We start from the raw sequence: 1,153,433 nt of genomic DNA, 5'->3' as shown, positions 1-1,153,433 counted from the left end.
GGGGGGTCAGGGGGGTCAGGCGTGAAGCCAAAATCACCCGAGAATGTTTTGGTTCTAAATCGCCTGAGAATTTGTACATGTGAAATCCTAAAGGAACTTGTGATGTTTGTCGTGTTGCATCAGGCCTTCTGAAATAAGAGACTTTGAATGGCAAAGAGACTTTGACACAGAAGGCCCTGATGTCGAAGTTTGGAACTGCATCCTCATGCTAGAGAAGCCCGAGACTGTGCTAAGATTGAGTGTGCCGGCTTGTCCTGTGCTGAAAACATGAGGAAGGGAAGCCAACGGCTTGAATATCCTGACATATCATTTCATGAACACTTTTGCACTTTTCTTTTGCATAACATTGTTTCCCACAGTATTTGTATTTGTAGAAGTAAGGATTAGCAATAGGTTTATTAGTATAGGCCTTTTTATTTTGACAGACTCGACTAGGACTGCGTTATTATTATTTGATGGTCGAGGCTTGCTCCCATCTTTAGATTTAGGATTAGATAGGGATTTTTTAAACCCAATTGAATTTTAATAAACACCCTTGAACTGTGGTCACTTGTTTCTGGCTTATTGTTTGATACCATGCCTTCCTTACAGTCATCCAGTCCATATGCACTGACATTGATGGCAATGGAAGTGGGTAGATCAGGGCCAACTGGTTTCAAACATGAAACTGCACCTTGTGCTCTTTTATCGTATCAAATGATTTCGCTGACACTTTCTTTCAGGTGTTCTCTTGCCTTTTCTTTAGTATTCTTCTAAGTGGTTCCACTTTTCTGATGAAGTTAGGTACAAACTAGGAACAAGTATTCAGAGAGCTCAATAAAAGACTTGAATTGTTCTTTGTTGTCAGGATTTGGGAGTTTTGGTAGTTTTGGGGATTGCAGCCTTCAGCTGAGTCGGTATATCCCTGATAATCTACATCCCTTTTGAAGAATTTGCATTTACCTTTTCATAGTTTGCATCCAGTTTTTTTAAGCCTGAATAACACTTGGTCAAGTGTTAGATTGTGCTGTACTTCAGTTTCCCCATACACAGGGATATTGTCCTGAAAATATGCTACATGAGCGATGTCTTTAGCAAGAGGTCCACCATCCTCTCGGACCCTAACGGTGCAGTGGAGAGTCCCCCAGAAGGCATCCTGCAGTATTGGTACTGTGACAAATCTGGACCAGAGGGGAGCCACCCACTTTGAGAGTAGGGAGGCCCGCTCAGCAAGACCCTCCCTAGGGGTCTGGGCAAGTGGGACCTCACTGGGAGTGACTGGGCTAATGATTCCCATTCCTGTAAGAAATTCCCAGCTCAGAACATGCTACCCAACTACATGGGAATTGGAAGGACTGTTGATAAACCTGTTTTGGATTCACCGAATAGTGACATTTCGTCAATCTCCATGGCTTCAGGTAATGCTGGATTACATCTGAGTGCCACAGTCAAAGAAGAACGACACACCCCTTTTGTTTGTGATGCCGTACATAAAACCACAAGGAATCTTGAATGAAGGAGAGTGAATGAGTCCTGGAGGGGCGGAGCCATGCTAGAATGCAAAGACAACGCTAGTGTGGAGAGTGAACTAATTGCTTGCAAGATGCTTGAAAACTGGCATCCTGGCCAGCGAAGAAGATACGATCAGGAAAGAGACAGTGACAGTAAAGTGACCATCTCGCCTGGTGGCGCAACCATGCAGAAGCTGTGGTGGGCTTGGGGCCCGTTAATTGACACAGACACCAGACTGCAGCAAAGAGCTTCGATCCCCGAGCTCAAGATGAGAAGTGAATTGATTGCAGAGCAGTAAACGGGAAGCAAAAGCTTCTGAGGACGTAATGCCATTGAGAGGGCCAAACAGTGACATTCAAGGCTGTGAAAGCTGCAAGGGTTACACACGCCTAATAAATCTGAGCCTGCAGACCCCCTACCTTAGCCGAGTGGAGGCAAGCCTATTAGAGGGCTAGCGGCCTTCAGAGAGCCCATATAAACTGAGAGAGTTTCATGTTAGAGGCTGGGAGAGCCACAGGAGTTTTGGGAGCCTGGAATATCTGAACTGGCTGATGCCCCACCGAGACCAAGATAAATTAAGCATGTCAGAAGGCCAGAGGACTTTGGGAAGCCCAACAACCACGAAATATAACTAATAGAGCTGGAGAGAAAGAACCTGGAAGGTCCAGCCGTTAATGTATAAAAGAAGAGCAGAGTCAAGCAAGTCAGAATTAGTGCAATTGTAATAGGAAAACCTTAACTCCCTGAGAGAGAGAAGCATATGGAATTGGGATTTGGCATACAGAACCTGCAGAGAAGTTGTGAACTGTGTTGGGGGACATTGACAAACTTTTAAAAACCAAACCTTCTTAAAAAAGAGATCCAAGCGATTGGGCCAGGCAGAAGCCAAGGATCAAGGCTATTGCTGAAAACGCTTTTTTTGTTGTTATTTTTGCTGAAGTGGAAGTAGCTGAATAGGATTTGGACTAAGAACTATTTCAATTGAACTTTGACAAGCACCCTTACTTTTAGTTGGTTGGGCAAGGAACTTCCCTCATTGCAGTAGGGCTAGATAAGTGTTTTTTAAAAAAAATGGATATGGTATGATATGGCATTTATAACGCGCCTATATACAAGTGTTTCAAGGCGCGACGAGGCAAGGGAAGGGCACCAGAGGGAAGACAGAGACAACGATCTTACTAGGCCAGGTGACATTGAGATTGCGCAAGTGCCGGGGAAGGGGAGGGGGAGGGGAAAAGTGCAGGGGGGGGAAGGAGAGGGCAGTGCAGTACATAGGATAAAGAGTACAATATGTAAAACAATAAATACATACATAAATAAATAAATAAATAAATAAAACTATAAATGAAACAATAAATAAGAGTGCAGCCATCTGGTGGCAAGTGCAAGGATAAGAGCAGGCATCAGGTGTCCAAGTGCTGGTGGGGGCTGTAGGGATACAGAAACAGCCCCCTGAGTGCAAGGGCTGCCAGGGGAGCAGTGCAGATGTGCAACCGGCAGGGGGACCTGGGCGCGAGATCAGAGGGTAGCCAGGTAACCAGTGCAGTTTCAGTTTCACCCAGGAGTTCAGCAGGGGAGAGGAGGAGAGAAAGAAGAAGCAAAGAGGTAGGTCTTGAGGTGCTTCTGGAACCGGAGATGGTTCTCCTCAAGTTTCAGAGAGGCAGGAAGGCTGTTCCAGAGGGTGGCCCAGCTGAGGAAAGAGATCTAACACCAACTCCTTGCTTGGAGAAGCGACTGACCATGAGGCAGTTGGAGGCGGATGAGCGAAGAGCTCGAGGAGGAAGATATTTAGGAAGAGAGAGTTGAAGGTATTGAGGCCCCAGACCCCTGAAGGCCTTGTGGGCAACGCAGAGGACTGAACGTAATCCTCACCGCCACTGGGAACCAGTGCAGAGATTTCAGTCCTGGAGAGATACGATCCCTGGGCTTGAGGCCAAGGACAAGTCTTGCAGTCCTGTTTTGGGTGAGTTGCAGAGGGCGGAGAATAGAGGCAGGCAGATTTAGAAAGAGGCAGTTGCAGTAGTCCAGCCTATAGAGAACCGGAGCTCTGGAGACATTGAGCTTCTGAGGGAAGGAGAGGAAAGGAAGAATACCTCTAAGGAGTTGCAGCTGGTAGTGTGACTTCTTAGGGACATCAGCTATCTGAGGAGAGAAGGAGAGTGTGGAGTCGAAGATGACCCAGAGGTTTGTAACCTCACAGCTGGGAGCAGGAAGAGGGCCAAGGGAGGCCAGCCAGAGAGTGACAGGACAGGAAAGGAAGGAGCAGGCGTGCTGATGAGGAGAATCTCGGTCTTACTAACATTAAGGCAGAGATAGTTGGCGGCACACCACTCCTGGATAGCCGACAGACAGTCAGAGATGAGAGAGGGAGAAGCGGTGGCGGAAGTGAGCCTGAAAATGAGTTGAGTGTCATCCCATAGCATTGGGCAGAGAGTGGCAATGCGGTGGGCAAGAAGTGCCAGGTATTGGTTGAACAGCCAGGGAGAGAGGTTAGACCCATGGAGAACACCACAGTTAGAGAAAGAGATAGAGGAGAGGAAGGACCCGAGTTGGACCTGGGAGGGTCGATTAGAGAGGAAAGAAGTCAGCCAAGCCAGGGCCTGATCCGTGATACCCAGGTTATTACGAAAACGATTGAGCAGGATGGCATGGTTGTCCGTGTCAAACGCAGAAGAGAGATCAAGTAGGATGAGGACACAGGGGATGTTGGAATCAAGGTTGGCGAGCAGGTCTTCAGGGATGTTCAGGAGAGCAGTTTCCGTGCTTCTGGCAGCTCTGAAGCCAGACTGATGGTCATGGAGACAACCAACAGATTCAGTGTGAAGATTAAGCTGGGAGATGGCAAGCTTTTCCAAGAGTTTGCCCAGGAAAGGGGTGATGAAGATTGAGCGATAGCCGGGCAGGAAGGGTCAGCGGAGGGTTTCTTAAGAAGAGGGTGCACAAGGAAGTGCTTCAGGGGGAAGGGAAGACTCCATTGGCGAAGGAGTGGTTGCAGAAGTCAGCCAAAGCAGGAGCCAGGGTATCAATGTAGTCTTTGATGGTTTTAGAGGAACAGGGGAGAACCTGTTTCGACAAGACTTTCATAGATCGGAATTGAAAGAAACATCCAAATAACATGGCACACCTTAGTCCGAGTTCTTCTTCCGGTTCACCACATAGCACTTCAAGAGCTGTAATGATGGCTGTAAGCAGTTAGGAGTCCTTAAGCAGACATTTCTGATGGTACATGTTCTTCATTTCTAATTTTGAGATGTGAACAGGTTTGTTCAACATTAAGATGATTTCTTAAATGATTGGTAATTGATAATTACCTGTCACTAGTTCACCGTTAAGTATCCTCAAGTCTACTGAGAAACTTTGTTTATTTTTCTCTTGGTCTGTACATGTACGGCCAGCCTCAACCCTTCGGTTGACGCGATTGGTTCGATGATACCACCCTTTTGCATTTGCAGATCCTAACTGTTATATCCTGCCCTTCCCTGTTTGAGCAAGCAGGCTCATGAGCAAGCAGGCTCGCATCTACTGGCTGGATGAGGGTTTCCATGGGAACAGGTGAGAGAGAGACCTGACAAGGGAAGGGATGGATGACCGGTGGGTACTACTATATACATAAGATGACCACTGATGTTTGCTCTAACCAATAAACAGCCCTACATTGAAGATACTGTCTTAGAATCATCACTGCGTGCATCAATGAATACAACATTAACATAGTTTTCTCTGATCATTGCGTAGTGTGACTGGTGCTGGCCGTTACCTGTGCTTAATGGTATGGCCCGTTTTGGTAGCTGAATTGTATGGGTGAAACCTTTCAGGCATCCAGGGGTATCATCAAACAGGGATTCATACTTGCCAAGAATGTCTCCCCATGATGAATTAATTCACCTTTTGCACTGTTTCTCCCATAGGCAAAAATGTACATTCATTGAACAGGCACACAGCCTAACCCGCTGGATAGATTTGCTTCAAATTCAATAGAAGTTGGGCACAAAGTGGTGCAGATGTGCCCTTTAGTGATGTGGTGAAAATCTGCCCAGTAGTTTTCTAAACAATTTGGTGGAAAACAGGCCCCACCCTCAGCACCAACATCTTTTTCTATATCTCCCATGGTGCATGGGAGACGCATGGCGGCAATAATGACAGGCATGATTACATTGCTTAGAAGCAGGAGGAATTTGATTTGAAGCTGTCGTGTCCTGTAAATGAATTGATAGGTGCTGTGACATAGGTGTGTGATGAAGCATGGAACTCTGCGAGAGTGTTCTACATGTGTCATTTGGTGCATGGGAATTTGGATGGTGGTGGTGTACCCGGCAAGTGTTCTCCTCATTGTGGCCTCTAAATGTACTAGTTACTATGAGAGGAGTTAAGCATACCTAAAGTTCCAGTGTGATCATTGTTACAAAAATGGTCAATGTGGTGTGAACAACATAGAGGAAGAAGCAGTTTTGATTGAGAGGACAGCCAGGAACACCCATAGCCCCTCAAACTAACTTTCACCATAAAAGTAAAGAAAGAGAAACCCAACTACATGGAAATAATAAAGGCAACTCGCGTACAATTTACACAGTGGAAGAAAGTGAAAGAAAAAAACATACACGCTCATCTAGAGATAGCTGTGAAGTTAATCCTGCTTACTAGAGAGGCAGCTGAAAGGTGCACAATGTCATGCGACACCAGAGTCAATGTCAAGCAGGGGCTCACCCTACATACCGAGAGGGTCTATTCCTCAGCAGTCAGCAACAGTGGCTTGCCACCAGTGACATCAGGATAGGAAGGGCTACTCTTAGGGAGAGCAAGGATCAAGCATTGTGGTGAGCTGCAGGGCTACCCTGCTTGAGGCTCCTAACAAAGAATGCAAGTTAGAGCAGAATAGAAGTGTCACTTTCCAGTATCTTAGGGGCACTGGTTGTATCCTCCGTCCATGGTTTCTAAGAATGCAAAGGAGGAGCTACTTCTACAAACTATCCACATCTGGACCCATTGAGGCCATGAACACAGTGGCTGCATGGAACGCACTCAAGTGGAATGCTGTGGTGGGCATGCTGTGTTTTGAAGGACATCCACCACCATTTTCCCAACCAAATTTCACTGTGACTTGTTCCCCACAGCTGAGATGGAGTATGCGTAGAAGTTTGGAGGAAATGGTAATGGACTTTCGGGCATGGGACGATGAGCTGAAATCTATTGTTATCTTCAGTTTCCATCTGTGTTGCATGCGTGAAGGATCTGACTTGGTATTTCCAGCATCTTTGCGTCATTGAATGTGACAGTGGCAGCATGTTGAGGCCTAGTGCAATATTCAGCTGGTTTGAGATCCACAAGGAAGCATGCGCTGACGAGTTGGAAATCTGTAAACAAGATCAATTACTGGTTGCTAGGAATTTAAGCAGTTAGTTAAGTGTGATGGTGTGCCAGTACATAGTTTGACTTTTGCAGGATCGTTGAGTAGTCCATTCCCATTGTAGTAGTGGCCAATAAGACTATAGAATATATTGTTTACAATAACCTTTAACTGCATTGTGTGTTATTGTCCACATAATGTGGGCCATGTTGCAGTATTAGTGTGGACAGCTAATTAGATAATAAGTCCATGTTCCTAGTGGGTATCAGAGTATAGGATGTGGCACTTCTGTGGCAGGGATCAAAGTACCGGGCACACACAGAAGATGTAAGGTTTATCCGAGAACCTTTTAAAGTCAATGGCTTAAATAATAAATGGGGAAGGCCTAAAATGCAACAGGAACATCAAGATTTGTGGCCGTGACTAATTGAATTCACAGGGATTACTATCTAAAAGGCTTTACTTCCTCCTGAGTTTCCAAGGTTCACTATCAGAAGGAGCGACAACAACAAGAGCAAAACCCTTCTCCAAAATCTTCACTGTGTCAAAAGTCTCTAAACAAAGTCTTTTAGCTCTCCCTAGTGCTTGGGACCTTCCTTATTCAAGGTCCCTGAACAGCTCTTAGCCCACAGTGGTTTTGCAGTGTAGTCTCCCCTTTTCTTCTTTCCTGACCTGTTCATCCTGGATTTGGATCTCGTATCCACCTCCGGGATCTTCATAGTCTGTCTCTCCCAACAGTTAACCCTAGTGGAAACGTTGGCGTCTCTTATCAAGAGACACGCAGAGGCTGGGGTCGATGCTGTGTCACACTTCAAAGTCCTGCATAGGAACACAGTAAGCTGAGTGGACATAGAGGGATGCCAATCTATCTAGATTTTCATGGTGGCTGTTGACTCCAACCCTGATTCCTAATGCTATGGCCTCTCTTTTAATCTCCCCTTTCCCTCTCTGCCACTTTGCTTCCCATCTTGCACTTTCCTCTTACTGATTGTCTTTTTAGGGAATTCCTCCATCACCTCCAAACATTTTTTAGACTCTTCTTTCTCATGCTCCCAATCTCACTCTTCAGTAGTGCACTCTTCGTGTCTCTCCTTTTTTGGGCATTCTCCTTCCATATTGTCTGCTTGTTGGTATACTCCTAGTCTCTCCAACAAGCTTCACTACTGTCAATTTCTACACCATCTTCATCCTCTCCCCCTTTTGGGCAATGTTGTCACTGTCCGAACCGCCTTCACTCCTTTCAGCAGCACTTTCCTTTGCACCACCATCACCCTCAAACTCTTCACCCCTCTCTTATTGTTACTGTTACCCCCATGTTCAGTGCTTTCGGGTACTACTATTTCTGTTCTCAAATTCTTCACCCCTTTGGGCACAGCTGTCCATGTCCATTCTGTTATGATGTCACCAGTTCCAAGCAGAATGTAGAACACATAGCCTTGTAACTGCAGTTATTAAATAGAAGAGTTGGAGGGGTGGTGTTCTGCTGTGTCCTGCACCCCTGCTCCAATAAGTGGTGATGAGTAGGGCACCACGAGGGAGGCAGCCGTCACCTATATCCCCCTGCCCAGATCTCAGCGATGGATGGCAGTCATGGGCAGTGGCAGAAGGAGAAGGGTGACACTGGAGCGGAAGGACTCACCGCCAACTATAGAGGGTGTGCCGCACTGCTCTTCCAGGTCAGGAGGGTCTGTGGTGAGCGGCAGCATAAGCCGAGATGGAGAGAGAGCACTGGTCAGGGTGCGTGGACAACATTGTGTATAGGCAAACGCGTACTAACAGCAGGGAGCAGCAGAGCTGAACATGCGAGGCGTTGTTACGTCGTGTGTGAGGTTGCCGGGCATCCGCTGGCATATCTGGATGCTGCAAATGCGTGGTTGCCATGCAAAGCCCTGTAAACGCTCTGCCAGAATTTCACGTGCTCAGCATTGACATGTACTTATTAACGAGGTGTGTAGTCAACCAAGTGGTTCAGTAAAGGTGGCCAAAGACATCAGCACACAATTATGGTAGTGGCAAGTATGGCGCCCCCGCCTCAGTTTCTGGCAGAACCAGGAACTCCACCGATTTGTTAGGGGAGGTGGAAGAAGGCTATCTCGAGGCCATTGCCGGTGGCAAATTTGCACCAACGAGAAAGAAAGGAGGCAGTTTTGTTGCATAATCCAGGCTCAGAGGGACGCAGCGTGTAGGATGGGCATCCAGATCTGATAGATGAGGGGCAGGGAGAAGTGGATGAGTTTATGAAGGCTGGAAAGAAACTACACAATCACTTCAAGCCCAAGAAAAATATGACCTTCAAGAGACTCAAATTCTTCCCAAAAACACAGGAGCAACATGAACTGGTAGAGAACGGCATTACCGCTCTCAGGACATTGGGCCTCATTACGGGTCCGGCATTAACCTTGCCAGTGCTACTGGCAGGATGCCGCCAGACCTGTAAAAATGTACGGGTGCCTGACTTCCCTGTGCCACCATCTCATTACGAGTCTGGTGGCCGGGAAGTCAGGCTACGGTATATTTGTCAATCCCCATTCCAGTAGAGTACGATAGTACTCTACTGGAGTGGGGACACGGAAGCACATGCACCATTGCTAACAGTGCCGGTGCTTCAGTGAAGGGTTTGCCTACCGTGACCGCTGCGCCCGGCAGGTCAGACCTGTGAGGCACAGCGGCTCCAGCAGGCAAACACGTAGTTTGCCGGTCCAGAAACAAGGGTGCCAGTGAGTTTACCGGCACCCTTGTTTACAGACCGGCAACAATGTAATGAGGCCCACTGAGTGAGACGTGTGATTTTGGATCCTTAACCACCTCACTCATACAAGATCAAATAGTGAAGTGCACAAATAATTCAAGTGTCCAAGAAAAGCTTTTACTTCAGGATATGACACTTCAGGAGGCTGTAGAATTGGCTAGGAGTGTAGAACATGCAGCCAAATATATACAGCACATGAAGGGTGAAAAGAACGAACATGAAGGCGCTACAGTATGTGCCATTAAAAGGTCCAGCAGAAGGAATTTTAAGGGGGCAAAGGATGTGAAATGCTTCAGGTGTGGGAGCAATAGACCTATAGCCACAAATAAATTTTGCCCAGCGAAGAATGCAGTCAGTATTAAGTGCAAGCGAAGAGGCCATTTTGCGCACTTGTGCAAAGAGACTGCCGTCAACAATGTGGAAAGGAATGCCACCGATGAGAGGCAAGAACAGGAAGGACAAAACAATATTCAGAACCAAAGAAGACAAATATGTGAAATAATGGCCATAAAAGGTGACAAGAAAGGTCCTCATGAAGCAAGACACAGACAACAGATTCAAAGTTAAAACAAAGTATCTTTATTAACTCAAATCTCAGGAGGGTATAAATGCACATCACTTTCTGTTTCATTCATGCATCATTCTCATATCTTTTCCTCAGTTCAGCATTCAAAACTCATTACGTGCTTGGCAACTTGTTCGGTATTCAATAGTTCACGTTTGGTCTCCAGACCCCTTTGTCATATACTCTTACTTGACCGGCATCCACCGTTACACGCACCATGCCCCTGGAGCACCCCGGCCTGAATGATCCTTCCCTGTCACTCACTGGTGTGCGGCCGCTACTCTGGGTGCTCTGTTTAACTCTCTGGGAACTCTGGTGAGCAGTGCTCGCTTTCCTCCAGACTTTCTTGCTGCGGTCGGCAGCGTCGGGGACGTCTCTCTGTTCCCCACTCCCAATGGGGAACATACAGCATAGGGCTCTGCACAGCTCCAGACCCTCTTGTGGCCCTCTCTCGCCTCAGCGTCTTTCTGGCTTCTCTGCAGTAGTCAGCATCCTTTTCACCAGCCCATATTCTGCCTGCCCCACCTCTCCTCTGCACCTGCTCCTTCTCTTTTCTCCTCTGTTGATTTCTCCTTGTATACAACTACAACCATTTAATAGGTTGCAGGTGTGAGTTCTTAGTTCCAAATGCCTGATCATAGTTATTGGGACATGCCTGACCCTTACAACAGTCCTCAGGCCTCTTCCTTGTCTCAGTACCAGAGTGCTGAAATGACATGTTAGTGTGTACTACTCCTAGTCGCCTCTTCATCGTCCCATTACTATGGTGATATGAATGAGCGGAAATGAGGGGAAGTGATTGGCAACAGCGTATAACAGCAGGGGGAGGGAAGGGTGTATTCCAACAGGTTCTCAATTTTATTTGTGGGGTTAAATGTGGGTCTAGTCTATCCACATAAGGAGGGGGTCACCTTCTTGTTTTCTTCCTTGACCTTCTATTGGAATGATCTATCTGGGGTCAATTTTCCCAGGGAGAAAAAGGGAGGGAGGTTGACAACACCCTATGAAGGCTTCAAGGACTGATGGTTGATCATGAAAGGCAAATGGGAAATACTGTGACTCACTTGTGGATGCTCTCTCCCCAAACCCTATGCACGCTCCACCCAGGTGATCCTCCTTCGCATCTCCACCCCTAGGGTCAGGATCCAAAAGCGATGGCCTTTCCCTCACCACCTGAGAAGAGGATCCAAGGAGAGTAGGTGTGAGGATACCCTCAGGTTTCTCACAGTCTTCTGGACTATTTCATGGTGAACGACAAGCATTTGTCAATATAAATAGATAGTGGGTCCTGTGGGGAAGGCATGGTATCAACAGTATGACATTTACACAATGGGTTCAATTTGTAAAACCTTTATTGAACTCATTGGGATTGGAGAAACTCCTATTTTGCCCTATACCTAAGAAGGGGGTAATCTCGACCATCAAATAATAAATAACGCAGTCCTAGTGGAGTCTGTCAAATCAAAATGGCCTATGCTAAAAAATAACTAATGCATGCCCTATCTCTTGTACAAAAAGTGTAATAAGAAAACATTTATGAAAAAGGACCAATCAGTGTTCAAAATAAAGAAATGTTATTGGACCAGCTTTCCTCCCCACGTTAGACCTCATGGAGTAAGGCTGTCCCTATAGGCAGGATGACACAATCGGGCTCAGCTTCCAATACGATAAACAGTTCCAGAACGCGGATCAAGGCCCATCTGGCCTTCCATGTTTAAGTCTCTTTTCTCTAGTTTCCAAAGATAATGTTTCAAACAAAAAGTTCACAAAGGTCCCCCTCTGCCGGGCTGAGACCTCTCACGATAAGATCAACACAAACTTGCAAGGGGGGGCTCCCTTCCCCACACTTTCACGTTGGGTCTCCCTCTGTTGTGCTCAGACCTCTTTTGGATCTCGAAGACTTTCGAATGTGCATGGTTTACTTTTCAGAACACTGCAGGACCACTTCGACTCAAAGCTTATAGTTCAATTTTCACTTTCCCCTTCTCCAGGAATTAAACTTCTTTATTTCACTGTTGCTTTTCATTCACTTTATCGCTTCAGACACTGTACCTTTCATGGAGACTTTCGAGTGGGCTACTTCCTTTCACCAGACCAGTCTGTTACTTAGTATTACTGATTTCGCAGCTGTCTTTTACTTCATTCATTCACAGGTCTGCCTTTCCTCGTGCCTCTTCCACGCGCATGCAGCCTTCTCTTGCGATATAATGTTACTACTTCCACTTCAACACACATCAGTCTTTCAGGTCGCTTGCCAATTCACCGGCTGTGTGCGTCTCTTGCTTGGTTTTGCGATATCAACATCACAAGTTACGGTTAGTACCACAGGCTTGGCCTCGCCTCACCAACTCTGCTGTTTACCCAGGAGGGTCACTGGCATCCTTGAAACACAATGCAATTTTTGCTTGTGGGACATGGCCTTCTTCACGTGTTTTCTGCGGCCTGTTGGAGGCAACAACCTCTGATAGGGAACTCTTGGGGTTTTCTACCCACTGCTCTCGCCCCTTGGTCCGTCACTCTGCTCCAGTAGGTTTGCCTTTGTCCCAGAAGTTCTGCTTGTACTCATGTTCTGTTGTGTCCTTGGGTTCTGCCTTTTATTTGTGTGAGGAGAGCTAATTGGTATCAGGTGTATGCACCTAGAGTCAAGTGCCTGACTTTGCCTGAACCGATTAGCGCGACAGATCCAGTACAATGGGTGAAAGTTAATGTTGTTACTCTCAGTCCCCCTCTTCCTCAGCACAGTCTTTGCGTAAAAATGGGGGGGAGTTGGGACTTCGGTGAATCCTAAAAATAGGATGGGTTTGATATACAAAATAGGGGGGAATACTGCGTCTCACTGCTGGCTGCCTCACCCCAGTGATCCTCCCACTCTGGTCCACCCCCAGGGTCTGGATCCAAAGGCGATGGCCATGCCCTGGCCACCTGAGAGAGAAATCCCCAGGGACTAGCGGGTGAGACACCCTCTGGTTTCGGACATACCCTTCCCCAATGCAATGTAGCTGCATCTGTTTCACAGGGAAACCCGGGAAAGGAAACTGACGTTCCCCTGTTCTTTACCTTTTCGGTGTTCAACAGTGAAAGAGTAGGGTTTCAGGTCTAAGAACCATTGCATGCCTCAAGGGTTAGAGTCCTTTTGTTGGCTTATCCATACTAAAGGTGAGTGGTTGGTGACAAGGGTGAACTTCCTCCGTAGAAGATAGTACCTTAGATGGACGATTGCCCATTTGATGGCAAGGACCTCTAATTCCAACACAGAGTAGTTCTTCTCACTTGGGAAGAGTTTACGACTAGTGAATAGGATGGGGTATTCTAATCCATCATAAATTTGCCATAAAAAATCTCCTAACCCTGTGAGAGAGGCATCCGTTTGTGATACAAATTCTTTGGAAAAGTCTACTACTTTTAGGATTGGGTTCTGACACAAGGTTTGCTTTAGGTTGTTGTAACATACATCATCCTCCTCAGTCCAATGAATCTTCTGGGGTTCAGCATTCCTTAATTTGTTAACCTGGATGTTCTATCTGAGAAATTTGGGATAAACCTACGGTAATAACCAATCACTCCTAGCAATGCCCTGAGGTCTCTCTTGGTCTTGGGTGTGGGGACATCTAGGATGACTTTCACTTTTTCTTCTTGAGGCTGGACACTGTCATTCCCTACAAAGAAGCCGAGGTATTTCACTGCCAAATTGAACCAGTTTACATTTGGATGGATTGGCAGATAAGCCGGCTTCCCTGAGGGTTCTCATAATAGTAGAAGGATGAAGAAGATGGTCTTCCTATGTTTTTCTATAAATGACTATGTCGTCAATATAGGCCCCCACAGAAATCGGAGTAGGGCTGATATATCCTGCCCCATGCAGGACAAAAAGGAGGACTTTGGACTGGAATAGTCCAAGGGGTGTCGAGAAAGCTGTCTTTTCCTAATCAGGTCCATGTACTGGGACCTGTCATTATCCCTTACTTAAATCTAGGGTTGAAAAGAATGTGGCATTTCCAGGTTTATCTATCAACTCATCGATACGTGCATAGGATATGCATCGAAGGCAGAGATGGTGTTGACCTGCCTGAAGTCTATGCACAACCTCCAAGAATGATCGGGTTTAGTTACCAACAAAATAGGGGAGGACCATGGACTTGAAGAGGGATCAATAATGTTTGCCTTCAGCATTTATTTCACTTCCCCAACCACTATTTCTCTTGGTGCTTCTGGGAGTCTATACAGTTTCAAATGGACCACTTTTCCCTTTGGAGTTCTGATATAATGATAAGTACCATGTACTCTCCCTGGTTTCTGCAGAATACATCGGGAATGCCATAATAAGGTCGTTCAGATCTTTTTGTTTCTGTCTAGATAGTTCTTGGGGAATAAGTTCAGAGTTGTCTATATCCTCCGGTACCAAACAAGACAATATCAACGCAGTGGAAGCAGTAAGAAAGGCATGGTATCAAACAGTCGAACAGACACAAGTGATCACAGTTCAAGGGTGTTTATTGAACTTCAATTGGGTTTGAAAAACGCCTGTCTAATCCTAAATCTAAAGAGTGGAGCAAGCTACAACCATCAAATAATATCAAGGCAGTCCTAGTGGTGTCTTGCCAAAATAAAAGGGCCTATACTAATAAACCTACTGCCAATCCTTACTTCTAAATACAAATAGTGTGGGAAACAATGATATGCAAAAGAAAAGTGTTCAAGAAATGATATGTCAGGATATTGAAACAGTTGGCTTCCCTTCCCCACGTTTTCAGCACGGGACAAGGTGGCACACTCAAGCTTAGCACTCTCTCTGGCTTCTCTGGTATGAGGATGCAGTTCAAAGCTTCAACTTCAAGGCCTTCTGTGCCAACGTCTCCTTGCCATTCAAAGTCTCTTATTTCAGAGGGCCTGATGCAGCACGACAAAACATTAAAGTTCCTTTCTTCTCTGGATTTTCACTTATACAAGCTTCTCGGGTGATTTATTATTCATCCTGGGCCCCCCTCTGCTGGGCTGAGACCCACTGTAACATGATACCTTCAATAGGTCTCCCTCTGCCGGGCTCTGACCAAATTCATGTACTTTTCCAAACTTTCTCTATTTCATCAAAATCGAAGACTTTTGGCTGTGTACAGGATTTCGCTTGACCCATCGCAGGACCACTTCAATTCAATGTATTCGTTCTTTTTCAATTGGTCTCCCTCAGTCAGGCTTGGACCAGATTTATCTACTGTTATCACTTCTCAGCTGGATACCTTACAGAGACCTTTGATTGAGCACCAACGTGGTGCGGACCACTCTGTCGAAGATATTGTAGATTCAAAGTTCAATCACTCATCAGAAGTTCAACTTCACTTGCGTTTCTTATCACACGCATTCTAACAATGTTCGTTTTAGCGCTCACCATACAATGTTGCTGCTTGCAACCTTGGCTTCAACAGAGTCCGGTCTTGTATCGGTCCCCCCAGCTGTCATGAACCACCGGAAGCGTCCCTTCTGGACTTCGTGGTCCCTGACCCATAGGGGACTGAACTCAGCAGTACTCCCAACATGGCCGCTGAACGTGAAACACTGTTTACCAGTCTCCGCGTTGTACGCTCTGCGTTCTACAAAGCAGACACGCCCCGCGGCCCTGTGCGTCTCAACGCTACCGCTTGCAGGAGTCAGACATGTGTTGCCGTAGTTCGTACAGTGATTTCCACTGATTCCTGGTTCCCGGTCCCCTAATTTTCCTCCTCCTTCATCCTCCCCTTTTTGTCCTCACCTTGCACTCCTGGATTTCCTTCGCACTCGCCTTCCGAGTGCGCTCCTCGCCATTTCCTGGACTTTTTTCCTGGACATCTGAACACTCCCTGGAGACGGACACAAACCGCACGCTGGAACCAGAGGACCCACACACAGGGTTATACAAGACCCGAACGGTGCGAAAGAAGACTTCATCGAAGAACTCGAACAAACAACACAGACAGGTGAGAAGGGGGGAAACCTGTGACACCAACTCACCGGCTTTGTTGACTTCACTGAAGCTGCTTTTTTTTTGGAGCCAAGGATGGTACCACAGCAGCTGGCAATTCTCCCCGCCTTGATTATTGATGTGGGATGGCCTCGGGTATCTTTGACACACAATGCAGGCTTCTTCAGCCTGGTTTCCTGGTCTTACGCTTTCTATTCTCGAGGTTTCGGGAAAGTAACATTTCCTTGTCGAAAAGGTCAAGGGAATTTCCCTCCTTGCGATCCCCTTCTGTTTTGCCATCTTTCCTCTCCCATTCAGCTGCCATCTTGAAACTGCTATTTTCTCGTGTGTTTTGCCTCACTCAGTGAGTGCTTGGGCCTTAGGTAAGGATCCTCTGCCGAACTCAGCCATGCAGCCTCCCTCCTTGATTCCCAAGAGCAACTGAACTGTCTTCCTGGGCAGGCTCCTTTTGAACACTTGTGAGAAGCTAATGTGCTGCAGGTGTATGGACAGGGTTGGGTCAGCCTGTTAGAAAAAGGAAGGATTTTCTTTCAACTCCTTTAGGAGATTTACGTGGTAAAGTTGTGTCTTTTGCTTTCTATCAGGTTGGACTATTTTATAGATACAGGTTCCTATTTGCTCTAGCAACTGATATGGCCCATGCCACTTTGAGACAAGCTTATTTTCAGAGGTAGGTAAGAGGACGTATACCTTCTGTCCTACTGAAAAAGATCTTAAATTCACCTTCTTGTCATAGGTGGACTTCTGTTGGGCTTGGGCTTTCTCCATGTAAGTGTGGACTAGATTCCGGACGAGTTTCATGTGCTCTCACTATTGTATAGCTGTTTGTGAGAGGGGAATAGGTGCCTCTTCTCTCTCTTCCCATGTCTAAGACATCTCTTGGTTCTCTACTGTAAAATAGTTTAAAAGGAGAGAATCCGGTGGATGCCTGAGGGGTCTTTCTTACTGCAAATAGGGCCCATGGGATCATGCAATCCCGGTCCTTCCCATCCTTATCTACCAATTTTCTTTAAATCATTTTAAGGGTTTCGTTAAATCTCTCTACCAACCCGTCTGTTTGGGGGTGGTAAACTGAGGTTCCTAAGGTGGTAATGTCTAATAATTCCTTGACTTCCCCCATAAGTTTTCGCATAAAATTGTATCCCTGATCCGTTAGAATATCCTTGGGAAACCAACCCTAGAAAAGAAAAGTAGTAGGTGTTTTAAAATTTGCTGTGTGGTGTTGTTCTGCATGGGGAAAGCCTCTGGGTACCGGGTAGCGTAATCAGCGATTACGAGAACGTATTTACTACCCAGTCTAGAGGTTTACAACGGTCCAATGATATCCATCCAAATTCGGGAGAAAGGGACTTCTATTATTGGTAAGGGGTTTAGAGAGGCAGGTAAGGGGAATATGTTTGCTGGTTTTCTGGCATATTTCACATGTTTGAATGAAGTTCTTTAAGTCAGCATGGATACCTGCCCATTAGAATTTCCCACTCATGTGAGCTTGGGTTTTAGATTGTCCTAAATGTCCCCAGGTCAAATGAGAATGTGCAGTCTCTAGCACGATCTTAATATGTGTTTTGGGTATTACTAACTGAGTTTTACTTAGGCCTTCTCTGGAGGTTTCCTTTCTATATTGTAATCCGTGTTTTAGGAAGAAAAAGGGGCTCGCCTTTTCTTGTCCCTCTCCCTCAGGAATCAATTGTAAGAAAGACTCTGCGAGTGCTGGCTATTTCACTGGCCGAAGGCTATATCGGGAAGGCTGGTAGGTTCTTCTTCTCTCTTTGCCTCAGTTATAGGTGTTTCATCAGCCTCTCCAAAGCCCAAGCTACCTCTCTCAGTATCCTCTGGTTCACTTTCTTCCTTAAAACTGGGAAATAGAGCCTTCTCAAGAATTCCCTGTGCAATTTTGTCCCCATGGTGTATTTCAAATGGAGTTTCGCCATGGTTCTGTAGGAGAACCTATATGTCTCCCCGAAAGTCTGAATCTAGGATGCTTGCTAGGAAATCCAGACCAAACTACCAGGCCAGATATTGGGGCCAATCTTATACAACAACCCGCAGGGAGTGTTAGGAATAGGTCTGTGGGAATCATCCCTCTTTTCCCAGGAGGGATAATGGCTTCTCTGGTGCTACAAATATCAAAGCCTATGGATTCTTTTGTGGCAGTAGAGGTGTCTGAGGCTCTGTGACAACGTTTCTGGAATTTTAGGATCTCCCAATTTGACTCAATTGAGTCAAATCCCACTCTGACACCATTTGTAGGGGAGGCATGGTATCAACAATATGACACTGACACAATGGGTATAGTTTGTAAAACCTTTATTGAAATCGTTGGGATTGGAGAAACCTCTATTTTGCCCTATAACTAAGATGGGAGCAACCTTGACCATCAAATAATAAATAACACAGCCCTAGTGGCGTCTGTCAAATCAAAATGGCCTATGCTAAAAAAAACGAATGCCTGCCCTATCTCCTGTACAAAAAGTGTAAAAAGGAGAAATGTTTGAAAAAGGAAAAATCAGTGTTCAAAATAAAGAAGTGTGGTTGAACGAGCTCTCCTGCCCACGTTAGATCTCACGGAGCAAGGCTGTCCCTGTAGGCGGGATGACACACTCTGGCTCAGGTTCCAGTATTATAAACAGTTCCAGAATGTGGATCAAGGCCTGTCTGGCCTTCCACGTTTAAGTCTCTTTTCTCTGGCTTACAAAGATAATGTTTAGGTCCGGCAGAACACTACCCCACAGGAGAATGAGTGAAACTCTTTGCTATTTCCTCTTTTGCTATTTTATTTCATCTTTTATAACACACCTGCTGCCATGTTGTTACTTTCTAGGCACTTCAGTATCTGCAAGCAGTGGCGTAGGAGACTAATGCAGGGAAATAATGATTGGAAAAACAGGAACTAAAAGTAACTCCTGGGTATCAAGCATTAACCAACAAGCTGGAGCTACCACTTAGGAACGAGGAACTATTACATAGCGTTACGCAAATCTAACCTCCACATAAAATACAGACTTAACACTTTAGCCATTATTATTGATCCCTTTTTACTTTAAATGTCATATAGATGTGTCATAATGCTCATTTATAGATTGCCCCAAACGCAGTCAGTTAATGCAGCATTGGTATGCTATTTTGGCATCAGTTTGCTTGGGGAGCCAAAAGTAGCTCCTGATAACTGTTGGTATCAAGCTAACCAGGATTTTATAGAGTACAAGCAGGAGCTAGACAGCTCCCAGCTCCCCTCAATTTTGAACCCTGCTAATGCACTAGTGGGGGACCAGGGCAAAATTGCTTTGTTACAATATTTTGCAGATCGAAAGATGCGGCTCTATGCAGTGTTGTTTTAGATATTTTGTGAGCTGTCTGGAGCAATAGTTCTGTGCACTCCATGTTACTAAGGTACCTGTGTGTGTGGCTGTCTGTGGCTATGTCAGAGTGGCACTTAAAGAGTGTGGGAATTTGTGTTGCTGTATTTGTGGTGGGTTAGTTTGGTGTTTAGGGAAAAGCAGTGCATATATGTGTGCATCCAGATGGTCTATGTTCCATTTTCTAACCTGCATTTTTTCGGGGCAGTGGCTGTGTGCTGCAATGTATTTTCAGTTAGCATGGGAGGTAGAGCAATTTTGAAGTGGTTAATGGTACCATATCGTTCTCTAATCAATGGCAAACCTAATTGCATTAACATAACCATGTAAGAGTGGGAATTATAGGCTTTCAAAGTGCACTTGAAACAGAAACAGCACACACAAATTGTGATTATTGGGATACAATGGCACCCACTGGACACCTCCGATGTAGCGGTTCTTCTGGCATTCCAAGGCTTGTAGACACTTGTCAGCCAGTGCTGTATGTAGGTGGTTGAGAATGTGAACAGTGTCACAGTAGCTATTGCACCATCAACACCACACTTGCAGCCCTGCGCTTCCCTTTTAAGAGCTGCTGAAATCAGGTACTCTATCGTAATTGGTGCAATTGAAGTGAACCAGGACTATGGGCCTCATTACAAGTTTTCCGGTCCAGTAACAACGGTACTGGTAAGCTTGCCGGTACCGTTTTTACCGGACCGGCAAACTACGAGTTCTGCAAGCGGGTGCCTTTCAGTCCACCAGGACTGACCCGGCAGACTGAAAGGCACCCTCTCGCAGACCTTGCCGGTAGCATAGGCACCCATATGAGAAGGTCTATGCCTGAACGATGATAAAACAGAGCTTATCATCCTAGGGACTCATTCTAACCTCAAAGAACTAAGCCAGTACTGCACCTCATTTGAAATTGATGGTAATATCATCAAGGTGTCTAAAGAGGTGAAGACACTTGGCTTCTATCTGGATGCCACCCTCTCTTTCGACAAACTGGTGAAGTCTTTGGCATCGGCCACCGCTTACACATGTAAGCTCATTAGAGCGGGCAAACACTTTCTCTCTGACAACAACTGCCTTATCTTAGCGAGAGCATTAATCCTCTCTAGGCTCGACTATTGTAATGCCCTCTACCTTGGAACCAATAAATCCATCACCCATCGAATTCAAATCGTACAAAATAACACCCTACGAGCTGCCCTCGCTGTGTCCAAAAGATTGCATATTTCAAAGATCAGGAGCCAAAACAACTGGCTGTCCACCCAAAATAAAATCCACTTAAAAATTGCGTCCCTTGTTCACAAAGCCCTGAACAATGCCGCACCGAGCTATCTCACTAACAAACTCACAAAAATAAACCATACGCTCCCAGCTAGAACCTCAAATGCTAATAGCCTCATCATACCAAGATTTAGGCTAACTAAGGCAGGGGGTAGCAGCTTCCAGGTTCGAGTGGCCTGATTTTGGAACTCACTGCCCCACCCTCTACGTGAGGAGCAGCCCTTTCCGAAATTCAGATCCAACTATATTAATCTGCTGAGGTCTGCCAATGATTATCCCATTAGCGCCCACTCACCCCCACGAGACCCTAGGATAGACACATTACTATCCTGCTTTCTTTTGCTCCTATGGACCTCCTCACTCTGCCCACCTGGCCGATGAGCTAATGTCTATTTAGTGCCTGTATATATACTGTCCTTATTGTACTTTGTACTCATTATGCCTGTTTGTAAACTGCAATTGCCGCCTAACTGTAATATATTGTATTTTCTATTTTGTACTCTGTATGTAACCCATGACCCTACCCTGTAACTTAAGCTTTGCATTTTCTGTACTGCTGCGCCCGGCTACCTTTGGGTCTGGTGCGCATTTGTAAGTGAATAAAACAAACAAACAAACGAACAAACTGTGCCTGTGCTAACGGCCTCCCCATTCCCATTTGAGTCCTATGGGACTCAAATGGGAATGGGGAGTAGAAAATACCGGCGCCTGGCAATGGCGAAATACATGGTCCGCAAGGCTGTAATGGCCCTGTATTTCCCCATTGCCAGGCTCCGGTAAAAATCGCAAGTTTGGCGGCAACCTGTCTGTATTACAGGCAAGGCTACAGCCAAACTTGTGAAATGACGCTATATCTCCCAGAATTTCATTTCATTTGTAGTGTGCCTTTCACCATGGTATGGTCAGTGCTTTAGGTGGGGTAAGAAATTGTGGGGGGGCATTCAGGGGCCTGGCTTGCATGATAGGCGTGATGGGCGTGGCCTAAAGAGGAACATGTAAAAATGGTCTGGCCTATATATAACTAAGTGCATATAGAAACACAGTTTGTGTGGAACACACTAAATAGATAAATCACCCGGCACACACTGCATAAATAAATAAATAAACCGGGTCGTGTATACAGGTGAGGCCTTGTGACCCAAGAACTGTTCCCGCTCAGCGCACTACCAGGTTTATTTATGTATGCATTGTTTAGATACACCTGCAAACACCTCAACCACAGCTTTTCCCTACTTATGTCTCTTTTTCATCAATCTGCTATTTTCTCTTCTTCCCAGTTTCCTTTCCTCTTTTATCTCCCTCTCGCCGTTGTTCCCCTCTTTGCATCGCTTCTTTTCACCCCGGAAAATTATGGAAGGGAATCCTGATCCAAAGAGGCTTTTTCAATTCGGGGATTGTTACACGACCCTCCTTCTCCTGACTTTTGAAATGTCCTTTATAATCCACCCTTCTTTCCTCACCTTATACAAACCCACTACTTTGCCCATAGACTCCAAGGCTTCATTCAGCAATTCATTCAAAAGTTACCTTTCAAATTAAAATATGGCGTTTTCTTTGCAATGTTTTCATAAACAATGTGTTATAAACACAAAATACGGGGGCAGCATGTGCAATATAAAAGCCCACACTCACTCACTGTGATGGCAGAGTATGAGATCTAGCTGGGCATCTGGGGGCTGAGAGGGCCAGTGTGGCATTGCTTTGGGCCATGAAGCCAGTTCCACCTCCATGTCAGGGTCATTGTGTTGCTTGGGTTGGGAAGATCGTTCATGCGGTCCACCTGTCCTGGTTTTGCATGGACAGCCCATTTGTCCTCATCTGTGTGCCTCTTAACTAGAAGGGGCAGCCAAGGCAAAGATAGGCCCCGATTTTGCCTAAGATATTCCGATGTAGGACCCTTGCCTCTAGTTCTCCCTCGGCAGTAGGAGCAGAAATATGAGTGGGTTCCCGCTGCTTTCATCACTCATCTCGCCCCCTCTGTAAAAGTTCAAAAGAAGTACATTTTGGTTGGAATGAGCTGGTTTCCTGAAGATGGCCAGCTGTGGCAGACAAAACCATCCAGAAAACTGAACAAAGTGGGCTCCTCAAAGATCGGTGGTGAAAACACAAAACATGATTTTGGGGCTAATAAAAAGCTAAATAAGTACTTTAAAATTACATTTTTGCTGCATCTTTTTTACAAATGCCCATGGTTACCAAACCCACCTAATACACCGATGGAGCTACTTTTATGAAAAGGTGTGGGGCCTTTTAATTGGTTGCTGTGTTTAGTGTTTCCCAGATGGTGACCTTGCCATCCAGGAGTGTGGGAAACACAGGGCACGTCGACAGGGCACGGTATAACCACGTTGTGCGAGAGTGGGAACTGACCAAGACCTGGTTTATTTATTTATTTATGCATTGTTTGACGGATGCACGTAACCGACAAACAATGCATAAATAAATAAATACATCGGGTCGGTTCAATCATGGGCTCCATGATCGAAGCTGCAGCGCACAGCCCCCAGGTGACCTAGGGAGGGGGCGCAGGCATGATTCTGCCCACAGGCAACAAAGGGACTGTCACTTCCTCTCCTGACCCCTCTTGGGGTGGGGGGGTCAGGAGAGGAAGTTACAGTTTGGAGATGCTGCAGTGTTTCCTGCAGGCAGCTGTGACTGACAGAAGTGCCAGCCAGCCACAGCGTTGTTCAAACAGTTTGGGCAATGCTGTGGCTTCTGTCAGTCACAGCGGCCTGTTTCAATTATGGTGGCAGGCTAATCTCCCGTCGCGGCTGCAGCCGTGGTGGGATAATGATCCGCCCCAGCGTGGTGGGACTGAGGGGCCCCGGCAGGGCCCCGGCTAAGCCTCACTTTTTGGCCCATGCCCACTTAAAGCACTGGGTATGGTCCCAAATTACTGTAGGTTGAACGCCCTCAGAGGAACTAAGCCCAAAGTATGGGAAATAGGAAGGTGCTATTATGCGTGTGTGCATTATGGCCTCTAAAGGTTATGAGGGGGTGGTCAAGTCCCTGCTGGCCACCCATGTCAAAATGGCATGTTGATGGGTGGAGAGTGGTACACTAGAAAGATAAACTGAAGGGGGTGTGTGAGAGGGTAGACAATTATGTGTGTAGATACAGTTCGAATTTCTGTCATGAAAGGTAGCAGCATTCTTATGTTAGAGGTGTTGTGTGAAGTGTTGTTCGAGTTGTGCGTGGAAGTGCATGCATGCAGGAGGGGGCCATACTTTTGGCTAATTCCATAAGTGTGGGTGTGAGATGAAAAAGCAATGGTTAAATTCACCTAAGTGCAATACATTGCCTACCCTCTAAATCCATCTATGAGCCATGCACTACTCATCCACAAAATCCATTTAAGTGCAATAAAATACCTGCCCCAAAATTCATCCAAGTGCAATACATTGCCCACCCCAAAATCCAACCAGGTGCAGTACATTATATAAGGTTGTTCAGAGTAAATCCCAAGACTATAACATGGAGTCCCTGGTAACAAGAAGTCACTAAGTATCCTTTCTCACAACACCACCACCACTGCATGAAAACGAATTAGTCACACTCATCGCACAGGGAGGGCTGTACTACTTTACTACAGAAAATCAGTTAATGTGTTCCTTATACAATTCCACACTGTTCCACCATCCTGCACCACATTTTGCACAGCTATCTGTTAGGACCCTGTGGCGGTTACTGGCTACATGGCATTTGGACACCCCACTCCTTTTCCTGGATTTCATCCCCTTCGCACATGGGGTGGTTGCCTGAAATCATCGAAACATCAATGTGGTCGTATGAAGGACCAGACAAAGCTCATTTTAAGTGTCTCATGTGAGGAACAAAACTCAAAGCTCCCTATGGGACTTTGAAAACCACGTTTCAAGGCCGTATGACGCACTGTTTCCAAGAGTTTTGCACTGCAATGCACCGCAACGCACTAGGGTGAGGCGACAGGTAGGTAGAGCGCACATAAGGTCCCAGTTTGCTGCAGCACGCCAACTCTCGCCTCCCTTCCACGCCCGCTCCGGGGTATGTCAGCCAGCCACATGCACCTATTCTCAGTGCAGTTTACTTCAGAGTGCAAAGCACAACCAACGATGAGCGACTTGGAACAGCGACCTACAGGATCATTGATTTTCAACAATTGATTAGTGTTATCATGCCTGTCTAGAGGAATATTGGTACTTTCTGGTAGTTAATCATAAACATCGCACAGAGAGAAGTGTGAACTTCAAATAGGAGCCACTAGATGGTAGCAGGGGATCATTAACAACATATTGTGAAATCAGAATAGCTGCTGCTTTATGGCCGTGAAACAAAAGCTTATCACAGTTGCAAGGTGGCTCTGTGTTTTGTGTGACACATTTAGAGTCCTGCCTCTTTAACCTGAAACACACTGCCTTCTGGGACTCAACTCATTCGAGTGCACATGCTCAGCATTTGGGTTGGCAGATCTGGAGGGTGGGGTTACCGTATATGTAAGGACTGGACGAAGAAGAGGAATACCGAGGTAATGTCAGGAGCAGAGTGTGCAGTCCTAGATCCATTTAAATACCACACTGTTTTCTCACCGGCAGTCACATGCGAAATCAGGACACCAGATTTAAAGCTGGGCATTGTGACAAGGAGCGTGTACATAAGCATTCATCTCTAATTAAGTGGATACTAAACTGGTGGTCACTCTGCCCACACACGTGACCCAACACCGTTCAATCCTTAATCATGAACAGAAGACAGGGGATACCTTTGCCGTCCATGAACATAGACATAGGACGTTACAGGCAGCCTCGTAATGCTTTTCCGCCTCTATGTTACTCGCTGCCCCATTTTGCAGTGTTAATGAGGCAGAAGATGGGCATGGGCCGGGGATAAGATCCCTGCCGTGCAGACCATCTCCTTCTAAGTGCGTTTTATTGTACTCCTGCATGAGGGTTCATGGAAGCATATATCAAATGGATTCAAGGGTGCATATAGGCTAAATTTCCAGGAGGGCACTATATGACCCTTCAAATGTTGGCAGAGGCGCTAACTTCAGAGAATGTGGGAGGGCCCACTTCCTTGTGTGGGAGAATCTAACTTATCTACACATTCTAATGAGATTATTCTGGTGAAGCTTCATGGTTACAAGCAGTTAACTCTGTCATCCATGCCAACCCTCCAGATTTAGGCGGGAGAGTCCCGATTTTTCAGTGAAAAATATTGCTATTTTTTAGTCTCCTGCCTAAAATAACTATAGCCCCAGTGCATTCCTTTGGGGAAATGTACGTCTCCCGATTTCCCTGTGGAAATCTCCCTCCCAGGTGCGTCTGAATGTTGGCATGTATGCTCTCTCCTTCGTTTCTGAAATATCACACTTAAGGACTGCTCTCAGAATGAGCTGTAACCGGTCCCCACTACCCTTCTAATCAGGGCTTTAAGTGGGCCCAGGCAAGCCAGTGCCAATCCCCAGCAGTCTCCGGAAAGGGCTCCCGAGCCGGTGCCCTGCCGGAGCTCACCCCAACTAGCCATGCCGACTCCTCAGTCAGCCATGTAGCCGAAATGCTGCACAGTTACACAGACTGCCTGCAGGTGTCAGAGCTTCGGAAGTGCTGACATCTGCAAATAGCCAGTGTAACCATGGCTCCGGCTACACGGCTGTCAGATGAATCTCAACTCCAAAATAGGAAGAGGGCTGGAGGGTGCAGTCTCTCCTTTTCTTTCCCAGTAAAGAGTCATCATGCAGAACTAAGCCTTTTAAACAAGGCTTCATGGTGCATGATGACTCTTTCCTCGGAAACAAAAGTAGAGACTGGGCCCTCCAGCCCTCCTCCTGTTTTCGAAGTACAGAGCCATCACGCAGCAGGCAGCCCTTTCATTCAAGGAGCCTGCAGTTTTTAACCACACATCTATCAAGATGTGCCCCTCGGGTCTCTGGCATACCTGTGGTTTTCGGCTTTCTTCGACCCAGGTTCCCCCCGGTACTGGTGTCCAATCCAGAAACTGTAACTCAGCCAGAAACCGGGAGCCCCCGCCCAAGACGACTGAAAGGACCACCCACGTATTAACTTGATGTCAGGACAGTGGGAACACCGATGTGAGCACCCAAGAAGAGGAAGGAAAAAAGGTAGCCAGAACAAGAAAGAAGGAAAGGCAGGGCGACAGGATCCAGAACAGAGCAGCAGGTCCAAGAAAAGGGAGAAGGGGAGAGAGTGCCTTCAAGGAAGAGATCCAAGAGAATAAAATTAGCAAAGGGCTAACCAAGGGGAAGCAGAGACTGGCACAAGGATTTGAAAAGGGCAGCGTTAATCCTCAAGGCAAGGAAAGCTGCGACACACAGATGGCAATGTCAGTTCCCCTGATGTACCTTTGTGCGAGAACAAGGCACCATGGCCTCGATGGGTAACCCGTAGCAACCACAGCCGGCCGCTGGTCCTTTGCATGCTCTGCAAGATGGCAGCCCCCATGGGAAGGGGCCAGCGAGGAGGACCGCACCATGTTGGCCCCCGTAGGAGGCCATCCCCCAAATGCCAGTGGGTCCTCCAAGAAAGGTATGTGTGGTGCCGCAAGAAAGGCAGTGCCGTGACATGCTGTCCCCACCAAGGACCGGAAGGAGCCCCAAGCTTCCAAAGCCAATGTAGGAAGAAACAACGCACCAAACGGGCCTGGACACCAGAAGCTGGTTCCCAGGAGTTGTCACATGCAGCATAGCCCTTCTAGGAGACCAGGAAGTAGAGCCGACAACAGAGGATGCAGGAATCACAAATATCAGCTATGTTGTACATGGGACAGCCATACAGCAAAACCGGAGGTGTTTCAAACACGGTTTTGCACTCATGGCCCTGTCGAACACGGACCAATTGGTATGTCCCACGTAGATCGAGCTCAGTAAATATCTTGGCTTCTCGCAAAGACTCCAGAATGCCCATAATCAAAGGCAGAGGGTAGCAGTCTTTTAACATGATGTCATTCAGAAGACGATAATCAATACATGGTCGGAGGGTGCCTTCCTTTTTAGGGACAAAGAACAAAGGAGACCGTAATGGGGATTTGGATGGTGTAATATGTCCATGTTCCAAGCAGTCTGCTAGATATTTTTTAAATTCTGCTTTCTTGGTCGCTGTGAGGGAATAAATGCGGCTGTTGAGTAAGAGTCGGGAACCAGATTTATTTCGGAATCGAAACTCTGATTAGGTGGTATGTGTTTGCGGGTTCCTGAAATATTTCCTGGTTCTGGTAGTATTCTGTAGGCAATGATAAACAGGATATTTGTTGAACCAAAGGTGTGTTATCCCCCTATATTCTAGAAGTTGGCACCAATGTCTGACAAAGCATGGGGTAACAATGTACGGTGCAGTAGTCGGAGGAGAAAATCATAACTTGTGTAGTCCAATTGATTGCTGGGTTGTGTGTCATGAGCCAAGGTATTCCCAATACCACTGGAGACACTGGTGAGACAATGACATCAAATGAAAGCTGTTCAGTATGTTGGCTGATAGAGACACGCAGAGGACTGGTGTGGTCCTTTATGGGTCCAGAATAGAAAGGTGTGCCATTGATAACATGAATACCGGCTCTATGCACTTTGGATTTCTTGGGTATGTTATTCTGTCGTACAAAGGATTTGTCGATATAGTTCCCTGATGCCCTGCAATCCAACAAAGCCGGAACAACTAGACTTTTTCCCTGTCCGGTAGCCCATGTCAGACTGACCTCCAGAACAAACAATGGAGCGGGTGGGAGTAAACATTCAGAGTCTTCGATAAGATGATACTGTAGTAAGACGGGGCTGACCATCTGCTTCCCTTCAAAGGGTAGGCCCATCAGTTTTCATTTGGCTTAAGTGGGCGTACAGGGCTGGGATCGAGGAACTGACTGGAGGCCCCACAATACAGGCACAGGCGGTTGGTTCTATGCCGACGATGCTCAGCCTCGGACAATGGACCTCGCAAGGTACCCGTCTGCATCGGCTCAGTTGAATGTTCCCCGGTCCGGTTGGAGGTCCCATAGATAAAGGCGGTTACGTCATGCAGGAGCTGTTTCGTTCTGTTCTTCGGCGTTCCGTTTCCCGTTCGGTGAGGCTGTGATCAATCAGATGGCCTGATCAAGCAAGCCCCGTAAAGTCGTCTCTTCAGGCACATGAACCAGCTTGTCTTTGTATTCATACTGATAACCCTTTACGGAACAGGGTGAGTTATGTTACCTCTGAGACAGGCATGGAATCAAGAGAGACACAGACTCAAAGATGTTCATTTCAAAGCCTTTATTTACTAAGGTTCCTTGGTTGATGTAATGCCTAACAGGCCCTAACTCTAAAGGGATGGTTCCCTCAACTGATGTTTCTAAAGGGTGTCAATGTCTGATAGTCCAAAATAAATGTCTGTCTGTGTCTAAACCTATGCTTGCCCTCACTCTTTAAAAAAATGTGATAGGAAGTCTTTAAGAAGGAAGAACAGTGGTTGAACAGAAAATAGAAAACCAAAGTTGGGTTCAGGTAGTCTTATCACCAGTTTGATCAATGTCACAAAAATGTGTTTAATCAAAAAGGGCTGTTTGTAAGACCTTCTCCAGAGAGCCCTTGCAATATTCTCAAATACTTTCACTGTCCTTGGTTCCTTGGGGTCCCTTCCCCAATCTTCAACTTGTCCAAGTTCCAAACACCACAAAAGAAATAGAACAGTTCCTTTTGAAACATTTCAGGGTTCCCTTCCCCAAGCTTCAATCCTTTCAACACTACACAACAATATGTCTCCAACTTGGCTCAGCCTCTCAGGGTTCCCTGCCCCAAGCTCAGGCCCCCTTCAGTTTCCAACACAAATTCAGTTTTGTCAGGATATACTTTTCCTTTCCTTCAATATCATGAAATAATAGGTATTCCACTTTGTTAGGCCTCCGGGGTACCCTTCCCGAAGCTTAGGCCCCTTTTGGTTTCAAACACAAGTTCAGCTTGTTCCGTTTCCTTTTACAGGTCAGGTTTGCAAAGTTAGTTTCCTTTTACAAGTCAGGCTTGTAAACCTTTTACAAGTCAGGTTTCCTTTGACAAGTTCAGCTTTCCTTTTATATACAGTTCTTGCACACACACTACACTTGTGGAGTACAATAAGAGACTTTCAAAACCACCTGGTTATTTGCTCCTCCTAGACGGGACCACTCTGATCTGTAAACCCTCTCTTTATTCCTGCTCTTCCTTTTAAACCTTTCACCTTCAGGTGCTTCCTGCACCCCTTCTTGTTCTCCTTTGCTTCTTTCTCGTGCACACTTGCACCTTCCCTTTACTGTTCCTTTTTTTCCCCATGCACTCTTGCACCTTCCTTTGCTTTCTTATCGTGCCTCTTGCGCACTTTACATACTCTTTTTCCTTAACGTGCACCCTTGCACCTGTCCGTTTCTTTCTCGTGCTTCCTGCATACTTGACACACTGTCCCCTCTTTACCGTGCCCGCTTTGCACTCTATAAAAGTCTTTATTCCACTTTTCCTTCTTTGCACTTTTCAAATGCCTTTCTTTCACTTTACCTTTATTCCGTGCCGCTAGCGCAACTTCCTTCTTTCTCTTCTGCGCTGCTAGAGCAATTTCCTGCCTTCTATTTCTCTTATTCTGATTACTTTTTACACTTTCTGTCCTCCGTACACTTTATCTCACTTTCCGCCCCATGCCGCTTTAAAACTGTCTTTCTCCTGCTCTGCTTCAGTCAAACGCCAGCTCCCGAGTTTCTCTTTCACTCACATGGTTGAGGTCAGGGGCTCACCACCTGCCCCTCAGACACACTTGGGACTGGCACATGTCCCAAGGGAACAAGCATTGTACTGAATGCTACCAGCAGGATACAGGCTGCCTAACTCCGGCTCCTTCGAGGCATGGCTCCCTAGGCACGCTGCAGCCCCTCACAAACACCAGGCCAGCGTCTTGGCATAACATTCTCCTCCAGGCTTCAACTCCTGCTGCTCTCTGCTCCTTGGATTCTCTGGTCCGGATAGCATCCCCAGCTTGCTCTCCTTCTTGTGAAAAAGCACACCTTGTAGAGTGGAAAAAACACTCAAGTGGAGTCAGGTGTGAGTGGTCATTATTAAATGTCTGACCCTGCCTGACTCTATTAGTGGGACAACTAAAGCTCTTTCTATAGTAGGTTTCCCTTACTTTCCCATGTTGTTTCTATGGGTAATCTTCACTGATCTTAGTTGCCCTCTCCTCATCTCAGCATTTTTTGGAAATGGGGAGGGGGAGATTGAAAATACCCCATGAAGGCTGAGGGAAAGTTGGTTGGGTTATTATTGGGAATGGGTGAATACCATGTCTCGCCCTTGGGTATCTGCCTCCCAATTCCTTGTGACCCTCCACTCAGGTGATCCTCCCTCGCTTGTCCACCCCAGGGTTGGGATCCAAAAGTGATGGCCCTTTCCTGGCCACCTGAATGGAAGATCCCAAGGGAGCAGGTGGGAGAATACCTTCCGGTTTCTCACATACCTCTGGCCATAGTGAGTCGGTCGCCAACTGCTTAAAACGTCCAATAAACAAAACCAAGTGCTGGGTCCCTTGCCATGATTCTAGCAACTGGTTCTGAGCTGTAGCAGATTGGTTAGGTGTTTTGAATACATCAAAAAATGCCATCTCCAAACCTGCAAAGTCATCCAATAGTGGACTATGGGAGGAGACGTATGGGCATTGCCGGCCAGACGACTTATGATGTATCCAATCTTGGCTTTGTCTGTAGAGAAATGGGTTGGGCGGCGCATGAACTGAATTGTGCAATGGTTACAAAACTCTGTTAGCTTTCTGGGATCTCCATCGTACTTCACTGCACTGGTCTGTCCACCTACCGACTCATTGAGGGCTGCAGAAGTGGTGTTGGTGTGGGCGTCCTTCAGTGGGGCATTCTCAACATGCAGGGTGGTGACCTCAGCACGTACAGCCTGCAGTTCATTCCTGAGTTCTTGCAGGGCTCCCATGTCTGGCTCCAGTGGTTCGGTAAGGTGTCACAATCTGTCAAGATGTGCCCTCTGGGTCTCCCACGTGCCTGTAGTTTTTGGCTTTCGTTGATCCCGGTTCCTAACGGTGGAGGTGTCCAATCCGATCTTGAGATGGTATGGGAAGGATGATCGGACCTAGTCTGAGAAATGTAACTCCGCCAGAGACCGGGATCCCTCTCCCAACACCACTAAAAGGACCACCCACCTATTAACTTGGTGCCAGGACAGTGCGAACATCGACGTGGGCGCCCAAGAAGAGGAAGGAAAAAAGGTAGCCAGAACAAGAAAGAGGGAAAGGCAGAGAGACAGGACCAAGAATAGAGCAGCAGTTCCAATGGAAGGGAGAAGGAGAGAGAGTGCCCTTAATGAAAAGAGACAAGAGAATAATGCTGGCAAATCAGGAAAGGGCTAAACAAGGGGAAGCAGAGACTGGCACAAGGATTCGAAAAGGGCAGCGGTAATCCTCAAGGCAAGGAAAGTTGTGATGCACAGATGGCAGCGTCAGTTCCCCTTAGGTACCTTTGTGTGAGATTGAGGCACTGTGGCCTCGTTGGGTAACCCGTAGCAACCACAATAAGCTGTGTGAGCCGTGCATGCGTGGAAGCTGACCGCTGGTCCCCCGCATGCGCTGCAAGATGGCAGCCCCTATGAGAAGGGGCCCAGCGAGGAGGACAAGGGCCACGATGGCCCCCATAGGAGGTGATCCCCAAATGCCAGTGGGTCCTCCAAGAAAGTTAAGTGTGATGCTGCAAGAAAGGCAGTGCCATGACAGCCTCGCCTTCAGTTAAAGGGCTGACTGCTGCATGTGGGACCTGGGGCACACTGGCGGCACACCTTTGGTGCGCCCAGCCCTGAGTGGCTGGGCACACCAAAGTTAATAACGCCAGTGTACACATATACTTAGGCCACACCCCCTAATAAGAGCCCTCCACTCCCCCAATTTAGTATCCCACTTAATCCACTGCTTCTAATCACTCCCCTGGCATAAGAGTGCTAACCCCACATCACGATTTCAAGTGCCCAAAAATGTATGCATATGAATGCAGGTGCTAGCAGTGAAATGCGTGATGTTAGTAACAGCAAAGCCCTGCCACCGGTTAACTTCTGTGTCCTGTTCTGTCCGGCCACGGCTCTGTAGGTCAACCAGGTCGAGTCAACATAGCCCAAAATTTCAGGGAAGGGGCTAGAGCCCAATCTGCTCAATTGTGTTGCGCTGCTGAATGGATTCCTATGGAATGCGTCACGGTTTTGCACCTGGTGAAAACCAGGCGGAGTCCATAGGACTCCATTCATAAACGCCACCTGGAAAGCGTATTTGCAGGTGGCGTTTACTTTTTCACTAGACGGACTGGGAAAAGGAAAGAGCAAAAGTAAGTTTGCCTGGCTATTACTCTTTCCTTTTCCCCTCTGCCTTGTGAATGCGTAAAATTGCATGCAGCGGACCCCACACCATGTAAGTGCTAACGTTTGTGGTCCGCTGCATGCAATTTAATGCAAAATGAGGCTGTGTGACATTTAGAGGGTATGTTCTAAAATGAGCAATTTGCATGCAGGAGACCACCAACACTTGCATATACGTGTTGATGGTCCCCTCGATGCAATGTTCAACTCTCCCAAAGCAGAGTGTAATCGTAAAGAGTAAAACAAGGCAAAATCCCCTTTACTCTTCGCTTTTACTGTCCCTTTGTGAGAAATAAAACGCTCCCTGACAGTATTGCTTTGCAAGCGGCGTTTTATAATGGATTCCTATGGAATCCCCCCTGTTATGTACCAGGTGTAAATGCCATTAGATTGCATTGGCTTTACACCTGCTTGAAAATCTCATGCAAGCATAAAACCGTGTGCTCTTCGAAGAAGGAAAAGGAAAACAATGCATAGGTGCAAACTACGCTTGTCTACCCCACCTCCCCAACCCCCTGACGCCTTGGAACAGCAGGAAAATGGGGTAGATTGTTACATGGAAGGGTAAAAGCAATACATCTTGCTTTCATGCCTCCATATAATGATGAAAATGACCCCATTATGCATTCCTGGTGTAGCTGACTTTGATTTCCCACTGCTCCTGCTCCTCTTTCATGACCATTCCGAATTCACAATATGATGTGTGTTGCTTTTCATGTAGCAGCATAATTTTACCTCCTTTAACCCCCGGCCAATGTTGCCCTGGCGGGACTCATCATTGGATAGTAGTGGTTGCCGGGTGTGTCTCATTCTGACTTTTTGTGGCCTCTCCTATCTCTTGATCCCTCACAGGCCCAATATCACAATATGTCAGTGTTGGACTATCTCAAAAAATCCACCTGAGAAACCATGCCCGTCAGATAGCACAGCAAGGAGCGTGCTCGCTTTGACATCCAATGCAGGTTCAAATCCCGGCAGGGCCAAACTCAGGAGGTCACTTTCTAAGATCTCGTAAATTGTACAGAGGGAACCTGTTACGTCTGCATTTTAAGTCAAAGTTGGTCTCCTATGTGTAATGTTCATCATTTGCACTACAGGGTGCATAATATGCAATAAAACAGGTGTAATGTGTACTTGGAGTCAAAAGAGCCTTCTCATTGGGCTATCACCCACAAAGTAATGGGATCACTGAAAGGGTCAACCAAATCCTTGAGCAGTTCCTTCGATGTTTCTCTTCACAAGTACATGATGAGTGGGCTGCTCTCATTCCAGTGGCAGAGTTCGCCTACAACAATTCTAATCATTGCTCCCTTGAGACCAGTCCTTTTCACTGCAATTATTGCTTTCATCCCACAGTTTATCCTTCAGGTCCTATTGGTATCTCTACGGTACCAACCGTTGATGCGTGGATTTCCGATATGACTTCTGACCACAAACAAGTGAAGGAACATCTGATCAAAGCCAGAGATACCACCAAGAAATACAGAGATCGCAGGTGCCGAGATTCTCCCCCTTATGCTGTGGGGGATCTGGTTTGGTTATCTTCCAAGTACCATCCTAAACATCTATCCTAGCAAACTATCTCCTTGCTTCTAAGGATTTTTTTCAGTGAGCAAGGTCATCAACCCTGTTGCCTTTTGTCTACGCTTACCTGCTACCTGGAGACGCATCCATCCGGTGTTCCATGCTTCCTTGCTAAAACCTTATCGATCTTCATCCAGGAAGCGCCGATTCCTCCTTCACTGGCAACCAGCAAGTGGAGTAACAAATAGCCAGACAATGTGGCTCAAGCTACAGAAGAGGGCAATTGCAGTACCTAGTGGAATGGAAGGGTTATCCACCCAGTGAACGATCATGGGAACCCGCTGCTTATGTTCATGCACCTGCCCTTCTTCGCAGTTTCCATCATCTGCATCTGGGTAAGCCTGGTGGCAGGGTTTTCGGAGGGGGCATGCTGTCATGCCTTATCGACCATGGTCATTATGGTCTTCTTGGAAGCTCCGATCCCGGGTCACTGGCGCCATTTTTACTTCCCATATGGCTCTCCACTTTCCCTATGTGAAGCAGATGGTGCGGTCTAGTTCTCAGGCCTCTCTCGCCAGCCCAGAAGCCTTCGATTACTAATGCAGGCACAGATTGAGGCTTTCAGCGTCTCAACACTGGTTCTTCCGTGTCCAGCTCAGCGCTTGGTATCTTGTCAGTTACCTTCCTCGGTTTTCATTCTTCCTTCATCTCAGTTCCTGCCTTTTTCCTCTTTCTGCCTTCCCGTTCTGTTGATTCCTGATTCCTTGCTTCCTGGAATTGTCGCTACTGTTGTTCTACTCTTTGGATAGCGCTGATTCCTGGATCCTCGTTCTGGCTAGCAACACGCATGTTTTTTAGTTCCTTGGAAGGTTTTTCCTGCATCCTTTGGCAGTTCTCCCAGGGCAGGGGCGTAGGAGACACACAAAATCTGGGGGGACAGGGGACCTCTTCAAGGAGTCTCTCCTTCTCACACCTAAGCCATCACGTTGCCCCCGTGCCACCTGACTCGCTAGACGCTGTCCGCCCCTCTCCTTGCCACCCCCTTGTATAGCTGTAAACCCCTCTGCATCCTTCCCCCTCTGTACACATGGTCTGTTGTGACCTCCGAAAAGTGCTCTGTCATGTATCTGTTCTGTTGTATACCTCTGTAAAGTTCTGCATTGCTTCTCGATTCTAGGTCCACTCTCAATAAATACAATAATAATTACAATAATAATAAAAAAATGTAATATTAAGCAGTACAGGTCTCCTCTCCAACCCATCACATACAAAGAATAACCTGTATTTGTATAACTGGAGAGCGATTCTCACCTTGCTGAGTCAAGGCAGAGCAATATAATGATAAATGGCAGGCAGGTTAATCTAAAAACATTTGGAGCTCAAAGATGCCCACTCCTGTGGCTTTCTCACAGATAAGTTGATGCCTGGGGTGGATGGGGGGAGTTTAAAAGGCACACAGAATGCCACTGTGAAAGTTTATGTAGAAGTGCAAATATAAACACCCACTCGCCAATAAACACTGAGGGGTTGATCCACTTCTTTTAGGGCCATAAACCTATAGTATATGTCAGTGTGTGTGTGTGTGTGTGTTATATGTGTGAGTGGCTTGCCAGAAAGATTTTGTTTCTCTGTCTCTGCACGCAGGGCCATTCCTAGGGTTTGTGGGGCCAATTGCAGCAATTCAAGCGTGGAACCCATCTAACGTGTATATAATGACACCACCGGAAATGACATCATAGGAAATTACGTCACTAGAAAAATAAGTTACTTACCTCTGTAAACACAGTTTGCACAACATATTTTGAATATTGCTATTTCTATTCCTCAATCTGGAAACATGGAGAAACTTATAAAAAAAATAAAGACATGCAAAGAAGTGAAACAGCAATGTAAAAATAACTAAAGTGTCTAGAAGTGATTTAATTAGCAGTGTGAGCTATACAAGAACATGTATGTGAAACGAAGCAAGGTGCCCAGTCAGGCCAGGCAACATGCATCCCTAACCCATGTGATCCTAGTCCCATGCTGGGAAGGGCACACAGATAAAAAGCATTCTTAAATGAGCATTGGCAATGCTAACAGTTTTGGCTTTTGTGTAGGCATGGGAAAGGCATTTGTCAGGCAATGCCGTAGTGGTATTAACTGGATTGAAGCAGCTGCAAAGCGGTGAGTTTACCTGGACATGCTTGGAGAATGCCTCATATTGATGCACAAGCCTAAACTGTTAGCTTTGCCAATGCTTGTATTTAACAGGATTTCAGTGAAGGACATGTATAGCACTTATATATCGAGTGGCGGAAGGCAGACCTGGTTACATCATTTTGATTACACCAGTAGCGGGTTTGCAGCTGCTTTGAAAAAACACAGACTGGCACTTGAGTGCAAAGTTTGATGGTAAGGTTTGAATAAAGCGAGCACAAAGAGTTCCTATGAGAACGTGGTGTGGTGGGCAGGAACTGGGTCAGAACGGTCATAGGGATTATGGCCATGGGCAGTTCATGGGTGGGCAAAAAAACAGACAGCACCTATAAACTGTCTATCCCTACTCAGATTACCGGAGTGTAGGTGTGCACCACAAGTTGTGTTCTGTATATAGGTTTCAACTGTTCTTAGATTAAATCTGTAAAATGCTTTGTCCTGGAGCTACTAAATAGCGGGTTTATCATGAAAAGCGTAACCACATTATTTTCTCCTATTTTTTCTTTCCTTCTTTCGAACTGTCCCGGATCTGCATGGGGGTGTTTAACATTTTATATATTTACCATTCCAATTGAAATTGTTGTGTTGTCCTATTTGAACTAATTGTACAGTGTTTTGAAACTAGTACAGCCCTGAAGAAGGTCATAGACCAAAATGCATTGGCACATGTACTAACTAATGAAACAACCCACGTATTTATGTGATGCCTCACTAAAAATGAGATATGGGAATAGAAATGTGAATTCAACATTTCTTTGGTGAAAATTAAAGCGATATATATTTAAATATTTTTTTCACGTCTAATCATTGGAAATATTGAAGATAAACAGATTCAGTAATTTAATTTCTTCACTGTGCAACCCCGACAAGGGTCAACTGTGAGCACCGGTTTTAAATAAGGTACAGACACCTTATTTTTTCCTAGTATCCCTCCTTAGGTGCCATTTCTCCCCAGCTGTACTGTAATGCAATAGCTTTGGCTTACGTAGCGCAAACTAAAAAGCTTATGTCAGAAAGTTGTTGGATGGTGCTCTTGCAGAAATAATGGCCCATATTGTGTACACATTGCATTGTCCTCCCAGACTTCTTACTTAGCTATGGAAATCTTCATTTGCTGATCGACCAAACTAACATCAATACACACAGGATCGGGGCATAAGAGGGTTGCAACATATATGCCATTCTGTTAATCAACCTTTCTTTACTCACTTAATATGCCATGTAATTTGTCCTCTTTCCTGTGTCAGGTGCGGCTGTACGTAATAGAAAATCAGCTCTTGTAACCAATGTTCCCTCTAATTATTTGTCTGTACGTGCAGAAATGGCTGGCCTTTGTACGCGCATTATTTTTCATGTGCGCAACTGACTAACGAGGTAATCCACTTTATGAGCATGCATAGTTGGTGAGCTGTCATTCCCAAAGCGTTTGTAAGGGAGTTTGTCCTTTCTGGCCAATGCAACTCTTTAAAAGCAGTGTAAAAGGTGTAATTTACATACAATTTTCCAAAGATAGACTAAAAAATTATATTTGATATGTGATTATAAAGAGATCAACCAGTCTAAGGGCCTCATTACACGGTAGGCGGTAAACCATGGTACTATTAGCACCATGGTTGCCGCCGGTACCATACCGGTACCACCATGGAGAAAAGGGGAATTACCACCCCATTCCAAGGTTGGCGGGGCGGTAATTCCCTCTTTCTCCATGGCCCTTCCCCATTCCCATTTTTGCCCCATAGGGCATAATGGGAATGGGGAAGGAGCTAATTACGGTACCGCAAATTGCGGTACCATAATTAGCACCAAAGTCCCTTTGCGGGTCCCAACTTTAACGGCTGGTCTACACCAGCCGTTAAGGTCGGGTCCCGCAAAGGGACCTCGTAGTAAGGCGGTAAGGTTTAACGGTCACCGGTACCCTTACCGGTGACCGTTAACCCTTACCGCCTTCCGTGTAACGAGGCCCTAAGACTTAAGGAACTGCGATAATACCTAGCAAAAGTACTCCTTCTGAGACAATACAGAAAGTGTTTCATTCCACTGGAAAAAAATAAATCTTTATCACAAAAAAAAATATCACTCATAAGTGATGTGGCTGGCAACAAATGTAGACAGGATACAATATTTGCAGATGGATTAATGGCAACTAAAAGGAACCTCCACCATAATGAAGTAATTTAAAGGCCAGCAGAACAGAATTTGTGTAAGGATGAAAATTACATCCGAATAACTGCACTACAGAATACGATGAGAATTCCCGTGCCTCTGCTTACCATCCACATTACATTGTCCTGTGAACAGAGTTGTGACAACACTTACTCAAAGCCAGTCTTGCAGCTAAGAGGCACATTGTTATTACCTAAAAAAAGGAACATTTGCCCAACACAAATGGCAAACAAACATATAGGTTCCTACCCCCGTTTCTATCCACAAAGCCCCATTGATATTTTCCAAGTAGTAGACAGCAGAGCAGTGGCATAGGAAGGAATTATTACCGTCTGATTTCAATGGGAATTTTTAAGGGGAAAGAACATCTTTTAATAGGCATACAGTATCCCTATTGGCAAAGCAAATTACTTTTTTGCTCCCTGAAAAATCATTTAATTCCATGTAGGGAGTAAAATCTCATCAAAGCCCTGCTTATGACGCTGACATAGAAAGTGAAATGACAGGGCACAAAATACAGCCTATAGTTTTGCCTACCCTTCCTCACCACAGATTAGACAACATTCTTACTGGGGATTCTTCTGGAGCCTGTTGAAGGAAAGCACATGCATTTGCCTTTTATGTTAATAGCATTATTCTCAGAGGTACAACAGTGAGAGGTCCATCTTCTGTAGCTAGGGACCCCTCTTCTGCAATTCACTGATATCAGTTAAACAAGATAAATGGGGATGCTAAGGGTCCTAAACACATAACATGCAATTATATGGAAATGCCCTCAGCTAATGAGCATAGAAAGAAACAGAAGGTGCAGTTTCCTAGACTGTTACTAGAGTTTCCTATCCTTCAACAAACACATTTCCTTCACTGTGCTGTACTGCTGAAACATCGGACTTGGTTTTTGAAAGTTGCTGATTTGTTATCCACTGCCAAGGAGTGTTTTCCTGTGCCCTTTCCCAATACCCTTCCACGGCTCCTGTGCTAGCCTCCAATAATAGTTGATCGGCTCTGTAAAAAGTGAGGGATTGCAGCAGTAAAACACCCACTGGGATATTTGCATACCCACAATACTTTGCAAGCAAAACATATTTTAAGCTTCACTGTGATTGTATGGGCAGTTTAAGAAAATGACATGAATCTGCCTGTATGCAATTATTTTTCAGTGCATACATGATTGTTTGCAACATACCCCACCATAATATTATTTGGTAGGATTATACAAGTGCTCGGTGAAACCATGTTTCTTTATAGCAGAGAGTTTTAGTTTAATTTGTTAAGGTATATGCCCAATGGAACTATGAAAACTTGGAAAGGATGCAGATTGTGTGAAAAGCATTCTAGCTGTCTGAATATCCATTGCCCTAACACAATGTCCAAGTAATTCCAGGCATAGTCCTTGCCTATTATCCCTGTCAGGCCAAGTAAATGATATTGCAATGTTGGTCTCCACTTATAGGGTAATGTTAGCAATGCTAAAGTAGAAGACACCGAGTTAGACATTTGATTTCTCAAAATCCTTAGAAGGCAAATCAATATTTGATTTTAATAATCAATTAACCCGTAAGGGTACCGTTTCAAAGTGTTTGTATGGACTATGTACAAAGAATAGGAAGCATGGAGTGGGGGTACACATTCAGTACATATCAGATGTTTGAGCTCACAGTTTGGTTATATAGTGTTGATGGAGCTTTTGGTGAGGCACCATGAGTAACGCACATTCTGGTGCTTGAATGTTATTCATATTACAACAAACATAAAACAAGTGGATGTAGGTACAAACCTGCAAACCTTTCCCAGAGCCAACATAGGCAGAGTCAAAGTTGTCCTGTAATAGCTAAATGTGGACTGAGGCAGAAGTTAGAGACATAAGGTACAAGTATGGTAGAGTCAGGTATAGAAGTCATTGGTGGGGAGGGAAGGTTATTTGATTGATGTATGTGGACATAGCAGAGTTATATCTTCTGTTCATGGAGCCACCTTTTCATACTCGTTTTAACCTCTTATTCTGTTTAGGGTTTTTAGGTTTTTAAGGTCACACTTTCATAGTAGTGTAATGTAAATAACCTAGACCAGAATATCAAGAATACTTAGTATAATTTAGTTTAATTTGGAGAGAAAGCAAATGCCAATTAACTGTTGTTGCGTGAGCCTTATTCATTCTTGAGAAGATGGGAATTGTCTGTGTGCACTGCTCAAATTCTTCTAAGCGGCACTCAGAAGGGAGCTGGGCAACATTGCTTGTAAATATTTTTGGTTATCTTCAGGCACATGATATGATATGATATGGCATTTGCAACGCGCCTATACACAAGTGTTTCAAGGCGCGACGAGGCAAGGAAGTGGAAACAGAGGGAGGACAGAGACAACGATCTTACTAGGCCAAGTGACATTGAGATTATGCAAGTGCAGGGGAGGGGGGAGCGAAAAAGCACCAGGGGGGTACAGTGCTGTACATGGAATCAAAACAATAACAAGAAGTGCGGCCAGCAGGTGGCAGGCGCAAGGGTAAGTGCAGACAGCAGGTGTCCAAAAGTACAGGTAAGGGGGACTGTAGCGTTACAGATAAAGACCCAAGTGCAAGGGTTGCCGGGAGGCAGTGCGGGTGTGCAACTGGGCAGGTAGGGACCTGGTCCCGAAATCAGAGGGTAGCCAGGTGACCAGTGCAGTATCAGACAGGAAATCAGCAGGGGAAAGGAAGAGAGAAGTCAGAAGCAAAGAAGAAGGTCTTGAGGGGCTTCCGGAACCAGAGATGGTTCTCCTTGAGTTTCAGAGAGGCAGGGAGGCTGTTCCAGAGGGAGGCCCCATCCGAAGAAAGGGATCTACCACCAATTCGTTGCTTGGAGAAGCGACTGACCCTGATGGAGTTCGAGGTGGAGGAGCGAAGAGCTCGAGTAGGAAGGTATTTACGAAGAGAGTGGGAGGTATTGAGGACCCAGGCCCCAGAAGGCCTTGTAGACAATGCAGAGGGTCTTGAACTTAATCCTTCCAGCCACTGGGAGCCAGTGAAGAGATTTCAGTGCTGGAGAGATACGATGCCCTGGCCTTGAGGCCAAGGACATGTCTCGCAGTCCTGTCCTGGATGAGTTGCAGAGGGCGCAGCATAGAAGCAGGCAGATTTAGAAAGAGGCTGTTGCAGTAGTCCAGCCTAGAGAGAAGTAGAGCTCTATATACAGTGAGCTTCTGGGGGAAGGAGAGGAAAGGAAGAATACCTCTGAGGAAGTGCAGTTGATAGTTTGACTTCTTAGAGACGTCAGAGATGTGAGAAGAAAAGGAGAGTGTGGAGTCGAAGATGACCCCGAGGTTCTTAGCCTCAAAGGTGGGAGCAGGAAGAGGGCCAATTGAGGCCGGCCAGAGAGTGACATGGAAGGAGGGTGCAGGTGTGTGAGTTTCACTGCTTCACAGTCACTTTCATCATCTTTTCTCTTTGTCTACAAATTCGAAATTGAGCGGAAATAGCCAGAGCTCCTAAAAACAGCACCTGCCCAAAATGACAAAGATGGTAAAAATAGGCAGTGACAAGCACTCCATCTGTTCTTTTCAATCCATGCTGTTTGTGTTTTGAATGCATTTCCTAGACAGTGCGGCACACGGAGTGCGCACAGAACATGCGTGTTGACGGAAACCGTGTAGCAAAAATGCCAGCATGCATGCATCTCTGCCTTATCTAATATTGAAGCTGGCAGAGACAGGCATGAATACCCATGGACTGATGCCTGTTTTTTACACTTGTAAAAAGCAGGTGGTGGAATCTCTAGGGATTATTTGCATTGCCAGCTGCAATGCTCCTCGTAACGTTGCGCGTTACTGCTTTTTTTCTGGTGGGGAGAAAGGCACGGCACCCTGAGACCACACTAATTCCTGTGCCTTATTTATTCTCCCCACATACCACAGAAAAGCATCAAAATGCCCTACATGTGGGAGCGGGCGTGGTTGCATTCGCAGTACTTAGCAGTAGATTACATATGCATTTAAAATGATAGTTTGATCTAAAAGATTGCGCAATTGTTCTTTTTTAATAAATGGATTTGGGGTTAAATGCAGCAAAGGAAGGTTTCTCAGTCATTGCGCTGTAAACCACACGACTAATGCCCTCCCAGATTCAGCATCCTGGTTATTACACCTGTTCCATCCCACATGGAGACACATTGAAAGGAATGTAAAAAATAGCACTTACTCTCTGTCCCACAGGAAGAGCCAGTCTTGTTGAATAGGTTGGCAAGAAACCAAAGTGAAAAAAAGATTATCGGATGAACTAGGTGTGCAATATGTTTCAATCCAGTAGTTCCTTTATTCAAATGCATGATATATTTTAGGTACTGATATCTTATATAATAGTACAACACATCATGTTAAGAAAGTCCCTGTGTAGTGTAGCATTGTCAGGTTTGTCCAATCTTGTGGTCTGGCCTGGGTGAATGTTGGATGAGTGGTCTTTCGATGTAGCGTAACATGAGGTGGGTGTGGCTGGATTCCACACAGAACACAGACATGAGGCTGAATGCCGCATGGATTTCAATCACGGTTTATGTCTGCTTAATCGGAAAAATACATTTGTTTGTGGTTGGTTTGGGTGAAGCTGTATGTCACGCCCATCACAGAAAGAGGCTAATTCCTGGCATAGTTGGTTTGGTTTAGTTTGGTTGCAGTGGTATACCACACCTGCTACAGGGAAACTGTGGATGACGGTGTATCCATGGGTGTAGTACTAGAGGGTGAGTTATAGGTGCAACTGTTGTTCGGGGATTCCCCTGGATGCAAGGGCATGCTCATTTTGCATGTTGAAAGATGTATTCCACAAGCCTCTTGTGGGTTGACATGTGAGGATCATTGTGTTGTCTAGTAGGCGGCGGGTTAAGTTGTTCAAGGTCCATATGCTGGCCGTTTGACCATGCCTTTCAATATGTATGCATAGTCAGGTCTTCCGTGGTTAGTGTTGTGGTCTACTAACAACCTTTTGGTGGGTTGCATGGTATAACAGAGAGAGAGACAGAGAGAGAGGTGCAGTGACCTTATCTATTGGGTTGATGAGCTGACTGTGATGTCATGGAACCCTGGCTTTGTGAGGCTTTGATGTGTGATGAATCTGATGATGCCATTATTCCTTTCCCTGGTGTAGCCTCTCCTCATTTGGTCAGGGGACGACAGCCGCTGCCTGACCATGGGAGTAGCTATGCAAGGGAGGATCACATGGGGAGAGGCGACCCTAAGGGTGGGGTGAGAATTTGTCAGATGAGACATGGTATACTCCTTTCCCTTTTAGGGAGGTGTTAAGATGGATTTCTGAACTCGGACCTGGAGGGGCAGAGGTTCAGAAGGCCAGCCTAGTTTCTTGGAACAGGGTAACCTCTGGACAAGCCAGACCAATCAGGGTAGCGATGGCAGCGGTCAAGACTAAGTCTCAAGAGGGGTGAGGGTGACTGAAAGACCTCAATGAGCACACAAAGCAAGGACACTTACACATTACTCCAGACAGGTGTTATATTAAAAATATAGACACATTTATTACAAGGCCTTTGTAACATCGACCATAGCAAAGAATCACAATAATACTAAAGTAAACCAATACATCACAATCAATACAATATATATACAAGACTGAGGGGTCTAAGGAGTTAGGAGCACGTAATATGTAAACCACCTAAATGGGGAGGAAAACAGGCAGTGCAAGTAATCATTAGACCCAGTTCGACATCTGAAATACACCTAACTAGGAGGAAGTCCGAGCCCTACGAAGAGAGGAGCCTTATGCTCAAAAGTAACTGCACGCGCTGGTGCCAATGGACAAAAGAGGGCCTCTTCAAGGATATCAGGCAGTTCAGGAAGGTGAATGAAACTATGCAGAACAAGTCCCCACTACTCAAGCAAGGCCTAGATAGAGTTGCTATTTTGCAACAGCGGTAGCAAAGAAACGGGCTCCTGCGCAAGGGGCCACCGGTTGGGGTATGGACTACTCACCGGTCCCCGACGCAGGCAGACCCAGACTTCTCCAGTTCAGTTCACGTTGCTGGCAGGTTCAGCTGCGATGATCAGGACGTCTTGACACTGTGTAGATTCTGCGTAGCAGGATGCAGGATCGAGGGTGTCCCAAATGCAGCGGACGTGCACAGGTTGTTACCACAGCAGGGCAACACGGCAACCGCGTTTACTCTGATCCGGGCACACTCAGACCTGGGAATGCCAAGTGTATGAAATTTGGTGTGAGAGTGCCGTGGACGCAGAGCAAGCAGTAAACCAAGTTTCGAGGGCTTCCCCGAAACGGCAGCAGTGACAGAGAAAAGCATCCTGCGTAAACTGGTTAGCCCACTGGTTGGCCCAAGGACACTTCCAAAGAGGCTTACTTGCAGGGTTTGATGAAGGTGCCGGGAATAGTTGATCCCACTATTCCAATGGGTCGAAGTGCCTTCGCAGACCTTCTAGGACGATCAGATGCAGAGGGGTCTCACAGGACGACAGCAGTTCAGGGTGCCAAACCTTCAGTGGGTCACCCGCGGTTCCTCGACTCAGCTTCTTGTTACATGATACTTGGCTCCTTATCCCTTGTTCAGCGTGAACTCAGGAGATCGACATGGTAGTGGTGTTTTCAGCCTCCTCTTATCCAAAGTTCCATTTGCACCAAAACAGAGAGGACCCAATGGGAGATCTGCTCACAAACACTCACACCATACGTGGACCTATCACGGACCACGGTGGTCCCAGGCATTAAGGACACTCCAGACTCTCTGGCACCCAGGATGTGTATTAGGACCAGACATCCCAGCCTGCATCCTGGAGGCACACACAAGGCATGCAGAAGCCTGCGAAAGCTTTGGGGTTTCGCGGAAAAGTGCATGACCAAATAAGGACTGCCCTGGGTCGGCTCGACCTGGGGGAAGGTGAAGGGGCAAGATGGTCAGCGGACAGGACAAAGAACCTCGTGGCATGGCCATTTTGGAGCCAGGCCAGTCATTTGTGCCAAACGCAGTAAGCGCGGATAACATGGCAAAAAAGGGTTCAAAACAAAAGAGAAATGATAGCTGCCACCAGTCCCGTCCGTGACACACTTGCACAGTTCATAATAAGTCCAGCGAGAGTTTCTAGGGCCTTTGGAATGACTAGAGACCCAAGAGCGCGGTAATGTAAGTTACGGTGCACTCTTGTTTCATGTTGCACAAAAGCTGCAACATGAGGAAAGGACTAAGGGAAATGAAGTCTCCCAGTACAGACTGTCTTAAGGACATGTCAGGTTCCCCATAAGAATTGAGCGAAAGCCCAGAGGAGTGCGGCGGAAGGCTGCGCTTCTCTGACAAAGTCTAGGTCAGGGTGTAAAATAACAGCAAAACGTTTGGGGGTTGCCACATGGAAGGAAAATTACATACAATTATGAAATCTTTCTTAACACTCGCCCCTCCCAGACTAAGGACAGGGGGAACTAATCCACCCCTGGATGAATTTCTTGTTCAGGTCGGTTAAACATTCTGGACAACCCATCAGCATTGCTATGTTGGACACCTGGCCTATGCTCAATAGTGAAGTCGAAGCCTTGTAGACTTATGGACCACCTAAGCAACTTTGGATTCTCTCCCTTCATGTTCATCAGCCACTTTAAGGGCTTATGGTCAGTTTGCACAGTGAAGTGGAGCCCACACAACAGAGAAACATTCTTTCTCTACTGTGGACCATCTGAGCTCTCTGTCCTTAAGATGGCGACTAATGAAGCCAATAGGGTGTTCCTTACCCTTCTCATCTACTTGTGATAGTACAGCTCCTATCCCAGTGTCAGAGGCATCTGTCTGCACAATAAAAGGTCTTTGGTAATCAGGGGCCTTGAGTACAGGAGCCTTGCACAAATAGTCTTTTAAGCCATTGAAGGCCTTCTCACACTCTTCAGTCCAAGTTACCTTCTTGGGTTTCTTCGGAGTGGTGAGAGCAGTCAGAGGGGCAGCTATGGTGCCATAGTCTGCCATGAAATTTCTGTAATACCCTGTGAGTCCTAAGAAGGCTCTCACTTGGGTCTGTGTAGTGGAGGTAGGCCAGTCTTGTACTGCTTGTACTTTACTGGGTAGAGGCTGTATCCTCCCTCCACCTACTTCATGTCCAAGATAAACCACTGAGCCTTGTCCAATCTGGCATTTACTGGCCTTTATGGTCAAGTGGGCTTTCTGAAGAGCCTGTAACACAATCCCAAGGTGTTTCACATGGTCTTCCCAGGTAGCACTGAAAACTGCTATATCATCCAGATATGCAAGACAGAATTCATCCAACCCATTGAACACATGATTCACAAGCCTCTGGAAAGTGGCAGGTGCATTCTTCAACCCAAAAGGCATTACCCTGAACTGGTAAAGACCTTCCAGAGTTGAGAATGCTGTCTTCTCCTTGGCATGTTCTGCGAGGGCTATTTGCCAGCAGCCTGCAGTGAGGTCAAACGTGCTGAGGTACTTGGAAGCACCCAAGGTATCCACCATCTCATCTGTTCGGGGCAAGGGGTGGGCATCTGTCTTGGTGACAGCATTCAGAGCCCTGTAATCCACACAGAACCTCAATTCGGAAGTACCTGCTTTTGGAACCAAAACCACAGGGCGGGACCAAGGACTACTAGAGGGTTCAATCACCCCAAGATCTAACATTTTGTTGACCTCTGTCTTAATGTAAGACCAGACTTTGTCTGGCATCCTGTATCCCCTACTTTTGGTAGGTACATTGTCTCCTGTGTCTAAGTTATGTTTGCACCAAGGTATCAAATCAGGGGACTGTGAAAACAGGGGGGAAAATTGCCTAAGTAAACTTTTCACCTCAGCCTGCTGATCAGAAGTCAGGTGAGGGGCCACTCTGACACCCTCAAAGGAGCTATGTGAAGGACTGCTTTGAAACAGGTCAGGGAGAGGTTCAGACTCCTCTTCCTCAACATCTGAAGCCAATAGCAGTGCTGCGATTTCAACTCTTGGGATGAAAGCCTTCAGCCTATTTATGTGGAACACTTTTGGAACCTGCCCAGGCCTTCCAAGGTCCACTAAATTGTTGACCTCACCCAGGGGCTCCACTACTGTGTAAGGGCCTGACCATTTATCCTGTAAAGCTCTAGGCCTTATGGGATTCATGATCAGGACTTGCTGACCAGGTGTGAAGTTGATCAGGGAAGCTTTCTGCTCATACCAATGTTTCACCAGGGCTTGTCCTGCCTTCAACTTGTCACTAGCCAGACCCATCAGGAGTACCATCCTTTTTCTGAGCCCTAACACATAGGCCCTCATTACGACCCTGGCGGAAAGGGGTTTATGCCGGCGTAATGCATGGCGTACCTTTCCGCCAGACTACGAGTTCCCGTAGCACCATGGTGATTTTTACGGCTGCTTTTTGCAGCTGGAAAAATCCATGGCGCTACGGGACTTGTTGTTAATTACGCCACCGTAATTTACGGTGGCGTAATTAACGCCTTCCCCACTCCCATTATACCCTATGGGGCAAAAATGGGAATGGGGAAGGGTAAATGGGGATTGGGGACTTACCGCCCCGCCAAGGTCGGAATGGGGCGGTAAGTCCGCCAACCACCATGGCGGAGTTGGCAGCTTTGCGCCATGGACCATGGTGCAAATTGCACCATGGTTCTCCGCCAGGGTCGTAATGAGGGCCATAGTCTACTACATTGGTAGTAATAGGGGGAGTGGGCATCTCCCATCCCTCCTTGACTATGGCTAAGGGTCCCCGCACAGGGTGACCAAACAGAAGTTTGAAGGGGCTGAAGCCAACATCCTCATGTGGTACCTATCGGTAGGCAAACAGTAAGCATGTTAAAAGAAGATCCCATTTTCTTCTCTGAGGTTCTTCCAGAGCCCCAATCATACTTTTTAACGTTCTGTTAAACCGTTCCACCAGACCATTGGTCTGGGGGTGGTGTGCGGAAGAGAACTTGTAGGTGACCCTACATTCTTTCCACATAGCCTGCATATACTTCGACATAAAGTTGCTGCCTCTGTCAGACACAACTTCTTTAGGGAAGCCAACCCTAGTAAAGATGCAGAGTAAAGCTTTTGCGACTGACTTGGCAGTCACAGTCTTCAATGGGATGGCCTCAGGATATCTGGTGGCATGGACGTCCAATACCAGGATAAACCTATTGCCTGAGGAAGTTTGGGCGTCAAGGGGACCAACAATGTCGATCCCTACCCTCTCGAATGGTACTCCCACTACTGGGAGTGGTACCAATGGAGCTTGGATTGTTGAACCACTCTTACCAGATAATTGCCAGGAGGCACAACTCCTGCAGTGGCTTTCTACTTGCACCCCCATCTTGGGCCAGTAGAAGTGCATGGATAACCTTTGCTTGGTCCTCTTAATACCAAGGTGACCAGCAAGGGGCACTTCATGCGCCAGCTGCAGGAGGAAGGGTCTTACAGCAAGGGGAACCACCAACCTCCTATGGTCTCCTTCTGTAGACTCTGTGGGCTCACTATACAGGAGTCCACCTTCCCAATAAATCCGATGCTTCCCAGGAGGTTCACCCTCAAGCTGGGAGCAGGCCTGTCTCCTTAGGCCTTCCAGAGATGGGCACTCACGTTGGCCTTTACTGAATTCTTCCCTGTCAGGACCACCTTCTACTAACAAATCGTTTAGTTCAGGATGGTCATTGCGGTCAAATACTTCAGGCATCACCACCTCCTCGTCAGGTCCGGGTGATTGACCAACTACCTCCACCGCAGTGGTAGGCGAGTTAGGGGGAATATTTTCTTTCCCTCTTTTGGGTTTCTTGACTCCTTTAGCCTTGGGTTTCTCCTTTGGCTGGGGCAGAGCATTGGTCTTGGCCAGTGCTGCCCTCGTTTGAGACCTTGTGCAGGGTCTGTCAGCAGTATCTCCCACAAGCCCTAAAGCTCTGAGATCATTGCCCAACAAGACCTTTCCTGGGACACTCCTCTGAATGCTCACTGGAATCCTGACTGCTGTACCATTGATAGTAAGATTTAAAGGTATTACTGGGAACATGAGAGGTGGGCCGTCAGCCAACTTAGTGGGCATCAGAGTAGCTCTGGCAACTTCCTCTGAGTTTACCAAGGTAGAATCCACTACAGTTCGACTGCACCCACTATCCCTAAGAGCTGGAGTATCTACTCCATTGATAAGCACACTGTCTTTAAAGTAGTGCTTGGTGTTATCTGGAATCCTAGCATATGCCTCTGTGACTTTAGGCTCCCAGGAACCCAGGGAAACTAAAGCTACCTCAGCCTCTATCCCACTGGGGAAGGAGTCGGAGGAGAAGGATGCTTCGGTAATCTCTTCTTCCTAGTAGGAGTAGAAGGCCAGATTAGCGGAGTGGACCCCCAAGGTTTTGACCTTACATCTGGGATCCCCCTTCACGTGGTCAGTTGCTCCACAAGCAAAACAAGATCCATTGGGTCTGTTTACATAGGGAGTCTTATTATAACCAGAGTTCTGTTTTGGAGGCTGACCTCCACTACCCTGTGAGTTCTCTTGTTTCTTACCCTTATTTTTCTTTTTGTGGCCCTTTTGGGAAGAGGATTTATCAGTTTCCCCACCCTCCTTATCTTTGGACTTTAAGCAGGAGCTTACCAGGATGACTCTTGTCCTTATGGGACACTCGATGTGACACCCATAAATCTGCTGCAATGGTGAGCTTCTTAGGATCTATCTCCTTTGAATCTGCCAAATGCTGCTTTAGCTCAGGGGAAGAAGATGCAAAAATATGTTCCAGCATGACAAGACTTATCATACCTTCAAAGGTAGAAACTTTATAACCTTTGACCCAGCCAGTCATGTTTTTTAAGGATTCAGTTGCATAAGATACCCAAGTACCGCCTTCTTTTTTCTTATACTCTCTGAATCTTTTTAAGTATTGGGCAGGAGTCTTTCTGAACTTTAAAATGAGAGTCTGCTTCAACATTGCAAAATCTGCTCTCTCAGCTTTCGACATTTCCATAATGGCACTGCAGCCAGAATGGGGCAGTCTGCTAAGTAACCAGGCAATTTTATCAGCATTGTCTACTTGTTGAACTTCACATGCATACTCAAATGTATTCAGGCAGTCCATAATGTCATTTCGTTCCTCATACACGCTGAGCAGATCTTTTGGAAACCTTGGATGAGAGGAGGCCCCAGACCCATGTCCAGGACCCTTGGATCCATTGGCAACTTGGAGCTTGGCCAGTTCCAACTGGTGATCCCTGTCTTTCTGTTTTTCTGCCTGTTCGATCTTTAGCTTGGCCCTATTGAACTCAAGCTCTTCCTGGAGTTTGGCCATATTGAACTCAAGCTCATTTTGCCTAAACAGCAGCTCTTGCTTCTTGAATTCAAGCATGGCTTCCCCATCAGCACTGGCAGAGGAAACATTGGACGTTTCATCCTCCCTGTCCTCATGGTCTCTGTGGATCAGTGCAGTGGCAGAACTGTCAGTTCTACCAGTGAGAGCAGCCCCACCTCCTTCTGCACTGTCCTCTGAAGCTATAGCGCTAAGCTGAGCTTCTTGCCACGCCATGATTCTTTGGATCTTTTCCATTTTGGTGTCTGGAAAGGAGACACCTCTCTCAGCACACATCATTTTCAATGTTTCGGATTTAGAAGCATTTAGAGTTAACAAGGCACTTGTTTCCATACTGTTAGATAGGACTATGGCCTTTAATAAGTTATACTGTAACAATTCACTATGTGTCCTGGAAGGAATAACTTGAAATGCCTTCGCTCGTGCGCAACACTGGATACCTTCAGTCGTATCCCACCGCTGTCCACCAATTTGTTAAGATGGATTTCTGAACTCGAACCTGGAGGGGCAGAGGTTCAGAAGGCCAGCCTAGTTTCTTGGAACAGGGTAACCTCTGGACAAGCCAGACCAATCAGGGTAGCGATGGCGGCGGTCAAGACTAAGTCTCAAGAGGGGTGAGGGTGACGGAAAGACCTCAATGAGCACACAAAGCAAGGACACTTACAAATTACTCCAGACAGGTGTTATATTAAAAATATAGACACATTTATTACAAGGCCTTTGTAACATCGACCATAGCAAAGAATCGCAATAATACTAAAGTAAACCAACACATCACAATCAATACAATATATATACAAGACCGAGGGGTTTAAGGAGTTAGGAGCATGTAATATGTGAATCACCTAGATGGGGAGGAAAACAGGCAGTGCAAGTAATCATTAGACCCAGTTTGACATCTGAAATACACCTAACTAGGAGGAAGTCCGAGCCCTACGAAGAGAGGAGCCTTATGCTCAAAAGTACCTGCACGCGCTGGTGCCAATGGACAAAAAAGGGCCTCTTCAAGGATATTAGGCAGTTCAGGAAGGTGAATGAAGCGATGCAGAACAAGTCCCCACTACTCAAGCAAGGCCTCCACTTGTGGGCAGAGGCAAGGTGAGAGTGCGGGATAGAGTCGCTATTTCGCAACAGCGGTAGCACAGAAACGGGCTCCTGCGCGAGGGGCCACCGGTTGGGGTATGGACTACTTACCGGTCCCCGACACAGGCAGACCCAGACTTCTCCAGTTCAGTTCACATTGCTGGGAGGTTCAGCTGCGATGATCAGGACGTCTTGACACTGTGTAGATTCTGCGTAGCAGGATGCAGGGTCGAGGGTGTCCCAAATGCAGCAGAGGTGCACAGGTTGTTACCACAGCAGGGCAACACGGCAACCGCGTTTACTCTGGTCCGGGCGCACTCATCTCACTTCAGACCTGGGTATGCCAGGTGTACGAAATTCGGTGTGAGGGTGCCGTGGACGCAGAGCAAGCAGTAAACCAAGTTTTCGAGGGCTTCCCCGAAATGGCGGTGGTGACAGAGCAAAGCATCCTGCGTAAGCTGGTCAGCCCAATGGTTGGCCCAGGGATACTTTCGAAGAGGCTTAGTTGCAGGGTTTGATGAAGGTGCCGGGAATAGTTGGTCCTACTATTCCAATGGGTCGAAGCGCCTTCGCAGACCTTCTAAGACGATCAGATGCAGAGGGGTCTTGCAGGACGACAGCAGTTCAGGGTGCCAAACCTTCAGCGGGTCACCCGCGGTTCCTCGACTCAGCTTCTTGTTGCAGGATACTTGGCTCCTTATCCCTTGTTCGGTGTGAACTCAGGAGATCGACATGGTAGTGGTGTTTTCAGCCTCCTCTTATCCAAAGTTCCCTTCGCACCAAAACGGAGAGGACCCAATGGGAGATCTGCTCACAAACACTCACACCATACGTGGACCTATCATGGACCACGGTGGTTCCAGGCATTCAGGACACTCCAGACTCTCTGGCACCCAGGATGTGTATTGGGATCAGACATCCCAGCCCATATCCTGGAGGCACACACAAGGCATGCAGAAGCCCGCGAAAGCTTTGGGGTTTCGTGGGAAAGTGCATGACCAAATAAGGACTGCCCCAGGTCAGCTCGACCTGGGGGAAGGTGAAGGGGCAAGACGGTCAGCGGACAGGACAAAGAACCTCGTGGCATGGCCATTTTGGAACCAGGCCACTCATGTGTGCCAAACGCGGTAAGCACAGATAACATGGCGAAAAAGGGTTCAAAACACAAGAGAAACGATAGCTGCCACCAGTCCTGTCCGTGACACACTTGCACAGTTCATAATAAGTCCAGCGTGAGTTTCTAGGGCCTTTGGAATGACTAGAGACCCAAGAGCGCTGTAATGTAAGTTACGGTGCACTCTTGTTTCATGTTGCACAAAAGCTGCAACATGAGGAAAGGCCTAAGGGAAACGAAGTCTCCCAGTACTGACTGTCTTAAGGGCATGTCAGTTTCCCCATAAGAATTGAGCGAAAGCCCAGAGGAGTGTGACGGAAGTCTGCGCTTCTCTGGCAAAGTCTAGATCATGGTGTAAAACAACAGCAAAAAGTTTGGGGGTTGCCACATGGAGGGAAAATTGCATACAATTATGAAATCTTTCCTAACAGGAGGTACTCTTCATTTCTCATGCCTTTATGACATATTGTTATGTGGAAAAGGAGACAGCAAACATGACTAACTAACCCTACATGTACACAACCCAATCTACACTACTGGGAGGAGGAATGGAGCGATGAAGATCTGCAGAGCCCAAACGCCAACAAAGCGCTAAGGTTGTTGGAAGGATTGGCGCTGTGGTGGGACCTTTACATTTGTATTTGTATTTATTTGGCATTTGAAAGGCACTTATACATCAAGAAATTGTGGTTCAATGTGCCCAAGCCTGACAGCTGAGGCAGAGAAGAGAGAGGAACCTGACAGGAGCAGACAGCTTCTGACTTAGAGAAGGCTGGGCTGCAAAGAAGCCTGGACAGATTGTGAGAAGCAAGCGCAGGGCTACAGAGGCTTCTAGCGTTCTGGAAAACGCTGTTCCTCGAACACCGAAGAGTCAGAGGTCTGCTAGGGTGAGGTCTGAGACAGCGTGTAGCTGTCAGAGGATACCAGAGACCGAACGGGAAGGCAAGCAAAAGCAAGACGCTCCCTTGAAGCGCAGGCAAGTAGCAGCAGCAACCAGGCAGCGTGAGGAACGCTGAAGAAACTACCTCAACCTGGTGAGCCCAGCAGGAATAGGTGGGATGCTGGGCTGCTTCAAGACGAATGCTGCGCACCCTGGGAAAGCCTAAAGAGGCTTTTTGAATGGGCGGGAAATCCTGTAAAGTAAAAGAGATGAGCGAATTGCCAAGCAGATAGTCGCTATCCCACTTAAGCATGGAGAAGGTTGTTTCCTGGCATTGTGCGAGTCTGTAGCCCACACCCAAATTGTGAAAGAGCTGTGTTGTACAAATGTCTTGGCAGGAGAGCATACCAGTCATTTGTGAGTCTGGCACGCACACCTAAATCGTGTTACTTTTAAAAGAGAATCCCAAGGACGAGTCATGCCCTTAAGATTGTGAATTGAAGTTGTGGAATGTTGAATGAGAATCCAAAGGAAGATTCATTCCCTTCAGATTTTTGAACTGTACTGCATGTCGAAAGAACCTAGGGAAGGGGGCCATTTCCCAGGAAGCGAATTGCAACACCAAGAGGAGAGGGTCATCTTCTTGGGCAACAAAGAACTTGGTTATTCTTTTGAACTTTTGTTTTTGCTGGAAAGAAACCGGGAAAGTTCATTCCCAGGAACTTTGAACTGTGAACTAAGTGGAAGCCTTTTGTTGGAGTTGTACCTTTTGTTGTACTTGAACGTTTGCACACTTTTGGAGCTAAAGAATTTTCCCCTTACACCTTAGAGTTAGTTTTAGAATGTGAGGGCTAGGGTAGGAGTTCGGACACAGGAAATATTTGCTTTGGACAGCTTGACACACGATAGGTCCTGAGTTTTTGGTTGAGGTAGGGAAATACCTCCTACATTAGGGATAGTGAGTCATTTTCCAACCCATTTATTTTTTGAATAAATGTTTATAACCACAAACATGAGTCCTCTGTGTCCACGTCTCATTCCTGGTTCCTTACATAGGGTGTCAGTAGTGGGATACTGATTCAGCTGATACAAACTGGGGAACCCATCAGAATCATTTATCTATATTAATTTTCCAGAGTGGTCGCTCATATGATCCTAATAATTAAACAGCTGGATGGAGAGTAATTCATAATTGAAGTGGCCGCAAACTAGACCATTTTGTAAGTCAAGCAAATAATATCAAATTCATTTCAGCTCCCCATTGGGTGCCAGCAGCTTTTCTTTCAAGGGCACCATCTATCCAATGCTTTGAGGTTATCAGAATACACTATAAAACCGAACAGTAAAATAAATCTTTCTGTTAAAACCAGTGAAGATCTCTCGCTGGGAGGTTCGTTGGGGATTAAACCAAGTCTCAAGAGACCTGTTAAAATCCCATAGAAAAGGAAAATCTTGAAGAGCCTCTAAAACCAACTGTTCCACCTGAACCGGGGGCCCAGGAAGGAATAGAGACCCCTCAGGAACCAAAAGAGAAGTGTTTTCTCCGTTTCATTTAACCAGGCAGAAAGTCCTGTTGAAAAAGATCATCTTTGTGACTTTGAGCGAGAAATTGACTTCTCCGACAGGGAATCTGCAAACACTCCAACTGTAGCTGAGGGCTATTTGACCACCCCATTTCACCATGGCCACCCTAGAAACTTTGTTAGCCCAATGAATGGCTCATCACATCCAGACAGAGATACGATTTCAGACTGGATTGGACACAATTGTTGCCGCCCAACAAAGACCCATTCTTCCCTATCGAGTATTGTAGCCATATAAAGATGGGGAAGACCTAGGACATTTTTTCTCAATATTAAAGGTTGGCACTGCAGTTCCGGTGGGGGGATGATTTAAAAACCTGTTATTTAAGTTCATTATTAAGGGGAAAACTGCAGAACTCATATCAACTTTTAAATCCCCTAGGAACAGCAATATTTAATGAAATCAAACAGGGGCTATTGCAAAGGGTAGGTAAAATAGACCATTTCTACAAACACAGAGTATGAGCAATTAAGTTAGAAGCTGAGGAGTCACCAATGGAATTGGGTGCTCGAGTGCATCACACCATGTCCTTATGGCTAGGAAAGAAAACTCTGCCAGAAGTGATAGAAACATTAACCCTGGAACAATATATGAATACCTCCCTTCCTGCAGAAAGCCGTCCTTCAATTAAATAAACTCACCATGGCAATGGCTGTTGAAACAGCCCAAAACTATGCAGAGGCTAATAGACAGTTATGATCAATTCACCAAAGTGAAGAGTCTAAGGGTTTTTCCCGTCTTCCGTATCACCCAGGAGAAAGAGGAAACACAAGAGACAAAAGAATAAATCAGGGATGAGAGACCCCAAAAAAGGAGACAGAAGGAATATAATCAGTAAGGAAAGAGAAGAAACAAAGGTAGAGGAGAGAAGAATCTTTAAACCACCCATGATCACCTGCTTTTCCTGTGATCAATCTGAACACTTAGCTAGATAATGTCCATTTAACAAAAAGGAAGAACCTATGGCACTAGGGTATATAACTGGGAAAGAATGGGAGGGATTAAGCTTCCTGAGGAGGAATTCCTAGAGACCAGAAGTAACTACTTCTGTGGAGTTGCACCTTTCAAGTCCCATGGTTCTGCAATTGTAAATGGGATACCAGTTAGAGCTTTAATCGATTCAGGTAGTAGGCAAACAGCAGTGAGAACTGACTTGATCCTGATGGGGAGGTTAGGAAATGGAACTCCTTTAAAAATCGCATGTGTTCATGGTGATAAGAAAATATATCATCGGCCTCCAGTAACCATCCGGGTTCGGGGTGAAACAAGTCAAATTAACTCTGCTATTATTCTGGCCCTACCAGAACCCTTTTTCCAAAATTTGAAACTCTGTTGAAAAATGCTAACCCTCCCCTTTCTTACTCCCCTTTTGACTCTTGAGTAGAAGAGAGAGGGATTTGTACCAGAAATCCCTATCTGGAAGTGGGAGACCAAAATTGAGGAAGAAACTCCTTTCACGGAGGAAACCCTGAATCAAAGCAAGGGGGATAACCCGTCGGGGGTGGGAAGCCAGAGAGTTAGGGGGAGGGTATGTGATGAATCTGATGATGTCATCATTCCTTTCCTGGAGGCAGCCTCTCCTCATGTGGCCAGGGTATGGCAGCCGCCACCTAATCCTTACCCTGTGGGTGGCTATGCGAGGGAGGATCACATGGGGAGAGGCGGCCCTAAGGGGTGGAGTGAGACATTGTCAGATGAGAAATAGTATTCCCATTTCCTATTTAGGGAGGTCCCCTCCATTCCTCATACCTTTATGACATATTGTTATGTTGAAAAGGAGACAGCAAACACGACTGACTATTCCCCATATGTACATGACCCAATCTACACTACTTGCTAAGTCAGCTACATTCACATCGCGGAAGACGCAGACCACCACATCGTAGGGCGGTCAATGACTCTTGCGGCACCCCGCTTGTGCATCTAGTATCATTGCAAACAATAAATTCGTGCACCTACTTAAGTCTTTAGTACCACTGAGAACCCTTCCCTGCCTCTCACTCCTAGCCATTGTAATTTGGCGATTGCTGATTCAAGCCTACTGTGATTTTAGAGTACACTAAGTACATTAGAATCGAGCCTATAGTGATCCTAGTGCTCACTGTAAATTCTTGCATTTAGCCCACTATGATTTCAGTGCATTTAGCCTACTGTGACCTCAGTGCATTTAGCCTGCTGTGATTTCATTGCATTTACCCTACTGTGACCCCAGTGCATTTAGCCCACTATGATTTCATTGCATTTATCCGACTGTGACCCCGGTGCATTTAGCCTGCTGTGACTTCATTGCATTTAGCCTACTGTGACCCCAGTGCATTTAGCCCACTATGATTTCATTGCATTTAGCCTACTGCGGCCCCAGTGCATTTAGCCTGCCGTGATTTAGACGCATTTAGCCTGCTGTGTTCTTAGTGTGATTTCAGCGTGCAGTACTCACAATACCTTTACATCTAGCCCATAGTGATCATAGCGTCCAGTGACCCCCTGCGCCTCATACGCCTAACCACCTTTTGCCCACCTCTACCAACCATGCCAGGTTGGCTATTCATCATTATGTTCCCATACTGCATCATTCCAAGTAACACCCCCTGCTCTGGTAACCACTTTCTAGCTTTTAGAAATGGTTTATCCAGACTGGCATGCCCCAGACACTTCCCAACACCCTGCCCTACTCCCTTCCTCAAAACTATGCAACCATTTCCTATGCTCAATAGCCTTACACACAACCTCAACCTGACCACTAACACCACCGCTAGAGAGTTTGCCTCCACCCACAAAATTTCTGACGCCATAGTTCTAACAAACTCCTACCCTAGTGTTGGTACGGATAGAATATTGCGCCTTAGATCACGTACCCAACCCATTTACAAACACCCCACCATCATGCATAGGACATCACAAATGTCCAACCCAAATAATTTCCGGCAAAAAAAAAAACAAGACGCACAGGTCACCTACAATCCCGACCACCACCAAAATTCCCAAGATCACTCAAGCACCAAAACGTAACAATCTAGGATTCAAACCACTGTCCAGTTTCAAAAGTGCCCTCATAAACGCTCGCTCTCTAGGCGCACATGCCATTGAAATTCACAACCCTTATCACAGAACACAACCTAGACCTATTAATGATAACAGAAACCTGGCTCCACCAAGCATCAGGACCCCTACTTGCATTGGCCATACCACTCGATTATAACATCTTCAGAGCCGATAGAACCCACACCACAGGACGTGGTGTAGCCATCATAGCCAGAAACAATATACAAATTAGATCAAGCCCAATTGAAGACATACAAGTCTATGAACTTCTGTTTGTCAAATTGGTCATGAATGAGAAAACCACAATTAACATTATAGTGGTGTACAGAACGCCCAGTACTACTAGCCACCCTGAAACTGACATCCCACTACTTCTCACACCCCTTATCAAACCCATCACTAAATGTATCATTCTTGGAGACCTGAGTCTAGGATTTAATGATGACCTAGACCCCAAAGCTGCCAATCTGCATTCAGCACACAAGGACATGAATTTCACCCAACAAGTGAATGCTCCAATACATGTCAAAGGTAGAATCCTGGACTGGATTTTATCACTTAATATCAATCTTGGCATAGACGCAATTAACCCCCTTAGTTGGACAGACCATCATTGCATCAACTTTACCCTCTTTAGCGATGAACCTCCTTCTCCTAAAACTAAAACAACTGACTTCATTGAATCCAGAAACTCCCGTAAACTCACGGTAGAGAAATTCGTACCGACCCTCAACAAATTTCTTGAAACCAAGCCAATCAATAATAATGATCCAAGTATCATTGCTGACTACTACCACAAATGCCTCACACTCACCATCGATGAAGTAGCGCCCATCTCATCTAAAATACGTTGAACCGACAAAAAGAACCAATTCTGGTTCGACGAAGAACTAACATCACTGAGAAGAACTAAAGGTACTCTAGAACATGCTCACATTAAACACCCTTCCCCTGACTCTGCCAAAGCCTTCAAGAACGCCAACAAAACATACAAAGCAGCCATCATCTCACACAAAGCCAATGCCTACAACATACGCATAAGCAATGCCGCCTCAGACTCTAAAGAGCTTTTCGCCATCCTCAGGGAATTAGAAACCCCCATCCCCATCACAACCTCCACTAACGTCAGTAAAGAATGTTGGACCACCATCCAGGACGCACTCTGAGCCAGAATCACTATGCTACAAAATTTCTACTGAAGGAAAATCACTAGCAGAAAAAAATCCACCCATACCTCCATCCATCACCTCCTCTGAAAAGCCCAATACCCCATTCCATTTTGCTCCAGTCACCCAAGAAATGGTGCTCAACACCTTATCTGAACGGTGAACTAAACTAGTGAAAGAATGTGCTCCCTATCTAGCCCCTACCATTACCAATTTTGTCAATGCTTCCTTCAATACAAATATAGTTCCAGCAAGCATTAAAGAAGCATGGGTCACCTCATTCTTAAAAAAGCCTTCACTCGACCCCACGGTACCCACAAACTATCGCCCAATAAGTACAGTCCCCTTCCTCCTGAAACTTATAGACAAAATAGCTTATATGCAAATTCAATCACATCTCAAACAAAATAAACTTCTGGGAACTAGACAATCAGGTTTCAGGCCCAACCACAGCACTTAAACAGCCCTTCTAGATTTGAAAAACCACATGGACACCATCAGAGATTCAGGGAAACTCTGTATTCTATTGCTGTTAGACCTCTCTGCAGCATTCGACCTTGTAGATCATGATAATCTATATACCACCCTATTTAATGACTTTAACTTTTCAAATGATGCCACCAAGTGGGTTAAATCTTTCCTTGCTGAATGCACCTCCAGAGTAGCCATAGGCAAGGAAGCTGCTGATCCCATACCGCTACCCATAGGAGTTCCCCAGGGCTCATGCCTCTCTCCCACATTATATAACGCCTACACTTAACTCCTCTTCTCTGCCCTAGATGATATGGGTGTCATCTACACCAACTTTGCAGATGACACCAAGATCCTCATTCCCATCACAGGAGATTACAAACAAGACTCTCTGACCATCAATAAAATGTATTCCATTATACAAAACTTGATGGCGTTAAACAGCCTTTGTCTCAACGATGAAAAGACAGAAGTCCTCATCGTTGTATCCCCAAACAAAATAGCGACCCTCCACTCAGACTACTCCTCTATCAATATTGACGGCACCATGACCCCAGTCCTCAAACAGGTGAAAACACTTGGGGTATACTTAGATGCCAACCTTACGATGATCAAACACATCAGTACGCTTGCATCATCTACAGCATATACATCAAAACCTATAGCGTTAAGTCGACAATTCTTGCCCCGACTAACTGTCTCACCCTGGTCAGAGCTTTGGTATTATCCAGATTGGACTACTGTAATGTACTACTTTCAGGGATTTCCACCACCAACCTTAATAAATTACAACTTTTGCAAAATAAAGCATTAAGAGCAGCACTAGGGATAAAAAAACACGACCATATATCCAAGGCTAGGAAGGACGCCCACTGGCTGCCCGTCAAAGCAAGAATTATCTTCAAAACACTGTGCATCACGCATAAATACATCACCAACAAAGCACCACTCTACCTGAACAATGTTTTACAAAAAAAAGAAAACACTAGATCTCTGAGATCTAGACAGAATTTAGTGACACCTCGTTACAACAACAACAAAGCAGGGGGTAGCAGCTTCTATGTCCTAGCCCCTAAACATTGGAACTCCCTCCCTATCCACATCAAAAAAGAGACCTCCTTCCCCTTGATCAAAATACAATTGAAAACGTGGATGTTCAACCTATACTAGCACAGCACCAAACCATGACAACTGTAATAATTTTTAATGACTATGTAATACCAATGTTTTTTTTATTCTGTGCATAACCAATACCTGTGTATACCAATACTTTCGAAGATGCCTGTAACATATCTGTGCTACCCCAGAGTCTGGGCGTGTAATACATGGAAAAATAAATAAATAGGATGAGGGAGAGGAACAGAGCAATGGAGTGTTGTACCTTCCTACTGAGCAAACCCGGAACAAAGCTCTTTGGTGGGGCATGATTCATTGATAGCAGTGCATCCAGGACAAAAGAAAACTCAAGAACTACTCAAATGGTGGTGTTGGTGGCCTTTCATGATAAGAGATGTGATAGATTATGTCTCTGCTTGCTCTGTGTGTATATAGTGTAAAAACAACCGAAGCAAACCGGTGGGTTTATTATGTCCTCTACAGGTGCCACACAAACCGTGGCATATGGTATCAATGGATTTTGTGGTTGAACTACCTCAGATCCAAGGCTTTGATACTATATGGGTCGTAGTAGACTACTTCACTAAACTCGCCCTTTTTGTCCCTTGTGCGGCAGTACCTACAGCCCCTGTATTGGTAGATATGTTCCTGCGGAATGTGTTCTGTATTTTTTGGCCTGCCTTCTGTGATAATCACTGACAGGGGCTCACAATTTGCGTCTCGGTTCTGGAGAGCATTGAGTACTGCTTTACTCATTGATGACAGAATCTAGTTCGTACCATCCTCAAACAGATTTATGCAGATGCACACAGAGCGCCGGCCCCGGTATACCGCACGGGTATGAAGGTCTGGTTGTCTACCAAACATCTAAAGATACCCGGTAAGAAGAAGCTGTTGCCTAGGTTCATTGGTCCTTATTTGGTGACCCATGTGATAAATCCTGATGCAGTTTGCCTGGAACTACCTCATCGCTGGTGTGTGCATCCTGTTTTTCATGTCTCCCTCATCAGACTGTGTACTTCCGCGACCAGGTTGCCTGTCCGTCCTTTAGCTGTTTCAGTGAGGGGCTCTGAGGAGTACGAGGTAAAGAACATTCTGGACATGCGTGTGCGTTATGGAAGGCCGTACTATTTGGTTGATTGGAAAGGATATGGGCCCGAGGACAGGTCCTGGGAATCGTTGTCCAATATACATGCTCCTGCTTTGTTATGCCGTTTCTACGCTAGGAGGGGTGTGGCTGTCCCTTTGGGGGGTGGCACTGTCACAACTACCTCCCTTGATGTAGCTGTTCCCACGGCTCCCCGTCTTCAAGCAGCACAATTGCCGTATAGAACGGCTAGACCGTTCTATACACATTGGAGATTGTCTGATTCTCAGCCAGGCAAATGGTATTTGTTATGCGTACGTCGTTAGAGTCACGTTGGCCTTTCCTGATCATATGTTTTAATACGGCATATTTAGCAGCGTTGTGTTCAGCTGCTCGCTGCTTCTGATTAAGCAAGCTATGGCATTGTTGTCGACTTGAAGCTTCATTTTGGTTTCCTCGTCTCAACTACGGACCTGTTTCCCATAACAGCATTCTGGACTCCAGGCGAGACACTGTGCCGCTTGATACCAAAACGGTATCCTTCTTTCATTCAGTTCCAGATTTCATCAACGACTCTTGTCGCTGCCTAGTTTGACTGCGTAGCTCCCTCCCTTCTTATTTCCGCGCAAGTGAACCTCATTGATACCGGAGGCACGCAGAAGCTCACGTGTATTCACCACGGTGACATCACGGCGGCTCCGGAGCAAGGTATTTCGCCCACTCTCAACGGCAACTGGTTTCTGTTAACGTATTTAAGCCGTCTTGGCACTGAGTCTTTTTCTTATGTTTCAAGAACTGTTCCACCTGTGTTTACACTGCAGCTGCTCTCGTGTTAATACATCCCCAGCTGCAATCTTATGACGGTTTCTCTGGTCCTGAAGGATCTTAACAGACACTACTAGATTTACCTTCTTTGAGAATCCTTTGGGCAGAAGTATCCTCGCTGACTGGTTTACCAAATTTCCCAAATTTTGTTATCTACAGGGCATTATTTATTTCCACCTTCAAGAATATTCCACACCAAAAGCACCTAATTCCGTTTTTGTGCACAGGACTACATGGACGCTATCCGGTAGTGCAGCAACCCGGTACTGGTGTGACCCTCGTTCCATTCAGGATTAGTTTCCCTTACTAACCTTCCTTCCCTGCCGTTGTTTCCCTTGGATTGATTTTGGTGTTTTCTGTGACTGACTCATGTCAATGAACCATAAGGCAACAGGTCAGTGTTGCACTTATACTTTTATAGAGCACAGGGAACCATAGTAAGGTACACATATTGATATGGTCCTTTTTTCTCACAGCTTGGCGAGTGTTTTCGTTGTTCTGCGCCCTTTCCATTGATTCCTCTCTCGGACTGTGCTTTGACTACAGTTATAGAGTGTCATCAATTGGAAGGTCAGATTCCTGAGATCTTTCTACCTGACTCCTCAAGACCAGATTGTCTTCCTCCTGCGTATCCTTTAAGGTGGTCATAGCCCTGTATCCTTTGGTTGTATTCTTTGATACAGTGTTCATTCCATGACAAGGAGAGGGTTATCCTCTTGGGCTACAAAGAACTTGGTTATTCTCTTGAACGTTTGTTTTTGCTGGAAAGAAACCTGGGGAAGGGAGTCATTCCCGGGAACTGTGAACACCATCTTAAAGTGTAAGACCTTTTGTTGGAGTTGTACCATTTGTTGAATTTGAACATGTGTGCACTTTTGGAACCAAAGACCTTACCATTTACATCTTAAAGTTAGTTTAGAATGCGAGGGCTAAGATAGAATTTCGGACACAGGGCATTTTTGCGTTGGACATCTTGACGCAGGACAGGCCCTTCGTTTTTGGTTGAGGTAGGGAAATACCTCCTAGATTAGGGATAGTGAGGCCTTTTCCAACCCATTTATTATTTGAATAAATGTTTATAACCACAAACATGAGTCCTCTGTGTCCGCGTCTCGTTCCTGGTTCCTCACGTTGACATGGAACCCTGGTTGTGTGAATAAAGATTCCAGGAGTGACAGTTGGAGAAGACGGATTGGGCTGGCAGGGTGCGGGTGGCCAGTAGTCTGTCGTCCATTGCATGTTATACCTTGGACTTACCTCATTTATCTGGAACCAGCAATAAACCTACCTGTACATTAAAGCTTGGATCCGGCATCCTCTGCTACCCGAGGAACCCACACCATTTCATAACACAATGTTCAGACACTCACCTGTCGCATCGCAGAACAGAGTGGGGTTCATTTTAAGCATATATTGTTTGTGGGATACCTTAACACAGCTTTATAAAAAAAAGGGGCATCACGGGGGTCTCTGCCCTAAAAAGAAAAACAGGACAACAGAATAAAGCAGGGGAGAAAGCATAGATGAAAACTGGAGAGGTTAGGAAGATAAAGGCAAAGCAGGCGTAGGGGAAGCCTGTGAAACAAATGCCGTGGCAAGATGGCCCTGACACCTCATCCTGCACACATACATTAGCTCAATGTATTAATTAATCTTTTTTAACACGCTCCATACCGGAGACCAGTCTCTAAGCGCAGGACCGGGATTCGAGCCTGTGTTGCTGCCTTGCCCCAGATCTACCTGACTGGCCCAGCACGCTTAAGCATCCTACAACCAGAGGCGTAGACAGGGTAGGGCCCCGGAGCGGGCAAGGCCCACCCAAAATATGGAAATGCTCACTCAGCAACGCTGTGTGGGCATTAACAGGCGTTAATGTCACTGAGGTGGGCCCAACTACATTAGCTTCAGACCGCACTTGTTAGACACTCCATGCCCAGGTGCCATACGCACAACAGGACATTGAAATCTGCTTGACCCAACATGCAGTGACTGCTGTGGGCTGGGGCAGAGTATCTGTGGTAACATCAAATACACCTGGAGAGCATTACCTGTGGTTGTGGGGAACATCATATATATCCATGCTGTCATTTCATTTTTGAACGCCCCATTCAGATTTTCTGCAATATTTCTGAATCACGATAGTATTGAACATCCATGAGCATCACCTGCATTTTGCTTACCATGGTTGCTAGGTTGCGAGGCTACGAAGGGTTGGATGCTAGGCAACGGCTATTGTACATACTTTCCTCCTTCTGCTTCCTTGGCTCGCGGTGGAACACACAGAGCTGCGCCGGATTAATCACCTCCAGAATCCACGTCAAGCATTATTGCCTTGGATTCTGTGTCCATGTGGCACATTCCTAGTGAACAGCCAATGTGTTGCCACTCAATCTCCTGTCACTCGGTCTCGTGAGCGTTCTATTTACAGTGCGCCCTATTATGCTACTGTAAGGCCCCTGCCTTAGGGGTGGGGGGTCGGGGGGGGGCGGGGAGGGGGTGCAAGTTATTCAAGGAACCGTGGAATTGTGCTGAGAAAGGGAAACGTGACTTCCTATGGCTGTCAGATCAGTGAAGACACACTACTGACTACATGCATTCTTAACGCCCACGCCAGCTTAAGTGGGAAGCAGTTATCAATGACCAGGGCTTCCGGAAACCACACGGAAGGTGTCGGGTACCGTGCACTGGCTCAAATGTCTTTTTACAGAATCATTTTCACTGCAATATTTTTTTACCGCATTTCTTTACAGTTTTTTGCCCGTAAAGTGTGGGGTTAGGCAGCCTAACCCCTTACCAATTACATATAGCCTCACCCAACACCTCATGCCTTTTGCGTGAATAAATCGTGCAAAAGGAATGGCGGTAAAAAATATTTGGCATAAACCATTATTCTGCAGTGAAAAATGTTTGCCAAAATGACTGCACAACCTGCAAAGTATTTTACTGGATAGTAAATACTCACACACCAGGTTAACTCTTGGGTGCCGACTCACCCTGTACGTGGGGTCAAGTCCATATGGGGCCTCGTTACGAGTTTGGCAGTAACCTGCCGACAAACTCGTAACACCATTCTGCCACCTGAGATCCTGGTGCCACTGGGACATTACAAGTCCCGGTGACCTGGGATATCAGGCGGTGGAAAGTGTAAATGCCCATTCCTGTGGAGTCCGATAGGACTCCACTGGAATGGGGACACGGAAGCACCAGCACCATACCTGCTAACAGTGCCGATGCTTCGGTAACAACCCCGCCTACCGGGGCGGCTGCACCCGGCAGGTCCCACCTGCCGAGCGCAACGGCCCAGGAAGGCAGAGTTGGAGTGTTGCAGTCCAGTAAGGGTGCTGGTACGGTGCGACCAGCACCCTTATTTCCGGACCGCCGCACATGGAATGAGGCCCAAGGTGGACATGCCAATATTCTGCCTGTAAAGCTTTCCTCCAAACCCTCGAGCCTCTTCTGGAAACCCTCAATGTAGTGGCAGAAGGGAGACATACATAGAGAGCATTAGAGGCAAATGGCATTCAGCAGTTCATTGACTTCAGCTACATTCTAGCACCTGTGCATATCCAAAACATATTAAAAAGGACCCAAACTCTATCAAACATGTTACAGCAAGCAGATCCTGACTTCGCCTCAGGTGTCGTCCTTGGATGGACAGTCATATAAGAACTTGAGGAAGAGCGTAATCAGGACTTGGATGCAACAATACAAAACGTCTGGCGCGAAGCACTCCACCTGTGGTATAGCAGCATCTAAAATGATGATGCTGAACCCGCCACAAAAAAGCATGATTGTCAACTCCCTTTCCACTTAAAAAATAGTGCCATAATGGAGTGTGTGGGGCCGCAACCAAAACTGCGCACAAAAGACAATGGGCCTCATTACGACCCGGGCGGTAAGGGATTGCCGGTACCGATAAGGGTACTGGTGCCGGTAATCCCTTACTGCCCAATTCCGAGGTCCCTTTGCGGGTCCTCCTTTAACGGCTGGTTTTACCAGCCTTTAAGTACTGGACCCGCAAAGGGACCTTGGAGGTAATTATGGTACCGCAATTTGCAGTACCGTAATTACCGCCTTCCCCATTTCCATTGAGACCTATGGGGCAAAAATGGGAATGGGGAAGGGCCAGTGGTGAATGGGGAATTACCGCCCGCCGACCTTGGAATGGGGCGGTAATTCCGCCATTCACCATGGCGGAATCGGTAAGGTCCCGGCGTCAACCATGGCGCTAATAGCACCATGGTTAACGCCTGGGTCGTAATGACCCCCAATTTCACAAAACATATTCGGCCTCATTACAAGTTTGCCAGTCCGGGAACTACGGTACCGGTAAGCTTGCCAGTACCATAGTTCCAGAACTGGCAAACTACGAGTTGTGCGGGCGGGTGCCTTCCCGCCCACCAGGTCTGACCTGACAGGCAGACCAGCACCCGCAAGCAGAGCATGTCTGATGCACCCGCACCATTCACGAATGGTGCCGGTGCATCAGGCTTCCCCATTCGCATTTGAGCCCTATGGGGCCCTATGGGGCTCAAATGGGAATGGGGAAGAATATTTTCTGGCGACCTGGAATGGGAGATTACCGGGTCCTGCAAGGCCGTAATGACACAGTAATTGCCCATTCCTGGGTGCCAGAAATAAAATGATACTGGCGGCAGCCGTGCCTGTATTACAAGCACGGCTGCCGCCAATATCATAATGAGGCCCATTGTATATGTAGTTCTTGACCGAATAATCTCAAAACTAAAATCCCACTTTTCAAAAGATTCTTTGCTCATCATGGAAGGTATAAGGCACTAAATCCCAGATCTGATTCTTTTCTCAGTTTTGAGAAATTGTCACCAATGTCCACATTCTATTCCTATGACCTGGAGAACTTGCAAATAGAACTAAAGCAGGCCCTAGTAGCCCTGGCGAGAAAGAAGACATCTGATGCCATTAAGGTGAACCCAGTTCCAATGTTCACAAACTTTCTGGAGCCAAATGCTGTTCCATTCTTCGAACTGTACCGACTCTCTAAAAATCCGTATGTTTTGCCAGTGAGTATCGCTTCATGTGAAAGATGCTTTTCTGCACTAAAGTGTCACGCCCCTTCGGAGACGCTGGGCTTTGTGGCATCGATGGACCATAGGACGGCGGGTGTCAGCCATTTCTACTACCAAGATGGCCGCCGTAACTGGAGTTGCGAGTCTAGCCTCAGCACACCTTGATTTCCCGGAAGTACTGCCTCCCTACCCGAGGGTGGGTATATCAGTCCCGGAGATCAACACGGCATTGCGTTGCTACTCCTCATTAACAACGCTACGTAAGTTCGTTCCTAGGTCTTAGAATTTGACTTGCGAAATACTGTCTTCAGCTTCTAAACTTCCTGTTTTCAAATTCTAGCGTCTCTCCAACTACCTCTTTGTTTTCCGAGTTCGCGGTCTCCTCCTCTTCATCAACCAAGTTTGCCATCCGGTCCCATTCCGGACCGTGGTAAGCCTCATCCCAATCCCATATAACCAATTACCTCCAATCCCGCTTATTCTAACATTCACAACTCACTATTATCCTCTTCTTCGCTTAGTAACAGGCACATCACGCACCGGCATTTCAAACACACTGGCAAGACTCTGCACCATCAAAACAGATCTTAGCTCCGCCTCGATTGCTTCTCAGAGGTTTTCGGAAGATTCTGACTACCATCATCTTCCCCCTATTGTTCCGGTTTAAGGGTAATCCACATTCCTCTTACCTTACATTCTATCCCTCTGTTACACTCTGATACTTACCAGTCTCTTTCTTCTTCTCAAAGACGAACGCCCTCCTGACTTCGCCGAAATCCCCGACTGCAACGGAGGACAACACACCGCTACCTTCGGAACAGGGTTTTCTTCCCCAGAGGGTTTCCCTGGGACTTCTTCTTCTACCTGGTTTATCCGGGAGGGGGAAGAGGTACTTGGGAGGCTTTCATTATCTTCTCTCCATTTGGAACAAGAAGAGCCTTCCACTACCGAAAGGGGGTCTGTCGGAGGAAGAGGTAACGGTGAGTCCTTGGGATAACCTGCCAATTGATTGATTGGATATGCATATAACTTGTCTCATTTATTAATATATGACAGTTAGCAACGCCCAAAAATATAAAGTATATCTGAGCAGGTTGTCTCAGGGATTCAGGGTTACTAAGAAACATGGACGCCTCACAACAACAGCAATTAGTCACTGCAGTACAGGCTCTGACAGATGAAGTGCATTCTTTAAAACAAGAGAATGCTTACCTCCGACAACAGGCAGGCAGAGTCCCTAGCTGGTCCGAAGTGCCTCCTGGCCCTATCCCAGGAGGTTTATACGATGGTAATCCTCATAAACTCAAGACTTTTATCGAGGCTTGTACCGTTCAGTTCTCTTTCAAGACAGCCTTTTTTCAAAGCGACCGTGATAAGGTAGGACACATGATTGCAAACTTGACGGGGTCCGCGTTAGCATGGGCCACGCCTCTTGTTACTACCAATAATGTCTTATTAGATTCTTATCCTGCCTTTTTGAATAGTCTTCGAGCCATGTTCAGCCGTCAGGAGATCACGATTTCAGCCCAAGAGCAGTTATTAGATTACAAACAAGGATCTCAAGATCTATTGTCTTATATCACCAATTTCAAGCAGTTAGCAGCTGGTACGTCATGGGCGGACGATGCTCTAATCACAATATTCCGCAGAGGATTAAACGAAGAGCTAAAGGATGAGATCTCCCGAGTACCCAGACCTCCGAATTTGGCAGAGATGATCACCATGGTTATGCAGATGGATTACCGACTGCAAGAAAGAGTGAAGGAACGTCGTCGTGGCCGCTCCATGAGACCACCTATGACATACCCTCCTAGTGTAGGAAGATCACAAACAGATGAACCTATGCAGATAGGGACTACCAGAGGTCGCCTTACTCCAGAGGAGCGTCATAGACGTCGAGTCAAGGGCCTGTGTATGTATTGTGGTTCCAAAGAACACGCAATTCGAGATTGTCCTCTCATCCCAGCCAAAAGTCAGGGAAACGCCATCTCCCAACCGCCAGGGGAACCGCGGCTAGGGAGTCAGTAATCGGTTCCTCATCTTATCTGATACCTTCCCAAGTTACGGAGATCCCCGATCTTACTATGTTGGCCTTACATGTCCAGATCAAATGGGGAGATACAGACCCCATTCCGGTCACGGCCTTAATAGATTGTGGGGCCGCAGGGAACTTTGTTGATACCCTCTGGAAGACCGCTCATAATATACCATGTTCAGTCAAGACAATGGCAATCCCAGTTGAGTCCGTGGATGGTAGTCCGTTAACATCAGGTCCCATAAAGGAACAAACTATACCTTTGCGGATGAATATCTCCTCCCATCAAGAATCCATTATCTTTGATGTAATCCGTACAGCCCACTATCCAGTTATTCTAGGACTACCCTGGCTTCGTGCTCATAACCCATACATCAATTGGAAGGCGGGCACGGTTTTTCTGGGATCTGAACATTGTTTGACGCACTGTCTTTCGGACGGTGCGGTTGGGTTTCGTCCCACTATCTCCATGTTGGAAAATCCGGGTTCCATCTCTGTATTGAACCATATCCAGGAATTACCCATTGAATACAAACAGTATCAGACAGTGTTCTCCGAATCTCAATATGCTGAACTACCCCCACATCGGAGAGACGACTGCGCCCTGGAACTAGTTCCAGATGCACCGATTCCTTTCGGTCGCATGTATGTCCTATCTGGACGGGAACGTGAAGTTCTTAAAGAATATCTTCAAAAGAATCTTTGCAATGGACTTATTCAAGAATCCACCTCACCAGCGGGGGCTTCTTTGTTCTTCATCCCAAAGAAAGACTCTACGGAACTCAGACCGTGTATAGATTACCGAGGCTTAAATAAGATCACCATCCCGGATCGCTACCCTATGCCTCTCATCCCAGATATACTAGAAGCCGTTAAAGGAGCTACCATCTTTACAAAACTGGACCTCCGCGGGGCTTATCATCTCATTCGTATACGAGCTGGCGATGAATGGAAGACAGCTTTCCGTACTCCTTTGGGACACTATGAATATAAAGTAATGCCTTTCGGCCTATCCAACGCCCCCGCAGTCTTCCAACGCTTTATGGACCACCTCTTTTCAGACATTCTTCTTCACACAGTTATTGTCTATTTAGATGATATTCTGGTCTTTTCTTCATCACCATCAGAACACTGTCAGCACGTGAAAGAAGTACTACGGAGACTATTCAACAACCACCTTTATTGCAAACTAGAGAAATGTGAGTTTCACAGAAACCAGGTTGCCTACCTAGGGTACATAATCTCTGCAAATGGGGTATCCATGGACCCTAAAAAAGTATCAGCTATTACAGATTGGCCTATACCAATCTGCATTAAGGATCTGCAGAGATTTCTGGGGTTCTCCAATTTCTACAGACGTTTCATCCCACACTATTCGCAAGAGATACTTCCACTGACGACACTTCTTAAAAAGAATGTAAAATTCCTTTGGTCCGGGGAGGCACACATTGCCTTTGAGAACCTGAAGAAACATTTTCTCACAGGACCCATACTGATTACTCCAGATCAAACCAAGAAGTTCATTGTGGAATCGGATGCGTCTCATCAGGCCCTTGGGGCCGTTTTGCTTCAAGAAAATGATCAAGGAATAGAATGTCCTATAGCTTACCTTTCTAAAACACTGTCTCCCTCTGAAATCAATTATTCAGTGCTAGAAAAAGAACTATTAGCTATAAAAAAGGCATTCGAAGAGTGGAGACATCTTCTCCTGGGGGCAAGACACCCAGTTGAGGTCAGGACTGATCACAGTAATTTACGCGTCCTACAGTATGCTCAGACCCGAAATAGCAGGCAGGCACGTTGGGCACACTTCTTTTCACCGTATGAGATTGTTTTCACCTTCATTCCCGGGAGAGTCAATCTCAAGGCTGATGCATTGTCCAGAAAGGATTATACCTCTTCTACGCCTTTTCGATCGGAACCTCTGTTTCCCAGAGCCACATTCGTGCAAGTAGTTACCACGTTTTTACAGAACGTGGCTAACTCCACTTTGCAATTTATTCAGTTGAATCCACAGTTACTGGCGACCTGGAAACTCAACTTGGTCCAAGGATGTGCTTATAAGGACAAGAAGCTCTTCCTCCCTTCGAGTGAACTGCAAAAGACAGTTCTAAATCTCTGTCACGACTCATACCTAGCGGGTCACCGAGGTGTGGCTAATACTAAAGAGTTGATCCAACGTAACTTCTGGTGGCCGGAAATGACTCAAGACATCATAGACTATGTGTCCGCTTGTGCTATCTGTTTGCAGTCAAAATGCCCTCGAAACGCCCCTTCAGGACTCCTCTCAGTAATGCCGATCCCGGACCGTCCTTGGCAAATGATTTCCACTGATTTCATAGTTGATTTGCCACCATCAGACGGTTGTACAGTAATCATGGTCACAATCGATTACTTCACAAAATTGGCACATTTCGTTCCACTTCCGCGGATTCCCACCGCAGCTCAGATGGCAAGAGTTTTTCTTTCACGGATTTTTTCCCTTCATGGATTACCTGAGACCATTGTTTCTGATCGAGGTTCACAATATACATCTCGCTATTGGCAGCAAGTCTGCAAGAGTTTGCATATCTCCCGGGCATTGAGTTCAGGTTTCCATCCGCAGACAAATGGTCAGACGGAACGCCTAAATCAGACCCTTGAGGGATATTTGCGTTGTTACATCTCCTCCTCACAAGATAACTGGTGTTCCTTGTTGCCTTTGGCTGAATTCGCGTATAATAACTCTCGACATTCAGCCTTGAGATTCAGCCCTTTTTTTTGCTCCTACGGATACCATCCTCAGTGTTTTCCCAGCGGACCGGTCTCCACTTCAAAATTTCCCGATGTGGATCTTCTCGTTGATGCCATCCAGTTGGGACATCGAACAGCCAAGACCTCTCTTCGGGAGGCCCAGATCCGGGTCAAACGCTCTGCTGACAGACATCGTACTCCGGCTCCGCGGTTGGTACCAGGAGACTTGGTTTGGTTGGCATCTCGATTTCTGCCTCGTCATCTGGTACCATCCAAATTGTCCCCGAAATATTTCGGCCCTTTCTGCGTTTTGAAGCGTATAGGGTCATCAGCTTTCAAGCTCAATCTCCCTTCATCCTGGTCCAGGATTCATCCTGTGTTTCATGTCTCGCAGTTGAAGAAAGACGTGGCGGATCGTTTCTCCCGTGCACGGAAAGGATTACCCTCTCCTGTCATCACCCCGACAGGTCCCGAGTATGAAGTGGCGGGAATTTGCGATTCACGCATTTTCCGGGGTCGTCTACAGTTCTTGATTGACTGGAAGGGTTATTCTCCGGCGGATCGCTCTTGGGAACCGGCATCGGCGGTTCATGCTCCTACTTTGGTCCGCCGGTTCTTTTTGTCCCATCCGTCCAAACCGGGAGGCCCGGGGCATTTGAGGGGGCATACTGTCACGCCCCTTCGGAGACGCTGGGCTTTGTGGCATCGATGGACCATAGGACGGCGGGTGTCAGCCATTTCTACTACCAAGATGGCCGCCGTAACTGGAGTTGCGAGTCTAGCCTCAGCACACCTTGATTTCCCGGAAGTACTGCCTCCCTACCCGAGGGTGGGTATATCAGTCCCGGAGATCAACACGGCATTGCGTTGCTACTCCTCATTAACAACGCTACGTAAGTTCGTTCCTAGGTCTTAGAATTTGACTTGCGAAATACTGTCTTCAGCTTCTAAACTTCCTGTTTTCAAATTCTAGCGTCTCTCCAACTACCTCTTTGTTTTCCGAGTTCGCGGTCTCCTCCTCTTCATCAACCAAGTTTGCCATCCGGTCCCATTCCGGACCGTGGTAAGCCTCATCCCAATCCCATATAACCAATTACCTCCAATCCCGCTTATTCTAACATTCACAACTCACTATTATCCTCTTCTTCGCTTAGTAACAGGCACATCACGCACCGGCATTTCAAACACACTGGCAAGACTCTGCACCATCAAAACAGATCTTAGCTCCGCCTCGATTGCTTCTCAGAGGTTTTCGGAAGATTCTGACTACCATCATCTTCCCCCTATTGTTCCGGTTTAAGGGTAATCCACATTCCTCTTACCTTACATTCTATCCCTCTGTTACACTCTGATACTTACCAGTCTCTTTCTTCTTCTCAAAGACGAACGCCCTCCTGACTTCGCCGAAATCCCCGACTGCAACGGAGGACAACACACCGCTACCTTCGGAACAGGGTTTTCTTCCCCAGAGGGTTTCCCTGGGACTTCTTCTTCTACCTGGTTTATCCGGGAGGGGGAAGAGGTACTTGGGAGGCTTTCATTATCTTCTCTCCATTTGGAACAAGAAGAGCCTTCCACTACCGAAAGGGGGTCTGTCGGAGGAAGAGGTAACGGTGAGTCCTTGGGATAACCTGCCAATTGATTGATTGGATATGCATATAACTTGTCTCATTTATTAATATATGACATAAAGTTAATAAAGACTTATCTGCGCACAACAATGACCAAAGAAAGACTATCAGATCTTGCCACGCTGGCAATAAGTCCAGACTTGCTGCCCAAATAAACATGGATAATAATAATAATAATAATAAATTATTGTAATTGACAGGTTTGCATCAAGCCACAGAAATTCACGTTTCAATCTTTATTAATGGTTTTCTGCAATTTGTGACAAACACACATTTTCATTTTCAGTCCTACCATTAAGATAAGGTGCATGCTTCAAATTGAATGAGGAAAAAGAGTTGACAATAAATTAATTTAAAAACAAATATATAGGGCTTCATTACGAGGTGGGCGGTAAGGGTTAACGGGCACCGGTAAGAAGACCGGTGCCGGTAAACCCTTACCGCCCTATTCCGAGGTCCCTTAGCGGGTCCCGCTATGGGCGCCTGGTTTTACCAGGCGACCTTAGCGGGAGCCGCTAAGAGACCAGGGAGCTAATAACGGAACCGCCATTAGCGGGCCCGTAATTAGCTCCATCCCCATTCCCATTGAGCCCTATGGGGGCTCGAATGGGAATGGGGAATGGTTCTCGGAATGGGGACTTACCGGGTCCTCCAAGGTTGGAATGACCCGGTAAGTCCCTATTTCGAGAACCCGGACCCGGAATGCGGTAAGGGGGTAGCCATGGTGCTAATAGCGCCATGGCTACCTCCTACCTCGTAATGAGGCCCATAGTCTTTTACTTAGGGTATTCCCTCAAAAAAAGAATGACAAAATAACGAGGCTGAAAAGGCCGAATTTATTTAATCGAATCTTTCAACTTTTGTGCACTCTTTTTCACATAAAGTTGTTGAGCGGCTGGGTAAGGGAATACATTATGGTAAGGAGTGATGTGTTTTTTGATTATTTTTTTAAAGTGCCAAAAAACGAAAAGGCATTTTGGAAATGTGATTCAAACAAATTCAGGTTTTTTTTGACCTTGTTATTTTTTATTCGGTATTTGAACGTAGGTATTTCAGGTTAATGAAGGCACTTATTGGAGGGCATTTGACACTCTTCTTTGTATATGATAGCAGCATTTGACTTACCAGACATGTTCAGGGGTATTTGAATGTGCACTTTCAATATGATGGCAGCACCTGGACAGGGCCTGTGAGGCTACATCTTACATATTGTGACTGTCAGCCTGTATTGGGTCATTTGCGTTCGGCCTTGTGGGGCTCTACCTTGCCTATGGTGGCTCTACCAACGATATAATACTATTAGTGTGGCTTTTGAAGTTGCATTTGGCACTTTCTTCTGATGCCTGCAAGGGTTTACGTTATATATGCTCCCTGTCCACCAATGTCATTATTGGTGGATTTGAGGATGCATTTGCATCAGAACATGTCATACGGGGGCAGGCTTGGGCAAGGCTGGCATGACACTGTTGGAACTGGCATTATGTTCACTGTGACTAAGTATTGTCCTTAACTGGCAGGATGGCACATTGCTCTGAACATTTCCATATTTAAGAGAGCCATGGTGTATTTAAACATTACCTCAGGCAGATTGAGACTTTTTTTTTAGCAACTCCTCGTAATTGAGTGACACATCTCACTGTAAATTGACAGCACCAAGCAGCATTTGATCAACACTACAGTGTGTGTTGAAGAAACATGGCATTTGGTGCTAACACCTTTCAGCTAATTCTGTTTATTTGATATTCTGTCACACATGAATCTAATGCTTTGCACTGCATGTTCAACTGGCTCAATATTAAAACTGGTGTCATTTCTTCTGACCTATGATCGATGGCGTTCTGCTTACTGATGCTCTGACATCAGAAGTAGTAGAATTGTTAATGTGTTCCAACAGAATTGCTTGCTGTATAAATGCATGATTTATTACCTCCCCTGGGCCACTTTGGAATACTTTGACCAGGTCAATTTGGGAAAATCATACACATTGCCCTTTTATAGACGCCCCCCCTACTTTAATCTGCGGTCCCCTCTATGCCCCCCCCAAACTAGATTCCTGGTTAAAAGACACCCGATCCAAATATATAGGGAATACTGAGTCCTCCCTGGTTCTCAGCCGATCCTATAAGGAAGAGACCGTGCTGATTTTCACATCTTTAATTGGCATGTGCATGTTTATTGCACTTATTTGTTTCACTTGTACATCCATTTGGTCCAATGTTTCTAAACTGCAAACTTGTATCTCCTCATCTTTATTACACACATATCCCTCTTTTTTAACTCTCTAATGTTGAAAGCAATGGCGTAGCACAGGATTTGGGGGGCCTGTGAGCTATGCTGAGGGCCCCAAGCTCAGCAACAAATCACGGGTCGCGCCACACTCAGGGCTAGCCTAGACTACCACGCTTGCACAATACACACGATGATCATGCTGCTGCAGGGGCATGCCGCACACTGCACTAGGAAAAAGATATAAATATGTGTTTTAATGCATTATACAGCACACTTTTTGAGAAAAATTGGATAAAAAGCCAGAGCGTTTGCAATTGTTTTGTATGGTCACACCAATACATGCAAGTCAGCAACAGTGCACAGGAACATTAATGCTTTAATTATTTGAATGCTTTACTATTAAAAATGCCTTGCCACAATGGAATCATATCCAACTGGCTGGACAATGTAGACCAGCCTAGATATTTAATATAGATATTACAGTAACACATGCACCAAAATGCCAGTCCAAGCAATACACATTATCATGGTTCTTTTATCACAGATGCCCAGAAATATAATATACAATGCCACAGTAAGAAACTGCAGTGGTGGCTGGTGAATTCTTTTAAGTGGAAGGGCGTAAATATTTCCCTAAATATGTCTCAGTGACCGAGCGTAGAGAGGGAGCCTGAAACAATTAAGGGGAAGAGTGGGGGGGGTTCTCACTCTGCACATTTGTTTTTAAATAATGGGTTAAAATGGTGCATTTTACAGCACACTTTTTTGAAAAGATTGGGTAAAAAGGCAAACAGTTTGCAATTGATTTGCCAATACAACATGTTATGCCACAGTAAGAAATGGATAGGCTAGCTGCACAAAAATGCCAGTCCAGCCACGTAATAACACTTATGATGCTTGCTTTATCACAGATGGCCAATACAAAATGTCATGCAACAGTAAGTAATGGCTAGACTGGCTGCATTAACATGCCATTCTAGCTACATAAAAACACGTATCATGCTTGTTTTATCAAAGATGCCCAATACAAAATTGCATCTCACAGTTAGACATGGCTAATGTGGGAACATCAAAATGCCAGTCCAGCGACATAACACCACTTGTGCTTGCTTTATCATAGATACCCTGTACAAATTGCCATGCCTTCCCCTGGGACCCACAGCTCCTCAATCATGCACACAATCAATGTGATTATGTGTGTATATGAGGTGCTGGTCGGTGAGAGGGCAGGCATGGTATTTTATCTAGACATCTATCATAGATGTCCAGTAAAAAATAACATCCCTGTCCCCTTGCCCCCACAGTGCCTCAGACAAAGAGCTGGTTTTGGCCAGTGGGCAAGGGAATTATGCAACAAAGTCATTTTAAAAATGTCTTTGTTGTACAACCCTCCTCCCCCACTCGCCAAAATCAGCTCCACAGACCAGCACAAACACACACACACACACACACACACACACATTCACACAAAATTCACACAGCATGCACTCCCTCATTCACATGAGCATCCATCATCATACACTCACTCATAACACAAGCATACATGCATTCATACACATATTTAAACAATAAATAAATTAACATAAATGTACCTTCTGGCCTGGTCCTGAAGTTTCCCCCCAACGCTCCAACTCCCACATAGCATGAACAGGAATCAGGAAGCAAGAGCTTCCTGGTCCCTGCAAATGAGTGCAGGGGCCTGATCGTGGTTGGTGAAACGCCCTGCTTCAGCCTGCTCTGTTTGTATGTGCGAGGAGGTGCTGAAGCGCACCGTTGCACATACAGACATGCAGTTCCCCAGCCAGCATTTACAATGGGCTATGCAAGGCTGGGGAAGCAAAATTTCCCCGGCATTCAATGGCACATTAAGCATGCACAGCAGTGTATAGAACTGTCAAAGGGAAACTGCAGTTCCCTCTGACAGTTCAGCCAGCCCAGGAGCACTCCCTCAGCTGGAAAAAGCAGCAGACGGAGCGCTCAGTGTTTCACTGGACTGGCTCCTTGGCTCCTCCATAATGGGTGAGGGGGCCAGTGAGTCGACGCTCCCTCGTCCATTATAGACAAGCCCCCACTGAGAAATGGAAAGACTGGCTGCACCCAAATGCCAGTCTATCCAGGTAATTACACTTAGCAGGACTGCCTTATCAGAGATGCCCACTAAAATTAAGTCAAGCCACAGTAAGAAATGACTAGACTGCCTGAAACAAAATGGCAGTCTAGCCACTAATAACACATCATGGCTACTTGGCCTGAACATGGATGCCCATTTCAATGTAGCACACAAGCCCTGCCCCACAAGTGGGATGAGGAAGAGTGAGACTAGGAGTAATGGAAATTGCAGGGAACTAAGCCAGACCTTACCTCCACGTCCCTCTACCTCGTCCCAGTACTTTTGTATGAGGCAGCGTGCCTCATACTTAAGTACAGGGACGAGGAAGAGCAGGGCTAGGAGTAATGAAAATAAGTAATCCAGGCATTAAATACAAGCCCAACACATTCACACACCATTCACCACACACTCACACACACGCACACCCAGCCACCCATAAATGTGCATGTGCATCCTTTCATCATACACTCACACACGCACACCCAGGCAGCCACCCATACATCATGCACTCACTCATTCACCCACATAACATTATATACATATACAAACACACACATTTAAACAGAATACATTTTCTTACCTTTCGAATCCATTGGTGCAGGAAATGAGACCCCCAGCTCGCTTGTCATACCAGAGGAGCTGGAGGCTTCCATGTCATGGGGTGAAAGGGAAGCTCTATAACTTCAAAAAGATATTGTTTCTTTTTGAAGTCCCTCTGCCTTCATAAAGAAATGATTTCTGTTACGAGATGTAGTAGAAATAATATCTTTATAAAGGCAGAGTGACTTCAAATAGAAAGTATTTCTTATTTAATTCATGGGGCTCTCCCTTTCCCCCACCCCATAAAGTAGACTCCTGGAGGCCTCCATGTCATGGGGTGTCGGGTTGGGGGGGACTATGAAATAAAAACGAAATAGTTTCTTTTTGAAGTCACTCTGTCTTCATAAATACATTATTTCTGCCATGTCTCGTAACGGAAATCATTTCTTTATGAAGTCAGAGGACTTAAAAAAGAAAGGACATCTGGTGGTGGGGCCCCCCGCACCATGGGGGCTACACGGGCTCCCATTACGCCACTGGCTGAGAAGAATATTTCTGCAGCCACAGAGTGGGACATTTTGGTTAAATAAATATAGCCATGTTCTTTAGTAACATCTATCACTTTTACTCAATTCATAGGGACTCATTTTGGCAACTTGAGAAAGTTGGAGGGCAGGAACTGTAACCTATGTTTCGATATTACAAGCGCATCTGTTAGGCAGGCACACTCCCCACTGAGCCATCTCACTTGCTTTATAACCTTGACCTGCAGGCTGAATACAGTTCTTTGCTGCAAGCACGTGACCCCTGAGCTATTTGAACTGAAGCCAATGTCATCTCCATCAGGCGTATGGCTTCCATCACTCCCTATATCCAGCTTTCCCTGAGGATGAGAAAGGCTGTCTGCCTCAGGTGATGAGGGGAAGTCAGGGGCAGATGGGTGGGTGCAGGTGATGTGTCATGTTTGACACTGGCTGGATGTTACTCCTCAGGGATCACTATAGGGGTGATCCCTGTGGTGCGGCGGTCACAGCTGCTGAGGGTGCCGTACCTGCAGCTGCATGTGGAGTGCCTCCATCAGGTGGAGTGCCTCCATCAGGTGCTGTGCAATCTGTGCCATGTGCAGTGCTGGTGGAGGCACCACTGGGCACACCTGTGCAGACTGTGGCTGTCTCACCACTTGGCATAGCTGGCATGGTGCTGCTGCGATCTGGCCCTGGGGTGGATCATGACTTGCCGGCAGTCATCGTTCATACTAGTACATGGGCTAGCAAAACACTCATGCAACATGATGAATGGTCATCCTGCACACATTTTGTCTGATGGGCAGGGTCGGTTGCAGGCCAATGAGTGCAGCTCATGCAGGGTGGGAATAGTATCTCCTGAGGGTGTACACACATGGCATGCATGTTGGCCTGCCAATAAGGCTTGTTGATGTGGTGCCGCAGGAGGTTCACTTTACAACTTGGACAGTCACAGCACACATGGGTGCTTCTCATGATTCCATGACTTCACATGCACATTTCCTACACGGTGCATGTGTATTTCAACACTACCCCACCTTCCCTTGAACATCCATGTAGCTACAGCACTTGTGACTAACCTGGATTGTTATAGCAAACAATGTGCGGATTCACTTGCAGTTTATGGGGGACTGTATTGTGTGTGGAGACCTGTGGCAATTCGTGATCGATGTTTTGTGTGGTCGCGCTTACAGACTGCGGTTCTGTGGTTAGGCGTAGGTAGCAGTTATTGTTCTGTTTTGTAAATCAGGGTTTCCCCTGTCTTGCATCAATGACACTGTGTTGTTGGTGGAAAGCATGTCTTCCTGGTACACTTCCTGTTTCTCTGTTCAACCAACCACATCCACTTGCATGTTAGCTGTGTAGGAGTAGAGGTGAAATGAGTGATTGCCCGTGAATTTGTCCATGCTGGAGACTCATTAAACACAAGACCATCCATGATCAAGAGGAAGTGAATCCACAAGTAGGTAGCCAGAGCCATCGAGGGTAGATAGCGGATTGTGAAACGACTCCACCACTGCTGAAGGCACAAGATCAAGATTGTGTTAGCTAGGTCACCACATAAAGAGACTGTAAAAGTAGAACAGTAACTAATCTTCCAAACCTGACAATGATACAGCGTGGAACTGTAAAAGTGGAACAGTAACTAGTCTGCCAAACCTGACAATGATACAGCGTGGAACAGTAAAATTGGAACAGTAACTAGTCTGCCAAACTTGGCAATGATACAGCGTGGAACAGTAAAAGTGGAACAGTAACTAGTCTGCCAAACCTGACAATGATACAGCGTGGAACAGTAAAACTGGAACAGTAACTAGTCTGCCAAACCTGACAATGATACAGCGTGGAACAGTAAAAATGGAACAGTAACTAGTCTGCCAAACCTGACAATGATACAGCGTGGAACAGTAAAAGTGGAACAGTAACTAGTCTGCCAAACCTGACAATGATACAGCGTGGAACAGTAAAAGTGGAACAGTAACTAGTCTGCCAAACCTGACAATGATACAGCGTGGAACAGTAAAAGTGGAACAGTAACTAGTCTGCCAAACCTGACAATGATACAGCGTGGAACAGTAAAATTGGAACAGTAACTAGTCTGCCAAACTTGGCAATGATACAGCGTGGAACAGTAAAAGTGGAACAGTAACTAGTCTGCCAAACCTGACAATGATACAGCGTGGAACAGTAAAACTGGAACAGTAACTAGTCTGCCAAACCTGACAATGATACAGCGTGGAACAGTAAAAATGGAACAGTAACTAGTCTGCCAAACCTGACAATGATACAGCGTGGAACAGTAAAAGTGGAACAGTAACTAGTCTGCCAAACCTGACAATGATACAGCGTGGAACAGTAAAAGTGGAACAGTAACTAGTCTGTCAAACCTGACAATGATACAGCGTGGAACAGTAAAAGTGGAACAGTAACTAGTCTGCCAAACCTGACAATGATACAGCGTGGAACAGTAAAATTGGAACAGTAACTAGTCTGCCAAACTTGGCAATGATACAGCGTGGAACAGTAAAAGTGGAACAGTAACTAGTCTGCCAAACCTGACAATGATACAGCGTGGAACAGTAAAACTGGAACAGTAACTAGTCTGCCAAACCTGACAATGATACAGCGTGGAACAGTAAAAATGGAACAGTAACTAGTCTGCCAAACCTGACAATGATACAGCGTGGAACAGTAAAAGTGGAACAGTAACTAGTCTTCCAAACCTGACAATGATACAGCGTGGAACCGTAAAAGTGGAACAGTAACTAGTCTGCCAAACCTGACAATGATACAGCGTGGAACCGTAAAAGTGGAACAGTAACTAGTCTGCCAAATCTGACAATGATACAGCGTGGAACCGTAAAAGTGGAACAGTAACTAGTCTGCCAAACCTGACAATGATACAGCGTGGAACAGTAAAAGTGGAACAGTAACTAGTCTGCCAAACCTGACAATGATACAGCGTGGAACAGTAAAAGTGGAACAGTAACTAGTCTGCCAAACCTGACAATGATACAGCGTGGAACAGTAAAAGTGGAACAGTAACTAGTCTGCCAAACCTGACAATGATACATCGTGGCACAGTAAAAGTGGAACAGGAACTAGTCTGAAAACCTGACAATGATACAGCGTGCAACAGTAAATGTGGAACAGGAACTAGTCTGCCAAACCTGACAATGATACAGCGTGGAACAGTAAAAGTGGAACAGGAACTAGTCTGCCAAACCTGACAATGATACAGCGCGGAACAGTAAAAGTGGAACAGGAACTAGTCTGCCAAACCTGACAATGATACAGCGCGGAACAGTAAAAGTGGAACAGTAACTAGTCTGCCAAACCTGACAATGATACAGCGCGGAACAGTAAAAGTGGAACAGTAACTAGTCTGCCAAACCTGACAATGATACAGCGCGGAACAGTAAAAATGGAACAGTAACTAGTCTGCCAAACCTGACAATGATACAGCGTGGAACCGTAAAAGTGGAACAGTAACTAGTCTTCCAAACCTGACAATGATACAGCGTGGAACCGTAAAAGTGGAACAGTAACTAGTCTGCCAAACCTGACAATGATACAGCGTGGAACCGTAAAAGTGGAACAGTAACTAGTCTGCCAAACCTGACAATGATACAGCGTGGAACAGTAAAAGTGGAACAGTAACTAGTCTGCCAAACCTGACAATGATACAGCGTGGAACAGTAAAAGTGGAACAGTAACTAGTCTGCCAAACCTGACAATGATACAGCGTGGAACAGTAAAAGTGGAACAGTAACTAGTCTGCCAAACCTGACAATGATACAGCGTGGAACAGTAAAAGTGGAACAGTAACTAGTCTGCCAAACCTGACAATGATTCAGCGTGGCACAGTAAAAGTGGAACAGGAACTAGTCTGCCAAACCTGACAATGATACAGCGTGGAACAGTAAAAGTGGAACAGGAACTAGTCTGCCAAACCTGACAATGATACAGCGTGGAACAGTAAAAGTGGAACAGTAACTAGTCTGCCAAACCTGACAATGATACAGCGCGGAACAGTAAAAGTGGAACAGTAACTAGTCTGCCAAACCTGACAATGATACAGTGTGGAACAGTAAAAGTGGAACAGTAACTAGTCTGCCAAACCTGACAATGATACAGCGCGGAACAGTAAAAGTGGAACAGTAACTAGTCTGCCAAACCTGACAATGATACAGCGCGGAACCATAAAAGTGGAACAGTAACTAGTGTCCCAAACCTGACAATGATACAGCGTGGAACAGTAAAAGTGGAACAGTAACTAGTCTGCCAAACCTGACAATGATACAGCGTGGAACAGTAAAAGTGGAACAGTAAATAGTCTGCCAAACCTGACAATGATACAGCGTGGAACCGTAAAAGTGGAACAGTAACTAGTGTCCCAAACCTGACAATGATACAGCGTGGAACAGTAAAAGTGGAACAGTAACTAGTCTGCCAAACCTGACAATGATACAGCGTGGAACAGTAAAAGTGGAACAGTAACTAGTCTGCCAAACCTGACAATGATACAGCATGGAACAGTAAAAGTGGAACAGTAACTAGTCTGCCAAGCCTGACAATGATACAGCGTGGAACCATAAAAGTGGAACAGTAACTAGTCTCCCAAACCTGACAATGATACAGCGTGGAACAGTAAAAGTGGAACAGTAACTAGTCTGCCACACCTGACAATGATACAGCGTGGAACAGTAAAAGTGGAACAGTAACTAGTCTGCCAAACCTGACAATGATACAGCGTGGAACAGTAAAAGTGGAACAGTAACTAGTCTGCCAAACCTGACAATGATACAGCGTGGAACCATAATAGTGGAACAGTAACTAGTGTCCCAAACCTGACAATGATACAGCGTGGAACAGTAAAAATGGAACAGTAACTAGTCTGCCAAACCTGACAATGATACAGCGTGGAACCGTAAAAGTGGAACAGTAACTAGTCTTCCAAACCTGACAATGATACAGCGTGGAACCGTAAAAGTGGAACAGTAACTAGTCTGCCAAACCTGACAATGATACAGCGTGGAACCGTAAAAGTGGAACAGTAACTAGTCTGCCAAACCTGACAATGATACAGCGTGGAACAGTAAAAGTGGAACAGTAACTAGTCTGCCAAACCTGACAATGATACAGCGTGGAACAGTAAAAGTGGAACAGTAACTAGTCTGCCAAACCTGACAATGATACAGCGTGGAACAGTAAAAGTGGAACAGTAACTAGTCTGCCAAACCTGACAATGATACAGCGTGGAACAGTAAAAGTGGAACAGTAACTAGTCTGCCAAACCTGACAAAGATTCAGCGTGGTACAGTAAAAGTGGAACAGGAACTAGTCTGCCAAACCTGACAATGATACAGCGTGGAACAGTAAAAGTGGAACAGGAACTAGTCTGCCAAACCTGACAATGATACAGCGTGGAACAGTAAAAGTGGAACAGTAACTAGTCTGCCAAACCTGACAATGATACAGCGCGGAACAGTAAAAGTGGAACAGTAACTAGTCTGCCAAACCTGACAATGATACAGCGTGGAACAGTAAAAGTGGAACAGTAACTAGTCTGCCAAACCTGACAATGATACAGCGCGGAACAGTAAAAGTGGAACAGTAACTAGTCTGCCAAACCTGACAATGATACAGCGTGGAACCATAAAAGTGGAACAGTAACTAGTGTCCCAAACCTGACAATGATACAGCGTGGAACAGTAAAAGTGGAACAGTAAATAGTCTGCCAAACCTGACAATGATACAGCGTGGAACAGTAAAAGTGGAACAGTAACTAGTCTGCCAAACCTGACAATGATACAGCGTGGAACCATAATAGTGGAACAGTAACTAGTGTCCCAAACCTGACAATGATACAGCATGGAACAGTAAAAGTGGAACAGTAACTAGTCTGCCACACCTGACAATGATACAGCGTGGAACAGTAAAAGTGGAACAGTAACTAGTCTGCCAAACCTGACAATGATACAGTGTGGAACAGTAAAAGTGGAACAGTAACTAGTCTGCCAAACCTGACAATGATACAGCGTGGAACAGTAAAAGTGGAACAGTAACTAGTCTGCCAAACCTGACAATGATACAGCGTGGAACAGTAAAAGTGGAACAGTAACTAGTCTGCCAAACCTGACAATGATACAGCGTGGAACCATAATAGTGGAACAGTAACTAGTGTCCCAAACCTGACAATGATACAGCGTGGAACAGTAAAAGTGGAACAGTAACTAGTCTGCCACACCTGACAATGATACAGCGTGGAACAGTAAAAGTGGAACAGTAACTAGTCTGCCAAACCTGACAATGATACAGCGTGGAACAGTAAAAGTGGAACAGTAACTAGTCTGCCAAACCTGACAATGATACAGCGTGGAACCATAATAGTGGAACAGTAACTAGTGTCCCAAACCTGACAATGATACAGCGTGGAACAGTAAAAGTGGAACAGTAACTAGTCTGCCAAACCTGACAATGATACAGCATGCAGCAGTAAAAGTGGAACAGTAACTAGTCTGCCAAACCTGACAATGATACAGCGTGGAACAGTGAAAGTGGAACAGTAACTAGTCTACCAAACCTGACAATGATACAGCGTGGAACCATAAAAGTGGAACAGTAACTAGTGTCCCAAACCTGACAATGATACAGTGTGGAACAGTAAAAGTGGAACAGTAACTAGTCTGCCAAACCTGACAATGATACAGCGTGGAACAGTAAAAGTGGAACAGTAAATAGTCTGCCAAACCTGACAATGATACAGCGTGGAACAGTAAAAGTGGAACAGTAACTAGTCTGCCAAACCTGACAATGATACAGCGTGGAACCGTAAAAGTGGAACAGTAACTAGTGTCCCAAACCTGACAATGATACAGCGTGGAACAGTAAAAGTGGAACAGTAACTAGTCTGCCAAACCTGACAATGATACAGCGTGGAGCAGTAAAAGTGGAACAGTAACTAGTCTGCCAAACCTGACAATGATACAGCGTGGAACAGTAAAAGTGGAACAGTAACTAGTCTGCCAAACCTGACAATGATACAGCGTGGAACCGTAAAAGTGGAACAGTAACTAGTCTGCCAAACCTGACAATGATACAGCGTGGAACAGTAAAAGTGGAACAGTAACTAGTCTGCCAAACCTGACAATGATACAGCGTGGAACAGTAAAAGTGGAACAGTAACTAGTCTGCCAAACCTGACAATGATACAGCGTGGAACAGTAAAAGTGGAACAATAACTAGTCTGCCAAACTTGACAATGATACAGCATGGAGCAGTAAAAGTGGAACAGTAACTAGTCTGCCAAACCTGACAATGATTCAGCGTGGAACAGTAAAAGTGGAACAGTAACTAGTCTGCCAAACCTGACAATGATACAGCGTGGAACCATAAAAGTGGAACAGTAACTAGTGTCCCAAACCTGACAATGATACAGCGTGGAACAGTAAAAGTGGAACAGTAACTAGTCTGCCAAACCTGACAATGATACAGCGTGGAACAGTAAAAGTGGAACAGTAACTAGTCTGCCAAACCTGACAATGATACAGCGTGGAACAGTAAAAGTGGAACAGTAACTAGACTTCCAAACCTGACAATTATACAGCGTGGAACAGTTGGCAAGGTTTCGCACACACACGCAGCACAAACACACAAACACACAATGTTAATTAGTGGCATGCTCAACTTGGTTACCACAAACTGACCTTATTATCGTGTGGAACAGTTAGCAAGGTTGTGACACACAAACAGTGTTCGGGGGTAGGACAGCTAACAAGGTTACCACTTAAAAAGTCACATCTTAACGACTGCACACCTACACACAGGCTGCCACATAGTAGACAACTACCCCCGTGAGTTGGTGGGTTGAACATAAACACAGGTTACCTCAAAATGTAAATCAACATCCACCCCTTGAGTGTCGGCGCACGGAGCATAATGCCGGCTTACATCATCTTCCTGCATTTGATTGGCACGTGGAAGATGAGACATATGTGGCCAGAGTCCTGGCAGTTCTGCCACAGGGTCGGTTACACGGAATGAAAAGCACAGGTTGCCACATACTTAACCCCAACAAACAACATATGATATTTACCTGCAACGAAACTCACTGGTGCCACATACCTCACGGATTTAGAGGGCTGGACGCTTCCCCATGTTGCCATTAGCCCATGCACGTAGGACTATCTATGGCCAATGCAGCAGTGGAAGGGCCATCTGACTGCTTTAATGACTATTTGTGATTTTTGTTATGATCTTGCACTTATTGTGTATTTTCTTACATTACTAATCTCATTAGCTATGCTGTCATCGGGATCAAAGTTCATGTGACATCACTTCCTGTGATTCTGTCAGGTCAAGGGGCACGTGGTGACCTTTCGTGTGTTGGCATCCGATGTGTGACGTCACGTCCACTACCCCGGGCCTTTTGTAGAACTGATGCTACTGGGCAGCCCCTTGGTCAGTGTGTGCATTGCTTTTATTGCTTGAGAGTAAATAGCTCAGATTTCCATTAACTGGCCTTTAAGAGGCAGAAATAGCAGGATATGTTTAGCAGTGCGATGCGAAGAAATAGCTCTGCCTGCCCCAATTACCAACAGCATCAACAATCCACTCAAAACAGCATCCTGAAAGGCCGTTTAGTAGGATTTAATTATTTATGAATTAAAATCAATTTCTCCTAAGAAAAGAAAAAGCAGGGCTGCTTCGTGCGAGCAAACAAGAAATAAATTATTCTGATTTCTGGCGAAGCAATCAGGCTGGGCGCCTTGGGATTCTGTTTCACTCTGCCTGGCAAATAAATCAGTCATTGGTTTTTTTTAGGTTTTTTTTAAAGGTTTTTTTTTTTTTAAGGACGCCTAGAGTGTGGATCCCATTTAATGAAAAGCACGCCTACGCGTGGAAACATTTCTTCTTTGCACTTTCCATCATAGGCAGAGCTCCAGGTAAGGCAAGTGGCAGAACATTTTGCTCCCCAAAGGTAGAGCCCATACTTGCCACAAACACAGGAAGTAACAACTCCCTAAGCAAACGAAACACTCCTCTGCTATGTTGAGGGTGCTAGCCGCACCCTGATTCTGGAAATAAGATCTGGTAGGTATGAGCTGATGTTAAGCAGAGTAAACACAGAATTAGCTGCCACTAGCTGCTTTGTGTCGGTGGAGTCCCCAAACCTTTGCAGGAGCGGTGAGTACTTTGAGAAATGGATGTATGCAATTGCTGACGGTGTGTTCTGTGTGGTTGGTGGTACATTTTAAGCGCACAGTGGCATTTCTTTAATAGAAACGGTTCTACAATGATGTGTTTTGCTGGCTGTATATTTTACCACCAATAGTAATATTTACCCCCAGAGACATTATCTTACATCTGGTTGTAATGTATCATTGTAATACTAGTGTTTGGAATGTACCGGCCTACTGCCCATTACCTCCACGTCCACTTTTCCTCGTCCCAGTACTTACTTCATGAGGCCCCTGCCTCCGACACAGGACCTTCTTCTATTTCTTTAAATTCCTATAACTCCTCCCCCACATCCACGTCACTCAGTTTTTTAATTTTTCCTGCCTCTGGCAGGTTGGACTTTTTCTTCCCGGTGCGGGGCACTGGGGAGCACCGATTGCTGGCCCCCTGGGGGGGCTGTGTGGCGGGGCCCTCGGCTCCCTCAGGTGCGGCGCTGCTCCTGGGCCACCTGCGGGGCTTGTGGTCACACAGTGCTTTAAGTGGGGTAAGAAATTGAGGGGGGGCCCTCGTTTGGGGGCGTGGCTTTCATTGTGGGCGTGGCCTAAAAGTCCACAAATCATAGTAAGGTGCGCAAACAAATATATAAATGTATGTGAGCATTTATATGTTTGTATGCGTTACTATGGTGTGTGTACTTTTCAAGCCATATTTTATAAACATAGCAATATTACATATTTCTATGTTTATAAAAGGTGGCTTGAAAAGTGCACAAACCATAGTAAATTACGCACACTTGTGTGCTTACCTTACTATGGTTTGTGTACTTTTCAAGCCACCTTTTATAAACATAGATATTTGTAACATGTTTCTATGTTTCTAAAAGATGGCTTGACACATAAACAATTTAAGGCATCTTTTATAAAGCGTTGTTGACGAACAAAACAAACCGCAAGGTGGCTTTGTCCGTCGACAAAGCTTTATAAAAGATGCCTTGAATTGTGCACGTTTCAAGCCGTCTTTTATAAACATAGAAATATTTCTACCTTTATAAAAGATGGCTTGAAACGTACACAGTTCAAGGCATCTTTTATAAAGCTTTGCCGACGGAGAAAGGCACCTCGGGCTCTGTGATCTATCTGCTATGAGCAGATAGATCACTGAGCCCGAGGCACCTTTCACCCTCTGCGAACCCGCGGGCTCCGTGATTTAATCTGCATATTAGATCACGGAGCCCGTGGGGGTCAGTGACCTGGCGAGGGAAAACAAAGGGACAGTAACTTCCTCTGATGACCCTGATGAGGGGTCATCAGAGGGAGTTACACTAACTGACAGAAGTGCCTCCAGCCTCTGCGTCGCTGTGGCTGGCTGGCACTTCTGTCAGCTTGGCCGACATAATGACGGGCGCATCTCCCGTCGCGGCTGCAGCCGCGGCGGGATAATGCATCCTGCCAATGTTGTGTGGGACGGGGGGCCCCGGCTGGGCCCCGGCTCAGCCCCACTTTCTGGAGACTGCCGGGGCCCGGCCCCGGTAGGCCCCGGCCCACTTAAAGCACTGGGGTCACAGTTGAGCGGGATTGCCTCGCTCGGTTCTTTGCTGGGCTCCGGACCGCAGCGTGAGCATTATGTCCCGGGTCCTGCATGGCCCGGGGGAAGGTAAGGAGAGGGGAGAACTGGGCTTGATGTTTTTCCCCTCTCCTCCTGTTTTGGCCATCTTGATTCGACAGGCCTTTTCCTATGTCACATACCACCCGCTCCTCAGACACACACAGCACAGGATGCACCGGATGTTAGCTGCCTTCTCTGGGGGAAGGTAAGGAGAGGGGAGGACTGTGCTTGATATTTTTCCCCTCTCCTGCTGGTATGGCCATCTTGACTCCTTCAACATGCTGTTTCCTCGTGCTTTGTGTACACATCTTTGTTGGAAATGATGGCAAGCACTTGGCAGTATGGGCTAGCCTTCCCTTTTGTTGTGTGGCCTCTCTGCTTCTTGTCGTGGGGTGACAGTGGCAGAGAGTCTTTGAAAGTGCGGGGGCTCTGTTCTGTCGCAGGCATGTCACATACCACCCGCTCCTCAGACACACACAGCACAGGATGCACCGGATGTTAGCTGCATTCTCTGGGGGAAGGTAAGGAGAGGGGAGGACTGAGCTTGATATTTTTCTCCTCTCCTGCTGGTATGGCCATCTTGACTCCTTCAAGATGCCGTTTCCTCGTGCTTTGTGTACACATCTTTGTTGGAAATTATGGCAAGCACTTGGCAGTATGGGCTAGCCTTCCCTTTTGTTGTGTGGCCTCTCTGCTTCTTGTCGTGGGGTGACAGTGGCAGAGAGTCTTTGAAAGTGCGTGGGCTCTGTTCTGTCGCAGGCATGTCACATACCACCCGCTCCTCAGACACACACAGCACAGGATGCACCGGATGTTAGCTGTATTCTCTGGGGGAAGGTAAGGAGAGGGGAGGACTGTGCTTGATATTTTTCCCCTCTCCTGCTGGTATGGCCATCTTGACTCCTTCAAGATGCCGTTTCCTCGTGCTCTGTATACACATCTTTATTGGAAATAATGGCAAGCACTTGGCAGTATGGCCTAGCCTTCCCTTTTTGTTGTGAGGCCTCTCTGCTTCTTGTCGTGGGGCGACAGTGGCAGAGAGTCTTTGAAAGTGCTGGGGCTCTGTTCTGTCACAGGCATGTCACATACTACCCGCTCCTCAGACACACGCAGCCCAGGTTGCACCGGATGTTGGCTGCATTCTTCGCCTGCAGCCTGTGAAAACGGCGCAGATTTGGACGTGTCTGCAAGCGGCCTGAAGGGTACCGGCCTGGCATAGTCTACACTTCGGGTTCGAGTCTCTGCGGTGCTGACTCGGCATTTCATCCTTCCTAGACCGACGCATTGGAACGATTTAGAGCTTGGGGCTACCAGCTACTGGATACAGGGCTCAAGCCACCTCTCAGTCATGTGGCGAGTTAGTGGTGTGTTTGAGTCTGTGCTAGCTATGGACGCAGACTCCTTGTCCTGTCCTCTTCCTCTGAACTGCACGAGGGAAGGTCAAAGGAGATGATTTTCTTTTCCCTTGTCCGGCATGGAATTATAGAAAATGCATCATGGAAGTAATGGCCATTCAGAGGGTTCCCAGTGTCTCTTCTTTTAGGGCCTAGGTCCTCCGGTGCTGACGTGTTGCTTTCACGCCTCCTCCCAGACTTGTGGGAAGTGATATGGCACATGGTGGCACATGTCTGTGCTTAGAGGGGTTCTCAGAGCCCCTGGTGCCGGTGGAGGGGGATGTCACTTCAGTGGGTTTTTCCAGTGTAGGAATACCCCAGGTGGGGGGTTGCCTTTGATGTCTGCTATCCGGGATGGATTGCTTTGCCCTGCTTTGTGACAGTACTCTGCCCTTTTGACGCCAGCCTGGTGGCTCCTCTGTCGGCTGGGGGGGCCCTGGTCTGCTGGACTTCTGGGCTGTCCTGTATCTTCCTTTTGATAAGTCGGATCTTTTTGTGGGCTGACAAGCATGCTGTTATATTGTGGCGCAGGCATGCTTCAACGTCCTGTGATTTTCCTCTGGTGCAAGTGCAGTGACTGGCGGTTTTCCCTGGCTCCTCGTCTCTATCTTCTCTGAGGTGTATGGGACCGGTGGGGTTCGGCTTCCTGGGTAATAGGCTCCTTCCGGAGGGGGGTATCGGTTGCAGTTCCTGTCTCCTCCTGTCCAGGTTTGCATGGTTAGGACTTTGGTACCGAGCTCACGGTCCAAGTAGTTGACCATGGGATCCGTTCTCTAGGAAGGATTGTTGTGGGTTACCGTCTTGCCCGTTCCTCTCTCTGTTCAGGGTCAAGTTTTCTACTTGCGGGTGTTCCTCGTCCCTATGCCTTCTAGGATGTGTCAACTGCTTATGGGTCTCAAGACCCTGCACTGCTTGTCCGGACGTCTGGGGAGAGTGTACTCTGGATGTTGTGCAGGGGGGGCGCTTGCTGGCTGGTCTGGGCTGGGTTCTCAGAAGGCAGTGTGTCTCGGCTCGCCTGTTGCTGAAGTTACGGGGCACGTGGCGTCTTGCGTTTTTTCGGTTCCTTGAGCCCGTCTTCGGTTATGTCCCCTGGTGTCTTATACTCTCTCCCACTGGTTTCCGACGTCTCGGCTTTCGTAGTTGTGTTTTCGGTGTCCCCAGCGCTGCGAGTCTCCCTGCTGTGGTGGCGGGGGGTTTCAGGTCTACAGGCTGAGGTGTGCATGGTCCATCCTCCTGTGGCCTCTCTTACTACCGACGCCAGCAGAAAGGGTCTACATTGGGGGTCCTCTCAGCTCAAGGGTTGTGAGATCTGGGGAGAGCCGGCGATCATCCAATTGGCAAGAGTTGGCAAGAGTTGTGCCATTGTCCAAGCTCTGGTTTGATCCGATCGGACAATACGACGGCCTTGGCATATGTCAACTGCAAAAGGGGTTCTGGCTGTTCCTTGAATGCTCTGGCAGCGCTGATAGGCACCTGGGAGAAATCTCATCTGGTGTCTCTGGTGGCCTCACGTATCAGAAGGGTGGACAATGTTCAAGCGGATCTTCTCAGATGCCGGTTTTTCACTCCTCGGCAGAACTGGTCCTTTTGGCCCAGGTCTTTGCAGTGACCTGTGTCAGATTAGGGTCCCCGGTTCTAGACCTGGTTGCATCCCCGGCCTCGGCAGAAGTTCGCCTCTTCTGCTCTCGGTTTCAGGCCGGGGGGATTGGGGAATGGACGCCCTCTCTGTACAGTGGCCTTGGGGTTTTCCTTTATGCCTTTCCGCCTATTCCCCTTCTGCCCCGGGTGGTTTGGCGCATCAGAGTGTCCAGGGTGACTGTGTTGTTGTTAGCTCAGTTCTGGTCCCGCCGGAGTTGGCTCCCCTCTCTGTTGGAGCTTCGGTCCTAGGAACCTTGGCTGATTCCGAGGTGGCCGTGTCCCCTTCAAGGAGATCTGCGGTTGGAATTCCACTGGATGCAATGGGCAGTGTGGCTATTGCTCAGTCTAGGTTGATATCTCAGGGGTGCTCAGATCCTGTAGTTGAGTACAAAATAGATGCTCTTAGACCCTCCACTCTGATGGTGTTCTGATAAAGGGCTTCCCCCTTGGGATCTCCCTCTTGTATTACGGTTCCTTCAAGGGCCTCCTTTTGAGCCCTTTTCCGAGATTGATATCAAACATCTTACACTGAAATCTGCTTTTCTTATTGCCTTCGCTTCTGCCCGTAGGCTTGGGGAGATTGGGGCTCTCTTATGTCACACTCCTTTCCTGAGGGTGCTGCCAGACTCGGTGCTGCTGAGGTGTGGTCCGAAGTTCCTCCCTTAAGTTGTATCTCGGTTTTCATACCTCTCAGGATCTGGTTCTCCCTGACTTCTTTCATGATCTGAGAATGCATGAGGAGGTGGCTTGGCTTAACATATGTCCGGCGGGACGTGTTGGAGTATTTGGCTAGGTTTGCTTTTTCCCACCAATCTGATAGTCTTCTGATTGCTTGTGGTCCGGCTGGGGCTGGGCAAAACGCATCTGTGGTTTCCATTTTCCAATGGTTCCGGGTTGTGATCCCAGTGCCTATATGGCTTTTGGCCTGCCTGTGCCTGCGCACGATCAGGGGCGGTCCGCCAGGGGTTTGGCGGCTTCCTGGGCCGATGCAAGGAGGGTTTTTCTCTGCAAGAGATTTGTATGGCTGCCGCCTTGGCTGGTCTAGGGATTTCCATCAACCGCTATGGGTTGAGTTTCTCCCACTCGGGGGGGTTGGTTCCTTCATGGTTGGAGTTTTATCTGTGGGGATGTGAATTAAGGGTTATTGCGGGTGTGTTTGCTGCACTGTTTTTAGCTCTGTTTCTCATTGGGACCTTTTCCCCGTTGCTTCTTTGGTATACCTCATGAAGTAAGTACTGGGACGAGGAAGAGTGGACGTGGAGGTAATGCTCTGATTACTTACCGGTAATCTTCATTACTCCTAGTCCTACTCTTCCTCATCACAGTACTGACGACCCTCCTCCCCCTCCCTGCGGGGAAAGGTCCCATGCTCTGGCTTGGTAATATGAAACCGAGTGGCGGGGGAGGAGTTATAGGAATTTAAAGAAATAGAAGAAGGTCCTGTGTCGGAGGCAGGGGCCTCATGAAGTAAGTACTGTGACGAGGAAGAGTAGGACTAGGAGTAATGAAGATTACCTGTAAGTAATCAGAGCAGTACCACTGTATGCACCCATTCATAGACTTTCGTCATAGCAACATTACCATGTTAAAACCCACAAACGGCCATGGAATTCATTTACCTGTTTTACTGCTGCAGTTTTGGACCAAACTACTTTCATGTTCCAGTCCAGGTTTTGTGTTAACCAGCTGATGCATTATGGTAGATGTATGCTGCCCAAGAGGCAAAGAGCTGGGGGAGGCATAATAAATACGTTCACTTGCAACAAGCTGCTACGAGCTGGAGAGATCCTGATTGCATTCACCTGTTACCTCCTGCAGGCTAGGCTGCCAAGCGAGGAAGATGCCTAAATACCAATCCACTGCTGCGAGCTTCTGGAGCGTGGACTGGGCTCAATTGGAGCAGCTGCCTCAGGCTGCAAGCAGCTCCACCCTGTTGGGCTGTGGGCTGGGAGCGTTTCATAAGCTCACTCTGAGGACTAGCAAGTGTTCTAACAACTGCCTTCACCTGGAGTTCCTGCTTTAGGCGGTTTCCAAACCTTTCCATGCAATCTTGCTTCTGGCTACTGAATCCTACCTGCTGTGGCTGCTTTTCACCTTCTGTGCTGTTTGCTGTTAACACTAATCCTTTTTCTGAATGTATTTGCACTGCCTTTTAGACGGGGTGCATGCTTTGAGATTCTGTTTCTATGCATCAGAAAAAGAAAGCAGTTATTGGTTTTGTAAAGAAAAGGGGAATACGATTTTCCCTCTCTGCCAACCACATTACCCCTCTGCAATGTTTTTATGAATAGTGTCTGCCACCACTTGCCCCCATGGGGTGCTCTGCTGGTGATGTTTCATCTCAAAAGTGCATTAAGCAGACCCCTATAGAATAGTGCGGCATCGATTTCCAAATTTTGCAACAAAAAAGAAATATTGCAGCACAAATATGTACAATTTGAAGGGTATTCAAGTGAAATTCTGATAGGTAGCTACTACACATACAGAATTCCATTTCTAATGTCCTCATTGTGCCTCCGAAATTAAGGCAATTTCTCACACAGGAACTTCCTTCATATAAGTGATGTGTGGGGCCTGTAGGGAAGGCATGGTATCAACAGTAAGACAGACATAAGTGACCACAGTTCAAGGGTTTTTATTGAACTTCAACAAGGGTGCGATAAATGCCTATCTAAGCCTAAATCTACAGGTGGGAGCAAGCTACGACCATCAAATAATAATAATGCTGTATTAGTGGCATCTTGTCAAAATAAAAGGGCCTATACTAAAAAAAAGATTGCCAGTCCTTACCTTTAAATACAAATAGGGTGGGGGTAGTGTTTATGAAAAAGAAAGAAGTGTTCACAAAATTATATGTCAGGATGTTCAAGCCGTTGGCCTCCCTTCCCCACATTTTCAGCACAGGACAAGGCGGTTCACTCAAGCAAAGCACACACTCTGGCTTCTTTAGCACAAGGATTCAGTTCAATCATTAGCATCAGGGCCTTCTGTGCCCAAGTCTCTTTGCCTATCAAAGTCTCTTCATGCAGAGGGCCTGATGCAACAAAACAAACAAGAAGTTATTTTCCTCTTACAAGTACTAATTCAGGTGATTCACTATTCACCCCAGATCCCCCTCAGCCGGGCTCAGATCCCTTTAATACAACGATCGTCAGTTGGATACCTTTCTTAAGGGCTCAGATCCTCTTTCACAATGTTCATAGGATATTCTTTCTCAGGTTATTCATGGTTCACCTCGGATCCCCCTCAGCCGGGGTCAGATCCTCTTCTTAATACAATTAGTCTCCCTCAGCTGGGTTCGGACCAATTTCAGTTAGCATCAATTATCAAAGACTTTCGAATGTACACAGGGTTTAGCTTAAAGGGATAGTTCACTCTAAAATATTATTGGCTAAAAAGAAGGGCCATAATCTAAAATATATAAAAACAAATATTTTTAAACAAAGTCCCTATGTAAAGTTTGGAGCAAATGAGGCTCAAACTCAAAAATATCAAGCACTAGGAGGCATCCATTTTGTGAAATGGATGAGCCTCCTGTGCTTCTGTTAAGCTCTGCCATTGCGGTACTAATGAAGCAAAAGCCACCCAGCTGGAATAAACAAAGGCTACCACTGGGTGGCTTTTGCTTCACTATTGCCAGAGAGCAGAGAATGCAGGCAGGAAGGCTGCATGTAGGTAAGTGCTTATTTCTTTTTTCTTAACCAAGCACTGCAAATATAAATACAACCTTGTTGTATATTTAAAAGCTGCGGTTTTCTTTCTAAGTTTCCCGGGCTCCCCTGGGCTGGAGGAGGCCGGAAATCCTAGAAAGAAAACTGCAGCATTTATAACGTTGTATTTATGTTTGCGGTGACTTCAGTTTTGAGTCTCCTGGGCTCCCCCGGCTCGGGTGTTAGTCCGCTTTCTCTCACAATTAGCTGTCCATGAAAAAGTGTTTGTGTCGGAAAAGGGAGGGTAGAGTTCCTAAGTATCCTACTGGTAGAATGGGTTAAAGGTGTTACAGGGAAGGGGATACCGCGGCTCGCCGTCTGGTGTCCCACTTCCAGTCTCCGAAGACCCCTCATTTGGTGATACTCCTGCACTGGTCCACCCCCAAGAACTGGATCCAAAAGGGTTGGCCAGGCCACCTGGATGACAGATCCCAGGGACTTGCAGGTGAGACACCTTCGGTGTCTCAAAGGCCTTTGGCCCACTGGTACGATAAGCACTGGATATCAGAACGTGACATGGATTTGTCAATCAGATTAATTATAAGTGGGAGTCGGGTGAAATAGTAAATATTATGCCTATTTTATCCGCAAATCAAAATTTTGAGGAACATTTAAACATGACACATTTTGAACTTTTTTGTTGGGTGGTGTTTGTTTGCCATAGGTAACAATCTGTGTGATGCCTCTTGTGATGCTCTAAGGTCTGCTGTGTAGAGGAGAGTGGGGTGGTGAGCGCAAAGTAAAGGTCACATGTCATTGCTGTCCTATCTTTAAAAATATCTTTATTGTAAACAGGGACTGCTCCTGGCATGCTTGATGCATGAGGCTGGGCATGCCTGATCCTGGTGTCAACCATCAGGTTGATTAAGGGGAGGTTGTTTCGGGCAACACTGCATATTGCACTACCATTATTGTGTATGTGTCATGATTACTGACCCAAGAACACAGTTACCACACCATCAAATGATAGGGGTAATGGATCACAGGACGCAGATACACAGTGGACCCAGCTGGACTAAGTCCTGGTGCCTTTGGTGCCACGCTCATGTAAGAATGTAAGCAGGAACACTTTATTATTGTGCAAGAGCGCTTCATCACAAGAACATTTCCACATGCTTTTATTTTCGGGAACGTTTCCACGAGCATACCAATGGGTGTGGCTCTCCAGGCCCAGACTACACGTGCAGACTCTAGAAACTGCAGGGTGTGGCAGCCAGACCAGGACCAGTGGCCGTGGCCTCAGGAGCTCAGCTATATAAGCTGTGCTAGCCACAATGCCAGCGCTTCTTGTTACTTTGCATTCACATGCAACGTGACACTCACCGCCGCTTGGACCAGCTTACTTACCATCTGGATCTCAGCGTTTTTTTCTGCACACTCACCTTCCGTAATCCAGCATTCATCAGCGCATCTGCAGACTCATCCTCTGGAACTCAGCAATCTTGATCCCGATGCTGCGTTCCTCATCCACGGAGTCGATTCCTGCCAAGAAGACGAAAGACAAGGTTAGACAAGCTACCAACCATCAGTCTAGGGTTGCGCCGCATTCAAACCACGCACGCATCCCTAAGAGACCATTTACTAGTTACCGGACCATCGTGGGTTCACTTCTCGTTGACGCCGGCTGCCATCTCACGCTCCGCAACTGCTGCAAAATCCGCAATACCACCTACATGGAGAGAGAGAGCAAAAGAACGACATTACAGAAGGAACAAACTATACAAACACAACAAAAGCAGACTGAAAGCAAACAGGCCAGAAAAGACAAAGACACACTAAAAAACTCACCTGGAGAGAAGTGGATAAGTCGCAGATGGACTGGGCTACCACGTGCAGGGACCAGTGAAGGAACTCGGTCCCGGTCAGACAAGCGCCACTGCCAGAAGTAGCAGGAAGGAGTGCTCACCAATAACAATCATCAGGTGAGCTTTCGAAGGGCAGCGCAACCTGCGGGAATCACGTCCTGGGAGGAAGGGATCCGGATCACAGACTGGCATACTCACGTCCCTTTATATCTCACAGGAGCAGTCCTGAGCAGCGTCACCCATTGCTGCAGTTCACCGCATAAGTGCAGGGGGGAGAATCCAGACGAGGGCGGCCTGAATTCCGGGAGGGCTGCAACCATGCCCCAACGCCCATGGAGAGACCAGGTGAGCGTAACAGAATGCCATGCTGGAGCCTAGAATTAGATTTAGAGTTGTGCTGCCAGTTTAGACTTGTCTCCTCCTTCACCTCACATCACAGAGCCTCTGCATCACGCCTGGCATGCCATGGGAAGCCCTGACAGTATTAGTCCTTTCCGTTGCCTCTGTGGCCTCCTATGCTGCCTAACATGCTTTGGCCAATCCACCTGCGAAACATCAGGAAAATCCAACCTGACATACCGCTCTACTAAAAGTCTTATCGTCACTCTGGCACTCAGCCAAACTGACTACTGGTCAAACCTCCTCTTGGGTTTCCCCCGATACTCCTTTGCATCACTCAACAGAATCCTCAACTTCTCCACTAGCACTCTGCCAAATCTCCCGCGGTCACGCCAGGTAGCTTTCTATTGACAAAACAGTCCCTCTTCAGATTTCTTCAAGTGGTCTTCTAATCAACCAATGGACTTGCCCCCCACCTCACTCCTGGATGTACTCATCTCCTTCCACTTTCCACCTCACATGCTTTATTCTAGCACCCGTCTCAGATTCTCCATCCCTTGACCACCTTACAGGAACTCTCGCTTCTGCTCCTATTTCTTCCTTGTTTTCCACCCCTGGCACTCTCTATCCCGGACATCAAAAACAATACTAGCACTCATAATTTAAAGTGCACTCTCAAGCTCTAGCCTTATACCTCGAATGGGCACACATCCCAACTCCTAGTTCCACCTCTTCTTTACCAACACTGTAAATACCCTTGTACCTCCCTTCTCTCTGTTCCCATTCTTAGCTGCCTTTTCGTTACTGGTTTATGTTCCTCTGTTAGCCTATCATCACTTGGTTCATGGTCCAATATTCAAGCATTATGAATGTAAGGCATGGCATCTGCTTGAAGGACAGCCCTGAGTACCCTATGCATCTCTGTAAGTTGTTTTCTTTTCATTGAAACACAATGTCCTAATAAATACAAATTTCAAAGACTCACTCAGGTTGTTTCCTGCCACCAGGCTCCCCTGGCCTGCTTCAGCATTTTGACTCTCACCTGCCCCAGGAAGTTCCAGGTAATTCACGAGGTTCTTCTTATTCTGGTGCACCTCTATCTGGATCAACTCTATAACTAGTGAGGAGGTTGTTAATTCTGGTTGCACATTATTGGATCAAAGTGAATTACTTTGTTTTAATTCACTTTAAAGCAATTACATTGTGGCTTTTTTTGTTTTGTGTTTTGTTATATAATGGGGGACTCTCCCCCCATCCCTCATATACGCCTCCCACCCACCCCTCTACTCATCCCACCTCACAATGCCCTTTTGTTCCTAAACATGCCTATATAAATTAGTTTGCCAAAAATCACAGCAAAGTGAACTAGAACAAAGCAATTCACTTCAATGAAACAATGGCATACGATAATTACATCATCAAAAGTTGGGGTCATGGGAGAAGGGGCGTGGTTAGCAGACATGCAGTAGAGAAGCAACCTCTGTGATCTTAATGGAGTCACCCATATAGGTCAATGTACCTCTCTCCCTGGCCTTGCGGAGAGCAAGATCCCTGTTTTGGTAGTTCAACAGCCTGGCTATAATCAACTGAGCCAACACTCCTGGGATCAGCCTTTTAACATACGGAATCCAATGTGACCTTTTGACGATGAACACCGCAGGAAAGTCCTCCTCTCCAAGAGTTTCATGCAAAATGGACTCCACCAGCATCTCCATTGATCTCTGATCTGCCGTACTCCCACTTTCTGCAAATTGTTCGTTCTAGACCTGGATTTGAGATCCTACTGTTTATCAACCCGTTCTTTAAGAACCTTCTTGACCTGGACGAGTGCTCTCGCCGTTGCAGAAGATTCACCCTCCACAGTCGATATTCTCGTTTTAGCCTTGTACAACCTTTCTCCATGTTTGTCCAATCTAACCTGAATATGGTGTACTTTACACGTCAACTTGTTTATTTTGCCATCCAACGACTGCATGCTGGCCTGGAGCTGATTGAACAGCACTTAATATAATTGAACGCACCACTCAAGTCCTCTGGTAATGACGGTGAACTCACACTTGGAGAGTCTTCCAACACTTTGCTGCTCTTACCATGAGAGGGTGTCTCAAATTGCAGTTTTGACTGTTGCTTCCCAGTTTTGCCCATCTTAGAAAGGTGCATATCACAGCAGACAATCTAAACAGGATGACTGCAACTCCATTAGATGTTTGGAACAGCACCAGTATTAGAGGAGCAATCCAGGCGCTTCGCTGTGCTCACCGACCTCTAACGTTCCAGTCACCATTCAGGTGCCCTCTTGCCCTATCCCTTGCTCAGATCTGACCCACCAGGAGACACACACCTCAGCAACTACCAGAATCTGTAAATTTATTTTTACAAGCAGCAATAGCAACCACCTTTGACCCTGTCCATATGAGGCAGTGCTGGCAACCCCAATCAATTCCAGCACTCGGTGCAGCTGGCAGCACCGGGGTCGACACCCCAAAGATCAAAGCACTGCTTTCAATATACGGGGTGACTCCAGTTCAGGCCCTCCTCTTCAGCCAGAACACTGACACGCCAGTCACCACTACTCACATCTCGACCTCATAGCTAAAATGGCAGTTTGCCCCAATCCAGTCCTCCGTGCTAACACAATGAGGGAGTGAGTGCAGCAGCACACCACAGGAGTGCCCCTTCTGTTGTCTTATTGCCCCCGGCTCCCCAACAGCACCAACAGAAATACTTTCAGCCACCAGGACTCCAGGGGGCAGGGGATACAAACTGCTCGGTGCCACTCCAGGCCTCACAAGGATGTGCACTGCAGCCAACTCTGTGTGCCCATATACAGGAACCACATCTCCCACAAAGCAGCTCACTGTGTATGTCTCAGAGCGCCTCACAGCAATCAGTTCTTTATAACTGTCTCTCGCAAGCACAATTGGGGGTGTGAGGAAGGCATGGTATCGAGCAGTAGACACAGACACAATGGATACAAGTTTTGAAAACCTTTATTAATAAATTTGGGGGGGATGGTAAAACTCCTAACTTGCCCTAACTCTAAAATGGGAGTAATCTCGACAATTAAACAATAACAAGTACATCCAAGACAGCCTGGTCAAAATAAAAGGCATCATCTAAGAAAACCTAAACTTGCCCTCCCTCTCAAGATAATAATGTGTTAAGGGAATAAAAAAAGGAAAATAGTGTGTCAAAATCAAATGTAAGAATGGCTTCAGCACCAACTCCCTTCCCCAGGTTCAGGATAGGTGAATGGCACAGTTCTATCAGTTTTGCACACTTTGGCATACTGGTACAATTCAACAGTTCAACCTTAGGGCCCGATTCAAGCAATAATCTGCACTGAAAATAGTGTACTTGCGCTCAAATTCACACGCAAGTCCCCATTCGTCGATTCATGGAAAACAACATACAACAAAAGTAACAGGGCTTACCCAGGACTTGTGAGGAATTTGATTCAGTCCACCATGTCACTGCGACTCGACGAACATCTTGAGCGAGACTCCAAGAGGAGGGTGTGCCGGGCCTGCGCAGCCACCTAAAAAGGGGGTGGAACACGCGGAATGAGGAAGAACAAGCAAAAATGTGGGTGTTACGAGGGGCGTTCCACCGTAAAACAATCGCACCGCCCATACGTGCACAAAACAAACATATTCATGGATTTGAACAGGGAACTGTATATGCCCAGTACAAAGCAAGCAGTGGTCCATGATTTGTATGGGGTGGCGCACTTTCCAAAAGTGCTAGTTGCTATTGATTGCACCCATGGTGCTCTACGTCCACCTAGAGCAACAGAGTACATCTACAGCAACCAGACACATTGGCATTCCATCAATGTCCAGGTTGTGTGTGATGTCAAGGGCATAATTTCTGAAGTGTATGCCAACTATCCTGTTAGCACACCAGACAGTTACATCTTCACGATGTCGCCGCTACACCGGGCCCTGGAAGCTGGGAAGCATGGCAACACATGGCTCATTGGTGAGTATGAATGGCCATGCACATGCATGCTTGTTGCTCACAGACCAATAGACAGTGTCAACAAATGACAATGACAACCATTCTCACATCTACAGGGGACTGTGCCTACCCTCTGAGCACATACATGATGACGCCCATACGCAACCCCAACACACCTGCATAGGTAAGGTGCAACACTGCCCATATTGCGACTCAGGGCATAGTGGAGCGCACATTCGGAGTGCTCAAGTCACGTTTCTGTATGCACCGCCAGTAGTCTGTAGGATCACTGTGGCAGCAGGTGTCCTGCACAATGTTGCAACATGGCGTGGAGTCCCGGTGGACGCGTGGTGGCACACCATACACACCCACAGACGCACTGCTTGCATATGACTGGGCATAGGGCACTTGGAGAGGTTGCATGTACCCAGCTTGTGCAATCTTTTTTCACCTAAAATCCTTCCCCTGTGCAGTGCACACAAGCCTGCAAAATCCCAGGTCCCATTCAATGATGACAATGGGCCAATCCACTGTGCCCTCAAAACCACCTTGAGAAAGTGCCCTTGGAAGTGCAAATGTGTGTGCATCCCTTAGAACTAAAAAGACATTCCATTTTTTTGTTTAAAAAAGAAACACATTGAAGAGGGAGGACACCACTACCACCATGCCAACCATTCAATGAAATCAAACCTTTGGCATCAAAGCCATCCCATATGATTGGCTAACATACCTGTCAAATGTGTAAGCTGCGATAAATCCAGAAACATTTAAAAAAACATGCCTGAGCTGCAAGCCATATATGGCCTCCAAAAGTAAAATGTCCACAAAATACAAGAAGTACAATGGCATATTGCTGCACATTTGTCCTAGAATGTGCATGATGCGCACACACATGTCCCTATTGTGGGGTGTTGAAAAGCAGTGAAGTAACGATCCACATGTGACAGAATCTGGCAACATGAACACAATAAACCCCATCCCAAAATAACAAATGACAAAGAGGTAATTGACAATTGTGACAAAGAGGGCGACACACCAGAATGGTCACATCCAGACATGCAGCAACTGATGTAGCCATTCCATAAGGATCAAGATAAATGCACATCTTATCTGTACCCTGGCCATGCAGTCGACAGTCAAAATTCATCTAAGGAAATAGCCATCATTCCCTGATGGAAGGATCTGCAGACAATCGAAAAAATGAAACAGAGTGCAGCGAACACATCCATGCACCCAAAACCTCAAGACCACCTGCCCTTCTCAGTGGCATACAACACATGAAAACAACAACTCACAAGGCAACCATCAACATGTTTCCCAGCACACATGCAGCAACACATGCACACATATCCCCATTGCCAAGCTGATGGCGCATACACAAGACACGCATCAGTCAACATGCTGCATGAGAATGAAAAGACATCAGATATGCAGATAAATGAGCCACCAGAAAAGCTGGGAATACACCATGGAATACAAGCAATGACATGACAAGGTATGCCACCACCAGCGTAGTATTGGGACAGTGCAGTGAACACAGTCATGGGAGCCCATGATGTAAAGCACAAAAGGCCAGTACACAAATACCTCTTGCACTCCAGGCAGGACCATGCTTGAGGCAGCATTTCACGGAGGCCGATGTCAGATTGGAAGGCTGGCCACAGATGCAACTGTCACGGAAGACATAAGCAGACATGACAAAGCAATGTGATACTGCAAGCAAGGATAAATTCACGCAAAAGGTAGGATGCAAAGGAAAAGTGCAAGGTCAATGCACATTTCATTGTGACAGCATACAATTGGTCCAATTATGCATTCAATTGAATGCATCTGTACCATTCACCCAGTTGCTGTCAATTTGAAGTTGCAAACACCATGAGGCAGCATGCATGGGACATGCATGTGAAAACAACAACACTGCACAACAGAGTGTGCCGTTTCACAACACAGCATTCAAATAGTGCATCAATGGTTCCAGGGTTGTGGATCATAATTGGGCTGCACACCATAATTGGGGAACCCTGACGAAGAGAGGCCAAATGTGGCATCGAACCATTACCCCACAAACATTGCAAGGGATGTGAAGTGTCACTCAGTACATATGTGCAAAGTGCAATGAGACAAACAGCAGCACAACCCTCAACAACTGTCACAGGCCACAAACAGCTGGCCCTCCCACCCACACCCAACCACCCAAGAAAGGCCCACACAGTTGGAACTCCCACAATTAGGAATCTGAAACCTGTGGCCCCACCAATCCATAGAAACAACACCATACCCATGACCTATGACCAGAACCACACCAGGAGACACATGCACCCATGAAGTTGTACCTGTATCCCACAAGACAAGTCAATCCCAAGTGATAACACACAGTGCAACACTTCCACCAAACACCACACTAGTGTCTGCAAATGCCCTTCAATTACCTGAACAGGGTACCCACCTGCCTTGCATACGATGCAAACCACCGGGAGACACATACCCTAAAGACAATGACATGCATAGTAACAACAGAAAGAACATGCACATACATGACAACACATGAATGGAGCATGAAAATATGCTGAGACCACCCACTGCAGAAGGACCACAGGGTGCAAGAGGGTGGCAGGACATATATTGTGATCTGCCATGAGTTCAGCGTAGCACAACACAAAGATAAAGCGACAGTGAGAGGGAAGGCCAAGTTAAAAACACATCAAGAAGTACACAGCCTGGAATGGAGATGGCCAATGACATGCACTACACCATAGTAGGTGGGGGCATAGCTGAGTTGATCGAGGGAGGAAGATAGTTACATGAGTACCACTTAAAAAAAACATTCTGGCATGCTAGCATGCAAAGCACATCTATAGGAAACTTCCACATGCAGGAAACAGGGAAACAATGATGCATGCTGAACATGCAAGCCAGTGCTCATGCTTACCCACTGACTTAGCCGGCATGGTGTGAATCCTGCATCACCTCCACCGGGAACTGTGCCTCCGAATTAGTGACAGGAGGAGCAGTGCCTGGAGGAGGGCGTGGGAAGTATGGACGTCAAAGGGTGCAGGGTGTCTCCCCCAGGACAGCAGTCACTGCCTCATTACGGAGTATCCGTCGGGCATGGTAGTGGGTCTGTTCCCAGAGGTGTGGAATAGCTGCCTTTCAGCTTGAATAGCTGTTCATCTGGCGGTACTCTAAAGTAGAGGGCGAGACGAAAAAAGGAGGAACCAACAAGTCGCTGATTTATTGCTTCTCGGGCTATAAGGAGTACTGGAATATCTCCTCAATCTTTTATAGGCTTACCGTGATAATCCATGGCTAATCGTAGTGTAAGTACGTTATTTCTGATATCGTCCGAATTAAGCAGACTTTGATAGATGTCGTCTGGTTATTGGACTCGGCTCTTCCATCTAGGATGTCACATAGACTGCCTGTGAGGCTAAATATATGCTGCATTAACTCACTATATTTTCGTAATATTTCCATTGAACTACAGCCGTCATATTGGAGCACCGTTTGAGGTCATCTCTATACGTACTTAGGAATTTGGGAACCGTCCTAGAAAGTTTGTCGCGGTCTTACCTAGGGAATGGAGAGAGTTCTCGCTTCATTCAGTGGGACCGAGCTCTATTGGTGAGGGGCGGGTATCCAGACGCCGTGTTTACTTCAATCCTTGAAGTGTGGGCGCCATCTTAGAAAAATATCTCATTGCTGAGTACTTTCTTTGTTACTAGTGTTTACTCATCGCAGAAAATTCCAGGAAACTACAGGCCTATTGCCACCGTCCCCTTACTACTAAAAATCCTGGACAAAGCAGCTTACCTGCAAGTTCAGAAATTCCTTGAAGACAACCACCTTCTTGGACTACGGCAATAAGGGTTCAGGCCACGTCATGGCACCGAAACGGCCCTCCTTGACCTACAAAATCAGATGGATGACCTCAGAGACGCAGGCAAACCTGCGCTCCTTCTGCTCCTAGACCTCTCTGCTGCCTTTGATCTGGTAGATCATAAGACCCTCTGCCATCATCTCTCCACTGCCTAACTTCTCCACCAATGCATGTAACTGGATAACCTCGTTCCTGCAAGACAGAGCAATGAAGGTCTTCTCTGACTCCTCCTGCGCCAACCCCAGCCCCATCAAATGCGGGGTCCTGCAGGGTTCATGCATTGCTCCCACCGTCTACAACCTCTTCGCAAGGCCACTGTTCAAAATCCTGGACACCCCGGGTATCTCATATACGAACTATGCTGACGACACCCAGGTGCTCATCCCCCTCTCGGGTGATTAATTGTCCGACTTGAACACTCTCAACTCCATCTACTCTACAATCCAATCCTGGATGGCAGAAAACTGGCTATGTCGGAACAGCGAGAAAACCGAGCTTTTGCTAATTGGCTCCCCATCCACTTTGAGTAAGCTGGACCAACAATACTCCTCCTTCACCATTGACGATATCCCCATCACCGTCTCACAATCGATTAAAACCTTGGGTGTGTACTTGGAATCTAACCTATCCATGAACAGGCAGGTTAATTCCATAGCGTCTACCTTAGCATACCACTTATCAATACAGTGAGCCCCTTCTTGTCCCAACAAAACTGCCTCACCATTACCAGGGCTATCATTGGATCCAGACTGGACTATTGTAACACCCTCCTAGTAGGAACCTTATGAAAGAATCTTGCCAAACTCTCGTGTAGGGATCATATCTCAGAGCTCAGTAGACAGGTCCACTGGCTACCAGTCAAGGAGAGGATGATTTTTAAAACCCTTGCCCTTACACACAAGTGTCTTCACGGCCAGGCCCGCCCTACCTCGTCCAAAGGATCTCCATACCCCTTGCCTCCAGACCATCCAGAACTCCCTACTACAACATGATAACTGTTCCCAGGACACGCAAAGCCTGTGCCGGCGGCATCAGTTTCCCAACCCTGGCAGCCACCCACTGGAACGCCCTCCCTCCTCACATCAGGACAATTGACTCCCACGCAGCGTTCTGCAAGGCCATCAAAACTAGACTCTTTGTATGAACCAGCCTGTTCTCACCTACTACTCTATGTACCTGTAACCTAGTAACATGATGTTGTAACCGTTTACCATGCATTGTACCTTGCTCTAAGTCTATTTACGATGGGTGGCTTCATTGTAACCCAGAATCAAGCCTTCTTAAGCACTTTTATAGCGCCTCAATGCCTGCGGTCTGCGGTGCGCTCTACAAATACAAATAAATAAAATGTGTTGCTCCACCTCAGACACTGGAATGCAGTAGTGAGCCATGTTTGCTCTTTCTGAGTGGCAGCACAATTCTCCAGTCTCTGTGACTCATGCACTCTCTGACTGCCCTCCCATCACCCATGCATGGCCCTGTCATGTTATTGTTCCCTGTTGGGTAATTTGACACCCCTTCTACCGAGGTCACTAAAGCACAGGCGGTGACGCTCCTGCCCACGGTTTGTGTATATTTCAAATTTAGTAGTAGGTTTACTTCTGTCGTGGGCCCACATTCAGTTAGAGTGCTTTGATGCCTTGGCAATGTGCCATGGCCAACATGCACATGTCACTTGCCATTGCATTCACTTGTCATATATTTATGGGGTAGGCTGGTTAAAGTCTTGAGGGGTGTCTAAGAGGAAGCTCCAGTCCTGATGGATCTCGGATGCTTCCTGTTGATCGTGTTTGCGGTGGACATGTTGGTGTTCCACTTCATGGTGCTGGCAGACCAAGGAGGTTCAGGTAAGCTGCAGACATGCATTGCACAGGTATTCTGGGAGACTGTCAGGGGGCTGCCTGGGGGGGGGTCAAGACTGGAGGGGGCGTCCAGACTGGAGGGGGCTGCCTGGGTGGGTGTCACATGTGAGGGGGCTGGGGATGGTCCCCAGTCTGGAGGGTCCAGCCTGGGCTTGAGAGGGAGGGCCTGCGTTTTCACAGGGATGCAGCCTGGGCTTACAAGGGAGGGCCCATGTTTCATTGAGGTGCAGCCTGGGCTTGCGAGGTGAGGTGCACGATTTCGCAGGGGTGCAGCCTGGGCTTGCGAGGGAGGGCTCACATTTTCACTGGGGTGCGTCCTGGACTTGCGAGGTGAGGCGCGCGATTTCGCTGGGATGCAGTCTGGCTTTGCAAGGGAGTGCCCGCGTCTTCACTGGGGTGAAGCCTGGGCTTGTGAGGTGAGGCACGTGTTAGGGAGAGTTCTCAAGAATGGCTAATTTCCCTTACCTACTGAGTCCCTCAGCAGCTTTGCTGGATTTCTAGGATTTATTTATTTCACCTGGTAAGAGTGTGAGCCCTTTTTTCCCACTCTTACATGTGTTTTGCTGTGTGTGTTTAACATTTTTGTGTTCATAGACTGTGGAGCCTCACCTACTCCACAGGTATCATCTTTTTACTGTGTGTTACACAGCACCTTCAGTGCAGTGACACAGGGTTGTCTTTTAGACTTCCCAACTCAGACTCCATTTTCTGGGACTGACTACTGTCTCCCAGAACACATAATGTTGCCATTAACTTTATTAGCCTCTCTAAAACCACAGACCCAGTACAAACCATCTTACATGGAGTACTGGAAAGGGTTAATAGTTATCCCTTTTTGTCTGTTTCTCTTGGAGCACTGTTTCGCTCCCTTTTCATTAAGACTTGGCTGTTGGCAGTGGTAACTACACTTATTTGCCTACCGCAGTTATCTTAAACAACCTTGGTATTGTTTTAGGCTATCTTGGTAGCCTCAAACTTAAACCCGCTAGACCATATATGTTTTATTACGGTTCCGGCTAGGTTAATTTGCCATTTCTTTTTGTAAAAGTCTTTCTCTTGTTTTATTCTGCGCGCCAAACCAGGTTTGATTCCTTTGTTCACCGTCTTTTCGCGGGCTTCTAAGCAGAAGCCCTCCTTAGGCACCTGTATGTCTGGGGGGGACAGGATGTGAGGGAGGGGTTTAGGACTCCCTGCACAGGGTCTCCTTGGAGACCCATGTCGCACTCTGAAATGATTGGCTGTAGTGACTGTCCCGGCGGCACAGTCACCCTGCTGTGTGATTGACAGCCAGGCTGTGTGAATGGGGGAAAACTGCATAAAAATCAGGTTTCTGGGTCTGGAAAAGAAGAGTCGCCACTGGAACGAAAGAACCGACGAGGAGCTGATGGAGAGGACCCCTACCACGACTGAACCGCCCGGTGAAGCCCTGCTGCAGGTTCGAATCCTCAAACTCCAACGACAGAGAACATACTTGCCAACCCTACTGATTTAGGCGGTAGGATACCGCTTTTTAAGCAGTCCTACCGCCTACCGATTTATTGGCACCAAATACCGATTTTTTTGTAAAAAAAAAATTGTATTTTTTTTTTGGACATTTTTTTTTTTTGCCCATGCCAGTTCGGGGGAGTCTTTCAAGGGTTCCCCGAGCTGGCGTAGCGGGAGAAGGCAGGGCATGCAGGCTTTTGATGTCAAAGGCACACACGGCGGTGGGCTAAATGTGCCCCTCTGCCAGGGGTGCCTTTGACAAAAGGCGCCATTAGCCCCCCACCACGCCAGCTCGGGGGAGTCTTTCAAGGGATTCCCCGAGCTGGCGTAGCGGGAGAAGGTGCAGCATGCAGGCTTTTGATGTCAAAGGCACCCACGGCGGTGGGCTAAATGCGCCCCTCCGCCGTGGGTGCCTTTGACAAAAGGCGCCATTAGCACCCCACCACACCAGCTCGGGGGAGTCTTTCAAGGGCTCCCCCGAGCTGGCGTAGTGGGAGAAGGCACGGTATGCAGGCTTTTGATGTTAAAGGCGCCCACGGCGGTGGGCAAAATGTGCCCCTCCGCTGCGGGTGCCTTTGACAAAAGGCGCCATTAGCCCCCCACCACACAGGCTCGGGGGAGTCTTTCAAGGGGTTCCCTGAGCTGGCGTAGCAGGATAAGGCGCAGCATGCAGGCTTTTGATGTAAAAGGCGCCGACAGCGGTGGGCTAAGGGCGCCCCTCCGCCGCAGGTGCCTTTCACAAAAGGCGCCATTAGGCCCCCACCACGCCAACTGGCATGGCAGGCGCCTCATTGTCATTGAATGCACCCGTGGCGGCGGACTCATTCAATGACAATGGGCTGCTGACGCGCCCTATTCCTATCATTACCTCCTCGCCTGACTATTTTTGAAACTTTAAGATTCCTACAGATTTTTGGTCACAGAATGTTGGCATGTATGAGAGAAGATCCTCCAGGAATCTTCTTCCCCTGAGCTGGTGGGACCAACCAGTTCACCCAAACTGCAAGCCAGGACTCCCTCCTCTGGTCGAATTCGCTGTACAGAGCTACAGTGGCCCGGTTAGCCAGGAAGGTCGGACCCTGCTTGGGTTTTAAGGAGCGCACCTTTTATTCGTTGGTTTGCTCTGCTGCTGCTACAGCTTCTTCTCCATTTATAGGTACTGTGCAAATCTGGTTGTGCATTTCGTTCAGCTGCGGTGAAGGTGTGTGAAACCTTTCGTCAATTCAAGGGCTTGTACTTCTCTTCTCTTTAAACTAACTTTTCTGCCGACCAACTTCGTCCGGAACTCTTGGCAAAGACTTAACCGCGAACTACCCTGAACTGTGTGATCTTGAGCAAAAGACTTTTGTCCTATTGCCTTTGGCCCTAAGCCTATTTGATTTGATTCCATCATTTTAGTTCCTCTTTCTGGATTGCCCTGCTTACTTACCTGTTGGTGCTGTTCAATTTTAGCCTAACTTTGTTTTTCCCTCCCTTTTTAAATTGCTGGAGTGCCATTTTGCTCATACTTCATTTTTAGTTTAAACTTGTCCAGAATCTATTGGGAGTGGTGTGGTGTATTGGTAACGTGATCTTTAAACTGCTTTACTTTAGTGAAATGTTATACAACTGATGTGTAAATAAATGTATATTCTTTACTCAGAAACCTTGAGTCAGTGTTTGTTTGAATCATAGTAATTGCTGTCCTTGGTGTAACTATTGATACTGCTCACTTACTCTTGAGATAAGTCTGGCTGCTCAGCCATCACTACCACTTTTACTGTGTAGTACAGGCTTGTACCAAAGGTGAATTTGTACTGTCACTTGTAGTCTTAATTGTGTGTGGTGTTCCCAAAGGGTACTGCATATAATTCTGCCTGACACTGGTGTACGGCTGTGAGGATCAAGTATAGTAAATACACTTAGAGTGCTGCTATTGACTTCGATCAACTAACCACAAGGCTAACATCACTAAAAAGCAATATTAATCATGTCTGATATGGAAAGTTACAGTCAGGAGACCCTCCTTAGTTACACTGTGGATTATTTAAAAAATCTGTGTAGAGAAAGATATTTCTCTGTTAAAGGCAAAAAGTCTGAATTGATTGAAAGATTGTTAGAGAAACAAAGTCTGGAGGGTGGGTCTGAGATACCTGACCCCTCAGCAAATGTGGAAAATAATGAGGATGATAATGTGTCTATTATGATCAGTCGGAGGAAGAAGATGTGTCTCCTAATGTAGGCCTCACTGCTCCCTTGTCTGCTCAGCAACCTCAACCTTTGTCCACTGGGACCCCACCAGGTCCTACACTCAGTCCTGAATTCATTGCTTTAGAAAAGATGAGGCTTGAACTGTGGAATTCAAACGTTTAAATGCTCAAACTGAACAAAAGCACCCAGAACTTAATCTCAGAGAAATGGAGTTGAATCATGAACTAGAAATGAAAAGGTTATCTCTTGAAAATGCTTCTCTCCCTGAGTCTTCTAGGTCTTCCAGTCCTAAGAGACCTGTATGCCTAAAGAGAGTGTGGGTATGTATGAGGTTAAGCTTGATATTTTGGATTGGTTGGCAATGTTTGAATATAACCAGGGTATTCAAGGTCTTACAGTGAATTAGTTGCTTCCCTGGCTCTTCTCTAGGCTACCCACTGCTGCATCTGATGTTGTGATGGAGTTGGGGGAGGTGGATAGGATGGATTATGAGTGTGTGAAGCTAGCTTTAATTGCTAGATTTGGGAAGACCCCTTCCCAGTACCTTAAGAGGGTTAGGAACCTCAAAGAGCATGATGGTACCCCTTGGGCTACCTGGGTATGTGAATGTTTGAAAAAATAAGATGGTTGGGTAAGGGTTACAGAGTGAACACTTATGAAGGTATGAGAACATCTTGTTATGTTGGAGTCAATGTATGATGCCTGCTCTCCTAAGCTCAGACAGCACTTGGCTGATTCTAAGGAGATAGATCCAAAGAAGTTAGCTAAGGCTGCTGACTTGTGGGTTGCCAACCGGGCTACTCACAAGGATTCTGGGGCAACTCAGAAGAAGGATGAGGGAAAGCAGCCAAAGAAAGATAACAAGGAGAATTCTAATACCTCCAATCCAAAAGAGGGCCACAAACAGCAACATAAGGATAAACCACAGGGAAAACCAAGTCAGGCTAGTGCACCATCTGGACCCAAACCAGATGGAGATCCGAACAAACCCCCATTCATCAAGATATTTGGAAAATGTTATGTTTGTGGGTCAACTGACCATGTGAAAGGGGATCCCAGATGTAAGGGTAAACCTTCAGGGATCCACACTGTCTCCTTAGCCTTCTCCCCAGAGGAGGAAGTACCTATGGCAAGTGGAAACTTTCACCTACTGGCTGATGAACCCATGAGAGTCTCAGCTAGTGTTTCTTTAGTGTCCCTGGGCTTGTGGGAACAACAGAATTTAGATGTCTATAATTCCATCCCAGATAATACTAAAGAGTATTATAAAGATAGTGTTCTTGTGAATGGTCAGGAGACTCCTGCCATCAGAGACACTGGAGCCAGCATAACTGTGGTGGATTAATCATTTTTCAAGGTGGAGGATGTTGCTAAGGCACCCAAACGCCTCACCAAGTTAGCTGGAGGCCCTGTGCAAATGCTTCCCCAGTTACCAGCTCTCATCCAGTATAATGATATGACTGTCAAAATACCTGTTAGTGTGGCGAGTGAAGTGCCTGGGAGAGCTCTGTTGGGTGATGACCTGAAAACTCTTGGAGTTGTGTCAAGTACCCACAGGCCTCCCAGTAAAAGGAGACAGGAGCTCACTAGGCCTGCAAGGGAGAGGACCTTGAGAGGGTCTCCAGAGGAGTTGATAGAGGTAACTATCATTCCCACTCCACAGGAGTTGCCCACTGCCATTTCTAAAAAGACAGAGGCAAAGGGGGAACCCAAGACCTCAAGGAAAAAGTCAGACAGCACTCCTGTGCTACCAACAAGGACATCCCAGGATTGTCCAAGATCACACCTGTGATCCCTCCACCTGCTGAGGCAGAGTGTGATGTACAACCTTGTGTGGTTGAGCCAGTTTCTGAAGAATCCGATCTGGAAGAAGACACTGTTTTGGTTGGAGATCTTGACCCTGATGACCATCCTGAGCTGCAGTCTTTACTGGCCGAAGGTGGACCCAACAGGGCAGACTTCAGCAGAGGACAAAGAGAGTGTCCTACTCTCGAAGGTCTTCGACAACAGGCTGCTAACCAACTTGATGAGCAAGAAGTTGGAAAGCACAGGTTAAGCTGGGAAGATGGCCTCTTCTACAGTGAACCGACTGAGTCTATCGCTGGGGACTACAAAAGAATGGTAGTGCCCCTTGCCAAAAGACTCCAGTTCCTACAGTTGGCCCATGATATACCTTTGGCTGGTCATTTGAGTTTCAAAAAGACCAAGGAAAGGCTCTCCTTATACTTCTACTGGCCTAAAATGGGTTCAGAAGTTGACAGGTTCTGTAGGAGCTGTCACACTTGCCAAACCTCTGGCAAGAGTGGAGCCAAGAATGTGGCACCCCTGGTGCCTCTCCCAGTGGTGGGAGTTCCTTTTAAGAGGGTGGGCATCGACATTGTTGGTGCCCTTGACCCTCCCACATCTTCAGGGAACAGGTTTATCCTGGTTGTAGTAGACCATGCTACAGGATACCCAGAAGCCATACCTATGAGAACTGTTATGGCTCGGCTGTGGCTAAGGCTCTACTAGGTATTTTTACCAGAGTAGGGTTTACTAAGGAAGTGATATCTGACAGGGGATCCAATTTTATGTCCCACTACATTCAAGCAATGTGGAAAAACTGTGGTGTCACCTACATGTTCTCTACAGCCTACCATCCACTTACAAATGGACTGGTAGAGAGGTTTAATCGTACTATGAAGAGCATGATAGGTGCTTTAGAAGAACCCCTTAAGAGAAAGTGGGACCTTCTACTGCCATGCCTTCTCTTTGCTTATAGAGAAGTCTCTCAGGAGGGAGTTGAATACAGTCCCTTTTAACTTCTCTATGGCCATCCAGTCAGAGGACCATTGGCCCTGATTAAGGAGGGGTTGGAGAGTGCTCCTTCCCCCAAGCCAGTCAGAGTGACTGACTATGTGATAGGTCTCCGGAGGAGAATGTCACACATGATGGCAGAAGCTAGTGATAACTTAAAAGCAGGTCAGGCTCTGGTCAAACATTGGCATGACCAGAAGCCCGGCATGGTTGAGTTTACTCAAGACCAGCTTGTATTAGTTATGGTGCCAACAAGGCAGAGGGCCTTGCAGGACAAATGGATAGGACCCTTCAAGGTTGTGGGCAAACTTGGAGAGGTGAACTATTTGGTGGACTTAGGCAGACCTAAGGAGGCTCCCAGAGTCTTTCACACCAACCGTTTAAAAGGCATATGTCTCGAGGCCAGAAGTGGGAGCTTTGCTTCTAGCTTCAGCTCAAGAGGAAGAGGAGTGTGAACCTCTACCTGACCTCCTCAGAGGCCAACCTTTGGATGAGAAAATAGAAGGAGTCAATCCCTCTTCTCAGCTGACATCTGAGCAACAGGAGGAGTGCAAAGTTCTGTTAAATCAGTTTGCCACCCTGTTTTCACTTTCACCAGGCTTGACCCCTTGGGGCTAGCATGATATTCTCACTGGTGACTGTCTACCTGTAAACAGCATAGGTTACAGAATGTCAGAACATGTAAGATCCCACATCAAAGGAGAGGTCAACAAGATGCTTGATCTCGGGGTTATAGAGCCCTCTACAAGTCCATGGTCTAGTCCAGTTGTTCTAGTACCAAAGGCAGGATCCAAGAAGTTGAGATTCTGTGTGGACTATAGAGCTCTAAATGCAGTCACTAAGACTGATGCCCATCATTTGCCAAGGACAGATGAACCAGTGAGTAGACTTGGTTCAGCCAAGTACCTCGGTACATTTGATCTGATGTCAGGCTATTGGCAAATAGCCCTGACAGACCATGCCAAGGAGAAAACTGCATTTTCAACCCCAGCAGGCCTCTACCAGTTTAAGTTTATGCCCTTTGGACTAAAGAATGCACCTGCTACATTCCAAAGAATGGTCAATCAAGTTCTGAATGGGATGGAGGACTTCTGCATGGCATACTTGGATGACATTCCAGTGTTCAGCCCTACATGGAAAGAACAGATTGGTCACTTAGGATATGTTTTGCAGCCTCTTGAGCAGACCCATCTCACCATAAAGGCAAGCAAATGTCAAATTGGTCAGAGCAAAGTGGTCTACCTTGGTCATGAGGTAGGAGAAGGTGAAATAAGGCTATTGCCTAGCAAAGTACAAGCTGTACAAAACTGGGCCACCCCTACTACTCAAACCCAAGTGAGAGCTTTCCTAGGTCTCACTGGGGACTACATGAATTTCATAGAGAACTATGGGACCATAGCTTCTCCCTTGAATGTGATCTCCTCTCCAGAATTCCCTAAAAAGGTTAGATGGAATGAGGAGTGCACTCAAGCCTTTGAAAACCTGAAGAAAGCCCTTTGTCAAGCTCCAGTCCCAAGAGCTCCTGATTATCACCAACCCTTCATTGTGCAGACAGATGCATCCAATACAGGTATAGGTGCAGTCCTTAGTCAACTGGATGAGAAAGGTAGGGAGCACCCCATTTGCTTCATCAGTAGGAAACTGAAGGAACCAGAAACCAGGTGGGTAACCATAGAGCATGAATGTTTTGCCATTGTGTGGTCTCTGAAGAAGTTTAGACCATACTTGTATGAATCTAATTTTGTGATTCAGACAGACCACCAACCGTTGAGAGGATTAATGCAAATGAAAGGTTTCAACCCAAAACCTCTGAGATGGTCAATCTGCCTGCAAGGGTTTGATTTCACCATTGAACACAGAGCAGGATATCACCACCAAAATGCTGATGGTCTCTCTAGGATGTTTTTAACCGACTAGAGGTAGAGATTCATCCAGGAGTGGATTAAATCCTCCTGTCCCTTAGTCTGGAGGGGGGGCGCGGGATGAGTGATAGGGAGAATTCTCATAAATGGCTAATTTCCCTTACCTACTGAGTCCTTCAGCAGCTTTGCTGGATTTCTAAGATTTATTTATTTCAGCTGGTAAGAGTGTGAGCCCTTTTTTCCCACTCTTACATGTGTTTTGCTGTGTGTGTTTAACATTTTTGTGTTCATAGACTGTGGAGCCTCACCTACTCCACAGGTATCATCTTTTTACTGTGTGTTACACAGCACCTTCAGTGCAGTGACACAGGGTTGTATTTTAGACTTCCCAACTCCGACTCCATTTTCTGGGACTGACTACTGTCTCCCAGAACACACAACGTTGCCATTAACTTTATTAGCCTCTGTAAAACCACAGACCCAGTACAAACCATCTTACATGGAGTACTGGAAAGGGTTAATACTTATCCCTTTTTGTCTGTTTCTCTTGGAGCACTGTTTTGCTCCCTTTTCATCAAGACTTGGCTGGTGGCAGTGGTAACTACGCTAAGTTTCCTACCGTGGTTATCTTAAATAACCTTGGCATTGTTTTAGGCTATCTTGGTAGCCTCGAACTTAAACCCGCTAGACCATATATGTTTTATTACGGTTCCGGCTGGGTTTATTCACCATTTCTTTTTGTAAAAGTCTTTCTCATGTTTTATTTTGCGTGCCAAACCAGGTTTGATTCCTTTGTTCACCGTCTTTTCGCGGGCTTCTACGCAGAAGCCCTCCTTAGGCACCGTTGGGGGGACAGGATGTGAGGGAGGGGTTTAGGACTCCCTGCACAGGGTCTCCTTGGAGACCCATGTCACACTCTGAAATGATTGGCTGTGGTGACTGTCCTGGCGGGACAGCCACCCTGCTGTGTGATTGACAGCCAGGCTGTGTGAATGGGGGAAAACTGCATAAAAGCAGGTCTCCGGGTCTGGAAAAGAAGAGTTGCCACTGGAACGAAAGAACCGATGAGGAGCTGACGGAAGAGGACCCCTACCACGACTGAACCATCCGGTGAAGCCCTGCTGCAGGTCCGAATCCTCAAACTCCAAAGACAGAGAAGATCCTCCAGGAATCTTCTTCCCCTGAGCTGGTGGGACCAACCAGTTCGCCCAAACTGCAAGCCAGGACTCCCTCCTCTGGTCGAATTCACTGTTCAGAGCTACAGTGGGCCAGATAGCCAGGAAGGTCGGACCCTGCTTGGGTTTTAAGGAGCGCACCTTTTATTTGTTGCTTTGCTCTGCTGCTGGTTTCTTCCCTGGGTAGTGCAGGACCCTCCAGTCTTCCTTCTTCGTGTCAGTCCGACAGTCACTTCAGGAACCGTGAGCCTGCAGGAACTACCAGGAACGTCCGCCTCAGCTACAGCTTCTTCTCCATTTAAAGGTACTGTGCAAATCCGGTTGTGCGTTTCGTTCAGCCGCGGTGAAGGTGTGTGAAACCTTTCGCCAATTCAAGGGTTTGTCCTTCTCTTCTCTTTAAACTAATTTTTCTGCCGACCAACTTCGTCCGGAACTCTTGGCAAAGACATAACCACGAACTACCCTGAACTGTGTGATCTTGAGCAAAATACCTTTGTCCTATTGACTTTGGCCCAAAGCCTATTTGATTTGATTCCATCACTGTAGTTCCTCTTTCTAGATTGCCCTGCTTACTTACCTGTTGGTGCTGCTCGATTTTAGCCTAACTTTGTTTTTCCCTCCCTTTTTAAATTGCTGGAGTGCCATTTTGCTCATACTTCATTTTGAGTTTAAACTTGTCCAGAATCTATTGGGAGTGGTGTGGTGTATTGGTAACATGATTTTTCAACTGCTTTACTTTAGTGAAATGTTATACAACTGACGTGTAAATAAATGTATAGTCAGTGTTTGTTTGAATCATAGTAATTGCTGTCCTTTGTCTAACTATTTGATACTGCTCACTTATTCTTGAGATAAGTCTGGCTGCTCAGACAACGCTACCACTTTTACTGTGTAGTAGAGGCTATTACCAAAGGTGATTTTGTACTGTCACTTGTAGTCTTAATTGTGTGTGGTGTTCCCAAAGGGTACTGCATGTAATTCTGCCTAACAGCACGTGATTTTGCTGGGGTGCAGTCTGGCTTTGCGAGGGAGGGACCATGTGTTCGCAGGGGTGCAGCCTGGGCTTGCGAGGGAGGGCCTGCATTTTCGATGGGGTGCAGACTGGGCTTGCGAGGTGAGGCGCGCAATTACACTGGGGTGCAGTCTGGCTTTGCGAGGGATGGCCCGTGTTTTCGCTGGGGTGCAGCCTGGGCTTGCGAGGTGAGGCTCATACGGGGAAGGATGCGCCTTCTCAAAGGGGTACTGGACGGTGTTTCAGGGGTGGACGCGCATACTTGCACCTGGTTTGGCCTTTGGCTTGCATTTTGGTGTGCATGGGGGCTTGTTGTCGGCATTTCTCGTCCAGCTTGTTTTTACTTGTTCAATGGCTAGTAATTATTTGAATCCATGAATATGCAGGGAGTACAATTTCTTTTCTGGGCCACGGCTTGTGCAGGGTGCTTCTCGGCGCGAGGCCCTTGCGCCATTTCTGCGCCCAATTCCATGAATCGGGCCCTTAGGCTTATAGCTTCTGGTAGTTCAATCACCTCCTTAGGCTTTGCCACCCTTGTCATCAATACTTAGTTCATATGCTCTCAAATTCTCTCAGTTCTGCACAGGCTTCCCTCTGCCAGGATCGAGCTTGTCTTGTTTCACTTTATCACACACTTAGTTCTGCACAGGATTCCCTGTGCCGGGCTCGAGTCTGTCTTGTGTGGCGGTTACCTTCCCCACGTTTTATTTAAGATACCTTTCACTGTCGAAGACTTTCGAAACTGCAAGGAATTTACACAGACCTCAGCATGACCACTTCGTCCTCTCTTTCAATATCACAATCCATACTCATCTTGTGACACCAATACTTCTTGGTATTTCTTTCGCACCAATGCTTCTTGGTACTTGTATTTCTTATATTCAATGTTTGCCCCTTTGGCATATTTCACAATTTACATCTTTTCTTGCAGCACCAATGCCTCTTGGTACTTGTAGTTCTTTTATTTTACTTTGGCTCTTGTGGCATATTTTCCAATTCCCATATGACATTTTTCTCTCATTCAATTTTCTTTCCTTTTGATCTTTGCATGCAATATCTTGGCCACCCTGTTACTTTGTATCCTTTTCCTTTAACCATTGTCCTCTTCATTGGCGTTTTATCGGCATACGCGCAACCTTCAACTTTCAAATCACAGTCACTTTCTCTTTAACATCAACCAGACTTTTGTTGCTCTCGATAACTCACTGGTTCTGCTAAATGAATTCCGTTTCTTTTCCCCGTACTTCAAGGCTGTTGCCAGCACCTCCTCTGCACCTCCTCTGCTCCTCCCCAACTCTGCTGTTTACCCAGGAGGGTCATGGGCCACCTCCTGGCACCTGGAAGGTTTCCTTCCTCTGCTCGGTCTGCTCTGCGTTAGGAACACTCACTGCTTCTTGAAAACCTGGAAATCTTGCCTGGTGTTAGTTCTAACAAGTAGGCCTGTGGGTTTGTCAGAATGTTCTTCTCCAAGACAACCCAATAACATGGAATCTCTTCAACGAGGGCGACCTTTCCTATGAAGCACTTCTCTGACTGTTTGATCTATACAGGCCGAGTTGCGATTCACCTGAAAGAGCAAAAATACCACCAGGTAAACGCCAGGCTGTGAAACACTGGACACCAAGCTGAAAACCCTTAGTAGGAACAGGAAGATAAGGTACTAGATGCGGAAGGGAAGTGTTGTAAGTGGGAAAAGGACAGAGCCCCTTTAAGAGGGAAGCTCAGGACTATGGGAGGGGAGCGGGAGGCGGGGGGAAAGGGAGGAGCAAGGAAAGGGAAAGGGCAGAAAGGCTATGGAGGAATAAAGAGAAGGTTGGAGTGCACAATGGCTCCTGTGTAGTTATTTGGTGTGCGTGAAGCAGCCTCATGAAGGGGCTAACAACTGGCGACGAGGCGATGTGAACGCCAGCAGTGCCTTGATGGCAGCACCCTGGAACGAGGAGCGCCGCGCCTGAAGGAAGAGGATGGCCCAGCAGCGTGGATTGGGCGAGCTGAGAATGCCCAGCAGCAGAGGAAGTGGAGGGCCTGTGTGCCCAGCAGCATCCCGGGGCCCGTGTGCCTGCAGTGCGTAAGGGCCCGAGTGCCCAGCAGTGTTGGTGGGCCCGTGTGCCCTGCAAGAACGGAGGGCTCGCACGCCCTGCAGAAGGTTGGAACAGTGGGCCTGTGTGCCCTGCTGAAGGCCTGTGAGCCTGGTGCCGACGAAGGGCCCGTGTGCCCTGCAATAGCGGTGGGCCCGTGTGCCCTGCAGCGGGCCTGTGTACCCAATATCAACGGAGGGCCCGTGTGCCCTGCAGCGGGCCTGTGTGCCCAGGAACAACGGTGGGCCAGTGCGCCCAGCAGATAGAGGTGGGCCCGTGTGTCCTGAAGGGACCTACCCCCAGGTTGAACGAGGATGAACTAACAGCAGATACATTGCACAGTTGTTCAAAGATGCAGAGCGTCCAAAGTCCAGTGCATAAGAGATGGTCCTATAAACATAGCAATTCCCACTTCTCCAATATCCCACAGCGGGAAACTGTCATGACGCGCGCTCCATGGAAGCTATGGAGCCGATGGAAGGGCTGATTCCATTCCTCCACCAGCGGTCTAGTTTCCCACGTACTGCACGTTACCGTCATGACGCATTAACGTCATGACGCATATATATAGGCGTCACTCGCGGTAATCGTGGCGTTGCAACCTTGCTTTCCTCGCCAGGTTTTGTACGCTAGTGCTCCTCCCTGACTCCCCTTGTTTTTCCCCACTTGAGCCTTTGATCTCTCTTGGTGATTCCTCTACTCCTCAGTTCCTCCCACTTTGTCGTCCTTGATCCTTCTACCACTCTAATGCTCTTTACTAACTTGTTGTACATACATCTACGATTGTATGCTCCTTCCCATCGCAGCCTTCTGCAGACCTCTTCCTCGTTCCTCGGCTACGGTCTTCATCCAAACAGAGCTACGTACGTTAGCTCGACTCCAGCGGTGTCTTCTGGGAATTGAAGTCCTCTCATCCACATCAACGGAAAGCCTTCAGCCTCGATATTCGTAGTGCTACAACATCCAAGCACACCAGGGTTTTTCAGCCACGCTTTTCCCTGGGATTGGGGGCGGACTCCCTGAGGGTCCCTTCTGCCTTGCTGTTTGACAGCAGGCAGGGTGGCTTCCAGTGGAGCTCGTCCCAAACTCAACAGGAAAGGACTGGACCTTTGGAGAGAAAGGAGAGCCATAGACACAGACAGTTCATCAGAAGAACCAAGTGCAGGTGAGGAGAAGGAGAAGGGAACCAAAGAGGGTATTTGTCAAGCTACTACTACTTCATCGCATGACAGTTTGCAACGCCTAAGGATGGCTAGCTTAGAGCAGTATCAAGAATTGGTCAATGCCATACAGGGGATAACTGCTGAGCTCCAAACCATGAGGGTAGAAAATACCGCCCTTAAGGCTGACAATGCCGCTCTGAGACAACAAATGATTCTGAGAGAAGAAGTTCGGGGAGATCTCCCACCTATGCCCATACCTTGTGGGAAGTATGATGGGAACCCCAAGAAGATTAAGGAATTCCTCGATGCCTGTAGAGTATACTACACTTTTCGCCCAAGGATGTATGAATCCGACAAAGCAAAAGTAGGCTTCCTCGTCTCAAACCTTGGGGGTAACGCTCTAGCATGGGCTACCCCGTTAGTTACAGAAACTGATCCTGTTCTGAATGATTACAATGCCTTTCTACTACAATTCAGAGAACGCTTTGAAAGGACCGAGACCTTGTACACGTCCTATGAAAACATGCTAGACCTCAAACAAGGTCTTGTTGATGTTCAAACCTATGCCTCAAACTTCCAGAGGATAGCATTGGAGACAGGATGGCCTGACTAAGTTAAGCAGACTCTCTTTAGGAGAGGACTTCATGAAGACTTGAAAGATGAACTCTCTCGAGTATCAAGACCCTCCTCCTTCCAAGAACTGGTCGCTCTGACCCTCCAGATGGAATTTCGAATTTCCGAGAGACGAGCAGAAAGAAGGAAGACCAGATCCAATCCGCCTTTTACACCATCCTCATACATGCCTGCCACTCCAGACAGATCTCTTTCCCAGACTGAAGAGCCCATGCAAATAGGTGCAGCGAGGGGTCCCCTCAGTGCAGCAGAAAGAAAGAGACGAAAAGACCTGCACTTGTGCATGTATTGCGGTTCTGAGAAGCACCTTCTAAGAGATTGTCCGGAAGTACCTCCCCGAAGATCGGGAAACGACAGACCCCGACCCTGAGCAGGGACACGGAAGGGGCTTCTCTTGCTAATCCCTGTGTTACAAATCCACCTATACCATGTACTCCCTCAAACCAACTTATGGTCCTAAAGATCGTTCTGGAATGGACCTCTACCCAAGCAGTTGAGTGTCTGGCAATGCTTGATTGTGGTGCAGCTGGGAACTTTATGGACGACCAATGGGCCAGTAAATAAGCTATTCCTAGGAGAGAAAAGCCTCAACCCATACCGGTAGAAGGAGTGGATGGTACCCCCTTGTCTTCCGGTCTTATCCGACAAGAAACCACAGAAGTCAAGGTTAAGATGAAGACTCACCATGAAACCGTGATATTCGATCTGATTAAGGCTGCCCACTTTCTCGTGATACTCGGGATACCCTGGTTAAGAAAACACAATCCGGGAATTGACTGGGTAACTAACATTATAGAGTTCAGGTCTGACCTTTGTATGCAGTCCTGTTTGAGGGAGGAAGGGCCACATTCACATCAGGGTGACACAGTGCCAGCGAGGAGTATTAACTCCATTCCTGTAGCCTATCAAGAATTTACCGACATATTTGCTGACACTCTTCCTAGACCTCTTCCCCCACATCGAGCCGAGGACTGTAAGATCGACCTTATACCTAATGCGGTAGTTCCATTTGGGAGAATGTATCCCTTATCCCTCCCGGAGAAGGAAGCATTAAGAGACTACCTAGCCAGCAATCTCCAGAATGGCTTGATACAAGAATCTTCTTCCTCAGCTGGAGCTTCTCTGTTCTTTATACCAAAAAGGGGAACCAAGGAACTCAGACCTTGTATTGACTACAGGGGCCTGAATAGTCAAACCATCCGAGATCGATACCCGATGCCTCTGATAAAGGAGATCATGGAAGCAGTACAAGGGGCAAGATGGTTCACCAAACTAGACCTCAGAAGGGCTTATCATCTCCTACGAATCAAACAAGGGGACGAATGGAAGACCGCCTTTCGTACTCCATTAGGTCATTTTGAGTACAAGGTAATGCCCTTTGGTTTGGTTAACGCGCCAGCCCAGTTCCAAAGATTTATGGACAAGGTCTTTTGTGATCTTCTGTTCAAGTCCACTGTAGTCTACTTGGATGACATCTTAGTGTACTCTCACACTATTGAACAACATCGTCTACACGTAATAGAAGTGCTCAAGAGACTTCGAGACCACCACCTATTAGTCAAACCAGAGAAATGTCTTTTTGAGGTTTCTACGGTTTCATATCTGGGCTTTATACTGTCAGAAAACCGCATTGAGATGGACCCTAACAAGACTACATCTATTAACAATTGGCCTGTTCCCAACTCTGTCAAGGACATCCAGAGGTTCTTGGGGCTGACAAATTTCTATCGTAAATTCATCACAGGCTTCTCCAACATAGTCCTACCTATCACAGCTTTGCTAAAGAAAGGGGTGAAGTTCCGTTGGACGTCAGAAGCAGATTACGCTTTTCATCAGCTCAAACAAGCATTTACCTCAGCACCTATCCTCAGGCAGCCTGATCAGTCTCAACCCTTTATCGTAGAAGCCGACGCCTCACAAGGGGCTATTGGAGCAGCTCTGCTACAAAGGAAGGAGGATCGACTTGAACATCCCATTGCCTATTATTCCAGGACACTCACCTCCAGTGAAAGAAACTATTCGGTGATCGAGAAGGAACTGTTAGCAATTAAACAGGCTTGTGAGGAATGGCGCCATTTGTTGCAAGGAGCGAAATACCCGTTTCAGGTACGAACAGACCACAGGAACCTAAGTATTCTCCAACAGATGGAATGCAAGAACTCACGTCATGCTCGTTGGGCTTACTACTTCTCCCAATTTGATTTCATACTCACATACCTACCGGGTAAAGACAATCACTTAGCTGATGCACTCTCACGCAGCCATCAAGAAGGATCAGGGAATCACCCCGAACAGGAATGGCTGCTCAATGGGAAGAGATTCATAGGAACAGTAAATAATTATTTACAACAGGTTCTGCAAGCCCAGAAAGCCACCTCTCTTCCAAGAGACCCCTCTCTATCCTACAAAGGAGAATACCTGTTTAAAAATGACTTGCTTTACCTACCCACCCAAGAACTCCAGAACCAAGCTCTTTCGTGGTGCCATGATCTTCCCATGGCTGGTCACAAGGGCCGTACTGCTACACTAGAACTATTGAAGAGGAACTTCTGGTGGCCAAAGATGAATAAGGATGTTGTGGAGTACGTCTCTTCCTGTCCAGTTTGTGCTCAAAGCAAATACAGTTCGGCTAAACCATTGGGGCTGCTACAACAAGAGGAACCACCTGCTGGACCTTGGCAACATATATCTATGGATTTTATCGTTGAGTTACCCAGATCGGGAGGATGTTCTGCCATCATGGTAGTGGTCGACTCCTTCAGTAAGCTGGCTCATTTCATTCCTCTTAAAGGCACTCCTTCTGCCACTACCACAGCAGACGTGTTCTTAAAGGAGGTAGTCCGTCTCCATGGTTTGCCTTCCTCAATTGTGTCTGATCGAGGAACCCAGTTCACCTCCAGGTTCTGGACAACCTTGTGCAAACAGTTGCAGATTCAGAGAGCGTTGTCTTCTGGCTTTCACCCAGAAACAAACGGACAGACCGAACGGCTCAACGCGACACTTGAACAATACCTAAGATGTTACTGCAACCAGACTCAGGATAACTGGTATCATCTCTTATCGGTTGCAGAATTCTCGTATAACAACACCAAGCATACTGCAATAGGAATGAGTCCTTTCAAATGAACATATGGGTACGAACCCAAACACATCCCATTTCCTACTATTCAATCCACTAATGTCCCTACTATAGACCTACTACTGGACACTCTGAAACAAACTCATAGGTCTGCTCAAGAAACCCTGTTAGCCAGTCGCCAGACTTACAAGAGATGGGCTGACAAAAACAGAAGACCTAATCCTGATTGGAAGAAAGGAAGCAAGGTATGGTTATCCACTAAATACCTTCCCCGGAGAGTCCACTCAGGTAAATTCACTCCGAGATATATTGGACCGTTTTCCATAAATCAACGGATCAATCCTGTGGCCTTTCGGCTAAACCTCCCGCACTCTCTTCGAAGAATACATCCAGTGTTCCATACCTCGCTTCTTAAGGAATATATACCTGATCCTTTTCTGAGAACCTCCAGAAGAAGGATACCCAGTGTGGATGATGACACCAAAGAGTATGAGGTTTCACGCATCTTAGACTCACGTTACAAACACGGAGTCCTACAATACCTCGTACTGTGGAAAGGATACCCTTGGACAGAAAGATCTTGGGAACCAGCCAAAAATCTACATGCCTCCAGACTCCTACGCATATTCCACAGACACCATCCGGGCAAGCCTGGAGGACGGCCTTGGCGAAGGGGTTATACTGTCATGACGCGCGCTCCATGGAAGCTATGGAGCCGATGGAAGGGCTGATTCCGTTCCTCCACCAGCGGTCTAGTTTCCCACGTACTGCACGTTACCGTCATGACGCATTAACGTCATGACGCATATATATAGGCGTCACTCGCGGTAATCGTGGCGTTGCAACCTTGCTTTCCTCGCCAGGTTTTGTACGCTAGTGCTCCTCCCTGACTCCCCTTGTTTTTCCCCACTTGAGCCTTTGATCTCTCTTGGTGATTCCTCTACTCCTCAGTTCCTCCCACTTTGTCGTCCTTGATCCTTCTACCACTCTAATGCTCTTTACTAACTTGTTGTACATACATCTACGATTGTATGCTCCTTCCCATCGCAGCCTTCTGCAGACCTCTTCCTCGTTCCTCGGCTACGGTCTTCATCCAAACAGAGCTACGTACGTTAGCTCGACTCCAGCGGTGTCTTCTGGGAATTGAAGTCCTCTCATCCACATCAACGGAAAGCCTTCAGCCTCGATATTCGTAGTGCTACAACATCCAAGCACACCAGGGTTTTTCAGCCACGCTTTTCCCTGGGATTGGGGGCGGACTCCCTGAGGGTCCCTTCTGCCTTGCTGTTTGACAGCAGGCAGGGTGGCTTCCAGTGGAGCTCGTCCCAAACTCAACAGGAAAGGACTGGACCTTTGGAGAGAAAGGAGAGCCATAGACACAGACAGTTCATCAGAAGAACCAAGTGCAGGTGAGGAGAAGGAGAAGGGAACCAAAGAGGGTATTTGTCAAGCTACTACTACTTCATCGCATGACAGAAACACAACGCAAGGAATACCAGAAAGGGTTAAAGGGAGATCCAAGAGGCAATCCGTGTGACAGAAGCAAAGTCTGTTTACCAGTGAGTCGCAAAGAAGGTATCAAAACGTTATCCAAGAGAAGATCCAATAGATAGAAAGGGTCAGAGGAATCAAGAAAGGCAGCAACAACAAGTATCGAAACATCAGTGTACTTACTTCAATTAGAAGCGCTAGCACCATGGGAATGCTATTCTTTATGCCTGTGTGGGATCGGCCGACGTAGTGCCATTTGTCGGGTACCCATGGCAACACAGGAAGCCATCCAGCGTGGGTGCGGGGTAGCTGTCATACGTCGCGTACGCACATGCATTGGTGTAGTCACCATGGTAACCGCGAAAGGTTGTGAAACACTCTCTGGTTTTTTACAGGGGCAACGGCTCCTGCAGTGCTTAGCCAGCTGCAACATAGGAAGTGTGGACCGACAGAGGATGCCCCCACTGCGCCAATCTACATGTGCTGTTTTAACAGTATCGTGATCCTCTTTTCCAGCTCTCAGGGCGTTCCTCACCCAACTTCGCGCTCTGCCCGCCTGGGCACCAACAATGCAGATTTCACCAGTGGCGTTTCCTTGGCACCACGTGCCTCGTGCGGCTCTTCCAATCCCCTGATGCCGGCTTTCACCGACCTCTACCAGTAGTTGCACTCCGGGGGAACTCGAGATACAGAGCGCTGCTCCATATTTATATCCGCCAACTGCAGATGCGAAACAAGCAAGTTCAGGGGACTCAATGGTATCAGTGATGTAGGGAAGGCATGGTATCACAAGTATGACACTGACCCAATGGATACAATTTGTAAAACCTTTATTGAAAATGTTGGGGCCGGAGAAACTCCTAATTTGCCCTATAACTAAGATGGGAGCAGTGTCGACCAACAGTCCTAGTGGAGTCAGTCAAATCAAAATGGCCTATGCTAACAAAACCTAATGCCTGCCCTATCTCTTGTACAAAAAGTGTAAAAGGAGAAATGTATGCAAAAGGAAAAATCAGTGTTCAAAGAATAAAGGTAGTTGAACCAGCTCTCATCCTCACATTGCATCAAATAATAAGGCTGTCCCTGTAGGGAGGTTGACACACTCTGGCTCGATTTCTAACACTCTAAGCAGTTCCAAACCATGGATTGAGTCCTGCCTGGCCTTCCACGTTAAAGTCTTTTCTTTTAGTTTCCAAAATAGTTTTTCCAATGTAAAGTTCACAAAGGTCCCCCTCTGACAGGCTCAGACCTTGCAGCATACAGTCCACTTAGGTTCCCCTCTGCCGGGCTCGAACTCCTTTCGGATGTCGAAGACTTTCGAAAGTGCTTGGTCTGCTTTACTGACCAACTGTGATGTGGAGACGTGTAAGGAGGGACCAGGAAGGGGGTCGCCAGACGGAGGTACCTTAAAACAACTGGGAACCCAAACACCATATACCAATGGGGGGGCTGTGCTGGACATGGAGGGGGCCATTGCTCACAGTAGGAAAAGCCGTCATGGCATACAGGAACAGAACCGCCACAATGAAATGCTCTTACCGTGTGGAGGCACCAGTACAGACGGCGGTACGCGTATCTTGTCACCCAGGCAAGATGCTGTGGAGGGGAGCGGCGAGCGCATCTTGTCGCCTAGACAGAACCTTGTGGAGAGGCAGCGCTGCCGGCGTGGCGAGTCCGTTTCCAGTGACGGAGAGGGACGCTGCGCTGAAATGAGAAGACCCGGGACCAGAACTCTCCCTTATGGGACACCGCCACGAAGCCGAGGAGATCCGGGTGAAACCGGCTCAGAGACACCACACCAAACTACCGGGGGAAATCAGGAGTACGGATGTGGGTGTCAGCCTTTAAAGGAGGCAGAACACAGCAAGGGCAACCAATGGAAGGCCTGCTGGGCAGAGCCAGAACTAATTGGTGGGGAAGTGAGTCAGGCAAGGGAAACAAAAGCCTGCAAACTCACCAGGTCTGTTGTTCTCGTTATAGAACGTCGGAGAGGACACACACGGAGAACGGGCGAATGGTGGGCCTATCCCGACACCAAGGAGTAGCAGAAAGCTAAGAAAAACGAGATTCTACTTAAGAAACAAACCTTGACAGTGAAGGAACTGTCAAGGACTTATAAGGACATTTCTTTTGATTACTTTCTTTGAAGAATAAATTATAATTTCTGCAGCATCCCTGGGCTCCCGAGTCGTAATTCCACACCAACGCAGGACCACTTCGACTCAAAGTTCACGTTTACTCTCGCTTAACTCAGTTTTGCTGTTAGTTGGCTTTCTAACTTCAAACAATCTACCTTTCACTGAGACTTTTGAACGGGCTACTTCCTTTCACCAGACCTATTTGTTACTTAGTATCGCTGATCTTACAGCTGCCTTTTTACTTCAAAGTTCATTCACTGGTCTGCCTTTCTTCTTCGCTTCTCCTCCACACAGGGGCAGCCTTCACTTGAGATATAATGTTGCTATTTCATCCGCTTTAACACCCACCAGTCGCTCCGGTCGCTTGCCGCAGGCTGTGTGTGTTTCTTTCTTGTTTTGCTATTTCCAATAAATGAGTCAAGGTTAGTAGCACAGGCTTGGCCTCACCTCACCTCCCCAACCCTGCCGTTCACCCGGGAGGGTCGCCGGCGTCCTTAAAACACAATGCAGTCTTCACTTGTGGGGTCTGGCCTTCTTCACATGTCTTTCGCAGTCTGTCGGAGTCAAGAACCTCCAGTAGGGAACCCTTGGGGTTTTCGGCCCGCTGCTCTCGTCCCTTGGTCCGTTGCTCTGCTCTAGTGGGAGTGCCTTTGTCCCGGAGGATCTGCTCATACTCGTGTTCGGCCTTGCTCAGAGTGTGTCTTTAGGTGTTGCCTTTTATTCGTGTGAGGAGAGCTAACTAGTATCAGATGTATGCACTTAGTGTAAAGTTCCTGACTTTGCCTGACCCGATTAACGGGACCTGTTCAGTACGATGTGAGAGAGTTAGTCTGGTTCCTCTCAGTCACCCTCGGCCCAGTGTTTATGTAAAAAGGGGGGGGGGTTGGAGATGGGACTTTGCAAAATCCTACAAAATAGGATCCTACACCTTCGTCTGTCTCACCCCCACTCCCCAAAGACCCCTCACCCAGGTGATCCTCCCGCACTGGTCCACCCCCAGGGTCTGGATCCAAAGGCAATTCCTCTGCCCTGGCCACCTGAGAGAGGGATCCCTGGGGACTAGTGAGTGAGACACCCTCTGGTTTCTCACAGTGACCCCTCCTCATCTCAACCCCCACCACAGGGCTTTGGGCTGGCTGTCCCCCTATTGGAGCTCCCAGCAGCCTCCGGTGCACACCACATCACGGTCCCATCAGACCTCCACAATGCAACAGAACTCTGAGGCCACCCATTCAGGTGTAATTGAGACTGCTCCAGGTCAATCCAGCAGGCTCCACACGACTGATGGCATGCTGATTACGGTAATAGTGGCTCGGTACAGGTCAGGATTTCATCCGGATATGCAATGTTGCTCAGGAGCTCACAGGCTTGCAGCCATTTTGGCTGGCCTCTCTAGCGCCCTCCCTTTAGATAGCATATTTAATCCTCCTTAGTATTCAAAAACCTTTTGATTTGCCCTCTCTTCAGTCTCTCTCTACTTATGATTAGAACTAACCCTTCTCTTTATTGCAATGGCCGACGGTTCCAAGACCACCATCCGCCTTTGATGATGTTGGAGCTGCACAACTCTGGGTGAGCACTGCCCTGCTGATACATCTCCCAGCGTCCGTGTGAATGTCTTGGTGGGGTGAGTGGTCTAGTCTTGTCAGCAGGAACTAGAACCAGGGTCTGCTGACAGCACATGGTAGGAAAATATCTCTCCTGTGAGAAGGCAAACAATGACGTTGCAACTGATTCCAGAGATTTTTCTTCCCGTTCACTCCTGAATACACAGGGTAGGAAGAGGGGGTGGAACCAGAAAGGAACCCATGATGCATCTCTGAACTTGCCCATCTGGCCTGAAGTATGCACATGCTGTGCAGCATTCCCTTGGTGCCTGTAAGCAGAGCATGATTATGGTTTTCTGCTTTACACAAGGCCATGGGGAGTTGGGAATTAATGGGGCCGCTGGAATCTCCTGATTTCTCAGAGTTTGGAATTATACTGCTTCGGTACTGCTTCTCATGGGGCATGAGTGTTTCAAGGGACTCTAAATGAGCGTCAAATCACCTCGGCCTGGTAGCATATCTCCAAGCGTATGGTCATCAGCAGTTCTCGGGGTACCTGTTACTCATACAGGTGTGTTACCTAATATGACTTCATCACATACCGCCCTGCCTCCATAGCTTCAAGCCCCGCCTCCCTTTATTTCTCTCTTCTCTGGGAATGGGGTGCTGACTGAATACATCTACATTGGATTACACTGTCTCTTCACTGTAAAGGCATAGGCCTGCAGGCTAAGGAACCACCTCATGATTTGTGTATGGATATCTTTGTTGCGGAAGAGCCAGATCATAGGTGTGTAGTCAGGCGCTTGATGGCTAGATATTCTCATTCTATAGTGGACGGGTGTCTGTCCCTTGAGAAATCTTTCAACTGATTTACAGTATTGGTTGTGTGATACCTTGCTGCACTTGGGTGAGGACTGTTCTTACTGTAAGCAGATTTTTGAGGCATCTGTCTGCAGGATAACATCTCTGGAAAGCCTGGCATGATGATTAATGGTGAATAACATAAAACACGAAGCACTATATGCGTGACCGATTAATTAATGCAGAGGCGCTCCAGCAACCCCTTTTTAATGCTTATTTACAAAAGAGGTTTATTTCAGTTTGTTTCCAGCTAGAAGAGAGAATCTAGGCAAATTAAGACTTGTGCAACACAGAGGGTCCTAGTAAAGGAATACTAGATAGTTGATGGGTTTTATATGACATTTGTCACACCCCTAAGCACAAATCAGCCTTGGCTGTTGACCATGATATTAGCCAATCACCTACCAATCTCCATCAGTACTCACAGGAACAGTTCCTACTGCAAAGCACCATCCAAATAGAGGGGAGCTTTGGCTATGAAAGCCAGCCTCCTCAGGCCAGTTCTGTGGGGGTGTTGATGAAGACATTTGGAGAGGATTGGCCTTCAAGGGGTTTACTGATAGGAGTGGTAAACCTGGCCCAGCTGGTCAGCCTGACCAGAATCACACCAACCCTCTGCAGCTCAGCTACAGAGGGTCCACCACCACTACCCGCCCATGGCAGCGGACCTTGTGGACTGCCAGTCTGCCACTGCTACTCCAGCTATGCAGAGAAAGAGGACACCGAGGAAACAGGTAGGTCTGTCTGTAGAAATGCGTCATCCTCAAGGTAGTGGTGGGCGTGTTGGGAAAAAAGGGAGCGTGTTGGTGTTGTCTTCCATAGGAGACTTGGTGGGTGCTGTTGGGGTAATGATAGGGAGTGGGTGTTTGTAGGGTGAGGGTGGTGGGCGGGCGTTGTTGCATTGAACTGGGATTGTTTTATGGTGAGAAGGTTCACAACATTTCAATTCAATAAATCACACTTTGACTTGACAATGTTGCACTTGGTCCTATGTACAGTGCATGTGATTTGGGAGTGCCACAATGGGAACATACTGGCCTTTCATCATGCGTGCACATAGGCATATTTTCTTCAAAGATAATTGTCCAAATGAGATCCAGTTCACCCATTCTTGGTATCACGCTGCCAGGATAGTCCCTCCTCTTCTGCTGCCTGGATGTTCCCTCCTCTTCTATTGCCTTCTGCTCATGGTGTTGCTGTCTGGATGGTGCTGCTCCAGGTCGGGTCTATAGGCACTTAGAGTGTGTTCACTATATTGTGAATCATGCATCACTAGATGATAGTCGTGCCACCATTCTTGGGTATGTACAGTGGTGCACAGGCCTCTGGAGCACAAACCCCAGCTCTTTTAGGGCAGCTATCCAGATATGTGTCCAGCTACAGGTGTCCTCGTGTTGTGTTCTGGGGTCCTCAATGGGATTTAGGAGGCCTGGTAGGAGCTGGTGGAGTGTCTCCTGTAGAGAAGAAATGACTATGGCCATGATGACGCCTGACACAGATATGAGATCTTGATCAGCAGCATTGTGCATGCAATGACCATGAATATCTTCTCATCCCAGTGAATGGGCTTCACACCTTGAGAGCAGTTGCAAGGTTTATCAAGGGAAGGTGCATAGATAGGCAAGTGAAGGGATGAGGGTGGAAATATGAGCAAAGGAATTTGCAAAGTGATGTCAATGAATGGTGGTGGTGGGGTGGGGTGTGGGGGGCTGTGGATCAAAAGAGGTTTCCCATCACATGCCCTGCTGGCCAGTCTGTATTTGAATGTATGACTCCATGAACATGGGCAGGGTGCTATTCTGCAGGATCATGGGCTTCTCGGTTGATCTGGCGAAGTGGGGCAGCGAGGCATCACAGGCCATCTATACATTGAGGGTGTGGTGTTGATACCAGTTGCTGTAAATGTGCTACCTTGCATGGGAGAAGGGGGGCTAAAGGTGTATGCAATCAGTTGCGTGTCACCCATCACATTAGGGAAGGCAGCAATGGCATAAAAGCTGTCTTTGGTGCTGTTAATATGGACCTGTGTGGTAGAGAAGAGGGGGCAGTGATTAACGAGGGCACCCAGCACCTAGCTGAGTACCACATTGTCCATGCAGAAGACCAAGGTATGCTGGAATGACCTTGTGGCACAGAAATGCAGGAGTAACCGATGCTTTTGTAGAGGCGGTATGACAGGTCATATGCAGAAATGCAGGAGTAACCGATGCTTTTGTAGAGGCGGTATGACAGGTCATATACAGAAATGCAGGAGTAACCGATGCTTTTGTAGAGGCGGTATGACAGGTCATATACAGAAATGCAGGAGTAACCGATGCTTTTGTAGAGGCGGTATGACAGGTCATATACAGAAATGCAGGAGTAACCGATGCTTTTGTAGAGGCGGTATGACAGGTCATATGCATCCAGGGTTTGGTCTTGGCCTAGAAATAGATCCCTGCCTCCTCTTTCTTTCTCGACCAGGTGTCGCCTCTCCTCCTTACTCCGGTCCACCATGGATTCCTTAAAGATCGGCCTCATCTCCTGCACTTCCTTGTTGATGAGACCCGGTATAATCACGTCGTTCAGCTGAGTGCTTCTTGGCCTCTGGACTTTCAAACCCCTCTTCATGTGATTACCTGCACACAGGGGTGTTGCTAGATCTGTGAAAGATCCAGGGCTACACTAATGTCGGGATTGTCAGGACTCAGGGCTAGCCAGCCTTTTGGTTGTAGACCCTGAGATTCTACTCGGGGCTATATCCCTCTAGCCCCCCCCCCCCAGCAAACGCCTCTGCCTGCACAAGGACCTTGTTTGGTCTCACCTGCCAGTCATGGACTCCAGATGTTTCTGCTTGCTGTTTTTCCTGTGTGTCTTCATTATCTTTCGGATGTAGGCCAATATGTGGGGGTACAGATGTGTGTTCAATTTTAACTGGTCCGTGTTGCTTCTTGTGGTGATGGCTGGTTCTTCCAGGCAGTATTTATACACATCTTCCGTTAATGACCTGCTGTTGGACATGTTACCATGTTGCCTTACTTGGAAGCCATAACACCATGCTGGCTTGCTTGGAAGCCATAACCAACACCCTTTGGCTGCAGTGACATTTTGAAGGTATTTTGGGGGTTTCATGTTGTTTTCAAATTCTTAATGAGGCATTATACCACATGCCGTTTTTTCCTACTATGATTGCGATAACTGCTGCAAATATTATCCAGCTCATATTCAGGTGGTCTGTAAAAAACAGCCAGCATTTGAAATACCACCGGTTTTACTGTTACTGTCAACTTTGTCTTGGGGATCTAAGGATGTTTCCTGTCTGATGAAGGGCCGCCAGTTCAAAGACTTTCTTCATAATTGTCGATTTCTGATTTCCTGTTCTCTGTTTCATTTTGCTTTGTTCCCCTACTTTTTACTTGATATCATTTACACTTGGGCGTTCATATCCCTTTTCAAAGTCATTGAAAGTTGACCTGATGCATGAAATATTGGGACAAAATACTGTGACAAAGTCACATGTATGGCAAACAAGCCAACTCTCCCGACCAGGTGGGAGGGAAAGTTTGCTCCTGAGGGCGTAAGAATGGAATTTCCCCATAGGATTGCATTGGGGGTTTGATTATTTTGGCATATCTGAGCTGAGGAAGGGGATGTGTAGGAATCTGGGGGCCGGGGAAAACCACCCACTCCGGAATACTGACCCTAGTAGAGCTATGCAGAAGAGTCCACAGAGCATCTCTCCACAGACATAAGGCTCAAGCCCCAAGCTTGGTGTGGCTTGCCCTTAGAAAAGGAAAAATGCTGGTACAAAGAGGGAAAGACATGGAAAAATGTCGTGACCATGGCGGCTTTGCGAAACAGGGCCACAAACTGCAAGCGTGCCGCTCCCATACATATTCACAAGCAGAGTGAAAAAGCCAGTTTCACCCACACTTTCCAGGTGGATCAACAGGTAAGCAAACATATAACACTTTTGACTGACCTTACAATGTTGGGCAATTGACCAAAACCTGTAGAAAAACACCTCACCTGGATTTTAGGAGAGGTGGTGGGGCGTTGCCCGCAAAGTATGGCGGCAGCCACAGGGGCCCAGGGCCAATCAGTGCCAGGGAAAACCAGGAAGGACAGGGCAACCAATAGGAGCACATTTTGCCACAGTACAGAAGCGGTCTATTTACTCAGTCAGCGTGTGGGGAATTACGAGAGCAGAGTTGTCTTACAGAGCTCTGCCAGTGGAAGATGCACGTGCCAGGTGGAAGTACATGGATGGGGTTGCTGTTGCAGGAGGGAGAGAAAAGAGAGGTAGGAAGTTCAAGGAGGAGGAAGGAAAGATTGCAAAGGCGAGGTAGGCAGGAGAGAAGAGAGAGAGTAAGAAAGAAACACATCGTCGGTGGATGACAGTTAAGGAGGGAGAGGGGAGGAGAAAGGGGAAGGAAAGTTCACACCAAAGGAGGTTGGAGACAGAGAAGGGTCAGAAGGGAAAATGAGGAAGGAAAAAGGGTGGTCCTACGAAGAAAACAAATAGGCATTGGCCAAGCCAAGAAGGCCAAAGGCCAAGGGGTTGCTGATCGGCTAGTGCAATGCCAGTGGGGCCTAATGAGTGCCAAGATACAAGCAGTAGAGCGGTGAAGCAGAGGCATAGACAGGGTAGGGCCTGAGCGGGCAAGGCCCACCCTAAATCTGTAAATGCCCAATCAGCAGCGCTGTGTGGGCATTTACAGAATTTGATGTCCCTGCGATGGGCCCAACTACATTAGCTCGAGGCCCCACTTGTTGGACAATCCTGGCTATGCCTCTGCGGTGAAGAGTGTTGTTGCTCTGGTTCTACAGATTGTGAGGGCCAAAGTCTAAAGACCCCTGGAGAGGGGAAGAGATATAGGGCAGAGGGTAGCTTGGAAACTAAATAACACTTGGATGATAAGAATCAGGGACAGCAGGGCACACTGAGAATGTGAACTAGGAGGGCTCAATGAGAATCCAAACAAGGAAGGTTTGTTCAGAATATGTGTCAGCGGGGCTGCATACTGTGAGGGTTCAGGAGTAAGAGACGGACACAGAGGTGGCATGTTGATTGGCAAAGACTTTTATTAACAACTCAACAAAACTAGCAAAGGAAACTGTTGTGTCAGAATGTCCAAAGTAAAGTTTGCCGTCCTGTGGCCAAATCCTAACCTATCCTCACAAGCTAAAACTCAGTATAACCGGAAAAGGGAAAATGTCTCTTGGCCCGTGATTCCTGGGAGACTAGTCAATATAGTACTGCGATGAGGAAAAAGCGTGGAGCACTAAAGAGTACACCACGTGGTGAACTCTTTAGTGCTCCACGCTTCTTCAAAGTGAGCGGACGAGACAATATGGTTCAGTTAAATGCATTGGTGAAATAAAAAGAAAAGAAGGACTAGAGAGGTGTGAGACCTCCCTGGAGGAGCCGCAAGAGCCGGTCCTGTGGACGCGAGAAGGACGAGGATACCGCTGAAGAAGCCGGAAGCTCCAGAGTCGATTCCTGGGGCAAGGAAGGGACGGCAGGCTGGCAAAATCAGGCTACATGTGATTGAGCACCCTGGGAAGCTAAGCCACTACAGAGAGGAAGATTGGTGCTGCGGAGCCACCACAGACCAAAGGAAGCTCACCTGAGTGTGAGAAGCCAAGAGGTCTGGGACCCGAGTGTGAGAAACCAAGGGGTCTGGGACCCGAATAAGATAACCCGAGGGGCCTGGGACCCCAATGTAAGAAACCAAGAGGTCTGGGAACAAAATGCAAGAAGACAAGGTGTCTGGGGACCCGAGTGTGAGAAACCAAGGAGTCTGGGACCCAAATATAATAAACCAAGGGGTCTGAGAACCGAATGCGAGAAACAAAGGGGCCAGGGACCCGAGAGAGAGAAACATCTGCGTCTGGGGCCCAAAAGAAGAAAAGTCACAGTGAAAGGGTCTGGGGCCCAACACAGTACCTGGCAGGAGCGTATGCCAGATGGACTGTGCATGCCGGTCTGGGACCCACACCCATTGAAGCACCTTCATCGTTCCTCATAGTCACAGTACCTGGCAGGAGGGTACGGCAGGTGGACTATACTAGAGGCGATAAAAGTGTGAGGTTAGGACCCACTCCCATGAAAACAACAGCTCAGTGCATCTTTGTTGATCCTCATGGTCACAGTACCTGGGGGGAAGGAAGCGAGGTTGACTGTGCCACCAATAGCGAAGGTAAAGGGAAGGAAACTGTTACCCCTGACAGTCTGGTGAACAAAGTACGAAGTCCTGGCCAAGTAATCAGCCAGGTTGGTGACAAAACCAAGTTAAAAAAGACCAGGGGAAAGGAGTCATTCCCCCTTGTATTTGGGAACATTGTAAGCTGCTTAAGTAAAGCCAAGAGAAGGGAGTCACTCTCTTGGTCTGGTGAGAAACCCAAGGAAAGATAAGGGCAAGAAGCCACCCCCTTTAATCTGAACTTACAAGACTTTTTATTTTCATTTTACCTTGGCAGAGAGGCACTCCAAGGAATCCTTTTTGAGACTTAGTTTTGAGTACTGCCATTGAAGAACAAATCTGCATACAAGTGAACTTTGTGGCATTGTCCAGAAGAAGTTAGCCACTCTTCTGGACCAGGAAGATCACGCTGTTTTCCTTAGTTGATTTAGAGTGTAAGGGAAGGAAAGAGGGTTTTGACACAATGGTGGACTATTGGTTTTTGACAGGACAACCTGCCCAAATCCTTTGTATATTTGAGGCACAGAAACCCTTCTTTGAAATAGGGATAGGTAGGGGTTTCCTTTTATATTATTGAAATAAAAGTCAATAGCCAAAAACATGCCACCAGTGTGTCAGTCTCCTACTTCTGCACCCTTCCATATGGTGTCAGCAATGGGATGCTGATCCACCTGATAGTCGGTGACCCAAGGCTACGCATGACCAAGACCTTTCGGCCGTTCTTAGCATTCCATAAAAAAGGTATATGATACTAACAGTCAAGGTACTCCGGGAGAAGAAATCCGCTTACAAGACTTCCCAGGGGACCAAATCTCCACCATAATAGCTGTTCTTTTGTATAGGTTAAATGTCCCCATTAACCAACAAAGACCTATTTATAAAGGCAGAACCCTAGTCAGCGAATTACACCTTTATGACTATTCTATTGGACCAAATTCCAAGTTAACTCTTGTAGTGAAACCCAATAGGGAATTACCCCCAATTGGCTCCCTAGACATAAAACCAATCCGAAAATGTCCCCCTACTCCTACCCCCTTTGGAACCACTCAAGGCTGTTCTCCAGTTCAGCGTTCACTACATACTGTTAGAATGGATTTCTAAACTCTGCCGTGGTGAACAGAGGTTTAGGAGGCCACCTAAGTGTCACGATCCATGCCCCCCTCAGGTATAAAAGCCCCCTGGCAGCAGTGGGGCTAAAGCCCTTCACCCTGGTCCCAAGGGCCTTAAAACTCCATCAGAAACATACATGGAGTCAAGGCGCCAGGTTCATTATCATGAATAAAGCAATACCAGTTTTGGACCTTAATCAAACATGGAGGCCTATTACACAGCTCAGTTCTTTAGAACCAAGCCATGCGCTCTAGTGTTTTGGGTGTGGCTGGGCCTGGAACTACTTTACCTGGGCTATTTAAACCACACCCAAACAGCAGAACACGCTTCGCGTTATTCTGCACTCCTGCATCGTAACGCTCACCTTGTCCAGCTCCTGCTCATCTGCTTCTCCGGCGGCGCGATCCTGAAGCCCTAGATCCGGATTCCATTAATAACCTGGAAGAACAAGAACAGCATTAGCAAGCAAGAACACTTACCTGTGAAGTAACCGGTCTTGAATCCATCCTGCGCTTCGCTTACCTCGCCCATCTCCAGAGTTTGCTACAACCTGCAAAGGTAAAGAAACAAGGACAGCATTAATAACAATTCTTACCTGGGCAAGCAGCGAGTCCTGGCAGCACCCTGCGCTTCTCTTACCTCGCCCATCTTCAGGTTTCACTGCAACCTGCAAGGGAGAAGGAACAAGGTCAGCATTAACAAACCACTTACATGGGCAAGCAGCGCTTCTATCGCTCATCACTCCGGAACATCACTGCAACCTGTACAAAGAAGAGAAGAGAACACAGGTTAGCAATTAACACCAATAAACAGCGCAGCGCTCCGCGCATCAATAACTCACAGTGGATTTCGCCATCGGCGCAGCATCTCCGAGATCGCAACCATCCCTGTGAAAACAAAAAGAGACATTGTTAGGGAACAGCATAGTGGAGCAAGACACCAAGAAGACAGAGAAAACAGAGGGAAAGAAAGAGAAAGAATAAAGACGGAAAAGACATTATAACTCACCTGGAAGACAGCAAGCAGAGTCAGAGACACAGCCGGTCTGGACCCGACATAAGGGCACACGGACCAGTGAAGTATCTAGGTCGACGGAACACCCGCACCAACCACGCGCCTCTGCACAGAAAAGCAGGACAGAGAGTTCAACGCATAAAATCCTAAGGTGAGCAGTAACCCCAAGGGAGGGGATTTGGACCAGAGGGAGGTGAGAGTCCACCCTTCACAGAACCAGTATCCTAACCCTCCATGCTCCTGTTATAGGTGCTACCCAACGTCTGGCACATAACCAAGCAGAGAGGGGTCTGGGATAGCGCTTAGACCTCCATCCTTTATCGTGTGGCGCCCCCGTGGATACCAGGTGAGCGTAACAGAACGCAAAGCCTCAATTTAAACATCCACCTGGGTGTCATGGGAACATCAGAGACTGAGCAACTAGCCCAGTTACTGGGAGAATTACAGGCCGAGGTGCACTCTGCCCATTAAGAAACCAACACCCTTAGGAGGGAGTTGATTGTCACCAAGGACCGCACCAATGAATTAGCCAGACAATTGCTTCAAACACAGGAGGGCCAGGCTCCGTTGCCAGGAAGTATTCTGCCGGTTCCAGTCATATCCGTCAATCCAGTGCAGGTGGTCCTCCCTGGGGCAGTTCCTTTGGCCCCACCGGAACGTTTTACAGGGGACCCAAGAAAATATGTAGTATTCATGAACGAGTGCCGCCTCCATTTTCTTTGTAGACCCGGAGCCTTTCCTAACGATCAGTCGCGGGTTGCCTTCGTTCTGTCATATCTGAGTGGCAGTGCCGCAGATTGGTCCATACAATTAGTAAGCCAGGAAGACCCATTCCTGCGGGATTTCAGGGGCTTTCAACAGGAGATGGAGAAGCTGTTCGCCCGACAAACCCAGGGCCAAGCTCTGGATAACGAACTTCTGTTCCTCCGCCAAGGCAGCCAAGATTTGTTAACATCGATCGCCACTTTTAACAGACTTGTCGTTGAAACTGGGTGGCCTGAGGAAAAACGAATAACATTATTCCATCGAGGATTACGGGGGGAATTGAAAGACGTCCTAGCTCAGGTGGTAAACCCGCCAAAAGACTGTGCAGAGTTCATAAACCTAGTGGCGCAGCTAGACCACAGGCTGCAAGATCGAAGGTCAGATCGAGCCAGAACGGAGAATTGGACTGTGTATGTACGCTCAAAGGAGAACAGTCTGCGTTCATCAGAAAACACTTCAGAACCCATGCAAATTGGGGGGGTACGGAGCCCATTAACCAAGGCCGAAAGACACAAAAGGAGACAACAGCAATTATTCCTGTACTGTGGGAAATCAGGTCACTTACTCAGAGAATGTCCCGTAAAACACCCTAGGAGAACAGTTGGAGCTACAGAGAAAGAAGGAGGAGAACAAGAGTCGGGAAACTTCCGGGCCCGGCAAGCGTAGAGGTCCGTTTGTCGACCGAAGGAAAAGAGCCTCAGACCTCACACCTTGCCCTGCCTGTGATTTTGATCAGTCACCAACATCCGTCTCGGATGCATGCTGTGGAGGCATACATAGACAGCGGAGCCATTGGTAACTACCTAGACCAAGGCCTGGCAACAAGGATGGGGCTTCCCCTCTGTCAGAAAATGACAACTGAGAAGGTCACCACTGTCGGCGGCACAGAGATAGCTTCTGGTCCTGTAACTCAACGCACAGCAGAATTTACCCTTCTGTGCCAAGACGGACATCGGAAAGCCATTGCCTTCGACCTTATCAAGGCCCCTCAGTTCCGGGTGATTCTAGGGATGCCGTGGTTGGTGGCTCACAATCCTAACATCGACTGGCGAGCCAAAAAATTAGCCTTCTCCAATGAGTGTGCTCATGCGTGCTACCAAGTGGAAATGCCATCGTCTGACCCAGAGACACCTGTCCAAGATAAATAGGCGCTAGTACTAGGTGTAACAAGTACACTACCAAGCAAATACCAAGATTTCCAAGACGTTTCCCAAAAAGAACAGGCTAATACCTTACCCCCTCACAGGCCATCTGACTATCAGATCGACCTCATACCTGGTGCGCAAATCCCATGCAGTTGAATTTATGCACTCACCGAACCTGAACATCTCCACTTAAAATCATATCTGGACCAATACCTGGCAAAACGGTTTTATCCACCCGTCCAAATCCCCGGCAGCCTCACCCCTATTCTCCGTACCCAAGAAGGAGGGGGACTTGAGAACGTGCATCGACTACCGCACACTAAACCAGGTAACAGTTAAAAACTGTTATCCTCTACCCTTTATCCCAGAACTGCTGGACCAAGTCAAGGATGCCCAAATTTACACCAAATTGGACCTCAGGGGGGCATACCATCTCGTGCGTGTAAAGAAAGGAGACAAATGGAAGACCTCCTTTCGTACTAAGTATGGGCTGTAAGAATATCAGGTGATGCCCTTTGGGCTTTGCAATGCTCCTGCCGCGTTCCAGTACTTCATGAACAATGTACTACGGGAATTGATCAACGTATGTGCCCTAGTTTACATCGACAACATCTTGGTGTACTCCTCTTCTAAACAGGACCATGTCAGGCACGTTCGCTCCGTCCTTGCAAAACTACGACAGCACCAGCTATACGCCAAACTTGAAAAATGCTCCTTCCATGTCACCGAAGTCGAGTTCCTTGGTTTTGTCCTCACTCCCAGAGGCGTCCGGATGGATATGCACAAAGTAGATGCAATCCTTAACTGGCCATCACTGTCTTCAGTCAAAGGTGTCCAAAGTATGCTCAGTTTTGCAAACTTTTATCGCTGATTCATCCCGGGTTTCTCCCAGATTGTGCACCCGATCACTTCTTTATAACGAAAAAACAACAAACTCTTCCAATGGACAGTATAGGCGGAAAAGGCCTTCCAGGGACTCAAGAAAATATTTACCTCAGCCCCGGTGCTACGATACCCCATATGTAGTGGAAACAGATGCCTCCAGCATGGCAATGGAGGCTGTTCTTTCCCAAAGGAATCCCGAAACAGGCCAGTTACATCCCGTGGCCATTTGGTCGTGAAAATGTACTAAACCTGAACTTAACTATGCAATAACAGACAAGGAACTCCTAGCGATCAAGGCAGCCTTTAAGGCTTAGCAGCATTAACTCCTAGGCGCCAGACATACCATCACAGTAATCACCGACCATCGCAACCTACAATACCTCAAGACGGCAAAGGCTCAATCATCCCATCAACTTTGATGGACTTTATTCTTTGTAGAATATGATAACATAATCACGTACCAACCTGGAGTCCAGTACGGAAAAGCCAATGCCCTGTCCCGCATGGGTATTGATGAGAATGCATATTCAACCCCAGACCCGGTGGCCATTATTCCAGATGACAAACTACTAGGACTTACAACAACGTTATCTCTGGACGAACTCCAAAAGGAAATTCGGCTCCTAATGAACACTGAGGCTCTATAAGACTGGACCACTCAAGGTGAACATTACACAACAAATAACCAAATCCCGTATTTCAGAGGGCGTTTATATCTACCGAAAAGGCACTACAAGAACAAGTCATTTCTGGTTATCACGACCCCCTGATAGAAGGACATCCAGGAATTGCCAAGACTCTAGCCAAGGTGAAAAGAAATTATTGGTGGCCGACCAGGCGAAAGGACATTACGCAGTTTATTCTGTCATGTGGCATTTGCGCACAGAATAAATCCTAGAAACATCCCTGGATATTCCACCTGCACCTTGGCACACACGATTTTCATCACAGATCTGCCTCCCTATCAAGGGTTCAACACTATCCTAGTGGTTGTTGACCTATTCTCTAAAATGGCCCATTTCATTCTATTTAAGGGTCTACCAAACGCATCCAGTCTAGCAAAGGTGTTTTTAGAGCAAACCGTATGATTACATGGTTTCCTCTCAGTCCTGACTTCTGACCGAGGGAGTCAGTTTGTGTCTAACTTCTGGAGGAAGAGTTGTGCAATTGCCCAAATCGATATTCGTCTGTCCACTAGTCACCATCCTCAAACTGATGGCCAAACGGAGCGGACGAATCAGACACTAGAGCAATACCTACGGTGCATGTTACATCAAGTGGAAGAAAGCTGGAAGGATGTGCTGTGGATATCCGAATCTGCCTACAACAACTCGCTACACACCAGTACCGGAGAGAGTCCATTCTTTACCGTATATGGAAGGCACCCACGTACTTCCGAATTAGATACCCCCATGGCTTTGGAAATGCCCGCGGTGAAGACTTTACATACGACCATCACTCAAGCCTTCAAAAAGGCAGCAGAACACTTGATCCAAGCTGAAGAAAGACAGAAAAGATTCTCTGATCAACACCTAAGAAAAGACCCAGACTACCAAGTCGAAGATGAAGTCTGGGTGTCGTCTCGGCATGTGCCCATAAGAGAAACTTGAACATTTCATCCCAGATATCTAGGGCCCTATACCATCAAGGCTATTATAAATCCTGTAGCAGTAAAACTAGCTTTACCACCAAATATGCAGATCAATCCCGTATTCCACGCGTCACTCTTAAAACCTGTTCAGCCTGGAACTTGTGTCAAAACACCACCAAATCCAGTACTGGTTAACAGAGAACCCGAATTTGAAGTCAAGGACATCCTTGATTGTAAACTCACCAGGTTCAAGTTATGTTACTTAGTGGACTGGAAGGGATATGGCTCTCAGGACAGGACATGGGACCCTGGTGAGCACGTCCATGCGCCACGCTTGGTAAGACGATTTCATCTGAACCATCTGACCAATCCAGGGCCAGACGGAGGAAATACCTTGAGAGGGGCCTTAGTGGGAGTGCTGTCATGATCCATGCCCCTGACCCCCTCAGGTATAACTGTTCTGAACTTGATGGTCGTGTAGATTAATGTTACCTCCGTTCCCATGTACCACATGGGCAGAAATTAAAACCACTACCCATGCAATCTTTGAGGCCACAGGTGTTGAGTGCCGTCAGTCTGGAACCAGGAACACCGGAAGGACCCCTTGACAATGCAATGCAAGGAATGGTTATACATACACAGTAACAACTGACAATAGCAGTGGACAATGATACAGTGTAACAGGAATATCACAAAGGGACTTACCAATGTGTGATAACAACAAGGACTTGGCAGGTAAGGAAAGTCAGAGGGGCCAATGGCAATGGAAGACTGGCAGGGTCTTTAGCAGCACTCTGGATGAAGTAAACACCTGGGCCAAAGGTACAGTACACGAGGCGATCCTTAAGCAGCCCTGTAGGCAAATCCAAGGTCGAAAACAAGTAATAGCAGATCAAAAGGAAAAGCAAGGCAGTCCGTGATACGTTCCGAGGTCGTAGTAAATTTGAGGAATCCAAAAATATCCAGGCGGCGGAAATCCAAAGGAAAAAGGCAAGGCAGTCCGTAATACGTTCCGAGGACGTAGTATTTTGAAAGAATCCAAAAATAACCAGGCGCTGACAGTACTCGAGAGAAGTAGCTGTGAAGTGCTGCTTCTGTGTTTCCCTATTCCTTTTGACTGCATCAGGTGGTCATGTGACGTGGATCACGAGGAAACGCGAACACTGTCACGTGACCTGGGAAATGCAAACACTGTGTCACGTGACCTGCGATGTTGACGGACACAGTTGTGGACGCTTGGTCACGTGACGTGTGGATCTCTGTGTGCTCGTATGGCAGCGCCACCCATATGGAAAGCGCCATGGCAGATGCCAGTGCAAAAAGGGGCGCAAGGATCTTTGATTGCGAGCCGGAAGCCTCCCCTGCACAGTGAGTTGCTGTCGTGGCTTACATAGTTGAGTGCGGGAATTGCAGGATGTTCGGTGGGTGATGAGTGTGGAACTGGATGAGTGGGGACTGGACGGAGATTTGGTTGGGCATGATCGGGTATGTACCCTGGAAGACGTGACATAGTCCCCCCCAAAGGCCCACAACCTTGTGGGCTGGAAGGGTGATCCCGATGAAAGCGAGCCACTAACTGAGGGGCCTGAACATCCCGAGAGGGAACCCAAGAGCGGTCCTCAGGACTGTACACAGACCAGTCCAAAAGGTACTGCAACTGACCCCTATGAAGGCGGGAACCCAAAATGGCACTGACCTCAAAGACATCAGGGGAGGACACACAGACGGGAGCAGGAGGGGCAATGACACGGGTAGGCCCCGGGCAGGGTTTGAGCAATGAGGTATGGAGAACCGGGTGGATCCGCCAGGCAGTAGGGATAGCAAGTCGCAAAGCCACAGGGTTCAGGATCTTGGCAACACGATAGGGCCAACAAATCGCAGGAGCAATTTACAATAGCCAGGGATATGTAAGTGACGGGTTGACAACCATACCCGATCCCCTACTCTGTAACTAGGGGCCTCCACACGTTTTCTATCAGCAGCTGCCTTCATGGAAGCCTGGGCCTCCCGTAAATGGACAAGGGTTTGGGCATGGACCGTGACAAGATCGCGGGCACAGGCATTGGCAGCAGGGGTGTCGGATGGTGTAAAATCCAGGAATGGAAGGGTGCGGGGATTCTGACCGTACATGGAGTAGAACGGAGAAAAACCAGTGGATGAATGTAAAGTATTGTTGTAAGCGAATTCTGCGAGGTGCAATAAGTTGAGGCATGACTCCTGATACTGAAGGGTTAGGCATCGTAAGTACTGCTCCAAGGCCTGGTTCACTCTCTCCGTCTCCCCATCGGTTTCTGGATGATATGCAGAGGAGAAGCGCGCATCGATGCCAAGTAGTTTAGTAAGGGCTTGCCAGAAACGGGACGTGAACTGCGCACCACAATCCGATATGAGGACCTGTGGTAGCCCAAAAAGACAAAAGACCGATCTAAAGAACAACCGGGCCAGTGTAGGAGCAGAGGTATGCCCGTACAAGGCACAAAATGAGCCATCTTGGTGTAGGAATCTACTACTTCCCAGATAGTGTCATAACCCTGCCTGCGTGGTAAATCCGTAATCAGGTCCATCGAGACCGTATGCCAGGGTCTGGGGGGAATCGGTAGTGGTTGGAGTAGTCCTAGTGGGCGACCTCTGCGAGTCTTACACTGAGCGCACACCGCACGTGTTCACGTAGTTCTCAACGTCGCGTCTCATCGATGGCCACCAGCACCACCGTTTGAGCAGATCGAGGGTACAACGTTGCCCCGGGTGGCCATTGATGGCGGTGTCATGCGACTAGTCTAGGGCCTGATTGCGTGTGTCACTCGTGGGTAGATAGAGCTTCCCTTGTATGAACGGTAACCCGTCCTGGAGGGCATGATCCCACTCTGCTAGTGTGTGAGGATATTGAGAAACCCATTGGCGTATGGTGGATAACATGGATGGGGCTGGTGCACAAACACAAACGACATGGCCCTCCCCTAGCAATGTGGCAGGGAAAGATGGGAGGGAATCCCCCCCTAGGGGATCGAGAAAGGGCAGCAGCTTTCCCGTGGACCGTTCCTGGTCTATGCTTAGTTACGAAATCGTATGCCGCAAAAAATAAATGCCAGCATACTTGCCGACTGTTCATGCATTTGAGGGTAGCCAGGTCCTGTAGGTTCTTGTAGTCGGAGTATACAATAGTTTGGTGTTTAGCCCCTAGGAGGTGGTGTTGCCAAGTCTGTAATGCATCTTTTATGGCCAGAAGTTCCTTTTCTGTAACCGTGTAGTGTGATTCATCTGCCGTGAATTTCCGTGAGTGGTATGCCACTGTGTGCAGGCGGCCTGTGGACGGACAGGGTTCAGATAGTACTGCGCCTAATGCAAAAGAAGAAGCATCTGCCTCCAAACCAAAGGGAGTTCCGGGACAGGGTGTTGCAGGACCGGGGCCGTGGTGAACCTGGTTTTGAGGGCATCAAATGCTACCTGATGGGTTGGAGTCCAACGGAAAGGGACGAGTGGGCTGGTTAGGGCGGTTAGAGGCGCAACAATGGAGGAGAAACCAGCGATAAAACGCTGGTGAAAATTAGCAAAACCAAGAAAAGATTGCAACTGTTTAAGGTTGGCTGGGACAGGCCACTCCATGATAGCACGGATTTTTAACTGGTTCATGAACAGACCCCCGAGTGTTATGTGGAAACCTAGAAATTCGATTTCTTTAGTATGGAAGAGACACTTTTCGGGTTTCACAAACAAGGCGTTCTTTTTAAGACGGGACAATACTTCCCGAACGTGGACGATTTGTTCTTCCAGGGTAGGGGAAAAAACTAGAATGTCATCCAGATATATTACCACAAAGACGTCAAGGATGTCGCTGAACATATCGTTCATAAAACGTTGGAAAGTAGCTGGGGCGTTGCATAGGCCAAAAAGCATTACAGTATATTCGAAAAGGCCTTGTCGGGTGCAGAACGCAGTTTTCCACTCATCCCCACTGCGTATGCGGATCAAATTGTACGCCCCCCAGAGGTCTAGTTTGGTGTAGATGGACGCATGAGTAAGTCTGTCTAGTAGTGTGGAGATGAGGGGAATGGGGTACCGGTTCTTGATGGTAATCGAATTCAACCGCCTATAATCTAGGCAAGGGCGTAGGTCCACCTCTTTCTTCGGAACGAAGAAAATCGGGCTAGCAGCTGGGGAGGTTGAGGGCCGGATATGGCCTAGGCGTAAGGCCTGTTGAATGTATTCCTTCAGAGCCTGTTCCTCTGATTGAGACAGTGAGTATATTCGACCTTTCGGAATTGAGGCATTGGGGACCAAATCAATGGGGCAATCATAGTATCGATGTGGTGGTAAGCTTTCTGCCGAGACCTTGTCAAAAACGGTGTGGTAGTCGTGGTATGCTGCAGGGATTCCGACCAAGGTAGCCCCAACCATGTGTGGCATTGTGGTTGTTGGGTCATCATCATTTAAATGTAAGGAAGTCACGGCCCCAAGGATGCTAGCCGGGCTGGGATTTGTTTCAGGTTCCACCAGTCAAAAATGTTGGCAGACCTCTGACTCAAAGAATACCTGCCCAGAGCCCCAGTTGATCAGCGGATTGTGTTGTTTTAGCCACAGAATGCCCAGGATGATTCTGAACTGTGGTGTAGCGATAAGATCGAAGGACATAGTTTCCCTGTGGGTGCCCTGAATTACTACCTCCAAAGGAGCGGTTTGTTGCTTGATAGGGCCAGATGCGAGAGAAGTGCCATCTACTGCCTGTACAAGTTCAGGGTGTTCCTTTGATATCAATGGTAGGTTGAGGTTGTTGGCCATTGTGATGTCTATGAAGCAGCCCGTGGCCACTGAGTCAATTATGATGTGTACTGTATGTATGCAATCCCCGGTGGGTTTCAGCTGAGCCTGGACTATGACAGGTCTAATAGGACCGAACGTGGCTTCGAAGGGGGTCAGTGAAACGCTCGCCCGTGACCCCGGTCTGAAGGGCGAGCCTTCTGAAAACCCGGAGTCTTGTTCTTTGGGCGACGGGGACATTCTTTGACATAGTGACCATTGATTCCGCAGTAAAAACAGGTGTTGTCTGTTCTTCTGCGCTCCTATTCAGCGTGGCTTATTGGGCTACGAATTCCACCTACTTGCATGGGTTCTGTGGTGGTGTCTGCCGAGGGAAGAGATTGGTGACTAGAAAGACTGGCTTCTGCCCTGCGCTCGGTTCTCCGTGCGTCCACCTGTATAGCCAAATCTACCAGATCCGAGTACACAGCGGGGAGGGACGGCACAACCGAGAGCACGTCTTTCATGGCGTTACACAGACCCCTATAGAATACAACGGCTTTCTTATTCTCGGGCCACGACGTCTCAGAGACAGTTGATTAAACCGGGTTATCTATTCAATGCGGGTCTGTCTGCCCTGGGAGAGGGCTAACAGTTCCAAGTCCCGGGATTGAGCCTTATATCTAGTGTCGAACACCTTGGCCATCTCAACCACTAGGAGGTCGAAATCATAAAGTGCTGGGTGGTCGCTTTCTAGCAAGGGGTTCGCCCAGGTGGCTGCTACACCAGATAAATGGGAGAGCAGGAAGGCAGCCTTGGTGACGGAATCGGGGAATGCTTGGGGTCGACAGAGAAAGTGGAGCTTGCACTGACTCAAGAATGTGCAATACTTTCTGGGGTCCCCCTGGTACCTCTCTGGTGCTGCAAGGGGAAACAGGGCTGGGAGTACCAGGGGAGTGGGTGGTGCGGGGGGCGTGGATGGAGTCGGGTTTTGAGATGTGGTGTCCCCGAACTCGGCATCTTCGGGTAAAGGATGACGGGTACTTTGTAGGGCGTCCAGGCGATGGTGTATTGCAGTTGTGCCTGCAGCCATGTCGGTCCTAAGGGCTGCAACTGCTTGCATTAGAGCGGACACAGGGTCCCCAGTGGATGTGTCCATGATCTAGACGACCAGAAAGGCTTCACAGTCTGTTCTGAACTTGATGGTCGTGTAGATTAATGTTACCTCCGTACCCAAGTACCACACGGTCAGAAAGTAAAACCACTACCCATGCAATCTTTGAGGCCACAGGTGTTGAGTGCCGTCAGTCTGGAACCAGGAACAACCGGAAGGACCCCTTGACCACTGCAATGCAAGGAATGGTTATACATACACAGTAACAACTGACAATAGCAGTGGACAATGATACAGTGTAACAGGAATATCACAAAGGTGCTTACTGATGTGTGATAACAACAAGGACTTGGCGGGTAAGGAGAATCAGAGGGGCCAATGGCAATGGAATACGGGCAGGGTCTTTAGCAGCACTCTGGATGAAGTAAACACCTGGGCCAAAGGTACAGTACACGAGGTGATCCTTAAGCAGTCCTGTAGACAAATCCAAGGTCGAAAACCAGTGATAGCAAATCAAAAGGAAAAGCAAGGCAGTCTGTGATACGTTCCGAGGTCGTAGTAAATTTGAGGAATCCAAAAATATCCAGGCGGCGGAAATCCAAAGGAAAAAGGCAAGGCAGTCCATAATATGTTGCGAGGTTTTAGTATCTTGAAAGAATCCAAAAATAACCAGGTGCTGACAGTACTTGAAAGAAGTAGCTGTGAAGCGCTGCTTCTGTGTTTCCATATTCCTTTTGACTGCATCAGGTGGTCATGTGACGTGGATCACGAGGAAACGCAAACACTGTGTCACGTGACCTGGGAAACGCAAACACTGTGTCACGTGACCTGCGATGTTGACGGACACCGTTGTGGACGCTTGGTCACGTGACGTGTGGATCTCTGTGTGCTCGTATGGCAGCGCCGCCCATATGGAAAGCGCCATGGCAGATGTCAGTGCAAAAAGGGGCGCAAGGATCTTTGATTGAGAGCCGGAAGCCTCCCCTGCACAGTGAGTTGCTGTCGTGGCTTACATGGTTGAGTGCAGGAATTGCAGGGAGTTCGGCGGGTGATGAGTGTGGAACTGGGTGAGTGGGGACTGGACGGAGATTTGGTTGGGCATGATCGGGGATGTATCCTGGAAGACGTGACAATAACAGCCCCCTGGTAGCAGTGGGGCTAAAGCTCTTCACACTGGCACAAGGGCCTTAAAACTCCATCAGAAACATACATGGAGTCAGTCCTGGCGCCTTTGGCGCCAGGCTCATTATCAGGAATAAAACAATACCAGTTTTGGACCTTAATCCAACATGGAGGACTATTACACAGCTCAGTTCTTTAGAACCAAGCCATGCGGTCTAGTGTTTTGGATGTGGCTGGGCCTGGAACTACTTGGCCTGGAACTACTTTACCTGGGCTATTTAAACTACACCCAAACAGCAGAACACGCTTCGCGTTATTCTGCACTCCTGCAGTGTAACGCTCACCGTGTCCAGCTCCTGCTCATCTGCTTCTCCGGCGGCTCGATCCTGAAGCCCTAGATCTGGATTCCATTAATAACCTGGAAGAACAAGAATAGCATTAGCGAGCAAGAACACTTACTTGTGAAGTAACCGGTCTTGAATCCATCCTGCGCTTCGCTTACCTCGCCCATCTCCGGAGTTTGCCGCAACCTGCAAAGGTAAAGAAACAAGGACAGCATTAATAACAATTCTTACCTGTGCAAGCAGCGAGTCCTGCCGCACCCTGCGCTTCTCTTACCTCGCCCATCTCCGGGTTTCGCCGCAACCTGCAAGGGAGAAGAAACAAGGTCTGCCTTAACAAAGCACTTACCTGGGCAGGCAGCGCTTCGATCGCTCATCACTCCGGAACATCACCGCAACCTGTACAAAGAAGAGAAAAGAACACAGGGTAGCAATTAACACCAATACACAGTGCAGCGTTCCGCGCATCAATAACTCACTGTGGTCTTCGCCATCGGCGCAGCAGCTCCGAGATCGCAACCATCCCTGTGAAAACAAAAAGAGACATTGTTAGGGAACAGCGCAGTGGAGCAAGACGCCGAGAAGACAGAGAAAACTGAGGGACAGAAAGAGACAGAATAAAGATGGAAAAGACATTATAACTCACCTGGAAGACAGCAAGCAGAGTCGGACTCACAACTGGTCTGGACCCGACATAAGGGCACATGGACCAGGGAAGCAACTAGGTCAACAGAACGCCCGCACCAACCACGTGCCCCTGCACAAAGACGCAGGATGGAGAGTTCAACGCACAAAATCCTAAGGTGAGCATTAACCCCAAGGGAGGGGATTTGGACCAGAGGGAGGTGGGAGTGCACCCATCACAGAACCAGTATCTTAACCCTCCATTCTCCTGTTATAGGCGCTACCCAATGTCTGCCACATAACCAAGCAGAGAGGGCTCCAGGATAGCGCTTAGACCTCCATCCTTTATCGTGTGGTGCCGCCGTGGATACCAGGTGAGCGTAAAATAAGTTAGTGAAACAGGAAACACTTCTGGGAAGATAGCCAGACCATTTCACAGTACCTTTCAGAGCAGTCAAGGCTCAGTCACATGAAGTGTGGGGGTGATCTGAGGTCTTAGATGAGCACACACAGTAAGATACCAAGAATTACCCTCAGACAGTAGCATATGAAAATATACGATTTATTAGGAACAAGAATAAACACAAGTGAATCATGAATTGCACAGTAAAATCACCACTCAAACAACACACTTTGTAAAATATATACAGTCACTTTGGTCAATGCGGTAAAGTGCATAATCCCACCAAAACCTGTAAGTAAAAGGGCAGGCAAGCTTTATAGCATAGACAGTCTTCAGAGATGGATAACCCTAACTTTATTAGTCCAGACCTACGATGAATGGAACCTTGTGCCCAATGTTCAGCACATACGTAAAAGCGCTCAGTCGTGTGTAAAGTCACAAAGTACAATTCCTAAGGAGCTGGCAAAGTTAGAGAAAGGATTTTGAAGGGTGACAACAGGTTCCACGAGTCAAGGGAGGTTCTGCTGTGATGAACAAAGCTATTCCCAACTTTTGGAGAACTTTAGGAAACGGAGGCTACCCAAGCTAAAATGAGGACCTCAATGGGTCCCCTGTGCGTACAATACAATGGATGAACAAGGGGCCAAAGATAACTGGTTTGAGTAATCACTGCCCTTAGCTCGGTTTGGGTCCAGACATGGCAGATGGAGGCACGCCCACGAATGCTCATGCCAGAAAAAATACAACCCGCTAGGGAAAAAAGGTCAAGAGATTCTTGCAAGGATAACAAGTTTTATTCACACAAAAAATAGGTATGCTAGCAAAGAACCCTGCTGCTGAAGAATGCTCTGCCAAAAAATGGTACAAGATAAATCTTATAAGGAAAAACATCATCATCAATGACACATACATATACAGTAAAATCCTGCGTGGCTGGTTGGTGAGACTCTATCCATGGGCGGCCTGCTACATAGGGAATACTAGGCTGTTATTGGTCCCAGCCCCATCCATCTTCCATCACGTGGGGTCTGCTAGGCTCATTATCTCCAGGTAACAAAGGTTGAGTTTGCAATTAGTTACTATACAAGCCAATGCTTATCTATCATTATGGTATGAACCTGGGAGGCTCAGGGACTGGCACAAGGGGAGGCTTAAGATCTCGCTGACCCACACATTCCTCACTCATTCAGTATCACACTATCCGCACCCAAGACACCGACCCTTGCTTTGGACTGTAATGTATTCCTCCCTGTACCTTGCATTACAAGATTTATCTTTATGAATTAAGGTGGAATGGTTGTAATCTTTTAGATCTTTTATAGCCGGCGGGTTTATGGTTGGTGGTCTGGGGGTCATCTACTATCATGGAATTCGGGGGTCTTGCACTGGGACAGTTGTGGGTGTTATAACTCATGGTCGGCTGGGTGGGGGTTGGGAGCCTGCTTTGGCCTGGCTGCAATAAACTTGCACTGTGAGGCACTTGGTACTGTCTCACGGCCTTGCAGGGCACATTCCTTCTTGGGATAACACATAGTATCAACAGTTATGGAACAAAGGAACGTTTCTATGGGAGCTAGCAGCGTGGGTCTCTCTATCATCAGTGCTTGGGCCTATTCAGGTTTTTTGTTGGGTCTGTGTTTACCGCGCAGCCATGCAGGGCCAAATGTTTCTACCATAGTTACAAAAATGGCACCTACTTATATGTGTGCACTAAATCAAAGCATCTACATTTCCCATAATATTGTGTCCGTGCAGGGTCTTTTAACACGCCCTCCTCTCACATGGTACATCGCAAGTGTAGTTGCGGGGTGGGTGAGGTTCATTTCCTTCCCAACACATGTCAGAGGGAATGGTAAAGGTATGATTTCCAGCCCTTGATTCGGCTTCAAAGTGCACAGGTGCTGCGGGTGCCGATGCAGGTTCGATCTACACTAGGGGATGAATCTCTCGTCTCGGTTGATGAACAAAGAAAACTCTGATGCAGCTGATCTCAGGGCACTAGAAGGAACGTGAGAAAACCGCCCTCAGTGATCATCACTGTCGCACTGTGACGCAGGGGCACTGAACTCTCAGGATCTGACACGCGCTTCTCTTTCGCGGTCCAAACAGCTGGGATGACAACATTTGGTGAAAAGGTGCTTTGCAGTGCAAGCTAGGATTCCCCAAAGTTTCGAGGCAAAACTTGATGCGACAATGCTCCTGCACAGGGGCCAAGGTTCGAACTGGACAGTCCCAGGGACACTTCTGAACAGGCAATTTTGCGGGGCACCCAGGAGGCGTCGATGGTAATTGGTAGCACCAATCCAAGTGGTTGAAGCACCATCACAGGTCTTCAGAGATTGAGTGCAAAGCAGGGCTCTACCGGGACAACAGTGGGCTTGCGGTGCCAACCTTCTTCTGCGAGGTTCCGGATAGTCCTTGGGTCTGCTCGGCTCTTCTGGATACTTGGCTCCATCTACTGGTTGATTTGGATCTGTTGCTGATCTGCGAGTCTGCATTCAGGATCTCTCCTCATATCCACAAGTCCGGTGATTGCTCACAACCAGCCGGCCAATGAGGAGATCTTCCCCACTCAGGCATGCCAGCAGTGGTCCAGACCAGGCATCCTAACACCAGTATTGTGGATTGGGACCTGACTGTCCCAGCCCAATTCCTTGGTACCCACACACGTGACCTGCAGTAGCCCGCGAAAGACACAGCTTTCACGGGCAACTGCATGCTCAAATTAGGAATTTCCAAATCACAAAAACCTGGGGGAAGGCCAAAAGACAAAATGGCCAAAGGAGTAGGCAAAAGACCTTGTGGCACAGCCATGACGGACACTAGGCACAGTCATGAGCCAAACACGGTAAGCGCAGTATGGCTCTGTAAATAGTTATAAAAGTACATGACAAAGCTTCTGCTTCCACCAGTCCACTGCTAGGCACATTGTCCAGTCACCAAAAAATTCTTAGTGGATAACTAGTCTCAGCAAACATAAGGATCCCATTGTGCAGTACAGTAATGTACTTGGCGCAATGATAAAATGTCACCAAAAGAGGCAACAAAGTCAAAAGACTAAGCGAAACAAAGTTTCTAAGTACTGTGAGGAATCTGCGGGTGTCCTCGCTTTTTTTACCCAAAATATGCTCCTCCGAGGGGGCCAGAGAAAGGCCACCGTTATCAGATCCTGACCTTGGGAGTGGATATGTGAGGGAGGATCACATGGGTGCAGGAGACTTGTCGAGTGGAGATAAGGCACCCTTGGGTGAGACACAGTAGCCCCCATTTCCCTTTTCGAATTAACCTAATATCCCCCAGGCCTTTATAGTTTATTACCAATCCCTTCCCTATCTCTTACCTAAAGTTTCTCCCAGTAAATCCCAGTCAGGTACTGGGATGAGGAAGAGACATACCAGAGCTATACATCTGCTTTTTAATAATTCTCACACACATAAACACCACTTTGGTCCTGGGACAAGGAAGATGCAACAAAGACTGACAACAGACTGCAGAACTCACTCAGCGCAATCTAGTTGCTAAATGTCAAATCAAGCTGGCAGGATATTTAAAGGCCAATACTGGAAGTGGAAGGGGGACCTGAACGAGAGTCGTGTGGGAGCTAAAGCCAGAGAAGTGCAGAGAAGCCGGAGAGGGGTGCATAGCAAGCACAGCAGGAAGCCAGATGAAAAGCAGGCTGGCGCGAGAAAGCTCTTCCCTCTGAATCGGAGAAGCAGCTCGAGAGGTCGGATGAGAGCCGGGGAAGCATTGCCAAATGAACAGCAGTACAGAAAGAGCTGGCGGGGTCACGTAGGCAGAGAGGTGCATCAGACAGACCGGTGGGCAAGAGAGAAGCTGTACACAAAGCCGTGGGAGGACCGGCAGGACAGAGAACGCTTCCTGGAGGCATAACAAGAGCTGCAGCCCCACACCCATGTTGGAAATGCAAAGCAACACCGGTGAGTCTGCCCAGGATCACTGGGAGTCCCGGGTGTACCGACACAGTTTTCAATTGGCTAATTACCTATCTGACAAGCGGATGAAAGAAAAAAAGCTTTAATTATGTGAATTTCTGGAAATAAGTTAATTTTAATTTGGTAAAAATTCAGAGTAAGTGCAACAACAGAGTAATAAACTGTGATAAAACCAGTAAATTGGTTATTAACTGATATGAAAAGCATTGCTAATAAAGAGATCCAAATAAGCATTGCAGAGGGCTGGCAGAGTCGGTGGCACACAGCGAAGTGTGCCGCCCAGAGGTAAGGGGGTGTGGGTTGCAAGAAATGTGCACAGGAGACAAAACCAAAAGTTATTTTTGGTAAAATAACTTTTTTTTTCTCTCTCTGACATTTTGAATTCAAACAGTTCATGGTAAACCCAACAAATGCGCCTAGATCGAATACACCCACCTATGGAAAAGCCACTTGGTAACTGAATAAAGGAAAACCTGAGTGAATTGAAACTGAAAACTGAACTTTCTAAGCGGGTGAAAAGTAACCAGACGTGAAGCACTGGGAAGTGTCCCAAGGAACGGTATAATTATTGGAATATTGAATATCCTAAGGGATTGTGTTGTTTTGGAACATTAACAGACCTGAAGGCTTGGGGAAGGGAGCCCCTCTGTTGTTAAGTGAACTGTTTGAACCTTGGGGAAGGGAACCCCTCTTTCCATCCAAGAGCTGGAGGAAGCTCTGAACCTTTATTTGAACACATCTTATTTGGCACTGACATCCCTTCATATTGTATACAATTAGATGTGAGGGCAAGTATTGGTTTTGGTCACAGATAGATATTTGCTTTGGACCTCCTGATACAGACTATCAATAGTTGTATTCAGGTAGGGAAATCCCACGTTAGCATAGGGCAACTCAGGTCTTTTTCCAACCTCAAAATCTTATTCAGTTGTCTGTGTCTAATTCATGATGCCTTCACAGTACTGACAGCCTGAAGTACGTGTCATTTTCCCCCATATCGATGAGCAAAAGCTCAGTGGAGTGCAGCAGAAGGCTGTGCTCCACTGGCAAAAATCAGGTCAGGATGCCGAAGCAAAAGCAAAAGGTTTGGGGGGGTCTACAAATATAGAGGTAAATTAATAGTAGGAGAAATATTCCCTAAAAGGGTAGGTCTTCTCAATAGGGGAGATGCACCACCCTGATAACTTATTTATAACAGCTGAAGAGATAAAAGATTCTCGAGGTCCCCAGTCTCACAATAACATACAATAAAATGAATACAATGGAGTCTCTGTTAGAGCACCTAGTGGTGCAACAAATACAGGCTGACACCTGGTTTCAAGAGGGGCTAGATCGAATAATGGCTTATCAACCATCTTGGAAATTATTTTCTACATTTCAAAAGGCTCGACCAACAGTTTCATTGTGGTGAAGAAATGAAAGCTTACTATCTCCCTCCTTAGTTTGCGAGGAGAGCTACAAGCCTCATACCAAACCTTGAACCCACTTGGGGCCACTCTCTTTAATGAAATAAAACAAGGATATTGTACCGAGTGGGACAAACGGAAAATGTTTACAGACAGATATTCAGAGAAATTAAACGTAACCCTAATGAAACACCTTTAGAACAAGGCGCTCGGATACAAAACACCCTTTCTCAGTGGTTGAGGGAAATACCTTACCTTATATTAAGGAGGCATTAGCGGTTGAACAACTGACAAATAGTCTTCCCTCATACTTACAAAGTTGATGTTACAATTTAGCAAACTCACCATGAACATTGCCATTGAAACTGCCCAAGCTCATGCTGAAGCCTCCAAACAGCCAAGGGCTTTATATAGAGCTCCAAACAGCTTAGGGCTTTATATAGAGGTTAAGAAGGTTGCAAAGACCAGAAAAACAACACCCTAAATCCACCTCCTGAAAAAAGATGTCCTTTCATTAAAGAGAGGGGTTTGGTAAAACCTAAAGAAACAAAAAGAACAAAAGCACCAATGTTAACCTGTTTTTCTTCTGGGAGGAAAAGGGACATTTGCCAGGAACTAATCCAAGAATAAAAGGAGGAACCTATGGAAATAGGATGGATGGCTGGGGAAGTATGGGAAGACCCTGAAGCCCAGGAAGACCTAGAATCTGAAACTGTGAGTAACTATTTTTGTCAAACCATGTCAAACCTCTTCTTTTAAAATACATGAGCCAATAGCAATGACGGGGATCAAAGTGTCTGTGTTATTGGAATCAGGGAGCAAACAGGCTGCAGTAAGGGCATACCTAATTTATTTGGAGGAACTGGAAAAAAGGAAACCAATTAGAGTCACCTGTGTGCACAGGGATCAGGAAATATATCCTCGGGCCCCAGTAACCATCAAAATCCGGAAACAGCAGACCTCTATTAATTCAGTGGTTATGCCGGGACTCCCCGAAGTAACTATCAATGGGACAGACTATCCAAGGTTACAGGAAACTTTGGAGGAAGTGAATAGGTCAAACAAAACATTTTACCCCCTCGATACATGGGAAGAAGAAAGGTTTTCTCCGGCTACCCCCATATGTAGCTGGAGCAAAACCTCTGAAGACCCTCATATAATCAAGGGAAATGGAGTCAAAGGCTACCCTTGTCATTAACGCTCTGGTGGTCGCCTATTGTAAGCAATGGAGCTAGTATAACATGTATTGACTATCTCTTAAAAGGAACACAAAGAAGTGGGAATGTTTACAAACAAGAACAAGGCATTTTATTTACACATATAAAACTTTTTTTAAAAGAAAAAAGGACATATGCCGTCATAGGCACAGGAAATATGCATTGCGTCCAGTCGGCAATTGATTGTGCATATAGGTGTGTTAGTAAATCATAGGTGACTGTTAATTCATGTATTGCTGGAAGTGAAGCAATACGCAGACATTGTCGACACACAAAATTCAGGTCTTTCTAGTTCGGTGGGTTGATGGGGAGAAAAACAGCGGCTTAAAAGTCAAGCCCTGCTGGATGTGGCACCGAACTGTCTTCACGACTATGAAATCTTGGAGAACGATGTTGCTTAAAGGAAGTGCCAGACACCTACAAATAGTGAGACAAGGGGATGAATAAGTAACAGGGGTGTAAGTTTAAAAAGGCAAAAGGGTATTTTGCACAGAGGGACACTGCAAAAGGAGACCTATCTAAGGTAGTAGGAGCGTCATGGCTAGACGTTGTTTGAAGACCAGGTATCCATCATATGTCTGGCTTAGGTTTGTGTCCGTAGACCGGGCAGGAGGTTTCTGAAACAATTGGGAGAGATCCAATGTAATTAAGCGCAGGAGATGTATCCAGCATAGCTGGTTTGAAAGGAAAGAGGGTAATTTGTGGAAGGCATGAAATGCAAAATACCTGGGGTAGCCGAGGTTGGGTCCAGGTACAGGTGGAGAAGAAGATAGAGATCTGTCAACCACTGGTTGGTGCCGGGATCTTCTGTTAGAAGAGTCTAAAAAACGTGATTTGTAAATATGAAAGCATGCTCTGAAGGCAAAAGTGTCTATATACTAGGCATGCAAGTGGGAGAAGATGCGGCAAAAATAAAACTAAACAAAATGGTGGCCCAAGTCACGTTGAGTATGCATGCAAAATGGAGGTGCACTTACGGAGACCCACGCTGTGCACTGCGAGTGCAGAACTGTCAGATGCTAATGCAGTGAAAAGACTGACAGCGTGTGCTGCTCGTATGGGCAATAAGGTGTTTAAAAAGAGTGTTGTGTGTCCCGTGGGGACTCACAAAAATACCTGCTCGTATGTGCATAAAGGTGTTTAAAAAGAGTGCCGGGTGTCCCGTGGGGACTCGGAAAAGAACCAGTGAAACCGCAGCTCAAGGGAGGCTTACCTAGGCGTGTGAGCTGTGTTGCTGACTCCAGATAGTGGCTGGTGTTGGCGCATGTGTGATGGCAAGAGGCATGTTTTAATGTAATGGGGAGCTGTGTAAAAGAGCTCAATGCGCATGCGTTGGAGTTAGAAAGTAGTGTTTGGCCAGCGCTTATGAGCTGATCGGCAGCGCCGGAGGAGGAAAGCCCATTTTGTACATTGAGTATGGCTACTAGAAACACCATGAATGAAGGTGGTACTCTCAATTATTTATGCACTTGAGGCACATGATTCGACCCGCATGGAGAGTCTATGAGAGAACAACAGTGATTATGAGAAATAACTGTAGTTATTTGGAAGTATAAGAACGAGACGACATATTTTAGAAATGTTCGTCTTAACTACCAAAAAACACACAAGGCATCCAGATCGTCATATATTGATATTTACAATATGTACTAGACATGTTTACAAGCTTGGAGAAAACGACCATTGCATAATAAATGTGTAAAACGTTTGGCACAGATTGCTTGCTTATAGATATCAAATAGTAAGAAAAAAGAAAGAGGGTTATGTGGTCAACACAATTAACAATTTCACTAAAATCACAAAAGCTACAATTGCCCTTGTTTCATCGAGAAACCAAGAAATGTTGCTAGGATCTCAAGGGGATGCTCCAGTGCTCAGTTGTGTGTACTGGCTGGCTGAGGAGTGTTTCTCGGCAAAGACTGGATTGGTCTAGAAGATGCTAAGGGAGAAACTCACTAGAGAGATCACTTGCTAGGGAGGGAATTACTTGCTGAAGAAAAGGTTCCACTCAATAGCTATATTAAGACCATTCTTTACAGAATCAAGGCGGTAAATCCATGTTTGTTCCAGTTTATGCAGGGCCAGGTCTCAGTTGCCTTCGCGAAATGGGTTATTGGCAGTTTGCAAGACCACCCAAAAGATGTCATTATGGTTGTGATTCTTTGACTTGAAGTGTGCGACTAGGGGGTTTTCCTCGGCTAGGTTTTTAACACAGGAGCGGTGTTCACAACTTTGTTGCTTTATCTCCCTCTTGCATTTACCGATATATAATAAATTGCATGGACATTTGATGGCATACACTGCCCACATGGTTTTGCAATTGGTGAAGGTTGGAAAAGTCCATAGGTTGCCGTTTAGATCGATGTTCTTGTCTTGATGTTGTTTGTCAGGGAGCACACCGAACAGTTACCGCACTTAAAATGGCCTTTGACGGGAGGGAGATTCCACAAGGTTGTTTGGGTGTTCTTTTATTGTGTCTTGTCTTCATAGGTGTGTACCAAGCGGTCTCTTAGGTTTCTGTTATGTTTAAATGATGCAAATCTTGGTTTCTTGGGTTTGAAACAATCAGTATGGAGTTTGTCCCAGTGATGGAGAATTGTCTTCTTAATGGAGTTGCTGAGTGGAGTGAAGGTTGTCACGCATGTCATCTTCGTTGTGTGTTTCTCTTTTTCTATCAGTGTGAGGCATAGTTCCCTGTTGGTGTGTTTGGCTCTTTTACAAGCTTGGCGTATAATGTGGCTCGGGTATCCCCGTTCTTTTAGGCGTGTAGTTAGGTCATTACACTTGATGTCATAATCGTCGTTGGTGCTGCAGTTTCTTCTGAATCTTAGAAACTGGCCGAATGGAAGGTTCATCTTCAAGCCTGTTGGGTGGAAGCTGGTGTATTCTTGGAGGTGGGTTTCCTATAGAAAGTAGTGCTTAAACTATTGTTGGAATCTTTGTAGATTTCAATATCTAGAAACGGTATCCGGTTGGGATTATGATCAATCGTGAATTTGATGCATGGGTTGCGTGTATTCAACCATTCTTTGAAGGCAAGGAGTTGGTCTGGTGTGCTTTCCCAAGTCATAAAGACGTTGTCTATATACCTGCACCAAAATCCTATTGAGTCTTTGAAGGGATTGGAGTTGTGGTATATTGATTGGTGTTCAAAAGAGTCCATAAAAAGATTGGCCACGTCCGGGGTGAAAGTTGCCCCCATGCTGGTACCGTGGCACTGCTGATAAAACGTTTCTTCGTAGATGAAATCATTTTCTGTCAAAGCTATTGTTGTGCATTCTAGGAGAAACGAAGTAGGTGGCTCAAGGCGGGATCCTTGGTCTAGATAAGTCGCTAAAACTTGTATGCACTCCAGCTGCGGGATGCTTGTGTAGAGTGACTCTACATCAAGTGTCACTAGTAAATCATCTCTGTCCACAGTTATGGTCCTTAGTTTTTTAATCATTGCTGTGGTGTCTTGTATGTATGATGGCATACGGCTAATGAAGGGTCTGAGAAAATGATCGATATAAATCGATAGGGGTTCCAGGACTGAACTGATAGCGGCGACTATTGGTCGACCTGGTGTGGTCTGAGTGTTTTTATGCACTTTTGGAAGTAGGTAGAATGCTGGCAGAATTGGATGTTGGTTTATTAGAAATGCCTTCTCATCTTCATCTATCCAACCCTCTTGCCATGCATGGCACATTAGGCTCTCATATAATCCCAGATGGAAGAGCCACTGGTATAGGGGCAAGGGTATGTGATGAATCCCCGGATGTCGTATCTTCTACCCTAGGGGAGCACCTTCCCATGAGGCTAAGGAGGTGAGGCTGCTACCTGATAGTCCATTGGGTGAGGTACTCAGCAGGTGGATCTCATGGGGAGCGAAGCACCCTTTGGGACTAGTGACAACCTGGGGAGAAGCTGGTTTCCCCATAGCCCACCTTACCCTAGCTCACCTTCCTTACCAACTCTCACAAGTACCATTCCTATTGTACCTATCTATTTTTCTTATACCTCTAGTGTAGGAAGTACTGAGACAAGGAAGAGTTCTGGTGAGTCCTGGGAGACTAGTCAATCTAGTACTGCGATGAGAAAGAAGCACAGAGTACTAAAGAGTACACCGCAGAACCAGAAGTCGATTGGTGAAATTAAAATGGAAGAAGGACTCAAAAGAGGTGTGAGACCTCCCTGGAAATGCTGCAAGAGCTGGTTCACGGATGCAGAAGTACCAGGACGCCACTGAAGAAGCCGGAAGCTCTAGAAGCTCTAGAATCGATTCCCGAGGCAGAGAAGGGACAGCAGGCTGGCGGAAGTAGGCTTCAGGCAACCGAGCACCCTAGGAAGTTAAGACGCTACCGGGAGGAAGATTGGTGCTATGGAGTCGCCGCAGACCAAAGGATGCTCACCTGAGCCCCATGGCAGATCGAAGGCAGCCAGTGCGCCCCAAGACCACCGCGGACCAAGAGTGAAGGCACATGGGCAGTGAGGAAGGTGTCGGGGCTCCAAACAAGTTGTTAAGAGTTTGGAGAAATTAACAGTATTGTGAATCAAGGGGTCTGAGACCCGAATCTGACAAACCAAGGGACCTGGGACCCAAATGTAAGAAACCAAGCGACCTGGGACCTGAATATGAGAAACCAAGGAGTCTGGGAAATGAGTGTGAGAAACCAAAGGGTCTGGGACACGAATACATGAAACCAAGGGGTCTTGGCCCCGAATGTGAGAACCCAAAGGGTCTGGGACCCGAGTGCGAGAAACCAACGGGTCTGGGACCTGAGTGAGAAACCAAGGGGCCTAGGACCCAAATATAAGAAACCAAGGGGTCTAGGACCCGAATGTGAGAAACAAAGGATCCAGGGACCTGAGAGAGAGAAACAAAGAGGTGTGGGACCCAAAAGAAGAAAAGTCACAGCAAAAGGGTCTGGGAGCGAACACAGTACCTGGCAGGAGAGCACACAAGGTTGACTGTGCATGCGAGTCTGTGACCCCCACCCATTGAAGCATCTTCATTGTTCCTCATAGTCACAGTACCTGGCAGGAGAGCACACCAAAGTGGCCTCACTATCCCTCCTCTCCCAGGCCTTCTTTCAAGAGGCCGCTAATATGGCCGCTCCTTTACGTCTGGTTCAGCCCCGGAGGCTGCCATCTGAGCCGTGGTTTACTGATCGTCTTAAGGACACCCGGCTCAAACTGAGACAAGCTGAACGTAAATGGCAGAGAGCTTATGATCAATCTCTAAAGACACACTATAAAGCTTGCTCAGTGGCTTACTCGGCTGCTATTAAAGCGACTAAAACTTCATACCACACCACTAAAATTGAGTCTGATTTCTGTCAGCCTAGGGCCCCCTTCTCAGCAGTTAAGGCTCTTTGTGAGCTGGTGAACATAGGGATCCTGGTTGCGCAGCCTGTGATGGGTGGACCGTGTGGTCTGTCAACTACAACTAGACAAGTGAGCCCTGAATGAGGAAAACCAAAAACATTTTGAAATAAACCAAGGAGAAGTATTCTTGAGTGAACTGGTGAGGCAAGCCTGAAGGATCAAGTTGACCTCCAGTTATGTTGAACTTTTGAAAAGACTAAAACAAGCATAAGTGCTGGAGTTAAGGTCTTGGGGAGTGGAACCCTGAGACTTGAGGAACTGCCTATGTTGTCTTGAGAAAGAAGACTTTAGGAGGGAGAAAATAAAAAATTGCACAATGTGTGATGAAAAAATCCCAAATTGGGGCGGGGGTTGTATGTATGTGTATGTTGGCAGGTGAATGAACTAACACCATGGGGGACAAGCACGTGGGGGTCTGCTATAGCTTTGTGTATGTTTTATTGTGTCATAACTTCCTATTTTTGAAAAATTGCAAAATCGGCAAGCTCCCGAAATCACCTATACTGATAGCACAGGGCCGGACTTCGCTCCACACCTGTGCGGGCATGAATGGGTGGGGTTGGTCAAATTTCACTATCACCAGTACATCCCAGACGGATATGCCGACCTTGTGTCCTGACATCCTATTTTGGTAAAATTCGCAAAATCGGTAATCTCTCAAAATTGCCTATACTGATAGCACAGGGCCTGACCGCACCATGTGCAGGGTAAATTGTTGAGTTAAGTCATATTTCCCTATTGCCAGTACACCCCAAACTGGTATGCCGACTTGGTGCCAACATTTCAGCCCACCCACTGTTGTGGCGCTGGAGCCAACAATCGCAAAATCGTCAATCTCCCGAAATCGCTATATACTGATAGCAACGGGCTGGACAGGGCGAATGAGTGGGGTTGGTGAAATGTTGGTGAAATGTCACTAGCGTCAGTACACCCTAGATTGGCATGCCCACATTGAGCCAAAATTTCAGCCCACCAACTATCAAGGGGCTGGAGCCAACCCCAAACATACAAATATATATATATTGGTACCACCTGGCATTGCCCGGGTCTGTAGCGGACATGCACGGGGGGGTATTCTATAGCCTTGTGTATGTTTTATTGTGTCATAACTTCTTATTTTGAAAATCACAAAATCAGAAATCTCCTGAAATCGCTGATACTAATAGCACGGGACTGGACCCTGCTCCACCCCTGTGTAGGGCGAATGGGTGGGGTTTGTCAAATTTCACTATCGCCAGTGCACCCCAGACTTGTATGCCGACCTTGTATCCTAACTTCCTATTCTTGAAAAAGTCCCAAAATTGGCAATCCCCCAAAATCGCTTATAATGATAACACAGGGCCAGACTCTGCCCTGTGCAGGGCGAATGGGTGGGGTTTGTCAGATTTTACCATTGCCAGTACGCCCCAGACTGGTATGCCGACCTCAGGCCAAATCTTCAACCCACCAACTGTTGTGGGTCTGGAGCCAACAATCGCAAAATCGGCAATCTCCCATGATCGCCGTACTGATAGCACAGGGCTGGACCTGCCCTGTGTAGGGCGAATGGGAGGGATTGGTCAAATTTCACTATTGCCAGTACACCCCAGACTGGTATGCCAAAATGATAGCCCACCAACAGTTATGGGGCTTTTTATACTGATAGCACTGTGTAGGGCGAATGGGAGGGATTGGTCAAATTTCACTATTGCCAGTGCACCCCAGACTGGTATGCCAAAATGATAGCCCACCAACAGTTATGGGGCTTTTTATACTGATAGCACAGGGCCGGACCCCGCCCTGTTTGGGGCAAATGGATAGGGTGGGTCAGATTTCACTATCACCAGTACAACCCAGACGGGTATGTTAATGTTAAAGGTATTTGTACCGTCCGCCGTCACCACCGCAGTGGTCCCCAGGTGTTCTGGCGGATCCGAAAAGGAGGGTGTGAAAAAGGGAAGGATGGGGGTAGTAGGGTACAGTGGGAATAGGATAGTGAGGGTTATGATGTCCTGTTGGTAGCTTCAGTTCGGTTTGTGCCATTCGCTAAGCTTAGGTGCGGTTTTCAGGTGTGTGTGAATACCCATGTGCTGTTGTTCCAGGTTGTGTGCTGTTAGTCTGTTGTTGCAATGTGGTGAAGTATGTGCTGATTGCTGTGCAGAGAAGTGGTTGTGTGAGTTTCTGTTTGAGAAGTGTATTCAGAAAGTTGAGGTTTTAGAGTTGGGTTAGTGGGTTTTCCTTACCTCTGTGTCTTTGCGTTTCTGCGCTCAACATCTGTAATTATATGTGTCATTGGGATTGTTGTTTGGCCGCCTAGTTGGTGGGGATATTGAAGAGTCGCAGTTTTCCTCTGTTTTACTCTAGTGGTATGTGCACTTGGCTGATGTAGGCGTGTTTCCCCTGCCCTGTGTTGGTGAACTATAGGTTAAAGGATTATGTCCCTCCCTGCCCATCCCGTGTGGGAACCCTACCTCACTAAGTTTCCTCTGAGGACTAGCGGTATGTGGGTACCCTCTGGTTAGGAAGATTAAGTAGGGGTCATGGGTTCTTGCCTGGGATTCTTGTTTCCCGCTGGGTCTATGCTTCCTAGTCATTTCCTTCTGGTTCTCTAATGGTAGACAATGAGAAAAGGCCTGGGTTTCACAAAGTGGTAGACCATGAGAGACACACCTAGGTTTGGGAATTCCTAGATAGTGGGAGAACGGCATAGGTTTCACAAAATGGTACACAGTGAGAAACTCTACAATTGTATCTAGATGTGACACCTTCTAAACTTTACAATTATATCTAGATGTGATGCACGCCACACCTCACAAATCCATCTAGATGTGGTACATGCTAAACCTCACCATTCCATCGAGATGTCATGCATATTAAACCTCACAATTTTATCTACCTGTGGTACATGCTAAACTTAGCAATTCCATCTACATGTGACACCTGCTAAACTTCACAATTCTATCTAGAAGTGGTGCATGCTAAACTTCACAATCAATTCTATCTAGATGTGGTGCATGCTAAACTTCACCATTTTATCAAGATGTGGTGCATGCTAAATTTCACCATTCCATCTAGATGTGGTACATGATAAACTTCATAATTCTATCAAGATGTGATACCTGCTAAACTTTGCAATTCTATCTTGATATGACACCTGCTAAACTTCACAAATCCATCTAGATGTGACGCATGATAAACCTCACAATTATATCACGATGTGGTGCATGCTAAAATTCACAATTCTATCTAGATAAGTCTGGTTACAAGATGGCGAACCTTATAGATGTGAGAGGAAAGCTGCTGTCTGTGGCTGATAGGGGAAGAAGGCTAAGTGTCTGCTGGGTAAAAGTATTTAGGAGAACATGAGGGTTGGTTATAGCCTGACTAGCTAACATAATGGTTTAAATGCGAGTAAAGGCTACCATACCACTGTGGTCTAAACATGGGAATAAGCTATAGGGTACAAATTAAATCGAAAGATAAAAAAGATAAGTATGCTGACATTGGGCAAACATTTCAGCCCACCAACTGTTATGGGGCTGGAGTCAACCCCATACATACAAACGTTCACATATATATATATATATATATATATATATATATATATAGAACAAAGAAGAACAGGGAACTTTTCTGTAATATCACTATCAGACCTCCGCGACTCGTGTTGCAGGTACAATTTTTGAGGTGTCGCATTGATGTGTACAAGGAATGGAGACAATGAGTTCCCCTACTCTGTTTGTAGTGTGAGTGCAGTGCGATTCATGTACACATCAGTTACTGCGCCACAGTAACAGTTAGATTCCAGAGAACTGTTTCTTGTGAAATACTAGATTATTATTGGTGACCCTTTATGATGATCATATTTATCATAAAGGGCCATCAATAAAAATCTAGTATTTCACAAGAAACAGTTCTCTGGAATCTAACTGTTACTGTGGCGCAGTAACTGATGTGTACATATATAGATAGAAGATTAAGCACTGCCATCAGCTTGAGTCAGTGGTGGCATATCATGGTTGTTCCAGGGGTCTGAAACCTGTGGCTTTCCAGATCTGTTGGGCTCCAAATCCCATCAGCCCCAGCCAGCATAGTCAGTGGAGAGGGACCATTGGAATCAGGCCCATTTCTTGGGCCGGACGAAGCAGGCGACCGCCTGGGGTGAAATCGACCTAAGGAGCGCATTTGTCCTTGGAGTCACAATTGCGCTCTCAGGTGCAATTGCCTTGCGGTGAGTAGCAGCAGCAGTTGCTGCCTCTGCCTCTTCTAACCCACGTAACGTTACGTGAGTCAGAGAGGCACAGCCCGGGCCACCATTTTTTAAAAGTATTGCGCTGCAACGAAATCCTTTGTGATGGTTTCCGGCATCTGCCTCTTCAGCCATATTGATCAGTCCTCCAGCCCCATGATGTTCCTTTGAGATGAGATAAGTTTATGCTTTATAGATAATATTAAGATTTAAGAGATGGGTGGGTATGGATCCACATTGGTTTGAACGTGTGTTTACATTCCAATGCAGCAAAGACATAACTGAATTGATTTGATGGTAATCAGCACTTTTTCGAACTTCAGAGACCGCCACAATATTATGGGTGCTGTCCTTTTCTGTCTTTGCAAAATCTTACTCCAGTGCATTTCCATGCACCCCACTTTCTCACAATCACAAAGGAGACAGTATTTCTCCAGGACAAAGGGGAACGTGGGGTTTATTAGCTGAGTCACTCTTGCAGATTTCCAGTGTTTTCCATATCCACCTTTGTGGATTTCTTTTTTTTGAGTGTGTTAGGTGGAACTTAGTGCTACTTATAAGTTGAAACTATTGCATGAACGTAGCACTAGCAGGAAGATTGATTGTGAGGAGGAATACAGCATGTGGGTGGGGTTTGGTTATTCACCCACCCATTGTCTCCCCATTGCATGCTAATCCCTGCAACCATTCTCAGCCACTACATGCTCCTCCTGCCCAAAATAGGTCTTCCTGGGATATGTTTGAGCTAGTTATATCAAGCCATAGCATCAACTGTGTGGTTTAGGGCCTGCTGGAGTTTTGGAGTACTCTTCTGAGGGTTAATGGCTTAATTGTAGTTTTAAATGCGCTACTGGTGTAATAAAAAAAAGTCTTAACAAGATGTGCCTTCAGCCACTTGATATATATGCAGGAGGTGTGTCCTTGCATCTGTTCTTTGCACTGAAATTGGGCTTGGGTCTAGGCATTAAATAGGAATTTGCCCATGTATACATTGTCCAGATGTTACTAACTTACGTACAGATACTAACGTTATGGCAGTGCCTGGCAAACAGTGCTGGAAATGGAAACATTTACTTTGGGAACCCTTTCCTCCTGAGGAGGTGAGGGTAGGGAGAGGAGAGTGTGGGGACAAGCAAGGAGCATTTTGGGAGTATAAGAAAGGAACTCTATGGCCGTGCATTAATTTATGGCATAAGTGCTTTAGGGGTGCTTTTATGGAACTGCTTGTTTTCCTAAAGTGGTGAATGTGTTGGATTGCAAACACGTTCATCTTATACTGCAACACGGGTGTGAAGAGATATTCTGCAAACAAAGCATGACATGCTCTATAAATGTGGCTTGTGCAACAAGCATGAAGATTTCACTAGCTCAACCCATGACTGCTACAGATGCCAGTGCCAGAGCCATACCTGTAATAACAAGATGTCTCCCACAGGAAGGTGGATGCCTGTTGAGTATGTGGAGCAGTAGAGAGAGTTTGCATGTGATGATTTATGCGTGCCCTTCGCTTACAATGCTGCAGCATGCCTATCAACTCAAAAGAGGTCTGTTGATACCCATTTGAGCTCAGGGTCCTTTAGGAACATGCATGTAATGGATGGATCACACAGAATAACTCTGAGTCCAAATAACCCAACCAATTCAGGGAGATGGCACAGTACTGTTTTATTAACAATTATTTAAAACAGGGAGTTACAATGAACATCAACGGACAGACGCTCGATTTCTCTCAGCGATCTTTTCACACAACATAGACTTCATACTAAAAATACATCCGATAAGTGGCAATAATGAAAAACCTATTAGGGACCTACTAAACATCACAATGTAATAAACCCTGTTTCATTTGTTTTGCATTGATTTATTGACATTGGGTCGAAGTTACTTAACCTGGAGTGTAGTTAGGGAGTCGCGCGGATCGGGGGACACATTTTAGTGTTTCGCCCTGGGCACCAAATGGACTAGAAACTGCCCTGATTGGAATTGTAGTCCAAAACATCTGGAGGGCCAAATAAAGTGTAACAGTGCATTATTATTTAAATGTAAAATGCACTTTTCTAACCTTTCATTCTTGCTGTATGGGTGTAACCTGTTTTCGAGTCTTTTCCCCGTCCCGTTCTGCTCATTTCGATGCGTTGCACGTGAATGACAGTCGGAATAACGCAGTCTCCTCTTCCCATTGTTGTGAGGGTGGGTGTGTTTCAGTCCTTTCTTTACAGTCCGTTGCACCCGTTCCGCGGGCTTGCTTGACGGCGGTTGGCGCTCCATAACCCTAGTTTGTTCGCCTCCTTGTGTGGGCGTGGCTAGTTTCGGGGCTCTTTCCACGGCCGCTGGCGCTTGCACCGCAGGACTGGCTGACAGCTAGAGCCCCGGCGCAGGCTCCTCTCCCTCCGCCCGCCTGCCTGCCGCGGTGCCCCGCTCCCGGCTCGGCATGGCCAAGAACACGCTGTCCTCGCGCTTCCGCAAGCTGGACATCGACCAGTTCGACGAAAACAAGTTTGTGGAGGAGCCGCAGGAGGAGGCGGCGGAACACCAGCAGCAGCCGGGGCCTGACGACGGGGAGGTGGAGAGCTTACTGCGGGGATATCCTTCACAAGGCTCGGCCATGTAGAGGGGGCGGGGCGGGGAGCAGTCTGCTGAGGGGTGTACTTCCCTGCCTGGGGGGGGGGGAGGGGGAGAGGGCGTGTGTGTATGGGGGGGGGCGTGCTGCTGGGGCAACCGTCCCCGGAGACGGGGGGGGGGGGGGGGTGGTAGGTACTGAGGAGGGTGTCTATCTCAATAACTTGGGAAAGGGCTGAAGATGTATATTTCACTGGGGTGAGTAGGGGGAGACATCGAGAAGAGGGGGGTAGTATCGGCCATTGATCAGTCAGGTGGGGGTGCAGAAGTGGGAGACTTGGTAGAGCCTGCTTTAAGGATTTCCCTCCCTGCCCTCGTGGAGTATGTGGACGTGTATTGCTGCTAAGGTGGGTGTCCTGCACTGACAGGGGAGGGGTGTCAGCCTGCTGCCGCAGTCTCCTTCTCTCAGGGGGGTCGGGGGGGGGGGGCTGGTGGAGAGGGACTTCTTCGACTTGATTTGGGGGGGGGTTACATGGAGGGGAAGGATAGAGGTCTTTCCAATTGACTTTGGGTATGTGGAAGAGGAAATGTCTGCTGTAGGGATTTCCTTCATTGCTCGAAGGTGTGTCAAGAGAGGTGAGAAGAAGAGTCGGTGTAAGAATGCGTTTCACTAAGTGGGGGGGTAGGCAAAGGTACTTGAGGGTTATACTTCACTGACCGGAAGTGGGGGGATAGTGGCTGTGGGTTTACTGATGGATATAAATGCACCTCCTGATACGTTGGCGTGGGAGTAGAGAATGGGTGAAATAACCACTGTGAGATGCCATGTGGTAATGGGAATTCAAAATCCAATATGAGGGGAAACAGTAAGTGTGCCTCTTGGTGGAATATCCTTCGCTGACAGGCTTTGGGAGGGGTATAATTGGTTTCCAATAACTGGGACAAGTGGAATGAAATGTGGGTGAAATAACTAAACAGTGCTCCTGTGGTGAGCAAGAGCAGATGATGAGTGCCCGTTGATGCAGAATCCTTTACTGACGAGTTGTTTTGGGGTTGGGTGAGACCAGATGAATGGGAACCTGATATAGGGTTACATGTTTCAATTTACAAGCTACTACCCACACGATTTCTTTCTCATCAAGAGTAAGTTGCAACTTGCCCTTTGCTAGTGGTCAGTAGAAAGGTGACAGATCTCTTTTACTTGCTGTGTTATGTAAAGAGGGCAAATTTGAGGTGGCACACAGGTCCAATATTCTTCAGTGGTGAAAAGGGCATGCTAAGTGGATAACCTCCACCATCTAGAGGCGGGATACACTGAGGAGGCATTGAGATGTACTATAATGGGATGGGGGTTAACTTGATGGCTCAAACCAAGCTGACCTGCTATCTCCCTAGACCAGTGGGATTCAAACATGTTAATGCTGAGCCCCCTCTTGATTAAATCTGTTGTCTAGCCCCCCACTCTTTCCTTGAGTAAAAAGTGTTGCCACCCCCTTCCTCCCCCAGATGCCATATCTGCTTATATATTCCATTGAAATCGGTCTGCATGCTCCCTTTTTGAAGTGCCTTGTGCCCCACCCCACCACTGGCCATGCTTTGGGCCCCTCTAGGGGTGTTAGCTGCACAGTTTGAAGACCACTGCCCTAGATGATCATTGCGGTGGGCTTTTACTCCCTGTTTCTGTAAGGCGCGAGTTGGAGGCCTTTCTTTCTCAGTGTTAGCTCCCACCCTGTGGAACGCCCTTCCGGCATTCCTGAGAGAGATCCCGGATTGTTTGGGCTTCCTTAAACCCTTCTTGTTTTGAGAAGGCTGGAGGGGTATGGCTGAACACTCTTGCTTGGTGGCTAGCGCCCAGATGCCTTGGCCTTGGTTCCTGTGCTTATCAAATAGTTTTACATTGCAAATCATTGACTTTGCGATTAAGAGCCCACTAAGGGGTACTCGTTACTGATGGGGGCACTAGGAGGGAGCTGGGGAGTGGCAGAAGAAGCGGAGAGCACATGGCCAGTGATCCAGAAAAAGGTGTTGGCATGTTGAGCGTGTATCTTTCTCTTGCACAGGGACCAGGGGGATATCTGCTAGGTGAAGGGGAGAATGGGAGAGATACGTTGGGCACAAGGATGCTTCTTGACTGACGCGGGGAAGTCTTATGAGGAGGATTCATAGAAGTGAGCATGGCATGCTCAGCAGAAACGCTTTACTGTTGTATGGAACACATTCTTGGGGTGATCAGAAGTCCTGGGTTTAGGGGCACAGGGTTTTGGGGGACAGTTAGTTTTTCACACCATGTGCCCCTTTGCAACAATATTCTTCAAAAGAGTGTCCAACTTTCTGGATCCTTATGAACATTTTTCAGATAATGGCAGGTAAGGTTACAGTGGAGGGAAAACCTTGTGTGAGTGAGTAGGAGATTTTGTAAACTTAAGCATCACATATTGCTGCAGAACAGATGAAAGGCAGCATGAAGATGTTGGGGGTGAACTGTATAATGGAGAGAGGAGGCATAAGGTGACTACAAAGAATGATGTATGTAACCAAATAAGGTGAAAGCACATACCCCAAAATTGATCATAGTGTATCACCATGAGAATTATTGGACTCAGTAGTTTGAGGAAAAGGGCCTCGATTCTTAAACTAAATCAGAAATGGTTGTATTAACTCTAAAATAGCAGTTTAAGACTCCCAGCTCTCTCTGGAATTATTGTTTTGTTTTAACTCAGTTACTAGTCATTCTATTTTACCTGTGGGCTTTGGTTTCTAGTTTCTCCTACGTTTTTTCTATGCTTGGTCTTTTGATGTTCGATTTCTGTTTTGTGTATTGATGATACAAACTTGGTTTGGAAAACCTGGCCATGGTTGCTAATCAGGTGTTGTCTTTCGCTTATAAAGGGGTGAGGTGCATGATGTGGCACTAGAATATCCTTCACCACTATTCATTTCCTGTGAGCAGGTGGGGGGTGAGAGCCAATCGCATTGCCCAGAAAAATCGTACGATATAATCCTGCGTTCCTAGCAATAAGAGTAGCCACTCTTTCCACCACCAAACTGCTCCTACAAACAATTGAACACTTACCTGCCGCTTCCACCAATCTTATCTCCCTCACCCTCCGTCCTATGCAGTCTGCTGCCCTCACACGCCAGATGCAATGGAACATCTGAAAGGGGCTCTTACTACATCTTCCTTTCAGTTTTCCATGGTGGCCATCTTGATTGTAATTTTCCCTCTGAAAAGCATTTTTCACTGTGCATTCCATTTTATTTTCCTCATTGAACAGCATGATCCTAGACGTTGTGCCAGGGTGTTAATTGCAACAGTGCCTTAATGGAGGGCTGCACTGGGTGGCAACTGCCAGTTAGCTTAATTAAGGGCCCTTGCTTCACTCGGGCCTACAGATTTGAAGGCAGGTCATTGCCAACTTCACTTAGTTCATGCATTTAGTTCATGAATTCTAGGATCAGTCTGCTCATTGCCCGTAACACTCTCAGATAACCGGGCAGAATCAAATACTAAATTAGGCCGGTATAAAAGAACAAGTATAAGGCATATGAGCATAGTGGGGTAGTATGCCTGGTTTAATGTGGAGGATGTCTCCAACATGAAGATAGAATAGACTTCAAAATTATTCTAAATCCATGTGTCCTTCATGGAGAATGTGTTGGTGGCATGTAATGATTTCAGATGTTGTGAGGCTGGCACGTTTAGCAAGGAAATTAGCGTGATGTTTGTTCATAAACGTTTTGTTGAGTGTTGACTTGCACCATAAGGTTTAGAGACTTTGAAAAATAATTTTTTTTCGGATTATACATATACAATCTAGCCCCAGAAAATTGCACTTCCCATTAGTGAGTATGAAGTGTGCTGTGCACAAAGGCAACTGACGTTCTCAAACGATGCGAGTGACTTATATGCACAGATAATGGATAACTTCACGTTTTCCCCCCAGTATTTCTAAACGCGAGGAACAAAGTTTTCCATTATAAGAGGAATGCCGATTCTAGCTTTTTGATCACACTTGTATGGATCTTTAACTTGGGTAAGTTTTATCCAAATCTATTTCGGTTGCGGAGATGGTCTAAATGGAGGGTACTTTTTCAATGTGACAAGCTGAATTATTAAATTCACACGTACATTTTGAGGGGATGGTGGAATGAGTGTTGGGGCCAAAGAAAAAATGGGTGTCGGAGTGGATGTGCTCCTAGGGTGCACTATACTGAGAAGTCATCTTGCTGTAGTCGCATTTGGTGAACGATTCTGAACATACCCTTTTGCACCTTGTAGAGGTAGATCCTTCTTGTGGATATCTCCACCTTTTTATAGTGGTAGATTCTTCTTGTGGATATTCTTTACTGCAGCGCAGGGAGATAAAGTAAGTCCTGAGTGAGTCAGTGAATGTGTCCATGCCTACATGGAACCACTGTGCACCTTGGGTGCCTTGGTGGTGTCTGTCATGTAGATATCTTCAACATGCAGCGAGAGCCTTAAGTCGGAGCTTAGAGTTTATAACACATTTGTCCACTGAGGAAAGAAAGATTGAGGTAAAATGTAAGTCTGTATAATGGCACACCTTTTAATTTACATAATTTTTACGGGGTGAGCCATTCCTTTCTGACAGGTGTATGGTATCATGCGTAGGCCTGGTGGCTGTATATTTTGGAAGACTTATACTTGCTGTACATCTGCTCTAAAAATCTTAAGGAAGCTGGACAGTGTGTCAATTTGTGTAATCCCAACTCCGAGGACAAAGATCCGCTACTTGCACACAGGGTGCCAGTTAGCCAACCTGTCTAATCCCAATTATGAGGACAAAGATCCGCTACTTGCACACAGGGTGCCAGTTAGCCAACCTGTCTAATCCCAATTATGAGGACAAAGATCCGCTACTTGCACACAGGGTGCCAGTTAGCCAACCTGTCTAATCCCAATTATTTTTTAGTCTGCTCACCTAATTTGCACATAGATTTTCCATCTAACTTTGCGAAGCTGAGCAATTTGCAAAGCCGTCCTTCGAGCATATGGACAACCGACATTCTCCCTCCCCCCCTCCCCCGGCACCACTTTCCAACCCGGCTTCCGACATCCAGGTCCTTAGCGTGCCTTGAAGTTCTCTTTGAAACCTGAAAGACTGCATTTTCCATTTGGCCTTTACTTAAAAGTAAACTTGTTTTTGCTATCTGTGGATCTGACTTTAATCAACTGTCCTATTTATCACAGTGGCAGGATCTAATTTGGTGAAAAGTGGAAATATAATGCTGTTTTAAATATCTGATGAGTAGATCTTCTACCTGAGCAATCTCTAGTGGAGGTTTATTGCTAGAACGGGGCATGTATCGCGTTATCGCTGACACTTTTACAGGAGGCAGCCTCTATTTACAGAACGTATGGTACATGAATGCAATTGCCTTACAGCAGTAAAGGTGGAGGCAAGGTCTGTATCGAAGCTTAAAAAGACCGGGAGACCATCTTCGCATACAAGCAAAGACTACATGAAACGGGCTGAATCTTGGCCATCCCGGATACGTTGGCCACGCCATTAGTTATCACACTCCACTATATGCCAGTTTTGTGCACGGTATCTTTATCTAATTGGGCGGACGTTGAAACCCTGTGGGTGGCTGTTTGAACAGGTGGGTGGGGACTACTGGCCTGTACTTGGGGATGATTAAGGTAGAGAGGCCTGCCAAAAGGACTAGAATAAGCTATCCAAACAGAAGCAAAATCATCAGAGTGAAATCCTTAGCATCAGGACAAAGCAGGGTGCTGTTGGAGTATATAACCGGGGTAACACTTTAAGTTGCAAGCTACTCGCCAGGTATAAAAAGTCACTTGCCTCCTCAGTTCTCCACACGCAGACAGCACATCATTTGTTACTCGCCAATCATCCAGTATCACTCACCATTGGCTAGTGGCAAGTGCATATTTTCAGCCATGAGTATAACATTACAGTTGCAGAGATCTGCTTGGAGTTTGAAAAAGGCTGCACATTTTCTACCTTTCAAGGGCACCAAACATATTGGGGGGCTCGCAAGTGATTACCCTTGGAGTGTAAGTACAACCAACCCATTGAACAAGCAGGATCTTAATGGGACAGTACCCTGCATAGGAACTTTAGATAAATTGCTGCACTTCTATGGGACATTTGTGCTTTAATACAATAGCCTTAAAGTTTTTTTTAATTTATTTAGGATTTTTTAAAGTGCTCACACAGCCCACAGGCATCGAGGCACTGTTGGAGGAATTGTTTGTTTTTTAGTTGCATTATTTATTGTCTTGGTTGCATATTTATAACACGCCTAAATACCCAGAGGTTTCTAAGCGCGGACCTGGGGTTTGAACCTGTGTTGCTTCGTGTCGTCTTGCTTCCAAGGCGAACACGTTACTGCTGAGCTATCGTCCCGGGACAGTGCTGGGGTAAGGGTGAGGTGGCAGATGCCTCTTTGAGGGGAGATCTTCAGAGGAGCATGTTTATTGTGGGAGATGCCTAGCATCTTCAAAAGGTTGAAGACCATGCAGGGTTCGAAATTGTGAGGAGCAGGGATCTATTTAGCTCCTGGTTCTACACAAGTGGAGCCTGGTTAGCTTAAAACCACCAGCTGCTAGGAGCTGCTTTTGACTCGCAAGGCAAGTGGTGCCATGCAAGCCTCGTTATGCGATTTATTAACTGGGGTGGTTTGGGAATGTATAAAAAAAAAATACAGCAGGGGAGATTTTATTGTAGAATATGAAATGGGCAAAATTAGTTCACTTATTACGGAAAGTTAAATACAATATATACTAGCTCTTGGTTACCCTCTGGCAGCTCCTGCTTAACGACTATGCCCGATACCCAGAATCTGTTTTTTGCTCCTGGTCAACAAATCCTAATTTCGATCCCTGCTCTGTGGATTTGAAATGTAGGCAGAGGGATGATGTGTTGGATGAAGTTTGCCAGGCCATATATTTATAATAAATAAGCTATAATTGAACTATGTAAATGTTCGTTTTGTAGATTTCAATTTTTTAAGAAGAATCCAACACATAAGGCTAACAAGGTTTAAGCCAGTTTTATTTATCTATGACCCAATTGCAGCTGTTATTTTTCTTTCACATCAGTCTTTAATATTGTATGAAAACTATTAATTGCTGGTAATGTTGTTCAACTCAATATTATTCTATGCACTTGATACTTTATAATCAAAAATATAAGTTCACTCCATTACGATTCATGCTTAGGGAATGAATGAGATCGTGTTGTGCACACAGCAACTTGGACTGCTTTTCTGCACTGCATAAAATAGACTGACGTTATAATCGTGTATTTAATATTTGAATCGCTGCTTGGTATATAATTAAAGCTCATCCATGTTTATTTTTTGGTACTCTTAGGTTTTATCTTTTTGTAATGTGATCCGTACTCCACATTTTATATTTGCTCTGCAAAAAATAAGTTGCATTTAGTGCCATTTTGCATTTGTACACATTAAAAATGTACTTTGAGGGAAAGTTGATACACCTGTGTTCTTTCAAATTAGCCAAGATCCATCTCTGTAGCCCTTTTCACAACTTCAAAGTGCAACACTAATTAACTTCTTTGTTGCACTACATTGCACAGCCACGTTCCATGCTGTTAAAATGGATTTCTAGAATCTCGCCTGGAATGACCATGCCACGAGATGTTTGCGTACTTCTTTGGCCATATTGTTTGTCCAACTTTCTGACTTGGCAAGGCAGGAAATCCTTTATAAGTTCATGCACTTGACGGTAAAAGCAGCTGCTTTTGTGGGCTACTGATGCCTGTGTGGGTGGTCCAGGAAGGTGGCGTGAATCTGGTCCCACTCCACATCCTTGGTGCCAGAGAGTCTAGGTGTGGGGCAAATGTGAAACCAGTAGTTGTCCCTGATTGGAAAACTACTAGGTGTTTGAATGGTGCAGATCCTTACCATTGTTGGGCTTGGCCTTGCTTCCAGTTCAGGTTTTGTAAAAGTAGCAACTTCTTCAGCCATTTCTTCAGATCATTGTTGGAGCCAAGAATCCCTTGAAGAAACACAGCCTGCTGAAGATCCGAATACTTCTGCTGAAGTGGCTCAGCATCCCTTCCTGTGTATGGCTCGGTGAAGCCCTGTGCGACTACCTGATCTCCGAAGACCATGAGGGGTGCTTCAGTCCTTGGACTAGTGGGGCCAACCAGTCTTGGTGTTTTGAGGATCCTGCCCTTCTGAGCCTTCAGTGTCCCTTCACCACTATGTGGACTGTCCTGCTTGCTCATGGGCTACCTCGCCGGAAGCGTCGCTGTTCCGCATTTAAGCCCGGAATCTTGGTGACCACTAACTAGTGCCACAAGCTGCATTCTCCTCACATGTCGGTGCCCCAGCATCAAGGGATCCTGTCCTGGAGCAGATTCTGTGAACCTTACTGGTTCTGTCTGTCGTCGCTGGTGTGCATAGTAACCTGAAATATGAGAAAACATTTTCTTACTTTTAAATTGTTGAAGAGCTTTTGAACTATCGCCAACAAAAGTAAATTACCACTTGCCTGCAGAAACCCCATTCGTGGGAGAAACATTGTGGCTCCTGTGACTTTTGCAGCATTTAAAAACTTAAATGCACTATTATAACGTCCATCTATGTTATGCATTGTGCGTTAAAAGGCAGTTCAATTTGCTGTGTGCATTCCCATGCATGAATCATAATGGAGTGAACTTATATTTTTGTTTATAAACTATCAAGTGCATGAATTGAATAATATTACAAGCAATTACTAGTGTTCATACAATATCAAAGACTGGTGTGAAAGAAAAATAATGGCTGTAATTGGGTTATATTTAAATAAACCTGGCTAGCCTTTTGTCGAACATTTCCATTCTTCTCAGGGTTGGATTGCTTAAGTTGGGGAGTTTGACTTGTGACTAGTTCCATCAAAAATACACAGATCAAATTAGGAAAGATATAGACACACTGTCGTGTGGCGTGACACATCGTTCGTGGATTAAAATCAATTGTTTACGTTTAGTTGTCTAGTTGGAATTGTGCTGTTGGTACCCCCGCCGTTGTATTTGCCACCCCACTGTGTGTATTGGTTTTTTTTCCCCCCTTCACTGCTCCTTTCGAATACTCTTAGAGCCTGATTCACTGAAGTGTTTTATAATGGCGAAATCCCATAGGAAAACGTTCTGTGAATCGGGCCCTTAAGAGTTCACTGCATTGAGCTTGTCAGTCATCATTGCCTGTCTCGCATTGTTTACAGCTTCTGTGCCTTCCATCCTGCATGATCACTTGGGAATAATATTCCCTGCAAACTGTCCCTTTCACATCCTTGACGGACACTGACTTTGAAATGTGTGCTGCCAAAACAAGCAGCTGGTGCAGGCCCATGCCAAGAACCACCAACCGCCTTGAGCTGTGCCACAAGTTCAGACACAACACTGTGCAGTCCTCCTATTGTTATCCGTGGGCCTCCTCTTTCTTTTACAAGGATGAGCCACAAGTCTGCACTTGTCCTCAGAATTCCTTCCCAATGTAATATGACTTTTCCATCCCCTCAGCTCCCTATTCCTCCAGTGCACATAAATGATAGAGGAAGAAATCCAATTGGTTAGATCCCTCAAATATAGTCTGCAGTTGTACATCCTTGCTCTGCGGCTTAAGGGATGCCAGCCCTCTCCAGCATATGCAGCAGAAACACAATCCTGATTTCCATGCCTAGCCACAGTGCTGTGCAATAAAATGCAACAGATCAAAGTCAATTAATTCAACGTACAAGTCAATTCAGTTTAAAAACGTGCACGATATATGTTTGAACGTCTAATTTACTTTTTCCCTGAAGAAGCGACATGATACTCCTCATTACGATGGTGAAACATCTCTCTGTGGTTGTTGAGGATTATAGTGAAAGAGTAAACTTACTGGCATACTGTCTGCGTAGAGTTTTTAGGTTGATTCCATTCTGGCAAGCTGCAGTATTTATTGCGAGTGATACTTCCTTTGCGACGTCGCGAGGAATCAAACTTTTTACAGTCCTCCTGAAATAGTGTGGCAGATGCATGGTCCAGGTGAGCCAGAGCAATGTTCATTTCATTAGGATGCTTGAAATGCTTGTCTCTAGAAGCGCGTGGTACTTCCGCGTGCCAGCGAGAATGTAGGTCAAAGATGATCTAAACTGCATTGGGTGCCTTGGGGACTGGCTTTTTTGGGAGGATGTTCTGCTCTTGACCTCTTTGAACTATTGACAAGTTTGGTAAGTTTCAGGGTCGACGAACAAGTGGTGTCACTTTGTGGCAGCTAATGTTCTTATCTAGAAATCTTGTATCAAAAAAATGGCATCAAGAGGCTCTTGAAAGCCCTCGTGCATAGTCTTGTCAGATCAATTTCACCGGCACCGCCCCCAGTTCTGTCCCTCCCCTTTACCTTGATGCTTTTCGACAAGTGTATGCAGACACTGGCCCAGTATTATGGGGCTACCTATTTCTTAAATTCTGAATATGGTCAACTGAAGAATTCTGTACACACACTTCAAGTGCAGGTATCTTTAGTTGGAAAATGTATGCCAACATATTGTTTATAGGGAACACCTCACTTGAAGGCAGTATTCACAATCTGGGTGATGGGACTGAGGGCCCGATTTTCATCATGGCACAGTGAATGTGCTAAATATTGTTATTGTTATTTTGCACTTATATAGCGCCTTATATACCATTGGTATGGTCTGAAGGCGCTGGTAGGTTGAACGCCCTTGGGAACCGAAGTTCAGATCAGTAGAGAGAGTAGGGAGAGTCACAGTAGAGAGAGTAGGGAGAGTCAAAAGGTGCGTGTGTGCACCGGATATGTGTGCAGCTCGTGCGGTACATGTGTAATAGCTGATTCTTATTGGTAGGTGTGGTGGTTGAGAGATCAGGAGAATGTGTTCGTTCTGGCAGGATTTATCCGGAACGGATGTGGCTGCGTTAGGCCTGAGGAAGACGCCTGGCTGGGGTTGTGAGACCAGCAGTGATTACATAGAATGATGTGGAGTAAGCGGTGGATGTTCGTATGAGAACAGTTATACCGAATGGTGTCATAGTATCTCTGTGTTCTAGTTGAGTGGTGATGTAAAGGAGAGAGTAAGCGTGGGGTGTGGTAAGAATGGTTATATGCTCTTTCAATGTGCAAACTTCTAAAATCAACTTTCCCAGAGAGGCTACCGGGCGAACTTCTAAGTACAATTTTCCATATAGAGGCTATTGGGAACATGTGTAAATTCAGTTTATCAGCGAGGCTACTTGGTGCACTTCTAAGTGTAACTCTCGCGGAGGCTATTGGGTACACTTCTAAATGCAAATTATCACAGAGCGTCTACTGGTCACATTTCTAAATTCAATTTTCCAGAGAGGCTATTGGGCAAACTTCTAATTGCGACTTTCCAGGGTGTCTATTGGATACACTTCTATAATCAACTTTCACAGATGCTATTGGTAGCACCTCTAAATGCAGCTTTCACAGCGTGGCTAATGGGCACACTTCTAAATTCAACTTTCACAGAGAGGCTATTGGGGACACTTCTAGGTTCCACTTTTCACAGAGGCTATTGGGCACATTTCTAAATTCTACTTTCACAGAGAGGCTATTGGGGACACTTCTAAATTCTACTTTTCACAGAGAGGCTATTGGGAACACTTCTAGGTTCAACTTTTCACAGAGGCTATTGGGCACATTTCTAAATTCTACTTTTCACAGAGAGGCTATTGGGGACACTTCTAGGTTCAACTTTTCACAGAGGCTATTGGGCACATTTCTAAATTCTACTTTCACAGAGAGGCTATTGGGCACACTTCTAAATTCAACTTTAACAGAGGGTTGGTTTAGGAGGATTGGTTTAGGAGGGTTTTCTGATTGTAGTTCTAAGGTCGGTGATGTCACGCTTTTAGGCACACTTCTGGGTTCAACTGTTCAAACCTGAGATCCTTCCTACAACATGAGATGTGACATCCAACTCCCTCCCACTCCAGACCGGAGACCCTTCCTATAGCATGTGATTTTCAGAGAGGATATTGGGCGCAGCTTCTAATTGCAATTTTGGGGAACAATTTTAAATCCTAGTTTCTTAGAGAGGCTATTGGGGCAGCTTCAGAATACAATTGGGAATATTTCTAAATGCAGTTTTCTTAGAGAGGCTAATTGGCACAGCACCTAATGCAGTTAGGTTTAGGATTCTAAATGGAATTGGGGACACTCCTAAATGCAGTTTTCTTCAGGGAGGCTATTGGGTGCAACACCTAAATGCAATTGGGAGCACTTTTAAATGCAGTTGCGAATGCAATTAACTGGTATTAGGAATATTTCTAAAGTGCTACTTTCCACAGAGAGGCTATTGGGCGCAACACCTAAATGTAATTTGGGAGCACTATTAAATGCAGTTGTGGACACTACTAAGAGAGGCTATTGGGCGCAACACCTAGATGCAATTGGGAACATCATTAAGTGTAATTGAGGACACTTCTGGATGCAATTTTTTTTTTTTTTAGAGAGGCTAATGGGCGTAACTTCAGAATGCAGTTGGGATTACTTCCTAAATGCAATTGGGATTAGGTGAGCGGCTATTCTAAGAGCAATTGGGAACACTTCTAAATGCAACTTTCCTGCGGGAGGCTATTGGGCGCAGCTTCAGGATGCAATTTGGAACATAGCTAGATGCATTTGTGAATACTTCTAAATGCAGTTTTCCTCAGAGAGGCTAATGGGCACAATACCTAAATGCAATTGGGAACACTATTAAATACAGTTGGGCACACTACTGAATGTACTTGGGAACACTTCTAAATGTGAATTTTCCTCAGAGAGGCTGTTGGGTGCAGCTCCTGAATGCAATTGGGAACACTTCTAATCCAATTTTCCTTAGAGAGGCTATTGGGCACAATATCAAATGCAGTTGGGAACACTTCTAAATGCAATGCAATTTTCTTCAGAGAGGTTATTGGACGCAATACGTAAATGCAATTGGGAACACTTCTAGATGCAATTTTCCTCAGAGAGGCTATTGGGCGCAATTCCTGAATGCAATTGGGAACATTTCTAATCCAATTTCCTTAGCGAGGCTATTGGGCACAATATCAAATGCAATTGGGAACACTTCTGAATGCAATTTTCCTCAGAGAGGCTATTGGGCGCAATTCCTGAATGCAATTGGGAACATTTCTAATCCAATTTTCCTTAGAGAGGCTATTGGGCACAATATCAAATGCAGTTGGGAACACTTCTAAATGCAATGCAATTTTCTTCAGAGAGGTTATTGGACGCAATACGTAAATGCAATTGGGAACACTTCTAGATGCAACTTTCTTCAGAGAGGCTATTGGGCACAACACCTAACTGCAATTGGGAGCACTTCTAAATGCAATTTTCCTCAGAGGGGTTATTGGACGCAATACGTAAATGCAATTGGGAACACTTCTAGATGCAACTTTCTTTAGAGAGGCTATTGGGCACAATACCTAAATGCACTTGGGAACACTTCTAATCCAATTTTTCCTAGAGAGGCTATTGGGCACAATATCAAATGCAATTGGGAACACTTCTGAATTGAATTTTCCTTAGAGAGGCTATTGGGCACAATATCAAATGCACTTGGGAAACTTCTAATCCAATTTTCCTAAGAGAGTCTAGTGGGCACAATATCAAATGCAGTTGGGAACACTTCTAAATGCAATGCAATTTTCCTCAGAGAGGTTATTGGACGCAATACGTAAATGCAATTGGGAACACTTCTAGATGCAACTTTCTTCAGAGAGGCTATTGGGCACAACACCTAAATGCAATTGGGGACACTTCTAAATGCAATTTTCCTTAGAGAGGCTATTGGGCGCAACACTTAATTGTACTTGGGAACACTTCTGAATGCAATTTTCCTCCGAGAGGCTATTGGGCGCAATTCCTGAATGCAATTGGGAACATTTCTAATCCAATTTTCCTAAGAGAGTCTAGTGGGCACAACACCTAAATGCAATTGAGGACACTTCTAAATGCAATTTTCCTCAGAGAGGTTATTGGACGCAATACGTAAATGCAATTGGGAACACTTCTGAATGCAATTTTCCTCAGAGAGGCTAATGGGCACAGCTTCTAAATACACACTTAGGCAAAAGGGTACGCTTCTAAACTGCAATTTTTACATGCAGGGGGCAGAGTTTCTGAATACAAATATACTGGATTTACAGTGGTGATGCTTTTTTAGTTGAGTGGTAGGGTAGTATGGTGTGAAATAATTGCTTCTGGTCCCGCCCTTCCCACACTTACTTGATGTTTTCTTCTTGCTTCTCCTGCTGATACCTGCAGATACAACCTGGAGCCGTCTCTGTAGGAGCCGTCCTTTGCCTCAGGTCCTTAGCCGATGGGGCTGCCGGGCAGAGGGCTGCCCTGGACGGAGCAGTGATGAAGGGAGGGATGGGCGGGGCGGGGGCTGGGTTAGGGAGGGGGTGGGGGGCGGGCGGGTGAACGATTGCGGAAGGAAGAGGCAGGGAAACATGGGGAAACGCAGGGCCGGGGGGGGGGGGATACAAAATACACGCGGCAAGGGTCGCGGAGGGGGGCGCACTCACCTGCTCCTCAGATGGAAAGAGGAGTAGGTGCAGTGGCTCGGGTCGCTAGACCCAGCAAGGCCGACTTGGTGACCAATCAGGGGTGGGGGGCGGGCTGGGAGGCGGGCGGGTGAACGATTGCGGAAGGAAGAGGCAGGGAAACACGGGGAAACGCAGGGCCGGGGGGGGGGGGAAATACAAAATACACGCGGCAAGGGTCGCGGAGGGGGGCGCACTCACCTGCTCCTCAGATGGAAAGAGGAGTAGGTGCAGTGGCTCGGGTCGCTAGACCCAGCGAGGCCGACTTGGTGACCAATCAGGGGTGGGGGGCGGGCTGGGAGGCGGGCGGGTGAACGATTGCGGAAGGAAGAGGCAGGGAAACACGGGGAAACGCAGGGCCGGGGGGGAGGGGGGAATACAAAATACACGCGGCAAGGGTCGCGGAGGGGGGCGCACTCACCTGCTCCTCAGATGGAAAGAGGAGTAGGTGCAGTGGCTCGGGTCGCTAGACCCAGCAAGGCCGACTTGGTGACCAATCAGGGGTGAGGGGCGGGCTGGGAGGCGGGCGGGTGAACGATTGCGGAAGGAAGAGGCAGGGAAACACGGGGAAACGCAGGGCCGGGGGGGGGGGGAATACAAAATACACGCGGCAAGGGTCGCGGAGGGGGGCGCACTCACCTGCTCCTCAGATGGAAAGAGGAGTAGGTGCAGTGGCTCGGGTCGCTAGACCCAGCGAGGCCGACTTGGTGACCAATCAGGGGTGGGGGGCGGGCTGGGAGGCGGGCGGGTGAACGATTGCGGAAGGAAGAGGCAGGGAAACACGGGGAAACGCAGGGCCGGGGGGGGGGGAAATACAAAATACACGCGGCAAGGGTCGCGGAGGGGGGCGCACTCACCTGCTCCTCAGATGGAAAGTACGATTCACTGCGCCATTTCGTGACGCCCAGGCACCACTGCTATTCTGAAGTGGGCCTGGGCGTCATCGCAAAGCACGACATTGCTTTTGTTAATATCCGCCTGTTTCCATTTGAAAACAGGCAGATGAAGATTCTCGGCAGCACTTTCACTAAATAACGAGGAAATCGTTGTGTAACGAAACTGCTGCCGAGATCCTAACAAAAGCACTTGCTGCACGTGCTGCCTAGAGCCCTGCAAGTGGAGTGACGGCTGTGGCAGCCTGCAGGTTTTATTGCATTTTAATGCATTTGTGTCCATCATTCATCTTGCACTACAGGAATAAATATGTAATGCCCATTCTGCTGCTACAGAGTAGTGGCAAACGTTGCCTACCAGCTCTGTGCGATTTCCTGAAGTTAGTTAAATGAGTTCAGGCAAAATTATACATTTCAACATCTTGCTGTTTGCGCAAGATTGCTGCAGTGGTGCCAACAATGTATTTTAAAATTATTTTTGAAACTTCCAAAAGCATACATCTTTTTGGTGTCACATTTTGGCAAGTATGGTAGCATACACAAATAATCTCACCCACCTCACACACAAAAACAGCTTCTTGTGGCACTCCTCCGAACGGCACCAATTGTGTACTGTATTTCAGCGCCAATTTCAAGCGCTTGCGAAATTGGGGGGAGTGCCACAAGAATAACCATGCAAAGGCATAGTTAACGAGAGTGCTGGTTGCTAGGTCGGTTTCCATCCCTTCCTAGCAACCGGCACCCATATTCCTAAAGTGGCGCAATCATTCCGACTTTGGAATATTGCGCCACCTTTAGAATAGGGTGTAATTACCGAAAATGTTAGCCCTTTTTACGACATTTTCGGCAATTACCCCCCAGTTGAGAATCGGACCCTGAGTGTATTTCACGAAGCATGCAATTCAAGAGAAGGAGGTGGTGCGAACCAGGAAGGGGGAACACTGTATGTGAAGGTCTGTGTTGTCCTGTGCTTGGTGATATATTTGGGGTGGCCTTATTTCATTTTACAGGTTGGTCAGGGGTGTGGAAGGGATACTGTAGTAGCAGAGAGGTTGACCTCTAGTTTTGTAAGTAGACTATGAAATGCATGCACAGGCTGCTGGTGTCTTCAGCGCAGTCTGCTTTATAGCAATTAAGAATTACCACGGTGGCTGCATTCCTGGATTTCTGCAACTTGCCCTTTTGGCCATATGCGCACATTTCCGTGCCATGTGCGCACTTTTCTAAAGCTTAGTAAACCGATTTTCATTGTTTGCAGCACAGACCAAGACACCCCTTTAACAGAAAACAGGGTAAGGACGGTGTTAGTACCGATTTCCTGATCCAGCTTCTGGATAATTCTATTCCTTATTGGGGGCTTTTGTCTACTTTATTGTACTCCTATCCAGTGGGATGTTGTATTTCTGGTGTTTTATGCAGCTCCGCTGTTGCTGGGAATCGAGTTTCTGGGCACTTGGCAACAAATGTTACTCAATGTAACGACCTGGGCTGGGCCTCTGGGGTGCGAAGGCTGACTGGACCCAACCGGGTTATCGAAACCAAGGCGAGCACGTTCGGCTTGAGCTTTTCTCTCGGCTAATGTTGAGGGTGATGGGTAAGTAGGCCAGGGAGACTCCCTCGGGCTCGGCGAGACTTGGCTTTCTGTTGCTGATAGTACCAGACTGTTTGCTTTGGCAGTCACTGCCAGTTTCAGTGTGTGCTGCTAGTCTGCTCCGTCTGACTGCTTTCCTGCACGTACAGGGCCTCTAACCAGTGTGACGCACACTCCCATACTTGCTTAGTGAGTTCGACATACCATGTACTACCTACCAGCCTCATGTTCCAAGTAGATCCGCAGGCCATCGCCGAACGCTGCTCATTCTTGTGTTGAACACGATCTTTATTTTTCTTATAAAGACGTTTTTGCTTTGGTGCCTGCACTACCTGATCGAAGTTCATTGATTAGGAATGTTTGCACTGCCCTGCCATGTTTGCACTGCCCTGCCATGTTTGCACTGCCCCGTCACAGTTCACGTTCGAGGGCGGATGTGCTCAATTAGTCTGTAAAGAAATGGAACTTCCCATTTCTTTTATGAGTGGTGGGAGGCATTCCAAATGAACATTGAACAATGGAACTGAGGGCACATGTCGTGTAGGGAGGGGGCTGCCTGGCTGCTGCTCTGTTATTTGTTTAATCATTTGCTATGGTGCTTTGTAACAACCACAACTCTGGCACACTACTGCGTTTCTGCCTCTGATGTGAAGGATAAGGCCTTGGAGGGGTGCCGTTTTTTTATTTTGCTGTAGTCCTCGGTGAATAGACCATATTTAATCCACTTGTTCATGCAGGTTGTTTTTTTTTAGTTTGTCGCTCCAGACACTGAAGGCCTGCAGCACTTCCTGTGTGTGGATGGCCAGCGGGGCAGGGCATAGTCTAGTGCAACCATTCCTCTGCGTTGGTGGCAGGTATTGGAGCAGTCGGAGGTGGTATAGAAAGAACAGGACATTGATTAAAGAGAGGCGCTAACTCAGTGGTGAGTGAGTGATTGCTGCTATACCTACAAATATCAATTTCTAACACTGCGTTTGACAAACAAAATGCATGCATTGAAATCTGCCTGTTGCCCCCCCATAATATTCCTAATGCTTGTCCCTGTGACTAAGTATGTGTGCGATGGGTTGGGTCATTTATGCGAAGCCATACTATGCGCTCTCTAAAACTTTGAATGATATAAAACATGTAATGGCTGCTGCCCCAGTTCACACCCCATTGAGGCTAAATTGTTAAACTATCTGTGGCTAGTGTTGGCCATCTCTGCACGCTTTGACAGCAGCCTAGCTGATGCCACCAACCCTGTATAGATCCCACATTGATTACAGTCAAGGCTTTCAAGCTTTAACATAGTACTCGTTATACAGAACTGTTGGGGAGGGGGGGCAAGGTTTGTAAAAGCACAACTGCTACTAATCTTCAATAACTAGGTGCCCACCTCCATGTCAAAATACTTCCAAAACGCAAAAGAACTGTGCTGCCTTTTTGCTCTCATTTACCTCTGTACTTCTACCCATCGTGAGCTGTTTCTCCTCCCTGCTTTCTTTCCACTGAGATCACTATCTCAGGAACACTCGTTCTGTCCTTTTAGGGAGGTCGCTGCCTCGTAATTTTTGCCATGAGCTCTAACCCAAACTTGGGTGCTTTTCACTTGATATTGTATTAGCACGCTGGCCAATCAGGTTGCTCGGAGCGTGGGCTGGATTCTCCAGTATAAGCCCAAGTTCGCAGCAGCCTGATGCTGCTGGCCAGCGTCCACTTCTGCTTCACCTTTTGGCGCCAGTATAGTTTCCTACTTAATTAAAAAGAAAATAATCTTACCTTGTGGTTTGGCACGCACTGAGGTCTCCCACCTCAGTTTTCTTTGTTGATGTGATGATAATCAACCTAGAAAATGTACTTGGAAACTACGATGTTGCTCAGCACTAAAGTTTCTTTTGTAAATTAAACGCCAACCGCACCCACGTAGTACATGGGTGCTACGGCCAGAATGACGAGGAACCAGGGTGGTAACATCCCGGGGCCGTTACCACCCAGTTAACTTGTCCTAATGCCAGGTAATTTACTCCCCAAACCTCCCCTCCTCCCCCTCCATTTTCAAGGCATATGAAAATGTTGAACCTCCCCATTTGCTTTATCGGCTTTAATACTTTTCATCCTTTGTTTAGATGCCCATTTTCGTTCTTTAAACGCACTTGTTTTCCTTGCTGCCAATGACTTGACTATATGGCTGATTTGTGCTATGTCAACCACATTCCCACCCCCTCTTCCCACTGAAATGGAATTTCCCACTTGTCCAGTGATCTGTATTTGCTTTATTTTCTAGATGTTACCATTGTATTTTTCTGTAATCCCCCATGCCTGGGTTGCTTTCCAAACCAAGCATTCTGGAGTCAATTTTGTTACAGGTTGCAGAAAAGGGTGAACTTTTTGAACCTGAGTGCTAAGTGGCCCTTTATGGCCACACCATCTCTTCAAGATTACACGCCCCACCCCCATTATAGTTCACCTGGACAATTGAGGTTTTACAAAAAAGTTGGTGTAAGGAGCAAATGGAATACCTATTGTTATCACTCTTCTCTTTATCTGGCACCTCTTGCACCTTTTGACATGCTGCACGCTCTTTTAGGTTGCCAAACCTTCCTCTACCCTTAGTCAACTGTTCCTAAGGTCGTCCTCTGCTCTGCTACCAGTGGGGTTGATCTCATGGGCAACATACCCCTTCTGTTACTGGGCACCTATCCTTTTCCTACAGCTGCCTCAGGTCACCCATCTCTCCTTGTTAGTTCTGGGAAGGGGCGATAGGCTTGTAAATCCAGTCCTCAAAAGAGAGCTAAAGGATGTTCGACTCTTAGTGATCGTGTCTGAAAAGTTATTGATTACTTAAGCGGGTGGGGGGGTTAGGGCTATGGTGGTGGGAGTGGGGAATATATTGCACCACTGGATAAACTGTCCGTACAAGAGTGAGGAGCAATCCTTTTGCACACTAACTTGCATGCTGCAAGACCTATTTTTTTATTTTTCTTATGAGGGGTTGCACACCTAAACTGAGGGATGCCAGAGCTTTTGGGAAAATAGTGATTGACCTTCTGTCCACCACCTTTTGTACAAACTTAACCTCTGGTCATTTTGGAGGCAATAAATACAAAAAGGTGCCTTCCATATAACTAGTGGCCCCATGTTAATTGGGTGCTCTTCATGGTGTAATAGGTCTTGTTGCCTGTCAACGTTTTCTGGCGTTCTTTGTTCAGTCTGTTTCATTAGCCATGCATAGCTGGCCACCAGCTATGTTATTGGAAGCCAATTGTTGTACCATTTCTCTGTGTAGTCTATATGCAATACATTTCCAGATGCATAACCTGTGGTGGCATCTTGTCCCAAATGCTTGATGAAATGGTCTTTTCCTCCGTTAGTTTGCTCTAACCATTTAAATCACCCACGTTTTTGTTGGTTCAGGCCACCCCTGGTGATCTGTGCCTCATTTGCTTGTTTAGGTTGTTTTTTCACCTCTCTTCCCCATGTGAAGAGGATTAGTAAGAGTGAAGGATCTGATCGAAGGATAGAAAACAATAGACCGATAACTGGGTGCCATTTGCTTCCACATCTCATTGCTTCCACCTCTGCGTGTCCGTTGGGTATATTGACATTATTTTACCTCCTGTTTATTGATCTGTTACAGTGCTTCCCCCGGTGGCTTTTGTGGTTGGTGTGGAAACTTTTCTGCTGGTATTTTTCTACCTAGTAGATATGCATAGCTTAATTTCTAGTCTTAAACTATAGATGTCCGCCATGATCTCCACTGCATTGCTTGGCGGCCTACCCATAATCCAACCTTTACCATGGCTAAGCATTTCGCCGAAGTCTTAGTTGATGGCAAATGACATCATGCTTGCTTCTGGCTTTTTCCTACTCTTGTTATTTCCACAGTTAAATTGTATTCTGTTCTATTTTCCATTTGTTACAAAATGGCCTTTAGCAATAGAAAAGCCGAGCTGTGTTGCGTTTCGTAGGTCCTCCCTTGCATAAACCTTTTGCATTGTGCCACCCTTTTTTTCTTTTTCGGTAGACTTCTTAACGGTGGGATCTATTTTTTTACATTGGGATCTATTTTTTTACATTGGGTCATCTTGGCTAAACCCAAAAAACCTCAGAGCTGATTTTTTTAAATTTTTTTAAATTTTTGGCCTACTATGGTGGTGCTTACTAATGCATCAACTAGTTCACTTTTTGTGCAAATTACTTTTTCGGATCCTGTGTTCTTATCCTTTCTTAAGCTCACTTGTTTTGTCATTTTTCTGTTTTGCTGTTCGTCTAGTTTTCTGCATTGATATTAGACTATCGTTCCTGAACCAATGGACTGCTGAGGACATGGCATACACATCTGAGATTGTTGGATTGCGTCCCTTGTTGGTAATTATTAGTCTTTTTTTTTATTATTTTTTTTTGGATAGGATTTGTCTTCCTGCCCCTTTTTACAGGAGCTGTCTGTTCCGATCTCATGACCAGCATCTTGTTCTCCCCCACGTACATCTTTTACTTATTGCCTCCTGCCCATCTGCTTCCCTTTTAGTTTGAGCTATTAGGTGTGTAAACCGAAACTATTGCATTAAGTACAGATGGGGAGAAATGGCACATGAGGGCCACACGGCTTGAAGGTTTTGTTGGGTTATTTGCCACCCTTTCACTTTACATGTCCTTGCTTATCCCTATGGCCATTCCCACACAGATCCTGACCTGTCCACCCAAAACACCTCCTCGTGGGCACGTTTTGAGCTCACTTTAACAAAGCCTTACCATCAAACATTGAACTCTAAGTGCTGCTGGTATTTTTCAAAGCAGTCTGCTGACTGTTAATGACTTAGTTGGAGTTGTAAACCTGCAACTGGTGTAATGGAAATGTCAACCAGGTCTTCTAATTACTAGTTTTAGGAGCCTATGCCTGTCCTTCACTGAAGTCCTGTTAAAAACAAAGCCAATTTGGCTTGTGTATAAATTGGGCATTTGCCAGGCACTGCTATTAGATGCCCTGGTACTTGTACCATTTTGCAACTGCTGTCATCAATAGCCAGTTAATGTCACTTTGGTAGTTCCTGGCAAGTCCCTTTTCCAGCCCAAACGGTTGGCATTGCCAGTGATTGTTGATCTACTGACTAACATGCAATTTCTGGGTTAAGAACTAAACTGGGTAAATTCGGTTGACAACATCGTTGGTAAATCTTCTGTTGCTGCGTGTGCACCCTCCAATGTTGGTATCAGAATTCTGGTCCATTTTTTTTCATTGTTATTTTTGTCAACTCATGGGGCAAGTATGGGTATTTTTTCAAGACGTCCTCTTGTAATGTGGATCACCCAGACATCCGCTTTAATTCAAATGCCACTACTAGAGCATGGTCGTAGCAATGATGATTCGTGTATGAGGAGTCAACACAGAATGTTTCTGCCATCCTATAACCTTTGGTGCAAGTCCTGCCATGTTCCACTATTCAGTGACTTTGTAACAAAGCACATACCGATAGATGCAGTGAATGCCAAACGTTCTGATTGGTTAACTCTGTCGGGATTATTCCTTCATATCTTTGGTTTGTTAATGCAGTTGGAGTAGCTGTATGATTTTTGTGGACAACCCCTTCACCTCACTGGATTCGTTTTTAAATGCTTTGTGGCACTATTAAAATACTACTTGGAAACCTGCTGGTCACCCATGAAGCACACTTCATTTTGTGAACTGAGAGTTAATCCTAGCAATAACCTATTTTTCTCAATGCTTTCATACGTTTTGCTGGCTTTGAACTGCGAATTAATGTCCCTGTACCACAATGACTGTACGACGTACTCATTCAATACTGAGACACGTGTGGCTTGACCATTTCAATGATTTGCCCTTTTAGCATGCTCTTAAAAACTTTCTAGATCTCAGAGACTAGCACAACTTTGTGCACGCTAGTTTTAATTTGCTATTACTAAGGGGTCCGGTTTGGTAATAGTGTATTTGTATTAGTGCACTCTCTACAATTTCTCTTTCACATCATCAGTGGTAGCACGTTTCTTGTCTGCACTCGTAAGCTGCCTTCTATTATGGCCTTACCCATCACATATTTTCAGGGCACGACATTTGCTGTTACCAAATTTATTTAGCCACCTATAGAAGATTGCTGCTGTTAAGACCCAATCTTTCCCCCACAGTAAAGCAGAAAGGCTGGAGTATGGCAGAAAGGCTGGAGTATGTATATGGAAGGCATTGCTTTGATGGGAATCCTAGTGAGCTAATCTGCGTTGTGAGTAGGGTACTTCCCACTGCACCCTCTCATTGTTTGCTTATTTCATACTTCTTGATGTCAAGTTAAGCTATAGCTTGTCTTCTTGTTGTTTTGACCTCCTGGTATAGTTTTGGGTTCTTCGCCGTGTAGGGTGGTGGCTTGGTTGTAATAGACTTGCATGCAGGCCTGAAGAGGCTGCCATTGCAGGTTTCACAGGGTTAAAGTGATCTAGTCCTACTACTTCCAGACTTTTTATTTGAGCACTGACACATAAGACACACTACATGGAGGGATCTAGTCCTGCTTGTAGCAGGGTGATCTTCCAACACACCTTATAGGGAGACTGGTGTAGGCGGGCACTCGATATACAACTTAACCCTTCTTATAACTTGACCCACCTCTTACCCGTCTCCAAACCCTGCTCTCCTGGGTCGTGATAACCCCTGGTGTACTTGGATTGGAAGAAGCTAAGAAAGCATCAAGAGGTTAGGGCAGGTAGGTTCCACAATCGCCCATAGGGAGGAAGGACAAGGTTAGGGTAGCTGTAGCACAAAGGAGAGGTGGACAAAAGGAATGCTGATGTACTGTTCTTTTTAGTTGTTTTAAGCTTTCATGTATACTCTTCCAGTACACAAGCATGGTTTTGTGAGTATTATTATTTTTTTTACAAAAGGGGCAGAGCTCAAGACATTATATACAGATTACATTAAACCTAGCAGCTGCAGTACTAAAAAACAAAAATATAAAGAGTCCTTTAAAAATATTAAATGCCTTTACAAATATGTACAAAGGCTATACAGTGCACTGTATTTTATAGAGACCTTACTTAAAAGACAACCTAGCCAGAGTTGTCTCGAGGTCCTTGCTGCTGGTCTTGACGTTTCTCCCTCTGCGCTCTTCTGTGGCAGCAGACAGCAACAAGCGGGGATGGAGGCCCCAAAGTTTTAATTGGGCTCGACTGCTTGGCATGATTCAGCCCAGCACTCAGCGTTTGGGGGGGGGGGGGGGTTCCCCAAGGATTTATATGGGGCTGGGCTGTGTATGTCAGATGCAGCCCAGAAGTTGGAGGCAGCGTGGGGAGCCTACCCCCACAGCACTTTTCAACCTGAGCCACGTCTGCCAGGTGTGGCCCAGGGAGTCCAGGTGGGCCACCTGACAGCGGGGTGGCCCTTTTACTTATATTAAGCCCAGAAGAGCTAAACACACATTGGGCGCTCCCCTTCTATGGGGAGCACCAGTAATTGGATGTGCCCGTGAATGGGGCCACCTAGAGGCAGCAGCGGTGATTACGGTGCTCTCCCCCCCCCCCCCCCCTGCCTACCAGGGGAGCATTTATGGGCCCCGGCAGTGGTGGCAACATGCACTGAGCGGAGCGCCATCAACCCTCTTGCAGGGTTCAACTGTTGTCTCTGGCGCACCACTCGCGCTGGCAACAGTTTATTTATTTTTTTCTTTGAGTAAAGGGACCCATGCGTGCACACGCACGAGTTCTCCCTGATCTCCGTGGATCAGATTTTCCTTTCCCCATTTTGGGTTCCCCGTGCGGCTTCATGCACCGGGGATCCTTTCCTTTATCCCTGACAGGGGGTTACAGTCCACTTCCAGGCCTTTTATTTGAGTGCTGGCACATAAGAGGTTCTTTTGCATAGGCTATTGCTACAAATCAGTTGGGAAGAGGACTAATGCTTGCAATGTCGTTTCAAAGTGAGTAGGGCAAGTTGGTTTTTCCTGCTTACAAGTGGAAGCTGGACCTGCCTGTTTTATCTTGGTGATCTGTAGTTTGACTTGTCGATTGATGTAGACAAGTGATTTTGTACTTGTGGGCCATGGTATATGATGGTCCATTTCATGTTAAGGACCTGTCCATGGTCCGCTCCGCTCTGATGTAGTTAGCTAGGAGGAAAGGTTTAATTTGTGTCCGGTTCGTCTTGGATTGGCAGTTGCCACCGCAACTCGGATGAGAACAAGACTGTCTTTAAGTTAGTAGATATTTTTGATTCTGGGGACTGCCAGAAAAAATGATAGTGTTCTGTAGAAGTGTTTTTCCACAAGTTAATTGTTGCAGGGTTATGAAAGGGACGGGCTGGCTGGATTACTGTGTACAGAGGTATAAGAAGAGCCCATGTTATGCGAACTCTCAATAACTACCTCAGCCCTCCACCCCCACCCCTCCTTCACCCTTGGCACTGCCTTTAGCTGGGCTGGCCTTTGCTGCACCATGAGATGCCTCTTCGATTTGGCTTTTTGAGTCTTCAGAATGAACCATGGCATTGCCTGTACCCCATGCCCACATCTAGCTACTTCTATTGCCATATACTCTATAACCGCGCTCTTTGCTATAATGGCCTTCTTGATCTCTCTGGCCCCCACCCACCTTGTGCTGCCCCTTCACCCTTCTTGCCCCATTTCAGTAGAACATCCTCCCGTCATCAAGAAAATTACTGCTCTCGTATTCTAATCTGCCATCAAACACTGCCTTCACACCCATGAAGGCGAACCTACCCTGGCCCCCTCATCTTCCCCAAAGGCAGTCAGTTATGTTCATAGTGTAAATTATATACTTTCTTCGTATTCCCCCACCCCCACCCGTTTTTCCCCACTTTTCTCCAGTTGGTTGCACAGTCTTCTAGATTCCACTACTGTTGTAAAGTACCTCGTAACGGGATTGGTCCTCCGTTAAAGTGGACAGCATTTTGTTTTGCATTTAAATTAATGTGACCTCAAAGTGTAAATGGTGTCATTGAATCCAATGCATTTTGACACTGTTGATCAGAAGCTGGGGTTGACTTTCGAAAATCCCACACTAAGAGGTTGCCATTGTCTGATGTGGGAGGAATTGCCAACATTGTGATCACTGTTTCTGTGCTGCATCATAGTCTGAAATCAGACTTGGTTTTGTAGTAGACCGCTGTTGGTTTGGTATTGTAATTTGATGGCAACTTCCCTCTCGATCACTGAGAGGAATGGTAGGTGAGTGATGGGCTTGTGGTTGGTGAAGGCGTCTGGCATTGGAGATGGTTTTTGAAGTAGAGGGGTGTTTTTTGCAAACAAGGCTTTGAGTATGCTGAAGAGTGACAAATGAATGCCTTTTCAGAGTGATTTCATGTTGGTTGACAAGGAGGCGTGTCCTCTTCGTATGCGATGACCTTGAAGTGGCAACATGTTTGAGAACACCTAGAAGGATGTCAAAAGGATTTCGTATGGGTGGATGGGAAGAGGTACATGTATGGCTTGGTGCCCTGTGGTTCCTGGTCTAGTCCCATTTTATGATAGTTGGTAGGCGGCTTTACATTGGTCAATTGAGTGATGGGAGTGGGGATATGCAGTGCAAGGCTACCAAGTATGGGTTCAGGTGCTGGTGGAGGCTCCTATTGATGGTTAAAAGGCAACTTTGGATATGATCTGTTCTCTGCGTTTTTAGCTGTGTGCTGCTTTTTTTTAATCTTGGAATTTTCTTTTGTGCAGCTTCCTTTCTTTAATACAGATCGATCGTTTTAATATATGCAAGTTAGTTCTTATGTTATCCAGGATGAAGTGGGATTGGTTTAAGTAAGACATTCATTTCTAAGTTGTTTTTTCCCTAGTGAAGTTGGGGCCAGGTGGGAGTTGATATTGTCTCTGGGGTGTGGTTGTCTGGGTACCGATTTCTCCACCGTCAAGTTCCATCAACATTATGATTCAATTTTTTGCGATTGGCGGTATTCAAGCGACATATCCGAAGTAACAGGGCTGAAGGCATTGCCTTTTTTTGTTATTTTATGGGACGTTTGTTGTGAGTACTCGGGTGTTTAATGCTTTCTTTTGGTATTTTTCTGTTGACAAGTCACCATGGTGGTTGGTCGCTTGGACAGCTGCTGCAATGGATGAAGTGATAATGAGGCTGTGATATGAAGTTGAATCAAGCAAGTGGCAAGTGGAAGATTTTCACAGCTAAAGATCGTATTGTACAATGAAAGTAAGGCACCGTAGACACACGGTGATGTGTTGCAAGGGGGACTTGTAGCAGGCAAGGAATCGGACAAAATATCGCATACATCTTTGCAAGGCATTGGGACTGTGTCATAAAACATCACAAGACGGTCTATGGCCCGTGCTACACAAGCAATAATACATGCTGCTTTAGCTCGGGCATAAAGGGTATAGAAGATGACATATGTAGGATGACTACAGTGTAATAAACACAGAGAAACAGGTTGGCGATGTCTGATTGGGAGAGACGCAGGGTTGGATTTTCAGTGTGAACAGGGTAGAGGACTCCTTCATGGAGTTGCCTCAATCAACCACGCTCCATCGTCCTGTGAAGACTCAAGCCGAGCCATGGGTATTATATACTTAATATAGCCATTGTTGTCCCCATTGCTGATCTCAGACATTCGGATAGTTGCATCATTTCCCTGGAATTTCCACAGCATGCCTGGTATTGGCATTATCTGTCCAGTTACTCCTCTAAGCCCATACACTCCTATCCAGTATTGCCAACAAATGTACACTTTTTCCCACAACATGGCACGTATTGGCATCCTATGTTCACTTTTTATCTAAATATGCTAGGTAGCGCTGTCATGTGGGCAGGTCCTATGGAAGATTATTAGTGCCAAAGAGCTTCAGGGTGCACCATTAAGGAAAGTGAAGCGGGGAGAGGGTAGAATCATGTGGCGATGCACAAGGGGGTGAGGGACTATGGCCGCCATTCTACTTATTGAATGTAAGCGTCCCCAAAAACGCACCCCCCTTAGTGAGAGGCAATAACGGACACACCCCAGGAGGGAATGAGACCAAGACCAAGTGTGGGTGAGATCAAAAGGGTTTTTATCTAAACCAATATAGGGCATGCAAAGGACTCTGCAAACTCCGAGAGCGCTCTGTCTGACAATAGCAAAGACAGTCCTACTTATTACAAAACTACGTCATGCATGACAGAAGCTATAGGGGGCACATAGTCTTAGGGATTGGGTGGTGATGGCTAAGTGGTATACATTGTATACAGTTGCTGCTCCAGGATTGGTGGATGTCCGTGCGGTGTCACGCGGGGTGGATGGGTCAGCTGGGCTCATCGGGGTGGAGTGCTGGGCCGGACATGACTTGTAGTGATGGTAAGTGGCGACTCTGATACTTTGCCCTTGTGGCCAAACATTCATTCATTCATGCTATACAATTTCAGTTGTCTTGTAACTCTTGTAATACATTGACCTCAGATCGAGAATGAGACAGGGACATTGATATATAATAGGAAGTACCCCAGTACATCTGTCGTAAGGACACCTTAGGTTCAAACACGTTAATCCTATGAGTGGGGTCAGGGGCACAGGAGGGGTTACTTGATCGTCCTGTCCTGATGGGTGCGGTGAGGTATTACGATCTGTTGGTACAGGGGTGGGCGCCCCCCTTCGAGGGCCATTAACTTGGGGTGAACGGGGATACCAATGGGCCGTGGGGGGCACGTAACCGGTGCCCGGTAGACGCTGGGATTTAGGACCAGGTAGCTCGTAATTTATAGATCAGGCTGTGGCGGCCTCTGACATGGGGGAGAGGTCGATGCTTGAAGCGGGTCCAGCAAGATTGGTAGGGGAGGCGGCTGTGCTGTTGGCACACCAGCTATCCCCGGCGAGCCTGGGAGGGAGGAGGGGGGAGACGACCTTGCAGCTCTGAGCCTGTCTCCCTGCACAGGGCAGTGTATCGTACCATTGGCAAGGGGCAGGTGACAACACTTGGGGGTGGGGGGGTGGTGGGGGCTTCTGGGTTGTGCACATATATTTACATTAGTGAGAATATAAGCTGGGTGACTTTGTCATTTAGCACAATATTTCGTAATAGTTGACATACGAACATGAGGTAGTGTTAGATTGGTTGGTGTGCAAAAGAGGGCAATACATATTATACCATGATACAGCCTGGCTCCAGTCCCTTGGTGGGCCTACATACATTTCAGCGGTTCATTATTGCACTATGTACAGGGCCTGTCAAAAAGCTATCACATATCATATGGCCACTCTTCTACACAATAGCAGCAAACGTTAGTCAACGCGACAAATATCACAAAAATGGTTACCACACAATACAAGGTGCCTCGGGGATAAGGGGCGCCACACAGTCCAACTTTGAGGGCTTGGTACAGGGTCAGGGCATGCAGGATTGGGCTGGTTTCGGTTGCTTCCTAATGAGCTCGGTCACGACTGGGGCAATGATGTACTGCGGAAGGTTAAACGATGGTGTTTATTTTGTTGTTTGTTCGTGTCTAGTTGCTCGTGAGAACGAGCTCTCAGCGGATCTACCATGAGGTGGAGGCCGGGGGGGGAAGTGCAGGCCTCTGTGAACGCGGTCAAGCAAGGGTCAGGCTGTAGCTTTCTATGTGTACAAGTTGTTCTGCCTGCGTTAGGTTTTAGTGCCTTTGACAAAATGGAGTTGTCTAGTACAAAATGGTGTCTGTGTTGTGCCATATATGTGGTCGTGCAGCCTCACTTGTCGATCCGTAGCCACCTCGCCTCCCGGGCCCTGGGGCGCGGGGGCTGCTGATGAGTCAGTCTTCACCTGGGTAGGAGATGTAGGCTAGAGGGGGGGTCCTATTGACCTGCCCTCCCCTACACTATCCAATGACTCCTCCCCAGCTGGAGGCGTCCTAATACTAAAACACAATATTTGAATATACCTTACCCTCTACTAATGTGCCAGTGTGCATGTCTGTGTCATTCTGCTGTGCATTCGTTAAGTTGAGCGTAACTTCAACTGTACCTTGCGTGGCTTCACGGTTGCACCCCAAAAAATCACAAGCTGCACGTAATCCAGCTGTGCCATTTATCATCCGAGTATAGCAAAGATGGGAATCGCAGCTCCAGCTGATGCACACAAGATTCATTTGTGATTAAACCATTATACTGCTTCTCCTACATAAGTGACTAAGGGCACGTGTAACAGTTTCTGAAAACATGTTCACATGGCACTTGCACTGCAAGCTGGCCTTGCTTGATTGACAGAGATCAGCAGGACCAAACCCTTTTTAGTGCTACACGTCCTGAATTTTTGAATGAACTGTGACATGCGATAACTCAATTTCCCCCCCGCCCCCTGATTATAGAGGCAAAGTTGTATTTTGTTTATGGAAAGTAAAAATATATTTACACTACCCTGCAATTTTAGTGGAGAAAAGGGTTATGTAGATGGGGGTGGGGGGGCTACAAATGATACATTTTCCACCAATCTGCACCTAGTGGCCTCTGAAAGACATCAAAGCTCGACATTTCTGTGTTGCCTTCGGTGTCGCAGCCCAGGTTTTCATGCTATAAGGTAGTAGTGATGTGCCTGGCAGGAGGCCTGTCTCGGAGATTGGCTGGCCACCCTAGATTTGTCTGGGACAGCCCTGTTATCAGGCATGTGTAAAGAAAGCCAGTAACACAGGACCACGTTTGCTTTCACAAGTTAACCTTTATTGACATGCCATGTTCCTTTTTTAAATACCGGCAGACCCACATGTTCATACCCGCGTGGGTCTTGCTAAAAGGCACAGCACCTTGTTTATTTATATTGCTGCCAGACCCAGGTTTACCAGGGCGCAAATAGTTAAAAGAAGGCTCACAGCTTAGGTTTAACAGTCAACCTGTGACATCACCCCCCCCCCCCCACAAAAAACCTTTTGGGGCAATCTCAACATTCTCCTATTAGTCGCTGTGGCCGTTTGACAACCCTCTGGGGGCAGCCACTACCATCCATGACCAACCTCCTTTCTGAGCCCTGGTCTGTCACCGTTTCGGTCTCCTCACATTTGATCAGATGTTTAATTTGGGATGCATTTCTTGTTTGCTCCTGAGCGTCATTTCCTGCTGTTATCGTAGACCCCTTCACTACTATGACACTAAACGGGTGAGGTTTATATTGGGAATGATTTTCTTTCGTCCTTGTTGTTTCACCAACACCTCATCCCTGACTGCCAAGTCTTTGGACCTGGCTCCTCTTCTGCGGTACCATGACGCTTCCGTTCAGCATACCTTTCTTTTAATTTAATCATCCCTCGCACCTCTATTGTCAGGCAGAGGATCAGCCAAGCGTTAACCTGGTAAGCCATCATGATTTCAGCATGGGTTTTCCCAGTAGCTTTCTGATAATCTCTCCACATACTACAAAGGGCCTGATGGTAAGAAAAACCCTCCATAGATGCTCTCTGAATAGTTTATTTTATTTTTATTTTTTTTAAATATACAGAAGCCACAAATTGCTCAGCCATCCCATTCGCCTCAGGCCACTTCAGTGTTACCTTCTGATGTTTAAACCCCATATGCTTGGCGAAGGTCGCAAAGTCCTCTTGTATGGAGGCCCAATATCTGACTTAATAGTACTTGCAGTCCCCCCACTCACTGAGCACCTCATCAAACACAGCAACCTGCAGGAAAGCAGTTGTCGACACCCGCTTCACTAAGGGGAACCGTGAAAATGTGTCAAAGATGAGTAGATAACTTCCAGTGTCCATTGGGCTACAAAAACAAAAAAACACTGCCACTCTATCCCATGATCTTTCTGTAATTTGAGTAGGTTGCAATGGCAACAGGGGATCCACTCTGGACGTACACTGGCAAGGTAGACACTGTCGTACTAAGCACTCTACCATCATATCCATGTGAGAAAACCATGCATGTCTTCGCAACTGTTTCTTCATATTTTCTGCACCCCTATAACCTTCTTGCGCTGTCTCTATGACCATCTTCCTCAAAGTGGGTGGAATCGTAAGGCAACCTCCCCTTAATAGAATCATTGTCCATTACAACCTACTCGATATACACCTTTGCCAGCCACGCCCATTTCCGTCTAGCTGGCTTCAGGGGTCCCCATTCTGCCTACGATAATCCTTCCATTGATTCTGATTGTGAGCTGACTGTAAAACCATAGATGGATCTTTGCTTGACTCACTTAGCACCATCTCTAGAGTAAGGCTGGTGGCAAAGTGTTGGCCGTAACATAATTAATGTACTCCAGATCCCCTTGTCTTGTTGCATGATCTCCTCTGCGATGTTTTCGAGATGTAGTCCACTGGGTTTTGATCTCCTCCCGGTTTATGGACAATAGTATAATCCTACTCTTGCAGGCGAATTCCCCGCCTCTCAATTCAAGGTGGCATTTTGGTCTGAGGATTTTCAAATGGAAAAAGAAGGGCCTGATGATCTATCACCAGCGTAAAGCCTTTCCCAATGACAGAATTGTGAAAATGCTCAGTTGCCCATACAGCAGCAAGTCTCTCCTTGACAGCCTGAGAAAAAGCCATGTCGGTACGAGAAAGAGCCCGACTAGCATAGGCCACAATATGTCTAGGGTACACATGAAAAGGTGTATCCTTAATCTTCACATGGGCCAGGATAGCCCCCACCCCCACAGGGCTGGCATAAACAATGTTTTTGATGAAATATGCCAATTTCTTTGTCTCTGCCAGCACAGCTTTTATTCCCCTGAAGGCAGCCTGACGCTCCTCCGTCCATTAAAACTTGGAATCTTTCTGCAGCAGCCGCCTCAAAGGCTCCGTCTGAGAGGCATAAAGCAGAAAGTACCTGGCACAAAAGCCTGCCATACCCAAGAATGATCGCACATCCGCCACCCACATCGGAGGGGCCAAGTCCACAATAGTGCTGACCTTCTAAGGATCAGGAGCCATTCCAGCATTGGAAAAAAATATGGCAAAAACGTGTTCTTGTTGATATTGTGTTTGGCCTGATTGAGTGTCAAACCTGCATTTTGCAAAGCCACACACGTGCCCACCAAAACCTGATCTTCCTGAGAGGACCCATACAACAAAATATCAGTGTAATTTAAAGTAGATTTTATAGGGAGAATTACTTGACGAATGGCCTCCTGGAAAACCTTGGCAGCCGAAGAAATGACAAAGTTCAATCTCTGATATTGAAACAGGTCATCATGGGTTGAAAAGGGTGTAATTGCTCTGGACTCAGGATGCAACTCCAACTGATGGTATCCTTGATTTAAATCAAGCTTCGAAAACACAGTAGCGCATTAAGGATTTCAATGGGGCGACACACCTTGGTCTTAGCCTAGGATGTAGCGCAAAATTGGAATGCTTTCTCTTTATTTTCCACGAATTAAATTTGAGATGGCACACAACCTGTCTCACACCCCCTTTTACAAATACAAATACCCTGGATCACAATGGACCATGAACCAGGCCGGTTGGTGGGAATGCAATATTTATTTATTTTAAAATTCAAAGAAATCACACTTTCTAATATTGGGCAGCAATCGCCAATGGGATGATAATGACAATGAAAACCACTGAAATACACTTGGTTAACCTTCTTCAAGAACATATCCAAAGCACAAATAAATAGGAGCACTTTTTCAATTAGGATAGATGGCACCCGAGTTAATGTTTTCCCCTGCAATGTTCCCTCAACCCACAATCGAATTCTGAGTGGATAGAAAGAAGCAGCAGGTAGTTGGGTGGGGGGACGGGGGGGAAAGGTGGGTATGAGGCAGCAAACCGAATCAAAATCCAACCTTCCTTCCTAAAATAAGAGGCAAAAACCCTTTGCAATGGCCTAAAATGACACTCGGAAATTGACAAATAATTAATGTGCAGTAAAATCTGAGGCAAATATGATTTCTCACAATAGCAGCATGTATAAACCTTAGCAATCACAAGGCAAGGTATCAACACTTGCATATAGTTCAAAAGCCAGTTGAAAGTAAGAACACGATGCAGCCGGAATCATAGATTGGAAAGTTGCATTTTACACTTTTTTTCAGTTTTAAATAAACATTTATTTTTTTAAGACTGAAATATACAAAATCGGAATGCGGTTTTTGGGCAGAGTGATAGATGCACATCACAGGGACAATATAAAAGTGAAAGGATGGCTATAGTTGAAGAACTGGATGAGATTTGCATGATGAAAGGAGGTTCAGTTTTGGTAAAATGAAGCAATTAAGAACAGCAAATAGGTTTGGAAAGAAAGGAAATGTTTTACTTGAACTAGATTGTCAAAGACACCGTACGATTCCAGGTTAATTTGCAACTTAACTCTTTCACCCCACGTTCAGATCTATGTGGGAATTAATTTAAATGATTCCAAATATTTCTGAGGAGTTAAAAGATGAGGTGAATGAAAGAATTGCGCTAACACTAGAAAAACAAGGACAGGGTGCACAGAGCATTCCAACTGTTTTGGACCAGTTACCAGGGTATGGATAGGCTTACTTCGAGAGTAGAACAAAGACAAAGAATCAAGATGGGAGGGGAAATGCTCACAATCTGCTCTTGGATTTGGGATTACGAACAGCCAACCGGGTTCTGGACTGCAAGGCTCGGGTCACCGGATAGCGGGCTCCCCTGGCACAAGAAAGCTGGGCAAAGGGTCTGGTCTGGTCACAACACAGCGATGCCTCAGGGATGGAGCAGGCAAGCAGGAGGCACTGGGGAATCCCAAAGCGGGCTCAGCCACCTTTCCCCTTTCTCCCTGAAGCTAGTGGGATTTTGTTATGGCGTTTTTAGTGGGATTTCTGGATCAAGGCCTTGCTGGATAGGATCAGCTATGGTTTGACCTTGCCGGGATAATATCAGCTATGATTTGGCCTTGCAGTAGAGTCTGGAATCTTGCAAAGGTGGATCTGCAATGTCAGGAAACGCAGGCACTGGAAAATTCAGAAGGGAGTCGAGTTCTGTCAGCCACCCTTATTTATAAGCCATGGTGACATCATAGGATTATATGGTGGGGCAGGCTTATCTGGGCATGCCTCTAAACAGCTGGATTGGTCAGGGGTGATTGTTACCACCTTCCTGTCAGCTGGTTGGACTTTTTGAGACATGTCTTCAGCTTTATGATGTGGGTTTACTATGTCTAGAATCTCCCACAGTTAATTTTGCCACAACCCAGTATGGACATAAATGGCATATTTTTACAATTGTGGCATTTTAACAAGTTACATAGGTAGATTACATATTTTACTCAGAGCATGGCAGTTCAATTATCATGTTTGTATGCCTTGTTTCGCCCTTCTAATTTATTTTTTATTTTTTTGAGAAATAGTTGACCTAAAATTCTACAACTTTAGACATGGGTATAAGGCATGTAAGTATTGAATTTCAGAGTGGCATCATGTACACTTTCCTGTTTATTAAATTCTCTGCCATTTCTGTTCCCGATATGGAAGTGAAGGCTACCACGTCTTAAATTAAAAAACACTAAATTGCATTTAAACTTTTTACATTCCTGCCTGTTGCACGTCAGCATTGTTCCCCAAATAAGGGCATAGCTTACAAGGCTGCTCTTGAGCAGTCTTTGAAGCTCCCAGTAGAAGTTGCAGGGACGTGTGATTCTTACTTCGCACATCAGTGTCCCAGAATCTGTATTGTCTCAGCCTGGAGCACAGCCAAATGTCTGACAAGCTAACGATCTTTCTTTGTCTTGGCCCATTCAAAGTTTTCAAAGGTAGTAATTGGCACACTTGTGTCCCGGAAGTTTATGGTGGCTCCTTTTGGCGGAAGGCCTCAGTTTGGCCAGCAGATAATCCTGTTCTGGAGCTTCCAAAATCCAGCCAATGCAATTTAATTGTTATTTTATTTTTGTTTTTGAATCCGAAGCAAGCCTGTTGAATAAAACATCCCATACGTGTTTCCCAGCACAAACCCCTTTACATTGTTAAACAAAGCAAGGGCCTTATCCAACATACACTTTTTAAAACGGGTATTTTTATTATTTGCAAAAGTACGTTTAAACACAGTGTGAGGCCTGCTTGCATGTTCCTTTCAAAAGGTTCCACCTCAATTCCCCACATTGTTCTGCAGGCATAGTCAGTTTCTTTTATACAGCAATTTGTTTAAAACACAAGATCCACTGAAATTGACATAGCCCCATAGAGCCAGAGCCTCCTTGACGCATTGATTTTTGACATTTTGTAGCCCAAAGGTAAAGCGTTTTCCGTGTAGCTGAAAGTAAAGCTTCTGTGGATTGCCCTGTCTTGGCCTGACATGACCTGTTATTTAGGGATCAGGCTCTCTTCTGCTGGAGCACTATCTGGATATGGGTGGGCATGGCAGAGTCTCGCTGATAAAAGTAGTGTGATGTTGAATAGATAAAAATAGCGTCAGGGCAGCATCCTTTTCACTGTAAAATATTTCCTTTTCAATGGGAACTTTTTGCAAGCAGCAGAGCAGCTCTGCTGTTCCATTCGCTTCTTTTGGAGAACACAAGAACACGCACTGGCGGCCTTTCTCTGTGTGCTCCCTGTTCCAACTCGCCTAATAGGTGTTTGGCAAGATGGTGCAGCCATCATTTTACAGCTGCAAAACGCAGTTTTGATGCAGGGCAATGGTCCTCCAAGGAGCCAGCCCAGCCATTTTGCGGTTTACTGCTGAAGTGCAGCTTGATCATGGATGGGGATTCTGCTGAGTGAGTCAATGTATCCCACAACAGTTAATCATATCCTCAATGCTAGGCCCAGGATGTCACTCGCGCTGAATGGCGGTATTTGCAACCCGCATATAAATGCACAGCCTGATTTTTTTCCCACTGTCCTTTGGAGCAACCACCAACGGAGATATCCATGGTGTGGCTCCAGTAGCTCTCTCAATGATGTTTCATAAGGGCTTTTCCAACTCTTCAGTTAGGCTTCTTGCAAAGGAAACACCACTCTCCGGGTGTGTTGAGGAACCGGTCTAACCGACTCATCAATATACAGCTTGATGACCATCCCTTTCAGCCTACCTAAGCCCTCAAACAACTTTGGAAACATGGTAGAAGAGTAGTTGGCTATAGGTATGGAAATTACCTTGCTAGGCTCTGTATTCTTGGTTGAAAATGCAGGTTGGCAAGATCACAGGTAACTAGTTCGAGGTTTGGCCAAGCACCTCATTTGTTGAGTAGGAGAAAGGGGGGTTCGTTCCTGGCTATCTTGCTTCATTGGTTTACAAGAATAGTTCTTACACGTTGTTTGAATGCGATATTATTCGCTTTTATTGTTGCAAGTGGTTGGTTAATATTGTCATATGCATATAATTTATTGGGGGTTCTTGGTCCCCTTGTTATCAGCCGACACGTTTCGACCCGAGGGTCTTTTTCAAGGCTATTGGTATTGTCTTGTAGCCCCCTGTGGGGTCCTGGATGGTGTTTCTTGTGCTGAGGCCGCGCTTGCAGTGGCTCTGGTTGGGCCTTGTGAAGCCTGCGTTGGGCGTTCCGTAATGTCCGTACAGCAATAGCCTTGAAAAAGACCCTTGGGTCGAAACACGTGTCGGCTGACAAGGGGACCAAGAACCCCCCAATGTATTATATGCATCTGACGATATTAACCAACCACTTGCAACAATAAAAGCGAATCATATTGCATTCAAACAACGTGTAAGAACTATTCTTGTAAACCCACAAAGCGAGATAGCCAGGAACGAACCCCCCTTTCTCCAACTTTGGAAACATAGCTTGGATAGATTCTTTGGACAGAGACACAGCATTTATTGTACAGAATACTTTCAAAGGTATTTTCACAGATTGCACAATGTCACCATCTCAAAAATGAACATCTATCAGCCCCAGTTGATTTGCTGTACCATAGTTTAGGAGACGTCTCCCTTTCATGGGACTGCAAATGACATGGAAAATAGCATCCTTTTATCTACTCTTGTACATGAGTCTTCGCTGAAACTGACCCAACGACTGCAACGGTTGAACAGCACCCCACATAAAGATCCAGGAATTCCTGCTCCCCCCATGACATTCAGTCAGGAAACCATGAGTGGTACCCCCCCATGTCAATAGATGGGGCCTCCTCTACTTCCTGACCATTCTTGTATCAGATTCACATACTCGTCTGAATAGTCTTGTGCCACCACAGGTCGAAAATCATGGTCTTGATCACCTTCATGCATTCCAGGGACAGGATACACATGTGGTACCGCCTCATGATCATCACCACAATAAATGTATTCAGGATTTTGATACTTCCTGCGAGTGTATATCCTTCAGATACCTCTTCAACCGCTCACACATAGATCCGGGGACCAAAGGTGCCCCTTGACTGCCTCCTCCTTGGACCTTGAAATCAAGAATATTACCCTTGAAATGAGCAATATGGGCACGCTGACGGCTGATAACTTTATCAGCAGAATTTGCTCCAGACGCTGAAACTGACCTCCTGGCCTGACGGACAACTTGAAGGCGACTTTTCCGGGCACAATTTGAGCAACGCTGAGCAATGGCCTGACACAGCCAATCCACATCGATAAGTCTCTGAACCTTTGACCCCCAATGTCCGTCCCATTTTTGAAAACCACATTAGATTCCCCCACTTCTCGAGTCTGCACTGCATCCATAACCTCACGAATTACTGGTCGACCAGGAGTACTCTCCCTAGATGCTGCCTGTACAACCCTCTCATAAATTCCTGCCAATTCAATAACTTCATCAATGGGAATTGGTTTCTTCAACAGTTGTTTCCTAAAGGCAGAGGAAATGCACCCTTTTATGGCACGAGGCCTAATCGCTTTGTCATCTGTAAATTGAGAACACTAGCAATGTACCAACTTCTGACAGCCTTGTAACAAATTCACAAATAGTCTCTTGTGCTGGGTACACTGATAGCACATATCTTTCATAATCCCTATTGGACTGGATGGCAAGTTTCTTATTCAAAGCATCAAACAGTTTCTCAAAGGTGTCCCTTTCACCCAACGGAATAGTCTTAATAATGTTCTTAATCCCTGTCCCAGCAAGGTTAATGAGAATGTAAAGTAAGCCTGGTGAAGCATCTTCCCCTACAGCTTTAACAAAGCCTTTAAAATCCTGAACTCACTCCAGCCATCTGGGATCCTTGTCATCCTGGGGAATCCCTGCAAAGGGGAGTGGCTTGCGAAGGAAGGACAACCTAGCCATGGAGGCCACTATCTCCTGTCGCACCTCTGGCTCGTACTCCTCTTCAATAGAAGGCTGAAAAAGGTACATCAACAGTCACTGTACCTCCCAGCACTCTTCCACGTTTAGGAAGCTCAATAATCCAGGCAGCGCCAGACGTCATTCACAGCCGCTCCTCCGTCCTCGTGGCGGCACCAGCGCACCTTCAAACCACAGCCAGGTGCACTCCTCGAGCCCACACACAACGTAGGCAAGCCGGTACACGGGACCCCCTTCACAATGCACCGTTTGTATTTGCGCAATCTGCAGTGACGGCAAGCAGCCGCAGAAGACGGCAGACGGGCAACAAGAACGCGTAGGCCAGAACTTCGTCGCCAGTTGTTATCAGGCATATGTAAAGAAAGCCAGTAACGCAGGACCACGTCTGCTTTCACAAGCTAACCTTTATTGACATTGCATGTTCCTTAAATACCAGAATATGCGTGTTCATACCCACGTGGCTCTTCCTAAAAGGCACAGCGCCTTCAACCCGTGACCGGCCCTACAACTGAACACACCACCTGGCCGAGGGGGTGGAGAAAATGCCTTGCCATCACACCAGTGGCACGCACTTTTTTATTCCACTTGCGTGACCTCCAGGTAGAGGGTTCAGCATTTTGTTGAATGTTTATGCTCTGACTTTATCTGCGCATTTCTCCATATATAGGAAAAAACACACTGCTTGAACAGTTGTGCGTCTCCATGGTATGGCGAATTGAAAAATGCAAACCACGCATCCGCTAGATTGTGCGGTAGAGAAGTTGACTTTTATGTGACCGCTTACACTTCAATACTGTGCCTCAGCCTCTGGTTCCGAGTTAAAATTCACGCTAGGAACTGGCCCTATGTTATTAGCAAAAACATACTCTTCCACTCTCGGGGTGCGAAAATAAGGTTCGTTTAGCAGGAGCTGAAATCGGCTCCTCTGTGTCGGTCATCGCCCAGTAGTCTGGGGAACCAGGAGTGGAGTACAGTGCGTCGCGAATCCAACTTGTGCATGAGATGCACGCTTTTTTCCCTATTTATGTATGATGCGTTCTGTGTGTCCTGGTCATTTGTTTTTAAGCTAACATTTGGCTCTTCCTCTTCGGGGGGGGGGGGGGTGCAGCAGCCAAATGTTTCCCAGCAATTACGAACCCTTCATATGGTCCAAATGTAAAATAGGAGGTTGTCGACCATCGTCCGTATGGAGCCAGGCAATCTAAAATTTAGAATCGTGTTTTTTTGTTTGTTTTCTAATTTTTAAAAAAGCATTCCCTTTCGTGTAGAGACGCCCCTATCTTGCTATGCTAATTCTCTGCTCTTATTGCGTGAATCCGGTATGCCTATTATAATTTGTAATAAGTCCAGAATATGCTGGTCTGCGCAGCGTTATTCCTTGCACCTTTTGTTGGGGTGAGCTCTTCTCCGCTCCCCTCCATCACCCAAACGTACACGCTCTGAATCATCTTGTATTCGGATCTGCACGAATCAAGCACCACATCGTTCATCTTCTATAACGCTTGATGCCGGAAAACAGTCTCAAAGCGTGGGACTGGGATTCAAACCAGAGTTGCTCTGTGTTTTCTTGCTTCCAAGACTCATGCATTGCCCCTGAGCTAGCTATCCTCCCATCCCTAAAGTTGATATAAGTAAAATATTCTGAACATTTGGTATACCCACAGTTGGGTCCTCTGAGATCAAATGTTGCATTACAGATCGGAGTAGAGGGGAGGCTGTGGGTAGCTGACGGGGGGGGGGGGGGGGGGGGTCAGGAGTGTAGCTTTCATATAAAGTTATTATGAAAATGTAAAATCCATTTGAGCTTGCTTTTTATTTGTTGTGTTAGAGTGCAAACAACCTTTAGGCTGGAGAGCGTTTAGGATGCAGGTGTCGAACGACAAAACCGCACGCCATCACTTCCTCCTCTTTCCCCTCCCCCACATACCTTTAAATAGTCTATATTTTTTGCAGTTAAAGGCTTATGTTGCTAGGCAACACTATTCAAACGGCGAGGAGTGGGTGTGAGAAGTGTTGCTGCTGGATGGAGTTGAAATGGACAGCTTGATCAAACAGGATCATATGGATGGATGTCTATAGTCTGTTGCACCCGTGTAGGCACAGGTTCACGCTTTTCCTAATGATGACGCACGGCAGTGGGCGCACTAGTGAGCACAAAGGCTGGCGGGATAAAACCTGGCTTTTGTTATTTGACTCTTGCATTTCTATCATTCATGTCTGTAGGTTTGTCTCTCGACCCCTGCTCTTGGATTTCCAACTCGCTCTTCTACTAACAAGATACCTGCTTGCAGGGAAATGCCTGCTTTATTCTGATTGCTTCATGACAAAGGACTCCTTTCTTCAGTGTTAGGAGACGCTGTTGAGGAAATGATGACCTAATATGGCTGTGCACAGAAGAGCCTCGATTGCCTCTGCTGCTTCTGGCCCGCCTCGCCAGCCACTCCTGTATACATGTGCATGCAGGGGGAGATGTAAACATGCCACATCCTCATCTGCTCCTCTGGACTTCAAAACAATTATTAAAATGGTCATTGGGTAGGCGCTTCAGTTGAGGATAGGCTTGACATAAAAACATATAGCATGGGAGTTTTTCTTAAAGGCACTGTACTACTAGAAACCAAATGTGCTCATGTAACTCTTTTAGTGGAATCTAATTTATAGCATCGGTTTTATTGGGTGTAGGCCACGAGCTTTGTATGAGCTGACCCAGCTAGCCATCTATGCACCACAGAGGCACGTGAAAAGGTGGCATGCGGTCAACTCTTGCACTTGAACTCACAAATAATTTGCAGTCTGGATTCAGGCCTAGATGAGGCAATGGAACCGTGTTAAATCAAATCCTGTTGGACCTTTTGGTACCTGTGACGCTGAACTGCGTTGCCTAGTAAGCGGGTATGTCCCTCATCTGGTTGGCCTACTTTCTCCTCGCCACACCGAATAAATCCTGGATTACATACCCTTCAGACATGCCCGCTGAGTTCCCCACTGATTAGCCCTTCTGCATACCTTATTCAATTTCTACATGGGATCACTGTCCTGCATTAATGAAGACCACGCTACCGGATATCCGGTCCATGCTGATGGTGCCCGGATGCACTTGAGACTTCATGACGGATCCGAAAATAAAGTTCATGGGATTGCCTGAACCAAGTCCATTACTAGATGCAGCCTAACTAGTTGTAACTCAAAGGTCTTAAATAAAGAGAGCCTACTTGAAGGCCAAATGGCCACCTTCACCCCTACCATTCACTTGGCCTGGCTCTTTATGCTAGCCTACAATGCCCAGGCAGACACCCCGCAATCTGGCAGTTCATTTGGACAGTAACCTCGCCTTTGCTCTTTAAGGATTAGCTGATTGGCCATTCCACCTGCAACTACCCCACAACCTCTTTCCAGTGCTCTCCTCCTGCCTGGACTATACCAAGTGCAGGTCTTACCTTGATGTGGGGTCTCTCCTTGGATTAGGAAAGGACTTTAGCAGCCCTGTCCCGGGAGTCGCTGTGTAAGTAGTCATTTTGTATTTCAAGAATCTGAGTGCTCTGGATGGGATGCCTAGCCCCTTGGGGGCAAGTGGGGGGACTGCGTCTAGGGAGAGGGGAATCTCCTAGCTGTCAGAGCAGTCGGTAGCAGATGCAAACCTGGTATTAGCAGATTAAATGGAAATCTATCCAAAAATCTTGAGGACTCGTGTTCACAAGCTTGGAGTTGCAGAAGGGTTCAGGCTGAAAGGAGCACGTTTTGGTGAAGCAGAATTGTAGTGACAGGAAACCACTCAGAAGAAGGTATGTAGGAACAGTGTAAAACTGCGGCAGGGCTGGTGAAACCACTCAGAAGAAGGTATGTAGGAACAGAGTAAAACTGCGGCAGGGCTGGTGAAACAGCAGAAGGGCTACATCCAAAGAAACCGGCGCGTTGTGATGCATTGTAGTGTTTGGGTTATACTCTTTCATACAGTCGTGCTGGATTTGCTCTGCCATAACTTGACGTGAAGCCACTGCCGCCCATCTCTGATGGAGATGTAGCCCATTATACTCTATTGGACTGCCCCGTATTGGTATGTGCTTCTTCCTCTGCTGCCTTTCCTTGGTGGCTGCTGCTCATGCACAAGGCTCTACGGCTGATGGAACAACCTGCAAGGAGCCTATGTGCAAGATCCTGCCATGGTGGTGCCCACAAAAGTAAATTGTGAAGGATTTCTTTTTTTTCCACATACTCCATACAGAGCTCCCAGAAGTGCCAGTTTATATTCAGAGTCCAAAATCTTGCTTTTCGTCCATTCTTTGGTTTGATGTTCACGTGTTTACACTGGATAATAGTTTAAAAGGGCAGTGCCAACTCCAAGACATTATTCTTGTTTCACAAGTCTCTCACTCAAGACTATTGTCCTTGGCGTTTCTAATGAGCAGCCCTTCCAAAATCGGTCCTGCTTCCCAGATATCTTTTACTGATGCCTGGCTAGCTATAATCTATATGATCGCAGATATTTCCTTGTTTGGATATTACTCTCTGAAACGTAATCTCACCACTTGTTTGTTTGGGGCAGGCTTCCCAGATTCCAGATAGGTCGAATTGTTTCTTTTACCACTCATCGGGCAGGGGCTCCACCAGTGCCACTGCAACACATAGTCGTAGTGATGCTGTTGCGTTAAAACAACTCCCAACACCTAAGCCCACCCCTAAAATCTCAAATATAGGCATTGGGTCTATGTGGGCTCATCACACCTGAAGCTCTCTGTATCCATCCGTCCTATACATTGGCAAAGGATTTTGGCATTAAAATGTGGCCTCATCTGCCCAGGTTACGCAAGATTCACAGTCTGTCCTTGTGTACCCCATTCACAAGCATGCCAGTGCTGCCAAAAGGTGACATATAGTGCTTCACAACTTGTAAATATGGAGCAAGTGTTTGGAATGGCCTGGTGGATGGAGTGACCTAGGGGAATTTGGAATTCAATGAGGGAGTGGAATAGGAAGGGGAGTGACGCGGTTGAAAGGAAGTTGGAGGATGCAGGAGGCTGTCGTACGGGAGAACCAAAATAAAGCAGGATTAACTAACGCAGTCTGAGCGCAGCGTGCCGTATATATTAGATATCTGCACCATAGCAACAATGTTTGATCTATTTGAGCCCGCTTCCTCTGAACCCTGTTAAGAACTATCAGATATTTAGTGAAGTAATACTGGAGAAAGTTTGGTAGGAGGCCACAGATCTGGTGCTTTGGCAGCCTGTGGTGATGCGCGTGCGCACACCTCGTAATAAGGGTTGATAACCGAAGGTTTTTGTGCCCCCTTGTTTTGCTGTCTCCTCTTAAAGAGAAGAATATGACACCAGGTGTATACGTGATGAATAACCACGCCCCTTAAACATGTGCAGAGAGGTTTCTCAGGGTTCCACTTGTAAAGATGATGTACTAAAACTCACCAAGAGCCCTTGCATCCAGTCTAAAAGGTGCTCAACTCCAAACCTGGCCACCTTTTCCTGTTGGCATCTGGTGGTTACGACATTTTGAAACCTCCCTGTTTTGATGGCATATTTTGGATTGAAAATGAAAAGATTGTAGTACTCTGCTAACCTGGATTACAGAACATTAGATCATTTGCGCTAAATGAATAAGTAACTTACACTTATATTAGTAGAACAACCATTTTATTGGGGAGCTTTGCATAGCACTGAACATTTCGTGTGGTCAATTTGCATTGCTGAGTTATGAAGTGTCAATGACACTTAAGTGAAGTTGTTCTCGCAGTCCCGGTTCTCCGAGACCAGACAAGTCAACCGCTTGTGACCCAGCGCCTTTCTTTTTAGTTTAACAAAAAAAAATACTGACATAGAATGGGGCCTAAAGGTTAATTTGTGCGTCTGCTGAGATGGATGTGGCTGTCTCCACAATGGGAGACTTTCTAACCTAAAACTTTGGAACAGTTAAAAAAAAAAAAGTGTATTCTTACACCAGCAGACACACTGTACTATGTTAAAATACATCTTTAACTTGCTCCAATAATTTGGTCTGAAATATCTTGCATTGCAGGGAATGGAAAGAACTGCATCACATTGGATGGAGCATAATCAGTGAGTCAATGGGTGAAGCATTTTAGTTGAAGTCCTTTTTGTGGTGCATGGCCTTCATTCAATACGGAGGGGTGGGCTGTCCACCTCCGTGGGATCGAACCTGGATCCTTTCTTAAGAAGGGAGTATGGATGAGCACAGCAGAGTGTGAATGAAGACTGACAGATTTTCCAGTGTACCTCTACTATGAAGAGGATACCAAGGGGCTTACGTGTAAACCTTGAGCCCACACACTGTAAAGAGAACCCTGCCTTTGTCAAGCGGTGGCATCTAATTTTAAACAAGTGTTCTCTTGATTTTAATACTTTTAACAATTGAAGAACTGGCACACTCCCTGAAACCACTGAATGAGGATATTGAGGGATTAACGACCTCATTGAGCAAGGGTTATACCGCATATCCACTCAAACAGATCTTAGGGGAGACGAACCAGAAATTGGCAAGTTATAAACAGGAATTTGAAGTGAAGATCATCAGAAAATTCAGACGCGACACGCAAGACTATAAGCTGGATATTGTTTATAGTTGGCAGGCATATTACGGCCATTATCAGAACAAACACAACTTTGGCAATACGCGGAACCCAGTACAGCCTTCAACGGAGAATACTTCGTCCGACGCATCAAGCATGGAGCTAGAAGTTACCCCGGACCAGAGTGTAGAGGCAACACCGGGACCATCTGGCAGTGATCAAGCAGCCAACGCCGCAGCGTTTATTTTAGAAAAAAGCCAATCCGAAGAGGAAAAAAGAAGAGAAAAACCCACAGAGGAAAAAGGCGATGAAGAAAACCTAATTGTCAACATCTCAGCGTATCATCTTTTGAAGATGGAACTACAAGTCCTTAAAGGTTTATCCTTTGTCCCAAAGAACAGCACCTTACTGCGAGAAAAAATTGATTTCTTTAAACTCATGCGAAAGTTGATTTTTTAAAAAATGTATTTATTTTATTCATTGGATGAGGATAGTACAGCGAACGAACCTCACAAATTTCTGGAACTTAGCCCAAAAGTACGTTCAATCCACCGATACAGAATCACATTCTATCTTCCTTCGAAAAGACAGTCTTGCAGGACTTTAAAAGGATACAATTCAAAACCAACACTCAAGGCAATTTTTCCACAAGGGAGCGGCAGACACTCAAAAACCTTTTAGACAATCGGGACGTCATCTTCAAACCAGCAGACAAGGGTGGAGCACTGGTGCTTATGAACAAACAGGATTACCTAGAGAAAATAGAACGCCAATTGAGTGATGGAGAAACATATATGGAAGTACCCATTAACCCTACGGAAGCAGTACGATCCCTGATCAAAGGAGTGCTTGATGAGGCAGAAGAAAATTATGTAATCTCAGGAAAAAACACAACGTTTCCTCGAATTAAGTACCTAATCATGCCAGTGATATACTACCCAAGATAGATAAGAGACTGATAAAACCTCTGGGACGTCCCATTATAGCAGCTACAGAAAGTATCCTCGAACCTCTGGCTCAATACCTGGATAAGATCCTTCAACCTCTGATTCAGGAAACTGCCACTTAAGTTAAAGACACAATGTACTTTTTACAGAAATTGAACAGCGTGCAATTTGTCCAAGGGAGAGATCTGATGTTCACCATGGATGTTAAATCGCTGTACACGAATATAGCACATGAAGCCGGATTAGAAGCAATCTAATGACTTCTGCTAAGATCGGACAAGTGTCCGGGCGATAGACTTTTCATCCTTACCCTTTTGAAAGTGGTACTCGTGAACAATTTCTTTAAATTCCAGGATCAATTCTTCTTACAAACATCAGGCACTAGAATGGGCGCAGCCATGGCACCATGCTATGCGAATGCATACATGTACTACTTCGATAATGAACACGTCCTAACATCACCAAGATGGATGAGACACCTCTCACTCTACGTCAGATACATCGACATCTTTGGGATATGGACAGGCCCCCATGATGAACTAGAGAATTTTTTCAAGATGATGGATGAGATGCACCCCCGTATCAAATTTACAACGGAGACAAGCAGTACCACTATACACTTTTTGGAGGTGGAGGTATATGTTGGAGATGCCACACTTGAGACCAGGGTCTACACCAAACAAACCGACAGAAACAGCCTACTATTAGCCACAAGCTTTCATCCAAAGTGAACTGTCGATAGCGTACCACTCAGCCAATGCTTACGCTATAGAAGGAACATTTCAGGCAACACTGAATATGAACGCCAGTCTTCGCTACTTGAGACTAAATTCACATCAAGAGGCTACAACTCTGCAATGATTACCAATGTGGCTGGGAAGGTTAGAAATATTGATCGAGAAACACTGTTAGTGCCTAAACCAACTAAATCTGGAGAACCACTGGTATATGTCACAACGTATTCGATGCAGAGTATGAAAATTTAGAGAGCAATACAAAAGAACTGGCCAATGCTGGGAGTGGACCCGCATTTACAACTATTTCAGAAACTCCCAACATTCGCATATAGAAACAGCAAGTCTCTATGGAAGAGCCCGGTTAAAGCTGAGATTCCATCTCCTCGAACGCCTAGTCAGTACAAGGGCACGATCCCGTGCCATTGCCAGCACTGCGCCACCATTATCAAAGGCATTAACAGCACACCCCCACTCTGGGAAACCCATTATGTTAAGACACTCCTGCACTTGTGATGCTCAGAATGTAGTATATGCACTTAAATGTCCATGCAGACTCTACTACGTAGGGATGACAACTAGGAAAGTGAAAACTAGATGGACTGAACACAAGTCCATTATTCGCACTAAGAGCCAGAAATACTCGCTTGCAGTCCATTTTGGAGAAGCACGACATACCATTACACAGCTGAAATGTGTCATCCTAGAACAGGTTACCACAGGGAGCGGGGGGGTGGGGGGTGTTATGATGTACAACGCAAACTGTTACAACGAGAAATCCTATGGATTGAGCCCTCGAGGTATGAACACTGAATTCGATTTAATGAGCTTCGTGTAAAACGTACATGCCCAACCTACACTCTCTGGGCGCATGAAACTGCGATTTAGAGTGATTTCCTTTGCAGGAGGGACAACATATGTCTAGAATGTCACTGACGGAATGTAGATTGGATCTTGAAAAATTGGGGTTACTCATTCTGTATCCAATGTGATTTTATACCCTGTACCATACTGTGATTTGCTTTCTCTGTTTTCTTCATTTTCAAATGGTGTAATTACTGTGATGTTTTGTGGCACACAATGTACGGAGGGGGAACCTCTGCCTTTGATATGTCTGATGGTAATGTCGGGTCACTGCTTAGAGGCCCTGTACTTAACCACACTGAATTCCAGTCGGTTTCCTACAGCCTTGAGGGGCTTATTGTAGTGTTAACAATTAGCTCTGAACAGGTACTGCTGCACACTCTGAGTACTACATAGTACAGCAACCAGAACATTCTATGCAATTCATGCTACCTCAATGGCGGTCTTTCTGCAGATGATCCCTTTGCACGAAGGCAATCTTTCCCTGTGAGTGACTACTTAACTGTCCTGAGCATGATGCGTTATGGGGGCACCCCGCGGATTCAATTGCACCGTGGTTGTGCCCCCATGCGCATCGGTTAATACCCTTTGTCACCCTCTAGAGATACTTAACCAGTCTCCATTGTGGTTGCAAGGGCTATGAACGCCTTAGAAATTCTGCGGATCCAATAGTGTTAAAATCAGCTCTAAACAGGTACTGCTGCACACTGAGTACCACATAGTACAGCAACCAGAATATTCCATGCAATCCATGCTACCTCAATGGCGGTTCTTAATGCTCTAAGGCAATCTTTCCCTGTGGCTACTTACCTGTCCTGAACATGATCCGTTATGGGGACACACCGCGGATACGATTGAACCACGGTTGTGCCCCCATGCGCATCCTTAAATGCCTCCTCTTCAGTCATTACCCTTTGTCACCCTCTAGGGAGACTTGCCAGTCTCTACTGTGCCTGCAAGGGCTTAAAATATCTTATAAGTTCTACGGCCTGGGCGGCACCAGTGTATATACTGCATTGGTATTTACACTTGCGTATAGAATTATTAATTCGCACCACAAGCGGCATGCATAGACCAGTCTGGGACCCGTTTTGGTTGTCTAAACGACGCCGCCTTGGCACTGTGCCCACACCAAGATGGCCACCGTCCTGGCGGCCGGTGCGCATTAGCGGGGTTGCCAGGATGACGTCTAATGCTTCTCTCACTCACACACCGCGCGTTCTGCAGCGGTCGGAGTGAGCATAGAACTCGCGTTACCTAGAAGTTGACTATTCTGTTCTTTGCAGACCCTATGGACCGGTGGGACCATAAAAGGTTCTTTGAGTTAGCCTTACATATATTGGAGTCATATATTTACACAACAGGCCGTCATTGGGTGACCTAAACACGCTTACTGTCCTGCAGCTGCAGCCTCATTGGTAACCGCCCTGCCGGTCACACATAGATGTCAAGGTTTTTTGACTTGGTTTTTGTTGACGGCTAATATCTGTTTAACTGCCGGTAAACACTAGACCACCGGATAATGATAAAACCCAGTGGAACAAGGGTAACTCGGGTGATCTTCTTGTGTATTTATTTTAGAAGATACAACAACTTAGTCATTTTGCCTTCTGTAGGGTTTTCCCGATTGCCTCTCAAGATTGCTGTCTGAAGACTGGGTGAGTTGATCGGTGTAACTTTATTGGTGCTACACTGAACTGAATTGCATGTATATAGATCAGTAGGTACTGACATTACGTGTTTTCCCCGTATCTCTGTTAGGTCAATCCTTGGACCTCCTCTACAACTTGTGAGAGGTTAGTGGCTTTCACCTATCTCCTCTCTGTCCCGCTTTCTCTAATGGCAATTACTAAAATATGTCCATTTCCATTCCCCACAGGGTCTTATTAAGAAAGTTATTCGCAATAGAAATTCTGACGCTTTAACCCTGAATAGGAACACTGAAGCCCCAACCCTGGAGATGGGTCCATGATCCGAAACGCGTTGGTTACTTGTAAAACTCTGAAAGGGCTTCCTTGGAGGCAAATGACTATTTCAAGAGACTGATGATGTGAACATTTGTAAACACCAAAGTGGTTCCTCACACTACCCGACTACCTGACTATTATGTATTGCTTGTGTTTGTAATTGTTTGTTACACATTACACTCAAATATATAAACGTGTGGTTGAATTGAGTGATTTTTTTGACGCTACGTGCTAAAAAAAACGTGTACTTAAAATTGACAAATTGAAAGCGTGTTCATTATATACATGCTTGCCCCTAGGGCCAAAATGTATATGAATAGCAGTTATTTATGATTGGGACATAGGTTCCCTAAGCAGTGCATTTGAGCTCACTGTGTAGCAATACACAGTTCTGGTTTTGTTAGATTTTCCATTGTAGCTATGTCCTTTTGGTAAAGGCGTTTTTAGGTCCGTGCAGGGCTCTTTGGCTCATAGGAAGTATTCATGGTTTTTAAACTGCGCAAGGAAAGCCTCGACAAGAAGCAGAGCTTGATGGCTGATGTCCATATAAAGCTCTCGGTAGCTTCATTGCTGTATTTTGAAAGCGGCTGCATCACTCTGGTTACTGGGGCTTCGTTGGGGTAGCTGGTCGGACTGAGGCATACAATTGTCTCGGGCACCAATGGAAAAGTGGCCCACAGTTGCAAATGGCAATTAATTCCTTTTGTGACAGACTGTTTGAATAGTACCCAAGGGGGAGTAAGAAAAAAAAATGTGGTGCAAATTGGGCTTTTTAAAGAATATTCACTGGTCAAAACTCCTAGCCACATAGTGAAGTAACTCATCAAACTGGCCCACATTGGCATGTTGTACTTTTGGTTTGGGCATTGCCCTATAGGCCAGTCCGACCCTAGCTGGTACTGTAGTTCGTGGGTATGGATGTTACTTTTATGCCCACCTGATGCACATAGTGGAAGTCCAGGCAGACCATGAACCCGAGCTTGGACACAATAGCATTGCAATGCTGCCCTTCTGTGCCCCAACATCCCCAGTACAACTCTCTGCAAGCTACTGTTTGTGGAATCCTGGGCGTTATCTTGCATTTCTTGGAGCTGGGGGAGCCCGTCCACCCTGCCAAATGCATTGGCTTCTTGTCTTGTCAGTAGTGCTCACGGTGGCTGCTTATGGACTCCGATGTATCATAGCTGTGTTGGACTTTGTGTTTCTCTTGTTTGTCTTGCTCTAAACTTAGTTTGGTTCTGGTTTAGGTTTGTCTTCCGTGTGCCTGCTGCATGGGGGGTCATTTAGGGTTTGGTTCTGGCTCGGAGCTATATCTCTAGAGATTTAGCTTCTGGTGCTGTCGGCATGAAATGGAACTATCCACATGTTTTGCCAAGTCTTCTAGTCTGATATGCAGTTTATGAAAATGTCTTGTACTTGCATTAAATTGTGAGCTTTCTTTAAACTTGTAAATGGCACTTCCTATAGCGCACAATACAGACTGAAGTCATGCACAGCAGTGTCTCTATCGCATCCTAGTGTTTGTTCCACAATACCAGAGGCAAAAGGGAATGCTATCATTTGGGGCATTACCACTGTGGCTTTGTATGCTATATTGGCTGATGCTAAAGGACAATGTTTTGAAGTGGCCAGACTGTGTTCTGAGCATTCAGACACCAGTCTATAAGGAATTATATAGCCTCATATACAGAGGGAGGGGTCATTATATTGGGGAAGGGCCATTATTAGTGATGATGAACCCCCCCGAGGTCTATGAAACTATTGGCACATGGCGATAATATCAATACCTGATTTGACCTTTTGGTGGTGAAGTGAAAATGTTAATTTAATAGTAAAGTAAGTGGACAAACTGTGCCATATTTTGTAATGTTATGTTACTTGGCATTTATATAGTGCCTTATGTATCATTGGTATGACCTCAAAGCGCTGGTAGGTTGAACGCCCTCGGGAACCGCAGTTCATGTCAGTAGAGGGAGAGAATGTGGTATGGTAATCAGTTGGAAGTGTTCAGTCTGGAGGGTGGGCACTCAGACTGAGTTCTGTCTGCGTTAGGCCTGAGGAGACGCCTAAGATAGCCGGAATGTGCTCAGCTAGCTGTGTTTTATTAGGATGTGTTCATGGGGTCATGTTAGTATGACAACAGCTAGGCCGAATGTGTCATAGCATATCTGTGTTCTAGTTGAATGGTGGTGTATAGGAGAGAGTAACGTAGTAGTGTGATATGGTGGTTTATCAGTGAAGCACTTGCGGTCAGGCACGAGAGCAGTACAGGGGGCGTACATAGCAGGATACGTATATAAAGCGACAGGGTGGAAAGGGTAACATGCAGATACAGGTACATAGCAGTCGTTCCGTCCGCTTCATTGGTTCCATCCGCTTCATACGTTTATCCGGTTCATCTGTTTGGTCCACTTTCATCCGTTCTATCTACTTCATCCGTTCCATCTACTATATCCACTCCGTCGTCTGTACTATCCACTTCATCATCGTTGCGTCCACTTCTGTCCATTCTATCATCTACTCCATTATTTTCCGTTCCGTCCACTTCTTCACTTCATCACTTCCATCCACTCTCTGTTCCATAATCTGCTTCGTCCAGTCATCCATTCTGTCCACTCATCTCCTCCATCCACACAATCCATTCCACCCACTTAATCCATTCCATCCGGTTTCATGAACTCCATCCGTTCCATCTATTCCATTCATTCTCTTCATCTGTTCCATTCTTTTCATCTGATCCATCCACTCTGTTCGCTCATTCGTTTCTATCCGTTCCATATACTCTATCCATACCATCCACTCTTTCCTTTTTATTTACTGTCCGTTTCATCCACTCCATTGTTTCCTCTGTTCTATCCACTTCTACTCATCCATTCTATCTATTCATCACCGTGATCCACTTCATCCCTTCATCACATCCATTCGCTCCATCTATTCATCCCCTCTATCGATTCCCTCCACTTATCCACTCCATCCAATTCTATCAACTCACTCGATCCTTCACATCTGCTCTATCCATTTCGTCCGTTCCGTCAAATCATCCGTTCCATTTGCTCCATCAGTTCTATATATGTTTGTCTTCATATGGTAGGCATTTTAATTGAAATCTTGATTTCTACTGAAATGGGGTTAAGGTGAGCAGCCATTAATTGATTCTCTATGAAAGTGAGCCCATTTTTCCATGTTTCAACTTTCTCTTTGTGTTGAATGTTGCGATGAAAAAAGATCCTCTTGAGTGCCTTGTTAAAAGAAATATTGCCTGGAAATTACATGGTTTCTTGGTCTGCTTGTTAAGTCAACGTTCAGAATGCAGTCAGTGCCAGTAGTTATTGACTGCACTCTGAACTTTCTGATTGGCTGAGATTAATTAATTCCATGTTCCAATATATAGCCTTGTAGACCAAGGGTGGGGTCCTCATCCCAAGCGATAATGACCCCTCTGGAGGTCTCTAAAGGCTGCTGGCACATTGTTGTAACAGCAATAAATGCTGGTGAAATAAAACGTGTTCATTAAATAGTGTGGAAAATACCCTAAATGTGGTGGTACAAAATTAAAACCACTTAATTTACTATTTAAATAACCAGGCTGCCTCTTATAATGCAAGCATTTTGATTGTAAGCACAATGAGCTTGCTTTAAGTGCAATGTTAAAGGTAACAGTTTTCAATCAAATATTGAAACTATTTTTTATTTTAGCTTTCACTTTAGTGTGCTAAATTAGGTTTGAGTGGTTTGCTGGGGAAATTGCATTGCTGTTTCTTTAATACAGAGAAATGTCATCAGTTGTTTCCCCGGCTGCTTCCGAAGTCAGTCTGGCACACCATACCAGTAGTTATTGACTAATAGGTGTTAAGTCGGTAGTGCCCGTTCTATCCACTTGAGAAGCACTAAGGAGAGGAGTGGATTTACTGGCGTTCCTTCGAGATGCATGCAGTTCTCTGCAGTGGGTGCCTTAGTCTACCAGCTAAGCTTTGGGCTCAAATTCTAGCTTGATGTGAAGAATGGCAGGCGTTAATATGCACACTTCTGGACACGTGGAGTTTGAGCAAGTTTGGTGCATATTTTATTTCTCTGTAATTTTGATATTTAGTGATGACCACGAGTCGCAACCCATCAGATTTCTTGAGACTCGGGGAATGACAAGTGGGTGGACCATTGCAGAATGAGCTTCTCGAGTGTATGGATGTTTCTAAACTGTGATTTGACGCCAAAAATGATCGCGCATGCGTACATGCCTCCTTCAACTTTGTGCCCGATTTGATTGCATCAAATACTCTTAGTTTCATCAATGACAGACAACTGCGTTTTTGACCTGCAAATAACAATTGCACGCTAGTCTCGTACTCGACGATGCATCTTATGATGACCATTTCCTGGGTGGGTGCTGCAGTGTGATATTGACTCATCCCTGTGCTTTAAGTGGCCTGCACACTCTAGCCGGGGCTCTTAGGGAACGTGGCCTGACAGGGGGTCGGTGCCGCAATTAGGAGGCAACACTTAACCTCACTCGAATCCTGCCTGTTAGGCCATGCCCCCGTAAGAGTCCCAGCTCGATGTGAAAGTGGGCAGGAGCTGTAGTTTATGGGCACCATTCATGTCAGGTAAGTGTTCCTGGTCTTTTAATTGTTGCACTGACCCCCTGCCAGACACCCCATTCACTGGAGAGGTGATCACCCTCTCACTGAGGTTGATGATCCCTGCATCTATAATGAAGGGGGTGCATGGCAAGGGCTTCATAGATGCAATGGAAATCTAGGTTTTGTGGTGGGGCTAATCTTTTTGGTGAAGCTTGAAGTTCTCGCTTGCGGTCAACCGCTTCAGGCTTTACAAAAAAAGCCTCACCTATTTGTCAGACTATTACCCCCTCGTCCCCTGCCAACACCCCTTTCATTGGAGATGCAGGGAGATTAATGATATGGCATGGTTTTTATTCTAAAGCTCTTGCTTAACTCGAGAGCTTTAGACTTCACAAAAAAAGCATTGCCTACTACCAGCCTGGTGGGCTGGGTTAGCAGGGGACTTCCGGGGTCCCGGCAGGCCCCCGTCTTAAACACAATATTCGGAGCCAGCTGGGCCTCTGCCCTGGCCCACTGCAAGCCCTGACTCAGCCACTAATTAATTACACACTAACCTTGTAATCAGTTGCACCACTCTAGGTGTGTGAAAGTGCACACACTGAAGGAAGCGCAATGAAAAAGGCCTACACCCGTTTGCGGAACGTCCTGGCTGGTGCGACAGCCTTTGTCTCCGCATGCGGGCTGCACAATGGGCCAGGTTGCACTTGGCCCTGGAAGCTGCGCTTGCTAGTCTTGCCGGTTGTTCCCGTTCTGCATGCGGGGTCATGGGCATTTTCCCGCAGAGCTGCGGAAAAGCCCTTGTCAGGTTGTCCGATCCGCGCTTGTAACCTCGCGTGCCTTTGTACCAGATGGGATGGCATGGCTTGTGAAAGCTCACTGGAGAGCTCTGCCTCCTCCCTGGTCTCTCTACATAGAACAGTGATTTAAAATGCTGAAGTCTTGCGCTTTAGGGCCACCAGCGGCATCCTTCCCCTTCATTGGTATCCTCCTTGCCATCTATGTGGCGCCAACACAAAAATGTCATAAGCAGACATCTGCTGCCATCGCCAAGCAGAGCAACCTCTTGGGAGCAGCTAACACATTAAATGGACATTTGCCACTTATGGGTCCCAATTGTCCTTTCAATACAGTTGGTGTTGTTGAGGTATGTTTGTATGGAACGAATTGTGAGCCAAGTATATTCTGGTATCTGTTAGTGTACAACTGACCATTTGCTTGTTGGCTGTGAGCTGGAGCTAAATGGCTCCCAGCTATTTCCGTTGCTGAGATCTCCGTTGCTGAGATCCAGGCAGGTGCCCAGGGCAGAGCACCTGTGACCTCGGCGCAAGCTCATGGTCCCTGGCTGATGCATCTTTGCAACTTAATGATGGTTTTTGCCTGTCCCGACCTTACACAGAGGCCCACTTGGACGACACTTAGAAAGGTCATTTCCGTGACTTGTTTAGGTGGTACAATGTATGTAGGGCAGCCCCACTGGCATTCAACACTGAAATGTGGATCTCGCAGTATCAGCCTTACACTGAAGGTTTTGCCTCTAGTTTGTTAACACATTGTGCAATTCTCTGACTTGAGCACTTTACTTTGTGCTTTTTGTGAGCATGAGCCAGCCAAGGGTTGTCTGGACTGGCGTCCTCGGATGGTTGCAGTCTTTGCTTGTCAACCACCTTCTAATTGAATTTCCATCTGCTTATTCCATATCCCACTTAAGCCTCCATCAAACCTTCCTCCTCGAACACTTCACAATATACACTACATATAAACTGGTTGATCCCAAAAATGCTTGTTGCACAGCACCCCAAAATCAAATGGCCTGGATCACAGCGGCTGCTATCTCATACTGACCAGGTTCTGCCTCGCAAGTGAGGGCATAGCTTGCAGTACAATGAACAGGGGGCTCAAGATTTGGCCATGATGGTGCATCTTTAACTGATATCATTGGAAAAGGCACTCCCAGCTGAGCAGCAGTGCTCTTGCGTTCTCACGCGTGCGCACTTGCACATCCCTTCCACCCCCACTGCCTGTAATTGGACAAGCACGCTCCATGTCCTTCGCCTTCCAAGGCAAATGGGGGGGGAAAGAATGGATCCTCTAATTTTATAATGGCGAAATCCGTTATAACTCGTTTTTATTTTTTTAGAATGGTGCCTAAATGGGTCAAGCTGTGCTTCAGGACATGGTTTTTAGTTAAATACTCTTCATTGGGAGCATGGCCGCGATCGACATTTATATTTCCAAGATGAAATGGTTTCCTTCAGATGTACTCACTTCCTCGATCTTTTACTCTGCTTGTTTATGTGACGTTAAAAGTGCTACTACGTGAACTCCAGATATGAAATGTGTTGTTCCTCGCATCTGAGTAGTTTGGCGCCACGGAAGAGTGATGGCTGTAATAGCTTTCAATAATCATAACTACGGGCCATTGCTGTGTGGAGATTTCCCTTGCCTAGTTTTTCGGGCTGTTGTGCCAATAAGGAGGGGGGGGGCATATGCCTATTGGGCTTGGTCCCACCCCAAAAGGGGCAGCCAACCCTGAACTGCCAGGCCACATCAAGAGTACACAAACACACCAGACCTATTTCAGCCGTCTTTAGCGAGAGGTAGCTTGGAACTCCCGGCACATCAAGCATGGGACCCTTGTCTGGGCAAACCTATGCTTGGGGAGACTGGAGTTTGCTTGTGGCCTCACCAGAAGGGATGTTGGCTGAACAGTTGGGTCTGGATTGCCTCTTCTGGTGAGGGGACCAGCCTCGGTTGCGTTTTTTCATTTTTCTATAATGGTTTGGAAGAAGAAAGCCAATGCAATGAGATCATGCCTCTGACCCTTTTGAGGTGGGACTGGCCCAGGGTTGTATGGTTTTTTTCCTCCATTGTGATGGCACAACAGTTTTAAAAATGTCATGGGAGGCTGCCCAGAGTCGTTGGGATTAATTTAAAGATGTACCTTCTATTAATCTTCAGTAATACTAAAATGTTTTAGTCCATCTATTCTCGGTGGTCTTACCCCATCACTCAAGCCTCCGTTTCTGGATTGGGTCATTATTTCACAGGATCCTTTTTCTGCAACCTCCTTTTTTTTCAGCTCGCGTTCTCTTCCCCCCTCTTTTACTGCTCAGGAAGGGTCGCTTATCACCACTCAGTCCCATAGACCCCTCCCTGGCCCAGTGTTTTTCAAAATCTGAATGCAAAATCCTTTACTGCCGAAACGTTTTCCAGTGCAATACTCCACGTCAGTGTCAGGAAAAAATGCTTTGCTCAATATTGGCCTATCCTCCTTGACTGCATGAGGCAGGAGCAGCATAAGGCCCCCCGGCGCCCGCCCCCACTTTTCTTCTTTTTCCTCTGGCCGAGTCTAGCAATCGAAGGAACTTTTTTGTACGCTTTTTCTAAGTTGCACGGCAGGAATGTTTGATGCAATTCCACTGACCTTATTTTAAGACACTAAGCCTACATACTTCTCTCTGTGAGTGGAAAATTACCTCATCCTGCCCTCAGTGCCTTGGGTTTGCTTATAGTTGGTCCTGAAAGTGACTCGTGTTCAGTTCCAACAAGACTAGACTGAGGTAATCAGATGCCTTATTAATGAGACTCCCCAGTCACTAGGAAATCATTTTTTATCTAGGTTGAACTGTAAGCAGACCTGTTTAAATTGAGTTTTATTTTCATTGGGCCGTTCTCGATTCTTCCTTTTGCCAGTTTTACCGTGTGTGGCATGTGGAGAGGTATTTTCAGCTAGGCGCCTACAATAGTTTGGTAAATGGTTTCAGAGTGATATCAGCTTTATTATGGCGGGATTGGGGAAAATTGTAATGCTCTTAGATAGCAAAGTCTTGCAGCAGCTTGCATGGTCATATCAAAGTCCGGGTAGTCGTGTGTTTTTCAGACAGTCAACAAAGTTTATTCGGTCTACGCCATAAAAATCCAACACAATAAAAACATTACAAACAATAAACATGATAAAATAACCTATCAGTACAAATACTTCAGGCTAATACACTAAAAATAAAATGATAGATTTAAGCCAGGTACCATAGCAGTGTCTCTTTAATCAAGAGACGCATGACCCCACCCTAAAATATCAAACCTAAAATTCTCCCCTTCAGAGTGTATTATTAAAAACCTAGCCTCTGCACAGCATCTAATGTGTTTATTTAAAAAAATGTGGCATTACCCCCCCTTCTTGGTTCTATATTAAATGTACATACAAATAAGAAATGTATGAGGTTTTCGGTCTTTCCCATCCCACACGGACATATTTTGTCTGCATCTGTCCATGGTGTTCTGGAGCGCACCCTTATTAGAATAGTTCTGCACTCGTGAGAGTTAATCTTTGTAATAAAGTTTTGGGGGGGCATCACCACAGGACATTCTCGGTACGCTTTCATAGATGGCAGTCTTGAGATGTTTTTCTGGGCGCTTGGTCCATTCATCGTCAACGCACTCCCTGATCAACCTTCTCCACTGCTTTATAGTCTATATGTGTAAATGGCCCAGGTTGCTCAACCCCCATACATCCAAGAAGTTTACAGTGCAACTCAACATTTCTATTAGGGCATTCTTGATATTGGGGTTCATAGATTAATCAAACGGGACTTTCATTAAAAAAATAGGGCAAATCTAAAACAGGCTGTCGTCCTATGCTAAGACTCCCAAGCTTGCGCTGTAATGCACCCACCCCCTGGGGTTGCTTGTGAAATCCCCACCACCTTCCTCAAGAAGGCATTCTGCATGGGTTTGGGATTACTACATAAGTCCCACAGATCACTGCCGACACAGGATTGATGTCATTCAGTACTTCAAGGCACTTGTCCAGCCTTTTCCCCGTACAAATAATACAAGACCCCTGAAACTTGCTTCCATTTGCTTGCTTGACATGGGCAGTCCATCTCTCGAGGACAACTGAGGTATCTGTAGGACGCGATCACTTCTATTCTTACTTGATTTATACACCGCCTGCCCTGTGTATTTCAAATTGTCCAGACCCGATTACTTTCAAGTCCTTAGCCTTTCCTAGGACTCTAGATGGCCAATATTACTGGACATGTCTGTGTGAAGCTTTGGCCAGTACCCCACTCTCCCCTCCCCCTTAATCCCCCCAATCTTATTTCTTGTGACTTTTATTTTGAGCTCGCCTAATTTACAATAACTCCTGTGGTCTGTAAATTCCTATTCGCTTTCGCTCCCCAGATGCTTGATGGCGAGACTAGAACCCCCGTATCCTGCAAAAGGCCTGTAGTCTCTTGCTTGTTTAACCAGCCTAGAAAGGACTATTCTATATTGTGAATCTTCTTGGACCTTTTCATTTATTTCCCCATAGGAAAACGCTTCTGTTCAGCTTGATTGCTTTTCTTATAAATAGCATGTCGCTGACCTCCTATCTTCTTACCCATCCCAAGATCTCATGGTCTGCTGAAGTTGTAACATGATTCACAGCCTTGATTATGAGCGGCTCCCAACTCATTACATGAATTGTTGCGCAAGCTGAGGCGCGGGCAGGTTCAAAGGTGGCTTACTCGAGCGGCTGCACACATTTATTGGTAAATGTATTGATGTTTTGTTTCATGTCCTCTGTTGTGTTTGAACTAAATAAGGTGGAGATGGAAACATCCTTTTTTTGTTTCTTTAATGTTGCAGTGTTCACTTACTAAAGCTGCTGCAGGAAGATCTGATGTCATTTGGTGAAGAAAGCAAAGATCTCCGTTTTTAGGATATTTGAATCCTACCGCATTGGATGAACCTTAACTTTCAACGGGCCCGGTGTAGAAGAAAAGTAGCTGGAAAGGAGATTGGTGGGAGTTAGCTGGCTCTGCCAGTATAGCAGAGAAACTACACTGGGCCAGATCATCAATGACCCAAGTCATAGGAACAGCTGGAGACTGCAGTCGAAGAACTCTGCATACCAAAACCAATAAAACGTGTCGACACTGGCACGCTCAAAAAGCCAGACTTTGTAAGGGGAGTAGTGTTGCCATCCTAAAAGCATTCTGAATAGAAAAGCACCAAGAACAAAGATGGAGGTGCAAAACAGACTGCCGCACAATCTCCCGTAGGCAGTCCAGTGCACTAATGATTGTGAAACAAACTGCAAATGATTTAAAGCCACCATCGTGCAACTGCTTTGATATGAGTCCTTTGACACGCCTGTTCACAAGTGTTTCTAGGCTTGACGAGGCAAGGTAGGGAGACAGAGGGAGGATGAACAAATGATCTTACTCGGCCTTGTGTGAATCAGATCGTGCAGGGGGGTGGGGGGGGATTCCAGGGGGAGGGAAACCGGACGTTTGGTCAGGGCAAAATGCTCTGAGTAAGTGCTGCCGGGGGCCGACTTAAGGGTAGTGCGAGGAGGAGGGGGACTGTAGGGTTACAGGTACAGCCCCTCAGCGCGAACAGGCCTGAACGCAGTGCAGGTGCTTGTAGGTCAAGGAGGAGACTGGTACCTGTGAGGTTCTGAGGGAAGCCAGGCGACCAGTCAGCGAAGAAGACAGGTGGGTCAGCAGGGAAGAGAAGGAGAGCAAGCAGAGGTGAAATGTAAGGATTTGGGCTGCTTCCAGAACCTGAGGTGGTCCTGCTTGAGTTTGAGTGGCAACAAGTCCATTCCAGGGGGAGGCCCCTGCAGATGAGAGGTCTACCTCCCACTCTGCCTGGAGAAACATCTGACCATCACAGAGTTGGAGGTAGCTGAGCAAAGGCATTGAGAAAGAAGATGGCTAGGAAGAGGGAGTTGATGTAGTGCGGGCCCTGGCCCCAGAAAGCCTTGTGGACAATGCAGAGGGTCTTGAACTTGATCGCCATCGCCACCACCGGGAGCCAGTGGAGCAATTTCAGGGCTGGGAAGTTATGATCCCTGGGCTTGAGGCTAAGGACAAGTCTTGCAATCCTGTTCTGGATTAGTTGCAGAGGGCGCGGAGTAGAAGAAGGCAGGTTGAGAAAGAGGCTGTTGCAGTAGTGCAGCCTAGAGAGAACCAGGGCTCTGGAGACGTTGAGCTTCTGGGGGGGGGGGGGGGGGGGAGTGAGAAAAGGAAGAATATCTTGGAGAAGGTGTAGCTAGTAGTGGGACTTCTTAGAGAGGGATGTGATGTGAGGAGAGATGGAGAGAGTGGGGTCCAAGATGACCCAGAGGTGTTTTGCCTCACAGGAAAGCACAGGCAGAGGGCCCAAGGAGGGCGGCCAGAGTGAAAGAGAAAGCGGGAGCAGGGGTCCCAATGAGGAGGAACTCGTTCTTGCTGGCATTGAGGCAGAGATCGTTGAGGATGCACTTATCCTGATTTGTGGATAGACGGTCAGGAATGAGCGAGAGGAGGCTGCAGGGAGCCTGAAGGAGAGCAAAGTGTCATCCGCATAACACTTAAAGTTGAGATGAGGTGGGCCACGTATATGAGAAAACACAACTCCCAGAATGCAGTAGAAATTAAGGCCCAATATCAGGTTATTTCATCCCTGTGACATGGGGTCATCCAGTAAGCTTCCTCCATGCCTTGTGCTTAAATGGTGATGGAAGGGAGGGCCCAACAGGGTGGTTTTGGGTACGCCCAGCCCAGGCAGCTTAACCTGCACCAGGCCCTGTCGTGAATGAGTCGCTGTCCACCATCCTGATAATAATGGCTGTGTATTTGTGCGGTCTCAATAGCTGCCATGTCAAATCTAGATGAGACCTGTGTTTTAGTTTTTAAAAGCCACCTTACTACCGAGGTGCACAATTAAACGGTTTTGATTCCGAGGTTCATACAGTTAATCCACCCCTATCTGTAGGCACTTAGGCTTCCAGTGGCTATGTTCAGGAATGCACATGTGAGCGTTGAACCTGCTCTGTAAAAACTGCATGTGATATTGATATTTTATTTCTATCGTGCTCGTACACAAGTGATTCAAAGCGTGATGTCCTCTACTTTCGCAGCAAGGTGCATGGTTGCATTGTGTATTTTGGAAGTGGGGTCCGATTACCAGATCCCGCTCTAATAAACAAAATTATATGCATCATTTTACAATTCAATAACAAAGCTCAAGCTATCCAGCCTTCACCAGACAAATGCCTGTTTAGTGGGTAATGTACTTTTATTCAAGTACATGCTCTACATCCTTTGCAAATACTAACCTCCTTGAGGAATGCATGCAGCAAAACAAAAGGTAAGTCGGGCTTGGTCCCACCCAAAAGGGGCAGTCCACCCCGAACTGCTTGGTCACCTCCCTTCTGCACGATACCGCAAGCATCCTCAAATATGTTTCACCCTTGTTGGGCTTTATAAGTGAGGAGTAGCTTGAGTCTCTAGGCTCAGCAGGCATGGGACCCATGCCCGGACATACCCGTACCACTCTGTGACTATTGCAAAACAAAAGGGGTGATGGCTGGAAGGTTGAGAATGAATCTGCAGAAGGGATGTGATCAAGCAATTCGTGGTGGACTGCCCCTTTTGGGGTGGGACCAAGCCTTATTTGCATATGGTCTTTCCTTTTTATAGCTTGCCAGGCGAAGAACGATGGTCTGGAGGGTTGCCCCTCTCAGTGCCTGAGAGCCCTCCAGTTCTCTTCCTAGAATAGAAGTGTTTCGGTGCTGGGTATCTGCCCGAGCGCATCCAGACGTCTGTGGGCCTGTCAGTTAAACCACCAAGCTGTAGGTGATGGGGGAACGTATGCAGGTGAATAAGGTTTCTCAAAGAACAGTTACTGTTGGCAAGCATCCACAATCTTTGCTAGTTTTTCGGTAAGTTGTTTGATTTCATTTGTGAAATCCTGGTTCGTGCATATTGAAGTAGCGCAGCACCCAGCAAGGCTATCAGGCTACCGAGGTTGATTATTTTCCTATGGCGTACTCTGTATTTAACGGCTGTGTATTCAGGGACATTATGCAAAGTATTTAATTGGGTGCTCCACACTGGGCGTCAGCCAGCACCCAGGGAGTCTGCCCTTGTTACGTTAATTCTCAGGCAGGGCCAGGTATCTATGATAATTGCAGGCCTCTTTCCTTGTTAATTGTGAACAATCCTGGCGAATAGACTAACCGGTGTCCTAGCCAAACTAGTTCACGTAGGCGAGTCTGGTTTTGCAGTGGCGCAAAGACCATTGGGCAGATCGGGCTTTAGTGCTGCCCTGCGCCCCCCCTACCGAAATGAGGTAGGTGGGAGCTCTTTATAACCGTGTGTAGTCTGAGCCCGGTTAGCGTCGCACCCACAGCTGGTAGGAGCTACTTTTGACTCTCCATGCTAACTGGTGCCATATAAACCTACTGATATGTTCACTCTGTATGTTTGTGGCCGTATATGAAGGTGACTAAAGGACCAATTTTTAGGGACATTTAAAGAATACCAACTTCTACATAATGGGCAACAAGTGAGTTAACATCTCGTTGAAAACAGATTTGTATTCCGCTAGGTACTCCTAGCTCCTGCCTAACGGGTGTTGCCCAATACCCAAGAGCTGTTTTTAGATCATGATCCTCAAGTTTTTAATGTCTCTTTTTTAAATTGAATCATAATAAATGTTTTCGTAAACTTGTCTACCTTTTTGTTTGTGTCCCCTACTGGGTTACACAATATACATGATGTCCTATGTTCTTGTGGTGGCCCTGAATAGAGCAGCATACGTGTGGTATCTGTTGGGAATTGGGGACAAAGATGGGCTTGGATTCCCTTACTTTGAACTATATAGTCTGGTAGTGCATTCGGGGTGCAAGAAGAGCCGGGCCGAGATCTGTGTGAAATTGCATTCTAACAAGTCCTTTTGATATTAAGCGTAGTTTCTGGGGAATGATCAGGTCTGGAGGGTCGGCTCGTGTTGAGGTTTGATTTCTTGAAGAACAAATGCAAAGTATTGGGCTGGGTCGTGGAAAGATACGAGAGATTGAGGCGTAGCCTTTGGGGTGGCTCTAGAATGGAACACACTCCAGTTGAAGGGGGAGGCCCCAGATGCTCATTTTAGTGGATGGAGCGGGCTTGTTATCTTCCTAATGTGGGTGGATAAAGACTGGTCTGGTCTGATGAGTGGTGGGGTGATCATCTAGAAGGGCTAGGACGCCATGCTGAGGTGGGTGATCAGTCCAGCAAGGGGGGGGGTCTTGCTGAACACCTGCTTAGATATGCAGGCCAGGAGTGTTGTCCAAGGCTTGGCTTTGTGGGTTCCCCCAAGGAACATTCACTTGCGTGTTTTATGACGGCCTGAGATTGAAAGAACATTGGGCACTGTTTTGAGAGGTCAACCATATATTTGGTGATCAGATCAGAGAACTTCACCGACCAGAGGTCGTGTCTAGATAACGAAGTGGGCTGCTCGCAATGGGGGACAGAAGGCATTTCTGCTGAGTGCACGCATGGCAGGAAAAAGGATTGTTTGTTTGGGTGATCATGGGAACGCTGGCCCCTTTTGAGAAACTCCAGTACAGGAAGATAGCAATTTAAGTGTACCTGGAATTGGGATGGCTAGTGGTGTGTTGACGTCTGATTTCTCCAGGCGAGTCCCAGTCGGGTGAACTTTCATTTTGTAATCCTTCTCTTGTCCTCTACGTTCCCCTTGTTCAGGGACGTCATTTAGGGACCACAACTGCTACCCCTGAAGTCTCCCTTGCGACCTCTAAATAATTAATAAAATAAAAAAGTATTTTACAATTGAGGCTCCTAGGCTGTGGCCAGCAGCATGTGGCTTTGTTTCTGTAGTGGCTGTTTTTTCTGGTAGCTATAGCTGGTAAAATAGCTCAGTGGGTAGTGTGCTTGCTGCTACAATGTGTGTGATCTGTAGGTTGCAGGTGCTACTCCTGGCAAGGGCAACTCGGCCTTTTATCCTGCTGAGGTTGATAAATGAGTACCAACACAGGTGGGGTGATGGTGTATGTGTATTTGTTCTATATGAAGCGCTTAAGTGCTATATAATACATCATTATTGTTTGGACTTGGACGCCTGCTTGAATTCACAGTAATTTGGTAATATGGGCCTATACGCACTGATATTAACGATGCATATGGTGATCCATTCTTGTATGCAATGTATATCACTTTACAGTGATACCATAACCATAATTTTCATAGTGTACTTGGAAACCATGCTATGTGATTCCACTTCCTGTTGGGTGAAAGGTCATGTTCATCTGTCACGTCGGGATGGGATCAGATGACATCACGTGTGATGTCACTGGAGGTCAAAGGTCGTGTCACTTCGCTACCTCAAGCATTTTGGTGACATGACATCCCATACTAATGCCGGCACCATGGACCAGGGCTTATCGACATCACATGCTGTACATCCAGAGGCGTTTTTATGGGAGGGCAAACGGGGCACTTGCACAGGGCACCCACCTTTGAGGGGACCCCACAAGGCTAGCTGAGCTGAAGTAAGATTCCATTGTTCACCAGTCTTAAATAGCACATGTCAGGATATTTTATGGGGTGCTTCTGAGGCTCTAAACCCATTGCCTTTCTGTTTTGGCAAGTGCATTCTGCCTTGATCAATTCATGTATTGCTTTGTGTTCATTGTGGTACACATAGTTTGTGGGTTCCTTATGGCACAACTCTGTAGCATGCATTCATTCCTTCCTGTGGGAATTATGTTGATCATGTGCAATAGGCAACAGTGAAATGCATATTGATAAAATTGAGAGCCACAGTGGTTCAGAAGTTAGCTCAGTGTGTGAAGCACCCATTGCAGAGATGTTTTAATATGCAAAATTAGAATATCACATTCCAGCAAGGCTGGCAGAGCCTTTCCTATGTCTGAAGTTTATAAGCCTGCCTGCGTATGTACTTGGTTTTGCAGAATCTGCTATCAGCAATGTACCTGTACCAGATAGGGGTTGCTATAAAAACGAACATATCAGCCGTATGATGATCTAGAAATTGGTTTGTTCCGATGGGGTGTTACAAAACCTAGGCAATCGCCTCCAACTATGGCATAAACTATTAGTCCAAGAGGTGAATAAGTATCCAAATTCAAGACTATGGAACGACAGCATTCATGTTTGTATCCTGTATTTGTCAGCAGATCATACAGTGATCCTGGTCAAATCATCTAATATATCTTACATTACTCTGCTGTCTTCTGTGAGGTTTGACTTCTTGCATGCTGCTGGTATCGTTTAGCCCATTACTTGATCTTTCTTCTTATGTAGGCCAGTTGGGTGGGAGGGCTGGTAGACAGTTTAAGGTTTGCTTGTTTGACACAAACAACGGTTTACTTTTAAGGTTTTTATGCACGTTTATAAATGAAAATGGCACAAGCCATTGTTTTGGCAGTATTTACAGCTTTAAAATACAAAAGACAAACCCAGATTAAATTTAACATCGATTGGTATGCTGGTTCTTGTATACTTCCCTTGATGGAGAGAATAAAGCTAGAATCGGTCCCATTTTGCATAACACACTTCTATAATATTTTGTTTAAACATTGTAATGTTTGATAATGTGATTTGTGTACTTTCCAAGTCCATTTGAGTGTTTTGTTCATGGTAAGAACTGGAAAAGCAGAAATTGCAGAGTTTGCACAAATCCCAGCTTCACCCTTGACCCCTTAGCCAATGGGTGATCTTGGGCATTTCATTTATTCTTGTATTGCCTAACCTCCCAATATTACCAGTTCCTAAACCTTTCAAAATTGTCAGCCCTTCCCAGTGATTTCCTTCTGATGGTATGATCTTCATAAAAGCCTTATTCGTGATTTCACTGTTTTAATAGTGAACATATTTATATCCCACACCACAGGCATATGTTCCTTTTGATAGCTAATGCAACACTATTTGAAAACCAAATCACACTTCTAATCTGTCTGTCTGGATAAAGTCACCTTCCTGGTAGCTTCTAATCTGCCTCCACTATCCATGCTTCGGTATGTGTAGAATTCTCCTTCCTTCCAATTGGTCTCCTCTATCCATGCATGAGCACTTTTGCATTCTGTGAGAAAGCTAATGTGAGTTATCTGTCTATTATGGGTTACATGTACCTTTTACGTACGGTCCTGCATTAATACTACATCTACCTTGCTGGATGTTGTTGATAAGAGGTATCCTGTATGCACTAGAACAGCAACCCCTTTGTAGATTGCTAATGTTGGTCTTTAAATGCTACTAGTTTATCTTTCTGATTAGAGCAACAATGAAGAGGGCAAGGAGACGTAAAGGGAGTAAACGTGTTTATTATGCTGCAAGACAGTATATCAACCTATAGGTTGTGCAGGTGGGGGCAGGGGTGCGCGACCAGTATTCTTGATCCCTTAATTCCTTTGGTTTGGTGGAGGGGGCCCCAAAGATGTCCATGCCCAGGTCCCCAAAAGTGCTTTAAAATGGCCCTGTAGACATATTTTCCATCCTGTGGTGCCTATTCTATGTAAAGATCGCAGACTTGGGTGTTTTTTTTATTTTTTTTTATTTTTTTGGGCTCCTGTAAAATTAAGTGTAACTTCCAAAAAGGAAGGCGAATGTTTGTTCCAAGCCTCCGTAGTGTTACTGGGTGGGTGCTGCACCAGGGTTGATGGGCTGACCTGTATGACTCCAAGTTTCCTTTAGGCAGCATCCTAATAATTTACCCGTTGAGCCTACTGGAATGCGCTGCCTCTGGTTGCTATGCTACAGATCCTCGCTGGGCCTGTATGGAGTGTACGAGTCAGAGCAGGGTATTTTCGGCAGCAGACGGCAAATTGACTGTCTAAACTTAGTTTTTGACTCCATTCATAGACCATTTTACTGCTGGCTGTGTGGCCTGGCCAACCGCATAGCCAGAGCAGTATCTCCGTGTCCCGCCGAGCTGATGTCCGAAAGGTACTTGTGTTGGTAGCGCATCATAGTAGACATGTCAACCAAGCTGCAGTTGCAAAAATGAAGAAACTATAAGCGAACTTGTAAGCATTACTGGTCTGGTGGTGCGTTCATGCAGCCAGTAGCGCCAAGATTGTGTAGCATCTACCGATTCCGGCTTAGCCCATCCCGTCTGATGGTAGTTTGAATGTGGAGTATTTTTTTTTTTTAATTATTTTATTGTAAAACTTCAACTTGATAAAATTATATCATGTTTTTGTTACATTTCATCTAAAAGAGAGAAAAAAAAGTTAAAGTATTTCTTCCTTTCCTTCTTTCCAACTCTTCCTTCGTATTACTCAGATCTTATTTAACAGTTCAAGCTAGACTATTGGGAGAGTCGGTCTCACGGAGTACTATCCGATATAAATGGGTTGTTTCCGATTGCGCAGTTATGCCATTCAGATAGGAACTGACTTTAAAGCTTCATCAAAAAAGTTAATTAAGTGACAGGACAGCTTGATGTTATGCCCTGCCACAGCATAGTCCCACCAATCGTCTGACTCATTGGATAGTGGTTTGAATTCTTTTAAATGTACTTCACGTAGTTTAGTCAACATGGGACATGCTGCTGCCAGATGTTTTAGAGACTCGACTGCTGATGTTTTGCAGAAGCGGCATTTGTTGTTGACTGTATCTTTGTTCTTAAGCAGTGTTTAGAGCATTCAATCGTAACCTCAAAAATTGTGCCCTATGATGGCGCGAAGGGCAGTCTGTGAGAATTTTGGTTGAGAGTGTAATTTAACCATGCTTCTGGAGGAAGGAAGGGTGGACTTGAGGGCTGAGCGGCTGTTGTACGTTGTAAGCCAATCCCATGTTGCTAGCTTCTTCTTCGCGTGTTGTGGGCGCTGGATTAACTCTTCTTCAAGTATGCCTGCTTCGGCCATAATCAAGTTTAGCTTAAGCTTCCATGCATGAATCAGTACGTTATCCGTGGAATCTTTACTTGGCTTGAGAATGTTATATGCGGGAATAGAGGAACCAAGTAGTATCTTACATAGAGTTAATAAAGATTTCCAGACGATTGTCATGTAGATTGAGTTCAGAGCTAACTCATATCTCAGTGCTGATATTGAGGTGTAATTCGTAAGATTCAAGACATGTCTCCAAAATTTTCCTTCCAAACGGCTCCAGACATTATGATCGATGTTCAAGGCAGCTTCACCGCCAAAGGTTATTGTTGGTATTACTTTTTGGAGGTAGAACATAACAGGCGTGATGGAAAATTTCCCATAGTCAAAGTTGATTTTGGCCGCTTGAAGACTCAAGACCTTTGTTTTAGCTATCAAGTCATCTATCCAGGCAGCTTCACATAGCGAGTCATTGACCATTGCACATAGATACCGGATCGACTTAACGACATCTAGGGCTTTTTGCTCTATATGCCAACGGAAAGATTTATCTTTCTTTGACATGGATCGTCCAATGCAGATAATTTTTGTTCTCTCTGCATTGAAACAGAGCTCATTGGCGGATAGAAACTCTTGCAAGCAGGAGAGAAGATGTTGGAGGCCGATTTGAGTCTGGTCGACCAGCACTGTCGTCAGCGTAGACCAGATGATTTACAGTGTGACCATTGAGCTTGGGAGGAAAGCAATGGACAGACTTTAGCCACTCTGGTAGGTCGGCTATAAAGAGTTTAAAGAGGTCTGCTGCGAGTGGACAGCCTTGTTTGACGCCTTTGAACGTTCTTATTGGATCTGTGAGGTCGCCTTGTGAATTGACTCTGATTTGGATCGAGGTGTCAGAGTGCAGGGCGATGATGGGATCTAACAGATGATCTGGGCACTCGCACAAGCGTAATTTTGCCCATAATTTGGTCCGATTGATGGCGTCAAAAGCTTGTCGAAGGTCGACGAATGCAAAAAAATTTATTTTTCGCTTCCAGTGCTGACAATTTTAGAAATGACAAGAGTATAAGGTTCATATCGGTGCCAACATTTTTTGTGAAGCCTGATTGTCTGGAGTCAAATTTACCAGATGAGAGGGCCCAATTAACCAGCTGTTGGCGCAAGACGGATCCAAAAATCTTGCCAATAGTGTCGAGAAGGGTGATCGGACGATAGTTCGCAGGGTCAGCCCGACAACCCTTCTTATATATCGGGACCACTATTGCCTTGGACCAGGAAGAGGGCAGCTTCTTGCTAGTAGCAATCTGAAGAAATAGTTCGTGGATGAATTTGGCCCAATGTGATTTGTGCTTTTTAAGCATCAGATTTGATATTTGATCGGGGCCGACAGCTCTTGAATTTTTTAGCTTAGCGATTGCAAATTCAATCTCTTCGCACGAAGGTATAAGGTCCCAACTGGAATTTGACACACTCGGCGGGAGAGAAACTTCCAATGCAGAGTTTTCATATAATAAAGTGAAATATTCATGCCATTTCTCGCTCGGAATTTCATTAGAAATTGAAGGATTGGATTTCGAGCGACCTCCATTTAAAATGGCCCAGATTTCACGTGTGTTTTTCTGTACCAGAAGTTTTAACATGGATTCTGCTCGTCCTTGATCGATTATGACAAGATGTGATCTTAACCAGTTTCTATATGATTGCCGCTGCTTCTTCACTTCTAAAGCCTTACAATTCTGATCACACTGTTCTTTTGATTTGTATGAGGTCCCTCCTTAATTTTTTTTCCTCTGCTATTTCTAAACTATATAAGTGTTTCGGGATTGTCCCAAGGACTCTTGAATTAAGGGTTATCTGAGTTTGGTCTGTCAGAAGCGTTGTGTACTCTACTGTCTGAAGTACATTTAAGCTATGACTTAAATGGGCGATCGTAGAGCCGTTGGTTCTCAGTCGATTTCCTGCAGCATTTATTTGAAGTCGATCTAAGTGTTTTTCTGGCATGCCACAATGCTCTTCGCACCAAACGAATCGCAATAAGTCATGATCACTAGATGTCATCGGCTGCACGTTTAGAGAGATGGATTTTTCAAAAAAGTCAGATGAGGCCCAAATATAATCAAGTGTATTCGTCCGAGTCATGCTATGCCATGTTGGATTTGCGGGAGAGTCGCCCTGAATTGCTCCATTCATCATGTGACAGTTGCGATCTAGAAGATCTTTGGCCCAAAGTTGGCCTCTCGGAGTAATCTCAGAATCCGGCAGCCGAACATTTGATTTGGAGAGTAGATCAAACTTAAACCAGCTGCAGTTTAAGTCTCCACAGATGAGTACAGAGACATTTTCGTATTTTAGAAAGGTAAGATCAATTTCATTCAATACTGACTGAATGAAAGATGAGGATGAAATCATGGCGGGATTCCAATATCCATTGATAATTAAGAGATTAGAAACCGTAGCTCTCAATGACGTCACCAACGTCCACCAATTCCAGATATTCAAGAGAGTTATTAATCCTGCAAAAGGCCGGCCTTTGGGGTTCTTTCCAGCTGGATTTATTAATATGGAAAAACCATCACGTGTGGGAGAATCTCGTAGCCACGTTTCTTGTAAACATATGATGAATACATTCTCCAGAGATTCCTGGAATGTGTTGAATAAATGTGTGAAACCCCTTGTATTCCATGACAATAGAATTAGCTCTTGTTGTTTAGTTTGTGATCGTTGTTATTTGCGTGGCCCATGTGGAAATCTTTTCAGGTTATTAGCTCTTCTTTCGAAAGACTGATGCGTGGCAGCATCTAAGATGTCAGGGGATGAGACCATAGACTGACGCAGGGCTGATCGCTTGGCAGCTCCAAGGTTTGCCTCGTGATCAAAATTTGTTTTAGTCGATGAAATGGAATTCGAGGCCAATGGCTCGAGGGTGAGGTCAAAGCCATATACCAAAAGATCTTCGTTTGCTTGAAGTAGCATATTTTTTTACTGCTGCAGAAGCTATATGAAGAAGAACATGATCAGAGGACATTTCAGAGACATATTCCACAATTTTGATGTCGTCTGATGTGATCGCTCGCAAAGGTGGAATGCAAGCAAGCAATTTTAGAATATTTCCTCTGTTTAAATTAACTTCGTTGCCAACTGAGTGAATATTTTGGAGGCGAAGTTTCCACTTGTATTTTTGTGTTTCTGAATTTCCGAATCCGGGGGCTCGCTGAGTTGGAGGCAAACGCGTTTTCAGCTGATTCAATGTTTGTTTTGGATTTAACCTCGAACTTAGTGCTTTCTGTGGAGCCTTTTTTGTCACGAAGGAGAGTTGGTCTGATTGGTCTAGCCTGCGCTAACCTCGAAAGATTGTTTGCCTCTTGGATTTTCCTCAAAGGGGGTTCGATAGTTCTAACGACTTGGTCTTCGACAGAGACAATGGTGGAATTCTCAGGATCAGCTGAATAGGTGAATAAATTGCATAAATCAGTTGAAGAGTCTGAGGAGCCGTGTTCAGAAGAAGCAGCGCTAGATGCTAAGCGCCGTCGTTTTGCCGAAATCTTTGAAAAGCTCAAGACAGTGCCTGTTGAACTTGTTGGAGGATTTCCAACAGTTCTCTGAGTAGTTATTATGAGAGCTGGTCTGGTGAACAGACTTTCTTCTTCGGAGTTGTTATATTTCTTATGAATTTTTTGACCTTTTGTTGTATTTGTTTCGGTGGAATACTTTTTTTTTTTTTTGGATTGCTGGGCTTGTTTCGCAGATATCATTTTTTGATTGCTTTCTGTAGTTGTAGCAATTGTTTTTGCAGAGCCTTTAAAAATATTGAAAGAATTTACTGTCGTTAAGGTTTGCAATGATACAGTTCCTTTTAGCGGAATCATGTGGTACAAGGGTGCTCACTTGCGGAACAGAGCCTTGTGCAGTCTGAGTTGGAGCTTGAGCGTCCTGCATGGAAGCCAACAAGCTCGTTGGTAAACCAGACTGTGAAGATTCATTAGGAACTGTCACCAAATCGCTTCTCGATGGAGAATGACTAGAAACCAGAAGATGTGTCTCGAGACACCGGGGCTCCACATACTTGAATGGATGTATTCTTTCGCATCCATTTTACAGAGTCCAAGAGGCCTTCCATTAAAGCATCATTTTGACAATGATGCCGAGCGGCTAGATCACTCAGCCTGTCCTGCCATCTTGTTGCAATTTCTGCATTAGTTGTCATTTGATCCTGTAGAAAGCTCGAGAAATGTTCTAACTTGTCAATTTTTGTCGTTAGATTGGATATTGCAGCACCTTGATCACTTATCGTGCCAATCAAAGACTCAAATATTTTTGTAAATGGTGCTAGAGCAACCGCCGAGGCGGCCAAAACATTGTTATGGATCTGCGAAAGTGCTTCAGATGAAATACCGAGCAGTTGTGGCTCAAGTTCCTGAAGTAATGAGGAGCAAGTTGAATTATCCGGATTGTACTGCGGATTAAATGTGGAACATTTCTTTACAAAGTTCGTTGAATGAACCTCGTTGCTTGATTGAGATTGCATATGATGCTGAGTACTCGCATTCAGTGTTGGATTTCCATGTCAAAGAGGTATGGTGGATATGCTTTTTCTTTTAAGCTCAGCGACTCTTTGCAGGCGACTAGCACGAGCGATCGCGCTCCGATCAAGAAGTATAGGCAATAGATTGAGATTTTGTACTGGGAGTTGGGAAGTACTTGGAATATTAAGATCGATGGATTTATCGTTTATGCTTGACATGGAAGGATGCCTAACATCAGGTGCTTGGCAAGCTAAGGCACTGTCGTTCTCGGGTTCGGTGCATTCAAATACGACTTCTGAAGTAGCTCGACCTGCTGGTTTTAGTGTAATAGGGTCGATTAAAGAGCCACTTAAATTTGTTGTAGATGATGGACATGGAATATAAACAGGGGGCTTCAAGACGTGTTTGGCATTGATCGTGCCAGTCTGTAAGCCACTTGACTTGGCCAGAGAGTAACTAGAGAAATTCTCCTGTGACAGAGTGTTTCTGGCATTAAGAAGTAAAGTCGGCACCTTTGTGGGCATTAGTGGTCGATTAATGTGCAAAGTATGTTTGGTATTCGAATTATTCAACAGAGGATTTTCCAAGTCTAAATTAGAAATTTTAAGCAGTTCTTCGTCAGTCACTACATTTGAAAGAAGACCTTTTTCTTTCCAGAGGTCAACACCATTTGTGAAGTTATCAGTCCTGAAAGGCACAGGAGCCAACAAGACTGAATTCATTGATCGCTCAGTTGGAGGAGCTCTCGCATCAGGCTGAGACACCCGAATGGCAGCAGAGAGGCTAGGTAAAATCGGCCGGTCGGCGCTAGCTGCTTGAAATGCAGCTGAATCAGATTTGCTGGCTAACGCTCTTGCACAGGGATCGCCATTGGGAGTTGGATTGCATTTGAGATTGGTAACACAAGTGCCTGATGAATATTGGTTGTCAGGTTGGAATGCTGGCGCTTCTAAAAGAACGCAAGGCTGGAGCAATACGTTGGAGCCGTCATCTGGGGTGCATCGTTCATCAAGAGTCGATGATGGGGGAGATGTTAAAGGTTTAATTTCCCCAGTAATTATTGGGCTTTTTAGTGATGATTTATTTGCAGCCATTAGCGCTCGGCCAGCGGTTTTGCTTACCTTAGCCCCAGCAATGGCTTTCATCCTGGCCCAAGGGTTAGTCACACGACGTTGCTGTGATGATTTTTTCCGGGTTTGGAGGCCGTCTGATAGCAAGGTCATTGTTTATCTCACAGTTGCAGACAGCAAACAGCCAAACAGCAGGAATCACAGCAGACGCCCTTTACGCGGCCGGGCTTAACGCAGCAAGGGTGTGCTGAGCTCTATTTTGTGGGCCTGGGTAGGTCACGTGAGCAGTCACGTGACAAGCACAGAGCTCTGCCTCCTCCTGGAAGCGAGCGAGCTGGCGAGTTGGGAAAAGCGAAATGCGCAAGTTCTTAGAACTCCCAGCGCACGTTATCAAAATGCAGCAAGAAAGTGTCCTCTCCTCACGGAAATTGCACAATGTGGAGTATGAAATGTGTGTAGATTTCAAAATCTCCTTCGTAGCCCCTGGTTACGGTTGTCTTCCACATGTGGAACTCCATTTTGTTTTTTATTCATCTTTTGTATAGGATCATTGGTACTTTAAAAGTTAAGTACACTATCTTTTTTTAGAGAATCGCTGCTTTTTGATGGATTTTTCGCAGCACTTTGACCAAGTGGACACAGCAAGCGCAAGGTAGCAATCTGAGCCAGTCTGAATAGTGGTTGTGTATATGCTTTGCTGATGTGCGTGTTTAATAATATTCGACTGACTCCGAAGTAGATTAGTTGTTGTGTTTAATAAATACCCTTCCGAACTTAATACACACTTAACCAAAAAATGAAAGCGTGGCTAAATGTGTTGCAGTGCTTTTTTCCCTCTTAAACGTCATAACCACTGCATCCTTATTTAAAGCCTACAGGCAAAAAAAGAACGGATTACACAAAAAACGGGGACCAGATGTGCATACGCAAAGCCAGTGCTACTGAAAGTGCCAGGCTTCAGGAATGCAAAATGCCCGGTTACACTGAATAAAAATGGACGTCGTCATTTGCTGTTACCTTTGGCGGAAGCACTACATAAATCAATATCGCAAAGCGCTGTACCAAGGACATTCACATGCACTTACCCATCCGTAAAGTCAGAGTTGGCATTTGCCAGGCATTGCACTATTGATACCGGCTGCCAAATGGTGTGCATCTGGGCAAACAATATCTGTTCCTGACACATGCCTATCTAACTCTTGTCACAAGTCAAAACTGTTGGTTTTGCCAATACGTGTTATTAACATAACTTCAGTGAAAGACAGGCATACTGCGTATACACCGAGTGAGTGATGAGCACTTAAATTTAGACACTGAGATTGATTTTAAATAACTGTGATTGGCAACTACTGCACAAAGTTTGTTGTTTTTGCTTGATAACGCTGGGAAAAGAAATTCCAGGAGGATCTTTTTGAGCGATCCCAGTTGGATCACTTCCTACTCACTTGCTGGAGCAGCAAGTGAGAGGGAGTAGGGATTGGCATGGCAATGGGCATGTAAATAACCATTGACACCTACACGCTTTGTGCCCCTCCATATATTGCATCTCGCTCTTAGCTGTACTCTCAATAGCCCAAACTGAACAAATGTTCGAACCGGTCTACTGTTTTCACAAGGACTTCTTATTTGACTTGTGATTCGCTTACTTGTATCAAAAGAGAGGCTCTGCTTCTAGACTATCACACAGGATCCTTCAAATGCGCCTTTAAGCCGTTTAAAGTAGTATGGGAGTTTGAAGTCCTGCTGGGCCTTGTAGGTTGTTCAGCAAGCAGTGCCTATACATCTTGCATCACTTGCTTTCTGGTACCTGGAGGCCGAACCATCAAAGGGCAAACGAATCTCCTCGCTAAAACGAGGGCTTTCAGAACAACACGTGCAGGCTCTGCAGCTTAGTTTTCTTCAAGTGTGAATGATACGATTTGGCAGAAAAATGGGCAGTAGAGTGTCTGCATTGCTAGGTTTCATGGAATTCCGCGTTTTCTCTTCCATCGGTTACTTTCTGTGCAGATTACTTTAATTTATTCCCTATTATTTTAAAGTAGGGAGTCAAAATATAGATCCCACCCCAAATGGGTGAGTGAAAATATTTTACACGTTAAAGGATCTTTTTCTTTCCATGTCATTCATGCAAATTAAAAGGTGCATGTATTACCTGAAGTTCCTCTTCAGAATATTATTTGAGCCCTTTACTATTGGTACCACTGATTTTGTACGTATCTGGTGCGTGTATGTAAGCAGAGGGCGGGCTCTTGCGTATCGGTTTCCTGTTTTTTTGTTGGAGTAGTTGTACGTTTGCTAGTTTTTAGGGCTTAACATTCACTACTGGTTCACCGATTATCTGTAGGGCTGGGCCCATGTACACACCCATTTATTAAAAGGGTCGGGGATCGCCTTGCTTTTAAAATGTCCTTTCATTTCCTTTGGTGTGTTGTGCATACGGTATGCAGGTTAGTCCCCCCATTTAAATTTGTTTTAAGATTCGTACTATGTGGTCATTTTGTCCAGGGCGTAGGAGGAACAATTTGCATAGTGGAAGTGGCCCACGGGCCACTCCCACTGTGCAGAGTAGCATTTTTGTATCCCGTGTGCGTTTACTGATCTCCCAGGACCGCTGCCTTCACTCCAATGTCTCCATGATGCAACTTTTACTTTTTGCCCATTATGTATGATCATCATATTTAAATGTTACTAGTGTCATTTTTCTTTACTAATATTCTCAAATTAAAGCCACATACATATGTTTGTAAGGCACCAAATACAGGTCCGCCAAAAGTAGTTCTTTTTTAATTGCTGGTTTCAAGCTAACCAGGCTCTTCTGGTCTAGAAGCAGGAGCTAAATGGCTCCCAGCAATTTTGAACCCTGCTTCTCTCTGCCACTCGCTCACTGGCCCTTCCCTTCACCTTGCACCACTAGCGGATACATTGCAGGGATCGGAATTACCATTCAATAAGCAGGAGCTAAAAGCAGCTACTGGGTATCCAGCATTGACCAGGACCCACCACTGTGGAACAAGTAGCTAGTACATGGCATTCTGGAAATCTACTTTCATATAAGATGCAAGCGTATTGTTTTGTACATTATGATTCCTTGTTTGAGGCCTGTGGGATAATGCGCCAATATCCCAATTGGCAAGCTCTCGATATGGGTGGCAACCCTAGTACTTGTACCCGCCACCTCTTTCTAGATATTCCAATATCTAAATCTGCAAATCCACCTATGCTGAGTTGCCCTCCTAATTTTGCCAACCAATCCTAGCTGTCCCAAACGGAGTCTTCCATCTATCTCTCCATACCTCCTCGGCCACAGTGGCATTGGAGAGCTTTTCCAACGTCAAGTTGGTGGGGCATCGGCTCACTGGTCTACACTACAAGTTGTGAATTGGTGTTTTCCATAGGAAAACACCCTCCTCACCTGACTCGCCCTCCCCACTCATCTCCAATACCCGAACACATGAGCCTTAGTCTGTTACTTAATTAGGACATTTTAATTGGGAAATTGGCTGGAGCTGAATATCTTATTTTTTTCTGCCGGAAATCGGCCGAATAATTAATCCACGCCGAATTTCAGTACACGCCTAATTCTTGTGAATATTCCTGAACAAAGGTGCACCAGCAAAACTTGCACTCGCCACTAGCCATTGACTCTTGACGAGGAATTGGCGATGTGTATAACTGAGGTGGCAGTGACTTTTTGTGGCTGGCTAGTATCACACCTGCGCCAGATACTGTGCCTGCTCTTGAGAGTAACGTAACACTCCCGTTCTAATATTTGAATGCGCAAAGTACTCGCGCTAACTCATCAACATGAGTAATGCAGTATATAGGTGCTCGTCCGTTTCCCATTGCGCATGACTTCAAGTTGTGGAAGAATAGAAAAAGGGGTGTGAAGTGACGCGACGCCCATCCTACTTGGCATGCTCTGCGTGGGCGTGGCGCTGCTGTCCACTGGGGGAACCACACCACCAGCTTTAGGAAGCATTCCTTGCTGCACAGCCCCCCTCTCACATAGGTGTTTAAGTAGGAGTGCTGGAAGTCCAGAGTACCTATTGCTCCGGCGCCTGTGGCGGGGGGTGGGGAGGGGCATTGGCACTGTCAAGCGCATCAGTTCCGGGCAGAATGTGGGCGTGGATAGGGCAGTGCAGATCTTCTCGGGCAGGGGTCTGTAACCTTGGACCCTCCAGATGTTCTGGGCAACCGCATTCGCACTTACTAGTATCCATTATAAGGGATCAAGGGGGGTGGTAGTCCAAAACCGCTGGAGAGCTGCAGATGATAGACCTCTGCTCTGGGGAAAGGGGAAGGAACGCCTGCTTTGCTGCCTCATTTCTATGTCCCCAGCATGTCTAGGCCTGCTTTCCTCCTCTGCCTGGCCTCACTCCCCCACCCTCTTCTGCACGTTAAAGCCTCCTCCGAGCAGAATTGACCACCCGTACGTCACAAGCCGTGTAAATCATGCATTAGCCACTGGTTTGACATCAGGGCCGTAGAAGTGCGTTTGTGGCCGCTGCCGACTTAGTGCCGTAAAGAAGGCCAGCAGACCTAGTGAGGTTCCCGGACGAACCGCCGTCATTGTTTCCATCTGCAGCCGGCGAGTACCCTGTAATTAAAGGCAACTGCTGCTGTCCCTGCCCGGCTCCGCACTCGATGCCAGGAGATGGTGGCAGCCAAGGGCTTGCTGGTGCGCGCCTGCGCGGGGTTATTTCACAGTTCTGGAGGCGTGCATCGTTTGGTAGAGCACTCATTACATGCCAAGGATTTTAACTAATGCTAGAAGAAAAACAGGAAGACGCCTGCAGAGTTTGAGGGAGGTTGTTTTGTACCATGTGCATTTTTTTTGGGTATTGTCCTTGACTGGCCTTGATGTACAGGGGATGTGCTCCGAGCATTTCACGCAGCCTTGCGGAATTCGCCAGTCAACTCCAAGAACCCCGAAGCAAAGGTACGTTATTTACTCTTGTGAACTTTGTGTCTTATTGTAAATGGCTGTTTAATGATTGACAGCATTCCGATGGTTACTTCCTGATGTCTGTGTGAAGTGCTGGAGGGAAGGTAAGGCGTGTTTTTTATGACATTTGCATGTTTTCTCCCACATAGTCGTCTAGCAAGACTTCCGGCCAAAGCGGTAGGAGTCGACTGATGGCAATCAGGTCTCTCTTCATTCCACCACTGTGGCTGTAGACTTGTTTATTGGCGTGTGGACCCCACAGTGTGGTTTAACTTCTCAGCGCTTGCCAAATTTGCGGTAGGGTGCTGTCGAGGATCCAGGGTAGGAATTGGGGGCGGAACAAGACAGAACTTGGCTCTAGTGAAAATTCACCTGCTGGAGCATTTTCATAGAGGCCCAAATGCCCACCGTGCCATGTTGAGGTGAGGAAGCTCTTTCCATGACTGCAATCCATCCCACGCGCTGTCTGAATGCATGCTGGTAGACTTGTACCTGCTGGTATATGGCGATGTGCAATTGATTTATAAGCTGCATTGAAAAGTCCTCCGTTGCTCGTCAGGACAGGCCGATCCCAAATGATATGGTCCAAAGGAGTAGGGTTATAGCTCAGACTTTGCACGTTTTACTGTTGGGGTGAGTGTTGTGACCGATCCAAATTAACTCCACAACCGCTGTGCTCTGAAGGATTACATGCTTGAAAACTAGCCCCATTTTTAAAATGTGGGTTCCCAAAATGCACTTTGATTTTATGTAAATCAAACACTGCCCGACAATCTGGGTATCCTGCATTATTCAATACGTAGCCCTGCTCCTCGGCTCCACGCACTTCCACTTGACAATCCCAACCATCCCCGCACCACAAAGGGGGTTGAGCTCAGTAAATATTTGCTAATTTCCCGCAGTGGATGTGACTCTACCTGCGTGGGCACATGGTGGTACGTGAAATCCTCAATCCTTTTAATCTTCAACTACTGAGTCCCCCCAAGTCGTCACCACATCTCGTGGAACCCCCGGTCGGCAGCTGAGTGTTTGGTGTGTTCAGCACTGCACGTGGTATTGGGGTATCTCAAACAGCGCCTACTTGGTTAGGTTCTGCAAAGCATAATGTGAAATGCATATATTGGGCATAAAGCACAGTTAAAACGGGTTAAAATGATCTATTGTTGGAGCTGCAATGTCACCGCTTCTAACCTTGTGAAAAGCCTTGCTGTGGCATGCAACTCACTTGTGCTTTTTAACCAAGCAACAGTTGCATATGTGCTTGCGAGACCAGAGGAGTCCAGGCCTAGTGAAGCTACGGCTTTGCCCTCGCCTCCTGAAGCCGCATGCTGAATCGGGGAAAGTGGCAGTGCTATATGTGGGCCGGGGCCCACCAGTCCCACCACACCACGGCGGGACACATACTCCCGCAGCGACGGGAGATGTGCCTGCCATTTCCAAGTCAGGCAAGCTGACAGAAGTCCCAGCCGCAGCTGTGGCTTGCTGGTACTTCTGTCAGTCACTGTAACTTACTCTTGCGTGAGGGTTGACGAGGGGAAGTGTCCTTTTGTTCCCCCTCGGCGATCCTGGGGACTCAATGCTATATTTCTGTGTTTTATGAAAGATGGCTTGAGAAGTACACGATTCAATCCATCTTTTATAAAGCTTTGCCGACGGATAAAGACGCCTCGACTTTGTCCTTCGCCAAAGGTTTATAAAAGATGGATTGAATTGTGTACTTTTCAAGCCATCTTTTATACACCTAGAATGTTTAAAAAAGATGGCTTGAAAAGTATGCAAACCATAAGGTACGCACACAAATATATAAATGCTATAGATTTGTGTGCGTCGCTAACCATGGTGTGTCCTTTCAGCCACACCCCTCATGAAAGCCACACTCCCAAATGAACCCCCACCCCCGATTTCTTACCCCACTAAAAGCCCTGGCAAATGGCATAAAAAAGTTCCACTAATGAACTTTCCGTGAGGCCAAGACGAGAGCAATGCTGCTTGCTGGACTGACTTTGTTAGTGGTGTGAAGCTCAAGATGAATATCTCCTCTACCACTTAAAATGCTAGAGCATTGGCTACTCTGTGCTGAAACAATGTAGAACTGGCCTGGGTCCCCTCTGGAAGGGGCCTCGGACCAAGTTTTCATCCTCTTCAGTTCTAATGTGAACTAGGATCTCTGAGCTGGCTCTCCTGCCAGTAGCAGCAGCTAGTCTTGGGCGTGTGGATGGTGGAGGAAAACTTTTGTCTCCCTTGTGAAATCGCTCTATTCTTTAGTGTGGCCAAGGTTTCCTCTGAGCCTTTTGAACAAGCTTCACCGCCAGAAGATGTTGGTCTTTGGGCACTGTTCATACTGGGTCCACCGCTGCCAATTTACGAATCCACTCATTTCCTGGTACTCTGAAAGCTGACGGTCGTTCTGCCCATCCACTAGTCTGCAGCACTGTTGGATGAACTGTACTCTGGACCAGATAAGTGAGGATCCAGAAGATGCTTGCTCCATGATGTTTCCCCTCTGAGCTGTACTCTGCCAAGATGGCACGATTGGGGCATAACTAACCCATTCCATTACTGCCTGTGTGCTGAGGCGCCTCTCCACTTTGAAGAGTCTTGGAGGCCGTTTATTTTATTTTTTGATCGTATTGGCTGAATATACAACCTTTCAATATCCTTTCTTTTCAATCAAAATCATACTTTTTAATACAATTTTGAATACAATTGCAAGCAAATTTCGCTTAACACTGTTCACTAATTCACTACAATTCTAAAAAAAACTTGCAGTGTACTTGATAAATATTTCAACCTTCATTACAAATTTAAAACATGCATTATCTGCAAAGTGTACTACACTCCTATTAAAACATTCTCGAATTTTAATGATGGATCATGTAAGGTCTTTAAATCTAAAAATTAGAGAAACTGAATGGTAGCTAGTCTAACATTGGCTTGGTACCAGAAATGTGTGTCCATAAAGCAAGTAAAATGTGGTTTGAAACAAAGACCACGTTTGTCCATTAATGTCAAACACTCAGCAATCAAATGTTGTAGGATTTCTTTTTGGTTTTTATCTTCACAGAATCGACAGAAGTTCTCTTGAATGGATATAATGCCTCTGCGTGCCATGATGTCTTTTGTGTATAATAAATTAAGTCTAAACCTAAGATATAGGGCCTCATTACGAGTATGGAGGCAGCCATGGAGCTATTGGCCCCATGGCTGCCTCCATACCGGGCTCCATTACCGGGTTCCTGCAAAGAGGATTTACCGGGTCATTCCGACATAGGAGGACCCGGTAATTCCTCCTTGCAGGAACCATTCCCATTTGAGCCCCCATAGGGCTCAATGGGAATGGGGAAGGAGGTAATAACGGGCACATTATGAATGGCCCGTTATTACCTCCCTTTTCCCCTCGCGGGACCCGGAAAAGACATCTGGTTTTACCAGACGTCTGATCAGGGTCCCGCAAAGGGAACTTCGTAATCGGCGCTCCCGTAATGAAGGGGGCTGGTCCCGTACCGCCCCCTTCATTACGGGAGCGCCACCCTTATAATGAGGCCCCTAGACTTCTAAATTGAGCAGATGGGGACTTAATCAAATTGTCTTCTGCGAGATTCCGTTTTTTTGCATCAAAGGATTAGTACTAAAATCACGATATTCCCCACATTTGTTTTGAGTGTTTATCCAGTCCATTTAATTTCTTTTGAGCGTGGACAGGATTCTGTGTTAGAAGTTCTATGGAGATATCGGAGTCAGCCAAAGCATTGTAAACGTGATTTCTCCATTGTAGAGGTTAGAAGATGGCTTGCTAAAATTTGTAAGACATTCTTCCCATCTCTAACCATTAAACATTTTCTCAATAAACGGCATAACTTCCACAAGTAAATCGCATACAAGGGTGGGAGTCCTAGCTCGAATCCCTTTTTGCAATTTGCATTTGCAGTCCCCCATAAGAGGGAGGGGGATTTGGAAATAGATTGATTCTACTTGTGTGGTGAAAAGAAAGATTGCCACACTGATCAGCCCCTTGTGTCGCCTCCACACCTGCTCTGCCCCTCTTGTAGACTACTCTGACATGGTTAAGAGCCCAGGTTCTATTGCGCCCTCACTGCTATATAGAAACTGGGTTCCTTGCCCAAGTCGGTATATGAGAATGCAGAAGACCTTTGCACCCAGCCAGGACGCTATCCACATTAGCTCGGAAACCATAATGTTGGTCGGCCGCTCAGACTTTAACAGTAAGCTTCCGATCTTTGTACATCGGGAGCTTTGGCTTGGGGCTTTTGCACACTATATCCTTGACCATGACTCTTAATGTGTGCAGACATGCCTGGCTCCCATTGTGTTTACTAGTTAATTGTCTTCAATGTCTAATACAATTATCCACCATCAGAGCAGTCCAGGATCTCACAGCCAAGTCCCTGGCTATTATCACAAGCAAAAATCCTACCAAACTCTTCAGGAACAGTCCACAACATCATATATGAATTGATCCAAGCCCATTTACGAATTACTTGGGTTGTACTTGTGAATTTCCTGTGTTAAAGTTGTTCTCAGTTACCAATTTGGATTTGTATAGCTGGGTGCAGAGAAGGCAAAAGCCCAGTTTGTGTCACTGTAAAAAAAAAAAAGGCAGTGGCGGAAGAGGGGGTGTCAATACCACATTTCTCTTGTACCCCGGGGACCCTGGTTGAAGACTTGAAAGAATATATCCGGATCCTGGGATAATACTCCAGGTGCATATCACAGAGAATTCAGCACTGAAATTGCAGTAAGTATGGAGAGTTCCATTGTGTCTGGCCATGGCAGTAGCAGTAGAGCCCTCTGGAACGCAGGGACTCGAACCCACAATTAGCAAGGACCCAGACAGTCAAAAAGATAAATAAGCTGCCTACCTCAGAGAATGACCAACTGAGAAGAAGCAGCAGGAAGAAGCAACAATGACTGTACCAAGTGGGTGAAGGAACCAGCCTAAGAGACCAGGTATGGGAGCTGACAGCATAACGGGCCATAAGAACTGCCCAACACAGTAGCACCCCACACATGTTGTGCTTTGGGGATATCTGGAGGCTGTACACCAGCTTGAACCACTAACAGGGGTGTGGTGGGGGGCTTGGGGGTAAACACCAGGAGTACATCAGCCATTCTAGGCCCTCATATTTCCAAGGAATGGGCAGACGTTAAATGGTCTTGTGTAGGACCTAGAATGGTAACCCAATGGCCACTATATATGCCCCCCCCCGCGTTGTAGCAAAAACTAAAACACAGACACAACAGTCCCAAAATGGGAAACTTAAAAGGGACTTCTCCCCTCCCCCGTGGGTACTGCAGTGAAAGGTTTGCTGTGACATAATTCAGTGTAAGCCCCTCTGCTCACGAAACTAAAGCCAAGAAGTCGGCAAAAGGAAATCAAAAAGTATAGATACCAACAAAGTGGGACAAGAGAAAACCAAAAATGTAACTCTGCCCTAACGCTGGTGTTTTGTCTTGGGACAAGAGTATTGTGTCGTCTAGCTAAATAAGAAGAGCTTCTTCTAATTGTGGCAAACGCCAGATTCCTAGCTTTGTTGAGCACTGTGGTGCTTAGGTGAGCTGAAGGGCAAACTTGTAAACTCCTAGAAGTACCCTGTCCCTCAGAAAAGGCTGGTGCAGGTGGAAAGTGGATATGTTCAGATAAGCATCCTCCAGGTCCAGATTGCTAAACTAGCCTTTGCACAAAAGGATGTGTTTAAGGGCATGAATTGCCTTCATCTTGCATGGTGGATGATCTGAAAATGTTGCATTCCCAGATTTATAGCAGATCATACTGACTTCTCCAGCATGGGGTCTGGCATGGATTCACATGCTCATGAATATTCCCCGTCGTCAGGCTGGGAATCCTCGGTAAAGAAAAAAACCAGTATCAGTTTCGTTTCTGATCTGTCTTTCGCAGTAATAACCAATCACTGGTCTCTGCGTCATACTGACCACAGCCAATGACTGCCCTCTACCTAAGCACCGCCTCTGGCAGCCATCTTCAGATTTTTACCGCACGTTCATATGTTGGGATCCTCGTGCTATTGCTCTCGAGCGTTAGTGCTATTTTTCGCGCTTTTTCACAAAAAACTTCGATTCTTTCGGTCAAAAGAGCCTCAAGCTCCACCGATCCTACATCCGATCAACGGGGACCCGTGTCGGATTCATCTGTGCCCCTCAAGGGTGAAGATTTCGTCGAGCTACACTTCGGAGGACTCCAGAAGCTTCTCAGGCCCGGTCTCGGAGATGGCCCAGGAGAAGGGAAGCTCGACGCCCGGAAAGCTGTTCAGGGTCTGCCCTGGATGCCAGCTGCAGAACGTCTTCAAGGAGGACGAACACTCTTTCTGCCTTTACTGCCTTCATGAGGACAAGACGCACGTGGAGAAGGACTGTGCGTTTTGCGGCAACATGTCGGAACGGACCATGAAGGACCGCCATCAACGTCTCGCCAACTGGCTGGAGGGTAAGAGCCCGTCTGGCGAGAAGAAGAAGAAATCCGAGCGGTCTTCTAAGACCTTTGAGGGCGCCCCGGCGACGGGGGCCCAACATAAGGCCAAGCACTGCGAGTCCGCTGGCACCGGGAGCGCCGAACGGTCGGGCTCTACGGGCGCCAGGCAGGGCGCACCCTCCCCGGCACCATCAGCCACGAGCCAACGCTCTGGGTCGGGTAAGAGGAAGGCCGAGCACCCGGCGAAGCTCCTGGAGAGGCCCCGGTCGAGCTCTAAGGCAGAGGAGGAGCGTGGCAGTGCCCCCTCCCTCAAGGATAAGGCGGTGAGCGCACCTAAGGTGGTGAAGGCCTTGATCCATCCGACCAAGCCCTCTATCGAAACGGTCGCGGCGGCCCTGGCTCAGCCTGTGGTGGCTGCACCAGTGGTGGCGACCTCAGGGCCCAGAATCTCCCTGCCTCCTCGGAGGGAGTCTTCCTTTGTGCCCATCGATAGGACCCCCGTGAAACCCTCCGTGGGGAAGAAGGGGGGGCAGGGCGTCGTCGTAGATTCGGCCTCAACCTCAGAAGAGGAGCTGATCGAGGTCTTAAGCCACGGCCCCTGCTCGCCCGTCGGATTCCCTTCTGCCAGCGCCGCAAGACAACTCGGCGGCCATTTTGTTGGCCATACAGTCCTTATGCTCCGAGATAAGGACGAGGCTACCGTTACCGACGGAGGAACCTCTCCCGTCGGGGGATCCAGAACCGGGACCTTCTGGTGTTCCCCCTACCAAGAAAAGAAGGATCCATCCACCACCTCCTTTTCAACCGTCGCGCCCCGTCCAGCCCTCCTCCCCGTCCACCCGAGGGGATGATACGGGGACTGACACGGCAGCGACGGGTACGGACGACGAGGCATACGACGAGGATTTTCCGTCGTCGCCTCCCACCAGGGCTTCTCCGCCCGACGAGATCGGATCTTTCCACTCCATGATCTCCAGGGCTTCCGAGCTTTTCCAACTCTGCCCTGAGGAGAAGAAAAAGGAAGGCTTCCTTTATCAGCGGCGCGAGGCCAAGAGGAAGACGGTCCTCGCAGTGCCTCTGTTGGACGACATTTGGGATGAGGGCCTTTCCCTCCTCAAGAACCCTTCCACGACGCCAGCTAGAAGAGACCGGTACGAGAAAAAGTACCGGGTCCCGGACACGGCCCCCCTATGCCTCCGGGCGCAGCCTACCCCGGACTCCGTCGTCTCCGCGGCAGCCAGGAAGAAAGCGGGGGGGGGTGCGGCCTCCACATCGACTTCCCCGCCGGACGGCGAGGGAAAGAAATTGGATGCTATGGGACGTAGAGTCATCTCGTCGGCAGCGACGACGATTAAAGCGGCCAACGCCTTGGCTATCGTGGCCCGCTACGACAGGGAGCTCTGGTACAAGATAGCTCCCCTGCTGGATTTTCTGCCGGACGACAAGAGGGCGGAGGCCCTTGAGATCCTGCAGGAAGGTGAGGTGGCGTCGGACCACGCCATCACCGTGGCGACGGACATCGCCGACACTGGGTTCCGCCAGCTGGGCAACGGCGTTTGCCTTCGACGTCGTGGATGGCTCAAAGCTACGGACTTTCGGCAGGACGTCCAGACCAGAGTCCTGGACATGCCCTTCGACGGGAACAACCTGTTTGGGAAGACAGTGGACTATTCCCTTCAGGCCATCAAGGCGGATACTGAGACGGCCCGGGCCCTTGGAGTCCTGCAGCAACGACGAACGCCCTTTCGGAGCGGCGGAGGCAAGGGCGCCTCCAAAGGTTCCGGCGGCGGTTTCGCTTCCTACCGTCAAGCGGCCCGCTCGTCGTCGCAAGAGGCCTACAGAGGACGAGGCAAGTCTAGCGGACCCCGCCGTCGTCGCCAAGGAGGTCAAGGCGGCAAGGCCGCGTCCAAGCAGGATTGAACCGGCCGTGGGGTCGGGCCCCCACCGAAGCACCCCGGTGGGAGGCCGGCTGGCGGGCTTCGTCAGCGTGTGGGAGTCCATCTCCACCGACCGTTGGGTGCTGGACGCCCTGGCCCGGGGCCACGCGCTCGAGTTTCAAAGAAGGTGCCCGCGCGTCCCCCCCGTGGCCAGGAAAGAACTTCACGTCCCTCAACTTCTCCTGGAGGTAAAGGCGATGCTCAGAAAGGGCGCCATCGAACTCGTCCCAAAGAGGCTTCGGGGCTCCGGAGTCTACTCGCGATACTTCCTCGTGAAGAAGAAGACGGGAGGATGGCGCCCCATCCTAGACCTGCGACGTCTGAACAAGTTCATCAAGGCGCAGAAGTTCCGGATGGTCACCCTCCAGCACGTCCTGGGTCAGCTGGAGGAAGGAGACTTCCTATCGTCGTTGGATTTGGAGGATGCCTACTTCCACATTCCCATCCTAAAGGGGCACCGAAAATTCCTCAGATTCGTGGTCCAAGGGCGTCATTACCAGTTCAAAGCCCTTCCCTTCGGACTACGGTCGGCACCCAGGGTATTCACCAAGTGCCTCGCACCGGTGGCGGCGCAGCTGCGCCGCGAGGGGATTCACGTCTACCCCTACCTGGACGACTGGCTCATCCGCGCCAAGACGAGGGAGCTCGCCGTGGTCCACACGGCGAGGACCGTCCAACTCCTCACGGACCTGGGATTCTCCGTGAACTACGCCAAATCCCACCTGGTGCCCGCGCAAGTCGCACTGTTTCTGGGAGCGAGGCTCGACACAGTGTCCCTTCTGGCCTCCCCGTCGGAGGAGAGGACCAGGACCATCTTGGGCAAGGTGCAACGGATGTTGGTGGCCGACGCGGCCAAAGTGAGGTCCATCAAGTCCCTCCTCGGGATGATGTCTTCCTGCATCTACCTCATTCCCATGTGCAGGCTCCGGATGCGCCCGTTGCAAGAATTCCTGGATGCGCGCTGGAGCCAGACGACGGGCAGCTTCGAGGAAAGGATCAAGCTCGACGAGAGTTTCCGACGAGCGGTACGGTGGTGGGGCACCCGCGCGCATCTGACGGCGGGCATGGACTTCCAGACCCCAGCCCACCAGGAGACTGTGACCACGGATGCCTCCCTGGAAGGGTGGGGAGCGCACACCGAAAATCTGCACGCAAGGGGACTCTGGCTCCCGACGGAGAAGTCCCTGCATATCAACGTCCTGGAGCTCCGTGCAGTGTTTTGGGCCCTCCGGTCCTTCCTTCCGTCCCTCAAGGGCAAGGTGGTGAGGATCTTCACCGACAACACCACCACCATGTTTTACATCAGGAAACAGGGCGGAACCAGGTCCCCAGCGCTGTCCAAGGAGGCGCAGGACCTGTGGCATTGGGCCGTCGCCCAAGGGATTTTTCTGGTGCCGTTTCATCTGGCAGGGATAAAAAACACCATCGCCGACTCACTCCGCAGGGAGCTGCGCTCGTGCCACGAGTGGGAACTACGGCAGGATCTGGTGGATCGCCTCTTCCGACGGTGGGGCACACCCCAGATCGACCTGTTCGCGACGGCGACGAACACCAAGTGCCGGAGGTTCGCCAGCAGGTTTCCCCAGACGAGGAGCATGGGCGATGCTTTCTCGTTCCCCTGGGAGGGCCTGTTCCTCTACGCGTTCCCTCCCTTGCCTCTGCTAATCCGGCTCGTCAACCAGCTCAAGAGGTCACGGTGCAGGATGATCCTCGTCGCACCTGCGTGGCCGAGGCAGATATGGTTCCCGGACCTTCTGGACTTGTCAGCGTCCCCGCCGATCAAGCTCCGGCGGACGCGGATCTACTCTCCAGGGAAGGAGGCGCCATCCTCCACCACGACCCGAAGTCGCTGAACTTGCAGGCCTGGCTCCTGCAGCGCTAGAGTTTGGAGGATACGACATACCGGCCGATTGCAGAGAGGTTCTTGCAAAGGCCAGGGCGTCCTCGACTCTTAAATGCTACGGACACAAATGGAAGAGGTTCTCTGTCTGGTGCCACGCACAGAAGATTAACCCTCTACGGATTACGGCTCCCCAAGTACTGCCGTACCTGCTGACGCTGGCCAAAGCTGGTCTGGCACACGCGTCCATCAAGATTCATCTTGCTGCGATCTCCCGATACACCAGAACCACGGGGCGGACGTCCTTGTGGTCTCATCGTCTGGTGAAAGAGTTCATGAAGGGACTGTTCAGATCGTCCCCGCCGGTGAAGGCTCCGGCCCCGGCGTGGGAGCTCAACGTGGTGCTGACCAAGCTCATGGGACCTCCGTTCGAGCCTCTGCACTCGGCCCCGTTGAAGTTTCTATCGTGGAAAACAGCTTTTCTTGTGGCCATCACCTCCGCACGACGAGTGGGAGAGATCCAGGCCCTTTCCTGCAAGGCCCCGTACTTGACTTTCCACGACACGAGGGTAGTGCTCAGGACGCACCCCTCCTTCATGCCCAAGGTACCGTCGGACTTCCATCTCAACGAACCCTTGGTGTTACCTGTGTTCTTCCCGTCGCCTTCATCGCCGGCTGAGAGGACTTTGCACTCGCTGGATGTAGCTAGAGCGCTGAAGTTCTACGTGGACCGCACGAAGGGTTTTCGGAAGACGTCACAACTCTTTGTGAACTTTGGACCTGTCAATCAGGGGAAGGCTCTCTCGAAGGCTTCCATCTCCAGATGGCTCTCCGGCTGTATCATGTGCTGTCACCGGTTGGCAAACCGACCGCTGCCTGGCCGTCCGAGAGCCCATTCCACCAGAGCGATCGCAGCTACCACGGCGTTCCTATCTGGTGTGCCCCTGCTGGACATATGCAGGGCTGCTACGTGGAGGTCGACGCACACCTTCACGAAATTCTACTGCGTCGACCGGGATTCCAGGGAGGAGTCCAGGGTCGGCCAAGCAGTGCTGCGCAACCTGTTCGCCTGAGGTGAGCCTGGTGAGGAGGTAAGATGCTTAATGTTGAGTTGATGTGATGCTTAATGTTGAGCCTTTGCCACCTCCCGTGGTTGTGCATGTGTGTACTGCTATGTATTCTTTATTCATGAGCATGTGAATCCATGCCAGACCCCATGCTGGAGAAGGAACAAGTTACTTACCTGTAACTGTTGTTCTCCAGCATGGGTCTGGCATGGATTCACATGCGAACCCTCCCGCCTACCCCTCTGCGGCTCTTCACTTGGTCATACTGCCACTTCACGTGCTTCCAAATCTGAAGATGGCTGCCAGAGGCGGTGCTTAGGTAGAGGGCAGTCATTGGCTGTGGTCAGTATGACGCAGAGACCAGTGATTGGTTATTACTACGAAAGACAGATCAGAAACGAAACTGATACTGGTTTTTTCTTTACCGAGGATTCCCAGCCTGACGACGGGGAATATTCATGAGCATGTGAATCCATGCCAGACCCATGCTGGAGAACAACAGTTACAGGTAAGTAACTTGTTCCTTTCTTTTCATTAAGGAAGGGTTGCTGATGAAATCTTGTGGCTGTTGCAAAGTGGCACCGTTGCCGCTTTCCTTTGCTAGCTTTTCCACTTCATCCGTAGCTCAGCATTACATGGGGATCCCTGGCCTGCTGATCAAACATTTGAATGTGCACCGCACCCATGTATTACCTAATAGTTCAGACAATGCTTGCACAAAAAATGGTATCCTGCCCCTCGCTGATGGTGGCCATGCACTTGGTAAAAACCACCCAAAAACTGGACTTTCTGGATTGGTACCCCCCCCAACCACCCTTCAATGTGTCTGTTGCTTCCCTGGCTGTGAAGAATGTATCAACCCTTTGGTCTTTGTAGTACTGTAAAGGTTCCCTGATCGACAGACCTTTGGTACAAGGTGTATCCGCTGGGAGAGCATCCTCTGCCTCTTATGGCCCCGGTGCAGTCTTTGCTGAATTACACTAGTTTTATCACTGACAGCGGTTTCTCCAGCTTATTCTTTCCTAAAGTGGTCACCAAAGAACCCCCCGTCACCCCCTCCCCCGTCCCCAATATAACACAATTACAATTGTGTTTAGCCTTGGACAACACTTGGTGTAATAGTTACCTGTGGTTTTTTAATTGCTATTTCCACATTCACATTTGGTGTGGTTTGGTTACAGAGCACCAACACTTTACAGTGTTCTAATATTGATCTGTGTTAGAAAGTAATGTAGCAAAGTAAGTGAAGAAGGAACAAGGGAAGTTAAACAAATTATAGAAGTAATATAATAAGAAAGGAGTTAAACCACAGTACACAACCTTATTATGAGGTTGAACACTTGTTAAGAGATGAGGTCTAGTGCCCTTGGCCACAAGTCCCAAAAGAGCTCTTGGCAGGCGGCTAAGTAGTCTTTAAGGTTGTCTGAATAAGACAGCAAGTTTGTGTTTTAAACTTGAGCAACGGCAGTAACAGTCTCAGGAATCCCCTTCCAAGCTAGCCCACTTAGGAGAAGCCTAGGGGGTTGCGGGTCCTTTACCAGAACTCCACTTATTGGGGTTGGGCAAGGGTGAGGTAGGCCAGGACTTGCCTGTTACTTCTGCTGGAGGCGGTCTAGGGGTTGCTGGTGCAGAGGTCCCTTTCAGCATTGGGAATTTGGTCTGGCTCGTCAGCAATTTGCCGCTCTGGCAAAACGGTTCCTGGCACTAGACAACTGGACAACCCTGGCACAATGAAAAAAGGACCACATTGTTGATGACCTCTGAGGGCCCCACGACATGATGCAGGCGTAGATCAGCAAAGGCCACTGCAAAGAAATGGCTTAAGTAGATCCCCTGTGGAGGAAACAAAAGCCTGTACTGCAAGGCATTTCTTTCAGGCTCCAATTGCAGATGGAGACCTTTTGTTTCACAAGTCTGTTCTGCAGACTCCCAAGTCCGAACTCTGGATAGTGACCTATGCAGTGAGGTAGCCCAAGTCCGAACTGTGGATGGTGACCTATGCAGTGAGGTAGCCCACAGGTAAATTGGTCGACCCACTGTATGGTTATGGGAATCTCTAAAGACGGCTGAGGACAGGATCCTCAAGCAATGCAGAGGCTGGTAGTTTCCATCAGTCCAGGGCTTGAAGCACCAATGAATGCTGCCTGGAAATCCGCAGGAGCAGGGATTTCCCTGGCATGGTTTTAAGACTGTTGCATGGCTGCAGCGAGTTCTGTGTTTTCAAAGAGTTGCTACTCTTCGTATGGGTCTTTGCTTCAACAAAGAACTGATGCATGGTTTTTATCCAGGGTTCGAGCAGTAGTCTCCACCAAGCCAACCAATGGTAAGGATCTATACCATTCAAACTGGCAGGATCTGTCCACTAATGGAGAGCCTGCAGCCACCATATCTGCACAGCAACAGACGCACTTTGGCCAGGATATGGGCTGGGACCAGACAGTCCCAGCCCCCACATCCGGTTATAGACTTTGCCCGGTAAAGGGCTCACTGTGTATGGGAAATCCAGCCCCGATGTAGCATGAAGGTGGCCAAAATAAAAGATGTCCACAGAACGGGGGGGGGGAACATCTCTAGGAATGGCCATTTTAAAGTATTTGGTACTCTAAAAGGCATGAATAAGTCACATTTGAAAGTGCATGCAAGAATATATAAAATAAAAAGGAAAATATCTGCTGCCACGAGCTGGTCTTGGACACATCGTGCAAGCAACCACTAAGTTACCAAATCTATAACATTAAGGACATTAATCGTTCCTACCTTACTGCAAGGTGAAGTATGCAGTGTAAAATAAACAAGGAGTTCCCTAAGTCATAGGGACAGATGTGTGCACCCAAAACCTCTGAGCTTAGCTAGGCAAGCGAAGTGAAAAGGCTTCCTTGGATTGGCCACCAGGGGGTGCACAGATGAACTGGACCTCCGTGTGAGCTCCCAGTCCCACAGTCCATAAAGTGTTTTGAGCCCCCAATGAATGGCCCTCCCACCCCACAGAAAACCAGCAAAAAGTTGATGGGGAAGGCGCCCTTACGCAATTGACTGAAAATCTGGAGAAAATCGGTGCAGGATTCCCTAAGAAACCGTCGACTTTGTGAATGCGTCCAGGGACCTCAGACAGGCGCGGCCCATACCCCTGAAAGCGAAAGTAATCCGACGCTGAGCGCGCAGTTGGAGTTTTCATCATGGATCCCGCGGCGGATCAGCACCATAGCGAAGGCCTGAAGCGGAGGCGTCTTTCTTCTCAGAAGGCACCCTACCTGTGGCTAACAATAGAACCAGACCCTCCTGGAAGCATACGAGAGGACCCAATGGCCGACACGACCGAAGGGCAGCATTTCGAGTATAACCGAAGGTGAGCCGGCTAACGCCTCTCCTCCGCTGAGCCCTGTGCCGTGATCTGACCCCATCTCCCGCCGAACATCGAGGTACAGGCTCCTGCTACATGCTCCAAATATATTGCAGAAAAGCGCACTCCTATTCAGAGGGACCCGAAGCGGAGGCACGGAAGTGCGGCGTGCAATTTCATATTTACTGCGGCTTGCGCACTCTGGGCGCCTTCTCCACAGACGAACGTAATGAGAGAGCTCTTGCCTCATTGAACAACACCCACCCATTTTGCACAGCAAACTGGTTGTTTGAATCCCACGACCTCGTGGAGCTTTTACCACATCCAACCCTCCAGAAGAAGCCTCTGACCCTGTTAAATCTCGCATGACACTCCAACCGAGTAGCGACACCCCAAGAACGAGGTAAAGAGAATTCCCCCCTCCCCCCCTCGATATACAATACTAACTGAGCAACGCTTGGCACAACGGACAGGTGGGGGAGGACCTAGCCTGCGAGACGAGAATTGCCCAAATACACAGCGGTTCGGGTACTGGGAGTCTCCCCAGATCACCACTGCCGGAAGGCTCGAGACAGAACATGGCCAACCCGACCCACTCACTCTTAACGGACCGCTCCTGGGATGCAGCATAACGCGTATCCGCTCTGATCCCTTATTGCCTTTCTGCTTACATCGGCTGTGAGAGGCGTCCAAACGGCCCACCAGAGGATTGATACTTAATCAGGCACCAGACCCTCTAATAAACTAACTCACACAGGAGGTGAGTCCACGGAAGGTTACACAGTGCACTACTGGCAGATGTAATTTAGGGGCACTTAACGAGCCACCAAAGAACTTGTAGGCCTGGATGACCGATCTACATTTATAGATATTGAATGCATACCGGACACTATTCCTAGAATCATTTTGGAGCCCTCTGACCCCCCGACTTCCACTGCACCTGATATCACGTCAAGGGGGTCACCTTCCAGCGTTACACATACTGCATAGGGACCACTTTATCAGACACTTCCCTGCAAAGCATTGTCGGATTACAGTAAATAGTAACATATGTTGAGTCCATTTTTACTCCCTGAAGGACATCGATAAGACCCAACCCCCGGTGAACCTGAAACACACGGGCTGAGCGGCAGTGGCTACATAGCAACAGGGCCATAGGGTCCACCATCCAGGAGGACGAGGCTCCCTCTTCATGGGAGAGACGGGATCAGCGAAAAAATATATACCAATAACTACGCCAATGAACCCCACGAAACCGACGAACGACAAGAAACCAGCCGGTGGTGCACCAGACGTTTGGAGAACAGTCACACAAGCACTCAGCCGTCCAGAAAAGGGCCTGGAGCCCTGGAAAAGGCATTGACATATATGCATACTACACACTCCTGGACCACACTACCACAGGCACAGTGGAGCAACTTGGTTATCAGAAAGGGGGCTGTGCAGTGAAGGCCATCCGACAGCACCTAGCTAACGAGCACCAGACGGAAGTGAACAGTGAGTCCGGTTCCTCACTAAACGGGGCTTCTAGACCTGAATGAATGAACAGTGCCCACAGGTGCTGAGCACACGCCGAAGTACGCCCCTAGAATCGTTCTGGAGCACCCTGATTCCCAGCTATCCGCGCACATTGGACCACGCCAAAGTTGACACTTTGGGGCACGTCGCATACCACAGAGGAGCCAATACAATAGGGACTTCGCTGCAGCAAATAGCTGGGGTACGGCAGGCAGAAGTGCAGGATAAGACCATTTCCATACCCTGAAGAACATTGACAAGCCCTGGCCCCACATAAACACCAGATACACATGGACTGGAGTCCTAAACTGCATGAGAGTGGCATAATCACGTGTCCAGAGAGACCACCCCCCCCCAGGAAGGTGATGCTTCCTCCCCATTAGAGGAACAGATCAGGCATACCCACAACACAAAAACGAACCTTGGAACACAACAGAATCTACGGACGGCACGACCCAGTGGTTGACGCACCAGGGGCTAAGCGAACAACACCACGAGGGCTCCCTAGAGGGTTGGGCCCCCGAAGCCAGGGCATGTGCCCTCCTCCGGTATGACTGCTACCTTTGGGCTATAATAGGCAGCTCTTATTGAACTATGTAGACCCTCAACGGAGTCAACGCTCAAAATGCCCCCCAGATCCAGTGTTGTGACCTCATAAGTGATCCTCAGAAGACCCTGCTCAGTATTCACGCATAGTGGTGACACAACCCCTCTTAACCAAACCGCCATTGAACGGCTCGACACACCATTGTGCTCACTGTGAGAAGGGTTGGGCCCTCTTTGCTGAGGCGTGTGCCCTACTTCAGAACCCGCTCTCGCGGAGAGGAGAGAGCGGGGCCCTCCGTTCCAGGAAGAAGTGACTAAAAGTAGAAACCGCAATGAGCCACACAAGTGGTGAGCCCACCAGAGGACAGGGGGGAGAAGAGGGGTGGGTGTGAGTGGGCTCATTGTTTAAAGTGATGTTCATAGATGGGGATCGTCAGACGCACGATCCCCACGGGTGATCTGGGACTGGCTAGGTGATTAGAACCCTGCTAGATCGAATGCCGCAAGGGGTACGTGGGAGAAGGGAGAAGTCGAGGGGAGCAGGTGGGACAGAAGCAAGTTTCTGCATAAACAGGTCTGCAGTGCATTCACTAGAAAAGGGCTGTATGAGGCCATCACACGAGCAACATGGACAGAGAAAAGGTCATGGCGATAAGGTCATCACCCATTAGACCCGGGCTTCTCGAGGTTGGCACACTCAATGTAAAAGGGCTAAATTCACCTACTAAACTATCTTTAATGTCTAGAGAATTTAAGAGCGCGAAACTAGATGTACTTTTCCTACAAGAGACTAAATACATACGAGGGGAAGAACGCACAGTCTTGTACTCCAGAGTGGAAACGGAATTTTGGAGCTCCGGTCCCTTGTGGAAAGCAGGAGTTGGCATACTTGTAAGGAAGAGACTCCATTTTGAGATCACAAAGGTGTGGACTGACTTGGAAGGGCGGGCCATCATTGTGGTGGGTTGGAAATGCAATACCATGCCGACTATTTACTCCCCTAACGTTGGACAAGCACGCTTCCTGCAGCACACAGTCCCGAAGATGATAGAAGCCACCGTGCATGTCATCCTGGGTGGAGACTTCTGGGCAGACCCTATGCGAGATAGACAGGCTGGTAACCCAGAGGCATGTGTTCCAATAGATGGCGGCCGCACAGCTGTGAATGAAATGATGGAATTGTACAGATTGGAAGACATTTGGCGGTACACCCATCCCAATGAGCCAGGGTACACATTCTATTCGGCACCACACTCCACATTTACTAAGATAGACAATCTGTACCTTTCAGAAAGCCTGAGTGAGGCGTAACTACCTCAGATTGTCACAATCTCGTGGTTGGATCATGACATGGTCACAGTCGACAGACTGCTCGCCTTACTGCATAAGAGCGCAAAGTGGCATTGCAATGAAACCCTGTGGAAAGACCCAATATTTTGAAGGGAACTTGCAGGAGAGATTGAAGAATACTTTAAAGGAAATGACACGGGAGAGGTATCCAAGAGAATGGTGTGGGAGGCAGGGAAGCCAACATGGTGAGGCATTCTGATCAAAGAAGGGGCTGAGAAAAAGAGGGAGAGGACCCTGGTAGATAATAGATTGAGAGGGGAGATTACACAACTAAGCACTGCGGCACAAGGTTCCAATGAGGGGAGGACGGAGAGAATATAAAGTAGCCCTCTACGCTGATGACTTCCTACTTCATGTAAGGAACCCATGACATCAATACCTAGAGCCATACATTTGATAGAAAGATATGGAGCACTATCGGGTTTCAATAGGTCCGAATCCATACTGTTCCCATTACAGGAACTATCCCCTGAGGATACCACCAGACTCTCCACTGTCGGCCTCGTGATGGGTGGCGCTACAGTACGTTATTTGGGGATCAATCTGATACGGGAACTTGAGGACATGCAAACTTCCCCCACCTTTTAGCTTGTTTTCATGCAAAATTGGTGAAATGGCAGAAGCTGACGGTCTCCTGAATGGGGGAGACTCAATGCAATTAAAATGGTGTGCCTACCCTGATTCTTATACCCATTCCAAATGCTCCCACAAACTCCCGGAGGCTTTTTTAAATTATTTTTTTTTTTTTAAAGAAGTGAAAAGAGCCATTCTAAAATTCCTATGGCAGGGGGATAAAAAGCGGGGATAGCATGAGGTCCTTATCTTATCCAAAGAAAAAGGATGAGTGGACCTCCCTGACCTAAAATTATACTATTGAGCAGTGCAACTAAGGGTACTGATTCCCCACTTAAGAGGAGGAAAAGAGTTACAGTGGGTACACCTTGACAATTACAACCTAGCTCCCGCCACTGTCTCAGAATGGCTGTGGGTCCCTCGAAATAAATTACTCAGACTCCGGAATCACCCCATACTAGGCACAATATGGGAAATCTGGAGGGAGGGGGCAGACATGAAGGGTGTCACCACGTGGTCTTCTCCTCTAAGCCACATATGGGCTCTGGGGGTACGTGAGGAGATCCCTAATCATGCACGATTCCAATCTTGGTAGGATGCGGGCATCGAGAGGGTGGGTCAATTATGGAAAGATGGTGTTTACCTCATGATTACGGAACTGGAAGAGGCGCTGGGAATACACCCAATACCGATCTTTCCCTTTTACAACTTAAGGGTACTCTCATGAGGAAGGAATGGCGTGAGAAAGTACAAGGGGATCTTTCCCTGTTTGAGAAATTGCTAGATACAATGACTGAGACCAAGGGTATGATATCGAACAAGGCATTGTTATGTATTGGGGAGGGAGCAACTATTAACCTGAAACATAGGTGGGAACGAGACCTTGGCAAAGAAGTGGACCCAAAATTGTTGGCAAAGATATGTAAGGGAACCTCACAAGGGTCCATTTCGGCCCAACATAAATTGCATGCCATCAAATTACTTCATAGGTGGCAATACGACCCTCACAGATTGTCAAATGTTTCAGACCGTGAGCCCCTTGTGCTGGCGTCAATGTGGGGAGAGGGCCAACTACTGGCACATGTGGTGGGAATGTCCCTGGGTTCAGGTGTACTGGAGCCAGGTTCTTGGTTGGATCAAGTAGATAGATGGAATTTCCCGTGTGACTACATCGCTTCTAATTCTGTTTGGTTAGGAAGAATTAACGGGATCGTGGGCCCCTTGCTGGCTGCTTGTCGCGCGAGCCTGCTTGGTAATCAAATGGAAATCGAACTTGCCCTGAGCAGGAGAGAGTGGATTGCTGTTGCGACAAACATTTACACAATGGAAAGAATTACAGCAGCCATCCATGAGAGAGCGGCACAAAATGAGCTGATGTGGAATTATTTTGTAAGTGTATGCATCCCTAACCCAGCACAGGGCTCAGCACAAGGGGATTGATAGATGAGCCACTAGCAAACGCAGAACGAAATGATCCATAAAAGAGGTATACCTGGAAATGGGTTATTGTGTGCCATGACCGCTCAATCTGGACTATGGAACAAGATATTAAGGAAAGTGAACCTCGTACAACGCAAATGTGAACCTAAGATATATGCGAACTCAAGAGAAGAAACTGCTCCCGGGTCTGGGGGAGTGGGTGGAAGGGACATTTACAATTTAAGATTGCAGTTCATTTGGAGGAGGTAGGGACAGGAGGGGTATAATTCGTTGTAACATGACCCAAATGATATCTGTATGTTTATTATGCTCTATAAAACCTAATAAAACTAAGTTTAAAAAAAAAAAAGACTTCCTTGCCTCAGTCAGGACCTGTTCAAAACAGCGAGTTGGGTGGGTTCCATATGTCTTTGGAGGGATAGCAGCAAAAATGGTATTTCCTACCAAGTTCCATCGAGTTGGGGAATAAGTACCAACTATTACGGTCTACAGCCTTGCATTACCACTTGTGCAGCAGTTTTCACTACTAAATGAAAAATTGATTTCCTTTAATCCCAGTTACGGACCCTATTCGTAACCCGCATAAAATACAGATTACATTCTTTTCATTATTTTTTAATGTGATATGGTTTCAGTAAAGTTATACCTTTCACAAAATATCTCAACTTAAAATACAATGGTTTCTAACACCCCTAAAATGACAATTCTACAATGCTCAGCAAGAGCATCTTTCAACAGCCTGACCATGCGGCATAATCCAGGACAACCAATGAACGCACGGTATGAACGTTTTAACGCTCCAGACAATTAGTTTCCTCTTTGGGGTACATTTTAACTGAAGGGACAAGTGATATTGTATTTAAAACATTCAATTCGTCATTAAAAGCCGCCTATCCGGCTATTACCATCAAATCCAGTATCAAATATTTTGTTTAGAAGGTCACTTAAATGATGATCAGGGCGAGTTGCCTACAGTTTGTGAGCCTCAACCAAAACATTTCAGTCAGCACCCTCTCAACTGAATAGATTCATTTTCACCCCCAAAGAAATCACCCAGTACTTTAGAAAAGAATGTGTACGCTGCATATTGTCTATTTTTAATCAAGGGCCTATTATTTCAAGGGTATGTAAGATATAAAATCTGAATGTTGGGAACCAAGACCTTGCAGTAAAAGAGGGGCATTTTTGAATGCAAGCCATTGGTGACCTTGGAACTGGAAAGAAAATTGGCATATTCCTTATACAATTTCAACCTTGTGAGACATTCCCTAAGTTTCTTTTTTAATTATTCCCCGATTTAATGGCACTGTACCAGCGGAGATGTTCATTTCCACCAAAAGCTACTCGCAACTAGATGAAAGTTCCTATTGAGCTTCATCGCCATCTTTGAAAACTTATTTTCTTATTTTGTTTCAGCCTGATCTTAATCCATTTCATGGTATAGCTCAAAGAACTTAATCCTAGCTCTAATCGCACCATTGGCACAGAGGAAGGCGGTCTCGGCACTGAGTTTCATAACTTGTCATGGCCATGTATTACTGTCTGTCGCCAAACCATATGTAACACTTGGGGTAACTTTAGTTGTATTCAACTCTCATTAGTGGTTGGAGTGAGAAGCAACAGAATTTAGCTGAGATTTTTCATTTGAATAGAGCAGGTATCAATCTTTGCCCCTAACTTTCCTCTTATAAGCCCCAACTTGTTCCGATTGGCCAACACCAACCCTAAAACTATTTGGTCTGCACCTGTTGGGTAACAATTGATGTAGTAACCCTGGGGCGACTACACCAGCCTTGTCCTCTTGGTTTTAGGCAACCCACCTATTTGTATAGGTCTGTACTACACAGGTTGGTAGTGTGACTGAGCAGCCAGACCTATCTCAAGAGGAGTAAATGTGAGCTGTAACATTGAAATTCGCCAAAAAAAGTATCCAAATAACACTTACGCTCAAAGGTTTTCTAGTAAAATAATTATTTAACATTTTCAAATAAGCATTCTTTAAAAAGGGCAATGTGCAACAATACAAATGCACTCCAAAATACTTTCTCTGAATCAAGGCAAAGCAAGTAGATGCTTCCTACACACTTCCTACATGCTGAGGCGACTTCACCAACTAGGACAGTAATGGCATTTATATATCACTTTTGCACTTTGTAAATTCTGAGGTTGGTAGAAATGAAAGGGTAAAGAAAAGAAAAAAAGGTTAAACTAGGTTAAACTAGTTCTCAGGGCATGTGAGCACTTTTAAATCCCCCAATGAAGTCTAGATAAAACCTTTCCCAGCAATACCAGTAAAAAACCAATGTATCACAATTGCCATCAAAGCCAGTGGACTAGAAGAGTCTCCAGGGAGCCCGGACAGCCAAAGTCAATTGTAGCAAAGTCTATGGAGCTGAGGTGGTACTTTGATAGCAAAAAGTCTTGCACAAAGTTAGTTTGTTGTAGAAAATCACTGTTGGATCACACTCTGTTACACTTGTGAAAGTTGGAGCTGAGATCAACTCCAGAAACGCAGCTACTGCAAGTCTCAACTGAGAAAGGCAAGCTACAGAATAAGAGTTAAGTAACCCTTGGTCAGGACAGTACCTTAGGTTAGAAGAAGAGGATCCTGTGTTCTTGGACCTTAGTCGTGGGGACAAGAGGGAGGACATCTGGAGGATTCCTGAACAGCAGCTCTGAGGTCGGCGGCAGCTACGGGCCCTTTTCAATTCAGCTGCACTTTGCGGTTTCAGTGTGCGTTAAACGGCACCACCGCGGATCTTGGACACCGGTTGGGCTTCCTTCACTCTTTGCTCTGGTGTGTTACTCGAGCCTGGGTTGTCCTGCTTCGGGAGGGTCCTCTGGAGACTCCTAGAGCTTTTGGCCCGCTTACAGATGTTGCACTCGACTACAGATTTCTCGACCCCTGGCACTCTGTTCCAGCAGCAGCAAAGAAGTACAGCCTGTTGGGGAGGTCTACTAGCAAAGCTCATCTCTGGATCAGTTGGTCCCATTTACCCAAGGGAAGAAGTCCTCCTTTCCGTAGCTTCTCTTGTTGTGCAGAAAAAGGAGTTTCAGCACAGCAGCAGGGCTTCACCTTGCAATTCAAAGGTCCAGGAGGATGCAGCAGGCGTCTGTTCACGTTTTCTTCGTCTGGTTGTTCGTCCCAGTCGTCGACTGTCTTCAGTCCAAGAAGCCTCACCTTTTATGCAGGATTCTCCCATTTATGCCCAACCTAGCTGTCACTCGCACCACAGGTTGGCTGTCCTGAAATTGCCAATTAGGACTGGGTGCATTCAGGTAACCAAGGAGACAAAAGTCAGGGGAGATTCGGGCACTTCCCTGACTTCATGCCCTGCCAGGCAGTCGCGATTCTTTTTCGGGCTCAGCGGTGGCAGGCTAACAGGGCGAGGGAGCACCCCCTTTTTTTGGGAAAAGGTGGGCAGGGATGGTGGCTGGCTGGCGTGAGTGTGGGTGGGCGTGACGTAGTTGTGGCCTGCAGGAAAGAGCTGAAGGCAAGTGCACCGCCCATCACAAGCGAGAAGCACGGAGCACGTGCAAGCCCGGCACATGCAGCAATTTACCTGGCACGTGCACCAAGCCAACGCGCTTGTGCTTCTAGCTTCGGCAGGGTGTGGCGCAGGACTATGAAGACGCACCCCGGACCGCACCCTGTGCTTAGCGTTTCTACTGCTCCTGACAATAGTGTTTCGCTTACCTCTTCTGCGCTCAAGCATCTTCCTGCGTTGAGCTCCTTGGTTAAGAGCATTTTTCTGTATCCAGTTGGGACTCCTTCATCATCCTTCGGTGCTTCGGCATCCTTCAGCAACCTGGTCTTCAGTCGAGGACTGCGACCTTCAGCATCCTGTTCAACGCCGCTCCGCGGCGGGCTCTGTCCTCACAACCTGCGTGGACTTGTTACTGCCCTTGGTGTCTAGGCCCCCACCTCCTGGTGTCAGACGCCCTGTTTGAAAGCAAGCAACCGGGTTAGCACCCGCCTTCCGTTCTCCTCCCATCAGAACCAATCCATCATCTAAGAACTCGAAAAACTTACCTGTATCCAGGAACGAGCGAGCCTCCCTCAGGGGTCCGCCACAGGTTCGACACTGAAGTTCCAACACCTGGAGGGAGAGAAAGAACATAAGACAATTAGCAGAGACATCACACCTGGGACAGACTATCATCTGCTTCAGCCCCCTCTTCGGGACCAATCTACGGAGCCGCGCTTGCAGACAGAACCACAGGTGAGCCGCATCCACACGCTCCAGCCAGCCTCACATTGTAAGGGGATTAGAGGAGTGGGTGAACACTAGTTATTTTTCCATAGTAGACTTACCCTTTGTTCACCCCTTAAGTTCCCACAACACCCCCAGAACACCAGTAACGCAAGTCCCGAATACACGCAGGCCCTTCCCAACCTCACGGCCCCCTCGAGGTTTTCCTCCAGGCGACAGGTGAGGGAAGGTGTGGTTTGGACATACGACCGGGTGAAGGGGACCAGTATGGTGGCCACTCTGCAGCACAGTCCGCACCAGGCACTCCTGCAGGGCACCAGATGTAAGCGTGACAGACGCAAACTGGAGCCAGAGGCAGGTTTCAGTACTGAAGCCCACCAAAGGCAACATGAACAAAGGGCTTAATCCTGGTTTGGCGCCCAGAGTAAAACCCAAGAAAGACCTCACAAACAAGAAATGGTGAAAAAAGATTGGGGCCATTTTGACACTCTAGTCACCCATGGGTGCTATACTGCAGCTGAGGATTCAGCCTGTGGTAGAAAAGCACAATGGTAGGAAAATGAAACCACTGCCACCAACCATTTAAAGTCGTGAGGGTAACAAAATATTACACAACTAAGTAGCAAAAGGGGCTACTAAGTAACCCCCCAGCACTAAACATAAGATTGTGTGTGCTGGACCTACAAAGAGAAAAGGTAAGTAAAGTCAATTTCACTTAACTATTCTTGGGAACAGTAGTTCTCACAAGAAAAGTTATTTAAACCTTATGAGAAATGTAAAGGATTGGTCTGTGACACTGCACTGAAGGTGCTGTCACATTGCAAAAAGTAGATGCCTAAGGAGTTTGTCAGACTCCAAAAACAAAGGAAATTCATAATTCCAATTAGATAAATACATGAGAGAGTGAGAAAAAGGACTCACTCAGAGTTAAAATTAAAAAGTCCAGCAAAAGAGCAGGGGGTCTTTACGGTTGAAGGGAATTGGCAAAGAAATGAGAATTCTCATTCATGTACCACTTTCAACGCCCTTTTTGAAGTGATTTATTTTAGGGGTTTGATTTCCTAGTTATTGACCCTCGCATATTCTCTTAAATAATTTAGGCAACGTTACAGGCCTACTAGGGAAAACTTGAGTAACACTAAATCATCCGCATAGGCTAGCCACCCCACCGTTAGATTCCATTCTTATAAGGCATGTTCTGACCCCCTTCCCCCCACACCCCCGCCCCCACCTCCACGGTTGATGCTGCTTCCCTTGGTTACTGCTGTTCTTGTTTGTCATTGAGTATCACCTGCTGTACATTGCTGCATATTTCATTTATGCCTGTCTTATTATTTTTTCCAGGAACATGCCCAAGCAGTCATCCTCCGAGTCCTCACCGCCTTCAAAAACAGTGAAATGGAACAAGCGGTACAAACGTTAGACCACAATGGCATCGACTTGTTAATGAAGTACATCTATAAAGGATTTGAAAAACCAACAGAAAATAGCAGCGCAATTTTACTGCAGTGGCACGAAAAGGTATGTCTTCTCCCAGTCTATCATTCCCCCGGGGCGGCCACGGTGTGCTAGAATTACACTAGAGTAAATTTGCTGCAACAATGCATCTCGATTCAGTTCATTTAGTAGTGTCAGCTAGAAAGGGGTTTCCTAAATCATAGAGACGTTCATTCTGAGCCATACATTTTTCATAGATCAGCAACCTTGACTTGGAAACATAATCCACTTTGATTACAGTGCGTTGCAGGGCTATCATTTATCAAGAGCAAGCAAACGTGTTTCTATCTGAAACACGTGGCAAAGGCGCACAGCCGTCGAGCTGCAGCATAGCCTAAAAATCAAGTGGTTACTTATACTCTTAGCAACAAAGTGCAGTGTAAATAAAATGTGAAGATCTATATCCACAAGTTTCCAAATGTTACGTGGGCCCCTCTATTCTGATATTTTTAGGTTTAAAGTTACTGATTTACATTTCTGAAAATCGTGAACTCTTAAACCTGTCGGTGTGGTCTTTAATGGTGGGAATCACTTTGTGAAGGGTACTCTCATGGCAGGATAGGCTTGAAGGCCCCATCTAATGGATGATGTAATCGTCCAGGAACCCTACCAAACAAGAATTGGCAAACCCACTGTTTTGACTTACTAAAAGTTTCTTGCATGCAGGTCTGGTTCCCGCTCCCTGCACCCCGCCAGCTTCACCCTCCTTCCCGGTGCCTTTTAGTGTGCTCTGCCTATTGCACACCACATCCACTAGATCTGTTATAACCTGAGTGACGCTAAAGCAGTACCTATGAGCCCAAACTTTGTAACTGGACTAGATGGTGGTAAACTGCCAACTTTGAACCAAAACGAATTGCGGTGCTATAAAGGACACGTAGGATCCCCTTCTCCCTGCACAAGGCAAAAGCCGGTCAAGTGGCACAGCGAGTAGAGCGCTCGCTTTGACATCCGTGCAGAGCCTGCTAACGCAGGTTCGAATCCCGGCGGGGCCAATCTCAGCCTTTCATCCTTCCGAGGTCGATAAATGAGCACCACACACCGTGGGTAATAATAAGCAGCGCTCAGATACCTGAGGGTTTGTAGCGCTATATAAAAGCCTAATTATTATTATTATTAAAACACTCACTACGTACTCTGTACCAATATTCCTGCCTCCTGTGCACCAAATCTAAAAGGGACACATTGAGGACTCAGTGTTGTGTATTGTTGGTGATGCACGATTGGTTAAAGGGGCTATGGTTCCTCTCCATTGGATGGCTTATTTTAAGGGTTGCAGGGAAAGAATGCACGTGTTAATTGGAAGTTGTTTTTTGGAGACTAATCTAGACCACAAGCTGAGTGGTAATTGCTTTCAGTGTCCAGCACATGGATCAAGCTAAAGTGTTTGAAGATGTGCTATTGTAGAATGCAGTAAGCAGTGCGGTTTCATATAAACTTTCAAAGGTGGTATTTTTCAGCAGTCACTCCATACATAGGGGTGACTGCTGTAGGGCCTTATGACATTACCAGAACCCCTCCCGGGTATTGTAAGACGTAATACATGCTTACGCGTGATGTAGCCCCACACCGCTATTGTCACAAAGATTTCAAAACTATTATTTCACAAGCATGATCTCATTGGCATCTTTGGTTTTCAATCTAGGGGAAACCACAGAAATATGGAGGTGTAATGCATGTGTCTTAAGAAATGTCACCAGAACCCCAACACTCATTGGCTTTGTAGTGTACCTTGTCACCAGAACTCTTGAGGGCATTGTAGGACCACAATACAGTTGCTATTGACTTCAGACCTTCATCGGTCCTCCTGTGTATCCACAGCACTTCAGAGTGGTCAGAGCACAACTCTACAGACCTCTGATCAAAATAACATTCTGAATTACTAGAAGGCAGTATGCAGTGACCGTACGCACTGTCGTCCCAGATCAAGAGGCGGTCTGCACCTTGAGTTTCTACTTCTCTGCCTTGGACACCATGGACCATGCCTTTCTCCTCCACTCACTAAAATCGTCTCAGTATTGAGGGTCCCATACATCATAGACTAATCTTTCCTCAATAGTTGCACATGCCAGCTGAAACGGTCTTCCTTCCTGTCATTAGCATGTAACCTTTTTTCTGTGAGTGCAAGAGGGGTCTACAGTATCGCCTATTCTCTTCACTATCTGCCACTGTGTGATGGCCAACAAGTTGACTTTCACATTTATGCCTATAATACTCTGCCATAATTGAACCTACAAAAGTGACCTGATGGGGATTAGACTTTTTTTTTTTCTTCCACTGTAGAAGCTTTTGGGCGACAAACGTTTTTACATTATTGCAGTGAGCAAGGGAGGCTAAGGGAAGAATGTAAGGATTATACCATCGAAACCTGGACTCTGGCTATGAAACGGAGTGTGTTGTGTGCTGGACGAAGGAACCCTGTTGGTTCTAAGTGATCCGACCGCGGCTGAATTTCCCGCGGCCGGAATGCTCGCATGAGAAAGGTGCGAACTACCGCATGGTCCTTTTTCTCTTTAAATTTTTTTTTTTTTACGGAAGGCTTTGGGGGTGTCCACGGCAACCCTTGCTTACTATACTATAAAATCGAACTTTTGGTGTTCAAACCTTTGGTGGTAGCATTTTTATACCTAATGCTAACCATTGGATTCTTCAAAACGCCCAATACCACCCTGTTTCATACTAGAGAGAGATGTTCTATTTTCCAAAACGTGTGGCACCCTCCAGCTTGGGCAGAACTAATGCATCACCATTTGCTTATTTTATTTTTCTTTAACGCCGTCCAGGCCAAACTGCTTGGGTCTATATAGATAATGGTTTACTAGACCTAGTTATAAGCCAATCTAAAGGGGCAGATGTGTCAACACAGGCAGATGCAATTCAGGGATGTCCGAAGGGTTTCCCAGGAAGGCAGTAGCTGAATCCCATTGCTGCATCCTTGCTTGAGATGTGGCAGTTAAGCCATCATTGCTTGCATTGTCACGGCCCAATAGGAGGGTCTCTGTGGGGAGCATGCAGAAGGTATCTCCCAGAAGCCACCATAGCGCAGAGCTGCGTCCCATAGATGTGGCCGAAGGAACGAGAGAGAATGGGGGACGGAAGGCACTAAGTGGACTAGCACTTAGTGCCCTATGTGTCGAAGGAAGAGGGGCTGTCGAGAGGGTCAATTGCCATATAGTGTCATTGAATGCTGCCTCTTTTGCCGGAATCAATCCTTGAAATGGTTTCTACGGAGAAGATTGCGCCTTACATATCAGAATGGCCCAACCGAACCTTACATACTGTAAGGGATTCAGTTTCCTCTCTGTTGGCACGTGAGAATGCCAGTCTGCTGGCCAAATAAAAAAAAATCGATAATTACACATTGTATAACAAAACAAGAAATGAGTGAAAACATGTCTCCTTCATACAAAGTGTTTCCTTGGTTTGGAACCCATCGGAAACAACAAATCAAACGATGAACCGTTATTTTAAAGTTAAAGCAGGAATAGAATGGAAAAAGCTGTAAAGAAAGAATTCATGGTCAAACTTTTTTTAAACGGTTTATCCTTTTGTCTGTCTTGAATAAAAGCTTTTCAAAGGAGATTTAGGACACTGGCATTTACTAAGATTGTTTTTATTTTGTATAAAGGAATCCCGTGTTTGCTTAGTTTTTCAGTTGTCCCCAGTATCTGGGGTTATGGGGACTTCCCCTCTTTTTCAGATCTTGCACATAATGTTATCGGAAGTAAGAACTTGCGTAAGCAACATAGTCTGAACAAAAGGGAATCCCACAAAGTCTCCTAGAATGGCAAGAAAACCAAATTTCACAACCTGCAATGCTTTTTATGAAAAATCAAGCGGCACTCGCTTGTGAAGATCTTTGCATCATCTTTAAAGCTGCTGTGTAAGTCTTCAAGGACCAGCAGAAGCCTCAGTGATTTGGGATCCCGCGAGCAGCCTGGAGTCCGAGATCCCAGCCAAGCTCTCTGGACAGCTTGTGCGCTGTGGATTCCTAATGAGCAGCCATGGGTTTGTGCCTCGGTTACACCTCAGTTATGCTAATAATGTGGGAGTGCACTGTTTTGACTCTTTCAGCAGTCTTTGACTTGTTCAGGGAGGAGGGCAATGCACACATGCAGCCCTAAACCGGCGAATTACCAGTCGTGGTGACTTAGTTGCGATCAGTGATTCTCAGAGCCTTCCTCTGCCCCAGAAGAAATAACAAATACAATAGACACATCAGGCGCATGAAGCTGCAAACACTACCCAGTTGCTAAGGATGCCCACCCTCCTCCCCTCGCCCCCGTATCCAAATGCTGAATAAGGTTTCCAAACAGCATGGACAGGGGAACGGATTCCAACGATGGATTCTCCTCTTCGTGTCCTTCTGGACACTATATCCCGAATGCCCCCCATGCCCCTACATGGGGAGGGGGATGACTCTAAAGGGATTGCTGGCCCCTATGCTGCTCCTACCCTCCAGGCACATCCGCTAGATTGGAAAGTGGAGTTGAGGTTTCACTTCCCCCAGCAGGTCTTTGTTCATCCCAGTCCCCTAATTGCCACTCTGGCGGTGGCAGCTGGGTAGACACTTGCAATCTATTGCAGGCGCCCTTACATCTATACGCCCACCTAAAGCTTTGGTCAGTAGTGACGATGGCCTGGAAAACTCGGATTCGCCATCATAAATTCCTTGCACCCCGCCTCTTACTAGTTAAACCTTCTGGGGGACAGTCTTACCTAGGTCCTGTTGCTGTAGTCCTTACCCTCTTACCCCAAAATGGACGTTATCTTGCCATGCCCAAAACTCCCTGAAGCCATAAAGCTGTGACATTCAAGCTATAAAGCTGCTAACGTTTAAGGTTACAAATGTTGGTATCCACAAGCGTGTAAATGTGGGACTTGAAACAACCCCCTTTTAATATCTATGCAGCAAATGTAAAGTGGACTTAACTAAAACGTGGTGATTGGTAGAGGACAGTCGGGTAGCACAGTGACTCGAGCGCTATTAAGCATAGCTGCCTGCCCTCCAGGATTGGGCCAGAGTCTGGGATTTCGCACTACTCTATGGGTCTCCTGGGAAGATTTCAAACGATGGGATGTCTGTGTCGTCTCTTCACGGCTCTGGGACAGGTTTACAAAACTATGCGCCAGCATATCCAGCACAGCCTCACAAATCTATAACCCTTGTCAGCAAACCATTGAAATGGAAGATGTGGTGGTGGTGGTGGTGGTCTTCGGAAAGTGTTAATGTTTGGGTGACCAGAACTGTCTGAGCATGTTGGCTTCTGAAAACCCACACACACTGCTCGAATTAGCTGCCCAAATCTCTGCCTTCTCAAGACCATGAACATGACTCAAGAAAACGGTAGGTTGGCAGTTGGCCTTTCCTTCATGACGTGCGCTTACTTGACTCGCAAATGAAGGGTTGCTTTTTTTGTAGAACCTCACATCGTATAGAATAAAAAAGCAGTATTGTTTGTGTGACAGAACTACAAGCAGATGAATTTACCACACAATCGTTTGTCTTAAAAGTACATTTTGCAAGTTGAGACTGGTCTTGTATCCTGGTTAAAGTGTGTGATCCTGGGTGGGTTATTTTCTCGCTGTACTTTTTCTGTAGGAGTTGAAGTTTACACTACTTGTCCCGTTTGTGCATGACATACAGGATGGTCATGCTGCTGTTTGGTTTTCTGCAACATTTACCTCAAACCACCGCCCAACCTCTTCAGTTTATTCAACCACAGTTTCGTTACATACACCAAATACTCCTAAAATTAGAAAACCTTGGCAACCAACTTAACTAAATCTGGAACTGGTCACTGAGTGTATAAGTGACTAGGGTTCCGTCCATCGGGGCATCGTTACATCCTCGAGGAACCCTCATGAATGCTAAAGTCTCATGGGGACCACATCTGTTTTGCTACATAAGGTCATTACGTTGCCTCATGGACTTAAAATAAATCTGAAAATGACCATTGTCGATGCTTTCGTGTCCTTCCGTTTGGAACGCTGTGGTGGATGTTATCTGTCTCCCCAAATCCGTAGACTCCAGCCTGTCCCAAATGCAGCTGTTCATCTCATCTCACTAGCAATCTGAACCCTCCACTGACTTCTATTTTATAAATAGCTACATTCTTGTGCACCATCCAGTACTGCCGAGTTTCATCCTCTGCAAATTCCAGAAGCACATCGACTAGAACACCGAGATCTGCCAACATTCCATTAACTCCTGATGTAGCAGCCATGTACACATCTACACTGCACCATTTGGGCACTCGTATTAACCATCGGCCAGTTTTTACAAAGAGCAATTGATGGTGAAAGACTTCTGGGACACAGCTTCTGCTGCTCTGCCAAGAGAACAGGGATGCATAGTCTCTTAAATGCCTGCTCACCCCCACACTATACCTAACCAAGCAGTAATCCGATCTTAAAGGTGAAACTGGCCCAGTCCAATAGCTATAACTTGATTGCCTCGTTAAGGTAGCATAGACCAAGGGCGAGCTGGCACAGGTGCAACACAAACCATAGCACAGTGACACCAAGTGTCCATCCAAGGTTCTATACAAATAGGATCTTTGAACTGATGCACACAACTGATTAAAAGCACTGGAGACTCTCCCTGTGAAGGAGACGGAAAGACTGCAGATTTGTAAAGGGCATTCTGAGTTCATGGGCAGGGGTTCTTGGGCAAAAAGATTTCAGCACCAAGGATATTTTTTTACAAGGCAATGAAAGGGGCCTGAAAGTCACTAAGATCCTTTTACGGGTACAGGGCCTCTTCAAACACCTCTGGGATCTTGTCTTTGGGCCCAGTGGTATCGGGTTGGGGTTCTTGGTGCTTTTCTGCAGTCAAAGACTTGGGTCGTGCTGTATCAGTGGCGAGTCAGCATCAAGCCTGTCTGTGAATCGAGTTTGCGTTTGAGACTGGGCAAGTCGATTGCTCCCAAAGGCGAGTGTGTGGGAGAGGCGGAATGGAGGGAGGCGGGGACAGTAGAAAACACGCTACCCACTGAATGCATTGAGACCATGCTTCTGTTGGCACACGTCGCAGCTCAGGATGCGATGCAGGATTCTGCAGCAGAAGTAGTCGCTGTGAGGTTCTTCACTGGCTCGAGTTGATGTTGACAGTTTGCTATTTAAACCATTCGGTGGGGAGGTACGAGGTGAGGGGTGATGGAGGGTCAGTGCCAAAAGCAGCAGCAAAGGTCCTGGAGCAGCTCAATGAGAGATGGCTATGTTTCAAGGCAACAAATAGGGTTCTGAGCCGAGTTCTAGTAGTTCTAATCCAGGGTCTGCAGGGACAAGACAAGTCCTTTGTTGCCTCACTTTAATTCCAGGAACCATGTCTGGTAACTGCAGGATCCTGTTTCCAGTGCACAGGCTGCTGAGTGGTCTTCATCCTTGGCAGTTTCACCCCAATATGCCTCTCTAGGTGGGTAGTGAGAACAGCTTACCTCATCTATGGAGCCTACTCTCTTCACCTCATTGGCAGAGGACTTTGGAATAGACTGTATACTCCAGAGTTCAAGGTTAATCCTTGTCTTGATTCCAGTGATGAGGACGGTTTCCCTGCCCCCACCCGTTATATTTCCAAACTGCAGATGTGGTTTGGTCCAGAGCAAGCCTCTTATCCAAGTTTTCTTTTCCTGGTATCATACTGCAAACCAAGCACTCTGGGTATGTTGGGGAAGGGACAGGAAATGTAGGTGGGTATAGCGGTATCCATGACGGCAGAAAGCCTCTGGTTGAAACGTATCTTCTGGGTTACTCTATCTGCCCCCCTCTTCTGCTAGCTTCAAAGGCTTTCCAGTAATCTGCACCCTGGTTTCAGAGGTCCATTGTTATGCTGGGACTGGTTTTTGGTGCGCCAGTTTCCTGTGGACCTACCAGGGAGAGTTCCTGTTCCCTGGTGGAAGGCATCAACCCTCCTCCGAGGGATCAAAGGAAAGGCTTCTTGGGCCAGGCCCCACATGGTGGCTGTGAGTACACCCATGCCAGGTCAATGCTGTCTTCCTTTCCACTCCCAACTTAAATTTCAATTCCTTCGTCTGGTCTTTAAATCTCTTCATGACCTTGCCCCTCCTTACCTCTCCTCTCTTCTCTCATTCTATACCCCCCCTCTCTCTCCCTTTGCTCTGCTGATCTCTTCTTACTTTCTGTCCCCCACCTCCTTGTGCTTCTTCTCGTTTCCGCTCCTTTCAACTCCTTGCCCCCCTACATTGGAACTACCTTCCTTTCACTATCTGCTCAAATTCCACCTATTCTCCTTCCGTTCCTCCTTCAAATCACTCCTTCACTCCCCTCACTGACACCTCTCCCCTTTCACCTCTCCTTCTCCTCCCAATACCCTCTTCCTTGTTCCTTTCTTTCCCTGTCTCCCCTATAATCTTCATCCTCCCTTCACTACCTTCTCCCTTTTCTCCTTCCCCTAACCCTCCTTTTCTCTTCCTTCTCAAATGTAAATTGTTCCGCATGCTGTTTTTCTGGGTTGATTCATATATACTGTTATTGCTTCTATGTTCTCTTGTTGTTAAATTGTAAAGCGCTTTGGATTAAGGTGCAATGTAAACAATAAAATACAAATGCACACCAAGCCCTGTCATGATTGAGTTGGGTCATCAAACTGACAATAGCCGACCTCCCTTTCAGAAACTGAATTGCCTGCATCACTTTATTGCTAAAATTAAAACCAACTCTGGCCATTTGACAATGGCAGATGGCTTTGATACTAAATAATAATTTCCTTCAGTAGACCAATGGTGAGGGAATGGGGTAGCTTTCAGCTCAAATGTGCGCTGTCTATGGCCGACTCATTGATGGGACAAATCTAAGGCATCTAGATCCAGACCTATAATTAATCTAATCTTCTACTCTCGGCCAGATATGCCGATTGGGTTGTATTGATCTGGAATGGAGAAACAAACTAATTCCTCGAGTTTTTAACTTTGAATTTTTAACTTTGAATTTAATTCCAAATCAAATTGCATTAACAGTCGCATATAGCCAAGAACAAATTACCTTTATGTGCCGGTATAGCTATAGAGGTCTACATGAAAACATGGCATAAATGGACGTGAACTTGACTTTTACTTGCCACACTAAGCTGAAAGCCTTCTTTTATCCTCTGCGCCTTGATACTCTTGGGTCTGGCGCGCGTTATTAATAAACACATACCTTTTTTGGATGCATGTGCAAGGAGGAAACCCAACTAAAGAGGAGTAAGAAGAGTGGGATTTACTTCGTAATAGAATCCTGCTGAAGGCTACAAACCGGTTATTAGAAAAGCCAGACACACAGTGCAATGAAGAAACCGGTCACGATTGGCAGTGCCTCGCGATAAAACGAGCATAAAAGACAGCGTGATAGTTCAATAGTCATTTAACGTACAACATGCTAAATGGGCATTGCAATGTACTTCAAATTGGATCAAGAAATGGTACCATTCTTTTGGCTAAAGACCAATGATTGTTACCTCTGGTACTAAGTATGCTTGGTCAAAATACATTTTACACAGATTTCTGTATCAATCCTCTGCATACGTGCGATTGGGCTAGTGGGTGCAGAAGTAGTTTAATTCGACATTGTGGTTCCAACTCCTAATGCTTAAACGTCCAGTTTTATACTGCAAGGAAGTGTATTCAGGCAAATAATTCTGCTCTGACCTACATAATAGGTTAATTTTGAGTTTTCACATCTTTTGGCAGTTTACCTTTAGCCTTAACTTTAGGATAGATGGACTCGGCAATAATGTTCTTCATTTTGTGTCTCGAAAATTATTCTAAATTAACACAACTCTTTTCCTTTCCTCATAGGTATTAGCAGTAGGTGGACTAGGTTGCATAGTACGAGTTCTTACAGCACGAAAGACTGTTTAAAAAGACTGTTAAAAACTTGAAACTGAAAAGAAAACTTTGAAACTGCAAAGAAGAGTTTTGAGCACGAGACACTGAAGAGAGCGCGAGATGGACTGGCCGTGATCCACCTTTCCAGAGTTTGCTATCTATTAAAATATTTTGGAAAATTCATTTATTGGAATGTTCTTTTTATTTAAAAAGGTTGTGGTGGGAACATTAAATGTACACTATATGTTTGTTATATACAGGGTTTGATAAATTCCCACACTCCACTTTTTATTTTTAAGTGAGAAAAGAATTTTATTGCTAGAGCGGGTGAATGAAGAACCTCATGAGGTCTATAATGAACTGCTTTTTAAAGTTTTACGGAACAGCCTGTATATATCACTTTTGAGTTCTTGGTAAAGGTCTGTTTTTGTTGTTGGCGGATACAGTAATAAAAACTGGCTTTTGGTGGAAGAGTTTTAATATTTAAAAGTTTTTGTACAGTAATAGTTTGAAACACTATTCCAGACTACGGAATGTTTTGTGTGAAGTGCCTGCTGGATAAATAAAGCCCTTGGATCCGTAATGTCCAGTCCTCCTTTTTCTTTCCTGCTCAATAAGGCTGAAGCTGCTTCTATACACACTTTTTTGAGCACACATGTCAAGGAGGAAGATCCAAACAGTTCATCATGGTTTCAGAATTGTCACATTGTCATCTTTTCTGTAGCTTCATTAAGCAAGTCCCTCAATCGCTTGCACCAAATCTTTCCTCCCCAAAACTAGTGGATTTGATACCACAAAAAACAAAACCTGAACCCCACTACTCCAACAAAATGTATGTATGCAAGCCGGTTCCCTCAACTCTTGAGAGCTCTACCACCCACCCAAAACTCGAACCCCAATAACATTAAAAATGTGTGTCTAATATTTACTATTTCTGATGTTTTTTAATCTGCTTAGAATCACATGCTGTGCATCGTCCGACATCCAGTGGTCACTGCGGAGTATTGAATCTTGTTTTTCAAAAGTCAAAGGGGGCGTCGACATAGGCGTGTCTGTAACACTATCCCTATAGTGACATGTAGTGCCCCAAAATCTCACGCATCGAGGTCCCTCAGATTGTTATATAAGGTAAAGTTTAAAAACCCTAATGTTACAGTATCAAATACTTTCTCAAATATAAACTTGGCACATCACACTAAAAATGTTGTAGCGCAGTAGCACACGTTCAGAATACTCACGTTAGCACTAGTGGTGAAGTATGAAGCATCTTATGTACAGTGATTGGTGGGAAGTTGTGCTTTAGTGAGTTTATATTTTATTTGTAATGTGGTCTTTGTTCATATTTGATCATTAATTTGGACTGGTTATATACCTTAACCAGGGAATTCCAATAGTTCTAGGGTTTACTTTGTAAAGGAAGGTAAAGATCTTCCCGCTAACTCCCTAGATTCTTTGTGGGATAGCTGTGTTCATTTCCGGTTGTTTCTTTGCAGTTAGATACATCTCCCAGGTAGGTACAGTATTGTGTTTTGTGTCGGTTGTGCGCATTACCATATTGTGCTTAGATTGTTTAAGACTGATTGGTGAGCATGTTTTCAGTTTCCATACACATTTTGCACAAACCCTAATTATACAAATGTTTCAGTACGTTTCCCCTTGTGTAAACGAATGGTGTGTATCCTGCATGATGTTTTTTCGTTGTGTTTAGTGGCTGTTGTGCATGAGTCTTCTGTGTTCAGTTTCACCTGTGATGCCTATTGATGCCCATGCCATAAGTAGTGTTAGATGGTTGCATGAGTTCACAGCAGGGATCAAAAACAGCAAAATGACTGCAATCTTAATCAGAATTAAGACCGAACGACTGATTTAGATGGCAGGTTTGACTGCATCAAGTGAACACTTGACCTCTTCCAAAACCCACACCCCGAATTTGCCATTTAGGGACCGGCTCTAGCAGAATGGCCTTACATACTCGATATAATTTCATCGGCTCCTCCACTTCTAAGGATTCCAAAGAGAACGCCATTTCAATTCTACCCTAGTTGCAATATTAAGTTCCCCTAAGAGGACACCCATAAGCTGTGCAACCTTTGACTTCCCAAGGACCACAACGCAATACAAAAAGTTTAAATCACGAAATCTCTGTAGTCAAAAATGACTGCATTGAAGGAAGCCAAGCTTAGCTCCCCCAAGGATAGGGCCCTTCTGAGGTTGTAAAGGAGGTGGGCGTGGGGGAGGGGGAGGGGTGGAGTTGATCGTGACAACGAAGCTGCACCTTTTTTTTCGGTCACCAATGCCCCAGCTAAAAGAAACCACAAACGTTTTCAACTTGCAGATTGCTTGCATACACTACCGAGCACAGACTAGGGTTTCATGGCGGAGGTTCCGGTAGTTAAAGCCTTCATGTAAGGAGTTAAATTCATACCAATTCGCCCCCCCCCCATTGCTTGGCCTGCACTGAGCTACAATTTAATCACAATATTGCATATACTAATGCTACCACCATTAAAACCAATGCACACGTGCTCGCTATAACATCTAGGAAGGATTTTTTTTTTTTTTTTTTTTAAATCTCCATCGCGTCCATAAGAAGTGAGTTAGTTACAGACCAAGTAAGTATTTTTATTAGAATTTGTGTTCAGTGCTTGCTGTACCCAGAGTGCTTCAAAGCGCCTTACAAGGTCCGAAGGATAAAAAGGTGGGGGGGGGGGGTGGTGAAACAGAAGTTAGAACATGTTTTCAGGCTAGGATAGAAAGTTTAGGGTAGAGCAAATGGTAGCAGAGGAGATGGAGGGAGGGGCTTTTGGGTGGGCAAACGGGTATGTTTTGAGGCACTTTCTGAAGTACTGATGGAGGATGCACTGTGGATGGTGGATCCTCGGAGATGAGAGCACACGCAAGGCTTTCACAAAAGTTAATTTCAAAATGTCATGGCGGTCTTCTAAGCTCAACCTTTTTCCTAAAACCAGAATGGTGAGCAGAACGTTCATTGAGCAAAATTGATGTGCTTGGAGCAGTACTGTTCTACATGGATTGCACCAGGCAGCTATGGGAAACAAGCCAGGTTTTTTGTTTCTTTGATAAGGTAAGGAAGCAGACCAGTGACTAAATCCAGTCTTGCCAAAGGGAAAGTATGATGTATACATGATTGCTGCACACTTGCCTTTGGGTCAGTTGCCAATGGTTTTCGTGCATGTTCTACTGCTGGGAGAGGAGCTACACTTTCATTCTTAGCTAATGTTCATTTAGAGATTATTTGCAAATCTAACATGGAGTTCAATGCATGCATTTACAAGAACTTACTGCACTGATGCCTAGAAGCAGATTTGCAGGTGGGTCAAGCACTGCTACTTTCCTGCTATGCTATTAGCATGTCCACAAACACACACTGCCCGTTAGTCTATCCATAGAAAGTTACTCCATTACAGGATAAGTAATGTTTGTCTTCGGGTACTTCTGAATTTCATAGTTATTTTGTTGGCTTTTCCATACTAAAGGCGAATGGTCTATGACCAGGATGAATTTCCTAACCCAAAAGGTAGTATTGTAGATGGGTAATTGCCCATTTGATGGCAAGGGCCTCTAACTCCAATATGGAGTAGTTCTTTTCACGAGGGAAGAGTTTTCAACTAGGGAATAGGATGGGATGTTCGAATCCATCACAAATGTGCAATAAGGCTCCTAACCCTGTGAGAGGCATCAGTTTGTAAAATCGACCACTTTTAGGATTGGGTTCTGGCACCAGGTTTGTTTTAGTGGTTGTAGCATATGTCATCCTCATCAGTCCAATGAAGCTTCTGGGGTTCAGCGTTCTTTAATAGGTCGGTTAATCTACTTGTGTTATCCCAAAAATTAGGAATGAATCTACAGTAATAACCAATCTAGGGACGCCCTGAATTCTTTTAGTATTAGGCGTGGGGGTATCTAGGACAGCTTTCACTTTTTCTCATTGGGGCTGGACACTGCCATTCACTACAAAGAAGCCAAGGCATCTCACGGCTGATTGGGCCAGCATACATGTGGCTGAACTGGCAGTTAAGCCAGCTTCTCAGAGTGTTCTCATGATGGTATAGAAATGGTCTTCCCAAGTCTTGCTGCAAATTACTGTTGTGAATATAAGCCCCACAGAAATCTGAATAGGGCTGTAATATCCTGTCTATACGGCGTTGGAAAGTGGCTGGGGCCCCATGCAGGCCAAAAGGGAGGACTTTAAACTGGAATAGTCCCAGGGGCGTTGAGAAAGCGGTCTTTTCTTTATCCGGTCCATGAACTGGGACCTACTGATATCCCTTTGTCACATCTAGGGTCGACAAAAAGACAGCACTTCCTAGTTTATCAATGAATTCATCGATGTGCGGCATGGGATGGGCATCAAAGGCGGAGATGGCGGTAACCTGCCTGAAGTCTATGCAAATCGCTAGGAATTATCTGGTTTGGTTACTAATACAATAGAGGGAGGACCATGTTCTGGAAGAAGGCTCAATGTTTGCCCTCAGCATCTTTTTAACTTCCTCTACCACTATTTGTTTTTGGGCTTCAAGGTGTCTGTAGAGTTTTAAATGGACCCCTTTGGAGTTCTGATATAAAAAGTACTTTTACTTGCCCTCGTTTTTCGCATAATACGTTGTGGAATATCATGAATAGGTTGTTTAGTCTTCTTGCTTCTGTCTAGATGGACAACTCGGAACATATTCCCCCAGAACTATCTCCTCCGATATTAAACAAGGCAATATTGAGGTGGAGGCAGTGGAAGGATTTTCTTTCCACTCCTTTAAGAGATTTACATGGTAAAGATGGGTCTTTTGCTTTTTATCAGGTTGGGCTATTTTATAGGTACAGGTCCCTGTTTGAAAATAAACTCGTCTCAAAATGGCATGGGCCATATGAGGTACTAGAGCAGAGGTAGGTTAAGTGGACTAATACTTTTTTGTTCTACTGAAATAATTCTTACATTTACTTCCTTGTCATAGGTGGACTTTTGTTGGCCCTGTGCCTTTTCCATGCGTGCCCCGAACAAGGTTCATATGCTCTCGTAATCGGGTAGCTGTTTGTGAAAGGGGAATAGGTGCCTCTTCCCTTTCTTCCCTGGTCTCCTGGAGCCGGTCTAAGACATCTCTTGGTTCTCTACCATAAAGTAGTTCAAAAGGAGATAAACCGGTGGATGCCTGAGGGGTTTTCATCACTGCAAAGAGGGCCCAGGGGATGATGCTATCCCAGTCCTTTTCTTCCTGATCTACCAATTTTCTCAATCTTACAGGTTTAATTGAATCTCTCGACTAACCTGTCTGTCTGGTGATGGTAAAGCGAGTTTCTTAAGGTGGAGATCTGTAGTAATTCCTTGACTTCACGCATCAGTTTGCTCATAAAATTGGATTCCTGACCCGTTAGAATTTCCTTGGGGCAACCAACCCTAGAAAAGAAATGGTAAAGGCTGTTTTTAGATCTATTGGATTGTATTCTGCATAGAGAATGCCTATGGGTATCGGGTAGCGTAATCAATGATTATGAGGACTTGTCTATTACCCAGTCTAGAGGTTTCCAGTGGCCCAATGATGTGCATCCCAATTCAGGAGAAAGGGATTTAGATGATTGGTAAGGGGTTCAGAGCAGCAGGTAAGGGAATATGTGCACTGGTTTGCTGGCATATTTTGCATGTCTGGATGAAGTTCTTTATATCCGCATGGATACCAGGCCAGTAGAACCTTCCACTGATGCGAGCCTTTGTATTGGATGTTCTAAATGTGCCCCTGTCAAATGAGAATGTGCAATCTCTAACATGATCCTATGATGGGATTACTAATTGAACTTAACTTGGGCCTTCTCCGGAGGGTTTCTTTCTATATAGTCATCCGTGTTTCAGGAAGAAAAAGGGGATTCACCATTTGTCCTTGTCCCTCAGGAATCGCCTGTACGAAAGCCTCTGCAAGTGCAGGACCATTTTGCTGGGTGAAGGCTGTCGGGAAGGATGGTAGGTTCTTCTTCCCTCTTTGCCTCAATGGTGGGTGGTTCATCAGCCTCACCAAGGCCTAAGATACCTCTTGGTTTCTTCTGGTTTGTTTTCGTCCTCAAAATGGGGAAATGGAGCCTTCTCAAGAATTCCCTGTCCAATTTTTGTCCCCACAACGTATTTCAAATGGAGTTTTGCCATAGTTCTGTAGGAGAACCTTTGTCTCCCCGGAAGTCAGGATCTATAACGCCTGCTAGGGCATACAGACTAAACTTCCAGGCTAGGCCAGATTTTGGGGCCAGTCTTGTATAACAAGCCTTAGGGGGTATTGGGATAATGTCTGCGGGAACATCCCTCTTTTCCTTGGAGGGATAGTAGTATCTCTGCTACTACAAATGTCAAAGCCTATGGATTCTTTCGTGGCGGTAGAGGGCTCTGAGGCTTTGTGATTACGTTTCTGGAATTTTAGGGTCCCCCAATTTCCCTCAATTGAGTCACATCCCATGCCTGACACCACATATAAGGAAGGCATGGTAACAGTGAAGACAGACACGAGTGACCACAGTTTAAGGGTGTTTAACTTCAAGGCGTCGGTAGAACGCCTATCTAAATCTAAAGATGGGAGCAAGCTATGACTATTAAATAATACAGTCCTAATGGAGTCTTTCAAAATAAAAGGGCCTATACTAATAAACCTATTGCCAATCCTCACTTCTAAATACAAAATGGTGTGGGATAACAATGTATGCAAAAGTGTTCAAGAAATATGTCAGGATAGTTGAGCAATTTGCTTCCCTTCCCCACGTTTTCAGCATAGGGCAAAGCAGCAGGTGTGAGCTTCGCACACTCTGGCAGTAGGCCCTGATGTTTGTGTTGACAGTTACCTCATGGCCAAGAAGCCAAAGTCTCTCTCGCAATGACAGGCTCTTATTGCAGAGGGCCTGATGTAACGCAACACAAATGTTCCTTTCCTTTGACAGGGTTTTCACATTCACAAGTTCAAGATTGGTTTCCCTCTTCTGGCTCGGACAACTGGCCCCCCTCGTCCAGGTGCAGACCCCTTTTCTACAATGTTCACAACTTGGTTTCCCTCGTTTGGGCTCAGACCATTGATTCCCTTTGTCTGGGTTCAGATCCCTTTTGATACCAGAATCGAAAACATTTGAATGTGCAATGGGTTTTGCTTAAACAGTTGCACGACTACTTCACTTCACACAATTACACTTCACATCAATCTTCTACTTTTGTTACCACTCTTGTCAACTGTATCGCATCTTTCTTTCTAATGTTCAAACATTCTGCAGCAATTTAGCTTTACTTGCGTCTTTCATCACAAACATGTTTAGCACGGTTTGTTCCAGCGTTTGTTTTACAATGTTGCCGCTTGCAACCTTGATTTCAAAACAGACTGGTCTCCCCACCTCACTGGCTGTGTTGTTCTGTCGCTTCTTTCTTCTTAGAGCCAAGGACGATACCACTACATCTACTGCTCCTCCCCGCCTTGGTGAGTTACTCGGGAGGGCCCTGGGTATCTCTGACACACAATGCAGGACTCTTCCGCCTGGTTTCCTGGTCAAGGTTTTCTGCCTTGAAAGGTTCTTGAAAGGAATGGCTTCCTGCCTAAAAGGTCAAGGGTGTTGCCCTTCTCACGAACCTCTTGTGCCTGGCTGTCTTTCTGCCCTCGTTCAGCTGCTGACTCGAAACTGCTGTACCTTTTTTGTGTTTTGCCTCACTCAGTGTGCTTTCGTGCTCTGCCATCTGTGTGGGGAAGTGTAATGGAAGTCAAGTGTGAGTGATTGTCAATAATTGCCTGACTATAGTATTGGCACATGTCAGGTACACGACTCGGGTGGGAGTCTGTTTTTGCCCAGAGCAGGCTGTCTGTGTAAAAGTGCTCATGGAGGAAAAAGGGGTGGGGGTTATTGAGTTTCTAAATTCCCATTGGGTATGATGGGGTAAAGGTGTTACAGGGAAGAGGGGGATAGTGTCTTTCATCATCTGGTGTCCCATTCCCTCAAGGTACCTTCACCCAGACGATCCTCCCGCACTGGTCCACCCCGAGGGTCTGTATCCAAAGGTGATGGCCGTGCCCTGGCCACCTGAGAGAGCGGCATCTGCGGCGACTAGAGAGTGAGACGCCTTCTGGTTTCTCACAGGGCCGACAGTTGTTTCAGCTTAGTAGCTCAAGAGCTCAACGGAAATCAAAGTAGTTCTGCTATTTATCACTCTTCTACTACCATACCTTACTTCGGATATTTCGTTTGCTGTGTGACCACTCCTGACACTGTCCAATTATCTGTATCGCTGCTGCTTTTCACAAGCAAGCGGTACCCCATGAGTTATTGTGGCTCTGGTGTAAAGGTGCAGTGGCACGAATTGGTGGTCAATGATCTTGTTTGGTTATCATTAAATAACTTAAATCTGGGCTTGGGAGGAAAGGGGCCGACTGTTGTTCCAACTCTCCCAGTGGGAGACTCTAAAAGAATTAAATGTGTGTGGTTACGGACAGCATTGTTTGCAGATGTTTGTCTCACAATGCAAGTTCTCAGGATAAATTATTTTCTGCAACAGAGCTCAGCTAGTGTATCTACACCCCCGCCTCCCCAACATCATGTGATTCTGCTGTGCTCCTCTTTGTCTGACGGAACACTGCATTTATTTTCTTACTCTTCATTCTGTGGAGAGGAAAAAGAGTGGGGAAAGATCAAAAAGCGTATCTGCAGGAACTCAAAATCTATAACTTAAGTGGGAGTCTGCGAGATCTTAGAGCCCCAGAAGTGGACGATCCAAGTAGGCCAAATGGCCAGTGGAAGCGTTGTTAAGATTAACAAAAGTCCCTGCTTATTTGTGAATGATGATCCAAACCTAAAGACTGCCTCTAGTCCTATGCCAGATCAAATCTCGAGATCACTTTGCCAATCACCTTGAATATACTTTATCGACTAGGTCAATGAAAAGGAAAATGAGACTTGAAAAGATCCAGTAGTTTGGGGGATGTAGACACTTTAGCACCTCACTATTATTAAATCACCAGAAGTTTTCTCCCCCTGTGAGTAATGTAGTCTGAGACGACACGGACAACATTTTGTTCTGTGTAGTCCTTCTGTACACGCTACTGCTATGAATCTTCCACTAAAGAACAATGGGCCCTTTGCCATATTGAAGGCAGTGGATAATAACACTAATAATAGGGACCCAGTCCAGCTTCATCATGTAAATTCATCTCCCAACTGTGAAAATGATCAGCAGAACCAACGCTCTTAGCGCTGAACTTTGTTTTGTGTTCCTTGGTCAATGTGTTCAAGCTTTCAAAAAGAGAAGTTCACTCATTCAGGAATTCTACTTGAATTAACGAAGGAACTGGGCTGTTGCGATTCTTCCATGGTTGGCATCAAAAGTGCAATAAATCTGACTCTTATGGACACTCAAAATGAATTGGGTATCCTCTATAGAACAATTCACCACCTTAACAGAGTTTTGTGATAACCTTTCTATCATTTTGAATTGATGAAAGAGGATATCCTAGAACTAAAGAAGCTCAATCAACCAAAATAAAAAGCATTGGAAGTGTAACTCGATCAGAGGCAGATGTGATAAACCTCAGTTTGGATGATACACCTCTCTCGCAATTGGTTCTAGAAGAATTCACTTATTTGGCTCAGATCTCTAATGAGCATCTTCTTGGAGTGTACACTGATAGGAGGGGTCGCCCATCTAAAATTCCTGATTCAGCTGTGCTCACTCAGATCATGATTACAACCCTGGAACATCCAAAAAAGGAAAACCGGGTCAAGACAAATCTAAAAGGGGTGAGGTAGCAGATATGAGCATGCAAACCCTAGAATAGAAAACTAAAAATCAAAAGGGTGGGAAAATAAAAAAAGCTGGAAAGAGGAAATGTTTTCATGCATTAAATAGTCTGAGGAGGCCCCAGTGGTCCAAAAACCATTTAAAATCTAGGCTAAGACTTTTGGCCAACAAATTGATATGTATGAACAATTGATTTTGAGCAGGAGCAGATCCTGAACAATGTTGCACAAAGAGACTATATTCAAGCAGATGATGCTCTGTTAATAAAATCTTGTGTCAGTGTTGAAGCAGAGAAGATTCTAGCACAGCATATACGGTGGGAGACCATTTTTTGATAGAGGAAAACAATCATTTGGCCATTGCTGGCTTGAACATAAAGCCTTTGACTGAGATGCTGCCCCTTGTGGACTGTGGCAAGCGTACCAACTGTTAGTGTTCTGTATGCTCAGATGGCGAATGTGCCTGAAACGAATCCTGCTCTGTTGAACACAGTGCAGAGATCAGGCCCAGTGACCGACTAAGGTAGCATAACTCAAATAAATCAAGTGGATGAGCCTAAGCCTCAAACCGCCAAACCTTTTGCTATACCGAAAGTTGGGTTAAGACAGTGAAATATAGGAGATGGAACTGAATCAAAGTGCTATCTTGTCTATCGTGAAAGAAATACCTGATTTATTCCTGTTTTTCACTCCTGACATCGAGTGTATTCGATTTCTGTATGATGAATCTACACATCTCATATAAGTTGGTTAAAAACTGTATGGGTCCAAATGCTATCTTGAATGCTGTTACTGAATTTAGAAGTCTGGGAATCGAGGTCTCGACTTCTCTGACAGAATATCAATCTGCAAGGCTCACTAATGGGATTAACGAGTGTAGAACAAGCACTGAACCTAATTCTAGGGATGTGAGTGAATGTAATAGATTGATGAATGACAGAGTTGCGGTTCATGCTGAAAGGATTTCCTTGGCCGGTACTAAGATGAAGATCTGGTCTTAATTAGCAGACATTTTAACACAAGTGTTTCAGAAGTTAAATGTTGCCAAAGAAATGCTTTAGTAAAAGAATGGGTGAATTGTATAAGCTGGAACACGCAGGGCTCTAGTACCTTTTTAAGAATGAAGTTGTGAGCGATTATATTATTCATAACTAAAACTTGCTCCTATATTAAGAAACTTTGCTACAGGATAGTTTTAAGATGAATGGATTCAAGATAATGGAGCAATTGGCCGCTCGCCCTAATGGTGAGTGGGTTATTAGCGGTTCGAAGCTTGCTCATAGTAGACTTAGATCTTATTAGCTTGGAAGCTCAAGGGAGTTCGGCTCTGAGGGTTTTGTTTAGAGTGGGGAAAGCTATACAGTCAATTGTGATTCTTCATTTCTATTGGAATCCTCCGTGTTAGTCTATCCCTGTTCTTGGGATCTCTAGCCACTCTGCTCCTGGAGGTGAATTATGTGCACGGTCATGGAAGCTTACTACTGGCAGGAGATTTAAATTCCCACTGTTTAACCACTCAAAGCACTATAGGTAAAAATCCTGTGGGGAGAAGAAATGGTGAAAGATGGTTGAAATTCTTCTTAGACTAGAATGTATTGCTCGTGAATGGTAATATCATTGGGGATCTGGCTGCAGCTATAACTTGGAAGAATGGGCTTGCAGGGTCTATGATTTAATTCTCTCAGAGGATCTGTTTAGTCAATGTGAGAATTTAACAATAACAGAGAGAGAGGGTCTAGTGACCACAACCCACTCTGCATCCTTTCAGTTGAGAATACAGACAGCCGAGAGGGGTGCTCCTACTGCTGTTGCAGTTGATTCTGGGAATAATACAATACAGCAGAGAGGGGACTAATTTGAATAGGAAAATATTGAATATAGTAAGCCTAAGTGCAGAAGCAGATTTGAAAAAATGCTGTGCTCTAACACATTTTGTAGAATTTCTGTGGGAGTTGGATTGTCAAAGAGCAGAAAACAGTCAAAGATTCAGTGTGCATAAGCATTTCTTTGAGACATTTTCACGGCAAAGAGAATTAAGGAAATCAATTTGTGCTCTGAAGTATCCAATGGTTATGAACCTGGATTTTCTCCTCATGAAGAGAAAATTAACTATTACAAGAACTGCTCTAGGAGCCACAAATATTTGCACAGTACTCGTGATGGTCAAATGATGTGAAAGACAGTCGGTTAAGGGAATTATAGAAATTGCTGGTCTATGATTAACCAACGGTGCTCTCAAGGCCATCTTCAAAGTAATGTCAGAGAAAGCATGGCATCGTTATTTAGGGAATTTGTTCAAGGAGTCTAACCCTGTGTATATAGAGCCAGTAAATGATGTGCCATTGCAATATTAGCTCAGGAGCTCATAGCAGTTCTAATGAATAAGTCTTCTTGTTCAAGGGCAGCAGGACCCAATGGGTTAACCAATCAGTTTCTTAAGAGTGGTTGTAGTTTGGGCTCAAGTGCTGCAGTTTGTATTTGGGGTCATATTGGCAGCTAGGCGATGTCCTGCCTCTTAAAAGCGAGCAATTATTGTCCCCATCTGTAAGGACGACAGGGTGGTAATTAACTGGATCTGCTGGATCGCCATTCTTGATGCTGATAGTAAAACATATTTTCAGGTATGATCTTGAGAGAGCTTGAAGAATGGGTGGCTGAAAAGAGCATTCTAGCAAAATGCCAGATTGGCTTTTGTAAGGGCCTCTCTGCGTCATTGAATGTAATGAGCACTGCAAGTGATAATTCCTGGTCAAAGGGTGGTCCTATTTTATATGGGACATGGATTGATTTGTCAAAGGTCTTTGCTGTGATTAATAGAGGCTGCATGTGGCTTAAATTAAAGCATTGGGGGCTGCCAGAAGGTTTATTTGCTATTATCATCCACCTGCATACAAGTAAGGCAAGGTGCTCAAGGTCATTTGTCTTTGCAGGTCTCTACGGAGAGGGGAGCGAGGCAGGGATGTATACTAGCCCCTGCCTCTTTAACCTCTATTTAGCAGACCTAGCAGAAGTATTAAATATCCATGTATTTTATTGTTCACTTGTTAGACGCTTGTACAGGAAGAAAATACCGTTTCAAAGCGGCAACAGGGAGGGGGCAGGGGATGATGGACAAAGTAATTACAACAATGTTTAAATAATTAAATACAACAAAGGGGAGGGGAAGACAAATCTACAATGCCTTGTGAGTGTTCAGAATGTCCAAGTGCAGGGGGAAAAGGGTATGGGATGGGTGCTGTGGTGCTCATGGAGAGCAGCAGGAGAAGTGCTATGAAGAAAGGTAAGTGCAACCTCCAGAGGTGGAGGGTGAGCTGAGGCCAGTGCAGGGGAAAGACAGCAGCTGGGATGGAAGAGTACATGGCCCGAGGATGCATAAGGGCCCTGCACACCAGTCAAGCTACTGTGCAATTAGCAGGGGAGAGACAGAGTGAAGGAAGAATTCAGCAGGAGAAGTGCTGGTAGTCCCAAAATTGGTTCCCAGTTAATTAACTGGGTGGCGTATGTGGACGATATAGTCCTGCTGTATTATGCGCCTATTAGCCTCCAAAGCCTTTTGACAGCTTTTGATGAATATACTTCATTAAATGATTTGCAAATGAACCCTGCCAAATCCATTATAATAGCCTCATGTAATCCTTTAAAAAGGGTACCAAGGTTTATGTGGATCTTAAGCAATCAAATTGTACCAGTGACAAAGGAAATTCTATACTTTTTAAACCAAGATCAAATCCAACAGTAAGAGCTACTGAATTGGATACAGAAGACAAACTAATACAACTCATGTGCCAAATGAAAAAGTTGTTAAATTCTTTCTGTAGGTTCTCTATACTACTGTTGATAAGGGGGAAAGTTATACCTACTATTCTATATGGTATGGATATTGAGCCTCTCGCCCGGACAGTTAACTGGCCATGAATCGAAGGCAAATTATAGAAGCAGGTCTTACATCTTCCATTGTCTCTTGCAATTGCCCGCATATGATATGAGCTCAGTTTACAATCATTAAGAGCATATTTCGACTGGAAGGTAGTTTCACCCTACAGACTTAATACTTGTTTTTCTGAGGAACTCCTTATATGAGGATGTGGGCATTCTACTGAAGCAAGGAAACAGAGTGCAATCTAATCTGAGAGATGTTGCTACTTATATTGTGGTTACCTGTGACCAATCGGAGGTGGGTTTGATAGAGATCCGCACAAAGTAAAAAAGGCTTTAATGGCAATGGATTGGTTCCCTACTAGAGCAGAGATTAGCAAATTGGTGATCTTTTAAATCATTTTCCTTATGGATAAACTAAGAGGAACTGCACCATCCTATCTGCAACGTTGTCCAAACTCAGTGTAGATCGGAATTCTTAAGATTTTGACTTAATTTAGTACCAACAAGAGACATTTTCAGAATCCGTAACAAACAGCAATATCAGGACGGTCATTGGAATCTCTGTGGGGAAATGATAACCCAGAATTTGAGACAATAGAACGTTGGGCTACTATGATTCTGAGAGTAAAGTATTTATCACGCTTTGTAGATAAAATGGAATGGATAAATACTGAGGATTTCTGGAGGAGACTGTCTGCTGGCCCTGACATTTTTCTTGCTTTGGAAACATTCGAAATTATTGAATGAACTGGGTTTTATTAAATTGTAAATTATTAAATTTGAAATGTGGATGTATCTGAGATTTCATGTAATTGTATCATAATTTGATGGATTTGTAATGATAAACAAAAATAATTAAAAAAATTGACTGCCCTCTTCATTTACATGCCCAATGAATACGAATGGGATGTTTTGATAGAATGTAATTTTTTTTGCAACATTGTCCAATCACATAAACTGACCAGTTAGATGCGATACACACCTCTAAAGGGAATGATTTCTACAGGGACGTCATTTCACCCAAATGCCAGGGGTAGTGGAAGTGACACCACAATGCCACCCCCCATGAGTGACATCACAGGAAGTGATGTCATTTGCCCAAACCCCTACACGACATCACAGGAAGTGCCATCTTAAAGCATTATCCCTGAGTACACTAAGAAAAGAACAAGTTACACTCTTACCTGGTAACGTTCTTTCGATGGGATGGTCCGACGACGTATTCCATATCTTTGACACTAATCATCACAGCTGTGCTGCTTCGGAAAATTGTCAGCGTCCTGCGTCGATGCGCCATCCCCGAGGACCTCCTCCGATAGCCAACGTCACCCGATGTGATAAGTAGGACGCATGACGCCTGTAGCCTCAGTTGTAGTTTTTTCCCTCAGAACGTGTGACACCAGTCTTCTGCCAGTCAGACGCACAAGGCCTTGTGGAAACGTAAGCTGTAATCGCATAAGAAATTCTGCAGCGGGGGAGGTAGGGAGGGAGCGATATGGAATACGTCGTCGGACCATCCCATCGAAAGAACGTTACCAAGTAAGAGTAACTTGTTCCTCGAGGGGATTGGGTCCTCCGACGTATTCTATACCTTTGACAGACTCCCAAAGCAAGGAGGTGGGAAAATAATTTAGAACACAAATTTAGCATGCCCAATCAAATTGCGGAATAAAGGACTGCCTTGCCAAAGGCCAGATCCTGTCCTTGGATGGAATTGAGGGAGTAGTGACGTACAAAAATATGTACAGAAGCCGAGGTGGCAGCATCACACACAGATGTTACGAATAGGAACACCCCTCTGTAGGGCAGTAGATGCAGCCATACCCCTGGTAGAATGGGCCCGCAAGCCAGCCGGTGGGTCCTTACCTGCCAAGCGGTAACACTCAGAATAATAATCCAACGAGACAAAGTCTGTTTCGTCACAGCTTGTCCCAAACGCTTTCCAGCGTAACCAATGAAGAATTGATCGTCCACTCTGACCCGGAACATGCGTGAAATATAAAAGCTCAACGCTCTCCTAGGATCAATCCTGTGGAGCCTCTCCTCTTCCTTACCAGGATGCGGAGGAGGATAGAATGCCGGAAGAACAACCTTCTGGCCCAAATGAAATTCCGAAACCACCTTCGGAAGAAAGGAAGGACGAACTCTAAGGACAACCCTGTCCTTATGAAACTCAGTTAAGCCACCCTTCACTGTAAGTGCCTGTAACTCAATCACTCTGCGAGCGGAAGTAACCACAACCAAAAACACAGTTTTAAGAGTTAACAGTCTCAAAGGGCAAGAATGCAAAGGCTCAAACGGAGCCCCCATAAGAAATTTAAGAACAAGGTTCAAATCCCAACCGGGCACCAGAAAAGGTGACGGAGGGAACACATTAGTGAGCCCTTTCAAAAACTGAGAAATTAAAGGAATCTTAAAATAGGAACATTCTTCAGACGAGCGCTTAAATATGGACAGTGCCGCCAGGTAACCTTTAATGGTCCCCACTTGCAAGCCCCTGTGGGCCAAGGAAAGCAAAAAAGACAGAAACATGGGAATGTCACACTCAAAAGGATCCACATTCTTAACTCTGCACCAGTCGCAGAATTTACGCCAACGGTACAGAGACTTTGTTGCCGGCCGTCTGCCCGATAGCAACACCTCCAACACGTCTTCAGGGAGGTCCCAATCCTTATACCTCAACCTTTCAGAAGCCAAAGCCAAGCGTGAAGGTTGAGGAAACTGACTCCCCCCCCCCACCCCCTCCCGTGAGAGCAGATCGTCTCGGTAGGGAAGACGACGTGGAGGGCTGGAGGGCAGATGGACAAGTCGAGAAGGTTCGGGTACCACGTCCTCCGGGCCCACGCCGGAGCAATGAGGATCATCTGGGAACCGAACCTCCGTAACCTCCGCAGTACTTGCAGGATGACGGGGACTGGAGGAAACGCGTACAGCAGTGGGAATGACCACTCCACCATGAACACGTCTCCTAAGGCTCCTTTTGGAGGAAATTCCCGCGAGCAGAACCTTTCGCACTTCCGGTTGACACTGGAGGTGAACAGGTCCACTTGAGGGGTCCCCCAAAGGGCGAAGATCTCCAGGAGAATCTCCTGAGCCAGCTCCCACTCGTGAGAGATTGTGCTCTGCCTGCTCAGAGCGTCTGCCGTCTCGTTGTCTCCGGCCAGATGAGCAGCCAAGATCGAAACTTCCTGCTGGATGGCCCAGAACTCGAGCTGCATCGCCTCCCTGCACAGAGGAAGTGACCCTGCTCCCCCCCCCCCTTTTTGTTAAGGTAGTGCATGGCCACCGTGTTGTCCGTTAGAATCAGGACACTCTTTCCTCGCACAGTCGGCAGAAAAGCCTTCAGGCTAGCCTGACAGCCCTCAGCTCCAACAGATTGATATGGAGTCTGGACTCCGACGGAGACCGACCGCTGACTGTCAACTCGTTGGCATGAGCCCCCCATCCCGTGAGGGATGCGTCCGTCACGATCGTCACCTCCGGCCAGGGCAGCCAAAATGGGGCCCCCCCCTTCATCAAATTGCCTTCGACGGCCCACCACAGAAGGTCCTGGGCGGCACCTGAACAGGGTCCGACATCCTGTCGGAAGAGTGCGACCACTGCATCTTGAGTGCCCACTGCAAAGATCTCATCCGCAGACTAGCGAGCCTCTGGCACCAGAAGAATGCAGGATGCCATGGGATGTGTCGAGCACTGCTCCGATGTACTGGAGCCGCTGTGTTGGCGTCAAATGGGACTTCTTTAAATTGAGGGAGAAGCCCAGCTTGTGAAGGGAGTGGCAGGTGACGGACAGATGATCCAGGACTTGCTCGGGAGAGCTCCCCCTGATCAACCAATCGTCCAGGTAGGGGTAGACGTGAATCCGCCCTTTCCTGAGATGTGCTGCCACAACCACCATGAGCTTGGTGAAAACCCTCGGGCGGAGGTCAATCCGAACGGCAGGACCCGAAACTGAAAGTGCGAGTCGCCAACCGCGAACCCCAGGTACTTCTTGTGCTTGGGATGGATCGGCACATGGAAGTAAGCGTCCTTGAGATCGAGGGACACCAACCAGTCCTGAAGTTGAAGGGCCTGGAGGACTTGAGAGAGAGTAACCATCTTGAACTTGTCCTTCCTGAGGAGTTTGTCCAAACCACGCAAGTCCATGATGGGTCTCAATCCCCCGTCTTTCTTCGAAATTAAAAAATAAGGGGAATACCATCCCTTGTTCCTCTCCGCTACAGGCACCAGTTCTATGGCGCCTTTCTCCAGCAGGGCTTTAATTTCCTGCGCAAGGAGCAGATCCGGACTCTTCAAAGAGGTTCCCAGGTGGATTGTCGTGAGGCCTCTGCCGAAAGGGAAGACAGTAGCCGTGGGTTATGATCTCCAGAACCCACACATCTGAAGTAATGGCACGCCACTATACAAGATGCTGTGCCAGTCTTCCCCAACCGGCAAACCATGGAACCTGGCCTCATGACTGAGTGGTAGCGTCTGCGGCGTTGCCTGAGGGCAAAGAGGTAACTGCCCGAGTGGCCTTGGCACCTCAAGTACCCTGTTTTCCACCTATGGCACTCTTACGGTGGCCTCTTTGACTGACAGCTCCTCTCGCTTTACTGAAGGACGAGTAATAGCGAAAGGAACCTCCCCTCCATTGTTGTCCCCTAGGACGAAAAGGCGGAGGTTGTCGAACTGCAGCGCCCAACGACTTCGCTGCAGCTTTGGAGGTCTGCAACCTCTCAAGGCTCTCGTCAGCCTTCCTGCCAAAAAGATGTTCACCGTCAAAGGGCATGTTGAGGAGCCGGGACTGCACATCAGGAGCGAACCCCGACTTCCGCAACCACGCAACCCTGCGTATTACGGTGCTCGCTGACACGATCTGCCATGTCCAAACCCGACTGAACGGCCTCACACATGGCATCCTTGCCATCCTGAACCATAGCAAGGAAACCATCCTGTTCGTCCCCTTCGGGAATATGTTCAGCCGCTAATGCAACACAGTTCCACAGAGTGTGTGTGAAACGAGACAAGGCACATACGGAGTTGGCCGCCTAAAGCACCATACCCCCTGAAGAAAACACTTTCTTCGCCCAGCCATCAAAACGTTTGTCATCCCTATCCGGAGGGATGGTAGGATACGATGCCTGCTTTGCCGGGGCCGTAGCCGCCTGCACCACCAAACACTCTGGAGTGGGGTGCCTGGACAAGTAGCAGGGGTCTCTACTGGCTGGACGGTATTTTAGCGACAAAGACTTGCCCGCTGCCGGGAGACTCTCCAGAACAGTCCAAGCCGCCGCCACCCTTCTCTGCAGAGCCATATGAAACGGCAGTACCGGGTCAGTGGGGGGGACCAAGATTGAGGATTTCCGTGAGATCATCCTGAACAAACTCCCCTGGGGGAGCCGACCATCCCAAGTACTCGGTGACCCGAGACATAAGGCGCCGGTACGAAGAATCGGCATGAGTGCCAGGCTCAGGCCTACAAAACTCCACCTCCGGAGAGGTGTCCAGTCCACTGGCACCATGCAGTGACTGTCTCAGGTCCTCAAATTGGCTTTGGCCCGAGAGAAGCTCCTCTGGCACGGGAACCGGAACCAAGCCTCTGAAATGTACTCCAGGCAGTGAGAGGAAGACACCTGGGGACCAAAGCTATGCCTGACCTTAGCCAGAGCCTTTCTGGGGGCTACCCCCGTGCCACAGGGCCCCTCGGACACCACCGCCTTGAAAGGCGTCGAGGGTGCCGAACAAGTCAGCGCCGGCGTCGAGAGAATCGACATCGAGCGAATCGACGTCAGCCGCAGCGCCATCGGCAGCGTCGACACAGTCCTCGAAGCCAGAGCTCCGAGCGCGTCCTTGATGACCTAGGCGCCGACAGTGTCGACGACCCCCTCAGAGGTGTCGATGTCTTCCTCGAAGACTGCACAGGATCACGCGGTCTTGAGCGCGTCGAGGACCGAGACCTGCAACGGGCATGGCGAGAACGGTTACCCTTTTCTGAGTGGGACCTCTGCCGCAAACCGTGCCGACCACCCGAGCCCGAAGGCGTGTGAATGGTGTCTCTCGACCGATCACGACCGATCCCACTCGGAGGCGCGGACGGACCGGTGCCCTCCAATTCGAGAATCACTAACATCTTCTTCCCGAAGGAAGCCCATTCCTCTGGTGTCGCTTGCATGGTGGGATAAGCGACCCGCCGACGGGCGGAGTCCTCGGAAGAGGACGGGGAAGGCGACCGATGCGGCGCTTCCGGAAATGCCTCGAAGAGGCAGAGGAGTGGCGAGACCGACTCCTGGAAGGAGACCCACTGGACCTCTGACGATGACGCGGAGAGTCGCCTCTCGAATCATCCGTCGAAAGCCCCGCAGACCTTGACTTCCAGGGCTTAGACACCCTGCCTCGAAGCCAGAGCTCTGAGCGCGTCCTTCGACGACCTAGGTACCGACAGGGTCGATGAGCCCCTCGGAGGCAGAGCCTTGAGAGAGGTCGTCGACGACCTTGGCGCCACAGGTGTCGATGTCTTCCTCGAAGACTGCACAGGATCACGCGGTCTTGAGCGCGTCGAGGACCGAGACCTGGAACGGGCATGGCGAGAACGGTTACCCTTGTCCGAGCGGGACCTCTCCCGTGAACCGTGCCGACCACCCGAGCCCGAAGGCGTGCGAGCGGTGTTTCTCGACCGATCACGACCGATCCCACTCGGAGGCGCGGACGGACCGGTGCCCTGTGATTCGAGAATCACTAACATCTTCTTCCCAAAGGAAGCCCATTCCTCCGGTGTTGCCTGCATGGTTGGATAAGCGACCCGCCGACGGGCAGAGTCCTCGGAAGAGGACGGGGAAGGCGACCGATGCCGGTGCTTCCGGGAATGCCTCAAAGAGGCAGAGGAGTGGCGAGACCGACTCGTGGAAGAAGACCCACTGGACCTCCGACGATGACGCGGAGAGTCGCCTCTCGAATCATCCGCCGAAAGCCCTGCAGACCTCGACTTCCGGGGCTTAGACACCCTACCTACCGACAACTTCTTCTTGCGCTCCCGCAAGGCCTTGGCCGTGAGCGACTGACAGTCGACACAGTCGTCCGTGTCATGGGCCTCCCCGAGGCACCAGAGGCAGGCGTCATGCGAGTCCGTTACCGACATCTTGGACCCACAGTCCCCGCATTTCTTGAAGCCCGGACGCGGGGTTGAAGAAGAGGTAGACATCGTCACGAACAGGCTTTTCACAAAAACCGAACAGGTTCAAAGAACCGAGAAGAATACAACAGAAACTCCAAAGAGTCGAGGCGTTCCGAGATTCACGAAACGAACATGTTCGTGGAAAAAACGGAACTGAGGCTATGGGCGTCGTGCGTCCTACTTATCACATTGGGTGACGTCGGCCGTTGGAGGAGGTCCTCGGGGACGGCGCATCGACGTCATCGATGCAGGACGCAGACGCCAAACATTTTCCAAAGCAGCACAGCTGTGGTGATTAGTGTCAAAGATATGGAATACGTCGGAGGACCCAATCCCCTCGAAATATGGTTACGATATCACTGTATTGTGACATTTCATACAAGAATGGATCATTATATGTAGCAGTGTGTCAAGGCCCATGTTGCCATGGGAAGTGTATGAACCCAAATTCCCTCTTTATGGGGATCTGCACTGTTATTTCAACAGGACTACAGAGCAAAATCATGTTCTGCTGTTGCCTGGACTGCGGTTGGGAGTGGGGGGGGGGCGGACTACAGGTCAGAGTCCCTAGTCATCAGCCGCCCCGTCAGACGAGGAGAGCAAGTCACATGGAGTCCTGCATTGCTGGCCAGTGACTTTGCCCTGTGGGTCTGCACAGCTGGATGAGGCTGGGTGACTCATCTGCAGCCCTGAGTCACTGCTCTCACTGCCTCTTTCCCGTGCCTACTCTGAAGCGCCCAGTTGCGCCTGCAAGGAAGTAAGTCGGCCACGTGCACCTTTAGCCCAGCTGGGCCATACAAGATAGTGGTCGAACCACAGACGTATCAGTACTTCAGCTGGCAGATCTAAACCAATCCCAAAATAAACCCAGTTTATTCCAATCGCTACTTCATTCCATCCCAATACAGAACCACTACATACCTGTCACGGTTTCACCAAACCCACCTATAGAACTAGTATCAAACACTCTGTTTACTGCTTTATCTAGTTCCGGGGTGCAACCAGTAAATATGGCATAAAAAAAAATAAACATACATATTATGAACCTAGCATTCAAAATTAATCAGACCGCTGCAGGTCCGTACTGGCCTATAAGGCAACAGAACAATGTTCGAAGTGTAGGCCTAACATGAGAGCTGCAGGATCGGACTGGCCTATAGGTCAAGAAGCGTAGGCCCAACATTCAGGGCCTTAAGTGGGATGGGGCACCGGCATTCTCCCTGAACTTGATCGAGTTGCAGCTCTTTCGGGCCTCACAACCCCACCAGCGAGGAAAACCACTTTCATGTTTTTTATTGTGCTGTAATCAGGATTCGAATTAGAACCCTGCTGGTAACAAACCAGTGTCGCGTCACACAAACCTATTTTGGAGCTGTGGGGTTTCTTGTGTTTCATTCGATAAGTTGCGTGACAGGTTTTGTGTCAAACAGTCTATTAAATTAAACAAAACATTGAGCACCCATGATATCGCACAGTGCGATGCTAAACTGGATTGTGATTGGCCGGGCTCTGATTCAAATCGCCGGCACAGGACACATTATAATGATGTGCTATGGCATTTATAACGCTCCTACACACCAGTGTTTCAATAACAAAAAGGCGATGAAGGCCGCTTTTATTTTTATTGTTGATTCAATTCAAAGAGTAGCGATGCGGCTCGGGGATGTCTGCAGTGAAGCATTTCAATGGCCGGAGGCTGCATGTTTACAAACCTGCAGAATTAAACGGAACACAACAAGGAGCAGGCGTTACTACACTGTTCAGTCAAAAGGGGCAGCGAGAAATAAAGCCAAAAGCTGCAGCGCATGCAGAGACCTGGTCACAGAGAGATCGGACCCAACACAGTCTGTTTTTTGCCCAACAAGAATACTTCAGTAAGCGAACGGCCTGCACTGCAGGGGTGCAGGAGCCCCCTCACGACCTCTATCAGCCTGCATAACTCACCGGCCAGATACGGTGGAACAAGGCAGCACGAGAAGCGGCGCAGGCTGCAGGCAGCAGCAATTACCCGTGAGCGAGCAACACCGTCGCGCGCCACGAACAAGCGGAATCCTGAAGCAAGCCCCGGGCAAAAGTAACAAGTTTGACTCTGAAGTCACTGGCTGGAGGAAAGGACGCATATTGCTGTAGCAACACAACGGCAAGAGAGAGCTGCAGGCATTTTTCAGTGTAACAAAGCTGAGAGGCACAGAACCCTCACAGCAGAGGGAAGTTTGAAGTCGCCAAAGGCCGGGTGAATGTAGCAATTTACAACTTTGCAAAAGTGAAAGAGAAACTTAAAGGCAGCATTGTGCTTGCTGTGGCCACGCCCCCTAAGATGTTGCAAGATATTGGCAGAGGTCGCTCTGGCGACCCCTGAATGACGTCCCTGGATGTCTAATCTATAAAAGTCCAAGCCCATAGAGTCTGGGGGCACTCGCTGTTGGACTCACTGGTAGTCTCATTGATGAGTAGAGAAAGGAGAATTGACAACAACAGAAAGGAGAATAGAGAAGCTTGTCCTCCCTAGGATTCATTTTGGATTACTAGTAGAGCACTTTAAGAGAAACCAGGATGTAGAGCAAAGCTGGCTCCATCTTGCTGACTGATGCCCATCTATTACCAGTGAGGGAGAATGGAACCAGTCTTTAAGGGAGTGTCTGCTTGTCTGTGAGAAAGCTCAAAATAAGGAACTATACTCCAAAGGGCAATAGATTAAATCCCAGCCTGTTTTATTTGTGAAAGTACTGAGGGGGTGGGAGATATATACATTGATTGTACCTCATGGGACATTAGTTAGTAAATACTTCAGAAGTGTATGTGCTTCTGGAATTAGAGATTTGATTAAATAGATTAAATGCTGCGTATGTTGGGAGATCCCCTGACTCCTCACAGAAGAATTATATTGTGGGCTAAAATGATATCTCACTGTGTACACATCTAAAAAAAAAAAAGAAAGTCATTGTCTGGTTACATCACCAAGCAGTGTTCTGTTACTGCCACTGGAGCACTCAAGACAAAGGGGAAAGAGGTATTAACTGCTATCCATTGTCCCACCTTTAAGTTGCCCATTGAAAATGACAAATATACACTTTTACACAGCGATGCAATAGAAGCACCATTTAAGGAAATCTAGCAAACTTGCACGTTGAATGAAAATATTTCTCTTTGCAAGCGGTTTGCATGCAGGAAGGTCAAGTGGCCGGTCTTTTCAATTGAGTTTTCTAGAATGCGGTTTGAAATTCTGACATGCCCATAGAATAAGGAGAGAGGTCATTATTTAGACAGACTTGGAATAATAGGGATGTTCTGATTTAATTCGATTTTCTGTCAAATTAAAGCTTTGTAATGAATCCTCATTCATTTTTAACACATAGTGAATACGTGCTCAGGATACATCAAAAGTAGCTACGGCGATGTGTGTGCTTTAAAAAGTCCACTTTTAAGTTAATGCCATTTTGACCATTCAAGTGACCAGTGCATTGATCCGTTTTCATTGTAGTAACCATTGACACTGATTTTATAGATGGATAGTGTGTTTATATTTAAATTGATTACATTATTTCTGTTTTTATTAAATGGACCTTCTGTGCAAAACGGTGTGCTCTTCGTCCTAAAAGGGGAGGGAGGTTGTAGGGAATCAATATAGTTAAATTGGTATACCCCATGTTCATAAAAAAGAACTTTGTTTAATAAATATAAATTGTGCACCCCTGTTTTATAGTCAGTTGTCAATTCCCCCAACCTTGTTGTCTCTTGATTAAAACATCCAACAGGTGGCTGGTTTGGGCTGGGCTTCCTGCTTTCCGTTCTTTGGGTTTATTTCTCCAGTGTGTACAAAGTATTGGGGAAGGCCCCTCACTTTTGGAGGGAACCCAGGCCCCATTCATAATATACATATTCTACTGGCACTCAGTAACTTTTGTGGGCTTTATCCTAGGCTTTGTAAGGTGTTTATTCAAGTTTGAATCGGAGACATCATTCACAAACCGGTGAAAGCTGGTCTGGGTAACGTAGTCCTCGACGTCGTAAGCAAGTGGTATCCTTGCCCATGCATGCTCACATCTGTATCCCATTCATTTATTCAGAAGGACAATGTCTTTCTTTTGGACTGTTGAATTTACATGTGGTGGTAACACCCATGCTGTACCACCACAAAGACCACACACTTATCCTGGACCCCACACAGCATCGAGCACACTATGCACTTTTTGTCTCCATGTGGGGGCCTTCTGAAGGGCTTGGGGCCCCTTAACCACACAGGACATCTGCATTTCTGATGAGGCCACAGGTGAGAGACCATCGGGAGAAAGTAAGGTGAACCAGTTGGTTAACGGTGGGAAATACAGGGGCCTCTGGCCAGAGTGGCAGGTTGAGACCTTTGATGTCTGCATCCAAAAAACAATATGCAAAGGGTGACTTTGTCTTCTAGCAAAGAATCCTTTAGGCTATACCCGTTCTGCACAGTGACTGGAAAGGTGAGGAGCGCCAACTTTGGAATGAATCAAGCGAAAAATAAGAAGACTGCATCTGAAAGATAAGGTTTTACAAACAATAAAGGTGTTTGCGCCATATTCCCCATATATACTGTACTACTAGGAATACTTTGAGTGCAGAGTTTTAAGCAGAATGTGGTTTTTGATATGCTTGTGGTTGGGAAGGTAGGCGGATAGGGTGTATCCTTTTAAAAGTAACTTTTTAAAGGGGTGTTTGCAATCAAGAATGGTTCACTGATGAGCATGTATGTTGCAATATAAGCATAGTTTCACTGAATCATTTCCCACTGTGCCCTCCCCATGGCAAAGCAACCTTTATCACGCCTTTAGTCCTTTGCATGGTTTAAGGAAGGCTGTATCATCATTACCCCTTAAGTTGTAAATCGGATGAACAAAAGAAAACACTTTGGGCCTCATGAGGTGGGTGGTATTCCGGTGGTAAACCTGCCAGAATACCACCCAACAGAGTTACCGTTACCACCACTTGGCTTGGTGGATTTGCCGCCAGATTACAAGTGGCGGTCGTGTTAGTCCCCATTAATTTAGAGTGCATTGGACACCATTGGGGATTTTGGCGGAAATACCACTGTGCTAATTGTTCGGTGGAAAGTGGGAGGATTTACCTCCAACGGATGCTGGAGGTAAACCCCCGTACTCCAGGGCCATACCCATGGTATGGCAGACCTGGAAAAGTGGTGGTAATTCCGTTGCTGCCACTGTTTCCCCGCACCGCCATACTCCTTGAGTTGGGTCATTCACACAGCATTTTGGGATGCTGCATTCCCTTTTTAGCATGAACGGCTCCAAACGGTATTTGTCCTTTAGCAAATGCCTTGGCCTTCCTGCTTGTCACTTACACTTGTAAAACTCCCTTTATGTGAAGCCGCAGAGGTTTCATTGAGCATTCCTCGTTCAGTGTTATTCCCGGTGCTATATCTGTTCCTGGGTGCAGGAGGGCATCGCGAGCAGCTCCAGAGATGGCTCCATTGCCTACCAAAATATCCTGTATTGAATTTTTCATGATGTAAAACTTTCATGAAATATTTGCGAAAAGTGGACTGCATCTTGTGCATTAGCCATGCCTCATGACGTAGCATTTGCCAGTCAGAGTAAATGTACCCTATATCCCTGTGGCAGCCACTCCTCTGGCATGCACGTGTGTGTGCAGTTGCGATCTCTAGATGTTCATCTCGTACACAGTACCAAGGAGCTTAATGGTTCTGTGGGGTTGTATCGCCAGCCTACAAATCTTCCCGTCTCCTCGAGACTGTTGGAAGCCTGCTAGCCCCACCTGGACAAGCGATGTTGCACTTTAAAGTGACAGCCTTCCCTTGCATCATCTTTAAGGGATGATAATATTGTGCGAGTGATTTCAAGACTGCAACAGAGGCCTTCGCAGATGCGCTCTGCCTGCAGGAATTCCCCTTTTTGCACCCTCAACAACTGAATTATGTGGTTAGTTTCTCCACCCCAGGTTGCACATTGCACCCTATAAATGTTTGTGGAAATCCTGCAGTGAGGTCTGCTATGGTCAAATTGCTCAGTGTGGACTGAGTGCAGGAATCGGATGCATGGAGGTCTGTTGTAGACACATTTCTCCCCTTTCACACTTTTGTTTGATAACTACTTGGTACCCCTTGGTACTCTATCATATATATTGGGATTATAGGGATATAATGGGTTGACTGACCGCACTATGCCACGCTCCAGTGAGAAACCATCAAAACCCAATTACTATACAGAGAACTAACCTAAGGTAGCTAGTGTGGTGGGGAGGAATGTGCCCAAAGAAGAGGCAAACAAGGCCACCTCTCTGGACAGGTCTTCAGGCACAATGGGCCTGATTACGAGGTTGGAGGTAGTCATGGCGCTATTAGCTATTATTAACTATGATTGTTAAACAGCTTGATATGGTGGCCTCTGAAGTAGATTTCTTTAATAACCAGACGGAAGAGCATTGTATGGGAACACTGAAAATGTGCTACAGCAACTTGAGACCACAGTGCATGATCTGAAGAAGGACCTGGATGTGATTAAAGCCACAAATGATGACCTTGAAAATAGGTTCCCTGAATCTAATCAGACCAGCCTGGTGGCACTGCTCCTAGAAGAAATGATTACAGGTTGGTTAATGAACCCAGTTTTCTCCAAACACTTTCAAATGGACAATGGGCACCGGTGTTTGGTCCTGTGGCCACCATCTAATTATTGCTCAGGTTTTTAACTAAACAATGAAATCTGATCCTTGGAGCACCCCTTAAAAGAGTGAATCTGCAGTACCAATCCTCAAAGCTCTTTATTTTCCTAGATTGTAGACCTTTAGTCCAATCATCAAGAAAACCATTAACTGAATGTAAGCTGGTCGGGGAACATGGAATTCAGTACACGATTCTGTCTGTGAAAAATGAAGATTATTTTTAATGGTCGTCACACTTATCAATACATGTTTTTTGTGTGTGCTGTAGCCGTCCCTGCTGGAGAAAGAACTTGTACTGATTTTGTACTTTTACTTTCTCTGGTTGGTTTCATATATTATCCTAATTTCTCTGAACAATATTTTATTTATTTTGTAGGAAGTTAATGTCTGGTTATACAGCAAGCCTTTGAATGTATTGCTCTAATACAGTGATAACACCATTGTTTCAGATCGCCCAGGTGCACCATGCCACATTTAAGACCGAGACTGTTCATGATAGGGTTCACTGTTTGTGGGGTATATTTCACTGGAAACTGGGGTTCTGTCTGGCAAGGGTTGTGGTGTTCCAATGTATTATATATTCGATTTGGCAGATACAGGAGGTGTGATCTCACAGGTTCATGGATCTGTTCTGCGTGTATGGTGTGAGGGTCTGATACAAGTATAGGTGTCTGACAAAGCTATCCTAGAATCAGTTCCCAGAGAGTTGGATATAGATGGCTGATCAGAGCACTATGCATTGGGCACTCTCGTGAAATGTTTGTGGGATAATAACCCTATTAAAGCCGACAAAGTGTTGGCATTCTACACACCAGGTTAAAGTCACTGTTGCAAACAAGTCCACCTCTCTGCTGAGGTTCATGATGGAAAAAGCTTGGGAGTGAGTGAGTGAGGGAGATGGGGTCAATAGCACATATTTGTGTTACTGTTTAATTTCTTGTGATGTCCTCTTTGTAATCTACCATAGCATTACATTCAGTCTGATGTTGAGGGAATTTGGCTGAGGTAGGCTTTTTGTTGGTCATATGCTACTTATTTCGAACCTCCCAACTCCTAAATTATTTAAGGCCCTTTTCACCATTTTACGCCCCTTTTATGAGTAACTTGACCTGGAAAGATTTTGGCTTAACCTAATGCACCAAAATAGTGAAGACATAATAATGAACGTCTTTCATGAATGGGCCCACGACAAGAATGTTAAAACCTGCCTCTCTTTGGTCATTGGCTGGGCCTACAACAACTTTCACCTGTGAAAGCTACTCAATGAATATAAAATTGCTATACGCTTGTTTATGAAAATGAGACTGAACATTTTACCATTATTACTGCAACCAAATCTTTGGTATAAAACAGGAACACATTGCTGTCCTTTGTGCAATGGTATCTGTGAACCTCTTCAGCACTTCTTATTCATTTGTTCTGGGTATGTTTGAATCTGACCATGTCATTTAAAACACTACTTAAAGAACCATGGGGTGAGATTATTAACTAGAGGAGAAGCTCTGTGTAAAAGTTCGGTTCATCCAGATATGGTTTTTGCTGGCTCATATTACCTATCTAGGGCATGGAGGAGAAATGTTAAACTGAACTTGTTGCCTAAATGAACAGATGAGGTTTTATAAATTGCTAGGCAACCATTAAATTATAATTATTTGCAAACCACTAAGGTTATATGTATTGTTTTTTCATACACATGCTTTTATGACATCTTGCAGAAATCAAGTACATTTATTTAATTGATAGTTTATCAGTACTATTTTTTATTTTATAATTTGGCGATTTCAATACTGTCTTAGACCATTGGCTGGGTGGCACCTCAGCAGAGACTCTACAAAGGTACCCCTAAATATTAAGAAACATTGGATTGGGGGGAGGCCGTGCAGCTCACATAGTAGAGAATTCCCTTTTTTAGTTCTCGATTCACAATGCTTCCGTGAGGGTGGACACTTGGCTCGGCTCCTCAGGAGTGTTTCATTTCACTCTGGGCTGCACGATTCTACCCCACACACTGTCTGGCCACTCTCTGCTTCTTATATACATGTTTCTTTCAGGAACACATTTCCACAATAAGTAATGAGCGATTTAAAACATAAGTGCTTAGGGACTGTCTGTCACACAAACCAGATTGTTCATATCTTCCAATGTAATGATGGCATTGGGCTTCATTACGAGTTAGCCGGTACACAGTAGAAGTGCTGGTAATAATGTTTAACGGCACATTACCGGACCAGCCAACTACAACCTGGACAGTAGGGATGTAGGATTTACCTCCACCTAAGAGCTGGAGGTAAATCTGATCCACACTGGCAACAAAACTGCTGGTATTACCAGCACAGTAATACCATTGCCGTTAACACCGGCAAAATCCCCCCTTGGAGTCTTATGGGTCTCCATGGAATAGGGATTTAGCAGCGTTTCCGCCACTTGGGATCTGCCTGTAATTCCAGCAGCCAAGTGGCAGAAGCGGTAATTCAGTTTGGTGGTATCCCATCGGTATTACCGGCAGGATACTATCAAACTTGGAATGAGGGCCTCCATGTTTCTTATCAAATGGAAGACATTCTGAGAAGGTGTACACAGAGCGTGTCTCAGTAAGGAGGAGGGAGTACATTCGTAAGGTCCATCAATAGCTGGACTCTCATGAATTGCTGCTTCGATCTCTTGCGCTTGAATAGGACTCCAATGGTAATTGAAGAGTCCTTTATGATTAAGGAGACCCTTTCTAAATTCAGAGACTTGAGCGCCAGGTAGAGCAAAAATATGAACCGGGAAGTGATGGTGAAGACTCATGGGGAGGGGAACCAACCTGGCAGGATATTATCATGGACCATCAAGCAGGAATTCAAGAGTCAGAACATTTTAAAGATATTAACTACAGAGGGGTATGATGTAGATATAGTGAGGCAATTAATAAGGTTTTTAAAAACCTTTTAACAGAACCTCTAAATGTCACAGACAAGGCTCACTGATGCTATTAACAGGAAATAGTTTAATCGAGCTGAATTAAATTGGCTGCAAAACTCATATTAAGTGCTTAATTTCCCTTTATAAGAGTAATACATCCTTGAGGCACTTTGTGCTTTTGGCTCTAGTAAGGCTCTTGGAACTTACTACATCACCATAGAATTCTGGAAAGCCTTTTCCGAATTGTTAGTCCCCAAATTGAAGATACTTCCATAGGGGCTCTGGAAGACAGTGGCAGCCATCATAAACCTTACAAGCACAAATCACTTTACTCCTCAAACCAAATATAGTTTAATGTGCCACTCATATTGTTGCTATGGGTTTCTGAGCATAGTGCAAACTTGCCGGATTCAACCCGTATTGCCTTTAATTGCCTTCCCAGACCAATCTGCATTCATATCAAGCAGGTACATTCAAGCCAAGATTAGAAGACTATTTGGCCTTCATTGACCCATATCTTCCTCCAGTAGCCCAGCCCTTGCACTCAGAAAAGGCTTTTATGTTTTCAGTTTTACATAGGTTGGGTCCTGTGATTTTAGCTCTGGTTCCTCTACCTTATAAGAACCCAGTAGCTAGAGTTTGTACTAATTATGTTCCTTCCACTCTGTTCCTTTGTCAAGGGGCACCAAGCTAGGATGTCCCCTCTTGCGGATTCCATTTGCCTTTGTGGTAGAACCCGTGGCATGCATTCTCCAAGCAGAGCATGCTCAGAGGTGTTAATTATTCTATAAACAGATTATTGCCATCACTCTACTTTTCTATGTTAGGGTCCCCGAAGAGGTCTCCTATCGCGCAAGAGGAGAAAACATGTCCTGTTTCTCTGGCTTCAATATTAACTGGAGTAAGACAGAGTGGATATGGTAACTCTGACTGACGCTATGGCAATGGTTGGTAAACAATTAGATCTTAAATGACGCTCATGGTTTATAGTCATAAAACCGAAAAAAAAAATCCCCAAAAAAAATCTCAAAATGAAAAGGTCGAAATAAAAAAGTCACATTTTTTTTAATGACGTTTTTTGTTCGAAATGGGGGGATTCCCCCCCAACCGCCCTTTTCTTCATTTTTTTTTATTTTACCCCTTTTTTTTACTTACATGACCCCAAAAAAGCATATAATTAAATAAATAAAAAATTCGACTTTTTTTTTCGATATTTTTTTTTCGAGATTATTGTAATTCGAGATTTTTTTTCGGTCTTTTGACTGACCACCGGCGCACATATGAGGTTCAATAGTTATGGAATTGTATACCAACTAATACTTAACATGAAGCTACCTTCGTTCCACCTCTTGAAGACGCAACTAAATGTGTTGATCTTTGGTTATCGCTTCCTCCATCTCTTATGATGAGAATTGTATTAAGGGGGTAATATTACTGAACATGACATACCTTTGTTCCCATTAGGACACCTGCTAGCTTTACGTCTACAATTATTAAACTGACTTGACTTAATTGGGATGTGCTGGCACTACCTTATGCTTTGTGAGGCCCACAGGTTACGGTTCTCAAAAGTGTATTATCTAGTTGCCCAGACACATTATTTATTATGAACATTTCCATTAATTCCTAGTTTTGTTTGCATATTGCACCTGGTATATTACTTTTTCAAATTTGTTTTTGTTGGGAAAGATTTTCCTTGCCCTGCTTTTCCTCCACAGACATCTATGAATCCCCCAACTTTTAGCTTTTTCACTTGCCTTGCTAAGCTCATCTGTTTGGGGACCTTGATCAGTCCTTATGGCTATCAGTGCAAGGAGGACCTGCTTCCCGCTGTGAAATTCCCTGTTTATTTTACAATGCATACATCACCTTACCATGAAGTGCAGTACAGCTACTTCGCATCCCTATTAAGTTAGTTTTGGTAACTTTGTTGTTACTTTCATGATGTGTCAAGACAGGTTAGTAGCAGCAAATCTTTTTCTACCATGATCCCTTGTATTTGTGTTATGTTTGGTGTTTAACTGGGCAGCTTCTGTATGTTGAATGGAACCTTGTTCAGTGATGACACCATGATAGTTCTCAAGCAGCATTGTTGTTAGAATGTTACTATTTGATTTATATCAGTTGATGTTGCTCTGTGGAGATGGTTGGGGGTCTCTGATATCCAGCCTCCCTATTATGCAATACACCTTTTGCCTTAACTATATTGGCTTGGTTCCTTGCTTCTACATATGGCGATGAGGATGGGATATGCTGCAGAGGTGAGGCAGCGGCTGGATTAGTAATCACTTTAGAGATTCGAGACCGTTGAAGGCCATTTTTGAAAGCAAAGGTTTGGACAAGGTCTCGAGCATGGTTGGCTGTTGGGTAACGAGATTGCAATGCCACAAGTTCAACATTGAAGTAGTGGCTGGTAAGGACAATGTGCAGGCTGATCATGCATCCAGAGTAAGAGTTAAAGATGAGGATGATGAGAAAAGGTCTGCTGAAAATGAGACCATGGTTTATGCCACGGTTGAAGGCGTGCTTCACAAAGAAGAATGGATTGAAGCATCCATGTCTGATGAGATGTGGAGGCGTATTACGAGTTTCATTAAAGATGGCTGGCCGGCGAAAAAAAAGATTGTTATCTGGTGAAGAACGAGCTCTGTGGGAGGTGAGAGTTGAGCTTTCAGTGAAAGATGGTCTAATATATCGATGGGACAAACTTGTTGTTCCTGTGTGTCTAAGGAAAAGACTTATAGCTATTGCTCATCAAGGTCATATTGCACATATAAGACCAAAGGGGTGATTAAGGCCGATTATTGGTGGCCGGGTATGGACTGCAAACTGAGAAGACTGTAGGAGGATGTGTAGACTGCATAAGGTCGGGAAAAGGTATATCTGCTGTAGTACAACCTGCAAGAGGAGTTGAGAGTCCGAAGGGTGTCTGGCAGGATCTTGCCATGGATGTCTTGGGCCCAGTAGAGATGGATAGAGGTCGAGGTAGGTTTGTGTTGGCCATAGTGGATATGTTCTCGCGGTGGACGGAGTTCAAAATATTGAGAGAAGTTATGGGTCAGTCTATCGTGACATTTCTGGAAGAAATATTCGAGAGAGAAGGGTTGCCAAGGAGCGTGTTGACGGATAATGGTCCGCAGTTTACGGGAGGTTTCTTTCAGGAGTACATGTACAAATGTGGTGTCAAACATAAAAAGACGGCATTGTATCATCCTCAAGCCAATGGTATGATTGAAAGGGTCAACCGCTGTATAATGGAAGGCATTAGGAATGCAGTTGTGAGTGGGTTAGACAGGAAGGTTGAGGTAAAAGAACAAATGTATGCCTTGCGGATGGCTCCAAATGTTGAAACAGGAGTTAGTCCATTTGAGTTAATGAGAGGACGGAGGGGTAGCACAATGTTGTCCCCGGCTTGGTTAGGCCAGGCAAGAGAGACAGATAAAGTGGTGGAGGAAGTGAAAAGGAGTATGGATGAACGAAAGAAGAAGTGGGTCAAGAAAGTCAATGAGAAGTTTCCAAGAAAAAGAACGACAGTTGAAGTTGGTGATCTGGTCAGGATAAGGAAAGCTGTCATAAAGAGAAAGGGTGATCTGTTGTATTCGGAGCCCGTTAGGGTTGAGCAAGTTTTTGAGGGAGCTGTGAAATTGGAGAGTGGACAGGTGTGGAATTTGTCGAGAGTTGCAAGGGTAATGAGGTAGGGTCTGCTGAGGAGAAGCACACGCCTTATCTCACACCGTGCATTTTAAGGTGTTCATGTTGTGCACCGTTCATCTAATTGAATAGTATATGTGACTAAATCTCATTGTGTGTAAATAGTGTTTTGTTATTCAGATAAGGGAGGGGGGTGTTATGTTTGGTGTTTAACTGGGCAGATTATGTATGTTGAATGGAACCTTGCTCAGTGATGACACCATGATAGTTCTCAAGCATTGTTGTTAGAATGTTACTATTTGATTTATATCAGTTGATGTTGCTCTGTGGAGATGGTTGGGGGTCTCTGATATCCAGCCTCCCTATTATGCAATAAAGCTTTTGCCTTAACTATATTGGCTTGGTTCCTTGCTTCTACAATTCTCGTGTGCACTTTAGCATTTTACCACTTAATGTCAATTAGAGTACTATATACCATAAAATGGCAGTGCCCAGAGATTTTCGCCTGTCCTTTGGCCATCTTGTATTTTGTGCTTCTTCCAGCCCTGCCTCAGGGACGAATTTGCCATATATGCTAAGCCCTTTCCTGGGCAGCCAAGTGTTCTACGTTTATGGGTGCATGTGGGGGTGGGCCTGGCTGGCCAGGATGAGGACTTGGACTTGGACAAGAGTGGGCCTGTTGCTGGGCAGATGTGATGGCCGTCCATGGTTTAATATCCCAAGCCACTAACATATGGTGGGGTTGGGAGTGACTCCACTCAAATCCTGGATAAAAGGAGAACGTTCTCAGCCATTCACAAGATTGTCATTGGGCCAACACCCCTACAAAGTGGAGCATCTTACTGAAGACCCAGAACTCATCATTGCAGACATCCAGCATTGTCTTCAACGGTGCCAGTGAAGCCCTACTCCTTTACTGACCTCTGGAAAGCCTTCATTGGTGATTCGACCAATGGATTGGTGGGAACAACCAGTCTCAGCCCCCTGCTTGAGGATCCTGCCATGGGAAGTGTTTAAAGGTGTCCTGGAACCATACTGTGGGCTGACCAGCGTCCTCATTGCCATCCTGTGTCCTGCCTTAAAACTCAGGGGCCTCTTAGAACCAGCTTTTTTCTTCCACTATGAGAGTCGACTTCTGCCATTTGTTCACGGTGCCCATCGCTGATCTATGCATGCATTGTGACCTGGTGGTCCTCTGAGGTCAAAAACAAAGTGGTTCTTTGTTCATCCTGCCAGGGTCATAGAGCTGTCCAGTGCCGGGAACGGTCTCACCAGAGCGCACAACCACCGACTAGCCAAACCTAAATCCCTGATGATGAAAGGGACCTCTGCACTTGCAAACCCTAGACCCTCTCCAACGGAACCAAGACACAGAGCAGGTGGTAAGGGCAGTGATTTCAGGAGGCTCTGAAGTGGTCCCTGACTGAATTTGAATGCAGGGGTTGAATAAACATATCAGTTCTCCACCTTCACCCCACCTCCTTTGCTTTTAAGGGGCGTAAAGCCCTTGCCCTTCCTCTCACTTGCCCAGCCATGATTAGTGGAGTTTGGGTGAAGGATCTTCCAATAGGCTTCCCCGTAAGGTGGTTGGATTGGGCAAGGGTCTCCTAAGAACTTTACGTCTTCACTACTGTCCTTCAATTTTGAAATACTTACAAACTGGTCTGTTGGCTTTACATTTAGACTACCTTAAAAGACTCTTAGCCATCTGCAAAGAGTGCTATTGGGACTTATGAAAAGAAGTTTAGACTTTTATAACTATACAGTTGTGTGTCGTGTTTTAACTCCTTTCTTCCTTTACATATTACTTTTCTGAACTGGTTATTACCTACCTTGTTCTGTCTTCACTTAGTGTGTTCTATTGCTGATATAACTGTGCTTTAGAGCAATGCTGGTGCTCTGTAGCCAGTGCACTCCAAAGGTGACTGTGTACACAATAGTGTATGTTTAGTATAATGTCTATCTGTGGTTTTTAATTGCTAAGAGCTGTCCAAGAGCTAGATAAACAATTGCATTTATTTACATTCTGCCTATCTTGTTTTATTAAGAGCACTCTGTGTGTACTTAACTGAACCCTTCATCACTCTTGTAAGGCTAAGCCCTATTGTTCAGTCACACAATATTGACAGAGTTTGGCTAGACAGTAGTGTCTTTCTCGGTTCTCCAGAATAGGGTGGCCTCTCAGAATCTGTCCACAGGGCTGATTCTGAAAATCAATCTTACCAGTTTTGTTAATCACAAATCCAACCATTCAATCAATAGCTTTCTTTTGGCTGAAAAATAAAATGCCAAAAAATAAATACAACTTTATTAAATTAAATACACTAATATACATAACATTAATTGAACCTGGGTGTCCTGTACTAGTTGACACGGTTCCGCTGCATACCCACAATATTTTGCTTGTAAAGACATATTTAAAATCTAGAAAAGGTTTTTCAGGGCAAATAAGATTTGCTTGCAACATCGCTGCCCCCTAATATTTTTGGCAGGACTATAAATGTCCCCAGTAAACCTTGACTTACAGGACAAATCTGGGTAGTCACAGACTACATTAACATCGATTTCCAATGGAACTCTAAGAACTTGGAAAGTATGCAGAGCATGAAAAGCATTGTACATTTAAAAATTGGTGTACCTTTATACGCCGAGGATGTTGTATTAACTTCTCAATCCTCTATGCGGACAAGTACAGTACAAAGAATCTTATGGAGGTACATTTGGCCAAAACTGCGACAATGTTCTTGCATAAAAAATGTAAAACTAATGTTTTGTTTGAATACAAGAAGTTGAAAATTCGCAGGTGGATCCATTTGTTTACCTTGGTGTCAGATTGACGGCTAATGGATCTTAGGGAAATCAAATAGTCAGCAATAGCTGTATTTTACATAGGCACTCTGGTGTTACCCTAGCTTTTCCAGAAAATTTGGAGGGAAGGTAACATTAGAAACATACGTTTATAAAATCCAGGCATGACTAGCCCCCCTTTATGAGGCAGAGCTATGGGGCTTTGCCCCCATTAAAGCGACTGAAAAATGAGAAAAGACCTTTTGAATTTGAATACCAATTTGCGCACCAACGTACCCTGTATAGTCAGAGTCTGGTTTGCTACCCATTGAATATGCTGTTTTGCTTAAATTGCTGCTTTTCTGGCTCTGTACTAATACCAGGGCTGAACTGGCGCTGCCAAAAGTGTGCCATGTGGGAATTGTGTTGGATAAAATGAGGGTCACCATATAAATGGTTGCATTGTATCAATGATTTAGGTTTTAACTCTCTGTAGAAGGAAGATGGTGAATGTTCTGAATAGGTCTGTTCACAGCATAAAGAAGAATTTTAAGGAATGGTCCGTGTACAATTGCTTGAGTGGGCACAAATTAAGTTATATGTCAATCAAATATTTTTGTTTGAAGTCTTCTTGGGTCTGTGAGCAATATTTGGAGTGGTTGCTGTGCCGTAGAAGAGGAGCTTTGTATATTAAATTCAGGATTCACCTCCTATCACTTGCTGCCACTAACGCTAAATAGGGCACAGCTAGGCCAGACTGCTGCAGTTCTGGAAAAGTGTTTGTGAATCACCGTACCACTATTTTGTTTTTGTCCTAGCTATAAGGGAGTTTGGGAAAAAGATTTTGGTACCATTTATTATATTGAATAACCTTATTCGCTCCAGAGCAGCAGTATATATATTTTTTTTAAAGGCATCACTCTTTCAGGAAGTGGTTTTGGAATGTTCAAAATCTTTCGAAGTTGCCTGGCGTAGACTAGAGATTTTACTGAAATACGTGGCATGGATAATTCTATTTTGTTTTTGTAATCATTTTAGTCTGTACTGTAGCCTCTTAAGCTCTATGAATAGTGGTATGTTTTAATATTTTATGTGTACGTAGTGAATGCTTAATCGGTAATGTGATGATATTTGTGTTTTATGCTTCGATGGATATTTGTATCCAAAGAAAGCTATTTGTATTATTGTAGATTTCTGTATCTCTTGCCCCAGTGGTAGGCATGAGTACTGCAAGGAATATTTCATACCTATAGTCTTTTGTAGGCCAAGCAACTGATATTGCAATGTTGCTCTCCCTTTGTAAGGTTATTTTAGCATTTCTAAAGTAGAATAGGCAGAGCATTAATTTTACCTACTCAACATCTTTAAAGGGAAAATTAAATAGGTTTGTACATTCACCCTCAAAGAATTGGGGTAATTTAAACGGGCTTAGACCAGGATGTTGAAACTATTAGCATAATATAGTTTTCTTAACACAGCCAGCAAATGGCAATCCTCCTCATATCACACAGAAAGCCGCCCCACAATGCCCAGGCTAAACGCTGTGTGAATGAGAGCCGCTCCCTCAGGAATGTCCTATTTGACGCAATAGTGGCAATGTTCACATCATTCCCGACCACAAGGAATGCCTCGGCACTTCTGGATACACTTAACCGCTTCGCGAATGAACTAGTGGACGCCCATGGGCCTCCAAAGATAGTTGCACCAAAGTCAAACTGTCCACTCCCTGGTACACACCCGAGCTCACCACAAACAAACACTTGATCAAATCCTTTGAAAAGCAGTGGTGCAATGACCACAGCCGGGAGGATCTCTCATCCCTCAAATCCATGTTCACCACATGAAGACATGCTCTCCAAGGTTAAGTCGGCTTACTAGACCTCCACTGTTAAGGCAGCCTCGAATAGGAGCAAAGCCTAATTCAAAGTAGTCAAGCACTGCACAAAGCCCACACCTGTCCCTGGGGTGCTGACATCACAAGAGAAATGCAACAGAATGAACACATTCTTCATTAACAAAACTGATGAGATCTGAAGTCTCATTGATTATTAAAAACAGACAGAGCCCCACTAGCCATCAAATCCCCCAACTGGGCACTGCCCTCCTCTTGCTTAAGGATATAGTGGACACATTTGCTTTGCTTAAACCTACCACTTACACTGACAACTTCCTCCCAGTGTCCCTTATTGAAAAACTTGCTGGCCCAGCACTCAATACACACCTTCCTATTGAGAACGCCACCCTCAATAAAAGGGCAAACCCAGACACTGAGGACAGGTCTTTTATGACCTATTCTTACTCCCATTCATCGGGAAGCTCATTGAGAAAGTAGATGTGACCCAACTACTTGCCAAAATTTACCAGCTTGGCCACCTCTGGGTCCTTCTGCCCCAAATGCAGCACTGAACCTGCAAGCATCCAAGTGGTGGATGGTCCACTGTCAATCACTGACTCAGGGGACTATTGCCTCCTAGTTCTTTTAGACCTCTCGGCTGCCTTTGACGCAGCTGACCACCTAATTCTCCTTTCCCTCCTCGCAGACAGGAAGGGATTCCCTGGAACTGTCATAACATTGGTTGCATCCTACTTATCCGGAAGACACGGAGCACTACAGATTGGCTCAATCAGATCCAACAGACTCCATCATATCCTCAAACTACACACCCTTGGGAACAATCATAAATGTCCCCAACATCGCCACCCATCAGTACGCTGATGACGCTAAGCTGTACCTTAAGGTCAGTGGCCCCCAGGACATTGCTTGCTTCCATGAATGCCAGGCTAACATCCAAACAAAGATGTTAAATTAGTCCTCATCGGTTCCCCCACCAAGCAACAGATTATGCAGCGAAGACTGGGTGACATGTGCCTGGAAGGATGCACTCCTCAGCTGCCACACACATCGTCAAATCCCTGGGCTTCATTGTTTGACAGTAACCTTTCCTTCCAAAGCACATAGGGGAAAAAGGCACAAACCGCGTGGTTTCAGATCTCCACACTATGCAAAATCAAGCCTTTCAACCCCTCACTTGACTTCCACAAAGTGGTCCAAGCCCTTGTGATCTTGCGCATCGACTAGGAAAACGCCCTCCTTACTGGGCTTCCAGATGCAGCCCACCACACTGCTGCCCACCTCATTACAGGAGCACGAAGATTTGACCATGTCCAACACTGCATTCGCTTTACTGGCTCTCCCTCCCTGTCAGGATTAGATTAAAAACTGCATTTATCACCAACATATTTGGCAGTTAAACTCCAAACCTCTGGCTGCCCTTGCACCTCACATAGCTAAGGTTGGAGTCGCAGCTAGGCTGTAAGGAGAAGCCTCACAAGCAGCCCTTCTCCTGCTACACCCCGACAATCTAGAACTCTATCCCGGCACAGGCTCAAAGTGCCTCCACCATCCTCCAGTTCCACAAAACACTACAGATGTGACTCTTACAACAATAAAAGCTGGAGAAATATGAATCTATCCCTCCCTCCACCAACATTATTGTGCTAGTGTAGAACATGCCAACCAATATACTGGCACCCTCATGTTAAGCGCCCACTGCTGTTGAGCTAGGTTCGCACTATAAGCAAAAGAAAAAGTAAAATAAATAACTGAGGTGGCTTGTGCCTTATGAATGATGGAGAAGGGTGCATTGCTAAGGCTCTCGAGAGGAAAGGTGGCCATGTGCACAGCTTAACGGGAACATACACTCTGTGTGAGGACACATATCAGGCCCTCTTAGCAGTGACCTCTAGCCCAAGCAATATTTGGATATGTTTTATGGATTATCTATGACTTGCAGCAAGCTTGCAACTTGATGCAGCTTCACTCATAACTTGATTTGGGCAAATGTGTAATGTCTTTTTTCAGTTCTAATCTGCTTGTTTAGATCAATTCCTTATGATAGCGATTTCAGGTATATCAATGTGCGCTGTATCATACACCTGTTTTTGCTGTCACCACGCTGTTTTTGTGACATATTTGTTTTCTAAAAAAATCAATAACATTTTTTTTGTTTTTAAAATACATGCTCCTTGGATGTCCTATCTGCTCATCTGGAGCTTAGAGTACATACTAGCTATGGATGCTTGATTTCTTTTTTTTGTTCTTTTTTTGTGGTTATTGAAACAGTTTTAGTTATTTTTTAAAAAAAGGTTGCATAAAATGATACTGCATTACACAAGAGAAGATTGGATGCTTGATTTTAATATGCATCTTGTCCTCAGAAAATTGAGCCTGCTAGTCTCGTGCAGCCCTGGTCCTGGTGTACTTATCTTAATGCAGGTGTTGAGGCAGAAAGGACATTGTTAAACACAATGGAGGTTCTTAAGGCAGCGATTTACATCTAACAAAGGTTAGAACCTGTGTACCCACCAAACAACATTGCTTAGATTTCAGTTAGCCTGTGCCATCACAGAAAGGACCGACCATATGTGAATCCGCCCAGCTGACTTGCAAAGGTGCAGTCAAGCCTGATAGGTTAGCCAGCTGCATTTCTGCCATGCTGGGTTTCATCACTGAAATTCGGCTCTTGAATTGTTGAGAAAAAGGGATCTACTAAGGACATGGTTGAGCCAGTCTGGAATTGCTGGCATGGTTACATTTAAGTGCTTGCAATATTACTTGTCTGTGCTATTACAGAAGTTGACCAGCCCTATGCAAACCAGTCAAGCCCTGCTAGGACCTCACATCTCAGAAGGGTCATTCTGTCCATCTTGTATATCATATCTCCTCTGCCGAAGGCCACACGTCGCCTAAGGTCACTAGCAATTGGTCTTTCACGCCAGATGACGCATGCATCCTGGAACTCTTCAGTGGAGCCACATGCTGAACGTTTCATCGACAGAGGACATTTCTACAGCAGATATGTTTCCTGCAGGACAACAGCAGAGGAAATCCCTACATTCAAGGCTTCTTATAAGAAGAACCTTATTGCAGATGCTTTGCATTTTCCACCCGTGTAGTTTATTGGCATATGGGTTGTTTGACCAAGATCAATATATTTTTGCGGAATTCACTGTAGTTGAATCTATCTGACCTTCAGTCAACAAACCCAAACCCCTGTCCCACCAACAGCCCTATATCAATCCCTGCTCCCCTACTTGTCTTTTTCCCCAGCCGCTGTAGCTTCTGCTATCAGTCAACCAACCCAAACCCCTGTCCCACCAGCAGCCCTATATCAATCCCTGCTCCCCTACTTACCTTTTTCACCAGCCGCTGGAGCTTCTGTTATACCCCTGCAACGTCAGTTCCGTCCCTCCAACGCGGGTCGTAGCTGACGCTGCAGGGTCCTTTTTATTTATTTTTATTTTTGAGCCCCCCCCCCCCCCACTTCCTTGACACCCCTGAAGCCCATAATACCAAACATACAGAGCGGATAACACCGCCGCTCCTCATGTTGGGTATAATGGGTTTGCATAAGGTAAGCAATAAGGTCAAAAAGTATGGTAGGTCAAAAAAAGCATGTGAAATTAGGTCAAAATTGCCATGTGATCAGATTAATTTGATCAAATTTGACAATACCATTTACTGCACATTCCCAGCACAGCATCTATCTTTTGCAGATGCTATAGCAGTTTCCTTGATTTCCCGTGAAAGCGATTCAAGCACAAAGCAATCGTACGCTTGTAGGCTGCCTCAAACCCTTCAATGTTGGGCTGAGTAGTAAGGCAGGCCAGTAGAGCATTTATTTCAGAAACGTCTGAACGGAATAACGCCAACCCTTTATGTGCAAGTTGTTTCTTATTTGGTCTTATTCTGTCCAGCGGGAAAATGATGATGATGATGCAAGTCACAAACAATTAGCAATAGAATTCTCGGATCTCCTATGGCTTTTGTCACTCACCTTAACACTATAATGTCTCCGCGGTTACCACTGGATGTCAGACCATATGCACAGCATGTGATTCTAAGCAGATTAACAAGCATCAGAAACACGGTTTCTTGCATTGTATGTACAGTGGCAAAAAGGAAATTGATGAAACATTTTGTGCAGCCAGTTAATCGCTCCTGTCCTTCCCCGAACACTGGATCATTCAATGAGTGTAGCTTCAAAAGTAACACAAAAAGTCGCGATTAACATTTTAATCAAAAACATATTGCACCACAAATTAATTTCGTTTTTTTATATACTACATTATACAATCCATATTTACATCTTAAAAGAAACACATTTCAAATAACCTGACCATGTTAGCTATTGTACATAGAACTGCATACTTTATATGAGGGAGGAGTGCAAACATCACCGCTTTACAATTTATATTTACACTGCGCTTGGTCATTATTTGATAAAATTGCACATGCCAGGGGTTCAGTAAAACAATAAATGACATCACCAAGTTTAGCTGATAAAACTATAAAAATGCTAACATTCAAGTCTAGCCGCTCACACATGGCATTTAATCCCAGAGTACCGCTACTGCCCCTAGTGGCAGACAGATTTCAGAAACCCCTTTGCCTTTCTGGTAAAAGCGGTGCTACCTATGATCATTCTCAAATAAATATGTACTTTAAAATAAAAAGAAAGGGTCCCAGCTCTGAAGCTCAAACATACGGTTAAGCGTCAGAATGCAGGAATGCGACTGAAGAAAGATGGTAAATGGAAGCCAATCTCCATCCCAATGTGCGAGGGAATGGGGGATTCATGTTTAGAAGAAAGACTTTGAAATTCCTAATTCTTACTGTCGTTTCAACAAGTATTCAGATTTTGTTTTAATAATATGAAATACCAATCATTTACCTTTTGGCACAAAAAGACCCATCGGAAGTCCCAATTTGCTGGTTGATGTTATTTGCGGCTGTAAAAGGAATACAACATCTGTAAACCTGCCACTGCCAAAAGGTTGTAGAGTGGTTTGATAAACGTCTAGAAAGCTGGAAATTCCCTGCATGTATCTGTGCCTTTTAAGATTGTAACCTTAAACGCAGCCCTCTTCTGTGCTGTGTACATGGATGACTGGAAGGAGGCCCTCGCCAAGCAGGACTCCCACGGCTTTCCCACACATCAACACAAATTCAATGGCACAATTCACTATTGCTACGGCTACGGCACATAGTACCAGATGTCACAATTTAAGGAAGAAAGGAACATTGCAAGCGGCCCTTCCTAAACAAAGAGTGCTGGTCAGAACACTCGAGGGCAGCTTCCATGCATCCCCGCAACCAATGTGGGAGTTTCCAGTGCTTCCAGTGCACCTCTTGCTCCAGCAACGGGGCATTTGATGAACCTGACGCCACCATTTATTCTATTAAATTGCATTTTTCACATTATGCACTTTGACCTGTTCTCCAAAATCTATTTTTCTTGCAGCTGTCACTACATGTCGGTGCCTAAACCAGTGCTATTCAAACTTTTTCATACCGAGCCCCTCCCTTGAGTAAGGCTCAAACGTTACAATATAGGCAGATTGCCTACTGTGCATATTTTCTATCAAAAGCAGTCAACCTAATCCTTTTTTTTTTAATATTAAAAACAATCATCTTAATCTATTTTTAAAGAGTCTGGGCCCCCCGGGACATCCTTCGGGCCCCCCTGGGGGTCAGTTTAAAGACCACTGGACTACCATAAAACAGATGCTGAGCGGAATCAAACTACTGGACCTTCTAGAGCACCACTGTGTGAAGCAAATGGAGGCAAACTGATGGTTTCATGCACTGTCAAGAATGCACCAATGGTTGCACACTGCAATGTTGCCCCAGTGTCATGTTTGATAGGACATTCAATGCGGCCTATGAAAGCACTGCAATCAAAGCATTGGCGTCACATGTTGGCAGCAGAAATCCATTGGCAGGAAACCAAGAAAGCCATTGGTGCAACGTTCCATACAGATGGGGGCGGCCCACCACTTGGGAACAGGCAGGGAGGCAGTACATGGAGAGGAGATGGCAGCATCATTATGGCTCCGGGCCACAAACCGAAACGGTGCCAGCAGCTCAGAATTTGGGAAAGCGTGGGAAGCGGCATAAGGCAAGCTGAGACTGGGGCAGTATGAGGCTGAGGTGCGTTGTGGGGGACATGTTTTAAAAAACATGTAGGTTGGGGTGGGCTGTGACCAGTGGACTAGGAGGTGGGGTGGAGAGTGGGACAACTATTCCAAAAAGAGGTGGAAGGGAGTTGCCATGGTCAGGCGACACATCCTTAAATGGGGAATCTTAGTGTTGTGGGAAGGGAAGAGAGGGAAAGACAGACTGCTGATGTTACTGGTTATGATGCCGTCACATGGGACCTCTTTCCAGGGCACTATTTTAGTACCACCTTCCTTCATTCCCGCCTCCATTTGGTCCTTGCCTTTTTTTCATAAAGCTTTTCATATACACATGTCAGGAACATTAAATAATCTGGTTCTCTGTGAAGAACTATAAACTATGGCCAACCATTTGCCCTCGAGGCATTCCTCTCTGTGCCGTGAACGCAGGCCACACATTGGAACTGCTTGGCGCATGTCCTAACCTTTTCCTGACAAGATCAAATCATTCAAATAAATACTGATATTCCAGAAATAAGTGCAAGAGCTCCCTCTCATAAAAGTATGCTAAAGCTAATTCTTATAAATTATATATACAAAGTATGTTATAAATATTTGGGATATAATCCTATCCGACACGTTGCCCATAGAAGTGCTTTATCTGGTATGTTATTGCTTTGTGGTTAGTGATTTGTTTTAAATAAATTAAAATAAAATAATCCCGAAGGCTGAAGCAGGTTTACTTGTACCTGGTTCTTCGACTAACAGCCGGTGCAATAGAAAGAGATTAGAAATGGGCACTTCTGCAAGAAAGGAAACAAATGATTTGGTGAAACTGCCCCCTGAAGCAGCACACTCAGATGATCAAACCATGTCCTCTTTTAGAGATCTGGCCAGAAATTGCCTTTGAAATAAATCAAAGTTGCAATAACGCGAGCACGGTTTCCATTGCTCCCTACTTTTTTAACAAAACATTGAAGGTAAAGTATGTTTTTATTTACAGTATTGAGAGAGACGGAATGAAGTTTATCCGCAAGACTGGTAAAAGTTTTAAGAAAGCTACGCTACACGTGGGGCTCATGTATCTTACAGACTGGAAAATTAGGTCAGAGTATTTGGTACAGTAATTAAGACCAATTAAATATTTTCTTTAAGAAAAGTAAAATCGGAGAGCTTAGTAAAAAGATAAGCTACTGCTCTGAGATTTACAGGATATTCCATGTCTAGTCATTTGGTCTAGGCTGCACAAATGTACTGTTGACAAGCATTCGTTACATTGCACAGTTTGATATGACGGCATGCTTGTGAGTTACATATATATCACTGGGGGTTATGCACAGGAAGTACATTAAAAAGAGATTCAGAGATGCATTTTTAAAACTTGGAGGCCACGAGGTGGACTTTTATCCTGAATCGCTGAGCCCTTCTCGAAGACGCTTGTCATTATAACGAGTACCACTCAAATCCTCCTGCATAGCAACCAAAGCGGTTGTGTGACCGCACCAGGCCAACCGTGGAATAAAAGAGAAGGTCACTTGTCAGTGGGAGGGGGCACCTAAGACACAAAGGTACCAACACACTGAGCTTCAACAAGCAGCACGTTTGTTCAACATGAAGACTGAAAATTACAGTAAAACTAAAAGAACACATTTTGGCTTTGTCAAATTACTTGCGTCTCTTCAATAATTTCAAATCCCATTTGGTAGGAAAGTGTTCTTTGAAAGGCAAATGCGAAGAGAGTTTGCTTCTACCCCTCCTCTTAGTCCCCTAGATCATGTATGAATGCAGACAATATCATGCCAGATAAAGAGAACAGACTGGATCTCAGATGAATGCAGAAGATCTAACCTTGTTAGTAGATCATTGCAGATCTTCCGTCTAAAGAAAAGAGACCCCCTCTTCTAGTTCCACCAGTAAATATATGTTAGCACGTTAGTTGTTCCTTTGCTGCGACTATTTTGACGCCCTAGCAATTAAGAGGTTATTTGCAGTGGCAAGTCTTTAACTGCCAGCCAATATAGCCTACTCATCTACGCCCGTGTCCATCCTTCCTCCCTAAAAACTGGTGCCTACAACATGGGCGAGGTAGAAATACATGGAAGCTACAAGAAAGCTTATGAAAGAAGTTGTCCCTTTGCAATTTATAACAAAACCCTGCAACCACAATCAAGGCGAAAGAGGGTAAAACCAGTGTGAAGAGAGGAAAGTCCCCAGAAGGTCTGCAACAATGTATAAATGGCTGCCTGGCATATCTGCATGAGTGGCAATAATGGCTGGGCCTCTAGTACATGAGCCATGCCATTAGGAACCTGCGAAAAATATGCGTACAGAAGAGACGGCCGCTGGATTTATGCCAGGAGCCGTGAACTAGTATTTTTTAATGACAGTTCTGTTGTTACAAAAAGTGACTTTCAGCCATTTATCACATGCAAACCCTAATCGTGTTGTCATTCAATAAAAAACAATGTAGAGTGATAATTTGCACACAAAGGGAGAGGAGAAGAATCTGGAGGCCAGCCGTATCCCTAGAAATAAGGATAACAGCTGCATACTTAAGCCTCCAAGATGAAGAAGCCACTCGCTTTGCTTGCCAAAATGATGGCTAAAACACTGCCACATAAGTGTTTATCCAAGGAAGGATGTATTCCGGGGAGACGCTATTCCGTTTTTACAGCACCCATGAAAGTAATATAAAGCTAGCACTAGGGTGCAGTGTCCCTGCACTATCAGTATATCACTTGTTAAGGTCCAATGTGTCACAGAGTATTGATAAAGTGACCTGTAACACACAGTTATTGCATGGGTGCAGAATTCACAATATGTATCAAAGTTGGTATTTGAGCCTGTGTGCTGTATCAGCCCTCCAGAGCGAAGGGCGTTTGCATTAGGCTATCCACGCGGATACCAGGCATCCCTTCAAAGAAGAATTAGGAAGACGGCGCTTGGGCAGATGTTCATGACTGTATGGTATTGAAGACCATATCCAATAACCAACTCTTCAAGAGCTGAAACTTAAATTCCTGATAGTTCAACTGTTGTCCTCCGTATGTTCCCCAGACAGATCTGGATGTTTTTTCTGCTTCTCTTCATGAAAATAGAGTCGTTTCCCTAAAAAGAAGACTGTGAGGCTACAAACAGTTCACATATGCTTTAAAACTCACTCAACTGGAATCACAGGAGAGCTATAAAAATCATGGCTGACCTTACAAGCCAACATAATCAGTGTAACAGGAGAAGAATCATGGGTTAAGGATTGTCGCTGGAGACTCATGGCCCTCATCTTGAACACATAACACACTTGTACACATAGAGAAATCCTCCTTTAGGTGATTCAAAGGATGCAGTGTGTCTCCCCAAATAGGGACGGGAGGCGGAGGGAGAGGAGGCACTCTACTTGAATGGTTAGGAATTTGCAGATTTGTGGCATGGGCCAACAGTCCTTCCATGTCCAACTGAAATGTTTAATGGACTAAACGGTCCATTACAGTTTACAAGAAAGCACACACAAAAAAAACTTTGCTGCAACATCTGTCTGGTGAGTCTAGGCATGGAACCACAATAGGATTAGCGGCACTGGCAGTGTGGGCTACATACTTCAATGTTCCGACGGGTCACGCCTCTGCTCTGCAGACCTATGACAGATTATCCAGGAGAAGACTAGCATTATAATTCACTCCTCAAAAAGGGCAGGAGGTCTTTCAAAGCCATGAAATGGCAGCAACATTTCCTTCCGGGAAAGGACCCGTACAGTTCCTGAGAACCAGATGCACAAACACTCGCTATTGATAACATTTCACTTGCTCTCTACAACTCTCCCAGGGGCGTTTCTCGCCCATTCCAAGGGTGGAAACTGGATAAAGTCATGTACAAAATGGGTTTGACCTCTCCCGCAAGCTCATACCGATGGTGGGTGACCTAATAATACTGAAACCGGAATTTCCACAGTCCAGTTTTGATGTCCGCTCGACCCACCTTTTGTGGAATACCAGTGCTTGGATAGATGACTTCAGTCTGCTAGGCAGTCGTCTCGCAACCTGATGTGGTGGGAACACACAAGCGGTGAGACCCACCCATCCTTGAAAAGGATAAGATGCACCTAATGCATCCTCAATCTGCGCTGGGATTGTTCCGCACATATTCCGCCGTCCGATGGACACTGCTAGAGGAGCACACACACCCCAAACACCAGTTTAAAGCATTCCAGAATGCAGTTCTGGGAAGTTCGTACAGTATTTACTCTTGTGCTATTGTAAACATTTTTTCAAAAGCTTGTCGGTACAAAATACTGCAATAACAGTATAAGGACACACCAGGATCCTGGGTGTGCCTAGTGTTCTTTTCATAGAAAACAGTGGCTTCATTTTTGAACTCTCATTTCCAAGATGTCCTTCACTTCAAGACCACGGTGTTCTTGGGCTGGATATCGATGGGCGAACGATTCCTTTGGGTGCAGGCTTGGATCCAAACCAGGACATCTGGAATAAAAATAAAAAAACATACAGTTACTACTATGTGGAAGATGATATGTTTTAATGCTTACGTTATCGTTTGATGCCAATGTCTGCAGCGTAAATAGTCCCCCTGCCCACGTTTTAGAAAACCTGCCACCACAATGCTAGCCTGAATGCAGCTACTGATGGACTTGGAAACAGCCCCGATAGATCAAGACAAAGTCAACCTTGCCTTCCTTCTGTTACATGATCTGTCAGTTGCCTTTGACTTAGTAGACCACATAACACTCTGCAACCATCTCTCATTGTCGGCCCATTTATCTGACGCTGCTATCTCCTGGACTCAGTCATTCCTCAGTAACAGAACCACTAGAGTGTTTGCCCCGACGGCATCTGCTATACCTGCTCCTGTCACATGCAGGGTCCCCCAGGGTTCCTGCGTCCCCCCCTATGCTTTATAATATATGTACAAAGCCTCTGTTCAATGACCTCTATCATTTGGGTGTCTCATACACAAATTATGCTGACGACACCCAAATTCTGATCCCTATAACAGGTGACTACAATATAGACTCCAAACGTTTAAATGACATTTACCTAATCATTCAAGCTTGGACGGCTGAACATGGACTCTGTCTTAACGACGATAAGACAGAGTTACTCCTTGTAGGAACCCAAGCTAGACTTAACAGACTGGACAAACAGTTTAACTCATTTATCATTGACAGTATGACATCACGGTATCGAAGGACATAAAAACATTAGGTATATACAATGACTTTTCCTCTTGTCCTTATCAAGATAAATCAACGCTACTACAGCTTACACCTGCAAGCTTATCAACGCTTGCAGGCCATTCGTAACCACAACTATCACCTTAGCTAGGGCACTAGTCTTAACCAAACTAGATTACTGCAATGTCCTATATTGAGGCAATAGCCAATACAACCAAAATAGCCACAACCGTTTCAGAACAACACACTTAGAGCAGCGATTAACTTTCCTAGACCACTCAACATCTCAGAGCTAAGAGCTAAGACGCAGCACTCGTTTGCTCTCAATCAACCAAAGAATTAGACTTAAAACCTTATCACTTACCTTCATATGCATAAATAACCTAGCACCACTATACCTCAGTGACAATTTCAAACTAAACTCCTCTGACCGACCTTCCAGATTCTAACAAACCAACTGCCTTATCGTCCATAGGTTCAAGCTCCAAAAGGCTGGAAGCAAATGTTTACCCATCCTAGAATCTAAAGCCTGGAACGCTTTACCCCCTACCCTCCGATCTGAACCTTCCTTTCATAAATTCAGAAATAATCTCAAAACTTGGCTCATTATGAACGTGGACTAACAACTAGCGACCTTAATCTGCAAGTCCTGCAAAGCCACTGCACACCTGCTAGAATAACGGCACAATGCCTATGTAATTTGTATCCATCCAACATCATATGTAAATACTGCCATATGTAAATATTGTTATATACAATTGCAAAAATATAGTATGCAACTATAAATACCTGCTTTTTTCTTGCCATGTACCTGTAAGAAATGTGCCAGATCCCCCAGGGCTAGGCGCGCTACATAAATAAAATATAATACTTCTTGTTGCCCTGTGATGTTTACATGCCATTAAACTAGGAGTTTAACAATAAGAGGACGCAGATGGTGTCTGAGCACTTGCCTCATTAAATGTCGTGCCAGGAGACGATTCATACATTGAACGAGGACAGCGGTTTTCAACGGTGTATGTAGAGGGTAAATGCAAAGACAAAGCGGAGAGTATTGGAGTATATGAATGGTTCTGATTCATTCAAAACCTTCGGCCCATCACTTTTTTGGTTTGTCTCCCTATGTGAGAAGGGGGTGTGCCCAGACCTGGGTCCCTTGCTCAGTGCGCCATAGGGAACCAAGCTGCATCTCACTGAGGTGACTCAACAAGGCCAAAACAGGTCTGGGGTTGCTTGTGCTACCGTGCAGAGAGGGCCTGGCCTAGCAGTTCGGGCTGGGCTGCTCCTATTGGTGGCAATACCTGACTGATTTGCATATCGCTGGACCCCTTTTGCAATGGCGCAGACGGGCTAAAAGACGGTGGTGTGGAAGGTTGCCCAGAGCAATGCCTGTTCAGATTCATTCAAAGCCTTTCAGCCATCACGTTTCTGGTTCTAGCTTGAGCATACGAGGTGCCAGAAGCCCGAGTAATGGGCCGACTCAACAGTCTGGCTGGTCCTTATCTGCGGTCAGTCTCTATTTAGCAAAGCAGTGCAATATACAATTTGTCTTGTAACTAGTATTGCAAATGTGCTCTTATTAAGAATTTCACAAGCTTCAAAGAATGAAATCATTTCAGACATAATGCCTACTCGGCTCTTGCACGCACTGTGATGTTCACCATGGTCTTTAAGAGTGCGTGCTCAATAATGCCTTCTTTTTTGCCGAATTTCCTAGCTGCATACCAAGAAGTGATAGGCGGGCAGGTAATGAAGTGACGGAAACACATAGCAGGAACTCAGTTCACATAGTCAGTCTTTTTATAAACCAAAGGTCTTCAGCATCACTACGGTAAAACTCTAGTCAGTCAGAACTAAACATATTGAAGTGTGTAACTATTTGTGCCACCTCGTGCCGCTTTTGTTGCACCAGTTTACCTTTCTGTGCACTGGTGAACAAGGCTCTCTACATGCACAGTTTTCTAGCGCTCTCATGCAGTGCCTTAAGCAGGCCACAGCCAGCAATATCCACCAATGCTTTTCCCACCAATCCACCAATGCTTTTCCCACCAATCCACCAATGCTTTTCCCACCAATCCATCAATGCTTTTCCCACCAATCCACCAATGCTTTTCCCTAACAGATTGCGCCTTTTTAGTGCTTTGCACGTAATTGGAAAATAGATTAAAAAGATAAAAAGTCAAACACACCCGGCTTCTTAATTCCTATTTAAATGTTGGTATCTTCGAAGCACAATCATTCAAAAAATGACGCTGATGGGCTAAAAATATACGCTTAGAGAAACATTTGTTTTTTCTATTTCTGTAAACATTTTACTTGGCATTAAACGCTGGTGCCATGATTCGCAGAAGTAATGAAAGCCAAACTCACGGGTATATGTCTAACGTTTGCCACACCTCCAAGCTATCCGTCTATGCCCACCAATCTGCAGGCTGTTATAGCGCAGGCAGTAACAGTAAGCGCTTCCCTAGCGCTGCTCCCCCGTGTGCCTTTCCCCCTGATCCAGAGGTCAATACAGATTTCATACAGACCCCAATGGGAGGGTTACACGCCCACTACACGCAGGTCTCCAAACTCATGTCCTAACACCCACCTGACACCAGCTGGTGAAAACACGTTCAGTCCGCTCCCGCCGGGCGCAGTCTCTAGCCAGTGACCTCCAAAACCAGACCACGCTTGTGCCGTCATGCAGCCTCACTGATAAAACATGTCTTCAAGTCAATCAACGCTCTGCAACCTGTGGCTCTCCAGATGTTGTGTTACTATGACTCCCGTGATCCTTCACCGCCGACTATGCTGGCTGACAATAATGTGAGTTGTAGTCCCAAACATTTGCTGAACGAAAAGCTGCTGACCACTCTCTGCTCATCATTTGTCTCGGGAGGATAGCTTAGGGGCAATGTGCTCGCCTCGGAAGCAAGACTGTTCGATCCCCGCGTCCGCGCTTAGAAACCTCTGTGTATTAAGCGCATTATAAATAACCTATCATATCATAATTTGTTAATTTGATGGATCTATGTCTGAAGGCCGATTACAAAAGGCTAAACTTGTGGATTGCAGGCTGAATAGCCGCATTCTGCAGGGTTGGCCTTTTGTAACAGGCACTGTGACGGAATCCCTCCCGCCCCACAACCAATGGGTACTGCACAGCCCACACCTCTGCCCCTCCACCCCACAACCGGTGGGTACTGCGCAGCCCACACTTCTGCCTCTCCACCCCCCTTCCCCACTTATCTGCTGTCCCCCATTCACCAGTCGTGCACTTGTCCGTCTCCAGCCTTTTGCATGCAGCCTCCTGTATGTAGGCCATTATCTGGGTGCGGCCTACAACCCGCAAGGCAATTAGTTATACTGTGTGAAACTGTAGAGGAACTGAGGGGAAAACAATCCCTATGTTTCGTACATACAGATGAATCATCATTAGTTTTGGGCGCGATGTATATATACTAAACAGTTGTCCCGTTCTTTAGCACTGGGGACATTTGTACGAGACACTTCTGGCATTTTGGGCAAAACTACATAACTAGTGGGCCTCATTGTACTTGTACTTTCTTAAATGTATTGGCGTGTTGCAGTAAAAGAATTTTTCACACCAGTGTAAAGCCATACATTACTCACTGTAATCGTATTTCTTGTGCTTGCAGCTGCTTAGATTCATATGCTTTGTATATAGTCTGCCATCTAGTGGTAATCACAAATTATTGCATTTTTTTTCAAAGAGTGAAAAGTGACGTGGACCTGGGCATGTCAGTAACACTATCCTTACCATGCAATGTAGTGTACGCCTGATCCCTCATGCATCAAGGCCCCCCCCACCAGGTTGTTTTTGTTCTGCCATGAGGGAGCCTGAAGAGAATGCGTGAGTGACTACAGAAGAAGAGAAGGTGTTAGATGTCTATGTTCCCTCAACTACAATAGGCGAGTAAGGGTGGGCGCATGTGAATTCAAGCAGATACAAGCACCAGAAGGGATCCATTACTCGCTGACATCTAGTGGAAGCTGCAGGGTATTACAGTTGTTTTCGAAACTCAAAAAGGGACGTCGACAGGGTGTGCCAGTAATACTCTCCCTGTGAATCTGCTTAGAATCACATGCTTTGCATAGACTAGCGAGCAGTACCAGGAGATGGTGGTGGGATGTGAGACGGAATGCCAGCAAAGAGATGTTTTAACACCCCCTGACCCACCTCAGAATCAGTTTTAGAGTGTGTGTCTAAGCAGTAATGTTTAGTGAAACTCTGAATAGAACTCCAGGTAGCCGCTTTGCAAATAGAATCGAGAGGAACATTTCCAATAAAAGCTATAGTACCTCCTGTGCCTCAAGTAGAATGTGCTCTAGGCATAAAGGGTCAATCTCACTTAGCCAGAGTAACACATATGGATGCATTTTACAATCCATCTAGAGATTGCAGACTTAAGAGACAGGGTCGCCTTCTCTACCAGCGGCAACAGAGCCAAACGTGGGAAACTTAAAGGTGTCTCTTACTAGTCCCCGGGGATCTGTCATCCAGCTGGCCAGGACACGGCCATCGCTACTGGATTCAGATCCTGGGGGTGGACCAGTGGGGGGAGGATCACCTGGATGAGGGGTCCTCGGGCAGTGGAGGTGGGACACCGACGGACGAGACACTGTTCCCCATTCCCTGTAACACCTTTTCCCCATCCTACCCTCCAGGATATTTAGAAGATATACCCCTCAACCCCTTTTCCGACAAAAACACTTTTACACAGAGAAACATGATGGACTAACACCAGAGCCGTTTACCTGACACCTCCCAATACAAGGGTCAGGTACAGTCAGGCAATTGACAATAACAACGCACACCTGACGGCCCTCTACCTTCTCCAGAGGGATAAAAGGCAGAGCACAAGAGCACACTACGAGCAAGGCCGAATACACAAGGTAACAGCTACACCGGACACCTGGAGGGACGATGAAGGGGGAACTGCCCTTTCCCTTTTCAGCTCAGATCCGCGAAGCCTCTGAAAGGGAAATCATAGGACGGAGAGTTACAGCTAGCATGTGGAGGAACAGATGTCAAAAGTGCCCTGGGGCCTCTGGCATTGATAGCATAGGCGGGGAGGCATGCTGGCTACTGTGGTACCATCCTTGACTGCGGAAGCAAGACAAGCCAACAGGTTCAACACAGCTGGTGAGTCAGAGGAAGCTGATAGCAAATTGAACTGTGTTGAGCACAAGGTTGCACATGATATGAACACAAGGAACTTGAGAACAAAGAACTTTTGTGTGTTTGAACTTTTGGGAAAGCCCAGACAAGGGCCAGCTGCAGAGTGGTCAGGTGCCGCTGGAGTGCTCATTCGAAGGACTCTCACTGGCCCCTGTTGTTTTGTATTGAAACTGCAAGTGCCAGAAGGCCCTAGGAAAGGGCGGCGTGAGATGTCAGATTGGTCCTACAAGGGTCACGTCAAATCCCTTCTACAATCAAAGTCTCTGACCCATTGCCAAGAATAAAAAGCTAGGAGGAAGGGAACGCCCGCTTTCTGAAGAGAATGTTCTGAGAACTGTGGCAAGTGTGAACCCAACAAAGGGATGCTGAGAGAAAGCTATGGGAAGGGAACCCCGGTTTCTGATGATATTGTGAATATTGTGGAATAAGGCAAGTGTGAACCCGACAGAAGGATGCCGAAAGAAAGCTAGAAGGGAACCCACTCTTTTCTGATGAGATGAAGCAAATCATGAACTGTGTTAGAAACTCATGAACTGTTGTTAAAGATGGCTATATGAACCCGACGGAGGGATGCCAAGGGAAAAGCTAAGAGTAAATCCTACATGTGAAAAGGATAGCGGACTGTGTATTTGGCAAACATGAACCAAGATGAGCGTTGCCTGCGAGTTAGGGTGAAGAGTAAGACACCCGTTAACATTGTGTCGACAAGAGTGAACCCGGCAGAGGGTTGTCCAAATTGAGAAGTTGTTTAAAAACACATTAAGGCTCTTGAATATTGCAAGCTGTATTTGAAAGGCCTTAGTGAACCCGCCAGAGGGAAGCCCAAGTTACAAGAAGGATCTGAGCCTGGCAGAGGGAGATCCAAGGGGCGAAGAGCAATCGCCCAAGGTGCATGACCACCAAAGGAACGTTTGTTGGTTGTTTTTCATCCAGCAGGCCTAAGGCAAGAGACTTTGTAGAAAAGAGACTTGGCCCCTCAAGGTTCTGGTATCGTTGAATGGAATTGCAACACCTGCTGGAGAGGCCCAGGAGTGTGCTGTGCTCCGGAGTCACACCTTGTCGCATGCATAAAACACGGGGAAGTGAGACCCAGCCATACCATCCTGACTTAACACTGTCTTTCTTTTCTGGTGAACATTATACCACATTCATTTGTAACTTAGTGGTAAGGATTGGCAATAGTTTATTTTAGTATAGGCCCTTTTTATTTGATAAGACGCCACTAGGACTGCCTTATTATTTGATGGTCATAGCTTACTCCCATCATAGATTTATAAAGATCAATAAACACCCTTTAACTGTGATCACCTGTGTCTGTCTTTACTGTTGCCACCATGAGTTCCTTAGACAAAGAATTGGTCCGTCTTTCTTAGTGGTTTTGACTTATCAAGGTAATACAACACTGTTCTCCTAACAGCTAGTGCATGGAGACTTCTTTCAGCTGAGTTAGTGGGATTCTGAAAGAAAGTTGCAAGTTCGATGGATTGGTTCACATGGAACTTAAAAATCAAGTTAGGCGCAAGGCGTAGGTGTGTGAGCAGCACCACTTTGTCCTTATGAATGGTGATGAATGAGTCTTGAACTGAGAGTAGCTGCAGTTCACTAACTCTACTAATAGAGGTAATAGTCACCTGACAAGTGGTCTTACAGGTGAGAGCCTTAAGACTAGCTCTGTGCATTGGCTCAAAAGGAGGCTCCATTAGTTTTGTAAAAACATCATTCATGTCCCATCCGGGAGTAGGTTAGAAATAGAGGGTGAAGTATTTTTACTCCTTCCATGAAAGCCTTGATTACAGGAACTTTCAACCAGGAAATGTGCTCGGAGATGTGATGTAAGCATAAAGGGCAGCAAAATTGACATTTGGTGAATGGAAAACAAGTCCTGAGACCAAGAGGTGTGTTAGATAAAGGACTATGTGTGTGGGTGAACAGTCATTGGGGTTGATGTTCCAAGTACTGCACCAAATGACAAAGCGCTTCCATTTACTGGAATAACAGTGCCTAGTGTTAGGTTTCCGCGCCAATGTCTATACACCTTTGAGGTAGTTGGAGATGCCCGAACTGTATGACTTCAGGAGCCATGCTGCCAAGTTGAACGTCTGAAGGCATGGGTGTAGTGTTGTCCCCTGATCCTGGGACAGCATGTTGTACGGGCAAGTCAGATTCACGGCAGGGGAAAGTGACATTCTCATGAGATGTGAGAACCATGGCTGACAAGCCCACATTGGTGCCATCAGGATTAGTGGAACTTGTTCCTGGTGCATCTTGTGAATTATCCTGTTGAGGAGAGGAACTGTGGGAAAGCGTAGGCAAATCTCCCTGACCTTGTTATCTAGAGACTGTTTCCTTTGTGGATACCTGGCGGCGAAGTCTGGGCATTGTGCATTCTCCAGTGTTGCAAAATGGTCGATATCTGGATGACCCCAATCTGCAAAGACGTTGTGTAAATGTTCTCGTGCAACTGCCACTCGTGTTGTACGTGTAGCTGCAAGTCTCCGCTGAGCACATCTGCCAGAAGATTGTGTTCCCCTGGAACATGTTGTGACAGGAGGAACATGTGTTTCAGTGCCCATTTCCAAATGCTCTGAGACAGTTTGGACAGCCCTGGAGGGTGTGTGCCCCCTGTTTGTTCACATAGTACATGGCCATGGTACTGTCTGCAAGGACTAGAACGGTCTTCTCTTCAGTTGTGTCTGAAAAGCTTTCAGGGCTTTGATCACAGCAAGGAGCACCAACAGGTTGCTATATTTGTTTGCTACTGATTGTGACCAGATGCCGTGTGCTGTCTGGTGTAAAGGTGTACTGTCTGGTGTAAAGTGTGCTCCCCATCCTGACAGGGATGCGTCCATGGTGTGAGTGGATTCTACTGCAGGGGTGGTAAAGGATTTTATCTTCAGAAGGTTTTCCTTCGACCACCACTGCAGAGACTGAACGAGGGATGTCAAGACAACCACTAGATCGTCCCACTGACCGCTTGCCTGATACCATTGGCTCGAGAGCCACTCTGCATAGGACACATGCGCAGACGGGCCTGTGGAAATAGGAGGATGCAGGACGCCATCATCCCCGATAGCAGCATGGGTTTCCGTACGGTTACCCGATGAATGGCTACATATTCAGAGATCTGGAACAACATGTTTGGAACTCTCTTGTTGGAGTGGAAGACGGGCATGCCTTCTCTCCAAATTAGGGCACCCAGAAATTGTTTGACTTGACTGGGGACCAGACTTGACTTTTTCTCATTGTTGGAGAACCCCAGGCTGAGAAGAAGATCTAATGTTTTTTCTCTAGACAGGCCTGGTGCGAGTCTCCAGTTATGAGTGTGAGAAACCTGAAGGTGTCTCACCTGCTAGACCCCGGGGCTCTGTCATCCAGGTGGCCAGGACACGGCTATCGCTATTGGATCCAGTTCCTGGGGGTGGATTGGTGCGGGAGAATCAGCTGGAGGGGGGGTCCTCAGGGAATGGAAGTGGGACACCGACGGGTGAGATGCATACCTCATTCCCTATAGCACCGTTTCCCCAGTTCCAACCCCCCTATTCCAACATTAACACTTTCCTACACTGCGACAGAAAAAGGGACTAACACCAAAGCTGTTTACTTGACATGTCCCAAACCAAGGCGTAAGGCAGAGTCCGACAATTGACAATAACTATGCACACCTGACGGCCCTTTCCCTTTCCCACAATGATAAAAGGTGCAGCACGAAAGCACACTTCGAGCAAGGCCGAACGCACAAGGAAGCAGCTATTCCGTACTGGCAGTTCAGAAGGAGGAGAAAGGCGGAGAGACCTGGAGGGACGACAGGGAGGGATTTGCCCTTGCCCTTTTCAATTCAGACCTGCAAAGCCTCTGAAAAAGAGAAATCATAAGACCGGGAAGTCCAGCTGCCGTGTGGTGACACAGGTGTCAACGGCATATGGGGCCCTCCCGCACTGATAGGCAAAGCAGAGAGAAGCAATTGCCGCTCTGGTGCCGTCCTTGACTCCCGAGACAAGAAGCGCCAATAAGTTCAGCACAGTCGGTGATTCAAAGACAGATAGTAAAACTGAACTGTGCTGGGCTCAAGGTTGCAGGCGGCAACCTTGAACAAAGAACTTGTGTAATTGAACTGTAAAGAAAACCAAAAGGTTCAGAAGCACAGTGGTCAGGCGTCGCGGGGCGCTCATTCGAAGGACTCTGACTGAAGCCTTTTTGGGTTGTGCTGTTTTGGTGATGCTATGAGAATCAAGAGGCCTTCGGAGAGGCCAGTGTGAAGTGTCAAAGTGGTCCTACGTGGGTCGAGCAAAGCCCCTCTTACACTTGAGTCTTTGACACATTGGAAGAAACTGATTGCACTGTGAAACTGGCAAATGTGAACCCGACAGAGGGATGCCTGCGAATTGAGGTTAAACAGTGATATACTCGTGAACATTACAACGACAAGTGTGAACCCGGCTGAGGGATGTCCGCAATGGATAGTTGGTTAAAAGAACACAGACGATTGAATGATACGTTTCTTGAATGAAAGGCTGTAGTGAACCCGTTTGAGGGAGGCTAACATTGCAAGAAGGATCAGCGCCCGGCTGAGGGGAATCCAAGGGGCGAAGAGCAATCGCCCAACGTGAAAGGTTTCCAAAGGAACTTTTGTTTTGTTTATGGTCCAGCAGGCCTTCTAAAGCAAGAGACTTTGCAGGAAAGAGACTTGGCCCCAGAAGGTCCTGGCATTGTTGAAAGGAAAGGTTACCTCATACTGGAGAGGCCGAGGAGTGTGCTGTACTCAAAGATCCTGCCTTGTCCCATGCTAAAAACGTGGGGAAGGGAGACCCCATCCATACAATCCTGACTTATGATTTGGTTAACACTTCTTTCTTTTCTCGAGAACATTATCCCCCACTATTTTGTAACTTAATTGTAAGGATTGGCAATAGTTATTTTTTAGTATAGGCCCTTTTTATTTGACAAGACGCCACTAGGACTGCCTTATTATTTGATGGTCGTAGCTTGCACCCATCTTAGATTTAGGTATTTAACTCATCAATTTTTTCAGTTTAATAAATACCCTTGAACTGTGATCACTTGTGTCTGTCTGTACTGTTGCCACCAAGAGTTCCTTACAAGAGCCAGTACCCAAGATAAGGGTACACTGGAATGGACTGCCTGCGTAGGTGAGCTGCCGCCACTGCCAGTACCTTGGAAAAAACCCTCAGGGCTGAGGCAGTGCTGAACGGAAGCACTTTGAACTGATAGAGTGAGTCCTCCATCTTGAACCTGAGGTGCGTTCTGTGCGCTGGCAACGGTTTGGGTACGTTTACCGCGGCAAACTGACCTAAAATAATTTGACTGGGCCCCAATTCAAACGCACATGTGTTTTTCTTCCCCTGCCTACAATTTTAAGGAAGTGGGGGACACCGCTTCACCCCAAAATAAAAGATCAACCACCATGAGGAGCGGGGGACCCCTGCAGCAACCGCCGCTCTCCAGGGTTGGTGTATTGCTATATATACGGCCAAATCACCCATGCAAAATTCAACCAAATTGGCCATTAGGTCGATTATTTTCGGTCAAATAGGCTAATACCCTGGCAACATTGAAATATGAAAGTATACGTTTTTCATATCTAAGGTGGACATGTAATCCCCTTGCTTTAGCAACGGGATTACCTCCTGCAAAGTCATCATCCGAACTTTTGAGGCTTGACATACTTGTTTGCAGGTCTAACACAGGGCGCATGGTTAGATCCTTTTTGGGTACAAGGAAGTATATTGAATAAATACCCTTGTTTACCTGAGCATCTGGGAAGAGCTTGATCACTCCCTTTTGCCGCAGGGTCGGTACTTCTTCCAGGAGGATGGGAAGTTGTTCCGTAGATAGCCTCCTGCTCTTTGGTGGGTGGTATCGAGGTGGATGGAGAAAGTCGAAACAATAACAGCCGCTCACAGTCAAGCACCCACTGGTTTGAGGGTATTACCTCCCATGCGTGGGTGAAGCATGTTAAATGTCGTCCTACTGGAGAAGCATGGGAGGGGACCTGAATCATCGAGTCATTTGCTGGCAGGGGAGCATCTGGCTGCTGCATTTCTTCCCATACCTTTGCCATGCCGGAATCTCCTTTGTTGAGGGGTCTGAAAGGTGCCGGATGTTCCATGACTGGAATACCAGGAAGATCCTAGAGTCCAATAGGCATCCTGAGCATAGGGGGAAAAGACTGGCCGCAAAAGGACTGGCGGGTATTGAAGACACTGCGTTGTATATATGGCTTGGCTGATATCCGATGAAGAGACTTTAATGTCTCATGCTCCTTTTTTTGCTGTCTCAAGGGCATCATACACCACTTTGCCAAAGAGGGCTGAGTCCTCTATAGGGTTTAAACTAGGGGTGTACCGAATAGTACATTTCCTATTCGGCTGAATACCGAATAGTTGACCGAAGTATTCAGCCGGGCCGAATAGTTACCGAATAGTAGATTACTACTGGGAATGTGTTGTGCAGGATCTTGTGTTGCTGCAAGGCTCGGCGGCCTCCCAGGCTGAGCAATTCTTTTTTGATGTCTTTGCAAGCCTATTGGCAGGTTGTAAACCCTGAAAAGCCACTGCCCGTTTCCTCTGTAGTCGGCCTTCAAAGGAAGGGCGCAAAGCATTGGTCAGGCACCTGGTGCCGTTTACTCTTTTCATAAGGTGGCTCCCAGGACCAGCCAGGGCCTCCAGCCAGAAGACAGCCCTGCTCAGGTCTCTGCAGAACCAGCCAGGGGCTCCAGCCAGAAGACAGCCATGGCTGCCGCTCCGGTCTATGCAGGACCATCTTTGAAGGCACACAAGCAGGAAGGTGCTGATTGTGTGAGGGACATGTGGCCAGAGAAGCCCGGTAGGGCATGTGCCTTGCATACTGCGGCATGTGGAGATGCCACCCCAAGCAAGGTGTCTCTGTGAGGACAGCGCCCAGCCTTTTATTCTGGGACCCCCTTTGCTCCCTCTGGGCCATTGTGTTATGGAACATTCCAGCAATGAAATGAGAGAAGACCTGGAACAGCTGTTCGCGTATTTTGCAAACATCTTGGACTGAGGCCAACACGGACCAGTCAGCGTGTGAGTAAAGGGGCATACCTTGGCACCCACCTCAGCAAGCTGGCACTCTTGACTAAAGCATCTGGCTATTCCAGGGCGTGATGTAACCGAATTAGGTTCATCAACATTGGTCCTTTTCTATCCGCTGACAACAGGCCATGGCTATGACCAACACCCGTATAAAATCCTTGCCCTTGTTATAGCCTCTGGGTGGCACATGTCAGGAAGTAGTGATGGCACCGGGTGCCCAGCAGCCGTTTCCCATTCCTTGCTCGTGTGAGGTCAGCTGCACTTTCTATAGTGTGGCTTGCCAGCGTTTGGGATTCTATGCAAAGCGACATATCTTGCCACCCTATTAAAGTGGCTACACATTACTATAGTGCCATGTGTGGTGCTGGACATCATGCAGGCTTCTCAACGCTAATGCTTCTACTAGCCGTCTTGACACTCCCAAATAAAAAACATTATTTGAGTGTGTTCCCTGGTCTTTCTTCGGGTGAGTGTATGGACGAGTTCAGAGCCTGTGGTCCCTTTCAAGAGTTAAGTCACTTGTTTACACACCATCAGCAGACTCGAGACACCTGTGTGGTAAATGGCAAACGGGGCCCTCACACAACAGTCTCATATGGGAACGTGGGGGATCTGGTGGACTGGAGGAAGCTGTTCAGCGCGGATATATTTTTCCCCATTGAACATCACTAAAGGCAGCAAGAAGAGTGGTATTGTTAGCGATGTGGGTGCTGTAGGCAGCAGAAGAAGTGATGTGTTTGCCAGGGGCATAATGTTTTTTTCAGTTTTTATCAGGGGGGAGATTCAGACGAAGACAGAGCAACCCCTGTACATTATTATTTTTTTTTAAACTTCTTTTTATTAATTCCAACAATTAGTACACAACAAACAAGAAAAAGACAGTGGTCCAATGAATCAACCCCCTTCCCATTGATTCTTCAAAAGTCCTCGGTTCTCGACTACAGGTACGTGCAATAGTCATTCTTTGATCGACTAATCAATAAATGACAACAGCGACAGGTATCTCCACCATCCTCAGGCCTACGCCCGCCTACATCAGCACTCGCATGGTCATCCGCAACATTTACAAATCTCCTCCTCAGGGTCTGACAGTTCCACAGGCTTGAGCAATAAGATACTGTTAATATGATCCCATATATCCCTGGGTCTGGCACAAGGATGCACCAGCCTGCCGTACTCCAATTCCATCTCATTACAATAGAGAATGTCTCCTCTCCACTGCTCCACGCTAGGGCTTCGTGTCCTGCCCCACACCATGGCCACTCTTCTCTTAGCTAAAGGTAAAAGCAACCCTGCTAATCTCCTCACTTGTCCTGGGATCAGTTTAGTGTTACCCAGCAGGGCGATCTCCGTCAAAAGTTCCACCCTTTCTTATGTTGTTCAATATTCCAATACCTGTTCCCAAAAGCCTAACACTAGAGGGCAGTTACATGCCACATGTATGAAATCCGCTGGTGCAGCAGCACACACGACAATCATCCGAGGTGTCTTGAAAAGATCTGTGTGGGGTATAGTAGAATTGGTGTAGGTACTTAAAATGAATCCGCTTAAATCGGCTATTAAGGGCAACCTTCCTCGTTTGTTTGCAACAGTAAGCCCACACCACCTCCGATATAGCACTCCCCAATGAGTTTTCCCACTTCCTCTGTGAGGGCTCTGCGCACCCCGCTCGGGTGCTCTGTATTCTACTGTAAAGATTGGACAATTCTACTAGCATCCACCCTGTCCAACATTCTGTCCAGTATAGGGGCCACTTCTGGCTCCTCAGGGAAAGCTGGAAATAGACCTCTCAGGGATTCTCTCAATCGGAAATATAAAAACAAATCAAGAGACGCAATATCTTCCTTACTCCTCATCCCCTACACAATTATAAATTGTCCCTCCAGAAAGAGATCTCGGAAAAAAGACATACTCTTCATGCACCTCAACAAACCCAGCTCACTGGTCAATGGTAAGCCCAGAACATATACGATCAGAGGTTTTCGGGAATTAAGAACCTCGCCCTTTATTTTCCTCTCAATGTGGGTCCATGAACTACTGCAGATGGTCTACCAGGAGCTGTTAGCATCACTGCTCTGAGAAGATATGGTGCTGCAAGAGCCCTCTCCACCTCCACATGCCTTTGATCTGTGTTTTCCCCCAAACCAAAATGTTAAGAATCCTGCTTGGGTGGCCTTGTAGTACACGTCTGAAAATCAGGCAGTGCCAACTCCCCATTATCCAATGGTGCCACCAACTTCTCCCAGGACACACGTGCCTGCTTACCCACCCAAATAAACTGCATGACTTCTGATCGCACCACGCGGAAATATGATCTCAGTAGCACCAAGGGCACACTGAGAAATACTTAAAGGAACCTCGGCAATAAGACCATTTTGAGGCTTAAAGGCAGCTCCATCCATCTGCCCACCACTAAGCAAGTATTTTCTAGCACCTTTTCCTAATTCTGTTTATATAGCTCTTCTGGGGACCATGCAATATCTATCTCTAAATATCGATTGTACATTGCATGCCACTACAATCAGAAACCATTGTTAAATTGCCTAATACCTTCAGTGGGGCCCCCCAGGGGGAGCACTGATTTAGTAACATTAATCCTTAACCCGGAGAAAGCCAACACATCTGCCATAATTGGTGCTAGATTATTCTGTGGATTCTTGACATAAATTGCCATATCGTCCGCATAGAGAGACAACCACCCTATGCTTGTACATCTGTATCCCTCAGTGGGCATACTGGTGCCTAATTAATTTGGTGAAGGCGAACAGCAACGGGGAAAGAGGACACCCCTGTAGCGTATCCCTCTCACGTGATATGCTTGACGTGAGCTCGCCATTCACTAACCTTCATAGTGGGCAAGGTGTACAGCAATGAAACCATGGAGCTGAATCCCTTCCCATCCCCCACAGTCTTGTGAAAAGAAAGGGCCATTCCACTGAATTAAATGCCTTTGCAGCGTCCAATAGTGCTGCTACCGTTGAGTTCTCTTGTCGGAACACTGACATTAACCCGCACATGCGCTGCAACCCATAGGAAGTGGAGCGCCCTGGCATGAATGCTGCCTGATCTGATTTCACACATCTGTGCATTAAAGGTGCCAATCTGGTCCCTAATAATTTGGCTAGAATTTTGTTATCCAGATTAATAAGCAAAATGGGACAGTAGGAAGAGCAATCCTCTGCCTCCTTTCCGGGATTCAACATCACCACAACCACTGCCTCCCTCATTGACTCTAGTAACCTACCATCTATCAGAGTCTGTTGGAACACCTCCACAAAAAGGTGTGGAGCCAGCTTTGACGCACAATAGTTATAAACGTCCGCTGTAAAGCCATCTGGTACCAGGGCTTTCCCCGTAGATAGTGTCTTAATGGCTGACAGAATTTCTTGTATAGTTACAGGATGACCTAGCCATTCTCCCTCCTCAGCCGTGCAGCAGTACAGCGCCACCTAGTCTAAATAACAGCGCATCTCAGGCATTGAAATCTGGGCGTGTGAGGAATATAATGTAAAATCTGCAGAATTCCTGGACAATATCACCATCTGCATACTGCAGCTCACCTTGTCCACTTCTAACTAACAGGACACACGTTCTCGGTGTATACATCCGAGCGGCTCTCGCAAGTAGCCTACCAGGGCGTTGCCCCACTCCATATTTCCGAACAGCCACTTTCCTCATCAGAAATTTCACCTACCTCTGTGCTACTTCCCAAAACTTATCCAGCTGCCCCCTAATCTCCACCTGTCTGGCAGGTGTGTTCAATAACGCTGCATCTGCCTGAATATTCCATAGCCGTGTCTGACAGTTCCCTCCAAATTTGTTTCAATAGCCCAGATTCCTTTGATATACATTCCCCTTGTATTACGCACTTTAAATTTTCCCACAACACTGGATATGAGTTGACAGAACCCCCATTCTCCTCAAAGAATTGATCGATGTGGCTCATGTTATCCCAGCTTGGAATACCTCATTGGTCAGCACCTCACTTTTAAACACCCAGAGAGGTCTCCCACCCAGGCATCTCCGGGGCTAACACCACTGGTGCATGATCTGACAGTGTACGCCCCAGTATGTTACCCTCATTCATCCAACCTGTGATTGCATCCGATACCAAAAGGTAATCCAATCGAGATGCCTATCAGTGGACAGTGGATTGAAACGTGTAACCTTCCTCTCTTTCACGTCTGGTCATCCAAATATCATTCAACTCCCAGGTCCAGCACAAATCCTCTAACGTACAAGTTGCTTTCAAGAGAGTTCTGTGAACCCCCTTAGTTCTATTAAGGCCTGGCTCCAGTACTGCATTGAAGTCTCCCGCCCATATAATTACCCCACGTGGGGTCTTATCCAACTGTTAAGCGATACACTCCATTGTTTCCACTGAATCTTGATTGGGGCAGTAGTAGTTCATTAAGCTAATCACCTGGCCATGTATAGTCCCCAAAACCAGCAATGCCCACCCCTAATGATCTTTGAACATCGTAGAATAGAATGAATAAGAGGAAAAGTAGTCGTGAAAACCTCATTTCCGCCCAAATCGTGTCTCCCTGTTGGGGTCAAATGTGTGGCTTGGAGAAAGGCTATATCAATCTTATGACGCTGCATATACAGTAAAACCTTATGAGATTTAGATGGGCAGTTCAGTCCCCTAATATTCCATGTCATGCATTTAAGTGTCTTAGCCATGCTCATATACTACATACACAGCATTTGCCAGATTCTTTAACCTACATCTAGTATCGCTGTGCCACCACATGAAATAGAAAGAAATCAGATCTTGAGCGAGAGCGATCCCTAGGCCCACCGTCCCCCCGCCAGCCCCTATTCAACCCCCAACTGCCCCCTCACCAGCAACACCAACCTGCCAGTTGCCACCACCCCCCACAAGCCATGAACTAACGTATGCTTCCGCATGCGGGTCATACTAGCACCCAACCGCCTCAGCATCCCTAGAGCGAGTTTGCTCCTCGCTCACCACCTCGATACATAGGCAGCCAGCCATCCACGTTTCTGCCTCAGAGTCTCCAACCCACCCCGATCATTGTTCCCTCTTCGGTGCGGCCCCCTTGGCAGAGTTTCAAGAACATCAGGAATTTGAAAAAAAACACACCCTTCATGCTCCACCCTGAGTTTGGAAGGGACGATCATGGCATATTTCATGCCTCTCTCCCTCAGTCTTTTCTTAATATCGATGTAGGTCCTCCTGGACGCCTGCACTTTATCTGAGAAATCAGGAAATAGACAGACAGAAGCACCCTGATATATCAGTGATCCTTTCTCTCTGGCTTTCTGCAAGGCAAGGTCTCGGTCGCGACAATGCAACATCCTGGCCATTAATGGCTTAGCCCGCGCCCCGGGTATCAGTTTCCTCCCACCAGGGACTCGGCAAGCCCTTTCCACAATGAACACCACCGAGAAATCCTTGCTACCAATGTTCTACCATAGACTATTTTCAACCATAGGCTCCATGCTACACTGATCAGCTGCCTCCGGCACACCGACTGTTCTCAGATTGTTCTGGCGTGATCGCGATTCAAGGTCTTCCTTTTTATCTGCAAGTTCTTTAAGCACCCTCCGACCAAGGCGAGTTCCTGTGTTGCAGATTCATCTTCAACCGCCGAAACTCACCCCTCGACCTAATCAAGTCGCTTCCCATGTTTACCTAATCCACCTTACATGTCAAAGTGTCCATTTTCCCATCCAGGGATTGTATACCTGCTTGTAGCTGACTAAACATTGTCTTAATGTCACTGAAAACTCTGCTAGGATCCATGGGGAGGCGGGTGGGAGGGAAATCGGGAGGCCCCATCTGGAGATTCCTCCAACACTGCCTGGTGTCTAACCTGGGTCGAGGTATCAAACTGCAGCTTTGATTGCATCTTTACGGCTTTCTGCGATTTAGACACAGTGCTCTGTCTCCTATTCCGCACGTCATTCCCGGGTCACGCAGATGCACCGCAAACTGAGTCTACAGGACGAAGAAACACTATCGCAGAATCCTTCACTGCGGCCCAACCCTTCAGAGCAAGGGCACACTTCTGACTATTACCCTCTCCAAGTTGTCTGGGGTATTGACGTTATATGTTGCCTTCTACTGCCACCCTCCCAGATGGCATCTGCAGTCCCCCTCAGGACTCTTCAAATGTAGTAGATGGCACCTCTGCAGTATATTCAATAATGCAGAGGGACCCAAGGCCACCCACCAAGCCTCCATGATGCCACCGGTATCCAAGCAGTCTAATCCCCACTCACTGCAATGTGCTATCCAACTGGGACGGCTCTACAGGTAATCTTCACAATCAAGCCTGGCTAAAGGTGAATAGTTAAAACAATATGTTGTGCTTATCACCATCTGATCACCCCAGGTCGTGTTTCCCCCGTCGGGGAGTTCCCCCACAAGGAGTGTGCCTGCACAGTGTACGTACTGTGCCCCAAAGACCAGGCAGACCCCCTTGTGTGACAGATGAGGCCGGAGTCTTATGGGTGATCCACCGCGATGAGCCAGGCAACACTAGGTATGGAGTCACGCCCTGTTTATTTGTATTCATTCAAGCTCATATTGCCCTGCTGGGCGGCACATACTGCTTATTTCCTCCTCCCTGCACAGGTGCCACCTGCCCCTAATGACCACCTGTTCCACTATGCAGCAAGCAAATATGTGTCCCTTTGTTTGTGGGGCTTTGAGGCAGGCAATCACTTGCTCCGTGCATGTGTCTTCCTCAGAGCAGGTCTTGAGTTGGGCCAACACGTGGTTAGGAGGGCTTTAGGCCCAACATGTCCCTCTGTGTTCTTCCTGGCTCTCCTGTTGAGCCTCAGCGAAGTCCTCCATGATGAGGGTGGCGCTCTCCATCCTGCCTGCTCAGCACCCCTGGGTCCCACCATCCGGGTCGCCAGGCTGTTTGTGGCTCCCTGCGCTCGGCTGCCGCCACGCCTCCACTGCACTCGCCTCATGGGTACTGCATCGATCCTCACTGCAGGCCGCCAGACGTGACGCACAACAGCGGCTCTCCCTCGCTCTGCACCTCAGAGCCTCCACTATTACCAGCAGCGCTAAGGCACTGCTCAGTGAAGGCTCGCCACCTCTCCAGGTACGAGTTCGGAGGTCTCCCGCTCGCCTCTGCAGTGCCGACCTAAGACCGCCTTGTTGTGCCACACTCCCAGGCTCAATTGCAGGCAGCAGCCCCTCAGAGAGTGCACCCGTCCGTGCACGCCTGTCTATGTCCCCTCAGTTGGCGGCACATCACTTTCTGCACCTTTGGTGCTCGGACCCTCCAGATAGCGGCATCACCCACTTTGTTGAAGGAACCCACCCGGCCTGCTCCAGTGCAGGTCGCCTTGGCCGATCCTTTTCTGCGCTGCACCACCATGATGTCGCAGTCTCTACCTAAGCCGGAATTATGTTGAATATCGCCAAACTTCCTCAGAAGGTGCCCATCACATTCAGGTAGCAGGTGAAGTGATAAATGTTATAGTGGCGAGCTAGTTGCCATCAGGGTATGATCCGGAGTGATTGGGGTGCTCAGGAGCTAATCGGCCTGTGGCCATCTGGGCTGGGCTCGCTAGCGCCTCCAACCCAGCACATTTTCTAGTCGTGGTAACGACTTGAGAGTCCGGGTGACGGAATGTCCCCAGATATAGAGTGGATCAGAAGGCGCGGGGTGAAACATCTTCTCCACCCGTGAATTAATAGCCTCAGGAAGGGAGGGCGTAAGCAAGGAGGGGGAAATGTGCTTTTTAATAGAATTTTGTTGAGACTAGGAACGGCACTCTGGGAAACAGATGTCTGGGTACCATGCATCTGCAGAGGCGCAGTGGGCCCTGAACCCTCAGGGTCCGTAGGCAGAGCTGAAACTTTCGACGGGCCTACAAGTGTCTAAGGCTTTTTCGACAAGTCTGTCGAAGAAGGCAGAGGGGTTGTGTGCTAGGCCTTTGAAAAAGAGAATGTGTGTCCTTGTCACCAGTTTGTGATTTCCCCATCGCACTGCCGACGGCATGCATAGCAGGGCTGGGGACAGGCACGCAGGAGTCAACAGACTCCTGTGAGAAACCCAAGAGTGTTCTCATGGATAGACCCAGAGGATCTTTTGATCAGGTGGCAAGGGCACAGCCATCGCCTTTGGAACCAGACTGTGGGGGGTGGACCAGTGCGGGAGGATCACTTGAACAGGGGGTCCTTGGGGACTGCAGAAGGAATGACCTCCGGAGAGACACGGTATTCCCCCCTTTCTGACACACCCCTACCTGACACCCCCCCAGTATTCATGTGATATGTTAAACCAAATTTTACCATAATTATCAGAAAACACTATGACTTCCCAACCCCCTGACCCCCTTTCTATACAAACACTGAGACGAAGAAGAGAGGGGTTGAGAGAATGAAGATCACTGAGAAGAAACACACTCAGACACAGAAGACAGAATCTTCCCTTTTAACAACATACTGTCCCCTTAACAAGGACAGTTAAGTTCAGGCCTCCCTTGACAATCAGGCTCACGGCAGACCTATTAAGCCTCCCCCTCAATATAAAATTCAGAGCACAAACGCACAATCTGAGCGAGCTTGGGATGCTGGATGGTGCACGGATGCCAGAGGGGGAACATTTGAGCTGGAAGGCCTAGAGGAAGGAGGACTACCCGATTGCTGGCCTGGCAGTGCAGGGGAGACTGCAGTGTGGAAAGGGAGCCAGACTAGGGGCAGCTGCAGTTACCTGGCGGTGCCTTAATCAAATCTCCTCCCCTGGGCAAAACGGGCCAGCCTAGGTCTTTGAGGGGCAGGTGGTGAGACCCTGAACTCAACAAGAATCCCCATAGACTCCTGCACCTCCCAAAGCCACCAGAGTGCCAAAAGGGGGAGCTAGCGGAGTGGGAGCAAAATCAAAATGAAGGATTCTGGGACTGGAAGGCCAAGGACATTTATTTTATGAACTTTAAGAGGGATCCGAGCCCGACTGAGGGAGACCTGTGTGTGAACATTAAGGAAGTGGTCTGAGCCCGATCGAGAGACACCCCTGGTGAAAACAAGGAAACTGAATTGTGCTTCAAGGACACCAGCGACCCTCTCGGCTGAACGGCAGGAGAGGCCAACCCTGTGGTGTTAATCTGGACTCGAGGAAAACTGCAGACACAAGAAGGAAGACGCACACAGCCAGTGAGTTGACAAGCGACCTGAGAAACCTGTGTGTGCTAAGAAAGATTGAAGTTTGCAACAATATATTCCAAGTGAAACATAGAGACAACTGTGGAATCAGCAATACTGAGTAGCGCAGTGGTCCCGCGAAAAGGAGTAGTCCACTCGCAAGTCACCGTGAAAGGTGCATTGTTTGAGGTGATAAAAGTGAATGAACTGTAAAAGTGGATATGAACCAAAGTTAACCCTGAGAGAAGGGGAGAGGAAAAGTTGAACATTGAATTCTGAGTCAAAGTGGTCAAAGTGGTCCTGCGGTGGTCTGTAAACGAGCCACACACATTCGTAAGTCTTCAACATCCAAAAAGCGGTCTGAGCCCGACTGAGGGAGACCCTAAGTGTAAACAGTTTGGGGAAGGGAGCCCCGGCAAGTGTTGCTGAACTGTGAAAGGTTTGAGCCCGGCAGAGGGGACCAACGTTGAACTTTAGGTTTTGAAGGGGTCTGAGCCTGACAGAGGGGGACCTACATGAGGTCTGAGCCTGACAGAGGGGCATCCACGTGAACTTTGTACTTTGAAAGGTCCAAGCCCGACCAAGGGAGACTTACTTGAACTTTGTGTTTTGGAAACAGTCCGAGTTCGACTGAGGGAGATTGGCGTGAACATTTCGTGGAACTATATATTGAAGCTTTAGCATGGAAGGCCAGTCAGGCTTCAGTCCATGTTATGAACTGCCTTTAAGTTTGAAGAACCTGAGCCAAAGTGTGTCATCCTGTTTACGGGGGCTGCCTTACCCAGTGCTGTCCAACGTGGGGAGGAGAGTTGACTCAGCCATATTAATTCTTTATAGTTTTGCACATTATTCCTTTTGCATACACATTTTTTTCCCCACACTCATTTTGTTACATTAGAGTAAGGGCTGGCATTAGGTTTTGTTAGCATAGGCCATCATGTTTTGACAGACTACACTAGGACTGTGTTAATTATTATTTGATGGTCGAGCGTGCTCCCATCCTAGATGTAGGGCAAGACAGGCATTCTTCCAACCCCTTTTTCGAGAACAATAAAGGTTTTCCAATTGTATCTTTTGCGTCTGTCTTGTTTTTGATATCATGCTTCCCTTACACTCCACAATAACATTTTCGGACTCTGAAACTGAACCGTGGCTGTTGAGGAATCCTCGTCCGAGGCATCAGCGGGAGACTGACTCTCAGCCTGCATAGTGTAGGCTGCCCACTGCTTCATTCATCTTCCTTTGAGCATCTTAGACTTTAGAATTTACAGGCTTTGCAGCGCCGCTCATTGTGGCCATGAGGTAGTCAACTATTACACTCCCTGTGAGTGTCCTTCGACAGAAACTTCCTGTTGCAGGAAGGGCAACATTTAAAAGCTAAGCTCTCCATAATAGCGTGGAAAAGCAGCCAGACGAGGAAAGGAAGATGAGGAGGGAAAGGAAAGAAAAGGCATTCTCGTAAGAGAAATGTCTGGAAAAAACGGTTCCCCACTCTCCCTACTGTAAGGCTGAAGCATGAAGGCAAGGCCGTCAACAGCCATTGAGTCGTTGGAGGCAGCAAAGGTTTGCAGGACAGCTAAACAGGAACAGTTGTCGAAGAGGTCCAACAAACAGTCATCGAAGAAGTCTGTTGATGGACACGTCAAAGGTGCATGAAACAGCAATAATTCTTGTGACAAGGGCTTGACATAAACCGACCGACCTGAATGGAGAAAAATAAAATCTGTGGGGACCTTAACGCATGGGTACACTACACATCCCTTTAGGGCTAGTGTTACAGTTACGCCAATTTCAACGTCCCTTTTCGATCTTCGAAAAAAAGATTGAATACTCTGCGATTAGTAGTACATGTCGGGCTAAATGCACAGCATGTGATTCTAAGCAGATTCACAAGCATCAGAAGTAAATATCTTAGCTTTTAAATTCTTCCCTCTTTCTTAAATTGTCTTTTTAAATTGTCTTCCGATTCTAGTTTGTCTATGTTGTGTGAAAGGTTTAATGAAAACTATAACAAAGAATAAAAACTAAATACAGAAGCAAACTCATCCATGGAAAACGGCTTGTATCGCATGCCTTTCCAGCTGCTGTCAAGTTACAGAGTTTCATGTGGTATTCCTTCTGGCATTTGGAATGCCTGTTTGCATTCGTGGTCCTGTAAGTTAGGAGTTTGGGGTGGTTAATGGGGTGTTGGGAGAAAAGCGGTGTTGCTGTTGCTAAAAGGATGATTTAAAGAATATAGGAGAAACCATTCTCTGCTGTGGGTAAGCTTCTACACATTTAAACAGGGGTGTATGCAGCAGGAGGAGCACTCAAGGAGGTTACGTTGCTTCATCCTGGGTGGCATGTAAAGGCATCATTCTGGACAGAATGAGTAATTGTCGGGAGGCTGTTGGTTTATTGGTCAGTGTGTGATATGAAGGCCAACAAGATGGAGAGGTTCTTGGGCATGAAAAGCAATGACTATACTTCAGGGGTAGAATAGCCTGAAGTAGAAGTATGGTGCTGCCTCTGGGGTGGTACTATAGAGGAACATGGGTGTTGGTTATAATACAAGGCTGAGAGTTAGATGTTGGTGTGACAGACAAGGTGACAATAAAAACCGCCACCTCAATTAAAGAACTGATGCAAAGTACTGCACACCCACACATGTGTGCACAAGATAAAGGAAGGGCCACACATTAGAACTGCAGATTTATACCTAAAAAATAGAAAACAATCATATATATAAGAAACAGTTAACAGTCACATAAAATTACGAACAATCCACACAAATTATCAATTCGATTTTACAGGTAAGCAAAATATTGATATACTTAGGGTCGTTTAAATGTTTGAGAACGTTGGTCCATAAAATGAAAGGGTCAAAATCAGTATGCACTTCTTAGTTATAGTGCAAACACAGGAAAGGGTACACACGGATAATCCACAAGGTCAGAGGCAGTCGCATTGACGGTACCCAAGAAAGTGGTCTGCACACAGAGCCCCGAGGTACCGAAGACTGCCACCAGCGATGGCTTTGAGAGCCAAAGACTCAAGGGATATGGAATATACTGATGTGAACTGAAGAAAGGGTCCACAGTTTGAGAGTGCAGAGGTGACTTCAGGTTTTTGCAGTTCTGGTTCCTGATCCAAAGACTGCAAATCGAGGCTTTACGGACAGATTGGTGGTGTCATCAACAGAAAGTGAGGAGGCGCAACAGAGATGGCGGACAACAGCAAGTCACCACAATGCTGGCCAAAGATGCTCTGGTCCAGACAAATGACTGCAGGACTGGACATGAGAGGGTCCCACAATCAAGAGAATAGCTGCAAAGGACAGCCCAACGAGTTCCAACACAGAGCAGGTTTTGAACATCAGGAAAAACTATGTTTAGGTTCCAGCAGAGGCACACACTTGTGTTTCAGTTAGGAGAAAAGGGGCTCATGAGCTTAACAGATATGACTGTTCTCAGTGGATCAGAGGGGCGCAGGACCTGAGACAGGACTTGACTGGGGAGGGATAGGTAGAGCATCACCTTAAGGAAGGTAACAGCAGAGTCTTCCAGCAAGAATTTTCAGCACATCATCTTCTCCAGCTACTCATACACTAGGTTCTGCCGACTGGCTCGGGGTCTTCAACTGCAGTTAGATAAACACAGTCACACAGACACACCCATCCACTGACGCACCAGGGGCACAGAATCATCTAATCACCATCCCAGCAACTTTCAAAGTTTTGGTGGTCTTTCAAGCAGGAATGGGGACTGTTAAGAAGGATTTCTAGAATCTGGCCTGGTGGACAGATTTCAGAAGGACACCCTAGTTATAGTGAACTGGGGAACTCTGAGAGGTTAGCCAAAAGCCCAATAAAGGGAGCAGTGTAGGCTATTCTCAGGAAAGTGAGAGTGGGGTTAGGGGTCCACTATGAGTTCACGCAGTGATGCACACAATAATTCAAGTTAAACAGGAATGTATAAAAATACAGTATTTATTATAGGCCCAAAACACACACTAAATCTAGGGGTTGAAGCACAGCAAAGGACCTTTGTAAATCAAGTTGTCCAACAGGACTTCAACAGGGCAGGCAAGGGAAGGGATGCTGTGCCTCTTCGGATCATCAGTTGGCTGTTCCTCTACACAGAATGCTTGGCTGCAATGCTGATCTGAGGAAATGGCTGCAGGAGTATTCTTATCCAAAATCCAGCCTGGAAGCAAGCCCAAGGCGACCAATGGTACAGATCTGCACCATTCAACCAGTCAGTAGTTGTCCAAGCAGGGACAACTACTGATTTCACTCATGCTCACACCTAGACTCTCAGGCACCAAAGATGAGGAGTTGGATTAGACCGTCCCAACCACTTCCTGAGCCACACACGCACCACTATCCCGCAAACTTAAGGGCTTTCCCTGGCAAGTGCATGACCTAATCTGGGATTTCCTAAACTGAGAAGGCAGGAAGAAGCCCAAACAACAATATGGCCAAAGGACAAGTGTAAATCTCGTGGCGTGGCCATTTTAGGGCAGTAGCCACATTTAGTAGCCATATACAGTAAACACGAATGTGCACATTAAAAAAATAACAACAATGGTATAAATATATCTACTGCCACCAGCTTGTCTTTAGGCACAAATAAAAGTAACTAAAAATCTGTAGTGTAGTGTAAACGACTAGGGTGATACAAAAGTATCCCCATTGCATTGCAAGATGCTGTGTCCAATGTTAAAAAGTTACAAAAGCATAAAGGGAAAAGGTTTCCCCAAAACAAAAAATGAGCACAAGGCAAGTGAAGATGAAAGCGTTGCTTCCACACAAAATGTCAGAACAGGTAAGTGTTTTCGTCTCTCCCTCTCCCCCTCTCTCCCTCTCTCCCTCTCTTCCTCTCTTCCTCTCTCCCTCCCTCCCCCTCCCTCCCCCACCCTCCCCCTTCCTCCCCCTCCCTCCCCCTCTCACTCCTGCCAACAGCCTGTGACTAAGACTTCCTGGGCCGGCGAACTCATCCATGGACATAATTAGGCATTTTTGCAAAGTCCTCCCGTCCTCAGAGCCATTTGGCTTACTTAGGGTAGCACACCAATAAATGTTGCAGCGTTCAGAGGGGACTTCTAGGGAAGTCTGACTCCTGTCAGTAAAAAGAATTAAGGACATCGAAAAACCCTGCAAATACGAATCAAGGTTACTACAAGAGTCAGCAAACAAGAAAAACAAAGCAATGTCTGCCCTAACAAGTTGTTGCATTAGAGAGATGTTTCAGACATGATACAAGGTGGTAGTGTGAACGTTTTAGATCCGCTTTGTGTTCTTTTGGCAGGATGGGGGAAGTATTGTTGCAACTGAGGCCTTCTTTTAATGGAATTGGCTGTGATTGACAATCGAAGTATGACTATCTGGTCTTTTGCAAAGCTAGGCTGGGCACAGTTGTGTTGATGTTGAATAAGCCTTCAGACATGTGGCCCCATTTGATAATGCCTTCCTCCTTTACTGGGGAGCACATTTCTTAAGAATAATTCAAGTTGGGGAAGTGGAAGGACATTGCAGATTGTATAACATGGTTTCCATTGAGGATGGATATTTTAGTGAAAAAAAGATAGTTGATTCTCAGCTAATTGATGGAAGGAGACAACTGCTTACTTTTCATGATCAGGGCCCACTATCTGCCTATCATTTTAAAGAGCTCGGCATTCGTGTTTGTGGAGGAGCAGCACATACATCTGTGAGCCGAGTTGTTCGTTTCTGAGAAGGCACCTAGAATGTCACACTTCTAGACATAGGGCCTTGTTACAAGTGTGCCGGTCCGGAAATAATGGAGGAAAAAATACAGGTTATTCCGGCTCTGGCTTTTTTTTCCAGATTGGCACACCAAGCTTGCCTGTGGGGGCCACGGATCAGGCTTGACCTGCAGGTAGATGAGGCCCCTACCCACAAAGAAATGCCTGAATCACTGGCACCGGTAATACCAGTGCCGGTGATTCAGGCAAACTCATCCGATTGAGTCCCATGGGAATGGGAACTTACCGGCTCTCCGCCACCTGTAATATCCTGGTAATATCGGGATGTCAGGTGGCGGAGACAGTAAGGGTAGTTTGCCGGTATCCCATCTGTAATACCAGCAAACTCTTAATGAGTGTTACAGACCTGAAATCAGTACTGCTGGCAACAGATCAGACGTTAACTTGGGACGCTGCTTCATGCTGCTTCCACAGTCACACGTGTACCTTGATCCAAATGGAGATTTTAAAAGACAATGGGCCTCATTACAAGTCCAGCGGTAGGCCGCCAGACTCGTAGTGAATTACCGCCTCCGTGATTGCCGGAATCACCGGGGCATTACAACCCCGGTAACCCGGTAATTCCAGGAGGCGGAATTCCGTTAATCCCCATTCCCATGGAGTCCTATAGGGGCGTTTCCATTTCCGTCTGCTGGCGGGTGGTGTTACTCCCGCCAGGTGAAATAATTCGTAATCTGCCAGTCCAGAAACAACGGTGGCGGCGGGTTTATCGCCACCGTTTTTTCCAGACCAGCAGGCTTGTAATGAGGCCCAATGTTGATGTCCAATGGTATCGTGTGGTTACCAACAGGTGTCCGTGCATGCAAGTAGTTCATATTTTGCAAGGGCATGAATTAAGCATTTGAAGAAGGGAAAAAAAGGGAAAAGTTATAAAAGTGTTACCTTGTATTCCAATGTTTCCTTCAGCATATTTTCCTCATCCCGGGAAAAGTTAAGTAGCACAGATACTGCTTTAATAAGGTGGAATGCCTTTAAAAGAAAAAGAAACATACATGTGCATATGAGTAAAATCATTAAACACGGGAATGCGATGCACTCGAATATAAATTGAAGCATAAAGATCTACATTTTATTATGATTAACTTCCTAAGGCACTTCGTTGGTCAGAATTGGGACTTAACAGTGCAACATTTCTAAATGTCCTTTGTGCACAACCATCCCTTTTAAAAATGAATCAAAACCCCTCTGCAGCCATGAGGACCAGTTAGAGATGAAAACTTCAGTTTGATGCCCTCTATGTTGCGCTTGAGAAGAACAAGTTACTTTCTTACCTGGTAACGTTCTTTCGATGGGATGTTCCCCAACGTATTCCACATCTATGACAGTAATGACCACAGCTGTGCTGCTTTGGAAACATTTTCGGTGTCTTTGTCCTGCGTCGATGATGTCGATACGCTGTCCCTGGAGGGCCTCCGTCGAGTCGACATCACTGGATGTTATAAGTAGGACACACAACGCCTCCAGCCTCAGTTGTAGTTTTTTACCCCCAGAATGTGTGGCAGCAATCTTCTGCCAGTATGACTACAGAAAGCCTTGCGGAAACGTAAGCTGCAATCGCATAAGAAATTCTGTAGAGGGGCAGGCTGGGAGGGTGCGATGTGGAATACGTCGGAGGAACATCCCATTGAAAGAACGTTACCAGGTAAGAAAGTAACTTGTTCTGCGAGGGGATTGTGTCCTCCAACATATTCCACATCTATAACAGACTCCCAAAGCAGTACCAACGTATGGAGGAGGGAAAAGAATTTAGAATTTTAGAATGCCCAATCAAATTGCAGAATAGAGGACGGCCTTACCAAAGGCCAAATCTTGCCCATGGATAGAATCCAGGGAGTAGTGTTTTACAAAAGTATGGACAGAGGCCCATGTGGCTGCTTCACAAATATTACGAATGGGAACACCCCTTTGCAGAGCAGTGGAGGCAGCCACACCCCTAGTAGAATGGGCCCGTAAGCCTACCAGAGGATCCTTACCAGCCAGACGGTAGCATTCAGAGATTGTGAAGATGATCCATCGGGACAAGGTCTGCTTAGAAACAGCTGGACTTAAACGCCTTCCAGCGTATCCCACAAATAGCTGATCGTCCACTCTGACCCGGGACATCCGTGAAAGATAGAAGCTCAAAGCTCTCCTAGGATCCAGCCTATGGAGCCTCTCCTCTTCCTACCAGGATGCGGAGGAGGATAGAACGCCGGAAGAATTACCTTCTGGCTCAAATGAAAATCCGACACAACCTTCGGAAGAAAAGAAGGACGAACCCTAAGGACAACCCTGTCCTTATGAAACACTGTGAAAGGTGGCTTGGCGGAGAGTGCCTGCAACTCACTCTGCGAGCGGAAGTAAACTCAACCAAAAACACAGGGTCAACAGTCTCAAAGGACAAGAATGTAAGGGCTCAAACGGAGCACCCATTAGGAATTTCAGAACTAGGTTCAAATCCCATCCCGGTACCTGGAAAGGAGACGGTGGGAACACATGTGTCAGCCCTTAACGAAACTGAGAAATCAAAGGAATTTTAAAATAAGAACACTCCTCAGACGAGTGCTTAAATATGGACAGCGCTGCCAGGTATGGTACCCACTTGCAGGCCCTTGTGGGCCAAAGAAAGCAAAAAAAACAGAACCACAGGAATTTAACAATGAAAAGGATCCACATTCTGTACCCTGCACCAGTCGCAGAACTTTCTCCAACGGCAACGGTACAGGGATTTTGTTGCTGGCCTTCTGGCCAAGAGCAACACCTCCATCACGTCTTCAGGGAGGTCCCAATCCTTGTACCTCAACCTTTCAGAAACCAAGCATGAAGGTTGAGAGACTTGACCTCTGGATGGAGAACCTGACCCCAATACCATGAGAGCAGATCGTCTTTGTAGGGAAGACAGCGTGGAGGGCAGATGGACATGTCGAGAAGGTCCGGGTACCACGCTCTCCTGGGTCATGCCGGAGTAATGAGGATCATTCGGGAACAGAACCTCCATAACCTCCGCAGTATTTGCAGGATGACGGGGACTGGAGGAAATGCGTACAGCAGTGGCAAGGACCACTCCACTACGAACGCGTCCCCTAAGGCTTCTCTTGGACGAAATTCCTGCGAGCAGAATCTTTCGCACTTCCGGTTGACACTGGTGGCGAAGAGATCCACTTGTGGGGTCCCCAAAAGGGCGAAGATCTCCAAGAGAACTTCCTAAGCCAGCTCCCACTTGTGAGAGAGGGAGTTGGCCTCGTTTTCGTCTCTGGCCAGATGAACTGCTGAGATCGAAATTTCCTGCTGGATGGCCCAGAACCAGAGCTGCATCGCCTCTCTGCACAGTGGGAGAGACCCTACCACCCCCCCTTTTTGTTGAGGTAGTGCATGGCCACTGTATTGTCCGTCAGAATCAGGACATTTTTCCCTCACACAGACAGCAGAAAAGCCTTCAGGGCTAGCCTGATGGCCCGCAGCTCCAACAGATTGATATGGAGTCTGGACCAACGACTGCTGACTCAACTCGTTGGCATGAGCTCCCCATCCCGTGAGGGATGCGTCCATCACGATCGTTACCTCCGGCCAGGGTAGCCAAAATGGAGCCCCCTTCATCAGATTGCCTTTGACGGCCCACCAGAGAAGATCCTGAGTGACCGAGGGCGGCACCTGAAGCGGATCTCATCCGCAACCTGGCCTGTGGGCCCATTAGAATGCAGGACACCATGAGGCCGAGCAACCTCAAGAACTCGAACGCCGGGAGACTCTGGGCACGTTGAAACTTGTCCATCATCTGCAGAATGTGATGAGCCCTCACCTGGGGAGGCGAACACTGCCCCAGGGATGTGTCGAGCACTGCTCCGATGTACTGGAGCCGTAGGGTAGGTGTCAAGTGGGACTTCAAGTTGAGGGAGAAGCCCAGCTTGTGAAGGGAGTGACAGGTAACTGACAGATGATCCAGGACTTGCTCAACCAATCGTCCAGGTAGGGGTAGACGTGAATCCCCCATTTCCTGAGATCTGCTGCCACCACCACCATGAGCTTGGTGAAGACCCTCGGGGCGGAGGTCAATCCGAACGGCAGGACCCGAAACTGAAAATGCGAGTCGCCAACCCCGAACCTCAGGTACTTCTTGTGCTTGGGATGAATCGGCACATGAAAGTAAGCATCCTTGAGGTCGAGACACACCAACCAGTCCTGAAGTTGAAGGGCCTGAAGGACTTGAGAGAGAGTAACCATCTTGAACTTGTTCTTCCTGAGGAGCTTGTTCAAACCACGCAAGTCCATGATGGTTCTCAATCCCCTGTCTTTTTTCGGGAACAAAAAATATGGGGAATACCATCCCTTGTTCCTCTCCGCTACAGGCACCAGTTCTATGGTGCCTTTTTCCAGCAGGGATTTTATTTCCTGCGCAAGGAGCAGATGCAGACTCTTCAAAGAGAGCTTCCCCAGTGGATTGTCGTGAGGCCTCTGCCGGAAAGGAAGACAGTAGCCGTGGAACCCACATCTGAAGTAATGGCACGCCATTCTACAAGATGCTGCGCCAGCCTTCTCCCAACCGGCGAACCATGGGACATGGCCTCATGACTGAGCTGAAGCGGCTACGGCAGTGCCTGAGGACAAAGAGGAAACGGTCCGAGCGGCTTTGGCACCTCGAGTACCTTGTTTGCCACCTCTGGTACTCCTATGTTGGCCCCTTTGACTGGCAGCTCCCCTCGATCTACGGAAGGAAGAGTAGTATCGAAAGGAACCTCCCCTCCATTGCTGTCCCCTAGGACGAAAAGGCACAGGTTGACGTACTGCAGCGCTCAACGACTTCGCTGCAGCTTTGGAGGTCTGCAACCTCTCAAGGATCACGTCAGCCTTGCTGCCAAAAAGATGGGTCACCATCAAAGGGCATGTTGAGAAGCCAGGACTGTACATCAGGAGCAAACCCCGACTTCTGCAACCACGCAAACCTGCGCATCACGGGGCTCGCCGCCATAGACCGGCTGACACAGTCTGCCACGTCCAGACTCGACTGAACTGATTCACACATGGCATCATTGCCATCCTGAACGAGGGCAAGAAAACCATCCCGTTCCTCCCCTTTGGAAATATATTCAGCCGCCAAAGAAACACAATTCCACAGAGTGTGAGTGAATCTTCCCAAGGCACAAACAAAGTTGGCTGCCTTTAAAGCCATACTCCCCAGATGAAAACACTTTCTTCGCCCAACCGTCTCCCTATCCAGAGGGATGGTAGGGTACGCAGCCTGCTTTGCTAGGGCCGTAGCTGCCTGCACCACCAAACTCTCTGGAGTGGGGTGCAAAGACAAGTAGTAAGTAAGTAGCCGGGGTCGCCACTGGCTGGATGGTATGTTTTCGGGAGCGACTTATTCACTGCCGGGAGACTCTCCGGAGCAGTCCAAGCCACTGCCACCCTTCTTTGTAAGGCCATATGAACCGGGTCAGTGGGTGGACCTTGGTCCAAAATATCTGTCAGGTCATCCTGCAGAAAATCCCCAGGTGGAGCAGACCACCCCAAGTACTCTGTCACCCTCGACATGAGACGCCTGCACGACGACTCGGCGTGTGTACCAGGCTCAAGCCTGCCAAACTCAACCTCCAGAGAGGTGACCAGACCACTGGCGTCATGTAAGGATTGACACATGTTTTCCATCTGGCTATGACCAGATAACAAACCCCTCCACATCTGACCCTTCATCCACTTCTGAAATGTAATCCAAGGGCTGGAATAAATCCGTGGTTGAGGGTACAGAAAAAGGTTCAAACACAGGCTTCACTGATTTACTCAGGGCCTTCTTCGGGGTTTCCACCGGTCTCCGGGGCACCTTCGATAAAGCCTCCTGAAAGGGCGTTGAGGGCGTCGACGGAATTGGCGTCGAGCGAGGCGCCGACGGCTTCGACAACGGCTTTGAGGCCGGAGCCCCGAGCGTGTCCTTCGATGGCCTCGGCACCAATGGTGTCGATGACTTCCTCGGAGGCGGGGCCTCGAGAGTGCCCCTCGACTGACATGGCGCTGATGCCTTCTTAGAAGGCCTCACAGGCTCAAATGGTCTCGAGGGCGACGAGGACCGGGACCTGGAGCGGGCATGGCTAGAGCGATATACCTTGTTCGATCGGGACCTCGACAGCTCCCGATGATTGTGCCGACTGCCCGAGCCTGAAGGTGTGCGAGCGGTGGCCCTAGCGTGTTCCCTGCGGGCTTCTCTCGAAGGCGCGGACGGAACGGAGCCCTGCGATTCCAAATTCGCCATCATCTCCTTGCGAAATGCGGCCCATTTTTGCCGGAGATGAATGCTTGTTGGGACAAGCTATCCGCCGTCTGGTGGAGTCCTCGGATGAGGACGGGGAAGGCGACCGGTGACGGCGCTTCCCAGAGTGCCTACAAGAGGCAGAGGAGTGGCGGGAACCACTCCGTGACCGAGACCCCCCTGGACTTGCGCCGACGCAGAGAGTCGCCCCTCGAATCGTCGGTCGAAAGCCCAGCGGATTTCGACTTACGGGGTTTGGAAACCCTACCTACAGATAGCTTCTTCTTTCGCTCCCGCAAGGCCTTTGATGTCAAAGACTGGCATTCATCGCAGTCATCGGTGGCGTGGTCCTCGCCGAGGCACCATAGGCAGACGCCATGCAGGTCCATAAGCGACATCTTGGAACCGCAGTCGCAGCACTTCTTGAAGCCTGACCTCGGGGTAGAAGACGACAAAGACATGGTTCTTAGAAGAAACCAAGAACGAAGAACCGATTCAACAGGAGAAGAACCGAGGCGCGCTGAGATTCCAAAGCGAACACTTTCGCGGAAAAAACGGAACGGAGGCTGGAGGCGTTGTGCGTCCTACTTCTAACATCCGGTGACGTCGTCTTGACGGAGGCCCTCGAGGGACAACGTATCGACGTCATCGACGCAGACAAATTTTCCAAAGCAGCACAGCTGTGGTGATTACTGTCATAGATGTGGACTACGTCGGAGGACACAATCCCCTCAAAATACGCCATTTTCAGGTTAGTGTTTCTACACCTCTTCAAGTCTTATGAAACTGCAAATTTACTTTTTGTTTATCAAGAGGCACTGTGATCCATATGGTAGGTTGAGGAGTCTAATAACAAAAGTGTGACTGCCCAAAGTGGAGAAATAAGATCTAGAGGCAGTCAGAAGAAATAACTTGTGGAACATATTTGTCTGCTTGGTGTATAATGTTTGGGCGACAGGATGGAGCGCACCTTGCAAAAAAATGTTTAACAAAGGGCAGTAAAAGGGACAGAAACATGCACAGTATGTTCTTACTGTCAGGAATCTGAGGAAAGCTTCAGGTCGGCACTTCTTGCTTTGCAAGAGGCGATAAACTACATTTCCCATGAGGCGTTGGGAAAGGTGTAGTTCTCCTATCGCGCGCTACCAGAGCTGCTCTTTAGCAGCAACTGTTAAAACTCGCCGCCGCCCGTGCCTCGGTGCAGGTTATTAATGATTTTCAGCACGGGCGGCGGCAGCTTAGGAGCAGGCATGCAGAAATTCTCAGACGCCGAAGGACTCTTGGAGCTTCCCCGGGCCGCGACGAACAGCTGAATAACCACGGGCCGCGGTGGTGAAGCGGGCTCCCGTAAGCTTCGGGCATCGCTCTTCAGGGTCCGGATGTCCTTGTGAGGCATCTGGACCATCAGTTAAGTGTTTTTGACCCCAGTGTTCATATTCTGGAGTTGCTTGTTTATTTATTGACTACTTCAACGCTGTAGTGGGTGTGTGAGGTAACACGCCCTAAGATACATGCCATGCATTAGACACGCCATGTGGAGAAACATGCTATAAAACTCTGAATGGATACAACTGGGAACTGGGAAAGATATAGAGACTATATAAAGAACACGCATGGGTCCACACAGTACAAGGGCATGTTCGTGTGTGTCTTTTTTCCTAAATCATTGTTTGTGGCTTCATTGTGCCCGACGGGCCATGTGTCTCGTGTCTTCATAAAAAGGGACACCCTTTTGTGCCATTTAGCTTGTAAGCCAATCTATGTGTGTTCAAGAAATGACTGTCCAAGTCCTACGTTATGTTCAAGCCCTATGTTATGTTCAAAGTCCATGTTCTAGGTTATCCGCTTATGTTCTGTGAGGTGCAAAGTGGAGTTTAAAGAGCTCTTATGATTCGTATGTAACAAGGTCATTACAGGTATAGGAGGTCAGGTTAGGTGTTCAGGAAATAGAGGTACAGGTTCAGGAATATCGCTGTATTGTATGTATTTGCTTGTGTATGTTCCCCTCCTTTCCTTTGTCACTCCATCCCCTTTTCCCTAACTCCATCTTCCCCCCATTGGCTGCCACGTGGCTTTTCTGTGATATCAGTCTTCAGGCGCCCGTGCCAACCACGGTGGGAGGGGTCAATCTATTTGGCTTCTGTGGTTCGGAAGAGGGGATTGAGACCCCTATTCCCTTATAAGTTTGACACTCACAGAGTGCGAGGAAAGACGTTTCTTTTATGCAACTTTCCTGCCATTGACCTCAATTGAACCACCAGCTATTTTCCATGGCTTGGACCCAGTCCTGATTTTTGGAGGCAAGTAAAACCTTTTTACAGCACTTACTTTAATTGACTCACTTATTTTGGGACACTGATCAGCCACACAGGTAACCAAGTGCAGGGCGACTCAGCCCCCTTTAATAATTTTCCAGCATTGTTTACTGTTGCACACATCACTCTTACAGGCAAATGCTGTATGGGTACTTTGTATTCCATTTTCTATAGTAACATTTGTGTTACCTTTTGGATGTACCTAGGGCAACATGAGGGCAGTGGAATAAGTGCTACTCTTTTTTCAGTTTTCTCTTGTGCACTTACATTTTATACCTGTGTTAGGAATGTTTTCTATTGGAGCAACTTTAACTCTATATTCTATGGACCCCGAAACGTTTTGCTTTTGCTTTTATTTATTTGAATTTATAGAGCGCACAACAGCCCATGGGCAGCGTGGCACTGTTACATGAAGACTTACTGTTTACAATTGGATGCAAACTTGGTTACAGTTAAAGACATAGGTACATATACTTGGTTACAGGACAATAAAAGGCATTACAATGTATGTATAAGGGGGGTTACTTGAAGAGGGTGGTTTTCAGAGTTTTGCGGAAGGCAGTGAGGGACATTTCAGCTCTTAGGGAGGAAGTGCGTTCCAAAGCCTTGGAGCTATGGCAGGGAATCCTAAGCCTCCGGCATTCATTCTTTTGAATGGAGGGATGCAGAATTGGTTGGCGTGTTGTGTTCTTATTGGGCGTGTGGAGGTGGCTCTGGTGATGGTTTCAGATCGGCATGGCGGCACTGAGAGACTGAGCATTTGTGAGCGAGTGTGAGGATTTGAAATCAACTCTTTCCTTGACAGGGAGCAAGTGGGCAGCTCGTCTTGCTCGGGAGATGTGGGCTCTTCTAGGGATGTTAAGGGCTGCTCGGAGCGCATTGTTTTGAACTATCTGTAACTTGTTGAAATGTTTAGTTGACGATCCTGCCAGAAGGGCATTACAGTAATCGAGTTTAGCTCCGATCGAGGCTCTAGCGATGGCGAGGCAGTTTTGGCTGGTTAGGAATGGTTTTATGGCATTGATGAGTTTGGTGGTGTGGGCAGCAGCGGAGGAGATGGCGCTCACCTGGCGGTTCATGGAGAGAAAGGAGTCTAGATAGACTCCTAGAGTTTTTACAGAGGATGAGACGAGTATGATGGAATTGTCAATGTTGAAAGTTTCATTTTATTTTATTGAGTTTGGGCAGGATTTCCTTGGGACCTAAGAGGTTTAACTCTGTTTTGTCTCAGTTGAGGCAGAGGCTGTTTGTTGCCATCCATGTTTGGACAGTATTGTAGATTTGTAGGAGGGCTGCTTTGTCTTGGTCGTAATCGCCTGTGAGGGGAAGGAGTATCTGCGTATCGTCAGCGTAATTCATGTACGATATGCCAAGCAAGTCCAGTTTGTGGAAAAGGAGTTTAGTGATTAGGATGTATAGGGTAGGGGTGGTGCAGGATCCTTGGGAAACTCCACAGTGTATGGTGGTAGGGTCAGCATTGGCCTGGTCGGAGTATACTTTCATAGCCCTGCCCTCTAGGAAGGGAGTTATCCAGGAGGTGGCGCGAGAGGAGAAATGGGCTGCGTTTGTTAGATGGGAGGTGAGGATGTCATGATCGACCAAATCAAACGCAGCGGAGAGGTCTAGAAGCAGCAGGAGGGCTGGTTTGCCTCTGTCCATTATCTCTGTGATTTGGTTTTTTAGGTCAAGGAGGGCAGTTTCTGTGCCGTGACCTTTTTTCGGAAATACGACTGCCTCTTGCCGAAGATGGCATTGGACTCAAGGTAATGTTGGATCCATGTGTGGGCAACTTTGTCGAGAATTTTAAGGAGGAAGGGGACGGTGGTTATGGGTCGATAGTTGTTGGGGCTTGTTGGATCTAGAGATGTTTTTTTTTTTTATAAGTGGCCATACCCATGCTTCCTTAAGGCTTTGTAATACAGTCCCTGGGGTGAAGGATGCATTGATAAATGCTCTGATGATAGGGGATAGGGCGTCAGCGCATTCTTTGATGATGGTAGGCGGGCAGATGTCTTCCTTGTATGTGGATGGTTTGATGTGTTTCATAAGGTCAATAACCTCGGATTCTGTAACTTCTTTGTCCTGACTTTTTACAATGAAATGAAGCCCTCAGCTTCACTCCACTGGCCTTTTGCTCATTTATTATGGGGAAACTGACCTTGATATGGGGAGACAGACCATCAGTACTGGCAAGCTATGTTTCCCTTAGTCTTTTGATTTTGTGTCCTGTTTGGGCAACGTTTTCATGTTGCACATTTTTTTGTTACCTGTTTGGGCAACCTTTTCATGTTGCCAATGTATCTTCCAAAGCCGTTAAATGGGCATACTTTTGTATCATCCTAGACTACACTCAGAGTTTTTTGGTTGATTTTAAATGTGCCGGAGAAAAAGCTGGAGGCAGCAGTTACTTTTTCACTATCTTTACTGTATTTTTAGTTTCCTTTCCTGCGTTTGGCTACTAACTGTGGGTAGTGCTTTAACATGGCACTGCTACGAGGCGTTTGCTTGTTCTTGTGGCCATTTTCTTTGTTGGCCTTCTTCCTGCCTTCTGAGGTCCATTGAAAATGTGTGGCCCGATCCTGAGAAGGCGTGACAACCAACTTTTGCTTCAGTCCCAAAATAGATAACAAGTCAAACGACTAAGGGAAACATAGTTTCCCAGTACTGACGTCTGAAGGGCTAGGCAGTTTACCCATAACTAGTGAGCAAATGGCCAGTGAAGTGAAGCCGAGGGCTTCATTACACTGCAGAGAGTCAGGACAAACTGCGATAACAAAAGCAAACTGGGGTCCATCAAATATGGAGGAAAAGTTGCCCTAGGAGAAAGCTTTCCTAACACTGAACCTTGTGTATATTTGAACCCATAGCGTAAGACCACCTCTCCATTCTTCACAGAAAATTAACCCCTTCTCTCCTCGACTCCATTCTGTTCTGATTAACCATCAATGTTATGTTGCTCCTGGGTGGCAACTTTATCCATGTGTTGTGCCTAAGTTATTTCACCCCTCCTCTTGCTCGTCTCTTGTCGCTTCGCCTCCTCCCTTCGTGCTTCTCCCTTTACCCCTTCAATCTCGTTCCCTCCACCCATCTTGCTGGTCCCCTCACCCTTTCAAGTAGTGTGTCTCAGTGTGATTTCACTCTTCTTCCTTACCCCTCGTCTCAGTTGTCCCTTCACCCCATAACCCTCTTTGCCTTATGTTAGGGAGAATTTTGCACAACCCTATGGTGAGGGCTGTGTAATTATCTAACCTAATGGTAGACCAGTCTCGTATCCAAAAGGAAGGGCCAGGCTCTCCAATGGGAGCTGACACTACATGTGGAGAATTTCAAGGCCAAGTACAGATTAGACCTCTACACAATAAAACACAGTAATACCATCATTATTTGGATCTAGAAATCCACAGAGGACAGTTGTCACAGGTGTCCTGCTATACTCTAAATAAGAGCCTTGTACATAAAATGTAGGCACAATCACTGAGTCCAAAAGGGCATATTCCACTTCAAGGAGGGAAACTGTAATGAGACAGATTTATACCCTGTAAATCCTGAGGCAGAAGTGCACTACATTGATTTAGATCTCCCTTATAAATCAGGAGCAGTCTAAAAAAAATCTAGGGCTTGGTGGGAAAATCCAGGGACAGTAGGGGGCCAAGGAAAAATGTCACAGTTTAGGTAAGCAAAGCACAGTGCCACTTGTAGGAGTTACAATGTTGTAAAAAGTGCCCCATAGGAAATAAGAGGAAAAGATGTGTAGGCTGCCCTGGGGTTATTGTGAAAAGGCAGGTAAGTCATAGTTCCTTCCCGCAGGTACAATGAAGCCCTGGTATTCCGACACCAGTGGACACCCTAAAGGAGACACCCCGTGCTGGATTCGAGCCCCAACAACTCCAAGAGAAGTCTAGCAGGATTCTGCACCCAATTTAAAGGAATGGAGAAATGCGGTTGCGGGGACCTACAGAACCAGGCGACCAATGACCACAGGGATCCCTGAGGATATCTTCCATAACACAACTACCCAAGACCCTGAAGTAGGTATGCAGCGGGTGGATCAATTTGCGGGGAACTAATCATCTTTTTCAGGGCGAGATGGAAGGATCCTGTTATCTAGGGTCTTGAATCCTGAGTCAGTGACGACCCTGGCAGCCCAGAAGAACAACAATCATCCTTCACAGGAGTGGGACCCACCATACAGAAGTGCAATCTGCAACAGAGATGGCTCTAGGAGGATGCAGAAACCTGCACACGGAAGACCCCAGCATCTCGGCAGGCAAACATGGTTGGCAGACCAGCAAAAACTGCCTGTGCAGCAGGACAACAGTGGTGGTGACCAGGGACAGCCCTGAAAAGCAGATATGGAACAGAGTTGGGGGTCCCAACACCCTTCCCATCAGCAGCATCCAGCAGCAAGGTAGGAGACACAGGCAGTACATATCAGTAAAACAGCCTGGAAAATGGTCCCAGAATGGAAGGCCTGGTCGAAGACTCTAGCAGATGAGGAGGACCAGCAGCAGGACAAGGAAGACTCAGTAAGGATTCCAAAAAAACCAGAGGCACCTGTCCTAGCGGTATAGTCAGACGGTCTCAAAATCGACTACAACTGTTTTTGGTGGAAAACCAGTCCAGAAGGCAAGGCAAGCCAACCTGCTCACCGTCCAAAAATCCAACCGAATTGAGTGTAGGAACAGGACTTCCCCATATATGTCCCTTTACTCACATGGGTTGGCTTCTGCCAGCCCACCAATGCCATTAGGCGATATTAAGATTTTAGCAGCCAGCCGATCAGGTTGGCACCAAAAACAAACAACCAGGTCCACCCCCACAGGACGTGTAGTAGCCTGCCCAGGGCCATTTAAAGGGGCCCCATCTTGAGTTCACCTAGAGCCCACGTGTGTAAAAAGGACATTTTAGGTGTACCTTGCGGTTTCCCTTAACAAAGGAAGCCGCAAAAACAAAATTGACCAGAAGTAGGACTTCAAATCCATTAGTACACCCCACCACCATAAAGGTACATTGGGCTACTAATGCAGTAAATCATCTTGCTTCCCCGATTAAACCAAAATTAAAAATACTACCTACTAACCGCTTGCCCCTTAACATCATATATAATCACCCTAGGGCACAAAGGGGGTTCTTGAGAAGCATCCGTATGCCTGGTAGCCTTAAGAGAGATCCATGGCCAAATACTCTTAAGGAGTAAAAAAGGGATGCAGTGGCAGGGGAACTTCAGTATAAGTCCCTCTGACCACCAACATAAATTAGAAAATCCACCAAAATAAGGAGGAAATGCAATAAGAGTAGGGGTCCGATACAATCAAACTACAGAACCCCAAACATTGAATTCTGCTCTAACACCGTCCTTTGCCCCTTGACTCCTGTCCCTTCATGTGCTGTGCCTCTGTGTGATCTTACTCCTTTCCCTTGCACCTCCTCTCACTCTTTCCTTCCCCTTTCTTCCTCCCTTCTTCACTCCTGTCCCCCCACAACCACTTCACCCGCTCTGGCAACCAAAAGAAGGGAGTGGGGGAAAATCACAAGGTTGTGGGCCCTAGAAAGCGGCCCTCGGATCCCCAAAAATATAAAACGGTCTTAATACTGGGACTGGGGTTAATTATCCAGTTTTCACAAAATGCCATTCATTCTGGGGTGTATGTGTGTGGGTGGGCGATTCATATAGAATAAAACTAGCCAGAAAGCAAGAGTGTGGCTTCAATAACATTAAAATAAGCAAAAGAAGATGAAGGGGATTTTGTTATAGAGTAGTTCTCCCGTCAAAGCCTCACAGCTTGGTGTTCAAACATCCAAGAAGAGACTCATGCCCTTTTGATAGAAAAAAACCATAGCAGGAACAGCATATACATCTTGTACACATTTGCTTAAACAATGTCATTTGTGTGACTAACTAGTGCAATGATCATGAAGGAACAAAGAAAGTAGAAGGTCTGAGAACTAAACTACTAACTTGAATTAGTACCCGGCGAGGGACAATCAGATTGTAACAATTGATCCGATTGGCCCTCGCCGGGTCGTTACCACTCTGACAAAGACTTTTGTGCTCTCGGCTTGCGCGCTGCGTCCCTCGTTCTTCCGTCCCTTTCTGCCACGGGCTGCCCTGGAAAGGGAGTAGGGACTATGCGTAGTCCCTTCTCCCCGTTCACTGGTGGCCATTTTCTTTGTTTACTTTTTAAAAAATTACTTTAATTGTCGCCATGGAAAAGGAGAAGGGACTATATGTAGTCCCTTCTCCTCCATCCATAGCAGCCATTTCTTTATCTTTTTTTCCTCGAGTTGAGAAACTGTTTCCACGCTGCTTCTCAACTTGAAAAAAATACTAGTAGTACCCCGGTATAATGTGCCGGGGTACTAATAGCAATAGAACACTTAGGGGTTGGGGGGGGCATTACCGGTCTGGTAATGCTCCTGGACTTATGTAACAGATGCCCGGGGAATTACCATACCAGTAAGGCCCCCCTTCTCGGGGTCTATTGCTTAATTAAGACAAACTAGAATACAGAAATAACAGAGTGCAGCGTTGGGTCTAATGGCTGGAGCTTTACCTCAGTCTCCCGGCAGGACATGAATTTTAAAACAACATGCTTCAGGTATTCAAAGTTAATCTCCCGGGAGTCGTTCAAATCAGAATTATTTGTGACTGTAGTGGTGACCGCGTTGGCCAATTCGGAGCTTGTTTTCTCCCTTCCGTCACCTACGTCATTTTCAGGCTTTAATTTCTGCAGCGAAAAGCAAAAACAAAACACTTTATGAAGCTAAAGGAAAGTTCACTCAGCATTTTCAAACACAGTTAAAATGTCATTATGGACCAGTGACATATTTGGAGAATTAACACAATGACTGTGTTCACTACAGGAACTGGGTGTAGTGCTGGAAGTTTGACTTGCGCCTCGAAAACATTTCTGCAATGGTATTTTCTAGCTCTGTGTGACTAGTGCTACAACAATCCAATATTTCTTCAAAACCTTGCTAGCAGACAAAAAGGGCGCAAAACTGAGATGCATTTTACTGGGAATGCCCTTCAACTAAAACTGGAACCTTATCCAATGTTTCTTTTCCCGTTTTGCCCAATCTATGCGTCACCCTAGCATTCAGATTGTCTTGATTTTGTTGGCACTGGGTGTCCCGATCATGTCTAGACTAAGCTATACTTTTTTGATGAAGTCTAAGAAGAGTCAAAGGTATTGAGAGTTGTTTTTACTCTTTTGTACGCCAGGTTGCATTGTTCTTTACTAATCCAATAGCGGAATGGCAAATGTGTATGCCATTTTCTGATTCGGTGTGGACGGCACTTACCCAATCATTATGGATTTTTATTTTACTGGCTCAAATGTGTGCATTCTTGTTGAGTGCTGTTACTGTGATTGATACCCTACTTTGGAACTGCTCCACAGCTACAGCGGGCACTAACCTAGAGTTGTATTGCCAGTTGGAACTGTTGGGCAGAATTGCATGCAGTACCCTCTGGGACCACCACATACAATTAGGACTAAAGGTGGAAGCAAAAACCAACCTTTGGTATAAGTCTGTACTACACAGTTTTGTGGTAGCGAGCGGAGCAACCAGGCTTATCTCAAGAGGGAATGTGAGCAGTACAAGAGGTTACACAGAGGTCTTACAATCACAGTGGTTCAAGTAGACACTTATACTCAAGGTTTCTTGGTAAAACACTTATTAATTTATTACACAATCATTTAGAAAACATTCACTAGAAGGAAGCAGCTTAATATTATACACAAACACACTTCAATAGCAAAGAAATAAGTTTCTGAACAAATTAGGCTCGCCTGAAATAGGAGCAAAATGGCATTTCAGTTACTTTCAATGGGAGCAAAAAGGCACAAGTTAGCAGAATAGATAAATACTTTCTTAGGCAGCGCAAATAGTTAGAGTTCACTAGAGGACTCTATTCAGTTCAATAGGCATAGGTCAAATTCAATGGGCTAGTGTCTTGGATAGGAAAGAGCAGATCTTAAGTAAAGGGTAAAGTCTTTGCCAAAGTACTCAAAAGTAGTTTGTACGAAAACGAATCATATGTTGGGTCATTAGCGGATTAGGCCTGCAAGTTAGGAAAGTGAGAAGTGTTCTCTCACTCGGGTTGGCACAGTGCCTTAGTATGAAGCAAAAGATGCAGCTGAAGACAATGGTTCCTGGCAGTTCCTGCATAACTCACTGGTCCTGAGCCTCAGTCGTGGGGACAAGAGGGAGGACGTCAGGGGACTCCTGCACTGCATGGGATCGTCGAAAAAACGCAGACAAAATGGAGTCACTTCCGTTCGAGTAGCTGTTCTTCAAGCACACAAACTGGTGTCCTTCCCCCTAGTTAATCCTAACCAGCTTCGAGAATGGTATCCAGGTGACTTATGAGTTTATTATTCCCACCAACTCAGAGGAAGAAGCCGCCCTTGAAGGGGCTTCTCTGTCGAGATGAACTTGGCAATTCGGACCTGCAGCAGGGCTTCACCGGGCAAACCAACAGTCCAGGAGTTGCAGCAGCCGTCCTCTTCGAGCTAGTCTTCGGCTCTTTCGTTCCAGTGATCGACTCTGCTGTCCAGTCCTCGAGACTCGCCTTTTAAACAGTTTTCTCCCATTAATTCCAGCCTAGCTGCCACTCACCCAACAGGGTGGCTGTCCTTGCCGGACAGTCAGCCAGCCAATCACTCCAGAGTGCATTTGGGTCTCCTAGGAAACTAAGCACAGGGAGTTTCGGGCACCTCCCTCACTTCCTGCCCACCCCAGACACACAAGACACCAGAGGCGGTCTTCAGTCCTGAAGCCTGCCAAAGGCATGGAAACAAAGGGACCAAAACTGGTTTGGCGCGCAGAGACAAACATTACAAGGACCTTTCCAAAAAGAAATGGAGAAAAAAGAAGACCGGGACCCGTTTAAACGAAGGGGTTTAAGGCGCCATCTTGAAAAACATGGCTCCCGCGATTTTTAGCTACGGGTGTTCGCGGTCGGGAAACATCATGGTAGTTTGTTCTAAAACCACTGCCACCAGCCATTTCGATAGAAAGGGTAGCATTTGACTGCTACATGAGCTTCTAGACACGGGGGATACTAGGTAACCCCTCCAGCACTTTATAGGAAGATAGTGTGTGCTGGGTCTAGGAATTTAAAAAGACTACTAAAGTCAATTTAACCTTACATTCTCTGGGAAACAGTAGCTTATCCCAGAGAAGGTATTTAAACCTTTGGGAAATCTAAAGAGACCTTCCTGTGTCACTGCACTGAGGGTGCTGTGTGACAGAAATAAAAAAGAAGATGCCTATGGAGTTGTTTAAAACTCCATAACCAACGAAAATAAACACAGAAAACAAACAGAATTAAAAAGTACAGAGTCCCAAAGTTCAGCAAAAGAGCTGGGGGTCTCTAAGGTAGAGGAATTAGCACATTTTGAGAATTCTCCCTAACAGGAAGGACCTTGTGTCACTCTATGCGACAGAAAATCTTATATGCACACAGGTTGTCACATACACTCAGATCCCAAATGTTTAAGTCAACCACCCTTCATTTAAGAAGAAAGCCTTTAGCCAAGCATGTCAACACTTGCAGGGTAGCACTTGTCAATTGTTTGGAATCACTTTAATTTCTGTGTCTGGGGAAATGAGCACATGAATGCCCTGAAAAGTCTCCACAGCTGGCACAGCATACCACTTTCATCAGGCGTATAGCTGGTACGTACCACCATTAGAGTAAGCATGGGAATAGGTTTGCAAATCACATCCAAGAAAAAGCGCTTTAATGTTTCAAAGTATGCACTGTTACACATCCATATACTAAAGCTGTTCACTGGGCAGCAGAACGCCTGCATGTTAGCTCTGTGGCTGAGGGTAAGGATATCTCACCAGTGGATGCTTGCAAAAAGACCCAGGTGTGGGCAGCGGCAGAGCTGATGCCATGAGGAGTACACTACTGCTGCTTCTGGCAGGAGTTATGGGGAGGACTGGACACAAGTAAGAAAGCCCTAGCAGTGTGATCCTTACTGAGAAAGCCATCAGAGCTGGTATACTACTACAAAAAGGGGTGGACCCAAGAAAGTTGAACACAGCAGAAGCCTGACTGGCCATGTGCATGGCTGCACCAACCTGCAAAGGGTGGTGGGATCCTTAGTCTCTTGCCTCATGAGTGCTCCGATGACTCTCGCTCTGAAAGAAGGGAAGGTATTAAACGTTTCGCTCTGCTCTGTGTTCAGGGGAGGAGGGACACTGACATGGCAACAGGGATTTGTGCAAACTTCCCCTGGTTCACCTACTGGCAAATGTGAATGAAAAGTCAGGGGTGACATTAGGGTTGTAAAGATACAGCGTAACACACATGACATTCAATAAGATTGTCAAAAGAGGGTATTTTCTGTGACTAAGTATCTTTGCTTCAGGTTACTATTCCTCAAAGTCCTAAACTTGCACTCTGGCAGGAGCCCTCTCACCCTTTTGCTTTTCCTGAACTGGTTCATTGGCCTTTTCCTTAGTGAGCCCTAAGCTAACGCCTCTCTAGAGAGGCAACTTTATTTTGTGCCCCTGAGAGACATGCGTGCTGGGCCTAGAGACCGAAGCTACTCCTCAATGATGAGACCCAACAAGGCTGAAACATGTCTGGGGATGCTTGTGGTCTTGCGCAGAAGGGAAGTGACCAAGCGGTTTGGGCTGGACTGCCCCTTTTGGGGTGGGACCAATCCTAATTTGCATATGGCATTTCCCCTTTTGTAATGGCCTGGCAGGCGAAGAACGATGGTCTGGAGGGTTGCCCAGAGCAATGCCAGAGGTTGAAATTAAATCTAAGCCTTCCAGCCACCACCCCTTTTGTTTTCCTGAGAGACATTAAACCTGAGGGTGGGGTTCCACAAAGCTACCTGTGTTTTCCTTGGCGAATGCCTCTGCCAAGTTACATGGGCTCCATATAGGGTGATACTAAGTTGGAAGGCCATTGCAACTTACTTAAACATGTGAACAGTAGCCTTGGGTGGTGCGGTTCTGTTTGGAGTGCCACAGCTAAACTTGGTTTTCTCTGTGGCAAAGGATAAGGAAGTGGGTATATATGGTTAGGACTACTCTGCTCAGGAAGGCTGAGGCAGGAGCAGCCAAGACCGGACTTAGCCAAAGTGTAAAATGGGTGTCTAGGAAGCAAGGCTGAATCTACACCCTGTGTGTGTCCAAACATAAATAAACAAACAAACATCTTTGACTGGATACAAAATTGCTATTACAAACAGAGGTTCCACCCCACTCCTAATAAGACATGAGAATGTGCACATGTGCTTTTTCAACAGTTGGCATGAGTCTGGAAGCACCAAGATGAGACTCCAATCAAAGAGGACTGTGAGGAAGCAAGGCTGCATCATTTGCCCACGTTCACACCCAGATGGTAAAGCGCTACGGATATCTACAGATTCAAGACTAGAGTGAACTGTAAAGTCAGAGCTCCCTTCCTTCTCCTGGTCCGCCTAGGTCTCAACTCCCTCGGATCCCTGTGCTACCAGAAGACACCTTGTTCCTTGGCTGTATCTAGCTTAGCATGAGCAGTTGAGCAATGGACAACCAGAGCGCAGGTCAGGAGGATAGCGCAGGGGCAACATGCTTAAAAGGGAAGAAAGACCACGCTGAGCAGCATTAGTTCGGTTCCCCGGTCCTGCGCTTAGAGGCTGGACTATGGATTAAAGTGCGACATACAAGCCCAATTAAATAAAAAGGTAACGTGGTACGTAACAGGCAAAGCCGCTAGGCATTCCACTGCAAAATGAAAAGGAAGCAAATAGCATTAAAAAAAAAAAAACAAGAATCGTGAAGAAACCCAGCTTACCTAGCCTATACACCAATGGACCACCATGAACCTCTCGGGAACCAGAAATGAATCAGCTACCTGGCAGCTTGCACTATACCCAACATCAGGTCACCTCTTATCCAGCCTAGCATTATCTCCAGTGGCTGCCATGCGTGGAAGTCGTCTTTTTCATCACCAAAACTGTTACGGCCAAAGCGGGCACTATCGCTGGGGAGTGCTGACTTTTGAACTATTGATAAGGTTTTGACAGCTCATGGTTTATGTTCTTATAAAAGCAAGGAAAGACCTTTCAGCTTTACACCACCATCCTTGACCTCTTTGGGAGACTTATTCCAGTTAAGATAAATGTAGCTTTGTAACATTTCTAACCCTAAACTGATCACTACTAGATGGCCCCCATGTCCCCGGTTGATCTTGGACTCTACCAGTGTGTTAGGTAGATTTTCCTTTTTGGGTGAATTCGCCCCACTTTGCGAGTCCCCCAGCATTTTTGCTGCACAGTTGGATTTTTGGACTGATTCTCTTGAGTGAGTGGGAACCTTTTTCTACTCTCTCTCCTTTTACTCTGACCCTGGGAAACCCTTTGTACCTCTTTTTGGTACTTTTGAATGGAGCTATGCTTTCCTCCAACTTATTTAGTATGTACCTTCTCCTATTGCAGAACACATCATTTTATGTGCAGTGTTGCTGGGAGTTCCTAGACCTGTGATAAGGCATGTTACCAGGGCAGGGGGATACTCGTTTGTCCCACCATTTGCCCAAAATGATGGATGTACTTCTCTAAGCCCTGTTATTGATGACTTGGTCTTTCTTGAGCCTTCTTCTACCTACCTGGGTGGGGGAGGTCTTGGTGGGTATTTTGTCTTTTTGCAGGCTTCCCTTGGAAAGACCTTGGAGGACAGAAAGTGGGGGAGGTGACCAAAACTACCCATGTCTTTGCCCTGCCTGGAACCAGTTTGTGCTGGGAGGCTGGCTGTCACCATTGAGCAGCCACCCTCCCAACCTTGAATGGTGATTGGTGGATTCAGCCAGTATTTCTGGATAAATCCGAGGGTCCTGCAGCTGAATCAAACACTGGAACCAAGATTACGACAAAGTAGGACCTCCGCAGCCACTTCCAGCGACCGCAAGAACCGTCTGAGTAACCGCTGCTGTCCTGACCTCAACATCTGTGTGACAGGGAAGAGGACGACTTGCTCCCTTGGACTGGTGTGCCTTACCAGTTTAAAGACTAACTGCATTTTGCGCCCTCACTAGAAGAGCTGCAACCTCCACGGCCCGCAATTCACCAGTGCCTGGGGCCTTGTTCCATTTTGCAGTGCATCGTCTTCCGAAGTGTGGTTTCGTCTGAAACTTTGTGGCCATCCTTCTGGAACTCCAGAGACTGGATCCAACTCCTGAAAGTCCCCTCAGCTGAGACAGGACCAAGAACTGGAGCAAAATCTTCTGCACGTCAACTGTCCTTCACCCGAGCTTTGGAAAAGGTAACAACGAGCCAGTGCTGCAAAGATCTTCTGCTGGTCATCCTATCACACAAGAGCAACCGCCAGATCCACTCCAAGTTCTTAATTCCTGTCGGCAAGACCGAGAAACCTAAACTGGGGTCTGCTGTCCCCTCACCAAGCTTCTTTCCTTAAAGGTACTTACCTAGAGCATCGCTTTGTTGATCCTGTGCTTCTGGGGGTTGCAGATGCATCTCGGACGCCTCTAGGGCCTGCCCTGAGCTACATTTGGGTGGCAACCCAATGTGCTTTCCCTTGCCTTGGGACACCTGTCCTTTGGGCAATTCATTGAGGGAACCTCCTAATTACCTTGCCCTGTGAAACCTGACTGATACCAACCTGCAAACTTGAAGAGTTTCTGCTGGACTCTGCTTCCCTGATCCCTGAACTCTGCTTTCTTGCCTTGTCTTCCTCAGACCTTGGTCACTGGTGCCCCAGTATCCCCTCTGACTTTGTCATACTCGCCTAAGACAGTGTTGGACTTTCTAAGATGGGCTAAGATGAAGTTATCAAAAGTTATCAAAGTTTCCATACGTTTGTATATATGTTTCAGGAGGTTTGATTATGTGATTAGTTAACATTATTGCTATTCTGAAGTATCTAACTCTGTGACTATTGCAACTGCTCTCCTATTACATTAGTGTATGCTCTGAGTCCTGTGTGCCTCACTACAGCCCTCCCCCCCCCCTACTAGGCTAAGCCTGGCTGCTCATACACAGCTACCAAACCTTTGGGTAGTTCTGGCTAAACCTAGGGGGTGCAACCCGGCTCATTCAAGGTGGGCTTTTTAAAGTCTTGTTACAGTTTGGACTTTGGCAAAAAACCCTAACACTGTGACACTAGGTGGGACGGTCACTGACAAGTAACAGTGAAAGGACTCCTATTTTACACAGGGCACTTCCTGTAACCACCAATGCCATTTTTAGCTGCACAATAGAGGAAGATATATATATATTTTTTTAAACTTCTTTTTATTCATTTAGCGTGGCAGCAAAAAACAGGCGAACAACGCCAGGCAAGTACAATATGAATACAAAAATACACAGTATAGGCAAACAAGGGTTACATTGCAAAGGAACACAGCCATTGGGCACTTTTATAACATGAGCAATATGTCAGAAAACTATGATGGGGGTGAGAGCTCGGGTCGGTGGGGGGAGGCAGTTGGAGGAGATGTGGCCGGTGTCGTATTCAGGTCTGACATATAAGGAAGGAATCTGAGCCAGATGTTCCTGGGCCTAGAGTGGGTGGGTTGTAGGTGAGACCAGGCTTCTTCGGAGTCTGAGGCCCACGTGACCGCTCTTAGCCATTGGGCGTGCGTGGGAGGCGAGGGGCGAAGCCAGCACAATAGGATGGATTGTACAGCGAGGAGCATGCAGAGACTAGCTAGTTTTTTGGAGTCCCGGGGGAGGCCCGGAAGGTCATGGAAGAGACATACCACCGGGGAGGGGCTGATGAGATGGTCGAGCATAGCAGACACCGTCGAGCAGACTGCCTCCCAAAACTGTGAGAGATGGGGACAGGACCAAATCATGTGGATGTAATCGGCAGCATCTATGCCGCACCTAGGGCAACTAGAGGGGTGATCACTGGACATGCGGTGCAATCTGATCGGGGCGTAGTGGAATCTATGTAGGACCTTAAACTGAATCAGTTTGAAGCGGGAGTTGAAGGACACCCGGTGTGTGCGTTCACACAGATGTGCCCAGCGCTCATCGGACATTTCGACACCAAGGTCCACCACCCACGCCCGCCTCAATTGAGTGAATTCCGGAATAGATCTGGACTGCAGCATAGTGTATAGTCTAGATATGTTACCTCTAGTCGGTGAGGGGGAGGTGAGTTCCTCGATGAGGGGGTCGTCGGTAGGCATGGCCGGGAAGGTCGGATAGTTACGCTTGAGGATCCTGCGAAGGGATGAGTATTGGAGCCATATACACTGGCCTCTCCTTAAGGGCAGTGGGAGGTCGGGCCATTCTACAAATATACCCCGATCAAACACATCGCGCAGCAACTCGTATCCCGCCTCGGCCCAGCGTCGGACCATGGCCGGTGGCACCCGAGGGACCCCCGGCAGGAAGTTCCAGAGAGGGAGGTTACCATGAAAGGTGTGAGCAGTACCGGACAATTTCCATGTTTTTGACAATGCCAGGGATGTGCAGGCGACCGGGCTCTGTGAGTCCAGTGCCAGGGGGGCGGGTTGTATCACCAGTGAGCGAATGTCACGGTCGCTGACCGCAAGTTTCTCGAGTCTAACATGTGGGGGGGGGGGGGTCCGTCATGTTGAACCAGTGGGATGTATATTGGATTTGGGATACCAGCCAGTATTTAAGAAAATCCGGGGCACCGAAGCCCCCATAAGCCATATGGATAGACAAGGTATCCAGTTTGAGGCGGACCGCACCCGAATACCAGAGGAAGGAATTGGCCATGCGGGTCAGTTCCCGGAAGAAACCCACCCCTGGCCACAGGGGGATGTTGGTAAACTTGTAGAGTAACTGGGGCACCACTACCATTTTCAGTAGACCTATCCTGCCTGCGAGGGATATCGGGAGTTTGCCCCAGACTAGAACCCTAGAGGACAAATGTGTGAGATACTTTTGGTAGTTCTCATTGAAAGTCAGCGCTCTATGGCGCGTTATCTCAATCCCCAGGTAGGTGAAAGTAGACTGGGCCCATGTGAACCCCTGAGTGTCCGGAGGGGGGGGGGGTGCATTCTGTAAGAGGGAAGAGTATAGATTTCGAGCAATTCACCTTAAGGCCCGAGATTCGGCCAAAATGTATGACGTCTTCCAGCATTGGGGGTAAGTTGATGGAGGGAGAGCGTATAAACAGCAGAGCATCATCGGCGTATAGGGAAACTACGTCTGCCTGGCCTGCCGTACGGAGTCCTCTATGAGCATGAAATTGGCAGAGCATATCAGCGAAGGGCTCTATTGATATGGCAAAGATCAAGGGAGAGAAGGGGCATCCCTGTCTCGTCCCCCTGGCGATTCCAAAGAGGGGGGAGCAACGGTCGCCGGTACAGACCCTAGCCACAGGATCAGAGTAGAGCAATTTAACCCAGGAGAGAAAAGAGGGACCAAATTTACAGCTCTCGAGGACCCGCCACAAATACCTCCACGAAACCGAATCAAACGCTTTTTGCATGCCAAGTGTGGCCGCCACCGCATGTGTCTCGGGGTTTATTCTATTAATTATATTAAAGAGACGCCTAAGGTTCAGAGAGGTAGAGCGACCAGGGATGAAGCCCCCTTGATCCGGATGGATGATGGAAGGCAAGAAGGGAGCCAACCGGAGTGCTAGTGCCTTAGCATATATTTTGACATCGCAATTTATAAGTGTGAGGAGGGTTTGCCAGATTTAAGTAATACCGTAATTGTGGCTTCGCGAAGTGAAGGGGGAAATACACCGGCTTCAACCGATTCCTCCCAGAGACCCATCAGGTGAGGGAGAATTAGTGATTCATAGCGCTTATAAAATTCAGCTGGGATACCATCAGAGCTGGGGGCCCTCCCCGAGGATAAGGAGTCAATCGCATCAGAGAGCTCCTCAAGCGTAAGTGGGGAATCAAGGAAACCCGCAGCTTCCGGAGTGAGAGTCGACAAAGGAAGGGTATCGAGAAAGGAGTCAATCTCCACTGCCGGCACCTCATCAGAGTTGGAATATAGGGTTTCATAGAACGTGAAGAATTCTGTATTGATGTCCTGTGAGGTGACAGCCATGGAGCCGTCCGATCTCCCAATCCCAAGTATATGCGGGGACCCCATCTCGTGACGAATAAGTCTTGCCAGAAATCGGCCTGGGCGTTCACCCTCCCCGTATTTTCTCGCTATGCCAGGATTATCCAGGAATTTTTGTTCGCGCTCGGCAAGGGATCGGAACGTATCCAACTCAACCCCAATGTCCGCCAGGGCTGCCAGAGTGGAGTGAAGTGAACATTTAGCCTCAAGGATCGATAATTTAGATTCGCTCTCGGCGAGGTCCCTGCAGATCGACCTAAGGACACCGTTCTCCTTCGACAGCGCTATCCCTCTGATGTAGACCTTGAAAGACTCCCACAGAATGGCCTGCGATGTCACCGAGCATGTGTTTATATCGAAGAACTCCTCGATAGATAGCTCGAGTTCAGAACAAAACTCTGGGTCTAGAAGGGAGAGAGGCTTCAGCCTCCAACGTCGGGTGCGGCCGGGATCTGGTCCCCAGTCTATGGTGATAGTCACAGGAGAGTGGTCAGACAGGGTCCTGTGGAGAATCATTAACTGTATGACATTCTTAACTAGTGCGTTGGAGATCACCCATCTGTCAATACGGGAATAAGAATCGTGGACCGAGGAGTAGAAAGAGTAAACGCGGGAATCCGGGTAAAAGAACCTCCATGCATCAACCATGGCGAGCCGGGGCAGGGATGATAGTGCTGCGTAGGTTGCTCTAGAGAGTTGACGAGGTTTGGACCCCGATCTGTCCAGGGCCACATCGAAGATTGTATTAAAATCCTCCCCCCAGAGGATGGGAACAAGGGGAAAGCCATCGAGAAGGGACGAGACCTGTACATAAAAATCCGGATCATCTATATTGGGACCGTAAATGTTCAGCAGGACGATCTCCTTATTTTGAAGCGTAGCATGAAGCAGTACATATCTGCCTTGAGGGTCTATGTGTGAAGAGATGAGGGTGAACTTGAGACTCTTATGAATGATAGTCATGACCCCACGGCTTTGGGAAGAGAAATCGGTGAAGAATCTGTGGGGACCCCATGATTTAGCAAATCTTATGCATTGTTCTGTGCGGGCATGTGTCTCCTGTAAAAAAAAGAACCTTGGATCCATGACGCTCAGACTGTAGCTGTAGCTGCCTCATCTTTTTATAATTACCCAGCCCCCGAACATTCCAGCTCATAAAAGTCAGGTCACTCCCAGACATCGATACGGGGGTGATTATATCAGAAAGAATACCAGTAACCAATGGGCCAATAAGGAAGTCCTGCAGAAACAGTCATTGAGTACCACCTCGCGGTCCGTAGTTGCTGCCAACGCCAAGCTTTTTGTAACATAACCCCCAACATGTCCCACCCCCTCCCACAATCCTCCCCCAAACAGAGGGATGACAATCCCAAAACCCCTCAACCAAAACCAAACCAAAGGCATCAGCGCCTGGGGGCCTGGTCTCACCGGGCCGCGGCAGGTCCAAGTGACGTAAAAGGGTGCCAATAGTAAGAGCTTGCACGTAACTTGGGCGGAGATGTTGCACATGTTGACGTGGCACCTATTCATAACAGTGAACAATCTAAACAGGTTGCAGAGTAGAAACCCAGTGTGACTCCAGCGCAGGAAGGTGGCCGGGCATGGGCCCTCCCCGAACGGGCTGAAGGGTAGCTGCAGGGCCTTGAACAAGGGGGGGGGGGATCAGCCTGGGAAATGTTCGTCCAGGAACTTAGAGGCTTCTTCTGGAACAGTGAAAAAGAACACCCGGTTGGCGTGTTCTATGCGGAGCTTGGCGGGGTAGAGCATGGCGTATTTAATTGAGTGATCACGCAGCCTACGCTTAACCGCCAGGAAGGTCTTGCGTTCACGCTGGACGGCCACTGAGAAGTCCGGATAAAGATGGATCCTCGCGCCATCCAGTAAGAGCTCACCCTTGAGTCTCGCGGCTCTGAGGAGGGCATCGCGGTCCTGAAAATTCAGCACCCGGGCTATGATGGGCCGAGGAGGAGCACCAGGCTTGGGTTTAGCCGTTAGGGCTCGGTGTGCACGCTCTATGGAGAATTGCGGGGAGAGTTTGGGTGAATCGAGGAGCGTCAGTAGTGTGTGTTCGACGAAGTCCTCCATTGATTCATGAACCTCGTTCTCGGGGACGCCGATAATACGGAGGTTATTGCGCCTTGATAGGGATTCCAAATCCTCATTCTTCTTCTCCACGTCAAGGACTCGGTTGGAAAGAGCAGTGACTTCAGAGCGCAGGGCACCCAATGCATCCTCAGCGGAGCCCACCCTCGTCTCAACCTCCGCCACCCGGCTATCCGTCCTCTCAATATGGGCTTTGATAGAGGATATAATGCCGTTCATGTCATCTAGTTTGGAGTGAAGTGCTGTGAAGCTCTCCCGAATAAAGTCCATCATGTTTTGAGACTCCGGGGCTGTGGCGGATGACGCTGTGGGAGCCTGCTCGGTGGTTTCCTCTGGCGATCTCACTGGCGTCTTCGCAAACATATTGATGGAGCTCTGTTTCCTTGCGGCCCCCTTGGTCATCCTGATGATGTTGAAGTTCCAATGGAGTAAAGGGGGAATACCAGCGGCTCAAGAAAGAGGTGTGGGGACCTCGGGCCGTGAGACACACAGGGCAGGATGCAGGGATGATGTGGAGCAGGTAGTTCCCCGGGGGTGGGGGGTTCAGTGACTGTGGACCCGCATATGTGTGGCCCGTTGCCGCCGACGGAGTCCGCGGGGGTGTAGCCAGCCCACGGCAGCGCGGGAGGCACAGTCCGGAGAGTTCAGATGTAGCTCAGAGGCTAAAGGTTGTGGTGTGCGGTGACTGCCGTGTGAACCGTGATCACAGTGTGGTAGTCCAAGCGTGCCTGCAGGAGGCACAGGGGAAAGCACCAACCGGCCCTGTGTCCCACCGATGGATTGGATAGGCTGAGGCTCAAAAGCAGCAATGTGGGGTGACAGACCCCCCCAAGACTTCACAGGCCAGGAGGCCCCTCAAGGTAGGTGAGATGTAGGTGGCTGGCGTGGACCAGAGCACCCCAAGACAATTCCAGAGCAGGGGGATACCCGGGTGATGCAGCTCCAGGGCAGAGCCGGCTGCGTCAGGTAAGAGTGCCGGCGGCCAAAGTGTGCCTCTATGTTACAGAGGCGGGCACCGCCGGCATACGGGTCGCGGAGCCAGGTGGCACCCCCCCTCCATGCACCACGTACCTTATTGGGCCCGGGGCCCTGCGGTGTATGTCGGCGTGGGGGAGCACGGCACCAGGTGTGATGGGGTGCGCCACAGCTCGACCCCTCCGCCAAGTATCCTTGAGGGGAGGGGGGGGACACCTAGCAGCAGACAAACAGGATTGTGAACCAGGAAGGGCCGGGCCGCAGCAGCGCCGAGGATGCCCTCCGAGGCGGCGCCGAGTCGTGCCGCAGCAGTATATGCCGCCCCTCCGCGGCTGGAGAAGAACGCCGGATCAGGGCTCTGGAGGAGGCCTCCCCGAGCTGCGAGCCTCGGCAGGGGTGGGTGGAGGTGCGGGGGAGCGCGGCACCAGGTGTGATGGGGTGCGCCGCAGCTCGACCCCTCCGCCAAGTGTCTGTGAGGGGGGGGGATCCCCAGCAGCCAGCAAGCAGGATCCCAAATCAGAAAGAGTCGCACCGCAGCCACAGCCGTGTATGCCGCCCCTCCGCGGCTGGTGAACGCCGGATCAGGGCTCTGGGAGAGGCCTTCCCGAGGAACGAGCCTCAGCATGGGTGGGTGGGGGCCCACACCGGAGCGAGTAGTGGCACCGGCGAGCAGGGAGGTCCGGCACATCCCACAACCGGAGCAGGGTACTGGCGCGAAGCCGCCTCGCTGGTGGGGGAGGGGCGGAGAGACGTCGGGATCTTAGGGTTCCCAGCCCCGTTTCGTGTCGGGATTCGGGCCGAGTGAAGCCCGGATCAGCAGCTGTAGAGTCGTGCCCTCTGAAGTCGGGTATCAATGCAGAAAGGTGCCGCAAATCGGATTCTGTTACCTGCCAGCCGCGGAGCGTCACAATCAAGCGGCCATCTTGTTCGGCGCTCAACAGCGCCCCCCATGAAGATATATTTTTAATAAGGAATTAATGTATGTTATAAAGTGCTATATTGTACTGTGACTAATCTGGAGCCACCCCCTGTGAGGCTAGGCAGGTGAGCCCGCTAAGCAAAACCCTGCCCTAGGGGCCTGGGCAAGTGGGACTTCACGGAGAGGGACTCCCGTCTTGGGGACAAGGACTCCCATTCCAATCAGGAACTCCCAGTCCAAACCACCCTTTGTGCCTACATGGATTTTGAAAAACTTTGCCATCTCCTGTTATGACTACTGTAAGAAAGGCATGGTATCAAAGCAAGACGGACACAAATGATCACAGTTCAAGGGTGTTTAGAACTGTATGTAAAGTGGGTGAGAAAACACCTAATCTTAACCTAAGTCTAAAACGGGAGCAAGCTACGACCATCAAATAATAAGATACAGTCCTAGTGGAGACTAGTCAAATAAAAGGGCCTATACTAAGAAAACCTATTGCCAATCCTTACCGCTATGTTACAAAATAGTGTGGGACAATATTGTGGGAATATTGTGACCATGTTCACAAGAAAACAAAGAAGAGTTCACAAAATGATAAATCAGGATGTTATGGCTGGGGTCTCCCTTCTCCTGGGCTTCTCTGGCACGAGCTCACAGTTCCTTTTCACTAGATCAGGGCCTTCTGTACCCAAGTCTCTTCTCATGCAAAGTCTCTTGCTTCAGAGGCCTGATATGCCAAAACAACAAAACAAACGTTCCTTTGATAACCTCCACGTAGGGTGATTACTCTTCAACCTTGGATCCCCCTCAGTTGGGCTCTGATCCTCCTTTCAGTGATTAGCCTCCCTCAATCAGGCTCAGACTAACCATTCATTGTGGACATCCCTCTGTCGGGTTCATACGTGTCGTCACAATGATGCGCTTAGCGTCTTCGTAACTTTTCTCTTGATGTCCCTCAGTCGGGTTCATCATCACCTTCTAATCATCATTTCCTTATTTGTAATATTCAAGAGTCTCAAAGTCTTTTTAAACAACCCCCTTGTAGTTAGGTCCCTCTAATCCTGGCTCAGACCTTCCACAGCACTTGCCAACTTTAAAGGAAGACTTCCGAAAGGGTGATCTCGTCTGGCTGGGTCACTCTGTTAGCCTATGGCAAGTGCAGGCTTCACCTGATCACAGTTCGTACAGCGTTCCCCTCAGCCAGGTGCGACCGTCAGTTTCACAATTGGCTTATCGTCAAAACTTCTACAACGTGTCAAGGACTTTCGATTGTACAAGGGGTTTTGCTCGACCCGTGTATGACCACCTTAACACCTCATGTCGGACTTCCCTACGGCCTCTTGGTATTTGTAGTTTCTTTACCCATTTTTGTTCCAACACAGTCTCTTCGTTCAGGAGAGGGGTACATGTTCATTCACAAAAGACCTGTCTCTTAATCTTCTTAAATGTTGCCACGGCAAACTTGAGTCGAACACTGACCGGTCCACTATCGGGTTTGTCTGACTCACTGGCTGTGCTGTACTCATTGGCATTTCTTTTGCCACTGGAGTCAAGGACAGTACCACAATGGCACCCTGGCTATCAGTGCAGGAGTGTTACATGTACCGCTGACATCCGTCACACCACACGCCAGCTACAATTCCCGGGCTTATGTTTCTTTCATCGGAGGCTTTGCCGTCTGGGTTGAAAGCGGCAAGGGCAACTCACTCCTTGACGTCCTTTCAGGTCTTGCTGCCTTTCTTCGCCGTTTGAACTGCCGTCCTGGAATAGTGGTTTCCTCTTGCATTCAGCCTTGCTCAAACTGTGCTCTCGTGCTCCGCCTTTTATCCCAGTTGGGAGGGGAAAAGGCAGTGAGGTGTATGTAGTTGTCAGCAATTGCCTGACTCTGGCTGACCCTTGTATTGGGATATGTCAGGTAAACGGCTCTGATTTAGTCAGTTGTTGCTCGAGGGGTGAGAAAGTGTTTGTGTCTTTAAGGGGCTTGGGGGGAGAGTTTTGAAGTATCCAACTGGCCTTGGGTAGATGGGGAAAAGGTGTCAAAAGGAAGGGATACCACATCTCACCCTTCAGTGTCCCACTTTCACTCCCACTCCCCGAAGACCCTCTCCCCCCATCCAGGTGATCCTCCCGCACTGGTCCACCCCTAGGAAATGGATCCAATAGCGATGGCTGTGTCATGGCCACCTGGATGACAGATCCCCCAGGGACTAGTAAGTGAGATACCTTCAGGTTTCTCACACTAACTACCCATGTCAAGCTGGCATGTGGATGGGTGCTCTGCGGTCGCCTGGAGAGCATGCGAGAGCAGGTGACTCATTGTGTGTCCAGCTAGACCGAAGGGATAGCTGCATTCTAATGGCAGAGGTGCTGTGAGACGGGTCTTGAAAATGGTGTAGGATTGCACATGCATGCAGGTGGGTGTCCTTGCCTTTGGCCATCTTCCATTAGCATTCAGTGTGATAGGTACTCGTGTTTTCTGGATGGTTACTTTGTTTCGAAGATGTGGCGTGGATTCTGTCCTGTGGTTTTCTGGAGATTATAGTCACCGTCACTCTGTAATTTTCATGGAGGTTTGTTGCTGTCCGGGCCTACCTGTAAGGTGGTTAACTAACCCGAAGCGGGCAGGTTTCTTTAGGATGATGTGGGGGAAAGCCAGGTCCTGAGGACCCTCCGGAAGGCGAGGTGATCCTCTATGAGTAGGATGCTAAGGAGAATTGAGTTCCAGATTGAAGGGGCTTGGACCGAGAAGGATTCCCCTATTCTAGACGGTTTGAAGGGAGGGGTCACAAGGAGGATAGCAGTGCCTGAACTCAGGTTTCTGTTGGATTGGTAAAGAGTGTGTTTCTGTTGAAGGTATTCTGGGTCTGTTCTGTGAAGGGCACAGTGGGCGATGTACATGGCTTTGAAAGTGGCCCGTCGCCCGACAGAGAGCCAGTGGAGGACATAGAGGGTGGGTGTGATGTGCTCTCTGGGGCCAAAGGCAAGGAAGAGCCTAGCTGCAGAGTTCTGGACCCGTTGGAGTTTTCTCAGGGGCGACCAGGTTTAGGGAATTGGCATAGTCTAGGCTGGAGAGGACGATCGCTGAGAGTGCTGTGACTCTGTGGGATCTACGTTAAAAAAAACAAATACAAAAAGCTTGAATTACAAAATTGCAAAGGCCACTTGTTTGCAATTTATAATTCAAGCTTTTTGGATTTTGGTTGTTTGTCCCCCGCTGGGCATCTGATGTATGCTAGGGACACACCTGCAACCCCTGCTCTCCTTGTTCGGTATTATGGGATTTGATCTTTTGTACCAGGCTGAAAGCACACTAATTGTGCATTCAGTCTTTTCCCCCCAATATTTTGGGGTAAACCAGACTCTGTGGGTAGGAGAGAGGTATGGGAAGATGAGTCTGAGAATGCAGCCGTGCAGGTAGCAAGATTTAGACACAGTATTAATGTGGTGCGAGAGTGTCAGGTCAGCGTCCATGGTGCATCCCAGGTTCTTTACTGCGATGGATGCGGCAGTGGTGGGGTTTAGGGAGGTTGGCCGAGGGGTGAGTTGGGGGAAGAGAGCAGTCTACCAGCAGATTATGATTTTTCTTTATCCACGATTGAGGAGGAGGTGGTTGGCTGTCAGCCAATGATCGATGTCTTTGAGGCAGGATGTGCGGTTGGGGTGTGGGGGTGTTGACGGACTTGGGGATCTTAAAGATAATTTGTGTGGCGTCTGCATTTGGAGCAGGTACTTGCCATCGGTGGGCCTGGGCACAGTGCATAGATCAAGACAAAGCATGGCATTAGGAGTCCCATTTCTGGGTGATTTACAGGCGGGAGAAAGGAAGGACAGTTAACATGGACCAGTGGGCAAGGAACGTCTTGGTAAATTAAGATAAGCTTTGGTTATGGGAAGGGAGGAGCAACCGAGGGTGGGGAGCACAGAGAGCGCAGAAGCAACAGTCAGTGTTTGGGCTTTGGAACGGGGAGGGGAAGCATGGTGTTGCCCAATATGGTTTTTGCTAGGGTGGGTGGTGATAAGCACTCCCCTGCAAGCCAAAAAACAGAGATTTCAACAGACCAGCCGAATATGTCACACAAGAGCGGATGTAATGCTGCTGTCCTAGGCACTCTAAGCAGAACTTGGAGGCCAGCCACTCCCCTACAATCCATCGACTGGCATTGTTAGTAGGAGCCCCAGTAGCAAGGAAGGACATCTAAAAGTGTTCATTTAGGAAGATGCAAGTCGCGCGCAAAGATTGCAAGAGGATGAAAATTCCCGAGCAAGGTGGATGCTTGCGACTGGACAGTAGGCTCTGGTTTGATGCAATAGAAGACCATTCCTTAGCAAAGGTAGGCTGCCAAACTGCAAGCAATACTGACAGGTCGAAACCAGCCTCACAAAGGTTTGGCTCTGTGGAAGGAAGAGATCAGGATACCGAAGAGTGCCTATTTGAGCTAATTCTGGATTACATGGTAGTGCAGATGATGTGCATGCCATACTCATCATTAGTAGCCAGTGAGGGTCCATCAGATTATTACAAACTATTTGATTGGCCCTCACCGGGTCCTTACCCGGCTGACAAAGACTCAGCTTCCAGAGCTCTGCGTACCACAGAGCTCCTTCGTCTTCATCGTCAGGCCGCCATGAATAGGGAGAAGGACTACGTGTAGTCCCTTCTCCCCGATCCCTGGTGGCCATTTATTTTCTTTTTTTTCTCAAGTTGAGATAAGGTTTCACTGCTGTTTCTCAACTCGAGAGAAATTAATATTAGTACACTGGTACGACGTGCCAGGGTACTAATAGCTTCACTCGGGCTTGTAACTATCACCCCAGGCACATTACCCGACCGGTAATGCCCCCCTCATATGGTTCCATTGCTTAATTAATGGTCAATTACTGTCCAATGATCTCATTCTGAAGGATGCTAAATGGGTGGCACCCACAGGAGGTCAGAGACCAAACCGTCGGGTGAGGTTTAGAAACACGTCGTACAGCTCGAGTGAAGAAGAAGGTACACCAGATGAAGAAACCAACAACGCTGGACAAAGAGGAAGAAAGAAGAATACCTCTATGCAAAGAGGTCGGAATATAGGAGCAAGGAATGGGTCGAGACGCCCACCTTTTTTAGGCAGAGGGAACAGTCGGCAGGAATGGCAAACAGACCGCATGCAGACACGCAGCCACCGGGGTTGGTAGTGAATCTGTCCAGCGTAACCTTAACCAAGGATGAAGAACGATGTCTCAACAAGGGCCTGAATTTTGTGATATCTAAATATCACAACCCTTTTGAATTTAGGATGGAGTTTAGTACTTTTATGCGCAAGGTACATCTAAGAGAATTTTTTGAAAATCAACCAGCGAGCCTGCAGATTAATTACAGCGGGTTAAGAAATCCCTCGACTTGGTGTCCACCTCATCATACACATTCCCCAGAATCAGTGGTTTTTGAAAAGAAGGTCTTACATGAACTAAAGAAACTTGAAAACAAAGGCATTCCCAAGAACTCCAATTTAAGTCAACAAGAAATCGCCATATTACGAGGTCTGGGTAAAAATGAGAAAATCGTTATTCGCCAGGCCGACAAAGGAGGGGCGATAGTCCTTTTGAATAAGAAAGACTATATTGAAGAATGTCATAGACTATTGTCAGATAACATCAGCTACTGCAAAATTGACCAAGACCCTAGTCCTACTATTATCAAAATGATAAAGGAGAAAGTGCACAAAGCAGTCGATTTGAAACAGATTAGCAAACAGGAAGGAGAATACTTAACAAGAGAGACAACAAGAACTCCTGTTTTTTACATCTTGCCCAAAATCCACAAAGATCTGGTGAGACCCCCTGGTAGACCTATTGTGTCTGGGGTTAATTCAATTTTGGAACCCTTATCGAAATTTGTAGATTTTTATTTACGCCCCTTCGTAATGAAAATGAAAAGCTATGTTCAAGATACCAGAGATGCCATTGGGAAAATTGAAGGACTGCCGTTTGACCAGACCAAAGACATACTTATCTGCCTGGATATTCAATCTCTCTATACGAACATCCCACAACGAGCCACTCTTGAAGTGGTAGAAGAGACTTTGCTCCAACGTGAGGACAATCATCCTGTGAGTAATGCCTTCATTTTATGGTGTGCGGAAACAGCTCTGACAAATAACTTTTTTCAATTCATGGGTCAATTCTATCTGCAGGTAGAGGGCACAGCCATGGGTGCTGCCATGGCTCCTAATTTGGCCAATTTGTATGTAGACATGGTAGAACAAACAGTGATTTATTCGGAAATTAATCCTTTCAAGCAACAAATAACTCAATGGTTAAGATACATCGATGATGTGTTCATGTTATGGCATGGCTCAATAGATGAAGCTAATAATTTCCTTATTTGGCTGAATAACCAGAATAGATACCTGAAATTTACAGCTACCATGAACTCCACAGAGGTAAATTATCTAGATTTAACAGTTTACCAACAGAATAACCAACTATGGGTGAAACCGTTTGTCAAGAGCACCGATAAAAATGCGTTACTGCATTACAGGAGTCATCACGCGAAACATGTCCGGGACAATCTGCCCTTTGGGCAGTTTCTACAGCTGAAGCGTAATAGTAGCACCAATCATGATTATGAAACAGGCGCTAACATACTAATGGACAAACTGATTGAAAGGGGTTACCCTACCAAGGTCGTGAGACAATCTGCCAAACGAGCTTTTAACAACCACCGGGAAGCCCTTCTTGAAAGGAAAAAGAAAAACACTGCCAATCGTGACACCCCATTGGTGTTTGTTAATACCTTTAGCAACATGTCCTATAAAGTTAAGAACATTATATGCAAAAATTGGAAAAAGACTATGAATAGCCCAGTACCTTTGATAGCCTTTAAAAAGAGCACTAACATCCGCAATCTTGTCATGAAAAACGACATACACAAGGTGGTCAATCATGAGAGCGCCCAAAGTACATTGTGGGGTCTGCCCCGTGTGATGGGACATCATCCGTGTGGAGAATGTGTTATGTGCCCTTTTACTAAGAAAATGACTTCTGTTGATTTGGGTTTAACCACAGAATGGTCTTTGAAAGAACATACTAACTGTAAAACGGAGAATGTAATTTATTTGATTAAATGCCCATGTGACCTAATTTATATAGGCAAAACCAACAGAAAGTGCAAGACTCGTATGATCGAACACAGGAGCTGTTTGAAAAATCATATTGATAAAGCTCCTCTAGTAAAACATTTCGATGAGAAAAGACACACATTCTCGGACTTCGAATGGTGTATCCTTAAAAAGATTAAAGGTAGAACCCAAGACGAAATCAATAGAAAATTGATGAATCTGGAACAGAAGCTGATTTTTCTTACCAATAGTCACATTACAGGATTAAATGAAAATCTAGAGTGGCATAATATTAGATAAGAGAGCTTGGTGTCACAGTGATGGGACTCACGAAATCATTGGAGTGTTGCACTTACTGGGGGTTTCCAACTGTGGGAGAATATCAATCTCTATATGTAGAAACAAATAACTATATATCTGGTGGTAAATTAATGATTGCATAAACCTCTTGATGGTGTAATTCATTGGTGATTGCTTCTATTGTGGCAAATCCTCATTGAGAGAGATGACTCTGTGGTTTCTCTGTGACCGTTGGACATGATCGGGTCAGGGGTTTTTCCCGCTGTAAGAGTGACTAAGATGGTTGACTTATAATCTTGTTGACTGTAGTTTTTCTGTGATGGTCTTTGGGGGAAATAACTTCGGTAAATTACCCCGTTTTCATTTGGTGTTACTATTTTTGAGCCCCAGATGTACCTTTGATGCTGTTGTGGTAGGGTCTCTGTTGGCCCATGTTTGTGTGAGATCCCCTTTTGTTTTCCCCGTAGCAATGGTTGCTGGGCAACCTCGCTATCACTAGGGATTTTTGAGCCCGGCCCTATTTTTACATGAAGGGTGCGTGATGACGTTTTACGTCACCACGCGATGACTAGCGTGGTGACGTCATCACGGTACGCCACTTACTCGTAAGGAGGATTTGTGTACGGTTGGTGGTAGAACTGGCGGTGGACGTGTCCGCCGGCCCCTGTTCTCGAATTTCTATACGTGGCTGCCTACTAGGAGCGGATCCACCAAATTGTGGGTAAGAGCTAGGAGTGATGTCTAATTACTCGAGTCCTATATGGGGATACTCCTTGACATTTTGCTGATCCAGCATTGTATTATTACAGAGCGAGAGGTTCACATCCGTGAAGAGGAAGAGGCCGTATTCAGATGGTACTCCGATCAAAACATATATTTGTTGGCTTACAAGAGCCTTAGATAGGTAAGAATACTCTTTTGAGTTGGAGGTGAGGAATAATGGATATTTGGTGGGTTAATGAAATCTATCTTCCACTACCTGTTTTTCAGGCACCTGGAGGTCTAGAGGAATTGGAAAGGGGTCTACGGGTGGCTACCACTACTGAGACTTGGTTGGATCTAGGAAAAGTACAGCTTCCACATCCCATGGTGAGCAATCTATATAGTAGAACTTCTATTTTTGGGTTTTATTAGTATCGAACCGATGATTGAGATGCTAAGATTTCTTCTACTCAGGGGAAAAGAACAGCTATTATGAGTAAGAGAGATCTACATTTTAGCTTTGGGGTAGGTATTTCGTGGGACTTGATGCTGAATCCCTCTTGCTTTTGCAGTGAAGAGCCATAAATGGGTTGGCTTTTGAGGTCCAAGTTATATATTTCTTGAGACCCTAGACCAGGTATATGATTTACTATATACTTGGTACCCTATTGGTGATTAGGGTGTGGCTATGGTGATTAATTAAACCGATTATGCTGGTGTCAGTGATACATGTTTCTCTCTTTTTTCCTTAGAAATAGCAAGTTGTTGGTTGAATAGGAAAAATCTACCTGAAGCACAGGATTAGTTCTGCTCCTGATGAATGTCCGGTTATTGAGAACACAGAGGACAGAAACTTATATAAGTTGGGCTGTGACACACAATGGGAAATGAGATCAATTAAGTTGCCATTTTTGTGCTATGCTGATCTAATTGTCGGCATAAATGTTTCTATACTGCGAGGTGGAATGTTTTTAACATGTATATGACTATGTTATGTGTATATGTTTTTTAAACCATTTTTGTATTACTTGTGCTGAATTAGAGATTAATATATTAAAAATGATATTTTCTGATAATACTGTTTTATGTTTATTGAGAATACATAATGCAGCCTATATTGATTTAGCGGCTGTTATTTAATTCTGCTTTCTGAGGGGATATGTTCATTGTTTGATATAGTTTGTTGTATATTCCTTCCTTTTGTTGAAATATATGTTATATATCCTCACTTAGTAGGAGGGATCACCACCAGAGCGTGGGGTTACCCCTGTAGAAGAGTACCCATTGGCATAGCATCATAAAAAGACAGATGGAAACTGCCAAAAAAGATTATGGAAGTAAAAACATCAATCTGAGCATATACCCAAATAATGTTTGTCAAACTGTGCACAGTGAATTTTAACAAAAAAGGGCAACATGTCCCTTTCAAGAGAGGCGACTAACATTAAGAATCTTTCTAATCAGTGAGAAAAGCAAATACAGTGGATCAGAAAATGTGACTGTTTCCCCATCTTGCTACGTGTGACTCACAAAATCCAGAGTTGCTCAAAATAATGAAGCCTAAAACAGATATAAAATTAGCACATGGAGACTGTTATTGCCCACCTCTCAACCAATCGGATTTGTTGGTGCGCAGTCAATTACTACTGATATTGACTGCATTCTGAACATTCTTCAAAAGCAGACAGGGAAACAATAATGCTATTTTCAGGAAAGGTTTCTTTCAACAAGACACTTCCGTACTTGGAGGACCCTTTCTTCACTGCAACATCCTATTTAACACACCAGAGAGAAAGCTAAAACATCAGAATATGCTTTCACTTTCTTATAAACTGTTTACTTTTGTATTACACCCAATGCATGCTCGGGTTAAACCCATTCCAGTTTGATAATAAAGTTTGCAATTAAAATACCTAACTCATGAAGACAACAGTGTTAAACACTACAAAATAAACCCAAATTTCATTTACTGAATGTGTCCATTTAGTTTACTCTCTATTAAAGCAACGTTTTACTTCACCACCAAAATTGCAAAACTTGCATTGTTGCGGAGGGGTCATTATTGCTTGGATATTGTGGGCGATTATCTTGCGATAATGATCCCCCCCGTTCGTCTTTAAGGCTATAATAATACAAAATCCACATTGCAATCATCAAACTTAGCAATAGGCTTGCACTACAAATACTTGTGTAGGCCACAAACTCACCAACTCCTTTAGGAGAGTCTTTTTAAGCTCTGCCATTCGCTGTTGCAACTGTTTAATGACCTATGGGAAAGGAAAACAATATTGTGTAATTATATACCTAGTTAGTAGAACATGTCTGTGTTATTGGCTGCGAATACATACGAAAAGACATTTGTAACAGAACGTTAACAAATAATAATAAAGCAAAAACAAGAAAATTAGCACTCCCATGCACTCCTGTTTCCTGTTGTAACTAAGGCAAGCGATATCCATCGGCATTGCTGCACCGCTCCAAGCCGAATAACTCCCGCTTTTCTGTTTTGTTTTTTACATTTATTCATTTAATATCTTACATAAATAATAACACATAATACAATAATACAAATGTACAGAGCGATACTTATTCAAATACAACTTAATAGCCCAATCTTTAGAAGAATAACAGAGAAAGATAGAAATAAAGGGGGAAAAAGTAAATAAATAAATAAAATTAACAACATTAAAAAAGGCCCCAGAGGAAAAACAGAGAACGGCTCTCCTGTTTTATTTGTTGCTTTCGTTCTCTTTATAACTACATTTCTCCCTTTTTCCAGCAGATGGCGATCATGCACCAAAAACACACTTATGTCGTCAATCTTTCTAGCATTTACTTTCTTTTTGTAAATAAAGTCCTCATCGTTTGAACGTGTCCAGGCGACCCAGGTGGTAAACGCGTTTTGAAATATAAGGTAAGCAGGCCTTAGAAACACACGTACCCTCAAGTTCCAATGTTAAGTCAGAGTGCCCACAGGAAACTGGTAATCAAGGTATTTCATGGAGGCCATCGGGGCCACCCAACAGCGACTGCAGAATAGAACAAACCTTCCGGGTGGAGTCAGGGGACCCCAAGAATGAAGACTGCATCCTCCCAGTGCAGAGCCTGCAGAGCGTAGCCCCAGGAGCAGCAGCAGGGGAAGGTGAGAGGGCACCAACAGAAGACCCGACCCGAGAACCCAGCTCCAGTCAGATGGAGCCCTTGGAGTAAGCAGGCAAAGAAAGGGCGCCCCACTCCCAGAAGTGGTGACCCGAGTAGGGAGCGACAGGGGGCGGCTTGAAGAAAGGGAAGCGGGACCTGCCGCACCAGGCGAATGGCACCAGGGGCCCATGTACTGTGTATACTAGACTCAACTAAGAAGGAGCTGCAAGCCATCACCACCCTTCGCTTTCAGACGTCAAGCAGCAGCTGCGAGTCCAGACAGCTGCAGAGTCACAGGAATTACTCATGAGAGGAAAAAGCATTCTCGTCAAGTGAGAGGTAGAGGCTTCACGGTCAGTCTCTGAAAATGCTCGGGCAGAGCTGCTGTGGCCGACCTCTGGCCAGTGGACTGGCTGGATGCGTTGGAATGAAACCCCAGTAGTTGACAAAAGGTGCTTGTGCAGAGTGTCCCCTTTTAAGCCAAACCAGAGGGTAGAGGGTCACCCGAACTACCAATAATGCACAAGCACCGTTCAAACATTTAGGGGCCAGACAGGCAGTGGTGACCACCACTCGCAAAGCTTTGCAGGCATTCTCCTGGGAAAATTTGGGGATAAGAAATCCCAACAAACAAAAAAACATTCAACCCCTGTAAAGGTTGCCAAACACCTTCCTTTGTAAGCTCTTGGCCGGATTCACACCAGAAATTGACCCTACACGGTCATTTCCAGTCTCCACCCAGTCACACTCCAGGGCAACAAGGCACAGTTATCTGGATAATAGATGTCAGTCACTGTTACAGGAGTTTCCCTACAGTCCCACCTGGAGCTAAGACTTTGGTAAGCTATCCCAGTGGGTTGTAGATCCCCAGCTCTTAGCATCAGTCTGTACTACTCAGGAACCTTTGTAGAGTGGCAGAGCAGACAGGCTTGAGAGGTTTCCTATTTTGAGCGGGCAGCACTGTGGCTACTGTATTTAACTGGAATTCGAAAGTCTGTGACTTTTGTAATTGGATACTTTCTATGTGTTCTTTGGTCCTGTTGCCAGAAAAGCCCCACTTGCACTATGGGGTAGGGTAGTGGAAGCTAGAATGGATAATGACTGAGTTTGGAAAAGCCCAGTCGTCTGGAAGGAGTAGGACCTAACGTGAGTAATTCACATAAGTAAGTGGTACAAATATACACGAGTAATATCAATTTGTGTGTTTTTTTTTCAAATGTATGGTACAAAGAACTGTTCTTGGTCTTTGTTTCGTTTTTACAAAATGAAGCATTTATTCTGGAGACATAAGCTGGTTAGTGGTGTCCAATGCATTTCGGTCTCGTGGACCATCTCCAGGGACCCAATTCTACAAAAACAACCAAATGCATTCTGTGAGTATTGTATATAAAAAGATATTTACTACATATCATCCTTATGTGTGCAGGTGTCTATATTACCTGTCTTTAAATGCGTCACTCATTGTGTACGGCATGCCTTGTTCTCAGGCTGCGTTCTGGTGGGCTACCTTGAGGTCAGTGGTGCTGACCTGGGGTGTTTTTGAATATCCAGTGCGAGATATGACATCACTAAGTGGTTTGCTATGTTTGTTCAAAAAGTGCTGGATTTTGAGTAAAGTGTGGGACAGTTTACATACCTTGAATATTCAAGGTGTTCTCTCACTCAATGTTCTCTCTTCCTGATGTCCTGCGAGTGCCCAGGTAAGAATAATTGTGCCAGTGAGTTTATGGCAAGCAACTAGGTATTGCATTCGAATATGGGCCCAGTGGGGTAACCCATGGCCATCATTTCTCTAATGGAGGAGCTTACCTTACTTGTTTTCCGTTTTCTTCCACTCCAGACATCAGGGACAACCTGCTACAGATCCCTGTGTCCAGAGAGGTGGTTTAAATGAAAAAATGACACCGACAATTGCGTGTGTGAGGACGTCACAGTGGTCGTGACGTCATCATTGCGCGCCGGCCGCCATTTTGAAAGTGGCAATAAGTTGAGCGTGCTTGTTGATAAGCTAGCGTGCCTGAAATGGTGCATGCCCAGTACGGCGTGCATCAATGGCTTACATGAAGTACTGGTAGTTCTTGAAAACGATTGCAGGCATGTCAGCCTTAAGGGGAAACCATGTTTTTTGAAAACTTCAAGATTAAACACAATATTTCTAAACGGTTGCCATAGTTCGGTTAAAATGACGGTCTATTACTGACATGCCATTGTATTTATTTAAACCATTCTGGGGTAGATGAATGGTAAAATGTGACAATTAAACCTATTTCTTTTTAGAATTATGTTGCCTTAGATGTGGGATGAAGACATACAATGTACGTAAAATGGTGGTTCACAATAACGTAGAGATTACAGTGGCTATTTTTCTGACTATGCATGGAAACGTTGTGCGATACTAATGCACGGTCGACTAACACGTTAGAAAATGATGCACATTCCTTTAGAGTGGGAAGTCCACTGTGATAGCCAATACATGTCGACACACTGGCACAGTTACACTTACCTATCAGGAAGAGAGTACATTGAGTGGGAAAACACCTTGAACATTCAAGGTATGTAAAGCACCCCACACTTTACTCAAAATCCAGCACTTCTTGAACAAACATAGCCAACCACTTAGTGACATCATATTGCGCACTACAGGATATTCAAGACCACCCCAGGGCGCACCACCGACCGCAAGGTAGCCAACCAGAATGCAGGCTGCCCGAGAACAAGGCATGGAGCATACATAGGAGTGACGCATTTAAAGACAGGTAATATAGACACCTGCCCACAAAGATACGTAGTAAATACTGGCTTATATACAATACTCACAGAATGCATTTGGTTGTTTTTGTGGAATTGGGTCCCTGGAGATGGTCCACGAGACCGAAATGCACTGGACACCACTAACCTGCTTATGTCTCTAGAATAAACGCTTAATTTTTTATAAAAAACGAATCCAAGACCAAGAACAGTACTTTGTACCATACATTTTAAAAAACCACAGAAATTGATGTTACTTGTGTATATTTGTAAAATGTACAACTTACTTATGTTAGTAATGTACATCAAAGAAACACTTACACATACATTTATGTTAAAATATAGATATGTACACACAGATCGCTTTTGAATACTTGGTACAATAAACCAAAACACACAGACATACTTTTAGATACTTTTCAAAGGGCACTGCTTAGTTGGTAGTTTGCTGAACCGTTACAATTGTTATAGGAGTTTGACAGGTCTACCGTATTATCGGTAACAACGTGCACCCACAAAGTAATACAGTAATTGAATTAAGTTGGCAAACACATACAAGATAGTGATTTTTAGGAAAGAAAATAGTTGGTTAGTCTAACACTTGCATAGCTTAAGGTGCCAGAGGCAGTTTATTCGCACAGCAAGTCTTTCATAGTCCAAAGCGCAACCCTAGTTAAAATGCAGTTCAGAGAGGGCTCAAAGTCTCGCAAAGCAGCAGAATACAAACGTTCCTGTGGATACTTTTTAGGATCAAAGATGCAAGAAGATACAACGAAGGTTGGAGACCCTGTTAAAGGACTTGCTAAAGGTACACAAGCAGTGGCTTGGGTAAGAGGGGGTTGCCCTGGAAAACTCTACATGCCCTCCAACACTCTGGAGCAACTTTTCAGATTAAGGTAAGCACTACCCTTTTCCCAACTGTAACTTTGGTTTGAATATATGTTCGTGGCGGGATTCTCCTCAATGTGGCAGTGCTGGACCCGACCTCCGAATTCCTTGGTCTGATGATGAAAGGCAGGCAAATGGATGGGATCTCTCAGCAGCAGTCTCGAGGGAGGACCTCTGGCACGTCTTTCATCAACTTCTCTGGTCACTGCGGTTTTGGTACCTTTTCTGCAGCACCAACCAAGAACGTGATTTGTCCAGTCCATCTTCTTTGGTTCCTGCAGTCCTGCACTCTGTTGAGGGGACTTGGACAAGTTGGATTGTGTCTTTGGAGTGTCCCTGAGGGCTAAGAAAAGACATGGACGGATTCAGCCTTTCCACAATGATTTAAAATGGGTCACCGATCTCCTGGAATTGGGGTTCCGCAGCTCTGGAACGTCACAGGACCTCAGGAGAAGGCTCAAATTAAAGTTTGTCTTGGGACTGGTTTTTCCCACCAGTCAAAGGGAAGGATTTGTCCTCTTCGAAGATTCTGTCGCATAGAAAACAGGGTCAGGACGGCAGTGGTCACTTCACAGCGTTGCAAAGGGTCTGCAGGCATCTCTGGTCGTCTTCTTCTGTTTCTTCAGTTTCCAGTGTTCAACTGGCTTTTCACTCCAGGAGCCTCACCTTTTATACAGTTACAGCACACACTCCTCTGCAAACTCTCTCAGCAGTTTACAGAAAGGGGCATATTGCTGTCCAATCAGGACAGCCAGACCCCCCAAGTGGGAGCTGGTCCCCTTCAGGCACTCAGGCAGACAAAGGACAGGGCGGTGGAAAACTCCTCCCCCACTTCCTGCCTGCCTAGACACACTGGAGCCTAGGCAAGGACACCCAAGTGTTCCCGCCAAAGGCAGAAACACACACATACCTCCCTTCCCAGAATGCCAGAAGAAGGGCTGACAAAGAACAACCATGCTAGAAATGGCAAAAAAGAAAGATGCCCCCAAGTAAGTACTTGGGTGCCCCTACTGTGCACTACTGGGGTTATGGACATAGCCTGCGGTAGAAAAATCACACAATAGTTGGTAGAAAACGTCCACTGCCACCAGCCATAACTAGGAGGCTGTCTATGCAACTAAAACGTCACAAGAGCAGAGAGAAGGGGGATACTATGTATCACCTTGGCACTAAACATAAGGTGGTGTGTGCCAATCTCTCAGAATATAATGTTTTAGGAGAGATAGAAATTATCTCTCTATCCTTAAGAACTGTAATTACTCTAGGATATAGAAAAGTAATCTCCAAGGAGTACTCAAGGAGTCCCCAGCAACACTGCCCAGAAGGAGTTGTGTACTGCAATAGTAATTTACAGATGCCTTAAAGAGAAATGGAGGAAAGTAGATTCCATAGGACAGGTAAAACACAGGGAACAGAGTTCCAAAAGACAGAGCCCATAAGAATAAATTAGTGGAAAAAGGCTCCATTCATTCAGGATTTCAGAAAAAGGTCCAGAAGTACATCAAAAAGTGCTGGGGGTCTCACTAGGAGAGGGGACGAAGCTTAACAATGACACATCTCCCTAACAGTCACACACTAGCAGATACAGTTAGGAAGCCTCTAGAAAGTCAAGGCTTAATGTGAACCAAAATGGATACAACTTGTGCAGCCCCCCGAACTCTCTGTCCCATATTCAATTACACTGTCTCCAACCAGAACCAGTACAACTGTCTGGGCCAGGTTGCTCATCCAGAGAAAATAAGGTGCACCTTGTCGGTACTCCCCGAAAGGCTACACAAATATAAGAGTCACGTCCCCAGTGAGATCTGGGTAAATTCACTGGGGGAAAATATTCAGTACACCGTGGTGGAACTTCCAAAATTTGAGAAGATGCTTTTCTTCTTTACAGCGATCAGGCATCAGAGAAAACCTCAAGATGAATCTTCAAATTCTACATCACGCAAAATAATCATCCAACCCGTCAACTACAGCCACCTTCCTACCCAGTACGTAGAAGTGAGCTTGCCCTGCATTATCCATCAGTGATCCACCCAATAGTGCAATGTAGGGCATAGCACACTGCCCTTTTAAGGTAAGTCCTGCCCAAATAAGGCCCAGTTTGTTACCATTGACCTTCGAAAAGTATCTCTTTGCCCCCCAAATGTAAGCAGAGTATCCTACAAAAGTGAAACAGGCTCTGCCCTCAACATCCTGGGCAGTTTACAAACTCGGAGCAAGACACAGGAGGTACAGCCACCAATGCAAAGGAGACTTCACATCTTGGTCTGTCTTGATATTCAATGTTTTACAGCATTTAAGGTAAGGGATGGCTTAAACAATGTGATTATTTGCTCAATAGTCTCAGCATTGAACACAAAGTGATGCTTTCAATTTGACAAGACACACAAGTTTAGACACTTGAGAAGCAGAACTGTGATAAAATGAAGTGTGATGGAAGGCAAGTCAAAGATGACAAGAAAATACCTTTTCCCTAAAGAGCAGGGCATTATTTGATCACTGTTCAGCAGGAGCTAAAGGGATGAAACTAAGCTCAGAAACATGTGCATAGAAAAGAAAGACCTGCCACAGTAGAAACTTGAGTTTGCAGACTTCAAGAACAGTATTGCTCACCTTGTTCTTTTCCAATATCTGCTGCTCCAATTCCAGGTTTTCTGCCTGCAGTTGTGCAATACCCACAACAGACACGTCTCCATTTTGTTGCGATTCCTCAGTCTCTGGGGGGTACAGGCGTTCATTCAGGGCCCTAACTTTCTCTTCCAAGGTTGTAACCTACAGGGATAAGAATGGACCAGGTGTTAAGATGGATTTACTAAATTAACCTGGGGTTAGGGGTATTGGGAGGCCACCGTATTATGGTGAACAGGGAGGTTGGCCAAGCCCAATCAAGGTGTGGTATCAAATCAGTAAAGGCTTAGTCTCACCCTGAGGAGAAATAGAATAGCCTTTGAATCATTGACCAGTGAAACACAGATAAGAGCTCAGATGCATAGAAATATAAAGAACCATTCAGGATAATCACAAAACAGCTCCTCTAATAAAGCCCAACCCCAAGATGGTTTTGGGAATTGTGCCCAAAAGTCAACAGTTCCAAAGTATACACTCATCAGGTAGGTTTATATAGAGATTTTTAGTGCCAATGGTTATGAATAATAAGAACTATAAAAAGTTAGATAAAAGTTCAGATGGGGGCCAGTTTATTTTATTTATGTATTGATTGCTCGCTTGTTAGGCGCTTATACAGGAAGTAAATACTGATTCAAAGCACCCACAGAGCAACATGGAGGGGACAAGGGATGAGAAACAATTAAAATACATAAAAAATATTAAATACAACAGGGGAGGGGAAAGACGAATCTACTATGCCTTGTGAGCATTCAGAACGTGCAAGTGCAGAAGGGAGAGGGAATGGGATAGCTGCTGGGCTGCTCGTGGGTGAACAACAGGTTCACCCACGAAGTGCAATGTAAGTCAACTGCGATCCTCCAGGGGTGGAGGGTGAGCCGAGGCAAGTGTTTAGGATAGACAGAAGCTGGGGCAATTTGGTTTGGGAGGTCAGGGCCTCGAGGATGCATAAGGGCCCTGGACACCGAAAAAGCAACTGTGAGGGAAGGAGGAGGTAAAGAGGAAGTTCTTGACGGAGGAAGGGGAGTCATCTTCTGGCCTCAGAAGAGGGAACAGGGGGGAAGGCAATGGAAGAAGGCCAGAGTGAAGGGAAGAAGTCAGGTGCAGGGGACCCAATAGGAAGGATCTCAGTTTTGCTGGCATTGAGGCAGAGATCACTGGAAGTGCACCAGGCCTGGATGGCAGAAAGGCAGTCGGGGATGATGGAAGGTATAAGAGGGTCAGCTGGGAGTTTGAAGAAGAGTTGTGTGTCATCAGCATAACACTTGAAGTTGGGGGAGGAGGAGGAGATGAGTGCCAGTTGAGTAAGGTAGATGTTAAAGAGCCAAGGCGAGAGAATAGAGCACTGGGGAAACCACAGGTGGAGAAGTAGGAGAGGAGAAGGAGACCAGGACGACTTGGAAGGAGCGTTCAGTTAGGAAGGAGGTCTGCCAGTTCTGTGGCTGTTCTGAGGTACCAAGGGTGTCATGGAGCCTTTGTATGAGGATGGAGTGGTTGACTGTGTCAAACGCAGAGGAGAGATCAAGAAGGATGAGGACAGCTGGAGAGTTGGAATACAGGGATACAAGCAGTTCTTCACAGGTGTTCAGAAAAGCAGTTTCCGTGCCTCTGAATGCTCTGAATCCAGATAGATGGTTGTTGAGAGCGCCAACAAGTTCAGTGTAAGAGTTGAGTTGGGACAGGGCCAACTTCTCAAACAATTTCCTGAGGAAGGGGGTGATAGAGATGGGGCGGTAGTTTGCTGGACAGGAAGGATCTGCTGACGCTTTTTTGAGGAGGAGGTGTACAAGGGAGTGCTTGAGGGAGGAGAGGAACGAACCCGTAGCAAAGGAGTGGTTACAGAGATCAGCGAGTGCAAGGGCGAGAGAGCTAATGTTGTCCTTGGTGGTTCTGGATGAGCGAGGGAAAACCTGTTTTGAAGAGAGCTTCATGAAGCGAACAAATCTGGTGACTTCATCTGGTGAGACAAAGCCGAAGGAGGCGAAGGGGGAATGAGGACGGTGAGTGGCCAAGGGAGGGAAGGGGGTGAGGGATGGGATGAGAGAGTGACGAGGCTGTTCAGGATGTCCTGAGTTTTGATAGTGAAGTGAGTGGCATGTGTGTTGAAGAGGGCCTAAGAAGGAATAGGGGAGGAGGATACTGCAGAAGGGTTGGCAAGTTCCCTGCAGATTCTGAAACGCTCAGACGTGTTGTTGGCAACGCCAGATACCCGTTCCTGAATGTGGGGCCTTACCTTGGCACGGATAGAGTCTGTATAGCCTTTGCAGCAGGCGGCAGGCCAGTTTGTTAGAGGAGGAGCCTGAGGTTTGCCACTTCCCTTCTACAGCTCCGCACTTTTGTTTCAGTTCTGCACGTTCGGAGTCGTGCCAAGTGTTGCGCTTAAAGGCAGGTTTCAAGCGGATCCTCATGACTGGGGCAAGAATGTGAAGGGTGATGGTGATGGACAGGTGGAGGTTGCTGAGAGCAGTGTCAGTGGTAGAGTCTGAGTTGGGAGGGCAAGAAGGGATAAATGCGGAAGTGAAGGCAGCAGCGGACACTCGTTTCATCAGCCGGATGTTTGTGAACAAGGTTGGCAGGGCTTTTATAGGAGTGCTCACAGAGCCATAGGGACCTAGGTGGGAAGGGGGGTGGGGGAGACAGTGGTCAGACCAAGAGAGAGGGGTGACCAGGGGAGATGAGAGAGGGAGATCAGAGTGTATGATGGTGTCCAGATTGCGTCCAGCAGAGTGGGTTAGACCAGAAGAGAGAATGAATAGAGATAGAGAGGTGCAAAGGTCAACGAAGAGAGTAGATATTGTGCTAGGGGAGTCCAACTGGATGTTAAAGTCACTGAGGAGCAGTAGGTTCGAGGAGCTTGAGAGTAAATAGGAGCAGAAATCAGTCCATTCAGAGAGGAACAGGAAGCCTGGAGGCTGGCAATAATAACCCCTCCGGTAATAACTTCCCTAACTAATTGTTAGGGGAGTTTTCCTAAAGTCCATCTGGAGGTAAGACACTATAAAACTATCCCATGGTATAGAGGTCCCCAACTCGTAGTATAAGTCTGTACTACCCAAAGGATTGGTAGAATGGCAGAGCAGCCATATGAGGAGGATGTGAGCTGTATGTAAGTACAATGAACCCGGTTTAATACATTCGCCCAAAGAAACTCTTACACAATGAAAGTTATAATAAAATATATATTGTATATACACAATGCAAGATAGGTAAATACTATTACAATACACACAGGAAATATCAACAATACTTTTCATAGGTGACTACTTCAATAGTAGTTGCTTGCACTTACAATTGTTACAGAAAATGACCGTAATGACAGTTCTAGTGTTTAAATAGCAGTGGTGCGCAGCCACACTTGTTGTTAGGGAAATTACCGTTTCTTTTTTATTTTTACAGTTTCATTCATTTACAAAGTTACACAGATAAAGTCTGTAGGAAGGGAAAAGCGGGTTATTCAACACTAATAGCAGTGATTTGCTTCTTAGCAACACTTTTTAGGGCTCCTAATGCTTTAGTAGTCCAATCCCCAACTAGTCAAGAGTTCATCAATGTCAGTGTATGATGGGAGCAAAAGTCTTATGCAGCAGCAGAAAAGGCAAGGTTCCGCAGGATACTTTAGTCACTTAAAAAAAACGCTTTACTAGTATAAGGCAATTTATAGGGACCCGGCAAAGGACTCCCCAAAAGCGCACAAGCTGTGAATCCTGGGCAAGGGGTATAGGTGGACATCCAAACACCTGTGCAGTCGCACCTGGAGCGTTCCAAGTGCCAGATGGAATTATCCATAACCATCTCAGACCCAAATAACCGGACAGACTCCAAGAATATGGCAAAATACTACTTTATTATTGGCTCAATAAAGTAGGGAAACCTGGTGAATAACGAATTGTAGTGTCAGGACAGGTTTTCTGATGTCCAACTAAGGGCTTCGTAAAACCATTCAACTGAGACAGTGCAAGACTCCACTCTTACTATAAGGCTGTACCACCTGGGTTCATGGTAGCGTACAGAGCAGCCAGGCTTATCTTAGGAGGAAAAGAGGGCTGTAGAATCAGTACACATGAAATTGTAATACCAATGGTCCAAAGAAAAACTGAAACACTATGTATTGTAAAACATAAATGGTTTATTTAAATATAAGTAGGCCCAGATAAATCTTGGGGGAAATAAGTACCATTACATTATATATAATCATATTTATAAAAACTCAACACTGACCATTGCTACCATCTACCGGCCTCCAGGCACCACCTCCCTTTTCCTCACTGAATGGGCTGACTTCTGCTCTTCTTTACTTTCTTCCCCCTCTAAACTTCTCCTCCTGGGTGATTTAAACATTCAACTGGACTCCCCTGGCTCTGCATCCACTCTATTCACTGATCTTTGCTCCTCGCTTTCCCTCTCCATTCTTCTTTCTGGGCCAACCCACACAACTGGACACTCTACATGCCCTCCCCCGCCCCCAACTAGTCACTCGCCTATCCTGGTCAGACCACTCTCTCCTCTCCATCTGGGTCCCATTCACCCCCTGACCGCCTCCAACCCCAAAAGTCGCACCATCCTCGTTCACCAACATCCGCCCGATGAAACAAATGACTGCGGCTGCCTTCGCCTCCACCTTTACCCCTCTCATCCCTCCACCTCTGCCCCTAGCAACCTCCATCTTTCCATCACCAACACTCTTGACATTCTTGCCCCAGTCATGAGGATCCGTCTGAAACCTGCCTCAAAGCGTAACACTTGGTACGACACCGAACTTGCAGCCCTGAAATGAAAGTGCATGGCAGAACAGAAGTGGCAAACATCAAGGTCATCCTTTGACAAACTGGCCCGTCGCCTGCTCTAAAGGCAATACAAACTCACCATCCGTGCAAAGAAAGAGCCCACATTCAGACACGGGGCATCCAATAACACAGCTGAAATGTTCAAAATCTGAAAGGAACTTGCCAACCCCTCTGCAGTCTCCTCTTCCCCTTCCCAGGCCCTCAGCAATGCACTGGCCTCACACTTTGCCACCAAAACTCAGGACATTCTGACCACCCTTTCTACACTCCCTCACAACCCATCCCACTACCCCAGCAACCCACCTCCCCTCCTTCTCTCCTGTCACACCTGAAGAAGTTACCAAAGTTGTCCACTCCACGAAGGTCTCTTCTACACAGGTCTCCCCTTGCTCATCCAGGACCATCAAAGATAACATTGACTTTCTTGTCCCTGCTCTCGCCGATTTCTGCAATCACTCCTTTATCAGCGGATCTTTCCCCTCCCCCTTAAGCTCTCCCCTTGTGCGCCCACTCCTGAAAAAACCTTCCTCTGACCCTAACTGCCCTGCCAGCTATTGCCATATCTCCATCACCCCCTTCCTGGGGAAGGTACTTGAGAAGCTGGCTTTGCCCCTACTTAACTCACACTGAACTTGTTGGAGGCCTCCACGACCATCAATCTGGATTCCGAGCATCCAGAGGCACGGAAACTGATCTTCTGAACACGAGTGAAGAAATGCTCGCATCTCTGGACTCCAACTCCCCAGCTGTCCTTATCCTTCCCGATCTCTCCTCTGCAGTTGACAGTTAACCATTCCATCCTCATCCAAAGGCTCCACAATACACTTGGTATCCCGGAACGGGCACTGGATTGGCTGTCCTCCTTTCTCACTAACCACTCTTTCAAAGTCATCCTGGGCCCCTTACCCTATCCTACTTCTATCGCCACCTGTGGTGTCACCCAGGGCTCTATACTCTCCCCCTAGCTCTTTAACATCTATCTTACTCTCCTTGCATGCCTCATCTCCTCTTTTTCCTCCAACTTCCAGTGTTACGCAGACGACGCACAGCTCTTCTTCAGACTTCCTGCTGACCCTCTTGCACCCTCCATCATCCCTGACTGCCTATCTGCCATCCAGTCCTGGTGTACCTCCAATGATCTCTGCCTCAACGCCTGTAAAACAAAGATCCTTCCCATCGGGACCCCTGCTCCCTCCTTCATCCCTTCACTCTGGCTTTCCTCCTTGGGCTCTCACACCCCTTTGCTGCATGGGAATCTCAGATCCAGCCTAGACAATGGAGAGTCTTATTTTCTCCAGCTTCCCTCGGCTTGCTTCTGCACACAGGCCTCGGGTGGATGCACAACTTCAGCTCTGCGTTCACTGCAATGAGGCGCACATGGAAAGACTGCTAGTTTCGCCCTTTTCCAATGCAGCCACAGCAAAGCAGGGAGTGTGCGCACAGGACCAACTCAGAGCATGCAGGTGAACTCTGCTCTTCCTTAGTTCCGGCGGCCCTTCCGTGGTCACACTTCCTAGTGCTCTGGCAGCCTTGTGCTCTGCTTCTTCTGCTACTGCTGCTACTGCTATCGACCTTCCAGCTTCTTTCTAGTGCTCCTTCCGGCAGCAGCCTGTTATGCCCCTAAGGTGGGTAGACTGGCTTCAGGTGCAGGCACTTACAGTTAATTGCCTGACCCTGCCAAAGGCTGTTGGGCTAGCCTGCCTGTCCTTTAGTTCTACATGCCTTTTCAGTCCTCTTCTTTGTCACAGTCCCTGAGGGATTCTTGGACATGGAGTCTGTTTTAAGGAAATTAGGTTTTTCTTCTTCCTTATCATTTCTAACAGTGTTTTTACTTCCCCGGATGTTAAGAGAGGGATTGTAGGGTTTAACCCTTTTAGAGATAGATGGTACAGAAAAGGCCATGTTTCGTCATTCTTTTTGGCATACCTTTGGTATTGGGGAGGATATGTGATTTTAGGGGTACAAAAGACTTGTTCTTTGGGTACAGCACGTTGTTGGATTATGCCTTTCGAGTTTACCCTCCTATCCTAAGTAGGAGGTGGAGATATATTAAAATGACAATAAGCAAATTCCTCCTATGCTAAGGTGGGGTGTCCCTACCTAAAGAAATTGAAGGCAATTCAGAGTCAAAGAGTTCAACTTAGAAATAGGTCTGTGTCCACCCCTATACTTGCCCTCACAGCTATAATTATAAAATGTGTAGGGATATCAGCAACCAAAAAGAATACAGCGTTTAACAAAGTTATGAGCTTCTTCCAGCTCGTAGCTTCCTTTCAGCTCCCTTCCCCAAGTGCAAAACAATCCCACCCAGTAAAAGTCTCAGAATTCCCTTTTAGGATGCAATAGTCTTATTCAAGTCTCAGGGGTTTGCTTCCCCCAAGTTAGCACTCACGATTCCCTTCCCCAAGTTCCAAGTCACATAATTTACGTAATCGTGAAATTAAATGTTCTAGGTTAGGACTCACGGTTGCCTTCCCCAAGTTGTGAAATATACAGTTCAAACAACCTTGAAGTAAAAGCTCCTGCCAAGAACTCATGGTTCTCTTCTCCAAGTTCCAAGTGACACCATTCAAAGGAAACAAAACAAAATGCTCTTATCTCCACAGTTCAAGTTAAGGTTATTTTCAACTATTAGTTCAGACAAGGTGTAGCTTTCAGACAAGTTGGAAAATGGCACTGTGAACCAGGCTTCAGTATACTTTGTTTGCCTGTTCTTTCAAACCCATATTATGGTTCAGAATACTGTGGTCTGTTGAGACATATATTCATTGTAAGACTAACATATGAAGATTTGCCTGGATTTGAACTTCTTTTCCTCTTTTTAGATTCCAATTGTTTTATTTTTGATTGATAGCAAGATTTTAGTTCAGTTCGGTATTCAATAATGATGTTTTTTACTCACAAGTTATTTCCCTTTAAATGCGGTTTCACTCTAATTCAAGAGTTCAATATACAGAGACCTTCGAAAACGTGTTAACTGCTACATGTGACCTCTCCGATACAAAGTATTTCCTCTCTGTTTAATAATTGAAAAATGAAATGATCAGAGACTTTTGAAAACGTGCTAATCAGCGGCACGCGACCATTCCGATACAAAGCATTCAGGAAAATGTTCAAAGACGAATATTCACACACGCATGCACGTGGGTTCTCAATCATCAGAAAATCAGCGGTCGCTTTGAAAGTTATTATTGCAGCGCAGATCACACAGCCTTCCTCCTTTAGTGTCGGGGCTCCAGTTCCTGCCCCTCAGACACGCGGTCATGATGCATACCCCCGAGCATCCAGACCAGGTCCATCAGCCCCGGGAGCAGGCATCACGTCGCCTTGAGAAAACCCAGCAACCCCTGCTAGGGGCTGTCTGGGTTCAGTCCTGGCACCTATGGCGCCAGGCTCATATGGGACATCAGTCCTGGCGCCATAGGCGCCAGGCTCATAGGTGCACACTTACCTGATGCAGACCATGCTGCAAGAAGATCCAAGCCCATGTGAGGCCTGGAAGGGACTACTTTACCTTAGGGACTATTTTGTTACTTGGGTGTGGTCGGGGAGGAATACCTACCTGGGACTACTTTGGAGGCTATTTAAACCATGCCCGAAGAGCAGCACACGCTTCGCGTTATTCTGCATCCAGCAGCGTAATGCTCACCGTGCCAGCAGCAGCATCCAGCCTTCTGCCACGCCCGCCTCGAACTGGAGCACCTAGAAAGAAGCAAAGGTTAGAACAAGAGTATTACCTGATTTCTTACCCGATTCCGGATTCATCGCATCTTCAAACCAGAGGAAAGACTTTGTTTTAAACGCGTCGCATCGCCAGCAGCAGCGCCGCACAATACTCACCGTTCCACGCAGCATCTCTTCGATCCAGCGCTGTCTCCATCTTTACATCGCCAAATCCCGGCACCTAAGGGGGACAAGAAACAACAAGGTGAGCAGAGAGAACAGACAGAGACAATCTCTTTAGCCGCCATATGCTTACCTGATTTTTATATGCTTGCCGGAGGTATAATTCATCAGCACGTCACATCTTCTAATGCCGCACCTGCAAGAGAAGGAGAAAGCAGCAAGTTTAACCCTTGGCATTATTTACCAGACAGTTTTGGGTAACACAGACTTTTACCGGAGCGCTTTCAGCTGTCAATCTTCTTATTGGGTCAAAGCTGCAAGATAAAAGAGGAATTGGACAGGAGTGAATTCCATACATTTTGAACTCTTACGAACTATATACTTACGGCTCTTCGCCAGGACCTTTTGGAGTCAGGATTCGTCTACAACTCTTCCAATATCTTCAGGCCAGTGAAGTAACTGGTCATCAACGTGCCCCTGCGTGCTTCGCAGGATGGAGGGCTCATCATTCAAAAATATAAGGTGAGATTGCTGAGAGGGTGCTTCAGAGGTGATTAGTGGGGAGGACAGTGGGGTTGCTATAGCTTGAATCCACAAGTGGCTAATTCTATTTCTCCACTTGTAGGAGAATATTTCTACGGGCAAAGCAGACAAGATTAGGAGGGCAGATCCAGTCAGTCATCGCTGCACTACGCATCACGTGGGTGGAGGCTGCAGCAGTCCGGGTCCGACCGACGCCCCTGTGGGAGCCAGGTGAGCGTAACACACTCCTTCCACCACAGGGGAATGAGCATGCTCAGTAGAAAAGAGTGGGGCAGCCTCTTGGCACGGCTCCCCTTGTATTGTCCAGACTTGAGAAGAAATGAGGGGAGCTGGCTTACAAAAGCACATAAAGGTTGGGGAGGGGTTGGTTATCACTAGGTAAAGGGGGATGCCGTGTTTTGCCCAAGGGCCCCCCACTCCTAGTCCCTAAGGATCCTCCACCCAGGTGATCCTCCCTCACTTCTCCGCCCCCCAGGGTCAGGATCCAATAGCGATGGCCTTTCCCTGGCCACCTGTGCAGAGGATCTAGGAGTGAGTATACCCACAGGTTTCTCACAAGTAGTTCTTAGGGAAAATGTTAGAATATAAAAGGAGAACCCAAAGGCTTCCCAGCAACACTGCACGTAGGGTGCTGCAAACGTGTAACACAGATGCCTTTAAGAGAAATGGAGGAAAGCAAGACTCCTTAAAAGTCTCCATTAAATAAGGTAGAAATAAGGTAAAACAAGGTAAAACAAAGAACAAGTCCCTATGGTTAGAGCAAGTAAGACAGACTGCGCACCTACCTGATTTTGTCTTTGCATATCTACATACCGGATGGAGCACCTGTACCATGAGACGTGGCTTTCCCAGTCTGTGCCCCTACCTGATTTTGTCTTTGCAAATCTGTATACCCGATGGAGCCCCCTGTACTATGAGGTGTGGCTCTGCCAGATTATGCCTTTCTATAACCACCTGTATGTTGCAACATGTATGCGTGATTTTGCACTTTGAAGAATGTCCCTTTGCACTTACTGTAACTAGCGCCCTGATGCCTGAGGGTTTGGTGTGCTGCTATAAATGCAAAAAGAAATAAATGTTAAAGGTTACTTGTACCGCGCACTAAGTATGAATGGGGGAAAAAAGGCTCCTCTCATTCAGGTGAACAAGAAAAAGATGCAGAAGTCCAGCAAAAAGTGCTGGGGTGGTCTCACTAGGAGAGGGGATTAAGCATAAAACTGATAAATCTCCCTAACAGGACTGAATACCAACACACTAGGGTAGGCTTAGGGACGGATCCTTAACCCAGGTTCCACCAGCTAAGGCCAGGTCAGAGTGAGTTAGGGTCAGGACTTTAGGCATGTGTTTCTCTATGGGAGACTGGGGAGGGGAGCAAAAGGTATGTAGACTTACCCCTAAGCTCAAATTCACTGGATACCACTTGTAAAAGTTCCAGACTTCGTTGCTGGCTTGTTCTTCTGTCTTGGTTCATTTCACAAGGGTAGCCCAGATGTCTAAACAGCAGATGTTACTTTCATTGAGGGATTTTATTATCAGTTGGTTGGGGTCCTTAGGAATCTGTTCCAGACAGCTTCCAGTAGAACACCCAAACGAAGAAAGATTTTGACTAATGCAGGTCGGACGGCCACGGGACACCTCAGGGGCATGAAAACAAAGAATTGACGAAGGTAAGGCGATCATCCAGTAACGAATGCAGGAGCAGGCCCAGCACAGCTTACCTTAGTGTGAGATGGCTGAACATTTAAGAGCAGGCGACTTGTGGCACAAGCCGACGATCTAAAAAGTTCCAAGGCTCTGCTCAGAATGGCGATGGCTGCAGCGAGGTAGCCGCAGAGAGAGCTGGTCTGTCCACCAGATGGTACAGGGACACTTCTGAAGGGTCAGCATACATGGATCCTCAAACTGGGATCAAGACTGGGTTTTCCCATCAGTCGAGGGTTACAAACACCAGCAAAGACCTTCTTGAGATCAAGACAGGAGCAGGGCTTCACTGGAACAGTGGGCTTCTCTTCCTCGTAGAAATATTGGCTCCAACTGTGATCTGATGAGCAGGAGCCCTCCTTTTATCCAGGATTCAGGCTGGGAGGATGCCCAAGCCCACCAATGGTAAGGATCTGCACCACATCGGCCCAGCATCGGACATTCAGGCACCAGAGATGTGGACTGGGACTCAACATACCCAGCCCCCTTCTCTGGCACACTCCATCCAAGGCATTTCCTGACCTCAGAAGGCAGGTAGAAGGCCAAAGAACAATGTGGCCAAAGAACAAATGAATAACCTTGCGACACAGTCATCTTAGGGTGCTAGCCACCTTTGATAGCCATTTGCAGTAACTGTGAAAGTGCACATGTAAAATATGTTTTGAAAACTGTAAAAATATCACAGCTGCATCAGCTTGTTTTAGGCATATTGCAACAGTAACCAAAAAGCTATTTCATAAAAGGTTATAAGGATACTAAGTAGCCTAACTGCACTTCACAGTAAGGTGGGTGTGTGCAGATGTAACAAAAGAACTGACAAAGAGAGACATATAGGGCCTCATTACAAGTACCACAGAAATACTGCCAAAAGCAATTACCGTTAAAGCCTCTTGGTCCAGCGGATTTACCTCAGGATTACAAGTGGTGGAAGTCCCAATAATTGTTTTTGGGTCCATAGGACTCCACGGGATTTCGGCAGAATTACTGCCAGTGGTAATTTTGCCCATTTTGCATTTTTTTTTAGCAGTAGGGTGGAGGATTTACCTTCAGCATTTTACTGGAGGAAAACCCTCCACCGTACTGCCAAAATTGCAGTCCGGCGGTGCAGTAATGCAGAGGCAATGCAGTGGTAACATGGTTACCACTGCATTAACACCATGTTCATCTCTGCACCACCGTAATCATAATGAGGCCCATTGGTCTCTCGGTACTGACCAGTCAGTTTCCCCATAGGAATGAGCAAAACAGGCAAGTGAAGTAGAGCAGAAGACTTTATGTACCTCTAAAAACTCATGACAGGGTCCAAAACAAGCAAAAAGAAAGGGTGGCCCCATAGAAGTCTATGGGAAGAAAGCAGCAAAAATAAAATCATTCTTAACACCTGGCTAAACCAATAGTGTGATTGTGAATGCCTTAGATGAGCCCTGGAGAAAAAAGCAACAATCATGATTCCTATGAGTCACAGCTGAATGATGGATCCAATCTGTCTGAATTCATTCTGCGACTAATTCTAGGCTTTGACACACCAATCATGCATGTCACATAAGGGTTTACATTATTAAACACAGTCATGCATCAGTTAGTGAAGGTAAATCTGTGACAACCCTGACAACAAATACTGTAAATAAACGGATACAAGTCACCCCTAAAAAACGATTGCAGCAAGGATTTGGGAGGCCCAATCTCACATCAGGGCCTTAGAATATGAATTTCCTCATCTTATTTGGGAACTGCAAAAAATAAAAATGTTCCAGTTTGTAATGTACTGTAATCATTGCATCCATATCTTAGACAAACTGACATCATACTTCTGTTTGTGTGCACCAAGTAAGAAAACAGTTCTTTAAGGTTTATGAAAGCTGGTGGATCAATAGAGCTGACAAAGTTCTCTTCCTATTCAAAAATTGGTTGCATTGCAGGTTACAGAATAATCAGCATTGGGAGTGTGCCTATGTACTTCTACCAGGAAACATACATAATGCACGATGGTGAACTTCAGCGCAAGTCAGTTCTTGTGCCTGACAAAACCTGCCTACTTTGAAGACTGCCAAGAGATGTGGTATATGGTTAAGTTACATGTACACCTTCTCAATGGGAACGCTAATGGAACTTTACATATTTCCTAAACTAGAATTAACGATAGTAACAGCCGACAGACCCGAATTTCAGTTACCGAGCTAGTGCTTCAGAGGCACTCAATCGCCACAACCTGGCCCAAACTGTGAAGTCATTCCATAACTTATTGAGGTGATATGCCTGGAGGTGTCAAGCCGACCCTATAGGTAATGGGCCGCCACCCAAGTTAAGGGCCCGAGCGCAGCGAGGGTACCTTAATGACGGTGGTGGGCCGTTACCTAGATGGTCACACCGCCACGGAGGGGCATATCGCCATTAGCACCCTTGCAGTTTGCTAGTCGGGTGCTAATTATTATTTTTTTTTAATCAAAGCATCCCGTTCACGGAGAGAAAATATTATACCAGCATGGCTGCTATGGAATAGGAAAGCGGGGCTCTGTATGAAGCCCCTCTTCCATTTCTATGGTGGCTAAACAGGGCAGGGACAGGAGCTGCAGCGGCAGGTTTTGCCGCCGCAGGTTAAGTGGGTTGGGTGGAAAATAAAAAGCAGTGTCAGTGGGGACGAGGGGGGAGATGGCGGGTGGGGGAACCGGCCAACAGGCAGCTTGGAACACGGGCTAACAGTGAGGAAGGATAGCCCAGGCACAATGCCTTTGTCTTGGACGCAAGACAACGCAGCACCACACTGGTTCGATTCCCTATCCCACACTTAGAAACCACAATGCTGGTTTAAGCACGTTATAAATGAACAATTAAATATATTAAATCAAATAAACACTGCCGTGTCAGCCTGCACTCTGTGCCTCCTGATTGGCTGGCTCCCCCGCCCAGGGTGCTAATGTCGATTAGCCCTGTTTGAACTTTCCTATGCCAGATCTATTGATTTAAACAATGTTACCAATTTGTATAGAAAAGATACTACTTAATTTAACATGGCTTTAAATCTCCAATATCAAATTATATTCTGGCAAACTTACATTGTCTTTACTTGCCCTTAGTAGTTCTTGGTGTTCCAGCAACTGTGCTCTCAAGGCGGCAAGCTGCTTCTGCGATGATTCTTCTCCCTGGACACTCTTGGCTCTGCACATTTCTAGGTCACACTGTAGATGCTTCATTTGGAGTAAGAATGCCTCATGATCTGCGGCAAAACTTAACAGTTAATATCAGGCAAGTCAGAAGAGAGCAAAGTGCAAATTAATATAGTTTTGGGAATTGCCTGCCTATACTCAGCTTGTGCTATAATTTTAACAGTAGTCCCATTATCTTATGCATCATAAACAGGACTTGCTATGAATGAATGGCACTCTACATTTTACTGGCTAGATCTCCAATTTAGAGGTTTTCAGTCAAAAATAAGTAAATAGCCCATTTGTCAAAAAACAGCACACAATCTTTAATCTCATAACTTGGAGGACACTATATTGTGCAAGTTCATGTTGTTAATTTCTCAATTGTGTTGACATCACTAACAGTTAGCCATCCATTGGTGACAGGATACCAGACAAGGCTGCATATGATGACAGCAAGTATGGCACACTCCCTGGTCATCTGGGAGTATTTCCTCTCTTGAAAATAAGACAGAGATCCAGATATTCTGAGTGGTGGGAAAGATAGCGAAACAGGGGTGGGGGTGTTGTATGCCTGATCCATATACATTAAGTCTTGGGAAAGAACATGTTAAAATCCTATTATCGAACCTCAAATTTTAGTTATCAATCAAATATTAGTACAGGATTTCGCTATAGTAGCTCCAACATGCTATTCCCAAATATAAGGTCTGGACTCGGGAGCTTTTCTCAGTGTGCGTTGATTCAGAAAGGATGATTGGTGTCATGCATACATCTGGAGGACTGGTAGGAAGATTTCTACATAACCCCCTGGAGAGAGCTGTGCAACCATCTAACCTAATGGTAGATCAGTGTCTCACCCCAAAGGAAAGACCAGAATCTCAATGGTAAGCATGGCATAGCAGTCAGGTTTAATTTCAGGAGGAAGGAGGCTGGCAGGGAGGAACAATTAACCCCAATCACCACCACAAAAGGATACACCACACTGGTAAACTGAAAAATATGCACTATTTTAAGGTGTCACACAAAATATTTATGATGGCAAAATTAAGTATCCATGTAACAAAGCACACTTAGCAGACCACAGTACAAGTAAAAAACTGTAACTGTAAATGTCCAGGTAAGGTCAAACTCACTCTTTCTCCTGCAATGTAAAGCCCATTACACGGTGGCAGACACAGTACACATAGGCTTTCAGAGTAGAGTTAAGAAAATGCCCTAGACAAGATTACACACAGTAATAATTATTACCATTCAGGGTCAGAGGCCAACACTCAGAACTCAGCTTCAGGTTTTCTGCTATGTTCTAAATAAAAGTATTATACATAAAACATAGCTTTGTGAAGAGCTGCAGAGGCCTTGGTGGACCTTGGAAAAACGCTGCAGTCCAGATAAGTACCTTCCAGTACACTTCTAGGACTTAAATGTAGAAGAAAGTGCTCTACAAGAAAAAAATAGGACTAACTCCGTAGTATATCCTGCAGTTATGATTAAATTCCAACAAATTCCCCCTTCCCTCCGACAGGTAGAAAGAAGAATGCAGCTGATCCAGGTGGAGGCCTAGAAGAAGAGATCTAGTGAAAGGTTTCAGATCCAGCATCCAGAGAAGCAGAGCAGGATTCAACCCCAAAGGTAACCAATTGGGAAAGGCTGCAGAGGGATACCTGCAGAACCGGATGACCATGGACCACTAAGGTGGAGTATCAAACACCCCACCAACCCAGGGCCCAAAAGGTAAGTACCTACATTGTTGGTTCCTGATAATGTTGCATAAAAGCAGGCCAACACAGTAAGCAAAGGCTTGTTTTTACAGGGCAAAATGAAGGATCCGGTCACCCACGGTCTTGAACCCTGAGCCAATGACTAACCCAAAAGAACAATCGTCATTCACAGGAGTGGAAACCATCATCCAGAAGTGGAATCAGAGCTTGAGATGGCTCCAGGAAGAGGGTGGAATTGCACACGGAAGACTCTGATGGATCAGCAGACAAAGTTGGATGGCACACCAGCAGAAACAGCCCCTGCTACAGGACAACAGCGGTGGTGCAGTCGAAGACTAGCAAATTTAGTGGGGTCCCAACACTTTTTTTAGGCAACAGCGGCTCCCAAAACCAAGCCGGAAGACCGTGGCAGTAAACTCAGTAAAATAGCCTGAAATGGTCATAAAATGAAAGGTCTGACCCAAGCAGAGAAGGGCCACCAGCAGCACGATGAAGAACTGGGAACGACACCTAGCACTCGAAAATGCAAACCAGAGCACAGGCAAGGGACAACAGTCCAACCAGTATGGACAGCGCAGGTCTCAAAATCGACTACAATGTTGGTTATTGCCAAAATCTACCAGCTGGATTTTAGAAGACCTGCTAGTCTTTCAAAAATCCAGCAGCAATAAGCTCTGTATACAGGGTTTCCCCTACCTGTGCATTCACTCACAGGGGCAGCGTTAGAACATTTTTTCGGAAGTCCAACTAAGGGCTTAGTAAAACCATTCAAGTGAGACAGTACACGACTCCACTCTTAGCATAAGGTTGTACCACCTGAGTTCAGTGTAGCGTAGACAGATCAGCCAGGCTTATCTTAGGATGGAGAGAGGGCTGTAGAATCAGTACAAAGAAATTGTAATACAAATGGTCCAAAGAGAAACAAACACTATGTATTGTAAAAAAATAAATGGTTTATTTAAATACAAGTAGGACCATATACATCTTGGGGGAAATAAGTACCATCATATTACATATAACCACAATTCTAAAAACACAGTACTATGCTTGAAGGTGCACAGACCAACACATAACCTTATTTGGAACAACTAACAAATGTCCCCATCTATGGCGATCTGAGGTGCTGAAGATTCTGCATGAGGCAGACATAACTATTATCTTGCTAACCACCAATCCGCATAAAGCAAAGGTTAAATTATGCAAAGAAGCATAGAAGCAAACATGAGAGCAGTGCTTGAAGTATAAAAATGTTCTTCAGCATCCCCCTGCCCTAAACAGCATCATATCTATTACAATCACTGAATCCTCAGCACCGTTCTCATCTCCTGCGATTCAGGCTAAATCTGTGGCCTAGGAAAGAAGTGATGTTTAGGTGTAAAATGGTATCAAAGTCGGATCTGCGATGTCGATTTTGTTAACAGGAAAAAGAAACATTGCATCACTTGGTTACTTCATGTTGTGAATTAATTTCCAAAAGGAATTTATTATTTAAGTGTTATTTTGAAGATCCTAGGGACATGTCGCAACAGCATTTGTGGATTTTATTTCATGCCACTAGTAAATCTGTATTATATGCAATTGTAAATTTTCTGCGCAGCTTAAATGTGAACAACGTAACGCCAAAAGAATGGGAATCTGATGGGAAGTGAGAATATGTTGTAAGAATGTTCATTTTTATCATTGTGGGTAAAAGTGTGTCTCGATGAATATTATGCTACATTAACAAGAAAAGTGAATGTTGTGTATGTTATTGACATTTGTTTCCCTCTGTTATTTTAAATTATGTTTAATATATCCGGTTGTGATTTGTAAATATTGTTTTTCTTGTATTTTTACTTTTATGTTGAAAGGTTGGTTTGTTTCCAGCCAAAACATTAATTTAAAGAAAAGTAGTTCCAGGGAAGTCAAAATCAATAGTTACCTTTGGAGTAATACAAGGTTAGTAGACCCTAACAGTTGTACTGTGAAACTCAGCAAGAAATCACATAGTAAGTCAACTGGACAATATGCTTTTCAGAATAGTGGAACACTTATTCCAGGAACAGTATACACCTATAACTCTGATTCAGGATAAAAGTTATTCTAGGGGAGTTGGACCTTGGTTTGTAATATTCAATTACAGTTGCTTTTCAGTTAAGACACTATGGGAAGCATTAACAAACCTATTTTAGGATAACACAGTTATACTCAAGGTAAGTAAAACCTATATACTTTTGTAAGGAGCTACCAGCAACCTAAAACGTAAGTGTGACCTAGGCAGACTTATTCTGAACAGGTTAGGCTAACAGCAAGTCAGGGGTTGCAAGACCCGATTGGGGACACTCATACAATTATTCTAACAGGAATAATAAAGTGAAACCAACAGCATTACTTTTGGTTAGAGGGGAACCCAATTCACAGATGAGTAAGTTAACAATCTATCTACTTTCTATTAGAATGGCGAGACAGTTTCTAAGGAAAGTAAGACTTTCAGAATACTTATTTAAGAAGGAACAAAGCTTATTCAAGGTAAGTAAATCCTATAAATACTTTTCAGAATGTAAGTAATAACTTTTTGTAACTATTCACTCTGAGACTTTAAAGTTACCAACTAACTTTTACAAGTAAGTAGACTTTTCAACACTTTTTCTACTTTTCAAGGCAGACCCTTTAAATTATCTAGCCCTTCCCAATTCTAGTGCATGAGTTCTGCCAGAGGCAGAAGAGGGACCCTAGTTGTCTAGGAGCCAACAGTATGCAGGGTGAGATGGGGCTCAGGTGCAGGCAAAGTGAGGGTTCCTGAGGAAGACTGGGCAACCAAGTAAGTAGTTCACTTTGAAAGTAAGTAAGTAAGGGTCCCTGGACTTCAGAGAAGACACCCTAGGAGGATTCCAGCAGTGGGCCTGGGTGAACTGGAGAGACCTCCCAATCACAGTAGCACCCCAAGGATACACAGGAATCGCAAGAGACGGAAGGTAAGTAAATAGTTCAGCCAACAAAGTACCTCCGCACAGAAGAAGAGTTGCAGCAGGAAGACATCAGGATCTTCAGCCAAAAACCCAGTCGATAGATTGCTTTGTCTAGAAGACGGAAGACAGGACACTGGGAGCACATTTGCAGCAGGGATAAATGAAGAAGGCTACAGGCAAGACTTTCCCTCACGGCTAGATGCGGCTCTGTGGATTTGGCACCTTTTTCAGCAGCACAGAAAAAGACAGAATATCGCTGGTCGGATTCTCATCATTTGCAAGGTCCAGCACTCTGATGAGGGGACTTTTCACACTCGATTGATGTCTCTGGAGCTCCAGCAGGATGCCCACAAAGTTTCAGCAAGATTCGGAATTCGGGAGACCATGCACCGCACAATGGCTCGAGGTCCCAGGGCATTGCAGCCCACAATGTCACAGCACGATGTGGGATGGCTCAAAATGAAGGTCTTCTAGAGTCTAGCGAGTTCTCACCAGGTTCTAGGTCTGGGTCGTCCATTTCGGAGTCCCCAAGTCGACTGGAACAGCTGGCTCTGGTTACACAGCAGGCTCTCTGTCAGCAGGAAATCTTCTCAGCCGTATTTCCTTCATCAACCTCTTCGGTTTTGGTTCCAGTGGTCGACTTGACAGCAGCTTCCAGGCTCAGAGTTTTTATCAAGAACTACAGCACAACCTCGCCATTCTCTCCTCGCATTTTACAGAAAGGGGCGGTCTGGCTGTCCAATCAGGACAGCCAGCCCCCCACTGGGAGTTTTTCCCTTTCAGGCAAGGTGGAAGACAAAGGGCTGCAGAGCTTTGGACTCCTCCCTCGCTTCCTGCCTTTCCAGACAGCCTGGAGCCTGGGAGGGGAATCCAAAGGATTCCGCCAAAGACAAAACAGCCACTGAGATTGTTCCCACCTAGAATGGCAGGGGAAGAATTCAGAAACAGCAAGCAAGAAATGGCAGAAAAAGAAGGAGCCCACCATTTTAGTAAAATGGTGGCCCTTCTGTGCATTACCGGGGCTGAATTAACAGCCTGCGAGTAATAAAGACAAAGAGTCAAAGGTAAAACCACTGCCACCAGCCAGTCATGTAAACCTCAAAATTGTAAACATTTTTTTACCAGGTAAGTAAGAAAGGGGATACACTGCATCCTGCCAGCACTCCACAAAAGGTGGGTGTGCTGGCACACTTTATAACATGTAAAGGGGGATGAAAATCCCTCTTTATTACTTGGGAACTGTAGTTCACACAAGTACATGAAAGAGAAATCAACAGGGGAGCCCATAGGGGCAACCCAGCCTAAGCCCAAAAGTTGTAGGAAAGTAACTTCAACCATGCACTATGGCGAGACATACAAAGGTCACCCATAAAAAGAGGAAAAGACTAGGTGAGATGGGAAAAAGATTCCCCTTCACATAGGGACAAGGTAAAATAGCTACCTAGTAAAAGCAAAAAAGTTCTGGGGTTGACACAGGTCAGGAAGATTCATCATTGATATGAAAATCTTACCTAACAGGCGGCCAGCCCACCAATCCCATTAGGAGGATTAAAACAAAGTTTCTAGCATACAGCCAGTCAGGGTGGCCCAAAAACCACCAAACACCAGCCCCACACCCGCACAGAACATGCAGGGGCCTGCCCGCTGCCAGGAACGGGTCTAAAACAATCCAAACCCCTATGGAGGATGCCACCTTGGGTTTGCAAGAAGCCCACATGGACAAAACAGCTATGTTCAGTCTGCCTTGTGGTTTCATGAAGAAAGGATAGTTAACAAAAAAATGGCAGAGCAGGATTTTAAAAAAGCCCACTGGTACTGCAATGGCTACCATTAAGGTGCATTGGGCTACTAATGATGTAAATCGGCTTGCATCCCAGTGTAGCAAAAACTAAACATTAGCTGCAACCTGCCTACCCCCTTAAAGCCTATGTAGAATGATATAATCACCCAAAGAAAAATAGGGGTTCTCAAGGCGCACCTCTGAGCTTAGGAGTAAAAAAGGGAGGTAGTGGCATGTAACTTCAGCAGAACTCCCTCACACAACTAAAATGAATTAGAAACACGAATTCTGCCGCTTTTCTCTGTTGCCGGCTTTTAAATGTACAAGAAGGTCATTTCCTCTTTGATATACAGTCTTGAATCTCATCACCAATTAAGGGACTTGGATCTTTCCCCATTTCAAGGGCTTATTTGGAGAAAGCTCCTGCCTCTTCATAAGGGAATTCTAATGTCAATTATCAGTTTCAAACTGGGAATAGCCTCGACAAACAGACTGCTACAGAAATTATTATTATTGTGCAAAAACGTGCTTACTTCTCCATTACAGTCTTTTATTGGGAAATTACTATCCGACGGTATTGGCAATAGTAACTTATACGTTATTAAATGTAAAGATCTTTTAATAACGAAAGGCTTCTCCTTGGAGAAGTACACAAATAATCAGAAGTCCTTCAAGAGAATTATCCACGATGCAGACTAGTGTGAGATATGTCAGTCCATTCAGCCATACAAGGTCTTTCTTATTTTTAAAGAAATTATTAAAGGGCCAGAGATGGCTCCCCCATATGGAACAAGTTACTTACCTGTAACTGTTGTTCTCCAGCATGGATTTGTATTTTGTATTTGTATTTATTGTTTTATATAGCGCCTTAATCAAAGGCGCTTTACAGTTAACAACAAGAACACAAACATGGAACAGTGTAAGCAATAACAGTAAAAATGAATCAAACCAGAAAATTGGCATGTAGAACAATTTGCATGAGAAAAAGGGAAAGGAGAGGAAGGGGGTGTGTAGAAGGAGGGAAGAGGGAGAGAAAGTAGTGAGTAGTAGGATGAAGGAGAATTTAGAAGAGAAGGGGAAAGATAAAGAGAACAAAGGTAAGGGTACTGGAGGGAGAGAAGGGTGAGAGGGGGAAGGAAGTCAATGAGGGGATTGAAGGAGTGATTTCAAAGAGGAGAGGAAGGAGGAATAGGTGAGGGAGGAGCGGATAGTAAAAGGTAAGTAGTTCCAGTGTATGGGGGCAAGGAGCTGAAAAGAACGGAACCGAGAGGCGGCACAAGGGGGTGGGGGGACCGAGAGTAAGAAAAGATCCGCAGAACGAAGAGAGCGAGAGGGGGTGTAGAATGAGAGAAGAGTGGAGAGGTAAGGAGGAGCAAGGTCGTGAAGAGATTTAAAGACAAGACAAAGGAAGTGAAATTTAAGCTGGGAGTGGAAAGGAAGCCAACCTAAGTGAGAAAGGGAATTGGAAATAGAGTCATGAGGGGAGAGAAGACAGAGGGTACGGATGGCGGAGTGGTAGAATATTCCCCATCGTCAGGTCAGGAATCCTCGGTAAGAAAAGCAGTATTGCTTTAAAAGCTTGAATACTGCCTTTGACCTATTATCCAATCACTGAAGACTGGGTCATCCTGCACCCATCCAATGACAGTCTCCCCGAGGCAGTCATCTTCAGGTCAAAAGCATGTGAGGTGCCAGTATCAACCCAGAAGAGCCACAGCGGGGACGGAGGGAGGGTTCGCATGTGGATCCATGCCAGACCCATGCTGGAGAACAACAGTTACAGGTAAGTAACTTCTCCAGCATGGGGTCTGGCATGGATCCACATGCTCATGAATACGATTATACAGCAGTAACATATACACAACCATAGGAGGTGGAAAGGCTCAACAGAAGTACAACACTTTTATTTATTTATTTTAATTTTTGTTTTGCGCTGCATGCCCGCAGGCATCAGGGCGCACTTAAAACAGAGACAGGACACAACACGCAGAAATCAAGCCAGAAGAGAGATGAACCGACAGAAGCCAATTAATCTGGGCTGAGGTTGAAAAGGAGTCTTTATGGCCTTTTTGAAGAGAGGGTAGTTCTTTATTTGGTGTATAGCAACAGGAAGAGAGTTCCAGAGAGTCGGACCTTGGGTGTCAAAGATAGTGCCACCAAAACGGGCCAGTTTAAATCTCGGCTGAAGTAGTACCGGAGCTGGGGCTGATCGAAGATTCCTATTGTTTAACTTGATCTTGATACGATCTGATAGATATACTGGGCTTGAAAGGGAGACACATTTATGAGCCAGAGTGAGGGCTTTGTGTGATATTCCTGGTCTTACAGGAACCTCAGAGTTTTTCTGAAAGTGGAGATGTGTGTGTGACACAAGAGTTTAAAGATGGTACGCATAGCATTGTTCTGCGTGACTTGAGGGGCTTGGATGTTGGCGGCTGTGGTACCGGTTAACAGATTATTACAATAGTCCAGCCTGGAATTTATCAGTGCTGTGGAGAGAAGGGCGCAGTTGTTGTTAGGGAGAATTCTCAGAAATGTGCTACTTTCCTCTGCCTTAGAGACCCCCAGCAACTTTGCTGGATTTTGAGGACTTGATTTTTTAACCTGGAGAGAGTGAGACCCTTTGTTTCCCCACTCTCTCATGTATTTTCATGTGATTTCTGAGCTTTGTGTTTCTTTTGGTTGTGGAGTCTGACAAACTCCATAGGCATCATCTCTTCCATTGTGGCACACAGCACCTTCAGTGCCGTGGCACAGGGAAGTCTTTCAGATTTCCCAAAGGTTTAAATACCTTCTCTGGGATAAACTACTGTTTCCCAGAGCAGTAAAGTGAAATTGACTTTACTTACATTTGCAACTTTCTAGACCCAGCACATACCATTTTACAATAGGGTGCTGGAGTGGTTACCTAGTATCCCCTTTTGTCTATCTTCTCATGTAACATTTTTATGTTACCCTTTTCTCACTGAATGGCTGGTGGCAGTGGTTTCATTTTAACTACCGTGGTATGCATTTACCGCGGGCTGCGTTCACAGCTGCAGTAAAGCACCCAAGGGTGCCATTTTTGTCAAAATGGCCTTGGTCTTTTTTCGCCATTTCTTTGTGGAAAGGTCCTTCTTGAGATTTACTCTGCGTGCCAAACCAGGTTTGGTCCAATTGTTCACTTTGCCTTTGGCGGGATTCACGAGTGAAGCCCGCCTCTGGCTCCATGGTGCCTGGGGTGGGCGGGACGTGAGGAAGGTGCCCAAAGCTCCCTGTGCTTGGTCTCCTAGAAGACCCAAATGCAATCTGTAGTGATTGGCCAGCTGACTGTCCGGCAAAGACAGCCACCCTGCTGGGTGAGTGACAGTTAGGCTAGAATGAATGGAGAAGAAATGAATAAAAGGCAAGGCTTTTGGCTTGGAAGGCAGAGTCGACCACTGGACAAAGGACCGAAGAAGAACTTGAAGAGGACACCTGCTGCAACTCCTGGACTGTTGGTTTGCCCGGTGAAGCCCTACTGCTATGCTGAAACTCCAATTCGTATCGACAGAGAAGCCCCTGCACAGACGACTTCTCTCCTTGAGTTGGTGGGATCAATCGACTCCAAAGTAAGCCACCTGGACATCCTTCTCGGAGCTGGTTGAATTTCTACAGAGGTGCTGCTGGAAACCGCATAGCCAGGGAAAGGAACACCAGATTGTGTGTGTTGCTTTTAAGCTAGCCCAGAGCTCCAGGAAGATCCTCCGGACTCCCAGGAAGCATGACTGACCGAGCTTGAGCTCCCTGAACACAGTGTGGGACCCCAGAAGCAAGGAAAGCCCATCTCGACAGCCAGGAACCGCGGTGTTGCTATTTGCGGTAGACACAAGGAACTGGAAGACTGAACAGCCACTGATTTGAAGATTGCCGGTTGCAAGCGGTGACCGTCCCATTGCAGTGCAGGAGTCCCCAGAAGTCCTCCCTCTTGTCCCCACGACTGAGGCCCAGGAACAGTGAGACCTGCAGAGCTGCTCAGGAACAGAAGTCATCTGCTGCACTTTTTCTTCAATACAAAGGTACTGTAAAAAGTCTGAGAGAACTTACCTCTTGCTGTAGAGTTGCTTGCATCTTCTACCACTCACAAGTCTAACGGCTTATGGCCCTACATTTGATCCTTCTTTTCTTCAAAGACGTCTAAAACATTGTGCAAAGACATTTTTACTTACCTACCAGAAGTGCTTCATCCTATTTAAGACTTTTGCCCATTTACTTTGGCTTAACCCATTATACTGAATGACTATGCTTAGGGGATCCAAAAGTATTTGTCTGCTAAGAATATTTGTGGTCTCTTGTTTGTTCTAATAACCTTTTCCTTTTACCAACTTCTATCCATGTTCTAAATGCAAACAGTAAGATATTAATGTCCCCAGAACCGTAGCTATAGAAGTCACTTGAGGGTGTAGGTTGTGTCTGTGGGCCATCCCAAAATGGTCTTTACTGATTTAGAAACTAAGAGTGAATAGTATTGAAGTGTTTGTTACTGTTATATTGCTCCCTTCTGAAGAAGGCTCACTCTGACTGATAAATAAACTATTGTTTATGCAAGAAACCTTGTGTGTAAGAGTTTATTTGAATACCTGTCACTGTGAATCTCTTGTGTAACTCCCCTACAGCTCACATTGACCCCTCTTGAGATGAGCCTGGCTGCTCAACACGCTACCAAAACTGTGTAGTTAAAGCTTATACCAAAGGTTGGGTTTCATATACCTGTAGCCAGAGGTGTTGCGGTGCACCCTAAGGGTACTGAATACACTCTTTGCTTAACAGTTGTCTTTAGTTAAAAAAAGGTTGGATGTATTGTGTACGTTTATTAATGAATCCACAGACCGACTGAAAGTTGGATACATGGGACTTCAGTTCATCATCCAAAATAACACCCAGTGTTTTCACTTTTTTGAGACTGTTATAACATGACATGCAACCAAGAAGTTGGAGTAGTCTGGTGTGAGCTTGCTCTGAGTGTTCTTGGTGTAAACAATCATAAGCTCAGTTTTTTTGTTATTCAGGGCTAATGAGTTACAGGCCATCCAGTTCTAGATGGCAATGTAGATGTTGTTAAGGTTTGCAGAGTATTTCTTGTATTGGCCACTAAGCTGAATGACAACCTGGGTGTCATCAGCGTAGTTTGTATATTGGACACCCAGGCTATTCAGTAGGTCTAACAGTGGGCAAATATATAAGTTGAAAAGAAGCAGCAACAGGCAAGAGCCCTGCGGAACACCGCTTGTTTGAGGAATGGGAGTGGAGTGGTTGTTCCCAACTTACCCCTGGAACCGACTCACCTCAAGCAAACAGGATGTGCAGCACTGCTTGGCCAACTGTGGAGTCCTACCTGGAATCCCTGTCGACACATTAACAGTGCATGATGCAGCCGGAGAACCACCTGGATAGGGAGGACAGGGCCTTCCCCTGATTTACAGGACCAAAGTTCACAAAGAGTTGAGAAGTCCTCTGGAAATCCTTGGAACGGGCCACATTGAACTTCAAGGCACGAGCAACGTACAGCGTATGCAGCGACTGCTCAGTAGCCGAAACCGGATACAGGCAGAAGACTGGAAGCACGAAAGGTTAGTTGAGGTGGAACTTAGATGGGACTTTCGGCATGAAGGAGGGGTGAGTGCAGAGCACCATCCTAGTAGGTTGTAACGATAAGTAGGGGGCTTTGCAAAAAAAGAGCCCGAATTTCCCTGATCCTTCTGGCTGAAGTGGTTGCTACCAGGAACGCAGCCTTCCATGAAAAATACTTGAGAGGTGCACAATGTGAAGGCTCAAATGGAGGTCCCATGAGTTTTGTGAGGACAACGTTGAGCTCCCATGCAGGGGCCGGAGCTTTCACTGGAGGGAAAGACCTAAAGAGACCTTTCACAAATTCCTTGACCAGCCTGTGAGACCATATCGATGGATTTGTAGGTGAACGGGTGTATCGTGAGATGGCCGCCAGATGCGCCTTGATGGAGGCATGGGCCAAACCAGACCTGGGCAGCAAGTTTAGGTACGGCAATAGCTGAGGAGCAGAGACAAGCAGCGGCATGATGCCCTGGCACCACACTGTAAAGCGTTTCCATTTGTGACCCTAGCGCGATAAAGTAGAGGGCGCTTTGGCCTTGGCAAGAACAGCTTTACATTCCACCGCAAGGTTGGAGTGGGCAAACTGTAAGGCTGCAGGAGCAAGGCTGTGAGGTTCATTGACACTGGATCGCGATGTAGGATGGTTCCGTTTTCTCTGGAGAGCAGGTTGGGAAGAGGAGGCAGCCTGATGTCCGGCGCCATTGATAGGTGGAGCAGGTCCAGGTACTATATCTGGCAGGGCCACACTGGGACGAGGAGTATCATCTTGCAGCAGAATTTCTTCAAAGTGTTGATAACACGTAGAAGGAGGGGGATCGGAGGAAAAGGCATTGACCATCCAAACTGAGCGAGAAGGCGGCCCCTAATGTCCCCGGTTGAAGGAACCTGCTGGCGGACTGCTTGCATTTGGAGTTCGCCGCCGTAGCAAATAGATCGATCTGCGGACAACCCCATTGGTGGAACATACGGGTTAGCTGGCCCTGTTGTAACTCCCATTCGTGATCAGACCGAAGCTCCCTGCAGAGGGCATCTGCTATGGTGTTCTTTAAGCCTGCTTGGTGAAAAGGCACAAGCAACATGTTCTGAAAGATCGCCCAGTGCCATAGGGTTTGTGCTTCCAACGACAGAGCAGGGGATCGAGTCCTGCCCTGCTTCTTGATGTGGAACATTGTGGTGGTGTTGTCTGTGAAAATCCTAACCACTTGGCCTTTCAGCAGCAGCAAGAATGACTTGAGGACCCAGAACACGGCATGAAGCTCCTGCAAAATGATGTGCAGATCTCCTCTGCCCGCCAAAGGCCTCTGGCGTGGGACTGCCCGGTGTGGGCTCCCCATCCGTCCAGCGAGGCATTCGTGGTGACTGTTGCCTGAAATTGAGGGTCCGGAATGGGGAATCCTGATAAGGCGAGAGCGAACCCCCCACCATTGGATGGCTTGCTTGAATTACAGGTTAAGCTTCAACGTTTCTGACCAATTGCTGTAGCCTGGTGTCACCTGCAGTCCAGACACTCATGAAGTGGCCTCCTCTGCAGGCTTCAGAACAGGGTCAGATGTATGCAGGAGAACATCATGCGCCCAGCAGCGACTTGATGACCAGGTTGCGCAGCACTGCTTGTCCGACTCTGGACTCCTCCCTGGAATACCTGTCGACGCAGTAGAATTTTGTGAAGGTGTGCGTTGACCTTCACGTAGCAGCCCTGCAAATGTCGCCGAGGGGCACACCAGACAGGAACACCCTTGTCGCAACGATTGCTCTGGTAGAATGGGCTCTCGGACGGCCAGGCAGCAGTCAGTTTGCCAACCAGTGAAAATGAGTGATGCAGCTGGAGAGCCACCTGGAAACGGAAGCTTTGGACAAGGCCTTCCCATGGTTCACAGGACCAAAGTTCACAAAAAGCTGAGAGGTTTTCCAGAAACTCTTTGTGTGGGCCACATAAAACTTCAGCACTCGAGCCACATCCAGTGAGTGCCAAGTCCTTTCAGCCAGTGGCAAAGTCATCGGAAAAAACACAGGCAACACCAAGTACTTGGTGAGGTGAAATTTCGACAGAACCTTGGGCATGAAGGAGGGGTGCGTCCGCAGCACCACCCTCACCTCGTGGAAAGTCAAGTAAGGCTGCTTGCAGGACAAGGCCTGGATCTAATCTACTCTTCTTGCAGAGGTGATGGCCATGAGAAAAGCTGTCTTCCACGACAGAAACTTGAGCAGAGTTGAATGCATAGGCTCGAATGGGGGCCCCATGAGCCTAGTCAGTACCACGTTGAGTTCCCACGCCAGAGCCTTCACCTGCGGGAACAAGCAGAACAGTCCCTTAATGAACTTTGACTAGAGGGTGCGACCACAGCAAAGACCGTCCCGGAGACCTGGTATAGCAGGAAATAGCCACCAGATGTACCATGATGGAGGCGTGCACCAACCCCGATTTAGCCAATGACAAATACGGAAGTACTTGAGGGGCCGTGACCCTCAGAGGGTTAATCTTCTGCGACCAGCACCAAGTGGCAAAATGCTACCATTTGAATCCGTAGCACTTCAAAGTCGATGATGCTCTGGCGAGGACCTCCCTGCAGTCCACCGGAAGCTCGTAACCACCGAACTCTAAATGCTGCAGGAGCCAGGCCTTCACGTTCAAAGATCCTGGGTCATGGTGCAGAATTGCGCCTCCTTCCCTGGAGAGAAGATCCGCAACCACTGGCAGCTTGAATGGAGGAGATGCTGGCATGCTGAGAAGGTCCGGGTACCAGATCTGCCTCGGCCACGCTGGTGCGACGAGGATCATCCTGCACCGGCACCGTCTGAGTTGACTGATGAATCCAAGTAGTAGCAGCAACGGAGGGAACGTGTATAAAAACAGGCCTTCCGAAGGGAAGGAGAATGCGTCCCCCATGCTCCCAGGCTGGGGGAACCTGCTGGCGAACCTCCGGCACTTGGTGTTTGTCACCGTCGCAAACCGATCGATCTGGGGACTGCCCCATTTGAGGAAAAGGTTGTCCAATGGGCAGCGGCCCAGTGCCACAAGTCCTGTGCCTCCTTGGAGAGCGCTGCAGATCTGGTGCCCCCCTGCTTCCGGATGTAAAACATTGTGGTGGTATTGTCCGTGAAGACCCTCAGCACTTTGCCCTTGAGGGACGGCCGAAAAGACCTGAAGGCCCAAAACACTGCCTGCAGTTCCAGTACGCTGATGTGTAGCGTCTTCTGCTCTGGCAGCCACAGGCCTCTGGCATGAAGATGTCCGGTGTGGGTTGCCCAGCCTTCCAGGAAGCGTCTGTTGTGACAGTCTCATGGTACAGGGGGCTCTGGAGATACATGCCTCCGTTGATGTTGGAGCGCACACCCCACCACCTTATCGCTCAACGGAACTCCTCGTCAAGCACGATTCTATCCTGGAAGCCTCCGGACACCTGGACCCAACAGGCATCCAGGAATTCCTGCAGCGGGCGCATCCGCAATCTGCAGAGCCGGATCAGGTATATACATGACAACATCATGACGAGCAGCGACTTGATGGTCCTCACCGTGGCGATCTTCAGTGCTAACAGCCGTTGCACCTTGCCCAAGTTGGCAGCTATCCTCTCTTCCGATGGCGCCGCCAGGCAGGACACCGTGTTGAGCCTGGATCCCAGGAACAGCGCGTCCTGCGATGGAGTCAAGCAGGACTTTCCATAATTCACCGAGAACCCCAGGTCCGTCAGAAGCCGGACAGTCCTCGCTGTGTGATCAACAGCGATGTCCCTTGACTTGGCCCGGATGAGACAGTCGTCGAGGTAAGGATACACATGAATCCCCTGTCGCCGTAGATGGACCGCCTCCGGAGCCAGGTACTTGGTGAAGACTCTGGGTTCTGACTTCAGTCCGAAGGGAAGAGCCTTAAACTGGTAATGCTTCCCTTGTACGACAGGAACTTGCGATGCTTTTCGTGTATGGGGACATGGAAGTACGCATCCTCTAGATACAATGACAACAGAAAGTCTCCCTCCTCCAGCTGGCCTAGCACATGCTGCCGCGTGACCATCCTTAACTTCTGGGACTTTATGTACTTGTTGAGTCGTCGTAGGTCTAGAATGGGCCTCCAGCTCCTGGTCTTCTTTCTTACGAGAAAGTATCTTGAGTAAACCGCAGAGCCCCGGAGTCACTTTGGAACCAGCACTATCGCCCCTTTTCTTAACATGGCCCGAACTTCAAACAGCAGCTGAGGGATGTGTTGTTCCTGTCGTGCCACCGGTGGTATTCGCAGACACTTCCGTTGAAATTCCAAAGTGTGTCCATGGGCGAGAGCGTCCAGCACCCATCGAACGGTGGAGATGGTCTCCCACATGCTGACAAAGTTCGCCAGTCGGCCTCACACAGGGGTGGGGGCCCGACTTCTTGGCCGGTTCAGTCCTGCTTGGAGGCCGGCGCGCTGCCCTGGGAGCCTTGACGGCTTTGACTACAAAGGTTGGTAGTGTGGCTGAGCAGCCAGGCTTATTTTAAGAGGGGTCAATGTGAGCAGTAGGGTTTTTACACAGAGACTCACAGTGACAAGTATCCAAATTAACTCTTACACTCAAGGTTTCCCGGTTAAATAATTATTAATTTATTTAACAGTCAGTTGAATAAGCCTTCTTCAGAAGGGAGCAAAACATGTAACACTTTAAAACATACTTCAAAATACACTCTTAGTTACTCTAATCAGATGATGCCGATTGGGGATGGCACACAGACACTTGCTACACCCTCAGGTGACAAATAGCTAGGACACTGTGGACATTGATTTATCATTGGTACATTTAGAGCAAAACTGACTTTGGTGCAAAGGTTAGACAGGGGAATAAAACAAAGATTAACAAATAATTCATAAACTGGTAAGTACTCTTTGAACCCTCCAATGCAAGGTAAATTAACCCTTTCCTGGGGGCAAGGCAAAAGTACAAAGTCAGAGGTAAGAAGTGTCTCTCAGGGAGCCAGGACAGCCAATGTTAATTGAGCAAAGTCTAGGGGAGCTGGAGATCTTCTTGCAGGTAAGTACAAGTCTTGCACAATGTTTTTGAATTCTTTGTAGAAAAACAGAATCACTGTAGGGCCACACGCTGGAAGGCTTGTGAGGGGCATAGCTGCAAGCAATCAATTCTGCAAAAGTAACCAAGACAAGTCTCAACTGCACGACAAGGAACAAGTTACTTACCTGTAACTGTTGTTCTCCAGCATGGGTCTGGCATGGATTCACATGCTCATGAATATTCCCCGTCGTCAGGCTGGGAATCCTCGGTAAAGAAAAAACCAGTAGCAGTTTCGTTTCTGATCTGTCTTTCGTAGTAATAACCAATCACTGGTCTCTGCGTCATACTGACCACAGCCAATGACTGCCCTCTACCTAAGCCCCGCCTCTGGCAGCCATCTTCAGATTTGGAAGCACGTGAAGTGGCAGTATGACCAAGTGAAGAGCCGCAGAGGGGTAGGCGGGAGGGTTCGTGTTGTGATGTGCTTGGTTAGTCTGGTGTGGTTTGTCATGTGATTTATGATGTCACCAGAGTGCCTGTGGAATGTTGATGAATGCTGAGTGGGAGAATGCTGTGATGAGAGTTCCATGTTGTGTCAGTTGAGCCCTCCCTCCCTGGGTGATGGGTGCCGGTGTTTCTCTCTCTGTGTCTCTGTCTTAAGTCTTAATCCTGTAACTGTAACTGGATCATAAGAACTGAAGTAAACTTATACATTAACCTAAAGCTGCCTGGACTGGGCTTTATAACAATGGCGACGAGGATGTCCTTACCATCAAGAACCCATGGCAAAGGAAGATGAAGGAAAACTAAGTAAAGACATTAAGAAGTGAAGAAGAAAATGATTCAAGGCGCCTGCTGCGGGGGGGTGCAGGATGAATCAGGACCTGAAGAAAACAGAGGACACCGCCCCCAGAAACCGTAAGTCCCATCACCCAGGGGCCCAAGGGGTCGTCAGGAAGCAGCTCTGACATGATTCCCATAGAGCAAGAGGGGCTGGAGGGACAACGCCCCATTGTAGTTTGGGACCCAGGAGGTTGTCAAGATAAGCCATGATGTTTTCCCCATGGATCTCATGGTATAAACTGAAAGGGTCCCATAGGAAATCAAAGATCCCTAATGGGGTGGACTGGTAACTGGATGGGCGCCCATAGTAGTCAAAATTGTGGATTCACTTTTCTACCATCAACATTAACTGGGCCCCATGCTACAGAGATCAGCACACAAGCTGGGAAAAGTGTGCCTTCTTAGTAGAGGACCGGGAGCCCATAGCAAGCAAGAGCGTATCATAGCCTTTAAGCTGAAAAGGTCTAGCTGTGGAAGGCGGCGACGGCGTGTAACGCGATCGGCCGTTGGTAGCATAAGCTCTGAAGTGCTCACTTGCTGTTCCAGCAATGATGACGTCGCATTCCAGCAGGGGGAGATGGCGATGCCATGGAATGCCTAGGATTCGAACTTACCGAGGTTCTAAAGACGGGAGGAATACGTTCGTTCGTCTTGAACACTGTGCCGCATGGTAAAGGAAGTGAGAAAGATTAGAGAAAAGGACCATATAACGTAGAATAGCGTGACCAGGAAGGAGAAAGAAAGTCGTTCTCCACAGAAGCGTTAGACATCAGCGCTGTCGGATTTGGCGGCAACGACAAATGTGAGGTGCGCGAGTGGCGGCAACGTCGGAGGTGGCTGTGATTACAGTTTATGAGATACGCCTGATAAAGAGAGTGCGAGCGGCGGCAACGTCGGAAGTGGCTGTATCTACAGCGGGTGAGATGCGCCTGACAAACGAGGCCCGCCGTCTCACCAGTGCTTGTCTTTCAGGATGTGGGGGCGGAAAGATCTGTGCGCCCTAATGACGCCACTATGTATGGCAGTGTTGAAAATAAGAAATGGATATATATCGTGTGTATTAGATGTCTAGGTTTTGGCTAATGGGAATTTCTAGTATAATGCTGCAATTAGCTGCAATGTTATGGAAAGCCATTCAAACATCTTTAGGAATGAAATAGGTTTGTGCATGAGATTGATTATGGTTGATTGTAGATTTAACCATATTTGAGGAAATTGCAGGTTGAATGTGCCAAGCGCCCGGCACATGTATGTATATTAGAGCCTAGCAATGGCAGTGGACATTTAGGTTTTAGAGATAAATGGCTAATGGACTCTTAGGCCGAAAAGAGTTGATGTTGGGTGTTTTATTTTGATTAAACCAACAACATGTATGGGTAAGGGAAGTTAGGGAAAATACATTAGTGTCATGGTTGGGCGATTAGTATGATTGGTGAGCAGAGATGTAATATGTTAGGGACCTAACATATTTCAAGGATTTGCAGGAAGGTGGACTTCTGATTAATTATATTGTGCATAGCTTAATGCAATGCATGATGATGATGTGAATTGAAGCGAGTTGAAGCCTATGTGAATTTAACTTTTGAGGATTTTCAGGAGTAAGTTGTTGCACAACAACATGGACTTTTAGGCATACGTGACAGTCAAATCTAGAAGTGAAGGAAAACTGCATATGCTAAATATAAAATGTTGGAGTTAAAAAGAAAATGTAAATGATGATATAAAAAAAAAATTTTCATGTATATCCGTGCGTTTGAGGTATGGAAGTGAAGGCATGTCACTTGATAAAATCTAGAAAGCGTATGGATGTATAAAAAGGATGAGTGGGTGCAACAAAAATTTTTGTGCCAGAAGTTTTATGTACTAGGGATGTAGCGCGTCCCTTGGTATTAACGGTAGGAAGTTTCACTGTTTAGGTGAGTTGATTAGGTGGTAGCGCCACTTAGAAGTGCACTCCATCAGTGTTTTAGTTGGCGAAGTTCAGGCCATGGAGATTGCGCTTTGAGATGCAACTAAAGAGAGGTAGCGCCTCAGCAAGTTGTAGTTGTGAAATAAGAGGAATCCTGAGGGTAGCGCCTTGTCAGGAATTTTAAATTAGTGGTTAGTGAGAGTTGCACAAGGTGAATGGTAAAGTAAGCGTCCAGTGTCTTTGCTATGCAGTAGTCTAGTCTAATATTTGGTTTGGAAGTAGTGCACTCTTTGAAGAGATGATTCTTATCTTAAAGGACAGTAAGCGGAATACAGGTGAAGAGAGTTGCTGGTAGGGGACGCCCTCTAGTAAATACTATATAAAGTTGAAGATGCTGTTCTAAGTGGAGAATCTCTGAGTGATTTGATTATATTTGTGCGTTGTGTGTACTGCCATTGAGAAGTGTGTTTGAGAGAACCATATGTTTTTGAGATGGTCTTGGAGTTGACTGGCCAGCATCTCCAAGCTGTTTGAGGAGCTTTACACCGTGGTATGGTCAGGTTTGCTTGATTGGCTTGGTCCGCCTATATATGCATATATATATATGCATATTCTTGTGTATTTCTGAGGCATGCCTGTTGCTGGTTGTGTGTTAGTGAGCTGTAGAATTTTACTGAACCCCTTATCTGTCTATGGTGATTTCGTTGTCATCCTGATGACTAGTATTGCGTCGGGGTGGCAAGTAGGTGCTTCAGGGTGGCAGCCTGAAGGCTCGCTTGTGGCGGGGGCGAGCAGGAGGACCAATGTTATTTTGCGATGGAAATGGTTTTGTGGGTTAGGTATAGCCTTGGATCTGGGCTGGTTTGTGTCTAGTGTGGGAGACTAGAGTCTACTCGTGGCAGGGGTGGATGGGAGGTGATTAGTGCTGTTATTGATGGTGTTTAAGAATGATAGGCGGAGTTCTGAAATTGCATAGTTGTGGGTTTTTCAAGTGAAACCTCCATTGCTCGTGGGTTGGATGAGATGTGCGTTGCCTTTGTGAAAATGTCTGATAGGAGGGAGATGTGTTGTGAAGCTTTTGTTGCAAGTGTGTTTTGTAAGGGGGAAGATGTGTTGTGATGTGCTTGGTTAGTCTGGTGTGGTTTGTCATGTGATTTATGATGTCACCAGAGTGCCTGTGGAATGTTGATGAATGCTGAGTGGGAGAATGCTGTGATGAGAGTTCCATGTTGTGTCAGTTGAGCCCTCCCTCCCTGGGTGATGGGTGCCGGTGTTTCTCTCTCTGTGTCTCTGTCTTAAGTCTTAATCCTGTAACTGTAACTGGATCATAAGAACTGAAGTAAACTTATATATTAACCTAAAGCTGCCTGGACTGGGCTTTATAACAGTTCGCATGTGAATCCATGCCAGACCCATGCTGGAGAACAACAGTTACAGGTAAGTAACTTGTTCCTTCTCCAGCATGGGGTCTGGCATGGATTCACATGCTCATGAATAAAGAATACATAGCAGTACACACATGCACAACCACGGGAGGTGGCAAAGGCTCAACATTAAGCATCACATCAACTCAACATCAAGCATCTTACCTCCTCACCAGGCTCACCTCAGGCGAACAGGTTGCGCAGCACTGCTTAGCCGACCCTGGACTCCTCCCTGGAATCCCGGTCGACGCAGTAGAATTTCGTGAAGGTGTGCGTCGACCTCCACGTAGCAGCCCTGCATATGTCCAGCAGGGGCACACCAGATAGGAACGCCGTGGTAGCTGCGATCGCTCTGGTGGAATGGGCTCTCGGACGGCCAGGCAGCGGTCGGTTTGCCAACCGGTGACAGCACATGATACAGCCGGAGAGCCATCTGGAGATGGAAGCCTTCGAGAGAGCCTTCCCCTGATTGACAGGTCCAAAGTTCACAAAGAGTTGTGACGTCTTCCGAAAACCCTTCGTGCGGTCCACGTAGAACTTCAGCGCTCTAGCTACATCCAGCGAGTGCAAAGTCCTCTCAGCCGGCGACGAAGGCGACGGGAAGAACACAGGTAACACCAAGGGTTCGTTGAGATGGAAGTCCGACGGTACCTTGGGCATGAAGGAGGGGTGCGTCCTGAGCACTACCCTCGTGTCGTGGAAAGTCAAGTACGGGGCCTTGCAGGAAAGGGCCTGGATCTCTCCCACTCGTCGTGCGGAGGTGATGGCCACAAGAAAAGCTGTTTTCCACGATAGAAACTTCAACGGGGCCGAGTGCAGAGGCTCGAACGGAGGTCCCATGAGCTTGGTCAGCACCACGTTGAGCTCCCACGCCGGGGCCGGAGCCTTCACCGGCGGGAACGATCTGAACAGTCCCTTCATGAACTCTTTCACCAGACGATGAGACCACAAGGACGTCCGCCCCGTGGTTCTGGTGTATCGGGAGATCGCAGCAAGATGAATCTTGATGGACGCGTGTGCCAGACCAGCTTTGGCCAGCGTCAGCAGGTACGGCAGTACTTGGGGAGCCGTAATCCGTAGAGGGTTAATCTTCTGTGCGCGGCACCAGACAGAGAACCTCTTCCATTTGTGTCCGTAGCATTTAAGAGTCGAGGACGCCCTGGCCTTTGCAAGAACCTCTCTGCAATCGGCCGGTATGTCGTATCCTCCAAACTCTAGCGCTGCAGGAGCCAGGCCTGCAAGTTCAGCGACTTCGGGTCGTGGTGGAGGATGGCGCCTCCTTCCCTGGAGAGTAGATCCGCGTCCGCCGGCAGCTTGATCGGCGGGGACGATGACAAGTCCAGCAAGTCCGGGAACCATATCTGCCTCGGCCACGCAGGTGCGACGAGGATCATCCTGCACCGTGACCTCTTGAGCTGGTTGATGAGCCGGATTAGCAGAGGCAAAGGAGGGAACGCGTAGAGGAACAGGCCCTCCCAGGGGAACGAGAAAGCATCGCCCATGCTCCTCGTCTGGGGAAACCTGCTGGCGAACCTCCGGCACTTGGTGTTCGTCGCCGTCGCGAACAGGTCGATCTGGGGTGTGCCCCACCGTCGGAAGAGGCGATCCACCAGATCCTGCCGTAGTTCCCACTCGTGGCACGAGCGCAGCTCCCTGCTGAGTGAGTCGGCGATGGTGTTTTTTACCCCTGCCAGATGAAACGGCACCAGAAAAATCCCTTGGGCGACGGCCCAATGCCACAGGTCCTGCGCCTCCTTGGACAGCGCTGGGGACCTGGTTCCGCCCTGTTTCCTGATGTAAAACATGGTGGTGGTGTTGTCGGTGAAGATCCTCACCACCTTGCCCCTGAGGGACGGAAGGAAGGACCTGAGGGCCCAAAACACTGCACGGAGCTCCAGGATGTTGATATGCAGGGACTTCTCCGTCGGGAGCCAGAGTCCCCTTGCGTGCAGATTTTCGGTGTGCGCTCCCCACCCTTCCAGGGAGGCATCCGTGGTCACAGTCTCCTGGTGGGCTGGGGCCTGGAAGTCCATGCCCGCCGTCAGATGCGCGCGGGTGCCCCACCACCGTATAGCTCGTCGGAAGCTCTCGTCGAGCTTGATCCTTTCCTCGAAGCTGCCCGTCGTCTGGATCCAGCGCGCATCCAGGAATTCTTGCAACGGGCGCATCCGGAGCCTGCACATGGGAATGAGGTAGATGCAGGAAGACATCATCCCGAGGAGGGACTTGATGGACCTCACTTTGGCCGCGTCGGCCACCAACATCCGTTGCACCTTGCCCAAGATGGTCCTGGTCCTCTCCTCCGACGGGGAGGCCAGAAGGGACACTGTGTCGAGCCTCGCTCCCAGAAACAGTGCGACTTGCGCGGGCACCAGGTGGGATTTGGCGTAGTTCACGGAGAATCCCAGGTCCGTGAGGAGTTGGACGGTCCTTGCCGTGTGGACCACGGCGAGCTCCCTCGTCTTGGCGCGGATGAGCCAGTCGTCCAGGTAGGGGTAGACGTGAATCCCCTCGCGGCGCAGCTGCGCCGCCACCGGTGCGAGGCACTTGGTGAATACCCTGGGTGCCGACCGTAGTCCGAAGGGAAGGGCTTTGAACTGGTAATGACGCCCTTGGACCACGAACCTGAGGAATTTCCGGTACCCCTTTAGGATGGGAATGTGGAAGTAGGCATCCTCCAAATCCAACGACGATAGGAAGTCTCCTTCCTCCAGCTGACCGAGGACGTGCTGGAGGGTGACCATCCGGAACTTCTGCGCCTTGATGAACTTGTTCAGACGTCGCAGGTCTAGGATGGGGCGCCATCCTCCCGTCTTCTTCCTCACGAGGAAGTATCTCGAGTAGACTCCGGAGCCCCGAAGCCTCTTTGGGACGAGTTCGATGGCGCCCTTCCTGAGCATCGCCCTTACCTCCAGGAGAAGTTGAGGGGCGTGAAGTTCTTTCCTGGCCACGGGGGGGACGCGCGGGCACCTTCTTTGAAACTCGAGCGCGTGGCCCCGGGCCAGGGCGTCCAGCACCCAACGGTCGGTGGAGATGGACTCCCACACGCTGACGAAGCCCGCCAGCCGGCCTCCCACCGGGGTGCTTCGGTGGGGGCCCGACCCCACGGCCGGTTCAATCCTGCTTGGACGCGGCCTTGCCGCCTTGACCTCCTTGGCGACGACGGCGGGGTCCGGTAGACTTGCCTCGTCCTCTGTAGGCCTCTTGCGACGACGAGCGGGCCGCTTGACGGTAGGAAGCGAAACCGCCGCCGGAACCTCTGGAGGCGCCCTTGCCTCCGCTGCTCCGAAAGGGCGTCCGTCGTTGCTGCAGAACTCCAAGGGCCCGGGCCGTCTCAGTATCCGCCTTGATGGCCTGAAGGGAATCGTCCACTGTCTTCCCAAACAGATTGCTCCCGTCGAAGGGCATGTCCAGGACTCTGGTCTGGACGTCCTGCCGGAAGTCCGTAGCTTTGAGCCATCCACGACGTCGAAGGCAAACGCCGTTGCCCAGCTGGCGGAACCCAGTGTCGGCGATGTCCGTCGCCACGGTGATGGCGTGGTCCGAGGCCACCTCACCTTCCTGCAGGATCTCCAGGGCCTCCGCCCTCTTGTCGTCCGGCAGAAAATCCAGCAGGGGAGCTATCTTGTACCAGAGCTCCCTGTTGTAGCGAGCCACGATAGCCAAGGCGTTGGCCGCTTTAATCGTCGTCGCTGCCGACGAGATGACTCTACGTCCCATAGCATCCAATTTCCTTCCCTCGCCGTCCGGCGGGGAAGTCGATGTGGAGGCCGCACCCCCCCCTGCTTTCTTCCTGGCTGCCGCGGAGACGACGGAATCCGGGGTAGGCTGCGCCCGGAGGCACAGGGGGGCCGTGTCCGGGACCCGGTACTTTTTCTCGTACCGGTCTCTTCTAGCTGGCGTCGTGGAAGGGTTCTTGAGGAGGGAAAGGCACTCATCCCAAATGTCGTCCAACAGAGGCACTGCGAGGACCGTCTTCCTCTTGGCCTCGCGCCGCTGATAAAGGAAGCCTTCCTTTTTCTTCTCCTCAGGGCAGAGTTGGAAAAGCTCGGAAGCCCTGGAGATCATGGAGTGGAAAGATCCGATCTCGTCGGGCGGAGAAGCCCTGGCGGGAGGCGACGACGGAAAATCCTCGTCGTATGCCTCGTCGTCCGTACCCGTCGCTGCCGTGTCAGTCCCCGTATCATCCCCTCGGGTGGACGGGGAGGAGGGCTGGACGGGGCGCGACGGTTGAAAAGGAGGTGGTGGATGGATCCTTCTTTTCTTGGTAGGGGGGACACCAGAAGGTCCCGGTTCTGGATCCCCCGACGGGAGAGGTTCCTCCGTCGGTAACGGTAGCCTCGTCCTTATCTCGGAGCATAAGGACTGTATGGCCAACAAAATGGCCGCCGAGTTGTCTTGCGGCGCTGGCAGAGGGGAATCCGACGGGCGAGCAGGGGCCCCGTCGGTATCCTCGACGATGTCGTCGTCGTCGTCACCTGCGTCGGGGTCCATTCCGACGGGCTGGCCTTCTTCCACGCCTAGGCCGTGGCTTAAGACCTCGATCAGCTCCTCTTCTGAGGTTGAGGCCGAATCTACGACGACGCCCTGCCCCCCCTTCTTCCCCACGGAGGGTTTCACGGGGGTCCTATCGATGGGCACAAAAGAAGACTCCCTCCGAGGAGGCAGGGAGATTCTGGGCCCCGAGGTCGCCACCACTGGTGTAGCCTCCACAGGCTGAGCCAGGGCCGCCGCGACCGTTTCGATAGAGGGCTTGGTCGGATGGATCAAGGCCTTCACCACCTTAGGTGCGCTCACCGCCTTATCCTTGAGGGAGGGGGCACTGCCACGCTCCTCCTCTGCCTTCGAGCTCGACCGGGACCTCTCCAGGAGCTTCGCCGGGTGCTCGGCCTTCCTCTTACCCGACCCAGAGCGTTGGCTCGTGGTTGATGGTGCCGGGGAGGGTGCGCCCTGCCTGGCGCCCGTAGAGCCCGACCGTTCGGCGCTCCCGGTGCCAGCGGACTCGCGGTGCTTAGCCTTATGTTGGGCCCCCGTCGCCGGGGCGCCCTCAAAGGTCTTAGAAGACCGCTCGGATTTCTTCTTCTTCTCGCCAGACGGGCTCTTACCCTCCAGCCAGTTGGCGAGACGTTGATGGCGGTCCTTCATGGTCCGTTCCGACATGTTGCCGCAAAACGCACAGTCCTTCTCCACGTGCGTCTTGTCCTCATGAAGGCAGTAAAGGCAGAAAGAGCCTTAAAGACGTTCTGCAGCTGGCATCCAGGGCAGACCCTGAACAGCTTTCCGGGCGTCGAGCTTCCCTTCTCCTGGGCCATCTCCGAGACCGGGCCTGAGAAGCTTCTGGAGTCCTCCGAAGTGTAGCTCGACGAAATCTTCACCCTTGAGGGGCACAGACGAATCCGACACGGGTCCCCGTTGATCGGATGTAGGATCGGTGGAGCTTGAGGCTCTTTTGACCGAAAGAATCGAAGTTTTTTGTGAAAAAGCGCGAAAAAATAGCACTAACGCTCGAGAGCAATAGCACGAGGATCCCAACACATGAACGTGCGGTAAAAATCTGAAGATGGCTGCCAGAGGCGGGGCTTAGGTAGAGGGCAGTCATTGGCTGTGGTCAGTATGACGCAGAGACCAGTGATTGGTTATTACTACGAAAGACAGATCAGAAACGAAACTGATACTGGTTTTTTCTTTACCGAGGATTCCCAGCCTGACGACGGGGAATATTCATGAGCATGTGAATCCATGCCAGACCCCATGCTGGAGAAGAGGTAAGTCCCCTTAGTTTTATAGTACCTTTGCTTAGAAGAAATTGGTTAAGCTGGCTTCTGTTCCTTTGTAGGTCTGCAGATTCTGTTGTTGCTGGGCCTCAGTCATGGGGACAAGAGGGAGGATGTCTGGGTACTCCTGCACTACAAATGCAAGGTCAGCGGCAGCAATTGGCAAACTTCAGCTCCTCGCGACTCTCGCAAATAGCACCACTGTGGTTCTCGCATACCACTATGGACATTCCTCGCATCTGGGGTCCAGGACTCTGTTGAGGTGGCTCAGGCTTGGTCAGTCCTGCTTCCTAGGAGTCCAGAGGATCTTCTTGGAGCTCGGGTCCGACTTTTTTAAAAGACACTCACTCGATTCTGGTGTTTCTCTCCCTGGCACTTCGGTTCCTGCAGCAGCAATGGAAGTACAGCCAGCTCAGAGGATTTCCAGATGAACTCGTCTTGGGGTCGATTGGTCCCACCAACCCAAGGGAAGAAGTCATCTTTTGCACATCTTCTCTAATTGAGGCGAATACGGGGCTTCAGCACAGCAGCATGGCTTCACCGGGCAAAACAACGGTCCAGGAGTTGCAGCAGGCATCTCTTCCAAGTTCTTCTTCGGATTCCTTCATCCAGTGGTCGACTTTGCCTTCCAAGCAAAAAGCATTGCCTTTTATGCAGGTTTCTCCCATTCATTCGCAGCCTAGCTGTCAATCCCACATCAGGGTGGCTGTCCTCTGAGAGCAGCCCTCCAGCCAATCACCCTTATGTGCATTCCTGTAACCAATGGGACTAAGCACATGGAGTTTTGGGCACCTCCCTCGCTTCCTGCCCTGCTAGACACACTGGAGCCAGAGGCCAAAGAGAAAACAAACAAAGGGACCAAACCTGGTTTGGCGCGCAGAGTAAATCTGAAGGACCAACAAGAAATGGCAAAAAAAGAAGACTGGGCCATTTTGACAAAATGGGCACCCATGGGTGTCTTACTGCAGCTGCAATAGCAGCCCGCGGTAAAAACACACAATGGTAGGAAAAAATAAACCACTGCCACCAGCCGTTAATTGTAGAAAGGGTAACATTAAAATGTTGCATGAGAAGCTAGACAAAAGGGGATACTAAGTAATCCCTCCAGCACCCCATTGTAAGATAGTGTGTGCTGGACCTAGAAAGTTACAACATGTAAGTAAAGTCAATTTCACTTCACTGCTCTTGGAAACAGTAGTTTCACCAAGAGAGGTATTTAAACCTTTGGGAGATCTACAAGACTTCCCTTTGTCACTACAGTGAAGGTGCTCTGTGTCACAATGTAAAGATGATGCCTATGGAGTTTGTCAGACTCCAAAGTCAAAAGAAACACATAGAATTAAAAGTACAAAGTCCCAAAGTTTAGAAAAAGCTGGGGGTCTTTAAGGTGGGAGGAATTTAGCACCAAACTGAACATTCTCCCTAACAGAACTGTATACAACTCCAAGAGTCTTCAAATCATTTCCTAACAGGACTCTCCCTGGCACTTCATTCTGTACACTAAAGGGTATTCTAACAGTCATATTATTGCACTGGATTAGAGCTGGAAGAATAGGAGCGATTTGGATAGGGCCTCCTGCAAGTTTAGTGCGACTTTTGGGTGGCTTAGCTACATCCTCGGGTTTGAAAAAACATTCATCTACCACTGTAATGCTTGTGCCAGTGTCCTTGATGGCAGGGGTTTCCTGACCATTTACAAGAACACTGTCCTTATAATATTCGTTTCTGTTGCCTGGAATGGAGTTACACACATCCACATTCTGCTGTTCCCAAAGACCGAGGGACACAAATGATACACTGGCTTAACCTCCAATGGGGTCTTCAGCCAGTAGTTGAAAGTGTGAACTTGCCATTTGTGCTTCTCCCTCGGGGATGAGATGACGGCTAAGGAGGCAGTGTGGACCCTTGAAGGTTTACCCTTACATCTGGGGTCCCCTTTCACATGGTCTACAGACCCACATGCAAAACATTTCCCAAATGTTCTCTTGGATGGGGTTTTCTGTTGACCTCCCTCTTGTTTGGCCAGAGGGTTCATTAGACCTACCAGGTTTCCCATTGAATCTACCCTTGCTATGTTTGTGGCCCTCTTTTGAATGGTTTGATTTTTGTTTATTTGATAATGCGCACAAAACCCAAAGGTAGCCGGGCGCAGCAGGTACAAGGTTACTTAAGCTTAGGTTACATACAGAGTATAAAAAAACATAACAATGCGGTAAGTACATGTCAATACACGCCGTGTGGAAGAAAAAACTAACATATTACAGTTTTGAGAGAGTGTACAGGTAAAGGTGTGAGCAGAATCATTTTAGACAAGGGTATCGTGGTCGTTGGGTGCCACGAGAATTAATTGTCGTTAGTCCAGAGCCAGTTTTTTACCTTGCATCTGAAATTAGGGTAGGTTAGCTCTCGGTGCAATGGGCAATGCGTTCCAGGCCTGGGCAGCTCTGACAGGGAAGCTTGCTCCGCCCGCTTTGGATCGTCTGAATCTGGGGGTTTCGAGCAGGTAGTGGTTAGTAGCCCTAGTGTGGTGACTGGATGATTTTCTAGTCAGTCTGGCCGAGATGTAGGGGGGAGCAGTGTTGTTGAGCCCTTTGTGGGTAAGCGATAGTGTCTTCAGCAGGACTCTGTCGCTAATTTTGAGCCAGTGGTGGTCTTTCCTAACTTTTGAAATATGTGCTTTACGGGGTATGTCAAGGGCTGCTCTAAGAGCGTTGTTTTGGAGGATTTGCATTTTATTTATAATGGATTTGTTGGCACCTGCATAGAGGGCATTGCAATAGTCCAGTTTGGACATAACTAATGCATTGGCTAGCATGATGCAGTTAGTTTTAGAGAGGTAAGGTCTACAGGTCCTGATTAATTTACAGGTGTACGCTGTAGAGGATGCCAGGGTGTTAACTTGTTTTTTAAGAGATAAAGTGGAATCGAGGTAAAAGCCTAGAGTTTTTACCTCGGTGGCCACCTTGATTGTGTTACCATCTATGTTGAAATTGCGATAGTTTGGACTCAGTTTTCTTAGGTTGGAGTCGGACCCCAGTATTAATATCTCAGTTTTGTCGTCATTTAGGCAGAGGCCGTGGGAGGCCATCCATGCCTGAATGAGGAGGTAGATTTTGTTTACTAGAGCTGTGTCTTCGACAAAGTTGCCTGATAGAGGTATGAGAATCTGCGTATCGTCCGCATAATTCGTATAGGTTACCCCTAATTTGTCAAGTTTGTCGAAGAGAGGCTTAGTAAAGATATTGTGCATTGTCGGGGAGACACATGAGCCTTGTGGGACACCACAAGTGATCTGGATTGGGTCCGCTGCCGCTACAGGGGAGAACACTCATCGTACGGTTGGCTAGGAATTATAATTCTCCTTAACCTCTTTCTTGTGCTGCTTTCCTTCTTCCTTTTTGTGAGTGTCCCTGTTGGCTACCCACAAGTCAGCAGCCTGTGCTAGCTTTTTGAGATCCAGTTCTTTTGAGTAGGCCAAGTGCTGTCTCAGTTCAGGAGAGCAGGCATCAAAAATAGATTCTATCAAAAATATGTCTCATTCCTTCAAAGGTGTGTACTATGTACCCCCTAACCCAACCATCTAAATTTTTCAAACATTCACATACCCAGGTAGCCCAAGGGGTACCATCAGTCTTTTCCAGGGTCCTAAACCTGTTTAGGTACTGGGAAGGAGTTCTATTCCCAAATCTAGCTATTAACTAGCTTCACAGATTCATAATCCTTTCTCTCACTGGTGCCCAATTCCATCACAGCGATTCAGGGGGAGCCTAGACATGAGCCATGGAATTAAATCATCCCCACATAATCCCTGAAGACCATAGTTGTATTCAAACATACCCAGCCAATCCAGCACATCAAGTTTAGGTTCATACATACTCACTGCAACTTTGGGCAGGCGAGGCCTCCTGGGATCAGCAAACCTAGAAGACCGAAGCAGAATCAAGGGACATCTTTCTCATATCCATTTCATGTTGCATCTCCCTTTCTTAGTTTCACCTCTTGATGTTTGGCTTCAGCTTGGACATTTAGTTTCTTGAATTCCAACTCTAATCTTAGTCTTTTAAGAGCAATATATTCTGGGCTTAGATTTGGACCTTGTGGGGTCCCAATGGGAAGTGACGGAGGTACAGGGGCAGGTTGTGGCAGAGGGGATCTCCCTTCTGGAGACTCCTCTACCTCCTCTGATTCCTCTTGCAGATTGGAGCTTGACTCTAAACTAGCATCCTCATCATTATCTTCCACATTACTAGTAGGGGTTACAGGCCTACTACCCAACCCTTGGTGATTTAACAACCTTACAATCAATTCACATGTCTTTCCTTTCACAGTCAGACCCCTGGATTTACACGTCTTTCAGTTCTTCTACTGTCAGGACAATCAGGGCTGCCACATTAAAGTTATCCATATTTGGCATGTTACAATTGCTTCACTTTTTGGTGGAGCTTAGCCTTGTGGCTGGTTTAGTTGGGCACAAGTACAGCAAATAGTCACTCTACGCCAATCGCACCGCATGCCACCAGTGTTAGGTAAGAATTGATGTAGTAACACTGTGTGAGACTACACAACACCTATCTGCTTGGTATTAGGTAACCCACCTTTTTGTTTAGGTCTGTACTACACACATTGGTAGTGTGACTGAGCAGACAGGCGTATCTCAAGAGGGGTAAATGAGAGCTGTAGCAATGAAAGTCGTAAATACAAGTAGTCAAGTAAGACTTACACTCAAGGTTATACTTTGCAGATTCTGGGGTTGCATAAAGGAAAGGTTAAAGGAAGGAAAAGGTTAAACAGGTTCTCAGGGCATGCGAGTATACTTAAATCTTCCAATTAAGTCTAGACAAGCCTTTCCCATCAATAACAGTTTCGGACAAGTTACCATCTATGAGGGACAGAAATATCAAAGTCAATGGACTAGAAGGGTCCACAGGGAGCGAGGACAGCCAAAGTCAATTGGAGCAGAGTCACTTCTTAGATTTAAAAAAGTCTTGCAAAGTTAGAGAGTTTTGTAGAAATCGCTGGTAGGGTCACACGCTATGTGAAAAGCAGAGTTGGAATCAACTCTAAGGTAAGCCAATGCAAGTCTCAACTGAGAAAAGCACAGCTCAAAATGACACTGAGGTAAGTACCCCAAGTCTAAACATTACCTCTGGTTTGAAGAAGAGTGGTTCAGCTGGATTCTGTCCTGTTAAACCGATGCAGATTCTGGGTTCCTGAGCCTCAGTCGTGTGGACAAGAGGCAGGACATCTGGAGGAGTCCTGCTGCAGCAATTTGGCGGTTGGCGGCAGCTACGGGCTCTTTTCGGATCAGCCGCACATTGCGGTTTCAGCGCTCGGTAAACAGCACCACTGCGGATCTCGGATACGGGTTGGGCTTCCTTCAATCCTTGGGAGGACCACTCTGGTGAGGGACTCGAGCTCTGGTATTCCTGCTTCTGGAGGGTTCTTAGGAGACTCTTGGAGCTTCTGGCCAGATTGCAGATGTTGCACTCTACTACGGTCTTCTGGATTTCTCGACCCCTAGCACTCGGTTCTTGCAGCAGCAAAAGTACATTCACTCAGGGAAGATGATCCAGTGGAGTTCGTCTCAGGGTTAGTTGGTCCAACTAATCCAAGGGAAGAAGTCGTCCCTTCCAGAGCTTCTCTTGTCGATCAGAAAAAGGAGTTTCAGCACAGCAGCAGGGCTTCACCGGGCAATTCAAAGGTCCAGGAGGATGCAGCAAGCTTTGTTCACGGTTTCTTCATCAGGTGTTTCTCCCAGTGGTCGACTGACTCTAGTCCCAAAACCCCCACCTTTTAGGCAGGTTTCTCCCATTCATGCACGGTCTAGGCTGTCAATCACACAGCAGGGTGGTTGTCCTGAAAAGACACCAGCAAATCAGGACTCGCTGCATTCAGGCATTCCTAAAGACAAAGGACAAGGGCGTTTCGGGGACCTCCCTCACATCCTGCCTTTCCAGACACATTGGAGCCAGAGACGGGCTTCAGGGCTGAAGCCCGCCAAAGGCAAAATGATCAAAGGGCTCAAACCTGGCTCAGCGCGCAGAGTAAAACCAAGGAAAATCCTCACAATCAGAAAATGGTGAAAAAAGAAGACCGGGGCCATTTTGACAAAATGGTCACCCATGAGTGCTATACTGCAGCAGAGGATTCAGCAAGCAGTAGAAAAGCACAATGGTAGGAACACTAAACCACTGCCACCAGCCATTTAAAGTAGTGAGGGTAACATAAAATGTTTACATGTGAATGTAGGATAAGGGGCTACTAGGTAACCTCCCGCCCCCCACCCACCCAGTACTCCACATAAGATGGTGTGTGCTGGACCCACAAAGAGAAAAGGTAAGTAAAGTAAATTTCACTTAACTATTCTTGGGAACAGTAGTTCACACAAGAAAAGTGATTTAAACCTTATGAGAAACCTAAAGGATTTTTCTCTGACACTGCACTAAGGGTGCTGTGTGTCACCATACAAAGTATGGTAGATGCCTATGAAGTTTGTCAGACTCCAAAAACAGTGGAAACACATAATCCAAATCAGGTCAAAATACATGAGAGAGTGAGAAAAAGGCCTCACTCCAGGGTTAAAATTAAAAAGTCCTAAAGTCCAGCAAAAGCGCTGGGGGTCTCTAAGGTTGAAGGGAATTAGCACAGAAATGAGAATTCTCCCTAACACTGACATCAATTAGCTGCGGTTATCAAAATCATTGAAATTGCTTTTTGTTGGTTAGTCTGGTCTTTCGTTAGCATATTTCATTAGTCCAGTTCTCACATAGATTAATGGCATCTATGTCTTGAGTGCAAGACACCGCAAAACAATAGCTTAATCTGGAAAATGTGTTGTATGTCAAATAACTAATTAGAAATGCTGTTTATTTTGCCTAGAACTGCCTTTTTATCATAACCATAGGCAGTTCTAATGAACACCAACATTAATCAATTAGTTGGTCCAAGCTATTGTTCGATTTATGTTATCTTAAAATGGAAATGCAATTTGTGTTGGCAGAGGTATAACCTTCAAATCATTTTTATATCCACAAACCTCTCTATGTTTCACTAAATTTGGTATTAAACTCATACTGTACCAAGTAACTTTGTCACTGACAAGTATGATAATGGCTTGTTTTCTTTAAGATTAACCTTTTTATAGACTGATCTTAACTATAATGTTCCTATCTGTATTTATGTTGGAATTAAACATCTAGTTCAATATTTTGCAGCAGTTTGGTTCGTTCTCAACTGCGGTTGGTTGTCCATGCTAACCTCCCCTGTAAAAATGGATAGACCAATAATTGGTCATTTGTAACCTGACCACACATTATATAGACTTCATAAAATGTAAACTCTATATAGAAATAAACTATAGGGCACAGACTTCCCCAATATATTATCTTAATTATATCTTATCCTCCAATTACAACGGTGACGGTTTCACTGTTCAGATGCACCTTTTTTGTGTCTTTTAAAAAAAATAAAAACATTTCTTTGATTTGATATGTGGTGTTTTCTGTTGCATTGATTTATTACAATTATTGACGTTATCTGTATGTTACCACCTACCAACATTGAAAAATGCACACATAATCCCTGATAAAGAGCTCAAAGTTAGACACACATGTGGTCATAAGAGTATGGCTTGAAATGAGCTTTGTAAGAGGAGTTGAATACATGTATGCAAATGTTTGTAATTGTATGAATTCTTGATAGGTTGGTGCACACATTTTCCTACTCTAGTAGTTGCATTGATCTAGGCCAGGAGTTTACAAAAACATTGTTAAATAAGCAAGCATAATGCTCCACTTTACCTAGTCAATGCATTTCCAATTAAATTGGTAAAAGAATTGCAATGAAAAAAATAGACTATTGTGCAAGGTGCCCTTGGCATCGTATGCAGAATGAGGACTTGCAACTATGCATGCAACTTCAGGCAATAGTGTGTTGAAAGAACTTTGAACTGAGAGAAATGAAGGTAGCCGTAGCTCTAAACCCATTACATTACTGTCAAAACTGTTCAAAGGCTTAAAGGTTTAACTTAAAATGTGTAGTGTGCTGTGAGCAGTAGAATCCCTACAATTTTTTAAACCACAGCCAGCCCACAAGTGTTTCCTTCTAAAAAAAAAAAAAAAAAAAAAAAAAAAAGCAGAGAACGCACACTGACACCTTCCGATTGTTAGGTAAGATTTTCATAGTAACAATAAATATTCCTGACCCGTGTCAAAGTGTTTCCTTCTAAAAAAGCAGAGAACGCACATTGCCAACTTCTGATTGTTAGGTAAGATTTTCATAGTAATGATAAATCTTCCTGACCCGTGTCAACCCCAGAACTTTTTTGCTTTTACTGGTGGATTATTTTTCCTTATACCTCTGTGAGTGGGAACCTTTTCCCACTCTCCCAGAATCTTTTACTCTTTTTATGGGTGTCATTTTTAAGACTTCCTCTGGCTTAGCTTGTCAGAACTACAGTTCCCAAGGGCAGAAAGTATCTTTGGATACGTTTTACATTTTATTAAGTGAGACCAGCACCCCCACCTTATGGGGAGTGCTGGGGAAATACTCAGTATCCCTGTTCTCATTTTAAATGTAACATTTATGTTACAAGGACAAATGTACCTTTAATGGCTGTTTGCACATCCACGGTAAAGGCACCCATGGGTGCTCATGTTACCAAAATGGCCCCCATCTTGTTTTTTCGCCATTTTAGATCTCCTTGTCCTTTCCTGCTCCTTCCACTGACATCCAGGGTGGAAATTTCCTTTGTGTGATTTTTATCTTCGGCAGGAGTACTGTGGACTCCCACCCAGGCTCCAGAGTGTGTGAAGGCAGGATATGAGGGAGGAGTCCAAAACTCTGCAGCCCTTTGTCTTCCAGCCTGAGTGCGAGATTCCCGATTCCAGTTCAAACTGGGAGGCTGGTTGTCCTGAAAGGATTGCCAACCCTCCCAAGTTTGAATGTTGCAAGGCTGTTTGATTGGCTGGGTTCCTGCATAAAAGTCTGAACCTGGAAGCTGTCATTTGCCACAGTTGCAACCCCTGGGGACTCCCTTGCGACCCCAACTTTAAACGAAAAGATTTTATTTACAAAAAATAAACGGGTGCTCCTGGTGTAGCGGGCCCTCCCGCGGCAGGAAGGGGCCCCCACCACACCAGGTCTGGTGGGTCCCCGGCGAGGTCCTCACCCATCAAGGTGAAGGCTGAGCCGAGGAGGCACTGAGTAGGGGTTGGAGCTGACCGTGATATGAGGCACATGTCACATGCCACGTTCAGCTCCAACCCCTTCTGCCTCGGCTTCCTTGCAGCTCACATACAGGGACCAGGAAGCTCTCGTTACTTCCTGGTTCTTGTTTGTGAGAAGTATGGAGGAAGCAAGGGGGCCTGGAAGGACGGACCGAAGCTGCAAGAAAAAGGTAAGAAGTCTATTTTTTGTAATATGATGTGTGTTTTGCATGTGTAAAGTGTGTGTAAAATGTATTTATGTGAATGGTGGGTGAATGAGAAGTGATGTGTGTTTTTGAATGTTTTGGGTTGGTCGGTGTGTGACTGTGTATAGAGAATGCAATGAGTGGATGTAAGAGAAGGTGTGAGGGACTGGTGGGTGGGTGAATGAGAAGTGATGTGTATTTTTGAGTGTTGTGGGTGGGTGGGTGGAGGTAAAAGGTGTATGATTGAGTGACTGGTGGTGGGTGAATGAGTATGAATGTGATGGTGTGTTTTGGAATGTTCCGAGTGGGTGGGTGTGCACCTGTGTAGAGAATGCAATGGGTGCATGTAAAAGAAGGTGTGTGTGACTGGTGGGTGAATGCAGTCAGTTTAGCCATTGCTTACTGTGGCATGAAATGTATTACTTGCCATATTTTAAAAAGCTAGTATGATAAGTAGTGTTACCTTGCTAGATAGATGTTTTGGTGTAGCGGCCTGTATATTCTTCACTGTAGTACGGCTTTTTATTTAACTGAGCATCTGTGATGAATCAAGCCAGATGGGTGTTCTTATGGGTCTAGACTGGCTTAAATTGGAACCAGTTTGGACAGGTTTTCATATTGTGACATGTCACTTTTAATGCCCAAACCAATGGGAGTATGTACTTTCATAGGAGTACTGGCATATATTGGCAGAGCCAGTTTTGTGTCCAGTGCCAGTAATGATACTATAGAAAAATGTCTTAACGAGAACATAAGTATGGTCTTATATGGGAATAGTAGCATATGTTGGTGGATCCAGCTGGGATATGTATGGGCACAGCCAGCATACAAATGTTTTTTTTACTGGCATATTTTGCAGGGACTGGCATGATAATGCATTGGGAAATGCCCTGTGCACTTTTGGTGACTTACATCTATTGTACTTTTCTCATGATTTACCCTACAAAACCGATTGTTGGCCTTTTTACGCACATTTTCCCAAAAGGTGTGCTTTGTAATGCACCATTTTAACCCATTATTCAAAACATTTACTCTAGGGAGGGAGACGAATCCCCCCGCACCCTCACTACCCCCAACCCATTTTCGTTAGTTCAGGCTCCCTTGCTTTGCTCAGTCGCAATCACATACTTGTAGCAAATATTTACACCCTCCACAAAAATATATTTGTGGACCAGGCACCACCCCCTTGTCTCTATGTTACGTTAAAGATTTAAGCTTTGTTTGAAAAACATATTTACTTCTTTCACTTGCAGTAGTGCATGCCCCTGCAGCAGCATAATCATCATGGACATCTGGACCGACCCGGGGTGTGGCGTGCCTTGTGCTTTGTTAAGGAGCTTGGGGGGGGGGGGGGAAGGACACCCGTATCATGGCTCGCAGGGGAGCTGCCAAACTGTGTGCTACACCATTAGGCACCACTGGTTCTAACAAAGGGGTAGTGAGCAGTGCGCGCCTTGAAGTCTGCCAGTGAGTCTGCGGATGAGAAGCAACTTGTGGGTGTTTCAATTTTAAATAACTGTGTGGTGCTATGAATTTATGGTGTTTTTTTATAGGTCCTCTGGCATCCAGTATTACGATTAGATAATAAAACTATGGGGGGTCTCGGGTATATTGAAATAACCTTTCCCAGGTATTATACTCCAGCAAAGATAAACATTATAAGGTGTGCTCCCCTCTGTGCACGCAGACCAGTCTAATAGGTTTCTTCTATTGTACTGGTAGCTGAATCATATATACATTTATAACCCGGACATTTTGTTCACACTAAATCCTGGTCAATGATTTAATTTTCAGGCCTTGCTTGTGCAGCATTTTTCTCCTGGTTAGATAGCAGCACACGCCTCCCTGGGTCAGTGCTTTTTTGGCTTGTTTAACACAGCAACTCCACAGATAACACGTACTTCTGTGTCCAATGATATATAGATGTTTCATACACTAGCTGTAGCCTGCTTTACAGATTTCGGTTACCCTGTTAGAAATACTGCATTATGTATGTTTTACATATAGACCTCACGTCGAATCTGGAAAATGGCATTCCCAAAATGTGTAATCATGGACCAAATTGTGCCTCCCTCTGTGCCTCGGTTTTTATATGTGGCTGAAATGAGAGCACCTGCAAACACAGGTGCTAGATGCATCTAAAACATCTGAAGGTTGTTTGCCATCACGTCCTGCGATGTCAGTTGGGGGCGAGGTCCAATTACATCACTTTCTGTGATGCCATCAAGGGTCGTGTGATGTCACTTCCACCACCCCTGGTATTTTGGTGAAATTGCATCCCTGAATTTGTGGCTGAAACGATTTCCAGCGACTGGAGAGCTTGCAATGTAACCGGGGCCTGCTGTAGCCCTCCCTTCCAATCGACCTGGGGACTCACCCAGAGCCTGGTGTGACCCACTAGACTCAAGAAGACCTGCATTTTGAGCCATCCCACGCTATGCTGTGACCTTGCAGGGCTGTAATATCCCAATACCCTAGGACCTCGAGGTATTGTGCGGTGCAGTGTCTTATGAATTCAGAATCTCACTGAAAATTCATTGGCATCCTGCTGGATCTCAAGAGGCAAGATTCCAGGCCGAAAAGTCCCCTCACCATAGTGCTGGACCTTGCAAACGACGAGAATCCTACCAGCAATATTCTGTCTTCTGTGCTCCAGAAAAAGGCGGCAAATCCACAAAGCCGCATAGAAAACCTTGGCTAGAGCCTTCCCTGTGACACTTGCTGCAAAAGTCCTTCCAATGTCCTGTCTTCCGTCTTCTTGATGAAGGAATTCAACGACCAGGTTTTTGGTTGCAAATCCTGAAGTCCAGTCCTCCCTTCTGCAAAATCTTCTTCTGTGCTGAGATACTGTGCTAGCTTGGGTATTTACTTACCTTAAGTCTCTTGTGATCCCTGTGTTGCTTTGGGGTGTTTTCTGTGATTGGGAGTCCTCTCGTCCAGTGCACTCAGGCCCCTGCTGGAATCCTCCTAGGGTGTCTTCTGTGAAGCCCCTGGACCCTCAACTAACTCTAAAGTAAAGTACTTACTTGTTCTAACAGTCTTCCTTAGGAACTTTGACTTTTGCTACTTAAGAACCTATCCTGACCTGCCTGTTGGACACTAGACCCTAGTCACCCCCCTTCTGCCACTGATAACACTCATGCTCCAAGAATAAGGGAAAGACTTCCTAAGGATTGGTCCTTTTGCCTAGAAAAGAAAATATGTGTTTTAAAGTTACTTACTTTCAAAAGAAGTTGGCTGGTAACTAACTCAGAGTGTACAGTTACAAAAGCTATTACTTACCTTAGAAATGTTCTGTCATTCTGAAAAGAACATATAAGGCTGGTTTACTTACCTTAGAAATGTTTTGCCATTCTGAAAAGTATATGTAACCCCTTTCTTTCCTTAGAAACTGTTTTGCCATTCTAAAAGAAAGTAGATGTAAGGGTATATTACTCACCTGTGATTTGGCTGTGCCTCTTCCCAAAAGTAATGCTGTTAGTTTTACTTTAATATTCCTGTATGTACGAGTGTCCCCGAACTGGGTCTTGCTTCCTCAGACTTGCTTTTAGCCTGTCCAGAATAAGTCTGTGTTAAGTTTTACCTACCTAGAATAACTTTGAGTCATTCATAAAGTGGAACACTGGGTTTTGCTTTCCCTGGTCTGTTTTAGACAGACACAAAAACAGCCTTATGTTTTACCTGCCTTTAATTTGCTGATAGCTCTTGTAAAAAGTGTATTGGTTTTACTTGCCTGGAGTATAACTGTATTATCCTAAAATAAGTTAGAGTTATTGCTTACCTTGGGTCTGTGAACTGAAAAGCAACTGTAATTGAATATTACACCCCAAGGTCCAACTCCCCTAGAATAACTATGAATCAGAGTTATGGTTGTTTTACTGTTCCTAGAATAAGAGTTCCACTATTCACGAAAGGTATATTGTCCCGTTGGTTTACTAAGCGATTTCCTTCTGAGCGTCACAGTACAACTGCTAGGGTTCACTACCCCTATATTACTGAAAGTAATCAAAACAGTAACTATTGGTTTGACTTCCCTAGAACTCCTGTTAGGTGTAACCAAATTAGGTTATATGCTTTTGTCTGTGTACCTTCAAGCATAGTGTGTTTTTCTATAATGTGTTTATATGATCTGTGATAGTACTTCTTTTCCCCAAGATTTAGTTGGGCCTACTTTTATTTAGATAAACAATTTATCTTTAGAATACATAGCGTTTCAAGGCTTCTTTGGACCATTTGCATCACAATTTCATTCATTTGCACTGATTCTACAGCTCTCTCCTTCTCTCGTAAAATAAGCTTGGCTGCTCTGTCTACGCTACCCTGAACTCAGGCGGTACAGGTTTATACTATGAGTGGAGTCCTGTACTGGATCAGTAGAATGGTTTTACTAAACCCTTAGTTGGACTTCAGAAGAAATTGCCCTAACACTGATAACTGCTGATTGTGCTTTTTTGCTGCTCATTGTGTTTCCTTGGGCATATTAAATCAATATTCAAGATTAAATCGCTTGGTAACCTTGCCCATCGGTCAAGATACAGTTATACTTTCTTGCTCCCAGGTTACTTTTTGAGTGTGCATCAATCTGGCACCACCACCAGTACCTTTAGCTCCTCAGCCCTTTTTCTGGCAGCGGCTGGGAAGGGCAATATGAACTACAATTAACCACTTTGTGATTTGGATTTGGGCAAATAATGAACACTCCATCAGTGAAAAATCATGTCTTACCGTGCCTGAGCTGGTTGATGATTTCTTCCTTTTGATTCACTTCTTCGTGTTTTTGACGGAGACAAGCATCTTTTTCTTTAATTGCAGATGTGAAATCTGTGACCTAAACAATTAAAAAAGTGCCCAAAAGGATATATCAATGCAATTGTTGTAAAACCAACAAGTCATAAGAATGAGATTATCTGAAACACGTTCTGTTCATTCGTTTTGTCTATTAAGCAAAAACTGGAGATTAAAGACGACACCCAATCCTATTGCATGGTACAGCTACCTCTTGGATTGGAAATTATGGTAAACAATTCTCAGTCCCTTCTGATCAAAGCTCCCATTAACACAGATTCATCCAATGGTTTATTTGAATTTTCATTCATTGCTGGCCATACCTGGGGTGTTTCGGAGAGCCTTATATGGTTCAAAAGGTGAAAAGGTGGGAGGTGAAACGGAAGTTATAAAATGTTTTCAGGCTAGGATAGAAAGATTAGGATGGACAAGTGGTAGGTAGGGGAGACGCAGGGGTGGGATTACGTATGGAGAAACAGGTATGTTTTGAGACTCTTTCTAAAGTGTTGATGGAGTGTGCAGTGCACATGTGAAGAGGTAGGGAGTTCCATGCCTTGGGTGCCCAGTGGGTATGCTAGAGTAGATTTTGATTCTTGAGTGAAATTCTCCCCACCTGTGAACCCTCCATGACTTTCTGCTGGACTCTTGGATTTGTGTCCGATTATCCTGAGTGAGTGGGACCCTTTTTCCACACTCACTCCTTTTACCCTGACCTTGAGAACCCTTTTAACCTCTTTTGGGGTATTTTATTTTTGAGTCATGGTTTCCTCCAAGTTTTATGACATTGGCCATTAACTTTTGCCACACACAGCACTCTCTGTGCAGTGTGGCTGGCTGAGAACCCCTTGGGCTTCCCTTTTAATTTTCTGTTATAGGAGGATATTTGTATCCTTTCTATCTTTTATATCGTGAGATCAGTTGAGTGTTCAGGGGTTACACTGTATCCACTTTCTCACTGCTTCTGTAACTTTTTGGTGACAAGCTAACCTGAATGGCTGGTAGCAGTGATTTTATCCTACCTATTTTTATGCAATTTCTACTCCCAGGCTGTACTCACAGCTGTGGTAGTGCACAGAAGGACCACCATTCACCCAAAACAGTGACTATTCTTTTTTCACCATTTATTGTTACTTGTCCCTTCTTGGCCCTCCTGCTGTGCTGGGTGGGGGTGGTCCTGGTTTGATTTTTGTCTTCGGCAGGGATTCTTTGTGAAGCCCGCCCAGGCTCCATTGTGTCCGAGAGGACAGGCATTGGGAGAGTACTCAGAAACTCGGGTTTTCTTTGTCTTCTGGTGTGCCTGCCTGGAACCAGTTCCAACTAGGGGACTGGCTGTCCTGAAAGTACAGCCACCACCCAGACTTTGAATGGTGCATGGGAGCAGATTGCCTGGGTTCCTGGGACATAAGACAGGTTACCCATGGAACAGAAGAATTGATGAGGAAGAAGAGGATAGATGTCCGCAGCCACTACCAGACGACCGGATAGCCATTCTGTGTAATCTCTGATGCTCGACCTCTTCTTCCAAGTCGTCAGGAGAACTCCCAAGAGGACGACTCTCCCCTTCAGACTGGTGGGACCAATCAGTCTTATGGCCACCTGCATTTCAAGCCATCCCACAATGAGCTTTCACCTTCACGGGCTGAAAACCGCCAATACCCTGAGACCTGTGGCCTGTGAGAAACCAGAAAGTGTCTCACCCGCTAGTCCCCAGTGATCTGTCATTCAGGTGGCCAGGACACGGCCATCACTTTTGGATCCATATCATGGAGGTGGACCAGTGCAGGAGGTTCACCTAGGTGAGGGGTCCTCGGGGAGTGGGAGACCGGAAGGTGAGACGGGGTATCCCCTCCTCTTCCCTGTAACACCTTTACCCCACCCTACCTGATGGGATATTTAGAAACTCCCCCTCTCCCCTTTTTCATGCATGAACACTTTTACACAGACAGCCCGCTCTGGGAGAAAGCAGACTCACACCCGAGCCGTGTACCTGACCTGTCCCAATACTATGGTCAGGCAAGGTCAGGCAATTATCGCCAATCACTCACACCTGACTTCCATTATACTTCCCCACAGGGATAAAAGGAGCAGCACGGGACCACACTCTGAGCGATGCAAAACACACAAAGGTATATCAGTTTCGAGTCGGCAGCTGAACGAGGGGAGAAAGACGGCCAGGCAGGAGTGGTTTGTGAGAGGGGCAACACTCTTGACCTTTTTGGCAGGAAGCTTTTACTTTCAAGAAAACCAAGGCAAAAAATATAAGAACAGGAAACCATGCTGAAGAATCCTGCATTGTGTGTCAGAGATACAGGCGGGTCCTCCCGTGTAACCGACCAAGGCGGGAGTGCCAGCAGATGCCATGGTATCGTCCTTGGCTCCAAGAACAAAGAAACGACAGAACAACACAGCCGGTGAGTTGGGGAGATCGATGTCAGACCAGTCTGTTTGAAGTCAAGGTTGCAAGCGGCAACATTGTAAAACCAGCGCTGTAACAAACATCCTTAAACGTGTGTGATGAAAGACGCGAGTGAAGCTAAATTGCTGGTGAATATTTGAACATTAGAAGGAAAGATATAATACCGTTGACGGAGTGGTCCGGCACTGTGAATGTGCTCAGTTGACGGTCTCGGTACGGTATCCTGCCAAAAGAAATGAAAGTAGAAGATTGATGTGAAGTGTAAATTGTGTAAATCTAAGTGGTCCTGCAACGGTTTAAGCTAAATCCATCGCACATTCTAAAGTCTTTGATTCAGGTATCAAAAGGGATCTGACCCCAGAAGAGGGGGATCCATGGTCTGAGCCTGAATGAGGGAGACCAAGTTGTGAACTTTGTCGAAAACAGGATCTGGGCCCGGATGAGGGGAATCCATAATCCAAGCACGATCGATGGGAACCAAATTGTGAACATTGTAGAAAAGGGTTGGAGCCCGGACGAGGGGGACCCGTGGTCCGAGCCAGAAGGAGGGAGACCAGTCTTGATCATGTGAAAGTGAAAACCCTGACAAAGGAAAGGAACTTTTGTGTTTTGTTTGTTACATCAGGCCCTTTGCAATAAGAGACTGTCAAAGCGAGAGAGACTTTTGCGGAAGGCCCTGATGCCTATGCGTTGAACTGTTAGCTTGTGGTCAAGAAGCCAGAGTGTGTGCGATGCCTGCACGTGCAGGCTTGCCCCGTGCTGAAAACATGGGGAAGGAAGCCAACTGCTCAACTATCCTGACATATCATTTCTTGACCCCTTTTCTTTTGCATACATTGTTATCCCACACCATTCTGTTTTTAGAAGTATGGATTGGCAATAGCTTTATTGGTACAGGCCCTTTTATTTTGACAGACTCCACTAGACTGCGTTATTATTTTATGGTCGTAGCTTGCTCCCTTCTTCTGATTTAGGTTTAGATAGGTGTTCGACCAACCCACTGAAGTTCAATAAACAAACTTGAAATGTGATCATTTGTGTTTGTCTTCACTGTTTGATACCATGCCTTTCTTACACCCACTGTGCAGTGCATCATCTTCCGGAGATTGAATCCTCCCGAAACTTTAGTGGACTCCATCCGGACCACCAGAGGCAAGATTTCACTCCTTGAAGTCCCCTCACCAGAGTGCAGGAGCGAGAAAGTGAGACTAATCGACCGGATGGTAATTGTTCTTCACTGGTGCTTCTCTGTTGGTGCCAAAATCACAGAACCCAGAAGAATCCTTTGCTGGAAGCCTCTTCACTGCACTGCAGCTGCGAGATCCATCCCACTGTCCCTTCTTTCGTCTGCCTGACCAAGAATCCAGTAACCGGGTCTGCTACTGCTGCATTGTGGGAGCATTGTGCTACATCCCCCTTCTTCACTGCTAAGGTACAGTGAGACTCCAGGTAGACCTTTCTTAGAGTGGCTTTGCTTCTCCTGTGTTGCTGGAATACTGATTTGTGTGTTTGGGAGTTAACCCATACACGTTCGCCCAGGCCCAACGCTTGAGGGCCTACAGAGAGCCTTCTCCAAAATCCCGGACCATTTTTCCAACTAAGTTCGTTACTTACTACAGAAGATTTCCTCTGGAACGTTTGAACTTTCTACAGCTGTGCCTTACCTGTTTGGCCCTCCAATCTGACTCTGAGACACTTGCACCTTGAAAAATATTGTGTATAGGCGCATTATAAATATAATATCATATCATAACTAGACAGGGGTAGCACAGTATGTACTCACCTTATGTTGGTTTTGTTTCATTTACTTTGACCTGAAATAGATATTCTGAAAGTTAATACAACGTTTTTTTTACCTATCTTTGAATTGCACACTGCCATTCTCAAAGTATTACAAATTGGTTTACTGTGAATAATGCATTGGTTTTTCTAAAGTAACTTATTGTGTGTTATAGTACTTACCTTTTACCTTACTGTATATATAAAAACACCATTATTTTTATATAACGTTTAGCGTGTCACTGTTTCTTTGGGCCTATGTGTGTACTCTAAGTTCTTTGTGCCACCTAGAGCCCTTTCTCCCTCCTAAAATAAGCCTGACTTTTCAGCCATTGCTACCAACAAAGCATGTGTGGTTCAGGCCTATACTAAGAGTTGAAGCCCTGTGTCCCAAGTGCAAGTCTTCACAAGTCCAACCATTGGTGAACGTTTATAAACTCTGTAACAGCTGTCATCGTGGCTAAGCTAGAGAACACCAGATCACAACTGACCCAAAACTGTGGCTTTATTATTTATTAAGCCCTGAACAATATGGCTTATCCTTTTCTTGGGTTTTCTTCTACCTACCTGAGTGGAGGAGATTCCTTTGTCTTTGCCAGGCTTTCCTTGGAAAGCCCTTGAAGGGTCTTTGATGACTGACAGGGAAGGAAGCGGGGAGGGTAAACCAAAACCTCCAGTCCTTTGTCCTGTAGAGTGCCTGAGAGAAACCAGTTCTGACTGGGAGGCTGGCTGTACCCATTGGACAGCCATATTCTCGAAGGTGGCATGGGATATGATGTGTGGGTTCAGCCAGTGTTCCTGAACCCTGCATATATTCTGAGGTCCTGAAGTAGAAACTCAGAGTCGATCACTGGAACAGAAGAATCCGAAGAATCATCCCAAAGAAAGAAGATGCCAGCCACTTCCAGCGACCGCCAGAGTCCGCTGAGTAACCGCTGCTGTCCCAAACTACACTTCTGGAAGTGTACTACACAAGGAAGATCCGAACGAGACAACCTCCTCCATTTGCGAGGTTGGCATTATGGAAGGAGACACAAACAACAGATTCAAAGTTGAACAATGAATTCTTAAAGTAAAAATCAGGATGGATAAAGGCCTAACTTGCACTATACTCTGGAGGAATTTCTCTACTTAAATAAACTAAGGATAGTCTGTGTCCGTATGTTGAACTTAAAAGTCTGTCTGCATCAAAATCCTATACTTGCCCTTACAACTAATACAAAAACTGTGCTAGGATATCAACCAAAACCCCAAATAGTGATTCCAAAAAAGTTTTGAGCCGATTTCAGCTCTGGCTTATTTCTTCAGCCTCTTTTCAGGAATGTTCATAGGTTCCTTATAAAGTTCAATTTGTCTTTCGTCAATCACCAAACAATACAGTTCTGTTGCCCTTCCCCAAGTCTAACACAGTTCCAGGACAACACACCCTTACGGTTCCCTTCCCCAAGTTTAGTGTCACCATGTAAATAAAGTACCTTAAATACAACTCTGGGAAAAACAGTTTCAGGATGCTAAAAGCTTAGGGTTCCCTTCCCCAAGCTTAACGGTAATTATCAAACAGAAATATCTTGAAGCGTTGATCTTTCAACAGAACTTTCATAGCGCGGGACTCCCTTCCCCAAGCCTGGTGGCACTTAGTTTCCTGTTTCCACCAGAGCAAACTTTTTTTTTTTAAACAATTTTATTGATTTTATTCCAAACAAACACCACAAAACCAAACTTGCAGTACATAATCACATTATTCCAATTTTTACAACTCAAACAATTTCAACTGCATCTCCCGTTCCCTCCCCCCCTTTCGCGCCTAACTCTGCATCACGTTCTACTTCTTCATCTTGCAAAGGGATTCCCTCTTCTATGTCTTCTGCTGGGTCCTGGTCGCTTGACCCGTCCTGCATGGGCCCAAACAGTGTGGCTTTTAGATGTTTCCAGGCTATCAAGGTTTCAGCTTCTTCATCCCCTCCTGTATTACCAGCTTCCTGCCATACTGCAGTTTCAGCTTCTGCCCATTTCTGAAGGTCTTTCCACCATATTTCTATCTTCGGTCTATTGCATGCCTTCCATCCCATGGAAACCCTGCGCTTTGCTAGTATATATGCCAAATCCTTTAGTTTATTAGATGTTTTAATATGCGTGGTCTGGGAAACCCTCCTACTAGGCATGCCCATGCTGTATCCACAGTTATCTTAATCCCTTTTTCTTCTAGTCTATGGGTCACTTCTGCCCAGAACTTCTGCGCATGGCCAGAAATTGAGAACATATGCGTCATCCCTGCGTTTTCTTCACCGCATTTGGGGCATGTTTGTCGCTCTGCGTTCTTAAATTTAGCTATTCTCTGGGGCATCCTATATAAGCTCTGTGGGTTATATACAATTGTATTTGCTGTAGCCTCGCATTTCTTGACACTTTCTTATGGTACCCTTGGACTCGCTCCCACATCCCATCACTCATTGAGGCACCCACTTCCTCCTCCCAATCCTGTCTCAGTTGTACCAATTCCTTCCTCACCTTGGACATCACAAGCTCATATATCCTAGATATCTCGTGCCCTCCTTCTGCTATGTCATATATTATATGTCTATGGTGGCATCCGGTTGATCCTCTAGTAATATTTCGGACCATGTCTCTTTAATTCGCCGCACCATCCTGTGATATGTAATATATTGTCCCATATGTAATCCCGTGTCCTCGACCAACGTCTCAAATTCTTTTATCCTCCCCCTCTTGCCATATGTCTCCCATTGTTGCTACCCCTACCAGTTCCCAGTGCCTCCTAATCATCATCATCATTAGTTGGCTTCCTTTTCCCCGTCAGTGCGACTAGTGGCACTTGCGGGGAACACAGGGTTGGGTTATCCATTATCTGACAGGCCCTATGCCATATTTCCCATCCCAATATCATCGTCCTTGGGTGCTCTTTCATGTCTGATTTGGGCAGCCATATCATTTCATTCAGGAAGAATGGGGCACATTCCAGTCTAAACAACCTAGATTCTGGGGTAGTTTCTTCTGATAACCATTTTGCCACATATTGTAGTTGGCTTGCTAAGTAGTAAATTTCATAGTTTGGCAGTTTTATACCCCCCTTTTCATGCAAGTTTTGTAACTTCCAGAGGGCAATTCTGTTCCTCGTCCCATGCCAAAGGAATTCCCTACATATGCTGTGTATCCTAGCAAAGAATTGCCTTGGTATCAGATATGGTATGTTCCCAAAATAATGCAGTAGTCTTGGCAGAACTACCATTTTCAACATTGCTCCTCTACCCATCATCACCAAGGGGAGCTTTACCCAGAACCTCCCACTATTTTCAATGTTCTTGACCGCTTGCTCAGTATTAATGTTGGTGTTCTTCCTCCACCGTATGGTGAATATCAATCCCAAGATATCTGAACGTGTTGACCTCCCATGGAATTTGTAAAACAGGCGATTGATCTAACGGGGTCCCTTTGTATCTACCCAGCGGGAATATGCATAATTTTTTGGGATTCACCGCTATGCTGGACAATGACGCAAATCGCTCCATCACTTCCAGAACATATTGGAGGTTTTCTTCGGGGTAGCGTATATACAACAGCATATCGTCAGCGTACAAGGAGACTAAATGCGGCTCCCCTTTTATGGTAATTCCTATTATATTATACTGCTGCCTTTGGTATATCGCCAGAGGTCCAGGGCCAGGATATACAACATGGGGGACCACGGGCATCCCTGTTTAGTACCCCTACTGAGTTGCCACCTTTCCGATATTATTGCTCCCGTTTTAACCCTGGCTAGCGGTGCGCTATATAATAATTTGACCCATTTAAGATACCCAGGCCCTATCCCATAATTGGTAAGGGCTGCAATCAGCCAAGGCCACTTGACTGAATCAAAGGCCTTTATTGCATCCAATGATACAATTGCCATTTCTTCGCGTCCCCTTAAGCATGTTCAATAACTCGGTGAAGACATCTAAGGTTGTTGGATATATTCCTGTTTGGGACATATCCGGTCTGGTCAGGGCGTATTAATGTATTAATGATTCTCCTCATTCTGTTTGCAAGGGCAGCTGTGAGTATTTTTCTGTACTGATTTAGCATAGACAGCGGTCTGAACGATCCGCAATCTTTACCAGGCTTATTGGGTTTAGGGAGCATTATGATAATTGCCTCCCTTAGAGACTCTGGCAGCCCTCCCGCTTCGTATGCCTCGTTTAGCATCGCTAAAAGCGGGGGGAGCACCTCATTCCTATACATTTTATAACATTCGCTAGGGAGTCCATCTGCCCCCGGAGTCTTGCTGGTAGGTAGCTGCACTACCACCTCTTCTAGTTCTTCCAGAGTGATCGTGGCATCTAACTCGTCTCGCTCCTCTGCACTAATTTGTGGCTAGCCTATATCTTCCGGTGTCTCCCTTATTTCACTGCAATCGCTTCCCCCTTCATCCCCATACAAGTGTTGATAGTACTCTAAAAATTCACAATTCACGCCCTCTTGGGTGTCCACTATGCGTCCATCTTCTTTCGTTATTCCTCTGATTGTAGGTCTGGGGGTCTCGCTCTTATATAACCATGCCAGCACCCTCCCTGGTTTATCTCCACCCGCATTCTATCTCTCTATATACTTCTTATAATTTAGGTTGCACAGTCTATCCCAGTGTCCTGCACGTTTCTGTTGCAGCCCGAGTATGGTCTGTGTCTTCCTTGGTGTTACCTTCCCTGCTCAACGCGGTTTCTAGTTCTTTTTCCGCCTCTGGCAGTTCAGTCAATATCTCTCCTTGTAGTCCCTTGGATTTAGATCTGGCTATCCCCCTTGCTACCACTTTGAAGGCTTCCCACAGCGTGCAAGCTGACTCCACACTACCGGTATTGGTCTCAAAGTAACTTATTATTTCTTCTCTCAAATCCTCCCTGAACTTCGTGTCTTTAAATGCCTCATCTCTGATGCGCTACGTTGGTATCCTTGCTCTTGGGGGTCGGTATTGCCATACTAGGACCATTGGTGAGTGGTCTGATAGGACCCTTGCTTTGTACTCCGTCTGCACCATTTCTTCCACCAGAGCAAACTTCCTGTTTATATCAAGAAGTTCTCTGGTCAAGGTGCAATTTCAGATAACAGGTCTACCCATTACAGGTCACGCAACCTGAAACTTAACATTTGCTTTTCCTTTGATTCACAAGTAGCAGCTCCCTGGTCAAGGCACAATTTTTGACCACACGTCCACCAATCACAGGTCACACAACTAGGAGCTTTCAAGATTCCTTCAAAGTTCAAGGTATCATGTAGTAAGCAATTCGTAAAATGCAGCTTCACACTCATCAAATTTGTTACCTTAGTTTAGTTCAGTACTTTACCATAGATATGGTTCTTATTTCATGCATATATTTTTGGTCTTTCAATTCAGTGTTCAATAAGGATGGGTTTTGCATAGTACATTCAATCAAATAAGTCCTTTTCACTTGTTTCATCGATTGCAGTGTTCATTAATAGCCATTTGCTCTGTTTGCATCATTGCTGTGAATTACTTTCACTTTCTTCCGTTAGTTCGGTATTCAATATTGTTAAAGTAGTTTATTTAATTCAGATTAAGGGAAGAAACTTTCATTCATTCATTTGATTCCAGCTGTCAACCTTTTTTTCCAAGGAATTTTGCATTTAACATTTTGCTCCCACTTCGTGTACACGCACAGCTCCCCCTTTATTGAGGCTTACAGTTCCACACACAAGCATTTCAGAATGAGTTTTCATGCATGTGATCACTCAGCGATTAAATATCATTGCTAGGCTGACAAGAGTCCACAGTTTCAACAAATGCCTCTTTCGTTCTTACGCGCATACTTGGATACTTTGTATTCGCTCGTGCGAAAACACACACCGGATTTCTGCTTGCTTTTCACTCACCGGTTGTTTTTTCTTAGCTCCCCATGTGATCGGCTTCTTCTCCTGAGGTCAGGGTCTCACCACCTGCCCCTTAGACACTCCTGGGCTTACTTCTTAGCCCAGGGGAACAGGCATTTTCTAAGCTCTGCTGTGGAAGGGAATGACACGCCTCCCGGCTCCCTTCTGCTGAATCCTCTGGATTCTTGGAGGCACGGCTCCCTCGCTACGCTTCCTCTGGCTGCCTCAGTTTCTTTTACTCTTTTTATGGGTGACCTTGTTATGTCTCTCCATAGTAACTGTATGTATTTATAGTTCCCTATAACATTTGGGCTGACTGCATTTTCCTATGGCAGCACACGGCACCTTAGGCGCAGTGTTGCCGGTTTGCCTTTAGGCTTCCCTTTATATTTTCTCTTAATGTACCCTGGGTGAATGACTGCTCCCAAGGATAGAGTGGGATGTTCATCCCCTTTACATTTCCTAAGTTTAGATCAGCGCACCCGACCTAATGTGGGATGCTGGGGAGATACATGGCATCCCCTTCCTCACGGACCTAGTAAAAATATTTTTAGAATGGCAAGCTAACTCTAGTGGCAGTGGTTATACCTTAATGACTTTTTAGTTAATATTACACGCAGGCTGTCAAACCAGCCGCTGTAATGCACAGGAGGGTTACCATTCTGTTACAATGGTGGCTTCCATCTTCTTTCACCATTTGTAGTGTGCTTGTTGTTTTCTTGGGTCTTCCTCTATCGCCCTAGGTTTGGGATTTCCTGTTTGAGGTTTTGTCTTCGGTGTGAACCCTTTGTGTTTCCTGCCAAGGCTCCAGGGTGTCTAAGAATGAAGGAGTGCAAGAACTCTGCAGCCATTTGTCTTCCAGTGTGCCTGAAAGGAGCCAGTTCCTACTGGGGACCTGGGGACTGGTGGTGCAAGTTCCCTTCCATTGTCTGCTCTCATCACCATGACCAAGAATAAAGGTACTGGGTCCTCTGCTGCTGCATCTTTAAGGAGTCTATCCTCAAGCTCTTCATCTCTGCTGAGGTACTGTGTTTGCTTGGGTAATACCTTAAGGCTTGTGTCGATCCTGTATAGCAGAGTGGGTGATTAGTGTGTTTGGGAGTTCGCCCATACTGTTCGCCTAACGCTGGAACAAATCTTGGAAGCATTCTTCCAAGTCCCTGAACACTTTCTATTAACTCTGTACTTACTTGCTAAAGGAGATATCCACTGGAACTCTGACTTTACTGCATCTGAACCTCATCCTGACCTGCCTACTGCTGGCTCCTAGACCACTAAGGTCCCTCTTCTGCCTCTGAAATAACTCATGCTCTAGAATACGGAAGGACTTTAAAAGAATAAGCCTCTGTCTTGAAAAGATCACAAGTACTTACTTGTAAATGTGTTAGTGGGTAACTTTGATTCCTGAACAGAATAAGTTACAAAGTGTCCTGAAGTTATCACTTACCTTTGAGTTGCTTACTGGCCCTCCTAAAAAGTATATATGTTATTGTACTTACTTTGAACTGTATTTCACTTTTCTAGAAAGAAATTGAATTGGTACTGTTTTATTATTCTGAAACTCAATGAGTGTAAAAACGTACCGTTAGACTTTACTCACCTTAAATAACTGCAGCTCTTCTAAAAGTGTACTATAGGAGTTTGCTTACCCTGATCCGCTTAGTGCATATCTAAAATAGTCTTAGAGTCTTTATCCTAGAGCTGTATACTGCCCCTCAGAGGTATATAGATTCTTACTTGCCTTGAACTGCTGATTTCCTTTCTTAAACGTCTGCTAGAGTTCTTACTGAACATAGAATTGTATTCTACACTTCTGAAAAGTATCATTGATAAACTGCCTAATCCTGTATTGGAAATAGTGTTAGAGCCTGTGTACCAACATGGTCTTCGTGTTCTTATCCTTAAGTTGCATACTGCCCCTCTTGCGACTCTCAAACTGTAACATTGGATTATGCTTAGCTTGAATTATTTACTTTAATTCTAAAACAGTCTTACTGAGTTCTTACCTATCCATGAAAAGCTTACTGCCGCACTGAAAAGTATAGGAGTTATTTAACTATCTTTGAACTGTGTTCTAAAAGGTAATACTGGTGTAACTGTATCCCTTTCTAACAGAAGAAATGTTACATATCTTGCAAGGTGTCTACTTGTAACAGTGTTGGTCTAACTAGGTGATTCTTAAAACTGAATAACACTGTAGGTTATGACCAAAAGGGTCTGCTGCCCTTGAAGTACCTACTGTATTCTAAAAGTCTAATTTGGTTTTATTCCCCAAGAATAGCTGAAGGCCATTTTAAATGTGTTACACTAGGTTTGACTCCCCTTGAACTGTATACTGCTGCTCTAAATAAAGTTATTTGCATCCCATAGTATTGTGTTGGTTTTTAGAATTGTGTTTATTGTTAGGGGAGTTTTCCTAAAGTCCTACTGCTAGTAAGACTTTAGTAAGCTATCCCAGTGGTGTGTAGATCCCCACCTCTTACTATCCGTCTGTAATAGCTCAGGACCTTGAAAGAGTGGCAGAGCAATCAGGTTTATCTTAAGAGGAATATGTGAGCTGTAGGTAAGTACTCTGAATCCTAACTAGACAGGCACAACAAAGAAGGACTTACACTTATATAAAAAATATATTTATTATGTTTACACCATAATCACATTAAATACTTCAGACGTTTATACTAGAACACTTAGGAATACTTGATAATTGTAAGGAACACATGGTGGCGACAGTAAAGACAGACACAAGTGATCACAGTTCAAGGGTGCTCATTAAACTGTAAATGCAGGGTGGAAAAATGCCTAATCTAAACCTAAATCTAAAATGGGAGCAAGCTTCGACCATCAAATCAAAAATAAGGCAGTCTTTGTGGCGTCTTGTCAAAGTAAAAAGGCCTATTCTCATAAAAAGTATTGCCAAAGCCTTACAACTAATTACAGAAAGTGTGGGATAGAGTTTTCAATAAAGAAATAAGTGTTTTCAAATAATAAGTCAGGATGTGATTGCGAGGGGTATCCCTTCCCCATGTTTTGAGCACAGGATAAGGTGGATCTCCTGAGCACAGAACACACTTGAGCCATCGCAGCACGAGTCGACAATTCCGTATCGGTTATCAGTTCTTCGATGGTTAAGTCCTCTTCCCAATATAAGTCTCTTGACCTTGAGTGCCTGATGGTTTCAACAAAACGAACAAATAGTTCCTTTCCAAATGAACGTTGGGGTGATGGCTTTCTACCCCTTAGATCTCCCTCTGCCGGGCTCGTACCCCTTTCAGATGTCAGCCTCCCTCCTTCGGGTTCACTGTGGCTTTTCTTACTTTCCCGAGTCTTAATGTTTTTTTAAACAGTTCCTCAGGGTTCACCCCTGTTTGTCGGCCTCCTTCTGCCAGGTTCACTCTGGCCCACTTTTGCAAAACAGTTAATTGCGGGAATCCCTCAGTCGGGTTTACTCCTGTCAATACACTGTTCATAGGGACTTCAGGCCTCACCCCTTTTTGTTAGCATCCCTCTGCCGAGTTCACCCTTGCCAACTTTTTAGGCTTTGCCCCTTCTCGTTAGCATCCCTCTGCTAAGGGTTCACTCTTGTCAATCTTTAAGAGACACAGTTCATCATGCGCTAGTTTCACCAAGCGGGATTAATTTCCCTCTCCTTCACAATTATCTGCAGGTCAAAGATTTTCAACGGTACAGAGGATTTTATAAGACCCCTGCATGACCACTTTGACCTCTTTTCGCCTATTCCCAAGGCCTTCTGGTTACGGTAGTTTCTTCCATCGGGTAACTGCCCCGAGTTTCCTGTGTGAGCACCCACGTGGAACCGGACCACTCTGTTAATGGTTTTCCCCGTTTTCCATCAATAGTATCTTCACGCTTTTCACAGTTCAAATTAGCCATTTGCTACTTTTCGTTCAACACAGTTCGGGTTCTTATCGACTCTCTCCTCGACTCACCGGCTGTGATGAACTGCATGGCTTCCCTTCTCTTTGGTGTCAAGGTTGGTACCACTGAGACAAGCGTCTCTCCCCGGCTTTGTAAGCAGCGCAGGAGGGTCTTGTTTAGCGCTGAGACCTGATGCAACACACACTGGCCATTGTTTGCAGTCTTATGTTTCCATCTGAGGAGAATCTTGAAGTAAAGCGCCGGGACATCACGGCCACTGAAGCCCTTTGCCATAACAACAGTAGTTACACTGCCATCAGTCATTCAAATTAACTTGCAATTGTAGCATAAATGTTACCAGGTAAGTAAGAAAAGGGATACCTTATATCCTCCCAGCACTCCCCATGAATGGGATGTGCTGGCTCACTAAAATAAATGTAATGGGGATGGTAATCCCACTTTACATCTTGGGAACAGTAGTTCTCCCAAGAAATAATAAGAGAATTAAAAGGGAACCACTGCATTTCAAATGCTGTGTGCTGCCACAGTGCCTTACAGTCAGACCAAAGTTATGGGAAACTATAACTCCAATTACACACTATGGAAGGACACAAAAAGGTCACCCATAAAAAGAGTAAAAGACTAGGTGAGAGGGGAAAAAAAAGATTCCCACTCACCTAAGAAGGGAAAAATAATCATACAGCCCAGCAAAAAGTCATGGGGTTGACACAGGTCCGGAAGATTTATCATTGAAATGCAAATCTTACCTAACAGCAAGTTCTTTGATCCAGGGGATAAGGTTGGGTTTGTCGCTGGTGGATGGGGCAGGGGCCAGCAGATGAGGAGGTTTTCTCTTTTGGAGGGGTTGAGCTTGAGGAGGCCGCTTTTGAGGGTGTGGCGTTGTGGAGGGGATGAGAATGGGGAGTATATTTGCATAATCTAATTTTGTTTTATCAAACACAAATTCATCAAACAAATATAAAGCAAATGCTGAACTAAGTGCATGTGTAGGCACAGATCTATGTTCAACCCAGTATTTATTTGTTTTGACTGTTGAGTGCGCCCAGGGCACCTAGGTTTTTCTTTTTTGAATTTGGCACTTTGGGGAAATGTCCCACTTACTAGGATCCCCGGAGACAACCAGGGTCTCAACACCTAGTCACTAGCACATAGATCTTTCCCCCAACAGTTGTTTATTCACTATTTTAAGTACTGCTTTCAAAAGTTTTGTTTCTGCCCATTCCTTTGCTTAGGGAAACTATAAGGGAGACTAGTCCCTGATCGGTCAGAATTTGCTTGGTCGGCTTCTTCCATTTTCCCAGAGCCATCGTCACTGGCGTTTGCACTCCCGTTTGGTCGGCCCCACTCCTTTAAAGGCCTATGCTTCTTCTTTTGAGTCACTTAGGGTGTCTAGGTTCAAGCTCCTGTGCGAGAGGGTCCCTCGAGTTGACGTGCAAAGAAATACTGTTAATCACCGGGTTGTTTCACCATTCCATGTTTTCAGGAATCATTAGAATGGGTAATAACATCTATTATTCAAGATACTTACCCTGAGGGGTACCAGTGGTCAAAGGTTTCTTTTTGCCGCTTTCCTCCCATAGACTTCTTTGCGACACCCTTACATTTGGCTTTGGATCCTTTCCTGACTTTTTGGACGTCAGTAAAATCTTCCGCTTTATTTCCCATAACCTTTTCCTGATTCACATTGGGAAACTGACTAGTCCCTAAGACTATCAGTACTGAGACAGAATGGGCCTCATTACGCGATTGGTGGTAACCTGCCGGTGCTGCCGCCAACCCCATAACACTGTTTGCGCCGCCTGATATCCCGGTGACACCGGGATATCACAAGTGGTGGCAGATCGGTAAAGCCCCATTCCCAAGGAGTCTCAAAGGACTCCATGGGAATGGGGACACTGAAGCACCGGCACTGTTGCTAACGGTGCCAGTGTTTGTGTGGGAGACATGCCACTAGGGGCATGAAAACCCAGCAGGTCAGGCCTGCCAGGGGAGCCGTGCCCTCAACGGCATTCTCGTAGTATGGCAGTCCGGAAAGGGTACCGGTGTGTTGCTACTGCAACCCTTATTTCAAGACTGCCATACTTGGAATGAGGCCCAATGTCTCCATTTGTGAATTTCTTGTTACAATAGCACACATTACCCTTAAAGTGAAGTGTGGTTAGGATACTTTGTATCCTTAGCACTTTGTTTTGGTTATTTTTACAATGTGGTTTGGATGAGCTGGCAGCAGCAGATATTTTTCTATTGTGTTTTTGTGTTTTACTTGTGTGCTTTTGCATTTATCGCAAATGGCTACCAGGGTGGCTAGCACACTAAGGGGGCCGTGCCAAGAGAATTTTGCTTGTACTTTGACCATATTGTTCTTTGGCCACCTTCCTGCACTCTTGGGTCTAGAATTGCCACATATGGAAAATCTATTCCGAGGGAAAGCTACTGCTTTCCCGTGGTAAGAGGCAGTTTTTGTGTGAGCCCGGATTTGGGGGCTGGGACGGTCTGGTAACGATGGATTTCTAAAATCAACTCCTGGGGGAGGATTTTAGGAGGCCACCCTATTTATAGTAAGCAGGGAAGAAACATAGGTTAGCCAAAACCCAATCAAGGTAGGTGGATGAGCAGTCGAGGCTTAGTCTATGGAAAGTTGTGAGAGGGGTCTAGGGCTATAATGAGTCAACACAACACCCATAATTCAAGTTAGCCCGTAAATATATTATGACAATACAATTATTTACCAAGACTTTCTAAACACACTAAAAAAACGTAAATAAGATACTTAAAAATGCGATTGCATAACAGTAGTCAACAGTTGAGTAATCAAATGTAGAATAAAGAACAGTAAGTTAGATGGACTAATCACAAACCAGTTCCCGCTGTTTTATCAAGTGCAGGCCTAAGATGCATGGAGCCTTATGTGCAAAAGTCACATGTTCTATTATGGTTTCTCCAGAGAAGGTATTTCAGAATTGGTGCAGTGCGCTGTGCTGCTGATTGAAAGTTAAGTGTTTACTTCAAGTCAGGTAAGTACCCCACTCTATCCTGCTCCAAATGTAAGTCTTGGACAGGATCCTTGACCCAGATTCAAAGGCCAGGCCAGAGGGAGTTTAGGGACAAGGGCTCTAAACCCAATGTTACCCTATGTGGGATAGGGGGGACAGAAACAGGTATGTTCATTTACCACCACCAGACTCAGATTCTTCCAGGTGACACTTCAGGTCTTCCAGAATTCTCTGGGGCTCCTATCTTCCACAAACGAAGAAAAGATGTAGACCACGGCGATGCAGATGCTTCAGGGCACCTCACGGAATTGCAGAAGGATGGTTCCAGTGAAGGTCATCACGGTCAGATGGTGACAGGTGATCTTCCAGCATTGAACATAGAAGCAGCCCCCAGCTCAGCTTCCCTTGTCGTGAGAATGATGGAATTGTGAGGACGAGCAACTTAAAACATAAACTGAAGATCCTGAGAGTGCCAAGGCTCTGCTCAGAATGGCAATGGCTGCAGCACGGTATGCCAAAAGGGAGCTTGTCAGTCCACCACAGTGTCCAGGGACTCTTCCGAAGGTCACAAAGACGTGGATCTGCGAGCTGGAGGCGATACTGGTTGTTCCCAAGTACGAGGGTCAAAGCACCAAAGAGGGTCTTCTCAGATCAGGCAGAGGAGCAGGGTCTCACCGGGCCAATCACCGGAGGCAATGCTTGTCAGCTGCGGGCTGCTCTTTTTTGCAGATGTTTTGGTTCCAACGATGAACTGCCGAATAGCCCCAGGAACCCTACTTTGATCCAGGCTGGGAGCTAGTCTAAGTCCACCAATGGTATGGGTCTGCAACATTCAAAAAGCCTAACACTGGCCATCACATCCATCCAGCAACAGATTTACGGGCACCGCAGGATGTTAACTGGTATCAGACAGTCCCACCCCCTTCCTCTGGCTGACACACAAAACCCACTAGCCCGCTAAAGCAGAAACTTTTCATCGGGAAAGGGGTTACCATAGATGGCATTTCCTGGCCTGAGAAGGTAGTAACAAGGCCTAAGGGCGAACTGGCCAAAGAGCAAGCAAACATATCAGTGCACAACCAAATTTAGCTAGCCACCTTTAGTAGCCATTTGCGGGTAATTCAAAAGTGCATGAGAAAAATATCACAAAAACTGTCAAAATCACACAGCTGTCACCAGCTTTTCTTAGGCACATTGTCAAAGTAACCAAAAAGCCATCAGGTAGGACTCAAGATGGCGGCGGGTACGGAGTAGCTGTGCCGGCCGTGCTCTCCCGGGCAACGAGTGGAAGTACGGCGGTCCACTACCCCGCGGCACTCCAGTGGCCCGTGTGGAGTCGGGGCTGATCTCCAGGCACCCGTCGGGGGGCCAGGAGAGCACGAAGAAGAAGGGAAACGTCGCCTTAGGAGTAGTTTGTGCCGGCAGGTCTTGAGCGGCGGGAGAGCGGGGAGGTCGCCCCCTGCGGCTCGCACTCCGGTGGCAGGAAGAGGACCCGAGCTGCCCCCTTGGAGTTGGGAGCGCGGGCCCCGCGGGTTGCGGGAACAGAATCCTGGTGTGGGGATAGTTACGTGGAGACGGGCTGAAGAGTGCCCATTGGCGAAGCGCACCGCCGCGTACGGGCAGCCCCGGTGGGAAGCTCGCTGAGGAGGAGCGCCACGTCAAGGTCCCCGGCCGGGGAGAGAGGTGTCCCCCCAGAGAATGGCCGCTCGGCTGTGGGCCGCGCTCGGATCCGGGTGGAGGAGGAACTCGGCGCTGGAGGAAAGGCCATGCGGCGCTGGGCAACCGTCGGCCCCTAGGGACACGGGGGTGGAGGGCAAGCTCAGGAGTTGCTGCGGGCTGCCTCCTGGAGGAACGGCGCCGCGGAGCACGTCACAGCCGGGAGTGTGTATGTATGGGGCTGCGAGGACTTTGATAATCACTCTAGTAATTGTGCAGCTCTGAGGGGGAAAAACTGGTGAGGGCCCGGACTACGCAGGGCTCTGAAGGGAGAATCAAGAAGCGTTGGTGCCTGAGGGCCAGCTACGGCCAGCAGGCCAGGGGCTAGCTGGAGATACTGAGGGGCCAGTTAGTCCGGAGTTAGCAACTGGACACCCTATCAATTACCAACCCCCCTTCCCCCGGATGGGGCCCATCCTGAGGACATATTGCTGTATTCCCTATTGAAGCGCCATTGGGCGAAGGAGAGGGCAGAAAGGGGAGGGCAGCCTAAGACCCGATATTGGACCGCAGCGGGCATTGAGGCAGCAGATTGGCCCGTTTGGAGGAGACCGGGTGGAGGTCGACTCCCAGCTGGACCCCACACAGCAGACTCAGGTCCCTGTTGATGGCCACTCGCACTAAAGTAAAGAGTGGAAGGGCGCAGCAACCTCCACGGGACTCTCAGAGCACACTCCACTCTCTGTGGCCGCTGCAGGATATGGGATAAAGCTCTAGGAACGGCAATGAGGGTATGGAGAGGAGTATCGCGACAGAGAGAATGCAGGAGTGTCCCCAGATGCATGGCCAAGACCTCATGGGGGAAATTCAGGTGCTCCACGCCAACCTAGCCAAGACCCTTCAAGACCAGTTTCAGCTAATGCGAGCTGATCTAAATGAAGCGCTTGGGGAGATCAAGCGGGAAATGAAGCAATTGGGAGACAGGACGGACCTCTTGGAGAGGGGTCTGCAAGAGGTAGAAAGAGAGACTACAGCTAATAGTGAGGCGTTGGAGCGCCTGGACATAGCGACTCGGAACCTGGAGATACAGATGGAGGACGTTGAAAACGGATCTCGGAGGATTAACATTAGAGTGAGGCAATTGCCGGAATCCATCTTGGACAAGGACTTGAAACAGGAATTGCAGGGTGTGTTTGCGGATATCTTGGGAGAGGTCGCCCCGGGCGATATCCAGTTAGACCGGGTCCATAGAGTTGGACGGCTCACTAAAGGACCTGCTTCAAGGCCGCGGGACGTGCTCGCCGCCTTTTCCAGGTACGCTCAGAAGGAGGCAGTGCTCCTAGCTGCAAGGAAGAAGGAACCGATCTTGTTTAAAGGCCAGAGGATAGCTCTGTACCAGGACCTGGCTAATATCACCCTAATAAAAAGAAGGAAGATGGCGCCAGTGTTGAAGGTTCTAATTGAACGGGGGATACGGTACAGGTGGAGGTTTCCTTTTGGTTTGGTTTTTGATTGGGAAGGGTCTTTGAAACGAATAACGTCAGCCCAAGAGGGAGCTGACTTGTTGCGGCTTGCTCTGGAGGAGGGCTCTATGAGTAGGGAGGGGGGTGGCTTGGGGAACAGGCTGCAGGAGAGGCCCTGGGAGTGGTCCACAGTGGCAGACAAAAAATGGAGGGGGCAGAGGGGGAATGGTAGTCTGCAGGGGGAGGGAGGAGGGGCCTGCGTGGAGGGCGGCGTTGACGGAAGGGCTAATGTCTAGTCTATACTTGGGTTAAATAAGGGGTGGTGGATCTTTAAGGTTGACCAAGGAGCTCGGAGTCAAGGAGGGCAACATATTGGGGGCAGTAAGGGCTAGGAGGCCGGGGGGGAAAGGGGGAGCCAAGATGTAGAGGTGAGAGTAATGGTTTGGGGGAGTTACGACAGGTTGGGTAGGATGGGGGGGTGTTGGTTCCACACTAAATTGGGGTTGCAGGGTGGAAGAGGAGTTGGCGGGGGGGTGGGGTCGGGAGAGGCTTATAGCACCGACTGGGAGAGCTTCAGTCTTAGAATTTGCGAGGAATGAGGCTGGAAACAAAGAAGGGTAGGGACCCTTCCCATGTCTCGTTGGTGAGGGGGTGGGGGTGTTAAGGGCACGGACCCGGAGAGGCGAGGGAGGGGAGGTCCCCGAGGAGCAATCTGTATACCAGATTGGGGTTCAGATGGATGACACATAATGTAAGGGGTCTGAACTCCCCGCTCAAGAGGTCCAAATTGAAGCAGTTCGTTGGTTCTCACAATCCAGATGTTTTGGCCTTGCAGGAGACCCACTTACTGTGGAAGGATCAACATAGGCTGAGGCTGAAGGGGTTCCCGCTAATACTTTTCGCATCGGGTCCTGCCAAGAAAGGAGGGGTGGCATTGGCATTTGGAAGGGGATTAGACTTTCGGGTTTCTGACACTACCCGGGATAAGAACGGGAGATATATCATGGTTCGGGGAGAGTACATGGGTTCGCACTTCACCATAGCTTCGGTGTATGGCCCAAATGTGGGGCAAGACCAGTTCATGCGTGAGGTTGTGGGAACTCTACAAGACTTTGCAAGAGGACCGGTAATAGTGATGGGGGACTTGAACCTGGCATGGGACAGAAGGAGTGATCGCTCGCAGCTGGGGAGAGGCGGGGGGATGTGTGGAGAGCACTAAGGGGTGAAGAGGAGGGGTTTACATTTTTTTCGGATGTTCACAGGTCGCAGTCTAGAATTGATTACATCTGGGTATCTGCGAGCTTGGTTGGGGGGGGTTGACTCTATAGAAGTAGGCCCTATGGGGATAGCGGACCATAAGGTAGTTCAAATGCGGCTACGGTTGGGGGGTCGGAGGTCTGGGTTGTGGAGGTGGAAGTTCCCAGAGGCGCTCCTGAGAGATCAGGTGACGCGGGAGGAGATAGAGGGAAAGATCCGAGAATATTTTGAACAGAACAATGATCTCGACACGAGCCTGGAATTTAGATGGGACGCCTTCAAAGCTACGTTGAGGGGAGATTTAAATCGCCCTGAAGGCGGAGAGACAGACAGATGCGGAGGCTAGAGGAACAGTTGGAAAGAGAGGTGGAGGCTGCCAGGGCGCGGGTTGGGGAAAACCCCTCTAAAAAATTGTATAAGGAGTATAGGGCGGTCGGAGGTCAACTGAGGATCCTCAGGACTAAAAAGGCGGAGGCGGCCATGCTCAGGGTTAGGCAGAAGTATTATGCAAAAGCTAACAAGGCTGACTCGCTCCTGGCGCGTTTATTGAGAGGTGAGAGGGAACGCAATGTAATCATGGCAATGAGGAGCAGGGAAGGGGTGAGACTTACCAAGACGGAGGAGATAAAAGGGAGGTTAGCAGAGTTTTACGAGGATCTATACTCTTCACAGAGTCCGTCGGGTGACTCACAGAGGAGGTTTTTGGAGGGTCTTACGCTCCCACGGCTCTCTGATGAAGAGGGGGTAGAATTAGGCCGAGCTATATCAGAGGATGAGGTGCGGGCAACCATATCAGCCCTCCCCCGTGGTAAGGCCCCGGGCCCGGATGGTTACCCAGCAGTCTTTTATAAGCATTTCTCACCTCCTCGTTCCGCATCTGACGCGATTATTTAACTCGTTCAGGGCTAGGGGTTGCATCACCCCCTCGATGGAGGAAGCTAAAATAACGCTTATACACAAGGCGGGCAACGACCCCGAGGAATGCACATCATATCGTCCCATTGCCCTCATAAACACTGAGGCAAAAATGTATACTAAAATTCTGGCAAAGAGGCTGGAGAGGTACCTTCCTTCGCTGATTCACCCAGACCAGTCGGGCTTTGTGGTAGGGAGGCAGACGGCTGATAATATTCGGAGGGTGGCCCACATTGTTGAGAAGGCACAGAAGATGACCACTCCGGCGATTGTTTTAGCGCTGGACGCGGAAAAAGCGTTCGATCGGGTGGAGTGGTCGTTCTTATTCCAGGTTATGGAGCGGATGGGGATGGGGCTGGGTTTTGTCAGCATAGTCGAGGCAAATTACAAGAACCCCAGGTCGCGGATACTGGTCAATGGTGAAACTTCTAACCCAATCTGGCTTAGGAGAGGTACGAAACAGGGCTGTCCCCTGTCCCCCTTGCTCTATGCAATATACCTGGAACCCCTATTATTGGCCATAAGAGACTCCGATAGAATCCGGGGCGTACCGTTTGGGGGAGGCCAGCATAAAGTGGCAGCATTTGCAGACGATATGCTGCTTATGTTGACACGGCCGGCGGAGTCTATCAAGGCGTGCGTTGAAATGCTGACCGAATTCAAGGAAGCATCGGGATTGCGCATCAATCTGCAAAAATCCGAGTTGATGAACCTATCTTTAGAAGAGAGGGAGGCACAGGTACTTAGGACAGTCTCCCCGTTTAGGTGGAGCCCAGGTGGAATTAGGTATTTGGGGGTTCGGATTACCCCCTCCTTGGGCGGGTGGTATAGCGCAAACTATCCCCCTTTGCTTAAGGAGATCAAGAGGGATCTACGGCGTTGGAGTACCCTTAAGATCTCTTGGCTAGGGAGGAGAGAAGCGGTCAAAATGGTGATTCTGCCTCGTATATTGTATCTTTTTCAAGCGATCCCTATGGCGATTCCGCCAAGCATTTTTAGGGAACTCGACCGGGTGGTCAGGGAGTTCATATGGGAGGGTAAGAAACCACGCTTGTCTTGGCGCCTCCTCACAGCGTCTAGGGAACGTGGGGGCTTAGGGCTGCAGGATTTCCGGCGGTACCATGATGCCGCACTCCTTCGTGTAATTAGGGAATGGTTCGCAGACAACCATGAAAAGCACTGGGTAAAAATGGACAGGGCAGTCGCACAACATCATTTGGGGGAAGTATTATGGCTCTTCGCGGAAATTGCAACCGTCGCACATTTACTTGAGCGACATTACAAAGGGAGTAGTGGCCACTTGGGACAGGGTGGTGGAGAGTCGAGGGATTTCTTCTTTCCCGTCTCCTTTTACGCCTGTTTTTAAAAATGGAGATTTCACAACGGGGTTGGAGAGAGGGGCGTTTCGAGCATGGGACGATGGGGGCTGCAAAACTCTGAGGGACATGTTTAGCAATGGCATGGTAAAAACCTTCAGGGAATGCAAGCAGGAATTTGGAGTTGGTGAGGGAGAGAGACACAGATATTTTCAACTAAGACATTGGGTAATGTCGACTGAGGTGAGGAGAGGGGCCACGCGGGAGCCAACACAGTTTGAACGATTCCTCCTGACCCATGATGGCGCCAGGGGCTTGATATCGGATTTATATAAACTTCTGGAGAGCGCGGGTCCGATGGTCAAGTGGCCGTATATGAAGGCCTGGGAGCAGCAGTGGGGGGTGGGGATGGAAAGAGGGGACTGGAAGAGGCTATGGAGGTTGATTCCTAAAATAATCAGAGCACCCCGATTACAGGAAGCCTGGTATAAATACATCTTTGATTGGCACTACACTCCAGCCAAACTGCACGCGATGTACCCCACAAACTCAGGTGATTGCTGGAGGGGCTGCGGGGAGGTGGGCACGGCGACACATATTTGGTGGGATTGCCCACTTATTAGACCCTTTTGGCATGAAATCGCAGGTGCTCATACTCAGACCCCAGGGCTAGGGGAGCCCCGAAGCCCTAGAGAGATTCTGTTGGGAAAGAGGAAGGTTGATGGGGAAGGAGGAAACGCGAGAACCCCCAAGGCGCATATAGTCTATACATTGGCAGCAATGGGGCTAATTGCACAAAACTGGAAGAGCCCGATGATCCCCACGGAATGCGATTGGCTCAGGAAAATTTGGGATATTGTTTCCTTGGAGTGGGCCACATATGCAGTTGAGGGGAGGTTGGAGACTTTTGCGGCGGACTGGGGTGAGACTTTGGACTATTTGAAAGACGAATTCAGGGAACGATGGTGCCCACAGAGATTAAAACTGTTGGACATTTACAGTTGCTAGGTCGGAATGGCTGGACTGTGCTTGAAGGATGTTTTTTAGTTTTTTATCTGGGTGCTGCAACCGGGAATAGGGGGGGACGGTTCGTAGGGGTGTTCATGTTGTTCTTATTTTTTTGTTTCATTGATCTGCAGTATATGTGAAAATCAATAAACAAACTAAAAAATAAAATAAAAAAAGCCATCAGGTAAAAAGTTATTACAAGGATATAAAGTATTCTAACTGCACTTCATTGTAAGGTGATGTGTGCAATTGCAAAAATACATGAATTGGAAAAGAGAGACATAGTCTCTCTGTACTGACATCCTTAGGGACTAGTGAGTTTCCCCAAAGGAATGAGCAAAATAGGCAAGGGAAGTAAAACAGAAGCTTTATTGACTTCCAAAAATCAGCACAGACTTAAAACAATCTACAATCCATACAAAGACTGGGGGTCCACTGGAATCTATGGAGGGAAAAGTGCTAAACGAAAATCTTTCCCAACAGGTCCCAGTACACATCCAGGTGCCCTAATGTTTGTTCCTGGGAAAATGTTGTGGCCTGTGGCTATCCATGTATGATCCACTTTGAATGGTGTAGATCATTGGGCGAGCTCCCAGTCCAAATCCTGGATAAAAGGATGACTCCTTTAGCCATTTGAGAGATCATCAGTTGCAGCCAAGATCTCTACGAAAAAGTGCAGCCCGCTCACAACCAGAGGACAACTCTTGTAGCTGGCCAGCCTCAACTCCTGTGAAGTCCTACTGAAACCTTCTCCTCTGTCCCGATTTAAGAAAGCCTTCTTTGGTGCTTCGACACCTTGAACGTTGGGAACAACCACTCTGGACCCCGTTCGATGATTTGTGCCTTTGGAAGTGACTCCGGACCAACCGATGGACTGACCTGCTCCCTCATAGGATACCTTGCTGCAGCAGTCTCCATTCCGAGTGCATCGTTGGAACTAGGAGGATCTTCAACTTGTGTAACAAGACACCTGCCCCTGCTTTTTCAGTCATCTTGCATAAACAGAAGCTATGCTAGGTCTGTTCCTTAGTTCGCCCATTGAAGATCACCTATTGCTGCCTGATCGTGGTGACTCCTGTTGCAACTCATCTTCATTGCTCCCTGGAGGTGTCCTGAGGTGGTATGCCTCACAGAAGTCTTAATCTTTTCCTCGTTTGGGTGTACTACTGGAAGCTGTATGGAACAGATTCCTAAACACTGTGACTGACCAAAACAGAATCTTGTGTCTGAAAGTGACTTCTGCATCCACAGCCCATGGGCCTCCCTCAACAGGGCCATGCACAGAAAACTGTGTCCCCAACGGCATGCAGAACCTTGGCAGTGGTCTCTAGAGAAATCATAGTCAGGGGGTAAGTTGCCATTCCTGTTAATGTGCCCCACGGTTCCCCATTGGATTACATGGGCATAAAGCCCTGCCCCTAAATCACTCTTTCCTAACCTTGGTCAATGGAGGCCTGGTCAAGGATCCCTTTATAGTCTTGGACTGGGTGATCTCACCTGAACTTAACTAACATTTTGACCCTTAATAAAAACCACTGGCATTGCCAACCTCTTAATAAACCTACCTGTGAAGTGCAACTTTGAAACTGGGGACTTTGGGCACCAGGCCCCAAACCATCTACAAACCTGTGCTACACTGGCTATTGAATACAAGTGCTTTCTTATATCTCCCAAGGGTTAATATATATATATCCATATATATATATCCATTGTATAGTGTTGGTGTGACAATAATTGACTAGATGTTACTTGCTTATTATGTATTTTAAAGGCCAAATAATCATCATATATTTATTTTTGTAATTACTGGTGTCTAACAGGAATTACTGGTGATGTTGTGTGTGGGGTCATTGTAGCCCCACTCTCACACCCCACCCGACTCTGAGCCGTGCCGCTTTGCTACCTTAGCTAGCTAGACTCACCATAATAGGTTTGCCTCTCAAGGGTGGATTTTGGAAATCCATCTTAACAGCCCCATTCTATTGCTGTTTACTATAGACCGCTATTGGCATACATCTTGCTTGGCTTTATTTCGTTGTGGGGGTACCGAGTGTCAAACTTGGCATGGGAGCCCTTCCAAGAGATTTTCCTCTGGCAGCCAATGGGATTGATTGCTGCTGTCTCTACCTATGTGGGGAAGAACGGGAACGTTCCTTCCTTTTCCCCATAACCACAGCTGTGCCTACTGACTTTGTCCTGTTCATTCCTATGGGGATTTTTAAGCCAAATGCTATAATTTTAGCACGCTCCCTGATTTTCTCTATATTTTTAAAGTCTTACATTAAACTCCCATCTAAGAAAAATGCCTTAAGTACTACTGTACCAATTTTTCGAGGGGCATAATGAGTCTGGTGCCATTAGTATTTGCTCTACCTTTTGGTGGCCCTGTGGGAGTCGTTGTATAGTATTAACCCTTTTCTTCGCTCTAGGTCCTATATTTAAAATATGGTGTGCATTTGTATCATTAATGTTACTCTGTACTAGAGGGTTAGGAAGAACAAGTTACTTACCATATTTGGTAACGTTCTTTCGATGGGATGTTCCTCTGACGCATTCCACATCTATGACAGGTAATGTCCACAGCTGTGCTGCTTCGGATAATATTCGGCAGCGGGCGCCTGCATCGATGGCGTCGATCCGTTGTCCCTCGAGGGCATCCGTCGAGGGTCGATGTCACCGGATGTTATATATAGGACGCACAGCGCCCTTAGCCTAAGTTATAGTTTTTTCCCAGAACGTGTGGCACCAATCTCCTGCCAGTATGACTGCAGAAAGCCTTGCGGAAACGTGAGCTGCAATCGCATAGGAAATTCAGTAGAGGGGCAGGTTGGGAGAGCGATGTGGAATACGTTGGAGGAACAGCCCATCGAAAGAACGTTACCAGATATGGTAAGTAACTTGTTCTTCGAGGGGATTGTGTCCTCCGATGTATTCCACATCTATGACAGACTCCCAAAGCAGTACCAACTTATGGAGGTTGGAAAAGAATCTACAATTTAGAATTTTAGAATGCCCAATCAAATGGCTGACTAGGACTGCCTTACCAAGGCCAAATCCTGCCCATGGACGGAGTACAAGGAATAGCGACTCACAAAAGTATGGACAGAGGCCCATGTGGCTGCTTCACAAATATTGCGAATAGGAACGCCCCCATGTAGAGCAGTGGAGGCAGCCACACCCCGAGTAGAGTGAGCCCGTAAGCCTACTGGAGGGTCCTTTCCCGCCAAACAGTAACACTCAGAGATCGTCAAAATGATCCATCTGGCCAAGGTCTGCTTGGAAACAGCCTGACCCAAGCGCCTTCCAGCATAACCAACGAAGAGCTGATCGTCCACTCTGACCCGGGACATCCGTGAGAGATAGAAACTCAGAGCTCTCCTAGGATCCAACCTATGGAGCCTCTCCACTTCCTTACCAGGATGTGGAGGAGGATAAAACGCCGGAAGAATCACCTTCTGACTCAAATGGAATTCCGACACCCCCTTCGGAAGAAATGAAAGCCGCACCCGCAGGACAATCCTGTCATTATGGAAAACAGTAAAGGGTGGCTTGGCGGAAAGTGCCTGCAACTCACTCACTCTGCGTGCGGAAGTAACCGCAACTAAAAACACAGTTTTAAAGGACAACTGTCGCAACAGACAAGAATGTAAGGGCTCAAAAGGAACTCCCATTAGGAACTTTAAGACCAAATTCAAATCCCATCACGGCACCTGGAAAGGCGACGGTGGAAACACCTTAGTTAGCCCTTTTAGAAACTGGGAAATCAAAGGGATCTTAAAATAAGAACATTCCTCAGACGAGTGCTTAAATATGGACATGGACAGCGCCGCCAGGTAACCCTTAATGGTACCCACTTGCAGGCCCCTGTGTGCTAAACAAAGCAAAAAACCAAAGGAATGGAACATTGGAAAGGATCCACATTCTGTACCCTGCACCAGTCACAGAACTTTCTCCAATGGCAACGGTACAGGGATTTCGTTGCAGGCCTTCTGGCCGAAAGAAACCCCTCCATCACGTGTTTGGGGAGGTCCCAATCCTTATACCTCAACCTTTCAGATACCAAGCATGAAGGCTGAGAGACTTGACCTCTGGATGGAGAACCCGAGCCCCCCTCCTGTGAGAGCAGATCGTCTTGGTAGGAAAGACGGCGTGGAGGGCAGGTGGACATGTCTAGAAGGTCCGGGTACCATGCTCTCCTGGCCCATGCCGGAGCAATGAGGATCATTCAGGAACCGAACCTCCGTAACCTCCGCAACACTTGCAGAATGACGGGGACTGGAGGAAACGAGTACATCAGTGGGAAGGACCACTCCACTACAAACGCGTCCCCTAAGGCTCCTCTTGGGGGAAATTCCTGTTAGGGACAATTCTCTGTATGGGCTAATTTCCCAAACCTAGTGAGTCCCCCCAGCAGCTTTGCTGGATTTTTGGAGTTTATTTCTTTCTCCTGCTAAGAGTGAGACTCTTTTTCTCCCACTCTTAGGCATGATTTGAGAATGTCCTGTGACTTTGTAATGGGTTTTATGGGCTATGGGGTCTTTTACCCCATAGGGTTTCATGTGTTTTTGGTAAGTGTGTTACACAGCACCCTCAGTGCAGTAACACAGGGGTGTCATAGTGACCCCCAAACATAGACTCCATACCCTGGGACTGACTACTGTCTCCCAGGGCATGTAAAGTCACCATTGACCTTACTAGTCTTAAATTGTGAACAGAACCAGTACAAACCATCATATTGTGGAAGTACTGGCAGGGGTAATTAGATCGCCCCTGGGTCTGTTTTTCGAAAGGGGACTGTGCAGTCTCCCCTCGTCGAGTTTCTGGCTGGTGGCAGTGGTTACCACGCGAAATATTCCACCGGAATATTTCCTATGGGATTTTCCCATTCATTTTAAACGCACCACTTTTTTGGTGCAATGTTAAAGATACCGCCGGGTTATTTATTTAATATTTATTCCCCAGTTGGGTCTTTTTGCCAGGACTCGGTTTTAAAACGGCGTTTGTGTTCGCCTCTGTAACTCCAACCCAAGTCGAGCCCTTTGTTCCACTTTTGGCGGGCTTCTGCACAGAAGCCTCCAAAAGTGGTGCCACTCTGTCTGGGTCTACAGGATGTGTGGGAGGGGGGAATAGGCACCCTGGACTGAGTTGCCTCGGCAACTCACGTCGCACTCTTGTGTGATTGGCCCAGTGGTGTGCCACCCGGCTCACCACTTAGCATGTTTGAGTGACGGCTAGGACTGATGAATGGGGGTTTTCTGCATAAAAGCAGGGCTTTGGGGACTGGAACTTCAGAAGTCGCCACAGGACCTAAAGAATTCGAAGAGGGAGAAGCTGAGCCGACCTGCAACGACAACACCACCGGTGGAGCCCTGCTGAACCGACTCACCACTTCCCGACGACAGAGAAGATATTCATCCTGGAGAGTTTTCTTCCTTTGAACTGGTGGGGTTAACCAGTTCGCCCTCTTTTCGCCTTCCTGGATCTTCTCGTGGTCGAATCACCCGTGCCAAGCACCCCGGCGGCCGGATAGCCAAGCTTCACCACAATTGCGAATTAGAACGGTAGAAACTCCGCGGCTGGTTTCTTCCCTGGCAGTGCAACGACTCCAGCTTTCCTCCACGTCGAGATCTTCTCTTCCCCTGGACGAAGCACCGACTTGCACCCGCTGCCAGTAACAACTGCCCCCGCTGGAGCTTTCTCACCATTTCAGGTACTGTGTCCCGCCTGGTCTCCCTTGCAACAGACTGTTCAAGGTGTCCCGTAAATACTTGACTCTCTATCCTGGGGTGACCTGGGACCTGTTAACTAACTTTTCTGAACTGATCCAACTCCTTTTGAACTATCTGCAAAGACTTTTAAAGTGTACTTCAACTGTGTGATCTTGGGCACATTCCGCCTTGCTCTCTCCAAGAGTGGGCCTGGCCTATGAACTTTTTGCTCTACAGTAGACTCTGCCTTTATTGACTTGCTGTGGTTCTTTTAAAAGTGTTGGTATTGTGTGCTTTCCTAATTCTGCCTTTTCCCTCCCTTTTTAAATAATTATTGGAGTGCCATCTTGGTTAAGCGCTCACCCCTGTATTGATAATAAGTGGTGTTCTTTTCCTAAGACTTGTCGAATAATTAATCAGGGAGGTGTAAATATTTATAGTGACTGTGTTTGAACTTGCTTGACATATTAGTGCCAGTGTATTTTTACAAGTGTGTTTTTAAATAAATAATTATATACTTTTATACCCAAGCTCTGGTCAGTGTTTGCTTGTGCTACTGTCTTTTTGTACCCAATGTGTATACTCTATATACTGCCTAACTCTTCTTGAGAGAAGTCTGACTGCACAGCCACAGCTACCAGGTAAATCTGGGTGGTACAGACTGCTACCAATTGGGTTTACTGCCAACACCTGTAGACTTAAACATTTTGCAGTGGTCCCTATGGGAACTGCACAGGTTTTTGCCTAACAATTCCCACGAGCAGAATCTTTCGCACTTCCGGTTGAGACTGGTGGCGAAGAGATCCACTTGTGGGGTTCTCCAAAGGGCAAAGATCTCCAAAAGAATTTCCTGAGCCAGCTCCCACTCGTGAGAGACCGTGCTCTGCCTGCTCAGAGTGTCTGCCACCGCATTTTCGTCTCCGGCCAGATGAACTGCCGAGATCGAAAATTCCTACTGGATGGCCCAGAACCAGAGCTGCATCGCCTCCCTGCACAACGGGAGTGACCCTGCCCCCTTTTTTGTTGAGGTAGTGCATGGCCACTGTATTATCCGTCATAATCAGGAAAGTCTTCCCCCGCACAGACGGCAGAAAAGCCTTCAGAGCTAGCCTGACGGCCCTGGGCTCCAACAGATTGATGTGGAGTCTGGACTCCGACAGAGACCAACGTCTGCTGGCTGTCAACTTGTTGGCATGAGCGCCCCAACCTGTGAGGGATGCGTCCGTCACGATCGTCACCTCCGGCCATGGTTGCCAAAATGGTGCTCCCTTCATCAGATTGCCTTCATCGGCCCACCATAGAAGATCCTGGGCGACCGAGGTCGGAATCTGAACGGGATCCGACATCCTGCCGGAGATCTGCGACCACTGCATCTTGAGAGCCCACTGCAAGGATCTCATCCGCAGCCTGGCCTCACGCACCAGGAAAATGCAGGATGCCATGAGGCCGAGCAACCTCAAGAATTTCAACGCCGGGAGACTCTGGGCATGTTGAAACTTGTCCACCATCTGCAGAATGTGATGAGCCCTCACATGGGGAGGCGAACACTGCCCCAGGGATGTGTCAAGCACTGCTCCGATGTATTGGAGCCGCTGGGTAGGTGTCAAATGGGACTCCTTTAAATTAAGGGAGAAGCCCAGCTTGTGAAGGGAATGGCAGGTGACGGACAGATGATCCAGGGCTTGCTCAGGAGAGCACGCCCTGATCAACCAATGGTCCAGGTAGGGGTAGACGTGAATCCCCCTTTCCTGAGATACGCTGCCACCACCACCATCAGCTTGGTGAAGACCCTTGGGGCGGAGGTCAATCCGAACGGCAGGACCCAAAACTGAAAATGCAAGTCACCAACCGCAAACCTCAGGTACTTCCTGTGCTTGGGATGAATCGGCACATAAATGTAACCATCATTGAGGTCCAGAGACACCAACCAATCCTGAAGTTGAAGGGCCTGGAGGACTTGAGAAAGAGTTGCCATCTTGAACTTGAAGAGCTTGTTCAACCAACGCAAGTCCATGATGGGTCTCAATCCCTCGTCTTTTTTCGGGATCAAAAAATAAGGGGAATGCCATCCCTTGTTCCTCTCCGCTACAGGCACCAGTTCGATGGCGCCATTCTCCAGCAGGAATAGGATTTCCTGCGCAAGGAGCAGATAAGGATGCTTCAAAGAGAGCTTCCCCGGTGGACTGTCGTGAGGCCTCTGCCGGTAGGGAAGGGATTAGCCGTGGGCTATGATCTAAAGAACCCACACATCTGAAGTAATGGTCCGCCATTCTCCAAGATGCTGCGCAAGTCTGCCTCTAACAGGCGAACCATGGGACATGGCCTCATGGCTGAGCGGACGCGGCAGTGCCCGAGGGCAAAGAGGCAACTGCCCGAGAGGCTTTGGCACCCCGAGTACCTTGCTTTCCACCCCTGGTACTCCTACGGTGGCCCCTTTGACTGGCAGCTCCTCTCAATCTACCAAAGGAAGAGTAGTACTGAATGGAAGCTCCCCTCCATTGCTGTCCCCTAGGACGAAAAGGCAGAGGTTGACGTACTGCAGCGCTCAAAGACTTCGCTGCAGCTTTGGAGGTCTGCAAACTCTCAAGGCTCTCGTCAGCCTTGCTGCCGAACAGATGAACCCCGTCAAAGGGCATGTTCAGAAGACAGGATTGCACATCAGGAGCAAAACCCCCCGACTTCCGCAACCATGCAAACCTGCGTATCACGGTGCTCGCAGCCATGGAGCGGCTGACACAGTCTGCCGGGGCCAAACCCGACTGAAGGGATTCACACATGGCATCCTTGCCGTCTTGCACGAGGGCTAGAAAACCATACCTTTCATCCACTTCGCGAATATGCTCAGCCGCCAAAGACGCACAGTTCCACAGAGTGTGTGTAAATCTCGCTAAGGCACAAATGGAGTTGGTCGACTTACCCCCAGCCGAAAATACCTTCTTCGCCCAACCATCAAAGCGCTTATCGTCCCTATCAGGAGGGATGGTAGGGTACGCAGCCTGCTTCGAGGAGGCCGTAGCCACCTGCACCACCAAACTCTCCGGAGTAGGGTGCGTCGATAAGTAGCAGGGGCACTACTGGATGGGCGGTATGTCTTCCGAAGCGACTATTAACTGCCGGGAGACTCTCCGGAGCAGTCCAAGCCGCCGCCGTCCTTTGAAAAGCCATGTCAAACGGCAACACCGTCAGTGGGCGGACCTTGATCCAGGATGTCCGTCGAATCATCCTGAGTAAAATCAACAGGTGTTATGTTATTTGAATTTGTAAGGTGGAGCAGACCACAGCAAGTATTCGGTCACCCTTGACATGAGACGCCGATAGGATGAACCTGCATGCGCCCCAGGCTCAGGTCGGCCAAACTCTACCTCCGGAGAGGTGTCAAGGCCACTAGCGTCCTCCATCTGACTATGCCCAGACAAAAGGTCATCAGGGAAATCAGGAAGCACAGGCAAGGCCATCTCCTCATCAGGCAGTTCCTCAACCTCTGAAATATCCTGTAAAGGTTGGAAAAACTCCAATCTAGGAGGAGGAATAGAAAAGGGCTCAAATACAGACCTCATAGACTTACTGGCAGCCTTCCTTGGAGGTTCCACAGCCCACAGGGGCACCTCCGTCAAATCCTCCACAAACGGCGTTGAAGGCGCCGAAAGGAATCAGCGTCGACGACTTCTTCGAGTATGGAGCCCCGCGAGTGCCACTCGACACAGCGCCGACGACTTCTTCGAGGCCGGAGCCTCGAGTGATCCCCTCGACACTGATGGCGTCGACGCCTTCTTGGAAGGCTTCACAGGTTCCGATGGTCTCAATGACGTCGAGGACCGGGACCTGAAGGCGCACGTGTGGTGGACCGAGCCTGTTCCTTGCCGACTTCTTTCGAAGGCGTGGACAGAACTGTGCCTTGCGACTGAAAAATCGTTAACATCTGCTGACGGAATGAATCCCATTCGGCCGGCGACGAAGACTTGGTGGGACAAGTCTACCGTCTGTGGGAGTCCTCCGACGAGGATGGCGACTGGTGACGGCACTGCCTAGAATGCCTCGACGAGGCAGAGGAATGGCGGGAACCACTCCTAGAATGAGACCCCCTGGATTTTCGCCGACACCTACCTTCAATTTCCCCTTACGTTCTCGCAAGGCCTTAGACGTCAGGGACTGGCAATCCTCGCAGTCGTCGGTGGCGGGGCTTTTGGTGATGCACCAGAGGCAGATATTGTGCGGGTCCGTGATGGACATCTTCGAACCGCAGTCCGAGATTTTTTAAAGCCCGACTTCGGGGTAGTAGAAGAAGAAGACATCGTACATGACGAAAGAATCGAGCACGCAGAGATTCCGAAGCAAACACGTTTGCGGAAAAAACGGAACTGAGGCTACGGGCGCCGTGCGTCCTATATATAACATCTGTTGACGTCGACCCTCGAGGGACAACGGATCGACGCCCTCTGCCGAAAATGTTTCCAAAGCAGCACAGCTGTGGACATTACCTGTCATAGATGTGGAATACGTCGCAGGACACAACCCCCTCAAATTACTGTTACTGTGTTCTGAGATGGCATATTGTGTTCTGTTTAAGCCTGTAATAATATTTGTTTTTATTGTTTTGTGTTCCCCTTTTTTCCCCACCACTTAGCCTTGTGTTGCCCATACCCCCAGGTTGTCAGCCTTCCTCCCTTGATTTAAACCGCACTGCTGACCACAGGTACCACTTGAGAGACTGGTCTTACCTTTCGGCAAAAAACCCTGTTCTAACTTTAGGCTAGGTGGCTTCACAGGCCTCACCAGGGGGTTGTGCAAAGATCACTCTAACACATAACATAACGCTACTTGAATATTTCATTACATTTACAAAGGAGTGGTCCTTGACCAACCTGCTGCTGCAGCTCTTCCCTCCGTTTCCGTACTTCTTCCAGAGCTTTGGCTATTTCAACGCTGACCGTTTCTCTGCTACTCAGCTCTTCCTGCAATCCACAGGAGCAAAATGGGAATTATGGAAACACAGTATCTCAAAGGTGGACAGATTATAGATGTATACAGTGCTCTAAACCCAGCAGTGCTTTCACACATACTCAACCTTCTCTACTAAAATCCTCAAACATTATGTCATAGATTAATTCTGAACAAAAGCAGTACATTGTTGAATTTACAGTCTGCCCTTGGGGAGGAGACGGATAGTAAGCATGCTTAATTACATTTACAGATTATTGCAGGTGAGGAGAATTTCGAAGGACATTCAGGGTTGCAATGAAAAAAAATCTACAAGCTCAGACGAAAATGACTCAAATGGTTTGCCAAGATTTATGTTAAACTAATGTTATCCAGGATGCAAGTCATTCACAAGTGTGTCAGAGGGATGTCCAGTACTTGGACAATACACATTTTAGCAGAAATAAATATTGCATAAGAGCAGCAATGATTCAGAAGAATGTCACTTCTTTCTAAAGCACTGTTGTAAATAAATACATTTAACATGTCACTTCTCCTATAAATCACAGTGTGTGTTAAACCACCCCTCAGAACATGGTTGTTAACGTTAGGCACAATCTGTGTTTGTCATCTGTTAGGTAAGAATTGGTACAGTCACACTGTGTGAGACTACACAAGACTTATCTGCTTGGTATTAGGTAACCCACCTTTTGTTATAGGTCTGTACTACACAAGTTGGTAGTGTGACTGAGCAGCCAGGCTTATCTGAAGAGGGGTAAATGTGAGTTGTACAAAGGAAAGCTGTAAATACAAGTAGTCAAGTAACACTTACACTCAAGGTTTCAGTTTTAAATACTTATTTATTTAACATCAGTTTTAAATAAGCATTCTTTAAAAAGACAAACGGTTGTAACAATACAATTAAACTTTGAAATTACTTTTCAGAATTAAATAAAGCTAGTGGATAATCTTTGGATATGCTTCATACACTTTTCCTACACCCTGAGGTGACTTCAATCACAAGGTGAGTATTTGCATTTATATATCACACCAATGCTTTCGTAAATTCAGAGTTGCAGAAAGAAAGGGTTAAAGGAAGTAAACAAGGTTAGAACAGTTTCTCAAAACATGTGAGGACAACTTTTTCTAAGGTGAACTGCCTCAGTAGAATCTAGATGGGTCTACATCCTGTATTAGGAACTATTGTTTCTTAGTTAAACTGCCATAGCCGAATATAGATGTGTTTTTACCCTGTATTAGGAACTATTGCTACATAGGTTAACTGCCAAAACTGAATTTAGATGCGTTCTTATCAGCATTCCTGACTTGCTGATACCTAGACACCACTGTCTTAGTTTAACGCAAATGTGCTACAATTTGCATGCTATCTGCCAGTAGCTAAAGTACTGCACTTTTACTTTGTATATTCCCATAATGCATTTCCCATTTCTCTACACTGCTCTACTTAGATCCATACTACTCATCATAAATTCAGATCCATCTACCTTGCTCCCTAACTTGATCCTACATATGCCAATGTTCAACCCCTACAAACCAACTGACATGATTAACATTCCTTGCACTGTTACACAAAGGAACCTAAAACTCCGTGCCAGACTCCCAAGACTCTATGACCCCTTACCCAAACCACTGCCTAGTAATGGTAGGGCCAACCCTAGCCGTACTAGCCCCTCTCAACACCCTCTTCAACTTAACAGCAGACTCTTCCGAGAGCCTATCTCCACCCAGAAAGATACCCTCAAAATTAAGTCACCACCGGCGAAACCAGCACAACCTGGAATTAAGGGTGCACTCATAAACGCGCGCTCTATGGTAGCCCATGCAACTGATCTAGCTGACATACTGTACAACGAAGATTTAGACTTCCTAGCCATTACTGAATCTTGGCTTCACCCAGCAGCTGGACCTGCAATTATGCTAGCCTTACCTGATGATTACACATTACTAAGACTCGACCGTACTACTACCAGAGGTGGAGGTCTTGCTATAATAGCCAAATCTAAACTCACTCTGAATTGCTCTCCACCCACTATCTTAGGATCTTGTGACTCCCTAACCGCCAAATTAACGCTATCCAAGACACAATCTATATCCATCCACCTTATATACCGACCTCCAGGCCCCTTAGGGTCCTTTGAGGAAGACCTCACTAACATCATCTCGAACAATCTTAAGAACGCATCCCAAAGCATCCTACTAGGTGAATTTAACCTTGGACTTAATGACCCTACCGATGCCAATGCCACACTAATCAACAACACATTAGAGGAATGAGGCTTTATCCAGAAGATCACAGAGTCTACCCATATTAAAGGTAGAACTCTTGATTGGCTAGCTATGCACAATTGTCCTATCCTGGTCTCTTCTATATTACCACAGCCTTGGACTGACCACCACCTGATTACGTTCTCACTAGAGGCACGACCAGCACAAGCTATCAGCATAGCCCCAGCTGCCCAGACTAGAAACAAAAGAAATATCACCCTTGAAAGCCTCATTCCTTTGATCTTACCGACCTTGAATGCTATTCGCGACCACTTGGACCCCTCCATCATGGTAGATTTGTATAATAAAGTTATGCTCTCCTCCCTTGACATCATTGCACCTTTAAAGCTGAGATAGAGCAAACCTCTCAAACATGTTAACACCTGGTTCTCCCCCCATCTTAAACTCCTCAGACAGGAGAAACGACGCTGCGAAAAAGTTTGGAGATCACACCCTACTGAAGGTAACAAGAATAACTTGAACACACTAGCCACCCAGTACAAAAAATAAATTATTCAGGCCAAACAAATGTCCTATAACTGCCGAATTTCACTTGCCAAATCTAATACCAAGGAGTTCTTTACTATTCTGAAAGAGGTAGAATCTCCTGTACAAACGCCTGACTCCTGCCTTAAAGATAAAAATTGGTGCGCAAGCATTCAAAATGCCTTAGCTAATAAAATCACGTCCTTGCAAACTAAGATAAAAAATAAAAAAGACTCACTTCTCCCAACTATCAAAATGAGTATCACCAGTTCAACAACGGAACTTCCGACCCAGCCACCCTCCACTACTCCCATTCCCCAGTTCAACTTCCATAAAGTCACTACCAAAGAGGTTGAAAAGGTTATCCTCACACTCAAACCTTCAAACTGCCAGGGAGACCTGTGTCCTGCACAATTGATAAAGGATACGGGGCGTGAACTTGCACCTTTCATTACCAAATTAATAAATGCCTCCTTCACCACCAATACTATCCCCAATAACCTGAAACAAGCGTGGGTCCTCCCCCTCCTTAAAAAACCTAGCCTAGATCCCGCGACTCCTACGAACTACCGCCCTATTACTACAGTACCATTCTTACTTAACATCCTTGACAAAATAGCATATCAACAAATTCAATATTACCTCGAACACTTTCATCTTCTAGGAGTCCGTCAGTCCGGCTTCAGGCCACGGCACGGCACCGAAACCGCTCTCCTGGACCTCAAGACCCAGATAGACGAGCTGAGAGACAAGGGAAAGACTGCATTACTGCTACTTCTTGATCTCTCAGCCGCCTTTGACTTAGTTGACCATGAGATTCTCTGCAATCACCTACAATCAGCAGCCCACTTCTCTCGAGAGGCAACCGACTGGATCCAATCCTGTTTCAAAAACCGCACTATGAGAGTATTCTCCCCTTTAGCAGCTGCCGACCCCACACCTATTACCTGTGGCGTACCCCAAGGCTCCTGTGTCCCCCCCACCTTGTACAACATCTTTACAAAGCCCCTTTTCGACGATCTGGATGGTCTGGGTATCACCTACACTAATTTTGCGGATGATACCCAGATCCTCATCCCGCTGACGGGGGACTACGACAAGGATTTGGCCTTTGTAAATGGAGTGTACCTCATCATTCAGGCATGGATGGCCACACATGGTCTATGCCTGAATGATGACAAAACAGAACTCCTCATTCTCGGAACCTCCTCTAACCTTACCAAACTAGGCCCAAATTACTCCTCCCTTGTAATCGACAACAACAAGATTACAGTAGCCAAAGAGGTCAAAACTCTTGGCTTCTACCTAGACTCGACGCTCACCTTCTCAAAACAAGTAAATGCTATGGCATCCGCATGCATGCAAACTTATTAGAGCAGCCAAACCCTTCCTCTCATCGTCCAACTGCATTACACTAGCCAGAGCATTAATATTGTCCAAATTGGATTATTGCAATGCCTTATATGTAGGTTGCAATAAATATATCACCAATAAAATCCAAATCCTCCAAAATAATGCTCTAAGAGCCGCCTTGAGCATCCCGAAAAAAGCACATATCTCGGATACTAGAAGATCTGTCAACTGGCTGTCTACCAAAGACAACATTTTCCTCAAATCTGTGTCCTTGACGCATAAGTGCCTCCACCAGGCAGCCCCTCAATACCTAATAACTAGATTTACCAGACCTATCTCCTCCCGACCATCCAGAAAGGCCAATTCCAACTTCCTCCTTGTGCCCAGATTCAAACGGATGATGTCTGGGGGGAATAGTTTCCCCGTCAAAGCAGCTCAATGTTGGAACTCACTACCTCCATCACTCAGGGATGACCTGCCGTACCTACAATTTAGGTCCATGACTATCCACGGGCTCAAGGAACATGATTTTTAATACACTACTAGGCCGTGCCTTACCACAAATCCTACAAATCCCGTACACTAATGCTTACCTCGGCCTAATAGAGGCTACTTGTTTGATTACCTGTATATATTGTATACCTTGTGTGTGTGTTACTTGATTGTCCATTAATGTCAAGGTGCTTCAAGCAATGTAAACTCTGCTGGACCTACCTCTGTTGCTACGTAACTAAGTTTTTAAAATCCTCTTGTCACTTTTTGCGCCTTGTTACCCTTTGGGTTAGGTGCGCACTATAAATAAACAAACAAACAAACAACTGTATCCTCCAATGAAGTCTAGATAAGCCTATCCCAGCAGTAACTGTTTACAACAAGCTACAACCTAGGAGGGACAAGCAATATCAAAGTCAATGGATTTGGAAGAGTGCCTTTAGGGATCCAGGACAGCCAAAGTCATTTTGACAATGATTCGAATGCACTTCTTGGATAAATGTCTCGCACAAATTTGGAGAGTTCAGCATAGGGAAACATGCCGTTAAGCCTGTGCAAAGGGAGTTGAAATCAACTCGAAAAGTTAAGCAGGTGAAAGTCTCAAGTGAGACCAAACGACGTAAGGCGGGAAGGTTAAGTAACCCCAAACCTGAAAAAGTACCTTTAGTTAGAAGAAAGGAGTCCTGCTGGATTTCGACTTGCTACAGCCAAGCAGGTCCTGGTTGCTGAGCCTCAGTTGTGGGAACAAGAGGGAGGACGTCTGGAGGGCTCCTGCGGCAGTACTCAAGACCGTCTTCGGCAGCTACAGGTTTTCTTTGGGTCAGCAGCACTTTGCGGTTTCAGCGCTTAGCAAATAGCACTGATGTGGAACAACGAACACCGGTTGGAATTTCCGTGCTCCCTCGGTCCTGCACTCTGGTGAGGGGACTCTGGATCTGGAGGGTCCTGAGGACTAGACTATGGACACTCGACCCCTGGCATTGGGCTTCTTCAGCAAAGGAAAGGCATAGAAAGTCGGGGATGGTGCACAAGGGGAGTATATCTCGGGGTTAGTTGGTCCCGCTAACCCAAGGGGAGAAGTCGTTCCATCCGGAGCTTTTCTGCCAAGGTTGCAAAGGAGGGGACAAGGGGTGTACAGACCTATATGAAATCTTCTATCATAAATCTTAAGGAGATTGAAATTTTACAATTTTCAAATTAACATAAGACATATATTTGTCAAGTTTCACTCTAAATCATTTCTGGTGCAGAATGGCTTGGGTCACAAGGCCACTTGGGACAGGCAAGAACAATGGAGAACAGGATCGTGTGTTGCCACATGGTGGCCCTACGATGCACTCCTAAGGGGACAACAGTCCCAGTGATTGTCGATACAGTTTATTGCATGGGTCACCCTCAATCAGGGAATCCAAATCCCATACATAGACTTCAATAGTGTTGTTTAATCTTAATCGAAAAGCATGTAAACTCAATGTCACAGGTTCAGCCTATCAGATATCCACATTGTAGTTATGGAATCAAATGTAGTGTTTCAAGTTCAACAGTTCAAAATATAAAGATTCAGAAATCAGATTTGGTTGATGATTGACCTCATTTATCACATCAAAATCAGAAAGACAACAAAATGGATAACTATCATCCTGTTATGTAGCACAGGCACAATAGTCACTTACACTTCAGTATGGTAAGTATTATGAACAACATCATATGTACAAAATTGGGAACACTCCAGTGTGTCCAGAAGGACAGGATGTGAGGAAGGGTCAGACTCCAAAAAAACCAGTAAAAACACAAAATCAAAATTGGGTAAAAATACATGAGAGAGGGAGAAAAGGGTCCCACTCATTCAGGGGTTAAATTTAAAAAGTCCTAAATCAAGCAAAAGAGCTGGGGGTCTCTAAGGTTGAAGGGAATTAGCAGATGAATTAAAATCCTCCCTATCATCATTCATAGTCCATGTCTCAGAAGGACATTCATCTCTTCACTGCCTCAAAGTAAAATGATATTCTTTAGTTATGTGCATGCTGCCTGACTGAATTCTGGCACTAAATGCATAGGAGAGATTTTCGTTAAGCTCCATTTCTATGGCCCAGATAAATCACCCTAACCAGATTACAGGCTGTTTCGTAGGAGTTCCTGACTCTTCGACCAGTAGAATGAACAGAGAAGTCAAGGCAGCCTTCCAGAAGAAATGAGCTGGATTAAAGGTACAATATGTACTTTTGATTATCACACAATAAGCAATGGTCCACACAAAATATCTGTACAAACGTATTCTTGATTTTAATGTTGTGCATAGGATATTACTACAATATAGGTAGGTAAACACTAAAATAAATGTGCACAATATGCTAAAGAAAGTGGTCTGTGTTGAGAAATATCTCTCTTTTAGGCAACCTTCCCTCCATATTCTATGGACCCCAACACGTTTTGCTTTTGTTTTCCACCTTGTCCTGACCTTTTACAGAGAAGTGAAGCATTCAGCTTCAGTTCACTGGCCTTTCTGCTCATTTGTCATGGGGCAATTGACTAGTCCTTCAGACTGACAGTACTGGGTAACAATGTTTCCCTTTTGTCTTTTGACATCTTACCTGTTTGGCTAACCTTTTCATATTGACACAGCATCTTCCAAGGTAGTGCAACAGGGATATTTTTGTATGACACTAGACCTTTACCAAAGGGATTTTTGGTTACCTTGAAACGTGCCTACAGACAAGCGGGGGGCAGCAGTTACATTTTTACTATATTTCTTGAGTGTCCATTTGCGTTTACCACGTTTGGCTACTAACAGCGGCTAGTGTCCTAAGGCTTGTTCTATGCCAATTTTGTTCTTTGGCCTTCTTCCTGCCTTCTCAGGTCAGGAACTCCCTAATGGTTGTGCATTTGCCCGGGAATGCAGTTTATTTGCGGGCTAGTACATGCCCTGTGTGTATGGACACAGGAAGTAGCCTGTGACTGTCTTATCCCAATCCACAAACTCGTGCCAGTGAGTAACATGCATGCATGAGTCAACCCCACAGTGTTCCCTGACTGAACCACTGCTGGTGTGCATGAGTGGTGCAGAACCCTGCTGTTGGAGGGCTGAGTTTGACCACTCACCTGAATTTAGGATAAGAAGAGCAGTCCTACAGCCATTTCAGCGGATCAGCAGAGGAGCCCTTTAATTTCAGTGCAGTATAACTCTTAATATTAAAGACATTGCATGTATAGTTCCCATTTACATCTCCATCATAAAGATTGCCTTTCTTATTCCTGTACATGATCACCCTTTCCATTAAAGACATTCACTGCAAATCCTCCAACCAAGCAGTGGCAGAAGGCATTTGTTCACTTTTCCATTCTTGTAGTATAGTTTTCTTCGCAGACAGTGACGAATCCTGAAGAGGGTTGTCAACAGAGCTAGCTCAAGGGGCGATGAAATGTAAAGTGTCATGTAAATTACATGACACTTTAGATTGTGCGAGCTGGCGGCGCCCTTTATCTGCAGCACGCGGATGTAAAGTGTCAGTCAGTGACTTTCTATTCACTAACGTATACGAAAGTCAAGAAACAACTAAGAGAAAGGGGCATCTATTATGCCATGCTGTTCCTGGCCAAGCTGCGGATAGAACATGAGGGCCGAGCAATCTTTTTCCATACCCGGGAAGAGGCCATTGCTTTTCTGGAACTACAGCCGAGGAATCCCCGGCAACGAGGGAACAATGGGTGAAAACATGCCTGGTGATGTATATCCTTCAGTACTGCATGACACTTGAGACAAATGAGGACACGCTCTGAGGCAGTCGGGATGCAACCGCAAGATAATGGAGGTGTGGTGGATGGCTGGACTCCAGGCTATCCTCCATGCTGAGGCTCAATGCGTTTCAACCGTAACTAATGGCGCCACTTAAATATATCACCTGGAATGTCAGGGGGTTCAATTGCCGTCCAAAAGCCAGAAAGTCCTACTGTATATGCAGCACCACCAGGTGGGAATTGCCTTTTTACATGAGACCTATTTAACATCAGAGTCTAAATTTGGGAGAAGTTGGGGCTGCCATAGATACTTCTCATCTCACTCTTCGTATGCAAGAGGGGTAAGCACTCTCATCCATAATTGTCAGGTTCTTCCAGACTAATGTAGTTAAAGATCGGGAGGGCAGGGGTCTTGTGGTGCAGGGCATTATACAAGGGAGACAATACACCCTAGTTAACTACTATGGCCAGAATCAGGACTCAATAGAAACTCTGGACTGGATTGAACTGCAGCTGGGGAGGCTTCCGCCTGGGGAGAAAGTTTGGGCCGGGGACTTCAACGCGGTTATGGACCCAACACGTGACCGAACAGGGAACACTCACCGCTCAGAGGGCAGGGGAACTAGCACGTTACAGAGCATGGGCTTAACGTGGGAGATTGAGGATGTACGGAGGATCGACATCAAAAGAGCCAAAGCAGGAGGGACCTGCTTCACTTTTCTTCCTCCGAAGCACCGGAACACCCTCCCCGCTACCCTACAAAACAAAACATCCTATTTAGCATTCCGCAAATCGCTCAAAACCAAGCTCTTCAACTAGCTCACTAGTACTCTAGCCCACTCACCATGCATCCGTGACGATGTCTCCTACCGCCTCCAGCTGCTTTATTTTTCTGTGCCACCTCTTTTATTGCTCACCTGTCTCGCAAAAGATTCAATGTAACCAAGAACCGCAGACGGGTGCCCTTGTCTTTCTGCTTTGTAACTAAGTAAGCACTGCTGTAACAGCGCCACAATGCCACAGAGGCACTTTGGCACTTTATAAATTAAAAAAATGTATCCTCTTTTTACATCGTGACACACAGCACCTTCAGTGTAGTGACATAGGGAAGTCTTTCAGATTTCCCAAAGGTTTACATATGTTCTCTTGGTTGAACTACTGGTTCCAAGAGCAGTTAAGTGAAATTGACTTTACTTACCTTTTGTAACTTTGTAGACCCAGCACACACTATCTTACATAGAGTGCTGGAGGGGTTACTTAGTATGCCCTTTGTCTACTTTCTCATGTAGCATGTTTATGTTACCCTTTCTACAATTACTGGCTGGTGGCAGTGGTTTACTTTTCCCTACCATTTTGTGTTATTACTGCGGGCTGCAATTGCAGCTGCAGTACAGCACCCATAGGTGGCAAAAAATGGCCCTGGTTGTCCTTTTTTGCCATTTCTTGTTGTAAAGGTCCTTCTTGAGATTTACTCTGCACGCCAAACCAGGTTTGGTCCCTTTGTTAGTTATGTCTTTGGCAGGGTTGACTGCTGAAGCGGCCTTTGGCTCCAGCGTGTCGGCAGGGCAGGAAGCGGGGAAGGTTCCTGAAACTCCCCGTGCTTAGTTTCCTTGGTTACAGGAATGCACCCAAAGGTGACTGGCTGGCTGGCTATCCTTGGAGGACAGCCGTCCTGCTGTGTGAGTGACAGCTAGGCTGCAAATGAATGGGAAGGGTTAAAAGGGCATAAAAGGTTAGGTCTTTTAGGGTTTATAGAGAAAATGCTGACTGCAAAAATGTAGAAAATAAAATGAAAATTCTTTTTTTCGAATGTTTTTTTTTTAATGGGGGGTTTTTAATGGGGGGTTTCCCCATCCCCCTGTTTATTTTTACTAGGTAGACCCCAAAAAAACACACATTAAAAAAAAAACATTTTAATTTTTTTTTTACTTTTTTTTCCAATGGACGAAAGAATCCGAAGAAGAACTTGGAAGAGAAGCTTGCTGCAACTCCTGGACCGTTGGTTTGCCCGGTGAAGCCCTGTTGCAGTGCTGAAGCTCTGAATTCGCCTCGACTAGAGAAGCCCTGCAAAGGACGACTTCTCCCATTCGGTTTGTAGTAGGACCAATCGACCCCAAGATGAACTCATCTGGAAATCTTCTCGGAGTTGGCTGTACTTCCATTGCTGCTGCTGGAACCGAGTGCCAGGGAGAGGAACACCAGAACCTAGTATTCTTTTTAAGTTGGACCCGAGCTCCAGGAAGATCCTCCGGACTCCCTCGAAGCAGGACTAACCAAGCCTGAGCAACCAGAGTGCTGGACCGCAGAAGCAAGGAAAGCCCACAGGGGATCCAAGAACCGCAGTGGTGCTATTCGCGAGAAGCTAAAACCGCAAAGTTCAGCTGATCTGAATTTTGTGCATTGCTGCCGCTGACCTTCAAATCGTAGTGCAGGAGTCCCCAGACATCCTCCCTCTAGTCCGCACGACTGAGGCCCAGGAACAACAGGATCTACCATACTACAACAAGAACAGAAGCCAGCTGGAACTAATTTCTTCAGACCTAAGGTACTGTAAACTAAGGGGTACTTCGCTCCTGCTGTGCAACTTGCTTGCTCACAGTTGAGACTTGCCTTTGTTACCTTTTGCAGAGTTGCTTGCAGCTTTGCCCTTCACAAGCCTCCCAGCTTGTGGCCCAACAGTGATTTCTTTTTCAACAAAAACTCTATAACATTGTGCAAGACTTTTTACTTACCTTCAAGAAGAACTCCAGCTCCCCTAGACTTTGCTCAATTGATATTAGCTGTCCTGGCTCCCTGAAGACTCTAACCTCCGACTTTGTGTTTTGATCTGTCCCTCCAAAAAGTAACACATTGTTTGCTTGTGTAGCTGGGAAAGGGTTGATTTACATTGCATTGGGGGGCTTACAAGTGCTCACCTGTTTGAGAAACGGTTTTAACCATTGCTTTCCCCCTTAACCTTTTAACTCCAAACTCAGTATTGCTCTAAATGTACCAGTGATATATCAATGTCCACAGTGTCCTAGTTATTGAGGTCACCTCAGGGTGTAGGAAGAGTGTGTGCCTTCCGAAATGGGTATCTACTGATTTACTGAAACCGAGAGTGCGTATTTTGAAGTACATTTAAGTGTTACATATTTGCTCCCTTCTAAAGAAGTTCCATAGTAGACCCTGTCAGTCGTGCAGTGACACACTGTTCAGAAATCACATAATCAACCAACTCTGTTACTAGGATACTTTTTCTGAATAGTGGAACACAGATTCAAGGAACAGTATATACCTATAACTACATTCAGGATAACACGGCTATACCAGTTCAGTAAGACCCGGTTGGTGTAATATACAATTACAGTTGCTTTTCATCTCAGTGGAACACAGACTAAGATCAGCAAGAAGACTTTACACTAATTTAGGATTGCACCAGCCAGACCAAGGTCAGCTACACCGAACAACAACTTTGTAAGAATGGCACACAGCTATTCTAGGCAGGTACATGTTATAATATACTATTACAGTTGCTTTTCAGATCAGTGGAACACAGATTGAGGTAAGGAATAACTATTTAACATATTTTAGCATGGTACACAGCTAACTCAAGGTAAGTAAAACCTATATACTTTTAAAAGGAGCTATCTGCAACTTAAAGGTAGGTATATACCTAAGACTGTTTTAGCGTCTGTATAAGAAAGACCAGGGAAAGCAAACCCCAATGTTACACTTTTGAATGACTCAATGTCATTCTGGGTCGATAAAACCTAAGGCAGACATTCTAAACAGGCCATCAGCAAGTCAGGGGAAGCAAGACCCAGTTGGGAAAAACATACACCTATTCTCTGAAAGAAATAGTTAGTGAAGTCAACCACATTACTTTAGGGAAAGAGGCACAACCAATTCACAGGTGAGTAAAACAACCTTACATATACTTTTCAGAATGCCATAATACACATTCAAGGTAAGAACTTTTGAAACGGATCACTCTCAGAGTCACAGTTACCAACAAACTTTCACAAGTTGGTGTACTTTACAAGGCAGAATCCTTTTCTTATCCAGTCCTTACCTATTCTATGGCATAAGTCACTCCGAGGCAGAAGAGGGACTGTAGTGGTCTTGGTGCCAGCTTTAGGCAGGGTGACATATGGTTCAGTTGCAGGCAAAGTCAGAGTTCCTGTGGAAGACTGTTCAAACAAGTAAGTAGTTCACTTTAAAGTTAGAGTCCAGAGACTTCGGAGAAGACACCCCAGAAGGATTCCAGCAGTGGGCCTGGGTGAACTGGATGAGTGGAATCGTAATCACAGAAAACGCCCCAAAAGCTTTATAGAAATCACACAGGCTTAAGGTAAGTAAATAACCCAGACAACACAGTACCTCAGCAGAAGAAGAGTGGCAGCAGGAAGACGTCAGGATCTGCAACCAAAATCCTGGTTGATGGATTCCTTTACCATGAAGACAGGACTTTGGAAGGGAATTTGCAGCAGGGATCAAACTGTGAAGGCTCCAGGTAAGAGTTTCTTTGTGGCTGGATGTAGCTCTGTGGTTTTGCACCCTTTTCAGGAGCCAGAAGACGACTGAATACCGCTAGTCCGATTCTCATCGTTTGCAAGGTCCAGCAATCTGATGAGGGGACTTCTAGGACTCAAATTGTGTCTTTGGAGTTCCAGCAGGATGCCACCAAAGATTCAGCTCGATTCGGAATTCGGAAGACCATGCACTGCACACTGGTTCGAGGTCCCAGGGTATTGGAGTATTGCAGCCCTGCAAGGTTGCAGCACGATGTGGGATGGTCCTCAGGTCGCCTGGAAGGAAGGGCTGCAGCAGACTCTGGTTACACAGCAGACACTCCGGTTGCTGGAAATCGTCTCAGCTGCGCTTTCTGCCTCTTCCTCTTCTTCAGATTCAGGACCAGTGGTCGACTTGTCAGCAGCTTCCAGGTTCAGAGTTTTTATCAGGAATTTTATCTGCATTCCCTCCCTGCATTTTACAGCAAGGGGGTGGTCAGGCTGTCCAATAATGACAGCCAGCCCCCCCACTGGGAGCTTCTTCCTTTCAGGCAAGGTGAAAGAGAAAGGGCTGCAGAGTTCTGGACTCCTCCCTCGCATCCTGCCTTTCCAGACACTCTGGAGCCTGGGCAGGAAATCCACAGGATTCCTGCCAAAGACAAAACAGCCACTGAGGTCGTTCCTGCCTAGAATGGCAGGGGAAGACATCAGAAACAGCAAGCACACAAGAAATGGTAAAAACAAGAATGAGCCCACCATTTTAGCAAAATGGTGGCCCTTCTGTGCTTTACCGAGGCTGAAGGAACATCCTGCGAGTAATGAAGACTAAAAAGTCATACAAGTAATTACACTTCCATCAGCCATTCAAGGAAACTTGCAATTGTTACAAAATGTTACCAGGTACGTACAAAAGGGTATACATTGTATTTATTCCCACAGCGCTGCACATAAGGTGGGGTGTGCTGGCTCAGTATATAAAATGTAAAGGGGGGATGAAAATCCCACTTTACTACTTGGGAAATGTAGTTCAGCCAAGTACATGGAAGAGAAATTCACAGGGGAGCCCATAGGGGCAACCCAGCCTAAGCCCAAACGTTGTAGGAAACTATAACTTCAACCATACACTATGGCAAGACATAAAAAGGTCACCCATAAAAAGAGTAAAAGACTAGGCGAGAGGGGAAAAAGATTCCCCTTCACCTAGGGACCAGGTAAAATGTTACCCAGTCAATGCAAAAAGTTCTGGGGTCAGGAAGATTTATCATAAATATGAAAATCTTACCTAACATTTGTGGGGTGCATTTAAAGGCCCTAGACCGAAATCCCTTTCACCTGAAAGCCGCATTAAAACACTGCACCAACAACGTCTGTGCTGTGCTTTCCCTGTCGCATGAGTGGCAAGCAGTTGAACATTATAATCCAAAAACAGCACTGTGTTGCTTTTATTTCATCTGAATGACAACAAATGATGCACTACAAACAAAAACAGCCCTGTTTTACTTTTAATTCACATGAGGGGCAAGGATTTCAACATTACAACCCGACACAGTTTTTGCTTTCCATTTAATTTGAACAGCAGCCCTTGAAACAATGCAAACGAGCAAAGAAAAACGGCTTGCACATGTCTGAAAAAGAAAAATGGCTTTAGAAAGCCACCGTGAAAGAATAGCTCTGCACGCACAGAAATGGCAGGTCATATGCTGGGGGTGGATAGGGTTGATTAAGTGAGTCACCCAAGGGTGTAGGAAGTGTGTGTGCCATCCCCAAAGGGTATCATCTGATTAGAGAAACTAAGAGTGTGTGTTGAAGTATATTTTAAAGTGTTACATGTTTTTGCTCCCTTCTAAAGGCTTATTCAACTGACAGTTAAACACATTAATAATAGTTTAATCAAGAAACCTTAAGAGTAAGTGTTTATTTGGATACTTGTCATTGTGATTTTTTGTGTGATAACCCTACAGCTCACATTGACCTCTCTTGAGATAAGCCTGGCTGCTCAGTCACTCTACCAACTTGTGCAGTACATGCTTATACCAAAGGTTGGGTTAACTATTGCCAAGAGGACAAGGCTGGTGCAGTCTCCCACAGGGTACTGCATACAATCTTGCCGAACACTCTGCTTCCCCATAGAGCGATGTTGATCTATCTTGTAGTTGGAACCCTGTGCGGCCTTGGGATAGATGTTCATAACCCTCAGAGGGTTGTGTAAACATTTCCCCAACAGCAACAAACATGGTCAAAGACTACAGACATGGTATCCCCTTTTCCTTACTCCCCCCCCTACACACCTTCTGGGTGATACAAAGTAGACAGGACTGCGTTTGACAACAGCTGTGTCCCATGCTTTCTTTAATAGGTACAACGCCAGGCCACAGGACTCAGTCCTGGATTTACAGAGCGGACCCTCCCCTGGGTATACTGTGCTGTACCCAACTAGAATCAAAACAAATGCTGCCTCAACCAGCGGAGTCCACGCAGCCAGCTGTGAAAAGAGGCAAGCACTCAGGGACACTGGTCTCAGGGGGGGCACAATAGATAATCGGGCCCCAAACAAGTCCTAAAATGAGAGCTATTAAGGAAAAGTCTGGTAAAGAAGCCCAGCAAAATAAAAAAAAAGACTCATGTCAGAACCAATTTACTTTGCACTGTCATTTATGAATGAAAAATGGTTAATGCATAAATACCTTCAATCTGCTATGTTCGGCTTCATGCTTTTTTAAAGAATTTTCACATTCATACTTAGTTTCTTTTAGGTCCTCATTTTCCTGTTCAAGCTGGCTCTGAAATAGAAGAAAATATTGTGTAAACAAAGACATTTGTATGCCGCAAAGTAGGATATTCTTGTAAACGATAAGTGCACTGCTGAATGAAGGTTAATTATTCTTACTGAGCTTCTTTACATAGATCACGTTTCCCTATTGGGAGAGGGGAAAACATCTGCTGTGTGATGTTTTAGGTTGTATATGACAACCTGCACTGCTTATTTTCATCTTGAGGTCTTGATCATGTAGATCTATAGGAAAGGGCAAAAACAAAGAGGTGATGGCTGGAAGGTTTAGAATGAATCTTGACCTCTGGCATTGCTTCGGGCAACCCTCCAGACCATCTTTCTTTGCGTGCCAAGCCTTTATAGAAGGGGAAAGACCATATGCAAATCAAACTTGGTCCCAACCCAAGTCCAGCCTGAACAGCTATGTCACATCCCCTCTGCACGAGACCACAAGCATCCACAAACATGTTTCGGACTTGTTGGGCCTCATCGGTGAGGTGTAGCTTGGGTTTCTAGGCCCAGCAGGCACGGGACCCACGTCCGGGCATACCCGTCTGACCCGGGGTAACAAAGCAAAAACAAAGAGGTGATGGCTTTAAGGTTTATAATGAATTTTAACCTCTGGCATTGCTCTGGGCAACCCTCCAGACCATTGTGCTTGGCCTGCCAAGCATTACAGAAGGGGAAAGACCATATGCAAATCAGGCTTGGTTGCAGACGTGGGTCCCTTGCTAGCTGCGTCATGGGGAACCAAGCTGCACCTCACTGAGGAGGCCCAACAAGGCCGAAACATGTCTCGTGTTGCTTGTGTTTCCCTGCAGAGGGGATCTGGCCTAATAGTTTGGGCTGGGCTGCTACCATTGGTGGCAGTACCCGACTGGTTTGCATATGGCTGGACCCCTTTTGCAATGGTGCAGAAAAGCTAAAAAGAAAACAATGGCGTGAAGGTTGCCCAGAGCAATGCCAGTGATTCAGATTCATTCAAAACCTTACACCCATCACTTTTGTTGTTATAATGATCTATAGGAGAGGACCAGACCAAAATCTGGCTTTCACTTAAAGCAAACTTTTTAAAAACCAAACTAAAATTGATCAAAGTTTCGAAGTTGCCACTGCATTGGTCACTGTTCAGACACTATCTTGGCAGAGTACCTCAGCTCTCCTTCGGCACCATTATGGACAGTCCATTTTTAGGAATTATGTCGAAATGAGGATCTCTTCAACAGGCCAGTGACACAAACAAATAAAAAGCTTTCGTTATTATGATCCCCACTCCCCACCTGACACATTACCAGAGGACAGCTCTGATCAGTACACTCATCCAGTGTAGAATAATAAAATACCCATTGTGGCACCATTTCAACAGTCACTGTAAGACAACATCAGAACGTACAAAACAGTGGAGCCAAGCTTATTTGTAAGATTTCTTGAAAAATGATGTACCGATGTGCCTGACAGCAGTATGTTATGCTATGCTAAACATTTCCATAAAGTAAAACGTCAAGAGAGTGAAATCATACCATCTCCATTATGGAATTTAAATGTGGTGTTTAAGTTCAACAAATAGTATTGTTAAGGAGTTTTACACAAGTTGCTGTCTGTGGCAGACCTTGGAAAAGCCCACATTAGGTGAACCGGCTTACACTTCTTAGTTTAGGCTTGATAATTCACAAGTACGTACTTTAAAAAAGTAAGACAATATATGATCACTTTAGAGTAGTAACAAATCACTTTGTCCAGCCTATCTTAATGAGTCCAACCCCATTTTATGCGAGTCCCTCAGTGTTCAGCTGGGTCACCGAGCCACCAGGGGCCAGGGGTGGAGCAGGAAAGGCAAAAAAAGCAATATAAAAGGTTCAGTGTGGCAGAGTCCATCAGGGGTCTCTTCCAGTATTGAAAGGCAAGTAAAGTTAGTTTTACAAAAGGCAAGGGAATCAGGGTGTTCCTTGTACGTTTATCACAAGGACCAGTGTCCTAAGGCAGGGATAGAGTACAATGGGTCGTCCACCCCAATGTAACTATGGGAGACCTGCAGGGGTGCGAGACCAAGCTATTTGCAGCCTCCAGGATCACATGATCAAGCACACAACCCACAGTTAAGTTGTACAGGGCTAGGACTGTACCTTAAAGTGAAGAAACAGTTGCTGCAGCACGGTTCCAGCGGTAAGGCAACAGCAGACCCGGTCACTGAAGAAAGGGACTTCAGTGTATCTGGCGACAGCTTTCGTGCAAACGGATGTCCAGCAAAGGATCTTCCCCGTTCTGGCTTGTTGGCGCCTTTTTCAGGTTTGGGGGTTGTCGCTGAGAGTGACTCTTCTCAGTTTCTCGGTCCTCATCTCGGGTATGGGGCCTTTTGGGGAGCTGGATGCCGTCACTGCAGGCTCAGAAGGATGCACACAAAGCTTCAGGCAAAGACGCGCTTCAGGAGACAATGCACAGCCATGCAGCCAAGGTGCCAGGGTACTGAGAATTTTAAGCCGTAGAGGTCGTCGCAGCTCTTCAAGGGATGGCGCAAAAAGCAATTCGTCTTGGGGCTGGTTAGGCCCACCAGTTCATGGGAGGAAGTTGTCTGCGGCGCTTCCCTGTCACTTAGAAGTTATGGCTGGGACAGAGTGGTTAATCAGCAGGCACTGGAAGTTGCTGGTGTCTTAGTCCTGCATTCTTTTTTTTCTGATTCTTCTGTTCCAGTGTTCCACACAGCCGTTTTTAGCTCCAGAACCTCTGGTTTTATGCAGGAAACCTGGCTGAGTCCACCAATCGTATCCCCTACACCATTGAAACTTGAGGATGGATGCAACCAGCCTTCCAATCAGAACTGGTTTCCATCATGCACACAGCAGGAGGTTGACCTCCCCCCCACTTCCTGTTCTGCCAGTCACTCAAAGGGTCCTCGCAGGCTTTCCAAGGGAAGCCCGGTGAAGACAAAGGGGCAAGAGGACCCTCCTCCACCTGGCAGGGTAAAATAAGACATAGGAAAGGTCAGGCCATCTTGTTTAGGGTTTAAAAAAGTACAGCCACCAGTGTGGGCAAATAGTGTCCCTTGTGTCCACTACCAGAGCTGCAAAGGCGGCCTGCGATGAAAGTTCCCAAAATTTTAAGGTACACTGCCACCAACCTAAACAGATAGACCTGTCACAACAAAAGTTACTGGAGATTCGAGAAAATTGGTACATTGGCTCCCCTCAGCGTTCCACATAAGGTGTGAAGTGCTGATTTCTCAAAATAAACCACAGGTACACTCAAAAGTATCCCCCTGCCTTGGTAACTAAGAGTTTGCCAAGTAAAGTAAAAACAATCACATGGAGGCTCTAAGAGACTCCAGCAACACTGCACAGAAAGAGCTGTGTGCTGATTTAGTAAATTGTAAATGCCTTTAAAATTGGAGGAAAGCCGGACTCCACAAAGAAATACAAAAAAGACGTAAAAAGGGTGCCCATGATCAGAGTAAATGAATGAGTGTGTGTTGTGAGGAGTCCGGAATGAAACTTGGACATAAGTTGGTCATGATTTTGGTTAAAGACATTTATTGAAAATAAAAGGGGGTTGGGGAAAATGACCCTCTGACCCTGCTCTAAGAGAAATTTCCCTACCAAAACTAAGGATCTGTCAGTGCCAGAATGTCGAAACAAAAGTGTCCGGTGACCAAAGTTCCATTCTGACCCTCACATTATAAACTTAACTCTAGGGTGAACATGGGAATGTCTTCAACCTTCAGTGGTTTAGAAAAGTGTTCATTAATAAAGAATAAATGGCTCCAACACAAAATGTTCTTCAAGGATAAAAGACCTTGCTACAGAGGGTGGTTCCCTTCCCCTGGATTCGTCTTGCCTCGCTGAGGTTTTCCAACAACAGTTCTTTGGGCCTTTCTTAGCCTCTAACACTTGTACATAATATTGTCTAAGTTTGCAATTTTGTCTCTTGTATACCTGGTATACTTTTCTGCCAGGTGGTGTTGCTCTTTCTCCCTTGGTTAACAAGTCTTTTTCTCAATCCTGTTATTTCTTCTCAGGACTTCTTTGTATCTAATCAGCACAATCCTTTTCCTAGTTCTGATGTTCCTTCTCAGGACATCTTTGGATCTATTCAAAACAATCCTTCAATTGCCTGGTGTACTCTCCTGTCAGGGCTTCTTGTTCTCACAGACTAGTAATTGCCTGGAATACTCTAATGCTGTTAGGAGCGATGAACAAGTTACTCTCTTACCTGGTAACGTTCTTTCGATGGGATGGTCCGACGACGAATTCCATATCTATGACAGGTAATCGCCACAGCTGTGCTGCTTCGGAAAATTTTCGGCGTCTGCGTCCGTGACGTCGATACGCTGTCCTTGAGGGCCTCCGTCGAGCCGATGTCACCGGATGTTATAAGTAGGGCGCACGATGCCCGTAGCCTCAGTTGTAGTTTTTTCCCCAGAACGTGTGGCACCACTCTTCTGCCAGTATGACCAGAGAAAGCCTTGCGGAAACGTTAGTTACAATCGCATAAGAAATTCTGTAGCGGGGCAAGTAGGGAGGGAGCGATATGGAATACGTCGTCGGACCATCCCATCGAAGGAACGTTACCAGGTAAGAGAGTAACTTGTTCTTCGAGGGGATTGGGTCCCCCGACGTATTCCATATCTATGACAGACTCCCAAAGCAGTACCAACGTATGGAGGAGGGAAAGGAATTTAGAAATTTAGAATGGCCAATCAAATTGCAGAGTAAAGGACCACCTTGCCAAAGGCCAGATCCTGCCCATGGATAGAATCTAGGGAGTAGTGTCTTACAAAAGTATGGACCGAAGCCCAAGTGGCTGCTTCACAGATGTTACGAATAGGAACACCCCTCTGCAGTGCAGCAGAGGCAGCCATACCCCTAGTAGAATAGACCCGTAAGCCTACCGCAGGGTCCTTACCCGCCAAGCGGTAACATTCAGAAATTGCCAAGATAATCCATCTAGACAAAGTCTGCTTAGTAACAGCTTGTCCCAAATGCCTCCCAGCGTAACCTATAAAGAGATGATCTTTCACTCGGCCCCGGACATGCGGGAAATGTAGAACCTTAAAGCTCTCCTAGGATCCAACCTATGGAGCCTCTCCTCTTCCTTACCAGGTTGCGGAAGAGGATAAAATGCTGGAAGAATGACTTCTGGCTTAAATGAAATTCCGACACCACTTTCGGAAGAAAGGAGGGACGAACCCTAAGGACAAACCTGTCCTTATGAAACACTGTGAAGGGTGGCTTAACAGAAAGTGCCTGCAACTCACTCACTCTGTGAGCGGAAGTAACCACAACTAACAATACAGTTTTAAGGGTTAACAGTCTCAAAGGACAAGAATATAAAGGCTCAAATGGAGCACCCATTAGGAATTTTAGAACAAGGTTCAAATCCCAACCGGGCACCTGGAAAGGTGACGGTGGAAACACATTAGTAAGCCCTTTCAGAAACTGAGAAATGAAGGGAATTTTGAAATGAGAACACTCCTCAGACGAGCGCTTAAATATGGACAGCGCTGCCAGGTATCCTTTAATGGTACCCACTTGCAAGCACTTGTGGGCTAACGAAAGCAAAAAAGACAGAACCACAGGAATGTCACATGAAAAAGGATCCACATTCTTAACCCTGCACCAGTCGCAGAACTTTCGCCAACAGCAACGGTACAGGGACTTTGTTGCAGGACGTCTGGCCGAAAGCAACACCTCCATCATGTCTTCAGGGAGATCCCAATCCATATACCTCAACCTTTCAGAAGCCAAGCATGACGGTTGAGGGATCTGACCTCTGGATGGAGAACTGACCCCCCTCCCGTGAGAGCAGATCGTCTCGTTAGGGAAGACGGTGTGGAGGGCAGATGGACAAGTCAAGAAGGTCCGGATACTACGTTCTCCGGGCCCATGCTGGAGCAATGAGGATCATCCGGGGACCGAACCTCCGCAACCTCCGCAGCAATTACAGGATGACGGGGACTGGAGGAAACGCATACAGCAGTGGGAAGGACCACTCCACCACAAACGTGTCCCCTAAGGCTCCTCTTGGAGGAAATTCCCGCAAGCAGAGCTTTTCGCACTTCCAGTTGACACTGGAGGCGAAGAGATCCACTTGTGGGCTCCCCCAAAGGGCAAAGATCTCCAGGAGAATCTCCTGAGCCAGCTCCCACTCGTGAGAGATCGCGCTCTGCCTGCTCAGAGCGTCTGCCATCTCGTTTTCGTCTCCGGCCAGATGAACTGCAGAGATCGAAATTTCCTGTTGGATGGCCCGGAACCAGAGCTGCATCGCCTCCCTGCTCAGAGGAAGAGACCCTGCCCCCCCCCCCCTTTTGTTGAGGTAGTGCATGGCCACTGTGTTGTCAGTCAGAATCAGGACATTCTTCCCTCACACAGTCGGCAGAAAAGCCTTCAGAGCCAGTCTGATGACCCTCGGCTCCAACAGATTGATATGGAGTCTGGAAACCGACAGAGACCAACGACCGCTGACTCAACCCGTTGGCATGAACTCCCCATCCCGTGAGGGATGCGTCCGTCACGATCGTCACCTTCGGCCAGGGTAGCCAAAATGGAGCCCCCCCTCATCAGATTACCTTTGACGGCCCACCACAGAAGGTCCTGGGCGACCGAGTGCGGCACCTGAACCGAGTCCGACATCCTGCCGGAGAACTGTGACCACTGCATCTTGAGAGCCCATTGCAGAGATCTCATCCACAACCTTGCCTCAAGCACCAGAATAATGCAGGATGCCATGAGGCCGAGCAACCTCAAGAACTCGAACGCCGGGAGACTCTGGGCATGTCGAAACTTGTGCACCATTTGCTAAATGTGATGAGCCCTCACCTGGGGAGGGAAACACTGCCCCAGGGACGTGTCGAGCACTGCTCCGATGTACTGGAGCCGCTAGGTTGGCGTCAAGTGGGACTTCTTGAAGTTGAGGGAGAAGCCCAACTTGTGAAGGGAGCGGCAGGTGACTGACAGATGATCCAGGAGTTGCTTGGGAGAGCGCGCCCTGATCAACCAATCGTCCAGGTAGGGGTAGATGTGAATTCCCCTCTTTCCTGAGATATGCTGCCACCACCACAAGCTTGGTGAAAACCCTCGGTGCGGAGGTCAATCCGAACGGCAGGACTCAAAACTGAAAGTGCGAGTCGCCAACCGCGTCCTTGAGGTCGAGAGACACTAACCAGTCCTGAAGATGAAGGGCCTGGAGGACTTGAGAGAGAGAGTAACCATCTTCAACTTGTCCTTCCTGAGGAGCTTGTTCAAACCACGCAAGTCCATGATGGGTCTCAATCCTCCGTCTTTCTTCAAAATCAAAAAATAAGGGTAATACCATCCCTTGTTCTTCTCCGCTACAGGCACCAGTGCTATGGCACTTTTCTCCAGCAGGGATTTTATTTCCTGCGCAAGGAGCGGATCCGGATTCTTCAAAGAGAGATTCCCTGGTGGATTGTCGTGAGGCCTCTGCCGGAAAGGAAGACAGTAGCTGTGGGCTATGATCTCCAGAACCCACACATCTGAAGTAATGGCACGCCATTCTACAAGATGCTGCGCCAGCCTTCCCCCAACCGGCGAACCATGGGACATGTCCTCATGACGGAGCTGAAGCGGCTGCGGCATTGCGTGAGGGCAAAGAGGCAACTGCCCGAGCGGCCTTGGCACCTCGAGTACCTTGTTTTCCACCTCTGGTACTCCTACGGTGGCCCCTTTGACTTGCAGCTCCTCTCAATCTACCAAAGGATGAATAATATCGAAAGGAACCTCCCCTCCATTGCTGTCCCCTAGGATGAAAAGGCGGAGGTTGGCGAACTGCAGCGCTCAACGACTTCGCTGCAGCTTTGGAGGTCTGCAACCTCTCAAGGCTCTCGTCAGCCATGCTGCCAAAAAGATGTTCACCATCAAATGGCATGTTGAGAAGCCGGGCTTGTACATCAGGAGCAAACCCTGACTTCCGCAACCACACAAATCGGCGCATTACGGTGCTTGCCGCCATGGACCGGCTGACGCAATCTGCCATGTCCAGACCCGACTGAAAGGATTCACACATGGCATCCTGAACTAGAGCAAGAAAGCCATCCTGTTTCTCCCCTTCAGGAATATGTTCAGCTGCCAAAGAGACACAATTCCACAGAGTATGAGTGAAACGTGCTAAGGCGCACACAGGGTTGGCTGCCTGTAAAGCCATACCCCCTGAAGAAAACACTTTCTTCGCTCAGCCATCAAAACGTTTGTCGTCCCTATCAGGAGGGATTGTAGGGTACGAGGCCTGTTTTGCCGGGGCCATAGCCGGCTGCACCACCAAACTCTCCAGAGTGGGGTGCGTAGTCAAGTAGCTGGGGTCGCTACTGGCTGGACGGTATTTTTTCGGCAAAGACTTGCTCACTGCCGGGAGACTCACCGGAGCAGTCCAAGCCGCTGCCAACCTTCTTTGCAAGGCCATATGGAATGGTAGTACCGGGTCAGTTGGGAGACCTTGGTCAAGGATATCCGTCAGGACATCTTGCAGAAAATCCACTGGGGGTGCAGACCACCCCAAGTATTCCGTCACCCTCGACATAAGGCGCCGGCACGAGGACTCGGCGTGCGTGCCAGGCTCAGGCCTACCAAACTCAACCTCTGGATAGGTGTCCAGACCACTGGCGTCATGCAAAGACTGACGCAGGTGTTCCAGCTGGCTATGACCAGACATGAGTGTCAGGAACCTCATCAGGAACCATACCTTCATCCACCTCAGAGATGTAATCCAGAGGCTGGAATAAATCCCTGGATGAGGGTACAGAAAAAGGCTGAAATACAGGCCTTACTGACTTCTGCAGGGCCTTTCTCAGAGTTTCCACCGGTCTCCGGGGCACCTCCGATTAAGCCTCCTCAAAAGGCATCGAGGGCGTCGACAGAATCTGTGTCGACGTCGAGCGTGGCGCCGAAGGCATCGACACAGGCCTCGGGGGCAGAGCCCCGAGCGTGTCCTTTGACAGCCTGGGTGCCGATGGCGTCAACAGCTTCCTCGGAGGCGGAGCCTCGAGAGAGTCCTTCAGCGGCCTCGGCACCGAAGTCAATGTCTTCTTCGAAGACCTCACAGGCTCCGACGGTCTCGAGGGCATCGAGGACCAGGACCTGGAGCGGACACGGCTAGAGCGATCCACCTTGTCCGACCTGGACCTCGAAGATGCCTGGTTATCGCGACGACCGCTCGAGCCCGAAGGTTTGCGAACAGCGTCTCTAGCACGTTCCCTGCCGGGCGTCTTCCGTCCACGCCGTCGAAACGGAGCCGTGCGACTGAAAAATCGCCATCATCTCCTTACGAAATGAATCCCATTCCGCAGGAGTGGAATGTTTGTTGGGACAAGCAACCCGCCGACGGGCGGAGTCCTCAGACAAGGATGGGGAAGGCGACCGGTGACGGCACTTCCTTGAGTGCTTCAAAGAGACAGAGGAATGGCGGGACCCACTCCGAGACCGAGACCCCCTTGACTTACGCCGATGATGCAGAGAGTCGCCCCTCCAATCGTCAGTCGAAAGCCCAGTGGATTTCGACTTCTGGGGCTTGGACACCTTACTGACAGAAAGCTTCTTCTTACGCTCCTGCAAGGCCTTCGATGTTAACGACTGGCACTCTTCACAATCGTCTGTGGCGTGGTCCTCACCGAGGCACCAGAGGCAGGCGTCGTGCGGGTCCGTCATTGACATCTTGGAACCGCAGTCCCGACACTTCTTGAAAGCCAGCCGCAGGGTAGAAGACGAAGACACCATGGAAATCTTCACAAACGTACAGGTTCGAAGAAACGAAAGAATAGAACTCAGAAGAACCGAGGCGCGCCGAGATCTCCGAAGCAAACACGCTCGCGGAAAAAACAGAACTGAGGCTACGGGCTTCGTGCATCCTACTTATAACATCCGGTGACGTCGGCTCGACGGAGGCCCTCGAGGACAGCGTATCGGCGTCATCGACGCAGGACGCAGACAATTTTCCGAAGCAGCACAGCTGTGGTGATTACCTGTCATAGATATGGAATACGTCGGAGGACCCAATCCACTCGAATTCTCTTTACAGCACCTTTCCTTCCATTACTCTGGACCCCCAAACTTGTTTTTATTTTTTAATCTGACCTACTCTTTCTCAGTAGTGGGAAACATTGTTACTTTGTTGACACTTTTGGTAACTTTTTATCATTGTACAGCGCCCTTTACGATGCAATACAATGGGGTACACTTTTTGTTTTACCCTAGACTAACTCTCGGAGGGTTTCTGGTTACTCTAGGTATGCCTAAGCGACAAGCTAGTGGCAGCATTTACTTTCTGCTATTTTTCGGTGTAATTTACTTCAGCCTTACTGCGTTTACCGCATTTGGCTACCAACTGTAGTTAGTGTCCAGACATGCCCGTGCCATATGGTTTTTCGTTTGCCAATTGTCCATCGTGTCACTAATCCTTCTTCCTGGCCTGTGATGCCAAGAAAATCCCTATATGGACTTCCAGTGCCTCGGAAAGCAGAGGCTTTCGCGTGCTACTGCAGGGTTGTGTGTGTTTACTGCCAGGATGTGGGTTTGGACTGTCTGGTCCCAATACACAAACTGGTTTTAGTGTGTCTGAGTGGTATTCATGAGTTGTGCCACCAGTGGTCCTGACTGGACCACTGCTAGGGTGTGTGGGCCAGATCTTTGATTGGCTAGTGGGAATTTCAGCTCTTACCTGGCTTTTTGGATAAGAAGAGAATCCCTGCACCCACTCTAGCGAGATCCTGGAGAAAAAAAAAAAAAAAAAAAGAGCCAAGTATCCTGTCCAGCTTCAAGACTCACAAGTAGACCGTGGACCCGTTGGAGAAAAGGCTGGTGACCAACTTCTGCTGCTGTCCTGGGAGAGCTCTGTCTTGTCACCAGTCCTGCGAAGGAGCTACGCCTCTTGGAGTGGAGGGAACATCCATTCTCAACGTCAGCTCCGAGTCCTGCGAAGAAGAGCATTCTGAAGTGCCCCTGGACCGCACAGTGGCTGACCAGCTCAGAGTTTGGGCTACCATGTTGCAGACATTGCTGTTCCGAGATGAGGCCTGGAACTTGGGGGATCGACAGCTTGCACTGCAAGACTCGCCTCTGCCAGATTTTGTGGTTCTTACATCAATGGGGCCGAGATAGGAGGCCAAGTCTGACAGCAGCAAATGAATCCCCCTGCATCGCCATGCATCAGTGGACGTCGTCCAAAACAGCTTTACTGCGTTCAGTCCAGAGCCGAGAGGGGTCCTGCATCAAGTTCTTCTGCATTCTCCAACCTGAAGACCCTGTGCCAGCATTTGTCACCGACCGGAGAGTGCTCGAACCTGCAGCCCCTGGGCATCAAGGGCTGAAACTGACAGCGGGAAAAGCAACCTCAGACCCTCTTCAGAAGGCCTGCCAAGTCTGATCGGCAAGGATTGATGTAGTAACAGTGTGCGAGACTACTCAACCCTTGTCTACTTGGTTATTAGGTAACCCACCTTTTGGTATAGGGCTGTACTTCACAAGTTGGTAGTGTGACTGGACAGCCAGGCCTATCTCATTAGGGGTAAATGTGAGCTGTAGAGCTGTAGCAATGAAATTCACAAATACAAGTAACCAAGTAAAACTTACACTCAAGGTTTCAGTTATAAATAGTTATATATTTAACATCAATTTGTAAATGAGCGTTCTTTAAAAAGGGCAAGATATGTAACAATTAAAATATACTTTAAAATACTTTTCCAGAATCAGCATAAGTTTAGTGTATACGTTTTAGAGATGCTAGAGTTACAAAAAGGTAGGTAAAGTCAATTTCACTTCACTGCTCTTGGAAACAGAAGTTTAACCAAGAGAAGGTATTTAAACCTTTGGGAAATATGAAAGACTTCCCTGTGCCACTGCACTGAAGGTGCTGTGTGTGCCATAAAGTAAAAATATGATGTCTATGGAGTTTGTCAGACTACAAAACCAAAAGAACCAGTGTTTCAAATCAAAGAAAAATACATGAGAGAGTGGGAAAAAGGTCTCCCTCTCTCCAGGATAAAAATTAAAAGTCCTAAAGTCCAGCAAAAGATCTGGGGGTCTCTAAGGTAGAAGGGAATTAGCACATTTCTGAGAATTCTCCCTAACAGGAAGTGTTGCTGGGGACCCCTTGGGTCCTCCTTTGAGATTCTTTTTAATATGCTAGAGTAAGTACAGTTCTTTAGTATCTCTCTTAAAACTTTATAATCTGAGAGATTGGCACACACCACCCTATGTGGACTGCCAAGGGGATACTCCGTATCCCCCCCTTCTCTCTGATCATGTGACTTTCATGTAAGATAAACAATCTCCTAGTTATGGCCGATGGCAGTGGTCGTGTCCTACCAACTATTGTGCGAAATTTTGACCGCAGGCTATGTCCATAGCCCCGGTTAAGCACCATAGGGCTACCCAAGTTCTAACTTGCCAGCCCCTTGCTTTTTTCATCATTACTAGCATGATTGTTCTTTGTCAGGCCTTTGTCTACAGTCCTGGGTGGGAGAAGCCTGTGTGTACGTTTTGCCTTTGGCAGGAACACTTGGGTGTCCCTGACTAGGCTCCAGTGTATCTGGGCAGGCAGGAAATGGAGTAGTTTTTCAATCCCTTGCCCTTTGTCTGCCTGAGTGCCTGAAAGGAACCATCTCCCACTGGGGGGTGGCAGGGGTCTTGCTCTCCTTATTGACAGCCACCTGCCCCTTTCTGTAAATTGCTAAGAGAGATTGCAGAGGAGTGTGTCCTGGTACTGTATACAAGGTGAGGCTCCTGAGGTGAAAGGCAAGTCGACCGCTGGGAACTGAAGTAAACTAAGAAGACGACGACCAGAGACACCTGCAGACCCTCAGCAACACCATGAAGCAACCACTGCTGTCCTGACCCAGTTTTCTGTGCAAAGCAGGACGACCCAAGCTCGAGTCACTTCACCAGGGTTTTGCACTCAAGGAGTGAAGGATGCCAAAACGGTGTTCAAGATCCACGGTGGTGCTGTTTACCGAGCGTTGACCAAAGTACGCCCGTGGCTGCCGCTGACCTTTGAATTGCTGTTCAGGAGTCCTGCGGACGACCTCCCTCTTGTCCCCACGACTGAGGCCCAGGAACACAGGATCTGCATCACTGCAACCAGACAGAAGCCAGATGGATCTTCTTTTAACCAAAGGTACTGTTCTGACTTTGGGGTACTTACCTCTTTGTCTGTAGCTTGCTCTTTACAGTTGAGACTTGCAGTAGCTGTTTTTCTAGAGTTGATCTCAGCTCTAACTTTTACAAGTTTAACAGCTTGTAGCCCTCCGCTCCATAGACCTTGCTCCAATTGACTTTGGCTGTCCTGGCTCCCTGCAGAATCTTCTATTGCATTGACTTTGGTTTTTACTGTCCCACATAGGTGATACATTGGTTTTTAATTAATATTGCTGGGAAAGGTTTTTATCTAGACTTCATTGGAAGATTTAAAGTGCTCACATGCTCTGAGAACCAACCTGTTTAAAATTGATATCTGAATGCCATTACTGTCCTAGTTCGTGAAGTCACCTCAGGGTGTAGAAAGTGTGTATGAAGCATCTCTAAAGAGTATCTACTTGCTTAGCCCAGATTCTGAGAAAGTATTTTGAAGTGTATTTTTATTGTTGCACATTGCCCTTTTTAAAGAATGCTTATTTAAAACGGACTGTTCAATAATTATTTTACTAGCGATGAGTGTAAGTGTTATTTGGATATCTGTCTAAGTGAATTTCAATGCTACAGTTCTACAGCTCACATGTACCCCTCTTGAGATAAGTCTGGCTGCTCAGTCACACTACCAACTTGTGTAGTATAGATATATACCAATAGGTGGGTTGCCTAATACCAAGAGGAAACGGGTTGTGTAGTCTCCCACAGGGTTACTACATCAATTCTTGCCTAACAGTAACAAATGTAACCACAAGACACTACAAACTAAGCACTGGCCTTTGAAAAGTATCCTAAAGTATTCCTGTGTGTTCTGGTTTATTATACTAAGTATTTTAAAGTGATTCTAGCAAAAATATAATAAATTTATATTTTAAAATACACTTATCTGTAAGCGTTTCTTTGATATCCCTTACTAATTGGGTTCAGTGTACTTACTTACAGGTCAGATCTTTCTCTTAAGATAAGCCTGACAGCTCTGCCACTCTACCAAGGTTCCACCAGTATTACAAACTGATACTAAGAGGTGGGGGGGATCTACAAACCACTGAGATAGCTTACTAAAGTCTTACCTCCAAATGGGACTTTAGGAAAACTCCCCTAACACTGGTGTTACAGCTGGTGGGATGTGTGTAGGTTGGATTGTATTAATAGAATCCATCCTCATGGTCACTATACTGTAAAGTACTAACACATGTCCACTATGGAAAACTATAAGGCAGAAGTTCTTATTAATCTTACTGTTGAAAAACAGAGATGTGTAAAGAAAAATGTCTTAGTACTAAAGGGAAAAAAAGCAGAGTTAATCCAAAACTTGTTGGATTACCAAACTGAGTAGGCCTGTAACCCCTACTCCCAGAACTGATCTGGATAGTACAGATGGTCCTAGCTTAACACTTGGTCCTCATCCTCCAAAAAGTGACGAAGATGATGAAGTGGAGGTAAATGCGATTATTGATCTTGTAGGGGGATCTATCATTATTGTGCTTCATCCCCTCTCCTAGTGAGAGCCCCAGCACGTTTTGCTGGGCCTTTTTCTTTTATTCCTGAATGAGTGGAGCCTTTTTCCACTCATTCATTCTTATGGCCTCTGTCTTTTTGAACTCTATTCTTTGTACATCTACCTGCACTATGAAGTGTGTCTGCTCCATAGCTCTTACATGCATCTGTGTTTCACTACTGCAGCGCACAGCTCCTTATGGGCAGTGTTGCTGGGGACCCCTAGGGTCCTCCTTTAAGATTATTTTCCTATATCCTTAAGTAAACTACAGTTCTTAAGGATAGAGAGATACATAGTATCTCTCACAAAACGTTATAGTCAGAGATTGGCACTCACGACCTTCAGTGGCGTGCCAAAGGGATACTTAGTATCCCCCTTCTCTCTGCTCCTGTGCATTTCTAGTCACATAGACAATCACCTAGTTATGGCTGGTGGCAGTGGACGCGTTCTACCAACTGTTGTATATTTTTTATACCGCAGGCTATGTCCACAGCCGCGGTAGTGCACAATAGGGGCACCCAAGTAGCAACTTTTTTCAGCGTTACTAGCATGGTTGTTCTTTGTTCATGGTTGTGTGTGTTTTGCCTTTGGCAGGAAGCAGTAGATATCCCAGCCTAAGCTCCAGAGTGTTTGAGCAGGCAGGAAGTGGGGGAGGAGTCTTCCACCGCCCTGTCCTTTGTCGGCCAGAGTGCCTGAATAGTACGAGCTCCCACAGGGGGTCTGGCTGTCCTGATTGGACAGCCAAACGCCCCTATCTGTAAAATGCTGAAAGAGATTGCATAGGAGTGTGTACTGGAACTGTATAAAAGGTGAGGCTTCTGGAGTGTAAGGCAAATCAACCACTGGAAACAGAAGTAACCAAAGAAGACGACGACCAGAGGTGCCTGAAGACCCTTGCAGAATCCTCCCAGAACTTTGGCGAGTTCCAGTTGGACCTCCAGAGACAAGACCCCCCCCTCCTCAAAGTCCCCTCACCAGAGTGCATGACCGAAGAATCAAGGTGGATTGACGGACGGTAAACGTTCATCCTCGAGGCCTGTGAAAAGGTGGCAAAACTGCAGACCGATGTGAGTACAAATAATTCCTTGATGAGTCCTTTTTCCCCGACGGCTGCTGCGACATCCCTTCCACAGAGTCCCTCCATTTGTCACCACAACCAAGGAACAGGAGACGGGTCCCCTGCTGTTGCACCGTGAAAGAATCCAACTGCCTCTCCATCACTCCTCAGGTACTGTGGGGCTTCGAGTAGTACTTACCTCAAACCATTTTGTCGCTGCTCATGTGTTACTGGAGTGCTGATTGCAGTGTTTGTGTGTTCACCCATGCCGTTTGCCCAGGCCCAAATGCATCTCCGCCTATGGAAATCCCCTTCGGCGGTCCCTGATAACTTTCTGACCAACAAAAGCATTCTACTGACTTAAAATCAAAGTCTCGGGACTTTACCTTATTTGCTGCTGTGTCTAACCTGCGTTCCCTCCAAACTGACTGAACTCGCAACTTGTTCAGGATCGACAGTTAAAGCCCTGTGGCCTATGAAAAGTATTATAAGCCTATGAAAGTAGTGACCTGCTATTGCTGATGCTGAATAACCCTTTTTATTCCTATAACAGAACATTTTCGAAGTGACTATAATAAATTATAAGTTACTCACCGTAGTGACTAATTAGTCCTTAGTCCCCTTTCCTCCATTCTGCAAGGGCATCCCTTCCTAGGGACGGGAGACGGAACCTTTTTCACCAGAAAAAGCATTCTTACCCTTTAAATTTATAGGCGCGCGGGGTGCGGCCCTGGGAGCATGAGCTACCCTGACTCCCCCCTCCAGCGCCACACCTCAGTCCCCATAGACACGTCGACAATATATTAGCATTGCCTAAAGACACCAGTTTTATCAGGGAGAAAGATAGTGGGACATATGGAGGAATGTGGACTAAGGATTAAGAGTATGTTAGTCACTACGGTGAGTAACTTATAATTACTCTTACATCCCGTCCCCTTTCCTCCATACTGCATGGGTGATTACAACTGAATGTAGCCCTAGGGTGGAGAGGAGACCCTCCTTGAGCAAATAGGTTTCTTGGAACCGCCTGTCCGAAAGCCGCGTCTGATCTAGAACCAGCGTCAAAACAGTAATGTTTGCAGAAAGCCAAAGAGGTGGCCCAAGTGGCCGCCCTGCTTATGACCCGGCACGGAACCTGCCATTGGAAGGCAATGGCCATGGCCTTGGCTCTGGCTGCTTGGCCATGCATGTTAGCTTGAAGTGGCTTGTGCAGCCCCTCATAGGCCTCCTTGATGGACAAGACCATCCACTGTGCTATAGAGGCCTCGGATGCCCGATACCCGAGCCTTGGCCCACCGAAGGTGACGAACAGTGCGTCCGACTTGTGGAAGCCCTTGGTCCTGTCCAAGTAGAATTTCAGAGCACGTCCGACATCCAGACAGTGCAGGACTCGGTAGAACTATTCCCTTGTTTAGATGGAAAGCGCAGGGTACCCTTGGCAGGAATACTGGCTGTTTCCGCAGGACTACCTTATCCTTGTGATAATTAGTATATGGCTCTGAAGCCACCAGAGCCTGGTTCTCGCTGACTCTGCGAGCCTAACTGAAGCCCACTAGCAGGGCTGTCTTAATGGTGACCAACCTGATGTCCGCAGACGTCATTGGCTAAAACGGCTTGTGCGCCAAGGCGCCCAACACTACATTGAGATACCACACGGGTGTGGTTTCTTGATGGCTGGGTAAAGTCTGGCAAGGCCCATCAAATGCCTCTTGACTATCGGGTTGGAAGAAAAGAAGACCTCCTCCTCAGAGTTGCTGTAGGCCCCTATGGCTGCCAAATACGTGCAGCATGTGTCCACCTGCACGCCTGAGTGTGTAAGGTGAACCGAGAAGGAGAGCACCTCGTTCCACTTCGCAAGGGGGGTCGATTTCCTTAGAGTCTGCCCAATGACAGAACCTAGTCCACTTACGCCTGGGTTTTGGAGCGCATTATCAAATAATAAACTCAAATAAACTAAACTATCAAATAAACTCTTGTACTGGCTCCTGGTAGCCTTGCTCCTCGCACCCTGAATTATCTCTAGGTTAGCCTGTGTATGACCTGCCCAGGAACCATGCTACGAGGGCTATTTTATATGGCGCGGGGTGGATGACCCTGCCCCCCTGTTGCAGCAGATGATGTGCATGGCCCATCGGAAGGTGAATGGGTGGCCTGTCCGAGAGGCTTAGCAGCTCCGAGAACCATGGTCTTTCGGCCACCATGGAGACATGAAGCAGAGGTGACAAGATTCCTTTATTTTGCAGATCACCCTGTGGACCAGTGGTGTGGGCGGGAAGGCATATGCTGTCATGATGTTTCACTGTATCTGAAATGCGTCGCCCAGAGAGCCGGGGACCCTGCCCCTGCCAGGACACAAACTGCTGGCACTTCTTGTTGTCCCATGAGGCAAAAAGATCCACCTGCAGATGCCCCCATCTGCTGAAGATCTCCTGCAGCAACTGGTCGTTCAATTGCCACTCGTAATTGACCACTCCCAGTCTGCTGAGCCTGTCCGCCTCCATGTTGGACTCCCCCGGAAGGTGGACGGCCGTGAGGTAGATGTTGTTCTCAAGGGCCCATTCCCACATGCTGATGACTCGTCTGCACAGTGGAGGGGATCTGGTACCCCTACCTGCTTCTTGACATAGTGCATGCTGGTGGAGTTGTCTGTCTGGATGAGGACAACCTTGCCCCCAATGACCGGAAGGAAAGCTCTGAGTGCTAGCCAGATGGCCTTTCATTCCAGCCAGTTGATATGAGACTCCTGCTACTTCCGGATCCAGACTTCATGGACGCTGTGGCTGTCCAGAGTGGCCCCGCCAGCCCTCGAGAGAGAGGAGTCCGTAGTGATGTGACCTGCAGGGCCGGCTGCTGGAAGGGCTGCCCATCCGCAGGTTGCGGTCCCTGACCCACCATGTGAGGTCCGAGTGGAGAGAATGAGGAATGCTGACTAGCTTCGCTTGGGAGCCCAACTCCAGATTCCATGAGGCTGCGAAGTGCAGCTGTAGTCTCCTCATCCTGAGTCTTGTGTGGGGGATGGCCAGAAGGACCGCCTCCACGAGTCCCAAAAAGTGTTGGTACCTCCAGGCTGATGTCACCTCAGGTGAGGAAGTGAGCCATGGCCTTCTTGATGGCTGCAATCTTGTCCTCCGAGGGGAAAACTCTCCCGGAGCACGTGTCCCAGATGAGACCCAGGAAGGTCAGTCTCTGCGTGGGTTGTAGGTGAGACTTCCTGGGGTTGAGTGAAAATCCCAGGTCGAGAAGTCTGCTCATAAGAGAGGAGGAAGTGAGGTGCACTGCCTCCAGTGAAGTAGCCCTGACGAGCCATTCATCGAGGTACAGGTAGATGTGGTGGCTCTGGGCCCTGAGGAGGGCCGCCACTGCATTCATTAGTCTGGTAAACACGCTGGGAGCCGAGTTGAGGCCGAAGTAGCACCTTGTATTGGAAATGGCAACGCATAATCCTGGACCGTAGGAAAGAACGATGCAGCTGCCAAATTGGGACGTGTAGATACGTGTCCTTCAGATCCAGGGAGCACATCCAGTCTCCACTGCACAATGCCTCCCCCTTTGAGTGCTAGCGTAACCATCTTGAATTTTCAAAGAGGAAGGGAGGGAGAGGTTGAGGGTGGAAATGTACAACACAACTCTCAGGCCAGCCTGGTTCTTCTTCTGTATGGTGAAAACCCTGGAATAGAATCCCAATCCTCGCTGGGAGGCTGGGACTTCTTCCACTGCCTGGCTTGCGACGAGCAACCGTATCTCTGCCAACAGAGTTGTTGTCCAATCTGTGGGAGTGGAGGGCATGTGGGAGGAGAGGAAGGAATCGGTAGGCGGTACCCCGAAGATACTACAGAGAGGACCCAGGGGTCCGCAAAGTACTGACACCAGAACTGTGCGTGAAGGGCAAGCCTGCCCCCACCGGAGACACGTGGACCCGAAGGGGCATGTCATGTCTTCTTTTCCTCCAAGGCTGTTGCTGAGGAGGGGAACTGGAAAAAGCCCTTACTCCACCCTGCCCCCTTTTGTTGTTTGCACCGGTGTTGGCTCACCTGACGGTCAGGCTGCCTGGACCTCTGTTCTTGTAAGCCGCTGAACCCTCCAAACGCCCACCCCTTGTCAGAGCATTGATGTGACTGGGTGTACGCCTTGGACGTGGCCTTCGTAAGGATAGATAAAGAATGTTTTTCTTTTTTTGTAGCTCCTCATCGGTGGTGGAGTGAAAGAGGTCGCCACCCTCGAACGAAAGGTCCAATATGCGTTTCTGGACGTCCGGATTGAATTTAGTAGCCCGGAGGTGTTGATGTGGGCCACAGTGGACTCCATGATGTCTTGCGCCATCATTTTAGCCTCTGCCATGCCCGCCTTGAAGCGCAACTGGTTCTGCACCGGAAGTTCTGGAAGGAAGTCCGCTATTTCCCACCAAATATTGTGTGCAGTATCCTTTGGAAGACTACAGCAATCATGACCTCCTGGCATAGGAACCCAACCTCTGGTATAAGTCTGTACTGCACAGGTTGGTAGTGTGGCTGAGCAGCCAGGCTAATTTCAAGAGTGGTCAATGTGAGCAGTAGGGTTGTAACACAGAGTTTCACAATGATAGTTATTCATTCAAATAAAAACTTATACTCAAGGTTTCTTGATTAAACAATTATACATTTTTTTCATCAGTCAGTTATATAAGCCTTCTTCAGAAGGGAGCAAAACATGTAACAATTATAATACACTTCAAAACACACTCTTAGTTTCTCTAAATCACATGATACCAATTGGGGATGGCAAACAGACAATTCCTACACCATCCTGTGACTTAAATAGCTAGGACACTGTGGACATTGAATTATCACTGGTACATTTAGAGCAGTAGTGAGTTTGGTGCAAAGGTTAGATTGGGGAATACAACAAAGGTTAACTAATAATTCATAAACAGGTAAGTACTTTTAAAACCATCCAATGTCAAGTAAATGTAACCCTTTCCATGGGGGAAAGGTCAAGGCACTGGCTCGGAGGTAAGAAGAGTCTCTCAGGGAGCCAGGACAGCCAATGGTAGCTGAACAAAGTCTAGGGAAACTGAAGATCTTCTTTGCAGGTAAGTAAAAGTCTTGCTCAATGTTTTTAGAAATTTTTGTAGAAATAAGATTCACTTGAAGGACCACAAGCTGGGAGGCTTGTGAGGGGTAAAGCTGGAAACAACTTCAATGGCAACCGAGACAAGTCTCAACTGAAAGCAAGTAGGGCCACATAACAAGAGGTAAGTCCTCTTAGGTTTACAGTACCTTTGGTTAGAAGAAATGGTTCCAGCTGGCTTCCGTTCCTGTATAGCTCTGCAGATCCTGGTGTTCCTGGGCCTCATTCATGGGGACAAGAGGGAGGACAAGTCTGGGGACTCCTGCACTGCAATAGGAAGGTCCGCGGCAGCAATGGGCAAACTTCAGTTCAGCTGCACTTTGCCGTTTCAGCTCCTCGCGTCTGACAGCAAATAGCAACACTGTGGTTCTTGGATATCACTTCAGACTTTCCTCCCATCTGGGGTCCAACACTCTGTTGAGGTGGCTCAGGCTTGGTCAGTCCTGCTTCAGAGAAGTCCTGAGGATCTTCCTGGCGCTCGTGTCTGACTTAAAAGCAATCCACTCGGTTTGGTGTTCCTCTCCCTGGCACTTCGGTTCCAGCAGCAGCAGCAGCAGAAGTACAGCCAGCTTTGAGAGGATGTCCAAACAAGTTCACTTTGGGGTTGATTGGTCCCAACAACCCAAGGGGAGAAGTCGTCCTTGCAGGGCTTCTCTAGTCGAAATTCATTTAGGAGCTTCAGCACAGCAGCAGGGCTTCACCGGGCAAACCAACGCTACAGGAGTTGCAGCAGGTGTGTCTTCTAAGTTCTTCTTCGGATTCCTTCGTCCAGTGGTCGACTCTGCCTTCCAAGCTAAAAAGCCTCGCCCTTTATGCAGGTTTCTCCCATCCATTCCAGCAAAGCTGTCAATCACACAGCAGGGTGGCCAGACAGCCAGCCGGCCAATCACCTTTGGGTGCATTCCTGAAACCAAGGGGATTAAGCACAGTGAGTTTCAGGCACCTCCCTCACTTCCTGCCCCTGCCAGACATACTAAAACCAGAGGCGGGCTTCACTTGTGAATCCCACCAAAGACAAAACCAACAAAGGGACCAAACCTGGTTTGGCGCGCAGAGTAAATCTCAAGAAGGACCTTTCCAACAAGAAATGGCGAAAAAATAAGACCAGGGACATTTTGACAAAATAGGCACCAATGGGTGCCTTACTGCAGCTGCAAACGTGCCTGCGGTAAAAACACTCAATGGTAGTAAAAAGTAAACCATTGCCACCAGCCATTAATTGTAGAATGGGTAACATAAACATGTTACATGAGAAACTAGAGAAAGGGGATACTTTGTACCCCCTCCAGCACCTTATGGTAAGATAGTGTGTGTTCTAGGTCTAGAAAGTTACAAAATGTAAGTAAAGTCAATTTCACTTCACTGCTCTTGGAAACAGTAGTTTCATCAAGAGAAGGTATTTAAACCTTTGGGAAATCTAAGAGACTTCCCTGTGCCACTACACTGACAGTGTTGTGTGTCACCATGCCAAGATGATGCCTATGCAGTTTGTCAGACTCCAAAGTCAAAAGAAACACAGAGTCCAAATCCTAATAAAAATACGAGAGAGTGGGAAAAGGTCTCGCTCTCTCCCGGTTATAAATTAAAAGTCCTAAAGTCCAGCAAAAAGAGCAGAGTGTCTCTAAGGTAGAGAGGAATTAGCACATTTCAGAGAATTCTCCCCAACGCTCTGGTTAACGGCTGCTAGCATGGCATCTGCGTTGGCTTGTCGAAGATGCAGCAAAGCGTTGGAATAAAGCTTCTTCCTGTACGCCTCCAAGATCATCTCCTCCTTGCCTAGCAGCGCCGAGGACGAGGTGGCTGAGGACGACTGAGGCTTTGAGTAGAGTGACACCGCAGCAATCACCAAAGAGTGTGGTTGAGGGTGGGCCGACAGCAAGAGTGTATCCCCCTCCATTTGCCTGTACTTGGCGTCAAGGCGTCAATTGACCAGCTGGACCGAGTGGGGGTTGAGCCACCCCTTCTGCATCGGGATCCCCGTCCTAGCCGAGGGGCGTAGAGTGAGGACCTCTGCGAGCACCCCTGCCTTGATTTTGGGCTGAGGAAGGCCTAGGCACTCAGTCAGACCCGCAAGTCGTTCATGGAAGGCCTTGGTCGATGATGGTGTGTCAGGGTCTTCTTCCTCGTCCGTGTCCACTTGAGCGTCCTGCTGGTCCGGCACGTGAGGAGGAGTGCTGGGCGCTGAGGACTGGAGTGTGGAGACCGGTCCCGAAGGCTGCAGCGGAGGCTGGTACAGAACCGCCTGAACTGTGGGAGGCAGGAGAGCCAGAATCAAAGGAGCCGCCGTGGGCAGCGGTGGCTGCACAGGGGCCTATAGCGCTGTAGTCATAGGAGGCACGATCATGGGCGCGGGTGGCATCGCCGGAGGGAGCATGTCCTTCATAGCATCCCTGAGTATGGCCCCCATCTGAGGAGATTTCATGAGGGTGAGGAACTTTTCAAAGAACCTGTCCACACAGGCCAGTGGGGTAGCAGGTGATATTGACTGGATCGCGGGCGGCTGCTGGAGCCGATGTGTATACTGTCTCAGTTGCAGAGGGAACCTGCCCTGCGCTGCTGATGGATAAGCTGTAGGCCACGTATCTGGTTGACCCCAGTCCCACCCTGTAACTCGTTCACCCACCTGCGCCCTTCCTCGGGGAGGTATCGGAAGAGCGGCCATCTTGTTGGCGCATCAGCCATCTTGTCTAGCTGCATGCCACGTGCCAAAGTCGTGGTGCTTGGCTCACTGGGCCCAGCCTCCTCCAGGACTCTTGATGGTGGAGTTTGAGGCCTGCCCTGCACCTCAGGCCGAAACCTGGTAGGTGCGACGTCCTTGACGAAATCGCCGGTAGTGCTGTGTGTAGGCACCCCCTCGGCCAGAATGCCGGTACAAGGGTGTTGCCCCTCGGCTTTACACATGGTAAAACAACCTTTTGGTCCCTCAGCACTGTCTTCGGGAGAGTCTACTGACCCCTCAGCCTGGCAGCCGGTAGCTGAATTAGCCTCGGTACTCGTGCTGGTATGAGAACCCGAGAGGTTCCTCCCACTCAGGCATTTCCTTGGAAAGGTGTCGCCCTTGCGGGGTGCACTGAAAAGAGCGGCCCTACCTTGGGCCTTGATCGATTTTTGACAAAGTCCTTCAGGTCCTCTGAGGGCGACCTCTCTAAGAGCTCCCTCCACCTAGCCGCCTATTCTTCAGGGCATGCGAGGAGAGTGCGTCACACACGGTATAACCTTTCCAATCCGTAGTCGAGCCAAGGCAACGGAGGCAAAGAGCATGGGGATCTGATGTAGGGAAGAACCCCTCGCAGGCTGGACACCTGCTGAAGCTGCTGAAGTCCACATGCCCAGGGGAGGAGCGTGGCACCAGAGGACCAAGTACCTGATTGATAAAAGAAGACAAAAAGACAGAAGAAAGTATCCGGGCAGAGCGCGTGGTATTACATGGCTGAAGCCAAACCCAGGAGCGCTGGTGAAATCGGCCCGTTCCAGTCGATGCGGAAAAGTGGGTTGAGGTATGGCGTCTGAGGGCGGAGTCAGGGTAGCGCATGCTCCCAGGGCCGCACCCCTGCGTGCCTCTAAATTTAAAAAGGTGAAAAAGGTTCAGTCTCCCGTTGCTAGGAAGGAACGCCCTTGCAGTATGGAGGAAAGGGGACGGAAGAGTAATGATTTTACTCACCACTGAACTGTGCTCTTGAACTGTGCATTTCATTGCTATTGGTTTACTCACCTGAAGTATTGCTCATGTTTTCTATTGTGTTGATTAGTTTAAATAGTTTAAAGACAGGCAAATTCTCTGTTGAGCTTCAGAACAGGTCTAAAACCCTACCTATTGAAGTAAACCTGGTGACTGTGGCTTTTGCCCCATTGTTTCTTGGCATCATTATTTTTATAGGCTGAAGCCTTTCTTTCATTAAATGGTACCATCTGCGCCAGGATTCATTTAAGTTTGTTGTGTGCGCAATATAAATGTTTCATAATTAGATTCATAGAACAGTACTTACTTAGCTGAATATAACTATGCCCCATATATGATAAATAAATGTCTATTTTACTATAACTACACTCGTGAGAGAGTTTCTTTGGGCCAATGTTAATTGCACTTACCTACAGCTCACATCCTCCTCCTATGATAAGCCTGGCTGCTCTGCCATTCTACCAAACCTTTGGGTAGTACAGACGTATACTAAGAGTTAGGGCCTGTATACCAAGGGATATATTTATAGTCTCCTCTGTTGGTAGACTTTAGGAAAACTCCCCTAACAAGGGATGACTCTCCTCAATGGCATACCACGTTCATTAACTGCGGTTGCAATTTTTAAAACCCACTGTTATACCCTGAGGTGACGTCACACGTAGAGCGTGTGCCATCACTCTTGTAAACAGTTGTGACGCTCCAATTCTCTGCTATACAAACAGGGGGATGATCGTTAGTGTGCTTTATTGAAAAGGTCCATTGCTTTTAATTAAAATTCTTTTGTTGGTGAGATGGCTTATGCATTCAACAAATATATACGTAGTGCAAAGTTTAAGGAACTAACGCCTTCAGTGCCCATTGTTCGCCTGACTCTATATCAGCTATGGGAATTGGGAGTCCCCCTTAAGTGACCATACTGAGTGTTGGGAAAGATTTGTCTTTTTTTGCGACTTTCCCTCCATAGCTTTCTATGTAATCCCATTATTTTTTCTCTGTTTTTACCCTGTCCTGACTTTTTGAAGGGAGCTTCACTTCTCTTGCCTTTTGCTCACTTGTTATGGGGAAACTGATCAGTCCTTCAGACTATCAGCACTGGGAATCTTTGATTCCCTTTTGGAGCTCTTGCATTTTTACGTTGCACACAGCATCTTACAATGCAGTGCAATGGGGATAATTTTTTATCACCCCAGCCTTTTACACATGGGATTTTTTATTACTTTTATATGTGCCTAAAGACAAGCTGGTGCAGTCAGTGGTAGCAGCTACATTTTTACCATTTATTTTGTGTGTGCACATTTGCGTTTGCTGCGTTTTGCTACTAAACATGGCTAGTGCCCTAAAATAGCTGTGCCACGAGATTCTTGCTTGTTCTTTGGCCATATTGTAGTTTATACTTCCTGCCCTCTCAGGTCAAAAATGTCATTATAATGTCATGCACTTGCCTAGGAAACATGCTGCTTTCGCAGTCTAGTGAACCTTTATTTGTGTGAGGCTCTGGAAGGGGGCTGGGACTGTCTAGTTCCTGTCCACATCACTGGTAGCAAGTCTCCTACTGGGGTGGATGTGAACCCAGTAGGTGTCACTGATTGGCCCACTGCAGGCTGTTTAAATAGTGCAGATCCTTAGCATTGGTGGGCTTGGACTTGCTTGGACTTGCTTTCACCTCAGAATTTGGATAAGGGGAGGGCTTCTGCAGACATTCTTCAGATCTACATTGGAGCCAAGAATCCCTCGAAGACAGTTGATGATCCGAAAAAGACTCCTGAAGTGGCCCAGCATCCCTTCCAGTGTCCGATTTAGTGAAGCCCTGCTCCTCTACCTGATCTCCGAAGACCATGAGGGGTGCTTCAGTCCTTGGACTTGTGGGACCAACTAGTCTCAACACATTCTCGGGGAAGTGTCCATGGACCGCCAGGTGGACTGATCAGCTGTTTCGTGAGCTACACCACTAGAACAGTCACGGTTGCATGTTTGTCCGGAACGCTGGTGGTGGCCAGTTTGTGCCACAAGTCTCCTTCTCCCAGAATGCCATCTTCCCATCTTCAAGGGAACCTGTCCTGGAGCACCTTCTGTGGCAGCGACTGGAAGGATGTCTGTCGTTGGTTGCAAATGGTGCCCGTCGCTGGAACTTGCCTTGCCCCATCCCGTGAAGTGTCCTCAAGAGGTCTGCATCCTCGAACCTGCAACCCCCGTGCACCTCCCACCCGAACAGAAAATGGATAAAAAGAGCCCCCCTCAAGAACCCCCAGATGCTCCATCAAGGCATCTGGGAAATTCAGAGTCAGGGGGTAAGCGAGCCTGTACTTCCTGTCCTCCATAGTCTCAAACAGAGCTTAACTTAACAACTTGCTTGATGGTTGTTAGGCTGAGCTAAGGAGGGCGGTGGGTACTGTTGGGTAGTAGAGGGAACACTCACAAAAATGATAAATGAAAGGCACCACACAGGTAAAATACCCTCATTTGTTACACTGCTACTAAGGCACAATTTATGCTATTAATGGTAAGTAAAATAGCTTGAAATGTATACAGAACATCTAATGCATAGAATTACTTTGAGAAGGCAGCTCACAGGATTTAGGTTTGTTCGGTCTCTGATCCTGTATTACGGTTCCAGAGACTGGCCAGCTCGTCACCCTTGACACGAAATAAAGAAGACTTCTGGGGAGCAGGAGACCAGAGGTGACTTCCAGAGAGAGAAGACGACGGATTTCAATGGATGTCACCACAGTCAGATGGCGACATGCGCTCTTCGGTTGACGGACCAAGGAGCAGACTGCATGGCTTCTGCCGATACTGGAAAGCAGAAAATGCAGTATCAGGTGCCTTGTTGTAAAGTTGAAGAACTTCCAAGTTGCAAGGATGCACTCGGAACAGCGACAGCGGGGTAGCCTGGGAAAGAGCTGGCCAGTCCAATAGGTAGTCTATGGACACTTCCAAAGGCTCAGCAGGTACGGATACTCAAGCAGGGATCAAGACTGGTCGGTCCCACTGGTTCAGGGCAGAAGCACCTACAAGGGGCTCCTTGATACCAGAGTAGAAGAGTAGGGATTCACGGGAGTTGGCTGGAGGCAATTCTTGTCATCGACAATGGTCGTCAGCGGGCTGGACTCTGATGATGATTAGTGGAATGGCAGCGGAAAGCCTCCTTTTATCGAGGATTTTGGCTGGAGTTGCTATCTGGTGCCACCATCCCATCCTGGATGCTGAAATTGTAACCACAAAATGACTTAAAGAAAAAGTTATATGGCTACAAAGTATCTTAACCACACTTCACCTTAAGGTGGCGTGTGCAGCTTTAAAAATATAAGAACTTCACTAAGTGAGACAGAGTCTCACGGTACTCATATTCTTAGGGTTTGATCAGTTTTCCCATAATAGTGAGTAAAAAGCTGAGGGCTTTACTAAACTCCAAGATGTCAGGCCAGTAGGCAAAACATAGCAACAATGTGTTTCCCATAGAAGTCTATGGGAGTAAAGGAGCAAAAAGAAATCTTTCCCAACACATCCTCCTCAGTGTAAGGCTTACACATCTGCTCTGCTACACTACCTTGACTGGGTTTGGCTACACGTCAGTGTCTTTCCTGTTTACCATTATAGGTTGGCCTCCCAAAATCCACCCCATCTTAACAGTCGGTACACATATAAAGCCAGCAAAAATACAAGGGCACTTACACAAGTGATAAAAAAGGGCTTTCTATCTTAAGAACAAGAGACGCCAGGTGCAAACAATATGGTATCCATCTCCACTTACTATCTTGTGCTGTGCAGCTGTTTTATCAAACTCTCGGGCAGTTTCCAAGGAAGCTATCTGTGTTTCAAGCCGGTTGACTTTCTCTGCACACTGGTGTTTGATAGTGGACATCTGCTGTTGTAGCCTGTTGCTTTCTGCTTCCAGATCAGCTTTCTAAAAGGAAAAGAATACATTTATGGGAGACTGACAACGGTGCTTACAATTTAGACAATTGAAAATGAGCCACTTCTCTCATACTGTACTCTTAATTAAAAGCAATTTATAAGCGCTTTGCAACGACTGCCTTTGCAATGAACCAAAACAATGACAAAAGGAGGAATAGGGGCTGATTCTCAAATAATAGCTCAAATTAAAGGAGCATAGACAATGCGCTCGTTTCATTTGAGCTGCTCTCTGAAATTCTCAAGTCACCTTATTCTGAAAGGTCAACTGAGCCTTTCAGGAGGGGCTGGTCAGTGATGCAAAGATGCACTGTCCAGCCCCCATTGCATACATTAGTATCCAGAGCGTGTTCCTGACACTAATCTATGACAGGCTCCCAGCAACCATATGGTTGCTGGGGGCGCATCTCACTCAGGCGGGACCTTAAAGGGCTTGTCTCAGTGAAATGGCGAGCATAAAAAGCTTTTGTCAACCCTGTTTGTGGGATGGTTTAAACCCCGGCAGTCACACTTAAAAAAACAAAATCATGAAAGGGTCAGAAAGTATCCAGATTTAAGCCTACTCCTGTGCCTGTTTCAAAAGGCACATGGGGATGATGCTCCTTTCTGTGCATTTAAAGCGCACCCCATTTGTGAAAATGGGATGCACGTTTAAATGCCCAGAAACGCCCCCTTATTTGCACAAATGTGCAGAGGGCGAAATAAAGGCATCTGAATGAGCGCATCTAAGGTGCAGTGCCCCTATTTTTTGGCACAATTGATGAAATGCGCTGGCGCACCTCATCACTTGCGCCAAAAAATGATTTAAGTATCTGGCCCATAGTATCAGAGATCAGCTTTTAAGGCTTCCCCAACATGGCTGCATTTGGCAGTGCATTAAAATGGAAATGCCCTCAGAGGGTGCAAAACCTGGCCACAAAGATACATCTTGGAAAGTCATTGGAGAGACTTAAGAAATGTTAATTTTCTTTTAATCATGCATTAGCTAGTAGCAGTATAAGAATTGACTACCCCTTTCCCCAGGTTATAAATCTGTATGAGGCACTTTGTAACCATGAGTGGTGTGGTGAATCGCGGTGCCACCATCCACACAGGAGACTTACCCAGGATTGTCCGTCACGGTAGAGGTTATGGGAGTTTTCCTAAAGTCAACTTGAGGTAAGACTTCATAAAACAATCCCAAAGGTATAGAGCTCCCCAACTCTTTGTATCAGTCTGTACTACTCATGGAACCTTGATAGAGTGGCAGAGCAGTCAGGATTATCATAAGAGGAAGATGTGAGCTGTAGTTAAGTACACTGAACTCTTAAGTAAAGCAGGTCAAAGAAACACTTGTACCAATACATTTATATAAAATATATATCTATTATATGTACACAATAGATGCTTTAAAACACTTAGATCATTAAACCAATACAAATAGAATTAATTGCAGATACTTTTCAAAGGCCACTGCTTAGTTTGTAGTTACTCGTGGCTACAATCGTTAGAGTTTGACACTAATGACAGTTCTACTACCGTATTATCAGTAATACCACGCACTTGCGCACTGACAAAGATATACAGTAATTGTATTTAGTTAGCAAAACCACAAGAGAGTGGGTCTCATCACGAGTTGGGCAGTAGCCTTTAAATCCAGCAGTAACGTTATTAGCGCTGCCAATACCGTCTGCCGGATCATTACTGCAATCCAGCCGGCGCTGTTACAGCGAGCTGTAATTGCGCCGGCTGTACTCACGCCGCCAACACAACGCGATATCACAGACCGATCACAAGTAGAGTATCGGCGCTAATAGCACTGAAAAAAAAAACGTCCAAATGCTGGAGGTAAAAGAACAAAGGTGAGAGTAACAAAGCCACAGGTGGAAACCATGCACACAAGAGGCCTACAAAAGACCCAGCCATGCCCCAAACACCCTTCCCAACACTATGTTGCCAATAGGAGCAGGGAGGGGAGAGCAATAAAGGCACAGGAGCAAACAATGCACACAGAACCGCCCCAGCCCCAAACACCCTTCCCAATACCATATTCCCATTAGGAGCAGGGAGGTGAGAGCAATCAACGCACAGGTGCAAACAATGCACACACAAGGCCTACAAAAGACCCACCCAAGCCCCAAACACACTCCCCAACACCATGTTGCCATTTGGAGCCGGGAGCCTTGACATGGACCTGTAAATGCTGCACCAGGATCTACAAAGGCCTGACATCCAGCACAGGGACCACAAGGGGTGGGGAGGAGGAGGAGACCTCCCACAGAAAGGTGTCCAGCCATCCCCAGGGTCATGCCAACACTCTAGGCCCTGACTGATGGTCAGATGGTAGCTGAGTACAGGCTGGACAGGCCTACCATCTCCCAGTTGCTGGACAGAATCGAAGGTAGCAGGATTGCCATCGCCACGGCTGTGCCCCCAGTCAGGAAGCTGGTGTCAGTCCTTAAATACCTTGGGACGGGCATTTTCCAGCACACAGTTGCCATGATGCATGGCATGGCCCAGTCCACATTCAGTGCCGTCCTGGGCCAGGTGCTGGATGCACTGCTGCTCCATGTGAATAAACACATTGCATTGCCCACCACCCAGGCACAGGTGTATGAACTTAAGGCACATTTCTATACGATTGCTCAAGTGTCGAACGTGATAGCAGCCCTAGACTGCACACATGTTGCACTGGTTGCACTCTGGGACCATGAAGTAGCATACAGGAATCTGAAGCATTTCCATTAATAGAACATGCTGATGACCTGTAGCCCAGACCGGACCATCAGCAACTGCTGCGCTCACTTCGCTGGATCCACCAACGACTCCATGGTGCTGCACAACAGTACACTGCCAGCCTACATGCAGCGGCACAGAGCCCAATGCACACGGATAGTGGGCAAATACAAACCCTGCCTGAAATGCATGCCAAAGTACAAGAAATGTAGGGGGGAGGCCAGAGCCACAGGAAGCCTTGCATGCCACCAGGAGCCACAGCCAGCACCATCACAGCACCAGTACAATATATGTGTGGCACACAAGGACACCTGCACATGGCCACCACACCCGGACCAACAAAAGGTGATGGCCAGACACTTCTCAAAACAACATAACACATGGAACCATAAAAACCAGAATGCACCCAGTTTGTGTTGCAATGCTGCCTTAAACCTTGACACACAAGAGTAACCTCACCCAGGGCACCACACAGGGATGCAAAGTGAGAGGCATGCAGTACCCATCCACTAAACCACTGTAGATGATCGGGATCAAATCCGAACATGAACATCCCTGAGAGAGTGACACATGAATGCACATTTACATGCAAAACAAAACAAAAGCTGTTGCCATGTAGCTAAAGTTACACCATCCACTGAGACAGCCACAACCAAATACAAATCACCACTGGCCCTGAACAGCTAGTCATGACAGGAGCCTCATCCTGACGGTATGGATGCACTACTGTGCCAATAAAACCCAGGGAGCGGTGCATGTAGAAAGTGGGCTACAAGGGACATGGCGCACATTGCATAGCAAACCCGTGGAACATGTATAGACCATATTCAAAGGACAAGTGGTTACATGACGGTACTTGTTGAGCATGAGTCTCACACACAATCCCATACACAAAGGTCATCATCCACCAGTGGAAGTCCAGTAATCCCATGTGCAGGCAAATGTAATCTGCCACAGGACAGCCCACTCAATCACACAGGGTGCATGTAGGGTTCAGATGATGCATGGCCTGAAAGATGATGGATGCATACCAATCAGCCAATCACATTGCATGTCCCTGTTGCACACTAAGATGACCACAGGGCATATCACATGTTAGGCAAGATTGTATGCAGTACCCCGTGGTAGACTGCACCAGCCTTGTCCTCTTGGCAATAGTTAAACCAACCTTTAGTATAAGCACGTACTACACAAGCTGGTAGAGTGACTGAACAGCCAGGCTCATCTCAAGAGGGGTCAATGTGAGCTGTAGGGTTATCACACAAAGATTCACAGTGACAAGTATCCAAATAAACACTCAAGGTTTCTTGATTAAACAATTATTTATTAATTTAACAGCCAGTTGAATAAGCCTTTTTTAGAAGGGAGCAAATATATGTAACACCAAAATATACTTCAAAACTACACACACTCAGTTTCAATAAATCAGTAGATACCCATTTGGGATGGCACACAGACACTTCCTACACCCTGAGGTGACTTAAATAACTAGGACACTGTGGACATTGATATATCACTGGCACATTTACAGCAATACTGAGATTAGTGTCAAAATGTAAAGAGGGGAAAGAAAACAATGGTTAACAAATATTCTTAAGCAGGTAAGTGCTTTTTGAACCCTCCAATGCAAAGTAAATTAACCCTTTCCTCGGGAATAGTTAAATCACAAAGTCAGAGGTAAGAAGAGTCTTTCAGGGAGCCAGGACAGCCAATGTTAGTTGAGCAAAAGTCTAGGTGAGCTGAAGCACTTGTTGCAGGTAGGTACAAAAAAGTCTTGCACAATGTTGTAGAAGTCTTTGCAGAAAATGAAATCACTGTAAGGCCACAAGCTGGGAGGTTTGTGAGGGGCAAAGCTGCAAGCAACTCTGCATGGACAACCAAGACAAGTCTCAACTGGGAGCTAGCAATGCTACACAAGAAGTAAGTCCCCTTAGTTTTACAGTAGCTTTGGTTTGAGGAAAACTGCTTCCATCTGGCGTCTGGTCCTGTGTAGGTCTGCAGATCCTGTGTTCCTAGGTCTCAGTCATGGGGACAAAAGGGGGGACATCTGGGGACTTGTGCACTACGAATGGAAGGTTGGCCGCAGCAATGGGCAAACTTCAGATCAGCTGCACTTTGCGGTTTCAGCTCCTCGTGGCTCTCGCAAACAGCACCACTGCGGTTCGCAGATACCTTTATGGACTTTCCTTGCATGTGGGATCCAGCACTCTGTTGAGGTGGCTCAGGCTTGGTCAGTCCTGCTTATTGGGAATCCGGAGGATCTTCCTGGAGCTCGGGTCCGACTTAAAAACAATGCACTCGATCTGGTGTTCCTCTCCCTGGCAAACGGTTCCTGCAGCAGCAATGGAAGTACAGCGAACTACAAGAGGATGTCCAGACACGTTTGCTTTGGGGTCGATTGGTCCCATCAGTCGTCCGTTGCAGGGCTTCTCTAGTCGAGGCGAATTCGGAGCTTGAGCAATGCAGCAGGGCCTCACCGGTCCTGCAGCTGCAGCAAGCGTCTCTTCCAAGTTCTTCTTCGGATTCCTTCGTCCAGTGGTCGACTAACTTCCAAGCCAAACGCCTTGGCTTTTATGCAGGTTTCTCCCATTCATTCACAGCCTACCTGTCACTCACACAGCAGAGTGGCTGTCCTATAAGGACAGCCACATGGCCAATCACCTTTGGGTGCATTGCTGTAACCAAGGGAATTAAGCACATGGTGTTTCGGGCAACTCCCTCACTTCCTGCCCTGCCAGACAAGCTGGAGTAGAGGTGGGCTACACTAGTGAATCCTACCAGAGACAAAACGAACAAAGGGACCAAACCTGGTTTGGCGCGCAGAGTAAATCTCAAGATGGACCTTTCCAACAAGAAATGGCGAAAAAAGAAGACCAGGCCATTTTGACAAAATTGGCATCTATGGATGTCTTACTGCAGCTGCAAATGCAGCCCGCAGTAAAAACACACAATGGTAGGGAAAAGTAAACAACTGCCACCAGCCATTAAAGGGTAACATTAAAATATTACATGAGAAACTAGACAAAGGGGATACAAAGTAACCCTGCCAGCAGCCTATGGTAAGATAGTGTGTGCTGGGTCTAGAAAGTTACAAAATGTAAGTAAAGTCAATTTCACTTCACTGCTCTTGGAAACTAGTTTCACCAAGAGAAGGCATTTAAACCTTTGGGAAATCGAAGAGACGTCCCTGTGTCACTGAACTGAAAGTGCTGTGTGTCACAATGTAAAGATGATTCCTATGGAGTTTGTCAGACTCCAAAGTCAAAAGAAATACAGAGTCCAAATCACAGAAAAATACATGGAGTGGAAAAAAGGTCTCATTCTCTACAGGTAAGAAATTAAAGTCCTAAAGTCCAGCAAAAGGGGCTGGGGTCTCTAAGGTAGAAGGGAATTCACACATTTCTAAGAATTCTCCCTAACAATGCTTATTACTGGCACACCCAGTGAAGCAACCTAGGCCTCATGTACACATTTCATCCCATGCAGGCGATTGAGGATACCCGCAGCTCACCTGGTTGATGACCCCTGTGCGGAATCCACAAACTCTGGGAGAGCTGGCATACAAGAATGGAACCCGGACCAGAGTAGTGACCCACAGCATGAAAACACTGTGGTAAACCTTTTTAACCATGAGCTAACCTCGAACAAAACACGGATACTTGAAAAAGGTCAGGGCTTCGTAACAGCAAATACACATAATCGTTTTAAATTCAGAGAGGAGTTCGCAGAATTCATGAGAAAAATTCATTTGAAACAGTTTTTTGAGGACAAAATGTAGTATATTGAACCAGACAGCGGGCTACATAGAAAATCAGATTTCTGTCCCCTGGTACAATCACAAACAGCTGAAGCCCGAGTATTCGAAAATAGGGTGATAGCAGAAATCACGAGGTTAGAAAACACAACAGATAAAATAAAACTTTTCAAAACTTGAACCGAGATGAGAAAGCCACACTAAAGACACAAGTTTCTCTCCTTCTCACCTGTTTCTCTTTGCTTGTGACCTTCTTGGCATTGACTTCCTTCTTTCTCACTGTTCGAGACTTGTATAGGCCTGGGCGCGAGTCTTCGGATTCCAGCGTAAGATAGCCGGCTCTCCTTCGCCAGGTAGCGTTCAGTATCCAGGACGTGAAGCCAGGAAGGGGGTAGAGACCCAGGCTCGGAGAGTGCCTGAAACACCGCAGGACCGAGCACAGGACCAATCCAGGAAAAGGCACGGGCAAGAGGTATGAAGGGATTCAGACGGGCTCCAGGAATAAGGAAGAAGGAAAAAAGGGAATTGGAAAAGAAAATGGAAGCAGACTCGACAACACACATCTAACTACTCCAAGGAGTAGCGTTGAGATGCGCAGAGCCACGGGGGCGTGACTGTTTTCAAGGAAGTCGAACATTACGCGCAAGGGTTGGAGAGTGCCGTTTCAAGCCCGGCGGCCATGTTGGAAGGATCACTGAGTTCATACCGCAGTGCATCATGGACCAGGAAGTCCAGAATGGACGAATTCGGCGGTGCATGACAGTTATTTAACGAAACAATAATAATTCAAAAAGCAGATAAGGATGGCACCACAGTAATTCTCAATAGACTATGTGGAGGAGTGCATGAGACAGCTAAGTGATACCAACAACTACAAACAACTGGAAGAGAATCCAACATTGAAATTGGAAAGACTGATCCATCAGAAAGTGTCAAAAGCAGAAGAGAGGAGATGGATAACGAAAAAAGAGGCTGATTTCCTGATAACCGATTAACCTAGGATTCCACAATTGTATATCCTTCCAAAAATACACAAATCTCTCACTAGACCACCAGGGAGACCGATTGCATCAGCGTGTGACTCAATTTTGGAGCCATTGTCAAAAGTTGCGGACCACTTCATGCAATCGATGGTCAGGGAAATGGCCTCCTTTGTAAAAAAAACACTATCCAAATAAATAGGGGGGTTGAAGGCAGACTGTTTGATGCCAACAGCGAGATCTTGATCTGTGTAGATGTGGTGGCCCTCTATACAAACATACCACAGAGGGCCTCACTGGATGTACTGGAAGAGAGATTACTAACAGAGAATGTGAGTACGAACACTCCTACCTCCTTCATTATGTGGTGTGCTGAAATGGCATTGATGGAAAGTTATTTTCACTTGAATGGCTCATTTTTCAAGAAAAATACAGGGCACGGCAATGGGGGCCACTTTGGCCGCTAGCATTGCAAATTTATATATGGAGGCCTTTGAAAAAAACTGCATCTACACAGACACCGACCCATACAAAAAGAACATCCTAGTATGGAGACGATATATAGATGATGTTCTGATAATTTGGAAAAGAGTCTGATAATTTGGAAAGGAGATGAAAATATGGCCACCCAATCTTTCGAGTGGATCAATGAACAAAATCAACATCTAAAATTCACCGAAAATTACAGCAAGGATGAAGTTAACTACTTGGATGTGACAATCAAAGTGGACTTGGAGAAGGGTGAGCTATATGTGAAACCATATAAAAAACCTACAGACCGCAATGCATTGCTGCATTATACCAGCTTTCACCCGACACATACACGCGACAACTTACCCTTTGGTCAGTTCTTACGGTTGAAAAAGAACAGCACCAATAGGGCTGACTATAAAGAGGGAGCCAGAAAAACTAAGAACTAACTTACATGAAAGAGGGTATCCGGTAAATCTCACTAAAAAGGCTATGAAACGAGCAGACAACCACCATCGAGAAGCAATCCTCGAACAAATACCGAAAGAAAAAAATAAAGACAATTTAGTTATTGTCAACACATACAGTAACCTCTCTAATCGGATCCGGAAAATTGTGCACCACAACTGGGGAATTCTGGAGAAAGGGACAATTCCCTTAGAAAGACCGCTGATTGCCTTCCGAAGGAGTAGATCTATTAAGGACCAGATCATGCGTAATGACATTACTAAACAGATTCAAGCACAACCAACCCTAACGGAAACATGGGGCATGCGGGCACCAGAGGGACACTACCCATGTGGTTCCTGTACATGCTGCCTATAAACCAAAAAGTCAACAGAGACAGATCTAGATCTAAAGATCCCATGGAAACAAAACATTTTGACAAACTGCAATTCTAAGTTTGTGGTATACTTCATCTGGTGTCCCTGTAAGAAACTATATCTAGGGAAAACGGAAAGAAAAATCAAAACCCGGATTACTGAGCACAAAAGCTGCATAAAGAACAGAGTACATTCAGCCCCCTTAGTGGGACACTTTATAGAAAAAATACATAGAGCTGACGACTTAAGTTGGTCTGTAGTCTACCAGGTGAAAAACAGTAACTACACCAATTTAGATAGAAAAAAACTACTTCTGAAAGAAAAATAATTAATCTTCTTAACCAACAGTACAGAACTTGGACTAAATGAAAGAGCAGAATAGTCACCATCATGACTGGTGTCGAGACTTTGCTAAATGTGGGCCCTTATAGACTGGTGAATTCAGAGATATATTGAGGTGACCCCAAATAAACTGACACGATGGATGTAATGATGGACAGAATATGTCCTCTAGTTAGTGACATCAACTTAGGTTACTAAAATATGTAGTGGGAGTCCCACTGAAATGCCCTAAAATGATCCTACAGAAATAATAGGTCCCCAGTTCCATTGGAATATAGAAACATGAAATTGACTAGGAAAAGAGACATGATGAACAGTCTGCCATGCACACAGCACCTTATAAATAAAACCGAAGGATGTGTTCCAAAGACTCCATTGCAAACATGGAAGTGGGTTTGATATTAGATCATTTAGAATGCACATGTGGAGCCATAACAAATAGCTCAGCGCCCAGAAACTGGGCCCAAAGAACAGGTGTGACACTGCTAAATATAACAGAGATAGCAAATCAGCATCAAGCCCATAGATCCGTTTGGCCTTAAGTACAGCCACTGCCTAACGAGGTCCAACAGTCACTACTGAGCACTGACTGGCTGTTGTGCCACTGTCCTCTAAATATCTACCTAACACCAAGATAATTCTAAGGCAACTCTCCCCAGACATCTGTACTTTGCCGCCGACTTTGCCATCACCTTGCCATTACAGGTGTCCAAACTTTTCTGTCCGCCCCTTCCATTACGCTTTTTTTTTCCATTATGACTATACTCTATTGTGAACATACTACTACGCCCCATGCTCATGCATGCGCTATATACTGATCAATGTTATCAGTGAGCCTGTCTGACAAATAGCCTGTTATGTGTAGCCTCGGGTTGCCTATACCCAACATTTGTGCTGCCTATACCTTGCTATTGTGTTGCCAAAACTTAGCCATTATGCTGCCCATACCTAGCCATTATGTTGCCTGTACCTAGCATGCATAGCCCTATGTCTACCTATTATGTCACCCATACCTAGCTATTGTGTCGCCCATACTCCGCATGTATAGCCCTATGCCTAGCTATTGTGTCGCCCATACTTAGCTATTGTGTTGCCCGTACTTAGCTATTGTGTTGCCCGTACTTCGCTATTGTGTTGGCTATACTTTAGCAATTGTGTCGCCCATACTCAGCATGTATAGCCCTATGCCTAGCTATTGTGTTGCCCGTACTTAGCTATTGTGTTGCCCGTACTTACCTATACCTAACAATTGCTTCCGCCTTATATTTGCAACCTATGCACCTACACCCAGCATTTACAGCCTTGCGCCCAACCCAAACCTAGCAACTGCGAACCACGTGCACCCTGCAACTACGCAATCGATGTTAGCCTACCTGTGTAATTGATGCTAGCCTACCTGCGCAATTGATACTAGCCCACCTGTGCAATTGATACTAGCCTACCCGTGCAATTGATACTAGCCTACCCGTGCAATTGATACTAGCCTACCCGTGCAATTGATGTTAACCTAGCTGCGCAACGGATACTAGCCCACCTGTGCAATTGATACTAGCCTACCCGTGCAATTGATACTAGCCTACCTGTGCCATTGATGTTAGCCTACCTGCGCAATCGATGTTAGCCCACCTGTGTAATTGATGCTAGCCTACCTGTGCAATTGATGCTAGCCTACCTGTGCAATTGATGCTAGCCTACCTGTGCAATTGATGCTAGCCTACCTGTGCAATTGATGCTAGCCTACCTGTGTAATTGATGCTAGCCCACCTGCGCAATTGATACTAGCCAAACCTGTGCAATTGATACTAGCCTACCCGTGCAATTGATACTAGCCTACCTGTGCCATTGATGTTAGCCTACCTGCGCAATCGATGTTAGCCCACCTGTGTAATTGATGCTAGCCCACCTGTGCAATTGATGCTAGCCTACCTGTGCAATTGATGCTAGCCTACCTGTGCAATTGATGCTAGCCTACCTGTGCAATTGATGCTAGCCTACCTGTGTAATTGATGCTAGCCCACCTGCGCAATTGATACTAGCCAAACCTGTGCAATTGATACTAGCCTACCCGTGCAATTGATACTAGCCTACCCGTGCTTTTTGATATTAGCCCACCTGTGCAATATTTCTGCAAACCCCAGTCCATTAGAGCAACTGATGTACTTTCTACATAAGCCTGCTACTAGCCTATAAAATGATTTTTAGGGTTAGATCTCAAACTGTACTGTACTCACCATAAACACCAATAGAGACTCTCTACAGCATAGCCTTGAACATGCTCACCAACCTGAGGAGCCAATCCTTAAGTCTTACACTCAGCATCCTAGTCACACTCAGCATCCTAGTCACTATGTCCCTAACCACACTCCTAACATGCCCTCCTACGGACAGAAATATGAGACTGAGATCCAGGCTATTCCGGCTCTATGATCCTAAAAATACCAACAACCGCACAGTGGTACCCACCCCTTACAACCGGACTCCAATGAACTTAGTAAAAAGAAAAAACTTGCTAGTCCTAATAAACCAGAAACTAAACTTCCCCTTCACCCTACAAATAAAGGTGTACTATCTCTATCTGGATCACTTACCAACGCCAGATCCTTAGTAGCCCATGCTGCTGAAATTGCAGACACACTACACAATGAGAACCTAGACTTACTAGCTGTAACTGAAACTTGGCTCCATGACACCGCAGGCCCTGCCCTCATGATAGCTATACCCGAGAGCTACCAGATACTCAGAGTGGACAGACCTAATTCCCGCGGTGGCGGCCTAGCTATCATCTCCAAAACTAGTCTCTCCATTAGGCTTGCCACCCCGCCTACCTACCCCTCATGCGAAGTGCTCACAGCTAAACTTCCACTATCCAATAACTGTATTTTAACAATTCACCTGATATACAGACCTCCTGGGCCACTAGGAACCTTTGAGGAAGACCTCACAGATATCATAGCCAGCAACGCTTAAAACCATTCACAAACCCTCCTACTGGGGTATTTCAACCTCGACTTTAATGAGGCTGGAAACAAACACACCCAAGCCATAACCACACTTCTCAAAGACTACGGACTCTCACAAAAAGTCCTATCTCCTACCCACATTAAAGGTAGAACACTGGTTTGGGTAGCTGACCTCAACTGTAACATTGTTATTACAGATAATGCACCACAACCATGGAACGACCATCACCTTATTACCTTTTCAGCCACACTCGACCTCCTTAGTCCTAAAATCGCTGAGATGGCACCCCCACTCCCTACAAGAAGTAAAAAGGACATCACAGCAGATAAATTACTCCCCTACCGCCTCCCATCCCTGAACAACGTTAATAATAATACTGACCCTAAATCACTAGTAGACATCTTCAATACTGCCATGACGCAAGCCTTAGACACCACCGCCCCACTAAAAATGCGCAAAGCGAGACAAAAATCCCACCTCAACCTATGGTTCACACCTCAACTCAAAGAGCTAAGATTGCAGAAAAGAAAACTGCAAACTATCTGGCGCCACTCCCCGACTACTGACAATAAGGCTAAATTAACAGAACTCTCCAAACACTATAAAAAAGAAATAACCAACACAAAAAAAAACATATTCAATGACAGAATTGCAAAAGCTAGCTCCAATGCTAAGGGACTGTTTTCCATCCTCCGGGAAATGGAAGCCCCAATTCCACCGGCAGACACTGTCCCCAAGGATAAGCCATGGTGTACCGCAATTCAAAAAGCCCTCCTAAATAAAATTACTACGCTCCAGCAGAAAATAGCAATTAAAAAAGCCTCTCTGCCCTCCTATGAGCAACATCCATCACCTGACACAGGGCGTAACACAACTACACCATTTACCTTTAAAGAAATTTCTATCCTTGACACAGAAAAAATCATTCTCTCCTTAAAACCTTCAAACTGCAAGGGCGACAGCTGCCCGGCACAAATTATATAAAGGATGCTGCTAGAGACCTGGCCCCGTTTATCTCCAAGCTCATTAACGCTTCTTTTAAAACTAATTCAGTACCCAATAACCTCAAAGACTCTTGGGTCCTCCCCCTGCTTAAAAAGCAAACACTAGACCCCACTATCCCCACTAACTACTGACCTATCACCACTGTCCCCTTTCTACTCAAAATTATTGATAGGGTGGCATATATCCAAATTCAGGAATACCTAGAAGTTAATCAGCTACTAGGATCACAACAGTCTGGCTTCCGCCCACTCCACGGAACGGAAACTGCCCTGCTAGACCTCAAGACTCAAATTGACGAGTTGAAGGACAAGGGACAAACAGCTATGCTACTTCTCCTGGACCTCTCTGCAGCGTTCAACCTAGTGGATCATGCAGTCTTATGCAACCACCTTAGGTCGGCGGCACACTTTTCAGGGGAAGCCATAGCCTGGGTCCAATCCTTCCTGGCTAACAGGACAATGCGAGTCTTTTCCCCATTAACAGCTGCTGACCCAATTCAAATTGCCTGTGGAGTACCCCAAGGATCCTGTGTCTCAACTAATATGTACAACATCTTTACTAAGCCTCTGTTTGACAAATTGGACAGACTGGGTATCACCTACACAAATTATGCAGATGATACCCAGATCCTTATCCCCCTTTCGGGCAACTTTTTTGGAGGACACAGCCTTAAAGTATACCTCCTCATTCAGGCTTGGATGGCATCTCATGGCCTCTGCCTGAATGACGATAAAACCGAGATGCTAATCCTAGGCTCTGAAGCAAACAAAAAAAAAACTTAGCCCTAGCTATACCGCCTTCAATATTGACAACAATCTCATCAAAGTGATGCCTGTGGTCAAGACACTAGGTTTCTATCTTGATGCCACTCTCTCGCTTAAGAAACAAATCAATTGGGGCGCTGTTGAGCAGCCGACAAGATGGCTGCCTAGCCTTTCAGCTCCGTGTGCTGCCGCTTTACATCTGCTTCCATCTGCGGTTTGCTACTCTGCCCCGTCTCCGGACTTGGCCCACGCATAGCTGACACTCGGGGCCACCCGCCTGTGAAATCTGGCCCTGAATCGGACCCTCTGACCCTGTGTTCGCGGTGCTTCGAAACAGGCCCGTGCGCTGCCGGTCGACGCCGCGGACGGTGTCGCAGACTTCCTTCCGTCGCAGCTGGCGACCCGGCGGGCCGCCTCCCTATCTATCGCCACCGCGCCCACCTGCTTTGCGACTGGGGCCGGGGCCGAGCGCGGGGGCCGCCTGTGCGGCCCACGCCGATACGCGTGGGCCGACCCGGCGCGGCGCCGCGGAAGGCTCCGCTGAAGACTCCGCTGAAGACGCTCCTGGCCTGAACCAACTAACGACTGCGAACCGAGCCTGAGGTGAGGAGCTGGTGGGCCCTGTATGTGCGGCATTTCTCCACAACCCCTTGGGTCAATCTGTATGCCGCCCTAAGAGCCGAGCGGGGCTCCGTCAGAGCGAACCTCTCGCCCGCTACCTCCGGTACTCGGCTTTAAGGTCCTCCACGCCGCACCGGTGCATTGCCCCGTCTCACGATAACCTCACGAGTCTGACTCCCTGGAACACGCCACGATGTCCAACAGGTCCAGGAACACCGGTAAATCTGGCGCCATGGACAAGTTTGCTAATGCCACCCCGAGACCCGACTCGGCCCATACATCATGCGATCAAATCGAGGCACCGCTCCCTGCAGAGGCCCCCCCCGCAGACCTGACGGTCGTTATGGAATCCATGGCCAGAAACTTCGCAGCTTTTCACGAGAAGCTAGATGACATTAATGCAAATGTGGCATCTCTACGAACCAAACTGGACCAACAAGGGTCGCGTATCACCGAAACCGAAAACAGGATCAGCTCCAACGAGGACAATATTAACACGCTGCAAAGCACGGTTTCCACCCTTGTCACGGACATGAAACTAGTGCGCGCTAAATGCGACAACCTCGAATCTAGATCACGGAGGAATAACATACGCATCATTGGAGTCCCGGAAAATGCACTGAAGGGCCGACTTGAATCCGCAGTCGAGAACCTCCTGAAAGACCTATTGGGAATTGTCCCCCTTCTTCACAATCGAAAGGGCCCACAGGGCGTTAGCCCCACGCCCCAAACCAGGAGACTTCCCGCGGCCCATCATCGCTAAAATTCTGAGTTTTAGAGATCGGGACCAAATCCTCCGCCTTGCGCGGGAGAAGGGTGAACTCAGATTGGACTCGCAGGTGATCCGAATCTTCCCCGACTTCTCGATTGCAGTACAGCAGGAGCGCCGCCAATTTCTCGGGGTCAAGAACCTGCTCAGGGAGAGAAGCATCCCATACGCCATCCTGTTCCCTGCCCGTCTAAAGTTCACATTTAACAACAAACTTTATTTCTTCACGGTGCCCTCAGAAGCGGTGAAATTCATAGAGGCACACATCCCTCTGCATCCACCTGCCGGAGATGATATGGAAAATGACTGAACTTAATTTGAAACTTGCTCTCCCGGATCGCCGCCTACTTGAGCGGTCTGAGGGCTTCATCATACATGGACTGCCCGCACTACCACCCTACTGTTTTTTTCCTACTTTTCACGCTCTCCGGGCTGCACTCACAGTTCCTTAGCCCTCAGATACGCACTTTCTATTTTGCATGTTGTTGGTCCACTCATAGTGATCATGTTGATTCCTGTCTTCATCAAATGCAATATCTCCCCATTTCGCATTCAGGCCGGCGCGGCCACAGGTAATGGCTGTGACATGCATCACTAAACCGCAAACACTGTTTATTTTCTCACGGACGCCTTAGTGTCCCAAGCGTGCTAACACACGGCAATAGCGCACCCCATTGCGATTGCACTGCTTCCTATTTCTTTGTTTTTGGTTCGCCCCTGTTGGGCTCTTGCACAGGCTGGATCAAGTTGGGGTCGGTCCGACTGTGCACTGTTGGAGATGGGTGGGATGTACACTGCTGATCATGGGTTGGTGGTGAGGGTGGGGGGGGGGGAAACTGGGTGTTATCTACAAAAGGCACACGGGGTTGCATGTGGCCGGCACTAATGGGCCACGGTCGTAAATTTTGCCCGTTCCCTTGGGGCGCACACTATTGTTGGGTCCGAGACGTTCATTGAGAACACGTGTTACATAATGAGATACCTGGCACAGGTATGGCAACCGTCTTAATGTCATGGAATATCCGAGGGGTAAGCAATCACACTAAGGCGCGCAAAATCATGGCATATGCCAACAGACATAATTGCAAGATACTGTTCCTGCAGGAGACACACTCCAATGGCCACATCCCCAGAACAATGGCCCCGGCATGGGGACCTACTAGATTTTTTACCTCCTACTCCACTCAATCCAGGGGGGTTCTAACCATGATCCATAAATCCATCAAGTTCACACTGCATAAAAACTACACTGACCCTGAAGGACGCTATGTCATACTACATTGCACTTTGGCCAACATCTACTCGTCAACACCTATTGCCCCAATATCGATTCTCCTGATTTTTTTGACAAGATCGCCACTATACTGCTGGGATACGTGGGAACTCTGGTCATTTGGGCGGGAGATCTGAATCTTATCCTTGATGCAGCCCTGGATAGGACTGGATCCAACCCACGGCCTCTGTCCAGCGCCGCACGCAGGCTGCACTCTCACATTAAGACCCTCGACATTTGCGATGCCTGGAGGTCGCTGCACCCACATCTTAGAGACTACACTTACTACTCATCAGTGCATGGGAGCTCTTCTAGGATAGACTTGTTTCTTGTCTCGAAAGGTGTCATGGGAGGGGTGTTGGGCTCCCGGATCTTACCCCGCACGCTTTCTGATCATGCCTCGATCACACTCACAGCCAGACTAGGAGTACCCGTCCCGACGTTCAGCACCTGGCGTTTTAAATCCGACGCCCTGCGAGATGTGGTATTTAAGGCTGAAATACTCGACGATATTCTGTCTTTCTTCGAACTAAATACACTCCGAGATACCTCTGCCGCCGTGAGGTGGGACGCCTTTAAGGTGTACATCAGGGGAATGTCTATCTCCCGGGAAGCTGGGGTGCTGAAATCAATCAGAACAGCGCTGAGCCGTTCAGAAAGCAAACTGAAACAACTGGAACTGCAGGGCGCCTCTGGTGCCATCCCCGCCACTCTTGCCCAGATCTCTGAGGAACTCCAAGCTTTCAACAAACTTGCCGTCAGCGAGATACATTTCCTTGGTCGCCCTCAAGCGGCCAGGAGATATGGTGAGGGAGAGAGGCCCGGGAGAACGTTAGCGACACTAACTAAATGGGAATCTGGCCGAATGCAAATCACCTCACTTAAAGATGAACAGGGTAATACCCAATGGGATGACCTACAAATCCTGAACACATTTACCGAATTCTACAAATCTCTCTACTCCCAGCCTGCTGAGCACACTGAACAGCACATGCGGGAACTCCTTGACTCGATCCCCACCACTGAGATCTCCTCCGCTACCCGTGACGAACTGGACTCTCCAGTCACGCTTGACGAGATAGTAACAGCCATCTCTGACCTACCCAAAGGCAAAGCCCCGGGCCCCGACGGTCTGACTGCGGATTTCTATCAAGAACACGTCGCTATACTCGCCCCCAAGCTACTCGAGGTCTGGGATGAATCGCTCCGCGTCTCTATTCTTCCCCTCTCTATGCGCGAGGCAGTCATTACGGTGCTGCTCAAGCCCGATAAGCCCGACGACGAATGTGGGTCCTATAGACCCCTCTCCCTAATGAACCTCGACACAAAGATCTTTGCAAAAATTATAGCGAACCGATTTCTGCCCATTATGACATATCTGGTCCATGATGACCAGGCCGGCTTTGTACCGGGCAGGTCCACCTCCCACAACATCAGGTGACTGTTTAATGTAATGTCCCGCATTGATCAAGAGGCACAAGCAGTGGCGGTCACACTGGACGCCCAGAAGGCCTTCGATATGGTCTCCTGGAGATACACTTGGCTGGTCCTTGAGAATATGGGTATTGGCCCGAACATGATTAAGTTTATAAAATTACTTTACACTTCTCCTGTGGCACGGGTTAGGATCAATACACTAACTTCTGATCTTTTCACACTGTTCAGAGGTACCCGACAGGGATGTCCCTTCTCTCCAATACTGTTCGCCTTAGCAATTGAACCAATGGCAGACTATGTCCGTGCCCACCACGCCCGCAAGGGTATAAGACTGAAAGACAGCCCCGAAATTATATCCCTATATGCGGACGATGTTCTCTTATACATCAGAGACCCTGCAACACACCTTGACTCAATACTAAGGGACATTACTCGCATAGGCACTCACTCCGGCTTCACTATCAATTATTCTAAGTCGGAGATTTTCCCGCTCACTAAGGCCACCCAGCAACCTGCCTCTGAATACCCCCTCCGTTGGTCACCGAATGGTTTTAGATATTTGGGCGTGCACATATCCTTGGCCAAGTCCTCCCTTCTCGCTGACAATTACTCGGCGGTAACACGCATGGCCGAAACTAAAATCCTCAGGTGGCGTGCCCTCCCGCTCTCCGTTGCTGGTCGGCTCTCCCTCATTAAAATGATTCTGCTCCCCAAACTTCTCTACATATTTAGCAACGTACCCGTGTGGCCTGGGAACAACTACTTTACCAGACTGCACACACTGTTTGCTCAGTTCCTTTGGCACGCGGGCGCAGTACGCAAAAAGTGGACGGACATGACACTTCCATACAAACTAGGGGGACTCACAGCCCCGAATATATCACTTTACTGGCACGCAGCTCAGGCCCAACATGCCACCCACTGGTATCCTGGTGCACCAACGCGTCCCCATGTCAAACTGGAGAGATTGGCGACCACCGGCATCGACCTAATGTCCGCGCTACTGCATTACCAGTACATACCCGACTCTCCTATCGACCCTCTCTACACAACCCTCTTGGCCTGGTCTCGCATGCTTTCCCAGACGCCTGGAGCCTTCCCGTACTACAAGTGGCTTCCTGTGTGGGCCTTTCCTGGCCTGGAACCCACACACAACGCAGCGCTGGCCCGACACTGGGGGGAGCTGGATACCATGCACTGACGGACTTCTACCTTGAAGGCAGCTTTATTGACCCCCGATCTTGGAAACCGGGTCATACCGGGACCGCTTTGGAAACCCTCCAATATTATAGACTGCGGGCCGCGTTTAGGTCCAAATGGCCCACATTCCCGGACGAGCCCCCAGACAACCCAGCCATCGCATACATTGCCAACTCAGGGGGCGCCCGCGGCGTGGTCTCCTCACTCTACAAGATATTTCAGGCTGCTTCCCCTACTCCCACCCTCAAGGCACGCGATGACTGGGCCGACGACCTGGGCCTGGAAATATCAGATGGGGCCTGGGAGAACATGTGCCTGCACACCCAACGAGTCTCCCTCAACTTCCGTTTTCGCGCCATGCAGTACAAACTCCTAAATAGACTTTATTATACTCCGTACAGAACCTCTAGGTTCGCTCACACTGCTACACGCCCCTGCCCCCGCTGCGGGGCGACAGAGGCCGATCACCTACACATGTTTTGGTCCTGTAACAAACTGCTTGGTTTCTGGGAGGGCATCCTAGAAACTCTCTCTGCTATCATTGGGGTTGTTGTTGACCCAGATCCTCTGGCCGTCCTCTTTGGCGCCTGGATGACCGATGACACTAGATGTTCAGCTAGATTTTTGAATATTGCATGTATGGTTGCCAAGAAATGCGTCCTTCAGAATTGGAAAAATCCCTCCCCTCCGGCTCACCGGAAATGGCTCCATATGCTTACCTGGTCACGCAATTGCGAGGAGGAATTCATATCCATGCTCCCTGTTACATCTCGCCCCCGTAACATCTGGACAGAATTCAACACATACCTTAACAATAGAAGCACAAGTGCCTCCAGCTCTGGCTTGTCTCCCACCCCTGTGTAATTACCCCTACTATGTGCACACTTATTTGTATATATTCCATGCGACCACTGCCTTGTATTGCTGTGTCCAATGTACCATGTTAAATGCACTGTATTGTTACGTCTTTTACACGGGCTGGACTCGTGCCCTTGTTGCCTGCACCATGTAACCTTGTGCCGCTAAAAATAAAAGTTTAAAAAAAAGAAACAAATCAATTCCCTCGCATCTTCCACAGCCTATACCTGTAAGCTCATCCGAGCATGCAGACCATTCCTCACTACCTCGAGTTGCATCACCCTGGCCAATGCTCTCGTAATGTCGAGACTAGACTATTGTAATGCTCTCTACTCGGGTGCCAACAAAAATATCATTGACAAATTACAAAGAATGCAAAATAATGCCGTAAGAGCAGCCTTGAATATCCCTATGAGAGAACACATCTCAGAGGCTAGAAGAGAGATTCATTGGCTAAAAATATCTGATAGGATACTCCTAAAAAACACTTCCGTCACCTCTAAACGTTTAAACAACTTAGCCCCACCCTACCTTGCTGATAGGATAAACAGATGATCGTCCACACGCCCAACAAGAGCAGCCAATGCCCATACCTTGGAAGTACCTAGATTTAAACGTGTTACATCTGGAGGATCTAGTTTCCCAGTTATTGCAGCTCAAACTTGGAATGCATTACCGTATGACCTTAGAAAGGAACAGCCTTAGCCCAAATTTAGACTCAATGTAATCAAATGGCTACGCACGAATGACAGTTAGCTTAACTCTCGTTACCTGCACTGCTGTCTCTGCTGCATGTTTCTTACCGTGCTTCCTTCCGCCATTGTAACTATCCTGGCAGTACTTATTCTCCAACTGTTTTGTATATTATATGATTCATTGTACTTACTCTGTAACTAAGCTTAAGTTGTCTTGACCTCTGCTGCGCCCGAATGCCCAAGGGTTTGGTGCGCAATAACAAACAAACAGCACGGGAGATAAGGCGTAGTGGAATAATAGGAGCGTACTCAGAATTATCAGAATATGCAGAGTTAAACCTCAATAATGGAAATGACAATGCATTACTTACCGTAAAAGCATTTCCGATGGTTGTATCTGCTTAGATTCACATGCTGTGCATAGGTCCGACATCCAGTGGTCACTGCGGAGTATTGCATTTTGTTTTTCGTAGTCGAAAAGGGGACGTCGACAAGGCGTGTCTGTAACACTATCCCTATAGTGACGTGCATTGTACCCACAATCCCTCACGCGTCGAGGTCCCTCTGTTTGTATTATTCTGCCCTGAGGGAGCCTTCTAGACGTGAGTGAGTACAGAAAAGAGGGAATATATAAAAAAGGTGTCTATGTTCCTTCCATCCGAGCAGGGAGGAAGGGTGGGCGCATGTGAATCTAAGCAGATACAACCATCAGAAATGCTTTTACGGTAAGTAATGCATTGTCTTCTGATGTTTGTTAATCTGCTTAGAATCACATGCTGTGCATAGACTAGCGAGCAGTACCCGGAGTTGGCGGTGGGTTATGAGAAGGAACAGTAGAGAAAAGATGTCTTAATACTGCCTGTCCCACCTGGGAGTCAGATCTAGAGTGTGTATCTAGACAGTAGTGTTTTGTAAAGGTGTGCACAGAACTCCAGGTAGCCGCTTTGCAGATGGACTCAAGGGGAACATTTGCAATGAATGCTATGGAAGCCCCAGTGCCTCGAGTGGAATGTGCTCTTGGCTTGAAGGGTAGTTCTCTCTTAGCAAGAGTGTAACAGAGAGTGATGCATAGAACAATCCATCTAGATATAGTGGACTTTGAAACTGCATCTCCTTCTCTTCCTGCTGCCACAGAGACAAAGAACTGATTAGTCTTTCTCAGTGGTCTGGTTCTTTCCATGTAGAACATGACTGCTCTGCGTACATCTAGTGTATGCAGACTTTTTTCTCCCAAGCTGGAAGGGTTTTGAAAGAACGTTGGTAGTTCTATAGACTGGTTTACATGAAATTTTGAGATGAATTTTGGTGCAAACCTTGGGTGTGTGCGTAGAACCACTTTATCTTTGTGAACTGTTACGAAGGGGTCTAGTACAGAAAGAGCCTGTAGTTCACTTACTCTCCTAATGGAGGTGATAGCTATTAGGAAAGCAGTCTTAAGAGTGAGGTCTTTAAGAGTTGCTTTGTGTATGGGTTCGAAAGGGGGGCCCATGAGTCTAGAAAGTACCACATTTAAGTCCCATCCGGGAGCTGGGTTAGCTATTGGAGGGTGTATTCTTTTTACCCCTTCCATGAAGGCTTTGATAACTGGTATCTTCCACCACGACACTAAGTTGGGAAGTGGTGTATGCAGAAAGTGCCGCTAGGTGGACTTTAATAGAATTGAACACTAGACCTGAATCCAGTAAATGGGTCAAGTATAGGACAATGTCAGTAGGGGAGCAGTCAATTGGGTTGATGCTCCTATTTGTACACCAGATGACAAATCTTTTCCATTTGCTAGCATAGCAGTGGCGAGTATTTGGTTTTCTGGCTTCCCTGAGGATGTCCATACATCTCTGAGGGAGTTGTAAATGGCCAAATTCTACGATCTCAGGAGCCAGGCTGCTAAGTTCATGGTCTGAGGGCATGGGTGCAGTGTCTTGCCCTTGTCTTGTGACAGCATGTTGTATGGGCAGGGAAGTTTCACTGGGGGAGATAGGGACATCTCCATCAAGTGAGCGAACCAAGGTTGCCGGGCCCACATTGGGGCCACTAGTATCATGGTAACCTGCTCCTGGTGCATCTTGTGCACCACTTTGTTGAGAAGGGGAGTCGGGGGGAAAGGCGTAAACAAATTTCCCTGACCATTGAATCGACAGACCGTTCCCCTTGGATTGGTTCTGGGGGTACCTGGAGGCGTAACTTTGGCATTGTGAGTTTTCCATAGTTGCGAACAGGTCTATTTCCGGAAAACCCCATTGCGTGAAGACGTCTAAGACGATGGTTTCGTGCAATTGCCATTCGTACTCTTCGGGCAGTGGGAAGTCTCTGCTGAGCTTGTCTGCTAGCAGATTGAGTTCCCCTGGTACATGTTGCGATAGTAGAAACATGTTGTGTCTGTCTGAGAGCCCACTTCCATATATTCTGGGACAGTTTGGACAGTCCTGGAGAGTGAGTGCCCCCTTGTTTGTTGAGGTAGTACATGGCTGTGGTGCTGTCTGTGAGGACCATCACTGTCTTTCCTTGCAGGTGTTTCTGAAAGGCTTTCAGTGCCTTGAACACTGCTAGAAGTTCCAGCAGGTTTATATGTTTGGATGCTAAGCTCGGAGTCCACGCTCCGTGAGCAGTCTGATGGAATAGGTGAGCCCCCCATCCTGTGAGGGATGCGTCTGTGGTTAGAGTGGCTTCTACCGCGGGTGTGGCAAAAGTCTTCCCTATTAGCAGGTTTTCTTTTGTCCACCACCTCAGCGAAAGTACTAAGGCCTGCGAGACCACCACTAGATCGTCCCATTGTCCGCTGGCCTGACACCACTGGTTGTTGAGCCACTCCTGCATTGGGCGCATGCGCAGACGCGCGTGAGGTACCAAATAAATACATGACGCCATCATCCCTAGCAAGCGCATAGCTTTGCGTACCGTCACCTCCCGACCTGTTACATAATGGGGGATCTGAAACAGCATGTTTTGGACCCTCTCATTGGAGGGGAAGACGAGGCCGTCCTTTGTTTGAATTAGAGCCCCTAAAAATTGTTTGGTTTGGCTGGGTTCTAAGCTGGACTTCTTTTCGTTGATGGAGAAGCCCAGTTGGTACAAAAGGTTTACGGTCTTTTGGGTATTGGAGAAGCATGTTTCGTAAGAATCCCCGGTTATGAGCCAGTCGTCGAGGTTAGGGTATATTGGGATAGATAGCCTTCGCAGGTGGGCCGCTGCTACTGCCAGTACTTTTGTGAATACTCTTGGAGCAGAAGCTATCCCGAAGGGTAGTACTCTGAATTGGTAGTGTTTGTTCTCTATCTTGAACCTGAGGTATTTTCTGTGTGCTGGCAACATTAAAATATGAAAGTATGCATCTTTCATGTCTAGCGTTGTCATGTAATCCCCCTGTGATAACAGTGGGATTACTTCCTGCAAGGTCACCATACGGAACTTCTGTGGTTTGACAAAGTTGTTCGCTGGGCGCAGATCTAATACAGGGCGCATGGTTAAGTCCTTTTTGGGTACAAGGAAGCACACTGAATAAATACCTTCTGTTACCTGAGATAGGGGGAAAGGTTCTATTGCTTCTTTTTTCAGCAGTTCTTTTACTTCTTGTAAAAGAATGGTGAGGTGCTCCGGTGATCTGCGTTGGTTTCGTGGGGGTTTGTACTTCGGGTAACCGTTGAATTCTATGCAGTATCCGTGGGTTATGGTTGATAATACCCATCGGTCTGACGATATTCCCTCCCATGCTGATAGGAACGATGTTAGCCGGCCCCCGACCGGTGATGCATGGGAGGGGACCCGAATCTTCGGGTCATTTGCTGGTATTGGGCGTGGAACCTCTGGGGCTGGAGCCACGAACTCTTCCTCTGCCACGCCGTTGGCCTCTTTGACTGAACTGGGTGTTACCCTGGCTAGAGGGCCAGTTGGTAGCAGAGTAACATTGTTGTTGGTTTTGCTGCTGTCTTTGGCCACGAAAGGAGCGTCTATTACCATAGCCTCGCCTGTTAGGGGGTCTAGATATTTGATCAAGAGTCTTGATGGTATCAAACTCTTTCTTAGCATGTTCTAGTGCCTCATCAACTGCCTTCCCAAACAGATGCGTCTGTTCTATGGGTTTAATTATGAGGGAGGCTTGGGTTTCGGGTTTAAAACCTGAATTGCGTAGCCAAACGTGTCGTTTGAGAAGTATTCCCTGAACCAGGGATCGGCCAGCAGTCTCAGCGGCATCTAGGGAGTTCTTAACGATGCCCTGGTTTACAAGTGTTCCCTCTGATATTACAGTTAGCAGACGTGACCGCAGGGGTTCAGGTGCGTCCTCTGCCTCGCTGCGCAGCTTGCTCCACTGTGCATCTGCGTAGCTAGCTAATAGGGAGTTGTTATTAGCAATTCTAGTAGAGAAGGCAGCGGAGGTCGTGATTCTCTTCCCAAGTTCGTACAGCTTCTTGCCTTCTTTGTCAGGTGGTGCTTCACTAGTGGATAGTGGTACCCCTGCTCTTTTCCTTGTGTTGGTAACTACAAGGGAGTCCGGAATAGAGTGTCCTCTGATGTATAAAGGGTCAGAGGATGAAGGGCTGAAGAGCTTTTCTATTCTAGGGTTGACCCCTCTTACTAAAGCTGGATTAGAAAGGGAAGGAGAAATTCTTCTCTTAATAGAAGCCAGGAGTGGAATAGACTGGCTAACAGGGGCTTTTTCTTTAATAACTCTTTCTACAAAGTCTATGTCAGGAAGAGCTTCCCCTGTGTCAAGCTCAAAATGCGCTGCTGCCTTGCGCAATAGTGCATTGAGGGAAGGTTGGTCATCTATGGGAGAGGAGTTCCCAATATGTGAATCCTTGAGAGGAGAAGGGTGAAAGGCATCAGGGTCTGAGTGCACTGATGGGGATTGCCACGGCTGCACTGACGGGGATTGCCAGGGCTGCGATGTAGCTGTATCCTCTTCGAAATTAGTGTAAGGATCTTCTTCGAACCCCTCTTCCTCAAGTTCTTCTTCTTGCCCACCCAAACACTCCTCATCTTCCTGAAGGTATTGCTCCTCCTCAGTGAGGTCATATACATCTGTGGAAGGGGGAACCAGCCTAGGAATCTTGACTCTAGGGTCATCCTGGGCCATTCTCTTTGTCTTTTGTGAGTGGGTGGGTCTTGGTTTCCTAGAAACCTTTCCATTTTCTCCATGCAAGAATGGAGTCTTTCAAGGGTCTCATGGGGTACCCCTGAATAGTCTAGAGGGGGGAAATCTGTGTTTTCACCTTCGAACCGCTTTGAACGCTCCCACAACGTCGACGAGAGGTTACCGTCTCCTTCTGAAAAGCCCTCCGGTAGTTCAGAAGCGTCCTTAGATGAAAGGGGCAGTTCTTGGCTACCTTTGTGCTTTTTCGTCGCGGTATTCGACGTTTGTTTCGTCGTCCGCGCACGTTTGTCTTCGGAGACAATTCTCGCTAGGCTCTCGACAACGAGTTTGTCAGTCGAGGGCTCTGGTGTCGACGTTGTGTGCGTTGCGCGTTGTACTTCGACGGCCGCTCTATGGAGCGTTATGTCGGATGTTTTTGGGGTAGCGCCCGTGTTAGATGAAAGCCCAATCGCTGGTCGCGGCTGCGTTTGCGGGTGGGGCTTGAGACCTTTACGGTCTGCGGTAGACGCCGGAGTGCCCTGCGTCCCCTTCGGCGCTGATGGATCCTTCGTTCTCGACGAAGAAGAGCCGTGGGTTGTATGTTTAGCCTTATGGGGTTTATGTGCGTCCTTGTCGCCGGGGTGTTCATCCCCATAAGCAGGGCGTGAGCCGAGCCCGTCGGGGCCGGACACGGACGTCGAGGAGCGGGAACGCTCCTTCTGGGGGTTCATGACTTCCGTAACGGACGTCGAGTTATCGCCCTCCTCGTCACTTTCAGTAACAGCCGCAGCGGGTGAGGAAACTGACTTCGACATCGCGTAGTCCGCCCACCTTTTAACCCTTCATTCTTTAAGGGTTCTAGGTTTCAAGAGCTTGCAGGCTGCGCAGCTGTCCTCTTTGTGATCGAGGGGCAAGCAACGATTACAGAGCTTGTGCTTATCCTTCCAAGTATATTTGCCCCTGCAGCGTGGGCAGAACTTAAAAGGTGTCCTCTCCATAGCTGAGGCAATAATAGCTGGCGATAACAACCCCAAGGGAAAGAAAGGGGAGAAAGAAAGACATTCTCAAAGAGAAGATAAAAGTTCGAACCCCCACTCTCCCTACTGTATGTTGGCCGTCGAGGCCAGGCCACGTGTTCGGCAGCGCCGAAGGATCTCCTCCGCTCTTCCTCTCCGTCGAAAATCTGTTCGGCGGAGAAACAGCTTCACAGCTAACGTCGAGGGGAGGGATCGTTAATAATATATTAAGTATAACAAAGGACCGAGGTCCGTGGCAAGTATTAGCAATGTCTCTCTAGGAGCTCCGCGAAAGGCGACCAGAAACTGGGCGGAAAAAAACAATCTGAGGGACCTCGACGCGTGAGGGATTGTGGGTACAATGCACGTCACTATAGGGATAGTGTTACAGACACGCCTTGTCGACGTCCCCTTTTCGACTACGAAAAACAAAATGCAATACTCCGCAGTGACCACTGGATGTCGGACCTATGCACAGCATGTGAATCTAAGCAGATTAACAAACATCAGAAAAATACTTACGCGTACAAACACAGGGAGTGAGTAGGAAATGGCGACAGAGTACACACTGCTGCACGAAGCGCAGTGGATGTGTCAAAAGAGTTGGTGATAAGGAGGGGGCCGGAGACAGGACTTTGCCTGCAGCCCTAAAGTAGAGAAAAGCACCCAGACTGACAGACAAGATCACGTGACGACTGTGTCACGTGAGATCTTGCACCAACAGCTAAAAGAGAAGCCGGAAACCAGTGAGACTGCAAGCTATCGGCCAGGTCATGCGAGACTAATCGGAAGGCAAATTAAGATTGTGGTCCAGACAGAAGCTGTAGAAAAAGCGATCCTCACGGCAGAAAAGGCGACATCACCAAACGAACATACAGGTAAGGGGCCACAGTAGGACCCTTACAATGGGTGTCCCAGAATCAGAGGACATTAGAGGACACCCCATGGGTGAGGGATAGCATTGGAAATGCTTTGGTTTCTCCAACATTCCCTGGCCCTAATGGATTTCTTGTTCCTTTGTTTCCCCTAGCCCAACGGCTGAAGTAATTCATTTTTTGGCTAGTGAGAGACGCGCTGTCACAGTGTAGAATGATATGGAATCATTAAGCTGAGCGTAAACCCATGGAAGAACAATACTGATATAAAAACCGTATATTCACGGTAAGGACAAATGTTCCCAATCTATTGGCTAAACAGGATAGAGGTTAAAAAGAATGGATCGAGTATAAAAACAATATAACAGGCAAGTCCATATATTTGGTATAGTGTGTGTATTTTGATGTTTCCCACAGCCTTAGAAACGTGGGCAAAATTAAAATTTCCAAAGGAGGATAGAAGGGCCCCTACATATACCGACTGTCATAATAGCAGAACCAGAATTGGGTGACTGGAACTGTACAGTCGGAGTAAGATCACCAGTTGGAATAATGCTCTAGGGCACCCTAATAACAATGATCTAACAAGTACACCTGTCTAAGTACCTGTTCTCTCTGCATATTGTCTTTACTCGGGGACGGTGACTTCGGGTGGATAGAGCAGACAAAGAGGTCTTGCCCACTGCACAATTCTGGAGCTATAAAGCCAATTCCGAGAGGCTACACATGAAAACACGAGATTGACTGACTGCATTGAGGTAATGAGAGAACATGCCCCCGTTGACAAAAGTTCCTAACCACCAGTCTATTATACTAAAGAATTTTGGACAGGAAGCTATAATTAGAAATGGCCACTGTGATGAATGACAAACCTGTGTATAAGACCAAGTCATGTGTAAACTGGTTAAAAACCCAAGAGAAATGAGACTGAAATAGATAAGGAGTTACCAAGTTAATGATAACATTTGGCTGTGATGTTAAGCACAGCATGTTGTATTTAATAAGAATTACAACAAGGATGTGTCGAGTACTAAAATCGATTGTCCTCTACTTGCCTCCCACAGATATCCACTCGGTGATCTTGCCCGAAGAAAGGATCAGAGGGAGGGTATTAAATGTTGATCCCCCCCATCGAATCCAAGAAGAAACTACTAAAAGTGTACACTGCAAATGAATGTGGTAGATACCCCTAAAGAATTTCCTAGTCAAAAGAGTGACATATTGGGTGTGTTGCGAGTGTAGTATGAAAGATGGAATGAGTGAAGTAAGCACGGACAGCTAAAATGTGTATGGACTGGGGTGTGCGCCCCCTGCCCCCCCAGCTGGGTATTTTACAACAGATCCCTTTTGAAAATGTATTTAAGTGAAATTAAGAATAGCTGATGAATTTAGGTACCACATGATATTGTTGATGTGCAGTAGAGGAATGTGTTGAAATGGTATTTTTGTATTGTATACACAATCAATACAATAGTAGAAGTGTATGCTTTTTTATTGATATGCTTTATATTAAAGAATTAATAAATTGATATTTTTGATACATAATTGAATCGTATGTGATGATTTAATTATTATTAATGCATACAAATGGGCAGACACGAATGGTCTTGGGGAAGCAAGTGACCCTGTGAATAAATTATATTGTACCAATTTGTAGAGGGCTGTTCACAAGTGGTCTAAAGAAATATTTCCTCTAGTCTCCCTGGTGTTTGTGAAGAGCTGGCATACAACAATGCCCACAGTAGGGCCCGCATTTGTGTAGAAAGGATATTTGTTCTGGTGCCTGGGCTGTACTGTAGGGGCACAGATGTATGTGCCAGAGAAAGTTAGCAGTATTGTACTCATGTGGGCCATGCTGCACAACATCTGCTGCCGTAGGAATGTGCCACTACCCCCTGATGCTGACAGCAACACCCAGGGGATGGGATCGACAATGACATCGACGATGACCATGTGCCCGTTGCCAGGGCTAATGCACACAGAGATAGAGTGAGGGAGGGGAGGTTGACCAGACAGGTGTCGATTGAGAATTTGTTCTGAATTGGTGGATGGGCACATGTCACGAAGAGCACTTGTACACAATCACAATCATGAATGTCCTTGCTTTCTGTCATGTTTGAACAGGCTTTAATTAAAGTGGAACTAACCCCTTGCCCCACCAACTCATCAGCACACACACCCTCCTCCCCCACCAACTCCCCAGCGCACACACACACACACACACCCCTCCCCCCAACAACTCCCCAGCACACACATCCCCCCTCTCACCGCACCAACTCCCCAGCACACATACCCCACTCCCCCAACACAGTGCATATGGGTCCATGTGCTCGGCCATCAGGCCAATAGTGCATTGTCCATCTAACATGGACGCTGACACTTCCCACGTGCTCTGCCGTCAGGTGAGCGCCATTGTGAATGACGCAGTGATCTACGTCTGGGTGACCATTGAAGGGAGCCCTCTGTGGGGGTGGTTGAGGTGGATGGCACCGATGCAGCCAATTACAGCTGCTGGCAGAGATTATTTGTCTCTCGCATCTGTTCAGCATGCGCAGATTGCATCTTGCATAATTCACGTACTCGCTGGCCAAACCCTGCGAGTGCCGCAGTACATGCCTCTACAACCTTACCGGTGTGGGCATTGTCATGGGCCATGGTTTTGACAGCCCCCCTAACTGCACTGCTAATGGCCTTGATGTGGCGGTTGTGTTCACTGGCCATGCCCTCTATACTCATCTGGTGTGCCTCCGTCACATGCAGGCGTGTCATGACTGCATTGGCTGGACCTGTTCCTGTCTCCTGTGCCGGGCTGCTGTGCCTGGCAGGTCTTTGCGGGGTAGTGGGCTGTTGTGCCTGGCAGGGTTGTGTGCGGTCGTGGGGCTGCTGTTGCTTGTGGTGCTGGGCTGTCTGGTGGCGCTGCTGTGGATGGAGGGGCTGCCAGCAGATAATCCATAAGAGGGTGTGTCCTCATCCGCCACTGGTGTGTGCGCGCGGCAGTGGCGTGCACAGATATGTGGACTGTGGCTGGGAGTCTCCACATGCTCAGGGGGTCCCTTGGGGTGTGTCCATTTGCTGCACTGGACATTATGACCGGTAAAGCATGCTGCTCTTCACCGGATGAGGCACCCTCATCTAGGGTGTTTGCACTCATGGCAACTTCAACATCCTGTGAGCCCTGGTGCCTTGGGATGGGCTTGGTGAGGCGGCCCTCGTGGCTTGTGTGTGCCGAGGTGGTAAGCCCCTGGTGCGGTGGGGTGGGTCCTCCGTCTTGTTGTGTCCTGCCGGGCCCTTCGCAGGGTGTTTGGTGCTGGTGGAGGCACGTCAGGGAAGATTAGATGTTTGGATGGGCCTGCCTCCTCGTGATCCACGGTGCACTCGGATGATGCCTGCGTGCCTTTAGGGGACATAGGGTATGGCATGAGGACAGAGCACCTCAAATTATTCGTTCAATTTGACTATGTGGTTTGACCGAGCCACTAAATTCACAGCCCAGATAAGTGTATGTTTGCACAACTTCCAGTGGAATATTATTGAATGTCCACTTAAGTTTAAACTTGTGCAACCGATTTGCCTTGTAGACTACAATCTGTTTTTTTTTAGTGTTAATTACCAATTGATTCTCGATTAAATACACATTAAATGCATCAATAAGGTTCTGCAAGCCCTTCTGCGTTTTTGAAATGAGGACTATATCATCTGCGTAGTTTAAGTTGGTAGTTTTTTGTCCTTTAAGGACTGGGGCATCAGAGGCGATCTGTAGAAAAATTGAGGTTAGGTTGTGGATAAAATAATTAAAAATTGCTGCGGCCAATAAACAGCCTTGCTTTAGGCCCCGGTCTGTCTTAATTGGGGCGGACAACAAGCCCTCTAAGGTGAGCCTTACACGAATCGAAGTAGCTGCATGAAATGCGTGAATAATATCGTGAAGGTCTGGGGGGCATTTGTCTCTTGTTAATTTCATCATAAGCAGGGCGCGTGAGACGGAATCAAAAGCAGCATGTAAATCAATAAACGCAAAATAAATGGATTGTTTATGAGACTGACTGTGGCCTTTTATTGCATTTAAGGTTAAAAGGTTGACACAGGTACCCATGCCTGAGACAAATCCTGTTTGCTGCTGATCTCGTTTGGCAGTGAGTTCCGTCCAAATATTGAATTTGGTTAAAACTAATTTTGCAAAGAGTTTTCCTGGGACGTCCAGGAGGGCAATTGGACGGTAATTACAAGGGTTAGCACGATCACCCTTCTTATAGATCGGGACTATGACAGAGCATAGCCACGAAGCTGGCAAGATAGTGTTTCATAACTTCTGCGAAAATGGCATGGAGATTTTTTGCCCATAGCCTCGGATTTTCTTTCAGGATGGCGTTGTGGAGGCCGTCAGGACCAGCGGCTCGGGAGGAGCTCAGCTTTGCGATCAGATCTTCAAGTAGGGAGGGGGAACAGATAATTTTCCACTGGGTTTTGGATTGGATCTTATATTCATTATGGTGGAAGAGCGGGTCACAATATAATTCTGAAAAGTGTGCAATCCAGACAGCTTCGGTTACCGCACCAGTTTGAACATGAGCCTGTAATAAATTAGAATTCGAATTAAGGAGGCGCCATATTTCAGCCGAATTCTTTGACCAGATTGAACAAAGCATAGCTTCGCTATCTTGTTGATACATCCATGCTCGACGTCCACGGATCCAGTTTGAGTATTTACATTTAATAGTTCTTAGTGCACTATGAGTATTGATGTTATTTAACTGAAGGATGAGTCACTTTTCTTTGCAATATTCAGCCCTGCGTGCTTTGATTACAGGGTCGTAAAGATGTTTATGTTTTTTTATATTTAGGTTTGGTACAATTGTATTCCGGAATGGTTCCAGAAGGTCAGTATACTCAATCAATTTATGTGAATTGTCTGACGCGAGCAATGCATTTGAGAACTGCATAAGGGTTCCCTTGGACCATTTTAGACGATTTTTTGCATTATCAACCGTTAGATGTTGGGTCAGCCATTGTTTGATAGGGGGGTACCTGACCAGCTAAGTTGTAATGAAAGAAGATGGTGATCACTTGTGGATTGTGCAATTATCTCAAATGAATTAACACTACTATACATAGATTGGTCAATGTACATATAGTCAATAATGCTTTGACTCATGCCACGCTGCCATGTGGGTTTCGGAGGGATATCACATTCCACGGAGCCATTTAGTACTCGCATATTGCGCTTGTGCATAAGATGGGACCAGGTGGATAAGGCCTTTGTCTTATTTTTGTTAACAGAGGATAGGCAGTCCATATTTAAATCACCCATAATGAGGGTGTAAGTGATACCAGTTGTAACCGAAATTTCATCTAACAGGCCCGTTAGCCCCGCAAAAAAGGCTGTGTCGGATAGTCCTGCCGGATTGCGATAGATGTTAATGAGGGCTATTATATGGTCACTATGGGTGATCTTTACTAGCTGCATGAAAATACTGACATGCAACCATGCCTCAATTTTGAACCCAAGTTTCTTATTAGCTGCAACCATTAAACCCGATGAACGTCGACCACGTAATCCCATTTTTGCTGGTAACAAAATGACATCAAAATTGCCCCAAGTAGGGGGGACCAAATACCAAGTCTCCTGGAGTGCAATTATAGCATAGTCAGTCAAGGAGTGTACAGAGGTATGCAAATGAGTGTGACCTCGGGTATTCCAGGAGGCTATTTTGATAACATAAGACTGAGGTGCAATTGATGGTTAATTGTTAGGGGCTTGGATGTCATCACGAGAGCTGTAGTATATTTGTGATTGATGGTGGGGTGAGGCCTCCACACGTTCCTCTATGCGGTCCGGGTCTTACGCCAATAAGAATCCCATATTAAATAGGGTCCTCTTGGCTAACCATATCGTATTCAGAACAATGCCTGAAGGAATCCAAAGCCTCACAATTGCTGTCGAGTCATCATTCAGATATTCTACTTGGGCTATGTCATATGAGATGTCAAATCTTCTAATTCTAGAACATCACTGAAAATATTAAGTACACTTTGTCTGTTTAAATTATAGGTTGGATGAGAACCTTCACGGCATTTCAGAATCAGTGTATGACAGGCAGAAGCCATAGGAATAGAGTGCCGGGAATGGGTATTTTTGGAGTGTTTCATGCCATTACCATGAATTGAGTGTTTGTTTCGTTCCGAAGTATATTTTGGAGTCACTGGCATCAAGCATGAAGGGCGTGTGAAAGCATGCGCTTTGCCATGATTTGTCGGATTTGGTAATTTTGCCTGTTGTGCCACCGGGGAGGTCCAAGATACTGATTTTGATGAGATGTCAGTGAGTAGCTTCTTTAGTTGTTGGGGTTGACCATGGCTACGCTCGTCCATATAGGAATCAAGCGCCTTGCGCATTTCCTTCAAAATCAGAGATCTTTGACATTCGGATTCAGTGAGTCTGGGCACAGGTAACACGCTGTCTGTTTGGGGGGCTGATGTCTTTGTTATCGCCAAGTCATGGTGTTTGGCATTGGAGCCAGAACTGAAAACATCGACCAGAGCGTCCAGCGGTTCATAAGCTTCAATAGTTGCAGGGGGGGGCTTGGTCATTAGAATGCGATGGTGAGCTAATTGGGGAAACTGAAGTGATTTTTGGAACTAAAGCATCGGCACATGGAATGGAAATTTTCTTGAAAAGGGCATTTAAAGGTGCTTTAGTCACACGTGCAGCAGGCATGTTTTTGGTTTTCCTTTTTTTGTGTTGTTGTTGTTTGGCAGTAGATCTGATGATCTTCTTAATTTTTGGATCAAGTCCAGGGACAATGTCATGAGTCAGAATTGGGGCAGACACGGGGGGAGGCGTAATGTCCTTCACAGGGACCATCACAGAATCGTGCTCTATTGATTCTTGTACACTGACCCATGAGTTAGTTGGAGGGTTCGTGTGAGCAAGAGACTGTTTTGGAGGACTTGTTGTAATTATGTGAGGTACAGCAGGCAATACGGGGTGAATTGTAACGCTCGATAGGGGGGACCTCTGTGCAATCGTCTTGTTGGTTAAGTCGATGCACGATATGCCAGGTCCTAAAGAGAGAGAAGCTTGAGGAGCCAGTTTGACTTTTTGTGTCCATAATAGTAAGTCATCTAGTTTTGATTCTTGTTTCGTTATTTTGGCATCTAATACTTCAAAAAGCTTGAACATAGATAATAAGGTTGTGTTAATTGCTGTCAAGGTGGTTTGTAGCAAATGTGGATGCATTTCAGCAGAATCTCACTTGGGCTGTGTTACAGGGCGACGCGGGGTTGGGTGTACATAAGAGATTGCAGATATAGAGTGGGCTGAGGATGGGGGGTCAGAGTATGGGCTATGAAGCGAGTTGTGAAGATTGTGAATCGGTATTGGTGACTCGCACTGACTTGCGTAAAGAGAGACCTCTTGATTATCTGGGGAATCGGAAGTATAGTCAGTTGACATAGAGGAGTCAGAGGAACTTACATCCAATTGCAGGAGTTGTTGGCATGGCGAGTTTAACATAGTGTTGTCTGATAGTTCGCCAGGTGCCGTTAATCCCGCTATGACTTTGATAAATGGTCGTTGTATTGGTAAGCCAGAACTGGTGCTTGATTTATGTGACTGAAAGGCCTGTGCATTCAAATGAGCATTTGGTATCGGTGTTGATAGAGAAGTCGGATTAAATGGTAGTGTACCAGGGCCTTTCGCGGTGCTAGAACATTGAGTCAGCACGATGGACTTATGAGAGAACAGATTTTTGTGTACAGTATTCGAGTTCCCATTAGGGCTATTGCTAGCAGTTATCAGAGGAGGCATGCCAGGCTTTAATGAATAAACCTGTCTGCGCTTTGACATGGCTCGCGGACAAACTGCCCTAAATTAGAGTAACATCCAAGAAGCCAACAGGGGATAAGAGCTTGAACAACTGCACATCAGTTAAAAAAAAAAATCTCTTTTGGGCACTTACTTTTCTACAGGGTTATTGGGGAGGGCCACCTTCACCGTCAAAGCGGGTAAGCAGTACTCAGACCGGTACTCGCCCGTGTGCGCACGCGCTGTGCGTGAACAATTTGTAGAGGTGAGTGACTCCTCACACAGCCAATCGCTGTGATAGATGGGCATCGTTGGTGGAAACAGCCGGAAATAGGCAGTACTGGCGGTGCAAACGCCAAAACAAACAGAGATTAACTCTAAAAACAAACAGAAAGAACACAGTGTCACTTTCACCTGGGTAATTTTGGTGGGTCAATAAAGTTTGAATTGACAAGTTCAGTTCGTCACCTTTAGAGTAAAAAAGTCCAATTTCAAAGTCCTCGAGGAGCAGGAGCAGCAGAAACAGGAACAGCAGGTAGTGCGTTTAAGCGGTACTCAGACCAGTACTCGCCTGTGTGCGCACGCGCTGTGCGCGTGCGCGAACAATTTGTAGAGGTGAGTGACTCCTCACACAGCCAATCGCCGTGATAGATGGGCGGAGTTGGTGGAAACAGGGGAAATAGGCAGTACTGGCGGTGCAAACGCCAAAACAAACAGAGATTAACTCTTTAGAGTAAAAAAGTCCAATTTCAAAGTCCTCGAGGAGCAGGAGCAGCAGAAACAGGAACAGCAGGTAGTGCGGGTAATCGGTACTCAGACCGGTACTCGCCCGTGTGTGCGCGCGCAAACAATTTGTAGAGGTGAGTGACTCCTCACACAGCCAATCGCCGTGATAGAGCAGATATCTGGTCCCAGGGAGGGCTGCATGACATGGCATGGCACCCACTCCATTGCGGCCAGGGGGCGAGGGGGGTCAATGTCCCATCCCATTAGAAAATTCCCAGACCCTTTGGGGTGCCCCACAGCCCCCCCTAAAAAGCGTTCCACCATTTTCCATTTTATTCTTTGTTTACGAAACTTAAAAACAGAGTGCCTGAAAGGACGAGCTCTCTCGTCCTTGGCAAGAGGGAGGTAATCCCAAGGACGAGGTAGCTCATCCTTGGCACTAAAGAGGTTAAATTGTTTGCGGCACGCCTCTCCATCCCTGGGTACACAGCCCACTGCAGTGACCTTTTAGCTGATGTCTACCCAGATGTGGTTACGCCGCTGTGAGCTCGTCTTTTTGTTGGGGATCATAGAGTTCATCCTGCACCAACCTCCTCCACCAGTATTGTGAATTCCGAGGCAGAAAACTTAGGTTTGCGCATCCGATCCAGGGCAGACTTGCCCTTGACATGCTCCTGAGACATATTTTGAGGTTTGTAGGAGTGGATGGCTTCCAGGGGCTCCTATTTTAGGTGGACTATGATTACCAAAATGGCCACCGCTTTGTTTCCCATTCCGGCGGGGACGCATTTCCTGCAGTGCTATAAGCGCGCATTAATAGCGCAAGACGCCGGTGGCAATGCAATGTTCGCAGAGTTATCAGGTTTTCAGCCACTATTACCGCTGAATGCTATTTGTGTCTATGCCCAGGCTGTATGTGCATGCCCGCCAACTCCTGATGGGTGTTGTTTGCGCCACAAATACCGCTTGCGGTAATTGGCCCAATGGACCAAAAGGAAATGGGGATTGACCTCCCCACTGCAACTCGATATCTGGCACAAATTGCGCCGGACCGAGTTGTGGTAACGCTAATAGCGTTGGGCGGTATACCGGCACAATTAGCGCTGGGATACCACCCAACTCATGATGAGGCCCCTAGTGTCTAGGTTAAAGGACTCAAAAAAGGGACACAAGCCGGCAGCTTGGGTCAACGGTAAGAGTGTACACCTCTATGTGCACTCCAACACTATGGAGCGACTGCTTAGCTTAAAGTAGCAATACCTTTTCATCCCACATTACCTTAGGTTAGAAGAAATGTCCATGGCTGGCTACTCTGGACAGCAGTAACAGACCCGGTCGCTGGATTCCTTGGTCTAGTGACGAAAGGCAGGACAATGATCAGTATATCTGAGCAGCAGTCTCGAGAGAGGACCTCTGTCATGGATTTTGTCAGTTTCCCTGGTCAGTTTGTGGTTTTGGAGCCTTTTCTGCAGCACCCACATAGGGCACGATTTGCCCGGTCAATCTTCTTCAATTCCTGAAGTCCTACACTCTGGTGAGGGGACGTGGATGAGTCGGATTGCATCTCTGGAGGTTCACCTGAAGCTCAGCAAAGACTTGGATGGATTCGACCTTGGCAAGACGATGCCCTACGATTGGGTCACAAGTCTCCTGGTATTCGCGGTCTGCATCTCTGAAAAGGCACAGCACCTCGGGAGATGGCTCAGATTGTAGTTTGTCTCAGGACTGATTGGTCCCACCATTCAGGGGGAAGGAGGAGTCCTCTTTGGAGTTCCTGTTTTCTATGCGACAGAGGGTCAGACCAGCAGTAGTCGCAAAGGGCCTGCAGGCGCCTGTGGTCATCATCCTCTTTGGTTAATTCAGTTTCCAGTGGTCGACTTGCCTTTCACCTCAGAAACCTCACCTTTTATTCAGTTTCAGCACACACCTCTGCAATCTCCCTCAGCAGTTTACAGAAAGGGGTGGGTGGCTGTCCAATCAGGACAGCCAGACCCTCAGTGGGCACTGGGTCCATTCAAGTACTCAGGCAGACAAAGGGCAGGGGAGTGAAAAACTCCTTCCCCACTTCCTGCCTGCCCAGACACACTGGAGCCTAGCCGGGGATACCCAAGAGTTCCCGCCAAAGACAAAACACACACGCAGACCTCTTCCTCGCAGAATGGTAGAAGGGCTAAAAGAGAACAACCACAACAGAAATTACGAAAAAAGAAAGGAACCAAGATGTTAGAACTTAGGTGATCCTATTGTGCACAACAGAGACTGTAAATAAAGTCTGCAGTAAAAAATAGCACAATAGTTGGTAGAACACGTCCACTGCCACCAGCCATAACAAAAGGGTAGTCTATGTGACTAAAAAGTCACAGGAGCAGAGAGAAAGGGGATACTAGGTGTCCCCTTGGCATTCCATCTAAGGTGGCGTGTGCCAATCACTCATAGTATAACTTTTTAGGAGGGATACAGAGTATCCCCTCTATCCTTAAGAACTGTGGTTAGTAAGGATAAGAACAACATTTCAATGAAAAACCCAAAGGGTTCCCAGCAACACTGTCAAAAGTTAAACCCAGATGCCTTAAAAGAGATAGGGAGGAAGGTAAACTCCACAGTAAAGGTAAAACACAGAACAGAGATCCAAAAGTCAGAGCAAATAAGAATGAATGAGTGGAAAAAGTCAACATTCATTCAGGATAGAAAGAAAAAGCTCCAGAAGTCCAGCAAAAAGTGCTTGGGTTCTTACTAGGAGAGGGGATGAAGCATACAAATTATAAATCTCCCTAACAGTGTGAGTTCACCCATACCGTTCGTCCCAGGCCTAACGCTGAAATGCATCTAGGGAGCCTTCTACGAAGTCCCTGAACATGGTCTACTAACTCTAAAGTAAGTACGAAATCCTCTGGAAGGCTGACTTTCCTTGCTCTATGCCTATCCTGACCTGCCTACTGTTGGCTGCTGGACCACCATTGTCCCCCTTCTGCCTCCAAGATCACTCACGTCTTCGAATAGGGAAGGACAAAAGAAAGAAGCTACCATGTTGGGTCAAGAGTGACCCTTCTGTGCATAACCGAAGCTGTGAAGACAGTCTATGAGTAAGAATTGACCAAAGGTTGGTAGAACACGTCCACTGCCATAATCCACCTCCACTGCTCCAGTTACGGGAGCAGTGAGAAAGGGAGTACAAGGTGTTAGGTAAGAATTGGTGCAGTCACACTGTGAGAGACCACACAAGACGTATCTGCTTGGTAATAGGTAACCCACCTTTTGGTATAGGTCTGTCCTACACAAGTTGGTAGTGTGACTGACTAGCCAGGCATATCTCAAGAGGGGTAAATGTGAGCTGTAGAGCTGTACAAATGAAATCGGTAAATACAAGTAGCAAAGTAACGCTAACACTCAAGGTTTCAGTTATAAATGGTTATTTATCATCAGTTTTAAATAAGGATTCTTAAAAAGGCAATTTGTTGCAACAATTCTAGTAAGCTTTTGGAAATACTTTTCAGAATCAAGAAATCTGTGAATAATCTTTGGATATGCACAATACACTTTTCCTACACCCCAAGGCGACTTCAATTACAAGGATAGTATTTGCATTTATATATCACAACAATATACAACCCTCCAGAAAAGTGCATATCAGGCCTTTTTACGCACAGAGATCTTGACAATACGGCCCTTTTAGTTCTTCCTTGCGTAGCACTTACACAGGCTAATTATGGCAGCAACCCCATAAATCATCGAGCTTACTGGTGACAGCAGCTTGCCAATTCACTTTTTACTTTGTAACCCTCCTGCAGAGATTATTGTGTAGCCTGTTAGTTCAAATCCTGTTAATAGGTGAGTTAATGAGTCTGCATCAGAGATATGCATTTAAGATGCAGGTAACATTCAATTGCAACACAGTTGACTTAACTTTAGACTTATCAAAAGGACTACTAAATGTTCAGTGATTCAGAACACACACATTTCATCCGTGGTGCTCTACTTGAAATGGCTCATAACACACAAATCAGGGCTGCTATATCTGTGATTGCTCAAAACACAACTCTTCAGAGCCGCTGTGCTTGTATTGGCTCAGACCGCATGTCATAGGGCTGCTATACCTGTGATGGTTCCGAAGTAGAACACACACATCCCATGAGGACCACTAATGGCTCAGAACAGACCTCTCATTTGGGCCGCTATGTTTGTAATGGCTCAGAAGAAGCACACCCCATGAGGACTGCTATATGTGTAATGGCTCAGAACACAGACCTCATAAGGGCTGCTATGCCTGTGATGGCTCAGAGGTAGAACACGCAGATCCCACGAGGACCACTATACTTCTAATGGCTCAGAACAAACCTCTCATTTGGGCTGCTATATTTGTAATGGCTCAGAAGAAGCACACCATATCAGGGCTGCTATACCTGTAATGGCTCAGAACACATCTCATATGGGCTCTTGTACTTGTAATGACATACAGTGTTGGTAAGGCATCTGCATTCAAGCAAGTGCTGCATCTGGTCGGACAAACCTCTAACTCCAATTCCCAGCCTAATGGCCAAAAGAAGGTTTGCACACATCTAAAAAGCAGCACCCAATGGTAAAGCTGCACTAGGTTTTTAAATAGAAATGGCATTTTCAGCTTCTTGGATATTTATTGGTGCTATGTTAAAAGACAAACAGAAAAACAGGAGAGGAACCTGAACCTAAGCAACACAGAAGAACAAAGGTGTGGTGGGGCAGGGGGGCGAAGGAACCAAGAACATACTAGACAATCCAAAACAGGAATTCGGGCAACCGGAAGAGAGAGCAATGAGCTACATGATAGGGTAACAAAGAAAGTGAGAAGGGAAACAGAGTTAATAATAGGACAAACATACAATAGGAGTGAGGGATAGAAGCAGAGCAAGAGAGACATTTAAAAGACAGTAACATAAAACACAGAACAGCAGCAGGTGGGCAGAGATTGATATAGAAAAGCAAGACTAAAGAAGGGCAAGCCAATAACATTAGAGACAATGCAAGAAAGATAATCAACAGGAGTAGCAACCACAACTGAGAAAATCAAAAAACACATTTCTGGTTGGACTGTCTTTGCCCCCTCGGTCCTGGACTCTGGTGAGCGAATTCTTTCTTTTGGGGTGTCCTTAGGAGGCTCCTGGAGCTATTGGCCAGATTTGTTCCACGGCAGACGTTGCTCTCGACTATGAACACTCAACTTGACCCCTGGCATTGGGTTCTGCAGCAACATAGAGGCACAGCAAGTCGGGGATTGCGCCAAAGTGGAGTTTGTCTCTGGGTTAGTTGGTCCCACTAACCCAAGGGGAAAAGTCGTTCCATCCAGAGCTTCTCTGTCGAGGTGAAAAAGGAGGTCAGCACAGCAGCAGGGCTTCACCAGGAAATAACTATTCGTATACATACTGTCTGAGCTGAGTTATTGTGTGTTATTCTGTGTGGACTCATTGGGGCTGTAGGCCACTCACTGTTGACACTAAGCCTTGACTGCTCCTCCACATATCTTGATTGGGGTTTGGCTAAACTCGCAAGAGCTCCCTGTTCACCATATCCAGGCTGGGTGGTGTCCTAAAATCGTCCCACCAGGGTTGATTGTCGAAATCCATCTTAACTAGTTGAAGGCAGCGGTGAGATAACATTTTTGGTACTTGGTCTTTGGACTTTGGATTCAATTTCAAACAAATATAAGATGTGTTAACTATACAATTTATTCAAAACAATACTAATATACTAAGGGTGGGCTTAAAATGTCCCTTTATGATTTGGTGAGCAGATAAGTGACATGGTCAACTTTTCCAACAACCAAATCTTATATATGGAGGCAAAAAAAGGATCAGTAGATCTTAAAGGCGAGTGAATGAGCATTTACATTTTATTAGCTTCATAAAACAATGTTATCAAAAACTAAATGGACTGGTTAACCAGAAAGAATTGAAAATAAATACAAGAACATCTTAAGGATTAATTTGAAAAAACATCATGGATTGGGATGTACGTATTTGGCTGGAGGAAATGTACTGTTGTTCAAAGCATGGTTTGTAAGCACAGTTCAGTACCGCACTGAGAGGAACACGCTATGCCAGAAAGAGGATAACATTACATGAGCATGGTGTAAAGCAATGGTTATAAAGTGGTAATGGAGAAGTATGTTAATTCAGATGTCCATTTATAAATAATGTACACAATTAATGTACGGTTAGAAAACAGAGGGCAGGGTCTTAATGTAGAAAACAAATGCATGAAATCTGGGGTATCAAAAGAACAGTATTCCAATATCCATAAGACATATGATGTAAAATTATGCATGATGGGGAGTTGGTTAGGCATGGTTTATTTTTTTTAACATTGCCCCTCCATTTTTGCTTAACACGCGAGCAGCACAATTTACAATAGGTGAATGCTAATACACATGGACTACCTATCGGGTAAGCCATCTTCGAACAGAAATTAAAGTTATTCACCATAGTGACTACAGTGCTCATAGTCCCGAGTCCCCTTTACTCCATCCTTGTGGGCTTATCCCAACATGGGACGGTTTGGAACCGTTGCAGTGAAAAAGAGGAGTTTCCGCTTTAAATTTAGAATAGCGCGCAGGGGCGCAGCGTCACGCTTGGCCCCGCCCTAGGGCCCTTCACCTCAATCATCTTTTGACATCGGGCACTTGTAAACCTGGCTTTGACAGTTTTACCCCCTGGCATACTAGCAGGGACGTATGGAGGAAAGGGGACTTGAGACTATGAGTACTCTAGTCACTACATTGAATGTTTGGGAGAATTCTCAGAAATGTGCAAATTCTCTTCTACCTTAGAGACCCCCAGCTCTTTTGTTGGACTTTAGGACTTTTAACTTTCACCCTGGAGAGAGCGAGACCTTTTTCGTACTCTCCCATGCATTTTTATTTTATTTGAACACGGATTCTTTTGGTTTTGGAGGCTGACAAACTCCATAGGCATAATGTGTACATTGTGACACACAGCACCCTCCGTGCAGTGTCACAGAGAAATCCTTTGGATTTCTGCTAAGTTTTGAATACCTTCTCTTGGATAACTACGGTTTCCAAGAGTAGTAAAGTGGAATTGACTTTACTTACATTTTCCACTTTATAGACCGAGCACACACTATCTTACAATAGGGTGCTGGAGGCGTTACCTAGTATCCTTTTTGTCTAACTTCTCGTGTAACATTTTTATGTTACCCTTTCTACAATTAATAGCTGGTGGCAGTGGTTTACTTTTAACTACCATTGTGTGTTTTTACAGCGGGCTGCGTTCGCAGCTGCAATATAGCACCAATAGGTGCCCATTTTGCCAAAATGGCCCAAGTCGTCTTTTTTTGCCATTTCTTGTTGGAAAGGTCCTTCTTGAGATTTACTCTGCACACCAAACCAGGTTTGGTCCCTTAGTTCATTTTGTCTTTGGCGGGGTTCACTGCTGAACCCCGACTCTGGCAGGGCAGAGAAGCCTGTCTGGCAGGGCAGGAAGCAAATGAGGTTCCTGTAACGCCCTGTGCTTAGTCTCCTTGGTTACAGGAATGCACCCAAAGGTGATTGGCCGGCTGGCTGTCCTTGGTGGACAGCCACCATGCTTTGTGAGTGACAGCTAGTCTGTGAATGAATGGGAACGACTTGCATAAAAGGCATGGTCTTTTGCAAGAAAGGTAGAGTTGACCACTGGACGAAGGAACCGAAGAAAAACTGGAAGAGAAGCTTCCTGCACCTCCTGGACCGTTGATTTGCCCGGTGAGGCCTTGCTGCAGTACTGAAACTCCTATTTTGACATCGACTAGAGAAGCCCGGAAAGGATGACTCCTCCCCTTGGGTTTGTGGGACCAATCGACCCCAAGACGAACTCGACTGAAACCCCTCTTTCTGCTGCCTGTACTTCCATTGCTGCTGCAGGAACCAAGTGCCAGGAACACCAGAATCGAGTGCATCGTTTTTAAGCCAGACCCGAGTTCCAGGAAGATCCTCCGGACTCCCTTGCAGCAGGGCTGAGCAAGCCTGAGCCACCTCAACAGAGTTCTGGACCCCAGAAGCAAGGAAAGTCCACAAGGTGTCCAAGAACAGCAGTGGTGCTATTTGCGAGTAGCTGAAACAACGAAATGCCGCTGATCTGAATTGCTCCCCTTGCTGCCGCTGACCTCCCATGACTGAGGCCCAGGAACAACAGGATTGGATTTGAAGGAACTACAACAGGAACAGAAGCCAGCTGGAACCATTTCTTCAGACCTAAGGAACTGTGAACTAAGGGGCACTTCACTCTTGTGTGTGTAGCTTGCTTGCTCTCAGTTGAGACTTGCATTTGATGCCCTTTGCAGAGTTGCTTGCAGCTTTGCTTTTCACAAGCCTCCCAGCTTGTAGCCCAACAGTGATTTCTTTTTACAACAAATTCTCTTTAACATTGTGCAAGACTTTTACCTACCTTCAAGAAGTGTCTCGGCTCCCCTAGACTTTGTTGAAGTGACATTGGCTGTCCTGGCTCCTTGAAGACTCTTCTTACTCTCCGACTGTGTGTTTAACTATCCCTCGAAAAAGGCATACATACCTTACTTGCATAACTGGGAAAGGGTTAATCTACATTGCATTGGGGGTTCAAAAGTGCTTATCTGTTTGAGAAACTTGTTAACCATTGTTTCCTTCGCTAACCTTTTCCTTTTTGCCATAACTTCAGTATTACCATTTAAGTATGAAAAGTGATATCTTAATGTCCACAGTGTCCTAACTAGTGAAGTCACCTCAGGGTGTAGGAAAATCTGTGTGCCATTCCAAAAGGGTATCTACTTACTTTATTGAACTGAAGCAGTGTACATTGAAGTGTATTTTTATTGTTGCCAATTGCTCCCTTTAAACCGACTGTTAAATTAATATATAATTATTCCAACAAGAAATCTTGAGTATAAGTGTTATTTGAATACTTGTCACTGTGAAACTATGTTGCAACCCTACAGCTCACATTGACCCCTCTTGAGATAAGCCTGGCTGCTCAGTCACTATACCAACTTGTGTAGTACAGGCCTATACCAAAGGTTGGGTTACCTATTGCCAAGAGGATAAGGCTGGTGTAGTCTCCCACAGGGTTACTACATACAATCTTATCTATTAGTGAGTAACTCCTTGTGGGTGATACCCCCCCCCCCGAAACAAGATAACCAGGTGGAGCCGTTACAACAGGCCTCATAATTAGGAAGAAGCAGAAATGTTCCTCAGAACCGCCTGACCAAACTATGCATCCCGCCTGCAACTGGTATCCAGAGAATAATTTTGTTTTATTTATTTTTTACATTTGTAGAGTGCACTGCAGCCCATAGACATCGAGGCGCTGTTACAGGAAGGTGTATGCAAGCAAAATTATGTAAACATAGGTACTTAGTTACAGAGATAGAAAGCGGAGCGTGGTTACATATGACATTCGTGTGTCTGAAGCGATCATGGCCGGAGGGTTTAGACAAACAGCCTGGTTTTTAAGGCTTTGCGGAAGGCTAGGTGAGAGTCAATCCCCCTGAGGTGCGTAGGTAGGGCGTTCCAGTGTGAACACCCTACCTACCTACAGAAAGCAGACGGAGAGGTACACATGGCCACCTTACTAATGACTTCCCAAGAAGCGTTCCGCTGAAAGCCCAACGCAGTAGTTTTGGCCCTAACCGTGTGAGCATGGATCCCCGCGGGCACAGTCTTACCCATGGCCACATGAGCTTCTGAAATGGTGTGGACCATCCAATGGGCGATGGAGGTATTGGAGGCCTGGGTGCTGGGGGATGCAACACCAAACGTGACAGAGTACTTCGGAAAGATCTTGTCTGGGAGGGATAGAACTTGAGCACTCTATGCAGATCCAGGGAGTGCAACAATCTTTCTTCCTCTGACTGGATTAGGGGAGAATACAGTCAAGCCTATTTCCTTGTTTAAATGGAATGGCAAGACCACATTGTGCAAGAAATTTGGAAGAGTGCGCAAGATTACTTTGTCGCGGTGGAAACTCGTGAAAGGTTCACACAGCGACAGTGCCTGCAGCTCGCTGACTCGACACACGCAGGCGAGATCCACCACTTTCAGTAAAACCCACCTAATGTCGACCAAAGCAATAGGCTCAAATGGTTAATGCTGTAAGGCGGCGCGAACAACATTTAGGTCTCAGAAGGGATGGGGCCTATGCAGCCCTTGTGGTGATCCTTTACCAATGGGTTGGCCGCTGAGAAAGTCTGATCCAACGAGTTCTTGTAGGCTCCAATGGCCACCAAGTAAGTGTAGCAAGTATCCACCTGAAACCCTGAGCGTGCCGTGCGCGCAGATAAAGACAACACAGTGTCCAGGGAGAAGGAGAGGGGGTCAACATCCTCTCCTTGTGCCCAATGGCAGAATCTGGTCCACTTGCTCTTGTACTGCAAACATGTGGAAGGCCTCCTGGATAATCTCCCAATTACTGTCAGAGAATAGCAAGGGGTGAAGCTTCAGATGATCAGGAGCCAAGCCGAGAGGGCCAATCTGGCTGGGTCCGGGTGTTCCACCGGCCTGTACTGCTGAGTGAGCAAGCACCTGCTGAGGACCGGAAGATGGACTGGGCCTTGCAGCCTAAGCTGTAGGAGGTCCGAGAACTGCGCCCTTGACAGCCAGTGGAGGGCAATCAGTATAAGGCAGCAGACCACAGAGACCCGAAACTTGCAGATGGTCTGCTGGAGCAACGGAAGGGGAGGAAACGCATAGCACCTGTGGCCATATGAGTGTTAGGGGAGTTTTCCCAAAGTCCTACTGGCAGTAAGATCTTAGTAAGCTATCCCACTTTTTTGTAGATCCCCAACTCTCATCAGTCTATACTAGCTCAGGACCTTGGTAGTGTGGCAGAGCAGTCAGGCTTATCTTAAGAGAAAGATGTGAGCTGTAGGCAAGTACTCTGAATCTTAGCTAGACAGGCACAACAAAGAAGCACGTGCACATATTTTTATATAAAAAGATATATATTTATTATATTTACACCAGAATCACTGTAAATACTTCAGACGATTACAGTACAACACTTAGCAATACTGGATAAAACACTTCAAAAGGGCTCTTTCACTTTTGTGTTTGTTCGCAGTTACATTTGTAGCAATGTTATAAAGGGAAAAGGCAAGGTTTTCGTATTATCAGGAATTGGCACTTATGTGGTTTTGAACAGGTCATACGGTAATGCATTTACTCTGCGAACACATATAGGAATGGAGGAAAATAAGTGGTTATTGCAACATGAGCTTAGTTCAAGGATCTAGAGACTGTTTCTTCGACGGCAAGTCCTTTAAGTTCAAAAATGCAACCCTAGCTAAAGGCAGTTCGGAGAGGGTTTGAGGTCTTGACAAACAGCAAATGATGAGTTCTTGCAAATTTCTTCCAGTGTCTAAAATTAATGAAGCAGCAAGTTAGCTGGGGAGACCAAGGACCCCTCCCCCACTTCCTGCCTGCCCAGACACTCTGGAGCTTAGGCGGGGATACCCACAGGGTCCGGTTAGCGAGAATTCTCATTTCTTTGCTAATTCCCTTCAACCTTAGAGAGCCCCAGCTCTTTTGCTGGACTTTAGGACTTTTTCATTTTAACCCTGGCGTGAGTGGGACCTTTTTCTCACTCTCTCATGTGTTTTGACCTGAGTTTAATTATGTGTCTTCTCTGTTTTTTGAGTCTGACAAACTCCATAGGCATCTACATGTTGTATGGTGACACACAGCACCTTCAGTGCAGTGTCCCAGACAAATCCTTTAGATTTCTCATAAGGTTTATATACCTTTCCTTGTGTGATCTACTGTTCCCAAGAATAGTAAAGTGAAAGTGACTTTACTTACCTTTTCTCTTTGTAGGTCCAGCAGACCCCACCTTATATGGAGTTCTGGAGGGGTTACCTAGTAGCCCCTTATCCTACATTCTCATGTAAAAAATGTATGTTACCCTCCCTACTTTAAATGTCTGGTGGCGTGGTTTAATTGTCCTACCATTGTGCTTTTCTACCACAGGCTGAATCCTCAGCTGCAGTATATCACCCATGGGTGACCATTTTGTCAAAATGGCCCAGTCGTCTTTTTTTGCCAATTTCTGTTTGTGAGGTCTTTTGTGGGTTTTACTCTCTGTGTTGAGCCAGGTTGGAGCCCTTTGCTCATTTTGCCTTTGGCGTGCTTCAGCCCTGAAGCCCACCTCTGGTTACAGTGTATCTGGAAAGGTAGGATGTGAGGGAAGTTCCCGAAACTCCCCTGTCCATTGTCTCCTGGAATGCCTGAATGCAACCAGTCCTGACTGGCTGACTGGCTGGCTGGCTGGCTGGCTGCCTGGCTGCCTGGCTGCCTGGCTGCCTGGCTGTCTGATTGACAGCGTAGGCTGTGCAAGAATGGGAGAAACCTGCTTAAAAGGCAAGAGTTTAGGGACTAGAGTCGACCACTGGGAGAAACACCTGATGAAGAAACCGCGAACAAAGCTTGCTGCATCCTCCTGGACCTATGAATTGCCCGGTGAAGCCTTGCTGCTCTGCTGATACTCCTTTTTCACTTTGACAGAGAAGCTCCGGAAGGGACGACATCTGCCCTTCGGTTAGTGGAACCAACTAACCCCCGAAATAAACTCCACTGGACCATCTTCACTGACTGGCTGTACTACTTCTCTGCTGCAAGAACCGAGTGTCAGGGTTCGAGCAATCCGTAGTTGATTGCACCGTCTGAAATCCCGTCAGAATCTCCAGGAGTTTTAGAAGGGCACTCCAGCAGCAGGATGACTAGAGCTAGAGGCCCCTCACCATAGTGCAGGACCCAAGGAGTGAAGGAAACCCAACCGGTATCCGAGATCCGCGACGTTGCTGTTCATTAAGTGCTGAAACCGGGAAGTGTCGCTGATCCGAAAAGAGCCCATAGGTGCGGACGACCTCCAAATTGCCATAGCGGGAGCCCTCCGCACGTCCCCTCTATTGTCCCCGCGACTGAGGCTTAGGAACCCAGGGTCTGCATCGCTGTAACAGGACAGAATCCAGCTTGACCACATCTTCAAACCAGAGGTACTGTTTAAACATGGGGTACTTACCTCAGTGTGTTTGAGCTGTGCTTTTCTCAGATGAGACTTGCAGTGGCTTACCCTTAAGAGTTGATTTTGACTCTGCTTTTCACAGTCTTAACAGCTTGTGACCCTACAAGTGATTTTTCTACAGACTCTTTAACTTTGTGCAAGATCTTTCATCTAAGAAGTGCCTCAGCTCCATAGACTGTGTTGCAACTGACTTTGGCTGTCCTGGCTCCCTGCAGACTCTTCTAGCCCATTGCCTTTGATATGGTTTGTCCCTCATAGGTGGTAACTTGTTTTAGACTGTTACTGCTGGGAAAGGCTTGTCTAGATTACATTGGAAGATTTAGTTGTCCTCACATATACGGAGAACCTGTTTAACCTTTTCCTTTCTTACACCTTTCCTTTCTGCAACCTCAGAATCTGCAAAGTATAACTAGTGATATATAAATGCCATTACTGTCCTTGTGAATGAAGTCACCTCAGGGTGTAGGAAGTGTGTAAGAAGCATTTACAAAGAGTATCCACTAACTTGTTAGATTCTGAAAAGTATTTTAAAGTAAACTTACAGTGTTACATATCTTGCCCTTTTTAAAGAACGCTTATTTGAAAATTGATGTTAAATAAATAACTACTTATAACTGAAACCTTGAGTGTAAGTGTTACTTCTATTTGCGAATTTCATTGCTACAGCTTTACAGCTCACATTTACCCCTCTTGAGATAGGCCTGGCTGCTCAGTCACACTACAAACTTGTGTAGTACAGACCTATAACAAAAGGTGGGTTACCGAATACCAAGCAGATAACTCTTGTGTAGTCTCACAGTGTTACTACATTAATTCTTACCTACATTAAGTCAAAACACACACAGACCTCGCCCTCCCAGAATGGTAGAAGAAGGGCTAACAAAGAACATCCATGCTAGTAATGTCGAAAAAAGAAGGGAGGCCCCAAGTAGGTACTTGAGTGCCCTTATTGTGCACTACTGAGGCTATGGACATAGCCTGCGGTATAAAAAATACACAATAGTTGGTAGAACACGTCCACTGCTACCAGCCACAAGTAGGTGATTGTCTATGTGACTAAAATGTCACAGGAGCAGAGAGAATGGGGGTACTAAGTAACCCTTTGGCACTCCACTGAGGGTGGTGTATGCCAATCTCTCAGTTTTGGGAGAGACACCAAGTATCTCTCTATCATTAAGGACTGTAGTTACCTAAGGATATAGAAAACACATCTTAAAGGAGGACCCAAAACGTCCCTAGCAACATTGCCCATAATGACCTATGTGCTGCAGTAGTAAAACACAGATGCATCTAAGAGCTATGGAACAGACAGACACCATAGAACAGGTGGATTACAAAGAATAGAGTTACAAAAGACAGAGCCCACAAGAATGAATGAGTGGAAAAAGGCTCCACTCATTCAGGATTGAACGAAAAAGGTCCAGAAGTCCAGAAAAACTTGCTGGGGGTCTCACTAGGAGAGAATGATGAAGCACAATAATGATAAATCTCCCCAACAGCCAGCGAAACTGGAACTCATCCCCCAGGGAGCCCTATCCGTGCCTAGCCTGTGATGCAAAGAGGGGGCATTTGTAGTTCTGGGGAGAGGTGAACAGGTCCAGATCCGGAAACCACCACATCTGGAAGAGTTAACAAGGAGCTGATGTGCAATTCCCACTTGTACGTGTTGTACCCCAGGTGGCTGAGTTGGTCCGCTTCCACATTGCTAGCTCCAGGGAGATAAACCGCAGAGATCCAGATCCCCTCCGACAAAACCCACTACCAGAGTAAACTGCTTCCATGCGGAGGGGAGGAGGCCAGGACCCCCCTGCTCGTTCAAGGAGAATATTGTTGTCGAATTGTCGGTCCTGACTAGAACCGCATTGCCTCTGAGACAGGTAGGAAAGGCCCGAGAGCTAGGCCCACTGCCCTGAGCTCCAAAAAACTGATATGAAGGAGGGCCGCTGCCCTGGACCAAGAGCCATGAATCGAGTAGCCGCCCAGAACCACCGCCGCCCACAACCCAGTCGGGGGGCGTCTATCGTCCCCACCAGAGTTGGCTCTGGGTGAGAGAAGGGGGCTTCCACTGCCACACTGCTGTCGAGGAGCCAGCAATGAAGGTCCAGAAGAAGGCCTGGGAGAATGGGCAGCCTGTCCGACAGTGCCCCATCTCCTGGTCCCAAGTAGCCGACAGATGGAGCTGGAGGCATCTCATCTTCAGTCTGACGTGCTGCACTGTGAGCATGCATGAAGCAATGAGTCCTAGCAGGTGTTGGAATCATCACGCTCAGGTAGTCGAGTTGGAAAGAAAATGGCGAGCTGCTCTCCAGAGGGATTGTAGCCTGTTGGCCGTGGGGAAAACCCTCCGAATGACTGTCTCCCACCTGACTCTCAGAAACACAAGATCCTGCGAGAGGCTTAACTGAGACTTCTGCTGGTTGAGGGAACCCCCAAGTTGATGAAGTACATCGGCCAACTGCTGGCAGGAGTGAAGGGCCGCCTTGGGTGAGCGGACTCTCACCAGCTAGTCGTCCAGATAAGTGTTTAGTTGATGGACCTCTGAGTGAAGAAGAGCAGCCACTACAGTCCTAAACTCTGAGCACACGAGGGGCTGAATCGAGGCCGAACGGTAGCAACCTGTTATTGCAAATAGTGTGACAACCGTGAACCGCAGTAACTTCCGATGCCGGTTGGAAGATGAGGGGACATGTAGGTACACATCTTTCAGGTCTAAGGAAAACATCCAGTCCACCTATGCACAACGACTCCACCATGTGAGCAGGCATCATCAACTTGAAGCGTTTGAGGGGTAAAGGTAGGCTGAGGAACGAAACACCCAGGACTACCATCGGGCCTGCCTGGTTTTTTTTTGGGCACCGCAAAGATCCTGGAATAATACCCGGATCCCCTGTATAGAGGAGTCACTGGTTCTACCACCTGCATGTCTAAAAGGAGCAGAATCTCCCACTGTAGCGGAGGCGACTTATCTGTAACAACAGAGGGGAAGAAGGAGGGGGGAACGAGGGGGAAGAGGAAGACAGAACCCCGTGGAGACCGCTGACAGAATCCAGGGATTTGCAAAAAAAAATGCCTTTAACTGCTCATGAACCAGCCAGCCCTCCACAGGAGAACTGTAGTCCCAGACTAAAACGATCTATCCGGTTAGCGATTTCTACTGTCGCAAAACCCCTTGAAGCCGCTGAAAGAGCACGGCTTTACGTCCAACCTGACCTGACTGAGGAAATATTTTCACAACCGGCTTCTTCAGGATCACCAGGGAATTTGCAGTCTCGGTAGACGTCTTCCTTTTGGTTAACTCGTCGTCTGTTGACGACTGGAACAGATCAGACACTTCAAATGGGAGGTCAAGGGTCCTGTCCTGCACGTCTGAGGAAAAATAAATGTGCATGCATCCATGCCGCCTGCCTCATCTCGACGTCCAAGCAGAGGCCCCTGCTGGCCCTATCGATGTGGGGGACCGTGGACTCCATAAGATCCTGCGCAACGGACTCAGTGCGTGCCTCAGCTAGACCCCACCTTGAAGGAAGCTTGGCTCTCCAGAGGTTAAGCATGGGAAAAGGCCCCAAATCTCTGACATAATTTCTGGTTTTCATCCGCGAGGACTTCTTTTGGCAGAGAAATGTCTGAGCAGTCGGGGGCACGTAGGGTAAAGACCTCAGCCAGCACCGCTGGCTTTTGGGGGACATGTTGAGGATGAGGCACACCTAGAAACTCTGCCAGGCCCTCCTGTGCCTCGTCATCTTAAGAAATCCCGTCATTTGCTGAGAGTGCATAAGCAGAAGGAAGCGCTCAAACAAACGGTCCTTGCAGGCCACTGGGTCGCGTGAGGAGGGCGCGTGGCTCTCCTGTCTGGCTCAGCACACCGAGGCACCTTGGAAGCATACCCAAATGGCTGACTGGCTGACTGGAATATAGGTAGCCCTGCAGGGACCACCCGCCGAAGCCTGAGGGCCTGGTCCGAGCCCTGAGGGAAGAGGACAGGAACCACCCGAGCCACCCTTTCTGAAGGCGAGGGGGCTGCCGCAGGCCTGTTGTGAGAATCTAAGAAGACCACAGGCCGTGCGGGCAATGCCTTGTGCTTGTCTGCCCTTTTGTAAGCCCATGCCATGCCCTGTGAGGGAGGGCGCAAAGGCCCTGAGACCCGTGCTGGGACTGTCATAGTCTGGGCCTGTCACAGGCTGGAAATCGATTTGTCCCCCTGTGCAACAACGTCGGAGTGGGCTCCAGGAGGCTTCTTGCCTTCAGCGTAGAGCGTGGGCTCCTCAGCGAGGGAGCCGATAGCCTTACTGGCCTCTGGCCTACCATCAGCATTACAGTCTGGGTGACCCCTACCAGCTGGAGGACCTGGAAGAATCTCCGAATTGGGGTGCCTTTGTAAATAGTGGACCTACCTTCTTGTGATGTGAGGCCATAAAGTCCTTCAGATGACCGGGTGGTGAAGACATTGAAAAAGAAAAGAATGGTGAGCATGTGAAACACCCAAAAGTGTCCACGGCAAGCTGCCAGGTCCGATAGCGTCCATGCGGAAAGGGGACTACGGTGAGGCGCTGGAGGACGGGGCCTCTGCACCCCTTCAAACTATATTAAATTAAAAGGGGAAGCTCACATGTTCCGCTGCCAAAGGTTCCAGTACTGTCCCGCGTTGGGGGACACCCACAAGAATGGAGGAAAGAGGACAGGACGTATGAGTATAATGAGTTCATCTGTAAACCAAACAAACATGTATGCATACACATTTCTGGTACATTACACCTGAGAAAGTCCAAAACAGTGCGACACGGGAAGCGAGAGAAAGTGTAATTAACGATTGAATCAACAATAAATAACCAAAGACCTTGTCAAGTCAACCGTTTCTCCTGGGACTTCAATTCTCTCCTAAGAAAAGTAGGATGTACCTATACGCCCTAAGGGCAGTGAAAGGGTCAAGTGTGTGAAAACACGTAGGGTATTTTTTAAACAGTACAGAACTGCAAGTAACAGCATCAACAGAAATATGTCTACATTTTTATTGCAGCAAACCTTTGAAGCATTTTAAATGAACAGACAGTGCATTTTCAATTTATAAATAGGTTAAAACAAAGCACCTTTAAAATGAACAAGGAGCACTGAGGAGAACATGTTCGAAGCAAAATAACCCTTACCAGTCTTTGAATCTGTGCTTCCCTTTCATTGACTTCTCCCTCTCGCTTTTTCAACTTCTTATTGGTGGATTTGATGGTCTGCTCAAGTTCATTCAACTAGCAAAGCAAAAGGGAAAAAAGTATAAATGGTTTCCTGGGAGATGATTGGTCCATTCTGCACTAAACATGTTTCCTTATTTTGATATGCTGCCGTACAACTGGCCGTTAGCTGCAACTTTATTGGCTAAACATGGCTGCTTAAAGGTCAGAAATTCTAAAGAGCAAACATAATATGCGATTCCTACAGGTAAAAAATGTAACTGTTGAGTGGTAGTTGCTACAGTCAAGGGCAGTTCCAACTGTTCACACTGAGCTGCAGCAACAGGTTGAGGACAGGTGAAGCAGTTGGTTTTGGTCTGGTGCAGCGATAAAGCATTATGGTTGAGTAGAACACCATCTCGCTAAGATAGGCCAGCGGTTAACTACAAGCGTCAAGTTATGAAAGCAAACAAAATAGGTGATAGCTGGAAGGTTTAGAATTAATCTTAACCTCTGGCATTGCTTTGGGCAACCATAATTCCTCAGCCTGTCAAGTCATTACAGAAAGGGGAAAGACAATTTGGGAACTAGGCTTGGTCCCACCCAAAAAGGGGCATGTTAGGCAAGATTGTATGTAGTAACCCTGTTGGAGACTACACCAGCCTTGTCTTCTTGGCAAAAGGTAACCCAACCTTAGGTATAGGCCTGTACTACACAAGTTGGTAGAGTGACTGAACAGCCAAGCTGATCTCAAGAGGGGTCAATGTGAGCTGTAGGGTTGTAACATACAGATTCACAGTGACAAGTATTCAAATAAGAAAACAAAGGAGTTATTGGGTCCTGAGGTTTGAGCGCTCGACCCCATTTTAGTTGAAGCACAATTTAAAAAATGTATATATTTTTTTTTATGGAGTACAAAATCCCATTGAGCGTAAAATACAATTGCACAATTTATCAAAGAAGTTTTAATAATTGTGTGTAGTATGGTTAGTGACAGCCGACACGTGTTTCGACCCACACTAGGTCGTCCTCAAGGCAAGTCTAAATGTAATTTGGGACCCAGGTTTGGTAAATCATTAAAGATTCTAGAAACTTGGTGTCACCAATATGTAATTTCAAAAGTCAAATAGTGTTCTTCACTCCCATTGGGGAAATCCCATGAAAAACATGTAAAAAAAGAGCTCTTGCTATACACGTGTTGTTGTTTGAAGCGTACCAATATCGAGTAATCCAATTAACGGGATAAATCCCTTGCACAAAGGCCAAGCTGTTGCTTGTTCAGACAGCGGTGCTCTTTTTTTAATCTTTTATCTCCAGGATAAAAAGTCCTAAAGTCCAACAAAAAGGCTGGGGGGTCTCCAAGGTAGAAGGGAATTAACACAGAATTAAGAATTGTCCCTAACAGGGCAGTCTAGCCGAACGGATTGGTCACATCTCTTCTGCACACCACTCCAGATTGATTTGACTGATTTTATTTACACTTTCGGCTCATTGAGCCTTTCGTGACAGCAGTAAAACACAATTAAAATAACGCAATGTGGTAAAACGCAAGCAATGAAAACACATGGTAAAAACAGCAAAATACAATAAAAACATTAAAGAAAAAGTACACAGTAAAGTAATTACCTCAGGATATGGTTCCTGCAGGTCACACCTCACCATGGGGAGAGCAAAGGATGGCCAAATTAGATAACCTTTAGTCACATCGTTCGCAACACCAAAATCCATGTATCGGAAGGGCTCTTGACATTGAGACTGCTAAACCGCTTTGCACTAAAACACAAAGCTCCATAAATAAAACGTACTTGTTGATATTGGCATCAAGATCCCCCCCCAGGAGAGATTACTGGGCTGCATTTGGAGTGTCCAGTAGTCCTTCCCTTCTTAAGAAGGGGAGGATATGTTGAGCCCTTAAAGAGTGAAAGGCAGGGCATTCCAGAAGGAAATACATATGACACCTTGTGGGTTTGTCTGATCCTTCCATTTGTTAGTGATGGAGGTAAGAGGCAGGAGGTCAGCTTGAGCCGTCTGATCTGCGGGTTGGCTAGCTTCAACAGGTTTGGTTGATTGCCTCCCCATGCCACAAATATGTGAGCCCAACTTGTTTGACCCAGACCGTCAACTCCTCCTCCACTATCCGCCTTAATCTTGCCCCTTGGGCGTCTTTACGTTTTTGCAATCGGGGCCTGCAGAAGTCTTTTTGGTGATAGCCTGGGTCTAAAATATGACTGAAGCCAAGTTAGGTGAGGTCCTTCAACAAATTCTTCCTGTACGAGAAACTGACGACAGAGAAAAGGGTTTGTGCCAAGCCAAGTCTACCAGCTTCCTTGTATGGCAGACAACCCCTCAAGACATGTTTCGGCCTCAAGTGGGTCCCCCAGCCTGCTGGGCCTAGAGACCCAAGGTACACCTCAAGGATGACGAATCAAGTGGCACAAGTAAATTATTATAGTCATGTGGTTAAGGACATGTGCATCAAGCCCCACAGATAAGCATTATACCACCCATTTGTATTCCCAAAAAAGAGGTAGATACTCCCAACAAAAAAATAGGGTGGAAAAATATTCCCAATAAAAAAATAGGAGACACAACCTGCCCGCTGCTTTCACTGTCAGAGCACCACTGACTTGTTTGGATCAGTGGTACCTGCAGAGCAGTTCCACAAGATGGAGCTCTAATATTAGCACTGCCTGATCTGAAGAAGGAATTTCCGTTAAAAATAAATCTTTTGGGATTCCAAGATGGCCGCGGTGCTTTGAACACCACGGCTGCCGAGCTACGGCCCCCGAGACCCTGACTGCTGCCCATCTAGCCGGCGCTGCCCACATCAGGCGACGGGTTAGGGCAGCTGGGGACCCAGGAGGCTGAGGAGCTGCACCTGTGCTTTTTGAGCCCGCTCCTGTGGCAGTTCGGGGGGCGGGCGCTGGACATTGGCGGCCTGCGACCGCACAGCATCCCCAGCGGGAGCTGGCGTTCCGAGTCCACCACGGCGGCATCGTAACGGGGGACAGGCTTCACCCCGTGGGCGGCCGAGGACAGGAGGAGGATTGTGGCATTGGGGGGCGTCTCCCTTCCCCTCGGCGCCTTACTGGAATCGCTGTGCCCGCCAGCCACGGACCAGCTTGGAGGGGCAGGTGAAGAGGACCGCAGCGATCCGCCCACGCCGGCGGAAGGCTGTGCTGGCCCGCGTGGGAGGGGGCGCTCCGAGGAGAGTGGCAGGCCCTGCCGGGGGCCGTCACCTCTGCGTCCATTTCGGTGGCGGTGCCCATCTGGAGTCGGACCAGCCCACAGTGTGGGAGCTGGGCTGGCTGTCGGGGGCCCCCCCTGGAAATAGCTGCACAGGTACGGTCGCCGCCCTGTTGAGGGGGGGGGCACCCCCCAGGCCAGTACTACACGCCCATCCACGGAGGTCTCAGCATTGGGATCCAGCAGCCCATCCTCCATTCGTATTTCACTCAGTCGACTGCAGCCCCCTGGGGCCCTCCTTCCTCAGGGCCCCCACCACTCCTCAGGGTGGAATTGGTTGGTGCACCAGACAGTACGGCCCAGGAATTGAAGGTGTGGTCCGGGGATTGTTTCTCTACATCCGTGCATTTTGGGTACCCACTCGCCCTACTACCACAGCCAGCAGATCTCCGCCCAGCCATTGCTTGGGGGCTTGTGGTGGGACGCTGGGCACCGGAACGACCATCGGACCCAGAGTTCCTCAGACATACCTTTTTGGCCCTGCGGGGACCCCGGATCTCTAGTTTCTGTTCGCGCCAGCCTGAGTAGTTAGCAGTATGTCCAAGAATAAACTCAATGACCCCCCCCCCCCAACCCCCTCCAAGAACCCCGAGGAGGCCGCAGGAGAATGCTCTTACTAAGCTATGGGCTAAATAAAAATTTGGAGACTCTCAACCAGCATGCTCTTGCGAGGGGTCTTCGGGGGACTCTACGGCCGATGCGAACGCCTTGGAACAACCTGTCACCCAGGTTGCGTTGAAACTCATGCTGGCCGACATAGTGGAGAAGATCACCACCGCGGGACAAAAGCAAATGGAAGCCCTTAGGGAAGATCTGGCGGATGGTCTCCAGGAGATCAAAAGGGACATTAGTAAGCTAGAGGAAAGGTTGGACACTAACGAGAGGGTGATCCAGGACATCGCCGAAGACGGAAGGAAAACCGAGACTCTCCTGGACACGCTGGCGGCTGCCACTCACAATCTGGAGCTCCAGGTCGAGGACCTGGAAAACAGGTCTAGGCGCTCGAACATTCGGATAAAGGCCCTTCCAGAGAATATCTTGGATCAAGATTTCCCCAAGCAGTGAAAGATATATTTGCGAACATCCTGGAGGAGCCGGGGTCAGATGATATTGTTTTTGACAGGATACATAGAGTGGGCCCCCAGGCGTGCAGATCCAGGTGCCAGGCCCCGAGATGTCCTGGTAGCGATGCATAGCTTCACAGTGAAGGAGCGCACGCTAGCAGCTGCACGGAAGGCTGGACGTATCACTTACAATGGCACAGAGATTGCGTTATACCAGGACCTGGCACAAGTAACTTTAAACAAACGACTGAATGACTTGAATGGCAAGGGATTGCGCAGATCACCACTTCATGTGATCAGGGTCTAGCCCTGCTGGGGCTAGAAGACAAGGCTTCGCCGTCAGTGCCCCCGCCATTACCTCAGAGAGCTACCTGGAGGGAATGCGAAGGGTCCACGGCTCCAGGAAGTCGAAGAAAAAGGCCAGCCGTTCGCCCACGAGGAGTCAGCACATGGGGAGGAGCCAGGGGGCGCAGAAATGATTCCTCTGTTTATCCTATTGCCAGAGAGGTAGAAATATGATGGCTGGGGTGGGCATGATAGCAGCAAAAGTTCAACTGTCTAGATTGGCTTCATGCGCCCAAGTTAGCTGGGGTCTTTGGGGAGGGGGTGGGGTGGAGGAGAGACAGGACATCTTGGAATGGGATTGGGATATCCCGCATTGGAACTTTTGGGGAGCATTCGTTGGGACGACTCTCGAGGTCTGATTCGAGGGGGGCTGAGGCCAGTCGTTCCATTGTTGCTAGGGGAAAAGGGGGTCCTGGGAGAGTCATGGGTTCACAACGCATCCAGGGGCTCTGCAGCGAATGAGAGAATGGAGGCCCATCAAGAGGGCGCCAGCCGTCATACTGTGCTCAGCAGGGGACAGTATCGTTTTCCTTTTTTTTCTCTCTATATTGATCCACTATTTCTACTCAGCGAGCGTTGAAGATCTTCTCTCAATGTCAACGGCCTAAATTCGCCGATAAAGCGCTCCACCTTTTTACGCTTAATAAGGCGAGAAAGGCCGGATATCGTTACGCTTCAAGAGACACATATTAGAACGATTGACAGGGGAAGGGTTAAGTTTTGGGGTTACGCCAGGGCGCTACAGGCGACACAATCAGCAAAGAAAGCAGGTGTTCTTTTGGCTCTCAGGGATGGGCTGGACCTACGTATAGCGGGAAAACGACAGACGATAAGGGAGGTTTTTAGTGGTGTCTCTTGAGGGCAACAACCTCTCTATTACGGTGGCAACGTTATATGCTCCTAATACTGCACAGGATGGCTTCCTTCAGGATGCCTTCGTGAAGCTAGAAAGGTTTGCCAAGTCCCCCATCATCCTTACTGGCGACTTTAACATTGCATGAGACCCAGCACGGGATCGAACTCCGGGAGGGGTGGGTCCGCAGGTGAAACCATCAAAGGCCCTGAAGGAGAAAATCACCAATCTGGCCCTAGTTGACGTGTGGCGGGAGGTACAGGGAGAGGCTGGGGGGCACACCTTTTACTCTCACGTCCATTGGTCCCATTCAAGAATAGACTATATCTGGCTATCAGTCAACCTTCTGTGGAGGGTACTGGACGTCTCGTCGGGATCTACAACATTGTCGGATAATTTTCCCCTGTCCATATCTTTGAAGATGGGGGCCAGACCCGCGGGGTTGTGGAGCTGGCGCTACCCTGTTTTCCTCTTCAAGGATCCTGTACTGGCTCGGGAACTTGAGGAAGATATAGTACGCTTTTTTGGTGAGAACCCCAAAGGGGACACAACGCCACAAGTCAGGTGGGACGCTTTTAAGGCTACCCTGCGGGGATCTATTATAGCAATCAAGGCAAGACGCGACAGGGAGCTGAGACTGGAGGAGGCGCGCCTAGAGGAAGCACTAAGGGGGATAATGGCCAAGATGGGGCCAAATCAGACTCATGCTACCAAAAGGGAGTATAGAGTAGTGCGTGGCCAACTAGACCTTATCCAGACTCGGTATCTCCGACAGAAATATTACATCAAAGCCAATAAGGCCGACCGACTGCTCTCGAGAATGCTTCGAAAGGAGCAGGCAGGGAAGATAATAACCAAGATCAGGGTGGGGGGTAGGACTACTACCACTAATGCAGAGGATATTCTGAGGGAATTATCTCGCTCGTATTCCGCCATGTGCTCGTCTGAAGTCCCGGTATAGGTGGAGCAGCGAAAGTACCTGGATAAGGTGCATTTACCCTCCATAACCCTGGAAGAGAGTGAAGCTTTGGAAAGAGATATTTCAGAGGACGAGGTAAAGACGGCAATAAGAGACCTGCCCACTCTCAAGTCCCCGGGCGGCTACATGGCGGAATTTTATAAGAACCATAGGGAAGTTTTTGCCCCCATACTAGTTAAATTATTCAACCAGATGGGAAGGGACTGCGCAACTGCACGATCTATGGAAGAGGCAAAAGTTGTCCTTGTTCACAAAAAGGGCAAGGACTCAACTGAATGCGCTTCCTATCATCCCATTGTCTTAATTAATGTTGATTCCAAATTTCATGCTAAGATTCTAGCTAAGAGGCTTGACCATCTAATACCAAAGATGGTCCACCGGGACCAATCAGGATTTGTTAGAGGCAGACAAACCAGCGATAACTTTAGGAGGCTGACCCACCTGGTGGAGAAGGCTCATAAAGGAGGAATCCCTGCTCTCCTCATGGCAATAGACGCAGAAAAAGCATTTGATCGGGTGGAGTGGGGATTCCTTTTTGAGGCTATGCTGAGGATGGGCTTCGGTCCTAAATTCATGGACAGGATTAGAGCCAATTATAGAAGCCCGACCCTTAGACTGGTGGTGAACAGACAACTTTCAGAGCCGATATGTGTCGAAAGGGGTACTAAACAGGGATTGCTGCTTTCCCAATCCTGTATGCCCTTTACCTGGAACCGTTTCTCGAAGAGGTACGCTCTAACCATCTAATAACAGGAATCCCCTTTGCAGGGAATCACATAAAATCGCAGCCTTCGCTGACAATGTGATACTCGCCCTTACCTGTCCAAGCACGACCATACCGACACTTGAAGCGGAATTGGCTCATTTTGGGAGTGTGGCAGGGCTGAGAGTCAACCCCTCTAAAACCAAAATTCTCAATCTCACAATATTGACCTCAGCACTTGGCGACTTGAAGGCCAGCTCACCCTATAGATGGGTGGACCACTCCATTACCTACTTGGGAATAAAACGGACCTAAAATTGGAATACCTTTACTACGCAAATTAACCACTTTTACTGGATAAACTTAAGAATAAGTTAATAGACTGGGGGCCTCTTGCAGTTTCATGGCTAGGACGTATTAATACCATAAAAATGACAGTCCTCCCAAAAATCTTGTAAAATTTTGCTGTCCTGCCGGTGAATGTTCCCCCATCCTTCTTTAGGTCTTTGAATAAAATCACTAGCAGGTTTGTGTGGGCTAACAAACCCCCAAGAATAGCGCTCAAGGTGTTGCGAACCCCCGGGGGGGCTTGGGTCTTCCCGACTTCAGGGTATATTATAGGGCGGCGCAGTTGAGGGTACTTCGGGATTGGCAGAAGGATGATCGGGGGAAAACTTGGAGGGCCATGGATAGGGTGGTATTGGGGGAGGACCTTGAGGGAGTTCTGTGGAAGCCGAGGCGAGATAGGCCGATTAGGATGTACTGTAGCGCGATTCTGGCCCAAGTGGGTCGCACCTGGGACGAGGGGGTTCAGCAGGCCCATCTAACGACGCACCCTTCCCCCTACACACCTTTATTTACCAATCCACAGTTTACCCCTACAACACGTCTGCGTTTCAGGCTTGGCAACAGGGAGGATGTAGAATGGTACGGGATATGTTTGGGGAGGGTCAGGTTAAGCCCTTTAACCAGTGTAAATTAGACTTCACTTTGGGGGGGGGGGGGGGAGGTTCCGTTACTGCCAATTAAGACATTGGATCAGTCACCCCTCGATAAAGCAAGCAGCAACCCGACAACTCACACCCTTTGAAAAGTTTCTTAGTAGAGAATCAGGGGATAAGCACCTGATCTCGGACTTTTATAGGCTTATGAAGGCCGGTGATGATCCACCAGTGCGTGCTTATATGAAGGCGTGGGAGTCCGCTACCGGAGCCGTCCTAGAGGATGAGGGGTGGGGTCGGTTGTGGAGACAGATACCCAGGCTGACCTGATCTCTGCAAATAAGGGAGATGTGGCTGAAGCTCCTTACCCAGTGGCACTTGACTCCTTCTAAGCTCCATAAAATTACCCCTGAGCCTGGCCCCTAAGTTGGAGAGATTGTGGCGCAGAGGGCTCTTCGGAGCATATTTGGTGGGAGTGACCGGCCATAGAGAAGTACTGGGCGGGGATTTCGAGAGGCGCTTAGTCTGGTATTGGGACTGGACCTTGGGAGAAACACAGGATTGGCGATGTTGGGGTTGGGGGGTCGTTAGCGGCAATCAAGAGCAAGGCAGGCCGTAAGCTCTACGCAATAATGATGATGGCTGCAGCAATGGTACTGGCCCGCAGGTGGAAAACAAAGGACCCTCCTTACGATCATGAATGGGTGGCTAAGCTTTGGAACTTAGTGGCTTTTGAATGGCTTACATACTCTATTCAAGGACAGCACCACAAGTTTAGACCTGACTGGGCAGCCTTGCTGGAATATCTGTTGGATGGCCCAAGGCAGCGTTGGTGCCCTCGTAGCATGAGACTCTTGGGTATAGTAGTGGACACACCTCGAGAACCGGATTAATGAGGGGGTTCATCTATTTGAGTTATTTCGCAACACAAGGACTCGCTGGCCAGATGGGGGGGGGAATCGCTCTGCAGAGCAAAGGATGGGACACTGATCTACTCTCAGACCCGGAGTTGGGGGGGGGGGGAGAGGGTGGGGAATGATTGTTATACGTTTGCTTGTTTGATATGAAAATACCAATAAAAACTAAAGTAAAAAAAAATACATCTTTCAATTTTCATAAATTATTGCCAAGAAGTAGGATTTGCAAAAGGATATTGGTTTTGGTGATGCAACATATCTTACTCATAATATAAATAACCCCAATTGGAAGGGGAATACAATTTTACTTACTCACTATCATTTAATTCTCAAACTTGAAAATCTTATCTGGAGCTCTGTGTGCAGCATAAGGTTGTTAAAATAAGTGGAGCAGGAGAAGGCCAAGACTTATTGCAGAACCTAGGTGGTTGAAGTCAGGTCAAGCGGCAGGTTTTCCAGGTGCAGAGAGATTGTTAAGGTTACATGCTTAAGGATTGCTTTAGCTTTAGCTGGTTCATGCAAAGAGCAATACCTGGAACTGACTCCTTTCTTTGAAGCTTTTTGCATCATCTCGTCTCTGGCCGAGTAACGTCTGTCCTTCTATCACTTTGTTGTTAAGTTGTGTAATCTACAAATGACAAGAGTAAATGAACATGTACTTTACTTTATTGTACAACGGCACCACATTCGTAATCAGTGGCAAGTATGGGGGAGTAAGTAATGACTTTTTAGGAACATGCATTGCTCTTGCAAATTTCCACAACAATCCAGGGAAAATCAATTAATCCACAGTCATTGTGTGTGGAAATTTCAGTTTGTACAACCAATAAATAGGTTGCTTGAACAGTAGTATTTTGTAGGTTATTGGCCCTTTCTATACAGGGATATATTGACAGATCACAGTGAAATTCATCAGGGGTAACTGGAGTTGTGCTTCGGAAATAACAGTGTATAACGCAATCACAAATATAATTTTGAAGACTAGTATAAAAACTGCATGTTAGGTAAGAATTAGTGCAGTCCAACTGGTGTGGGACTACACACAAGACTTATATCTTGGTATTAGGTAACCCACCATTTAATATAGGCCTGTACTACACAAGTTGGTAGTGTGACTGAGCAGCCAGTCTTATCTTAAGAGGGGTAATGTGCACTGTAGAGCTGTGCAATGAAACCAGTAAATACAAGTGTCCAATTAAACACTTACACACTTAAAGTTATATAATAAATGGGAGTAGTTTACCTGTAACTCCATTTCTCCAGCGTTGGCATCATTCATGGATTCACATGCTGTGAATATTCCCCGTCGTCAGACTGGGAATAACCGGTTATTTAGATTCAGTACTTTTCCTATTGAAAATGTGTGACACCTTGTCGTCGTGGGTGCATTTGGACCCCAGCAATAGGACGTTGAGTGGATAGCTCTGCACCAGCAGATTCCCCTCAGATTTTAACCACTCCAGTTGGAGGATAACGCCCCTGTAGAGGATGTTTGCCTGAAAGGGAAGGCTGGAAGGTGCATGTGAATCCATCAAAGATACCAATGCTGGAGAAAAGGATTTACAGGTAAGAAACTACTCCCTTCTCAAGCCTTGTATCTTTAATGGATTCACATGCTGTGAATAGATTTTTATAGCAGTATACATGTGTGGAGGAGAAATAACCAGGCATACAAAGATTAGAAACCTTTTCATTTTTTGCGCTCATGCGAGAAGTATACATACGCAAGTACAAGAAAAACACCCCGGAAGCTGCGGGGCTTACCTTACTGGAACAGCCGTTGAAGGACTGCTCATCCCATCTGCACGCCTTCCGTGTGCTGCTGTTGTAGGCAGTAGTGCCTGGTAAATGTGTGAGGCACTACCCATGTTGCCACCTGGCAAATGTCTTTGACGGGCACTCCCGACCAGAAAGCCGCTGAGGCGGCTGTGGCCCTAGTAGAATGTGCCCTAGCAGCAGTCCACAGTGGCCTGCTGGCCTTTGCATGGCAAAAGGAAATCGCTGAGGATATCCACCTTGCTAGGCCTTGTTTTGTGATGGCCTTCCCCCTTGTTTGAGGGACCAAAGGCGACAAAGAGCTGTTTTGTTGATCTAAATGATTTTGTCTGTTCCAGTTAATATTTTATTTTTGAATAACTGTTCATTGAATTTAAACAGCACAACAATAACATAAAAATAAACAGGCATTCATCAGAAAGGCAAGGCAATATCGACAGCGGCAATGGCAATGCTGGGCAGAGGGGCCATGAGACGGCTGTGAGACAAATAAATGCTGGCAGTACTGGTTGTGTCTTACTTCTTCGATTTGAGGGAAGGGTGGAGGGGAAGAGCGAGAGGAAAAAAAAATGGGGGGAAGGAAGGAGGGGGAGGGACGGGGGGGCAACGGGGAGGGGTGGGTTTCATTGAGCATCAAGCCATTTACCCCATATCTTTTCAAATTTACGGGGGCAGCCCCATGCGTTATAGATTCGGCGCTCCGAAGTTGCACATCTGTTTAGTTCGTTACTCAAGCGGTTCGGGTGCAGTGGGTCTGCAGAACCCCAGTTGGCAGCGATGAGCCTTTTGCTCGCCCCCAGCGCGACAGTCAAAAACATTTTTTCGTACTTTGTCAGGTCTACTTCTCCCCAGATGCACAGAAGTGTCATTTTAGGATCTCTAGGGATTGGCGTCGCCAGGACCGTAGAGATCGTGTCGATGCAATCCCCCCAGAAGACCTGCAGCACCCGACAGTCCCAGATCATATGGTAGAAGGTGGCCGGTTCACTCTTGCATCTGATGCATGTCCCATCTTCGGTTCCCCCCCACCTGGCAAAGCAGTGCGAGAGTAGTAAGAGCGGTGGAGGATTCTAAGTTGTATTAAGTTTTGCTTCTATCCCGATTTGTCTGGGGGACATTAATGTGTCTAACCAGTCTTCTGGTTTAAGTTCACCCAAATCACTCTTCCGCCTTTCCTTGAGCCTATCAAGTTGTGTGGCCCCGAAAGAGTTGAGGGCCTGATAGAGGGTAGACGTGACCCTTGAGGGGATTCATTGCGGGAGGACATTGGTCTCAATGGGAGAGCAGGGGGGGGTATAGTTGTTATGTCTGGGAACTGGGTGCAAATGGCGTGGGCCAATTGCGCATGTCGAAACTGGTCCATAGGTGTCGAGCCAAATTGCTCTTGCATAGCCTGAAAGCATAGGAGGTGACCCCCTTGGATCACGTACGCTAGTGAGTTTATCCCTTTTGCTCTCCAGTGTTCAAAAGAGCCCATTTTCATTATTTCCGGGAGGTATGCATTATGCCATATGGGTTGGGATCGTGTAGGCTTTACTTTCCAGCCAACCAGTTTGTGTGCGTCTCGCCAGGCGCGATGGATATGGTGTGTTATTTTTGGCAGTGTCGGGAGCTGATTGCTGGCGGCATACAGGACCTGTAGAGGGGGGACTGGGGTCATGGTCTCCATTTCAATGCCGATGTGTGGCAGTGTGGGGTCTGCGTGTAACCAATCATTCACCAACCCTACCTGCGCCGCTAGGTAATACGTGCGCATGCAAGGTAGACCGATGCATCCTTCCCATACTGATCTCTGGAGCGTGTTAAGGGCAATTCTGGGTTGCTTCCCTTCCCATAGCAGTGTACGGAGGTTCCTATCAATGAGTGCGAAAGATTCCTGGGGGGATAGTGAGCGGGGAGTTTTGGAGAACATAAAGGAGTCTGGGGAGGGTCATCGTCTTGAACAGCGCAGCCCTGCCCATTAGCGATAGGGGGAGTCATTGCCAGTGGGTGACATCTCTATTAAATAGTTCTAATACGGGTTGAGGGTTGAGTTGGAGGAACCCCTCTAGTGTCGGGTCAAGCCGTATGCCCAGATATTTAAATTCCCTGATGCAAACATGGTAGGGGCAAGGTTCTGGAATCGCAGATTCACCTCCTTGGATCGGGAAAGTAAATGGTTTTGGCCTTGTTCACCTTCAGGCCAGCAAAGTTTTGATATTCCTTAAGGATAAGGGAGACGGTCGGGCATGAGGTACTCGGGTTGCTGAGGCATATAAGGTCGTCATTCGCGTAGAGCGAAAGTCGGTCCTCCCCTCCCCCAGGCCAGGCGAATCCAAACCAGTTTTGGTTTGATCTGAGCTCTATTGCTAGTGGTTCGATGGCGAGGAGGAATAGAAGTGGGGATAGGGGGCACCCTTGTCTAGTACCTCGGCCCAGAGGGAATGGTTTAGAGGACCTGCCATTCACCCTCACAGTGGCCTCCGGGAGTGCATAGAGGAGTTTGACCCATGATATGAATGTTTGCCCCAGGTTCATTCTGACCATGATTGCCCATAAGGCGTCCCATCCCACAGAGTCAAATGCCTTTTCAAAATCCACCGCCAGGAGGGCCAGTGGTGCTGGTATTTCGGCGGCTCTGCTCAGAGCAAGTTGAATTCTTCATAAGTTCATGTGAGTGGATTTGTTAGGCATAAATCCACATTGATCTAGGTGGACGAGTGTCTCAATCACCTTTAGTAGTCTATTATCAAGTGCTCTGGCGAGAACCTTGGCCTCTCCGTTGATCAGTGAAATGAGACGGTAGGAGGCGCATTCCTTCGGGGGTTTTCCGGTTTTATGTATGACGACTATGCACGCCTTCCTGAGGTCCGGGGGGAGTGCTCCTCGTTCCTTACTACGTAAGAACATGCGGTGCATATGAGTCGATAGTGCGCCGCCTAGGCACTTCCAGGTCTCTGTTGGGAAGCCATTGGGGCCTGGGGTTTTCCTGGGCTGGAGCTGTACGAGCGCCTCTTGTATTTCATTCTCCGTGATTTCAGTGTTCAGGAGGTCTGTTTGCTGTTGTGAGAGTTTTGGGATATCAATCCGGTCAAGATAGCGCGAAGGCTCGAGTGTGGGGCGTCCGGCGGGTGGGGTGTAGAGCTTCTTATAGTAGGCAGCAAAGGTTTCGACTATATCAGAGTCTTCCGTCAGCAACACTCCCTCCGGAGATCTGATAGCATGCACCTGTCCTCTGCTCAGTTCACGTTTCTCCAACCAGGCCAGAGTTTTGTTAGCTTTATCACCTCGTTCGTAAATTTGACTCCGGACCAGCTGATGTGCCATTTGTGCGTTGTCCAGGGCTATATTGCTGAGGGCTTCCTGTGCCGTGATCAGGGCTTCCATTGCTGCTTGAGTGTTATGTGCAAGGATTTGCCGTTCACATCTTAGTACTTGCGCCTCTGCCTCCCTGACCTTTTGGGCATGTTGTTTCCGATGGGCGGATATCACCGAGATAGCCTCCCCTCGGAGGACCGTTTTATATGCCTCTCAGATCAAGATCGGGCATTCCACTGAGCCTTCGTTCACGTCGAAGTATTCTGCAGTATAATTCTCAAGTTCTTCTGCAATTTCAGGGAGCCGCAAGTGATGTGTTCAGACGCCAGTTACTATCTGGACGTTGCCCGGCCTTCTTCATGGTTATAAGGAGCAGAGACTGGTCCGAAATTCCTCTTGCAAGGAATTCAGCTGATAGGAGTCTATGGGTTGTGCTGCGGGGGATGAAGGCGTAATCAATTCTTGAGAATGGTTTATGTATGCTGGAGAAAAAGGAAAATCCGGCCTCATCGCCATGTAGTGAGCGCCATGTGTCTATTAGCCCCAGTGCTTTGGCAAACGCGGCGAGCAATGTTAAGGCCGGTCGGGTTCCAGGTCTCCGATAAGATCTATCGACAGTGACGTCCATCACATCATTAAAGTCTCCTCCTATCACCCACAGGCTGGCTTCTTCTTCCAGGAGCAAGTTCCACAGTTCAGCCAGCAATTCTTTAGTGAGCGTAGGGGGGCGTAGGTTGCGGCGAGGCCCCATTTCTCATCCCAGATGTCAGCGAATAGTACCACAGAGCGGCCTCGGGGATCGGTCATTACTTTTCTGACTTGTATGGAAACTCGTTTATGGATGAGTATCATTGTACACCTGGCGCCTTTTGTGAATCCAGCTTGGTAGGTGTGCGGGTAATTGGAACGTATGAAGAAGTTGCAGTTTGTGCCAATCAGATGTGCTTCATTGAGGAGAACTATGTCTGGTGAATATCGGTTAAGATACTGTAGCACCAATCTCCGTTTCACGCTGGAGCCAAGGCCGTTAACATTCCAGGACAATAAGGATAGCGCGTTGGTGCTTACTTTATCTGCGTGGGTCGCGTAGTGGGGCGTTTGGGAGGATCAATGGAGGTCTTGTATATTTTTGAGGTGTGTGGAGGTATACACCAGAGGGAGACGTCCGGAGGTTGCCTTGTGATTGTGTGATCGATAACTGGGTAGCTCGGGTATCATTGGCCCCACCTGTTGACAGTGTTTGATTTCCATGCCAGAATATGCCTGTGTCATGCCTTCTCATCCTGTGATTCAGGTTACGTGTACCCCAAAAACTCCCCCAAACCTGTACTCCCCTTCCCCCAACTGGGAGCACCTGTCGCCCAAACATTAAACTTGTAACTAGAGAACTTCTTCAGGATGATCCGGACTGGGGTGGTGCCTACGCCGCTGGATGAGCGGCGGCCGCTAGGGTAGAGTTCCCGTGTCATTGCACTGAAGGTCAGCCCCCGTTTTGCGGAGGGCTCATCCGTTCTCTGTGGGGCTGTTGGTCAAGTGCTGCGTGATGTCCCCATCCGCACTTGTCGGCGATAGAGGGGGCGAGGGTTGCCCGGGCCGGGGTTTTTGCGCCAGCGGGCCAGGTGATGCGCAGCTTGCTCTAGAGTTAGTGAGGACTCGTGTTTCAAGCCAATCCCATGCGTCCTTACGGTTGTAGAACAGATGAGTGGTGCCCTTGTAGTGGACTTTAAGTAGTGCCGGGAAGAACAGGGCGTATTTGACAGGTAGCGACTGGAGTTTCTTCTTGACTGAATCGAACGACTGGCGAGCCTTCTGAACTTCCTTGGTGTAATCGGGGTAGAACCCGACCCTGTAGCCGTTGTATGTGATCGGGCCGGAGCCCCTTGCCATCTGCAGGATCGCATCGCGGTCTCGATAGTTCAAAAGGCGTGCAATTATTGTTCTAGGCAGGGCACCAGGGGTAGGGCGACCGGTGGGCACCCTGTGTGCTCTTTCTATGGAGAAGAATTTGGATAATTTTTTGGGAGTGAAGACGCGAGCCAGCCAGTCTTCCGGGAAAATTTCAGCGCTGGGGCCTTCCTCCTTCTCCGGTATCCCAAGGATCCTGAGATTATTACGACGCGCCCTTTCCTCGCTGTCCTCAGCGCGATATTCCAGCTGGGTGACTTTTTGGGTGATAGTGGCGAGTTTTTGTTCCAGCCGGTGGACGGTGTCTTCTGTGACTGACACCCTCTGTTCTGCTTCACCGACCGTAGCCAACAGGTTGTGTAAATCCTGGCGAATGAGGGACACCTCTGTGGATAGGCCTCCCATTTTGAGCTCCAATGATGTTCTCGAGTCCCCAATCGTTTTAGTGAGGTCTGTCAAAGAGATTGGAGGGTCGTGGGGTTCCTCGCTACCACCTTCCTCTTCTGGAATCTGAGTCCCTCGGCGGAGAGGGGCCCCATTTTACCTTGAAGAGTTTGCCTTTTAGACTTTTCTTTTCCCATGTTGCGGTTGGCGCGCCCGGTATGGCAGCAGGTCTGGGTATTCCTCGTTGTCAGACAGGGAGGTTGGGTGTTGCGGCCTGGAGGGACCACGCGTGGGTCAGAATGCTATGTCGCAGCAACACAGGGTGTCCACGGTGTGCCCACACAAAGGGCGGCGCCGAAGACAGTAGAGTGTGTTCCCCCTGGATGTGGACCCCCTCTTCCAGGGCTGCCAGGCACGTGGGGAGGGTGCAGTGTGTGCAGGGGAGAGTTCGCCTTTGCTGCACTGGTGCCCCATAGGAGCTGTTCCGAGGGTTGTCTCCTGCCATCGCACCCCCACCACAGCCCGATTATGCATAGGTCCTGCGGAGGGGGGGGGGAATATGATCTTCCCAACAAATGCAGGACCTTGCCACTGCACTGTTCACCAGCGTAGCACTAGCCAGTGCTTATTCCCACAACATAGAGTTCCGTTCACAGGCTCGTGGGCCCTGTCGCCGATCGGAGTGTATGAGGAGCCGTGGGGGGGAGGGGGAAGACAGTGCAAGCCCCCCACCCCACACGCACTCCTACCTTGCCGTTGTGTCCGTTCTCAACGTGTTGTCCACCAGCGGGGGAGCGCAGCACTCAGCCCTTCTTATCGTGCTGCGACTCGACCCCGGGCGATGCAGTCTCGCTGACAGGGGGTGGTGGGAGATCGCCTGGGGAGGGCAGGCATTGTGGGCCCGGTCCTGGGGCAAGCGGTCACGGTGGCTCTTAGGTCCGTGCGTAGGGTGCAGTGGCCCTCCGCTGCTTCAGGAAGGAGGGGGGGCCCTCTCGTGTCCATTACACTGCCGGGAACGAGAAGAATGCAATGTCCCCCGGATCGGGCGGGAGGGGCCACAGTTGACAATTCGCCGGTGGAGCGCCACAGGGTCTTGCCTTCCAGCCCGTCGGCGTGTCCTCGGTGTATCTCCTCGCCTGGGATCTGCCGTGTTCGGAGTGCCTCGGAGGGGGGAGAGGCGGGCAGTCGCCACCTCCCACGCCACAATGGCCGCAGATCGCCCGCCAGCAGTCTTTGAGCTGGCACTAGAGCCCCCTAGTCCGATTCGTCCCCAAAGTGCAGCGACGGCTGCTCTGATGTGTCCGCTTCTGCTCATAAACAGATGGGGTGATTTTGGATAGCAGAAAGGGGCTATAATTTAGGATAAATGTAGCGGCCACCGGGAGCCGGTGTGTTTAGCTCCTCATGCGTTGCACGCGCAGTCCCAGATAATATTTTAATGCCCTTTTAACACCCAGAGATTGTAGAGCTCTCTTCGCTGGGGAAGTGGTGTTTTGAAAGAATGTAGGCAGAGTGATGGTTGCATTCTTGTGAAATTCCGATGGTACTATTGGGATGAAGTAAGGATTGGTGGAGAGGAATACTTTGTCCTTCGCGAATCGGCGGTACAGAGAGTCCGCCCCTAAAGCTTGTAGAGTTCAGAGACTCGTCTGGAGGACGTAATGGCGATTAAACTTGGTGTGTACCGAAGATAGCAGAACAAAAGGGGGTTTCATGAGACCACTGTTAGGACAGTTTTTCTGAAGTCCGACACAACTTCATCAAAACCATACAGCTGAGACAGCACAAGACTCCACTCTTAGTATAAGGCTGTACCACCTGAGTTCATGGTAGCGTAGACAGAGCAGTTAGGCTTATCTTAGGAGGCATAGAGGGCTGCAGAATCAGTACAAATTAAATTGTAATAACAATGCTCCAAAGAAACACTGAAACACTATGTATTATAAAAAAATTAATGCTTTATTTAAATACAAGTAGGCCCAGATAACTCTTCGGGGAAATAAGTACTATCACATTATATATAACCACAATTATAAAAACACAACACTATGATTAAACGTGCACAGACCAGAGCATTTAACCTTATTTGGCACACCTAATAGGAGTTCTAGAGAAGTCAAAACCAATAGTTACTTTAAGATTACTTTCAGTAATACAAGGGTAGTAGGCCCTATCAGTTGTACTGTGACGCTCAGCAAGAGATCACATAGTAATATCAACTTGAAAATATACGTTTCTGATCTAGTGAAATACAGATTCTAGGAACAGTATAAACTGGGGTTGGACCTTGTGGTCTAATATTCAATTACAGTTGCTTTTCAGTTGACAGACTAAGGGAAGTAATAACTAACTTTTAGGATAACACAGTTATACTCAAGGTAAGTAAAACCTATACACTTTTTACACAAGCTATAAGCAACTTAAAGGCAGGTGTAAATCTAATACTCGTTTTGTGTCTGTCTAAAACAGACCAGGGAAAGCAAAACCCAGTGTTACACTTTATGAATGACTGAAAGCTATTCTAGGTAGGTAACACCTAATGCAGACTTATTCTGGACAGGCTAACAGCAAGTCAGGCGAAGCAAGACCCAGTTGGGCAATCATACAATTATCCTAACGGGAATAATAAAGTGAAACCAACAGCATTATTTTTGGGAAAGAGGCACAACCATTTCACAGGTGAGTAACTTAACCTTACATATACTTTTCAGAATAGTGCATCACACATTCAAGGTAAGTAGGAACTTTTTTAACTGTTCAATGTCAGTTACAGTTACCAACCAACTTCTTTTGCAAGTAAGTCACTTTTAAATACGTATTCTCTTTTCTAGGCAAAAGGCCCAATCCTTAGAAGTCTTTCCCTTATTCTTGGAGCATGAGTGTTCTCAGTGGCAGAAGGGGGGTCACTGGGGTCTAGTGTCCAGCAGACAGGTCAGAATAGGTTCTTAAGTAGCAAAAGTTAGAGTTCCTAAGGAAGACTGTTCAAACAAGTAAGTACTTTACTTTTAGAATTAGTTGGGGGTCCAGGGGCTTCACAGAAGACACTCTAGGAGGATTCTGCAGGGGCCTGGGTGAACTGGATGAGTGACCTCCCAATCACAGAAAACGCCCCAAAGCTATAGAGAAATCACAAAAGGCTTAAGTTAAGTAAAATACCCAAGCCAGCACAGTACCGCAGCACAGAGGATTTTGCAGCATGAGGACTTCAGGATCTGCAGCCAAAAACTTGGTCATTGAATTCCTTCAGTAAGAAGACGGGACACTGGAAGGACTTTTGCAGACAGGATCACGGGGAAGGCTCTAGGCAAGGTTTTCCCCGTGGCTGGATGCCGCTCTGTGGGTTTGGTGCCTTTTCAGGAGCACAGTAGAAGACTGAATATCGCTGGTCGGATTCTCGTTGTTACAAAGATCCAGCAATCTGGTGAGCGGACTTTTGGACTTCATTTGTGTCTCTGGAGATCCAGCAGGATTCCCACAAAAGTTTCAGCGAGATTCGGAATTCAACAGTACAGAAAAGGCACCCATGGGTGCTCATTTTACCAAAATGGCCATCTTGTTTTGTTGCCATTTTAGTGTTCCGGGAGGTGGAACACTTGTAACACAATGTTGTTGTGAATGGTCTGTGCTTCTTGAGATTGGGTGTTTGACCTTGTTTGCACAGATAAAACATTTTGGTGGTATTGTCCATGAAGATTCGCACCACTGACTTCCTGATTAGAGGAAGGAAAGACTTTAGGGCGTAATGTACCGCCCACAGCTGCAGGACGTTTATGTGGAGGATGGATTCTTCGGGAGTCCACAGGCCTTTGACTTGGTGCTTGTCTAGGTGAGCTCCACACCCTCCTAGGGAGGCATCGGTTACGATCGGCATATGGTGAGTGGGTTCTACTAGGGGCATCCCTTTTGAGATGTTGTCGAGGATTGTTCACCATTTCAGCGAATTTGAGAGAGCCAGGGTGATGGTGACTTTGTCTGACCAGGACCTCTTTGTACCGGCCGCATTTTTAGCCTGCAATTGGGTATTAGTGGAATGCAGGATGACATGGGTGCCTAGTAGAGCCATGTATTTGCATACCATGACTTTTTGTTTGGAATGAAGGAATTTGGCAGGGTTATACATTTTTTCACTCTGTCGGATGAGGGTTTGACGAGGCTTTGTCGCATGAGAAATTGTGCGGCCAAGAATACCAAACTTCTTGATGGAACTGTGTCGTAATTGATTGCAAATCCCAATTTTTGGAGACGAGCTTCTGTTTGTCTCAGAGAAACCGTTGCTTCTTGATATGTTGGGACCTCGAACCAACCAGTCGACTAGGTATGGGTAGACTGGTGGCCCTGTTTTCTGAGGAAAGGCAGTTGGTGAATGTCCTGGGGGGCTGATTTGAGGCCGAATGGTAATACTCGAAACTGGTAATGACTTTCGGTGACCTTTAATCTGATATACTTTCGGTGTCTAGGATGTATTCAGAGGAGGAAGTGAGCGTCTTGCTGGTCTAAAGCCGCTAGATATTCGTGGGGTTGTACAGCCTTTTTACATCTTGTAGTGTGATCATTTTGAACTTTTGCTTTTTGATTTTTTTGTTAAACTTTCGCGAGTGCAGGATTGGACGCCACTTCTCGTCCGGCTTCTTGATGATGGATTATCTTGAATATACCCTTTTTTCCTTTGATATAGGAGTAACCCTTTCGATTCCCAGTTTCTTTAACATTTGGCGCATTTCCTGTTGTAGAATTGGAAGGTGCGGGTGCAACACCATTACGGGAGGTAACGGTTTCTGTGTGCGCTTCCAAAAAGTGGCCATGCTGTATGGCATCTAGCACCCATCTGTCTTTTGTAACTGCTTGCCATTTATGGAGATGAAATGCCATATTTCCTCCCACCGGTGTGTCTCTGAGGCAGTTATTGCTGTGCCTCATTCCGTCTACCTCTATGATATGTGGTTGATCTGCGTTAGTTTCCCTTGTATCCCTGGGAGAAGTATCCCGATCTGCCGTCATTTTTGTTATCCCTTGAGGACGAGAACCTAGATTGTCCCGAGGCACCTCAAAAGCAACGGAAAGACCTTCTGCCCTGTAAAGCTTTTAGTGATCTAGCAGTATCTGAGTCTGCTTTCACTGTTTTAAGGCCCTCATCCGTTTTGTCACCAAAAACGTTCTCTCCCTCAAACGGCATGTCCACCACCTTATGTTGCACCTCTTGTCTAAAGTCGGTGCAGCATAGCCATCCTTACTTCGGACGACGATCCCATTACCAATTTGTTTGAATCACGGTTTTGCGAGATCTCCTGCAATATTGATACAGTGGTTTGAGGCCTCCTCGCCTTCATGTACCAGTGACATGGCTTCTTTCCGCTGCTGCTCTGGAAAGTGCTCTAATATAGGAGCCAAGCGATGCCATATTTCTCAGTCGTAGGGAGCCACTATTGCAAGGGCATTGGCGGCTTTAATAGGTGTTGCCCCGATGGTGAGCACTTTTATACTGAAGGCATCGATTTTTCTGCCTTCATTGTCCAAGGGAGTGGCCATTTGTGCTATGTACGAGCCTTGCAACCTGCTGCCGCTGACACAACCGACTCCGGAGAGGGCTGTGAGGTTACACATTTTGGTGTATAAGGGGCCTTCAATTTTTTGTCTAGTCTCCCTTTAAGTACTGGTTCTGAGAATGGATGTTTGAGAGTGCGTAGGCCTTCTTGCCAAACATGATCTAGAATGGGTACAGAAAACACAGCCTTTCTGCGCTTACCCATGTGATAAAAAAGAAAGCAATCTTTCTTTTCCACTGCCGGAGGTAAACCAAATTCCTGGCACGTCTTGGATACCATGGAGTGGAAAGCACGGATGTCGTCTGGAGGAGAGGATTGTGCTGGACTACCCTGTGTATCCTGGTCTGGATCACCCGTATCCCATGTATCACAGCGAGGAGAAGTTGAAGAGGCAGTAGAGCTTGTGTCCCTTGGAACTGTGTCTTGATCTGTATCCTCTAGTTTCCCTTCTTGTTCACCTATGAGCAGACTATCCCTTCTTGGAGGTGGAGGTCTAGGTGGAGATTGGGCTCTATGTGACGAATGCAAACGCTTGTCGCTGCCCCTGGCTGAATGCCCTTGATCCCTTGCTCTTGCTGACCTGGCATACCCTGGTCATTCTTGCATAGATTAACACCTTGTGGCTGAGGAGGTGGAAGCCTGGCATTGAGTTGTCCCAGCAGCGTTTGCAGAGTGGAGAGTACCTGCAGGGAGAGTAAAGAATGCAGGTTTAAAAAGGGGGTATGGTGGGGTTATACCTCCAGTTCCCGAAGGTGTAGATAGAAGACCAATGTTAGGAGTGCTTATTCATTGGTTGTGTGCATGTTTATGATCCTATGAGTAATTCATGCAACTTGTTATCCCAAATATTCATTGCATGTGCATAGTTATTGACAGCTGGAATCTGGAGTCTTGCTGGTGAAGGTTCCAGGTTGGTCAGTTGGAGAAGTTGTACTGGCTGGGGGTCGCTATGAAAGCAGCTTGGCTTACTTCCTGTAAGCGTATTAATAAATGACTGCTTACTGATCCAGCTCGTGTGTGATTCCCTCAATTCAGTCGTAACAACCAAGTGATACATTATGCAGCCTCAGAGGTGTTTTGTCTCCTCTTGATGGGAGGCGACCAGGAGGGTTGTCCTGTATAAGTTGCCTTCCTCGGAATCAGAATCCGTGACAGTGGGCAATCTTCTCTAGTAGGCTCAAATACCGATGTTATTTCATGCTGTAAGATTTTATCTGGCATGATGTCAGAGTAGGTTATAGGAGACACTCCTAGAGGAAGATATCTGTCCTCTCTAGGGGTTTTCCGGATTGCCTTATTGCAGGATGATATATTGTCCTGTTGTAGTTGTTGGATAGGTAATTCCAATTGAACCCTGGCTTCAGCCGTGGTAATGGATGACAGGGTTGATGGAACTGCAGCCTCACTCCAGGAAGATTTTGTTTTTTGGTTGTTGACGAGAGGATCGTCGACGAGTGATGTCACGATTTCGTAGTCGATTTCATCCTCAAAGCGAGTATCGTCGACCATTTGGTCATCGGGGGCTGCTACGTGGATGACTCTTGTCCAGGGGAGGATCTGTGATCTTCTTTAGAAGCGCGAGACTACAAGAACGAATGGTGTTTATTTTTCGAGAACGAAGCCGGGGTCTTCGTTGACTATTTGGATTTGTGTTTGTCCTTCGTTGGAAAGGAAGTCCTCGACGAGTGGGAGGTGGTCTTGATCGACGGTCCTGAACCTTTATCCGACGGTTTCGTCGATGGGACTTTTGACAACTGCTTAGAGATGCATTGGGAGCCTTCACTGCCACTTGGTGTTTTTTTTAAGCAAGAGACTGGGGTGGGGGGTGTGGTCTCATCGTGGCTCATCGCCGATTTTGGCTCACCCGGTTTTTGTTTTTTCGCCTGAGATTCTTCAGACCTGGACCTGTGGCTTGATGACGAACGCCTGTCAGAGTGAGTGGTAGCTCTCCCACTCTTTGACAAGTTCGCTTTCGACGCCGGGTATGCCCCTTCATTAAGGCAACAAGTAAGCTGATGGTTCCAGTCTTTAAGGGTTTTCTGTGTAAAACCCAGACAGATTTCACATTCCTCCAGTGAATGGTTAGGGTAGAGGCAGTATAAACAGTCTACATGCCTGTGAACTTCGTAGATGTTCTTTAGGCCGCATGTCCCACAGAGCCTGAATCAGGATTTTTAGGTCCAACGGTCTCCATGTTTTTCAACAGGGCCGTAGATGAGTCGGTTGCTCCGGTTCGAGTTTAAATTGTAAAAATATGTATTTTAAGGTGAAAGATAATTATACACTCGACGTCCTATTGGTGGGGTCCAAAAGCACCCACAACAACGTTGATGGGACACTCAAGGTGTCAAACATTTTCCATCGGATACGTACTAAATCAAAATAACCAGCGATTCCCAGCCTGGCGACTGGGAATATTCACAGCATGTGAATCCATGAAAGATCCAATGCTGGAGAAATGTATTTATTTTTACACAAAGATATTTAAAGCATTCTTTAAAAAGCAGTAATTAGCTGTAACATTAATTCTCAGTTAGGATTCTATTAAAAAAGTGAACAATAAAGCAGGTGAGTAATTCATTCATATGTTACACATGTTCCAGCACCCGGAGGTGACGTCATTTGAGGTCAGCATAGCATTTAGATAGTATCACATTTGCAATATTGAGTTTGTCAAGGAAGGAAGGAAAGGTTAGGGTTAGATCAGAACAGATTGATAAGTGATAAGAACAGATATAATCTCCCAGAGGGATGCAGGCAGTCTATTATCCCAGCATTATAGTGTTCAACATTTAAAACCTGTAAGGGAACAAGCACTGCCAAAGCCAATAGGTTCAGAAGGAGGCCCTTAGGGAGCCAGGACAGCCAAAGTCAATGGACAAAGTCAAAGTTCAGATGCTCTTCTACTTAGAAACATTTTCTTAAATAGTCTGTGTTTAAAAGAAAAATCACAGCAACTCAAGAGGAGTCATGTTTAGAAAGCACAAGCTGTAAGGCCAATGCAGGCAAGTTGAGGTGAACTTAGTGTAGGGTTAAATCGCACCCCAAATGGCAAATGGATAAAATACCCCAACCCCACACTACCTTGAAAATGAAGAAAGTGTTCCAAGTGGTTGCCTTCACGATGCAATGCAGTAGACCCTTCTTCCTGGTAACGAAAGGGAGGACGTCTGGCCGGCTCCTGCAGCAGCACTCGAGAGAGAGGGACTTTGCAGCAATGGATTTTCTTGGATTCTGCGGCTTTGTGGTTTTGGCACCGCCAAAGAAGAACGAAAAGCTTGGGTTAGGATTTCCTTGATCCCTCAGTCCTGGACTCTGGTGAGGGGACTCTGGACGCAGATATTTTGCTTATGTAGGTTCCTCTGGATGCCCATGAAGATCTGGCCGGATTCGGACTTCGGAAGACAATACACTCACAAGTGGTCGAGGTGCCCTGGGTATTGGGCTTCTGCAGTCTTGCAAAGTCGCAGCAAGTCGGGGGCTGCGCCAAAATAGAGTTTGTCTCAAGGCTAGTTGGTCCCACCAGCCTAAGGGAGGAAGTTGTCATTTACGGGTCTTCCAAGTCGATGTGAAAACGGGATCAGCACAGCTGCAGGGCTTCACCAAGCAATTTGCGGTCCAGGCGGGTGCTGCTAGCATCTTCTCTCGTCTTCTGCTTTGGATGTTGTCCTCCAGTGGTGGACTCTGCTTCTAGTCCCCAAAACCTTGCTTTTTATGCAAGTTCACATTCATTCACAGCCCTAAGCTGTCTATCACAAAGCAGGGTGGCTGTCCTGTAGGACAGCCAGCCGGCCTATAGAAACTGGTTTTACTCAGTCACACCTAGAGACAATGACAGGGAGGTTTCGGGACCCTCCCTCACTTCCTGCCTTTCTACACAGTGGAGCCTGGACAGGCTTCAGGGCTGAAGCCTGCCAAAGGCAAAGGACTCAAACCTGATGCAAACAACAGAATACGAGCATAGAAGAAACAAAAAGGAAATGTTGAAAAAAGACGACGGGGGCTATTTTTAGAAAATGGTGTGCAGCACTGCAGCTGAGGTGTCAGCCTGCAAATACATGTCACTAGGTAGTAAAAAAGAAACCACGTTAGTGTAACTAAATGTTACATGAGGAATGGGTTAAAGGAATTACTATGCAACCCCCCAGCGCTCCACATAGGTTGGTGTGTGCTGGACCCATAAAGTAAAGGTAAGTAAGACAGGGGTCATCTTACTATTCTTTGGAACAGTAGTTCCCCCAAGAAAATGTAGTTCTATGTGTCAAAATGCAAAACCAGATGCCTATGGAATTTACCAGACTCCATAAAATGGTAAGGAACATAGAAAATCATAGCAAAACACACAAGTGAGTGAGAAAAAGGCTCCACTCAGGAGGAAAAATGAAAAAGCCCCGAGTCCAGCAAAAGAGCTCAGGGTCTCCAAGGTTAAAGAAAATTGGCACAGAGATGAAAACTCTCCCAACCACTCGTCCGGCCCACCAGACTAAGGGACAGGAGGATTTAATCCACTCCTGGATGAATCTCTTGTGCCAGTCGTTCATTCTTTCTGGAGAGACCATCAGCATTTTGGTGATTGCATCCTGACCTATGCTCAATGGTAAAATCAAACCCGTGGAGGCTGATGGACCATCTAAGTAATTTAAGATTTTCCCCCTTCATTTGCATTAACCATCTTAAGGATAGGTGGTCAGTTTGAATAAGGAAAGTAGAACCATACAAGTATGGCCTAAACATCTTTAAAGACCACACAATGGCAAAAACACTCACACTCTATAGTTGCCCTCCTTGTTTCACGGTCCTTCAGTTTCCTACTGATGAAGCAAATAGGTTGTTCTCTGCCTTGCTCATCCAGTTGACGTAAGACTGCACCTATCCCTGTATGAGAAGCATCTGTTTGTACTAGAAAGTATTGGCTGTAATCAGGAGCTCTTAAGACTCTAGCTTTTCAGAGGGCTGGTTTCAGCCCTGCAAATGCCTTTGCACACTGCTCATTCCATCTGGCCGTATTAGGAAATTTTGGAGAGGAGATGACTTTCAGGGGAAGAACTATGATCCCATAGTTCTCAACTAAATTTCTCTAGTACCCAGTTAGACCTAGGAAGGCTCTCACTTGGGTTTGAGTAGTGGGGGTGGCCCAGTCCTGTACAGCTTGAACCTTGCTAGGAAAGGACCTAATCTCACCACCTCCAACCTCATGGCCAAGGTAGACCACTTTTGTCTGATCAATTTGACTTGCCTTTATGGTCAGATGGGCCTGTTCAAGAGCCTGCAATACATATCCAAGGCTGAACACTGCTATGTCATCCAAGTATGCCATGCAGATGTCCTCTAACACATCCAGAACCTGGTTCACCATCCTTTGGAATGTAGCAGGTGCATTCTTTAGTTCAAAAGGCACAACCCTACACTGGTATAAACCTCCTGGGGTGGAACATGCAGTTTTCTTGTTGGCATGGTCTATCAGTGCTATTTGCCAATAGCCTGAGGTCAAGTCAAATGTGTGGAGGAACTTGGCAGATCCAAATGTGTCCACCAGCTCATCTGTCCTTGGTAAAGGATGGACATCAGTATTTCAGTATTTGTGACTGCATTTAGAGCTCTATAGTCCACACAGAATCTCAATTATTTAGTTCCTGCGTTTGGCACTAGTACAACTGGACTAGCCCATGGACTTGTAGATGGCTCTATAAACCTGAGGTCAAGCATCTGGATAACCTCTTCCTTAATATGAGTCCTGACATGATCAGACATTCTGTAGCCCCTGCTTTTAAACATGGAGATTGTCGCCAGTGAGAATATTATGCTGGCCCCAAGGGGTACAGCCTGGTGTCAGAGAAAACAGGGAGGCAAACTGACTCTGCACTCTTCCTGTTGCTGCACAGTCAGATCTGAAGAGAGAGTTTGACTCCTTCAATTGTCTCATCTGAAGGGTGTACCCCGAGGAGATCAGGATGAGGCTCACTGTCGTCCTCCTCTTGATCAGAGGCTAGAAGCAAAGTTCCCAGTTCTGGTCTAGAGACATAGGTCTTCAGATGGTTAGATTGAAAGACCCTAAGGGCCTCCTTGGGGTTGCCCAGGTCCACTAAAAAATTCACCTCTTCACGTTTGCCTACAACCTTGAAGGGCCCTACCATTTGTCCTGTAAGGCACTCTGCCTTGTAGGAACCATAACCAATAGTAACTGGTCTGGAGTAATTTCCACCATGTTGGCCTTCTGGTCATGCCAATGTTTGACCAGAGCCTGACCAGCTTTCAGATTTTCTTTTGCTTTCGGTCATGAAAAGTACCATCCTCCTCCTGAGGCCTAGCACAAAGTCTGTGACACGGAATGGCTTCAGGGATGGGGGACTCTCCAAACCCTCTTTAATCGCGGCCAAGGGGACTCTGATTGGATGACCACAGAGGAGCTCAAAGGGGCTTAAACCCACTCCAGCTTGAGGCACCCCTCTTTAAGCAAATAAAAGGCATTGCAGTAGAAGGTCCCATTTTCTTCTCCGGGGTTCTTCTAAGGCACCTATCATGCTCTTCATTGTTCTGTCAAACTTCTCTACCCGCCCGTGTGTTTGAGGGTGGTAGGCAGTTGAGAACTTGTAAGTTACTCCACAGTTCTTTCACATGGTCTGCATGTAGTGAGACATCAAATTAGATCCCATGTAAGAGATAAGTTCCTTAGGAAACCCAACCCTGGTAAAAAAAAATACCCAGGAGAACCTTAGCCACTGCTTGGGCATTAACAGTGTTCATAGGTATAGCCTCAGGGTACCTGGTAGTATGGTCTACCACAACCAATAGCCTGTGGAAGTAGGAGGTCTCAAAAGGAACTCCCACCACTGGGAGGTGCACTAAAGGTTCCACGTTTTTGGATCCACTTTTGCCAGAGGTCTGGCAGGTGTGGCAGCTTCTACAATGTTCGTCAACATCTGCACCCATCTTGGGACAGTAAAAGTACAGAGAAAGCCTCTCTTTGGTCTTCCTGGAGCTCAAGTGACCAGTTAGTGGTATCTCTTGTGCTAGTTGGAGTAGCCTAAATCTCTCCTCCTGGAGTACTACCAATTGCCTGAAGTCCCATGGGGTAGATTCTGTAGGCTCACAGTAGTCTATGCTTCCCTGGTTCTTGCCCTTCCAGCTGGGAAGCGGTCTGTTGTCTTAAACCTTCTAGAGAGGAACACGCTCTCTGTCCTCTGCTGAAATCTGCCCCAGAGGGTTCACCTTCTGCAAGCAACGACTGCAGCTCAGGATGGTCTCTAGGATCCAGATCTTCCAAGCAGGGAAGCATCTCCTCCAGTTCTGTTTCACCCAAAACTGGGTTTTCAGGAGTTGGTTCGTCCACCCACTCAGTTTCAAATGGGGATGGGGTCACTGGGGGGACCTGGGACTGTCCTCTCGGGGAAGTCCTCATCTTCAGAGCAGGTTTACGTTTGAGACTTTCTTTCCAGAGACTCTGGATTTCTCCTTGGTCTCTTTCTTCTTTTTAGAAGTGGAAGGTTGCCGTGTCTGCTGGTTTGAGGTACTGGATTCCTCCCTGACCTCAAACTGAGAGTCTTTTAAGGTTGCCTCTCTTGTCAGCTCTTGTATCCTTTTACTGGGAGGCCTGGGGGTACTGGAAACTACTCCAAGAGTTTGTACGTCATCCCCCAACACAACCTTCCCAGGTACTTCAGATTGCACACTAACAGGAATTTGTATAGTTATGTTATTGCACTGGAGGTGCGGTTGAAAGCGGCCACCTGGAACTCATTAGCTCTCCCGATTCTTTCATCTAGGAACAAAGTGCGGGCGCAGAGGAGTGGAGCCCGGACATCAGTGAATTCGAGTGGGCATACTAGGTCAATCTACACCTAAGACCGAGGAAGCCCCTACAGCCGCACATTCAAACAAGGGATCTGGAAAACCACAGCAAAAGACAGCAAGGAAAGAGTGCTCTTGGAATTCCTGTGGCATTTTACCATCGGAGCTCTGATTTGCGAGAGCACAACGCCGGTATAGGAGGAACATTCTTGGTGTTTTCTTTATTTTCCTTCTTTGTTCAAACACGGCTCACGAGGAAAAGCCGGCAGCAACAAGGGGAAGGCTCAGTGATATGTCCAGTGCAACTGAGGCGCAGGACTGAAAAGCCAACAATGCACACTTGAAGTCTGTTTTGTTCCTCGCCCTCGTTTATATCTTTCTGCCCCCTGGACACTTGAACTCTGATTTAAAGAAGGCAAACCCGAGGCAAGACTTTTCTTTACTTTGGTTCTGAATGCACAGTGCCAGCGAGAAGCCTATTTACTTTGCATTATTTGTGATATGAGTTACAAAAGCTGCAATTTCGTTCTGAATGCCTGATTAAACCCCTTCTTTTATTTAACCTGAATTACTGACTCCTGCCTGCTATTTAACAGTGGTGGCAGGGGTGGGATTCATGGTAACGCCTTACTACTACAACCATCATGGAAGCAGTAATAGAAACCTTGGCGGAAGGGCAACAAAAACTACAGCAGCTGATTGAAGTGCAAGGCCACCAGGCATTGCAGCAAGCCATACACGTGCAGAGCGCGTCCCAGGACCAAGGGAAAGAGGCGCTAAGAAATCTGGGGGAGGCTGTAGCCGCGACCAGGACACAACCGGCTCTACCGCCTACTATTCTGCAAAAATACCAAAACGGGGATGGTCCAAGTTTTTTCTTTGTTAACTTTGAGCGTATTGCAAGAGCAGCACAATGGCCACAGGAGAGATGGGCGTTCTTTTGGCCCCTTTACTAACGGAGTCATGCAAGGGGCCTACCAAGCTGCCAACCCCACAGGCGATACCCCGTATGCCAAGCTGAAGAAAACAATCCTCGAAAGGTTTGGAATGGATGAAGAATCCTACAGGATTAAATACAGAGAGACCGGAGAAAGCCCAAGACAGCTGTTCTACAGGATACAAGATTTAGCTGAGAAATGGCTGCAGCCCAGCACCGCTACAGTAGGACAAATGAGACAAAATCATGTTGCAACAGTTCGTGGAGGCATTACCCAGTCCAATCCAAAGATGGGTAAAACAGCATCACCATTTAACCCTGCCTGAGGCCAGAGATGTGGCCACCACCTACCATAAAGCAGGAGCGCCCAGATCTTTTACGATACCTCTGGTGAAATCACTTGGTGAGGCTACAACCCAGCACCAGGGCCCTTACCGGACGCTCCCGGCGGAGCCTAGAACCAGACCAGAACTCTGGTCAGTAGTAGGTGGTGGCATCCAAAATAATTCAGGCCCACAGTGCTTCGAATGTTGAGAATGGGGTCACATTGCGAGGTTCTGTTCCAAGAAAGCAAAATCCGAACCCATGGAAATCGAAACCCTTCAGTCACAATAATACAAAAGGAAGAGATTACCCTATGTGATAGAAGTCACTGTGGATGGCCACCCTGCACAAGCCATTCTGGACAGCGGAAGCAGACAGACAGCCATCCAGCCAGCCACATGTGAGCAGTTCAGAGAAATTTCAGGTGAGAAACATAGCAGTGAAATGTGTGCACGGCGATATGAAAGAGTATCCCACACGGGACCTCATCCTGGGGGAAGAAAGGGGACAGTATATCTATAAAAGCAGCGGTGATACCCTCCCTTCCAGCATCAGTCCTAATAGGCACCGACTTTCCCAAGTTCGGAAAATGGTTACAGGCAGCTCCTTATGCTGAGTCCGAAATAAGAGAATATCCAAAAAGGGAAATGTTGTCCCGGGCTCAGAAGAGGGAAATCAAGGCAAAGTGGAGGGCAGAGGTCCATGACATAGCCCTGATAGACTGGAGAGTGGAGGATCATATTACCTCCTTCCGCACGGAAACAGAGAACGATGACTCTCTCAAAAGAATGAGAGAACAAGCACAGGAAGGGAACCCTAACAGAGGTTCCACGCCATATTTTAAAGAAAACCGGGGCCTCTATTACCGGGTTACCAGAGGTGCTGACCACACAGAACAGGAGCAGTTATTGGCACCCCAATCTTACCGCTCGAATTTGGTGCAACTAGCACATGATCACAACACGGGGGTACATTTGGCGGAGAACATGACGCTTAAGAGATTACTCCAGAATTACTATTGGCCTGGAATATATGCAGAGATGGCTAAATATTGCCAAGAATGTTCTACATGTCAAAAGACGAGCACCCATATACCGGCCAGGGCCCCATTGCAGAGAATGCCCATCATCAGAGAATGATTCCAAAGAATAGGGATGGACATTGTGGGACCTCTTGAACCAAGCAGTCGGGGAACCAAGCAGTCGGAGATATAAGTACCTATTGGTAGTGATTGATTATGCCACCAGGTTTCCAGAAGCTTTTCCTTTAAGAGGTACCTCAGTGAGACAATTATGCGATTTCCTGCTACCCTATTTCGCAAGAGTGGGAATACCCCAAGAAATAGAGACAGATCAAGGGAGTAACTTTATGTCGGTAGTGATGAAAGAGGTCTGCAAGACCTTGGGGATAACTCACCTCAAGACCTCAGTGTATCAACCTCAGATGCATGGTCTGGTGGAGAGGTACAATCGGACAATAAAACAAATGCTACAAAGAGCCACCAGCCCCACAGGGTTGGGCTGGCACAGAACCTTACCTTGGGTCTTGATGATCTTGCGCGACACCCCACAATCCTCTACAGGGTTCTCACCATTCGAACTCTTGTTTGGAAGGCAACCCAGGTCCATCCTAAATGTGTTAAGGAAAACATGGGAATCCCAGGAAGAGACCAATTTATCGGATTATGTTAATAATCTACACCACCACCTGGGACGCTTGCGTGAACTGGCCCAAGAGAAGTTAGGAAGAACACAATTACAGCAGGAGAAATATTACGATCAAGGGACCAGATTATGCACCTTCAAAGCCGGGGACAAAATGCTGGTATTGCTACCTACCAGCTCTAATAAAATGTTGGCTCAATGGAAGGGTCAATATAAGATCACAAAGGTTTTAGGTCCTGTAAACTATGAAGTGGAACAGCCAGATCGACAAGTAATGCAAAAGAACTAATCATGTGAACCTGCTTCAATTGTGGAAGGAACCAACCCCTCCGATTTTTTTGTAGCACACAGTCAAAACTATTGGTAACAGAACAAACAGTTCCCATGGTTCACAGCGGTTTACAGGATGTAGTGGTAGAAGATAAGCTGAGTCAAGAACAAATCACAGAATTATTCAACCATCTGCAACCAGTTTCCGGTGTTTTCTCAGGACTTCCCAGGCGAAATAAGTTGGTGTCACACCACATTAACACAGAACCAGGAAAGAATGTACGACTCCGTCCTTATCGTATGCCCGAGGCAAAAAGAGAAGACATGAATCAAGAAATGAACGAAATGTTGACACTGGGGGTCATTATACCATCTAAAAACGCTTGGTGCTCCCCAATAGTTTTAGTGCCCAAACCAGATGGAACCACCAGATTTGGCATGGATTTCAGGCAACTAAATGCCATATCTCACTATGAGGCGTATCCCATGCCCAGAATAGATGAGTTATTAGAGAAATTAGGGGCAGAGGCGTATCTAAGCACATTGGACTTAACAAAAGGGTACTGGCAGATTCCATTACATCCAAAAGACCAAGAAAAAACAGCATTCGCCACTCCTCAGGGTCTCTTCCAGTTCATGGCGTTACCCTTTGGGCTACACGGGGCGCCAGCTACCTTCCAAGCACTAATGGACCAGTTACTTAAGCACATTAAAAATACGCCGCAGCCTATCTGGACGATATAGTCATATTCAGCACATCCTGGGAAGAGTACCTAGTACATCTGAAAAAGATAGTGATAACCTTGGAAAAAGCAGGCCTTCATATAAATCTAAAAAAATCCAAACTCAGTAGGCAGCGGGGTCATAACCCCCTTGGTAGATAAGGTCCAAGCATTACAACAGCTACAAATACCAACCACCCAGAAAGGAATAAGGGCATTTTTGGGGTTTGTGGGATATTAACAGAGATTCATACCTCATTTCTCCACCATTGCGGCTCCACTAACAGACGCCCTAAAAACGAATAAACCGCTGGAAATTAAGGAGGACGTCATCAAAGCCTTTAATGCCCTGGTTGGCATGATTGCTAACAGACCAGTTCTAGACTGCCCTGATTTTTCCCAACACTTCTATTTACAAGCAGATGCCTCAGGTTGTGGTCTGGGGGCTGTTTTGTCGCAAGGAACAGAGAATAACCTATGCCCCATCGCCTTTATTAGCAGGAAACTGCTACCGCACGAATTGCCCTATTCAACCCTGGAAAAGGAATGCCTTGCTATTAAATAAGCGGTGGAGTCCTTATGCTACTATCTACTGGGAAGGAAGTTCACCATATTCACAGACCATGCGCCGCTACGTTGGCTAGCTACTCAAAATGATTCTAATCATAGAGTTTTGCTGTGGTTCCTTACGTTGCAGCCTTACAACTTTGAAACCATTCATAAGCCTGGAAAGTACCAGTTGGTGGCAGACTATCTCTCTCGCTCTTTGGATCCGCCCGATCAGCGTGATCCTTCGAGGGGAGTATGTAAGGTTGGAAACCCCGGTTCCCGTGGGACTGGCCGGCAATGGACAGGCGAAACAGAAAACCCACAAGGAAACTCCAACCAGGGAGTTAAGTCGAGTGATCCAGAGTCACCAAGAACAGTGACTCCCACTAATAATAACACAAGAAAGGTCAATATGTCACTGTTAGGAATTACAGGCAGTTCTCCAACAGTAGATGTCAGACCACGGACTACATCTACCATAATGCCTCTGGGTCAAAACAAATATATTCCTTTAAAACCAAAAATGAATAAAAGGAGGTTGCATACCAGGAAGGAAAGGTTCCCTTTTCCCTATAGCCGCTGGCAGGAAGGGCTACGGTGTGGGCAAAGTACGGGATAGGGAAGTTGCACTGAGCCATTGTAAAAATAAAGAAATAGAAAAACCAACGCCTCGGGAGGTGGAGAGGGGAAGGGAGGGGCTGACTGGGGAAAAGGTGGAAAGAATTGATCACACCTGAAGGTGAAGAGGGTGGAGGGGAGGTGCGGTTAAAAGCGGCCACCTGGAACTCATTAGCTCTCCCGATTCTTTCATCTAGGAACAAAGTGCGGGCGCAGATGACTGGAGCCTGGACGTCAGTGGATTCGAGTGGGCATACTAGTTCAATCTACCCCTGGGACCGGGAGAGCCCCTACAGCCGCACATTCAAACCAGGGATCAGGAAAACCACAGCGAAAACAAAGACGGCAAGGAAAGAGTGCTCTTGGAATTCCTGTGGCATTTTACAACCAGAGCTTTGATTTGCGAGAGCACAAGGCCAGTTTAGGAGGAACATTCTTGGTGGTGTTTTCTTTATTTTCCTTCTTTGTTCAAAACAGTTCACTAGGAAAAGCCGGCAGCAACAAGGGGAAGGCTCAGTGATATGTCCAGTGCAAGTGAGGCACAGGACTGAAAAGCCAACAATGCACACTTCAATTTTGTTTTGTTCCTCGCCCTCGTTTATATCTTTCTGCCCCCTGGACACTTGAACTGATTTAAAATAAGGCAAAAAAGAGGCGGGACTTTTCTTTACTTTGGTTCTGAATGCACAGTGCCAGCGAGAAGCCTATTTACTTTGCATTATTTGTGATATGAGTTACAAAAGCTGCAATTTCTTTCTGAATGCCTGAATAAACCCCTTCTTTTTATTTAACCTGAATTACTGACTCCTGCCTGCTTGCTTGTTTGTTTATTTTATTTGTATAGCGCTCCAGACCCGTGGGTAGATGTGCGCATAAAGAGTTCAGTTACAGGAATGAGGTATGCATTATACATGGTGCAACAATTACAAATTACAGCAATTTACATTATTTACAAAACTTCAGCAGGTTCATAGGAGATTCAGAGGTGATCGCTACTCTTTGTTCAGTAGCCAGCGAATAACCTGTTTCCTAAAGATTGGGAAGGACTCAATGGTTTTGATATTGAGGGGTAGGGAGTTCCAGAGAAGTGAGGCAAGCACTGTGAAACTGTGAATCTAGGCACTACCAAGAATAAGGAGTTGGATGACCTGGTGATTCTGGGAGCGGATTTCATAGTGAATTTGCTGGTGAGATATGGTGGGGCTAGGTTGTTTAAGGCTTTGTAGGTGAGGCAGATGGTTTTGAGGTCAATTTTATGTTGTATTGAGAGCCATTTGCATGCTTTCCTAGTTGTGGAAATGTGCTCTCGTCTTGGGATGTTGAGTGCTGCGTGCAATGCGTTATTCTGGAGAACTTGGAGTTTGTTAATTATTGATTGGTTGGCACCTAGGTATAGGCTGTTACAATAGTCCAGTTTGGACTGTATGAGTGCTAACAGTCAGGCATTCACAAACCCAGGTAGCCCAAGGGGTACCATATTTCTTTTTATGGTCTCTAAACCTTTTAAAGTATTGAGAAGGAGTCTTCCCAAATCTGGCAACAAGTGCCTGTTTGACTAGTTCAGTATTGTGTGTTTGTTAGGCGATCCTCTGCACACCAGGCCACTACACATCAGAACACTGCTCACATTCCCCCAGCATCTCCTCCCAAGCTTCGAGGCTCAAGTGATTCGGTGAACCCACAGAACCGAAAACGCCGTACCAGCTTTAGTGTACGGGCTCGATTACAACCCTTTCTGCATTGGCAATTGCCTTGGAGAACATATAGCAGAAGGGGCGGCGTTTCGTCTTCACGTCGGTCATGTGATACACTGTGGCGTTCCTCACGTGATCTTGGTGGACGTCACATGACCCAGAGAAGTCACATGACCCAGGGACACTCAGTATAAAGGTCTGAGAGACAGAACGCTCATTGCTTCTCAGCTGGCTTCAGACCCTGTTTGGCGTTACTACTTGCTCCTTGTTATCTTGATCACGGAACTCTACCTCGGACTCCCTCGGACATCCCTTTGTACCTTTGCTTGGAACTGTTGACCTGTTGCCGGATTTTTGGACTTCACCTCGACCTGTCTTTGGATCATCCCTTGGTACCTTGCTGAACTTCTACGCCCTTTCCCTTCTTGGGATTCAAGTCAAGCCCTCTCTCCTACAGGTGGCTAACCCTTCATCCACGCTAACCTGCGGTTCTACCATTCCAGGGACCGCCGCATCATCTGAGTCTCGAACCTCTCTACTAGGTTACCTGGGTCACCCTTACATCAGATAGGTAAGACACTTTAGATCCTTTTGTTTACCTGACTGTATTGTGATTGCCTGGTACTTAACCTCGTTCCCTCTTGACAGCAGCATCGGTGTTCCAGAGGCTCCGTGGATCTGGGAAGACATCTCCCACCTGTGGCCTCAAAGGTCGCACAGCGGGTTTCTATTTAGTTCCCCTGTGCGTCACTTGGGGACAGAGGTCTCATCGGTCTACACGACACTCAAGTCAGAACAGACTGAGAAGCCGTTTAGTCGTGTTTGACGATGCAGGGATCCACGGAAGAACCCATAGCTGCTTTAGTCCAGGCAATTACAGTATTAAGGGCAGATATGGCAGCCGCGAACACAGTGATCCACCAAAGGTTGGATTCCATACAGAGTGTTCAGCATTCCCTTCCTGCAGACCCTGAGTTTGGAGATGCCAGCTCCTCCACTACACCCCCTCCCTTGGCTACTTCTACAGTCCCAACTCCAATGATCCTCCCAACTCCTTCCCCCCTGGCTGCTCCTGAACGCTATCAAGGTGACCCCAAGAAATTCAGAACCTTTGTTAATCAGTGCAAGTTACATTTCTTATGCAGACCTTTGGCTTTTCCTACTTCCACTACTCAAGCCGCCTTCGCCCTCTCCCATTTAGCCGGAACAGCTGCTGCTTGGGCTAATCCCCTGCTAGAGAATAATAGCCCAGTCCTTTATGACTTTGATTTATTGGTTCTAGAAATGTCTCGAGTATTCGATACCCGACACAAGGCACAGTCTAGGGATTTGGAGTTGTTAGAATTGACTCAGGGTAGAAGGACTTTGATAGAATACATCACCCGGTTCAATCAACTAGTTGCGGAAACATCATGGCCAGAAAACAAGCGGGCGGTGGTCTTTTATAGGGGGTTGAGTAACACCATGAAAGATGCTTTATCAGTGATTCCTTCTATGCCTACTCAGCATCAGGAATTGGTTGATCTCGTCTTGCAGGTAGATGCACGACGATCGGAGCGTAGAGCTGAATTGGGGGTCTCTTCCCATCCTACTCTCGCTAGTACTCCTGCTTCCAGTACAGAAGAACCTATGCAAGTGGGAGGTTTACGTAGTCCTGTTACAACATCAGAGAGGGAACGTAGAAGGGTGGATAATGCATGCTTTTATTGTGGCACCACTGGACATTTTGTGAAAGAGTGTCCTCGACGTCCCAAGAAGAGCCAGGTTTTTCGGATGGCTCGACCTTAGATCCAGAGAACAGGTCGAGTGTCCCGTCATCTTCTCCGGGTACCTCTCTTGCCTTTGCTCGTGTCCAACCCATCTCTGTAAAGGCTACTCTATGTCCCTCTACAGGCCTTCTTCATGCAGTCAATATCATCATCGACTCAGGTGCCACTGGTAATTACATAGATATTGATTTGGCCCATTCCCTCAACCTACCTTTAGTGGTAAAAACACGACCGGAACATGTCCAAGCCGTAGACGGCTCTGCATTAGTTTCTGGTCCTGTTAGACACCAAACTGCACCCCTCTTGTTGAACATACAAGAAACACACACAGAAACCTTAAGTTTTGATTTGATTACCACACCCCAATTCGGTATCATACTAGGAATTCCATGGTTACGTGAACATAATCCACTGATCAATTGGCAGTCAGGCACTATACTCTTCGAGTCCGAAGTCTGTCAGAATTATTGTCTCCCGGTCCATCAAGCCCCTGACACACCTTCTCGGGCCTTGGGAGCCTTAGCTCAACTCACTGTTGACGATCCAGAGATTGTGCATTCACATACTGTTGGGGGGTTGGTGTCTGGGATTCCGCCTGAGTACAAAGCATTCGAATCAGTTTTCGATCGGGGCTCTTCCGAGGTGCTTCCTCCACATAGACCATATGACTGCCCAATCGAATTACTTCCTGATTCTACTATCCCTTCGGGCAGGATCTATTCTTTGTCCCCTTCGGAGGAACAAGCATTGAAAGAGTATGTACAGAACGCCTTACGTTTAGGACACATCCGCCCCTCCACTTCACCAGCGGCAAGTCCCATTTTCTTTGTACCCAAGAAGGAGGGGGATTTACGTCCTTGTGTGGATTATCGGCGTCTTAACGCTATCACAAAAAAGGATAGATATCCAATCCCGTTAATCACCCCACTTCTAGACCATTTAACACATGCTTCCATTTTCACCAAGCTTGACCTACGTGGCGCATACAATTTAGTACGCGTTCGCGAGGGAGACGAGTGGAAAACGGCTTTCTGTACTCGTTACGGCTTGTACGAATATTTAGTCATGCCTTTTGGCCTATGTAATGCCCCGGCCACATTCCAACGATTCATGAATGACATATTCAGGGATATTCTGGATGTTTACATGGTTGTGTACTTGGACGACATCTTAATCTTTTCTCGTGATATTGATGACCATGTAAAGCATGTTCGAGAAGTACTATCCCGTTTGAAAGAACATTCCTTATTTGCCAAACCTGAGAAATGTCAGTTCCATAAAACTTCTGTCGAGTTTCTGGGTTTCCACATCACCCCTGGGGCGTTATCCATGAACGAATCTAAGGTCAAAGCAGTATTAGATTGGCCAGTACCTCAAACACTCAAGTCCTTGCAGGCCTTTTTGGGATTCGCCAACTTTTATAGACGTTTCATTTCTTCTTTTTCCACAATTGTTGCGCCGCTCACGGCTCTGACTAGTCCTCAAGTACCCTATCATTGGCACAGGGAACATCAGGAGGCTTTTGAGGCTTTGAAAACCGCCTTCACTACTGCACCGGTACTCCAACACCCCAATCCTGATCTTCCGTTCATAGTTGAGGCGGATGCCTCTTCCTTTGCTCTCGGTGCGGTACTGTCTCAAACGTGTCCTACTACAGGCAAATTACATCCAGTGGCATACCATTCTCGTAAATTTTCCAGTACTGAGTCTCATTACACCGTTACGGAGAAAGAACTCTTGGCTGTCATGGATGCCTTCCGTGTTTGCCGTCATCATCTTCTGGGGGCTAAACACTCCATCACAGTATACTCAGATCATCGGAATTTACAGGATCTGGCTTCTCTGAAGTGCATTAATAGCAGACAGGTCCGATGGCACCTTTTCTTTTCCGCTTTTGATTTTCATATTATGCATCGTCCTGGCACTTCACATGGGAAAGCAGATGCCTTGTCACGTTCCCCGGGGGGGGGTCCAGTTGCCTGCTTTCCCTGACACCGTTCTCGGGAAGAGTCATGTGATTTGTCTCTGTACACCCTCATTGTCACTTTTAGACTCGGTCCGATCCTGGACTAACAATCATTCTGATCAGTTGCGAGAATGGGATCCGGTGTATTCTGATGGATTACCTTTCGTACATGAACGCCTGTTCCTTCCCACACCTGACACTCGTAATCTGGCCCTCGAGTGGTCTCATGATGCTCCCTTTAATGCCCATCCCGGACAAGAGCGCACTTTAGATCTTCTCAAGCGTTGGTGTTGGTGGCCTTCTATGAAGCGCGATGTAGAGTGTTATGTCAATTCGTGCGCAGTATGTGCTCAGGCTAAACATCGAAGAGGTCGACCGGTTGGGTTGTTACTTCCGCTTCCGGTACCTCCTAGGCCCTGGCATACGTTGACTATGGACTTCGTTACTGATCTCCCCAAGTCGAAAGGCTTTGATTCCATCTGGGTAGTGGTGGACAGGTTCACAAAAATGGCTCGTTTTGTTCCTTGTAAAGGCATTCCTTCGGCCCCTGTCTTGGCGGATTTGTTTTTTGAACATGTGTTCATGCTATTCGGCCTCCCTTCGGTCATTATATCCGATCGAGGTTCACAGTTCACCTCTCGGTTCTAGAGATCGTTGACGAAACTATTGGGCATTGATACCAGGTATTCGTCGGCCTATCATCCGGAAACCGATGGGCAGACCGAAAGGACGAATCAATCCATGGAACAGTACCTTCGCTGCCTTATATTGCAACATCAGACCTCTTGGTTGGCCGTTTTACGGCTTGTGGAGTTCGCGAATAATAATGCGGCTCATTCAGCTACTGGTTATTCTCCTTTTTACGCCCTCTACGGCCAACATCCCAAGGTCTTGCCGGTCCCTGATGCTTCCAGTTCTTCGAACCCTGCGGCCACGACATGTCTTAGGGATCTATCTGCTGTACATGCTAGTACCGTGGTTCATCTCACCGAAGCAAAGGCTTCTATGAAGGCCCGTGTGGATGGCAAACGTAGTGCTGCTCCCCCTCTGGTGGTGGGTTCTAGGGTCTGGTTGTCGTCACGTCATCTTCGCCTAGTGGGTTGCCGGAAGTTATTACCTCGCTTTGTCGGCCCGTATGTGATCTCTCAGGTTGTGAATCCGGTGGCTTTTCGTCTAGTGTTGCCCAGTTCTTGGCGTATCCATCCTGTGTTTCATGTCTCCCTCCTCAAACCTTGTCCTGACTCTGTCCGTCTTCGTACCCCTGTTGCGCCGGTGTCCTTGACCTCTCCTGATGTTTTTGAGGTGTCGGCCATTTTGGGTTCCAGATGGTTTAGGGGTAGGCTCCAATATCTAGTGGACTGGAAGGGTTATGGCCCGGAGGAGCGTTTGTGGGTTTCCGCTCCTGATTTGAACGCCCCTCGGTTAGTAGCCCGTTTCCATAAGGATCATCCGTCCTGCCCACGGGGTCGTGGGCCGTTGGGGGGGGGGCTATGTTAGGCGATCCTCTGCACACCAGGCCACTACACATCAGAACACTGCTCACATTCCCCCAGCATCTCCTCCCAAGCTTCGAGGCTCAAGTGATTCGGTGAACCCACAGAACTGAAAACTCCGTACCAGCTTTAGTGTACGGGCTCGATTACAACCCTTTCTGCATTGGCAATTGCCTTGGAGAACATATAGCAGAAGGGGCGGCGTTTCGTCTTCATGTCGGTCATGTGATACACTGTGGCGTTCCTCACGTGATCTTGGTGGACGTCACATGACCCAGAGAAGTCACATGACCCAGGGACACTCAGTATAAAGGTCTGAGAGACAGAACGCTCATTGCTTCTCAGCTGGCTTCAGACCCTGTTTGGCGTTACTACTTGCTCCTTGTTATCTTGATCACGGAACTCTACCTCGGACTCCCTCGGACATCCCTTTGTACCTTTGCTTGGAACTGTTGACCTGTTGCCGGATTTTTGGACTTCACCTCGACCTGTCTTTGGATCATCCCTTGGTACCTTGCTGAACTTCTACGCCCTTTCCCTTCTTGGGATTCAAGTCAAGCCCTCTCTCCTACAGGTGGCTAACCCTTCATCCACGCTAACCTGCGGTTCTACCATTCCAGGGACCGCCGCATCATCTGAGTCTCGAACCTCTCTACTAGGTTACCTGGGTCACCCTTACACCAGATAGGTAAGACACTTTAGATCCTTTTGTTTACCTGACTGTATTGTGATTGCCTGGTACTTAACCTCGTTCCCTCTTGACAGCAGCATCGGTGTTCCAGAGGCTCCGTGGATCTGGGAAGACATCTCCCACCTGTGGCCTCAAAGGTCGCACAGCGGGTTTCTATTTAGTTCCCCTGTGCGTCACTTGGGGACAGAGGTCTCATCGGTCTACACGACACTCAAGTCAGAACAGTGTTTTAGTGCAAAACTGAACTTTTCATACATCAACTTACATAAAAATACATTTTTTTAAAATCAGTTTCAATTCTTTACATCTTAAAAACTTTACATTAAAAAAATGGTTAAAACGAAGCAGCAGGAAGGGACAGGAAAGGGAAAGGAAGAAGAGAACCCTTTCTACTAATTTAAAACGACATGCAAAAAATTCTAGTAGCCTTATGGACAGAGAATTCATATGTTATGAGGATTCTAATCCTTAAGTCCTTTTCTAATATGCTAAGGCGCAGATCCGTTTTTCTCTACAACAAGCGCAAAGCTGGACAATACACACAAATGTTTTAGTGTTTCGTCCTCTAGGGCACAATATCGACATAGTCTTTTCCACTTGGGGACCTTTCTCCTTTTACCCAGAACATCAATCGTGGGAAACAAATTTAGCTTTAATCTCAACATTTGGAACCTAAATTCCAAAGACGGATACTTCCTCAAATATGTAGCTAGAGTGATATAGTTCTTCACCGACCAAGTAAAATGATCGCTAAAATGGCGGTACTCCAGCAAACCAATCCTATGCTGTATGCACAAATGTCTTAACAGCTTTTGCATAACTGATGGGATTTGTGGACAGTTCATACGTTGACTAATCAATTTGTGAAAGGGTCTGCGTACACCATGCACCCCAGTCCACCAACACCTTACAGTTACCCTTTAACCACAATTCATTCAGGTGGGCATAAAACGAGGCATTGAGTGGAGAAACTATACCAGCATAGAACTGCAACTTTCCACAATCACTGTTTGAATTGGCAGTTGCCCCCAACTCAAACAGTATTCCTGCTATTGGGACTGAGGCCAGTAGATGCAACACCCTTCTCCACAACTTAGCCTCCAGCCTTGCCCAACCGACTCCATCTTCTCGTGTTTGGGCCCCAAAAACTAATTTCGGGAAAATTTTCTGTTTAAACAATTTCATCACAGGTAGTAATGAAAACCTTCCAAACTTATAGTCAAATTTGATAAGCTGACTAGTCGCTGCCAAAAACTTCTGACTTTACTTCGGCTTCTGGTGCATTCCTACCCTTTCCATCATAAATACACGAGCCCAGGTACTTACATATTAACCCCTCCAAAGCTTGACTTCTCATGTTCCATCCACATTTTTTCAATTTACATCTCACCCTATTAAGCACCAGAGGGATCCAGCTTACTAAGGAAATCGTCAACCGCCTGTAAAGCTCTTTGCATGCCTATTTGAGTCATATCGCAGATGGCGTCATCCGCCTATGCTAAATATTGTACTACTACATGTCCCAACTTGGGCAGGTTTATCCTAACAGTTAGCCAACAGGCAGGCATGTCCTTTATGTAGAAACAGAATAAAAACAGACCAAGAACAGCACCCTGTCACAGTCCCCAGTTTGTCGCCATCCAATGAGAGAAGGAAGCATGTGAGTTAAGTCTGACTTCAATTTTAGTTCTACAGTGCAAGGCCTGCACGATACCAATTAACGATTGGAGACATCCACTATCAGACAGACTCTTCCAAAGAATTGGCCTATTTACATGGTCAAATGCTTTACTAACCTCCAGAAAGGCCAGATAAAAAGGACTTGCCGGCTCATTAGCTTGCGCAGCCAGAAGCACCAAGACAAAAATATTTAGGGCTGTTCCCACTCTTTAAAGCCTGCCTGGTAGGGATCCAGACAGTTGGCGCCCCTAGCCCACTCTTGCAATTCCTTCAGAATCATCTTGGCAAACATTTTATTGGAAGCGTCCAACAAGGAAATGGGCCTGTAGCGCGTCAGAGACAGTCTATCTCCTCCCTGAAACATCAAAACAATCAGAGCCGCTCACCAGGTCACCGGAAGCTTTCTATTTACCAAGATGTTTTCAAACAAGAGTGACAAAAGCTGGGCCCATAGCAGAACATTTGATTTGAAGGTCAAGTTCGTTAAACCGTCCGGCCCAGGGGCATTCGATTATTTACTCAGCTTAATCAACAGTGCAATATCATCAAGGGTCTAACTAAGGGCCCCCCGCCAACTGACGGAAAATTGGGAACCCCCAGCCACCCCGGAATTTACATATACTTCAGAGAAACACTTTACACTGACGTCTTCAGATATTGCTTGGATTTGCAGATATTGGTCTGTCACCTTTAGCTTAATCAACTTCCAGAACCTCATAGTGTTGTTAGCCAGCATGCAGCACATAATTTATTCAGCATCGTTTATCCCTATAAGGTATTTATGGCCCTTTAGCCAATTTTTATAGTTTTGCTTAACCCTTCCGGACCTCCCTTAACTCCCCTGGCGTCCTCGCCCTCTGTATCGCCCTTATCTCTAGTCACATCTTTTTTACGCACCTGGACCAAAGGATCAACACCGTGATCATGGTCCACCTTCCTTAATCCTTTTTCCAGTTGCTTTACTGGCACTGGCCCCCCAGAACATTGGAGACACGGGGGGCGAACCAGTCTGGAGAGGCCACGATGTCCAGAGCCACACAAAAAAAAAAGAAAAAGACTCCCAATCTTAGCATCAAAAGCCATGGCTATTGTCGAGGACCACTTTACTGCATGGTTCCTTGGACTAATTTCAACATTCAGGGCCTTTAACTCAGACCATGTTACCCCAAGAAGGGGGAGCCAACAGCAAACCATAGCATGATCACTCAATTCTGAACTTTTAACCTTCCGCCTTTCTGGAACAGGAATCGACAGATAGGAAATAATAGTCAATAGTAGACTTCCAAGGACCATAAAACTCATGGGTGCCGGGGGCCTCTCCCGAAAAGTTTCCATTCAATGGCACTAAGCCAAGCCTCTAACTCCTGTCGGACCATTTGTCCCCACTCTCGTGCCTCCCTTGATGTTCTTAACCTCACGATTCTTGGTAACAGCAATCATCCAAGCATTCAGTATTAAAGTCACCCAGGACAATAACAGAAGCTCCATCATCAGAGATTTCCCCAAGAACTAAGAAAGACCGAAAGTTCAGTGCTTCCTCCACCTTAGCAGGTTCAGGGCTTAGGTATACATTTATGATTGGTTATTTATGGTTTATAGTCATAATGTCGAAAAAAAAATGTCGACAAGCAAAAAAGTCGAAAAAAAATGTCGAAAACAGTAATGTCGACATCCCATACATATAATGGAGAAAGTCAATTTTTCGGAAAAAAAATGTCGACAAAAAAAATGATCGATTAACAGACAATAACCCGAAGTAATTATTGGGGGGGGTCCCCCCCCCCCCCCCAACCCCCCAACCTCAACCTACATCACGAACCATCCCAGCACCCCCTCCCCTTCCCTTCCCTTCGTCCTTCATCACCCACTTGTCTGTTACACTAGATAAAGATAGGTTACGAAATGGTTAACACAGTAGATGACATTCCTGAGTAAAGCACCTTGATTTGGTAGCAGGAAACCAGTAACGGCTGTGGAAAACCGTCATTACCTGACAGAACATCTCTTGAGAGGGTACTTCGGGCAATTGATTACACTTCATTCATACTTATAACAGGAGAAAAGGTAAGACACACTATCATTATAAAAAATAAAGTGTACTATAAAACACATAGTATAAAATACCACAAAAAACTAATTTTATGTATCGTTTCAGGTGATAAAATGGAAAACAAAGTAGAATTTATAGAAAGCCAAAAAGGAGGAAAGCAGTTAATTTGGAATGGTTACATATTCTATAAGGAGCTTCAGCGAAAAGAGAGGATTTACTGGCGCTGCACAGAATATGCAAAAAATAAATGTACAGCACGCGCAGTAACAGTCGGAACAGAGGTAAAGGGAAAAGCTGAACACAATCATATGCCTGATCAGACGAATATAATAATCAGGAAAACCTTAACGGAACTAAAAAGAAAAGCAATTGAACATGAGGGGGAAGCTAGTGGATCTGTACTCAGAGAAGTTTGTGGCCAATTACCAACACATGTAACAGCGCAATTACCGGCTGAAAAATTAATGCAGCGCACTATTAACCGAGCCAAACATACTAATGAAAACCTACCCCCTCCACCTACATCCTTTGAAAATATAACTATTCCGGACATTTTTAAAGTTACTGCACGAGGAGAAAATTTTTACTGTGACTCAATTGGAATAAACAATGACAAAATCTTGGTGTTCGCTACCGCAAAAAACTTTCAACATCTGAGTCAAAGCAAAAATTGGCAGAGTGACGTCACTTTTAAGGTATGCCCTCACCCGTTTTTTCAATTTTACACCGTACATGGAACAATCAATGACAAAATAATACCACTAATTTACTTTTTGATGCCAAAAAAAACAGAGGACGCATGCAAAATCATATACAATAAAATTAAGGAAACAACACCAGATTCAAAACCAGAGACAATAATCATGGATTATGAAACAGCTCAAATCAAGGGATTTTCTAGCGTGTACAGAGAAACTAAAATAAAAGGATGTTTTTTTCATTTCACACAAAGTGTTTGGAGAAAAATACAAAAATTAGGTTTGGGATCAAAATATACGGAGGACAGTTACTTTCAAATTAACGTTAAGAAACTTTTTGCTTTGGCTTTTGTACCGGAAAATCATGTTATTACTTATTACGAACATTTAATTGAAAGTCAATACTATAAAAATCATGAGGATGAATGTACAAATTTACTGGACTACTTCGAAAATACCTGGATAGGCCAATTAACTAGGAGTGGCAACAGACGCAGACCGAAATACCCAATTGATTTGTGGAACTGCTACCAGTCTACCATGGACAACAAACCAAGAACAAATAACGCATTAGAAGGCTGGCATAGCCGCATAAATAAAAATTTCAACACCCTACATCCAAATTTATGGCATTTCTTACGAGACTTAAAATTAGAGGAACAGCACCAGGAATTGCGAATTTCACAAACAATTTCATTGGCAAATCAAGCGCCAAAAACAAAAAAATACAGAGATTATGACAATAAATTAATGCAACTAGTACACGCATTCAGCATAGAGAACAAGGACAGTTACTTAGATTCTATTGCATTTAACTTAAAATGTTAAGAAAAACACTTACAGTTTATGGTCCTCAGGAATCCGTGTTGAAACAGGTGAAAACTCCGAAAAAAAACCCCCATAAATCCTGGTGCAAAACGAAATTGCATTGAACATGAAAAAGTGCCGATTCCAGGCTAAAATCCACAGCTTGAGTAAAAAAACTGTCCAAAGTCCACGAAAAGTATCCGTAATCCGCATTAATCCACGATCCAAATATCTGTTCCAGGTAAACTCGATACTCCAGGAAAAAACGACTGCCAAAAAAACCATAATCCAGAAAAAATGGAAACATCCAGGAATGCAAAGTCCAACATCCAGAAGGCAAAATCCAAGGAATCCAAGTAGACCCGGTCCGTCCGATGAAAAACCAGAAGAAAATGGTGAAAAACCAAAAAAAAAAAAAACAATCCGAGGACCGAACGGACGGAGACGCGACCGCGGGAGAAACTAATCGATAGTGAGCTTTAAAAATGGCGCTCACGTTTACGTTGTACTACGTATCGTGCGTAGGAAACCAAAACAAAAATATGTTAGTAACGATAAACATACATTTTTAACGCGCTAGCGCCATCAACTGGTTATTTAGTATATTACATGTTGAACTAAATTATAAACAAATGTTGCATTTATTTATTTATCTGAAAAAAATGCATTGTTACATTTATTTATTTAAAAAAATATGTTGCAGTTATGTTTGAATTAAATATTACCTATAATTAATTTTTACTATTTAATAAACATGAAACTAAATTACCTTCTGAGTTGCTTATTTTATTAATTATTACATGTATTGAATGAATGTATTTATGTATTTATTTATGTGTCGAAAAATTAATGTCGAAAAAAATAATGTCGACATTTTTGTATGTCGATATTATAGATTTTCGACATTAATTTGTCGACATTTTGACTGTCGACATTATTGATGTCGACATTATGACTGCACACCGTTATTTATAATGTGCTTAATACCCAGAGGTTTCTAAGCGTGGATCCAGGGATCGAACCTGTGGTGCTCTTGTGTTGTCTTGCTTCCAAGGCAAGCAAGTTGCCCCTGAGCTATCCTCCCGAGTCAAGGAAATGTTACCAGCAAACACTTGCTAGTCCCTCTCCCATCCAGATCTATTCTTCGGAATGCAAGGCGCAGATTTCTCCTAATGGCAATCAAAATCCCTCCAAATGGGCAACCCCTTGTACATCATTCTGCCTCAATATATGCTACATCAAAACCATTTATAATCGGCATGTCCATCAACAAAGTTTCCTGCAAGCACATAATACCATGTGAGAAAAACAAATCTGGATTGTTCACAAAAACCCTAGAATTCCAAGACACTAAAGACAAGTCTGCCTTTCAGGCTAACTGGTTGTAGTCCACCCAATGAGACTGGGCATAGTTCACCACATTTTGTAGGAACTGCACAGTGTCGTGAGGACCCAGCCATATCTAGCTGCGCAGCACTCCGTCGCTCCACTTCCCTATCTCCAACCCCAAATTCTTGGGACAAACATCTTGATATAATGGGAAGTCCCCACATCAGCAATTCCGAATCCTAGTGACAGGAATGATTCATTTTCAGTCATAAAAACTGGAAAAACTAATAATCGTCCCGGACCTAGCCGACGCACTCCTCCAGTCTCTAACACCAACCTGCCAACTCAATAAACAAATAACCCCTGACGCCTTTGACTCATGGCTCAACGCATCACTAATGCGGTCCACACCCTCTTGCAAACCATCACCCCGCCGTGGCCTGTTCCCCAGATGGTTCACTCCTCAGTTGAAGGCCACTAAACAGCTATATAAATACCTAGAACGCAAATGGCAGAAATACAAAACCCAGGAGAGCAAAGCCACCTTAGCCCGACAATTTCATTAGTACAAGGCCGAAATCAGGAAAGCAAAAAAAGCCCACTACAACTCCCGAATCCTAAACTGCAAAAACCCCAGCAAAGAACTTCACAAAATCATCTCCAAATTCACCAAACCGGCATGCACCACGACCGTCCCGACCCCTCTCACAATCTCTGTGCGACTCACTCTCTCTCCACTTTTACACCACGGCACTCGAAAGATCAAATGCTCTAGCCACCAAACTGGCTCTCTTACATCCACCAGGCAGTACTCCCGCCTCCCCACCCCCATACCGGCAAACTCTCCGCCTGCGACCACTACACAACCAACGTTTGAATCCTTTAGTCCAATATCACCAGACCAATTTCTCAAATTTCTATCTGCCCGCAAACCATCTGGCTCTCCGATTGATCCTGGCCCGGCCACAACCCTCAAAGAAATATTTGCTTCAACCTGCGCAGGAGAACTTGCAAGATCCATCATAAATGACTCCCTTTCCTCTGGTATCTTTCCCGACGCATTCAAAATGGTTCATGTCAAACCTCTAATAAAAAACCTTCCCTCAATCCCAAAAACTACCGCCCCATCTCAAACACCAGGTTCCTTGCCAAACTCATTGACCGAACCGCCTACTCCCAACTAAATGCCTTTGTCGAAGCCAACAATCACCTAGACCCCGCACAATCAGGTTTTAGAACCCGTCAAGGAACTGAAACCACCTTAACCTCAATCTAGGATGACCTTAAAATGACGGCAGACTCCGCGGGATGCACTGCATTAATCCTTCTTGACCTATCCGCCGCCTTCGACACAATCAATCACTCAATCCTCCTGGACCGCCTCCACTCCCTAGGAATTCGTGGCACCGCTCTTAAATGGATAGCTTCCTTTCACAATGATAGGTACCAAATAACGATACTCTCCACCTATTCCTCCCAAGCACGACCAGTCGACACGGGAGTCCCACAAGGAGCATGCCTATCTGCCCTCCTGTTCAATCTCTACTTGATCACTCTCCCACCAATAATTCGCTCACACAACATCATGGGTTACAACAACGCTGACGACCCTCAACTAATTCTAAAACTCCTGAACTCAAAACCCAACTCCCGACCTGACCTGGCCTCCGGTCTCCTTGACATACAGCTCTGGATGACCCAAAGCCACCTCTTGTTAAACCCCTCCAAAACGGAAATCATGGTATGTGTCAACTCCGAACTTCTTCCGCACCCACTTCCCTGGCCATCTGCCATGGGCAACTCACCAACCCCCTCCACCTCAGTGAAAAATCTTGGATGCACCCTTGACTCCGACCTAATACTCTCGCGCCAAGTCTACAACGTCTCAAAGTTCTGCCACTACACCACCTTAAAACCCTTAGGCGCATCTTTCCATATCTCTCCTTCCCCAAAAGACTCTCCGCAGTCAAATCAATCGTTCAATACTGGACTACGCAAACCCCCTATGCCTCAGAGTCCATGCGTACCAACTGAATAAACTCCAAAGGGCACAAAACGCTGCAGCCAAACTCCTACTTGCGCTCAGCCCAAGAGACCACATCTCCCCAGCCCTTAAGACGCTGCACTGGCTTCCAGTGGCCCAAAGGGTGACTTTCAAAACCTTATGCATCTCCCATAGAGCATTGCATAAAACCGGACCTCAATATCTTCAAGACAAGCTAAAACCCTATCAGCCTCCACGCATCCTAAAATCAAGCTCAGCCGGCCTCCTAGTCATACCTAAGAAACTCAGTGAGGTTAGGCGGATCATCATTCTCAGCCTTGGCCCCCACGCTGTGGAACAAACTCCCTCCCAACATACGCCTAACTGAGGATTTAATGTCTTTCTGCAAACTATTGAAAACTTGGCTCTTCCCCTAAAACCAACCCATATGCAAACTAACCCAAACTGACTAACAGCATCTCAATGACACCAACCCAACAAACTACCTGATGCGAGAAATCGACAGCTAATAACCTCTAATATAAACTAAAAGGACAAACAGAATTAAACGAGTAAAGTAGATCAAAGCAGTGAAGTGGATAATAAGAATAAATCATACGGAAACAGCAACAAGATTAAAACTAATGAAATGGATATAATGCATGATGGATGAAATAGATACATTGGATGAAGCATCTGGAACGGATGAATGCGCTGAGTGGAAGAATGTGTTGAACAGATGAGTATATAGATCGGATGAGTGTGGAGATCGGATGAGTGTGTAGTTGGGATGACTGTATAGAATGGATGGATATGTCGAGCGGTTGGGTGTGTACAGCAGACGAGCGTGGAGAGCGGATGAGTGCGTAAATACAGAGAAGGGAGCAGAATGCAGGAGTGCGTAGAACAGATGAACGTGCAGAACGAGTGAGCGTAAACCGGATGAGTGTGTAGAGCGGATGAGTACGGAAGTGCAGAGAGTGTGTAGATCGCTAGAGCAGATGAATGTGCAGACCTGACGTGTGTATAGTGCGGATGAGTGTAGAGAGCGGATGAGTGTAGAGAGCGGATGAGTGTAGAGAGCAGATGAGTGTAGAGAGCAGATGAGTGTAGAGAGCAGATGAGTGTAGAGAGCAGATGAGTGTAGAGAGCAGATGAGTGTAGAGAGCAGATGAGTGTAGAGAGCAGATGAGTGTAGAGAGCAGATGAGTGTAGAGAGCAGATGAGTGTAGAGAGCAGATGAGTGTAGAGAGCAGATGAGTGTAGAGAGCAGATGAGTGTAGAGAGCAGATGAGTGTAGAGAGCAGATGAGTGTAGAGAGCAGATGAATATATAGAAAGGATTACTGCGTATGAGCAAATGACTTTATAGGGCTGATGAGTGCATATGGCATATAGCAGTTGAATGTGTGGAAAGAACGAGTGCGGGGAGCGGAAGAGGGCGGGGAGCGGATGAGGGCGGGGAGAGGATGAGGGCGGGGAGCTGGTGAATGTGTAGAGCATGCGAGGGCATAAAGTGGACAAATGCCTAGACCCAATGAGTTACATAGACCGGATGAGTTGCGTAGAACGGATAACTATGTAGAACGGATGAGTGCGGAATGCATGCAGAGCAGATGAGTGCCTAGAACATATGAGTGCGGGGAGGGCTGTTGGGGTTTTAATGAGTATCTGGATGCCTGCTCCCGGGGCTGATGGAGTCGATCCGGATGCCCGGGGGTAGGCATCATGACAAAACCACACCTGTTTATCCTTGGGGAGCCTAAGGCCCACCTTCCACTCTCAAATAGTTGCACTAGTGGCTTGTGGTCAGATCTAACAATAAAACGCCTACCCCACAAAAAATACTTAAAGTGCGTGATGGCCCAGACCATAGCCAAGGTCTCTCTCTCGATAAGAGTATTTAGATTCCGCTCCCTTCAATGCTCTCGACGCAAATGCAATTACTCTTTCCCTATTATCATTGTCATACTGTACTAAAGTTGCTCCTGGTCCCAATACGCTGCCATCTACCACCAACACCGTTTTATCTGATGAATCAAATTTTCCAATTCAGGGAGCTTTACTAATCACTTCCTTAATGTTTTCAAATGCTACACCACACTCTGATGTCCATTCAAACTTGGCACCTTTTTTTAGTATCATCCTTATGGGAGTGGAGACCATCGCAAAATCTTTAACAAACTTATGATAGTATTCAGCAAGGCCTAAAAAAGACCTCACATGATCCTTGTTGCACGGCACTGGTGCATTCTTTACCGCCTCTACCAAGCATTTCTTGGGTCTCATCCCACACTCATCAATTTCATGCCCAAGATATTCCACTCTCTCAACCCCTATCTTGCACTTATCTCTCTTCACAGTCAAACCAGCTTCTGACAGCCTGCCCAAAACATTGGCTAAAACCTCATGATGCTCAGCCGCACTCTTTGCATATATAAGCACGTCATCCTGAAATACTACGATGTTCTTTATCCCTTCCAATATAGTGTCCATTACTCTTTGAAACACCGAAGCTGCAGAAGCAAGCCCAAACGGCATTCTGCAATATTTGAAAGTACCAAGGGGCGTTATGAACGCAGTCAGATGCTGGCAGTCTTCTCTCAAGGGAATCTGGTGGTATGCTTAAGAAAGGTCGATCACCGATAAAAATTTAGCTCCTTTAAGAGTTGACAATGTATCCCCAATTATCGGTAATGGATGTCTGTCTACAAGTATGTTTCTGTTAATATCTCTCATGTCCACACAGTCTTATTTGTCCATTTGGTTTCATTGCGACAACTATAGGAGATAACCACTCCGAACTCTCACTCTGTTCTATGATTCTTTTCTGCAGCAAAGTCTCAATTTCTGACTTCAACTTCTCTCTCAATTCATGAGGTACTGGTCTCACTTTGTGCACTCTTGGTATTGCTCCAGCCTTCAATCGTATTTCATGCTCAACCCCTTTGAGCATCCCCAATTCTTCTTGAAACACTTTTGAAAACTCATTTTCCCACTTGTCCTTTACCTCAGCAACTGTGACAGGTTCCTCCGCATTCGCTTGTATTCGAATGCCTAGTTTGTGTTGCTCACCCCACCCTAACAGGGAAGATCCTTCTTGTGTCACACATATCTCTGATTGACAACTTCTTCCTCTGTACTTTATGGCCGCCTGGAACTTTCCCAATATCTCAATCTTCACATTACCATAAGCATATGGTTCAATACTGTGCTGTTTAAGATCAGTGATTGAGCCTTGTAAACAGTTCTCATATGTCCTTTTAGATACTGGAGTCCAGGGCGAGCAACCATCTACTTTTAGTGTAACAGCTCTTCCATTTATCATAAACACATCGGTCGGAGCACTTCCTCTATTGGAGACTTCTGCTATCTCCAACACATGCTTGGTTTGTATGCTCTGGACTGCACTCACACATTCCTCTTGTTCTGGGACTCTTGCTCCAGGCTCAATACATTGCACTTGACTCGAATCTCGGCAGACTCTTGCAAAATGTCCTCTCCTTCTGCATTTTAAACATGAAACATTTCTCGCTGGACAAAATGCACTCGCGGAAATGACGATTGCTGCCACACTTATAGCACTTGGTCTCCTTATTCACGCTCATCCTCCTGACTCCTTTTACAGCTGCCACTTCACCTTCTTGTTTCTCTCCTTTCATAGTCGACATGTACTTATGTGTCTGCTCCATGCCTCTGGCAGTCTCCACTGCCACTTCTAGAGACACGTCTTTAGTCAGTAGTCTTTCTTGAATTTTCATATTATTAGTACAATGTACCAACTGGTCTCGTATTAGCGATTCTGTTAATTGACCAAATTCACATGTGTGGCTTAAGGATCTTAATGCTGCTATAAAATTCTCCACTGGGCTCATCAGCCAACTTCTTCCAACCGTCCACTGCCGTCACGCGAGCCTTCCTCAGCCTAGAATCATAACAAAGGATAAGAAGGAGGTCTGAGGTTTTTGTTTGTGCTAATTGATTTTCATTCAAAATGGATTGAGTGGGAAGCGGTCAAAGAAGTCATGGCTAGAGAATTGATAGCATTTTTAGACAAAGTGTTTCTTAAAGAAGGGGTACCTACAGAACTTGTCTCGGACAATGGGGTTCAACTTGTGTCTGAAGCTATGAAGAGATTTCTTGGTAGTTATGGCATAAGACAACTCATTGTACCACCCTAGAGTGAATGGGCTTGTGGAGAGGGTCAACCGATGGCTGAAAGAAGGTTTGCAATTAGCAATGAGAAGGGGGCAACCAATGAGAGAAGTTTTAAACCTATTGACGTGGAGTTCTATAACCACCCCACATTCAGTGACAGGAGTGTCACCTTTCGTGTCCCTGAAAGGGAGGGAACCGGGGACCAAACTGTGTCCGGGTTGGTTAGGGGTAGCCAAAGTGGTTCATGTAGATAGAGCACAAATAATAAGACTCATTAGTGCCAGCCAAGAAAAAAATATAGCCAATTTCAATGTCCGTGAAAAGGTGAAGGAACGTGAGTGGAATGTAGGGGAGAGAGTGAATGTAAAGAATCCCAGATTGGTGAACAAATGTTTAGAAAGTAAATTCTTGGGGCCTAAGAGGATATCCACAGTCAAGAAGTCTGTAGTAATTTTGGAAGATGGTGAAGTGTGGTCAAAAGGATGGATTGCTAAAGTGTATGGGAAGGATGAGAGAGTTGAGAGTGCATAGAAGCAAGAAAAAAAAGGAAGTGAAAATGAAGATGTGCCGACTGGGAGCAAATTCAGTAGTTCTGCCAGGATGAGGTCCAAACCTGTCTGGATGAGAGACTATATGGCGTGAATGTTCCATGAGTAGTGTTATGGTTTAAAGTTTATATTTTATATACATGCTATACTATTTATGTTGTTCAACTTTTTAATGTTACATGTTGTTACTTAATCGCATAATATTCAATCATTTTGTGCAAGGAGATTATGTAAATTTTGGATGTTATTTTTTTCTTCCTTAAGGGGAAGATATGTAGTGAATAGTAATGTTTATGTGCGTGCCGTCATGCGAGCTTCTTATCCTTTGTTATGATTCTAGGCTGGGGAAGGCTCGCGTGACGGCAGTGGACGGTTGGAAGAAGTTGGCTGAGGGAGTGTTTGTTCCGGCGGGTTTGCCATAATAAACTTTGAGTTAATTTCCAAACTCACTGCCTCATCAAGTCTTTCGACAAGGCACCTCTATTAGACTACTAAACAGAATAACTTCTGCTACCTCAGAGACCATCCCCAGGATTGACACTGATGGCAGTGGTACCTCTCTCCAGTGACCGCGGCCTGAGTTATCTCCGCACAATATCCAGGGATGAACTCCCTTTACATGTTGGTCTAAGGCTCTAATTTAGGCCCCTCAGGGCCTGCATACAGCACAGGAACATTTGTTGAAGCAACAATATATGCTTCCAGAAAATTCACTTTACGCACAAGATCTTTTAGGGTTTGTCTTAGCTCAAAATTCAAGGAGTCATACCCCCTATCCATTGGATCTAGTAGTCGTGCCAAGATTGGAGATGACAGCTCATCAACCACACATGTTATGATCCCTCCCCTACAAGATTGACATGCTCCATCACCAGGTTGGCCCTCTTGAGGGGACCATATATTTTGTAGAGCCTCCAGCCCTTCCTCCCCCTGTATACCAACTACTGGTCCCGATCTCCCGACCATGCAATTCCACGGAGCAGGCCGGCAGGAGGCATTCACTTTAGTGGGGTTTAGTGATTCCGGCTGGAATAACAATTTCTGTAAAACCCTGAGCCCCCGCTGGTGATTCTGGGAAAGCCCACTGATTAGTCCTAAAATCCAGTTATAGTCTTACTTGCTTCCCTAGTTCATGTAAAATGACAGGAGCCAACAGATACATTTGAAACCAGGTATATCCCTGGTACGAAATCCCCGTCCACCATAATATCTGTTTTCCTCAATTCGGGATAATGCTTGCTCCGCATTTCCCATTGCCACCGTCCGAGAATTATCAGGAGCATCCATTGCTATGGCAGGGTATTCCTCGCCTCAACCAACCAGTCCCAAATTTGCCTGCTGCCCTGCATCTCCTTCAACAGCAGGGATTGTAGGACTCAAGGTAAGCGCCATTAATATGTCTTTTGCCCACCCCCCATCCATGCCCGAAATAGGTGCAACCTTTTTCCCCTCCAAGTTGGACCCGGGTGCCAGCCCCCATTCTCCTTAGAGTAGCCACCATTGCTCAGCATATTTATTCTTGGGGGATCCTCTTTAGTACAATCAATCAAATTACCGAGGACAGAATCAAACAAATTTTGCACAGCCTTATGGTAGGGGTTCAAAGTCCAAAAGGCCCACAGTCACCCCTTAATACACAGTTATTTTCTTACTCCATAAGTCCCGGCACAGTCTTCTTGTGAGGGGTTCAAAAGCTGGAAGCCTGCAGTCACCCCAAGGAGCACTGTTATGTTGTCAGTGACTCAGTCATCTGCTCTCTGCCGGAGTCTTTACATTTTTAAGATTCTCGTTTGCAGTAATTATAACCTTGGTGGCCGCCCTTTCCCGGATTAATCCTTCCGGGATTTGCTCACTACGTTTCACATTGAAGATGACATCTTTAAGTTAGTAGTCGAAAAGGGGGTCGGTTGTTAGGAACTCGGGCAGCGTTTGATCGGTGGAGGCAGGGTTCAGTAAATAGTCTGGCAACAAGCACTTTTCATCTCTTACCCGAGAGGACCCTGTGAAGGAAGCCGAATCAATGGACATCTTTTTCATTTCGTACTCATGCTGCATTTCCCTCCCTCTGAGCCTTTTCTCTTTGTCGTTGCCTTCAGATTGTACTGCAAGTTTCTTGAATTCTAGTTCCAGTCTCATTCTTTCAAGACATAGATATTCTGGGCTTAGATTGTGACCCACAGGGGTCATGATAGGAGACTGTTGAATTACAGGAGCAGGCCGAAGAGCGGAGATGCTCACTCATTGAGGATTCTCCTCACCTTCTGACCCATTTGGCAGATTGGAGCTAAAGCTCTAAACTATCAGTTTCATCAATTTCCACATCAAGGTTGGGAGTAGGGGATATGGGCCTACTCCCAGGGTTCGGTGATTTAACAACTTTTCACCCTTTAAACTCAGCCCCCTTGTCGTACATAAATCTTTCAATTGTTCCATTGTAAGTGCAGTAAGGGACTGTTCATTAAAATAATACATTCCTGGCATTATTTTCAGTTACAAGATTACTTTTCTTTTTGGTGGAGCTAGATGGTTTATTTGGGCACAAATACAACCAATAGTCAATGCAACCACTCTACACCAATTCCACCGCCTGCCACCAGTGTTAGGTAAGAATAAGTGCACTCCAACTGGTGTGGGACTACGCAAGACTTATTTCTTGGTATTAGGCAACCCACCTTTTAATATAGGCCTGTACTACACAAGTTGGCAGTGTGACTGAGCAGACAGGCTCATCTTGAGAGGGGTAATGTGATCTGTAGAATGTGCAATGAAACCAGTAAATACGAGTATCCAATTAAACACTTACACACAAAGTTATATAATATTTATTTATACACACAGATATTTAAAGCATTCTTTAAAAAATCAGTAATGAGCTGTGCCATTAATTCTCAGTTTGGATTCAATTCAAAAAGTGAACAATAAAGCAGGTGAGTAATTAATGTATATGTTACACATGTCGCAGAGGGATGCAGGCAGTCTATTATCCCAGCATTAAAGTGTTCAACATTTAAAACCTGTAAGAGAACAAGCACTGCCAAAGCCAATAGGTTCAGATGGAGGCCTTTAGGGAGCCAGCACAGACAAAGTCAGTGGACAAAATCAAAGTTCGGAAGATCATCTTCTTAGAAAAAGGTTCTTAAATAGTCAAAGGAGAAATCAAAGCAACTCAAGAGGAGTCACCTTTAGAAAGCACAAGCTGTAAGGCCAATGCAGGTAAGTTGAGGTCAACTACGTGTAGGGTTAAATCGCACTCCCAAAGATAGGAAGCACCCAAAATGGCAAAAGGATAAAATACCCCAAGCCCCACAGTACCTTAAAAATAAAGAAAGTATTCCAGCTGGTTGCCTTCACGATGCAATGCAATAGACCCTTGTTCCTGGTCCTTGGACGTGGTGACAAAAGGGAGGACGTCTGGCAGGGTCATGCAGCAGCACTCGGAAACTGCAGCAATGGATTTTTGTCGATTCAGCGGCTCTTTGTGATTTTGCCACCATTTTCTCAGCGCCAAAGAAGAATGAAAAACTCTGGTTAGGATTTCCTTGATCCCTCGGTCCTGGACTCTGGACAATGCACTCACAAGTGGTCGAGGTTCCCCGGGTATTGGGCTTCTGCAGCTTTGTAAACTCGCAGCAAGTCGGGGGTTATAGTAGAGTTTGTCTTAAGGCTGCTTGGTCCCACCAGCATAAGAGAGGAAGTTGTCCTTTACGTGTCTTCCCAGTTGTTAGGGAGAATTGACAGAAATGTGCTAATTTCTCTCTACCGCAGAGACCCCCAGCAACTTTGCTGGATTTTGAGGACTTGAATTTTTAACCTGGAGAGAGTGAGGCCCTTTTCCCACTCTCTCATGTAATTTTATGTGATTTTAAACTGTTTCTTTTGGTTATGGAGTCTGACAAACTCCATAGGCATCATCTTTTACATTGTGTCACACAGCACCTTCAGTGCAGTGGCACAAGGAAGTCTTTCGGATTTCCCAAAGGGTTAAATACCTTCTCTTGGCTAAACTACTTTTTCCAAGAGCAGTAAAGTGAAATTGACTTTACTTACATTTGTAACTTTCTAGACCCAGCACACACTATCTCACAATAGAGTGCTGGAGGGGTTACTTAGTATCCCCTTTGTCTAGCTTCTCAAGAAACAATTTTATGTTACCGTTTCCTCAACGAATGGCTTGTGGCAGTGTTTTACTTTTAACTACTGTGGTGTGCATTTACTGCGGGCTGCGTTCACAGCTGCATTAAAGCACCCAAGAGTGCCAATTTTTGTCAAAATGGCCCTGGTCTTCTATTTTCGCCATTTCTTTGCGGAAAGGTCCTTCTTGAGATGTACTCTGCACACCAAACCAGGTTTGGGCCCTTTGTTCGTTTTGCCTTTGGTGGGATTCACAAGGAAAGGCCGCCTCTGGCTCCAGGGTGTCTGGCGGGGGCAGGACGCGTGGGAGGTGCCCGATACTCCCTGTGCTTAGTTTCCTAGGAGACAGGAATGCACCCTTAGGTGATTGGCCGGCTGGCTGTCCGACAAGGACAGCCACCCTGCTGGGTGACTGACAACTAGGCTGGAATGAATGGGAGAAACCTGCATAAAAGGCAAGGCTTTTTGGCTTGGAAGGCTGAGTCGACCACTGGACGAAGGAATCCAAAGAAGAACTGCTGCAACTCCTGGACCGTTGGTTTGCCCTCTGCTGCTGCGCTGAAACTCCAAATTTGTATCGACAGAGAGGCCCCTGCAAAGACAGCTTCTCCCTTTGAGTTGGTGGGACCAATCAACTTCGAAGTAAGCCACCTGGACATCCTCTCAGAGCTGGTTGAATTTCCACTGCAGTCGCTCCTGGAACCGAATAGCCAGGGAGAGGGACACCAGATCGTGTGCCTTGCTGTTAAGCTGGCCAAGAGAAAAATGAGTGGGCACCACTAAATAGAAATAGAATTTAAAGTTCAATCATGCTCAGGTTCTATAAATACATGTAGTTCAAAAGAAGTTATGCAGGAGCTGGCTGTGAAGAGTCTGGAGACACCCTGACTCCAAATATATGTACAGCAAAAGACCGGATAAAAATACCAAGTCACACGGCCGCTCTCAATTTATCCCAACCTGGGTTATGAATTTAATCAGATTTCAGAAAAATTCAATAAAGTAATCAAAATTTGATCCAAGTCTTCCAATAACTCAGTCGCCGTTGTGTTGCACAAAATAGAATGGTCACTAATACATTCTTCGTGAGGAAGCAGCTGCCACAGCCTGTAAGTGAAACAGACTTAATATGCCAATGCATTTCGGAAACTTATTTCCTTCATCAGGGCTAGTCTATTGTTAAAAACAATCATATGTATAACCAAAGTAACATATTACAAAAGGTGACATGCCATTACAATGTGTGTGAATAATCAACAGAAGAAGGAGAGAACATACCATCCAATCGAGGTAAAAATGATGGGAAGAGTGCCGAAAAGTGTAGGGAATAAAAAAGACAAAATAAGAGAAAATGAATGTTTAAAGTAAACACACAGCGTGTGTGGCAGAAGGTGAAGCAGGAAAAGTCCTTTACCTGTGTGATGTGGCAGGTTTCAATAGAAAGCAAAGCGGTGTTGCTGAAGTGCTGGATGCCAATAATAGCATTCGTGTAGTTGCGCGTAGTAGAGGGGGATTGCGTCCCTCGGCAGCTAAATGTAAGGTAAAGCACTGGTTATAAAGATTCTACGTGTGGTAGTGATTGCAAAGATCCTGAATGAGCAGATGACATACCCTGGACTGCACGGGTGGTCGTGACTCGATGTAAGCGTAGACGAGCAAAGGCTCTGTCTGCCGTGCAGCCGCGTTAGAGCGTTGCTATGGTAACGTTACTCTTAAGTACCACGTGATCGTCTCGCGTCTAAAGCAGGCGCGAGTCGTAGAGATTCTGCAAACTCTGTTAGTGAGAGTATAGGGTAGAGATATGATTGTCTAAACAATTATGAGGCATCCTGAGGTAATACCATGAATTAACATGGAGCCACACGGAAAAATTGAAAATCGAAAATAAAACATGGAAATAGAAGAGTTGCAGCAGTCGTCCTCTTCCAGCTCGTCTTCGGTTCTTTCGTTCCAGTGGTCGACTCTCCTTTCCAGTCCAGGAAACTGGCCTTTTAAATAGTTCTCTCCCTTTCATTCCAGCCTAGCTGTCACTCACCCAGCAGGGTGGCTGTCCTTGCCGGAGAGTCAGCCAGCCAATCACGCCAGAGTGCATTTGGGTCTCCTAGGAGACTAAGCACAGGGAGTTTCGGGCACCTCCCTCACTTCCTGCCCACCCCAGACACTCGGACGCGGTCTTCAGTCCTGAAGCCCGCCAAAGGCATAGAAACAAAGGGATCAAGCCTGGTTTGGCGCGCAGAGACAAACACTAAAAGGACCTTTCCAAAAATAAATGGTGAAAAAAGAAGACAGGGTACTGTTTAAACAAAGGGACTTGAGGCGCCATCTTGAAAAACAAGGCTCCCGCGATTTTTAGCTATCGGTGTTCGCGGTCTGGAAAAATGATGGTAGTTCGTTGTAAAACCACTGCCACCAGCCATTTCCATAGGAAAGGTTAGCATTTGACTGCTACATGAGTTTCTAGACACAGGGGATACTAGGTAACCCCTCCAGTTCTCTATAGGAAGATAGTGTGTGCTGGGTCTAGGAATTTAAAAAGACTAGTAAAGTCAATTTAACTTTACATTCTCTGGAAAACAGCAGGTTATCTCAGAGAAGGTATTTAAACCTTTTGGAAGTCTAAAAGACATCCGTGTGTCACTGCACTGAGGGTGCTGTGTAACACACATGAAAAGATGATGCTTATCGAGTTATCTAAAACTCCATTATCAAAGAACACAAGAGTAAAACACACATCAAAATACACAAAAGAGTGGGAAAAAAGGCTCACACTCTTTCCAGGTAAAAGAATCAAGTCCTCAAAATCCAGCAAAGTTGCTGGGGGTCTCTAAGGTAAAGGGAATTAACACATTTATGAGAATTCTCCCTAACATCAGCTTGTGGCCCTACTTTGAATTTCTTCTTATTCTACAAACACTTCTAAAACATTGTACAAGACTTTTGTTAAATTACCAAAGGCTGGTCTGGCTCCCTGAATGACTCTTCTCTCCTCTGCTTAGGTGTTGTGTCTTCCTTCAAGGAAGGGGTTAACTAACTTTGCATTGCGGGTTACCAATAGTACTTACCTGTGTCAGAATATTTGTGTGATCTCTTGTTTTGTTCTACATAACCTTTTTCCTTTTACATATTCCTAAATCTGATTCTAAATGCAACAGTGATATATTAATGTCCACAGCACACTAACTATTGAAGTCGCCCGAGGATGTAGGTAGGGTCTGTGGGCCATCCCAAATGGGTACTTGCTGATTTAGAAATCTTAAGAGTGTATTTTTTAAAGTGTATTTGAGTGTTACTCTTATATTGCCCCTTCTGAAGAAGGCTTATTCTAACTGACTTAAATAAATTAATAATTGTTTAATCAAGAAACCTTGTGTGTAAGAGTTTATTTGAATACTTGTCACTGTGAATCTCTGCGCAACTCCCCTACAGCTCACATTGACCCCTCTTGAGATAAGCTTGGCTTAAGACTTACACCAAAGGTTGGGTTCCTATTGCCGGGAGGTCAGGGTTGTTATTGTGCACCCCAAGGGTACTGCATACAATCTTGCCTAACAACTGTCGATTTGAAAATGGGGTCAGCACAGCTGCAGGGCTTCACCGGGCACTTCACAGTCCAGGAGGGTGCTGCTGGCATCTTCTCTCGTCTTCTGCTTTGGATGTTGTCCTCCAGTGGTCGACTATGCTTCTAGTCCCAAAAACCTTGCTTTTTATGCAAGTTCCCATTCATTCACAGCCCTAGGCTGTCAATCACACACACTATAAAAATGAATCGAGCAGGTAATATCACACAACACTCTAAATATAAAACATATCTTCAGTCACCTTAAGTTATAGAAATGCACCAATTCACCTAAACATCTGAAAGGAAGGCAAGTAGTTATGCAATGAGAAAGCCAGTACACAAGAATAGTAGCTCTGGCTTTATAAGTCTAGTCTTTAAGTCGAATGGCCTTGTGCTCACAGTTCCTTCAGAAGAGGGGACAAAGGCAGGAAGAGGTCTTGTGGTGGTGAGAAGGGTTCCGGGAGACTTCACAATGAGTTTACAGTTAAGTAAAACAAAGTAATTCACAAACTTTTAGAATGGAGGCGACAGGGGCACTGGTAAGTATTGCAACTATTCACCGTCCTTACTGCGATCTTCCCAAAGATCTTGGCAGGTGGGATGGGAGTCGCCGGAAGTTGGTTTTCCCGCTGTTGGATCCAGTAGAAGATGCCCAGGAGCTGCGGGTGCAAGGAAGACTCTGGTCGGGACCAGGAGCCGAGTGCAACCGTTTCCGAAGAAGAAACATAGCAGGGCTCTTCAGTACGCTCTACCAGACAGGGGATAACTGGTTCCAGCTACAGTCACCGCACACGGGCGACAGCAGGCGTCTTTCCAGTCACGAACAAAGGAAGCCCTCCAAAACTGGATCCCTGGATGCTGGGAAGCTGAAACTTGTCAGCAAGGTGACTTGTAGGACGAGCTGGTAACCACTGAAATTCCAGACGTAAACTGTGACACTTCTGGCATGGTAGCAGAATTCAGAGCTGGTCAGTCCCCAGGGTGGCCCAGAGACACTTCCGAAGGCTCCAGACTGCGGGATTCATGAGAAGGCGTTGAGAATGGTTGTTCCCACCAGTCCAAGAGAAGAAGCACCGACGAGCGCCTTCCGAGATCAGGTAGTCCAGCAGGGCTTCACCTGGACAGTTGCAGGAAATGTCACCAGGCCTCTTTATAAGTCATGCTTGAGTCTTCAGTCAGCTGCACATCTACACAGGATTCTTGGCTCCATTTCTGATCAGCTGAAATGGCTGCAGGACTCCCCTTCTTATCCTAAATTCAGGCAAGTGATCACACTCAGCCCTCCGATAGCAAGGATCTGCACCACTCACTCAGCCAGCAATAGTCCAATCAGGGACCACTGTGGGTTTATTTCGGGTATGCACACCAGACTCACCGGCACTCGTTTGTGGATTGAGACCAGACAGTCCCAACTCACTTCCTGGGTACACACACAAATGGCATACACTAGCCCACAAAAGCAGCAGCTTTCCCAGGCCAATGCATGACCATTTCCACTTCTCCGGATTTGGGGTGAGGCTGGGTGCTCCGAGGCGCTGTAGGCATTTAATTTAAAAAAGTAATGTCTCCCATGCCGCAGAACGTGTGTTCCCCTCTTCCCCTCCCTTTGTCCTGGGGGTCCTGTGTTATTCTGCCACCCTGTCCCTCCCACTGCGCTTCTGTTGGCTGTCAGTCCCTTTTTAGTCAGCCACCGTAGGCAGCCCCCTCAGCCAAGGGCCAGAGGCTAAGGACAGCTCCAGTGGAGGCAGTTCTGGATGGTGAATGCCGGGGAAGCAAGAAGTCTGCAGTCGTCAACCTGCTGCGACATATCAGGAAAGTTGAATCTGGGCGTTTTGCATTGCTGCTGTGTTTGAAAACTAAGCCTCTTTCCCCTTTGTGAGGCACTTGTTTTTCTCCTCCTGTATCATCCCAATTGTTGTGGCCCTGCCCCCCCCTGCGCATCCTGCATTGTGTGGCACTGGGCTGTGCATCTCCCTCTTCTCTCGCGCCCTTTTCCTCCCACCTTCCTCCTTTGCACCCTCTGTGGTGCTCTCCGTTTCTCCAATTTTCTCCAACTGCTACTCTATCCCTCTCACTGGAAGTTTGGAAGGAAGAAGTTCAAGAGGGACATCCTGGTTGCCAACCCTGGCCACCCTATAACTGATAACTACATCAGTGCTTCCTCCAGACAGACTCTCACCGACATCCTCTTTGTCGTTCCCTCACCGGACCTATGGGCTCCGCATATGGTCTCGGCTCTCTCTCCCAAATCTTCCTCTCCCATAAATGGTGGCACACAATGGGAAGCCCTCTTGAACTTCTTCCACTCCTCCAAAACCATCAGTAATGTCTACCTGAATGGGACAGTCTTGGTCCAGGGCCCTCAGCCCAATCTCCTCCTTTTTGATAGGTGCCACCTGCGCCTTATCAACTTCCTTCTCCCGCTACTCTTACTAGCACCTCTGCCACCTCCTTCCTCCGCCGCCTCTCTGGCACCTTCCTCCATTCCTCGGGCTACCTGCTATCACCTCTGCCCACTCTCGGGCGCTGCAACCACTTCCACCAGGTGTACCTCAAGCCTGTACCCACCCCCCCCAGAAGTCTTTCAAATGTGGCAACCAGCTCCACGTTGCCACTCTCAACTCTCCCTCTACTGTCAAACACTCCTCTGACATCTGCCACCTACTCAAAGACCTGGATGTCCTCGCTCTTACTGAGACTTGGTTCATGGCCAGCCCTGTCACAAGTTTTGACACTCTCCTCCCTGATGGTTGCAAGATCCTCTCTGTGCCCAGAACCAACCAACCCGGATGGGGAGAAGCTCTCATCTTTCAGGAGTGGGTCCCTGCCTCTGTCATTCCTATGCAGGCCTACTCCTACTTTGAATACAGGCTCTTTATCTCTCCTGGCCTCCCTCTTACCGTGGCCACCATCTACAGGCCACCGGGAAAGGTTGCCCTCTTCCTCTTTGAGTGAGCTGAATTATTCACATCGCTCCTTGCCTTTACCTCTCAACTTCTCCTCAGAGACCTTAACATCCACCTGGATTCTTCCGATACATATATATATATCTATCTCCCACTCCCTCCCACTCCCTAACAACACGGCCAAACTCTTTAAAATCCGCAAGGAGCTGGCCAATCCTTCAGTCTCCAACTCTCCAGGACTTTCTGTACGGCCCTGGCTTCTCACTTTACTAATAAAACTCAAGACATCCTGTCCTCACTCTCACCTTCCTCTTCCTCTACCTCTCCCTCTCTCTCTCTCTCGGCCCCACTCTGGCCACTTCTCCATCTCCCCTCCTCTCTCCTCTACCTCTAGGATAACATCTGACGATGTTTCGAGGCAAGTCCGATCTATAAAAGGGTCATCCAAACAGGTGCTCCCATGCTCCTCTAGAACCATCAAGGACCACATTGACACGCTCGCTCCAGCCTTGGCCGATTTCTGCAATCACTCCTTCTCCAGTGGAACTTTCCCCTCTCTCCTCAAGCACTCCCCTGTGCATCCCCTCCTAAAAGGAACAAGTGTTACGCTCACCTGACTCCCACGGAGGCGCTGGCCTGGTTCGCGCTGCTGTGACCTCTTCTAAGGTGATGCGCAGGGTTCGGAAGACGGACTGGACCGGGCCCCCAAATCTGGCTTGTCTGGCTCGCAGAAGTATCCTTTTGTAGGCGAAAATAGGGGATTAACTGTCTGCGGGGTAATGCAATCGGCCTCTCACTTTCCCCTCTCACCCTCCTTGAAACACTTCTGTGATTTCTCGTAGCGTCTCACCTTAGGGTCTGGAAGGACGAGCTCTCCATCCTGCTTCTGATGCAGGGGCGCGTTGGTATCCAGTTACTTCACTGGATTTTCGGATTGGTGAGAACCAAACTTGCTTGGCTTCCAGGTAAGTTTTTTGATAAGAGGTTCCCCTTGTGTCCATGCATTAATATACTAATGCTAGTGTCTTTTTCCCCATAGGGGCCGGGGTACGGAATGCCGGGGAACAGGCACCGACCGGAGATGAGAGGTGAAATCCTTGTAGAAATCAGGTAAGTCTTTAATGAGCGTTTTTTGGTAATGTCTTTTCATTCGCTCATTAACGCTGTTGTCTCTTTTTCCCCTTAGGGGCCGGGGTCCGGAAATACCAGGATGCGGCGCGGACCCGAAATGAAGAGGGAATGAATCAACAGTTAAGTCTTAACATGGAGATGTAGCTTTCCTTATTCCCTTCTCTCTCTCACCTTTTGTTTTGGTCTTTTTCTCCCTAGGCGCTGGGGCGTGAGTGCGAATCCGGATGATCGCTGCTGAACATGGAGGCACCCTGTAAAGGTGAGTGGAATGCGGCGCTGCAGCGATCGACGCGATGAATTTTTAAATTAAAGTCTTCCTTTTCAGGATTGTCGGCGAGATGTCTCCGGGATGCGGATTTAGCAGGTAAGGACTTTTCCTTCTTCTGTTCTCTTCTTCTCTTCCTTTGCAGGTGATCCAGGATGCTGGCAGGCGTGGCAGAAGTCAGGATGCAGGAGCAGACACGGTGAGCGTCCAGCTGCTAGATGCAGAACAACGCGAAGCATGTGTGGCTGTTCGGGTGGGGTTTAAATAGCCTTGGAAGAAGTTCCAGGTATGTATCCTTCCTCCAATCAGGTATGTATCCTTCCCCGACCACGCCCGGATGGTAAATTAGTCCCACAGGTAAAGTAGTTCCTTTCAGGCCTCAAGGAGGCCGGGATCCTGCAGCATGGTCTGCATCAGGTAAGTGCACCCAAGCACTTACATAATGAGCCTGGCGCCTAGGGCGCCAGGACCGATGTCTTTTATGAGCCTGGCGCCATAGGCGCCAGGACACTGTCCAAAGGGCCCCTATATGGGGTTGCTGGGTCCTTCCTTGGGGACTGGATGTCTGCTTTCGGGGACGCCGGGCTTGAACCGGCTCCCCGGGAGCGGGCATCATGACAACAAGTTATTTACTTGTAACTGTTGTTCTCCAGCATGGGTCTGGCATGGATTCACATGCTCATGAATATTCCCCGTCGTCAGGCTGAGAATACTCGGTAAAGAAAGAAATCACTGTTTCGTTTCTAAACTGTCTTTCTACTAGTAACCAATCACTAGTCTCTGGGTCATACTGCCCCGAGCCAATGACTGCCCTCTACCTAAGCCCCTCCTCTGGCAGCCATCTTCAGATTTGGTAGCACATAAAGTGGCAGTAGCACCAAGAGAAGAGCCGCATAGGGGTTGGAGGGAGGGTTTGCATGTGAATCCATGCCAGACCCATGCTGGAGAACAGTTACAGGTAAGTAACTTGTTCCTTCTCCAGCATGAGGTCTGGCATGGATTCACATGCTCATGAATACAATAATACATAGCAGTACACGCACAACCACGGGAGGTGGTAAGGCTCAACATTAAGCATTTCAAAAACTCAACATTAAGCATCTCTTACCTCCTCACCAGGCTCACCTTCAAGCAAACAGGTTGCGCAGCACTGCCTGGCCGACTCTGACTCCTCCCTGGAATCCCGGTCGACGCAGTAGAATCTCGTGAAGGTGTGTGTCAACCTCCACGTAGCAGCCCTGCAGATGTCCAGCAGTCACACACCAGACAGGAACGCCTTAGTAGCAGCAATCGCTCTGGTTGAATGGGCTCTCGGACGGCCCGGCAACAGTCGGTTTGCCAACCGGTGACAGTGCATGATGCAGCCAGAGAGCCATCTGGAAATGAAAGCCTTTGAGAGGGCCTTCCCTTGGTTGACAGGGCCAAAGTTCACAAACAGCTGTGATGTATTCCGAAAACTCTTTGTGCGGTCCACGTAGAACTTCAGCGCTCTAGATACATCCAGCGAGTGCAAAGTCCTCTCAGCCGGCGACGAAAAGAAAACAGGTAACACCAAGGGCTTGTTCAAATGGAAGTCCGACGGCACCTTGGGCATGAAGGAGGGGTGCGTCCTCAGCACTACCCTCGTCTCGTGGAATGTCAGGTATGGAGGTTTACAGGAGAGGGCCTGGATCTATTCCACTCATTGTGCGGAGGTGATGGCCACAAGAAACTCTGTCTTCCACAATAGGAACTTCAGTGGTGCCGAATGCAAGGGCTCGAATGGGGGACCCATGAGCCTGGCCAGCACCACGTTGAGCTCCCACGCTGGGCCGGAGTCTTCACCGGCGGGAACGAGCGGAACAGTCTTTGCATGAACTCCTTCACCACGCGGTGAGACCACAGCGACGAACGCACCGGTGTTCTGGTGTAGCGGGAGATAGCCGCCAGATGGATCTTGATGGAGGCATGTGCCAGCCCCGCCTTGGCCAGCGACAGCAAGTATGACAGCACTTCGTATAGAGGGTTGATCTTCTGTGCACGGCACCAGACAAAGAACCTCTTCCATTTATGTCCATAGCACTTAAGAGTCGAGGACGCCCTGGCCTTTGCAAGGACCTCCTTGCAGTCCGCCGGGATATCGTAGGCTCCAAACTCTAGTGCTGCAGGAGCCAGGCCTGCAGGTTCAGTGATCCTGGGTCGTGATGTAGTATGGAGCCTCCTTCTCTGGCGAGAAGATCCGCGTCCATTGGCAGTTTGACTGGGGGTGGGGGGACACTGACAAGTCCAGAAGGTCTGGGAACCATATCTGCCTCGGCCACGCCGGTGCGACAAGGATCATCCTGCATCGGGACCGTCTGAGTTGACTGATGAGTCGCAGAAGCAACGGCAACAGTGGGAACACATACAGAAACAGGCCGTCCCAGGGGAAGGAGAATGCATCGCCCATGCTCCCCGGCTGCAGAAACCTGCTGGCGAACCTCCGGCACTTGGTGTTCGTCGCCGTCGCGAAGAGATCTATCTGGGGATTGCCACATCGTCGGAATAGTAGATCTACTTGATCCTGCCGGAGATCCCACTTGTGGCACGAGCGCAGCGCACTGCTGAGTGAGTCCGCGACAGTGTTCTTTACTCCTGCCAGGTGGAAGGGTACCAGGAACATTCCCTGGGCGACGGCCCAGTGCCACAGATCCTGCTCTTCCTTGGATAGGCGTGGGATCTGGTGCCCCCCTGATTTATGATGTAGAACATCGTGGTGGTGTTGTCGGTGAAGATCCGCACCACTTTGCCCTTGAGGGACGGAAGGAAAGACCTGAGGGCCCAGAACAAGGTCTGGAGCTCCAGGACGTTGATGTGCAGGGACCTCTCCTCCGGGAGCCAAAGGCCTCTGGCGTGGAGATAACCGGTGTGCGCTCCCCATCCCTCCAGGGAGGGTCTGGAAGTCCATGCCCGCTGCAAGATGCGCACAGGGGCCCCACCACCGGATCGCATGACGGAAAATCTCATTGAGTGGGATCTCGTCTTCGAAGCTTCCCGCCGCTTGCATTCAACGGGTGTCGAGGAACTCCTGCAGTGGCCGCATCCGCAACCTGCACAGACGCACGAGGTAGATGCACGATGACATGATGGCCCTCACCCTTGCCACTTCCATGGTCAACAGCCGTTGTACCTTGCCCAGGATGGCCCCCCTCCTTTCCTCCAACGGTGAGGCCAACCACGCCACTGTGTCAAGTCTGGCTCCCAGGAACAGGGCGTCCTGCGACGGTACCAAGTGGGACTTTGCAAAGTTGATCGAGAATCCCACTTCCGTGAGCAGGTGGACAGTCTTCGCTGTGTGGTCGATGCGAAGTTCTCTTGACTTTGCTCGGATGAGCCAATCGTCCAGGTAGGGGTATAACGTGGATCCCCTGCAGGCACAGCCGGGGCACCACCAGTGCCAGGCACTTGGTAAAGACCCTTGGAGCCGACTTCAACCCGAAGGGCAGAGCCTTGAACTGGTAGTGCCGCCCTTGGACCACGAAACATAGGAACTTTAGATGTCCTTTGTGTATGGGGATGTGAAAATAAGCATCCTTCAAGTCCAACGACGATAGGAAGTCACCTTCCTCCAGCTGTCCCAGCACGTGCTGAAGGGTAACCATCCCGAACTTCTGGTCTTCGATGTATTTGTTGAGGTGCCGAAGGTCCAGGATGGGCCGCCAGCTGCCGGTCTTCTTTCGGACGGGGAAATACTGCGAGTATACTCCGAAGCCTCTTTGGAGTAACGTGCCCTTTCTCAGCATGGCTTGTACCTCCAGAAGCAGCTGTGGAACGTGGTTTTCTTTCCCGGCCACAGGTGGGAAATGGGGGCACCTTCTCTGGAACTCCAGAGTGTGCCCGTGGGCCTGGGCATCCAGCACCCAACGGTCGGTGGAGATTGAATCCCACACGCCGACGAAGTTTGCCAGCCGGCCTCCCACCGGGGTGCTTAGGTGGGGGGCCCGACGTCATGGCCAGTTCAGTCCTGTTTCGGCAAGGCCTTGCCACTCTGGGCTCCTTGGCGACAACAACAGTATCCACCGGCCTTGCTGCGGCCTCTGTAAGCTTCCTGCGACGAGGAATGGGCAGATTGGCGGTACAACGATGAACGGCAGCCAAATCCTTTGGAGGCACCTTGAGATTTGCCTCCGGAGGTCCGAAAGGATGGCCGTTGTTGATGAAGAGTGCCTAGGGCACGGGCCGTCTCTGTGTCCGCTTTGATGGCCTGTAGCGACTTGTGCACCGCCTTACCGAACTGGTTGTTACCGTCGAAGGGCATGTCCAGTACCTTGGTCTGCACATCCTGACCGAAGTCGGTGGCCCTGAGACAACCGCGCCGGCAAATGCTGTTGCCCAACTGACGAAAACCAGTATCAGCGATGTCCATAGCTACTGTGATGGCGTGATCCAACACCACCTCGCCTTCTTGCAGGATGTCCAGGGCCTCTGCCCTCGTCGTCCGGGAGGAAGTCCAGGATAGGGGCGATCTTGAACCACAGTTCCCTATCACAGCGGGCCACGATCGCGAGGGCATTGGCCGCCTTAATGGTAGTCGTTGCCGCCGAGATGACTCGACGTCCCATGGCGTCTATCTCCTTTCCCTCGCTGTCTGGGGGTGAAGTGGAGGAAGACGCAGTCGCCCCTGCCGCTTTCATTTTAACTGCCGCAGAGATTACAGAATCCGGGTTCTATGTGCCTCAGGGCACAACAGGAGCAGAATCCGGGACCCAATACTACTTCTCGTACCGGTCTCTCTTCGCAGGGGCCGTGGAAGGGTTCTTCAGAAGGGACAGACCCTCGTCCCATATGTCGTCTAACAGCGGGACCGAGAGTACGGTTTTCCTCTTTGCTTCCCGTCGTTGGTAAAGAAATCCCTCTTTCTTTTGTTCCTCGGGGCACAGCTGGAAAAGCTCTGAAGCAAGCCCTGGCTATCATGGCGTGAAGGGAGCCAATTTCGTCGGGGGAGAGGGGGAGGGGAGCCCGGGCGGGAGGCGACGGGAGATCCATTCCGTCGTTGCCGCCGTTGTCAGTCCCCGTCGTCACCGTCTCTGTCCCGGTCTCTGTCTCTGTCTCGTCCCTCGGAGGAGGGGATGGAGGTGAAGGCTGAAAGGGAGGGGGGGGAGGATAGACTCGCCTCCGCTTGCTCCGTGGGCATCCAGACGGACCAGGTGCCGCTGGATCATCCGCTGGGGGTAAGGGCAACCTCGTCCTTATCTCCGTATACATGGTCTGCAAAGCCATCAAGATTGCTCCTGAATTGTCCTGTGGCGTAGGCATCGGTTGCAACGTGAGCGACGGCTGGGGTGTGGGGTCCTCTGTTTCTGCCACGGCCCGTGGCTCCTAGTCAGCTCCACCGTTGCTCTCTACGTCTGCCTAGTCGGGATCCTTCCCGTAGGTCCACACTTCCTCGAACTTCTTGTCCATGATAGCTTTGACGCCAGCCAGCTCATCCTCTCAGGTGGTATCTGTATCCGTTAGGGCTACTGTGGCCACCCCCTCTTTCTCATCCCGGGGTTTCACGGGGGTCCTCGATAGGCTGAAAAGATGTTTCCCTCTGGGGTGGCAGGGAAACTTTAGGACCGGAAGTCGTCCCCACTGGGGTAGCCCCCGCAGGCTTCGCCAGAGTCGCCACAACTCCTTCAATCGAGCCCTTCACCGGGTGAATCAGGGCCTTCACGACCTTGGCCGCGTCTGAGGCCTTCACCTTAGGGGGAGGGTCACCGCCTCACCCCCTCCTCCTTGGCTTTCTCCGTCGGGATCGACCGGGGCTTCTCCCGCAGCTTACCCGGGTTCTCGGACTTCCTTTTCCCCGAGCCAGAGTGTTGGCTCGTAGATGATGGTGTCGGTGACATCGCGCCCTGCCTGGCAGCCGAGAAGCCTGAACTAACAGCGCTCCCGGTGCCCTGCGGACTCACGGTGCATTGCCTTTTGTTGGGCCCCCGTCACCGGAGCGCCCTCAAAGGTCTTGGAAGACCGCTCAGACTTCTTCTCACCTGCTGCTGGGCTCTTCACCTCCAGCCAGTCAGCGAGTCGTTTACGACGGACCTTCATGGTCCGGTCAACCATGTTTATGCAGAACGCACAGTCCTCCTCCAAGTGCGACTTGTCGGCATGTAGGCAGTGGAGGCACCGGGAGTGCTCATCCTCAAAGACTTTCTGCAGTCCACATCCTGGGCAGTTCCTAAACTGTTTGGATCCAGTAGGCATCGAATCTCCTTTGTCCTGGCCCATGTCTGAATCAGGGTAGGCCTCAAAGGTTCTTCCGGAATCCTCAAAGAAGTGTTTTCGAAGAAAATCGTAGAAATTTCCGAAACGGGTCCCCGTTGATCGGAAGAAGAATCGGTGGAGCTTGAGGCTCGAATTGACCGAAAAAATAAGAGTAAACTCTTCGAAAAAACGCAATACGCAGTAAAAGCTCGAGAGCTACAGCACAAGGACTCAACACTTGAACGCGCGGTAAAAATCTGAAGATGGCTGCCAGAGGAGGGGCTTGGGTAGAGGGCAGTCACTGGCTGGGGGCAGTATGATCCAGAGACCAGTGATTGGTTACTAGTAGAAAGAAAGTTCAGACATGAAACTGAAACTGATTTTTTCTTTACCGAGGATTCCAAGCCTGACGACAGGGAATATTCATGAGCATGTGAATCCATGCCAGACCCCATGCTGGAGAAAGCCTTCTGCCGAGTCTACCTGTCCGGCTAACTACCGCCCGATCTCTATCACTCTTTTCCTGGGCAAACATCTGGAAAAAGTGGCCATATCCCAGCTTAGTGTAAACACTGAAACTGTTGGTTGTCTCCATGATTGTTAGGCAAGATTGTATGCAGTACCCTTTGGGTGCACTACAATAACCTTGACCTCCTGGCAATAGGGACCCAACCTTTGGTATAAGTCTGAACTACACAGGTTCGTAGTGTGGTCAAGCAGCCAGGCTTATTCTCAAGAGGGGTCAAGGTTCACAATACAGTTATCCAAATAAACACTTACACTCAAGGTTTCTTGATAAAAACAATTATTAATTTATTTCACAGTTAATTGTAAAGCCGCCTTCAGAAGGGAGCAATATATTTAACAATTCAAATATACTTCAAAACACACTCTTAGTTTCTCTAAATTAGTTGATGCCAATTGTGGATGGCACACAGACACTTCCTACACCCTCAGGTGACTTAAATAGTTAGGACACTGTGGACATTGATTTATCACTAGTACATTTAGAGCAATACTGAGTTTGGTGAAAAAGATAGAATAGAGGAAGAAAACAAAGGTTAACAAATAATTCACAAAAAGATAAGTACTTTTAAGGAAACCTTCCAATGGCAAAAAATGTTTAACCCTTTCCTGGGGGAAAGGACAAGCAAGGAGTCAAAAGTAAAGAGGAGTCTCTGTTAATTGCACAGTGTCAAGGGGAGCTGGAGATCTTCTTTGCAGGTAGGTAAAAAGTCTTGCACGATGTTTTTGAAAATGTTTGTAGAAAATGGAACACTTGAAGGGCCACAAGCTAGGAAGCTTGTGAGGGGCAAAGTTTCAGCAACTCTGCAAGGTAACCAAGACAGGTCTCAACTGAGAGCAAGTAAGGCTACACAACAAGAGGTACGTTCTCTTAGACTTTACAGTACCTCTTGTTAGAAGAAATGGTTCCAGCTGGCTTCTGTTCCTGTACAGCTCTGCAGATCCTTTTGTTCCTGAGTCTTAGTCGTGGGACAAGATGGAGGACGTCTGGGTACTCCTGCTCTGCAATGGGACGGTCCGCGGCAGCAATGGGCAAACTTCAATTCAGTGGTTCTTCAGTGTTTCAGCTCCTCGTGTCTGACAGCAAATAGCAACACTGCAGTTCTCGCATAACACTTCAGACTTTCAGGCTTGGTCAGTGGTGCATCAGGGAAGTCCGGAGGATCTTCCTAGTGCTCGGGTCTGACTTAAAAGCAAAGCACACAATCTGGTGTTCCTCTCCCTGGCTCTTTGGTTCCAGCAACAACTGCAGTGGAAATGCAACCAGTGGATGTCCAGTCGGACTTACTTCGGAGTTGATTGGTCCCACCAACTCAAAGGGAGAAGTCATCTTTGCAGGGCTTCTCTAGTTGAGGCGAATTCGGAGCTTCAGCACAGCAGCAGGGCTTCACCGGGCAAACCAACGGTCCAGGAGTTGTAGCAGGCGTCTCTTCCAAGTTCTTCTTCTGATTCCTTCGTCCAGTGGTCAACTCTGCCTTCCAAGCCAAAAAGCCATGCCTTTTATGCAGGTTTCTCCCATTCATTCCAGCCTAGCTGCCAATCACACATCAGGGTGGCTGTCCTTGTCGTACAGCCAGCTGGCCAATCACCTTTGAGTGCATTCCTGTAACCAAGGGGAATAAGTACAGGGAGTTTCGGGCACCTCTCTCACTTCCTGCCCCTGCCAGAGATACTGGTGCCAGAGGCGGGCTTCACTCGTGAATCTCACCAAAGACAAAAAGGACAAAGAGACCAAACCTGGTTTGGCACGCAGAGTAAATCACAATGACAAGAGATGGCAAAGAAAGAAGACCAGGGCCATTTTGACAAAATAGACACCCATGGGTGCCTTACCGTGGCTGCAAACGCAGCCCCCGGTAAAAACACACAATGGTAGTAAAAAGTAAACCACTGCCACCAGCCATTAATCGTAGAAAGGGTAACACAAAAATGTTACATGAGAGACTAGTCAAAGGGGATACTAAGTAACTCCTCCAGCACCCTATGGTAAGATAGTGTGTGCTAGGTCTAGAAAGTTACAAAATGTAAGTAAACTCAATTTCGCTTGACTGCTCTTGGAAACTGTAGTTTATCCAAGAGAAGGTATTTAAACCTTTGGGAAATCTGACTTCCCTGTGCCACTGCACTGAAGGTGCTGTGTGACACAATGTAAAAAGAACACAGAAATTAAATCACATTTAAAATTACATGAAAGATAAAAAGCCCTAAAGTCCAGCAAAAGAGCTCGGGGTCTCTAAGGTAGAAGAGAATTAACACATTTTTGAGAATTCTCCCTAACAATGATCATCAGTCTGGCTTCAGAGGCACAGAAACTGCTATCCTGAACACCCATGAAGATTTACTCTCCAATCCTGACTCCAGCATCCCTTCTGTCATCATCCTCCTTGACCTCTCCTCTCCTTTCGACACAGTGAATCACACCATCCTGATCAATCGACTCTGTGAGAACCTGGGCATCACGGATCAGGCCCTGGAGTGGCTGACCTTGTTCCTCCTGGACCGACCCCAACAGGCCCAACTTGGGTCCTTTCTTTCCACCACCTCTCTCTCTACAAGTGGTGTTCCCCTGGGCTCCAACCTCTCACCATGTCTCTTCAACCTCTATGTGGGCCCTTTGGCCCACCTAATCTCTACCTTCTGCTCCAACTTTCAGTGTTATGCGGATGACACACAACTCTCTTTCAGGCTCCTTAAAGCCTCCTCCACTCCCTCGTGCATTCCTGACTGTCTAACCGCAATTCAGAAGTGGTGCTCCTCTAATGATCTCTGGCTTAAAGCCAGTAAGAAGGAGATCCTTCTCATCGGGAACCCTGCTCCTACTTTCCCTCTCTCATTTTAGCCACCTTCCATGGGCCTTCTCCCATCACCTTCCTGTGAGGCAAAAAACCTTGGGGTCACCTTTGGCTCCTCTCTCTCCTCACCTCACATCACTGACCATTCCAAGAAGGCCCATTACTGTCAGGTCTCACTCCTTTCTGACACGTTCTCCCACAACCAGGATAAAACCTCACACTTTGCTACACCGTGGAAACAATGGGAAAGTCACTTTTTCTTGTCTTTCTGATGCCCATCACCGATTTCGACATATACAACGTCCCGGCTTCCGTTTATGTGGGTTGCCACGGCGACTTTGGCATCCATTGCACGCATGGCATAGAACGTGACGCGTCAGGGGGGAGGAGTCCGGTTTCCATGGTTTCCTTGAAATACTTCTGGACTTCTGCAAAGCTGTGTCTGATTTTGAAAAGAAACCGTGGCTACGTCTTTGTGACTTTTGCTTCTTGAATCCTCGTCTTGTTTGTTTTCCTTTCGTTCATTGGTCTTTGCTTGCTGGTTGCCTCACAAACGTGGAACGTTTACTGGATTGCCTCGTGCCTGCCGTCTCTGGATCGATTCTCAACTTCACAACGCCAAACCTGGAATTCTCTTGACCATTCTTTGGAACCCAAGGAACCTGACAAAACTGCACCAAAGTGTTCCCTTAATTTATTTTAAAATTTCTTTATTGGCATTTTCATAGTTACAGAACAGTTCCATTAGTATATTAAGGAGAGAAAGAGAAAAAAACTCAGAGAAGAATAAAACAAGAAGGAAAATTGACAGAACATTAACTACATTAACTGTCTCTGTTCGTTGACAATGTGTTCCAGTGTGATAGGTTCTGATTTGGGGGGGCTGTGCGGGGAGGGGGTGGTGGGGTAGAGGGGGGGGGGGGGCACGGTTATTGTCCAGAATTGTGCTGTCTTACATGACATCATAGGTGCCGAATCTTCGTGCGGAAGCGTTCATGGGGGCATGTCATCCGAAGGGTGGAACACACTCCATATCAGTTCTTTCCAGGCGTCTAGTGCCTGGCTTGTGCCATCTGCTGATCTGGCGACGCTGTCTTCCCAGGCCTTGGTTTCCGCATCTGCCCATGGTTCCAGCTCCTTGTGCCATGTGGTGTGTTGTGGGTCAGCAGGTCTTTTTCAGGCCATTGCGATTGTTCTCTTGGTTAGTAGGCAGGCCATGTCCATGAGTTTCATTGTATGTTTGGATTTAGCTAGCCTGGGGTACGTGCCCAGCAGACATTCGCCGGGGGACCATGCGTATAGTGTCATGGCTGCCCTTTTGCAGTTTTGTTCTACTTTCGCCCAGAGTTCCTGCACTTTTATACATCTCCACAGCATGTGAATAAGGTATGCTTTGTCCGAATTGCACCAGACGCAGTTAGGTGATGTCTGTGGGTTAAATTTTGCTATCTTGTGTGGGGTGGTGTACTTGCGGTATAGAATGTTTAACTGCATGTGGCGGAACCTGGCATTCCTAGATACTTCTTTGGGGTAAGTAAGCGCCCTGTCCCATTCTTTGTCAGTTATTGCAGTCCCCAAGTCTTCCTCCCACTTGGCCCTCAATGTAGCGCTGCGGGGGTTCGGTATGTCCCTTAGTTGGCCATATATTTGAGATCTCGGTCTCCCTCCTTCCAAGATTGTATAACAGTGTCACTAGGGGGTCTGTCTCTGGTTCCTCAGGCCACGATCCTCACTTATTTCATGCTATCTTGCGGGCTCTTTGATACCATAAAAACTGGCCACTAGGCATGCCATCTTTCTCCTATAGTGAGGTTAACCTGATATGTGCCCTCCTCATATAGGTCACCCCAGGCGTAAACTCTGCTTCTTTCCCAGAGTCTGATGTTCCTCAGATCTGCGCTGGAGTTGCATAGGTCTGCAATCAGTGGGAATTCCGGCGAGTATAGATTTTTCGCCCGTAGTAGTGTTTTGGACCTGTGCCATATTTTCCTGCCCAGTTCGACTAGTAAGGGCTCCTCTCTCAGTAGTTGTCGGGGTGCCCAGATAAGTTCATTCATTTGTATTGGGGAAACCATTTGGCGCAGTAAGATTGTTTCGGACGTCGTGTCGTCCGCTAGCCACTTTGTTATAAAGCTAAGTTGTGCTGCTAAATAATATTTCTCCATGTTCGGGAGTTGTATTTCCCCTTGTCCATATGGGAGGGCCAGTGTGGAGTATGCCAATCTGTGTCTGTTTTTCCCCCACATGAATTCCCGAAGCAGCGTGTCAAGCAAGCGAAAAAAGGTGACTTTGATGTAATAGTGCCGTATAGAAATCTAAGGAGGACAATCATTTTGATAATGGATGCTCTGCCCATCATGGACAGGGGGAGCTTAGACCAAAAGCCCATCAATTTGCGCAGGGCGGGGAGCGCACCCTTGGTATTGTGCTCATGCATCAGTGCTGGGGTGTGCATGATGTTGAACCCAAGATACCGAAATGAGCTTGTTTGCCACCGTATTCCCACCGAGGGGAGGTCGTCTACATTCATGCCCCTCAGGTCAGTTAGAGGGAACATGCAAGATTTTTCCCTGCTGAACTGTATCCTAGAGACTTTGCAGTTTTTGTCCAGTATCTCTAGTATTGTTGGTACATTCATATGTGGGTCTCCAATATATAGGAGGACATCGTCCGCATATAGGGATATTACATGATCCAGCCCCTCTACCCTTATGCCCGCATCAAAAAATTGTTTCCTGAAGAAGATAGCAATGGGTTCTAGCCCCAATATGTACAGCAATGGCAACAGTGGGCAGCCCTGTCTGGTTCCCCTGCCTATGTCCCACGCTGCAGAGACACACCTCCCAGTTTTCACCCTCGCCCTTGGCTTAGTGTAGAGCACCCTCACCCATCGAATGAACCTTCGCCTGAAGCCGAACCGTCTGAGGAACGCCACCAGCCATTCCCAATAAATGGAAACAAACGCCTTAATGGGGTCTAGGGGCAATAATGCATACAATCCCTCTTTTTGATTGGTCTGGTTTATAATGTGCTGTAACCTGCGTAGATTCAGAGTTGTGTTGCGGTCCGGTATAAAGCCATTTTGATCAGTGTGCACTATTTCATTTATAATTCTTGACAGCCTCTTAGCCAATATTGTGGTGAGGATTTTGACGTCATAATTTAGCATTGCTAGGGGGCGGTATGAGCTACACTCGTCCACGGGTTTGTTGTGTTCGAGTATGGGAACCACAAGGGTTTCTCTCATGCTGCCAGGCAAAACTCCTCGCTCTAGCGCTTCCTGAAAGACCTTATGCAGTATGGGTGTCAGGGACGATTCATAGACTTAAAATTCTGAAGGCAGCCCGTCACTGCCGGGTGCCTAACAGGTGGCCAGGGATTTGATTGCCTCTGCTATATCTTCCATGGTTATGTCTGCTTCTAGTGCTTCTGATTGCGTGGGTGATAGTCTGGGCAGACCTATTTCGTCCAGGGTGTTTGTGATCTCTTCGGGGGGGGAGGGGGTCTGGTCTTCGTGGGAGTAGAGCTGAGTGTAATGATGCTTAAAGGTGTCTTTGATATTTAGCTGCGCCCAGTGCATGTTGCCGTCTTCGTCTTTGATTGCGGTTGTCAGGTGTGCTCTTTCTTGCAGAGCCAAGCTAACATACGGCCTGGTTTATCGGCTTCGGCGAGTGCCCTGGTAGTTCTAGTGGTGTAATCAAATTTGGGAAGCCTGCCTCATGCCTCATTGCATTCTTCTCTGAGCGTTCTGAGTGCGTTTTCCCTGTGTTGGCTGTCTGGGGAGGTAGACTCCAGTCTCTAAATTTCCCTTTCTTGGTTCTCCAGCTCCGACTTCAAGAGTTTTCTAATCCCTCCCGCATTCGCTATGATCTCACCCCATATCACCACTTTCAGAGCATCCCATGACGTGCTCACCTTGTCCACACTTCCCATATTTATCTCTATGGAGTCTCAGAGTTCTTCTCTAAATGCCTGGTCTTTCAGGGCTTCGGTGGGCATTCTCCACATAGGTATGGGGGGTTTAGGGCCAGTGTTGTTCCAATCCACTAGCAGAGGTGAGTGATCAGCCATGGTTCTTCCCAGGTGTTGTGCCTTTCTATTTGGAACATGTGTTCCCTTCCAATGAAGATAAGGCCTCATCACGACTTCGGCGGTAACCCTTAAAATCGGCAGTAACAGTATCTGCGCCGATTTTAAGGGTCTGTCGAATCACAAGTCCAAATACCGCCGGTGCAAGTACAGCCGGCTGTACAAGCGTCGGCTGTAAAAGCGCCAGTAACCATTCGCGCTAAAACATCAGCAATCACGAGTCCGGCGCAGGCGCAATTAGCGCCAGAAAAGCGGCAGATAATCTGCCGAAAATACCTCCAGCAAAAAGCTGGAGGTAACAGAACACAGGCCACAGCAATAAGGGCTCAGGTGAAATCAATGCAAATCAGAGGCCTACAAAGGAGCCACCCATGCACAACACACCCTCCCCAACACCATTACACCAGCAGGAGCAGGGAGGAGACAGCAATAAGGGCCCAGGTGAAACCAATGCAAATCAGAGGCCTACAAAGGACCCACCCATGCACAACACACCCTCCCCAACACCATTACACCAGCAGGAGCAGGGAGGAGACAGCAATAAGGGCCCAGGTGAAACCAATGCAAATCAGAGGCCTACAAAGGACCCACCCATGCACAACACACCCTCCCCAACACCATTACACCAGCAGGAGCAGAGAGAAGACAGCAATAAGGGCCCAGGTGAAACCAATGCAAATCAGAGGCCTACAAAGGACCCACCCATGCACAACACACCCTCATCAACACCATGCTGCCATTTGTAGCCAGGAGCCTTGATGTTGACTTCTACCTGCTGCGCCTGGAGCTACAGAGGCCAGCCAACCAGGCCAGGGCCCTGGGAGTGCAGGGGGTAGTGGGGATGAGGAAAAGGAGGAGGAGGGCAGCATCAGCAAGGCGGCCAGCCATCCCCAGGGTCAAGCCAACACCCTGGGCCCCGACTGATGGCCAGTTGGTGACGGAATATCGGCTGGACAGGGCAATCATCACCCAGCTGCTGGACACAATCCAGGGCGACATCGGCAGCCGCACAGCCACCAGCACAGCAGTACCTCCCCTAGTGAAGCTTGTGTCTGTGCTTCAATTCCTTGGGACTGGCAGCTACCAACATACCGTTGCCATGATGCATGGAATGGCCGAGTCCACATTCAGCGCCATGCTGGGACAGGTGCTCGATGCACTGTTGAATCATGTGAATGAGCACATTGCATTGCCAGCCACACAGGCACAGGTGCACCAGCTGAAAGGTCTACCCTATGCCACTGCCAAGGCCCGAATGTAATAGCAGCCATGGACTGCACACATGTGGCACTCGTACCACCCCAGGCACATGAGGCAGCCTACAGAAACCGGAAACAGTACCATTCCCTCAATGTGCAGATGACATGTGGTCCTGACCTCACCTTCAGCCACTGCTGTGCCCGCTACCCAGGATCCACTCACGACTCCATGGTCCTGCGCAACAGTACCCTGGCGGCGTACATGGAAAGGCACAGAGGCCAAAACACATGGCTGCTGGGTGAGTACAAATGCATACCATAATGCATGTCAATCCACAACTGATGGTGCTTGTCACGAAATCCATGATTCCCAATAGGCAGCACCATTACTGCAGCATTCACATTCAAGCAGCTTGCACAACAAACCTGACATGTCCAACACAGCAGAACACACCCATTCAGGATGTAAAAGACATGTGGCAGCACAATGACATATGGAAGCCCCACCACCATAAAGCCTCCTGTGTGAGTAGCACCATGGCCCCCCAACACTGATACAGTACAGAAATCCCACCCTGCCCACCCGACAGTAATGAAATTCTAACCCATAAGCTGGCACATCCACAAACACACCACACATAAGTAGCCTGAGTAATGGCAATGTACATCCCACGAACACTGTCCCCAGAATGGCCAAGCAAATGCATGAAGAACAGTACAGAATAGGGACAAACCAGCAAATGCAACTGCAGCCAAATGGAATTGCAATGACATATGAGGCAGCCACTTCTGTCATGCAGAAGTAGATGGAAGGGCCCCCTTACCCAGCGACAAGTGAATGAGTACTGTTACATCCAGAAACATAGGCGTACCAAGTTGCGAGTACCTCATTGATTCAATTGTGCCCGTAGAACAGCACACTCCACAATGTTCTAGACCTAATGACAATTATGGCAAAATGACACTGATGACAGAGCTCTGTACACCCACTGGACTTACCTTGTCCCCATACCGGCTTTCTCTCCTCTGCAGGTGATTCTGGATATCCCCAGTACACGTGGCTCATGACCCCTGTGCGTCATCCACACACGGCAGCGGAGCGGGCATACAACCTTGCCCATGCTCGTACAAGGATCTGCGTGGAGAGGGCATTTGGACTGCAGAAGGCACGCTTCTGGTGTCTCGACCGCACGGGAGGGGCAATGATGTATGCACCAGAAAAAGTTGGAAAAAGTGTACTGACATGTGCCATGCTGCACAACATCTGCTGACGCAGAAACGTGCCACTGCCCCCTGATGCTCATGTCCAGCCACCTGAGGATGGGAGTGAGGGTGATGACGTGCCAGAAGGTGTTGCACATGCACAAAGGTTTGGCCTGAGGGAGGGGAGGTTGGCCAGACAGGGATTGATTGATGCATTTTTCTAACACGGATGATGGGTAAATTGAACAGATGTCACTTCAACCTTAAATTGGATTTGTCAACAATCACTACTGTCCATGCCTTGTTATTTTTAAAACGTGATTTATTTTCAGTCCAACAAACCCCCCTCTCCCCCAGTGAACACCCAGCACACAATCCCCCCTCGCCCCAGTGAACACCCAGCACACAATCCCCCCCCAGTGAACACCCAGCACACAATTCCCCCTACCCCCAGTGAACTACCCCCAACTGTGCAGATAGGTGCATGTGTTTTATCAGGGCACCAACAACGATGCCATGCACCACTAGGATGGTCGTGGGTGCTTTCCTTTTCCGGGCCCCTCTGGTGTGCGTGCCCTCAGGTGGCGCATAGACCGGCGCCTAGGAGTTGGCTCGAGGGAACCCTCCGTGGGTGTGGTTGATGTTGAAGGGACTGAAGCGGCGGCCTGCATGTGCTGTCGCATGAGGTTGTTTCCCTCCCTTGTTTGCTCAGCAAGTGCTGACAATGCCTCGCTCAACTCCCTCACTCGTTGTCCAAACCCTGTCAGGGCAGCGGTACATTGTTCTACGACTCTGCGTGTGCGCGTATTGTCACGCGCTATGTATTTGCATCCATGCCGTATAGATGCACTGACAACTGACAGCCTTGATGTTCCGATTCTGCACATTGGCCATTGATTCCACCCTGGCCTGTTTGGCCTCAATAATGCCGAGTTGGCCCATCACTGCTGTCCCTGTGACGAAGGGCACCTCTGGTGTGTCATGTGCTGGCCTGCGACTTGTGCGCTGTCAGGGGGGGGGGGGGGGGGTGCATGGGGACATGGCGCCGACTTGGATTGGGCTGCCAAGCTCTGAGTGCCGCTCTTCTGGGCTGCCATATGATGGCGTGTCCTCGTCCGGCTGTGGTGTGCGGACAGGACGCAGAGGCACATGTGGGCTTTGTGCTTGCTGTGTGCCAGGCCTTGGGGTTCCCTGTGGTGTGACCATCCCTTCTGCGTGAATGCTGTCCTCCTGCATGATGAGCACGTGGTGGCGTAACTCCCACGTCGGGCTCCGATCCACAGCTCAGTCCCTCGGCATCGGGGCTGTGTCTGGTGGCTTGAGGCGAGATGGCGATGGCCTCCCTGCGGCCATGTAGGTGCTGCTGCTGTCTGGTAGGGCTGAGTTGGGGTGGCCTGGGTCGCCTCCCTTCCGCGTGGCCTCTATGTGGGGTGGTGGTGCTGGTGGAGGCTTGCTGCTGTGGGCGCTGTGTTGGTGTGGCCTCCTCCCCATCATCCTCGTCCTGTTGGGTTTGACGTGTGCCTGTGGGGTACATAGGGTGTGGTTTGAGTTCAATGCTACCTACATTTGTGTGATGCAGTTCATGCCAACAAGTGGGATTGTAGACCGTATCAATCACGCATTCAACTTGCATTCTGTTCAGTCGCCATGTGGTGCTTGTTGTGAGTGGGTATGGAGGTACACTGCATGGGAATGTCGGAGTGACAAGATTGCATGCGTGGTTGGGGTGCACTGCGCTCAGGGTTTTGGGGTGTATGCATGCACACTCAAACTCTACGTAGCTGTCCCATGGCTATGGATGTCTATCCCCTGCCCCTGTCATTTATGCACTGCACGTGCAGGGTCGTCTAGGCAGCACTACGGTTCAATGGAAGTAGGCCTCACTTATGGGTGTATGCAGTTCCTCACACACATTTCTTCGCATTCATTCAATCAGGGTCTGCATCTGTGGTACATTCAGCTGCATGCATTCGGGGTGGGACTCACCTGCAGTTGGTTCGATGCCAGTGCCTGCCTCCGCTCCACCAATTCCCTCGATGGTGCCAACATCTATCAGGGCACTCATTTTCTCCTCCCAAGGTGTGAGTTTGGGTAGGGGTGGTGGTGGCCCTCCTCCAGTGCCCCTGCTTGCACTCCTGTGCTGTGACAGGATGCCGCAGACTCGCACGCGCAGGTCGTTCAGGCGCTTTCGGCAATCCTCACCATCCCGGGGCACGCGCCCCACAGCAGTGACCCTTTGGCTGATGGTGCGCCAAATTTGTGCTCTGCGCTGCCCACTGGTTTTGCGCTGCTGCAGCTCCTCATGGTCTCAGCCTCCTCCACCAGTACAGCTAGCTCCTGGTCACTGAATTTGTGCTTTCTCACCCTGTCCAGGGCTGTCTTGCCCCTAGTGCGCTCCTGTGACATGTTTTGGTTTCAGATGGAGTGGATGGCTTCCAGGGGCTGTGATATCCGACAGATTGTGATTTCCAAGATGGCCGCCGCTTTGTTTCCCGTTCCGGTGGTGACGCGTTTCCCGCACGCTCATAGCGCGCGCTCACAGCGCGCGCTATTAGCGCGATATGGCGGTAGCGCATGGTCCGTTGGATTTAAGGGTTCGCGCTATTTGCGATAACGCCATGGACCGGGGCGCGTGCACGATAACTCGTGATTTGGTGGATTATCCGCCGGGGCCTTGGCGTTAGTGCTATTTACATCCGACGGGAAAACCGCTGTGTTACCGCCGAAGTCGTGATGAGGCCCATAGTCTAGCCTGGTGTGGAGACCATGTGGGGATGAGAAATAGGAGTATCTTCTTTCCCTCAGGTATATTTCTCGCCATGTGTCGGCCAGTTCTAGGCGTTCCAGCATGGAGTTCAGTGCTGTTGTGGCCGCCGTTGGGCCGCTTGCTAGGAGTGTGGACCTGTCGAGCTCTGGATTGTGCACGCAGTTGAAATCCCCTCCCCAGACAAAGAAGCCATTTCTATGTTGTGCAACTTTCGCGTACATTTGAGTTCAGGTGGGCTGGAATGTTAGTGTTGGGGCATTAAGAGTTTACAATGCATACTTCTGTTTGTTTGACGAGACCCCATATTATCACAAATCTGCCCTCCGGGTCTTTCTCTGATTTGGTTAATCGGAAGGGGAGGTGGGGATCGATCCAAGTGAATAACCCCCCTAGCATACCTGGAGTAGGAGGCTCCGAATCCCTGTCTGCCCCAGTGGTCCTGTAGCTTGGCCATGGATTACTCCTTGCAGTGGGTCTCTTGTAGCAGGGCTATCCCAACTTTCTTCCTGTGAAGATAAGACTTGATTCGATTCCTGCGGGGGAAGGGTGCCCAGCCCTCACACATTCCACATCAGCACATTGATTCCTGCCGCCATGTCGATCCGGGGTGGGGGGTTCCTGGGTTATTTCCGGCCCCCTGTCGTCGTTCTCTGTCACAGCCCCTGGGCGGGGCTTTCGTTCCTCTGCCTCGTTGTATTGCCCCCACAAGACCACTTCCTCCATTGACACCCCCCACCCCCAAGGACCTTTGCATTGTCGCTTGGAGACTTCTCAACCATATTAACCTTCATTCCGATGAATGATGAAACAAAACTGAGCAATAAAGAACTGCCGCTAGCAGTTGCTCTTAACTGGCAACGCTCAGAGGTCCCCACGTCGTCTGGACCAATCCAGGTCATTAGGCGCGGGTGTTGTGCCGGCGTCCGGCCTGCACTGGTTCTGGAGGGGTGGGTTGTGGTGGGCTGCCTGTGTGGCTCCCGGAGCTCTGTCCGTGTTAGCTAGCAGCATTGTTGCATTTGGTTGCTTGTGCGCTGGCTTGTGAGCCCTCCATAATGGCAGCTGATGTTGTTGCAGCAGTGGGCGATCTCGGTTGGTTCTTTTTATGGGTTTGCGCGATATCCCGTTCAAAGTCGGGTGCATCCTGCTTCTTTCTTATGTGGCTCCGGCTCGTGTCGCGAGTTCCCCTTCTCCGGCTAGGTTGTTGTGCTCCAGCCACATATTCGCCGCAGCTGGGGTCTCCAGGAATATCGCCTTCCCCTTGTATATAACCTTCAGGTGGGAGGGGTAGAGCAGCATTATTTAAGGTTAAGTTTCCGCAGCCTCGCCTTCACTGGCACGAAGGAGTTTCTTGCTCGTTGCACTGCAGGGGTATATTCTGGGTATATTACTATCTTGGAGTTGTCACGTGTGATCACCCCTCCCTCTCTTGAGTGTCTCAGTATTATTTCTCTGTCATGAAAGTTTAACATTTTCGCAATTATTGGACGTGGGTGCGATCATGGTGGGGGCCGTTTCTGCAAGGATCTGTGGGCCCGTTCCACGGAGAATCCCTGGGTGAGGTTTCCTGCCCCAATTTCCTGCAGGTGCAAGGTCTCCACGAAGTCCGTTGGGTTTGATCCCTCCATGTCCGTATATTGCTCTGGCGAGCGCGCCCCTCCGCTTCTTCAGAGCGTGCCTCAAGTTGTGCCACCTTCATCTCGAGTCTCTGGACCTTCACTTGCGGTCAGAGGGGGTCTCAACAGTGGTCAATAGGCTAGCTTCTGCCGTGGTCACTCTCTCCGTCAGGTTGCGAGCATCTTGGCGCATCAGCTGCATGTCTGACTGGACCTCCTCAATTTTGGTGTTGATAAACGACCCAAGCGCTGCTATGGCTTTAAGTACCTGTGTGTCCTTGGGGTCTTCGTCAGGAGCAGGTGGTTCTTCTCCTGCAACTGCTTCATGCTGTGGCTGTTGCTTGGGCCTGGTCACTGCAAATGATTCCATTATGGACGATTTGGGTTTGCTTTTTGGGGGGGGACGGGGGCCTTCCGTCAGCGCCGGCCGTTGGTTTCTATGTTAGTACGTGGGCTTCCGCAGGGGCGAGGCGTCTCTCCTTGCCGCAGGCCTCCCCCGGACCCCTCGATATGTCCCCCTGGCCCCGGTGCAGGCAGCGGTCTTCCGCAGGGGCGAGGCATTCCTTCTCACAGCGGGCCTCCCCCGGCCCCCTCGATGTGTCCCCAAGGCAGCTGTCCTCACCTGGAGTGTTGCGGACTGGAGGCGGCCGATGCTTACGTGTAGTTCAGGGCCGCCTCTCTGCCTGTATGTCCCCTCCGAACGCTCGAGCAGTTGTCCAGCTCTTTGGCGTCGCTCCTGGCACTGCAGGCGTTCTCCGGGGTCCCCCGGTGTACTGTAGCGTTCAGCTCCTCTCTCCGCTGAGCTGGTCCCCTTCGTCGGCCGACTCCGGGCCGCCGCTCTCTTCAGGCTCAATGCCGCGAGCGTGCTGGGGTCTATGGCTCCGGGCAGCCCGATGTTCACCTGCTTCGGTGGGTCTCTCGGGGTGCTTCTGTTGGTGGTCGCTCACACCACGACAGCCTATGGACCTCCCTCGTCGTATTCCGCGGCTGCAGTTATGCTTCGAGCAGTCTCGGCGGGGCTAACGGATCGCAGCGGCGCGGCCTCCAGCCTCCGTTATGCCCCTCCTCCAGCACTCTTCGGACCGCCGATCAGGCCGCCATCTTGTGCGCCCATGGGTCCACTTTTGGCAGCTTCGTTGTAGGTGGAAACTGCTGAGATTTTCTTCGTCCTTGCAGTCCTTGTGTGCGGTTGTATACGAATTGTTCGAATGTCAATTGTTCGAATAACAATTGACCTTCTGCACTATTGACCGAATTTAAACGGTCAATTAGGATATATATGCGGGGGGGAACCCCCCGCAGCACCCCACCCAATCCAACCCCCACCCGAACTCCCCCTCCCAATCCCCTTATATTATAATTACACCAACCCAACCCATAATATATATTAAAATGACCATACGATCAATTGTGCAGAAGGTCAATTAGGACCCCTATTATTCGAACAATTGTGTCATTCGAACAATTGAAAACGAACAATTCGGGTAATACCTTGTGTGCAGGGACGCCTCTACTGCTTCTTGATTTTGTTTGCAGGGCTTAGGGTTGCTTGAAACAACAATTGCTAACGATCTTGGCAGGATCTGGACGGAGCTCTTCAGAAACGTGCCTTCAATCCATGAGCTCAGGCCACGCCCCCACCAAAGTGTTCCCTTAAAGCGCTTGAACTAGAGACTGTCCAATACTTGCGCTTAGGTCATTGGCGTCCTCGTGCCGGCGGGATAGACCTGGAACTAGAGACTGGTACTCTTCGCCTAGGCATCCTCGTGCTGCCGGGTAAAGAATAGGGTGCAATACAATGGGGCCTCAGTTGGTCTTGGTAAGACATTCAGGTTTTCGTTGGTAAGTCCACGTCTATGTAAAATCTTTTGTTTTTGTTATTTCTTATATCTGGTTTCTTCATGAAATACCCTGTTTTCCCATAGAATATCAATAATATCCACCATCTGGAAATATTCTGGCCAGTTAAAAGACTGCTCCATATTAATGGTCAGTGTCTTGTGTTTATTGTGTTTATGTTATTACTGGAGATAAGCTGTTCCCTCCCTCTCCTCTCCCTCCCTCCCCTCTCTCTCCCTATTGGTCTGCTGTGCTGTCTGGTTGCTTGGATACTCCGAGTCTCATTGGGTACCAGGCTTCTCGATTACCAGTCTCTCCCGCACAGCCTTTGGGACTGTCGCGCACTAGGGGCTGTAACCTCTGCAGTCCCCCGCCTTCTTGCACTTAGCTAGAGCTGCGCTGCCCTGGCTGTGCTTACTCTGAGCAATTGCTGCCCTCATCGCACTTTCCCCTTCCCTTGCACGTCTCCCGTCCCCTTCCCCTGCGCTACCGCACTTGCAAGATCTGAATGACACAAGGCCTAGTAAGATCGTTGGTCTGGTATTCCCTCATTACAATCCCTTGTCTTGTCGCACCTAGAAAAACATGTGTACAGGTTTGTCATAAATGACTTATATCATATTGGGATTCCCTGACGCGAGAAGGCAGGAAGAAGGCCAACAAACAAAATGGCTGAAGAACAAGCAAAAAACCTTGTTGCGCTCCATCTTTGGACACTAGCCACAGTTAGTAGCCAAAAACAGTAAATGCGGTTGTGCCAAATACAATTATAGCAAAAATAGTAAAAGGTATCTGCTGCCACCAGCATGTCTTAAGGCTCATTTAAAAGTAACCAGAAATCCTGTAAGTGAGAGTCTAGGGTGACCCAAAAGTATCCCCATTGTAATGCATTGTATGAAGCTGTGTACAATGTTAACAAATTACCAAAAAAGGTCAAAAGTAAAAAGAAAAGGGTTTCCCAGTACTGACAGTGTAAAGGGCTAGTCGGTTTCCCCATAACAAATGAGCAAAAGGCCAGGGAAAAAGTCAGGACAGGGTCAAAAACATAAGCAAAATGTGTGGGGGTACATAGAATATGGAGGGAAGTTTGTCAAAAAGAGAAATCTTTACTAACAGTGCTTCAACAAAGGAATTTGGGAGGATTGATAGATCAATATATATACCATACTAAAAGCTGCAACTGCCAGAGTAGTAAGGCAGTGGGCAGGATGTGGTAATACGACTCTGCTTTACCTGTAGTCTTGATGGAGATAAGAATCAGAAGAGTATGCAACTCAAGCCTGCTGAAATCCACGGTGTAAAAGAGAAGAGGAAGGAGTGAATGGCATGCACTTATTGAAGCATAAGCAAAAGAACAGGTGAAGGGCAGAATGTTGAAGAGCACGTAAGGCAAACTGCCATGGAAGAAATAAAGGTTTGTTGACAGCATTAATGTAATGACCAAATCATAGTGCAGCTGTTGCTCTTACAGAATCCCAGAATCTCCACAGGTAAAGACCAATAAGGTTGTTTCTGTGTGTGCAAAGCAGTGCAGGAAGGGACCTATTCACTGGCACAAAGGTAGTGGAAGATAACATGAGAAGTGTTCAGGAAGAGGTGCACTGTTTGTGGGTTCTGCGGTCTCATTTTATGGAACCCTTACAATTATTTGCCCACCCACCCCCTTTTATTTTTAGGTGTTCTTGATTATTTTGGTGGTCAGAGGGTCTTCTGCTGTAGTCTCCCTGCCACCATCTCCCTTTTTTACTATACCATTCTATAGTAGCCCATGTGTCTTCTAAGTTCCCGATTTTGGCCATTGGTTTTAGGAAACAGGCTGGTTGCAGCTACTATTTAGCTTGGCTGCACCAGCAGTGCAAGTCGATTTACCGCATCAGTAGCCTAACATACCTTTATGGTGGCCATGGTCCTGCTTATGTCCTGCTCCAAGTTATTTTGTTTTCAGGGCTTCTCCTTATTCAAGGGAACTAGGAATAAGGCCTACAATGGCCTTTGTGCACAGGTAGGCTCTTTGTGAGCCAATCATGGCTTCCTCAGTAGAGGTTTGAACTGGTCTATACTGGTTCTAGGTCCCAAGCAGGCCAGAGCTCTTTCTCTGGTGTGGGCCTAGGTGTTGGGCAGTTTTTGGGGCCAACCTGATGGGCATGCCACCAAATTCCTTGCTTTAAAAACCCCCGTGTGATTGGTGGGATGGCAGAGGCCAGGCCTGGGAGTGGGGGTACACAGGAAAACCCTATTCATATACTCTGTTCCGCCTGAGTTGTACTTTAATTGCTGGAGGATTATTTGCCATTTGTGCCGCTGCTGCAATTTTAGCACCAGGTTTGACCATATTGGCTCGGCCCGGATTCCTAGGTTAAGCTCCGTTCCATGGTTTTTGCTGCTTTCTGGGCCTTTCCTGGTCCACCTACTATGCTAGGGTCAAGACTTTCATCCTGGCATCTTTGTCCAGGCTGTTTTACAGACGCTTCCAATGGTTTGTCACTGGGGTCTCCCACCTGATGCAGCCTAGAAGGGTGTTGGGGGCCAACACCCCACAGCATCTGCTTCTCTTGGAAGTCCTGAGTTGCCCCCACTGTCATCCTGATGCAGGGATCATTTTGTGCGAGGGCTGTACACGGCTGGCTGCTGATCTGTTGGGACCCGACTTGTGCGGGTTACTCCATCCACATTGGGCCATCTACAGTTACTGCTTTCACTTGTGGATGTTGGGTCCCCCTCCAGAGAAGGACCGGATACTTCATCTCACCCTGTAAAAAATGATTCATACTTACCGGGTTCTTTCACCTTCTAGGAACAGGCTTTTTGGAACACCAGGAGTACCTACTACCTCTTAGCACTAGGTTGGCAGGTCTTTAAAGGTACTCATGCTCATTTGTGCCCGTGGTTTCAGTCATCGAGTTCTGCACATCCCCTTCAACTGCATTCCATTGGGGGGCGATCCCCGCTCTGTTTCTCTTCCCCTGGAGCTGCTGGGTCTCCAACCCAGGGCTGGATTTTTAGGGCCTACACCCGATTTATTAGCAATTTCTAAATCTGTGTGTTATGTTACTCTCCTGCCTCTGGATAGACCAGTGACTATATTTAGTGTATTCTGAATATGAGAATTACTGTGCATTTTATTGCCATAGGCCTGTGAGGGGTCAGAAGTAAGACTCAGACACAGTGGTGGCATCTTTGTGATCAGAAATTTATTATAGGAAAAAGGGTTGGGAAAAATGCCTCTTTCCCTAAAACTAAGAGGGGGTTTCCCTGCCTCTAACAAAACTAATGAAACTGTCAGAATGTCCAAATTATAAAGTCCGCCCTAGTTGTGCCTCAAAAGGGCTACTTCTGTCCCTAACACGAATAACATAAACCAACTGTGCAGGGATGATCTTTTCCTAAAGTAAAAATGTTCCGGATCAGTCAATCGTCCAGGTAGGGGTAGACGTGAATCCCCCCCTCTCCTGACATTTGCTTCCACTACCACCATCAGCTTGGTGAAAACCCTCGGGGCGAAGGTCAGCCCGAATGGCAGAACTCGAAATTGGTTATGAGAACCGCCAACTGCGAACCTCAGGTATTTTCTGTGCTTGAGATGGATTGGCACAAGAAAATAAGCATCCTGAAGGTCCAATAACACCAACCAATCCTGGAGTTGGAGTGCCTGAATGATCTGAGAAAGTGTGACCATCTTGAACTTGTCCTTCCTGAGGAACTTGTTCACGTATCTCAAGTCCAAGATGGGTCTCTGTCCTCCGTCCTTTTTGGGGATCAAAAAATATGGGGAGTACCATCCCTTGTCCTTCTCCGTTACAGGTACTGGTTCGATAGCAGCTTTCTCTATCAGGGTTAAAATCTTCAGCACAAGGAGCAGATCTGGAATCCTCAGAGTGGTTCCCCGGTGGATTGTTCTGAGGTCTTCTCATAAAAGGAAGGCAGTAACCGTGGGCTACGGTTTCCAAAGCCAAGCATCCGAAGTAATGTCTCGCCATTCTTGCAGATGCTAGGACAGTCTGCCCCCCCACTGGTGACCTGTGACTCAAGACCTCAGAGTGGTTTTGTGGCGGCAGCTGCAGAGGCATATGGTAAGGAGGCTGCTTTGAACCTCTACCTTGTCCACCACAAGGTGCTTCTTTGACTAGCCATTCCTCTTGCCCTTCCAACTGAGGAGTAGTAGCAAAAAGATCTACCCCTCCAAGGTTGTGCACTAGGGCAAAAAGGCTGAGGTTGCCCAATACCGGCGCCTAAAGGTCTGCAACCACTCAAGGCTCTCGTCAGCCTTGTTGCCAAAAAGACGAGACCTGTCAAATGGCATGTTGAGAAGTCTAGATTGCACATCCGGTGCAAAACCTGACTTCCTCAACCACGCAAATCTGTGCATAACTGTGCTCGTAGCCATGGATCTGCCGATGCTATCCGCAGAATTCAATCCTGATTGAAGGGACTCGCACATGGCTTCTTTGCCGTCTTTAACAAGAGCTAGCTAAGAAGCCGTACCTTTCATCCCCTTCAGGAATGTGCTCTGCCGCCATGGAGATACAGTCTCAGAGTATATGAACATTTTGCCAGTGCACAAGTGGAGTTGGCAGACTTTAGTGCCATTCTCCCTGCAGAAAATACCTTCCTCGTCCATCCACCTATGCGCTTGTCGTCCCTCGGGTACGCTGCCTGTTTAGAGGTAGCCGTAGCTGCCTGCACCACCAGACTCTCCAAGTGGGATGTTTCGACAGATAGTCAGGGTCACTACTGGAGGGGCAGTATTTTTTTGTCAAGTTCTGGTCGACTGCTGGATTAGATTCCGTTATCTCTCAATTCCTACCCACCCTTTTTTGCAGTGCCACATGAAAAGGAAAAATGGGATCAGTTTGTGGACCTTTGTCCAGAATATCTGTGAGGTCATCTTCGTCGTAGGGAAAAGGGGGTCTGCTCCAACCCAAATATTTTACCACTTTTGAGATGAGCTGTCTATAAGAAGAGTCTGCATGTTTCCCTGGCTTTCCGAATTCAAGTTCTGGGGAGGTTTCAATCCCACACTCTCTGGTACATTGGAAGTCCATTACCCGCAGCGCAAAGCCACAGGTAAGGCTTGCACGACACCCTCCAGCCCCCATCTCGCCCACCAGCCTTCTCATTGGCCACTAAGGCCTGTGCATTTTAGAACGGGGAACCAGTCCCCTTGCCATGCAACAGAGTGCATTACCCGCAGCGTAAAGCCACAGGTAAGGCTCGCACCAACCCTCCAGCCCCCATTTACTTAAAAAAAAGAAAAAGACAATCACAAACGAGACGCGCTCTCGGGTGTCTCCACCCGACTCGAGACGCTCTTCCTGCTTTCCCTGCTCCCTCCATCCCGCCTTCTCATTGGCCACTGCCCCCTCTTTATACATCCTCCCAGGGCAGCCCACTGCCTGTGAAGCCCCTGCGGCTAAGGGCCCCAAGGCAAAGGATGGCTCCAACAGAGGCGGCTCCAGATTGTGTCTGCAGGTATTAGCAGGGGAAGTCAGCGGCCAGCCGTCAACCAGCAGCGACTACCAAGGTAGGTGTGGCCCATGTGGAGTATAGTAATTACTGTATTCTGGAAGCCCTGCCACCCTACCTATCCTCAAAACACATCAAGCCAGGCTAGTAATACTGACCCTCCTCACAAATGGTGAGATTTGGGACTACTACCCAAGCCTCACTGAGATAGTGCTGTGACTATAGGCCTGCGCCACACTCCTATAGAATTGTTAGTATTGCATTGAGTCACATTTAGAAAGTGCCACCTTAAGATAATACTGTGAATATTAGCCTGCGCCACACTCTTATGGAATTGTTAGTATTGCACTAGGTCACTTCTAGAAAGTGCCACATGGAGATAGTTTTGTGAATATTAGCCTGAGCTGGACTCTTGTAGAATTGTAAGTATTGCATTGTGTCACTTCTAGAGATACCGCCAGACTGAGATAGTACTGTGAATATTGGCCAGCGTCACACTCTTAGAGAATTGTTAATATTCCATTGATCAAACATCTAGATAACACCACACTGAGATAGTGCTGTGAATGGTGACCTGTGTCACACACCGTGGAAATTGTTAATGTTGCATTGAGTCACATTTAGAGAACGCCCATATAAGATAGCATTGTGAACACCAGCCTAAATTGCACGCTTTGGAAATTGGGAATGGTCTAGGTATCCCAAATCTAGGTGTTCTAATTACTGCTTATCCCTCTGACCCTGTGGCCTTTCTCCCATAATCTAGGTATCACAAAACTAGCAACTCTAATTACTGCATGCTAGTCCTTGAAATATATGCCTCCTTTGCATTTTCTATGTCTTCTAATTAATGCATATCAGTTTGAAACTTAGGCCTTTCTCCCGTTATCCACGTGTCTCAAATCAAGCTGGTCTCACTACTGCCTGCTACTCTTTAAAACCTAGGCCTTCTCCCACTGTCTAGGTGTCTTAATTCTAAGTGGACCAACTACTGCCTGACACCCTTTGAAACCTATGCCTTTCCCCCATTATCTAGGTATCGGAATTTCTATGTTCTAATTACTGCATGCTGCTGCTTGAATCCTAGGCCTCTCTCCTGTTGTCTAGGAGTCTCAATTCTAGATGTTCCAACTACTGCCTGCTACTGTTGGAAGCCTGGGCCTTTCTCTCGATATCAAGGCATCAAAAATCTAGTTGTTCTAATCAACCGCCTGCTACTATTTGAAGCCTAGGCCTTTTCCCATTGTCTAGGTGTCTCAAATCTGGGTGTTATAACTACTGTCATAGTCTAGGTATCTCAAAGCTAGGGGTTATAACTTCTACCTGCTAATGTTTGAAACCTAGGCCTTTCTCCCGTTATCTAGGTATTGGAATGTCTATGTTCTAATTACTGCATGCTGCTGCTTGAAACCTAGATCCTTCTCCCATTATTTAGAGGTCTCAGGTCTGGATGTTCCAACTACCGCCTGCCATCCTCTGTAACCTCGGCATTTCCCCCACTACCTGGGTGTCTCAAACCCAGGTGTTCTAACCACTGCCTGCCATCCTTGGAAACCTAGGCCTTCTCCCGTTATCTAGGTGTCTCAGATCTAACTGTTCTAATTACAACCTGCTACTGTCTGAAACCTGGGCCTCTCTCCCGCTGTCCGGGTCTCTCAAATCTAGGTGTTCTAAGTACTGCCTGTAAGTCTTTGAAACCTAGGCCTCTGACCCGAAGTCTAGTTCTGTCATTTTTATATGTTCTAAATACCGCTAGCCCTCTGTGAATCCCAGGCCCCACTCCTGTCCTGTAAACCCTACACCCAGACCAACTCCCACCACTTAGGACCCAAAATACCCCAACGCAGAAATGGACGCCAACAAAGAGAGCAGGAACATGGAACAACTAATACGGATACACAAACTCAACTGCCTCCAGTAGAAGCAGCCTTGAATGCAGAACACACCCCACCAAATACTACTATCAACAGAACAAACATTGCAAGAGAAAAACCGATATACCTTACACCGTACCTCGCAACAACCGCAGAGCCTCCATACTTCAACAATACTGACATCCCAAGACAAGAAAAGAATCCCCCCAACCGCAAAAAATACGGGAGCACCCAAGAAGAGATTGGGATGATACCAACCCCTTCACTCCATACATCACAAGAACAGAAGGGCACCATCGATATCCACATCATACCACACGCAACAACGAAGTACTAGAAGTCAACAACCCAACCATCAATCTAACAGACCGATTCAATGAAGCAGCCTTCGCTGATCCTCAACCAATCGGCATTAATAGAGAAACACCCCGATTGAACAACCCAAATAGGTTCCATGTAATAATGTCGCCACAAAAATCTCGCCATGCAAAAATATTGCCGAAAAATGGCCGTTTTTTGTGGCGACATTATTGCATGGAACATGCGGGGGACACCCCCGCAACTCCCAAACTTTTTTTTTTTTAATGTTTTTTTTTTTTTTTGCCCCTGTCCCCCTATATGTGGTCACCCATATAATATCGCCGCAACCTTTTCCTGGCAATATTATTTATGGCGACCATATATATGGGGATACTATTACCTGATACCCTCAAATATCAATCCAACAGACCAATTCAATGAAGAAGCAGCCTTCGCTGATCTTCAACCAATCGGCGTCGATACAGAAGCACCCAGATTGAACACCCACAAACCAAAACAAGGAACAACAAATAAACAAAAGCACACCAAAAAAATCCATTGCAATCTAATCAACGCAAGGTCAATGTCCAAACATGCCACTGAAATCTACTGCCTCCTATGTGACGTAGGTATCAACACCTTATTTGTAACTGAAACATGGCTCGATGACAATTACAAGATCAATCTCAACAACTGCCTGCCTGATAACTTAAGTGCGTCCAAGCAAACCGGAAAGCCAAAAGAGGTGGTCGACTGGCAATCATCCACAAGAAACACCTGGAAATTAAACTGAGAGACCCATTAAACATCAATAAATGTGAATCTCTAATCCTACGCCTATCAGCAAAACCCAGAACAAACCTGAAATTCATATTTATATACAGACCACTAACTTACGATTTAACCTTCGTAGACGCCTTCACGGAAACGCCTCCACGGAAGCAATCACCAACCTAGCCATCGAGCACAATCATCTGATCATTCTCAGACTTCAATATCTGGTTTGACGAAGAAACAACAGCCACATAAAAATCTCTAGCCAGCCAACTAGCAACAATTAATCTACGTTAACTAGTCAAATGAGCAACCTACATGGCAGCACATAGACTAGACGCAATCGTCGCCAACAAAAAAACTCATTACCATGGCGCCACCAATACAGATCCTCTGGAGCGACCACCTGGCCACTCCAATAACCAAGCAACAAGACAAGCCACCGATCACTATGAAAAGAAATTGGAGAACCTACAAAAACGCCATTCTAACTGAAGTTCTGGAACTCAGCAAACCACAGGCAACAACTATGGACAAAGCTGACGTGGACAAAACAAAGTTCTACTCGATTGCAGCAACATTACAAAAGGAAATACAAAAAGCAAAAAGCAAAAAGTAAATACTACGACAACTGAATCTTCAAAGCACCAAACACCCAAAAAGAACCCTTTCAAATCATAAATGAAATACAAAAATCCACCTGGCTGTAACATGCCCATACCTTCGAAAAAACTATGCAATGATCTAGCAGACCGTTTAAAAACAAAATCATTACCATCCAACAGATCATGCGAACAGACTATGGAACCCACCTACCGCTACGAGGAACGCCCGAACAAACTCTAAAGCTTCCCCAAAATATCAGTGGACACATTAGTCAAACTGGTAAATCAAAGCAACAAAACAGGTTCCCCCACGGATCCCTGCCACCCGGACATAAACAAATCCATCCTCTCACAAGGAACACTCATGGAATACCATGGAAATGTGTTCAACCTTTCAATCTCAATAGGGAAAGTGCCACAATCTTTCAAATCAGAATACATAAGGCTACAGCAGGAAACAGAGGACCTCTCCAATTACAGACCCATCTCCAATATCCCTGACCCAGCCAAACTGCTCGAAACAGATATACAGAACAACCCAAGAGTTCATAGAAGAGCACAGCCTCTTAGACCAGGCACAAGTAGACTTTAGATCAATGAGAGGAACGGAATCAGCACTCCTCTCAACATGGGATGACCTAAAGGCAAACGCAGACTCAGATAACAGTACCGCTTTGATACTTCTAGACCTCTCTGCGGACAGTTAACCACAACATCCTCATCACGAAATTGGAAGAATTTGTAATCACTGACCGCGCCCTACTATGGATCAAATCCTTTCTAACAAACAGAACAGAGACCATATGGATGAAACCTTCCAAATCCAACCCAAGAGAATCCTCATGCGGAGTACACAGGGATCATCCTTCTCCCCGCTATTATTCAACATCTACCTGTCTCAACTCATCAAAAGACACGGCCTCACCTGCTACAAGTACGCTGACGATACACAAATAGTCTACAAAATACAAGACATTAAAGAAGAAAACACAACACTAGAGAATTGCCTTCGTGAAATATACAACTGAATGAACTCGAATTACCTCAAAGTCAACCCAGGGAAAACAGAAATAATTATCATCACAAAAAAATGGAGGAGACAACCAATACATCCCCTGGCCAATGGAACGCGGAACAACCCAAGCCCCATCGTCGATTGTAAAAAACCTGGGAGTCCTAATGGACAACACACTTACTCTAGAGCCACAGGTAAAGGCTCTAACCAAGAAATTCTCCTGCAAGCGGTAAAAAGGATCCTACCATTCCTATCATTCCTATCATTTGCCAACAAAACAATCACTGTCATCGCTCTCGTCATGTCCAGAGTACACTACGCCAATGGCCTTTAGCTGGGCATGCATGAACGACTTCTAAAAAAACTACAACATATACAAGATACGGCAGCTAGACTGCTCCTCAAACTACCCCGAAGAGAACACATCACACCAGCGCTGAAAACACTACATTGGCTACCAATAAATCAGTAAATCAAGTTCAAATCAATGTGCATTACGCACAGAGCAATCCACGACCAAGGTGCAGAGTTCCTAAGAGACAAATTAAGCCTACATCACCCAACAAGGACGCTCAGATCGAGCAGCGACATCCGTTTGGAACCAAAACCCTAGACCAAAAGAAAATTCAGAGGATCCTCTTTCTCTCAACAAAAACATGGAACGAGCTACTAAAGAACACACATAACACGAGAAACCACCTACTATTCAGAAAACTTCAAATCCTGGCTCTTCACTCCATAAATAAAAGAACACCTATGGGGGCTTATACACATCGGAAACAATGCTGAGTGAAGAAACCGACCCTCCCGATCCCCCTAAGCCATTGCCCATGAACAGAAGTTAAGAAGAACAACCCACAGCATATCAATTTACCAACAGGGATATAGATATGATAGGACTATACCACAGATTAAAACACAGATAGATTGGTGATGAAATGGCAAGGAAGATTTATCAATAACACCTTGGCCTACAAACTACACAGACACCAAAGAAACACAGATGGAAATAGATAACAAAGAAGTGGGTGACCGCTTATTTACAGCACCAATACCAGAGGTGGGGACAAGACACGCCCCTTCCCATTACACTAAGCTCAATACAACACAGCTGGGTACGCGCCACGCCATCACTCATAACAACTTGACTGACAGGAAAGGGGAAAACCTGCCTACCTATAGGACAACCGGATACATAGAATAAGATTGAGAATGACTAAGATATATAACCCACTAACCATATGCTCAAATCTCTGCATACGTAATTCACACGAAAATCCAAACCACATCATCTCGCTCAGCAAAATGCACGCACTTCACCACACTGCAACAACAAACACATAAGCCACACCTACAGCACGTGGTCTTGCATACGTCTGATATTCACACCAGAGCTCAGCGCACAGTGAAAACCGAACTGAAGCTGCCAACAGCACACCACTTCTCTCACTTTCCTACTCCCTCTCCATCCGACTAACTCACCCCACCTTCTTGTTTACAGATCCGCCTGAGCATCTGGGGACCAACTCCATTGGTGACGGTGCGCGGAATAAATACCTTTACCTTTAACCTTAACATAGTGCAAGCCAAATGGGGCTTCATCATTGTAAGAATGCTCTTCCTCTTCAAAAATAGAAGAGACCTAAAGAACTCCTTCAGGAGTGGAGCATAAATCTTGTCACGTTTTGTGCCAGTACGCTTCAACGTTGTCCAAGTCATCGAAATGTTCTTTATCACCGCCGTTTTTGGAGGGGCGCTTGGAAATGACTGCATAGCTGGCAAGTGTGGCGCAGCTGACGTAGAAGTCTTGGACGTTGACGACGAGGGCTTGAAGGGCGAAGGCACCGTTGGCGTCGAAGGTGTCTATGTCGACAACCTCGACTTCTCCTTATGCCTCATGTGATCCCTCAAGGGCTCACAATGCTGATCAGACTTTTTACCCGGGCTCGAGGGCACCCGGGTTTTTGGACGAGACCTTTCCTGTACGTCTTCTTTCGAAGGCTTGGTAGGAGCATGGCTTTGTTTCTCGAATATTGTTAACATTTCCACCCTGAAGGCTTCCCATTCAGCCAGTGTTGATCTTTTTGTAGGGCAAGCAAACCTCTCAGGGGAAGCGTCAGACAAAGAAGTCAACGAAGGCGACCGTCGGTGCCTTCTCTTCAATTTCTTAGAAGACGAACAAGAGTGGCGGTAACCACTCGTCGACCTAGATCACTTGGCATTCCTCCTCAGAGGAGAGTCGCCTCTCAACTCGTCGGTCGAAGGCCGAGCGGGTCGGGTAGATTATTTTTTGCTGGATTTTTCCTACCTTACGTTTCCCTTCCGTTCCCTCCAGGATTTATCCGTCATGGATTGGCACTTGGAACAATTGGAGGTATCGCGGCCCTCACCGAGGCACCACAGGCAAATACAATGTGGGTCAGTAAGAGACATCTTTGACCAGCAGTAGCAGCATTTCTTGAAACCGGACTTCGACGTTGACGGTGTCGAAGAAGAAGACATAATTATCGAGGTTTTTGTAACGTAACGTCACTAGATGAGGCGTTCCGAATTTCACTCGAAGCAAACACTGTTTGCGGAAAAAAGTAAATGAGGCCAACGGGCACTGCACGTGCTATATGCCCTTTGAGGACATCATCCTCGACGGAGGCCTTCGAGGGACACCGACGCACAGCGTCCTCTGCCAAAATAAATTCCAAAGCAGCTGAAGCTGGACAAGTGTCAAAGATGAAGAATGCGTGGGAGGACACAATCCATTTGAAGCTAGAAATCTCATCGTTTCTCCATAGTGATCCTTGGACTCCTGACCATCTTCTTATCGGTACATAGAGTCAGCTCTAATAGATTTTACATTTTCTAGGAATTGAACTTTATCAAGTATATAAGATTGACTAACCAAACTATAACAGATATTAGCTTTGTAAAAAGAAGGGAGGGGAGGATTAAACATTGGAGAGGGGTTAAGGGATATACTGCAGGGGCATACAGAGTTCTCTGAAAATAGTTGTCCCTAATCTCATAAGGGGGTTCCTCCCTGTTAGGGAGAATTCTCAAAATGTGCTAATTCCTCTCTACCTTAGAGACCCCCAGCTCTTTTGCTAAACTTTGGGGCTTTGAATTTTTTTTGTTTGTTTTCTATGTTTATTTCTTTTGGTTATGGAGTTTTAGACAACTCCATAGGCATCATCTTTTTTATTTGTGTCACACAGCACCCTCAGTGCACCCAGAGAAAAACAAGTTACTTACCAACTGTAACGTTCTTTCGATTGCATGTTCCTCCCACGTATTCCTCATCTTAGATATATCCTTACCTTCAGCTTTGCTGCTTCGGACATTTTTTCTCTCGCCACTAGAGGGCGCTCCACTCGAGGCCGTGGGATCGAGTATTATGTCCCTCAGCGGCATCCGTCGAGCCCCGACGTCATCCGCTGTATAAAGGCCTCGAGCAAGCCCGTTGGCCTCAGTTCTGTTTTTTCGTGTATTATAGCCCATTGTCATGATGCCCGCTCCCGGGGAGCCGGTTCAAGCCCTGCGTCCCCGAAAGCGGACATCCAGTCCCGAAGGAAGGACCCAGCAACCCCATATAGGGGCCTTTTGGACAGTGTCCTGGCGCCTATGGTGCCAGGCTCATTATGGGAGTGCTTGGGTGCACTTACCTGATGCAGACCATGCTGCAGGATCCCGGCCTCCTTGAGGCCTGAAAGGAACTACTTTACCTGTGGGACTAATTTACCATCCGGGCGTGGTCGGGGAAGGATACATACCTGGAACTTCTTCCAAGGCTATTTAAACCCCACCCGAACAGCCACACGTGCTTCGCGTTGTTCTGCATCTAGCAGCTGGACGCTCACCGTGTCTGCTCCTGCATCCTGACTTCTGCCACGCCTGCCAGCATCCTGGATCACCTGCAAAGGAAGAGAAGAAGAGAACAGAAGAAGGAAAAGTCCTTACCTGCTAAATCCGCATCCCGGAGACATCTCGCCGACAATCCTGAAAAGGAAGACTTTAATTTAAAAGCTCACTCACCTTTACAGGGCGCCTCCATGTTCAGCAGCGATCACCCGGATTCGCAGTCACGCCCCAGCGCGTAGGGAGAAAAAGACCAGAACAAAAGGTGAGAGAGAGAAGGGAATAAGGAAAGCTAAATCTCCATGTTAAGACTTACCTGTTGATTCATTCCCTCTTCATTTCGGGTCCGCGCCGCATCCTGGCATTTCCGGACCCCGGCCCCTAAGGGGAAAAAGAGACATCAGCGTTAATGAGCGAATGAAAAGACATTACCAAAAAACGCTCATTAAAGACTTACCTGATTTCTACAAGGATTTCACCTCTCATCTCGGGTCGGTGCCTGTTCCCCGGCATTCCGTACTCCGGCCCCTATGGGGAAAAAGACACTAGCATTAGTACATTAATGCATGGACACAAGGGGAACCTCTTATCAAAATATTTACCTGGAAGCCAAGCAAGTTTGGTTCTCACCAATCCGAAAATCCAGTGAAGTAACTGGATACCAACGCGCCCCTGCATCAGAAGCAGGATGGAGAGCTCCTCCTTCCAGACCCTAAGGTGAGACGCTACGAGAAATCACAGAAGGGTTTCGAGGAGGGTGAGAGGGGAAAGTGGGAGGCCGATTGCATTACCCCGCAGACAGTTAATCCCCTATTTTCGCCTACAGAAGGATACTTCTGCGAGCCATAGCCAGATTTGGGGGCCCGGTCCAGTCCGTCTTCCGAACCCTGCGCATCACCTTAGAAGAGGTCACAGCAGCGCGAACCAGGCCAGAGCCTGCGTGGGAGTCAGGTGAGCGTAACACCCATGGATTATAGTTAAAGGGCGTGCCTCTTTTGACCCTGGTCTTAAAAGAATTTATAGTGTAAACCGCAAACTGTACTGTGGGGTAGGCTGGGAGGGTCGATGAGGAATACGTGGGAGGAACATCCAATCGAAAGAACGTTACAGTTGGTAACTTGTTCTTCGAATGGATTGTGTCCTCCCTCATATTCCTCATTTTAGATAGACTTCCAAAGCAGTTTTGTATTGGAGGTGGGAGTACAGACATTTTAATCATGTACATAATGAAGTACTGATTTAGCAAATAGACCTCCTTGAGAAGAAGTCGATTCTAAAGCATAATGTTTTATAAAAGTGTGCATGGATGACCATGTGGCTGCTGCACAAATATCTTGCACAGGGACACCCCTTTGAAGTGCTGTCGAAGTTGCCATGCCACTGGTTGAATGAGCCCTCAGCGCATCTGGTGGTTCTTTCCCAGCCAATCTATAACATTCTGTTATAGCTAAAATTATCCATCTAGATAATGTTTCTTTAGTTACAGCAAGTCCTAGTTTGCGGCCAGCGTATCCCACAAAAAGTTGATCACACTGACGTATTTTTGCCAATCTTGAAATATAGAAGCTAAGAGCTCTTCTAGGATCTAATCTATGTAGCCGTTCCTCTTCCTTACATGCGTGAGGGGGGAGGATAGAAAGTAGCAGTGTTATTTTTTGTGACAGGTGAAAATCTGAAACAATTCTCGGCAAAAAAGATTGTTTTACTCGAAGGACTACTTTATCTTTATAAAAGATGGTGCGAGGACTGCTAGAAAGCGCCTGTAACTCACTTACCCTGCGGGCTGATGTCATTGCCACAAGAAGTCTTGTTTTTAAAGTAAGGAGCCTCAATGGACAAGAATGTAAAGGCTCAAATGGAATACATGTGAGGAACTTTAGAACCAAGTTTAAATCACACACAGGAACTTGAAAGGGTATCGGGAGAAACGCATTATTTAGGCCTTTAAGAATTGAATTATTAAAAAAGGTATCTTAAAGTAAGATTCTTCCTCTGAAAAGTTCTTAAAAATGGATAGCGCTGCTACATATCCTTTTATCGTACCAACCTGGAGCCCCAGATTAGCCAAATGTAATAGAAAAGACAATACTGTGGGAATATTACATTGAAATGGTCCAAATTCTTTTCTCTGCACCAGTTACTGAACTTGTTCCAGCGACACTGATACAGAAATTTAGTTGCTGGTCTTCTGGCCGAAAACAAGATCTCCATTACGTCATCCGGAAAAGTCCCCATCCTTGTATCTCAACCTCTCAGAAGCCATGCGTGAAGGTTGAGTGTGTTGACCTCTGGATGGAGAACGTGATCTCCGTCTTGCGAGAGAAGATCCTCTCTTTTTCGAAGACGTATTGGAGGGCAGATGGACATGTCCAGAAGGTCGGGTACCACGTTCTCCTGGCCCAATCCAGAGTAATTAGGATCACAGGGACTGGAGGGAACGCGTATAGAAATGGGAATTCCCATTCCACCACGAACGCGTCCCCTAGAGCTCCTCTCGGGGGAAATTCCCTTGAGCAGTACAAGTCGCACTTCCGGTTGGCACCGGTCGCGAACAGATCCACTTGAGGGGTTCCTCAAAGGGCGAAGATCTTTTGAAGGACTTCCTGAGCTAGCTCCCACTCATGGGACACTGTGCTCCGCCTGCTCAGAGCGTCCGCTGCCGTGTTTTGCTCTCCGGCTAGATGAACTGCCGACAGAGAGATCCCTTCTTATATTGCCCAAAACCAGAGCTGCATTGCTTCTCTGCACAGTGGCAGTGACCCTACTCCTCTATTGTTGAGGTAGTACATGGCCACTGTGTTGTACGTCATTATTAGGACATTCTTTCCCCATAAAGAGGGCAGGAAGGCCTTCAGCGCTAGTATGATTGCCCTCAGCTCCAATAGGTCGATATGTAGTTTGGACTCCAATGGAGACCAACAACCGCTGATTGTCAGATCGTTGGTGTGAGCTCCCCACCCCGTGAGTGAGGCGTCCATTACTACTGTTATCTCCGGCCATGTTTGCCAAAAAGATTCTCCCTTGAGGATATGTTTCCTGCAGGCCCACCATTGCAGATCCTGTGCTACTCTGGTTGGAACTTGCAATAGATCTGACATTTCCCCTGAAAATTGAGAGCCCATTAAAGGGATCACAATGCAGGATGACATCAGACCGAGCAACCTGAGAAAATCGAAGGCCGGTAGATACTGGGAATTTTGGAATTTTATTAGCATCTGCAGAATGTGGTGAGCTCTCTCTTCTGGAGGCGAGGCTTTGCCTGAACAAGTATCCAGGACTGCTCCGATAAACTGGAGTTTTTGTGATGGTATCATGTTTGACTTTTTGAAATTCAGAGAAAACCCTAGTTTGTGAAGGAAGTGGCAAGTTTTGGACAGATGATCCTGGGCTTGTTCTGGAGAATGTGCCCTGATCATCCAATCGTCCAGACAGGGGTAGACGTGGATCCCCCCCCTCTCCCGAGACTCGCTGCCACTACTGCCATCCACTTGGTGAAAACTCTCGGGCAGAGGTCAACCCGAATGGCAGAACTCGAAATTGAAAGTGAGAATTGCCAATCGCAAACCTCAGGTACTTTCTGTGCTTAAGATGGATTGGCACATGAAAGTAAGCATCCTGAAGATCCCATGACACCAACCAATCCTGGAGTTGGAGAGCCTGTAGAATCTGAGAAAGTGTGACCGTCTTGAATTTGTCCTTCCTGAGGAACTTGTTCAAGTCTCTCAAGTCCAATATGGGTCTCAGTCCTCTGTCTTTCTTTGGAATGAGGAAATATGGGGAATACCAACCCTTGTTCCTCTCCGCTGCAGGTACATGTTCTATTGCACCTTTCTGTAGCAAGGTTAACACGTCCTGCAACAGGAGCGGATCTGGATGTTTGACAGAGTTGTATCCCGGTGGGTGATTCTGAGGTTTCTTTAAAAAGGGAAGGCAGTAACCTTGGGATACTGTTTCCAGTGCCCAAGCATCTGAAGTAATGCCGTGCCATTGTTTCAGATGCCGTGAGATCTTAACTCCCACTGGGGTCTTGTGGGTCAAAACCTCAGAGTGGTTTTGCGGCAGCTGCTGAATTGACAGATGCCGCTGCTGGGGCAGATCTAGCACTTTTTCCTCGCCCCAAGTAAATTTTCTTTGACCTCTTTGACTGGCCTGTCCCCTTCCTTTTCCAATTGAGGAATAAAATCGAAAGGGACGACCCCTCCAGGAAGATGAGCCTGTGTAGGGGCGTTGTTGAGGTTGTATTATAGCGGCACTGAATGATTTTCCCGCCGCTTTGGAGGTCTGCAGCTTCTCCAAACATTCATCTGCCTTGCTGCCAAACAACCTCGAGCCGTCAAATCGCATATTATGAAGCCTGGATTGTACGTCCGGTGCAAAGCCTGACTTCCTTAGCCACGCAAATCTACGTAGCACTGTGATAGATGCCATGGACCTACTGATACTGTCAGCTGCACCCAAACCTGATTGAAGGCATTCCCCTGTAGCCTCCTTTCAATCCCTTATTATGGCTAGGAATCCATCACGTTCCTCACCTTCTGGGATGTGCTCGGCTGCCGCTGACATGCAGTCCCACAGAGTAAATGTAAATCTTTCAAGGGTGCAAGTAACAATGGTGGATTTTAAAGCCATGCTTCCTGATGTAAAAACCTTTCTGTACCATGCATCAACCTTTTTTATCATCCCTATCTGGGGGAATTGTAGGGTATGCAGCATTTCTAGTAGAGGTAGCTGCTTGAACTACCAGACTTTCTGGAGATGGATGCTTGCTCAAGTATTCCGGGTCTGAATTACAGGGTCTATATTTTGACACAAATTTCTTATTTACTACTGGAATGGTTTCAGGATGTTCCCATGCAGAATTAACCCTTCTTTGTAAGACATGAAAGGGAAGTATGGGGTCTTGCTGAGGTCCTCCTGACAGGATATCAGTCATGTCATCATCTTGATAGACAGGTGAATTCCTACCCCATCCCATAAATTCAGTAACTCTACTCATTAACTTTCTATTGCCTGCATCAGCATGTTCTGCTGGGTCAGGCTTTTCAAATTCGTATTCTGGAGAAGTATCCAGACCACTTGCTGATTGCAAGCACTCATGTAAGTCTTTTATTTTAGATCGAGGGTCAATTAATTCTTCAGGGACTGGTCTTGTGCCAAATTTAACACCAGCAGGAGAAACTTCTTCATCTGCTAAAGACTCTCCTTCGTATATGGATGACATGGTCCTAAAAAAATCATGTCTACTCTCAGGGTCAAAGATCTTTTCAGGTGGAATAGGTTTTGATATTGGAATAGGCATGAGCGTCGACAAACATGTTGATGTCGTCGATGTTGTAGCTACAACCTTCAATATTGTCGAGGTAGCCTTGGACGCCTTCAAAGGAATCGAAGGAGTTGGAGACTACCGGCGCCATCATAGGAGTATCCGAAACTGTCGACTGTACACTCGACGTGTTTTTAGGTGGAGTCATCGACGCCTTGTACTCAACCGTCCTCGATGGTTTCGAGGAAATTTTCGGCGCAGCCTTCGAAGGCATATGAAAGTCTGACGTCGTCTTTTTTACATCTACCTCCAATTTATGCACCGGTAGGCTTTTTCCAGGAGGTGTCTGGGAAGAGTACCTGGATGACACCCTTGACAACTTTTTGTCGGATTTTCTTGTTGTAGATCTTCCCCTGTCACTTTTCTTGTGAGCAGGGGCATGGTCTTCATCAGACTTTTTTGAGAGCGTCTGGGCCGCGTTCTCAAAAGTCTTTAACATAGAAACCCTAAAAGATTCCCATTTTGTCGGAGAGTCATGTCTTGAAGGACATGTTATAACTTCCTCAGATGATGTTGAGGAAGAAGAGGGAGACCGGTGTCTCTTTTTTGCCTTTTTGGAGGTCAAAGAAGAGCACTTTCCTGATCTGCTCCTCGATCTAGATTTTTTATGATGTTTCATCGAAGACTCAGTCGAGTCTTTTCTACCCTTCGAAGAAAACTTCAAGGATCCCTCCCCCACCGCCAGTTTACCTCTTTTTTCTTTTAAGGCCTTATGGGTCATCGACTGACAAGAACCGCAGTCATCTATACGATGGTCGGAGTTGAGGCACCAGAGGCAATTTTTATGGGGATCAGTCAGCGACATCTTTTTCCCACATTTCTGGCGTTTCTTGAATCCAGTTTTCGGGGTGTGGAAGGGTTCAATGAAGACGACATTCACACAAAACTGAAGCGCCCTTGTAACTATCCGAAGCGAAGCCAACAGAAAAACGGAACTGAGGCCAACGGGCGCGCTCGAGGCATTTATACAGCAGATGACGTTGGGGCTCGACGGATGCCGCCGAGGGACATTGACGCCGCAGCCTTAAGTGAAAGAAAAATGTCCGAAGCAGCAAAGCTGAAGGTAAGGATATATCTAAGATGAGGAATATGTGGGAGGCCACAATCCAATCGAATGTAAGGTAGATTGACTTTACAAGTCTTTTTAAATTCCTAGAACCAGCACACACTATCTCTGTATAGAGTGCTGGAGGGTTACCTTCTATCCCCTGTGTATAGAAACAAATGCTACCCTTTCCTATCGAAATGGCTGGTGACAGAGGTTTTACAATGAACTACCATGATTTTTCCCGACCGCGAACACCAGTAGCTAAAAATCGCGTGAGTCATGTTTTTCAAGATGGCACCTTAAGCCCCTTTGTTTAAACAGGTGCTGGTCTTCTTTCATCACCATTTATTTTTGGAAAAGGTCCTTCTAGAGTTTGTCTCTGCACGCCAAACCAGGTTTGCTCCCTTTGTTCACACGCCTTTGGCGGGCTTCAGGAGTGAAGACCGTCTCTGGCGCCTGAGTGTCTGGGGTGGGCAAGAAGTGAGAGTGGTGCCCGAAACTCCCCGTGCTTAGTCTCCTAGGAGACCCAAATGCACTCTTGTGTGATTGGCTGGCTGACTGTCCGGCAAGGACAGTCACCCTGCTGTGTGAGTGATAGTTTTCTCCCTTTCATTCGAGCCTTGCTATTTAAAAGGCAAGTCTCTTCGACTGGAAAGCAGAGTCGACCACTGGAACGAAAGAACCAAAGACGAGCTGGAAGAGGATGGCTGCTGCATCTCGACAGAGTAGCCCCTTCAAGGACGACTTCTTCCTTTGAGTTGGTGGAACCAATCAACTCATAAGCCACCTGGATACCATTCTCAGAGCTGGTTAGGATTTACCAGGGGGAAGGACACCAGCTTGTGTGCTTGACGACAGCTACTCGTACCAAAGATCTTCCATTTTGCCAGCTTGTTTGACCAGTCCCTGTGCAGTGCAGGAGTCCCCCAACGTCCTCCCTTTTGGGCCCACGACTGAGGCTCAGGAACAGCGAGATCTGCAGGAACTGCCAGGAACCAACGTCTTCAGCTGCAACTCTCAGCTGGCAACTCTTGCTTACTGCATCTCAATGTTTTGCTCAACTTTCCAGTGCTATGCGGACGACACCCAACTCATTTTCAGGCTTCCTTCAGCCTCCTCCTTTCCTTCCCTAATCTCTAATTGTTTTTGAGATTACTGTTAACAGCCTCTTTCAAAATCGACCTGCCTCCACAGAACAGGACTGCGAGACTTGTCCTTGGCCTCAAGCCCTGGGATCGTATCTCTCCAGCCTTGAAATCCCTTCATTGGCTCCCAGTGGATGCAAGGATTACATTTAAAACCCTCTGCATTGTTCACAAGGCTTTCTGGGGCCTGGGTCCAACATACCTTCAACTATCCCTCCGTAAATACCTCCCCTCTCAAGCCCTTCACTCCTTTACTTCTAACTCCCTCAGAGTTAGTCGTTTTGCAAAAAAACGAGCTGGGGGTATATCTCTGTCTTCAGCTGGTGCCTCCCTTTGGAACAGCCTCCCGGCCACCTTGAAACTTGAGGAAAAACATTTTCGGTTCCGGAAACTTCTCAAGACCTTCCTCTTTGCCTCTGCCTTTTGCCCCTCTTCTTCCCTGTTGATCTGTTTCTTCTCTTGGCATCGTGCACCTGGCCACCCTCTTTTCTTTCGGGCCCAGGTACCTGCTCACCCTGCCACTCTCCTGCACTGCCTCCAGGCCACCACCTGCACTAGCGTTCTTTAACTGTACCCATACAGTCCCCCTCCAACTTTTCTTCTGCACTTATCATATATACCTTTCTGACTAACTTTCACCAGCCACTTGCTGGCTGCACTACCATGGTTTATCGCCCTTATTTATTCTATTTAATATTTATTTATGTTTTCTCTCCTCTGCCTCGCACTTTTCACTCTGCCCCCCTTTCCATGCACTCTTCCCCCATTTTCCTTTTCCATGCACTTGCGCTTTCTTAAATGTCACTGGGCCTAGGAAGATCGCTGTTTTTCTGTTTTTTTCTCCCTTGTTCCCCTCCCTTTTTGCCTGGTCGCACTTGTGTACGAGCGCAATATAAATAAAATATAATTTCATCTTTTCTTCATATTAAGGTACTGTGCCAACCTGATTGAGAGAACTTACCCCTTGCGGTGAAAGTTCGTGAAACTTTCCCAACTTGTAGGCCTTATCAGCTTGTGACACAACATATGATTCTTTTTCGTAAAAACTACTTCTGAGAACGTTGGTTAAGACTTGACCGTTTACAACAAGAACTGCTCTTTCCTATCCAAGACACTAGCCCATTGACTTTGGCCTAGGCCCATTGAACTGAATCAAATCCTCTAGTGAACTGAAACTATTTGCACTGCCTAAGAAAGTATTTGTGATCTATTTTTATTAACTTGTGCCTTTTTACTCCCATTCAAAGTAACTGAAATGCCATTTTGCTCCTATTTCAGGGGAGCCTAATTTACTCAGAAACATGTTGGTTTTGTATTGAAGTGTGTGTGCATGATATTAAGTTGCCTCCTAGTAAATGTTTTCGAAATGACTGTGTAATAAATTAATACGTGTTTTACCAAGAAACCTTGAGTGTGTCTACTCGAACCACTGCGATTGTAAGACCTCAGTGTAACCTCTTTTACTGCTCACATTCCCTCTTGAGATAAGCCTGGCTGCTTAGCTCGCTACCAAAAACTGTGTAGTACAGACTTCTACCAAAGGTTGGTTTTGCTTACACCTGTAGTCCTAATTGTATGTGGTGGTCCCAGAGTGTACTGCATGCAATTCTGCCCAACACCTCCCCATGTGATCTTCCACTGGTGCACCAGCCCAGGAGGACTATTGTACTGTGGATGCACTGCTCTGGCCCCATGGGAAATGTCTCCCCCTAGAGGAGAAGGGACGACATCCTCAGATTCATCAGTGGGCCTACACTCTTAACTTACCTCTGGAAGTCTACATGTATGGTGTCTGCCACTAGGTATGGGCTTGCATTTTCGGGTGAAGAGAAAGTTCGGTATTAACTAACCATTTACTGCTTTAATAACTACACTATGTTTTATTGTGGATTAGGTTTCATTTGAGTATTTATTTTCCCCTCATAGTAATTACTTGTGATCTTATTATAAAAGTGTATATTTCAGTATGTGGTGACTAGAAGCAATCACTAACCTCTTGCTAGCCTTCGTCCTTACTGAAGTTGAGCCCGACTTCACTGCTGCGCTAATTAATTTTTCTTTTTGGTAACACACTGGTCTACCATTAGGTTAGACGGTTACACAGTCCTCACCAGAGGGCTGTGCAAAAATCTCCCTAACAAGAAAATAGATGGCAAATGTCTCATTAATCCGGGGAAAAGCAGATAGAGAAACTAAGTTTTAAGGAAAAGATGGACTAGATGTTTGAGTTAGCAATTAGGATAGTGGAACCTCACTCAGGGGCTGGACATACAGGACAAGGGAAAGCAATGGCGTGAGAAGAAAAGAAAACCAGAAGGAAACACCTACGTACTGAAAACATTAAAGTGGTGCAAGTCATACTACAGGCTGGAAACCAGGAGCTTACAAACTAGGCTTCAAACTGGAAACATAAGCTTGCAAGCCAAGTGTAAGCGATCAAGAGTAAGACTCGGACACAGTGGAATGTCAGACTTTTATTGTCAAAATAATAAGAGGGGTTGGGAAAATCCTCTCTCTCTCTAACTCTATGAGGGTTTTCCCTGCCTCAACAAAACTAAGAAATATCTATGTCAGGATGTTAAATAAAGTGTCCTCAGTCCTGTGTCCAAAACCCTAAACTGACCGGTACACGCTTATATAAATACAAGGTGAAAAGGGGAATTTCTCTGAGCTATTAAATTATGGCTAATTCTTGAAGTTTTAAACACAGTTCTAATGTGCAGGAAAGACAATGGAATAATGTTCTACCAGGAAAGGGGGTCTACCTTCCACTATGTTTCATCTGGTTTCTCAAAATGTGTCAGTTACTTCTGGTAAAGTCAATAATGTTCCCGTCTTCCACAAGGAGATGTCTATTTCCCTGAATATTCCTTTTTATCCACGTGGTTATCTCACAATTAAAGGGGGACGGGACGATTCCACCCTTGAATGCCTTCAGCCTTCACTGGTTCGATGGTCCCGTTACTCAGAAGAAAGATGGATTTCCTTCGTCTCCTTCAGTTTCATTTCAAGTCACAGTTATTTGAAATATTTACTTTCTCTCTTTCTTGATCTTGTTTCTCTCTCAAGGGGTAACATGTACTCTCCCTGGGCTTACCGGTGTTACTCAGCGTCTTTGGCGTTCATCGCGCGTCTCTGTCCTCTCCACTTCTCGCCCATTGACCGGCAATGCTTTCCGTGAACCGCTTCATTCCCGCTTGGCTTCTCGCTTTGTCTGGCAGCTCCAGCTGCCCGTGACAGGGATGCAGTGAACGTCTCCTGGCTTGTATTTGCTGTACACCATCTCCATCAGCTTCTGAGCTGCGTTTCGCACTCCGATCTCCTCTAGTGTCCCAAACAGCATCAGAACACATTGGATGCAGTGGCAAGTGCAGTCGTGCAGAGTCAGTGTCTCTCTCTCTCTCTCTCTTGCTGCGTATGGTCATCCTCATTACTCCAACCCTCTTCCTCATCTCGGTACTAGAAACGGGGCGGGGGGAGCATACTGTTCTTGGCTAGAAAAGCATAGGAATTCAATGTCCACATTACAATAAGCCATACAGGAGTGTGGTACAAGCCTTTGGGTGTTACTAGCAGTTACCACTGAAGGGTTATTTAAATCTAATATTCTCTTGCCTCCCTGGAGTTGGTCTTCCCCTACATGGTACTCCCTGGAGTTGGTCTTCCACTTTATGGTACTCCCACAGATAACCACCCCAAGGGTCAATGTCAGGTAGCTTCTGCCTTTCCCTGGCCACATAGGAGGAGCTTCCCTCCAGAGAATCAGTGACAATGTTGCTAGATTCGTCACACAGGCTATAAACAGGAAGTTTGCAAACCATGCTTCAAACTGAAAACATAAGCTTGTAAATCAGATTACAGGCTGGAAATAGGGATATTGCATCTAAATGAGGAAACTAAGAGGAACAAGAAAGCCAACAAGGTCCTAATCTAGTTCAGAGCAAAACAAGACAAATAGCATTTGCTGTACTGAAATATTTGAATGCATTTAAAAGGCATGCTGCTCATTTATGAAAGCTACTGGCAGTTGTCCCAGCTGTAAGCATTTAAGAATCCTCCTGACTGTGGTCTTTGCATGGTTTGAGGGAAGGTCAGGCTGCAAAGACTGGAACGGATTACGGACTGGTATTTGGTTCAGTACTTTATCAAGGAAGCATAAAGTACTACGAGTCCTGTGCAGTGCAAAGAGCACGAAAGAATGACAAGAATCAAGCTCAGCCTTATTGCAAGATTTCACAAAGACAACAACCACAAAGCACCAACCTGCCTGTGCAAGATCCGTAACTGATTCTGGAATGGAGTACATGCCAAAATTCATACTAGAGGTTTGTGGATTGGGCCAGGGCACTAACAGTCAAAAGTCTGTAACCACCTGATGACTGGACAACACCAGGCTCTTTAGGAGCAGCCCCTGGTGGCAAGATAACAGGATCCTGACACTTGCACTGAGCAGTCGCTTTTGCTTTGCACCCCATTACCTTTAAGAACATCAGAATATTTGACTTAAACCACATTATGATTCAGTCTTCATTAATAAAAGAACCTAGTATGCCTCCCTTTTAAAATTACCTGGAAACATTTTGTTCCCTGCATAAAAGGGCTGCTAAGAACAATCATTTAACTGCTTAATGTGTTGCTTCTGTAAGGAACTCAGGGTGGCAACAGTAAGACAGACACAAGTGATCACAGTTCATGGGTGTTTATTAACCTGTATGTGCAGGTTGTAAAAACGCCTAATCTAAACCAAAATTGAAGATGGGAGCAAGGTACGACCATCAAATAATAATAAGGCAGTCCTAGTGGCGTCTTGTCAAATAAAAGAGCCTATACTAAAAAAGAAAATTATTGCCAATCCTTACAACTAAATACAAAAAGAATGTGGGATAAGATTCACAGAAAGAAAGAAGTGTTCACCAATGATAAGTCAGGATGTGGTAGCCGGGGTCTCCCTTCCTCATGTTTTGAGCATGGGACAAGGTGGGACTCCTGAGCACGGCACACTCTCGAGCTTTCCCAGCACAAAATGACAGTTCCATTTTCAGCTATCAGGATCTTCGGAGGTTAAGTCTCTTGCCTCGGAGGACCCGATGTATTCAAAATAACAAAAAGTTCCTTTCCAAATGTACGTTGGGTAATGACTATCCACCCGTGGGTCCCCCTCTTCCGGGCTCAGACCCCTCTCAAATATCAGCCTCTCTCCATCGGGTTCACTACGGCCTTTTCTCAAAGCCAATTCACCTGTGGTATTCACAAGCCTTGATAAACAGTTTACTGTGGACATCCCTCCATTGGGTTCACTCTTGGCAATTCTTGCCAATTACACAGTTCTTTCTCTTTTCTCTCTATGAGGGATTCACCTCCCTTAACTTTTCAATTACATGTAGGTCAAAGACTTTCGACTGTACGGGGGTATGCTAGACCCCTGTATGACCACTTTGACTTTCTCCTTCCAGCTCTTCTATGGCCTTCTGGTATCAGTTTTCAACTAATGTGGGATCAACCAGAGTCTCTCGAACGAGCACCCACGTGGTGTCGGACCACTCTACAGTTAGTTTTCCCTTAATGTTAACAGTTCTTGGAACTTTCCTTAATTTGCCCTTTGCGACTTTCATTCCACACAGTTCGTTTTCTTATCGGCTCTCCCCTCGACTCACCGGCTGTGATGAACCACTTGGCTTTTCTTGTCTCTGGAGTCAAGGCCGGTACCACGGTAGCAAGTGTCTCTCCCTGTTCTGATTATCAGTGTAGGCGTGCTCCGTGTACCGTTAACATCTGCTGCAACACTCATTGGCTATTGTCTGCTGTCTTACAATTCCTTTCAGGAAGGCTTCGTGGGTTTGGGTCTGAAAAGGCAAGGTCGCTTCTCTCCCTGTCACCCTTTCGGTTCTCACTGCCTTTCTCCTCCTCTTGAACTGCCGTGCTTGGATAGATGTTTCGTCGTACGGTCTGCCTTGCTCGTCATGTGCTCTTGTGTGCCACCTTTTATCGCTTTGGAGAAGAAAAGGGCTGACAAGGTGTGTGTGGTTCTGGTCAATTGCCTGACTCTGCATGACCCTTGTGTTGGGACATGTCCTGTAAATGGCTCAAGTGTTAGTCCGTTGTCTTTCGTGGTGTAAGAAAGTATTTGTGTCGGAAAGGGAGGGGGGTAGGGGGGTATCTGAGTATCCTACGTGGTAGGCTGGGGAAAAGGTGTTAGAAAAAGGGTATACCGCGTCTCACCCGTCGGTGTCCCGCTACCACTCACCGAAGACCTCTCATCCAGTTGATCCTCTCTCACTGTTTCACCCCCAGGGACTGGATCCAATAGCGATGGACATGTCCTGGCCACCTGGATGACAGATCCCTGGAGGCTAGTCAGGGAGACACCTTCAGGTTTCTCAGTCTTCCAATCTGTGCACAGAAATGAGCACCCCCAGTGCTCAAATGAAAGTGACAAACTTTATTTGGGATAGCAACATGAAGTAGCCATTATATATGTTTTGGACCATTAGGGAATTTAACGGCTCCACCTGGGAAGTTTACTGACTGCTCACAAACACATTTCTGCTCTTGATGAAAGAGGCAGGTGGATTGTAATGATCTCATTGGCCAGGGAGGTCTGGGACAGGTTTGATAATTCAGTGGGTCTGATATGCGTTGCTATTTCTACAACAGGTACAGAATCTTCCATTTAGGAAAGCCCAATCCAAGGCCCAGTTCTTTCCTTCTAGGGTGCCAGTCATGGTGTCAGGTGCCCATAGATCAGGTGTACATAAAGTTCACACACAAGGCAGAATATGCACCCAATTTCTCTTCTAGTGCACAGAACATAATTTCCTGTAAAGGCTGCCAGACATCAAAGAGACAGAAAGCTTACCCGTGTCTCCAGTACACTGATTTCCTCTGTATGATTAGTTCGGGCCTCTGACAGTTGTTGTCGGCTGTCATCCAACTTCTGTTCCAAGGCAGTTTTCTAGGCAGAACAAATCAGTTTAAGAGGAACATCAAAGTGCAAGCTTTAAAGTCACTGCTCAACCACCTGCCCTACTAGAGAATCAATTGGTTTAATGAAATCAAGGCGGCTAAATAGTTCTGCAATCAGAAATTCACTTTTCAATTGTGTTGGACTAACTTCCAGGGCTAGCTGGATATGAATGGTATCTGAGCAACTTTCAAATCGTGAAGGAAAGACGGTTCTTTCTTCTTTGCCAGCAGGTATCCATGCTGCCATGTATGCACATGTGATAAAGTCTTGCTGAACTTACTAATACTACACTTGAAAGGAAAGCAAAATAATAAGGAATCTGCTGATGGGCATCTCTTGCTATGATCCGATGTACATAAAAGCCAGCTGAACCAAATGCGTATCTGCTCTAGTCAATGTTTATAAATTATGCTAAATATTTCATACATTATTCTAATGCAACTCATCTGCTCCACCTAAAAGAATTAGCCACTCCACTGACACACTATTCTTACCTCCTTCAGTAGTTCCTGCATATGGTCATCCCCGGAGAAGTTTCCTTCAAGCCTCTTCTCCAGGGAAGATATCTTTTCATGCAAATGCTGGATTACTTTATCTTTTTCTTCTAGTTCCACCATCATCTGCAAGAATGAACAAGGAAAAGCTTACCCTCAGAATTCAGTATTTACCCATATGCAATTATACAAAATCGCTCAAATGCAAAAAAAGTAAAGCGCCAAGCATTATACTTTATACATATGCTCAGCCAAGGTGAGCAGGACTCAAGAAGTTGCCAATTTAAAGTCTTATGTACACCTCTTACCAAAGCTGGAATCATCAAATGCTATATCAAAGGGGTGGTCTGTTCACGTGCCTAACAAAACAAATGGTTGCTGCGGTCAAACACCTAATAGGGAGGTGGCCCCCTGAAACAACAATCAAAATGGTCACCAAGCTTTTAAACACTGGCTTTTCTTCTAGCAGAAAAGCCAGTGGTTAAAAGAGAATATACAAAAGCTGTGGTTTTGCTCGCAATGTACTGTTTGTCCCGGGGTCTATAGCTCACTGTACTAATGCATCCAATACAGGGATCTATGCTTCACCTCATGGCCACAGGTTTGAATCTCATCAAGTCCACTCAGCCCTACTTCCTGTAGAGGCTGATAAAATGAGTACTATTGATTTGGGTCACAATCTGATCACAGTGCCAAGATATCCCTGGGGGGTGAACGTGTGCACTATAAATAAACCTGTTACGTAATATTACATCAAGGAGGTTGCACAGGCTTCTTCCCATTAGGTCATTATGTATTTACTTTCCAGCTGTTTCAATCTACAACTTTATACCTGAAAATGAATTCACACAATCACCAAAAGAGTTCAGACTGCCGTTGGTGCCTTATAAGTAGCAACAGGCTCAATTATGTTAATAAGGATACAAATGAGTGTAGCACAAAATGGATGAAAAAACGAAAACCTAAAAAGTAATACGAAAAAGTTTTTTCCAGCTTCACTCAACGAGAAAAAAACTACAAAATTACTTAATTTCAAAAAAAGAAATTGAACACACTGTCCCAGACATGCATCTACATATGCCAGCCAGAACTGGTTTCTGGCAGACTAGGTCTGCCAAGTCCTGGGACACACATCCAGTGGTCATTTATTTTATATACACTAAGGCTTTAGAAACTGGTTTCTGGCAGACTAGGGCTTCCAAGTTGTGGGACACACATCCAGTGTACAAAGATGGCGGCCAACTATTCCATTCAGAAAGAGGGCAGGGCTAGTCATGAGAATCCCTTCAAATCTTTGAGGCAAACAAACACAACCTCCATTTTGCTGAATGGTGGAGGAGGTCAAAAAGGGCACATCCAAGTGAAATGGTTCCATCACCAGCCTAGCCACATGACTAACAGAGAAGGGGTCCTCTCTGGGAAACTATGTGGCACCTTTTGCATACAGCACATAGAAAACAGAGCCACACTCTCAGCCAGCTTTGGATTAAGTCTGTTTAGGAGAAAAACAAAGTTCAAAACCCAGAAAATACAAGGGACTAGGTCATCAGGTAACAAAATGGGCTTTATAACGGAGATCTGCAGAAACCCATGACCACAGACCCCACCCACCCCCACAGGTTAAATCTGAAGAATAACCCACCTGGCATGAGTACGTACTCGCCAGTTTCAAATGAAGGACCATGGAGAACTGTTGGGGAGTTTTACACAAGTTCCTGTCTCTGACAGAACATGGAAAAGCCCACCTTAGGTGACATGGCTGTACCCCGCCTGAACTACCCAAGGGTTTGGTAGCAATGGCTGAGTAGTAAGGCTTAGCCTAAGAGGGATAAGGGCCAAAGTGCGGCCCACAGTACTTGGAGCATAGAATCAGTTCAAGGAAACACAGACACACTAGCAGTCATAAAGAAAATAGTAATTTATTTAATTTACACTAAGGTTTTAGAATTAAGTCACGTTAGTACTATTCACACAATATCACAATAGAATAAAAGGTAACAAACTTTAAATCAAATGTAAAGCAACACAAATTGAGATAAACTACTGAAATATATAAGCACATTTTAGATCAACTCTGGCCATTTCAATTAACCCCTGCGTAACCAATCTTTAAAAGTCCTTTCCTATACTAGGTGAGTCCCACTGAGTCAAGGGGGACAATGGGAGTCCAGTGACCAAGGAGAAAAGAGGCAGGTAAGCAATAGGCAGAGTAGAGTCTATAAAGGTTTTCTTCAGGTTTGCAGGTATGTAACCGTTAGTTTGGCAATTTAGAGCCCAGTGGGTTCTTCATGTCAATTGGACTCAGGGTGCCCTGGAGGGGGGTGCAAGCAACAGCTTAACTGCAGCCTCCAAGAACACCAGAGCAACACAGCAAGACCAATGTAAGTAGCTAGGCTTGAGACAGTACTTTTTCAGTAAAGAACTTGATGCAGCAGGTTGGTCCCCAAGGTGAGGTGACAGTTGTCCCCGGTTCGTGTTTCTTGGCCTGGATGGCTGAAGAAGGAACTTTCGAGGCAACAGACGGATCCACTTGAGCAGTGGGACTCCCAAGAGTGGATCTTCGCGGCACTGGAGCATTGGAGCCCTTCAAAGGCTTCGGGTCAGCAACAGTAGCCATCCGGTAGACTTCTCTTCAGTTCTCAGTCCACGACTCGGCAGAGGCTCAGAAGGATGCCCACAATATTTCATCCAGATCTGCACTTCACAAGACGTTGCACAGCAAAATGGCACAGGTCCCAGGGTATTGGGAGTCTGCAGCCCGGGAAGGTCACAGCTCTTCATGGGATGGCGCAAAATGCAGGTGGTCTTGAGACTGGTTAGGCCCACCAGTTCGAGGGGGGTGTTCAAGAGATCTTTGCTTTCGCTCGGAATTCAGTGTCAAGTCTTCAGCGATCACTCAACGGCTCTGGCGGTCGCTTGGAAGGTACTGGGATATCCTTTTATAAATTCCTCTTCGGTTCTTTAGTCCAGTGGTCAACTCTGAAATTCAGCCGCAGGACCCACGCCCTTTCGGCAAGAAAACTAGCTGAGCCCACGGTTAGGTAGAATTTCATTTTTGTGCAATACTCTCCCCATTTGTGAGTCCCCAGAGATTTCTGCTGTACTCTCGGATTTCTAACCAGTTATCCTGAGTGAGTGAGACCCTTTTACCACACTCACTCAGTCTCTTACTTTATCTCTGGGAACTTTTTTCAACCCTCTTGGTTGAACCTTTTTGGAGTAATGCTTTCCTCCACCTTTTAAGGCATCTGCAATTTATCATTGCAGCACACAGCACTTTATGTGCAGTGTTGCTTGGAGCTCTTTGCGATGCCCTTTTTTATTTTCCATGTGATAACTACTGTTTCCAAGGATAGCAGGATACTTTTTATCCTACCATACCATTATTTTGTGGAATCAACACACCCCACACCTATGTGGAGTGCTGAGGGGACACAATGTATACTTTTTCCACTTCTGCTGTAACTTCTAGTTACAATAACAAGTTCATCTGAGTGGCTTGTGGCAGTGGATGTTTTGTACCGATTTTTGTGAAACTTACATGCAATGCAGGCTGCTGTTGCAGCTGCGGTAAGGGAAACATGGGTCACCATTGTACTAAAAGGGTGCATGTCTTCTTATTTCCAACTATTAGCCAACTATTGATGACTTGTCCTTTCTTGATCCGCCTTCTACTTAGCTTAGTTGGGAAGGTCCTGATAGTCTTTTGTCTTTGGCAGCAGGGGTCAAGTCCTAAAAAATGAAAGTGGGGGGACTCATCAACAAACACAAGGGGATGTGAAGTCGCCATGAATTAGCATATCAAGATAAAATATGCACATTTAATTAAATTGGCTTTGCATAACCACCCACATTGTACTGGACAAATGGCATTTGCCTTTCATAAAATCAACACACACAAAACCAAGAGGATATTTTCTTCCAATAGTGTTTTTGAAAACGTTAAAAGGTGTGCATGTTTTAAAGTCCAAGAACCAATATAAATGTTTTCCCTGGATCATGCAGTACCGAAATGAGACATGAGTCACCTTTAGTTGTTTGTTATTTTTCATCCAGTTATATGGTGCAGTAGTGAAGTGCCGGCCTGCAAACCGGACAACTGTGGTTTGATCCCAGAGGTCAGCTTTATTTCATAAACTCAAAGAGGACACTCAATGTTTCTCATTTTATTTGGGGGGGGACTGAGTCCCCCCCTCTGAAAATAGTGGGTGGGCTCCGTCCACCCTTGACTTGAGCCCTGTTTTTTGTCCTGCGGTATGGCTACCTGGATCCAGTTCGAATTGGAAGGCCACCCCCCAGGATTTGCATCTAAGGCTTGAATGGTGATTGGATGTTCCAGCTTTTTTTCCTGCATAAAGGCGAGGGTCCTGCAGCAGCAAGAGAGTCGACCCATGAAACGAAGAATCCAAGGAAGAAGAAAGACGTCTGCAGCCATCGCCAAGGACTGACCGCTAAAGCTCCAGCCTCCTCTTCTGAACGACAGGGAAGATCCAGAGCGGATGACTTCCTCCCCTGGACTGGTGAGACTAACCAGTCTTGAGACAACATGTGTTTTGAGCCACCACTCAAAGAGCTCTGACCGTCCTGGGCTGCAATTTCCCAATACCCTGAGACCTGGACCAATCTGCTGTGCACCGTCTCATGAAGCGCAGTTTCAGCTAAACATTTGGGGGCATCCTGCTGGACCTCCAGACCGAGAAACAGAGAAGTCTGCTGTGTTAGAACCATTGCTGAACCAAAGCCTGCGTCGAGTCCCAATGAGCCAGTATTGTGATGATCATCTGCTGGGCGGCCAACCAAAGAAGCGGACTGTCTGCTCCTGCCAAAAGCTCCTTCTCCCTCCTAGACTAAGCCTGTCTGCTCAGCAAATGGTACCAAACCTTTTGGGTAGTTCAGGCCAAATCTAAGCATTGGAACCCTGTAACACTTATTTTTCTCAAATCCTACCACATGTGGATTTTAGTTAAACTCCCTACTTTTATTTAATTATTTATAGTTATTTATGTATATAGCGTTTATACACAGGTGAAGTGCTTCAAAGCACTTTAAGCAGGGAAGGGAACAAGGGAATACAATAATCATTGTTAGGCCTTGGAGATTCCAAATGATCAGAGAACAAAAACAAGAACACTAGGCCTGACGACATTTCTCCTAGTGTAAGTGCATGAAGTGTTATAGCAGCAACCAAGCGGGGGTCGGGGTGAGGGGGGTGGAGTTCATGGGGGGAGACGAGAAACGGTGGGGTTGAGTGTTAGGGGAGGGAGGACAGGACAATTAACTGGTCCTAGAACATTTAGGTAATGCATACGTACATGCAGATTTCAGTGCCGGAGAGATGCAGCCGTAGAGCTTGAGGCCAAGGATAAGTCTTGCGGTGCTGTACTGGATGAGTTGAAGAGGGCAGAGAGTAGAAGTAGGAAGATTGCTAAAGAGGCTGTTGCAATAGTCCAGCCTAGAGAGAACCAGGGCTTCGAGATCATGAGCTTTTGGGGGAAAGTGAGAAAAGGTAGAATACCGCTGAGGCGGTGCAGTTGGTAATTGGATTTTTGGGAGAGGTCTGAAATGTGGGAAGAGAAGGAAAGAGTGGAGTCGAAGATGACCAAGAGTTTTTGCCTCATTGGTAGGCAAGGGCGCAGGGTTAATGGAGGCTGGCCAGTGAGAGAGTGGGAAAGCAGGAGCAGGGGGCCCCAAGGAGTATGATCTGTCTTACTGGCATTCAGGCAGAGATCGTTAGCAGTACACCAAGACTGAATTGCGGATAGACAATCCGGGATAAACGAGGAGGAGGCGGCGGCAGAGGGTAGCCTGAAAGAGCTGCGTGTCACCCACATAACACTGAAAGTTAGAGGTAACGGTAGAGATCCTGTGGGCCAAGGGGGCCATGTAGATTTTGAAAAACCAGGGGGAAAGGTTAGAACCCTGGAGGACACCACAAGTAGAGAGAGTGGTAGAGGTGAGAAATGGCCCGAGTTCCACTTGGGAGGGCCAGTCAGAGAAAAAGGAGGCGAGTCACGACAGAGCCTGATCTGTGATGCCCAGGGTATCATGGAGACGGTTGATCAGGATGTTGTGTTTTACCGTATCGAAAGCAGAAGAAAGACAAAGAAGAATGAGGACAGAGGGAGAGTTAGTGTCAAGATTTGAGAGCAGGTCTTCACGGGTGGTCAGAAGAGCAGTTTCCATGACTCTGGATGCCCTAAAGCCAGACTGATGGTCATGGAGACAACCAACAGATTCAGTATGGAGGGTAAACTGAGCGATAGCAAGCTTCTACAGGAGTTGTCCCAGGAAAGGGGTGATGGAGCTCAGGCGATAGTTTGCCGGAAATGAACAGGTCAGCGCAGGGTTTTTTGAGCAGAGGGTGCACAAGGGTTCCCCTCTCACTCGCTTGAGAGGAGAGGGGAAAACACCAGTGGCGAAAAAGGTTGCAGAGGTCGGCCAAGGCTGGAGCGAGAGTGCCAATATTGTCCTTGATGTTTTTTGAGGGGCAAGGGTCAACCTGTTTGGAACAGGTTTTCATAGATGGGACTTGTCTAGCGACCTCATCAGGTGTGACTGGGGCGAGGGAGGAGAGAAGGGGAGTGGGGGGTGAGGGTGACTGAAGGGGGTCCAATAGATGTTGGTACAGAATGGGGAGCAGAAGAGAGTGAGGACAGAATGTCCTGTGTTTTCGTGGTGAAATGTGCAGCCAGGGCTGAGCAAAGGGCCTGGATGGGTGCAGTAAAGGATACGGCTGCAGTAGGGTTGGCCAGCTCCCTGCAGACTTAAATAAATGCAGCTCTCTTTGTTGCCGCAGAGATGCAGGTTTGAATATAGACTTTTCTTGGAGCGGATGCAGTCTATATTGCCTTTGAAGAAGGCGGCAGGCTAGTTGATCAGACGGTGTACCTGAAGATCCCCATTTCCGTTCCGCTGCTCTGCACTTGCGTTGAAGTGCAGCCAGATCTGAGTCGTACCAAGAGTTGCAATTTTTGACAGGCTTCAGTCGGACCCTCATGACAGGGGCAAGAATGTCAAGCGTGTTGGAGATGGAACGGTGAACATTAGAGAGGGCTATATCAGGGTGGGAGTCAGCCGCAGGAGGAGAAGGAGGAGGAGAGTAGGTGGAGGCAAAGGCAGCCACTGCCACTCTTTTCATTGGTCGGATGACCTTGAAGGCAGGCGGTGGTGTAGGGTGTACCATTGCAAAAAGAGAAGAGCGCTTCAAGTGAGAAGAGAATGGTCAGTGCATGAGAGTGGGGTAGTTCGAGGAATAGAGAGTGGGATGTCTGTGGAGATCAGAGCATCCAAGGTGTGGCCAGCAGTGTGCGTTGGACCAGAGGGTAGAATGGGAAGAGCAAGGGAGTCACACAGGTTGCGGAAAGGTCCTGAGGAGTCAGGAGAGTCAAGATGGATGTTAAGATTCCCCAGCGGGAGGAGTTGGGAAGAGGAGGAGAGAAGAGGCCAGGTCAGCCCATTCCGAGAGGGAGAGGGTGGACTGGCCCGGCGGCCTATAAAAGGTGGCCAGAATAAGACAGGGGAGAGAGCGAGAGCCTGCTGCAGACCTGGCTTTCAGAGGAGGAGTAGACCTGAGTGGGGATAATGGAAACAGGGATCCACTCAGGAAAGATCAGGGCTACTCCACCTCCTGGACTGTTGGGCCTGGGCGCGGAGAGGTTCTTGTAACCTTCAGGGAGAAGTGTGTCAAAACTCGTGACAGAGCTGCACTTAAAACATGTCTCAGTAAGAGCAGGTTTGTAAAAAGGTGGCGTCAAATTTTGAACAAATGTTCATTAGAACAAATACTGCTCACCATAGAGGAGCTAGCTCATAACCTTAAATCACTGAGCGACGATGTTGGAATTCTCAAGTCATCACTGAGCAAATGTTACTCTGAGGAACAACTCAAAGAGGTATTGGACAATACTAATCAGAAACTACAAAAATATAAACAGGAATTAGAGACAAAAAAGATATGCAAGTTTAGAAGAGACACACTCGACTATAAGTTGGACATAGTATATACATGGCAGGAGTACTACGGTCACCGTCCAAACAAGCTATATCAGGGACAGACATCAAAACCACCAACTCCACAAGCCAAAACTACAACTTCGGATGCCTCCAGTACAGAACTGGACACGATAGTGCCACCAGAAGCTCAGCAAACGACCGGTTCTCGGGAGGACGAGACAGTATCAGTAGAAGAACCACCTTTTTCAGAAAAGGTCTGGACAAAAGAAGAAACATACAGAGAAAGAAGACCCAGAAAAAGACCTAGTGAATAATATTTCGTCACACACTTTGAACCGTCTGGAATTGAAGGTGCTTCGGAAGGGATTATCCTTTATCCCTAGAAGCAACAGTGCACTACTGAAGTGAAAAATTGACTTTTTCAAACTTCTAAGGAAAATTAAATTAAAGGTATTCTTTGATGAGATGGATGAAGATCAAAAACAAGATGAATCTGGTGAATTCCTTGAAATTAACCCCAAAAGTCCCTTTAATCCACAAATTCAGAATCATGTTCTATCTACATTAGAAAAAACAATACTGCAAGATTTTAAGAAAATTCAATTTAAAAGCAGCAGATACGATAACTTCTCCACAAGTGAGAAACGAACCCTAAAAAATCTATTGGACAACAAAACAATTTTTAAAATGGCTGATAAGGGGGGCGCACTTGCCTTAATGGACAAGAGCGACTACTTGGAAGAAATCGAGAGACAACTGGCGGATACAGAAACATATAGGGAAATATATTTTAACCCTACCAACCAAATCATGACATTAATTGAACAAACACTTCATGAAGCAGAACAGATGGAGAATATCTCAGAGAAAACCCATACATTTTAAAACAATAAATATCCAATCACGCCTGTTCTCTATATACTACCGAAGATTCACATGAGACTACTGAAACCTCCGGGACGCCCTATCATTGTTGCAGCAACAAACAGTATTTTGGAACCTCTGGCTCAATACTTGGACCGTATTCTACAACCATTGATTCAGGGAACAGAGACCTACCTGAAGGACACAACTGATTTTTTAAAGAAATTACAAAATGTCCAATTCATAGAGGGTTGTGACGTCCTCTTTACCATGGACGTCACGTCTCTTTATACAAACATAACTCATGACACAGACCTTGAGGCGGTGGAGTGGATGCTGTTAAGAACTCGTGATTGCAAAGCGGATCAAGTGTTTGTCCTAACTTTGTTGAAATTAGTATTAATGAACAACTTTTTCAAATTTGGAGAGCGTTACTTTTTGCATTTATCAGGAACCAGCATGGGTGCTGCAATGGCCCCATGCTATGCTAACATCTTCATGTTCTTTCTAGAACATGAGCACGTACTTGCGTCTCCCGGATGGTCACGCCATTTGTAGGAGCAACCAGTATGGAGCTATTACAATGAACAAGCTTCCAGGGCAGTAGTTGTGACTATGGTTATTCACATCAAACTGAAGTTATACGTTAGTACATTTCATTACAATTGTACATTTTTCTTTATTTAACATGATATGAGGATCACTCGCGTGCGGGCACACAAACGATAGAACTGTCCCATAAATGGTACAAACAAGAACGCTGCACTTCACCTTTCCGAAGGGACAGCTGTTAGCGAGACGAATAGGAGGCTAGACCCATGCGTGAGGTACACACGCTTTAAGTCACAGTATGCATACATGCACTGGGGAACAGCGGCCCGAACACATGGCCCGCGCTGTTTGCCTTGCACATGCGCAGTGAGCAGTCAATGTACTATAACAAGGACTGCCGAGCGAGAGTTCACTACTCTCATGCCGGATGCCTGGAGTTTTGCCCCACTTGATTTACTTCTTATGAAGAGGTAAGAAAAGTATACTTATCTCGCTGCACGGGCCGTATTCACAACCTGTGAATTGAATTCTTAGAAAGCAGCTACTGCTGCAGGGGTAAGCTAACTAATGCATCACATTCTTAGAACTTTGCGGGTTACGTATGGGTTGATTTCACCTCCGATAGGTATCTATTCGAAATCACTACTCAGGACTAATACACAAGACTTGGTTAATTCTTTGAGCTACTGCACATATGCTATCCATCCATTCTGGATGGCTAGCTGTAAGATCCTGGAAGACTCAGTTCTCCCATAAATTAAACTATTGAATTTTGGATACAAACTATAAAGGGGCGTATTTAGGGACCTAGAACTTTGCTGCACAGTAATTAATTGATACCTTTTCCTGCCTTTACCTTAGAAATGTGTCTCTGGACCAGCTTGAGGTGGAAACTGCCGCACATAGGGGTGCACGTGCATAGCCACGTCTTGTTACAAGGGTGTGCCTTAAAATTGGAAGTAGAGATCCCATCAATTTACACACACGGTGGGTCAAGTGCTATCTAAATTCTAATATTTGAAGTTGAGTTTTGAAAACAGCATTAATAGCTAGACTGTTTCTGTACTTTACCTTGGGGATTGAAAGTGCAGAGATATTGACATTTGGGAACCAATAGTATCATTCGCCCTGAAGATGGACCTCCATATGGTCCGAAACGCGTTGGCAACACAATAAGAAAAAACTGGTGCTATTTGGGATTGATGATTTTCAATCAGGAAAAACTTTGTTTTTGTGATTTTAGAAGTTACAACAACCAAAATTGGACATTGTATATATATGCTAAGTGAGGAAAGAAAAACTTAGTTGGTTAATGTTCTTTTTTGAATAAGAAGTATTCTTTCCAATTTTCAATTGTATTTTTGTTAAGAAAATTGATGGCACTAATGTACTTTTCGTTTGTTTGAAAATATCACCTTAATTTGGTGCTTCAATTGATTAAAAAACGACCCTTAGAGGGACCTATGATTTCTTGAATAAACTACTTTTTTGAAAACAGTGAGTAAAAATGTGTCTAATAGTGAACAACATTCAGTAAAACTTACTACCAAGTCTGGGATTAGATATCTTCTTTCACAGATTTAAGTATATCCCACTCCTCCAAAAGAGACCAAATAATATTCCAATACACAGATTAAGCACTGCAGGTTGGAGGGTTCACATTAGACTCCGCCAACAGGCTATATTTATACATTTGGGAATCATTTCCCTTTGGAGTGCACTAGGGGCTGGCGCGTAGCAATACACGCCCTCTCTTCCAGTTCTCTTACCAGTCCCGAGTGGCCCCGTGACATTCGCCCCGGTGCACCTGAAGACTAATTGTAAATTGGCACTGACAAATTAAACTTAGCCAATTTAAGTATTCTAATACTCCAAATTTAATGTGCTAGTGCCTCCCTTCCTATTCTCCTTGTACTTCAGTAAGACAAGAACATCACGGTCCAGGAGTTCAAAGTGGTGGCAGATGTCAGAGGAGTGCTTGACAGCAGAGCGAGAATTCGAGAATTTAGTGTGGCAAAATGGAGCAGGCTGTCACTTTATGGACTTTCAGAGGGTTGGGGGACAGAGGTCCCCCACGTAAGCAGCAAGAGTGCCTGAGAGATAGAGGTAGGGAGAGGCAGAGGAGACAAGGATGACATGGGTGGCAGGAAGGAGGGTGCAGGCAAGGGAGCCAGGATAGCGGAAGATGGCAAGGGAGCCAGCAATCACCATTCAAGCCTTTCATGCAAATCTGGGGGTGGACAGCCAGCAAGCCAGTTTAAACTTGTTTCAGGCAGGCACACTGCAGGACAAAGGCCAGGGGCATTTCGGTTACCTCCCCTACTCCTGTCATTTCAGGCACTCAAAGAGCCTTGGCCGAATTTCCAAGGGAAGCCCACCAAAGACAAAAGACCCATCAAGGCCTCCCCCACCCAGGAAGGTAGAAGAAGGCCCAAGTAAGAACAAGTCATAAAGAACAGGGCTTAGAAAAGTACAGCCACCATTTTAGGCAAATGGTGACCCCTGTGTCCCTACTGCAGCTGCAAAGACAGCCGGCGGTAGAATTCCACAAAAAGTCATGCAAAAAGGTACACTGCCACCAGATGAACTTGTAAAAGTAACTAAACGTTACTAGAACAGCGAGAAAAGGGAGACAAAAGGTCCTCATTATGCGTTTCCCGGGCCAGAAAAAGTAACAGTAACAACGGTTACCAGCACCGTTTCCAGACCGGGTCACTCCAAGTCTGAGGGTAGGGGCTGTGAACTTCTGGCAGGCACAACATGCCGGTAGTTCTGGCCCCTGCACGCATAAAAATCACTGAAGCACCATTACCAATGGTGCTTCAGTGTTCCCATTCCCGTGTAGTCCTTCATGACACCACAGGAATGGGAACTTACCATTACTCCGCTGCAGAAACGGTAAGCTGTGATTGCCGGTATGTTGCCGGTAGCGCCAGCGGCCTAACGGCAACCTTGTAATAATGTTTCCCCTCAACACTCCACGTAAGGTGGGGTGTGCTGATCTCACAAAGTAAAATACATGAGACAAAAGGGAGTCTCCCTGCCCTGGTAAGACATGCATTATTAACCGTAAAAGCATTTCTGATGAGTGTATCTGCTTAGATTCACATGCTGTGCATATAGTGTGACATCCAGTGGTCACCGCAGAGTATTGCATCTCGTCTTTCGAGGATCAAAAGGGGACGTCCACATGGGCATGTCTGTAACACTAACCCCAACGTGACCTGTAGTGTACCCAAAATCCCTCGCACGTCGAGGTCCCTCCGATTGTATTTTTTCTGCCATCAAGGAGCCTATGACTAACGTGAGTGAGTACAGAAAAGAGAGAAAGTAGCAAGACGTCTATGTTCCTTCCATCCGAGCAGAGAAGAAGGGTGGGCGAATGTGAATCTAAGCAGATACAATCATCAGAAATGCTTTTACAGTAAGTAATGCATGTCTTCTGATGCTTGTTAATCTGCTTTGAATCACATGCTGTACATAGACTAGCGAGCAGTACCCAGAGTTGGAGGTGGGGTGTGAGAAGGAACAGTAGAGAAAAGATGTGTTAGTACTGCTTGTCCCACCTGAGAATCAGTCGTAGAATGAGTGTCTAGGCAAAAGTGTTTTGTTAAAGTATGTACAGAACACCAGGTTGCTGCTTTGCAAATGGACTCTAGGGGAACATTTGCAATGAATGCTATGGAAGCCCCAGTGCCTCAAGTAGAATGTGCTCTACGTTTGAAGGGCAATTTTCTCTAAGCAAGAGTGTAACAGAGTGTGATGCATTTGACAATCCATTTAGAGATAGTAGATTTGGAGATAGCGTCTCCCTCTCTACATGCTGCCACTGAAACTGATTTGTCTTTCTTAGTGGTCGAGTTCTTTCCATGCAAAACATGACTGCCTTGCGTACTTCCAGTGTGTGCAGGCTTCTTTCTCCCATGTTTGAAGGGTTCTGAAAGAACGTTGGTAGTTCTATGGATTGGTTCACATGGAACTTTGAAATGAACTTAGGCGCAAACCTAGGGTGAGTGCACAGAACTACCTTATCTTTATGAACTGTTACAAAGGGGTCTAGGACTGAGAGCGCTTGTAGTTCACCGACTATTCTAATGGAAGTAATGGCTATTAAAAAGGCAGTTTTGTAAGTGAGATCTTTAAGACTTGATTTATGCATGGGCTCGAAAGGAGACCCCATAAGTCTTGTTAACACCACGTTTAGGTCCCATCCGGGAGCTGGGTTAGAAATGGGAGGGTGAATTCTCTTTACTTCCTCCATGAAAGCCTTCATAACTGGTATCTTCCACCACAACACCTTTTGTTGCGATGTAGTGTAGGCTAAAAGAGCAGCCAAGTGAACTTTTAGAGAGTTAAAGACTAGGCTGGAGTCAAGTAAATGAGTCGGGTACAAAACGATATGAGTGGGAGAGCAGTCAATGGGATTTATGCTCTTAAAGTTGCACCAGATAAAGCGTTTCGACTTGCTAGAATAGCAATATCGTTTGTTAGGTTTTTTTGCCTCCCTAAGTATGTCCATACACCTTTGAGGGAGTTGTAGGTGCCCGAACTCTATGACCTCAGGAGCCAGGCCGCTAAGTTCAATGTTTGTGGGCATGGGTGAAGTGTTTCCCCTTTGTCTTGCAACAACATGTTGTACGGGCAATGCAGTTTCATTGGAGGAGATAGGGACATCTCCATCAGATGAGCGAACCAGGGTTGGCGGGCCCACATGGGGGCCACCAATATCACTGTGACTGGTCCCTGGTACCTCTTGAGCACTATCTTGTTGAGTAGGGCAGTCGGAGGGGGAAAGAGTAAACACATTTCCCTGACCATGTGATCCAGAGTCCGTTCCCCTTAGAACGGTTTTGGGGGTACCTGGAGGCGTAATCTTGGCATTGGGCGTTCTCCAAAGTTGTGAACAAGTCGATCTCTGGGAAGCCCCATTCTGTGAAAACATTGGAGACAATGTCTTTGTGTAATCACCATTCGTACTCCATGGGTAGTGGGAAATCTCTGCTGATTACGTCTGCCAGAAGATTGAGTACCCCTGGAATATGTTGTGACAGCAGGAATATGTGCTCGAGAGCCCACTTCTAAATGTTCTGGGACAGTTTGGACAGCCCTAGAGATTGAGTGCCTCCCCACTTGTTCAGATAATACATGGCCGTGGTGCGGTCTGTGAGGATCTGGACTGTCTTTCCTTACAAATTGTGTCTGAAAAGTCTTTAGCGCTTTCAAAACTGCTAACAGCTCCAACAGGTTTATGTGGTTGGATGCTACGTCCGACAACCAAACTCTGTGCGCTTTGTTGAAGCAGGTGGGCTACCCACCCTGTGAGAGATATGTTTGTAGTCAGAGTGGCTCCTACTGCGGGGGTGGTGAAGGATTTCCCTTTTAGGAGGTTTTCCCTCCACCACCACCGCAGCGAGAGAACGAGGGCTGGCGTGACAACCACTAAATAGTCCCATTATCCGCTGGCCTGACAGCCCTGGCTGTTGAGCCACTCTTGCATTGGACGCATGCGCAAGCGCGCATGAGGAACCAAACAAATGCATGGCGCCATCATTTCTAACAGTCGCATAGCTTTGCGTACCATCACCTCTCGACTGGCTACATAATGAGGGATTTGAAACAGCATGTTTTGAACCCTGTCGTTGGAGGGGAAAACGAGGCTGTACATTGTTCGAATTAGTTCCCCTAGGAATTGTTTGACCTGACTGGGGTCTAAGATGGATTTCTTCTTGTTGATGGAGAATCCCAGGCTGAATAAAAGGTCTATAGTGTCTTGGGTATTTGACAGACATGTTTTGTAAAAGTCCCCTGTTATGAGCCAGTCGTCGAGGTAAGGATAAACTGGGATGGATTGCCTGCGCAGGTGTGCTGCTGCCACTGATAGTACCTTTGTAAATACCCTTGGTGCGGAGGCTATGCCGAAGGGTAGTACCTTGAATTGATAATGTTTGTTTTGTATCATGAATCAGAGGTATTTTCTGTGCACCGGCAACATTGAAATATGAAAGTATGCATTCTTCATGTCCAGTGTTGCCATGTAATCTCCCTGCGAGAGCAGGGGAATTACTTCCTGCAGAGTGACCATGCATAACTTTTGTGGCTTTACAAATTTGTTCGCTGGGCACAGATCTAATACAGGGCGCATGGTGAGATCCTTTTCGGGTACAAGGAAGTACACTGAATAAATACCTTTGTTTACCTGTGAAAGAGGTACAACCTCTATGGCTCCCTTTTCTTGTAGTGTTTCGACTTCCTGAAGAAGGATAGGCAGATGGTCTGGCGTCAGTCATCTTGCCCGTGGAGGTCTGAACTTTGGGGACCGGCAGAACTCTATACTGTACTTGTGGGCCACGGTCTTCAGTACCCACTGGTCTGGAGTTATCCCCTCCTATGCCTGAAGGAACAATGTTAGCCGGCCCCCGACCAGGGAGGCATGGAAGGGGACACAGATCTTTGAGTCATTTTGAACCCGAGGCCGGAGAGCCTCTGGGGGTAGAGTTCTGGCCCCTTCCTTTCCCACGACGCTGCCCTCTTTGGGGATACAGGGTGGTGTATCCGCTGGTTCCTTGGGGAGAGGGCCAATAATTTGCTTAGGTATACTGGTTTTGAGGGAAGCGTTGGCCACGAAAAAGGTGCCTGGACCGAGTTCCTCGCCTTGTGAATGGCTTTTGTGTGATTTGATCTAGCGTTTTAAGGGTGTCGTGCTCCTTTGCAGTCTCGAGAGCCTCGTCGACTGCTCTCCAAAATAGGTTGGATTCTTCCAACGGTTGAGTTTCTGGCTTGAACCCAGAGTTTCTTAGGTGTAATAGTGAGGGAGCCAGTCGCTTTTTAATTGAGTTTAGTAGAAGAATAGCCTGGCTGGCCGGCGGTTTCCCTTTAAAAATATCCTCTACAAAGTCAGCTTCAGGAACAGCTTCATCGGTGGCGATCTTGCAATGTTTTGCTGCTTTGCTCAACATGGCGTTGAACGTCATTTGATCGTCCACTGGAGAGGGCTGTCTAGTGGGAGTGGTCTGGGGGAATCTAAACACAGGGCATCAGGGTCTGGTGAAGGATTAGGAGACTGCCAAGGCTCAGAGTCACCCATATCAGGGTTTTCCCCCACCTCTGTATTGAGTCATGCATATCCTCAGGGTCAATGAAGGATCATCATCCGGAGTGTATGGGTCTGCAGGGACCTCCTCCTCAGTGAGGTCGTAAGTGTAAACATCCTCCTCCTGAGAGGGATCAAAGAGTCTTTGAATTTTAGCCACAGGGGGCAAAAAGCCCTCTTCCCGTGGTCATTTGGGGGTGGATTTCTCTGAGAGGGTTACAAACCTGTCAAGCCTCTCCATACCACCCTCAAATTTTTCCCTAGTCCAAACAGAAGACCCAGAGGGGTCTAGAGGTGGAAAGGGATCTTGTATACAATTCGCTGACGCTACATTGAGATTTTTCTTTCACTGCTGAAGAAATAAACCACCTTCGCTGCGTGTACCTGTGCTTCTCCTTAGGCTTGGCGGAGGGTTCCGTTATATCCTTTAGCCTATCTTTGGATCTCGACGAATCCTTGGGCTTTCCCGTGGGCGTCGGCTGTTGGGGAGAATTCTCAAAAATGTGCCAATTCCCTTCACCTTAGAGACCCCCAACAACTTTGCTGGATTTTGAGGACTTGATTATTTTACCTGGAAAAAGTGTGAGCCTTTATTTCCCACTCGTTCATGTATTTTGATATGTGTTTTACTCTTGTGTTCTTTGATTATGGAGTTTTAAGATAACTCCATGGGCATCTTTTCATGTGTGTTACACAGCACCCTCAGTGCAGTGACAAAGGGATGTCTTTTTAGACTTCCCAAAGTTTTAATACCTTCTCTGGGATAAACTACTGTTTCCCAGAGAATGTAAGGTTAAATTGACTTTACTAGTCTTTTTAAATTCCTAGACCAAGCACACCCTATCTTCCTATAAAGTGCTAGAGGGGTTATCTAGTATCTCCTGTGTCTAGAAACTCATGCAGCAGTCAAATGCTACCCTTTTCGATCGAAATGGCTGGTGGCAGTGGATTTACAATGACCTACCATGATTTTTCACGACCACGAACACCGGTGGCTAAAAATCGCGGGAGCCATGTTTTTCAAGAGGGCGCCTTAAGCCCCTTTGTTTAAACAGGTTGCGGTCTTCTCGCCATTTCTTTTTGGAAAGGTCCTTCTAGTGTTTGTCTCTGCGCGCCAAACCAGGTATGGTACCTTTGTATGCCTTTGGCGGGCTTCAGGAATGAAGACCACCTCCTGCGTCTGAGAGTCTAGGGTGGGCAGGAAGTGAAAATGCACTCTGGCGTGATTGGCTGGATGACTGTCCAGCAAGGACAGCCACCCTGCTCGGTGAGTGGCAGGTAGGCTGGAATGAATGGGAGAACACTCTTTAAAAGGCGAGTCTCCTGGACTGGAAAACAGAGTCGACCGCTGGAAGGAAAGAATCGAAGATGAGCCAGAAGAGGACGGCTGCTGGAACTCCTGGACCATTGGTTTGCCCGGTAAAGCCCTGTTGCAGGTCCGAATTGCCAAGTTCACCTCGACAGAGAAGCCCCTTCAAGGACGACTTCTTCCTTTGAGTTGGTGGGACCAATCAACTCGTAAGCCACCTGGATACCATTCTCGTGGCTGGTTAGTATTAACCAGGGGGGAAGGACACCAGCTTGTGTGCTTGATGAACAGCTACTCGAACTGAAGTGACTCCATTTTGTCAGCGTTTTCTGACGATCCCGTGCAGTGCAGGAGTCCCGACGTCCTGCATCTTGTCCCTATGACTGAGGCTCAGGAACAGTGAGATCTGCAGGAACTGCCAGGAACCAATGTCTTCAGCTGCATCTTTTGCTTCATATTAAGGTAATGGGCCAACCCGATTGAGAGAACGCCTCTCTCACGGTGAAAGTTCATGGAACTTTTCCAACTTGCAGGCCTAATCAGCTTGTGACCCAACATATGATTCTTTTTCATACAAACTACTAAGAACTTTGGCAAAGACTTTACCGTTTACTTCAAGAACTGCTCTTTCCTATACAAGACACTAGTCCATTGACTTTGGCCTCGGCCTACTGAACTGAATTGAGTCCTCTAGTAAACTAAAACTATTTGCACTGCCAAATAAAGTATTTGTGATCTATTATGCTAACTTGTGCCTTTTTACTTCTATTAAAAGTAACTGAAATGCCATTTTGTTCCTATTTCAGGGGAGCCTAATTTGTTCAGAAACTTATTGGTTTGATATTGAAGTGTGTTTGTGTATGATATTGAGTTGCCTCCTTCTAGTGAAGGTTTTCTTAATGATTGTGTAATAAATGAATAGGTGTTTTACCAAGAACCTCCGCGTCGGAAGCCTGCTTGTCACTGATGCCCTCGTCGCAATCGGCGGTTGCGGCAGCGGGAGAACTCGACTCGGCCTTCGACATCCCGTAGGCCGCCCACCTCTTGACATGGCGCTCCTTCAATGTCTTTGGACGGCAGAGCTTGCAAGCCGCACAACCGTTTTCATTATGATCGAGGGGCAAGCATCAGTTACACTGCAGATGCTCATCTCTCCAAGGAAATTTGCCCTTGCAAATGGGGCAAAACCTAAAGGGAGTCCTCTCCATTGCTGAGGATAGGGAAAGTGACGATGACCAGAGAGGAAAGAGAGAGGAAAGGGAACAGCATTCTCAGATTTTACAGAAATGTCCACCCCAACCCCACTCTCCCTACTGTGTAGGCCAGCTGGAAGGCCCGGCCACGTGGTCGGCAGCGCTGATTGGATCACCGTCCGTCGAAGGTCCGTGGAGGCTTCGGCTGATATAAGGAACAGCCGTAGATATGAAGGACGGTCAGGGTGATCTTGAATAACAATATAATATATTTGGCCAAAGGTCGATGGAACAATTAGCAATGTCTCTGGACGAGCTCTGCATAAGGCGACCAGTATGCTGGGCGGAAAAATCAATCTGAGGGACTTCGACGCGTGAGGGATTTTGGGTACACTGCACATCACGTTCGGGATAGTGTTACAGACACGCCCATTTCGACCTCCCCTTTCGATTATCGAAAGACAAGATGCAATACTCCACGGTGACCACTGGATGTCGGACTATATGCACAGCATGTGATTCTAAGCAGATTAACAAGCATCAGAACAGCAGTTAACCCAGGTAAAATAGAAAGGCAAGCTCAAGGAGCTTCCAGCAACACTGCACAGAAGTGCTTGGTCCTGCTATAGTAAAATATAAATGGCAGAAAAGATGGCAGAAAGCAAAACTCCTTTAGAAAGTATCGAAAAGAGATAAAAAGGGTTCCAAAATACAGAGTAAAACCATGAGTGAGTGTAGAAAAAGGTTCCCACTTACTCAGGAGAAATAGTGCAAAAATCCAATAGTCCAGCAAAAATGCTGTGGGGTTCAAAGTGGGAAGAACTACACTCAAAAAGGAAAATCTACCCAACAAGTACCCGCAAAGTCTAGCCAAATGCAAACAAGATAATGTGAGTTTACCAGAAAGGTACACTTTATGAGAAATTAGGTGTAAGGAAATCATGGTGGTAAAAGTAAAGACAGACAAGTGATCACAGTTCAAGGGAATTTATTAAACTGTATATTCATGTTGGACAAACACCTAATCTAAACCTAAATCTAAGGTGGGCGCAAGCTACAACCATCAAATGAAAATAAAGGCAGTCCTAGTGGTGTCTTTTCAAATAAAAGGGCCTATACTAAAGAAATAAAAAATAAACTATAGCCAAACCTTACTACTAGATACAAAAAGGGAGTGGGATAACGTTCACAAGAAAGAAATGTACATTCCTTGGATGTGAGAAGTTGTGAGTCTGTTGAAATATTCAGGAAAAAACCCAAAACTCATTTTATTTGAATAGGAGCCTGTGTATCTGGGTTCATCATTGTAGGAAGTGCAGAGTAGGTTTGGTTTGTCTTGCCATCTGTGTTTTTGAGACTTTTTGGTCTTGACGCCCGTATGCCTCCAGGCCGTTTGCCTGCGCCATTTACAAATTTAATAAAGTAAAGTAAAAATAAAGTAAAAGAAAGAAGTGTTCACAAATAGTAGGTCAGGATGTGGTAGCCCGGGTGTTCCTTCCCCACGTTGAGCACGGGGCAAGGCGGGACTCCGGAGCACAGCACACGCTCAAGCATTTCCAGCACGAGACTAAAGTTCCGTTCTCAGGTATCAGGACCTTCGGTGGTTAAGTCTCCTTTCTACAAAAAGTCTCTGGCCTCCGAGGACCAGATGTGTTCAAAATAATAAACTAAAAGTTCCTTTCCGCATGTATGTTGGGTGATGACATTTCACTACTGGATCCCCTCTTCCGGGCTCAGATCCACAAAACGTTCCTTTTGATATCAGGACCTTTCAGTAGATAGATCTCTTGCTTCCGAGGGCATGGTATTTTCAAAACCATACACCAAAGTTCTTTTTGATTGCACCTGGGTGATGATTCTTCATCCCTGGGTTCCCCTCTTCCGGCCTCAGACCACTCTCGAATCTCAGCCTCCTTCTGTCGGGTTCACTGTGGCTTATATTCAAAAGATTTTCTCGGTTCCTTTCATGTGTCAGTGGGTGATGGCTTTTTTCCCCTGTATCCCCATCTTCCGGGCTCAGACCATTCTCGAATGTTAGCCTCCCTCCGTCAGGTTCACTACAGCTTTTCCCAAACGATTTCACCTGTGGCCTACACAAGCTTTAATGTGTTTTCAAACAGTTCACTGTGGGCATGCCTCTGTCGGGTTCACTCTTGCCAACTTTTGCCAATAACACAGTTTTCTCTTTTCTCACTATGCAGGATTCCACTCCCTTAGCTTTCGTGCAGGTCAAAGACTTTTGACTGCACATGGGGTTTTACTAGACCCCTGCATGACCACTTTGACCTTTTCCTTGTGGCTCTCCTAGGGCCTTCTGGTATCGGTAGTTTCAACAAACGTGGGATCAACCAGGGTCTCTCGAACAAGCACCCACATGCTGCGGGACCCCTCTGCAGCTGGTTTTCCTTTAATGTTAACAGTTCTTTGAACTTCCCTTAATGTGCCATTTTTGACTTTCGTTCAACGCAGTTCGTTTTTTTCGGCTCTCCCCTCAACTAACCGGCTGTGATGAACTGCTTGGCTTTTCTTGTCTCTGGAGTCAAGGTAGGTACCACGGTGGCAAGCGTCTCTCCCTGTTCAGATTATCAGTGTAGACATGCTCTGTGTACCATTGAAATCTGCTGCAACACACGCTGGCCATTGTTCGCAGTCTTATTATTCCTTCCACAGAGACTTTGCACGTCTGGGTTGAAAAGGGCAAGGTCGCTTCTGTCCTGGTCACCCTCTCGGTTCTCGCCACCTGTCTCCTCCTCTTGAACTGCTGTGCTTGGATAGCTGTCTCATTGTGTGGTCTGCCTTGCTCGTCGTGTGCTCTCTTGAAACAAATTCAACTTAATCTCCCACTAATACAAAACAGCTATCACTGCTGCCGAAGCCAACGCCTTCAACACATAAATCTCTAATGGCAAATTGCACTCCACAGCGGATAACATACCAGTTTCGATTTAGCTATGCAACCGAAAGGAGCTATCATCATCTACTCAAGATAACAAGGTATAGGCGGAGTCCGGCAGCCCCAGTCTCTCTACGTTTGCTACTGTGTGAGGAGCTGCACAACGTGATACAGTCCGCTTTCTATCTCTGTGGAGCTTTCCTTCGAAAACCCTTTTGGCGCGCGGAGCCGAGTCCGGCAGCAGAATCCAGTCTGCCCCAGTCTCTCTACGTTTGCTACTGTGTGAGGAGCTGCACGACGTGATACAGTCCGATTTCTATCTCTGTGGAGTTTTACTTCAAAAACCCTTTTGGCACACGGAGCGCGGCGCGGAGTCCGGCAGCAGAGTCCAGTCTGCCCCAGTCCGCCCCCGTGCGCCCCTGCGCCTCCGTTCCGCTCAAGCAACTCAGCATAATGACGCTGACAGCCGAATCTGCAGGCTCGCAGACACGTAAGAAAACTCTCCAGCATCGGCGCATGCTTAATCCTTGGACGACGATGAAAGCCTCTGCCTCCAAAAAGGTAAGCAAAACTGTAAGCCGAGCCTTACTCGCTTCACTTACCTTACCGGTAGCGCTTTCGCAAGCCACACCGATCCGTCCCTCTGCTTCTGAAACACTTAACCCTAGCCAAGAAGTGCAAAACAGCCAATGTATTAGCGAAGAACTATCACTTTGCTTTAATGACTGCCAGTCCCATGGAACTATTGGTACTGCTTTTGCTACTGATACGGCGGTTCGGGATCTCGTGCATCAAATACATCAAGGAAAATATAAGAATCCTTCTTCACTGCCTACTCATGAGCCCCTAGATGTAATTCAACATGATGGCCATGAAGACGGTCACACAACCCCAGTACCTGCGATACCCTCTCATGTTGTTCTTGCTAATTTGTTGCCACCCTTCTTGGCAAGCGCTCCTAACGAAGACTTGGCTCCTCAGACAGCTAAGTCTCCAACTACCATGATTGCTTCTTATAGAACTACTAACTTGGGCAGTATAATGCAATCGAGCTCGGACGAGACCCGCGAAGGTCAACAGCAGTCCCACTTGGTAGGTCATGACGCAGGCCATGAGGCAACTATGGCAACGACTTAAATTCCCCTTCAATTAACGGATGCCATCAAATATGTGGCGTCGCCTTTCATGGTGAGCGACGACGAACTATTAAACATGCCAAATGATTTGCCTTCTCATCCTTTTCCGGTGATTGACAACCCCCCATACCAAACACCTCCACCTTTACAGGCAAAGTTACCCGCTGTGGTTCCATTGGAAAATCGAGGCTCTTGTGCTACAATTCTAATACACCCGACTCTCTCGTCCATGGCAATCACAGTGGATATGCATGTCAGGCGCCAGAGGCTTCTGGCGCTTCTTTCGGTGCTCTACATCGACGCCCTCTGGATTCGACCACACAAATAGTGATACCAAAATCATCTGACTTGGACTCAAGCTCCCTTGCAAGGTGCGCCGCCTACAATGAATTGCAGAATTAAAATCTAATATGCATTATCCTCAAAAACCAGATGATCAGCAAGTCAGTCAGTCAGGCAAGCACTCCCCACCCACTGAACGAGTTTGTTTATGAGGACCCCCAAATGTCCAATCTAACAAGAATTCTTTCTCCCATCAACTCAAAGTTTCATTTGGACTGCTCAAATGTGTCCTCAATTGAGGAACAAGCCTCGGTCGTCAAAGCCTCGCCTGTCAATATTTCAATGGAAGCTTTAACGCAAATTCATAACAATGTTCTTGCGGCATCAGCGGTGGCACTTGCACCGTTTACTAAATGATATGAAGCTCTACACGGTTGAATAAGTGACCAAGGTATAATCATCCAAAACTTGGTTGAAAAAATAGAAAAAAAATAAAATAATCGATCACTTTACAGATTTTCTTCGTACACAAATGGAAAAAAATGCCGACCTTTCAACAAGATGGCCAGAGCGGCTAGGTGATCTGGCCGCCAGACATCACTGTCAAAATGATACATTATCAGAAGGCCTTCTAGAGGCCGTGAAATGGATGAGAAAAAATGCCACTCCGCACACACAGATCCATGATCCTCCAGCTACGACAATAAGCAATTCAGATACTCAAAACATGGAAGCAAGACTACCAAATGTGACAGCTTTTGATCCAAATCGTGCTGCGTCCACTTCGACTGATGTTCACCCTGCCTTACCACATCCCCAATCGTCTCAATCTGTATCTGAGCTTCCTAGCGTAGTTGAAAGCAACTGCGGAAGTGCTGATCGTCCAAGAAACGAAGTCCCTCTCACGACTGATATCATTGAGATCCAAGAGGAAACCACTGGCTCTGTGAGTTTCCAACCAACTTCATTCAACATTTTTAGCGGCCCAGCCAAAACTCTAGTTTTAACCAAAACCCACAAGAATGGTCCAAAGCTTGATGGAATAATTCCAACTAAATCTGGACAAAAAGACACAGCAAAAAAATAAACGTCAAAACGTCAAAAAATTCATAAGAACTTTGACAACTCCAAAAAAAACCAGCCTGTTTGATCGGAAAAACGGCAAAGCACAAGTTAAATAATCACAAGCTCAAAGGCCAGTCCAAGCAATTGAACAAAATAAAGTCTTGCCCAAATTACCAACCAAACGCTGTTGTTTCAATACGGCCCCCGAAAGCTCAGATTGCGCAGACGAAGATAGCTCCATAAACTTACGCGACTTATCTACGTACTCAATTAGAAGTGAAACGAGCAATGATTCCTCTTCTGAAGTTATGGTACCAAATGTCAAAGAAAACCTGGCAGGGAGGAAAATTCTCTTGAAACGAAATGTGACCAGATGCCACATCAGTGAAGCCTCAAAGATGGAACGTCCGAACATCTTAAAGGCCCCGCTCTCTCCTGTTAGCTCTAAACTAAACCCAAAGCAAACAAAGGAGGAAAAATGATTCACACTTCCGCTCAAGAGTACACGGTAGGTCAAGTTCAAAATCTGCTATAAATTCATGGAAACTTCGTCTTCAGAACATTTACTCTGACGAAAACGAAGTAAACCTGAACAGAGCTAATGTCTTAAAACTATTCGCCTGTGTTCCTCAATTAAGAACAATAACAACAGATGATATCAAGATTGTTAAGTATGTAACAGAAAAAACAACAGACCAAGTTTTATTACACATAACATCGTCTGCAGTGAAAAACATCTTACTACAAGCAGTTGAAGAGCTGCTAGTATTTGGATTTGATTTTATCCTTGAACCTGACCTGATAAGTCAAAAAGGAGCTCCAACCAGTGATCCAACCTCAGAAAAATCTCAAAGTACAGTTTGTCGGACGACCCTAAGGAAATCATTATCATTTTCACATAGAACACAAAACGATTCGGATTGCAAATCTAGAAACGGAGGAATCAGACAGAACACTCGGCTAACAAATAAAAATATCCAATAACAATGAGTGACATGGACAAAGCTAAAGCTGCTTTCCTGGAACACCTGCGGATTTACGCATCTGTTTAACAACTTTACAGAATCGCTTGACGAGGTTTTCACAATTTGTCTTCAAGAAACATGGCTTTGTGATATTCCTAATAGAGATGGCTTCACTATTCACCTGAACCCTGCAAAAAAAAAAAAAAAAACATCAAGGGTCGTCCTTACTCAGGTTTAATTACTTTACTAAAAATACAAAACTGGATGACTCGCCTTGAAGCTATCAATCCAAACTCGTTTGTACAGGGGACGATAATACGAATTGAGAAAACGAACGCTGGGAAATATAGCCATCTACTCATAATTAATATCTATTGGAACCCGGCTATGATCACAACCACGGAATTCATAGAATCGATAACTCTTATTGACGATGCTTTCCTTAATTACATTGATTCATCAATGATCATATGCGGTGATCTGAATTATAGCTGGTATCGATTTAATCACCAAATGATGGAAAACTGCGCTACACCGGAAGACCAGGTATCAGAACGAGGTAAACTTTGGTCACAAGCCCTTACCTCTCGCAACTGTCAGATGATTAATGGTAACACAAAAGGCGACCAACCCTGTAAGACAACTTGGAAGCAACTTCTATGTACAAACACCCTCAACTATATTTGGGTCTCTCGTAATCTATTTGAAAGAGTTGTGTCACTCGACGTAATTCAGAAGGACGTAAGTGATCATGATATGCTTCGTCTATCACTGGATTTCGAAATTTTCTCACAACCGGAGCCTTACAAAATGTCACTTGCAATAAATGCAGCTGGAAATAGGCTAAAAACCACTGGCATTCTAATTCAGAATTTAGCCTTGCATCTCGAAGACTCAAATGATGTGGAATATGTCCCTTTGTTGGCCGCGTGTTCACCACAATATGCTAATTCAAGACCATACGGCTTCATTTCGAAACCTCTCTTCAGCTCCGATATAGCAGCGGCCAAAAAGTTACTGAGGAAAGATCTATGCACGCTAAGAAAGTCTCATTGTAATCAAAACGACATACAAAGACTCAAAGGCCCGACGTCAGGCATACAGAAATTGGCTCAAATCTCACTCTGTAATAATCAATCAAAACAGAGCTGAAATTATTCTAACGCTAATTATTACCAAGAACTCCCGTGAAATCTGGGCTATTCTAAATGAAGGAAACACTAAAGGGTCGATTCATGGAATTAATGTGCGCCGAAAATTCCTGCGCAGAGGTGCCAAAACGTGCGAATCGCAGGAAAAGTGCGAAAATCGCAGTGCAAGTGCGAAAATCGCAGGAAAACCAGCGCACAGGCGATTCATGGAAGTCCGTGCGCGAGAAAAACATTGGATGTGCGCTAAAAATGTGCGCCGCGCACGCCGGCGCACAGGTCATCCAACAGCGTGCGCCACGGCCACTGCGAAATCGCACATAGCGCGGCGCACATCACAAAAGTAGGCGGAACACGGGGCGTAACACTCGGAATGGGGAACAACGCATGAAAATATGGGCGTCACGGGGGAAATACAGGAGGCAAGTGCGCGGAACGCCCACACGCTCGCCTACAACCCGTATTCATGGAATCGAATAGGGCAAACCAGCGCACGGTCAAAGACGCGCACAGGGCTAAACAAGTACGCCACAAGAAAGCAGGCGGTAGCGCACCTGCGACTGAAAAAAATGTGCGCTAACAAAAAGCACCCATATACAGCCATGATGAATTGCCCATACAGTGGCCCTCTAGGACAAATGAGGTGCAAAGGGGCACCGACAAACACGGACACCCGCTGTGTGAAAAATAGCGTGTGCGCGTGTTCCTGGGTGCGCAGGAAGTTCCACACGCGATTAGCCTGGGTACGTGTACTACGGGGTGCGCGGGAAGTTCCACACGCGATTGGCCTGGGTAGGTGGGGGTGCGCGGGACGATCCACACGCAATTGGCCTGGGTACGTGTACTTCGGGGTGCGCGGGAAGTTCCACAAGCAATTGGCCTGGGTACGTGTATTCCGATGTGCGCGGAAGATTCACACGCAATTTCTGCAGGGTACGTGTATTTCGGTGGTGCCGGGGAATGCTACACGTGATTTGGCCATGTGGGTCCCCCCAGGTGTTCCCTCTACACCCTCCACGGCCCCTGCAGGCAGCCCACACCACAGGGGACTACCCTGCACCCCTGCTCATGTCCCACAGGCAACCCATCCACCATGGCCATGCCCACCAGCCAACCCACATGTCACCTTGCACTACTGATCACAAACACATGTCTCCCACCACCCCCACCCCCCAGCCACCAGGGGCAGCCTCCACCAGGCCCCCACTCATGTCTACCACCACCCCCACCCCCCAGCCACCAGGGGCAGCCTCCACCAGGCCCCCACTCATGTCTCCCACCACCCTCACCCCCCAGCCACCAGGGGCAGCCTCCACCAGGCCCCCACTCATGTCCCCTATTACCCCCACCCCCCAGCAGTGCAGGGGCAGCCTCCACCAGGCCCCCACTCATGTCTCCCACCACCCCCACCCCCCAGCCACCAGGGGCAGCCACCACCAGGCCCCCACTCATGTCCCCTATTACCCCCACCCCCCAGCAGTGCAGGGGCAGCCTCCACCAGGCCCCCACTCATGTCTCCCACCACCCCCACCCCCCAGCCACCAGGGGCAGCCACCACCAGGCCCCCACTCATGTCTCCCACCACCCCCACCCCCCAGCAGTGCAGGGGCAGCCTCCACCAGGCCCCCACTCATGTCCCCTATTACCCCCACCCCCCAGCCACCAGGGGCAGCCCCCACCAGGCCCCCACTCATGTCTCCCACCACCCCCACCCCCCAGCCACCAGGGGCAGCCACCACCAGGCCCCCACTCATGTCTCCCACCACCCCCACCCCCACCCCCCAGCCACCAGGGGCAGCCACCACCAGGCCCCCACTCATGTCTCCCACCACCCCCACCCCCCAGCAGTGCAGGGGCAGCCTCCACCAGGCCCCCACTCATGTCCCCTATTACCCCCACCCCCCAGCCACCAGGGGCAGCCTCCAACAGGCCCCCACTCATGTCTACCACCACCCCCACCCCCCAGCAGTGCAGGGGCAGCCTCCACCAGGCCCCCACTCATGTCTCCCACCACCCCCACCCCCCAGCAGTTCAGGGGCAGCCTCCACCAGGCCCCCACTCATGTCCAACTCATGTCTCCCACCACCCCCACCCCCCAGCCGGGTATGTGTACTTCGGGGTGCGCGGGAAGTTCCACACGCGATTGGCCTGGGTACGTGTACTTCGGGGTGCGCGTGAACTTCCACACGCGATTAGCCTGGGTACGTGTACTTCGGGGTGCGCGGGAAGTCCCACAAACGATTGGCCTGGGTACGTGTACTTCGGGGTGCGTGTGAACTTCCACACGCGATTGGGTCTGTGAGAGTGGGGTACATGTATTCCAGGGGTGGGTGGGAATATTTACCCGCGACTGTGCCTGTGAGAGCGTGCTACGTGTATTCCTGGGGTGGGCGGGAAGATTCACACGTTCGCCTACGACGTGCCGAAAAATAAATGGTCCAATCCTGAGACACGTACGCCAGCATGAAGCAGGCGTACGTCGACCCGCGCAGCATAAAAGTGCGCGCAAACAACAAACAAGCTCAAACGCCAGGATGAATATACCATTCCTAGCAGCAGTGGCCGTGGGTTACCAAAGGAGGAGGAGGAGGAGGAGGAGGAGGAGGATAGTGAGGGCCCAAATTTTCACTCCCAGAACAAGCCTTTTTGGGATGCCTGATGACCAGGTGTATGGGAGGTACAGGTTTCCCCCACACATAATACTGGACCTGGTCAGTGAGTGGGAGGATGACCTCACATCACCCACCCTGTGCTCCCAAGCACTCAGCCCCCTGGAGAAGGTCCTCAATGTACTGCACTTCTTGGCCACAGGATCATTTCAGCGGACAAGTGCCATAGTGGGTGGGGTGTCACAGGCAACGCAGTCACGCTGGCTACACCAGGTCTTGAACATCATCACTGCACGCCCATCAGTCCGTAGGCACATATACCTGCCCAGGACACCTGCAGAAAGGCAGGCTGCCACCCTCGATTTCTACGGTGTGGCACAATTCCCAAAAGGGCTAGGTGCCATTGACTGCACCCATGTGGCACTACGTCCCCCCAGGGCATCTGAGCACATCTATAGGAACCGCAAGCACTGGCATTCCATCAACGTGCAGGTAGTATGTAATGCTAAGGGAATCATCACCTCAGTATATGCCAACTATCCAGGGTCCACCCACGACAGCTTCATTTACCGAATGTCTACCCTAAGCCGGGACCTAGAAGCTGGGCGGCATGGCGATACATGGCGGCTTGGCGAGTATGAATGCCACTGCATATGCATACATGTCAGATGCAGAGTTATGTCACTACCCCACTAATGATAGCCATCACCTCCTCACCAGGGGACAGTGCCTACCCTCTGAGGACCCACATGATGACGCCAATTCGGAACCCCATCACGCCTCCAGAGGTAAGATACAACACAGCCCATATTGCAACCCGGGGCATAGTGGAGCGCACATTCGGAGTGCTCAAGTCACGCTTTCGCTCCCTTGACCGTTCTGGCGGGCAGCTGTTATATGCGCCCCCAGTAGTGTGCAGGATCATAGTGGCAGCATGTGTCCTGCACAATGTTGCAACACTCCGGGGCCTGGCCGTGGACATGGTGGTGCCCCCACATCCCCAACCACATGCACGCCCGCTGCGCATGGGAGGGGAGAGGGCACGGGGTGAGGCAGCCCGTACGCAGCTGGTGGCTAATTACTTCACATAGAAATCACACCCCAGTGGAGTGCACACAGCCCTGGCACATACCATCTGATAAGCAATGATGACTCGACCTGACAATTAAGGCGAATAAAGGGACTGTCAACTGTCAGAACCATAGCAGCCTGAGATTGTTCATGTGGAAGTGTCACAATGTGTGCATCCCTACCTACACAAACACCACCAATGCATTGTCATGAAAAGACACTTCCATGCTGCAGAAATGAATACCCACTTGCAAAATACTACATGAAAACAGTGCCATGTCACCCACCCCCTCCCCGGCACGGCCACACAACACACCATGGCATGTAATGCAATGTGAGAGGAAAGAAATTATTCCCCACAACATGCCCCAAGTGTCAGCAGCTACAGTGTCCCTAATGGAAACATGTCCACACATGAAATGCTCACAGTAATGCAGGACCTACAACCCACATTACCAAATACTTACCAAGAATACCAATCACCTACACAACCTCCAACCTACCTTAAACATGACATTACAGACTTAAAAATTAGCTAGCCTCACCACCTGATGACAGCCCTCCGAACACTTCCAAGTATACAGTGTTAGCGCCACGCAAGAGTGTAGGTGCACTGCTTACAACATGGACTCCAGTTCCAAGGTGGACCGCATTGTGAAGACATGAGGAATGGACCTGCAAATATGGAGGATGAGATGGATGCAGAGGAACATATCAATACACCACGCAGTGTAGAATACAACAACAATATGCACTATAAATGTATACACAGTATTGACTACAGACTGCCCACACAGCTCATGGGAGTCCAATGTCACCATGTACGTCAATGTCACTTGGGCACACCCTTTGCAAGCCCATGGAAACGGGAAGCAGGAGGGGTGTGTGTGACAAAAACCCAAGCATCGGAACCAAATCCATGACAAGCCTGCATGTGCCCAGCCACAATGCAGCGTATGCCCACGGGAGCCACACAAGGCAACACACTGTCCCCAAAAAAAAAAAAAAAATCAAAAATGGCCATTAATGGGCCCGGGAGGGGGGTTGGGGAGGCCACCCAGGAGGTCCGAGGCAGGGTGCACACCAAAACCCACCTGTGTGGTTCTTGCGAAAAAAAAACACCTCCATGGGCTCATGGCCTACACGGCTACCCTATTGTGGGAGTATCACTGCTGTCGCTATCCTCACCCTCTGCAGCTGCATCCGGAGGTGGTGGCACTATGGGAGGCAGCCCACGCAAAGCCCTAGTCTGTTCCTCCATGGCTGCAAGCATGCGGGTGTGGTAGGTCTCGTTCTGGAGGATTAGTGTGTGGAGGTCCCCATGCAACAACTCACGGGATGCCCGGACCTCCGCCCTAGTTGCCTGCATCTCAGCTGAGAGCGTACGGGTGAGACGCTCCAGCTGCTGTTCTGTCCTTCGGTTTGTTGAAGCCTCAAACTCAACAAGAGTCGTCCTGAGGTGAAGGAGTTCCAGCCTCAGGGCTTCCCTGTGGCCCTGGGACTCTATGGAAATGGCTTCCTGCAGAGTCGCCAGTGCCGCCCGCCTGTCCCTGTCGGACGCCAACATGTCCTCCCTGTGTGACTGGCAGATGGAGTCGGTTGCCTGCTGTAGTCGCTCCATCAGCCTTTCGGAGGGGACAATGGAAGTGGCCACCCTATCCATGGCCCAAGCCATCATCTCTGATGATGCTGCCTGTTGGGTTGCCATACCGTAAATGGATTGCTCCCATGCGGCATTGCCAGGTGGCGTACGGCCACCACGTCGGCGGGCACCACACCTGTCTGGGGCAAGACGAACTGCGCCTTGCTGTGCCGGCACGGCCTGAGGCTGCAGGACTGCATTCCCCCTCTGATCTGCTGGCCCAGGAACAGGATCAGATGTCGCGGATTGTGACCCTGCATCCGTAACCACCAAAGGCGTACCTGCCAACACTGACATCCCCATTGAGGGTTCTAACCCTGGTGCAGGTGGGTCGGACAGAACAGAATCCCTCCCAGGAACACTTGCCTGCGACGGCACGTAGGTCTCATCATCCCAATCAACACCCGAGTACAGCTCGGGGGAGGTGCAGCCAGAGACACCCCTTGAGAGCACGACCTGCAGCAGTTGTGGGTTCTCACCCACCACCACACCACCACGTTCCTCACTGGTGGTCGGTCGGCCCTCAGACCCCTCCTGGGTCTGCACCATCTCCACAACCCCAGCAGTATCAAGTGCGTCTTCCCCTGCAAAGACATGAAAGAAAACAAATGGAAACAGGCATTAGGACTATGGCACACAATAAGGGCAGAGAGGCTACAGAAACAGTACTTGATTGACACATGTCCCACATGACTAAAGCACTCCCATGCATGCACCGTCACTGCGTGTGATGGGGAGGCAGATGGCACACATTGATAACACCAAGATGGAAGATGAACACATTTGCTGCATGCTGCCTAGCAGTGGCATCACACATTGGCCAGTGATTGGCAGGTCAAATACACATGCCATCACACAGATGGCATGTACCCTAGCTATGAAGTGGAGAGGAGGTCACCAATTGTTCATTCAGTCCAGTTTGTTCATATAATTGATTATTTTCATTGTAATGGTTCAAATGTTTAACCTGCAGCTGCCAGTCAAAAATGGTCCTATAGCACAGGGACATGTCCAAACTAATCATGTCCACGAAACTGAGCCAGTCCACTGTACCATAGCCATGTCAGACATGTGACAATAGGACTGAGAAATCCAGACTAAAAGTGGTGGTATGCAAACAATCTGCCTGAATAAACAGAGGTAAATAAGCAACAGTGTTGTGGCAAGATGACACTCCAAGGGCAACTGGCGTGGTGTTGGGCTGGATGTCTAATGTTGGCCGAAGGGATGCTGCTATACCCAAATGCTGTTGCCAAGAATGTATAGGAAGAGGCACATGGGTGAGCCGAACCACTCAGGCACACACACCCTCCCCTGGCACCCAAACAGAAGCCCTCCCCCACACACCATGCACATGGATGACACACACATGCATGTGCACTCACCGGACAATGCCTCGTAATCTGCCACTTCTCCCACGCCTTGGATCTGTTCCTCCGTGCCGTAGGTCCCAGCAACCTGCTCATGTGGAGCGAGTTCTATCTCGTCTGCTGGAGACCCACCTCCAGTCACTAGAGTTGCGGCATGACTTGAGGCCAGCTTATTCTTTGCCCTGCGCCTCACGATTCCAAGGGCACTTATGATGTCCGCAATGGTCTGCCAGTGTGCCGGACGTTCTGCAGGTGTGGTCTTGGATCCTGCAACAATCACCATTTTGCAGTCATGTGCGGACACATACTCTACAAGTGCATTCAGTTCGGCCTCATTGAAGCTGGGCTTCCTTGACGGGCCGGACTGTGTAGCCGTGTCTGGGGCATCAGCCTCTACTGGACGAGCACTCTTCCTCTTCCGCTTGGAAGGTGGTGGGGATCCGGAGTGTCCTGCGCCGCTCTGGACACTAGGGGCAGAATGTCAGCATGATGGACTTGGACCGACACTGTCCTGGATGGGTGTGTGAGAGGGGGGCTGGATGGAGCCGCAGCTGCCCCTGCAGCCTCCCCAGCCTGCCTACGCGGGGCAGCAGATGACCTAGCTGACCCTGATCCACGTGGCCTGATGACACCAACGTTCACCGGCGCACGTGGCCTAGACCTGCTGACCTGGAAGTCAGCCATGGAGTCACCCTGTGCCAGGTCTGGTTCCACATTGGGCTGGTCCAACAAGGGCTGAGCATGGATGGTGTCAGCCACGGTAACCTCAACCGGGGGGGGGGGGCATGGGTGTCCCTGACTGCTCCTCCACACATGGGGGGCTAGGGGCACCCTGCAAGTCACGGCCACGTCCCCTACCGGATCCACCACGGCCACCACTTGGGGCTCGGCCACCTTTGCCACCCTTACGGCTTGTTCGCCTCCCAGCCATGGCACTGATGTTATTGTGCGTATGGGAGTCGATGTGAACTATTGTCCTGGGCAATTGGGGGTCAAAGGGGTTGGGTACCAGATGGTAATCGTACCCTAGTGCTCTAGCAAGGCTGTATGTCACCCCTGGGGAAAGATGACGGGTCACGCAAAGCACAGGCACCCCAAAAAAGCGAAGTAAGGTGCACACAACCCCTCCCAGACCACGTGCGTGGAAAAATAAACCTGCACTACGCTGTGGCACCCAGGAACACAAGAATGAACGTATGCGTGTCACACGCAGCCTAGAATGACCTCTGAAGGAGTACGCAACACACGGGGCAAGCACAGATGTTAAATACGTGCGCGACTCACCGTCCGCCAGGAACAAAAGCGTAAAAAATATGCGCGTGTGCGCGTTGGCAACACCCCCGCCAAAAGAAGAATTGTACGCTGTCTGAGGAGACAGGACAACAGTAGCAGGGAACGCTGTTTGAGGAAACAGGCCCAGGAAAAAGAGGAAAAGAGAAAAAGCTGTCAGAGGTAACAGGGAGTACGAACTGGAAACGCTGTGAAGTAACTCGCGTGTGAACCGACAAGAAGTACAGATTTCACCCACTCGCTCTCCACGAAAAGCACGTACAAGGAAATGGCGTTCTACACGTACCTTTTATACACACGTCACAGACGCGCATACGCAATGAGGCCATTTCCACCAATTACGCGCTTTGACACTCGGACGTGTATCTCTTCATTTTTACACGCGCTATTCTCTACGGCCATGCGCGTGACGTCACAGCTGCGCATGGTGGCCTTTGGGCCAATGAAATCGCATATGCGAGCCCACATGGTAAAACTGCACGTCCGAGTGTCATCGCGTGTAATCGGAGGGAAGTGAGCGTACACGCGATTGGCCTGGGTACGTGTATTTCTGGGGTGCGCAGGAAGTTCCACACGCGATTGGTGGAAATCCACGTGTGCTCTGTCATCACGTGTAATGAGGGAAACACCCACGCGCCTCACGTCACAGATGCGCTCACGCGCTAGGGGCCTTTGGTCCAATGAAATCGCATATGCGTGCTGACGTGCCTACGCGCTAAGGGCCTTTCCTCGATTTACACGCAGACGTGCAGGATTTCCACGTGCCAAATCACTCCGTATCAAGCTGGCCACGCGTAAGCACACGGAAGACCACGCTCCTGCCCAAAAGGCCAAATTACTGCCCCCCAGAGCCCCGAGCAGCCTCCCACGAGCCATCTGCTGCTGCCTGCCTGCTGCCACCGTGCCCTGCCATTTGGTGCCTGCACATCAGCCATCTGCAGGGGTCCATTTGCTGTGTCCACCCCTGCTGGAACAGAAGACTCCCGACTGGGATACCATCGCTCCACAGCCCAGCCCCAGGACCCAGTTGCCCACCCACTCCTGCCTCTGGGGTTGCCATGTCGGGCACTGCAACATCTGGCACCACTGGCAACCCCCGGCCAGAGAGGCAGAGGGGCACCGGCTTCACTGCCACCGAAGTTGGTGTCCTGGTGGAGCAAGTCCTGGGGCAGTATGATGCCCTCTTCGGAAGTAAGCGCGCCAACAAGTAAGGACAGACTCGGATCTGGACGGACATCGTGACTGCCATCAACGCGGAGGGGGTGGCAGTCCGCGACTACCAACATGTCAAGAAGCGCTGGGTTGACTGCATGTCCAGGACCCTCTTGAAGGCCCGGCGCCTCGTGGAGGGGGGCCGGGGCCGCATGAGTACCATCCAGATGAGGGTCCTGGAACGCGTAGGCCCAGCGCTCCACGCCCAGATCCTTGAGAGGCAGACCCGTCTGGAGTTGAGCGGTAAGTGGCCAAGCATTGCTGTGTGAGACAGGGCATGTTGCAGTGTGCTGGTTGTCTGATACTTGCCTGTATGTGTGACATAGGCCATGAATGCATGTGTGTGTGCAGGGACGTCATGCATGTGAGACCAGTAATGTGTGAACCACACGGTTGGTGCATGTGTTCTAATGCAACATGGGTTGCCCTATGCGGAATGGCCACATGAAAGCATGCCAGTCTCTGTTCCTGGACATGGGTGAGGGATGGGTGCTGATGCCATGTACATGTATGCTGTCAATGTCTGTGTGTCTGACCTGCGTGTCTGTGACTTGTGAATGCCAGGGATGCATGACACATGTCTGTCGCAATGTTCAGGTTCACTGATGCAGCCTAGTCATCCTTGTATCCACTGTGTCTGTGGTGTACGAGGACAGATGGATGAAACTAGGGTGAAGTGTGTGCATGTGATAGGCATGGCACATGATGCATGTGAGTTCCAAAACAACAGTGTATGTTTCAAGAATCACTTGGACATGTATGCTAATGTCCATAGCATGCGCCATGCCTGTTACCGCATGTGTTTTACCTGCACTGAGCCATGTGTTGTGGAGGGACATGATGGAAGTAATCTTTGACAGTGCCACTCATCTGCTATTGCTTCCTGTCTAGGGGACCATTGTACAGTACCCTGATGCTTGTGTTCTATGTCTCCCTCTACAGAGCGCCACGTGAAGAAGAGGGCGGAGACGGCTCTGTGGAGCAAAGCGGCGGGGACGCCCCCACGGCTGCAGTTTAAGGGGTGTGTGAGCCCCCACAGGGGCTTGCAACGGCGGAAGACGGGGTGGAGCCATCCAGGTTGGTGGTTTCCACAGAGGAGGCCGCTACTGAGGCGCACATGGGGCCTGGTGGGGGCATCCCTGCTGGTGCAAGTGTTGCAGTCCAGGGGCAGGAGGCAGCACAGGTCGCTGTGGAAGGGCCTGTGCATGTCACTGGCCATGACACTGTGACTGCACCACCATGCACCAGCAGGGATGCCCCATCCCAGGCCCGTCCGCAGGTAAGGGGGATGTCCATGTCATCTGACTCCCCTCCACCTGCGTACGAGGGGACCCCTGGCCGTATGGAGAAGGTCCTGATTGGTGTCGCGTTGCGCACAGGTGCAATTCGTGATGAGGTGCGTGCTTCCCGGGAGGAGCATGCACGTCATCACGGAGAGCACCGTGCCGACGTGGCCCAGTTGGGAACGGCCATGGTCGGGGGTTTCCTACATGTGTCGGCCAATCTGGCGACCCTCTCCTCCTCTGTGGAGACTATGCGCCAGTCGTTCTCCATGCCGTCTTCCGGCCCAGATGCCACCAGGGCCCCCTGTGGACCTGCCCTGACCAATGCAGCCAGCTCGGTGGGGATCCCATCCCTGCCACAGTCGGGAGTCGGAGGTCCAGCAGGGGTGGACACACCAGCAACTGGACCCCAGCAGATGGACAATGTGACGGCATCATCGGGCAGGGCACGTGCACGACGGCGTCGGTGGATACCATCAGCCTGGATGCCGTCGTGCTGGCACAGGCAGTTGCGTCGGAGGCAGCGGCAGGCTCGACGTGGGAGGCATCATGGCTCGGGGCCATCAACATCAGGGGTGCAGGCATCGGCCAGAGGGCAGGAGAACCCTGGAATGGGAGTGGCTTCCGTGTGAGAGCAGTTGGGCCAGCAGATAGGTGCGGAGCGGCAGCGGGCAGAGGAGGAACGGCTCACAATGGTCAGGGCAGAGAACTCCATGCGGAGGGCGCTGTGGCGGGCTGAGTGCTTCGAGTGTCTTCGCAGGGAGTTGGAGCTGGACACTGCTTTATCCCTGCGAGACCTCGGGGCCAGGGAACATGCCCGCCTCCAAGCCATTGAACAGGAGTTCGATGATGCCCTGGCCCATGACAACATCCAGTGAGCCGTTGGACTAGCCCGCTGCCCATGTAAATAGTTATGTAGTTAGTGTTAGGTTTCCTTTGTTTTTGCATTTTCTTTGGACCTTTTGGACAATGGGCCACATTTTTGTATATAGTTATTTTTTATTAGGTAGTGTTGTTAGATAGGTTTCATTTCTTTTGTTGGGATCATGGACCCTGGCTTGTTCACCTGTACATAGTTCACTGTTGGATTTTCTTTTCTTTTTACAATTTACCCATGGAGCAATGGCTTTCAATTATAATTTCCCATTGGATTTTCTTTTCTGGACTGTGACTTTGGACACCATTCCTTTGGATTCTGATTTTTGGTTTTGCATTTTTTCATGGACATGCTTCTTTTTACTTTTTTTACATTCCCATTTCTGTTAGTTTATTTTTGATTCAATTCATGTTTTCTTTAATACATATTTTTTTATCAAACTTCAATGTGTAGTATTATCTCATTGGTTTCATGCATATCATGATATGGGTTTTGAGATTCACTGACACCCATCGGGTGTATGTGAGGGACATGTGTTCATTTCCAAACTTGCAATTGCAGTTCTATCATGTTATTCCCATTTCTGAGTGGGTGGATGCAATACTCGGGTGGGTGTTTTGCATTTGGAGGCTGACCATAGGGACCGGGGATCTAGATTGTGATGACATGGTGGCTGGGGAACATGAGTTGGACATGAGTGGGGGCCTGCTGGCAGGTGCCCCACAGTGCTGGGGGGTGGGGGTGCAGGGGAACATGAGTTGGACATGAGTGGGGGCCTGCTGGCAGGTGCCCCACAGTGCTGGGGGGTGGGGGTGCAGGGGAACATGAATTGGACATGAGTGGGGGCCTGCTGGCAGGTGCCCCACAGTGGTGGGGGTGGTGAGAGACATGAGTGGGGGCCTGGTGGAGGGTGCCCCTGACTGCTGGGGGGTGGGGGTGCTGGGAGACATGCATTGTTGATCAGTAGTGCAAGGTGACATGTGGGTTGGCTGGGGGGCATGCCCATGGTGGATGGGCTGCCTGCGGGACATGAGCAGGGGTGCAGGGTAGTCCCCCGTGGTGTGGGCTGCCTGCAGGGGCCGTGGAGGTTGTAGAGCGAACACCTGGGAGGACCCACACGGCCAATTCACGTGTAGTACTCCCGCGCACCCCTGAAATACACGACCCTGCTGAAATCGCGTGTGGAACTTCCCGCGCACCCCTGAAATACACGTACCCTGCTGAAATCGCGTGTGGAACTTCCCGCGCACCCCTGAAATACACGTACCCTGCTGAAATCGCGTGTGGAACTTCCCGCGCACCCCTGAAATACACATACCCTGCTGAAATCGCATTTGGAACTTCCCGCGCACCCCTGAAATACACGTACCCTGCTCGCACAGGGCCAATCGCGTGTGGAACTTCCCGCGCACCCCTGAAATACACGTACCCTGCTCGCACGGGGCCAAATCGCTTGTGGAACTTCCCGCGCACCCCTGAAATACACGTACCCTGCTGAAATTGCGTGTGGAACTTCCCGCGCACCCCTGGAATACACGTACCCTGCTCGCACGGGGCCAATCGCGTGTGGAACTTCCCGCGCACCCCTGGAATACACGTACCCTGCTCGCACGGGGCCAATCGCGTGTGGAACTTCCCGCGCAACCCTGAAATACACGTACCCTGATGGAATCGCGTGTGTAACTTCCCGCGCACCCCTGAAATACACGTACCCTGCTGAAATCGCGTGTGGAACTTCCCGCGCACCCCTGAAATACACGTACCCTGCTGAAATTGTGTGTGGAACTTCCCGCGCACCCCTGAAATACACGTACCCTGCTGAAATTGCGTGTGGAACTTCCCGCGCACCCCTGAAATACATGTACCCTGCTGAAATCGCGTGTGGCACTTCCCGCGCACCCCTGAAATACACGTACCCTGCTCGCACGGGGCCAATCGCGTGTGGAACTTCCTGCACACCCCTGCAATACACGTACCCTGCTGAAATCGCGTGTGGAACTTCCCACGCACCCCTGGAATACACGTACCCTGCTCGCACGGGGCCAATCGCGTGTGGATCTTCCCGCGCACCCCTGCAATACACGTACCCTGCTGAAATCGCGTGTGGAACTTCCCGCGCACCCCTGGAATACACGTACCCTGCTCGCACGGGGCCAATCGCGTGTGGAACTTCCCGCGCACCCCTGAAATACACGTACCCTGCTCGCACGGGGCCAATCGCGTGTGGAAATTCCCGCGCACCCTTGAAATACTCGTACCCTGCTGAAATCGCATGTGGAACTTCACGCGCACCCCTGTAATACACGTACCCTGCTGAAATCGCGTGTGGAACTTCACGCGCACCCCTCTAATACACGTACCCTGCTGGAATCGCGTGTGATACTTCCCGCGCACCCCTGAAATACACGTACCCTGCTGGAATCGCGTGTGATACTTCCCGCGCACCCCTGAAATACACGTACCCTGCTGATTTTGCGTGTGATACTTCCCGCGCACCCCTGATGCATGCGTACACAGGACAATCGCGTGTGGAACCTCCCGCGAACCACTGAAATACACGTTCCCCGCTTGGCGTTTGCCGTTTGCCAGCCCTGTGAACTGGTCCAGGGTTAGCGCAGCCCTTTGCGATTATTTGGGGATTGTGGAGGCTTTTCCTTGCGCGAGGGCGTTCTTGGGGGCGTAACTGGCGCTGCTGCAGGGTCGCTGCGCCATGCTGCGCCACGGCTGGTTTTGGATGCGAAAATCCATGAATACGCTGTGCGCGGAAATCGATTTTAGCGCACGCGGCTGGCGCAGACATTCGCACGGGCACGCTGTGCGCCAGTCGCGTGCGCCACTTTTGTGCGAATTTCTATGAATTACCCTGTAAAACTAGTTCAAGTATGTCAAATGAAATCTCAAGCTCTTTATGGGTGGACTACTTCACAAAGGCTTACGAACAACCTATCAAGTCTTACAAGTTCATTGTCTGCCCTCCACCAAAGCCTGGGATATAACTCCATCATACGATGACTTAGTATTAGCAATTCAAATGTTAAAAAATTCGAGGGCCGCAGGCCCTGATCAAGTAACTAACATCATGCTAAAAAAACAAGCATCACTGGGCCAAATTTATGGAATCTCTGTTCCGTCAAATTTCAATCTCGAGGAAAACACCTGAGTCCTGGGCTAAGGCAATATTGGTACCAATATATAAGAAGGGTAACCGAGACGATCCGTCGAACTATCGTCCAATTGCCTTGCTTGATACTATGGGAAAAATATTCGGTTTGTTTCTTCGAACGAAGTTGACTGCTTGGGCATTTAAGGTGAAACAAATGGATTGTCGACAAACAGGCTTCACGAAAGAAGTAGGCGTCAACGCAAATTTGACTATACTAACCATCCTAAAACTTGAAGCCCTAAGAGCCAAAAAGAAATCTTTTTCGCATTTGTTGACTTGAGACAAACATTCGATGCAGTCCACCGCGGAAAACTGTGGGCCAAACTACGCGAGTGGAACTGTCCATCTCAGATTCTTGATCCTCTCATAGCGTTACACTCCAATACCTCAGTACAAGTAAGAGTGAATTCTCAGGGCGACCTAACAGAACCAATTCCAACACACAAAGGTGTTAAGCAAGGGTGTCCATTAGCCGCCGATTTGTTCAAAATATTCATTTCTGATTTACCAAAGTGGTTGGCAGCATCTCACTGTTTTCCTCCAAAGATAAACGGAAGGCCAGTCAATTGCCTCGTCTATGCAGACGATATTGTACTGATCAATCGCACTCAGATAGGTTTGGAAAACCTGCTGTTGAAGCTGAATGATTATCTACAAGCAAATGATCTGCATCTAAATAAAGCAAAAACAAAGATCATGTGTATTGGCAAAAGTGTATCAAGGAAGGATAAAAACTTTCAACGGGCAATTGAGAATGCTCTGCTTACTATCGTGACATCTATTCGATATCTAGGAATAATGGTTAATAACTCTATTTGTGAATCAGCCTGGACCAATGACCTATTGGAAAGAGCTAACACTTGGCCTACAAGGTGCGAAAATTAATAAAGACTACGGAAAATTTTCAATCGATCCACTAATAACATTCTACCTGCAGAAATGTATCCCCACTATAACCTTTGGTGGTGAGTCAGGATGGAACCTTGATTACAGACTACGGCAGAAGCTTGAAGGCAGGTTCTGGAAACGTGCACTTGGGCTCACAAGGGACATTCCGATGGTGGCCCTGAGATATGAACTGGCCTTGAATTCGCTTCACATGACAATAATTTGGAAATCTTTATCGTCCCTGAGGAAAATGAAGCTTGGAACACAAATTCCAGCATATGAAATTTTCATTAATGATAACGTAAGTACACAATCGATCTTACTACAATCTTGGCAATCTGCCTTGACAAACATCATGGAAGCTGCTAATATTAGTATTGAGGAATTGATCGATCGACCTCAGCATGCAAAAAAAAAAAAAACTAGAACTATGGGATTGGACTTTGACCTACGAACATCGTGCATCTCTCAAATCCTCCCTTTCTGGTTCCACAAGCATTTTGAAATTACACTCTCTCGACGAGGAGACAAAACCATCGATTCTGACAAATGCAGGTTCTGTACGACCGGAGAAATTGAGTCATTAAAACATCTTATAACTGCATGTACAGAGCTCAATATTCCTCGAGAACTACATCTTGGTTCGTTCAATCCTATTCTTTACGACGCAGATGTCTGGTGGGAACTTGTCTCAGTGGGGAGAAACATCATGCTCACATGTAGCATAATCGATTTTCTAGACATGATTTTTGGTCACTGACCAAAAAAAAAAAATCCAACCACATGATCAAACTAAAGCGCAAGGATTGCTGGAACACCTGAACGCATATTAACGACATGTGACTGGGTATGGTTCAAATATGCAACTTTTATTGGAAAGCTGAACTCAGTGATACTGTTATGTAACAAAAGTTTGATTTTGTATTGAACTGCAGTTTTACAATAAAAAAATAAAATAAAACAAATAAACAAAATTGCACTCTAAAGAAATCTTCACCATTTTTGAAGAGCTCATCTCCCCCCCACCCCCAATACACCTGATGAAATAATGAAAGATGAAGTCTGGTGTGCTAGTATCCAAGCTGCCATGATACACAAAATTGACCTTCTCCAAAAGAAAATCAAAGACCATTGCAAAGCATTACCTCAATAGACAGGAACCAAGCCTACCAACTTCACACCTGCCTCGTCTAAGCCCACCATACTGGACTTCTCCTTCAGGAACGTCACTGAACCAGAAGTTACCAACTTACTAAAAAATCTAAAACCCTCCCCTTGTAAAGGCGATATATGCCCGCCCAAGCTCATCAAAGACTGCTTTGCGCCGCTCTTTACAGCCTTCATCAATGCGTCCTTTAAATCAGGCATTATCCCAGCTAGCCTCAAAGAGGCCTGGGTCCGCCCCCTCCTAAAAAAAAAAAACCTACCCTCGACCCCCTACAACCCAACAACTACAGACCAATAACTACAGTGCCATTTCTCTTGAAATTACTGGACAAAGCCGCACACTGCCAAATCCAACACTTTCTGGAAACCCACTCCATCCTAGGGACCAGGCAATCAGGCTTCCGGAAAGGACATGGCACTGAAACAGCCCTGGTGGATCTGAAGAGACAGATCACCCAAATCATGTCTAAGGGCAAGCCAGCCCTACTGCTCCTCCTAGATCTCTCAGCCGCATTCGATCTGGTTGATCACAAGACCCTCACCTCACACACTCAGCCAATTTCTCTAAAGAATCAGCTCTCTGGATCACCTCCTTCCTCGAGGGAAGAGCCATAAAAGTCTTCTCGGACACTGCTAACGCCACACCCACTACAATCCATTACGGGGTCCCTCAAGGATCCTGCACTGCACCCACACTTTACAACTTGTTCACTAAGCCTCTCTTTGTCAAACTCGACTCGCATGGTATCACTTACACAAACTACGTGGACGACACACAAGTACTTCTACCTCTCCCAGGACCATACCAGTTAATAGCCTCTGCCTTAATGGAGACGAGACTGAAATCATGATACTAGGTCAACAGAGCACCCTAGACAAACTGGACAAACTGTACGCCAACTTCTCCATTGACAACTCCATCATCCCCGTATCCACAGCTGTCAAGACACTGGGAGTTTACCTAGACTCCTCACTATCAATGACCAGACAAGTCAGCGAAATCACTTCCTCATCTGCGCATACCCCCAAACTTATAAACGCCATCAAGCCATACCTCTCAAAACCTAACTGCCTTTCAATAGCCAGAGCAACCATTGGAGCCAAACTGGACTATTGCAATGCCCTCCTAGCAGGCATATCGGAAAAAAACCTGAACAGACTACAAGTCACACAGAACAACTTTCTCCGGGCCGCTCTTAGCATCCCAAGAAGAGAGCATATCTCCCAGGCCAGACACTCAGCCCAATGGCTCACAGTCAAATAGCGGATCACACTCAAAATCCTCACCCTCACACACAAATTCCTATCTCTTTCCACCCTGTCCTACCTATCAGAGACCATCTCCAAACTCCTCCTCACGTCCCACCAGGACGCAATACACCAACTTACTCCATATCCCATGCATCAAAAAAGCCAAAGCCGGTGGCCTTAGCTTCCCCTACATTGCTGCCAAGTCCTGGAACGCTCTACCTGCAGACATTAGAGCGGAGAACTCACTCCCGATTTTTCATAGGAAACTTACGACCTCCTTCCTTGCACAATAATATGTGACACTCGCTAACCAATGTAAATATATCGCACTGTAAATTTGTACAAATGTCATACCTGCTCCTGTAAATTATGTATTACTCGTGTATATGCAACTAAGATATGTCTGTAACAAGCGCCACGATGCCCCCGGGCTGACGTGCGCTCTACAAATCTGAATAAATAAATCCCTGTGGGGAAGGGCTGTCAGGTGTGTGTGATTCTTGTCAATTGCCTGACCCTTGTGTTGGGATATGTCAGGTAAATGGATCTGGTGTTAGTATGTTGTCTTTCATGTTGTGAGAAGGTGTTTGTGTCGGAAAAGGGGAGTGGGGGCTAGAGTGTTTCCTACGTGGTCGGATGGGGAAAAGGTGTTGGAAAAAGGGGGGATACCGCATCTCACCTGTCGGTGACCCCCATCCAGGTGATCCTCCCTCACTGATCCACCCCCAGGAACTGGTTCCAATAGCGATGGCCTTGTCCGGGCCACCTGGATGACAGACCCCCAGGGACTAGTCAGAGAGACCCCTTCAGGTTTCTCACAGGGTGCTGTGTAAGTACAGTTAACCACACAAAGACAGTCAAGTATTACGAGCCAACGCAAAAGTACAAAGATAATTTACTAGACCTTAACACACTAAGCAGGTAAAAAGTAGGAGAAACATATCACGCAACACACAAATATACACAGTTGGAAATCTCAATGTATCTACTTTACACTAAAACACAGTAAACGCAGTTTAATAAACCAAAGCAATGAAACTGTAGCAAGTAAAGTAAAAAGAACAATGCATTAAAAAAAGCAAATGCAGTGCCATATAAATATAAGGCAGACACCTAACTTGGTATTTTGCCCTCAATCTTTCCCTATGGCATGGAGGAAGGCATGAAAACAGATACGTGCATTCAGATTTTTCAAGTGACCAACCCAGGGGCACACCGAAGCGCTGGGAAAACATACATTTGCCATTGGTCCCATCGAAGAAAGTCCAGGGGGTTGCAGGTGTAGTGGGTCAAGTAGTGTCAGGTTTGGGTGGGACTACACAGCAGTTCCGATAGCATTCTAGGACAGATTCTCAGATGGACAAGTCAGATCCATCAGGAAAGCAGTCACCACTGGTCACACAATGTGAAGAGACCTTCAGGACACAGCGGATGAAGAGCATCAATGAAGTAACCCCTGTCAGGGATCAGCAGGTGCAATTCTTGGTGGAGATCAAGATCAGACACCGGTTCTTGGTGGAGGTCAAGATCAGACACCGGGAAGGTCCCTCCTTCATCCATGAGAGCAGCAACAGCATGAGTGTTTATCTTGGGCCACAAATAGACGACCTGCCGAATCCCAAGCGCCAACTCATGATGGTGACTGATGCAGTAGCGCTAAGTCTGTAGTCAACATGATGGTCCTGGGACACTTCAGATGTCCTTCGATAGCTGGCTTTCTGATGCAGGACTACATGGTCTCATCAGTCCACTGGTCGAAGCACAGACGGAGGGATGCAGGGAGTTCTGTGGTCACAAGAAAAGCAACAGGGCTTCACCAGTAGATGGCTTTTGCAATGGTGGTTGTCGTTAGCAGAAGCCTTCCGTGTCTTCAGCATGGGCTCCTATATATCAGAGATTCTTGGCTCCAGGGGTAGACCTTACAAACAGCGCCGGGCTCGTTTTTCCTATACCTAAATATGTGCTGGAATGGAAAGAATTTGTACCATTAAAACAGGTAACAGCTATCAAATCATGGGAAGCCACAAACCCCAGATCTACCCAGCAACAGATACATCCAGGCCAGAATGGGTACTGTTACTAGACAGTCTACCTGGCCTGAAAGGCCAGGTAGACTACTAAAAAACAAGACAGCCAAAGGAAAGATCCTAAATCACATGCCACCACCTTTTTGAGAATATATGTTATTTTATATGATCTTATAAAGCAGACATACGCCCGAAGGCATCTTGGCGCTAGGAGGAGCAAGGTGAGGCACACCGAAATTAAAAGAGAAAAGTCTTCAGGGCACGCAATAGACACAGCACAGAAAGGGGGTAAGAAGACAGATTGGGACCGGTCAGTGAAAAAATCCAAAAACCAGTTCAATACCCGGCCTCCCAGGCACGCGCTCGACAAACGGGAGATCAGAGAAGGATGATCAACCGCGTTGAACGTGGCCGACAGGTTATGTAAGAGCAAGACTCCCACACTGCCCTGATCGACTAGGCGGGTTAGATTGTCAAATACGGAATTGAGAACTGATTCTGTGCCTCTCCCATGGTGGAAGCCGGACTGAAATATATCAAAGTAGCCAGATGATTCATAAAAGATGACAGAAGGGGAGAAACCAACGCCTCAAGAACTTTCATCAGGAGATGGGTCGAAAATTAGCCAGGATAGCAGGGTCCAATGAGGGATTCTTCAATAGGGGGAGCACACGAGCGTGTGTCAAGGACCTCAGAATCAGCCCTTCTTGAAAAGATAAGTTAACTGCCGGTGTAATATCAGTGATAATATCAGTTGAGACAGCTTTGAGCACATCCAGATGGATGGCATCAGCAGTAGAGGCTGATTTGAGGCCATGAATAGCTTTCAAAATATCCTGCTGAGAAGCAACAGGAAAAGAGGCCCATGACATATTAGGGGTGGGTAGGTCAGGGGAGTCTTCCTTAGTCACAATCCCAGCAGAGTTGGCTTTAATGTCCTCACATATAGTTCCAATTTTGGAATGAAAAAAGGAGGAGAGAGATTCACACAGTTTGTGAAGGCTCGATGGAGGAGCCTGACTTAGTCGGGGTTGAGAGAGACTGCACTAACTCAAAGAGCGCCTTGGGCTTATTGACAGCATCCTCAATCATTCCACCAAAGAAGATTATTTTTGCTCCTAGAATTGCCTTTTGATAAATTGTTAGAGCCAAGCGAAAGGCGGCTCTGGTATCAGTCGTGTAACTGGCCCTCCACTTCCGTTCGGCCTGACGACAGCCTAGTTTTAATGTTCTAAGCTCATCTGAAAACCAGGATACGGACGTGTGGGCTCTTTCCTTACCGAGCTTGGCCAAGCTTGGCCGACGCTAGCTGGTCGGCCACAGCTAAAAAAGGACGTACCCAATGTCTCCAGAGTGCAAGGATTATGAGAAGCACAATGAGAGAGAAGAGAGACGGACAATACGGAAGGTTCCACCTTGCGCCAATTCCTTTTCAGAGTGGCCAGCTTGGGAGGACGCCAGGCAGGGGCCGGGAGAGCAACAGTAAATGACATCAAATAGTGGTCAGACCAGAGAACAGGGGAAGGGGCGATAGTAGCAATAAGTGACTTAGGAGCACAGATAAAGTCCAGGGTGTTCCCCAGCTGATGAGTGGGTTTGTGGATTAGTTGTGGAAGATATAAGTCCATCATTAAAGAAAGAAAGTATTCGACCTGTCTAGCAGAAGTAGAGTTAGCAGGCAAGCTGAAATCCCCTATCACCCAAAGATTGGGATGGTTAACTTGAAGAGCAGATACCACATTGGGGAAATCGGTATAAAATGTAGCATCAGCCCCAGGGGGCGATATACCAGCAGGACGGTTAGTGTAGTCACCGCCGACATAGATATAGTGGCAAGAAGACACTCCATCTTCAGCGAGTGCACTGGTACTAGGTGTGAGACTTTGAGGGAGAATTTGTGCATAATTCTGCCACTGGGATGGGCAGACAGGCGGTCAACATGGGCAAAGCTATAGTTGGCTGGAAGAGCTTGCACAATGGAGGGACCAGAGGAGTCTCTTAGCCAAGTCTCGGTTATAAACTATAAATCTAACTGAGTCGTAGTCATAAGATCATGGGATTCTAAGGCACACGCAACTAGGGAACGCGTATTGAGCCGAACACAGCGAAGCAAAGCTTTGGTGGACATGGAAGAGGCACTTTGTGTATTATTATTGCTGGACGTGGCAGACACATTATACATTTCTCTGCTAATTCGCTTCAACCTTAGAGACCCCCAGAACATGGGCCAGTTTGCCTGCTCTTGTTACCACCAGTTATCCAGTGGGCTTTAGCATGACCCGCCTGACATCTCCATTGGTTAGTTCGTTGATGACCAAAAATGGCCTAGATGATGTAGGTACATGGGGATTAGGGTTAGGATTTACATCAATCAAGGACGGGCCCTCATCTAATTGTGTTTTTTGCATCGCCAAAGGCTGGTTGCCTCTGGGGTCCACCTTGGATTTCAATTTTTTTAAGGCTCTATAGTTGGTGATAAATTCAGCATGGACTGTTCAATGCGCAGAGCCGATAAGGCATGTTCCTCAGAGTCAGCAGTTATTCTTACAGAGTATGTCACTGCCGCAGCGTGGACCTTAGCCTTGGGTAAGCTAGGGTGTGTCACAGGTTTTGTAGAAATTGACCTCGGTTGACCATCCACTCCTGCAGTGATGGTGATGACTTCAGATGTTAGCTGGGCAGGTTGATGAGATGGCACAGTTTTAACAGGATATTTATTTTGTTTCCACCTTCTGCTGTCTGTTGTGTCCTGCTTTGTCCGCATGGCAGTGCTTCAGGCTAGCTTCATGTATTTTCTACAGCAGTGTTTTTAAGAACCGTTATTCTTCCGCTATGCTTGAGCAGAGTTAGAATAGAGCCTCCATTTTGTGCTCCAAGTTGTCCAATTTGCTGAGTTTTTCCAACACACCTAGCTTCACTGGAGTAGATTTTCCCCAGATCACAGGCTCACAGTTCTGCTCTCCATCCTCCATTTCACGATCACTTGATGAAAAATCTGAGGTGGAAATAAGGTCTCGAGTGCTGGACAGGGTGGAGCCAATGACGTTGTTAAAGTCTGGTTTTGAGGGACCCAGGGAGTTACGTCATAGGTTCAAACAATGTTTTAATAATGATTCATTGTTATTAATGTTAGAGAACTCTGGCGAAAGCTCTATTGCAGTATTTGTGGGTTCCAACACAGGGTCCTTGTGGCTGGAGGTCGCTGCAGTGTTTACCACAGGGTTTTCCTCATGCACAGTTCGTGCTGCGCCCATAAAGATGGTGTTTTTGGGCTGTAATGAGCCCTTTGTACTTGTTCAATCCTTCTTGTCCTTTTTTGGGTGGGGAAAGCCTCCCAAGGCCCGCTTCCCTGCAACTTGATTTCTTGAGCGTTTGCCCTTACGCTGCACAGTGCTGTTTAAACCATACGTGTGGAGGTTGGGTTTTGGCATTGCAGCGCGGTAAAAAAAAAATCGGCTTTCTAGCATGACTAAAAGGGCAGTAGGACTACGTTTTGATGCTCACAGAATCAGCCCACAAAGCTGCGGTCCTGTGAAGCTGTAACCGCCAACACTTGCCGCCTTCAGGTCCTTCTTTCGCACCTATTGTCGAGTACAGGCAAAGGTTCAAAATTCCAAAGCAATACAATTGCTCGCTCACCAGCTGTACCCAGCAACTCCAATCGCAATCCGCCGTGCTCCATGCAAGACCCTCTCTCATCAGCTAGTGGGCAGTCCAGCCCTGGCAGCAGGGCAGCAAAGCTTCAACCGCCTCAACTGCCACAAATGCCCTTGTATGCCCTTCACGGCGCTTTGCGCCTTTGGGTGGTTTATGGGTATTCCCAATATACTCCTCCCCTCACTCAGGAAGCAGTGTATAAAAATGGTAGAGGGACTACCAGTATTTTGTTTGCTGATTGCTGCATACACCAGCGCTGGCACTCAAGTCTTCGATTCTCGGGGAGAACAACAAAGTGTTCACAGCAGTCTTTCCCTGCCACAACTGCCCTTGGATGCTCCATATAAGGTGCCCCAGAATTGATCAGTCCTTATACCATCTATTCAGTGTTCAAATTTCCCATAGCTCTTCCTATAGGGGTTCATAAGGTCTGGGCACATTGTCAGTATACGTCGATCTGTTTCGATGTCGCTGCAACATGGAGATAAGAGTCTTTGGGCCATGGGAATCTTATACCAAGCCCTGCCGATACTCCCTAGTTGATTGAGGCGAAGCGCCTCAGCTCGGGGTCACAGGGCTTCACAAGGTAATCAAATATCAGATTAGGCTGAAGCCCTGGGAAGCATAGAGACGATATCGCTTCTTCCCGTTGAGTTTGTTCAGGCTGTGGATTCTATCCCAGTCTTTAGCCTTTAGTTTTAGAACAGATTCTGTTGGGTAGGGAGATGGCAAGACTCAGCGGTATGCCCAGCAATCTCAAGAGATCATTTGCGGTGTGTGCCAGTTCGTGAATAAAAAGCGTACCCTTATGGGCCAAGATATCAACACCCAAGATGTTACGCAATTCATTGGCATCCCCTTTCGAGGAGACTATTCCGAGAAATAAAATGGTGCGTTGGACAAGCCAAATGGAGGATAGGGAGGAAACACCAAATTCCATTCTTAGTACTTCAGGGCACAAAGACCAGAAGATTCATAATGGAACGCAGAATCTCCGCCTCAAACCCATCAAGCCATTTCATCAGGTCTCCTGAAAGTGCCTGCAAGCCGTATAGTATTGATGGGACGAGACTCTTACGATATAATATCAAGAGACCCGCTTAATTGTTTCCTCCCTTACAACTAACGTACTGCTTAATGGCTAGACATTTCTTCCATATCTTATTACTTACGTAGTCACCTATAAAATGAGCTGAGGGATTTCATTTGAGAGGAAATTGCAGATAAACATAGGAGTCAACTATTTCCAGTACAGCCTGGCTCATCTTCCATGGAAATCCTGGATTCTTTGGTATGGAACCACTTAAGCACATGACTTTAGTTTTGTTGATGTTGATAATCATATGATTGTCATGTGAAAAGATCAATAATGCGTCAATAGAGCGCTGAAGTCCGATGGGGGTTTGATCGAAAAGAATGATGTCATCTGCATAGCCAAGCTATGAGATCGAGACACCATTTATCTTTGGGGGATAATTTCTTACTGCTTCTAGGTATCTAGCCATATCAGCTGTATAGAGATTATATAGCAGGGGTGCACAAACACATCCCTGCTTCAGTCCCAAGTTGATTTCTACCAGCCCAGTAGTTATGCCATGGTGCACTATGCGTTAGTGTATTATAATTTTATGAAATACAATAAATGAGGGCCAATATTCCAGGAAGTAAGCTTCGACCAAAAGAGGGAGCGTGAGACCAAGTCAAAAGCTTTACTGAAACCTATCTGACAGTAATAAAGGTTTGGGCTCGTGCATAGGGAAGAATTTGTCATAAGAGATTGTATTGCACATTTATTGACCAGGGTTCCATGTGATTTTCTAAAACCTGTTTGAAGGGGTTTAAGTGATTCACTTTCAAGTGCCCACTGGTTTAGTTTTGCAAAAAGAATGCAAGAATATATGTTCATGCTTGAGTCAAGCATGGCTAAAAGTCTATAATTTGAGGGGTCCCCCCTTCTCCCTTTTATAAACTGGTATCAGTATAGACTTCAGCCAACGTTCAAGAACCCATCCAGTATATCCTATCTGACAGAACAGGTTTAACAGTATCTTCGCCCAGAAAGTTGGACTGGCCGACAAGGTGGCATTGCCCATCAGTCAAGTCCAGGTGCCTGTGAAGACTTTAGCTTATTTATGATGTGTATTACGTCCTCCACATCATAGATTATGCCAAAGAAACAATTGGAAGGGGCATACGGAGTAATAGAGGGATAATCTTCTCTATCTGAGTGGTATGACTGAGATGTGCTCCACCCATTGAGCTTCTCCCATTTGAAGTGTTATTTTTGGCGAACATAGAATTATACAGCTTCTGTGGTGTGGGCTCATGCAGCCCTTGTTGCCAAGGCCAATAAGGTGTAATCATATTCAGCCAATAATGTTCACCTTTTCAATATAAGGGCACACTAGCCCTTTCCATGCGCTCTGCATTACATTTTAGCACTCTGCTAATGCTGCAGGCTCATTAGCCTCTTTTGCCATATGTGATCTTCACAGTATACAAGTTTCCAGCTTTTTATTACGTGTGCCCTTCACAATTCTCGATATGCAGCCTTTTGTGATATTCAGCACTCAGGAGTTTCAAGCATTCAACCTTTCTGGATGATCGGCATTCAAAACTCAAGCGTTCCGCTGGACATTACGTGCGGTATGCATTTTGGTGAACATCTGGCTTAACAGCCCCTCACAGAGTTTCCCGGAGCCCTGCGTTACTACAGATGCTTACCGGACGATCACTCCTGCGCTGACGGGTGCTTTCCTCAGCGTTCCCTGACCTCAGTGCTGGTCTCCGCCTCTGCTTCTTCCACAACGGTCGCACTTTGCCTTTCCCCCAGAAGGGCTTTCCAGACGGGCACTGCTCCCCTGGCTGGAATCTCGGGAACTCTCAGCATCTCTGCTTCCCGTCGCGGCTCACTTCACGTTCTCTGCTGCTCCTGCAGCTACTCTCCCACACCACTCTACTTCCCTGTGTAAGGAAGGCATGGTATCAAAAGTAAGACAGACACAAGTGACCACAGTTCAAGGGTGTTTATTGAACCTTCACAAGGGTGAGATAAACGTCTATCTAAACCTAAATCTACAGATGGAAGCTAGCGACAACCATCAAATAATAATAATGCAGTCCTAGTGGAGTCTTGTCAACATAAAAGGGCCTATGCTAAAAAAAAAAAAAAAATTGCCAATACTTACTACTAATTTACAAATAATGTGGGTTGATGTTCATGAAAAAGAAAGAAGTGTTCACAAAATGATAAATCAGGATGTTCGGACCGTTGGCCTTCCTTGCCTAGGTTTTCAGCCGGGACAAGGCGGTTCACTCGAGCAAAGCACACACTCTGGCTTACGTGGCACAAGGATACAGTTCCACTTTTACAGTTCAAGATCTTCTGTGTTCAAGTCTCTTTACTTCTTGCAAATCTCTTGACTCAGAGGGTCGAGTACACAACAATGAAACGTTTTTTTCCTTTTCCAGTATTCAATTTGGGTGTTCACCCTGGACCCCCCTCAGCCAGGCTCAGATCCCTTTCCATGCATGTTGAGATAATTCTTTCTCAGGTGACTCATAATACACCCAGGATCCCCCTCAACTGGGCTCAGATCACTCTCTTTCACTCGATTAGTATCCCTCAGTCAGGCCCAGACCAATTGTAATATACTTTAAATTATCAAAGACTTTCGAGTGTGCACAGGGTTTAGCTTCACCCGTTGCATGACCACTTCGATCACAATATTCCTTTTCTCAGACTCTGCATCAGTTGGATACCTACCAGAGACTTTCAAATAAGCACCCATGTGGCGCCGGACCACTCTGTGTATGGTATCTTTTCCTGCTCTCCAAAGTTAAAATATGATGTTCAATTACTCCTTTTGGTTTTCACTCATATCGGCATGTCTCTTTGTAAACGCCTCACAAACTGTTCTCTCTTTGTACAATGTTGCTGCTTGCAACCTTAGTTCAAAACACAAGCTGGCTTGGTATCAGTCTCTCTGACTCACCGGCTGTGCTGTCTTTTCCTACATCGCTTTGTTGTAGGTGCCAAGGACAGTACCACAGTGGCAATCGCTCCTCCCCTGCCCTATCGACGCGGGAGAGCCCCGGTGTCATGATGCCTACCCCCCGGGCTTCCAGATCAAGCCCATCAGCCCCAGGAGCAGGCATCCAGGCATTTACAAAAACCCCAGCAGCCCCAGCTAGGGGCTGTCTGGGTTCAGTCCTGGCGCCGTAGGCACCAGGCTCATAATAAAAATCAGTCCTGGCGCCATAGGCGCCAGGCTCATAGACTTTACTTACCTCATGCAGACCATGCTGCAAATAAATCCAAGCCAACGTGAGGCCTGGATGGGACTATTTTACTACAGGGACTATTTTTTACTCAGGTGTGGTCCTGGGGAACTTCTTTCCTGGGACTACTTTGGAGGCTATTTAAACCACGCCCGAACAGGAGCACATGCTTTGTGTTATTCTGCATCCAGCAGCGTGAATCTCACCGTGCCTGCAGCCAGCATCCAGTCTTCTGCCACGCCCGCGTGCCTGCAGCCAGCATCCAGTCTTCTGCCACGCCTGCCTCGAATCCGGAGCTCCTAGAATAAAGAGGAAGAAAAGGACAAGGTTAGAAAACGAACTTATTTCAAATTCCTCACCTGATTCCGGATCCATTTCATCTCCCGACCTGGAAAGTACATCAGGCCTGCATGCGTTGCTTCGCCAGTTCCAGCACGGCGCCATACTCACCAGTTCTCACAGCATCTTTCGATCCGGCACTGTCTCCATCATTTCTTCGGCGTACTCCGGCACCTAGGGGCACAAGAATAACAAGGTGAGCCAAGGGAATCAACAAATACCTCTTACCACCATAGACTTACCTGATTTACCACCGGCGGTATTATTCTCCATATCTTCATATGCCGCATCTGTAAAGAGGGAGAAAAACAACACGTTAACGCATGCAATAGTTACCGGACAGTGTTGGGTAACACAGACTCTTACTGAACGCCAGCAGCAGCTACGAGACCTTCTTCTCACAAACTCAGTTGCAACTTAAGGAAGGAAGGGGACAAGAGTGAACATCGGGCACATTGAACTCTTGGAACTTGATACTTACCAATCCCGTCTGGGACTTCAAAGTCAATGCTTACCGGAACTCTCCCAACGCCTTCAAACCAGTGAAGTAACTGGTATATACGCACCCCTGCAAGACACGCAGGATGGAGAGCTCATCTTTTACAAACATAAGGTGAGGTTACTAAGGGGATATCGGAGGTGATTAGTGGGGGAGAGCGAGAACAGTTGGGAGGCCATCACTAAAACCCACAGGTGGCTAATCCCCGTCTCCACTTGCAGGAAAATACTTCTTCGGGTCCAGCAGACAAGACTAGGCGGGCCAGTCCAGACAGTCATCTCTGCACTACGTATCACGTTGACGGAGACCACAGCTGCCCGGGTCCGATCGACACCCCTGTGGGGTCCAGGTGAGCGTAACACCCGGGTACATCCGCCACACTGTGCCGGTTTGATCAGCCTTAATTTATGGTCTTCGGTTTCTTATTTTCCAAGGCTCACGAAAGTAACAGTCTTTAGAGGTCACAGGTGCTTCCTTCCTTGCGACTTTCTCTGATCTTGCCGTCTTTCCCCTTGTATTAAACTGCCATCTTGGAACTGCTGTTTCCTCGTGTGGTTTGCCTCGCTTAGAATGTGCTTTCGTGCTCCACGTTTTTCCGCGTGGGGCAGTGTGATGGAAGTCGGGTGTGTGTGTGTAATAATCCGTAATTGCCTGACCTTGCCAGTCCATGGTGTTGTGACATCTCAGGTACACAGCTCTGGTGTTAGCCCGTTGTTGCTCATGGTGAGCTGTCGATGAGAAATAGTTTGTGCCGGAAAAAGAGGCGTGGGGTTGAATTCCTAGGTATCCTACTTGGTAGGATGGGGAAAAGGTGCTTTTGGGAAAGGGATACCGCATCTCCCCTGTCAGTGTCCCACTTCCACTCCCCGAGGACCCCCACATCCATGTGATCCTCCCTCACTTGTCCACCCCAAGAACTGGATCCAATAGCAATTGCTGTGTCCTGCCCACCTGGATGACAGACCCCGGGGGACTAGTCAGGGTGACACCTTCAGTTTTCTCACATATCTTTCCCCTATTCAAGGTGGATGTGCCTGTTCTTTGGTCAGGTCTCCTGTTACGCCCGAGCAGAGAACAGGGACGAGAGATGTCCAGGAACTCTGTATTATTCCACTAGTCTGTTTTAATAGACAGAGGTAGAGTGGTTTTCGCGGTTTCTTTACAATAACCTATGAATTGGGTTTCAAGGGCTGTCTTGGGTTTTATTGGCTCAGAGTTTTCCCAGTCCTATAATGGAGAGTTTTGGTAACCGCAGTTCGCCTGCCAGGATTTCAGGGGTAGAACATCTCAGAAGGGAGGTGGAGATTCCTGCAAGAGAGTAAAGAAGATGGGGAAGTCTTGCCCCAGAATAACTTCTTCAGGGAGCCCGGGAATTATGGCTGATGAAATTTCACATAATTCGCCCCAGATTTCAATGTGTACCCATATTTTAGGGTATACTTCGTTGTCTCTATGTACACGTTACTCTGACTAGATCCTTGCGGTCTAGGTCTATTGTTGTAACTAAATCGGCCCATATAGCAGTTTGCTTACTACCAGAGTTGATTAAGGCTCTTACCGGTTTCCCATTTATCCAAGCCTTTTCATATGTGAACTCGGTAGGAGTTTGACATAAACAGATGCTAAAGGTCTCTGGCTCTTCTTCAGGTTCTTCCCATTCTTCACCCTTTAAGCAGCCTATTTCCATAGGTTCGTCTTTTATATTCTTTTGACAGTGTCTAGCTAGATGTCCTATTTCTCTACAGGAAAAACAGAACAGAGGAGGTGGTCTGCTCCCTTTTAACTCCGCCCTTCGGCTTTCATCTTTAGTCTTTGGATCGGTTTTCACGATTTCTACTGGCTCTCATGGCATCCCTTCCTTGACCCTATGTGACCTCCCGTGTCCATCTATTCACTGGGGTTGAGGTTGATGGTGAGTTTATGATCTCTCCGTTCTTCCCATCGATGGGCTAGGTGAAGTGTTTGGCTGCGTCCAAATGGTTTTGCACAGTCTCAATGGCCATCGCTAGGTAGATTTAACTGCAAGACAGATTTTTGCAAAAAAGGGGGTAACGAATTTGTAAATTGTTCTAGGGTAATCACTTCCGTCAGTTCATCTAAAGATGTATCATTAGTCCATTATTTTGACTCCTTCAGCCAGCTCTAAAGGAGTTTCTCCCGGGTTCAGCCTAATGGCTCGCAATTTCTGCCGAAAAAAATTGCAGGTTTGCCCAACTCTTTTTAACAATCTTTCCTTGATGGATAGAAAGGAGGCTCGTTGTGTAAGGTTAAGTAGTTGATAGGAAGTTTGGAGTTCACCTTTCAAGAAGGGACCCAAATAGCATCTGACTACCATGGGAAAAAAAGGCTCGGAGGGAGGGGGATTCAGAGCACTGGGTCTGATGAAAGAAAAGACCAGCCAAACCTTTAGAATTATTCGGTCCCACTGCTGTATGTTACAATGGGAGAGAGAAAGGGCATCTAGTAAGACTTGAGGCTTAAAGAACAGATCCTGTTTACTAGACGGGATAAGTAATTGAGAGGACAACATCTCTTTCAACATGTATACACAGTCAGAACCTAGATGATCATCCACTTTATTTTCCCCTTCCTGTGGTACCCCAATTATTAGCATGGGTTTTAAATTTTATCAGTTGAATCAAATCCCACTCTGACACCATATGTAAGGAACTCATGGTGGAAACAGTAAAGACAGACACAAGTGATCACAGTTCAAGGGTGTTTATTAAACTGTATGCAGGTTAGAAAAATGCCTAATCGAAACCTAAATCTAAGATGGGGCAAGCTGCGACCATCAAATGAAAATAAGGCAGTCCTAGTGGCGTTGTGTCAAATAAAAGGGCCTATACAAAAAAAAAGTCTGCCAAACCTTACAACTAGATAGAAAGAGTGTGTGGGATAAGGTTCCCAAAAAAGAAAGAAGTGTTCACATATAATAAGTCAGGATGTGGTAGCTAGGGGTCTCCCTTCCCCACGCTTTAAGCCCGGGACAAGGCGGGACTCCTGAGCACAGCACACTCTCGAGCTTTGCCAACACGAGATGACAGTTCCGTTCTCAGCTATCAGGACCTTCAGTGGTTAAGTCTCTTTACTTCTCGCAAAATGTCTCCTGCCTCCGAGGGCATGATTGGTTTAACAATAACAAACAAACGTTCCTTTCTTTTGGCAGTGAGGGTGATGGTTCCTCACCCCTCGATCCCCCTGTTCCGGACGCAGACCCTTCTCAAATCTCAGCCTCCCTCCACCGTGTTCACTATGGCTTATTCATAGAACACTATCACTTGTTGCATTCTCAAGTCTTAATGTCTTTTAAAACAACACACTGTGAACCTCCCTCTGTCAGGTTCACTCTTGTGATCACAATGTTCTTTTTAGTGCACCATGCTTCGCCCTTTACTGTATGTCCCTTAGGGTGGAGATTCTTCACTCCGGGGACCACTCTTCTGGGTGCAGACTCCTTTCGTATCTCAGCCTCCCTCCTCGGGTTCACTATGGCTTCTTTACACAACTTTATCTGTTACATTCATGTGTCTGTGGGTGTTAGCTTTTCACCCTCTGGATCCCCCTCTTTCGGGCTCAGACCCCTCTTAAACGTCAGCCTCCCCTCTGTCAGGTTCACTATGGCTTTCCTTACATTCATGAGTCTTCATGTCTTTTTAAACAGTTTCCTGTGGACATCCCTCTATCAGGTTCACTCTTGTCAACACACTGTTCATAGGCACATCAGGCTCTGCCCTTTTCATTGCCATCCCTCCGTCGGGGGTTCCCTCTTGGCAGCTGTTGCTAATCACACTGTTTTTTCTCTATTCTCACCATGTGGGATTCAACCCCTTTGTTTTCCAATTGTTTGTCGGCCAAAGACTTTCGACCGTACAGCAGATTTTGCTAGACGTCTGTATGACCACTTTGACCTGTTTTCTGCTCTTCTAAGGCCTTCTGGTATCGGTAGTTTCAACAAACACAGGATCAACCAGAGTCTCTCTCGAGTGAGTACCAACGTGGTGACGGACCCTTCTGCAGCTGGTTTTCCCTTAATATTAACTGTTCTTTTAACTTCCCTTAAGTTGCTAGTTTGCGGTTTTCGTTCAAAGGTTCAGTTTCAGCTGTGATGAACCGCTTGGCTTTTCTTGTATCTGGAGTCAAGGACGGTACCACAGTAGCAGGCGTCTCTCTCTCGGTCCAGCTTATCAGCGTATGCATGCTCTGTGTACCGTTGACATCTGCTGCAACAAACGCTGTCTATTCTTTGCGGTTTTACGATTCCTTGCAGGGAGGTTTTGCGGGTCTGGCTGGGAAAGTGCAAGGTCGCCTTCTCTACTTGTCGCCCCTTCAGTTCTCGCTGCTTTTCTCCTCCTCTTGAATTGCTGTGCTTGGATAGCTGTGTCGTTGTGCGGTCTGCCTTGCTCGTATTGTTCTCTCGCGCTCCACTTTAATCCCTGTGGGAAAGGAAAAGAGCTGTCAGGTGTGTGCGATTCTGGTAAATTGCCTGACTTTGCCTGACCCTTGTATTGGGACATGTAGGGTAAATAGTCTGGTGTCAGTCCGTTGTCTTTCGTGGGTGCAAAAGCATTCATGTCGGAAAAAGGGGGGGCAGTGGTAGGATGGGGAAAAGGTGTCGGAAGAAGGGGGGATACCGCGTCTCACCCGTCAGTGTCCCACTTCCACTCCCCGAGGACTCCCCATCCAGGTGATACTCCCTCACTGGTCCACCCCCAGGAACTGGATCTAATAGCGATGGCCATGTCCTGGTCACCTGGATGACAGGCCCACGGGGACTAGTCAGGGAGACACCTTCAGGTTTCTCAGAGAGCAAGGGTGTCAATATGGTCCTTGATGGTTCTGGAGGAGCAGGGGAGCACCTCCTTAGATGACACTTTCATAAATCAGACTTGTCTAGAATCATCGTCTGGTATAGTCAAAGAAAAAGAGGGGAAAGGAGGAGGAGAGGGAGAGGCAGGGCGAGAGGACGACTAGAGAGGACAGGATGTCCTGAGTTTTAGTGGTGAAGTGAGAAGCCAGAGCCGTACAGAGGGCCTGGGACGGAACAGGAGAGGTGGAGACTGCAGAAGGATTGGCCAGCACCTTGCAGATTTTAAAGAGTTTGACCATGTTGAGACCGCAGAGACGTGGGCTTGGATGTGGGCTCTTTTCTTTGACAGGACAGAGAGTATGTATTGCCTTTGGAGCAGGCAGCACGCCAGTTTGTCAGAGGATGCGTCCGATGCCCTCCACTTCCTTGCGCATTCATGGCATTGCCTCGCATTGGAAATCTTCCCTCTCTAACACAGGAGTTGTTCGCCCCTGTATCTACAAGAAAGGAAAATCCTGACTCGTGATTCCCCTTGTGGGTCTGGTGAAACAGATAAAATTGAACACATCAAGTCAGTCTGTGGGCTGTGCTATTGCGGATACAGGCTTGTCCCTGTGAAAGGATTCCACCCACTACGGTCCCACTCCCTGTTCTCTGTGTGGGTGTCTATACTCCCGTGCTGGCATTCTAAGTTGCCATGGTAGTAGTCTGTGATTAAATCTGAGCTTACTTTGTATCAGTACTTGCTGGGCCTGTGCCGATGGCAGTTGTGTTTGTATTGGCAACTGTTCTATATTTTTCATTTGCGGTGCGGGTGTCTGTTATGGTGTTTGACCTTGGGCATAGTACTCGGGTGGCCCTACGCTGTATGGTGGGGGGTATAACAACCCCCCCCTTCTTGGGTCCTGCCAATTCTGTGGCCCCCTTCCTCTGCTCCTCTGCTTCTACACACTTTGGCAATGTTTCCACACGTCCAACACTGCGTGGGTGTTCTCAAAAACTAGGGTGTCCCCCATTGAATCCCCCTCCTTGTGATGCTTGTATCCCGACCCCTCTTCTTCGCAGCGCAATCAATCTGCCTCGTGCAGCGCGAGAATATATGGTCCTTACCTTTTTTCTGCAAATGCCTTGTGGGAAATAATTGTATTCTCCCCTTCCTGCAAAATTCTCTCCAGCCATTATCTGTCCTTGCTGTGCGTCTTGCGTGACCCCTCCCTCTCCACTTGTGTCCCTCTCCACTTGTGTCAATACTGCGCCAAGTCTAAACTGACTTTGCTACTTCTAGTCTACTTTCCTCTAGCTTCTTTCTCACCTTCTCTTGTAATAATCGAATTATTGTCAGCTGCATCTCTGGCCACGGTTTTACCTCCATCCCCCACAAGTTTTTCAAATATCTGTAATTGCTCATGTAGCCCTTGACATAAGCTATACAAAATAGATACGGCTTTGTCCCACCGCTCTAGAGTTTCGAGACGCCAATGCTCTGGAAATATATACGCAACAGGGTCCTCATCACTCTTCTTGCATGTCATAATCGCGCTCATGTGTGAAGTGTCAGGCTGTTGTATTCTGAGTGCTTTCGATACAGCCGCCCTGCAATTGTTAAATGGGGTTCCATCATGAGCTGTGTTTTGCGTACTCACTCAGGGGTACCATGCTCGTCTCCAAATAACATCAGCCCTCTCCCCAATAGTGGCTGCGAGGAGGCTTTTGATGTCGCCCATTGCCAGTGCCATCCATGCGGTCATCTTTTTTTTTTAAACTTTGTTTTATTAGCATTTATAGGGGGAACAAGACATACTCAATATAACAAACTGCAGAATCGTGACCTGCTTTTAACCAAAAACTGTCTAGCTCCCCATTCCTCCCCCCTCCCCTGGTCCCTCCCGCCACCCAAAACCCTTAATCTAAATCAATTCTCGTTCAATGGTGTAGGTTTCTTTAATTGATGCCTCAGAGGTAAATGTTTGCTCATTGTCTCTGTATAATCATCTTCGGCTCCCTGCCCGGCCAATCCCTCCTTTCCCCTTCCCACTCCGTATACCCACTGGTTTAGTTTACTCGATGACCCTTCTTCCTTTCCCCATCTGAGCAGCAAGACGCACTAATCCGCTTGAAACTCTTCCATCCTGCCGTTCACTACAGCGGTAAGCCTCTCCTTATCCACATGTTTTACACTTTTCCCTGCCATATCATTTTCGTAGGGAGTGTTTCATTCCTCCAACATTGGGCTATAGTCTCCCCGCTCTTAACATAGCTTCCCACATCCTCGGTAATCTATACTCTTCCCGATCTTTTTGCGGGAGCCCTAACAAGGACTGCAGTGGGTCAAGGACCAACCCTATCCATGTGATTTCTTCCATTCAACTCAACACCTCTTTCCAGAACACTTGTACCTTGGGGCATCGTGACCACGTGTGGGCCAGGGACCACTGGGCCCCCACAACCTCTTGGACACATAGGAGATTCTCCCGCAAACATTTTGGACAGTTTCACAGGGTCTCTGTGCAATCCTATTAGTATTTTGAAAGTGTGCTCTATCGTAGAGGTGAACAAACACCCCTGGAAGACCACTCTCTATATTTGCACCCACTCCTCATCAGGGATCTCTTCACCCTTCAGTTCTACCCAATACCTCTGGGGTCTCATTCATAGCTTTGTACAACTTGGACAGTATACCCTTACTCATTACAGATTGGTCAAGGACTTTTTCCACTGCTGTTAATTCCCTGGCTGCCCTTTTCCCCCACTTTGGGTCAGTTAGCATACCCTTGATGTTGAGATATTCAAATATTGAAATAGTGTCCCCTCCCAATACCTCCCGCACCTTCCTACATTCCCGGAAGCTTCCACCCTCAAACAGTTCTCCCACCATCTTTAGCCCAGCATCTGACCAACCCTGTGAGCGGGTGAATCCCTTGTGCCCCAAATCAAACAGCGGCCCCCATATTGATGACATAGGGGAGGGCCATGATGTATAAGCTCGTGTATCTCTAGATTCCTGCCAGACTGACCAAAAAACTCCCAAAGTAGGTTTGGAACGGAGATGTTCCGGTATCGATCTGAGCTGGGACCAGAAGCAATCCCTATCTTCCAAGTAGGTCCAGTAGGTCCTAAGATTTTCTCTCATATGTTCCAACATCCACCTGATTTTTGCCACCTTATAATACGTTCCTATATCAGAGTACCCAAATCCCGCTTTGTCCTTCGGAAGGGTGAGGGTAGCCATTTTCACCCTTGGGGTCTTATTTCCCTAGATACATTTACAAAGCTCTCCTGTGTCTTCCAAAAATAACTTTTCCGGGAGCTGTCTCGGAATGGCTGCAAAGAGATACAACAATCTAGGGAGCACGTTCATTTTTATGGAGGTCATCCTGCCATACCACGTCAGTATCAATGGGTGGCACCTCTTTAGGGTGGCCATTAACTGAGCCCAGAAAGGGTTGTAGTTAGTCGTTAGCATCTCATCTAGATTCTTTGTTATCCCAATACCCAGGTATTTAATGCTCCTTTGGTTATTTATTTATTGAATTTGATTATACGCCCAAACCAGGGGGTGTCATGGCGTAGGTTACAAGATTACACTAGGGCTTTCTGGTTGCAGGGAGAAAGTTGTCAGGTGATGAACATTTGATATTATAGTTACAACATATTATATATTGACAGTATTGAAAATCAAACAGCAATGCAAATAAATTCTATTTGTGAACAGCAATGGAGAATATTCTTTGGCAATGTATATGCCACGCCGTTCTCGAATATTTGTTTAGACTGGGATAGGATTATCACTGATTACAATGTGAACTTTGATCGGGATGATATACATTTTTTCATATCGAAGTTGAGTACCTCCCGAGCCACTGGCCCAGATGGGCTCCATAATTCTGTATTAAAACAAAATATAGATTTATGGGCTGACATATTACATCTTATATTCAAGAACATCATGGTAACAGGGCATATTCCTTTGAACGGGAAAATGTTAGGCAGAGACCTGTGCAGTTCCCTCAGGGACCACTGCAAAAGATTTAAGACTACAGGTGGTTGGCAGTAAACCCAATTGGTAGAAGTCTGTACCACCCAGATTTATCTGGTAGCTGTGGCTGAGCAGTCAGACTTCTCTCAAGAAGAGTTAGGCAGTATACAGAGTATTCACAATAGGTCAAAAGAACACAGTAGAACAAGCAAACACTGACCAGAGCTTGGTGTAAAAGAGATATAATTATTTATTTAAAAACACATCTAGTAAAGCACACTGGCACTAATATCAAGCAGTTCAAAAACACGGTCACTAAAAGATATACACTCCCTTCAACGATTAGTTAGACAAGTCTTAAGTAAAGCAACACTTATTTTCAGACAGCGGTGAGCGCTTAACGAAGATGGCACTCTAATCAATCGGTTTAAAAGGGGAGAGAAAGGCAGAGCAAAGATAGAAACAGATCCCAACACTTTCGGAAGAACAGAGTAGGAGAAGAAGGCAGGTTAAAACCGTAAAGTCAAAGTTAACAAGGCCGGACCCACTTTAAGAGGCTCCGGTCGAAATGTGTCCAAGGTCACACGGTTTAAAGTGCCCAAAAGTCTCGCAATAAGCTCAGAAAGAGTTGGACCAAAAAGAAAGGGACCAGTTAGATGGTCAAGGCGGCCAGCCCAGTCCAGAAGGTTAAGGGATTATTGTTACCTTGTAGCAATCTTTAGAAAGGGAGGCCTGGCGGACACAGAACCTTAAAATGGTGAGAACGCTCCAGCGGGGGCAGTTGTTCCTAGCAGCGGGTGCAAGTAGGTGCTTCGTCCGGAGGAAGAGAGGATCTCGTCGGGGAGGAAAGCAGGAGTCTGTTGCACTGCCAGGGAAGAAACCAGCCGCGGAGTTCTCAATTAAAAGGAGCGGCCCTTTTATTCGCGGTCCAGTGGTAAGTGGCTATCCGGTTGCCGGGGTGCTTGGCACAGGCAATTCGACCACAAGACGTCCTGGGATGCGAGAAAAGAAGGTAAACTGGTTGTGCCCACCAGTCAAGGGAAGAAGACTCTCCAGCAGGGAGATCTCCTCTGTTGTTGGGAAGTGGTGAGTCGATTCAGCAGGGCTCCACTGGTGGTGTCGTCGTAGCAGGTCGGCTCAGCTTCTCCCTCATCGGATTTTCAGGTCCTGTGGCGACATGTGAAGTTCCAGTCCCAAAAGCCCTGCTTTTATGCAAGAAACCCCCATTGATTCAGCCTAGCTGTCAATCAAACATGCTAAGTGGTGAGCCGGCCGGCTCACCACTTGGGCCAATCACACAAGAGTGCGACTTGAGTTGCCAAGGCAACTCAGTCCAGGGTGCCTAAACCCCCTCCCACAACCCCTGTGGTACCCAGACAGAGTGGCACCACTTTGGAGGGCTTCTGTATAGAAGCCCGCCAAAAGTGGGACAAAGGGCTCGACCTTTGGTTTGGAGTTACAGAGGCGAACACAAACGCCATTTTCAAACCGAGTTCTGGCAGAAAATACCAACCAGTGAATTAATATTAAATAAATAACCCAGTGGTATGTTAGAGGCTATGTTTAAAAGTATTAGCCTCGAACAATGGGAAAATCCCATAGAGATATATTCGCCGTTGAATATAAAAAGTAGTATCCACTGCCACCAGCCAAAACTTGACGAGGGGGGACGGGACAGTGCCCCCTCGAATAACAGACCCAGGGGCAATCGAATTGCCCCTACCAGTACGTCCACAATATGATGGTTTGTACTGGTTCTGTTAGTAATTTGCGACTAGTAAAGCCAATGGTGACTTTACATGCCCTGGGAGACAGTAGTCAGTCCCAGGGTATGGAGTCTATGGTGGGGGGGTCACTATGACACCCAGGTGTTACTGCACGGAGGGTGCGGTGTAACACATAGAAAAAACATATGAGACCCTATGGAGTAAAAGACCCCATAGCCCATGAAACACATTAACATTCAAAGGAACACCACAAATCATGTCCAAGAGTGGGAGAAAAAGAGTCTCACTCTTGGCAGGAGAAAAAAACAAACTCCAGCAATCCAGCAAAGCTGCTGGGGGACTCACTAGGTTTGGGAAATTAGCCTTACAGAGAATTCTCCCTAATAGTCCTGGGGGCCCTCACCTCAATGCACTTGGGTTTACTGGGGACCCCTAGGGTGGTGGGGAAGGATCAGATTCTGCTCCGGCTCTCCCTCCTCGTGTTGACTTCTCCTGTCCTTGCTGTTCGGCTTATGTCTGGATTTGGTGGGGGGGGGGGAGGAGTACACGAGGCGGGCACATGCCCTAGGCTGTGACCTGGGGGCCCACACCTTCGTTGAAGCTGCCTATGTTGATTCAATTGACCAAATCTCCTCCAGTTCTTGTCCGGGGCCACCTTGGGTCTGTGTACTTACCTCCAAGGCCTCTGGCATCACCCCCCTGGCCTTCCTCTGCTGCTCCGGGTACATGGGTGACATGACGCCCCCTGATGCGCTTTCACGATGTACCTTGGCTGGGAATATCTGTGGGGGACAAGCCGGGGACTATATGCCGCCGAGGTGAGGGCCAGCTCTGAGGTATTCAATGTCTGCTCCGTGGGCCTGGACAGAGCCCCTGTGGTCACCAGGTTGCCGGGGAGTCTCTGAAGACTCAGTATCCCCTGTTCTGCACACTGCCTCCTTCATACGGAATCAGTGGACCCCCTTAACCGCCCCAACACAGGGCCCGGTCCTCTGTGTGGAATCGGGGCCAGATCCGTTGCCCTGGACTGTGTTATTCCACCCACCTGGATCCTTTTAAGGTGGGATTCCGGGTCGAGTTCATCACCCCAACTGAGTGCTCTAATTCAGTTGGGAACTCAGGACGCCCAGATGGCGATCCAGGTCGAGGGGGGGGGGCCAATCCCCACTCAGGGCCCAACTGCAGCTCCTCCACAAATGTGCCTCCACCCTGTGGATTAGCTGCTTCCAAGGTCTGACCCTGCCGGGCGCAACGGCCACTGTAGGTGCCAGTGCTTCCATGAACCCATTCCCATGGAGTCCTATCAGAGTCCACGGGAATGGGGAACAACATTTTACCGGCGCCTGACTTCCCGGGCCGCCACACTTGTAATGTCCCGGTGGCACCAGGAAGTCAGGCGCCAACCCACCGGTAAGACTGTCAGGGTTACACCCGGACTCACAATGAGGCCCATAGACTCGCAGCACTGACAGTCTTAGGGACTAGTCAGTTTCCCCATAAGAATGAGCTAAACATGCAAGGAAAGTAAAGTAGAGGGATTTACTTGCCTCCAAAAAGCCAGGACAGGTTTCAAAAGAAGCAAAAAAGCATTCCATACATGTCTATGAGAAGAAAGCAGCAAAACAAAGATCTTTCCCAACATGCAGTAAATAAATAAGGTGTATGAGAGTGACCCGGAAATGTAAGAAAAACACAGTTCACTGCAACTAGCCTGTGCTAGGCACACCAAAACGATGTTGCAGAAAACAAAGCAAAAAGGCATACAAAGTACTCCTGCAAAACTCCAGTATAAGGTGGTGTGTGCTACATGAAAGTAACAGAAAATCATGAAAGGGGACACTGGTAAGCAAGGCATAAAGTAGTTTTGGAAAATTGATTAGTCGAGATTGCTAAATAAAAGAAAAATGATTAGCAATCCAGCTTAAATGATGAGCAATTATTTGCAGTGACAACTCCTTGCTGTTTTCGATCAGGACAGCTGCTACCCTAATGGTATCCAGATAATAAATACTCTGTTTTAAGGCCTGGTCTCAGTTCACAATACCCTCCACCCTAAATAAATAATAATGGGAGGTATTGAGAAGTGTCCAAAAGCATACCTTGCATTGTCTTTTAGATTTTCTACCCTTATATCAGACAGGTCATTCCTGGGAGCCTATAACAAATGCAAAAGCCTCCTGCAACACCCACTTTCTCTATCACCAGCCTTTTCACACCCAGTCCATAGATCATTGATTTTCCCCCTTGAGGCTCATGTGTACCACACCAGAGCTTGATGGGTGGTGTATGTTTAATACAGGCGCAACATGGGTGCTGTTATGGCAGTGCACAGCACCAACAGGGCGGGAAACATCCTATACCCGGCCTCATGGAGTGCCCAGGCAGCCCTGAAAGGAGTTGCCTACATTTCCTACTACTTAGTCACCAGGGATGCCAGTGCCAGAGGTTGAGCATGTCAGATGAGATAGACCATCCTGGTACAGCAAAGCAGAAGAAACTCTAGTACAGACTGTGGAGGATGAACGCCAGTAAAGTTAGCCCCCTGACCCGCAGCAGAACTTCCTCTGTAATGCTTTGGTTTTCATGGTCACTAGCACTACGAGGCATTCTGAATTTCCTGCAGGAAGGCTTTGTAAACTGGCTAACCAAACGGTAACCCGATATCCATCTCAATAAGGTCACATTGGGGCAAAAGGGTACCAATAATAGACACACATTGTAATCCTGTGTCTTGGGGGAACCAGTTATCCACCAACAGTGCCATACATCATTTTCACTTTCTTGGGACAGATGCCCCCTTGCGAGGTAAGATAGAGGGTCAGCACTATCCGCCCCCCCACTCGTTTGAGTCTGGCTGTCTCTTGCTCTCTTTATCACGAGACTAAGAACAACAGAAGGAAAACATTAACTCCTTTACGGATATCTGCTTGCACCACTCTGGGGGTACATACCGACACTGCAGGATGCAAAAAGTCAATAAGTGTGACTGTCGACTGCTAATTGCTTGTGGAAAATCGGGCATTTAAAACATTTAATATAAAAAAAACACTAATTAAATAGCAAGTGAGAGTGAACATGCTGCATGTGGGACAAATGGGATATGACAGTTTGTTAGAAATGAGAGGTCGGTAACTACACGCCTGTAAAAGTGTGTGTAGAGGGAGAGATGGGTACGGTTTGTAAGGAAGGAACTGTTACTGTGTATTGTTAATGTTTGTATATATAAAACATGCAGTCTTTTATAAATTGCCGCTATGTTAGGAGAATTTATTTCGGGATACCTGCTCTTTGGTCTTGAAAACTACTAACTGGCTGTGGAAGGAACTGAAAAGAAAGCATTATGCCAGGGCTACCCAGTGGAGTTAGTCTTTTGATACCAAAACCTGCCTTTTAAAACTTCATTTACACAAAGTGATCGCAAAAATGCAGTTCACATAAAGTCACATTGTTTGTACTGCATTTAATTAGAATGCGCTCAGGCCTATGTGATTTTTTGATTGCCACATGTTGCATGTTGCATTAAAGCCACAATATTGATCACCTCTACGCAATGGGCACTTGTCATTTGCGTATGAAGCAGCAGTTCTGTGATGTACATCTCTCGTGGTTGATATATAATTGTGCAAGAAGTTGGTATTCTTTTCTCTCTGCACAGAATGTAAAATTGGCGTATTCTTAGTATTTGTGAAATGTACTAGGTCCCACGTTTATCCGTAACACACACATTTAAAAATGTGTATTTGGTTCGTTCATGACGGTGTATCGATTGGGAACGTCCTGGTGCTCGTAGTTGTTTTGGGACTGCTGATTGTGGGCTCTCATTTGTGTTCCACAGCAGTTCCTCCATTTCATGTCTGCTTTCTGAATCACTTTGATTCATATATATATATATATATATATATATATATATATATATATATATATATATATATGGGATACATTACTCACCGTAATCGTATTTCTGATGCTTGTATCTGCTTAGATTCACATGCTGTGCATAGGCCGACATCTAGTGGAAGCTGCGGAGTATTACAGTTTGTTTTTCGAAACTCGAAAATGGGCGTCGACACAGGCGTGCCAGTAATACTATCCCTAGTGTGACGTCCACTGTACCCAAGATCCCTCACGCGTCTGGGATCCTCAGATTGTATTTTTTCTGACATGAGGAAGCATGAGGAGTAGCGTGAGTACAGATAATCCAAGCAGATAGACAGAAGGTAAGACTACAAGCAATCATGCGCCTTCTCTCGGAGGGGAGGAAGGGTGGGTCGCATGTGAATCTAAGCAGATACAAGCATCAGAAATACGATTACGGTGAGTAATGTATCCCTTCTGAGGCTTGTGGAATCTGCTTAGATCACATGCTGTGCATAGATTAGCGAGCAGTACCCGAAGAAGGAGGTGGGATGTGAGAAGGGTCATGAGCAAACAGGTGTCTTAGAACCGCTTGTCCCACTTGTGTATCTGTCTTGGAATGAGTGTCAATGCAGTAATGCTGAGTAAAAGTGTGAATGGAGCTCCAAGTAGCTGCTTTGCAAATGGTGTCGAGGGGAACATTTGCAATGAAAGCCAGAGTGGCACCAATGCCTCTAGTAGAATGGGCCCTTGGCGTAAAAGGCAGAGTTATTTCAGAAAGAGAGTAACACAGCTGTATACAGTTGATAATCCACTTCGAGATCGCGCCTTTAGAGACGCGATCCCCCTCTCTGCCTGTAGCTACGGAGACAAACAGTTGATCTGTTTTTCTTAGCGGTCTGGTCTTATTTACATAGTAGAGGACCGCCCTACGCACATCAAGGGTGTGTAGTTTCACCTCAGCCGAGCCTTGCGGGTTCTGGAAGAAAGCCGGAAGCTCGATGGACTGGTTTACATGGAATTTAGATATAACTTTAGGTGAGAACCTAGGGTGTGTGCGTAAAACCAGTTTGTCTTTGTGGATAATAAAGAAAGGATCTTGCACTGACAGAGCCTGAATTTCACTGACCCTTCTTATGGAGGTAATGGCTACTAAGAAGGCCGTTTTATAAGTCAGGTGTTTGAGACTACTTTTATGCATGGGTTCGAAAGGGGGCCCCATGAGCTTAGCTAGCACCACATTGAGGTCCCATCCTGGCGGTGGGTTCGAAATAGGAGGGTGAAGTCTCTTTACTCCTTCCATAAAGGCTTTAACTACTGGTACTCTCCACCACGATACCTTGTTATGGGATGTGGTGTAAGCCGAGAGGGCTGCCAGGTGTACTTTCAGAGAGTTAAAAACCAACCCTGCATCCAGCAGGTGGAGCATGTATGTTACCACGTTGGAAGGAGTGCAATCAACAGGGTTGATTTGTTTATTCTGGCACCAAATAACGAATCTTTTCCACTTGTCAAAGTAACAGTGCCTTGTGTTTGGTTTCCTGGATTCTTTTAGGATGTCCATACACCTCTGTGGTAAATTGAGATGGCCAAACTCTATGACCTCAGGAGCCATGCTGCTAGGTTCATTGAGTTGGGTTCCTGGTGCACTGTTAGACCTTGTTGCTGGGACAGTAGGTTGTACCAGGCTGGGAGTTTGATGGGCTCGCACAGCGCCATCCTGCGTAGGTGTGGAAACCATGGTTGTCTCGCCCACATGGGAGCAACTAGGATGAGCGTCATCGATTCCTTGTTCATCTTGTACACCACCTTTCTGATGAGAGGGGTTGGTGGAAAAGCGTACGCAAACATCCCTGACCAGTTCATCCACAGGGCGTTCCCCTGGGAGTCTGGCTGGGGGAACCTGGATGCAAATCCTGGGCATTGTTTGTTTTCGCTTGTGGCGAATAGGTCTATAGTGGGGAAACCCCACTGAGAGAAGAGATCTTCTACGATATGTCTGTGAAGGACCCATTCGTGTTCTTTTGGGAGGGAGTCTCTGCTTAGGGCATCCGCTAGGGAATTGAGCTCCCCTGGAACATGTTGTGATGACAGGAAGATGTTCCGTCTGAGTGCCCATATCCAGATTTTCTGGGCAAGCTTGGACAGATTTGGCGAACGAGTCCCTCCTTGTTTGTTCAGATAGAACATGGCTGTCGTGCTGTCCGTCTGGATCTGCACCGACAAGTTTAGCAGATGGGGCTCGAACGCCCGAAGCGCTCGGAATACTGCCAGAAGCTCTAGCAGGTTGATGTGGTTCTTGGCTACTGAGTGAGACCAGAGACCCTGAGCTGTGTGGTGGAGATGGTGAGCTCCCCACCCAGTCAGGCATGCATCTGTAGTCACCACTGCTTGTACCTCGGGATCGTAAAAGGGTTTTCCCCTTGCGAGATTCTCTCTTGTCCACCAGTGTAAGCTCTGTACGAGTGTTGGCGAAACGACCACTAGATCGTCCCACTGACCACTTGCCTGAGACCACTGTTTCGCTAACCATTCCTGCATGGGACGCATGCGCAGACGCGCGTGGGGGACCAGGTAAATGCATGACGCCATCATGCCCAGTAACCGCATTGCTTTGCGTACCGTTATTTGTTGACCTGACTGATAATGTGGAATTTGCAGTAGTATATTCCGAATTCTCTCTTCCGAAGGGAAGGTCAACCCTTTCTGAGTATCTAGGATTGCTCCTAGGAACTGTTTTGAGGTGCTTGGCACCAGACTTGACTTCTTCTCGTTGATAGAGAAGCCTAATTCGTGGAGGAGGTCGATAGTCCTCTGAATGTTTGACCTGCAAATTCCTGGGGTTTCCCCCGTTATGAGCCAGTCGTCCAGATAAGGGTACACTGGGATTGCCTCCCTGCGTAGGTGTGCAGCTGCCACCGCCAGTACCTTGGTGAATACCCTTGGTGCTGAAGCTATCCCGAAGGGCAGTACCTTGAATTGGTAGTGGCGACTGTCCACCTTGAAGCGCAAGTACTTTCTGTGCGCTGGGAGCATGGAAATATGAAAATAAGCATCTTTCATATCCAAGGTTGCCATGTAATCCCCCTTTTTTAGGAGGGGGATTACCTCTTGTAGCGTGGTCATACGGAATTTTTGGGGCTTGACATACTTGTTGGCAGGCCGTAAGTCCAATACTGGGCGCATTGTCAAATCTTTCTTTGGCACAAGGAAGTAAGTTGAATAGATACCCTTGTTTACCTGGTGTCCTGGGACGAGTTCTATCGCGTCCTTTTCTAGCAGAATGGCGATCTCCTCGAGAAGGATCTTCTGATGTTCTAAGGAGTGTATTCTTTGTCGTGGAGGGTGGTTCCGGGGACGCTGCAGTAATTCTATACAATATCCTGCGGACACTGTTGACAGCACCCATCTGTCTGAGGTGATCCCTTCCCAAGCCTGGGTGAAGTTGGAAATGCGTCCCCCTACTGGGGTTGCGTGAGAAGGGACCCTGAACTGAGCGTCACTGCTTTGGCGGAGGCGTGCCACCTCCCTTGTTGGGGCTGCCTCTGCCTCTTCCACGACCTCTCTTGTTACCTTTAATGTAACTTTGGGTAGACTGCTGGTTATTATTCCATTGTGTACCCTGTCCTTGGGCATAGTTGCCTCTTTGTGAATTTTGGCCGCGTGGGCGACGAAAATTACTGTTCCCCCTCTGGTTCGGGGGTTTGTTGGTAAGCTGGCCAAGGGATTTGAGAGTCTCGTACTCGTCCTTGGCATTTTTAAGTGCGTCTTCGACCGCTTTCCCAAACAATAGATCGGGTTCCACCGGCTTGTCTATTAATGACGCCTGTGTTTCTGTCTTGAACCCCGACTGCCGCAACCACGCATGTCTCTTGATAACAGTACCTTCTGCTATTAATCTTCCTGCGTTGTCTGCAGCGTCGAAAGTTGCTTTTAAAATGCAACCAGACACGGCTCTCCCTTCTGCCGAGATCCGAGCCAACTGGCCCTTAAATGGTTCAGGAGCAGAGGCTATGAGCGCCGCGACCTCTTCCCATTGATGGCAGTTGTAACTTGCCAACAGGGTGGTGGAGTTAGCAATCCTTGCTTGGTAGGCGGACGTTGAGGCTACCTTCCTGCCAAACCCGTATAGTCTTTTGCTCTCCTTGTCGGGAGGAGCTTCTGACGACGATAAGGGTGTCCCAGCCCTCTTCCGAGTGTTGGTGACCACTAGGGAATCTGGTTTAAGATGACCTCTTATATAAAGAGGGTCAGACTGGGCTGCCCGAAAAAGTTTTTCGACTCTGGGGTTGACGGCTCTGGTGAGGTTAGGATTCACCAGGGATGGATCTATTCTACGTTGGATGGATTTAAGGATAGGGATGGTCTGAGCGACCGGCCTCCTCTCTCCCACCAACTCTTCTGCGAAGTCCCTTTCCTCCTGTACACCGTGGGTGTCGATGTGAAAATGTTCTGCTGCGCGAGCGAGAACTTCATTAAGGAGGGGTTGGTTATCAACTGGCGAGTCGGTAACTGGGGCTTCGCTCTCTACCGGGGAATCTACTCTGTAAATTTCCTCATCTTCTACCTCCTCCAGGTCCTCATCTTCCGCATAGTATTCAGACCCGGTTCGTTCCTCCATAGTTGAAAACTCCTGGTCCCCTTCAGGGAAAGGTTGTCCTTGGTATCTGGGGTGAGGAGTAGAGTATGGAGTAGAGTAAGGCTGCACCTCGAAGGGGTTAGGTCTTTCGACCCGGGCCTTTTTACTTAGGGGGATAGGATCAGAGGAGCCTGAGGGTGTGGCCCCTTGAGGGTCATACGAAAGGAAATGCTCTGGGTTTTTGTCATAAAAATCCGCTAAGGAAGACATTCTTGACATGACCCTGTCTATGTCCTCACTGGACCATTCTTTGGAACAGGGTATGAGTTTAGTAGGCAACTTAGAGGATTTATCAAGGGTACCCTTGCTGGATGTTGCTGTCCCAGTAGATTTATGTTTATCCGTCTGCTTGGGGTGGAAAGATGGTCTTACAGGAGTGGAAGGCTGAGCTTTCCGCTGTTTCCCTCCCTCCCCGTGCGTGGAAAAATGTTTTCCCTGCCCCTTAGAGGCCCCAGAGACCTTCGACGCCTGGCGCCGAGGGTTTGGAGAGGTATTTTGTTTCGAGCGTGGGGCTTCGCTGGTGTTAACTGCGCTCTCGGTCTCTTGGAGCGCGGCCTGGGGGTGGAAGTCGTCTTCGTCTTCTGACGATGGAACTTCCGTTAATCTAGGGAGCGAGGCACTCTTGGCAAGAGTGGATGATTGCCTTGCGTCATGAGGTGATCTCGATCGAGAGCGCCCAGAGGACACCGAGTCGGACCGTTCTATCCGTGCCTCTTTCCGAGAAGTCGACGTCGTCGAGGTTCGGTTGGACTTAGTGTGCTTAGTGTGTGTAGGTGTAGCGCTTGCGTCGCCGGGGGTCTTCCCCATAGCCACCCTGCCGGGCAACCTTCCGAGGTCGGGGACCTGCGCTCGGCAGTCTTTCGACGCCGTAATGCCCTCGCCGTCCGAAAGTACGGCGTCGCTGCCATCGCTGAAGGCGCCCTCCGCTGCCATGGCTGCCTGCCTGGCGTGGTGGGCCCAACGCTTTGTCGAACGGTCCTTAAGTGTCTTAGGTTTAAACCTACTACACGCTCTGCAGTTCGCTTCGGGGTGGTCCCTCGGCAAGCAGAGATTGCACGTGGCGTGCCTGTCGACCCAAGGGTATTTGCGATTGCACTTGGGGCAGAATTGGAAAGGGGTACCCTCCATACGCACCTTGAGGCAGCGGGCTGATAAGTGTAGGAAATATATAAGGTGACCTATATACCAAGAGTGAAGAGCATGTACCACCCCCCACTCTCCCTACTTGCAGGGCCGAGGCCAGCGGCCTACTAGGCCCGGGCCGAGGCCAGCGGCCTTCCTAGGCCCAGATCCGTCGTGCAGCAGCCGACGGTCGATGTCTTCTCCAGCCGTCGTCGAGATCGATGGTCGACGTTGGGGTGGGGAAGGATGTCAATAAATAATTTTAAATTGCGATATAATAGCAAAAGTATGGCTAAGGCCAGGGGACTCCGCAAGATGCTTCCGACCAGTATGGCGGAAAAAAACAATCTGAGGATCCCAGACGCGTGAGGGATCTTGGGTACAGTGGACGTCACACTAGGGATAGTATTACTGGCACGCCTGTGTCGACGCCCATTTTCGAGTTTCGAAAAACAAACTGTAATACTCCGCAGCTTCCACTAGATGTCGGCCTATGCACAGCATGTGATCTAAGCAGATTCCACAAGCCTCAGAAATATATATATATATATATATGACCATACCTGTTGATGCGATTATATTTAGTTTTCTGGCTGCAGCTTGGAGCCGTCCTCATTACTTGAATATCCATCATGCATGTTTTGAAAGTAATTCATTTTTGCTGTGCTTATAGTTTTGCCTACTCTAGGATGAATCTGGCTTTCACTGCCCTATCTGGTTATACAGCCACTTTGGCCTTCCTAAAACAGCAAGCAGTGCTATAACTCTTTAATTCCAGGATTCTTGGTCTGAGTCGTCGGTGCAAACTGCTCCAATGGACAGGGACGTGCAGAAATGTTTATTGGAGCGAGCACACTCTAATACAACGCAAATGGCAAAAGATTACTGAGCGATGGTTCACACAAGAACTGCAGTCATATATTTAATGATAGGAGGCTACTGAAAGTGTATTGTACACATCGTGGTGGAGTAGTATGTGGGAACAGAGCTCAGGCGCCTTAGCACAACCACTGCAGTCTATTTGTGTAGTGCCTGCAGGACTCGCACACAATTTCATGTTCATGAACACCACCTGTAGAGTGTCACTGTTCTTGAACCCTGTGTCCAGACAGCCCCAGAGTCCTGACTAGAAAGTGCTACTTTATGGTGCTTTGGGTCTCTAGTCTCCAGTCTATCACCCGCTTTATTTCAGGCCATTTGCCAGAGGCTCACTACATTCATACTGCTTACTTTGACCAGAGTGGAAGTGCTTTGAAGAGTTTAAAAAAGTTCAGGCGCTTTTGTTGCAAAACACATGAATGCCCTGAACTTTGTTTTAATCTTGTTGGTGCCCTGTAGAACTTTCAGCCTCAGGTGGAATTTTCCACGCAGTCACACCGGCAAATGCCAGCCCTCGAGTTTAAGCCTTTAGGAAATGGGTGTTTGATCTCGTTATGTGTATGTCCCTTCACTGAAGCAATGAAACTTATGCACAAAGATCACGGATGAGTGGCTGTTCCCGTTCCTCAGCAGGCGCTAGACTGAGAAAGACAGCACCAGTGCCTCTAATACAATTTGCTTGCCTTTGCCCTCGATTCCATTACGACATAGCAGCAGATGCACACCCTCAGTCTGCTATCCATCTACAAATGCTCTACACTGGCAGACACGTGTATGTACGCCTCTGCCTCCAACGGGAAAGCTCGGAGCACAGTGAAAACAACACTGCAGCCCTACAAGCAGATGCTGCCCCGCTCTAAAAATCATATCGCAGTTTGTGCGACATGATTGATCAAATAAAACGCAACTTGGTTGTATTGTATCGCAAATTTCGATGCGATACCGCTTATTTTATGCCTTGGGTAAGTGTTAGGTTTTTGGAGTCCTCCCCATTTTCCTGTCCTCACAGACACACTGGCGCTTTGGCAGGCTTCCTGCTGAAGACCCTCGTGTGCATCATCGCAGCTTTGAGATGCAGTGTAACCCCTCAGCACTTCACATAGGGTGAGTGTGCTGATCTCACAATAGAAAAATTGGGAAGGATGCTAGATATCCACCTGCCCTTGGGAACATGTGTTCTCACAAGGGAAATAACAGAAAATAAAAAAGGGAAACCCAAGGGCTGTGTGCGGCAAAAGTCAAAGACAGATGCTATACAACGTGGAGGAAAGCATTTATCCGAGAAAAACAAATACACAAATATTCCAAAAGATAGAGTAAAAGAATGAGCGAGTGTGGAAAGAGGTTCCCACTCAGTAAGGGGAAAAAATGAAAACCTACTTTAACATAGCCCAATCACACAGAAGGTTATCCACACAAAGGTTTTGGTGGCCAGCCAATCAAGCTAGCCCCAAAACTGCCAAACACTGAGATCCACCCACTCAGTTTGTGTATTGGCTTTTCTAGGGCAAGGCGCCAGTCAAACCCAGTCCAAACAACTACAGACATTGAAGGGCTTGGCTTCTGGCGAGCCCATGGGTTCTATATCATTCCATCGACAGGGTATTTTTCGCTGAGTTTTTGCTGCCGATTTTTGGCAGAAAAATCTTGTCACAATTTAGATTTTTGTATTTTGGAGGGGAACGCCCACCCCCCCACCCAATTTCCCCTCCCAGTTTTTGTACTACCTATTCCCCACGCCCACCAGCCCCTTCTAGTCCTTTACCCCCCCACACCCTCATCATTTTTTTGGATACGTTTTTTTGGCCAGAAATCAGTGCCAAAAAGTCGGAGAAAAAACCCTGGGTGATGAATGAACGTCGTACCATGCCCATGGATGCACAACAGCCATTTTACGTCAGTCTTGTGGTCTCCCTGAACAAAGGAGCGGCTGAAAAAAAGTGGCACTCTCTCTCTACCATAAAGGAACATTGGCCTACTAATGCAGTGAACTTGGCTGCACCCCTGGTGAAGTCCAAATTAAATTACAGCTGCCACCAACCTAATCCCCAAGACCAATGTGGGTGATATAATCACCCTATGGCCAAAAGGTGGTACTTAAAAAGTACTCCTGTCCTAGGACCCATATGGACTGCCAATGACAGCATGGTAAAAAAGGGTTGCAGCATCAGAGTGACTTCAGTAATAGTCCCTTTTGTCCACAAAAATCAGAGATCCTATAAATTCATAAGGGAAAAAAAATGTGTGCAGGCTCCCAGCAGAACCCCCAAAAATGGAACTCTGCCCTAACAATATCGAGGCCAAAGAAGAAGTATTTCACCATCCCACCTAAGTGGCATCGTTGGGAAAAATAAATCATCAAATTGAGGGAGCACCGGGTTTGTAGTCAGGTGCTCTCTGGTGATTTCTACAAGAGAATGTTATAGATAGTTTTGCCTCTTTTTGCAGTGGTATTTGTGCTGGTCTCTGTAGTTCAGATTTTTCTTTTTGGGTAAATTAGCTTCTTTTTACACCCCACTACTGTAACCAGTGCTCCAGATAAGATTTTGAGGTGGGAGTATTTTACTGCCTGTTTTTAAACTTTGAGAGTAAATGTGATTTTAAGAGAGTAAAAATGACTTTTCTCCTTTGCAAGAGTAAAATGTATGTGACATCCAGCCGACGCATGCACAAACTGTATGGAAATCATTACCGTACAGCAGCTTTCTGTATTGTGACAAAAGACACCTTTCCTTATTTCTCTAAGGCCCGGCCATTTGATCTCTCCTGTATATATTTAAATGTTGAAATAACAAAAACCTAGCCAATTACATAGTAAAGCAAACAAATTGTATTGTGTGTTTTGAGGTTTGATAGCAGAATTGTCATTTGATGTTTAATGAGTCTTCATTTTCTGGAACTATTACTACCTAATGGTATGCCAATGTTATGATACAACAGTGCATAGAGGCGATGACCCCATGCTAAATTCTAGATCTATTCTAATGGTCAAATGGTTATTTATATAGCGCTTTTGGACAAGCGCTGTACATAGAACATATTTTTCACAATTATCACCAAACCAAAGTCGGTACTTCTTTATCGACCTCCAAATGATGAAAGGCTGAGTTGGACTTGCCGGGATTCAAGCCTGCAACCTACAGATCACGCACAGATTGCAGAAATGAGTGCTCAACCAGCTGAGCTTTCTTATTGGCAAACACCCTTCAGAGGTCAGTTAACGGAGTATCAACTGAGGTATAATAATCACAGTACCTAGATGTTGGACGAACCATTTATGAAGCACTACATGAAGTTAAATACCTATCTGGATTATCACAGGGACAGGTTTTGCTGAGTTTCTATTTCAATTACAAATGTAACTTTCATTTGTTTGTTTTTGAACAGCGCTTGCACTTCCTGGAGAGTCAGGTTTTGGATGTTTTAATTGTAGTCTTGAAGATAGGAGAGGCTAGAACACCTGTGATTGGTGTAATGACAATCACTCACCCTTGAGCAAAGACTCTGCTGCCACTGACCATTTATAGTAATGTAACCCAATGACTGCAAGGTTGAATGGATGGTATCTAGGCTGTGCATAGTCCTCATTTTACACACTTATAATTATAGTGTAAATTAAATTATCACTGTAAAAATGATCTGCCTCCGCATGATTATGCACACAGCACCAGAACTCTGAAAAATACAATTGTGCAATACTGGTTTGCTTTCACTGGAAAAAAAGCATAATTTGTTACAAAATATTAACTCTCAATTGCAACTTAGTTTTTCATCTTACTAATAATACAATCCTGAAATTCTAGGAAATTATGCACAGTGCTTCTAAAGCTGAATGGAAAGAAACCATTCATTTTATCAAAGTATGCAGTTTCGTTTTTTGAAAGGCTTCAGAGAAATGCATTCTGTTTCAGAGGTGGCTTGTAATTACATCCATGTAGATAAAAATCAAAAGAAGCCTCCTAGTTTCTATCAAGTAACCTGACCTTTGCACTGCCCTTTGCTCTAAACCTGTGTGTAAATGTACTCAGGAAAATAATAAAGCTGTCGTATTTGCAAGATTTTCATGCGTAAAAAGGCCTAGTACCCACCTTATCTGGAGGCCTGACTGTAACTCTTTTATATATGCTGGCCAGGTTGTCCCTATGGCAGCAAGGGCCCTGGATGAACTCCCACACCCAGGCAGCGTGCTCTGTGCAGGTTTGTTGCTGTGTTTTACATTTGGAAAGATGACACTTTCTCAGCACCATTTTCTACCAAAAGGCATTGTTTGTCTTTTTCCAGTAGCCAAAATGGCCACCTCATTTTAGGACCTGAACACCAAACCGCTGGCTTTATTCTTCATCTTCTTCGATCTTAGTAGGCTTTGGACAAATAGTACACAAGGGAGCCTTGATTTAAAAGGAATCCAGTTTGAGCTAGAAAAGGGTTGTTAGGCAAGATTGTATGCAGTGCCCTGTGGGAGACTGCACCAGCCTTGTCCTCTTGGCAATAGTTAACCCAACCTTTGGTATAAGCATGTACTGCCAAAGACTGCTTTTCTATCAGGAAAGTAGAGAAATCCCTGCACAACAGTGACTACCTCCAAGTCAAAATTAACCTATCTCCCCAATGTACCATTACTGTCCACATTGTCTACCGCCCCCCAGGCCCAACAGGTGACTTCCAAGCCTCTCTCATCCACCTCCTCTCTGACAACCTCAAGAAACAATCTCAAGCCATTCTCCTGGGGGATGTTAACCTAGGTCTTCTGGACAGGAAGGACCCAGCAGCCAAATCTCTTGAATCAGCCCTCAAGGCTCTGGGCTACAACAACACCATCTTTAGCCCAACCCACGCCCAGGGCAGAACCCTTGACTGGATTGCGCAACATAACTGCCCACTCATCATCACTGGAAACCTTCCCACCCCATGGTCAGACCACCACATCATCACCTTCAGCATCCTCACCACCTGCTCCACCACCCCCCCACCCCTACCACTGCCACCCTGCCTCGCCAGAAGCTCCCGCCAACTCACTAAGGAAAGGCTACTGCCTTTCCTCCAAGGCCCAGCCTTCAGACCCCCTTTCTCCACCGACCCAGAAACACTCGCAACAGCCTACGAAGCTGCCATCAAAGCAGCCATTAACTCCATTGCCCCCCTTAAACCCCGTAAAGCCAAACCCACCACCCATTCCAACTCCTGGTTCACCCCAGACCTCCTCGCACTCCGCACTGAAAAAAAGGATGCCCTCACTCAGTGGCAAATCTCTCACTCTGACAAAGACAAGATGACTTTTAAATCATGCTCCACTAGATATAAAAAAGCAATCACCCTAGCTAAGGCCAAATCCTTTGAATCCAGAATCTCTGAAGCCCAATCCAGCACTAAAGAAATCTTTGCCATTTTCAGGGAGCTAGAGACACCCGCGCCTGCCCCCCAGAACTTCACCAAAGACAAGGCCTGGTGTGATGATATACAAGCAGCCATGAAAAATAAACTGAGTCTGCTCCAAAACAAAATACTAGCCACCAAGCAAGCCCTACCCAACACACACACCCCTGTCCCACCACCAGCCCCGGACACCCCCCAACCCTTTTCATTCAAACCCATTCTAGAAAAAGACATCACCAACATAATGAGGAACATCAAACCCTCCAATTGCAAAGGTGATGTATGCCCAGCCACCATTATCAAAGACTGCGCCGAAGCATTAGCTCCCTTCCTTACAGCCTTCGTAAACGCCTCCTTTGCTACAGGGAAAGTCCCCGCCTCCCTTAAGGAAGCCTGGGTCCGCCCTCTCCTAAAAAAACCCACCCTTGACCCCACCTCCCCTAACAACTATAGACCCATCACCACTGTCCCCTTCCTCCTCAAAATACTGGACAAAGCAGCATACCTGCAGGTTCAACATTTCATTGAAGTGAACAAACTCCTAGGACTCCGACAATCAGGCTTCCGCCCCAGACACGGGACCGAAACCGCCTTACTTGACCTGAAAAACCAAATGGACGATGCCAGAGACATGGGCAAACCAGCACTTCTCCTACTTCTTGACCTATCCGCGGCTTTCGACCTCGTGGATCATGACGTCCTATGCCACCACCTCTCCTCTACGGCCAAATTTTCCCCTGAAGCCACAGCATGGATCACTTCCTTCTTACAAGACAGAACCATGCAAGTATTCTCGGACCTAGCATCCGCCTCACCTACTATCATACTCTGTGGTGTGCCCCAAGGCTCCTGCCTCTCACCCACCCTCTACAACATCTTCACTCGACCCCTTTTTCTCATCCTTGACGCCATGGGCATTTCATACACCAACTACGCTGATGACACACAGATCCTCCTCACCCTCACTGGCAACTACGACACTGACTCCATGACCCTCAACAACCTCTACAACACCATCCAAGCCTGGATGGCAGACAATGGACTATGCCTCAACTCAGACAAGACTGAACTCCTCCTGGTAGGCTCACCCGACACGCTGAAAAATCTAGACTCCCAGTTCAGTCACTTCACCATAGACTCCATCAAAATACCTGTCTCAGAATCAGTCAAAACACTTGGCGTCTACTTAGATTCCAACCTATCCATGGTTAAACAAGTCAACGCTATAGCCTCTGCAGCTGCATATCATGCCAAACTAATCAACGCAGTCAGGCCCTTTCTCTCCAAAGAGAACTGCACTAACATAGCCAGAGCCATCACTGGATCTAGGCTTGACTATTGTAATGTACTCTTCCTAGGTACATCCAACAAAAACCTAGAGAGGTTACAAATCATTCAGAATAGCGCTCTCCGGGCAGCCCAAGGCATTGCCAAACGAGAACACATCTCGGAAGCCAGAAAACGAGCACACTGGCTCCCAATAAAAGAAAGGATCATCTTCAAAACTCTTACACTGACTCACAAGTGCTTTCACCTTACTGCCCCCGACTACCTCTCCCAAAGGATCCACCCCGTCTCTACTACGAGGCCAACCAGATCACCATATACTAACATGCTTTCTGTGCCATTAGTAAAAAAAGCCAGAGCTGGCGGCTCCAGCTTCCCATATCTCGCACCCACTCACTGGAACGCCCTACCTCCTATAATCCGAGGTGAGGCCTCCCTTTGCACCTTCCGCAAATCCATAAAAACCATCTTATTCACATAAGATTCCTCGCACCAGCTGAATACATCTCCTATGTTCCATTGCATAAACGGTTTGTAATGACCAACTGTACCAACCAAAACAGCAGATCTATGCCTGTTGAATACATAATGTACTGATGAATGCTTCTTTGCCTGTAACTAAGCTCTTGCAAGTAACAGCGCCTCAATGCCCATGGGTTACTTGCGCGCTATATAAATTTAAATAAATACACAAGTTGGTAGTGTGACTGAGCAGCCAGGCACATCTCAAGAGGGGTCAATGTGAGCTGTAGGGTTGTAACAGAGTTTCACAATGACAAGTATCCAAATAACACTTACATCAAGGTTTCTTGATTAAACAATTATTAATTTAATTGTCGGTTTTAAAATAAGCCTTCTTGAAGGAAGCAAATATATAACACTTCAATATACTTCAAAATACACACTCAGTTTTTTCAATAAATCAGTAGATAACCATTTGGGATGGCACACAGACACTTCCTACACCCTGAGGTGACTTAAATAGCTAGGGCACTGTGGACATTAATATATCACTGCTACATTTAGAGCAATACTGAGTTTGGTGTCAAAAGGAAAAGGTTAGGGAAGGAAGCAATGGTTAACAAGTTTCTCAAAAAGGTAAGCACTTTTGAACCTCCCTCCAATGCAATGTAGATTAACCCTTTCCCAGCTATACAAGCAAAGAATGTATGACTTTTGGACGGACAGATCAAAACATAAAGTCAGAGGTTAGAAGAGTCTTCAGGGAGCCAGGACAGCCAATGTCACTTTAGCAAAGTCTAGGGGAGCCGAGGCACATCTTGGAGGCAAGTAAAAAATCTTGCAAAATATTTTAGAGATCTTTGTAGAAAATGGAATCACTGTTGGTCACAAGCTGGGAGGCTTGTGATGGGCAAAGCTGCAGGCAACTCAGCAAAAGGCAACAAATGCAGGTCTCAACTGAGAGCAAGCAAGTTGGACAGCAAGAGGTAAGTACCCCTTAGTTTATAGTACCTTAGGTCTGAAGAAATGGATTCCAGTAGGCTTCTGTTCCTGTTGTAGTATGGCAGATCCTGTTGTTCCTGGGCCCCAGTCGTGGGGACAAGAGGGAGGACGTCTGGGGACTCCTGCACTACAATTCGAAGGTCAGCGGCAGCAATGGGCAAAGTTCACTCCACAGCGGCAATTCGTGGTTTCTGCTTCTCACGAATAGCACCACCGCGGTTCTCGGATACCTTGTGAGCTTTCCTTGCTTCTGGGGTCCAGCAATCTGTTGAGGTGGCTCAGGCTTGGTTAGTCCAGCGAGCGAGTCCGGAGGATCTTCCTTTAAAACGATGCACTCGATTCTGGTGTTCCTCACCCTGGCACTGGGTTCATGCAGCAGCAAATGGAAGTACATCCAGCAACGAGAGGATTTCCAGATGAGTTTGTCTTGGGGTCGATTGGTCCCACTAACCCAAAGGGAGAAGTCGTCCTTTGCAGGGCTTCTCTTGTCAAGGCAAATTCGGAGCATCAGCACTGCAGCAGGTCTTCACCAGGCAATTCAAAGGTCCAGGAGTTACAGCAAGCTTCTCTTCCAAGTTCTTCTTCAGATTCCTTCGTCCAGTGGTCGACTCGGCCTTCCTTGCAAAAGACCTCGCCTTTTATGCAAGTCTCTCCCACAGCAGGATGGCTGTCCACCAAGGACAGCCAGCCGGCCAATCACCTTTGGGTACATTCCTGTAACCAAGGAGACCAAGCACAGGGAGTTTCGGGCACCTCCCTCGCTTCCTGCCCAGCCAGACATGCTGGAGCCAGAGGCAGGCTTCACCAGTGAACCCCGTCAAAGACAAAGTGAACAAAGGGACCAAAGCTTGGTTTGGTGTGCAGAGTAAATCTCAAGAAGGACCTTTACAACAAGAAATGGTGAAAAAAGAAGACCGGGCCATTTTGACAAAATGGGCACCCATGGGTGCTTTACTGCAGCTGCAATTGCAGCCGTGGTAAAACACACACAAAAGTAGGAAAAAGTAAATGACTGCCACCAGCCATTAACTGTAGAAGGGGTAACATACAAATGTTACATGAGAAAGTAGACAAAGAAGATACTAAGTAACCCCTCCAGCACTCTATGTAAGATAGTGTGTGCCGGGTCAACAAAGTTACAAAAGGTAAATAAAGTCAATTTCACTTTACTGCTCTTTGAAACAGTAGTTTAACCAAGAGAAGGTATTTAAACCCTTGGGAAATCTAAAGGACTTTGTGACACACAGCACCTTAAGTGCAGTGACACAACAATGTAAAAGGATGATGCCTATGAAGTTTGTCAGACTCTAAAACCAAAAGAAACACAGCGTTCAAATCAATGAAAAATACATAAGAGTGGGAAGAAGGTCTCACTCTCTCCAGGATAAAAATGAAAAGTCCTAAAGTCCAGCAAAAGAGCTGGGGGTCTCTAAGGTAGAAGGGATTTAGAAACTTTCTGAGAATTCTCCCTAACAGGGGTCTACCAAACACTAACATCCACATCCTTGCTAGTGGGATGACATATATAGAGGTTGGCTGGCCATCCATGATTGGACCACCAACAAAACGTTGATTCCTGCACTGCAAGGCATTAGAGGGACGGGGAACATACCAGCCCTGGGGATGTGTACATCTGAGGGGAACACAAGATATTGTTGTGTCAAACCACTGGTCCAGATCCTTAGGAAGCAGAGAGGACTAAGCGGGGCACTACTAGGTTTCTAATAGAAGCCTTCTACCACCATTATATTCTCCTAAAGGTGAAGCTCTCGTTTCTCCACCAAAAGAAACTTGCTGCAGGCGATTCTGCGGGCACAGTTGGTCAACAGTCCTTCAAAGGCTGCGGGTGCTCCCAAACGTTCACAGCGAGGAAAACATTGCGCTATGGAGTGGCTTTGCGCTCATGCAATATTTATTGTGTGAGGAGGGCTCTGAAACAGTACATAATCACCCCTTTTCTTGATTTTCCTGGTGACCCCCAACCCCTCTCCCAGTGCACCCAGAATCACCAGTAGCACTTCAATTTCTGGCACAGGGTTATTGTGGTGGTAGCAGGTGCTGTTTACATTAAGTGGCTGAAGTTGGTGTCATGATTTGGTTCAGCTACTCAGTGGTTCTGGTCTCACCTTCTGGGACCGCTCAGACAGACTTGCGGCTGGGCAGTTCAGACACCACTGGAAAGCAGCCACAGTGACTCCCACAACAACGATGAGCCACCAGGATTCAGCTAACTAAGAAGTGTGCTGAAGAAACCCCAGTCAGGGGTCAGAAGGTATGACTCATGGCAGCTATCAAGAAACACACTCCAGGAAGGCCCCTCTTCCAAGTCGAGAGCACCAGCAGCAGTGATGGTCCTGGGCCACAAATCAAGGATCTGCTGAGTAACAAACTAAGCTCAGGACAGCGATCGAAGTAGCAGAGGTCTTGTCAGCAGAAAGGCAGGCCGCATGATGGTCCAAGAACTCTTCCAACAGCAGATTTCTGGTGCAGGACCAGTTGTCCCCACCAGTTCATGTGAGGAAGGCACAGTCGAGGGTGTTCAAGGGTCACAGTAGAAACAGCAGCAGGCACTGAAAGTTGACTTGGGCAATGCTAGTTCACTTCAGCATCAATCCCTCGTCGTGTTCAGTAGGCTTATATTCTTTGGACTCTTGGGTCCAATGGGTGGCTTCCAGAATAGCTGCAAGGCTCCCTTTACCCAAAATCCACGTTGGGGGTTAACCTATCCCATGAATGGCAAGGATCTGCATCATTAGAATAGTTTAGGGCGGTCCAATCAGGGACAGCCACAAACCCCTGATCTGCCCAGCAACAGATACATCCTGGCAGTCCTGACCAATTCAGCCACACACAGGCACTTGGCAGGGCATCCAAGCTGGATCCCACAAAAGCATTTGCAATTATATGGAGTTTCCAGATATGAGAGGGCAGGAATGCCCCAAAAAGAAAGACCATATGGAACAGCCATTTCGAGTATATTGTCTGTAAGGAGGAGGAGAGTGACACACAGTTGGCATGGCGATTGCTATAGACTTTTATTAGCCAAGAAAATAAAGAGAAAACCTAACTTTCCCTAACTCTAAGAGGGGTTTCCCAGCCTCAGCTAAAACACTAAGGGTTCTGTCAGAAGGTCTGTGTAAATCAATAGTCCACCGTGCTGTGTCAAAAAAACCTTCTATCCCTTACACTTAAAACTGAACTAGAGATATACTAGACCTCCTTGGGTCCAGAAAAATGACTCCCTTCTTCTGGACTGGTGAAAGAAGTCCACTTCTAGGCTTTGACTTCTTTCAAGTTCAAGCCCTTTTCCTTAGCAGACCCACTGCCTATTTTTTGGCACTCTGTATCAGAACGTTTTTATAACTTTGGTTACCAGGAAATGACTCCGATCTCCCGATATCTTGATTCAAGAGTTCAACATCACCAGGGGGAATGAGTCCCTTCCTGTGGTGAGCAAAGAGTCTCGCGTCCTTACGAGTTGGCCAAGACAATGCCTTCCTTCTCCCGGACTGGTATGTCACTTGGCCTGGGGGAATGACTCCCTTCCCCAGGCTTCTTGACCCTGGCTTCAGGTTAGGGCCGCCAGGGGGAATGACTCCCTTCCGCTAGTCTACGTATAATGTAGCTTCAAACACAACATTCTCAAATGTTAGATGGGTCCTCGACCCTGGCTTCTCCTCCTCTTTGATTGGACTCACTTGGTAGCCCTCTCTTCCGAGTACTGCGACAAGGAAGATGACTTGCGTTATTTCTGATTTCTGGTCCCAGATCCTGGTTTCTCCTGCTCTCTTCTGTTTGGCCCACTTGGTTCACTCTCTCGCCAAGTACTGCCACGAGGAAGATGCCTCACTTCTTTATTTGGGGGGCAAACCCTGGTTTCTCTCTCTTCGGTTCACCCCACTTGGCTTACTCTCTCACCAAGTACTGGCACAAGAAAGATGCCTCGCTTCTTCATTTGGGTCCCAGACCCTTCTCTGGTGGTCAGTGGTTTGCATTAGGCCACTGGGCCAAGGAAGCATTCTGCCTTGTGTCCCTACCAGGCCTGTCACTGGGATTGGTAGCACTCTGGTTCTACCTGGGATCGAGCATCTTGATATCAGCACTGGCGTTCCTTCTCCCTCGGTCCAATGGCTGCTGGGGTTTGCGCTCGGCTTCTCTGCTTCGCGGTCTCGATGCCGTCACCAGACCCTCCTGTCCATCTGGTCACCGTCGCGCCACTGTACTGTCAGGACTGGTGAGGAGGTTGCTTCTAGCTCGACCTCCTCTGAACTTCCACGGCTGCTCGCCTGCGTCTGCCGTTCCGCCTGGTTCTTCTTTGGATGCGATTCGAACCTCCCGGGTTTGTCACCTGCAGAAAACAAGTAGTCCTTCTGTTTCCCTTTTATGGCACAGGCTCCACCCTGGCGCAAAGTCAACACCTGTAGCTGTAGATGTCATGTCATTCTTTATTCCTCCTATGGGCCACCTCGTCTCAGTACTTAGTTCAGGGAAACCCAAAGGGTTCTCAAAGATCTTCATCCCAGTGCATTTAGTTAGGTCAATATGACAGTTTGTGATGGGAGTGAAGGGGTGTATAGGGCAGGTCTCTTCCAATGAAATCCCCCCGCTGTGTACCACCCCCAGGGGGTCTATTGGGTAGCAGCCTCGCCACCCTGGCCTCATGGGAAGGGGCTCCCTCCGTCCCCCCCGGGGAAAAATGATGACAGCTCAGGATTTGTTACAAGTACTTGAAACGGCATTATGTGGTTAAAAATGAAGGTCCACGGGAGAGGACTGGGAAAAGATGGAAAACAAGGTTGACTGCAAAAAGCCGTTCCAAAGCACATCAAAAAGGCATAAAGAATGTTGCCAAGTAAAGTGAAAAAGGATTACAAAATACCCCTGCATCACTCCGCTGAAAGGTGATGCATGCTACATTAAAAAACCAACAAAAAAAAAAAAAGAGGAAACCGTCCACACGCAATGGTAGCAGAAAGGGCTCACCAGTGCCGCCAAAATACATGAACTGGGCAGGTAAGTGACGATAAAAGGCTTTACTTACCTCATGAGTCAGGCAGGGGCCTTGACGCAGGCAACGCTGCCACATTTTTCATGGAAATCTACAATGGCAAAATGCAAAAAGAACATTCGTAACAATCTGTGTTCATTTAGTTTAGCATTTTACCACTTAGAGACTGAGTAACATATGCCTATTATCCAATTAGTTGCCACTGCACTACCCTTATTTTAAGGTGTCTTGTGTGCCCTTTTAGACAAACATATTGTTTTTAATATTTTATAACCCTTAATTTGCTTAACTTTTGTGCATAGAGAATGTTCTACAAGGTTTAGATTAGGAGTATATATTTTCATTGATTATGCTGTCCAGACAATCCTTTATCATGTGCAGATGTTTGTGATCTGTACTTTATACCCGTAATCTCCCGCAAATCCAGGCTACTCTATGACATTTCCATAGTGCAAGTTGATCTTCCTGAATCCCTCACAAGAGGAGTTGAGCAAAATCACTCAACAGAGACAAAGTTCTTCTTTAAAAGATGGAGGACCCACCCAAGTAACAACATATTATTACAAACCAAACTTAATATTATAAAGGGACCGGTTAACTTTGGAAGTTGCCTGTGGCCCAAACTGAGAGACTCAACTTTGAAAAAACTCTTTGTAAACATGTCTTCTTACCAGTAAACATGCACATCATTTTAGTAATCTTTGCAGAAGATGAATATTATTTTACTAATCATCTAAGTTGGATAACCCCTTATTTAATGTTAAGTGTTTCACTGTGTCTTGAACCACCCCGTTTCCCCTTCCTTGTGTGCACAATGACACTGGATGTGCCAAGGAAAGCCTAACTTAACTATGTATGTAGCTGCGGATCAGTACCTCTCACCCCCAGAACACAGCTGTGCAAAATCACCCAAATAAGGTTGGAGTTCAGACTAACATCCATAAGGAAAGAGACAACTATTTGAAAATAGGCTGATCACATTTCTGAGGGTTTCTCTTCTAAAGATTATAGCCTCTACACAAATTCCTCACTTAAAACTATAAAATATCTGAGTAAGCTGTACTATCACAGTATACAAATTGCCATCAATTTCACATATCAAAATCATAGTTATCTCAAAAATATTCAAAAAGAAATAACTATCAAGTGTTTAAAGTGCTTCTTCATTTCCTAACAAAAAGGGAAACAAGATTTGGCCTCAACCAAAAATAATATAGGGAATACGTCTCTTTGCTATTTCAATGGTGGGAGTCTCAGGAGAGGAAAACGTGGCTGGCGCGGGAGACCAGGACAGGTAGGCGGGACGGAGTGGTGGTGTGAGGAAGATGGAGGTGAGAAAAGCTGGAGATCGGGAGCACAGGGCAAGAAAGGAGACATGCAACCTGGGAGTGGCGATTTTGGGGGCAACAGAAAAGTGGCTTGAATGATGGACCTTGACGAGAGGAAAATGAGGCCAGAATAGAACATGGGTAAGTTGCCGTCAGATTCTACTTACGTTCCTGGTATCCTGAATAGGCAGCGTCTCTCCCTCAGATGCTAACAATGATAACAACCTATATCACTTCATGTTGGTTTTAAAAAGCAAAGCCTATACACATCATCATGTACATGTTACACTATATGCCTTTTCTTTTTTTTTGCCAAGCAAAGCAGCTAAATTTCTGTCCAATTGTAAAAGTCCACTGTACTTTGACCCTGTGGATCATCCCTTCTATTTCCAAACGCTCTTCGCCCTACCCTTCATGGACACCATTCTTGAATTGATTGTCTATCATCAACCACTCCTTATCCATTATCTGGAACTCCAACAACTCTTCCCCACCCCCCCCCTGTGCCCACTCCATTTCACTCTGTACACATTTCTTCCTGGATAAACTCATTGCATTCTTAGGCTTTTCTTACCGCCTCTTTTATGAGGACACCCAAATCATCTTCTCCCTCACTCAAGACATATCGGCGTACATTACCAACTGATCGTGCTATGCTGGTGGATGCTAACCTCCTTTAAGACAAGTCCTCTTTCTCCATGCCTGCAATTCCCCCACTCTCCCACCCCCCCCATCTCCTTTCCTCCGACGCCCCCATGCTATCCCCAAGGCTTGTAATATTGTGTCCTCTTTCATAGCAAACAAGCTCAATCACTTTGTCACTGTCACCACAACCAGTATGACTTGCCTTAATATCAGCAACATCTGCCCACACCTCTCCCAACATCCTGCAAAAGCTCTAACCTCTAAGTCCCCATTAAACCTGGCGACTGCTCCAGGCCACTCTTTAGCTGCTCCTTCTACTCTTTTGCACCCTGCCACAAAGTACTCAAGTTTGTCACACACACACACACACCCCTTTTCTACAACCTGCCTTGATCATCTTCCACTGGAGAGGACCGTCACCACATCTGGTGCCTATCAATGCAAAATCGCTCCCTTGTCAATTCAGATTTCTACTTCTTGTACATAAACTTATCCAAATCCTGCCTACTACTCCGCCTCCTGGTTCATCTGACTGCATCTCCCAATACAATCTTACTCAGGTTCTCCGCTACATAGCTCTCAACAACCTTGCTGTACTACCCTGCCTTATGCCTATGTTCTTTTTCTCTACTGGCTCCTCCTGGCATTAAAGCAAACCAATCAGTTGAATTATTTATGACCAGGCTCAAGCTTCATCTACCAGTCAGTCAAGAGACATTCTCAGTCACCTAAGTCACCCCTCATGTATCCATACCTTCGGATCACTCCGCCCACCCTGCCGCGATGCGTAACAATTGTGACTATGTTAATATGCATTGATGTAATTACTGGCCAATGGCCCAAACATACAATATGTTTTATGTGTGTCTCAATGTCACTAAATGATCAATTTTTAAGTCGCATCTCATTACCCCGGCCCCACCTGGCTCACTTCCACCAACGTAATCATTTAAACCATATAAAGGTACCCTTAAAAAGGACTGCCCAATGCCGCTGCTCATTTGCTTTATGTATGGCACTTCAGTTAGACGTGTGGCGAATCATCCAAATAAATACAAACACTAAGTGGCCAATAGAATAAACTGCTATTGAACTGGTTGCCTTCACTTTGGTTCACAGTACATTCAAAGATACTAGGGCCTCATCACGACTTTGGCGGTAACCCTTAAATCCGGCGGTAGCGCTATTACCACCGGATTTAAGGGTCCGCCAAATCAGGACTTCAGCGGATTTCACCCCAGCTCTTAGCTGATTCCACTGAAAATTTGCGCTCATACCGCTGGCGGGAAATCCGCCGGCGGTATTAGCGCGAAATGTCCCCATTGAGCCCAATGGGGAATGGGGCATTCCCGAATGGGCTCAATGGGGAATGGGGATTAACATTACCACCAAAGTCGTGATGAGGCCCATTAGTTGAGTGCTGCTAATTCAAATGGTTTGAACATAGCAAACACTTTAAGGGTTCATGGTATTAATAATTGGCGTAGTCTTTTCATTTCAATAGTAAAGAGCAGTGTGACCCCCGTACTATCGAGATATACACAGACATGTACATTGTGAGCCTCTTGTATTTACAAAGCAAGGCCCACATCCCTATGGTGATATGCTGTAAACCATGGGAATTCTATTCAGTGAATGGTAGGTCACAAAATGTAAACAAACCTTTTAGAAGCATCTGAACAAAACAAGGTTTAGGTAGGAGAAAGCAGCTGGGGAAGATGGTGGCAAAGACCAGCAAATGAGACACCAGAGCAGTGCTAGGTAGCAGCTGAGACCGGCAGACGTATACACAGCATAGGGGATGAGGGCAGAGGGCAGAGACTACAGTGAGGTGGAAAAGTGCCTCAGTTAAAGCAACAAGAGGATAGACTTAAAAGATGGGCATGAGAGAGTGCAGCCTAAGGGCAGCAAACACTACTCTGAATACATAGACCAGAGCAGCATGGGAGGCTGTGAAAGGAAAAGAGGGTGCTTGAGTTTTGCAGGTGTAATACAACTACATTGGGGGAGGGAGTGACAACAGAAGAGAAAGGCAGACGAGATGAGAGAAGAGCTGGAGGAACTGCACCAATGTTAGGTGGGAGAGTGTTACAAGAGGAGGGTGACTAAGAATAAGGATGGATGGAGGGAGGGAGTGAAGGTAGCGAGAGCCACAGACAGCCAGTTTTCAGTTTTTTCTCAAAGTGTAAGACTCTTAAGGGGCAGCGGAGGTCAAAGGCACCAAAGTATTCAGTACTGAATTCTTACTGGAGATATTGTCTGTACTGAAGACAGTCCATTGCTCAAGAAGCCGGCAGATGTCTTGAATCCTCAGCTCGTCTAAGCCTTCATTTGAACTTTTAGTTGGTAGCGGCAGATGCCGCAAGTGTCCAGCTCGCTGATGCCTTCATTTAACTCTTAGGAGAGCCGGTGATTTGATGCATATGCCTCTGCCATCTAAGCCCTTATCCAAACTCTTTGATGGTAGAGGCATGGTGTGAGTTGGAGGAATTAACGGTCCTCAGAGGTGCTGCTAGATAAGATAGGTGGTGCAAAACCAAGTAGCAATTTTTCCTGCTGATTAGAAGCATAAACATAGCTCCATTTCTGGCTCCTACCAGCCACAGAATTACACTCACTTTTATGAGAAATCTCAGACACGAAATGAGACAAGTTACCTTGTGCTTATACTGTTGATGCTGCTGTTTGAGGCCTTCATATTCAATCCTCAAGGCATCCACAGTCTTTTCACAAGTGGAGGCTGTGACTTGCGCCTACAACAATATTTAAGGACATTTTACATGCAAAGAAAACTCACATTAACAGCTTTTAATATAGAGCCAACTGCAGCACGACTTGAACTATTTCCACAACATTAGCCTGCTCCATATCTCGACAGGATTGTGAATGTCAGCATGTGCGCACATAGAGGGAATTCTTAAGCTTAGCATGCACCACATCTAGATGGAATTGTGAAAATGAGTATGTGCCACACTTTGAATTGACAACATTAGCCTGCGCGGTATCTAGATAGGATTGTGAATGCTAGCATGTGCCACACCTAGACGTAATCCTGAACAGCAGCCGGCATCGCATCTAGACGTAATCGTAAACACTAGCCGGCGTTGCACTTAGATCGGTTTAAAATGTCAGCATGGGCCACACTTAGATAGAATTATGATTGTTAGAACTTGCCCAATTAACCAATCCACTAACGATTTCACCCCTCTGCATATACCTCTCACACTCTAACCAAACACAACCACAAACCTATAACACAACAATCCGCACAAACTTCACTACAGTGCAACAACAAAACAAACCACACATAGAATTGCACAACAGCACACTACGACTACCGACCAGGAAACACCCCAAGCCCAGCCAACGGAATTACGGGCTGAGGCCGCCAACAGCACATCACTGCTCTCTTGCACTTCTCCAGCTTATTCCCACTAACTCACCCAACCCCCTCCCTTTTTCAGAGCCGCCAGGGGACCACCCTGGTGGTGATAATGTTAAAGGATATTTGTACCACGCACTAACATGAACAGTTTCCACAGTCCAACAGAGAAACAAGAACAAAATAAAGGTGCCAACATGAAAGATAAATACACAAATGTTGAAAGACATTCATATTGGCCCACACTTGTCAAAGGCATTCCACAAGACAGGATTGCACATTACGTTGTTACAAAAGGGAACCAAACTTTTGATGCCACAAATCTGGGGCTTAAATGAAGCTATGACAATCTCAAAACCATTTGACCTAAAAGACAAAAGAATATATAAATATATGTTTATTTATATGGGATCCATTACTCGCCGTAATCCTATTTCTGATGCTTGTATCTGCTTAGATTCACATGCCATGCATAGGCCGACATCTAGTGGAAGCTGCAGAGTATTACAGTTGTTTTCGAAACTCGAACAGGGACGTCGACAGGGCGTGCCAGTAATACTATCCCTAGTGTGATGTCCACTGTACCCATGGTCCTTAACGCGTCAAGGTCCCTTAGATTATTTTGTTCTGACATGCGGTTGCATGAAGTGTAGCGGGAGTACAGGTGTATCCAAGCAGATAGATAACAGAAAGCTCTTATAACATCTATGCACCTTCTCTCAGGAGAGGAAGGGTGGGCGCATGTGAATATAAGCAGAAACAAGGATCAGAAATACAATTACGGTGAGTAATGTATCCCTTCTGAGGCTTGTGGAATCTGCTTAGATAACATGCTATGCATAGATTAGTGAGCAGTGTTAGGAGAAGGTGGTGGGTCGTGAGAAGGAGCAGCGGCAAATTGATGTTTTAGAACCGTTTGTGCCACCTGTGAATCTGCTTTGGAATGGGTGTCAATGCAGTAGTGCTGAGTGAAAGTGTGTACTGAGCTCCATGTAGCTCCTTTGCAAATACTGTCTAACAGCCAGACTAGCTCCTGTGCTGCATGTGGAGTGAGCTCTTGGTGTAAAACTCTTGGTGTAAAAGGCAGTGTCTTGTTTGATAATGAATAGCATAATTGTATACATCTGACTCCAGCTAACCGGTATTTTTTTCAGCAGGAGCAAAAGCTCACTTTCAGGTAAAATCAGTTTCCCCAAGGAAAGAGATCACTCCCAGTTCCTATACAATGAGGGTTCCCCAGGGATTCCTGACCAGGACACCACTGCCCATGGTCTGGTAAGTAGGAATTGGTGGGATAACAACTGATGCCTTTAGTCCAGTTGCAGGAGGTGCAGGTTTAGAGGTCGAAGTAGGTGTCTGGTTTGGGTCTGGATAGGAGCTGGTTTCCGATCTCCTAAATCAGACGTAGTTCCAGATATTCATCAGCTAGGCAGGACAGATGGCTTTGGATGATGAACACTGCTTCTCCCATGGTGAAGAACGACCCTCAGGATACTGCAGGTAAGATCAGGGTCAGACAGGCTCAGGTTGATGGTGGTGAAACACAGGATTCTGGGACACAAGTTGAAGACATGCAGGAACCTGTGCCACAAGTCGAGAATAAGCAAAGTATCAGGCTTCTAGACATGACAGTGTGTGGTGCAACGTTGATGCCTGTTAGTGGAGATTTCCTAAAGTCCACTTGAAGTAAGCCTTCATAAAACTATCCCAATGGCAAATAGGTCCCCAACTCTTAGTATCAGTCTTTACAACTCATGGAACTTTGGTAGAGTGGCAGAGCAGTCAGGGCTATCATAAGAGGAAGATGTGAGCTGTAGTTAAGTACAGTGAACCCAGCTAGCACAGTAGTCCAAAGAAACACTTACACCAACACATTTATATTAAAAGGTGTATTTATTATTTACACAAGGAATGTCTTAAAATACTTATATTGTAACAAAAGGATGGGTATCCCCTTCAACGTGGACCTCGGCAACGTTAAGGATCAAGAAACCAAAAGGAAGTGGTCACACGGAGCAGACAACAATTTAAATGTAAATACAATTGACTCTGGTAGGTGGAAGAAAGGGGAAGCTCGGTCAGTGGTAGTAATATATATATACATATTTTATTGGTATAATAAACACAATTTCATTAAAGTAGACAAGGTATTACTCATAAAATGTATACAAACACATGAAAGTTCTAAAAACATTCCAATTTGATACTGCACGAGTAAACAATATATAATATATGTATAAGGAGAATGTTCTTATGTGAATGACCCTAAAGTAGTGGGTTCTAGATTGTCCTCATCATAACTAGCCAACTGCCCATATTGTACCTATTTTTCATGAGGCTTATGGCTAAATTTCTCTCTAATTGTGAATTCAATACTGCCTCGAATACATAGATGCTGATGGCAAAAGTGCAAAGTATCATAAAGTGCAAAAACAGTGCATAAATACTGACAAAAAGTGCAGAGTGCCGACTACAAGTTGGACGGATTTGGCTTGGGCAAGACGTTGCACTACAAATGGGTTGGAAGTCTCCTGGTATTCACTGTCTGCAGCTCTGGAACGGCACAGCACTTCGGGAGATTCCTCAGATTGTTGTTCGTCTCAGGGCTGGTTGGTCCCACCAGCCAAACGGAAGGAGGAGTCCTCTTCGGAGCTCCTCTTCAGGACAGCAGTTGTCACATCACAGTGTTGCAAAGGGTCCCTTCAAGTTCCAGTGGTCGGCTTGCCTTTCACCTCAGGAATCTCACCTTTATTCAGTTTCAGCAAACACTGCTCTGTAATCTCGCTCAGCAGTTTACAGAAAGGGGCAGCCAGACCCCCACTGGTTCCATTCAGGCCCTCGGGCAGAAAAAGAGCAGGTGAGTGAAAAACTCCTCCCCCACTTGCAGCCTGCCCAGATAGTGGAGCCTAGACAAGACACCCACGGGTCCCTGCCAAAGGCACAACATACAGACACACTTCCCTCTCCCAGAATGGTAGAATAAGAGCTAACAAAGAACAACCAAGCTCGAAATGGTGAAAAAGAAGGAGCCACCATATTAGTACATAGATGACCCTATTGTGCACAAATGGGACTGCGAATACAGTCTGCGGTAAAAAAAAAATAGCACAATAGTTGATAGAACACGTCCACTGCCACCAGCCATAACTAGAGGGTTGTCTATGTGACTAAAAGGTCACAGGAGCAGAGAGGGGGATACTAGGTATCCCCTTAGCACTCCACATAAGGTGGTTTGTGGCAATCTCAGAGTATAACGTTTTATGAGGGATACAAAGAATCCCTCTATCCTTAAGAACAGTAGTAAGGATAAAGAAAGCATCTCAAAGGAGAACCCAAAGGTTTCCCAGCAACACAGACCATAAGGAGCTGTCTGTTGCAAAAGGTACACACAGATGCCTTAAAAGAGATATGGAGGAAAGTAGTCTCCAAAGTAATGGTAAAACACAGAACAGAGTTCCAAAAGACAGAGCACATAAGAATGAATGAGTGGAAAAAGGCTCCACTCATTGAAGATATAAAGTTGTAACAAAGGTATCCGCAATCAATCGCAAACAAATATGTGTCCTTTGAAGTGTATTCTAACGTATTCCGAAGTGTTCTTGTGTAAACGTATGAAGTATTTAAGGTGATTCTGGTGTAAATATAGTATATATAAAATACTCTTACGTCCCGTCCCCTTTCCTCCATACTGTATGGGCGTCCCTTCCAAGGGAAGGGAGACGGAACCTTTTTGCACCAGAAAAAAACCTTCTTCCCCTTTAAATTTAAAGGCACGCTGTGGCGCGGCCCAGGGAGCATGCGCTGCCTGACTCCGCCCTCCGGCGCCACACCTCAGTCCCCTTTTCTGCATCGACGGGAACGGGCCGAATTCACCAACGCTCCTGGGTTTGGCTCCGGCCATGTAATTCCACGCACGGATACTTCTTCTCTTTGTCTTATCTATCAATCAGGCACTCGTTCCCCAGGCGTCACGCTTCTCCCCGGCGCATGTCAACTTCTGCAGGTGTCCATCCTGTAACGGGCTCTTCCCAACTTCAGACCCCCATGCCCTCTGCCTACCTTGCCTTGGCTCAGACCTCGGTTGGCAATAATGTTCGGCTTGTGACTCGCTGTCCTCGAAGGCGCTGAAGAACAGACTCGCCAGGTGGAGGGAGCTCTTCCAGAAGTCGCCTCCAGAGGATCTCAAGAACCAGGCCCAAGGTAGGGCCAATATTTTCCAGCGCACCCCGCAAGAGAGACTCCTTCCCAGGACTCTCCCGCGCGGGAGGGACCTGCCAGGCACTCCTACCAGCACGTTCCTCGAGGCTGCTACAGCTACCGACCTTCGGGTCTAGGGGTCCTAGGATCCTCCCAGGCGCAGTGTCGAGGAACCGGGAGGTTCTTGTGCCGGGTCTACACCCGAGGGACTACGTCCTTTTACTGGCACAGTGGCCGAGGGGCTATGCCTTAACACTGGCAATACGTCATAGGGGCTACACCCTAATATCGGCAATACGTCCAAAGGGGCGCCTAAACGAAGCTCTAACGATACCCGGGTCGAGGGTGTCACACCTACCGGGCCGAGGAGCACGGTAGGCCTCGTGAGCCACACGCAAGAGTCTTGGACGAGACCGGTGGACAGATGCCTCCATTGGGCTCCCAGACCCTGGTGCAGCCGCCTCCTCCGGCTTTACAGCCAACTCTGCAACCTCCGCCGCCTGCGGCAGCGGTCCCTGTACTCCAGGCTCTGGCTCCTTCTACCCCTCCTCTTCCACAAGATCCTCCAGATCCGCAGGATACGGACGAGGAGGAGGATCCAAACACACCATCCTCAGCCAGGGTCTTCCATAACATCTTGCTGGCCTGGCAGAATACCTTGGCCTCCCCCAGCCCAATGTCAAACAGCCAGCAGAGGGAGTACTGGCTGAAGTCCTCACGAAACACCCCTCTGCCAACACTGGGATTCCACACTGCAACCCGATGTAGTCTCCCTGGCCAAAAAGGGCTGGCTCAAGCCACACTCGGTCCAGTCGGTCAATCGACGCCTGGACGCCAAGTACAGGCAGATGGAGGGGATACACTCTTGCTCTCAACCCATCCTCAGCCACACTCCTTGGTGATCGCTGCGGCATCACTATACTCCAAGCCTCAGTCGTCCTCAGCCGCTTCCTCTGCGGCGCTGCTGGGCAAGGAGGAGAAGATCTTGCCATACGCCTATAAGAAGATCTACTCCAACGCCTCCATGCACCTGCATCAGGCCAACGCAGATGCCATGCTGGCTGCCGCCAACCAACAGTTATGGTGGGAAATTGCAGACTTCCTCCCGGAACTCCCCACCCAATGCCAAATCATGCTTCAAGGCGCGGCTAGCGGAAGCCAAGCTCGTGGCGCATGACCTCATGGAATCCACAGTGGCGCATATCAATACCTCAGGCCAAGCCATCTGCATTGCCATGGACATGAGAAGAACAGCTTGGCTCCGGGCAACGAAATTCAACCCGGATGTCCAGGAGCACATTCCAGATCTACCGTTCGAGGGCGGTTGGTGGGGACCTCTTCCAATCCTGACAAAAAGAAGAACAGCTCACAAACGGCAAAGTCTTTTTCCATTCTTACAAAGAGCACGCCCAAATCGTACACCCAATCTCAGCAGCGCTCGGAGAAGGGACGTACATACAGAGGGTTCCGTGGCTTCCAGGAATGCAGATCAAGGCAGCTGGACTGCTCGCTGTCTCAGAACCGGCACAAACAACAAAAAGAAACAGGGGGCTGGGGGGAGAGTAAGGGCGTTTTCAAGTCCCCCTCCTTAGCCTCAGCCTCCCAGGGAAAGAAGGCATGACACGCCCCTTCGGGTCCACGTGTCTCCGGTGGGGGGCAGGCTTGCTCTCCATGCACAGTTCTGGTGGCAGAATTTCGCCGACCCCTGGATCCTCTCCTTAGTATCCACGGGGTACCGCCTTCCTATCCCAGCCTCCACTCCACTCCACTCCACTCCACTCCACTCCACTCCCACAGGTTGGGACAGCAACTCTTTCGGCGGAGATCCGGTCACGCGTAGAGAGCCGGGCAGTGGAGGAAGTTCCAGCCTCCCAGCGAGGCCTTAGCTTCTACTCCAGGATTTTCACCATTCAGAAGAAGAACCAGGCAGGCCTGAGAGTTGTGCTGGACCTTTCCACTCTCAACCTCTCCTTACACATGCAAAAATTCAAGATGGTTACGCCAGCTTTTATAGCGGAGACATTGGACAGGGGAGACTGGGTGAGCTCCCTGGACCTGAAGGACGCGTACCTACACGTCCCGATTCGGCAGCCCCATTGTTCTTTCCTACGGTTCAGGATCATCGGCTACCATTTCCAATACAAAGTCCTTCCGTTTGGCCTCAACTCGGCCCACATGGTCTTTACCAGACTCATGAATGCTATAGCGGCCCTCCTCAGAGCGCAGGGCCTCCGCATCTACCCATACCTCGACGACTGGCTTGTCAGGGCTACATCTCCGGAAGCGGTTCACCACTCTTCCCATGCCCTTATGAACACACTGCAAGGCCTGGGCTTGTCGCTCAACCTCAAGAAGTCACAGCTGCAGCCTACGCAGACTCTGACATTCCTAGGACTCATTTGGGACACGTGCTCTGAGAGGGTTTTCCCATCAAAAGACAAGATCTCGGCCATCAAGAGGGCCACCGCCCACTTCCTCAGCAGAGAGGTGACCTCGGCATGGTGGTGCCAACATCTCCTGGGTCTACTAGCGGCGGTTCTGTTAGCCGTGCCGTACAAAAGACTAAGGATGAGAAGGATTCAGCTGCACTTCGCGGCCTTATCGAATCAGGAGTGGGGCTCGCAATCCGAGATGGTCAACGTTCCTCCATCTCTCCAACCGGACCTAGCTTGGTGGTCCATGGACTGCAACCTACAGACGGGCAAGGCCTTTCGGCCACCCTCGCAGGCCACAATCAACACAGACTCCTTGCTCGAGGGCTGGGGAGCCACCCTGGACGATCTCTCGATGCACGGCACCTGGACTCGACAGGAGCAGGAATACCACATCAATTGGTTGGAGCTGAACGCCATCTGGTTAGCGCTCAGAGCATTCCTACAACTTATCAAGGGCAAGGTTTCCCTCATCCAGACAGACAACTCAACCAGCATGTACTACGTCAACAAGCAGGGAGGCACCAGATCCCCTCCTCTGTGTAGACTGGCGATCAGCATGTGGGAATGGGCCTTGGAAAATAAAATGTACCTCTCGGCAGTCCACCTCCCGGGGGAATCCATCCTGGAGGAGGACAGGCTCAGCGGGCTGGCAGCAGACAATTACAAATGGCAGCTAAACGACCTTGTTATTCAGGAGATCTTCAACAAATGGGGTCACCCCCAAGTGGATCTCTTTGCCATATTGCAGAACAAGAAGTGTCCCCAGTTCGCATCCTGGCAGGGTTAGGGCCCTGGCTCTCTGGGCGACGCATTTCACCTCCAGTGGACCGGTATGAAAGCCTACGCCTTTCCACCTACCCCCCTGATCCACAGGGTAATTTGCAAGATCAAGGAGTCTCACCAACTCCTCATCATTCTGATAGCTCCATTGTGGCCGGCCAGACCATGGTTTTCGGAACTACTCAGCCTCTCGGAGGTGCCCACCATACACCTTCCGACAGGCCCAGCACATCTTCTGGCGCAGCAGGGGGGGCAGAATCATCCACCCCGCACCAGGGAAACTAGCCCTCACAGCGTGGTACCTGAGCAGGTAACGCTTCGGGACGTTAGCCTTTCACAGGCCAATCTGGAGATCCTACAGGGCGCTAGGATAAAGGCTACCAGTACAAAAGCAAATGAGCCAGATTCTGCCACTGGGCAGATTCGAAGGGAATCGACCCCTTGGCTTGCAGTTTGGACAACATGCTCTCCTTTTAGGCGCACCTCGCTCATTCGGGCATACAGGTGGACACCTGTCGCACATACCTTGCAGCCATCGCGGCTTACAGGAACTCGGAGGAAGGCATCTTTTCCTCCTCTAACCCTATAGTCAAGAAACATCTGACTGGTCTCGCTAGGCTCTACCCGCCCGTCAAGAGACCGCACCCCGTGTGGGATCTTAACATAGTCTTGGGCGCCCTGGCGCACAACCATTCGAGCCAATGGCATCCGTGGACATTCGGCTGGTCACCATCAAGACGGCCTTACTAGTTGGTCTTACCTCGGCTCGCAGAGTCAGCGAGATCCAGGCGCTGGTCGCCTCTGAACCATATACAACCTTTCACAAGGACAAGGTAGTCATGCGGATGCACCTGGCATTTTTGCCCAAGGTTCCATCTGTATTTCACTTGAACAAAGAAATAGTCCTCCCTACGTTCTTTCCCGATCCCAAGGATGAAGCACAGAGGGCTGCACTGCCTGGAAGTCAGGCGTGCCCTAAAATTCTACTTGGACAGGACCAAGGGCTTCCGCAAGTCAGAGGCTCAAGGCCAGGCCATCCGGCCTCCAAGGCTTCTATATCCCGCTGGATGGTCTCTGCCATCAAGGAAACGTATGAGGGACAGCACAAGCCGCTCCTGGCCAACATGCATGCCCACGCAGTCAGGGCCAAGGCAACGGCCCTCGCATTCCTGCGCCTTGTCCCTTGGCAAGTCATAAGCAGGGCAGCCACTTGGGCCTCTCCCTCGGCTTTCTGCAAGCATTACTGTTTGGATGCCGGCTCTAGATCAGATGCAGCTTTCGGACAGGCGTTCTCAGGAACCTATTTGCTTGAGGAGGGTCTACAATCAGTTGTAATCACCCATACAGTACGGAGGAAAGGGGACGGGACGTAAGAGTAATTATAAGTTACTCACTGTAGTGACCAACGTACTCTTAGTCCATAGTGCCCTTTCTTCCATACTTCCCACCAACCTCCCCCCTAATACTGGTGTCATTAGGCAATGTTACATCTATTGTCGACGCGTCAATGGGGATGAGGTGTGGCGCCCGAGGGCGGAGTCAGGGTGGTGCATGCTCCCTGGGCCACGCCCCCGCACGCTTCTAAATTTAAAGGGGAAGAAGGTTATTTCTGGTGAAAAAGGTTCCATCTACTGTCCCTTGGAAGGGACACCCATACAGTATGGAGGAAAGGGGACTATGGACTAGGGCAGACACTAATATGGTAGGGCCACTGGAGCCGAGGGCTAATCTGACCATCAAAACTTGCCCTAAAATGGATGTGTCTCCTTTTTTCTAAGGCTCTGTTGGACTGACTTGTCTAGGATAATGTGCTTACATACACTTTGTTACAAGAAAGCTTCCATCTGGTTGAATCGGAATTTAAAGCTTCATGGAGATCACTTTTCTTCCCAGTGTAGTTCCTGGGCAGAGTGAAATGGCTTGGGAACCTGATGGAGGATGGTACGTGGATCACTTTGACAAGGCTGAAGACTAAATACAATTTGGAGGAAGATTTGTATGGGCACTTCCACAAAATGAAGAAAGTGTTGGGTGACATTACTTCCTGGGGACGACCTAGGTGACACCATTGTATACATTGCGAGACAGGAGCACTTGGCCTACACGGTTTACAACCTCCTGCTGGGGGTAGGAAAGGGAAATGGTCACAAAATCTTATATCTGGTATGCATGAGAGAATATGCAGAAACATATCTCTGGTGTCCCTCATTGGTTGTGAGCGTGCAAGACAGATTACATTTTTTAATAGAACCTTCTGGACACCTGCGAGGATGTATGAATTGAACATGTGTGATTCAAGTCTATGCTGGGGGTGTACGCATACTGATGGGACGTTAGAACACATGATTTGGGATTGTACCAGGGTGAGAACATTCTGGAGTGAGGTGTGCACACTGATCAACCGGGTGTTAAGACTGGATCTTGCATTTGATTTTGAAACCATGATACTGGGGGATGACGGTTAGGACAGTTTTTCTTAAGTCCAACTAAGGGCTTAGTAAAACCATAAAATGGAGAGGGTACAAAACTCCACTCTTAGTATAAGGCTGTACCACCTGAGTATTTGGTAGCGTAGACCGAGCAGCTAGGCTTATCTTAGGAGGGAGAGAGGGCTGTAGAGAAGTACAAAGAACCTGTAGCATACAAATGGTTCAACAGAAACACTTACGTCCAGAAGTATTATAAAAAATAAAGGTTTATTATAAATACAAATAGGCAAAGGTAAATCTTGGTAGGTAAGTACTTTGTCATAGAATCATAAACACAATATAACAACCTAACACAATGCTGAAGGTACACAGACCAAAGCATAGACCTTGTTCAGAAACAGTATTTCTAGGCAAGTCAGACCTAATCATACACATTTAGAATAGAACGCACCTAGGGTGAACCACAAGTTACTTTTAGATTATTTACATTTATTCAAAGGTAGTAAACCCTGTATGTTATGTAGTGACACTCAGTTAAGGAATCACTTAGTAAACCAACCCTGCTACCAGGATACTTGTCTGAATAGTGAAACACAAATTCCTGGAACAGTATAAACCTATAACTACATTTAGAATAACTCAGCTATACCAGGTGAGTAGCTAAGGTTGGAATAAGCTATTACAATTGTTTTTTCAGATGTGTGGAACACAGATTAAGGTAAGCAATAACTCCAACTTATTTTAGGATGGCACAAGGCAGACCAACGTTAGTAAATCCCACAATACACTTATTAAGAATCGCACACAGCTATTCAAGCTATTCAAGGTGAGTAAAATCCAAAGTAGACTTATTCTAGACTGATGCGCATGAATACTCTTAGGTGGTTTTAGCTTTTGGACGGTGAAAGATTCCACGATACTGGCAGCAATCCATCTGGAAATGGATGCCTTAGACACCGGCCTGCCCTGGGGTTTACCGAAGGTCACAAACAGCTGGGAAGAGCTCCGAAGCTCGGCAGTCCTGTCCAGGTAGAATTTAAGAGCTCTTCGGACATGCAGGCAGTGTAGAACCCTTTCCGCCTCCGAGGCAGGGTTCGGAAAAAAAGACCGGAAGGGAAAATCGACTGATTCAGATGGAATTCGGTCACTACCTTTGGTAGGAAAGCTGGGTTCGTCCGAAGGACTACCTTGTCCTTGTGAAAAACCAAGAACGGATGCTCCACTGACAATGCCTGGAGCTCACTCACTCTCCTCGCTGACGTAACGGCGACCAGAAAGGACACTTTCCAGGACACGTACTTGAGGTCAAACTTAGCCATTGGCTCGAAAGGTTTATAGCACAGCGCCGTCAGGACTACGTTTTAAGTCCAGGGCGGGTGCAGAGTACGAACCGGAGGGTAGATGCATGTCAAACCAGCAAAATGTCTCTTCACCACCGGGTTAGTTAACGAATAAGAACACCGGTCTGTAGAGAGGTAGGCGGAAATCGCTGAGAGATAAGTCCTGCAGGACAAGACATGAACTCCTGACTCTGCTAGGGAGGAGACAAAGGACAGCACCGTGTCAATCGTCGCCACCCTCGGGTCCAATTCTTTCTTCAAGCACCAATGACAGAACCTGAGCCATTTACTCTTGTATTGGGATCTGGTCGAGGGTTTCCTGGCTGCCTAGATAATGCGCATGTTATCCGCAGACAAACCCAAAGGCTCTAGCGCCGTGAACTCAGGCACCATGCCGCCAAGTTGAGCGATTGTGTGGAGGGGTGCCACATCTGCTGTTCCCCTTGGTGAAGAAGATCGGGAGTTACTGGTAACCCGATCGCCGGACACGCCGACAGGTGTTGAAGTTCTGAGAACCAAAACCTGGCCGGCCACCACGGAGCTATCAGTAGAAGAGAACAGTTGACAGAACTTTTCAACTTCCAAATTGCTCGAGGAAGAGGCGGGAAGGCGTAAGCTCTCATGTTGTGCCATGGGATCTCGAGTGCGTCCCCCAGAGAGGAGGCTCCCAGCCCCCCTCTGGAGGCGTACTGAGGAAGCTTCTTGTTCATCGCAGTGGCGAAGAGGTCCACCTCCGGTGTGCCCCATGCGAGAAAATCCATGATAGGATCTCCGCCTTCAACTCCCACTCGTAGCTGACCACTGTCCGTCGGCTGAGGGCATCCGCGGTGACATTCAGCCGGTCCGGGATGTGCACTGCAAGCAGCCAGACCCCATGAAGCACGGCCCACTCCCAAATCTGAATGGCCAGATCCACGAGAGGGGGAGACTTCGTTCCCCCCTGCTTGTTTATGTAGTACATTGACACCACATTGTCCGTTCTTATGCGGACCACCTTGTTGACAATGAGAGGTCTGAACGCCTTGAGCGCCAGAAAAATAGCCAGAAGCTCCAATTGATTTATGTGCAGGAGCTTGTCCTGAGGTGACCAGAGGTCCGAGACCTGAAGAAGATCTAACGTCGCACCCCATCCGAAAAGGGAGGAGTCTGTAGTGATCGTCACCATGGGGCTTGGGTCCTGGAACCCGACACCCACTGACAGGTTGCTGAGAGAAGACCACCAGTCCAGGTCCACTCTCATGGAATCCGGAATCATTATCCGTTTGGAATCCGGGTCCACAGCCTGACGCCAGGAACTCCGAAGAGCCATCTGGGTCCGCCTCATTTTGAGACTAGCAAGAGGAAGAGCCAGCACACACGAGGCCATGAGACCCAGAAGCCTCTGGAACCACCAGGCCGACATGCTGTCCGACTGCGTAAACATCTGACACGTGGCCAACAGATACGCCATTCTGTCCCCGGTCAGATACACATGGCAGTCTATCGTGTTCCAACGAAAACCCAGGAAAGTCAGGTCCTGTGAGACCGTCATGGAGGATTTCCGCCAGTTCACCGACAGCCCAAGATGGAACAGGAGCTGAAGGAGAGATTGGAGGTTGCCCGCTGCTGCAAACGGGCAAGGGATGCGTAGGAGCCAGTCATCCAAATAGGGATACACATGGATACTCTGGAGACGAAGATGGGCCGCAATCACCGACATCTTCGTGAAGACACGCGGCGCCGAACTGAGGCCAAAAGGAAGCACCCGAAACTGTAAGTGCTCCTCTCCCAGATAGAAACAGAGATATCTCCTGTGTGGGTTCCAAATCAGGACATGCATTTACGCATCCTGAAGATCCACCACGCCGAGCCAATCGCCCGCCTGCAAAGAGGAGCGAATTTGGCCAGGCGTGATCATCTTGAATTTCTCTTGGGGTAGGGAAAGATTGAACTGGGAAAGGTCTAGGATGGTGCGCAGGCCAGCCTGGTTGGGTTTGGGCACCGTAAACAGCCGGGAGTAGAAGCCCTCCCCTAGATCCCCAAGAAGGACGGGTTCCACAGCTCTGAGGAGCAGAAGTTTCTGAACCTCGGCCTTGAGGGAGGGTGAGCCCGACAGCTGAAAAGGAGGGTTGAGGGGTGGGGTAGGGGATAAAGGTAAGCGGAAGCCCGCTCAAGCGACTGCCGAGACCCATCTGTCTTCTGTGATGGTCTGCCATGCCTCCCAATGAGACGCAATGCGTCCTCCCACCGGGGTCTCGTGCGAGCACGGAAAACCCTCATTTGGCAGGTTTATCGGTGGCAGTGCCACCTGAACCTGATGAGGAGGCTGAGGAGCGGGAGAAGTACCGCATACGCTGTTGTCTATGGCGGTTATTCCCCGCAGGAGTATCCACTCTGCCATTTTTGCAGTCGAGGTAGCTCCTAAAACCAGAGGAAGGTCGACCTTGCGACAACGGCCTTTGAGTCTTGAAAGGAAGTTTAACCAGAACAGAAAGATTTAGCCGTCTGAGTGCTGTCTTTGGTTTTGGTGAGCTCTGCATCAGTAGAAAAGTGAAAAAGCTCCTTACCATCAAATGGAAGGTCCAGGACCTTGTCTTGCACCTCCTTCGAGAACTTAGTGGCATGCAGCCATGCTTGCCGCGAGGTATCAACCCCTAACATCAGACCCCGAGCCGAGGTGTCTACGTGATGGGCCGCAGCCTCCAGGAGATCCTGGGCCAAGACTCTGGCATCGGAAAGGCCTCCTCTGAAATCCTCCAGCTTCTCGACCGGGATATGCTCCTCAAACTCCGACAGACCTCTCCATATCCGCATGTTAGCTCCCGCCAAAATCAATTCTGCATTGGCCTGCCTGAGCTGCAAGGCCGAATTGGCAAAGATTTTCCTCCCTAAGGAGTCCAGGAGCTTGTTCTCCTTCCCCAGGACCCGAGTCGCCGTCGCGGAGGAGGAAGCTGCAGGTCTGGATTGCAACGTGGCTGCAGCCACCACGAGGCTCATCTGAGGGGAGCTGCGGCACGTGAGGAAGTGAGGCAGGAGTCCCCGTCGATGGATCAGGGGTCTTAATTTTAGCCTTAACGTAAGGAACCTCGGCAGAGCCGGTACTATGAGGCCTGGGATGTTTCTGCGACATACCAACGCCAACTGAGCCTTCGAAGGAAGAGCCTCGGCACTGCCGGTAAAAGAAGAAACCTTCTTCTTTGCCCCCTCAACAGATCTGGTGTCACCACAAGAGCGGGAACGGTGCGCTGTCACCGACAGGGCCTTGCCCGGCCCCTCAGAACTGTTGGTAGCCTTAGCCTCTGTACGAGGAACCTCGGACCTAGGCCCGGTAGAAGACTTATCGGCACGGGCCTCGAACATGCGTTCGGTAACCTCAAGCCCAGCCAAGACCTCAGGGCGTACCCCGGTTTTGTTTTTGAGGAAAGCCGAAAGAACGGCCTCAGAGCAAGCTCCGGTACCCCACGACTCAGTGGAACTGGGTCTACACACAGCCCCCACAGGAGGGGCCTCGGAGTGTACTCGGGTGAACACAGGCCCCTTACGGAGACCCTCGGAGAAAACTCTGTAGAATTATTAGGCCCGACAGGCACCTCAGGGCGAACCCCGGTAACAGACGATCGACGCCCCTCCCGGCTCGAGAGGAACCCGGGAAGGTATCCCCTGGTCGGGGTTCTCTGAAAATCAAAGAACTTACCGGGCATTTTTTCTTCTCGTCAATGAATGCCTGATAATGCGAAGGAGGAGTCCATCCGAACACCTCCTCCCACCGCTCCAAACGACGTTGAAGAGCCCGGACCGAAAGGGAGTCACAGTAAAAACAGGAGTCCCAACGGTGTTCCGGACGCAAACACTCTAAACAAAGAGGATGGGGATCCGCCCTCGCGAAGCGACGGTGACACGATGAAAAGTCTGGAAAATCTAGTTGAAAAGACACAGACAGACTAGTAAACGAACGCTAGCGAGAGCCAGAGAGGGGAAAAACAGAAGAAAAAATTCCGAGGATGCAAGTGCGTCCGGCCCCGATCGTGCGGAGAAAAGGACTGATGGGCGATGCGGAGCCAAGGTGTGCGGGGTTACGGCCGCGTGCCGGGCCCCATGCAGGAAAGAGAGGAGGGACACATTTTTGAAAAAAATGTGGATGCTTTTTACAAAGTGCTCCGGTCCCGTCCCACAGGACGGAGAGATGTCCCATAAGTATGGAGGAAAGGGGACGGGACGTAGGAGTATGGCAAACACATTCAAAGGATAGTAATAACTTTTGTAACTGTTCCCTTTTTCAGAGGGCCAGTTACCAAACCAATTCTTTAACAAGTAAGTACTTTTAAACACTTATTACATTTCTTAGGCAAAAGGCCCAAACCTTAGTCTTTCCCTATTCTTGAAGCTTGAGTGTTCTCAGTGGCAGGAGGGGGTCACTAGTACTCTAGTGTCCAGCAGACATGTCAGGATAGGCACATATGTATGGAAGGTCAGAGTTCCAGTGGAAGTCTCTTTAAAACAAGTAAGTAGTTCACTTTAGAGTTAGTTAGGGCTCAGGGGCTTCAAAAAAGACACCCTAGGAGGATTCCAGCAGTGTGCATGGGTGAATAGGATGAGAGGATTCTCAAACACATAAAACAACTCAAAAAGCTACCCAGGAATCACACAAGGCTTAAGGTCTTAAGGTAAGTAATACCACAGCCACCACAGTACAGAAGAAGAGTTTGCAGCAGGACGTCTTCAAGATCTGCAGCCAAAAAAAACCTTCAGTTGTGAAGAAAGAAGACAGTTAGGTCTGAGGAATTTAGGGGTTGATAGTATTCTTAGGGTGGCTAGGGGAATTGATTTACAAGACCAAGCCATGTATGAAACAAAAGATACTGCCAAAGGATTGTTGAGGGATATACTGCAAAACCCAAGTGGTCAAGAGGAACAATCGAAAGTATTACAAATACAAAGTTTATGGGGGCAAAGCATCCCTTTGGGCCTTAATCGGGGTAATATCCTGAACATTTTTTCTGAAATTCCTGCCTTGGCTCTTGTGATCTGAATAGGATACAATTCCCGGATAGAGATAGATGGGATATAAGTAATATCTTCTTCAACTCTCGGGTGGTATTGAACTTAGGTATGGGAGAAATAGATGCCTTACGTGAGTTAGGATTTTAACTAAAGGTTGTGAAGGTTGAACAGAAGTCCATTGAGGGGTATCAGGGCTCTAATCACAACAAGAACCTGAAGGTGGTCTTTCGCCCGGAAAGAAATAATAAGAAATACGGGAGGCAGGCTGCAAGGGGACAATATAAAGAGATCTAAGATTGGGCCCAAATTATCTCTTGGAATACTAGAGAAAACACATTTGTTTACAAAACCTGATATTGTCTCGATGCTGAAAGAAAATAATTGTATTTTCTTGCAAGAGACATCTGTTGATGGCTTTGAGATATTTTCACAATTGGCCAAGCAGAGTAAGCGAGGCAGACCTTCTGCTGGTTTAATTATTGCACTCAAGAATACTCTGAGTCTATCGGCTATTGTAGTCACAAGTCTTCCGTTTGGGACACTCGCAGTAAAAGTATCCTCCATAGTGGGTCTAGTAAACATCCTTCTGATTAATATATATAGGCACACAGGGATAGCACTATTGGGAGAATTCCTGGAGGTAATCACTTCTCTAGTTCAGGATTGGCAATGTTCTGTCCCGTACGGTAAAGTGATCGTAGCAGGACATTTTATTTCAGAATGTCGTATCCCCTATGATGGGGACTTTTTAGACTTGGGTGATTAAATGCTGAGTGGTTTAGAGAGGGGTCAGAAATCTCAATGGGGTAAGGAACAAGTTACTTACCTGTGACTGTTGTTTTCCAGCATGGGTCTGGCATGGATTCACATGCTCATGAATATTCCCAGTCAGGCGGGCAATCCTCGGTAAAAGAAAAAACTGTTTCAGTTTCGTTTCTAAACTGTCTTTTTTCCGATAAACCAATCACTGAGCTCTGGGTCATACTACCCCCAGCCAAAAACTGCCCTCTACCCAAGTCCCTCCTCTGGCAGCAATCTTCAGATTTGGTAGCACGTAAAGTGGCAGTAGGACCAAGAGAAGACCCGCAGAGGGGCAGGGGGGAGGGTTCGGATGTGAATACATGCCAGACCCATGATGGAGAATAACAGTTACTGGTAAGTAACTTGTTCCTTCTCCTGCATGGGATCTGGCATGGATTCACATGCTCATGAATAAAGAATACACAGCAGTACCTAATTACACTACCCCGGGAGGTAGCAAGGCTCAACAGAAGCAATCACTTACCTCCTCACCAGGCTCACCTTCAAGTGAACAGGTTGTGCAGCATTGCTTGGCCGACTCTGGACTCCTCCATGGAATCCCCGTCGACGCAGTAGAATTTCGTGAAGGTGTGCATTGACCTCCACCTACCAGCCCTGTAAAATGTCCAGAAGCAGGGGCACACCAAACGGGAACGCCGTCGTAGCAGCGACTGCTCTGGTAGAATGAGCTCTCGGACAGCCAAGCAACGGTTGGTTTGCCAGCAGGTGACAATGAGTAATGCAGCCGGAGAGCCATCTGGAAAAGGAAGCCTTGGACAGGGCCGTCCCATCGCTCACAGGACCAAAGTTCACAAAAGCTGAGAAGTTTTCCGGAAACTCTTCGTGCGGGCCACATAAAACCTAAGTGCTCGAGCCACATCCAGCGAGTGCAAAGTCCTTTTCAGCCAGCAACAAAGGCATCTGAAAAAACACAGGTTACACCAAGGACTCGTTGAGATGAAATTCTGACGGAACCTTGGGCACGAAGGAGGGGTGCGTCCGCAGCATCACCCTCGTCTTGTGGAAAGTCAAGTAAGGCCGCTTGCAGGACAGGGCCTGGATCTCACCTACTCTTCTTGCATAGGTGATGGCTACGAGGAAAGCCGTCTTCCACTACAGAAACTTAAGCCGAGCTTAATGCATAGGTTCGAATGGAGCCCCCTTGAGCCTAGTTAGCACCACGTTGAGTTACCACGCCGGGGCCGGAGCCTTTACCGGCGGGAATGAACGGAACAGTCCCTTGATGAATTCTTTGACTAGATGGTGCAACCACAGCGAAGACCGTTCCAGAGACCTGGTATAGCGGGAGATAGCCGCCAGAAGTACCTTGATGGAGGCATGCGCCACCCCCGATTTAACCAATGACGGTAAAAACGGAAGTTCTTGAGGGGACGTGACGCTCAAAGGGTTCTTCTTCGGAGACTGGCAATATGTTGCAAAACACTTCCATTTCTGTCTGTAGCACTTCCAAGTCGACGACGCCCCTGGCCTTGGCGAGTACCTCCCTGCAGTCCGCCGGAAGCTCGTAACCATCGAACTCTAATGCTGCAGGAGACAGGCCTTCAGGTTCAGCAATCCTGGGTCATGGTGCAGAATTACGCCTCCTTCCAAGGCGAGGAGGGTCCGCGACCACTAGCAGCTTCACTGCAGGGGATGTTGACATGCTGCGAATGTCTGGGTACCAGATCTGCCTCGGGCACGCTGGTGAGACGAGGATCATACTGCACCGGTACCGTCTGAGTTGACTGATGACTCTAAGAAGCAGTGGCAATGGGGGAACCTGTTGGCGAACCACCGGCACTTGGCGTTTGTCGCAGTCGCAAACATATCGATCTGGGGACTGCCCCATTTGAGGAAAAGGTTGTCCAATTGATCCTGCCGAAACTTGTGGAAAGGATGCAGCTCCCTGATGAGAGTCGGCAACAGTGTTCTTTACTCCTGCCAGGTGAAATGGAATAAGAAACATCCCCTGGGCGACGACCCAGTGCCACAAGTCCTGCGCCTCTTTGGAGAGCGCTCGGGATGTGGTGTCCCCCTGCTTCCCGATATAAAACATTGTGGTGGTATTGTCCGTGAAGACCGTTACCACTTTGCCCTTGAGGGATGGTAGAAATGACCTGAAGGCCCAAAACACTGCCTGCAGTTTCAGGATGTTTATGTGTAGCGTCTTCTCTTCCAGCAGTCATAGACCTCTGGCGTGAAGACGTCGGTGTGGGCACCCCATCCTTCCAGGGAAGCATCCGTTGTGACCGTCTCCTGGTATGGGGGCTCTGGAAGTCCATGCCTCCGGCGATGTTGGAGCGCACGCCCCAGCACCTTATCACTCGACGGAACTCCTCGTCGAGTGCGATTTTGTCCTTGAAGCCTCCAGACACCTGGACTTAACGGACGTTGAGGAATTCCTGTAGTGGCCACATGCGTAATCTGCAGAGCCGAATCAGGTATATCCATGTCGGTGGGCAGTCATAATTTCGAAAAAGAAATGTCGAAAAAACAAATGTCGAAAAATGTCGAAAAAAAAAATGTCGACTTTCTTTTTTTTTTAATTATATATTTACTTAAGGGTTTCGGGAGTTAAAAAAAAGGGAAAAATTAAAAAAAAAATGCATTGAAAAAAAAAGTCGACATTTTTTTTCAACATTTTTTTTTCGAAATTTTGACTTTCGACATTTTTGTTGTCGAAATCATCACTATGAACCGACGTCATCTTGCCAAGCAGCGACTTGCTGGTCCTCACCGTGGCGACACTCGGTGCTAACAGCCGTTGCACCTGGCTGAAAATGGCCGCTATCCTCTGCTCCGACGGGGACGCCAGGCAGGACACAGTGTAGAGCCTGGATCCCAGGAACAGCGTGTCCTGCGATGGAGTCAAGCAGGACTTTGCAGAATTCACTGAGAAACCCAGGTCCGTCAGCAGCCAGACGGTCCTTGCCGTGTGAAGAACGGTGATGTCCCTTGACTTGGCCCGGATGAGCCAGTCAGCCAGGTACACATGGATCCCTTGCAGTCACAGATGGGCCGCCACAGGAGCCAGGCACTTGGTGAAGACTCTGGGCACCGACTTCGGTCCGAAGGGGAGAGCCATAAACTGGTAATGCTTCCCTTGAACGACGAATCGCAGAAACTTGTGATGTGCTTTGTGTATGGGGACATGGACTTCCATACTTATGTGTCCTCTAGATCGAACGACGACAGACAGTTCCCCCTCCTCCAGCTGTCCGAGCACATGCCGCAGCGTGACCATCCTGAACTTCTGCGACTTTATGTACTTGTTGAGCCGTCGTAGGTCGAGAATGGGCCTCCAGCCCCAGTCTTCTTTCTTACTAGAAAGTACCTTTAGTAAACTCCGGAGCTCCGGAGTTGCTTTGGAACCAGCTCCATCGGCCCTTTTTTTAACATGGCCTGAACTTCCAGCATCAGCTGTGGGATGTGTTGTTCCTGTCCGGCCACCAGTGGTGTTAGCGGACACTTCAGTTGAAACTCTAAAGTGTATCCATGGGCGAGAGCGTCCAGCACCCTTCGATCGGTTGAGAATTGGTCTCCCACATGCTGACGAAGTTTGTCAGCCGGCCTCCCACTGGGTCCACGGGTGGGGGCCAACGTCTTGGCCAGTTAGGTCCTGCTTGGCAGTCGGCGCACTGTCCTGGGAGCCATGACGGCGGCCACCTACGAAGGCCTTGGAGTGACCCCTGTTGGCTTCATGGGTCAAGGAACGGGAGGGTTGGCAGTAAGAGGATGAGCCCCCGCCGAAACCCTTCGAAGACCTGCTAGACTTCCTTCCTGAGGAACGAAAGGACGGCCGGTGTTGTTGTATGGTGCCCAAGGCACGGGCCATCTCTGTGTCGGTCTTGATGGCCTGGAGGGATTAATCGACAGCCTTCCTTAACAGGTTGTCTCAGTCGAACGGCATGTCCAGAACCCTCGTCTGGACCTCCTGTCTAAATTTGGTGGCCTTGAGCCAGCCACGGCGGCGGAGGCTAATCCCATTTCCCATCTGGTGGAAGCCCCTGTCCGCAATGTCCCGGGCCACCGTGATAGTGTGGTCCGGTGCCACCTTGCCTCCAAATCCTCGACCCGTTTGTCATCGGGGAAGAAATCCAGGAGTGGAGCCATCTTGTACCAAAGCTCCCGGTCGTATCTGGACACGATCGCTAAGGCATTGGCCGCCTTGACCATCGTCACTGCTGAGTAGATTACCTTTTTACCCATGGAAAGCAATTTCTTCCCCTCGTTGTCCGCAGGTGCAGATGAAGAAGACAGCAAACTCAACTACTTTTTCCTGGCGGCCGTCGAGATCACGGAGTCCGGCGACGGCTGAGACCATAGACACTTGTGTGCAGACTCTGGCACCCAGTACTTCTTTTCAAGCCGGTCTCTTTGCTGGAGCTCAGGCAGGGTTCCTCAACAGAGCCAGCCCTTCATCCCAGATGTCGTCCAGGAGTGGGACCGACAGGATGGTCTTCCTCTTTGCCTCCTGGCACAGGTAAAGGAAGCCCTCCTTTTTCTTTCCTGGGGTGAGCTGGAAAAGCTCAGACGCACGGACGATCATGGAATGAAAGGATCCCACTTCATCCGGTGGAGAAGCTCTCAGCGGCAGTGATGCAGGATCTCCCATCCCTGTGTCGTCGTCCGTCGTCGCCGTGTCCGTTCCCGTCCCCCTATGGAGGTGGGGCCAGCGACGGTTGGAATGGAGGTGTAGGATGCCTCCTCCTCTTCTTTTCCAGTGGTTGCCCCGGTGTCAACGGGGTCGCCGCTGGCGGCGTGGAAGGCAACCTCCTCTGAATCTCTGATACCAGCGTGTGGAGGGTCGAGAGGCTGTCCTGCGATATGTCTCTCAGAGGCACCTGGGGACAGGGTCGCTGGGCCCAGGGCCCATGTCGTCATCCCAGTCAATGGTGTTGTCGTCGTCGCCGCCTCTGGCAGGCGCCTCTCTGATGTTCCCATCGTCGTCATCGCCACCACCCTGGATGGGTCGGACGAGGAAATGTCTGTGCCTTGATTTTCTTCTCCGCTAGTCCCCCTACGCCCCCCGTCTCGTTCTTCGGGTCCTGAGGGGTCGGTCTCAGGCTAAGGTCCGGCATCCTCTTCACCAGAGTCTTTTCTACCGGCTTGGACAAAGCCTCCCTTCGAAGGAAGGGCCACTCTGGCTGCCACCGGGGCACCCTGTACTGGGTCAGCCCCTTTTGCCTTCGAAAGGGAGGCCACCACCAACTCGATTGAGGACGACTAGTTGGCCTGGATCACCTGGGCTTTCACGGGCAGGTCGGACACCTTTTCCTGCTTGGCCTTCTCCTTCACGGGCAGGACAGACACCTGGTCCTGCTTGACCTGCTCCAGAGTCTCCTGCCGCTTCCCGGGGGTAGCTGACTTACTCTTGGACGAAGAGCTGGAGCGGTGGCTGGAGATCGAGGCAGACGGAGACGACTAACATCCACTCGATGCTTCCTGTCCTTCCACTGGACTCTTTCATGACCTCTGTGACTTTCTCTCACTATCTATTCTCCCCTTTGGCCCAATTCACTCTGCAGGGCACACACTGGATGTTCTGATCTCTTCAGACCTTCCCCTATCGACCCTTCTCACCACTCCTCTCTCCTGGAGTGATCAGTTTCTCCTTTCCTCCCATCTCACCCCATCTACCCCTCGGCCCAAGCCAACTTCAGCACTGCTACCTACCTTCTCGGTTATCCGACCCATGAAGCGTGTATCAGTTGATGCTTTCGCCGCCACTTTCTCACCCCCCTCCTCCCCATTTGGCAGACTCGCACCCTGAAACAGCCCTTTCCATGCTCCAATCTGCAATATCTGATACTCTATGTTTTTGCCCCTGTCATGAGGATCCGCTTGAAGCCCAGAGCCAAGTGCAGCTCTTGGTATGACTCAGACCTCGTCACACTTAAACACAAGTGCAGGGTGGCTGAGAGGAAATGGCGTGCTTCCGGTACATCCTCTGACAAACTGGCCTGCCGCCTGCTTCAAAGGCAATACCGGATACCGGCTCTCTGTCTGCACCAAGAACAGAGCTCACATCCAAGCCCGCGTCTCTGCGGCATCTAACAACTCAGCCAAATCTGCAAGGAGCTGGCCGATCCTGCTGCAGTCTCTACCTCCCATGTCCCTTCCCAGGCCCTCTGCACGGCCCTGGCTTCTCATTTCATCTCTAAAACTCAGGACATCCTGTCCTCTCTCTCCCTCTCTTCATCTCCCTCTCCCCCCTCTACTCCCTGCTCTTCCTCTGGCCTTTCTTCAGCCACCTCTCCTCCCTCCTTCCTCCTTCCTTCCTCCTTCCTTCCTTCTCTGCCTTTCCCCTGTTCTCCTCAGATAAGGTTTCTAGACAGGTCCGATCTATGAAAGTCCAGTCAAAACAGGTTCACCCCTGTTCCTCCAAAACCATCAAGGAACACATTGACACCCTGGTTCCTGCTCTGGCTGATTTCTGCAACCACTTCTTCGCCACTGGAGTCTTCCTATCCCCCTTGAAGCAATCCCTTGTGCACACTTCTTAAGAAACCCGTCCTGCCCGGCTAACTATCGCCCAATCTCCATCACTCCTTTCCTGGGCAAACTCCTGGAAAGCTGGCCATCTCCCAGCTAAATCTTCATACTGAATCTGCCGGTTGTCTCCATGACCACCAGTCTGGCTTAAGAGCTGCCAGAAGCATGGAAACTGCTGTCCTGAACATCCGTGAAGACCTGCTCTCCAACCTCGATTCCAATACCCCCTGTGACCTCATCTTACTCTCTTCTGCCTTTGACACGGTCAACCATGCCATCCTGCTCAACCGCCTCCGTGATAACCTGGGTATCACCGATCAGGCCCTGGCATGGCTGACCACCTTCTCTGATAGACCCTCCCAGGTCCAACTTGGGTCCTTCCTCTCCTCTATCTCCATCTCCATCTCCATCTCTACCTGTGGTGTTCCCCAGGGGTCTAACCTCTCTCCATGGCTGTTCAACCAATACCTGGCACTTCTGGCCCACTGAATTGCCGCTCTCTGCCCCAACTTTCAGTGCTATGCGGATGACAACTCATTTTCAGGCTCCCCTCTACCACCTCTTCTCTTCCTCTCTGTGACGGTCTGTCTACTATCCAGGAGTGGTGTGCCGCCAATGATCTCTGCCTTAATGCCAGTATGATCGAGATTCTCCTCATCGGCACACCTGCCCCCTCCTTTGCTCTCACTCTCTGGCCGGCCTCCCTTGGCCCTCTTCCTGCTCCCACCTGTGAGGCTAAAAACCTTAGGGTCATCTTCGACTCCACACTTTCCTTCTCTCCTCACATCTCTGATGTCTCTAAGAAGTCATACTACCAGCTGCACCTCATCTGAGGTATTCTCTTCCTTTCCTCTTCTTCCTCCAGAAGCTCAATGTCTCCAGAACTCTGATTCTGTCCAGGCTGGACTACTGCAACAGGCCTCCTTCTAAATCTGCCTGCCTCTAGTCTCTGCCCTCTGCAACTCATCCAAAACAGGACTGCGAGTCTGGTCCTTGGCCTCAAGCCCAGGGATCATATCTCTCCAGGACTGAAATCTCTGCACTGGCTCCCAGTGGTGGCGAGGATTAAGTTCAAAACCCTCTGCATTGTCCACATGCCTTCGGGGGCCTGGGACCTCAATACCTCCAACCCTCTCTTCCAAAATATCTTCCTTCTTTGCTCATCCGCCTCCAACTCCCTCAGAATTAGTCGCTTCTCCAAGCAGCGAGTTGGTGGTAGATCTTTCTTCGGCTGGGGCTCCCTCTGGAACAGACTCCCTGCCATCTTCGGAAGCACCTCAAGACCTTCCTCTTTGCTTCTGCTTTCACTCCCCCTCTCTCCTGCTGATCTCCTGGCTGAATCTGAAACTGCACTGGTTACCTGGCACCCTCTGATCTCGGGCCCAGGTCCCCTCCCTGCCAGTTGCACACCTGCACTCCCTACCCACCCCCCCTGGCAACTTGGGGACTGTTTCTGTATCCCTACGGCCCCTACTAGCACTTGACAACACCTGATGTCTGCACTTAACCTGCACTTGCCACCAGCTGGCCGCACTTTTATATATGGTTTTTATTTTTCTGTTATCCTATGTACTGCACTGCCCCCCCCTTCCCACCCTCCCCTGCACAATCTCAATGTCACCTGGCCTAGTAGGATCGTTGTCTCTGTCTTCCCTCTGTTTCCCCTCCCTTGCCTCGTCGCGCCTTAAAACACTTGTGTATAGGCACGTTATAAATGCCATATATCAAGATGGCTAAACAACCTGGTTAGTAGGAGGCTTCTTTTCTAGGGGTGGTTTACAGGATGAGACTTCCCACTGATGGCTCAGTCACAAATGTCCTCAATAATAAGAGACGTTTCACCAGTCTTCATTTTGAATTGAAAAGCAACTTCGTGGACATGGATTAAGGGGGTAGGTACCCTTGTCTGGGATTTACCTCGCTGTGGGCACCCCCTACACTGGTCCAGGCATCCCTACCTCCCCACAACAGAAATCTAAGGCACAATACCCCCGATGTCAGGTTCTAAACTAATCTAAAGTAGTGCCTAAAGGCTGCAGCCTTCTCCAACTTTCTCCCTCAGGGTATTTCCTTAAGGGGTCCTCCTCAAGGTGTTTTAGACGTGCCAATCAAAAAGGTTAATCAGTTCTCATCTCCCTCTCTTTCTCACTTGCTACCTCCCTTTCTGTCTCTGCCTCTTCCTCCTCTCCTTCTAAACTCTCTACTAACACTCTTTCTTCTCCCCCACCCTTTGATCTGACTGGTCTCCACCTTCCCTCCTCCCTACCCTTTCCCCTCTCCCACTCATATCTAACCTACTTCTCTAGAACACCTTCCCTCCCCCTCTCCTCCTTCCACCATCCCCCTACTACTCATACCTTCCCTCTTCCACCACTCTTCGGTCTTACATGTTCTCCCTATTTCTCACTCCATCTTCATACATGCGGTACATGGGAGATTTCAACCCCCTTTTGGGCTTCGCCTTGTTCCCCTAGCGGAAAGAAAAATGTCCATGCTCGCCGTGTGGGTCTTACATGCCGGGTACGTTTTTCACAGTTCTTTTCCTCCATCATGGACATTGATGTTATGTCTGGGCGCTGATTGATCGCAGCAAGCACCAAACCTTCTCTGCAACTGCCCGGTGTCTTCTGGCCTTGGTATTTCTGATTGGGAAAGGAGAAGAAACTTGTCCAGAGGAGCGGCTGGAAGGCAATGTGATCGAGACAATGGTACCTATACTTTTACACTACAACACTCCCTTATGGGGGGGGCAGGAGGAGAGTCCACAAACTAGGGCCCCCCAACCCCCCCACCACACCTCTGGGTTATGGTCTGCTCTGGCAACTGCACTGGTAGGCTGACTACCCATGGTTGGGAGGGGTCCCCACTCCCCCTTGACAGAGGCAAGCCCCTGAGTCTTTCAGAACTAACGACCCCAAAAAAAAAGCCTTCCCAGAAGAGACCCTCATGTCAGAAGCATAAATAGACACGAGGAAGAATCCAGAAGGGTGAAGGAACTTAGCAAAGCAGGTTTGAGTGGCTCAAAGGACAAATGAAGGATGCCCACAAGCAGAAGACAGCCCCACAAAGAAGACTGTATGGGGCGACCAGACGGCCCTAAAAAGCAGATGAGGTAGGGTGCTTGGTTCTCAATGCCCTTTCCAGTGATAGACGTGGCCAGTGACAAGGGGACTACTCTCGGCAGTAGATCGCCTTAAGGCGGCTCCAACACGGAAGGCCTGACAAGGCACACAAGTGGAACCAGCAGGAGAGAGGAGGGCCAGGTTGGAGGAGGGCCAGGAGCCAAAAACCCAAACCAAAGTTCAGCCATGGATGCAGCATTTAGGCAGAATGGGCAGAACTGGTCCTAACATTGCAGCAGTTGTGGGAAACCCAACAGCATGTAAGTAAACCTGATTTACCCGAAAATCTACCCAAAAGACTTAAGGTATGGGGTTTCACCTTATACACCACCAGTCACAGGTGCGGAACTAAGCAAGCCCACCAATCACAATAGAGAGTTAGGGACCCCAAATCTGCCACTCAACACAGACTGCCGCCACAGGTTGTGATATGGACATCAAAAGGGCAGAAACCATTCTAAATTAGCAACACAAACAATATAGAGGTAAAATTACTGGGCTCACAAAGAGCACACGTGTAAAGAAAGCGTAAAGAAGGGCCATTTTGCGGCTATCCCATGGTTACTGTGCACAAAAAAAAGCCCCTTTAACAAAACGGCCCGAGAGTAGGCCTTAAGAAATACATTGGTACGCTCCCAATGGCTACCAAAAAGTTACATTGAGCTACCAATGTGGTAAACCAGCGTGCATCCCTGGTGAAGACAAAACTAAATAACAGTTGACAGTACCCTACCCTCAAACCATTGCAGTGTGATAAAATTACCCCATTGGGACAAATGGGGGGGGGTACTTCGGATGCAACCCTTGGACTAGAAGCGTTATGTGCAACTCAGGACCATAAACTCAGCCTAAGTGAAAAGGATTGCAATGGCACGGGCCTTCAGTAGAAGTCAATCCGACCATCATCAATAGGTCAGCTGCACAAAAATGAAAATAGGAAAAAGTATGAAGTAAAAGAAAGCATATAAATCAGACCTAGAAATAAAGTGGAAATATAGGGAGGGGACATCCGGGAACTCCAGTGTTCTAGTACATGAATTCTGGGAATTGTATTTGGTGTAGGTATTCTGGCGGGCTTGCAAGAGTGTACAACATGTATTCTGCAACTGGATGACACAGTGGACCAAGGCAGCAAGCTTTAAAATTGCGTTGTTGATTAACTGCAACAAGAAAAGTTCATGGATAACACCCATATCAGCTATTGATTGTAACTGGAATTGGTTATTTATAACGCGCTTAATACCCAGATGTTTCTAAGCGTCAAGACAGGATCAAACCTGTATTGCTTTGCATCATCTTGCTTCCAAGGCAAGCACATTGCCCCTGAGCTATCCTCCTGAGACTGATCAGCAACTTGTCCCCGTAAAAACAACCTAACATCTGCTTCCTTCAATAGAAATGGCACGTTTCAGTTATCTATAAAAGCAATAAACTTGGTAATTTCAACCCGGGTGCACAATCTTGACTAATAGATCAATGAGGCATTCTTTAGAACATATGTACGCCATTGTAAATATGGAATAGACAATGCCGCATGTCATCTTACTTTTTGCAAATCCAGAGACAGCTGCTGTATGAAGTCTTGGAGCTCCTGCTCTCGGTGCTCTAACTCCGTAATTTTCTTTTCTGCGCTTTCTTGTGTTGTTAGCAGTTCATCCCTGTTTGCAAAACAAAAGGACGCAGGACAGTCAAAATCTATGTAGATCATCGCTTGTTTCATAAAGCCCAGCTACTTTTCAGATTAAAAAGAATGGTGAAACTAGGGGATATATCATACAACAGATGTTTCCTCTAACCTTTTAAATGTCATAACCTTTTGCATCCCACCTTCCTCAATCACCTTTTGAGAGAAGCACGTGCATTACCAACTACTGCATCTAAAATAGTTACATATCAAAGGTTTTCCTTACACTTATACCGTCCTGGGTTTAATGGGAGTCACCAATTACTCTAGACTTATGACATGTGGAGGCATTTTTGTATAGCTATAAAAAAAAAGCTCGTCATTCAGTGCAAAAATCTACGATCATTAAAGTACAGATACGTCATCCAAGGAGAATCCCCAATCACTTTTACTGAGAACTTGTTATTGTTAGGTAAGAACTTGTAGAGTCCAACTGGTGTGGGAATTTACAAGACTTATCTGCTTGGTATTAGTGACCCAACCTTTAGCATAGGCCTGTACTACGCAAGTTGGTAGAGTGGCTGAGCAGCCAGGCTCATCTTAGAAGGGGTACTGTGAGCTGTAGAGCAGTACAATAAATCAGTAAATACAATTATTTAAGTAAACACTTATGCCCTTAAAAGTTATATTAAAATGATTTATTTATATATATAAACAAAGCGAAAGAATCACACTAGATATGCAGCAACTACTAGTAACATCAAGTAAAATTTCAGAATCAAGTTATTCAAGCAACAATAATGCAGGTGAGTGAATTCTTTTTGTACTAAAACATTTCCAGCACACAGTGTGACATCAATCAAGGTCAGTAGTAACACTATAGCCCTGCAACAATGGTATTTACTCCCAGAGGGATGTAGGAGGTCTTTTCCCCAGCAAATAAGAGTGTCAAACAATTAAAACCTTTATAGGGGATAAGCATTGCCAAAGCCAGTAGGGTTCAGAAGGAATACCTTTAGGGAGCCAGGACAGCCAAAGTCAATATGACAGTTCTAGTTGATGCAATCATCTTAGAAAAAGTTAGGTGAACAGTCAATAGTTCTTTGAAGAAAAATCTAGGAGCTCAAGAGAGCCTACCTGATGTGTACAAGCTGTTAGGCCTGCACAAGTGAATTGAAGTAATTCAAAAGGATAGAAAGAAGCACTCACCAAGCTAGGAAGCACTAGTGGTTAAACTCAAAGCCCACAGTACCTTAGAATTGAAGCAGATGTTCCAGCTGATTTCCTTCTTGATGCAGTCTCTTATTCCTGGAACTTGGGCGTGGTGATGAAAGGACGGACGTCTGGTGGGATTCTGCAGCAGCACTCTCGAGAGGTACTCTACAGCAATGGAGCCCACTCATTTCAGCGGCTCTTTGTGGTTTTGGTGCCTTTTTCTCAGCGCCAAAGAAGAACGAATATCCATGGTTGGAATTTCCTCGTTTCCTCAGTCCTGAACTCTGGTGAGGGGACTCTGGAAGAAGATTCCTTCCTTCTGTAGACTCACACGGATGGCTGTGAAGTTTCAGCCAAATTCATCCTTTGTAAGACGTTGCATTCGTCGATGGTCCAGGTCCCCCAGGAAATGGGAAATTCCTGGCCAGGAAGGTCGCGACACAGGGGTTGGCCCAGAATTAAGCAGGTCTTGAGGCGAGTTGGTCCCACCACCCTAAGGAAGGAAGTCTTCCTTGGCTGAGCTTCCCTGACGATGCGAAAACGGAGTCAGCACAGCTGCAAGGCTTCCCCGTTGTTTTCGCGGTCCCGGAAGGTGCTGCTGGGTTCTCTCCGAGTCGTCCTCTTCAGATTTGATGTTCCAATGGTCCCATTTATTCACAGCACTAAGCTGTCAATCACCCAGGGGAGGGGGGGTCGTCCTCTAAGACAAGCCACCCTGATAAATTGGAACTGGTTTTGGCCAGGCATGCCTACAAAATAATGTCAGTGAAGTTACGGGCTCCTCCCGCACTTCCTGCCTTCCCATACACACTGGAGCCTGCCAAAGGCAAAACACACAAAGAACCCAAACTTGATCTAAGCAGAGTAAAAGCCCAGAAGGCACGAACAAATGAGAAATGGTGAAAAAAGAAGACAAGGGCCATTTTGGTAAAATGGTCACCTTTGGGTGCTGTACTGCAGCTGAGAAATCAGCCTGCAGATACATTGGACAAAAGGTAGTAAAAAGAAACCACTGCCACCAGCCATTCAAGTTAGTGTAACAACATGTTACATGAGAAGTGGGATAAGGAGTTACTATGTAACTCCCCAGCACTCCACATAAGTTGGTGTGTGCTGGACCCACAAAGAAAAAAGCTAAGACAGACGAATGTTGTCCTACTATTCTTGGGAACTACAATTCACACAAGAAAAAGTATTGAAACATTTAGGGGAGTCCAAGGGACTCCTCAGTGGCACTGCACAAAAGGTGCTGTGTGTCACTATATACAATTCAGATGCCTAAGGTGTTTACCAGACTACATTAAAACATAAGTAACAAATCTTTGTCGGAGGAAAAGGCATGAGTGGATGGCAAAAAGGCCCACTCACTCAGGAGGCTAAAATCAAATAGGTCCCAGATACCAGCAAAGGGCTGGGGGTGTCCAAGGTTAAATGGAATTAGCACAGAAACTGAACATTCTCCCTAGCACATCACCCCCAATCAGAGCCCCTCGTTAACGGCTCTTGACATATTTCAAAATAAGAAGAAAGTAAGAAGCTACACAGATAATCCAATGTGATAATTACTGTCTGGTCTATCCAGACTGCCACATGCCGACATGCTAGGACACTATCGACTCCTCTGCAATGAACTCTCTTTGTGGGTTCTATGTGATATTTTCAAATATTGAAAGCCTCACACCAAACAGTCAGATTTGCCCCGATTTGGTGTGGCCCTCAATATTCATCATGTATCACTTTTTGGGGGGGTTTCACCCCCCATACCTCCGATTTCACCCAATCTCCTGCCTTCTCACCTCAAACGGGTGATTTACCACCTGAGCCTCCCTTTGTTCCTTCACCCGCCCGTGACAAAATACATCACCCTAAACCCTGCTATCATCACAGACACAACAGACACAACAGACACACACACACATATATACTCACCAGCCCCTTCCGTTCCATGCCACAAATACTCCTCCTCGACCCACACTCAAAACACCCTTATACATAACTTATCCCCCACCCCAGCATGCTACATTCTCCCTCAACATACACACAGACACAAACAACACACACACACACATCCAATTCGGCCGTGTTTTCTAGTCTGGCTTTGGCCATCACTGTTAGGGAGAATTCTCGGTAAAGGCTAATTTCCCAAACCTAGTGAGTCCCCCAGCAGCTTTGCTGGATTTTTGGGGTTTATTTTTTTCTCCTGCTAAGAGTGAGACTCTTTTTCTCCCACTCTTAGACATGATCTGAGGTGTCCCTTTGACTTTGTATGTGTTTTATGGGCTATGGGGTCCTTTACCCCATAGAGCTTCATGTGTTTTGATATATGGGTGACAGCACCCTCCGTGCAGTAACCCAGGGGTGTCGTAGCGACCCCCCACCATAGACTCCATACCCTAGGACTGACTACTGTCTCCCAGGGCATGTAAAGTCACCATTGGCTTTACTAGTCTCAAATTGTGAACAGAACCAGTACAAACCATCATATTGTGGACGTACTGGTCGGGGCAATTTGATTGCCCCGGGGTCTGTTGTTCGAGGGGGCACTGTCCAGTTCCCCCCGACCTAGTTTTGGCTGGTGGCAGTGGATACTACTTTTTATATTCGACCGCGAATATATCCCTATGGGATTTTCCCATTGTTCGAGGCTACCACTTTTTAAAATAGCCGTGAATATACCGCCGGTTTATTAAATTAATATAAATTCACCGGTTGGTATTTTTCACCGAAACTTGGTTCCGAAATGGCGTTTGTGTTCGCTTCTGTGACTCCAACCCAAGTCGAGCCCTTTGTTCCACTTTTTGGCAGGCTTCTCCACAGAAGCCTCCAAAAGTGGTGCCACTCTGTCTGGGTACCACAGGGGGTGTGGGAGGGGTTTTAGGCACCCTGGACTGAGTTGCCTCGGCAACTCAATTCGCACTCTTGTGTGATTGGCCCAAGTGGTGAGCCGCCCGGTTCACCACTTAGCATGTTTGAATGACAGCTAGGCTGAATGAATGGGGGTTTTCTGAAAAAGTCGCCACAGGACCTAAAGAATCCGAGGAGGGAGAAGCCGAGCCGACCTGCAACGACGACACCATCGGTGGAGCCCTGCTGAACCGTCTCACCACTTTTCCCGACGACAGAGGCGATCTCCAGCCCGGAGAGTCTTCTTCCTTTGACTGGTGGGTATAACCAGTTTGCCTGTCTTTTCGCCTTCCTGGACCATCTCGTGGCCGCCTTGCCCGTGCCAAGCACCCCGGCAATCGGAATACCACGGTTTACCACTACTGCGAAGAAAAGGGTGGTACCTTGTAACCGGGAAACTCCACGGCTGGTTTCTTCCCTGGCAGTGCAACGACCTCCAGCTTTTCTCCAGGTCGAGACCTCCTCTTCCTCTGGACGAAACACTGACTTGCACCCGGTGCCAGGAACAACTGCCCCCGCTGGAGCGTTCTTCCCATTTTCAGGTACTGTGTCCCACCTGGCTTCCCTTGCGACAAATCGTTCGGGGTGACAGTAAATCCTCGACTTTCTAACCTGAGTTAGCCTGGGACCTGTTAACTAACTTTTCCTGACTTGATCTCAATCTTTTGTGAACTATTTACAAAGACTCTTTGGGCCTAACCCCACTGGGTGATCCTGGACACATTTCGCTTGCTCTGTCTAAGAGTGGGCCTGGCATTTAAACTTCCTTGCTCTCCAGTAGACTTTGCCTAACCTGCCTCACTGTGGTTCTTTGAAAAGTATTAAGATTTGTGTGTTTTCATAACTATGACTCCCCCCCCCCCTTTTTATATAACTTATTAGAGTGCCTTCTTAGGTTAAGCGCTCACCTCTGTCTGAAAATAAGTGGTGTTTCTCACTAAGACTTGTCTAATAAGAAATCAGGGTGGTATATATATAATAGTGACTGTGTGTTGAATTTACTTACCTCTTTTGTGCTAGTGTAATTTACAAGTGTGTGTTTAAATAAATAATTATATACTTTTACACCAAAGCTCTGGTCAGTGTTTGCTTGTGCTACTGTGTCTTTGTACCTATTGTGTATACTCTATATACTGCCTAACTCATCTTGAGAGAAGTCTGACTGCTCAGCCACAGCTACCAGGTAAATCTGGGTGGTACAGACTGCTACCAATTGGGTTTACTGCCAACCACCTGCAGTCCTAAATCTTTTGCAGTGGTCCCTAAGGGAACTGCAGAGGTTTCTGCCTAACAGTCACCCCCTGCGTGCACTCGTCTGCGGCAGGAGAATGACAATTCAATTTAGAAAGACTGCTCTGAGTGGTCTCAGAGCAGTCTTTCTAAATCTGCTTTTTTTCCAGATAAAAAAAAAGATTTTCACTCTGTACCCCATTTGTGGACTTGCAATCAGACCCATGTGTTTAGATCTTTCCAGCTTAGTGTTCTTCTCTGTTAGGGAGAATTCTCATTTCTGTGCGAATTCCCTTCAACCTTAGAGACTCCCAGCTATGTTGCTGGACTTTAGGAATTTTAAATGTTAACCCTGGAGTGAGTGTTTCTCCCTCATGTGTTTTGACTTGATTTGGATAATGTGTTTCCACTGTTTTTGGAGTGTGACAAACTCCATAGGCATTTATTTTTTGTATGGTGACACAAAGCACACCTTCAGTGCAGTGTCACAGAGAAATCCTTTAGATATCTCATAAGGTTTAAAAACCTTTTTTTTATGTGAACTACCGTTCTCAAGAATAGTAAAGTGAAATTGACCTTCCTTACCTTTTCTCTTTGTAGGTCCAGCACACGCCATCGTATGTGGAGTGCTGGGATGGGGGGGGAGAGTTACCTAGTAGCCACTTATCCTACATTCTCATGTAACATTTTTTATGTTACCCTCACTACTTTAAACGGCCGGTGGCAGTGGTTTAATTTTCCTACCATTGTGTTCTTCTACCGCAGGCTGAATCCTCAGCTGCAGTACAGCACCCATGGGTGACCATTGTGTCAAAATGGCCCCGGTCTTCTTTTTATGCCATTTTTTGTTTGTGAGGTCTTTCTTGGGTTTTACTCTGTGCGTTGAGCCAGGTTGGAGCCCTTTGTGCGTTTTGCCTTTGGCAGGCTTTAGCCCTGAAGCCCGCCTCTGGTTGCAGTGTGTCTGCAAAGGCAGGATGTGAGGGAGGTTCCTGAAACTCCCCTGTCCTTTGTCTCTAGGAGTGCCTGAATGCAACCAGTCCTGATTCGCTGGCTAGCTGTCCTTTCAGGACAGCCAACATGCTGTGTGATTGACAGCCTAGGCTGTATGAATGGGAGAAATCTGCTTAAAAGGAGAGGGTTCTGGGACTAGAAGCAGATTCGACCACTGGGAGAAAGACCCTAGGAAGAAACTGAACGAAGCTTGCTGCATCCTCCTGGAACTTTGAATTGCCTGGTGAAGCCCTGCTGCTGTGCTGAAACTCCTTTTTCAATTCAACAGACACTCCGGAAGGGACGACTTCTTCCCTTGGGTTAGTGGTACCAACTAACCCCGAGACGAACTCCACTGGACCATCTTCCCTGACTGTCTGTACTTTTTTGCTGCTGCAAGAGCCGAGAGCCAGGGGACGATCAATCCGTAGTCGAGTGCAACATCTGAAATCTGGCTACAAGCTCCAGTAGTCTCCTAAGGACCCTCCGGAAGCAGGACAACCAGAGCTCGAGTCCACTCAACAGAGTGCGGGACCTAAGGAGTGAAGGAAGCCCAACCGGTATCCGAGATTCATGACGATGCTGTTTGCTAAGTGCTGAAACCGATAAGTGCTGCTGACTCGAACAGAGCCCGTAGCTGCCAACGACCTGCTAACTACTGGCAGAGGAGCCCTACAGGCGTCCTCCCTCTTGTCCCCACAACTGAGGCTCAGGAACACGGGGTCTGCACCACTGTAACAGGACAGAATCCAGCTGGGCCGCTCTCATACAAACCAGAGGTACTGTTTACGCTTGGGATACTTACCTCATTGTCTTTTAGCTGTGCTTTTCTCAGTTGGGAATTGCATTGGCTTACCTTTAGAGTTGATTCCAACACTCCTTCCACAGGCTTTACAGCTTGTGACCGTACAAGTGATGTTATCTAACAAACTAACTTTGATCCCAAGAAGTTCATCAGCTCCATAGACTGTTCCAAATTGACTTTGGCTGTCCTGGCTCCCTGCAGACACTTCTAGCCCATTTACTTTGATATTTCTGTCTCTCATAGGTGGTAACTTGTTTTACACTGTTATTGCTGGGAAAGGCTTGTCTAGACTTCATTGGAAGGTTTAATTGTCCTCGCATATACTGAGAACCTTCCTTTCTTAACCCTTTCCTTTCTGCAACCACAGAATCTGAAAAGTATAACTAGTGTGATATATAAATGCCATTAGAGGTCTAATGGGAAGACAGATGGCGGGCCTGTTAACCTTAATAAATGCTCGGGCTGTATATGAGATAGTACGAAGTTATAACCCATCTCCCTACAGCCAACAAACCATTCTGCTAAAAACAGATAAGTTGGGCAGCAAAGGACAGCTTAGCCAGACCTACTTATCTATACTTAACATCTATTGGAATGATTCATATACCGATCCATCAGCCATGTTGGAAAGAAATGGCAGACGCAATTGACGTGGGTCTGGCATACGAAAACACTGCCACCATAATCTGCGGAGACTTCAACATGACTGCCTGTGAGAGATATCATACTTTTCCAGCGGAACAACTGACCTCAACCGGCATGAAAAATAAAACGAGACTCTGGAAGGATTTCGTGAAAAACCACGATCTTCACATGGCCAACAGCCACTTCGTACAAGACAACCAGTGTCACGCTACATGGAAGAGGGGCGGCAAGTCCTCAGTAATAGACTACGTTTTCGTCTCTCGAGAGATGACTCTGCTAATATGAGCACTGGAAGTGATGTCAACAGATAAAAGTGACCATTACAGGTTGAACTTTACCTGGTCTACTCATTCTCCCATCTGCGAGGCTGAACTGACATTCGGTGTGACAGCGAACACACAAGGAAACCGCCTGAGAATGACAGCAGCAAAAATTGACCAAGCTACAGAGAACTTGGCCAATCCAATCAATCTGTCTCAGACTGATCAGCCGGAAGCGATAGAGGACTACACTTGTCAGCTGATATGCTACAGGGCAAAGAAAAAACAAAACTCGGACATAGATAAGCAACTACACCAACATACCTACGATCCAATCCTCATACAGAAAGGTAAAGAAATTAGGAAAGCTATTCGAGCAACAAAATCCCCGTCACCCATGTCTCAACAGATCCAACAGAAACAGGTCAAATCTGTATACAGATCTTGGTGAAAAAACTATAAAGCCACCCTCATACAAATGAACACGGAGAGGATGCTGGCAGCATTTAAGGAGAAATCGTCTGCCGAAACGTGGTCACTCTTAAGAGCCCCTTTCAAAACGCAGCATTCCTTGAAAGCAACAGGAGTCACGGAAGCAGCTTGGCTAAAATTCTATCTAAAGCTCTATGAGGCTCCAAACAGTGACACCAAGGAAGAACGTAGAGCTCTAGGCAACTGGTCGTTATCATATGACCAAGATTCCTTAACGCTGATGATCGAAAGACTGAATTCGTCAAGAGCTCGGTGACCGGATGGGATTTCAAATCATATGTTGAAACTACATCCGGCCCTATGGGCTAGATTCCTGGACATGATGCTTCAAGAACTCTTGAAAAAACAGATGCACCCGAAATCTTGGAAGACCGCCAACATCATCCCAATTTTTAAAAAGGGGGGTAAGATCCGACCCGATTAGTCATGGGAAAACTATATGCATCCATACTGTTGAAAAGACTGACCCAATGGTTAAAAGCTAACGCCCTACAGGACAAATTCCAAGCCGGATTTGTAAAGGGCCTGGGGACAATACCCCCAACGTTTATCTTCTCTCTACTGAAAGCAAAAAAGTCTTGACGTCGAACATTAAAATCCATCTGGCATTTGTAGTCTTTTCTAAGGCTTTTGACAGCCTTGATAGACCATTGCTTTGGCATAAACTGAGGGTGAACAACTGCCCTAAAGAGCTGCTAGAACAAATAGGCCAATACTCAAATACCACCATCAGAGTACGGCTTACATCAGCAGGCCAACTGAGTGAAAACATCTAAACGCAACGAGGAGTAAAACAAGGATGTGCCTTAGCACCGGCACTATATAACTTCTACATCGCGGACTTCCACCAACATATGGCGGACATTCGATGCTTTCCACCAAAATTGGGTGCGACAGTTATAACTCCTATCCGCTGCGCTGATCACCTTGTCCTTTTAGACCTCACGGAAATAGGACTTCAACGGCAACTTGATGGTTTACAAAAGTAAGGAACACAGAACCATCTACAGATCAACACACAAAAAACAAAAATAATGACACTGAAGAGGCTGGGAAAAAGACCAAAGAATGATTTTAAATGGGGTTTAAACAACGAAGACATCCGGAGGACAAAGTCATTTATTTGCCTAGGAATAACGATCTCATGCAGCAAGGTTGAATCAGAAGCATTGTAGCAATTGGCCATAAAAGTCAGAACCCTAACGAGCCAGGCTCTGATTCTAAAAATAAAATACTCTAAATGTTCCCGGATTCCCTTCATTGAATTCTATTGAGGAAAGGTTGTGCCAACCCTAACCTACAGTTCCAAGGTGTTCATTAATTTACCATCCAAATGGTGGCCAAGATTGGAGGGTCGCTCCTGGAAAAAAGCATTAGGGTTCCCTTATATAATTCCGATTCAGCTAATAAGAAAATAATTAGGCCCACATTTGCTTGGGATGTTTGTACAATGGAAGAAACTTACCTTGTACGTAAAATGCTTGACAGACTATCAACACCGATGCTGAAGCCCTGAGACAGGAACTAATAAGCAGATCTAATCCCCTAACCATTACTTGGGCAAATGACTGTATTAGACTATTCAGAGTCTTTAGACTCCCCAACTGATGATCTCTCAACCTCGGAGATATCAGTGAAAAAGAAACTAAGAGCCAAAGACTGGATAACGAGATCTCACATTTACACCTCCATCAGGATCTGGCAGCTGAACCACGGAAAAGAGGAGTTCCTCAATCATACATAATTAAATGCCCTGACCCAGAGGTCAGGAGAACCTTTATGAGGATCCACTTCAATCCGTGCAAACCGGAGAGATCGTGGCAGTTCAAGCTACAACTAGCTCAAAAACCCACAAATGCCGATTCTCTTTGGAGGAAGGAGCTAAAGAATCACTTAAGCACCTCTTCACATTGTGATCCCACTTTACAGAGCAAAGGACAAGATTCTTCTGACAGTTCCTGACAGAATTCAGTACACTCACGCCAGTCTTATGGTGGAAACACATTTTAAAAGGCGCCAACATTTCTGAAGAAACCAATTACTTGACAACAAAGGTCAAATAGTAAAGAAACCGGTAAACGGCTTCACTGGATCAGAATCTTCTGTTTTGCTATAAACGTTTATTTTTAAATTAAATAGCAATACATACAATAAAAAATGCCATTACTGTCCTTATGATGGAAGTCACCTCAGGGTGTAGGAAATGTCTAAGAGGCATATCCAAAGATTATCCACTAACTTGTTCTGACTCTGAAAAGTATTTCTTTGTTACATGAATTGCCTTTTTAAAGACTGCTCATTTAAAAAATTTTAAATAAATAAATAACTATTTATAACTGAAACCTTGAGTGTAAGTGTTACTTGTATTGATGAATTTCATTGCTACAGCTCTACAGCGCACATGTACCCCTCTTGAGATAGGGCTGGCTGCTCATTCACACTACCAGCTTGTGTAGTACAGACCTATACCAATAGGTGGGTTACCGAATACCAAGCAGATAAATGTTGTGTAGTCTTACACAGTGTGACTGCATCACTTCTTACCTAATATTCCCTGTCTCACATGATGGAAGCGTGCACGTTTTCACTTTGTGTTGAAAACCCTTGTTCAAGAACCACAACTCAAATAAAGGTAACCACATGCAATCCCTAGGATGCCTCTCAAAGAACCAAGAAACCGAGCTGGGTACAATTGTCATAAACCTCACTTTTCCAGTTACACAATCTGGTAGGTAGGCAACGTGTGGCTTGCTAAATATTTTGTTGGTCTAAAAGTCCCATCAGCCATAGTCACTACAGTCAATGGTCAGGGTTCATGGGAGTCAAAAACAACAAAAAAAATGAATAGCGGCAGGTTGCGTACCGTGGCTTAGAGGCTCCATCTCAAGCACAACAAGGTCAGTGGGTGCATGTGCTTCAGGTCTTTGGGTGTAAGAACTTGGACTGAGCAACAGACTGTTTAGATCAACCAGCTATTGCGGTCAGAAGATAAGCTTTAAAAGAGTATTCCTGCAACCTATCAGCTATTTTATGACATTTCCCCATTTCTGCCTCTGCCAACGGCTATACGACGACTACCCTTAAGGTGAGGCAGAGTGCCCAGCCCCAAGGGGAAGCCAAACATTTCAAAATGGCAACATGAACTAGCAGTCAAGCTTAACTCTATGAGGGGGATGAAGATGCAATTAGTCCACACACTTATCCATAGAAAATACACAATGCTGGTATACTGAACAAAATACACATTCATTATGACTCTGACTGGTTTAATTTGACCGTCTCCAGGAGTACAGTGGAAAACATGAAGACATGATGTCAATCCTCCTCGATGACATACCAAGGTCCGGGAAGGGCAGCTTTGTGCTAGTAATAGGTTTTGACTAGCTAGAGGCCCCAGACACCCTAATCCACAACCACATCTTGTGTGATGTCATTGATGCATCTGAGCTGGTTATCAAAGATTGGAGAAACAATCAGTTTCAGTGGTGCATCTCCCCAGACTAACTGTGTATATCAGAGGCAGTTTTAAATCAGTTCTTAGTTGACCAGTGACTCTCATATGTGAAGAACCAAGAGGATCTTGAAGGACGCTGTGTTCATGCTGCAACTGCCCCTGCCAAAGCCAACTCTTGTAAGGAGAAGCTTTGCCTCTAACAACCAGGGGAGGCATGTACGGGTATTTCCCTCCCTTACAGCAGTTGGAGCAGCTGATTCACCTTCACACATCGTCCTTGGTGCCCTCGTGAAGCCTGAGCGAGCGAGTCCTCATTTGACTGGACACAGAGTACATCCGCAGTACTGCTTTCTCGCTCACTGCACCATCGTAGGACATCTTCGATTGTTGTACTGCTGCTCTTTTTCACAGACCAGACTAGCTTCCTGAAACTGAGACCATTTGTCCTCCAGTGCTGCCTGCAGGGTCACATCAAGGCTGCACACCGCCAGTCACATTTTCTGCCCTTCTCCGGCATCAAGGGAGTCCAAGCAGGCGGTTGCCCTTTGCTCAAATCCTCAAGTCCAGCTACAGGCATCTTAGTTAAGCGCAAGTCCTGCAACAAAATGCCTTGCATGACTGCCTTGGTGGATGGTGTGATCGCCAGACAGACACTTTGTCATAGGATAACAGTAGCAACACTGGCCCCTTTAAGAAACTCTGGTACGCCCGACTCCCTTCACGTAGTTTATGAAGCTGCTCTGGAGTCCATTTAAACAAGGGGATCTGAGCTAGATCAAAGTATCCTGGAGATAGTTAGCCATCAGTTTAAAGAACAAGAGGAAGGTCGGAACTACAATACGGAAGACGAAGATGTGGTCCAGACCCAGAGATTCCCAAGTTCCCTATATGAAACCACCACACCTGATCCCTATTCCACCAGAGAGAGGCTGGAAGGCGGCGACCAAGTCATATAAAACCTCAAGGCCTCAATTAGTAGGCAATGTAGGTAGGTGCAAGATTCCTTTGGTGCTGGCTGGAGAAAGGAGAAGGTGGGGCAGGAGCTGAAGGCAGGAGACTGGAGCAGAGCCCATGAAGCCTGTGGAGAGCAGGAGGCGAGCCCCAGAAGGCTGCGGCACAGAAGAGAAAGGAGGCTTCACAGAGGACCGAGTGGGCTGAAAAAAGGCAGACCCAAAAGGTGGGGAGTTCAGAGACAGTATCACCCCATTACTGCGTGGGAGGCAAGATTGTATGCAGTACCCTGTGGGAGACTGCACCAGCCTTGTCCCCTTGGCAATAGTTAACCCAACCTTTGGTATAAGCATGTACTGCACAAGTTGGTAAAGTGACTGAGCAGCCAGGCTTATCTCAAGAGGAGTCAATGTGAGCTGTAGGGTTATAACAGAGATTCACAGTGGCAAGTATCCAAATAAACACTTACTCTCAAGCTTTCTAAATTAAACAATTATTTATTAATTTAACAGTCAGTTAAATAAGCCTTCCTTAGAAAGGAGCAAAATATGTAACACAAAAGAACAAGTTACTTACCAACTGGTAACGTTCTTTCGACTGGATGTTCCTCCAACGCATTCCACATCTTTGACATGTAATGTCCACAGCTGTGCACTTCAGAAACTTTTTTCGGCAGAGGGCGTCTTGCGTCGGGTCCATGTCCCTCAAAGGCCTGGGTCGAGGGAGACGTCACAGGATGTTATAAATAGGACGCACAGCACCCATAGCCTCAGTTTAAGTTTTTCCCCCAGAACGTGAGGCACCGGTCTGATGCCTGCTGGACTGCACTTAGCCTTGCGGAAAACGGAAGCTGCAATCGCATAGGAAATTCTCCCGACGAGCAGGCTGGGAGGGCGATGTGGAATGCGTTGGAGGAACACCCAGTTGAAAGAACGTTCCCAGTTGGTAAGTAACTTGTTCTTCGATTGGATTGTGTCCTCCAACGCATTCCACATCTTTGACAGACTCCCAAAGCAGTACCAGTAAATGTAGGAGGGAAAAGAATTCAGAGTACCCAATCAGATTGCGGAATAAAGAACCGCCTTCCCTGACCATGGATTGTATTAAGGGAATACTGTTTTACAAATGTATGGATTGAAGCCCAAGTAGCAGCATCACAAATATTCCTAATAGGAACACTCCGCTGGAGGGCGTTGGAAGTAGCCACGCCCGTAGTGGAATGAGCTGTCAACCCTTCAGGAGTGTCTTTACCCGCCAACTGGTAACACTCCATAATGTTAAGGATAATCCACCTGGACAAGGTCTGTTTGGTAACGGCCTGGCCCAATCGGTGTCCAGCAAATCCTACAAAGAGTTGATCGTCCACTCTGACCCTGGACATCTAGAAATGTAAAAGCTAAGAGCTCTCCTAGGATCCAACCGATGGAGATGCTACTCTTGCTTACTAGAATGAGGAGGGTAGAAAGATGGAAGAACCACCTTTTGACTGAAATGGTATTCAGAAACTACCTTACGTAGAAGGGAGGAATGTACTCGCAGTACAACCCTGTCCTTGTGAAACACAGTAAAGGATGGCGAAGATGAAAGTGCCTGCCATTCACTCATTCTGCGAGCGGAAGTAACCGCAACCAAGAACACAGTCTTGAAGGACAGTAATCTCAAAAGACAAGAGTGCAAAGGTTCACACAGAGCACCCATGAGAAATTTCAAAACCAAATTTAAATCCCAAACCGGCACCTGGAAAGGTTCCAACGGGAATACATTAGTCAGTCCTTTAGGTAACTGAGAAATCAAAGGAATCCTAAAATAAGAACATTCTTCAGACGAGCGTTTAAAGATAGACAGCGCCAGCAGGTAACCTTTAATGGTACCCACTTGAAGGCCCCTGTGGGCCTAAGAAAGCAAGAAAGATAAAACCCTAGGAATGGACCACTGAAAAGGATCAGCATTGTGATCTCTGCACCAGTCGCAGAACTTACAGCAACAGTAAAGGGATTTTGTCGCAGGCCGCCTGGCCGAAAGCAACACCTCCATCACGTCATCCGGGACGTCCCAATCCTTACAGCTCAACCTTTCAGATACCAAGCGTGAAGGTTGAGAGCCTTGACCTCTGGATGGAGAACCTGACCCCTGACCCCTCCCCCCTCGCAGGCACAAGAGCAGATCCTCTCAGCATGGAGGGCAGATGGACCTTCTGGAAATGTCCGGGTACACGCTCTTCTGGCCCAATCTGGAGCAACAAAGATCATGCGGGGACCAAACCTCCGTAACCTCTGCAACACTTAAGGAATGACGGGGACTGGAGGAAACGCGTACAGCAGTGGGAATGACCAATCCACCATGAAAGCGTTTCCCAAGGCTCCTCTTGGAGGAAATTCCCTTGAGCAGAACCTCTCGCACTTCCGGTTGACACTGGTGGCGAAGAGATCCACTTGCGGGGTTCCCCAAAGGGTGAAGATCTCCTGAAGGACTTCCTGAGCCAACTCCAACTCGTGGGAGACAGCGCTCTGCCTGCTCAGAGCGTCCAGCGCCGCATTGTCGTCTCCGGCCAGATTAACTGCCGAGATCGAAATTTCCTGCTGGATGGCCCAGAACCAGAGCTGCATTGCTTCTCTGCACAACGCAAGTAACCCACCCCCCCCTTTTTGATGAGGTAATGCATGGCCACTGTGTTGTCCGTCATGATCAGGACACTCATCCCCCGTACAGAGGGCAGAAACGCCTTCAGGGCTAGCCTGATGGCCCGCAGCTCTAACAAATTGATGTGGAGTCTGGACTCCGACGGAGAACAATGACCGCTGGCGGTCAATTCGTTGGCATGAGCGGCACATCCTGTGAGAGAAGCATCCGTCACTAATGTCAACTCTGGCCACGTTTGCCAAAACTGTTCCCCCCTCATCAGGTTCCCTTCGTTGGCCCACCAGAGAAGATCCTGGGAGACCGAGAGTGGAATCTGTACGGGATCCAACATCTTGCCGGAGAACTGTGACCACTGCATCTTGAGAGCCCACTGCAGGGATCTCACCCGCAGCCGGGCCTCTGGCACCAGAAAAATGCAGGATGCCATGAGGCCGAGCAACCTTAAGAATTCGAAAGCCGGGAGACTCTGGGCATGTTGAAACTTGTCCACCATCTGCACAATGTGATGAGCCCTTACCCTGGGAGGCAAACACTTACCCAAGGACGTGTCGAGAACAGCCCCGATGTACTGGAGCTGTTGGGAAGGTGTCAGATGAAGCCCAGCCTGTGGAAGGTGCGGCAGGTGACACCGAGATGATCCAACGCCAGCTCAGGAGAGCGCGCTTGGATCAGCGAGTTGTCCAGGTAGGGGTAGACGTGAATCCTCCCTCGCCTGAGGTACGCTGCCAGCACCACCATTCGCTTGGTGAAGACCCTTGGGGCGGAGATCAATCCAAACGGCAGGACCCAAAACTGAAAGTGCGAGTTGCCAGCCGGAAACCTCAGGTACTTCCTGTGCACGGGATGGATCGGCACACGAAAGTAAGAATCCTTGAGGTCCAGAGACACCAACCAATCCTGAAGCTGAAGGGCCTGTAGGACTTGAGAAAGAGTGACCATCTTGAACTTGTCCTTCCTGAGAAGTTTGTTCAACCAACGTAAGTTCATGAAGGGTCTCAATCCCCCGTCTTTCTTTGGGATCAAAAAATAAGGGGACTACCATCCCTTGTTGCTCACCAGTTCTATAGCGCCTTTCTCCAGCAGGCTCAAAATTTCCTGCAAACGGAGCGGAAGCTTCAAAGAGAGTTTCCCCGGTGGATTGTCGTGAGGCTGCTGAAGGAAGGGAAAGCAGTAGCCGTGGGCTATGGTATCCAGAGCCCACACATCTGAAGTAATGGCACGCCATTCTTCGAGATGCTGAGACAGTCTGCCCCCAACTCGCGAACCATGGGACATTGCCTCACAACTGGTTGGAAGCGGCTGCGGCAGCACCTGAAGGCAAAGAGGCAGCTGCCTGAGCGGCTTTGGCACCACGAGTTCCCCCCGCCCACCCCGGGTACTTTTTTCATTGGCCCCTTTGACTGGCGGCCCCTCTCGTTCTACCAAAGGAGGAGTAGTAACGAAAGGAACCCACTGCTGTCCCCTAGGACGAAAAGGCAGAGGTTGACACACTACGGCGCTCAAAGACTTTGCCGCAGTTTTTGAGGTCGGCAACCTCTATAGGCTCTCGTCAGCCTTTCTGCCAAACAATTGTGCGCCATCAAAGGGCATGTTGAGAAGACTGGCCTGCACATCCGGACCAAACCCTGACTTCCGCAACTCCGCAAATCTGTAGATAACGGTGCTCGCAGCCATGGATCGGCCAACACTGGCGGCCGTATCCAAACCCGACTGAAGGGATTCACACATGGCATCCTTGCCGTCCTGCACGAGAGCAAGGATCCCATCTCTTTCTTCCCCCTCTGGAATATGCTCAGCCACCAAAGAAAAACAATTCCACAGAGTGTGTGAAAACCTTGCCAAGGCACACGTGGAGTTGGCCGATTTCAGGGCCATGCTCCCAGCAGAAAATACCTTGCGGGCCCAACCGTCGAAGCGCTTGTCGTCCCTATCCGGAGGGGTGGTAGGGTACGCCGCATGCCTTGAGGTAGCTGGAGCCGCCTTAACCACCAAACTCTCGGGAGTGGGGTGAGTAGATAAGATAACTGGGGTCGCTAACGGAAGGGTGGTATTTCTTGGTTAAAGACTTATTAACAGCCGGAAGATATTCCAGGGACTGCCAAGCAGCTGCCACCCTTTTCTGCAAGGTAAGATGAAATAGCAAAACAGGGTCAGAGGACGGACCTTGATCCAAGATGTCCATCAGATCATCCTGCACAAAGACTTAGGGAGGACTAGACCAGCCCAGATACTCCGAGACTCGCGCCATGAGTCTCCTATAAGAAGACACTGCATGAGCCCCAGGCTCAAGCCTACCAAACTCTACTTCCAGGGAAGAGTCCAGAACTCACTGAATTTTGACTTTGGAAGCCAGTGTTGGGCACCCACCCTCTGGTCCGCTCTTGAGACATGTTTCATGTCACTTGTGGGTGCGGATGCCTACAGGAAGTGGGGGATTCAGGGTGGATTGTGTTTTTCTAGATGGCCGCTGCAATGCTTCCCGTTCTGGCAATGATGCCATTTCCGCCGGTGCTATTTGCAGCGATTGGCCGGCGGTAACGGTAATTACACTGGGTTTCAGTAGATTTACAGCCGCGGTGCACTGTTTCGGTACTAATTCCGCCAGGTGAAATTACTGTTACCGTCACAGGGGTGTGCTCATTCATGACAGGTTGTAATACGGTGCTAATTCTTCCAAATGCCACAGCAATAACGGTCCCGCAGGGATACCGCCCCACTAGTGATGAGGCCCAAAGTCTCTCAGTGCTAACAGTCTTAGGGACTAGTCGGTTTCCCCATAAGAATGAGCAAAACAGGCAAGCGAAGTAAAGCAGAAGGCTTTACTGACCTCTAAAAAATGAGGACAGGGTTCAAAACAAGCAAAAAGAATGAGGTTCCATAGGAATATGGTTTGCTGTGATTTTATTGCTGAAATAACAGTGAGGTACAATTACAAAGTGCAATAAATATTGCAAGAAAAAAATATCAGCATACCTTTTAGATTGCCCATAGTACAAAGAACTTTTTTGGGGGGACACCCCCGACGGACACCTTACCTCTCCTTGTCTCTCTCCCCTTTATCCCAATTTTAACCTAAATCTGTTTTTTTTCACACCTAAAATTCACCGCCATCATTACACTTTGTCTTTATTTCGATATTTTTTCTGCTAGTTGGTATTTTTTACCCACTGTATTGATTCTAGCAATATTTTTTCATCTTTGTAAATTCAGTCATTATTTTGTGCAATATTATCACTGAACTCCTAGGAATATATAGAGGGAAAGGTGTAAAGAGAAAATCTTTCCCAACACATCTGTAACATATATTGTGTGGATATTCCCTTATTGTATGCTACCCTGTACCATTTCTCCACTCTGCTCCCCTCTTGAAATTATAGCTTTGACTGCTCTGCCTCCATTACACCTTGAAGCATGGATCGCAAACCTCGGGCACTCCAGATGTTATGGACAAACTACATTTAGCACTAGTCAAGAAACACCAAAGGTAAGGGAATATGGGAGTCCTAGTCAAACATCTGCAGAGCCACAGGTTGCAGACCCTTGCCTCGAAGAGACCAGAAAACATCAAGAATCCCGGAAACTAAGGTGTGGACTGATCTTCTTGATCCTCGCAATTCTCTTTCTAACCAGTGGCACATCAATATTTGCATGATTGAGCTCTTACAATTAGAGCTTGTGAAGGAAAAACTTGTATGGGGCAGAAGTGAAAAAAAAACAGACACTTTCGGCAATATGGACTTCCAAGTCTTTTACTTCTACAACAAAATACATGCGCAATCCAAAAATTTAAGATGAGATGATAACCTGTGCTGCTCGAGATCCAAGTGCTGCTGCTGTAACTGGGTCAACTCATCATTTAAACTGGATGATAAGCGGCTCGTCACCTGGAGCTCTTCCTTTGCTTGGCTGGCTTCCCGCCGTTGATCTTCCAGCTCTTTCTCTATTTTCATCAATGATTCTTCCTTTTTTATGAGCTAAAAGTGAGGAAAGGTCTTTAATTTAAAAGTCAATCATGCTTTCATGGTAGGGAAGCATGTAATTCAAAATACAAACTGATTGGACTTCCACATGAGTACTGCATATTAATGTGTTAGGTTAACAATGCAGGTTAACAATTCAATTTGCTTTACACCTTAGTTAGTTAAAAAAGTAGAAGAAGCAGAAGAGGTTCCCAATAGTTAGGGAACTCCCGTCCCCTGCACACTAACAGCAAAGGATACTTATCTATCAGATTTTTGGCAAAAGATTACAATTGGAAACAGCATATATCTACTAAATACATATAGGAAATCCGAGTCTTCACTTTGGACGTCTTGGTAACTTATACTGATGGTGTACTAATGACAGGCATATACAGAAAACCGACTGACATGAATAATACATTACACTTCAAACGTTTTCATCATAAACACCTAAAAGAAAGCTTGCCATACAGTACATTTTTAAGATTGAAAAGAATGGTCTCCAATACTGAAAATCTACAGAGGGAATAGGACATCATGGCATAACAATTTAAATGACAGAGGATATCCCACAGATATACTAGAAAAAGCTACTATGACAAGAATGGAGTTACACAGAAGGGAAGATCTCCTGAAACCGAGACAGAGGGAATGAGCACCAGGATGATACATACCTTAAAATATTCCTTGCAAAGTCATCAAGTAGGGAAGATTATAAAAAAGAATTGGAACCTGATAAAACTTGACCCGAAACTCAATCGGTTGTTCCCCGAACCTCCCATGATGGCCTACAAAAGGGGCATGAATTTGAAAGACTCCTTAGTCAAAGCAGAGTGCCTGAAAACGTCTGGTCAAAGAGTGTTGCAGAAACAAAAGCCTGGGACCTATCCTTGCTTGAGTTGCCATTACTGTTCGAGTATTATAAAGGGGGACAACAGGTAAAATGACTAAACTTCATACTTTGTCACTTGCAATAGTAAGAACATCATCTATGCACGCAGATGCCCCTGTGGTAAATACTACGTGGGGCAAACCACACAAAAGGCTAAAGAAAGATGGATGGAGCATAAATCCTATTTTAGAACTGCTAACGAGAAATCACCCATTTTTAGACATTACCGCGATAATCATCGCACAATTGAGATGGATGATCCTAGAAGTAGTGCACCCACTCCCAAGAGGGAGTGCCATGGGAAAGAGATTAGCACAATGGGAATGGATTTACCATTTGAACGCAGTAACCCCCCTGGCGATGAAAGAAGATTATTACCTGGACCCATATCTGTGAATGATCTGACAACTTAATTTGAGATTATACATGAGATACACTTGGCCACAACATTATTTCACCTCCACTAGATTATAACTGGCTGTAAAGCATCGCTCAGACTGCACTCTTGTGGGGCAGGGATTACTATGTTCTTAAGCAGACAATTAACCGGTACAGACAACTGTTCATCTATTCCTCCTGGGTGAAATGTACATATGAATCCTGGGATTGAACTCCCTTTTGGACTAGGGTTAATCCCCCATATCAACATTGGTGGTAAAGCATAATTCAGCCTGTGCACTCTTTTTGATGCAGTGATCAATGTATAGTTGATCAAATTACTACCATTTACAGATAACTTGCTACCAGGACCTTACAGGTGCTTTGTCAAGATGATCACTGTTTACTTACATCCCCTTGGAACAATGTTAAGACGAATCGTGCAATTGCATGCCCTTCTATACTTTGGTTTAAATGGTAACCTGACTTCTCTGGGCCAGACCAGAGGACACATATTTAATTGAGATAACACTGTGGGGGACAGGCTTATAACACTTGGTCTCGCATATACTGCCCTGATCTGCATAGAGCGATAGTTTGTAGTCTACAGACTATTTTGGCAGACCATTTCATTTAATTGACTGGTTGCAATCTTTTACACACAGCTACTACTCTGCTAATTCCGCCTTTATATACCTATTAATGACTGTCAGACAGTATCCTATGACAACCACATTATTTTAGTTACTTTATTTGGGAGCCCCTTTATTTTGAGGACTGACATATGCACTAGGAGACTAGTCCCTTTCCATCTCCACTCTGGAGGGTTTGTGAATTTTGTGATCTAGAAACTGTTTTCAACTGGCAACTTCAGGGCAGTTTATCTTGTTACTATCCCATCTGGATCTGATTTTTTATTTGGGAACATTTCTCATAACCTCAGGTCATTTTGTGAATGCTTGGTTACTTCCTCAGCGAGATATCTATATGCTACCTAACATGGGATTTACATATTTGGCTGCAGCAAGTCCGTCTATTTCTTTTTTTATGCTTTCTTACCTAAGATACATCTTGTGACTTTCCCACTTTACTAGGAAAGTTGATAGGGCCTTCTATTTAGAACATCCTATGTTCACTCGAGCGTTGATAATAATTTGGACTTTTTTATAACATTCACTATAACCGCACTACAACGCGGGTTTGTTCACATTCATGTCGTCACAGCTGCTATTGCGGCGTGACATCATCACGCTCCGCAATGATGCGTTATACACAGCAGCCATTGTAACAGCGGTCCAACTCCATGGATGCCCTGACGACACCTCTAGGCTTGATGAAGAAGAAATCTGTCCTTTAGGGTAAGCCCATTGTTTGAGAAGACTGCTCCTACACTTAGTGCACCCGGACTAGCTGTTAATTTGGGGTATACATTTTCATTTGCAACACTTTCTCTGTTACAGATGAACAATTTTGGTTGGTGATGACTACATTGGGACATCGGCTTGAATTTTGCACTCACAGAGCGGATATTACGGTAAGCGCTCTTATGCTATGCTTTTGATGTCATTTAGCCGAGAGATACGATTCCTCAACTATAAATTTTCTTGTTGACACCTTACACTGGCTCTCTTGCACAAAGAGAAGACGACTTTTAACCCATCACCAACCTCTATCCCACAGAATTTACGGGGAAGGTACTTTTTACAACCCGAGGTCACGAGGTGAGTGCTAACCACTTTGGTCTTTGCATTTGTCCAGACACCCATTAGGCACCATTGAGAGTAATAGGATTCTTGATCTCAACTGTAGGGTCTTCCTATGGAATTTGAAGACGGATGACACTGGAATCCTTTACAGTATTTGATGCACCATTATCCCCCTAATGATTGACATCTGGAAAGGTAGATAACGTAGTCAGTTTTGACACCTGATTGTGGACGGAGGGACAGACTGGTGGCCCAAGTGTGTAAGTGCCCAATCTACCACCAGTCTAACATTAACTGTTTACCAATACCAGCTCTTTTGCCTTAATTTCTAATAGTTATGCTTGACACTTGGCAATAATGGAATTTTGTTAGAAATCTTATGTTTTACCTATTAAGATGCTGGTCCTGACATTGAACAGTTAATATGGTATTGTGACTATTACTATGTTTGTAAACATATGCTCGTTGGAAGACAATTTCCTGAACTGATTATTTCTCAGATCAATCATTGTTTGAAGACCCCTGATGAGGAGAATGTATCTCAAAACGCATTGGGTTACCATCTACTAGTGAATTAAACATACCTTTATGTTAAAAGAATTGTGTAATACATGTCTGTTTTATAAAAACTAAGTGGTTTCCACATGTAATCTGTTGCCAATAATTTGATACAAATCTGATACATAGGTATCCTTTACTGTTTGTCATTTTCATAAGCTAGTGATAGTGTACAGGGGACGGGAGTTGCCTAACTATTGGGAACCTCTTCTGTTGCTTTGATATTCTTTGGTCCATGTGCCAGGATAAATCTTTTCTCCCCCACACCTTAACTTCCATTTTATTATAGATCCCTACATTTAGATTAGACTCTTACCAATCATTACATTGGGAATGCACTGTGTGAACTTCGTGTTTAGGAAAGTAGAAGTACCCACATGTCTGTTTTTTCCACTCCTCCCAGCTCCCTCTTAACGGATTAGTCAGCCCTCCTACAGAAAGTGTTTAGTGAGTGAGAACAACAGAGTAGCACTTTATCCGACATGGTTCTTGCAGGAATTAGCTTGGTCTCATTCCCGAATTCTCTGTCGACATCCATCAAACATTTTGGTATCGCATTTATCCTTCTGTCAGAAAACAAGTGTGTGAAGTGCCACTTTTGTTTTTCTAAGTGACAAGACATGCATCTCTTACACGAAGATACACAAACAATGGTCTTTTACGTATTGTTGCATAAGGACATCTGGTATAGCATAAATCAGATTGAGCTCATCAGTGATTTACTAGCAAATGAAAAACATCTCTGTTGTGTTTCATACAGAAAAAAATAGAAAATATAAAAGCAACTGGCTACTGAAATTGTCCCAAATTCCTCCTCTTAAAAGAAGCGTTAAAGAACCACTTTAATATAACCTTCTTTCACATTTCCTAGTCTCACAATAACTCCATAGTGTTAGGAAAGATGTCTGTTTTGGTTAACATTTGCCTCCATAGTTTCCCATGGAACCCCATTCTTTTTGCTCTGTTTTTGATCCAGTCCTGACTTTCTGAAGGGAAGTAAAGACTTTGCCGTGCTCATTGTTATAGGGGAACTGACAAGTCCCATCTGAGTATCAGTACTGTGGAACATTGTTTCCCTTCTGAATTCTTGTTTTTTTCATTACACACAACACCTTACAGTGCAGTGAAATGGTTCCATGACACTAGCTTTTTGCACAGAGGAGGAACAAGTTACTTACCTGTAACTGTTGTTCTCCAGCATGGGTCTGGCATGGATTCACATGCTCATGAATATTCCGCATCGTCAGGCTGGGAATCCTTGGTAAAGAAAAAAATCAGTTTCGATTCTGAACTGTCTTCCTCATAACAACCAATCACTGGTCTCTGGGTCATACTGCCCCCAACCAATGACTGCCCTCTACCTAAGCTCTCCTCTGGCAGCCATCTTCAGATTTGGTAGCACGTAAAGTGCAGTAGGACCAAGAGAAGAGCCGCAGAGGGGTAGGCGGGAGGGTTTGCATGTGAATCAATGACAGACCCATGTTGGAGAACAACAGTTACAGGTAAGTAACTTGTTCCTTCTCCAGCATGGGGTCTGGCATGGATTCACATACTCATGAATACAGGAATACATAGCAGTACACACATGCACAATCACGGGAGGTGGCAAAGCTCAACATTAAGCATTTCAACATCTCAACATTAACCATCTCTTACCTCCTCACCAGGCTCAACTTCAAGCAAACAGGTTGCGCAGCATTGCTTGGCCGACTCTGGACACCTCCCTGGAATCCCGGTTGACCCAGCAGAATCTCGTGAAGGTGTGTGTCGACCTCCACGTAGCAGCCCTGCAGATGTCCAGCAGGGGCACACCAGACAGGAACGCCGTAGTTGTGGCAATCGCTCTGGTCGAATGGGCTCTCGGACGGCCAGGCAACGGTCTGTTTGCCAACCGGTGACAATGGGTGATGCTCCCGCAGAGCCACCTGGAAATGGAAGCCTTGGAGAGGGCCTTCCCTTGGTTCACAGTGCTAAAGTTCACAAAGAGTTGAGACGTCTTCCGAAAACTCTTTCTGCATTCCACGTAGAACTTCAGCGCTCTAACCACATCCAGCGAGTGCAAAGTCCTCTCAGCCGGCGACAAAGGCGTCGGAAAGAAAACAGGTAACACCAAGGGCTCATTTAGATGAAAGTCTGACGGCACCTTGGGCATGAAGGAGGGGTGCGTCCGTAGCACTACCCTCATTTTGTGAAAAGTTAAGTACAGAGGTTTACAGGAGAGGTCCTGGATCTTTCCCAGTCGTGCGGAGGTGATGGCCACAAGAAACGCCGTCTTCCACAATAAGAATTTCAGTGGAGCCGAATGCATAGGCTCGAAAGGAGGACCCATGAGTCTAGTTAGCACCACATTGAGATCCCACACCGTGGCCGGAGCCTTCACCGGCGGGAACGAGCGGAAAAGTCCTTTCATGAACTCCCTCACCAGGCGCTGCAACCACAGCGACGACCGCCCCAGAGTTCTGGTGTAGCGGGAAATCGCCGCCAGATGAACCTTGATGGACGCGTGAGCCAGTCCTGCTTTGGCCAGCGACAGCAAGCACGGCAGCACCTGCGGGGCCGTAATCCGTAGAGGGTTTATCTTCTGTGCACGGCATCAGACGGAGAACCTCTTCCACGTATGTCCGTAGCATTTCAGTGTAGACAAAGCCCTGGCCTTGGCAAGTACCCCCTTGCAGTACGCTGGGATCTCGTATCCTCCAAACTCTAGTGCTGCAGGAGCCAGGCCAGCAAGTTCAGTGACCCTGGATCGTGATTCAGGATCGCGTCTCCTTCTCTGGCGAGAAGATCTGCGACCACCGGCAGCTTGAGTGGAGGGGACGCTGACAATTCCAGAAGGTCCGGGTACCATATTTGTCTCGGCCACGCCGGTGCGACGAGAGATCAACCTGCACCGGGACCATCTGAGTTGATTGATGAGTCGCAGAAGCAACGGCAACGGAGGGAACGCATAGAGAAACAGGCCGTCCCAGGGGGAAAAAGAATGCATACCCCATGCTCCCCGGCGGCTGGGGAAACCTGCTGGCGAACCTCCGGCACTTGGTGTTCGTCTCCGTCGCAAACAGATCGATGTGGGGATTGCCCCATCGTCGGAACAGAAGATCCACTTGATCCTGCCAAAGCTCCCACTCGTGACACGAGGGCAGCTCCCTGCTGACGGAGTCGCCGATTATGTTCTTCACTCCCGCCAGATGAAATGGGACGAAGAATATCCCCTGGGCCACGGCCCAGTGCCATAGGTCCTGAGACTCTCTGGAGAGTGCTGGGGGATCTGGTGCCCCCCTGCTTCCAGATGTAGAACATCGTGGTGGTGTTGTCCATGAAGACCCGTACCACCTTGCCCTTGAGGGACGGAAGGAAGGACTTGAGGGCCCAAAACACTGCCCGTAGCTCCAGAATGTTGATATGTAAAGATCTTCTCCTCTGGCAGCCACCGGCCTCTTGCGTGGCGACCTCTGGTGTTCGCGCCCCATCCTTCCAGAGAGGTGTCTGTCGTGACTGTCTCCGGATGAGGTGGGGTCTGGAAGTCTGTGCCCGCCCACAGATGCGCGCGGCCATCCCACCACCGTATCACTCGACGGAACATCTTGTCGAGATAGATATTGTCCTCTAAGCTTCTCAATACCTGGATCCAACGGGTGTCGAGGTACTCTTGCAGTGGCCGCATCCGCAGCCTGCACAGTCGAACGAGGTATATGCATGACGACATCATGCCGAGAAGTGATTTTATGGACCTCACCCTTGCGATCTTCAGGATCAACAGCCGTTGCACCTTGCCCAGGATGGCCGCTATCCTCTCCTCCGACGGAGACGCCAGGCACGACACTGTGTTGAGTCGAGACCCCAGAAACAGCGAGTCTTGTGATGGCACCAAGCAAGACTTTGCATAGTTCACTGAGAACCCCAGCTCCGTCAGCAGCTGGACGGTTTCTGCCGTGTGAGCGACGGCAACCTCCCTCGATTTCGCTCGGATGAACCAGTCGTCAGGTAGGGGTAAACATGGATCCCTCGCAGACGCAGTTGCGCCGCCACTGGCGCCAGGCACTTGGTGAAGACCCTTAGTGCCAACTTTAGTCTGAAGGGAAGGGCCTTGAACCACGAAGCGCAGGAACTTGCGGTGTCCTTTGTGGATGGGGATGTGAAAGTAAGCATCCTCCAGGTCCAACGATGACAGGAAATCCCCTTCTTCCAGCTGTCCTAGCACGCGCTGAAGAGTGACCATCCAGAACTTCTGGTATCTGATGTACTTGTTCAAGCGGCAGAGGTCCAGGATGGCCCTCCAAATCCCGTCTTCTTCTTGATGAGGAAGTACCGAGAGTACACTCCAGAGCCCCGAAGCCTCTTTGGGACGAGTTCTATGGCGCCCTTCCTCAGCATGGCCCGCATCTACAGCAGAAGCTGAGGGACGTGGATTTCCTGTCTGGCCATGGGTGGTATACACTTCTGTTGGAATTCCATAGTGTGTCCGTTGGCCAGCGCGTCCAGCACCCAACAGTCAGTGGAGGTGCTCTCGTGGTCGAAGGTGCCAAAGATGCACCCACCCTGGCCGCCATTTCCATATTTTCTGTGCTAGCTTGGACAGATTTGGAGAATGTGTGCCCCCCTGCTTGTTGATGTAGAAAATTGCAGTGGTGCTGTCTGTGAAGATTTGTAGACTGATTTGTCAGTTGTGTTTCAAAGGCTTGCAGCGCTTCGAATACTGATAGAAGCTCCAGCAGGTTGATATGGTTCTGTGCAGAGATGTGAGTCCACAGACCATGTGCTGTGAGATGAAGGTGATGTGCCCCCACCCGGAGAGTGATGCGTCTGTTGTAACCATCGCTTGCACCGCCGGATTATGGAAGGGTTTTCCCTTGAACAGATTCTCCTTTCTCCACCATCAAAGGTCTTGTACTAGTGTTGGCAAAACAACCACTAGATCGTCCCACTCCCCACTTCTGAGACCACTTTTTCACCAACCACTCCTGCATCGGGAGCATGCGCAATCGTGCATGTAGGACCAGGTAAATGCAAGATTCCATCATGCCGAGCAAACACATAGCTTTGCGTACGCTTATCTGGTGACCGGCTTGATACTGAGGTATTTGCAGCAATATGTTTTGGATTCTTTCCTTTGATGGAAAGACTAGCCCTTCTTCTGTTTTTATGACAGCTCCTAGGAACTGTTTGGTCTTCTTTGGTACAAAGCTTGATGTTTTATTTGCTTATTGAGAAACCCAATTGGAAAAGAAGGATTTTTTTGTTCTTTGTGTATTTTGCCTGCAAATTTGGGGTGACTCCCCTGTGATCAGCCAGTTGTCCAGGTAGGGGTACACTGGGATTGCCTTCCCTGAACAGGTGCACCGCCACCACCGCCAGTACCTTGTTGAATACCCTTGAAGCAAATGCTATTCCAAAGGTTAGCACTTTGAATTGGTAGTGCAGGTTTGCTATCTTGAAAAGCAAGACTTTTCTGTGCGCTGGGAACATTGAAATATGAAAATGGGCATCTTTCATATCCAAGATTGCCATGTAGTCCCCCTGCTTTAGCAGTGGGATTAATTCTTGTACCGTTGTCATGCAGAATTTTTGTGGCTTGACATAGGTGTTTGCAGGGCGCAGATCTAATAATGGTCGCATTGTTAGATCTTCTTTGGCACTAGAAAGTAGGTTGAATAGATACCCTTGTTTACCTGGTTCGCTGGGACAATTTCGATGGAGTCCTTTAGCAGCAGCGTTGCGACCTCTTCTAGAAGGATGCGCAGCTCCTCTTTCGTGGTGGATCTTTGACGCAGGGGATGATTGGAGAGTCACTGCAATAACTCCACGCAATAACCGGCCGCCATGGTTGATAGCACCCACTTGTCTGAGGTGATTCCCTCCCATGAGTGGGTGAAGTGTGCTATACGCCCTCCTATTGGAGAGGCATGGGAGGGGAACTGAGGCGGGTGGTCATAGCTTTTGAGGTGTTGCTCCACCTCTGGAAGTGGAGGACCTCCCCCGGCCGAGAGATCTATGCTGGCCCCTTTGGAAGCTTTGATAGGCTTGTCCTTGATTGGAACGCCAAGATGAGCCCTGATTTTGGCTATATCCGGAACACCACTGCAAGTTTTGTCTCCTAAAGTGCCAAAGATTGTTCCGGCCTCTTTGGCCTGATGGTTTATCCGTGAGCTGACTTAAAGACTTGAGAGTGGCATACATTAGGTTCGATAGGCATGTTGAGGAGCATTGCCTGCGCTTCTAATTTAAAACCATGCTTGGCGTTTTATGAGTGTCCCTTCAGCAATGATTCTACAAGCATTATCTGCTGCATCATATGCTGCATCCAAGTTATTTTCTAGGATGCAGTTAGACACCGCCTTTCCTTCCGCTTCTACAAGGGACAGTTGGGACATTAGAGGTCATGGGGCTGCGGCCATTAAAGTTGCAACCTCTTCCCACTTGTGGCAGTTGTACCTTGCCAGCAAGGTGGTATTGTTGGCAATTCTTGTTTGAAAAGCCGCTGTGGTGCCCACTTTTCTCCCGAGAGTGTAAATCTTCTTGCTCTCTTTATCGGGGGGTGCTAGAGGTGGGCCCACCCTTTTTCGTGTCGTGGTCACTACTAGTGAATCTGGTTTTAATTGGCCGCTGATGTACTATGGGGTCTGTGGGCGCAGGGCGGAACATTTTCTCAATACGCGGGTTCACCGCCCGCATTTGACTTGGGGGTTTCTAGAGAGGGTTGAATTCTTCTCTGGATTGACTGTGGGTATAAATTCAGTAACAGCCTTCCTGTCCCCCAATATGTCCTCCAAAAAATCCTTGTCCAATGCGTTTCCTAAGTTTGGATTTGGAAACGCTCTGCCGCTTTCAAGAGCATGTCGTTAAATTGAAGTTGGTTGTCCACTGGTGAATCTGCCACCGGCGGGTCTACGTGATCAGGAGAGGGTAAGATTTATACATTCTCCTCATAATAGTAATTGTCTACTTCCCTTAGGGTATCTTGCTGCACAGAGTCTGTATTGGGATCATAGAGATCAAAATGGTCTGGGTCTTGCTGATGGGTAACTTGAAGGGTGTCTGTACGTGCCGTTTTTGCTAGATGGTGGCGTGTTTTGTATGCTTTTTATTTCCTGTGGATTTTTTTTTTTTACATCCGCCATAAAGGACATGCATCTCATTACTCTATCAATGTCTTCGGAGGACCATTGTGAGGAACTTGGTATATTTACAGGAGTGAGAGGTATTTCTGGAGTAGGCTGCACCTTGCGTTTCATAGCTGCTGCTATAGTACCCTCCCCTTGAGAAAAACTCTTTTTCTCCTTGTGTGATGCACTCACTTTCTCCCTAGGGGAATGGTGACTCTTTAAATATTGTTTTTTCTTTTACATTCTCCCTTTAAGGAGAGTCTCCGGGACATGTTTTTGCACCAAATGAAATATTTCCGAAGTTTGCGTGTTTTTTGCCGATTTCGACGCTAATGAGGATTGTCGGATTTTGGCAGACGGGAGAGCCGGAGCCGTGTCTTCAGACGCTCTGCTTTCGGCTGCTGTAATGGACACGGGGTCCACATCACTCTTGTCTCGTGACTTTGGGGGCCTGTCGTGAGGCGATCGTGATCTCGAGTGCCCAGAGGACAGGGAGTTATTGGACCTCCCCTTCGACACTATGCGGCCGTGTAGACAATGTTATCGTCGACTTTTGGCCTTGGGGTATGTGCTTTGTGTGGGCTTATTTGTGTGTGCTACTGCCACCGGGTGTCATCCCCGTAACAGCGCTGCCGGCCTGTCTTATGGGGTCGGGGACTAGCGCTTTGGAATCCGAAGGATCCCTATCGCCTTGGTCATCAAAAAAGACACCAATGCTGCCGTCACTGGATGCACCCTCCACGTCCATGGCGGCCTCGGCCTGCATGGCATGGTGGGCCCAACGTTTGGTCCTTCAGGGTCTTTGGTTTAAAAAGCTGACAACTCTACAGTGGTCCTCGTCGTGGTCCCTCCGAAGACAGAGGTTGCACAAGCTCGGATCAATTTGCAGGTCTAAGCTGTGGAGGATGCTATAGCGTTGATTTGTTTCTTGAATGTGAGTGCTGAGTCAAGATAGACACCAAGGGTTTTGACTGCAGGCATCACTTTAATGACATTACTGCCAATGTTAAATGAGTCATAGCTAGGATTGAGTTTTTTGATAGCCGACTCTGAGCATAGGATCAGGATCTCTGTTTTGTCGTCATTCAGGCAGAATCCATGGGAGGCCATCCATGCCTGAATGAGGAGATATAGCTTGTTTACTAAGGCTGAATCTTCCAGGTAGTTGCCCGAAAGGGGATGAGGATCTGAGTGTCATCTGCATAGTTAGTGTAGATGACACCCAGTCTGTCCAACTTGTCAAATAGGGGCTTAGTAAAGATGTTATACATAGTGGGAGATACACATGATCCTTGTGGGACACCACAGGTGACTTGAATAGGGTCGGCTGCAGCTAGGGGGGGAGAAGACTCATTGTACGGTTGGCAAGGAAGGATTGAATCTATGTTTTGGCATCACTTGAGAAGTGGGCGGCAGATCTAAGGTGATTGCATAAAACTGCATGGTCTACCAGGTCGAAAGCCGCCGACAGGTCAAGGAGGAGTAGCATAGCTGATTTGCCAGTGTCCTTCAACTTGTCAATTTGGGTCTTGAGGTCAATCAAGGCTGTTTCTGTGCCATGAAGGGGACGGAAGCCAGATTGTCTAGAGCCTAGTAAGTTGTTATTTCCAAATAGTCCTGAGTTTGTAAGTAAGCTACTCTGTCAATGATGTTAAGTAGGAATGGGACTGTGGTGATGGGTCTATAGTTTATTGGAATTGTTGGGTCCAAGGTTTGTTTTTTAAGTAGGGGAAGCACCCAAGATTGTTTGAGGTTGTTGGGCACAAGGTTTGACCAAAGGATGCATTAATAACTTTTGAGATAAAGGGGGCTAGATCTCTAGCTGCGTCCTTTATTATATGGGCTGGACAATTGTCACCTTTACAGTTAGATGGTTTTAATGAGAGAATAATTTTTTCAGTCTCAGCTAGAGATATTTTTTTTAAGCTAAGGGTATTGTTAGGAGAGTTGGGAAGCGGTTGCTGCTGTGGTACAGGTTCTGTTGGGAGGATCAGGGATGCTTTTTTATTGGCGATTTTAATTTGGAGGGAGCTGATTTTGCCCGCTAGGGCATTTTGGATTTTAGTACACCAAGGCTCGTCTTTAGGGGTATTGTCGACTTGAGGTATAGGTGATTCAATTTCTCTGAGGATGGAGAATAATTCCCTGGTATCTGAATTAACTTTAGATATTCTTTCATTAAACATGTTTTTTTTTTGTGTTTATAATTTCCTTTTTGTACAGGCTAGAGAGGTTGGCTAGCTTAATTTTGTTCTCTTCAGTGGGAGAGTGGTGTCATATTGATTGCAGCTTTCTTTTTTGAATCCTGAGTTCTTTCAAATGAGGTGTGAACCAGTTATTAAGATGGGATATTTGTCTACTTTTACGAGTTTTAAGAGGGGTTATAGTGCCAAGAGCTGTATTCATGGTTCTGTTGAAGACTTCTACCAGCAGGGTAGGGTCTGAGGTATTAGTAAAGTTATCAAGAGTAGAAAGAAGGTGAGGTAGGAGATTTTCTGCTGTAGAACAAGTTACTCCTTACCTGGTAACGTTCTTTCGATGGGATGTTCCTCCGACGTATTCCTTATCTATGATATTTGTATCTCCAGCTTGCTGGCCTCGGAAATTTTTTTTCCCAGTAGAGGGCGCTGTGCGTCGACGTCCGTCGAGTAGGTGTTCCTCGACAGCCACCGTATCGACGCCAACGTCATCATGCCTATAAATGGCCACACGCAGCGTCCGTTGCTCAGTTCTGTTTTGTAGAGTAAGGTAGTTATTGCATGAATGGTTACTACCCTTGAAGGAGCGTAAGCTGCAACCACAAGGGAAATGTTACTGCGGGGATGGATGGGAGGGGCGATAAGGAATACGTCGGAGGAACATCCCATCGAAAGAACGTTACCAGGTAAGGAGTAACTTGTTCTTCGAAGGGATTGTGTCCTCCGACGTATTCCTTATCTATGATAGACTCCCATAGCAGTGGTATGTGATTGGAGGCGGGAGTAAGAGATGCCCTGTTACTCTTTAAGAATGAACAGAGTGTAACACAGCTTTGCCAAATCTAGTCTCTTGACTAGAGGAGGAATCCAGGCTATAAAATTTGGTAAAGGTATGTGCGGACGACCATGTGGCAGCCGCACATATGTCTCTAATTGGTACCCCTCTTTGAAGAGCTGAGGAGGCTGCGATATCCCTGGTCGAATGAGCCCTTAGATTTTGAGGGGGCTCTTTCCCTACCAGTTTGTAGCATTCCAGAATGGCTAAAATAATCCATCTGGAGATGGTTTGTTTGGTTATTGGTAATCCCAATTTATGTCCTGCGTAACCTACAAAGAGTTGGTCTGCTTGTCTAATTTTAGCAAGTCTACTGATATAAAAACTCAAGGCTCGCTTAGGGTCCAGCCTGTGTAGTCTCTCTTCCTCTTTCCCCGGATGGAGAGGAGGATAGAATGAAGGTAAAGTAATCTTTGATTAATGTGAAATTCAGAAACTACCTTTGGGAGGAAGTTAGGCTTCACCTGTAGAACGACTGTCCTTGTGAAAAATTGTATGAGGAGGTTTACAAGATAGGGCTTGTATCGCGCTAATCCTTCTAGCAGATGTTAATGCTACCAATAAAACAGTTTTGAGGGTGAGAAACTTCAATGAACAAGAGTGGAGTGGTTCAAAGGGAGCACCCTTTAGGAAGTTTAAAACTAGATTAAAGTCCCATCAGGGAACTTGGAATGGTCTTGGAGGGTAAACATTAGTTAGACCTTTCAGGTATTGTATTACCAATGGAATTTTGAAATACGATGGCTCCTCTGCAGTGCGCTTAAAGATTGATAGCGCTGCGAAATAGCCCTTAATAGTGCCAACTTGAAGGCCTGAATTTGCCAAATAAAGTAAGAAGGATAACACTGCAGGTGTACCACATGAAAAGGGTTCGATATTCTTTTCTCTGCACCAGCTGCAAAATTTATTCCAACGGCAGCGGTATAGAGTCTTAGTTGCTGGCCTTCTGGCCGAAAGCAACACCTCCATGACGTCATCTGGAAGGTCCCAATCCTTGTACCTCAACCTTTCAGATACCAAGCATGAAGGTTGAGGGTCTTGATGGCTGGATGGAGAACCTGACCTCCCTTCTGCGAGAGAAGATCCTCTCTGTACGGTAGACGAATTGGAGGATGGATGGACATGTCCAGAAGGTCCGGGTACCACGTTCTCCTGGCCCAATCCGGGGCAATTAGGATCATGGTCTTCCGAAACCTTCTCAACCTCCTGATCATTTGAGGAATGACAGGGACCGGAGGAAACGCGTACAGAAGTGGGAACTCCCAGTCCACTACGAACGCGTCTCCTAGAGCTCCTCTCGGGGGAAATTTCCTTGAGCAAAATCTGTCGCACTTCCTGTTGATACTGGTGGCGAACAGATCCACCTGAGGGGTTCCCCAAAGGGCGAAGATCTCTTGAAGGACTTCCTGAGCTATCTCCCACTCGTGGGAGACTGTTCTGCCTGCTCAGAGCATCCGCTGTCAAGTTCTTCTCTCCGGCTAGGTGAATTGCCGATAGAGAGATTCCTTCCTGAATTGCCCAAAACCAGAGCTGCATCGCCTCTCTGTACAGTGGCAGTGACCCTACGCCTCCTCTTTTGTTGAGGTAGTGCATGGCCACTGTATTGTCCGTCATTATCAGGACGTTTCTCCCCCGTACAGACGGCAGAAAAGCCTTCAGTGCCAGTCTGATGGCTCTCAGCTCCAACAGGTTCATGTGTAGTCTGGACTCCGATGGAGACCAACGACCGCTGATGGTCAAGTCGTTGGCATGGGCTCCCCACCCCGTGAGTGAGGCGTCTGTGACTACTGTTATCTCCGGCCATGGTTGCCAAAACAGTTCTCCTTTCAAGATGTTCTCTGGAGAGGCCCACCATTGAAGGTCGTGGGCTACCTTGTCCGGAATCCGGAGGAGATCTGTCATCCTCCCTGAGAATTGTGACCGCCGAATCCTCAGTGCCCACTGGAGGGATCTCATTTTCAGGCGAGCCTCTGGCACAATGGATATGCAGGATGCCATGAGGCCTAGCAACCTCAAAAAGTCGTAGGCTGGGAGACGTTGGGCATTTTGAAACCTGGTGACCATCTGCAGAATATCTTGAGCCCTCACCTCTGGTGGCGAGGTTTTTCCCAGGGATGTGTCCAGGACTGCTCCAATGAACTGGAGTCTCTGTGATGGTATCATCTGTGTCTTCTTTAAATTGAGGGAGACGCCCAGCTTGTGAAGGAAGTGGCAGACATAATCTAGTTGGATCCGAGCTTGTTCCGAAGAAACTGCTCTGATCAACCAATCGTCCAGGCAGGGGTAGACATGAATCCCTTCCCTCCTTAGACTTGCAGCCACAACCGACATTAGCTTGGTGAAGACCCTCGGGGCTGAGGTCAGCCCAAATGGCAGAACTCGAAATTGATAATGAGAGTTGCCAATTGCGAACCTCAGGTACTTCCTGTGCTTGGGATGGATTGGCACATGGAAATAAGCATCCTGAAGGTCCAGAGATACCAACCAGTCCTGAAGCTGAAGGGCCTGAAGGATCTGAGAGAGAGTTACCATCTTGAACTTGTCCTTCCTGAGGAACTTGTTCTATTCTCGTAAGTCCAGGATGGGTCTCAGTGCTCCGTCTTTCTTTGGTATGAGAAAGTAGGGGGAGTACCAGCCCTTGTTCCTGTCCGCTACAGGTACCGGTTCTATGGCACCTTTCTCTAGCAGGTCTACAATTTCCTGCAAGAGGAGCGGATCCGGCACTTTCAGAGAGCTGTTCCCCAGTGGATGGCTCTGAGGGATGCGTAGAAAAGGCAGGCAGTAACCTTGGGCAACTGTCTACAATGCCCAAGCATCTGACATAATAGCCTGCCATTCCGTCAGATGGTGAGTTAACCTGCCCCCTACAGGTGCCTTGTGATGGGAGACCTCAGAGTGGTTTGGGAGCGGCTGATGCAGTTGCCGAAGGTGAAGCGGCTCCTGCTGATGCGGCTTTCTTTCCTTTACCCCGTCCACCACGGGTACATTTTCCTTGGCCTCTTTGAGCCGGCCGTCCTCTGCCTCTTCCATATGAGGAATAATAGCGAAAGGACCTTCCTCTCCAAGAGGATCCTGAGGGACGAAAATTCGTGTGGCGGATTTGCAGCCCCTAGTGACTTGGCTGCTGCTTTTGATGTTTGCAGTTTTTCCAACTGTCATCCGCCTTCTTACCAAACAGGGAAGAGCCGTCAAAGGGCATATTTAAAAGTCTGGCCTGTACGTCAGAAGCAAAGCCGGACTTTCTCAACCACGCATGCCTGCGGATTGTGGTACTTGCCGCCATGGCCCTGCTAATACTGTCAGCAGAATCAATGCCAGTTTGAAGGGACTCACACATTGCATCTTTACCATCTCTGATGATATTTAAAAATGCGTCCCTTTCTTCTCCTTCCTGGAGGCAGTCAGCCGCTGATGAAGCACACTCCCAAAGAGTATGGCTGAACCTAGCGAGCGTACAAGTCGCATTAATAGATTTTAAAGCCATGCTACAGGCCGAGAAGACTTTCTTAGCCATGGCATCATATTTTTTTATCATCCCTATCCTGCGGAGCAGTGGGGTATGCAGATGTACTGCCTGCTGAAGTTGCAGCCTGGACCACCAGACTCTCTGGAGTAGGGTGCTTAGATAGGTATTCAGGGTCAGCAGCAGATACCCTATATTTCACTGACAACTTCTTGTTAACCGCAGGGACAACTTCAGGAGTTTCCCAGTTAGTTAAAATCTTTCTTTGTAAAGCAGAATTGAAGGGAACCACAGGGTCCTCCTTTGGACCTTTATCCAGAATATCTGTGAGGTCATCCTGTTGAAAAACAGGCGAAGGCGCAGACCAACCCATGAACTCCATAATTCTTGACATTAGGGTTCTATAAGGGGTTTCAGCATGTTTCCCTGGGTCTGGTTTGACAAATTCCACTTCTGGGGAAGTGTCTAGGCCACTTGCTTCCTGTGATGCATCCTGAAGGTCTTTCAACCTTCTTTCCTCAGAGGCAAAAGTCTCTAGTTCAGGTCATGTGGTCCTCTGCAGCCCAAAAGGCCTTTCTTGATCAGAATCTTCCCTTTCTTCATAAATTGAAGTTAAGGGGGGATGCTCTGGCCTGTGAAATGGTATAAAACCCATCTCTAAAGCAGAGGGAGCCATCATCAGTGGCCTTGAAAAGGTCGATGTCGTCGACGCCGATGTAAAAATCCTCGAAGGCGCCGACAAAGGCGTCGAGAAAACTGGAAGAGGCCTCTAAGAACTCGAGAGGATCGGAATCCTGCTCGAGGATGTCGACGACGTTCTCAACGTCGTGTCGGAGGCTCTCGGTGTAACCGTTGGCTGTGGAGTAGCCGTGGGTTTTTCTTTTATCAGCGTCGATGTCGGCGTCGACTCGATCGACAGATGCGTCGAAGAACCCTTCGACAACGGTGTCGATGGCGCCCATCTATGCTTCGAAGGGGTTTTCGACGATGGCGTCGAAGATGCTTTACTTCCCGATGGCTCATGGCGCTTTCGGGTCGACTCTTTCGCCGGGTGCTGCGACTCGCGGCGTTTAGATTTTTTGGGCTTTCCACCTGGGGTATCACCCTCAGCTGACTTCGAGGGGGTCGAGGCCGCTTTCTCGAAGACGCTTAGCATCTTTTTTCTGAATTCCTCCCACTCAGCCTGAGAGCTGTGTTTTGTGGGGCAATTTACTCTTTCAGGGGAACTAGAAGACGACGAAAAAGGAGATGTTCTACGTCTCTTTTTCGAGTGTCTAGACCTCGACGAGTGGTGGGAGCCAATTCGAGACCTAGACCGAGAATGCTTTCGACGGTGAGGAGACTAATGTCTCGACTCTATCGTGGAAACTTTCGAGGAAGTTAAAACTGACCTACCTCTCTCGAGCTCCTTCAAGGCGTTCGCTGTCATGGAGAGGCATTCCTCACACTCCAAACACTGGTGTGCGATTCCCAGACACCACAAACAGATCCTGAGGATCCGTCAACGACATTTTCTTCCCACGGTCTCAGCATTTCTTGAAACCGGACCGAGGAGTCGTCGGGTCGGAGGAGGAAGCCATCGAGTACGAGTCGGTTTTCTTGAGGAAATATGAATATATTTCGACTGACGAACTGAGCAACGGTATTCCGAGGCACACAAAGCGCAGAAAAACGGAACTGAGCAACGGACGCTGCGCGTGGCCATTTATAGGCATGATGACGTCGGCGTCGATACGGTGGCTGTCGAGGAACACCTACTCGACGGACGTCGACGCACAGCGCCCTCTACTGGGAAAAAATGTTTCTGAGGCCAGCAAGCTGGAAATACAAATATCATAGATAACGAATACGTCGGAGGACACAATCCCTTCGAAATCTCTTTTTTACACCTAGTAGGGAGAGGCAGTATTGGTTTAGGACGGGCAAGATCAGGAGAGAGCACATCTCTCGCATAAGAACATCTTGCAAATGGTTATCCATTCAAAAAAAAAAAATAAATAAAGACTTAAAAACCCTCTGCCTCACCTATAAAGCTCTAAACGACCTAGCCCCCCCGTACCTCACCAACAAACTCACTTTGAAACCTAGCACTAGAATCACTAGATCCTCCAATAGTCTCTGCCTCACCGTGCCTAGATTCACCGCCAAAAGAGCTAGGGGCTCGAGCTTCACTGTCCTTGCCACTCAACTCTGGAACACCTTACCACTGAATATTAAATTGACCAAATCCTTCCAATTGTTCAGAAAATTAGTCATTAGTTGGCTTTTGGAGAAGGCAAACCTTAGATAGACTAATCTCATTACTAACAGTATATATTGTACATACCTTGAAATGTTTAACCGTGAAATCCAACTACCTGCTTGTATATACTGCATATGGCATATTACCACCACAATTGTATAACTGCAAAAAATGTCTATATATACTGTAATTATGTAACCTGTCCTTAAGCGCCCATTTACCCCTGGGTCTGGAGCGCTATACTAAATAATAAACAAACAAACTTCGACCCCTGATGTGGTGGGATCAACCATTCCCAACGTCTGCTGGTTTTCCCAGCCATCTGGAGTCTTCGGAAGCGTTCCTGCTCCTCAACCAGAGATCCTGATGAAAATATCCGTTGCTGAGTCTGGAAGTATAGATCAGAACGAAGAATTGGATGTTGTAAGCTGGTGAGCGTCCACACACTTGAAACTGAGAAGATCCTGCGGCCAAAACGGGAGATATCTTGCCCGAAAACCGTCCCGCATGCGAGGCTGGGGGAGATGCCTCTGCCTTCCTTGAGCCCGCTGCCATGACGGAGACTGTGCCCAGCTGGGACAATGCAGCGTTTCCTCCTGCCGTCCATCTTCCATGGTGCGGCAAAAGTTACTGTTCCATTACGCAGCCAAGTCTGCCCGGGGGCTGGAGGACCACCAGGACGTTCCCTGCTGGGACGTGTAATTTCCGCCTGAGGAGCAACGAGCGCAGTGCCGGCTGCGCGGACCTGGGTGTGTGAGAGCGGGATGCCAGAGCGGTCCAGCACGAAATCAGGGCGAGGATCGCGCTCGCGGCATGCCGCCGGGCCCCCTGGCCCCAGCAGCAATAACTCTGAGGTGTGATGCATCGGAGGACATAGGGCGGCCCGCACAGACTGACGGGTCGCACTGCACCATCGGAGTCCACCGTACTGCGACAAGGTAGGACCAACTAAATTAACCGCTTTAGATATTGCCCATGACTTATTGTCTGAACGTGACCGAAAATTACTAAAAATAGCAGACATCGCAGCCAATACCACATAACACTACAACGGCCAGTAAGAGTGGCACTTGTCTAACGCGCTCTGCTATGTTACAAACTACGCCTGGCACAGCCTCCCTAGGATATAGCAGGGAGCATACTTGGCTTGCGCTCAGCCTTGCCCCACAGACTGTAACAACCCATGCTGCTCCAGCATCGCAGAGCGCTACACACTCTCGTTATTAGACATATATACAGTGCAGCCCAGACTACAAGCCCTCATCAACCTTCACGCGGCAGCAGTATTATAAATTCACGGCGCATATCACCGCACAAACACAGGACGTCCATAACCCGCGTGACACCACCCCCCTGAAGCCCATCGGGGCAACAACTTTCCTCAACCAAGGGAACCAGTGTGAGATACCTGCAACTCCAATAAGCTGGACTGCTGCCCTAGGCGACCTAAGTAACAACCATACCAAAGGACTAGACCACAGCCACTCACACCTGTCTATTCAAATAGCAGAAACAAACGATCCACACCTCATCACTACCCCTGCAAAGGCAACAAATCCGGAAAAGCATCCTAGCGAAGGCCCTCCCCACAGTTACTTTTGCAACAACAGCATGACCAAAGGTGCCAACAAAAGAAAGGGCCCAATGGACTCATTCACGGGCCGAGACCCTCACCTTCCATAACCCCCCCCCTTCTCCCAGCAACATCGAAACACCAGAGGGAGAGGGGACATCAAGGGACGACCATCTCTTACAAACTATGCAAAATGGGTTTCTTGCCATCAATGTGAAGTTAGACGATATAGTTGGCACAATAGGATCGCTGAAAGCGAAGATTGAAAAAGAAAGCAGCCGCATCATGGAAACAGAGTCACGCATCAGCATAAACGAAGACAGCATAGCACGACACAATCGCACATTGAACACTATCCAAACTGAATTTAAAAAGATGGTAAATAAATGCGAAGATTTGGAGTAGAGATCCCGACGCAACAATATCCGAGTGGTCTAAATTCCAGAAACTACACCTAGGGGCCCCATGGAGCTCTTCCTGGTGAATCTCCTCAAATCACGTTTTGACTCCTCAGAATTCTCGCCACAATTCCTGGTTGAGAGGGAGCACAGATCACTCACCCCTCCCACACGTCCTTCTCAGGCTTGCCAGAGAAAAAGGTATGCTACAATCCTGCAGAATACATATATACCCAGACTTTGCGACAGGCATACAAACACAAAGAAGATCACATGATAATGTGAAACGCATCCTACATACCCGAAAGATACCATACTCGTTAATATTCCCAGCTAAACTACGAATCCAGCATGAGGGGGAAAGCCCATTTCTTCGATGACCCTACCCAGGCATTGGCCTACGTTGAGTCGCATATACCCATACCACCGCGACAACCACAGTCAGGAGCTAACACGCCACGCAATAATGTGGAAGAGAGCATGGAAGAAAACGACTGAAGATAAGCAGCAACATCACAACTTGTTATGAAAATCGACAACCCACCAGACTTGTGACGGACGAAATACTGTAGAAGACCCGGGGAGCGTCGCGCCACACTGAGGGCAAGGCTATCGACATGGTCCCCCTGGGATTATCCAAGAGTTTGAACTGGTTGCATCATCAAGTTGGAGCAGACGAAAATGTTGAAACTGTAGACGTACCATGGCTTTTCAAGGGAAGCGGATCTCTTGGAACGTTAGAGGTCTAAATAATCTGATTAAGACAAGAAAGATCTGGGCTTACCTTGACCGGCATTCACCAACCATTGTAATGCTCCAGGAAACTCATGCCCTGGAGTAAGCCCATAATCAAATGGCACGCAAATGGGGGAAGAACAGGTCCTACACCAACTACTCTTCCCAGGCGAGAGGGGTAATAACGCTCGTACACAAAAGTATCGACTTCAAGGTGGGAACAACCAATATAGACCCCGATGGCAGATTCGTACTGATATCCGGTACCATCAATAACAGACCGGTGCTACTCAAACACATAACCTGGACGATCCAGCGCTCTACATCAAAGTAACAACGCTAATAAATAATACTCTGGATGTACCAATCATCTGGGGAGGGCATTACAATACAATACTGAACCTCACACTGGACAGACAGAGCACTAAACAGAGAGCTATGACCAAGGCATTGTGTACGTTAAACCAGACTATGTCCCAATATGGCCTGATAGACATTTGGAGATCAGAACATCCAACCTCCAGGGAATACACTTACTACTCTCTACTGTACATGATGCCCACTCCCGAATTGACTTCTGGCTAATCTCTGAGACATGGACTGCTGGATTGTGCCACTGAACAATACTATTGCGCACCTGGTCAGATCACTCGCCCATCGTGCTCGAAATACTACAAGATGGTGTAAATATCCCAAGACCTGTATGGAGAATGCCACCATCCATGCTGCTCGACGACTCCGTGAAGTAGGCATTAAGGATCGACATTGAACTGTCCTTTAAAGAAAACAACAACTCGATGACAAGAATCTCCACGATATGGGAAACGTTCAAGGTTTGGCTACGGGGAACAGTGATAGCTGCCAGATCAGGCATCTTAAAAACTATAAGGATGGAACTCAAGAAAACAGAAGAGGACCTGAGGAAACTAGTAAACAAATACAGCAATACTCAAAACAGCACATTGCTAGGATTCATTAAGCAAGGCAGGCAAAAGTTCTGCGAATTAGCAGACAGAGATCCGATTCATGACCAAGAAAGTCCATGCGAGGCGATATGGTGAAGCAGACCGCCCTGGAAGACTGCTGGCTGGGTTAATAAAAGGGGAACGTGAAACACAGCATACAAGTGAGATCACCAAACCCGACGGGCTGACGACCATCAAACAAGATGAAATTAACGGCATGTTCAGAGACTACTACCAGACACACTATGCTAACAACGATAAGGTTACAATTGAGGAGGTGGACCGATATCTAGCACAAACTGACATACCCACACTAGACAGCACATTCAGCGCCAAATTAAATAGCCTGATCACTATAGAAGAGATTGCGGATGCCATATCCTCCCTCGCATCAAGCAAGGCCCCTGGCCCTTATGGTATAAGCATGGAACTATATAAAACTTACAAAGACATCCTCGCTTGTAAATTACTTGAAGTTTGGGAAGGGTCATGTGAAGTTGGGACATTCACTATCTCTCTGATGTGGTGATAACCATCCTAGATAAACCCGGTAAATCCACAAACGAAATGGCCTCGTACCAGCCTCTTTCTCTGATAAAATCAGATGCGAAAATCTTCGCCAAAACTCTTGCCCAATCTGGCACACCCCAACCAATCAGGATTTATACCGGGAAGATCCACGGCCCTCAATTTAAGACAATTGTTTGGAACCATGGCACAGATCAACCCAGAAATCCCAGCAGCGGCAATGATAATAGATGCAGAAAAAGCTTTTCATTCTGTATTATGGAACTTTTTATTTGGTGTCTTTCGTCGTATGGGTATGGGAGGGGTCTTTAGTACATTTGTGAAACTTCTACACACTGACCCACGGGCTAGAGTCTGAACAAATCGGAATTACTCTGAAAGCATAAAGCTCCACAGAGGGACCATACGGGGGTGCCCTTTCTCCCCAATGCTGTTTGCTCTTATGATAGAACCCTTCGCAAGAAGGATCCGTGAATTCCACCACCAGAGAGGGATACACATACAGAGGCCCCCACAAATCATCTCATTATACGCTGATACGTTCATTTACCTAAAACACCCTAACGTTAATTTGTCACCTATCCTCGCGCAGGTCGATAAGTTTACCCAATATTTTGGATACAAGATAAACACCAGGAAGTCTGAACTATTTCCTCTTAACGACAAGACGACTGCACCAGCACAGCTAGACGGTATGAAATGAGAGGGATTAACTGTGAAATACCTGGGAATCCAGATCGCACGGACACAGTCTTGAATATAATCATGCAAAATATCTCAAAATACTCTAACACAAACTCTCTCTTTGGGGTAAGCTCCTTTTATCGTTAATAGGCAGAATAACCGTCCTGAAAATGATAATTGCCGCCAAACTACTATACTTCTTTTGCTCCATAACGATTTGGCCTGGCCAGAAATTCTTTAACTCACTTTGCAGCCTTGCGGTGGGTTTTACTTGGGGAGGTAATGCGGCCCAAGTAAAATGGGATTCACTCACAGAACCCCATCTTCATGGGGGCCTAGCAGCCCCTGATTTTGAGCTATATTACCTGACCGCACAGACCCACTATGCGGGAATGGCACAACCCTGAGCTCAAATACTCACACATAGAATTGTTAAATGCTCTGCCGCTGGTAATGAAAAAAGATCCACAATAATATGCTCTCACAAAACTGACCCCTGCATCTTCGACCCGTTGCACACTACACTTGATGCCTGGAGACGCATCATGTCAAGACTAAACATCACAAAGCCTTACAATCAGAATATCCTGCTCTGGGACTCCCCGGACCTGCCTCTCACCATGGAGGCTGACATCCAGATTGCATGGGACCCCAACAGAACGATGAAAATGGGTCACCTTTTTATAGACGGCAGGTTCGTGACCATAACTGAGTTTAAGGGTAAAATGGGAGACAACCCGATAAAAACACTGCAGTACTACCGAGTTAGGGCTGCAGTGCAACGTAACTGGCCATCTAATGAACCTGAAAATAATAAGTGAATTGAACTTATAATACAGAACAATAAAAAAGGTCTTCTTTCTAGACTGTACTCCAAGGTACAAGGCAAACTCCCTATGAAAATGGGGAAAAGATACAGGTTCAGTGATTGACGACCTGAAATGGAGGAAAATGTGCACTCTCGCCAGAGAAGTCTCACTCAATTCACGACTACGGCTAATTCGATACAAAGTACTGAGTAGACTTCACCATACCCCAAAACACATCACAATATTTAATCCTTGGAGTATACAACTCTACCCTAAATGCAACGCGGAAGACGCTGATACAATTCACATGTTTTGGAATTGCTCACCAGTAGCTGACTTCTGGAAACCTATAGCACAAATACTATTTGAGATCCTGTCCATTCCTCTGATGCTGCACCCTCTGAAATACCTGCCGGGCGATATTGGCAAAGCCGGAATTAACACTTGAAGACTATTCAATATTGGATGCATAATTGCCAAAAAATACAAACTGCTAAAATGTAAACGAAATGACGAGAGTGAACGAAAACGAGGAAGGATATGCACTCACTGTTGCGGCAACCTCCCGGCCTAAAGTGATATATGGGCTCCATAATGCACTTACAGGGAAAAAACTACCAGTCCCTAGACTTTGGCGTGGATTACCAACGCAAACCTATACGACATATGCTTGACACATGGACTAATGTATCTTAATTGTAAATTTTTATAACAGAATAAGTGGAATGTCACAACATGACTGCATGTATGTCTCAAAGTAACAATATTGTTGCTGCTATCATGTACTGTATCCTGATGCCACATGTTTTTCTTTTTAAATGTAATCCTACGTTACCTACCTTGTGGACTCATTGTGGACCCCTGACCAAGCTCACCCCTTCCTGAGACTAAGCCTTGACCACTATCTAAGCTACCTTGATTGTCTTGGCTACAGCTCCCAGAGTTGCCCCTGTTCACTAACTAGATTGGCCTACTTCATATCTGTCCATCAGGCCAGAGTATGGACATCCAGTCTAACAATTCAATGGACAAGTAATAAAACAAGCATCATGGGCCAAACAGGGTTAAAAAAAGTACCTCTAGTTACACAGGCCTACAAAGCTAATAGGTTTATAACAATACATCACTAGTTGTGCATGTCTAAAGCTAATAAGGGTTTCAACAGGTTACTACAGTAGGCTTACTGCAAAGAAACAACTGTCTTTGTTACAAAATAATGTTGCTTCTACAACGTCCTTCCCCTAAACTAGCGCATGCAGCATATGTATGCAGGGTTCGAAATTGAGGGGTGCTGGGAGCCATTTAGCTCCTGCTTGTAGTCTAGAAGAGCCCGGTTAGCATGACGCCAGCAGCTACTTTTGGCTCCCCAGGCCAACTGATGCCAAACAAACACACCCATGTGAATTTAACTCTGTGCGTTTGGGACAATCTATAAATAAATGATGACACATCTATAAAACATTTCAAGCATAAGATGTCATAAGTAGTGGGCAAAATGATATGTTTAAATCTTATGCAGAAGTTAGATTTGCAAAACATGATGTACTAGCTCCTCGTTCCTCAGTGTAATCTCATGGTCACTGCAGGATATCCAGGAGCGGCTTTTTGCTCCTGCTTATATAATCTTAATTTCGATCCCTGTCAGTATGCAAACATTGCATTAGCAATATTCTATATAAAACAGTGCTTGTGTTTACCAATCAGTCTGATCACGTCAATACATTTCAAAATGTTAACTTCACAATTAACTTTAGGTATCAGTATGCTATACAATTTAGCAGGTAGAACATCTCTCACTCATTTACAGACCAGTGGGTTGGTATGTGGCCATCTAGATTCCAAAAACAAGCTTTAAAATAAAATAAATCCAAGTTTTAAGACAAAATAAAATGCATCCAATGGTTTGTCAGAGAGCCCCAAGTGCCCTTTAGCCAAACTAAAAGGCCATCTAGATTACTGCTACAGTTTCAGCACACCGCTAGTCTGCATAGGTGTGGGAACCACGGTTGCCTCACCCACATGGGAGCAACTAGGATGAGTGCCAGAGATTCTCTGTGCATCTTGTTGACCACTTTCCTCATGAGAGGGGTTGGTGGAAAAGCGTAGGCAAACATTCCTGACCAGTTCATCCACAGGGCGTTCCCCTTGGAATCTGGCTGGGGGAACCTGGATGCAAATTCTGGGCAATTGCCTGTTTTCGCTTCTGGCAAATAGGTCTGTAGTGGGGAAACCCCACTGTGAGAAGATGTCTTCTACGACTTCTCTGAGTAGACACCATTCGTGTTCTCTTGGGAGGGGATCTCTGCTTAAAGCGTCCGCTAGCGAATTGAGATCCCCTGGAACATGTTGAGATGACAGGTAAATGTTCCGTCTGAGTGCCCATCTCCAAATTTTCTGGGCAAGCTTGGACAGATTTGGCGAACGAGTCCCTCCCTGTTTGTTTAGGTAAAAACATTGCTGTTGTGCTGTCTGTCAGGATCTGCACTGACAGGTTCAACAGGTGGGGTTCGAACGCCTGAAGCGCTCTGAATACTGCCAGGAGCTCTAGCAGATTGATATGATTCTTGGCTATTGTGTGAGACCAGAGACCCTGAGCTGTGTGGTGGAGGAGGTGTGCTCCCCACACTGACAGGGATGCGTCTGTAGTGACTACAGCCTGTACTTCTGGATCGTAGAAGAGTTTCCCCTTTGACAGGTTCTCTCTTGTCCACCAGTGAAGACTTTGAACAAGTGTTGGCGAAACGACCACTAGATCGTCCCACTGACCATTTGCCTGAGACCACTGTTTTGCCAACCATTCGTGCATGGGTCGGAGGTGCAGGCACGCGTGGGGGACCAGGTAAATACATGACGCCATCATACCTAGCAAACGCATCACTTTGCGCACCCTTATCTTGCGACCGGGCTTGTAAAAAGGAATTTCCAGTAATAGATTCCAAATTCTTTCCTCTGATGGAAAGGCCAACCCCTTTTGAGTGTTTAAGACAGCTCCTAAGAACTGTTGGAGGTGTTTGGCACAAGACTTGATTTTTTCTTGTTTATGGAGAAACCCAATTCGAAGAGGTCGTCGATCGTTCTTTGAATGTTTGACCTGCAAATGACTGGGGTCTCCCCGTGATGAGCAAGTCGTCCAGGTAAGGGTACACCAGGATTGCCTCCCTGCACAGGTGTGCCACCGCCACTGCCAGTACCTTGGTGAATACCCTTGGAGCCGAGGCTATACCGAAGGGCAGCACCTTGAACTGGTAGTGCTGACTGTCTACCTTAAAACGCAAGAATCTTCTGTGCGCTGGGAACATGGAAATATGAAAATAGGCATCTTTCATATCCAATGTTGCCATGTAATCCCCCTTTTTTTTAGTAGGGAGATTACCCCTTGGAGTAGTCATGTAAAACTTTTGGGGCTTGACATACTTGTTTGCAGAGCGTAAGTCTAATACTGGGCGCATTGTCAGATCTTTTTTTTTTGGCACAAGGAAGTAAGTTGAATAAATACCCTTGTTTACCTGGTTGCCCGGGACGAGTTCTATCGCGTCCTTTGCTAGAAGATTGACGATCTCTTCAAGGAGAATCTTCTGGTGGTCCAAGGAATGTACTATTTGACATGGGGGTGGTTTCGGGGACGCTCGAGCAGTTCTATGCAGTATCCTGCGGACATCGTGGACAGCACCCATCTGTCTGATGTGATCCCTTCCCAAGCTTGGGTGAAGTTGGAAATGCGTCCCCCTACTGGGGATGCATGAGAAGGGACCCTGAGCGCGGCGTCACTGTTTAGCGGGAGGCGTGCCGCCTCTTCTGGGGCTGCCTCTACCCTTACCACGGTCACTCTTGTTTCCTAAACTGTAACTCTGGGTAGACTGCTGGTTGTTACCCCATGATGTACCCCGCCCCTGTCAATAGTTGGAGCCTCTGAATTTTGGCCGCATGCGCGAATAAAATTACTATTGCCTCTTTGATTAGGGGGCTTCTTGGTCAACTGTCCCAGGGATTTCAGAGTCTCATACTCATCTTTGGCATTCTTTAATGCGTCCTCTCCCGCTTTTCCAAACAGTAGATAGGCTCCACCGGCATGTCGATTAAGGATGCTTGTGTCTCGGGTTTAAACCTAGACTGTCTTAACCAACCATGCCTCTTAATGACAGTGCTCTCTGCTATTAGCCTGCCGGCGTTATCTGCAGCATCAAAGGTTGCCTTAAGGATGCAACCAGACACAGCTCTCCCCTCCGACGCAACCTGGGCCAACTGGCCCTTTAAAAGGTTCCGGTGCGGAGTCGATGAGGGCAGCTACTTGCTCCCACTGGTGGCAGTTGTAACTAGCCACCAGAGTGGTGGAGTTGGCAATCCTTGCCACGGAAGTGGAGGCTACCTTCCTTCCCAACCCGTAGATTTTCTTGCTCTCCTCGTCGGGGGGAGCCACAGATGATGATGATAGAGGCGTTCCCGCCCTCCTCCGGGTATTAGTAACTACCAGGGAGTCAGGCTTCATTTAGGCCCTTATGTAAAGCGGGTCTGATTGGGCTGCCCGGAACAATCTCTCGATTCTGGGGTTTACTGCCCTGGTGAGGTTAGGATTGAGAAGGGAAGGATCAATTCTCTGTTGGATGGATTTGAGAATTGGAATGGCCAGAGCAATGGGTTTCTTTTCTCCTACTAGTTCCTCAGCAAAATGCCTCTCCTCCTGTGCCCCATGAGTGTCTATGCGGAAGTGTTCTGCCGCTCTAGTCAATACCTCATTTAGGAGGGGCTGGATGTCAACTGGAGAGTCTGTAACTTGAGGTTCTTTGCCTACCTGGGAGTCTATTCTGTAGACTTCTGGATCATCTTCCTTCTCCTCTTGGTCCTCATCGTCCCCATAATAGTCCACCCCAGTTTGGTCGTCCAACGTTACCAAGTCTGGATCCTCATCCTGTAGTGGATCCTCACTATACTGGGCATAAAGGCTGGATGTAAAAAGGGTCTGAAGATCGACCTTGCGTTGGGGTCTCAAACCGAGGTTTCTTAACAGGGGGCTGCGGGTCCCTAAACCCTGAGGGAGTAGCACCGTAAGGGGGAGAGGAAGTGTTCTGGGTTCTTGGAGTAGAAGTCTGCTAGGGAGGGCATTCTAGACATAACCCTGTCTATATAACCCTGTCTATATCCTCACTGGTCCATTTCTTGGAGCTGGGAATGACCCTTTCTTGAGAGGGTTCCCCTTCTATGACTTGACTGGACCTATGGGCTTGTGCATGGGGTCTTGGCTAGCTGTTTATCAGAAGACTTAGAACTGTCTTTATGTAACTGTGGTGCAGAAGAAGGGTGAGATGGTTTCTTCTGCCGTTTCCCCCCTCCCCCATGAGTGGAAGAGTGTTTCCCTGGTGTTTTCACCCTCTCAGAGCTTTTCAGCGGCTCACGTCTAGATTCAGGGGTAGTGTCCCTTTCCTTAGAGTGGGGCATTGGGTTTCAGAAGCAGCCGCCGAACGGTCTGCTGGCGCCGACTCCTGGTGAGCAGGCTGGCGGTCGGCTTCGTCTTCTGACGAGCGTACCTCCATGACTTTGGCGGGTGAGGCACGTTTGGCAACTGTGGATGGTTGCCTGGTGTTGTGAGGCGATCTTGACCGAGAACGCCCAGAGGACACCGATTTGGTGGACCGCTCTTTGTGTGCCTCTTTCCGAGAACTCGACACGCGCGTCGAGTCTCGGTTGGACTTCAAGTGTTTAGGTGTGGAAGTGGTGTGGGTAGCACTCGTCTCACCGCGTGTGTTCCCCGTAACTGCCCTGCAGGACAGCCTTCCGAAGTCGGGGACTTGCACTTGGCCGTCTTTCGACACCTCGTTGCCCTCGCCGTCCGAAAGTATGGCGTCGCTGCCATCACTGAAGGTGCCCTCCGCTTCCATGGCCTCGCGTTGCCCGTCGTGGTGGGCCCAACGTTTGGTCGAGCGGTCCTTTTGTGTGTTAGCCTTGAACCAGCTACACGCTCTACAGTTCACCTCGGGTGGTCCCTCGGCAAGCAGAGGTTACAGGTGGTGTGTTTGTCAACCCAAGGATATTTGTGGTTGCACTTGGGGCAGAATCTGAAAGGGGTACCCTCCATACACACCCTGTGGCAGCGGGCTAGTGTGTGTGTGTGTGTGTGTGTAGGAAATATATATATATTAGTGTAGAGAATGTTTCCACCCCACTCTCCCTACTTGCAGAGGCCTTCCAAGGCCTGGGCCGAGGCCCAGAGTCTGTCGTGCAGCTCTCAACGGTTGTTTCTTCTCCAGGCCGGCGTCGAGCTCTGAATTTTCGATGACTCGACGTGGGAGAGGAAGAAACGGGGAAATATAATATTTAGCAAAATATGGCTGAAAGCCAGGGAACTCCGCAGAATGCTTCCGTCAAGTATGTCGGAAAAAACCAATCGGAGGGTCCTACACGCGTGAGGGATCATGGGTACAGTGGACGTCCCACTAGGGATAGTATTACTGGCACGCCCTGTGTCGACGCCCATTTTCGAGTTTCGAAAAACAAACTGTAATACTCCGTAGCTTCAATTAGATGTCGGCCTATGCACATCTAAGCAGATTCCACAAGCCTCAGAAATATATATATCATACCAGGATCACGTTGTCAGCTGATTTATTGGGATCCCTTTGAAGAGATTGGGAAACTGCAAAAAGAACAATATTTTCTAACAGAAGTTCATCATGTCAGTAATCCATTGCAGGAGGGTTTCATCAGCATGACCTTGGGAGAGGATGTTTGCATTTTCTCAAATGGATCCGCTAATTTATTTTAAAAGTATTTTTATTGAGCACAGCGATATTACGGAACAGAACTCTTCAAACTCAAATCCTGCATAATATCATACTGAGAAAAACCATCACCAATTGCACAGATGAAATTATGTAATGGAGGTTTCAGTATGCCATCTAGGATCATCAGACAGCTAAATACAAAAGACAGACATACTCACTTCCTCAAATTGGGTGCCAATATCAAACCAATCGTATCTGTGCGCAAGTGAGTTTTGTAGTGGGTCAACCAATGAACAGACCACAATAACGCACAAGACAAGGGTAAACACAAACAGGATGTTGGAGGAACAGACTAATATGAGGTTAGGGTGAATGAGTGGCGATTCTGACATAAAGGCTGTTAAATGCTACCAAGATCTCTTACAATCATTTGTGGGAGTCTCTTCACTATTCCCGACTGACTATCCATTTATCGCAATAAAAGCTTACACACAGTTTAATATCTTTAGTATTTCTCCCATAGTTACAATGAGAGCACAGTAGCCCCAAAGCATAGACCCATGAGGAGGTTCAACAGAGGGGCGGGGGACAGTGAGGAGGGGAAGTGTAGAGGAGCAGGTGAAGGTCTCTTCTCTAGTCCCTGCCCCTTCACCACCGCCCTTTTGAAGTAACAGATGGAGAGCTACCATTGGGAATTCATGCACAAGCCTATGTGACATGTCCATACTGCGACGATTGTACGAAAGACGATAGGCACTCAGACAGCCATTCAGAAGATAGCCTCACGTTGAGCTAATGGAGGGAAGTTACCAAAAAGGATGTCAATTGCCTAAATGCCAGGCAACGGCTCTGACAACCATGGATGAACACTAAACAAGTCTGACAACAGCAAAATGATGACATAAAGAAGACATATAAGCCTACATCGAAACAATATGAAAATACTTCACACTGATGATTTAACAGAAGCACTAAGAGAAACATGTACCAAAAGATTAAGTTATCGTGAAAATAAGATGATGCAGTAATGTGTTGACCAATAACTGTAAGCTTGCTAAAAAAATAAGGAAAAAAAGAAGAAGAGGTACATATAACATGTTTAAATGTACGACGGCTCGTGTTAAAGAATAAACCCAGCTACCTCAAAAACAAGCCTACAATCGTAAATTGAAGAATTGATGAAGAAGCTGTTTTCATGTGCAGAATAAGGGAGTACAATTGGCCGTAAGTCAAGGAGGCTATTTCGAGAGATGGGCGCAAGGCACAGAGAGGTAAATTAATAGACCACATGTATGATACATATTTCTGCTAAGATTAGGAGGGTATTAAACAACCACAAAGGCAAAAGCATATGTGAGGTGGAGTGAGCAAGTCTCTAAAGGCCAGAGAGGGTAATGGCACCCTGGTTAATTAAATAAAATAGCTCAAATTGAGATGCAGAAATTGACAAAATCGTGGTCTCCTGGCACGTGATTAAGAACTCAAAACAAAGGCTAATCATTAGAGCTTTGCGTTAATATCGTGGTGTTCTCACACTCTCTCGAATGTCCCAGGACAGTGAGCAGACTAGGAGGTCAACTATAAACGAGAGACCTTGGCTAAGGATCTGATCTATGACCTACAACGGACTAGTTGGGAAAAATCAAGAACAAGTTGACGCAGCTTGAATACCTACGGTTCACTTCGTTCACATGCTGCTAAAACAAGCCTCAAGTCCAAGGATGGATAAAGTTGCCAACCAATCAAAAGCCTGCCATGCACTTGCATATACATTGTTGCAGTTATTAGCCGGCTGCCATCGTCTCTGCTATAATCAGTATGTGACGTGAGTAGATGTAGCCGAGGGCGTGTCCTACAGACAAGGGGCAGCTAATGAGATATTAAGACACATTATTCTATTAGTAGATATGTCCCCCTAAATCCAATCCCTCCGGCCTTAGGTTTCTATAAAATGCCACGTAGGATGACGTCACGAATGACGTATGTAAAAGTATATAAACTCTGTGCAAGCAAACTTTGTTGTGAATATCGAGTATCTATTTTGAAAGCTGTATTTCTCCCTGCTTTCTTTCATTGAGATTAAAGCAGTACTTTACTATCTTTCTTTGGCCTGTCCGATTATTTGGTCTGTGATAAGTATTTGCAATCCCATCTAGCACAAAGAAGACGCTTTAAGGTGCTAGGGCACAGAAGGGAACAAGCAAATTACAAGCAAAGGGTATGTAGGAAGCACAAAGTCAGCAATCATCAGGAAATTCAACCAAAGGTCTGCCACACACTCACATATCCAGATAATGCACAGTTCTGTGCTTATAGGTTTTTTCAAGATCAAAACATGTTCGAAGCACTAAATATGCATCAAACCATTCTCACTCATGTCCAGTGTAGATGGATCCTTTTCTGTTGGGCAATTCGAAAGTTCAAGCCCCCTTTCATCCGCTTCATATTAGAACATTCACTGGATCAGTATTTCCCATCGATATCAAAGCCTAGCTCAACTTCCCAGCCAATCCTTACCCACTTGTGGTACATCTTTATTACCTGAAGTCAATAAATGACATAGGGTAGAGTCCAACTGGTCATCAGATAAAGAAAGGGTAAACAAAGAAGGAGGGTCATCTTTTTGCATTCAGCACAGTTACCAATTTATCAAATAGGGCAGACAGCTAGGAATATGTAAGCCATTCCTTTGGGGGGAGTTTATGCTCAAACTTTAATGAGCCAAAAGACAGTTAATGTACCCATATTCCAGACATCTTACGGATGCCAATGTTTTTCCACCCAGGCCACCAAGACTCCTCTCGATGCAATAGTTATCACGATGTTCCTCCATAGAGTCTTAAACTCTGAGAAATGTGCTACGCATGGCAAAAGATGACCTCCGTCTCAGGTGCCCATTTTCAGACAGCCACTCGCTCAGGCATTTGAGCAAGATCATCCTGTGATGCCTCCGAATATTGCGGTAGCCAAACCCTCCATTACTGGTTTTCTTCAGCAGAGTACTGTGAGAAACCATAATGTTCTCCCACCTACTCTCCCATGATCCTCTGTTCAGGTGGCCAGAGAAAAGCCATCGCTTTTGGATCCCGACTCTGAGGGTGGACAAGCGACGGAGGATCCCCGGAGTGGAGGGTCACGAGTGATTGGGAGGAGGATACCCAAGGGCGAGATATGGTATTCCCCCATTACCAATAATACTTCACTCTCCCTCAAGAGGCATTTTGAATCTCAGCCCATTTCCAGCAAATATTGAGACAAGTTAAGAAGAAACTATGAGCAGGGAAGATTACCTATAGAAACAACATCAGTAAAGTAAGGGCAACCTACTGTAGAAAGAACTGAAGTTGTCCCACTAATAGAGTCAGGCAGGGCCAGGCATTTTATAATGACCACTCAACCCTGACTCCACTTGACTGTTCCCACTATAAAAGGTGTGGTTTTTCACAAGAGAGGGAGGCGAGCAGATAAGCAGGAAAGACTAATAGTAGAAGCAGGTGTGAGCAGCATGAAGCAATGTGAGCACAGTGGCAGTGTGAGTTGTGTGGAACGGAGTGCGCCGGGACCGCAGATTGTCCTGGGAATGGCAAAGAAACTCATTCCCCTTTCAGCAGAAGTCACAAAGCAGAAGCCAACAGAGTGCTGAAACCCAAGGGAAATTGCTTGTTTACTCCGACTTGAGGTTTGGAGTGTCTAAGGGGCAGCTTGGAGCCCCAATGTGTAGACCGACAAATCAGTAACTGTGAGAGAAATGTTCGTTTTCTAAGGCAAGAGTTCAAAGAGGCCGGTGAGTTTTGCTAAACTGTTAACCTGGACCGCTTTGTGATTAAAAACTGGACCGTTTGAAAAATAATGCTGCGGTAGCCAAAAGCCAAATTCCATTATTTAAAGCGATTTGCATGCTGAAACAAAGTTGCATTGTATACATGTTTATCTCAAACAGCAAGTGAAAGGCAAGTTGCTTGTGGGATTCCTGAGGAGAATAAGTATGATTCGTCGTATCAACTATCAATGCTGAGGAAAGTGAAGGAGCAAAATACACATTGCCAAAGCCAAGAGGCTTCAAAAAGTGACACTAATCACGTATGGATACAGAGTGTTAATTTACAGAGCAGTATAAAGCATTGCAGAATAACGTGTGAACTGGTTTTGAATATTGTGAAGTTCTAAACTGGGTATTGCCGTAAAATACTGAGTAACTGGAAGACCGGAGAAGAAATTATAAGTTACTCACCATAGTAACTAAAGTACTTATTCCCCTTTCCTCCATACTGCATGGGCGTCCCTTCCAAGGGACAGGAGAGAGAACCTTTTTCACTAGAAAAAAACTTTCTTCCCCTTTCAATTTAGAGGCGCGCTGGGGTGCGGCCCAGGAGCCTCCATTGCCCCAACTAAGCCCTCTGGCGCCACACCTCAGTCCCCATTGACGCATCGACAATAGATTTAACATTGCCTAATGAAACCAGTATTAGGGGGGGTAGGGTGGTGGGACGTATGGAGGAAAGGGGACTAAGGAATAAGAGTATGTTAGTCACTAAGGGGAGTAACTTATAATTACTCTTACATCCCGTCCCCTTTCCTCCATAGTGCATGGGCGATTGCAACTGACTGTAGCCCCAGGGTGGAGAGGAGACCCTCCTTAAGCAAATAGGTTCCTGAGAACATCCTGTCTGAAAGCCGCATCAGATCTAGAGCTGGCATCCAAACAGAAATGCTTGCAGAAAGCCGAGGGAGTGGCCCAAGTGGCCGTCCGCTTATGACCTGCCAGGGGACATGGCGCTGGAATGCGATGGCCGTTGCCTTGGCCTTGACTGCTTGGGCGTGCATGTTGGCCGGAAGCAGCTTGTGCTGGCCCTCGTACGCTTCCTTGATGGCCGAGACATCCACCGGGATATGGCGGCCTTAGAGGCCCGATATCCTGGTCTTGAGCCTCTGAAAGTGACAAACAGGGCATCCGATTTGCGGAAGCCCTTGGTCCTGTCCAAGTAAAATTTCAGGGCACGTCTGACATCCAAGCAGTGCGGCACTCTGTGCTTCACCTTGGGATCAGAAAAAGAACGTAGGAAGGACTATTTCCTTGCTCAAGTGGAAAGCAGACGGCACCTTGGGCAGAAATGCCGGGTGTGTCTGTATGACTACTTTGTCCTTGTGAAAGGTAGTATATGGTTGTGAGGCGACCAGCGCCTGTATTTCACTGACTACAAGCCAAAGTGAGGCCGACTAGCAAGGCTGTCTTGATGGTGACCAGCCTGATGTCTGCAGACGCCATTGGCTCGAACGGTTTGTGTGCCAGGGCGCCCAAGACTATGTTGAAATCCCACATGGGGTGCGGCCTCATGACAGGCGGGTAGAGCCTTGCGAGCGGGTAGGGCCTTGCGAGCCCCATCAAATGTTTCTTGACGATAGGATTGAAGGAGGAGAAGATCCCCCTCCTCTGAATATCTGTAAGCCCTGATGGCTGTGAGGTGAGTGGGCGAGATGCGCCGGAAAGGAGAGCACATCGTCCAAAGTGCATGCCAGGGGGTCGATTTCTTTGGAGTCTGCCCAGTGGCCGAAACTGGTCCATTTACTTTTATACTAGGACCTTGCGCCCTTTATGATTTCCAGATTAGCCTGGGAGAGACTGAGGTGCTGCAGCGTTGTTACCTGATCAGGTACCACGCTGTGAGGGCTAGTTTCTGTGGCGCGGGGTGGATGACCATGCCCCCCTGCTGCACCAGAAGATGAGCTGGGCCCGTCTGGAGGTGAATCCGAGGCATCTCCGAGAGGCTGAGCAGCTCCGAAAACCATGGCCTGGCCGCACATCATGGAGCTATTGGAATGATGTTGAGTTGGCGACACTCCTTGATCTTGCAAATCACTCTGTGAATCAGCGGCGTGGACGGGAAGGCGTAAGCCTTCATGCCGTTCCATTGAAGCAAAAATGCATCGCGCAGGGAGCCGGGGCCCTGTCTCTGCCAGGAGGTGAACTGAGGGCACTTCTTGTTGTGCCAGGTGGCAAAGAGATCCACCTGGGGATGACCCCATCTGCATTAGATGATCTGAATGACTAGGTCGTTTAGCTGCCACTCGTAATTGTCTGCTCCCAACCTGCTACGCCTGTCCGCCTCCAGGTTGGCTTCCCCCGGGAGGTGGACTGCTGTGAGGTATATGTCTTTTTCCAGGGCCCACTCCCACACGCCGATTGCCAGTCTGCACAGAGGAGGGGATCTGGTGCCTCCATGCTTGTTGATGTAGCACATGCTGGTCGAGTTGTCTGTCTGGATGAGGACAACCTTGCCCCTGAGAAGTGGTAGGAATGCTCCCAGCGCTAGCCAGATGGCGTTCAGCTCTAACCAACTGATGTGGTATTCCTGCTTCTGTCGAGTCCAGGTGTCGTGGACCGAGAGATCGTCCAGGGTGGCTCCCCAGCCCTCGAGCGAGGAGTCTGTGGTGATAGTGACCTGCGGAGTGGGCGGCCGAAAGGGCTTGCCCCGTCCGTAGGTTGCAGTCCCTGGACCACCATGTTAGGTTCGGGTGGAGAGATGGAGGAACGTTGATCCTCTTGGATTGTGAGCCCCGCTCCTGGTTCTATGAGGCCGCAAAGTGCAGCTGAATCCTCCTCATTCTAAGTCTTGTGTGTGGGACGGCTAATAGGACAGCCGCCAAGAGACCCAGTAGAGGATGGTACCACCAAACCGAGGTCACCTCTCTGCTGAGGGAGTGGGCGGGGGCCCTCTTGATGGCCGAGATCTTGCCCTCTGACGGGAATACCTTCTCGGAGCACGTGTTCCAAGAATGTCAGAGTCTGCGTGGGCTGCAGCTGCGACTTCTTGAGATTGAGCGAGAAGCCCAGATCGTGCAGCGTGTTCATAGGGAATGGGAGGAGTGGTGAACCGCTTCAGGAGATGTAGCCCTGACGAGCCAGTCGTCGAGGTATGGGTAGATGTGGAGGCCCTGCGCTCTGAGGAGAGCAGCCACTGTATTCATGAGCCTGGTAAAGACCCTGGGGGCCGAGTTGAGGCCAAAAGGAAGGACTTTTTATTGAAAATGGTAGCCCATGACCCTGAACTGAAGGAAAGAATGATGGGGCTGCCAAATCGGGACACGTAGGTACGCGTTCTTCAGATCCAGGGAGCACATCCAGTCTCCCTTGCACAATGTCTCCGCTATAAAAGCTGGCGTAATCATCTTGAATTTTTGAAGGGGTAAGGAGAGGGTGAGGATGGAAATGTCCAGCACAACTCTCAGACCTGCCTGGTTCTTCATCTGAATGGTGAAAATCATGGAGTAAAAGCCCAAACCTCGCTGAGAGGCTGGGACTTCCTCCACTGCCTAGCTCTCTACGAGCGACCGGATCTCTGCCAGAAGAGTTGCTGTCCCAACTTGAGGGAGTGGAGTGTAGGAGGGAGGAGAGGCTGGGATGGGTAGGCGGTACCCTGTGGATGCTACAAAGACAATCCAGGGGTCCGTGAAATTCTGGCGCCAGAAATGTGCATAAGAGCAAGCCTGCCCCCCCCCCACTGGAGACACATGGACTCGGAGGGACGCGTCATGCCTTCTTTCCCTCGGAGGCTGTCGCGGAGGAGGGGGGCTGGAAAAAAAGCCATTACCACCCTCCACCCTGCTTTTTTTTTGTTGCTTGCGCCGGTTCTGAGACGGAGAGCAGTCAGGCTGCCTGGATCTCCGTTTCCTGGAAGCTGCGGAACCCTCTGTATGAACGCCCTCTGTCGGAGCACTGCTGTGACTGGGTGTACGACTTGGGCGTGGTCTTAGTCAAGATGGATAAAGACTTGGCCGTTTGTGAGCTCTCTTTATCCTTGTCCAGCTCTTCATCCTTGGAGGAATGGAAGAGGTCCCCCCTCGAACAGTAGATCTAATATGCGTTCCTGGACGTCCGGGTTCTCCGGAGTCAGGCTGTCCTTCGCATGTCCATGGCGATACAGATGCCACTGCCAGAGGTGTCAATATGGCCAACAGTGGATTCCATGAGGTCCTGCGCCACCAGCTTGGCCTCAGCCAGTCGCGCCTTAAAACGTGATTGGCTCTGTGTAGGGAGTTTCGGGAGGAAGTCTGCAATTTCCCGCCATAACTTTTGGTTAGCGGCAGCCAGCATGGTATCGGTGTTGGCTTGACGAAGATGCAAGGACGCATTGGAATACAGCTTCTTCCCGTACGCCTCCAAGATGATCTTCTCCTTGCCTAGCAGCGTCGACGATGAGGTGGCTGAGGACGACTGAGGCTTGGAGTATAGTGATGCCGCAGCGATCACTGAGGAGTGCGGCTGAGGATGGGCCAATAGCAAGAGTGTATCCCCCCTCCATCTGCCGATGCTTGGCGATACTTGATGTCCAGGCGTCGATTGACCGGCTGGACCGAGTGGGGCTTGAGCCAACCCTTCTTGGCCAGGGAGACTACATCGGTTTGCAGTGAAATCCCGGTTTTGACAGAGGGGAGTTGTGTGAGGACTTCCTCCAGAACCCCCTCTGCCGGCTGTTCAGCCTCGGGTTGGGGTAGGCCCAGGTACTCCGCCAGCCCTGCAAGAGGTTTGTGGAAGGCCTTGGCTGAGGATGGTGTGTCCAGATGTGGAGGTGGAGGAGTAGCTGGAGCCGGAGGCTAGGGCACAGTAACCACGGCCGGAGGCTGAGGAGGCAGAGGCTGGTACGGAACCGCCTGAGGAGCCAGAGGCAGCGGTTGCGCCAGGACCAGGAGTGCCGGCAGAGGAGCTTGTGGTGCCGATAGCATCGTAGGGAGGACCCTGATGGTGTCCTTGAGGATAACCCCCATCCGAGCTGACTTCATGAGCCCGAGGAACCTCTCGAAGAACCCCTCTTCACTGGCCAGAGAGGGGGTAAGGGGTACTGACGGGGTAGCCGGGAGCTGCTGAAGCCGCTGCATACCCTGCCCGTATGGACGCAGTGGAAAACTGCCCTGCGCATAAGGATAGGCTGTAGGCCATGTACCTGGTTGAGGCCAGTCTCACCTTGACACTCATTCTTCGCTGAACTCCGGGAATGGAGTCGGACAGGTGCTTCTGTCTGGCGCGGCAGCCATCTGGTCGAGCTGCCTGCCACGGGCATGCGACGTGTTGCTCGGCTCGCTGGTCCCAGCTCCCTCCGAGACTCTTGTGTGTGGATCACGGGGCCTACCCTGCTCCTCGGGCCTAGACCCCGTAGGTGTGACACTCTCGACCCAGGGGGTCAGTAGATCTGCATCAAGACTTATTGCTGGTACTAGGGCGTAGCTCCTCGGCCATATTGACGGTACAAGGGTGGAGCCCCTCAGATGACAATCGTACAAGAACCTTCCGGTCCCTCAACATAGCCACTGGTGGACCCAAGGATCCCTCGGCCTGAAGGCCGGTAGCTGCAGCAGCCTCAGTGCATGCGCTGGTACAAGGACCTGAACAGTCCCTCCCACGCGGGGGAGTCCATGGGAAGGAGTCTGCTTTGCGGGGTGCGATAGAGAATGGCGGCCCTACCTTGGGCCTGGCTCGGTACTTCACAAAGTTCTTGAGGTCCTCTGGAGGTGACTTCTGGAAGAGCTCCCTCCACCCGGCTAGTCTGTTCTTCAGCGATTTCGATGACAGCGAGCCACACGCTGAACAAGCCTGCCAACCGTGGTCTGGCCCAAGACAACGTAGGCAGAGGGTGTGGGGGTCTGAAGTTGGGAAGAGCCCGTTGCAGGATGGACACCTGCTGAACCCTGTGGAAGTCAACATGCGCCGGGGAGGAGCGTGATGCCTGAGGACCGAGTACCTGACTGATAAAAAGACAAAGACAGAAGAAGTAACCACGCGTGGAATTACATGGCCGAAGCCAAACCCAGGAGCGCTGGCAAATTCAGCATGTTCCCGTCGACGTGGAAAAAGGGACTGGGGTGTGGCGTCGGGAGTGCAGAGTGGGGGCAGCGCATGCTCCTTGGGCCGCACCCCTGTGCGCCTCTAAATTTCAAGGGGAAGGTTTTTTCTGGTGAAAAAGGTTCCGTCTCCATTCCCTGGAAAGGGACGCCCATGCAGTATGGAGGAAAGGGGACGGGACGTAAAAGTAAGTATCTTGTGAAGTATTATGGATGTTGAAGTCCAGAAGGAAAGGAACAGTTCCACCTCAATGCCAAACCTGAAGGGGGAAGCGGGCAAGGTTGGGAAAGGGAACTTGTGTGTTTGAAATGGAGCAAACTGAGGCAAGTGAAAAATAAAAGTGGAGCCTGCAGAAAGCATGAATGGATAATAGGAAAAGGACAGAGGATAAAGGAAAAGTCATGCAGAGAGCAAAGAAGGAAGAGCAAGGAATAAAAAGAGGGATTACAGATCAGAGTGGTCACGCCTAGGAGGAGCAAAGAAACAGGAGGTTTAAAAAGAAAAAAGTCTCCGATTGTACCCCACAAGTGAAGTGTGTGTGTGAAAGAACTGTCCATAAAATGAAAGGTACATCCTGACAAGCTGAACTTGTGTTTGAAACCAAAAGGAGCCTAAGCTTGGGGAAGGGAACCCTGCAAGGCCACAAAAAGTGGAATACCTGTTATTTGTATGATATTGAAAGAAAAGAAAATCATCCTGCCAAAACTGAATTTGTGTTGGAAACTGAAAGGAGCCTGAACTTGGGGAAGGAAACCCAGAGAGGCCTAGCTAGCAAAGTTGTAGACTTATTATTTTGTAGTGTTGAAAGGATTGAAGCTTGGGGAAGGGAGCCCTGAGAAGTTTCAAAAGGAACGGTTATATTTCTTTTGTGGTGTTTGGAAATTCGACAAGTTGAATCTTGGGGTAGGGAACGCCAAGGAAGTAAAGAAACAAAGTATTTGAGAATATTGCAAGGGCTCTGTGGAGAAAGTCTTACGAACAGCCCTTTTTGATTTAATTCATTTTTGTGACATTGACCTAACTACACCTGTTGAGAAGACCACCTGAAACCAACTTTGGTTTCCTACTTTCTGTTGAACTACGTTTTTTCCTTTTTGAAGACTTCCCATCACATTTTTGTAAAGAGTGAGGGCAAGAATATGTTTAGACACAGATAGAATTTTATTTGGGACTATCAGACATCGACGGCCCTTAGAAACATCAGTTAAGGGAACCATCCCTTTAGTGTTAGGCCCAGAAACCTTAGTAAATAAAGGTTTTGACACTAACATCTTTGAGTCTGTGTTTCTGTTGATACCATGTGTGTCTCACAGTACACATAGGAATCCCTTCTGTCAGACACCTGAAGGTGTCTCACCCGCTAGTCCCCGGGGATCCGTGATCCAGGTGGCCAGGAAACGGCCATCTCTTTTGGATCCAGTTCCTGGGGGTGGCCAGGAGCAGGAAGATCACCTGGGTGAGGGGTGCTCGGGGAGTGGAGGTGGGGCACCGGTTGATGAGACGCGGTAACCCCTTTTCTGTAACACCTTTGCCCCATCCTACCAGGTAGGATACTTGGGAACTCAATCCCCCCCTTTTCCGACACAAACACTTTCTCACAAACAGCTCACTGTAAGAGAAAACGGACTAATACCCGAGCCGTATATCGGACATGTCCCAATACAATGGTCAGGCAATTACTGATCATTACGCACACACCTGACTTCCATTACACTTATCAACACGGATAAAAGGCGGAGCGTGAAAGCACACTCTGAGCAAGGCAAAGCACACAAGGAAGTCGCAGTTCCAAGATGGCAGTTTAATACAAGGCGAAAGAAGACCAGACCGAAGAGGATTGCAAGGAAGGAAGTGCCCTTAACATTTTCAACGAAATACTGTTACTTTTAGGAACCTTCGAGAATAGGAAACGTAAGACCAGAAATAGAGGATGAAGAATCCTGTGTTGTGTGTCAGAGGTACCCTTGGCTCTCCCGCGTCAATAGTCAAGGCGGGGAGAATCGTTTGCCGCTGTGGTACTGTCCTTGGCTCCTACAACAAAGCAGCGCCAGTGAAGTCAGCGCAGCCAGTGAGTTGGGGAGAGTGATACCAGACGGGTCTGAGTTGAATCAAGGTTGCAAGCGGCAAAATTGTATAAGTGAAAACTGAAGAGAACAGTGTATGAAGCGTATGTGGCAAGCAACATGAATACAATTAAAACAGCAGATGAGTGATTGAAATTTTAGGCCAAGATACGATACGGTAGACAGAGTGGTCCGGCACCACTTGAGTGCTCATTTCGAAAGTCTCCGTTAGATATTCAACTGAAAAGTGGCAAAAGTCATAAGGAATTGTGACATCAAAGTGGTCCTGCAACGGGTCAAGCAAAATCCTGTGCACATTCGAAAATTTTCGACAGTAAGAATTTAAAGAAAGTAGAAGAAGAAGTTGGTCCGAGGCCGGCGGAGGGAGATCCAGCTAAAAGCTTTGGTTAAAGCAAGTAGTAGTAGTTACACTCGAAATTGAAAATTGGTCCGGCCCCGGCAGAGTGAGACTAATTGCGTTAAGCAGATATGAGCGGATGAGGGGGACCCAAAGTGAATAACATTGCGTTAGAAGGATCTGAGCCCGGTTGAGGGGGATCCGGGGTGAATATTGAATCACCTAAGACCGAGTACTTTTGAATATCTGAAAGAGGAAAATAACTTTTTGTTTATTTGTTGCTTCAGGCCCTCTGAATGAAGATAATTTCAAAGGCAAAGAGACTTGGGCACCGAAGGCCCTGATGCGAATGATTGAACTGTATCCTCGTACTGGAGAAGTCAGAGACTGTGCTAACCTCGAGTGTACCGCCTTATCCCGTTCTTAAAACTTGGGGAAGGGAGGTCAATGGCCTGAACATCCTGACATATCATTTTGTGAACACTTCTTTCTTTTCGTAACATTTCCCACACTATTTGTATTTCGAAGTAAGGATTGGCAATAGGTTTATTAGTATAGGCCCTTTTATTTTGACAGACTCGACTAGGACTGCATTATTATTTGATGGTCATAGCTTGCTCCCATCTTTACATTTAGGTTTAAATAGGTGTTTTTCAAACCCCTTTTAATTTCAATGAACATCCTTGAACTGTGGTCACTTGTGACCGTCTTCTGTTGATACCATGCCTTCCTTACACTTCCCTAGTCTTCCAATATTCCACAGGAATTCCATGAAGACTTTTCAACAGAAAAGAGTGTTCTCTAGGAAGGCGTGTGCTTCACCTGATGAAAAACGTGAAGGACTCTCTGTAACAGATATATTGAGGACTTTGCCCAATACCCTTAACACTGGCTTGCTCCATAGTTTACAATTAGCCGTACATATGTCAATAGCCAATTTGACATTCCCAGATACACACAACCTGCCTTCAACTCATTTTATATATCGAATCTATCAAAGAAGACCCTGTGGCAAAAGCAGAAGATTCGGAAGACCTCTTAGTTCAGCTTCTAGTTGGAAAATTCTCCAAAATTTCAAAGAAAAGCAAAAAAAGGAAAAATCAAAGCAGGTTCGCAGAGGTCTCTAAAGATGACATCAGAATCAACAGTACATCAGCATAGAGCAAGACGGTAGAGGTATACCCTTTCTACGTCAATCTTGTGATACCTACATGTCTGCATCGTGGCTGCCAGGGGATCTATTGCCAGATTATCAAGTAGGGAAACAGTTAGAAGTCCCATCTCATACATCTCTTCAGTACCACCTCTATGGAAAGCATGCCATTTACAACTATCCTGGCTGAAGATATACAGGGCTCTAAACAAGCTAAGGGGCATTAAGGCTTATCCAAGTTTATACTGAGTGGTATGACCAATATCTCCAACCCACCCAGTTTAAAGCTCCCTCAGCATCATTGTTAACCACAGCACACAAATAAGGGTTATTCCTGTGGATACGGATCATAGTCAAACGTTTCTGCTTATTGCTGTGGCCACGTCTACCTTTGATGAATACCACATGGATAATGTGGATGATGTTCAACATTAGGGCTCCCACTCTTGTCTCAATGCAGAGTTTTGCTACCACCTTTACTTCTATCCCTAAAGTGGGTTATAAGATACTGAACACAAATCATAAGAATAACATTGTTAAGGTGCTACAAACTCTTTAAAAAAAACTAAGATATAGAGTAGGACGTAGACAACAATGTTCAGCAGTGCCACAGGTAGATAATCTTAATTGTACAGCTTACTCAAGGGTAGTTTTAACAGTACAACTATGGTGCAATCCTACAGAAACAAAAGGAGTGAAAGTGGCTCAAAAGCAAGAGTCTTAAGAGTTATGGAAAAATTGAGCTATAGCCAATTTACGTTTTAATGTAAAGCATAGAACAGACTACCCATCAAATGTGTCTAGGGGATCCCAGACAGGACTCCTATATCCAGGCTCCAGACCTACGGCAAGGCAAAGATAAATGCTACAGAGGACATCACATTTCCTAAAGTGAACACGGGTTGGGGGTCGGGGGGCTTAAGGACATATAGAACATGACCCCATGGACTCTGAATAGAACAGATGATGGGGACAACTGGGCTCACTGTTGATTATGCAGCCGAAGGCTCACTGATAGCGGGTGCAAGACATTTTCTGCTGGTCATGTCAGACACCAGAAGAGGCTCCTTGAGGGGGTGAATACAGCTTGATTTGACTTTCCCCATGATAGAGGGACCCCACAGGAGCAGCAGGTAGGAATTGCAGAGACCCTAAACAGGGTCACCAGGTATCAAGATGGTGGGACTTCGGTTCCAGGAAAGTTCTTCTCTACAGTGAAGAGTAGCAGCGGCAATGCAATGAGGGTCCCAGTGAAGCAGAAAGAATGCAAGCAAAGTTTCCCAGACCCAAAGTTAGACCGTGTTCATGGCACAGAAGCAGTCCAGCGCCCAGAGGATGGAGACCACCAGCAAGGATGGCAGAGCAGGTCCCCAGACTAGATGTGTCCATCAATCCAAAGGATGATTGGCCAATGCTGGTTGCAGCAACAGTCTTCCAGCATCCCTCTGCTTATCCTTCAGCAATGGATACTCTGCTTCAGAAGGCAACATCTATACAGGCTCCTGATCCTCTCCTTATATCCAAAAAGGATGGGCTGGGAAAACCAAGCCCACCAATAGAGGACCTACAAAATTCAAACATGAGTGACTAGATCCCCTAGTAACTACGCTACAATGACCTTCTAGTTCCGATGTACATGGCGGCACAGAGCCCCTCTGCCCAGTTTGAGCCAGCTCAAAAACAGCGGACCATTTGCAGGCTTTTTGCAAAAGCGTATGAGCCTATATGGTAATTTCCTACCTACGGAAGAAGCCAGTAAACAATGGAAATGCATTCAAAAACTGTGCTCAAACACGAGGAATAGTCATTTTGAGCATATGGTCTCCCAAAAGCCAATATTTTGATAAAAGTAATGGTGCATTTTAAAAACACATGAACACTGCCATCATCATATTCAGGAAACAACTAAAAAGTACCACAGTTACAGAACACCGGGATGGGGGAACTTTCCCCGCAACACTCCACTTAAGGTGTGTTGCACTGCTTTACAAATAAAAGGTGTGAAAAATGGAAAATTTGTCAGGATGCAAATTAGACAGCATATATGCTAGGGGTTATATGTTGAAGTAAATGGGGGAAAGAAGCGCAAAGAGAATCCCAACACCGCCCGCAGCCTGCTCTTTGCTCCTCGCTCCGCCTCACTCTAATACAACTCACTCCAAATTCTCACACTGAATCTGGCATGTGGCCCTTTTCAGAAACAGCCCTGTGGTTAAATGAGCACAGTTAATGGTCCAGCAGGTGCAACTGCGGGGGCCCATGTCTTGGGCTCTGGGATTGGCCTCAGTCTGTCAAGCACCGGCATAGCTAAGTACCTTTCAATTAAGATTCATCACCCTCATTTCAGCTGGTTGAGTGCCTACATAATGGGGTCACCATCTTGAAAACTGGCAGCCCTGCACGGTGGCCGCCTGGCTCCAAAATGGTCCCCTTGCTGACCTGTGGGCCTCTGCAATGTCTATAGTGAGGGCTGTTTGCAGCCTGGGTAATGGCATCTGTGTTCAGAAGCTTGGGGATAGAGGCAGTTTTCGGTCCACTCCACAGTCCGTGAGCATTAACCTTTGTATGTTCATCTGTGGTGGTCTGCAGACTGCTATCACTGTCGAGGAGCGTGTGAACCCAAATTCCTCTGAAAAATGGTGCATCTCAGATTCCTTCAGGGGTATGGGGGGGCGGGGGAATTTGCAGAGTTTAGGAATAGGACATATACACTGCTGGGTCCACCATATACCTCTTCCAGGTAGTTATCACATAGGTAGTCACCCCAACTTTACGGGTCTCCTGTTCTACACTTCCTGGACTCGGTCACAGCGGCTCCAACCAATGGCGCCTTAGTAAACACCCTAGGTGCTGATGACTAACTGATAATGAGAGGCATTCGAGTCTATGGGTGGCCTTGCTGTACAAGTGATATGAAGTGGTATGAAGGGATGGGTCACAGACTTTCACACTTTTTGAGAATAGGGAAGTTAATGATACCTTGATCAATCTCTTTCCTTCTCTGGTACTTCTGCTATGTCTCTTTTTACGATGAAGGTCTTGATGTTAGCCAACAATACAAAGACATTGTCCGGCTTGGTCCGGTTTTGTCCCGGTGGTATACAGCATGGATTCTTGAACTCAATGCAATAGTTGTAGGGTACCATGTCTAACACCCACCAATCTGTGGAATGTTCCAAATGGCAGCAGACAAAAGGTTATTCTGTCACACGACCGGGGAGCTGCAAGATGAAATCAGTATGATGTAGATACTGCTTTGGAGATTGGATTTCCATGGAGGGTTTCCACAAGGTCAGTACTTTGAACATCTGTATTGACACTGCAGGTATTGCAGCCATGAACCTGTTAAAGCATGTAAAGACTGCTGGAAGTCTAGTGAAGGTTTCCTCTACACCCCTTACGTAATGTAACAGCATTTATAGAGCACTACTAAGGCCATAGGTACTAAAGAAACAACGTGGCCAGCTGAAGAGGCCAGCTCCCTCGCCTCCAACAAACTTCACCTGTTACAGAACTATAAAAGATAAGTCTTCAAGGCTTTCCGAAATTGATGATCTTCAATATTTAGAAGCCTCTCTTCTTTGAAAACGAGGGACTCTCAGAAGCCTATGGGATTCAGAACGGAGGGAAGTATGGGGTAAGTTTAGCTGCAGCTATTCGCCCCCTCCCTGATGCAAAGCCCGGTGGGTAATGCACAGAGCTTAAACTCGATGCAGCTATACACCGGGAGCCAATGCAGTTGACAAAGAAGATCGACTGAGTGGGACATCTGGCTCGCCCCCAGTGCATTCTGTAATAACTGTAGACTGGTAATTAAACATACTGGTTGTCCCAAAAAAGATGCCATTACAGGAGTCAATAGCTCCCAACACTGTGCCAGCGACAACCGTAGGGCGGGATTCCAAAGGGAGAAAAAGCAGAGTCTTCCTCAAAATATTTAATTTGACGAACCTCGACTTGCAGATAGATGCAATTTGCAGTTCCAGAGAGCCAGAGGCTTGAACTTAATGTCCAGGCTTTTTACAGAGTTGACAAGTGGACATGGACCCAGTGAAACTGGCCAGAAATCATTGGTACAAAATACCCGAGTTTCAGAGTCACCCATCCCCATGACCTCTTTTTATCCCCATTCAGTTTTTCTTTCCATCCAGTCCCACACTGCTATCAACCAGTTTCTCAATTGGGGTGGTAGATCAATACTAGCTGAATCTAGCCGAAGAAAAAGAAGAGAAGCAGAGTATCAGCATAGGTATAAAATGTTACCCCAGATTTTTGTATCAAGTCAGCCAAAGAGCGCAGATACAAACTGAAAAGTAACAGGGACAGTGACGAGCCCTGAGGAACCCCACAGGGCAAGATTCTGGCTGAAGATAAAAAGGGGACCATAGATACTGTTTGTGCACGTTCTGCCAAGCAGGATGTGGAAGGAGTACCACTTCAAGTTAAGGATCTATAACCGTTAGATGTGTTAGTTTCTTTCCAATGGCTCATGTAACTGTTTTCCAAACAGATTTCAGATATCAAATGTGTCCCCGTCACAGGTCTAAAACCCATCACTCCAGTCATGCTCATCTCCTAGCTGTTTCAGAAGCCTCTAAAGTAGTCTGTATTTGCCCTTATTGCTTAACAGCCTGTGTTTGTGTGCAAGCTTCCTCAGGATGCTTTTTTATTCTCGTCTCATTCTGAACTATTATTTCTCACAAGGGGGCCAGTGGAGCCAACCCTTATATTGGTGGTGGCCATCTTCCATTGCCAGTAAACGCAATATTTTACTTACTCTGTAGGTTGATGGACCCAAGAGGATGGAACACCACATCCCCTTCTGGCTACGTGGACAATAAAAGAATTGGCCTTGGGATGATAGTTAATAATTAGAGAGTTATGTGCCATTATATTTGTCAAACATCTGTAGTTCACGTATACCAGTGTGGCTCTTTTGACCGTGGTGTGCTTAAATTGTTTCTTCACCTGTTCCGTAATCGGAAGAGTCTGTCAAAGCGTCCGAGTGTTAGCACTAAGAATGCATGTTAATCACGAATAGATATTTGCTACTCTAAAAACAATGGCATCTTTTCTTTCATAATCATTTGGGAAGGATGACATAGAAGGTTCTGTCTCAATTGGGATGTCAATGACAATGGGTGACACAGGTGAGCTTGTGCAAGTGGATCTAGCCCAAATAACATAAGCCCCACCCACCTGTCAATCAATGCTAATCTTTTGTTGCCTTCTTAACTGCCAATCAGCTGTCCAAGCCTTGGTCCTCTCCAACCGGAATGGTGGCAATGCATTTCTGGAAGGCCTTCCGACGACTACACTGGCACCCATGAGATGTGTGTTAGATGCTGCAGCAAGTCGCTTCAAAGACTCAGTAAATTCAACCACATCATCCGACCGTCATTGAAATGCACTGGATCCAACTGCAAGCATGTATCTCCAAATCTTGCTACATCATCTACAAGACGGTCACCCTGAAGTTACCAAGCTACCTCACTGAAAAGCTCAGCATCTCTGACCGCCTATGATGCCCCAGAAGTAAGAACATGTGCAGGCTGTTTTGGTGCCCTGTTCCCTTTTGACTCAACAAACATTCAGTGCCCAGAGTCCTTTCGTCACGATGTGTCTATTGAGCAAAATGCTCCCTGGAAGCACCGTTTCGTTGATGCTGAACCTTTGGGTTAGAGACTTTTGATGCATGGTCGTGGCCTACACATTTTTGTTGGCTTTATTCTTGAGGCATTTTGTTCCGAAAGCTGTTCCTGTACTGAGAAAAACAGTTTTGGTCTAGCCACTGTTAACTCAATGTGGTTCCTTGTCATTTCCAATTGTTTGAGTGGTGTGGCAATCCCATGTGTTCAATCCCATGTGTTCTCACAAGTGAGTCTCAAAGCGTAAAGGTGAGGTATCCTCAAGAGCACATGGGGAGATAGTCTGAGCAGGACCAGTGTTGTGCACCAAATGGGTCTCCCTATAAATGATGCCTTCTTAGCGAGTCTTAAAAGAATCACTCTAGGAAATTGTCTTCTGACACCAAAGCCATTTTGGGGTCTAATTTCTCCAAATGGGTGAGCTGTTCTGTGGATTACAATGTTTACAGACCTACCTCATCGGCTGAGTAAACCTGTGATTAATCGTAAAATCTTGTTTTTTCTATTGCTATCAAAGACATGTAAGAATCAAAATAAACAAAAACATTACCTTCCTTCTTTTATAAAAATCTGCCCTCGGCAGCATCACCAGAAAAGTACTTTGCAACCTATGACCATGTTTAAGGTGCTCAAGGTCATGGACTATAAACGCCACACTGAATATCCATGAGCAAAACCAATGTAATACTCCAGACCAACCAATAGATCGGGAGAGCTAAAGGCGTAGGACTTCTAATATTTGGGACTACACCGCCCATCAGCCACAACCAACATATTCAATGATGAGGCAGCATACGATTCGTAGTTCACAACATCTGGACGGTTGTCTATTGCAGGTCCCCTCGAACGTATGCAAACACATTCGTTTTGGGGTTTTATTGAAATCAGACCATTGAGACTAACATACTTAAGCTGCAGCCTTCCCCCATAACGGTCAGGACCGCCTCCTCCTCCCAACCCCAAGATCGACCTTTGTTTCAATTCACCATTGTCGCAGAAGACTATGTTATAACCATCCTCAAAGGCCTTAAACCTTCTCTTTGTAAAGGTGACATTTGAACTGCAAACACCCTCAGCGTGCGCAGAGCTCCTGACACCTATTATTGCTTCATTCATTAACTCCTTCACCACAGGCACTGTCCCACCTAGCCTCAAAGCAGCATGGATCCTCCCTCATTAAAAAACCTTTGCTCGACCCTATGATTCCCACCAACTATCGCCCAATCACTACCGTCCCCTTTTTTCTAAAACATCTGGACAGAGCAGCATATCTGTAAATCCAGAGCTACCTGGAAGCAAACAACATACCGGGGATGCACCAGTCGGGGTTTCGCCCGGGCCATGGGATGGAATCAGTAATGCTGGATCTAAAGATCCAGATCGATGAGATCAGGGATAATGGTAATCCGGCACTACTGCTACTCCTAGACCTGTCGGCTACCTTCGACTTGGTGGCCAAACAAAATCCTTGCTCATCACCTTTTCTCAGCTGCAAACTTCTCGCCAGAGGCAATAACCTGGATCGATTCCTTCTTGAGAGGAAGAGTTATTCGGGTATTCACAGAGAACGCCTGCGCTCCCCCTGCTCCCATCACTTGTGAGGTACCTCAAGGCTCTTGCGTATCCCCAAACCTTTTCAACATTTTTACAAAACCACTATTCACCCTCCTAGAATCGGCATTTCCTACACGAATTACGCTGATAAAACAGATTCTTCTCCCTATTTATGACAATTATCTAGAAGACTCTGCCGCCCTCAATTCCATTTACACAACCATCTAGGCTTGGATGGCCACCCATCCATCGCCTTTGCTTAAATGACGATAAGACTGAGATCCTGCTAGTGGGCACCCCGTCGATGATCAAGAAGCTCGACCCTCAATACTCCTCCTTCATTATTGATGGCACAGTGATGCCAGTCCCAACCTCTGACAACACTAGGAGTATACCTGGATGACACACTGTCCCTTACACAGCAGGTAAACACCATTGCCTCCACAGCGGCCTACTCAACTAAACTAATCCATGAAGCAAGACCTCTTCTCTCCCCGGACAGCTGCCTCACCATCGCCAGGGTCACAATTGGCTCAAAACTAGATTACTGTAATGCCCTTTTCTCTAGCACCTCGAAGAGCAACATCATAAAAATTGAGGTTATATGAAATAACGCGCTAGCGCTGCACTAAACATCCCAAAACTGGAGCATATTTCAGCGGAAAGACAAAAAGCCCATTGGCTCATTATTACCAATGCTGCCCCCTCTTACCTAGCCCAAACATTTTACATTTTCAAAAGTGGTCTCCTCTAGGCCAACAAGGGCGGCCTACACACATCGTCTCGCCCAGCACAAAGTCAAACGGGCAAAAGTGGGAGGCTCCAGCTTCCCTTGCATGGCTACTAAACCCTGGAACCTTCTCCCACCTGCCATCAGAGCCGAACACTCCTACTGGACCTTTCGCAAATTGCTGAAAACACTGCTATTCAACTAACTGCCCCTAGACATAGGTGCACCCCAATATCGGGGCATAACCCACCTTGTAAATATCAGACTTCCGCCAACCTGGCTTGTACGACAACTACATACTTTGTTCTAGCTGCTCATAACAGCGCCTCGATGCCTCTGGGCTTAGCGTGTTTTATAAATGTAAAAAATAAATAAATGATGGCAGAAAAAAAGAAACATTGTGAAAAGTAAAAGGTAGGCAGAATGTTATAAATGAAGCATGTACAAGGTAGACATTCAAATGTTCCGTATTATGAAGTGTGCTTAAAAATTAATAACAGTGATATATTGTTTGACAGATCAGAGAGAAAAGATGTAGGTAAACTTGAGGAGCATAGGTTAGTAAGTCAGTTATGTTTGAATAGAAGTTATTATGAACCTTTGGAGAGATCTCCTTTGAGGAAATTAAGAATTAAAAAGATGGAGAAAAAAAAGTAACTGATTAACAGACATCTTCAAATAGAAGCACAAAGCCCAGGTTTGATCTAGTTATGAGGTGAGGTGAGGTTCTACTGGAGCAGGGCATACAAGGATTTACTAGTAGCATGTTTTTCCTTGTCCAATGTTGGTATACAGCAACACTACTACAGCAAAAAATACTATTGAGGCAACATTTAAAAAAACACCAAGATGCCCCAAAGAGGATTGTGTCAAAAAGAACTGGTTTAGCTTTTTGCAGACAAAGAAAGGATCACAACAATCTGTGAATCCTATTCCTGAGAAAGACACAATTAATCTTTAGAACCACTGCAAATACTCAACTATGATAATAAGGAGAGGCTGGACCTCTCCACGAGAGGCCAGAGCTGTTGACAAAAAAATGTTATGTCTACTTTTAAGCATCACCCAAAATCGAACTATACTTTTAGGGAAGAGGGGGGTAGGAACACCACACGCAACTAATGCCAATTTCTATCCTAAAAATTCCCATTGTGGCTCTAGAAAACTCTTCTTACCATGTGCTTAACCTTGGCCAGCTCCTGCTGCTGGAACCCCTCCAACTCATCAAAGTCATCTCTCTTTAGGAAAAGATTTACATTCTGTTCCCTCATGTCTCGCACTGTAGCGGACAGTGTCCTATTTTCCTTTGAAAGGAAATAAAAAGGCACAGTTAGAGATGGAGCTTTTAAACCTCTGATAGTTGATCTGGTCGATTAAAGGAATAGCTGCCAGCCAGGGGCATCAGTATTTAAAAAGAATACTCACTAAACACCAAAACAAATAAAAAAAATAAAATGTAAAAGCAGAGAGAAAAAGAAAAATAGCGCCGTCTTTTCTAATCCTGCACCCTACAATTAAACTCCAACGATGTTGCTTGCTACCTATTTTGGCTTACCTTCCATCAGACATACAACAGAAAGCCCCACACAGCTAACAGGACTTTAACAGTGCCATGCTTTAGGGAATCTGCCCACTAAGTTACTGCCATGGATTTCTGTAGTCCCACATTGACCAGCATGCAACTATTTGTGGACCAATTTCAAACTACAAACTCACATACCAATCTCTTGTGTTTATTCTTTGGATAGCATCAACTGTCCACTGCATTCCATGCATTTTTCTTGTAACTCTTGGATCAGTTTCCAGCTGCATTTTCGTTTCAGTCAGTGATCTAATCAGATTCCTTTTTAGTTTTGAATTATAGGTGGTGAAAACCCCACTGATAGGGTTATGCAAACTCAACACAAGTCTTCTTTCTCTGTTTATTATTAATGGCAAGTGTAACTACCCCTATTTACATTTCTGCACTTTCCAAATGAATTAATAGTCATGAAGAACAAGTTAAATAACCAAGATGACTTCAAAGAGATATTTAAACACGGTGAGATGAACATATGAAAACATACAGTAAATTTAACAGTTACATTAAAAGGCCCTATATAGCCAGTAGTTACCATTAAACATATGAACATTTATAAAAGAATTGTAGTGTTTGCATGAACACAAGATTAATATTAGAGATAGTGAAAAGGCAGCTCTCCACTTATGTGCATTAGAGCCAAAACAGCTGGCTTTGCAAATAGTTCTTTTCAATGAGTTATGCGAGCTTAATATATCACATTACACTTCATGTTTTAAATAATGTTAACTAACTTTTAAGTTATTTACTGTGGGTCCCGGTGTTCGATTGCCTTCACACGACCACAGTCTCAGAGTATAAGCTGAGCAAATAAAGCTATTTATGGAACATTCTTTTAAAAATATGTATGTGTTGCTTAAAACACCATACTTAACACTAACAGCATGAATTTTTACTTTTGCTACTTAAAGCCTTTGTAGATATAGATGTTTATGTTCCCACAGACTCATCCATATCTGAAGAATTCTTTTACATTTTTTTGTCAAGCGAAGCATACCTTGTCCGAAACAAAATGAGGACGGACAACCAATGGCCTTCCGCACCTTTTATACACATTCAAATTAGCTATAGTAGGTGAATGTACACTCACTTCCTTCTAAAGACCATAGAACACACTAAAAGAAGAAATATCAGATTCGATCCATCCACTGTCCACAAGTCTAAGCCAAGGATAAAAAATAATGAAGTTGATGTCATTCGACTAATTAATCAACCGTGCGCTCCTCAGTTACAAATAACCACCCAACACCGCTGCTTCCCTTAAAGGACACACTGGGCCTCATTACGACCCTGCCGGTCCGGAAACAACGGTGGCGGTAAAAACGCTGCCACCGTTCTTTCCGGACCGGCTGATTCAGAGTCCTGCAGGCAGGAGGTGTCACTCCCGCCAGGTCTGACCTGGCAGGAGGAACGCCACCCGGCTGCAGGCACAAATGGAAACACCGGCTCAGTCATAGACGGAACCAGTGTTTCCATTGTCCCCTTTGAGTCCTATGAGACTCCATGGAAATGGGTACTTACAGAATTCCACCTCCGGAATTCCCGGGTCACTGGGGTCGTAATGCCCCAGTGATTCCGGGAACCACAGAGGCGGAATGGTAATACGGGTCCGGCGGTAGCCTGCTGTTTTTTCCGGTACGGTTACCGCCGGACTCGTAATGTGGCCCAGTGTGCCTGAAGGTCATGCTGTCAGACGTTGTTGCAATAGGACCCAATGACAACATAAATTACCACTCAGAACTACACCACAATACGCAGGCAAGAACTGGAAAGTACCTCAACTTCCCCCATCTACCTCCCCACCTTAAGGAAACACTTCTTCCTACCCAGGCCACTACAAATTGGGGGCTTACAGGACCACTACCTTTATAGGTGGCAACAGGAGACAGGACTTGGATATACACAAACACCCATCAACAACCATTATGGATAGGTGACAATCATTATCCCTCAGATGTACCCAAAGACTAAGAGATACAGGCAGAAATTGGGAAACGCTATAGGTTACATCCCCCAGCCTTTGGTCATTAATATCCTATGGCACCACCGATATAGAACATTCCACTCCAATAAGGAGCGCGGGAAAGGGGTTGTAGGGTTGTCATGGGCAGTCACAGCTTAATGTCTAACAGCAACAAATTGTAATCAAGCATATGCACAAACATCCCGGTAAACACAGACTGGTAAGGAACAATAGGCTCCCAACCTCTCCAAACAGAACCAACATTTCACAGGGCTTCTGGATCCCTGCCAGGACCCCCACTCCTGCATACTTTCCATCAGATATATGCCAAGACTTTCCACCACATTTCAGGAAATTCAGAAAATTACAAAAGGTCATATTTGCCACAAGGACATAGGAATGGAAGAGGTGTGCTTTAAAAATCCCACAGAACATATCCTCTCCTTCTGATTCAGGGAGGTGCTCTGTCAATGAGGAACAGGGCAAAAAAGCACAAATGACCAGAATGCCCACCCCACCCCCCGCAACAGCTTGGCTGAGAACATTAAAGTAATTTCACCCACTGTTCAAGGCAGACTGTCCGAGATTGAAATCTGAACTGGTGTCGCTACAAGAAAATGTGGGGATAGCCAGTTTATGAAATGTCTCCATGGAACATGTTGTAGGATTAAACAAAATATCTACTTTGGTGTGTGCATACTGTGACGAATATGAACATTTCGTCCCTTCTCACCATCTACCCCCTTTGAGGGTAGTGAGGTGAGCCACTATGCAAAACCCTTTCTAGGGGTCTGGGCAAGTGGGACCTCACTGGGAGTGACTCCCACCTTGGGGGCAAGGACTCCCAATCCAGATCGAACTTCCAGACCAAACCAGCTTGTCTGCATATACAGATGTGGAAAAGATCTCCTGCAACAACTATATTCTACAAAGATCCTTCTTTACATGTATTGGCTAAAGGCAACACTGAACACATCCTGAATGCCATGGTCAGCTAAGTTGGACACTGTTCTGTTTATTCCTCTGACTTGTATAAAAGAGGAACATCCTACGGATGTCCTGGAGGGGCACAGCCACACCGGGCAGCGGAGCCAATGGCAGCGAGGAGAGCAAGCAAGCCGAACGCCTGAGGGTTGGAGTTCTACCTGACCAAGGAGACGAGGTCAGTGAAAAAGCAGAGACAGGAATACCCACATCTCATCTGGTGGCAGGACCTCGAACGAGCGGCGGTAGGCTGGTGACAGATGCTGAGACTGATCTTATGAGGGAGCCTGAGACCCCGTGCTACACACATATTGGACCGTAGCTACAGAGACAAGTAGCCTTAAGGAAAGCCGACGTGGGTACAGAAGCTCGATTACCCCAACGGAGACCATATCATTACAAGTTACGAACATTGTGAATAACAGCTGGGAAAGCTATAAAGTCTACGGGAGCCTGAGAAACCAGAGTGTGTAAGTACCCTAATGAAAGGGGGATTGAGGAAGAAATATGAACACTTTGAATTAAGGCTGAGAAACCAACAGAGGGTGCAGGACTCCGATAGGACAGGGCGTATAGCCGCCCTATGTAAAACAAGTTTATTGAAAGAAAATAATTTCCATGAGGATAACAGGATTTTGGGGAGTACCCAACGCCTCGAAGGACGCTGTGTTTTTTTGTTGTTGTTCGTTTACAAGAAACCCTGAAGTAATGGAAATGTTCACAGCAAGAGACAGTTTTCTTTATTCACAGGAGAGAGTGAAACACATACCTCGATACAAAGGCTGGGAAGTCTATCCTGTTGTGGAAAAAGAACTTTGAAACCCAAGAACAAACCAAGCATAAATTGGGCCAGGCAGAGGCCCTGTTGAGGCTATTATACAAAACCTCCCTTTTAGTTAGGTGTTTTTTCTAAAGTGGTAGACCAAGTTAGTTGGATAGGCTTCGGACTGAAGTACTTTATTTTGGACTTAACAGTTCACCCATAGTATTTGTTTTACCAGGCAGGGATCTTCCCTCATAGCGACAGGGCTGGTTAGGCATTTTGGTTCTTTTATTTTAATACAAATGACCTATAATCGTCTGAGTCCTTTGTCTGGTCCACCACAATACCTATGCGTTATGATCAAATATAGGCTAGGTCTTTACTAACCATTCACTGTTTTTAGGACTACACTATGCTATACTGCGTGGTAGGTTTTACCCAAATACTAATTTTCATTTCACAGACACAACATGTTTGACCTTGTAGAAAAAGTGTATATTTTTTCAGGTTACCACTGTGGTGTGTTCCTTTTGTGCGACTATTGGGGTTAACTGTCTGGCCAGCCTCACTGGCTGTTATCCTCCCCTTTTTTTTTACTGAGTATATGAGACCCAACCAGGGTAAACAAGAAGCCTCCCAGAGCCGACTGCAATTATCATAAACCTCAGTTTCTTCTTAAACAGATCACTTGCATTATAAGCTCAGGTTAAAGCCATCATAAGAACTTACTGCTTCCAACTCCAAACTATCTGAAGCATCATGCAATACCTGACACTCCCACACAACCATGACCATTGTCATGGTCATTCTAGTACACGTCAGCTAGACTACCTCCATGTTAACTACAGAATGCAAATCTGCATCGCTGACGCCGCCTTCCACGGCATGGATCCAGATGAAATATAACAACTGCATTAGGGAGATTTTTGCTCAACCCTCTGTTGAGGGCTGTGCAACCATCTAACCTAATGGTAAAAAAGTGTGCTCGCCTAAAGGAATGACACCATCTACAATGATAGCTGTAGCAGAGCAGTCAGGCTTAGCCCCAGGAGGTAGGGAAGAAGGCTAGAAGGGAGGCACAATTAATCTCAATGGTCACCATAAAAACATAAGCCACACTGGTAGACTGGAAAAAAGACACTTTCTAATAAGGTCACACAAAAAATATCTATCTTAGGAAAATGTATACTCATATGAAATATAACACAGCAGAGAGCAGTGAAAAGATCTAAATATTCCATCTTGAACCTAAAATGCAAGCCCCACGCTCAATGGCATACACCATACATACAGACTTTTGCATACAAGCACAGAGTAGACCCTAGACAGTATCCACAAAGTAATACCATCATGATTAGGATCCAATAAACCACACAGAACCTAGTCACAATTTTCCTGCTACACTATAAATAAAAGTACTGTTCCTACGCACCCTATGATGCAAACCCTCTCTACTCCCTCTACTGACATGGACTGCGGTCCCTGAGGGCGTTCAACCCTCCAGCGTTTTGAGGTCATACCAATGATATATAGAGCGCTATATGAATGCCAAATAACATAACATAAATTGTTTGCACACAATACAGTGATAAATAACACTTAGATGTAGGAAACAGGGGAACACAATGCCCGCCTGGCGAGCTACCAAAGTCAGGGATATGTTTTAGCTGTACAGCCCCTTGGCCTAGAAGAGCATATTACATACCAAGCAGAGAAACACAAACACATATCGACATACACTGTAAAACCTGAGGCAAGAGAGCACTACATAGATTTTAAAAACACTAATAAATAATGGGGGTCTCTAATAATTCATGGCTTGGTGGAGAATTCCATGGACCCTAGTGGCACCTTAGAAAAAGGTCACAGTTCAGCTACGTACTTCACAGTGTTACCTCCAGGAGTTGCAGTGTTGTAAAAAAGTATCTTACAGGAAATAACAGACCAAATCTATAGGCTGACCAGCGGTTATTGTGAAAGGCCAGGTAAGTGAGTTCCTACACATAGGTTAGTCCCACCAGTATTGTCAGACCAGGTCTCAAAATTCACGACCACAGTTTTCGGGCAGCAATTTCATCCAACAGGTAGGCCCAGCTACTTACCTACCAAAAAACGGTTAGAACTGAGTGTAGGAACATTCACTTACAGAGACTGGCTTTTGCCTACCCACCAATCCCTTTAGGGAATTTAAAACAAAGTATTTGTCAGCCAGCCAAACTAGTGGAAACAAGTCCTTTATATTTCCAGGGTTTCTTATTTGTGAGTTTTGTGAAGGCAGGAGGCAGAAACAAATAACAGGTTAAAGTTTAGTAAACAAAGGTTTTCTTAACTTAAAATGCAGGATGGAGTAAGGCCCAACTTGCCCTATGCTAAGGTGGGATTTTAATACCTAAAGAAAATGAAGGATAGTCTGTGTCTGCAAGTCCAAAGCAAATATTTGTTTCCGTCCTAAACCTATGCTTGTCCTCACGTCTAACTGTATACAATGTGTAGGGATGTCAGCAACAAAATAGTGTTCAAAGCAAAGTTCTGAGATTCTTCCAGCTCTCGGCTTGCATTCAAGCTTAACCTTCCCCCAAGTGCACAATAGTTCAAATGAAATAAGGGTTCCCTTTCCCAAGAGTTCAAATCTTTCATCTTTTCCAAACACCACCATTCCATGGCACCCTTCCCAGTTCCTTTGCCCTAATTCACATAGGCAGTTCAATCTCTTGACTTCAAAACGCATAAGAGGTTACTGTAAAACCCAAGCTTCTTAGAAAGGTGACTTTTCCATACACAGGGGCACTCTGTCTAGGCACAGTTGTTGAACCACATGGTCCACCCATTACAGGTCACGCAACCAACATGGTGTCCGGTCAATTGGTCGACAACAAACTGGTCGACTGCAATTTGGTCGAATGCCAAATGGTCGAATTTTTTTTTTATATATATATATGTGTTATGTGGGTTTTCGTGTGGGGAAAAAAAAAAAGAAAAAAAGGGGGTTGGGGGGGACTCCCCCCAAAAAAACCAAAAAAGGGGTTAAAAAAAAAAAAAAAATCAACCATTTGGCATTCGACCAAATGGTGTCGACCAATTGTCCTGTCGACCAAATGTTTTCGACCAATTGACTGGTAACCAACCAACATCCCTTCAAGGCTGCTTCTCCACTAACACAATGCGACTGTTACAACTTGAAAGTAATGCTTGGTTTCTTCACCTGTGTTACACTCTCTTGAAATTTTATTGTGGCTTGTTTGGCCGCTATGCATGGGCTACAATTTCTTGCTTTCTCCTGGCTCTTGCTAATGCTTGTTTCTTTATAACATGCAGTACTTTTCTTTGTACTCATTTGGCTATTGCCAATAGAGCAGTTCTGCATACCAGGCAGATTCACAAACTTTCTTTCATTCTGCTTAATATTCAAGAGTGCCCAAAACTAGCTTTCATTCCGTTCAGTATTAAAAAGTACCCCATTTGGCTTTCACTTCATTCAGTATTCAAAAATACTTGTAATTACTTTTTCCTTGTTGAGTTTTCAATCTTTCAGGTATCTATTCTAAGTTACTTAAGGCTCAACAATTCATATGTGCTAAACCACCCCCTCGCCATGCCTGCTCCCTCTTTTCTAGGCGGACTCACCAGATCATGTGTACGGCGGTACTGCAAGTCTCCCACTGGCCGCGGTGTGACTTCTCCGTGCGGCACCTCGCATCTGTGGTGTGCTGGCGTTTGCTTCTTCCACCGGCAGGCTGTCAGCAGCATGGGATCTTCCTCACGGGTGCACCAGCTCTCCTCTGCTTCACTCCAGCAGTTCAGCCTGGACCTAACCTTGCACCGCTTTCTCCTTCTGCTGCCTCAGCTCTGCATTCCCCAGTACTCGGCAAACCTCTTGCCTCCACGCACGCCACCGATTGTGGCTCCGGTTCTCCCAGCTGGCTTCAGCCTTTCCGACGACTCCTTCACGGGTCCTGGGGATGTTAAAGTGCCCACCACACTGATTGGTCTTGTGACAATTAGACCTGTCACTCTCTTTGCAGAAGTTTGTTTTCTATGTTGTTGTTTGTGTTGTCCTCTTTCTCGTCCCAGTACCACAAAGTGGTGTTTGGTACTCTTCTTCGTCTCAGTACCAAAATGATGTGTGTGTGTGTGAGTCAATGTCAATGGGAAAATAGGGACAGGATTGCTAACACCCTATTAAGGCCTGGGGGATATTTGATTACCTATGAAATGGAAATAGGGGATACCATGCCTCACCTAAGGACGTCGTCTCCTCACTCCCCAAGTCTCCCACCCCCAGGGTATCCTCCCTTGCATATCCACCCCCAGAGTCAGGATCCAAGAGCCAAGGCATTTCCCTAGCAACACCAGGGGAGGATACAGGGAGAAAAGAAGTGATGACGCCCTCAGGTTCCTCGCAGTTTGTAAATAAAGATTGAATACAAATTCTGTTCTTCCACTATCTTGTGATTTGCCTGCCTCATGTTTCTCCTCTGCTGCAACTGCTACAGCCAGCCTTACAGCTAGCTTTTGTTCCAGCTCCTTCTTTCATGAGGAAGCCTTTTATGCCTCCCAGATTCAGCAACAAGCTTCAGATGTGGGCTATTAAGCTCAATTGCCTGACAGCCTAGTAGCATTCAGGGATTGAGGAAGGTATTTAGATTGTGATACCAAAAAGGATCTTTCTTTCGGAATAGTTTGTTCTGATTTTATAACCTTGGGGTTTACAACCTTTGGTCTAATACGAGGTTGAGAGACTTTAAAATTACAAGAAGCCATAACCTCTTTAGGCACAGTGGTAAGAATCTTTCTATCAGAGGACAAACACTGTCTCATCCCACAGAAACTCCTCACCACCCTGGGCCCTGTCTCCTCCCAGGTGATCCTCCCACAATACACCCCCCCCTCCACTGTTGGGATCAGGAAGAGTCTGCCTTCCCCTAGTCACGTGGGGTGTGACTTTAGACAGGGTTTCAGTGAGGGATCTGCAGGATTCTTCACAGTTCCCTTGCAGGATTGCCCCCAATGACCAGTGTCCTAAGGCAGGTTAGAGCACAATGGATTGTCCACCCCAATGTAGCTGCTGAGAGACCTAGAGATGTGCGGGACAGAGTCATCTGCAGCCACCAGGATCAAACAAGCAGACTCCAGGTAAGTTGTACCAGGAGTGGGACAGTACCTTTTTTGTGTACTCCGGTGTTGATCCACCCCTTTTGTGGTGACTGACACATGGCTTGTTGCTGCTCTTTCTTCTCTCCTTTGGGGGGACACACCCTTTCCCTTGTATGCAATGGTACACTGGCGGCTGTGGGAGGCAAGCTCTCCTGTCTACCCACAGGCCCTTTTTTAATACTCATACCACCAATTGTTAGGTATGGTTTTTGTACATAGTGTCTTCCAGTATATGTATACAATGGACGATGCCCTTATAAATGGTTGTTTGAATGTTTTGTTTTTTTAGTGTGTTTATTCCCCTGATGAAGACGTTGTGAAATTCTAAACATCAAAACCAGTTGGGACTGGCTAACTACCGGGCCTAGAACATTTCTTGGGGAAATTGACTTCTGGACCAAAAGAAAGGATTCATGAAATTTTACATTGAGCATTACGTGTCTGCTTTGTCTAATTGTATAATTGATTGTTTGTGAGTTACTGATGGTATGATTGGTATGACTGAGTATATGATTTGCACTTTTTGATATTAACAGTGTTTATTTTCCAGTTTTCATTCGCTAATGGTGGGCAGTCCATTGGGTTTGGACTTGTTTTCTGAATGAATTGTTCGATTGTCCTCAATAAAAAAAGAACCTTAAAGGTTTCTGTGATAAATAAAACCTAGAAGCCTTTTCTGTTTATTTTGTCTCGGCCTTGTCTTGGAGACAAGAGAAGGGGACTCTGGTGGATCTAACAGCTCTCGTGCAGTAGAAGGCTACAGAAAGTACAAGTCATCGGGTTCAGGGCTTAGATAAGTAAAACCTGAAATGTTGGCTAAAAGGTGTGTATTGGGACCTCTATCGCAGTTCCAATGACAGCCTGTGACAAAAGTCCATAATCAGCCCTTCATGATTTTCTTAATTTGGTTTCCCCCTCTCCAGGGATTTTTTCAGTTTCATACCTTAATGGAATTCTTAATTCGGTTCATCCTCTCTCTCTCTCTCTGGATATTCTCAGTTTCAGCCCTTCATGGCTCGCCCCCTACACTTGCTTCTTCTCTCCAGGAACGTGTTAAGTAGTGACCCAGAGACAGAAAGGAGTGGTAACAGATATTTAATGCCAGCAGTTATCACGACGCTCAGTTAAATATGTCACTTATGTTTCATAAGGCAGAATCAGTAACATAGGACTTTCTCCATGATTGTAAAACGTTCTTCAATAAAGTTCGTCAAGGGCAAACCAGAGCGAGCCGGGTTTCAACTTAAATGCAGTCCATAAAGCCTTTCCTTAAAAAAAAAAAATGCAATTTGCACCTTAATAATATGTATGGAAAACCTCCTTGGTTGCCGAACGTACTTCGTACTGGATTATAGCGTTTTCTCCGCACGCCTCCTACGCCAGTGCTTGTTTCATAACCTTTCCCCGGCTTGCTGATGGCTCTCCAGGATGCAGTCGTTCCTTGCTGGCCTCGGGCTTGGAATTACTTAAACAAACAAAACGTCCGGTGTCTGTTTTCACACTGGAATCTCCTTTTACTCAGGAGCCTTCATCTGCTGAGTATTCGGTCTGCAAACGAGGTATGGGGCACTTCGGTGTGTTTTTCGTTTCCTTCTAATATGCCCACCGATATGGGGAACTGGCCTCATACCAGTCCGAGTTCGCTCCGTCAGCCTCCTTCCACTCCTGCAAGGCAAGAGACAAGTTGAGTTGTTTTCACCTGTTTTTAACTCCCGTGGCCCTCCTCCCCAGCAATTAACATTGGGCGTTCCCAGCCATGTGTTTCTCACCCCTGAGGCTAATTCTCCTCCTCCCTGCTTAACCCTTACATAGCCTGCCCTCTTTTTAACTCCTGCCTGCAAGCGTTCCTCGTTATATGGAAACGTGGTTTTTCGTCTTCCCCATCTCATTTCTTTACCCCTTTTCAGGGTTTTATGTTGAACATGCATCGGCTGGGGCATTCTGCGATATGTAGATTGGGTCTTTGTTCACTCGTGTCCCTTCTATTTTGCCTAGTAGTTGGCTGGTGCGGCATTTATATATAGGGATATGTAGTTTTTCCACTTTTGACTCTTATACTTAGTATTTTGGTATATTGTGGGACAATTGGCTGGTCCTCTTCACTGCTGTTTTTCCCCGCAATGCTGGCCGCTACTGTTTCCCCATCACAGAATGTAACTGTGTTCCGGTGCTGGTACGTACAGGGGGAGGAGTCGTCGTCTTCAAGAACTGAAGAACTGTGGTCCTAACTTCCTTGTGTTCAGGTCTTCCTCCTCAGTTCCTCCTGTTACTCGGGTTACAGGACTGCAGTATCGGGGTTGCTCAGTGCCGGCACGTTGCTTTGGCGGCGACTGGTTTCCTGGTCAGGGAGGTGGTATTGGGCTCACCGCTTGCTTCGGTATCAGGTAATATTATCCCCAACAAAAATATCGCCGTATATTTTGTCGTCGGGAACGGCCATAGGCGATATTTTTAGTGGGGATAATATTAGGGTTTTTTGGGAGCTGAGGTTTCGGGGGTGTCCCCCGCTCCTTTTAAAATAATACAGGGGTTGCGGGGGTGACCCCCGGCAGGTTTCATGCCTTAATATCGCTGCACAAAATATGGCTATATATATTTGTATGGCGATATTTTTGCAGAGATATTAACACATGGAACTCTTGCTTCCTGGACTCAGCAGCATTCCGCAGGCTCTCTGCCCACCATACTTCCAACGTTATCCTGCCTTCAGGCTCTAGCAAGGGAGGCTGCTCCTCTTCTGCGCTCCAGCACAAACTGCTGGCCTTTTCCACCTGGCTTACTCTTCCCCCTCTCTCACTGGTTCCAAGTCTTTTCAGGTCCTCCCTGGAAGTAGAAAAGAGGTTCCATTGGTTCTCAGCTGTAGCTGGTGGTGTCAAAAACACAGAGTCAGAAACCAAGTCAAACCTGTTAAAAAGGGCCATCCACATCATAAAAAAGTGCTCAATTGCGATATATTCTGTGAATGCTTGGAAGTCAGTTTAACAGGGAGGTGGATGGTCATCTCTACATGCGGATGCAGTGTCCACCAAGCGGGGGGCGCTCCCAATGAGATCCTGCTTGCCCTGTTCCTTACGGTTTGTTGTGGGCAGCAAGCTCACCTCCCTAGTCTCAATGGGGGTGGCACCTCCTTGGGGAGAAGGGACAAACTCCCTGGATTTGTCACAGAAGGGAAACTGTGCATGCCAAGCCAAATGTTAGGAAAGACACAGAACAAGAAGTGGCTGAGTCAATTGGGCCACCCCTATAGACCTTTCCAGAATGACAGGGAAGGCTATAATAGAGACTGCTTGGAGCATCTAACAGCTGGTGCACTATTCTAGATACTGGGGGCAGCTGCAAGACCACCAGCCCAACTAAAGAAGCTTGCAGTCGTTCAAAATCCAAAGGGGGGAACCCAATCCTACTCAGATGTATCCTGGTGGGGGGTAAGAGAGAATGAGAAATTATTCACCAAAAGCACAGAGAAGGACCTCTAGGGCTAGAGGGGAAGCTTCACAGGTCTTGCCCCAGTAGCAGTTTCAAGGTCAACATATCCCAGAAAGCAATACAACACTGGGATTGTCAGACAAGATCAAGGCACAACTAAGGAACAGAGAAGGACCAAGAATTGTGCATAGGGACTAAGCTACCATGAGACTGTGCGCAATCTGAAGGTCACTGGAACAGCCCAAGAGTTTATGATATATCTTAAGGAATGGACAATGGATGCTTTTAGAGAAGGCTATCACTGTATTGCTCTGTTTTTCTCATGCCGACTTTTTAATAGAAGAACAAATTACCCTGGTAATTTTCTGTCGACTGGAAGTTCCTCCCACAAATTCCTTATCTTTGATCAACTCTGATATCCTGAGCAAGCTTTGGAAACTTTTCATAGCAGTGGGTGCTGTGTCCCTCAACGGTCTCTGTTCGTCCTCGACTATGACATTGACATCAGCATAAATGGCACTGTGACAAACCAGAAGGTGTCTCACCCACTAGTCCCTGGGGATCTGTCATCCAGGTGGCCAGGATACAGCCATCGCTTTTGGATACAGTTCCTGGGGGTGGACCAGTGCGGGAGGATCACCTGGGTGAGGGGTCTTCAGGGAGTGGGAGTGGGACCCCCCTTCCCGATAACACCTTTACCCCATACTAACAGGTAAAATACCTAGGAACTCTACCCTCCATCCCCCTTTTACAACACAAACACTTCCACGCGGACAGCCCGCTATGGGAGAAAACATACTAACACCTGAGCAGTATACCCGACGTGTCCCAATACAAGGTCACCCACCTGACTCACATTAAGCTTCCCCACACAGATAAAAGGCGGAGCATGAGAGCACACTCTGAGTGAGTCAAAGCACACGAGGAAACAGCAGTTTCGGGACAGCAGCTGAACGACAGACAATAGATGGCAAAATAGAAGGGGATTGCAAGGAGGGAAGTTCCCTTGACCTTTTTGACAAGGAACCGATACTTTCCAGAGTCCTCCAGATTACAATGCGTAAGACCAGGAAAAACAGCCTGAAGAATCCTGCATTGTGTGTCAGATACCCGGGGCCCTCCCACGTCAATAATCAAGGCGGGCAGAAGCAGCAGCCACTGTGGACCGTCCTTGGCTCCAAGAACAAAACAGTGTCAGTGAAATCAACACAGCCAATGAGTTGGAGAGACCGGTACAAGACAGGTCTGAGTTGAAGCCAAGGTTGGAAGCAGCAACATTGTATAGCGAACGCTGGAACGAACATTGTTAAAACGTGTGTGATAAAAGACGCAAGTAAAGTTGAACTGCTGATGAGTGATTGAACTCTGAAACCAAGATACGATAACTTTGACAGAGCGGTCCGGCACCGCATGGGTGCTCAATCAAAGGTCTCTCCAAGGTATCCATCCAACTGAGAAGTGACAGAAGTGAAACTTGAAAGAGTTCTATATCTACAAAGAATTGTGAATCGATGTGGTCCTGCGACGGGTCAAGCAAAATCCCATGCACAGTCCAAAGTCTTAAATTTTGATGAAGTAAAGAAAGTTTGGAAAGTAGATAAATTGGTCCAAGCCCGGCGGAGGGGGGCCTAGGGTGAACAGTGAACCATGCAAGAAATTGTATACATGAAAACCCTGAGAACATTATGTTAAAGTGGGTCTGAGCCCGGCAGAGGGGGCACAAGGTGAATGGTGAATCACCTGAGAAATTGTGCACATGTTAATCCTAGGAAGGAACTTTAATATTTGTTTGTCGCATGACACCCTCTGAAATAAGAGACTTTGAATGTCAAAGAGACTTTTGCACAGAAGGCCCTGATGCTGAGGTTTTGAACTAACATTATTTCCCACAGTGTTTGTATTTCGAGCTAAGGTTGCCAATAGGTTAATTAGTATAAGAGCTTTTATTTTGCCAAAACTTTACTAGGACTGCTTTATTATTTGATGGTCGTAGCTTGCTCCTATCTTTAGATTTAGGATTAGATAGGTGTTTTTCAAACCCAACTGAAGTTCAATAAACACCCTTGAACTGTGATCACCTGTGTCTGTCGTACTGTTTGATACCATGCGGCACGCACTGTGCCCGTAGCCTCAGTTCACATTTTTCCTCTCACCAGCACAGCGGCATTAATAGAGAAGGTGTACATTCTCTCCTAATAGAGGGGTAGGTTGGGAGTAATTTGTTATTCAATGGATCGTGTCCTCAGCATGTATTCCTCATCTTTGATAAACTCCCATAGCAGTAGTTTGAGGAGGTGTGAAAGGAGAATTTATCTTTGATATATGCTGTGTAAAAAAGCTTTTCCAAATCTGGTGTCCTGACCCGATAGAGAATCCAAGCAATAGTGCTTTGTGAAGGTATGCAACAAAAACCAGATGGCAGGACTGCAAATATCTTGCACTGATATCCCTCTCTGGAGGGCTGAGAAGTAGCAACCTCTCTAGTGGAATGTACCCTTAGACCTTCAGGGACGTCTTTTCCAGCCAGATGGTAGCATTTCGGAAATGCACAGGATGATTCAGCGATTATTCTGTAAACGCCTGTCCCATCCTGTGGCCTGTATAACCTAAAAAATGCTGATCAATCTGTTTTTATCCAGAGAGCCTGTTAATATAAAAGCGTAACGCTCCTCTTTAGATGGAGGAGGAGCAGGGTATAAAGTAGGCAAAACAATTTTATGCGCCAAATGGAATTCTGAAACCACCTTGGGCAGAAACAAAGGTTGAACCCTCAAAACTACCTGGTCTTTAAAAATATCCATAAAGGGTAATGGCTGTCAAAAACAGAGTTTTTAAAGAAAGCATCCTGGAAGGACAGGAATGCAAAGGCTCAAAAGGAGCGCCCATACTAGATTGAGGTACCAGACCAGAACAATAAAGGGAACCGGTGTAAAGATATTGGTCAACCCCATCAGAAATTGGATGGCAATATGGACTTTGAAGTAAGAGCCCTGTTCCAGCCAACGATTGAAAATGGAGAGCGCAGCCAGATAGCCCTTAGCCATAGAAACTTGAAGCCCCTAATGGGTCAGATGCAGAAGAAATGACGACACTGATGGTGTGTCACAAGTGAATGGACCAATTTCATCATCTCTGCACCAACTGCAAAACTTGTTTCAACGGAAGCGGTATAGCGATTTCATCGAAAGCAACAACTCCATCAAATCTTCAGGAAGGTCGCAATCTCTATATGTTAACCTCTCAGAAACCAGGTATGAATGTCCAGGGTCCCAATTTCTGGGTGTAAAATGTGACCTCCCTCTTGCAAGAGCAGATCCTCTGTTTGGGGAAGACTAATTGGAGGGCAGATGGACATTTCCAGAGGTTCCGGGTATCACATGCCCCGGTCCCAATCCTGGCCAATCAGGATCACAGACTTCACAAACTTTCGGAAACCTTCTGAGAACATGATGAATGACGGGGACTGGTGGAAACGCGTACAGAAGCGAAAAATCCCAAACCATCTACCAACGCATCTCCCAGAGATCCTCTCGGAGGAAATTCCCTGGTGCAGAACAGGTTGCTCTTTCTGTTGACACTGGACACGCACAGATACACTTGAGGGGTTCCCTAAAGGGTGAAGATCTCTTGAAGGACTTGCTGAGCTAACTGCCACTTGTGGGATACTGTGCTCTGCCTGCTCAGAGCATTCACCACTGTGTTAACTAGGTGAGCTGCTAGCAGAGAGATTCCTTCTTGCAGTGCCCAAAACCAGAGCTGCATTGCTTCTCTGCATAGTGGTAGTGACCATACACCTCCTCTCTGGTTGAGCTAATGCATGGCCACTGTGTTGTCCGTCATTATCAGGACGTTCTTCCCCTGCAGAGAGGGTAGAAAGGCCATCAGCGGTAGTCTGATTGCCCTCAGCTCCAAAAGGTTGATGTGTAGTTTGGGTTGTGACGGAGACCAGCACCCACTGTAAGGAACTCATGTTGGCAACAGTAAAGACAGACAAGTGATCACAGTTCAAGGGTGTTTATTAAACTGCAAATGCAGGGTGGAAAAACACCTAATCTAAACCCAAATCTAAGATGGAAGCAAGCTTCGACCATCAAATGAAAAATAAAGCAGTCCTTGTGGCGTCTGTCAAAGTAAAAAGGTCAATACAAAAAACAAAACTATTGCCAAATCCTTGCAACTAATTAAAGAAAGAGTATGGGATAAGAAAGAAGTGTTCACAAATAGGTCAGGATTTGATTGCCAGGGGTCTTCCTTCCCCGCGTTTTGAGCACAGGACAATGTGGATCTCCTGGGGACAGCACACATTCAAGCTTTCCCAGCACAAGCCAACAGTTTCGTTCCAACTATCAGGTTCTTCGATGGTTAAGTCTCTTAACAAAAGTCTCTTGCCTTCGATGGCCTGATGCTTTCAACAAACACAAAGTTCTGTCCCACGTACACTTTGGGTGAAGGCTTCACCTCCGGGTCCCCCTCTTCTGGGCGTAGACCCCTCACAAGTCGTATTCAACAAAATCAACCAAACAGTTCCTTTCTCAATTAACTTTGGGTGCTGAATTTCCACCCCTGGATGTCCCTCCGTCAGGCTCGCCCCCCTAGGCTTCTTGCATTCACAAAACGTATTGTCCTTTTTAAACAGGTTGGGTTTCGCCCCTTTTTGTCAGCCTCCCTCTGCCGGGTTCACTCATGCCAACTTTCGGCCAAACAGCCCACTGTGGACATCCCTTGGTCGGGTTCACTACTGTCATCACACTGTTCATAGGGACTTCAGGCCACGGCCCTTTTTGTTAGCATTTATCAGCCGGGTTCACTCCTGGCACCCTTTGCCAAACAGTTCACTGTATTTCAGAACTTTAGACTTGGCCCCTTTTTGTTAGCATCCCTCCGCCGGGTTCACTCTTGGCATCATTTACGACACACAGTTCATACGCTAGTTTCACCAAGCGGGACTCATCTCCCTTTCCTTTGCATTCATCTGTCGGTCAAAGACTTTCGATGGTATAGAGGATTCTACAAGACCCCTGTATGACCACTGACACCTCTTCCCAAGGCCTTCTGGTTCCAGTATTCTCTACCATTGAGTAATCGCCCAGAGTTTCCTGCGGGAGCACTCACATGGTGCCGGATGCCTGTGCTGCTGGTTTTCCCCCTCTTTCATCAATAGTTTCTTTAAACCTTTCAAATTTGCCTTTGGCTACTTTTCGTTCAACACAGTTCAGTTTATCGACTCTCCCCTCGACTCACCGGCTGTGATGAACCACCTGGCTTTCCTTCTCTCTGGAGTCAAGGTTGGTACCTCTGAGTCTCTCCCCAGCTTTTTAATCAGCGGAGGAGGGTCTCTTGTACCATTGACATCATCTGCAATGCACGCTGGCTATTGTTCTCAGTCTTAGGTTTCCATCTGCGGAGGGCCTTGGTCAGAAAAGGCAAGGTCGCTTCTCTCCTTGTCACCCTCTTGGTATGCGCAGTCATTCAGCCTCCACTTGAACTGCCGTGCTGAGTTAGCTCTCACGTCGTGCGGTCTGCCTTGCTCATCCTATGCTCTCGTGCTCTGCCTTTTATCCCTGTGGGGAAGGGAAATGGCTGCCGGGGGTGGGTGATTCTGGTCAATTGCCTGACTTTGCCTGACCCGTGTATTGGGACATGTCAGGTAAACGGCTCTGGTGTTAGTCTGTTGTCTTTCGTAATGTGCGAAAGTGCTTGTGACAGAAGGGGGGGGGTAATGGTTTGGAATATCCTACATGGTAGGATGGGGAAAAGGTGTTGAAAGAAGAGAGATATCGCATCTCATTCCCCGAGGACCCCTCCCCCAAAATACAGGTAATCCTGCCCGACTGGTCCGTCCCCAGGGACTGGATCCAATAGCAATGGCCGTGTCCTGGCCACTTGGATGACAGATCCCCCAGGGACTAACTAGGGAGACACAGACAGGTTTCTCACACTGCTGATCGACGGATCGTTGGTATGTGCTGCCCAACCTGTAAGGACGACGTCCATAACTACCGTTATCTACAGCCATGGTTGTCAAAGAGGTTCAGCTTTCAACATGTTCTTCTCGCAGGTCCACCTCAGAAGATCCTGAGCAACTTTGATCGGGACCTGAATAAGGTCTGTCATTATGCCAGAGAACTGTGACAATTGGGATCTGAGGGCCCACTGGAGGGATCTCATCCTCAGATGTGCCTCTGGCACCAGGAAAATGCAGGATGCCATAAGGCCCAGCAACCTCAGAAAATCGAAGGCCGGTAGACGTTGGGCACTCTGAAATTTGCATACCATCTGCGAAATGTGATGAGCTCTTACCTCGGGTGGCAAAGCTTTCCCCCCCAGGAAGAGTCCAGGACTGCTCCAATGAATTGCAGCATTTGGGAAAGTGTCATGTGGGACTTCTTGAAGTTGAGCGAGAAGCCCAGTTTGTGTAGAGAGTGGCAGGAGCTGTCTAGATGCTGTAGATCCTGTTCGGGTGAACAGTGTTAGGGAGAATTCTCATAAATGTGCCAGTTCCTCCCACCTCAGAGCCCTCCAGCTCTTTTGCTAAATTTTGGGACTTTGAACTTTTAATTCTGTTTGTTTTCCTTCTGTATTTTCTTTGGTTATGGAGTTTTAGACAATTCCATAGGCATCATCTTTTTATTTGTGTCACACAGCACCCTCAGTGCAGTGGCACAGGGAAACCTTTTCAGGATTTCCCAAGGTTTAAATACCTTCTCTGGGCTAAACTACTGTTTGCCAGAGTAAGTAAAGTGAAATTGACTTTACTAGTCTTTTTAAATTCCTAGACCCAGCACACCCTATCTTACAATAGAGTGCTGGAGGGCTTACTTAGTATCCCATGTGTCTAGATGCTCATGTAGCAGTCAAATGCTACCCTTTCCTCTCGAAATGGCTGGTGGCAGTGGTTTTACAACGAACTGCCATGATTTTCCCGACCGCGAACACCAGTAGCGTTAAATCGCGGGAGCCATGTTTTTCAAGATGGCATCTGAGCCCCCTCTATTAAAAAACAGGTCCCGGTCTTCTTTTTTCGCCGTTTCTTGGAAAGGTCCTTCTAGAGTTTTACTCTGCGCGCCAAACCAGGTTTGGTTCCTTTGTTCATTCGCCTTTGGCGGGCTTCAGGACTGAAGACCGCCTCCGGCGCCTGAGTGTCTGGGGTGGGCAAAAAGTGAGGGAGGAGCCTGAAACTCCCTGTGGTTAGTCTTCTAGGAGACCCAAATGCACTCTTTGGTGATTGCCTGGCTGACTGTCCGGAAAGGACAGCCACCCTGCTAAGTGAGTGACAGCTAGACTGGAATGAATGGGAGAGAACTGAATAAAAGGAGAGTCTCTTGGCTTGGAAGGCAGAGTCGACCACTGGAATGAAAGAATCGAAGACGAGCTTGAAGAGGACGGCTGTTGCAACTCCTGGACTGTTGGTTTACCCGGTGCAGCCCTGCTGCAGGTCCGAATCACTAAGTTCATCTCGACAGAGAAGCCCTGCAAGGACGACTTCTCCCTTTGAGTTGGTGGGACCAATCAACTCGACACTATGGTGCCTAAAGACAAGCTGGTGGCAGCAGTTACATATGTATAATTTTTGGAGTACTTTTAGTGTGCACATTCACGTTTACTGCATCTGACTACTAAACATGGCTAGTGCCCCGAAATGGCCATGTCCCGAGGATTTTCGCTTGTTCTTTAGCCATATTGTTTCTTTGCCTTCTTCCTGCCTTCTCAGGTCAGGAAATCCCTAATATGGTCATGCATTTGCCCAGGAAAGCAACTGTTTTCATGGGCTAGTGCATTCCATTTGTGCGTGGACACAAGAAGTATGTTAGGGAGAATTCTCAGAAATGTGCTAATTTCCCTGTACCTTAGAGACCCCTAGCTCTTTTTGCTGGACTTTAGCACTTTTAATTTCTAACCTGGAGCGAGTGAGACTTTTTAACACTCTCTCATGTGGCACATGGAAGTCTCTTAGATTTCCCAAAGGTTTAAAAACTACTGTTTCCAAGAGCAGTGAAGTGAAATTGACTTTACTTACATTTTGTAACTTTCGCCGCAGGAAGATAGCTCACCGGCAACGTGCTTGCCTTGGAAGCAAGACGACGCGAAGCAGAACAGGTTCGATCCCCAGTTCCGCACTTAGAAACCTCTGGGTATTTAAGCGCGTTATAAATAGGCAACTAAGACAAAAAACAATTACACACCTAAAAAAACAAAATTCCTGTAACAGCGCCTCGATGCCCGCGGGCTGAATGAACGCCTCAAAAATGCAAAAATAAATAAAATAAATAGACCCAGCACACACTATTTTACCATAGGTGCTGGAGGGGTTACTTCCCTTTGTCTAGTTTCTCATGTAACATTTTTATGTTACCCTTTCTACAATTAATGGCTGGTGGCAGTGGTTTACTTTTTACTACCATTGTGTGTTTTTACTGCAGGCTGCAATTGCAGCTGCAGTAAGACACCCATGGGTGCCCATTTTGTCAAAATGGCCCTGGTCTTCTTTCCCCCCCCCATTTCTTGTTGGAAAGGTTCTTCTTGAGACTTACTCTGTGCGCCAAACCAGGTTTGGTCCCTTTGTTCGCTTTGCCTTTGGCGGGATTCACTAATGAAACCCGCCTTTGGCTCCAGTGTGTCTGGCAGGGGCAGGAAGTGAGGGAGGTGCCCAAAATTCCCTGTGCTTAATCCACTTGGTTAAGGAATGCACCCAAAGGTGACTGGCCGGGTGACAGTCCTTGGAGGACAGCCACCCTGCTCTGTGCTTGACAGATAGGCTGCAATGAATGGGAGAAACCTGCATAAAAGGTGAAGCTTTTTGGCTTGGAAGGCAGAGTCGACCACTGGACGAAGGAATCCGAAGAAGAACACGGAAGAGATGCCTGCTGCAACTCCTGGACCGTTGGTTTGCCCGGTAAAGCCCTGCTGCTGTGCTGAAGCTGCAAATTTGTTTTGACTAGAGAAGCCCTGCAAGGATGACTTCTCCCCTTGAGTTGGTGGGACCAATCAACCCCAAAGTGAACTCGTTTGGACATCCTCTCAGAGCTGTCTGTACTTCCACTGCTGCTGCTGCTGGAACTGATGTGACAGGGAGAGGAACACCAAACCAAGTGGATTGCTTAAGTGGGACCAAAGCGCCAGGAAGAGCCGCCGGACTTCCCTGAAGCAGGACTAACCAAGCATGAGCCACCTCAACAGAGTGCTGGACCCCAGATGCGAGGAAATTCTAAAGTGTTATCCGAGAACCGCAATGTTGCTATTTGCTGTAGACGCGAGGAGCTAAAACCGCAAAGAGCCACTGAATTGAAGTTAGCCATTGCTGCCACTGACCTTCCCATTGCAGAGCAGAAGTGCCCAGAAGTTCGACCTCTTATCCCCAAGACTCAGGCACAGGAACTGCAGGATCTGCACAGCTGTACAGGAACAGAAGCTAGCTGGAACCATTTCTTCTAACCAAAGGTACAGTGAACCCAAGAGGACTTACCTCTTGTTGGGTAGCCTTTCTTGTTCTCAGTTGATACTTGTCTTGGTTGCCCTTGCAGAGTTGCTTGCAGCTTTGCCCCTCACAAACCTCCCGGTTTGGGGCCCTTCAAGTGATTTTATTTCTACACACCTTTCTCAAAACATTGTGCAAGACTTTAACTGACCTGAAAAGAAGATCTTCAGCTCCCCTAGACTTTGCTCAACTAACACTGGCTGTCCTGGCTCCCTGAGAGATGCTTCTTACCTCTGACTTTGTATTTTACCCTTCCCCCAGGAAAGGGTTAATTTATTTTGCAGTGGAGGGTTTAAAAAGTACTTGCAAGTTTATGAATTATTTTATTATTTTTTTAACCTTTGTTTTATTCCGCTATCTAACCTTTGTATCTAACCTTTGTACATTGCTCTAAATGTACCAGTGATAAATCAATGTCCACAGTGTCCTAGCTATTACAGTCACATGAGGGTGTCGAAGTGTCTGTGTGCCCTCCCCAATGGGTATCAGCTGATGAGATAAACTAAGAGTTTGTTTTGAAATATAGATTGAAGTGTTACATGTTTTGCTCCCTTCTGAAGAAGGCTTGTATAACTGACTGTTAAATTAATTGTTTAATCAGGAAACCTTAGTGTAAGTGTTTATTTGAATACTTGTCATTGTGAATCTCTGTGTAAAAACCCTACTGCTCACATTGACCCCTCCTGAGATAAGCATGGCTACTCAGCCCCACTACCAACCTGTGTAGTACAGACTTATACCAAAGGTTGGGTTACCTATTGCCAGTAGGACAAGGTTGCTGTAGTCTCCCAAAGAGTACTGCACACAATCTTACCTAACTAAGTAGGTAGGACTGTCTGGTCCCATTCTACAACTGTGGTGCCTGAAAGTCTAATGTGCATGCATGAGTGAACCCCCACAGTGGTCCCTGATTGGACCACTGCTGGCTGAGTGAGTGGTGCAGATCCTTACCATTGGTGGACGGGTTTTTGCAATGAGCCTGGATTTGGATTAAGAGGACCCCTCCTGCAGCCATTCCATAAGATCAGCGTTAGAGACAAGTATCCTGTGTAGCCGTGCAGCCGACTGAAGACACGTGGATGACTCCTGAAGAGGCATGGAGACTTTCTACAACTGTCCTGGTGCAGCCCTGCTGGACTACCTGATCTGAGAAGGTCCTCTATGATGCTTCGACGGTTGGACTGGTGGGACCAACCAGTCTTGACGTCTTCTTGCATTCCTGCAACTTTGAGCCTTCAAAATTGTCCCTGGATCAACGGGTCGACCGACCAGCTCTGAATCAGGCTACTGCACCAGAAGCATCACTGTTCAGTGATTTAGTCTGGAACTTCGGTGGTCGCCAGCTCGTTCTACAAATCACCTTCCTGCACTGGTTTCAGCTTTCCAGAATCAACGGATCCTGTCCTGGAAGGTCTTCTTCGATCGTGACTGGAGATACGACGGCTGTCGCACATGTGCGAAGAGTGTCACTGGAACCGGCTTCCTTCCGCCTGGTAGTGTTTCCTCAAGAGGCCTGCATTGGTGCCTGCTGCATTTATTTTTTCGGAAAGGGTTGCACTGCGCTCCTGGACCTGACGAGAATCTTCCTTGAACCTGCAGCTCCTGGGCATCGTTTATCGCATCCAATGGCGGGAAAACCTACCTCCAGCGACTCCCAGTCTACCTATCAAGTCACATGGGAAAATCGGAGAAAGTGTGGTGAGTAAGCGCAATACTTACAACCATCTCTATCCCCCTATAATACATTTTGTGAACAGCTTTGATTTATTCTGTTCCCTCGCTTTTTAAATGTTTGGTTTTGAGAAGTTGATTAGGAATGTGCTAAACAAGGGGCCCCCGATGGGTGGAAAAAAATGTGAGGGAGAAAGATTTGTTGCTATACTTGCTGGAGTTACATGATCAATTTGGGCATACGATGAAGCATACTCGTGGTGCGATGCTAATGCTGCCTTTATGTTGATTGGGTTTGGTTTTTATGAAAATAATTAAGAGATTTTTTTATTTTTTTATTAAACCTTTGGTTTAAAAGTTGTAAGAAATTGAAAAAGTATCTTTTAGGGGGTTTTGGTAAAGTCCTGTCTTAGACAAGACTTTAGAAAGTGAATGAACAGGGTTTCAGCCCTTAGGTTTAGCCCGAACTACCCAAAGGTTTTATGGCTATGGCTGAGCAGCCACGCTTAGTCTTGGAGGGCAGAAGGGCTGTAGTGAAGCACACAACTCTCAGCATACACTTAGTTCAATGAATCACTCATACTCAGGAGAATAGCTCAGCGGCAACGTGCTCACATTGGAAGCAAGACGACACGGAGCAACACAGGTTCGATCCCAGTGTCCACGCTTAGAACCACCGGGTATTAAGCATGTTATAAATAACCAATCATATCATAAACACAGAGGTATATATAAGCATTTATTTTATATACACTAAGGCTTTAGCAATAAAGCAAGCAAGGACTAGTCACTGTAAATCATACGAGACACATACAGTAGCAATATTCACAGTAGCCAATACTTTTAGAATAGAAAAGGCAAAATAATCAAGGGTAGTGTAAACCGGTAGCAAACTTTGATTTAGCAACTAGAAAAGGCTTTAGCTCACCCTACCTTACAAAGTCCGCCCCTGCACTATGGGACACTGGTTGGCCCAAGGCGGATGAAGATGAGGCAGGAAACAGGACAGTGTTCCAGAGGATAGAGTCCAGCAGGTACTCTACACATTTGCAGGCAAGTTTTCTCCAAATAAGGAAATCTGAGATTTCCCTTACAGCAATGCCCCAAGGACCAATGTCTTCAGGCAGAAGGGAGCCCAAAGGGATGTCCACCCCAATGGGACTTGAGCAAGTCCGGGAGCTGTGCAAGAAGGAGCTCAATGCAGCACCCAGGAAGACGGGAACAACGCAGAAAGCCCCAGGTGAGTACCTAGGAGCGAGGCAGTACCTTTTCGTGGAGAGGACTATGCAGCAGGATGGTTCCCAATGGAAGGTGACAACAGACCCCCCCGGTTCGGGTTTCTTGGCTTTACCGGCTGAAGAAGGAACTCTGGCCGGAACAGACTGTTGCACTCTTGCAGTGGGACGATAAGTGTTCCTTCACAAGTTTTGGGATAGCGACGATTGTCGTCCGGCAAACTTCTCTCAGGTTCTCAGTCCTCGAATTGGCTGAGGGGATATCTAGGAGCAGGAAAGAGTCACTGCAGGGGCAGAAGAATGCCCACAAGGTTTCAGCCGAAACCATGCTTCACAAGACTTGCACCACCAAAAGGCACAGGTCCCAGTGCATTGGGAGTTTGCAGGACTGGAAGGTTGCAGCCCTTTGCGGGATAGCGCAATATGCAGTTCGTCTTGGAACCATTAGGCCCACTGTTAGGGAGAACTCTCATTTCTGTTCTAATTTCCTTCAACCTTAGAGACCCCCAGCTCTTCTGCTGGATTTGAGGACTTTCGAGAAATCTGTAGTCAAGTGCAACCTCTTTAAACCGGACTGAAGCTCCAGGAAGATCCTGAGAACCCACCCGAAGTAGGACGACCGAAGCTCGAGTCACCTCACCAGAGTGCTGGACTCAAGGAGTGAAGGAAGCCCATCCAGTGTCCAAGATCCATGGTGGTGCTATTTGCCGGTAGCTGAAACCGCAAAATGCTGCTGTACTGAAAAGGGCCCGCAGCTGCTGGCAACCACCGAACTGCTGTGCAGGAATCCTCTAGACGTACTCCTTGTCCCCACGACTGATGCCAAGGAACACAGGATCTGCAACACTGCAACCAGGACAGAAGCCATATGGATCCTCTTCTTCTAACCTAAGGTACTGTTCTGACTAAGGGCTACCTACCTCTTTGTAGCTTGCTTTTCTCAGTTGAGACTTGCAGTAGCTGCTTTGCTAGAGTTGGTTCCAAGTGTAAATGTTCACAAGTGTAACAGCTTGTGGGCCAACTGTTGTTTTTTTCTACAACATGCTATCTAAGAAGTGCCTCAGTTCCATAGACTGTTACAAAATTGACTTTGGCTGTCCTGGCTCCCTGCAGACTCTTCTGACCAATTAACTTTGATTCCAACTGTCCCTCATAGGTGATACATTGGTTTTGAACCAATATTGCTGGGAAAGGTTTTTATCTAGACTTCATTGGGAGATTTAAAAGTGATCAGATTCATTGAGAACCTGTTGACCTTTTTCCTTCCCTTAACCTTTCCTTTCGACAACCTCAGAATTTTACAAAGTGCAAAAGTGATATGTAAATGCCAATACTGTCCTAGTTAGTGAAGTCACCCAGGGTGTAGGAAGTGTGTATCCAGCATCTCTAAAGAGTATCTACTTGCTTAGCCCCGATCGTGAGAAAGTAATCTGAAGTATTATTTTGATTGTTGCACATTGCCCTTTTTAAAGAATGCTTATTTAAAACTGACTGTTTAAAAAATAAATGTTACTAGAAAAACTTGTGCAAGTGTTATTTGGATACTTGTATGTGTGGATTTCGATGCTACAGTTCTACAGCTCACATTTGCCCCGCTTGAGAGAAGTCTGGCTGCTCCGTCACACTACCAACTTGTGTAGAACAGACCTATACCAATAGGTGGATTACCTAATACCAAGAGGACAAGACTGGAGTAGCCTCCCACAGGGTTACTGCATACAATCTTGCCTAAAACCCACCAGTTCAGGGGATGAAGTCGTCTTCAGGAGATCGTCCCTGTAATTCAGAATTAAGTGTCGGGTCAGCAGAGGTTACTCAACAGCTCTGGCGGTCGCTTGGAAGTTGAGGGATGTCCTTCCGCGAATTCCTCTTCGAATCTTCAGTCCAGTGATCAACTCAGAGGTTCAGCTCTAGGACCCTCAACATTTATGCAGGTAAACCGGCTGGACCCACTGATCATCAGACATGCATCCATTCAAACATGGGGGGGTGGCTGTCCAATGGGGACAGCCAGCCTCCCATAGTTCTAGGCAGGCATACTGCAGGACAAAGCCAGGGGAGTTTTGGTCATCTCCCCTGCTTCCTGTCCTTTCAGGCACTCCGATTCTTTGCAGGCTTTCCAAGGAAAGCCTGCCAAAGACAAAAGACCCATCAAGACCTCTCCCACCCAGGCAGGTAGAAGAAGACACAAGAAGTGCCAAGTCATCTTGAACAGGGCGTAGAAAGATACAGGCGCCATTTTAGGCAAATGGTGTCCCTGGTGCGATAAAAGTCCACAAAAAGTCACGCAAGAAGGTACACTGCCACCAGCCTGCCAGATAAACTTGGAACAGTAACTAAATGTGACTGGAAAAAGGAGACAATGTTTCCCCCTCAGCACTCCACTTAAGGTGGGGTGTGATGATCTTGCAAAATAAAACACAAGGAGGGCACAGAGTGTCCCCCCTGCTCTGGCAACAGTATGTTATCACAGGAAATATGAAAATGGAAGCTCTAGGGGCTCCCAGCAACACTGCACAGAAAGTGATGGTGCTGCAATAGCAAAAGGTAGATGCCAGAAAAAATGGAGGAAATCTTAATTCAATTAATAAGTTACGAAAAGAGGCAAAAAGGCTTCCGAGGGTCAGAGTAAAAGGAGTGAATTTGGAAAAAGATTCCCACTCACTCGGGAGAATCAGTCAGAAAATCTGATAGTCCAGCAAAAAGTCTGGGGGATTCAAAGAGGGGAGAATTAACACTTAAATGAGATTCTACCCAACAGTGTCCTACTTACCTGTAGAATCCTTGGGAACTCTTCTGGAACATGTTTCACCACCACAATAATTCTTCCTGCCTATGACCCCTCTCCTCGAAGGAACTTTTGAGCAGAGGGCCTCATTCAACACAGGGACTGGACTTATAACTTGGGGGCTTCATTCTTGTGAACTGGTTTTCCTTACGGCATAATTACTTAACTGCCTTTGTTGAAGTGAATTGTATGCATGGTAGGGAGTTTTACAAAATTCCACCTACGGTAGTACTATAGAAGACTCTCACTTGGGACACAGGTATCCAACTCTTAGTATAAGCCTGAACCACCCAGGTTTTGTTGGTAGCAACAGCTGAGCAGCCAGGCTCGTTTTAGGAAGAGGAAAGGGCTGTAGGCAATACACAGAACCTGGAGTATACACATAGGCCAAAGAGACACACTAAAGTTCTATACAAATAATAGTTTATTCTATATATACAGTAGGTAAGTAATTGATCAGCGAAGTAGATACTATAAAGCCAATTACATGGTTCTCAGTAAGTAAACCACTTTGTAATACCTTTGAATTGCATACTGCCATTTAAAAAAAATAAGTAAAATACTTTTGTAATAACTGTTTCAGGTAAAATAAATGAAACAAAACCAACACACGTTAAGTAAATACTTTGCAATAATTTCAGAGGCCTAACATTTATGAAGTCCATCCCTAACTAGTTAGGAGTGTCGCAGAGTCAGTTTGGAGGGCAAAAAGGTAAGGCACAAGCTGTAGAAAGTTCAAATGTTCCAGAGGAAGTCTTCTGTAACATGTAAGTAATAATCTTGGTTAGAAAAGAGGTCAGGGACTACGAATAAGTCTCCCTGTGGGCTCACATGCATTAGGCCTGGGCGAACGTGCATGGGCAAACGCTCAAACAAACAAAACACAAATCGGCACTCCAGCAACACAGAAGCAGCAATTCAACTCTATGTAAGTTCTACCATGAGTCTCACAGTACCGTAGGAGTGAATAAAGAAGTTGCGGCACAATGTCCCATGATACAGCAGTTGCTGACTCAGTCACTGGATTCTTGGTCAGGCAGACAAAAGAAGGGACACTGGAGTGGATCTCGCAGCAGCAGTTGAGTGAAGACTGTCTCAGCAACGGATTCTTCTCGGTTCTGTGATTTTGGCGCCTTTTGGAATGCAACAGTGACGAATGATTGCCACCCGGTCGATTCGTCTCACCTACTTGGTCCTGTACACTGGTGAGGGGACTTCAAGGAGTGGAATCATTCCTCTGGAGATCCGGAACAAGTCCACCAAAGTTTCGGGAGGAGTTGATCTTCAGAAGACGGTGCGCTGCACTGTGGCGACAGGTCCCAGGGTATTGGTGGCTTGCAGCCCATGAAGGTCACAGCTCGTCGTGGGATGGCTCAAAATGCAGGTCATCTCAAGACCGATTGGTTTCACCAGTCTAAACGGGAGAGTCGTCTTCAGAGTTCTCCTGATGTTTCGAACAGGAGGGCTGGGGGGACTTGAACAGCAGCGATTACACAGAAGGCATCTCCGGTCATCTGGAAGCAGCTACAGATCTCTCCTCTTCTTCCTTGTCGATTCTTCTGTTCCAGGGGTCAGCTTATCTTCAGCCTCACGATACATGCCTTTTATGCAGGAACGCAGACAATCCGCACCCTCCAGCATTCAGACTCCGGGTGGTGGCTGTCCTTTTAGGACAGCTAGCCCCACAGTTGGAGCTGGTTCCAGGCAGGCACAACAGAAGAAAAAGAACAGTGGAGTTTCAGAGTCCTCCCCTGTTTCCTGTCCTCAGACACACTGGAGCCTTGGCGGGCGTCACAAAGGATTCCCGTTGAGACAAAAGTCAAACCAGGACCTCCCCATGCACAGCCGAAGAAGGAATAAGTAGGAAATGCAAACAAGAAATGGTATAAAAAAGAAAACAGTAACCATTTTGGGTCAATGTTGACCCTTCTGTGCACTACCGCGGCTGGGAGTATAACCTGGAAGTAAAAATTGCACAAAAGTAGGTAGGATACAACCGCTGCCACCAGCCATTCAGGTTAGCTTGCCACTGTAATCAAAAAGTTAAAGGAGCAGTGAGAAAGGGGACAACACTCAACTCATTTTCAGGCTCCCATCTGCCACTTCTTCTCCTTCCCTCATCTCTGTCTGTCTGCTATCCAGGAGTGGTGTGCCACCAACAATCTCTACCTTAATGCCAGTAAGGCCGAGATTCTCCTCATCAGCACACCTGCTCCCTCCTTTCCTATCGCTCTCTGGCCAGCCTCTCATGGGCCTCTTCCTGCTCCCACCTGTGAGGCTAAAAACCACTGGGTCATGTTAGACTCTACAATGTCCTTCTCTCCTCACATCTCTGACATCCCTAAGTCGTCACACTATCAGCTGCATCACCTCAGAGTTATCATTCATTTCCTCTCCTTCCCCCAGAGGCTCACTGTCCCCAGAGCTCTGGTTCTCTCCAGGCTGGACTACTGCAACAGCCACTTTCTAAATCTGCCTGCCTCAACTCTCCGCCCTCTGCAACTCATCCAAAACAGGACTGGGAGACTTATCCTTGGCCTCAAGCCCAGGGATCGTATCTCTCCAGGACAGAAATCTCTGCACTGGCTCCCAGCGGCTGCGAGGATTAAGCTCAAAACCATCTGCATTGTCCACAGGGCCTCAATACCAAACTCCCTCTTCCTAAATATCTTCCTTCTCATGCTCTGTGCCCAATCCATCTCCAACTCCCTCAGGGTCGGTCGATTCTCCAAGCAACAAGATGGTGGTAGATCTCCTTCAGCTGGGGCCTCCCTCTGGAACAGCCTCACTGCCTCCCTGACACTTGAGAACCATCTCCAGTTCCGGAAGCACCTCAAAACCTTCCTCTTTGCTTCTGCTTTCTCTCCTCCTCTCCCCTACTGAACTCCTGGCTGAAACTGAAACTGCACTGGTCACCTGGCTACCCTCTGATCTATGGCCAAAGTTCACTCCCCCGCCAGTTGCACACCTGCGCTGCCTCCCTGGCAAACCCTGCACTCGGGGACTGTTTTCTATATCCCTACAGTCCCCTACAAGCACTTGACAACTGATGTCTGCACTTAACCTTGCCTTGCCACCATCTGGTCGCACTTTTTACTTATTGCTTATTTATGCTATTTATTTTTTTACTGTCGATCCCATGTACTGCACTGCCCCTTCCCCTTTCCCCTGCACTTTCCCATTCCCCCTGCACTTGCGCGATCTCAATTTCACCTGGCCTAGTAAGATCGTTGTCTCTGTCTTCCCACTGTTCCTCCTCCCTTGCCTCACCGCGCCTTGAAACAATTGCGCATAGGCACATTATAAACGCCATATCATATACTATGTAGCCGCTCAGCACTCCACATAAGGTGGAGTGTGCTGATCTCACAATAGGAAAAGATGGGAAGGATAAAATATCCCCTTAAAACAGAAAAATAAAAAGGGAAGCCCAAAGGGCTCCGAGCAACACTGCACAGAGAGTGCTGTGTGATGTAAAAGTCAAAAGACTGATGCCATAAAACCTGGAAGAAAACATTACTCCAAGGAAAATATATTTTAAAAAAATACAAAGTATCCCAAAGGATAGGGTAAAAGAATAAGTGAGTGTGGTAAAAGGTTCCCACCCACTCAGGGAAACCAGCCAAAAATCCAGTAGGCCAACAAAAAGTGCTTGGGGACTCACATGTGGAGGAGATTGTGCATAAAAATGAAAGTCTACTGTAACACTGCATTTCTACAAATCAAAGGTGACCATATAGGTTTTGAAAACGTATTGTTGTGCGATCATATTACCCTGCTGGATTCATTTTTTCTAGTGTGGTTTTGGGCCTATAAAAAATATAGTATATTTGGACTTGCCGGTCCAAGCAGAATCATTGTGTATTTCAAGAGTCAACTCATTGTGGACCAAAAACCAAACACTCACTCCTGAGACTAGGCCTTGACCAATCTCCAGGCTTATCTTGATTGCGTTTGGTAACCTCTCTGACTTCCCCCGTTTATTTCAACTCGGTTGACCTTTTGATGTCGGTCCACCTGACTGGATTTTAGAAATCCATCTTAACACTGGGGAAGATATTCCATTTGCTGATGTTTAGACTCACTATATGAGATGACCCTGCCCTCAATAGATTTTTGCTGTATTGGTTGGGTCTCATGTTATGTTAAAGGTATTTGTACCATGCACCGTCACCGCCGGAAGTGGTCCCCAAGTGCTCTGGAGGATCTGAAAGAGGAGGGGGGCGTTAGTAGGGTGTATCGGGAGTAGGATAGGGAGAGCTGTGGTGTCCTGTTGGCAGCTTCAGTTTGGTTTTCACCGTGCGCTGAGCACGAGTGCGGTTATCGGATCAGTGAGAGTTCCCATGTGTTGTTGAAACAATTTATTTGTTGTTTGTCTGTTGTTGCGGTGTGGTGTAGTACGTGTGGCTTGCTGTGTGGAGAAGTGGTTGTGTGGGTTTCCATGTGACAAGTGTATGTTGAAAGATCAGGTTTTGCTAGTTTTTACAAGTAACAATTGGCAGTAAAAGTCAATATCCACAGTGCCTGTACGTTAACTTTTGGTTAGCAAGAAGGCAGCGGGTGTCTAGGGGGTGTGGGTCGACTGCCAATCCAATCCCACGTTAATTGGATACAGACAAGGAAATGCAACGACACACTGCGCCAAAGATGCATATTTTTGAAAAATACAAAAGTGTATTTATTAATGTAGAATGGTCAGCCTGACACGTGTTTCGAGCCAAACCCGGGTAGGAAGGGTACAAAACGTAGAGGCATAAATTGCCAATGTACTCTAAAGCTTCGCAACTGCGGCAAAGAAAACTGGCCGTATACAGAAGGTCAAGAAAAAATGGCTCAGACGGGAAAGTTCTGAGCCATTTCCGCTTGTCCTTCTGTATACGGCCAGTTTTCTTTGCCACAATTGTGAAGCTTTAGAGTACATTGGCAATTTATGCCTCTACGTGTTGTACCCTTTCTCCTTCAATAAGCCTCAGATGAAGAGCCGGGTTTGGCTAAAAACACGCGTCAGGCTGACCATTCTACATTAATAAATACACTTTTGTATTTTTCAAAAATGTGCATCTTTGGGACAGTGTCTCTTGGCATTTCCTTGTCTGTTTGCTAGTTTTTAGGTGAGTAGGTTTTTTCTTCTCATTACCTCATTAATTTTGCATTTCTGCTCTTTGTACCACATCCAAGGTAAGATGGGCTGGTAGTTTTCCTCGTGTTGCTTTATTGGTTTGTGTATCTGGTAGAAGCAGGCCCTTTTCCCCCATTCTGGGGTGGTAATTCGGGTTTCTATTTCACAGGATTCAGCTCCCTGCCTGCCCATTTAAGTGTTGGTGGTCTTTACCTGCCTATGCTTCCTCTGTAGACTAGCGGTATGAGCATATGCTGTGCACTCTCTGCCCTAAAGGTCCCTACATGCCCGTTCCCAAGCAAGGTCCTAGCCTACCTATGTTTCTGCTTTGGCATAATGGAATGCATTAGTGGCATCCTCCCCCCACCCTCCTGTTAGGAAGTCATCGACTACGGGTTCCCTCCCTGGGGGGTCTAGTCTCCCGGTGCATATGTGCTTTCTAGTAAATTCCTTCATGTTCCGGGTTAAGGAGTCAGGTTTTTAGTAGTTTTCTGGATTGAAGATGATCTCTTGTGTTATGTATTTGTTGGTAGCTCATTCAAGGGTATTGGTGCCAGGAGAGAGAAAGACTATCCTCCACATTTTCTTTTGTTGCATGGATTTGGTTCTAGGCGGATGTCGTTGCTTGATCTATGTGGTATTCTTGGGTGGTAGATGTTTATTTTCTCTTAGGACCTCTGCTCCTTGGCCTGCTATATGCATTATGCCCATTGATTTGAACTTTATTTGTTGTTTTATTGGTAGCCAGTGTAGCATTTTCAGCGCTGGTGTGCTGTGTTCTCTTTGTGGTAGTTTGAGCAAGAGTCTGGCTGACATTCCTAAGTATAGGCTGTTGGCGTAGTCTACTCTGGACATGAGAGCGATGATGGTGAGCGTTTTGTGGGTGAAAGAGGAATGGGAGGATTCTTTTTGATGCGCGTAGGAGGAAGAAGCATTTCTTTATTATGGCGTTTACTTGTGGTTCTAGCATCCGTTCGTTGTCCATCAGAACTCCCAGGTTCTTTATTATCGTCGATGGATCTGGTGCTGTACCTAGTTCCATCAGCTCTGGGATGTAGAAATTGCTTTCTCCATTTTTGCATATGATCATTATTTCTGTTTTGCCTGGGTTGAGTTTGAGGTTGTTTGAGTTAATCCAGTCGTAGAGTTCTTTGATGCGTTCTTCCAGCAATGTGTTTTCTTCCTGTGTGTCTTTTATTTTGTAGACTATTTGTGTGTCGTCAGTGTGGTTGTAGCATGTGAGGCTGTGTCTTTTAATGAACTTGAGTAGTGGAGTGTTAGGAAGAATTCTCTTATAAGGCTAATTTCCCAAACCTAGTGAGTCTCCCAGCAGCTTTGCTGGATTTTTGGGGTTTGTTTTTTTCTCCTGCTAAGAGTGAGACTCTTTTCCTCCCACTCTTAGGCATGATTTGAGGTATGTCTTTGACTCTTTGTGTGCTTATGGGCTATGGGGTTTTCTTTTTGCTCCATAGGGTATCATCTATCTTTTATGTGTGTGTTACACAGCACCCACAGTGCAGTAACACAGGGATGTCATAGTGACCCCCAAACATAGACTCCACACCCTGGGACTGACTACTGTCTCCCAGGGCATGTAAAGGCACCATTGACTTTACTAGTCCTAAATTGTGAACAGAACCAGTACAAACCATCATATTGTGGAAGTACTTGAAGGGGTTAATTATATTGCCCCTGGGTCTGTTTTCAAGGGGGCACTGTCCAGCCCCCCCTTGTCGAGTTTCGGGCTAGTGGCAGTGGTTATCACGCGAAATATTCCACCTGAATATTCTCTATGTGATTTTCCCATTGATTTTAAACGCACAACTTTTTGGTGCAATGTTAAAGATACCGCCGGTTTATTTATTTAATATTAAATTCACGGTTGGGTCTTTTTGCCAGAACTCTTTTCTAAAATGATGTTCGTGTCCGTCTTTGTAACTTTGACCAAGGTCGAGCCCTTTGTTCCACTTTTTGGTGGGCTTCTCCTCCACAGACTTCTCCATAGACTCTGCTGGACGAGTCTTCTTCCTCTGAGCTGGTGGGACCAACCAGTTCGCCCCTTTCGCCTTCCAATCGCATGTGCCAAGCACCCCGGCGGCCTGATAGCCAAGCTTCACCACTTTGACTGCGAATAAAAGGAACGCACCTTTTACCGACGAAATCCGCAGCTGGTTTCATCCCTGTGCAGTGCATCGACTCCAAGTTTCCTCCTCGACGAGATCCTCTCTTCACCTGGTCGAAACAACGAACAGCAACCACTGCCAGGAACAACTGCCACCGCTGGAGCTTCCTCTCTATTTAAGGTACTGTGTGCTGCCTGGCCTCCCTTTCTTCGGTTTGCCCAAGGTGACCCTTAAATCCTTGGGTTTCCAACAGGGTTGGCCGCAGACCTTCTAACTTTACCTTCTTGAATCGCCCCAACCTCTTTTGAACATTCTGCAAAGACTTTTAGTGCATTTTAAACCGTGTGATCCTGGGCACATTTCGCTTTGCTCCATTTAAAGTGGGCCTGGCCTATGAACTTTGGCTCTACAGTGTATACTGCCTTTATTCCCTTGCTGAGAACTCCTAAAAGGGTTGGGACCTGTTTTATTTCTATGCCCTGCCTTTTTCTCTCCCTTTAACTGAACTATTGGAGTGCCATCAGGTTACACACTCACATCTGTTTTAACAAATCGTGGTGTTTTAACTCTGACTTGTCGGATAGTTATCAAGGGAGGTGTGTATACGTACCTGACTGTGTTTTAACTTACTTTTGATTTAGAGTGCTAGTATATTGCCTAAAGTGTGTTTTAAATAAATAATTATATACTTTTTATACAAAGCTCTGGTCAGTGTTTGTTTGCTCTACTGTGTCTTTGGCCCTATTGTGTATAATCTATATACTGCCCTACTCTTCTTGAGAGAAGTCTGACTGCTCAGCCACCGCTACCAGGTAAATCTGGGTGGTACAGACTGCTACCAATTGGGTTTACTGCTTACTCCTGTAGTCTTAATCTTTTTGGAGTGTTCCCCAAGGGAACTGCACAGGATTCTGCCTAACATGGAGCCAGGTATATGTTGAAGAGCAATGGGGAGAAGGATGGTCCTTGTGGTACTCTGCATGTGGATTCTCTTGAGGTGGTTTTGAAGGGTTTGATCCATTTGGTTTCCTTTGGTTAGGAAGGAATTAATCCAGGATAGAGCTAGGTCGGTGATTCCTATTTCTTCCAAACTCCCCATGAGGATGTTGTGGTGTAGAGGAAATCCCAGACATGGTCTTCACCCCTTCCCCTCATTTCGAGGTACCAGGAGCATACTCGCCAAGGTATGTGACGTATGAAGAGCAAATGAACCTACAAAGAGCTGCACTGGGACTCTGCCCAGTATACATCAGAAGATCCCATAGCCTTAATGGAAGGCCAGTGGAAATGACTTAAGGGCCTGAACAGACTCGTGAATGAACAAAAGCGGCTATCGACGACAAGCACACCAGTGCGAGTAACTACGAAATAAATGCAATAGACACAGAGAAGAGACAATGGTAAAACGTGAGGAAACGGTGCTACGTGACAAGATGGAAGCAACCGACCTGTTAAACGTGTGTAAATAGGCTTGAAACGCAAGATGCTAAGAAATCGATACTGCTTGCAATGTTAGTAGAAGATAGAGCGGCAAGCGCCAACCATATATCTACCTCAATAAGGCACATTATACAAGAGCAACTCCATTTTGTAAAAGCAGAAATGTATCCAGGCGGCCAGAGGCCTGACAGGCCAAGTTTTGAAACCCAGCAAAAGGCAAGAGAAGCAGAATCGAAACTCAACAAAGAGCAACTCATGCCTACGAAATCGAGGTCACCCAGAGAAAGGGAGGATAGCGTCAGCTAACAAGACTCAAACTTCAGAGCATACCAGCCTGCCTCATGAAGGCCAAGATAAGGGGGGCCCATGCAGGTGGCTAAACTGACACAGAATTAAATGCACTAAAAGCTGGAAACTGAAGCAGATTCATGGTGAACTAACACGTGACCGGCCAGGCGCGAAGAAGTAGCATCGCCTGATGTCATCCAGGACCCAAGTATGCCATAACTTTTCCCGATAAGAGACTACAGTTTCGGGGCCATCCATAGCCAACTAATTGACACATCGCCCTAAACCGCTGATTGATGGAAGGGAGGCAGGGTGAAACTTGGGACACCAGGCAAAGGGGTGTCCATTCTGCATGCTGCTAATTAAAAGTGGAAATTTATGTCTAGGGGTGTAACCTGCCCAATCACAATGGACCAAGTTATCTGGAGTTCTATAGATATTGTAACCAATAGAACGTCATAGTTGTAGTGACGTCCATCACGCGTGATGTAGAGGGATGGGCATAGACGCCCACCTGATAAGAGTTATATGATCTGCATGCCCTATTATCATATACAGATATAACACCTATACTTAAGTTACCTTTCCTAACCAATTATATTGCATGATGATTTTTTATAGAATTAGACATCAGTGATGATGATTTTTGCCTATAAGAATGGCTGTTCGACAGGTTCGAGGAAGTCAGAGCGAGACAGGTGATCGCAATGCTGCTGATTTCCATTTGTTTCTCTGTTTGATGTACTTGTCATTAAACAGACTTCCCTTCGCCAACTTACTGAGTCCTCATTATTGAATCGTGTTGGAGTAAGTGAATCCTGCACCCCCTGTCCTCACATGGTGCAGCTATCTTGTCTTACAAGTTCTGGAGGGTGAGCGCTGACCTATGGGTCCGTCAGCGATTTCCTCTTCCCAGAACACTTGGTAGCGTGAGGATGGTTCCGGCCATTAATTATTGATCATTAATACTAAAACACCTTTAGACCGACCGCACGAAGTAACTCTAGGCCTTCGGTAAGATCACGAGTCCTTTAGCCATTCCGGCTGAGTAGACTGAGAAGCTCCCCGTGGACAATGATAAAGTAAAATTTCGCAGTGGGTCTGAAGGAACCCGCCTTTCCAAGCATAACCCTTCGCATTCCCACGGGCAGCGGATCGGACGAAAACTTTAAAAGTGGGAAGAGGAAGGGGCGGTGATCCTGAAGTTCCAAAGAGGAAAAGATGCGATCGGTGAGTGAAACAACAAACTCGTTACTTTGGCAGATGTCTTGTAGGCATTAGAGTAAGTAAGGGAAAGGTAACGGAGGGTGGCAGAGAAAAAATAAAGTAGTTAGAAGTAGAAAAGACTGATATATATATATATATATATATATATATATAGGGTAATGACTCGAGCATAAGAAATAATGAGTGGATACCAGGGGGACCCCAGAGATAAAACGTAAGGATTACCAGGGGCGCAACTGAGATCAAAACGTAAGGATTCGCCTTATTCCTGCACTTTAAAGAGTGGTCAGAATAAATTGAATTCATAGCCCACAGTGGGGGGACAATTTAGACTACGGTGACGATTAAAAACGGCATCAAAGGGGTTCATTTACACCCCATGACGGGGTATTGATTAGAAGGCAGGTATACGTGTGTCCAGCTGGTGTTTGTCTAGTCTGTCAAGTGTCTGTCATATGTGTCTTGTTGTATGTCAAATGTAAAAATTGTATTAATGAATGGTTGAAATGCATTTTGGCTTTACGCGATTCTGTAGCTAAGAGGGAATTGCCATTGAAATGATGGGTTTGGAGTAAATTGTTGGTATACATTTTGGCGGGAAAAGATTGGATTGGAGCTTGTGTATGTGGTGCTCGCTCATACCATTGAAAGGTTAAAGAATTGCATAAATACTGTTAGTGACGAAATAAAAAAATGGAGGAAGTTACCCGGCTTGCGCATTTGTGCAAGCAGCTACCCAAGCATGCACCAAAACTAAATAAAAAAATACAGCACGGAGTGGTTCAAGGGTACCGCCAATAAGATGTTTATGCCGTGGCCCCAGAACGGGTCACTCTAAGACTGTTTTACAACATATGACTACCTTCCTACATGCCACATATACCGGCAAGAAGCTAGAGAAACGTTTTGCTGTTCTAGAATAGTGGAAAATGTTTGAAGAAACATAGGTGAAGAACCACCCACAGACTGGATACTAAACGTATGTACGGAGGGGGGTGACACGCCTACCGCGCCACCAGCCCCGCCTGAGCCAGTCATTGAAGGAAGCAAGTCAGAGGGTCTTTACCCACTAAGAGAACTTAAGGCAGCCACGGGGTATAGCAACCCCGCATATGAGTCGCCTACGTACAGTAGTGATGATAATAAGGGAAAAGAACAGGAAAACAATAATGCCTCCGCAGTCTCAAGGGACAAAGAGAGATGCGAAGATGAAGGGAAAGATTGGGCACGGAGTTGTGCACCTCCAGATAAGGAGAGAGAGGGAATTAAACGTAAAGGAAATGAAGGTAGGGGTGATGAGATAGAATTTGTGAAAGACGAATGGTTGGGAGGTCAAATATTACTGAAGTTGGATGGAAAAGGAAGTGATGATTTGAAGCCAAGGGAGAGGTCTAATGAGATGCAAAGGAGAGAGAGAGAGAGAGAGAGAGAGAAAGGGATGGAAGGACAAGAAAGAAGGCTAGGCTATGGCGAGAACAACTATATCGCGAAGAGCAAGGAATACCGCTCAGTCGCACACAGTATGCAGCCTATAAAAAATACAGGCAGAACATGTTAAGGTTAGAGGAAGAAAGGGGAGTGCACGAAAGGAAAGTAAAAAAGCGGGAAGATGAGGAAAGTAGAAGGGCAAAGGAACGTAGAAATGAATGGATGAGGGACGTAGATAAGGCTAGAGAAGAAGCAAAGAACCAAAAGGAAAAAGACGAGGAAATAGAACATAAGCACAGACAGAGGGCACGGGATCTTGAATATTTGAAGCGGGAAGTGATTAAACCCAATCCTACAGTAGAATGGGAAGACATAGAAGAATTCTTTCCTGCAAGCGATGTGGTACCAGGTACAAGCGGGACAATTATTGAAGATGACTTCGACACCAGAAGCATCAGGGAAACGACTGATAAAATATACGATGAGATGGGGCTAGAGCAGATATCCGAAGGTGGAAGGGAAGATGAGCGCTTAGAGAGCACTCAACTATATGACACTGAGGATGTCACCCGAAATAGTGGGAGCAGAGGACTGTCCCTAGACAGGCTGGAGATTGGGCAGAACAAAGAAGATGTAAGGAGTTGTGTAAACTGGGAGTATTCAGAATCTGACTCCGGTGGGGAAACGGAGGATGTGGGCACATGAAGAAGGGCGATGGTGCGAAAAATGGCTCCCAGGGGACCGAGAGGTACGATGGTCAGACGCTAGCGGGTCCACAAGTAGGGCACCGAAGTCGGCCCGCAGTCCGTCCGGCATGAAGGAACACCCCACGGTCCGAGGGGGGGCATCAGCACCTGCCTATGCAGACAGAGTAAGGGCATTGCCAGGTAGACCGTAAGGCGGGAATGCCACCCTAGCGATAGACCGGAGAGCTATGGGGAAAGAGAAGGAGGACTGTGCATTCCAATTCCCGTTGCTAGAAAAGGGGGAGCAAGACCACAATATATTCCATGGCTACACAGGGACCGATAGAACCTTAAAAATAAGCTTCCAATGCTGACATCGGGAGCCGGAAAGTGGATACACGAGTTAGAGAAAATGACGGGGCGGAGGGGTCACCTTAGCTATAGGGGACATTAAGGGCCTCCTAATTGCCATACTTGGTGAAAGAGCAGATGATGTATGGAAACGGGCAGGCTATCCTAGGGTAACCCTAACTAACACCTCCCATGACGGAGCGCCATTTAATAACTGTAGGGCAGCAGTGTGGAAAGCGCTGCGAACGCTATATCCAGACACTTCTGATATGGGGGCTATAATACCTCGGAAAATGAAAGAGTCAGAGGATCCGTTGATTTATATCCAGAATTTTCAGGACGCGTGGGTGCTCAAAACGCATGAGTCTTGGACGAAATCTATCCCTGTATTCTACCACATATTATGGCAAGGGTTGCCTGAACCGGTGCAGCAGCAGCTCAAGAAATTGGTAGGAATAGAAGCTAAACCGTGGGCCGAAATACAGTTAACAATTGCACATTACTGTAGATTGTTGCAAGAAAAGAATTGGAAAAAGGAGGCAACTCGTAAGGGCGAGGAGGCGAAGCTTGTGCAAATGAAGCTCTCGAAGTATGCTCTCGAGGGAGCCATGCTCACCAGCCCAGCCGAACCAAGTGCACAAGCGACAACCCATCGCAGAATAATCAGGGTAATGCAGGATTTTACCCAAGAGGAAGGGGTTTTGGAGGAAGAGGATGGCAGAGTAATCAAGGAGGGTTTCGAGGTAACCAGGGAGGCTTTCAGAATCAAAATGGCTTTCAGAACGCGCAGATGGGTGGTCCAGCTATGCCAGATGGACAGATGGCCCAACCACCGCCAGCGAGTTGGCTGTGTGGAATGACAGGACACGTGGCGCGCATGTGCAGAATCCAAGGCTTGTGTCAAAACAGCCAAAGGATGGGGGCAGGCATGGTGAATCAGCCTGCTGTCCCGCAACAGGGCGGTGCACAAAATTACACAGTGCAGCCGCAGGCGTCATGCGTGCAGCAAGGTGCACAGCAAGTGGTTCAACCACCGAACATGGGGAACTTGCTGCAGGGACAACCCCAGCAGGCACCACTGCAAATGTCACAGGGTACTAGCTACACAGGGGAGTTAACCCTGGAGCTGGGGGAAATCAACAAGTATACAGTGTCCCGAACTTATATATGAAATAGGACAGCTCATGGGGGACTCTGATGTGCTCTATCCTATCAGTGACACCAGAACCAAGGGTGAATGTCACCATAGGGGGTAAAGAATATTCCTTCTAAGTGGACATGGATGCTACACGCTCGTGCCTACGAGAGGGCACATTTTCCTTGTCCGGCGAGGCTACAGATACTCTGAGTTTCACTGGAGCTCATAGTAGAGTTCCCTTTACAGACGCACTCCCAGTCTCAGTGGGAGAGCGCGAAATGAATGTACCCCTATTATATTCACGTCAGACCCCAGTAAATATTCTGGGCCGAGACCTGATGACTAAATTAAACATGACCATCTCATTTACCGAGAATAGTATAGTGTGCTCCACTCCAGGAATGCATTATTCAAACGTGTGCGAAATGATTAGAGCATACTCAGGACGTATAGCCATGAGAGTTGTACCGTTAGAGCCAGAAGTCTTTGCATATGGCGTGCGGGTGCTTATGGCGGGACTGCCAGGCCTCGCAGACAAAACTATGAGAACCCCTGATGAGTTTCTGTTCAGACCAAGAATACCCATGCACGAAGAGGAGGGACAAGTATTTCCCTTAATGATACAATCTGCCGCAGTGCGAGGGAAAGTGGTATTGGTCGAAGGATATGATGACGAAGGCAGACAATGGTGTGCGATTATCACCATCGAAGAAGGGTATCGAGTGAAGAGCACCCTGACCTAGAGGAGACAAGAGTGGAAGTCAGTCTCACATTTTGGGTCAAAATGATCAGACGGGAGGTGCCACAGAGAATGATGCTGGCGCTGGTACGTCCAGAATACTTAGATGACGACATGGCCCAAGTGCCTACCGCAGTATGGACTACAGGGCCCTATGACGTGGGTCTCCTGAAGGGGGCAGGTGAAGTGAAAATTAAACTGAAACTAGGAGTAATTTTACCACAAGCGCGACAATATCCCATGTCCAGAGATGCGGATGAAGGGATCGCAAAGGCAATTTCCACCATGATGGAGCAGGGCATCTTTGTCACGTCAGAATCACCTTGCAACACAATGATTTACCCTGTCAAAAAATCAAAGGTATGGACTTGGAGTTTAATCCAAGATTTACAAGCATTAAACGATATAGTTGAAGCAGAGTTCCCTCTAGTCCATAATCCATCCACAATACCGAGTAATATACCCACTGAGGCAAAATATGTCACAGTGATCGATTTGAAAAATGCGTTTTTCTCAATCCTGTTGCACCATGACTCTCAAGACCTGACATCATTCACCTTCAGACAAATGCGCCTGAAAAGTATGAGGTTGCCACAGGGGTATTGCGAGTCCCCGTCTATTTTCAACAGAGTCCTGCAAATGGACCTAAGCCATATTGTGGTGGACAGTGTTGTTGTGCAGTATGTAGATGACATTCTGATCTGCAGAACCACTGAAGAGCAATGCAGGCGCGACTCAGTCCAGCTATTGACTATACTGGCTGAAAAGGGATACAAAGTTGATGAGGAAATGTTGCAGTACTGTCAACAGGAGGTGTTGTACATAGGGCAACTAATCTTTCATGAGGGGAAAAAGGTAACCCCAGAAAGGGCTGAAGCCATCATGAACACAGCCAAGCCGTGCACGATAAAACAAATGCAGAGCTTCTTAGGCCTGTGCAATTATGTCAGAGCACGGGTCTTTGACTACAGCTCGTATACCAAGCCCTTGCTCCATGCTTTGAAGAAAGCCCACATGACAAAAGAAGAAATTGAATGGAATGAGGCAATGGAGAAAGGGTTTGCAGAATTCAATGGGGCAATTTGTAAGGCCCCAGTTCTCGGGATTCCTAATTATGCAGAGGAATTCTACCTGTTCTCACACTCTATGGTAATTTTATGACGGCAGTGCTCGCGCAGCGAACCTCGCTGGGGTACAAGCCCCTAGCATATTACAGCAGGAGTCTGGACCCGGTTATGAAGGGCCACTTCCCATGCAAACAAAATCTAGCTGCTGCCGCATTTGCTATCGAAAAGGCGTCATCCATCGTGATGGGGTGCTCCATGACATTCTATGTTGAACATTCGCTGTTCGCCATACTAGAGCAGCCAAGGGGCACACTGACGTCTCAGAGAGCATCCGCCTATGAGGTGATCATCTCTAACCCATCTATCAAAATAGTTCGATGTAAAACTGTGAACCCTGCTACATTCATAGCTGAGCCAGTCACAGAGGGAGAACCTATACACGACTGTGCGAACTACGAGGAATTCTATGATGAGATCCCCAGGGTAAAGGAAAATGCCCTGGCAAGTGGAGAGATCGTCTTTGACGGTTCTTCGAGAATCGACCAAGAAGACGGACAAAGGTATACAGGTGTGGCCGTGGTAAAACACCTAGCGAATGGAAAGTTTTGAATACTCATCAGTGCGCGAATACCCTCTCACTATTCTGAGCAAGCTGCAGAACTGCTGGCACTGATACTCGCCATTGAGAATCATGCAGACCAGGAAGTAACTGTGTATAGTGACTCAGCATATGTGACGTCCACAGTACATGCAGGTCTAGCGCGCTGGAAAAGGAGGGGCTACCTCCGAGCAGACGGCACGCCAGTGCAACATGCAGCCTTATTGGACAGGCTGATAAAAGCAGTACAGCTCCCAGTGGGCATAGCGGTCGTGAAATGCGCCGCTCATACCAAGGGGACAGATTTCATGTCACGTGGAAATCGTGAAGCGGACACGGAAGCCAAGCGCATGGCATCCAAAACTGAAACAATCATGGACGTGGAGGTGGCACGTACCAATGAGAGGATGATGGTAGCGCGAGCCACACCAGAAGCCTATAGCAATATGGGGCAGACTCAGCTAATGGAGCTCCAGGGGGAGGCACCTCAGGAGGAGAAACATTTGTGGAAGCGTCAAGGGTGTTCTTTAAACCCCTCCGACGGGTTGTGGAGGCAAGACAGCACTGGTAAACCAGTAATGCCTGTTGCCCTTCTAAAAGTAGCATTAGAACAACTACACTACCCCATCCATATGACAAAAGAAAATCTTGCTGCAACGCTCGCAGAAGACTGGTTCACACCGAAATTTGGCAGAGCATGTTGCATTTTTTATGGTGAACTGCATTATCTGCCAGCAATTCACCTCTGGGCACACATTAAAAGTAATGAGAGGAATCATTCCCAGACCAAATGGACCATTCCAGCACTTGCAGATCGACTATGTCGACATGATTCAAGTGTGCAACAGGTACAGGTATTTAATTGTGGTGGTGTGTCCATTCTCTAGATGGATAGAAGCAGGTCCCTGTACACACCCGGACGCTACCTGTGCTGCCAAGTTCCTAGTGAGGGAGGTATTCCCTAGTTGGGGGGTGTGCGAAGTAATGAGATCAGATAACGGGGCTCACTTTGTAAATTCAGTTTTCGAACAGATTAGCTTGTTGCTTGGTATAAAGCACACATTCTCGTCTACGTATCATCCCGAGGGGAATGGGATATGTGAACGGATCAACGGCTTGCTTAAGGAGAGGATAACCAAGTTGAAGCTCACATTAAAGAAGGGATGGCTGCACTGTCTACCATTGGCATTGTATGCACTTCGGAACCAACCCAGCTCCGACCATCATCTTACGCTGCACAAGATAGTTACAGGTTGAAGGATGAGGACCCCTCTTACCCCCCCCCACCCTGAGATAGAGCTAGTTGGGATGCCCAGCCGACTAGAGAGGTCCTGGGAACAGAGATGCAAAAGTATCTTAACTGTATGACATCCATCACCTCTGTCATTACAGGCCAGCTGCTGCGACGGCGGAAAGGGGACGGCCGCAGCACGAAACACTGCAGGAAGTGCTGAAGCAGACACCGAGCAAGGTGTACATGCGCCCCTCGTCTTCCCTGGTGACAGCGTGCTTGTGAAGAATTTTACCAGGAAAAGGTGGGACGAGCCAAGATTTCATGGCCCTTTCATCGTAGAGGACTGCACCCCCTCCGCCGTCAAGCTCCAGGGCAGAAGGGCATGGATCTTCCTGAATGACATTAAACCCTATATAGGAGAGAGCCCTCCTGCTGCATCCAACTGTAAAGAAACCACAGACAAGGGGGAAGAACCTCAGCACGTGCAGACAAGATACATGGCGAGGAAGAAGGACGCATGAGCAGAAAACCAAGACAAAGAACCCGGATGCAAGTTGTGGCACAAAACTGGACAGGTTCCCCAAACAAAGGGGGAATAAGGACATAACGAACACTCTGTACATCCCAGTTGCAGGGTAAAGAGAAGCACATCCAAAGCCACAACAACAATGAGAAAATGAACTTTTGAAAGCACAACATGCTCAATTAGTACAAAGAATCAAGACTTTGATAGACTGCAAGTAAGACATTGCCAGAGAGTGTAACACAGTATCCTGAAGAAATCAGTATTGAGACTTTGTTCACAGAATTTATGGTACATTCCAGCAGAAGTCTCAAGTGGGATGTGCTAACCTATTTCCAACTCGTGGTGCAATCATACCCATCACTCATAGGAAGAGGAGCCAGTGTCACAAACTTTATCCAAGATCCGGCCAACAAACAAATAATCTGGCAACTACTGACTGTCAGCACGGAAGCCTTCATTGTACTGCCTGAGTACGGTGAGAAGGACACAAATGCTTCCACCGCCAATAGACATTGATGAACTCACGTTTAATTTGTTCTTCCAAATAATCGAGAAGTGCCCAGGGCTCGTCGGGAGAACAACTGATACACGCACTTATATCAGAGATCCAAGAAACCTAGCTCAACTGAGTCAGCTGTGGACTAAATTAAATCATTTGGTGGTAATCCACGCAACAGGAAGGTGCAAAGACTGTGCGAATCAAAAGAAAAGCTTGTGATCAGGACACAGCCAAACAGGACAAATGTCCCCATCACCCGAGGACACCAGGCTGGCGCAGAACGCTCGGTTTAGATTAGTCACATACTATCCAGAAATGGTAGGAAGGCCTGCAGATGTTGACGTCATCACCTTCCTTAGAGATCCGGCCAACGCCCCACACATGGGCACACTTCTCCATGGTATAATGCTCCAAGTGGAGCTGTCCAACTTCCAGCGAGAATTCCTAAGGAGATTCCAATAAACTTTCCGCTGTGGAACAGATCGAGGGGAGAGACACTGTTCATCAACTTCTCGCCGAGAGAGAGTGAAAGGAGCAGACACAAGAACTTCACCATCTTATTTTCCTTTTCCTTAATTTTTCTCATTTTTTCCTATTTTTTCATATGTTCACTTTTATTTTTATTTTTGTTTTAATTTTTACAACATTTTATTTGTGTGCGATTTTTAGCAGTTCCATCTTTTCATCCTTTAGCATTGAGCAAGTTCCAGCTTGTCCTCAGGACCAAGGTTATTCGAGGCGTGCATTGGGACCTCACCTATTATCAATATGAATAATGAATGTGATGTACCAAAGTTGCTAGCCTAACCCTTTTCCATAGTCTAGCACAGGAACTGTACTGAGTACCCAGAGACTACCATCGTCACTCACGTGAGGGGGGACATTTGGAGAAGCACTCGTCCCTGAAGAAGGGCGCCCCCACTCCCCTGGAAGAAAATGCTGCAAATTGTCATTCCGAACGATTATGTGTATATGTATAGTTATTATTATTGTTCTTCTGTCCTTAACAACCAGAACTGCTTTCTTTATTGTTTGCCGAAGTGCCCCAATCTCAGTGCACCCACCAGATAATGAACATCTGGGGCCTACGAAAGCACCCAGACCCTATATAGTCATTCCAGTCACAAGAAAACCTGATGATAAAAATAACAAACTGAATTTAAATGTAATAAGCAATGATTTAGACACATTTGAGGTAACAAATGAAGAGGAAAGCTGGAGACAGGGTCAGCACGGAATGAATGAAAACGCTGCACTGACCACTGCACGCACCCACACACAGGATGCACACAGACAAGGGCAAGTGTCAATGGCTGCAGGGCCTCCAACGAAGGCAGCAGAGAAGGGGAGACTGCCTGCCGAACAATCAGTTCCAGAAAACAGTGGCAGTACCTAAGAGGAGCCAAGTGAACCACTAGAGAGAGAGAGGGCATAGCAAAATCCCTCAAAAGAACAGAAGTAGCCACAAAGGAATTCACAGAGAAAACACATGCTGATAGACTATTTGTTCCCATTCATAGTCAGAGCAAAGAAACTGCACAAGGAGCTGAAAGGCAGGACTATAGAGACTATAACAACAAGCACACGCTCCAACGCAAGGAACAAGCCTCAGGCCTACAACACGACCACGCGTTGGGAGGTTGGTGAGAAAATGGCGGTTAGAGGAAGTCTATGACAACATACAAAAGGGAAGGAAAGGAAAGACAAACCCTTCTCCTACCTCAGCGATGCAGTCGAGGCAGCCTGCTCCACTGAGACACCCAGAGAGGAAAAGCAGCACAGACGCATTTAGAGACATAGTCATAGCAAACTACATAAGAACGCTGAGAATCAAGAGAAGCCCACACGAAGATAACAATGAAATTAACGATTACCTGGACAGCACAGCCCATCTTGGAAACAACATATGGTACCAGCACATGAAGGAAGTAGGACGAAGGCAGTCGGAAGGAGAATGCTTCGTCTGTGCTCTCCTACCATGCAGCATGGGAAAATCCTAGATCTTCGTGGCTGTAAAAAATTGATGTCCCTACAGCACACTGTATGTCACACGTAGCAATGTATAACATCAGAGGACAATTTATGGGAAAAGATGCCTCGTTGATATGGGCCAACGAAAAGGATTACCCGGATGAAGATGGTTACGTCGAGGACATTAAAACAAGAAACCGAGCGCACACCAGAAATCATGTGATCAGGTACGAGAACCCTGGCATCAAAGGATCAGGGATAAGAAGGGAAGTTAACCCGAGACTGAACGTTCAAGGAAAGATTGCAGAAGAGGCTCAAATCTGGAAGAACAGAATGCAGATCTGGGGGTCAGTGGTCTCCCCAGATGGATGGGAGGACGGGGTAGTAATCTGCTGAGCGTGGATGGTCCTTGGAGCCTGCAAAGAAGCAATAGAGAACTCACAGAGGTTATGCAAACCTCTGTGGCCAAGATTGGTAAAACTGCTAACATGGGTCGAAGATAGAGGAGGGCCCCTGCAAATAGTGCCACTGGAGAGCCCGAAACTATGTTTCAGAAACAATGGCACAAGGAAGACGGGAGAGAATCAAAACTGCGGACGAATCTTTGAAGAACCAGGAATGACACAAGGAACCGCAGTTATTATGGACCATTACTGGGCGTGTGGATCCAAGGCATACATAAGGTTGCCAAAGAACTGGGGAGGCATATGCACACTAGTGAACTTCCACGTTCCCGCACTAATGATCCCCAAGAATGACCTGAAGTTGGACAGTTTCCCGAAAGCAGATGCTCATCTAAGAAGGAGGAGATCTGTGGAACTGGTATCCACGATGAAGAGGGAAAATTACTTTTCTCCCAAATCAGAAGAGGCATTCCATGCAATCCCGTACGAACACAGGCTGTTCAGCCTCACCTCAACAGTATTCACAACACTACTGTTGCCCCAAATCCAAGTTGGAGTGAATATTAAATGGTTGCAGATAACCAGATGGGAGTTATTGCAGACCATCAATACCACTATAAAAGGATTCAACGCGATCAAAGAAGAGCTGAGAGCAATCAGACTGATGACCCTCCAAAACAGATATGTGCTTGACATGATCACTGCAATGGATGGAGGTGTTTGTGCAAAAATCGGAGAATCATGTTGCACATTTGTGCCATCACACGAAGAAAACGGAACCCTAACAGAGACCATAAGCATGTTGACAAGCCTGAAAAACCAGATGATCGATGAAAGTGATGAAGTGGACGATGACAGCTGGTTTGGAGACCTATTCTCGTGGGTCCCACAATGGATGGAGGATATATTCAAGTTTCTGGGGGCTCTACTAGCAATGGTATTGCTAGGATTCTGTGTTTGTTTATTTATTTGATAATGCGCACCAAGCCCTTGGGCATCAAGATAATCATTACACAGTGCCAGAAACCTGCAAAGAAAGTCATAGGGATGAAAATAATGGTTGATGTCGAGCCAGGGTGGAAGCCCAGAGACCTGACTGATGAAGAAATAAGAGACTTTGTTAAAGCCAGCAAATTTGCGACAGAGGGAACAAAGTTCACATACCCTAAGAAACGAAGACGGTATGAAGGAAAATTGATCTACTGCAGCCCAAATGGACAATGTTAGCTAATGACATGGAATAAAGACGAACATGTGAAGACAGCAGGGAGTTTGAAGGGAGTGATAAAAATATGGACTCCAAAGGCCCACACATTCACACCATCATGTACAAACGCTCAAGACGATGAACGTGACACCTAAGAATCAAAAGAAATGAATGCAGAGGAGGTTGCAGAAGTGGTCGATGAACCGACCAGAGGGGGGAGTGTAGAGGAGGTCCCAGACATGGTCTACACCCCTTCCCCTCATTTCGAGGTACCAGGAGCATACTCGCCAAGGTATGTGGCGTATGAAGAGCAAATTAACCTACAAAGGGCTGCACTGGGACTCTGCCCAGTATACATCAGAAGATCCATACCTGTTGAATCACCCATAACCAGACAACCCCGGGCAGCACGATACCCTATCAGCCAGCCATACCAGCCACTGATACGGAACGAAGAGTACCTACATACGGTCCACGAAGAGACCTCAAAAGCCTTAATGGAAGGCCAGTGGAAATAACTTAAGGGCCTGAACAGACTTTTGAATGAACAAAAGCAGCTATCGAAGACAAGCACGCCAGTGCGAGTAACTACGAAATAAATGTAATGGACACAGAGAAGGGACAATGGTAAAAGTGAGGCAACGGTGCTACGTGAGAAGATGAAAGCAACCGACCTGTTAAACGTGTGTAAACAGGTTTGAAACACAAGATGCTAAGAAATCGATACTGCTTGCAATGTTAGTAGAAGATGGAGCGGCAAGCGCCAACCATATATCTACCTCAATACGGCACATTATACAAGTGCGACTCCTTTTTGTAAAAGCAGAAATGTATCCAGGCAGCCGGAGGCCTGACAGGCCAAGTTTCGAAATCCAGCAAAAGGCAAGAGAAGGAGCAGAATAGAAACTCAACAAAGAGCGGCTCATGCGTAGGAAATCGAGGTCACCCTGAGAAAGGGAGGAGAGCGTCAGCTAACAAGACTCAAACTTCAGAGCATACCAGCCTGCCTCATGAAGGTCAAGATAAGGGGGGGCCCCCATGCAGGTGGCTAGGCTGACACAGAATTAAATGCACTAAAAGCTGGAAACTGAAGCAGATTCATGGTGAACTAACATGTGACCGGCCAGGCACGAAGAAGTACCATCGCCTGATGTCATCCAGGACCCGAGGATGCCATAACTTTTCCTGATAAGAGACTACAGTTTCGAGGCCATCCTTAGCCAACTAATTGACACACCGCCCTAAACCGCTGATTGATGGAAGGGAGGCAGGGTGAAACTTGAGAAACCAGGCACTGGTGTGTCCATTCTGCATGCTGCTAATTAAAAGTGGAAATTTATGTCTAGTGGCGTAACCTGCCCAATCACAATGGACCAAGTTATCTGGAGTCCTATAGATATTGTAACCAATAGCACGTCTTAGTTGTAGTGACGTCTATCACGCGTGATGTAGAGGGATGGGCGAAGACGCCCACCCGTTGAGTTATCCAATCTGCATGCCCTATTAGAATATACAGATATAACACCTATACTTAAGTTACCTTTCCTAACCAATTATATTGCATGATGATTTTTCATAGAATTAGACGTCAGTGATGATGATTTTTGCCTATATAAATTGCTGTTCGACTGAGGTTCGAGGAAGTCGGAGCGAGACAGGTGATCGCAATGCTGCTGATTTCCATTTGTTTCTCTGCTTGATGTACTTGTCATTAAACAGACTTCCCTTTGCCAATTTACTGAGTCCTCTTTATTGAGTCGTGTTGGAGTAAGTGAATCCTGCACCCCCTGTCCTCACGTGGTGCAGCTATCTTTTCTTACAAGTTCTGGAGGGTGAGCGCTGACCTATGGCCCGGCAGCGATTTCCTCTTCCCCAGAACAGTGGTTGACTGTCTCAAATACTGTGGAGAGATCCAAGAGTATCAGAGCTGTGCTTTTGTCCAATTCCGCATCCGCCTTTAGGTCATCCCAGATAGAAAGCAGTGCTGTTTCCGTTCATCATCGGTCTGAAGCCTACTTGAGCCTGATCCAGCAGTAGGTGTTCGTCGATGAATTCTTATATTATTCTATAGATGTATGTTTCAAGTAGTTTTGCTGGGGATGGGATGTTGGAGATGGGTCTGTAGTTGGAGAAGTCCTCCACGTTGCCTGATGTGTCCGTGAGGAGCGGCTTGGTGTATGCTAATTTGAAAGATCGTGGTACTATTCTTGTAGAAATTGATTAATTGAGAAGCTTTATGTAGTATTCCATGCAAGTTCCTTGTGTGAGGATTGATTTGTGTATGTCTGGGAGGCAGGGGTTCCATGTGGGAGCCTGCTTTGTTGCTATTGTTTGTTCCAGTCCCAAATCTACCCTGCACTCTTGTTCCTCTTGGTGTTATATTTATTTTAGGTTATCTTAACTAGTTTGATAAAAGTGTATGGTTTAGATTTTTAAGGTGCATAGGAGAAACTACAGCCCTGGCATATGGAATGTCTACGGGAAACCTTAAAAAGAAAAACGTTCCCTAGTTGGGGAACTTGCGTCCCGTGCACACTTTAACTGGCTCAATTAATAAGCCCAACTTTCTAGGAAATGTTTACCCTGGTGTGGGGTTGTTTTTAAATGATTATATCTTTATTCAACATAAATTAGTTACTCAATATTCAAGTTATTGTATTTTCAAATAAAACACTTTCAAGCTGTTTTTCTTCAAATGAAGTTCTTTAATGCCCAATGCATTTCGAGACTGTATCTCTTCCTCAGGGACTATTCTTTCTATACATAATGTATTCAGAAATAATACAATTAGTAATCTCTACAGTGTTTCAGGATATTTCAACAGTTATAAAATAAGCTGCGTTATCAATAATTCCGAAATTCAAAAACAACTCATGTGTCTGGCTATGTATTGTGCTCAAAGAGAACGATATTTCATTTTACTTTTCATAACTTTTCATTTTTCAAAAGTAACCTTAGAGTTGCACAATCCAATACTTGTTTATAAAAAACAGAACACTATTGTGATCATTAACATTCGTGCACTGGAAAGAGTGATACCAAACATTGTGTGTATGTGAAGAGTTATTCCAAAAATATCCACCAAGTGTTGACCTGTCTTTTGTCTATTGATCGTGAAGGATCCAGTCCTTTCCTTTCCTCTGAGACCAATCTCATTTGTACATCAGAGTTGTTTCCGTTTTTGTTCTCTTCATTATTTCGTATGCTCCCTAAATAAATTATGTGACATTAACTACCAGATCTTTATAAGTGAAAGACCCTTCTCTTATTGGCCTACTACTTATATTAGCCATTGTATTCCAATTCTAACTTGTCTTTGTCGGCTGCGTTCCGTCAGTTGGTTGATGGAGAGGATTGTTGGGGAGTTTTACACAGGTTATCTGTGACAGGGTTGCAGTCCTTTAGGTTTAGCCTGAGCTAACCAGAGGTTTGGTAGCCATGGCTGAACAGCCAGTCTTCGTCTAGGAGGGAGAAGGCCTGTATTGAGCCACACAGTACCTAGAGCATACCGTTGGTTCAAGAAAACACTGACACACTAGCAATTATATAATACATTGTTATTTATATTAGATACACTAAGTATTTAGAGAATAAGTCATGTAAGTACTACCTCCACAGTAAAATCACAGTAATGTAAAGTTAGCACACTTCAAATCACAAAGGTAAAGCAACACAAGTCAGTGAAAGCTACCAATACTGATAAGCAAACTTACAGTCTTGCAACTTTAGTTAACTCTTTCCTATTCACTCTTCCAAAGTCTAACCCTATACTAAATGACTCACAAAGAGTCATGGGGTGCACTGGGGATCCAGTGAACAAGGCCTGAGGAGGAAAGAGGTAGGTAAACAGCAAAAAGACCAACGTCTATGAGGAGGTCTTCAGGTTTGCAGGTAGGTTATAGTTACATTTTAGCAATTCATAGCCCAATGGATTGGTCACCTCAAGTGGGCACAGGGTGCCCTGGAGAAGTGTGCAACCGCTTGCCTGCAGCCCTCCAAGAACACCTGAGCAACGTAACAAGTCTGAGGTAAGTACCTATGATTTGAACAGTACCTTATCAAGGAAGAACATGGTGCAGCAGGTTGGTCCCCAAGGTGAGACGACAGTTGTGCGCGGTTCATGTTTCTTGGCCTAGATGGCTGAAGTAGGAACTTTGGACGTAACAGACAAATGCACTCGAGCAGTGGAAGCCAGGCAGTGGCTCTTTGTGGCACTGGTGTGTTGGAGCCCTGCACAGACTTCGTTTCAGTGAATGTTACCATCCGGGAGACTTTTCTTCGGTTCTCGGTCCTCTGCAGGCCTAGAAGGATGCCTATGTGGTTTCCGACAGATCGGCGCTTCAAACGACAGCGCACCACAAAAATGGCACAGGTCGCAGGATATTGGGAGCTTGCCGACCGAAAAGGGTCACAGCTCTTTGTGGGACGGTGCAAAATGCAGGTGGTCTTCAGACTGGTTCGTCCTACCAGTCTATGGGAGAAGGTTAGGCTTCAAGAGATCTTCCCAGTCGCTCTGCATTCGGCGTCAGGTCTTCAGCCATCACTCAACGGCTCTGGTGGCCGCATGGAAGTTGATGGGACATCCTTCTTCGAATTCTTCTTTAGATCTTCAGCCCAGTGGTCAAATCTGAAGTTCAGCTTCAGGATCCTTGACTCTTAAGCAAGAAAATTGGTTAAGCCCAACAATCACCAGACAGGCCTCTCATTCAAATCTGGCGGGCGGCTGTCCAAGGGGACAGCAGCCTCCCAGTTCCAACTATATCCAGGAAGGCACACTGCAGGACAAAGACCAGGGGATTTTCAGGTACCTCCACCATTTCCTGTCCTTTCAGAAACTAAGAACGCCTTGGCAGGCTTTCCAAGGGAAGCCCGCTGTTAGGGAGAATTCCTCTCTACGTTAGAGACCCCCAGCACGTTTGCTGGACTCTAGGACTTTTTAATTTTCAACCTGGAGAGAGCGAGACCTTTTTCCCACTCTCTCGTGTATTTTACTGTGATTTAAACACTGGGTTTCTTTTGTTTTTGGAGTCTGACAAGCTCCATAGGCATCATCTTTGCACTGCGACACACAGCACCTTCAGTGCAGTGGCACAGGGAAGTCTCTTAGATTTCCCAAAGGTTTAAAAACTTTCTCTTGGTGAAACTACTGTTTCCAAGAGCAGTGAAGTGAAATAAACTTTCCTTAAAATGTGTAACTTTGTAGACCCAGCACACACTAGGTTACCATAGGGTGTGATGGAGGGGTTACTTAGTATCCCCTTTGTCTAATTTCTCATGTAACATTTTTATGTTAACCTTTCTACAGTTAATGGCTGGTGGCAGTGGTTTACTTTTTACTACCATTGTAATGTTTTTACCATGGGCTGCATTCGCAGCTGCAGTAAAGTACCCATGGGTGCCCATTTTGTCAAAATAGCCTCGTCTTCTTTTTTGTCATTTCTTGCTAGAAAGGTCATTCTTGAGATTTACTCTGCGCGCCAAATCAGGTCTGGCCCCTTTGTCCACTTTGTCTTTGGCGGGATTCACGAGTGAAGCCCGCCTCTGGCTCCAGTATGTCTGGCAGGGGCAGGAAGTGAGGGAGGTGCCCAAAACTCCGTATTTAATCTCCATGGTTACACGTATGCCCCCAAAGATGATTGACCTGCTGGCTGTGTGATTGACAGCTAGGCTGGAATGAATGAGAGAAACCTGTATAAAAGGCAAGGCTTTTGGCTTGGAAGGCAGAGTTGACCACTGGATGAAGGAACCTGAAGAACAACTTAGAAAAGACACCTGCTGCAACTCCTGGACCGTTGGTTTGCCTGGTGAAGCCCTGCTGCTGTGCTGCAGCTCCAAATTCGCCTCGACTAAAGAAGCCCTGCAAGGACGACTTCTCCCATGAGTTGGTGGGACCGATCAACTCCAAAGTGAACTCATTTAAACAGCCTCTTGGAGCTGGCTGTACTTCTGCTGCTGCTGGAACCAAAGTGCCAGGGAGAGGAACACCAAACGGAGTGCCTCACTTTTAAGTCGGACCGAGCTTGTGGAAGATCCTCCGGACTCCCAGTAAGCAGGACTGACCAAGCCTGAGCCACCTCAACGGAATGCTGGACCCCAGATGCCAGGAAAGTCCAGAGTGGTATCAGAGTCCACGGTGGTGCCATTTGCTGAGACGCGAAGAGCTGCACCCCCGAGGTGCTGCTGAATAGAAGTTTGTCCTTTTCTGCAGTTGACCGTCCCATTGCACTGTAGGAGTCCCTAGACGTCCTCACACTTGTCCCCACGACTGAGAATCAGGAACAAAAGTATTTGCAGAGCTGCACAGGGACAGAAGCCAGTAGCAACCATTTCTTCTAACCAAAGGTACTGTAAAGTTGGAGAGTACTTACCACTTGTTGTTTTAGCCTTACTTGATCTCAGTTGAGACTTGTCTTGGTTGCTTCTGTAGAGTTGCTTGCATCTTCTGCCTCTCACAAGCCTCCCAACTTGTGACCCTACATTGATTCTACTTTTTCTACAAAGACTTCTAAAACATTGTGCAGTACTTTCTACTTACCTGCAAGAAGTGCTTCAGCTCACCTAGACTTTTGCCCAATTGACATTCGCTGGCCTGGCTCCCTGAATGACTTCTCTCCTCTGCTTGTGTCTTACCTTCCCTCCAGGAAAGGGTTAATGTACTTTGCATTGGGGGTTCAAAAGTACTTACCTGCTTTAGAATATGTGTGTGATCTCTTGTTTTATTCTGAAACCTCTTTACTTTAACACCCATCTCAGTATTGCTCTAATGTACCCGTGATATATTAATGTCCACGGTGCCCTAGCTATTTAAGTCACCTGAGGGTGTAGGAGGTGTCTGTGTGCCATCCCAAATGGGTACTTACTGATTTAGGGAAACTAACAGTGTGTATTTTGTAGTGTATTTGTGTGTTACTATTAAATTGCCCCTTCTGAAGAAGGCTTATTCAAACTGACTGTTAAATAAATTAATAATTGGTTAATCAAGAAACCTTGAGTGTAAGTGTTTATTTGGATACCTGGCACTGTGAATCTCTGTGTAACCATCCTACTGCTCACATTGACCCCTCTCGAGATAAGCCTGGGTGCTCAGCCACACTACCAACCTGTGTAGTACAGACGTATACCAAAGGTTGCGTTCCTATTGCCAGGAGGTCAAGGTTGTTGTAGTGCACCCAAAGGGTACTGCTCCAAATCTTCCCTAACACCCTCCAAAGACAAACGACCCATCAAGACCTCCCCTCAGCCAAGCAGGTACGGGAAGGCTCAAGTAACAAGTCATCCTGAACAGGGCTTAGAAAAGTACAATCACCATTTTTAGGCAAATGGTGATCCTCGCGGCCATGTCACAGCTGTGAAGGCAGCCTGTGACAAAAGTCCACCAAAGGTCATGCCACAAAGTACACTGCCACCAGTCTGTATAACTCTTAACAGTTACTGGAACAGTGAGAAAAGAGGGACACTGTTTCCCCTCAGCACTCCACATAGTATTGGGTGCGCTGGACAAACAGGTGTCCCCCTGCCCTGGTAACATATGCTCACTGTGAGAAACCAAAGGTTGTGGTTCTCTTCTCTTCTCTTCCTCCCCCTCTTCCCCCCTCTCCCATCCCCTCATCCCCCCCTTTGGATCCAGACCGTGGGGGTGGACCAGTGCGGGAGGATCACCTGGGTAAGGGATATTTGGGGAGTGGGGGTGAGGCAACCGAAGTTGAGACGCGGTATTCCCCCCTTTCCTGTGCCCATACCCCAACCTATTTTGTAGGATTCTCCAACATCCAAACCCACCCCCCGCCCCCATTTTTCTACACAAACAATGGGCCGAGGAAGAGGACGACAGAGTAAAGAGGGTAACACTGACATATCTCATTGAACATGTCCAGTTAATCAGGTCAGGCACTTGACCTTAACCACATACATCTGATACCCATTAGCTCCCCCCACACGGATAAAAAGCAGAACAAAGACACATTCTGAGCAATGTGAGACACGAAAAGGAGCAGATCTTCCGGGGCGAAGGCGCAACCACTGGAGCAGGACAACCAATCTAGGGACCAGAGCGAAGGATAGGGATACGTGGAGAACAGCAAATCCCAGACAACAAGAAACCTGCATTGTGTTTCAAGGACGCCCGGGTGAACGGCAGTTGGGGAGGCGAGGCCAAGCCTGTGGTATTAACTTGACTCGTGAATCAAAGCCACAGAGACAAGAAAGGAATGCACACAGCCGGCGAGGTAGCGAAAGACATGAAAGGCTGGTTTGTGTCAAGGAAAGAATGAAGCCGCAACAGTGTATTTCACAATTGAAGGTTCTGTGCATGCTGATGAGACGCGAAAGAAAGCAAACCAATAGTGAACTTTTAAGTTTCTGATAACTGTGAAGCAGGTGATACAGAGTAGCGGAGTGTTCCGGCAAAAAGGAAATAGCCCAATCTAATATCTCCGCAAAATGTTTGATGTCTTGTTCTAAAGCGGCAAAGTGAACAAACTCTGAAATGCACAATGGTGAAGATTAACCGAGACGAAAGTTAAAAAGTGCTTGCTTTAATATGGAGATATCTTTGAACTTTTCGGATACTGGTATGGAATTACCAAGACCAAAACACACTGGGGCAAATAACATAAGGGAGAGTTGAAGTGACAGTCGAAGTGGTCCTGCAGAGGTCTATGGTAAAAGCCTTGCGCATTTGAAAGTCTTCAACATCAGTAAAAGGTCTGAGCCCGATCGAGGGAGACCGCAGACATGAAATAAATTGGATGAAGGGAACCCCTAACGAATGTGAATGATACTTTGGGAAGGAAACCCCTGCAAGTGCTGTGATTGCAGGGTCCGACCCTGGCTGAGGGAGAGCTACGTTAACTTTTGTTGAACTGTGAAAGAACTTTTAGAAAACTGGAAAAAGTGACTAACGTGGAAGGCCAAGCGGGCCACTAACCACGTTTTGAACTGCCTTTTCTTTTTTAATACCCTAAGCCAGAGTGTGTCATCCTGTTTACGGGGGCCGCCTTACTTTGTGCTGTCCAACGTGGGGAGGAGAGCGGACTTAGCCACCTTGATCCGTTATATTATAACACTGACTTTACATTGCATACATATTCCCCTTTACACACATTTTGTATAAGAGATAGGGCAGGCATTAGGTTTTCTTAGTATATGCCATTTTGATTTGACAAAGACTGACTAGGACTGTTTTCTTTATTATATGATGGTAGAGACTCCTCCCATCAGAGCTATACGGCAAAGTAGGAGTTTTTCCAAACCCCAAGAATTTAATAGAGATTTTGAAACTTGTAACTCATGTCAGTGTCATACTTGTGATACCGTGCCTCCCTTACATAACACAGGTAAAGTAAAAATGGAAGCGCAAGGAGCTTCCAGCAACACTGTACAAAAAGCTCTGTGTGCTGCAATAATACATTGTAGATGCCAGAAAACATGGAGGAAAGCATTACTCCATTAAGAAGTACCCAAAAGAGAAAAAGGGTTCCCCAGATTAGAGTAAAAGAATGAGCGAGTGTGAAAAAAGGTTCCCACTAACTTAGGAGAATTAGATAAAAAAAGCCAAGAGTGAAGCAAAAAGTCCTGGGGTACTCTCAAAGTGGGAAGAATTACACTCAAAAAAGACATTCTACCTAACAACGATCATATGTGACGAATCTCTTTTAGAGCTCTGATCGGAGCCCAAAGGCAAGCTGAGTGAGGAGGAACTGGTTTAGGGGAATAGGGGTTTTCCAGCAATCCTGATCTAGATCAATATGGAGTAATGTCACGAAAGGCATTTGGCTGACCATCTAAGATTGGATGCCAACCAAAACTTTGAATGCTGTGCAGCAGATGATACCTGGGCTGAACTAAGACGCAGCCCTGCAGTTGTGTATATTTGGTGGGGATTTAAAAACATTCTCTGTTGACCACTGAACCTGAAATTTGAAGGAGCCTAGAGGCATTTTTCCGGTATACTTTCTCATCAACCAGGGGAAGCCTGCTGAATGTAATTCCCTCCCTTCAACAGGCAGGTACAGCTGATTGACTGTCCTCCTAGACTTGTTGTGTCTCCCCCCGGAATTTCTTGGAATGGAGTTCTTTCCACACTGAGGCGGAATAGGAGTGGGGGGGATCTGGATGTGTACAACAAGCTGGAGTTGCATGCTGCTCACTCATCGTTCCGACTCATTCGATGGGCATCCTGCTTTGTGAAACTTGGGGTCTTCAAGGAAGCTGACTGATGGTGGTTTTGTCCATCCCGAGTGGCACTTGACCAATTGCAAGGGACACTTAAATGCAGCTCCAATACTGCTGCATTTTCATCACGGATTGCCTGAAAAGGGTCATCCATCTTGAAGCATCCAGAGGTGCTGGCTCTTTTTTCTTTTCATCTAGTACTGTGAGTTTGCAACAGGATAACAAAACAGATGCCACCCAGAACCAAACCTGACACCTGCATCTACCTCTAGACCCAAAACCCCTGGGTCTAGGTCTTCTCTGCCACTGCGTTTGTTGCGAGTATCCTTCCATGCCTTTAGATCTGCACCTATTCAGTTGTCTTTCAAAGTTGGCCTCCCGAAGCCTGCTTGTATGTCCTCTTTGACCACCCCCACCCCCATGATCATTACATTCTTCCATGAGCCCTGCACAGTGATTTTCTGCAGTTATCAGTTCTCACACCTCGGAAGGTGGACCCTCCTCTTCGTACATGTCAGCTGGGTGGCTATTGTCGTCATTTCAGACATGTGCAGTGCCAGCCATAACACTGTCCGCACAACCCCGATTAATGTTTTTAGCCCATTAAAAACTATGAAAAGTGTCTAACTCTTTCAAACTGTGAATTGCGACTTACCTGTAAATTCTTGTGGAATACTTGTTCAGCAACTTGAGTTGAACATCTTTAAATATTGAATCAAGATTCCAAGATGGCCGCCGAGACTAGATAGACGTGTCGGGAGGCATTCCAGAATCTGCCGAAGTTTGAACGGCTGATCCACCACCCCTGGATTGGTGTGAAGATGGGTCGGCAGGAGCAGGATGAAGAGGGAGTTCCCCAGGTGACTTTAGAAATTAAGAACAGCAGGGATGCAGGATTTCCTGCTGGTGAGTCGAGAATACTTGCGGGGGTCCTACATTGCAAGACCAGGAGATCCTGAGCAGTGAAGGCAAGCGGAGGGGAGGCCGCAGAGAGGGGCGGTCCCCACGAAGAGGAAACGTTTCAGCCCGAATGTGCCGAGACTGGTACACCGTGAGGCACTTTTACTCGGAGGCCTGGAAGTGCCCTGCACTACTGGGTGGCCGGCCTCGAGGCACGCGGAGGAGAGGCCGCAGAGAGCAACGGACCCCAAAGAGATGAAAAGGACTGCGCTGCCTGAGCGGTGGCCAGTGCCTGTGAGGCACTCTTAGCTGGTGACGTAGTGCCGCTCGGTGGCATCGGAGGAGCAGCTGGAGGATAACCCGCCTCGATCCTGTCACCGGGGCAGAGGAGGAGGCAGCAGCTTTGCCGGTAGCACGATCACGAAGGAGAAGAGAAACAAGCAGTATCTAAGCAAAATACTGCCAGAGGTGGATAAGTGACAGTGAGGAGCGGGGCGCCTCCAGGGCACTGTTCGGGACACCGAGTGGGGTGCACACAGCCCGGAGTTTGCTGAGAGGAAGGAGTCCCCCCTGCGCAAGAACTTACAGTGGAGAGAACCCCACCCAGGACGACTTGGGGGGTGCAGGAAGAGTGGACATATGTCCCCAGACACCAAGACACCAACTGGGGGTGGCAGTGGTGCTACAATCAGCCGGGTAGGGACAGGCTTTACTCTCTGCATCTAGGCCCAGCGGGAGGAGAGGACGCTGGGTTGGAACCCAACCGGGAGAGACTGACAATTGGTGGCAGCGGCGGGAGTGGGGGTGTTGTAGAAGATCCCCAGGCCCCCAGTGTAGCACCAGGGGCTGGGGGCCCTGCACCCATTTGGAGGGACACAGCAGGGCACATTGGAGAAGTTGTGGAGAGCCCACCACCGGAAGCGATCATCGCGGGGCCTTCCCTTAGGGACACCAAGGCGGATGTCCAAGGCTAAACTGCGAGCCTCGAAGCAGGCACCATCCATATGGAGTGTGCCGGGTACCCTCCCTACCATGTAGGCGCCAAATGAGGTGAGGGACTTGGGCACGAACCATCCATAATGAGGCAGGACCAAACAACACTTACCCAGGCCGTTCAGGATCAGTTCCAATTGATGCGCTCTGACCTAAACACGGCTCTGGTGGAAATGAGGCAGGAGGTGGGCCAAATGGCGGAGAGAAAAGATCTCATAGAGGGGCCTTCAGGAGGTGGACAGAGACCCCACAGCGAACACTGAGGCTATAGAACGTCTCAGTGTGGCTACCCAGAATTTAGAGATACAAATGGAGGACATGGAGAATAGATCAAGGAGGATCAACATACAGATTAAAGATCTTCCGGAATCTGTTGGGGATAGAGACCTGAAGAGAATAGAAAATGCTTGCTGACTTGTTAGACGGGGCAGAGCCAGAAGGTATAGAACTGGATTGGATCCATAGTACAGGCAGACTGACGAAAGGCCCTAATGCAAGAGTGAGAGATGTCTTAGCAGCATTCTCTAGATATGGACAAAAGTAAGCGATCTTGCGTGATGACAGGGCGCAAGTGCCAGCTCTGTATAAAGGAACTCCGATCTCCCTATTTTCAGGACTTGGCAGCCAGTACCCTGCTCAAGAGGCGGCAAATGGGTCAGGTGGTCAAGGACCTGGCCCGGCGGGGAATTTGTTACAGATGGACCTTCCCTTTTGACCTGGTGTTTAAATGGGTGGGGGCCCAAAGGCGAATCACCTCATGACAGAGGGAGCTGGACGCGGGTTAGGACTGCCAGGGAGAGGACTCCTCCCAAATTGGGAACTGCCTAAGGCCCAGGCCCTGGGAGTGGTCGACGCAAGGGGAGAGGCGCAGAAGGAGGGCCACACTACGAGGCCTGCTTGCGAAATCTGCAGAAGAGACTAAGGAAGGTGGTCCGGCAGTAGGATAAAGGGTCTGACCAACGGACTTGGAACAAGTACTAATACAAGGGGGTGGTGGAAGCAAAGGATTGATCTTGGGTGGAGGGAGCGCAGGAGGATGAGGATTTGGGTTGTTTGACCAAGGTCAATAAATTCACAGCGGAAGTGACCTTAGTCGATTTAGCCGCAAATCTATTTGACCTTTGGCCAAACAAGCCAAAATTGTCTGCCGGCACTTTTCCTACAAACCTGCAGCGTCCGTTCCATCGCTGTAACCCCAGACAGAACTGACACTGCAGGGTCCCTTTCTCTGTTATTTTGTTTGTTTTTTATAAAGTCCCCGCTTCCAATGTCCCAAAAGCAGGGGACACCCCAGCTCCCATTATAGCGAGCAAGAGGAGCAGGGGACACCCCTGCAACACCCATTCTCCTTGTTCACTATGATGGAATCATATGGCCTAGTTGGATGAATTTTTGGTTGTACGTTCATTTCCTACAGCCTAAATTCAGTAATTTATTTTCGGCAAAATCGGATAATTCCAAGGGACGCTCCATCTTGCCTTCAGTAAGGTCCGGGTTGCCTGTGGGGAGGCAGGGGGGTTGAAGAGGTCAACAGTGTAAGGGTAGGGAGGACATTTGGCATCCTGAAGTTGATAGAAGGAAGTGGGTTGGGGAAGGGGAGGGAGGGATGGGTTCACAGGATTTGGGGTCCAGGGTACCAGAGAAGAACAAGTTACTCTCTTACCGGGTAACGTTCTTTCGATGGGATGGTCCGACAATGTATTCCATATCTATGACAGGTAATGTCCAAAGCTGTGCTGCTTCGGAAATTTTTCAGCGTCTGCGTCCTGCGTCGATGCGCCGTCCCCGAGGACCTCCTCCAACGACCGACGTCACCCGATGTGATAAGTAGGACGCACGACGCCGGTAGCCTCAGTTGTTTTTTCCCCAGAACGTGACACACCAGTTTTCTGCCAGTCAGACACACAAGGCCTTGCGGACGCAAGCTGCAATCGCATAAGAAATTCTGCAGCGGGGAAGGTAGGGAGGGAGCGATATGGAATACGTCGTCGGACCATCCCATCGAAAGAACATTACCAGGTAAGAGAGTAACTTGTTCTTCGAGGGGATTGGGTCCTCCAACGTATTCCATATCTATGACAGACTCCCAAAGCAGTACCAAGCAAGGAGGTGGAACCTTTCAGAAGCCAAGCGTGAAGGTTGAGCGATCTGACCTCTGGATGGAGAACCTGACCCCCCTCCCGTGAGAGCAGATCGTCTCGGTAGGGAAGACGACGTGGAGGGCAGATGGACAAGTCGAGAAGGTCCGGGTACCACGTCTTCCTGCCCACGCCGGAGCAATGAGGATCATCCGGGAACCGAACCTCCGTAACCTCTGCAGCACTTGCGTGATGATGGGGACTGGCGGAAACGCATACAGCAGTGGGAATGACCACTCCACCACGTCTCCTAAGGCTCCTTTTGGAGGAAATTCCTGCGAGCAAAACCTTTCGCACTTCCGGTTGACACTGGAGGCGAAGAGGTCCACTTGAGGGGTCCCCCAAAGGGCGAAGATCTCCAGGAGAATCTCCTGAGCCAGCTCCTACTCGTGAGAGCTCATGCTCTGCCTGCTCAGAGCGTCTGCCGTCTCGTTGTCGTCTCCGGCCAGATGAACAGCCGAGATTGAAACTTGCTGCTGGATGGCCCAGAACTCGAGCTGCATCGCCTCCCTGCACAGAGGAAGTGACCCTCCCCCCCCCCCCCATTTTGGTTGAGGTAGTGCATGGCCACCGTGTTGTCCGTTAGAATCAGGACACTCTTTCCTCGCACAGTCGGCAGAAAAGCCTTCAGGGCAAGCCCGACGACTCTCAGCTCCAACAGATTGATATGGAGTCTGGACTCCGACGGAGACCAACGACCGCTGACTGTCAACTCGTTGGCATGAGCTCCCATCCCGTGAGGGATGCGTCCGTCACGATTGTCACCTCCGGCCAGGGCAGCCAAAATGGGGCCGCCCTTCATCAGATTGCCTTGGACGGCCCACCACAGAAGGTCCTGGGCGACCGAGGGTGGCACCTGAACAGGATCCGACATCCTGTCGGAGGACTGAGACCACTGGAGCTTGAGTGCCCACTGCAAAGATCTCATCCGCAACCTGGCCTCTAGCACCAGAAGAATGCAGGATGCCATGAGGCCGAGCAGTCTCAAGAACTTGGACGCTGGGAGAGTCTGGGCAAGTTGAAACTTGTGCACCATCTGCTGAATGTGAAGAGCCCTCACCTGGGGAGGAAACCACAGCCCCAGGGATGTGTTGAGCACTGCTCTGATGTACTGGAGCCGCTGTGTTGGCGTCAAGTGGGACTGCTTTAAATTGAGGGCGAAGCCCAGCCTGTGAAGGGAGTGGCAGATGACGGACAGATGATCCAGGACTTGCTCGGGAGAGCTCCCCCTGATCAACCAATCGTCCAGCTTTCCTGAGATGCGCTGCCACCACCACCATGAGCTTGGTGAAAACCCTCGGGCGGAGGTCAATCCAAACGGCAGGACCCGAAACTGAAAGTGCGAGTCGCCAACCGCGAACCTCAGGTACTTCTTGTGCTTGGGATGGATCGGCACATGGAAGTAAGCGTCCTTGAGGTCGAGAGAAACCAACCAGTCCTGAAGTTGAAGGGCCTGGAAGACTCGAGAGAGAGTAACCATCTTGAACTTGTCCTTCCTGAGGAGTTTGTTCAAACCGCGCAAGTCCATGATGGGTCTCAATCCCCCGTCTTTTTTCAAAATCAAAAAATAAGGGGAATACCATCCCTTGTTCCTCTCCGCTACAGGCACCAGTTCTATGGCGCCTTTCTCCAGCAGGGCTTGAATTTCCTGCGCAAGGAGCGGATCCGGACTCTTCAAAGAGAGGTTCCCAGGTGGATTGTCGCGAGGCCTCTGCCGAAAGGGAAGACAGTAGCCGTGGGTTATGATCTCCAGAACCGACACATCTGAAGTAATGGCACGCCACTTAACAAGATACTGCGCCAGCCTTCCCCCAACCGGAGAACCATGGGACCTGGCCTCATGACTGAGTAGTAGCGGCTGCGGCGTTGCCTGAGGGCAAAGAGGCAACTGCCCGAGTGGCCTTGGCACCTCAAGTACCCTGTTTTCCACCTATGGCACTCTTACGGTGGCCTCTGACAGCTGCTCTCGCTTTACTGAAGGACGAGTAATAGCGAAAGGAACCTCCCCTCCATTGTTGTCCCCTAGGACGAAAAGGCGGAGGTTGTCGAACTGCAGCGCCCAACGACTTTGCTGCAGCTTTGGAGGTCTGCAACCTCTCAAGGCTCTCGTCAGCCTTGCTGCCAAAAAGATGTTCACCGTCATGCGTATTACGGTGCTCGCCGCCATGGACCGGCTGACACAATCTGCCATGTCCAAACCCGACTGAACGGCCTCACACATGGCATCCTTGCCATCCTGAACCATAGCAAGGAAACCATCCCGTTCGTCCCCTTTGGGAATATGTTCAGCCGCTAATGCAACACAGTTCCACAGAGTGTGTGTGAAACAAGACAAGGCACATACGGAGTTGGCCGCCTGAAGCGCCATATCCCCTGAAGAAAACGCTTTCTTCACCCAGCCATCAAAACGTTTGTCGTCCCTATCCGGAGGGATGGTAGGATACGACGCCTGCTTTGCCGGGGCCGTAGCCGCCTGCACCACCAAACTCTCCGGAGTGGGGTGCCTGGACAAGTAGCAGGGGTCGCTACTGGCTGGACGATATTTTCGTGACAAAGACTTGCCCACTGCCGGGAGACTCTCCGGAGCATTCCAAGCCGCCACCACCCTTCTCTGCAGAGCCATATGAAACGGCAATACCGGGTCAGTGGGGGGAACAAGGATGTCCGTGAGATCATCCTGAACAAACTCCCCTGTGTGAGTCGACCATCCCAAGTACTCAGTGACCCGAGACATAAGGCGCCGGTACGAAGAATCGGCATGAGTGCCAGGCTCCGGCCTACAAAACTCCACCTCCGGAGAGGTGTCCAGTCCACTAGCTTCATGCATTGACTGCCTCAGGTCATCAAATTGGCTATGGCCCGAGAGAAGCTCATCAGGCACCGGAACCTAGCCCTCATCAGAGCCCTCATTACCCTCTGAAATGTACTCCAGGCGTTGAGAGGAAGACCTCTGGGGACCAAAGCTATGCCTGACCTTAGCCAGAGCCTTTCTAGGGGCTACCCCCGTGCCACGGGGCCACTCAGACACCACCACCTCGAAAGGCGTTGAGGGCGCCTAACGAGTCAGCGCCGGCGTTGAGAGAATCGGCATAGACGTCAGCCTCAGCGCCTCCAGCACTGGCGGCGTCGACACAGGTTTCGAAGCCAGGGCTCCGAGCGTGTCCTTCGACGACCTAGGCGCCGACACCGTCGACGACCACCTCGAAAGCGGAGCCTCGAGAGAGGTCGTCGACGATCTCGGCACCACAGGCGTTGATGTCTTCCTCAAAGACGACACAGGATCGCGCGGGTCGAGGACCAGGACCTGGAACGGGCATGGCGAGAACAGTTACCCTTGTCCGAGCGGGACCTCTCCTGCGAACCGTGCCGACCACCCAGGCGTGCGAGCGGTGTCTCTCGACCGATCACGACCGACACCACTCAGAGGCGCGGACGGACCGGTGCCCCGCGATTCAAGAATCGCCATCATCTTCTTCCCGAAGGAAGCCCATTCCTCCGATGTCGCTTGCATGGTGGGATAAGCGACCTGCCGACGGGCGGAGTCCTCGGAAGAGGACGTGGAAGGCGACCGATGACGGCGCTTCCGTGAATGCCGCAAAGAGGAAGAGGAGTGGCGAGACCGACATCTGGAAGGAGACCCACTGGACCTCAGACGATGACGCGGAGAGTCGCCTCTCGAATCATCCGTCGAAAGCCCCGCAGACCTCGACTTCCTGGGCTTAGACACCTACCTACTGACAACTTCTTCTTGCGCTCCAGCAAGGCCTTGGCTGTGAGCGACTGGCAGTCGACACAGTCGTCCGTGTCCTGGGCCTCCCCGATGCACCAGAGGCAGGCGTTGTGCGAGTCCGTTACCGACATCTTGGACCCACAGTCCCCGCATTTCTTGAAGCCCGGACGCGGGGTTGAAGATGAGGTAGACATCGTCATGAACAGGTTTTCACAAAAACCGAACAAGTTCAAAGAACCGAGAAGAATACAACAAACTCCAAAGAGTCGAGGCGTACCGAGATTCACGAGGCGAACACGTTCGCGGAAAAATCAGAACTGGGGCTACGGCCGTCGTGCGTCCTACTTATCACATCAGGTGACGTCGGAGGAGGTCCTCGGGGACGGCGTATCGACGTCATCGACGCAGGACGCAGAAAATTTTCCAAAGCAGCATAGTTGTGGACATTACCTGTCATAGATATGGAATACGTCGGAGGACCCAATCCCCTCGAAAGGACTCATGGTAGGGGAAGGGGATGGAGGCACTAAGGATCACAATCTGAGAGAAGGGAGGGGGGTACGAGATAAGGGTGAGCATGGGACTTGTTCCTGTTCAAGTGGTCGACACATAATGTGAGAGGGCTGAATACCCCTCAAGAGGAAATAAATTGGAGCAGTTTGTTAGATCCGCTGGACTGGACGTCTTGGCGATTTAGGAGACCCATTTCCTGAAAAGGGACAAGACTTAGATTGCGGGGTTTCTCTCAGATTATTCAGGCCTCGGGACCTAACAAGACAGCTGGAGTTGTCCTGGCCATCTGGAATGGAGTGGATTTTAAGGTGAAAGATACGAAGGTGGACAAAGGAGGTACATATGTTTTAATAGCGGGGGATTACAGGGGAATGACATATACAATGGCCTCAGTCTACGCACCTAACTCGGGGCAGGAAGCCTTCCTGAGGGAACTTGCCAGCATACTGGAGGGATTTGCGAGGGGACATAGGGGGGTCAATACCAGTATGGCTGCCGCCGGAGTCATGAATTTACCATCACCCGGCAATGGGAACTTACCGGGGCATTACAGTAAATCCCCATCGCCGGGTGCCGGTAATTATTACTTCCCATTCCCATTTGAGTCCTACTGGACTCAATGGAAATGGGGAGGACAGATGCACCAGCACCATTCATGAATGGTGCCGGTGCATCCGTCAAATTCTGCGAGCGGGTGCCGTTCCGCGCAGAGTTTGCCGGTCCTGAAACAACAGTATCAGCAAGCTTGCGGGTACCGTTGTTTCCGGACCGGCAAACTTGTAATAAGACCCATATAATCTTACTGGGCGACCTCAACCTGGTCTGCAATAGGGCTCAGGATAGGTCTTCGGGTGGCAGATTGCATAGGGGGGCGGTGGCCTCGGTCACTCTACAAGAGAGGTTTGAGACCTTGGGACTACGCAACGCCTTGAGAGGGGTGATGGGGATAAGGAGGGATATACATTTCTGTCCAGTGTTCAGGGACACAATCTCGTATTGACTATATATGGGCCTCTGCCCGGTTGATGGGAGTAGTGGAGGGGGTCAAGGTAGGGCCCCTGAGAATAGCAGACCATGAGGGTCATAGGTGGCCTTCCCCCAGATAAACCACCGGGCCCAGACAGCTTCATGGCATATTGCTATATAACCTACGCTGGGGTATTGGTTCCCCACCTAACAAGTCTATTTAACTACTTCCAGGGGGCAGAATCTCAGCTTCCATGGAAGAAGCAACAATGACTTATTCCCAAGCCCAACAAGGATCCCACTAAATGCACATTGTATAGGCCAATAGCCCTGATAAACAGACACCAAGGTGTACACTAAAATCTTGGCCAATATTCTAGAGGGGCTCCTCCCAACTCTGAACCACCCGTCCCAGTCGGGGTTTGTACTTGGGAGACAGACATTTGATAATATTAGGCGAGTGGCGAATTTGGAAGAAAAGTCTCAGAAGACGGCCACACCCTCGGTCCTCCTCTCCCTGGATGCTGGGAAGGCGTTCGATCAGTGGAGTGGTTTTTCTTGTTTAGGGTGATGTAAAAGATAGGGCTCGGTGGGAATTTCTTGTAAATGATCCAGGCCAATTATAAATCACCAGTGGCGCGTCTTCTGGTTAACGGGTCTCTGTCCAGAGTTATCCGATTGAGTAGAGGGACTAAGCAGGGGTGTCCTCTTTCCCCCCTGTTGTATGCGATATACCTGGAGCCTTTACTACAGTCTATATGGGAGGCCGGGGAGGTACATGGTATACCCTTTGGTGGAGAACAGCACAAAGTCACCGCTTTTGCAGACAACATGCTTTTGTCACTCACTAGGGCGGAGGACACACTATGGGCTTGTAGGGAGATCCTAGGGGCTTTGGAGAGGCCTTGGGTCTTCCATTTATTCTCATCAAGTCAGAATTGCTCAACCTCACGGTGACTAAAGGGAATTTGGCTGCGCTGAAAACGTCTTCACCTTGTATTTGGCACCCGGATGGTATTGAATATTTAGGAGAGCGAATCATTCCACGCTTTCTGGCTGGTATGCCGCCAATTATCCACCCATGTTGAAGGCAATACAGAAAGACTTTCAGAAGTGAATTAACCTCAAGGTTTGTTTTGGGGGGGGGTGGTAGAATGGCAGCATTCAAGGTGGTGACACTCCCTTGGATACTGTATTTATTTCAGGTGATCCCACTGGCGGTTTCAATGGGTGGCATTGACCGGGCCGGGCGGTAGTGAGACACAAGCTGAGGGAAGTGCTGTGCCTACCCTGCCAACATAGACCAAATCTTATGTATCTGAGTGCAATAACAAGGCTGATGGCTGATACATGGGACAGGCTAGTGGGGAAATATGGGATTGCAACCTTTATGTCCCCTTTTATCCCTATTTTCAATAACTTGAAATTCACCCTTGGAATGGAGGAGGGGGCATTTGGATAGTGGTAGGAAGGAAGGTGCCAGGTCATCCGGGACATGTATGTATGTACATTGGACTCAATGGGGAATTTTTGCGCTCTTACCGCCGGCGGATTTCCCACCGGCGGTAATAGTGCGAATGTTTGGTGGATTTCCCCCCAGCTCAGAGCTGGGGAGAAATCCGCCAAAGCCCTGATTTGGCGGACCCTTAAATCCGGCGGTAATAGCGCGACTGCCAAACTCGTGATGAGGCCCAAAGTGTGCAAGCAGAACTTTGGGGTGGGTGAAAAAGAGACATCGATATTTTCAATTGTGGCATTGGCTTCAGACCGCCGAGATTAGATTGGCGCCCACCCGCCAATTTACCCCATTTGAAAAATTCTTGACTACACACGATGGGTCTAGGGGTCTGGTGTCGAATCTATATAAAATCCTGGATAATGCCATTCTTCGAGCTTCATGGCCCTATATGGCTCGTTGGGAGAGGATCATTGGAAGGGAATTAGTAGGGACGACAGGGAACAGTTGTGGAAGTTGATACCAAAGGTGGCCAGAGTTGCTCAATTACAAGAAGCCTTGTATAAGATATTATATGGTTGCCACTTTACGCCGGCTTGCTTTCATAAGATTTATCCTGAGGTCTTGCAGGAATGTTGGAGAGGATGTGGAGGGGCACGTATTGTTACACTCACCTGGTATCCACAGGGACGCCACCCAGCCGGGTTACTCGCTGGTATGCTTCTCAGCTTTGCCCTGATGTGGTCTGCAGGGAAGGTTCTGCCTGAAAATACAGGAGGACTGTGTTCAAGACTGACCGACTGGGGTAAGTATCCTCCCTCCACCCCCATATGCTTTCAGTCCCTCTGGCGCCCTCTCCTCACCTTGTGGTAGAATTAGGCGTGCTCTCCGTCCTGCCTTCTTTGCAGGGGCACGTTGTCTTTCATGGGCGAGTGAGGTCCAGTTACTTCACTGACGCCGGCCTGTTTGATATTGTTCAGGTAGGTCTTATTGCTGTTCTTTAGTTTTGTTGCTATCCTGCATGCCTTTCTTTGTTTAAAATGTCTCCTTTTTCTCCCTTAGGTATGCAGAGCTTCAGTGCGGCGAACTGGCTTCGTTGAGCCCCGCTGGTAAATGATGGCGCATTAAAAGCGCTGTGATGCGGTAAAGTATGCGCAGCGCAGCGAAGACTTGCCTTTGCTAACCTGCGTTTTCCTTCCTTGTAGGTTGCAGTGTTCTTCAGCATGAGTGGAATGTCCGGAGTGGTGCCAGCCGAGAGGCGACCAGCAAGGTAAGCCTTTTGAGCAGTTCATAATTCGTAAATGTCTCTACAGCTTTCTTTGATGTTGCCTCCATCTTCCTCTTTCAGGTCGGTCTGTCCGGGAGGCGTGCAGATTCGAGGAAGCTGTTCTCAGTAGCTGCGAGTGTTTAAAGATGAAGACTGCAGGTAAGATGCTGCTGCTAATGATGTTACTTTTGTCTCCTTGCAGGTTCTGCTTCTCCCAGTTTCGAGGGAATAGCTGGACACGGTGAGTGTCACGTTGCAAGCTGCAAAGTAACACGAAGCTTGTTCTGCAGTCAGGGTGTGGTTTATATAGCCCAGGTAAAGTAGTACCAGGGAAAGTTGTTCCAGGCCTGCCACACCCAAAACACTAGACCACATAGCTTGGTTGTTAGGGAACCAAGCTATGTGGATGCCTCCATGTTGGCTGACAATACAATAAAGTAGTTCCCCAAGCACATTGTTGATCATGGTGTAGGAGCCTGGCGCCATAGGCGCCAGGACTGGCCCCATGAGGGTTTTTGAAGAGGATGCCAGGCTCTAGAGGCCCGAGTCCTGACTCCACCTGGCCAATGGGTTTGCCAGAGGGGGTTTTGGGCGAGGGTCGTGACAGGTATCTAGTGGAGATATCTGAAAATGGAACCATTCTGGAAGGAGGTCCATGAGACAAAGGTCCGGGTCTTTGGAGAGGGGGGAAAGGGGCTCCCTGGGGATGGCCCTGTTGGGGCTGGGGGGAGGGGAGGTGGAAGGGGGATGTGGGGAGTCAAACGAAAGCAAGGGTGGTGCTTACATTGGCAGCGATGCTACTTATATAGCCCAGAGGTGGAAAGTTTGGGACATTGTGGCATTGGAATGGGCTACCTATGCAATGAACAACAACCTGCCCAAATTCAATGATGACTGGGAGGAGACCCTGGCATTCCTAAAAGAGGACTACAGAGACCAATGGTGTCCCCAATGATTGAGACTTTTGGAACTGTCCCAAATGAAACCTTACGATACAATACCATATGGTCTAAGAGGAGATGAGGACCCGAGGGAGGAGAAGTAGAGGGGGTGGGGGGCGGGGGAGAGTGGGAACAGGGAGGGAGTGCATCGTGAAGGAGGCGGAAAGTTGTTGTTAAAAATCAATAAAAAGATATTTTTAAAAAAAATGTTGAATCAACTTTAAATTCTGTGCCGTATTTTCTTTTTACGGCTGTATTACATGATTAACAATCTTCCTCCCACTTTGAACATAGGCAAAGAACTGAGTAAAGCCTAAATACCTGTGACGGTGTTACAGTAGATTTCTATTTTTGTGTGTAATGGTTTCCACCTGTAAGTCTCACCAACAAATTTTGTTGGGCTCTGGATGTGTTACTGATTCTCCTGAGTGACTGGGAACCTATAGCCACACTCACTCCTTTTACTCCGATACTGGGAACCCTTTTTACCTCTTTTTGTTATTTTCTTTTGGAGTCAAGCTTTTCTCCAACTTTTCTGGCATCTACATTTTACTGAAGCACCACACAGCATTTTCTGTGCAGTGTTGCTAGGAGCTCTTAGAGCTTCCACTTTGTTTCTTTAGTTTCCTTCGGTTAACAGACTGTTAGCAAAGCAGGGGGATGGTTTTTATCCCACCAGTATTTTCTTTGTGAGATCAGCACACCCCACCATGGAGTGCTGAGGGAATCAAACATATACCTTTCCAGTAACGTTTAGGTTACTGTGGCAATTCCTCATTTCAGGCTGGTGGCAGTGTACCTTTTACGCAACTTTTTGTGAACTTTTGTCGCAGGCTGTCTTCGCAGCTGTGATGGGGGACACGAGTGACAACATTGACCCAAAATGGTGGCTGTATTTTTCAAAGCACTTACAAAGATGACTTGTCCTTTCTGATGGCTTCTTCTATCTTTCTGGGTGGGGGAGGATCCTCTGGTTTCGGTCTTCACCAGGACTCCCTTACAAAGTCTGCAAAGGGTCTTTGAGTGACTGCAAGGACAGGAAGTGGGGGATGTAGACCGAAACTCCTCGGTCCTTAGTCCTGCAGTGTGACTGATTGAAACCAATTCAGACTGGGATGCTGGCTATCCCCATTGGACAGCCATCCCCAAATTTGAATGGTGCATGGTACATGATTGGTGGGCTCAGCCAGTATTCCTGAATAGAGCAGAAACTCTGAGTCAACCACTGGAACAGATTATTCAGAAGAAGAAGGCTGAAGGACGTCTCCAGCAACTTCCAGGGACCACCAAATCATGCTGAATAACCCCTGCTGTCAGACCTCAACTTCTAAGAGACAGGGAATATCCGAAGACGACTGCCTCCCTTGGACTGGTGGGTCCAACTAGTTCCAAGAAGAACTACATTTTGCGCCATCCCTGGAAGAGCTGGGGCCTCCATGGCCACCTATACCCGGAGTCCTGTGTCACTGTGCTATGTATCATCGCCCGACTTTGTGAACATCCTTCCAAGCCTGCAGTGACTCAAGCCAGCTACCCAAAGTCCCCTCGCACGAGATGAGGACAGGGAAAAGGGGAGGAGTCTACTGGCCTGACAACCATCCTTCAACTGAGCCTGAAAAAGGCACCAATAAGCCAAAACCGCGAAGATCTTTTGCTGGGCATCCGTCTGCACGAGAGCTATTGCCAGATACAGCAAAGTCGCTTTTTTCTTCTGTCGCAAAGACAGAGAAACCTGTGACCAGGTCTGCTGTTGCCTCACCGCTGGAACCGTCCTACAGCAACTGCTTCCTCACTTGAAGGTACTGTCATGCTCCTAGTAAAACTTACCTGTAGCTTTTCTTGCCAATCCTGTGATTCTGGGGGCTGCAGATAGCATGTGTATCGCACCTCACCATGTCTCCTATAGAGTTACTTTAGGTTGGGCAACCCATTGTAGTCTAATCCGGCCTTAGGATATTGGTCTTGGGGCAACCCTACAAGGGAACATCCTGATTCCCTTGCTGTATGAACCTAACTTTACTTACATGCAAACCCAGAAGAGATCCTGCTGGACTCTGCCACTTTCAACCTTGTACTCCGATTTCTTGCTCAACCACTGGTTAATGGTTGCACAGTGCCCTCTCTGAATAAGACATTGTGAGAATCTGATAAGACAGAGTTTGACTCTTAAGAATGGAACAAAGTTACTAAAAGTTATACAACTGTGGAAAAGTTTGCATTTATGTTTTAGATGGTTTTACTACGTGATTTGTTACTGGAAAAGCTATTCTAAAGACTATTGCAAGTGCTTTTCTATTGTTTTACTGTGTTATAGTACTTAACTGACTTGAATGATAAAACATTGTGCCTTAGTGCATAAAATCAATAACTATGTTTTACATAACTCCTAAGTGTGTCAGTGTTTTCTTGGACTAAGTGTAGGAGCCGAGTTCTTTGTACCTCACTACAGCCCTCCTCCCTCCTCAGAGGTAGCCTGGCTGCTCAGCCATTTCTACCAAACCATTGCAAAGTTCAGGTCAACCTTAAGCAGTGCACCAGTCAACCCTAAGCAGTGCACCCTGTTCACCCAAGGTGGGTTTTTCCTAACTGCTACCACAGGTAGTACTTTTGTAAAAAATTCCCAAAACTTGTGTCTCAGTGCAAGTGGTGCCCCTTACTGGTTTATAGATCCATACTCAATGGTGTGCTAATTACCTTACTTATCTTTAACTTTACTGCACAAACTATTTGTTATGCTAGCCTCTCCCCCGTGCCCCCCAAGGAAATTCCATCACAAGCATTAAAAATTAATGTATCAATCAAATCACAAATGCAAAACTACTATTCCCACTTAACGTATTTACTCTGACAAAATTGGTATTCGTTGGATTAATGAAACAGCCTCCGAAGATCCCATTTGCCTAGTATTAGGAAGATACCCTTGCATATGGTACACAGGGCTGAGAAAGATCAGCCTAATACGCCAAGCCCTGAAATGTATGTCTTAAAGGGATTCATTTTCATGTTATATCTGGCTATACAGGGACTGTTTCAAGGTTTCTGCAAGCACAAGACGATCTGTAAATTGGACTGAATATTGAGCATGACCGTCATAGCTGTAAAACATTATGCCAAATAAATGCATGCATTTAACAAATGGAAGGAGGTGCAGATTGAAAGAGTAGAGGCAGAGCAAAGCTCTGTAGTACCATGCGCATAATCGGAAAAAAGGATGATCAATAATAAGGGACAGTGGTTACCTCTTCTCCGCCATCGGTATGCAAGATGTTTTAAGTCTATCCAAGTGTAGTTAATGGTCAACTTCATAGAGAGTTTCAAAAGGGATTAGCATGTTCAGCACCCTGAGAATATCTATATCGGCCTTGTCTTTTGTTAGGACTGACATGTTAGGACATTTTTTCTGAAGTCCAACTAAGGGCTTAGTAAAACCTCTCGGGAGGATAGCTCAGTAGACAAGGTGCTCGCCTTGGAAGCAAGATGATACGGAGCACCACAGGTTCGATCCCTGGGTCCGCGCTTAGAAACATCTGGGTATTAAGCGCGTTATAAATAACCTATCATATCATTCAACTGAGACAGTACAAGACTCCACTCTTAGTATAAGGCTGTGCCACCTGAGTTCATGGTAGCATAGACAGAGCAGCCAGGCTCATTTTAGGAGGGAGAGAGGGCTGTAGAATCAGTACAAATGAAATTGTAATACAAATGGTCCAGAGAAACACCAAAACACTATGTATTGTAAAAATAAATGTTTCATTTGAATACAAGTAGGCCCAGATCAATCTTGGGGGAAATAAGTACTATCACATTATATATAACCACAATTATAAAAACACACTATGTTTGTAGGTACACAGACCAAAGCATATAACCTTATTTGGCACACCTAACAGTAGTTCTAGGGAAGTCAATCCTTTTCATACACACTCAGTATGGGTCACAGCTATTCTTGGGGAGTAAAAACCAATGCTTCCTTTCAGATTACATTCAGTAATTCAATGGTAGTAGACCCTACCAGTTGTACCATGACGCTCAGCAACAAATCACATAGTCATATCAACTGGACAATATACTTTTCTGATCTAGTGAAACACAGAAACTAGGAACAGTATAAACGTATAACTCTGATACAGTATAACAGTTATTCTAGGGGAGTTGGACTTTGGGGTGTAATATTCAATTACAGTTGCTTTTCAGCTCACAGACTAAAGGGAAGCAATCACTCCAACTCATTTTAGGATAACACAGGTTATTAATCAAGGTAAGTAAAACCTATACACTTTTTTACAGGAGCTACAAGCAACTTAAAAGGCAGGTGTAAACCCAAGACTCGTGTTGTGTCCGTCTAAAACAGACCAGGGAAAGCAAAACCCAATATTAAACTTTATGAATGACTCAACGTTATTCTAGGTAGGTAAAACCTAATGCCGACTTATTCTGGACAGGCTAACTGCAAGTCAGAGGAAGCAAGACCCAGTTGAGGACACTCATACAATTATCCTAACAGGAATAATAAAGTGAAACCAACAGCATTACTTTTGGGAAGAGGCACAACCTAATCCGAGGTGAGTAATATACCCTTACATCTGTTAGAATGGTGAAAATGTTTCCAAGGAAAGAAAGATGTTACATATACTTTTCAGAACAGTGCAACACGCATTCAAGGTAAGTAAGAACCTTTGTAACTGTTCACTCTCAGAGTTACAATTACCAACCAACTTCTTTTGCAAGTAAGTAACTTTTAAACACGTATTCTCTTTTTTAGGCAAAAGGCCCAATCCTTTAAAACTCTTTCCCTTATTCTTGGAGGTTGAGTGTTCTCAGTGGCAGAAGGAGGGGGGCGGGGGGAGAGTCACTAGGATCTAGTGTCCAACAGGCAGTGTCAGGATAGGTTCTTAGGTAGCAAAGGTAATAAGGAAGACTGTTCAAACAGGTGAGTATTTTACTTTAAAGTTAGTTGAGGATCCATGGGCATCACAGAAGACACCCTAGGAGGATTCCAGCGTGGGCCTGGGTGAACTGGACAAGAGGGCTCCCAATCACAGAAAACACCCCAAAACTATACAGGAATCACAAGAGACTTAAGGCAAGTAAATACCCAAGCTTGCACAGTATCTCAGCACAGAAGAAGATTTTGCAGCAGGAGGACTTCACCTTGGCTGCAGATCCTGGATTCCTTGTCGTGGTGACTGAAAACAGGACCTTAGAAGGGACTTTTGCAGCAGTGATCAACAGTGCAAGGCTCCAGGCAAGGTTTTTCTCGCAGCTGGATGAGGCTCTCTGGATTTGGCGCCTTTTCAGGAGCACACAAGACAGAATATCATGGGTCGGATTCTCTTCGTTACAAAGTTCCAGCACTCTGGTGAGGGGACTTTTCGGACTGGAATCGTGCTTCTGGAGATCCAGCAGGATGCCCACGAAGTTTCAGAGAGATTCGGAATTTGGAAGACCATGCACCGCACAATGGCTCGAGGTCCCAGGGTATTTTGGTATTGCAGCCCCGCAAGGTCGCAGCATGGCGTGGGATGGCTCAAAATGCAGGTCTTCTCGAGTGTAGTGGGTCTCACCGGGCTCTGGGCTGTCGTTTTCTGAGTCCCCAGGTCGATTGGAAGTAAGCTCTACCGCAGGCTCTATGGTTGCTGTAAATCGTCTCAGCTGCTTTTCCTTCATCATCCTCTTTGGTTTTGGTTCCAGTGGTCGACTTGTCTTCAGCTTCCAGGTTCGGAGTATTCAACAGGAATTACAGCACAACCTCTGCATTCTCTCCCTGCATTTTACAACAAGTGGCTGCCTGGTTGTCCGATCAGGACAGCCAGCCCCCCCACTGGGATATGTCCCCATTCAGGCAAGGAGAAAGACAAAGGGCTGCAGAGTTTTGGACTCCTCCCTCGCTTCCTGCCTTCACAGACAGACTGGAGCCTGGGCGGGTAGTCCAGGGGACTCCTGCCGAAGGTAAAAATCATACAAAGGAATTTCCTGCCCTGGATGCCAGGGGAAGGAAGAAGGAAGGACAAGAAACACTAAAATGGCGAAATAATGAGACAGCTGCCATTTTGGTAAAATGAGCACCCCTGGGGGCCTTTATTGCTGATGTGAACACCGCCTGCGGTAAAGGTGCACCAAATTAGTAAAAGGTATTACTGTCACCTGCCATTAAAGGTAAGCTTGTCCCTGTAACTGAATTGTTACAGTTTTAGTGTGAAACGGTATACATTGCATCTCCCCAGCACTCCACATAAGGTAGGGTGTGCTGGTTTCATCAAATAACATGTAAAAGAGATCCAAAGATTCTTTCTACCCTTGGGAACTGTAGTTCTCTCAAAGTTAGCCAGAGAAAGTTAAAAGGGGAGCCCCTATGACAACCCAGCAACAACAGGCACTCATTGCCAACAAAGTTGTCAAAAGAGGATAACTTTTAAAAGACACTACGGAGAGTCTAAAAAATGACACCCATAAAAAGAGTAAAAGATTCTGTGAGTGTGGAAAAAGGTTCCCACTTACAGAGGTAGGAAGACAAATAATCTACCAGTAACGCAAAAGGTTCTGGGGTTGACACAGGTCAGGAAGATTTATCATTCCTATGAAAAATCTTACCTAACATGCCACCATGGACTTGGGCAAGACTACCATTCTCTAATTCACTTTAGCTACAGACTGCAGTGTGATGAATCCAGGGAATGCGCCCCTTCTCCCCAAGGAGGACCCACCCTCCTTGGGAGAAGGGAGGTGAGCCTGCTAAACTCAACACCCGCTAGGGGACAGGGCAAGCGGGATCAGACTGGGGTGAACCCCTCCCCCCTTAGTGGACAAGAAAACCCCAGAAAGGGATTTAATCCTCCCCCCCTCAGTGAAATGTCCCATGTGTTTGTTGGCTATATGGTGATAGGACACGTATAATTGTATTTATGACGCTTTAGAAATGGCTGTTGTGTTTTTCAAACCCATATAGCAGACAGCCATTAAGGGAAACACAGAATGAAAGACTCATTTAATCTCCTTTCTGCCAGGGCTGTAAAGATGACAAAGGAGCAACACTAGCGGAGGAAAAAGGTGGAAAAGTCAGTCCCGCTGAGCGAACCGCAAGAGTGGCCAGCCTCATGGAGGGCAGAGACATGCGAGAGCTTGACAATGAAGGAGTTTGGTGCAGAGGAGCTAAAGACCCTGCGGAACTCTGCTGCCTCAGGAGCGGTCTGTAGTCAGTCAGACTCGACTGAGCGATCTGAAGAGCACCTCCCAGACAGAAAGCGGTTGACCGAAGCCCAGACGCCCAACAAACCTACGACCAAAGAGACGGCAGATGAAACAAAATGATACAGAGAATGCTGGACAGAACCAAACCCTGCTCCCAACAAATGCCACCATGATACAGAAGGTACACAATGGTTCTTTAGAGGAGGATGGAGAGCCCCAATACCCCATGGCTGGGTTGGAAACAAGAATGCTCTCGGTGCAGTGAAAGCCAAACAAATCCAAGACGGGGGGTGAGAGCCAGCGCACCACGGCAAAGTAAGAAATGCAGAAGACCTTTGGCTGGGTGACAGCCAAATGACCCCAAGAAGGGCATACGAGCCAAGACCCCACATCAGAGTAAGGAAGCAGAAGTCCCTTGGCAAAGGGTAAGCCAAACAACCCCAAAAAGGGGAAGAAAACCATAATACCCCAATTTGAGATGGGAAATCAGAAGACCCTTGGCAGGGTGAAAACCAAAAGGACTTCAAGAAGGGGTAAAAGAACCAATACACGGCAGGGAAAAAGCATCCAGACCCTAAAAAGGGATGAAGGAAGCAGGACAAGAAGGTGACAAGACAGACAACCCCATGGTTGATTGAGATAAACCAGAGTGGAGAAACCACTATTTAAGTTCCATAATCAAAGACAGTTGTACAAGGAAACAAGAGCAATTTAAAAGACAATCAAATTGGAACTCTGAACTGTCCTGCCAGGCACAAGGCCTGGAAATTCCCAGAGACACATTCGGGTGGGGTGAGAAGCCAACCACCAAATCAGCTATTGAGGATGAAATCCTTTAAAGGCCTTTTCTGGTCAACTGTTTGTTGGTCCTTTTTATCAGTGGTATGGTCAGTATTTAGGTCAGATTAGGCTTTTAGAACAGATAACTGAGTTAGGTTTGTAAGAATTACTGAAGAGCACCATTTATTATTATTATTTTTTTTAGACATGGCCAAGACACACAGAGATGGGGCTGACTAGGCATTTTTCTTAAGTTAAATAAAACACAAGTTTGAACCAGGACCTCTTGGCCTCCTTCTGAGTCTAACTTACCAAAGCAAGTAAATGAATACACCGGGGAGAAGGAGAGCCTATCTGCAGACAGTGAGGCCTGAGGGAGATAACGGTAGAGAAAAGGGAAGGCCTGATTATTGTCTATGGCCCCTCAGGCAGTTTTGTAATACAAAAAGGAATGAGGCCAACTAGACCAGAGATGACAAATAACAAATAACTATTGTTTTAATCAAAATAGTTTTTTGTTTATTATCCAAATACACGTCATGAAAAAATCGGCTCTACAAACCAAATACAATACATCCCACCCAGAACCATTCATTCATCACTCATCCATCCAATAATCATATTTGCAAAAATTGAATAAAACAAGGTGATACTTTGTAAATACCACAAATAGTAAATCAGTCAATTGCAAGTTCAACACTCAGTTATTTTACAATGTGCCCCTCTGTTGGTTTTCGGGTTTTTTTTTTTAAAACTGTTGTCAACATGTTTCGGTTAAGTTTTCATACGAGGAAGAGACAGTCCCCTCGTGTATTGACTTAGTGTTAAACCTTCTTCAGGACAGGAGAGCAATCGCCGACTTTGGCGTTGTCTCTTGGTAAAAAAACCAAAGGTGAGCGGTGTGTGGCAGGAGAGCCTTAAATCTGTTAACCTCCTCTCAAACATTCAGGGGCTGGTGAACCGGTGTGATGGAGTAGATCCCGTGGTGAATACTTCCAACAATGGCGCTTCACATAATGGATGCCTGTTACTCTCAGAAAGGAAATTATTCTCTTTCTTCTAATTTCCAATTCGAAACTAGTGCCAATTAATTCATTAAAGCAACTGTGTCTTTAAATCACTTAAGACAGCCGTATGTTAAATCGCTGTTCCGGCTCACTAGCAAGAAGTGTAGCAAGATTTACGGCCGTGAACCGAAGGGCTGCCGTGTAAAGGCGAGAGCTGGAAACCAGGACTCTGCTGTGCAGTCAGGAGTCTGCGTTTTGGCAGACGATAGAAGCGTCAGGAGTCTGCGTTTTGGCAGACGATAGAAGCGCAGACTCCTGACTGCACAGCAGAGTCCTGGTTTCCAGCTCTCGCCTTTACAAGGCAGCCCTTCGGTTCACGGCCGTAAATCTTGCTACACTTCTTGCTAGTGAGCCGGAACAGCGATTTAACATACGGCTGTCTTAAGTGATTTAAAGACACAGTTGCTTTAATGAATTAATTGGCACTAGTTTCGAATTGGAAATTAGAAGAAAGAGAATAATTTCCTTTCTGAGAGTAACAGGCATCCATTATGTGAAGCGCCATTGTTGGAAGTATTCACCACGGGATCTACTCCATCACACCGGTTCACCAGCCCCTGAATGTTTGAGAGGAGGTTAACAGATTTAAGGCTCTCCTGCCAAACACCGCTCACCTTTGGTTTTTTTACCAAGAGACAACGCCAAAGTCGGCGATTGCTCTCCTGTCCTGAAGAAGGTTAAACACTAAGTCAATACACGAGGGGACTGTCTCTTCCTCGTATGAAAACTTAACCGAAACATGTTGACAACAGTTTTAAAAAAAAAACCCGAAAACCAACAGAGGGGCACATTGTAAAATAACTGAGTGTTGAACTTGCAATTGACTGATTTACTATTTGTGGTATATACAAAGTATCACCTTGTTTTATTCAATTTTTGCAAATATGATTATTGGATGGATGAGTGATGAATGAATGGTTCTGGGTGGGATGTATTGTATTTGGTTTGTAGAGCCGATTTTTTCAGGACATGTGTATTTGGATAATAAACAAAAAACTATTTTGATTAAAACAATAGTTATTTGTTATTTGTCATCTGAGGGAAATAACTACATGCCTAGGACCTCTCGGACCCAGTCAATTCTCACCATGTTACAACTGACCATACGGCCGCGTATTCATGGTCACCCCATGTTTCTCTTTTGAACCTAGCTGTAAACATGTTGCCTACGTCCTTTCTCGTTTCCATATAGTGCTTTTGATGCTTTTAAAAGGCTTCAGGGCTACATGACCTGCTATGTAAGATGTAAGGAATACTATGTTCATATGCAGATCCGGGCATAGGTCAGAAAACAGCTGGCAAGGGATCAAGAATTGTATTTGTTTCTAAATACTCCTGGAAGCATTGGACCCCTCTAAACTTTCTCAGTGTGATGTGAAGGGCCACTTCAGAACATTATCACTCCAGAGAACGATCATGCTTACACAAAACACTTTTTTCTTTCAATCTGCAAGCAAATCCATTGTCAATATTAACTGTTGTACCACTGTTTTCTCAGTCTAGTATGCATCTCCTACAAGCAATCTTTTTGCATTTTCAGGCTACACAAGACCTGGGAATAAATACTTGCACCCTTAAAATACACCAGAAAGAAGCAATAAAAGTGTTTTTAACGCACCTTCTCCAGGTCTCCCAACTTTTCTTGCCATTCCTGCCAAAAACAAAAGGAACGCATTAACATTGAAACAGTTTAAAAATTTTGTAGAACAAAATTATTTGGAATTGCCAAGAAAATTCACGATTTTTAGTTAGGACATCTGTTTGCAAGGTATAAATGTAACCACTGGTGGCAATAACAACATAATACCATGGTTTTATACACCAATTAATTCCTGCTTCCTCCTACTTTTAAGATTTGTAATGATAGGTGTTATTGTTACCCAATTTAACTGCCAGACAGAATGACCCTGTCAGAATGACCCTGTCAACGAGTGGAGCCCATCAGGAATAAGACCTGTAATTGTAGGTGGATCACGGATTTCTGAAGCAAATGCTTAACCAGTGTAGGGGAGGAGTGGTCCAAAAGACCCCCCTTGCCTACATCTCCACCCCAGGTGAGGGCCATGGCTCATTGGGCGTCCCCTCCTTACCGCCAGGGCCCAGGTGGTGGATGGCTCACCTGCTGAAGACATTGCCCACACGTATTGAATTTAGCTAGGCCTCAGAAACCATTTTGTCTAATAAAGATGGTGTGAGCTTAGCGCACTGTAGCGCGGCCCCCACCCTCGGAGAGTTCCAGTTATCCCTGTTGCCGCAGCACCCTGGCAGATCCGCTGCGAGCCCGTTCCCACGAACAAGACGGACATGACCTAGCGCAATACATTAACATTGTAACAGTTCACCTTCCGCAGTGTATCATCGCTCCCAGCATGACCCGGCCAGCGGGCTTGGGCGATGAAAAGAACGGTAAAATGGTCATCAGATGGTAGAAAGTCCCCACATATTAATGCTAAGACCACTTGCAAAGTGTGCATTTCTCCACACAATCTCTTATATTACAAAAACCTGTAAAATGTATAACCATGATAGAAAGCATGCTTCCATGATATTAGCAATGACGAGCCCACACCACTGCAGTTGGGTACTAACAATGAAGGAACGTTCCAGGGGTCTATTTGTTATATGTATCACTGGGAAACTTACACTCCATGGTGCTGAGCCATAACCGAATTAATGCTGCTAGAGTACACGAGAAGACAAATGTAACCATACAGAGGGCTCATGTGAAGGATGCGCGAGAATGCACTTGTCATGTGTGTATGTCTAAGCCCCTTATGTGCCACCACCGTCACGTACAGTGGCGGGTCATTTTCTATGTACTCCACCAACCACACTACTACCTCACTTACTGCAAATGTATATGCATATAACTAAATACTGTAATCGTTAAAACATAGTGTACGAATAAGGTGCTCAGACTGGATATAATCGAGACACATCCAGCAAAGTTGAAATGTATGTTTTCAAGTGATTCGAACACATATTATAAAGTGTTCAAATGATTGTGCCGGCAACACACGAGGAAGATACCTTTGTGAATATGTGCAAGGCCATTCCCCCTCCCACCCTGCGAAGACTGCCAAACATGAGAGCAGAGGCCCGCGCCGCGCTGCTCCACCTCCCCCAACCAGACTGGAGCCGCTTCAAAGATTTGTAAGCCCCCTCTGCAGCACCCAAGGCCACGGCCCGCCACCTGCATTATTTACAGCACAGCAGTAAACCTCTGCCTGAATACACACTTCCAAAGGCGCCCCCTCGTAAACCCCACAACCCACCGGAGCATCTTAGACTTATGGCCCTGTGCAATCAGGACACCCAATACTGTGGCAACACACAGCGGCACATTCATAACCACATCTAACAAGACAGGAAGGCATGTACCGCCCGTCCCATGCCCTGAAGCTTAGCCCCTCAACCTATGGCTCCGGTCAACAGGACACTGGTAACCATGCCCTGATGAATGACCATCAGACCCCTCACAAGGTGCATTCCTCCTGTGTTGCATTAACCTGTAGGATAACCTATTGGAAGATTTACTAAAGAAGATAATATTGCAATGACTGAATGACTGCGGTGTGCATGGCCTAGGGCAAACAAGTCAGGAAAAGACATTCATCTCTGACACTGGCCGCGATGGCACAACGACACCGCCCGGATGAACTCAGCCGACCTGCCAGGCCCAGCCCAACCCACGAGGCTGACCAGTGACGTTCTCCAGCCAAGGCCAACCACATCGCAGCAGCACCTATAGCTAGTCATCGCCACCCAATCCCATCTAACTTGTGCCCCCTATAGTATGTAGGTTCTTATGACGTATTTTGTAAATATATACGCCTGTCTTTGCTATTGTCAGACAGAGCGCTCTCGGAGTTTGCAGAGTTCTTTGCATGCCCTATTCTGATTGATAAACTCCCACTTAAGCTCACCCGCACTCTGTCTTGGCTTTATTCCCGACTTGGGAGAGTCCTTCATTGTCTCTCATTGCGGGGAGGATCGTGCCTGCTGGGGACGCTTGCCTTCACCAGCCAAGCTACTTATCCAGTTAAAGAGCTGCATGACAACTCAGATATGATCATAGGGAATGACTACAAAATAATGAAAATATTGCCCTCGATATGTCCACAATATTAGGCGCTTGTGTGTAGGTTAGCACAAAATCCAAGTACTGCAGGGCCACGTTTCAGCTTTTCTGGACACTCCAACCCTCACACAAGAATAACAGCAACATCTTAAAAAGAGGACAAAAAACAAGCTCATACCTGCCCTCCCACCCCAAATCTAACAAGTCAGTGCACATTGTTTTCACAAATAATAGTAACATGTCTCAATACTGCGTAGAGCACTGCTAAGGTTCTGCACCTTCTACCTGGCTGTTGTTGACCATTATGGTCCAATCTGATCAATACATCCTGTGATGTGTTGACTGGATAGGTAAGAATTGTGAGACTACACAACACGTATATGCTTGGTATTGGGTAACCCACCTTTTGGTATAGGTCTGTACTACACAACTTGGTAGTGTGACTGAGCAGACAGGCCTATCTCAACAGGGGTAAATGTGAGCTGTAGAGCTGCACAAATGAAATCTGTAAATTACAAGTAGCCAAGTAACACTTACACTCAAGGTTTTAGTTCTAAATAGTTCTTGAACTTGTCCTTAATGAGGAACTTGTTCAAACTTCTTAAGTCCAAGACGGGTCTCAGTCCTCCGTCCTTCTTTGGGATGAGAAAGTAAGGGGAGTACCAACCGTTGTTCCTCTCCGCTACAGGTACATGTTCTATTGCACCTTTCTCTAGCAGGGTTAAGATTTCCTGCAACAGGAGCGGATCTGGAATTTTGACAGAGTTGGTTCCCGGTGGATGGTTCTGAGGCCTTTTTAGGAAGGGAAGGCAGTAACCTTGGGCTACTGTTTGCAGTGCCCAAGCATCTGAAGTAATACCCCGCCATTCGCTCAGATGCTGAGAGATTCTGCCTCCCACCGGGGTCTGTGTACTAAGGTCTGAGAGATATTTGGAGGCGGCTGCAGGAGCGGCTGAGGGCAAAGATGCTGCTGCTGAGGCCGATTTCGCACCTCTTCCTTATCAACTACGAGGGAAATTTCTTTTACCTTTCTGTGCGGCCCGTCTTCTTCTACCAAATGAGGAGTAGTATTGAAAAGAACGACCTCTCCAGATAGATGAGCCCGAATAAGGTTTTTGAGGCTGTCGCAAAGAGGTGCTAAGTGACTTCGCCGCCGCCTTGGATGTCTGCAGTTTTTCTAAGCTCTCATCAGCTTTACTGCCGAACAGCCTCGAGCTGTCGAAAGGCATGTTGAGTAGCCTGGCCTGTACATCTGGTGCAAACCCAGACTTCCTCAACCACGCAAATCTGTGCAGTACTGTGCTTGCAGCCATGGATCTGCTGATGCCGTCAACAGTATCTAATCCAGATTGGAGACATTCCCGCATTGCCTCCTTACCATCTTTCACAATATTCAGAAAGCCTTCCCTTTCTTCGCCTTCTGGAATATGTTCAGCCGCCGCCTTTACGCTATCCCACAGGCTATGGGTAAACCTGGCCAGGGTACAGGTATCATTTGCTGATTTAAGGGCCATGCTGCCCGAGGAAAATACCTTGAGGGCCCAAGCATCCACCTTTTTTTCCTCTCTATCTGGGGGGATAGATGAATAAGCTAACTGTCTCGTGAAGGTAGCAGCTAGTACCACTAGACTTTCCGGCGTAGGGCGTTTACTCAGAAAGTCAGGGTCAGTGCTTGATGGCCTATATTTTTAGGGAAAGTCTTTATTGACTGCTGCAACAGACTCAGGGGTCTCCCAATTTGCAACCACTGTTCTTTGAAGAGCCCTATGAAAAGGGAAGAACTGGGTCCTTTTGGGTGCCCTGGTCCAGGATATCGGTCATGTCATCTTGTTCAAAGGTTGGTAAAGACCTACCCAACCCATATATTCAACAACTCTGTTCAACAAGTTCCTATACCCGGTACTTGCATGTTCTGCAGGATCAGATCTTTGAAACTCTAACTCAGGTGACGTATCAATGCCACTGGCAGAGTAAAGGGTGTCACACAGGTCTCTCAATCTTGACTCAGGGTCAATGAATTCCTCTGGCACATTTCTAGTACAAAATTTTACTCCAAATGGAGAAATCTCTTCCTCTGAGGCACTTTCTTCTTCAAAAAGGGAGCGCATGGGCAAGTCTGATTTGAGTAAAGGTATATACCTTTTTTCCTGTTCTAGAATTTGCCTCAAGGGAATCGAAGGATTCTTCGAAATGGTTGACGTCGATAAAGGAGCCAATACCTCCTTTGGCTTCGCGTCGAGGTAGTCGGCGCCGATGGCATTGGTGAACTCGTCGAGTGCTTCGACGGTTTATGCTTTCTAGCCGTAACCGAGGAATCACTCGAATCTCGAAGAGCCTTCGACGTTTTAACGTCGGGTCGAGATAGTCGAGTTTCCTCCTTACTACTGGACTTGGCCTTAGTAGTTTCTGACTCTCCTGCGTCGTCCAAGGGAGAGACCGGGGTCTGGCTCTTACAAGCTTTCTTTGAGGGGGTCGGGCCACATTCTTAAAGGCCTTCATCATTTGTTTTCCCATTTCCTAGGAGAATCCAACTTAGTCAGACATTTGACCCTCTTGGTAGATGTGTCTGACGAACAGGAAGGAGATCTATTTCTCCTCTTAGTCTTCTTAGAAGAAGACAAAGAACGTCTCAATCTACTCCTAGATCGGGATCTCTTCGAATGTTTATGCTTATCGGAGTCTATGCTTCTTAAAAGCGGCCTTCGAAGAGGCCCTCAAAGCTTCATGCACCACCGCTAGTTTACCTTGTTGTTCGCGAAGAGCTTTCTCTGTCATCGATTGACAGGAGCCACAGCTGATGGTCCGAACCCAGGCACCAAAGGAAAGACACAGTGATGGTCAGTGATCGACATTTTGGAACCACAGTCGACACTTTTTAAACCCAGTCTTAGGAGTGGAAGGGGTTGAAGAAGACATTTTCTCTGAGGAAAATATGAAGCGCGCCGTTAACTTCATTTGCGAAGCTAACGGAAAAACTGAAGCCAACGGGCACGGCACAAGCTACTTATACGACTGGTGATGTCGACACGCTATGGAGACCGACGAGGGCCATCGACGCCACGACCTTGTGCACAAGGCCCTCTGCCGAAAAAAACCTTCTGAAACAACGAAGCTGGCGAAATACAAATATCAGATGACTGTACAAGTAAAGTTTGTGTTCATACGGCACAACTTGAGTCGCGTTTCGATCTTTCTTTGAAAAAATTACAATGCTCACGTGCAATAAGCAAAGTTTTAATGTGAATATATTAAGTAGAAAGAGGGTCAAGATGGTTCGGAAGATAGACCAGTCTGTAAAGGACTTTGCTACAGAGATCTCTGTCCATTTGACAGATCACAATGCAAAAACCTGGCAAGACAGACTCAGCCTACCCTCGCTTTGAGGTTGATAAACTTCAGTAAATAAACTTTGATCATAGTAACACCTATTGTGCTTATAAACAGCATACCTGCACCAGAAAGCGTCATTTCTAAAACTGAATAAAGCATCAGAATGGTGCAAGTCTAGAGCTCCGTCCTTCTAATGAGGGTCGTAAAAACAGTTCTATGTTCTTTATGCTGAAGTAAATTACAAAGTGGTAATGTCATTTACTTTCACAAAATTGCTTTGATTTACCTCTGTTTTTTTCCATTTTTCTTTTTAGAGGGGCGGGGGGTTCCCACCCATATACCCATTTCCGCAAATGAACAATGATTTTGTTGGGAGAAGAAATTAAGTAGCTGAATATGAGGTATTGGAAACAAAGCTACAAGGTTCATGGCCTGGCTTTCCCATCAGACGATAGTGTGATCCCGGGCAGGTCATCTTATTTCACTGTATATTACTGAGCTGTGTCCAGTGAAAAGGTTTGCCTTCTCACATTCTCATGACATTATTCAGCCCATTGCTTGCTCTTTGTCTCGGGAGGATAGCTCAGCGGCAACGTGCTCGGCTTGGAAGCAAAACGACACAGAGCAACACGGGTTTGATCTCCGAGTCACGCTTAGAAACCTTTGGGTATTAAGCACGTTATAAATAACCTATCATATCATATCTTTCTTTTCATGAAGGCTGTTTGAGTGACTGTGGATCATTTGGAGAGCTTATTTTCAGGTCTAGCAGTTGAACACACAAAATGCTCTGATATTCTCTAGAACTTCATCAGCAAGTCTGTGTCATCAGTAACTATAAGCAAGTGTACTTACCACACTTTGTTTGGTGCATACATAAATCTTCAAAATACAATAGGAAAACCAAGATGAAGTAGTTTAGGTTCATATCAATCAGTATTCTGGCACTTGTCTTCCATTTATGATGGAGAAAATAAAGCTACAGTCATTCTGCATTTGGAGATTATATCTTTATTCTTTTTCCTCAAACAAAACAACAAGTATGACATGCTTAGATCTAATAAACGTTGCAGCCTGCAATTGCATCTCTTTGTGAACAGAGCGAAAACAACCTTATTTGTAATTATTAAATAACCACTGAGGCAAAAACTGCTTGCCATCTCGAAATCATCCAGAAGGAGAGCAACATCAAAGTTTGTCTCTCTCACAATATTATCTGCTTTATAGGGCATTCAGCCACATAACATGTAAAAGACTTCAATTACTGATCATGTGGCTACCATTTGCATTGGCATGCTTATCAGCAACCTTTGACAAATATGGCCTTCAATCTCACCAGGTGTCTTTAGGGTGCAATAATATCTGTATCCTTGTGTGTATTTTGATAAATCAAATCTGCCAACAATGTATCCTTCATGTGCTTTGGACACACTCAACCCAACGCATGGCAATCCTTCTGGCTATTAGGGGCGTCAGACACATTTTATTTTCACCACTAACTTGTCTTCAAGCTGTCCTAACAGCCATACCTGTGGTGTCAATTGTATTTCCAACACAGTAATTTCAGTTACTGTTGCTTTTACCGGTTTTCAAAATTGTTGGAAATAATTTAAAAAACTCATAAGAGTAAAATATCAGTAATGACACCTTTGCAACTGGGAAAATCAACTAGCATGCGATTACTTATTTAGCTTATTAGTGTATAACAGACCTGGTGCAAATATTTAAAATGAATTAATTTGTGCCGATAAGTTATAAGACTGGTCTTATAAAAGGACAAGCTGCATTCCACGCATCATGCGTCAGGTTATCTCCCTACATTGCCTTCCATCTAGACCTTCCCCCGGGGTCAGTTCATTATATGACTTCATAGCCAGGTTTCACAATCTAGCTACCATATGCGCGCGGTTGCAGGAGAAATAATATATTTCATCATTGGTAATTTGGTGGGCTGCTCCATCGCAATTCCTAGAATATGTGCTTTCACTGCTATTAGTAATCTAAAATAGTGCAACATCATTAAACCAGTAACTTTGTCCCCGCGGGGTCAGTTAGGGAAGAGTGTGGTAAAAGTGCTCTGTACAAGTAATTCCCGTATGTTTCAATGCTAGGCAAGATTTGGTGCAGTACCCTTTTGGTGCACTACAACAACCTTGGCCTCCTGGCAATAGGAACCCAACCTTTGGTATAAGTCTGTACTACACGGGTTGGTAGTGTGGCCGAGCAGCCAGGCTCATCTCAAGAGGAGTCAATGTGAGCAGTAGAGTGGTTACAGAGATTTACAGTGACAAGTATCCAAATAAACTCTACACACAAGGCTTCTTGAATAAACAATTATTAATTTAACAGTGAGTTTGAATAAGCCTTCTTCAGAAGGGGCAATGTAATAATAACACAAAAATACACTCCAAAATGCACACTCTTAGTTTCTCTAAATCACCAAGAACCCATTTGGGATGGCACACAGACACTTCCTACACCCTCAGCTGACTTAAATAGTTAGGGCACTGTGGACATTAACTTATCACTGGTACATTTAGAGCAATACTAAAGTTGGTGTCAAAGAAAAGGGTTTAAGGATAAAACGAGAGACACACAAATATTCTGTGGGTAAGTATGTTTGAACCCTCCCCCACCCCCCCAACGCAAAGCAAATTAACCCTTTCCTGGAGGAAAGGTGAACCACAAAGCCAGAGGGAAGAAGAGTCTTCCAGGGAGCCAGGCCAGCCAATGTTAAGTTAGCAAAAGTCTATGTGAGCTGAAGCACTTCTTGCAGGCAAGTAAACGTATTTCACAATGTTTTAGAAGTCTTTGTAGCAATGTAGGGACACAAACTGGGGGGCTTGAGAGGTGTAGAAGATGCAAGCAACTCTACAGGAGGACCCAAGACAGTTCTCAACTGAGAACAAGTAAGGATACAAGACAAGAGGTAAGTTCTCTCAGACTGTACAGTACCTTTGCTTAGAAGAAATGGTCCCACCAGGCTTCTGTTCCTGTGTGGCTCTGCAGATCCTTTTGTTACTGTGCCTCAGTCGTGGGGACAAGAGGGAGGACCTCTGGGGACTGCTGCAACACAACAGGACGATCAGCGACAGCAAAGTGCAAACTTCAATTCAGTGGCACTTCGGTGTTTCAGCTCCTCACGTCTGACAGCAAATAGCAACACTGCGGTTCTCGGACACCACTTCAGACTTTTCTTGCTTCTGGGGTCCAGCACTCTGTTGAGGTGGATCAGGCTTGGTCAGTCCTGCCTCAGGGAAGTCTGGAGGATCTTGCTGGTGCTCGGGTCAGACTTAAAAGCGATCCACTCGCTGTCACTTCGGTTCCAGCAGCAGGTAAAGTACAGCCAGCTTCGAGAGAATGTCCAAACAAGTTCACTTTGGGGTTGATTGGTCCCACCAACTCAAGGGGAGAAGTCGTCCTTGCAGGGCATCTCCAGTCGAGGCGAATTCAGAGCTTCAGCACAGCAGCAGGGCTTCAATGGGCAAGCCAACCGTCCAGGGGTTGCAGCAGGCACCTCTTCCAAGTTCTTCTTCAGGTTCCTTCATCCAGTGGTTGACTCCAAGACAAAAAGCCTTCACTTTTATGCAGGTTTCTCCCATTCATTCCAGCCTAGCTGTCAATCACACAGCAGGGTGGCTGACCTTGCCGGACAGACAGCCAGCCAGCCAATCACCTTTTGGTGCATTCCTGCAACCAAGGGGATTAAGCACAGGGAATTTCGGGCACCTCCCTCACTTCCTGCTCTTGACCGAGATACTGGAGCCAGAGGCGGGCTTCACTTGTGAAGCCCGCCAAGGACAAAACGGACAAAGGGACCAAACCTAGTTTGGCGCACAGAATAAATCTCAAGAAGGACCTTTCCAGCAAGAAATGGCAACAAAAAAAAGAAGACTGGTACCATTTTGACAAAATAGGCACCCATGGATGCTTCACTGCAGCTGCAAACGCAGCCCGCAGTAAAATAAACTCCCAATGGTAGTTAAAAGTAAACCACTGCCACAAGCCATTCATTGTAGAAAGGGTAACATAAAATGGTTACATGAGAAACTAGACAAAGGGGACACCAAGTAACCCCTCCAGCACCCTAATGTAAGATAGTGTGTGCTGGGTCTAGAAAGTTACAACATGTAAGTAAATTCAATTTCACTTCACTTACTTCACTTGGAAACAGTAGTTTCACCAAGAGAAGGTATTTAAACCTTTGGGAAATCTGAAGGAGTTCCCTATGCCACTGCACTGAAGGTGCTATGTGTCACAATATAAAAAGATGATGCCTATGGAGTTTGTCAGACTCCAAAAACCAAAAGAGAAACAGAGTTTAAATCGCAGTAAAATACATGAGAGAGTGGGGAAAAAGGTCTCACGCGCACCAGGTTGAAAATTAAAAAGCCCTCGAGTCCAGCAAAAGTGCTGGGGGTCTCTAAGGTAGAGAGGAATTAGTATATTTCTGAGAATTCTCCGTAACACTCGTTCCCCCCCTGCACCCTCCCAGACTAAGGGACAGGAGGATTTAATCCACCACTGGGTGAATCTCATCACTTCAGTCGGTTACACTTTCTGGAGAGACTATCAGCATTTTGGTGATTACACCCTGACCAGTGTTCTATGGTAAAATCAAACCCCTGAAGGCGGATAGACCATTTTAATAATTTAGGATTTTCCCCTTTCATCTGCATTAACCATCTCAAGGGTTGGTGGTCTGTTTGAATCACAAAAGTAGATCCATACAAGTATTTTCTAAACTTATTCAAAGACCAAACAATGGCAAAACATTCACGTTCTATGGTTGCCAACCTTGTTTCAGGGTCCTTCAGTTTCCTACTGATGAAGCAGATTGGGGGTTCCCTGCCTTTCTCATCCAGCTGACTCAGAACTGCACCTATCCCTGTATTGGAAGCATCAGTTTGTACAATAAAGGATTGGTTGTAGTCAGGAGCTCTTAAGACTGGAGCTTGACAAAGGGCTTTAAGTCCTTCAAATGCCTTGGTGCACTCCTCATTCCACCTGACCTTTTTGGGGAATCTCGGTGAGGCGATCACATTTAAGGGAGAAGCTATGATCCCATAGTTCTCTATGAAGTTCCTATAGTAACCTGTGAGACCTAGAATGGCTCTCACTTGGGTTTGAGTAGTAGAGCTGGCCCAGTCTTGTACAGCTTGTACTTTGTTAGGCAATGTCCTTATTTCGCCTCCTCCGACCCCATGTCCAAGGTAGACCACTTTTCTCTGAGCAATTTGACACTTACCTGCCTTTATGGTCAGTTGAGCCTGCTCAAGAGCCTGCAATACATATCCTAGGTAGTCAAGATGTTCTTTCCAAATAGGGCGGAACACTGCAATGTCATCCAAGTATGCCATGCAGAAGTCCTCCATCCCATTCAGAACATGATTTACCATAGTTTGGAATGTAGCAGGTGCATTATGTAATCCAAAAGGCATAACCTTAAACTGGTAGAGGCCTCCTGGGGTTGCAAATGCAGTTTTATCCTTGGCATGGTTTGTAAGAGCTATTTGCCAATAGCCTGAGGTTAGGTCAAATGTACTGAGGAACCTGGCCCGCCAGCTCATCTGTCCTAGGTAAAGGATGGGAATCAGTCGTGGTGACTGCATTAAGAGCTCTATAGTCCACACAGAATCTCAACTCCTTGGCTCCTGCCTTTGGTACTAGTACAAATGGATTAGCCCATAGACTTGTAGATGGCTCTATTACCCCAAGATCAAGCATCTTCTTGACCACTTCCTTTACATGGGTTCTTACATGTACTGACATTCTGTAACCCCTGTTCTCAACAGGGAGACAGTCACCAGTGAGTATATCATGTTGGCCCCAAGGGGTCAAGCCTGGTGTCATTGAAAACAGAGAAGCAAACTGATTTAACAGAGCTTTGCACTCCTCCTGTTGGTGCACAGTCAGATCAGAAGAGAGATTAACTCCTATCTTTCCATCTAAGGGTTGTGCCCTGGGGAGGTCCGGTAGAGGTTCACTCTCCTCCTCCTGAGCAGAGGCTAGAAGCAAAGCTCCTAGTTATGGTCTAGAGACATATGCCTTTAGGTGGTTGGTGTGAAAGACCCTGGGGGCCTCCTTGGGATTGCCCAAGCCCACCAAATAATTGACCTCTCCAAGTTTGCCCACAACCTTGAAGGGTCCAATCCATTTGTCCTGTAAGGCCCTCTGCCTTGAGGGCACCATAACTAAAACTAGCTGGTCTTGAGTAAACTCAACCATGTTGGCCTTCAGGTCATGCCAACGTTTAACCAGAGCCTGACCTGCTTTCAAGTTATCAGATGCTTCTGTCATCATGGGTCTCATTCTCCTTCGGAGACCAAACACATAGTTAGTGACTCTCACTGACTTGTGCGAAGGAGCACTCTTCAACCCTTCCTTAATTAGGGCCAATGGACCTCTGACCGGATGACCATCGATGAGTTCAAAGGGGCTGAAGCCAACCCCTTCCTGAGGGACTTCTATATAAGCAAAGAGAAGGCATGGCAGTAGAAGGTCCCACTTTCTTGTAAGGGGTTCTTCAAAAGCGCCTATCATGCTCTTCATAGTTCTATTAAGCCTCTCCACCAAAACCATTGGTTGGGGACGGTAGGCTGTTGAGAACTTGTAGGTCACTTCAGTTTTTCCACATGGCTTGCATGTAGTGGGACATAGAAGTGGTCCCCCTGTCCGGGATAACCTCCTTAGTAAAACCTACCCTTGTAAAAAATACCAGTGAGGGCCTTAGCCACTGACCGAGCAGTAACAGTCCTCATAGGTATTGCTTCAGGATACCTTGTAGAATGGTCTACCACAACCAATGATGTGGGAGAGTCTACGGGACCAACAATGTCAATCCCTACGCTATCAAAAGGAACTTCCATCACTGGGATGGGCACCAAGGGTGCCACGTTCTAGGCTCCACTCTTGCCAGAAGTCTGACAAGTGTGACAGCTTCTACAGAATTTATCTACATCAGACTCCATCTTAGGCCAGTAGAAATACAGAGAAATCCTTTCCTTGGTCTTCTTAAAACTTAAGTGACCAGCTAAGGGATTATCGTGTGCTAACTGTATAAACTGAGGTCTCACTTCCTGAGGTACTACAAGTCTTCTGTAGTCCCCTGCAGTAGACGCAATATGCTCACTGTAAAGGAGGCCATCCTCCCAGTACAGCCTGTGCTTCCCTGGCTATTGCCCATCCAGCGGGGAAGCTGCCTGTTGGCAAAGTCATTCAAGAGTAGGATACTTTGACCTCTGCTGAGGTCTGCCCTACAGAGGCTACTTTCTGCAAGCAAAGTCTGCTGCTCAGGATGGTCTTTATGATCCAGATCTCCAACAGGGGGAAGGGCTTCTTCCAGTTCTGATTCACCAGTAACTGGTTCACCATCCTCTGGTTGGTCCTCCACTCAGCTGGTGGAGGGGTCACAGTTATGACCTTGGACTGTCCTCTCGGGGATGTCCTTTTGTGCACAGGTGTGATACTTTTCTTTCTTCTTGAGTCCTTGGGTTTCCCCTTTGCCTCTTTCTTCCTGGAATCAGACGGTTGTTCATCCCGTGGACTGGGAGCTATAGGTACCTCCGTAACTTCCCATTGAGATTCATTCAAAGTTTGCTCTCTGGCCAGTCTAGTCTGGTCCCATTTACTATTACTGGGAGGCCTGGGGTGCTTGATACAACTCCAAGAGCTTTTAAGTCATTCCCCAACAGGACTCTCACAGGCACCTAATTTTCTACACTAACAGGTATTCCTACAGTCATATTGTTGCACTGGATGAGAGCTGGTAGTATTGGAACCATCTGGACAGGTTCTCCAGCAAGTTTAGTGGGACCTTAGGGTGCCATAGGAACATCCTCAGGTTTGAAAAAGGTTTCATCCACTACTGTAATGCTGGACCCAGTGTCTCTAATGGCAGGGGTCTCCTGACCATTCACAGGTACATTGTCCTTGTAATATTCTTTGGTATTATCTGGAATAGAGTTATACACATCTACATTCTGCTGTTCCCACAGACCCACGGATACTAAAGAAACACTGGCTGAGTCTCCAATGGGGTCTTGGGCCAATAAATGAAAGTTTCCACTTGCCACATGTACTTCTCCCTCAGGGATGAAGGCTAAGGAGGCAGTGTGGACCCCTGAAGGTTTACACTTGCATCTGGGATCCCCTTTCAGATGGTTAGTTGACCCACAAGCATAGCATTTACCAAATGGTTTGACACATGTGGGCTTCTGCTGACCTCCCTCTGGTTTAGCACCAGAGGTTTCACTAGACTGGCCTGGTTTCCCAAATGGCTTACCATTCTTATGTTTGTGGCCCTCTTTTGGGTGGGAGGATTTAGAATTCTCTTTGTCAGCTTTCATGTACTATTTCCACACATCCTTTTTGTGAGTGGCCTCAGAATCCTTGTGAGTAGCCCTGCTGGCAACCCACAAATCAGCAGCCTTTGCTAGCTTCCTGAGATCAATCTCTTGAGTCAGCCAAGCGCTATCTCAGCTCAGGAGAGCAGGCATCAAAAATAGATTCCAGCAAAAATATATTTCTCATTCCTTCAAAGGAGTTCACTCTGTAAACCTTAATCCAATCATCAGGTTTTTCAAACATTCACACACCCAGGTAGCGCAAGGGGTACCATCAGTCTTTTTGAGGGTCATAGACCTCTTAAGATACTGGGAAGGAGTTTTCCCAAATCTAGCTATTAACTAGCTTCACATTCCCATACTCCAATCTTTCAAGTTCCCCCACATACATTACAGCATCAGTTGCAACCTGGGGGACCCTAGACAAAAGCCAATGAATCAACTGATTCCCTGTGATACCCTGAATCCCAGTATTGTATTCAAAAGCACCCAACCAATGCAAAATATCAAGTTTCACATCATACATACTCACTGCTTCTTTGGGCAGGCAAGGCCTCTTCGGACTGGAAGACCTAGAGGACTCTAGGAGGGAAGTCGTTTCAAGAGACAATTTCTTCATTTCAAGAGCATGTTGAATTTCCAACTCCTTGAGTTTGATGTCCGGATGTTTGGCTTCAGCTTGGAATTGTAACCTTTTTATTTCCAATTCAAGTCTCATTTTTTCAAGAGACTGTTAGGCAGAAACCTGTGCAGTTCCCTTAGGGAACACTGCAAAAGATTTAAGACTACAGGTGTTGGCAGTAAACCCACTTGGTAGCAGGCTGTACCACCCAGATTTACCTGGTAGCTGTGGCTGAGCAGTCAGACTTCCCTCAAGAAGAGTTAGGCAGTATGCAAAGTATACACAATAGGCACTTAGATACAATAATACAAGCAAACACTGACCAGAGCTTTGGTATCAAAGTATATAATTATTTATTTAAAAACACACAGTTGAAGCACTCTTATTGTAAAATATTCTAAACACAGTCACTATTATGATATATACACCCCTTTTTCCCTATTAGATAAATCACAGTAAAACACCACTTATTTTCACACAGAGGTAAGCGCTTAACTAGATTGCACTCTAATAAGTTTGTGAGAAAGGGAGGGAAAAAGACAGAATATGAAGAGGTACACCACTCTAGGATTCAGGAACACTGTTAGCAATGCAGAGAGCAAAAAGTCACTGGTGAACCAAAGTCCAAAGGCTGGGCCCACTCTTAGAGGGAGCAGAGCACAAATGCGCCCAAGATCACACAGTTACACTAGGCTTAGAAAGTCTTGCAGAGGGTTCAAGAAGAGTTTAGAGAGGCTTTAGAAAAGTTTAGCCAAGGTGTCCCAGGCTAACCCAGGCTCGGAAGCCAGGGGCTAAATCTACCCCGTACAGTCGGTAGCAAGGGAAGCCAGGCGGGACACGTTACCTTAAGTGGGAAGGATCCTCCAGCGGTGGCAGTTGTTCCTGGTAGTGGGTGCAAGTTGCGTCGTCGTCCAGGGGAAGAGAAGATCTCGACTTGGAGGAAAGACGAATGTCGTTGCACTACCAGGGAAGAAACCAGCCGCAGAGATTTCCGGTTAAAGGTTGTACCTTGGTTTCGCGGTCGTGGTAAAACGTGGTATCCCGGTTGCCGGGGTGCTTGGCACGGGCAAGGCGGCCACGAGGTACGTCGGGAAAGCGAAAAGACGGTGAAACCGGTTATCCCCACCAGTCAAAGGAAGGAGACTCTCCGGCGGGAGATCTCCTCTGTCGTTGGGAAAAGTGGTGAGGTAGTCCAGCAGGGCTCCACCGGTGGTGGTGTCGTGGCAGGTCGGCTCAGCTTCTCCCGCGTCGGATTCTTAGGTCCTGTGGCGACTTCTGAAGTTCCAGTCCCCAAAGCCCTGCTTTTATGCAGCAAACCCCCATTCACTCAGCCTCGCTGTCACTCAAACATGCTAAGTGTTGAGCCGGCCGGCTCACCACTTGGGCCAATCAGGATGGAGTGCGACTTGAGTTGCCTAGGCAACTCAGTCCAGGGTGCCTAAATTCCCCTCCACACCTCCTAAGTACCCCAGACAGAGTGGCACCACTTTGGAGGGCTTCTGTGGAGAAGCCAGCCAAAAAGTGGAACAAAGGGCTCGACTTGGGTTGGAGTCACAGAAGAGAACACAAACGCCATTTTAGAATCAAGTTTTGGCAGAAAATACCAACCGGAGAATTAATATTAATTAAATAAACCGGTATGTTCGAGGCTACCGTAAATAATTAAATAAAGATAGTAGCCTAAAACAATGGGAAATCCCATAGGAAAATATTTGCGGTTGAATATAAAAAGTAGTATCCACTGCCACCAGCCAAAACTCGATCAGGGGGGACGGAGACGTGCCCCCTCGACTAACAGACCCTGGGGCAATCGAATTGCCCCAGCCAGTACCTCCACAATATGGTGGTTTGTACTGGTTCTGTTCAGAATTTTTTTTTTTTTTAAACTTTTATTTTTGGACGGCCGAAGTACACAAGGCATACACAAGACAATAAATGCATAGCAGTTACATCATGGAGCAGCACATCATAAAGGATACAGCAATCACAACATGGACAGCCGGGCGATATCTGAGAAGGAGCATACCAACCGAAAAACAGAGGAATAAAGTAGGGGCTCACACATGCTAAGGTAAGCGTTAAATTCAGCCCAAATGTTCCTGGGGCGAGACTGAGCTGGGAGCATAGACAAGTACTCTTCCTCGCAATTGCGTGACCAGGTGAGTAAGCGCAACCATTTCTGAAAGACCGGGGGAGTGGGGCTTTTCCAGCTCTGGAGTATACACTTTTTGGCAATCATACAGCCTATGTTTAGGAACTTAGCCAGCGTCTGGTTTCATCGGTTTTCCAGACCCCGAACAGATTCGACAAGGGGTCAGGATCAACCACAGTTTCAGTTATGTCAGAGAGTGTTTTCAAGATACATTCCCAGAACCCAGATAGCTCCCTGCAGGACAGAAACATATGCAGGTGATCAGCCTCCTCAGCTCCACAGCGAGGGCACAGGGCCGCGGCGGCGCGGGCGAACGCCGAAGTCCTGTGTGGAGTATAGTAGAGCCTATTGAGGAGTTTGTTCTGTTCAGAATTTAAGACTAGTAAAGTCAAGGGTGACTTTACATGCCCTGGGAGACAGTAGTCAGTCCCAGGGTATGGAGTCTATACTAGGGGGTCACTAAGACAACCCTGTGTCACTGCACTGAGGGTGCTGTGTAACACACATCACAAAAACACATGAAACCCTATGGAGTAAAAGACCCCATAGCCCAATAAACACTTCTAGATTCAAATAAACACACTCAAATCATGTCCAAGAGTGAGGGTAAAAGAGTCTCACTCTTGGCAGGAGAAAAAAATAAACCCCAAAAATCCAGCAAAGCTGCTGGGGGACTCACTAGGTTAGGAAATTCAGCCTAAACAGAAAATTCTCCCTAACAGAGACACACATTCTGAACTCAAAAGGGCAGGCTGTACCATAGAGGGATTCCCTTCTTCCTGGGACTCCTCACCCTCTTCGGACTCTTCTAAGACATTCGATTTTGACTCTGAATTATCATCCTCATTATCAATTTCCACATTTCCTGGGTTAGTAGGTGTGACAGGCCTACTACCTAGACTTTGATTATTCAACAATCTTGCAATCGATTCACTTTTCTTTCCTTTAACAGGGAGATTCCTGACTTTACACATTTCTTTCAGTTGCTCTACTGTTAGAATGACCAGGGCTTCCTGACTGAAGTTATCCATATTTGGCATGTTACAATTGCTGTTCTAGTGGAGCTTAGCCTTGTGAAGGTTTTAGCTGAACAAAAGCAAAGCAAATACTTAGTGTAGCAACTCTACAATAGATCCTCGCAGCCTGCCACCAGTGTTAGGCAAGATCTGGTGCAGTACCCTTTGGGTGCACCACAACAACCTTGACCTCCTGGCAATAGGAACCCAACCTTTGGTATAAGTCTGTACAACACAGGTTGGTATTGTGGCTGAGCAGCCGGGCTCATCTCAAGAGGGGTCAACGTGAGCAAGTAAGGTGGTTACACAGAGATTCACATTGACAAGTATCCAAATAAACTCTTAGACACAAGGTTTCGTGATTAAACAATTATTAATTTATTTAACAGTAAGTTTGAATAGGCCTTCTTCAGAAGAGGCAATGTAATTGTATCATACAAATACACTCCAAAACACACACTACGTTTCTCTAAATCATCAAGTATCCATTTGGGATGGCACACAGACACTTCCTACACCCTCAGCTGACTTAAATAATTAGGGCACTGTGGACATTAATATATCACTGGTACATTTAGAGCATTACTAAAGTTGGTGTCAAAGAAAAGGGTTTAAGAATAAAACAAGAGATCACACAAATATTCTGAAGCAGGTAAGTACTTTTGAACAGCCCATTGCAAAGCAAACTAATCCTTTCCTGGAGGAAAGGTGAACCACAAGGTCAGAGTGAAGAAGAGTCTTTCAAGGAGCCAGGCAAACCAATGTGAAGTTAGCAAAAGTCTAGGTGAGCTGTAGCACTTCTTGCAGGTGAGTAAAAGTCTTGCACAACGTTTTAGAAGTCTTTGTAGAAAAAGTAGAATCAATGTAGAGCCACAAGCTGGGAGGCTTGTGAGGTGTAGAAGATGCCATCAATTCTACAGGAGCACCCATGACACGTCTCGAATGAGAACAAGTAAGGCTACAAGACAAGAGTTAAGTTCTCTTAGACTGTACAGTATCTTTGGTTAGAAGAAATGGTTTCAGCCGTCTTCTGATCCTGTGTGGCTCTGCAGATCCTTTTGTTCCTGTGCCTCTTGTCGTGGGGACAAGAGGGAGGACTTCTGGGGACTCCTGCAACACAACGGGACGATCGGCAACAGCAAAGAGCAAACTTCAATTCAGTGGCACTTTGGCATTTCAGCTCCTCGTACCTGACAGCAAATAGTAACACAGAGGTTCTCGGATACCACTTCAGATCTTCCTTGCTTCTGTGGTCCAGCACTCTGTTGAGATGGCTCGGGCTTGGTCAGTCCTGCTTCAGGAAAGTCCAGAGGATCTTCCTGGCACTCAGGTCAGACTTAAAAGCGATCCACTCGATTTGGTGTTCTCTCCCTGGCACTTCGGTTTCAGCAGCAGAAGTACAGCCAGCTTCGAGAAGATGTCCAAACGAGTTCACTTTGAAGTTGATTGGTCCCACCAACTCAAGGGGAGAAGTCGTCCTTGCAGGGCTTCTCTATTTGAGGCGAATACGAAGCTTCAGCACAGCAGCAGGGCTTCACCGGTCAAACCAACGGTCCAGGAGTTGCAGCAGGCTTCTCTTCCAAGTTCTTCTTCGGATTCCTTTGTCCAGTGGTCGACTGCCTTCCAAGCCAAAAAACATCACCTTTTATGCAAGTTTTTACCATTCATTCCAGCCTAGCTGGAAATCACACAGCAGGGTGGCTGTCCTTGCCGGACAGTCAGCCGGCAATCACCTTTGGGTGCATTCCTGTAACCAAAGGGATTAAAGCACAGGGAGTTTCGGCACCTCCCTCACTTCCTGCCCCTGCCAGACATACTGGAGCTAGAGGCGGGCTTCACTTGTGAATCCCGCCAAAGACAAAACAAACAAACGGACCAAACCTGGTTTGGCCTGCAGAGTAAATCTAAAGAAGGAACTTCCCAGCAAGTAATGGGGGGAAAAAAAGATTGGGACCATTTTGACAAAATGGGCACCCGTGGATGCTTTACTGCAGCTGCTAAGTAACCCCTCCACCACCCTATCGTAAGACAGTGTGTGCTGGGTCTAAAAAGGTACAACATGTAAGTAAAGTCAATTTCACTTCACTGCTCTTTCACCAAGAGAAGGTATTTAAAGCTTTGGGAAATCTGAAGGAGTTCCCTATGCCACTGCACTGAAGGTGCTGTGTGTCACAATATAAAAAGGGGATGCCTATGGAGTTTGTCAGACTCCAAAAACCAAAAGATACAGAGTTTAAATCAAAGTAAAATACATGAGAGAGTGGGGGAAAAAGGTCTCACTTTCTCCAGGTTGAAAAATAAAAAGTCCCAGAGAGCAGCAAACGTCTCTAAGGTGGAGAGGAATTAGCACATTTCTGAGAATTCTCACTAACATTCATAACACCTTATTTTTAAATTATGTTGGAATTTCTTCTCAAATGTTATAGGCAGCCCTTCCACATTTTAAATGGGAATATTTGCAGACTTTATTAAAGAGGACACACACAGTTTCATTAGTCTTGTTAGAGCCAAACATGTTGTGTACTTAGACTGAAGCTCATGTTTACAAAGCTTACAACTTGGTAGCGGTCGCAAGTGACGACAGATGTCTATGCAATGGTTGTGCCCATCACTGTACCACTATGAAGCATTCTGTGCCTGCATTACGTAATAACGTTATATGTCTAGCACTGCCGAACCTTCTAGTTCGAAGAACTTGTTTAGAACTTACAATGATACTTGTGATTCTGATTCAGCGAAAACCAGTCCTCGCTTGCTCTAAACTTCTGAAACATTTGGTTGCAGGCAGTACTGGAACAGTTTGGTGGGCACTCTCACCATTTTGAAAGCTTATACCAATTACTGAGATAGGGAGCTATATCAAGTAGAGTGGACGTATAGTGAGCAATGCTCATTAATAACTGCCTACATCATCTGCAAACTTATCTGCACATCAGTGATCTTCCTAATCTCCAACTCAACACTTTTCCATCTCTTCAAACCGCTGCATTACTAGTTTATACCATTCTTCCACAAATTCTACACAAAGCTCAACTCATCTTTTCCCTATTGCCAGACAAAATATATTAAATGGTCTGATTTCTATATGAAATATAACGTGAACATCAGTGTCAGGTTCTAAAACAAGCTACACACTTATCTTTGCCTCCAAACATCTTGCTACCTACCAGAGGCAACCCTGAAGCTTCTCCATCCCAGCATATGCTATACCCTAACAACATTCCAAGTTATGCAAATTCAAACCACAAAGCCAGGGTTATACCTGGAGCCGAGGTTGGATAACAGGCTGAACTACCAGGCGGTTTCACCTTCCAAACTTCTCAGGGTGTCATCCAGTGCCAATTGTATCCTGCCCAAGAACCGCACAGTAGCCTGCTGGCTGGTTCCCATAGAGCCAAGCCTTAATACAAAGGGGCACACTGTATATGAAAGCAAGAAATTGACGCACATGCCAATTGTTGCAATTTATGAGATCGAAGTACGAAAGGGAAAGCCACCACGATTGAGTTACTTTGAATGAGGCATGCTTTTTAGACTTGTCCTCAGACTTGAGAAGAACAAGGCCCGAGGTGCTGAAAGTATTATTTAAAAACAAAGTGAAAAAATGGGACTGGCTGGGAAACTTCACACATTTGGAAAAGTTACACAACTTCAAATATGTGTGGGGGATAGCCCACTGCTATTTTCAGACCCAAAAATGTCTTTTGAAGTGTCCTAGCTTAGCAGTCCGAAACTACATACTGAAACTATGGACAAATCAGCTGCTATTGCTGACATTGGAGGGTGCACAAGCTAGAATACCGGCCGATCAGAGAATTTGCTGTATGTGTGGGTTTAAAGAGCACATGGAAACACCTAGGCACGTATTGACACTGTGTCCAAGACGGGACCCAGGTACATGTCAAAGCTGGGGGAGTTTGTAGGAAGCTAGGATGCAATAAAAAGTGACGAATTCTGTTGTTATTGCCTAAACACAGACCTTGAATCTGTGCATAAGGCTCTGTATTCAGTTTGGAGAGTGATCTCAGTGCAGCTGAACAAGACGACTTAGATACAGCATTTTAAAAAGTACTTTTCTAGTCTCTTGTTGAGAAACTTTTGATTTTATTATGCAATTTTAAACTATTAATTATTAAGGCTTTTTATGATTATTTAAATCAATAGGGAAAGTACAAGAGTAAGAATTGTAAAAAGGCAACTGAATCACAGTACAAAGGATGATCTCTGAAATATTGCTGCTGATAAATGGATGTTACACTTTGTAAAGGTTCTTTTTGAATCAATACAAATAAATATTAAATAATTGGATGATAATTTCTAACGTGGAAGAAGAACAAGTTACTTTCTTACCTGGTAACGTTCTTTCGATGGGATGGTCCGACGATGTATTCCATATCTATGACAGGTAATCACCACAGCTGTGCTGCTTCGGAAAAAAATGTCAGCGCCTGTGCGTCCTGCGTCGATGACGTTGATACGCTGTCCTCGAAGGCCTCCGTCGAGCCGACATCACCGGATGTTATAAGTAGGGCACAAGACGCCCGTAGCTTCAATTGTAGTTTTTGTTCCCCCAGAACGTGTGGCACCAATCTTCTGCCAGTATGACCACAGAAAGCCTTGTGGAAACGTAAGCTGCAATCGCATAAGAAATTCTGTAGCTGGGCAGGTAGGGAGGGAGCGATATGGAATACGTCGTCGGACCATCCCATCGAAAGAACGATACCAGGTAAGAAAGTAACTTGTTCTTTGAGGGGATTGGGTCCTCCGACGTATTCCATATCTATGACAGACTCCCAAAGCAGTACCAACGTATGGAGGAGGGAAAAGAATTTAGAATATAGAAATTTAGAATGCCCAATTAAATTGCAGAGTAAAAGGACCACCTTGCCAAAGGCCAGATCCTGCCCATGGATAGAATCTAGGGAGTAGTGTCTTACAAAAGTATGGACCGAAGCCCATGTGGCTGCTTCACAGATGTTACGAATAGGAACACCCCTCTGCAGGGCAGTAGAGGCAGCCATACCCCTAGTTGAATGGGCCCGTAATCCTACCGGAGGTTCCGTACCCGCCAAGCGGTAACATTCAGAAATTGCCAAGATAATCCATCTAGACAAAGTCTGCTTAGTAACAGCTTGTCCCAAACCCTTCTAGCGTAACCTATAAAGAGCTGATAGTCCACTCTGACCCAGGACATGCGTGAAATGTAGAAACTTAAAGCTCTCCTAGGATCCAACCTATGGAGCCTCTCCTCTTCCTTGCCAGGATGCGGACAAGGATAAAATGCCGGAAGAATGACCTAGCGTAAATGAAATTCCGACACCACTTTCGGAAGAAAGGAAGGACGAACCTGAAGGACAACCCTGTCCTTATGAAACACTGTGAAGGGTGGCTTAACAGAAAGTGCCTGCAACTGACTCACTCTGCGAGCGGAAGTAACCGCAACTAAAAAGAGTTTTATGGGTTAACAGTCTCAAAGGAGAAGAATGTATAGGCTCAAACAGAGCACCCATTAAGAATTTTAGAACAAGGTTCAAATCCCAACCGGGCACCTGGAAAGGTGATGATGGAAACACATTAGTGAGCCCTTTCAGAAACTGAGAAATTAAAAGGTACCCACTTGCGGGCCCTTGAGGGCTAAAGAAAGCAAAAAAAGACAGAACCACAGGAACGTCACATGAAAAAGGATCCACATTCTTAACCCTGCACTAGTCGCAGGACTTCCTCCAACGGCAACGGTACAGGGACTTTGTTGCAGGCCGTCTGGCCGAAAGCAACACCACCATCACGTCTTCAGGGAGGTCCCAATCCTTATACCTCAACCTTTCAGAAGCCAGGCGTGAAGGTTGCGGGATCTGACCTCTGGATGGAGAACCTGGCCCCCTCCCATGAGAGCAGATCGTCTTGGTAGGGAAGACGATGTGGAGGGTGGATGGACAAGTCGAGAAGGTCCGGGTACCACGTCCTCTGGGCCCATGCCAGAGCAATGAGGATCATCCGGGAACCGAACCTCCGTAACCTCCGCAGCACTTGCGGGATGACGGGGACTGGAGGAAACGCGTACAGCAGTGGGAAGGACCACTCCACCACGAACGCCTCCCCTAAGGCTCCTCTTGGAGGAAATTCCCGCAAGCAGAACCTTTCGCACTTCCAGTTGACACTGGAGGTGAAGAGATCCACTTGAGGGGTCCCCCAAAGGGCGAAGATCTGCAGGAGAATCTCCTGAGCCAGCTCCCACTCGTGAGATCGCGCTCTACCTGCTCAGAGCGTCCGCCGTCTCGTTTTCGTCTCCGGCCAGATGATGTGTCGAGATCGAAATTTCCTGCTGGATGGCCCAGAACCAGAGCTGAATCGCCTCCCTGCACAGAGGAAGTGACCCTGCCCCCCCCTTTTTGTTGAGGTAGCGCATGGACACTGTGTTGTCTGTCAGAATCAGGACATTCTTCCCTCGCACAGTCGGCAGAAAAGCCTTCAGGGCAAGCCTGACGGCCCTCAGCTCCAACAGATTGATATGGAGTCTGGACTCCGACGGAGACCAACGACCGCTGACTGTCAACTCGTTGGCATGAGCTCCCCATCCCGTTAGGGATGCATCCGTCACGATCATCACCACCGGCCAGGGAAGCCAAAACGGAGCCCCCTTTAACAGATTGCCTTCGACAGCCCACCACAGGTGGTCCTGGGTGACCGAGGGCGGCACCTGAACGGGGTCCGACATCCTGCCAGAGGACTCTGGCCACTGCATCTTGAGGGCCCATTGCAGAGATCTCATCCGCAACATGGCCTCTGCCACCAGAAGGATGCAAGATGCCATGAGGCCGAGCAACCTCAGAACTCGAACGCCGGGAGACACTGGGCATGTTGAAACTTGCGCACCATCTGCTGAATGTGATGAGCCCTCACCTGGGGAGGGAAACACTGCCCCAGGGACGTGTCGAGCACTGCTCCGATGTACCGGAACCACTGAGTTGGCATCGAGTGGGACTTCCTTAAGTTAAGGGAGAAGCCCATCTTGTGAAGGGAGTGGCAGGTGACCAACAGATGATCCAGGACTTGCTCGGGAGAACGCAACCTGATCAACCAATCGTCCAGGTAGGGGTAGACGTGAATCCCCCCTTTCCTGAGATACGCTGCCACCACCACCATGAGCTTGCTGAAAACCCTTGGGGGGGGGGGGGGGGGGGGGGGGGGAGGTCAATCCGAACGGCAGGACCCGAAACTGAAAGTGCGAGTCGCCAACCGCAAACCTCAGGTACTTCTTGTGCTTGGGATGAATCGGCGCATGAAAGTAAGCGTCCTTGAGGTCGAGCGACACCAACCAGTCCTGAAGTTGAAGGGCCTGGAGGAATTGAGAGACAGTAACCATCTTGAACTTGTCCTTCCTGAGGAGCTTGTTCAAACCACGCAAGTCCATGATGGGTCTCAATCCTCCGTCAAAAAATAAGGGGAATACCATCCCTTGTTCCTCTCCGCTACAGGCACCAGTTCTATGGCGCCTTTCTCTAGCAGGGATTTTATTTCCTGCGCAAAGAGCGGATCCAGACTCTTCAAAGAGAGATTCCCAGGTGGATTGTCGTGAGGCCTCTGCTGGAAAGGAAGACAGTAGCCATGGGCTATGATCTCCAGAACCCACACATCTGAAGTAATGGCACGCCATTCTACAAGATGCTGCGCCAGCCTTCCCCCCAACCGGCGAACCATGGGACATGGCCTCATGACTGAGCGGAAGCGGCTGCGGCATTGCCTGAGGGTAAAGTGGCAACTGCCCGAGCGGCCTTGGCACCTCGAGTACCTTGTTTTTCACCTCTGGTACTCCTACGGTGGCCCCTTTGACTTGCAGCTCCTCTCAATCGACCAAAGGATGAGTAGTATCGAAAGGAACCTCCCCTCCATTGCTGTCTCCTAGGACGAAAAGGCGGAAGTTGGCGAACTGCAACCTCTCAAGGCTTTCGTCAGCCTTGTTGCCAAAAAGATGATCACCATCAAAGGGCATGTTGAGAAGTCGGGCTTGTACATCAGGAGCAAACCCCGACTTCCACAACCACGCAAATATGCGCATTACGGTGCTCGCCGCCATGGACCGGCTGACGCAATCTGCCATGTCCAGACCCGACTGAACAGATTCACACATGGCATCCATGCCATCCTGAACAAGAGCAAGAAAGCCATCCCGTTCCTCCCCTTCGGGAAAATGTTCAGCCGCCAAAGAGACACAATTCCACAGAGTATGAGTGAAACGTGCTAAGGCACACACAGAGTTGGCTGTAAAGCCATACCCACTGAAGAAAACACTCATCGCCCAGCCATCAAAACGTTTGTCGTCCCTATCAGGAGGGATGGTAGGGTACGACACCTGTTTTGCCGGGGCCGTAGCCGCCTGCACCACCAAACTCTCCGGAGTGGGGTGTGTAGTCAAGTAACTGGGGTCGCTACTGGCTGGACGGTATTTCTTTGGCAAAGACTTGCTCACTACTGTGAGACTCTCCGAAGCAGTCCAAGCCGCTGCCACCCTTCTTTGCAAGGCCATATGGAATGGCAGTACCGGGTCAGTTGGTGGACCTTGGTCAAGGATATCCGTCAGGTCATCCTGTAGAAAATCCACTGGTGGTGCAGACCACCCCAAGTATTCCGTCATCCTCGACATAAGGCGCCGGTACGAGGACTCTGCGTGCGTGCCAGGCTCAGACCTACCGAACTCAACCTCCCGAGAGGAGTCCAGACCACTGGCGTCGTGCAAGGATTGACGCAAGTCTTCTAGCTGGCTATGACCAGACAAGAGTTCATCAGGAACCTCTTCAGGAACCATACCTTCATTAGACCCTTCATCCACCTCAGAGATGTAGTCCAGAGGCTGGATGGAATCGACGTCAACGTCGAGCGTGGCGCCGATGGCTTTGATACAGGCCTCGAGGGCAGAGCCCCGAGCCTATCCTTCGACAGCCTCGGCGGAGCCTCGAGAGTCCTTCAACGGTCTCGGTGCCGCAGGCGCCGACGTCTTCATCGAAGACCACACAGGCTCCGATGGCGTCGAGGACCGGGAGCGGGCATGGCTAGAGCGATCCACCTTGTCCGACTGGGACCTCGAAGGTTCGCTGTGATCGCGACGACCGCTCGAGCCCGAAGGCATACGAACAGTGTCTCTAGCACGTTCCCTACTGGCGTCTTTCGACCGTGCGGACGGAACAGAGCCCTGCGACTAAATAATCGCCATCATCTCCTTACTGGTGGGACAAGCAACCCGCCGACGGGCGGAGTTCTCGGATGAGGATGGGGAAGGCGACCGATGACAGGGCTTCTGTGAGTTGGAGTAGAAGAAAGACCTAGGCTAATTAGCCTTCGGTGTGGGCCGCACACCCTTACTTCCCACTATGGGTTAGACGATTTCTTGATGCTTCTATATCAACTTATACGCAGTTATCCTTGTTTCAAAGTGATTTTATTGTCCAAAACGTGTATTTTTCAAATACTAAATTTTAGATTCAGTTTCGTCTTGTAGGCTAATATTGAGACTGTGGCAAACAGTAACCCATCGGGCTAATGCATTTCGGAGTTTTCCTTCTGCGAGTGCCTCAATGAGGCAGAGGAATGGCGGGACCCACTCCAGGACCCCCTGGACTTACGCCGACGATGCAGAGAGTTGCCCCTCGAATCATCAGTCGAAAGCCCAGTGGATTTCGACTTCCGGGGCTTGGACACCTTACTGACAGAAAGCTGCTTCATACGCTCCCGCAAGGCCTTCGAAGTTAACGACTGGCAATCGTCACAATCGTCCGTGGCGTAGTACTCGCCGAGGCACCAGAGGCAGGTGTCGTGCGGGTTTGTCAGCAACATCTTGGAACCACAGTCCCGACACTTCTTGAAACCCGGCCGCGGGATAGAAGACGACGAAGACATCATGGAAATCTTCACAAACAAACTGGTTCGAAGAACCGAAAGAACAACTCAGAAGAACTGAGGCATGCCGAGATCTCCGAAGCGAACACGTCCGCGGAAAAAATGGAACTGAGGCTACGGGCGGCGTGCGTCCGACTTATAACATCTGGTGAAGTCGGCTCGACGGAGGCCTTCGAGGACAGCGTATCGACGTCATCGATGCAGGAGCTAAATTTTTTTTCCGAAGCAGCACAGCTGTGGTGATTACCTGTCATAGATATGGAATACGTCGGAGGACCCAATCCCCTCAAAATTTACATTGCAAGCAACTTTCAACTATGTTATTTCTACAGAACCTTTGAATCTATCCATAAAGATGCCAATAAATAATGAACTAGAAAGTGAGTGCAAAAGCCAGTGAACCCAATGTGTATTATTTCTCAAAGTGAAGGGAACTTTGGGAAATGAACTTTAAACAAAGGGAACTTAAATGTTTTATCAATTTCAACTAAAACCTTTTGTGATACAAAGACCATCAATATACAGAGGGCCCCCTTTTGGAACAGAACATTACAGAAATTGGGAAACATCCTCACATGAAATGAATTTGTCATGAGGGCAGAGCCTCAGGATATTTTGTTGTGAACTGTGTTGTGGAAACTTGGGGAAGGGAACCCAGAGTTATTACTCAAACTTGTATCACTTTGGAACTCAAGGCAATCTTAAGACTTTTTATAAGAACTGCTTGTACTTGGGGGCGGGTGCTGAAAGGAAGTTACAAGCTGAACCAGGTTCTGAGCTTTATACTGAATATAAATTTGTTGGTTACTGACATAACTACACATTGTAGAAAAAGTGTTGTGAAGACAAGTATAGGTTTTTTGGTTCGGTAGGGAAACCCCACCATAGTATAGGGAGAGATAGGCATTTTCCCATCCTGACATTTAAGTTAATAAAAGAGTTTGTTTTCAACTTGCCAACACAGATTTTTTTCCTCAACCAGTGTCATTAGTCCACATTCAACTCAGTTTTCCTTGGCAACCTCTTGGCTATGCCACAACGTGAATTTCACACAACTCACTCCGTGGTGTTTGTTCCTTTCCACCACCTTGCTTTCAACATTGCACATTGGTGCTTATCACTTGCTTTCCACTTGGTTCATAAGTGCTGATTACTGGCTTTCACTTTGTTCATACTTTCACATTGTCCATCAATGCCAATTACTTGTTTTCACTGCATTCATTAATGCACATCACTTTTTTTACTCGTGCAGTATTTTCATATACTTTTCATATCTTTTCTTTAGTTTGGTACTCAATGATACTTGTTGCCTTTCAGAAGGATTTTGCAGCGTGTTCAGTATTCAAAATTCTTCTATTCGGTCTTCAAACTCAATTACTATAAGTTTCCGTTCGATCAGCATTTCCATCTGCCCAGTTCCCTTTCTTTCACTCACTTGTGAATAAATCATCCGCCTTGCATCTTCTTTCTCTTCTATGGCTTTCTCCCGCTCCCCGTGTGCACGTTTGGAGCTCCGGCGAGCAATTTTCGCTGCCTTCTAACCTTGCTGCAGCAGTCTGCGGCAATCTGGAGACTTCTGTGTCCCATTGCTCTAGCTGTGGACACATAGCACAGGGACTGCAGGTGTCTCGACCCTCTCGTGGCCTGTTCGGGACTGAGCATCTCCCTCACCCCTGTGCAACACACAGCATCCTTTTCACTGACCCCTCTCCAGTCTGTTCCACGGCGGGTCGGTGCATCCTTCTCACCAGGCAGGCTTCTCCCTCGCTCTTGCCCGTCTCTCATTTTATGTTCCTGTGGCCATTTAATTGGTTACAGGTGCAAGTCCTTTGCCTGACCATAGTTGAATCTATTAGCGGGGCATGCCTAGCCAGTATAATGGTATTCCTCCATAGTCCTATTCCTCGTCCCAGTACCAAAGTGGTGTGAATGAATGAAAGTGTGCTTAACTCCCAGTAGCTTCCTCCTCATCCCAGTCTTAAAGGAATACGATTGTGGGACAGTTTATGTGTGTGAAATCGAAAAAGAATAAATGGAAGGGTGCATAATTCCCAGTTGGTTCTTCCCTGTCTTTTTATGGTTCTGGTATTTTTCTGTATTAACAAGAGGAGGTTGATGTGGGTTTAACCCGCCCATATAAGGATGTGCTCTCCTAGTTGATCTCTTCTTTCTCCCTCTATAACAAAGGTCATTTGGGAAGGAAGGAAAGGTTGACTGTACCCCTTTATGTAGGGGACTCTAGGCATTCTATCTGCCCCTCAGATACTGCCCTGTGTGTGTGTTGGCAGTCTGGAATCATGCAAATTAATTCCTTTGTGTGAGAGCCCTTTCTATGTGCACACATGTGCTTGGAGGGAGGGCTGGCCACACCTCTGTTTGAATTATGTTTGGTATTTGATTGGGTGATGTGTTCACTTACTGTCGCCCTTGAGGGATAAAAGCAGACAGACCTTCTCCACTCACCACCTCTACAGCTGGGACTCTAAACCTGCACTCTGGAGGGCCTGCTGCTCGAGGAAGGAGCAAAACTCTGCACCAGCATCTTTAGAGGCTATAGCAAACCCAACAGCAAAGCTATGCCTGTCCTAGGCATAACAAACTGCAGTGCTCCTTCCCCCCGATCCGGTGGGAACATTTGGATTACAGCCGCTGCTTGAAGGCCTCGTCTCCCTGAGCTTCGGACCCTGCCTACATCAGCAGATCCAGATGTGGGCAACCCTTCTCTGCCATGACTCTCTGTGCCAAAGTGTCTAGATACTCCTCATCCCAGGGCATCCGGCAAGCAGCTTAGTTCTGTCTCTACTATAAGGGAAGCTCCAGAGGTAGGTCCCGTCTCTAATCCAGTAACATCATCATCTAATTAGCTTCTCCATTCATGCTCCTCTCTATTGCGATTCCACAAAAATGTCTTCAATAATAGTTCTTCCCTGGGGTCTCCTCTAATACATCCCAGCTTCAGGAGTTGAATCCTGTGCATTAGGACGATGTGGGAACCCTGCATCATCTGCAAAAGCTGACCTCAGCAGACCTTTCCTTACACACTTCTGGCTCAGACCCTCAGTCTGAAAATAATCAAATTGTGAATAATCGTCCTTCCTATGGGTCTTGGGGTCTCTCCTGCACCAATGAGTTATTACTGGAACTTCTCGGTGGTCGATGAACAATGTGCACAGCAACAGCCTCTGGAGACCACCAACCACAGGACAGCTTTTCATTCCCAGGGTTTTTCCCGTCATTCTCTCCTGTGCTGCTGGAGAGCAGTTGATTTCTTAATCCCTCGAACTTGACCCCCCCCACTGAAGCTACGGGACCTGTTCCTTGAGGCATTTTTGCAGAAAGGTAACTCTCTCCCGCCAAACACTGCCCCTGAACCGCACACCTAGTTTTGCTTGGTAGCACTTGACTTTCTAGCCTAGACAGGGTTTTTATCCAGTACCTGTTGCTGCAGGTTCCCTTCTGGCAAACACTCTTTTCGGAACTTTAAAGAACCTTTGTTAAAACTATTTACATACCGGATACATTGTGACATCTTTTGTTTTATGTAACTGTTTTACCTGTAGTATAGTGATTTTCTCTTTTCTTTTATAAAGATTATATTTGCATGCAAATCTGGTGTGTGGATATTGTGGTTGGGTCAGAAGGAGATAGACCAGTTTTTGTCATGTTTAACAAGTGATTTATTTAAACTATAAGACGATAGCCTTTCTAACCCCATTATATGGGTTTCCCTACATAACAAAACTAACAAGGGTGCTCGTCGTCAGTAGTGAAGTCCAAAAAGTAAACAGTGTCCTCCGTCTCAAAGCTAATCTAAACTGACCCTATCACTAAAAGAAATGAACAAAAGGTTTAAGAGAACGGGTCCCCTCTCAGTGTTGTCTACACTGTCCTGGTGCCACGTCAATCGGGAGAAGCCGGATCGTGGCATGGGGAGAAGTTCCAAGGGGATCCCGAGTTACCAACCTCCCGGAAATCTCTGTTTGGGAAACCTCACAGTGCCATTTCTTATAAATGCCGGATCAGAAGACTCACGAAGATCACTCTCCGGAACAAAAGGTAAACAAGCAAAAAACAGTAAAGCTACCTTTCTCCAACACTTTTAGGCAACCGAGAGTCCTATTTCCTTAACCTTGGTTCTCAGTTTTCCTCCGGTTCCTTATTTCCTCATGAACAACCTGTTTCAGATTAAAGTTCTTCGGTCTGTTAAAATGACTCTCTTTGGGAGGGTTATGGAAGCCCAACCAACTGTGTTTGCCCCTCTCTTCATTTCCTGTCTTGTTCTACTGAGTAAGATAGGTTGTTCTATGTATTCTCACTCTTATGGATACTTGTTCATTCACTGGGACGAGTAGGCAGAGCCCCGCAGTTATTCTCACTCCTGTGGTTATCCACTTTCCTGCTGGGACAGTTAGTGTAACCCGAGTAAGGATTTTCACTCTCCTGGTCAGTTCCTTTACCACTGGGACGAGGCGGGTTGTCCCAATCATATTCATCTGGATTCCTGATGTGAATAGAACTGTGCCACTGTAATTTTATTTCTTTTACTGAGACGATGAAGTGTGTTCCAATCATAATATTAATTTCTTTCTCTTAACCAAATATTATTCAGAGATAATAGCCTCTCTTCCCGGGTATCCCGCTCTCCCCATTAACTTCATTGCTTGGGGGCTGTTTCACCAGATGGGCACCTTTCTTTTCGTGCAAGCCTGAGTCTGTCAGGACAGCTGTTGCTCGCTGCTCCTCTTCTTCCTTTTTCCACACTCCTAAATGCTTTGTGGAAAGCTGTGTCGTCTGGTGGGTGAGGGCAGCGGGGAGGGGGGGGAGGGGTTACTTCCCTCTCCCAGTCTCTGCCAGCACCTCCTGGTTGAATGTCCCTCCTGGAACCAGGGTCAATTGCACAGGCTCTCACTAACCTGTCAGCTGAACAGGGAAACTTCTCCACCTGTCCCCTGCTGCTCCTCGTCTGCTTGACAAGCAGCGCTTCCTCAAGTTTTTCAGCGTCCCTCTCAGAGCTGGTTTTGAATTCCTGGGTCTCCCCCTCAGTTGACAGCGGTTACTCTTCTCTTTTCATGATGCAGCCCTGGGTCCTTCCTCCCTTTCTTCCAATTGAGTACTTTCTAGTATTCCCTTATTCTTTCTCATCACTGTATTAGTGATTTCCAAATCTTGGGTTATCAGTATTAATCAATCATCCTTCTTCTTCACAGTAGATTGATCAGTTGTCTCTTTGTCTTGTATTTTGGAGCTGGTATTCCAAGAACAAACAGTGGTTGGATCCTCTAGCCTTTTCTGTAGTCTTAATGTTGCTGTTGGTCCAAGGCAGAGGGTGTTAGGGAGTTCTTCTGCAGAACGGGAGTACGTGTCCCCAGGAGGGGAGTATCTTCCTGTGAGGTCCGCCGGCTTGCCGCCAACCCTAGGGGGAATGTTGCATAGGAGCTCACCTCCCTAGCCTCACACGGAAAGGCTCCCCTCATGGGAGAAGTGACTGAATCCTGAGATTCATTACATAATTCACTCATTAGGTATAATTGAAAAGTGTGCATTGTACCGGGGACCCACCCCACTTCACCTCAGCCGCGCTTTCACCACTACCACTCCGATAGCCTGGTAAACTCGAGGGAATCGCTGAAGTCAGGAAGACTGCCCAGACGACTTAAGGAAAATCTATCCAACAAGAACACATACATTGTAAACAATACTACATTATTATCAATATTAGATCTTTCTTGCTCATCATGGTAACTTCAATATCTTAGCTCTTGAATTGGATGCATAAGAAATGGTTATGGCATTAAAACAATACTTCATATAAAAACACTTATGGCATAAAGCATAACATTGTTAAACACAGCACAAATCCCTTTCGTTATGAAATTCATACATTTTGCGACCACATACATGCGGCGCGTCCGCAACGATATTGGTATAGCAATTTCACAACACAAAGCATAGATTATTTTGTAACTTGCTAGCCTTTGTCAGGTACTGTGAGAAACCTGAAGGTGTCTCCCTGACGGTGGATCAGTGAGGGAGGATAACCTGGAGGTGGGGGTGGGGGGCGGCGCGGCCGTCCTTGGGGAGTGGAAGTGGGACACCGACGGATGAGATGCGGTATCCCCTTCTTATAACCCCTTTTCCCCATCCTACCCCATAGGATATTCAAACACTCATCTGCCAGACCCCCTTTTCCAACACGAACACTTCTGCAAAAATCCAAAGACGACGGACAAACACCACATCTGACATGTCCCAACACAAGGGTCAGGCAAAGTCAGGCAATTGACCAGAATCGCACGCACCAGACGGCCCTTTCCCTTCCCCACAGGGATAAATGGTGGAGCACGAGAGCACCATACGAGCAAGTTAGACTACAAGAAGAGACAGCTATCCAGGCACAGCTGTTCAAGGGGAGGAGAAAGACAGTGCAAACTGAGAGGGTGACCAGGAGAGAAGTGGCCTTGCCCTTTCCGACCAAGGCCTGTGAAACCTCAGTGGAACGAATCGTAAGGTGAGTCGAGGGGAGAACCGATAAAGAAGCCGAACTGTGCTGAACAAAAATAGCAAACGGCTGTTTTCAGAAAGTCAGAGAACTATTAATGTGAAAGGGGAAAGCCAGCTGCAGATGAACCAGGTACCACGTGGGCGCTCACTCGAGAAACTCTGGGCGATTACCTGATTGTTGAAACTAAAATTACCAGAGGGTCTTGGGAAAGGCAAGAAGAGGGTCAAACTGGTAATATGGGGGTCTAGTAAAATCCTCTGTACAGTCGAAAGTCTTTGACTGGCAGATGATAGTGAAGCTAATGGAAGTGAATCCCACAAGGGAAGGAACTGTGGAAGTGGAAGAATCACAATTGGCAAGAGAACCCGACTGAAGGTTGTCCACATTGAACTGTTTAAAAAGACATTAAGATTTGTGAATGCCACAGAGGGGATTGTATTGAAAGCCGTATTGAACCGGACCGAGGGAGGCTAAGATTCGAGAAGGGTCGGACCCTGGAAGAGGGGGATCCAGGGTTGAAAAGGCCTCACCCAACGTACAGGCAGAAAGGAACTTTTATTGTTATTTTCAATAAATCAGGACATTTTAGAGAGCAAGAGACTTGGCCATCGACGGTCCTAATAGCTGAGAGCGAAACTGTTGCCTTGTGCTGGGAAAGCTCAAGCGTGTGCAGTGCTCCAGAGTCCCGTCTTGCCCGATGCTCAAAACATGGGGAAGGGGGACCACAACTACCTCATCCTGACTTATTATTTGAAAGCTTCTTTATTTCTTGTGAGCCCTATCCCACACTCTTTAGATTAGCCATTTTTCCACCTTACCTATGAAGTTCATAAACACCCTTGAACTGTGATCACTTTTTTCTGTCTATTCTTGATATCATGCCTTCCTTACATATGGGATGTGACTCAATTGAAACTAATTGGGGAACCCTACAATTTAATAAATGTAGAGAGCCTCTAACCCTTCGATCGCCACCAAGGAATCCATAGAGTTCGATATCTGCAGAAGTAGCGAAGCTATTATCCCTCCTGGGAAAAGTGGAATGATTCCTACAGACATGGTCCGGATACCCCCTCCGGGGTGTTACATATGACTGGCCCCAAAATCTGGCCTATGGTGGAAATTCGAGATAGGCGTCTTAGCAGGCGTTATTGTTCCCGATTGCTAGGGAGATGCAAAGGTTCTCTTACAGAATCATGGTGAAATCCCTTTTGAGATACGTCGGGATGATCAAATTGGCCAGGGAATCTTGGAAAGAGCTCTATTTTTTCAGTTTAAAGAGAGTGAACCAGATAAAACAGAAAAAAGCAACTTAGTTGTTGGGGGAGCTGATAAATCTCTGAACATCAAAGGAAGGGAGAAGAACCCACCATCTACGCCGAACTAGCCTTCAGCCAGCGAAATGATCCAGCTCTCACTGAAGCTTTTCTACAAGCAATTCTGGAAGGAAGAGGGCTTAGAGAAAGGAAGTCCTTTTTTCATCTTAAAACAAGGATTGCTTTGTAGAAGGGAGACATCTACAGTGATATAAAAACCTACATCCAAATGAGCAAAATATGCCAAAGGACCAGCACGCACATCCCATTACCTGCCACTCTGAATCCATTGGCAATCAAAGAAGTTCCCTTCTCAAGAATCGGTATGGACATAATCTGACCTTTAGAAACATCAAGGCTAGGCAATAATTATGTCCTTGTCATTGTAGATTATGCAACCCGATATCCTGAGGCATTCCCAATACCACACAGCAGATCCTTAAACACCTAACGTAATTCTCCAGGGTCAGCTTTCCCAAGGAAATATTGGCAGACCAGGGTTCGAATTTTATGAGTAAGTTTATGGCCAAAGTCAAAGACCTACTCCACATTACGACCTTGCGAACTTCCGTGTATCGCCCCCAAACCGATGGCTTGGTGGACAGATTCAATAAAATCCTCCATTCCCATCTCGCAAACTGCCACCAGAATGCGAAAAACATATGAAATTGGTGCAATACCTAGTTTGTACAAATATGGAAAAGGCCCAGAGCAAACAAAAAATCGCTTATGATAAAAAGGTAAATTTAAGATCATTCTCAAAAGTACTGGTCCTTTTACCCTCCTCAGAAAACAAACTTCTCTCTGAATGGCATGGGCCTTATGAGATAGAACGAGTGGGAACCTGCACTTATGAAGAAGTCCAACCATACAGAAAACAGTAGATCCATCTGTACCTGTGAAACCTCTGGTGGAAGGAATCTTAAGACCGTGAACAATAGCCCAAGTGTGCTGCAGCAGATGTCAACGGTACACTAAGCGTGCCTACGCTGATAAGTAGGACAGGAGGGAGACGCCTGCTACCGCTGTACCGGTCTTGACTCACGATAAGAAGAAAGCCAAGCGGTTCACAGCCGGTGAGTCGAGGGGAGAACCGACAAAGAAACCAAAATGTGTTGAACAAAAGTAGCAAACGGATGATTGCAGAAAGTACAAAGAACTATTAACGTGAAAGGGGAAAGACAGCTGCAGATGAGCCAGGAACCACATGGGTAAAACTACTCTTACCAGAAGGCCTGGGAAAAGGCGCGAACAGTGTCAAAGTGGTCATACGGGGGTCTAGTAAAATCTTCTATACAGTCGAAAGTCTTTGACCGGCATATGATCGTGAAGCTAATGGAAGTGAATCCCACATCGTAATAAAGTAGAAGGAACTGTGTGATTGGCAAGAGTGAACACGATGGAGGGTTGCCCACATTGAACGGTTTAAAAAGACATTAAGATTTGTGAATGCCAAAGAGGGGATTGTGTTGAAAGCCGTAGTGAACCGGACCGAGTGTTAGGCAGAAACCTGTGCAGTTCCCTTAGGGACCACTGCAAAAGGCTTAAGACTACAGGTGTTGGCAGTAAACCCAATTGGTAGCAGTCTGTACCACCCAGAGTTACCTGGTAGCTGTGGCTGAGCAGCCAAACTTCTCTCAAGATGAGTTAGACAGTATATAGAGTATACAAGATAGGTACCAAAATACAGTAGCACAAGCAAACACCGACCAGAGCTTTGGTATCAAAGTATATAATTATTTATTAAAAAGACACACTTACAAACACTCCAGCACTATTATTGTAAGCAAGTTCAAAAACACAGTCACTACTAATATATATACATCCCTTATTCCTTATTAGACAAGTCTTAGTTAACACCACTTATTTCCAGACAGAGGTGAGCGCTTAACTAAAGATGGCACTCCAATAAGTTAAGAAAAAGGGAGGGAAAAGGCAGAAATTAGGAAAAGCACACCACACAATACTTTAGAAGCACTCAGCAAGGCAGGAAAGTCAAAGTCTACTTGTGAGCAAAAAAAGTTCAGAGGCCCGGCTCCCTCTTAGAGAGAGTAAAAGACCCCATAGCCCATAAAACACATTACAAAGTCAAAGGATATCTCAAATCATGTCTAGGAGTGGGAGACAGAGAGTCTCACTCTTAGCAGGAGAAAAAATAAACCCCAAAAAATCCAGCAAAGCTGCTGAGGGACTCACTAGGTTTGGGAAATTAGCCTTAACAGAGAATTCTCCCTAACACTCGCCCCCACCAGACTAAGGGACAGGAGGATTTAATCCACTCCTGGATGAATCTCATACCTCTAGTCGGTTATAAGCACCCTAGAGAGACCATCAGCATTTTGGTGGAGACACCCTGACCTATGTTCTATGGTCAAATCAAAGGATTTCCTTTGTAAGCTATATGACCTACAAACCCTTTGAGGAACATCAGTCTTTTTGAAACTATAGGGGATCTGGTTGATCAGTCCCTCAGAAGTTGGTACAACTTCTGAACCTGTGTTAGGCTTTTTCAAGGGGCCCTTATAAAGGATTCCCTTAGATCTAGAGGGGCCTCCAGAGTTCCTCACCACCTCTCTGTTGGGAGAAGGTTGGGTTTTGGGCCTCTTGGTTGGAGGGGATGGAGATAAGCAAGGTACATGCTTCTCCTTCCTCTTAGATCTACCCTTACCTACTTTAGGAGTTTCACTCCCAAGATTAGGATTTGAGTTGGAGTCTTCAGTAGAAGGTCCAACAGTCTGAAGGTTTTTGGCCTTAGACTTTTCTTTCCTGGTTTTCCACCAGCACTGAGAATTACCAGCTCTCTTAGGCCTACTTAGGGCTCCAGTTGGTCTATCCACCTCTTCCTCAGAAGCAGGGGGAGTCACAGACTTTAAAACTGGGGGAATAATGATGGAGCTTGGTTCGGGCTCCCATTTCCCTAACATTGTAGCCTGAAATTTGCCTGGGTCAGAGGTCAACTTACCAACACCAGGTCTTCTAGAGGGGTTCTCAGTAGAGGTTCCCACAGGCTTAGAGTGGTTCCTTAGATGGCTTCTCTAGCCAATTTGGTTTGGTTCTGGGTCTCCATACTGGGAGGCCTGGGGGTACTGGATCCTACTGCTAGAGTTCTTAGATCATTCCCCAACAGGACTCTCCCAGGCACCTCAGTTTGAACACTGACAGGAATCATCACTGTCATGTTGTTACACTGTATGAGGGCTGGTAGAATTGGAACCATTTGGACAGGGCCTCCAGACATCTTAGTGGGACCTTTGGGTGCCTTAGCAACATCCTTGGGCCTGAAAAAGCTTTCATCCACTACTGTTTTGCTGGCCCCAGAGTCTCGCCTGGCAGGAGTATCCGGACCATTGACAAGAACTCTGTCCACATAATAAACTTTGAAGTTTTCTGGTATGGAGTTGTACACACTCCTATTCTGATCACTAACCAGGCCCATGGACTCTACTGTTACACTTGCTTGAAAACCCAAAGGTTCTTCAGCAAAGACTTCAAAGTGAGCACTAGCCATTTGGACTTCCTCCTCAGGAGTGAAGGCTAAGGAGACTGGGCTGATCCCTGCAGGTTTACCCTTACATCTGGGATCTCCTTTGATATGGTCAGTTGCCTTACAGATATAGCATACTCCAAATGCTCTCTGAAAGGGTGGCTTGTTCTGACCCCCTTCTGGTTGTTGACCAGAAGGTACACTAGCCTGTTGCGGCTTACCCTGGGGCTTACCCTGGTTATTTTGTTGTTTGGGGCCCTCTTTAGGTTGGGAGGTATTAGAAGTCGAGGCAACTCAGTCCAGGGTGCCCAAACCCCCGCTCTCAAACATCCTGTAGACCCACACAGAGTGGCACCACTTTTGGAGGCTTCTGTGTAGAGACTTGGGTTGGAGTTACAGAGGCGAACACAAACGCCATTTTAAAACCGGGTCCTGGCGAAAAGACCCAACCGGGGAATAAATATTAAATAAATAACCCGGCGGTATCTTTAACATTGCACCAAAAAGTGGTGCGTTTAAAATGAATGGGAAAATCCCATAGTAAATATTCTTAAGGAATATTTTGCATGGTAACCACTGCCACCAGCCAGAAACTCGACGAGGGGGAACTGCACAGTGCCCCCTCGAAAAACAGACCCAGGGGCAATCTAATTACCCCTACCAATACTTCCACAATATGATGGTTTGTACTGGTTCTGTTCCCAATTTAAGACTAGTAAAGTCAATGGGGACTTTACATGCCCTATGAGACAATTGTCAGTCCCAGGGTATGGAGTCTATGTTTGGGGTCACTATGACACCCCTGTGTTACTGCACTGAGGGTGCTGTGTAACACACTTACCAAAAACCACATGAAACTCTATGGAGTAAAAGACCCCATAGCCCATAAAACACATTACAAAGTCAAAGGATATCTCAAATCATGTCTAAGAGTGGGAGAACAAGAGTCTCACTCTTAGCAGGAGAAAAAATAAACCCCAAAAAATCCAGCAAAGCTGCTGGGGGACTCACTAGGTTTGGGAAATTAGCATTAACAGAGAATTCTCCCTAACACCGAGGGAGGCTAAGATTCGAGAAGGGTCTGACCCCGGAAGAGGTGGATCCAGGGGTGAAAAAACATTACCCAACATACAAGCAGAAAGGAGCTTTTGTTATTTTGAATACATCAGGTCCTCGAAGGCAAGAGACTTTACAGAGTAAGAGACTTGGCCATCGACGGTCCTGATAGCTGAGAATGGAACTGTCGTCTCATACTGGGAAAGCTGGAGCGTGTGCTGTGCTCCAGAGTCCTGACTTGTCCTGTGCTCAAAACACGGGGAAGGGAGACCACGACTACCTCATCCCGACTTATTATTTGTGAACACTTCTTTATTTCTTGTGAGCCCTATCCCACACTCTTTTGTATTTAGCGTAAGGATTGGCAAAAGGTTTTTCTTAGTATAGGCCCGTTTATTTGACAAGACGCAACTAGGACTGCCTTATTTTGATTTGATGGTCGTAGCTTGCCTCCATCTCAGATTTAGGTTTAGATTAAGCATTTTTCCTGCCTACCAATACAGTTTAATAAACACCCTTGAACTGTGATCACTTGTGTCCGTTTATTCTGGATACCATGCCTTCCTTACAGTACCTTCTGTTAAATATGGTTCCATCAATGTTTGTTTACACAATATACATTTTAGATTTTTGGAACTAAATATAAATTGACTAAGTGAAATTGATTATAAAACATGCTTTCCAGCATAATTTCACATTTTAGCGTTTTTGGAACTTTCCAACTGTTCAGTTTAGGATTACATTGCTGTTTTTAAACTTCAGAATTACATTTGCAGAAGTCTTGGTTGACTCATGCACTAGTCACTTCTTTTCTCAATAATATGAAGGGGAAAAAATGATTTGTTCACGGACAGAAGCAACTTAATTTCAAACAGTAAAATCGCATATTTGAATCCATCATTACCTGATCTTTCTTTTCTAAAGCCAATGCCATCCCTTCTGCCATCTTGGCTCGGTTTGCCTGATACACTTCATTTTGCTCTTGAAGCTTTCGCATTGAAGCTGTAAAACGAGTGAAGAGAGAGTTAGATCCTCGGATGTGAAATTAAAATTACTGCGACTCCACAGACTGCCACTTACACTTTTAAAGCAGGAGTAGGACCAGACCCCAATGATTGGATTAATAGAGAATTGGCATAAAAGGCATAGTTCAACAAAAGGAGTTTGACCTGTAAAGGCTGCACCGTTGAGCCCTGGGGTGTGTTTACATTTCAGATATATGCCTCAATCTCAGGAGCTTGGCAGCAAACATCCAGATCTGCAGACTGCCATCAGAACCACAACCAGGAAGGGAAGAGGAGGTAACAACAAAACCACATGGCCCCTCACAGCACTAGATGGCTCTATTGCTCTTGCTGCTGTGATATTTTTCCATGACACTGACTAACCTTCCCTGGTCCCCTCCCCTTATCGTCTCTCCTTTGTCTTGTCGCGCCTAGAAACACTTGTGTACAGCCGCCTTATAAATGACTTCTCATATAAAGCAAGAGCATGTTTGAAAAGTGGGGTATAGGAAAGCATAGGTAGATGATCTTCGGAGCCATAATTAGCAAGGGTGAGCAAAAGAGCCCAAAATGGCATGAATGCCACCTCACCCAACAACCTGCCCCTTCAGCCACACCGCATAAAACAGGAACACTGTGGACAAGAGGCATACAGAGGTAGCACAGGCTTCCTTGAATTAAAGACATTTCAAATAAAAATAAACAGAATTCACAACTCTTAACACCTCCTCTCAACCTCCCCTTCTATAAAAGCTGGGGAGTTCCTCAAGGATATTACACGTGGGCTAAGGCTTGATTGAGACCAAAGGTTTAGTCCTTTAATTCTTGAATGTCTCAGACTGCAACACATATCAAAGCAGAGTCTCTTGAACTTTTCAAATGCGGAGTATTTGGGACAAAGGGATGCCAAACTTAAAAAAAAGAAGGGGGAAAAATTTAACAAAACGATAAGATATCTTCCCCAAAACGTTAGGTCTCTCCAATGCTGGTCTCCTGGGAAACTCTCCGTCTGGTTTAAATGGACCTGCATTTTCATTGACTTCTGGTGCTGGTATCAATTCCTCGGTTTCTCCTCTACTTTTCATCCTGGTTCTTAAGAGGCATTCGGGCACTTTGTGCAACTGCACACTGTGCATATAGAGCAGGAGGAGAGAGGGAGGGATGCTCGTTGCAAAGCTAGCCCCAGAATTCCTACCAGGGACTGGGTCAATGTGGCTGGTCTACAGGCTGGGCGTGGCAAGGGTCTCCCTGTCTGGAGGGCCTGCATCTGTTGCCCAACACCCAGTCTTCCTTTGCCTACTCACCTTCCCAGGTCAATAGCATTCCTAAGAGAACTCTTACTACAGTTTCTCATCTCTTTCACCTGCCCTTCAGTTCTGACCTGGGCTTTTACAATACATCTTCTGGGCCACAACACATGCTTGTACCTGCACCCACACTCTATTCTCATCAGCTAGGCATACAACATGACAGGGCTCTTCCCTCTCCTCCTTGAGTCTTCCTTGGCTGGCTCGTATCTCCTTCAGTCTTCCCTTTGATGTTTCTCCGCCCTCTATACGTTTATACTACTTGTCTCTCTGGAGGCCTTTTCCCCCCCCCCCCCCCCTTTCTTAGATTTCATACTTCTCAGACCAACCAGTCCTCTTCCACCTTTTGGTTTTCCCACCTTTCTTAAACTTCCCTTCTGTCTCCGTCTGATCAGTTGTTACTTCTCCTGTAGTACCCACCACTATCTGTCTTTCTTCCTCCACCTCTCCAGCCTCATTTATTGTTCTCATCTCCCCTCCCCTCATTGAAATCTATACCCACCTCCTGAGTCACCACCTCCTGTCGCCTTTCTTTCTTCTCTCTCCGACTTCAGCTTCTCCAATCCAACCGCCTTCTTTCCTGCAGCAATCCCTCCATTCTCCCTGGACTTCGGACCCTTCTGAAATGCAGTATCTTTTTATAAGTGCTCGACTCCTTGCGTGGGGCTTTTCCTTGCTCAATTATGTTTTTTGTCTTGGATATTGGACCAATAAACATCTAGCTATGTGCAGGTGCTCCGTCACTCTGAGCCCTGATCCAGCTCCTTCTCCACAGAGATAGCCTTTGTAAATGCTGGCCATCATCCTTCATATCCATGGAACGCTTGACCGGGGTGGTAAGGACCACAAGCATAGTGCCCGTGACTCTTCCCTGCACTGCACGCTTGCAAGTAACCTGCAGAAAATTGGTGTTTTTCTGCACACACAACCCAAGTCTGGATTGCGCTCACTCCCTCAAATGGTGTTCCACTCTGCAGTGCTCCACAAACAATTCCCAGCCTGACTAAGTGCTTAATGTCTACTTTCCACTTTATCTACCCCTGTGTCAAGCTTACTTGGGGAGTGCCTTACCAAGAGAGGGTAATATGTTCCGCTAATGCCCCCTAAATGTGAGCTCTGCCTTTTATGGCATGAACCGGGCATATGGCAGGGCTAACAAATCTATCCCTTTAACACCCCCAGAATCACTTAGCTAGCTCAGTTTGTCTGAACATCTACAACCATCACCACAAAAACCAAACAGGGGACTATGTCGCAGATGTAACTAGCGAAAGTGGGCAGGAGTGGGCAGAGCCAAGAAACCCTTAACTGCTGTCACCCAAGCAATAGTGATATAGCTGGATAACTGGGGTTAGAGATGTAAAAAGAGATTAGGCATGGCAAGGAGACAATGCCAACATATGCCACTGTGACCCATACTCCCATTTGCCCTTTTTTCCTACTATCACTGTAGTGCTGTCCACCAGACCCCGAGTTAGGAGTCCGGAATTACAGCAAAAGTAGTACCAAGTTAGAAAGGTGCCAGCTCGCCTAACCACACAGTCCGCTAGAACCAAATCTCAACTATTATACAAGACTTTATTACTCATCAACAGGAAACAATGAAGAACGAAACTCAAAGGATGTGTTACAGATCTAAATAAAAAACAGTTGAACACATTTAAGGGCAAGTTAAAAAAAGTAAACTTTAGAAGAAATAAAACAGATAAGGGAGGATAAAAAGAAATACGTACAATCTTGGTGTTTTTCTAATGCAATTTCAAGCTTTTCTTTTATCTTCAGTAAGTTTCTGACCTGTTCGGCATAATCTTGAAGAGGGAAGGGGGACACAGACCAGGAACAGAGACAGACAAAAGGAAGGGAAATAAAAAAAATGAATAAACAATGAGTGGAAAGGTTGTGATGATTTCCTTATGTAGGAAATCATTACTGTTAAGGAAAACTAATGCATGTTGTTGCACCTTAACATTGGACAACAAAAAGGGCTGAAGAACTACAACAGAAAACAAGTTAAGAGATAAACGGACATAGCAAACAAAAGGGCCAAGTGCATTGAGACCTAAAGGGGCACCCACCTCTAAACACTGCACACAAAGGGAAATGAACCTGTGCCCCTTCCTAAGTAAAACACTGAACATTTTGGAAGAAAAACAAATGTTTGGAGACTGGTTCATTCCTTCCACTAAAGGTGACACTGCTTCACCAAACAGACTAATAAAACGTGTACACATTCACTTTACAAAGTTCATTGTTGGCTTAGAAGAGAACCAATGAAAGTGTTCTCGGATTGGTAAGGTTTGGTCTTTGTAAGGTCTGTTAAGATGCACATTTCTGTGCACACACACACACACGCCAATCTTGTGTACAATGTATCATGCTAGTCATAAGTGACATTCTCTCGGGATGCCGTTGGGTTGAGTGTGATCTCTGGTCTTTCATAAAAGGCCTCTGCTTAGAAACTCCAACCATTTGCCAGTCTTTGACCAATGTCTGGGAGAGTGAGGCGGTTGAACGCCAGCCTACGTAAGCAGGTCTTCAATGGAACATCAATCTTAAGCGACACGTGCAATATGCCTGCTTCAGGTGCACTGTCGGACACCTTGCTGGTACCTCTGGACCGTTATGCGGCTTTCCACATGGTGGTCTTTAAATACATTACATGTCTGAGCAGGATTTTGTATAAACACACATGCATACAAACGCACCAACAACACACCAAAGGGAGGGAGAGAGATCCACTGTCAGTCCTCACCTATCCAAGTCCACTTCTAAATCTTCCCTCAAACAGCCAGCTTGGGCTTTCCGTAAAAGTATTATCGCAAACATGCCTTCTCATGAGCCAGAAGCAGTGTTGGGCACTATCAGAGATATAAGTTATTAAATTACCAGAATGATATGGCAGAGGTATAGTATGTTAATATGATGCAATAAATGTTTAAAAATGGGGCAGCAGGATTCTAGACCTAGGTTCCCACCCATTGACCCAGATTTAAAGACCAACATTTGCAACATCCTCACCCAGAAAAATACAACTTCATATAGAGTGCATCAATTCCAAACTCTGATTGGCCATCAATAATCATTCAAAATGCCTTAATAAGGACTTGTACATAAACCACAAATGAATTTGGTGTTCGGAATCACAAGGAGGTCCAAATCTTGGGAGCTAGTCCCTACTCAGAAGGCATCAACGCCACTTAGCTGCAGTGTTGCACGTAATAAATGACGGTTATGACTCGTGCATCCCAAAGACACTACACAGCTGGAAACCATGTTGTGTGAAAACTCTAAAACTACATAGAAAGGAGTATGAGAGGAAGTGCATAAATACACCCAGTAACTGTTCCACCAATTAAATACAATGGTATAGACATTCCAACTTTGTTTTGGAGATTACCAAAAAGTTCCAACAACAACATGCCTCTAGGCATGATTTGTCAAAGCATGATTTGGAAAGGTTTACTATAGAGCAGTACAACATGAAAAATAAGAATTACAAGTAATGGCAACTGTCTCTGAATCCTCTCAATGTTTATGCTTTTGTTGGCAAAGGTAATAAGGACAGTGCTCCCTTTCTCGATCCACAACACTGAATTGTGCAATTCATTACATCTGCTGCACACAATACAGGGTTTCTCTGTTACTACATCTATCGCACCAATAGCTGCGTGGAAACACCAGGAGGACTTTGGATCTGGGAAACCAGAACTAGGAGTTGGGATCTCAAAGTTCTTAAAGAGGTAAGCAGCCTCCAACCTGGTCTTCCAAATCTTTGGACATGGGAACAGCAACCAGGATGAAACACACCAGGACTAAATAAAGAACTGATGAGCAGGAGCTGAAAGACGCAACTTGTCATACGGCATCGGCCATTAAGCACACATTGCACAGAGACAGACCAGCATCACAGTGTCACATATAGGCATTACATCACAACTGTTTCGAGCAGCTCAGTTTTGGGGAGGGGGAGATTGACAGCACGAAGGAGCACGAAGTGCTTAGTTCTTATGGCGAGTGAGGCGGACCGGGTGGGGGGGGTGGAGCTCCATTCAACCTCGTCTCTATTTATTGTTCAGATAACTGCAGAATTCGGTCCACACATTTTTGGGGCGAGATGGTATGGGCAGAGAACCGATATACTCTTCTTCACACATTTGTACCCAAGTGAGGGCTTTCAGCCACATCTCAAAGGTGGAGGGGGGGGGGGGGGGGAGAATGCGGCACTCCCATCATTGTAATATGCATCTTTTGGCGACAATAGCACTTACATTTAAAAATGTTGACATTTTTTGGGCATTTTCCCCAGCCCATATTCCGAACAGCAAGGCTAATGGGTCCAGGTCTACTGGGGACCCAATTATCGTAGAGCGCTTTTGTCACTTTGTCACTTCCATCCAAAACGTATTTAGCGCAGCACAGGACCAAAACATATGTATATGATCTGCCTCTTCAGATTTACATTTCGGGCATGTATGAGTCGGGGTGTGCATGAATTTCGCTACTCTGTGTGGTGTATAATAAAGCCTGTTGAGGAGTTTATATTGTATGCACCGTAATCTGGCACGAAGGGAGACTTTGTGCGTGTGTGCACACATTTTGCTCCACGTCCCTTCAGTGATTTCCGTTCCCATCTCCCTGGCCCATGGTTCCCGTGGTTTGAGGGATATAGACTCTAGTTTTCCCGATTGTATTTTATACAGAGATGATATTATGCCCCTGCCCCCTGTGGAGTTTGTTGAAGTTCTGGTGAGTCTGGGGGCTCATCTGGGTAGGAGGGCCACAATACCCTGACCGCTGCTCTCAGCCTGAAGTATTGTAGTAGCTCAAGCGCTGAGTTGGAGTGTTCGGGTCCCCATGTTTGAGGGATGATAAATTTACCATCAGGGTACAGGTCAGTTAGAGCTCGGTAGCGCAGGTCCTCCCAGTGTCGCAGAAATGTTGGTCATATGTGGGAGAGAGTCCAGTTCTTGCGGACAGCTCCGGAGTGCCAGAGAAATTGGGCGCACGCCGAGTGGAGCCTCTTGAAATATTGCTTCCCGGGCCACACTGGTACATTGGCAAAGATATAGAGGAGCTTAGGGACCGTGATCATTTTTATTAGGGACAGTCTGCCCGCAAGGGACAGTGGGAGGTTATGCCATTTGACCAACTTGGATTCGATGAGCTGTGCCGTTGTCTTGTAGTCGTCCGCCAGCAGGGAAGCTTTGGTTAGTGACACTTGCACCCCAAGGTACCTGATGCCACCCGGGGACCAGCGTAGGGGAATTCACATGACGGTTGCTGGGTTGCTTTAGTGAGAGGGAATATTTCTGATTTAGAGTAGTTGATGGTGAAACCCGAGTACGTGCCTATTATGGTTATGTCTCGGATGATCGGGTCTAGGTATGTGGAGGGGTTTCTGACGTATAGGAGTACATCGTCAGCGTACAGTGAGATGATTTCCAGTGTGTCCTATAGGCGAATACCTTTGTGGGTGTGTCGATCCCTGACGTGGTCTGCCATGGGTTCGATGGCAAGCGCAAAAAGCATGGGGGAGAATGGACATCCCTGACGGGTACCCCTGTGTAGCGCAAAGGGAGAGAAGACGGTGGAGTTGACTAGCACCCTGGCTAATGGTCCTGTATATAGTAGTTTTATATAGGAGATCATATTAGATCCTACTCCCATTTTTCCCAGCACTGCCCATAAGTATTGCCATGAGACCATGTCGAACGCCTTCTGGGCGTCTAGTGTGACCGCCACTGCGTCAGCCTTCGGATCAATTCTGGACATCACATTGAATAGACGGTGGATATTAAGTGCAGTAGAACGATCTGGAACAAATCCACTTTGGTCAGCGTGGACTAGATGGGGCATGAATGGGAGGAACCTGTTAGCGATTATCTTAGCAAAAATGTTCATATCTGTGTTGATGAGCAATAAGGGCCTGTAGGACCCACATTCGTCTGGGGGATTCCCTGGTTTGGGGAGGACGGTTATTAGGGCTTCCCTTAAGGAGGGAGGGTGGTCAACCGGAGTGATTCTGTCCAAACCCCGTACAATATGGGAGCTAAGATGGCAACATGTTCCTGGTAGAACTCGGATGTGAGCCCATCGGGGCCCTGAGCCTTGTTCTTTGGGAGGTCTGAAATTACCTGGACTATCTCATCTAAGGTGAACGGGGCATCAAGTTGTTCCTTGGTGTTCTGCGAGATGAGGGTCATAGGAATGCGTTCTAGCAGGTCGTGGGCTGTGTGTTCAGGTTGGGGGCCATATAGATTGGCATAAAAGCTAGCGAAGGTGTCAATGATGGCTTGGTCCGACCAGTGTCTTAAGCCCCGTTCATCTATAATGCCATCTATTCGGGTCCTGCCTCCCTCCGCGCGCACCAATTTTGCCAGGGTTCTTCCAGGTCTGTCTCCTTCCCCATATCTACGTGTAGCCAAGGGGCGAGCATAGTATCGCCCTCGCTCAGGACGTGAGACTCAAATAGTTCTTGTTCGGTTCTAATCTTTGCTAGGGTTGCCGGAGCAGGTGTAGAAATGTACTCTCGTTCTAGGGTTTTGAGCTTGGTTTCGGAGTTGTTTAAGGCCTGCCTTATGGTTTTGAGGACCACGCCTCCCTCGAGATACACATCCCTCTTATGTATACATTGAATGGGTCCCTACGGGTGTGTCAAGCATATTGTTATTCTCAAAGAATGTGTTTATGTCCGCTAGGATCTCAGCTTTAAAGACGATGTCCGATAGAGCGTCAGATTTAAAGTGCCAGGCGGGCCGAGCCGCCAGAGTATTACCCAGTTGGACCTGCAGCAGCACAGGGGAGTGATCAGAGAGCGTGCGTGCGAGGATCTTGACATCCGACACCCTGCCCACCCAGCTCCCCGACAGGAGGAACATTTCTATTCTTGAGGAACTATTGTGTACCGTTGAATAGAAAGTATATTCTCTATCTTGGGGATGTAGTGTTCCCCACACATCGTGTAGATTTAGGGAGGCCATGTATGAATTGAGTCACTTGGCAGCTCGAGTTGTGGCCCTGCGGGTAGTGGTTGTTCTATCCAGGACGTTGTCAAGTATAAGATTCATGTCTCCCCCCCCATACGATGGGGACTTCCACATATCTCATGAGGATGCGGTCACTGAGTCTATGAATTCGGGGGAATCGGTGTTGGGCGCGTATGAGTTAACGAGCAAGCCTTCTTCATTAGCTAGCGTGCAGTGTAGAATCACATATCTAGCTTCTGTGTCGATGTGGGATGCGTGGAGTGTGAATTCTACCGATTTATGGATGAGGGAAGCTGGCTTGAGTAGAGTATTGGGTGTAGAATCTGTTCTTGCCCCAAGTCTGTGCTAGGTTTGATGATAGGAGTTTCAGAGCGTGTGTCTCCTGTAATAGGAGTACCTTGATCCCATGTCTTTGTGCATATGCCGTGATCCTACGGGACTTTGTGAAATTGGTCATTCCCCGAACGTTCCAGGTCATCAATTAATAGACATGCTGACGGTTTATGGGACATCCCAAGTATAGAATCTGTCTCTGTCTACCGCCATGCGCGCTGTGGTGACGTGAGATCGCCTCTCTTTAAGACCAGTCATTACCATCCTGCCACTTTTTGTGTAACATTCCCCAAACTTCCCCACCCCCCTCCCTCACCACCCGGTACAAACTAGCAGTGTGATAATACCCACCCCCGGAGCGACCAACTGCGTGCCATCCCCAACTCGGCGACGCTCGACTAATAACCCAACTGGGGCTTAAACATAAACACTCTGCCTTAGAAGGCATTGCAGCTGCAGTGGGGGCTGCCGCTGCCGTTTGACCCACATTTGTTAATACATATTCATAATAAACATCATTAATCTTTGATCAGTTGATTAAACTTAGGTTACGAGAAAAGGACAAACATGTTCTTAGGTAGCGAGATCTAAGCAGATACTGCCATAGGCCGGTGTACAACAGTAGGGCTTGGCATTCGAAGTAAGTTGGGCTCTTTGTGTGGTGTTATAGTCAGGTCAATTAGGGATGTATCCCCTTGCAAAAGTTGTGCTCTTGATATGTTGACGTTTGGGCTATGTTAGGCCCAAGGTAGGATGGAGAAGGGGTGGCCGACAGCCCTCGGGGGGGGGGGTGCAACCCATAGTTGGCCACGGCCAATGGGGTCTACAGTAGGGGCCTGGGAGCTCTGGTAATAGTCGTCGTCCATAGGTTCTTCTGGGGGATCCCTCAGTGGGATTTGTGCTTCGATGAATTTGACTGCCTCGTCTGGGACCGTAAAAAAGTAACGTTTGTTGCGGTGGGTACATTTTAGTCGAGCCGGGAAGAGCATTGTTTCTGCCCCTTTTTTTCACTCCTCCGAATTGGCGGCGCTCCATCTGCACCCCCACCGAGAAGTCAGGGAAAATCCTAATGATTTGTGAGTCAAGCCTTAGTTCCCCTTTCTCTCTGGCCAGGCGGAGTATGTAATCCCTGTCCTTGTAATTTAGCAGTTTTGCAATTACTGGTCTAGCGAAGTCTCCTGGTTTAGGCCGGGGTGCCAGCGAAAGATGTGCCCTTTCAACTGTGAGGAATGGTGAGAGCTCGGGGTTAGCAAGGAAGTCTTTAAGAAGTTGTTCGACCGCGAGTTCCATACGACCTTTCAGCGCAGCTTCGGGAACCCCCAATATGCGAATGTTATTTCTTCGCGACCTCGATTCAAGGTCATCGCATTCAGCTTTGACCTGTTCCATGTCACGGACGAGCACAGTGACTGTTTTGTAGGGTATGGACATTGTCCTCATTGGTTCCTATTCCTTGCTCCGCCTCAGTGATTCTGGCCCCATGTTGGTCGAGTTTAGCCCTTAAGGAGGCTACATTCGCGTTGATATCATCCAGCTTTTCATGGAAAGCTGCAAAGTTTTCGGCCATGGACTCCATCATTGAAGTCAAGTCCGGCTGCGAGGGGTCCGGCAGGACATTGCCCTCTTCTTGTGCGGAGGAGGACGCTTGGTCCGCCCTGGGTGCTGCCTTGGTGAACTTGTCCATGGCGCCTATCTTGCTAGCATCTCGAGATCTGTTGGGACATTGCTGTGGTGGGGAGCAGCGCCTAACTTGATGGGTTTGGTGGTGACCGCAGGCCAGGAGTCCCTTATAGGGGGTTGCGACAGGCCAGTGGTTACGGCTTGTAGACGGCTGGAGTTGGTGGAACTGTTTTTCGCCCGGGAAGGTTGGAGGAGGCCAGTTCGTGGCTGGGCAGTGATAGCGTAGAAGCCGTGGGGAAAGAATAGCAGGGGGGCTGTATAGTGGTTGACTCCGCAGGAGCTTCGTGGCAGCCACAGGCACAGTGGGTGGAGGAGCCTGGGGGGAGTCAAGTGGGCTCCTGTGTGGCTAGTGTCACTTTCAAGTGTGTTTGGGCTTGCCGGCCGGCGTGCTGTCGGTGGGTTGGGTGGGGGGGCCCCACCAGGACGAAGAGGTGATGCTGCTCTCAGCAATGTACGTGGATAGAGTGGGGTGTTCCCCCCCTGTAATGGCCCCCTGAAAGTCACAGTTCTGCCGTGGGATATTCCCAGCACATGGATATGAGGAGCCCTCTGAAGCGAGGGAGGACGCGGGCTATGTCAATTTGGGGCCATGAAGGGTGGTCGCGTGGCCCGCTGTTTCAAGGGTGACCAAAGGGGTAGTACAATAGTTGGCTCCAGCGGGTGGTGTGCAGCGGACTCGGGCACAGTGGGTGGAGAGGGCTTGGGGGAGCAAGGCGGGCCCCTGTGTAGGCAGTCTCTCTTTTATTGTATCCGGGCTCACTTGACGCCGTGCAAGAGACGGGTGGGTAGGGGGGGGCCCATCGGAATGCAGCAGCAGGGTATAGTTAGGCCTTCAACACCCACCTTATAGCCTTTAGGGTGACTGGACCAGTGTGTCTTCCGGCGTGAGATGGCACCCCAGAGGGGCAGCACCCGAATCAATGATGTCAGGCCCGGGCCAATGAGGTGTGGGGGCGGCAGAGGGATGTGTTGATGGCTGTGTGTTTCCCCCGCCGAAGCGCGCCACAGGGGGGCTATGTTGGCCGATCCCTGGTAGGGCCGTAGGTCTGTGTGTGTAGGGAGCCGCGGGGGGCCACCGCCCACGCCCCGCAGCCGTTGCAGGCCGTCAATGCTAGTGCCTGAGTAGATCAAGTGCCGGGAGGGAAGAGCAGCCCCGCCCGCGTAGTGTCAGCGAGTCTTCTGTGACACCAAACAATGATAAGTGCCGCGCCCCTGGTGTAGCACGATCAGGCCGATGCTCCACCAGGCCCGGGGGCCACGTTTATGGATGGATGCGGGGGGGGGGCTCCAGCCCAACCAGCGGTCGTGGGAACTCACCGGCTCCGCAGTCTGGCCGTGGTGGCCGTTGGACCGGGAGCGCCGGGCCGCCCGGCCACACGTCCACAGCCAGGGTGGTTGGTGGCCAGGAGGGTGGGGGGGGGGGCTCACACCAGCGGCCCCCAGCAGGAGACCAGAACCTCCCGACCATGAAGCGCCTCAGGATACTCGTGGCTGGTGGCGCATGGGGAGCTAGCAAGGCGGCACCCCCAGACAGGGGACGCAACAGTCAGCCACGGGACGGCAACGGCAAGGCACCGCAGGGGAGGCCGCAAGCCGCCGTAGGTTCAGTTGTCAGTTTCACGGGTTCCGGGCACCGATTCCACTCCAAACTTCGGGCACACGGAGAGGAGGGTGTCCGCAAGCCAATCGTGGCAGTATTGTTGGGGAATGTTAAGGATGAGTGCCGATATTTGGCAGATTCCGGCGGGCAGGAACGGAGCTCAACGGCTAAGCAGCCATTTTATGGGCTGCTCAACAGCGCCCCCTGACCCATTATGCTTTGAATGTCTTCTAGACGTGTCTGAATGCACCTTTATAAACATTCCCAAACACACAGAATAATTGTTACTAATATCACAGTGTTGTGTTTGTACTATGGCAGTAGTTGGCATGTAGAGTCAAAAGATAGCTCCTGGTGGTCACTGGTGTCAAATGGACAAGGATCTTCTCGGATACAAGCAGAGGCTTAGTGCCTCACAGGAATTTTAATCACTGAATATGATACAGTGCCCCAACCATCCCCTCTGTGCTGCTCAATGAAACAAGGATGTGTGTGTCATTTCCTTCTGAATAATTGACAGTGTATCTATCGATGCCTGTCACCCAGGAACATCAGTCAGCCAGAAGGCCACAGTGCCTTCAATAATTTCTCATTCTTTTACTTAGCAAGGTAAGTGATGTGCCTTATTTGAATTTTTGTACAGCTGGGCTTACCCAAAGGGTTTCAGAGCACCTTACAAGGTTCAATAGTTCAAAAGGTGGGAGGTTAAACAGACGTCACAAAATTGTTTCGAGGCAGACAGGTGAGGGCAGGGGTTGCAGTGAGGCTGGATTAAGTTGGGAAATAGGTATATTTTGTCAGCAAGTGGTGATGGAGAGCGCTGTGCAACGGTAGGTTGTCCCAGGCTAAGTGTTTGATGTTGCCACTTGGATTCTAATCCTGGAATCAGCAAAGGATCAAACAAACAGAGCGATTTTGGGAACACTTCATCTCCCATTGCCTCAAATTTTAAGAACGTGTAACGGAATGTAAATATCTTAAAAACAAAGTCACAGTGTGCCATCTAGTACGATTGCATTCCCATTACCCCCGACATCCTGGTTTCAGTAATCTGCTTTAAGGTGCCCTACACACATCTCTGTTTTATGCACAACACCTCCACATCATTCTCTGTTAAGGGCTCCACTGTTGCTTGGAGCTTGGTTGCACACTACCAACACCTTTCAGCTCTCCTCAGTGGCTCCAACTGCTCGATGTGTATCCATCAAAAAGAAGAAGCAACCAACATACTCATTCTCAGAATGGCTCAAATCATGATTTGAAAAAGCCACCTTGTGTCCCTATAAATGGAGATTTCCCTACACTTGCATTGTTTTTAAAGCAATTTCCACATGTTTCACAATGTTACCATTTGTGTGGCTCACTTAACACAAAAGTACCAATTCTTCCACACAGGAGGCACATTATTTGAATTCAGATAAAAGAAAATGCGAAAAAAGATGCAAACAGGAAGTAGAATAGAGACTTTGACAAATAGCTGCAAAAGGCTTACTAGTGCCTTAAGTGAATTGCAACTTTCGATTATCATTGCATTTCTTTTTCCATACCTCACTGACTTGCCTTTCAAATTGTTTATGTCCCTTCTGGTGTCCTCCTGTTTTTGTGATGTTACAGACTCTATTGACTGCCCCTTTCTTCAGACTTTGCATTTTGTCCTCTTAGGCAACTTTAAACTTAATCTTAACTCAACCAATGCTTCTTCCTATTACTGATTCCTTACACTTGTGTCAACTTCCCACCCATCCTTCTCATATCGCTGGGTCATCAATTGCTCACGTTTCTACCACCCATCCTTCTGATTTTTTTACATTTCCCTTTTCTTCTGTGGACCATTTGGTTCTATCCTTTTCCAGTAATAATTATTCTTCTTCTTTTAGCACTTTTATATGTTGAGACATCCCCTGCTTTGTTGTCTCCTGAGTTACTTAGGTCTATTCCTAATTGCCCCCATTTTTGTTTTCCCTCTTCTATAGCAGGATTCTTTTTCTGTTCTTGTGTCGGCTGTGTCAACATCTCTGGACTATCTCTAGCATCTCTTTTTGCTGCTTCTGAAAAAGTCGCAACCGTGGTTGACCCCTCTTCAGTTTTCTTTCACGAAAGTCTCTGCAGATAATGGAACGGTGCCCAAAGTAATCTCATTCTACCTCTGATCATGCTGCACTATGCTTGTCACACTTCCTTGATCATTGAACTACGTCATGCTATCATTAACTTCTTGTTATTGCTCTATCCGCTCATCCACCTTGTCAAATTTCTCATCTCAAAAACATACTGGCACCCTGTTCTCCTGGTCCTCCTTTGCTTCCTTCTTCTTGGGCTTCTGGCATTGTTTTTGGGGTGTCTTCTAAAATTGACAAACTTCGTTCTTCGTTCTCATCCATTTCCCCTTCACCACCAACTCCTCCTCCTCCTCCTTTCCATCTTTGCCAGTTTCACGCATTTCTGAAGATTCCCTCGGTCTGTTGCTCCAGCATGCTAACCCTACAGCTGTCACATCAGACCCACGCCCTTTAGCTCTTTTCCCCAGGGACATCCTGTATCATTATCCAACTTCTTTTCTCTAATCTTCATTCGCAACTGGTATCTTTCCTTCTTCCTTTAAACGGGCCAACATTAAACCAATCCTCAAGAAACCCTTGCTCGATCCTTCTCTTGTTTCAATTACCGTCCTCACTTCCCTTTCTTTCCAATCTTTTTGAGCATGCTGCTTGTTCACAACCATCTCTCTATCTTGATTTCAAGTCCCTCTTGACACCTTTGCAACCAGGTTTAGGTCTGGCCAACTCCACTGAAACTGCCCTTCTGCACGTTACAATTTTACTGTGGCCCACTTTAAGACTGCCCCTGCCGAACTTTGAGAACATATTATATTCAACAGTTACATGTGACTACCGTTTGTTTTCTTCAAATGATATAGTAATGTGAACTGTTGTGTCCCCCTGCTTCTAGCAGCTTTATAGTCTTGTTTCTCCAGCAGAGAATGGGGGTAGATCTCTCTCCTCCGCAGGAGCCTCCCTCTGTAATGGTCTCCCGGCCCCCCTCAGGCTTGAGCCAGATCTTCTTAAGTTCTGAAAGCTCCACAAGACCCTCCTCATCTCTTCTTCCTTCCCACTCCACGTCCCCTGCTAACACCCCCATCTGCCACAGTGACTGGCTGCATGGTTCCCTCCAAGTTCTATAGGGCACCAAGACCCCCGTCCAGTCCACCCCCACCCCTTGCACCTAGGATGTGGACCCTCACCCCCTTCACCCCATGCAATCCCTTGCACTTGCCCTCCTGCCTTCCCAGGAGGGCATGTGCCGGATATAAAGGTTGATGTGGTAACAACCCGCATGCACCCTAGCACTTCGCATTTTGCGCAGACCTGCTCTTCCCAACCCTCTCACTCGCAGTTCTTATTACTGCACTTGCACCATCTGAATGTCACAAGGCCTTGTAGGACCGTTATTGTTATCTTTCTCTCTTGCCCCTCCGCCCCCCTTTCGTCTTGTGGAGCCTTGAAACACCATTTGTTGTATGGGCGCCTTACAAATGTCCAATAAATAAAATAAGGAAGCCATTACAGACCTGCAATCCATTAAAACTATTCCATCACCCAATGAACTTTAAACTGCAAATGATCCTTGGTTTTCTCTGAGAATGAATGGACCAGTGGGTCCTTCTTTTCCAATCATTTCACTCTGCACCATCTGATGAAGAAGCATATGGGACTTTGAAAGCCAATATATTGTTCCATCTCTGGATTTTATTTCCAGCTAGTCAAATACAAGGAATCAAAACCTGCATTTTGAGTGGTGGCCTTACCTCTTCCAGTTATATTAAATAGTCCTCACCCCTTCCGGATTTATCTGTGGCTTTTGACACAGGGTATCAACCTATTCTCTGCTCATCTCTATCCACTCTAGCTCCATCTAGCTCAGCCCTTTCCTGGTGTTCCTCTTATTTCTGAGACTGGTCCTATATTGTATCTTGAGACGGCTACTACTGTTCGAAATTTGCGCTTTGGGCTACCACCGAATTCCGTTCTTGAACGCCTCTTATTTTCAATCTACAAAATTCCTCCGGTCTATTAGGCCCTGATGTGGGTTTCATTGCCACTTCTATGCAGAGCGGTCTCAGATCTTGTTCTCATTCTTTTTGGAGCAACTTCATGAGTCTCTTCCAATTGTCTTCTGGCTGCTCAACAAAGGATGCTCTCTCACTACTTCCACCTCACCTCTACCAAGCCACAGATTCTGTTATTTCCTGATACTTCTCCTTGCAGGGTTTCATGTCTTCCATTATCTTCTCCCCCACCCCCCCAAACTCCCATCCTCTTTCTACACCCGACCAGAGCCTAGGTTTCATCGATGTCCCATCTCTGAACTTCTCTGATCTAATGTACTCTCTTGATAACATCTGTCGCTATCTGCTTTATAAAATCCACAAAACGTGAGCTTTTCGCACTGTCTCTGCCAATAAAATGTGTATATTTTCACTCACCCAGATACTGCTCTAACTTCCTCTCAGATCTTTCTGCATATGCTCTTTCCTCAACTCTGTTATTCATCTTGCCGGTCTTCTTCCTCCTCGCTTGCACAGCTCCCTGTCTCTGACTGCTCTTTACTGGCTCACATTTCGCACCCACCTTCATGTTTTTTCACGTACCGTTTCAAGTGTCTTCATGGACCTCATTGCTCTACTCTTATTTCTGTCTATTCTCACAGTCCCTCCTCAATTCTCTCATGGCAATTCCCTATCCTCCTTGTGCCCAGAACCATTTTTATTCAGGTTATCCTCTTAATACTAAATTGTGGAATGCCCTGCCTCTGCCAGTTCATTCTGCATCTGCGTGTGCCTTTTTCTGGAAACCTTTGAATTAATGTTGGCTGCCCTCTTGTTGTGCATTTGTTTTTACCATTTATTTAACTCAATTCTACAACACGTTGGTGACAGCGCTTTTTAAACCCAAATAAACAGAATCAGTAAGCCAAAACAGATCTTAATTTATTGACGGGAATCGAGCATTTTATTGTATTTTAAACATTGGTGGTAAAGAGCATTTTACTTTGAGTGGAGAGGCATCAAAAGCTGTTAACACACAGCCGAACTTTGGAAAAAAGCCATAAGAGGAAATTGCCAGGGTGACACTGTGTGACAGAGACCTCAAATAGGATTTAAACTTATGCCTATCCTTGGGTACCTCCTACTCGAAAGAAGCATAGCCCACAAACTCTCTCACCAGACAAGGGAGATTTTTCAAAAACCCTCCTAAAGGTACAGGCGCAGTTCCACTAAAGGAAAAAAACAGAATACCTATGAGTAGCAACGGCAGAGGAGATGTGGCTTCACTCAAGTGAGAGGACAAGGCACATGAATAGGTAAAGTGGGTGCCATAAGACAACCAAAGAAAATACACTGCCCAGAAATGTATATATACACTTTATTACTAAAAGCACCATAAGGCATATGCCGGTTATTGGGCCCTATGCATATAACAGTAAGGGGTACACTGTAAAACAGATAACTCACTAATAAATCATATACATAAGAGTAGTACCTATGGGGAGTGAAGAGGCTAAACAGTGCCCAGGGCCACTTTAGAAAACTCTATACACTCAGAAATAGGTGAAAATAAAATACCAAAGTTACAGGAGTGCAGCGATTTATTTACTGTGCAGTCTCCAATAAAATCACAGGTACCAGCTAAAATAGTTTGGTGTAAAATTCCACAGACCTAAGGGGGACAAAGAAAAGTGTCCACATTATTTTAATTATTGCTGATTAATATCACACTTAATGCCAGACTCCTTCCACTTCCAAGCTCCGGACAGGTATTCATTGTTACAAGGCATGGCCTTGTCCCAAGGCGAGCTTGTTGCCCCCAAGCCATCGGCCCTCCTTCAGGTAAGGTTCAGGTGAGTTCGGATAAATACCCTTTTTAGTCACCTAAGGTGGGGTTTAAAAGTTTGTAAAAGTTTCCCATAGAAAATAAGAGGACAACATCCACGGGCAAGAAGTGGTTATGGGTGTTCCAGATACAAGTTCAAGCCAGCCAGCAATAGAATAGAAGCACAGCACGATCCAGGAACTACATGGTCTCTTTTACAGGGTTGTGACAAAGTTCTGGTACTGAGGAACTTGTCTCCTGCACCACCGACAACCCAGGGGAATGAAAAAACTAATCTGTTACCTAGGACGACACACTAAACAGAAGCAGCGACAGGGAAGGCACCAGGAAGGTGGAGGAACCCAACCAAGGGGATATGGGCAGATCAAGGGGCAAGACAGGGCAGGCCACAAACAAAGAATGGTCCTGCAATGGGGGCAATGGATGGTAGTTACCCAGGGTGGCACAAGATGGCACTGAGGTGGAGTAGCCCAGCCTCAAGGGGCCTGGTCCAGGAGGCTTTTAAAGGGGGGCTACACAGAAACGACCTAGAAGCTATCCTAAGAAGCAACAGCCTGTCTAACCAGAAGGAGGATCATGGAGGACAGAGAATGAGGAGAAGCGTTCTTAAGAAACCGTGACCAGAACCAAGGGGTCAGGGCCCAGCAAATACAGCCAAACCAAGTCCTCCAGTGCAGCAGCCCAACTTCGTAGCAATCATACAACAACTCAAGTAACAATCTGAGAAACAGACAGGGGCTCCCCTAAATGAATACATTCAATCAGGAGCTGGCCTAACCCAGCCCCCCAAACACACACCAAGTAGACACACAAAGGTTTTGGTAGTCAACCAATCAGGCTTGCTTTAAAAGTCATGCAATACTCTGGTCCACCCAAACAACATGTGTTCTAGGCATGTCTAGGGCAGAAAACCAGGCTAACCCAGTTTAGACCACTTAATTGGGTGCAGGACTGGGCCCAGAATGAGCCCACATCAGCACCACTGCAACTTTAAAGGCTTGCTTGCTGCTGGCTGGTCCACACAAGCAAAGGGATGTGCCCAAAATAAAAGGGCTGTGCTCAAAACAAACGCCAGTCGTAAGGCTTAGAAATGTACCAGTACCCCCCTCCCCCACCCCACCCCCAAATGACTTGGTACGGCCAAATGTAAAAATCTGCTGCCACCAACCTACGCCACAACACACTAGTAGGGTGATAGAATCACCCTGGGACACAAACAGGGTGCTTCAAAGGCCTCCCCTGCCCTGGTAGCCACATGGGGTACGAGGAGCACATGACAAAAAGGGGTCATCAGTCATAAAGTATATATCCCCAGGTCGAGCCTCTGGCATAACCTGGTTTGCTAGGGTAATAATCTTCTCAAACTGACATAAACAGGGGATACTGATCTATATAGTCCGGCTTACAACAAGGTGGTCCTGTGATCTTAACTTTTATTGCCTTCAGTCACTGTATTTTAAAGAGCTGGGAAGTGGGATTTAGAACTTAAAATTTCATCTTCACTTCAGGAGAGGTCCATACTGAAAACACCCAAGTAAGGCATCTCACCAACGATTCATATTCCATAGAACAAAACAACATAAGTGTTGGAAGATGGACAGCCACTACATTGTCGCTTCATCAACCCCAAAACAACAACACGAGGTTCATAAGATTTCCCAGACTACAATGTTTGAAATCTTCATTAAGATTAAGAATGACATGTGTGAAACGGATCACATGTTGCCGTTTCCTCAGCCCCCAAGAAACTAGGTTTCGCCAGATTGCCCAAGAAAGATTCTGCAAGGAGTGAGCAACAGACAGGTATAAAGTCAAAAACCACAAAGAAAGCAAGAATACAGATGGGATCTAAGATACATTCAGCTAGGGAGAATAAAACCCCACCGCCCAAGGCAAAAAACGTATGCAAATTACAGACTCCAATCGTTATAGGGAATGACCTTACTGGATTATACTAGTGGACTATGTCTAACAAAAAGCGATTTTGACATTTTTACATAAATGTTTGAAATATTAACAGGACACGCCCATAACTACCTATGTACCCCATCATACAGAGCTGCTTTACAGATGTTCTGGCTTAAAAGAATGGCGAGAGATTGCAGCTAAAAATAATGAAATTGCATTAACATGAAAAACTGGCAGGGTATGAAAATAAAAAAGATGATAGAAGCATGTTTGTCCAGGTGCACAGATTCAGGTCAAAATACCAAAATAGACTGATTGCTGCACTTTTGCTTATTTTCAAAAGAATTAAAACACAGGCTAACGAAAACAATCAATATTGTACTGAAACGTACCTGAAAGCTTTGCTTCCAGTTTCCGGATCTGATCATTTCTCCTGAAGAGCTGGGAGGACATGTCCTCTCTTGAGCTGCTTCCATCAGAGGCCTTTTTATTTCAAAACAAAAATGAAATGGTAAGCATCTAGCATTCAAATTAACTATCATGTTCATGTTTTCACAAGCTTAGGGGACGAGAGATTGTAAATGTATTAAATGGTTTACTGAAGCAATCAACAGTTTTTGGCCTTTGGTTGTACATGTTCGCTCTGTTCACTCGGTGTCATTTCAATACCATTTCTAGCGTTACTGATTGAGTGGTCGTTCTAGTTAATGTGGCATGCAGATAAAACCACAGCCTAGACTCCGATACCAAGTACGCCTCAAGAGTTTTAATGAACCTTTTAACACAAACTAAACAGAATGTGTCAAGATGGTGTCATAACTCAATGAACAAGACAGGAGATTGATGAGGTCTCCAAGTGTCAGGGTGCAATGTGAGGGAAGGACCAGTCACTCGCATAAACGGGTCAAGAGAACAGGGTTGTGCCTTCCTGATATGATAAGGCATTTGTAACGCGCCTATACACAAGTGTTTCAAGGCGCGACGAGGCGGGGGGGGGGGGGAACAAGGGGAGACAGACAACGATCTTACTGGGCCAGGTGTCATTCAGATCGCGCAAGTGCAAGGGTAGAGGGGAAGGGAAAAGTGCATGGGGGAAAGGGAGAGGGGAAAGTGCAGTACAGGGTTATAAGCATACAGCATACAGGATAAATAACAAGGGCCAGCTGGTGGCAAGTGCGAGGTAAGTGCAGACAAGTGCTGGGAAGGGGGGCTGTATGGATACAGACACAGTCCCGTAGTGCAGGGGTTGCCGTGGAGGCAGTGCAGGGGAGAGTGGCTGGGCCAAGAACGGTGAATGGCCCAGTTGCAGATTCAGTGCAGTTTCAGTAGTATTAGCAGGGGAGAGGGGGAGAGAAAGCGGAGGCAAAGAGGAAGGTTTTGAGGTGCTTCCGGAACCGGAGGTGGTTCTCCTCAAGTTTCAGGGAGGTAGGAAGGCCCCTGCAGTGGAAAGAGATCTGCCCCCAACTCGTTGTTTGGAGAAGCGGCTGACCCTGAGGGAGTTGGAGGCGGATAAACGAAGAGCTCGAGAAGGAAGATTATTAGGAAGAGAGAGTTGAAGGTATTTTGGCCCAAGGCCCCAGACGGCCTTGTGGACAATGCAGAGGGTTTTTCCTGCTCCAAAGATGGTCCTTCAGGGAAATGTTCAGCCTCGCCAAATTTCAGAAATCAAACCAAAATAATCCAGACCATTGGTTCACTCCTCAAGGGCGATGAGGTCGACCAATGGGGGTCATCCAGTAGGCCAGTCCCTGGCTTGGACATAGATTATTTCCCCAGCAAAAGACACAATGCTCTCAGGCAACCAAATGGTTTTGGGGCTCCCATGCTTTCTACCACCTGAGGTGGGAAAGAGGGGGCAGATTCTTTGGAGCACTTCACTTGTGGGCAGGCAGACTTTCTGCTAGGCTCGGCCCGGTGTTGAGACTTTTGAGTAGGTCAATTATGCCCTGGTGGGAATTGGCAGAAAAGCACAACCCTACTCACACCTTCCACCCACTGATTCTGCCGTCATTCTCCCTGGACCCTTTCCGCCCAAACTACCTCTGAGTTGTCCTTCCTGTCCACCGGGGTAGTCCCGCTGTTTCAATCCTCCCACCTGCATCTCCATTCTCCAATGTACCAAAGTGGTCTTCTGGAAACTTCCTATTCTCCATGCCACACCAAACGTCCCTTCCTAGCTCTCGACTCTAGGACAAAACTCAAATTTGGTCTCCTTCAGCACAACACCCACCTTCCAAACCAGTGCTCTCTCCTGCACAATATTCAGGTCCTCCTCCTTCCAGATGGTACCCCTCACTTTCCTCTATAAGGCAACACCCCTCTGTATTTGCTGTCAAGCAAGTTCTCTCCAACAATCCCTCCTGCTCCTCAGAACTATAACTCTCAATTACTAACATTTCAAGCTCATCCTTGAACACAATCTCTGCCTCCTCTCTACAACACGCTTCTGCTTCAACGCACACTATTACCTCCTCCTTCCTGGTCTAGGCCACCATGCTCTACTGGCAAGGGATCTGCTGCTCTCCTCCCAACAGTTCTTTCAAGGCTTGACATTAACAGTCTAGGTTGGCTATCTTTTAAAGGATCATCTCACCTCTTTCTTAGTGGTTTTTTGCAACTGGTTATTATGGGCTGACCCGGTCTGCAATTGGGCCATGCACTTGTTATGTGGGTTGAGGGGGTCAGGGCCTGAGGTTTGAGGAGGTGCTGCCACCTTTTTGAATTCTTTATGCAGTGTGTGTTGGCTACTGGAGAAGATGCAGGGGCTGCTTTTTATTCTGGTTTCAGTCTGTGGGCCCCTGCCCTAAGGAGTTTGTGTTGCTGCGCTCTAGATCCAGCAGGTCAAGATACTATGTACAATCCATGTAGTGTGTAGGAAGGGCTGGAATCCCATATCTACTGTTCAACTGGTTCACTGGTGATACATGTGTGTGTGTTTAATAAATCATTTTTACTACTACTTATTGCTTCATATGAAGTGTCTAGTTTTCCCTCCATTTCGAAATATGAAGGGGGTTACAGCCTCTGTCTTTTCAGGGGCTGCAGACATGTGGAAGCTATTAGCTCCCCTTCCTTTGAGATTTCCTTCTGTAAAGGTATGAAGGAAAGTCTCCTCAGAGAGCTGGATCTCCGGATAAGGGAGACCTATGCTACTCTTTGCCATTGAGTCACCAAAGGGGAAAGGACTGCCCGCTTCAGGGGGTATGAAGTGTCTCTGTGAGGCGCTCAGGTCATTACCATTTTCTTGTGGAGCTTGAATGTGCATAAGTAGATCAAGTCCAGGGTTCGAAATTTCCACAAGCTGGGAGCTACTTAGCTCGTGATTATAGCCAAGGGGAGCCTGGTTAGCTTGGAATACACGGCTACCAGGAGTTACTTTTGACTCGCAAGGCAAGTGGTGCCATACAACCATAGCTATGTGTTATTAACTGTGTAAGTTTGGGAATGGGTATAAAAAGGAGAATAAAGAAAACACCTGAGGGACATTTAAAGCATATTGGATAATATAGAATGGGAGTTTGCAATTTGCGGAAAGTAACATTTCTGCTCACTGTGCACTAGCTCCTGGTTCCCCAGAGATAGCATCTGCCTAACGTGTCATGCACGATACCCAGGAGCTGCTTTTCGCTCCTGGTAAAAGAAGCTAATTTTGATCCCTCCAAATCCATTTCAGGTTTTCCTTCTGCAAAATAGTGTAATTATGGAAGACGCAGTGTCTCCAGTTTTGTTTGTTAGCCGGGTGTGGTATTGGTACATGCTCTTCAGCATTTTTCCTGCCCTTGTGGACTTGGATATGGTCTTCCTAGAATTCTCCTCCCTCCCAATTCACAGGGGTCGCTCCGATATCTGGCCCATATTTTCACTCTGACAAAGAGGAGAATTCTGGAAGTTGCAGTTCTTTGACCTTGGGTTTTCCCATGATCCTAGACCAGAAGGGTAGGTCATGCTGGGTCAGGCTGCTCTGGGACTGTACACCCTGCCTAAAGCCATAAAACAATCCAAAACGATCTAGCTCCCGAATTACTACGTTGACCCCACAAGACCCCAATATACACATTACATTAAATAACTCTGTGATTAAGTGCTCCACCCATACCTGAACCCTATGCAAACTTGGTAAACTTTAGTACTGTCTGCTGTCATTACTCTCAACCCCCAAACACTGCCCTTTCGTTGATATGCACGTCACACTTTATTTATTTACATTTTGGTAATTTGGTGTACATTTCTTGCAGTATTCCTCGATTTGGATATGTACTATCAATCCTATTTCCCCATCAACTGTTTTTTGAGTGTGCGATTTTTCCTCTTTCTATTGGTTCGATAAAAACCAAAACCAGTTTTTATCTTCTGCAAAATTGATCCCTGCTTGCAAAAGACTTCCGATGGTCCTCCTTGATGGTCAGAGGCCCCTAGGTTTGCACCACAGGAACACACCTATGGCATAGGATTTTCAGTGTTAATGTAAACACCATTTAAGGAGAAAGGCAGAAATTATCAGCCAGAGCCCGATTTCTCAAAGCACGTGTCACAGTTTCACTGTATTACCCCCAATTCATCTCCGATGGACACACGTCCAAATTCACACAGTAATGCTCTATTTTGTAACCGATAGGTCTTGAAGAACAGATGCAAACATTTGCTGCTGCTCAACTAAAATACACCAATTGCACAGAGAAGGATGGTTGGAAAGATAAACTGATGGGGTGTTAGGAGGTGAAGCAAACTCAAGGGGTCTGCTTAGTGGGGAGTTGCACCATTCTGCAGAAACTGCAATTGACAGCTACTGAAGAGGTCATCTCCATCACCAAGACTGATCTCAAAGCAAGGGGTTGACTAGACCACTCTTATTTACTAGAAGGATAGTAGACCACCTTATGAAGACAATGTATATGAGAAAACAAAATGAAACAGATGACGTGAGGACCACGACATGAAGAAAGACTAACAGGGGGCTTTAATAATGGACACCGTTGTCCAACAACAATTAAGTTAACGTCAACGCTGACTTTCATGAATAAACTCGCAGTCTAGCTTGCGACGGGGTCAGGCACCTGACCCTATCAAGTGGGTTAGTGACACCTATCTTCTACCCATCTTCCTTTCTACCTGTGGTGTTCTCCAAGGGTCTAACCTCTTGCCCTGGCTTTTCAACCAATACCTGGCAACTCTCACCCACTGCATTGCCAATCTATGCTCAAATTTCCAGTGCTACGCTGACGACAACTCATTTTTAGGCTGCCCTCGGCCACATCCTCTCCCTCTCTCATCTCCGATTGCCTAACTACAATTCAGGATTGGTGTGCTGCCAATGATCTTTGTCATTGAGACATTCAGCAAGACAGAGATCCTCATCGGCACACCTTCTCCTACCTTTCGCCTCTCTCTTTGGCCGGCCTCGTTTGGCCCTCCTCCTATCCCCACCTGTGAGGCTAAGAACCTCAGGGTCATCTTTGACTCCACACTTGCCTTCTCCGCCCACATCTCTGAGGTCTCTAAAAAGTCAAACTTCCTTCGGCACCTCCTCAGAGGTACTCTTCCTTTCCTCTCCTTCCCCCAGAAGCTTACAGTGCTTCCCCCAAGCTCTGGTTCTCTCAAGGTTGAACTATTGTAACAGCCTCTTTCTAAATCTACCTGCCTCTACTCTCCGCCCTCTGCAACCAGTCCAGAACAGGACTGCGAGACTTGTCCTTGGCCTTAAGCCCTGGGATCGTATCTCTCCAGCTCTGAAATCTCTCCATTGGCTCCCACAAGATGCAAGGATTCCATTTAAAACCCTATGCATTGTCCACAAGGCTTTCTGGGGCCTGGGTCCAAAATACCTTCAGCTATCCCTCCACAAATACCTCCCCTCTCAAGCTCTTCGCTTCTCTACCTCCAACTCCCTCAGGGTCAGTCGTTTTTCAAAGAAACAAGCTAGGGATAGATCTCCGTCTTCAGCATGTGCTTCCCTCTGGAACAGCCTCCCCGCCACTTTAAAATTTGAGGAGAACCATCTCCGGTTCCGGAAGCACCTCAGGACCTTCCTCTTTGCATCTGCCTTTGCTCCCCCTCTCCCTTGCTGATCTGCTCTATCTTGGTACTGTGCACCTGGCCACCCTTTGTCCCCAGGCCCAGGTACCTGCTCAACCTGCCACCCTTTCTACACTTCCTCCCGGCCACCCCTTGCTCTGGGGACTGTATCTGTATCCATACAGTCACCCATTTTCCTCTTTCATGCACTTATCAGACTTACCCAGTTCTGCTGCCGTAAGCACAGCACTTGCCAAGTGTTGGCTACACTACCCCAGTTAATTGCTCTATTATCTATTTTGTTTTTATTATTATTTATCTGTCTCTCCTCTGCTCTGCACTTTCCACTCTCCCCCTTCCATGCGCTTTTCCCCTATCCCTTTCCCATGCACTTGCAATTTCTCAATGTCACTGGGCCTAGTAAGATCGTTGTTTTGTTTCTCCCCCGTTTCCCCTCCCTTGCCTTGCCGCGCTCTGAAACACTTGTGTACGAGCGCGATACAAATAAAATATCATATCACCTCTGACCCTGGGGCAGAAGGCCTACCAGGGTGTTTGCCAGAGCCAGTTCTGTCCCCAAAGGCAGGGTGAGGGAGTTGGGAAGGCCCCTTCTCTGCCCCCCCCTCATGTAAGTGAAAGGTACCACTTTTAATCATCCCATGCCTGCAGTACAACATGCTTTTCAGCGTTCTGTTTTCTTTCAGACCCCTCTGGAAAGGAGGAGGGAGAGATGCTCCAAGAATTCAAGTTATCAGAACTCGCAGTGATAAACAAGAAGCTGTCCAAAAAGAAACACACCAAAGAACCAAAGCTATGAAGCACCCAGCTTACCGTGCACCGGCGCCCCTCCGTAGCATACCAGGGACGCCAGGACAGGTGATCCTAAAAATTGGCCAGACATCACGAAGCCCCAGCGGATCCACGCTGGATGGTGAAAGGGTGCAGGGTTAAATGGACAATGTATGCAGGTTTCCCTGTACAACCTGCCACCTGGGTAAAAGTCGGATGGCCCACAGGATGAGATGGCTACAACCCAGACGGAGCAGTATAAAAGGAGATGGTGAAAGATCAGCATGCAAGTTGTTGGGGTGAGCTCAAGGGGCGAGACAGCAGACAAAGAGACCAGGAGATGGAAGGATGATGGAGCGGAGCGTGGAGGAGACTAGCAGGTAGTGTTGAAGGTGAGTGGCACTAAGTGGGAGAGTAGGAAGTAAATGAGACTGAGTGAGAAAGGTGACCGGGAGACTGAAAGTAGAGCGACAGAAGGAGGGGTAGATCACAAAACAGATTAGTGGAAGTGGAAAGCTGTGTGGAAGTGGAGGGGGGTGGAGGGGGGTTAGCAGAAGGAATGGAAAGAAATGAAAGGACCTTGGGTTGAGCAATACGAAAGCAAGAGAGAGGTTCGAGTGAGAGAAGGCACCATTTCTGTTTTGCAAATCTTGTGAGACACCAGGTCCATTATGATAGGTAAGGCTGTTGCCTTTTGGCCCTCTCCTATGGCCAGTAAGATTTTAGATGGCAGGAGTTACAATCTTGAGTTAACATCTTGGGGATTAGGAAAGCCAAATGCTAGGATAGGGGAATTCCATAGGAAGAAAAGACAGCCTTTATTTGGAACCCCTTGAAAATAATAAAAACCCTTGAACTGTCCGTGAGAGATGGTGCGTTTTTGAGGCCATCTGTGACAACCTATCTACAGGTGGGGTGATAGACCACCAATACAAGCAGTACACAGAGCCCTTCCTGGACAAAGAAATCATTATCTCCATTATATGTTAGTCTCTTCCAATCAACGAACGGAACATTGAAACTTCACAAAAATGTATATCCTCTTACTTATGCCACATCAAAGCTGCAATTCTCTTAACAATAAAAGAAAGGGTATAGCTTAATGTTCAAGAAAAGCAGAGGATTAGCGAGACCCTCAAAACAATAAGCTGGCCTTCGTATGGGTACGCTTTCCCTCAGAGGCCTTTCAGTTCTTAATCAGCCTGGGGGTGGGGACATGGACTTTGCCAACTCCCAATCAGTCACAGCCTTGTGTCCATACCTGTACAAAAACACTAATTCAGTAACTAATGCCTGTTAGGGTACAGTTAGAATACCAATTATTATTATAATAATAATGATATTTATTGAGCACAGACCTGGCTTCGAGAAGCAACAGAGCGCTTTTCAGAGATATACTAAAATACAGATATATAATGGAGCGCTACAGAGCTATACATTAGTACAGATGCATAACGGAGCGCTTTTCAGAGGTTACAGAACAGATATAAAGCAGAGGTGAGTTACAAAGGGGCACCCCAAAGCTGCTGGGCTATTAAGAAACTGGTAACGCTAATCACTGGGGTGTGGGGTTACGTAGCTTCTGCATTAGACTTTGGGAGTACGTTTAAAAACACAAACTGTGGTTTGGAAAATCAGAAGGGAACGGATGGCTACAGAAAATGAGTGATGATGCTCAGATGAAGCACTTGACTCGTCTTCATACCAGTCTGCTTTGCTTTTCTCATGGACCCACCAGGTCCGAATATTGACGGCATCAACCCTTCACAAAGAACCAAAGCTGCAGAGGGAGAGAAGAGAGAGGGAAGCAGGCGGATGTGAGGGAGGAAAGGGGAATCACAGATTACACTACAGAGACAAATTCCACTTCTACAGGAAGCGTGGTGTCACGGTCTTGGGGGTTCAGCCAGCAGCTGCGAGGACAGAGAAGTCTCCCTGTCAGAGTCTCACAGAATGCCCAAGATATAATGGCATGGTCCCACAAAGTCTCTCGGGTATAAGTAGATCACTTTTTCCTAATGACAGTATACGGGCTGAGATAATTCATGAAGAGACTTGCTCTCATCTCTCCAAAGGCCGATGAAAGATGAGCTATTGAACTGTTTCTGCTACTAGATTGGAGTGGGCAAAGTATGGAAAGGCTAGGCAGGCCAACTGGAAGAAATATGTTTTCTATATAGCAGGATGAAGCCTAGAAAAGGAAAGGGTATGTCTGCCATAAACACTGGGTGACTAGCAGGGGGATAAATTAGTTCCTGTCCGGTTCCATGGCAAGGTGTCGCTGGCCATTGTCTTCGGACTTAAACTGAGGTGAGGGGTACACACAAAGTCCAGGGATAGCAAAGGCAAGACATTATCCCAAGATGGATCCTAGCCTTCGCAGTGAATACCGACGGCTGCTGCCAGGCAGAACTCTAACGTGCACCTCTAAGGCCCTGCAGCATGACTCATACCTTTAAAGTGTTGTGGCATGCCAAAGAAAACAAAGACAGCACAGAAAGTGCACAGATAACATTTGAACAAAGTTCAGCCACCATCGATATAAGCTGATCAGGCAGACATCCAAAAATCATTATGGCCTTTTATTAAAAGCTTAATCGGTAAATAAAATAGAAAATATCTTAAAATAGGTACACCTCCATACTATGTATATAAAAAGTAATAAAAAAACGTTATGCAGTCATATTAAGTAACAAGGGCAATTAAATGAACTGCTAGTTGCACTGCCAAAAGCAGGATAAGAGGTCAAATAGGGAGAAATAATATACAAGATGTGCCTAGTTTTACCCTGCATCTATTAAAATTGTTCAACAAGGTCTAAAAAAGAAGCAACCACAAAGAAAAAAACAGAAGACTACTGCTACGAATGTTACACCAATCCCAAAAACCAGACAAGGATCATACATCTGGTTTCTCATTCAGGGATATTTACCTCCTGGATATGGATTCAAAAGTCATCTTGACAAATTAAATGCTTTAGCAGTCACAAAAAACAATTAAACAGTAAAGAAAACATAACCAACCTTGTCCGCTCAAGGACCGCCGCAAGAGGCCTTGCCATAACCAACCTAACCCCACTGGCCATTCTAAGAGTCAAGGCACAGAAATCATGTGACCATGTCACTTTCATGAAGGGAACTCTAATACTATGAAAACAGGAAGAGTAAATGCCCAGGGTGTCCTTAAACACACATGAAGAAACAGGGACTATAAACATATCAATACGGAGTGTAAACATTAACTTTAGAATTGAATGAACACTTGAGCTCACTTATGAAATGAAAGAAATAGCCCATATCACTCAATGTCAAGAAATACAAAAGCACACATATTACCAAATTCTTTTTTTAAAACATCTTTTTATTGAAGTTTAAAGTAAAGAACACAAAAATCAGCAACATACTTCAACTGTTTGTATGACCCGCTACACAAGAAGGGTCCAACACAGTAGATACATCCTGCCCCTCCTTGCAGCTCCGTCTATGCCCCCCCACTAGCGCCTATACACCCAAGCAGCCACCATCCTCCTCTATTGTTCACTGGTCACTTCATATATCTAAATTAACATGGCGCATATACTGGGTGCTACTATACTTGTCTAAATATATTTAAATACATATACAAAGACCTCATTTGATGTATGCATCAACAAGTTAAATTGGTCAGCTTGCATGGGTCTACCTCGTTTCCTCATCCGCGCACATTCTAATGCACACATTTTAAGGGTCAGGTCTAGGCAAGCTTGTTTCGTTGGGATTTTTGCCAGCTTCCAATGCACAATTAGCAGCTTGCGTGCCGAAAACATTAGTATCTGTACCAAGCGTCTCACATTGGAGTCTGTGTGCCAGTCTGTGCCATTGGTCCCCAGGTCCGCACTTAGAAACTTCTGGGTATTAAGCGCGTTATAAATACGCACCTAAAACATATTCCTGTAACAGCGCCTCGATGCACCCGGGCTGTGTGAGCACTTTAAAAATGCAAATAAATAAACTGGTGCCGAAGAGCATGGGCCCTGGGGCAAGGTCAATGGAGGCAGTGTGTGCTTCCAATATTTTAGTACGTCCGGCAGATCCACATAATATGGCCCATCGTTCCCAGCCCTCCACATTGGCGCCATTACGCGGTGGATTGTGCCAAGTACATGCAATGTAATTTGCTGCGGGTATAGTACAGGCGCAGGATTGGCTTATATTGGATTTCCCTGTTGCATATTTTGCATGTCATGGAAGAGATGTTCTTGAAATAGTCGTAGATATCACCCACGCCGACTATGGCGTTTAGGTCACTAGACCATTGCGTTGATAGGGTGAAATTGCGTTTGGCGTTGTTAGGGGTGCATATGGTGTAGAATGAGTGGAGTTTTGGGTATTCAGTTGTTACCAAGGCTTGAGGGTCGGTATAAGCCCTAATACCGCCGTGGTAACCCAAAGGTCATGAGTGCATTAAACATGAAGTGCCACCTTACTTTATTGAATGCTTTCTCTGCATTGATCATTATAGTAGCTCGTCCGGACTATCCCGCCCAGCAAGCACATGCAGGAGTCCTCTAACATTGTCCACCGAGTGGCAACCCGCGATAAATCCGGTCTGATCTTTGTGGATAAGGTGGGGGAGCAGCTTGTCGATTCTAAAAGCCAAACACTTTGCTTAGATTTTAGCGTCAGCGTTGATAAGTGGAATTGGCCGATATGACCAACAGTCGTCAGGGTTGCGCCCCTGCTGGTGAAAGACGGTTATATTAGCCACCAGCATCGATTTAGGCAGGTAGCCTTAGCCGATGCTTCGGAAAAAACAGATTTGAGTAGTGGTGGCCATATGGTCTGCCATTATTTTATAGAAATCCATCGGGATCCCGTCAGGGCCAGATGCTTTTCCCCCGGACAGTAAAACTATGGCTCGAGTGATTTCCTCTGCTATCGGCCTCTCTAGTTCTGCCTTTTGTGAATTGCTGATTGTTTTTAAATGGAACGTGGTAAGGAAGGTTCAATATTTTCTGGGGTAATTGGGTTCGGCACATAGTTCACCATAAAATTCCTCAAACTGCCTGTTGATGTCTTTTCATCATTCAGTGAATTTCCCTCCTTGTCTCTGATGCGGAGTATTTGCTGGGAGGCCTGTCTAGTACAGAGGGCAACACGGCCTCCAACTAGCCAGGGTCTGCCTTACAGGTAAGGGATGTGTAAGCAGAAAGTACTGTGGTACCAATGCATCCTCGTATCTGACCGTACTGACTGCATCAACATGACCAAGGTACTATCTTGATGTAGATTTAGACCTACCATCTAGGCAGTAGGAACCTTATATATCAGGCTGTATTGTTCTCCAGATACCTGGCTGTTCAGTTATTGACTTTGTTGACACCACTGCTTCAATTCTATGTGTGCGCATGTTCAAATTGTGCTATTGGTGCTTCGATTTAGTGACTTACATCGATGTTGACTTACCTTTCAGTGAACGGTGTCTAACACCTTTGCCCCCGTTCCTTGCAGGCGGTGTTAGAACATGTAGGATTATTACCAGGTTACTCACCGTAGTGACCACCTTACTCCTAGTCCATAGTCCCCTTTCCTCCATACTTATGGGACATCTCTCCGTCCTGTGGGACGGGAGCACTTTGTAAAAAGCATCCACTTTTTTCAAAAGTGTGTCCCTCCTCTCTTTTCTGCGCGGGGCCCGGCACGCGGCCGTAACCCCACCCACCTTGGCTCCGCCCCGCGCATCGCCCATCAGTCCTTTTCTATCGCAGGGTCCAAGAGCCATTAGCAATAACAGAGGAACCTTATTAGAGGGGACGGCGGGCGGGCGTATGGAGGGAAGGGGACTATGGCCTAGGAGTAAGGTGGTCACTACGGTGAGTAACCTGGTAATACTCCTACGTCCCGTCCCCTTTCCTCCATACTTATGGGAGATTCCCAAGCACTCCTTACATGAACTATGGGTGGATGGAAATACCCCTTACTAAAACAGGTTCTTCAGCACAGCCTGGCCAAACTGAGCGTCGGCCCTAGAGCTCATATCGAGGCAGTAATGCTTACAGAAAGCAGATGGGGAGGCCCAGGTAGCCGCTCTAGCGATTGACTCCCAGGCAACATACTTCTGAAAAGCAACCGCAGTTGCCTTCCCTCGCACCCGATGCGCATGAATACAATCTGACAGGACAGGATAAACATTACCCAAAGAGGTGGGGGTTATCTGAAAATGTACTATTGTCTTAAACAAAAAGTGTACAACGTAGAAGGACATAAAGATATAAGTAGTAATAAGTAAATATGGAAACCTGAAGATGTGAAAAGAAAAGGATACATTTAATAAGCATGTAGAATGAAATGGATGGTACCATAAAAAAAAAAAAAAAAGGATGCCTCCATCGTAATCACTTCACAGAAACTCGGCAGCCTGGAACGACAGTGGACGGACGCAGTAGGAAGAAGGGATATTACATCAAAAGAGTGAGTGGAGGTCCTTTTGTTGTGTGTGTGTGTTTTTTTAGTATGGGTGCACAAATAATTTATTTCTGTTGTTTTGACTCAGAAATGGCTAGTACTTTGGAGTGGCTGGAGGAGTATTTTCCGCATGGGGAAATGTCTGAAGACAGAGACAGCAACAATAATGGTACACATTGCTCTGCATATGCAAAATAATGACCAGTATTTTATAGGCATTTAACACATGTATATTTTATTTTTAACAGACCAGGAAAGAAAAGAAGAAAGGGCAACAAACGAGACAGAAGAAGATAGGATAAAAAGGATTGAGCAGAAGATGAGAAGGGGCTACGATCCACACTGTTGGAAATGTCACACTGAAAAAGGGGACTACATACATATGTGGTGGAAGTGCCGTGTGGTACAAACATTTTGGAATGAGGTCCTGTACTGGATCAAAGAGGTAGACGGGATGGAAAGGACCCTGTCCCCATGGTTGGTATTGTTCGGCATTGAAGATGAAGGGGGACCAAAGGTGGAACATGACCACATGCTGCATGTGATGCTCGTAGCAGCAAAGTGTTGTTGGGCCCAAAAGTGGAAATCGCCTCAACCCCCAGGGGAGAGAGAGAGTGGGTCTCTAAGGTACGAGCAATCTATGACATGGAATTCTTAACTCATTTGATAGACGAATCTAGGTCCAATATTGAGGGCCTGTGGCTTCCCTTCTTTGATAAATATGGAAGATCGGCATAAGACATGAGCAACAACTGGAATGGCCTATTTGGACTTGAATGTTTCTGTCTAAAATAAACATCCCCGAGTGTGAAGGGACAAACTGGTGCGGGAGATGTTGTTACCAGGCCATGGCCCTTGCCTTTCGAGCGACCTCACCCCTATTCTGAACTTACCTTGTACCGGTGATATGTCTTTGTGAAGATAATGTGTTGAACCCCGTGGTTATTATTATTTATTATCGTGCCATGGTGTGGGAGAAGGAGGGGGGAGGCAGTGGGTGGTGGGGAGGGAGTGGGAGGGAAAGGGGGGACATAAAAGTTGTGATTGTTCATGTTCACTTATTCTGCCGATTGTACTATAATCACAAAACCTTAATAAAATTCAATTTTCAAAAAGGATTGAGCAGAAAATGGACATATTGAACGAGAATTTTAAAAGTTTACGGGAGTTTGTGGAGGACTGTGTGAGAGGAAAGGTTCATTACCATTGCCCCACCTGTACCTGCCACCCTTCTCCATTCCGTAGTGAACCTTCCCCAAACCTTCAAGAGGAAAATAGACGTTTTGATGAAATATCCATCCCTTCTTCCCCTCACAAATCTTCTCCTCATAACCAGCCCGTGTTGAATCCTAATTCCCCCATATATGTGTCAGTGCCTGCTTCCCCCGCTATTTCTCCGGAGTGAAGTGTGTGTGTGTGTGTGTTTGGAATGTTTTTGTACAGTAGTTGTAGTGAAAGAGTGTGGGTAAAAAAAGACGTAAAAATTTTCGCAAACAGCGCACCTGTTCGACCTATCCATAAGGAATGCAATGAGGGTGCTGTAAAGGCACTACACCTACCCTTACTAATGTCAAGTAAGATGGACTTAATGTTTGACCGCACCATCTGTTGAAGTTGTGCGTACATAAACACAAAGGGGCGTCCTAAGAACATTATGTAAACGAGATGAAACATGTTCGTAGAACACACCAGATGTCCGGGATGGCTGTAAATGAGCAAAATGGGAGTGAGTGAAGGACAGTATACCTGTCCGTATCAGGCGCAGCCAAAATGGTGCTGTCCGTAGAACAGGCGCGGTGGCCGGCAAGTTCGTAGGCAAACAAAATGGAGTTGTCCTAAGGACACTGGAACTGTCCGTACAGTGAACATATCATGTATGCACATGCGCAGTACAAACGTAAGTATAGCGAACATCACGCCTGTCCCTAACTGTCCGTCTCACTTGTGTCGCACTTTGAATTAGTTGGGAGGACCCGAACAATGTCCATAGGACACTTGCGCGCATGCGCACGTTTGGTACTCTGCATATGCTGTCCAGCGGACTCCCATTTCTGGCGCAGATGTGTTCAGGACGTCATCATGTGACCGCACCCATGCTGAGCATGTGGACTCATTTGCGCAGTTTGTGTGCTTCCGCAACAGTCCAAAAGAACTTGTAGACACAAGGCAAAGTATTGTAGAGTGTCAAAATATAATTTCACATATCCCAGACAATAGCTGACCTGAGGACTTGGGTGTAAAATTTTTGGACCGGTTTGCAGTGATGAAGACGGTCACGAGGCACACCCCTCCAACCCTACAAATGGCCACAACCCGAGTGCATCTTCATTTCCCTTCTAGCTATAGCAGATTGAGGTGTACTGCCTCTACTGCTGTAGTGACCAAAAGGAAACTAATCGGTATGGCTTCCATGGCTGCTGTTGGTTCATTAGCCTCTGCACCACCCCCAAACCCGCCACCACCACCTCCCCAAGGGCCTGCAGAGAGATATAAGGGTGAGGATGTAGAGAGCGAGGAAGAAGAGGAGGAGGAAGAGAATGAAGTGGAGGAACTCGGCACTAGGAGCACTTGCCGGGAGTGGTGGGTGTGGCGGTCGTTTTCCGTTTATGGGAACGTACCAAAAGCAGGTGCGAACCTGGTGAAGTGTAACCAGTGGTGCTGAGTCGCGGGAGACTTGGTTCGTACAGCTTTGGTACGACAACCATGAAGTGACACCTCACTTCGTTCCCCGCTGCGGACATTCGCAAGGTGGTACCATGTGAAGAGCGTAGTCGATTGAGTTCCTCCACAGCATCCTCCGTGTCCGATCCTCCCACCATAAGAGACACTCCTATGGGGGAGCGCCTCCCTCCAGCTGCCTCACAAGCCATTCGCAATGCTGTAGACCCTTACCTTTCAAAGGTGACAATAGTGTGCAAGTATTGTGACGCATTACTCTGCAGGAGGGAGAGTTTTCAAAGTGCTTTTGAGGCTACGGTCACAGAGCACCAGAAGATCTGCTCCTTACCTAAATAAAGCTCACCCTATATCTTTCTCTGTTCACTTGCCCTTTCTTATCCCTGTGGCTGGTGTCCCTTCCTTACCCTCCTTTGGCCTCTTCTCCTAGTGTGTCGTGTGCTGTGAAGCAATAAACATGAAAACTAACAAAATTACAGAAAAGGCTCTTTTCAGAGCCGCCTTTCTCAGTTTAAAGCTAGAACTATGAAGTGACGGTCGTAGACCCCTGCGGAGTGGTGAAAAAGTTTGCGGACAGTCGTAGGGGAAAAAAGGGAGGGTGCAAGCGGAGCAAACACAATGAAGTGCACGCTGGGAGTAAGTGGTGGCTCTGAAAAGAGCCTTTCGGTGGTGTGTTGTGTGAGTGAAAAACTGTGGATTGGAGAAAACGGATTGTCAGATAGGTTAGTGTGAATTCAAGAGAGGTCGCAATGCATTTTGTGCATTGCAAAGAAAAATCTAATTGCCAGCATATGTGAGGTGGACTCCATCTCTGCGGAAAATGAAAGAGCTGCGAAACAATGTTCTCATTGTGGAAGGAGGACATGCCAACATCTCTTAAAAAGGCACAAACAGCCTTATTCACATTGCGTCTCGCTTTCCCATTTGTGGACCAAAAGCAGAAGAACGCAGCCATACCATATTTGTCTTTGTGCAATACGGGGAAAAAGTATTTGTCAATTTGGAAACATGTCCATGAGCTTCTCAAGTCCTTCCTTCATTGCAAATTGCAAAGAAATTCCAGAGACATGGCCTAAACTTTTGCCTCTGCAATGAATGATAAGTATATCTGGAGGACGCTCTGTCAGTAAAGTAACACAGAGAGGTACCAAGTCCAGCCACCTCATGCCACGCACGCCATGCCAGTGCACTTCCACATGAGGAAATCCGAGATCTGCAGATAAACTGCAGCTTTCTGCATGCACCTTCAACCAATGTATCCAAGAGTCTACCAAAATCCAGATAATCTGTTTTCGAGCATGGAAAGCCATGGCTGTGTGGCCCCCTGTCAGGGAGAAGACGATTTTACTAAAGTGCACCGTTCAGAACACACCTACTGAACTTTATGGACCAATCCCTAGCTCCGCTCATTCTCATGTGCATGCATCTCCACCCCTGAATCCCTGTTGGTGATATGCGCTGGCTGCAAAGTACCGCCATGTTCGCGGACATGTATAGGATTAGAGCGTGACGATGGTACATTAAAGTGTTATTCCCCTTTTTCCCCTTTAAGGTGGGCTCTGAAAAGAGCCGTTTTTTTTAATTTTTGGCCAGATACCATACAGACATCTGTTATTTTATTTATTTTTTGTATTTTTTGTCCTTGCTTTACTCCTACGACCATTACAGAACCTTCTCTAAAGCAAGCCTTACGTTCCAAAAGAACATCGCATTTCCAAAGAAGATAGCGCAACACCAGCCGCTTCAAAATAATCTGCATTGCTTGAAACAATGTTATCGTGGCTGCAGAAAAACATACCAGCTCTTAACATGAATGCACGCATGCCGCGATTGATGATACACCTCCCAATACTTTGATCTGGACAGAAAACAGAATTGTTGTCCCATTTTACTCTAGGGAGTAAAGCAGAAAAAATTACTTTTGTTGTTGGGACGATGGTCATGAGTGCTTCAACCAACTCTGCCAAATCTGCCAACAAAGTACGTGAACTCACGTATCCCAAATGGGAAGCACCGTAGTGCAAAATTACCACATGAGGAGTGGTCATTGTACGCATGTCTCTGCAAACTTGCAGAATTGCCGCAGCATTGGCATGAGTGTCAGCGCTCCACACCACCTCCACTCCTCTCACATCGAAATGGTGTGCCACATGCCTACTCTCGGCATAGTGTTGTAAGCCATGCACAAAAATGTCTCCAAGCACCAAAACCGTGACCCTCTCCACCTCCGCCATCTTCAGTGTACGCACCGTCTTTCGGCGCAAAAAAGTAATGTGAAAATCCGATTGGCTGATGCCTACAGTCCCCTTTCCATGCAGGATTTGCTGTAGAAACCCGTATGTGACACGCCCTACCTGAGGACAAGCATTGCCTACGTGCGGCACGTAACTCTTACCCAGCCTTCCACCCTTTCCACAGCGGTAGCAAGTCGAGTCCCTCATTGGACACAACTAAGCAGTCACACAACCATCCACCAATCACATTGAACATCGCTAATTCTAACTCTGTCATCAACATTGCACACTTCAAAATGACTGTTGATGATTCTGAGTGGAAGTCGCATATCATTGCAAAGCACCTACTTCACAAGCTACTGTGCAAGTATTGCGAATTTCTACATACAGCTCCATGCATGCGCACATGCACGAGTATAGAATACAGGTATGTATATTGTAATCAGAGAACATGTGCAACCCATATGATTTAATTTAGACAGATTAATGCCGCTAAATGTGACTAGGCAATACATACCAACGCTCCCCCTTTTAAGTGCAAGATGTCCGATTTATCATTGACAAACCGCACGACTGCTTACTGTCTTCCGCATAACCTATACATACGTTGCAAGCATGCCCATTTAGGGCGGAACTCAATTTTGTATGTGAAAATGTCAGAGTTGTGTACTGTGTACGGGCTACAGTAATGCTACTTGCAATGTAATCGTATGAGAAAAGTAAGCGCTCCTGATTGCTGTGGTGACATCTCCCTCTGAGGGTCTGCCGATTTCTCAGCATCGTGCTTTTAATTTGCAAGTAGAACATTTTTCTCCCCATCTACTACTGTGCCCTATCGCTTACAAACCTCTCTCCTATACATAGTACACCGTGTAAAAAACAAGGCATTTCCATAAACTTAAAATTGTTAGCAATTTTGAAGGACTTTCAAGTACCATATTGCGAATACCATGCAAAGACTGCACAGAGTGAAGTGAAATGCACACATGCACTGGGTTGAAATATGAAAGTAGAATGCTGTGACAAAAGAAGCACAATTAATGTGTGCAGTATCATCACTGCTGTAAACACACAAAGTAATTGATTTTGTTTGTTTGCACCGGAGTGAAGACTACTCTCCTGAGAATCAACAGCATCTACACTACAGACGACATATCCGAAAAAACATGGTTATTTTGCAAAAAAAAGTAAGTACAGTACTACCTTTATATTGTAACTACTCCTCAAAGAGGCTGTGTGGGTTTGGTTATTTGTTTATTTTGGGCGCCAAAGCAAACATTGATTGCTAACCATTCTACCTACAAATATCCATTTATTGAACAAAGAATAACAGGCAGAATGGCTCACAAATCCCTGTGGGTTTGGAACTCAAATAACATACGTAATCCTTAGAAGGTTAGATTTAGAAAAGAAGTTGCTGTTGCAAGTTTATGGCATTTCATTTATTAATAATGGTTCTCGTCGCAAGTAGGCCACTTTGTACTCTCATCTGAAGCACATTGTAGTAGTATACAAACAATAAAGTAGCCTTACCAAATCATTGCAAGAATCCAATGCACATCGACACACCATGACAAAGAGCTTCCCCATCAGACTTATGCACACAGACATTGGACAACAGACCAAAGTATACCTTTTTTTTTTTTTCAATAGACACCAAAGAATGCCTACCAAAAATCAACTCCGTAGAAAGGAACACAAAGGTAGAGCAAATAAAAATAAAAGTGCCCAATGTAAGCATCCACCTGTTGTAGAGTTTGTAGGGAATGTTGGAACAAACCAGCTAATGCAGTTGGTTAGCAAAACAAAGGAAGTCTCAACTACCGAAACTTTACCTCCTGCATCAAAATGTGTCACAAAACACAAAAATGTTGTCAAAAAAACGACTACCAGTACAGCTAACAATGCTCCTAATAATCCTGATAGTGTAACAAGAACGCATAGTAAAAAAAGTATTTTATTAAAAATGTTGTCACAGAGTCCTTCAGAATCTACTAAGAAAGGACAGAAATCATCCTCACCCCTTAAACCTTACCGTAGAAAGTTAATCCTACAAGCTCTCGTGGACAGTGCAATCCTTCTCAAAAGGAAGCTGTTTATATTAGTGTTAAATAGGATGAAAGCACCAACAAAACTAAGTACTAAACTACAAAAGAAACTCAGCAATAAACGGAATGTGAACAAAAATAATTTCTTACATGTTTGTGGTGAATGGAGTCACACAACAACCACAGAACCATATATTAATGAAGAAGCATACAAACAAAATCAAACAAACAATTGCCATCCATAGCAGTGGACGAGTGTATGGGAAAATCAATACTACCATCATGGAACAAGAAACACTGCTTACAAATGTATTCCCTGAAAACTCAGAATTACCTCTCGATTCAGCAGAACCACACTGTACAGTATACAAATGGCCGTGCACATCAATATGTACCATTCGAAACAAAGAGTTCAAATCTTTACGTCAGTTCCTCAATCAATATGTAAAAGGTAAAGACAAAAGTAAAATGAAAGTGCTGCAAAATAAGGATTTGTCCAGTGCCGAAATACACAGGACTAAAAAGACATTCATTAGCCTGCATTTCTGGGCCTATTTGCAAAAGCACCTTCCATGATATCAAAAGGATATCAATACATCATTCCAATGTAAGAAATCTAGTGTATAAAATATACTATGCAAAAAGTCCAGCTTCAGAATTAGGCAACTTAAATACCACTCTTCTGCATGGTACACCCAAATACTTACAAATTGACCGTATTCAGAGAAAGTATTTTGGAAGTGAGAGCCACTTACAAAATGCAACAGTTTTAGAACATAGTAGCAACAATTCTGCACATAGCAACCTTCTTTTACACACATACAGAAAAGAAATAGTAACATTTAAAAGGTCATCGGCTGAAGTACCAAACCATGTGTGTGTGTGTTGATGTGGACATAGAATCTTCATTGTCTTCTATTTTGTATGCTAAGTGGTTTGAATAAGACTACCTTTTGGCAGAAAACAAATATGAACTAACTGAACGCCTAATATGTTGCAGTTACTGTACTACAAAATTAGACAACAACCACACTCCTTCACGTGCTATTACAAATAATTTGGAATTGTTTCCATTACCAAAACTCCTGCAACAGCTCAATTTGTATGAGAGCATAATAATTCAAATAGTTCACCCATTTCAAGCAATTATACGCCTTCATCCAAAAACAGCAAAATTACCTTCCTCTGAATTGGTGAAAGGCATTTGTGGCAAAGTAGTTTATTTGCCATTAGATCTAACAGAAAATGTACACACTCTAGGAGTGGAACATCCAATAGAGCATTCTTTAATAGTCTTGGTAAATGGAGTACCAACAAAGGACAAAACAATTTGGCAACAATTAGTGGATTTACACAAAGTTAGACAAGCATTGCAATATCTAAAAGACAATAACGAGTACTACAAGGAAATAAATATTGATGAAAGCTTAAGGGAAACAACTGAAATAATTCAAGAGCCATCAGAAACTGGACAATTCGAACTTCTGGATCCTGCTACAGTATCCACTCTTTTGGACCATTACACAATTCATCCATTGCTTTCCAATGAAAGCATAGATGATGCACTAGAAACTTACCAAATGCGACAAACCAAAAGGGTCACCAATGAGTATATGGGAAAAAAGTATAGAAGCACGTTCTTTTCCACTGCTATTTCTTACTGGCAAAGGTGGAAGATACGAAGATAGACCCACTCAGATTGGGGCATCAGAATACCGTTCATTACAAATGTATTCGCAAGATCCCAGATTTAGACAAAATGTACTCAGAGGCAAAGCTTCACCTCACTGATGAGGCCCAACAAGGTTGAAACACGTGTATGGGGTTGCTTTTGGTACTCTTGTTCAGAGAGGAATTGCCATAGCATTTCGGTGCTGGACTGCCCATGTGGGCGGGAAAAAGACTTATATGCAAATGGATATTTCCCCATCTGTGAAAGGTACAGTGGGCAAAACGCGTGTGCTGCAAACTCTCATCTCAGAACAGGTTATCATGCTATGTTCTTTCTGGAGAGGAGCGCCTGCTACCTTTTTGAAATACATATTCAACCTACTCTATGAAAGTGAATTAGCAACACTATGTTACAGAGTTGCACACATTCTTAAATCTGGTACCCACTTTCAAAATATGTCAGCTACGCAGTTAGTACAAAAAGTACAGGAAAAAGATGAGGTTTTAAAATGAAGTATAACAAATTTGTTTGCAAACATGCGTGGTACAAAGGAATACTGGTTCCGACGGCACGGAGACGTGCGTTGTATGTTCAGAAACCTTGGACCACCGACTTGGTTTGTTACGCTAAGTTGTGCTGAATATGCATGGGAAGATTTACCTGCATCCTATGCATAGCAACAGCAACAAAAACAACATAGATATATTAACACCTGGAGAACTTTGCTCTCTAGATCTAGTTAATGTGTCAAGATATTTCCATCATCGTTTCATTGCCATGCTACACTTTATTTGCAATAAAACTGTTCCTCCCCTTGGAGAAGTGCAACACTTCTTTTTGAGAAAAGAATATCAAGATAGAGGAGCACAACTTATTCACATGCTGTTATGGATCAAAGGTGCACCGAAATTTGGTCACGACAGTGACAGCACTGTTTTGCAGTTTATCCAAAAATATGTCACTTGTGAAATCCCTTCTCAACAGACACATAGTGAGCTGCATGGGCAGATTTTACAATTATCAAGACACAAATGTAGCAAATATTGTCGCCGCAAATACAAAAACAAAGGTAAATACTACACCAAATGCCGCTTTGGTTTCCCTAGACCAGTTACAGAAACAGGTGAAGTAAACAACTTCATGTCTTCAGTTCGACATAGGGTTAAAGGTAAATCACCTAAGAACACGTATTACATAAAAAGAAGGTAATAATCAAAATATATCAATGATGACAATGCAATCATTGCCCTCTTATGGAATGCAAACACAGATGTGCAGTACATTGCAGACAATTCAACTGCTGTTGCACGATATGTTACAGCCTACTTAACAAAAGAAACAAAAAAGAAATCGTACAGCCTAGGCATAAAAATGCTCTCTCAGAGAATGTGGCGCCTATGAAGCAGCAGATCGTTTAACCGGTACCGTTTTTAAAAAAATCAGACAACATGGTATGGCTCAGTCTTGGTCCTGCAAAATCTAGAAAAAGAGTGCTAAAATCATATGAGGACATAGAAACAATTGCCAGAAATGATCCCAGCAGCCAAGACATTCTAAAAAACAATTTACTGGACACATACTATCCGAACAGGAGTAGCACTCTGGAAAGCATGTGTCTATACCACATAGCTCAAAACTTTGCATACAAAAATAATGTAAAACCCAATGAAAGCAAATGTAGATATAGAGTGACCGATTGCAAAGGGAGCTTAGTGAAACTTACCAAACGAAGCTTAATCAATCATGTAAAATTGTCATTAAAAACTCCTCAACAGAAAGAACTATATTACATGTCTCTGTTACAACTTTTCAAACCATGGAGAAAAGAGGAAGACATACTAGATAACTATGACTGCTATGAAATGCTTTCAAAGCAAATGAAAGCACTATCACCGATGTGAACTTTACGCAGTACAAAACAATGTTACACAATGAGCAGCAACAGGAAGAACAACTTCAGGCCCAACTAGATAAGGACTCTTCCAACAGTAGTCAACCTTCTGTAACAGGAAGTCAAGAACCACTAGGACAACCACTAATAGCAAATGAGGCTGAAGTAGCTATTGCAGAAGTAGAAAACACCATGTATCAGCCTTTGGCCATGCTCCCAAAACGCTACGCCCTCCCCACAACCATCTTAATGATGTTGCATAGTACAAGTGTACCAATAGCTGTGATAGCAGGTGACGCCAAGGAAGCCAGCAGCTAACAGACACCAACAAAAACTGAGTGTGGCATGAGTGGGGAGCAGAGCAATTACTCAGCTCCAGAAAACCACTGCCACTCTATCTTACCTCCCAATAACATAGAGTGCCATAATATTAGTATGTCCACACTTAGATAGAATTGAAATATTAGCATGTCCACACTTAGATGGAATTGTAAATCTTAGCATGTCCACACGTAGATAGAATTGTGAAGATTAGTCTGCGTCGCATCTAGATGGAATTGTAAATCTTAGCATGTCCACACTTAGATGGAATTGAAAATATTAGCATGTCCACACTTAGAATCCTGAACATTAGCCTGCGTCGCAATAGGTGGAATTGTGAACATTAGCCTGCGTCGCATGTAGATGGAATTGTGAATATTGGCATGTCCACACTTAGAGAGAAGTCTGAACATTAGCCTGCGCCGCATCTAGATAGGACTTTGATTGAAGGAAAGCATGCCCGCGCCTAGATGAAACTTGAATATTAACATGTGCCACACTTAGAACTGTGAACACCAGCCGGCGCCGCATCTAGACAGGATTGTGAAGGCCAACAAGTGCTACACTTAGACAAAACTGTGAATGTTAGCATGCTAAAGGTCAGGTAACCCACTAACCAATATAACCTCAAACTCTGCATACCTATCTCACCCAAAAACTCACACAACCATCTCTCGCACCACAAGCCGCATGCACTTCACAACACTATAACACATAAGCCAGAGCAACAGCACACGTGGACTGACACCGATCCAATACCTGCACCAAAGCTCAGCACCCGGTGTATACCGAGTTGAAGCTGCCAACAGAACACCACTCCTCTCACTATCCTACTCCCTCTTCACCTTACTAACCCATCCCACCTTATCGTTTGCAGATCCGCCTGGGGACCAATTCCGTTGGTGACGGTGCGCGGTACAAATACCTTTAACATTTAACATATGGTGCAGTAGTTTGTACCCATAGGCTACAGAAGTGAGTTTGAGGCCATAGCATTATGAATGTATGGGTATACAGTATTTAAAATGCATAGTTACTTACAACTGCAGTGCTTATTACTTTGTTCAAATACTCTGCACCCTGGCCACTACTACCACACCATATGACATCCATTGTGGCATATAAGTACACTACGAACCAATGTACTTGTGGGGGCATGGCCTTTGGCCATGCACCCATGATTGCAGCCTCTCCCCACAGCCGCCAGAGTGATGCACTACCACACCATATCGTACCCATTGTGCCTTTTAAGTACACTACATATAACTGTGCTGTTGGGTGCATGGCCTGCGGCCATGCACTCATGACTGCAGACTCTCCCCACAGTCACCTGACTGATGGTCAATACTAGGGGTGTCTCTGTAGCTCTGAAATGCTGCACTGTTTGTGCACAGGGCCTAAAATTTTAGGTGTATGGCCATACATTTCAATATATGGTTGTGAAGTGTCTTATAACTCCAGTGCTTACAAGTTTCCTGTTGGGTGCATGCTTGGGTGTATGGCATACAGCCTGCAACCATGCACCCAAAAGTACACATCTTGTCCACAACCACCGGACTACATGAAACCCATGTGGGCTTGTAAGTGACAAGGTTATAGCTTTGTTGTTGGGGGCATGGCCTTCAGCCTTGCACCCAATATTACACACACTCCCCACAACCAGGCAATCGATACGCATTATTAGTAAGGGGTTATCCATGGGTGTGACATGCTGAAGTGTTGGTGGCCAGGGCCTAGAGTTTTGGAAGTAAGCCCTTCGGCCTTTGGCCGACAGCCATGCATCCAAGACTCTAGATCCTGGCCACAACTACCGTAGCATGTGCCACCCATGGCGGCGTACTGATGAATACAATAACCATAGGAAAAAGTAATGCAATTACGGCATGGTGTCAATTTCAATGTTCCCTAACACATGTCCTTACAACTGTTACAAGTTCCCCGTGCAGTGCACGGACAGAAATACTGCCCTTATTGGACCCCTCATTTACTGTGCGTACAAGGAGGCCATAGAAAATACATCATGAAGAAGGTATAAGTGTGTTATTGGGAGCATGGCCTTCGGCCATGCACCCAAGACTGCAGAGTCTCCCCACAACCACCTCAGTGATGTATGGTAGTGGGTTTTTTTTTTTCCATAGGTGTGGAATCCTTCAGTGCTTCTGGCCAGAGGCTTCACTCCTAGCTGTATGTCCATAGATCTTACATGGGATGGGTGTGCAGTGGCTTCCACGTCTAGTACTTATAACTTTGTTCTTGGGTGCATGGCCTTTGGCCATGCGCCCAAGACGGCACGCACTCCCCACAACTTGCCAATCGAAACACAATACTACGGGTGTATCTATGGGTGTGACATGCTGCGGTGGTTGTGGCCAGGGCCTACAGTCTTGGAAGTAGGGCCTTCGGCCGACGGCCATGCATCCAAGACTCTAGGCCATGGCCACAACCACTGTAGCATGTGACGCCCATGGCGGCGTACTAATGAATATAGTAATAGCCATCGGGAAAAGTAATGCAATCACGGCATATTGTCAATTTCAATGTTGGCTACCACTACACCTGTGCTTTCAACAGTTAGAGGTTTCCTGTCCACTGCATGGAATGAAGTGCTGTCGTTATTACACCCCTCATTTTCTGTGCGTACAAGCTGTCCATGGAAAGTACATCATGAAGACCGACCCCCAGAACAAATGCATTGATCACACATGTCTTACTGTCTGAACCTTTCCCAACGGTCTGTGACACAGCAAAAGAGTTTTATAAATAGAGCATATGTACGCTGGTTGTTGCTCCGCTTTCGGCGGATCCAAGATGTCGGGCGCATCCAAACAATCTGACACAGAACACGTCTCGCAGCAGCCAATGGGCAGAGGCATTGCATGTCCGCGGTCATGACGTCGGCCACTTAGCCAATCGGTATCTTGTCCGTGGACCGAACAGGGAAGTGTGACCGCGAAGCAGACATAGATATCACTAATTTTTTCAGACCTACTTTTTGATAATTTTAAAGAAAAGTACTGCACGGAAGGTCACCAAATTTACAAAAGCACACTTTCTGGACCAAACCCATGTACCTGCTGCAGATTTTGTGAAAATCCATCCAGCGGTTTGAACTGTAGCCATGCGCAAAGTTTTTCCCCCATTCAGTCTGTGGGAAAAAAAGACGTTTTGGGACCCCCCCCTATAACTTTTGCCCCCCTGGACCAAACATCTCCAAAATTGGGCCATATACTTTTTTTGCAAAGTTTGGTGAGGATTCGTCCAGGGGGAGAAAAGTGATAAGCCGTCCAAAAAGTGCTCTTCCTACGGAAACAGCAACTTAACCATAACTACACGGCCACTACCGTGGCCATGTAATTCTCCTTGCCCTCCTTATCAAATGACAAATGTGTAAAGGGAATATAAAAAGGAAAAATAGTGTCTCAAAAGAAATGTCAGAATGGCTTAGGTAACAACTCCCTTCCCCAAGTTCAGAAGCATGGGGTGTTGAGTTTCTTAAAAGGATAGGTGGTTGGCACAGTTCTATCAATCTGGCACACTTTGGTCTGTCTTTCTTTTCTCTTTGTGGGGTTCCCTTCCCCACGTTTGATTTATACAATTTTTAATCTTACTTTACTTTTAATTTCGAAACTGCAAGGATTTTTCATAGAGCTCTTCATGATCACTTCGACCTCTCTTTAAACAACTTGACAATCTTCATCAGCTCTCAACACCAATGCTTCTCGGTACTTGTAGTTCCATGGAATTACCATTACTTTATTTACCCTCTTGGCGTGCTCAAAGTTCATATTTTGCCATCTTGCAGCATTTAAAGTTCATTCACACAATCAACTTTCAAGATCACAGTTACTTTCTCGCAATCGTTTCCCGCTTTATCACAACTTCAAACATTTTACTGAGACTTTCAAATGTGCGATTCCACCTTACAGGACCACTCCGTTACTTTGTATACTCTCAACACAGTTCAGCAATCGTCCTTTCCATTACGCGTTTATCGGCACACACGCAACCTTCAACTCTTATTACAGTTTCATTTGCCTTCAACACAAATCGGCCCTTTGTTGCCTTTGCTAATTCACCGGTCGTGTTAATTGAGTTTCTTACTTCAACGCCTTTCATGTAGCAGTCAAGGCTGTTACCAATACCTCTTCTGCTCCTCCCTGACCACGTTGTTTACCCGGAAGGGGAGTGGGCTGTCTTGAAGCACTTTGAACGTGCATCCTTTCTTCTAAATCGCTTTCAGTCTTGGACTGCTTATGGCTTTCCGAAAGTATGGAATGGTCGCCTGGCTTTCTCTTGTTCTCCGCAAGTGCCCATCAGCCCCTTGGCCTTTCAACTTCGATAGCCGGGTTCACATCAGCCCCGGAAGAGCTGCTCCTTCTCGTACCCAGCCTCGCTCACAGTATGCGTGTGTGCGCCTCCTTTTATCCCGACAGGGAGTTTTAAGTGACAGGTGTGTGTAGTTAGGATTACATACCCGACTCTGCCTGATCTCATTAAAGGGACAAAGCCATCACCATTCCTCATCTTGCCCGGCTCGGTAGTGTTATCAGTGTGAAGGAATTATGGGAGCTGTAGTTTCCCATAAAATAGGTACGGACAGGGGTTAGATGGGTTGTGGGAAAAGGGGGGATACCATGTCTCACCATCAGGTGCTTCTTGCCCACTCCCTGAGGACTCCTAGCCAGGTGATGCTCACTCGCTTGTCCACCCTAAAGTGATGGCCTTTCCATGGCCACCTGGCTACGGGATCCCCGGGGACCAGGATGTGAAACACCCCCTGGTTTTTCACAATTAGCACACGTGATATTGCTCAAGTTGAGTTTGTGGCTGTTGAAGGAGTTGAATAAGTGAAATGGGGCTTTCATTTCAGAATGATAATGAATGCTCTTTCAGCAAAAGCATCTGACTTAGTATCTTTTGGATAGGATGCGTTTGAATCATTGGGCCCAAATAATGTGAATATACAAGGAGCTCACTCAAGGATTTGGCTTAATGAGTAGGCTGCAGAGGGAAACACTCGGACGGTGTGTAACCTGCAAAATAATGCTTCCAACAGAAATTATGAGTGGGCAAAGAGAGGAAGTGTACTCCATGTGGTGGCGGGGTTGGGGGTGTTCTTGTGTCCAACATATGAATGGAGTCTCAATATCCCTTGCTTCATGGAATACTAGGGGGTACTTGCGCTTATTGCAGCAAGGAAACCAGTCCAATAATTATGCCATCATTTGCCTACAAGAGATTTGGATCAAAGGCTTGCCCATAATAGATGGGTTTGCCATTTGTTATGAAAAAGGAAGACGAGTTAACTGTGGAAGACCTTATGGAGACTTAATATGTGCAGTCAAAAACGACCTGTTACAATTACCAACAAACAGACAGGATATATTGTTGGTTAAGCTGCAATGGTGGGATGCTACAGTTAAGAAGCCTCCATTTTGTTTATTGATGAACATAGGTTTAACTATAGGACTGTTGATTTAGATCCTTTTTAACTAATAATTCAGACCTTTGAATGTAGGAGATGCCGAGGGAGGGGGCCCACATATTACTGTTGGGTGATTTGAACAGGGAATGTTTGGACCCACTATATTATTTTGTGTGGGTAACACAAACAGGTCTTGGCTAATGCTAGAGACCAAGGGCACAGGATTAGAAATGTAATGGATTCTTGGGATCTAGTTCTGCTGAACAGTAATATTTGTGGTGATTGTCCACCCCAATACCGTCGGCAGAATGCACATTCTGCATCTACTTTAAATATTTTCACTTCAAGGGCACTTCATGATGTATGTGTTAAACTTGATTTTATGGAAGTAATAGAGAGTGATCATTGAATGTTGTCCCTGGTTATTTCAATATCAAAGTAACCGGTTAATTGCGTCTAGCCAGATTTGAATCTAATCTGGAGGCCCGCGATTGCCAAATGTTTTAATCACTCTGTTAACGATCGCTTTTATGGCGATAGCAGTGACTTACCTGATTCACAGATAAATGCAGGCAAAATTCAGGAACTACTCGGGGGTCTTAAGGTAGGCAATTAACTAAGCCGGCTAACAATAAGATCCATTCTCGTGCTTTTGACATCATTCAGGGTTAAAAAAAAACAGGCATTATGAAGCAATACTAGGTATATAAAAAAAAAGTTCAGATTCTCTGAATATATTAATTCCCAAATTAAAACAGTCTTATACAAACTGCCTAAAATCCCATTGGAATGTGATGACCCACAGGAATTCAGAATGTATGCTTTGTTGCATTACTCAGAAGGATGCTAGAGCTTTCTGTACCTGTACAAAAACACTGGGCATTCAAGAATCCTTGCAGGACCAAACTATCTTAGAAGACAGATGGATGGATCGAACATTTTTCATCATTGTATACAGGCCCACAATTGGGAAGTTTTCAGGTCGATTTGAAGGGGGATGGGATGGGTGACTGCAAGTTGATATCAAGGTCAATCTTACTAGCATTCCAAAATGCAAATTATCAAAAGCTTCAGGCCCAGATGTTCTTTCCAATGCCACCATTAAATCTTTATTGTGAAGGTTCTTTAGGGCTGATTTAAAATAATTGCAACATGCACAATACCTCCTTCCTGGAGAGGTGCTTTGGTAATTTTGGTCTACAAACGTGGTGACCGATTGGAGCCCACTAATTATCAACAGATTTCCTATAATGACACCTCCAGTAAGATCTTTGTGGTAATCTTAAAAGAACTTCAAGCTTGGGATCCTGCCGAGAGTTTTTGGGAAACTTGCCAATCGCGGTTTAAGAAGGGAGTCGGAATTTGCCTGAATTGTCTCTTACTTCAACTGCTGGCAGATTATTAGGAAAGATCTCTTTTAGGCAACTTTCCCCTCCATTTCTATGGACCACCCAAACTCTTTGCCTTTGTTTTTTACCTCTATCCAGACTTTTTCCAGTAAAGCGAAGCCTTTAGCTTCAACCCACTGCACTTTTGCTCACATGTTACGGGAAAACTGACTGGTCCTTCAGGCTCTCATTACTGGGAAACTATGTTTCCCTTAGACTTTTGACGGTTTTATTCTGGTAACTTTTTATCACTGCACAATGCATCGTCCAATGCAGTGCAATTGGGTTTCTTTTGTATGACCCAAGACTACACCGGAAGGGATTTTCTGGTTACTTTAGGTGTACCTAAAGACAAGCTGGTGGCAGCAGTTGCATTTTGACAATTTTTGAAATACTTTACATTAGCCCTACCGTGTTTACTCCATTTGGCTACTAGCTGTGGCTAGTGTCCCAAAATGGCCATGCCACAATGTTTTTGCTTGTTCTTTTAGCCATTTTGTCCTGTGGCCTTCTTCCTACCGTGTCTGGTAAGGAAAATCCTTTTATGGACATGCATTTGCCCCGGAAAGACTTGGTTGTTGCAGGCCATGTGTGTTGGCACATCTACATTGAGACTACCGAGAGTCTGGTGTGTGTGCTTGCCCAAAACCAGCATGTGGGGCAGATCATGCCATTGGAGGCCCGAGTATGACCACTCACCCGACTATAGGATAAGAAGGTGTCCTGTAGCCATGCCAGCAGATCTGAAGAGGAGCCAAGATTACTGCCGTAGCTGAGAAGACCGTGGAAGATTCTTGAAGAGGCCTGGCAACCGAATATTGCAGCAGTCCTGGTGAAGCCCCGTCTGGCTACTGTTCTCTGAAGACCCTTGTTGGAGCTACAACCGTCTGGACTGGTGGGAACAACTGGTCCCAGCGTCTTCTAATATCCGAGCAAGTTGTAGCCCTCAGAAATGTCCCTGGATTACCTAGGTGACTGACCAGCTCCAGATTGGGCTACTGCATTAGAAGAGCCGCTATTCTGTATTTTGGCCCAGAACTCCAGGGGTAGTCAGATTGACCACCAAGAGGCCTTCCTTCAAAATGTTAGCTCCCTGCCATCAACCGGTTTTGAGATAGGAAGCCTTCTTCAACCATCATGACTGACGTCTAGTGTCGCCATGCAACTGGCTTTCCCACATTTGGTCGAGTGCCCTGCAAGTCCTGCACCAGTGTTTTCTGCATTGTTCATCGAGAAGAGGTTGCACCAAGCTCCTGCACCCGAACGGAACTCTTCTTGCACCCGCAGCTCCTAGGTGCCAGTGACCAGAAACAAAGGCAGGGAAACGTACCTTTGATGACCCACCAAGTCTGAAGCAAAACCAGAGTTTGGGTGGTAAATTGTAGCAATACTTACCTGCCCCCCTATCTCCACCCTGGAAAGTTTGCATAGCTTTTGTTTTTACAGTCGTTTGGCTTTGGCACAAATTGTTGCTGAAAGCACCCTGAAAGCTGGGAACTGTTTTATTAGCTAGAACACTACCGCATCTGACTTTTAGACCCATTTCACGTGCCGAGGACCCCACTCCTTATATTTTCCCCAATTCCTAAACTCTTGGAAAACATTGTGAACTTCGGGCAGGAGTCCCCATAAAATGTAAGGTTGGGCTTCTAAGTAAAGATTGTAATGCCTGCGGACAGTTGGTGCTAAACTAATTGCTTGCCTTCCTTTAGCGGTATTGGCAGGTAGTATTGTTAATGTTGCCCCAACTAAAGTTGTTGTATTTATTGTAAGGGTGCAGAAGTAGGGCTTGGACACAGAGGTGGCATAGTTTTGGTTATAAACTTATTAACCAAGAAAAGGGTTGTAAAAACGATCTCCATCTCCCTAAACCTAAGATGGGTTCCCTGCTTCAAAGAAATCTAAGGAAAATATCAGGATGTCAAATAATGTCAGTCACTGTCATGTACAAAAGCCCTGCAATTGAGCTCAACACTAATAACCTACATCTAATGTGAGATAATGATAATGATATGATATGGCATTTGTAACGCGCCTATACACAAGTGTTTCAAGGCACGACGAGGCAGGGGGGGGTGGGAAAACAAGGGGAGACAGACAACGATCCTACTAGGCCAGGTGTCATTCAGATCGCGCAAGTGCAAGGGTAGAGGGGAAGGGAAAAGTGCATGGGGGAAAGTGCAGTATAGGGTTATTAGCATACAGCATACAGGATAAATAACAAGGGCCAGCAGGTGGCAAGTGCAAGGTAAGTGCAGACAAGTGCTGGCAAGGGGGGCTATAGGGATACAGACACAGTCCCACAGTGCAGGGGTTGCCAGGGAGGCAGTGCAGGGGAGAGTGGCTGGGCCAAGGATCAAGAACGGTGAGTGGCCCAGTTGCAGATTCAGTGCAGTTTCAGTAGTATTAGCAGGGGAGAGAGGGAGAGAAAGCGGATGCAAAGAGGTTGGTTTTGAGGTGCATCCGGAACCGGAGATGGTTCTCCTCAAGTTTCAGGGAGGCAGGAAGCCTGTTCCAGAGGGAGGTCCCTGCAGCGGAGAGAGATCTGCCCCCAACTCGTTGTTTGGAGAAGCGGCTGACCCTGAGGGAGTTGGAGGCGGATGAGCGAAGAGCTCGAGAAGGAAGATATTTAGGAAGAGAGAGTTGAAGGTATTTTGGCCCAAGGCCCCAGACGGCCTTGTGGACAATGCAGAGGGTTTTGAACTTGATCCTCGCAGTCACTGGGAGCCAGTGTAGTAATTTCAGTCCGGGAGAGATACGGTCCCTGGGCTTGAGGCCAAGGACAAGTCTCGCAGTCCTGTTCTGGATGAGTTGCAAAGGGCGGAGAGTAAAGGCGGGCAGATTTAGATAGAGGCTGTTACAGTAGTCCAGCTTCGAGAGAACCAGGGCTCTAGAGACAGTGAGCTTCTGGGGGAAGGAGAGGAAAGGAAGGATACCTCTGAGGAGGTGTAGCTGGTAGTGTGACTTCTTAGAGACGTCGGATATGTGAGGAGAGAAGGAGAGTGTGGAGTCGAAGATGGCCCGAGGTTTTTTGCCTTGCAGGTGGGAGCAGGAAGATGGCCCAGAGAGGCCGGCCACAGAGCAGCAGGGAAGGAGGGAGTGGGAGTGCCGATGAGTAGAATCTCAGTCTTACTGGCATTAAGGCAGAGGTTGTTGGTGGCACACCATTCCTGGATAGCAGAAAGAGTCAGAGATGAGAGGAGGAGGCAGAGGGTATCCTGAAAATGAGCTGGGCATCATCCGCATAGCACTGAAAGTAGGGGCAGAGAGTGGCGATGAGGTGGGCGAGAAGTGCCAGATACTGGTTGAACAGCCAGGGAGAGAGGTTAGATCCCTGGGGGGACACCACAGGTAGAGAAAAAGATGTCAGAGAGGAAAGACCCCAGTTGGACCTGGGAGGGTCGATTTGAGAGGAAAGAGGTCAGCCACGCCAGAGCCTGACCAGTGATACCCAGGTTATCAGGGAGATGGTTGAGCAGGATGGTATGGTTGACAGTATCAAAGGCAGAAGAGAGATCAAACAAAATGAGAACACATGGAATGTTAGAGTCAAGGTTCGAGAGCAGGTCCTCACGGATGTTCAGGAGAGCAGTTTTCATGCTTCTGGCAGCTCTGAAGCCAGGCTGATGGTCATGAAGACTACCAACAGATTCAGCATGGAGATTAAGCTGGGAGATGGCCAGTTTCTCCAGGAGCTTGCCCTGGAAGGGAGTGATAGAGATTGGGCGATAGTTAGTTGGGCAGGAAGGGTCGGAAGAGGGTTTAAGAAGGGGGTGCACAAGGGAGTGCTTGAGAGGGGAAGGGAAGACTCCAGAGGCGAAGGAGTGATTGCAGAAGTCAGCAAGGACAGGAGCCAAGGAGTCGATGTGGTCCTTGATAGTTTTGCAGGAACAGGGGTGGACCTGTTTTGACGAGACTTTCATAGATCGGACTTGTCTTGAAACCTCGTCAGAAGAAAAAAGGGGAAAGGCAGAGAAGGAGAGAGGAGGGGTGGCTGCAGAAGAGCCAGAGGAAGGGCAGGGAATAGAGGGGGGGAGGTGATAGGAGGAGAGTGAGGACAGGATGTCCTGAGTTTTTTTAAATGAAGTGAGAGGCCAGTGCCGTGCAGAGGGCCTGGGAGGGGACAGGAGAGGTAGAGACTGCAGCAGGGTTGGCCAGCTCCTTGCAGATTTTAAAGAGTTCGGCCGAATTGTTAGATGCCGCAGAGATGCGGGCTTGGATAAGGGCTCTCTTCTTGGTGAGAAAGGAGAGCCGGTATTGCCTTTGGAGCAGGCGACAGGCCAGTTTGATGAACATGAAGCACGCCATTTCCTCTCTGCCACCCTGCACTTGCGTTTAAGGGTGACGAGATCCGAGTCATACCAGGAGTTACATTTGGCTTGGGCTTCAGGCGGATTCTCATGACAGGGGCAAGGATATCAAGAGTATCAGATATAGCAGAGTGGAGAGGGCTGTGTCAGGGTGGGAGTCAGCCAAAGGGGGAGGAGGGGGCGAGAAGGTGGCAGCGAAAGCCTCAACTGACACGAGCTTCATGGGTCGGATGACCGAGAAGGAAGGTGGCAGTGATGGGGGTGGCTTTGCCTGGGGGGTAGGGAGGGTGAGGTGAGAGGAGAGGAGAACGTGATCACTCCAGGAGAGAGGAGTGGAGAGAGGGACAGAGAGGGGAAGGTCAGAGGAGATCAGGGCATCAAGAGTGTGCCCTGCAGAATGAGTCGGCCCATACGGGAGAATAGAGAGTGAGAGAGTTGCAGAGGTCGCGAAAGAGTCCAGAGGGGGGACAGGAGGCATCCAAGTGGATGTTGAAGTCTCCAAGAAAGAGGCGTTGAGTGGTTGAGGAAAGGAGTGAGGAGGAGAGGTCCGCCCACTCGGAGAGGAAGGAGGAAATTTGACCAGGTGGCCGATAGATAATAGCCACGGTAAGCGAATGGCTAGGAGAGAGAGAGAGAGTCGGCAGACAAGACATTCACAAGAGGAGTAGGTCTGCGTGGGAGTAACAGTGGCAGGAATCCACTCAGGGAAGATAAGGGCCACACCCCCCCCTCCCCGCACGGTTGGGCCTGGGCACGGAGAGGATCTTGTAACCGTCGGGTAGGAGTGTGTCAAAGCTGGTGACAGAGCTGGCTGTGAACCATGTCTCAGTGAGACCGAGTATGAGAGGATGTTATATTCACAACTAAGGAGACAATGACCATCCTTGTCAACAAAAGTTGTCAATTTCTCAAGTTGTCGAAAAACAAAACAATTGTTCCACAATATAATATAGCAACGACCAGGGTTTCGCTCCTTTCCTCTGGATTTCCCACGCTTTTCCTAAAAAATGCACAACAAAGGTTCCCAGCTTTCCTGTAAATGCCTCTTCTGGTTTCTCAGACGGTTTATGTCTGGTTTATTCGCCTGCCAAACATATCCTAAGGAATTATAACGGATAGTCTGTGTTAACCTCTTCCATTTTATTTCCTTGGGTACCAGACCCTGTGCTGTCTTGTATGGGTTTCGGCTTATTCTTAGACCTTTATATAGGTGCGCGTCCCAGGCTTGCAATGATCGATTATACCAGCTTGCTGTGCTCTCCTGGCAAGCATATGTTTCGTCCTTATTCGTCTCTTTGGCTTTCAGGGTCCCAGACTCTTATTCTCTGGCTTTCATATGAGTGCAGGTCCCAGACTTGCAATAATGTCTCTTGTCTGCTTGGTTTACTCTCATGCTAAGCATACAACTTCTTCTTTCTCTCTATGTTGCTCTCAGGGTACCAGACCCTCCTATCTCGTTCTCTGTAGTTGTTCCCCGCTTCCTCCCGACCTCAAGCACTTCTCGGCCTTCCCAAGTACCAGTCTGTGTGGTTCGTGTCTTCCAAGCGGTAGTGCTCTGCTGCGAGGCTTGGGTGGCATTCGGGTGCGCTCTCAGGTTGGCAGGGTCTCTGACAGCTACTTCTTTCTCAAGCTGTGGTTTCTGTCTCCAGCCCAGTTCAGGTATCTTTTCTTGTCACTGTTTCTGCACCGGTCACTGCTTCCTTCTCGGTCTGCGGTCTGGGTCTCCAACAGCTCCCAGAATTTAGGAGGCTCGGAGGGTTTCTTGGACAGCAGTCGGCATAGGTCCTTCATCCTGGGCTGCGAGCGTGCTCCCATTTGCCTCCGTGCACGCAGTCTCCTGGTGCATCTCCTTGTTCGTCTGGTCGGTTTCTCCCGGGTTTCCTCCTCAGGATGGTTCTCCTCATGTTGGTTTCCCTCTGTTATTTTGTATTGCCTTTGACCAATCAAGTGCCGTGAGAGAATAGACCATTCACTCCCATTCACTGGCATGAACTTCATACTCCTGGTCATTGTCTTAGTTGCAGTACTTGCATTGGCACTATATGGAACTCACATTGTGTTCTCTGGAGCCTTGGCCAGGTCCAACCTATTAGGTTCACGGACTTCACAATAAAAGATATTGGCACTAGTTTGAAAGAGGGAAGAAGAGCCTGGTAAAGAGTCAGGGTGTACTAAAGTGGATTTATACTGTGTCCTCAGGGGATGGTTGTCCCTCATCCCATAAGGGGCTTCCTCTCCCATGTGATCCTCCCCCTGTGTACCGCCCCCAGAGGGACTATTGTACTATGCACGCCCCACCCTAGCCCCATGGGAAAGGTCTCCGCAGGGGAGAAGGGACAATGACCACAGATTCATCACAATATGGTATAGTATTTAGTGTTGTGTGATAGTATTATCCCACCATTAGTCATTTTTAATGTGTATAAGGTCTACCATAAATATGTTATTTTTATAACTAACTGTAATCCTTGGTGTTTCACTGTGTGGACTCCTGCAGATCCCTGATCCCACTCGCCCCTCCTGAGATTTAGCCTTGGCCACTCTCCATGCTACCTTGATTGGTTTGGCTAAACTCCCAGAAGTTGCTCCCTGTTCACCGTAACAAGGCTGGCCTCCTAAACCTCTGTCCACCAGGTCAGAGTTTAGAAATCCATTCTAACACAGATCAAGACACTTTAGAGAAAAGGCAGATATGTGACTTTTCTAGCTACATCACAAGATTTTTACTGTGTTAACAGAGCTAGGTCATGGCGTAAACTGCAATTGCTAAGCTGTCCCCCTGCGCTGTTGAGCATTTTACTAGCACTGTATGATGACACTAAGATAAAAGGTTAGGCTGGATCAGGGTGGTACCTATTTGAAATGGATTAGAACATTTCAGGGCTTGCGCCGAGGATGCGTGCCAACAACCTTTTTATTCAATGCTTATATGTGTGACTCGGGTAATGCTCTACAGCAAGTTGTGGCTAATCCCCCAGGTTTGGGAGGACTGTGGTTCCAGCACCTAGCATATGCAGATGATATCATTATAGGTGACCTGATAAGCCCATTGACTTGCAAAGATCGACTGTAATAAAAAAAAACTATCTAACAGACCTGGAGCTTACAGCTTAAGTGCAGAAAACAAAAACATTAATAATGAAACCTATACAATACTCAACTAAAAAGATGAAATTTAACTGGTCCATTAATGGAAGTAAACTTGGTGGTGAATTACTTCAAATATTCGAGTGCGACATTTGAGGTCCATAGGGTGAAACAGTCTATGTAGGACTTATTGTGCAAGTGCTAGTGTTGCAGCAGCAGAGCTGTGTTCTATGAGGTATGGTTGCTTCCCGATCTCTCCTGCATTAAGATACCACCATCAGAAAATTGTTCCCAAAAATCACCTATGGAGCGGAAACAATGGATTGCGTCTTGGATTGGGCTAGGATCGAAGCGATAATCGGAAGGAATACTTTACTTCTTCCCCAGGGTGTTTCAAAGGCGGTGATTCACCACACACTCTGTCTGATATCGTTGCAGGCACGCATTGATTGAAAACTTGTATGAATATGTAGCAAGATACTTTCTCCTCTTTCGGATAGTTTGTTTTTAAATGTACAAAATGAAATTGTTCATAGCCCTTGTAATGTGTTACAGAGGGCTAAATGTGATTCTAAACTAGTTTTTAACTCAACTAAGGAGGAGTTGATCAATCTGCCAAGAAAAGTGAAAAATAATGTACTGGAAACCAACTGGATTGTGAATACAATATCACTAATAAAATATCACTTTGTTTTACTATTTTAGGATGGAAATTAAATCTTTTAATACTATCCATGTGTATTTGTCAAAACATCCTTCGACAATTATTAGAAACATAGTTTTAAGAATTAAACAATTAATTTTCCACTTGAGAGGTTTTGGGCTCGAGAAAATCTTTATCGATACCGTTCACTTTAGGTGGAGACTTTACGGCTTCTATTGAGCGGCTTCCATTAAGTGGGGTTTGTTTAGGAAACATTCACTGAATGTTTCTGGCATGGTATTTTGATTGCACAAGAAATTTCGCTGTATATTGATGAAATGAAATTTTTAAAATTGATTTAATCTTTTTTGTTAATTAGGAGTATTGAAATGTATATTGTTTTGCATGAAAAGTTTGTTTTAAACTGTTACACACAATGAAACAAATTTTAAAAAAGTATTACGGCAGATAATGGAAGTGGCTAATAACTTGAAACTTACCACTGAATTAAAAGTGTTACAAGGTTTGTCACTGCAAAGTTCATTCGACAGCAGCTGAACAATGTACATGATCTAGAACAGTAGACCTCTTATAGTCAAACAAAGAATGTACTTCATTAAACATTTTTGAAGTTCAATGCATATTTATCTGAGGCTTAGGGCACTCCATACTGAATTAATTCTCTTGTAACATGTATCCGGCAGCATTGAGTGCTCTGTAACCTGGGAATATTTTCAATTGAAGTGCTTTTGGTTTCTAAATCAAGATGGAAACAAATTATTGCTGCCGTTTTGCCGCACCTGTGTATTACAAATCTATTCATCCGTTTCCTCACTTGGTATAATGAACTAAGCATTAGTCGTCTCAGGAGGCACAATTGTTCTGACATCCATAATCCTGTGTCTAGTGCAGTTTGAGCCCCTGCATTGGAAAGTTAAAGCTGGACTTCCCTTCATATAAAATGCACCATTTGCACCTTCAATAGTGTAATGGAACTGTGTTCAGCAGTCATCTTATGTTATACTAAACAGACTATCCAAACGGTATAAGCCGATAAAACTGTGCTAATCCAATAATGTTACTTAATGCCATCCATTTCTTCCGATGATTCAACGTGAATTATAAACCCACCATTATAGGCCATCCTGTCTATGCCATTTTTGCTACCAATGATGCAATCCACATGTTCTATTTAATGCTTTATGTGATGAATCCTGCACGAAATCCCAGCCTAAAGCCTCCTTCCATGTGGCATGGGAAAGGCAGCCGCTACCTGATCCTAGTCCTGGGGGTGGTATCAGGACAGAGTGTCACATAGGAGGAGAAGGCTGTCGGCGAAACACAGTGACTCCATCGGGAGAGACACGGAATTCATCCTCTTCCAAGGATGAGGTTTCCCTATTGCCTAAATATCCAATGGCATGTTGTCACTAAGGCTCCCTCCCCACAGAATTACCCAAAGAGCCAAGTATGAAGACCCTTTTAACAAACAGAAGAATGGGGATCAGAAAGTTAATATTACAATTTCCAGTGATTATGATTCTACCATATGTTAAGAATTCAGATCAAAGGAGAAAACATCACCTCCTTTAAAACTCTCCCTTAAGTGTAAATTCTATGAGTCACCCAAACAGATTAATGAAAAACCAATAAGAACATTATGGACTTCTAGTCCCATAATGCTCTTAGTACTGAGACAAGGAAGAGGGGCCCAGAGTTGGCAAACTATTGTGAGCAATCTAGTCCCAATGACCCACACCAGCGGGTTGTTTAAACATTTAAAGGCCTTTCATACGCAGGTGATGAGAGAGCAGCTGAAGTTGAACCTGCTGCTGTGTAGGCAGCAGGATGCTGTGCAGAAGCCATGGCAGAAGAGGATACTCCCGGTTGATGCAGAGGACGCGCAGCGGGAAACAGCATTGAGGCCAGCTACCCCGTGACAGGGAGAAGCTCTCTACACGACGTGGACTGCTCCAGTAGCAGATTTTCACCAGCAAGTGCTGCGCACACTCCCTGGAAGGCCAGCACAAGAGGTGGCAAACTGACAGGAGCGGTCAGACGCAGAGGAAGACAACGTTAATAATGCAGCAATACCAGCGAGTCAGAATGTGACGCCAGGACATAATGGCGAGTTGGCCTGAGACGGGTAACCCTGAGGTGCTCCGATGGAGACCGCTAGGTAATGAAGGTATTTTTAAATACCAAATTGATTTAAGGCAAACTGCGCACAACTCTCCAGCGGAAGGATTCTAAATAGGGGAATACGCAATCCACATTGCCAAAGAAAAGAGATAATAAGGCAAATTGGGTGCAACTCTCCTACTGAGGGATTCCAAATAAGGGAATATTGTAACCCGCCTTGGCAGGGCCAAGGAAAAGTGAAGTCCAGAAACTGGGTGTAGGTCTCCTAGGAAAAGATGTTCAGGTCGAGAGAATGGGAGCCCGCATTGGCAGCAGCCAAAAGGTTTCACAGATAGAAATCAAAGACTGCAGCAGCAGAGCCCTCCTTGTAAAAGGGATCAATGGGAAGAGAACAAACTTGCATTGCCTAAGGCAAACAGACAACAAGAGAATCATTTTATGAAATATTCATTTAAAAGTATATGTGACCCAAATGTGCTTGAAGTTAAAGAGACTGACCAGAGAAGCAGTTGTTTGTTTAAAACTTCCCATTGATGATGAGGAGTCTGGAACAAGCCTTTCTGCAGAGCATAAGTTGTAGTAGGGGCTTTCATCCTGGCAGGCGAGTAAACCAGGAAAGGGACACATTATAGTTAGACCTGGCAGGTGAGTGTACCAGGAAGAGGACAATTCAAAACTGTGGTTGTGGTAAAACGTTGTGGTGGAAAAAGAAGGGTCAATTCCACCGCCCTGCTTTGATGAACTGTTGTATAACTGAAAGGGTTTCTTTTGAATGAGCCATCCTGACTAAAGCATTTTCTTATAAAGCAGAAGACGTATAATGTGCTGGTAAGTGATTGGCCTGTGAAGAAAAAAAAACCTTTGCATTCGATTTATGTTTCAGAGAAAAATACTTGATTTATCAAGTCGGAGATTGTGGAAACATTAATAGTTGCTTTGAACTCTGGAACTGAGGACGTTGCTTTACCAAGAAAAGGTTATATTGAAGGGAAATTGAACTTTGTTTCCTACGTTGAGTGGAACTTTGTGAAAAACTTTCTTGAACTGTGATCCAGAGAATCCTGAATTGCTCCAGTGGAAGGGGACCCAACCCTGGTTGCGAGCATTGAAGGGTATATATTCTTGAATTAGAATGTGTAGGTTATTTTGTGGGGTTTAAACTGTCAGTCAATTCTCATATAATTTTGTTGGGTGTGTTAGTGAGAGGGCCAGATACGTTTTGGACATTAGGTAATTTGCATTTATCCTTTGTTCGGTTAGGGAAAGATAGGCGTTTGTCTCATCTCTTTTTATTTAATAAAATGGAGACTTTTGCGAAAACTAGATCTGTGTGTCTGTCTCGCATTGTCGCCCCTCACATAGACCTATGTTCTAATATGCCGGTAGTCACAGTTGTTTTACCTTACCCACATCAAGAATATTGCAGGCACATGACAACATAGATCACAAAGCTGCTGTTCATACAGTCTGATTATTAAAGTGAATTGTCACACAGATTAGTTTCCAGATACTCAATGACCTCTCCCTGCTTCCAAATTACAGAGAAGGATCAAATCGCACATTTTACACTCAGGTTCACATACCGCTCTCACTAGGGATTGTTTCTATTAGTACCCTTTCACTGTGAAAACTGATTACAGAAGATTTGGTTCAAAATGAGATTACACAATTACTGTTTGTGCAACATATCATCCTTAACCTACTAATTTGAATGCAGCACAACATCCCCATCTATACATCTTGCCCTTAAATGGCCTCCGTAATAATGGCTTAGGGCACTGCAACCTTTGGGTCGCTGGATGTTTTGGACTACAACTCCCATCTGCCCTAGTAGGCCTAATCAATGGGGAGGGATCATGGGAAATGTAGCCCAAAACATCTATCTGGAGAGCCATGGGTTGCAGACCCCTTGCTTCGGGTAAACCTTTTTCAAAGGAGACATAATGAGGTTAGCTTGTGAGTAAACATCTTCCAGAGTGGAATCATTACTACTCGTCCTCAAATATTGTGCATTTGGTATATTATCTGTAAGAGCAATAGGATGAAACTGAGGGTAGAGATCCCTTCAGTGTGTTTCCTATATGTTACATTTGACTTACCACCATCATTTTTAATTGTTAAATCTAAAAATAGCACCAGTGCCGCGTTTGTGCTAGATGCAAAACACAGATTAGATCAAATGTTTATCCACTTCAGACAACCATCAAAGGGTTTGTCTGAATCTCAATATCATGCCTTGTGCTCGATTTACGTTGCATATGTGACATTGTACATGTCAGGGTTCGAAACTGCTAGGAGCTATTTAGCTCCTGCTTGTGGCCTAGAAGAGCCTGGTTAGCTTGACACGAACAGCTACCAGGAGCTACTTTTGGCTCGCCAGGCCAACCCATGTGAATTTAACTCTGTGCATTTGGGACAATCTATAAATAAACTTTAGGACATACATATGGCATTTGAAGCATAAGGGGACAAATAGTGAACAAAAATGATATGTTTCCATCTTATGTAGAAGTTAGATTTGCAGAACGCTATTTACTAGCTCACTGTTCCCCAGTTGTAGCTCCTGGACTCGGGTGTCTTAGCTCCTGCTCATCCTATGTTAATTTGAGGGGAGGGAGGCGTGTTGGGGGGCAGGGGGTATAGAGAGAGTGGGTGGGTGTGTGTGTGTGATTTATTTTTAGGGGGTTGGCTTGTCTTTTTGAATATAGTAGGTTAATATTATACAGAAACAATTGTGGTAATTTAGCACATTATAGAAGCACAAGCACTTTAGTGGATTAGAATTAAGACAATATTAATAAACTGTGCTTATGCATTACTTGACATGGTCTTTTTTGATGAGAGTTTTTTCCTTCCCTCATTTCATAAATGAGCTCAAGAGTTCATATGATTCTATAGTAAATGTTTCCACTCAGATTATTAGCATACCAATTCTATTAAAGACAGAGGACGAGCATTATGCTTCAATGCCTTTACTTTCAGCAGCAAACACATACTTTTATAAACTAGACAGGACATATTCCACCATTTCCCGGTCTTTGAAATCTAGTCCCACGTGGGGTCACAATCCAATAGCAGTTCTCCCCTCTCTGACCTCCTCTTCCTTTGTTTCAACCCACAGTGGAAAAGGGTCCTTTGGACAGAGATGAACAATGAAAGAAAACCACCTGGGAAAGCAAATATATATAGTCCCTGGAAATCCAACACAAACTGTCTCAGAGACTGCAACAGAAGGACACTGTTGCAGAGGAAAACTTATTGAACCTCCCAATACTAAAAACTGCGAGAATTGGCAGGAACAAATAGGCCAGACACAGCAAAACCAACAATGACATTTCATTAACAAAAACCATTCCACATTTGCAACAAAGGCAGAGATAATGCTCACCTGTGTCCTTAATATAATTTAAACTCCCTTATAAACATACAAGGGGATTCCAATGCTACGGCAAGGCCCGGAGGCAAGTATTATGCTTTTTAAGCTTACCAGTGCTGAAAGGGGCCAGATTTTCCCAGATATGAGATCCATTCCCAAAAAGTCTCCCCAAATATCTGAAAGTGCACCTACAATGTTTAGTGTGTTCGGACTGTTTCAAGCGGAGCCCAAACCAGTATTCGGACCCATGTTGTTAGAACCAGGAGGAGACACTTACCCATAAGACCATGAGAAAGTCTGATCACACTTCCTGTGACGTTTCACATTAGGACTGTACTTAAAACATTTAAACAGAGATGGCATGTTTTATTTAAAATATACACATAGGTTATACATTGCCACCAGCAACCTTGTGGGAAATGCCCCTCTCGTTTTTTTTGCAGGTGTTCATGGTTAATCTTTATGCCAAAGCCCCACCTCCCAAGCCTCCTTCCCTCCCCGCCCTCACGATCATTGCAGGGTGCCACAGTAAATGATTTCCATTTCCAGAACTGCTTACTTCCAATGTGGACATTTTACCAATCAGCTTGAAGTAGAACTTCTTAGAGTCAGCAAGATTCAAGATGTGTGGCACAGAGATCGAATTCCCTGAGTCCATTGTGCTCCTAGGAGAAGGAGCCCCAAAAACAGACATCGGACCTGCTCCTGCCGGACTATCCTTACCTGGAACCTCCTTGTATCTCTTAAGGCATTTCACTCCTCAAGGGTCCTCAGAAAAGCCGGGTATGAAAGATGTCATGGCGGGTTAGGCAGATTTAGCCCTGTGGTCAGGGTCTTCAGTTAGATCTTCCTGGTTTAGATTCTGTTAGTGAGTCCCACAAGCTCAACATGCTCTCCAAGTGGTACTAACCACAGAGCATCCCAGCCCTAACTCTCCGGAGGTGGAATGGGTTGCTTCAGATACACATTTCACAAATACCAGAATGAGAACAGCCATACACTATATTTAACAAAATATAACCTTTATATAAGAAAAGTGAAGAGATAAACCAATACACTTACAGAAAAATAAACTTTAGAAATAGAGGATGCCACAATTTAACAAGTAAAACAGTTTCGAAAAACATCTTCTGATTTCAGTAAAGAGTCTTTTTCTAGAAGGTAAGAAGCAGTAACGGGCAAATTTTCCCACCTAGACCTGAAACCTAAGAAGATACTAAAGGGGCCAGTTGTGCAGATTTGGGGCAGTGCTTGGAGGGAAAGGTTTACCTTTTGCAAAGGTGTCCCATGGAGCAGTTTCTGGCGTTACAATGGAGTGAGATCCACAGAAGACCTTTTATGATAACAAGGATGTCCAGAAATAATGAAGCAAGGACTCACCCGCAGCGCCAGAAAGTCAGGAGGGCAACACTCTACGAGTGAAAAAGCAGGTCTGCAGCAGGCGGTAGGCTGTATCCAGGGGCAGTGCACATTGTTTGGCAACCACGTTAGATTGCAGCAACGGCACACCGGTAATAGGAGCGCGAGATCCTTGGAAAAGATGATTATTATTCTGTGATCCCCAGGTCAAGGGTCCTAGCCAAAGGAGTGGAAAGGGGAGGATGCTGCGGTAGTCGTCAATGCAAGGTTACCCCATTGACCTCACCCAGGAAAAGAAGTTGAGGAGTTTCAAGATGTGTGCAGTGTTGGGCATCAGGGAAAAAAGCTTCAGGATAGCAAGTCACAGTCTGCTATTACAAGGATATATTTATTTCCCGATTTAGATAACAGACCAGTGATATCCATCGCAATTCTTGAGAAGGGTATTCTGATTATCCGTTTCTTATGGGGGCAGGGAGCTTTTAAGAAAGGACCAGCAATGGTTTTCTGTCAATTATATGCTCCAGGCCACAAAACAAACATGCGATGGGCATGGTCCAAGGTCTGTGCAGGCGCTTGGTGTCCCGCTGTGAGATGGGTGTGTGCTCACTCCGTGACCCTTTTTTTAGGATGCATTTTATGCAATTGTGCTGCCATGATAGAACACTGGCTCCTCAATGTATATAAATATGTTCCCAAGTACCACACAGCGATACGTATATCTCTCCATTGTTGCACCGACTCTGCAGTCTCTAAGCTTTCCCAACTCCTCCTCCTAATGTTTCATATAGTTCTCATTTTGGAATGCCTCTGAATTTAACAATACTCCATAAATATTAGATCTGAAACCTACAATTCCTTCTTGCTTTACAGAGAGACTTCTGTTGGATGCTATTCACACATCAAGCCCTCTTTGGCAGCCAAAGCAGATCTCAAAATGCCTTTCCGCCACTGGCTAGTCCACACAGATACATAATTGTTGATCACAATCCAATAAACAACGATGGATATTAAGTAAGACTGAACCACGCTTGATTTTGGGACATGGCAATATGTAATTCAATACATTAAATTTTCCCACCACTCTGGATGAAATTGACCAGGTGCTGGTGCAGGTAACCCAGGTGTGTGAGGCACCTCTCTGGGAGGACTTTAAAAACAAAAGCCGCCTGGGACTAATACTCATTTCCTTTAAAACCCCAATGTTTCCCACCCAAGAGATTTACAATCCCTTCCACCAATCTAAATCTTTGACATCACAAAGCCATCTAGAAATATTGCAGTTATTTAGCACAGTCATCTTTTTCAGCGTGGACCTTTCAAGTTCCTGTACTAGTGAAGGCAGGGAAAGCACTGGGTTACTTGAGGTCATAAGAATGTGCGCAGCAAATGGGTTTTCCTCACTTTGGTCTCCTGCAAAGGATATACCTTTAATCTTTCCTAATGGACTGGGCTAGTGGCTCAATGTTGAGGGCAAATAAAGAGGTCAGGGGGTCAGAACTGCCTCGTACTCCTTTGGGATTTAAGCACTACTGTCGATGTTCCAATAGGTTGCACTCTCAGTGGGCCAGGCTATGTAATTTGCCAACACTCTGCAAAGACATGGAGGTACTCTCAAACGCCAGAATATTTTCCTGAAATACCCAGCTCGCCCAAAAGCCTTTACCAGATGCAAGACAACGAATACACCTGGGGGCCAGTCTGTGAGTACCTTTGCAATGTGCCCTTTATCTTCGCAGACTGCACCTTGGTGTGTAGTTTGACACCCACATGGGTCAGCACTATCAGCCAGTATCATCCACATTTTATGGCGTATTTGACTTGCAAAGAATAACAGACGTGGTTCTATCTGCTATAGAGCTTTGACCTTCACAGTTGCAAAGGCATTAAACAGGTGAATCAGCCTGGGTATAAGAAACATGACAAAAGCTGTAAGAAAAGCACCTGTCAGTCCTCCAGGTCACAGAGCTTTAATCACTGGGCCTCTTCTTTGGTTATCAGGGCTTGCAATCATGCTCTTCGATGCTCTGGGATCTTGGGAAGAGGCAAAGAACCCAGGCACTGTCAGTCAGCATCTTCTGGATCAACCGATATTAGGCATGGGATGATTTCTGCTAACTTTTCGCTCTTTTCCATCGGTCACCTTTTGGGTCATAGATTTCAGCAATTAATATTTTACTTTGTGTACTATTCAGCTTTACACACAGTCTGTCCACTGCAGTGACCATTCACAGACACTTCGGCCATATCCAAACAGGGACATATTCACTTTCTTGGTAGTAAGAGGGTTTGCTTGGCCTCCGACCAACCAGATTCGTGCAGTACCTGAATTTGCGTTCCCTTTCCAAATTTCAGAGTTCTCTAAGCAGAGTTTGCCATAGGTGTTCCGGGTGACATTTCACTCTTGCCAACAGGACATTTTATTGGGTATTTATAATGCACCTGTACACAATGTGTTTCAAGGCGCAAAAGGTCTTTATAGGCACAAACATTGACATTGAAGTACTAATCCATTTGCTCCTCCAGAACGGACCGATGAATTAGTTGCCTCAAGATTATGCCCTGGAACTTCCACTTTCACACAGGACTTTCGATGCTCACTGGGAAAAAGTTAGTGAGGCGTGGTCTTAAATTTTAAAAGAGCCAAAGTCTTCTCCAGTCACTTCCTGGATCCGGGTTTGTGAAAAACAGGTAACACCCTCAATGCCTCTTTTGATCATTCTCTAAGTCTGTGGAATACTTGCCATCCTGCAGGTCCTTCCTGTATTTTTTTTAAAAACTTCAAGAAGCCCAAATAGGTTAGTAGGGCTCCAGGCTCCTTCGCATTTGCCAAATTCAGACAACACATTTAGCTACCTAGGTCAGCCCATATCAGTAACACTTCAATCCTCAGATATCACAGCACCAGGTGTGAGTTACATACCACTGTAGCACTGTCCAAATACTGAACTTTCATTTTTTTAACACCATGTTCAAACATCAAAACACTTGCTGAAGCTGGCAAACCCACAACACTGAGAAGCATTTTACTGGATGGAATAATTTTCTGATCAGATGGTCATCTGTTCTGCCTCAAGATCAGTCTACTTTTGTACTCTACACGTGCCTCTTGCGTGAAAACTTGGTAGAATTGAATATCCAGATTCCTAAACTAGAGCGAGGAACAGTTTCTGGCTGCATGCAGCAAGTCCGGTTTCATTGTGTACAAAGAGCGTTGCCAGTCTGTAACTGATGGGCAATCAGGACCTAGTTGCAGTCACCCCACTCAGAGGGCTCTCTTAATCTTTGAACTATGTTTAGGATACTTGCCCCTGGTTTACTTTCTTCCTACTTTGGCTGTGCACATGGTTGTCTGGATCCGTTTTCCAAGTCATTATATCGATCGTGCAAGTCTTGCATTGCCAGAGTTTTTAGTTTCACCTCAATATGTGATCAAAGCGAAATGCAGCTGAATTTAGTGAAGTCCTGCACAAGCATTTAATAATACCCATTTAAGTTCTTTGCCCATTTATTCTAGACCATAACACAGTAGGCGCTCAGATTTGATTTAAGAGGAGTTTCCTCATGGCCATCTCAACAACATCGACCAGGATCATCAAAAAGAGGCAATAATTGCACTCATTCTTGCAAATTCCTCTAGAATTATCTTTCGTACCACCCACTTACTTGATATCATTATCTAGACTGGATTGCCAGACTCGTTGGGCAAACAATGCTTTGCCTTCTGTCCAATCACTGGAATTACCCAGTGATGAGCAGAGTTTATACTTTTATCATTGCAATGATTCGTCTTTTAAAAGACATTCTCTTTTATAGAAGCAATAAGTTGTTTTCCTTGGCAAATTAGGTGTTTAGACCATGGTACCCTGCAATAGTCTTCTAGAACCAGCATTGGCCTCCATAATTAACTTCTTGAAGATTAACAGTCTTCCTTTTCATGACACGGGTTTAGAACACTTCATCACTTTTTACCGACTCCCCTCTCCCCCACACACACTTTATTTTGCTGCAAAATGCAGGTGGTAAGGTATCAGTGGGAGTGGGCCCTCCAATCTTCATTTTGCAACTGAAAAAGAAATGTGGGGGAATGTCGGCAAAAGCAGTTTGGCAAAACAAAGCAATTATTAATAGAAATAAATTTAGGGCTAGAGAACACATGAGATGAACTTCACTTCCAAACAGCATGGGGTCATGGAGGAGAATCCTTATTCGAACTGCCCCTAAAGACTTGTCCACACTGCAACGAATGACAGGATTCAGGGGACAAAGACTCCTGTTCCGTAGTGGAACGCCCTACGGACTGCTCTCATGGGGCAACATTAACACCAGGGCTACAGATGAGTCTACCAGAACAAGCCACAGTCTGTTATTGTAATGTAAAGCCCAATATTCAACATGTAGAAAATACAGAGAAGAAAAACTGAGCAAGGAATACAGATCGCTCCATGGTTGGAAGCCAACCAAACAGACACGGAAGAACAACAGCGAGTAGAGAGTCCAGAAACGCAGGAGTTAAGCAGCCTGCGTGTGGAGGCTGACGCAGACCCGGGAATCCTCCATTGGGAGGAACCAGCCGGCTGGAAACATGGGAAGAGCATAGCCATGCAAGGGATGAGAGCCAGAGAAGAAGGAAACAAAACAGAGTATTGGCGTGACGCACAGAGGGTTGACTGTGCAGTCCACAAACACTACAGAGACCACTGCAGCTGTGGCTCAGTGGAGCCGCAAATGAGAAGGAAGCAGCAGCAAAGTGAACACCAAAGCCATTCAAGTTCCCGGTGTTATTCCAACCCATATCTAGCGACATCTGCCCGATGGAATCCAAAGTAATGGGAACGGCGGGAGACTCGGAAGGCAACACAATAGGGAAAAGCACTCTGGGACTCCTCATACTCGTCCCAGTGAGTAGTCAAAACCTGTGAAGAGAAGATTGTTAAAAGGAATATTGTTCTGCAGTATAAATAACTCAGTAAAGGAGGATGCGGGTTTACTGAAGATATCAGAGAGAGGGGGCATTAGAGAGACCCTATGAAAGACTAATCCCAAGTGGGCAAGTCCCTAAAGCAGCAATAGGAGACAGTTTATCAAGGAGGAGGACCGGAGCAGCCAGAAAATGGCAATTGATGAACTGCACAGAGTGATACTATAGCCAAGAACTATTTAAAGATCCTATATTAAAGGGATGGTCTAGTAAAAAATTTTATTTAAAAAATAGATAGGCCACATTAAAAAAAAATACTAGCATCCTCCGTTTTAAAACTTCCTATGTAAAATTTTGAGCTATTCAAGCTCAAAATTCGAAAACGCAAGCACAGGGGTGCAGCCATTTTGTGAAATGGAGGCCCTCCTGTGCTTTTGCGGCACTAATGAAGGAAAAGCCAGCCAGCTGTAGTAAACAAAGTCTACCGCTGGGTGGCTTTCCCTTCATTAGTGCCGGGACGCGGACCGGAGACCAGAGCAGGAAAGCTGCAGCTGAATCTCGGTAAGTGCTATTTATTTTTTTACAAAAAATAAGCACTAGCTGCGGTTTTTTTTCTAAGTTTTCCGGGCTGGAAGAGCCCGGAAAACTTAGAAATAAAACCGCAGCTTTAAAAACGTTGTATTTATGTTTGCGGTCGCTTTTGAAGCGACCGCAAACATAAATACAACGTTATTGTGTTGGAAAACGCTGCGGTTTTTCTTTCCAAGTTTCTCAGGCTCCTCCGGCTCGGAGCCCGAGAGCCCAAAATGGAAAAGCAGATTCAGGCAGACACAACGCGGCATTGCGGAAAACAACCGCGTTGTGTCTGCCTGAATCTGCTTTACCATTTGGGGCTCTCGGGCTCCCCACGGGGAGCCCGAGAGCCCCAAATGGGAAATCAGCTGCAGGTAGAAACACTACGCGGCATGTAAACACAACCGCGTTGTGTTTCTGCCTGCTGTGGCTTTCACTTTGGGTCTCCGCTGCTCCCCTGGGAGCACCGGAGACCCAAAGTGATAGCCACAGCAGGCAGAAACACACGCGGTTGTGTTGGAAAACGCTGCGGTTTTTCTTTCCGAGTTTCTCAGGCTCCTCCGAGGCGGAGGAGCCTGAGAAACTTGGAAAGAAAAACCGCAGCGTTTTCCAACACAATAACGTTGTATTTATGTTTGCGGTCGCTTCAAAAGCGACCGCAAACATAAATACAACGTTTTTAAAGCTGCGGTTTTATTTCTAAGTTTTCCGGGCTCCTCCTTTGTAAAAAAAATAAATAGCACTTACCGAGATTCAGCTGCAGCTTTCCTGCTCTGGTCTCCGGTCCGCGTCCTCAGAGTCCCGGCACTAATGAAGGGAAAGCCACCCAGCGGTAGACTGTTTACTACAGCTGGCTGGCTTTTCCTTCATTAGTGCCGAAAAAGCAAAAGCCAGCACAGGAGGGCCTCCATTTCACAAAATGGCTGCGCCCCTGTGCTTGCTTTTTCGAATTTTGAGCTTGATTAGCTCAAAATTTTACATAGGAAGTTTTAAAACGGAGGATGCTAGTATTTTTTTTTATGTGGCCTATCTATTTTTTAAATAAAGTTTCACGAATATTACAATTATCCTACAATCAATTTACATTGTGAAACCCATCTGGACCCAGGACCCTTGATGATTTGTACCTCACAATCACAATTATTGAGATTAGGTCTGCCTCCTTCAGGTGGTACCAGACCATTGAGCCCATCTTTGGGCATTTTAACATGGGGGACTTGGGACTCAGATGTTGACCTACAATTTTTTGTTAATGTACATGTATCAGGCGTTTTCAGAAATGCTGCAGACCATTTGTTCAGATTTTGCACAGTCGCAGTAAGAACCAGAATTTCTTGGCCTCATTGGTCTTGAGGATTCCGTCTATTAATCGCCACTTGGGATCATTTTCGTTGGATTTATAGGTACAAATCTAGCATTTATAATTCGACCATGCTCCTTTAAGCTTGCATTTATCACTAGCTTGTATTTGTGAATTTTTTTGTTATTTCTCAAATGGAGGCTTTTAGGAATCTCTTCCTTTTTGCAATTTCCAGATCGTAAAGGAGCCCTTACCTACTTGTGCAGTTTGATCACAAGACAATTTTCCTTGCATGGAAATTATACCCATCCAGCAGGCGATTCAGATCCCAATCATATCTACCAAGTAAATTCTCATGGGTCTCCATACTGGTTCTCAGGTTCGTGTTAAAATGACTAATATTAAGAGATGACCAACATAGCCTATTCCCCTGCGAGTTTAACATCTGAGGCGTGTCCAGGCGCATCCTGTGCTGCTTGGTTATTGATTCGCATTTTATGCTCAGTACAGCATGGTCACTTACGTCCATGGAACCAGCTTGCAATGGTGGTGAAGTTAATACTTAGAGATGACTGAATCAGCAAAAATAAAATCAATGCAGCTACTATACGTTTCATTGGACCAGGTCACCATCCAGTCCCCAGAGCAATCGAGAAGCATACGTAAGTCCAATTCTAGGAGAGCCACTTGCCAAACCAGGCCTCTTGGTCTGGGTTACCATACCTCACTTACCTCCAGTTAAGGAATCTGTTCAATCCACATTAAGATCCTTGGTTATTATAATGTCTGCTCGGGGACGTCTGCCACACCAGGTGCGTGATGTCTCCGTAACTGCAGACATAAGACTTTTGGTAAGGTCCCCACCTGGCAAGTCATACAGGGTCAGCACTAAAATTGGTTCAGGGCCCCATGGGGATTTGGAAAGGGCGACGACCAGGAGATTTGTATGTTCAGGCTGGTCAAGAAACTCAGTTAAATCATAGCATGTCCTTGCACCAATACAAAGCCCCCCTTTTGACCAGAGCTGCAAGGCTACGAGCCATGCAATAGCCATCAAATTCAAATGGGGAGGTCATCTAAGTTTCCTGCAAGGTTAACACCTCTGCTCCAATCAAGTGGGCTATCCCTAGCTGGTTTCTGAGGAAAGAGTTATGCCCTCTTGTATTCCAGGACACTACCTCTACGAAGTCCTGTGGAGAGAGGATTAAGCAAGAAATATGCACTTGGGACCAACAGCCCTCTAGTCTCGTGGACATTTCCAAAATGGCCAAGCTCTCACTCTCTACAGTATGGCGAGCAGCTGCCCCAATCGCCCCCCTGCCCTCATAGTTGGTTGTTGAGGGCCGTAGGTCAAAAAACACTAAGTTCGAGACTCAGAGCCAAGAGTGCTTAAAAATTACACTCAATTACTATAGGTGAGTGGAAGGATGCCATGACTCAATTCGTTACGCATGAATATTGAGGCAATTCTAATGAGGCTATGTCTTTACTAGATATTGTACAGAAGTCCGTAAATAGTGTGCAATAGTATTAAAAGCCATTTTCTATTTAGAAATGAACTGCTATATGTCAGCAAGAGTTCAACCAGCTTAATATATCGTACATCTGCATACCAGATCGAGTCAGTGTGGGGGAAGGACATTTGAGCTGTACAATTTTCCAGCACGGTTATAACAGGGAACTGTGGAGGTGGCTGTGGCTGAAGGGCCATACATTTCATCTTGTTCGACCAAGGAAGGATCCCAAAGATGTTTACTGCTTGTATCATGCGTTTTTAAAGGTGGGCCCTGCTGCACAGTGGGCACGGGAGGTTGCCCGGGGGAGGTAGATGCCGAAGTAAAAACTGGTTTACCAGCTCTAGATACCACCCAGTTTTCTAAAGGGCCTTCAAGCATGACCCTCCTGACTTCACCATCGGTTAGTTCGTTGATGACCAAGTACGGCCCCAATGATGTGGATACTTAGGGATTGGTGTTCGATTCAGAATCGGTTAGGATCAGGACCTCCGGCAGCTGTGTTTCACAGTAAACAATTTTCTGCTGGGCTTCACCTTTGATTTCGCGTGTTTGGCAGGCTCAATGGCAATGAAGAATTCAACATAGACTGTTCATTGCGCATCGCTGATAGAGTATCCGCTGACTCTAACAGTACCTATCCCAACCTTAGCGAGGTCCTTAGCCATAGATGACCCTGGATTCTAAACAGGAACTGCACAAGCTGGGCTAGGTGGCCCAGCCACCCCTGAAGCAATAGTGATGACTTCAAGTGCAAGCGTGACTGGTTGCATTATTGTGTGATGTGATTACGCAGATTTGCCAAAAGGCTTACTTTTCTCCGCCTTGCGCAGTCTGTTATGCCTTCATTATTCATAGTACATGGTTTCTGGGAAGCTTCAAGTGCTCTTCCCATTAATTTTAGAGCCCGTTGTTCTTCTGCTAAGCATGAGCAGATCGAGACAGAGCCTCCATTTTGGACTCCAAATCACGCTGTTATAGTCTGGTTACATAGGGCCCAGAGAGTTACGCTGTATGTTCTGGCAGTGTTTTAGTAACGATTCATCAAGAACCCAGGAGAGCGATCTATCGCTGCAGTCGTGGGTTCCGGCGCACAATCCATATTGTTACAAGAAGCAGCAGGGTGTACCACAGGACTTTTGCCAGGTTCCGTTCGTGCAGCGCCCATAAAGATGGTAATCATGGGCTGCTGTGAGCCCTGTGTGACTGTACAGTCCATATCTTTTTTTCATGCAGGTGGTGAGGGGGCCGCATTCCCAATGACCCGCTTACCCACTGCTTGATTTCTTGAGCGTTCGCCCTTGTGCTGCGTAGGCCATAGGTATGGGAATTAAGTGCTGGCATAGCAGCTGTAGGGGAAAACCAGGTGTAACCAGTAATGTAAAATAGATGATGCAGGGGCAAGATTCTCGCAGTTGCTCCCTTGAATCCACGAAGCTGCAGAACTATAGCCGCCAACACTTTCCGCCTTAACTTCCTGCCTCTGTTATTTACTTGTAGCTTTATAAAGCGCACCAAACCCATAGGCATCAGGGTGCTGGTTACAAACAGTGAAAAAGAACATCAAACAGGTATAGCTTTTTCTGAAAAACGAGGGTGTGGATAATCTTAGGAAGGGGGGGTCCAGAAGATGGAACATCCTGGGCGAATAGCAAAGCCTTCATGTTTTTCTGAAAAAGTCAGTACGATTGTTCAGATCCAGGTTTGTCGGGAAGGGTGTTCCAGATTCAAGTAGCAATGACTGGGAAGCTGAAGCCCCCAGATCTTTGAAATCGGAATCTTGGAGTAGCCAGTCTGTTGGTATAGATCGACCACGTGGGCCTCGATTTGGCCTCTCGCGTTGTTGCGTGATAACCAGCGTTTTGAAAATGATCTGTATGGAGCCAGTGCGCATTTCCTCTGGCAGCAGTGACATGCTCCCACCTAGGGACATCCTAAGCAGTCCAGGGAGCATTATTCTGAATGATCTGCAATTTATTGAGGCTTGGAGCAGAGGTGCCTGCAAATAGGGCATTTCCGTAGTCCAGCCTAGACCCAATGAGAGCCCGGGCAATAGCGAGGCATAAATCAGCTTTGTAGTATGTGCAGCAGAAATGCAATTGCATTGATCTGCCTGTAAGTACAAGGTAGCGTCTGGGAAAACACCTAAGGTTTTGACAGAGCTCGAGACTGGAACAGCGATGCCATCAATGGTGAAGGATTTGTATTTGTGGTCAAGTTTGTTGAGAGTGGTTCGTGAGCCAGTCAAGAGGATTTCCGTCTGCATCATTAAGGCATAACAGATTGGCGGCCATCCAAGATAGGATGGTTTGGTAAATAGCATGCATGCATCGGAATCGGATGTGTAGGTACCCATAAGGGGTAGGAGTATTTGTGTGTTGTCCGCTTAATTTGTATAGGAGATGCCTAGGTCATCTAGGATATCGAATAGGGGTTTAGTGAAGATGTTGTTTAAGGTCGGTGAAGCACAAGAGTCTTGAGGGATGCCACAGGAGATGCAGCCGTGACAGAGAACATTCTGAAGGATCTGTTAGATAGGAAGGAAGTGATCCAGGCGGTGGCCTGTACTGAACAGGCAGCTGCCGATGAAGGGTGTTGACAAAGGATTTGGTGATCTAAGTGGTCAAGAACTGCGGACAGGTCCAGGTCCAGCAAGAATAGCAAGGATACCCTGCCAGAGTCTTTGACTTGGTCCATTTGGTTTTTCAAGCCTAACAGAGCCGATTACGTGCCAGTTCCTCCAATTGGTCTCTGCTGCTTGTTTCTTTTTTCAAACTTAGGGCTTTAAGGTCATGGGGGACCAAGAATTAAAGTGAAATGGGGGCTTTGGCTTTTTTGCAGAGTAAGCAAAGCCACAGTAATAATAGCCTTAGCAACGGTTGTGTTGTAGATCTCAACCAAAGCGGCAGGGTCATCTACAAGTGTTGGTGGGGAGATAATCTTGCCCAGCAGTGGTAAGATGATGGGCGGAGGTATGTTAAAGCTCTGTGTTAAAGTGGGGAGCCTGTGGCCAGCTATAGCAGGCGTCCGTTTGGGTATACATACTGTGAAAGATATGGTCCAACATGGGGCATGGAGCATTCGACGTGACTGAAATATTGCAACTCTAATCAGCTGAATATGCGTCCCTTGATAGGAGTGGGAGGGAGGATGCATTGAGTGAGGCCTAATGCAGTCATTTTACTTGGACTCAGATGGGGAGCCAACACGTTGGTTGGTATAAGGCTGGTATAACGTATATTGCAAGATTGTTCTGCAGACGTGCAAAGGGTTCAGTATCTCATGGGTACCTAGTGCTCTACCACCCCGGACCTTTGCTTCTTGGGTAGCTCTACCATCTGCCACCTCACCTCCCCTCACCACCCCCACCCACAACACACTTTTAATGCATAAGTTAGTCTTGGGTGGTTCCAGCTGAAGACTGCACCTTGTTTAAGTCATAATGTGCAAAGTGAAAGCAGCCAACATAATGAAGTAGTTTCCACTATTCCACATTCTCTCATTACCACAACTTAAGCTGCTTTGAGACGGCATAAATGCTATTCAAGTGACAGAACACTATGACGTAGTACGATCAACGGCAAGGCATGTAATAGAACTGAAACTTGTTTTAGCAACATAACACAAAAAAAATAAACTTTAAAGGGGCAGAAACAGGAGGCCCAGTCACAATGCACTTTCTGGGAATTAAAACTGGCACGTTTAAACTTGGATCAGGTGACTGTGCGGCACTGGATTTTGGAGTACTGTAGACATCTTTCAGCACGCCAATGTAAACTTGAGCAGCGGCTGCTTTTAGGCCAGTTGTCACCTGAGCTACATCCTGGTCTCGGTTGTAAACAACGCTTCACCATTCAACCGTCATGCCAGAAATGTTTGCTAACGAAAGCTAGATGTAAAGAGACAATTTGTAAATGAATGCAATTCTGAAGTGATAGACACACTGGGGGAATGAATCTTCAAAACTTATGTGCCAGGAGAAAACATCAAGAATAGACGGTTACAAACGAACCTCTGATGAGCCGCTAAACACAAGCAATTCGATAGTTGTTTAGAGCGCTCAAGGATCTCCTTCACAGTTTAAGCACAGCCTGCTTACTGCTTTAATCAGAGACAAAGGGGGCTCTTCTTTGAAGGCCACATAATAAATGTGTCTCATGGGACCTTTGAATGACAGCCCATCCTTTGGGATTGCACTATTTTCATACACACTGAAAAATAAATAACACGTAAAAATGAAAATGGAGCTTAAACTTTGAGGAACGAGGAGGCTCAAACTTCTACTTTACAAAACCTCATATTACTTCCCAAGGCAATCCTGGAGCACACAATACTCATTGTTATTGTTATTGTTATTTTGCACTTATATAGCGCCTTATATACCATTGGTATGGTCTGAAGGCGCTGGTAGGTTGAACGCCCTTGGGAACCGAAGTTCAGATCAGTAGAGAGAGAAGGGAGAGTCAAAAGGTGCGTGTGTGCACCGGATATGTGTGCAGCTCGTGCGGTACACGTGTAATAGCTGTTCTTATCGGTAGGTGTGGTGGTTGAGAGATCAGGAGAATGTGTTCGTTCTGGCAGGATTAATCCGGAACGGATGTGGCTGCGTTAGGCCTGGGGAAAACGCCTGGCTGAGGGTGTGAGACCAGCAGTGTTTACATAGAATGATGTGGAGTAAGCGGCGGATGTTCGTATGGGAACAGTTATACCGAATGGTGTCATAGTATCCCTGTGTTCTAGTTGAGTGGTGATGTAAAGGAGTTATCATAAAAAGTTATCAGGTATGAACATGTCAATAGAAGTTTCCTACACTACATAAGTTTAGTGTCAAGATCAAGAGATGTTTTTCTGCCAAATGTTGCATTGAGAAATTGTACAAATGTAGTCTTGCCATAATTATTGAACTACAAAAAAGGATAACCCCATACATCGATTGAGCAGTGATTGGGAGGGTTCACTGGCTGACTGGATGATGCTTTATAGCAAGAAACTGATTGTAGTTCCTATTCATCAAATCTTTATTTCAATACGTGTAGAGTTCAAATGTCTCCTTTTATGATAACTAGAAGTAAATAGTAGTCATCTCAGACATGGTGTTCTCGTGCAGTAGACCCAGTTTGCTACAGACTGAAAGGTTATGAAGCACCTGCAAGGAGAGAGGTTTTTCAATGGATTGGGGATCAAATCAGAGCAAGTAGAACAGTTCCCAAAAGAGGAATTAATTAAGCGTGCGTCTAACCCAATGAATGAAAGTCACAGACTCACTGATAACATGAGTAGATGGCGTCTTGGCTGCATATACTATATGCATCATAAACCTTTACTTAAACACCAAAGCAGAGGCAGCCACCACCAAAACATGGGTAGTCAACTACGCTATTTTCCACCAAGGGGTTCAGAGTGACAGAGTGAAGCTCAAGTTATCTATGATTTCCTTTTAACCTCAAAGGTGAACTATTTACTTGCAATTGTAGCTTACACCCCCTGCAGGGACTACATGTACAACTAATGCAGGCGGTGAAGCGTGGAGGCATAATGCTCTATTTAAAAACATACAACACCATCAAATTCCCTGTCACCAAATCCAAAAGTGGAACAAAATAACAGACAGTGTTAATGGCTTAAAGCCATACACAACAGTCCAAATTACACGAACAATTTGCAGTCTTCGAATTTGGTTAAAAACCACTGCCAAATGTATCTATTTTCTTCTTCAATATATTGATAAAAAGAATGCAGGCTTCAAAATGTTCTGTCGCCAGTAATCCATTGGTTAGTGATAGACTCTTGGCATGTAAAAAATGGCGTGTGGAGAATTTTACATGCAAGTGATTTTGTATGCATGCCAGGTAGTCTGCAAATTGAAAGGTTTACGAAGTCATTATTTCTATGTTACGACTACAAATGAGGCCAGAATGACTGGTTCTACGGTTCAACAAATCAATGCTCACATTATATCACCAAAGAATTAAACTGCCAGTGTTTAACCATATACTTAGACCACACCAAACATTTAATTCTACGGTAACTACAAGGTGCTTAGGAAATTTGTAAGAGACACATTGTTTCACAGGTGTGATTAGACCGGAACTTCCTCTGAACTAACATCAGTCAACCACATCGAAGTTCTTTATATATCTCATCACAATTTTGTCACCCGCCAACATATGTGCGAAAGAGAGGATACTTGTTTTCATCCACTGTTTAACATATACACTGAAAAGGTCCCACAGAGCTTCTGGAGGCATGTTTGACAAAAAGACTTACATCGAATAGCCACATGCAACACAAAGCACTGCAGATGGTGTGTTGGTCACTTTTTAATATTTTTCATAAATTAGTGGGTTCATTCACAATCTCACAAAACATGGCCATCATTGAAGCACGTACAGGCTGCCCAACTCAACCATACCAGTGTACGAACATGCATCCTGCCCCACTATATCCACGAATTCAGTGTGCGAGAGCTCTTGTTCCTTCACAACTGCCCACGATTTATATGGCTTGCTCCGTTGATTAAAAACACCTCATGTTCATTAAATCCAACATGATCTCTGCATGTCTGTATTTGACATAGCCAAGCCAGTTTGGATTTTATTGTGTACAATCTAGGATTAGTATACGGACCTGCACCGTCCTATATGTTTCAGTGGTCACACATCAATCTTGCTTACAAATCTGGTTTCTGAAAATGTTCTCTATGGAATGAAAAGGTCTGATGAGCGATGTAGACTGGTTTACAGAATTGTGGAAAGGCCTTTCATGGGGAAGACCTCATTGGCATTTGTGGAACCTGGTGAGACGGAGCATAATGGAACAAGCAAGCAACTTCCATGTTTTCTCAGCTAATCTGTTATAGGATTCAACAACGGCTGCAAGAAGCACATCACATTTTCCAACTTCACACTAAATCACTTGGCAGAAATCACCAGAGAACAACTTTAGTTCCCCTCTCTGGAACGGTTACGTGGGTGGAACCCCATTTCAAGTAGTCAACATTTCTATCTGGTGAAACATGCAATTAGGGTGGTACACACATTCTGAATGGTTGTGCATTCAGAGTTAAAAGACTGTACGCAATCCAAAACGAGTTCACATGCACCCCTCCAGCCTGGTGTACCAATAAAGGATTTAAACGAGCATCCATGAAAATACTATTTTATTGACGTGGTTGCCTGTAACAAACAAATGTATACATATTGCAGGTTATTGTTTCTGGCAAAGTAAAGACAAGTCTATATGATGTACAGGATAATTTGTATTGATTTACGGTTTGATCAACCCATATAATATTCAGAAAACAAAAGACGATAAATGATAAAAACAAAGACCTCTGACTGATGTGAAAGCGTGCGAGATACTTCAGAAGAAGCATCTGTGATGCCTCCAGTTTGCCTACATCCAGAAGTGACCTGCACTTCTGAGGAGAGTCCAAGCCTTGTAAAAAGAAGCTTATGATGTGTTCCTAGAAATAGTATTTTCTAAAAAGTTAAGATTTTCACACGGAATAAGTTGCTAGACAGCATTCAAAGAGAAACCTACTCTCGATCCCTGGAATCCTCGCATAGGTAGCAGAATCACCCAGCGGTCTGCAACTCTCCTCTCCCCAGGTGTTCTGAAGTACAACTCCCTGACCCCTCACCATTAACTCTGATGGCTAGGGTAGATGGAGTTGTAGGCCACAACATCCGAAGAAGGTTACAAAGCACTGCTTGACTAGACAATACTTAGAATTGTTACAGCCAGATGAACCCAAGCCATAGCACCAAACACCAGCAAGGTCACTTTTTGAAGGGATATGTGAGCTTTTAAAACAATTGGTCAATTCAGGAACAACTTTGCACAAAACATTTTGCTGGTCAATACTGAATTCTTCAAAATGCTGTGCTTACTATTACAGATCTCACTAAGACTGGGGTGTGAAACCTGCGGCTCTCCAGAGGTTTTGGAGTAGGGTGCTTAGGCCAGGGCTGATGGTAGTTGTAGTCCAAAAGCCCAGAAAGCAAAAGTAATGTAATTGATAATGAAAATCAAAGCACTATTGTGAGAAAATAGTACATACAAAATCATCTCCAGAATCGGCTCCTGCCGATGTGATCGACTCCTTGCTGACTGTTCTGGGAATCCGTGCTGCGCCTCCAGGCCGCGGAGCAATTGCTGCTTCCTCTGCAATCTTCTTTTTCAGCTTTGCAAACATGGTGTAGAATTGAAAGGGAGGTCATAAAATATACAGGAGTGGTGCTACCTTGAGACAGGGTCACTGTCACAGACGATTATCATTAATCTGCTGGTTGAGGCCATCCAGTGATCACCTGTGTAAAAACGCTGCATCCAAATGCAGCACATCAGATCACCACTGTAAAAGCTTACTTTGAGTTCTCATGGTGCCAGTGAACCTGTAAAATGCAAACAAGACAAAACAAAAAGAAGAAAAAACATGTTTACAAAAAGTAACGTAAAAAATGTAGTACTAAATAAACAGTTGTAAACCTGCCTACCTAACTTCAGACTGATCAGATACACTGCAGACAACCCATTTATGAGTAAATGATAAAGCTTTTTTTGTTTTATTTAAAAAAAATAAAAAAGATTTTCTTGACATACCATTATAGCAAGCTTACTCGGCCAGTCTCCAATCAAAACATGCCACTGTGCTGTTTAGCCAGGGAAGCCCATGCCAACAAAAAACAGTCCCCCAGTGGGGTCCTCACCGCCTCACAGAAGAGGTTCGTATGATGTGGTGATAGAGTTTAGCTATTCTGGTGCCAACCCTACAGAACTGTTGCTCCACGATCATTCACAAAAGCGGAATCACTTTTATAAGGAAAGAAATACCTCCTCGGCAGCTTTTCCAACACTGCAGGGTGGGTGCTGATCGGGCCCGCCAGGAGTTATTTTAATAGAACTACCGTCATCATTCACCACGGACTATGCTATGGCTTGTGGGAGTTAATAGTCCAGAAACCCTGGAGGTCCACGCGATGAGCAGACATGCTGTGCAGGCTGAGTGCACAACTATGGACGATTCAAGCACTCATCTCAGTGCGTTATTATTATTCCAATCATCCCCAACAATCTAAAACACTGAGCTCAGTAGCGAAATTGGCTTCTTCGGGGCACTCTTCCGCTCACATATTGCCATCATCTTTTAAGTAAGGAAATACGCCAGTACCGACAAGGTGGGGGCAGACAAACAGCACAAAATTACTACACAGCAACATATGGGTACTAGGTTACAACAACAAAAAAAAAACTTCAGAGCTGTATGTTCAAATCCACCCACGATACTTCATGAAAGATGAATCTGGTACAAAACCAAATGAGTAAAAGCAGTTTCGAGAAACATTAGCAATTCAAATGGTGAATCGGCATATTCAAGACATTTCCCCCCAGAAGGCACATAGGAATCTTTACAAAGTAGCGAGAAAGCCATTAACATGACAACAGGGTGCATGTAAAACAGAAATCCAACCATATAAGGAAATGCACCTTTCCATCAGTGGATCTCTTCTCACATCACGCTCAGTTGACCAACTTCTGCAGAGAAACATGTATGATGTTCATGTCACAGGATACCACAAGGGCAGACTCAGCCACAGCAAGCACAGAAAAGCAGAATATTGAGGGACTGAGTAATAATTTAGTACACCTATTACAAAAGGTATGGGATTTTAAAAATGAACATTTTATCACCAGGTGCCCTTTGCAAGGTACATCTAAATATTAGGAAGTTATGTTATGTTATTTTTCATTTATATAGCGCCTTATATACCATTGGTATGGTCTGAAGGCGCTGGTAGGTTGAACGTCCTTGGGAACCGAAGTTCAGATCAGTAGAGGGAGTAGAGAGAGTCAAAAGGTGCGTGTGAGCACCAGGTATGTGTGCAGCTGGTGTGGTATTCGTGTAATAGCTGCTTCTTAGCGGTAGGTGTGCTGGTTGAGAGATCAGTAGTAAGTGTTCGTTCTGGCAGGATTTATCCAGACCGAATGTGGCTGTGTTAGGCCTGAGGAGAACGCCTGGCTGGGGGGTGTATGTAACCAGCAGTGTTTACTTAGAATGATGTGGAGTATGCAGTGGATGTTGGTATGAGAACAGTTACACCGAATGGTGTCATAGTATCTCTGTCTTCTAGTTGAGTGGTGGTGTAAAGGAGAGAGTAAGCATGGTGGTGTGATATGATGGGTTATATGTCCTTTCGAACGTTCTCTGCATTCCAATCCATACTATGTATGTCACGCAATTCTATGCACTCCAGTCCGTTCCATGCACTGTTATCCACTGCATGCACCCCAGTCTGTTCCCTACATTCCGGTCCGCTCCATGTACCCCAGTCCGCCTGCGAGCACAAGTCCACTCCACGCGCTCCAGTCTGGCCTCGCATGGACTCTGGTCATCTCCACGCATGCACTCCTGTCGGCACCATGTTCTAAGCATTTAGCAGTTCTACGCAACTCGTCCGTGCGCTCCAGGCGCTCATCCGCTTTATGCCCTCACACTTACTGCGCACTCATCCCCCTCTGCGCACCCCTTTTTTCATATGCACTTGTGTGTTGTATATATTTTCCGGCCCTACTCACTAGTCTCTTCTATGCAGTCCTCCACTCTACACATTCCTCCGCTCAGCTCATCCGTCCCGCTCCGCTATCCGTTCCTCGCACTCTGCATGCATTCTGCACTCATCCGTTCTACAGGCTTATCCGTTCTGTGCACTTACCCGGTCTGTGTAACCCATCCGCTAGGAGTTTGTCCACTTTAACCCCTCGCGTGCACTACACCTTCATCTGCTCTACGCATTCACCCCACCCTACGCAATCACCTGCTCCCTGAACTCGACACTATCCGCACTCATCCCGCTCCCCGCACTTGTGCTTTCCACGCATTCAACAGCAATATCCTGTTCTATATATTCATCTCTACACTCGTCCGCTCTATACATGCTCTTTATACTCATCCACTCTGCATACTCATCTGTTTTACACACTCCTGCGTTCTACTTGCATCTCTATATTTGCACACTCCTGCGTTCTACTCGCTTCACTGTATTTGCGCACTCATCCGCGCTACATGCTCGTCCGCTCTGCACACCCAGCCACTCAACATGTTCAACCCTTCTATACACTCATCCAATCTATATACTCATTCGATTTACACACTCATTTTGAACTGTAGAGTCATTAGTTCTTCCACTCATGCATTCTTCCACTCAACACATTCGTCTGTTCCACACGCTTCATCCATTCTAACCATTTAATTCACGCCATTCACTTTGTTCACTCCACATGCATTATGTCCATTTCAGGAGTTCAAATCTCTTTACTGTTTCCGTATGATTTACTCTTATTAACCATTTCACTGCTTTGATCTACTTTACTCATTTAATTCTGGTTGTCATTGTAGTTTATATTAGGGGTTATTAGCTGACAATTTCTCGCATCAGGTAATTTGTTGGATTGGTGTTATTGAGATGGTGTTAGTCTTTTTGGGTTAGTTTGGTACAGGTTGGTTTTAGGGGAAGTGCCAGGTTTTCAGCAGTTTGCGGAAAGATGTTAAATCCTCAGTTAGACGGATGTGGGTTGGGAGTGAGTTCCATAGTGTAGGGGCCAAGGCTAAGAATGATGATCCGCCTAACCTGGCCGAGTTCGTCTTCGGTATGACTAGGCGGCCGGCTGAACTTGATCTTGGGGTGCGATAGGGTTTTAGCTTGTCTTGAAGATATTCAGGTCCTGTTTTATGGAGTGCTCGATGGGAGATGCATACGTTTTTGAAAGTCCCCTTTCGCGCTACTGGAAGCCAGTGCAGCGCCTTAAGGGCTGTGGAGATGTGGTATCTTGGACCGAGCGCAAGTAACAATTTGGCTGTCCTTTGGAGTTTATTCAGTTGGTACACGAGGTATAGGGGGGGTTGCGTAGTCCAGTCTTGATATAACGATTGATTGGACCGCGGAGAGTCTGTTTGGAAAGGAGAGGTATGGAAAGATGCGCTGAAGGGTTTTAAGGTGGTAGTGGCAGGACTTCGAGACGTTGTTGACTTGGCGCGAGAGTGTTAGGTCAGAGTCAAGGGTGCATACAAGATTTTTCACCGAGTTGGAGGGGGCCAGTAAATTGCCCAGGGTAGTGGGTGCGGAAAAGTTTGGTGTTGCCACATACCATGATTTCCGTTTTGGAGGGGTTTAACAAGAGGTGGCTTTGGGTCATCCAGAGTTCTAGGTCATGGAGGTCGGAGGCCAGGTCAGGTCGGAAGTTGGGTTTTGAGTTCAGGAGTTTTTGAATTAGTTGAGTGTCATTGGCGTAGTTGTAACACAGGATGTTGTGTGAACGAATTATTGGTGGGAGGGTGATCAAGTAGAGATTGAACAGGAGGGCGGATAGGCATGCACCTTGTGGGACTTCCGTGTCGACTGGTCGGGCTTGGGAGGTATAGATGGAGAATATTGTCATTTGGTGCCTATCTTTGAGGAATGAAGCTATAGATTTAAGAGCGGTTCCACAAATTCCTAGGGAGTGGAGGTGGTGTAGTAGGATTGAGCGATTGATTGTGTCAAAGTAGGGAAGACTGCTGCTTGGGTGAGTATGTTCCCATATATAGGAAAGGATTGGCCATCATTAGGAAAGCCCCGACATCCTCCTGTACGAATAACTTTAAGTCAGACACACTATGGACCATCCTCATTTCTTCTTGGTCAAACAGTCGATACAAATTTCAGAACAAGATCGCAGAACACTACCCTACTGAACGTAGGCACATGTTATTTAGGGATTAAAATGCAATTACTTCAAGGTCTTTGGCATAAAGTCCCTGCTCAATTTATGGTTTGGCACAAGGTCAACCAGGCAAAAGCGACTGAAGTTTATGCAGCCATGGCAATAGTTCCATGCAACATTTCATAGACCAAACGTTCAACTACTGGCCAGCGTGCAGATGGGTTGGTAGGATGGGCGAACCTTCATCACACAACGTAAACCAGCCCTTAATATTGGCGCTTAGCTCGTTTCCCACTACTACTACTACTTTTTAGCAGGGAAAGATTAAGACATGTTCAGGATTGCAGTAATGGGGAAATTAGACCTCACAAGTAAAACATGCCTCTCCTGCTTCGTCAGCTCTACAGCAGCCCACGCAAGAGATCCTCCTGCACAAGTGATTCGAGGCGTAGGTTAGGGGAACTTTAGCTGGCCGGGAAAGCCACTATATACTGATTAAAACGAGAACTTTTAAAAAAGGTCAGGCTGCTGAGAATCTATGGGGAAAAAAATGCCCGAACTTCAAAGCAAAAAATGCTGCAGCCAGTTTATAGCAAGCAACACAACCCACCTCTTCATATACCGAATTTAGGAGTGTAGCGAATACCAGCTTCAAGTATGTATTTAGGTAAAACTCGGCTGAAAACATTTTTTTTTAAAGGGTGTTTGAATGTGGATGAATACTTGTGTTTCAATTAAAGCCTATGTTTAAATAAAAATATGAAAAAACCTGCAGCAAAGAATAGAGTGCAGCTTCCAAAAGTAAACGAAATTAAGCATTGGTAGTATCCTTGATTAAATATCCGTCTAAACCACATGCTTTTATGAGCTAGCACGAATGAGGGATGCGCAGGTTGGTTTTCCTAACTGAAAGGCCTACAGGAACAGGTAGTGGTGACCGGTTGGGCCATGGCAGGCAAAGTGACATGTGGCTACCTATTCAGAAATCCTGCGGGCCAGTCTGCCTAATAGGGTAAGGCAAGAGAGAGGTGTGGAGACACTGTAGTTACAGAGCTCTGCTGCAGAAATTGATGGTGGTAGTAGTAGTAAAATGTGGACTTGGATGTTTGCAATTGGAATTCTTCCCCAACAGGGAGAGTGCCTCATTCATGTCAATAGGGCTTGGGAATTATAAATTACATTTCAGACAGTGCAAGTTGTGACCATCTTTTTCATAGCCAAGGTGGCCTTACAGTATAGGCCACACGGTCTCAACAGGAAAAGGTGAGCGATATGAAAGCACTTTTCCACACAACTTGGAAATCCCTTTATCCGCGGGTGTTGTGGGCTGGACGGTTGAAGAGGGAGAGGCATCGAGAAAGCCATAGCTCCATGCATCCTCTGGTGTGGTAGGAAGGAGCAGTAATGGGACATGGCTTGATAGATGATGGAATCGAGCAACTGTCCCAATGCCTTCTTAGAGCTCATGGGGTTGGATAGATTCAGTCATGTGCCAGGCTTTCCGATGTGGAAGGGACCCTGTCCCAACTCCATTGGTCTCGTGGAGGAACATTCCTGGGCACTGTGTCTCAGGAGGTAAAGAACGCGAGTGGAGGCGGTTCAGTCTGTGCTGACAGAGCCCAACATCCGAGGCCAGATGTGCGGACTGGTCTGATGGCAGCACTGCAATCAAGGTAGTCCTTTATCCTGTTCAGGACAATGGGCCAATGCACAATCAGGACAATGGGTCAATGCACAATCAGAAGCACACTAAGAATATTGATCAGGCAGATGCCACATTGCACCCAATAGCATATGCAGGGATGAACAGCAGGCTGCAATTCCTGCATTGGCATTCAAAATGCTGGGTGCCACCGTGCATAACGTGTTGCATTGTGAATAGGACTTGGTGGCGGGAGGGGGTATTACTGACTGCCCACCGGATGCTCTGTGCATGACCTGCATGGAGCACTTGCACTTTGCGAGGAGTCCCCCCCCCTTTCGATAAACAGATTTACCATTCTATGGTCCTCATTACGAGTGCGGCGGTAAGGGGTTAACGGTGCCGGTAAGGATGGCGGTGCCGTTAACCCCTTACAGCCGCATTACGAGGTCCCTTAGCGGGTCCCGCTAAGGACAGCTGGTTATACCGACGTTAAGGACGGCGGGAGCCGCTAAGGTACCTGGTAGCTAATAACGGGCCCGTTATTAGCGCCCCCCCCATTCCCATTCAGCCCTGTGGGGGCTCAAATGGGGATGGATATTTTGAATGGGGACTTACCGGGTCCTCCAAGGTTGGAGTGACCCGATAAATATCCATTCGAGGAACCGGGACACAATTTGGAGGCTGCCATGGCGCTAATAGCACCATAATGCACTAGAGGGTATATCCCTACTCTGTCAAGGACCGGGAAATCACTAAACCACAAAACAAAAAAGTGTCCTGACAGGTTCACTAAACATATATATAAATTTAATTTATAATAAACTTCTCAATACCAGAAATATGGCACAAGCTATCTAGTTTTCTGTGTCCACCTAAGTTTTCATAGGGATACATTTTACAAAAATCACCATTTCGTACTTCTGTTTAAGCATTATACAGAAGTGACTTTTTATTATTTCAATTATTACTCATAAGCAAGGTCTGTCAATTACCAAGCACTATTAACTCAACATAAATTCCAAATCAAGCACAATATGTACAAAAAAGAACCAATAAATATCCATGTTCATGTACACAGTATTTCATACAATGCAAAAGACAGTTATATACACACATTAGAAAAAAACATTTGAAAAAACTTTTTCTCAGAATAGTCAACACTATATAAATTTTGAAGTTGATATGGTTTCAACCTCTGAGTGGGGGCCTATGTCTCTGGATTATAAATGTTCAGTTCCATTGGGGGCATTTTCAATTGGTTAGCTAAACTCAAGGTCTACTAGCTAAACTCGGGGTCTACGTGTGACACCAGAATAAATCTAGAAGGTGTCATACTCGCACACGAATAAAACAGAAAGTGCGAGTAAACTACGTTTCGGCGGAGTGGGCCATTCCGCCTTCCTCAGGACCAGTAGAAGTCGTGACCCCTGAGGTACAGAAAAAATAAAAAAGGAGAAAAAGACAAGAAACATAGTCTCACTAGTAACCACAGGATCACAATCAAAATACCTCAAAATAATGTGTCCCGTGACTTTTAGGGCATGCAACTACAAGGTCCACAATGCATTGGGCTCATAAGTCTGTAAAAGCAGGGTGATTTATTCTGGTGTCACACGTAGACCCCGAGTTTAGCTAGTAGACCTTGAGTTTAGCTAACCAATTGAAAATGCCCCCAATGGAACTGAACATTTATAATCCAGAGACATATGGTTTCAACCTCTGAGTGGGGGCCTATCAACTTCAAAATTTATATAGTGTTGACTATTCTGAGAAAAAGTTTTTTCAAATGTTTTTTTCTAATGTGTGTATATAACTGTCTTTTGCATTGTATGAAATACTGTGTACATGAACATGGATATTTATTGGTTCTTTTTTGTACATATTGTGCTTGATTTGGAATTTATGTTGAGTTAATAGTGCTTGGTAATTGACAGACCTTGCTTATGAGTAATAATTGAAATAATAAAAAGTCACTTCTGTATAATGCTTAAACAGAAGTACGAAATGGTGATTTTTGTAAAATGTATCCCTATGAAAACTTAGGTGGACACAGAAAACTAGATAGCTTGTGCCATATTTCTGGTATTGAGAAGTTTATTATAAATTAAATTTATATATATGTTTAGTGAACCTGTCAGGACACTTTTTTGTTTTGTGGCTAATAGCACCATGGCTACCTCCACACTCGTAATGACCCCCTATGTCTTTAGGCTACATGTATGTAGAACAAACCAGGGAGGGAGAATGCAAACCCCCAAAGGAAGCGAAGTAAAAGGTCTGTGTAACAGGAAGGCAACACCTGACCCTTTCAGTACACGGGCATTTAGTTGGCCCTTTTAAATACAGTCCCTTGAGTGGGGAAAACATGTTTACTCCCAAACAGCAGTAGTATACTGCAAGGAAAACTGATGCAGAGGTAATGCAGGATTTAATCAATCATAGTAATGCTGACAAACACTGGCCCGATGTTTTTTTTTTTTAAACTAAAGGCTGACCAAGAAACTTTTTTTTTGTAAACAAAAAAATTAAATGTACAATGCCTGCCGTGATGTTCTGGAAGCTTTAACGTTTATCCAATGTAATTTGAATTGCTTTAATATCTGTGTAATAATTACTAAATATACAAATAGAATACCAGAAATTAAAATGATGGGAGCTTTAATGTCCAGGACTAGCGGAACAATTTACTGACTCCTGAGCAGTGACAACTTGAGATGCCTATATAAACGCTCCTACTACTTCAATGAGTTAAAGATGCTCCCACGTGTCTGAGTCACAATTTTAAGGCCCCACACCACCTGACACTTGTGATCTGATCTCCACTCTTTGCCACTCTGGTTGCTTGCAGAACCTTTGCCGACAAACTGCCCACCATCCCCATCTCCAGTAAGCTCCCCACGCCCGTACTCAAATACCATAAAACCGATTATAGGGAGTCGAGGGACGCCACTAGATGTGAAGTGTTTAATGGTATGAACTCTACAGAAATCCATTCTTAACGCCGCAGAAGCAACCAGGAGTCGTCCGGGGGAGGCCACGGTCCAAATATGGGCCCATAGAAAATTGCCTCACGTCGGATGGTTATCTTATAAGCACAACTGGCTGCCATGGTTGCATATACTCCAGCCTGCAGAAACGCAGCCCCGCATCGCCAGAGGGAAACCCAACACGCGAGAGATGGCGGGGTCATCACACTGCAGTCTGCAGGTGGATTACTTTACCGACTGCTAAATAATTCACTCTTCGCCTCCTCCAGCCATGGATTGCACCGTGTGGCCTGGGTTTCAAGAATGCACAGGGAACATACACCAAATAAGGAACGCGCACCCGCTTTCCTTCCGGGCCATACGGTGGCTGTTGAGCCAGAAAGCGAAAAAAGAATAGAAAAAAAGGTAAATAATATAAAATAATTAACTAATGCGGTAAATCCAGCGCAATATGTACAAGGAAGCTCCTCATTCAACAACACTGCCCGTTTCTTTTACCTGTGCCCTCTCCCCTTCCTCGCCAGAATACAGTCTGGCTACCTGGGCAAGCCATCGTGCGATAAACGACATCGTGGCGATTTGGAGCAGCATAAAATATTAGCAAGACCTACATACTGCCTTTTTATATGTTTAGGAGAGCGGCTCTTTAATCTGAAAACAAACCCGGTTCAACATCACAATACTTTGTTACCATAGGTGGCATATATAACACCTGGATGCATTACAATTAACAGGCACGTGTCCTTATCAGGTTTGCCAGTGCTGAGGGCAGAGGGGACCCCGAAGCAGAGAAGCCATTGTTATCGCGTCTAGGGTGGCATGAATGGCCAGCAAGGCACGGCTGGGGGGCTGTTTAAACCCCAACAGTTCTCAGACTCAGTCATCCGAAGAGTCCGATCATCACAGGACGGGAAAGCAATGCGTGGCCGTTTATCCATTACTCAATTACTGCGAGAAGCCAGGACCTGGAAAGAGGTCAGTGAATGAATGAAGATCGGGGCAGAGGGGGATGTGTTGGCGTGTGTGGGCGGGGGGGGGGCTCGGTGGACAGCCAGCAGCGCAAGCAGTGTCCATTAAGCTAGCAGCGTTTGCTTAGCATGACAGAATTCAAGAAGCCTGGCCATTAAAGCCAAACAGCCCATGATTAGTTAGGTCTCATGGGAAGGAAGAGAGTATCAACACAGACAGAGGAGGTTCCGATAGGAAGGGGGTGGTGTGCGCGAATGGATCAAAGCATTCGATGCGAGAAGTGCGGGGTTTACCATGGAAATGGGTCACTTTGTACTCAAGGGTAGTTTTCTGCTCTTTTAATTTATTTATTTTTAGGTGTCTTCCTGAAGATGAAGGATTTTGCAGAGAGTTTGGGAGGAAGGGGCACGCCTCAGGTACATGGGGCACAGCAGAGAAAGGTGCATACTGGGTTTGCATTATTGTAAAGGTAGACATTTTCACAAGAAGGCAGTCGGCCTCCAAGAAGGTCGGTCATCAGGTATTTGGTGCGCGGGCGGGCGTGTTTAAACAGAAGGCTGTGTGTATGTTAAATAGATGGCTTGAAACCACACTAAGCATACCATCGAAACTAAACGCAGCGAGAAGTACACCAGGGTGGCAAAGATGAAGCCTAACTAAGCGAGGCGTCTTTCAAAGGTGTTCAACAAACACATACTATGAACGGCAAAACAAGCAGTGATTAAAGTCCGCATCATTCCTTGGCGTTTCCCTTTTAAAAACAAATCACAAACATGTGCCTTCCCATTCAGAAGCCCAAGCCAAGCGCACTCCAAATGCTATTAAGCGCCACAGAACACAGCTCTGCGACCCGCGCGCTGCTGCCGCAGTGGACAAGTGGAAAACCTAGGGGAGCCATCTCGCATCAACACACTGCACAACACCTGTTGCGGGATTGCTCATGGATTAACAGGCATTAGTGTTCCAGCATATCGGAAGAGTGGCCGTCACGCACTACCTAGAACTGCTTGCGACTATTGCTTCTCTCCAATTAATCTTTTTTTATTTAAACGATAATTGTACAGTAATTCACAATTCAACCAATGCATACAAAAATATGACAAGAACGCATACTACACCCAAGCCTTGTAGGTTTTCATTTATAGACTGGAGTTACTTGAATTAATTGCCATGCATTAGTTAACTTGGTTTTTCCAGCCAGTAAACAACATTACGGGGGAGTAGTGGCTGGAGGGGAACCGACAGTGCCTTTTCCGAGACCATAGTTGGCCGGGCACTCATCCTCAGTGCAACTGGTCTCTCGCCTTGGTTTCAGATCTCATCCCAAGAAAAGAAAAAAAAACGCACCTACTTAGATCACCCCACTCGTTTCTTTAGGGCTTCTCGTTTAAAAAGGAGATTGTTTTATTTAGGTTGGATGGGTTTTCTGGAAACTAAGCAGACGGGTGGATTCTACTGAAGAGAAGGTCTGGTTATTGGATAAGGGCCAAAAACCGCACAAAGGAGCCCATCTCAGGACTGAGGCCCAAATCCTACCCAAGGCAACCATGGGAACAGTATGAATCCTGGAACCAACAAGAAAACAACCACACACTACTAACCAAACCTGGTCCACTCCCGCCAGTCCCAATTAACACACATGTCCATATGGGCTAGTCTTACTACACACAAGCAACACATCCCACATAAGAACAAACTGCCACAAAAAAACAGGCACAGGACGTTGCCCCTCTGGACACAGTAACCCCAGTGCACACAATCAAAGCACACCCAGAAAGCCAACATGCACAGACCCCAGTTTGCCCTGGTTCTGCAAGCACCAACAGAAGAGCACGACCTCTACCCTATCCCTCTCCCCCTCATTCACCTACCACACCCACCGTCTTAATAAGCCACCCGGGGACCATGCAAATGGTACCGGTGCACGATATAAATCAATATGCAATAACATACTGCTTATTGCCCCCTCCACAAAACCTCCTCCTGCAGATCCTTCGCTGGCTCCCAGGTCAAAAATGGTCTCATCCCAACTCAAAGATTATCCCCATGCCTGCACAAACCTCAAAGACCAGAATCAGCAATACCTCTCAACCAGAGACTTATTCCCTGCACAACAGCTTCTACCAGCAGTGCGCTTATCAAGACACTTGTAGAGGCGACAGAAGACAGAGTGGTTATAAAATAAAAACAAACATTCTACCACTCCGAGTGACCAAGCCAGTGCAGAGTCCTTCTTAGCGCAATGGCAACCCAGTTGCAAAGATTAATTTGTGGGCCATATTCACATAATTGCAAAGTTCCTACCAAATCCCCTTCTCTGCCTGTACAACGGCACCGTCAGCAGGTCTAACTATATGCCGCTCCCATACCATGGGGATACAGAGGCCAGCACCATACAGCCAGATTATTTCATTTTTGTATTTATAACACGCATAACATTTGGAACCAGGCAAAAAAATAGCATCTGGACACAGGTGATGTAACAAATCTAGCTCTTTGTTCCTGTTTTATCATAGATCGTTATTAAAAAAAAAAGGTCTTCAGCTTTTTTCTAAAATCGCCCAGTGTCTCCATTTTTCGGAAAATTCATGTGACAAGGAAGTACAGGCACGAAGTCCTGCACACGAAAAGCGTCCATCACCCCAGGACACAGACCTAGACGATGGGACCACTAGCAGATGATGCCATGAGGACCGCAGGCAACCATCTGGATGGTAAGCAGTGATCTTTGATGAAAGAAATATAGTAGTAGTTCCTTGTAGACACTTAAAGATCAGACAGGACCTTAAACAGAACTCTTTGCTGTACCGGCAACCAGTGAAGATTTCTCTGAAACTGAGAGACGGGTGAGCGTCTATCTACGTAAAGAATAAATCAGCCTAATGGCTGCATTTTGGTAGAGACCTGCAGGCGCTGGATTTGGCCTTTTGGGATTCACATTAGCAGAGCATTGTAGTAGCCCAATCTCGAGTTTACCAATGCACCAACAACCACAGGGCGATCTTTCTCCGAGAAAGTGGCAGCAAAGGTTTCAACAATCTAAGATGTTAGTACACAGATTTTACCAATTCGTTTACCTGTAGATCACTGCCCAGATGGGCCTGCCAAATGCAGCCATGGTTCTTTACACTGGATGCAAAGGTTGCTGCAACCCCAAAAAGTACAGAGCAGGACATATGCTGAGAAAATGTACTCAGTTTTGTCTTAGACCCAAGTATTATAATTTCTGTTTTAGCTGGAATAAGTTGAGGTTTATTAGTCAGCATCCACATTTTTCTCTCACTGGCACAAGCCCCCACTCTGACCAGTGCTTCCACAGGTTGTCATAATCGGATATAGACCTGTGTATCATCGGTATACGAGTGATAATGCAGACTGAATTCTGAAAAAATGTCCAACAGGAGACGAATGTAGATATTAAATAACAGTGGAGAGAGAAAGGAGCCCTGCGACAGTCACATTTTACTGGTAGCGGATGAGAGCTGAATGGCCCCAATTTTAACTTGTTGAGTTCGATTGGTCAAGAAAGATCGACACCATTTCAATGATTCATTGGACACCTGAGCCACTGTAGAGTCTAGAAGTAAGAATCTCAAAATACACTATCGAAGGCTGCCGATAGGTCCAGCATGACTAACATTCTAATATTGCCGCAATTGGCCACCTTCAACATGACATCCCAAACTGACAGAACAACTGTTTCAGTCCCATATCCTGGCCTGAATCCCGATTAGTATGTATGCAATATCCCCTGATCTTCCAGGAAGTCTTGCAGTTGTACCGTAATGATTTTTGTAATTATTTCGATGCCCAGTATCCTGCCATGGGACGATAATTAGAGAGGACCTTATAGTCCAGTGTGTTTTACTTCAGGAGTGGTGTGCGGTATGATTCATTTTAGCTCGATTGGGAATATCCCCGGGGTTAATGAGGCAATTAGGACAGATAGTAGCTGTTCAGTAAGAGCTGCCACATGCCTCTTGACTAGATATGCAGGGATAGGATCATCATTATTAGTGGGCTTCAATTGAGATATAAGCCTGGAAACTGTTTCCAGATCCACTAGGCTAAGAGTAAAGTTAGGGCCCATATGATCATGCCTATTAGTCGTCTTTTCATTTGACGTAATCTCTTGCTGAATTGGGGACTGGAGGTCGATATTATTCCTATTCTGATCAATTTTGTCAGCAAAGAAGGTATTACATTTGTTTGCCAGGGACACAGATAGGCAAAGATGTGCATGGAGGAGACACAAAGTTGTTTAGTTATAAATGATGCTTTTGGCCTATTCTGAGCCAAGTCAATCAGCCTTTGGATACCTATGCTGATGGTACACCATTTTCCCTCTGAAAATTACAATGTCCAGACAGTGGCCACCTACATGGCATGACATTTCAGTTAATAGCATAAATTCACGATAGTATATAATATCCTTGGATGTAAACCAAATGATCCGAATCATTACACCATATATTAAAGTCACCTAAGATAATTGCATTCAGATGATATGGTGCTTCTGTTCCAATATATACATCAAGTTCATGAAGAAAAGAGCTGGCTAGGCCAGGGGGTCGATAACAAAGAACTAACTGGTAACAAAGAAGTAAGCGGTAAGATTTACTGTGAGATGTAAATCAAGTACAGGTATTGGAACTTTGGCTAGCTTTCAGAACGACAGACCTGCTTCTTATGCCCTCAGCCAAGATAACCAATCACATTTTCATACCACTGGCGATAAAAAAAAAAATGTTTTAAAAAACGGTGTGGTGCACACATGAGGAAAACGTATGAGGCAAATTACTTTATTTCTCTCAAGTAGCTTGTAACTTGACATTTGTCTCAGTGCTGAAACCAATAGTTTTTTTTTTTAAAAAAAACTTTAAGTTGGCCCAGGAGATTGACCTGAGGTAACCCTCATTATTTGAGGTCTATTGCCAGAGGACATACAGGCTTTATCTACACCCAACACGAGGGCAAATAAAGGCACTGTGAGCTGAACTACTGACTGGTGTGTGTTCAGTTGGTCCCCCGTCACTCATTCTAGTACAACGCTATTTGCGAGTCAAGAACGAATAAATATGACAATCGCCTATGAAAGAACATGCCATGATACTGCCAAGACATCATGGGCCAGCATATTAGGCTATTCAAATATACATAGTTCAAATCATGCCCATTTAACCTCCTCAAACAAACCTGTGCAATGCATTTCTACTATGGGTGTCGCAAAATGCAGCTATTGAAAAGGGAGTAAACCATTTGCTTGTGAGGTGGCAATATATTGATCCTGATTATCCATTTCACATTAGGCCCATTATGCACCCCCCCCCAGAGTATACTATATACGCACACCGCCTCAACACACCTGGTCTGACTCATAATGTCACAACAGCACATGTCCTGTCCAGCTGCAATGCCATTTATGCAACAGGACATTTGCTACCTTCTATTGCCAAATATATGCTTACAATGTAACCACCTGACCTGTTATTGTCTAGATTCCAGAAAGGAACGGGGTTTGTTCATCTCATAGAACTACTTGGGGCTTATGTCAATATATGCCTATAAAAGACATCTTAGCCACAAAGGCAGAGCTCCTAATTGCAACCCGAATGCTTGTCACTATGCCTCAGCTGACTCTGGTCTATTCTGTATTGTTTAGTGTCTAATAACAAATGTTTTATCCATCAGCTCGGTGTCTGAGTGGCTTATTTCTCGCTGGCTTTCGGGGTGGGTCTCTGGACCCTTATAGGCCATTGGTGCCTTTTCCAGGCAACAAGATTTGCTTGACTGGGAAACGGAACATGTTGCAGAAAATGTTCCAATATCAACACACTGCCTTTACACCCGCAGGCTTTGCTGAAGAGAAGTAACCCCAAGATAACCACAACACGTCAATCATGATCCGGAAGAACTAGTACAATCCATTTTCTTACCAAGGCACAGCATTGTGGCGTCAAAACAGGTGGAAGTAGTATGGAAGTTACCAAGAAAGAACCCAATGCTTCGAACACGTACCACAACAAACAATATTCTGTTCTTAAAATTGAACAAGAGACATTTTTTGTGTACCTACAAAACACTAAGTGAACTAATTTCTAAATACCACGTTTGATAAAATAAAAAAACGTTTCACTATCTCATATAAAGAAATGCATCTATAAGCATGTCACTGATCTGCATGGATAAGATTATTTTATGTCGCATTAAGAGCTCCATTGATGAACACAGATAAGACCACCTGTTCACAAAGCAAAAATGCATAATAACCATAGATTGACAAGCATTCAGTTGGCGCTTCACTTCACCCAAATCTTTTTTTTATTTTATACATGATGTTGTATACTGTGCAAATGCAGTATCCTATGGAGTCCAAATTAGCAACAACTGTTTGGCAAATATTTAGGGGCAAGCGTCACAGTACAATATACATCCGTTATAGTAAATGCTTTCTCATATGTAAGTCAATAATGACAAACAACCAAAGCTTAGCTTTCAATGTCTATCGGACGCCACTCAGAATGCCTTGGTGAAACTATATTACTATTGCCAGGGCTCGATTTTCAGATTTGACAAGCGGCAACTGAAACCAGCGCCTGGATGGCAGGCATCACCTAACAGGCAGGAGCAAGTACTCTGCAAACTAATTGTCACACGAGATTCACATTAACGTTTTTTCCATTATGCGTGATCCATTATATTGAAAAGTGACCCAATTCTTCGTCATTTACATTCTAAAAACACTCATGGCTAATGCAACAACCCTCCTGTAAGTGTCCCAATTCTTCTTTATTTACATTCTAAAAACACTCGCTAGCTCAGGCACCCAGTAGCTGGTTCTTAATTTCGAAACCTGGCTGCAACCTCATGCATGCATCGCAAAACAGCTCACCATTGCTTACACGTTTAACTGGGAGATCGCTCTCCAACTCAAAGTACCATGATTTTCACTAGGTTGGCACTAGATATGCCCGGCTCATGGAAAAACTAAAAGATGCGAACCTTTCAAGTTTTGTCTAGCCAACTATCACCCCATAGCAAGAACCACAGGCTTTGTGATTCCCAAAGGGGTACATGTTTTCACGGGAGATACGACACATTCTCTTCTCAGGAGGGACACCAGGGAGGGCCGTTACTGGGAGACACGCGGCTTCAACACCAAGAGACAATGAAACCCGATTGAGCTCAGAGAGAAGATTAAGTGATCACATCCTGGTCAGAGCCGAGTTAAATAACTAGCAATACCAGGTCAGATACATCCAACTCATCATCGCCTCAGGAACTTTGCCATCTCTTCCCTGTGCAACCAAGCTACACAGTGCATATATTAGGGGGCCCCCAGAAGCAATGGACAGCACTGGCCCACAGGAAGCTGGGCCCCTAGAGGAGGATGCTATCACGGGATAGAACCCAAAGGAAAGCACAGTCTAGCCATCAAAGGAGGCAGAGACACCCAGCATCTCTTCCGGGCACAGATTGCAGAGCAACCAAAGCCCGGGGGCAGGTGGGCGCGCATCACTGCGCCCTAAAGAGAGGTAAGAAAGACCCAGCAGCAGTAAAAGGGACACCATCATTAAACCACCACAGACTGGGGAAATCAAATGCAAGAAAGGACAAACACTGGCCTGGAGAGTCCACCAACCTCGGGGGAAACATTTGAGCAGCCCATCCACAAAATGAATCGCAAACAGTATTCACCCTCTCCCTCCTTCCCCAGTGAACACTCACCGATCGTAAGCTCTTTTGCCAACTTCTCTTAGTTACTGGCCGTCGGTGTATGTGGCTGCTGACGTCACCAACAGCGACAGTAGCTGGAAGCACCCCTCTGTCACATGATTGGTTGCCAGAGGTTAATGGGAGGGCGCACGCATTCCCCGTTGGAGGAGAGCGCAGTCAGCTGAGCAAAACCCCCTCCCGCCCCCCCCAGCTGATCCGTGCGCCGGCGCAGTGACATCGAACTGCACCGTGTTCTGCAAACAGCGACATGGAAGAAAGACCAAACAAACAAATCGAACGCCACGAGGCAGTGAGATTATTAACATGGCCCCCATTTTATTACTTGAATTGACACGTGCAAGGCAGGAATATTCACGTCTACCGGTTATATCGCAAAGCAGGACATTTCCAAAGGGGTTACATTTATACAGATTAGCATACAAGTTACAATGCATATTATAACTAAATAATACATTGGCCTGGCACTGACACGTGGCGTTATACCTAGGCTAGTTGAAGAATATAAATACAAACTGGAAGAAACACATAACAGGAAACATGATAAATATTCTTACAACGCAAAACAGTGAGACTTACTTTATGCTCATGGCCGCCGTATTTATCTTGTAAGCGTCGACGTATGATTACGTCAAGAAACAGATAAGAAGAGTTAACATAAAAGAAAGACAAGGAAGCTATGTAAAGATTGCCGGCCATTTTTGTGTTCTTGTGGTTCATTTTTACCAGAAGGAAAAAGAGCTTAAAAAAAAAGAAAACAAGAAGCATATGATAAAGATTATCCGTTGAAACTCTGAAGTTCTCAGAAGTCTGGAATCCTCTGTAAAATGTAATATACAAATCGTCCACAACTCCACATCTAGTAGCAGATTCCTAGAAGTCTGCAAACCTCCTAAAAAAAGTTCTAGGGAGAGACCCGCTGACAGTTCCATTTAGCACGACAGATTCTAGAGCTTGGGCCATTCCTTAGCCACTCTTTGCTGCCCGCCAGCACTGCGCCCCCACCACCCCATGTTACAACCCTCGGTCCATCAACCACATGGATTTTTGAGCTACTCCCAACCAGTCTAATGCATTATAGTCACTGTAGCAATGTAACACATTCCTTCACCACCTCAGAAGAACAGGGGCAGAGCCAGACTCAATATTCGGGGCGGAGTGGCTGCATGGCAGTTTTGAAAGTTGGTAGTCAGTGTGGCCATTAAACCATTGAGCTGTTGACCCCCACATCTTTTGAACCTAGGAGGCTGAATGGCTTTTTCAACTTCCCTTGGCCCATTAGATGCAGCTTTCACCCCAATTCAGAGGCTATTTAGTTTCACAAAGAGAATAATCAATCTAAAAGTTGAGCCCAACAATTAAGCATTTAGTTTCAACATAGGGCAGTGGTCTTCACGCTTTTGGATGCCAACCCTCCCTTAAAGAAATTTTTTTACAGGAGACCCCCACCTCCACCCACCTATCTCTGGTCATGGGGTTAGTAGGCATATGGAAAGGGAGGCACTTGGTATGCCAAGCAATCTCTTACCTAGGGGTGGGCAGTGGGTGACAGTATGCCAAGATCATACATGCCAACCCTCCCGATTTAGGTGGGAAACTCACGATTTCTTCATTAAAAACAGTGCTATTTTTTACTGTCTCCAGCCTAAAATAACAATATCCCCAATGCATTCCTATGGGGAAAATGCATTCTCCCGATTTCGGTGCTGAAATCTCCCTCTCAGGGACTTTAGAATGTTGGCATGTCTGCAAGATGCCACCTTCACCCACTCTAAGGCATACTACTAACATACATGCCAACATTCAGATGCACCCGGAAGGGAGATTTCCACATGGAAATCGGGAGACGTACATTCCCCATAGAAATACATTGGGGCTACAGTTATTTCAGGCGGGAGACTGTGAAAAATAGCAATATTTTTCACCGAAAAACCTGGAGTCTCCCACCTAAATTGGGAGGGTTGGCATGTATGTACTAAACCTATTTAGTCTTGAAGGGGAAGACAAATTTGGATGTTTTTTGGGGGTATCCTATTGAGGTCCAGATGACATTTGGTTTGCTATGATGGTGGAAATGCGCACCAAGGAGGACAACACCATGAGAATTGAATTGTATACTTCTGCGGCAGGAGGATTGAGGAGGGGTTGAAGCCAGTTCATCAAACCAAATGTCTCAGATTATTTCATTGCAGGTGGATGGGAGAGGGCACATGTTTCCAATGTTAAAGATCCTAAGCCTGATCACAGAGGATGGAATTTGCACAGCATGGAACAGGCTCGCTCTTAACATATGTCTTTTTAGTTTTGGATTCTTAATGTACACTGTCTTCTATTCTCCCTCATCACTCGCCTTCCCTTGCTCACTCTCTCCACTATCTGTAAATTCTTCACACTCCCTCTGCTCTTTCTGTCCCTCCCCTATTCTATCACCCATCACTATCTCCCTCCTTCAGATGTCCATTTATACTCCATTTGTACTCTTACTCTTTCACACTCCCTTTTGTGTTATCGTATTCCCTCTTGCATAATTGCTCAATTTTCTCCTTCAATCCCTTACTATTTAGCATACATGCCAACATTCTAAGGTACCTGGGAGGGAGATTTTGACAGAGAAAACGGGACACCTAATTTATCCCATAGGAATATATTGGGGCTAGAATTAGTTCAGGTGGGATAACGGGAAAAATAGCAATATTTTTCACTGAAAAGTCAGGTCGCTTCTGTATCACTTCTTTTCCTCCCATCCTGACTTTACATTTTGTTTAGTTTCTTCCCTTTATGCCTACTATTCTCTTTGCTCTCCCACTTATGCAGTCTCCTGGTTCTCCCTCACATCCTTTCTGTCTCTTACTCACTCTTTCTTTGGTTCAGTCGCTTGGATCATCTTCCCTCACATTCTCTTTTTTACCTTCTCATGTTCTTTCTCTTTCACTTCCTTTTAATCTCTTTTTTTTCTCTGTCCCATTCAGTGTCTCCTTTCTCCTCCTTTAGGTGTGCTCTAGTTTGACCTCAGTTTTGTATTTGTCTCTGTTACTGTCACGATCCGCCGTCCCTGGAAACTATGGTGGAAATGGAAGAAGGGCTACTGAGTGGAAACTAATGCCGCGCTCTAGTTGTTTACGACGCATTACGTACATATACACGTCACGCCTAAGCGACGATGCGTTGCAACCCTCCTTCTTTGGGTATACACGCTTTTTCTCCATCCACTGTTCTGGTGGTTCCCGCTGCCTTCCCGCCTTCCTTGCTTTGTCTTCTCCGTACCTCCTTCCTCACTTTCTCCTAGCGGTTCGTTCTGTTCTACTGACCGCCATTCTGCCCCTCCTCTGCGCTCCGCTTTCCTTCGGAGCGTTCTTCCACTCCGAGCCTTCTCAGAGTTTTCCTCCATGCTCTTACCTTGTGTTCCTACAACACATCTGTTAACACGCTTTTGCATATCCTCTTCAACACCTTCTGGAAAGACTGGATACGCCATTTTCGTCTCATGAAGTCGACTGCATTCAAGAACCGCAGTTTAACATCGTCCCAGGGTTTTTCAGACTTGCTTTTCCCTGGTCGTGGGGCGGTCCCCCTGGAGGTCCCCACTGCCAGGCCGGCTGCTAGTAGGCAGGGTGGCCTCCGGCGGGGCTCTTCCTAAGACTCGTCCAAAAAAGCTAGAGCACGCCTGGAGAAGCCGGAGGGAGATATCTTCAGAAGACTCATCTGAGGAATCACGGACAGGTGAGGAGGAAGGGGAATCTGGGTCAGAAGGATTGTTCTTGGATAGTTTACCCCACATTCCTGATAGTTACTCCCTTTCTCCAGAACACTGAAGTTGTCCCATGCCATCCATGAATAGGTCATCTGGAACTGGTGTTTCCTTCCCAGCAAGACTAAATGTCCCAGTATGCAAAGAATAAAACCTGGACTGGATTACCCAGTTATTTACCACGTGGGCACATTCTATAGCTCTGTGACTGTCTGTCTCTCTCTCTCTCCCCTTTCTCTTTCTCCCCCTGCCTGTCTAGCTATCCATCCTGCTATAGGCATCTCTCTCTCTCTCTCTCTTTCTCTCTCTCTCTCTCTCTTTCTTTCCCTTCTTCTGTATCTCCCCCCTCCCTCCTCTTCACTCATTCAATCTCTTGCTTCCCTCACACGCATATTCCCTTGCCTTATGATATGATAGTTTATTTATATAGAGCCTTTACTCAATGTGTTTCAAAGCGCTTCAAGGCAAGGGAGGCAACAAGGGAAAATACAATGACATTTTTACAGGCCATGAACAGTAAGGATGTGACATTAACTATCGTACTCGGCCTGATGACACTTCAAATAGGGCAAAAGCTAAGACATAGATAAGGAAGGGTGGGGAGAGTGGGAAGGAAATGGAAACAGACAGGCGACTACTGTACTAGGCCTGGCAACATTTCTGGTAGAGCCAGAGAAAAACAAAAGGTAAGGGAGAGGGGTGCAGAAAGGGAGGGGAGGAACAAAACAAGCGACTATCGTACTGGGCCTGATGACATTTCAGATGGTGCTGGGGGGGACAGTAAGGGAAGGGGGGGGGAGACAGACCAGGTTGCTATCATACTAGGTCCAGGGACAATTCTGATAGAGTAAGTACATAGAAGAAAGTAAGGGGAGGAGGGGAGGAGATGGGAGAAAGGGAGAGGAGGAGAGAACAGAGAGTAAGCAGTCAAAAAGAGTGGAGAAGCAAGAGGGTAGAGCGAATAAAATTGCAGAAGTCAGTAGTAACTGTGCTCGCTCTTACTCATTATATCTCCTCTTTCATTCTTTATTTCCCACCTTTTTATTTTCATCTGTCTCTCTCCCTCTCTCTCACTCTCTGTGTGCCTCTCTCTGTCTCTGTCTGTCTCTCTCTCCTTTCGTAGTGTGGCTCGCTGTATCCTTTGGCCTCTCATCATGCATCTCTTTCCCTCTGTCTCGATCTCGATCTCTCCTGTCCATCGCCCCTTACATGTTTGTGGCTGTCATGTTTCACCCTTTTGTTTCTGTTTCTCCCTTCAGCTCTGTGTGTGCTACTAAGTGCTTTAAGTGGCATGAGAAATCGGCAGGGGGTGTGAAAAGGGGTGTGAGGAATTGGACCATCCGCACAGTGGGTGTGTGCTCACCTGGGCTTTTTAGAAATTGTATATCAAATTAAATGATGTTACGTTATGTTATGTGGCATTTATATAGCGCTCTATATATCATTGGTGTTACCTCAAAGCGCTGGTAGGCAGATGGGGAGCAGGTGCAAGTGGATCTAGGTCACCTGGCCTAAGCCTTCCCACCCGGTGCCTTCCTGCGTGCCGCTCTTTTTCCCTGCTTAAGGAGCCCTCCAGCCTCTTTTCCTTTGTGGCCAATGCTGGATTTGACTTTTATGGACTTCATTCATTCGCGGTGCGTCACCCTATCTCTACTCTCATGCTGAACTTCCTTTGCATCTTGTACTGGTGGCCCTGAATCATGCTGTTCTCATCTTCATCTTGTATCCTGGCTTGCAACATTATGTGTTACTACTGACTTCTGCAATTGTATTCACTATCCCCTCTTGCTTCTCCACTCTTTTGACTGCTAACTCTCTGTTCTCTCCTCCTTTCCCTTATCCCTTTTCCTATCTCCTCCCCTTACTTTCTTCTATGCACTTACTCTATCAGAATTGTCCCTCGACCTAGTATGATAGCAACCTCGTCTGTCTCCTCCCCCTCCCCTTACTGGTTTTTTCCTCCCCACCCCCCCAGCACTATCTGAAATGTCGTCAGGCCTAGTATGATAGTCACTTGTTTTGTTCCTCCCCTACCTTTCTGCACCCCTCTCCCTCACCTCGTGTTTTTCTCCGGCTCTACCAAAAATGTCATCAGGCCTAGTACGGTAGTCGCCTGTCGGTTTCCATTTCCTTCCCACTCCCCCACTCCCTTCCTTATCTATGTCTTAGCTCTTGCACTATTTGAAATGTCATCAGGCTGAGTATGATAGTTAATTTCACATCCTTACTGTTCATGGCCTGTAAGAATGTCATTGTATTTTCCCCTTGTTCCCTCCCTTGCCTTGAAGCGCTTTGAAACACATTGTGTATAGGCGCTATATAAATAAACTATTATATCATATCATATCATAACGCTCTCAGGGACCATAGTCCAGGTCAGTTGAGAGAGTAAGGTTTCATAGGGTGCTTGGGTGCACCAGTTGTGTGCAGCTGATGCAATTGCCTGATGGCAGCTGCATCCTAGCATTAGGTGTGGTGGTTTTGATATCAGTTGAATGTTTGCAGTCTGGCGAGTGGAGACCAAGACTGGCTTCTGGCTGCCTTGGACCTGTGTATACGCGTATGTGTGCAGCTAGGCCGGTTTGTCATGGGATGTAGCTGTGTTTTATTAGAATGATGAGGTGTTCATGGGGTAATGTTCATATGTGAGCAGCTAGGCCGAAATTGATCGAGGGGTGTAGCTGCACTCTGATTGTGTGTTGGTGTAGAGTAGAGAGTAAGCATAGTGATATGGGAGGTGAGTGTTTGGGTGGAGTTATGATCTAAGGAGTTTGCTATTCCATATTTCAAGCGTGAGTTTGCTTAATAGTGACTTAATAAGCGTATTCAGTGGCCTCATTGCTCCGGATCTCATTGAGCATTTGTCATTGGGTTGCAAGGACTTAGTCGCCTCAGATGGTCGTGGGCGGCATTACGGAAAGAGCCACGTTTTTAGAACTTTGCAGAAGGTCATATAGTCTTGGGTGTGTCGAATATGTGGGGGGAGTAAGTTCCACAGAGTTGGGGCCAAGGTTGAGAAGGCAGATATTCCGATCCAGACAGAGTTAGAGGTTGGAATCACTAGAAGGAGGGCAGTGCTTGATCTTAGGGTGCGAGCAGGGTGGTACGGTTTTATCTTTTCTTGTAGGTACATTGGGCCGGTCTTGTGCACTGCTCGGTGAGTGATGCATAGGGTCTTGAAGGTGGCCTTTCGTCCGACTGGAAGCCAGTGGAGGGTTCGGAGAGCTGGTGAGATGTGGTCTCTTTGACCCAGGGCAAGGAGGAGTTTTGCAGCGGCGTTTTGGGGTGTTTGGAGTTTGTTGAGTTGGTATGCCAGAGCTCCTAGGTATAGGGAGTTGGCATAGTCCAGTCTCGACATCACAATAGACATAACTGCGGCAAGTCTGTTTGGGTAGGAGAGCTAGGGGAAAAATGCATCTGAGAAGTTTCAGGTGGTAGTGACAGCATTTTGACATGTTGATCTGACGGGAGAGGGTTAGGCCTGAGTCCATAGTGCAGCCTAGGTTTTTCACTATATCGGAGAGGGGGAGGGGGCCGAGGACAGGGGCCATAGGTGCAGATGTGGCAGAAGGGCAGTATTGCGTACACCATGATTTCGGTTATATCAGGGTTCAAAAGGAGGTGGTTTATTGTCACCCATCGGTCAATATCGCTGAGACAAGCTTCAAGGTCGGGATGGGAGTAGGTGCCTGACTTTGGAATTCTAAGGATAATTTGGGTATCGTCAGCGTAGTTGTAACAGGAGATGTGCGTGCGCATGATTCCTAGTAGAGTGGTCATATAGAGGTTGAACAGGAGAGCAGATAGTCAGGCGCCTTGGGGTACTCCAGTGTTCACAGAGCGAGCAGTTGAGACAAAAGAGGAGAGCAGGGTTATTTGTTTGCTGTTGCTGAGGAAGGACGCAATCCATTTGGGAGCAGTGCCACAGATTCCTAGGCAGTGAAGGCAGTCAAGGAGGATTGAGTTGTTAACCGTGTCAAAGGCTGCAGAGAGATCGAGGAGAATCAGTGCTGCGCAGCCTTCAGAGTCTGCAGTGTCCTTGAGATCATCCCAGATCAAGATTAGAGTGGTTTCTGTTCTGTGTCGTGGTCTGAAGCCTGATTGTGCGGGGTCGAGGAGACAGTTGGATTCTACAAAGGAGTTGAGCTGGGAGTATGCTGTCCGGTCAATGAGTTTCGGGAGAAATCTAGTGTTGGAGATCGGTCTGTAATTCAGGGGGTCAAGGGATGCCTTTTTTAGTATTGGCTTGACATGCGCTATTTTGAAGGCATCAGGGAAGCTGCCAGAGGTGAGGGAATAATTTAGTATGGCTCTTGCATGTTCTCCTGCGCAGGTAGACAAGAATATTTCTTTCAGGACAGAGGCAAGGCAGGGGTCAAGGGGTGACCCGAAGGGTTTGCTGCCTGATAGTAGGTGGAGGAACTTGTCTCTGGAGATGGGTTTGAAGTAGTCAAGCGTAGGGAAATTGGGTGTCGGGTAATGGGATCAGGAGGGGTCGGTGATGGGAAGGTGGAGAGGAAGGACAGTTTGGTGTTAAGGGTTGACGTCCTGTCAAGGGCAGTGTTGTAGAAATGCAGGGAGAGGGAGTCGCAGAGTGATTGCGTGGGGGTGAATTGGGTAGAGGTGCACGTGGGTTTCACAAATTCTGATATGATCATGTGGAGTTCTTTGCTGCGGTTTCCACAGTTGAGAATTTGTTTATTGTAATAGGCTTTTTTGGCTTTCTGGATTTCGGATTTGTAGTTACGGTGGTGCAGGGTGAACATGGATCTACTGAGATCGGTTTTAGATTCTCACCATTTGCGTTCAAGAGAGTTATTTTGTTTTTTGGCATTCGTTAGGTGGGGCGTGAACCATTTGGGGGACGGTCCTTTGCGTGAGGATGTGGGGCACGAGGGGGTGAGAGGAATTAGTGAGTCTTTTAGCCAGGAGTCAAAGTAATCAATGTTTAAGGGTCTATCGGGGGGCAGCATTGTAGGGAGACCAAGAAGCAGGGCTTCGGGTAGGCTAGGAAGGATCTTGACTTTTTTCTAGCATTTGAGATCAGGGGTGGTGGCCGGGGGAGCTGTAGGAGGTGGGGCAGGTGTGTGAATAGAGAAAGGGATGGCATAGTGGTCGGTCCAGATGAGGGGTTTGGGACGGGATATATAAACCAGGCCATGGGAGCTGAACATTGCATCAAGGGTGTACCCACCTGAGTGGGTTGGACCAGTGGTATGATGGGAGAGGTTGAGCGCATCAAGACTGTCAACCAGTGGATGAGTCATGGTGTTGTTGGGGATGTCGAACCAGATATTGAAATCTCCCAGTAGTGTAAGAGAAGGGTGATTTACTTGAAAAGTAGCTATTGAGTCGCAGAGGTTGTTGGCGAAATGTCTGTCGTATCCAGGGGGTCTGTAGATGAGGAGGAAGCTGTGGGTGAAAGTCGGTGGTAGAGAGAGTTTTACTAGAAGGGATTCACAGGAGGCAATGCATGTCTGGGATTCGACGAGAGAGTGACAGAGAAATGAGGATTGAAGAGGACTGCGGGCAATGAGCGAGTAGATAGGGGGGGGAAGGCTTCATTTGCTACTAGGACAAAGTCATCAGAAAACCAGGTTTCGGTGATAAAAATGAGGTCGGGCTTGTCAGAGGATAGGAGGTCAAAGATACTGTGTCTGTTTCTTGCTACGGAGCGGCCATTAAAAAGGATGCATGTGACTTTGTGAGGGGAGGTGGTTTTCGTGATGCTCCTCGCAGTGGAAGCTTGGCGAACATGGGTGCCTGGTGAGGTGGTGGGTGTGGTAGGAACATTCAGGGTGGTTGAGATCGGTTGAAGTAGGGTACGAGAGGGGCTGGGTGCCTGTGGACTTTGAGTGTCAGGTGAGAGTATGACGTTGATGGGGGGCAGGAAGCGTAGGCGGGCAGAGGTAGGTATGTGAGAGACAAGGGGTGGGTCAAGGGAGGATGGGAGGGTGGTCAATGGATCATTAGGGGTGTGGGGGTTTAGGCGGGTTGATTTTGGAATGAGTCTGGTGGGCATTGGGGGTTTAGGTGTACAGGGTGAGACGTCAAGAGAAAGGGGGTGGAAACTGGGAGAGGGGGGAGGGGAGTGTTTGGGGTAGGGGAGGGAGAGGCTGGGAAGTTAGGCTGAACCAGAAGTGGTGAGGAGTGGAGGGTCGAGAGAGAGGACCAGTCACATTTTCTGCATTTTGTGGGTTTTTGTGCCATAGAGGTGTGAGAGAGGGTGGGGTATGACAGGGGGAGGGATATGAGGCTCCGTTCTAGAAAGGGCAAGACGAGCTACTTTCAGAAAAGGGAAAGGATATGAAGGGGGGTTTGTTGGCAGGGGTCGAGTAGGGGTAAGAGGGAGGGCGAAGGCGGCATGGGAGGTTGGTCGAAAGGGTGGTGATTTCTCCAGTGGGCTAAGGGGGATGGAGAGAACGGCACGAGAGGTTGGATGAGAGGGAGAGTAGTTCCTCAGAGGAAACAAGGATGGTGTGGAAGTGGAGGTGGATTTGTGCTGTTTTGAGCGCCAGAGGGCTCCCCTGGCTTGGGAGTTCAATAATGGGGATGGTGTATGGGCGGGGGTATCACGATGTTCTCAATAGATGTCAGAGGGAGAGTGGAAGTCGATGTGTTAGTGTGGGATGGGGAATGGGGAGGCAGGTGTTTGGCGCACCAGAGTGCTCCTCTCATCTTAGAGTTGGATGAGGGATGATGGTAGGAGAGTCGGCGGGCGGCGTCTAGGTGTATTGTTGTATGGGGGAGGGTTCCTGGTTTGCGATCAGGTGGGGGATAAAGAGGGGGTTCGTGAAGTTGGCTGCTAGACCGCGTGCTATGCACCGCGAGGTGTGAGCCATGGGGGGTATGGTGCAGTGAGGCTAGGGATCGGGACGGGTCAGAGAGGGGTATATGATGGGCTGGGATATCCATCCCAGGGGGAGGTCAAGGGGAGTACCTAGAGATTGATGTACTAGTAACAGTAGATGTAGTGGCCCTAGATGTACAACCTGCGTCTAGATTCTGGGCAGTAAGAGTGGGCCAAAGAGGGAAACAGTAGGATGGAAGTCTAGATGCAGTATCAGCACTTAAAACATAGGCAAGTAAATCACAGTACTATCTCAGGCGAGACTTTCTAGTTGTGAATCGAATTAGCAACAGCAATTCTAAATGTGCAGCGCAGGCAAGTAAATCAAAGTGCCATCTCAGAGGGCACTTTCTAGATGCGAATCAAGCTAACAGGAACAATTTCCAAGTGTGCAGGACTGGCAAAATAATTGACAGTACTATCTCAGTGGGCACTTTCTAGATGTGAATCAAGCTAACAAGAACAAGTTCTAGGTGCACGGGACAGGCAAATAAATTACAGAACTATCTCAGAGGGCACTTTCTAGATGCGAATCAAGGTAATGGGAACATTTCCTAAGTGTGCGGGACAGGCAAAATAAATGGCAGTACTGTCTCAGTGGGCAGTTTGTAGTTGTGAATCAATGCAACAAGAACAATTTCTAAGTGTGCGGCACAAATAAATTGCTGTATTATCTCAGTGGGCACTTTCTAGATGTGAATCAAGCTAACAAGAACAAGTTGTAAGTGTGCGTTGCAGGTAAATAAATTACAGTACTATCTCAGTGGGCTCTTTCTAGATGTGAATCAAGCTAACAAGGACAAGTTCTAGGTGAGCGGGACAGGCAAATAAATGATAGAACTATCTCAGAGGGCACTTTCTAAATGTGAATCAAGCTAACAAGAACAAGTTCTAAGTGAGTGGGACAGGCAAATAAATTACAGAACTATCTCAGAGGTGTAACGCTCCCCTGGTATCCACAGGGACTCCACCCGGTCTGGCTGGACTGCTTCCGACCTGGATCCACTTCCCCCGGGTTCTCGTTCTGCCCAGGATCTAATCTGGAATACAGGAGTTTTGATTTAGCCCACAATCTCTTCTTCTCTGGGCCCACCTACCTTGTGAACCCAACGACCCCCTTAGAGCTTTCCTCACCTTGGATTTCGATATGGTGCGCTCACCGTCCTGCAGTTCTGTGCAGGGGTGCGTCGTGGATGGGCGCTTCGCCGCCGAGTTTGCTTCACTGGCGCGGGCCCGTGAGTCCAGACCTGCTGCGACTCAGTTCTTCAGGTAAGTCTATGGTTTTGATAGTTTGTTCGTACTTTGCCCCTGTTAATGTC

The 1,153,433-nt window shown here is 46.9% G+C and overlaps 2 protein-coding genes and 1 non-coding gene across 5 annotated transcripts; 1 reads left to right on the top strand and 2 right to left on the bottom strand.

Annotated features, from left to right (window-relative positions):
- Window positions 1–172,828: 172,828 nt before the first annotated feature.
- ARPC5L (actin related protein 2/3 complex subunit 5 like) lies at window positions 172,829–289,134 on the top strand. Its single transcript, XM_069609441.1, has 4 exons — window positions 172,829–173,089; window positions 252,877–252,948; window positions 278,572–278,748; window positions 288,522–289,134. Exons 1-4 carry the CDS (start codon window positions 172,937–172,939, stop codon window positions 288,582–288,584), a joined length of 465 nt encoding a protein of 154 aa, XP_069465542.1. The 5' UTR covers window positions 172,829–172,936; the 3' UTR covers window positions 288,585–289,134.
- Window positions 289,135–337,529: 48,395 nt separating this feature from the next.
- Window positions 337,530–1,141,629, bottom strand: GOLGA1 (golgin A1). 3 transcript variants are annotated; one of them, XM_069609438.1, is made up of 24 exons: window positions 1,141,511–1,141,629; window positions 1,123,542–1,123,875; window positions 1,061,748–1,061,838; window positions 1,044,691–1,044,765; window positions 1,041,551–1,041,648; window positions 1,000,470–1,000,502; window positions 916,829–916,957; window positions 862,372–862,541; window positions 842,904–843,015; window positions 814,054–814,149; window positions 720,208–720,333; window positions 719,606–719,701; window positions 611,020–611,115; window positions 601,422–601,517; window positions 546,943–547,095; window positions 518,642–518,737; window positions 503,058–503,147; window positions 467,851–467,953; window positions 426,660–426,820; window positions 412,721–412,879; window positions 405,541–405,600; window positions 380,747–380,920; window positions 366,543–366,629; window positions 337,530–337,787 (listed from the first exon to the last, which is right to left on the bottom strand). In XM_069609438.1, exons 2-24 carry the CDS (start codon window positions 1,123,674–1,123,676, stop codon window positions 337,707–337,709), a joined length of 2,517 nt encoding a protein of 838 aa, XP_069465539.1. In that variant the 5' UTR covers window positions 1,123,677–1,123,875; window positions 1,141,511–1,141,629; the 3' UTR covers window positions 337,530–337,706. The 3 variants fall into 3 exon arrangements, with proteins under 3 accessions (XP_069465539.1, XP_069465541.1, XP_069465540.1); XM_069609440.1 differs by lacking the exons at window positions 916,829–916,957; window positions 1,141,511–1,141,629 and having other exon boundaries at window positions 1,123,542–1,123,814; XM_069609439.1 differs by lacking the exons at window positions 1,044,691–1,044,765; window positions 1,141,511–1,141,629 and having other exon boundaries at window positions 1,123,542–1,123,814.
- LOC138475009 (Z30 small nucleolar RNA) lies at window positions 1,140,964–1,141,058 on the bottom strand. Its single transcript, XR_011269212.1, has one exon. It is a non-coding gene; the product is annotated as a Z30 small nucleolar RNA (small nucleolar RNA).
- Window positions 1,141,630–1,153,433: the final 11,804 nt, after the last annotated feature.

The sequence above is a fragment of the Ambystoma mexicanum genome, chromosome 8 (assembly GCF_040938575.1).
Source record: "Ambystoma mexicanum isolate Mex_15411 chromosome 8, UKY_AmexF1_1, whole genome shotgun sequence".
Lineage (NCBI taxonomy): Eukaryota > Metazoa > Chordata > Amphibia > Caudata > Ambystomatidae > Ambystoma > Ambystoma mexicanum.
Note: the sequence above shows the minus strand (reverse complement) of the source record. Positions and strands in the feature narration are given on the sequence as shown.

Excerpts from the sequence above, each read along its gene's own strand:
- GOLGA1 (XM_069609438.1), bottom strand. The coding sequence starts at position 1,123,676 with ATGTTTGCAAAGCTGAAAAAGAAGATTGCAGAGGAAGCAGCAATTGCT. Across the intron at positions 843,016-862,371 it reads TTGGATCTCGAGCAGCACAG|GGATGAACTGCTAACAACAC; the intron begins GTTATCATCTCA and ends TTTTGCAAACAG. Across the intron at positions 412,880-426,659 it reads TAAGGGCAAGTAAAGACAAT|GTTACAACCTTGGAAGAGAA; the intron begins GTAAGTTTGCCA and ends TTATCCCTGTAG.
- ARPC5L (XM_069609441.1), top strand. The coding sequence starts at position 172,937 with ATGGCCAAGAACACGCTGTCCTCGCGCTTCCGCAAGCTGGACATCGAC. Across the intron at positions 252,949-278,571 it reads CCAAGAACCCCGAAGCAAAG|GAACATGCCCAAGCAGTCAT; the intron begins GTACGTTATTTA and ends TATTTTTTCCAG. Across the intron at positions 278,749-288,521 it reads TACTGCAGTGGCACGAAAAG|GTATTAGCAGTAGGTGGACT; the intron begins GTATGTCTTCTC and ends CTTTCCTCATAG.